Source organism: Ovis canadensis, chromosome 2, assembly GCF_042477335.2.
Source record: "Ovis canadensis isolate MfBH-ARS-UI-01 breed Bighorn chromosome 2, ARS-UI_OviCan_v2, whole genome shotgun sequence".
In the NCBI taxonomy this organism is placed as follows: domain Eukaryota; kingdom Metazoa; phylum Chordata; class Mammalia; order Artiodactyla; family Bovidae; genus Ovis; species Ovis canadensis.
Genome location: NC_091246.1, coordinates 185,758,146 through 186,911,578, shown reverse-complemented (window position 1 = coordinate 186,911,578; position 1,153,433 = coordinate 185,758,146). Strand labels below are relative to the sequence as shown.

Here is a 1,153,433-nt window from a genome sequence, read left to right as displayed (position 1 = left end):
ATGAATAAACGCAGACAGTTTCACCTTTTCTCTATAAGTCTACATATCACTTACTTTAAATATCCATATAAGTCATGTATCTACTTCAACATGATTTTAGAAAAAAACAGACTCCAGGAAAGGATGTTGCTACCCTAATTCATCCTGAAAAGTATGAGTCAATTTGTATCCAAGGTAAGGGAGTACTAGAAATTATGCCTCCATGGAAATGGCTGACATTTATCCAACTGAGAAAAGCTAATCAATCAGTCCTGGATAATAAAATAACCCAAAATATGATTACTATGTTTTATTGGTACATATGGCATATTTAAAAATCCCTCAAATAACAGGTATGTACATTTTAATAAAGAATAAAATATTCTGCCACATATTTTGAAAAATACAGTGAAATATTTAAAGATATAAAGTATAGTTTAAAGATATAAGCAACTTTAAAGCAGATATATTTAATGAAAGGTGCCTATGAATAGATGTCTAAAGTCATGACACTTGAATAGAGGGGAAATTACATCTTTATTTTTTATTACTTAATAATCAAATGTTGGCAGTTCTTTCAATTATGTGTGTGGCCTCAGTTACTTAGTCATGTCTGACTCTTTGTGACCCTGTGGACTGTAGCCCACCAGGCTCCTCTGTCCATGGAATTTTCCAGATAAGAATACTGGAGTGGGTTGCCATTTCCTGCTCCAGGGGATCTTCCTGACCCAGGGATCGAACCCACTTCTCTTGCATCTCCTGCATTGACAGGCAGGTTATTTACCAACTGTGCCACCTGGGAAGCCCCGCTTCAATTATGAATCCAGACAAAAATAAAAATAAAGAAAATTACTATTAGCAGTACCTATAATGTAGTCACCAATAGAAACTAAGGACATTTTCATCATCTGTTGCAGTTGTTTCAAATGTCAGTTATATTCATGACTTCAAAATTACAGTAGTTATTAGACTCTGTCTAGAAGTTATGTGATCACAGTCATCCTGTTTGCAGATACTTTCATATTATAATCAGCCCCATATTGGGCAAATTGACATCTGTGAGTCATCTAGTCAGTATAAGGTAAAGTTGAATCTTCTCAGCTCAGTGACCCAGACATCTAAGTTTAGTTCAGTTTCCCTGTTTATAAACAAACAAGCAAATTAAAAAAAAAAACAACTCACAGTACTATAGGCCATTTAAAAAAGGCACATGTCTCACAAAAGTTTTTCAAATATTAGGGGATTGAAAAAGAAGAAAAGACTGAAAAGTTATTCCCTCTCCAAATGATTTTCTATGTTCCAACTGATATACTTCCAGATACATTCTTCCCAAATCTCTATCTATCTAGGATCTATCTATCATCTTTCTATCAAAGTTCTGTATCTACTCTATATCTGTACCTGTGCTGTGCTTAGTCGCTCACTTTTGTCCAGATCTTTGCAACTCCATGGACTGTAGCCTTCAGACTCCTCTGTCCATTGGATTCTCCAGGCAAGAATACTAGAGTGGGTTGCCATTTCCTTCTCCAGGATATCTTCCTGACCCAGAAATCAAAACAGGGTCTCTTGCATTGCAGGTAGATTCTTCACCAGCTGAGCTACAAGGGAAGCCCAATATTTACATCAACATATTTCTAAATATATTCTTTATATAGTAGTGTACCTTTCAAATTCCTGAAATAGTTCATGAAGATATTGGCAGCTTTCACTATGAAACTGGGTAAAACTTTCATGGTGGTCATTTCATTTTAAAAATATATGTTACTCTTTAGGTGCATTCTGACGCTATAAAAGAAAAAGTAATTTCTAATGTGTCCATTTTGGAAAGTACTAAGACTGTCAACATTTTGAAATAGTTAAAAACTTTTTTCTCCCCTAGAACATAACTTTTAGTGGAAGTAAAATCTTTAGCATCTTGCCACAGATGGAGTTCCTGACATATTTGAAAGAGTTTCTGCTTTTTTTTCTACTTTAGCAGAAAAAAGGTTTTTCTTACTGTTGCTATATGTAACACTTTTTCCAGAGACTTATATTTATATCAAAGATTCTTTTAAAAACATAAAAGTTTTGTGTGTATGCCTGCTTATTCCTCAGTGGTATCCAACGCTTTTGCAACCCTATGGACTATAGCTGGCCAGGCTCCTCTGTCCATGAGATTTTACAAGCAAGAATACTGGAGTGGATTGCCATTTCCTCCTCCAAGTGATCTTCCCTACCCAGGGATCAAACCCACATCTCCTGCATCTCCTATATTTGCAAATCTGGCATTGCAGGCAGATTCTTTAGCACTGAGCCACCTGGGAAGTTTTGTCACCAACCATAAAAGTCATAGACTCTTTCATTTAAAAGAGATTTTGTCAATAAGTATGAGCAGAATACAAAAGTGGTTCTCTGTTGCACAGAAGGTTTCTGGCTTTCAAAAAAAGTCTTATTTGAACCAAAGTTCAAGTTCAAATTTTACCTGAACGGCAGCCAAGTGACTCCTTTTTTTAAGAAAAAGACCACTCCTGTAACTTTTCAAGAAAGAGTTATATCTATAGGTTGGCTTATCCATCAGATGTTTCTTTAAAACCAAATTAACGGACTTTTGGACTCAGAGGGAGAGGGAGAGGGTGGGGTGATTTGGGAGAATGACATTCTAACATGTATACTATCATGTGAATTGAATCGCCAGTCTATGTCTGACGCAGGATGCAGCATGCTTGGGGCTGGTGCATGGGGATGACCCAGAAAGATGTTATGGGGAGGGAGGTGGGAGGGGGGTTCATGTTTGGGAATGCATGTAAGAATTAAAGAATTTAAAATGTAAAAAATAAAAAACTAAAAATAAAAAACTAAAAATAAAAAAAAAACAAAACAAAAAAAAAAAGAGTGCAATTCAATACAAAGTTCTAAAACCACCATTGTTGATGAACTAAAGTGTGTGTAGAACTTCTTATATATCTGATCAATATGAAAGAAGATCTTTGCTCCTGAAGTTCTTGTAAACATTTAAATGTTGAAGTAATAGCTTTACCAAGATGGAATTGAGATACAAAATCATCTATCATTTTTGAAAGAAGAAATCTAGAAACACTTGTGTAACCTTTAGCATTATTTTTTTAAGTTATTTCTATCTTTATGGCATTGGAGTTAGAGAATGGTTTCACAATAATTTTCACACTAATAACAAACTATATCAAAGAATTTGACTTAGCCAAAGGACTAATGGATCTTATGGCAAAAGGTTACTATTAATTGAAGCTTAACACAAAACTTAGTACTAAAGCTAGCATTTATTATTAAACTGAAAGTTCATGAAGAATGTTAATGTTCCTTGACAACTTTTGCCTTATATAACACACCATGGAAGATTTGATTGACTTGTAATATCTTTGTGAATCTGGACTTCATTTTGTTTTATAAGGAAACTCTCATATGTTTTCTTCATTTGAAGAAGAGGTTGAAAATTTAGTTGGAGACTTTTCTTGAGTGTGGTATGAATATTGTGGATTAATTATTAAATGATATTCTGATTACTACTGTTTATATATAGAAACACATTTGACTTTTATATGTTATGTCCAGAAAACTTGACACATTTTAACAATTATGAAATTTTCTCTATAGAGTCATTTTTTTAATCTATCAAGAAAGTAATATTATGGGAGAATCATATTGGGTTGGCCAAAAATTTCATTTGAGTTTTTCCATAATATTGTACAGAATAGCTTAAACAAACTTTTTGGACAACCTTACCCTGTCTATATACTCTATGTAATGGGCAATATCAACCATCCTGATTTTTAATTTTATTTTTTATTTCAACATTTGATTTGGTATTAATTTTAGACATATGCCCTTTATGAGGGTAAGAGCATACCATTTTCTATGTCTACATGAAATGCATATTTGTACATGAATTTTGCCATAGATCAATATGTGTCATGTGTTATGTGTTTAGTCACTTAGTCTTGTCTGACTCTTTAGTGACTGTATGGACTGTAGCCCACCAAGCTCCTTGATCCATGGATTTCCCAGGCAAGAATACTGGAATGGGTTGCCATTTCCTCCTCTAGGGGATCTTCTTGACCCAGGGATGGAACCTATGTCTCCCGCATTACAGACAAATTGTTAACTCATTGAGCCATCAAGGAAGACCTATAAATCAATGTCATTTACTAATTGTCATTTATGCAGCTACATTTGATAAGATGGGAGATTTCCTCTTGAATCTCATAATATGGTATATGAGTAGAGTTTTCTAATATTGAAACAAACCTTTCTCTCTGGAATAAACTCAGTTTGTCCAAAATAGATTACCATTTCTACCACCTGCTCAATTGTGTTTGTTAATATATATTTTTTGAATTTTCACATTTGTGCCACTAATGAGATTGCACATAATTTCTCAATATCATACTAGTAGAAGTTTGGAGTTAATATTATAAGTGGCTAAAATAAATTCATGCAGCAGATGTGCTAAAGTCTGGTTCTGTCAAAGAATAAAATTGACCAACCATTGATAACACCATAAAAAAAGAAAGAAAGAAAACAAAGACACCAAAAATTAGGAATTAAAAGAGGCACATCATTATAGATGCTTCTGATAAGAAAACAGTACATTCAAAAATTATATCAATATACTTAAGAATTAGACAATATATTTACTTCTTAGAATTTTTTCTTATGGATATTGGAAGTAGAAAATATGAGTTATGTAATATCCTTAAAGAAAATCAATCAGTAGTCAAAAATCTTCTCACAAAGTAAACGTCAGGTGCAGACGGCTTCATTAATGAGTTAACCTGAAAGATTTAAGAAACACAATATTTTCTAGAAAAACTTTCCTAGACCTTAGAACAAAAGAAACCACTCCCCAACTCATTTGATGAGGCTAACAGAACCTCGAGATCAAAACATGATAAGGACAGTGAAAAAAAGATCAATTATAGGCTAATGTTACTATTGAAAAGAGATGTAAATGCTAGCAAAAGTTTTTAGCAATACATGAAAATATAGTACATTATGAACAAGGTAGATTTTCCCAGGGATCTAAAGCTGTTTTAACGGTTACAGATTAATCAATGTTATTCACTATATAAGCACATTTAAAAGGTAATTCATATAATGATCTCGGAGATGCAAAATCGTCATCATGATAGAAACTCTTAGAAAACTAGGCATGAAGGAATTTTTTTAAATCTGATTAATGTGTCTATGTGTGTACACACATGTGTATCATGCATAGATAGATTTTACAGGAATGATATCTTATATATGCATATTTGTCAGTATTTTAAACATGCATATATAATATAAAATTATAAGCATACACACATGTGTGAGAATATTTATCTATATATGTATATTTTGGAGAAGGCAATGGCATCCCACTCCAGTACTCTTGCCTGGAAAATCCCATGGACGGAGGAGCCTGGTGGGCTGCAGCCCATGGGGTCGCGCAGGGTCTGACACAACTGAGCGACTTCATTTTCACTTTCATGCTTTGGAGAAGGAAATGGCAACCCACTCCGGTGTTCTTGCCTGGAAAATCCCAGGGACGGGGGAGCCTGGTGGGCTGCCATCTATGGGGTCACACAGAGTTGGACCTGACTGAGGTGACTTAGCATAGCATAGCATATGTATATTTAATAAATATAAGCTTACATTTAGAGGTTTTTATTTTTAATTGTAAAGAAACCAGTAGTATCCACCTTTACCCTTTCCATTCAGCTTACTGGCAGTACTATCTCGTGGATTAAGGAAAGAACAAGAAAACTGTTTAGGGAGTCTATAGAGAAGGAAAATTGATATTATATGCATGAATTATATTACGGTGCATGTAAAAGTCATAAAAGAAATTACAAGTACATAATCAACATTAATACGAGAATTTAATAAGGTTGCTGGATTAAAAAAATCAATAAATCTAAGCATGGGTATCTATAAGTTTAGGCAACTTTATCTATCTCCATAACCTCTAAATGTTTCTTTTTGCCCCTTTGAATTCTAAGGATTTCTTTCTCCATGCTCAGGCAACCTACTCCAGTGTTCTTGCCTGGAGAATCCCAGGGATGGTGGAGCCTGGTGGGCTGCCGTCTGTGGGGTCACACAGAGTCGGATACGACTGAAGCGACTTCGCAGCAGCAGGCAATCATAAATGAGTTTTCTATTACTATATATTAAATTTGTCTTTTCTAGAATTTCACCTAACCGAAGTCACAGAGCATGGACTCTTATTTCAGTCTCCTTTCATTCAGTATAGTGTCTCTGAGATTCATCCATGTTATACAATTTGTCATTAGCTCATTACTTTTTATTACAGATTAGTAGTCTTTTGGATTAATATGTTAAGACTTGCTTATCCAGTCAAGATAGACTGGATAGACATTTAAACTTCATATAGTTTGATGCTATTATAAATAAAGCTGCTATAAGTAGTTTTATATTATGGCATATGCTTTTTATTTCCCTTAGGTAAGTATCTTGCAGTCATATAGCTTGGTTTCACAATAAATATTCATTTAATTTTATAAGAAATTGCCAAAAAACAGTTTTTCAAAGTGATATGTGATTTTACATTTCTACCAGTACTATTTGGATATTCCAGTTTTTGCACACACTTGCCAATGATGTTAGAGGGCTTCCCTGGTGGCTCAGAGGTTAAAGCATCTGCCTCTATTATGGGAGACCTGGGTTCGATCCCTGGGTCGGGAAGATCCCTTGGAGAAGGAAATGGCAACCCACTCCAGTATTCTTGCCTGGAGAATCCCGTGGACGGAGGAGCCTGGTGGGCTACAGTCCATGGGGTCGCAAAGATTCGGAAACAACTGAGAGACTTACCTAACTTAAAGAAAAAGGACCATAGATATTGAAAAGAGACTTATTATGAAGGATTGACTCACATGATTATGGAGGATGAGAAGTCCTCTGAAATGCTATCTGCAATATGGAAGTCCAGGAAAGACAGTGGGATAGTTCCAGTCCAAAGTCAAAGACCTGAGAACCATGAGACTAGTGTAAGTTCTGGTCTGAATCTGAGGGTCCAAGAATCTGGGGCATTGATGGCATGAGTTCCTGTCCAAGACCAAAGGCCTGAGAACCAGAATCTAAGGGTAGGAGAAGACAGATGTTCCAGCAAAAGCTGGGAGGAAATGTATTCTTCCTCTACCTTTTTGTTCTATTAGGCTTTCAATGGATTAGATGATGCAAATCCATGCTGGTGAGGGTGACCCTCTTTACAATCTAATCATTTAAATGTTAATCTCTCCTCGAAATAACCTTAGAGATACATCCAGAAAGAAATGCTTTACCTGCTATTTAGGCATTTCTTAGCCCAGTCAAGTTGACACACAAAATTAACCATCACATCAACACTTGGCTCAGTATTTTTGATGTTATCCATTCTAATGGATTTGTAGTAATAACTCACCATGGTTTTAATCTAAACATAGATTAATGACTAATGATATTTATCACTTGTTATTTAAGTGGTTGGAGTAGAAACCAAAAAAGTGGCAGGAAATTTTAGAAACAAATTCTAGTCTCAGCAGTGGTGGTCAAGGCTGGGATTCTGGTGGGCTAAGTGAAGCTCTTAAATTAGTAAATGTAAGAGGGCTTCACAATAGGCCCTGTGCAGCAAATTTTAGTTGCATCACAGTCACCTGGAGGATTTGTTAAAACACATATATCCAGGCTCCTCTTCAGTTGTTCTGGGATGATAGACATGGGGTGGGGCCAGAGAATTTTATTGCCTCCAAGTTGTTAGATGAAAATGCTGCTTGTGAGAACCTCATTTTGAGAAACATTTCTCCAGTGTTTTATTCCACTTTGTGCTCTGATATCTCTTTCTACAATGATTCAAACCAGCCTCTTTACAACCTACTTTCTTTTATTCCACTCTGGTGGTCTTAAATAACAACATCATTAAAGCAACAAACAAACAAATCTTCCTTTCACTCCTGTTTCATTACTAGACAAAGTTTCATTTTAGTCTTTCATCTACCAATATCAGTCTCACTCTGCAGGCTTTCCTCACGTAGTTATTTCTTTAACTCTTTATTTCTACAATATCTTACTTTGGCATGATGAAATTTCCCTCATTTCAAAAAATGTAAATATTGTGCATTCCACAATCTTATAAGTTATTGAATCACAGCACATAAGATTGCTTTCATAAAGCATGTTTTCAAATCGTTACCCATTCAGATTAAGTTCATTTTATAATAAATTGGTCAGCATTTTGAACATTGATGTAAAGTGGACCAAAATACAACCAGAAAGTGGTAGAGTTTTATTCACACTTTAAATTTTTACATATTTCTTTGTTTATCACATTAAAATGAAATTAACTATTTGTAATTATTTTATTTCCCTGGATATTTATATATATGTAAAAAATTTCACTTAATATATTGATATGATTATATAGAATATATGCAAACAAATCATTAGAAAAATAAGATATAATAGTTTGGGCTTCCCTGATGGCTCAGTGGTAAAGAATCTGTCTTCAAAGCAGGATACACATGAAACACGGGTTCAGTCCCTGGGTTAGGAAGATACTCTGGAGAAGGGAATTGCAGCCCACTCCAGTATTCTTGCCTGGAAAATGCCAAGGACAGTGGAGTCTGGAAGGCTACAGCCCATGGATTGCAAAAAGTCGGACATGACTGAGCAACTAAGCATGCAATAAGATATTAAATTACTTAAATTAAAATGAATGTGAATAAATCAACATTTCTATCCTTCAATAGTAATTATGCTTTAAAAAGAAAATAGAGAAAATTATTCTATTCACAGTACCCCATAATTCACCACACATGTAAACCAATTCCAAATTAGATCAAAAGTGCAAAACTGAAAAGCATATCTTGAAAACTTTAAAATAAATATTTAGGGTAAGGAATGATTTTTTGAACACTCAAAAAGGGTAAAATATAAAATTAAATATTGAGGATATTTAAATGGCAACCCACTACAGTATTCTTGCCTGGAGAATTCCATGGACTGAGGAGCCTGGTAGGCTACAGTTCATGGGGTTGCAAAGAGTCGGACACGACTGAGCAACTTCATTTCACCTACATTGAAATTAATATTTTCACATGAAGTAAGAAGATAAATATTCAAAATATTTTAATGTACATAACTGAGAAAGAATCAGTGTTCAGGTGACCTGAACAAAGCTATAAATCAAAAGGAAAATGCTAAAAATATATTAGAAAAATGAGATAAGCAAATATTGAAGGTCTCTTAATTTGCTTTCACCAGGGTTAGCAACAAAAACTACTAGAAAGGACATGAAAAATATTTTTCACTGAAGTTGAGATCACTAATTTACCCTTTTCAACACACCCAGATCATTGGAGTCACCTAAAAATTGGATTATTCAGAGTATTTGTACTAAAATTTAAAAGTCTGTGAATTCAAAATGTTGCCAAGAATGTAAAACATATGAATAACTACAAACTATTGGTGAGTATATAATTTGGTAATCTAGTTTGGAGGAAAATTTGGCAACATATCAGAAATTCCACTCAGATTTATTTTAAAAACTAGCCTATATTCACAAGTACATAATTATAGGAATGTTTATTCTTGCACAGTTCAAAAAATTGGAAACCACATAAATGAGTTTCAAAAATAAAATGGATATTTAATTTATGGAACACTAATTCAGTGCATGAATCATTCTTTCCCCCATCTCCTCTATATATGTGTATTATATATGCATATGTATATGTGCATGTATATCATTTCAGTTCAGTTCATTCGCTCAGTCGTGTCCGACTTTTTGTGACTCCATGAATTGCAGCACGCCAGGCCTCCCTGTCCATCACCAACTCCCGGAGTTCACTCAGACTCACAACCATCGAGTTGGTGATGCCATCCACATAGTAAATGTTTCAAATATAATGCAAAAAACAAATCAGCATAAATATATAGTTATGAAATGTGTATGCATATACACAAATAATGGAAAATAGAAAATATGCAGGTGATGTAAAGCATAAGTTGCTTGCAGAGATCTTCTCTGAAAAAGACAGAAGGCATCAAAACATATGATCTGAAAAAATTACAGTCATGTTAGAATGTACTTCAATGTGTTACTGTTGTTAAAACTCATTATTTCATTATAATATTTTTTCTCCTTCCTGATGTATTTCTTTACATAGCTTTAAAATAAAAAGCTAAGAAGAAATATAAATGTACTATCATTATGCTGATAAATTTATAAATTTCATGATAAGAAGATACCATTTATCAAATATTAAGATTTTCCTTTTACAGGTTACTTATAAAGTGAACTTGCTCAGTCTTGTCTGACTCTTTGCAACCCCATGGACTGCAGCCTACCAGGCTTCTCAGTCCATGGAATTTTCCAGGCAAGAGTAGTGGAGTGGGTTTCATTTCCTTCTCCAGGGGATCTTCCCAACCCAGGGATTGAACCCAGGTCTCCCAAATTGCAAGGAGACTCTTTACTATCTGAGCCACTGAGGAAGCCTTATTTATAAAACCACAGCCTAAATAAATCTAGAAAATAGATTTAATATATATGATATATGAATGTATGTTTATGTTAGTATATACAGATTATATAGAAAATTGATTTCCTATATATATATAATATTTATTTATATTAGTTCTTATTGGTTTCAACTTTTATCTCATAGAGCTATGTCCTAACAAGATGTCTTACAGCATGCTATAACTCAGATGACCATTATATCTACTACTGTGGGCTGGAATCCCTTAGAAGAAATGGAGTAGCCATCATAGTCAACAAAAGAGTTTGAAATGCAGTACTTGGATGCAATCGCAAAAATGATGGAACGACCTCTGTTCGTTTCCAAGGCAAACCATTCAATATCACAGTAATCGAAGTCTATGCCCTGAATAGTAATGCTGAAGAAGCTGAAGTTGAACTGTTCTATGAGGACCTACAAGACCTTTTAGAACTAACACCCAAAAAAGATTTCCTTTTCATTATAAGGGACTGGAATTCATAAGTAGGAAGTCAAGAAACACCTGGAGTAACAGGCAAATTTGGCCTTGGAATATGGAATGAAGCAGAGCAAAGGCTAATAGAGTTTTACCAAGAGAATGTGCCGGTCATAGCAAACACCGTCTTCCAACAACACAAGACAAGACTTTACACATGGACATCACTAGATGGTCAACACCTAAATCAGATTAATTATATTTTTGCAGCCAAAGATGGAGAAGCTCTATACAGTCAGCGAAAACAAGACTAGGAACTAATTGTGGCTCAGACCATGATCTCCTTATTACCAAATTCAGACTGAAATTGAAGAAAGTAGGGGAAACCACTAGACTATTCATGTATGGTCTAAATCAAATTCCTTATGATTACACAGCGGAAGTGAGAAATAGATTCAAGGGGTTAGTTCTGATAGACAGAGTGCCTGAAGAACTATGGAGAGGTATGTGACGCTGTACAGGAAGCAGGGATCAAGATTATCCCTAAGAAAAAGAAATTCAATAAAGGCAAAATGGTTGTCTGAAGAGGCCTTCCAAATAGCTGAGGAAAGGAGAGAAGTGAAAGGCAAAGAAGAAAAGGAAGGATATACCCATTTGAGTGCAGAGTTCCAAAGAATAGCAAGGAGAGATAAGAAAGACTTCCTCAGTTATCAGTGCAAAGAAATAGAGGAAAACAATTGAATGGGAAAGACTAGAGACTTCTTCAAGAAAATTAGAAATACCAGGGAACATTTCATGTAAAGATGGGCACAATAAAGGACAGAAAAGATATAAACCTACCAGAAGCATGAGATATTAACAAGAGGTGGCAAGAATACACAGAAGAACTGTACAAAAAAAGATGTTCATGACCCAGATAATCACGACGGTGTGATCACTCACCCAGAGCCAGATATCCTGGAGTGCAAAGTCGAATGGGCCTTAAGAAGCATCACTAGGAGCAAAGCTAGTGGAGGTGATGGAATTCCAGTTGAGCTATTTCAAATCCTGAAAGATGATGCTGTCAAAGTGCTGCCCTCAATATGCCAGCAAATTTGGAAAACTCAGCAGTGGCTACAGGACTGGAAAAGGTCAGTTTTCATTCCAATCCCAAAGAAAGGCAATGTCAAAGAATGCTCAAACTACTACCCAATTGCACTCATCTCACATGCTAGTAAAGTGATGCTCAAAATTCTCCAAGCCAAACTTCAACAGTACGTGAACCGTGAACTTCCAGATGTTCAATCTAGATTTACAAAAGACAGAGGAATCAGATATCAAATTGCCAACACCAACTGGACCATTGTAAATGCAAGAAAGTTCGAGAAAAACATCTATTTCTGCTTTATTGACTATGCCAAAACCTTTGTGTGGAAAACACAAGCTGTGGAAAATTTTTAAAGAAATAGGAATATCAAACCACCTGACCTGCCTTTTGAGAAATGTATATTCAGGCCAGGAGGCAGCAGTTAAAACTGGACATGGAACAACAGACTAGTTCCAAACCGGGAAAGGAGTATGTCAAGTTTGTATATTGTCATCCTCCTTATTTAACTTATATGCAGGGTACATCATAATAAATGCCTGATGAAAGTGAAAGAGAAGAGTGAAAAAGTTGACTTAAAACTCACATTCAGAAAACTAAGATCACAGCACCTGGTCTCAGCACTTTATGGCAAATAGATGGGGAAACAGTGGAAACAGTGATAGATTTTATTTTTGGGGGGGCTCCAAAATCACTGCAGATGGTGACTGCAGCCATGAAATAAAAAGACATTTGCTTCTTGGAATAAAAGTTACAGCCAACCTAGATAGCATATTAAAAAGCAGAGACATTAATTTGCCAGGAAGCTTCCCTCTAGTCAAAGCTGTTGTTTTTCCAGACTCATGTATGGATGTGAAATTTGGACCATAAAGAAAGCTGAGCACCACTAAATATTGATGCTTTTGAACTGTGGTGTTGGAGAAGACTCTTGAGAGTCTGCAAGGAGACTGCAAGGAGATCCAACAAGTCCATCCTAAAGGAAATCAGTTCTGAATATTCACTGGAAGGACTGATGCTGAAGCTGAAACTCCAATATTTTGGCCATCTGATTTGAAGAACTGACTCATTGGAAAAGACCCTGATGCTGGACAAGCTTGAAGGCAAGAGAAGAAGGAGATGACAGAGGATGAGATGGTTGGATGGCATCACAGACTCAAAAGACATGAGACTGAGTAGACTCTGGGAGTTGGTGATGGACAGAAAGGCCTGGCGTGCCGCAGTCCATGGGTTTGCAAAGAGACGGACATGACTGAGTGACTGAACTAAACTGATATGAATTCTGCCTGAGGGTTGTGTGAATCCTTCTGTTGTTGCTGGCTGACTCTGGTCTAGTAGGTTTGGTTGGTACCTAGTCTGATTGGTTACTGAGTTAAATTCACCCATTCCAGTCCATTTTAGTTCGCTGATTCCTAGAATGTCAACGTTCACCCTTGCCATCTCTTGTTTGACCACTTCCAATTTGCCTTGATTCATGGACCTGACATTCCAGGTTCCTATGCAATATTGCTCTTCGCAGCATCAGACCTTGCTTCTATCACCAGTCACATCCACAACTGGGTACTGTTTTTTGCTTTGGCTCCATCCCTTCATTCTTTCTGGAGTTATTTCTCCACTGAGCTCCAGTAGCATCTTGGGAACCTAATGACCTGGGGAGTTCCACTTTTGGTATCCTGTCATTTTGTCCTTTCATACTGTTCATGGTGTTCTCAAGGCAAGAATACTGAAGTGGCTTGCCATTCCCTTCTCCAGTGGACCGCATTCTGTCAGACCTCTTCACCATGACCTGCCCATTTTGGGTTGCCCCGCAGGCATGGCTTGGTTTCATTGAGTTAGACAAAGGTGTGGTCCCAGTGTGATTAGACTGACTAGTTTTCTGTGAGTATGGTTTTAGTGTATCTGCCCTCTGATGCCCTCTTGCAACACCTACCATCTTACTTGGGTTTCTGCCTCTTGAGAAATCTGTATGCAGGTCAGGAAGCAACAGTTAGAACTGGACATGGAACAACAGACTGGTTACAAATAGGAAAAGGAGTACGTTAAGGCTGTATATTGTCACCCTGCTTTTTTAACTTATATGCAGAGTACATCATGAGAAACGCTGGAATGGAAGAAACACAAGCTGGAATCAAGATTGCCGGGAGAAATATCAATAGCCTCAGATATGCAGATGACACCACCCTTATGGCAGAAAGTGAAGAGGAACTAAAAAGCCTCTTTATGAAAGTGAAAGAAGAGAGTGAAAAAGTTAGCTTAAAGCTCAATATTTAGAAAATGAAGATCATGGCATCTGGTCCCATCACTTCATGGGAAATAGATGGGGAAACAGTGGGAACAGTGTCAAACTTTATTTTTGGGGGCTCCAAAATCACTGCAGATGGTGATTGCAGCCATGAAATTAAAAGACGCTTACTCCTTGGAAGAAAAGTTATGACCAACCTAGATAGCCTATTGAAAAATAGAGATATTACTTTGCCAACAAAGGTCTGTCTAGTCAAGGCTATGGTTTTTCCAGTGGTCATGTATGGATGTGAGAGCTGGACTGTGAAGAAAGCTTAGCGCCGAAGAATTGACGCTTTTGAATTGTGGTGTTGGAGAAGACTCTTGAAAGTCCCTTGGAGTGCAAGGAGATTCACCCAGTCCATCCTAAAGGAGACCAGTCCTGGGTGTTCACTGGAAGGACTGATACTGAAGTGAAACTCCAGTACTTTGGCCACTTCATTTGAAGAGTTGACTCATTGGAAAAGATCCTGACGATGGGAGGGATTGGGGGCAGGAGGAGAAGGGGACTACAGAGGATGGAATCACTGGGTGGCATTTCTGACTCGATGGACATGAGTTTGAGTGAACTCTGGGAGTTGGTGATGGCGTGCTGCAATTCATGGGGTTGCAAGGAGTTGGACATGCCTGAGTGACTGAATTGAGCCTTCAAACCCAAATGTTTTGGGGGCTTGTCTTCCTGGTTCTGGACCTCCAGACTGGGGAGTCTGACATGAGGCTAATAACTCTCAATTATGAGAAGGATGTCCTTAATAGCATTACTTTCCAGTTCGTGTGTCTCCCACCCAGGGCTATATGGGATTTTATTTTATCATGGGACTGTCCCTCCTACCCATCTTATTGTGGTTTCTTTTTTAGGGCCTTAGTTGCAGAAAATCTTTTCTGGTAATTTACACTTACTTAAATCAATGGTTGTTGTGCAGATGGTTGTGATTTTGCTATGCTCATGAGAGATAGAGAACTCAGGGTCTTTCTACTCCTTCATCTTGGCTGGTGTCCCCTCATCCCCCAAGTGATAGAAAGTATCTGTCATAATTCTTAAGTAAAAATGCCATATCAGAATCTTCCAATGACTTTCAGAAAGTGCTTATTTATGTTAATTTAACATTACAAGGTTGTGCAAGGTACATCTGACCTAATTATATGTTGAATGTGAAATATTAATACCTATTTCCATTTCTGGCAAGAAGTCATTCATTTGATTTTCTTTTCAACACCACATGTTTTTCATTACCTTTTGTTAGTCAATGTGATTTTATTCCATTGAGTTTCCTTCTCAAAATGGAGTCTCTAAACTCATCTGTCTATGGGTTTAATTTGCATTGGAGTGAAACAGGAAATGGGATAGGTGATATTTGCTGGAAGGTGAGAAAAATGAAGGCATTCTTCCAGATGGTATCAGAAAAGTGCAAGGCAATTCTTACTCCTATTCACAGTGAGACACTCCCTTCAATTTGGGCATTCCAATAATGAATAACCTCTGATTTGTGGGAGGAAGATTGAGATATCCAATACAGTCCATAAGCCTTTACATATGGAGATGAAAATTTTAACTTGCCAACAGAAATTCAAAGGAAACATAAGTTTTGGAGAATTTTCAGAAGTTATTGAAAGAAAAATTACTATCCTGTGCAGTGCATTTGGCAAGACATGTATTTTCTGAATGTGTCCGTCTCTGTGTCTGTGTGTTTCAAAAATATTTTGGTATTGAGCATTCATGTTGTTATGGAATGTCTTATGTTTTGCTTCCGGTTTTGGTTTTCTTGGCATCACAGCAGGTTTTATCATAACATCGTTTCACACCAATCACTTTGAAACTGAGGACTCTTAATTCCAACTTGTCAAGAATGAAGAGATGAAATGTAAGGAAACTACCTGACAAGAGGCAGATATTTGTGCACCAAGAAATAATATTCAATACTCCCACTATGAAGCAGACTATAAAATTTCTGCTGTCTTGTAAGTGATTTTTTTCCCTACAAAGAGATCACAGATAAACATCTTGTTACCCTGTACTTATTATACTATGACTATAGGGTTTAATTTTATATAAATATATCATACCTACATTTTAGTTTTTATAACTGTTACCTCTTCTATTTCTATGTACTATGATGCTATCATGTATATTGCCTTGCAAATATAATTTAAATACCAAGGCAGTATGCCTACAGTAGACTATTTCATTTAACTGCCCAGAGTTAGAGACTTGAAGGGCCCCCAAACAGAACCTGACCAACTTGATTTGCTATATATACTTTCTTGACAAGAAGTGTTTTCATTTGTGAGAGACATTCAGATAGTGTCCTTTAAATGTAAGACATCCTTAAGTAAAAAAGAGAAAGAAAAATAAAAACCATTATTTTTGATCAGTCACTTCCCTGTATTGTTTATGATAGTTAATTCTATATGTCAACTTGATTGGCCCATAGGGTGCCCAGATAACTGGTCAAACATTATTCTAATATTTCTATTAGGTTGTCTTTATATGTCTTTAACATATAAATCAATAGATGGAGGGCTCCCCTGGTTGGTCAGTGGTAAAGAATCCACCTGCCAATGCAGGAGGCATGGGTTCGATCCCTGGTTGGGGAAGATACCTCATCACGTGGAGCAGCTAAGCCTGAGCACCAAGACTAAGCAACTAAACACCATGCACTAAGACTACTGAGCCTGTTCTTTAGAGCCCAGGAACTGCCACTACTGAACCCATGTGCCACAACTACTGAAGTCCAAATACCCTAAAGTCTGTGCTCCACAACAAGGGAAGCTACTGCAATAAGAAGCCTGCGCACTGCTATTGCAGAGTAGCCCACACTCACTGCCACTAGAGAAAAGCCCATGCAGCAATGAGGACAGAGCACAGCTTCTCTCCACTCCCCAAAAATGGATGCACTAAGGAAGATTACCTTCCATAATTTGGGTGGGGCTTGTCCAATCAGCTTCAGTCCTAAATAAGATAAAAGGACTGACCTTCTTCTGAATATGAGGGAATTTTTCAACTCTGGTGTTCTTCAATGTGGGACATGGACTTCCTGCCTTCAGACAAGCTGAAATATCAGCTCAGTTCTTCCTGGGTCTCAAGCCTTCTATTGAACTGGAACTCTGGAAAGCTAAAACTCTTCTCTCAATTATGTCTGCACCTTGTTGACTTATCCCATAGATTTTAAGACTTCTCAGCTTCCACAGGCACGTGAAAAAAACTTCATTATAAATTTCTTTGTTTCTCTTTATATTTACATGCAATTGGTTCTGTTTTTCTGAAGGGTTTTTACTAACACTATTATAATATAGTAAACATAGTATTTCCTAGTAGCTCAGACAGTAAAGCATCTGCCTGCAATGCAGGAGGCCCAGGTTTGATCCCTGGACTGGGAAGATCCCCTGGAGGAGGAAATGGCAACACATTCTAGTATCCTTGCCTGGAAAATCCCATGAACAGAGGAGCCTGGCAGGCTTCAGTCCATGGGGTAGCAAAGAGTCAGACACAACTAAGCAACTAACATGCACACACATATTATAAATGAGTTTACCAATTTGTTTCTCACTGAAAGACAATCTCAGGTTTTTGAGTAATAAGTTAAGACTACCATATCATACTGAATGTCAAAATAGAGAAACTCAGAAGAAACATTTAAAACAGATCAGATTATATATATCAAATTATTCTCTTTTTTTAATACTTGATTTTATGGGTTTTTTTTTAATTTTTATTTTTACTTTATTTTGCTTTACAATACTGTATTGGTTTTGCCATACATTGACATGAATCAGCCACGGGTGTACATGAGTTCCCAATCCTGAACCCCCCTCCCTCCTCCCATCCCATATCATCTCGTTGATCATCCCTGTGCACTAGCCCCAGGCACCCTGTATCCTGTATCCTGTATTGAACATAGACTGGCGATTTGTTTCTTACCTGATAGTATACATGTTTCAATGCCATTCTCCCAAATTATCCCACCCTCTCCCACTCCCCAGAGTCTAAAAGTCCGTTCTATACATCTGTGTCTCTTTTGCTGTCTCGCATAGAGGGTTATCATTACCATCTTTCTAAATTCCATATATATGTGTTAGTATACTGTATTGGTGTTTTTCTTTCTGGCTTACTTCACTCTGTATAATCGGCTCCAGTTTCGTCCACCTCATTAGAATTGATTTAAATGTATTCCTTTTAATGGCTGAGTAATACTTCTTTGTGTATATGTACCACAGCTTTCTTATCCATTCGTCTGTTGATGGACATCTAGGTTGTTTCTATGTCCTGGCTCTTGTAACAGTGCTGCAATGAACATTGGAGTACATGTGTCTCTTTCCATTCTGGTTTCCTTAGTGAGTATGCCCAGCAGTGGTATTGCTGGGTCATCCATGTTCATGGATCAGAAGAATCAATTTAGTGAAAATGAGTATACTACCCAAAGCAATCTACAGATTCAATGCAATCCCTATCAAGCTACCAACGGTATTTATCACAGAGCTAGAACAAATAACTTCAAGATCTGTATGGAAATACAAAAAACCTTGAATAGCCAAAACAATCTTGAGAAAGAAGAATGGAACTGGAGGAATCAACCTGCCTGACTTCAGGCTCTACTACAAAGCCACAGTCATCAAGACAGTATGGTACTGGCACAAAGATGGAAATATAGATCAATGGAACAAAATAGAAAGCCCAGAGATAAATCCACACACATATGGACACCTTATCTTTGACAAAGGAGGCAAGAATATACAATGGAGTAAAGACAATCTCTTTAACAAGTGGTGCTGGGAAAACTGGTCAACCACTTGTAAAAGAATGAAACTAGAACACTTTCTAACACCATACACAAAAACAAACTCAAAATGGATTAAAGATCTAAACGTAAGACCAGAAACTATAAAACTCCTAGAGGAGAACATAGGGGAAACACTCTCTGACATAAATCACAGCAGGATCCTTTATGATCCACCTCCCAGAAAACTGGAAATAAAAGCAAAAATAAATAAATGGGATCTAATTAAAATTAAAAGCTTCTGCACAACAAAGAAAACTATAAGCAAGGTGAAAAGACAGCCTTCTGAATGGGAGAAAATATCAAATTATTTTCAAATTATTTTCTTTTTCTAACTATATTGGGTAATGATAAATAAGAAATTTGAGGTGAAATTAATGTTTTGTCATATCTCTCTATTTAAAATTTTTAAACAATCAATTACTTGCTTCCAAGGAAGTCTTTAATAAATAAAATAAGCAATTAATAAAATAAAATAAATAAAATAAAATCTATATCTTTTAAACCTCAAACCATGTCTTACCTCTCCCTCTTTACCTTTCCCCAGTGATAACTACTAGGTTTTTTTCCTACATTTGTGGGTCTATTTCTGTTTTGTTGTATAGATTTGTTTGTTTTATTTTTTAGATTGCACATTTAAGTGAAAGCATAGAGTATTTGTCTTTCTCTATCTGACTTATTTCATGAAATTGTATATCTGAAACTATTATAAATTAATTGAACTTAAATAAGAGTCAGATCTGCCAATTTTTAAGAACACTTATCTGTCAGAATTGTTAATTATAATCAATAAAAAACTTATAATCTTAATTCTCATTACTCTATCACTGTGGGAATAGACTTTCTATTAATCCTTAAAAGTTTACAAAAAAAAAAAAATCTGGCTATAACTTGAAAAGTATTTCTTCTCATTTAACATTTTTTCCTCAAACATAGTTGCTTTATTTAAAGAAATCTCAATTTCAGGGGAAAACTATGACTTTTCAACAGTGTAGACAACACACTAAACACAAATGCAGGAGTACAATAAGCATTTCATTTCATGTGAATCCCAGATTACATGCAAATCTAAGACCTGAATATAGAGCACAGTCAGATCTTAAACTATTTGATAAGAAGTGCATCTGTGAAAACTCAGAATTAAAAATAATTCAAAAATCTTCAATAAACTAAAAAAAAATACTTTTAATATTTGCAAGACACCCAAACTACAGAAGAAACACTCCTCAAGTATAAATTGAATGTGTAATACTATACTCTGGGCCAGTGAACAAGTCTCAACATTTTCAGTGGATTTAAATAATATAATAAGTATTATCTTATACATGGGCATTAAATAAGGAATTAATAATCAGCTATCTGAAAATATCTCTTGATATAGTCAAAGGATATACTCTAAATAACTTAGGCATCAATGAAAAAAAAAAAACCAGATCAACTTCTATGCTTTATTTAAAGAGTGTTCAGAGGAAAAAGAATATAATTGGACATATGCATTTAAAATAGAAAGAAACAGGAAAGAAAAGAAAGACATCTAAAGGTAACTACCTAAATATCTACCATAAGCAATTAGAAAAAAATATTAAATTACAACTAAACAGAAGAAAGTGAAAAGTAAATGTAAAGGCAGAAAACAGTGAGCTAGAAAATAGGAAAATATCAGAGAATACCAAAGCAATAAGAAGATTTTTCTTCGAGAAGATCAAAAAAATTTATAAAGCTCCAATCAGCTTGATCATAAAAAATAAGAAATAAAAAATGCGAATTATCAATTTCAGGGAAAAGAAAGATGACATCACTGCAGCCCTGACAAGTTAAAAAGGCAATGGTACAAAGATTAATATTTTAGATATATTCAAATACTTAGACACAATGGACAAATATCTTGAATGATACAAACTACTGACTTCATTCAAGAAGTAATATTAATATCAGTTTAGTTCAGTTCAGTCACTCAGTCATGTCTGACTCTTTGTGACCCTATGGACTCCAGCACAGCAGGCTTCCCTGTCCATCACCAGCTAGTGGAGTTTACCAAAACTCATGTCCATTGAGTCGGTGATGTGATCCAACCATCTCATCCTGTCATCCCCTTCTCCTCCTGCATTCAATAGTTCCCAGTATCAGGGTCTTTCAAATGAGTCAGCTCTTCACATCAGGTGTCCAAAGTATTGGAGTTTCAGCTTCAACATCAGTGCTTGCAATGAACACACAGGACTGATCTCCTTTAGGATGGACTGGTTGGATCTCTTTGCAGTCCAAGGGACTCTCAAAAGTCTTCTCCAACACCACAGATCAAAAGCATCAATTCTTCAGCACTCAGCTTTCTTTATAATCCAACTCTCACATCCATACATGACTACTGGAAAAACCACAGCTTTGACTACACGGACTTTGTTGGCAAAGTAATATCTCTACTTTAACATGCTGCCTAGGTTGGTCATAACTTTCCTTCCAAGGAGTAAACATCTTTAATTTCATGGCTGCAGTCACCATCTTCAGTGATTTTGGAGCCCCCCAAAATAGAGTCAACCTCTGTTTCCCCACCTGTTTGCCATGAAATGATGGGACCAGATGCCATGACCATAGTTTTCTGAATGTTGAGTTTTAAGCCAACTTTTTCACTCTCCTCTTTCACTTTCATCAAAAGGCTTTTCAGTTCCTCTTCATTTTCTGCCATAAGGGTGGTGTCATCTGCATATCTGAGGTTATTGATATTTCTCCTGGCAACTTGATTCCAGCTTGTGCTTCATCCAGCACAACTCTTCTCATGATATACTCTGCATATAAGTTAAAAAAAGAAAGGTAGCAACATACAGCCTTGATGGACTCTTTTCCCAATTTGGAACCAGTATGCCCAGTTCTAACTGTTGCTAACTGACCTGCATACAGATTTCTCAAGAGGCAGGTTAGGTGGTCTGGTATTCCCATTTCTTTAAGAATTTTCCACAGTTTGTTGTGATCACATAGTCAAAGGCTTTGGCATAGTCAATAAAGCAGAAATAGATGTTTTTCTGGAACTTTCTTGCTTTTTTGATGATCCAGCGGATGTTGGCAATTTGATCTCTGGTTCCTCTGCCTTTTAAAAACCCCTGAACATCTGGAAGTTCACAGTTCATGTATTGCTGAAGCCTGCCTTGGAGAATTTTAAGCATTATTTTACTAGTGTGTGAGATGAGTGCAATTGTGCAGTAGTTTGATCATTCTTTGGCATTGCCTTTCTTTGGGATTGGAGTGAAAACTGACCTTTTCCTGCCCCATGGCCACTGCTGAGTTTTCCAAATTTGCTGGCATATTGAGTGCAGCACTTTCACAGCATCATCTTTCAGGATTTGAAATAGCTCAACTAGAACTCCATCACCTCCACTAGCTTTGTTTGTAGTGATGGTTTCTAAGGCCTGCTTGACTTCACATTCCAGGATGTCTGGCTCTAGGTGAGTGATCACACCATCGTGCTTATCTGGGTCATAAAGATCTTTTTTGTACAGTTCTTCTGTGTATTCATGCAAACTCTTATTAATGTCTTCTGCTTCTGTTAGGTCCAGACCATTTCTGTCCTTTACTGAGCCCATCTTTGCATGAAATATTCCCTTGGTATCTCTAATTTTCTTGAAGAGATCTCTAGTTTTTCCCATTCTATTGTTTTCCTCTATTTCTTTGCACTGATCACTGAAGAAGGCTTTATCTCTCCTTGCTATTCTTTGGAACTCTGCATTCAAATAGGTACATATTTCCTTTTCTCCTTTGCTTTTCACTTATCTTCTTTTCACAGTTATTTGTAAGGCCTCCTCAGACAGCCATTTTTCTTTTTTGCATTTCTTTTTCTTTCGGATGGTCTCAATCCCTGTCTCCTGCACAATGTCATGAACCCCCGTCCATACTTCATCAAGCACTCTATCAGTTCTAGTTCCTTAAATTTATTTCTCACTTTCACTGTAGTTGTTTATCATAAAATAAATTTAAATTGTAGACAAAACCTTCACACAAAACTCTTTTGTCATATTACCTCACTAGAATATTCCACCTACTATTTAAGGAGGAAAAATTCCAATTCTATAATTTTTTCCATAAAAAAAAATACCGGGAAACATTTCCCAATATGAGACCAACATTACCCTGATTCACAAATCATACAAAGATATGATAAGAAGAGGAAATTACAGAGGAACCTCCATCATCAACATAATTATAAAAGTCAACAAATCAAATTCAGTAATATATAAAAAGATAATTCATTATGGTCAAGAGAGTTTTTTCTCAGGAATATAAAGCTGATTTAATATTTTTTAGAAAAGCTTTCCTTGCTTTGCAAAAGCTTTTAAGTTTAATTAGATCCCATTTGCTTATTTTGTTTTTATTTTCATTATTTTAGGAGGTAAGTTGAAAAAGATCTTGCTGTGATTCATGTCAAAGTTTGTTCTTCCTAGAGAGTTTATTTGGAGGTTCTAGCAGAGGAGCACAGCTTCTCCTATACCCTTAAGAGAAGATAAGTCCTCCTCTATTTAGTATGGTCATCTTCTTCGAAGATCTGTCCAGCTGGCACATGGAGGTTGAGGGAGGAAGGAGACACCCACTGAGCCAGCCAGATCAGCTGAATTAACACTGATGATCAGTGGGGTGAGATGTTGCAACCAGATCGCCCTCAAACAGGAACTTACTTTCAAAACAGAAACAGAGTCGTAGACTTTGAGAAGGAATTTATGGTTGTTAGGGGAAGCATGAGGACAAGGGATAGTTAGGGAGTTTGGGATAGGTATGTGCATGCATGCATGCTCAATCATTTCAGTCGTGTCACTCTTGGCAACCTTGTGGACTGTAGCCCACCAGGTCCTCTGTCTATGGGATGAGACTGTGCACACTCTTATATTTTAAATGGATAACCAACACTGACCTACTTATAGCACAGGGAACTCTCCTCAATGTTATATGGCAGCCTGAATGAAAGAAGGCTTTGGGAGAGAATGGATGCATGTATATATATGGCTGAGTCCCTGCACTGTTCACCTGAAACTATCACAACATTGTTTGTTAATAAGCTAATAAGCTAAACCCCAATACAACATAAACAGGTTTTTTTTTTTCTTCTTCTTCTTCTTCTTTTAAAAGGTGCTCTTCCTATGTTTTCCTCTAGGAGTTTTATGGTGTCAAGTCTTACATTTAGGTCTTCAATCCATTTTTGAGTATGATATTCTAATTTCATTCTTTTACATGTAGCCATCTAGTTTTCTCAGCACTACTTACTGAAGACATTGTCTTCTCCATTTTATGTTCTTGAGTTCTTTGTCATAGATTTGGTGACATTTTTCAAAGCAAAGAAAACCATAAAGACAAAAAAATAACCCTCAGAATAGGAGAAAATATCTGCAAATGAAGCAACTGACAAGGAATTAACCTCCAAAATATGCAAACAGTACATGCAGCTCAATATAAAAATACAAACAAACCAGTAAAAAAAAAAAAAGGTGAAGACTGAAATAGCTACCTTTCCAAAGAAGTATACATGGCCAAAGGACACATGGAAAGATTCTCTATATCACAAATTGTTAGACAAATGAAGCTCTAAACTACAACAAAGTATCAATTCACACTGATCAAAATGGACATTATCAAAAAATCTACAAACCATAAATGGGGTTTTTCAGATGGTGCTAGTGGTAAAAAATTTGTCTGCCAATGGAGGAGACATAAGAGACACAGGTTCAATCCCTGGATCAGGAAAATCCCCTGGAGGAAGAAATGGCTACCCACTCCAGTATCCTTGCCTTGAGAATTCCATGGACAGAGGAACCTGGTGGGTTGTAGTTCATTGAGTCACAAAGAGTTGGACACCACTGAAGCGACTTAGCAGGCAAGCACAAAAAATAAATCCTGCAGAGGGCATGGAGAAAGGGGAACTCTCTTGCACTGTTGATGGCAATGTAAACTGATATAGGCACTTTGGGGAACAGTATGAAGATTCCTTAAATTAAAAAAAAAATAGAACCACTATATGGCCCAGCAATCCCACTACTGGGCATATACCCTGAGAAAACCATAATTCAAAAAAAAAAATACATATACCCTAATGCTCATTGAAGCAGTATTTGCAATAGTTGGGGCATGGAAGCAACCTATGTGCTCATCAACAGATGAATGGATGAAGAAGATGTGAAGAATGTATACAACAGAATATTATTCAGCCATAAAGAGGAACAAGGTTGGATCATTTCTAGCGAATTGTTTGGACCCAAATTCTGTCATACAGAGTGAAGCAAGTCAGAAAGACAAAATCAAATATCATATATTAGCAAACATATGTGACATCTAGAAAAATGGTACAGATGAATCTATTTGCAAAGCATGAATAGAGACACAAATGGAGAGAACAAGCATGTTGACACGGGGAGGGGGGCTGGGAGTGGGATGAATTGGGAGATTGTGTCTGATATATATACACTTCCATGCGTAAAATACATGGCTATGGCAGCCTGCTATAAAGCACGAAGAGCTCAGCTGGGTACTCTGTGATGACCTAGGGGATGGGATGGGAAGCTGTGGGAGGAAGATTCTAGAGGGAGAGGATATATGTGTACATATAGCTGATTCACTTCATTGTACAGCATAAACTAACATTGTAAAGTAACTATTCCCCAAATAAATAAAAACTACATATTTTTTAAAAAATTTCCTTTCACCAGGTTAACAACAAAAAATGTATGATCATCTCAAGGTTTTGAAAATACTAAAATAAAAGCAAAATTTCTAAACTGATGAAGGGCATATATAAGGAAAACCCAGATAATAACATACATAATATTTTTAGTTAAAAATTAATTTTTCTATGAGATCAAAAAATGAGGAAAAATATAATGATTCTTACCTCTTCTATTAAAACTTGTATTGGAGGTTTATCTGATGGAGTAAAGTTGTAAAAACAAATAAATCATAGGTTTGAAAGGAAGAATTAAATTTGTTTTTATTCACAGGTAATAAGATTGACTGTATAGGAAATTCTAATTATGGAAAATCTATTATAATTAGTAATGTGTCTAGTAAGGTGGGATGATATGAAGCTAAAGTACAAATACAAACTGCATTTCTATTTACTAGTAACAAAAAACTGGAAATTCAAATATCATAAAAAGGAACCTTTAGGAATAAATTGAACAAAGTCCGTATTAGGCCTTTAAGTTAATAAAGATGAGATTTAGTGATATCTACATGAATATACAGATGTACCAAGCTAATGTGTTTGCCATTTGCAAACTGGAGAACCAATAAAGCTCATTTTGTATTTTAGTTTGATCCTAAGGACTGAGAGCCAGGGGAACAACTGGTGTCCCAGTCCAAGTTCAAATGCTAAAGAGTCAGGAGCAGAGATGTCCAAGGAAGAAAAAAGATAAATGTCCCAATTCAAGGAAAAAGAGCAAATTCATCCTTCCTCCACCCTTTTTTTTCTATTCAGACCTCAATAGATTGGATGATGCACACCTGAATTGGTGAGGATGGTCTTCTTTATTTAGACTGCCAATTCAAATGCTAATCTTTTCCAGAAACACTTTTACAGACATAACCAGAAATAATGTTTTACCAGCTATCCAGGCATCCTTTAGCCTATAATGTTGACAGATAAATTTAATAATAATTATTATTAAGATATCAATTGTCCCCGAATGTATCTATAGATTCAATGCATTTTCAATTGAAATTGTAACAGGTTCTTATATAGAAATTGTCAAGCTGATTCTAAATTGCATTTGGAATTTCAAAAGCCTAAGAAAGAAAAACTAGTTTGGAAAAAATTATGCTTTTAATATATGCTTAATTTATTTCATTACTCTCTTGATACATACAACAACCTGGATGAATCTCAAACTCTACTACATAAAGGAAGCCAGACTGTAAAGTTAGATACCGGTTTTATAGCATCCTAGAAAATGCAAATTAAACTATCTAAGATAAAGTAGATCAGGGCTACCTAAGGAAGGGTTAAAAAAAAAAGAGAGAGAGAGAGATAGACTAACTACAAAATGTCATAAACACACTTTGAGGGATGGTGAGATGTTCTTTATTTTGATTGTGGAGATGTTTTCATGAATATAGGCAGCTCTCACATCCTCAGGGTAAGGAGTTAATGCCATGCCTCGGACTCTGTGGATCCATGGTAGCTTGTGTCACAAAACTGTGCTAAGCAAGTATGTCATTCTAAGTAAGTTCATATGTACAAAATTTATTTTCTCCGTTAATAGCAAATTGCTAACACTATCATAAAAGTGATAGAAAACACAGAATGTTGATTGCGATTGCAATATGTTATAAGAAGAAAAACTTGCATCACATAGGAAATGGTTATACAGGACCAAGATAATTCAGAAATCATATGAATCCACAGGAATTTCCACTTGAACCTTTTCAGTGAATATTGTAACATTTCTCAATCATTATATTTCAAAATTTTAATTTGATCTTATTTAATATTTTCTTTTGTAATTAATAGCTTCCCTGGTGGCTGAGATGGTAAAGAATCCACCTGCAATGTGAGAGACCTGAGTTCGATCCCTGGGTTGGGAAGATCTCCTGGAAAATAGAATGGCTACCCACTCCAGTATTCTGGCCTGGAGTATTCCATGGACAGAGGAGCCTGACAGGATACAGTCCATGGGGCTGCAGAGAGTCTGACATTGTATTTAATAACATTCTTAATTGGATCAAATGATTTTTTTAATCCATGGATTATAAGGCAATATACGTTTATATTTAGTCAATGGCTTCTGAGAAACTCAATTTTTACATCAAGTGTGTATGTGTGTGTATGTGTGTATGCACGTGTGCATGCATGTGTGTGAGTGTGTTAGTCACTCAGTTGTGTCTAAGTTTGCAACCCCATGGATTGTAGCCCCACCAGGCTCATCTGTCCATAGAATTCTCCAGGCAAGAATACTGGAGTGGGTTGCCATTCCTTTCTTCAGGGATCTTCCCAACTCAGGGATCGAACCCAGGTCTCCAACATTGCAGGCAGGTTTTTTACCATCTCAGCCACTTGAGAAGCCTTTTTACAGCATGCTTGCCCATAATTTATATGACAATACTGACAATATGGATAGAAAGACTGAATTCAAAACAGGATGGATAAAAAGTTCAGACAAAGTTTAAAACAGTTGCAATAATATGTCCTTCACTTTTCATTTGTGATGCAAAGATATTGAATATCAGTTTGATTCCCTGAAGAAAACTAACGGTTTTTCTGGTACTGGTCAAGATAATGTTAATTGGAATATTACTTTGATTTAACATATTATCACTTTTTTACAACAATAGATAGCAGAGTATATTAAATTGGTAAGGAAATGTTCTGTATATGAAATGAAAAAGTATTTTTAGCTTATAAAAGAGGATGTTGTTTAGTCACTAAGTTCTGTCCAACTCTTTGCAACCACAGGGACTATAGCTTGCCAGTCTCCTCTGTCCTTGGGATTTCCCAGGCAGGAATACTGGAGCGGGTTGCCATTTTCTTCTTCAGGGGTTCTTCTTAACCTAGGAATCAAACCTGGGTCTCCTGCATTGGCACGTGGATTCTTTACCCCTGAGCCACCAGAGAAGCCTATAAAGAGTATGATATACATTATAAGGCTTAAGATAAGATTTATTAGAGATAAATTTACTGATGATAAAAATATTTGATTTTTAATATTGCTAAAATTTGAGATGTTTGGATGCATCACTGACTCAATGGACATGATTTCAGTAAGCTCCGGGAGTCGGCGATGGACAGGGAAGCCTGGTCTGCTGCCATCCATGGGGTCACAAAGAGTCCAATATGACTGAGCTACTGAACTGACTGAACTGATTGAAAAATTAAATAATAAGAGGTAGAATTAGTTAACCCATCCATATATCACACGCATACTACACAAATGTGTCTTTTTGAAAGTTTTCACTCTCATCATCATAGACTCTTGTAGGGTTTAGAATTCTTGAGTTAGGAAGGACTGATGCTGAAGCCGATGCTCCAGTACTTTGGCCACGTGATGCGAAGAACTGACTCATTAGAAAAGACCTTGATTCTGGGGAAGATTGAAGGCAGGAGAAAAGGGGACGACAGACGATGAGATGGTTGAATGGCATCACTGACTCAACGGACATGAATTTGAACAAGCTCCAGGAGTTGGTGATTGACAGGGAAGCCTGGTGGCCTGAAGTCCATGGGATCACAGTCAGATACGACTGAACGACTGAACTGAACTGAATTGAACTGAGCGTTAGAAAAACTGGAATTTTTGCTAGACAACTGTAACCTGTATAAAAAGATAAAAACTTTTATGAGAATTGAAGTCACTGTGACCTTCATAATTTTTCTATATGGCATTTGAGCATCACCTATTACTTCCAAAGTGGACTTTTTGAATTATGGTTAAACTCTGCTAGGTTCAAAAACTCAAGCACAAAACGTTTGGTTTGTGTGTGCAGACTTTCCAGGCTACAAAAGGCTAAGTAAGAAAGAGAAGAATAGATCTTGGAGTTACTGGATCATGAAAATTTATTTCCTGGTGGAGTTGGAATTTGAGGGTGATTTTGATGGATGTGTAGGTTTTGACTGAGTTGAAAGGACTAAAGGACACTTAAGAACATAAGAATAGGATGAGTAAAAACTCAGCTTGTACAAACAGTAAATCTGTGAGATGTGGAAGAGATCAGCTAAGAGGTTATATGGCATATAGAAATAAAGTTCATGAAAATTAGAAAAAATAGAGGCTAGTAATTCAGAACTTTCTATGTGGGGAGACTTCAGGTATGTTCCAATTGGAGAATGCTTTCTTTGCTTTTTCTTGAGATATAGTTGATTTACAGTATTATATGTTTCAGGTGTATAACATAGTGATTCACAAATTTTAGAGGTTATAATCCATCAGAGTTATTGTAATATATTGGCTATATTCTCTGAGCTGTACAGTACATATCTTCATGATTGGTGATTGTTGATATATGGAAGTTGGAACTAGGCTAATGATAAAGGGAATATCTTACCTAATTAATGGTGAGAGACCATATTCTGCTTCCTCATGTTGGTCCTGACTTGGAAACAGAGGTAAAAATTGGAAAATTTGCAGTCACTTACCAAACCCTAATGATTTTGATTGCTATAGATGCTGCAATTTGGCTTTCTAGGTTCTTATGTGGTTCTGAATACAAATGTCCCATAAGATCTGGCCACTATACACATGAGTACCCCGTCATTTTATTGTGAATTATTGAAAAGTAAGTTTGGATAGAAATAAAGACCTATGAAGGTCAAGGGAAGTTTAGTTAAAATTAATTTCTTACCTCATTTTTACTACTCAACTAATCACAATATTATTACATAAGCAAAGAAACTTTGGTTTCTAAATGGGAAAAGAATTGGATAACTTGGATTGTGAGAAAAAGATAAATAAAGACTAATATGAATTCTAACATGTATACTATCATGTGAATTGAATCGCCAGTCTATGTCTGACGCAGGATGCAGCATGCTTGGGGCTGGTGCATGGGGATGACCCAGAAAGATGTTCTGGGGAGGGAGGTGGGAGGGGGGTTCATGTTTGGGAATGCATGTAAGAATTAAAGATTTTAAAATTTAAAAAATAAAAAACTAAAAATTAAAAAAAAAAAGACTAATATGACTCTTTTTTTTCTTTTTTACTATTAAATGATGTACTTCTTTAGTTGATACATCACCCCAAGGGATAATACAGAAAATAATGTTTGGGAAGAGGTTTAAACTAACAGATATTTAAGCCAAAAAGGATTTTTATTTTAATTTTTGTTTTATATTGGAGTACAGTTGATTAATCATGTTGTATATCTTTCAGATGTACAGAAAAGTGAATTAATTATACATATACCTATATCCATTCACTTATTTCTTCTAGATCCTTTTTTTCCATATAGGTTTTTACAGAGTATTGAGCAGAGTTCCTTGTTATATATTGTAGGTCCTTGTTGATTATCTAATTTATATATGCATGAGTACTCAATCACTCAGTCATGTCTGAATCTTTGTGATCCCATGTACTGTAGCCCATCAGGCTCCTCTATCCATAGGCTTTCTCATGCAAGAGTACTGGAGTGGGTTGACATATCCTTCTCCAGGGAATCTTCCTAACCCAGGGATTAGAGTTTCATCTCCTGCATTGGCAGGTAGATCTTTGTAAGTAAACTCTCTGGGAAGCCTATTTATATATAGTAGTATGTATATATTAATGCCAATAATTTAAATAATTAAAAAAAATTCTATCATGACATTTGTTTAATCTAAAATATAGAGATTTTAAAATCCGATTTTGTCTGTTCTTACTATATTGCCAAATATAGAATTTAAAATGAATATTTACTGTCTGTTTGTTTCTCCTCTCTATTGATCAGTAATTTTATTGTCATCTACACACTACCAGACCACCTATTCTTCCAATTGTCTCTTCTAAAATGCTTGAATATTACTGAATGAAGTACAGATGATCAGAGTTACACCAGAATGATGATTCAAAGCTGTACTTTTGCTCCTTCTCTTTGCCTGTGGTTGTCAGGCTTTTAAAAATTTATATTTCTATGTCTCCACAAGAGATAAGCAAAATCCAAAAGCTTAGACGAAATATTTGATAGAGGCTAAAATTTAAAGTACTAGAGAAAATTCAATTTGGGGATGATCTGAAAATTTCATTTTTCTAAGAAAGCTATGTTCCTCACCAATACACACAGTCATTTCCTTCCTATACTCAAAACTAAGATTTCAAGACAGCAAATGTGAAGTAAGTAATACATAATATCAATATATATTCTTTCTGGCACATTAGAAATGATCATGATTAAAATCCTTAAAATTTTTCATTATCTTGATTTGTTCCTTCAAAAAGAAAAAGAAAAATGTCTTTAGATAATTTACAATGTATAGTTTCCAAATACAGATTAGAAATTAGTTATTTCTTAGTTATTTTTCTTCATAATATTATATTCATCAAGAAAAGAATGTTTATTATTATAGTTCTTTTTTGATTGGAAATTAATTATTTTATTCAATATTGAGGAGAGTTAGATGTGAGGTTGACTAGAAGAAGATTCTGGAGAAACTGATTTAACTACAGAAAGTTGAAACTCAAGAGGAAAACCATGTGTGCAGGTCTCATGCCTAAAACTAAGTGCATTTTGTGTGGTTCAATTCAGCAGAATGTCCTGGAAGTGGAAGAACACTAGTCTTGTAGCCATAGCACTGCTGTTCATGAGGCTCAAGAGTTGAGCATATGCGTGCACATGCTCAGTTACTTCAGTCCTCTCTGACTCTTTGTGACCCCGTGTACTATATCCCGCCAAGCTTCTCTGTCCTTGGATTTCTCCAGGCAAGAATACTGGAGTGTCTTACCATGCTCTCTTTGAGGTTATCTTCACAACCCAGTGATTGATCCCATGCCTCCTTCATTGCAGGTAGTTTATTTACCCACTGAACTGCCTGGGAAAAGCTGAGCATAATCTAAATCAGAAAATCATTAAGATGCCAAGAAATCTAGTCAACCAAAGAGAAATTCTAGGTATTGTTTTGAATGTAGATAAATGCAGAGGTCAAAAGCAGAAAGGTTGATATAACCTACAGATTAGGGTGCTTCAGTTTTGTTTTTGTTTTGCTTTTAAAAACCTTTTGTTAAATACCTACTGGAAATCAAATTAGAATGCAAAATGGCATAAAATATTCAGGTACTTCAGCCCCAGGCCAGAAAACCAGGGTTAAGGGTGAATTTCAAGTGTAATAGCAAACTTGAATACTGAGTAGAGAGCCTGAATTTTAATCCAATCCTTCAAATGAAGGTTTAATTGTTAGAAATGAAAAACATTTGGTTTAGAAGGTCTCCAGGAGCATTTAAAGAACAGAATCAGGGAAATGTCTGTTTTGAATACAAGCCAAAAAAAGGCTTATTGTCTGTAGAGAATCAAATGATTAACAAAACTAACTAAAAGTCAGTCTGATTTCATTATCACCATGCAGTGGCGATATCATTGATACAATACTCCTTGTTGGGGCTGACAACTCCTATTGCCAGTTCTCCCCACCCACCACCTTTGTACATTTCTTGGCCTATGAATGCCTAAAATTAAACACTCAGTTCAGTTCAGTCACTCAGTCATACCCGACTCTCTGTGACCACATGGACTGCAGCACACCAAGCATCCCTGTTCATCACCAACGCTCAGAGCTTGCTCAAACGCAAGTCCATTGAGTCCATGATGCCATCCAACCATCTCATCCTCTATCACCCCTTCCTTTCCCACCTACAATCTTTCCCAGCATTAGGGTCTTTTCCAAAGAACTGAGTCAGTTCTTTGCATCAGGTGGCCAGATTATTGGAGTTTCATCTTCAGCAGCAGTCCGTCCAGTGATTCAGGGCTGATTTCCTTTAGTATGGACTGGTTGGATCTCCTCGCAGCCCAAGGGACTCTCAAGAGTCTTCAATACCACAGTTCAAAAGCATCAGTTCTATGACATTCAGCTCTCTTTATAGTCCAACTATCACATCCATACATGACTACTGGAAAACCCATAGATTTGACTAGCAAAGTTAACCTTTGTTGGCAAAGTAATATCTGCTTTTTAATATGCTGTCTAGGTTGGTCATAGATTTTCTTCCAAGCAGCAAGTGTCTTTTAATTTCATGGCTACAGTCACCATCTGCAGTGATTTTGGAGCCCCCAAAATAAATTCTCTCACTGTTTCAATTATTTACCCATCTATTTGCCATAAAGTGATGGGACCAGTTGCCATGACCTTAGTTTTCTGAATGTTGAGTTTAAAGCCAATTTTTTCACTCTCTTCTTTCACTTTCATCGAGAGGCTCTTTTGTTCTTTTTCACTTTCTGCCATAAGGGTGGTGTCATCTGCATATCTGAGGTTATTAATATTTATATTTATTGTTCCAGCAATCTTGATTCCAGCTTGTAGTTCATCCAACTCAGCATTTTGCATGATGTATTCTGCATATAAGTTAAATAAGATGGTGACAATATATAGCCTTGATGTACTTCTTTCCCAATTTGGAACCAGTCTGTGTTCCATGTCCAGTTCTAACTGTTGCTTCTTGACCTGCATACAGATTTCTCAGGAGGCAGGTCAGGTAGTTTGGTATTCCCATCTCTTTCAGAATTTTCCACAGTTTATTGTGATCCACACAGTCAAAGGCTTTGGCATAGTCAATAAAGCAGAAGTAAATGTTTTCCTGGAACTCTCTTGCTTTCTCGATGATCCAACTGATGTTGGCAATTTGAGCTCTGGTTCCTCTGTCATCTAGCGTTGATCGGAATTAATCTCTGATCAGCATTAAATCTTAGATCTATATCTAAAAATTTTTATTCTAAGCTTCTTTGGGAGAATTAAAGTGCCTTATATACTTGGCATGCTTAGCTTTAGATGTAGAGGGAATACAGCTATCAGTGCTTTGATCAGTGGGAGATTAAAGGTAAAATAATATCATATTCTTTTAAAGGCTGGAAGAAAATCAAGGAAAAATATCCAATTTGTTTGAAGTAAGGAAGCAATGAACATACGTTTTGCCAAGCAGCTGAGGTTTGGGAACTGTTTGTTATAGCAGCTAATGATTCATTCTAAACTAAAATATTCTTGAGTACTGTGAATAGAAGTTCTTTTGCCAAAAATGAGTAACCTTTACTTTAAAATTTTATCTAAGTATAGTTAATATACAGTGTTGTGTTAATTGCTACACACACACACATATATGCATTCTTTTTCATATCCTTTTTCATTATGATTATTAAAAATAGTTCCCTGTGCTATACAGTAGGACTTTGTTGCTTATCCATTCTATATATAATAATCTGCATTTGCTAATCCCAAATTCCCAATCCATTCCTCCCCCAAACCACCTTCCTTAGCAACAACACATCTGTTCTCTATGTCTGTGAATCTGTTTCTGCTTTATAGATAAGTTCATTTGTGTCCTATTTTCGATTTCATGTATAAGTGATATCATATGATATTTTTCCTTCTCTGTGTGACACAGTTCACTTAGTATGATTATCTCTAGGTCCCCTTTACTGCTTCATGCATAACCTTTTTTGTTTACTTTGTGTGTGTGTTTGCATGTGTGTGTGTGTGTAAATAAGTAACTAATAAATGTTACCGTATACCCTCTGACATTTTTAACTAAATAGAGAAAACCAGACATATCACCAAATTCCATTTGCAATTCAAAATGCATCCAGAACCTCCTCCCTTACTTAAACTCAATACCTTTCCTCATTCCTTCTCCTTTCAAATATGAAATTCTAGTAAGTAGAATTGCAGGAGTCCTTAAATGTTAAGTAAATACATGTTTTTCAGCAGAGGGACAGTGAGATAAACCAATTGTGAATATCAATGTATTCTGAAAGAAATAAACATTGTTGTATAGCTCAGGTTCAGTGAGTATTACAAATGAAATCAGTTAAAATATGATGATATATAGCTGTAAGACTTCTATAGACACTTTAGACTTCACAATTTACTGTTAAAATTCATCTAAGTTCCATCTCAAAGCTTTTGAAAATGCTTGCTAACTGAATCAGTCAGATGCTAAGTCTCACTGTGGAATTCAATAATACATTTGCAATAATATCAATGTAAATTTCCTGAAAATGATTTTTTTCCCCCTAAGGAAAGTACAGTCTATTCTTGTGGCTTTCTAATATTTACATAAACACACTCTTGTATATATATAGGCCTGATATCTCCAATGGAAATTTCAATCAAGCTCTTCTTTACATTTTTAAAATATATCATTTTATGGGGTTAACACATGCACACTACTATATCTAAAGTAGATAACTAATAAAGACCTACTGTATAGCACAGGGAACTTTACTCAATACTCAGTAATGACCCGTATGACATGAACAAAATTATTTGAATAAGAGTGAATATATATATATATTTGTATAACTGGTTCACTTGGCTGTACAACAGAAACTAACATAACATTGTAAATCAACTACATCCCAATAAAAAATAGTTAAAAATTTAAAAATTGAAATTTTTATTTTATATTAATCAAAAAATGATGAATTGACTATCATTTTATTGTTCAGTTGTAAACTACCTGACAGGAAGCATCTGAAGTAGAGGGAGATAAATACATTTTATATTTTTCTGATGCATTTTATATTTTTCTGTGTTATCCAAAGTTTGCCAGTGCAGCAAATAAATTAGGAAAAAACTAACAGTCTATTAAGTTTCATAGTCTGTGCCAATGAGTCTAAAAGAGCTTTAGCGTCTTTAATTCCTTCCATCAGAATTTCAACAATACATTGTTATTATTCTTATCATCATCATAATGCCAAATCGATTAGTAGACTTCTTTGCTTTTATTACAGATTTTAATTAGAGAATAAATCAGAGCTTTTTAAAATAAAATATAACTGTTGTACCCCTTCACAAAGAAAGTTTCTGTAGGTTTTTCAACCAAAATCTTAACTGAGAGGTATGTTTTGCTGTGTCACTTACCTATCATTTAAATTCTGAACACAGAATTAGTGTTAATGACCTAACAAATTTTTATAATTATCACTTAAAAGGAGTAAGTTGCCAATAAACCCAAGATGAATTGTCTCTACTTCTTATTCAAAAGTTTATGTTCAATCAACAATCTGAACAGGAGCATGAGGAATGGAGAAAACAAAATTCAAAACAAGAATTGTTAGTTTGACTCACTGGCTTATCCATTAGGGACTGAAGGCACAGGGTCCATGACATTTTTAGGGACCCACATAAATGACTCAATTTTAATTTATTTTAAACTAGAAGAAAAGATAAGTAGTATACTAATTAAAATGGAGATATAATAGCAATTTAAGCCTATGTTATATTTATTGTTATACCAATGCAATTGCAAAATATAATTGTTAATATTTTTTATACAGAAAGGGGCCCATGAAGGCAAAAATGCTTAGCTTTGTGATAGTCATAACTTAGCCCTTTTGCTATTTATAAATGTTAAGCAAATTTTTGAATGATGGAATAATTAATTGAAGTTAAATAAATTTGAGCTGTCTTTATAAAGTAAAACTGGGCTGTAAAAATTTAACAATCTCAATATTCAGTTTATACTAGTCAGCTTTATGTAAACTAGCCTATATAATTATACTAAAGAAACCTGAGTTCACCTAAATCAGTACTAAAATGTCAGAACTTTTTTTCTGATAGTCCTGAAATCAAATTCTTAGACAGCATATTGTGTTACTGGAAAAGGCAAAAGTAAATAAACTAAAATAGTGCTAAACAAAACGTTTTCTAATTTATGCTTCATAAACACTGATGTTTGTGTAAAGGCATTTATTAGAACATAATGTTGAAATGTTGCAGTCTATCTTAAAGAAACTTTTTAGTGCATTATCAACAAATAAATATTAAATTGTAGGCATGAATTAATGACAAGGAATGATCATAAATAAAAGTGTGGTGGTAGTAGGCAGGAAATAACTCAGGCAGATTTAAACAGCCATCTTGAAAATGACTTCTTCTATGCAGCCTACAGAAAATATATTGAACATAAACATTCATACAACTCTCATTTATTAAATAGTATATATTGGTTACCTAGAACTTCAACCAGAGAGTAAAAATGCTGCTCTAACCAGAGGTACATGATTCATTATATATTGGCTAGCTCACTTTTTTCAGTTAAGTTATAAAAAGTATAATCAAATTGCCAATTTTGGTATATTGACTCTAAAATCACAATAATAGTTTTAATTAATAAATATTCAAAATAAGAAATTAGAATATGCTAAATATAATCTCCCTTTGCATGTAATAAACATCAGTTTTACATTTTCAAAATGACATTATATCTGTTAGTACAAATTTGTGTTTAATAAATGAAAGTATTTAGCTTTTGATTCTGGGATTACCTGCCATTGTAAGTTAACTCAAGTTCAAAAAGATCATAATTTTGAGGAGAGATGGTGGTTTCCTGACAATTCAATTACCTTGCATGTGTGTCTATTTCATTTTCACCAACAAACTGATGATTTAAAAGGGAAACAGGAAAGGTTAGTGTAAGTAAATGCAATTCAAGGAAATTGCTCACTACTTACTAGTATTTCAAGCAGAGACCTGACACAAATGTATGCTGCTGTCATGACTGCATTCCAAAGCAATCATTGTGGAGTTAGTGTGGAGAATGATTTGGAGTGTGGAGAATGGTTTGGACCAAATAAAACCTGGGGCTTAAAATGTATATTGGTCGTCATTGCCATCTTTCTAAATTCCATATATATGTGTTAGTATACCGTATTGGTGTTTTTCTTTCTGGCTTACTTCACTCTGTATAATGACGACCCTGTATGCAAGACAGGAAAAAAGACACAGCTGTGTATAATGGACTTTTGGACTCAGAGGGAGAGGGAGAGGGTGGGATGATTTGGGAGAATGGCATTCTAACATGTATACTATCATGTAAGAATTGAATCTCCAGTCTATGTCTGACGCAGGATACAGCATGCTTGGGGCTGGTGCATGGGGATGACCCAGAGAGATGTTATGGGGAGGGAGGTGGGAGGGGGGGTTCATGTTTGGGAACACATGTAAGAATTAAAGATTTTAAAATTAAAAAACTAAAAAACTAAAAAAAATGTATATTGGTAGCAGTAACATAATAAAATAAATTTAATAAAGATTTTGGAAGTATAATTTTAAAAATCATTAAGTGGATTTATTCAGTTTGGAGGTAAGGGTAAAAGGCAGATTCAAGATGGAGTGGCAAATTTTTTATTTCTTTAATTAATAGTTGTATGCCAGTAACTACCATAGTGATTACAGAAAGTAGATGCATTTTGGGTAGGCCAGTAAGACATGATGATTTCTAGACTCATATTCTGAGTTTGCTACATATGCAGTAAGTAGTTGGTTCTATCAGTCTAAAACTAATTTCTGGAAATAAACAGTGATTAAAAATGAACACAGTTCTCATAGCTCCAAATGTGAATGAAATCACACCTCTGGAGATGAGAATTGGGAAGGACATCAATATTTCGAGCAAAGAAATAAGAGGAAGCAAAAAGTGATATCATGAATGTACTACTGGAGAGTTGGACTTAATATCAGCTACCCCGAAAAAGAGTTTTCAGAAGAATGAATTGCAAATTTTAAAAATGAAAGGTATTCATAGGAATTTGTAAGAAACTGAGTAAGAATACCCTTTGCCATGGCAGTTTTGTGACTTGTTAGAGTAAAAACTAGATTGTTGTGCGTTGAGAAACATATTGTGAAAGAGAAGGCAGAAATGCGCAAAGTCAAAAAAGCTTTAATAAAGCTCCTTTTCTATAACTTCTTTTTTTTTATTCCTTTTTGTAGCCCTTGAAAGGAAAGAAAAGATACCATAGGATCAAAGGCTTATGTTTGGACATGGAAGCCTCCAGGCCAGAATACCAGAGTGGATAGCCTTTCCCTCCTCCAGAGGATCTTCCCAACCCAGTGATCTTTCCAATCCAGTGAACCCAGGTCTCTGACATTGCAGGTGGATTCTTTACTAGCTGAGCCACAAAGGAAGCCCAAGAATACTGGAATGGGTAGCCTAGCCCTTCTTCAGAAGATCTTCCTGACCAAGGAATCAAACCGGGGTATCCTGCATTGCAGGTGGATTCTTTACCAACTGAGCTATCACGGAAGCTGTAAAGGGGGTCCAAATATGTTGAAATGATGGAAAAGGCCATTAAAGAAGGAAAATTGAGGATAGAGTGAAAAATTGATCACTGGAAATCTATATGGGTCCGTAATACAAGAAAAGATCACCTTGGACAGGAATTTGTGGTCTATTTTCCTTTTTGACAGTGGGGAGAAACAAAGAAGATTGTGCAGGTGGAAGTAGAAGGAACATGGGATAAGGACTAGAAAAGAGCTGATATGAAATCATCACTATAGAAAATTACTGGGCAGTACTGAGTGCCCAGTGAGACTCAGCAGCAGAATTATATAAGGGCACAAAACTGAGTGGTCAAAAGATTTTCCTGTCTTGCTTAGGAGCTCCTATAAGAATAAAGGAGAAAAGGTAGCATTTGAGAACCATCTTTATTTTGGAGTGTCCCAGGTCAATGTGACCGAAGTGCCATGGGACAAAAGGAAGAAGAGTCAGAAGTGGCAGAATGGAAGATAGAACAGGTCTCAGGAAAGTCAAAGAAGTGAGCTGGTAAAGGCAGAAGATTGGGAGAACAGGATTACAGTCAGAAGATATTTTCATTTAAGATTTCAGTGTTAGAAGAGTTCATAATGACAAAACAAAGATGCTGGAATGAATGATCAAATAGAGTTGAGATGTGGGTCATTGGAGCTAAGGAGGTCAGGAACATAGGATAACTTATACTCCAATATGAAGTCACTCAGATTATGAAATACCTTGGAGTCAAGAGAAGGACAACCATCCAGATGCTCTGAATTGATTTATAGAGTATGGGAGCAGGTAGGGTAGAAGTCAGAGTGTGAAAGAGAATTGAAAAAAAAAAAAATTAAGTGGAGACTCAGTTTGGTAATGTATCCACCAATTTCTGAGTTCAGGAAAATTTTACAAAGCTTGTTTTACAGAGAGAAACATAATTCACTTATTATTTCTTATCTATTTTCATTGTGAAGTAAAGTGAAATGAAGTCGCTCAGTTGTGTCCTACTCTTTGCGACCCCATCGACTGTAGCCAACCAGGCTTCTCCGTCCATGGGATTTTCCAGGCAAGAGTACTGGAGTGTGTTGCCATTTCCTTTGTCCAAGTTGCCATTTTCATTGTCCAAGTTGTTAAATGAAAAGTCCTTGCCTTACTATCTTCTTCTTCTAGCAAAAATCAGTTCCACATAGAATAATAATACAATAAAAATAGCAACTACAACAGATTTACTATCTTCCAGACATCATTTTAAAGGTTTTACATATAAAACCCAATTTACTTTTACAATAAACTTATGATATAAATACTCCTATTATTCCCAGTTTGTATAAAAAAAGAAATGGAGGTACATAGAAGTTAAACTTGTCCATAATTACACAACTAAAATAATAATCTCTCATTTGAATAAGTACACAAAGATCATCCATGGATCCCAGTTAGGTGAGCCTAATAAGAAAAAGTTTCCTAGACTTCTGCCTCACTAACTAGTAGATTTATCCATGCTATCTGGGGTACCACCCCAAACTCTTTACCACTGTGAAATTCCAGTTTCCCAACATATTGTGTCTACTTTTTTGTCAAGATAAAGTCGGTGCCCTAAGTGGCAGTGAATATTGTTTCCCTAGTCCACACCAATTTTCCAATTTTCCATCCCCAGAGTATGTGTATTATTTCAAATCCAGCTGAAATTCTGAGTGTGGTTATGCCTTGGTCACATTCATTTATTTCTAGGAACCCTAACAACTTTCATTGTATGAAATCTTAACAGCCTTGATCTGATCAAAGGATTGGAAACCCTTGATAATAACACTCTGCCTAACAAGCTACTTGTCATACCTTTCATAGTGTATTGCAGACAAAGTAAAATTATCAAATAATATTATGTTGTTTCAAATATATTAATTGAGTGGTACATTGTCAGCAAGTATTCCCCTTTTTTTTAATATTAAAAAAAAAAACTCTTGACATCTGTACATTGAAGTCAACATTCAAACCAATTAAATACCTCGAATTCACCACAAATTGCAAAGCAAGCCAGAAGCCAAGTTACATGAAGAGTGGCAGTCCTATTGTTTAGATAAGTAATAGAATATATTCTACACAAGAAAGAACAATATCAAAGGGGGCGGTAAATAGCAGATTTTAAAATGGATTAAAGTCAGAAGTCTTTTCTTACCTTCTGTGAGGCACTAGTCTTCTCATATTAAATGCCAAAGGTTATGTAAACAATGAAATGGAAAGCAAGAGCAAGATATTATTAGTTAGGTGCTTCTGAATAGAAGTCAATGAACTGAGTTTATTTAACACTTTTTTTTTAAACTAAAAACATATCTCATCTGTGGGAAATTTGCAGTGATACAAAAAAGTATGCCAACAATTTAGAATGAAAAAGATAATATGGATATACTAGATCATAAAGATAAACTGTCTAGGTGAAATAAGGCTCACTTAACGGATCTATTTAGTGATTTTCTCAAAGATAAGCAAGAAAGTGTTCATCAGACTATAATTTTTACCAGATTAGTATATTCAGCTCTGAGTCAACAGCCTCCAGAAATGAAGACTTGGTATTTCCCTTGTCACCTTATCTCCCTGAGTTTATAGAGTACTGTAAACTCTCTGAGACATTCAGACAATTCACAAAATGATAAAGGGCCACAAATGAAATACAGCTTGCCATAGGAAACCAACTAGGTCACAAAGGGCATGTGTCTTTTGCTGAAAAAGATTCTCTGCATTTGTGACCATAAATTTGTACTAACATTTATCAAAACAAATATTCCAAGACACACTATTATTTGGAGGATAAGTATAGCCTTCTACTATCTATATTTGAGAAAAGTTGCAGCATTTATGAGGAGGAAATTCATATCACCTGGCTATTGTTAGAGCAATAGATTTTTTCTGCAGTACAAAGTTTTAGGGGAAATGTTTAGGATGAGTTAATATCCTAAACATCAATAATAATTTTTTTCAAGTATCTAGTCATTAGGACTGAGCTTGCAATTTGACATCTTTTAATTCTTACACAAATAAGGAGACAAAAAAATGAAAAGACTTAATAATGAATTCCTTTACTGTGCTCACCAACAGTCAAAGTGTTATGTTCAAGAAATAAAAATTCAAATATGTGGTATTTTTAATGAATTAATGACAAATAGGGAGAAGTTGATGGCCTAAGGCAGAGTTGAGGACAGTTTACTTTAGATGGCCATTAATATCCAGGAAATGTTTTGTGCCTGTTGTTGCCTCTAAATATCAAAATGGCAAATAATGCCATGATATGAGTTATTTTTTATTACAAAATTGATAGTTATAAAGCAATTGCAAAATTCCTGTGGAGATTTGTGCATGTTAACTCACTTAAGAGGGTTAATTACCTAACCCTTTATACAAAACATCAACAACCACTAAAGTTCTGCCTGACTGTTTATGGGATACAAATATTAACAGGAATAAAGTAAGTGGAAGTACTGAACATTTTGAAAAGGCAGAGGAACCAGAGATCAAATTGCCAACATCCGCTGGATCATGAAAAAAGCAAGAGAGTTCCAGAAAAACATCTATTTCTGCTTTATTGACGATGCTAAAGCCTTTGACTGTGTGGATCACAATAAACTGTGGAAAATTCTGAGAGGGATGGGAATACCAGACCACCTGACCTGCCTCTTGAGAAACCTATATGCAAGTCAGGAAGCAACAGTTAGAACTGGACATGGAACAACAGACTGGTTTCAAATAGGAAAAGGAGTACATCAAGGCTATATATTGTCACCCTGCTTATTTAACTTAAATGCAGAGTACATCATGAGAAACGCTGGACTGGAAGAAACACAAGCTGGAATCAAGATTGCCGGGAGAAATATCAATAACCTCAGATATGCCGATGACACCACCCTTATGGCAGAAAATGAAGAGGAACTAAAAAGTCTTTTGATGAAAGTGAAATTGGAGAGTGAAAAAGTTGGCTTAAATCTCAACATTCAGAAAACGAAGATCATGGCATCTGGTCCCATCACTTCATGGGAAATAGATGGGGAAACAGTGGGAACAGTGTCAGACTTTATTTTTTGGGGGGCTCCAAAATCACTGCAGATGGTGACTGCAGCCATGAAATTAAAAGACGCTTACTCCTTGGAAGAAAAGTTATGATCAACCTAGATAGTATATTCAAAAGCAGAGACATTACTTTGCCGACTAAGGTCCGTCTAGTGAAGGCTATGGTTTTTCCTGTGGTCATGTATGAATGTGAGAGTTGGACTGTGAAGAAGGCTGAGAGCTGAAGAATTGATGCTTTTGAACTGTGGTGCTGCAGAAGACTCTTGAGAGTCTCTTGGACTGCAAGGAGATCTAACCAGTCCATTCTGAAGGAGATCAGCCCTTGGATTTCTTTGGAAGGAATGATTCTAAAGCTGAAACTCCAGTACTTTTGCCACCTCATGCAAAGAGTTGACTCATTGGAAAAGACTCTGATACTGGGAGGGATTGGGGGCAGGAGGAGAAGGGGACGACAGAGGATGAGATGGCTGGATGGCATCACTGACTCGATGGACGTGAGTCTGAGTGAACTCCGGGAGTTGGTGATGGACAGGGAGGCCTGGCATGGTGCGATTTGTGGGTTCGCAAAGAGTCGGACACGACTGAGCAGCTGAACTGAACTGAACTGATTATGTTCAAATATTGACAAATATACCCAATATTGTACAACTCTTCATTGTACAATCTTGGACAAATTACTCCTTGAATTGAGTTTCTCTAACCATGCAATGGCAAAAACTACTGAAGATCATGTAGGAAAGTTACACAGATTTTCTAGGTCTATATGTATAACTTTTTAAACTGAGAATGTTGTACATATATGTAATCTCATTTCCCTCAGGGAACTCCCTGAGTGAAAATGTTAGTTGCTCAGTAATATCTGACTGTTTGTGACACCATAGACTGTAGCCCACCAGGCTCCTCTGTCTGTGGAATTCTCCAGGCAAGAATACTGAAGTGGGTTGCCATTCCCTTCTCCAGGGGATATTCCTGACTCACAGATTAAACCCAGGTCTCCTGCAATGCAGGCAGATTCTTTACCATCTGAGCCACCAGGGAAGCTTTAGTTCCCTAATTACTTGAAACTTAATTGGGGACCTAGGTGTAATGAGTGAAATGATAGTACATGTGCTCACTATTGGCAAAGAGACTCCAACATATATCAAAATGTGCCCCAGAGAGAGAGAGAAAAAAAAAATCACTCCAAATTTTCCAGAAAAAAAAATTTTGTAGCCATGAAATTTATAAATTGGACTATTAGATATTATTTATCAATCTATTGACTATGAATCTATTTCCCATCTGGTATGCTGCTGCCGCTGCTGCTGCTAAATCGCTTCAGTTGTGTTTGACTCTGTGCGACCTCATAGATGGCAGCCCACCAGGCTGCCCCATCCCTGGGATTCTCCAGGCAAGAACACTGGAATGGAGTGCCATTGCCTTCTCCACATCTGTTATAGTCATATGCATAGTAGCGTATTAAAGGCTGAGTTAACATGTAATATTTTTAAAAGTCTATTTAATTTTTAATGTTGCTCCCTATGAAACACTTATGAACATCCTATGAGGAAAATTTCAAGGAATGGACCTTGAGAAGTAGAGGATTACAGTTTGCTGAAGAATTAGCTGATTGTATATATTGCATTAATAAAAATCATCTTGAATCATATAGTACCTAAGCCTGTTTGTGTATACTCTCACATTTAATCAAAATTAACACATGAAAGGATCATTTGGGATTGAATTGTAACAGCAACTGAAAGTCTGAACAGCTGAAGACCCCATGAAGGAGACCACAGGGGATCTCTGAGTCCACACAGAATTTGAAGTTGTCAGGCATCATTGCTTGAGATGATAGAAAGGTGAAGGTGCAAGTCATGGTAATGTGGCCAAATCTTTAAAAGAGTTACATGAGAACTAGAATCTTGTAATCCTCACTTAACTCTGGTTTCCATGGTAGAGTTGCAACTTACTAAGTTGATATGTACTATCTAGCACATATCAGAATGATTTGATCCCCAGCCCTTTAGGGCAGAATAAAATTTGTTTTAACATATAGATATATACTGTACCTTCTCCTGTCCAAACTTTATTCAAGAGAAATGCACAGTTTGGAGGGAATTACTACACCCTTTTGACTGAGAACATTTTCTTTTATTGAGAATGCTTCTAACTTATTAAAATTCATCCTTGAAACCACATGCTGACATTTCACAGGAGAAATTTACAGCTTTGAACATGAAAAATTTGCACAGTTGCTCTTTCCTTCTTACATTTCTAATCACTTCCTGATCCCTTTCCCTGCCCAACCCCACCCCACCCCCACGCACACACATTAATCCTTGGGTGGCTGCCCTAAGTTAAGAGTAACTTGATAGGTTAGTGTAGAGTTCAATTTCAGATATATTTCAAGAGAGACAAAAGAAATTTGTTAAAATTCACAAAGTGATCCTTTTTACTATTTATCCTATGAGAAATAGATGATGGGATCATTGTCTTGGCAAAAGAAAATCATTGGAAGGTCTTCATAGAGAGTCCCTGCAGGAATTTCCATGAGCTATTTGAAAGTCTATGAAAGAAGAGTTGTCCAAGCAACAGAGACATCTGCCTCACATGGGCTATGATTCAGTTTATAATTATGAGATCATCTTTTTCCCTTTGGCATCTAGGATCTAGGTTCACGCATGACAACCCTCAGAGGTAATCCAGCAAGAATATATAACCCAGTATTAAATATGGAGAAATGGTAGACCATCACCTTCTTTTACTCAACCAGGCTAATCACTTAAAAAGTTGTTTTAATACCAGTCCTGTGTTGTTCCAGCACAACTTTATTCACTATACTTTAGATAATTTAGTGCTCTTCTAAAAACATTTAAATCAAATTCCTAAATTTCAGGACCAGAAATAACAAAAAAGGAAAATAATAAATTGGTTTCACTGCAATGGAAATATTGACTATCTTGACCAAGATGTCATTTTTTGAAATTCCACTGTAATATCAAAAATGAATCTTTGAGTAACAATTGAAAAAATAGCTGTCCAGGCTTTGTAATGAATTTTGGTGTTCTGATATCTTCAGAAAGTATAAATATCATCCCTGATCCAAAGATAAAAAGCAAATTGTCTCTAATGCAAGTTCAGTGACTCTAGGTACAATACGTGGACAGTCTTTCCCAGTGCATTCATCTCCTTGGTCCTCTGTACTTCTATAATCATTACTCTCATCTCATGGGCATCCTCCATAGCACCAGATATATATTTCCAAGAGTCTATAAATTAGTAGTAGTAAACGAAACTTCTCTCTTTCCAGTGGCTGAATTTCATAAAACATCCAGCCGGATAAGAACAATGGTTTCTACTATGGACGAGAACCTTAACTCTGCATTTGGAGAAAGTGAAACTTCAGGTCTAATATCTTGCATGTGTGGTCCTCTGTTCCCACACCCAGAAGTATTTTTAGTTCAGAATTTCAGTATAGACTACTCACATAAACATATTTGTTTTTAATGCCCAGGTTTGAAATAAAGCTCTATGAGATAGATCCTAGGGTCCCTCCAAAACACTTTTCCTTGGACCTGGAAGGAAAATTGCAAGAATTCTTGGCACTTAAAGATTGTATCCAAATCCCTGTATTAAGAGTAAGAAACTATAGCATGAGTTCCAGTATCATAAAGCCATATGAGATGACCAACACCAACTTTGAGTTTCTGTCCGGAAAATCCTAGGAAAATCAAAAGTATTTACTGTTCGTTTCAATAAACATGTGACAGTAGTCCTCCTAAATTATGTTCTTAGACTGTTTACTAAAATGTGCTCACAATCATGGATCCTTCCTCTGTCCTTTTGAGAGGTACACGAATCGCCTACAAATCAGGAATCTCTCTCTCAAGGACCTGAAAGTTATCACTTTAAAATGTAATCATCATACATTTTAGAGCATAGGGCTTCTGTCTCAGTCTCCATGAAGCATAGGGTTTCTGTCTCATCTCAGTCTCTGTGAACTGACAGAGCCCTAAATTCAATATTACCACCTAAGTTTCCCTAGGGGCTCAGATGGTAAAGAATCTGCCTGCAATATGGGAGACCTGGGTTTGGTCCCTGGGTTGGGAAGATCCCCTGGAGAAGGAACAGCTACCCACACCAATATTCTGGCTTGGAGAATTCCATGGACAGAGGAAACTGGCAGACTGCAGTCCATGGGCTTGCAAAGGGTCGAACACGACTGAGCAACTTTTACTTTCACTTTTTAAGTTTCCCTAGTGGCTCAGATGGTAAAGAATATGCCTGCAATGCAGGAGATCCAGGTTCAATTTCTGGGTTGGAAAGTGAAGTGAAAGTGAAGTTGCTCAGTCGTGTCTGACTCTTTGCGACCTGTGGACTGTAGCCCACCAAGCTCCTCCATCCATGGGATTCTCCAGGCAAGAATACTGGAGTGTGTTGCCATTTCCTTCTCCAGGGGATCTTCCCAACCCAGGGATCAAACCCAGGTCTCCCACATTGCAGCCAGACGCTTTAATCTCTGCACCACCAAGGAAGCCCTTAAATACAAGAACCCGAGTAATAACATCAAAGATTTCAAGGGAGGAAAGGAAGCCAGGTTGAAAGAAGAAGGGGGAGGAGGCAGGAGACAGGGAGCAAAAGAGGTGGCCTTACAGACGTCCCCTGCCCCCTACAGATACCCAGGTGTTATGGGACTTTTCCCTGGGCCTCCAGAGAAGGGAGGACTGGAACTCGGCCCTACCAGAAATCAGACCAGACCAGAAGCAGAATTAGAGTTATCTGCCAAGAGGAGGTGATCAGTCTCCAACCTTCAGCTCAGGCTGAGGGCATTTCGACCAGATTCCTGTGTCCAGAACCAGGGGACTAGAAAAACAGGGAAGGATAAGAAGGGTTAAGGAGAGGAAAGAGAGAGGGAAGGGGAGAGAGGTCAATAAAGCCTTTTGTTCCTTACCGGTTGGGGTATTCTGGCCAGTTGTCCGCATCAGGAGGAGACCAAGGACAAAAGGGTCCCAGTTGCAGCCTCTGGGTCTGGTCCATTGGCAGGCAAGCTGGCCCCTGAGTACCCCAAGTGGTCAGGATGTCAGTCTTAGTGAAGAAGAGTCCCCACCAGAGTCGCCATTTGTTGTAGGAAGGGGGACCCCTTCCAGGGCCCAAAATTGGGCTCTTGTCTAACACTCGGAAATGAATTGTCCAGGGAGACACATGTGCTGACAAAACAAGAGATTTCTGGGTTGGAAAGATCCTCTAAAACAAGAAACTGGCAACCCACTCCAGTATTCTTGCCCGAAGAATTTTGTGGACAGAGGAACTTGGTGGGCTACAGTCCACAGGGTCACAAGGACAAGACTGAGCAACTAATACTTCATTTCACTTCAAGCAGACCCAATTGGCTTTATTTTACACTGAACAACCCTTTTACTTTTTCACTTTTCTGACTTGACTTGAGCCCCTACTGGTTCCCCTTCCCTATTTCCTTGTTATTCCTTTAAAATGTCCAGTCATCTCTGTGAAATAAGAATAGAGGTCAGTTCTCTTCCTACTTCAGTAGTTATTGAGTAAAATCTGTTCACTGCTTTAATTAATATCTAATAGATGGGGATACAGTAGAAACAGTGTCAAACTTTATTTTTGGGGGCTCCAAAATCACTGCAGATGGTGACTGCAGCCATGAAATTAAAAGACACTTACTCCTTGGTAGGAAAGTTATGACCAACCTAGATAGCATATTGAAAAGCAGAGATATTACTTTGCCAACAAAGGTCCATCTAGTCAAGGCTATAGTTTTTCCAGTGGTCATGTATGGATGTGAGAGTTGGACTGTGAAGAAAGCTGAGTGCCGAAGAATTGATGCTTTTGAACTGTGGTATTGGAGAAGACTCTTGAAGGTCCCATGGACTGCAAGGAGGTTTAACCAGTCCATTCTAAAGGAGATCAGTCCTGGGTGTACTTTGGGAGGAATGATTCTAAAGCTGAAACTCCAGTACTTTGGCTACCTCATGCGAAGAGTTGACTCATTGAAAAAGACTCTGATGCTGGGAGGGATTGGGGGCAGGAGGAGAAGGGGGTGACAGAGGATGAGATGGCTGGATGGCATCACTGACTCGATGGACGTGAGTCTGAGTGAACTCCGGGAGTTGGTGATGGACAGGGAGGCCTGGCGTGCTGCAGTTCATGGGGTTGCAAAGAGTCAGACACGACTGAGCAACTGAACTGAACTGAACTGATCTTTAAAAAAAATCTTGGATGGCCTTACCACAGTGGTGTGTGTGTGTGTGTGTGTGTGTGTGTGTGTGTGTGTGTGTTAGTCTCTCAGTAGTATCTGACTCCTTGTGACCCCATGGACTGTATCCCACCAGACTTCCCTGTCCATGGGATTCTCTGGGTGAAATTATTGCAGTGGATTGCCGTTCCCTTCTCCAGAGGATCTTCCCAATCCAGGGATCAAACCCTGGTCTCCTGCATTGCAGGTAGATTCTTTACCATTTGAGCTACAGGGAAGTCCTTACCACAGTATGGAACAGTTTATTAACTAGACATAGGAATCCTGCTCTGGTGCTGAGAACATCTGTGGGAATCAGAAGCTCTACAGAAAATACTGACAGCCTTAGTATTTGCTTGAGTACTCAGTCATATGGACTGTAGCCTGCCAGGCACATCTGTCCATGGGATTCTCCAGGCAAGAATACTGGAGTGGATGCCATTTCTTCCTGACCAGGGATCAAACCAGCACCTTGTGTATCTCCTGCCTTGGCATACAGATTTTTACCACTGAATCAAATGAGAAGCCCACCCAAGTATTTACTTCTGAGATATTTCCTTAATTTTCAAAGAAGACTTCTCTAGGCCTAAGATGATATATTTTCTTGATAGCACCAAATACCCTCAATAAAGCTAGGCTTTTCCTTTTTTAAAGCAAAATAGACTTCCCCATGGTAATAAAACAAAACAAAATTATTGCCTAGCTATTCAGACTTACAATCCCTAGGCTTTCTACTAGGTTTCACAGTGACACTGGTATATATTTCACAAGCAATCCACTTTTTTTCTGGGTACATAATCTAGTCAATGAGAGAAAATGAACCACCAATTTCTAGAGCATAACGTGTGATTCAATGGAAAAATTGGAAAACCCTTTCAACTGCCATTTAATTGAACTTAACTCCACCTGCACGTTCACCCAAAGCATGCCTTTTTCACCTATGCTTTTTACCTCCCATGTCAATACCGACCTTTTTTCTTATCATATATAATTAACTTTACAAATTATATGCAACCAGGCTGGACTTAGAGCACTCACCAACTGGACAAGCTTAAGGATCAATAATTGGTAATATTCCAGAGGACTGCTCCAGATTTTCTTTAACTTTATCTGCCATTTCAATCAGTCACTTCAAGAAATTATATCGCATTTACATTGGATCTATTCACAGTTATCTATAAAGGTGACCTTGTAAGTGGGAGGAACACTCATTTATGAAATGGACCTGGAAAAGGAAATATTGACTGCCTCAAAACTCTGTCCTTGATAATCTTTCATTTTGTATATAACTTGAAATTATTATCTAATATAATAGAAGAGCAGGAAAAATTAAGAGAAGAATTAATCAAAAGAACATTGCTTCACAAACCAACTATCCAGTTCACTCACCTGATGCTAAAAGGAATTAATCAAAGGAAGGATTTAATGAGTAAATTGTCATCTGCAAAAATTAGATCCAAGACCCAATTTCAGAAAATTTCCACAATACCATTTCCACTTTACTCCTTGATTGCTATGCTTATTTAACTACTTTTTTTACACTCCTGTTCACAGATGCTGTAACCCAAGTATATTCTAATCACCAGATTTTATATTTGGCCCTAAACTTTGTCTCTCTGTTTTGCCTACTTTCAGCATAATGTTTGTTGACTTTCCAAGTCCTTTATAGACTTGGATTCCACAACTTTATTTTTGTTCTTATTTTGTCCTTATAGTTTGTTCCAAATACTTAGTTCTACCTCTGTTTTCTCATTTTGGCAAAAGCATTCCTAGTGGAAAACAACATGACTTAGAAAGCAATGATTTGAGGACATCTACGCTATGAGAAAAAAAAATGACATCAGCTAAATTATTTCTGTTTAGTCATATTTAGCAGATATATGTGATTGAAGCAGTTGCTTCAAAATTAAAGATTGTTTCACTTATTTTCATTGTATAACTTATAGAGGTAGCCTCATAACTGAGAAATTTTTAAAATATCCAGAGAGGACCTTTTGAAATAACTGTATCCATTCTTAAGCTATAAGATCTCATAGCTTTGATTCCACCATTTTACAGGCTTCTTTGTGTCACTAGGGCTGAGACTCTGAAAATTATGTTTATCCTTTGCCATCTGATCCCCTTTTAGAGTCTTCAAAGGGGCTATACAAGAGGTTGACTGGAAATGTCTTTTCCATTTTCTTCCTCTTTCATGTTGTTGCCTTTTTGTTCTTTTCAAGTGTCACCCAAACACCAAGCACTTTGCTCAAGTAGCCACAACTGATTCCAGTGAGCAGTCTTTCCAACGCTTGCAGATCCAATGTCATGGTGCCCTCTTGAGACACCAGTACCATCTGCTGGTGTTCCTTCTCTGAGTCTGGGGGTAACCCCATGGGATATCTCCTTCCCACTCAGCAATAGGAGATCAGCTGAACAATATGTTATTGTTTTTGCCTTTTCACTTCCTAAATGTCCAGGAAACAATTAAAAATTCTGCCTTATAAAGTAACTGGTATGTTTTCTGTTTCTTGACTGGGTACAGATAGAGAAAATGATCCATAAGAAGGAATATACTATATATTGCTGTTCAGTATATGCATACACATACACACACTACACACACACTTAAACGTTTTAAAACAATATTCTGGATCTATTCACTCTTATTATGTGTGAAACACTTTGTTTTCTATTACTTTGTCCTATATTGTTTTTGAAACTTCTACTCTAAATCTACTAAATTTATTTAACCCACTATTATTAATTCTTAGAGTTTCTCAGGTGACGCTAGTGGTAGAAAGCTCGCCTGCCAATGCAGGAAGCATAATCCTAGGTGAGGTAGGTCCACCAGGACTTCCCTGGTAGCTCAGATGGTAAAGCATCTGCCTACAATGCGGGAGATCTGGGTTCGATCTCCGGGTCAGAAAGATCATCTGGAGAAGGCAATGGAAATCCCTTCAGTAGTCTTGCCTGGAACATCCCATGGATGGAGGAGCCTGGTAGGCTACAGTCCATGGGGTTGCAAAGTGTTATACATGACTGAGCAACTTTACTTTACTTCAGGTCCAATATGGGGCTTTCCAGGTGGCTCAGTGGTGAAGAATCTGCCTGTCAACGCAGGAGACAGGAGACGTGGGTTTCATCCCTAGAGTGGGAAGATCTGGAGGAGAGCATAGCAACTCATTTCAATATACTTGCCTGGGTAATACTATGGGCAGAGGAGCCTGGTGGGCTACAGTCCATAGCTTCTCAGAGAGTCAGACACAACTGAAGCAATTTAGCATACATACATTAATTCATAATGTGAAAATACTGATATAAATGAAACAAAAATGTGCAGCCTAACACTAATATCTTTGCATATGTGATGGCTTAAGCCAGATATTTGATTTGCATACATAAAATTTTATGGAATTTTCTAATATTAAATACCTTCAGAAATTGGAAATAAAGCTCAACAAAAAGTACAGGGGAAAAAAGAAGAAAAGCTTTAAAATAAAAGTAAAAGTAAAAATTCAGATTATATAAATAAATTCTATAGAGGTATTCTGGATTAACTGCCTAAACTTTGCAATGGCCATGCTAAAAGGTGACAAAACCGAAATGATTCATACATATATTCACACAAGAATGGAAGAGGGGCAAATTTGATTTCTCTGCTCCAACTGATACACCCATTTTCTCCTTTCCTCAAATATCAGCACGCCTGGTTCTGGGGATTTCAGATTCAGGTCTCTCAGATTCTTAGGTCATTACCAGCTTCCTCGATTCTCTAGCTTGCAGATAGCAGATGGTATGATTTCTAGGCCTCCACAATGGTGTTCTTACAATAAAATAAAATAGTAAATCAATTTTAATAATAAATATACTCATATGTCTTTGTTGTTTTCTTCAGTCCCTCAGTCATGTCTTATTCTTTGCAATTCCATGGACAGTAGCATGCCAGGCTTCCCTGTCCTTCACTATGCCCTAAAGCTTGCTCAACTTCATGTCCATTGAGTCAATGATGCCATCCAACCATCTCATCCTCTGTAGCCCTCCTTCTCCTTCTGCCTTCAATCTTTCCCAGCCTCAGGCTCTTTTCTAATGAGTAGGCTCTTCCCATCAGGTGGGCAAGGTATTGCAGCATCAGCTTTAGCATCAGTCCTTTCAAGGAATAATCAGGGTTAATTCTTATATGTCTATATATAACCTATTGGTTGTTTTTTTCCCAGAAAATGCTGACTAAAGCATTTCTAATCATGTTTGCCCTTCATATTCAGTTCAGGTACTATCTCTTCTAGACAACATCCTCCAAAGTTTCTGGTCACAATGCTCCCACAAGACATACGATTCTATGAGTGTTGTCATTTAGTAGCTCAGTCATGTCCAGCTTTTTGCAACCCACAAGGCTCCTCTGTCCATGGGATTCCCTAGGCAAGAATGCTGGAGTGGGTTGCCATTTCCTTCTCCAGGGGATCTTCTCGACCCAGGGATCGAATCAGTGTCTCCTGCATTGCAAGCAGATTCTTTACCACTGAACCCTCAGAGAAGTGACTATACTTCATAAATTCCCTTGGAATTGCCTGTTTTGGTTACCTGGCTCCCTCACGATGTTATCAGTACCTCAAGGATACAGAGCATATCATATTCATCTGAGTATCACCATTACCTAAGCCACTGCCTTGCTAATTATTTATATTCAATATTTTTGCTGTTAAACTGAGGTCCCTAAGGACAAGTAATCACCAGTTTGTACCTCTCCATGCTTTTAGTATTGTGAGTTCAGAAGAGACTTCAAAAAGTAAGATAAACTAATTTATCCATCACGCAATTTCTTTCCCCTCTGTTTATTTCTTTATTTATTTTCCCTAAACTATCTCTAAAATTTGTCCTTAAGAAAGTTTGCTCAATCTCTAGTCCTGGCCTTTGCCTTCTTGCCTAGTTTCCCAGGGTCAGTGTTCTCTCTAACTCTGGTGAGCTATAAACAGCTGGAATCATAATCACACAACACTGACTGCTTCCACCTGCCTCCTGACAGCAATCTTGAAAACAAAATTTAAATTGAAGCTATTCCAGAAACATACCCATGACCTCACAAAGATCATCAGTTCTCCTGGTGTATGTAGTAAGTGAAAAATTATTATTCTCTTCCCACGCAAATTCTGTCTGACAGATGGTATTTTGCTATTTTAGGAAAGCAGTAGTCCACTGAGTCTTTAAGGGTTTTTTTTAATAGTCTCACTGTGACTTTTCCTTGAATCTTTTGCTTCTCTCTAAGAGAACACATACAATAAATTTTTACCTACTGTAACTACAGAGAAACTGGCATCTCTTAGGGTTATGAAGATGAGATTAAAAAATTGATGTGAAAGATCTCTGTAAGCCATCAATTCTTTTTTTTTTTAATTTTTATTTTTACTTTATTTTACTTTATAATACTGTATTGGTTTTGCCATACATTGACATGAATCCACCACGGGTATGTGTGCAAACAAGGAAATGAAATCAATTTCCTGCGGGATATTTCTTCATAGTATCTCCATGGAAATAGCAATTTAAAATTGTTTGTATCATTCATGCATCTCTGTTTTCTCCAAGTGATGTGCTGCTTGTAATCTTCAAATGCTAGGTGATACAATTGAGTTTTGTAGTTATCACAACCCTTAATTTCACTTGAAAGCCAATTGAGATCATCAGAGATATTCTCACCTAGGAAACCAAAAGTCTGTCTGAAAATTTGCCCCAAGGAGATGATATTGCTTTATAAATAAATCCCAGAAAGAGCAATCATGTATTGTTATTGATACATTAAGCAAGGGGCAGGCAATATGATCTGAAGTTAGAGATGATTTCCAATAAGAAATGCAATTCAGATCATTAGAGAATGATAGTGCTCAAAGGAAAAGACTTGAGTTTAGCAAACTAAAGAATATGCAGGCAGTAAAAAATTATACTTCAAAAAAAGGAGATATTGAGCATAGCTTTTATTTGTTGAACATAAGATACACAATTTTTAATTTAAGTAGATTAAAATAGAAGCATAAAATGCTGAATTAAAACATAAATTCAAGTAAGTAGCTGTGTGTTCAATATACATCCATGTCTTAAATAATAAGCAAAACGAATGTCAATACGCTAGACTGTATTGATCTATTTCACACACATTTAGGTCTAAGCTAACAGCAGTGGTCTTAAAACTAGGAGTAGGAAAAAAAAAAAGAAGAAGGAAAAAAAATAGGAGTAAAAGTCAGTGCAACACTTTTGGTGGGAAGTTTTTAAATATCTAACAGTAGGGATTTTTAAGTGCCCCACTTTTTTTTTTTTTTTTGATCCTGTATTTCTACTGCTAAAAGTTGACTTCAATATGAAGCTACAAAATAATACTATAACATGATTATTAAAGTGTGGCTTAAGGATGACAAAAATAATTCAATAATAGCGGACTAAAGACACAGTTGCTCTGCATTCACAGTAGTCATCAAAATGCTTAGTCACTTAACGCTCTTTTTTTCCCCCCTCCAAAGGAATTCTAAATGTACTAATCTTCCTGACAATTTCTACTGAAATGATTACATCTTTGAGCTCTATTGATGCCACATAAATGTCAGTTTCCATAGTTAGATACATTAAACTTTTACAGTGTATTTTGAAAAATATTTTTCATGATATTCATGTATAGTTCTGAGGTACTTTTCTTCCTTCCTTGCTTTCTTTTTTCCTCTTTTTTTTTTTTCTTTTAGCTAGTTAGTTTGCAGCATAGGCTGTTACTAAATCAGGTGTAAGCCATATTTGTTTTTTAAAATAAACTTTTGTTTTGGAATAATTTTAGGTTTACAGAAAAATTACAAAAATACAAGAGCAAGCTCCCATATATTTCACACAAAATTCTAGTTTCTTCTGTTATCATCTTACATTGCTATTGTGTGTCAAAACTAAGAAATTGATCTATTACTATTTATCAACATGTAGGTTTAATTTAGATTTCACCAGTTTTTCCAGTTCTTTTTTTCTTTTTTCCTGTTCCAGGGTCCAATCCAGGGATTCATGTTCCATTAGTCATCATATAGCCTTTATTCTCCTCCAATCTGTGTCAGTTTTTCAATGGTCTTCAAGACCTTGACAGCTTTGAGGAGTGCTGTGAGCATTTTGTAGTCCCTTACTTAACTGGAATTTGTCTGATTTCTTTCTTTTTCTTTTTTTTTTTTTTTTTTTTTTTTTTTTTAGTAATCAGGCTAGGGTGTAGGATTTGGGAAAGAAGATCATAGAGGATTTGTGCCCTTTAACCTCAGATATGCAGATGACACCACCCTTATGGCAGAAAGAGAAGAGGAACTAAAAAGCCTCTTGATGAAAGTAAAAGAGGAGAGTGAAAAAGTTGGCTTAAAGCTCAACATTCAGAAAACGAAGATCATGGCATCCGGTCCCATCATTTCATGGGAAATAGATGGGGAAACAGTGGAAACAGTGTCAGACTTTATTTTTTGGGGCTCCAAAATCACTGCAGATGGTGATTGCAGCCATGAAATTAAAAGGTGCTTACTCCTGGAAGAAAAGTTATGACCAACCTAGATAGTATATTCAAAAGCAGAGACATTACTTTGCCAAAACAAAGGTCCGTCTAGTCAAGGCTATGGTTTTTCCAGTGGTCATGTATGTATGTGAGAGTTGGACTGTGAAGAAAGCTGAGTGCTGAAGAATTGATGCTTTTGAACTGTGATGTTGGAGAAGACTCTTGAGAGTCCCTTGGACTGAAAGGAGATCCAACCAGTCCATTCTGAAGGAGATCAGCCCTGGGATTTCTTTGGAAGGAATGATGCTAAAGCTGAAGCTCCAGTACTTTGGCCACCTCATGAGAAGAGTTGACTCATTGGAAAAGACTCTGATGCTGGGAGGGATTGGGGGCAGGAGGAGAAGGGGACGACAGAGGATGAGATGGCTGGATGGAATCACTGACTCGATGGAAGCGAGTCTGAGTGAACTCCGGGAGTTGGTGATAGATAGGGAGGCCTTGCGTGCTGCGTTTCATGGGGTCACAAAGAGTCGGACACGACTGAGCGACTGAACTGAACTGAACTATCACATCCTATCACTGATCTCACTCCTCCCTGATGATCAGAAAGAATAAGGAAACTTCATATAATAAAATACTTCGTAAATTGTGAGACTGATGGTGGGTGTTTTGAAAATATACAAGATCAATTTTAATTGTCATCAAACTAAGGGCATCCAATGGGCAAAAGTCAGACAGTCTAGATTCTCTTCAATGTGCAGGATTTCTTTGTATAAAGACCCCATGCTGTAGTCCATACATACATGTGACTGTCCTCCCAGACATTCCTGTAGAAGAAAATCTATTTATAAATATTACAACCCAAATCCTGACTTTATTGTAAAATAAACAGAAAATATTTTTCATGGATTTAATATACTTGAAAAATTTCATGACTACAACATCATGAACATTAAGGTAAGGTTTTTCCTTATGTCTAGGAATATTGTCAAAGTTTTGTTCATTAATCTGGAAAATCATGTCATTAATTGTAGCGCTACTAATGATATTGCTTCCCTGGTAGCTCAGATAGTAAAGCATCTGTCTGCATTGCAGGAGACCCTGGTTCAATCCCTGGGTTGGGAAGATTTCCCTGGAGAAGGAAATGACAGCCCACTCCAGTACTCTTGCCTGGAAAATCACATGGAAGGAAGAGCCCGCAAGGCTACAGTCCAGGGAGTCACAAAGAGTCTGACACTACGGAGCAACTTCACTTTCACTTTTACTAATAATATTTGATTTGCCAAGCAATGAATCCCATTATATGATTCTATGTGTAGGAAAAAAAATGCATTTATTTGGCCATAATTTTAAAATGTCAGTCAAAAATGTGATGGTATCCAGTTGAATATTTTCTTACATTTCTTAAATTAAAATTTTTTTTCTTCAAATATCTAACTCCTTCACTTTACTTTGTAGTGAAGATATTCCAAACATTTACTTATGGCATACTTCTTATTTTATTATAAATTACTTTCTTTTATTCTTCTCTCATAATTCAGTAAGAACATTACATTTATTTTCAAAACAACTTGCATAGACTGGCTATAATTTTCAATATATACTGACTATAAAGTAGTGTTAAAATATTTATTGTAAAGTACATTTTATATCTGATGAGGTCAAAAATTATGAAATTATAGTAGCATGCTCTCATATTTCATCCATCCCAGTTAAATTCATTATGACTGACAAGGAAGTAAACCTGAGGCCTTCAAGCTCAAGTCTCATAATCATCCACTGCAGAGGTGCCCAGGAAAGTAGGGTAGTGCTACAGAATATGCCTCAAACAGTGCAGGTTTGGGAGCATTATCATGGTGTAATTATTAACAGCACTCCCTCTGTTCTCACAAGTTTCCCATGTTAGATGATAAAAGGTTTATTCTTACTAGTAAGCACAAGTGAAGCATAACTGGCTGGCCTTCAGGTCACTGGAAAGAACAAGGATTTACTTTACAACTTGTCTTTTGTCAAACACAAATAGCTGAACTTACAACATCACACAAAATAAAAAGTGTGTGTTCTCTTTCATCACCTTTTAATACTGCTCAGGTTCCTCTCCAGCGCCTCCCTGGAAGCTGATATCCGGCCTGCATCCATATCAAATTAGGCTCATGTTAGATTGAATTATATGGAATTTGTAGATCAATTGTGTAGGTCACAAATGTAAACAATTGCAAATTTATATTCTTGTCTGGGGAGTTTGTAATTTCCTCGGTTCTGTCTCATTGCAACAAAAATTTGAAGTGATAGACAAGTATTACAACCCTCAGACAGACCAGTGTTATAGCCCTTGGATGGACCAGTGTTACAGATCCATGTTACAGCTTAGCTTTATTTAGAAAGTAAAGGAAAATACATCCTTGAGACATGAGGGCATGCCAACCCAAAAGATGAGAAGAGAAGAGAGGGCCCCAGCCCAATTTTGGCTCCTCTTTTTATATGTTTTTTCTGCTCCCCTTGAGCCTTCCTTACACAAACTGGGCTAGCCAGGAGTGCTGTTTGTTTTACCTGAGGTCCTCACTCTGGTCCTCAGACCTTCCTTTGTTCTATTTTCATGGGCTTTCCCTTCCTTGTCACCGCCATTCTGGACTCCTTTTTCCTATTCTATCTACCTAACATTCTTAAGTACATGTTTCCACTTCTCAATATTTCCCTGCTATCATCTATATCAGGAGTGGTTTTCTTTTTTTTTCCCTTGGTTTATATACAAAGCACATCATGCTCCTGAATTACAAATTATCAAAAATGAAAGCAAAGCAAATAAAAATAGAAGACAGAGCTAAGTTAATAGCTAAATGGGCAACATACTTATACTTTAAGATTTTTTTCCTCTTCTTTTAAGCTTTTTTTAAATATAAAATAGATCTTTTCAGAAACAGCAATTAAGCTTAACTGTCTCCTTTATTTTCTAATTGTACATCTCAATTCTGTGTTCAATTCAGTGGACATGACTTTGAGCAAACTCCAGGAGATGGTGAAGGACAGGGAAGCCTGTCCTGCTGCAGTCCATGGGGTCACAAAGAGTCAGTCACAACTGAGCACTGAACAAAGCATAATTCTAGTCCTATTAAGAGGGCCTAATTCACAAAGGGCCTTTATAGTCCTCATAAGATATTGGTAATAGGGAGCCACTGAGAACATAATGTATGCTTGAAATAAATACTTTTCTCAGCTACTGTTAACAAACCAAACTTGGATCCACTTGCTCCCTTGCTATGAAGCCAATCTACTGACACCAGATTGTGGTGAAGGAAAGTATAGCAATTATTATAAGGCATCAGACAAGGAGGCCAGGGTCACTCATGTTCTAAAAATCTAAACTCCTTGATAAGTTTCAGGGAAGACATTTTCTGCAGGCAAAATCTGAGGTGGAGGTGGGTGGGTTGGAAGGCTGCAGGGGATATAATACTCCTCTGATTGGTTGGTGGTAAGATAATGAGGTGGTGTTCCAGGAATCCCAAACATCAGCTTTCTAGTTCTAGTCAGTCTGGGGTCCTAGCACTGTGACTATCCTCCACTTGGGTAGGGGCCCTCTAGAAGAGCTCAGATATATGCATCAAATTGTTATGCGTATCCTCCTAGAAGAATCTGGCCTAGGCCCCAGGCTACACTATTGTGCTGTTGTTTTTTGTTTTTTGTTTTTTTCATTCCCTCACTCCTCTAATTACTAACTGTTTGAATCTACCCTTTGGAACTCGGGGAAGGTCTAAAAGGCTGAAAGCCTTTTCTTACAAACAAGAAATGGGGACACAGAAAGGCCTTCATACATGGGAGACATGGGAGGTCCTCATACAGTCCTGCTTGACTTCAAGTCCCCCTTTCATTTGATTTTCCTCGATCTTGAGGGGGCCATGTATTAGATACAGAGGTCAATTATAAATGTGGCCGAAAACTTGGTTTTAGGGGAATTCAGTTTCACTAGGAATTCCCAAGTATTCCTCTCTAAAGGACATAGACACTCTCTTCCCTAAATTATAAGAAATCAAGTGCTTGCTCTCTTTATATTTTCAGGGGTTTTCAATATTGTTAGGTAGTTAGAATAGGAAAAAGGAGTCCAAAATGGTGGTGGCTCAAAGATAAAGAAGGGAAACGCCTGAGAAAATAGAACAAAGGAAGGTCTGAGGACTAGAGTGAGGACCTCAGGTAAAACAAACAGCCCTCCTGGCTAGCCCAATTTGCATAGGGCAGGCTCAGGGGGAAGAGAAAAAACATATAAAGAGAGGAGCCAAAATTGAGCCCAGGGCTTCTCTTCATATCTTTTGGGTTGGCCTGCCCCTCATGCTTCAATGATGTATTTTCCTTTCCTTTCTAAATAAAACTGAGCTATAACACAGAGCTGTAACACTGGTCCATCTGAGGAAATTACACAGGGCTATAGCACCGGTCTGTCCGTGGTTTCATTTTTTTTTTTTTTTGCAACAAGACAGAATCAAGGAAATTGCAAACTACTTCAACTAATATTGTGAAGAAGAGGTAGCACCTGAGTGAGGAAGCTGGTAAGAGAGGGAATCTTTGCCTGACCATCCATAAAGGCAAAAACTGAGGTTATTAAAGCAACACTTAAAAGATTCCATGCCCTGAAAACTCACAGAGCCCAAAGGACTCTCTTGGATACTGACCACCTAAAAACAAAATAAAATAGCCTTCAAAGTTTGTAACTTAAAAAGCACTGTGATAATTGAAAATAGCCATTGCAGTTCTGGATTCTCAATGCTTGGTTGAGGGAGTCAGCACTGACAATGGCAGAGCGTGTATCTTCCACAGAAGGATCCTAGTAGAAAGAAGGGCGACAAAGGCAGCAAGAGAGTCAAGGTGATCGTGTACATTCCACATGTGTTTTGTGGCTATGTAAACCTAGATATTTGCGATGGAAAAGGTACCACCTCTGAATACACAAAACGTATGGTTGTCATTCATTCATTTCTTCCTCCATTCTGAGAAAATGGAGTGTTTCCTAATATATCAGTAAACAGTGATGTCACAATCCTCAGTGATTCCAGCCTTCCAAATGTGAATTCCTGAACCTTAAGTGTACTCAGGAAAGAGAAAAATACCTGCGTGATCTGACAGCCATCAGGCTATAGCCATGCCCTACAGTGACCATTGAGGAACTCAGGATGTGCAGGATACTGGCCCCAGAGAGCTGAGATGCATATAAAAGGAATGATTTCAGCAAGCCCAGACTTTTGCATCTTCCCATATATAGAAAAGTGCTAAATTCCCTAACTTGAGATATCTGATTTTCTTTAATCCACAGAAAACTTTTAATGTTGAGACTACCTGCCCTTTGTTGCAAAACTTATAGATATTTGAGATATTTGAATGAGGTCTAGATAACCTGACTTTTCCCCTGCTACCTCCTCAGAGTGTTCTCTCGGGGCTACTTGAGGTGCTACCTCCCAGAATTAAGTCTTAAAAATTTCCACTGAATAAATTATAACTCTCAGCTTTTAGTTTGTGGCTATTTTTAAGTCAATAATTCATTTTTGTCAAGCCCATAACCAAAGACCTATAGGAACACACAAGTAACTGAACAATGGGGAATTATGGGCATGTCATAAAAGGATGTTAGAGAAGACTTAGAATAGGAATTAGGTTTGTATTAGGTGATTTTAATAAAGAGATGAGGAGGCTCTCTGTGGAATGCTGTCAAGAAATGGGTTATTATATAATATTTTAATAATGTTTATCTAGAAAGCAAGACGAACAAAGAAAGACTAAAACTGTGACTGAAAAAGAAAGACCAGTGACTCATATTAGCAGGGACAAAGGGATAATGTGACATTTTCATAGTTTGGGAAATGTCTTGTTTTTGTCTTGATTCATCAGAATTGCTGAGTGGCCTTGACTGATGCTGGTGTTCCATAGAATTACATCCTGTAGAGGAACAGCAAGCCTTAGCTTGAGTGAGTGTGAGGCTACCCTGAGGCCTCAGGAATTGCTTTTCTCTTTTCTACTTCATTTTTCAATAACTATCGATTAGTTCAGTTCAGTTCAGTTCAGTTCAGTCGCTCAGTCGTGTCTGACTCTTTGTGATCCCATGAACTGCAGCATGCCAGGCCTCCCTGTCCATCACCAACTCCCGGGGTCCACCCAAACCCATGTCCATTGAGTTGGTGATGACATCAAACCATCTCATCCTCTGTCATCCTTTTCTCCTCCTGTCTTCAGTCTTTCCCAGCATCAGGGTCATTTCAAATGAGTCAGCTCTTCGCAGCAGGTGGCCAAAGTATTGGAGTTTCAGCTTCAGCATCAGTCCTTCCAATGAATATTCAGGACTGATTTCCTTTAAGATGGACTGGTTGTATCTCCTTGCAGTCCAAGGGACTCTCAAGAGTCTTCTCCAACACCGCAGTTCAAAAGCATCAATTCTTTGGCACTCAGCTTTCTTCACAGTCCAACTCTCATATCCATACCTGACCACTGGAAAAACCGTAGTCTTGACTAGATGGACCTTTGTTGGCAAAGTAATGTCTCTGCTTTTTAACTTGCTGTCTAGGTTGGTCATAACTTTCCTTCCAAAAAGTAAGCGTCTTTTAATTTCATGGCTGCGATCATCATCTGCAGTGATTTTGGAGCCCAGAAAAATAAAGTCAGTCACTATTTCCACTGTTTCCCCATCTATTTGCCATGTTACACATCATATATATATAATCATATATATATAATATATTATATTATAGTAATCATATATATGATTAAAATATATATCTATGACTATATATGTATGATGCTTAGCATGGCAAATATATATATAATCATATATACATATGATTAAAATTGTAAGTATACATTTGATAGCCTCAGCCCTCAAAAGAGAATTGAGGTTTAACATTTCCATCTGTAAATTAGAAATGTATGTAGAGGAGGTGGCCCAAATGAAGACATTTTTAGGGTAGTGGGTAATTTTCCACGAAGGCTCCACAAAAGAGGTGGTATTTCACCAAGTGTTGAAAGATGCATTACTTTTGAGAGTTTCAAATCAGGAATACGACTGTGGGCAGAAGTAGCAACTGGGAAAGTTCTAGTATATGAGAAGTACTCTGAGCACTTAAAAATCTGCAGAAGGAACTTCTGCATCAGGCTGATGAGTTAACACATTTTTATTTTCATTTGACCACAGGAAGTATGGAAGCATTTCATACTGATTTCTGTGAATCAGCAGTGAGCAGTGGCTTGAAGAGATCATTTATACAGGGCAGTTCTTCCACCTCTTTGTTTACCTTTGACCAATTATCTGGTTTCTTTTTCTACAGCTCACCTGCCCTATATGTTGAGGATCCTCCTCAACATGTGTGCCCAATATTTTCCAAAGTGGATTCCAGGCCAGAGGCTTATGAGATTCCTTAGAATCACCTCTTTTGGGGCAATGCCCTCTCCTTTTGACCCCTAGGAGACATGCCCATGTGCAGCATCTCCCTTGCCCCAAGGACAGAAAATATGTGACCTCTTGATCTTTTACCTACACAGGGTTTACCCTTCTCTCTCCTTGCCATAGCTTTTGTCTTCAAGAGACAAAACCTATTTACCCTGTTTCTGTTGTTATTTCTATTTTGAAGTGTGAACAGGAGTCTGGTGCTAAATACCTAGTCTTGAGCACGCCTGCCTCCTTCCTTAGGAAATGTAAACAGGAGGCTAGCTGTGAATGCCTAGCCTGGGGTGCATTTATCAAGACAAAAAAATTAATGATCATATTGATATTTTTCTGAGTCATTTGTGGAGTGGGATTACAAACATTTACCTCAAGGTGTTGCAGAAACCACTAATCAAGAAACCAATCACTACACATGGAGAGTTGGAAAACCCAGATTTATTAGACTGGCAGGCCCACAGGAGTTAACACTCCAAGCTTTGAGCCCCAAACAAAGGGGTTACAGAGTTTTTATAGGCCTACTATAATGGGCAGCACAACTGCTAATAGGCTGGTTTAAACTAAAGGGCTTCACGCTCACAGGAACAGCAGTCAAGATGGGGAGGGGGATCCCTGACCTTTGCCCAGACAGCATGATTAAGCAGGTTTGCAGGGGCTGGACAGTTGCAAATAGGACAAGGGTGAGTGAGATAAGCTCCAGTTCCTAGTATTGTAAGTCCCCACTTTCTGAGACTATGTGACCTATGTGATCCAGACTTTGCAAGGAGCAAGCTGAGTTACAGAGGCAGAAGAAGGAGGTTATGTAGAATTTTAGCTTTTCCTCTTCAAAAGAACTAATTTGAGAACTAAATAAGATCAAACCAAATGACCCTAATACTGAGCCTGGCATGTGTTTGGCACAATGTAGGTGCTCTGACCACATGGGTCCCCACTGTCTCCTGAAGGAGGATGTTACTTCCTTGGAAACAAGGACCTCTCCATGAGAGGGAAAGCCAGTGATGGAAGAAAGATGCCAAGTTTTAAAGGATCTAGATATAATTTAGTGTTTTTAGTAATTTCAATTGGTTTTATAAAAGGATAAAAACAAATGTGAAATGGGTATCAGTGTTAAGAGCCTTCTATAATTTTATAAAACAGTCATCTTTTCATAACTTTTCATTTTCCACCATTAAATACAGAATTTAAACTATTCTGTCAGGAAAATATTACTAAGTGCTCAAAAGCACTAGCAGAAGACATGGCAACTCCTCAAAAGGTTTAAAATAAGATGGATTCTAATTGTTCTTGATAATTTAAGAGGAATCTTGTGTGATGATAAAAATGAAGTAGATGACCTCTCAATGTCCTTTCTAGACTGGAAATTATACAGTAATGTATTTTAATAAGTGCTTGTAGTTAACAAAATAAGAAAAGGCCTCTTTCTTAAGGCCATGTGATTTAAATTATATATATTTTTTCCTGTAGAATTAAGAATAGTTTTACTTGAAAGTTAAATTGGGTGTGAAATTAGTTCTAAGGTTTTTTAAACAAAAAAAGGTAGCTATGATTTTTAGTTTTTCTGATTTCACAAATAAATGCATACACATTTTAGAAAAACTTGAAGATATAAAGACTCCTAAGGAAGAAAATATCTCCCATATTTTTATCACCTAAATTTGTTTCTGTGTAGTAATTTGGCATCTATTCTATTATATTTAACACATAAAATCACAACAGGCATCATTCAATTCATGCCCTCCCCAGATTATGTTCATCCTCCAAAAATCCTACCAGGAGTTTTACTCCTTCAAATATTTCCTTCTCATCACGTCTGCTATCACCTATCAGCATAAATCATAATGTCTTTTAGGTCATTTTATAATTCTCTGCATCACTTCTACACTGAAGGAGAGTGAACGGCTGGGTTGAAAGAAGGAGAACATTCATTTCTTTTTTTCTTTGTTTTTTTTTTTTTAAATTTTTATTTTTACTTTATTTTACTTTATAATACTGTATTGGTTTTGCCATACATTGACATGAATCCACCACGGGTGTACATGCGTTCCCAAACATGAACCCCCCTCCCACCTCCCTCCCCACAACATCCCTCCGGGTCATCCCCGTGCACCAGCCCCAAGCATGCTGTATCCTGCGTCGGACATAGACTGGTGATTCGATTCTTACATGATAGTATACATGTTTCAATGTCATTCTCCCAAATCATCCCACCCTCTCCCTCTCCCTCTGAGTCCAAAAGTCCGTTATACACATCTGTGTCTCTTTCCCTGTCTTGCATACAGGGTCGTCATTGCCATCTTCCTAAATTCCATATATATGTGTTAGTATACTGTATTGGTGTTTTTCTTTCTGGCTTACTTCACTCTGTATAATCGGCTCCAGTTTCATCCATCTCATCAGAACTGATTCAAATGAATTCTTTTTTACGGCTGAGTAATACTCCATTGTGTATATGTACCACAGCTTTCTTATCCATTCATCTGCTGATGGACATCTAGGTTGTTTCCATGTCCTGGCTATTATAAACAGTGCTGCGGTGAACATTGGGGTATATGTGTCTCTTTCAATTCTGGTTTCCTCGGTGTGTATGCCCAGCAGTGGGATTGCTTATCCCAGAAGACATAGCAACTCCTCAAAAGGTTTAAAATAAGATGGATTAATAATAATAAGTATGATACCCCCCTCCCACCTCCCTCCCCACAACATCCCTCTGGGTCATCCCCATGCACCAGCCCCAAGCATGCTGTATCCTGCATCGGACATAGACTGGCGATTCGATTCTTACATGATAGTATACATGTTTCAATGCCATTCTCCCAAATCATCCCACCCTCTCCCCCTCCCTCTGAGTCCAAAAGTCCACTATACACATCTGTGTCTTTTTTGCTGTCTTGCATACATTCATTTCTTTTTATTTATCAAACTGTTTTCTCCTCCTCCTTTCTCCTCCCCCAGAGCTTTATGTACTATTAATATCATCCACTGAAAACTATTAATATCATCCATTGCCCACAAAATGGCTTAAAAATAAGAACAACTCAGAGAAACCACTTAGCTGTTTGGTATATAGACCTCAAGTTTGTTTACAGCACTCTAGAGATAACGTACATCAAAGTAAAGAAAGTTTAAGTCTTTCACATACAATTCAGTGCTAATGACACATTCTATTGTATTACATTAGCGGCAGCAAAATTTCACTTCATTCTGAAGCAAACATTTAAAAATCTCTATTACTTGTAATTCTTTCAATAAGGAAATTAGAGACAGTGTTGACAGTAGAACAGATTTTAATTTTAGAAGTGTGTGCTTGCTAAGTCGCTTCAGTTATGTCCTACTCTGTGACCCTATGACTGTAACCTACCAGAATCCCTTGTCCATGAGATTCTCCAAGCAAGAATACTAGTGTGGTTTGTCATGCGCTCCTCGAGGGGATCTTCCCAACCAGGAAAGGAACCTCGGGCTTTCCAGGTGGCTCAGTGGTAAAGAATCTGCTTGCCAATGCAGGAGACACAGGAGATGCGAGTTCTATCCCTGGACTGGGAAAATCCTTTGGAGGAGGAAATGACAACCTAGTAGAGTATGGAGAGAGGAGCCTGGTGGACTATAGTTCATGGGGCCTTGAAGAATTTGGACAAAACTTAGCAACTGAGCACAAAACACACACAAGGTTCAATACGCACCAGCAGTGATTACAATAAAATATAAGAAAGAGTAGTAATGCCATCACTAAGATCCTATCTGTTGGTTAATAAAAAGAAACTCAGTTAAAAATGAACCAGTTTACCAGAACACCTGACTGGGATCAGATAGGATTTTAGGGAGAAGCTATTTGTTTCAGAGTGATCTTTGTTCTCTGTCAAATGATCCACTTTATTTTTTTTAATTTTTTTTCTATCTTTCAGAATATTGGAGGGTAATCACTAAGTGCCTTGCATGGTATTAAGTGCTTTCCATGATGGTTAGGACTTTACATGAAAGATCTTTTTTTTTTTTTTTTTACATGAAAGATCTTATTTAACCCTCATTATAAACTCTAGGTAAGTACTATTGTTATAACAATTTTACATTTGAGGAAACAGATTTCCAGAGATTAAGCCATTTGCCTATGTGACATTGCTAGTGAGGGTCACTAGGCAGTCTGTCATCAGAGCTGCTTTAGTTAAAGACTGAAAAGAGGGCCTAACCTGATCCTCCTTAATAATATTTTATTATGGAAATAGTATCCCTCACTAAGATATTCCATATATATTGGGTTGCCCAAGATATTCATTCAGGTTTTTCCATATGATATTACAATACATATGTTTTCTTTAATTTTCAGGGGAAATAGATATGTTCATTTTCTTGGTTATGCTCATGATTTCACATAAATACACAAAAATTTATAAAACTGTGAACTTTAAATAGGTACAACTTATTGTGTTTTTGTTATACCTTAAACACGCTGTTGAAAAGTAAAGTATATTTTCTTATGGAAGACACGAGACACTGCACTCTGAAGGTGAAATACAAAGTGTCTCAACCACCTTGCTATGAATAAGATAAAGGAAATGTTTTCTTGGAGCCAGAAGGTGCCAGTGCACCACAAGGATCAATTCCAATAAGTAGAAAGACTTAATTAACAGGCTAGTAGTGGTATTTATAATGCTAGTAGTGTTACCAGTAGTAGTCATAATAGTACTAGTAGTAGTAAAAGCAGCAGAAGCTGTAGTACGGGAAATGGAGAAGAAAGGAGGAAGATAACAAGTGTTTATCTTTTATTGGGTACTTGATTATTTTGAACATGTTTCATCCTCTTTTTTTAATGAAGGATCTTGTTGTAAAATTTTTAAACTTTATTTATTTGTTTTCTTGACTACTCTGGGTCTTCAGTGTCTCATGTGGGCTTTCTTTGGATGCGGCGAGCAGCTCTACGCTTCATCATGGTGCATGGACTTCTCATAGTGGTGGCTTCTCTCATTGCAGAGCACAGGCTCAGCACATGGCCTGCAGTAGTGCAACACACCGGCTTGGTCACTGCAGCTTTCAGGCTCCAGAGTATGGGCTTAGTAGTTGTGGTTCACAGACTTAGTTGCTTCACAAAATATGGAGTATTCCTGAAACAGAGATTGAACCTATGTCTTCCGCACTGGCAAGCGGATTTTTATCCACTGTACCATCAGGGAAGAACCTGTTTCATACTGTTTGAGAAAGATGGAGACAGAGTGGAGAAGTTGCTAGAAATCTTAACTTTCATGCATGCAACAAACATATTAATAATCCAATAATAGACCAGGCTTTGTACTATATACAGAGAACCCAAGATATACTGGTACAATTCATGCTCTAATGGAGCTCTTTATAGATATAGTGCAGTATACTAAAAAACACAAAGGAAAGATGTCTGTCCAGATAATGGTAGAGTTGACTTGGAAACAGAAGAATTTCCTAAAGGAAATGTGTGGAAAATTAGCAAGGAATGGTCTGGTTATGAAAGTTCATCCTTAACAGTGAACTGTATTGGAGTGGGGCAAGTCTGGAGAACTTCATTTTAAGTGTGACCTCATCGTGGACAGAATAAGATGATCAGATAGAAAATCAATAAATTTCAATGGTTGTAAGTAATCAGAAAGAATTCTGTACCTAATGTTAAGACATTTGAAATTTATTATGAGGCAGAGGACAAAAAGAGTAGATAACTTGTATGATCCACTTTAGAGACTTCTGCATATTTTCTCCTACTTCTACACAGTCTTTGGAACTTACATAACAGAATGTGCAAAGGACATCTATTTTTAAAGAGTTATTACAGAAAAAAAAATCTAGCTTGAAGACAGAGCGTGTTAACACTCTCTTCTATGAGAGCACTAGAATTTTGTGTTAATGTTAAAAATCAGTTGAAAATGTAAGAAAGTCTGGGTATATTGGAATCTCTTCTTATGAAAATTTACTAGTATCTTAGAACCATGAAACCATAAAACATTAGAACTGATATAAAGTCTGAAAACTAGTCCAATTTCATTTATAGATAAGAAAGCTTAGCATCAGAAAGAAATGAATTTCCCAAAGGTCAAATAGTAATTGAGAGAGCAAAGACTGTAACATGACTTCTAAGCCCTCATCTCCAGGCTGCCTTGCATTCTACATTTTCAACACCCATTGATAGTTGTTGGAAAAATATTATTAATGATCATTTCTAAATTACCATCTGAAATATTCAGCATACACACACCATATGAAGCTGTTTTAGAAATGTAAAACAAGACTGCTTTATAGAAATATGTCATTGGTTTCTCAAAGTTCCTTGTCAAGTGGTTGCAAAAAAATTTTCACATGAAAATTTTCTAAACTAGTGGCAAGTTGAGGCATTCATAAAATAAACACAGGCTGCTAGTTCAAGATGGCAAAACATCTTAATTTTTACAAAAAAAAGTCTTGTATATTAAATTTCAGGTAGTGCAATGGTAATCTGCCTGCCAATGCAGGAGACATGGGTTCAATCCCTGGTCTGAAATAACTCCCAGAGTAGGAAATGCCAACTCACTCCAGTATTAATGCCTGGAAAATTCCATGGACAGAGGAGCCTGGTAGGCTACAGTTTATGGGGTTGCAAAGAGTCAGACATGATTGAGCAACTGAGCACAGCAGCACAGCATATACAAACTACAACAATAATAATAACAATAGTGTTTAGAACAGGAGCTTGGGGACATCAGAAAGCAGGAGCAGACTAATAATATTAACAAACTTCTAAAAATAGAAATCATATGCAATCATATTGAGATTCTCAGAAGAGAAAATGACAGCTAAAAATATATACTGAAAGTGCTACAGATGCAGAACACAGGTCCATTCTTACTACCCAACTGAGCCTCAGAGTTCCTGTGTGCCAAGTTGAAATCTGGAGATTAGACTTTCATGCCTAATTGCTCATCATTCACCAAAACAAGAATGAAGTGACATGTAACCGAAACAAGTGACATGCCCAGTCCACTTAGATAGAGCTTACATTTTCCACTCCAATTCTGGAAAACGATAGCCACAGGTGGAGATAAAAATTGGATTTATGCTGCCAAAAGCCAAGGAATATCAGCATCTACTTGAGGCTAGAAGAAATGCACAGGATGAAATCTCCCTCTGAGGCCCCAAGAGGAAACAAGCCTTGCCAAACCCTTAATTCTAAACAGATCACCTAATTTTAAATGATAGCCTGAAGTGTGAGAATTAATTTCTGCTATTTTTAATTGGAGTATAATTGCTTTATAATGTGTTAATTTCTGCTGTACAACAACATGAATCAGCTATATGTATACATATATCCCCTCCTTTTTGCACCTTCCTCCCGTCCCCCATCCACCCTTCAAGCTCATCACAGAGCACCGAGCTGAGCTCCCTGGGCTGCACAGATACTTCACATTGGCTATCTTTTTAACATGTGGTAGTGTATGTGTGTCAATGCTACTTTCTCAATTCATCCCACCTTGTCCTTCCCCTACCCCCATGTCCACAAGTTCTTTCCCTACATCTGTGTCTCTACTCTTACCCTGCAAATAGGTTCATCAGTACCATTTTTCCAGATTCCATACATGCACATTAATATATGATATTTGTTTTTCTTTTTGTTACAGCAGCCCTTGGAAATGTATATCATCTTTCTAGATTCAGCTCAAATGCTCTCTCACACTCAAATTTTCCTTGATTCCAACTAAAACTAAACACATGCGGAGGAAAATTTGTGACTTGCTTTTATTGTAACCTTACACTCCCTAGCATATCATAGATTTCAACTTTCTATTGAAAAGACAGTTGCTTCCCTGATGCCTCAGAAGGTAAAGAATCTACCTGCAAAGCAGGATACCTGGGTTCAATCCCTAGAGAAGGGAATGGCAACCCACTTCACTATTCTTGCCTGGAGAATTCCATGAACAGAAGAACCTGATGGACTATAGTCCATGGGCTCACAAAGAGTCGTACATGACTGAGTGACTAAACACATTCACATTGAAAAGACAATTCTTTTTCTTCTGGAAGCAAACTTTTCCTCTTCATGAATGCTTACAACACTTAATAAAGGAAAATGGAGAGAGAAGCTGGTTCATGTTAGTGTCAGAACAAAATATTGACTCCAGAAAAAAGAGGTGGAACAAAAATTGCAGTTCTAACAGATAACCAATAGCAATCAACTGAATTGATATAAACAACCTAAGGCAAAAATTTGTCAACACAGTGTTTGTCATGATTCCTAGAAGGAGGAGAGATGCCTCAGTATTTTTCCAGGAAGCACTTTTGCTTCTCTCCAGGAAATATTGATACCCACAGGGAAATGGGGAAAAAAAACTTGCTCATAGAGGATCCTCTTTTCCCCCTACTCAACGTTATGTGTGTTGACAGAAAACTGAGTTGCACTGTTCTCTTGTATGTCATTTACAACAGTTTGGGTTCTTTCTGATATCTAATATCCTACATTTCGGAGACAAGGATTAGTCAGAGGGAAGGCAGTAGCTTTAGAAACTGCACTTTTTTAAAATGTATTTAAATGCATCTATGAGAGGAACTCTTCCCATGAGTCTTTTCCAATGAGTCAACTCTTCGCATGAGGTGGCCAAAGTACTGGAGTTTCAGCTTTAGCATCATTCCTTCCAAAGAAATCCCAGGGCTGATCTCCTTCAGAATGGACTGGTTGGATCTCCTTGCAGTCCAAGGGACTGTCAAGGGTCTTCTCCAACACCACAGTTCAAAAGCATCAATTCTTCAGCGCTCAGCCTTCTTCACAGTCCAACTCTCACATCCATACATGACCACAGGAAAAACCATAGCCTTGACTAGATGGACCTTAATCGCCAAAGTAATGTCTCTGCTTTTCAATATGCTATCTAGGTTGGTCATAACTTTTCTTCCAAGGAGTAAGCGTCTTTTAATTTCATGGCTGCAGTCACCATCTGCAGTGATTTTGGAGCCCCAAAAAAGAAAGTCTGACTCTGTTTCCACTGTTTTCCCATCTGGGAGGGATTGGGGGCAGGAGGAGAAGGGGAGGACAGAGGATGAGATGGCTGGATGGCATCACTGACTCGATGGACTTGAGTCTGAGTGAACTCTGGGAGTTGGTGATGGACAGGGAGGCCTGGCGTGCTGCAATTCATGGGTTCGCAAGGAGTCGGACACGACTGAGCGACTGAACTGAACTGATAAGAGGAACTGGGAGATGCAGGTTTGATCCCTGGGTCGGGAAGATCCCCTGGAGGAAGAAATGGCAACCTACTCCAGTATTCTTGCCTGGGAAGTCCTATGGACAGATGTGCCTAGCAGGCTACCGTCCATGGCGTCACAAAGAATTGGACACGACTGAAGCGACAGAGCATGAACATGAATATCCTACATACATGAGAAAACGATGGGAATGAGCTTTGTGCCTGGTGGCAAGGATCCATTTATCCCAGCTGTGGAGAACTGTTGTATAAAATACAAGGTATGAGCAGATAGTATGACGTTTTATTTGCATTTTCAGAAAACACGCTAGGGAGTAAAATAAATAAATAAATAGCCTCTCATTTTCAGTGTTCAATTTATAACAAAATACAATTGTAGGAAATCTTATTTCTTTCACTGGATTTTCTGTTTCAGTTTGCAGCTCCCTGACAAGCTTATTATGACAATATAGATCTGGAGATTTGCTGACATTATCATGAAAAAATACAAGCCTTAATGATACATTTTATGGTGTGTGATTATAGATGCTCATCCTTGAGGGTGGATAATGCTCTGAATCATCATTGTTTTGGCATCAAGATATGATTTATATTAGATGTTATACCTACTATTTTGTCACCTCTAAGACGCAACTTTTAAAATGGGATTCTTTCAAACATTTACCAACTATACGTTATTATCTCTGGAGGAATGAATATTTAGATAATTGGGAACTCGGAAATGTTGATGTGGGGATTTATGATTCAGATAAAATTGCCTTCTGCAACATGAATTTTTGAGAGACTGGAAAATTTCTTACATCCCAAAAAGATTCAGAACTTATGAAGTGCATCAAGATATATTCATTTTTATACTGAGGCTTTATTGCATTTTTCATTTAACAGATTTGTGCCTCCTTTGATCTCTAATCCCCAAAGACTCAACCCAGCACACTACCACTTCAAACTGAAACATGTGTATTTTCATGCTCAATGAAATGCAACTTTTAAACACCAAACACTATTTTACAAAATGTCTCATGTGAACTTAAAAGAAGATTTTCATACCAGAGACCTTAAAAAATCATTTCTATTATTTCAAACAACTTCATTGCTTCATATTTCTTTTTACCATGCTTATAATTCCACCGTTTGTCTTAAACTATAATTATAGTTGAGGATACACTACTAGAAAAATAGATGAGTTTAACTTCTAATTGCTATAATTTATTCATCGCTGTACTTTCTGCCATTCATTCGCCTGATATTTTTCATGACCCAGATCATATTGCTGAGTTCAAAATAAATCTAAGTATAAACCAGAAATTCCACACAGAATCAGTTCTGTCAATCATGATACCCTCTCATCTTTTCTTCCAACAAAGACAGATATTGATTGAGCTCATTTCATGTGTGAGGTATTACTTTAAATAGAGTATAGAATTCATAGGAAAGAAATAAAGTACTTGATATTAAAAAAGTTTCAAAAAGAAAATTGCCTTAAAAGGAAGGCGTATTTAAATTTCCCCTTAGTGCATGCATGCTAAATTTCTTCACTCATGTCCAACTCTTTGTGACCCTATGGAGTGTAGCCTGCCAGGTTCCTCTGTCCTTGGGATTCTCTGGCCCAGGGATCAAACCCGTGTCTCTTAGTTATCCTGCATTGGCAGATGGGTTCTTTATCACTAGTGCACCTGGGAAGCCCTGAGTGACTCAGTTAAAACTGCAAAAAGAAATCAGAGGTGAGAGGATTTCTGTGGAATGGAAGTCTATTGTAAATAAATCTGGTGTTGAATTTCATCTTGTCTGTGATTTCAGAACCAAAAATATAGACTTCTTGAGGGGCCAAGAACTCTATTTTTGAGCTTTTGATCTTTTACCTGCAATGGCTTGTAAAACTATAAAACTTGTTAGCCATGTCATTACAAAAAGTGTAAGTGAATTGAAAGTCGCTCAGTCATGTCTGATTCTTTATGACCCCATGGACTATACAGTTCATGGAATTCTCCAGGCCAGAATACTGGCATGGGTAACCATTCCCTTCTCCAGCGGATCTTCCCAACCCAGGAATCAAACCAGGATATCCTGCATTTCAGGTGGATTCTTTATCAGCTAAGCCACCAGGAAAGTGCAAGAATACTAGAATGGTTAGCCTATCCCTTCTTCATCAGATCTTCCCAACTCAGGAATCTGAACCGGGATCTCCTGCATTGCAGGCAGTTTCTTGACCAGCTGAGCCACCAGGGAAGCCCTACCATTATGAGAAAATACATAAATTCCTCGGTCCTAGAACATCTTATACAAAAGGCTATATATGGTAATGGGAAATACAGGTAGATTTAGTTATAGAAAGCTCCAAAAATGGTGAAAATGAAGCATGAGCAATCACTTTCATACTTCTCTATTTCCACTGATGATAAGTCCTCTCTTTGCCACCAAACTCATCACTCTGTAAATGTTTTCTAAATGTTGAGACTGAAGCATCCTTAGATGCTATGTATGTATACAATTTTCCAGAGTTTGCAGTTGTTCAGGAGAGGTGCCTTGAAGCTGTCATTTGAAGTGAAGTGAAGGCTGAAGAACTGTACTCAGTCTTCTATAGGCTCCACCTCTCAGGGCTTCTACCACAGATGCTTTCTTTTTATCTGATTTTTCAAATATACTGGGTTTTTGCATAATATCTGGGGTTTTAAGGTTTATTATTTATTTATTATATTGGAGTATATTTGATTTACAATGATGTGTTAGTTTCAGGTGTACAGCAAAGTGATTTAGTTTTATATATACACATGTTTGGGCTTCCCAGGTGGCACTAGTGGTAAAGAACCCAATTGCCAGTGCAGAAGACATGAGACATGAGTTCGATCCCTAGGTCAAGTAGATCCCCTGGAAAAGGGCATGGCAAGCCACTCCAGGATTCTTGCTAGGGGCATCCCATGGACAGAGGAGACTGTAGTGCAACATAGAGTAGGATACGACTGAAGCTACTTGGCGTGAACACACGCAAACATGCCTATTCTTTTTCAGATTCTTTTCTCATATAAGTTATTACTGAGTATTGAGTAGAGCTCCATGTGCTAATTAGTTTATCTTTGTTGATTATCTATATCTATTTTGTATTATAATACTGTTTTTAACAAAAAAATTTTGAAAAACATTTTGTAGCTATTCAGTTCAGTTCAGTTGCTCAGTCATGTCCGACTCTTTGCAACCTCATGAATCACAGCACGCGAGGCCTCCCTGTCCATCACCAACTCCCAGAGTTCACTCAGACACACGTCCATCGAGTCCGTAATGCCATCCAGCCATCTCATCCTCTGTTGTTCCCTTCTCCTCCTGCCCCCAATCCCTCCCAGCATCAGAGTCTTTTCCAATGAGTCAACTCTTCGCATGAGGTGGCCAAAGTACTGGAGTTTCAGCTTCAGCATCATTCCCTCCAAGGAAATCCCAGGGCTGATCTCCTTCAGAATGGACTGGTTCTCCTTCCAGTCCAAGTGACTCTCAAGAGTCTTCTCCAACACCACAGTTCAAAAGCATCAATTCTTCGGTGATCAGCTTTCTTCACAGTCCAACTCTCACATGCATACAAGACCACAAGAAAAACCATAGCCTTGACTAGATGGACCTTTTGTTGGCAATAATCTATTCCAATTCTCTCTTAAAAATGAGAAGTGTGAAAATGCCAGAGATTAAAGAGTTCACAGATCATAGCTAAGGATTTGAAAAAAATATTAGAAAGAACATTTATGTTTCACAGTAGCAAATTAATATAATAATTTAAAAATTAAATTAATAATTACAATTATTTTGCTTAGTCCCTCAGGCTTTTCTTTTCTTTTCTTTTCCTTTCTCCTGAATCTAGATCATCAAAAGAAGGATAGAAAGTGTCCTCTTGCTTTAAACCTCAACATTTATTCTTAAAAATAACTACATATTTATTATAAGACTCCAAGAAGGGCCAGTGTTACAAGACCCAAAGAAAGCAAGTAAATTGCAAGAATCAGCTATTTAGATATTATAGAAGCCAATGTTTTTAGAAAACACATCCATAAAATACTCTCAAACCAGATATTGCTTAATTACATATTATTGAATGTTTTGATTAGATTTACAGCCTGAGGGGGAAAAAAAAAACATAAAGTTGTTTTAAAACTTTGTATCTTACATCTTACAGAGTTTTGTTTATTAGTAATTAGAACGTTCAGAATAGTTAAATATAGTTCCACCTTGCATTTTATCATGCATTTCATATGTGAAAGATTCCCACAAAGAATATATTTCCAGTTTGTTGGTATTTGATATAAATATAGCCCCAGTAAAACATGAAAAGACAATGTCACTATAGAGAAAACTATAACAACATCTGGAAAACCTGCATCAACAGATGTCCTTCATTTTTTGTAAATGATGTCAGTTAGTATGCCACAAATTGCAAACGAAGTAGCAAATCTATAAACACCACCTGCTGGAAGGCAGACAGTAGCTATAGTCTAAAATAAAAGAATAACTATGACCTTTGTGGGCAGATAGACAGAACTTCAAATTCAAGCTCTGAAAGATGTTTTTCTAAACCTCCATATCCTTGAATGTGTAATGGAGACAGCAATATCTGTAAAGATAAGGTGATAATTAAGTTAAATAATGAGATACACAAAACTCATAATGTTTATGAGTTTGTGCCTATTACAAGGTACTGTGAACAAATATTTGATCCAATTACATGTTAATAGTATTATCAAAACTAGAATCAATAGTAGGAATAACAGAAATGGGAGTCTCTATACTTTTCTAGAAGTTAAAGATGGCAGAGAAAAACACATCATGTAATCTCTCTCCTTCTCTCTCTCTCTCTCTCATATTCCAGGAAACAATAATAAAGAAATTGATAAAATAGCATAAAACTACAGCAAAGAGAATGGGAAAAGAATGATCCACAGACAGGAAATTCCAACAATTATTGGAGGATAGAAAAAGCATGGTACTGAGAGCTGCAGCCTCAAAATTGACCAGGAGAACAGGGGCTATAGTCAAAGAGGGAACTTGGCTATAGGCAGAGTTTTACATTTAGAAATCAGTCTATAGTGTGGACCAGAATGAGCATTCAGGCTTAAATCATACATCTAATAGAACACATACCCCTTCTGAGCTAAGATTCCATGTGGGCACAGGGAACAAATCCTGAAGTCTGATATCTATGTCTAGACAAAATGTTCTCCTGCACAATCTGCTCAAACATGAACTTAATATCTGAGGAGAACAAAGATCCCGTGAGGATTATTCTCCTTAACCTGATATTAAGAGCTCTCTCAGCTCAAAGGCAAGCTGCACCCGAGTCTGACTGCTAACATCCTATTTATAAACAGTGAGTAACCTAGCTTCTCTATTGCTCCAAATGTAAATCTAAATGAGGGATATAAATCTAAAATGAGGGATCTGCAGAATTTTTTAGAAATCCTACAAGGTGAAAGAAGCTTATAAATAAACAAAGTGAAAGAAAAAGAGCCAGAGAAAAATTGCCTCAGGGAAATGCACACATTTTATCTATAGACAAGAACAGGGTCTTAGAACAGCAGTCTCCAAACTTTTTGGTACCAGAAAACAGTTTTATGAAAGATAGTTTTTCCACGGACCAGTTTTGGGATGATTCAAGTGCATTACAGCATCGGAATTTACTTGCGTCACCAGTCACACCCACAACTGGAGCAGCAGCTGCAGGGCACTGGAGCAACTTTCAGGAGATACTCCACCTGCAAAGGCAAAGGAGAATCCCAGAAAGATAGTAGGAGGGGTGGAAAGCATTTAGAATCAAACCCCATACCAGCATATCTGGAGTAGCAGGTAAATTTGGACTTGGAGTAAAGAATGTAGTAGGGCAAAGACTAATACAGTTTTGCCAACAGAATGCGCTGGTCATAGCAAACACCCACTTCCAGCAACACAAGAGAAGACTCTACACATGGACATCACCAGATGGTCAATACCAAAATAAGATTGATTATATTCTTTGCAGCCAAAGATGGAGAAGCTCTATGCAGTCAGTGAAAATAAGACTGGGAGCTGACTGCGGCTCAGATCATGAACTCCTTATTGCCAAATTCAGACTGAAATTGAAGAAAGTAGGTGAAACCACTAGACCATTCAGGTATGACCTAAATCAAACCCCTTATGATTACACAATGGAAGTCAGAAATAGCTTCAAGAGATTAGATCTGACAGACAAAGTGCCTGATGAAATACAGACAGAGGTTTGTGACACTGTACAGGAAACAGGAATCAAGATCATTCCCAAGAAAAAGAAATGAAAAAAAGGCAAAATGGTTGCCTAAAGAGGGCTTACAAAAAGCTAAGAAAAAAAAGAAGGGAAAGGCAAAGAAGGAAAGGAAAGATATACCCATTTGAATGTAGATTTCCAAAGAATAGCAAGGAGAGACAAGAAAGCCTTTTTCAGTGATCAATGCAAAGAAATAGAGGAAAATTATAGAATGGGAAGGACTAGATATCTGTTCAAGAAAATTAGAGATACCAAGGGAATATTTCATCCAAAGTGAAGTCACTCAGTCGTATCCAACTCTTTATGACCCCATGGACTGTAGCCTATCAGGCTCCTCCATCCATGGGATTTTCCAGGCAAGAGTGCTGAAGGAGATTGCCATTTCCTTCTCCAGGGGATCTTCCCAATCCAGGAATCGAACCCAGGTCTCCCACATTGCAGGCAGACGCTTTACTGTGTGAGCCACCAGGGAAGCCCTTTTCATCCAAAGATGGGCTCAATAAAGGACAGAAATGGTATAGACCTAACAGAAGCAGAAGATGTTAAGAAGAGATGGAAAGAATACACAGAAGAGCTATACAAAAAATTACTTAATGATGCAGATAACCACAATGGTGTGATCACTCACTTAGAACCAGACATCCTAGAACGCAAAGTCAAATGGGTCTTAGGAAGCATCACTACAAAGCTAGTGGAGGTGATGGAATTTTAGTTGAACTATTTCAAATCCTAAAAGATGTTGCTGTGAAAATGGTGCACTCAATATGCCAGCAAATTTGGAAAACTTAGCAGTGACCACAGGACTAGAAAATGTCAGTTTTCATTCCAATCCTAAAGAAATGTAATGCCAAACAATGTTCCAACTACTGCACAATTGCACTCATCTCACATGTTAGCAAAGTAATGCTCAAAGTTCTCCAAGCTAGGCTTCAACAGTATATTAACTGTGAAGTTCCAGATGCTCAAGCTGGATTTAGAAAAGGCAGAGGAACCAGAGAGCAAACTGCCAACATCTCTGGATCATTGAAAAAGCAAGAGAGTTCCAGAGGGACATCTACTTCTGCTTTATTGACTATGAAAAACCTTTGACTGTGTCGATCACAACAAACTGTGGAAAATTCTACAAGAAATGGGAATACCAGACCACCTGACCTGCCCCCTGAGAAATCTGTATGTAGGTCAAGAAGCGACAGTTACAGCAGAACATGGAATAACAAACTGTTTCCAAATCAGGAAAGGAGTATGTCTAGGCTGTATATTGTCACCCTGCTTATTTAACTTATATGCAGAGTACATCAGGAGAAATACTGGACTGCATGAAGCAAAAGCTGGAATCAAGATTGCCAGGAAAAATATCAATAATCTCAACTTTGTAGATGACACCACCCTTACAAAGATATTAAGAAGAAAGTGGCAGATATTAAGGCAGATATTGAAGATAGTAAGGCAAAAAGCAAAGGAGAACTAAAGAACTTCTTGATGCGAGAGTGAAAAAGTTGGCTTGAAACTCTGCATTCATGGCATCTTGTTCAATCATTTCATGGCAAATAGATGGGGAAACAATGGAAACAGTGACAGACTCTTTTTCTTGGGCTCCAAAATCACTGCAGATGGTGACTGCAGCCATGAAATTAAAAGATGCTTGCTCCTTGTAAGAAAAGTTATGACCAACCTAGACAGCATATTAAAAAGAACAGACATTGCTTTGCCAACAAAGGTCCATCTAGTCAAAGCTATGGTTTTTCCTGTAGTCATGTATGGATGTGAGAGTTGGACCATAAAGAAAGCTGAGCACTGAAGAATTGATGCTTTTGAACTGTGGGGTTGGAAAAGACTCCTTAGAGCCCTATGTACAGCAAGGAGATCCAACCAGTTCATCCTAAAGGAAATCAATTCTGAATATTCATTGGAAGGACTGATGCTGAAGCTGAAACTCCAATACTTTGGCCATCTGATGTGAAGATCTGACTCATTTGTAAAGACTCTCATGATGGCAAAGATTGAAGCTAGTAGGAGAAGGGGATGACAGATGATGAGATAGCTGGATGATATCACTGACTCAATGGACACAAGTATGGGTAAACTCCAGGAGCTGGTGATGGACATGGAAGCCTAGTGTGCTGCATTCCATGGGGTCGCAAAGAGTCCTACATGACTGAGTGACTGAACTGAATTGAACTTAAATGCATTACATTTATAGTGCACTTTATTTCTATTATTATTACATCAGCTCCACCTCAGATCACCAGACATTAAATCCCACTGGTTGGAGACCCCTGCCTTTGGAAATAGAGAAATTACAGAACTAGGTATTAAAATTTTCATTGTCAAAATAAAGTAAACATTTGAGCAGACAGAAGGCTAACATGAAGAAATGTCCCAGAAAATAGAACAAAAATTGTATATAACATGAAGGAAGAGATGAAAATCAAAGAGGACCTTAACAAATGGATTTTCCAGAAAGAGGGAATAGAAAAAAAGTAATGTGAGAAATGCTGGACTGGAAGAAACACAAGCTGGAATCAAGATTGCCAGGAGAAATATCAATAAGCTCAGATATGCAGATGACACCACCCTTATGGCAGAAAGTGAAGAGGAACTAAAAAGCCTCTTGATGAAAGTGAAAGTGGAGAGTGAAAAAGTTGGCTTAAAGCTCAACATTCAGAAAATGAAGATCATGGCATCCGGTCCCATCACTTCATGGGAATTAGATGGGGAAACCGTGGGAACAGTGTCAGACTTTATTTTGGGGGGCTCCAAAATCACTGCAGATGGTGATTGCAGCCATGAAATTAAAAGACGCTTACTCCTTGGAAGAAAAGTTATGACCAACCTAGACAGCATATTCAAAAGCAGAGACATTACTTTGCCGACTAAGGTCCGTCTAGTCAAGGCTATAGTTTTTCCAGTGGCCATGTATGGATGTGAGAGTTGGACTGTGAAGAAGGCTGAGAGCTGAAGAACTGATGCTTTTGAACTGTGGTGTTGGAGAAGACTCTTGAGAGTCCCTTGGACTGCAAGGAGATCCAACCAGTCCATTCTGAAGGAGATCAGCCCTGGGATTTCTTTGGAAGGAATGATGCTAAAGCTGAAACTCCAGTACTTTGGCCACCTCATGCGAAGAGTTGACTCATTGGAAAAGACTTTGATGCTGGGAGGGATTGGAGGCAGAAGGAGAAGGGGACGACAGAGGATGAGATTGCTGGATGGCATCACCGACTCGATGGACATAAGTCTGAGTGAACTCCGAAGTTGGTGATGGACAGGGAGGCCTGGCGTGCTTTGATTCATGGGGTCACAAAGAGTTGGAACGACTGAGCGACTGAACTGAACTGAACTGAACTGAACTTGCCCAAACTAGAAAATTACTGAAGATACTGTTTAAGAAAATCTTTCATATCTGAAAGAATACATGGTCATTCAAATGAAAAGTATATGATATATATAAAAAGTAAAAACAGAAATCTAGATGTATTGATTTTAAATTGGAGGATAAGTTAAAGGCTTTAAAAGTAACAAAACAGAAAAAAAAAAAAGAAATAAAGATGTTACAAAGCTCTGAAATATACGTGGACTTGACCCTTTTCTTAATAACAAGAATGTAGGAAGACAATGAAAAAAATATTTTGAGAATTATGAAAGAAAAAGATTTTCAACCTAGACTAGAATTTGGCAAGCTACAATAAAGTAGCCTTATTGGAGACTAGATAAAGGTACTTTCATCATGAAAAGACATAAAGAATTAGCTTTATTCACACTTAGGAACTTACTCAAGTATATATCCTGGCAAGGTAAGAGACTGATCTAATAAAAAGGAAGAGATAGACTCAAGAGGCAAGAAAAGTAAAGCCTTTGATGACAGCTGTCTAGCAGACCTGAAAGTCTAAATTGGAACATAAGAAAGATTCTGGGAAGGCTTTCTTTTGAAGAAAAGGGGATTCTATAAATGAAGATCTTAAAAATTTTTAAGAGATAGAAAGATGACAGCTTAAATTCCTTGCTTGAAGTTGTAAACATGACCAAGATATAAGCATGAATTAAAAACAAAATTAACAGGTTTGTGCTTTGCGCTCCAGTGGTTAAGACTTTGCCTTCCAGTGTAGAGGTTCCAGTTTAATCCCTGATCAATGAGTTAAGATCTCATATGGCTTGCAGCCAAAAAAAAAAAAAAAAAAAACCCATAAAACAGAAGCAATGTTGTAACACATTTAATAAAGACTTTAAAGAGGGTCCACATCAAAAACAAAATTAAAAAACAAAACAAACAATCAAAAGACCCTATTGGAAGGAGGGCAATGGGGAAGTTACATATGAGCATGTGGGTTATTTCATAATCTTTTCAACTTCCAGAAAGTGAATCATTGCTAAGATCTGATGTGTAAAATAAGAGCAGTATTTAGTGATATGAAAGAAAATACAGAGCGATAGTCATTGTGTCCAGGAAAAGGGAATTAGGAAGGAAGGGGGTCACCATGCCAATTTTCAGTATGAACCAATTCTGTTGTGTTGAATCTTTATGTGAAAATTGTTTTGATAAAATAATTAATTGAAATTGCCATTTAATGTCTTCAAGATGGATTTCCTATAAGCAGACCTTTGAGATATATTTCACATGCAAATGCTTTATAACTGAAGCTTTCCTGGAAGAAACCAATAACAGAATCATCTGAGCTAGACAAGGAAGGAAAAGAGCCAGATGGTGACTTAAGAGGAAAGTCTTAGCCTCAGGCTGGTCTTCTAAGGTCTTGTCCTGAGTAAAGGCAGGGGAATTGGGCTTTCCCATTCCAGTGGTTCCAATCTGTCTCTGCTAAGGGCTATGATGGAGGAAGATGAGAGATTCATAACCTCCCCATGTGTTGGTGTTTTTGGTAATACAGGCAAAGGAGTCTTGAACAGTCATCTGAAGAGGGGCAGGTGCAGGACTTTAGAAACACAAAACAGTAGACGAAGAGAGGAATATACAGAAATGGAAAACAGATCTGCAGTGATCTGAGTGAAACACTGACAGAACACAGCTCAAGATCATTGCATTTGATAGTCCAGCCAGTCTTAGCTAATTTGAGTGGTAATGGGCCATTCTCCCATCTGCCCCAATACATTTTACTAATTTTTTAAAAAAAATTATTTTTTTTTCTAGCCACTGTGTGTGGCATGTGGGATCTTAGTTCCTCAAGCAGGGATCAGACCAGTGCCCCCTGTATTGGAACTGAGGAGTCTTAACCGCTGGACCACCAGGGAAAGCCCCTCAATATATTTTAGTAAGCATCTACTTACTCTGATTTCCCCTGTCTTCCAACAGCACAATTCATCAAATTGGATGTATAGTAAAAATATGCTACAAGAAAGGCACTAGCCCCAGTAGTGTGTTTAAATGGGCTCCTCTGGTGGCTCAGTTGGTAAACAATCTGCCTGCAATGCAGGCCACCTGAGTTCAGTCCCACCCCACCCAGAAGGGAATGACTAACTGTTCCAGTATTCTTGCCTGGAGAATTCCATGGACAGAGAAGCCTGGTGGGCCACAGTCCATGGATTCACAAAGAGCCAGACACAACTGAGCAACCAACACTTTCACTTCACTTGGGAAGCATAGGCAAGGTATTATTCCAGGGAATGTTTCTAAGAGGTGTGGATGTGGTGTTGAAGTAGGAATGAATCTTGTATGAAAAAATAAGTGAGAAAAGATATTTCCAAGGAGAAATCACAGATGTGAGCCATGTGCAGAGGGATAAATCTGACTGAGCTTGGCACTTCCCAGGAACTGTGATTACATTGCTATGGAAGGAAGCATCTTCTCTTCAGCCACTATTAGCAGGCTATTTGCTAAAAACAAAAAGTTACATCTGGTCATGAAAGTCGACCCAGTAAGATTTCCAACATATTCATCTTTTCAAGTTATTTTTATATTTTGTGTATATTTAAAAGCAATAAAATTTTGTAATAAATCACTCACTCACTCCCTTACCTTCAAATCCACAAGCAAGTTGCCTCTTAAAAAACTCAATCTACTTTTCATAGAAAACACACTGTGAAAGCATTGGTTCATCACAACAGCAGGGCAGAGAAGAGACAAGGCAGCATACTTGAGTTTAGCACTAGTGTTAGCATTTCCTTTGAGCAGTTGATTCTTATTAATGGCTCTATTGGTAATTCTATAACATCCCCATCCTTGCTACTTATGAACCATATCATATTGGGCTAGTTGTTTTACCTTTCAGAAACCGATGCTTTTGCAAATACAAAATGAGGTGGTTGTTTAATCACTAAGTCATGTCTGACTCTTTGTGACCACATGGACTGTGGCCTGCCATGCTCTTCTAACCATGGGATTCTCCAAGCAAGAATACTGGAGTGGATAGCCATTCCCTTATCCAGGGGATCTTCTTGACCCAGTAATTGAACTCAGGTCTCCTGCATTGCAGACAGATTCTTTACCATCTGAGCCACCAGGGAGCACCATAAAATAAGAATATACATGGTTAACTTACAAAGTTAGTATGTGGATTAAAGAATGAAATTATAAACATAATACAAATAACCAAGAGCATTATCCGTATTAGATGTTAAACAAATTACAATCTCTTTCCTATTCCAGATTCAGCACCTTACTTAGCTACTATAACTTCTGGAAAAGACAATTTCTTGATTGAGATTCAGATACCCTGATTACATTATATACATTATGAATCTTTTAAGGAAAAACTTAAGGTAGTTATTATAATTGTTCCATTTTACAAAGGAGAAAGTTAAGAAAAAAAGAGCTTAACTTTCCCAGTTATAAAATAAGAATGGTGGTAGTTTAGTCACTAAGTCATGTTCAACTCTTTGTGACCCCATGGATTGTAGCCCTCTATCCATGGAATTCTCCAGGCAAGAATACTGGAATGGGCAGCTTGCATAGAAGACAAATCCAAATTTCAACAGAGGTGAATTGACTAAAATCTTGAGTTCTTTCTACTACAACAGAAGCTATTGTAGGATGTGAGGTAACTCAAAATCAGCCCTAAGTAATGCTTGGATGTAAATTTTATTTTATGTGTTCTCAAAAAGTACTTTCAAAAGATCAGAGAAAAGGAAAACATGGGTGCATATTTGAGCTCTGGCAATACTGCAATATCAACTGATACACATGATCCTTTTATATTGTTATTGGGTGGCTACAGTTTGTAAACATGACACTGGACACTTAAAATAATGCTTCTATGCTGATTCAGGGTGAGTCATCCTAAGTTCTAAAAGTTGTATGGAGAATTTTGAAAAATATGAAATTGTTTGCCAGCTAAACCAAGATGCGAGATCAGAATGTGTGGCACTCTAACAGGAACTGTAGTTTCTTGGGAGACAAAATTATCTTATTCTGACTTATAATTTGCTTGTGGAAATTTTCTTTAAAAAGAAATAGGAAAGGATTTTAGTGGTATGTCAACTGGGTCCTATAGAGGCTGATCTTTAGATGCATTTAGAACAGAAAAGAGAAGGCAATGGCACCCCACTCCAGTACTCTTGCCTGGAAAATCCCATGGACGGAGGAGCCTGGTGGGCTGCAGTCCGTGGGGTCACTAAGAGTTGGACACGACTGAGTGACTTCACTTTCACTTTTCACTTTCATGCATTGGAGAAGGAAATGGAAACCCACTCCAGTGTTCTTGCCTGGAGAATCCCAGGGATGGAGGAGCCTGCTGGGCTGCCATCTATGGGGTTGCACAGAGTCAGACACAACTGAAGCAACTTAGCAGCAGAACAGAAACAGGTTTATAGAGAAGTAACATCTACAAAAGCATAAAGGAGGAAGAGGATGGAGCAGGGGCTTCAAGAGGCTGTGTGTGTGTGTGTGTGTGTGTGTGTGTGTGTGTGTATGCACTCGGTTGTGTCCAACTCTTTGTGATCCCATGGACTGTAGCCTGTCAGGCATGTGCAATTTGTGTCCATCCAGATCCTCATTCTTCAGGGATCTGAGTTCCTGGAAAGTACATTCATTTCAGGTTTATGTCTTGCACTTATTCATTCACAGTTGCAATCAGGAAAGGAAGTATCCAGAGTCACTCAACTGGATAACTTGTATTACATTAATATCCTTTACTTCCCATTGCACAACAGCTGTCCTACCTTCTCCTGCTGATCATATTCAGTGGTACGCTAACATAGTGACTCCTCTTCTGGTGGCTTGCCCATAGACATCAGAGTTCACAGTGCAAGGTGGTATTCGTAGATTTAGCTTGCTGTGACTGTGGCAAGAATGTATCTATCTCTTTGTGAACCAGAGTCTCCAATAATGTAGAGCCAAGAGTTGAGAGAATGAGAAGCACAAAATCTTCTATTAAGAACTGAGGAAGATACTCACTGGGGACACTTCCAGTTCCATCCCTTGATTCCTACCCCTGTCTGTTCTTCCTACTGGAGACTCAATGCCAGAGGATTGTGATTTCTAGAAGACAGAATGCCACACTTCCAGAGTATGCCTTCTAGTTGGGACTTCAGTTGTTTCTTCATGTATGATGTTGCTTCTGATTGATGTATATGAAACAATCAATGGATCCCAAGCTCAGGAACCACTCCAGCTTCTCCTTTCCTGTGAGGTACGACCAATCAGGTGTGACCAGGAATGTGCTGAGCTGTTTCAGTTGTGTCCAACTCTTTGTGATCCTATGGACTGAGCCCTCTGTAGCCCTCCAGGCTCAGTCCATGGGATTCTCCAGGCAAGAATACTGGAGTGGGTTGTCATGCCCTCCTCCAGGAGATCTGCCCAACCCAGGGACCAGCCCACATCTGTTATATCTCCTGCATTGGCAGGTGGGTTCTTCACCCCTAGCATCACCTGGGAAGCCTGACCATGGATGGCCCATGATAATAATAAATTATGTTTTGCACTTAGTTGATAGTGTCTCTCTGGCTAATGCTCCATCTTGGGTATTGAGAGGTAAAATAAAAGTCTTCACAATTTTGCTCCCATAGGTCCATCAATATGTCGCCTATTCAGACTTTTTTGTTCTGATCTTCCAATCATTTTATTCTAGGTCCTTGGCCAGAAAAACTCTCCATTCATAACTTTCCATGAATATATTCTAGCCTTCCACCATTTCTTCCACAGAAAGTGGATGCCAAGTTGTAGCAAAAAAAAGCTCTTCCTTTTGGAAAGATTTTTGCTTGCCACTGTACATCATGGTCACTTCTGAAGGCCTCATAAGCTGAGGTGGACCAGGAGATGATAATTAATATCAGAATGCTGGCTGCAAACCATACTCTTCAGTTAGTCAATGAACCAACTCACTTGAAGGAGAAATAATCTGCATATATTCACTCTGTGACAGTTCAGTTCAGTTCAGTTATCAGTCATCTCTGACTCTTTGTAAACCCGTGGACTGAAGCCCACCAGGCTTCTCTGTCCATCACCAGATCCCAGAGTTTGACCAAACTCATGTCCATCAAGTCAGTGATGCCATCCAACCATCTTATCCTCTATTGACCCCTTCTCCTCCTGCCTTCACTTTTTCCCAGAAACAGTGTCATTTCCAATGAGTCAGCTCTTTCCATCAGATGGCCAAAGTATTGGAGTTTCAGCTTCAGCATCAGTCCTTCCAATGAATATTCGGTACTGACTTCCTTGAAGACTGACTGGTTTGATCTCCTTGTTGTCCAAGGGACTCTCAAGAGTTCTCTCTAACATCACATTTTAAAAGCATCAGTTTTTCAATGCTCAGCTTTCTTTATGGTCCAACTCATATCCATACATGACTACTGAAAAACACTATAGCTTTGCCTAGAAGGACCTTGGTCATTGAAGCAATGTCTCTGTGTTTTAATATGCTGTCTATGTTGGTCATAGCTTTTCTTTCAAGGAGCAAGAATATTTTGATTTCAAGACTGCAGTCACCAACTGCAGTGATTCTGGAGCCCAAGAAAATAAAGTCACTGTTTCCATTGTTTCCCCACCTATTTGCCATGAAATGATCAAACCAGATGCCATGATCTTAGTTTTTTGAATGTTGCATTTTAACCCAGCTTTTTCACTCTCCTTTCATCAAGAGGCTCTTTAGTTCGTTGCTTTCTGCCATAAAAACGGTGTCATCTGTATGTGTGAAGTTATTGATATTTCTCTCAGCAGTCTTGATTCCAGCTTGTGCTTCATCCAACCTGGCATTTCGCATGATGCAGTCTATATATAAGCTAGATAAGCAAGGTGACAATATACAGCCTTGATGCACTCCTTTCTCAATTTGGAACCAATTCATTGTTCCATGTCCAGTTCTAACTGTTGCTTCTTGACCTGCATACAGATTTCTCATGATGCAGGTCATGTGGTCTGGCATTCCCATCTCTTGAAGAATTTTCCACAGTTTGTTGTGATCCGCATAGTCAAAGGCTTTGGCATAGTCAATAAAATAGAAATAGATTTTTTTCTGGAACACTCTTGCTTTTCTATGAGCCAATGGATGTTGGCAAGTTGATCTCTGGTTCCTCTCCCTTTTATAAATCCAGCTTGAACATTTGGAATTTCTCAGTTCATATACTGTTGTGGCCTGCTTTGGAGATTTTTTTTTTTTTTAACATACTTTGCTAGTGTGTGATATGAGTCCAATAGTGCAGTAGTTGGAACATTGGCATTGCCTTTCTTTGGGACTGGAATGAAAACTGACTTTTTCAAGTTGAGTGGCCACTGCTGAGTTTTCCAAATTTGCTGGCATATGGAGTGCAGCACTTTCACAGCATCATCTTTTAGGATTTGAAATAGCTCAGTTTGAATTCCATCACCTCCACTAGCTTTGTTCATAGTGATGCTTCCTAAGGCTCACTAGACTTTGCAGTTCAGTATGTCTGGCTTTAGGTGAGTGATCACACCATCATGGTTATCTGGGTCATGAAGATCTTTTTTTACATATTTCTTCTGTGTATTCTTGCCACCGCTTTTAACATTTTCTGCTTCTGTTAGGTCCACACCATTCCTGTTCTTTATTGTGTCCATCTTTACATGAAATGTTCCCTTGGTATCTCTAATGTTCTGGAAGAGATCTCTAGTATTTCCCATTCTATTGTTTTCCTCTATTTCTTTGCATTGATCACTGAGGAAGACTTTCTTATCTCTCTTTGCTATTCTTTGGAACTCTGCATTCAGATAGGTACATCTTTCCTTGTCTCCTTTGCCTTTAGCTTCTCTTGTTTTTTCAGCTATTTGTAAGGCCTTCTTAGGCAGCCATTTTGCCTTTTTATATTTCTTCCTCTTGGGGATGGACTTGATCACTGCCTTTGGTACAATGTCATGAACTTCCATTCATAGTTCTTCAGGCACTCTGTCTATCAGATCTAATCCCTTGAATCTATTTATCACTTTCACTGTATAATTGTAAGGGATTTGGTTTAGGTCATACTTGAATAATCTAGTGGTTTTCCCTACTTTCTTCTATTTAAGTCTGATTTTATAAGGGGATCATGATCTGAGCCTAATTATTCTAATTTACTCACCATGTCTTCCTAATTCTTTCAGTAACAAGGTCAACCATAATCTCCCAGAGAATTTGAAACTAGAGCTATGAAGAAAGAAGGCAAACATTAGCTGTTAGCTAACTGTGCTGTCCTCGTTTTCTTTTCGTGCTGCTGACACTGCAGTGGTGCACAGGTGTCTGTCTTTCTGAAAGCCTTAGTATTCCATAATCCTGTAAGCTACAGCAGTATCTTTTCAAACAAACTCCATTACTGGTTCATAAGTTAGCCAAAATAAATTTCCATTTGCTTGCTGTAAAGATCCCTTCCTACATGTAACACCAGTAAATTTCACAACTAGACCTGAAACTCTAGGAAAAGGGATATTTCTGCAAACTGAAAAAGGCTTTTCATTCTGGACAGATGCAAATCTACTGATGCACAACTTGGTGAGCAGATGGTCCCTTTGTGCTAATGAGGAAGACAATCCGCTTCAAGTGGGCTTCTTGGTGGCTCCCTTGTGCAGGGTTCAACCTTGAATACTTTTGCTTGAATTATTTCAGATCATTCTTATCAGGCAGCAGAGATAGGAGGAAAATAACATAAGACAGAAGTATTTTTGAAATGGAGAAATAACATGCTTTTTATACCAAAGAGAGACCCAACTGATTGCGACTTTGAAGTAAGATGTGTGTGCATGTGTGTGTGTGTGTGTGTGTGTTATTTGCTCTTGTCAAATTTTTGCAACTCCATGAACTGTAGCTCACCAGACTACTTTGTCCATGGAATTCTCCAGGCAAGAATACTGGCATGGGTTGCCATTCCCTTCTCCAAGGGATCTTTCTGACTCAGGGATCAAACTTGAGAGTCTCCTTCATTGCAGGCAGATTCTTTAGCATCTGAGCTAATAGGGAAGATCAAGTATCAAAAATGAAGACACTAATTTTCTTGGATATGGTAGAAAAGAAATTGCTCCATCATGAAAAAAGCAACATAAGAACAAAATTTGCTTTAGAAAAAAATATATATTTTTTTTATCCAGTTGACTTAAACATAGAAGTGTGAAAGTTAACCAGAGCAATTATTCTAATTTCAGCACTGAGAGAATCAATAAAAAGAAGAAAGACTGTTTCAGAAGGACACAACTTTTAGCATGTACTTTCAAAGGGGTCTATTCCTATTTTATTTGAAAAGCTTTTCAAAATACACAGACTTACAAAATTGAAACCTTTGTACAATTCCTTAGAAGAATCTGTTTGATAAAAGGAAAGCAACTTGAATTAAATGACTCCACATGAAAAGTTGTCATGGGAAGGACAGAAGACAATTTTTTTATATATGGATGGTAATACTTGTGTCCCTAAATAGACAGTAAAGTTTTTTAGGTCATCCACTCAATTTCCTAGTGCAGTCCTGTGTATCTTCAGGCAGACAGAATGTTTTTTACCAACAAGAATAAAGGAAAATCTTAGGGGGTCCTAGAAGCCACTTTAGGACACACCACAGTGGTGGTCAGACTTAACACAGACTAGGGGAAAAGTGAGAGATGAGTAATGTCCCATGACACTTAACATGGTAATCAATTAAATGTTTAAATTCTGGAAATGTATTCTTTTTATTGAACAAATATTTTTATAAAGTACCTGCTACAGTAGATAAGAATTAGTCACCTCCATATTTTCCTCCACTCCATGAGTGTGAGAAATTGATGATGATTTTTATAGACTAATGAAAATGCTATTAAGTTGTAATCCATCTAATTTTTAGACATATATCCTTTGCTTAGCAAGGCTGCAGCATTAGAGGCATATCTAAAATATCACAATAGTGTTACTTAACTGCTATTTATTGTAGATTCAGTAAGTTCATTCATCATAGGAACAAGCTACTTTGAACGTGTCTTGTCCTCTGAAAAAGGAGGAAGATTTTACAGTTCTGCTGAAAGGTCTTTTATGCTCAAGGAGTTCAATCCATGTTGATGAAACTTCAATAGCAACTAAAGAGCTCCTTGATGAAAATAAAAGAGGAAAGTGAAAAAGCTGGCTTAAAACTCAACATACAAAAAACTAAGATCATGGCATCTGGTCCCATCACTTCATGGCAAATAGATTGGGAAACAATGGAAACAGTGACAGACTTTATTTTCTTGGGCTCCAAAATCACTCCAGATGCTGACTGCAGCCATGAAATTAAAAAACACTTGCTCCTTGAAAGAAAAGCTATGACCAACCTAGACAGCATATTAAAAAGCAGAAACATTACTGACAAAAGTCCACTACTCAAAGCTATGGTTTTTTCTGTAGTCATGTATGGGTGTGAGAGTTGGACAATAGAGAAAGCTGAGTGCTGAAGTATTGATGCTTTTGAACTGTGGTGTTAGAGAAGTCTCTTGAGAGTACCTTGGACTGCAAGGAGATCAAACCATTCAATCCTCAAGGAAATCAGTCCTCAATATTCATTGGAAAGACTGATGCTGAAACTGAAACTCCAATACTTTGGCCACCTGATGTGAAGAGCTGACTCATTGGAAAGGACCTTGCTGCTGGGAAAGATTGAAGACAGGAGGAAAAGGGGACAACAGAGGATGAGATGGTTGGATGGCACCACCAACTCGATGGACAATGAGTTTGAGCAAATTCCGGGAGTTAGTGATGGACAGGCAAGCCTGGTGTGCTGCAATCCCTGGGGTCCCAAAGAGTCGGACACAATTGAGTGACTGAACTAACTGACTGGACTGTAGGAACTCTCCAGGCTCCTCTGTCCATGGAATTCTCCAGACAAGAATACTGGAGTGAGTTGCCACGCTCTCCTCCAGGGACATCTTTCTGACCCACGGATTGAACCTGATGCTCTTATGTCTCCTGCATTAGCAGACAGGTTCTTTATCACTAGTTCCATCTGGGAAGCCCAAACTTATGGTTACCATGGGGGAAAGTAGAGGACAGATGAGCTGGGAGATTGGGATTGACATATATACCCTATTATATGTATAATAGATAGTTAATAAGAACTTATTGTATAGCTCAGGGAACTTTGTTCCATAATCTGAGGTCTACTTTATGTAGTTAATATATATACTCCTCATGATAATTTTCAGTGAAAGATACTTTACAATTTTTCTTTACTAACTAAGACAGAGCTATTCAGTTCAATATGAAGTTTATGATGGAACTGGGCCTCCAGAATATCTTGACAACTATGCTTATCATCTTATAACTATTATAAAAATTAATCCTATTTTGAGCTCTTGATTCATATACCACAGAATCTTTAAGGATGAATGACATAGGTGCAGCTATATGCTATGTCCCATAGAAATGAATGTGGCATATCAACAATCTTCTAAGCTAAACATTGTACATTGTATTGTGTCCCTTATTTGTATGATAACATATGTATACACAATGCACTAGAAGTATATAGTAGAAAGCCCCCTTTTTTTTTTGGTCATTTATTGTCTTAGTATTTGTTCAGAGCCATACCATAGGTCTGGGATTATATTGTAGGGTGCTCATTTAACAAGTTCTTTCAATGCCTTTTTTAATCAGCTGGGTAATAGTTTGACAGGCAGTGCAACTTGGCCCTACATACATTAAGAGTTCTTGCCGGGGGCCAGTGTGAGGAACTCCGCCCATGGCAAATGTCATGAGGAAAGAGGCTTGGCATACGCAAAGGCATGATCAAGCCTCAGGAAACCCCCTGTTCCCGAGCGTCTAACCCCAAAACTAGAGTCTGTTTTACGCTCTCACCTACACCTCTGACTTTACGGCGGGGGCTCTCCCCCATAACCGTTTCTCTCAGAGAAGGAGTAAATGTGCAGCTCCAAGGCAATAAAAATTCCTGGGTGTGACAAGAGTGTTTCAGCTTACGGACTGCTCTGAAGGTTATCTAGCCCACCTGTATAGGTTCGTCCGGCCACATGTGATTGTTTACAGCCTCCCAATCTGAGAGGCACGAGATGTTTTAGACTTACTAAAGGCAAATTCTTTTGGGGAGTTAGAAATTATTAGTATAGTGGGTTGGTTAGGAATTATATTGGTGAAGGGATTTTCATTTGTTGTGTCAACAATTGCTGCTAATTCCCTCCCCTGGGTGGGACAAGGATGTCTCAGGTCAAACCTCTCTGCTGACAGACTAGCTTGTGTGACAGGATTATCCATACTCCTGCCACATGATTGTTTACTACCTCTTAACCATAAACAGCACAGAGAGTTTTGGAGTATTTTGAGAGTCTTGATTAGCATAGGGCTTTTCTTCTTGTTGAGTCAATGATTGCCGCCAGGCCTCCATATCCTTAGGCACCTGGGAATATATTAATCAATGTATTTGGAATATAGAAAAGGAAATATAGTAGTTTTTGATGTTAGCAATACTAGACTTTTTGAGTTAATGGAGTTTCTCTTTTGTAATAGATCGCTGTGCCTTGTTATAAATCACTGTGTCCTTGCTATGTAAAAATGTAGCTTTATCACTATCAAGACTAAATAGATCTTAAGGGGAGCATTGATGAAAGGATTTTCATTTGTTGGGCTGATGTTTGCTGCTAAATCTCCATGTTCCCTACCCTTATAATGAATATAACTAACATATAGGAGAAATAAGTATTAACCTTTAAGCATATAGGAGAAATAAGCATTAACCTTTAAGATTAATCATGTTAACCTTGGGTTAAATAAATTCATTTCTTGATTGTAACTTACTACACCCTCACCCTATAGGAATGTAACTTTATTTGGAGGGTGGTGCCTGGTTTAAGAAAAAAACACCCTTGGAAAAAATAAGTTTTTTGGTTATCAGAAAGAAAGGATCATAAAACATCAGCGGGTCTCATGGCCAAATGATGTTGTAATATTCCTAATACCTTTTTTTATACATTTATGTGAAGCACCTGATTTTGATAAAGGTCAGGACTGCTGACCCCCGTGTGACTCTGTATTCATCCCTCTGTGTAACAAAAGCTATATAAGCAAACCCCAAAATAAAGAAATTGGATCAGTTTCTGGAAAGACTGATTCCCTCATGTCATTCTTTTCTGCTCCCCGTTTTTCTGGCTGAATTCCCATTTGGAGCGTGGGTGCCCTCCTACTCTACTTATTTGCCCCGGTTTTCAAGCCCATGTGAGAAAGAGCCCAAGGAGGGGAACCTTCTGATATTCAAGTGGCACCAGTGGCCCAACGTAGATGGTGCAAATTCTTTGTCTTGGAATTTTATTGGTATCCCACATAAACCAAGTTATTCAGCCCCTTTTTCTCTCCTACTATTTTCTGGCCGAATTCCCATCTGGTGCATGGGTACCCACCAAGCCTATTAATTTTGCCTGGGCTTCTAAGATCAGACCAGGGGGCCCTCAGTGCCTCCTCTCCTTCGGGAGAACGGGAAGACACCCGCGGCCTACGTAGGTGGTGATTGGTATCCCATGTGAACCAAGTTATTCAGCCTCTTTTTCTCTGCTAATCTTCTAATCCCTCTCTCTCTGTAATTAAATAAGTTATTTCCAAAGACGCCGATGCCGTCCCCACCTTCGAATTCCCTGGATCCACCAGGGCTGGACCCCGGCAAGTTCTATAAACAATTATTGAATTTGATTGCTATCAAGATTTAATGATGTTATATGTTGAAAATTATTTTTATCTGTATGAACACATAAGTTAAAACATTATGGACATGTTTAGCTTAAGGTACAGTGGAAATAAAGTCTAATAAATTGATAATCAGTTTAAACTGAGCATTAATACAGGCAACAATCAGAGCTGCAAATGTTTTAATGTCTTAAGGAGGTGACTGAAGGGGAAAAATTCAAATTATCAATGTTTAAACCATTGGAGAGGTACTCAATGAACCTTGAAAATGTTAACTTGGCTCTACTAGTTATAAATAAAATTTGTCATGAATAATCACTGGTTTCTTAAAAGACATTTCATTATATCAATTTGTTAAATAAGAGAAACAGCAATAGTGAGAATGAGAGAGAATGAGAGAAAGAAATTAGAAAGGTAGGAGAGTACAGTGAATTGAGTTGTAGCCTCCAAAAGATATGTAAAACTTGTAGCCTGTGTATGTGATCTGATTTGAAAAAGTGTCTTTGGGCATGTCATTACACTAAAGATCTTGAGATTTTCCTGGATTTAGGATGGAATGGACATTCCTACAGAACAAGAGAAACACAAAGGTATCAAGGAGGAGCCCCTGTGAAAATGGAGGTAGAGATGGAAGATGTACAACTACAAGCCCAGGAATCTGAAGAGGGGTTGTGGGAATCTCTAAGTTTGTAACCAACTCAGACATAAGTCCAAGTAGCTTGGGGATCCCTTCTGTGGCTGATTCCTGAAGGTAGGGCAGTCTTGTTGAGAACCTTGCCCTTTAACTTGTGAGATTCAACTTTAATTCAGAGGCGTTAGAATCGAAAGAATTTGCACCTAACTTGTGGGGTCTTGGAGAAGGAAATAGCAATCCACTCCAGTACTATTGCCTGGAAAATCCCATGGACAGAGGAGCCTGGTAGGCTACAGTCTATGGGGTCACAAAGTGTCAGACAGGACTGAGCGACATCACTTTCACTTTGTGGGATCTACCAAAATCTGGATTATTAGTGTCCAAATCAAATTGAATCATAAGACACCTAGCTGATGTCAGAGAATTAGCTTCAGAACACACTGGGAGAGTGTCGGTTCAGAAAGAATGCTCTGAAAAGAGAGCCAGAGGCTTGGCTGAAAGTGAAAGTGAAGTCGCTAAGTCCAAGCTCCTCCCTCCATGGGATTCTCCAGGCAAGAGTACTGGAGTGGGTTGCCATTTCCTTCTCCAGGAGATCTTCCCGACCCAGGGATCAAACCCAAGTCTCCTGCATTCCAGGCAGACACTTTAACCTCTGAGCCACCAGGGAAGTCAAGGGATCAAGAAGGCGACGCATGGATCCAGTTAAGTAGTTCATCAGAAGCCAGGAGTAGAGACGAGGGCATGTAGGAAAGATCTGTGAAGGACTGTTGTCTAATGGCATCGACCTGAAATATACACAGGGTACCAACATGGTTTTTTATAATGTTATATCAGGAGGAACACTACCATCTTAGACTGAAAGGTGCAGAAACAGGACAGAATGATGATAGACTGCTCACTTCAGTTCAGTCAGTCACTCAGTCGTGTCCGACTCTTTGCAACCCCATGGACTGCAGTACACCAGGTTTCCCTGTCTATCACGAACTCCCGAAGCTTACTCAAACTCATGTCCTTTGAGTTGGTGATAGATCTCTATAATTCTACAGGCAAGAATGGAATCATAGAGCTCAGTTCAGTTCAGTCACTCAGTTGTGTCCAACTCTTCGTGACCCATGTACTGCTACTTGGCTGCAGATACATATTTCCATAGAAGAAAAAGAAAGAATAATTAAAGTCAGCGCAAACCCTGGAGGGATGAGGCATACCCACAACTCAGAGGACAAAGCTTCAAGCCATGAGGATTATTCTCAGGCTTTGAACCTTAATGAAGTTTTCTCTGATGGATTTTGAATTTGTTAGGATTTGAATGACCACTTTCTTCATTTATTTTTCTCTCTCTGGAGTAGGAATGTCTATTCTATGCCCGTTCCACCATTGTATTTTGGAAGAAGTACATATCTTCTAGATTCATAGATGGAGAAAAATTTTGTCTTAGGATGGATTGTACTGTTGAAGCAGTGCCCAAACCAACAGTTACACTTCCAAAGTCTTGCCATTGCCCACAGAAATACTTGTTGTTCATCTCATGTCTCAGAAAAGTTGAAATTTTATATTTATCCCTTTATTTTACACTGGACAATCAACTTAGATGCCTTAACAGAGCACCAAGACAAAAGCTGTGTTATTACTGACACTGTAAGGAATAAACACTGACAAAAAGGATAGAAAAGGCAGATAACAAGAACAAAAGAAGCTTTGAAAAATACATAAGTAAGGTTTGAAAATCAAAAAGGATGGAATGGGAAAGTTAAGAAACAAATTGTAATAAATTTAGGGTAAATAAATTATTCTTCTTCCAAAGTTTATAATGTACATAAATCCAGAAGAGTGATGTATAAGATTCCTATTCAGACAAAATTGTATTCTAAAATCAAATGTAGTAACTTAATTCCCAATTATGTATACATTTTTCTCTATTGCACAACATTAAGCACAGAGAAGAAAAAAATATATAAGATGCATGAAATGTAAGTAATTTTTCAAGATCATAAGGCATACCTCAAAACCAGAGGTCATTTTTTGTGAATATAACTAGCACATGCATATCCAGCAACAGTAAATGTCGCAGATTAAGTTGAATAATGACTTCACTGTCTAGTTGGTTTCTACATGGGAGTACATATAAAGTTTGATTCAGATCAGTATTTATAATGCAATATAGAGTATAAGTTGGGATTTCTGAAATGTTACTAACACACTAATTTACTATTGCCAGAAGAAAAATAAAAGCATTGAGCACAACCAATACAGACTGAAGGTTAACAGAAAATCTCAATTACAAATCATATTTTTTTCCTTTAAGCTTTATTTTGCTCTGAGGACAGCTTCAGAAGTTTCAGAGGAAGAAAAGGGGATAAGAGAGAAATAATATTTACTATTTACTTAGAAGAATGTCATTCAACATATTTATAACTGGACCAGAAATTGATGACTTCAAATACGTTTCAATCTTAAAGTTATTGTTTCATCAGAAATCCTGTAAAGGAAGGCTGTTTGGTCAAACCTCCAACTATGTATTCTTAGCTATAAAGAGGATTGCAGAAGATAGATGCCAGTCACTTTTATAAGAATGAAGCTATAAATCTAAGACTCAAAGGAGTTTCTAAGCCATTGAGAATTAAATCAACTAAAGAGTTAGGTCAAGAGAAACTCAGTTTCAGAAATGTGTGCCTATCTAAAAGGATCCCAAAACCAAATGATTGGTTCCCCACTGGTTCCCTATATTAAAATATAATGTGTTTGTTTCCTTAGTGCAACTGGATGGTAATGTTTGGAACAGAGGACAGAGATAAGAGATGTAAAAGGGAGCAATGTTTGACAATGCCAGATAGCAATTCCTAAGTAGGATTAATCTTTCCTTAAGCAATGGAATGTTGCAACTTGTTATTCAAGTGGGCGGAATAAATAATTTTTTTTAAATTTTGTGCTATGTTAAAGAGGATTAAAAATAGGTCATAATAATTTTAAGTTACTAATTAAATTTAAATAAGTAAAAAATTTATGAATATAGCTTCTACCGTCTATGGCAGAATATAGTGCATGTGTGTATACTAAGTTACTTCAGTTGTGTCCGACTCGTTGTGTCCCTATGTACTGTACCCTGCCAGGCTCCTCTGTCCATGGGATTCTCCAGGCAAGAATACTGGAGTGGGTTGCCATGCCCTCCTCCAGGAGATCTTCCCAACCAGGGATTAAACCCTCATCTCTAATGTCTCCTGCATTGGCAGGAAGATTCTTTATCACAAGCACTACCTGGGAAGCCTAGCATCTAGTATCATACTGAATTAATAAAATACTAAAATAAACAAGTTGAAACACTATATGTCATCTCTCCACACATAGTTTTAAAAAGCTGAATGCGACAAGGCAGAATACACTCTGCACTATAGAAAAGAGATGGTACAATATACCATTATATGGAACTGTTATTTTGCAAGTGGATTATTTGTGTATGTGTGTCAACAGAGAAGAGAAAATACAGTGAAACTATAAAAACTAATTACTGTAATTGACTATCATGGAGGTTTTTTTTAAAAAGAGTGGTATTAAATGGATTTTACTTTTTTTTTTTTTTAATTTTTAGTTTTTTATTTTTTAAATTTTAAAATCTTTAATTCTTACATGCATTCCCAAACATGAACCCCCCTCCCACCTCCCTCCCCAGAACATCTTTCTGGGTCATCCCCATGCACCAGCCCCAAGCATGCTGCATCCTGCGTCAGACATAGACTGGCGATTCAATTCACATGATAGTATACATGTTAGAATGTCATTCTCCCAAATCATCCCACCCTCTCCCTCTCCCTCTGAGTCCAAAAGTCCGTTATACACATCTGTGTCTTTTTCCCTGTCTTGCATACAGGGTCGTCATTGCCATCTTCCTAAATTCCATATATATGTGTTAGTATACTGTATTGGTGTTTTTCTTTCTGGCTTACTTCACTCTGTATAATCGGCTCCAGTTTCATCCATCTCATCAGAACTGATTCAAATGAATTCTTTTTAACGGCTGAGTAATACTCCATTGTGTATATGTACCACAGCTTTCTTATCCATTCATCTGCTGATGGACATCTAGGTTGTTTCCATGTCCTGGCTATTATAAACAGTGCTGCAATGAACATTGGGGTACATGTGTCTCTTTCAATTCTGGTTTCCTCGGTGTGTATGCCCAGAAGTGGGATTGCTGGGTCATAAGGTAGTTCTATTTGCAATTTTTTAAGGAATCTCCACACTGTTCTCCATAGTGGCTGTACTAGTTTGCATTCCCACCAACAGTGTAGGAGGGTTCCCTTTTCTCCACACCCTCTCCAGCATTTATTGCTTGCAGATTTTTGGATCGCAGCCATTCTGACTGGTGTGAAGTGGTACCTCATTGTGGTTTTGATTTGCATTTCTCTAATAATGAGTGATGTTGGATTTTACTTTTAATGGTAAGTATGTTTTATTTTTTTCTTACTGTATCATTAGGTAGGTTGGAGAAGAGGTGTTTAGGTATGGTGATGGAGCAAGAGGAAATAGTTTTTGTAAAAAGCAATTAGACTTTCATGACTCTTAATATGCAAATTGGCTTGAAAAACGCAGCCTATACTGTGTTGGTTTTACATGTCAACTTGATTGGACCATGGTGTGCCCAGATATTAAATATTATTCTGAGTGTTTCTGTTAGGATATTTTTAGATCAGTTTATTATTTAAATTGATGGACTGAGTAAACCAAAGTGAAAGTGAAAGTGTTAGTCACTCAGTTGTGCCCAACTCTTTACCACCCTGTGGACTGTAGCCTACCAGGCCCCTGTCCATGAAATTCTCCAGGCAAGAATACTGGAGTGGATAGCCAGTCCCTTCTCCAAAGGATCTTCCTGACCCAGAGATCAAAACCAGGTTTCCTGCATTGCAGTCAGATTCTTTAGTGTCTGAACCAAATTGCCATCTCAAATATGGGTGAGCCATGTCCAAGAATTTGAAGGCCTAAATAGAACAACAACAAAAATCTGACAACTGCCTCTCCCTAAAATAAGAAAGAATTTCTCCTGCCTGATTTTCCTTGAACTGGGAAATTGGTTTTTGGTTTTCTTGGTCTTCAAATTCAAAGTAAAATGTTAGTTTTGGCAGGGGCGGGGGGAGGGGGAGGGGGGCAGCGGGATCAAGCTTGCTGACCTTTGGTTTAAATCACATCACCATTTCTGTTTGTTTTCTGGTCTTAGAAGTGAGACTAGGACTAGACTATTGGCTTACCTGGGTCTCCAGCCTGCAATTTTGCAGGGCTACATCCAGCTTGACACCTATTTTTGTAAATGAAATTTTATGAAGCACAGCTCTGTGTATCACATCTGTGGCTGGTTTCATGCTTCAAAGATAGAGGTTGAGCAGTTGAATCAAAGCCTGCATGGTCCACAAAGTGCCAAATATTTACTATATTGTCCTTTATGGAAAAGTTTATTGATCCTGAATTAAATCAATCTCTAATTGTTTCACTTAAGCCTTTTTGTAATAACATTGTATACTTTTTGCAAGGAACCACCCCCATTTTCTCTGTATTCTGTGTGTCCATTAACCCCTAGCTGGGTTCATACCATGGTAGATGCTTAAAAAATGATGGTGATCTGATTTGTTAAGTTGGAAATGAATAAAAAGCAAGTAGAGAACAAAGAAGAGTCAAGATATTGAAGAAGTATAATAACTTTCTTGGATGTTAAGAACTTACTATGTTGTATTATAGTGGAGGGTTTTTTGTTGTTGTTTTTTTTTTTTTGGTTGTTGTTCTTTGAAAGGATTTTCCATTCTTAAATGATGAGTTCTATTTAGAGCAGAAGCAATATTTTCCTTTTTAAATTTCTGAACACCAAGCATAGTGTCTTTCTCAAGTAGGTGTTAAATAAATGTCTTTAATGAATGAATGAAAATGAATAACCTAAGCAAATAACCAAAGACCAGAAACACCCTGGCTAAGAGCTAAGTGCTATTGGAGCATAAAAGGCAAGGGAGTGGATGGTGAGAAATCAGGTCAGAAAACTAATAACCATCATATTATGAAAGACCTAGTGAGATAAATTAAGGACTTTGATTTTATCATTTAGGTGATGGAGCTACCACAAAAGAATAATATTACAGAAACTATAAATACTACAGGTCGAGTTGTGTTAGATAGATCACCTTCAAAGGTTAATATTAGAATATTAGAACAAATATTATTGAATAAGAGTGGAGACTTAGAGGAATATTATGTGGCTCCTGAGCAAATAAAAGTATATTATATATTCCACAAAACAAATACATTTAACATTTTTTAAGTGCATTTAAAGCCATTTATAAATTTATTTATACAACTAAATAAATAATTCACACATATAAATAAAACATATATGGGAAACTGAATCATTTTCTTGGAAGTTTTGGGAATGGTTGTGTGATTCACAACATATTTTCTATAGCCTCTACTCAGAGATGATGTTTTATTCAGATAAGTTATAACTTTCTGAAAGGGTGTCACCATAGGAAGCTTCATTAATGGCCATTTTGTATAGCAGATAGAACTATCTATCACCAAATTAGTAGAGCATACTGATCCAATTTTGTTTTATGTTTGAAATATCCTAAAGTTCAGCTTGATTCCATAACAATGGCAATGCAACAGATAAGCAAGATGCCGAATGATTGAAGGCTGACATTAACTTTCCTTAACTTACCAAAGTTTTGCATAATGCAGTTTTTCCTATTTATGCCCATTTTGCTAGCATGAAAGTCTACTTCTTACACAAAAATTACATTCATGTGTGAAATAAGAATCGCACAACATAAATACCAAGGACTTTGGAATCAGAGAGTTGGAGGCAATTTTCAACCCTGTCAGAGTCAATATGTGTGATTTTTAGTAAATCATTTGCTTTACTGTGTCTCAGTTATCTCTTTGGTAAATTGATAGTATTATACTTATTCAACCATATTCTTGTATAAATTACAGATTACTGTATGCAAAACCAGTGTGAATAAAGTTTCATACAGATTATTTGAAAGCATATTTTGACATCTGCTCAGCTAAGTTTAATGGCACATCAATAGATAATAGTTATATTAGTTATATTAGCAAAATATTTAATAGTTATATTAGCTAATAGTTACATTATTTATATTAGTTATAATATATGTTATATTATAACTTTATTGGTTATATTACATTATATTTATTATATAACATATTATTATATATTTATAACATATATATATATTATATAATGTAAATATTGTTATATATTTATAACATATATATAATATAATATAATATAACTAATATTATTTATTATAATAGTTATATTAGTTATATTAGGTTAATAGTTATATTAGCAATAAAAATATATGCATGTGATACATAGATAAGTCAATTTTCATACGACTTGTCTCATGTTTAAATAGGAATAAATTCCCAGTTCAGTCAGATAGCATTTGCCTCTTTAGTGTGAAAGACTCCAAGTTCTTTACTAGTTTTAGCCGAGATTAGATTTTGTAAAAAGAAGATGTTGAAAATAGTGTTTCATATACTAGTTATGCTTTGTTTTCTTTGTGTTCTCAAAGGAATAAAAAATGTGGATTCTCTGGAAGTCACTGTCATATTTTTTTTTTTTTCATTTTGCTACACACATACAAAACTATTGTTTCTCATAACACATGCTCTCATATCTAGCATTTTGGGCCTTTCCTTATGTTTCAAACCTTATGTCACTGTTTTCATGTGTACTGAAACTGTGACATATTTTAAAAATAAAAATAAATGGCTGAAATTTTTTATCATTCATGAAGTTCAAACATCCACATAGAAATGAAACTCCCCAGGATGTTTTCTCACTTTGACTACTTTAAAAATCACCCGCTAATTATTTCCATTTTGTTTGAGGTCAGTTAGCTGAGGAACTTGAATCACTGGACTGATAATGAAATCTGATTCCCATTCAATCTTTTCATAGACCTTCTAAATCTAGTTTAGTACTGTTATTAGGCAACATGACTACCCCTCACTAAATGCTTTCCAAACAAATGTCAGATCACATTTTTTATCACTGAGGAAAACATTCTTTTAAAAATTAAAGGAAGATGGCATTATGGTGATTTGCTGTAAATAAGAGAAAAATTGTTAAACCCAAATCATCTTCCATGACATATTATTCTGCTGCTGCTGCTGTTAAGTAGTTTCAGTCATGTCCAACTCTGTGCAACCCCATAGATGGCAGCCCATCAGGCTCCGTCGTCCCTGGGATTCTCCAGGCAAGAACACTGGCGTGGGTTGCCATTTCCTTCTCCAATGCATGAAAGTGAAAAGTGAAAATGAAGTTGCTCAGTCGTGTCTGACTCTTAGTGACCCCATGGACTGCAGCCTACCAGGCTCCTCTGTCCATCGGATTTTCCACTCAAGAGTACTGCAGTGGGTTGCCATTGCCTTCTCCATGACATATTCTACTAAATGCAAATACGAGTTTGAAAATGAATGAAATTATATACTTCATTTCTCTTCAAATTTCTTCAGGATAAAAAGGCAGCTGCAAGGTACTATTGTTCCTCTACTATTAAAAATGTTAATCTGATATGATATTATTACATTTACATTTTTGATTTGAGAAATAGATTATCTTATCTTGTAGAGAAGAGAAATTATAAAGAAATAGGAAACCATACTAATATGTCCAGAAATAGCTAGTCTTTAAAATATTGGTTTTGATTGATTTTATTTTTAATTGCAACTAAAATTCTTATTTGTTAACATTGGAGTTTTTCAGGGATACATGTAAGTATGTGTTGAAGAGAGAAGTTGGTGCTCTGTAGAAGGGTTGTTTCATTTTCTTAGCTCCCATTATGCAATGTTGATTTCAGAGCATCAGCTTGCTGTACAATGGACACATTGGTAATTATCTATATTTAACTCTTTTTAAGGATTACTGTATCATTAACATAACTGTCTCTAAATTCAAGTCTTAGTATTCTACTCTGGTTACAAATTCTCCATCAAGCTGCTCTACACCATCTGCAAGTGGCTAGAACTGTGTTTTAGACAGGCCACTTTGGCAGCACAATGTTAGACTGAATTTAAGTCCGAAGCTACAGAGACCAACCAGAGCAGTACAAAAAACTGGAAATATAATGAGATCTACCTAGATCATAGCAAGTTTTCCTAGTAGCCACATTAGGAAAGTAAAGCAAAAGAAGTAAAATTAATTTTAGAATATATTTTATCTAACACAACATATTCAAAAATTGTCATTTAATATAAAAATCAGTATAAAATTATTTGTCAAATAGTCTATATCCTTTTAAAAAGTACTACCTTCAACTCCAGTGTGTAGTTTATGCTATCAGCTAGTCACTCTAAGCAGCTGCCAGATTTCAAGTACTCACTAATCACATGAGGCTAGAAGCTACTTGTACTGGAGAATCAGGACAAAAAGTTTGCTCTAATATTTCAAGAGCAAGATTTCAGCCCCAGTATATAAGCAGTAGCTGGTTGAAATTGCTGGCTTCTGATGACTTATAGGAGGTCATGGGTGAGTGGGAAGGATCACCTCATTTGCTTATTTGTTGACTTGTAATAAATATTATGGGGCAAGAAAAAGGAAAAATCAGCTACAAAATATTGCTTGGTTCTTGAGACAGGCAAAATGTATTAGATATTCCACAAGAAGCTACCTCACCTTGGGTTGGAAAATTACATAACTAGAAGATACATGGAAAATAGAATCACTTCACAAGTAGTTTGAGAAATGATTTCTTAATCATTTAATTACAGAATATTCACATAGCTAGATAACCTTTATCCAGAGATCATTTTTCATTCATATAACCTAATAGTTTAGAAAACATATCCCCTTGTAGAGTTTTTTAACTGCTATTTTATCTCATGATTGCAAACTGAAATATAAATTGTCCTAGTAATAGAGCAAATTGATTTGGTTTTATGTTGCAAATTTCATTAAGAAAAAAATCTAACAGCTTCAGTGAAGTTCAGTTTAGTCTTTCAGTTGTGCCCAACTCTGCGACCCCATGGACTGCAGCACGCCAGGCTTCTAGTCCATCACCAACTCCTGGAGCCTACTCAAACTCATGTCCATGACGTCGGTGATGTCATCTAACCATCTCATCTTCTGCATTACCCTTCTCCTTCTGCCATCAATCTTTCCCAGCATCAGGGTCTTTTCCAAGGAGTCAGTTCTTCTCATCAGGTGGTCAAAGTGTTGGAATTTCAGCTTCAGCATCTGCCGGGGTCCAGCCCCGGTGGACCCAGGGTGATTTGAAGGTGGGGACGGAATCGGCATCCTAGGAAAAATCTTAATTACAGATATACAGAGAGATTAGAAACGGATAGTGTAATAGGAAAATTAGTGGAGAAAAAGAGGCTAAATAACTTGGTTTACATGGAATAGCATCCATGCTCTAGATGGGAATTCAGCCAGAAAAACGGGGAGCAAGAAAGAAACGACATGGGGGAATCAGGCTTTCCAGAAACTGATCCGATTTCTTTATTTTTCAGGTTTGTTTATATACCTTTTGTTATACATAAGGATGAATACAGAGTCACGCGGGGGTCAGCAGACCTGACCCTTGTCACAATCAGGTGCTTCATATAAAATTATACAAATGTCTTATGGGTTTTACATCATCTTCTGGCCATGAGGCCTGCTGACATTTTATGGCACTTTCTGATAATGGTCAGTTAACCAGAAAACTTATTTTTTCCAGGGGTGATTTTTTCTTAAACCAAGTGCCACCCTCCAAATACAGTTGCATTCCTATAGGGTGAGGGTGTAGTGGATTACAACTAAGAAAGGAATTTACTCAGCCTAAGGTTTAACATGGTTAATCTTAAAGGTTAATACTTATTTCTCCTATATGCTAGTTATATTCATTATAAGGGCAAGGAATATGAAAATTTAGCAGCAAATATTGGCTCAACAAATGAAAACCCTTCACCAGTGTTCCCCGTAAGATCTACTTAGTCTTAAGATAGTGATAAAGTTACATTTTTGCATAGCAAGGACACAGTGATTTATAACAAAGTACAGTGATCTATAACAAAAGAGAAAATTTATTAACTCAAAAAGTCTAGTATTGCTAACATCAAGAACTATTATATTTCCTTTTCTATATTCCAAATACATTGATTAATATATTCCCAGGTGCCTAAGGATATGGAGGCCTGGCGGCAATCACTGACTCAACAATGAGAAAAGCCCTATGCTAATACTCCAAACTCTCTGTGCTGTTTATGGTTGAGAGGTTGTCACACAAGCTAGTCTGTCAGCAGAGAGGTTTGACCTGAGACACCCTTGTCACACCCAGGGCAGGGAATTAGCAGTGATTATTGGCAGGACAAAAGAAAAAACCCTTCACCAATATAATTTCTAATCAACCCACTATACTATACTAATAATTTTGTAACTTCTCAAAAGAGTCTGTATTTAGAAAGTTTTAAAGCATCTCGTGCCTCTCATGGTTGGGAGGCTGTAAACAATCACATGTGGCCATATGAACCTGACCAGGGAGGCTAGAGGACCTCCAGAGGAATTTCTAAGTTGAAACACTCTTGTCACACCCAGGAATTTTTATTAACTGGAGCTGCTGCAAGTTAACTCCTTCTCTGAGAGAAATGGTTATGGGGGAGAGCCCCCCGTAAAGTCAGAGGTGTAGGTGAGAGCATGAAACAGACTCTGGTTTGGGGGTTGGATGCTCGGGAACAGGGGGTTTCCTGAGGCTTGATCATGCCTTTGCGTATGCCAAGCCTCCTTCCTGATGGCTTTTGCTATGGGTGGAGTTCCTCACGCTGGCCCCCAGCAAGCATCAGTCCTTCCAATGAATATTCAGGACTGATTTCCTTTAGGATGGACTGATTTGATCTCTTTGCTGTCCAAGAGACTCTTAAGAGTCTTCTCCAACACCATAGTTCAAAAGCATCAGTTCTTTGGTGCTCAGCTTTCTTTATGGTCCATCTCTCACACACATACATGACTACTGGAAAAATGATAGCTTTGACAAGGCAGACCTTTTGTTGGCAAGGTAATGTCTCTGCTTTTTAATATGCTGTCTAGGTTGGTCATAACTTTTCTTACAAGGAGCAAGTGTCTTTAATTTTATGGCTGCAGTCACCATCTGCAGTGACTTTTGATATAAAAAAAAGTAAGTCTCTCACTGTTTCCATTGTTTCCCCATCTTTTAGCCATAAAGTGATGGGATCGAATGCCATGATCTTAGCTTTCTGAATGTTGAGTTTTAAGCCAACTTTTTCACTCTCCTCTTTCGCTTTCATCAAGAAGCTCTTTAGTTCTTCGCTTTCTGCCATAAGGGTGGTGTCATCTCCATACCTGATGTTATTGATATTTCTCCTGACAATCTTGATTCTAGCTTGTGCTTCAGCCAGCCCGGCATTTTGTATGATGTATTCTTCATATAAGTTAAATAAGCAGGGTGACAATATACAGCCTTGAGCTACCCCTTTCACGATTTGGAAATGTTGTTGTTTGTTGTTCAAATATTTTTTGTTTGTTATAGTCTGTTGTCCTATATCCAGTTCTAACTGTTGCTTCTTGACCTGCATATAGATTTCTCAGGAGGCATGTCAGGTGGTCTGGTATTCCCATCTCTTGAAGAATTTTCCAGTTTGTTGTGATCCACTCAGTCAGAGGCTTTGGTGTAGTCAATAAAACAAAAGTAGCTGTTTTTCTGGACCTCTCTTGTTTTTTCTATGATCCAGTGGATGTTGGCAATTTGCTCTCTGGTTCCTCTGCCTTTTCTAAATCCAGCTTGAACATCTGGAAGTTCTCAGTTCACATACTGTTGACACCTAGCTTGGAGAATTTTGAATATTACTTTGTTAGTGTGTGAGATGAGTGCAATTGTGCGCTGGTTTGAACATTCTTTGGCATTGCCTTTCTTTGGGATTGGAATAAAAACTGACCTTTTCTAGTCCTGTGGCCATTGCTGAGTTTTCCAAATTTGCTGGCATATTGAGTGCACACTTTCACAGCATCACCTTATAGGATTTGAAATAGCTCAGCTTGAATTCCATCACCTCCACTAGCTTTGTTTGTAGTGAATTCCAAGTAATCAAATGGTGATTTTTCTCAATTTTGTAACTTTCACCTAGTAGCTTTTTTCAATTTATGCATATTTTTAGTTTTAAAGCAAAGTCGTTTGTGAAATTGTGTTAGTGAATGAATATTGTGTTGAAATAATAGAGTAGAAAAGAAATCAGAATGACTTAGGTTTAAATTTTGTCACTAACATCATTCACTTTGGTGCATTTGGGCATACTAGTAAACTTTCTTGCGCCTCAGGTTTTCTATCTGCAGAATGATGGTACACTACTTATTCTGCAGAATTCTTATGTGAACTAAATCAAATGCATATAAAACATCTAACATGTGTAATAGTTTAACAGATGTAAAAATATATAACATGCAAAAAAGGTCTCAAAATATTGTAATATTCACATGAATGATGATTTCTGATTCAGTGTAATTTTTGTACATGAAATATATAAAATTAGCACCAAAAGAAAAATATGATGAGTATTCTTATAAATAATTTGAGCAGTTTTCATCTTTTCATCTAAATTCAAAAGTACATCAGCGTTATTGTTTTCATTAGTACTACAGAAATACCAGTCTCTAAATCATATAGTAGAATTCATTTTTATACATCACTACTGAATAATTTCAGTGGAAAAGAAAAATATTTCAAGGCAATCAGATAAAATCTATATCATTTTTCTAAAGAACCAACGTTCTTTGCCAACATTATTGGCAAAGCCATTATGCGAAAGTGGGAAAAAATTGAAGGTGCTCTTTTAAATTCCATTTATTTTCTCTGTCTTCTTTAGGTTGCCAAAGAAAGAGAATCAAGGTTCTTCAGACTTTAACTCCATAGACTGAATGTTGTGTGGTTTGTTTTTTCATTTTTGTTTGTTTTACCATTCCTCCCTGAGAAACACTCCATACAACTTTTCTTGTTTTAGTTTTTAAATTTTTATTGCAGTATAGTTGATTTACAGTCTTGTGTTAGCTTCGGCTATGAGTGAATCAGTTATACATATACTTATATACACACTTTTGTAGATTCTTTTCCCATATAAGTCATTATAGCGTATTGAGTAGAGCTCCCTGTGCTATAACAGTAGGTCCTTATTAGGTATCTATTTTATATATAGTAGTGTGTATTTGTTAATCCCAACCTCCTAATTTATCTCTCCCCTCCCCATACAACTCTCTCTATTCAGATAACCTCCACTTTTCAAAAGTTCACTTCACACTCCTTCCCTTTTATGAATAGCCTACGTTAGTACTTGTTTTGCCCTCTGAAAGAAATCCAAAGAGCATTTTCACTTTTATGGAAAAAAGCAAAAGGCAAAAGTGATAGGGTTCAGTGTTTATTTTATAGCAGTGAACTGTTAGGAGGCAGCAAGCACCTATGCAAGGGAGTGGCATCTCCAACCTTCTTCCCCAAGAACTACATTCAGCATCTCAGCATCAACAAGCACCATAGCTCTGAACTGCATCTGTGAGCACCTGCACTTTATCTCTATGTATTTTGTGCATCTGTTAGCAAGATGTGTCCTAAAGGTAATTGCTTCTTCATTTAACACCACTTTGGCTGACTAAAGGTTTCATAGAAATACTTTACTTTCAGATAGTGGGGAAACCTGTTTTGAGTTCTAAATCCATTACAGTTTTTCTGTGGGGCCCAAACCAAAGTAGTTATAATAAACTTGTGATCAACTTACTGGGCTTTCCAGGTTACTGATCAATAAAGAATTCTCCTGTCAATGCAGCAGCCACATGAGATGCAGGTTCAGCCCCTGAGTGAGGAATATCCCTTGGAGGAGGAAATGGCTACCAACTCCTGTATTCTTACCTGCTGGGATAATCCCATGGACAGAGGAGCCTAGTGGACTACTGTCCAGGGTGTCACAAAGAGTCAGAGACAACTGAGCAACTGAGAATGATATAGATCAGCATTTTCTATCTTTGACAAAACAATTTTTTAAAGATCTCAATACATCACAGTCTAACACTTAAAAGAATTAAAATGAATTGCTAAATAAACAAATAAAGGTGTATAATATAAAAGCCCAAGGTTTTTCATTCATTAAAGCTAACAGGCATATGGAATTTTAATACAATCAGAACAAGCATAACATTAGAAAATAATTAAATATATGAATTATTCATTGCAAATGTGAGTAATCAATTAATATAAAAATACTACATCACTTTTTTGTCATTCTACACTTATACCCAAATGGAAATGTATGAGGGATACAATGATTCTCCATATTAAAGATCTGCAAGCACATTTTACAGAAATATCTCTTATATTAACAATGAAATGTTAATGTGATAAATGAGCTTGCCTCTTACTAACTTATGTAATGTAGGCTGCATTAACAGTAGTGTTACTAACAGAAAATAGTACTTATTGGGTTGGGCAAAAGATTTGTTCAGTGTTTTTCCATAACATGGACCTAGTAGTGCTTAGTTGCCTTTAACTTCATCCAGAATAGTTTTGTTAGATTGTGCTATGATAGCTGTCCTATCAGTGTGCACTATTTTAAAAACTTATCAAAACTGGTAAATTTTTGTGCAGTCATTTTAATATTGAAGATGGAAGGGAAATGACATTTTCAGTATACTATACTTTATCATTTCAAGAAATGTAAAAACACACTGAAATGAGAAAAAAATGATCTGTGCAATGTATGGAGAAAGTGCTGTGACAATTGAACGTGTGAAGAGTGGTTTGCAAAGTTTCATGCTTGAGATTTCTCACTGTATGATGCTCTACATTTGAGTAGATCAGTTAAAGTTGATAGTGATCAAGACATTAATTGAGAACAATTAAGGTTATACCACAATTCAAAATATCCAAATCAAAAGTTGAAGATCATTTGTGCCAACTTGGTTATGTTAATCACTCTGATTTTTGGATTCCATATAAGTGAAAAAGAGCCATATTTCCACATGCAATTTTCTAATTAAATATAGCTAAAATGTTTTATTTTTAAAACAAATTGTGATGGAAGATGAAAAGCAGATACTGTGCAATAATGTGGAATGGAAGAGGTTATGGGGCTAACTAAATGAACCATCACTGACCACATCAAACCTGAAGGAGGGTATGGCAACCCATTCCAGGATTCTTGCTTGGAGACTTCCCATGGATAGAGGAGCCTGGCAACCCACAATTCACTGGGTTGCAAAGAGTGTGACACCACTGAGTGACTAATCACAACCACACCAAAGGCTGGTCTTCATCCAAAGAAGGTGATATGGTGTATACAGTATTATTGGAAGGGAATTCTCTCTTATGAGCTTCTTCTGGAGGACCAGATGATTAGTTCCAAAAAGTACTGCTCCCAATTAGACCAATTGAAAGCAGTACTCAATGAAAAGCATCTGACATTGATCAACAGAAAACACATAATCTTTCATCAGGGTAATGCTTGACCAATTATTTCTTTGATGACCTGTCAAAAACTGTTACAGCTTGGCTAGGAAGTTCTGATTCATCCACTGTATTCATCAGACATGGTGAACATGCCTTTGGATGGACATTTATTTTGGTCCTTAAAAAATTATCTTAATGAAAAAAATTTCAATTCCCTGTAAAACTGTAAAAGGCACCTAGAACAGCTCTTTGCTCAAAAAGATACAATTTGGGGGAAGATGGAATTAAGAAGTTGCCTTCAATGGCTTGTTTTGATAACATTCATAGTAGCAAAATCAGTATCACAGTGGTGTGTTATTGGAAATAGAAGTGATTTTGAAGCAACTTCAGTGAGCTCAGATTATTCTTTTGAACTGTTACCCAAAGTGTAACAAGCCCCAGTAAGTTACAAACTTAGATTTGCCTTTTGACAAAAGAAATAGATTTTGATCATATACCTCCCATGCATGGATCTTTTCTTGACAGAAAAGTAATTCATAATGTGCATATAAACATTTCATATGAATGTTATATAATTCATAATGTAAATTATAATTTTTAAGGCATTTGGTGATAAGTTTTCACAGATGTACAGTATCAAAATCCAAGTTAATTGATAATTATCCTTAAATTGTAGAATATCATGACAATTTTTAAGCCTCTGTTCTTGCAGTTTTCCAAACTATGTTTGGGCCTTTTTATCTAACAAGCTATTGAAAACACATCCATTTCTTATTTGCATGCAACTATTAAAATAATTAAAAATAATAATGATAAACAAGTAATCAGCGGCTGTCCAAATTATATGTTTATATCACTTCTAAACTGATCTCCTACTTCACAGTAACACAAAAACTATCCATAATTCAAGTATCATTGAAATAATTATTCTTTTATCAGCATGCAATACATTTATGAAGCTTTAATATTATCATATAGAAAAGAGAATAATCTTAAATAAAATATACATTATTTAAGTAATTCACTTTTTTTTCATAATTGAGATTTTATTGGTAGTTTTGAGGATCAAAATAGATATATCAATTTGTATACAACTCTTGCATGTGTATGTGTTCAGTCGCTTCAGTCATGTCCTACTCTTTGGGATCCTATCAACTGTAGCCCACTAGGCTCCTCTATACATGGGATTCTCCTGGCAAGAATACTGGAGTGGGTTGCCATGCCCTCCTCCAGCAGATCTTCCTTAACAAGCTATCAAGTACCCATATCTTCAAATGCTGATATACTGTCACAGCAGAAGTCCCACTAATTCACAATTTAATATCATATACACTACATCCTCAAACTGTCAATTGTTCACAGCACATTAACAAAGTTGGTAGGAAAACTGGACTACCATGACCAAAGATGTTATAGAGTGCACAAAATTCTGAGCAGGAGTGCCAAGCTCAAGCAGTGAGCAGTTTGCATTAGGAAACAATTCTACCAAAAACAACATAAGAAGAGAGGTAATTTAAGTGTTCAAGACATTAAAAGCACAATTGACTCCAAACTGCCATTTAGTATGCTTTGTATTATAGGATATAAAAGCTTCCCCATCTGTGGAATGTTAAGCTGACATCCAAGACAATCAAAGCATCTCATATTCAATATCCCACTATTGTACCAAAAAAAAAGTAAATTAAACGATTTCACCTCAAAAAAAGGAGGGGGGTATTGGGATTCCCTCCTTTTTTAAAATGTTTCTAGAGCTACTAAAAATCTTGCATTTACAAAATAGTTGACAAAAATATTCCTCTGGGTTGTACAAGAAGGGAGACAGGGGCCACTGATAAGATTGGGTGTGTGATATTAATCAGACTTGGCTTCTTTCTCCCTTGCTTCATTGGGGGCTAGACTCTCCTCATTTTTAATCTCTCCTGTTTTCTGCAGGTAAGTCTTTAGTCTCTTGGTTGGTTCCTTCCACCTGTTTCACTTTGCTCCTCTTTCTCCCTTTGTTTGCACTTTTTTGTCTGAAGATTTATCCTTTTCTGCCACCTTTCTTAGCTTTGTTTCCACTTTTTCAGGAGCCTGTTTAGCTGACAACCTCGGGATCTTCTCCTGGGCTCCTCCTTCACCAGGCCCTCAGAGCATCTGACCTTGCTCTTGGGCATCATCCCTGCGGGCCACAGTGGCCAAGAGCCTTCGTGAAGCTGGACTGCCTGGCCACTGCAGCTCCTTCCCCACATTTCTTACTAAAACACTAACAATACTATTTAGTGAAGCTGAAGGTTCTGTTTTTTATTTATTGTTTTGTTTTGCGTTTTGAGGCAATATTACTCAGTTGAAGGAAGCAGTGTATGATTTACATTTATGTAAATTTTTAATCTGGGTGTGGTGGCCAACCTCCATGATGGCCCGGAGTGAACCACACCTCCTGGTATTGTCTTCCTGTGTATTTCCATTTGTGCCAGAGTGGATCTGTGTGTCCAACAGCATGTGGTGATATGAAGGTGTGTAATTACATTAAAGTAAAACTATTTAAGACTGCAACTTCTATCTGGAGGGTGCTCACCTTCTCTCATTCTTTTTTGGATCACTCACCCTATGAGCCTCTATGAAGACACCACCAAGGCAATCAGATGGCCAAAGCTAGTGACAACTGAGGCCTTCCAACAGCCATGTGAGTTTTTGGAAGCTGATCTTTCAGCTTCATCTGAGTCTTCACATGGTTGCTGCTCTGGTCAACAGCTTGACTAGAACCTCATGAACCAACCTCAACCAGACAACCCACTCAGATGTCCCACATTCCTGAGCAATGGAAATGGTGTGAAAATAAATGTTTGATTTTTTAAGGCATCAAGTTCTGGGTGATTTGTTAAGAACATCAGATAACTGATACACTGAGCAACTAACCTATAATATTTTACTCTCTTGTAGCTGAGTCATTGGAATAAGGTCTCGCACAATCTACTACTACAGTGTTATGCCCTTCAGATGCATATGTTATGTTAGGGCTCTATTTCATAACAATGAAGCTAAAGAAAGGAATCATTCTTCTTACCTTCAGCACATTAAAAAAAAAAAAAACTGCTGTTTTAAAAATATCTAGGCATTTTGTGTGAAATGCAAAATACTTTGAAAGTTTTATGTTGTTCTAAGATTTGGTGTTCCATATCATTAACTATTTCCTTAAAATGTCAGGATTAAACACTTAACTGATTCTTGATTTGCCTTCATTGCCATCAAATTACCCAGCATTCATAGTTGCACGTCTTTGACACAGTTTTCACTAACCCTTCAGCAATTGTATAGGGCCCTTTGGTCTTCAACATGATGTGTTAATTCACACTAAGAAGCCCTCTTATATGAATCAATATTTATATTTGAATTATTGAACATCAATATATATATGATTGAATGTGTTCCTCTATATTTTGTATATAATTGCTACTTAAACTGTAATAGAATCTTTGCTTCATTACCCAGTGCATCCCTCACAAATAGCACACTGTTATTCTAGCACCTCACTATGAATCATGCCTATAAAAGTAAAGTCAGTATTTGTATGATCATTGTTGTTGTTCAGTCGCTGTCATGTTAGTATTAGCTGGTTGGTTTTGTTTAGAATCATTTGTGTCATTGTCATTAGGCTTACAGCTACTGCTTCAAACAAGAGAATTCGTAATAATTCTTCTCAAACAGTAACAAATTTGTTTCACTATATTAAAATTAGAAGGAAAAATAAATAGCATAAATTATACTTTCCTAATTCAGCTAATACTATAAAACTATATGGGCTTCCCTGGTGGCTCAGCAGTAAAGAATCCACTTGCCAATGCAGGAGGCATAGGGTTTGATCCCTGGGTCAGGAAGATACCCTGGAGAAGAAAATGGCAACTCACCCCAATATTCTTGCCTGGGAAACCCCATAGACAGAGGAGCCTGGTGAGTTTGTAAAAGTTTGTAAAAGAATAAGTAATGTAGATAACTAAATGCTTAAGCATCTTCATATTTTCCATACCTCTGAATTTCATTAACAGATGAATCTTAAAATATCACACAAATACTGCTCAAGTCATATATAATATAATTTATCACAAAACATCATCAACTCCAAAATGAATCTGTTTCTTATTCAGTGACTGAGGTCCCTGATCATGTTTTGAGTGCTGCAGCAATGTTAAATTGTTATAAACAGTTTCAGAACATCTCTAACTTTTGTATCATATAGTCATGATTCTAACAAATAGTTCATTGACTAGCAGCAATACACAGACCATACTGGAAGTGCCACGTGAGCTTTTAAAGCTCTTCTAAATTTGACTTCACTTTCATGAGTGAGAGACAACTGCATATGAGATTGGTGTAGAATAATAAAGGCAACTCACATTTATAAAGTATATTTTTAGACTTATATAAACTCGGATGTCATAATAGAATGGAGGGGTGTGGAAAATTGTCACTAGCTTGTCTACTCTTCAAAATTTATTTTGGCATGTGACTGCTTATCTCAGCTGGTAGGGTCTATCTATATTTCAAATAGTTTTTATTATATATATATATATATATATATATATATATATATATATATATATATATATATTTCCTTGTGAAATATGTGATATTATATTGAAAGATTTACTTAACTCTAGTTCAGTTCAGTTAAGTCACTCAGTCATGTCTGACTCTTTGCGACCCCATGGACTGCAGCACGCCAGGCTTCCATCTCCATCACCAACTCCCAGAGCCTACTCAAACTCATGTCCATCACGTCAGTGATGCCATCCAACCATCTCACCCTCTGTCATCCCGTTCTCCTCCTGCCTTCAATCTTTCCCAGTATCAGGGTCTTTTCCAATGAGGCAGTTCTTCACATCAGTTGGTCAAAGTATTGGAGTTTCAGCTTCAGCATCAGTCTTTCCAGTGAATATTGAGGACTGATTTCCTTTAGGATTGACTGGTTTGATCTCCTTGTTGTCCAAGGGACTCTCAAGAATCTTCTCCCACACCATAGTAAAAAAGCATAAATTCTTCAGCATTCAGCATTCTTTATGGTCCAACTCTCATACTCATAAATGACTACTGGAAAACCATAGCTTTGACAAGGCAGACATTTGTTGGTAAAGTAATCTCTGCTTTTTAATATGCTGTTTACGTTGGTCATAGCTTTTCTTCCAAGGAGCAAGTGTCTTTTAATTTCATGGTTGCAGCTGTGATTTTGGAGACCCCCAAAGTAAAGTCTCTCGCTGTTTCCATTGTTTCCCCATCTATTTGCATGAAGTGAAAGGACTGGATGTCATGACCTTAGTTTTCTGAATGTTGAGTTTTAAGCCAACATTTTCACTCTCTTCTTTCACTTTCATCAAGAGGCTCTTTAGTTCTTCACTTTCTGCCATAAGGGTGGTGTCATCTGCATATCTGAGGTTATTGATATTTCTCCCGGCAATCTTAGTTCCAGCTTATGCTTCATACAGCCCAGCATTTTGTATGATGTACTCTGAATATAAGTTAAATAAGCAGGATGAGAATATACAGCCTTGATATATTCCTTTTCCTATTTGGAACCAGTCTGTCATTCCATGTCCAGTTCTAACTGTTGCTTCCTGACCTGCATACAGAGTTCTCAGGAGACAGGTCAGGTGGTCTGGTATTCCCATCTCTTGAAGAATTTTCTACAATTTGTTGTGATCTACTCAGTCAAAGGCTTTGGTGCAGTCAATAAAGCAAAATTAGCTGTTTTCCTGGAACTCTCTTGCTTTCTCAATGATCCAGCAGATGTTGGCAATTTGATCTCTGGTTCCTCTGCCTTTTCTAAATCCTTGAACATCTAGAAGTTCACAGTTCATGTACTGTTGAAGCCTGGCTTGGAGAATTTTGAGCATTATTTTACTAGCCTGTGAGATGGGTGCAATTGTGCAGTAGTTTGAGCATTCTTTGGCATTGCCTTTCTTTGGGATTGGAATGAAAACTGACTTTTTCCCTTCCTGTGGCCACTGCTGAGTTTTCCAAATTTGCTGGCATATTGAGTTTAGCGCTTTCACAGCATCATCTTTTAGGATTTGAAACAGCTCAACTGTAATTCCATCACCTCCACTAGCTTTGTTTGTAGTGGTGCTTCCTAAGGTCCACTTGACTTACCTTAAAGTCCTAGCTAATTACATAATTCCAGATTTAAATTATTTCTTGCAGTCCTACAAACATATTCTACTGTGTCTGGCTTCTATTATTGTGACTGAATAGTTAGCTACCAACCTTGGTATGTAGTCTGATTACAGAATGAGCTATTTCAAATCCTAAAAGATGATGCTGTGAAAGTGCTGCAAGTATCTGCAGTCCTAATATTGCATTTTGTTCTCTCTGTTGTTCGTTCTTTCTGTGCACTCTCCCACATGCTGTATTGTTTCAATCAATTTAGAATTTCTGTTTTGGGGCTCGGCTCTTATTCAGCTGATTCTATTCAGTGAAAACCCCACGGTAGCTAGGTTGAGCTTAAGTTGCTTTAGAGCGTATTTGCATTTGCTTCTTTTAGGCTTTCTAAGCCAATATCTCTCAGTTTTTACCTTGTGTGATAGACAAAATAAAAGCCTTTCAAAAATCCTCATGTCTTAATTCCCAGAACTTGAGTATGTGTTACCTTTTTTGCCAAAGGGGCTCTGCAAATGGGGTTTAATTAATAACATTGGATTATGCATGTAGGTCCAATGTAATTACAAAAATTCTTATAAGAGGGAGGCAGGAGGGTCATAGTAAGTGAAGGAGATGTTGTGCTAGAAATAGAGTGGAAAAACAGAGGGAAAAGGAGAGAGATTTTAAATGTCACACCGTGACTCTGAAGAGGGAGGAGAGGAAACAAGAAAAGAAATGTAGGCAGCCTCTAGGAGACTAGAAAGGCAAGAGGAACGATTCTCACCTAGAGTTTCCAGAAGGAATGTGGACTTCCAATTCCTTGATATTAGAACTTCTAGTCTCCAATAAGATAATACATTTGGGTTCATTTCCAGTAAGTTGTGGTTACATCTTTTTTTTTTTTTTTTTTTCCCCTCTGCTAAGTTTGTTACATCAGTAGAGAGAAACCAAGGCAATATGAATGCAAATCATCTTGCTGCTGCTGAGTCGCTTCAGTCGTGTCCGACTCCACGCGATCGGCTAGACCCCATAGATGGCAGCCCACCAGGCTCCCCCATCCCCGGGATTCTCCAGGCAAGAACACTGAAGTAGGCTGCCATTTCCTTCTCCAATGCATGAAAGTGAAAAGTGAAAGTGAAGTCGCTCAGTCGTGTCCGACTCCTAGCGACACCATGGACTGCAGCCCACCAGACCCCTCCGTCCATGGGATTTTCCAGGCAAGAGTACTGGAGTGGGTTGCCATTGCCTTCTCTGGCAAGTCATCTTAGGATCTTGTTAATAACACAAAATAATCCGATGGTAGGCCTGGGAAAGAGTGAGAGTTTCTATATTTCTAGGCAATTTCCAGGTGATCTGGATGTTTCTGGGTGTTTGTAGATCATAATTTGAGTATTAGGGAATCTAGGGTAATATTAGGAGAAGGCAATGGCAACCCACTCCAGTACTCTTGCCTGGAAAATCCCATGGATGGAGGAACCTGGTAGGCTGCAGTCCATGGGGTCGCTAGGAGTTGGACACGACTGAGCAACTTCACTTTCACTTTTCACTTTCACGCATTGGAGAAGGAAATGGCAACCCACTCCAGTGTTCTTGCCTGGAGAATCCCAGAGACGGGGGAGCCTGGTGGGCTGCCATGTATGGGGTCACACAGAGTCGGACACGACTGAAGCGACTTAACAGGGTAATATTAGCATAAAAACACATTAAAATAATACTCTATTTGAGTTTTCCCAGACTTTGAAAGTTATTGAAAATCAAACTTCAAACACTGTGAAGGCATTTTTTTTTTTAAATCACAGTTGTTGTTGTTTTTTTTTTCATGGAGATGAAGTCCCTAACTTTTTGAAGAGGTCTTAATTGAGGTTTCTCCTGGTGTAAAATCAATGTTCTTTTTTTTCCTCTCCTGAAGACTTAAAAACCAAGACACTGAATTTTTGGTATAAGCACAAAAATGTAAGAAAGATTTTATCTCACATTTTGTTTACTTTGCTGATTTCAGCCTCTGTTATTTTTTATCTTTATATCCTTCTTCTATCTCAGCTATGCACTCTTGAGGATATTTGTTGCATTTTATCGGTGATTTCAAGTTATTTTGGTACCAAAAGGAATATTTAATTTGCTCCCATCACTTCATGGGAAATAGATGGGGAATCAGTAGAAACAGTGTCAGACTTTATTTTTTGGGGCTCTAAAATCACTGCAGATGGTGACTGCAGCCATGAAATTAAAAGACCCTTACTCTTTGGAGGAAAAGTTATGAGCAACCTAGGTAGTATATTCAAAAGCAGAGACATTACTTTGCCAAATAAGGTCCATCTAGTCAAGGCTATGGTTTTTCCTGTGGTCATGTATGGATGTGAGAGTTGGACTGTGAAGAAGGCTGAGCGCTGAAGAATTGATGCTTTTGAACTGTGGTGTTGGAGAAGACTCTTGAGAGTCCCTTGGACTGCAAGGAGATCCAACCAGTCCATTCTGAAGGAGATCAACCCTGGGATTTCTTTGGAAGGAATGATGCTAAAGCTTTGGCCACCTCATGCGAAGAGTTGACTCACTGGAAAAATTCTGATGCTGGGAGGGATTGGGGGCAGGAGGAGAAGGGGACGACTGAGGATGAGATGGCTGGATGGCATCATGGACTCGATGGATGTGAATCTGAGTGAACTCCGGGAGATGGTGATGGACAGGGAGGCCTGGCATGCTGCAATTCATGGGGTCACAAAGAGTCGGACACGATTGAGCAACTGAACTGAACTGAACTGGTAGTCCTAGAAACAGCAGTCTTCCTCTATATTTGCAAATTATTTACTCATTTCTCCAAGAATGTCTCAATGATTTGTTTTTATGTGATCCTTGCCATTTTGACCAATTAATTGCTAATTAAAAGTGTATGTTCTAATAAATATTTGATAGTGGCTTTGAAAAGTAAGTCAATATCAGAGGGATCAAGTGGTTAATACAGTAAATGTGTATGTGACTTTTCTTAGACATTTGGATTAAAGAAAGGAAAATAGTGTGGGTGAATAGGAAAATTTACTTTTTCTGTTACATTTCAATCACTAACTGAAATCTCTGTGGATGCCCTTAGCCATAGACTTTATATACATTAATTAGTTCACTTGACCTTTGAAACAACTTAATAAAAATTACCCTGATTTTAGTTAAACATGGGAAACTCAGACTCAGAGATAAACTGCAGAGAACCTTCCTAGAAACGTCAGAACTTATACACTTAAGTATTGCACTAATATTTATTACAAATCTGATTGTACCAACATCAGAAGGGAATAATATCCTGCAGCTTGAAAAGTGGGGAGTTTGTACTGAAATACTGGACTTTCTCAGGCCAAGTCTATGCTCTTTTCACTGTTCCATATTAGGTCTAAGATTGTCCAAAATAGGAATTTGCAATTGATCTTGAGTACTATATAGAATTCTACCTAACATTCACTCACACAGTGAAATAGTCCCTTTTATATCTTGCTAGTTGAAAAACCAACTGGTGTAAATATTTATGGAAAGTTGACAAGAGCAAAAATATATTACTTATGTGCATGAGCAAACAATCACTTTTTGGATACATGTATTCTAATATATACATGTACACATCCTAACCTAACATGTGGTTTCTCAGGTTTCCCAGTATCCACCTGAAATGCAGGAGCCACAGGTGATATGGCTCCGATCCTGGGGTCAGAAAGTTACCCTGGGAAAGGAAACGGCAACACACTCCAGTAATCTTGCCTGGGAAATTCCATAGACAGAGGAGCCTGGCGGGCAATAGTCCATGGTATCTTAAAAGAGTCAGACATGACTGAGCATATGCACACATACACATACACACAAACACAAATATTCTACTGATTTTGTTATCAGTCCTACCATACATTCATGGATCACAAATTCCTGACCTAACCTTCTCAACATATTCTACATCTGATTTCTCCAAAGAGCTTTACATTTTCTCCCACTTCATCAGTCTCTTTAGATCAATTCACTGAGAAGACTGAAGCCGTTAAGCATGAATTTCTTTGATTTCCCCTGCCCCAATATATACTTTCTACAATCAAAAACATTCTCCAGCCACAAATACCACCTTCATTTCAAAGCCAATCCCTCCACAGGTATTCTTAATGCTAACATGTTCTGTATCCCAGAAATTGAATTCTACTGATTATTATTCTCTTTTACTTTAATTTCTCCATCTATTTTTTTTCCTTTCTTAATCATTCTTAAAACTCTCTTACTCCAAAAACTAAATTCCCCTTTGCCTTCTATGCTCTGAGTCCTGCAAGACAGTGTTTAATCATTTTCCCTTTTCACTTAAACTTCAGAAAGAGAAAACTAAACTCTGTCATCTCACCAAAAATTTATTTCTTAGGTCATGATGATTTAGTTTCTATTCTCGCAAAAGAACCAAAACTTTTCTTAATAGAATTGAACTGTCAAATTTAATTAAAACTTCCCTGACCTTATATTAATAACACGTCCTGTTATATTTAGCATCACTAATCACTCCTTACTTGAGAAATGTCTCCTTTGCTCTCATGGCTACTTCTAAGCTATTCTTGAGAATTATTACATATTAATTTTCCATAGACTTCTGTCCCTAGGTCGCTGGTTTTTATCATTCATCGGACTTTGTAGTTTAGGTAATCACTTCCTCTCTCATAATTTCAACTTCCTCTTGAATGCTGATAATTCATGAATCCATTTCTTCTATCTGTCCTCTCTCTCCATCAGACTTCAGCTATTCTATCTCACTGCCTAAGGGTCAATTGCCTCTGAATGCCCTACAAGTATTTCACACTGTCCAGATTCAGAAAGGAATTGATTTTGTTCCCCACTTGTGCCTACTTCATATATTAGCCAAAAGTACCACCATCAATCTGTTCATATCTTGGAATCACCCTTCCTGCTCTCTTCTTCATGCTTACAATTAATTCAATTGAGTTCTTTGTCAATTAAAATCCATTCAGGAGATAGAACCCACACAGTAATTTGAAATGAGAAAACTTAATATAAAGACTATATCAGGGGACTAAAAAATAAGGACAACTCTAAAAAATACTTTACTGCTGGAGAAGAGTGTCCAAGGTAAGAAACAAATTTGGAAGCAGAGGAGTTTCTTTTCATTATTTGGATTAATTTTTTTAATTGAAATACAGTTGATTTACAGTGTTCTGTTAGTTTCAGGTATACAGCAAAGTGACTCAGTTATATATACATATATTTATTTTTTCAGATTATTTTCCATTATAGGTTACTATAGAATATTGAGTATAGTTCCCTGTGCTATACAGTAAATCCTTGTTGGTTATCTATTTTATATATAGTAGTATGCATATGTTAATGACAAACTCCTAAGTCATCCTCATCCTCCTTTCCCTTTTGGTAACCATAAGTTTGTGGAAGTTTCTATTCCTGTTATGTATATATGTTCTCTTGTATCATTTTTTTCCTGATTTCCAAGCAGGAAAACACTCTCTGTGCTGCAGGAGACCATGCCCGATGGGAAGGTCCTCAAAAATCGGTCAGAACTGTAGGATCTGCTTTGCAGCTAGAGGTGTGAGACCTGAGATATGTGGGGTCTGTTTTACATGCTTCTTGACATACCTATGAGATTCACCTTGACCAGACTTCAGAGATGTGTGCACAATAGGCATCAAAGCCTCAGGACTCTGCTTCCTGAGAGGATAGAATGAGGCCTGGGGAGCACAGTGACCCTACTGAGAAAATTGTAGTGAATTGGTAACCAGGGGGAGGGCTAAAAATATACCAAGGGACTGTGTGGTCTGGGTGTGCAGCTGTAAGGCAGGAAGAAAGGGCCGAAAGAAACACACCTGTATCAGGAAGAGAAATATTCCCTTCTTCAGTCTCCTTTATGTGACATCTACTGAAAATGCTTAATGTTGTGCCAGCAGTAAAGGAGAATTGTTTACAGAGACCTTCTCTATAATCACAGAGCAGGTAATAAAGGGTGGATTTGAAGCTGTGAAACAATGCATTTATTAGTGCAAATAACTGTCAAATATCTGGTAGCTGAGACAGTAAAGAATCTGCCTGCAGTGCAGGAGACCCTGGATTTATTCTTGGGTCAGGAAGATCCCCTGGAGAAGGGAATGACAACCCATTCCAGCATTCCATGGACAGAGGAGCCTGGCAGACTATAGTCCATGGGGTCACAAACAGTTGGACATAACTGAGTTTAATATAAGCATGCATGCATATATTAAATATATCTGACATTTGTATATTAACAGCCTTTCCTTTTCATTGTCATTCTTTAAATGTTAGCAGCCAGTTTTATAATCTGTTCTCCACTGATCCAACTAAATACTCAAGTGGGAATTCTAAGTCACTCTTTTTGATTCTTCAAAAATTTCTCACTTTTCATAAATAAACTCTGAAGTGATTTATGCAATAACTAAGCTCCTCTTCCAATTTTTATGGCAAGATCTCTTAGTATTCATTGGATTGAACTGTTATTTATTAAATAAGAAAAAAGACAAAATCTCAGTGGCATACAGCAGTAAGACTTGTTTTTCCTTCAAGTGTTTGTGAGTTGACTGGTGCTGCATGATCTAAGGTGGGCATGGTTAGATGGCTTTCAGCAGCTATTTAGGGCCAGTTGTACTCCAAATATTTCTTTTTCTAGCAGCATGCTAGTGAGAGTACCTTAGCACCATAAATTCATGATGAGGGCAAAGGTGCAAGAGAAAATATCAATATTCAAAGTATTTTTTAAACTTCTATTGTCCATCTTCTGATGTCCTCATCCCAAGCAGATCATAAGATAAATATAAAATGAAAAATATAGGAAGTTTAAGTTTCCCATGAATGTAGCAAGGGGAGGAAGAAAATAATTTTTAAAAATCTATATAACATTCAAAAAACTAAGATCACGGCATCCACTCCCATCACTTCGTGGCAAATAGATGGGGGAGAAATGGAAACACTGACAGATTTTATTTTCCTGGGCTCCAAAATCATTGTGGATGGTGACCGCAGCCACAAAAGTAAAAGAGGCTTGCTCCTTGGAAGAAAAGTTATGACAAACCTAGTGAAGTGAAGTGAAGTGAAATGAAGTGAAGTCTCTCAGTCATGTTCAACTCTTTGCTACCCTATGGACTGTGGCCCACTTGGCTTCTCAGCCCATGGGATTTTCCAGGCATGAATACTGGAGTGGGTTGCCATTTCCTTCTCCAGGGGATCTTTCCTGACCCAGGGACTGAACCCGGGTCTCTCGCATTGTAGGCAGATGCTTTACCGTCTGAGGTATCAGGGAAGCATCCCAGACAGTATATTAAAAAGCAGAGACATCACTTTGTCAACAATGGTCCATATAGTCAAAGCTACGTTTTTTTTCCAGTAGTCATGTATGGATGTGAGAATTGGACCATAAAGAAGGGTGAGGACCAAAGAATTGATGCTTTCAAATTGTGCTGGAGAAGGCTCTTGAGATTCCCTTGGACAGCCAGGAGATCAAACCAGTCAATCCTAAAGGAAATCAGTCCTGAATATTCATTAGAAGGACTGATGCTGAAGTTCCAATATTTTGGCTACCTGATGTGACGAGCCAACTCATTGGAAAAAACCCTGATTCTGGGAAAGATTTAGGGCAAGAGTAGAAGGGGGTGACAGAGGATGAGATAGTTGGATGGCATCATTGACTTAATGGACATAAATTCCAGCAAACTGCAGAAGATGGTGAAGGACACGGAAACTGGCATGCTGCAGTCCATGGGATTGCAGAGTCAGGCACAGACTTAGCAACTGAAAAACACCAATCTATATAATACCTCTTACATTATTTCCCACCATCACCAGTCTGCCAAAGTGGTGTTATTAGTTACACGTGGGAGGAATTACTATGCCACACTGATGTAATTCCAAAGAAAACAAAAACTTTTGTGATTTTAGTTAACATGCACAAACTTGTCATCAGGTTTGGTTTGCCAGGTTGTTTGAAGTGTTGCAGATAGCTTACAGAGCTTTCAATGATTTCATGTTGCTTATTGATCTTAGTTCAAGAACTTCTGTTATAGAAGGTATCAATCAAATCTATTCTTTCATGCTATCTTTTCCTTTGGAGAAAAAATTTATCTTTTAAGAGTCTAGTGATTTTTTTGCATGTTTACCTCATTCATCACACCAACCACAGTAGCCATTCACCTTTTTCATTTTACTCCATATGTCTCCATTTGAAGCTTCTGAGTAAAGTCCAGAATCAGGTGTTTACTCGGCAGTATTTGATTTCTTTCTTCTCTATTTGTCATCTGGTAATGGTGAGTCCATGTGCTTTATACACCTACTCATACATTCCTGAATGCTTACATGTTCATGTTTTAAGGGGATCAGGGATTTAATTACCTGCATTGAATATAAAATATTTATGCTAAGGGTATTAATTTCTTGCTAACTACTGCTTACTAATAGCTATAAAAAGAAAATAATTCTTACATAAGAAACCTAGAAGAAAAGACTCAAAAAGTTAAACAACTTGAAATGTTGGTATGTTCTAGAACGTATTCTAAAAATTTCTCTGACATTGTATAAGGCTTACATACATTTATTACAAAATTTACTGAAGGAACTGCAAAAAATAAATCTTATTTGTTGTGTTGGAAAACGTAAAATTTCAAGTGCTTCTTGACATCTTTAAGCCTCCACAGTTCAGTTCAGTTCAGTTCAGTTCAATTCAGTCGTTCAGTCGTGTCCTACTCTTTGCGACCCCATGAATCGCAGCACTCCAGTCCTCCCTGTCCAGCACCAACTCCCGGAGTTCACTCAGATTCACCTCCATCGAGTCCGTGACGCCATTCAGCCATCTCATCCTCTGTTGTCCCCCTTTTTTCCCCTGCCTCCAATCCCTCCCAGCATCACAGTCTTTTCCAGTGAGTCAACTCTTTGCATGAGGTGGCCAAAGTACTGGAGTTTCAGCTTCAGCATCATTCCCTCCAAAGAAATCCCAGGGCTGATCTCCTTCGGAATCGACTGGTTGGGTCTCCTTGCAGTCCAAGGGACTCTCAAGAGTCTTCTCCAACACCACAATTCAAAAGCGTCAATAGGGCCCCATAAAAGCCTAATTGTGAGTTCCCTTGTTGGACTTCCCTGGTGGCTCAGATGGTAAAGCGTCTGCCTACAATGCGGGAGACCTGGGTTCTATCCCTGGGTCGAGAAGATTCCCTGGAGCAGAAAATGGCAACTCACTCCAGTACTCTTGCCTGGAAAATCCCATGGACGGAGGAGCTTGGTGCAGGCTACAGACCATGGGGTCATAAAGAGTCGGCACGACTGAGCGACTTCACTTTCACTTTGTTTTGGCCAGATAGGTACTCCCCGACCCCTCTGTAGTGGGAAATGCTCCCCTCCCCAGCCCTGTTTCCTGATCAGCCATTTCCTGTCCTCAATTTGTTACATTTCACTGCTTTGCCAACTCATGAAACTTTTCCAAGAAGCCAGTCACAGGGTTCTGATGGAACCAGGTGTTTTCTCATCCTCTGGATACTGTAAGCCTGCTTCCCATGGGCCCTATTGGGTCACTTTGCTTCCAAGTGCAATCCCTGGTATGGCCCTGCATGTGTAGCAAATAAACTACTACCATCTCATCTTCCTAGTGTTGGGTGTCCTATAATTATGTATTATTTATTGCATATAACCTTCACCAGCAGGTTAAAGAGCAAGTGTTCAGAATGATTAAGAATATGGATACGAAATAATTTAAGTAAATATTAGAAAATACAACCCAATGAAGTATCAAAATAACAGTACACTACAAAACTAATGTAGATTTATTCCAGGAAAGCAAAGGAGATTGCAAGTGAAAAAATTCATTCATCTGTTATCTAAATATAAATAGAGTGAGAAATCTTTCATTGAATACTGATATTTTATCTATAAAGAATAGTAAAATTTAAAATGTTATAAGAATTAAAAGTAACTAAATAAATGTAGTAAAAATAACACTCTAAAGTCAAACATATATTTTAAATAGAAGAGCAGCAATGTAATTAAAATTAAAATTTATAACTTTGCAAAAGTGATCTTTGTTACCATTATATAGTTCATTCTGTTTCAAGAGTTCCAGTATATGCATTTGCTGATGATATGTTACATATTTATAAAACCCAGAAAGCACTAGTAAAATATGAAAAGTAGCTGTAAACTTGCTATTATGATAAAGGTATACTTATTCCATATACTCAAATACATTTATTTTTCAGAGTACTTAAATCAATCTCAAAATCCAGGAAGAAAAGCTTTTAAATTTCTCACATGGTCTCAGAATATCATACTGCAAATTTGCTTACGTGTCATGTTTTTTGTGATTATTAAAGTGAAGATTGATTTATGTTCTAAATTAAAACCAATTTAATTGTTATTATTTAGCTTCTCAATTAGTAAAACTTACATCCTATTGTGTGCAAGCTAAACAAAACTCGCATTGAAAATTGGTTTCCTAACACAAATCATTGGAGACTCCTATGCTTCATCTTGTTATCCTTCATTCCTGATAAAGATAAATATCTGGGTCCAATCTACTTACAAAACTACATAGACATGATCATTTATGCAGCACATATTTATTGAGGGTTTGTGTGCCAGTCACTTGGTCCAGATCCTGGAAACTCATCAGAAAACAATAACATTAACAGAGTACATATACTATGTTTGCATATATATATATATATATATATATATGATCTCATATATATGATCTTTGCTGCTGCTAAGTCGCTTCAGTTGTGTCCAACTCTGTGCGACCCCATAGATGGCCATTTTTGAGTAGGAGGAAACAGAAAGAAAAACATGAATTAAATGGCACATTAAAAAATAGAGTAGATAAGTGGGTAATGTGAAATGTCTGTGTGTGTGCTACAGTGTGCTGCTGCTGCTGCTAAGTCACCTCAGTCGTGTCCGACTCTGTGCGACCCCATAGACGGCAGCCCACCAGGCTCCCCCTTCCCTGGGATTCTCCAGGCAAGAATACTGGAGTGGGTTGCCATTTCCTTCTCCAATGCATTCAAGTGAAATGAGAAAGTGAAGTCGCTCAGTCATGTCTGACTCTTAGCAACCCCATGGACTGTAGCCTACCAGGCTCCTCCATCCATGGGGTTTTCCAGGCAAGAGTACTGGAGTGGGGTGCCATTGCCTTCTTTTAAATAGGGTTATTAAGCAGTTTCTCACTGTGTAAGTGTCATATAAGCAAAGACCTAAAGGATGAGATGAAATTAACCCATGTAGATATACAAGGCAAAATGTTCCAGACATAAAGAAAAGTGAGTGCCAACAGCCCAGAAAAGGCCTTTAGGGAGCAACAAGTTGGGCAATATTGATACAAGAAAGGCTTTAACAAAAAGTTGTTTGGTTTATTCAGAAGAATTTGGTTGAGGAGCACAAAATACAAAGGAAAAGTAAAAAAACAAGCAAAAAACAAACAACAAACAAACAAACCCTGAGGCAGAGGAGTAAAGAGAAAGAAGCAGTTTATTTAAGGCAGAAATGAAAGCTACACACTCTGAGACAAGAACTGGTGTCCTCAAGAGTGAGGGGCAGGCCACAGGGTTTTTGATCTCCCCTTTTATCTTAATTTTAGCCCTTTGAATGGGAGAGTTTTTTGTTTTTTTGTTTTTGCTTTTTTTTTTAATGGATAGAATATTCAGGAAGAGGAGGGTTGAGGTGTGCTCTCATGAAATATAAGCTGTTTCATTTGACTCCTTCACCCTTATTCCAGGTTTCTCTTGGTGCCCAAAATATGGCACTATGATAACCTCTTTCCTGTACCTATTGCCTCCACTAAACCATTAATTCTTGATACTGGATGCTTAGTGTAATCATTGGTGAGATTCATCACCATTTCAGATACAGACTCTGCCTAGATTTAATGAATAATCATCTCAGGGAAAGGCCTGCATACTAGGTTGCTTCAGTCCTGTCTGATTCTTTGCAATCCTATGGACTGTAGCTCTTCTGTCCATGGGATTCTCGAGGCAAGGATACTGGAGTGGGTTGTCATGCCCTCCTCCAGGGAATCTTCCCACAGGGAAAGGTCTAGTTGTTTTCATTCTGGCAAAATGAGTCTTATATATGGTAATGTTGGAGATCTATAATATTAGATATAGTTCCTGAAAAGCAGTAATAATTTCTTGATTTTACAGCTTGATGTCTGGCATGAAGTCAACATCATAAGTATTTTATAAATTAATGAACAAATGAATTGTTCTCAAATCAGGTAGTAGTAAGATGCTCCAAAAAAGATTTAGACTTTGGAAATAAAATGAAAAAAATCATTACAAACAATGAAAAAAAATATATGAACAATTATAAATAATGAAAATAATTATATAAGATAAAAATTTATAAAGCTGGAGAAAATGTTAAAGGTCACTTAATTCACACCCAGGGCTTCCCTGGTAGTTCAGTGGTAAAAGAATCCTCTTTCAATACAGCAGATGTGGTTTCAATTCCTGGTTCTGGAAGATCCCCTGGAGAAGGAAATGGCAACCCACTCCAGTAGTCTTGCCTGGTGGGCTACAGTCCATGGGGTTGCAAAGGAGCTGAACACGGCTTAGCCATTAAACAACAACAATTCATGCCCACATTTTAGATATGGAGGGATAGAGATCTAGGGAGCTCAGCATCTTTCCCATGGCCGCATAGGTGGTTAGGGAACTGTTGCTAGGAATTTGATGTGCTGACTCCGCCCTTGAGAGAAGATTACAGGTGCAATGACCTAGGGTATCTTAGCAGTTACCAAAGTTGATACTAGGAACAGCAACATAACATCATCTGGAACCTTGTTAGAAACACAGAGTTTTAGGCCCCATCACAGAGCTACTGAATTAGGAACTCTGGAACTTGGGACCAGAGAGCTGTTTTAACAAACTTTCAAGGGATTCTGAAGCACTATTGAATTTGAGGACCACTGATCTGGGCAACAAATTTATCCTTACCAATCAATTTGAGGAAGTCATTCTGATCTCAGGAGACAACAGTGAGTGGTACTGTGACTCAAGATCTTAGTTCCCTGCCCAGGAATTGAACCTGGGCAGCCTGGGTGAAAATCAGGAATTCTAAACACCAGTCCACCAGGGGATAGAGACTGGTTAGAAGCAAAGTTGCCTTGGCTCATGTCCTTGTTGAAGAATGAATTTCTCAAGGAGGCAAAAAATGTAAAAACAGGTACGAAGTTTAGAGATACAACACAGTAATTGGGAGAGTACACAGAGATAATAATTTGTTTATTAAAGGTAGAAGCAAGGCAGAGATATACACTGGGAGAGAAAGGGTGTGAGGAGGATCATCCCAGAGAGGTGATCATGTTACTTTATAAGATTTTTCCTCCAGGTCTTTGTTTATTTTTGGCCAATTACTTCATTCCTTTTCCACACATGACCTGTCCTAGGGTCCTTCCTGACAGGTATATGTGTCTTTTATTGCCAAGATGGATTCCAGCAGAGTTCCATGAGGAGGTTGATACCACATATTATGAGGTGGTCCCATCAGTAACGCTGAAGAAACTGAAGTTGAATGGTTTTATGAAGACCTACAACATCTTTTAGAACTAACACCCAAAAAAGATGTCATTTTCATTATATGGGACTGGAATGCAAAAGTAGGAAGTCAAGAAACACCTGGAGCAACAAGCAAATTTGGTCTTGGAGTGTGGAATGAAGCAGGGCAAAGACTAACAGAGTTTTGCCAAGAAAATGCACTGGTCATAGCAAACACCCTCTTCCAACAACACAAGAGAAGACTCTACACATGGACATCACCAGATGGTCAACACTGAAATCAGACTGATCATATTCTTTGCAGCCAAAGATGGAGAAGCTCTATACAGTCAACAAAAACAAGACCGGGAGCTGACTGTGGCTCAGATCATGAACCCCTTATTGCCAAATTCAGACTTAAATTGAAGAAAGTAGGGAAAACCACTAGACCATTCAGGTATGACCTAAATCAAATCCCTTATGATTATACAGTGGAAGTCAGAAACAGATTTAAGGGCCTAGATCTGATAGAGTGCCTGATGAACTATGGAATGAGGTTTGTGACATTGTACAGGAGACAGGGATCAAGACCATCCCCATGGAAAAGAAATGCAAAAAAGCAAAATGGCTGTCTGGGGAGGCCTTACAAATGGCTGTGAAAAGAAGAGAGGCAAAAAGCAAAGGAGAAAAGGAAAGATATAAGCATCTGAATGCAGAGTTCCAAGGAACAGCAAGAAGAAATAAGAAAGCCTTCATCAGCGATCAATGCAAAGAAATAGAGGAAAACAACAGAATGGGAAAGACTAGAGATCTCTTCATGAAAATTAGAGATACCAAGGGAACATTTCATGCAAAGATGGGCTCAATAAAGGACAGAAATTGTGTGGACCTAACAGAAGCAGAAGACATTAAGAAGAGGTGGCAAGAATACACAGGAGAACTGTAAAAAAAATATTTTCACGACCCAGATAATCATGATGATGTGATCACTAATCCAGAGCCAGACATCTTGGAATGTGAAGTCAAGTGGGCCTTAGAAAGCATCACTACGAACAAAGCTAGTGGAGGTGATGGAATTCCAGTTGAGTTATTTCATATCCTGAAAGATGATGCTGTGAAAGTGCTGCACTCAATATGCCAGCAAGTTTGGAAAACTCAGCAGTGGCCACAGGACTGGAAAAGGTCCATTTTCCTTCCAATCCCAAAAAAAGGCAATGCCAAAGAATGCTCAAACTACCACAAAATTGCACTCATCTCACACACTAGTAAAGTAATGCTCAAAATTCTCCAAGCCAGACTTCAGCAATATGTGAACAGTGAACTCCCTGATGTTCAAGCTGGTTTTAGAAAAGGCAGAGGAACCAGAGATCAAATTGCCAACATCCGCTGGATCATGGAAAAAGCAAGAGAGTTCCAGAAAAACATCTATTTCTGCTTTATTGACTATACCAAAGCCTTTGACTGTGTGGATCACAATAAACTGTGGAAAATTCTGAAAGAGATGGGAATACCAGACCACCTAACCTGCCTCTTGAGAAATCTGTATGCAGGTCAGGAAGCAATAGTTAGAAGTGGACATGGAACAACAGACTGGTTCCAAATAGGAAAAGGAGTATGTCAAGGCTGTCTATTGTCACCCTGCTTATTTAACTTCTATGCAGAGTACATCATGAGAAATGCTGGACTGGAAGAAACACAAGCTGGAATCAAGATTGCCGGGAGAAATCTCAATAACCTCAGCTATGCAGATGACACCACCCTTATGGCAGAAAGTGAAGAGGAGCTAAAAAGCCTCTTGATGAAAGTGAAAGAGGAGTGTGAAAAGTTGGCTTAACGCTCAACACTCCGAAAACAAAGATCATGGCATCCTGTCCCATCACTTCATGGGAAATAGATGGGGAAACAGTAGAAACAGTGTCAGACTTTATTTTGGGGGGCTCCAAAATCACTGCAGATGGTTATTGCAGCCATGAAATTAAAAGACGCTTACTCCTTGGAAGAAAAGTTATGATCAACCTAGATAATATATTCAAAAGCAGAGACATTACTTTGCCGACTAAGGTCCATCTAGTCAAGGCTATGGTTTTTCCTGTGGTCATATATGGATGTGAGAGTTGGACTGTGAAGAAGGCTGAGTGCTGAAGAATTGATGGGTTTGAACTGTGGTGTTAGAGAAGACTCTTGAGAGTCCCTTGGACTGCAAGGAGATCCAACCAGTCCATTCTGAAGGAGATCAACCCTAGGATTTCTTTGGAAGGAATGATGCTAAAGCTGAAACTCCAGTACTTTGGCCACCTCATGCGAAGAGTTGACTCATTGGAAAAGACTGTGATGCTGGTAGGGATTGGGGGCAGGAGGAGAAGGGGACAACCCAGGATGAGATGGCTGGATGGCATCACGGACTCGATGGATGTGAGTCTGAGTGAACTCCGGGAGATGGTGATGGGCAGGGAAGCCTGGCGTGCTGCGATTCATGGGGTAGCAAAGAGTCGGACACGACTGAGGGACTGAACTGAACTGAACTGAAGGAGAGTTTCTGCACTTTTGTAGTTGGGGAAGTCTCCTTGACCTCAAGAATGAGAAATATGTGGCTTCTTTATCTTCTATCTAAGCAAGACTCAGTTCCTCCTTGCTCCTGCCATTATCTTTACCTTGGAGTATCTGTCCACAGGGAACAGGTTCCAGCTGCTATATCTGGAACACATCTATCTATCTCCAACCTAAATTCTTTTATTATTTTTTCCGTCCAGTTTCCCTTCTCTCTTTCTCCCCACCCCTGTTAACCATCAGTCTGATTTCTTTTCCTATGAGTTTGTGTATTTTTAAATTACAAGTTACCTATAATACCAGGTTAGTTCCTGGAACATAACATAGTGATTAAATATTTCTATCTTTTACAAAATGATCTCTATGAGAAAGTTGTTCTTTGTATAATGTTCATGTAAATCTACTATAACATAAAGCTGTTTCCTATTTTATTTGAGGAACAACTCAGGATAATATACTACATCTTTGATAGTGAGTGAGTAGAAATTAACTTGGGACAAAATATGCTAATGTAATGCCTTATTTGAATTTCTTCTTCCTTTTGGAAACTTTTGGAACATTTCTTTTATGTGAGTTTCTATGACATTCTCATAAACCCCACAGTTTTGTTTTGCTTTGTTTTTTATTTCTCTCTCTCATTGTTTCATACATTATGATCAAGCCCAAACCCTTATAAATAGTTAGGCACTGCTTAGTGTTTTCCAATATGATCTCAACCAATCTGCCCTAACTTGTATCTTGGTGCTCAGACTACCAGAGTCATTAGTATCATAGACTATAAAGGCAGAAAATATTGAGCTTGAATTCTAGCCATAATACTTGCTAGCTGTGTGATCCAGAATATTTCTTAACCTTTAAATATCTTAATACAAACGGATATAAAAGAAAATTCAATATCAACTCAAATATTTGACATATAATAAAATTTAGTATATTTTAGCTATCTTCAGCATACTGTATAGTGTATTATAGCTATATTTTGAATTAGCTAAAAATATACTAAATAATTTACTAAATAATATACGAAAATATTTTGTGACTATTACATTTTCTATTGTAAAAAGATCCAACTTCACTTCTCCACTGTATAAATACACCTTTTCCTGGGCTTTTTCAGTCATGTAGATTCTAGTGTTCAATCATATTGATCAGTGATATCTTTTTATCTTCAAATTCTAATGTGTTGCAAAAATAAAAACAAAACAGCTTCTGTTCACCGATGCCAAATAGAAATACAGAGACAGAGTTTTGGAAGAGTAGAAAGGAGTAACTTCATTACTTTGCCAGGCAAAGGGGGAATACAGCAAGCTAGCACTTCCAAGACTGTGCCCCCTTTCTGGGAAATTGGAGGAGGTCTTATAACTTTAGGATGGAAAATGGGGCTGAAGATAAGGATCAGGGCTGATGTGGTTTTGCATTCTTCTCCTCCTGGGGGCATTGATATCATTTGGGCTGGCATCCCGTGATTTCTGGAGCTTCAAGGTTATCATACTGTGACATTTTTCTGAAATAAAGAATGCTCCCAGAGTAGAGTGTTAGGGAGTGTTGTGTTGGAGTAGGTAAACGTCAGGTGCAGCTAGAGAGAAATAATTTTCAGGGTGCAGTTAAGCAAGCAAGCAAGAGAGAAAAATATCTGCAGGTTAAATGGATGGAAAGAACAAGGGCTGGATAAAGGCTAACATAATGTGGTGCCTCAACTAGTTTCTGCTACAGAAAATACAATTACATTGCTGCCATTGTTACCACTGCACTTAATCCATAAGTCTAACTATTTGACTATTGATCTGTATTATTTCAAATTTTGAGTAATGGCTAAAATAAAGACCTCCTTAAGTCTTAGTTAAAAGCTTAAAGTAGCACTTGTCAATTAGTTAATGAATTTAACACCAATTGAATAAGTGAAAATTATGCTACTTAAAATACTGTTTCTAAAATAGGGCTGACTAGATATGGTTTTCATAGTTCAGCAGTTCTGTAAGTTTGTTTGTTTGTTTCTTTAATCTCTTCAAGATAACAATAATAATATAGAACTTATCCCAGGAATATAAAATTGAGTCAACAGTAGAAAACTAGTCATTACATTTTGTGATCTAACAAGATAAAAAACTTTGTGAGCATCTCAGAAAATTAAGGACAAGGCTGTTTACAAAATTCAGTATTTATTCATGGTAAAAACTTTAAAAAATCAGTAGGAAAGAACTTCCTAAACCTGGTAAAAGATATTTAAAAGTGAACAAGCTACAACTAACATTGTATTTAAATATAAAATACGGAATGATTTTACCCATTGATGAGTAACAGGGAGAGAGTGTTTTCTTGCATTATTTCTATGTAATATTTTGCTAAAAGATCTAGCTACTTCTCTTAGGCAAGAAAAAGAAATAAAACTTTTCAGTTTGGAAAATGAGAATAAAATTGTTTTTGTTTGCAAACAACATGGCCATCAATCTAGAAAATTTCAAATAATCTATCAAAATAACAAGAAAGAATTAACAAGTGATTTTAGCAAGGTCACAGGATACAAGGTCAATATACAAAAATCAATTGTATTTCTATCCCAGACCACCTTACGTGCCTCCTGAGAAACCTGCATGCAGGTCAAGAAGCAACAGTTAGACCTGGACATGAAACAACAGACTGGTTCCAAACTGGAAAAGAAGTACGTCAAGGTTGTATATTGCCATCCTGCTTATTTAACTTATATGCAGAGTACATTATGCAAAATGCTAGGCTGGATGAAGCTCAAGCTTGAATCAAGATTGCTGGGAGAAAAATCAATAACTTCAGATATACAGATGACACCACCCTTATGGCAGAAAGTGAAGAGAAACTAAAGAGCCTCTTGATGAAGGTGAAAGAGGAGTGAAAAAGCTGGCTTAAGACTCAACATTCAAAAAACTATGATCATGGCATCCAGTGCCATCATTTCATGGCAAATAGATGGGGAAACAATGGAAACAGTGGCAGACTTTATTTTATTGGGGTCCAAATGGTGACTGCAGACATGAAATTAAAAGATGCTTGCTCCTTGGAAGAAAAGCTATGTCCAAACTAGACATCACATTAAACAGCAGAGATGTTATGTTGTCAACAAAGGTCTGTTTAGTCAGAGCTATGGTTTTTCCAGTAGTCATGTATGAATGTGAAAGTTGGACCATAAGGGAAGATGAGTGCCAAAGAATTGTTGCTTTCTCACTGTGGTGTTGGAGAAGACTCTTGAGAGTCCCTTCAGTTGCAAGGAGTTTCAACCAGTCAATACTAATGGAAATCAACACTGAATATTCAGTGGAAGGACTGATGCTGAATCTGAAACTCCAATTCTTTGGCCACCTGATATGAAGATCTGACTCATTGGAAAAGACCCTAATGCTGGGAAAAATTGAAAGAAGAAGGAGAAGGTGGTGACAGAGGATGAGATGGTTGTATGGCGTCATGAACTCAATGGACATGAGCAAACTCAATTTGAGAAAACTCTGGGAGTCCATATGGTTGTAAAGAGTCAGACACAACTGAGCAAGTGAACAAGCAATAAAAAACTGAAATTTCTAATTTTAAAATATCCATTTATTGTTGCATTAAAACCATGAAATACTGAGGTATAAATCTTAGAAAACGTGTTCAAGATTTTTACAGTGAAACTTCAAAATACAGATGAAAATATTTTTAAATACCTACATAAACAGTTTACCTTCAAATTCACTAATTGTCTCTTCTACTTGTACAAATCTAGTGTCAGTTCTATAGAGTGTCTTTTTCATCTCAGATATTGATGTTTTTCAATCCCAAAGTCTGAATTTATTCTTAAAAACAACTGTCATGTATCTGTCATCTTCTATTTTTGGGATATAAAAAATGAACTTATAAAAATTTTAGTGCATTTACCCAGTAACACCATAATTTCTCATTATATGATTTGATTTTCCTCTTTATTATGGGCTTAATTTTCTTGCTTATTTGAAAGTTAGACATCAAAATTTGCTTTGTTGGATTTTCAATATTTTTAATTTCTGAAAAATATAGCTGGAAACAGTTCAATTCTTTCAAAATCTTTACATGATTTTGAACAAGGTCCAGGAGATAGTAAAGGACAGGGAAGCCTGGTGTGCTGTAGTCCATGGGATCGCAAAGAATCAGACATGACTGAGTAATTGAACAACAAAAGCATGAGCAACAACAACAAAAAAATTACATTAATTGTACTTCATCAAAATTAAAACCTTCTGTATATCATAGGGTATTATCAAGCAAGTGAAAAGATAATTTACAGAATGGTAGAAAATTTTGGAAATCATAAATCTGATAAAGGTGTAAAAGCCAGAATGCATAGTGGTCCCTTGTTTTCCAGGATAGAATTGTTCCAAGATTCCCTGTGGATACCAAATCCATGGATGCTTACTTCCCTTATATAAAATGGTGTAATATTTGCATATAATCTATACACATCCTTCCATATACTTTAAATCATCTCTATACTACATAAAATACCTGATACAATATAAACGCTACATAAATAATTACCAGAATTACCAGCATGGCACACTGAAGTTTTGTTTTTTGGAACTCTTGGAATTTTTTTTCTGAATATTATTCACAATCAGTTGAATCCAAGAATGTGGAACCCACAGATATGGAGGACCGACTGTATAAAGACTTAAAGCTCAAAAACAAAAAGACAGTTAAAATGGGCAAAGGGCTTACATAAACATTTTTCAAGAGAAGATATCCAAGCCACTAATAATCATCTGAAAGTATATCATAGGGCAATGCAACTCAAAATCACAAATGGTACCGTTTCACACCAGGGGCTTCCCATGTGGCACTAATGGTAAAGAACCCACCTGCCAAAGCAGGAGACATAAGAGATGCGTGTTTGATCCCTAGATTGACAAGATCCCCTGGAGGAGAACATGGAAACCCACTCCAGTATTCTTGCCTGTAGAATCCCATGGACAGAGGAGCCTGGCTGCTTACAGTCCAGAGGATTGCAAAGAGTCAGACATGACTGAAGCGACTTAGCACACACGCACACATGCACTATTTCACAGCAACAATGATAGCTATTTTTGTTGATGGAAAATAACAAGTACTGGAAAGTGTATAGAGGAAATGAAACTTTGGTACATTGTTATTAGGAATATTAAGTAGTTAAGCAAATATAGGTAACAGTCTGGCAGACCTTCAAAAATTTACACAGAATTACCATATGACCTATAAACACCACTCCTAAATAATAAACCCCAAATAATTGAAAATAGATACTTAAACAATTAACATACTGTTGGTTGCTAGGGGAGAAGACAGAGTACAGGGTTTCCTTTTGTAATAATGAAAATATTTTGGAACAAGGCAGAATACATGGCCCTGAACTGTTCATACTAAAATTGTTAATTTAATGTGATGTAAAATTCAGTTCAATAGTAATAATAATAATAGTAAATCATTCTTTGAAAAAAATTTGGAGTGGTTCTCCCCTCAACTTTTAACAATTTTCTTACATTCATGCACTGATTATTACTAGTTCAAGACTTAATGGTAATCCTCCTCTCTTTTCTTGTACTATAGGGAACTCCCCCTGCTTTGTCTATCCTGGTCTCTCAACTCTGTCTCTTTAAATCTGGAATATTTCTGGCCTTCACTTAATTTCCTAGTACCTATGTTTTAGCTTGCAAACTCCCTAGATGGCAAAATTGGAACAATCTTTGGCTCACCTCATTTATCTCCTATATCTCAGGTATCATTGTCCTGCACTATCAGTGTTCAATATCTGAAAACCATCATTTTATGTATGTTGTCTAGTTTTTAGTTGGTTTGGGATGGCAAATCCAGTATCTGTTATATATGGTGGCTAGAAATCAACATTTACCTTTCACTGAAGTGTTTCTCAAGCTAGTCTGACATCTTTACTCCCAGGTGTTCATTTTATAAACATAAATACATGCACTTAGATAGCACATACACACAGAGATATTTTCTCTTTACAAAATGTAAACAAAGTGTACTATCTAACTGTAAGAAACACAGATCTAAATATTCTTGAAGCTGAAGAAGCATACATGCATATGTTCACTGAAGACACTTCAAATTATATTTAATTTACTGTAGCAACAAGAATTTTTAGCCCATAGGCTCTTATGTCAATGCGTGCCATCGTGGCTCTCTTCTTAGAGCTCAAAGGATGCTGTCTAATTAGATTATCTTGCTAAGAGCAGAAGAAAATAGGAACCTGTGCTTACAACCCATTCATGATGTTTAACCTTCAAACCTCATTGGTTGATGATGTCCATGGGTTCTCCAGTATTCTAAGGGGATCAGATTGCCAGGGACAAACACTGACTGGGAACAGTGACTCACAGTAACTGAAAAATACATTAGGAGAAGTAATACCAATTAAAAAGGAGAAAGAATGATCACTAGGACAACATATATTTGATTAACTAAGTCTGTCCAGTGAGTAGATTGGGCACAAAGCCATTTTTTCCTCAAAGAGCCACGTGAAAATATATTCTAACTAATTTTAAGTGATCCTTTTTAACATGAAGAATGGCATGTCTCTCCTGGAAGTAAGTTTTCTGGTTGTGTCATTCTTGTTCTCAAAATTATTTGCTTGATAATCTGATATATTTTTTATGTACTCAGTACAGTTTGCAGGAAAACTTTTTTCAAATGACCAGTTTCAGAGCACAATTGCAGGAGTAACCTTTCATTCATGTGTCTTGTGTAGGAACCTCTTCTGGGTCATCCCTCCATCATTCCCCCACTGTGATAAGGGAGCAAGGAGATCACAACTGCAGATGCATCCATGGAGAGACTTACTCTTCCTAAACACCCTGTATTCTTTCATTTCTCTTTGGTTTTATAATTATTGTATCCCTACCTAGAGGACATTCCATACTTTCTCCATTCTAAGTAAACATGTTCATACTTCAAGATGTGTTATGAGTGTCATATTTTAAGTAGAATCCTCTTCACTTTCCCTAATGAATCAATTGGTTTCAGTTCAGTTCAGTCACTCAGTCGTGTCCGACTCTTTGCGACCCCATGAATTGCAGCACGCCAGGCCTCCCTGTCCATCACCAACTCCCGGAGTTCACTCAGACTCACGTCCATCGAGTCAGTGATGCCATACAGTCATCTCATCCTCTGTCTTCCCCTTCTCCTCCTGCCCCCAATCCCTCCCAGCATCAAAGTCTTTTCCAATGAGTCAACTCTTCCCATTGAGGTGGCCAAAGTACTGGAGTTTCAGCTTTAGCATCATTCCTTTCAAAAAAATCCCAAGGTTGATTTTCAGAATGGACTGGTTGGATCTCCTTGCAGTCCAAGGGACTCTCAAGAGTCTTCTCTAACACCACAGTTCAAAAGCATCAATTCTTCGGTGCTCAGCCATCTTCACAGTCCAACTCTCACATCCATACATGACCACAGGAAAACCCATAGCCTTGACTAGACGGGCCTTAGTCGGCAAAGTAATGTCTCTGCTTTTGAATATGCTATCTAGGTTGGTCATAACTTTTCTTCCAGGAGTAAGCACCTTTTAATTTCATGGCTGCAATCACCATCTGCAGTGATTTTGGAGCCCAAAAAATAAAGTCTGACACTGTTTCCACTGTTTCCCCATCTATTTCCCATGAAGTGATGGGACCGGATGCCATGATCTTCGTTTTCTGAATGTTGAGCTTTAAGCCAACTTTTTCACTCTCCACTTTCACTTTCATCAAGGGGCTTTTTAGTTCCCCTTCACTTTCTGCCATAAGGGTGGATTCATCTGCATATCTGAGGTTATTGATATTTCCCCCAGCAATCTTGATTCCAGCTTGTGTTTCTTCCAGTCCAGCAAGAGATAATTTCATTGCATTGCAGTTTCGATTTGGGGATGATTTCACCCCCTCACCTCTCACCTTCTGAGCTTCTGGCAAGTCTGAGACTTCTTTATGTTAGAACACTCTTGGATGTTCTACCTTCCAGTGCATAATAAACCTTCGAGAAGTGATTGCTGGAATGAAGAAAAGGAGGAAAAGAGCAAAATAGATACAAAAAGGAAAAAAATTAATGAATACCTTAACATAGCTACTGCTGCTGCTGTTGCTGCTAAGTCGCTTCAGTTGTGTCTGACTCTGAGCAACCCCATAGACGGCAGTCCACCAGGCTCCCCCATTCCTGGGATTGTCCAGGCAAGAACACTGGAGTGGGTTGCCATTTCCTTCTCCAATGCATGAAAGTGAAGAGTGAAAGTGTTACTAGGCAATACAAATGTAAGAGAATATCCTAATTTTGACATTTACACAATTGAACAACGCAGATCGCAAACATCTGGCCAAAATATCTGATTAAGATGGTCTTGATAAGCCCATGGATTACAGAAAGTTCAGAACATCAAATAGGAAGAGAAACTCTAATATGAGATAATCTGACTGTGATTTTAAATCAATGCTATAAAACCTGAATATATGCAAAAAACATACAGAGATTTTTTTTTTATTATTATGAAAGAAATAGCTAAAGGGTCAGAAAGACTAATAACACTTTATGATCTCTCCTTTAATTATTCTTATGTTGGCAGATTGTAATGTGAAATAAAATACATAATTCTCCCACTGGTTACCAAGGAGAAATGTGGAGATCATAGAAGACACAATAACTAATTTACAGTCTAGTTGAGATGATAATACATACTGTCTTTTAAAAAGATTTTGGAATAAATGTTCAACTTGGTATAAAAAACAAAAAAATAATAAGAAGACTTTATTTCCAGACTTGAACCACTCATGTCTACCTTGATGAACAGTGACGGAACAATCTCCCTCCATGGCACTCATTGATGGTATAGAGGCCTAAGTAGCATACAGTTCGAATATTCATACACAAAACTATATCATCATGATTGAAATCAAATGCAAAAAAATTGAGAGAATGTTAAAAAGAAGAAATTGAGCTATGGGGGCTAAATTAATAAGGAAACCATGAAGGGTTAGACTGAATGTAGAAACATAAGCACATAGGCCATGGTTGTGACTATACTGTAATAATCATTGATAGGCACTGCAATTTTTCACAATAAAGCAAAATAAATTGTTCCCTCAAGATAGCAGCCATCAGACTATATGCAAAATATGGAGAAAACGTGGTATGTACCCAAAAATAACCATTCATCAGATGATAGCTATCAATGTATTAAGCTGAGCTATATCTGAAGTTGGGCTTCCCTGGTGGCTCAGATGGTAAAGAATCTGCCTGCAATGAGGAGACCAGGGTACTATCCCTCAGCTGGGAAAATCCCCTGGAGAAGGGAATGGCAACCCAGGCCAGTATTCTTGCCTGGACAATCTTATGGACAGAGGAGTCTGGTGGGCTATCCATGGGGTTTCAAACAGTCAGACATGACTGAATGACTAACCCACACATCCACACACACATATCTGAAGTTAGTACCAAATTAACTTTTGCTGCAGCTTTGCTCCAAATATTTAAAGAAACACTTTCTACACTTTAAGAAATACATGCTTGCTTGAAACCATATCAATATTTCTCAAATCCCAACAATAAACTAATTATTGCTTTGATTGATGCTATCAGTTTCTTGTCACAAAATGTGAACATTCAGGAGCAATGATGACCTGTCAGAATGCAGAATTAGATGGACTGGTTTTGTTTAAAAGACAATGATGGCAGTTGTTCATTTGCTCAGTTGTATCCAACTCTTTGCAGCACCATGGGCTGCAGCATGCCAGGTGTCCCTGTCCTTTGTCATCTTCCAGTTAGCTCAGACTCCTGCGCACTGAGTCGGTGATACCATCCAGCCATCTTGTCCTCTGTTGCTGTCTTCTCCTGCCTTCAAACTTTACCAACATCACGGGCTCTTTGAATGAGTCAGTTCTTCACATCAGGGGTCAAAGTATTGGAGCTTCAGCTTCAGTATCAGTCCTTCCAGTGAATATTCAGGACTGATTTCCGTTAGGACTGGCTGGTTTGATCTCCTTGCTGTCCAAGGGACTCTCAAGAGTCTTCTCCAACACAAAGCATAAATTCTTCAGAGCTCAGCCTTCATTATAGTCCAATTCTCACATCTGTACATGACTAATGGAGAAACCACAGCTTTGGCAATATGGAAAGGCCATGATAACTAATGTTTATCTCACTAAATACTGAATTATTTCCTGTTATTTGTGTGAATATGTTATACATATGAAAGAAATATGAATTCTTTCTTTCTGATCAACTTTCATAATTGAATATGGCAACCAAGATCATGTAATTTGACACATGTTCACAGGTTTTTCAAGTAGCGGCATTTATCTCGGCCTAAAAACAAAAGATAATCTGGAGATGTAGATCTCAAAAATTATGTAGCAATTTAAAGCAGTTGGCACTGAAACACAAGTTCACTTGAGCATCTGTTGCTCACAGGTAACTATATTTTCTCAATTCAAAGTGAGCAATTGCTGGTAAAAATCTAAACTATATTACAATTGACTCTCTCCCCTTCCCCCACCCACTCTCTTTTCTCAAGTAGTTTCATTTCTGAACAAAATGCATTTAATTAAATTCTGATCTTTTCTGAATTCTTAAGCAAAATATGAAGGCTCATTTTAGGAAATTACCAATGCTTTTTATTTTTTTTAACGTATTATTCTGTGATGGAATAATAGCATACTACAAGTGATAACATCTAAGGAAAGAAATCATAGCAATTATCTGAATCATTCTTTTTTTATGAAAATTAGCAAACTTTGAACACTCTTTCTTTGAACACTCAATCTTTGAACACTCATACGTTTAGAGGAAAGGGTTTAACAGTTGTTGTTGTTTTTTTCTTAGCCTACTGTGGTAAAAGTTTCTCCAAGTATAATTTAATCTATTTTCCATACTAAGACTCAGAAAGGAAGCTTTTATTAAAAGAGAGAGTGCAATTTTTACCAAATTCTATGTAGATTGTAATTAAGTTCAATAAAAGTTAGAAGTTACTATGATGACTCAAAAACTGATGACTCAAATTTCTAAAATACAATGATATCTCTAAATAAATCAGTTATTAGGCAATGAGGACCATTATAGTCTAATTAAACAGTGAAGGACTATGCTGTCCATAAATGCCTGTTTCTATGATTAGTGATGGTAAACATTTTATTGTATTTATTTTGTACAATCGTTTTTTAGCCAATTTCTTCAATCTATAAATGAAATATATTATGTTTACTGTAGTGGAAAGTTCCAATAGTATATTGAGAAGTGCAGAAATTTTAGAACTGTCGTAGAAATTGTTGTGCCATTCTGATGATAATTTCTTGAAATGACAATGAAAAGTCAACTGAGAGAAGACTTCTTCTGAACAAAGAGTTTTGTACCTAATGATGGCTTATCGATCAGAGAGGGAGTGATTGCATTTGTCAATAGTATTTATTTCCCAAGGTAGATGTCACAAAATTCATATCCACTGGGTGGTCTTTTCATTAAACTTTGTCTCACATTTACTGCTTTGGTATTTCTGTGATGAAGTGTACCATAAGGAAAGAGATTCAAACCCTCATATTTTGAGTTTTGTAACAATTAAAAATTTTAATTGTTTGGGGAATCAAACAGCTTATCAATATTTTACATGAAAAAAGATTTGTGAATAGTTCTAGAACACTTTTAAGACTAGTCACATCTGGAATAAACAGTGACAAGTATTAGGAGGGAAATTGCTAGAAATCTTATTGTTAGAACATGCAAGGGAATCATGGAAAAACCCCTGAGTCTAAACCTAATCCCAATATATCAGGGCTTATCACTCATGCTGAGATCAATGGAAATTGTGTCCCTGATGTTCAAATAAAATTCCCATAGAGAACTCTCTAAATTCCCGAATCAAGAAAGATCTGCACAAAGGGTTGGAATTCCTATGAGAGCATATGAAAATTAAAAGAGAGAAAGATTCCAATTACACTTTAAACAGCAGGTGCTTCCAGTAATATTTTTATGAGACTTCCCTGGTGGCTCAGACAGTAAAGCGTCTACCTACAATGCGGGAGACCCAGGTTCAAACCCTAGGTCAGGAAGATTTCCTGGAGAAGGAAATGGTAACCCACTCCAGTATTCTTGCCTGGAAAATCCCATGGATGGAGGAGCCTGGTTCAGTCCATGGGGTCACAAAGAGTCGGGCACGACTGAGCGACTTCATGTTACTTTCTTTCAAGCTTCTTAAACCTTTCTTCCAGGAATTCATTCATTTTCAATACCTGAGAATAGATCCAGAGATACAGGGTGAATTAAAGTTCTTGGGATGTATCCATAAAACATTGAGGTTTTCCTGAATTTCATTTCTGATTTTGTCACAAATTCCTCATTGCCCTAGTAAATTCCTGTGACCATAACTGTGCATCTTTTATTTTTTCCTTCTTTATAGCAAGGAACTACCTTATAACATCACTGTAAAGTATTTATGAGATAGTAAATGCAAATCATTATAAGCATTTTAAGATGTCATAAAATAAATGTCATTTTCCATTGAAAAGTCCACTTGTCAGCCACTGGCTTGGATATTATGAATATATTCTAATATATCAACATATTTGACATATGACTTCTGGTCAAGGTAGTAGTGCTAGAATTCATGTTAAGAGATGTTAGGAGTCATTTTATTTCTACAGTATTCTATATGCTATATTCTAATTGTGGACTTCACAAGTAGCTGCTAATTCAAGAAAACGTCTCCCTATCCCTTTAATGTAATATTTAATTAAGTCAGCATTCATATTACTGACTACCAGAATACCAAGACTGTGTTACGTTGCAAGCTAAGATCATTGGCTTGTTAATGTTCCTCTTCAATATAATCTGACCAAAATTGAACTATGGAATTTCAGAGTATATGAAATCTGAAGGGTGTGAAACAGAAAGCTTGGATCACAAGTTTCTGAGACTAATTAGAATCCTCAGTCCACAAAAGCCTTACTGTGTGATCATAGGAAATGTTTACTTAGTCTTCACTTCCTATATATATATTTCAACCATGATAATGGAACATGTAAGAAATTCATCCTACCACTGAGAGAAACTATAAAGGATAGATAAAGTTTGTAAACAACCATTTGATGTCATAGGAAAGAAACCAGGGCAGGCAGGAGCAAGAAAGCACACCAAAGCAAGTCCTCATTCACTTCTGGGTTTGCCTCAGAAAGTTAATCAATCACATTTTAGGGAAATGAAAGCCAAGGTAGCCTAAAAATATGGACAGTCAAACTGGGGAACAGAGACACAGTCTGGAGTTTGGGGTTCCTATAATGAAAAAAACTTGAGGCCAAAAGCACCAGAAGCAGGAAATCAAAAGAAAATGAGTCTAGAACCATAAGTAATTTCCTGCTTTGGGCATTGTGCCCTTCTCACATTGTGTATGTATGAGCTGAGACTTCTAAATAGCAAGTGAAGAAAGTATCTGATAAGCTAAAAACCTTAGAAAATAATTTGGCTGCCTGGCAAGAATACACGGAAGAACTGTACAAAAAAGATCTTCACGACCCAGATAATCATGATGATGTGATCACTAATCTAGAGCCAGACATCTTGGAATGTGAAGTCAAGTGGGCCTTAGAAAGCATCACTATGAACAAAGCTAGTGGAGGTGATGGAATTCCAATTGAGCTGTTTCAAATCCTGAAAGATGATGGTGTGAAAGTGCTGCACTCAATATGCCAGCAAATTTGGAAAACTCAGCAGTGGCCACAGGACTGGAAAAGGTCCGTTTTCATTCCAATCCCCAAAAAAAGGCAATGCCAAAGAATGCTCAAACTACCACAAAATTGCACTCATCTCACACACTAGTAAAGTAATGCTCAAAATTCTCCAAGCCAGACTTCAGCAATACGTGAATAGTGAACTCCCTGATGTTCAAGCTGGTTTTAGAAAAGGCAGAGGAACCAGAGATTAAATTGCCAACATCCGCTGGGTCATGGAAAAAGCAAGAGAGTTCCAGAAAAATATCTATTTCTCCTTCATTGACTATGCCAAAGCCTTTGACTATGAGGATTACAATAAACTGTGGAAAATTCTGGAAGAGATGGAAATACCAGACTACCTAACTTGCCTCTTGAGAAATCTGTATGCAGGTCAGGAAGCAACAGTTAGAACTGGACATGGAACAACAGACTGGTTCCAAATAGGAAAAGGAGTACGTCAGGCTGTACATTGTCACCCTGCTTCTTTAACTTCTATGCAGAGTACATCCTGAGAAATGCTGGACTGGAAGAAATACAAGCTGGAATCAAGACTGTTGGGAGAAACATCAATAATCTCAGATTTGAAGATGACAACACCCTTATGGCAGAAAGTGAAGAGGAGCTAAAAAGCCTCTTGATGACAGTGAAAGAAGAGAGCGAAAAAGTTGACTTAAAGCTCAACATTCAAAAAACGAAGATCATGGCATCCTGTCCCATCACTTCATGGGAAATAGATGGGGAAACAGTAGAAACAGAGTCAGACTTTATTTTTTGGGGCTCCAAAATCACTGCAGATGATGATTGCAGACATGAAATTAAAAGACGCTTACTCCTTGGAAGAAAAGTTATGACCAAAATAGATAGCATATTCAAAAGCAAAGACATTACTGCCGACTAAGGTCCATCTAGTCAAGGCTATGGGTTTTCCTGTGGTCATGTATGGATGTGAGAGTTGGACTGTGAAGAAGACTGAGCACCGAAGAATTGATGCTTTTGAACTGTGGTGTTAGAGAAGACTCTTGAGAGTCCCTTGGACTGCAAGGAGATCCAACCAGTCCATTCTGAAGGAGATCAGCCCTGGGATTTCTTTGGAAGGAATGATGCTGAAACTGAAACTCCAGTACTTTGGCCACCTCATGCGAAGAGTTAACTCACTGGAAAAGACTGATGCTGGGAGGAATTGGGGGCAGGAGGAGAAGGGGAAGACAGAGGATGAGATGACTGGATGGCATCACTGACTCGATGGACGTGATTCTGCATGAACTCCAGGAGTTGGTGATGGACAGGCAGGCCTGGAGTGCTGCGATTCATGGGGTCCCCAAGAGTCGGACACGACTCAGGGACTGAACTGAACTGAGTCACAAAGAGGTTATTAATAAAATTCAGGACTGGCTATGGAAGTAAAAAAGAGAAATAAAGGAAGGGAGGAAGGGAAGAAGGAAGGAGGATTTTCAGGTAATACTAAAAAAGGCTATACTTTATGAGTGGGAGTTATGCCCTAGGACTAAGAGCAAACTAAAATCAGGCATGCTTATTAAAACTGGAAACAGAGACTCCACTGCAATAAGGTGATTTATCTATACTTTATCGACCTACGAGAATAAAATTAAACCCTCTCTGGAAAAAGATGGCTGCATTCAAAGCATACAGGAGTCAATACTTAGGGAAAACTTAATGGGCATGCCAAGTTCTGTTCAGTCGTGTCTGACTCTTTGCGGTCCCATGAACCACAGCACGCCATGCCTCTCTGTCCATCACCAACTCCCAGGGTCCACCCAAATCCATCTCCATCGGGTCGGTGATGCCATCCACCCATCTCACCCTCTGTCGTCCCCTTCTCCTCCTGCCCTCAATCTTTCCCAGAATCAGGGTCTTTTTAAATGAGTCAGCTCTTCACATCAGGTGGCCAAATTATTGGAGTTTCAGCTTCATCATCAGTCCTTCCAATGAACATCCAGGACTGATCTCCTTTAGGATGGACTGGTTGGATCGCCTTGCAGTCCAAGGGACTCTCAAGAGTCATCTCCAACACTACAGTTCAAAACCATCAATTCTTCAGTGTTCAGCTTTCTTCACAGTTCAACTCTCACATCCATACATGACCATAGGAAAAACCATAGCCTTGACTAGACAGACCTTTGTTGACAAAGTAATGTCTCTGCTTTTTAATATACTGTCTAGGATGGTCATAACTTTCCTTCCAAGGAGTGTCTTTTAATATCATGGCTGCAATCATCATCTGCAGTGATTTTGGAGCACCCCAAAATAAAGTCAGCCAATGTTTCCACTGTTTCCCCATCTACTTGCCATGAAGGGATGGGACCAGATTCCATGATCTTAGTTTTCTGAATGTTGAGCTTTAAGCCAATTTTTCACTCTCCTCTTTCACTTTCATCAAGAGGCTTTTTAGTTCCCCATCATTTTCTGCCATAAGGGTGGTGTCATCTGCATATCTGAGGTTATTGAGATTTCTCCTGGCAATCTTGTTTCCAGCTTGCACTTCCTTAAGCCCAGCATTTCTCATGATGTACTCTGCATAGAAGTTAAATAAGCAGGGTGACAATATACAGCCTTGACATACTCCTTTCGTATTTGGAACCAATCTGTTGTTCCATGTCCAGTTCTAACTGTTGCTTCCTGACTTGTATATAGGTTTCTCAAGAGGCAGGTTAGGTGGTCTGGTATTCCTATCTCTTTCAGAATTTTCCACAGTTTATTGTGATCCACACAGTTAAAGGCTTTGGCATAGTCAATAAAGCAGAAATAGATGTTTTTCTGGAACTCTCTTGCTTTCTCAATGATCCAGCAGATGTTGGCAATTTGATCTCTGGTTCCTCTGCCTTTTCTAAAACCAGCTTGAACATCTGGAAGTTCACGGTTCACATATTGCTGAAGCCTGGCTTGGAGAATTTTGAGCATTACTTTACTAGCATGTGAGATGAGTGCAATTGTGTGGTAGTTTGAGCATTCTTTGGCATTGCCTTTTTTTGGGATTGGAAGGAAAATGGACCTTTTCCAGTCCTGTGGCCACTGCTGAGTTTTCCAAATTTGCTGGCATATTGAGTGCAACACTTTCACAGCATCATCTCTCAGGATTTGAAATAGCTCAACTGGAATTCCATCACCTCCACTAGCTTTGTTTATAGTGATGCTTTCTAAAGCCCACTTGACTTCACATTCCAGGGTGTCTGGCTCTAGATGAGTGATCACACCATCATGATTATCTGGATCATGAAGATCTTTTTTGTACAGTTCTTCTGTGTATTCTTGCCACCTCTTCTTAATGTCTTCTGCTTCTGTTAGGTCCATACAATTTCTATCCTTTATTAAGCCCATCTTTGCATGAAATGTTCCCTTGGTATCTCTAATTTTCTTGAAGAGATCTCTAATCTTTCCCATTCTATTGTTTTCCTCTATTTTGCATTGATCGCTGATGAAGGCTTTCTAATCTCTTCTTGCTGTTCTTTGGAACTCTGCATCAAATGGATATATCTTTCCTTTTCTCCTTTACTTTTCACTTCCGTTGTTTTCACAGCTATTTGTAAGGCCTCCTCAGACAGCCATTTTGCTTTTTGCATTTCTTTTTCTTGGGGATGGTCTTGATTCTTGTCTCCTGTACAATGTCATGAACCTCTGTCCATAGTTCATCAGGCACTCTGTCTATCTGATCTAGTCCCTTAAATCTATTTCTCACTTCCACCGTATAGTCATAAGGGATTTGATTTAGGTCATACCTGAATGGTTTAGTGGTTTTATCCACTTTCTTCAATTTCAGTCTAAATATGGCAATAAGGAGTTCCTGATCTGAGCCACAGTCAGCTCCCAGTCTTGTTTTTGCTGACTGTATAGAGCTTCTCCATCTTTGGTTGCAAAGGATATAATCAATTTGAATTTGATGTCAACCACCTGGTGATGTCCATGTGTAGAGTCTTCTCTTGTGTTATTCAAAGAGGGTGTTTGCTATGACCAGTGCATTCTCTTGGCAGAACTCTATTAGCTTTCACTCCACTTCATTCTATACTCCAAGGCTAAATTTGCCTGTTATTTCAGGTGTTCCTTGGCTTCCTACTTTTGCATTCCAGTCCCCTATAATGAAAAGGACATCTTATTTGGGTGTTAGTTCTAGAAGGCCATGTAGGTCTTCATGGAACTGTTCTACTTCAGCTTCTTCAGAATTACTGATCAGGACATAAATTTGCATTACCATGATATTCAATGGTTTGCCTTGGAAACAAAGAGAGATTATTCTGTTGTTTTTGAGATTGCATACAAGTACCGCATTTTGAACTCTTTTGTTGACTATGATGGTTACTCCATTTCTTCTAAGGGATTCCTGCCCACAGTAGTAGATATAATGGTCATCTGAGTTAAATTCACCCATTCCAGCCCATTTTAGTTCGCTGATTCCTAGAATGTCAACGTTCACTCTTGCCTTCTCTTGTTTGACCACTTCCAATTTGCCTTGATTCATGGACCTGACATTCCAGGTTCCTATGCAATATTGCTCTTTACAGCATTGAACCTTGCTTCTATCACCAGTCACATCCACAGCTGGGTGTTGTTTTGGCTTTGGCGCCATCCCTTCATTCTTTCTGGAGTTACTTCTTCACTGATCTCCAGTAGCATATTAGGCACCTACCGACCTGGGGAGTTCATCTTTCAGTGTCCTATCTTTTTGCCTTTTCATACTGTTTATGGGGTTCTCAAGGCAAGAATACTGGTTTGCCATTCCCTTCCCCAATGGACCACATTCTGTCAGACCTCTCCACCATGACCCGTCCATCTTGGGTGGCCCCATATGGCATGGCTTAGTTTCATTTTGTTAGACAAGGTTGTGGTCCATGTGATCAGATTGGCTAGTTTTCTGTGATTGTAGTTTCAGTCTGTCTGCCCTCTGATCCCCTCTCTCAGTCAAGAAACAGAATCAAATAGCCAAAAAATTCAAAAGTAAAAATAAATAATAAAAAAGTACCTGAGTGATCCAGATATTGGAGCTACCAGAAAAAAAAAAAAAGAATTTCACTAGGAAACTGAAAACAATTCTGGAAATTTTAGAACTGAAAATAAATTAACAAAATTTTAGAATTCAACGTATAAATTTGATAGAATGAGACTATTAAAAGATATTCACATAACTAACATTAGAGAAATTAAAATTAAGAACAAAGTGTACCATCAGTTTAAACCTATTCAAATTGAAACTATTAATTTAAAAAACACAATAACATGATAATAAAATTAGCATTGGGACTAGTGATGAACATGTAAGTTAGTACTGCAACCACTGCTCAGGAATATTTTTGGTAGTTACTAATAAAGCTAAATAAATAAAATATTACTCTAAAATTTTCCAAAATATATTTTACATGAGTGTTGATAGCAGTGTTAGTTCTAGTAACCCCAAAGTAGCAATCATCCATTTGTCTATCAAGCTTAGAATAAATAAAATGTGGTATGTTTTTAATGAACTATAACATGGCAATAAAAATAAAGAAACTTTGTACATATAATAACAGCTACATCAGATAGAAATTTTCTTAATAATCCCAGATGGAATAGTATTGGATATTGTATAATTATTTATGTGAAATTCAAAAACAGACAATATCAATTTATGTAGTTAAAAATCACAGAAAAAATTACCTCTACAGGATGAGAATTAACTGAGAAAAGACACAAGGGAAGTTCCTGATATGCTAATTGTGTTCTTTAGCTTGATAATCATTATAGATGTGTATACATCAAAAAAAATTCACACACAGGATTTATGTGGTTAACTTTAAATTCTATCTCACTTTAAAAGTTTACCAAAATTATGGCAATTAAATTCAGTAACATGGAAGCACTTTAAACAAGTTAAAAAAAATTAAGCATAATATTATTTTTGTCAACTTGTTATTTCTGATGACCAATTTCATATTCAAAGTTTCCAAAGAAATAAATGTATATTCCTCTGGCAGTCCATGTGGTGCTAGTGGTAAAGAACCCGCCTGCCAATGCAGGAAACATAAGAGACTCGAGTTCCATCCCTGAATTGGGAAGATCTCCTGGAGGAGGACGTGGCAACTCCAGTATTCTTGCCTAGAGAATACCATGGACCAAGGAACCTGGGGCTACAGTCCATAGGGTTACAGAGACTTGGACGTGACTGAAACAACTTAGCATGCAGACATGCTTGAGGGAAAAGAGCAGGATTTCTCTGAGGAGAGACATCTTTCAAGTGTCAGGTGGTCCCAAGTAGTACACTGTCAATATTAGATTTACTAAAACTAATTTTAAGTTTTAAAATGTCATTTTGGTTTACCTTCTCTCAATTCAAAATTATGTGCAGAAAAAGATGCTTCGTTTACTTAGGAACAGGTCACTGGAACCTTACTAAGTCCCTTTGAAAGGTGAAAAATCTTTTTATATCTGGGGAATCCAATATTTGTTTGAGCCAACAGAGTAGTCTGGGGCATAACAATGAAATATTTGGTTCAAATGGTGTTAAATAAAGGAGAGAAATAGCATGCACACATGGGAATCTGGTTGTATGATTTATTGAAGAATGTGGCTTTCATAGCTATTTCTTCATTTATTATAGATCTTTCTCCTCGTCCATCAAGTCGGTAAGTAATCAATGCTCTAAATGAAGAAAAGCCTTTTTGTACAATATTTAGTCACAGGAACCTATGCTCCTCAATACACAAATATTTTTGTTGACATTTTCCCGTAAATCTTTGATGCCAAAACCCTTTTTTGATGTATTGGGATTGAAATCATCAATATAATAGACTTGTTGTTGCTTATTTACTCAGTCATGTCAGACTCTTTGTGACCCCACGGACTGCAACCCGCCAGGCTCCTCTGCCAATGGGATTTCTCAGTCAAGAATACCTGAATGGGTTGCCATTTCCCCCTCCAGAGGATCTTCCCAACCCACGGATCAAACCCAAGTCTCCTGCGGCTCTTGCGTTGCAGGCTCGTTCTTTACCTGCTGAGCCATCAGGAAGCCCGTGTAATGGATTACTTCCCTCTAAGTAATTTTATGACTGAAAAAGACCTTCAAAATATCCTTCTTCCATCCCTTTGTTTTTTATATTAAATGATGTGAGATAAGTGAGCTGAGTTGATGAAGCTCACACAGTTTTGTGATGCTAAAATTAGAACCTTATTTTCTGACCGTTTTCCTTCTTCTTTTCTTTCCCCAATGGGCTATTGCAGAACTAGCATAAAAAGAGCATCAAAATAGGACTCAAACCTACCCCCTCTCAGTTCATTCCCCCAGAGCTCTTCTGCCACACTGAAATCCCATGCTGAATTTTGCATTAAGAACTACAACACCAACTAATAGCTCTTTTGCTAAGGAAAGTCTAAATGTCACTGATTGAAATGATTTAGGATTTCAGAAGGGAGAGTCTGTATATGGCTCATAACAATGAGGAGTAGCTTGATGGAAGAGGATTCAGAGGGATGGTGAAATTTGAGGTGGAAAATGTTGTGAAGATTTGATTTAAAGGATCTTTAGTAAAAGTCAAATCATATGGATAGTCTTGTCTCGATGTAGGATCTCACCTCTGATAAGTGAAAGGGAATGTCTCTTGGAATATCTCCAGCACTTTGACTAGACTCTGAGTTAGTGGCTAGGAAAATCTGTTACCCATCCAGCAGGCCAAATAGTCCTGATAGTAACTGTCTGACTGACTGCTGTTTCAGCGGATAGAAAAACCACTGCTTTTCTTAATACCAGGCTCATACTGGTAATTACTCCACTCATCTTTTACTTTATTTTTTTTAATCTCCACAAACATTACCTTAAAAGTCAGTGTAGATGGCTGGTAGTGAATATCACCTATTTCAGAGAGCACAGCTTGAGTTCCCAGTTTCAAAATAGCAATCTCCTTTCTTGTATTCATCCTCTCTCTCCCTTACTCCCTCCTTCTTTCTCTCTCTCCTTCCATCTAAGGATGGAAGGCTTATTAGCTCACTGATTTGATTTGTGTTACTGATTTGAAAATCTATGTTAATTATTTCATTATTGTCTTTCCACATCCCCAATATCTTACTTTGTTCCTCCTGCACAGATTGACTTCTCCCTGTGGAATTTGTCCCGACATGTGTGATACTAATTATAGAGTTGAGCCGGCCTCTGGGTATGAATGAATCAATACTAAGCCACATTGTTTTCTTTTTTTTTTTTTATTCCTTCCTTCTTGCTTTCTTTCTTATATTCTGAATTAAAGACAATCTTGAGAGCCAATACTGTTCTATGTGTGGCTACGAGAAATTCTGGAGATATACAGAAGGAAGATCTAGCCCTTGCTCTCATGGAACTCCGAGTCTCCTTGGAAACGCTTTGGAAGACAAAACTGTGAGCACAGAGGCAGTAAACACAGGTGGGCCTTCCGCATGCAAGCAGATGGTGAAGTAGGAATGTAACATAGAATCTGAAGTAGTAGATGAAGAGATCGGAACTGATTTTAATGGTTGTTCCCAAAAGGGACTTCTGAGTACAAAGGGATGAAATGATTTGCCAAAAGTGACTCCGTATATACATGACTGAGTCATCTCCTAAACTCTAAATTCTACCCTCTTTAGAAATACCACATACCTCTGTGCATCTACTTTATCATCCCCTTGTCTTTGCTTTCAGTCTTATTTCTTTACACCCTCAGGAAGAGCCTTTTAGTTTCACTGAGATTTCAATTATCCAAACTCCTAGGCTTACTATTTACTATTATAGCCTCATGATACTAAATTTTCTTAAGTTGAAGCCCCAAAATAAGAAATATTATTCTGCACTCCATATTTTACACTCATATATCCCTGGTTTTCATTTTCTTATTCATTATCTCTTCAAATTAAAACTCACTGGTACATCTTAACCATAAAATCAGAAAATCCAAAGGCCCTTTATTTGAAGGTGTAAGGGGCAACTTTCATCCTCACATTACTTACTTGCTTCCTGTAGAGCAGCGGTCCCCAACTTTTTTCGCACCAGGGACCAGGTTTTTGGAAGATAATTTTTCCACGCACTAGGGCAGGGGAAGATTTCAGGATGATTCAAGCACACTACATTTATCGTGCATTTTATTTCTGTTATTATTACATCAGTTCTACCTCATATCATCAGGCATTAGATCCCAGAGGCTGGGGACTCCTGCTGTAAAGTACCTTGATCTGATGATGACTAATGGAAAGCTACAGTGTGACATTTATATACTTGTAACTATTTTACAGATGAGGGCACTGAGCTTAATTTGCCCACGTTTCCAAAAGTGTAAGTGCTAGGGAAGAAACTTGAATTTTGGAGTTCAGTTTTTGGATTCTTATCACTAGATCACAAAATTTAAGGTATAACTTTACATCTTTTCAGTCTTTGCTTCTAGCCAGCTCTCATGTTGCAAAACAGAATAAAAATATGTCTGGAGAGACAGTAGAAGTCTTAAGACTGTGGGTTTCCACTGGGAGATACAGAGAGGGAGAAAGATTTCTGCTTTCAAGCTTATAGAAATAGTCCAGCAAACAGCAAGTTCATCACTTTTCTTGAATCCCTGAGTATTATGAGGGTACAGAGCAACCAACAAATCCAACAGAGGAAGACAGGCAACTTTAGGGGAACTGGAGACAGAAGCACTGCAGTACCTGGGCAAGATGCATCTGCACATAGGTGAAAAGAGTCAATCTAGGGCATGCAGGTCAGGAAGCAACAGCTAGAACTGGACATGGAACAACAGACTGGTTCCAAATAGGAAAAGGAGTACGTCAAGGCTGTATATTGTCACACTGCTTATTTAACTTATATGCAGAGTACATCATGAGAAACGCTGGACTGGAAGAAGCATAAGCTGGAATCAAGATTGCTGGGAGAAATATCAATAACCTCAGATATGCAGATGACACCGCTTATGGCAGAAAGTGAAGAGGAACTAAAAAGCCTCTTGATGAAAGTGAAAGAGGAGAGTGAAAAAGTTGGCTTAAAGCTCAACACTCAGAAAAGGAAGAACATGGCATCTGGTCCCATCGCTTCATGGGAAATAGATGGGGAAACAGTGGAAACAGAGTCAGACTTTATTTTTTTGAGCTCCAAAATCACTGCAGATGGTGACTGCAGACATGAAATTAAAAGACGCTTACTCCTTGGAAGAAAAGTTATGACCAACCTAGATAGCATATTCAAAAGCAGAGACATTACTTTGCCGACTAAGGTCCGTCTAGTCAAGGCTATGGTTTTTCCTGTGGTCATGTATGGATGTGAGAGTTGGACTGTGAAGAATACTGAGCACCGAAGAATTGATGCTTTTGAACTGTGGTGTTGGAGAAGACTCTTGAGAGTTCCTTGGACTGCAAGGAGATCCAACCAGTCCATTCTAAAAGAGATCAACCCTGGGATTTCTTTGGAAGGAATGATGCTAAAGCTGAAACTCCAGTATTTTGGCCACCTCATGCAAAGAGTTGACTCACTGGAAAAGACTCTGATACTAGGGAGGGATTGGGGTCAGGAGGAGAAGGGGACGACCGAGGATGAGATGGCTGGATGGCATCACTGACTCGATGGACGTGAATCTGAGTGAACTCTGGGAGTTGGTGATGGACAGGCAGGCCTGGCGTGCTGCGATTCATGGGGTCGCAAAGAGTCAGACACGACTGAGCGACTGAACTGAACTGAACTGAGGGCACTGGTGACCTGGGGGAGGATGGCTGATAAGTACTAGCAAGATGGTGAAGTCCCCAAGAACTGTGAACGGGGGCAGATTCCAGACTCTCTGCAAGCCTCTTTTTTCTTTTTAACTTTTTTTTTTTTTTTCTCACAAACCTCATATAAGATATTTCCTGAAAAGAGTAAGAGAATCATCAGCAAGTCTCTTATATTTCAGAACTAGAGCTGGGAATAGCAGCTGCTTCAAGAAAGCCTGGAAACTAAGATGAGACTTTGAACCTGAAAGTCTGTCTCCTGTATGAAATGAAAGCCTTCATCTATGGAAGAAAAACAATACAAGATGTAGAGCTGGAGGTACCAGGGAAAACCCGCTGCTGCTGAAAAATCTTCCAAATTTGAGACAGGATCAAGAATAGCTTCTGGAATCAGAGTTATGGGAAGCGAAGGAACACTGAAAAAACGACATCCTTGAGGCTCAGGGACATTACAGGGGGTATGTCAGAGGGTGGGAGTTTGGTCAGAAAAAATAGAAAATGCCCCCACGTTAAACACCCCACAGACACGCTAAGAAACATCTCATAATATGTAACTCGCAAAAATCAGAAACTTGCTGAGGTGGAGTAGAAAGGAAAGCCCTAAATATGAGAACAAAATACAAAAAATACCTGGCAAACCAGCCCCCACACAAAACACAAAGTATTCCATAGATAATTTAACATCTGTGATACACAGGGTAACCACAAAGACAGCAAAGGTCAAACTCAGTCCCATTTCTAATTAGATTAGCTCAAACTGGTGCCCTAAAGACCCAGTAAAAGGAAAAGTGTTCCCATCTTTAGGTTTAAAAATCTGTTTACCTCAGTCTCAACTGTGTTACACGATATGACAGGCTCTCAGGGGAGAGCAAGTCATACAAAAAGGCAAGAGAAAATGATACACCCCTGAGAGACAAAGAATCATCAGAACTAGATTCATAAATGACATAGACAACATAGAAACTAGCTAATAAGTGACTTAAAGTAAATATGATTAGTATGTTAAAGCTAATAAATAGTAATAAGACTTTGACACTCTGTATCATCTGATATGACATATAAGAAATGGCACATAACCAAAAATGTATAACCTTAGTCCAACAAGGAGAAAGGATCAGGCACACACAAATCAAAGAATAGCCTACAAAGTACCTGAAAAATATTCTTCAAAGTTTCAAGATTATTAAAGACAAGGGAACAGTCAGAAATTGTCACACTTCCTTAGTAGACTAACAAGACACAACAATTAATACAGTTTGGCTTTCTGGATTGGATTGTGAAGTGGATAAAGAACATTACTGGAAATCTGGTAAAATATGAATCAAGTCTGTAATTTACTTAATAGTATATCTTAACATTAAAGGAAACTGGGTGAAGGTTATTTGGGAACTCCTTAAGATTTCTTCAAATCTTTAGTCTAAAATCTTTCAAAAATTTTTAAAGTCCGTAATTGCCTGCTAATAGTCATCTATGCGGGCTTCCCTGTTGGCTCAGTGTAAAGAATCTGCCTGCAGTGCAGAAGGCGGGAGTTCAATCACTGGGTGGAGAAGATCCTGTGGAGAAGGAAATGGCAATTCACTCCAGCATTCTTGCCTGGAGAATTCCCATGGACAGAGGAGGCTGGCAGGGTACAGTCCATGGGGCTGCAAAAAAGTAGAACACAACTTAGTGACTAAGCAATAACAATTTATCTATGTAGTCAACAAATATTTATTGAATGCCTGATATATCCTGTGCATTCTTGGAGGCACTGAAGAAATATTTCCTGACTTCATGGTATTTAAAATATATGAAATAAACAGCTATTTTGTTACAAACCTTGAATGAAAGCTAGACTTATAGCATGAGAAGTCATCACATGGAATATTACCTTGGGGCCACAGTCTACAAGTACATAACTATCCAAGCAATAATAGCCAAAGAACAGGCATGCTCCCAAACCAAATAAAAGTGCTTGAATCATGTGGTACAATAAATGAATTTAGAGCAAATAGGACTGAGCAGAGGAAAGGAGATGGAATAAATTAATATACAGGATACAGGTGAGTTGGAAGAGCCACATTATCCAAATTACCCTTGTTCTGTCTTAGACACAGGGGCATATATATATATGGCTGGCCACATGAGATATAGTTTGTCTACCAACTTGATAGACAGCCATAGACTTTGTGATTAGGCAAAGGACATAGGTGTCCAGCTGCTCAGTTTTGCCTAACTCTTTGGGACCTAATGGACTGTAATCCGCCAGGCTCCTCTATCCATGAAATTTGCCATGCAATAATACTCCACCCAAAAGTGGGTTACCATTTCCTCCTCCAGTGGATCTTCCCAGCCCAGGGGTCAAACTTGCATCTCTTGCATCTCCTGCATTTGAAAGTGGATTCTTTACCATTGTGCTACCTGGGGAGAGGATATATGGGACCAAAATTGAGTGACCAACAAGCGGTCGTATTAAGACCTCATTCCAAATATTCTGAATGAGGATCTCTTTGTAATATATGTAGTGTCTACTAAGTATCATGCATATTTAGAGTATAATAATATTTAAAATCCAAGTGCTGCATAAATACTAGATATATTTCAGTCTTTCCATCACTTCCTATCTATGTGCATTCTTCATAACTGTCTCTTTATTACATTTTGCTTCTACAGAATTGATTAAGAGGTAGGAAGAGATGGGAAAATCAGAAAGAATTTCATTGCTAGAGCTGCAATGTGTCATCAGTCCATTTAGAATACCAAGTTCCTCAAATGTTTTTTCCCAAAGAAATTTCTGTGCATTCTTCAAAGACTTCTCCCTCCAATATTACTGGCCATTATTAACTATAGTTGTGTGTCATAAATGATAAGTAAATTGGGTGACTGCTTCTCACAACCCATAAGCCGCAGGCTCAGTGAATTGCAATGGAGGACACCTCACACCTGCACATAATCCTCTCTAGCATGGACCCTTCCAAGGATCCTTTCCAAAGGATCAATGCCTAAACCTGAGGAATAAGATGTTAGCTCATTTCTTGGTAGAAGAACAGTGTTGTTCCACTTTGACCCATTTCTTCTTTTCTGCAATCAGAGGCTATTTCAAGAGTGAATCAAGTATGTTTCTTCATTCATATATTTAAGCCTGAATTCAACAGGCTGGAAGTGAAACCAGTTTAATCTCATCCTCTCTGAAAATATACTGCATATGGACTATACTCTTCAGAGAATTTCTCGTTGTTGAAATCTACTCAGGAGCAGAATAAAATAAGGGTTGGACAACTTGCTTAATGATCTCTTGCCCTCACCTTCATTAATGGTTAGACCACTGTTAAGACTCCTAACAAGAAAAAAGTTAAACTTAATATTCTGCTCTTTTTTTCAACAACACATTATTACTAATTTTAAACACCATTAATCTATGCACTGATTCATTCACCACTTACATTGTTCATCAATAGAAATTTTTCCACATTGTCAGTTAGAAAGAAATTATACCTCATGAGGGCTCCCCTCGAGGTTCAGGGAAGCCAATGCAGGATATGCGGGTTCAGTGTGGGTTCAATCCCTGGGTCTGGAAGATCCCCTGAAGAAAGAAATGGCAACCTACTCTAATATTCTTGCCTGGGAAAATCCATGGACATAGGAACCTGGAGGGCTATAGTCCATAGGATCACAAAAAAGTCAGACATGACTTAGACACTAAGCATCAATAACAATATTCTAGCTATATTTATATAAACTATGTTCCCATGATTTCTAAATGCTTCCAGATCATTTTTAAAAAGGAAAAAAATCTCTAAATCTACTCACATTTCCCACTCTTACAAAAATAAATCTGGAAGCTCAGTAGTAATGCTGAGAATGAACCCCTTACATTTTTAATGCAATTTAATGTTATAGTCATCTTGGAATATTTTTCAGGATAAGTCCCCAGTGATGAGGAGGTCTTCTCCACTGAGGCAAAACCAGAAGGTAATATGACAACGTAGATTTATCCAGTTATGATCTAAGGGTTTAAATAACTCATTCATTGAAAAAGTGATAAAAACTCTACTCAGGCTTCTTAACCAATCGTTTTTCAAGTATTTTATAATGGAGTCCTGAACCAGTAAGTTTTACAAGCAGGGCATGGGGCAGGGAAACCTGTCCATAGGAAAAGTCTACAATTGACATCTTTCTTGTCACTTTTTTTCCACCTTCCTTATAATAGAGGATAGAACAATCCATCAAATTGCAAAAGGTTGATCTGATTAAGTCACAGCAAGCTGGGGAGAAATTCAACTGAAAAATGGCCAATTTAAAGGCACTGTTAAGACCAAACAAGCTCACTTCCCCAGGGTCCAACAGAGGAGAAAAAGCAATGAACTGAAACAGTAGAGTAAGAAAGATTGGCTCTGCCTCCACATAGCTGAAGCTGGACAGGCACCACTTCAGTTCCTGCAGAGCGAGCAAATATGCAAAAATTACTGTAATCTCAGTGACAGATTTTATCTTCTTGTGCACCAAAATCACTGCAAACTGTGACTGCAGCCAAGAAATTAAAAGATATTTGCTCCTTGGAAGAAACGCTATGCCAAACTTAGACTGCATGTTAAAAAGCAGACATCACTTTGCCAACAAAGGTCCACATAGACAAAGCTATGGTTTTTCCAGCAGCCATGTACAGATGTGAGAGTTGGACCATAAAGAAAGCTGAGAGCCGAAGACCTGAATGCTTCTAAATTGTGGTACTGGAGAAGACTCTTGAAAGTCCCTTGGACAGCAAGGAGATCAAGCCAGTGAATCCTTAGGGAAATCAACACTGAATATTCATTGGAAGGACTGATGCTGAAGCTGAAGCTCCAGTACTTTGGCCACCTGATGTAAAAGAGCCAACTAATTGGAAAAGACCTTTATGCTGGGAAAGATTGAGGGTAGCACAAGAAGATGGCAACAGAGGTTGAAACAGTTGTATGGCATCACCGACTCAATGGACACAAATTTGAGCCCACTCTGAGACATAATGAAGCACAGGGAAGCCTGGCATGCTGCAGTCCACGGGGTCAGAAAGAGTAGGGTGTGACTTTGTGACACAACATCAGCAATCTCATTTGCCTCCTTGATTCTATCACATCCTTTTTTTGTGATGCTTTCTTCACTTTTTTTATCCTAATGTCTCTAATTTTCAGAATATCAAATTAACATCAAATTACTTCTAGTTTAGCTGAAAATCAGTGTTAGACTCTAAGGCCTTTCCTCATTTTGAAAGATATAATAATAATAATAGAAAAAAGATAAACTTTAAAGTATGTAGCCATGCTGTAAAATTTAATAAATAAATGCCCTTTGGAATTCCCTGCTGATCTAGTGGATAGGACTCTACACTCTCACTGCTGAGGGCCCAGTTTCAATCTCTGGTAGGTCAGGAAACTAAGATCCCACAAGCCATATGAAGTGAATAAGAACAACAAAAAAAAGCCTCTGAGAACCAGAAAACAATGCACAGATCAGAGTGAAAGCCAGGAGCACTCCAGGCTTCAGATTAAGAAGCAGCTGAGATTCTGACTCACATTGGATTACAAGAAATGAACACTTTCCATGATGTTATAAACAGAGCATGATAAAGAATGCTTATAAAAGCAAAAATGCTAAAAAAAAAAAAAAAAAGGTTTCTGCCAACCATTGCTGTCAACACAGCTCACATACCTCTGCCTTCTTCAGAAGTGGCAGGATAGACACACCTGCTGTGTTGGCTATTGGATCAGCAATATTTGCAGTCACCATGGAGTAAGAATTGAGCCACATCCACAAGGTCCAGTTCTCAGCTGGGAGCCCTGGGGAGCTGCATGGAAGCAATTGGAAAACCATAAGGGAGTAAGCATCTTAAGGATAGAGAGAAACAGAGAGAGAGAGACCTTCCCCCAAAGACCAGAAAAACAAAATTCTGAATATTTAAAATACAACTGAACCATAGAAGTTACCAGTAACATCACCATTAGTAATGAATTCCCTTCAGACAAAAGGAAATGAACTAGCAATCAGGCAAAAAAATATTTCAACATGATTATATTCAGATATCTGGTAATGATTAGTAAAAAAATGCTATACATTAAAAAAACTTATGAAATTAAAATGAGTGGAAATGAAGGTTAATGTGTCTACTTTACAACTCAGTATTGCCTCTGCATCAGAAAAATTGAAGTAAATTTAGCAAAATAATAAAATTGCTGTCTTTATCCTAAGACTTTTTACACACTATTTTTGCATAACAATCACTTATTTAATAAATTTAACTCTGCTGTTAAAATCCTTAAACTTTTAATAACAATTTCATATGTTTTTTGAATTTATGGATACTAAGTACTTGGTAAGGCAGATATTATCTCCATTTTATAGAGATGTAATGAAGCAGAGAATTTTAATCAATTGTCACCTAGCTACTGATAGAGTATTACTCAAATTTAGGTCTTCTGATACAAAAGTCTGTTAATTAGCCCCAAAGGCAATTTATTAAATTTATTTGCAATGCCAGTTTCCTCACTTGTAATTTATTAGGAATTTGGAAAAAGGAAATGTCATATTTATAGCACCAAATGGGTCTTCAGTAGATGTTATAATTCTTTTCTTTGTTCCTTCCAGCAACTTTTTACTTCTCTTTGTTTCCCTTATTGACTTCTGCTTCCAAATTGACTGAAAGTCTATACAATTGCAACCAAATTTAAATTTTATTCTTTACCTACTTTACCTATCATTACCAAGTATATATTTATACTACCTGCAATACTAACTTGGTTCCTCATAGCAAATATGTAAAGCAGATAAGGAAGGTGTTTGTATTAATTTTAGCACTTTATTCAGTTAAGAAATTTGAGACTAAAGATTACAGGATTCACAAGCTCACATAACTAAGAGAAAATTGAGCTACAATGTTTGATTTTCTGATTTCAAATCTAGAATTTTTCCAGAAATGTGAGGTTTTCTTATCTGCCTATATACCAATTGTTATTCATTGTTGATTTCAGAACTCCTAAGCAAAATTATGAGGAGTGTATTCTCAGCGTGTAGAATAAATGGCAGTGAATCTGCTCTTATTGTGAGGATGTTGTGGGGCATTGTAAAGGCAAAGGGTTGACCTCAAGGTTTCTGATTGTGTAGCTGTAGAGTAAGGCCAAGAATTTTCATGTTTACAAATTTACAGGTTAAGTTGATGTCGCTGGCCTGGGAATCAGTACATTGCTATTCTAATTTCTTGTCACTCATTGTGTGATCTGCTGAGCAGCAGGTACAATCTACTTTGGGGACTTAGAAATGTAGCACTTCATGCTTGCTTGCTAAGTCGCTTCAGTCGTGTCTGACTCTCTGCGACCCTACAGAATGTAGCCAGCCAGGCTCCTCTGTCCATGAGGATTCGCCAGCAAAAAACACTGGGATGAGTTGAAATGCCCTCCTTTAGGGGAACTTCCTGACCCAGGGATGAATTTGTGTCTCCTGTGGCTCCTGCAATGCAGGCAGATTCTTTACTGCTGAGTCACTGACAAAGCCTGTAGCACTTCATAGTGAAAATGAAAGTGAAAGTCTCAAGTCCTGTCCAACTCTACGACCCCCGGCTGGAGTCCATCTTGACAAAACGATGCACATGCATCATGGAGAGGACCCTAGGATAGGCAGGTGTGGAAAAGAAATGAGATAATTGGCCGGAAGCAAACAAAACCCTTGAAAGACTTCTCCTATATAAATGATTGAATCAATCATGTAACCATTCCTTTATAGCAACCCTCATCACTAGAGAGAATACCCACGCCCAGTCTCTCTGGATGTATTACTGCCTTGCTTCTGTCTTAAATAGTTTCTCTGTCTGCTCTTCCATACGTTGTACTGTATCTTTAATAATAAAACTTTGTCCTCTTATTGCAGTTTTTGCCACCCTGAGAAATTCATTTTTCAAACAGGGTAAGAGCCAAGGCAACTTTGCCTCTGGTTGCTAGCTCCTAGCTGACTAGCAGCTAGAGTTCCTGGTTTTCAATCAGGCTACCAAGGTTCACTTCCTTGGGAGTGAACTAAGATTTCACCTCAAGCTACCACTCACTGCTATCTCTCTGAGATCAGGGCAACATAAAACACACATACTTGGGTATCTTCCTAAACAATTTTAATTTAATTGATCTAGAGTACAGGCTTATGTGCATGCTAAGTTGCTTCAGTTGTGTCTGACTCTGCAACTCTATGGATTGTAGCCCGCCAGGCTTCTCTGTCCATGGGATTCGCCAGGCAAAAATGAGTGGGCTGACATTTCCTTCTCCAGGGGATCATTCCAATCCAGAGATTGAACCCACATATCTTATGTTTCCTGTATGGGCAGGCAGCTTCTTTACTACTGGCAGGCATGAGTAGTTTAAAAGATGTTTCCTAGGTGACTCAGAATTGCAAACAGAATTGTGAGCCACTGGTCTAAAATACACCATTTTCCACACTTACCTTAGGTCAACAAGGGTATGAAATCCTGATAAGAAAGCAAATTCTCAGGTACCTCCCATAAAAATGCTCAGTAAACCAAGGGGGAGCCAAAACTTTATAATATTAAGAATTCTAAGCAATTTTTATGGCCAGATAAGTTTAAGAAACTCCACTCCAAAATTCTACATGTATCCCTAAAATAAATGAACTGTGTGCTGGTAATATTCTTACCTATAGTACCATTTTAAAAGTGTTATAGTCAATATTTCAAATTTCATAGAATATTTTATTTTTTTTATTTTTTTGTATTTTATTTTTTTATTTTTTTATTTTTTAAATTTTAAAATCTTTAATTCTTACATGCATTTCCAAACATGAACCCCCCTCCCACCTCCCTCCCCACAACATCTCTCTGGGTCATCCCCATGCACCAGCCCCAAGCATGCTGCACCCTACGTCAGACAAATATTTTAAATTTCATAGAATACTTTTAAAGGCTATGCTTTTATAAAATGTATAGCTATAGATATGCTCAGAAATAAGCATTATTTTGATGAAATGGAATAATTAATTTTGAAAGTTGGGGAATTGTGTCTCTAGCCCTCACTGTATCTTAAATTCCATATATCAGTGTCAACTATTTATTTAGGATCTTTAGGTATCAGTTTCCTCATTTCTATATAGAAAAGAAGACACTGAATTACTGTGGCTCTAAAAAATATTATCACTTAGTTAATGGTGATAAGATATGTAGCAGCCATCAGGGGGGTAACTGCCAGCCTAGGAATACTGTGTCTTAACATCTGGTGCCTTCTAACCTACCTCCCCAAATGTCTTTATTGATGTACTCAAATCTCAACTCCCCAAAAGACCACCGGTAAAATCTATTATTTGAGCAAACTGAGCAGTAAGTGAGAACATTATCTTGACCAATTCTTAACAGTGTCTCTAAATGGGAAAATTTGGATCTAGAATTCAGGTTTGTAGCTTGGTCTGGGTCATTTTAAGGTGTGTTGAAAGTAGGGACCTGATTGAGATGAGTCAGGGAAAGTACATGACCTAATAATTTTGGATTAATGGGCACGGTAAAATGAAGTGATGGTCTTGAAAGTGAGTCTTGATGAAAAATTGTTTTAATAAATTGTTTAGTTGGTTCACAGGATCATATATTTCCTGGAGCAAGCAGCTAAATTATTTTTGCCTTATCCAGTATCATTTATAACAAAAGCACTACAGTACTTTCTTTCCTAGAATGGTTTAGCTTAATAATAAAAAATACATTGGCTTCAAATCTCAGCATATGGTTAAAATAGAGTTTACTTGTTCTATTGAAGTAATCATCCATGTACTGTTAAGTACCGTCTGGTGAACATGGGCTCCTTTCCCCACATTGTGTGTGTGTCTGTGCTCAGTTGCTCAGTCATACCTAACTCTTTACAACCTCATGGACTGGAGCCTGCCAGGCTCCTCTGTCCATGGAATTTTCCAGGAAAGAATACTGGAGTGGGTTGCCATTTCCTATTCCAGGGGATCTTCCTGACCCAGAGATTGAACCCACATCTCTTGAGTCTCCTGCTTTGGCAGGTGGGTTCTTTTCCACTGTGCCACCTGGGAAGCCCCTCCTTTCTCCATTATTGCACCCTTATTTAACCAGTTACTCTCCACTCTGACTCTGGGATTTCTCTAGCTTGATAATGAAGCCAAATCCAGCATCTGTACCCTGACACTGAGTTAAATCTCAGAGATATAGTTTTAGGTGAGTAGGAAAGAATAATTCTATTGCATTGACAGGCAATAGGGGCAAATGCCTTCAAAACTGTGTGTTTTACCTGGAAGGGGTAAGGGGAAGTTTTATAGTAATGGGTCAAAAGAAGGGTATGATCAGCTCATGGACATTGGTTGGTTGGTGACAAGGTAAGTGGGAGTCAGCATTATCAACAGTCTGATTCAAAGCAGTCTGGGGTCTCCATGCTTATGTGCAGCATACAGTTAACTTCTCCTACATGGTGGAATATCTGTATCTACAAAACAGCTCATATGTTCCTGATGGGGAACCAGGATCCTGCCTCAAGTCTATACTATCATTTCCTTGGACTATTCCTCCCTGTTTGTGCATTCCCTCTCTTCCCTGATTAGCAACTATTTGAACCTGCTCATTGGAACTCAGGGAAGATCATGGAGGCTGAATGAAGCCTATTTCTTGTAATCAAGAAATGGGGGACACAGAAAGGCTTTTGTGCCCAGGAGCCCCACAGGGTGGTTTTGGTGATTGGTTTCAAGGGTTCCCTGAAGCAAGGATCTTTTGCCTCCTCCCACGAGCAGGACTTTCACTAGGGTCATCCCATGATGTTCAGGATCATGGTTATCATAGGTCATTCACGACGTACAGTATTAAATTCCAAAGACTGCTGATGCATTCAACATGGCTAGCAGTCAGTTCTGAGCCAACACTAATGTTATTGGCAGCAGGAGCTCCCTCCCTTAGGCTTGACCTCCAGGATTCTTTGCTAATGATCCTTTGTACAGAGTGCTGAGGCCACCCACGGTGAAGCTGCCTGGTGTGGCATGAACTTTCATTCTGGAAAATAGGAATTTAGAAATATTTCAAATAAGGACAACTGCTGAGTTAGAAAATGGAAACTGAGCTTGTCAGCAACCACTCAAGCTGAGGAAAAGGTCAGACTGGCAGGGGCAGTAAAGAGCACAGAATGAGGCATCTGCAAGGGGAGGGAGAAAGGGAATTAACATAAACATTAAACCTGAGATTCCAGAGAGATGATGAGTCCTTTGTAGTTAAACCTCATTCCCTTCTCAAAACGCCCTTGAGATACACATCCTTATCTGTATTTTACACATATAGAAAAAACTCAACTCAAAAGAAAGATCAGACTTGTCCTGAGTTACAGTGTAATCCTGGACAGAGCCAGGCTGCAAATACAGCAGCAGTCTTTCCTCCCTGCTGTGTTGCTTCTCTGTGCATTATTAGCATTTGAATGTTCATCCCAGAACTTATACTTTGGTGAATTCAGGGCACTAGTCTCCTTTGCAATAAAACAAAAGGACTCAACAAATTTTAACATTTATCTCACAGAAGCCTAAAATATCACTGGAATAATAAACTTGGAATTGTTGATTTCTATCTTGTGGAAAGTTCATCTGAGAATAAGACAAAAAAAGAAAAGCAGAGTTAAGAAATGAAGGGTGCTTTTATCCAAAGTGCATCATTTGTGCCTTGGGTTTAGTTAGTCTAGTTCTAAGACATTTTTAGAACATGAGCTAAATAGATCTTTATTTTTGCTTAATTGTGTTTAAGTTAAATATCTAAAAAAAGTCCTGGCTGATTACAATCATGTAGAAATTATGTTATTTGAAATTATATAAAGATGAAAATTTTTTGTTTAATTTTTTTTTTGCAAATTGTCTAAATTGGTCTGAATATACAATAAAAACAAAACACCTTATGCCAGTTTCAGATTGAATAATTCATTTTAGTGGCATAAGCTTGATGTTACGTCCATCCTCTCATCCAAGCTCAAAACTTCTATTTATCCCTTAAGCCAGAACTCAAGTGCTGTATTTTATTAAAAACATCTCTTGTTTCCCCATAGGGGTATTTTTCTATCTGATCCCTCTCATAATAAACTATGATCAGGATCAGTGTACTTCAGTAATTTAAAAATATTCTATATTTTTAAAAGAATATATGCTTAAAGTAAAATATCTCAAACACAGAAGACCCTACAATTAGTTATAAACCACCACACAGCAAAAATCATACCTTTAACTCTTAAGAAATTGTACTCTTAGGAGCTATTTTGCATATATATATATATATATATATATATATAAGTATTTATTTTTAGGTATGTATTTATTCGGCTGTGCAGGATCTTAGCTGTGGCATAAGGGATTTTTTAATTGCAGAATGTGACACATGGTGCAGTGGTAAAGAATCTGCCTGCCAGTGCAGAAGACGCAGAAGATGTGAGTTCCATCCTTGGTCTGGGAAGATCCCCTGGAGAAGGAAATGGCAACCTACCCCAGTACTCTTTCCTGGGAAATCTCATGGACAAAGGAGACTGACAGACTACAGTTCGTAGAGTCACAAAGAGTTGGACATGACTGAGCAAACAAGCACATGCGACCTCTTAGTTGAGGCATGTGGGATCTAGTTCCTTGACCAGGGATTGAACCTGGACCCTTTGCATTGGAAGCATAGAGTCTTAGTCATTGGACCATCAGGGAAGTCTAGCACCCTGCCCCCCTGCCCCAGATTTCTTTATATATCAATTGGCTCTTCCCTGGTGGCTCAGACGGTAAAAGCCTCTGCCTACAATGCAGGATACCCTGGTTCAATCCCTGGGTTAGGAAGATCCCCTGGAGAAGGAAATGGCAACTTACTCCAGTACTCTTGCCTGGAAAATCCCATGGATGGAGGAGCCTGATAGGTCTAGATTTTGTTATTGTAACACAATGCTACAATGAACATCTTCTTGTGGCAAATCTGTCTGAGGGATCAAAAAAGAAAAGCAGAGCTAACTGTATGGCTTAAGCTCTGAATCACACTACATAGCCTATCTCCAGGACATTTTCAGAACCAGAGCTGATAGTCATTCTTTTTGCTAAGTTCTGTTTAAGTCAGAGGTCAGAAGCTTTGAACGAAACTGGATCAAAGACTACGGTTTACATTTGATGTTAGATATTGTGAAATTGTTCTCCAAAGTGCTTTCACTAATATGTCCTCCTACTAACAGTTAATAAACACTTTTTTTTTTTCCTTTCTAAGTTAATCATTATTATATATCATTATCTTTGGATTATGTTTGCTAATATAATGTGATATGAGTTTTAATTTGCTTCATTCTGTTTATGAATCAGTTTATTCTAATCATGAGTGGATAATTTATATATTTATGCCATATTTGATCTTTAGTTTTAGTAAATCCCTGTATAATTTTTTTCCAGAGAAACAGAGCCAGTATAGTATCTATCTATCTATATCTATTTTATATATATAGAGAGAGGGAGCGAGGAGATATTTAATACTGGAATTGGCTTAAGTGATCATGGAAACTAAGTCCCACAGTCTACTGTCTGCAATAGAAAATCAGGAAAACCAGTGTTATGATTGAATCTTATTCCAAAGGACTGAGAACCAGAGGAATCTATGGTGTGACTCCGAGTGTGAGGGCGAAGGTTTGAGAACCAGGGGTCCATAGGTAAGTTCCGAGTGAAAAGACTGGAGAACCAGAAGCTCCGATGTTCATGGGCAGAAGAAGACAAATCTCCCAGGTCAAGAAAAAAAAAATTCACCCTTCTTTTGTCTTTTTGCTCCATTTCACTCCCAGTTCATCAGATAACACTCATACCCATACAGGTGAAGATACATCTCTCTATTCAACTTACTCAGTCAAATGTTAATCTCTTCCAGAAACACCCACACAAACCCAGACATAATGTTTTACCAGCTAGCTGGGTATTTCTTAAACTGATCCAGTTAACAGATTAAATTAATCATTATATTCCCTCCTCATATCCTTTGCCTATTCTGTTTCCTATCAGGTTTATGGTGTCTTTCTTTCAGATTCTTAATTGCTTATTATGCATTTCTCAGTTTGTCTTTAGCATTTTGATTTCTGATATTCCTTTCTCATGCATATTTTTAAATTTTATATAGTCAAATTTATAAAATGTATTTTGTGAATTCTGGATTCTTTTTATTTAGCAAAAATATTTCTTTTGCAAGATTATTAAAAAAAAAAAAAACCTCTACATTATCCTCCAATTTTATTGTGGGGGAGTATGGTACAAAAAATGTTGTAACAATATAGACTTGTTTATTTTTACTTGGATTATCCATTTTGCAATTACTCTTTTTAGACTAATTCATGGATTTCTTATTGTTTTTAAATGATAGCTTTATTATACATTTAATATATTTTATTAAGTATATTCATAAATTTCATTTATCTATCTGCTGACTTCTGTGCCAACATCAAAAGTTTCTAGCTCTGTGTTTTTGTAGTATGTTTTAATATCTGTAGAAATTTTGTTATTACTTAAGGTTAATATTGATTTATCATGATTTATCATTATCAGTATTATTTTTATCATTACTATTCATGACTACTGTTACATACTTTTATACATAAATGTTGGCATCAAGTTGTGAAAAACTTAAATAATCTGCCAGGAGGTTTTTTTTAGATTCCCTTAAATTTCAGAATAATTTTGAAGGAATTGGAATGTTTATAACATTTATCTTTATTAACTAACAACAGATTATTTAGGTATCTTATTTTATCTCCCTTTGTAAATATGGTAAATTAACAGCGGTCACAAAATCTTTGTAGCTTCTCCCATCAAGAGAGAGAATCTATTTTACAGAACATTGACTCTAGACTGGCCTTACAACTTGAGTTTATGAGGGAGGAAAAAGCCTTTTCTGCTATTCTCTTATATTTGGCACCTTGAACCTACAAGTTAAAATGACAGACAAATTAACAGGAGAAATGTCTATTTGTATGTACACATAAGTCGACAAAGAGGTAGCTAGCTTGTTAAACCATCTATCTATCTATATAAAACAATATATAACTATATATATGTGTGTGTATATATATATATCAGTTAAGCTATATATCTAAGAGATATATAAGTCAAAGGCTTATATATCTACCTTAGTAGGGGAAAAGAGGGAGAAGAAATGGCTTGTATGGGAAAAGCAAATAGGTTTCTTTAGGAAGAAAAATTTTTAGTAGAATGGAAGGCAAGAAAGTTGTAATAATATTAGTCTACACAGATATGAGTGGCCATTTTCAGTACTATACAACTCCTCCAGAGAGGGCATTTTCGGTAGATTTGCTTCTCTCCTGTCTTTTGTGTGTAGAAATCATGCCAAAGAGGGAATTAATGGTTACTGTCATTTCTCAGAAATTTCTGCTGTTAGATAGGAAAAGCCCTGAGAAGACTTCTTCCTGCATCTGTTGAATCTCAAATGTCTTCAGCTTAACATAATTTTTATTCCAATTTTCTCAGGTTCCAAGTGATTTAGGACTAAACAAACCTTGTGGTTTATGACTTTACAGTTCTGGTACGCACCTGCCATGACATGAATAAACCTGGGCTTGTTTCTGAAATGATGAAAAACCATGTAGAGATAAAATCAAGGAAAACACTGGGACATGGGACAAAGCATTGTTCCAGCAGAACATGGCCCAGACTGCCAACCAACAGAAACAAGGGTGACTATGTTATCATTGTTTTAAGCCACTAAGTTTTTAGGTGGTTAATATATGTAATGAGCTGATGAGTTCTTAAAGTGTCTTCCTATGGGTCCCGGACTTTTCTTTTTACATTTGTTTCAATAATTTATTTGCATATGTTTACCACTGTAAAAAAAATCTCTATTTCCAAGAAGTTGTTTATAAGCATGAAAGTTGAAGACATTAATTTTGTACCTATACTAATGAATTTATTAAGAGTTTTAATAGAATTTCAGTTTAAATACATGGTATAACTAGGTATATTATCTCTTCATCATTAAACAGGGTAATTTTTCTTCTTCCTTAACAAACACATCTTATACACATACATGTTTCTCTTGTGTATTTATTTTGACTAGTATTTCTGAATACTGGAATAGTATTCAGAATAGTGATGCTAGTAATACATATCCTTTATATTTTCTAAATGTAAGAATAAATTTTTCCATGTTCCACTATCAAACATTATCTGAAAGTATCCATCAATTACATTTTTATTTGAAGTTAGGTGATTTTAATCAAAACTATATTTTAAATTTTATCATGCATCTTCTGGCCATCAATTTAGCATTCACATGTTTTTATACTAGTTATATGTGTATGTTTTTTACAGTAATTGTACACTATGTGGTATTGTTTTATACTAGTATATGTTTCATACTAAGCTATAAGCAAATATTTTTAATATTGAATCAGTCTTTATTCTGAAAACAAACTCCAGTTTTCTATGGTATTTCCTAATTTAGTCTCTTTGCTCAAGTCCTATTTTATTTGAGACTTTTAAATCAATATTTTTAAATGAGTTTTCTTTCTTCATACTGACATTTCTGGGTTTGATATCAAGGATATGTTTGATTTTTAAAAATAGTTCTGAACTTTTCCTTTGCTCTCAGTGCTCTGGACAAGTTTAAATGGCATAGCCGTGATCAATTTCTGGAAATATTGATAAAACTCACCACTAATAACCTCTGGTTCTTGGCCTTTTGTGCAGATTAGAGATGCAATGATGAGGAGGCTGTTTTCTTCTTGAACTTGTTTAGTTTCTCTCATGCTATTGGTTTGCTTATGTTTCCTATCTGTTCATGTGTTGATTTTAGCAATTTGCATTTTCAAAAACCCCATTTATTAAATTCAGCTTTCAAACTGGCTTGAAGAAAGTGATGAATTGTTTAATTCATTTAATTTCCTCTGTATCTTTGGTTCTTTACCATTTCCTCTCTAATCTTTTGTGTCTAAGGCTTTCCTCCTTATCTTTTCCTAATCAGGCTAGATTTTATTGTTTTTGAAATGAATACTATTTGGATGTACATATTAGTACTACATTTGTTTCTGATGTGTTTTCTATTTTGTTATTTATTGATCCCATCCTTCCTCTCATCCTACACTTTTGCTATTATTTACTTTTCAAAATCCTCAACTTCAATGCTGAATTCGCTTACCTTTTTCCTCTGTTTCTCTGCTTATCTCTGTCTATGTCTCTCTTTCTCTCTCCTTGTCTCTGCCACTCCCTGCCCCTCATTTTTTTCCAGGCAAAATTGTTCTGAGATGTTTCCAGCTTTTATATTATAACAATTTCATGTATCCACCCAGCCAAAAAAAAAAAAATTACAAAATTATGGAATAGCATCCTTAAATACTTAAGGATAGCATCCTTTTACATACTAAGCTGCCATAATTTACACACACCCAGAAGAAGGCGATGGCAACCCACTCCAGTACTCTTGCCTGGAAAATCCCATGGACGGAGGAGCCTGGTAGGCTGCAGTCCATGGGGTCGCTAGGAGTCGGACACTACTGACTGACTTAGGAGCAGCAGCAGCATACATATTATATAGAGAGGTACACAATAGTTTTTGCCCTCCAATATCAAAGCAATCTCACACAGCCTCTCAGATAAATTGTTAGAAAGATGGTTTGTGCTATATAGTAGGTACTTACTGGTTATGCATTTTAAATATAGCAGTGTATACATGTTGATCCCAAACTCCCTAACTATCCCTTCCCACATCTTTCCCTCCTGACAACCATACATGGAACTCTGCTCAGTGTTATGTGGCAGCTTGTATAGGGGAGAATGGATACATGTATATGTATGGCTGGGTCTCTTTCCTATCCACTTGAAACTATTGCAACATTGTTAACTGGCTATCAGTTCAGTTCAGTTCAGTTCAGTTTAGTCACTCAGTTGTGTCCGACTCTCTGTGACCCCATGAATTGCAGCACGCCCGGCCTCCCTCTCTATCACCAACTCCTGGAGTTCACTCAGACTCACGTCCATCAAGTCAGTGATGTCATCCAGCCATCTCATCCTCTGTCATCCCCTTCTCCTCCTGCCCCCAATCCCTCCCAGCATCAGAGTCTTTTCCAATGACTCAACTCTTCGCATGAGGTGGCCAAAGTACTGGAGTTTCAGCTTCAGCATCATTCCCTCCAAAGAAATCCCAGGGCTGATCTCCTTCAGAATGGACTGGCTATACTCCAATATAAAATAAAAAAGTTTTTTTTTTTTTTTTTAAAAGAGAAAAATAGCTTGTATTTGATTTATTAAAGTTAAAACTGAATATTCAAAACATTAAGAAAACTATGACACTGGTCATTTTTTTCTATTTGATATGCAGAAAAATCTGCCTTGGTGGAGAAATCTCAATTTTAACTCAAAAGATAACAATCTTAAATAACTGAATACTAGAAAGAGAAAAAGGAAAATAATCATCTCTTCCATTATACATGCTTTTCTGTTGTCAAACTAATTTGTTTTAGTTTTATCTCACTTCTGGCTAAAGAGTTCTTCACAGTGAACCCAAACAATGCATATGGATATTTCATCCTCAGATCGACAGAACTCAAATTACCATTCCTTTTGGAGTGATGACAACCATAGCAAAACTGAAAATAACAATGGAAGTTTCCTGGCACAGATTTGAGGAAGCAGCTCTTTCATTCTGAACTTGAGCTCAGAAAGGGAAGCTGTAGCTGACTGGCCTTCCATTACGCCTCCTTGTATTTGTGTGGTAGCACCACATAAAATACTTCTTTTGTCTGTTTTAACACTGTGGATCTTCATCACAGAAATAATTTTATGTGCATATAGAAGAAAGAACAATTTCTTTAGATCAGGATTTTGATCACTGGAGATGCCGTTTTAAAATCTCTTCTTATTTATTCAGGTTTCTGGGGGCATTTCCAGGCTTCTTGCGATTCCCTGCATTAAATTTTCTTAGTTTGTAACAGATTTAAACCTTTCTCTGATCACACATTTTATCACTTATACTGTAGGAGATGCACTTGGGTCTAAATTTCTCCCCAGGGAATCTCAGGTAAAATTTTTACTTCAGTTCGTGTTTCTGCCCTATGTTTCTCCCTACAGGGAAAAACAGGAAGAAAAGTGAGCAGATTCTTGAGGGTCACATTTGATTTAAAAAGTCAGTTACACACACACAGTTAGATATGACTGATTTCACTGCTGTTACCTGCACTCCCTATACATGTGTAAATCTTTCATCTTGTAAAATTTGCCCAGTTAATGAACAGTTCCATAGCATGATGTCTCATTACAAGGTTGATAATATAATTTAACTTTCTAACTAGGATACTTTTGAGAATTAAAAAAGTTATATCATAAAGTTAATATAGTGGGATTAGCATTGAAGTCACCAAAGTGGTGACTTCCTAGACATGGCATTTTCTTCCTTTCATAACCTTTTGGAATATTTTAAGTTCCTGTTATTCCCAAGTCTATTTTTTTCTGTCTCCTATGCATTCTGCAAAGTTCTTCATAAGATCACATAAAGTCCATAAGAAAATGTACTGAACAAATTGTTCAATAAATCAGTGCCTTCTCTGAAAGGCAGAAAAGCATATGAAAGAAAGGAATAATTTCTGGAATCTTCTTATCTAGTTCAAGTACTAATTTGAACTCCCACCAGCTTTAAGACCATGAGCAAGTACTCAACCTCTTTATGCTTCAGTTCCCCTGTCATTAAAGAGAAGAGAGAATTATATAAAAAATATATTAAACAAAATTGATAAACTTTGTATATATCATTATATCTTATTTATATCATAATGTATATGGATCATATACATTGTATGATATGATTCATATACATGATATGCTATGGTTCATATATAAAAATACTCATATATATGATATATATGATATTATATATGACAAAATGATAAATATATTTGATGATATATTTATATACCATCAAATGTATTATTTGATATATATATTATCTTATAAGTTTAAAAGTTATTGTTATTTGTTTAAAAGTTAGCAACATTATCCAAGATAATCATATGTACATAAGTACTTGGGTGTTTTAAATACTGTGTTGAAATTACTTTGGCTAACAAGAAATAAGTTTATATAGTTGACTAACAGATGTGAGATAAATAAGATGTGAGATAAATCAGTTATATTCCAATGGGTCTCAAAGTTAACCAGATTAGGAAAGGATGTGCTAAGTATGTATTTTTATAGCTGCCTCCACATGTCAAATATATTGTTAGAAGAAATGCCACATGCAACTGAGATTGCCAGTATATCAGGGTTGAGTTACACATATACATTCAAGGGAGGTCTAGAAAATTCTGAAAGTTGTTTTTTTTTTTTTTTTCCCTAGGAATGGATAAGCAAGAAATGACAGGAGAACAAATTTTGAATTATAACTCAAAGAAAGTATGCTGAGTCTCTGAACTAAGAATGGTTATTTTGAGACTTCCCTGGAGGTCCAGTGGTTAAGACTGCGCTTTCACTGTAGGCAGGACAGGTTGGATCCCAGGTCAAGGAACTAAGATCCTGTATGCTGCATGAAGTGGCAAAAAAAAAAAAAAAAAAAGAATAGTTATTGCATTCTGATAACTTAAATAGAATAGTGTCAACTCCCTATGATTTTGTGCTATGCCTGATGACCACTGCAGGCAGAAAGGAATGGTAGGACTGCCAGGAGCCACCACGGGAGATCCCACCCATGACAAGGTCATGTGGAAGAGAACTGTTAAGCAAGGCTTCAGAAGTCAAGGGGCTCCCTAGGCTTTCTCGAGCATCTACCCAAAGCCAGAATCTGTCTGTTTTACTATTTCATGACTTTCACCAACTCCTCTGACATTAACAGGAGGCTATCCCTGACCACCTTTCTCTGGAGAAAATCAACTTGGGGCTATAGCTAATAAGTCTCCTGGACATGAGAGGAATATTTCCAGTCAAAACCCCTCTGTTAGCATTATAGCTTTCTTGGCAGGTATATCCAGACTCTTGTAGCTACGCATATGATTATTTACAGCCTCCCAACTATGAGAGGCATGCAAAGCATAAAATATAGAGCCTTTTAAAGAGTTAAAATTTATTAGAGTAGTGCTGGTGTAGGATTTCGTTATTGGGCCAATGTTTGTTGCTAAGTTCCCATATCTCTTATCCACTGTGCACCTGGGAGTGCATTAGTTAACATAGTTGGAAAATAAGAAAAACAAGTGTAGCCTTGAAATTAACCACATCAAACTTTTGAGCTAATTGGTTCTGTCTTATAACTCCCTGCACCTTTGCTTCTTGAGAATGTAACTCTGTTTGATATTTTCTGAGGCTGACATAGATTAGAAATATAAAGAAAAAGCACAGGGAATATAAGTTTTCTGGTTGAGAAGCCTTTATCAAAAGAGGGTCATAAAATGTTCACAGGCCTCCAAGGCCAGAAGATAACGTACACAACATTGTCTATGGGAAAGGTTTGCAGAAAAAATCTTTGTTTCGATAAAGACAAAACAGATGTAATGTATGGGCTGACTCTGTATGACTTTGCATCTTTCATTTCCCTCTATGTACAAGTAAAGGTATAAAAGACCCCTTTAAAAATTAAAAAAAAAAGGAGCCTCGCTCGAAGAAGCTTGGTCACCCCATGTTTTTCTTTTTTCCTCTTTTTTTCTCTCTTACTTTCTTTTTCAGGCTGATCCCTTGGAATCAGAGGCTCTCTGCATTCACTTTTCTGCCTGGGCTTCTAAGACTTTTTATTAGCTTTCTATGTAAACCAAGGAATATCAGCCTCTTTCTCTCCTCTATTTTCTTATCTTCAACATTCTTTCCTTATCTCTCTCTAAATCAATCGCCCACAACGTTTTTCCTTCAGATTCCCCTGGATCCTGCCGGGGCTGGACCCCAGCACTAGGACTAGAAGAAGATAAAATGGAGCCACTCCTCTAGGGCAGTGTCTAATTACCTGGGGGTTTCTTTCTGCTCCTCGTTGTCACCAAGAAAGTTTATACCTTCCAAAAGAGTTAAGATGAGTCATCAATAGATTCAGTTTCACTAATAAGTTTTCAGAAAATCATTCCTCACTTAAAGCAACAATAGGAAAATTTGCTTTTTCCAATCAAGATCATCAAGTGGTGTTTCTTTATTCCTTCCTTCTTTCCTTTCTTTTTTTTTTTTTTTTGACTTTGATATAATGAATTTTGTATTTCCCAAGATGAGATTGTAATAGGTGCTCCCTTTGAAAGACTCCTTTATAATGACATCCATTAATTGTTTTGGGAAACCGTGACACAAACTGCAATTATGAATGAGTAGGAATATGTACTCAAGAGCTACTGATTACATTGGATACCAAAGGAGAGTTAGATATGTGTATTTATGAATAGGTCCTGAACTGGGAGGGCCAGAGAGAAGGCTTACTTTTTCTTTGGTTTCTCTAAGCGCATAAGACTTTTATATATAAACAACTGATAAGGCTAGACATTTAGGTCCTCCTTGGCATGAAAGCAATATTTTCCCAAACTCATGTATTCTGGATTTGATTCAACAAACATTTATCTGTACTTAACTTCACAATTAACAATAAACAAAACAGTGCCCTGTGATATAAGTAACAATAAATATCTAAAAAATTAGGGTTAGGTTAGAAGGAGATATGATTGACTGATACAAACCAAGCACAGAAAGTAGTGTGTAAGCAGGCAGAGAAAACACCACATATAAAGGCACTGAGAGGAAAATATATTCAGCATTTTGAGAATCAGCCAGAAGTCAGGAAGCTTAAACAGAGTGGACAGGAATGTTAGAAGAACAGCCCAGGGTCTATGTCTCCATACATACTGGGCCCCACTGAAGACTTTGACTCAAATAAGCCATTAGAAAGAACAGCAGACTAAATTGTGTCCTTCCACCCTCCAAATTTGTATTATGAAGCTCTGCTGCTGCTGCTGCTGCTGCTAAGTCGCTTCAGTTGTGTCTGACCCTGTATGACCATATAGATGGCAGCCCACTAGGCTCCCCTATCCCTGGGATTCTCCAGGCAAGAACATTGGAGTCGGTTGCCATTTCCTTCTCCAATGCATGAAAGTGAAAAGTGAAAGTGAAGTTGCTCAGTCATTTCCGACTCTTAGCGACCCCATGGTCTGCAGCCTACCAGACTCCTCTGTCCATGGGATTTTCCAGGCGAGAATACTAGAGTGGGGTGCCATTGCCTTCTCTGTATGAAGCTCTAACAGCCAATATAACTGCATTTGGAGATAAGCCTTTTAAGATGTAATTAAGGTTAAAAATAATAATAATAATAAGGACGGGATCTTAATCCAATAGGTGCGTATGTGCTCAGTCCTGCCAGTCCCGTCCAACTCTTTGTGACCCTATGTACTGTAGCCCCCCAGGCTCCCCTGTCCATGGGATTCTCCAGGCAAGAATACTGGAGTGAGTTGCCATTTCCTTCTCCAGGATGTCTGCCGGACCCAGGGATCAAACCTGTGTCTCCTGCATTCCAGGCAGATTCTTTACCTCTGAGCCACTGGGGAAGCCTTAGATCAATAGGATTAATGACCTTATAAGAAATTTCTCTTTCTTACATGTGAGGAGGCTATCTGCAAGCCGGAAAGAGAGCCCTCACCAGCAACCAAATTGGCCAGCACCTTGTTTTTGGACTTTCAGCCTCCAGAACTGTGAGAAATAAATACCTGTTGTGTAAGCCACCTAGTCAATGATATTTTGTTATGGCAACCTGAGCTGATACACACAGCATCCTAAGAAATCGAAATACGACTTAGTTTCTCCAAATGCTCTGAATTTTTAGGCAACAAATAGCCAGGTCTTTTAAATATATCAAAATATTAAAGTGAGATAACTTTACCACACCTCTGCTGCTGCTGCTGCTGCTGCTAAGTCACTTCAGTCATGATGAACTCTGTGTGACCCCAGAGACGGCAGCCCACCAGGCTCCCCGGTCCCTGGGATTCTCCAGGCAAGAACACTGGAGTGGGTTGCCATTTCCTTCTCCAATGCATGAAAGTGAAAAGTGAAAGTGGATTCGCTCAATCATGTCCGACGCTTCGCGACCCCATGGGTCTGCAGGCTCCTCGGTCCATGGGATTTGCCAGGTAAGAGTACTGGAGTGGGTTACCATTGCCTTCTCCTTTACCACACCTCAAGTGTCCCCAGATTTTCAATATAACTTTGTTTTTATTACACTCAGGATGACTTTTTACTCAGAGTTCTTTCTCCCCACGAAGTGTCCCATTTTTAGAGAACAGATACAGCATACTGAGTTTAATCTTAATGTTCTTTTTTAAATGCTAATAATTTTGGCTCTATTATTACAATGGTTTCCTTGTTAAAATTTTCTCCCTTGAGTTGTTTTAAATTGTATGTGGTCTAGAATCACAGAGCTTGCCTGATTATCTACCCGGTCCATGGCCGATGCTATGTATCATTTCAGGACTTGTCTTTTGGAATACCTCCCAGACATAAGCACATGCTTTTCTAGCTAAAGCCACCTGTACATCATTTATTTTTATTTTTAACAATGACTATATCCTCATTGTAACTATAGAATCTAGTATCCCAGTTTTCAAGAATGCTTTTGTAAGATGGTGCTTGGAAACAGTCTCTACATTAGCATGATGCTCTTATTGGGATCTTTGGAGTTACATTTGCCAAAGCTGTATGACTAAACTTTCCAAAAGATTGATAAAATAAATACCTTGATTTTGATATCACTTGCTTGTGGTTAGCATTTAAAATCAGCTAAATTAAAGGGTATATAAATAGATGTCTGAAACCACTTTTTAAGCAAAACTTTATGGAGTTCTCCTAATTATCAGTCATTGGAAATTTGTCATTCTTTTTCACTTTCTGAATATGTGCACACATTTTACTACACTGAGCAGAAATTCACTCAATTTCTTATAAGTAGCCCCACTACTCTGTTATTCTCTCCTTGCCCTCATTTCTTACTTCTAGATAAACTGGTGATAATCTGATGCCTGTACTTCTTTGCAGCCTGTTTGTGTGTGTAACTCCATGCTCAGCAGTGTCTGACTCTTTGCGACCCTCATGGGCTATAACCCACCAGGCTCTTCTGTCCACGGGATTTTCCAAGCAAGAATACTGGAGTGGGTTGCCATTTCCTTCTCCAGCAGATCTTTCAGACCCAGGGACTGAACCCACATCTCTTGTGTCTCCTGCATTGACAAACAGATTCTTTACTATTAGTGCCACTTAGTATATCCACCTGGACCTCTACCAATCTGGTTCCTATCAGAGTTACTCCAGTGAACTATACCCAAAGTCACATTTGATATGATAAACACATTAAGTGTTCTCTTTCTTTTTCTCCTATCTTTCCTTTTCTTCCTATCTTTTTTTGTTTGATTGTTTGTTAATAGAATCACCCATCTCTTACCCATCTGGACAAATGCTATCAAATTCTTAACATCACTCTCATTAGCACCCTTGAATTCCTCTATCATTTAACAGAGGCTCAGTCCCTGTTGCCATTCTCTGCTCCAAGATACTATGTAGTTTATCTGCTTGTGCTGTAAGGATGCAAAACATTTATGAGAGAAAATGAGGACACAAGAGCATTGTGTTGATCCCAGGAACATTTCCAAGAACAGTCCTACAATAGCAGTCTTGAGGACAAGACATACTTTCAATGAGACTGACAATATAAAAGGAGAAGAGACAAAAATTGCCATTATCAGAAATGAAATAAAGGATATCACTAGAGATCTTGCAGCCATTAAAAAGCTAGCTGGGGAATACTTGAGACAACTTCACACTCATAAATTTGGCAATTTACAAGAAATAGATCAATTCCTTAAAATCCACAAGCTACCAAAACTCAAACAAAAGTAAATGGACAATCTGAAGGGCTCTATAATCATAAAAAAAAAGAAACAACTTTATTAATAGTTTAAAATCTCTCAAAACATAAATTTCCAAGTGCATATGATTTTACTTGAGAATTACACCAAACATTTAAAGAATATTTACCACATTTCATGTAATCTTCTGTAGAAAACAGAAGATAAAAGGACACTGTCCATTTCAATTTATAAAACTAGTGTTACCCTAATACCAAATGCAAACAAAGTCAGTCTTCCAACTAATTGACTACAGAACAATAAATAACATGAATCTAGGTGTAAAATATATCAACAATGTATTAGCAGGCAGAATCCAATATAGTCAAAAAAATTAAATAGTTTCACCAAGTGAGATTATTTGTGTTTTTCAAGGTCAGTTGAACCTTTGAAAAACAAACAATATTATTTGCCATATCAAATAGCTAAAGAAGAAAAATGTTAATTAACAGAGGAAAACATTAAAAACCCAACACCAATTTATGATAAAAAATTTTCAGAAAAAAGAAATCAAAGAGAAAAAAAAAATCTCAAAATGAAAATAAATATCCAAAAGAAGCTTACTGCTACTGCTGCTGCTAAGTCGCTTCAGTTGTGTCCGACTCTGTGCGACCCCACAGATTGCAGCCCACTGGGCTCCCCCATCCCTGGGATTCTCCAGGCAAGAATATTGGAGTGGGTTGCCATTTCCTTCTCCAATGCATGAAAGTGAAAAGTGAAAGTGAAATCATTCAGTCGTGTCCGACTCTTAGCGACCCCATGGACTGCAGCCTACCAGGCTCCTCCATCCATGGGATTTTCCAGGCAAGAGTTCTAGAGTGGGGTGCCATTACAAGTACATGCTAATCAGTAACATATAATATATTAATATATGAAAGCATAGTATTCACTGGTAAAGGTACATACACAGTAAAATTCAGAACTATCTAATGTATGTAATGGTGCTATTCTAATTACTTTTAACTCTAGGATAAAAAATGAAAGACAAAAAGATTAAAAATAACTATACATATAATATTTTATTAATGGTTGCACAATATAAAAATACTAGTGATATCAAAAATATTAAAATGTTGGGTGAGGAAGAATAAAGTTTTTATAATTTGGTTATGTAATTGAAGCTATGTTTTAAACTGATAACAGTTTAAACTGACTGTGAGCCTCATAACCACAAAGCAAAAATCTATAGTATATACACAAAGGAATTAAGCACAACACTCCAAAAGTCATCAATCCACAAAGAAAACAGGGAGGAAGAAGGGAGCAAAGGAATTACAAAACAGTCAAAAAACAATTAATGAATGACAATTGTAAATTCATATTTATCAATAATTACTTCAAATGTAAATGAATTCTGCCAGTTGCTAAGTACATCTATGTTAAGTATAAATACTGTGACTTTGAAAATAGAGAATGAGTTCCGGGACCCAGTGGACTCATCAAAAGAAAGCCATGAGATTGATTTTGCTGTTGTTCAGTCGTTAAGTCATGTCCGACTCTGCAACCACGTGGACTGCAGCACGCCAGGCTCCTCTGTCTTCCACTATCCCAAAGTTTCCTCAAATTCATGTCCATTGTCAGTGATGCTATTTACCCATCTCATCCTCTGCCACTCTCTTCTCCTTTTGTTTTTCACCTTCCCCAGCACCAGGGTCTTTTCAATGAGTCTACTCTTCAGATCAGATGGCCAAAGTATTAGAACTTCAGCATCAGTTATTCTAATGAATATTCAGGGTTGATTTCCTTTAGGGTTGACTGGTTTGATCTACTTGTTGTCCAGGGGATTCTCAAGAGTCTTCTCCAGCACCACAATTTGAAAGCAACAATTCTTTGGTGCTCAGCTTTCCTTATGATCCAACTCTCACGTTCGTATATGACTACTGGAAAAATCACAGTTTTGACCTGACTGGTAGATCAGACTTATGTATGTTTTGGGTCTCCTGGAAAAGGCAATAGTTCAAAGCTGGAGTCTAGAAATCCCAAGTCTGATCATTTATTTTTCCCATGAATACTAATCTATTAAAAGACTGTAGGTCCCTTTGAAAAATGTCAAGAATATTATTAGTACAATCACTATAATCAATAATCAATATCAATTTTAATGAAATAAGATCCTTCTGTAAGCAGGTCTAGACTTTCCTTTACTCAAGGGGTCTAAGTTTGTAAACTGGATACAATCCAGTAATTTATTGAGAGTTCATGACTCTGTTTTGGTGATTCAAGTTAAACTTCTATTCACTTGACCTAAAAGTCTTCTGTTTATACAGATCAAGTAAGAATTTAGTAGACTACAAATTTAATTCTCTTCTAGAAACACCATGATAAACTGACCAGTGTCTTAGTTCTCTGAATCAGACTGTTTTAATTACTGTTTTGATCTTCTGTCTGTTAAGACAATGATGTCTGCCTGTCTTTGGCAATTAAGTGTTGCCATTGGCTCCTGCTATCCTGGCATCCATCTATTCCCCACGGCATTTAACAACCAGAGTTCAATGGTAACAGTTTTAACTTTAATTTCTGACCTGCAGAAAAGAACAATCACAAAGATGGTGAAGAAAGCTGGGACATTCTTTGCAATTTTTTTTTCAGAGTGCTAATGAAAGATGTATCTTTGGGACCCTACTAAGGTTAGTGACTAGGTCTTGCATAATAAATCCAATCTACCATTTTAATTTCCCTGAACCTTTGGATGTCTTCTTCCGTGGTATACCAAGACTGTTATGGCATTTCGACTTCTTTTGATGTAGGCCACTTATTGATGCAAGTTTCACCCAACTAGGAAATCAAATTGTTAGAGCTATTTCTAGTCCTTTGAGTTCAATGCTGAACCCAGATTCCCTGCTCAGTGGTCCAATATGAATAATTTAGCCTCATCCAACTTTTTCTTCCTCCACTATTATTATTTGTCACCCTTAAAATTAATTACCAAACATATTTCTCTGATTTCTATTTATATAAACTGGAAAAAATCATATGGCTTTTTTGATAGATGGCCCATCTCTGTGTAGTTCACACATTGTCCTTACCCTTCTGGGCTTGCTGGGACTCGAGTTCAGTCATAGGTCTTGAAGAAAATATGGGTAAAGGGGCAGTATCTTGCAAGGCAACTACTTCAGAGGATGTTATTATGGTTTCTTCAGGCAAAGCTGGTTTAAACTCTTCAGACTAGGACTGAACTCCTTAGAAAGATGTGCCAGGCTACAGATAAAATGGAAGAATTCAGATTTTGATGACTCCAGCTTCTATGGGATCTTACATGTTTCTATTCTAATTTTCAAGATCCATTTTTTTCCTCAACCAATGGGTTCACTTGAACTGAAATCTTTGAGGCGTTAGGAGTTCAATTTGTATTGTGATTCAGCCAATAATACAATGAGAGTTTGGCTTTAGTTTTCAGAAACATCATCCCTATGACTGAAGGAGATGATGGTTTCTTTCAGGGTAAATTTCAGAAAATGTCAGGTCATTTATGCAAAGCTTAAACTATAAGTGTGAAGTCCTGAGCACCTTTAGATCTCCTACTTTCTCCAGAAATTATGAGCAAAAACCCAATCTCATTATATTCATTTTTACAGAACTGCTCTAAGATATAAAATATGTGGTCACCCAGAAACTTATCTTTTATAAACATTTGATTACAAGTAGGAAATGATGTTATTTTGCACATCTCCACTGCCATGTGGACTATTAGTGCTCTCTCTTCCAGTGTAAATAGTCACCAGAGCCTTGAAACATAATCAGATTAGAGAATCAATCAATAACTCCCCTCAAAAAAACCCCAAACAATCCCAGAACCAAAGCAGAAAACTGTTCTTAACATTCCATTCCTCAAAACAGACTCAGACAGAAAATAGACTTGTGGTTGCCAAAAGGGTTGGGGAAGGGGAAAGATTAGGAGTTTGGGATTAGCAGGTGTAAATTACTATATGTAGGCTGGATAAATAACAAGATTCTCTCATACAGCACAGGGAATTATATTCAATAAACTCTGATAAACTGTAATGGAAAAGAATATCTAAATAGATATATACATATGTATATATGTATAGTCACTTTTTGCTAGTCAATTTTTGGTATAGCAGAAATTAGCACAACATAATAAATTCACTATACTTCAATTAAAATAAAAAGATTCTCTTGCTTCAAAAAACTCTCAGTACCAAAGTCTGAATAAGTCAGACTGAATAACTCCAGAAAAACACAACCATTTGTATATTTGGGTGGCCAAATCCAAAATTAATAGTCCAATCTGGCAGGTTGTAAACTCTCATCACGAGGCTGATATTTCTGTCTTGAAGCAGAATTTCTTCTTCTTATAGAAACCTGTTTTTCTTCTAGAGCTTGACTGAATGAGACCTACACATATTATATGGATAAGCTTCTTTACCTTAAGTCATTTGTTTATAGATTCTAATGATATCTACCAAATACCTCCACAGTCATACCTGCATTAATATTTGGTTGAATAACTGGATATCATAGTCTAGTCAAGTAGACACATAAAATTAACCATCATAACAATTGACCCAGCAATTTCTGTCCCATGTATACACTCAACATAAGTGGAATGTGTATTCACACAAACTTGTACATAAATGTTCATAGCAGCCTCATTCATAACAGCAACAAAAAAAAGGTAGAAGCATATTCAATGTACGACAACTGGTGAATGGATAAATAAATGTGGTATAAGTATAATGACCATATAAAACAATAAAGCACTGACACATATAGAAACATGGATGGACCCTGAAAATATGATGGCATCACGGACTGTTGGAGTGAACTCTAGGAGACAGTGAAGGACAGAGAAGCCTGGCATGCTGTAGTTCATGGGGTCCCAAAGAGCTGGACATGACTTAGTGACTGAACGATAATGTACATTGAGTCCGTGATGTCATCTAACCATATCCAAAACTTTTAGGATGCAGCAAAATCAGTTTTAAGAGGGAAGTTTATAGCAATTTAGTTTTACCTCAGAAAACAAGAAAAATCTCAAACAACCTAACCTTACACCTGAAATAACTAGAGAAACAAGAACAAACAAAACTTAAAGTTATCGGAAATGAAAAAGATCAGAGCAGAAATAAATGAAGTAAAGACAAAGAAAACAATAACAAAGATCAGTGAAACTAAAAATTGGTTCTTTAAAACAATTAACAAAATTAATAAACCTTTAGCCAGATGCAACTAAAAAAGGCAGGGTGGTGGCGGGGGAGGACTCAAATCAATAAAATTAGAAATGAAAAAGGAAAAGTTACAACTAACATCACAGAAACACAAAGATCATAAGAGACTACTATTAGCAACTCTATGACAATAAAACAACAACCTAGAAGAAATGAAAAAAGTCTTAGAAAGGTACTATCTTCCAAGACTGAACCAGGAAGAAATAGAAAATATGAACAGACTAATTGCAAGCACCGAAATTGAAACTGTGATTAAAAACTTACAACAAACAAAAGTCTAGGACCCGATGCCTTCACATGCAAATTCTATCAAATATTTGGAGAAGAAATAACATCTGTCTTGTCTTGTCTCTAATTTTCAGTGCTAATATAGATATAGCCTGTGATTCTCATTCCCTGCATTTGATTCATTGTGGTGACTATATATTGGTACAGGGTAATTACAGAGGACAACTGCCAATTTATTTTGGTTGGAAATACTGTTCTTGGTGGTAAGCAGCTGCTCCACTTGAATCTACCCAAAGAAATATTCAAAATATGTTTCCAAACTTGACTAGGATCAACCCTGCCAAATGTAGAATCTTTCATGACCAAGGCCTTCCTATCATTACACAGACTGAGGTAGACAACTGACCCATTTGGGCTAATTGGTTTCTTTCTCCCAAGCATTTGAAACAGGGATTGAAAGATGACATGTAGTTTCTTTTGTTAGTCAAACTGACAAGATACATAAACTGACAAGTTGTGATGCAACATTTTACTACCTATATGGAAAAGCAGGAAGAAAGCATTTGGCTGAGAAAAAAATTAATGAGATGCTCATATAGAGGCAGAAAGGCATGATGGTACAGTCTTAAAAGATGAAGAGAAATAGCTTTGTTTCCTGTTTTCCAGGTATCAAGTCAAGTCTTTTGAGAGTCTGACTGCACTTATTGTCCTTACTCTGTTTCTTATAAACAATTTCTCCTTTTTGGCTAGGGTTAATTTGAGTGACTTCTTATTCTCAACCAACAGATCATGGACCATGAAAGAAATAGGACCATAAGCACCAGGGGTCAGGCTTCCTCAATCAAACAAAATGGAGGAGAAATAATTGTGTGGGAAATTCCAGCTAAAAGCACCTGAGTTATTTTCACCAGAAGTAAAGAGAAGAAGAGAAATAAACTATTTTTTTCTAAGTTTAATTAATCAGGCTATTGCTTATGTATTACATTTAATTTCCCAAGAGTACGCCAGTTCATAAAAACATCTGGAATCAGAAGTCCTTAGATATATTATGAAGTAGATTCTTTGTTTTAAAAAGATTTCATTTGGGGTTAAGCTAAAAACTCCCTGACAATAAAAGAGTATGCAATAAGTAAGAATTTATAAAGCCCAATGCTCAGAATACCTGAGTAAAAATTAATTGATGGTGATAGACACACACACCTCTCCCCATAGAGCCCTCTCTATTCCCCAGAAACAAAGATGCATTTACTTTAACTGGAATTTTTAACCAGATATTTCTGTATGCAAAAATTTCCAAAACTACAAGAGCCTTCTCAAGAGGGAAGGATTATCTTGTCAAATTCCTTGAGCGCTTTAAATGGCTTTTTCAATTCATAATCTGATTTTGCTTATTCTTGCATTTTATGTTTTTCAAAGCACTGATTCATTCATTCTGCAAACACTTACTGAGTAACTTCTATGTTACCAGTTTGGTGCTAGGTTTCCAACTAAGAGGTGGGTGTGAAAGCCTGTCTTTTCTCTCAAAGAATTCAAGCCAAGGAAATAGAAAAGTAGAGAGACAACTGTAATAGAATGCCAAGATATATGTGCTCATAAATGCTTTAAAGTGAAGAAGAGAACTTACCTCATTTTGTGTAGAGATGAGACAGTGAAAGTTCCTTGCAAGAAATAAATCATGAATAAGTCTTTCTTTTGGGACAAGATCTCCTGATCAGAAGAAACAGTATGTAAGCAAAGTCATGGAGAAATTGTAAGCAGTATTTGGTGGGAAAGAGCTCTCTGCAGGGGATCCCCTTTGTCTTGTCTTTTAACTTTAAAGCAGGCACCACCATGCTCTGCCCATGTTTGGCCTGATCACACCTTTAAAATCCTTTTGATCACAGGATACATTGCCAAACATTTCGGTTCTTTCCATAGATCAAAGAAGTGGAAAGGATGAATAAGTAATTAACAGGTGACTGAGATATCTTCCCTAGCTTCCCCTTCAGTAATGTCACAAACTATGAACAAAAGAGCATTGAAAGATCACAAAAAGGTTCTTGAGCTTGTAGACAGTGGAGGAGGTGAAAACTTTGATCCCCATCTCAATGATTAACTGTGATTATTTCCCCTTTATGGTGGCTGTGCAGTGCTGGAGCAGCCATGAGGAGATAATGTCCAAGGTCAGAGAAGCCCCAGCAAGATGGTAGGCCCTAGAGCAGCAGCTACACCATGCTGGAGCAACTTTGTATAGATATCCCATATCCAAGGGCAAAGGAGAAGCCCCAGCAAGATGGTAGAAGGGGAAAATTTGCATTTAGAATCAAACCCCATACCCACTAGAGACTCTCAGAGGGCTCAGACAAACCTTGTGTGCACCAGGACCCAGAGACTCCACAGAGACTGAGACAGAACTGTTTTTGAGTATCTCCTGTTGGTCAGCAGTGGACTGCTGTGGGGGCAGGGGCTCTGAGTGCAGCATACTTAGGTATGGCATAAGCCCTCTTGGAGGAAGTCTCCATTGACCCCATCATAGAGCTGCCAAAACTTACACAGAACTGGGAAATAGACTCTTGGAGGGCACAAACAGAACCTTGTGCACCAGGACCCAGGAGAAAGGAGCAGTGACCCCACAAGAGACTGACCCAGACTTGCCCTTACATGTCCAGGAGTCTGCAGGGGAGGTGTGGGTTGGCGGCGGCCTGCTGCAAGATTGGGAGCATGGAGTGTAGCAGTATATGCATGGGACCTTTTGAAGGAGGCCTCCATTATCTTCATTACCTTCACCATACTTTGGCCCCAAATAAGTAACAGGGAGGGAACACAATTCCACCCATCAAGAGAAAATTGGATTAAAGAATTATTGAGCATGGCCCCTCCCATCAGAACAAGACCCACTTTTCCTCTCAATCAGTCTCTCCCACCAGGAAGCTTCCATAAGTGTCTTATCCTTCTTTATCAGAGGGCAGACAGACTGAAAATCACAATCCCAGAAAACTAACCAATTTGATCACATGGACCACAGCATTGTCCAATTCCATGAAACTGTGAGTCATGTCATTCAGGGCACCCAAGACAGATGGGTCATAGTGGAGAGGTCTTACAAAATGTGGTCCACGAGAGAAGGGAATGGCAAACCACTTCAGTATTCTTGCCTTGAGAACCCATGAACAGTATGAAAAGGCAAAAAGATAGGACACTGAAAGATGAACTCCCCAGGTCAATAGGTGCCCAATGTGCTACTGGAGATCAGTGGAGATAATAACTCCAGAAAGAATGAAGAGATGGAAGCAAAGTAACAACAACACCCAGTTGTGGATGTGACTGGTGATAGAACCAAAGTCTGATGTTGTAAAGAGCAATAATGCATAGGAACCTGGAATGTTAGGTCAATGAATCATGGCAGATTGGAAGTTGTCAAACAGGAGATGGCAAGAGTGAACGTCAACATTCTAGGAATCAGTGAACTAAAATGGACTGGAATGGGTGAATTTAACTCAGATGACCATTATATCTACTCCTGCAGGCAGGAATCCCTTAGAAGAAGTGGAGTAGCCATCATGGTCAACAAAAGAGTCCGAAATGCAGTACTTGGATGCAATCTTTATTGTAAGGCAAATAAATAAATAAATAAAAATTTAAAAAAAAAAAAAACACAACAGAATGATCTCTGTTTGTTTCCAAGGCAAACCATTCAATATCACGGTAATCCAACTCTATGAACTGACCAGTAATGCTAAAGAAGCTGAAGTTGAACAGTTCTATAAAGACCTACCAGACCTTTGGATCCCTGAGGAAGGCTTTCTTATCTCGCCTTGCTATTCTTTGGAACTCTGCACTCAAATGGTTTAACTTTCCTTTTCTCCTTTGCTTTTCACTCCTTTTCTTTTCAAAGCTATTTGTAAGGCCTCCTCAGCCATTTTGCTTTTTTGCATTTCTTTTTCTTGGGGATGGCCTTTATCCCTGTCTCCTATACAATATCACAAACTTCCATCCATAGTTCATCAGGCACTTTGTCTATCAGATCTAGTCCCTTAAATCGATTTCTCACTTCCACTGTATAATCATAAGGAATTGGATTTAGGTCATACCTGAACGCTCTAGTGGTTTTCTCCACTCTCTACAATTTAAGTCTGAATTTGGCAATAAGGAGTTCATGATCTGAGCCACAGTCAGCTCCCGTCTTGTTTTTGTTGATTGTATAGAGCTTCTCCATCTTTGGCTGCAAAGAATATAATCAATCTGACTTCAGTGTCAACCATCTGGTGATGTCCGTGTGTAGAGGCTTCTCTTGTGTTGTTGGAAGAGGGTGTTTGCCATGACCAGTGCATTCTCTTGGCAAAACTCTATTAGCCTTTGCCCTGCTTCATTCTGTACTCCAAGGCCAAATTTTCTGGTTACTCCAGGTGTTTCTTGACTTCTTTCACATTCCAGTTTCCTATAATGAAAAGGACATCTCTTTTGGGTGTTAGTTCTAGAAGATCTTGCAGGTTTTCGTAGAACACTTCAACTTCAGCCTCTTCAGTGTTACTGGTCAGGGCATAGACTTGGATTACCATGATATTGAATGCTTTGCCTCGGAAGCAAACTGAGATCATTCTGTCATTTTTGAGATTACATCCAAATACTACATTTCAGATACTTTTGTTGACTATGATGGCTACTCCATTTCTTCTAAGGGATTCTTGCCCATAGTAGTAGATATAATGGTCATCTGAGTTAAATTCACCCATTCCAGTCCATTTTAGTTCACTGATTCCTAAAATGTCAACGTTCATTCTTGCCATCTCCTGTTTGACAACTTCCAATTTGCTTTGATTCATGGACCTAACATTCCAGGTTCCTAGGCAATATTGCTCTTTACAGCATCGGACGTTGCTTCCATCACTAGTGACATCCACAACTGGATGTTGTTTTTCCTTTGTCTCCACCCCTTAATTCTTTCTGGAGTTATTTCTCCACTGATCTCCTGTAGCATATTGGGCACCTAACAGCCTGGGGAGTTCCTCTTTCAGTGTCCTGTCTTTTTGTCTTTTCATACTGTTCATGGGATTCTCAAGACAAGAATACTGAAGTGGTTTGCCATTCCCTTCTTCAGTGGACCACATTCTGTCAGACCTCTCCAGCATGGCCCATCCATCTTACAAATAGTTGTGAAAAGAAGAAAAGAGAAAGGCAGAGGGAAAAAGGAAAGATAAACCCATTTGAATGCAGAGATCCAGAGAATAGCAAGGAGAGATGAGAAAGCTTTCGTCAGTGATCAGTGCAAAGAAATAGAGGAAAACAATAGAATGGGAAAGACTAGAAATCTCTTCAAGAATATTAGAGATACCAAGGGAACATATCATGCAAGGATGGGCACAAAAAAGGACAGAAATGGTATGGACCTAACAGAAGCAGACGATATTAAGAAGAGGTGGCAAGAATACACAGAAGATCTATTAAAAAGAAAAAAGAAAAAAAAAAAGAGCTTCATGATCCAGATTATCAAGATGGTATGATCACTCACCTAGAGCCAGACATCCTGGAATGTGAAGTCAAGTGAGCCTTAGGAAGCACCACTATGAACAAAGCTAGTGGGGTGATGGAATTCCAGTTGGGCTATTTCAAATCCTGGAAGATGATGCTGTGAAAGTGCTACACTCAATATGCCAGCAAATTTGGAAAACTCAGCAGTGGCCACAGGAACAGAAAATGTCAGTTTTCATTCCAATCCCAAAGAAAGGCAATGCCAACGAATGCTCAAACTACTGCACAATTGCCCTCATCTCACATGCTAGTAAAATAATGCTCAAAATTGTCCAAGCTAAGCTTCAACAGCATGTTAATGCGAACTTCCAGACGTTCAAACTGGATTTAGAAAAGACAGAGGAACCAGAGATCAAGTTGCCAACATCTGCTGGATCATCAAGAAAGCAAGAGAGTTCCAGGAAAACATGTATTTCTGCTTTATTGACTATGCCACAGCTTTTGACTCTGTGGACCACAACAAACTGTGGAAAATTCCTAATGAGATGGGAATACCAGACCACCTGATCTGCCTCTTGAGTAATCTGTATGCCAGCCAGGAAGCAACAGTTACAACTGGACATGGAACAACAGACTGGTTCCAAATAGGGAATGCAGTGTGTTCAAGGCTGTAAATTGTCACCCTGCTTATTTTACTTATATGCAGAGTACATCATGAGAAATGCTAGTCTGGATGGAGCACAGGCTGGAATCCAGATTGAAGGAAGAAATATTAATAACCTCAGATATGCAGATGACACCACACTTATGGCAGAAAGTGAAGATCTAAAGAACCTCTTCATGAAACTGAAAGAGGAGAGTGTAAAAGTTGGTTTAAAACTCAACATTCAGAAAATGAAGATCATAGCATCTGGTCTCATCACTTCATGGCAAATAGATGGGGAAACAGTGGAAACAGTGTCAGAATTTATTTTTTGAGGTGTTCAAAAATCAGTGCAAATGGTGACTGCAGCCTTGAAATTAAAAGACACTTACTCACTGGGAGAAAAGTTATGACCAACCGAGACAGTATATTAAAATGCAGAGACATTACTTTGCCAACAAAGTTTCATCTAGTCAAGGCTATGGTTTTTCCAGTAGTCATATATGGATGTGAGATTTGGACTATAAAGAAAGCTGAGCACTGAAGAATTGATGTTTTTGAACTATGGCATTGGAGAAGACTCTTGAGAGTCCCTTGGACTGCAAGGAGAGCCAATCAGCCCATCCTAAAGGAAATCAGTCCTGAACATTCATTGGAAGGACTGATGCTGAAGCTGAAACTCCAATACTTCGGCCACCTATGCGAAGAACTGAATCATTGGAAAAAAACCTGATACTGGGAAAGACTGAGGGCAGGAGGAGAAGGGGACGACAGAGGATGAGATGTTTGGATGGCATCACCAACTCAATGGACATGAGTTTGAGTAAATTCTGGGAGTTCGTGATTGACAGGGAGGCCTGGTGTGCTGCGGTCCATGGGATTGCAAAGAGTTGGACACGACTGAGTGATTGAACTGAACTGAATTGATTTCCCCTTTCCCCTTTAAACATTTCACAGACATGGCCAAGCAGAAATTTCAGAGATGGTTTTGGGGATCACTGAGTCCAGCATTCCCACCATTCTGATGAAAAGCAACTTGCTTTTCTACTAACATGTGCTTGTGTAATTAGTATTCATCTTAGAGTTCAGTAGTAAAATGGCAGAATATGATGCAGTTTCTCTGGGTGGGGAGACAGTGGTAACAGTTGGCAGGAGATGAAGAACGGGTGAGGTCTAGAAGGGGTTTAATGGACTATGCTTAGGAACTGAGATTTTATCTTAAAGACTTGAAGACATATTGAAGGCTATAAGCAAAGAAATGACATGTTTAAATTTCATATTTGCCATGTACTTTTTTATTAAATAATGATGAGTTACAGCAGCTAACATTTTTCAACATCTCTAATTAGTTAATGAATCCTGTGCAGAATAACTAATGTTCAGCAAAAGCTGAGCAAGAAGTTACTGAAAATTTTCTCAAAATTTTCTGGGTTTACCATGCAGTAATTTTAGAACCAGAACTGAAAACTATATCTGAGTTCATGTCCTTTTTGCTTCCTAAATCAGAATCCAGTTTTCAGAGGTTAAACTCCGCAGCCTCTTTAATGTGTTATTCTTGATGTTTTCCCTGGCATAGGTCTTTGGGCTCATACAGAAGTCAAGGCCATTGCCTCTCATCACAGTGACTGACTTCAGAGGTAGAATGATTTTTTAGTATTGACACTAATTTCAACCAGCTAGTATGTCATACATCACTGCTTATGTACATCATACCCCTCAACATTTTTTGTGCCTCTATTATGGTACTTTTTTGCTTCACATTAAACTGCATTTTCTTTGAAGGCAAGAAATAACATTTATGTTCTTTCATAATAATAATGACACAAAAATTATTTATACTGTGCCAAGGCACTGTTCTACAATTTTTTTAACAAATTAATTCTCAATTCAACCCTGTAAAACTAGTATTGCTCCTGAAAACTAAGGTATAAAATGGTTCAGAATTGTCTGAATCACTCATCAAGTGCTGGATTCAGGATTTGATTGCAGGCTACATGAATCTTCACTAGACTATCATGTGTTTTTTACCAGGCTTGGCACCACAGGATTCATAAATAAATACTGATGAATGAAGGAACACATTAATTGATCATCATATTTTGAAAATGAACTTTTCTTAAGTAGTCATTCTCCAAAACAAGTTTGCTCACAAGATTTTTGTAATATCTAAACACAGAAAGATTTAAAAACAAGTGCTGATAATATATGCAAACAATAGTGCACTGCACACAGAGACTGAGTGTATATTTTGTCAAATAGTTAGACCAAATGAACATTCTAATTGTCAATTTTGACTTTCTTAAGCACATTCTGATTATGAGGTATTCTAAACATCAATCGTGAAAACACCAGCCTGGTCTCTTCTCTTCCTGAGGATTCTTCTTACACCATCACGTTGCAGACATATGTTCAGTTCAGTTCAGTCACTCAGTCATGTCCGACTCTTTGTGACCCCATGAATCACAGCACGCCAGGCCTCCCTGTCCATCACCAACTCCTGGAGTTCACTCACACTCATGTCTATCGAGTCGATGATGCCATCCAGCCATCTTATCTTCTGTTGTCCCCTTCTACTCCTGCCCCCAATCCCTCCCAGCATCAAAGTCTTTTCCAATGAGTCAACTCTTCGCATAAGGTGACCAAAGTACCGGGGTTTCAGCTTTACATCAGTCCTTCCAAAGAACACCCAGGGCTGATCTCTTTTAGAATGGACTGGTTGGATCTCTTTGCAGTCCAAGGGACTCTCAAGAGCCCTGTCAAACACCACAGTTCAAAAGCATCAATTCTTCGGTGCTCAGCTTTCTTCACGGTCCAACTTTCACATCCATACATGACCACACGGAAAACCATAGCCTTGACTAGATGGACCTTTGTTGGCAAAGTAATGTCTATGCTTTTCAACATGCTATCTAGGTTGGTCATAACTTTCCTTCCAAGTAGTAAGCGTCTTTTAATTTCTTGACTGCAGTCACCATCTGCCCTGATTTTGGAGCCCCCAAAAATAAAGTCTGACACTGTTTCCACTGTTTCCCCATCTATTTGCCATGAAGTGATGAAACCGGATGCCATGATCTTAGTTTTCTGAATGTTGAGCTTTAAGCCAACTTTTCACTCTCCACTTTCACTTTCATCAAGAGGCTTTTTAGTTCCTCTTCACTTTCTGCTATAAGGGTGGTGTCATCCGCATATCTGAGGTTATTGATATTTCTCCTGGCAATCTTGATTCCAGCTTGTGTTTCTTCCAGCCCAGCATTTCTCATGATGTACTCTGCATATAAGTTAAATAAGCAGGGTGACAATATACAGCCTTGTCGTACTCCTTTTCCTATTTGGAACCAGTCTGTTGTTCCATGTCCAGTTCTAACTGTTGCTTCCTGATCTGCATGTAGGTTTCTCAAGAGTCAAGTCAGGTGGTCTGGTATTCCCATCTCTCTCAGAATTTTCCACAGCTTATTGTGATCCACACAGTCAAAGGCTTTGGCATAGTCAATAAAGCAGAAATAGATGTTTTTCTGGAACTCTCTTGCTTTTTCATGACCCAGTGGATGTTGGCAATTTGATCTCTGGTTCCCCTGCCTTTTCGAAGAAAGTGGAGAAAACCACTAGACCATTCATATATGACCTAAATCAAATCCTTTATGATTATACAGTGGAAGTGAGAAATAGATTTAAGGGACTAGATCTGATAGACAGCATGCCTGATGAACTATGGGTGGAAGTTCATGACATTGTACAGGAGACAGGGATCAAGACCATCCCCATGGAAAAGAAAGGCAAAAAAGCAAAATGGCTGTCTGGGGAGGCCTTACAAATAGCTGTGAAAAGAAGAGAAGCGAAAAGCAAAGGAAAAAAGGAAAGATATAAGCATCTGAATGAGAGTTCCAAATAATAGTAAGGAGAGGTAAGCCTTCCTCAGTGATCAATGCAAAGAAATAGAGGAAAACAACAGAATGGGAAAGACTAGAGATCTCTTCAAGAAAATTAGAGATACCAAGGGAACATTTCATGCAAAGATGGGCTCGATAAAGGACAGAAATGGTATGGACCCAACAGAAGCAGAAGATATTAAGAAGAAGTGGCAAGAATACACAGAAGAACTGTACAAAAAAGATTTTCAAGGCCAAGATAATCATGATGGTGTGATCACTCACCTAAAGCCAGACATGCTGGAATGTGAAGTGAAGTGGGCTTTAGAAAGTCTCACCACGAACAAAGCTAGTGGAGGTGATGGAATTCCAGTTGAGCTATTTCAAATCCTGGAAGATGATGCTATGAAAGTGCTGCACTCAATATGCCAGCACATTTGGAAAACTCAGCAGTGGCCACAGGACTGGAAAAGGTCAGTTTTCATTCCAATCCCAAAGAAAGGCAATGCCAAAGAATGCTCAAACTACCACACAGTTGTACTCATCTCATACACTAGTAAAGACATATGTTGCTGCTCTTGCTGCTGCTAAGTCGCTTCAGTCGTGTTTGGCTCTGTGCGACCCCATAGACAGCAGTCCACCAGCCCGCACCCCGCCCCCTCCCTGGGATTCTCCAGGCAAGAACACTGGAGTGGGTTGCCAATTCCTTCTCCAATGCATGAAAGTGAAAAGTGAAAGTGAGGTCGCTCAGTCGTGTCTGACTCTTAGCGACCCCATGTACTGCAGCCCACCAGGCTCCTCCATCCATGGACTTTTCCAGGCAAGAGTACTGGAGTAGAGTACCATTGCCTTATCTGAAAGACATATGTTAGGAGCATGTAAACTCTTCTGCAAACTTAGAAGCACTAGGTCATGAGAATGCTAATCCATTATTCACTTACTGTGTAACTTGTTTTTCTTACTTTTTGCTTTACTTCTAACCTACCTTTATCCACTTCCCTATCTTTACTATTTTCCTGGATTTCTAAGCTCACTGGTTCACACTCAGCACCTTCATTTTAAGTCAGTGTAGCCTTTGTATCGTAGAAGGCAATGGCACCCCACTCTAGTATTGTTGCCTCGAAAATCCCATGGGTGGAGGAGCCTGGTAGGCTGCAGTCCATGGGGTCGCTAGGAGTCAAACACGACTTAGCAACTTCACTTTTCACTTTTCACTTTCATGCATTGGAGAAGGAAATGGCAACCCACTCCTGTGTTCTTGCCTGGAGAATCCCAGGGACGGGGGAGCCTGGTCTCTGGGGTCGCACAGAGTAGGACACGACTGAAGTGACTTACCAGCAGCAGCAGCCTCTGCATCACACCATCCAATGCTGATCTCCAACTGCCTCCAAATTCTCCACAAATACCAGGAATTCCACAAACTGACTCTAAAATCTCAGGGCCCCCTGGGTGAAGCATAGCTATTTTCTTGCTTCCACATTCATAGCAGAGGGACCATATTTATAAAGTTTCATTTTAAATTGTATCTTCCTATTTAGCTCACTCACTTTACCCATATACTGTGAGGATTTGTTTCAGAAAAGTTTAATGCACAGAATCAAGGCATGTGGATTAGGTAGGAAACTTTGCAACTGATTTGTCCATTGACCCAGATAAGCATAGAGTTCTTTGTATATTTCTCGTCCGTATCTGTCTTCAAGTACTGTTTAGTATAAGTGACAGAACATATGGAAGGTCACACTCAAAGAATCTTTCAGCATAAGATTTTAAAAAAATCAGAATATTTAAGTATATTATTCATAGATCAGAATTTAAGCAGGCTCAATTTCTTTTATATATGGAAAATCTTTCTTTGTTAATAATATAATAAATGTTGAAGTCTAGGTGGGTCAAATATAGAATTAAGTAAAATAATAAAATAAGCATGTTTTTAATGAAAATAGTGAGATGCTCCCATATTCAATTTCAACTATAAAGGGCTCATTTTTTCTTGTATGGCCTTTGAATCAAACATGTATTTGGTACCTTTCATTACTGATCAGGGATAGGATTAACGTTGTAGTAACACTGAGAAGCAGAAGCGCGCGGGCTGCGACGGATCACGCGGCAGAAGCACGCCCGAAAGGAGCTACCCTTGGCCCAAGGTCAGTGGCAGTGGCCAAGAGGAGCTCCCCCACGTCCAAGGAGCAGTGTCTGCATGGGTGCAGGAGGGCCGAGAGGAGCTACTCCATGTTCAAGGTCAGGAGGGTCGGCTGTGAGGAGATATCCCTCGTCCAAAGTAAGAACAGCAGCTGCACTTTGCTGGAGCAGCCGTGAAGAGACAGCCCACGTCCAAGGTAAGAGAAACCCAAGTAAGATGGTAGGTGTTGCGATAGGCATCAGAGGGCAGACACACAAACCATAATCACAGAAAACTAGTCAATCTAATCACACAGACCACAGCCTTGTCTAACTCAATGAAACTAAGCCATACCGTGTGGGGCCACCCAAGATGGGCAGGTCATGGTGGAGAGGTCTGACAGAATGTGGTCCACTGGAGAAGGGAATGGCAAACCACTTCAGTATTCTTGCCTTGAAAACCCCATAAACAGTATGAAAAGGCAAAATAATAGGATACTGAAAGAAGAACTCTCCAGGTCGGTAGGTGCCCAATATGCTACTGGAGATCAGTGGAGTAATAACTCCAGAAAGAATGAAGGGATGGAGCCAAAGCAAAAACAATACCCAGTTGTGGATATGACTGGTGATAGAAGCAAGGTCCAATGCTGTAAGAGCAATATTGCAAAGCAACCTGGAATGTTAGGTCTATGAATCAAGGCAAATTGGAAGTAGTCAAACAGGAGATGGCAAGAGGGAACATCTATATTCTAGGAATCAGCAAACTAAAATGGACTAGAATGGGTGAATTTAACTCAGATGACCATTATATCTACTACTGTGGGCAGGAATCCCTTAGAAGAAATGGAGTAGCCATCATAGTCAACAAAAGAGTTTGAAATGCAGTACTTGAATGCAATCTCAAAAACAACAGAATGATCTCTGTTTGTTTCCAAGGCAAACGATTCAATATCACAGTAATCCAAGTCTATGCTCCAACCAGTAATGCTGAAGAAGCTGAGTTGAATGGTTCTATGAAGACCTACAAGACCTTTTAGAACTAACACCCAAAAAAGATGTCCTTTTCATTATAGGGGACTGGAATGCAAAAGTAGGAATTCAAGAAACACCTGGGGTAACAGGAAAATTTGTCCTTGGAATACAGAAGGAAGCAGGGCAAAGGCTAATAGAGTTTTGCCAAGAGAACACACTGGTCATACAAACGCCCTCTTCCAACAACACAAGAGAAGACTCTACACATGGACACCACCAGGTGATCAACACTGAAATCAGATTGATTATATTCTTTGCAGCCAAAGATGGAGAAGCTCTAACAAGCAAAAACAAGACCGGGAGCTGACTGTGGCTCAGATCATGAACTCCTTATTGCCAAATTCACACTTAAATTGAAGAAAGTAGGGAAAACCACTAGACTGTCAGGTATGACCTAAATCAAATTCCTTATGATTATACAGTGGAAGCAAGAAATAGATTTAAGAGACTAGACCTGATAGATAGAATGCCTGATGAACTATGGACTGAGGTTCCTGACATCATACAGGAGACAGGGATCAAGACCATCCCCATGGAAAAGAAAGGCAAAAAAGCAAAATGGCTGTCTGGAGAGGCCTTACAAATAGCTGTGAAAAGAAAAGAAGTGAAAAGCAAAGGAGAAAAGGACAGGTATAAGCATCTGAATGCAGAGTCCCAAAGAATAGCAAGGAGAGATAAGAAAGCCTTCTTCAGCTATCAATGCAAAGAAATAGAGGAAAACAACAGAATGGGAAAGAAAATTAGAGATACCAAGGGAGCATTTCATGCAAAGATGGGCTCGATAAAGGACAGAAATGGTATGGACCTAACAGAAGCAGAAGATATTAAGAGGTGGCAAGAATACACAGAAGAATTGTCCAAAAAAGATTTTCACAGCCAAGATAATCACGATGGTGTGATCACTAACCTAAAGCCAGACATCCTGAAATGTGTAGTCAAGTGGGCCTTAGAAAGCATCACTATGAACAAAGCTAGTGGAAGTGATGGAATTCCAGTTGAGCTATTTCAAATCCTGAAAGATGATGCTGTGAAAGTGTTGCACTCAATATGCCAGCAAATTTGGAAAACTCAGCAGTGGCCACAGGACTGGAAAAGGTCAGTTTTCATTCCAATCCCAAAGAAAGGCAATGCCAAAGAATGCTCAGACCATTGCACAATTGTACTCATCTCACACACTAATTAAGTAATGCTCAAAATTCTCCAAGCCAGGCTTCAGCAATATGTGAACAGTGAACTTCCTGATGTTCAAGCTGGTTTTAGAAAAGACAGAGTAACCAGAGATCAAATTGCCAACATCTGCTGGATCTTCAAAAAAACAAGAGAGTTCCAGAAAAACATCTATTTCTGCTTTATTGACTATGCCAAAGCCTTGACTGTGTGGATCATAATAAAATGTGGAAAATTCTGAAAGAGATGGGAATACCAGACCACCTGACCTGTCTCTTGAGAAACCTGTATACAGGTCAGAAAGCAACAGTTAGAACTGGACATGGAACAGACTGGTTCCAAATAGGAAAAGGAGTACGTCAAGGCTTTATATTGTCACCCTGCTTACTTAACTTATATGCAGAGTACATCATGAGAAATGCTGGGCTGAAAGAAGCACAAGCTGGAATCAAGGTTGCCACGAGAAATATCAGTAATCTTAGATATGCAGATGACACCACCCTTATGGCAGAAAGTGAAGAGGAACTTAAATGCCTCTTGATGAAAGCGAAAGTGGAGAGTGAAAAAGTTGGCTTAAAGCTCAACATTCAGAAAACTGAGATCATGGCATCTGGTCCTATCCCTTCATGGCAGATAGATGGGGAAACAGTGGAAACAGTGTCAGACTTTATTTTTCGGGCTCCAGAATCACTGCAGCTGGTCACTGCAGCCATGAAATTAAAAGACGCTTACTCCTTGGAAGGAAAGTTATGACCAACCTAGATAGCATATGAAAAAGCAGAGACATTACTTTGCCAACAAAGGTCCATCTAGTCAAGGCTATGGTTTTTCCAGTAGTCATGTATGGATGTGAGAGTTGGACTGTGAAGAAGGCTGAGCACCGAAGAACTGATGCTTTTTTTTTTTTTTTTTGAACTGATGCTTTTGAAATGTGGTGTTGGAGAAGACTCTTGAAAGTCCCTTAGACTGCAGGGAGATCCAACCAGTCCATTCTAAAGGAAATCAGTCCTGGGTGTTCATTGGAAGGACTGATGCTAAAGCTGAAACTCCAATACTTTGGCCACCTCATGCAAAGAGTTGACTTATTGGAAAAGACTGTGATTCTGGGAGAGATTGGGGGCAGGAGGAGAAGAGGACCACAGAGGATGAGATGCCTGGATGGCATCACCGACTCAATGGACATGAGTTTGGGCAAACTCTGGGAGTCGGTGATGGACAGGGAGGCCTGGCGTGCTATGATTCATGGGGTCTCAAAGAGTCAGACACAACTGAGTGACTGAACTGAACTGAACTGAAAACTGAAAACACTCATCAATTTTTCTCTTTTAATTGATAGAAATAATGAGTGTAACTTTATATTACTATGCTCATACTTATAACTTTCTATTTAGTTCAATACAATCTACCTTTTCTTTTTTAGTGAAATGTAGGACATTATTTAGAAAGGAATTATTATCAAGAATGAGAATTCTAATAGCTGGAGTTCAAGTTTTATGGTTTAGAGCTTAGTGGCTCACAGCTTGGTAAATAAGCACCTCTCTGAGCCTTTTAAATAGTATTTGAGCAGAATAAACTTTATGAGTTAGCTATAAAATTATGATTTGGTTATGAAAAGGAAACCACATTTAGTGGCCCTCAACAAACTAATATAGTGACCCTAAATCCCAACCTGACTGTTTAGTTATTACAACATACCACTATGAAGCCTATTAACAGGCTTCATTAAGATATCAATCACCTCTCAGAACTTCAGTAATTCTATAATAACTCTTTTCGTGGCATTTTTAGCAATTTGCTCTAATGCACAGGAGGCCATATACAAATGAATTGGCTATTAGGGGCCCTGATAAGAATAGGCCTTTTGGCAAGCTTTCCCAGCCCCAGCACTTTCACAAGCTCACTGGAAAACAGACAGAGTATCTTCTAAGAAGGACAGAGTGAAGTCTGAGTTCTCATCCATTTAACAATCCAATATGTTGCCAGGTTTTTAGATTTCCTCAAGCATTCAGACAGAATAAAACAGGTCATTAGACATTTCTAAAGTTGTAGATTCTGTTTTGTTCAGGCTGCACTATCCAGAAAGCCATCTACATGGAACAAATCACTTACTTTGTAGCCACTCTGGGCAAACTTTTAGAAGAGCATGTGAACACTTTTGACCTACTATGTTAATGGACTTGAGTTTCTCAACTGAATATTTCTGTAATAAATCAAGTACCCTTAGTAAGACAAGTTTAAGGGCAGGGCATTATTTGTAAATCTTCATGAAGTCACAGGTGCTTAGTCTCTCAGTAGTGTCTGACTTTTTGAAACCCTATGGACTGTAGCCCACCAGATTCCTCTGTCCATGGGGACTCTCCAGGCAACAACACTAGAGTGGGTTACCAAGCCCTCCTATAGGGGATCTTCCCAACCCAGGGATTGAACTGAGGTCTCCTGCATTGCAGGTGGATTCTTTACTGTCTGAGTCACCAGAGAAGCCCTTATGAAGTTACATACTTTATTTTATTCTATTTCCTAACTGATCTATAAGTTGGGAAATTGACAGAATAATTCATATCCCAAAATGAAATCACCCTGGCTTCAGGCTTCATGGATCATCAGGGTGTCTGAGGGAAGAGGATGGGTCAGCAGGGCACCTGAGGGAGGAGAAAACAAGTTGACAGTGAATGAATTCACTGGAAGAATAGCAATTTCAAATTTCCCAGAAAATATAAACTTTATGATGGGCAGGGGGTGGGGTAAGTAGATGAGAGAATGGTAATGGTGAGGATATGGTTGATCTAGTGAGAATATAATCCTTAACATGGTGTTACTATCTGATTGTTAGGCTGATGACCAACTTTGCACATCACTGAATAAGAAACACATTATGAGATGTGGTTTTGAAGGACCAAAAATCTTCCTAGGCTAGGGTGTCTTCTGAAAGTTGGTCACTTGATTTATGTTCCAAATATTAGTCTTTAACTTAAATTAGTGGGCTGAAGTTTTAAACATATAAAAGTGTTAACACTTGAAGGGCAATGCTTTCAATCACAGCTAGGTATTTACACATTTGAGTGAATTTTTAAATTTAAAAAAAAAAAAAAAGGCCATGAAGACACGAGGTAAGAGATGTCAGTTTTGAGAGAGGAAATAGGTTGGGATTGTTGGAAGAGGTGTGTAAATCTTGACTATAGGCAAACAAGGGTGGGGGCAGATTTCATTTAAATACCTAAGAAAGGAAGAGACAGACTACCTACCTTGACAGGCCTACAAAATGAAGAGGATATCACTGAGTTCGAGGAATACTAATGATTCTTTCACTGCTTACTTAGTTAAATAACTTTAGCCACTGTCAATCAAATCCTGGGCTTCCCTGGTAGCTCAGCTGATAAAGAATCAGCCTGCAATACAGGAGACCTCAGTTCAATTCCTGGGTCAGAAGATCCTCTGGAGAAGGGATTGGCTATCCACTCCAGTATTCTTAGGCTTCCCTGGTGGCTTAGATGGTGAAGAATCATCCTACAATGCTGGAGACCTGAGTTTGATCCCTGGGTTGGGAAGATCCCCTGGAGCAGGGCATGGCAACCCACTCCAGTATTCTTGCCTGGAGAATCTCCAAGGACAAAGGCACCTGGCAGGCTGCAGTCCACGGAGTAGCAAAGAGTCTGACATAACTGAGCAAATAAGCATAGCACAACACAATCAAATCCCAAGAAATCAAATCCCCCCAAATATCAAGGCTCTTCTTCTATTTCAGATCTTTGGAAACCTTACCTCCAAGGTTCCCAAATCCACCTGCATCAAGTTAGTGAAATGGGAAAGATGTATATGACACATCAATTGCAAAGGAGTCTAGGAAATGGGCTTAGTGAAGGCTGATTGATCTCTGACACACTGGCATTTTCTTGATTCCCAGGGCAGGCTCTGCATCTCACAGTCTCTGTCTACAGTTGGTCATAATAAGATAGAAAGAGATTCTCCAGGCAAGAATACTGGCCACATAATCCTATTAAATGAGTCAAATATGGGAAAATAGTCTTGGGACTCCTACTTTTCCTCCAGTCCCCAGCGATGCTGAGTTTATTAAGACTAAAATTATCCAGTGTTTTTTCCAGTTAAAATATAAAAAATATTAAGCCTATGTCTATTCTAATTCAAACTATCATGGAGGTGATTATAAGTCTTTTAGTTACTTCTCAGCTAGGGGCCTTAGTGAGGATAGTTCAGTTCAGTTCAGTCGCTCAGTCGTGTCCAACTCTTTGCGATCCCATGAATCGCAGCACACCAGGCCTCCCTGTCCATCACCAACTCCTGGAGTTCACTCAAACTCATGTCCATCAAGTCAGTGATGCCATCCAGCCATCTCATCCTCTGTCGTCCCCTTCTCCTCCTGCACCCAATCCCTCCCAGCATCAGGGTCTTTTCCATTGAGTCAACTCTCTGCATGAGGTGGCCAAAGTATTGGAGTTTCAGCTTTAGCATCAGTCCTTCCAATGAACATCCAAGACTGATCTCCTTTAGGATGGACTGGTTGGATCTCCTTGCAGTCCAAGGGACTCTCAAGAGTCTTCTCCAACACCACAGTTCAAAAGCATCAATTCTTGGGCACTCAGCTTTCTTCACAGTCCAACTCTCACATACATACATGACCACTGGAAAAACCATAGCCTTGACTAGATGGACCTTTGTTGGCAAAGTAATGTCTCTGCTTTTCAATATGCTATCAAGGTTAGTCATAACTTTCCTCCAAGGAGTAAGCGTCTTTTAATTTCATGGCTGCAGTCACCATCTGCAGTGATTTTGGAGCCCCCAAAAATAAAGTCTGACACTGTTTCCACTGTTTTCCCATCTATTGGCCATGAAGTGATGGGACCAGATGCCATGATCCTAGTTTTCTGAATGTTGAGCTTTAAGCCAACTTTTTCACTCTCCTCTTTCACTTTCATCAAGAGGCTTTTTAGTTCCTCTTTACTTTCTGCCATCAGGGTGGTGTCATCTGCCCATCTGAGGTTATTGATATTTCTCCTGTCACTCTTGATTCCAGCGTGTGCTTCTTCCAGCCCAGTGTTTCTCATGATGTACTCTGCATATAAGTTAAATAAGCAGGGTGACAGTATACAGCCTTGTCGTACTCCTTTCCCTATTTGGAACCAGTCTATTGTTCCAGCCTGTTGTTCCATGTCCAGTTCTATGGATTTTAAAGACTGAATAATAATCTGTAAAATGTGATCCCTTAAGTATGGAGAGAAATGATCAATGACTTTCCACTAAATAAAAAAAATTCTGAAAGTTCCCTCATGATCCAGTGGCTAAGAATTGCTTGCCAGTGCAGGAGACGCAGGTTTGATACTCAGTCTGAGAAAGTTCCACATGCCACGGGGCAACTATTGAGCCCCAGAGCAACAATTACTGAGCTCATGGGTCACAACTACTGAAGCCTGCATGCCCTAATAGCCCATGCTCCACAACAGGAAAAGCCACCTCAGTAAGAAGCTTGTGTACCACAAATAGAGAGTAGCTCCCACTCACTGCAACGAGAAACCCCACACATAGTAACAAAGACCATGCACAGCCAAAAAGTAAGTAAATAATATATGTATTTTTTAAATTCTCTATTTGGTGCTGCCCGACGTTTGCACATCTGACTCTAGCAAAAGCGTTTTTGAAAGTTGTCAGGTCTGACTTTGTCATCTCACAGCGGGACTACAAACCCACTTCATGCAGCCAGTATTTTGATTTAAGAAACCTAAACCCTTGTGTCCACAAGCTCCAGGTATTCCTGAAACTGACAGTTATAGCAGCACACTGGAAGCATTATAAAATGTAATTATTAAAAGAAACAATGAGAAAGACAAAACTTCCTCTATGGTTCATTTCTTTTCCATGTTAATGAAAATGACTTTCTGTCGATATTTTCCTGGAGTGTTCAGTCTCTACAGTGGAATATGGCTATAGCTGAGTAACGTTAGATCAGTGCCTAATGTTGCATCCCTAAATCATTTTGCAAAACATTCTTGTACAGTTGATCATTAGAGCTTGAGGATCATCATTCATTTTAAACCAAAACCATACAAAGCATGAAATATCCACAATGATGAACAGCTCCTTAAAAATTTGTGAGAATAATTGCAAGTTTCTCACAATTGCAGAGTCAGTTTTAAAAGAGAAATAGTGTTGGTATTTTTCTCATTCTTTCTCATAAAGGATGTGTCTATGCTCATAGCATAAGGTGACTCATCATGACTGTGTCACAGTAAGTGGACAGAAGGCAAAAGCCAGAACTCCAACATTATCCAGCAGCTGTCACTTCCATTTAAAGGAACAACATACTTCCTTAGGCAACCTTTCCCAAGTTGTTCACCTAGTAACTGAGAAAACCTGGAAGAAGTTTTCTCCAAAATAATTTTAGGAATTGACTTAACCTGAAATGGTAAGCTACTCTTAATAGCATTGTTCAAGAATGATATTTTTTCTCTTATATTGAGAATTAATTCAGATTTTTGAGGATCTTGTGAGGTCATGTCTTTCTTCAGGTTATAAACAGTACTTTTTTCCCAGGGATTTCCCAGACAGTTGAGGGGCTAAGACTGTGTGCTTCCACTTCAGTGGGCATGGGTTTTATCCCCAGTTGGGGAGATCCTGCAGGGCAAGACAAAAAAAAAAAAAAGAGAGAGAGAGAGAAAGAGCTATTTTTCCAGCTACTGTTCAGTCTGAAATTTTTTGTAGCATAGACATTTATAAGGAATATATTTTACTTGCTATCATTAAGCAGAAAGAAAAGCATTTGTACCTTCATACCAAACTTTTCAATGTGTCTTATGGAGAAGGGGACTTACATTTGCCATTTCTTTTCCTATGGAAGAGAGTATCAGTTAGGAATTATAATTCTCCTAAGAATAACAGAGTTGTGACCAATTCCTCCAAAAAAAAGCAGCTTAAGCAAATTAGGGGACTTATGTGTCCCTCTAGTAAGGGTCTTTTAATTACCTGGCTGCAGTCACCATCTGCTGTGATTTTGGAGCCCAAAAAAATAAAGTCTGACACTGTTTCCACTGTTTCCCCATCTATCTGCCATGAAATGATGGGACCAGATGCCATAATCTTAGTTTTCTGAATGTTGAGCTTTAAGCCAACTTTTTCACTCTCCTCTTTCAGTTCCATCAAGAGTCTCTTTAGTTCTTCACTATCTGCCATAAGGGTGGTGTCATCTGCATATCTGAGATTATTGATATTTCTCCCAGCAATCTTGATTCCAGCTTGTGCTCCATCCAGCCCAGCATTTCTCATGATGTACTCTGCATATAAGTTAAATAAGCAGGGTGACAATATACAGCCTTGTCATACTCCTTTCCCTATTTGGAACCAGTCTATTGTTCCATGTCCAGTTCTGACTGTTACTTCCTGACCTGCATACAGATTTCTCAAGAGGCAGGTCAGGTGGTCTGGTATTCCCATTTTTTCAGAATTTTTCACAGTTTATTGTGATCCACACACTCAAAGGCTTTGGTATAGTCAATAAAGCAGAAGTAGATGTTTTCTGGAACTCTCTTGCTTTTTTGAAGATCCAAGGGATGTTGGCAATTTGATCTCTGGTTCCTCTGCCTTTTCTAAAGCCAGCTTGAACATCTGGATTTCATGGTTCATGTACCTTTGAAGCCTGGTTTGGAGAATTTTGAGCATTATTTTGCTAGTGTGTGTGATGAAGGCAATCATGAGGTAGTTTCAGCATTCTTTGGCATTGCCTTTCTTTGGGATTGGAAGACCTTTTCCAGTCCTGTGGCCACTGCTGAGTTTTCCAAATTTGCTGGCATATTGAGTGCAGCACTTTCACAGCATCATCTTTCAGTATTTGAAATAGCTCAACTGGAATTCCATCACCTCCACTAGTTTTGTTCATAGTGATGCTTCCTAAGGCCCACTTGAGTTCTCATTCTAGGATGTCTGGTTCTAGGTGAGTGATCACACCATCCTGTTTACCTGCAGCATGAAGATCTTTTCTATATAGTTCTTCTGTATATTCTTGCCACCTCTTCTTAATATCTTCTGCTTCATTTCTGTCCTTTATTGTGCCCATCTTTGCATGAAATGATTTCCTTGATATGTCTAATTTTCTTGAACAGATCTCTAGTCTTTTCATTCTATTTTTTTCCTCTATTTCTTTGCATTGATCACTGAGGAAGGCTTTCTTATGTCTCCTTGCTATTCTTTGGAACTCTGTATTCAAATGGGTGTATCTTTCCTTTTCTCCTTTGCCTTTTGCTTCTCTTTTCACAGCTATTTGTAAGGCCTCATAAGACAATCATTTTGCCTTTTTGCATTTCTTTCTCTTGAGGATGACCATAATCACTGCCTCCTGTACAATGCCAAGAACCTCCATCCATCATTCTTCAGGCACTCTGTCTGTTAGATCTAATCACTTCAATCTATTTGTCATTTCGTTTCTATTAAGCCATGAAATTAAAACATGCTTGTTCCTTTGAAGAAAAGTTATGACCAACCTAAACGGCATATTAAAAAGCAGAGACATTACTTTGCCAACAAAGGTCTGTCTAGTCAAAGCTATGGTTTTTCCAGTAGTCATGTATGGATGTGAGAGTTGGACTATAAATAAAGCTGAGTGCCAAAGAATTGATGCTTTGAACTGACTCCGTGGAAAAGACCCTGATGCTGGGTAAGATTAAGGGTGGGAGAAGGGGACGGCATAGGATGAGATGTTTGGATGGCATCACTGACTCAATGTACATGAATTTGAGTAAGCTACAGGAGTTGGTGATGGACAGGGAAACCTACACAGAGTAGGACATGACTGAAGCGGCTTAGCAGCAGCATAGCGAATGAACTGAACTGACTAGTAAGGGTAACTCTCAAAACAGGCTTTTCAATACTACCATCACACTTTATGTTGTCATGTGTGACTCAGGCTACTACCCCTCATATTAGTTCTCATAAGATGGTTGCTGTGCCTGAAGCCATTGCATCTGAGTTCCAGGTTAGTGAACAAAACAATGCCAAGTATGAAAGCTAGTACATCCTTAGAGTATGCCACACCCTGAAGCTCTACTCAACAACCTCCATTAACACCATACAGGGCAGACACAGACCTCATTGCCTCAAATGGGAATGGTAAATATTGCTTCTAACTGGACACATGTGAGTCTAAACAAAATATGAGTTATTTTATTGAGGAAGAAAAAGATAATGAGTATAAATAAGTAGCTCATGGTTTTTGTCATAGGATGACCAGAAGAGAAAGCTCTTCTCTGCCTCTCCTCCTGGGCCCCATCACCCACTTTCAATCTATTTCCAAAGAGGCAGATTAGCTGTTATGATTGGCCAGAGATTAAAATTAATTAATTACTGCTCTACTAGGAAGCAGAATGCAGGTCCTAAAAGGCACAGACATGCTTCTTGAATCTTTTTATGTGCCCTATACCAAACTATAGACCTCTCTGCATATATTTCCCTAGACAGAACTCCAAAAGGGAGGAAGGAGCTGAGAGGTATCATGAGTCCCCCAGAGAAATCAGCCTATGTCCTGTTTAAATCTGGAAATTTGCACAATTTTAGAGTGTTTTGTATTTCCTGGTTTTTGGCCTCTTCCTATTTGTCTATCTCACTCCTTTTCTGTCTCTGGTCACCCAAAGTTGGCTCTGACATGCCCCATCAAGGAAGCTTTCCCACCTGGAATCCTTGGGCAGCATTGCTGAGCTTCTCCTTGCCTGTGCCCATCCTCATGCTCCTGCCAGGTTCTTTAGGGCACTTACCCATCATGTTCCCTCGAGAAGGAAATGGCAACCTACTCCAGTATTCTGGCCAGGAGAATTCCATGGACAGAGGAGCCTAGTCCATGAGGTTGCAAAGAGTCAGACACAACTGAGCAACTAACATACACACACGCACCATATCATAAATATTTACTTGTTTCTCCTCCACTGGGTGGTAGATCTTTAAAGGACAGGGATGAAGGATTGACTCTTTTAGTACCTTCAGGGACTAGCAATATCTTGTCACATAATTCTTGCTGCTGCTGCTAAGTCACTTCAGACGTGTCTGACTCTGTGTGACCCCACAGATGGCAGCCCATTGTCCCTGGGATTCTCCAGGCAAGAACAGTGGAGTGGGTTGCCATTTCCTTCTCCAATGCATGAAAGTGAAAAGTGAAAGTGAAGTCTCTCAGTTTGTCCAACTCTTCGCGACCCCATGGACTGCAGCCCACCAGGCTCCTCCATCCATGGGATTTTCAGGGCAAGAGTACAGGAGTGGAGTGCCATTGCCTTCTCTGACATAATTCTTAACTGATAGTAATTAGAGTTATTATTTAATATAGAACTGGAAACATCCCTGAATCTTCAGAACTAAGTTGGTGTTAAGTATTGTCTTTCAGAAGAAGTTTGGAAACTTAGTCAAGATCTTTATTTGTAGGAGTGGTTTAAAAAGTATATTTTAAAACAGATATAGGCTCACAGAAATAAAAAACAAATTTATGGTTACCAAAGGAAAAAGAGGGGTTGTAAATTAGGAGCTTGGGTTTTACAGATACACACTACTGTGTATGAAATAGATAAACAGCAAGGACCAACTGAATAGTACAGGGATATATTCAAGATATATTCAATATTTTGCAATAACATTTAATGGAAAAGAATCTAAAAAAAGACAGGTGCTACTAGTGGTAAAGAACCTACCTGCCAGTGCAGGTAGACATGAGATGCGGGTTCGATCTCTGGGTTGGGAAGATCCCCTGGAGCAGGAAATGGCAACCCACCCTAGTATTCTTGCCTGGAGAATTCCATGGATTAGAGGAGCCTGGCAGGTTACAATCCCTAGGGTCATTAAGAGTCAGACACTACTGAAGCGACTTAGCAGGCATGCTCATATATGCACACACACACATACACACATCACTGAATCACTTTCCGTACACCTGAAACTAACACAACAATCAAGTACACTTCAATTTACAAAAAAATGAATCCCCCCCCAAAAAATAAAACACAAAAAATTTCAAAAAATGAGCTCGGGGCTTTGAGTTTTTACAGGAAAGAGTTTCTAGCATAATTAAATAACATTATTTTATTTATGCTACTTTTTTTAGTATATAGCAAGTCATTTGATTCCCACTTATGGAAGCGCTGTAAAGTGTACTGTTAAATAAATGTTTTAAATAGCTGTTTTCTATTGATTAAAAAGTATTTTAAAATGGGGGTATAGCAGAGGATTTTAAACAGGATTTATGTATCAGAGTTATTCATGCTCTGTCTTACCTTCAATACTCAGATTCATAATCAATAGATTGAAGTGGGACCAGGCTTCAGCATGGTTAAGTATCCCCAGGGACTCTGTTTCACAAGCTAGACTGGATTTGGGAGGAGAGAAGCAGTGGCCACATGTTCTTGTACTCCCCTCCCCTGTGAGCAGCTGGGCTGCGGTCATCTTTACATATGCAGGAGCTCTCTGTTAGGCTAGTGGAATCTCCTGGGGAGCTGCCAAACCTCCAGATGCCCAGACTACACCCGGGAGAGTTCAACTGGAATCTCAGGGGAGGAGCCTAGTCACCAGAGCATTTTAAAGCGCCTCAGAACATTCAAACAAGAGCCTAAGCTGAGAATCAGTGGCCCAAGGAGAGTCTGTAAGAATTTTCATCTGCTGCTACAGAATGATAAGAAAATGAAACATGAACAAATGAATTCAACACTGCAGTGACATTCCAATACTACTGTATGCATGTACAATTCATACCAGCTAGACCTTGCCTAGTGAAAGTGAAGTCACTCAGTTGTGTCCAACTCTGTGACCCCATGGATTGTAGCCTGCCAAGCTCCTCTGTCCATGGGATTCTCCAGGCAAGAATACTGGAGTGGGTTGCCATTTCCTTCTCCAGGGGATCTTCCCGACCCAGGGATTGAACCCAGGTTTCCCTCATTGGAGGCAGACACTTTAACCTCTGAGCCACCAGGGAAGTCCCACCCGGGTATTATGTCACTGCTTTGTTTCAGATGCTCTTGCTGGCCTGCTCTGCCCTTTAGTGCATATCTATTTCCCTGGCCTTTGAACACCTCATCTTTCCTCTTCACTCCAAAATCTTTGAACCTCGGAATTTTGTTCTCAAATAAATTCTGGACCACTGCTTTCTCTGATCCTTGCATATCATCTTCTTTCTGACCATGACTTGCCTGCTTGAGTCTGTTCCATGATTTGCTTTCCCTGTGAAACTTATCTGATCCCCTGAGTATTTCATCTTTACCACATTCAATTTTCTCTGCATTCTCAGTCTTGCTTACACATGCATGCTTAGTGCCTCAGTTGTGGTCAGCTCTTTGGGACCTCATGGACTATAGCCCTCCAGGCCCCTCTGGCCATAGAATTGTACAGGCAAGAATACTGGAATGGTGCAATTTCCTGCTCCATGGGATCTTCCAGACCCATGGATCAAACCCACATTTCTTGAGTCTCCCGCACTGGCATGGAAATTCCTTACCACTATGCAACCTGGGAATTCAGTACACATCACTTAAAAATGTATGACTCTGATCAATTTCTCTTTTTCACTCATATATTTTTCTCATCACTGCTGGTTTCAAGTGGATATTTTTTTCTTTATATAATAAAAAATATGTTTCTATTTTATATTGCATATTTATTTTTAAATTTCTTTATATAATAAGTACTTTCAGTGACTATGTCTCCAGGATTGGGTCTTCATCCACATATGAAATTCCATTTTTACTTTTAGGAAAATATTTTCCTAATACTTATTGTGATTTAGAGCATTCCCCAAAGCACATATTTTTAAAAACTCTTTCTATTAACTGAAGTCCAATATTAGGTTTGGTTAAACTATTCTTTGGCTTTAAAATTTTAATTAAAGGAAAATATTTTAAAAATCTCCTCCTTACCAACTTTCAATATTTCTTCCCATTTCTTTTTAACCATATCATGTTCTTAACAATTTTTTACCATATCATGTTCTATCATGTGACTTCATTTATTCTGAATTTGAAATTCTTACAATATTGTCACATATTCCAGAACTATGAAGAGGGAGATCCCATGGTTGGGAAACGATTTCTAAGTCTGGTTTATACCTAACTTAAAATCTAACATTTAGTGGTAAAATTAGGCAAAATTCCAGAATTAACTTCATTGTATATGTTTCACGATCTAATTAAAAACAAAACTTGCTATTTTCCTAGAGTTCTTATAAAGATCTTTTTTCCTTTTTTTATTTTTTACTTTTCATGAGTTATTACAACTCATCTTGGTATCTGACTTCAGGCTTAGCAAGGAATATTACATATACTTTGTGAAAAACTGAGATACCTTAATATAGAATATCTGTCACCATAAGCTGGTATTTTGTAGTTGAGATTTTATCGATTGACTCTTACAGGTGCTGCTGAGCTGAGAAGTAAATATTGACAAGTTGAAAGCCCCAATTATAGCTTCTATTGAAACAAAGGTACAGAACATTCCTGAACAGGATAATATACCTTATTCTGTTGAGCAAAACCCTGAAGGAGTATGAAGGAGGAAGTCAAGGGGTCAGACAGAAACACTAGATTGCTGCAATATGAAAAATGAAAGGAAACAGTAATTTATGATAGCTTCACATCTTTGCTGCCAATAGTCAGAAATATATAAATTGTATTAATATCCTGACAAAAGATTTTATATCTCTATAAGCATTAATTATAATAGCATTCTAGTTTCACATCTGTGGATGCTTCATGGCTATAGAGGAATAACTAGAAATGATCTCTTTCCAAGATACAAATTAGGACAATTCCACACCCAGGGCATCCAAATTGAAGCTAATCCACTTCATTCTTTGCAGCAGGTAGTGAGCAGATAAACAACAACAAAGAAGATGCCATTCAAATAGCCTCTATTTTCACTTTCCACTGAGAATAAAGGCGATTTAGTAGAGCAGAAGTTGTCTTACTAAACAATTTTGTAGCATTCTTTGTAGTCATGGTGCTACCTTAATAAACTAACTATAGTATGGAGGAAACAAAAAAAAATTATTTTTCTAAAAACAATTAAGATTAATTTTAAGAACACTTAATCTGTTCTTATTCTAAAAACTCCCAAAGTGTACAATTAAAACACCCCTCAATATTTATACCTTCCATACTTTTTGTCATTGTTTACCTTTGAAATACCAAACAAATCATGTCCTAGAAGCAATAAGTCACTGAATCCTTCTGCAGTTGCAAGGAATAAGTTGAGATGATTCCAAGCTAAATAGTGCTGAGCAATAGACCTATTTCTTTGTTATGCAGTTGCTCAGTCATGTCCAACTTTTTGTGACCCCATGGACTACAGCACACCAGGCTTTGCTGTCCTTCACTATCTCCCAGAGTTTGCTCCAACTCATGTCCATTGAGTCAATAATACCATTCAACCATTTCATCATCTGTCACCCCTTCTCCTCCTGACCTCAATCTTTCCTAGCATCAGAGTCTTTTCCAATCAGTCATCTCTTCACATCAGGTGGCCAAAGGATTGGAGCTTTAGCTTCAGCATCAATTAATGCTAACATCCTTTCAATGAATATTCATGGTTGATTTCCTCTAGGATTGACTAGTTTGATCTTTTTGCTGTACAGGGGACTCTCAAGAGTCTTCTCTAGCATCACAGTTCAAAAGCATCAATTCTTCAGCACTCAGCCTTCTTCATGGTCCAACTCATATCTGTGAGCAGTAGACCTAATGCTTAAATGTAAGTAACTCATTAATATTTTGGAAAAAGGCATTATGTGTTGTTGAGTTTTTATCACTGTATTATATGGTTCCTTCTCAGAGCAAAGGAGTGTTTTACAGAGGTTGCAAGTAGCAGCACTTTTCATTCTCAGATTTTTTTAGCTAGATACCACATCAATCTGCTGTCTGCCTTGATAGCTACTAGCCATGTTTGGCTATTGAGCTCTTGTAATGTGGCTAGTCCAAGCTGGGATGTGTTGTAATTATAAACCACATACCAGGTTTCAAAGGTTTTATAAAATATAATGCAAAATATCTCATTAATAAATTTATATGATTAAATTATAAGATATCAAATGATATTAAATTATTAAAATACCATTAAATTAATTTTACCTTTTAAGAAACTTTTTAATGTGGCAACTAGAGAATCTGAAATCACATATGTGTCTTGCATTAGATCTCTACTGAATATTGCTGAGGCAAGTTTAGCTATGCTATGAGTTTCTCTTTCTCAAAATGATGCACACAGATATTTATAAGCAACTCCTGATTGAAGACGTCATCAAAGGAGCTATAGTAAAGTACTGAAAACAATTCTCACTTGGTCTGAAGTTAGCATATTGCTCTTCACTTTTCAATATGAAGGGAAGAAAACACCATCATGTAATTACTTCTTGAAGACTAACACAGAATCTTAGAGAAAAATTATGAAAGTCTTAGAGAAAAATTATGAAAGCCTCTCTCCTTCTTGTGTTTGGTTTTCCAAAATGTGTAAATGGCAGTCACTTCTGTCCAAATGTGGCCTCACTGTAAACCAGGCTTCTGAATCAATGATAATCAGAACACCTGGGAATCAATAAGAACTAGCTAGAGAAAATAGAAATAATTCATGTTTAATGCTTCTGTAAATCCCAATCCTGCTGAGCACATATCAGAATGATCATGCAAGAGTTGTGCTGTCTCTCCTAGGGTGGGGGCAATAAGCTAAACTTTGCAAAGAAGCTCAAGCAGAGAAATTGAAATAGGGGGAGGGTCTCTCTAGCCCAGAGTTATTTAAAGGATGTGGTCTCTGTCCACCCTCCTAAATTTCAGATTGTTCTGGCTTATAAGAGAGAGCAACTCTCATTAACAGCTTCTGAGACACCATGAAACAATGAATTTATTAGAAATGCTTGTATCAGGCAAAAATTACATTTATTCAAGAACCATCTAACATTCTTGAGTGGGAATTTCTGACCCTTAGAGTCTATAAACAGAAAATGCACATGAAAAACAAATCTGGGAGAATTTAAATCACAGAGTACTCTTGGCTGGATTATTTTAGATTTTCATAGGTAAAAATACTGCTTAAATATACTTTGAATTTTAAGGAGACTGGTGATCAACTTATAGAGCAATTAGATTTTTCAGTAGGTCTCCCTAACATTTTCACTTAAAGGATCCCAATATTATGCCATGCAACGGGCAGTGGACCACTGGAACCAAATGCAAATCTGTGGTCCTTTGAGGATTGAGCTTATTTTTCCTCCTGAAATTCTTTTAATGATTGTGATATCTCAGTAACACTAGTGGGTATGAGACTAGTATAAACTGGCAGATACAACCCTCTTTTCACCTAGAATAATGTCCTATCAATTTCCCTCTGCAGATCTTGGCATTTTTTTTTTCAGTCCTGGCACCCACTGCCTGCTGGATGCCCGTCATTGAGCCCAGGGTTTATTGAGAAAGAGATGATCTCATTTAGCATAGAAGGTCCCAGAAGGAAGCAATGAGGAGCAGGTGTGTTTTATCTCAAGCCCAGCAGGCTGTCTCACTACAGAAGGCTCCTCCAGCAGCCTGGCCAGCTGTGCAGTGCATATGGAGAGGAGGTCAGAGTGATGGCTCAGTCCACATGCCCATATCACTAACTTCAACTATGAGCTGCTGCTCACAGCACCCCTCACTTCTTGAAAATGGCTCCCTCAGAATGAGTCTTATTTCTCATATTCACTCAAAAACCCGAACACCTACACACACGCACACATACATTCTCTCTTTCCCTTTCTCTTTATCTCTCTCTAGATCCAAACAGTGATTTCAGATGAGCCAATCAATTACCATACAGGTTGTTTTTGTCCTAACATTCTTATAACCTGAGGATTTAATGGAGATATATTTACATTATATAAAATAATTTGCTCTGCTGATTTTTGCCTTAGCTTGAGTTCCTCAGTGGTAGAACTTAGGGTCAGGATCTTTTGTAACTAGTTTGTGTGACACATGAAGGAAATGGTTAGTAAGGGATGGGTAGTAAGAAAAGGACAGGAAGGCACATTACACAGCTACCTACCATTGTGGATCCCTGAAGCTTACATCTGCTGGGGAAACCCTAGAAGCCAATGGGAAGGTCATGCCTCCCAATTATCCCACCTAAAGTTCAAGGAGATGGGTGTATTTTTTCATCACCTCCCTTTAAACATTGGTTAAGCACTGCTCCCAAGTGGCCCTTATTCCTCAGCAGAGATGGTCACCTGCTTAGGGTGTGAATCTTGCTTGTTAGCCAGACAAGGAGCTCAGTAAAGGATTATAGATTCTAGCAGCTGGAAGTCAGGTGAGTTTACATCAAGTTGTTGAAGATAAGGGAATTTACATGGGGCACATAACAATATCTGTGATAGCTTTGTTAGTCAAATAACAAATAACATTTGAACAAATTAATGTTTGGGGTAAAAATACAAAAAATAAAACTGAAAACTAAAAAGAAACAAACAAAAATAAAAACAAAACCTGAAAAGCTTTGTAGAATATGCTAGGTCAGTCTAGCTGCTATGCGTTTATTGTAGAGCCAGAATGAATAAATGGAAGATTGGAAAGAGGTTAACCTGCTTATTTAACTTAACCCTGCTTATTTAACTTATATGCAGAGTACATCATGAGAAATGCTGGACTGGAAGAAACACAAGCTGGAATCAGGATTGCCGGGAGAAATATCAATAACCTCAGATATGCAGATGATACCACCCTTATGGCAGAAAGTGAAGAGGACCTAAAAAGCCTCTTGATGAAAGTGAAAGAGGAGAGTGAAAAAGTTGGCTTAAAGCTCAACATTCAGAAAATGAAGATCATGGCATCCGGTCCCATCACTTCATGGGAAATAGATGGGGTAACAGCAGAAACAGTGTCAGACTTTATTTTGGGGGGCTCCAAAATCACTGCAGATGGTGACTGCAGCCATGAAATTAAAAGACGCTTACTCCTTGGAAGAAAAGTTATGATCAACCTAGATAGTATATTCAAAAGCAAAGACATTACTTTGCCGACTAAGATCCATCTAGTCAAGGCTATGGTTTTTCCTGCGGTCATGTATGGATGTGAGAGTTGGACTGTGAAGAAGGCTGAGCCCCAAAGAATTGATGCTTTTGAACTGTGGTGTTGGAGAAGACTCTTGAGAGTCCATTGGACTGCAAGGAGACCCAACCAGTCCATTCTGAAGGAGATCAACCCTGGGATTTCTTTGGAAGGAATGATGCTAAAGCTGAAACTCCAGTACTTTGGCTACCTCATGTGAAGAGTTGACTCATTGGAAAAGACTCTGATGCTGGGAGGGATTGGGGGCAGGAGGAGAAGGGGACGACAGAGGATGAGATGGCTGGATGGCATCACTGACTCGATGGACGTGAGTGTGAGTGAACTCCAGGAGTTGGTGATGGACAGGGAGGCCTGGCATGCTGCAATTCATGGGGTTGGAAAGAGTCGGACAGGACTGAGCAACTGAACTGAACTGAACTGAACCTGCAATTCCAGTTATTTCACCTCTGCTTCCCCTTTCTTGTCTATACAGAAAACAAATGGCTTAAGTTTGTTTCCTTTTTTAAGCTGGACTTTGCTCCTAGGTGGCTCATATGGTAAAAAAAAAAAAAAAGAAAGAAAGAAAGAAAAGAAAAAGAAAAATCTGCCTGTAATACAGGAGACCCAGGTTTGATCCTTGGATTGGGAAGATCCTCTGGAAAGGGAATGGGAATGTACTCCAGTGTTCTTACATGGAGACTTCCTTGGACAGGGGAGCCTGACAGGCTATAGTCCATCGGGTTCAAAGAGTCAGCCACAGACAGAACTAAGTGACTAACACTTTCACACTTTGCTCCCAAAGTTCACAACTTTCTCATAATCTGATTAATTACATGTGATTTCTTTTAGAATCTGATTCAAAACCAATAGCAAAATTATCTTAATACAATCAAAGCTATATTTTGTGAAACTTACCTGGTATCTCTTATTAACCCATTCTGCTACTTTCCCCCCTCTTTGAGCTAATCCTAAATATGCCTGTACCGGGGTATTTGGGCCTTGGCTATTCATTACAATGCTTTCCTTCCTCTATTTCTCATTATATGGATCCCTACTAATTTAAAATAAGCAAGCAAAAACTCTTCAAATTCAAATATTAATTATTCATAGTTGCTTATCCAGTTTTTTCCCCATTGATACTTGAGAATTCAAATATATACATGGCATATTTTAACATTTAATCAGGTATAGCTGCTTATCTTGGGGAGATGAGGAGTTTCTTTAGCATCTTTTGAATTAGATTCTGTAAGTGGTTTCTCTTACATTAGGACCACCACAATATACTACTTTAGTCCACTCATTTCATGCTTGTGTTCACAAGACCCTTTGTTGTTCACTAAATTTTATGCCATGCATCTCACATTTCTAAATGAAATCCTTACAAAATTAAATTTTAGAATGCTGCTTCCTATATAAAAAGAAATTTGTTTCCTTTTTTTTTTTTGGATTTTTTTTAAATGATTGATGGCTCAAATTTGAAAGCCCCACATGCATTAAGACTGAAATGGGTTGATATGTGTATATAGCTCTGATAAAGGCTAATCAGTGAGACAGTGAAAATGGAAATGCCACTTCTAATTCATTTCACTTTTAGGTGATCAAAGAGATGTCCACACTAACAAGGCAATCACTCTGTTTTAGATAGCCCTTTCACATCTCCAGAGGCTCTTGTATTGAGTTGTTATGGTTACCTGGAGGGAAGTGATAATAAACAATCTTATGAATGAAGCTTTTCTGTATTTTTTTTCAGCTCTGAATCATAATGCAATCTTGGTATACTCTAAAGCATAGTGAAGTTGAATGGTACTATGAAGACCTATAAGACCTTTTAAACAAACACCCCCAAAAGATGTCCTTTTCATTATAGGGGACTGGAATGCAAAAGTAGGACGTCAAGAAACACCTGGAGTAACAGGTAAATTTGGCCTTGGAGTACAGAATGAAGCAGGCCAAAGGCTAATAGAGTTTTGCCAAGAGAACTCACTGGTAATAGGAAACACCCTTTTCCAACAACACAAGAGAAGACTCTACACACAAACATTACCAGATGGTCAACACCAAAATCAGATTGATTATATTCTTTGCAGCCAAAGATGGAAAAGCTCTATACAGTCAGCAAAAACAAGACCGGGAGATGACTGTGGCTCAGATCGTGAACTCCTTACTGCCAAATTCACACCTAAATGGAAGAAAATAGGGAAAACCTCTAGACCATTCAGGTATGACCTAAATCAAATCCCTTATGATTATACAGCAGGAGTGAGAAATAGATTTAAGGGACTAGATCTGATAGGGTGCCTGCTTGTACAGGGGACAAGGATCAAGACCATCCCCAAGAAAAAGAAATGAAAAAAAGCAAAATGGCTGTCTGAGGAAGCCTTACAAATAGCTTTGAAAGGAAGAGAAGTGAAAAGGAAAGATATACCCATTTGAACACAGAGTTCCAAAGAATAGCAAGGAGACATAAGAAAGCCTCCCTCAGCAATCAATGCAAAGAAATAGAGGAAAACAATAGAATAGGAAAGACTAGAGATCTCTTCAAGAAAATTAGAGATACCAAAGGAACATTTCATGCAAAGATGAGATCAATAAAGGACAGAAATGTTATGGACCTAACAGAAGCAGAAGATACTAAGAAGAGGTGGCAAGAATGCACAGAAGAACTATACAAAAAAGATCTTCACAACCCAGATAATCATGATGGTGTGATCACTCACCTAGAGTCAGACATCCTAGAATGTGAAGTCAAGTGGGCCTTAGAAAGCATCACTATGAACAAGGCTAGTGGAGGTGATGGAATTCCAGTTGAGCTACTTCAAATCCTAAAAGATGATGCTGTGAAAGTGCTATACCCAACATGTTAGCTAATTTGGAAAACTCAGCAGTGGCCACAGGACTGGAAAAGGTCAGTTTTCTTTCCAATCCCAAAGAAAGGCAATGCCAAAGAATGCTCAAACTACCCACAACTGCACTCATCTCACACGCTAGTAAAGTAATGCTTAAAATTCTCCAAGCCAGGCTTCAGCAATACGTGAACCGTGAACTTTCAGATGTTCAAGCTGGTTTTAGAAAAGGCAGAGGAACCAGAGATCAAGTTGCCAACATCTGCCGGATCATGAAAAAAGCAAGATAGTTCCAGAAAATCATCTATTTCTGCTTTATTGACTATGCCAAAGCCTTTGACCATGTGGATCACAATAAACTGGAAAATTATGAAAGAGAATACCAGACCACCTGACCTGTCTCTTGAGAAACCTATATGCAGGCCAGGAAGCAACAGTTAGAACTAGACATTGAACAACAGACTGTTTCCAATTAGGAAAAGGAGTACATCAAGGCTGTATATTGTCACCCTGCTGATTTAACTTACATGCAGAGTACATCATGAGAAACACTGGGCTGAGGGAAGCACAAGCTGGAATTAAGATTGCCAGGAGAAATATCAATAACCTTAGATATGCAGATGATACCACCCTTATGGCAGAAAGTGAAGAAGAACTAAACAGAGTCTTGGTGAAAGTGAAAGAGAAGAGTTAAAAGTTGGCTTAAAGCTCAACTTTCAAAAAACTATGATTATGGCATCCTGTCCCATCACTTCATGGCAAATAGATGCGGAAACAGTGGAAACAGTGTCAGACTTTATTTTGGGGGGCTCCAAAATTAGGGCAGATGGTGACTGCAGCCAAGAAATTAAAAGACCCTTACTCCTTGGAAGGAAAGTAATGACCAACCCTGGCAGTATATTAAGAAGCATAGACATTACTTTGTCAACAAAGATCCATCTCGTCAAGGCTATGGTTTTTCTGTTGGTCATGTATGGATGCGAGAGTTGGACTATAATGAAAGCTGAGTGCAGAAGTACTGATGCTTTTGAACTGTGGCATTGGAGAACACTCTTGAGAGTCCCTTGAACTTCAAAGAGATCCAACCAGTCCATACTAAAGGAAATCAGTCCTGGGTGTTCATTGGAAGGACTGATGTTGAAGCTGAAGTTCCAGTATTTGGACCACCTGATATGAAGAGCTGACTCATTTGAAAAGACCCTGATGCTAGGAAAGATTGAAGGCAGGAGGAGAAGGGGATGACAGAGGATGAGATGGTTGAATGGCATCACCGACTCAATGGACATGAGTTTTGATAAACTCTAGGAGTTCGTGATGGACAGGGAGGCCTGTCGTGCTGCAGTTCATGGGGCTGCAAAGAGTCGGAGATGACTGAGCAACTGAACTGAGACTGAGTGTCTATTATTTCTGTTTCTAGCACAGCTCCCTGAACTTTTACAAGACTCTCAGGTCAATCATCGAAACTCAGGGTTGAATAAAAAGATGTCAGTGTCCTTCACACTAAGAAGAAGAAAAAGAAATATTTTGTCTTTTGAGATGAAATAAATGTGTATATACAATAGACATGTTCAGATTAACTTCTGTGAGGCATCTGTGTCCATCGGTAATACATATCTCTCCACATATATATGAAGATGGCTGTAACAATAATGGTCAGGAACGAGAATGCTGGATTTTATCTGAGTACAAGTATGTTGGAAAACAGCAAAGATTAAGAACCACGCCCACCACACACACATATTTACACACACTTTTATGTTCCTGGAAATGGCTTACTTCAGAAAACCAGTCATACTTCTCCTAATTTGCTTTAATATATACCCAGATATGTGCTGTGTTTACCTATGAAAAGCCCAAACATAGGCCTTCCAAATTCCCATTCTTAACTAATAAATGATTCACTAAGTTGTTTTGTCCTGATTGATTTATCAAAACAAAATGCTTTGACATGAGGAATATACAAATGAACCAGACCATATATAAAAGTGACCGGACCATATATGATACACTTGCTCAGTAAACCTAACTTTTGTCTACAACAAACAACCCAGGAAGCCAGCCTAGTCTGATTGCTATCTCTAGTGACAGTCCACAAAACTAAATAATAACTTCTGTAAAAATCATCCCCAAATGGCCAGGACTTGGTTAATAACTGATACCGAACCTAATTTTTGTGCCTGTTTTCAACTTAGGACCAAGCAGAGAAAGTCAAATATGCACACTTAACTAATCACATAGGAAACCTCGCTTCTAGTGAACCTGCCCCATGGCTTCCTCATGCCAACAGCTTCAAATCAGGGCACATCTGAAGACTTCTACTTTTTCTACTATAAAGCTTTCCCATGTCTCTGCCTGCTTCAGCCAAATCCAAGTGACAGTGGCTGCCTCCCTTGCTCTGGCAAGCTCTGAATAAATAACCTTTGCCTATCTGATTTAATTGGTCTGTGTTAACTTCCATGGCTTGTTAATGAAACTTCTTTTCCTTAGGCCTCTGAACTTGGGTCCACCCTCAGCCTGAGACAGCATCCAATTCCTCCTTAACAGCACCCCTGAGAAGAGACTGGCCTCAGAATAAAACAATACTGAATCTACTGTCCAATCACATCACAACTTTTTGTTCCATTTCCCCACACCCAATTATTTGTAGTCCTGTTCACTCTTTTCTATTAAAGAAAAGTGCCGTTGCAGAACCTTTGAGGCACTTGGTATCCAATAGTCAGAATGATCTCCTTGCTGCACTGATCACTTCCTCCCTTAGTGTAAAGTCTCTCCTAACCAAGTCTGGGTTTGTTTTTGTTTTTAACAGAGCATGTATGAGAAAGTTGATGATCTATGTGTATTTATTACTTATATTTAAACATTTTTTCTTATGCAAAAATAAGCAAATTTCTTCAGCAGCAGGATGCTGAAGACCCCAAAAAATATCTACTGTAGAGGCAAAGAGTGTGGCTTACAAATCTGCTGATGCCTATACTTGGAAAAAATAAGGAAAATACAAGGATTCCACAGGCAATGTATACCTGACTGTGACTGACCTATGTTGATTTGTTTTATGAGCTAGTAACCATGGTAATGCACTATCAACATATATGAAAAAGCAGATTACTTTTCCAAATTGGTATTAAGATTGATGTGAGAAGGGCTTCCACATCCTAATTCTTACCATTAAATTTATCTACTTACCTAGCAAAAAGAATTTCTCAAGATTCAGAAAGAAAAACTTTCCTTGGATGTAGTTAGCTAAATTTTTAACACTTGTCTTCAGTTTCATTAAAAAAGGAATTGTGTAGTTTTATTGAACTTCCATTAGAAACACAGGAAAAAATTTTGACCTCTCAGATAGAGGTGATAGTTTCTATTTTCTTGATATTCTAATAAGAAAGGCTGGGTAGGAAAGAGCCACAAATGAAGTACAATAGAGCAATAGAGCAGGGGTTCCTAACTCCTGGGCCATGCATGAGCTGGTACTGGTCCTGGTCTGTGATCTGTTGAGAACCCTGCTGCATACCAGGAGGTGAGCAGCAGACAAGCGAGCAAAGCTTTATCTATATTTATAGCCGCTCCTCATAAGAACGGGATTAGGGTTTTGAGCAGATTCGTCCTATTGGTGAATTTAAAACATAAGAACAGGAATAGGTGTGCAGGAAAGGAGAAGACAAGGTGTCAGCGAGGGGCCAGCTCATAAATAAGGAGGGAACAAACCTAGGCCACATTCAGGAAGATTGTTCACCCCATAGTACTCACCCAATGAGGAACTGGGGAGGGACTTGAGTGCTAGGATAACTTGCTCGGTGTAGAAACTCTGGGTATGCCTGACCACCAGGCACTCCATCTTGCAAGACTGTCATTAAAGCCTCACTTCCCACCGCACCATGTGTCTCCCAGTCCATTCTCTGGTTTTAGGCTGATGAGCATGTTTCTCACGCTAGGCAGAGTAACTTTATTTTCTAATTTCATTTTTTAATTTTAAGTAATATTTATTCATTGTGAGTAAAAAGAAAAGACTCTGATGCTGGGAGGGATTGGGGGCAGGAGGAGAAGGGGATGACAGAGGATGAGATAGCTGGGTGGCATCACCTACTCGATAGACATGAGTTTGGGCAAACTCTGGGAGTTGGTGATGGACAGGGAGGCCTGGCGTGCTGCAATTCATGGGGTCACAAAGAGTCGCACACGACTGAGTGACTGAACTGAACTGAACTGAACTCATTGTAAAAATTTTGAGGAGTAGATATTCTCCCCCAAATCAAAGCTTGTTAACTTTTCCTTTTGTTTCCCTCCAATGGAATGAAAACATGTGTGGGTTTGTTGTTTCAGCATTATTACCGAGTCCAAGCTCATTCTCTTCACGGCACGGTAGGCCAGTAAATGGAAAGATGAGCTGTTGGGGCCAGAAATAGTGACTTTATTCAGAAAGTTAATAGCCCAAGAAGATGGTGGACTAGTGACCCTAAAAGCCATCTTGTCTGGGTTTGGATATTAGTTTCTTTTATAGAGAAAGATGCAGAGGTGAGGAAGTAAAGTTGAAAAAAAAAAAAAAGGTGATAGGTGGTTGCAACTATTTCCTGCTTCCTACCAGACTGGGAGCTGGGGAGTGAGGATGTGTTAATTTCTACTTTCCTGCAGCCATTCCCAGGTAGTCCTTGTCAAGATGGGCTACAAAGGGGCCACTAGTGACTACTTTAAGCTATAGGCAACTTCTAGACTCTGACTGATATACAAATGGACCATTATGGAAACTTTGAGCTATAAGCATCATCCCTTTATTGATTAACTTTTAGAAAAAGCAATAGAATACAAATGCTAAGGTAAAACAAACAGATCCAATGTAAAGTCAGATTTTTTCTTCCCTATTATAGCACGTGTATTTGTCAACAAATCAGTGCTTGGACGTTTTTAATACGTAAAAAATTACTCACTATACCTTATCCTTTACTTTTTTCTTTCCCTTTAAGAATATATCTTTGACTTAGTCTCATGTATGTTAACATTGATCCTCTAATTCCTTTCAATAATTGTGGATGTTTCTGTTGTAGATAGCATTCTATATTTGAAGAATGATATATTAATGGAAATTTAGATTACTTAAAGTTTTGTCATTGCAAATATGCTGCAATAAACAATTCACATAAATAACTTGACATTTTTTGTCAGTGTATCCACTAGATAAATTCCCAGTAAATATTCAAATGATCCATACTTTTTACTACAGATGCTGGCAAGCTGCTCTCTTAAAGATTTAGCAATTTATACTCTCAACACCATACAATTGTGTGAATGAGTGGCAGTTTCCCTGCAGATTCTACAGCAGATACAAACTGTTTTGACAAATGGATAGGTGAGAGTGTTGTCACATTTCTTATGCTTTTGTTTTCATTTTCCTGGTGACTTATAAGAAAGTAAGTATTTTCACAGGCTTATTGCAGTGCATACACACACACAAACACACAATTTCTTTTGCAGTAGTGTTATACACTGGCTGCTATCAAGGAAAGTCTTTTGCAAGATTGGATGTAGAAGGGAGCAACATGAAGTAATTTATAAGTAATGTACAATTACTAACATTATACATTATACATAATGTGAGGTAATGTATAATGTATGCACATATACATATTATCAGTTCAGTTCAGTTCAGTCACTCAGTTGTGTCTGACTCTTTGAGACCCCATGAATAGCAGCACACCAGGCTTCCCTGTCCATCACCAACTCCCACAGTTCACTCAGACGCACATCCATCAAGTCAGTAATGCCATCCAGTCATCTCATCCTCTGTCGTCCCCTTCTCCTCCTTCCCCCAATCCCTCCCAGCATCAGGGTCTTTTCCAATGAGTCAGCTCTTTGCATGAGGTGGCCAAAGTACTGGAGTTTCAGCTTTGGCATCATTCCTTCCAATGAACACCCAGGATTGATCTCCTTAGGATGGACTGGTTGGATCTCCTTGCAGTCCAAGGGACTCTCAAGAGTCTTCTCCAACACCATAGTTCAAAAGCATCAGTTCTTCGGCATTCAGCCTTCTTCACAGTCCAACGCTCACATCCATACATGACCAATGGAAAAGCCATAACCTTGACTAGACGGATCTTTGTTAGCAAAGTAATGTCTCTGCTTTTTAATATATTATCTAGGTTGGTCATAACTTTCCTTCCAAGGAGTAAGCATCTTTTAATTTCATGGCTGCAATCACCATCTACAGTGATTTTGGAGCCCCCCAAAATAAAGTCTGACACTGTTTCCACTGTTTCTCCACCTATATATGATGAAGTGATGAAACCGGATACCATGATTTTTGTTTTCTGAATGTTGAGCTTTTTTTTTTTTTTTTTTTTTTTTATTTTTTATTTTTTTTATTTTTTTTTAATTTTAGTTTTTTATTTTTTAAATTTTAAAATCTTTAATTCTTACATGCATTCCCAAACATGAACCCCCCTCCCACCTCCCTCCCCATAACATCTCTCTGGGTCATCCCCATGCACCAGCCCCAAGCATGCTGCATCCCACGTCAGACACAGACTGGCAATTCAATTCACATGATAGTATACATGTTAGAATGTCATTCTCCCAAATCATCCCACCCTCTCCCTCTCCCTCTGAGTCCAAAAGTCCGTTATACACATCTGTGTTTCTTTCCCTGTCTTGCATACAGGGTCGTCATTGCCATCTTCCTAAATTCCATATATATGTGTTAGTATACTGTATTGGTGTTTTTCTTTCTGGCTTACTTCACTCTGTATAATCGGCTCCAGTTTCATCCATCTCATCAGAACTGATTCAAATGAATTCTTTTTAACGGCTGAGTAATACTCCATTGTGTATATGTACCACAGCTTGAGCTTTAAGCCAACTTTTTCACTCTCCTCTTTCACTTTCATCAAGAGGCTTTTTAGTTCCTCTTCACTTTCTGCCATAAGGGTGGTGTCATCTGCATTTCTAAGGTTATTGATATTTCTCCTGGAAAACTTGATTCCAGCTAGTGCTTCTTCCAGCCCAGCATTTCTCATGATGTATTCTGCATGTAAGTTAAATAAGCAGGGTGACAATATACAGCCTTGATGTACTTCTTTTCCTATTTGGAACCAGTCTGTGGTTCCATGTCCAGTTCTAACTGTTGCTTCCTGACCTGCATACAGGTGTCTCAAGAGTCAGGTCAGGTGGTCTGTTGTTCCCATCTCTTTCAGAATTTTCCACAGTTTATTATGATCCAATCAGTCAAAGGCTTTGGCATTGTCAATAAAGCAGAAATAGATGATTTTCTGGAACTATCTTGCTTTTTCCATGACCCGGCGGATGTTGTCAATTTGATCTCTGGTTCCTCTGCCTTTTCTAAAACCAGATTGAACATCTGCAATATGTAAATACACACTGTATATAACATTATTCATAGCATGAGGTAATGTATAAGTAGAGACTACATTATGTAACACGTATGCTCTCATAGGCCAGAGGAAAGAGTCATTGGGAACAATGGAGTGGGACCTATTCACAAGAAACAAAATAGAGGCTTATTCAAGAAATACTAGTGGAGGTAATATAAATAAAACTTTTAAATGTGTTTATTTAAATATTGGTTTAGTGTGGCCTCTTAGGTTTTGGCAGGGCTTCCCCAGTAGCTCATCAATAAAGAATCTGCCTGCAATGCAGGAAACACAGGAGATGAGAGTTTTATCCCTGGGATGGGAATATCACCTGGAGGAGGACATGGCAAGCCATTCCAGTATTCTTGCTGGGGAAATCCCATAGACAGAGGAGCCTATTGGGCTATGAACTTTGGGGCTGCAAAGAATTATATATGACTGAAGTGATCAAGCACTTGTGCACACACACACACACACACACACACACACACGCACAGGCCTGCCCTGGGTTTTAGCATCTATCATAATAGGATTATATCAAGGTAGTTGCAGGTCCTTGAATGAAAGACATGAAACTGACTTGAACCTGGACCATATCCTCAGTAGAACTATCCCAGAAAACCTCAGAGATTTGGCCAATAAGTAGACGCTTGTTGAAATTATGGAACTCTTTGTTACACAGCATTATCTTTCAGAACCCTGCCTCATATAATTACAAAATTAAGTATCACATAGACCATATTATTACTATTATCTAAAGAAAGGCTCAAAGCATTTGAGAAAGATGATCAAGATGATATGTTAAAGGAAAGGCAGTCATGATATAAACCTATATCAGAACACAAATACAGACGAGTGAGTTGTTTCTATTATTATTATGGTCCTCCTAAAATTTTTAAAGTCATTGAACAGAGTGGGGTGAGGGCAATAACAAGGATATTAATTAAAGAAGTAGATAATATGTAATTTAAAGTAGTGTAAAATGAGAGGAAGGGAACACATGTAAGAATTAAAGATTTTAAAATTTAAAAAATAAAAAACTAAAAAAAAATGAGAGGAAGGGTTAGAATTGAAGAAAGTCAAAGTCAAAAGAATGGAGTAATATTTTATCGTGAATAAGGGCAAATTCAGGATATTGGAATTTTGAATTATTGCTATATTTTTACAGTTCTAAGAGGGATCAACCATTTAGCAAGCAGGTACTTGATGCTCTTCATCGTGGTAAATAAAGCAGAATTGCAAAAATTCTCTTCCTTCGGGAAAATTATACCCATGCATTAAAATTCACCTAATAAATAATCAGTGATTTTACCTTAGAAAATACATACGTAGAAGAAGCAGCACCAAAGCTATTGAGAATTCTACAATTTATTCTGTCCACCAGACAAGATATGCATTTCTTTCCCAAAACTGCTTAACTTCTATGTGTGAGGTAAATTGCAATACTCATATTGGTGAAAGTAAGACAATTAAATGAACAATTAAACAATGCATGTAGGTGGTAGTGGCTGGATAATCTCCTTTTATACATTTTACTAATAAGGGAAGATCCCCTGGAAAAGAAAATTGCAACCCACTCTAGTGTTCTTGCCTGGGAAATCCCATGGACAGAGGAGCTGGTGGACTACAGTCTGTGAGGTTGCAAAGAGTCAGATACAACTTAGTGACTAAACGCCAGCAGCAATAAGGAAAGTAGAATTATTATACAGCAGAATATATTATTGTTTCAAGAAACTAGAAGACAGTATAGATTAGATAAATAAATCTAACAATGCATGTGGGTTTCCCAGGTGACGCTACTGGTAAAGAACCTGACTGCCAGTGCAGAATACCTAAGAGATGCAGGTTTCACTCCTGGGTCTGGAAGATTCCCTGGAGGAGGGCATGACAACTCATTCCAGTATTCTTGCCTGGAGAATCCCATGGACAAAGGAGCAGTCCATAGTGTAGGCAGGCTACAGTCCATAGTGTAACACAGTCAGACACTACTGAAGTGACTCAAGCACACACAACACATGGAACACTACAAAAAATAAATTGAAATCTAAAAAAAAGTTAGTGGGTTTGTAAAACCCTGTAGTAAAAATGCACACACACACACACACACACACACACACATATACAAACATATCCTTTATTAACAGTTGGAATATATCTCTTCAGTTCAGTCGCTCAGTTCAGTTCAGTTCAGTTCAGTCGCTCAGTTGTGTCCGACTCTCTGTGACCCCATGAATTGCAGCATGCCAGGCCTCCCTGTCCAGCACCAACTCCCGGAGTTCACTCAGACTCACGTCCATTGAGTCAGTGATGTCATCCAACCATCTCATCCTCTGTCTCATCCTCTGTCGTCCCCTTCTCCTCCTGCCCCAAATCCCTCCCAGCATCAGGGTCTTTTCCAATGAGTCAACTCTTCTCATGAGGTGGCCAAAGTTCTGGAGTTTCATCTTTAGCATCATTGCTTCCAAAGAAATCCCAGGGTTGATCTCCTTGAGAATGGACTGGTTGGATCTCCTTGCAGTCCAAGGGGCTCTCAAGAGACTTCTCCAACACCACAGTTCAAAAGCATCAATTCTTTGGTGCTCAGCCTTCTTCACAGTCCAACTCTCACATCCATACATGACCACTGGAAAAACCGTAGCCTTGACTAGACAGACCTTAGTCGGCAAAGTAATGTTTCTGCTTTTGAATATGCTGTCTAGGTTGCTCATAACTTTTCTTCCAAGGAGTAAGCATCAGTCGTTCAGTCATGTCCAATTCTTTGTGGCCCCATGGACTGCAGTACACCAGTCTTCCCTGTCCATCAGGAACTCCTGGAGCTTACTCAAACTCATGTCCATTGAGTCAATGATGCCATTCAGCCATGTCATCCTATGTCATCCACTTCTCCTCCCACCTTCAATCATTCCCAGCAACAGGATCTTTTCTAATGAGTCAGTTCTTCACATCACATGGCCAAAATATTGGAGTTTCAGCATCAGTCCTTCCAGTGAATATTCAGGACTGATTTCCTTTAGAACAGACTGGTTTGATTTCCTTGCAGTCCAAGGGACTCTCGGGAGTCTTTTCCAACACCACAGCTCAAAAGCATAAATTCTTCAGTGCTCAGTTTTCTTTATAGTCCAGCTCTTACATCCATACATGACTACTGGAAAAACCATAGCCTTGACTAGATGGAACTTTGTTGACAAAGTTATGTCTCTGTTTTTTAATATACTGTCTAGCTTGGTCATAAATTTTCTTCTAAGGAGCAAGTGTCTTTTAATTTCATGGCTGCAATAACCATCTACAGTGATTTTGGAGCCCCCCAAAATAAAGTCTGTCACTGTTTCCATTGTTTCCCCATCTTAGTAGATACTAATTTTTCATTAGTTCTCATTGATGAAATGAGTGCTCCATTTAAATAGTTGCATTGTTACAAAGCAAGATTGTGAGAGAATAAGCTTTTTTGCCCTAGCCACCACTCTTCAAATAATTTGTTTCATATCACTGTGTTTGGACTTCCTATTACTAAGCAGTGCTGATTAAAATAAAATGCACAACCTGAAAATTGAGAATTATGTTTTATTTGATGAACAAAACTGAGGACTTAAACCTTGGACACAGCCTCTCAGTTCTGTGAAACTATTTCAAAGAGGAAAGGTTATATAGGAGATTTTGCAACAAACACCAGGTAGCTGAACGTCAAAATATTATAAAATATAAAGAAAACCAGAAATTTCAAGTCAATGAATTTAGCACTTTTCTATGCATGGGAAGATGCCAGAGTCTGGGCTTACTGAAATCATTCCTTTGATATGCATCTCAGCTCTCTAGGATGAGTATCTTGTGCTTTCTCATCTTGAGTCTCCTCAGGGTGCAACTTTGGAGGGTGGCTACAGGGGCTGATAGCTTAATGACAGGCATTCTGTTCCTTTTCTAGGTTCCCTCCAGGCTAACTGTGAGTGCCGTTGTAATGTGATGATGGCTTGCTGACTGTAACATCCTTTGTTCACCTATATAGGAGGCAACATTTTTTTTCATTGACAGTAGTTATATTTAATATGTGTGTATCAATCAGCGTCTAGTTAGAAGATATAAGCACTACCAGGAATTTGAGAAAGAAAATTGTTAGCTAGGTGATTAAAGGTTAAAAGAAAATTATAAGTTATATAGAAGTTGTAAATGCATATCTCAGCTACTACTCTCCTGAAAACCCAGGAAATGAGAATAAGAAGTGGACAGACTTAATGTATCTTTCTATCCCCCAACTTAAATTCAGATCTCTCTGTAAAAGGTATGGCTGCACTAGAACACCAGCCTCCCAGGGCTGAAGAAACCTGCCAGAGAGGACAACCCAGAGCTCAGATGCAAGAGTGGCTTGTCCAGTGGTGAAAACTTGATGAATGGTGAGAACCATAGCTAGTCTACAAAGGTCCCTAAAACCAGTGCTATTAGACCTCCAACAAGCTGACTTACTGGGTCTCCTGCTATCAAAAATAACACATCAGAAGAAGGGAAAAGCCCTACAGTGCCCCCTCTAGCTCTTTTTATTAACAAAGTCTAATCTGGAGACAGCAGCAAAGGAAAAATGTTTACCAGCCACAGCTTCAGTACAGTTAACCTCTTTATCTATGGGTTCTGCATCTCCAGATTCAACCAACATCCTAACAAAAATATTTGGAAAAAAAAAATCCAGATAGTTCCAAAAAGCAAAACTTGAACCTGGGGATTTCTCTGATGATCCAGTGGTAAAGACTCCAGACTATCACAGCAGGAGGAGCAGGTTTGATCCCTGGTCTAGGAACTAAGATCCTACATGCTGCATTACCCAGTTAGGAAAACAAACATAAATGAATGAAAGAAAAAAATAAAATTAACACTTGTACTTGCTACTCATTGGCAACAATTTTCAACATTTGCATTGTATTTACAACTATTTACATAGTAATTATATTATATTAAATATTATAGGTAATCTAGAGATAAAAGGTGGTGCTAGTGGCCTGCCAGTTCTTGATGCAGGAGATATCTGTGACTTGGGTTGGATCCCTGGGTTGAGTAGATCCCCTGGAGGAGGCATGGCAATTCACTCCAGTATTCTTGCCTGGAGAATCCCATGGACAGAGGAGCTTGGTAGGCTACAGACCATAGGGTCATGTAGTCAGACACACCTGAAGTGAATTAGCACACACACACAGAGATAAAATATATGAGATGATGAGCATAGGTTATATACAAACACTGCTACTTTATATAAGAGACTTAAGCATCTGCAGATTATCTGCAAGGACCCTAGAATAAATCCCCTGTGAATACTGCGGGATGACTATATTGTTAAAGAGGATGAAGAAAGGGAGGTCTAGCAAGGAATTCTACCTGGCACAGCACGTATCAAGTAGATCATACATGCAGATGTTTTCCTTTTTTGGAACAGAATCAACTGCAGCCTCTTCTGTTTCACTGTCACATTTTGAAAAGCCAAAACTCCATGGGGGAAGAAAAATAAGAGAGAGAAAGTTAAAAATCCTGTCAAAACTTGGCTCAGAGGCAACACTAGCAGCCTGATTTAGCCACTCTTGCCTTGTAGCAACTTACATAGAGATGTCTCCCATTATAACAGCGTGTTAGCCTATTTAATTGAATAACTTTCCAGGAAGTTATCAGAAAGACAAAGTGATGTGAATGTCTTATTTAGCTACATATTTCTGGAAATACTGACAACTTGAATTTAATTATGCACATCTCCCTCTAAAGAAGCAAGATGAATGAAGAGAGATGAAGTATATGTCAGCGTTCCTTGGCCTGCTTTTATGGAACAGGGTATGTTTCAAATAATTTAATGTAAGATTAACTTTCTGTTTGCCTCATTTCCCTGTGATTAATTGAATGATTCTTCACTGGAGCAGTTTATCCTATATATCTTGCCACGAGAATCAATAAAGAGATCCAACTAATCAAAGTAGCAAATAATTTTGTAACTTAACTTTTTAATATTTTTTTTTCAATTTCAGTTCTTTTTTAAATTAATCAATATTCTTTTTTAGGGTAATTTTATGTTCATAGCAAAACTGAACAAAAACTATAGAGAACTCCCGTGTAGCCTTATTTCAACAAAACCTCACTTGCTATGAACTTCCCACCTCCCGACAGTACACACTGGTTACAGTCATAAACCTACATTGATACATCATTAACTTTTCAGTGTCTTTGATTTGTATTTTAGTTGTATCTAGCTTGTTGTTTTACATTCAGTTGTTGCTGTTCTTTCTCTGTCATGTTTGACTCTTTGAGATCCCATGGACTGCAGCACCCCAAGCTTCCCTGTCCTCCACTATCTTCTGAAGTTTGTTCAAGTTCATGTCCATATTACATTCAGTGGATTTCGACAAATGTATAATGATATTTATCTACCATTGTAGTATCATATGGAATATTTTTTGCTCTCATAATCTTCTGTGCTGTTTATCCATTCTTTTCTTCACTCCCACCTCTTCCAGCTTCTGGAGACCACTGATCCTTTTACCATCTCTGTAGGTTTTTCTATCCCGGAATTCCATATACATGGAATTGTACAGTATGGAGCCTTTTTTAGACTGGCTTATTTCACTTAATATTATACATTTAAGGTTCCTCCATGTCTTTTCATGGCTGAATAGCTCATTTATTTTTACCCCTGAATAATATTGTATGTCTGGATATGCCACACTTTGCTCATAATTTACCAATTGAAGGGTATCTTTTTTAAAATTTGTATTTATTTTTGGCCATGCTGGGTCTTCATTGCTGTGCAAGGGCTTTTCTCTAGTTGCAGAGAGTGAGAGCAGCTCTCTCATTGTGGTGCTCAGGCTTCTCACTATGGTGGCTTCTTTTGTTTTGGAGTAAGGGCTCTAGGGTGCTTGGGTTTCAATTTTCATGGCACATGGTCTCAAGAGCTGTGGCTAACAGGCTCTAGAGCAGTTACAGCACACAAGCTTAGTTGCTTCGTGGCACATGGGATCCTGCTGAATCAAGGATCAAACCCATGTCTCCTGCATTGGCAAGCAGATTTTTTACCGCTGAACCAACAGTGAAGCCCTGAAGGGAATCTTTTTGATCTCAAGTTTTGATAATTGTGAATAAAGCTGCTATAAACATCTGTAAGAAAATTTTTGTGTGGACAGAAGCTTTCAACACATTTGGGTAAATACCAAGAAGTGTGATGGCTGGGTGTATGGCCAAGAGTCATTTTGTTTTGCAAGAAGCTGCCAAACTGTCATCCAAAATGCCTCTACCATTTTGTGCTCCCACTAGCAATGAATAACTGATGCACAACCTTGCATTTGATGCTGTCAGTGTTTTGGACTGTGGCTGTTCTGGAAAAGTATGTAGTGGTCTTTTCATTGTCTTTATTGTTGAGTCTTATCAATCAAAGTACTTTTCTTTAATTAAACACTTGTTTCTGGTGTGTTCCACAAAAGTATAATTTTTTCTTTATTTATCTGCTTTAATGACTGTATAAAAATAGAAAAATAATTTGGAATAGATAATAAAGTACATAGCATAGCACATTAAATAGGAAACACAAAGTATTTACTGACTTCCTGACTTCTAAAGAAGACATTTAAGTAAACATCAGGTACTATGACTATAAATAAAAAATGATACTATCAATGATCATAATACTAGCTGTTGACATTTATTGAATAGCAACCTTGTGCCATGCATTGTCTCAGGTACTTCTTAAGTATTAACTCACAATGCCCTGATAATTGAATATTTGTATCACAGCTTTTTACAGATAAAATGCTTCAGTCAGTTCAATTCAGTTCAGTCGCTCAGTCATGTCCGACTCTTGGCAACTCCATGAATCGCAGCACACCAGGCCTCCCTGTCCATCACCAACTCCCAGAGTTCACTCAGATTCACCTCCATCGAGTCAGTGATGCCATCCAGCCATCTCATCCTTGGTCGTCCCCTTCTCCTCCTGCCTCCAATCCCTCCCAGCATCAGAGTCTTCTCCAATGAGTCAACTCTTTGCATGAGGTGGCCAAAGTATTGGAGTTTCAGCTTTAGCATCATTCCTTCCAAAGAAATCCCAGGGTTGATCTCCTTCAGAATGGACTGGTTGGATCTCCTTGCAGTCCAAGGGACTCTCAAGAGTCTTCTCCACACCACAGTTCAAAAGCATCAATTCTTCGGCGCTCAGCCTTCCTCACTGTCTAACTCTCACATCCATACATGACCACTGGAAAAACCATAGCCTTGACTAGACGGACCTTTTTTGGTAAGGTAATGTCTCTGCTTTTGAATATGCTGTCTAGGTTGTTCATAACTTTTCTTCCAAGGAGTAAGCATCTTTTAATTTCATGGCTGGAATCACCATCTGCAGTGATTCTGGAGCCCCCAAAAATAAAGTCAGCCACTGTTTCCCCATCTATTTCCCACGAAGTGATGGGACCAGATGCCATGATCTTCGTTTTCTGAATGTTGAGCTTTAAGCCAACATTTTCACTCTCCTCTTTCACTTTCATCAAGAGGCTTTTTAGTTCCTCTTCACTTTCTGCCATAAGGGTAGTGTCATCTGCATATCTGAGGTTATTGATAAATTATTTTTTTAAATTCACATACAAATAGTAGAACTGATATTGCAGTACAGATTTGCCTAATCTCAAATCAATTCATATTTAGCTATGTTATACTGTCTCACTGTGTCTAATTCTATTATATAGATTAAACATGTCACACAAGTAAAGAAAAGAGCTTGTAGAAGCCCCATCTGTCCCCTGCCCATGGTTGGTTCAGGAATTATTCGAAAGAGGCACAGAATGCCTTTCTTCAACTCAACTCCTAAGGTCCTTATTATCAGCAACTCCTGGTACCTCGGCTTATTAGTCTCCATTTCCAAACTTCTGTATTATTAATCCTTTTCTTGTTGAGTATTCAGCTCAGGCCTCAAGAGCCCTGTCAGCATCTGTGGCAGAAGCAGCAATATTCCAACAGCCGGATTCAGCTGAACATTCAACCTTATAGGTGACAGAACATACAACCCCCCACCCCCCACCCCACCCAATATGTGCATGTCTTCAGGCCCCATGTGTATTTTGAAAGGGATAGGTCACTGGATTTTCTGAATCTAACCATAGATGGGGAAACAGTGGAAACAGAGTCAGACTTTATTTTAGGGGGCTCCAGAATCACTGCAGATGGTGACTGCAGCCGTGAAATTAAAAGACGCTTACTCCTTGGAAGGAAAGTTATGACCAACCTAGATAGCATATTAAAAAGCAGAGACATTACTTTGCTGACTAAGGTCCATCTAGTCAAGGCTATGGTTTTTCCTGTGGTCATGTATGGATGTGAGAGTTGGACTGTGAAGAAGGCTGAGTGCCGAGGAATTGATGCTTTTGAACTGTGGTGTTGGAGAAGACTCTTGAGAGTCCCTTGGACTGCAAGGAGATCCAACCAGTCCATTCTGAAGGAGATCAACCCTGGGATTTCTTTGGAAGGAACAATGCTAAAGCTGAAACTCCAGTACTTTGGCCACCTCATGAGAAGAGTTGACTCTTTGGAAAAAACTCTGATGCTGGTAGGGATTGGGGGCAGGAGGAGAAGGGGACGACCAAGGATGAGATGGCTGGATGGCATCACAGACTCGATGGACATGAGTCTGGGTGAACTCCGGGAGATGATGATGAACAGGGAGACCTGGCGTTCTGCGATTCATGGGGTCACAAAGAGTTGGACACGACTGAGCGACTGAACTGAACTAAACTGAACTGAACCCATACCACTTAGGAGATGAAGACACAGAACTCTCTGCAACTTTTCAAGCCCCCCTACCATATACTGTTCCTACACCATGTGCTTTCTCTTTCCCATTCTTCATAAACATTTCAACTGCTATGACAATTATTTTCTATTGTACATTTCTAATTTTCTACTTATATTAATATATTGTTATTATATATTAATCCCTGCAATGAAATGATTTTTGCAATGAAATGAGTCACACAAAATTTTTACTTTCCCAGAGCACATAAAAATTATGATTACACTATTTACCATCTAAATGGGACTTCAGGTGTCTCAGTGGTAAAGCATCCACCTGCCAATGCAGGAGATGCGAGTTGGATCTCTGGGTCAGGAAGATCCCCTGGAGAAGGAAAATGTAAACTGCTTCAGTATTCTTGCCTGGAAAATCCCATGAACAGAGGAAACAAGCAGACTATAGTCCATGGGGTTGCAAAAGAGTTGGACACAATATAGTGACTAAACATCAACAGTCATCTAAACATAGGCACCAATTATACTTGCTGACATTTTGAGGTTGAGTGAGGTATGCTGGTCAAGAATATGAATTCTAAGAAAATAACTGTTGTCTCTCCTGGGTTTGAACATCTAATCGTCAGTGCAAGACCCTCTTCCCCCACTACTTTTTTCTTTCTCTGGCTCAGTGTCCCACAACATTCAAAAAAGAAGCTGATTTATCTGTTTAGGTTGCTATGAGACTATTAGAAAGAACAAATCCCTACCTACACCCAAAAGACATATGTGATGTGTAGGAAAGTATTCTCTCTTTAAACAACTGAGACTTTGAGGATTGCTTCCTATAGAAAATTACAGAATGTACTATGGAAACTGGTACTTAGAATTAGGGTACTATCATAATTTGAAAAAGCCTAAAATATATACCTGGATGTAAGGAAAAAGCATATGCTATTGAGAGTTGGAAACATGACAGTCCATGGAAGGAAGAGGCATGATACTAGTTCATATTTTCACCTGTGATTTGAAAGGCAGACAATGGCTCCAATACAAGCTATAGTTCTAGGAATAGAAGTTGGGAAAAAGAATGTTAATAATATTTGTCTATTGGCTTCTATTTGGTTGCATTTGATATGGTTATTCTAAGGTAAAAAAAAAAAAAATCTCCCCTTTGCGAGAAGGCAGAAAAGAGAATAAAGTTCAGAAATTTAGGGACAGGAGAGCTGGGTGTGGCAACATATTAATTCTAAAAAATAAAAAAACAAAATTGAGACATGCTATGAGCCACCATAGCTTTGGAACTGTGATGCTGGAGAAGACTCTTGAGAGTCCCTTGGACTGCAAGGAGATCCAACCAGTCCATTCTGAAGGAGATCAGCCCTGGGATTTCTTTGGAAGGAATGATGCTAAAGCTGAAATTCCAGTACTTTGGCCACCTCATGTGAAGAATTGACACATTGGAAAAGACTGTGATGCTGGGAGGGACTCGGGGCAGGAGGAAAAGGGGACGACAGATGATGAGATGGCTGGATGACATTACTGACTCGATGGACGTGAGTTTGAGTGAACTCCGGGTGTTGGTGATGGACAGGGAGGCCTGGCGAGCTGCAGTTCATGGGGTCGCAAAGAGTCGGACACAACTGAGTGATTGAACTGAACTGATGAGCCACCAAGGCCAACGAGAGCTCAGCATAATGGCAACTAGGAAATCTAGGTTAAACCCAGACACCAATATTTAAAATACCTGAATGGGTTGAAAGAACCAGGTAGTCGTAACAGTTTTTTTGTTTTTTTGGTTTTTTTTAGGGTAAGGATGTTGGCTCTCTTATCAAACCATTAGGCTCAGAATATCCACAATAAAACCAAATAAAAAGAAATGTATAGTCTAAGCCCATGCATATGGTTAATGACACATGGAGTTGTATAAAAGCAAATAGGTAACAAGCAACATTTTTTTAAACTAAATTTGAAGATTTTTGTCTGCCAAAGACATAATAATACTGAAATAAAAAATGATTTTGACTGCCCAAACCTTTTACAATCAAGAAACAATCTAAAAAAGTCTTTCTAACCCCTGTCTTAGTTTCCCTGGAGGACTTATTCTGCAATGCCTACTTCAAAGCTGGCCAAGGAGAAAGATAAAAATGCAAGTGCTAAGAGACTATATAGTTCTGAACTGTATTTGCAATGATGTTTACATAGTGAACAGCTTTGGAAAATAGAAAGAATGTCTCTTTAGGCAAAAATCTGGAATGTTTACTGTCCGTAATAAGAAAGATAATGTCTCTTTCTGAGTCAGGTAGTCTTACTGCCTCTTATAAAAGACATGTGTTCCTTAAATTCATATTTTTTGGAATAATGCAACCCACTGTATTATTCAAGGATCATCTGGTCTTCTTAATGTCACACTGTGGGAATTGAGAGAGGAGACAGGCACAAAAAATGTTGACTTTCTTGCTAGTGCTGTTATTGTGAATAATAAAATTATTTGCCTCTATTCCAGGACTCAAGTTTTTTATCAACATCTATGAAACTATAGCAGTTACTATGTTTAACCACAAACATGGTAGAATCTCAAACCTTTCACAGTGTCTGATAGACAAGACCACAAAAGACATGTCAAGGCAACCCACAGAAACACATATTATAAACTTAAGAAGAATAAATGGAGTGGGATTCATACCTTAATAGTTTATTCCTACCCACTAATCTCAGAATATATGTCCTTTGGAATGTATGCTCAATGAAATTTTAGAGTTGCTACAGACTAATGGATCATACATGGTCCTCATTTTTCTCTTTCCTAAATAACAGTGTTTGTTGTGACTAGAATTTTTCTAAACCCCAATTGTCAGTATATATTAGATGTATGGAGTGTACATAATTTGTGTTTTTAGTTCAATAGCATCCGTAACTGCAGTTTATGTTAGAACTCACTATACCTCATCAGGGAAAATGTTGCTTGAGTTTGTTGATATGACTGAATGTTTGGATGGGTATATTTTATCACTTGGAGAGACAGTATGTCAAATATTCATTGACTAGAACAAAGACCGTGATAGACTTATCAGGTGCCATATTTATGTCAATCAACTTCTAGGTCCAGTTTTGTTACATTATCAATTTACATTTCTTTACAATTTCATTTTCTCTTAATTACTACTGCTTTATTATATATTTTCCAACTAGTAAATTCTCCCACTATTTTCTCCTTCAAATATATTTTAGTAGTAGCTATCCTTTCCAAGCCTGTAAATATGTTGGAATTTTGACTGTCAATTTAAATACATACAGACATATGCACACATGTGTGTATACACACACTAATTGTTGGAGATTTTATTGGAATTGCATTATATCTGGAGGTATGATGAGAAACGTCATCTTTATATTACTCTCTCTTCCATCCCAGAAACATTGTATATGCCTCCCTTCATTTAGATCTTCTTTAATGAAACTCAATATTTTTATGTTTTTCCATAAAATTCTTTACATCTTTGTTTAGACTTAGTCCTAGGTATTTTTATTTTGGTGCTATTGGAAATCAGATATTTAAATTTCTATTTTTCCTTTTATATATCAACACATTGCTTTTTAAAATATATTTATTCAAAATTATTCACAAATTTTCTTACTAAAATAATATTTAGCTGTGGAATCTTTAGATAATCTTTCATACTTATCATACTATATGTGAATAATGAATCATTTTTTTCTTCCTTCTAATCTCTTTACCTTTATTTATTTTTTCTTGCCTGCAAGTGAATCAAAAATATGAAATAGAAAATGTTTACAGTTATCACTGTAAGTCACTTTATATTGATCCTTTTCTCAAAGGAAGTACTTTGAACATTTTATTAAAGGAAGAAAGTTCTTACAGATTTTTATACTGCTAAATTATTGCATCCCATTCACAATAACTACATCCCTATTTATATAAATAGGGCATAATATTACAAACTTAATTTGGTTAAAATGAATTAAATATATAGACATTTCTCAGCTGTGGCCAAATGTTTAAAACCACCTTTAGCACAGCTAAAACTTTCAGCTAAAACTCTGATAAAACTTTCTATGATGATGGTAAAGTTCTATTCTATATTGTATACTGTGGCTATGGAGCTCTTAAAATGTGGCAAGTGCAACTCAGGAAACAAATTTTTAATTTTATGTCAGTTTAACTAATTTAAGTAGCTCCATGTGAATATTGGTTTTTGTCCACTGGATATCAAAACTTTAGAGCAATTTTTGTTTGCTAAATAGAGGCCATAAAGTGAGTTCTAGTCACTCAGTCATGTCCAACCCTTTGCAACCTCATGGATTGTAGCCTGCTAGGCTCCTCTGTCCATGGAATTCTCCAGGCAAAAATACTGGAGCGGGTTGCCATTTCCTTCTCCAGGAGATCTTCCCAACCCAGTGATAAAGCCTGAGTCTCCTGCATTGCAGGCAGATTCTTTACCCTCTGAGCCATCTCTATTTTGGGAAGCCCCAAATATAGGCCTTATGTAGTACCAACTTATAACTGGTATCAAGATTGAAGAGAATGAAAGAAAAAAGAAGTAAATTGTCCATAATCTATAAAACTCCTAGAGGAGAACATAGGCAAAACACTCTCTGACATAAATCTCAGCAGGATCCTCTATGACCCATCTCCCAGAATATTGGAAATAAAAGGAAAAAGTAAACAAATGGGATCTAATTAAAATTAAAATCTTCTGCACAACAAAGGAAACTATAAGCAAGGTGAAAAGACAGCCTTCAGAATGGGAGAAAATAATAGCAAATGAATAAATTGACAAACAACTAATCTCAAAAATATACAAGCAACACCTGCAGCTCAATTCCAGAAAAATAAATGACCCAATCAAGACATGGGCCAAAGAACTAAACAGACTTTCTCCAAAGAAGACATACAGATGGCTAACAAACACATGAAAAGATCATTCAACATCACTCATTATCAGAGGAATGCAAATCAAAACCACAATTAGGTACCATCTCATGCTAGTCAGAATGGCTGCGATCCTGAAGTCTACAAGCAATAAATGCTGGAGAGGGTGTGGAGAAAAAGGAAGCCTCTTACACTGTTGGTGGGAATGCAAACTAGTACAGCCACTATGGAGAACAGTGTGGAGATTACTTAAAAACCTGGAAATAGAACTGCCATATGACCCAGCAATCCCACTGCTGGGCATACACACCGAGGAAACCAGAATTGAAAGAGACACATGTACCCCAATGTTCATTGCAGCACTGTTTATAATAGCCAGGACATGGAAGCAACCTAGATGTCCATCAGAAGACAAATGGATAAGAAAGCTGTGGTACATATACACAATGGAGTATTACTCAGCCATTAAAAGGAATACATTTGAATCAGTCCTAATGATATGGATGAAACTGGAGCCTATTATACAGAGTGAAGTAAGCCAGAAAGAAAAACACCAATACAGTATACTAACACATATATATGGAATTTAGAGAGATGGCAACGATAACCATGTATGTGAGATAGCAAAAGAGACACAGATGTATAGAACAGTCTTTTGGACTCTGTGGGAGAGGGTGAGGGTGGGATGATTTGGGAGAATAGCACTGAAATATGTATAATATCGTATGTGAAATGAATCGCCAGTCCAGGTTCGATGCATGATACAGGATGCTCAGGGCTGGTACACTGGGATGACCCAGAGGGTTGATATGTATGGGGTGGAGGTGGGAGGGGGGTTCAGGATGGGGAACACGTATACACCCATGGCAGATTCATGTTGATGTATGGCAAAACCAATACAATATTATAAAATAATTAGCCTCTAATTAAAATAAATAAATTTATATTTTTTAAAAAAGAAGTAAATTATCATAAAATTTCTTCACTCTTCTCACATAAATTTTTGACCACTGCAAAAGCAGAAGGGAAAGTCTATTATTATTGTTAATAGTCTGAGACATTGTTCATCTCCTTAGAGTGCTAAGGAGCCCAATGTGCTTTCCTTAAAGTATTAATGATTTTTTGTGGTATAAGAAGAAGTGACACCACATTTATTTGCATTGCTTGGAACTCCCAGAAATGTTATCTTTTCACAAATAACAAATAATAATGGATTTTAAAAGGCCTTCAGATAAGAAAAATTCATTTCTGAAAGACCAATCATTTAAAATGCTATTAGCCCCTTCAAGTGCAAGGAGCCCTTGTGAACCCTGACCTTGAGGATCAGAAAAGTCATATTAACTGTTGTTTTAGTTCATGCTGCTCTAATGAAATACCAGAGACTGGTATTTCTCGTGGTTCTGGAGACTAGAAGTCCTAGGTCAGGGTGCCAGCATGATAGGGTTCTAGGGTGAAGTTTCTCTTTCTGTAATTTTGCCTCACAGGCCCAGTTCTTGATTCAGGCATGATGACAGATCTTATATATCTTTGTTGTTTTGTAAGAGCACTAATCCCATCATGGGGATTCAGCCCTAGTGACCTTATCTAAACATTTATTTCCCAAAGGCCCTACCTCCAAACATCATCACATTGGTTATTAGGGCTTCAATGTAGAAATGTGGGGAGGACTATCATTTAATCTATAGCAGGCATAAGGGATACATTAAGAAAGACTGCAGGGGTGGAAAAACAAAGAAAACCGGGGGCAAAATCATATGCCTTTTCCAATATCCAAAATTTCATGCAGCTTGTTGTATATTGAATTATATTCAAAGGAGAATATGGTGAAATAATACCAAGATTAAATCCAGTGTGAGTATGAAAACTGAATCTTTACTACCTTTACTCTCAAGTGTGTGTTCTAATGGGTTTCCCTGGTGGCTCAGTGGGGAAGAATCCACCTGCAAATGCAGGAGACTGGGGTCGATCACTGGGTTGGGAAGATCCCCTGAAGAAGGAAATGGCAACCCACTCCAGAATTCTTGTTTCTGTCCATGAGAAATCCCATGGGCAGAGGAGCCTGGCACGCTATAGTCTACACTGTTGCAAAGAAGTTAGACATGACTTAGTTACTAAGTAACAACAACAAAAAAGGATTTTAATACTTTGGATTCTCCGTAATATTCAGTTCAGTTCAGTTGATTAGTCGTGTTGCGACCCCGTGAACTGCAGCACGCCAGGCCTCGCTGTCCATCACCAACTGCCGGAGTCCACCCAAACCCATGTCCATTGAGTCAGTGATGCCATCCAACAATCTCATCCTCTTTCGTCCCCTTCTCCTCCTGCCCTCAATCTTTCCCAGCATCAGGGTCTTTTCAAATGAGTCAGCTCTTCACATCAGGTGGCCAAAGTATTGGACTTTCAGCTTCAACATCAGCCCTTCCAATGAACACCCAGGACTGATCTCCTTTAGGATGTACAGTTTGAATCTCCTTGCAGTCCCAGGAACTCTCAAAAGTCTTCTCCAACACCAATGTTCAAAAGCATCAATTCTTCAGCGCTTAGCTTTTTTTGTAGTCCAACTCTCACATCCATACATGACTGCTGGAAAAACCAATATTCACATTCCTTTAATTTCCCATTTTGGCCTTCTACTTGTAACAAATTATCCTGGTTAAAATTCTTTTTATTAAAGTTTGATATACTCTTTTGCTTTCTTTACCACTTCTATGGGGGGTATGGAGCTTTACACTAAGTATGAAATAAATTCTTTAAAGAAATTTTGTGGTTTCTTGGCATTTTGGGCAGGAACATGTGCAAATCATTCAGTGTAATCACATTTTACTTGAAAGGCTGTGTGGTATAAGTAATATAATAATTTGACTTGATTGCTCAATCTCCTTTTGTTTTCCTCATCACAGACATTTGTTTATAAGACATTAAATGTTTATATGAGACAAGTAAAGATATATGGTAATGCCAAGAATAGCCTGACTTCAGAAAATAAAATCTATCAAGGCAATTATTCATTTTTATAAACTAAATAAAATATATCAATGAAAATTCATAATACTGTGCATAATTTAATCTATTTTCACCAATGTTTTTATTTCTACACTTAAAATGGTCCAGTGTTACTGCCCAAAATATTGAAGAATGCATACAGTACACGGTAATATCCTTGAAATATTCTGACAACATCTTGAATTCCAGATCCCTTTTATGACTTCAGCGGGTGATTCTTGAAAAACAATGCTTTTATTCCCTTTATAAGCTAGATAAAAATCATACTGAGTAGATATTGAGTTGTAACTGGGGGGAGGGAGAGGTAGGAAGGGAGAAAGAAAGCTGTTTGACTTTTTAAAAGAAGTTTGGAAAGTACAAGTAAACTGGGCATTTGCTGACAACAGAGTAGCAGACAGGCCCTCATCTAATAGTTTTGATTATATTGCCTCTGCATGGATCAGACAAGTCCAGATGATCTAATGGAAGAGAGATAGTAATGGTGGTTTGTCCCCAGGCATGGGATATCATAATGACACAGACAGCTTCTCAAATCTCCATGTACTTTGGTGCTACTTTATTTCAAAATTACTTTTTTCTTTCTTATTGAAGTATAGTTGATTTATAATATTGTCTTAATTTCTGTTGTACAGCAAAGTGATTCTGTTATATATATATTCTTTTTAAAATATTCTTTTACTTTATGGTTTATCATGGGGTACTGTGTGCAGTTCTCTGGGCTATACAGTAAGGCACTGTTGGAATACTCCTGCTGCTGCTGCTGCTAAGTCACTTCAGTCGTGTCCGACTCTGTGCGACCCCATAGACGGCAGCCCACCAGGCTCCCCCATCCCATTACTTGGCTATAATAAAGAATGAAATAATGCCATTTGCAACAATATGAATGCAGCTAGAGATTATCATACTAAAATGAAGTAAATCAGAAAGATAAAGACAAATACCATATATCACTAATATCTGGAATCTAAAGTATGACACAATTCAATCTATCTGCAAAAAATACATTTCATAATAAAAATAAATTAAGCTGGATAACTGAAAGAAAAAAACAAATGAACATATATTCTTAAATGGGGCTTAAAACCTTGACAGCAATATCAGAAATTTCAGTATAAGAAACCAATGACTGAGAGACATCAAATTTCTTCTTAGCTCTACTTGGCCCTTTTTTTATCCCCTGTGGCAGAGGGGTGGTAGGAGACAGTTTCTCAGTGCTTTAGAATGAAGAAAGAATAAGGAAAACTATCTTACATAAATTAATGAGACTAAATAGAAAATCACCTTGATCATTATTTCAATAAAAACTATCTAAATATAAGCTATAGTTATAGTATATGCCATAAAACTGCTACCTATAGTCAGATTCTCTGTATCTATGGGAGCTGCATCTGTGAATCCAACCAAACTAGGATTGAAATTTTATATTAAAAAAAAAATCCAGAAAGTCCATAAAAGCAAAATTTGAAGTTACTGCATGCCAGCAACTATTTATATAGCATTTGCATCACATTAGGTATTATAAGTAATCCAGAAATGACTTAAAAATGTTATGGATATGCAGAAGTTATATGCAAATATCACACCATTTTATAAAAGGGGTTTGAGTATCCATGGATTTTGACATTAGTGGGATTCTGAAACCAACCCCCTGCTGATACCAAGGGGTTGTATTTATCTCTGCCAGCAGGTGACCTTACTACATGTGTGATTGTAACAGCACACATCTGACTGCAAATATCACAACAACTGATAAAAGAAATTTAACCAAGACAATAATAAAAAAAAATAGCTGGCATTTTTTTTAGCACTTTGTATATTATAATCATCATCTCTGTTTACTTTTACTGCCCTCATGATATCTTAAATAGGTATCACTTTTATTATCCGTAATTAAGATGAGAAAATTGAGGCTAATAAGTCTATAGGACCTTGGGCCAGAAAAATCTCCAGATAATAAGTCCACATGTAGATAGGAGTTGTTTACCTCAGTAATTAAATGATTTATTGGCAGTTGATCAGTTTCTCTGCAATTTTCTTGGATTTTCCTCATATGGAAACAATATGACTTCTACAGCTCTAAGAATCAGGTTGTTTATCAATTACAAAAAGGTGATGAAGTTACCTGAGGGTATTTGAGGGAATGGGCTTATCAAAGGTCTATTTAATTCATTCAAGGAGAAAAGCTTTCCTGGAATCTAACAAGTAAATTTCCCTTTTCATCTCATTTGGAAAACTGGATTATGTAACAGTCCTTAAACCTCACTGGCAAAGGAGAAGGAGATTACACCAATTGATTTGGATCGTTAATAATGCACCCCCTGGAAAAGCCATCTTACTTCCTGATTCCTGACCATATCATTATGTAGTTAGGAAGAAAGGTGGGATATTGTTGATTGGCAGGAAATGTGTCTACTCAGTTTATCTACATAAACATTTTTAACTGAACAAATTAAATAAAGTGAACAATGTGATTAACTTGTTATTAATACAGGTATATCTTGTTTTATTGCTTTTTACTTTATTATACTGTAAAAATATTGCATTTCTTTTAAATTTTAAAAATTAAAGACTGTGGCAACCCTATGTCATGCAAGTCTATTGGTACCATTTTTCTGACAACATTTACTCAATTTGTGTCTCTGTCACATTGTGGTAGTTCTCATAAAATTTCAAACCTTCCCAGCAAGAAGATTAGGACTCTATGAAGGTTCACAGGGTGGTTAGTGCATTTTAGAAATAAAATATTTTTAAGATAAGTACATTGTTTTTAGACCTCAGTTCAGTTCAGTCGCTCAGTCGTGTCCGACTCTTTGCGACCCCATGAATCGCAGCACGCCAGGCCTCCCTGTCCATCACCAACTCCCGGAGTTCACTCAGATTCACCTCCATCGAGTCCGTGATGCCATCCAGCCATCTCATCCTCTGTTGTCCCCTTCTCCTCCTGCCCCCAATCTCTCCCAGCATCAGAGTCTTTTCCAATGAGTCAACTCTTCGCATGAGGTGGCCAAAGTACTGGAGCTTCAGCTTTAGCATCATTCCTTCCAAAGAAATCCCAGGGCTGATCTCCTTCAGAATGGACTGGTTGGATCTCCTTGCAGTCCAAGGGACTCTCAAGAGTCTTCTCTAACATCACAGTTCAAACGCATCAATTCTTCGGCACTCAGTCTTCTTCACAGTCCAATTCTCACATGCATACATGACCACAGGAAAAACCATAGCCTTGACTAGACGGACCTTAGTCAGCAAAGTAATGTCTCTGCTTTCGAATATACTATCTAGGTTGGTCATAACTTTTCTTCCAAGGAGTAAGCGTCTTTTAATTTCATGGCTGCAGTCACCATCTGCAGTAATTTTGAAGCCCAGAAAAATAATGTCAGCCACTGTTTATACTGTTTCCCCATCTATTTCCCATGAAGTGATGGGACCAGATGCCATGATCTTCGTTTTCTGAATGTTGAGCTTTAAGCCAACTTTTTCATTCTCCTCTTTCACTTTCATCAAGAGGCTTTTTAGCTCCTCTTCACTTTCTGCCATAAAGGTGGTGTCATCTGCATATCTGAGGTTATTGATATTTCTCCCAGCAATCTTGATCCTAATGCTATATAAAACTAATAGATGGAGAAATATACCATGTTCATGGATCGGAAGAATCAATATAGTGAAAATGAGTATACTACCCAAAGCAATTTACAAATTCAATGCAATCCCTGTCAAGCTACCAGCCACATTTTTCACAGAACTAGAACAAATAATTTCAAGATTTGTATGGAAATACAAAAAACCTCGAATAGCCAAAGCAATCTTGAGAAAGAAGAATGGAACTGGAGGAATCAACTTGCCTGACTTCAGGCTCTACTACAAAGCCACAGTCATCAAGACAGTATGGTACTGGCACAAAGACAGACACATAGATCAATGGAACAAAATAGAAAGCCCAGAGATAAATCCACACACATATGGACACCTTATCTTTGACAAAGGAGGCAAGAATATACAATGGAGTAAAGACAATCTCTTCAACAAGTGGTGCTGGGAAAACTGGTCAACCACTTGTAAAAGAATGAAACTAGATCACTTTCTAACACCGCACACAAAAATAAACTCAAGATGGATTAAAGATCTAAATGTAAGATCAGAAACTATAAAACTCCTAGAGGAGAATATAGGCAAAACACTCTCAGAAATAAATCACAGCAGGATCCTCTATGATCCACCTCCCAGGATACTGGAAATAAAAGCAAAAATAAACAAATGGGATCTAATTAAAATTAAAAGCTTCTGCACAACAAAGGAAAATATAAGCAAGGTGAAAAGACAGCCTTCTGAATGGGAGAAAATAATAGCAAATGAAGCAACTGACAAACAACTCATCTCAAAAATATACAAGCAACTTATGCAGCTCAATTCCAGAAAAATAAACGACCCAATCAAAAAATGGGCCAAAGAACTAAATAGACATTTCTCCAAAGAAGACATACGGATGGCTAACAAACACATGAAAAGATGCTGAACATCACTCATTATTAGAGAAATGCAAATCAAAACCACAATGAGGTACCACTTCACACCAGTCAGAATGGCTGCGATCCAAAAATCTGCAAGCAATAAATGCTGGAGAGGTTATGGAGAAAAGGGAACCCTCCTACACTGTTGGTGGGAATGCAAACTAGTACAGCCACTATGGAGAACAGTGTGGAGATTCCTTAAAAAATTGCAAATAGAACTACCTTATGACCCAGCAATCCCACTGCTGGGCATACACACCGAGGAAGCCAGAATTGAAAGAGACACATGTACCCCAATGTTCATCGCAGCACTGTTTATAATAGCCAGGACATGGAAACAACCTAGATGTCCATCAGCAGATGAATGGATAAGCAAGCTGTGATACATATACACAATGGAGTATTACTCAGCCGTTAAAAAGAATTCATTTGAATCAGTTCTGATGAGATGGATGAAACTGGAGCCGATTATACAGAGTGAAGTTAGCCAGAAAGAAAAACACCAATACAGTATACTAACACATATATATGGAATTTAGGAAGATGGCAATGACTACCCTGTATGCAAGACAGGAAAAAAGACACAGATGTATAACGGACTTTTGGACTCAGAGGGAGAGGGAGAGGGTGGGATGATTTGGGAGAATGGGAATTCTAACATGTATACTATCATGTAAGAATTGAATCGCCAGTCCATGTCTGACATAGGGTGCAGCATGCTTGGGGCTGGTGCATGGGGATGACCCAGAGAGATGTTGTGGGGAGGGAGGTGGGAGGGGGGTCATGTTTGGGAATGCATGTAAGAATTAAAGATTTTAAAATTAAAAAAATAATAATAATAAATTTTTTTAAAAAAAGAAAAAAAAATGGTTGTGAAAAGAGACAAAGAAGGATACTACATAATGATCAAAGGATCAATCCAAGAAGAAGAAGAAAAAAAAAACTTAATGGGCTACACTATAATGTAAACAAATATTTTATATGCACTAGGAAACCAAGAAAATTACATGAATCACTTTGGTGATCCGGCACTGAACCTGCACCATGTGAGATATGCCTGTAATGTTGAAAATAGTGCCCATGCAGAGACATTTTACCTAAACACAATGAAAGAAAGCAGAATGAGAGCAAAATCAAATTCAGTGGAAACAATTAGCCTGTTCCTCTGATGTTTACTTTATAAACCTTCACAAATAAATTTTGAAAATTTATAAAAGGAAATTATTATAACACAATGTTTTACAGACTTTCAGTTCAGTTCAGTCGCTAGGTCATATCCTACTCTTTGTGACCCCATGGACTGCAGCATGCCAGGCCTTCCTGTCCATCACCAATTCCTGGGGTTTACTCAAACCCATGCCCATTGAGTCGGTGATATCATCAAACCATCTCATCCTCTGCCTTCCCATTCTTCTCCCTCATTCAATCTTTCCCAGGATCAGGGTCTTTGCCTATGAGTCAATCCTTTGCATCAGGTGGCCAAAGTATTGGAGTTTCAGCTTCAAAATCAGTCCTTCCAATGAATATTCAGGGATGATTTCCTTTAGGGTGGACTGGTTGGATCTCCTTGCAATCCAAGGGACTCTGAAGAGTCTTCTCCAACACCACAGTTCAAAAGCATAAATTCTTCTGTGCTAAGCTGTCTTTATTGTCCAACCATCACATACACACATGACTACTGGAAGAACCATAGTCTTGACTAGATGGAACTTTGTTGGCAAAGTAATGTCTCTGCTTTTTAATATGCTGTCCAGATTGGTCATAAATTTTCTTCCAAGGAGCAAGCATCTGTTAATTTCATGGGTGCAGTCATCATTTGCAATGATTTTGGAGAACCTCAAAAAATAAAGTCCATCATTGATTCCACTGTTTCCCCATCTATTTGTCATGCAGTGATGGGACCAGATGCCATGATCTTAGTTTTCTGAATGTTGAGCTTTAAGACAAATTTTTCACTCTCCTCTTTCACTTTCATCAAGAGCTTCTTTATTTCTTCTTCACTTTCTGCCATCAGGGTGGTGTCATCTGCATCAGTTCATTTCAGTTCAGTCACTCAGTCGTGTCCAACTCTTTGCTACCCCATGAACTGCAGCACTCCAGGCCTCCCTGTCCATCACCAACTCCCGGATTTCACTCAAACTCACATCCATTGAGTCGGTGATGCCATCCAGCCATGTCATCCTCTGTCATCCCCTTCTCCTCCTGCCCCCAATCCCTCCCAGTATCAGAATCTAAGGTTATTGATATTTCTCTGAGCAATCTTGATTCCAGCTTGTATGTCATCCAGCCCAGTGTTTCTCATGATGTACTCTGCATATAAGTTAAATCAGCAGGGTGACAATATATAACCTTGACATACTCCTTTCCCTATTTGGAACCAGTCTGTTGTTCCATGTCCAGTTCTAACTGTTGCTTCCTGACCTGAATACAGATTTCTCAAGAGGCAGTTCAGGTGATCTGGTATTCCCATCTCTTTAAGAATTTTCCATAGTTTATTGTGATCCACACAGTCAAAAGCTTTGGCATAGTCAATAGAGCAGAAATAAATATTTTTTTCTGGAATTCTTAGTTTGATCTCTGGTTCCTCTGCCTTTTCTAACTCCAGCTTGAACATCTGGAAGTTTGTGGTTCATGTACTGTTGAAGCCTGACTTGGAGAATTTTGAACACGACTTTACTAGTGTGTGAGATGAGGGCAATTGTATGGTAGTTTGAGCATTTTTTGTCATTGCCTTTCTTTGGAATTGGAAAGAAAACTGACATTTTCCCATCCTGTGGCCACTGCTGAGTCTTCCAAATTTTCTGGCATATTGAGTACAGCATTTTCACAGCATCATCTTTTAAGATTTGAAATAGCTCAACTGGAAATCCATCACCTCCACTAGCTTTGTTCATAGTAATGCTTCCTAAGGCCCATTTGGCTTCACATTCCAGAATATCTGGCTCTAGGTGAGTGATCATACCGTAGTGATTATCTAGACCATGAAAACCTTTTTCGTATAGTAATTCTGTGTATTATGCCACCTCTTCTTAATATCTTCATCTCCTGTTAGGTCCATACTTCTGCCCTGTATTGAGCCCATCTTTGCATGAAATGTTCCTTTGGTATCTCTAATTTTCTTGAAGAGATCTCTAGTTTTTCCCATTCTATTGTTTTCCTCTGTTTCTTTGCACTGATCACTGAGAAAGGCTTTTTTTTTATCTCCTTGCTATTCGTTGTAACTCTGCATTCAAATGGGTATATCTTTCCTTTACTCTTTTGCTCTTTGCTTCTCTTCTTTTCACAGCTATTTGTAAGGTCTCCTCAGACAGCCATTTTGCTTTTTTGCATTTCTTTTTCTTAGGGATGTTCTTGATCCCTGTCTCCTATACAATGTCACAAACCACCATCCATAGCTCATCAATCACTCTGTCTATCAGATCCCACCCCTTGAATCTGTTTCTCACTTCCACTGTATAACCATAAGGAATTTGATTTAGGTCATACTTGAATGGATAGTGGTTTTCCCTACTTTCTTCAGTTAAAGTCTGAATGTGGCAAAAACGGTTCATTATCTGAGCCTGGTCAACAAGACCAGTCAGCTCCTGGTCTTGTTTTTGCTGACTCTATAGAGCTTTTCCACCTTTGGTTGCAAAGAATATAATAAATCTGATTTCAATATTAACCATCTGGTGATATTTATGTGTAAAATCTTCTCTTGTGTTGTTGGAAGAACGTGTTTGCTATGACCAGTGTGTTCTCTTGGCAAAACTCTAATTAGCCTTTGCCCTGCTTCATTCTGTACTCCAAGGCCAAATTTGCCTGTTACTCCAGGTGTCTCTTGACTCCCTACCCTTGCATTCCAGTCCCATATAATGAAAAGGTCTTCTTTTTTGGGTATTAATTCTAGAAGATCTTGGAGGTCTTCAAAGAACTATTCAACTTCAGCTTCTTCAGCATTACTGATCGGGGCATAGACTTGGATTACTGTGATATTGAATGGTTTGCCTTGGAAACAAACTGAGATCATTCTGTCATTTTTGAGATTGCATCCAAATACTACATTTCAGACTTTTTTGTTGACTGTGATGGCTACTCCATTTCTTCTAAGGGATTCTTGCCCACAGTAGTAGATATAATGTTCATCTGAGTTAAATTCACCCATTCCAGTCCATTTTAATTCACTGATTCCTAAAGTGTCATGTTCATTCTTGCCATCTCCCGTTTGACCACTTTCAATTTGCCTTGATTCACGGACCTAACATTCCAGGTTCCTATGCAATATTGCTCTTTACAGCATCAGACTTTGCTTCCATCACCAGTCACATCCACAGCTGGGTGTTGTTTTTGCTTTGACTCTGTCTCTTCAATCTTTTTGAGTTATTTCTCCACTGATCTCCAGTAGTATATTGGGTACCTACTGATCTGGGGATTTCATCTTTCATTGTCCTATCTTTTTGCCTTTTCGTACTGTTCATGGGTTCTCAAGGCAAGAATACTGAAGTGGTTTGCCATTTGCTCTCCAGTGAACCACATTTTGTCAGAACTCTCCACTGTGACCGTCCATCTTGGGTGGCCCTACATGGCCTGGCTAGTTCATCGAGTTAGACAAGGCTGTGGTCCATGTGATCAGATTGGTTAGTTTGCAGATTTTACCATAATTCTTTAAGACAGATTGGTGGTGATTTAGTCCTTAACTGGTGTCCACTCTTTTGCAACCCCATAGACTCTAGCCCACCAGAGTCCTTTGTCCATGGGATTTTTCCAGGCAAGAATACTGAAGTGGGTTGCCAATTTCCTTTTCCAGGGGATCTTCCCAACTGAGAGAGTGAACCCACGTCTCCATGTCTCCACTGCAGGCCGATTCTTTTACCGCTGAGCCATCGGGGAAGCCCCATGAATGGATGATAAGAAAATATAAGCTGATTTTTCTGAAAGATAGTACAAATTTACTTTGAAACATCCACCAAATATTTACAGAATAGATTATACTATAATACATATAAACAGCAGTGCAAAAAACAGATACCATAAACCATGTCATGCAAACACAATTTATAAACAGATTATGCATCAAACTAAAACAGTTGAAAGTAACAATAAAACCGTAAAATGCAGAATGGACTAATAATGTTAAAATCATATATAAATGCATTGGTTGGGGGTGGGGGAGTAGTAAAACTGTTGACTAAACTCAAGACTCCTTTTAAACTAAAATTTCTCTTTTCAAATTAAAGCACCTGTGGTATAAGCAAAATGTGTTTTATCAATTTATGTAGCAATAGAGGATGCTGCATGGACAAATCTGAAAAGGTTTATTTTCAGAGGAAAGTGAAAGTGAAAATCCCTCAGTTATGTCCGACTTTTTGTGACCACAGACTATACAGGCCACGGAATTCTCCAGGCCCAAATACTGGAGTGGGTAGCCCTTCTCTTCTCCAGGGGGTCTTCCCAACCCAGGAATCGAACCCAGGTCTCCTGCATTGCAGGCAGATTCTTTACCCACTGAGCTTTCATGGAAGCCCTTTGAGAGGAAAGGTGCATATTTCTTAGGCTTGTTTTCACTTATAGTTGTGCTCAGAAGTTCCTAAGACAAAATGAAAGAACTAGAATACGATTTTGCATGACTTATTTTCTTTAGAAGCATTATAAGAGATGCTCTGTGTGAAAAAGCAAGTGTTATAAGACTCACAGAGCATTCTGTAGTTGAAATTCCATAATTGATAGGATTGTAGTAGCCATTTTAGTCTCTCTTGTCCAAAGAGAAGAGTTACTTAGGGCCTTGTACAACTCCCATGGGGATCTGAGCTGCTAGCACAGGCACACTGGCTTTGGTGGTGATGCCAGTAGGTGAGGCATTGCAGGATGCCTCAGAGTCCATGGAGGAGCCAGGATTCTGGGTCTCTGGGGATTCTAGGTCTCACTGGAATCATTCAAGCAGGGAAGACTGATGGATTGCAGTGGTGCCTGGGCCCCCTTATGGGGCACAGAAGCAGTGCAGCCCTCTGCATGGCAGGTCTAAGCCTGAACAGGTTGGGATAGGGAGTGGGGGCAGCAGCTTTTGTCCCAGGGATGGTGAGATGCCTGCTCACTTGACCCCATAGAACAGAGTACAGCAGTGACTTGCATCCATGAGGCAGAACTCAGCACAACATCTACATCATCCCTGAGGAGGGGATACAGGAGTTGGGGCTCTAGGCTCTGACAGTTTTGTTCAGTGTCAGTGAAGACTGCAGGGGTCATCAGTACAAAGGCTCGGAGAAGTCCATAGCAGTAACGAGGATATTTGCATTCTACAGACTTTTTCCCTGTGTGGCAAAATTCCTCTGAGAGGATATCCCTGGCACTGAGATGCTCTGTTGAGGGACAGGTTGAGCAGGCTCATTTCCTGTCATGTAGTACACTCTGAGGCTCCATGGACTGTAGCCCACCAGGCTCTTCTGTTCATGGGATTTTTTTCAGGCAAGAGTAGAGGGAAGGGTTGCCGTTTCCTCCTCCAAGGGACCTTCTGGAGAATGCTATGAGGCAGGTAAAAAAATTTTCTGTGTGGCCATCTTTTCTTTGTGTGCATCAGGGTTTCTGCTCCTTCTTCATTGTTTGAAGTTTTTCCAGAGGTATTTTCATTGTTTTTTATTTGTTTTTGTTTTTTATTTGGCAGTGCTGGGTCTTAGTTGTAACATGCAAACTCTTATTTGTAGCATATGAGATCTAGTTTCGTTTGTAGCATATGAGATCTAGTTTCCTGACCAGGGATTGAACCTGGGCCCCTGCATTTGGAGCATGGAATCTTAGCCACTGAACTACCAGGGGAGCCGCATGTCTGTGGGTTTTAGTGGTTGTTTTTGTGGTTTAGGATGGGGGTTAGTGGTGACAGAAGCTTTGGAAACTCCTAGTCCACCATTTTGCTTTTCTTGCCTCCAATTCTATTATATAATGTCTTAATGATTAAAATTAATCCTCTTTGCTAGATGCTTTTCCTTCCAGGTCTAATGGGCAGCATCACCCCCATGGCCCCAGCAGTGGTCCCCATACTCAGCTATTTGGGCTGGCCCACCTACATCATTGTGCAGGGTGACCCCACCTGCTGAATCTGAGGAGGAAACAGCCTTGCCTCCTGAGCTTGTGTTCAAAGTGGCAGTCCTCTTGATCTCTGAATTGTCTTTGGAGTCATTCTTCCTTTTTCTAGAAACATAACACATGTTCTCAGCCAAATAACTCTGTTGTCTTATCCTGTAGAGTCTTAGAAATCAGACATCCTTCCACCATTCTGTTCTATTGTAATCATACATTTTAGTCCCTGTTGGCAGTGTTCCTGTTGGTATAATCGTATTGTTACCAAAAGAGCATGTGGGGTTTGGCTGCTTGCGCTCAAAAGCCAATAAACAGGCCAGGTTGGTGGGAAGGAAAGTTTCCTTTATTTCAGGTGCTGGCAACTGGGATGTGGTGGGGGCAAAGGATGGACATATGTCCAAAGGTCAACTCCCCTCTACCACTGGCAACAAATGGGGCAAGAGCTTTCATAGACAGAAGTGGTGGTGGGGGGTAGGGGGAGATGCAGCTACATGCAGAAACAGCATATTAGCTCTGCTAGTCATCTTCAGATTGGTCATCAGTAGTGTGACCAGTGACATTTTGATTGTTTTAGGTATGGTTAACCTCCAGTTCCAGAATCCTTTTGCTTCCATTTTTCTTTTTTTTTTTTTTTGAGGCCAGTTCTCAGAATTATGACAGCTCATGTCCCTTGCATCTTGGAAGAAAAGCAATGACAAACCTAGACAGCATATTAAAGAGCAGAGACATTACTTTGCTGATATAGTCAAAGCTATGGTTTTTCCAGTAGTCATGTATGGATGTGGAAGTTGGACCATAAAGAATGCTGAGGGCTGAAAAACTGATGCTGTTGAACTGTGGTTTGGAGAAGACTCTTGAGAATCCTTTTGACTACAAGGAGACCAAACCAGTCAATCCTAAAGGAAATCAATTTTGAATATCCATTGGAAGGCCTGATGCTGAAGCTGAAGCTCCAATACTTTGGCTTCCTGATGTGAACAGCTGACTCATTAGAAAAGCCCCTGATGCTGGTAAAGATTGAAGACAAGAGGAGAAGGGGACAACAGAGGATGAGATGGTTAGATGGCATCCCTGAGTCAATAGACATGAGTTTGAGCAAGTTCTGGGAGATGGTGAAGGACAGGGAAGCCTGGAATGCTGCAATCCATGGGGTTGCAAAGAGTCAGACACAACTGAAGTACTGAAGAACATGTCATGGGTACAGCGTGATCATCATGTAGTTAACTTCTTCACTTGAGGTTTCAGTATCTACTAGACGATTCACAGAACATGGCTCAGAATATTATCTATAGACCTTGAGAAAGAATTAAAGGCCCTTGACCATGCTTGCTGCTGCTGCTGCTGCTAAGTCACTTCAGTCATGTCCGACTCTGTGTGACCCCATAGATGGCAGCCCACCAGGCTCCTCCATCCCTGAGATTCTCCAGGCAAGAGCACTGGAGTGGGTTGCCATTTCTTTCTCCAATGCGTGAAAGTGAAAAGTGAAAGTGAAGTCGCTTAGTTGTGTCCAACTCTTAGTGACCCCATGGACTGCAGCCCACCAGGCTCCTAAATCCATGGATTTTCCAGGCAAGAGTACTGGAGTGGGGTGCCATAACCTTCTCCATGACCATGCTTAATGACAACATTTTTATTATTTGGTCTTCTTTGACTGTTTATCTCTGGTTTCTTCATTTCTCATTTTTCTGATTAAACTTATCATTTGACTAAAGTTTTTCACAGGCAAAAGTCAGGAAGAGGACATGTGGGGAAAGCAAGGACTGTAGGGTCCTGATTCATTTCACATCTCTGTTCTGGCTCTAGGTAAGATGGGTGGTTAAATCTGTGGATAATCTCTTTAAGGAGTGATTGTCCAGCCATACTTCTGGTGTCTTCTCCAGAATATATTTTATTACTTTTTGCAATACTGATAGGCTGAGGTTTTGCCAAATCTGAACATTCTGGGGGTTTGGGCTTAACAATTCCTTCAATTTATGTTCCCCCATTAGCATTTTATTATCATCAATAAGGATAAATCACATTTAACACTTTTCTTAGAAATCTCAGCTAAATATCCAGCTTCAACACAAGCAAATTTTAGTTTCCCAAGATCACTAGAACACACTTTGGCTGAGTTCTTTGCCACTGCATATATTGAGGATCCTCATTCCTTCCAGTTTAGAATCACATGTTTCTCATTTCCATCTGAGACTTCACTAGAAGAACCTTTAAAGTTCACATTTCTACCAACCTATGTTCATGATGATATAGGCATTCTTTAAGATGATAGGACCCTTCTTATTGGCTTTCCACTTTTCCTCCTGAGATTTTACCAAAATCACCTTTTACCAGAATCATACTTTATACCCTTATTTCGACCAGCGGTTCCTTCAAGACAATCTAGGCTTTTTCTAGATGGTGATTCAAAACTTTTCCAGCCTCTAATGTTTACCCAAATCCAATGCCACTTTCACATTTTTAGGCATTTAGTATAGCAACCTGCCACTTCTGAGTAAAAAATTTGTATTAACCTGCCCAGGTGTCTTCAAGTCAGGAAGAGAGCCCTCACTATAAACCAAGCCTGCTGTCACCTTGATCTTGGATTTCCAGACTTCAGAACTTGAAAAAAGAACTGTATCTTGCTTGAGCCACACAGTCTATGATATTTTATTATGGCAGGCCAAGCAGAGAAATATACCAAGTACAATGTAAAGTTTTAGCAACGGTACAGACACTGCCTTGCTAACTAACAGAAACCTTAAAGTCATTGCATTGTCTGTCATCACTTGATCCAAGAGCTTAAATGTGTCAATCCTTAAACATGATAGAATTATCATTTATAATTTTGACTAAAGTTGATGATACATTTCTTAGCCTAAATTTTATAATTTAATTATAGGAATTACTATTTGTGAACGGTGTACATAAAATCAAGTTAATGACATTTGTGAGTAAATCTTCTAATTAGCTTCTGCTGATTTCATTGGTAAGTTCTGAGTACACACTCAATGGTCCATGGTTCATGAGAAATGGTCCATGTTTCAGGTTCTTGTACACCTGAAACTCTCAAACAATCACCATATAGTTACCAATAAGGTTTCTGAGTAGAAAATAAATGAAGACATGTATCTCCCTTATAAAATAGAATTTTAATAATAATATGGTGATGGGGGTTTACACTAAATTGTGTCCAACTCTTGCTACCCCATAGACTATAGCCCACCAGGCTCTTCTGTCCATGGGATTTCCCAGGCAGGAATACTGGAATGGGTTGCCATTTCTTTCTCCAATATATTATTTAGCATCACACCATTACACTGGTTCTCTCTTTGTTGGGGAAGGCAAATTACTTGGGTGGAATTAAATAACTCATATGCTGAAGGTCAGGGGCTCTCTGGACATAACACATGGACTACTGATTCCCCAAGATCTGTATACTTAACCCAGCTGTATCCCAAGCTGCCATGGAGACTGCCATATTTCATTTCACATAAACATTTTTCTATTCTGCAGTTAGAGTTCAGATTTTACATGACTAGACATTAATAGTGTAGAGTTATTTCAGCTAACAGAAGAGTCCACTGCAAGCTAGTGTCAATTTGATTTTCATCCAAATAGGTATAAAATTCATTGTCTGTGTTCACCATCTGTGAGGTTCTAGTGATAGAGTTGTAAATAGCTTACAATCCTTTGAAAATAATTAAAGAAAAAAATGTAGCCATTTTAAGAAAAGTATCTTTAACAAGGTCATATTATAGGTGCTATGCTATCAGAAATTTCTAAAGGCAAACTGGACAAAGTAGAAAGAAATATGCAAGGATAAAGTTAGAGTGAAAAAGAAGGGTTTATTAATCTGGGATGTTTGGCTAGTCTTTTGGCTATCTTGTTTTGATCTTTAATATAATTTATCAGCTTTGTACCACTGTATACTTGAACAAGAAGAGAAGTATCTAGAAGATTTTGAGCTACACACAGATTCAGAAGGTTATCACAAATTCTGTTTGGAATCGCTGTTTCAGACTACCATAGCTATTGCCAAGGAATGGTTTGTTTCCTTCTTTGGAAGACGATCCAAAGATCGATTCTTTAAGTTAGACTCCTGTGTTAATTGTTAAAAGCACCTTTTGAAGTTCTTTCTATCAGGGATCAAGGACTGTACTCCCTTGATGTCTTTTCCAGAAAACCAAGTCTCCAGGTTATAGATTTTACAAAGTTTACTTGTAAGCAGGGTTTCCGAAAGTGCAATATGGAGGGATAATGAGAAACAAGACAGAAGACTTCAGGGGAAAGCGAGGATCAGGGGACCAACACTGCTCCAAGGTGAAGGTGGTGAAACTGAATCCAAGCCAGCTTTATTGTACTTTCAGCCATGAAGTAAAGAATATGCAGGGAATTAAGCTATAACTCATGTGGCCTTCAAGGCTAAAGAACAAAGTGATCATTAACCATTGAGTAAGAAACAGTTCAATTCAGTTCAGTTAAGTCGCTCAGTAGTGTCTGACTCTTTGCGATCCCGTGAATCGCAGCACGCCAGGCCTCCCTGTCCATCACCAACTCCCAGGGTTCACTCAAACTCACGTCCATTGAGTCAGTGATGCCATCCAGCCATCTCATCCTCTGTCGTCCCCTTCTCCTCCTGCCCCCAATCCCTCCCAGCATCACAGTCTTTTCCAATGAGTCTACTCTTCACATGAGGTGGCCTAGGTACTGGAGTTTCAGCTTTAGCATCACTCCTTCCAAAGAACACCCAGGGCTGATCTCCTTTAGGATGGACTGGTTGGATCTCCTTGTACTCCAAGGGACTCTCAAGAGTCTTCTCCACACCACAGTTCAAAAGCATCAATTCTTTGGCTCTCAGCTTTCTTCACAGTCCAACTCTCACATCCATACATGACTACTGGAAAAACCATAGCCTTGACTAGATGGACCTTTGTTGGCAAAGTAATAATAAATCAGTAACTAAGACTAATATTCTCATCTATAGATTTTCCACCAGATATGTAAAACATGTGACTCTGAGGCCCCAGTTGAGAAACAGTCTGGGGTTGGTTTTCCAACCCCAGGATCATATCTAGTTTTCAAGACTATGAACTGTTCCCTCTGGACTTGTTCCAAGAGTCTTATGCCTGATAGCATCCGATTATCAATAATTTCTTTTGTGGCCCTTGCTGAGGCCTGCTTTTCTTTTATTCTTCCTGTCTCCTACATTACTTAGGAGGGTGTTGGATAAAGATGATCATATCTGTTGATGATAAGAATGGGGATACTCTTGAGAGTCCCTTGGACTGTAAGGAGATCCAACCAGTCCATCCTAAAGAAAATCAGTCTTGAATATTCTTTGGAAGGACTGATGCTGAAGCTGAAACTCCAATACTTCACCACCTGATGCGAAGAACTACTCATTAGAAAAGACCCTGATGCTGTGAAAGATTGAAGGCTGAGGAGAAGGAGACGACAGAGGATGAGATGGTTGGATGGCATCTTCAACTCAATGGATGTGAGTCTGAGCAAGCTCTGGGAGTTGGTGATGGACAGGGAAGCCTGGCATGCTGCAGTCCATGGGGTCGCAAAGAGTTGGATATGACTGAGCAACTGAACTGATAGTTTTCCTACAATTAAATTGTTCATGGATGAATCACTGGCTGAAGACTATCTTAGCAATTTTGTCAAAATTACCCCATTAGTGTGAGTTAAGAATGGTGACCAATTTATCTTTGTTGAGTGGGTCATTTCATATAAGAACTTAGCAAAGTCCCACTTGAAATACTCCAGCATTATCAGGTAGCCATCAATGGACTGCTAGAGATTATCTTCTTCTAACTTATATCTAGATCTTTTTTCAAAAATTTGTTTGCTTTTATATTGAGGCAAAATTTAGATTTTATAAAAATTTATAAATTTATAAAGTTCTTTTATAAAGAACTCTGGGAACACTCCAAAAGTCAGTGTTTGGAGAGTATCATGGGGCAAAATTCCTTGACCATCAGCTGATCACAATAAATGAATGGGGAGATTCTCAGTCTCTGTCAAGCTTTCTTTGAATAAATGTTAATCTTTAAAAAAGATATTCCTCTTGCCAACACTAGGGTATCTAGATATTTCTTAATCAGATGTCCATTTTGAATGTTATTTCTAATTAAATATGCATTTCTTCAATCATTTAGGCATTGCACACTCATTTTTATTTTGTATAATACATTGTTATACATTTTCTTTGATCACCATTGCCTAGTATATACACTAATGTACATAGTAAATTTTTTCTTTCCCTTTATTCTCAAATTTCATTCCTGTTTAGTTTCATGTCTTTGTACTACTGTGTAGCTAAATCTTCCTCTCATCTTTTAAGTATTTTGATTACCGATAGATTTAAACTTCTTTCTATTTTTTTCTGCACTTTCCTATTACTTTCCTCCTCTCACTTTTCTCTCTTTAGTTACATTGATATATATAGTTTTTTTTTTCTCTTTGTACAGAAACCTTGCTCCTATATAAGTTTTTCTGCTACCATTAAATTCTGAATATATCCATTAAAATTTTACCATATTTGTATGATGCTATTTATAAACTTTCTTTTGTTTCATTCCAAAATTGAATGCTGCTTTGGCAGAGAGCAGGATTCTCACTTCATAACTTTTTTTTTCTTATATAATTCCTTTATATCACCCCATTTTTTTCTAATATCTAATGGGTCTAATGAAAAGTTTATTATCAATATGATGTTTATTCCATGGTAGATTACTTCTCCTTTCTTTATCTCTATGGAAGATTCTACTACCTTCTCTTTTATATTTCAAAATGTTACCAAGTGGCTAAAAGTAAGAATTTCTACATTAAACTTACTTGTTACTATGTAGGTACTTTAAATCTCAAGATTCAAATTTTTCTACAGTTTTGGAAGTTAAAAAAAATTTCTTTAATTATTTCCTTCCCTCTATCTCTCCCCCCACCCCACTAAATTCCTATCAGATAGATATTGAAAAGTCTAAAACTATCCTCTGTAGCTTGTAAACTTTTTTTATTTAGTTCTATTTGGCCATTTGGATTGTATTATAATTGTTGAATGTGATGCTCTATCTTGCTAATTCTCCTTTCAATTATGCCCATTCTATTATTCAGAGAAACTTCTGAGGTTTTGATTCTCAAGAGCATTAGTTGATTATTTTTGTTGTTGCAGTCTTCTTTCACATGTATGAATATATTCATTAAGATTCTTAAGTTTCTGTTTCACATAGTAAATATACTTCCTTAGATGTTAGTTGTTTCATTTGCTGTATTTTATTTTTTATCATTTTTTCTTAAAATTTTGCCCTGGTGAACCCCATTTTATACATAGATGGGTTTTATGTATGCCGTAGCTGATACCCAGTGACTGTGAGTGGAAGACCAAATGGGAAGCAGGTACATTTGGGGCTAACTGCTCCTTTTTTCTTCTAGGCCTTGCTAGTCATTTGGGACTTTGTTCTGTTGACCCTGTGGATGTTCTAAAAACCATGGTGCTAACTAAGCACAGTTTCATGATTTTTGAATTCAGAATCCTTCTTTCTCAGATTAGATATGGTCTCCACAGTTTCTATCTTAGAGCTCTCACACTCTCCCAACTCAGAAGCTTCTTCTTCCTCTAGTTTTGAGGCCTCTTACCCATCTGAGATCGCCTCCTATGGATCAGTATTCTTGACTTCTCAAGTAAAAGAAACAGTCTTGTAAGTCATAGATGCTGGTTCCTTAACTCCATCTTTTGTGTCCACATCATTATATCCCTGAAAGTTGGATGCTTTATCCAACCTAAAACTGACTTCTGATCTTCCACCCATGAAGCCTGGTATTTAACTTAAAAATACTCTTAACTCTGAGAGTTTTTCCCCCCTTTCTTAGGGGCTTCTTTGTCATCTTCCCACTATGAGAAATATGCTTTTTGAATCTCTAAGATCTTCGCTTGTCAGTCACAAACTTTTATTCCCTCAGCGACAAACAACAGTACAAACAATAAAAAATAAACCGAAAAAAAAAAAAAAACAACCCTTAATCACTTTCAATCAATTAGAGTTTGACCTACAAAAAGAGAATCGATCAAAGAGAAGGATTTAAACTTGGAGGAATGATTCCACTTAAGATAAAGTTGACAGGCTTTGGATCTTCTGAAGCATCCCAAAGTCATGAGGAAAGGCTTAGCTATTTTCTGTTTATATACAAATATTCCTGTCTTTGGCCAAATGACCATCTCTAGTGAGGGCAATCAGTTCTGCCATTTGGGCTGTGTTTGCTTCCTTTAGTGAAGGTATCTTAAGAGTGAATTGAGACCCATTATAGCAGAACCAGCCAATTTCCTAAATTTCCATATGCCATATATACCTCATAATGTTATCTGTAGGTATAGAAAATTTGTTGCTAAATTATCCAATGAATACATTCTTTTTTTTAACTTACAAGTCAAATCATTCTTTACTAGAATTTAACGTGTATAATTGTTGGCAAAGATTTTTCTATATCATGTTTGATTTTGCTTATTTATTTCTTTAGTCTCCTGTTCTGTTCACTGTACCTCAGGAAAAGCTACGTTAGTTTCTAGGTTTTCTTTTTCTTTTCTTTCTTTTTTTTCTTTTTTCTTTTTTAACCTATCTCAGGCTTTTGAATCAAAAGAAACTACTTGTTTTTTTAGTCACTAGGTAGTGTCCTACTCTTGCAACCCCAGGGACTGTAGCTTGCCAGGCTTCTCCGTGCATGGGATTCTCCAGGCAAGAATACTAGAATGGCTTGCCATTTCTTTCTCCAGGTGATCTTCCTGACCCAGGGATTGAACTCAGGTCTCCTGCATTGCAAACAGATTCTTTACCAGCTGTGCTACAAAGGAAGCCTACTAAGTAGATAAGGCTCTATTTTTACAGTATTAACTGATATTGGTCAGCTACAATAGAATTTTAGATCTTCAATCAGTCCAGATCCTTCAGTAAATGTATGCCTCTCCTATAGGAGTTCAAAAAAATTTTAATAATGATCTGTAACACAGACTAAGTCCATGACTTAAAATCTGATTTTCATGGCAGATATCTCTCTCTCTCTTTTTTTCTTTTTTTGGCAGTCCAATTTTAAAAGAAATTTTTATTTGGGGATACAATCAAAGGAGGATAGTTGAGGAGTAGAAAATAAATCTGGCAGGAAAAAAAAAGAATGTAGAAATTGGTGATTGGATATTGTGATATAAAGATAATACTAAGAGAAGCTAGACTTTGGCAAATTAATAAATGAGACAGTCTTTAAATTTCCACACTTTTTTAAAATAATATGGCCAAAGTATCCTTTAACACAGCTATTTTGGAGTCAGAATTCTATTTAGAATATTCTTATACTCATTTAAAAAATATGCGTTATTGAATTAGAAGGTGGTTTTTTTCTCTGTTACTTCTAAGATAATCATTTGTGATTGTATTCGTATTGAACATTTTCAAAAAGTGACCACTATAATTTTGAAGTATTCTAGATGTAATTGCTACAATTTTCTGTTACATTAAATATATATATATGAAGCAGATGTCTAGCCTGGCAGAGAGAAGACTTGGAACAGAAAGAAACCCTTAAAGTTTACACTCTCTGTTAAAATGGCTGCTTCTGCACTTCATTATGTCTTAGCCCCATCTAGAGGCTTTGCTATCTGTGATTTGACTCCCAACTCTCCGTGATCCCCAGAACACAGATTTAGGGGACAGTGTAGTTGTGGGATTTTGATTCCACAATCAACTCACACAGACAGAAAGCCAGGATAAAATCAGTAGATTTCATATTAAGATTTTGATGGTGACTTAAGAGCAAAACTTATCCACCAAAGTATGTTGGCCTGCCAAACCTGAAACATGTTTACTCAGGAATGGTCTTAACCACAGATTTCTCATGACCTTCTCTTTCTTTCTCTGTTGATGAGTCTATAGTATTTTTCTTTCTTAGACAAACAATTGTTCAGTTGCTCAGTCATGTCTGGCTCTTTGCGACTCCATGGACTACAGCATGCCAAGCTTCCTTGTCCTTCACTACCTCCCTGAGTTTGCTCAGACTTATATCCATTGAGTTAATGATGCCATCCAATCATCTCATCCTCCATTGCTCTCTTTCCCTCGTGCCCTCAATCTTTTGCAGCATCAAGGTCTTTTCCAATGAGTCAGGTTTTTGCATCAGGGGACAAAAGTTTTGACAAAACAGACAGAGATATATGAGGTTGGATGAAGCACATACTGTCATCAAGAATGTTTTCAGCAAACAATTCTGATAAAAATAAAAAATACTCTGACAAGTGAATTTCAGTTTTCTGGGGACAGAATAAAAAGTCATGGTTTGAGAAGTTTAATCAAACTGGGACTAACATTCAGCTTAGATCAAGATTGTCAAGCAGAAGAGACAAAACACCCTCAAGATACTTTTCTAGAAGTCATCTGGTTAAAAGGCCCTAGCCCATGTCATTAAGATGTATTGCTTTGTGTGTGGATATATATATATGGAGTATTACTGAGCCATAGAAAGAATGATATTGCCATTTGCAGCAACATGGATGGACCTAGAGAATGTCATACTGAGTGAAGTAAGTCAGATAGAATAAGACAAATATCATGTAATCACTTATACATGGACTCTGATATAAATGATACAATAATATCATAATACAAACTGATACAAACATAATACAAACTGATGGAGAAGGCAATGGTACCCCACTCCAGTACTCTTGCCTGGAAAATCCCATGGACAGAGGAGCCTGGTGGGCTGCAGTCCATGGGGTCGCCAAGAGTTGGACACGACTGAGCGACTTCACTTTCACTTTTCACTTTCATACATTGGAGAAGGAAATGGCAGCCCACTCCAGTGTTCTTGCTTGGAGAATCCCAGGGACGGGGGAGCCTGATGGGCTGCCATCTATGGGGTCACACAGAGTTGGACACGACTGAAGTGACTTAGCAGTAGCACAAACTGATACAAATGAATTTATAAAACAGAAAGAGACTTACAGAAAATAAAGGTATCATTATCAAAGGGTAAAGGGTGGGGGAAGGATAAATAAAGATTTTGGAATTAACATAAACAGACACTATTGTATATAAAACAGATAGCAAGCAGGATCCACTATATTGCACAGGGAACAATACTCAGTTTCTTGTAATAATCTATAATAGAAAAGAATCTTCAGAAGAATATATATATGTATGTATGTGTGTGAGTATACACACACAAAAACAAAACAAAACTGAATCATTTTGCTGTATACCAGAAACTAACATAGCTATAAATCAACTATACCTCAACAGGGAAAAACTATATTGCCGACTCTCACTATCCCCTCCAAACTGTAAAAGTATTCAATCATGTTACAGTAGCATAGAGGTTTATTGATTTCTGATAGCATAAATAACACCACAGCAGAAATTCTAAAACATCATTTCAGAAGTGGGTGTACAGTTGTTTTGTATGTATGGGTTAGATTTAGAATTTATTCAAGTACCATATGGAGAAGGAAATGGTAACCCACTCTAGTATTCTTGCCTGGAAAATCCCAGGGATGGAGGAGCCTGGTGGGCTGCCACCTCTGGGTTCGCACAGAGTCAGACATGACTGAAGCGACTTAGCAGCAGCAGCAGTAAGTACCATAACATAAGGAGAGTCTTTAGGGATTGGCTGGTTTCTTAAGATGAGGGTGATTGTACATGAGGAGAGTTTCTGGGAGAAGACACCTCAGACACGGCTGTAGTAAGTTGTGACTGCATTGCATTACACCTCTTCAGGCCTGCATTACCAGTTGAGTGTTTACTTTTATACTCAAAATAAATATACCAAACAAGTCACATCAAGGGGTAGCCAAATTAAAAGCAGTAACAAAAACTTGGGGAAAAAAGAGAGAAAGAAGAAAAGGAAACAAGAAAAGAGAAAGGACAGATAAATTAGACTAGACAGAGAAGTTGTGGTCCATATATACAATGAAATGTTACTTGACCATAAAAGGAAACACATCTGCATCAGTTCTAATGAAGTAGATGAACCTAGAACCTATTATACAGAGTGAAGTAAGTCAGAAAGAGAAAGACAAATATCATATATTAATGCATATATGGAATCTAGAAAGGTGGTACTGATGAACCTACTTCCAAGGCAGCTGTGGAGATGCAGACATTAGAGAACAGATTTGTGGACACACTGGAGGAAGGAGATGGTGGTACAAATTGAGAGAGCAGCATTGAAATATATACATTACTTACGTAAAATAGATAACCAGTGGGAATATGCTGTATGACATGGGGAGCTCAAACTTGGTGCTCTGTAACAGAAGTGTGGGATGTGGCGTGGGGTGGGAGGGAGGTTCAAGAGAGAGAGGACATGTGTATACCTATGGCTGATTCTTGTTAATATGTGGCAGAAACCGACACAATACTGTAAAGCAATTATTCTCCAATTAAAAATAAACAAATTTTTTAAAAAGTAAAATTAAAAATATACAAGATAATTTGTCCTAGATGGCCTCTACTAAGCTATATTGATATTTATTCCAAAAGAAGTGAGTGAGAAAAATAAACCTATATTTGTTAAGTAAAGGTGGAAACTTATGAAATGATGAGAACCAGGTGTTGTCTTAAGAAAAACACTTTCATGTTGTGAGAGTAGATAATACTTGCATTGATGAATGATTTCAGTGATTAAAAACCTCTATATTTCAAATTAATAAAACTTTGATCCCAAAGATAAAAAATAAAGCAATAGCATACTATAGAAAAAACTTTTTCTGAACATATATTAAAAATATGTTAGAAAATAGTGCTTCCACTTTGGTATGTTGTATAATCACAGATTTATTTCTTCCTTTCTAAATCCATTGACACAGTAGAAGTGTAATGACAGAAACAAATGCAGGTCATCACTAAAATAGCTAGAAAAATATGAAACTAGATGTTCAGAAATATTGAGAAATTGAATATAGAAAGTGACAGAAAAATTCAAAAGGGACATTAATAACTTCTAAATATGCCTACTCTTTCTCCAACCTTCATTGCTTTGAAGTATTCTGCATGTGTTCTCATTCCTACTTTTGCCTTTCTTTCTTTTTTTTTTTTTTATATAACTGCCCAAGGTTGCATAGGAAAGATAATTAAAGGAAGGCAGCAGAGCTAAATAAATGTTACTGAGAAAACAAATTGAACTCTTCATGGAAAAGAAATATCTTGTAGGAAAGGGAGAGGTGGGTCAAAATATTTTGGTGAGAAGTAAAATCTCAATTTTTTTTTTCCTTATCATTGAACAATTATCATTTTTGTTTTTCTGCAATTGTTTCATTTACTTTATACTCAGCTCTTTCGAGTCAAAGAGAAGAAGGAGTTTGAAATCTCTAGGACTACTGATCTAGGGGAAAAAAATGATAAGAGATATTGCAAATATGTGCCAAGTATTTTGCTTAATACTTTATAAATACACTTATTAACTTGATTATCTTTTACCAGAGCATTGCTAAATAGCCATGTATTTTTAAACTTTTTGTAGCACTTTAACATACATGCAGTAATGTGCATAATTTATAAGTATACACAAAGTACAGCCATCAGCAAAATCAAAGATAAAATATAATCAACACCCAGACCTCACCTCATTGTTATCCTTGACTTACAAAAATGAATACATAAATTTAGTTAATTTCACAGGTAATAAACATGAGACTCAAAGAGGTAATCTAAAAGTGAAAGTTGCTCAGTCGTGTCCGACTCTTTGCCACCCCATCCACTATATAGTCCATGGAATTCTCCAGGCCAGGGAATTCCCATGAAGTGGGTAACCTTTCCCTTCTCCAGGGCATCTTCCCAACCCAAGGATCAAATCCAAGTCTCCCACGTTGCAGGTGGATTCTTTACCAGCTGAGCCACAACGGAAGCCGATCAATTGTTGAGCAAGATATCTAAATACGGGAGAGCATGCAGTCATGGTTCATGTCCTTCCGTAATCTAGACAATTGGTAACTCGTCTCCAACTTTATTTGCCCCCAAATACTTTTTGTTTAAAAAAGAATCAGAGAAGATCTTAACAGAGTCTTCCTGAGTTTCTTTCTGCCTGGAATATATTAAGTTATTTGTATAGCTCACTCTCATCTCATGCAAGTTGTTGATCAATTTTTTTCTCCTCAGAGACTCTATATAGAAACTACATGCCCTGTTGCTATGAGCTGATCTTCTAAAACTGATTTTTCTTTCTTAATAGTAATTTCTGACATTGTATTATATATTTTCATCTTTGGTTATTGTCTGCTACCTCACTAGAATGTAAAACATTAAAAACTGTTAATTTGTCCATCTTGCTGGTGATCTAGCATTTTTTAGAATAATGTCTGGGCTTAAGTGGGTGGCTCAATAAATACTGGTTAATTGAATTTCTGAGGGAAGAAAAATGGGAGCTACATATCAAATCAAAATCAAGGCAAATGAGAATAAATCATGTAAAACTGTTTATAAAATTGTGGTTCTAAGCAATTACCTAAATTCAAGAGTTTGAGACCTGAGTGCCATCTTTAGAGTCTCAAACCAATATGATCCTAAAGCTAAAATGGCAAACAAAATATTAGGCTTAAGTAATATCAGAAAGAAGTAAAAAATAATAGCATCTTTTGCTTATAAAAAATCTTTTAGTATCCAGATGTTGTTTTTGCTTAACTTCCATCAATACAAATGTGACAAAAGTCTAAAGAAGCATAAGAGAAATCTTCATAGAATAAGAGAAAATACAGACCTAAGCCAGCCTAGAAAGCTGTAATTTAGGTTAATATAATGCTTCAGAGTGCATTGTCTGTCCTTTTAGAAAATAATCAGCATATTTAAAGAAAATAACAAGGGGACCCCAATATCACAGAACATATTGAGGACCTTATTTGAATTCAAGGACCAGCAAAAATCTTTGTCTGCTTTCTTGAGACACTGAACTCTCTCAACTATCCACATCAAATATCCCCATTATGGAAAGTTATGACCCACAGAAGGAATATTACACACAGCTGGGGATGGTGAAGGAGATCGTGTGTTCAAAATCACTACATTGAGAATAGAGTGGGGAAAGGAGTAAATGTAAGAAAATGGGGTTACTTAACTCTTGTATTTCTCTCCTTTGGGCTCTTCTTTTGTTTCTATTTTTAGTTCTTTACTGGGAAAGAACTGATTTAGGGTATTATCCAATTTTCCAAGAATGATCAATGACTAAGGAGAAGTATCTCCAATACAAGAGTTAGATTAACTTTCATATTTACCTGAAGCAACTGCTCTTTAGGGCTTCCCTGATAGCTCAGCTGGTAAGAATCTGCCTGCAATGCCAGAGACCCTGGTTTGATTCCTAGATTGGGAAGATCCCCTGGAGAAGGGATAGGCTACCCACTCCAGTTTTCTTGGGCTTCCCTGACAGCTCAGATGGTAAAGAATCTGCCTGTAATGTGGGAGACCTAGGTTCAATCCCTAGGCTAGGAAGATCCCCTAGAGGAGGGCATGGCAACCCACTCTGATATTCTCGCCTGGAGAATCACCATGGACAGAGGAGCCTGGTCGACTACAGCCCATGGAGTCAAAATAAATCGGACACGACTGAGCAACTAAGCACAGTGCAGCACAGCTGCTTTTTGACCTTGAACTCTGAAAAAGAATGGCTCAATTCTTATGTGTGTGTTTTATTTATAGACTTCTTTTAAGCTTTGGATTTATAGAAAAACTCATCAGATAGTGCAGAGTTCCAATATATCCCTCACATATAGTCTCCCCTATAATTAATATTGTGTATTCGTAGGGCACATTTGTAACTATTAATCGACTGATACAGATACATTATGTTGCTTCCCAGGTGGCTTAGTGTTAAAGAATCCCACTGCCAATGCCGGAGACATGGATTTGATCCCTGGGCCTGGAAGACAGCTTGGAGGAGGAAATGGCAACACATTCCAGTCTGGAAAATCTATGAACCTAATGGACTACATACAGTCCATAGGATCCCAGAGTTGGACAGGGCTCAGTACACAGATACATTATCATCGAGGTCTATAGTTTATTCATGTTTTAAGTTTTTACCTAATGTCTTTTTCTACTTCAGTGTGAAATTAAACTCATATTTTAAGGCAAGACAAGAACAATTTAAGCATAAAAATTTTTCTCTGATTTTTGGGCCCCTCTTTCCCCACTATTTGCATTGTGTATCTATATTATACATCGACCAAACCTCTCCCATTCACAGAAATACCTACTCAACCATAAAGAACAACATTCTCCTGCATTCACCAAGATAATTTTTTGAAAGATAATGCTTCTTCATGATCATGTAAGGGGTCATGATAACCCATTGCTTTCTACTTACATGTATGAATAATATGTCATTTAATTAATTTCATTATTTAATTTATTTAACGACTTGCCTCTTGAGAAGCCTGTACGCAGGTCAGGAAGCAACAGTTAGAATTGGACATGGAACAACAGTCAGTCAGTTCAGTCATTCAGTTGTGTCCAACTCTTTGCGACCCCATGAATCGCAGCACACCAGGCCTCCCTGTCCATCACCAACTCCCAGAGTTCACTCAAACTTACGTCCATCGAGTCGGTGATGCCATCCAGCCATCTCATCCTCTGTCGTCCCCTTCTCCTCCTGCCCCCAATCCCTCCCAGCATCAGTCTTTTCCAATGAGTCAACTCTTCGCATGAGGTGGCCAAAGTACTGGAGTTTCAGCTTTAGCATCATTCCTTTCAAAGAATACCCAGGGTTGTTCTCCATCCTACAGGAGATCAGTCTTGTGTGTTCATTGGAAGGACTGATGTCAAAGCTGAAACTCCAATACTTTGGCCACCTGACATGAAGAGCTGACTCATTTGAAAAGACCCCAATGCTGGGGTCTTTAGAATGGACTGGTTGGGTTTCCTTGCAGTCCAAGGGATTCTCAAGAGTCTTCTCCAACACCACAATTCAAAAGCATCAATTCTTCTATGTTCAGCTTTCTTCACAGTCCAACTCTCACATCCATATGAACTTTATTTAATGACCTTCCTCTTGAGAAACCTGTATGCAGGTCAGGAAGCAACAGTTAGAATTGGACATGGAACAACAGACTGGTTCCAAATAGGAAAAGGAGTACGTTAAGGTTGTAAATTGTCACCCTGCTCATTTAACTTATATGCAGAGTACATCATGAGAAATGCTGGGCTGGAGGAAGCACAAGCTGGAATCAAGATTGCCGAGAAAAATATCAATAACTTCAGATATGCTGATGACACCTCCCTTATGGCAGAAAGTGAAGAACTAAAGAGACTCTTGATGAAAGTGAAAGAGGAGAGTGAAAAAGTTGGCTTAAAGCTCAACATTCAGAAAACTAAGGTCGTGGTGCCCAGTCCCGTCACTTCATGGGAAATAGATGGGGAAACAGTGCAAACATTGGCTGACTTTATTTTGGGAGGCTCCAAAATCACTGCAGATGGTGACTGCAGCCATGAAATTAAAAGACGCTTACTCCTTGAAAGAAAAGTTATGACCAACCTAGACAGCGTATTAAAAAGCAGAGACGTTACTTTGTCAACAAAGGTCCGTCTAGTCAAGGACTTGGTTTTTCCAGTAGTCATGTATGTCTGTGAGAGTTGGACTATAAAGAAAGCTGAGTGAAGAAGAACCGATGCTTTTGAACTGTGGTGTTGGAGAAGACTCTTGAGATTCCCTTGGACTGCAAGGAGATCCAACCAGTCCATCCTACAGGAGATCAATCTTGTGTGTTCATTGGAAGGACTGATGTCAAAGCTGAAACTCCAGTACTTTGGCCACCTGACACGAAGAGCTGACTCATTTGAAAAGACCCCAATGCTGGGTAAGATTGAGGGCAGGAAGAGAAGGGGACAACAGAGGATGAGATGGTTGGATGGCATCACCGACTCAATGGACATGGGTTTGGCTGAACTTCAGGAGTTGGTGATGGACAGGGAGGCCTGGTGTGCTGTGGTTCATGGAGTTGCAAAGAGTCACACATGACTGAGCATCTGAACTGAACTGAATGATGTTTAATTAATGTCATTATTATTAATGTCAATTAAAAAAATGTCAGTCTCAAAAATCTCGTATAAACATGTTTTGACCTCTAGCATGTGGAACAGTTCTCAAAGCTTTCTGAAAGGTTATTCTAGGTTTAATTTGGCTTGAATAAAATTTTACACTCCTTTCTTAGATAGACTGATTAATTTTTCATCAACACCGTGATGACAATATACTTAGTCATCATCTTTCCTTGGGCCCCTCTGAGTGTGACAGTTTCTCAAAAAAACATTTCTTTTCATTGCCTTTACAGGATTTGAATGGTATAGTGGACTAGTCAGAGATATTAAAAGATGTCCTTTTATTAGAATTTGTCTGATGTTTTTCCTTAAACAAATCGTGTTTGTTTTGGGTTTGGTGAGGAAGAAAACAGAGACAAAGTGTCATTCACATTGCAACATATCAAGGATGTTATAATAAACATGATTTATGACTATTTACATTGACCTTGATCATCTGACTTAAATAGTATCTGTAAAATTATTTTTGCCTTCCTTTCTGTACTGTACTCTTTGGGAGACAGTCATTAAGCACAGCTCACAGAGAAGATGTGGAGATTTATGCTTCTCCCTTGTTAGTGAGGAGAGTTTACTTAATTAATTTGGAAACTTCTTCATGCGAGATTTGTCCCTTCTCCCCTGTTTATTAATTTATTCAATGTTCAGTACTATACTCAACAAAAATCACCATGTCTTTGAAGTTTAACTGAAATGCAATAAATAATTAAACACATAGCTGAACTCGAGGAAGAGAAAGCTCCAATTTCCAGGAATAAAAAGACAAAAGAAACATGTTGAGGGAGTTTCCTTCTATTCCCAGTTTTCTGAAGATTTTGGTTATAGAAGGATGTTGGATTTTGGTAAATGCCTATTCTACTTCAAATGAGATGATCATGGTATTTTTGTTACTGTTGTGATGTTAATGTACTGTATTATGTTTCTTTTTTTGTGTTAAATGACCTTTTCATTCCTGGGATAAATCTCATTAAGTCTTGGATTCAGTGTCCTGGTTTTTTTTGTTTGTTTGCTTGTTTTGTTTTGTTTTTTTGAGGATTTTTACATCTATGTTGATAAGGAATGGGAAAGTCACTCAGTCCTCTCCAACTCTTTGTGACCCCATGGACTAAACAGTCCATGGAATTCTCTAGGCCAGAATACTGGAGTGGGTAGACTCTCTTCTCCATGGGATCTTTCCAATCCAGGAATCACACTGCAGATGGATTCTTTACCATCTGAGCCTCAAGGGAAGCCCAAGAATACTGGAGTGAGTAGCCTATCCATTCTCCAGGGAATCTTCCCAACCCAGGAATCAAACCGGAGTCTCCTGAATTGCAGGCAGATTCTTTAGCAACTGAGCTATCAGGGAAGCTCTTTATTCCTTTGTAATTTTCCTTTTTATATAATGCCTTTATTTGACTTTGTTATCAGGGTCGTGCTAGGCTAATAGGATGAATTGAGTGTTCCCTCCTCGTGCTTTTTTTTTTTTTTTTTTTAAGACTGAGAAGATTTGAAGACTTTGAGAAGGATTGGTATTTCTTTTTATGTATGTGGAATATTAGGCAAATTCATCAGTGAAATTACCTATATTGATTTTTTTTTTTTGTCAAGATAGTTTTGGTTACCTATTCAATATATTTACTTCTTATAGATCTGTAGAGATTTTTAAATCTTAAGTAATTTGTCTAGAAATATTTTCATTTCACCTAGGTTGCATAATTTTTGGGTGTATAATTTCTTATAGTACTATCTTATAATTACTTTTATTAGTGTAAATTCAGTAAAAATATTCTCATTTTAATTTCTCATTTTAGTTGTATCTTCTTTTTTCTTTATCACTCTAGCTGAATGTTTGTTAGTTTATTGATCTTTTCAAATATTTAATTTTTGTTTTTTTTATTTTTGTTATTATTTTTCTGTTCTCTATTTTATTTATGTTTTGCTGTGATACTTATTTCTTCTCTTTTTCTAGCTTGAGTTCAGGTTGCTCTTCTTTTCCCTAGTTCCTCAAAATGTATCATTAGATTATTGATTTGGGATCTTTTTTCTTTTTTAATATAAATTACATTTAAAGTAATTACTAACTAGAAGAAATTATTTTGCCATTTTGTTATTTGTTTTCTGTATGCCTTATATTCTTTCTTTCTTAAGTTTTAATTTTCTTCATTGCTTTTTTTATGTTTAGAGGATTTGTGTAGAGAACTATTTTGATTTCTTTCGCATTTATTTTGTATATATTTTTAGATTTATCACTATGGAGATTGCATTTAGCATATTGAATTTATACCAATTAAGTTTTAATTGATGCCAGCTTAATTTCAATAATTCTGCTCTTACACAGCTACTCCCACACCTTATTTATGTTGCTGTTGCCAAAAATTACATCTTTGTACATCCAAATGGAACAAAAACGCTGAATATGAAATAACTATTGCCTGACTGATTTGACCTGGGACATCAGACTTTTCCTGCCTTTGTACCCAGACTGAGTTTCTGCCAGCTTTCGGACTGGAACTTACATGACTGGATCTCCTTGCTATTAGGCCTTCAATTTTGTATTTTCTATTGTTTTCCTGGAAAAGGCTTTATCAAATTTGTTGATGTCTCCAAAAAGCAAGATTTTGGTGACTTTAGTAATAGTTTCCCTGTTTTCTTCTTATTGATATTTTATTCTGATTTTTATTGATTTTATTCTGGTTCCATTAAGCTAAATGGCAATTTTACTCAATTTTCTAGGGTGGAAGCTTAGGTAATTGATCTTAGACTTTTGTTCTTGTCTCTTATGTTTATTCAATGCTGTAATTTTCTTCACATTTCGTCATTCAGTGAGCATTGCCCAAGAAGCCAAAGAAATGAACTAGAAAGCTACTTTTCAGCCTCAGGTTTCACCTAACTGTGTTTATTTGCTATTATCTTCCTGATAACATCATTGTGTTGCCTTCTTATGCCTACTTTGATATTTAGAATGTCAGTGTGTTGTTTGAATGTGCTGGTGACTGCATTGCTTTTGAGCAGAATCACCACCACCAAGGCCCAGGCTAGTGATTGTTCTTTGAGCTGCAACCATGGCCAAATGTGACCCCAGAAACTGTGCTAAATTCTGTATCCAGCAGAACACACTTTGAAAGTGGAGGAGATATCTGCAAAGACGACCTTGGTTCTTACAGAGATTGTGCAATCTTGCTGCTTTGTTTTTTCCTACCAGTTGTCATATGTATGGTGATTGATATTTCAACATTATTAACACTTTTATTTCAACTTCCCAATTTATTCAAGAAATATGTTCTATGTTAAAACCTTGATTAGGAAGTTTTAAAATCAAATAAATAAAAAATTAAAAACCACTACTTTCTTCACATCTCACAAATTGTGTGAAAGGGTATTTTCATTATAATTTAGCTAAAAACATTTTTTATATTTTTTCTTTGACTCGTGTTATTGAGAACTGCATTTTTTAATCTCCAAATGTTTTTGTAATTTTCAACTATTTTCCTTTCATTTTCTAGTTTAATTCCATTGAGGTCTGTGAGAATACATTGCTTGAATTCTATTCTTTCACATGTGTTATATTCTGTGACCCAGAGTGTTGTTTATCTGGATAAATGTTTTAAGGGAATTTGAGAAGAATGTGTTCTGCTGTTGTTTGGTAAAGTGTCTTATAAATGCCTGTTTGATCTTGCTGATCACTGGTGATATTGAGTTGAACTATGCACTTTCACTTTTCACTTTCATGCATTGGAGAAGGAAATGGCAACCCACACCAGTGTTCTTGCCTGGAGAATCCCAGGGATGGGGGAGCCTGGTGGGCTGCCATCTATGGGGTCGCACAGAGTTGGACACGACTGAAGCGACTTAGCAGCAGTAGCAGCAGCATGCCTTTCCTGGGCTTCCCTGGGGACTCAGAATCTGCCTGCAATGTGGAAGACCCATTTTTGATTGCTGGGTCAGGAAGATTCACTGAAGAAGGGAATGGCAACTCACACTAGTATTCTTGCCTGGAGAACCCCAAAGACAGCAGAGCCTGGTGGGCTATTGTTTGTCCATGGAGTAAAAATGAATTGGATGTGACTGAGCAACTACACTTTCAATTTTCATGCCTTTACTAGCTTTTATATGCCCATTTTCTTTTGCCTTTTTATTAGTTTTTGTTCTACATTCTTTGATACACTGGTATTAGGCACATATACACGAAAAGTTGTTCTTCAACAACTGACCCTTTTATCATTATATACTTCCTCTCTTTTTCTCTGATAATTTTCCTGCCTTGGAGCTTACTTTCTGAAATAAATTTAATTATTGCATCTTTCTTTTGATTTGCTAACACAGTATATCTTTCTCCATATCTTTACTTTCAATCTAGCTGAGTTCTTATATTTAAAATGCTTTTCTTTTTCTCTCCTTTTTTTTTTTTTTTGCAATCATCTATGTTTGTGTTTGTTACTTGCCAGTCCATGTTCGACTTTTTGCAACCCCATGGACTGTAGCCATTCAGGCTCCCTGTCTGTGGAATTCTCCAGGACGTTCCCTTCTCCAGAGGATCTTCCTGACCCAGGGATTGAACCTGGGTCTGCATTGCAGGCAGATTCTTTACCATCTGAGTCACTAGGAAAGCATATAATCATCTATATATGGGTCTTATTTTTCAACCTGTCTTGACAATCTCTGTCATTTAAGTTTTGTATGTTATTCATTGTAATGTTTCTTGTTTTCCCCTCTTTGCCTGCTTTCTTCAGTTTTAATTGAATCTTAAAATATTAATCTATCCCATTTTCTATTCTCTTACCATTTTACTTATACTGTTCTTTTTTTTTTTTTTTTTTTAACTTGTGATTCTGGAATTAGCACACTTGGCTGCTGGTGATGACATCGACACACGACTTTTGCCTCTGCATTTTTGACCTAAAGACAGTAGATGTCAACAGGATTAGAAGACAGAAAAGAGAGTTAGATGAGAAGTGGAGGAGGGGGCAAAAAATAGAATCTGTAAAGATAAACTGAAACTCATGAGGACATACTGAAACCTGCATCAGTCTCTGCCTGATGACCTCTCAATAACAAACTGTACCTGTGCCTGCTCAGGTGTTAGAAAAGTCAGACGATATAAAGAAAGGTAATTCTCAGAAATTTAGTTTCTTCTCAGCAAGGTCAGATATGTACAAAACTATAATACCTGAGTCTTCCACTATATATAAGAAGAAATATGAATGATGTAAACTAAAAAAATAAAATGTGAAATAAACAACACAACTTATAATTCTTCTAGGTGTTTACGAATGAAAGGTTTCTTTGGGTTGAGTCCATATAAGAAAGGCAAAAATAAAAATAAATTAATTAGTGTTTGACACTGTTTTGATAAGGAGATGGGAATAGGGTGGGGTAGAAGTGTTAGTTATATAATGGATTAGCTAAAATAAACAAGGACTCATACATGATAAATAGGACAGTAGGTAGAAGGACATAAGCAGACTTGTTTAACTAGAGTTGAAGGTCCATTTATGGGAGCAACGGAAACTAAACCTGGAAAGGAGGATGATGGCAGTTTGATGGCAGTGACTGGAGTGCCACATAGAAATTTGGATAATTTTTGTAGACAATAGTGAGTTTTGAGCTATAATAAAAGCAGTAAGTTTTGAAAGGAGGCAAGTGTAGAAATAAAAACATTTGCAATATTCCAGAAGTGAGAGTAGACTGCTCCAATGATCTCAGAGTGAATAAAAGCAGATTGAGAAAGGGCAAAGAGAATTTATTCAAAGGAGGAAAAATAGTACTTAGGTACCAGCTGCTATCAGGATGGGAGGGAAGGGGAAGTTAGAAATAAACTCTGGGGTATGGCTGAAGGATAGCAGCTTGGAAGAAAGAATAGAATTTCTGCTTGCTATGTCAAGTGTAAGGTGAAGTTACAATGTCAGTTCTCCTGTTCTCCATTTCTCAGCTGCTTCCTCCAGGCTGCAAAGTAGAATAAATCTGAATCTTTACAACTGTAGGCCCACTCGGCCATTGAAAGAGTGACCAAGTTGGTCTGGGTTTAGTCTCTTAAACTGTGCTCTACAAAAACAATCATGAAACCATTTTGCTTAAAATCTCAATATTCTAAAAATGCCCTGATTATAAATAATTTCCCAATAAATTATCCTTTATTTTCTTCTGAGTGATCCGTGTATCATAAAATGTACTACTTGATTTTCAAAGATGCCAGTCTTTCTGGACAAGTAACACAAATCATTTCTATGTTCCCTACTCCAAAATATTTTGGTTGGAGTGTTTCCTTAGAGATATTCATGTCCACCTTTAATCCTGTGACTAAGTTCATAGAAAATAATTTTAAATGTTTTACTTAAGTAATTTTCTTTTCTATAATTATTGTAAATGTCAGTACCGTTACATGAAAGTACACAAATGAAATGATTGTGCTCTTAAGAAAGAAACAAAGAAGATAAAGGAAGGGGGAAAGAAAGATACATAAAGAATAAAAAAGAAGACAAAGAATTTTTAAACATCTTATGACATAGGATTATTTCATTCTACTTTTAGTTTGGTTCTTACAAGAAAAATGACAGAAATTTTCTAAAGATAGAATTTATGAAGATATTAAACTCAAGTACAGGCCAAGATCAGTTTTAATTGAAATTCAAGTGACCTTGTCCATCTTGAAATTGATTAGAGTTCAAGTTTAAGTCAACAATTTATTTGAGCAACAAGAAAAAAGCATATTCAACTAAGGCAGAAAGATTGTAAAGAATAAATAAAGAATTACTAAAGAAAACATGCAGATAATAATTCACAATGACTGGGGAAAATGTCAGATGTATCTGGAACATATGATATCAAACTTATTTTATAATTTTAAATTTCTTATGTAGTCTGAGCTAATATTTCTCTCTAGATTATTATAAGAAAAAAAAGCAGTGTGTGTATAAGGTACAACTTTTAAAAAGTGGAACATTTTTCTTTTTATTTTGAAGACTTAGCAAGAATAGAAACAATAATTGTCAATTGTCATATTCTTTAGAGCAAAAGAATCCCATACTGCATTTTATTTATTGGGAATAGTTTCTCAGTCATTTTCTTGATTTCCATGAATTCTTCATGTTTTCAAAAATTGCAGATCAGTAATTTCATAGATTATGCCTCAAAGTAAGTTTGTCCCACATCTTCATTCCAGTTGTTCATCACAGTCTTCATTGTTTCCTGCCTCCATCTTTGCACTTTACTTCTCTAACGGAGCAGAAACATGGCTTCTGTTACCCATGTGTGTCTAAGAGTCTGATCAGTCCTTTTCAATATATTCAGTCTCTAGAATGCCCTCTTGCTCTGCCCCAAAGTCCTCCTGGTGCTGATCCTAGCTGCCACAGCTGTCTTTTTCTGACATCGTTCTTGCTAGGGCTGCAGCCATTATTCCGCATGCTGTTGGAGCTACCTAGTGGCTTTCAACAAACTTTTAAAATAAACTTGTTTTCATTCTAGAATAAATTTAGATTTACATAAAATAAAGTTTTGAAGATGGTACAAAGGTCCCATACATCTCACACTCAGTTTCTTTATTAATTAATAGCTTATATTATTATGGTAACTTTGTAACCATTAATGAACTAATATTGAGGTATTATTAATAAATGAAGTATCAGAGAAATGCAAATCAAGACCACAATTAGGTACCATTTCACACCAGTCAGAATGGCTGCAATCCAAAAGTTGGCAAGCAATAAATGCTGGAGAGGGTGTGGAGAAAAGGGAACCCTCTTACACTGTTGGTGGGAATGCAAACTAATACAGTCACTATGGAGAACAGTGTGGAGATTCCTTCAAAAATTGCAAATAGAACTGCCTTATGACCCAGCAATTCCACTGCTGGGCATACACACTGAGGAAACCAGAATTGAAAGAGACACGTGTACCCCAATGTTCATCGCAGCACTATTTATAATAGCCAGGACATGGAAACAACCGAGATGTCCATCAGCAAATGAATGGATAAGAAAGCTGTGGTACATATACACAATGGAGTATTACTCAGCCATTATAAAGAATACATTTGAATCAGTTCTAATGAGATGGATGAAACTGGAGCCGATTATACAGAGTGAAGTAAGCCAGAAAGAAAAACACCAATACAGTATACTAATGCATATATATGGAATTTAGAAAGATGGTAAGGATAACCCTGTATGTGAGACAGCAAAAGAGACACAGATGTATAGAACAGACTTTTGGACTCTGAGAGAGAGGGAGAGGGTGGGTTGATTTGGGAGAATGGCATTGAAACATGTTTACCATCATGTAAGAAACAAATCACCAGTCTATGTTCGATACAGTATACAGGATGCTTGGGGCTGGTGCACGGGGATGATCCAGAGAGATGATATGGGGTGGGAGGTGGGAGGGGGGTTCAGAATTGGGAACTGATGTACAACCCGTGGCGGATTCATGTCAATGTATGGCAAAACCAATACAGTATTGTAAAGTAAATTAAAGTAAAAAATAAAAAAAAATAAAAGTAAATAAATAAATGAAGTCCAAACTTTCTTTAGCTCCTATTAGTGTCCTTTTGTTCCCATTGTTGTTATTGCTGTTCTATAATCTCATTCAGGATATTATCTGAAAATAAAGTAAGGAAAGAAGAAAGGAAGGAATTAAATTTTCTTAAGACTATTAACAAACCTGGTAACTGGAAGTGATGTATTTCAGTTACCTATTAAAATAATGTATATCAATTCTTATATCATGATAAGAATGCCAGATTACTTAAAATGCAGAATGGGCTTTAATTAATTTCTCAGTTACTAAAGGAAAGAAGGTAGTTGTTCAGATACCTAAAATACAAGGTAACATGTTAACAACTATGAAAGCGAATTCAGATAAAATGTTCTGGAAATTAAAGGTTTGAAGTATATTTCACGTGTAGATTTGTAACATTGTAGGCTTTTAAGCAGCATTAATAAGGTAAATTTCCATTACAGTTGAAGTTAATAATGTCCCTGACCTGAAATACTTAGATGAGTGGACCAGAACAGAGAAAGGGGTCCTCACAATTTAATCTTGATTACCAAGAGTCTGTTTTGATACAAAATGGTGTCAAGGAAAACTATATTGAAGCCCAAGAGACTCATAGAGGGCCCCCTTATATATCTCTCATCAGTATTTCTAATGAAGAACACAGTGATTTACCAGTAAAAACAAATCATTTATTTGAATGATTTATATGAATCATTAGGTCATTTATATGAATGCTGCTAAAGTGTTGGAATTTTGAAAATATAATGGGAAAAATCATTAAACTTTTAGAATCTGTTCTAGAGTAATGATGGAACGACAGGGGAATCAGAGATCAAATGGCCAAAATCCACTGGATAATAGAAAAAGCAAGAGATTTCCAGAAAAACATCAGTTTCTGCTTTATTGTCTATGCCAAAGCCTTTGACTGTGTGGGTCACAAATAACTGTGGAAAATTCTTCAAGAGATGGGAATACCAGACCACCTGACCTGCCTCCTGCAAAACCTGTATGCATGTCAAGAAGCAACAGTTAGAACCAGACAGACCAACAGACTGGTTCCAAATTGGGAAAGGAGTACGTCAAGGCTGTATATAGACACCCTACTTATTTAACTTATAAGGAAAGTACATCATGCTGGGCTGGATGAAGCACAAGCTGGAATCAAGATTGCCAGGAGAAATATCAATAACGTCAGATATGCAGATGACACAACCCTTATGGCAGAAAGCGAAAAGGAACTAAAGAGCCTGTTGATGAAAGTGAAAGAGGAGAGTGAAAAAGTTGGCTTAAAACTCCACATTCAAAAAATGAAGATCACAGTATCTAATCCCATCACTTCATGGCAAATAGAAGGGGAAACAATGGAAACAGCCAGAGACTTTGGGTGGCTCCAAAATCATTGCAGATGGTAACTGCAACCATGAAATTAAGACCTCCTTGAAAGAAAAGCTACGGTAAACCTAGACAACATATTAAAAAGCCAAGATATAACTTGTAAGCTATGGTTTTTGCAGTGGTCATGTATGGATGTCAAAGTTGGAGCATAAAGAAGGCTGAGCACTGAAGAACTGATGTTTTTGAAATGTGATACTGGAGAAGACTCTTGAGAGTCCCTTGGATGGCAAGATCTAACCAGTCAATCCTAAAGGATATCAGTCCTAAATATTCATTGGACGGACTGATGCTGAAACTAAAGCTCCAATACTTTGGCTACCTGATGCAAAGAGTCGACTCATTAGAAAAGACCTTGATGCTGGGAAAGATTGAGGGCGGGAGGACAAGGGGATGACAGAGGATGAGATGGTTGGATGGCATCACCCTCTCAATGGACATGAGTTTAAGCAAACTTGGGGAGATGGTGAAGGACAGGAAAGCATGATGTGCTGCAGTGTCCAGGGTCACAAAGAGTTGGATGTGAGTGACAACAACAAATGATGGAATAGATGTGAGATTTCAAGAGACAGAAAGTAGATTATGAAAAATGTGTAAAGTGAGAATGAAGAGTACTTTCTAAATATGTGATAGGGAAAAACAAAACAAAACAGTTGCAGGTTTGAAACTTTGGCCCATCCATAAAGGTGGATTCATCAGGCGGGGAACCTCAATGCTTCTGGCTTTCCTCTGCCTCTTAGTTCAGTTCTTTGTGTGTGTGCATGCTCAGTTGTGTCCAACTCTTTGCAACCCCTTGGACTGTAGCCCGCCAGACTCCTTTGTCCCTGGAATTTTTCAGGCAAGAATATTTGTGTGGGTTGTCATTTCCTACTCCAGGGAATCTTCCCAACCCAAGGATTGAAACCATGTCTCTTGCGTGTCTTGCAATGGCACGTAGATTCTTTACCACTAGTGCCACCAGAAAGCCCCAGATTCAGTTCTTTACTTCTCCTGAACCAATGAGATGATGGGAAGTATTGCCATCAATGTATTAAAAAAACTTGGGGTCTTTTAGGGTCCCCAAAGAAAATACTGGCAGGGCTTTCTTCTTCATAAGTTGAACAAATGGTTCAAAAACAGCCTCTAAACCCCAAAATGCAAAGTAACTTCCCCAAATAGGCTTCCTGTGACAGGCTTTGTCAGGCTTCCTCTGACAAAGAAGAGGAAAATTAGAAAAGAAAAAAAGGCAGGCAGTTTTCCCTTGCTTTTGAAGTGGGACAAGATGATAAAACACAATTAACAGTTTGAGCAACAAAATAATTAAAATAAATATCCAATAGTCCCTATTAACATAAATTAACAATTGAAAAATATAGATACATAGACAGATAGATAGAGACAAATCTGTGCACAGAAATTTCCAATAATTTAAGTATATACTTTACCTGGCTGGACATATACTGTTCCAGCCAGGTGATCAAAGTCAACATCAGCAGTGGTAAGTCAGTCACCCTGTAGTATGTACCCTTGATATATTGTGAAAGGAAGTTTACCTCTGTGATCCTCCTCTCAAAATCCCTACACAATTTAATCATGAGAAAAATATCAGATAAACTCAAACTGAGGAGCATTTTACAGAAAATCTAACCAGTACATCTCAAATTTGTCAAGGTCATTAAAACAAAGGAAGTTTGAGAAACTGTCAGTCAACAGGTGCCTAAGGAGACATGACAACTAAAAGCAATGTGATATACAGGGTGGGATTTGGGAAAGACTATGTACTAGGTAAAAATTAAGAGAACGTAATTAAAGCATGGATTTTAGTTAACAACAATGTATAAATAAAGGTTCATTAATTATTATCAACGTTCGCCTATAACAATGCGATATGCTAATTATATGAGGGAAATGGTTGTGGGTTATAGAAGTACTCGATTACCGTCACAACTTTTTGTCAATCTAAAACTATTCTAAAATTAAAAGGTTGTTTAAAAATAGGTCATAACACAAAAACAGATGATGACATTGAGGAAAAGACAAGCTAGTGAGGTACATTCTACAGGAAACTGAAAGTATACAAGAAAGAGTATTGAAATTGCAGAAACTTTATGCAATTCAAAATGTGCAGGAGGTGGAAAAGGTCTGAAAAGAGTGCAAAGGGCATAGGTGTCCCATCAGTGAGGTGACTGGACACAGAAAAATCTCCACAAAGATCATATAAGTCTTTGCATAATAAGGACAAGCAGCAGAAAGATACAGAGAAAAACAAGAGTGGAACAGAGGCAACCACCTACCTCTTCCTAATGAGCAGGAGACTTGTTCTTAATGAAGAAAAACTGCTGCTCCCAACTCAACTCTCAGCTCCCGGTACTGCTGGTAATATTAAAGCTTCATAAGAATGCTCATTAGACCAAGACACAGTAAGAGCTTCAAGAATTTACTGCATTATTTGAATTACAGCATCTAGCAGTTATTATGTAAATGCTTCCTAAATGAATGAGGAAACACTTACATATTTATGGCAACACTTCCCTTTTTCTGTAATAATCTCCATGGTGTGTGTGTGTATACTAGGTCTTTTTCATCATTAGCTGTTATTCAAATATCTTCTTAGAGGACTTTTTGGATCTCTGTCACCCATGGCTGTCACTATTTATGCCTTTATGTATGTGCTGTGCTCAGTCATATCTGACACTTTGCTACTCCGGGGACTGTAACTTGCCAGCCTCCTCTGTCCATGGAATTCTCCAGGAAAGGATACTGGAGTAGGGTGCCATTTCCTCCTCCAGAGGATCTTCCTGACCCAGGGATGGAACCCTCATCTCTTGCATTTCCTGCAATAGCAGGTGGATTCTTAACCATGACCCCACCTTTCTCCCTTTATTCTTTTGTATTATATTTTTAAAACACAATATATCTTAAAATATTTATTCATATATTTCTTTCTTTGTTGCTAAAATGAAAGTTTCTTTTATTCCAATGCAATTTACCATTTATTTTTATTTTTTTTAACTTTTTAATTTTATATTGGGATATAGCCAAATAACAATCTAGTGATAGCTTCAGGTGGACAGCAAAGGAACTCTGCCATACGTATACATGCATTCATTCTCCACAAATTCCCTTCCTAAGATGCAGGGATTCTGTATGCCTTATTCACTGCTAAGTTCTTAGCATCCAAAATGTTGTTGAACACACAGAAGGCACTCAATAAAAAATATGATGGATAAATTAGTTAATGAATCCAAGGCATTTTAGTAATATTTCCAATTATTTGTCAGGATAATGTGTATAGTGTTAAGTGTGATGTTGACTAGACTTTGTCACCAAATAAGAACTGGACTAAAGCCTGAACAGAAGAAAACTGTTCCAGATTTTCTCCTTACCTTCACCTCTACAGACATAAGAAAATATAGGGCCACATATGTTATTCTCCTGATTAGAAGCACTTATAATGTTACCATAATGCAAGCTTTTTTCATACAATTATACTAATAGAAAGGGGTTTTCTTTAAATATCAACTAAAATTAAGTGGGAGGGATTGGAGGCAGGAGGAGAAGGGGACGACAGAGGATGAGATGGATGGATGGCATCACTGACTCGATGGACATGAATCTGAGTGAACTCCGGGAGTTGGTGATGGACAGAGAGGCCTAGCGTGCTGCGATTCATGGGGTTGCAAAGAGTCAGACATGACTGAGCGACTGAACTAAACTGAAGACTCTTATTTTCTAAATAATTCTAATTAGGAAAAACCTCTTAGCAGTTCTATTTATTTACTCAAAGAGTCTCTCTTCCTTTATGTCTTTTTCTCCTCTTTTAATAAGGACATTTTTGTTCCTATTATGGACAAACACTCTTATTGCTAGTTTTGTGATGATATGAAGAGAGATGCTCTTGCTTCAGAAAATTAGAATACGGACTCCCTTCACTTATATATATATATATTTTTATTTTTTACCTTACAATATTGTATTGGTTTTGCCATACTTCAACATGAATCCCCCACGGGTGTTGCTTATCACAAAATGATACTCAAAAATAATGAAAAAAGACAATAATCTGGAATAATAAAGGCTGAAAAAGCACAAAATAATCACACTTCAGAAAGTTCATAAAATAAATAAACTTAAGGATATAAAAAGTTGACAGAGGATGAGATGGTTGCATGGCATCAATGACTCTATGGACATGAGTTTGAGCAGGCTCCAGGAGTTGGTGATGGATAGGGAAGCCTAGCATGCTGCAGTCCATGGGGTCGCAAAGAGTTCGGACATGACTGAGCAACTGAACTGAACTGAAATGAATGATATAAAAATTTACCAAGACTGAAACAGGAGATGTATTACAATCAAATTAGCCTTAAAGCACACAATTTTGGGGACTTCCCTGGTTGTTTAGTGGCTAAGACTCTGCGCTCCCAATGGAGGGGGTCTGGGTTTGATCCTTGGTCAGGGAACTAGAACCCATATGCTGCAACTATACCTAGCACAGTAAAATAAATAAATACATAAATAAATATGTATATATATTTAAAAAGCACAGAATTTTTGATGCATAAATAAGAATTTATTTCTTATGTAAGGAACTAAATGTTCAGTCATTGTATAAGTTGGTGTGTGTGTAATATATTAATAGAACCTGGAAGTACTGGAATACAGAATTGGTAAGAGAATGATAATTAATAAGAGTTTTATAAAAGTTATTGCATCTAATCAGAATCTCCAATTTTTCCTTTGACATTTTACTTTCATTTCATTTTACATTATTCACCCTCCCTTTGTGATCTCTTGTGTGGCAGATGTAACTATCATCTATTTACTGACAACTCTCAAAATGTTTGTGTCCCATCCTCTCAATCCTGGAATTAGATATCTAACTACCTACTTAACATCTAAACATACATGCATAATAATTATCCTAATTGCCTCTAACATATGTGTTGTCTCACACCTACTTCATCTCAGTAAATGGCAAGTCCTCTTTACATTTCTTGTCAAACACATAAGCAAACAAAACCCTTGGAGTTACTCTTAACTCTTCTCTTCCTGCCATCGGTTACATCCAGTATGTTAACATCCTCATAACTCCATATTCAGAATATATTCAGAATCAAACAACGTCTCAATATGGACTCCATCTCCATGTTTCTGATCCAAGTCACCATAATTTCTCCTCTTGTTTTCCAAGGTAGCATCTTTACTGGTCTAATAGACATTAGACATTTCCTTGCTTTCTTCCTGTCTGTTTTCAATACAGCATCCAGAGTAAATTTGTAAAATCATGAGTCAGCCATGTTGCCGCTTTACTCAACTCTTTAGTTGCTTGCATCTCTCTGAAGGCAAAAGGCAAGTCCCTCAATAGACAAGAACCCACATAACTGCCTTTCTAATCTCTTCTACCCATTTCTCCTCATCATACTCCTCCATCCACTATAACCTCCTTGCTCCTTGACAAACATGGTCTCAGTTCAGGTCTTTGGGTGTGTTTTTCCATTGCCTGAGATGAACTTCCCCTCAGATAACTGTCTTATATCTTATTTAGGTTTTCTACTCAACTGTCACGCTTGATTAAACTGGAATTCCTCCCACTTAAATCTCCTTACCAACATGATTATATGTATCACCATACTAGATATTTAACATATCTATATTTATTGCCTGCCTCTTACCAGACTCCATGAGGGCAAGGATTTGTGTATATTTTGTTGAATGCTGACTCAGTGCCTAGGACTGTGTGTGACCCATGGTAATTATTCAAAATTTGTTGTACAAATTTAGTAACTATTATGAAAATAGGAGAATGGTTTATTATTTTTAAAAACAAAGTTCAATTCAGATAAAAGCTTTCCAAAAAAAAGAGTATTCAAAAAATTATATATATTATAAATATCAGGGGCTACTATTTCATGTAATTATCTCAATTTTCCACATCAACATTCATCAGGATTATTAAAATACTAATAAATTTCACATTTGCTTAGCATTTTACTTTGTAAAGCTGACGAAATTTCTTTTAAACATTATACTCCCTTAAGCTGTGAAGCCAAAGTAAAAAGAAATAAAGTGGTGATTCTTTTGTGAAACAAAACAAACAAAAAAATTGGAGGGAAGAGGTTCTTAAGAAAAAAGGAAAAAAAAAAGTAGGCATAGTGGGACTGAAACCAGGACACACTAGTTATTAAGATGGGTGTCTTTATAAGAGGAGAGAGATTATCAGATTTTTCTTCTTGCATGTATGTGTGCACATGCATACACACACACACCTCACCCCCTGCCCCCACTACACACACACACTCACAAGGAAAGCCACATGAAATGCAGTAAGAAGTCAAGTCACTTATCTGTAGGCCAGGAAGAGAGGCCTCAGACAAAATCAGCCCTGCCTGCAAGTCCAGAATTGTGAGAAGGCAAGTTTCTTCTGTTTAACACATCTAGTCTGTGGTTTCCTTTTATGACAGTCTACACAGACTGTGCGTGTGTGTGCTAAGTTGCTTGAGTCTGTTTGACTCTATGTGACCCCATGGACTATAGCCTACTAAAAGCTCCACTGCCCATGGAATTCCCCAGCAAGAATACTAGAGAGGGTAGCCATTCCCTTCTCCAGGGGATCTTCCTGGCCCAGGGATGGAACTTGGGTCTCCTGCATTGCAGGTAGATTCTTTACCATCTGAGCCAGCAGAGAAGCCCTATAAAATAAATACCTTAAACCAATAGTTATCCTCTTTCTTAATGACAAAATACTTATTCTTCACCATTAAAATTAAGAACAAATCAGGGGAAAATCCTATCTTCAGTCAACATAGACTAGCAAAAACAATTAGTATAAGAATTACAGAGGAAGAGTTAGAAGTATCTGTATTGGTATATGATATATATATATACACACACACATAGGATAATTTGTTGAAGGAATCAAGGAAAGTCTATCTTGAAAACTAATTTAATTTTAATTATTAACCTTCATGTATACAAAGAAAAATAGTCATAAGAGAATAACCTAATTATTATAATAACAAAATGGAAATATCTAGGTTAAAATAAGAAATGGAAATCCATATGATATTAACTTTGAAACACTTCTGAATGAATCAAAATACATGCTGTGTTCTTATTTAGGAAGGATCAGCATGATAAATATATTACTAATCTTGAAGTTAATAAATTCAATACAGTGCCCCAAATAGCAGGCATTATTGCTATTATATCATTGCAATATGCAGTAATAATAAAGCACAAGGATTATATCCTGATACTCCTAAAGAGATAAGAATTTAAGTGAAAAATGTAGATGGATAAATGCGTCTCAATATGGCACTGTTTATTTATGAAGCTAGAAGTAAATGCCAATATATGCATGTTTTGTCAAATCATAGTTTCAAATGAATATATAAACCACATTTTAAGTACTATATGTATTGGGAGAGAATGAGTGGAGAGAAGAGGAACTGAATCTTGTTGAAATTTCCTTTTGTAGATTTAATTTTGGAATCATGCAAATACTTTAGATTATTTTACATCAAAATAGAGTGTAATAAACAGATCTTAAACATGTAAGGGAAAATAAAACCAATAACTTTATATTGAGTATACAGTATAATCATACTGAAAAATTGTTTTTCTCAAAGTAGTTTCTAAATACAAAATAGAGTGTAATAAACAGATCTTAAACATGTAAGGGAAAATAAAACCAATAACTTTATATTGAGTATACAGTATAATCATACTGAAAAATTGTTTTTCTCAAAGTAGTTTCTAAATACAATTTATCTCCATAGTTCTCCAGGGTATCTTCACGACCCAGGGATCAAACATAGGTCTCCTGCACTACAGGCAGACACTTTACCGTCTGAGTCACGAGGGAAGCCCCAAATAATATGTATAGTATAATTTAATTGTCAGTAAGGTTGGCATATTTTCCCTGCCACTGTAAAATTGAATTATGGTTTAAAATAGATAAATAAATGTTTAGTTTCACTAACATAAAATGAGAGCCTCTTCTGGTGGTCCAGCGGTTAAGACTCTGTGTTCCTAATGCTGAGGGCGTGGGTTCAGTCCCTGGTAGGGCTGCAAGAAAAACTGCATGCCCAAAAAATTTAAAAAAATTTAAAACATAAAAAAGTACTTGATAAAAGGGATTAAAAGTGTTAAACTCAAGATGTATATTACTTTTAAAATGTATTTTCTAGCCCTGTCCACTAAAACATCCCTAGAGCCTTCCATAAATTACACAGATAATGCCAAAAGGACTCAAGAACCAATTTAAATATGCTGAGATTGTATAATGCAGGCATGTACTAACTATCAGTTAGGATAATAACTTCAATTTACAGGTTTAAGGACTTCCCTGGTGGCTCAGATAGTAAAGAAACCGCCTGCGATGCAGAGACCTGGGTTCAGTTCCTGGGTCTGGAAGACCCCCCGGAGGAGGGCATGGCAACCCACTCCGATATTCTTGCCTGGAGAATCACCACAGACAGAGGCGCCTGGCAGGCTACAGCCCATGGGTTCGCAAAGAGTCAGGCACAACTCTGCGATTAAGCACAGTATGTATAAAATATGTTTAAATTCATGAAGTGAAAGTGTTAGTCACTTGCTCAGTCATGTCTGACCGTTAAATGGACTGTAACCCATCAGGGCTCCTCTGTTCATGAGATTCTCCAGGCAGGAATACTGGAGTGGGTTGCCATTCATTTCCCCAGGGGCATGACCCAGGAATCCTACATTGCAGGTAGATTCTTTACCCATAAGTTTATACAAATTTTGAAAAAATAAAAATCTTCCTCGGTAAATTTGGAAAATAATAAGAAATCATTTCATTTTTTGAAAATTTTTAAATAAAGGGTAAGACCGTGGCATTTGTCTTGCTTTTCTTACATACACCAAATGTTCGATGGTAGTAGGAAAGTTGCATTACCCCTTAATGCAGATTTGCTTTTTCCCATTTCAAAGGGGACCATTTATTTTGGTTATCCCATCCCTGTGTCGCTTTTGTGTATTAGGAGCCTGGGGGAAAGAAAACTGATCATTTTAAAGTTTAAATATCTTCAGACCAAAAGGATTCTTACATGGACTAAGGTACAATACTCAGCAGTTCTGGACCTTGAGCTGGAAAGGGCTGAGGTTGTGTCCTTTGTGGTGGGACTGATTGTACTCTGTATAGAGGAATCAAAGGAGCAAGTGAAATGTTTGATGTCCAGAATAGTGGACTGTGTCAGTGACTGTGGTGCTCCCTAAATTCTCCATTCATTCTGCATTTTCCAGTCTCTTTGCAGTTAGGGTGAGATGCTGAGAGCTGTCCTGAAAAATGAACTCCAAGCAGATGTAATGGTGTCACTTCAGAAAGGTGGCAATTGTAAGAGGGTATCATGTATCTTCTTCAATCTTCTCTTCCTTTGACATAACAGCATGGAGGTCCATGTTTCAGATGCCAGGGGAATGTAAAATGACTCTCCTGCCCATGTGTGATATCATGTGAGAAGTAAAGATTTATTTACTTAACATACTCAGACTTTCTTGGTGATCCCAGTGGCAAAGACTCTGTGCTCCCAATGCAGGGTGTCTGAGTTCGACTGCTAGTCAGGGAGCTAGATTCCACACACCACAATGAAGATCAAAGATCCTGTGTGCCGCAACTAAGACCTCACACAGCAAATGAATAAATAAATAAGAATAAATATTAAAAAGTACTTAAAATACTGAAATTAACTTTTTAAAATTTCATGGCACTAATTCATATATCTTACTGTGACTAATCCAATGACTTTCAGTAACTCAATTAATTGTTTTTTCTTTTATTTTTTAATATAAATTTATTTAATTGGATGCTAATTACTTTACAATATTGTATTGGTAAATTACTGTTTCCTTATGTAAAAATTGGGATATTGATTATACTTAATTCATGCAACTATCTTAAAGATTACATAAATATGTGTATTAAGGAGCTTATCCTAGGACCTGGAACAAATTAAGGAACAAGCTAAGTTACCTATTTTTATTTTTATGAATACTGTTATGATGATGATTATTATTATATTTTTATTCCCCTAGCAAATTACAGGTAAGTGTATAATCTAAATTATATACATTAAAGAGTGTATGTGAGCAAGCATTATATTCAGTGAAATAAGATAATGAGTGAGAATTTGGGGTTTGGGGTGAATTGAAAATAATTGAGAGAGAAAAATTAGAATTTGATGGAAAAGTGAATAAGGATCAACTAAAGAAAATCTCCAATATCATACAGAGTCCAGATGAATTTTAAAAATTAATTTTGTATGCCAAACTTTGAACTCTTTTCACTAATACCAATCTACATGGAGACAAAGAAAAGCATGCAAATAATATGATCTCCTGGACTGTGAAAATGAGTGAAGCATACTGGAAGGTTAGTGACGTTCAGAGAAAAAGACTGGTTTTGGGTCCAAGGTGAACAGAGACTCAGCTGAGATCCAAAGCAAGCAGTGTGCCAGGGGAAGCAGGTTGTTTTGTTTACTACTTTTATACTTCAGAAATATTTATCTTTCCATAGATGTGAATTATTTCCTTCAGGTAAGAAAAGCTAATGCAATACAAATGAAAACAGAACTAAAGTATTAGTTTTCTTTTTAAAATCTATGTCCTTCTGCCATGAGTATTTTGGATTGAGAAATAATTGCCAGAAAATGGAAGGGCTTTACTACAAATTTCCTTAAAATTGTGAGTGAGAAGGAAACCTGAAGGCAGAGCAACTGCTCTTCAGTATGGTAGTGGACACGTGAAGGTTTTTTAACTTGAATAAAACAAGTTGATTCATTATGGAATATTTATTCAAATGGAATGGGTCCGTCCAAGGGAGTACCATTTGTAATATGAGGATCATTATAAAAGAATGAAAATCAAAACATGAACTGAATATGCCGATATTTTTAGTAAATGATGACTCAGCTATAAAACGTTTGAGCTAAGATATCCATGTATACATTAGATATGTTCATTAGATTCAATGGTAAAATAAGATGCTAATGCTGTAGCAAACAGCACAGTATCTGACTTTGGCACAAAAATCTTTGAGCTTTATTTTGATTTGAAGTCAATGTTGAAATTGAAATTTCCCACGTATCTGGGCAAAACAATTTTGTTCTTCCTAAAGGCTACTCAAAATTCATTTACACCATACAGATTTTTAAAAGTCACACTTGCTATCCTAAAGGGATGAAGAGGTGTCAGGTAATAAGAATGACAACCACTAAAAGTGCATAAGTCAGACAGTGAAAACGAAATACTATGTGATATCCCTTATGTGGAGAATCTAAAAAATATAACAAAGAAGTAGATTCACAGATATAGAGAGCAAACTAGTGGTTACAAGTGGGGGTGAGGGCAACATAGGGATTGGGAAGTAGGAGGCACAAGCTAATGCGTGTAAGATAGGCTCAAGGACATATTGTATAATGTAACCAATATTTTGTGATAACTATAAATAGAAAGTAACTTTTAAAATTGTACAAAAAATAAAAATTTAATCTAAAAAATGTATATGAATGGGGAGGCTGTTACCTGTGTTTCTTTGACAGGACTTCTATTTTCCCATTGGACTATGCCTTATGATTATCTCTATACAGAGATAATCAAGCCTTCATAAATCGTGTTAAAGCAAATAAAGCCTGAAAAATGGGACTGTTAGCACAGCAATCATATTTCAAAACTGCCTTCCTGCAGGCAACAGTGTGTCACTGACGAGGATCAGAAGAGAAAGGAGAAAATGTTGGTTAGGGAAGGTGTACTAACTCTTGGAAACAAAGCCTGGAGTTCAGGGTCTTGTGAGATACTTTCAAATGAAGGGTCTGTGTTTACCCAGTCTCACTGTTCAATGCCTTAGCTATGTCTCTGGCTGAAATGCCAGGACTAAGGATCATCATTAGTAGGGTGTTCTTACTTATTCTGGGTAATACATAGATTAGACACCTATTTTACATCAGTTCTCCTACCAGTCTTACTGCTTCTCAGGTGGCACTATTGGTAAAAACCTGCCTGCAAATGCAGGAGACATAAGAGCCATGGGTTCGATCCCTGGGGGGAAGGTCCCCCGGAGGAGGGCACGGCAACCCACTCCAGTGTTCTTGCCTGGAGAATTTCATGGACACAGGAGCCTAGAAGGCTATGGTCCATAGTGACTCAAAGAATTGGACATGACTGAAGCGACTTAGCATGCATGCACCATTCTTAAAGTTGCACCCTCAACAAGGATATTGCAATTTCATATATAGAACTTACCAGGTTCTTGTATATCTAGGATGGAGGCTTGCAACCAAACCATGGACAATGGGACTTGAAGGAATTATCTTTCCTCATTAAAAGCAATAGTCCCTCTTTGCCTAACTATCCTTGGACGTTGCCATGAAAGAAGGTACTGCTCTCAGCAGTTGCAGCCAATGAAGCAGAGGAGCAGCCCACTGGAGCTGGAGAAGGGAAAGGTGGGGGAGGCTGGAATTTGACTTCCAATTTGGTCTAGTTAAACTGCTCCTAGAAGCACCAACAAGCATCTCTTGTGATGTGAGTCAACATATACAATGGTATATTAGTCAGTAAAAGGAACAAAACTGGGTCATTTGTAGAGATATGGATGAACCTAGACTCTGTCATACAGAATGAAGTAGAAAAAGAAAAACAAATATTGTCTATTAATGCGTATATATGGAATCTAGAAAAATGGTACTGACGAACCTATTTGCAGGGCAGGAATAGAGACACAGATATAGAGAGCAGACTTGTGGACACAGCAAGGGAAGGAGAGGGTGGGACAAATGGAGAGAGCAGCATTGACAGATATACACTACCATGTGTAAAATAGATAGCCAGTCGAAAGTTGTTGCACACCACAGGGAACTCAGCCAGGTACTCTGTGATAACCTAGAGGAGTGTGATGGGGTGGGTGGGAGGCTCAAGAGAGGAGAGTGTATATGTATACATATAGCTGGTTCACACTGTTGTACAACAGAAATTAATACAACATTGTAAAACATTATGTTCCAATTAAATATAAATTTAACAATGATTAATAAACAAAATATATTTCTTGTCATTTAAGCCAGTGCTTCTCAAACTGTACTGAGTGCGCAAATCACTTGGGGACCTTGTGACATTTAGATTCTGATTTAGAAAGCTGAAGCAGTGCTTGAGAGTCTGCATTTCTAACCAACAAGGGTGATGTCCAAGCTAAAAAGTCACAAGTATTTAGGCAACTTTTAAGTTTCTATTCAGTTACTAGAAGCCACAAGTATATTAAATGTCAACACTGAATAGAGAGAGACTTGAAAGCTGAATCCAATCTAAAGATATGCATGACAAACCTTAGCAATTCACTAGTTTAAAAATGCACAGATATGATTATGGCAGTTGAGGACTTTGAGGTCATCATGATCTGTGTTCATATCCTGGTTCTGTCACTTACATGCTGTGTGACTCTTGCATGCTAAGTTGCTTCAGTTGTGTCTGACTCTTTGCAACCCCATGGACTATAGCCCGCCAGGGTCCTCTGTCCATGGGATTCTCCAGGCATGAATATTAGATTCTTCTCCAGGAGATCTTTCCAACCCGGAGATCGAACCAGCATCTCTTGCATCTCCAGCACTGGCAGGTACATTCTTTACCACTAGTTCCATCCTACTGAAACATTATTTAACCTCTCTGAATCTTGATTTCTTCAGAGAACTATGTCATCTATCTCATATAGTTGGCTTGAAGATTAGTTGAAATTATGCGATTAAAAAGTCTAGACCTTAAACAAATGTGAGTTCTTTTTCTATGATGCTATTGGCGGCATGGAATTCATATTGTTAAGGTTCATTCATCCCTAAGATTGCTTAGTTAAATGGTGCTAAGTCTGATAGAAAAAATGTAGACTGTGACAATCAATCCAGAGACTTTTCTTTAACCAAACTGCTCTATCAAAATCTTGTGATTCCTGTACCTGGCTATGTTAAACTTAATTGGAATTTTTTAAAAAACGTAAACAAAGTTGCACTTTTATATGGCTGGTTTCTTCTTTAAAACCTGTCTGCATTGGTGAAATTTTTATTTATTTATTTACTACTGTTCTGGGTCTTTGTTGTTGTACAGGCTTTCTCTAGTTTTGGCAAGAGGGGGCCAGTCTTTAGCTGTAGGCTTCTAGTCACAGTGGGTTCTCTTATTGCAGAGCACAGGCTCTTGGCACACAGGCTTCAGTAGTTGCTGGATGAGGGCTCAGTATTTTTGGTGCATGGCGTTAGTTGCCCCACAGCATGTGGAATATTCCCAGACTAGGGATTGATCCTTTGTCCCCGCATTGCAAGGCAGATTATTAACTACTGAACCATCAGGGTAGTCCAAGAGTAAATTTTTAAATTCACAGGCACTCTCCTCCAGAATTGCTGGAATATTGTTAAATGAAATGAATAAAGTGTTAGCAGAGCTGATCAGTATAAGCAAAATCTACTCGCTCTAATGACAGAAAAGTGGAAGATAATGTGTTTTTAAGTCAGATTGCAAATTGGATGGTGGATGCCAGCTATGACATCTAAATTTGCAGTGTTTGATGATGAGACAAGGTCTTCTTTTCTTCATGTTTATAAGCCTGGGTGCTTTGATTAACATAATGCTTTGAATACCTCTTGGAGTATTTGGAATGTCCTAGGTTAGGAGAAGGCAATGGAACCCCACTCCAGTACTCTTGCCTGGAAAATCCCATGGACAGAGGAGCCTGGTGGGATGCAGTCCATGGGGTCGCTGAGGGGCGGACACGACTGAGCGACTTCACTTTCACTTTTCACTTTCATGCATTGGAGAAGGAAATGGCAACCCACTCCAGTGTTCTCACCTGGAGAATCCCAGGGACAGGGGAGCCTGATGGGCTGCCGTTTATGGGGTCGCACAGAGTCAGACACGACTGAAGCAACTTAGCAGCAGCAGCAGCTGGTTAATGCCAGAGCAAGGGAATTTACTTACAATTTCCAAGGCATAAAGTTATGATTTCTCTGAGCAAGTGTTTGAATGGATAGAGATAGCTGTTACATATCCCCAGCAGAAAAATTAAAGGTTTTAATATTACATATGTACTCTTGACCTTAGGGAAACCATGTAACTTCAAACATGGCAATATTGTACACTGGACTATCATTTACCTTTCAGCATTATTGCTATCAAATTATCCTAACAATATCTCTAACTAAATGTTTAAATATTTAAAATCTATTCTCAGTTGAGGTGAACATGAGTTAAAACTTTCCTCATTTCAGGAATAGTTTAGAACAGAATGGGTTTCTAAGTTGGCTTGAGCTGGGTTTTATGGTATTTACTTATTAATAATGATGTTATTAAAGTGCTGTACTCAGCAAATCTGGAAAACTCAGCAGTAACCAAAGTTCTGAAAATGTCAGTTTTCATTCCAATCTCAAAGAAGGGCAATGCCAAAGAATGTCCAAACTACAGCACAATTACACTCATTTCATATGTTAGCTAGATCATGCTCAAAATTCTTCACGCTAGATTTCAAGAGTACATGAACAGAGAACTTCCACACGTACAAGCTGGATTTAGAAAAGGATAGATTTAGAGGAACCAGAGACCAAGTTTTCTTTGACTGTGTGGATCACAAAAAACTGGAAAATTCTGAAAGAGAGGAATACCAGACCACCTTACCTGTCTCCTGAGAAACCTGTATGCAGATCAAGAAGCAACATGGAACAGACAGGCTCAAAATTGGGAAAGAAGTACATCAAGGCTGTATATTGTCACTCTACTTATTTAACTTTTATGCAGAGTACATCATGCAAATTGCCTGGCTGGATGAAGCTCAAGCTGAAGGCAGAAAACAAAGAGGAGCTAAAGAGCCTCTTGATAAGAGTGAAAGAGGAAAGTGAGAAAGCTTACTTAAAACTCAATATTCAAAAAACTAAGGTCATGGCAAATAGTCTCATCACTTTATGGTAAAGAGAAGTGGAGAAAGTGGAAAACAGTGACAGATTTTATTTTCTTGGGCTCCAAAGTAACTGTGGATAGTGACTGCAGCCATAAAATTAAAAGACACTTGCTTCTTGGGAGGAAAGCTATGACAAACCTAGAAAGCATATTAAAAAGTAGAGACATCATTTTGCTGACAAAGGTACATATAGTGAGATTTGGACCATAAAGAAGGCTGAGCACTGAAAGATTGTTGCTTTTGAACTGTGATGCTGGAGAAGACTATTGAGAGTCCTTTGGACTGCAAGAGCAAACCAGGCAATACTAAGGGAAATCAATCGTGAATATTCATTGGAAGGACTGACACTGAAGCTCAAGCTCCAATAGTTTGGCTACCTGGTATGAAGAGCTGACTCATTGGAAAAGACCCTGATGCTGGGAAAGATTGAGGGCAGGAGGAGAAGGGGGTGACAGAAGATGAGATGGTTGAATGGTATCACCAACTCAATGGATATGAGTAAGAGCAAAGTCTGGGAGATGGTGAAGGACAGGGAAGCCTGACATGCTGCAGCTCTTGGGGCAGCAAAGAATGAGATAGGACTTAGCACCTGAATGAAAACAATTCATTAATTATGCAAATTTGACAAGTTACATACTTATCTGAGACTCAATTTCTTTATCCATAAAATAGGAATCATAATACCTATTTCAGAGCATGTTGAAAAGATTCAATTTGATAAACAATATAAAGTCCTTGCTGCATGCTTGGTATTCAGTAAAAGTACAATAACTTTTGGGTAGTAACAGTTTCCAACCTGAAAAGAAACCACTTCTTTATTCTCATACCATTTCTTCGTCCTGTCGTACTCACAGTGATATGCTCTGGTGGGAAGAAAGTGTTCCCACAGAAAGTAAAACCGATTTCAACATTGGTGCACAGGTAGTTTATTTTGGGAAGTAATTCTAGAAACTAGGACTGAGAAGCTAGAAATAGGGAAGAGGGACATCGAAGTATGTATAGATGTGGGCAGTTGAGTTTCATGGGGACTTTAAGAACCATGTAGAATGTTTAAGGGAAGGAAAAGGGGAACATATAGTCAGCTGCTTCTGTCTTCCATTAATTGGATTTCTGTGGAGCCATTAAATTGTCATATAGGTTTGTAGTATGTAAGTGATGAGACTGTTGGTTCTAGCAGATAGACAACATTAGCAGCAAAGAAGAGAAAGTGAGAAAGAGCCCAGCTGAGGTGTCAGGGTTTATTTACTACAATGCTGGTTGCTGCAGGATGTGTAGGTGATTAAACCATGTGAGGAAGGGCAGAAGCGTGTGAAATGAAAATATCTCCTGTCATACCAATATACAAGAAATGTCACAGCCATCAGAAATTTCTGGCCTCCAAATGTGAATGAGGGCTTCCAAAACTGCTATCCAGCAGGTGCTGCCATTCCCCTTGATGACTGCTGAGGAGCTGGGGGAATGCAAGAAGCAGCCATCTGCCACTCCTTAAGGTGAACAATGAAAGAGGATTGGCCCCAGATAGCTGAGGTGCATTATGAAAAGAGTTCATTCAGTGAGCCCAGAGGCTTGCATCTTCTCATACATAGAATGCAACATTCCTTAACCTGATATCTGATTTTTCTTACCTCACAATAATCTTCGCTGTTCAGACTGCCTGCTCCATTTGTTACAAACTTGTAGATAGCCTGACTCCCCCTCCTGCCTCCTTGGAGCAGTTTTCTCAGAGCTACTGGGATGCTATCTTCCAAGCTCAGAGTCCTTAACATTCTCACCAAATAAAATAACTCTCTACTTTAAGAGACTATATTTTTAGTTGACAAGTGGCATTTCATACATGATTCTTAACAGCAGTCATGTGTCTTCAATGACTCTTGAGATTTGAAAGCAATTCAGTCCCAGATACTTCTGTTTCAAAGCCTCCCATTTTGAGCTCCATGGCTCAAGTAATTTTCTTTATGGCAAAGACAAAAGTTTGTCATCTCGTTCTAGTAGATCTATGACTGTGAGACCCTCAGTGGTGATTTCAGTGCTAAACATCCAATCAAGAAGACACATCCTCCAGGTGAACTGAGGTTCGTGTTTTTTTTGTCTGTTTCATAAATTTATTTATTTATTTATATGTTTATTTTTGACCATGCTGGGTCTCCATTGCTGCGGGGACTTTTTTCTAGCTGTGAAATGTGAGCTTCTCATTTTGGTGGCTTCTCATGTTGTGAAGCACAGGCTCTAGGGTGTGAGGACTTCAGTAGTTTCAGTTCCCTAGCTTTAGAGCACAGGCTCAGTAGTTGTTGCACATGGACTTAGCTGTTCTGTGGCAGGAGGGATCTTCTGGGACCAGGGATCGAAACAGTCTCCTGCATGGGCAGACAAATTCTTTACCCTTGAGCCACCAGGGAGGCCTGAGATTCATGTTTTGAAGTGAGTCCTCTGCCCTAAATTCTGTCAAGAAACTGAAACAATCCACAAAGTCTATTTAGTCCCAAGTGTTGACTTAGAAACCTCAATGGAGACAATTAAGATGAGAAATTGCTTTTTTTTAAATAGCTTCAAAATATTATATGCTCATCTCTGTGGATGACTGAATACTGCTTACCTTTCTTTTATGGAACTTATTTTGAGTTCCATAAACTTATGGAAGTTTATTTTGAGTCATTTTTTTCTTTTTTAACTTTAGGGGTAAACAGCACTTAGAAAGCTTGCTCCTGGAAATAATACTTGGAAAGTTCTAGGAAACTATTAGAATTTATGAACACATATGAAATAGTGAGACTATGACCAAGGGCAAATGTATAAAGGACAAAATCCAGTTAGATGATTCCTTTAATATTTGATGCCTGTGTGTTTTAGTGAGCATCTCCCTTATCCAAAATAGCCCAATTATGAAAAGCCAGATAATCACAGAAAAAAAAATTTTTCCACCTTCCTACTAATCAGTAGTTTTCACTGGATATCTATTTAACCTTCAAGGTGAAAGCGGGATCCAGACTAACGTCTTTCATGTTAGAAGCTGTATTAAATTAATTGAAAAATAAACACTGATAATAATAATAAAACAGGAGAAATGATGAACAGTAAAAGGTAAATACTTTTTAAACGTTACTCAAATAGACAATAACACCACATCTTTCAAACAACATAATTATTTGCATCATAAAAACTCTAGTTGTTGAAATTTAAAATATTGATTAAAAAGCTTCAATTGGACTTTAAATCAGCCTAAAAAAGAAATTTCCATCTTAATAAAATAGGCAAAACTTTCCTTTTACACTTATTTTTTTAAACATTATACTTTTTTTTTTAATGTGTTTTCCTAGTCTTGAAAAAGACCTGAAATGGGTCTTTCAAAAAATTTTCCCATTTTAAATGGAATCCAACACAGCAGTGAAGATGCAGCTTTAAAGAATACAAGAGAAAAGCAGAATGCCCAAAAAATGACTTATGTGTTTCCAAACACCCAGATTTTGGTGTTGATGCCTTCATAAAACAAGAGGGTTACTGAGCAATTCCATGAAATTTTTAAGTTTCCTCCTGGTATTCTGATGTCATCATAAGCTAGCCTGTCCTAAGGACTTTTTAAAACCAAAAAAACCCCAGTCTTCTGCCTAGATTTATCTGAACTTCTGTGCTTGACTTTTGGACATCTCTTCTGGAAGATACCTCCAGTGAAATGAGAAGATATTTTTTGACTTTTGTCAGAAAAGTTAATATTCTCATGACTTAAATTGACTTCATTACAGTCAAGTTTATTTTACACTCTCAATTACTCACTATTGCAAATCAACACAGCACAGAAATTAATGCATTTTGTGCCTTAAATAGTAAACACTGTTGTTTGTGAACTTTTTTGGCCAATGAATAAAAAGTATTTCATTTCTGAATCTCACCAGAAGGATTTGAATTAAACAGTAACAGATGTATTGGGCAGGCACGGGATACTAAATAAGAACTGGCAAATGAAATAACCCAGCTCTTTGCTTTTACAATGAAAATCAGAATTGGTTTTTCATTGAGAGAAGAAAAAGGATTAAGTGTTTTAAAAAAGTGTTTTCCACCAAAAGAGCAAAATAGCACTCAGTGGTATAGTATTGTTAACAAAATTTCTTTATCAGAAACTATAATTTAATATTTAAGTACCTAATTTACATGTGACAAGGTATCATATTCAAAAAATTAAACTGCAACTAGAAAACTATTAACCACTAAAAACCATACCAAACATAACCCAAACATTTATAGGAAAGCAATAGCTAGAATTTGAATTGAAAAAAAATTTCATCATATTTGGCTCATTAAACAAAGCATCCATTACAGCCTATAAGCATCTCTTCTAAGTCATCAAGTTTATCCTTTGTAGCATGAATAACATGTAAAGATAGATTTATTGACTGCATATGCACACGTGTGTATACATATTGTGAGACATACACTCATGTGTTGACTTAAAGATATTGTATCTACTGATAACTGGCTGAACTTTGGAAGGTGCTGAAACCCATATTTCTACATGATCTGTGACCCATTTAAAAATGTCTTTTTATAAACAGAAGTTACATAAAATACTCTGGTTTTATTAACTGACTCTTTTCTTAAGCATCATAATAGACAATGAAGGAATTGCACTTATTTTAAAGGTACAGTAAAGTGTTAGATTGCAGCTTGGCCATCAAGGATCAGGGACTGTAGTACTGAGAAGTTGTGCATTATATGCAAAGATGGTGGTGGCCACTGAAATTAAAATGAGAGCAATTAATTACAGAACAAATAGGGGGGTAACAGAAGAAAACATGCACTACTCCTACTTTAATGCAAAACTAATTTCTCCCCGGAAACCAACCCTTTGACTTTTCTTACACAAAGAAACAGGTTCTGCACCCTTGGCAACACAGTAGACATGGACTTCTGTACTCAAATTCTAGTTCATTGTCTCTGAGTGTGCTGTTCCAGCGTCATCTCCTTAAGCTGCCCTTGAAATTCTGGAGCATCTACAATAGTACAGTCTCTTGGTTAGGTTGCACTGAGCCTCAATATCCCCTTCAGCTCTATATAAATAGGGTCCTTTATTCATCTTCTTCTGGTTCCTGTGGTAACACTGGTATTTCTTCCTTTAAACAATCACTGAAGAATCTGAGAATTGTGCTGTAGAGATGATACTTGCTCTTCTCAGATACGTTATGGCCTTCATCTGGGTAGACCTAAGATATTGAATGGAAAGGAGATTTAGAGTTGTCAAAGAAAGCCTTCTCTCTCAGAATTCATTACTTCAGCGCCATGGCAAGGGAACTCTGGAAAATAATATTTAACCAAAATCTCATGGTATTCAGTTCTGAGTCTTTCATGCTAAATGTTTCATTTTTATTTTAATTAGATCAAAACAAGACACTTGAGACAAAATGCAATTTTGTGTCTGTAAATTAGGATTTGTTGGGAATTCCCTGGTGTTCCAGTGGTTAGGATTCTGCCCTTTTGCTGCCTTGGGCTTGGAGTTTAATCCCTGGTTGGGGAACTAAGATCCTGCAAGCCAAAAAATAAATAAATAAAGTAAATAAATTAGGATTTGTTTTCCAAAAAGTTAGAGCTGTCTATGTTCACATTGAACAAGATGATATTAATATCAACTTAGCTACATTTTAGACAGTTTCGTCCTGACTATAGGCCTCTGACCTCCCTTTAGAATATTTAATGTAGAAAACTGGCAACTGTAAGTTTATTCTCTGCCCCTTTGAAATTTATATAAATCTTCTTTCAGACTTTTGCCAATTTTACAATCCAGGAAATATCTTTCTCAAGGACTTGGGAACCATCTCTCTCTTTCTTTTTTATCTTTTTTTTACTTTTAGTTATTTTGGGGGGCAGGGGGACTGCACCATATAACATGTGGTAACTTAGTTCCCAGACCAGGAATGAAACCTGCACCCCCTGCACTGGAAGCACTGACTCTTAACCACTGGACCACCAGGGAAGTCCTGGAAACCATTACTTTAAAATGTAAACACTGAAGGAGAGAGCATCGCCATTTCCCACTCTCCAAGTTGTAAAACTATCTCTTACCATAAAGTCACAAGAAAGTTTACTTTTCCTTTCCTTTCCTTACTTTTCCTTACTTTACTTCTCCTTGGCCTGTTACCAAACACCAGGCCCAATGAATCCCTCCATGCGAACTCTTAAAAACTCCCCAGCCCTTTGTTTCAAAAAAGTTGAGTTTAGTCTTCCCCCCTTATTACAGTAGTCCCAAACAAAATTTTCCTTTTTCGTCTACTTTTGCACAATGAAATTTTTACTTTGACAGTGTCCTTTCCAATATCAACAACATCAGTGATTTTTTAAAAAATATAAGTGAAAATATTGTCACATCAATTCCTGGGTGTAAAGTTTTTAGCTAGTGCCACATTTCCCTCTGAGTAAATAAAGCCTCACAGTCTTATCGTCAGTGCCATGACCCTCCATCTGTTTATTGCTACATCTTCATTTTTCATCATTCTAACTGTGGTACCTATATTTTTGATAAGCTGAATCATTTTTGATAAGCTGAATCACTTTTAGTTCTTCCAAATGCTTAGGAATGAAAGTAACTTTATTTCCCTTTCTAACTACTCCATCAGACTGAAAGTTCTTTTTAATGTTTAAAGTATGTCTTCTTGATCCATTTAGTATAGAGACCCATGTAAATTAAGTCCTCGATAAATATTTACTAAGTATGGTTGAATGCAGAAATGTAAATAATGTTTTCTCTTTTCCCTTTTTTCTTGTGATATTTACTCAAAGAGTAATGGAGACAGACAGAAAGACAAAGGGACAAGAAGGGAAATAAAATTTATCATTTTAAAAGAATTTCTTATCAGTGATATGAGTAAACATCTGAGAAACAAGCATTTTTGAAAGAGTTTATGCAATTCACATGTAAAACAAGATGATCTACATTCTCACTGTAATAAGGAAGTAAAGACAATTTGGTAAAAAAAAAAAAAAAGGAAGAAGAACAAAAAAAAACCCAACAAATAAAAGGGTGGGAGATGGAATCATACAAAAACTGTGTTCTGTATCTCACAATAAGAAACTAAGGTAAAACAACACATTCTTCTGAAAAAGTGGCTTACCTGCATAGTATAGTTCACTCCAGCTTTTATTAGGTGTTTGATTAATTCTGCTGAATGTTGGAAATGGACTTTGGCTGCAAGAAATTACATTATGATATTGAAGGAAATACATTTTTCAGGGTTAGAACATTTTTATAACATTTTTTCAAAGAAATTAAGTATTTTACGTTACATCCAGTGCACATTTAAAAGACTGATACCTAGCTTTATCTGGAAAGCCAGTCCATACAATGGTAATAAAACTTTGAGCTTCACATTATAAAAAATACATTAAAGCAGGAGTTACTACTAAGTCTCTACTTACTCTACAGAATTGTGGTTAGATTTACTTTACTGAATGTCATTTATTATTTCTAATTATTCACATCTTTTATACCATGATAATAATTTTAACAGAGTGAATGCCTGTCTGGATAGTAATACAGCAAACCAGCCTTCTTCGTTTCTGAGGATTACTAGGGTCAATCTCAAACACTGACATTCTGCTTTATATCAAATTAGGAAGAAAAGCACATCTTGAGAAAATAGCATGCATATCTCATTACTCAGGGCTAATATTCAATGTGGACCATATTGGTTTCTCCTCTTTCCTTCTGACTTGCTACTCCCTGAAACTCAGTTACAAAACTGAAATAAGTGGCACAGCAGCCTACGTGTGTGCAGCAACATTGACATGAACTAGCTGTGAAGACTGGGACAAAGCACTTCAATAATTTTGTAGAGCATTTTGCTCATAGGCTGCCTTGGCTGTACATTCTTAAACTGTGAATCTTCAAATTTCTGTAAATAACTTTTAAGCTAACTTTTTTCAACTGTCTTTGTAAAAGTAGGGCAGCCTTACCAATAATTTAGACTTCATGGCTCTAATGCTATGGTACTGATTGATCCTGCCACAGAGCAGACAATAAAAGACTCCAAATAATCATTTTCATCTTTTAAAAGTCTCGTAATCTTTCCCAACATTCTCTTATTGTACTTAATGGGGAAATTACCTTGTCATTTCTAAATAACTGTGCAAACTGCTCCATAAAGGTAAGCTACCAGAAATGCTAATAAATAGGGTAATGACTGAGGTAAAATGATACTCTATATACCTTATTTGTTTATTGTAGAAAACAAACTGAAAAAGACTCCACCATTCAGCTTTATGGATAAAGCTGAAAATAAATGTCCAAATGGATTTTCCAGTTTGTTTTTTTTTCCCTGTTTAGCTTCTAGTGCAAAGCGTGTTGATAATTGCCATGTATCCCTTCTTAAAACTAAATAGAGGCATTAAGTCTAGTTGGTTGAGTTTCCTGATTTGATGATAATTTTGAAAGATAATCCTAACAATGGTAGTATTATATTACTATTGACTGACTGCCTATAATCTACCAGTCCCCTATGGAATATGTGAATGTGTGTGTGTGAGTACATTTGTGTGTGTGTGTGTGTGTGCAAACACATAGGCGCATTTCCTTTGAAGTGACTGGTGTTGAAGTTCTGCTTACATTTTATCAGGTGGGTGAAGCATAGCACAGAGCACTGCCAGTTCCCTGTGCTATTCCACAGGCTCGCATCAGTCAGTTGTCTGTTGAAGCAAATCAAATGGGTGAAGGGAGGAGGATTAAGCTTTGCCTCTTTGAGGTGGGGCACCTACGAAAATGGTTTGGAAATCTACCTAAGGCAGATTTGTCTCTTCTCCCTCATTTACCTATTTATTCACATATATACTATATACATAATATATACATCTTGTATATCGGTATTGATATGAGCTCTGATTTAACTATTTTAACTATGACCTGACATGCTTAAAAGTCAAGTTTGAAGGCTAGTGTTATCTTCACTGTAAGACCTTGTTAGTAATATTCTCCGTAAAATGGGATAAAAATACTGAGACAAGGCAGAGTGGACTGACAAAAACAAGTTTAAGATTTAGGAAATATTGCTTCAAGGTTTTGCTTCTCTTTGTTCACTTGCCAGGTAGCCTTGGATAAATCAGTTTCCTCCTTGAAATTGATTTTTCTCATCTGTGAGTGGAGCTATAAATACTCAGCCTTCTGTTGTAAAATTTCACATAAAATAATGTGAAAAAAGATATAATTTCTTTGAGCCACAAACACTTCAGGTGAATATAAAATGATATTATTTATTACTAGTCATATCAATCACATCCATCTCCAATGTATAAAATAATAAAAAAGGAGATGATATAAAAGTGTTTTTTTTGGTTTTTGTTTTAACTTAAGTGAGAAATCTCATCAGAATTTCATCTCAGTGCTGGCACCTTTTGCTATGCTGTTGCTTTTCAGGTTAGAGTCCATTTGCAGTATGCTGAACAACGTGATCCTAGTAGTGACTAACCACACATGGTTATTTATATTTGTTAATTACAATTAAATAAAATGTAAAAATTCAGTTTCTCAGTCATACTAAACATGTCAAGTGCACATGGCCAGTGGTTACTGTGTTCAGCTGCACAGACATTTCCATCATCACAGAGTTTCACCGCACAGTGTCTGCCACCAAGCCCCGTTGCCTCCTCCACTCTTAGTCCTGATGTCCTTCTGTCCTTCTGCCCACTTTCTACCAGGTATCAGATTGCTTGTGCCATTCTCTTCTGCTCTCCTCTCCAGAAGGTTATAGCACCTCCTGTAAGCAAATCCTTGGAGGTGCCCCTCTGTTCAAGATCAGCCTCCATCAATCAGTAGCAGCGAATGTCACTAAGTAGCTACTTACTGTCAGCAGTCCCATGGATTATTAATATGTTTTCTTCTTTCAAGCCATGAATATTATGTAGCACACTAGATGCCTATAAATAAAAACACAAAAATCTGTATATAGGCATTTACCTATATTTGCATTCAGAACTTTTAGAATAAAAATACTATTCTTTATTCATTGTTTTTAAGTTAGTTACCTGGTATATGCTTTCATCTTTTGATGGCATACCAAGATATCTTTCAGAGAAAGCTGAGGCTGTGATCCAAGAAAACAGAAATTTAAGGATACACTAAAAACCATTTGACTAGCACATTTCATTATTTAGTTTCTACCATTCACATTTCATTGTCATGCACAAGTAAAACTGATTGAATCAGAGAGGTGATAAACTGCTGAAAACATCTCTGAAGGTACATGGTAAATGACCTCGATTGAGCATCTCTACATGAGGACTTTTGTTTCTGTAAATCAATACATTATTTTAGGTCAGTCTGTAGGAAGTACTCACCATACAACTTCAAGTCTATAATGGGTGCAATCACAGATCCACATTTAAAAAGTTTTTCATCTGATTTTAAGATCATGGATGCAATATAGCCACCATAGCCCTGGCCAAAAAAAAAAAAAAAAGTTTATATATGTAAGATTATTGATAATTCCTGGAGACATTTTAATGTTTTACCTTTTGGTCACTGTTAGTTAATATACATATCAGAATGTCTCATAATGCTCCAGATTTGAGCAAAGAATATACAAAACATGGTTATGTACAGACAAAAATTTTGAAAAGTTATTTAAATTTTTATATAATGTTATTTCAATAACTTTAGGTAAAATATAAAATTTATTTATTATCAAGTGTCAAATATTTGCTCTTTGATCTGATATCTGGGAATAGATCCAAATAATTTGAAATCAAGGTACTATGTGCCTGCATGCTAAATTGCTTCAGTCATGTCTGACTCTTTGTGACTATGGACTATAGCCCACCAGGCTCCTCTGTCCATGGGATTCTCCAGGCAAGAATACTGGAGTGTATTCCCATGCCCTCCTCCAGAGGATCTTTATGACCCAGGGATTGAATCCCCATCTGCATTGGTAGGCAGGTTCTTTACCACTAGTACCACCTGGGAAGCCCAGTGATTAAATCATACATCATTTTAGACATATATATTTAATAAAATAGCATATTCACTTAATAAAACATTTAAAATTATGATTATTAAGAATTAAGAAAGAAGTATTAAATGTTTAATATATATCATCACAAGTATAGATTCTGTTTTCAATCCACACAACTAAACATTTGAAAGAACTCATATATGATAAATACTTTTGCTACTTAGATGTGTTGGGTTAATTTTAAATTCAATTTTTAAATATCCACCTTGAAATGCTTTTGAACAAATCTAATTATACATTTTAAAATATATAAATCAAGGTGTCTAGTTTTCTTTTGAAGACCACTTTTCTGACTAGAAAAATTCAAGAGGAGATTTTAATAACTATAGTAATGCTGGGTAAAGGGGATAACCTACTAAGTTGTCAGTGCATTTTAGGCATTAATTTTTGCTGTGCTCTTGGTGTTGTGTTTCATTTTGCCAGACATTGGAATATCCTGATCAGTTCAGTTCAGTTCAGTCACTCAGTCGTGTCCAACTCTTTGCAACCCCATGAATCGCAGCACGCCAGGGCTCCCTATCCATCACCAACTCCCGGAGTTCACTCAGACTCACGTCCATCAAGTCAATGATGACATCCAGCCATCTCATCCTCCCTTCTTCTCCTGCCCCCAATTCCTCCCAGCATCAAAATCTTTTCCAATGAGTCAACTCTTCGCATGAGGTGGCCAAAGTACTGGAGTTTCAGCTTCAGCATCATTCCTTCCAAAGAAATCCCAGGACTGATCTCCTTCAGAATGGACTGGTTGGATCTCGTTGCAGTCCAAGGGAATATCAAGAGTCTTCTCCAGCACCACAGTTCAAAAGCATCAATTCTTCAACACTCAGCCTTCTTCATATCCTGATAGGTATTATCATATCCTGATAGGTATTATTAATTAAGATATTAATATTCAAGCCTTATTCCAGACATTCTAATGCAACTGGTTCATGACAAGCTCTACTTGTGAAAGATTTGCAGATGATTCTAGTGTGTTTTGGTGCTATAGGAAACTGTTATTTTCTCTATAACTCTTGAGATGAAAAATAAATAATGTCATTATGCTTATCTAAAGCATCATTTAAAAATGGGTACTGGAAAGTCCAAAATGTAATCAGACATTACTGTAGTGGTTGAGCGAATATATGTGAAGAGTAGCAGAATATACCACCCAAAAGTATGCCACTTAGCATATTAATTATTTTGAGCTATAAGCACTTGCAGAAACAGCAAATGCAGAGAGAAGCTTTCTCTTTCTCTGAATGCCTTTATCTGCCTAAAGGCAGATTCTCCAAAAGTAAATCAATTGTTCAAAGGCCACTGCCTGGAAGTTTCATCACTGAGGGAAGATTGATTCTTGTCACAGGAAAGGAGACTAGAAATTGACACACACCCAGACTCCCTGTGTCACAAGCCTTGCCTCCCATCTATTCTTCTAAGGCCCCAAGTGTTTCCTAACACTAACTTGAAAAGAAAGTGAAAGCATTAGTCACCCCGTAGTGTCCAACTCTTTGAAACCCCAGGGACTGTAGCCTGCCAGGCTCCTCTGTCCAGAGGATTTCCTAGGCAAGGATACTAGAGTGGGTTGCCATTTCCTTCTCCAGGGGATTCGCCCCACCCAGGGATTAAACCTGGGTCTCTTGCAATGCAGGCAGAGTCTTTACCATCTGAGCCATCAAGGAAGCCCCAAAATAATTTACTCTCTCTTAACATACCTATATCCCCTCTTCCCTTTCCCTGTTGAAACTGAGCAGGTCTGAGGGCCTCCTGGGCACAGAAGACTATCTGTCCCCCTTTTCTTGTTTGTAGGGAGTAGATAAGATTCCAACATTCATGGCCTTCCCTGAGTTCCAAAGGGCAGGTTCAAACAGTGGCTAATCAGGGAAGGGAGGGGATGCAGAGAAAAGGGAAGAATAGTCAAAAACAATAGTACAGCATATTAAAAATTGGAGATATTACTTAGCTGATAAAGGTCCGTATAGTCAAAGATATGGTTTTTCCGGTAGTCATGAATGGATGTGAGAGCTGGACAGTAAAAAAGGCTGAGCACCAAAGAACTATTGCTTTCAAACTGCGGTGCTGGAGAAGCCTCTTGAGAGTCTCTTGGATAGCAAGGAGATCAAACTTGTCAATCCTAAAGGAAATCAACCCTGAATATTCACTGGAAGAACTGATGCTGAAACTGCAGTACTTTAGCCACCTGATATGAAGAGCCAACTCACTGGAAAAGACCCTGATACTGGGAGAGATTGAAGGTAGAAGGAAAAGGGGACAACAGAGAATGAGATGGTTGGATGGCATCACTGATTCAATGAATATGAGCTTGAGCAAACTCTGGGAAATAGTGAAGGACAGGGAAGTCTGGTGTGCTGCAGTCCATGGAGTGGCATAAAGCTGGACATGTCTTAGGGCCTGAAAAACAAGATTCGCTTCCTTGTAAAGAGAGGGAAACATAAACAGAGATTTTCTTTATAAAGGTAAATGTCCCTTGCAAAAGGGTAGCTTCTGCTCTGTTTGTAAAGCTTCTCCTGTTTATGCTGTCTCTTAAAACAATCATCTCAAAAAATACTGTTTTGCCAAAGAGACATATTCTGGGACGGCATATTCTGCTCCTCTTCAGAAGTATGAAGAAATGAATGAGTCATGCAAAGCATGTAAATAAACAGCAATTATAGAGCAAAAGTGTTGAGAGACTGAAAATTCTCTCCCTATAAGCAACTTTTCAAGTTTCTAGTTCACTATCATGAAGATTGAGACCATGGTGTTGCAGACAAGAGGTTTCAAATATTTCCCAAGCAGCAACAGTATTCTCATAGTGAAAAATGCATCTTAGCTGATAACTTTTCTGGTTCTAATTCCACAACTACCATAATTTCTGATTATGATTATGATTTCTGGTTATGATGCTGTTATTTATATAACTTGACTACTTTGAGAGAATAACTGAATATAACTGCTGAGAATAATTGTATATCATATTTAAATAATATAAATTAATAGATTGTATTGTTTTTTTATCTCTGTTTCACATGATTCCTGGATTGATCTTGATTAACTCCAGGAAGTAAGAAAGGTATCTTTCACAGGAGGGGCAGATCTCATAAAAATACCCGAAAGTTCTTTTTGAGTCTTATTTGAGGGACTTTTTAAGTTCATATTCTAAACCAGTAGATTTGGGATAGGGCCCAAGATTTTGCATTTTTAACAAATTCCCAGGAGAACTTTATGTTGCTGATCCATATTTTGAATAGAAAGTTTTTATTGTGTAATAACGTAATAAGGATTCCCACCTGACTATCTTTCTAACTTCAGCCAGAATTCCCGAGACTAGTGGAACTTAATGTGTGTGTGTGTGTGTGTGTGCGTGCGTGCGCACACGCGTGTGTACCAGTGCCCTCAAAATCAATTGAATCAATATGTGTAGAATGGGCTGTGGAGTTCTCCATGTGATTCTAAGTGAAAGTATTGTTGTAAATCACTGCTGCTTGCATAAGACATTGTATCTGCTTTCTTAAAAAAAAATATCTGGCATTTGGGATCAATGAAAGTAAACTGAAAACTTAACAATATTGAAAGGTTTTGAATAAAATTCTGTCTATAGCATTTAAAGATCTAATTCAAAATACTGCTTTAATCTAATTTATTTCAGCTAATAAATTCTATTTTTAAAATAAAATCAATACTGGCAGGATTAAAATAAATTTTAATTGTTTACCTTCTCTATCATTTCATATTTATTTGCTGAATATAAGAACAGATCATAGTAGCTTTATCTTAGTTTATTTATGGAATCTCCATACTGTTCTCTGTATCAGTTTGCATTCCTACCACATTACTATATGTAAAATGGATAGCCAGTGGGAGTCCATGTATGATGCTGGGAACCCAAGGCCAGTGCTCTGTGACAACCTAGAAGAGTGGGATGGGGAGGAGGTGGGAGGAAGTTCAAGAGGGAGGAGTATTAGGAGTATACACCTAATACTGATTCAATGCATGGAAAAAAAGTCACCATATTGTAAAGTAATTATCCTGTAATTAAAATAATAAAATATATAATAATAATAACAAGAATAGATCATGAAAAAGTTCTTGGAAAAATAATATCCCACAAGATATTAGGAATCTTAAGTTCTAGTCAGATATAGAATGGTGCTTTAATTTTCAAAGCAACTCATATCTATAAGGAAGATGCCAAAAACTGGGGTTCATCATACTGACTGTAGTTAATGAGAAGATGTTTTTATTAATGTGATATAGACTAATAATGGTCAATAATTGGTATAGGCTGCTATGTTTCAGTTGTGCTGTCATCTCATTGGTATTCTCAGTGATCAGATTTTTCCATTCATTACAATTGTTACATCATGTGCGTTTGCAAAATATCTTTAGCATTACTTGTAAAATTTTAACAAATTTGTCTAGATTTTTAAAACTTCATTCTGTGGACTTAAAGCATAGAAATTTTTATTTCTTTTTTTTTTAAATTAATTTATTTATTTTTATTTTTATTTTTTTTTTAATTTTAAAATCTTTAATTCTTACATGCGTTCCCAAACATGAACCCCCCTCCCACCTCCCTCCCCATAACATCTCTCTGGGTCATCCCCATGCACCAGCCCCAAGCATGCTGTATTCTGCGTCAGACATAGACTGGTGATTCAATTCTTACATGATAGTATACATGTTAGAATGCCATTCTCCCAAATCATCCCACCCTCTCCCTCTCCCTCTGAGTCCAAAAGTCCGTTATACACATCTGTGTCTTTTTTCCTGTCTTGCATACAGTAGGGTTGTCATTGCCATCTTCCTAAATTCCATATATATGTGTTAGTATACTGTATTGGTGTTTTTCTTTCTGGCTTACTTCACTCTGTATAATTGGCTCCAGTTTCATCCATCTCATCAAAACTGATTCAAATGAATTCTTTTTTACGGCTGAGTAATACTCCATTGTGTATATGTACCACAGCTTTCTTATCCATTCATCTGCTGATGGACATCTAGGTTGTTTCCATGTCCTGGCTATTATAAACAGTGCTGCAATGAACATTGGGGTACATGTTGTCTCTTTCAATTCTGGTTTCCTCGGTGTGTATGCCCAGCAGTGGGATTGCTGGGTCATAAGGTAGTTCTATTTGCAATTTTTTAAGGAATCTCCACACTGTTCTCCATAGTGGCTGTACTAGTTTGCATTCCCACCAACAGTGTAGGAGGGTTCCCTTTTCTCCACACCCTCTCCAGCATTTATTGCTTGCAGATTTTTGGATCGCAGCCATTCTGACTGTTGTGAAGTGGTACCTCATTGTGGTTTTGATTTGCATTTCTCTAATAATGAGTGATGTTGAGCATCTTTTCATGTGTTTGTTAGCCATCTGTATGTCTTCTTTGGAGAAATGTCTATTTAGTTCTTTGGCCCATTTTTTTGATTGGGTCGTTTATTTTTCTGGAATTGAGCTGCATAACTATAAAACACTGATGAAAGAAATCAAAGAGGACACTAATAGATGGAGAAATATACCATGTTCATGGATTGGAAGAATCAATATAGTGAAAATGAGTATACTACCCAAAGCAATTTATAAATTCAATGCAATCCCTATCAAGCTACCAGCCACATTTTTCACAGAACAAGAACAAATAATTTCAAGATTTGTATGGAAATACAAAAAACCTCGAATAGCCAAAGCAATCTTGAGAAAGAAGAATGAACTGGAGGAATCAACCTGCCTGACTTCAGGCTCTACTACAAAGCCACAGTCATCAAGACAGTATGGTACTGGCACAAAGACAGACATATAGATCAATGGAACAAAATAGAAAGCCCAGAGATAAATCCACACACATATGGACACCTTATCTTTGACAAAGGAGGCAAGAATATACAATGGAGTAAAGACAATCTCTTTAACAAGTGGTGCTGGGAAAACTGGTCAACCACTTGTAAAAGAATGAAACTAGATCACTTTCTAACACCACACACAAAAATAAACTCAAAATGGATTAAAGATCTAAATGTAAGATCAGAAACTATAAAACTCCTAGAGGAGAACATAGGCAAAACACTCTCAGACATAAATCACAGCAGGATCCTCTATGATCCACCTCCCAGAATTCTGGAAATAAAAGCAAAAATAAACAAATGGGATCTAATTAAAATTAAAAGCTTCTGCACAACAAAGGAAAATATAAGCAAGGTGAAAAGACAGCCTTCTGAATGGGAGAAAATAATAGCAAATTAAGCAACTGACAAACAACTAATCTCAAAAATACAGAAAATTTTATTTCTTTAAAAAATATATTTACCCTTGGTGTAAAAAATTGAATCCGATAGACAAAAGGACTAGAAGAGCAGGGGAGAGGGGAAATCTGTAATATCATTTTACTGAGGACTTACATTTTCATGGGCCTCATGTTTTGAAATAATAAAGTGACTTTTTTGACACCGTGTGTAAAAAGGGTTTCATGAGTGAGTGAAATCGCTCAGTCATGTCTGACTCTGCAACCCCATGGACTGTAGACTACCAGGCTTCTCTGTCCATGGGATTCTCCAGGAAAAAAAACTGGAGTGGGTTGCCATTTCCAACCCAGGGATCAAACCCAGGTCTCCTGCATTGCAGGCAGACGCTTTACCCTCTGAGCCACCAGGGAAACCCTAAAGGTTTCATGGTTGTAATCAAAAAGATATAGTAACAGACCTGAAAAAAAGAAGTTTTCCTACAGCTTTAGACTTGTATGATTCCCTCTGAATCACATCACTTCTAATATATAGTGAATTGATTTGAAGTAAAAATACTATAAATACTTTATGAATAATAAAATTTATTATATTAATTTGCATGAAAACTGTTAAATTTGTTTAATATAATCACATATACTATACTACAATTTTTATATTCCTGTCTTGAATTTTTTTCTTCATCTTATACACAAAAGTTCAAACCCTAGAAGTGACTCAGTGTCCCTAACAAACTCTTACCCCAATTGAGACTATTATTAATAAGACTATAAATAATAAATAATTACCTCCATAGGTTGCTTGAACAACTTCCATACTTATTGCATTTTTTAATTTCTTTTACCTTCCAGAAGGTCTCTTGTCTGTCTCCTCAAATTTCCCTATTTTAGACCAATCAATATCTCCTAGTGAAATAGTTCTTGTCTCATGATTGAAAATTGCTAACTCATTTTTAATCTTGATCTCCTGTCTCTCTGCTTCACTTTTCTGAACTGCAGTATCATATCTGACATTTTATATACTTTCCTAATTATTTGTTTTTCATTTATCTCTCTTCATTGCATTAACAATTTTTAAAAAGATAGACTTTATTTTTGCTTTTGGTTTGTGTTGGTGACTTCTATATGTCCAGCAACTGAAAAGTGCTAGGCACATAGTATACACTCAGTAACTGTTTGTTGGATGAATACATTTTAATTCCATTAATGTTGGCCTGGTAATCACAGCAATACAAGTTCTCAGTATGATGCTTATGGGGTATTAAATTTTGTCACTTATTTTTAATTTGTGTCATCAATCTTAAAAAAAAAAGTCATAAAAATTTCTTTCAGTAGGTTTTTTTTTGTTTACTTTTAACACAAATATAATTACTTGGTACAAAGAACATTAATATTATTATACTGTATTTTATGAACTTGATTAGGTCATAAGGATAATTTTTCAAACTAAAATGGTTCAACATCTTTAATCATGTCATTTGAATAATTATTGAGTAACAGATGGCCAGTTAATGGCTAAATATGCTAATAGTATAAGCTTTCTATTTATCTAACAAACAAGTTAGAAAATAGCACTGACAAAAACATACTACTCACAATAAACATTAAAATGTACTAATAAACAACACATAGAAATAAACAAAGCAGGAAAGATACTGACATCCATAAAGAAAACTAAAAATTCTACTGAAAAATACAAAAAGGATTAAATAAAAGAGATATATTATGTGATTCAGTCAAAGCAGCATCTTTTGAAAATTTCAATTATTCTCAAATTAAATATTGTTTAAAATAAAATTTTAGTTAAAAGAATATAGCCAAATGTTTTGGGAGAATTTGAGAAAGTGGAGAAAATAGGAGCAGTAGGTCAAAGGTATCTTGAAAGAAAAGAACAAAGAGTGGGAAATAATTTAAAATATTAAAATGAATTATTATTAAGCATACTATACCCACCAAGGCTTTCCTGGTGGCTTAGATGGTAAAGAATCTGCCTACAATGCAGGAGACCCGGGTTCAAACCCTGGTTGGGAAGATCTCTTGGAGAAGGAAATGGCAACCCATTCTAGTATTCTTGCCTGGAGAATTCCAAGGACAGAGGAGCCTGGGGGTTTGCAGTCCATGGCATCACAAAGAATTGGAGGCAACTGAGCAACTTCCCTGGTGGCTCATCTGGTAAAGAATCCACCTGCAATGCGGGTGACCTGGGTTTGATCCCTGGATTTAGAAGATCCCCGGGAGAAGGGAATGGCTACCTTCTCCAGTATTCTGGCCTGGAGAATTCCATGCATTGCTACAGCTTCCTGCCTGCAAGAGTATAGTCGATGGGCAACAGCATAATATATAAAAAAAAATGAAGCACACAGAGACAAATATTTTTTAAAAATATAAAAATATCAAATATTAATATTTTGGTGAGCTTAGGGAAAAATTCAACTGGCCTAATTACATACCTATTTGAAAACTTTGGAAAATTGGAACAGCAAAAAAAAAAAAAAAATTAAGTAATGATAACTGCATATTCTCCAAATTTGATGAAAACACTAAAGCCAAAAAGCAAGTATATTCCCCTAAAGGATAAGGATTGGCTATCTAGCAGGAAAGAGAAAATCCCAGAGGAGAGAAAGAACATGAAATGAGTTCAGTTAAAATGTTTTTGCAACTGAAAATCAAATAAAACATAAATACCTTGAAAAGGCTTACAGTCTGACATAAGAAATGAAATAACACAAATATAATGCACTACATTATGATATAACGAATATAAGAAATGACTGACAACTTGTTCTTTCAATACACAGGAGGGAATGATGATTTCCAGTGGGAGAGATTTGGTGAATAATTAATGGAGGAAAGGACCTCTGAATGAGACTTAATAAGAAGCAGAATTATAAAACCCATGTACAGACTTGAGGCTGTTATTAGAAATAAATTAAAAGGTATGAACAAAAGCAGTGAAGTAAAAAGGTGGAAGAAATACTTATAACCAGTAAGAATTTTGGCTTAACTATATTGAAGAAAATTCATTTGGAACAATAAATAACTCTCAGAATAAGCTAACAATCTATGTTAGGTAATAGTTAACACTTTTTAGTTAATTTTGTTTACCTATAGAATATGTGTGCAATATTAAAATGAAATTGGATATAAAAAGTCAAGCATTATCTTTTATGTTGGCTGAAGTTTTTCTCTAGTATCCATGTGATAATTTAGAAGAGAATGCATTTATTTAATCAGTGCTTTCCTGGCATTTGCAGGCTTATTATTTCAATTAATAGAATATAGATAGGGATGCTGTCTAAAATTATAAATTATTTGACACAAAACACATTTTTAGAAATACTAAAAACTCTATATTCCTTAATCAGTTTACAAGGGTAGAAATAATAGTATTGCTTTCCAAATTCTGAAAGACTAAACTGAACAAATTACACATAAAATAAAAAATATTGACCAATTTCCTAGAGTTCACTATTTCAGCTTTATGGAGACCAACAATGAAATGTACCTGAAAACTTCTAATCAAATTTCATTTCTGCTGACAAAGTCAATTATAATGAATGAAATCAATTATTTAGCGAGGGTGATATAGATGTAGATATATACATATAATAGACCATAAAAAAACAGAAAGAACTTTAGACCAAAGGGAAGAAAAACCCAGAAACTCAATCAAATAGTTATATAGCTAAAGGAAATAAGTCACTTAAAGATTGTCGATTGAAATTAAAATTCCTAGCCCTCTAGAACGTTTCACTTGAATCATAACACTTTCCACAATAAATTCTCACTCAGCCTAAAATCTTAGAAGGGAACACTGCTTTAGCCTCATTGATGGTAAAAACATTCAGTGTGGCCATACCATTTCTAGCATTTGGTGAAACTGACATCTTAATAGATTCAACTGAAAACTAAACAAAAAATAAATAAATAAAAAGTATTAATTAAAAAAAAAATAAAGAACTAAAACAAGTAAAAGTAATTTTGAATACAACATTGAGCTGGCACAAAGGTTATGAATTCACAAAGGCCAGGTATTACTGAAAACTGTAAACTTGAGAGGTAAACAAGCATAAAGCCAGTTTTGCTTGCTTGTTTCTTTATTTGTTTTGCAAATGCAAGTGACTTTGGCCTTCTGCTATGATGACTCAATGCATGATGTAGACAAAATGCATAGATTTCAAACTAAAAAGAGACTGTACAAAACTCTACCACTAAAGATGACAAGAGATAATTATGCTGCATAAAAGGATTGGTGAAATAATTTTGTTTTTATTCTTGTCATGAACTTGTACTGAATCAATGAAAAAAACTAATCTTGACTAAAATTTTGAGCCATAAGTCAACATTAGTGTTTGCTGACCCAATGTATCATGTAAGTATAATTAAAATAAAACAAAGCAAACACAAAAATACAAATGCAATATAAGCCTTAAAGAATTCCAAGTATGAAATCCCAGTTTTGATGGAATTAGTGGAAGACAATTAAACATATTCAAAGAACCCATCAAATCCCAAATATGAATAAAAATATATTCATAACTATACATAGACTGCAGAAACTATAAAACTCCAAAGGAAACATATCTTTAAAAAAAAATAAAGTGAAACTGGCAATATTTCTTAGATGTCAGTTCTTCCTAAGTGATCCACAGATTCAGTAGAATTCCCAAGAAAATCCCCGTGGGCTATTTTTGATGGTCCATTGTTTAAGACTCAGTACTTCCAATGCAGGGAGCATGAGGTCAACCCCTGGTCCTTGAATTAAGATCCCACATGCTATGTGATGTAGTCAAAAAAAAAAAAAAGATTACAAAAGGTGATTCTAAAATTTATAAAGAAATACAATGTCTAGATGAGATAAAAGAACCCTGAAAAAGAACAAGATGGAAGAACTTCTACCATTTCATTTCTAGATACAATATTATTACAAACAGTGATTTTTAGTATGTCAATTATATCTCAGTTTAAAAGATGAAAAAAAGGGAAGAACAGGTTTGTAGTTATAATATGCTCCCTCTGATTTAGTGGGGTTTCCCCAGTAGCTCAGAGGTAAAGAATCTGCCTGTCAAGCAACAGATGCAGGTTTGATCCCTGAGTCAGGAAGATTCCCTAGAGAAGGAAATGGCAACCCACTCCAGTATTTCTTGTCTGGGAAATCCCTTTAACAAAGGAGCCTAGCAGGCTACAGTCCATGGGGGTCACAAAGAGTCAGACATGACTTAGTCTGGCTCAGCAACACCAAGAAATATCAAATCACTATGTTGTGAAAACACGCTAAACGGGAACTAACACAGTATTGTAGAGGTAGGTAGGGGAATTGGATGAAGGCACTCAAAAGGTACAAACTTCTAGTTATAGGATAATTAAGTACCAGGTATATATAATATACCACATGATAAATGTAGTTAATACTGCTGTATGTTACATATGCTCCTTTGTGGATCACTGTCTCGTCATGGTGAAGGGGTTTGCATATCTCAATGAAGCTGTGAGCTGTGCCATGTAGGGCTACGCAAGACCGACAGGTCATAGTGGAGAGTTCTGACAAAACGTGATCCACTGGAGGAGGGGATGGAACACTACTCCAGTACACTAGCTGTGAGAACCCCATGATCTGTATAAAAAGACAAAAAGATATGACACCAAAAGAAGAGCCCCACCCGAGGTTGGAAGGTGTCCAATATGCTACAGGGGAAGAGGGAGGAGGTCTTCTAACAGCTCCAGAAGAAAAGAAGTGACTGGGCCAAAGCAGAAATACTTGTGGATTTTTCTGGTGATGAAAGTAAAATCTGATGCTGTCAAGAACAGTATTGCATTAGAACCTAGAAAGTTAGGTTCATGAATCAAGGTATATTGGACGTGGTCAAGCAGAAGACGGCAAGAGTAAACATCAACATCTTAGGAATCAGTGAACTAAAATAGACAAAAATGGTTAATTTAATTCAGATGACCATTATATCTATTACTTTGGGCAAGAATCCCATAGAAGAAATGCTGTAGCCCTCATAATCAACAAGAGTCTGAAATGCGGTACTTGGTTGCAACCTAAAAATGACAGAATGATCTCAGTTATTTTCCAAGGCAAACCATTCAACAACACTGTAATCCATGTCTATTCTCCAACTACTGATGCCAAAGAAGCTGAAGTTGATTAGTTTTATGAAGACCTAGAAGACCTCCTGGAACACCAAAAGAGACATCCTTTTCATCATAGAGGATTAAAATGCAAAAGTAGGAAATCAAGAGATAATTAGAGTAAAACGTAATTTGGGCCTTGGAGTACAAAATGAAGCATGGCAAAGGCTAATATAATTCTGCCAAGAGAATGCACCAGTCAATAGCAAACATCGTGTTTCAACAACACAAGAGATTATTTTAGACATGGACATCACCAGATGGTCAATACCAAAATCAGATTGATTACATTCTTTGTAGCCAAAGATGGAGAAACTGGATACAGTCAGCAAAACAAGACCTGGAGCTGACTCAGATCATCAGCTCCTCATAGCAAAACTCAAGCTTAAACTAAAGAAAATGGGTAAAACCACTAGGCCAGCCAGGTACAGCTTAAATCAAATCCCCTATGTATATACAATGGAGGTGATTGATAGATTCAGGGATGAGATCAAGGAAACAGTGTTCCTGAAGAACTATGGACATAGGTCTACAATATTGTACAGGAAGCAGCAAACGAAACATCCTGAAGAGAAAGAAAATGCAAGAAGTCACAGTGGTTGTCTAAGGAAGCTTTACAAATAGCTGAGGAAAGAGAAGAAGAAAAGCAAGGGAGAAAGGGACAAGTACTCCCAACTAAATGCAGAGTTCCAGAGAAAAGCATGGAGAGACAAGAAGGCCTTCCTCAATGAACCATGCAAAGAAAAGAGGAAAACAACAAACAGAAAGCTAAGACTAGAGATCGCTTCAGGAAAATTGGAAATACCAAAGGAACATTTCATCCAAAGATGGGCATGATAAAGAACAGAAATGGCAAAGATCTAATAAAAGCAGACTGGATCAAGAAGAGATGGAAATAATAAACAGAATATCTGTACAAAAAAGATTTTAATGACCCAGATAACCACTATGGTGTAGTCTCTCACTCAGAGCCAGACATTCCGGATTGTGAAGTTAAGTGAACCTTAGGAAGCACTGCTGCTAATAAAGCTAGTGGAGGGGATGGAACTCCAGCAGAGCTATTTAAAATCCTAAAAGATGATGCTATTGAAGTGCTGTACTCAATATGTCAGCAAATTTGGAAAATCCAGCAGTGGCCATAACTCTGGAAAAAGTCAAGTTTCATTTCAGTTCCCAAGAAGGGCAGTACTAAAGAATATTCAAACCACCAAACAACTGCACTCATCTCCCATGCTAGTAAGGTTATGCTTGTAATTCTTTAAGCTAAGCTTTGGCATTACGTGAACCAAGAACTTCCAGATGTTCAAGCTGGTTTTAGAAAAGGCAGAAGAACAAGAGATCAAATTGCCAATGTTTGCTGGATCATAGACAAAGTAAGGGAATTCCAGAAAAATATCTACCTCTGTTTCATTGACTAAGCTAAAGCCTTTGACTGTGTGGATCATAACAAATAGTAGAAAACACTCAAAGAGATGGAAATATGAGAACCTCTTACCTGCCTCACAAGAAACCTGTATGCAGATTCAGTTCAGTTCAGTTGCTCAGTTGTGTTCAACTCTTTGCGACTCCATTGACTGTAGCACGCCAGGCCTCTGTGTCCATCACCAACTCCCGAGTTTACCCAAACTCCTGTCCATCGAGTCAGTGATGCCATCTAAACATCTTATCCTCTGTCGTCCCCTTCTCCTCTTGCCCTCAATCCTTCTCAGCTTTGGGTTTTTCCAAATGAGTCAGTTCTTCCCATCAGGTGGCCAAAGTATTGGAGTTTTAGCTTCAACATCAGTCCTTCCAATAAGCACTCAGGACTGATGGACTGGTTGGATCTCCTTGTAGTCTGAGGGCTGCTCAAGAGTCTTCTCCAACACCACAGTTGAAAAGCATCAATTCTTTGGTGCTCAGCTTTCTTTATAATCCAACTGTCATATCCATACATGACCACTGGAAAAACCATAGCCTTTACTAGACAGACCTTTGTTGGCAAAGTAATGTCTCTGCTTTTTAATATGCTGTCTAGGTTGGTCATAACTTTTCTTCTAAGTAGCAAGCATCTTTTAATTTCATGGCTGCAGTCTCCATGTGCAGTGATTTTGGAGCCAAAAAAATTAAAGTCAGCCACTGTTTCCACTGTTTCCCCATCTATTTCCAATGAAGTCATGGGACCAGATGCCATGATCTTAGTTTTCTGAATGTTGAGCTTTAAGCCAACTTTTCCACTCTCTTCCCTCACTTTTATCAAGAGGTTCTTTAGTTTTTCTTCATTTTCTGCCATAAGGGTGGTGTCATCCGCATATCTGAGGTTATTGATATTTCTTCCAGCAATCTTGATTCCAGATTTTGCTTCATCCAGCACAGCATTTCTAATGATGTACTCTGCATATAAATTGAATAAGCAGGGTGACAATATACAGCATTGACTGTGTATTGACTCCTTTTCCTATTTGGAACCAGCCTGTTATTCCATGTCCAGTTCTAACTGTTGCTACCTGACCTGCATACAGATTTCTCAAGAGGCAGGTCAGGTGGTCTGACATTCCCAGCTCTATCAGAATATTTTCCACAGTTTATTGTGATCCACACAGTCAATGGCTTTGGCATAGTCAATAAAGAAGAAATAGATGTTTTTCTGGAACTCTCTTGCTTTTTTGATGACCTAGCAGATGTTGGCTATTTGATCTCTGGTTCCTCTGCCTTTTCTAAAACCAGCTTGAACATCTGGAAGTTTATATTTCATGTATTGCTGAAGCCTGGCTTGGAGAATTTTGAACATTATTTTATTAGCGTGTGAGATGAGTACAATTGTGTAGTAGTTTGAGCATTCTTTGGCATTGCCTTTCTTTGGGATTGGAATGAAAACTGACCTTTTTCCAGTCCTGTGGCTACTGCTGAGTTTTCCATATTATAAAGCAGAGATACTACTTTGCTGACAAAGCTACATATAGTCAAAGTTACGGTTTTTCCAGTAGTCATGTATAGATGTGAGAGTTGGACCATAAAGAAGGCTGAACACTGAAGAATTGGTGCTTTTTAACTGTGGTGTTAGAGAAGAAAGACTCTTGAGTGTCCTTTGGACTGCAAACCAATTCAGTCCAAAATCAAATCAGTCAGTCCTAAAGGAAATCAGTGATGAATATTCATTGGAAGAACTGATGCTAAAACTGAAGCTCTGATAATTTGCCCATCTCACGCAAAGATCTGACTAATTGGAAAACACACTGATGTTGGGAAAGATTGAAGACAGGAGGAGAAGGAGATGACAGAGGATAAGATGTTTGGACGGCATCACTGACTCCATGGACATTAGTTTGAGCAAGTTCCATAAGATGGTGAAGGACAGGTAAGCCTAGCATGCTGCAGCCTGTGGGGTTGCAAAGAGTTAGACATGACAGAGATTGAACAACAGAACAAGAGAGTAAATCCTAAGAGTGCCCATTTCAAGGAAAAAAAAAATTTTTCCTATTTAGTTTTGTATCCATATGAGATAATTGTGCTTGTATAATCACTCATGTCTGCCTCTTTGCAACCCTATGGCCCGTAGTCCACTGTCCATGGGATTCTCCAGGCAAGAATACTGGAGTGGGTTGTCATGCCCTCCTCCAGGGGATCTTCCAGACCCAGGGATCCAACCCACGTCTATTTTTTCTCCTGCATTGGCAGGTGGGTTCTTTATAACTAGTCCCACCTATACTTTAATAGAAAATTATTTTAAAGGGAAGTAAATATCATCCAATAGCACAGCAACATAATTATAAATATTGGTTCATTTTTTAGTCTCTAAGCCCTGTAGTCTTTGCCAAGTCTGTGGTGCTTGTTCCTTGTTTGGATAACAGGCTCCTTCAACAGATTTACATGACTGATTATTGCTTGTTATTTAAGTCTCCACCTAAATATCACTTAAATTGGAGGGGCCTTACTTGACCACTCAACCAAACAACAACTGGTCCTTTCATCCATCAGTTTTTCTTGTTTTGTTTTCCTTAAAAGACACAATACCAGATGAAACTATGCTTTTAATTTACTTGTTTACTTTCTCTTTCTCCTCTCTAGAAGGTAATCTTCATGAAAATAGATTCCTTTTTTTTTTTTCGTCCTACTGTTGCTCTATTTCTAACACCAGGTTCCAATTAGAGATACACAGTACATAGTTGCTGAATTAATAAATAACTGAATTTATATAATATTAATTATAATGTTTCATTTTAAAGGATAACAGAAATCATAGTAATACAAAGAGAGTAATTATACAAGTACACATAGAAACAGGTAATGTATGTACACATATTCCTACTGTTTACCTTTCCAAAAATGCTTAATCTTTTGGAGTCAATGTATGGCTGTTTCAGTAAAAATCTGAAATGAAAAAAAATTATAGTTATATCTTCTTGAGTTAAATGAACCATAGAAATTCATTCTTAGCCATAAGGGAAAAAAAAAACAAAACCAAAACAGAAGTCAAACAAGAACTGCTTTAGTGGTTAGAACTCTGTTCATATAGAACGGTACTGTATACCAAAATCTCGCTTCTCAGGGTAGTGGAGCAATTTGGGTGTCACCCCTGTTAGCTTGTTACAAATGCAGAATCTCGGGTCCACTACAGGCCTACTGAATTAGCATCTACATTTTAACAATATCCTAGGTAATATCTATATGCTGTGTTAAAGAACCTATTAGCTTTCTCAGTTCACCTTTTCTCATTCATGTGGGAAACGTATTTATGAAAGCTCAAGAACTGTAATTAACTGGGAAAATAATAGACATTGTGATTATTTTAAGTAAATAATACTGTAGTTTAATGAAGCTCTCTCCCATTTCACAAATCCAAAGTGAATTCTAATTCTAGAGGGGGACATATGATAATTCTTTCATTATGTCAATGAGTGTGAAAAATACTTGAAAAAATAGTTTATATCAGGGGTCCCTTTCCCCAGGCCACAGATTGGTACTGGTCCATAACCTCTTAGGAAGTGGGTCACACAGCAGGAGGTGAGAAACAGGGGAGTTAGTGGACTTTTATCTATATTTACAGTCATCCTCTCATCACTCTCATTACTGCCTGAGCTCCACCTTCTGTTAGGCCATGGTGGCATTAGATTCTCTCTGGTCCATGGAAAAATTGTCTTTCATGAAACCAGTCCCTGGGATCAAAAAGGTTGGAGACTACTGGTCTATATAATTAACCTAGAAAGTTATCTAATCATTAAAACACAAACCTCTTAGCATAAATAGTATTATATATCACATACCTAGCATTCACATAGGACAAACAATAAGAAGATGTACACCTACTTACTTCACAGCTGCTATTTGGTCCTTTACTTCCACTGAGCCTAACCTTCGATGAATCTCTTGCAAAATTTTCAGGCCCTGAAATCCACTTCCTCTGCCATCAAACCGTGCAATGATGATGTTATCTGTGTCGACAAGTACTGAATCCCAGTCAATATGGAACTTATCTGTTACCAGCTGGCCTCCTGGTTCTTCATCCCTGAAAATACAGACACATTGACTCAAAACAAGAGCAATTAATAATGCAATAGAAATATAAGTTTTCTTACTTATTAGTTAAAAATTATGGAAAAGACCGATGTTGATTATTAAAATTTCAGTTAATTCTTGATATTAAACCTGAAAATATAAATGTCATTTCCCTTTGTAAGCTTTTGAATGGAAAACTCTTGAATGAAATTAAAATATAAAACAGAACTTAAAACTATTCATGAGAAACTATTTTAATTCATTTTGAAAAGAGAACAAAGAAAAATACACACACCTTTCACAGACATTTCTAAAGGATGATCATGAAGTTGACATACAGGCCCTACTTTATTGGATTTCTTACAGTGTTTTCAAAATGTCTTACAGAGGGTATATAAGGGGTTAGAGATCTGATAGAAAGCAGGATCAGTCAGGGAGGCTTAAAAATAATTTAACAAGAGATGTGCAATCCTAAAGCATATCAGATTTAAAAAGAAACACTGCATTAATATTTCCTGAATTGTTTCTTGTGACAGAATTCTCACTGAGAAGAATTTAAGCAAAGAGTGAGAAAGATATTTCTCATCTCTGAAGCTGACAGCAAGAAAAGGAAGCAGAGTCACATATGTTTGAAAAATTTGAAAGCTAGAAGTAAAGAAGGACACACAGATTATAAAGCATGAACATTCTCTCCAGAGGGAAAATGTGATACAATTTTAAAATGTCACATTACAGTGGTATTTATAACTTATTCTCTTTGGAATACAGAAAGGTGAAAAAAAAAAAAAAAGCAGACTCTCATAAAAATCACACAGATTATCTAGGTCCAAAGGCTTCTCCAGTGGTCCAATGGCTCAGAAGTAAAGAAACTGCCTGCAATGCAGGAAGTGCGGATTCATAGGCTACATACCAGAAAATTTCACCCTACACACTCCCTTGTAAAGACACCAAACTTGCCTTCAAGTCTCTGCAAATATATTGCTTAGAAGAACTAAAATATACCAATGCACAAACTAATCCTCATTAACAAGCTCTGAGGTTATCAGGTTTGCTAAAGAAAAAAACTTCTAAGCAGCAAGTGGAACTGAGCAGATGCAGAGGTTGAGTGGGACCTAAAGAGGAAACAGGGAATAGGGCAAAATGTCAGACAACTAAAACCTATTGAATGTTATTATGGGATAAACTGTGTCTCAAAAACTGTATGTTGAATCTGTAATGTGTACCACCTCAGAGTCTGAATGTATTTGGAGATAGTGCTTTTACAGTAGTGATTAAATTGAAATGAGGCTATTAGGCTGAACCCTAATCTAATCTGACCTGTGTCCTTGCAGCAGGAAATTAGGACACACAGAGACCCTAGGTGCAGGCATGCACAAGGAAAAGAACATGAGAAGAAGGTGCAAGAAAATAGCCACCTGCAAGCCAATGAGTGGTCTCAGAAGAAACAGAACCTGCTGAACCCGAGCTTTTGGAGGTCTAGCCTCTAGAATTATGACGAAATAAATTTCTGTTGTTTAAGATACCCAGTCTGGTATTTTGTATGTCAGCCCTAGTAAATTAATGCAAAGATCTTTGAGATCTAAGCACTTAGGATCCTTTATTTAACTTACTATAACTACCAAGTTACTTAACCTTTCTAGGGAGGTAGCTGTCTGTTGAATGCGGACTTATTGCATGTGTTCTAATTCCTACATTGTAAATAACAAGTGCTATGGATGGGTTTTAATTATGACCTACTCCATTCCTTTGTAAATCACACATTTCAGAGTGATTACATGATCCAAACCTAGATCTGTTTTGTCTTTCTGCAATGTTTACAATCTTTATCTCTTTTATAAAATTTAATTTAAAAAATTTTAATTCATTTTATTTTTTGCAGTTAGCTCTTGGTCAGATTATTAGGAATTATGACTAAACATCTCCACATTCTTTTCACTAGAAATCCAATTGTCTAATTCAGAATGAAGTCTAAAATTGGTATTTTTTTCCACATTTTCAGAGGATACTGATTTAACTTGTCTACCAATTGAGAAATGGCATGAATCATCATGCGTAGCACACTTTCTGGTGCATGGAGAACATGGAAAATGCTTGCTGAACTAGATGTTTTCAGGGAAAGTAGACTCGTCTAAAGTTTAAAGTGAGAGGACCTTGAAAAGCTTAATAAATCCTGCATTTTGAAGCTTGGAGATTTATTGAGAATTTTAGAAAGCAAAATATGATTCACAGAGAACAAGATACAAGGATTAACTTTAACATTTAAGCTTAGTAAACACATGACAGTTTAAGTCCCAACTTCACTCTGAACATAGATAGGAAAGGTACTAAAACACTAAGACTTAGTTTCCTTATCTTTAATAATGGTAAAATCTGCTGTGCTTTCCTCAAGGAATTTTTAAGCATTAAGTGGCATAATGTACTTGAAAAATACTTTGTGAAATATAGTAAGCAATACAAAATTATTATGTGATTTATTGAATATTTACCAAACTTATGATTAACAAATGATTGAAGATTTTTCAAGGCAAAAACTCAATTCCTTACTCATGCTTGCAATATCAAGAAAATACAGTTTCTTCCTCTGCTCTGTTTTCTAAATTGCCATTTTTAACTTAAACCTTGCTTCACCTGCTTTTAATGTTTGAGCACAAAATGTTATCAATCCATTACACTCAATAATTTTAACATATTGCTCTAACTGGGTGTGTTGCTCTTTCTTTTTTTGGTGCAGAATACAGGTATATCTATTTCAAGATTAATTATAAAAGGACATGGATAATGATGGTAAGCACTGTCAGTATAAGGAACGAGTCAGAGGCTTGCAAGAGCGAAGGGAAAATTTTACACAAAGTGGTGACCAGAAAATACTAGATTTTTTAAAATACAAATTAAGGCAAGAAAATATTACTTATTTGAGGAGGCAGCAATAGCAAGATACGTGGTGGTAGGGATGACCATAGGAAAGTACCATAGACCAAATCACCTATCCTATAATAAATGGGTACTACAACTTGCAACTGTGTTGGCCACACAGAATTGGTAAGTTTTATTTGCTTCCTCTTTGCTTTTTTTCTGTATGCCACATCTTTTTTCCTGACACTTTGGTTTTACTTTCTGTTTCAGAAATCCCCAGGGACTCATACAAAGAATAGCACGTCAAGGTTGAGAATAGAGACACACATTTTTGTTGAAAGTTTAATGAAAAGAAAAATTCAATCTGTTTTAACTAGCAAAAAGTCCATAGCAATACTAAATGTGTTCACTTCCTAACACAGGAAGCAAAATCAAATTAAGATTAAAGTTTTCTTACAAGTTAAGGTCTTCAAAGGCAGACTTTGGCATCTGTTTTAATATTAATACATTGAACAATCAATCAGTGGTGTCTGTTTAGATGAAAAATACACAATATGAGAAAATAATAAGAAAGCTAAGCAAAACATAAAATTCAATACACCTTTAAAATGGCAAAACAAGTCACCTCTTTATAACATAACAAAACATCATCTATATAAAAAACTGAAATAAAGTGAAAAGATTTGCTCAGAGCCCATGTTTGTCATGTTCACATGGTGCTATTAGAATTCATGAAAAGGAGGTGAATTTATATTCAGAAGAGATTTATTTTGGTCCTGACTTTGTTACCAGTTACCCTGGCAATTATATATTCTTTTTATTTGTTTATTTTCATTATAGAATAGAAGGAAAGAAAGTGAGGACACTCAGTCATGTCCAACTCTTTGTGACCCCATGGACTGTAGCCTGCCAGGCTCCTACATCCTTGGGATTTTCCAGGAAAGAATACTGGAGTGGGTTGCCATTTCCTTCTCCAGGAGATCTTCCCAACACAGGGATTGAACCTGGGTCTCCCACACTTGAAGCAGACTCTTTACCATCTGAGCCACCAGGTTTGCAAACAGTTAATATCATGTAGAGTACATTTTAAAAAGCCTTTTCCTTACCACTAAAGCTTTGGCTAGAATAAATAAAAGGCAAATATTTACCAGTGAGAGCACTTTCCACAAGAGATCTATTGAATGGCAGAATTCATTTATTTTTTTTCCTACACCACAGAATTTCAAAACTGCTACACCGACATCTGTTTATCTGTATCTATTTGGTCGTGGAAGAAGGGAACACAGGGAAAATTGCTTGTAGTCTTCTTAGTTCTTTTCTCTTTCTAGGCATAGAATAGATCCACTTGAGCTGCATAAGTGCTAGATCAGAGTGGGTTCACTGTGAGCTGGGTTGCATTTTTATTTTAGATATAGTAAAATTAAAAAGTGTAAAAAGAAGGATAAAGAACAGAATGGAACAGGATAAGAGAAAGGAAACTGATGCTGTGATGTGTCACAGTAAATTCTTCAGTTCAGTTCAGTTCAGTCGCTCAGTTGTATCTGACTCTTTGCGACCCCATGAATCACAGCACACCAGGCCTCCCTATCCATCACCAACTTCTGGAGTTCATTCACACTCACCTCCATCGAGTCGGTGATGCCATCTAGCCATCTCATCCTCTGTTGTCCCCTTCTCCTCCTGCCCCCGATCCCTCCCAGTATCAGAGTATTTTCCAATGAGTCAACTCTTTGCATGAGGTGGCCAAAGTATTGGAGTTTCATCTTTAGCATCATCCTTCCAAAGAACACCAAGGGCTGATCTCCTTTAGAATGGACTGGTTGGATCTCCTTGCAGTTCAAGGGACTCTCAAGAGTCTTCTCCAACACCACAGTTCAAAAGCATCAATTCTCCGGAGCTCCACCTTCTTCACAGTCCAACTCTCACATCCATACATGACCACTGGAAAAACCTTGACTAGATGGACTTTTGTTGGCAAAGTAATGTCTCTGCTTTTCAATATGCTATCTAGGTTGGTCATAACTTTTCTTCCAAGGAGCAAGCGTCTTTTAATTTCGTTGCTGCAGCCACCATCTGCAGTGATTTTGGAGCCCCCCAAAATAAACTCTGACACTGTTTCCACTGTTTTCCCATATATTTCCCATGAAGTGATGGGACCAGAGGCCATGATCTTCGTTTCCTGAATGTTGAGCTTTAAGCCAACTTTCTCACTCTCCTCTTTTACTTTCATCAAGAGGCTTTTTAGTTCCTCCCATTTTTTGCCATAAGGGTAGTGTCATCTGCATATCTAAGGTTATCGATATTTCCCCTGGCAATTTTGATTCCAGCTTGTGCTTCTTCCAGCCCAGCGTTTCTCATGATGTACTCTGCATAGAAGTTAAATAAGCAGGGTGACAGTATACAGCCTTGACGTACTTCTTTTCCTATTTGGAACCAGTCTGTTGTTCAATGTCCAGTTCTAACTGTTGCCTCCTGACCTGCATATAGGTTTCTCAAGAGGCAGGTCAGGTGGTCTGGTATTCCCATCTCTTGAAGAATTTTCCACAGGGAAGATTAATTTTCAAGACTTTTGATTTTGTTCTTTGGGAGAGAACTCATTGCACAATAGAACATGAGTTTATGTTCATATGTTTATGAACAATAGAACATAGGAGTAAAGTAGAGTGAAACAATTTTGTCTTGTCTTAATCTGAAATTTATGTTATAGAAATTTATAGTCTGCAATGATACAGTTGCAATGTAAGTATATCTAAAAGCTAATGAAATTTGTACTTTTTCAAGCAATATATACATTAAAATACACCCATTGGTCAAGGGCTTCTTGGTCAGTTATTTCTATTTCTCACTTTGTCATCCATAGATTTCCTAGGATGGAAAGAGTATCCAATACGCAGTTTGGCAGAATGATTTTTCTACTATAGTCATTACATCATATAAGAAAAAATATTTTTCTGTCAGAGAACTGTTTCTTGTCCACATTCCTATCTTCTTCCATTAGGAAAATAATAATACAACCTTCATATTTCTGATCACTTTTTTGTTTACAAATAATTTTGCCTTGAATTACATGTCCATGGAGTTACAACTAGGGAAGTTTTTGATATTCAGTTCAGTTCAGTTCAGTCACTCAGTTGTGTACGACTCTTTGCGACCCCATAGACTGCAGCAGGCCAGGCCTCCCTATCCATCACCAACTGCCGGAGTTTAACCCAAACTCATGTCCATTGAGTCAGGGATGCCATCCAAACATCTCATCCTCTGTCGTCCCACTCTCCTCCCACCTCCAATCTTAACCAACATCAGGGTATTTTCAAATGAGTCAGCTCTTCGCCTCAAGTAGCCAAAGTGTTGGAGTTTCAGTTTCAGCAACAGTTCTTCGAATGAATATTCAGGACTGATTTCCTGTAGGATGGACTGGCTGGATCTCCTTACAGTCCAAAGGACTCTCAAGAGTCTTCCAACACCACAGTTCAAAAGTATCAATTCTTCAGTGCTCAGCTTTCCTTATAGTCCAACACTCACATCCATACATGACTACTGGAAAAACCATAGCCCTGACTAGACAGACCTTTGTTGGCAATAATGTCTCTTCTTTTTAATATGCTGTCTAGGTTGGTCATAGCTTTTCTTCCAAGGAGTAAGTGTCTTTTAATATCGTGGCTGCAATCACGATCAGCAGTGGTTTTGGAGCCCCCCAAAATAAAGTCTACCACTGTTTCCACTGTTTCTCTATTTATCTACCTTGAAGTGATGGGACCAAATGCCATGTTCTTAGTTTTCTGAATGTTGAGCTTTAAGCTAACTTTTTCACTCTCTTCTCTCACTTTCATCAAGAGGCTTTTTAGTTCTTCTTCATTTTCTGCCATAAGGGTGGTGTCATCTGCATAACTGAGGTTATTGATATTTCTCCCAGTAATCTTGATTCCAGCTTGTTCTTCATCCAGCCCAGCATTTCTCATGATGTACTCTGCATATAAGTTAAATAAGCAGGGTGACAATACACAGCCTTGACATACACCTTTCCTATTTTGAACCAGTCTGCTGTTCCATGACCAGTTCTAAATGTTGCTTCTTGACCTGCATACAGATTTCTCAAGAGGCAGGTCAGGTGGTCTGGTAGTCCCATCTCTTTCAAATTCCACAGAGTTTATTGTAATCCACACAGTCAAAGGCTTTGGCATAGTCATAAAACAGAAATAGATGTTTTTCTGGAACTCTTTTGCTTTTTCGATGATACAGCAGATGTTGGCAATTTGATTTCTGGTTCCTCTGCCTTTTCTAAAATCAGCTTGAACATCTGGAATTTCACAGTTCATGTATTGTTGAAGCCTGGTTTAGAGAATTTTGAGCATCATTCTACTAGCATGTGAGATGAGTGCAATTGTGCGGTAGTTTGAGCATTCTTTGGCATTGCCTTTCTTTGGGATTGGAATGAAAACTTACTTTTTCCAGTCCTGTGGCCACTGCTGAGTTTTCCAAATGTGTGGGAATACTGAGTGCAGCACTTTCTCAACATCATCTTTTAGGATTTGAAATAGCTGAACTGGAATTCCATCACCTCCACTAGGTTTGTTCATCGTGATTCTTCCTAAGGCCCACTTGACTTCACTTTCCAGAATGTCTGGCTCTAGGTAAGTGATCACACCATCATGATTATCTGGGCCGTGAAGATCTGTTTTGTACAGTTCCTTAGACTTCCCAGCTCAGACGGTAAAGTGTCTGTCTACAGTGTGGGAGACCTGGGTTTGATCCCTGGGTCAGGAAGTCCCTGGAGAAGGATATAGCAACCCACTCCAGTACTCTTGCCTAGAAAATCCCATGGACGGAGGAGCCTGGTGTCCATGGGGTTGCAAAGACTGGGACACAACTGAACGACTTCACTTTCACTTTAACTTTCTGTATATTCTTGCGACTTCTTAGTATCTTTTACTCTTGTTAGTTTCATACCATTTCTGTCCTTTATTGAGCCCATTTTTGCATGAAATATTCCCTTGGTATCTTTAATTTTCTTGAAGAGATTGCTTCTCTTCTTTTCACAGCTATTTGTAAGGCCTCCTCAGAGAGCCATTTGCTTTTTTGCATTTCTTTTCCTTGGAGATGGTATTGATCTCTGTCTCCTGTACAGTTTCAAGAACCTCTGGCCATAGTTCATCAGGCACTCTGTCTATCAGATCTAGTCCCTTAAATCTCTCTCTCACTTCCACTGTATAATTGTTAGGAATTTCATTTAGGTCATATCTGAATGGTCTAGTGGTTTTCCCTACTTTCTTCAATTTAAGTCTGAATTTGGCAATAAGGAGTTCATGATCTGAGCCACAGTCAGCTCCCAATTTTGTTTTTGCAGACCGTATAGAGCTTTTCCATTTTTGGCTGCCAAGAATATAATCGATTTGATTTCGGTATTGACCATCTGGTGAGGTCCATGTGTCAAGTCTTCTCTTGTGTTGTTGGAAGATGGTGTTTCTATGACCAGTGTGTTCTCTTGGCAAAACTCTATTAGCCTTTCCCCTGCTTCATTCTCTGCTCAGAGGCCAAATTTGCCTGTTACTCCAGGTATTTGATATGGACAAGTTTATTTATGCATCTGACCAGACTCCATCTTACAGTTTCAAAGTCTGTGTTTCTGGTGGTGAGTATATTGCTGGGAGAAATATCAATAAATTCAGATATCTAGATGACACCACCCTCATGGTAGAAAGTGAAGACAAACTAAGGAGCCTCTTGATGAAAGTGAAAGAGGAGAGTGAAAAAGTTGGCTTAAAGCTCAACATTCAGAAAACTAAGACCATGGCATCTGGTCCCAATAGTTCCTAGAAAATAGATGTGGAACCAGTGGAGACAGTGGTAGACTTTATTTTGGGGGGCTCCAAAATCACTGCAGATTCTGACTGCAGCCATGATATTAAAAGACGCTTACTCCTTGGAAGAAAAGTTAGGACCAACCTAGAGAGCATATTAAAAAGGAGAGACATTACTTTGCCAACAAAGGTCCATCTAGTTAAAGCTTTGGTTTTTCCAGTAGTCATGTATGTATGTGAGAGTTGGACTGTAAAGAAAGCTGAGCACTGAAGAATTGATACTTTTGAACTGTGGTGCTGGAGAAGACTCTTGAGAGTCCCCTGACTGCAAGAAGATCCAATGAGTCCATCTTAAAAGAAATCAGTCCTGAATATTTGTTGGAAGGACTGATGTTGAAGCTGAAACTCCAATGCTTTGGCCATCTGATGCGAAGAGCTGACTCATCTGATGGTGGGAAAGATTAAAGGCAGGAGAAGGGGACAACAGAGGATGAGATGGCTGGATGACATCACCGACTCAATGGACATGAGTTTGAGTAAACTCCGGCAGTTGGTGATGGATAGGGAGGCCTGGCATGCTGCAGAAATGGGGTCGCAACAATTCAGACATGACTGAGAAAACTAACTGACTGACTCTAGAATTTAATATTGACATTACAACATATTATCCAAAGATTGTGAGGAACAAGGTCTAAACTGTTCAAGAATAATACAAAAAGCAATGATCACCTTCTCCATTTCCATTATCAAGATTAAATGCCCCTGACTTCTCTTAATTATTTCATGGGTATTATAATGTGAGTACATTTTACGTCCACTTAAATGAGGAACATGAACAAGAATGAAGAAAAGCAGTAACTTAAAATTTGACTCTCCTTACACAGTAAAGCCTCTGCCTGCAATGCAGGAGACCCGGGTTCGATTCCTGAGTTGGGAAGATCCCCTGGAGAAGGAAATGGCAATCCACTCTAGCACTCTTGCCTGGAAAATCCCATGGACGGAGGAGCCTGATAGGCTCCAGTCCATGGGGTCGCAAAGTGTCAGACACGACTGAGCAACTTCACTACACAGCAAAGCAGTAATAATGACTTTTTGAGACAAGTACAAGTACTAGCTACCTTTCTTGTCCAAATACTTTCAGTAAATGTGCTATCTTTAAGTGAAATAGGTATGTATTTGGCATGAACAAGTGCATATTTAAATAATGTTATAGAAATTTTGAAATATATGTCTTTTTCTTGGGAAGTGAAACAAGCTTACTTCTAACAATCTCATCCGCTCAAAAGTCTATGAAGCCACATAATAAATAAAGAGGTGAAAGAAGTGCCATAAAGTGAATGCTTTGATCAAAATTTGGAATTATATGAAATAACGTGGACTGAGTATTTGATCTTTCATGTGGCCCTTCTAGGAACTTACTCAAGATTTTTGGAATTTTTACTTTACACTAAACTATTAACATGGTACAGGTGGAAAATATTACATTCCAGAGGTTACTATAAACTGTTAAGTGGAAGGAACAAAAGGTCATTTGATTTTGGTTTTAGAGAAGTCTCTACTGATTCTGGACAGCATTCTTGATAATCTTCCAGTGGTAATTATCATATAATAGGATATCTAGGTAGACTATTATGTAATAGACAAAGCAGAGCTTTCTGGTCTGAAAAGAAAATTAAAAACATCTTGAGTTCAAACCCTAATTTTGTCCTGTTCATGATCTTGGATTTGTATATTATATAAATTCATGATTTCCTTGTGTTAAACTGAGGACAATTATATTTATCTCACTTGGTTTCTATAAGGATTAAAGATGGTATTTATTCATCCTTAGCATGATGTCCCTTGTACAATAAGCAATAAACATTAGCTATTATTAAATCCTATTACTTTAAGAAGATAATCTCAATAATCAAAAGAGAAAACAGTGAAAAGATAGTACAGAAACCAATTATTTAGCTTTATGCAGAAAGATTGTAAGGGAAATGAGAAGCTCACCTCATGTTTTTCTGAGAGGGAAACTAAAACTGCAGAGAAATTTACGTAACCAAAAGTCTAATTGTAACACATTATAAACTCTCAGATCTTTTTTTTCTTTTTCTCTACTATGACATCAGTCATTCCTGATGACTAACTTTAGAGTTGATTAATTTCTTTGTTTATTCTAATTCATGTGTTCCTTCATTCATATACTCATTCATTCAATCAATATCTTATGAACATAAATACTACAAACACTGTGTTAAGGCAAGACAATACAAAAAGAGCTGTTATCATGAATGAGTTTATAGTTTAAAAGAAGAGACAGCAAAGCAAATATAGTAACCTAGTGTGGTTTCATGTTACAACAGAGGTGTACATAGAATTATATAAAAGTATTGCTTGAAATATTAATAGAACTTTTCCAGTTGGAAAAGGAAACTAAAGGTACTGGAAGATTGTGGGAAAAGATACAGAGAAATGATTGAGAAGCTAGTATTTCCCATAATAAAACAGTTTTCAAAAATATCTAGAGCAGTGAATCTCTCTTTAGAGGGTGGATGGAGTCAGCATGACATGAAGAGTTAAGTGGAAATCAGGTGAAGATTTTTTTGTATGCTGTGTTAGGAAATATGAACTTTAAATCAACTGGAGAATAATAGTGAGAGTATTTTACCCAGGAGAGCCACATTTTCAGATATGGATCTCAGAAAATTCATACCAGCATCAGAGTGGAATAAAAACTAGGAGATGATATAGCACTTAATCACAGAAAAGGAAGTATAGGTAGAGAGCAGGGTGGCAGATTAGAATTGACTCATTCAGATATACCATCTTCCTGGTGTAGGACTTGAAGCAGAGTGTGGGCTCTTGGATGATCCCATACGTTCAAAACTCAAAACAAGGCATCTCTGGTATTCAACATTTTAAACAATATCAGTATTGTTTATTGAAAGGAAAATGTGTGTATGAAAAATGTAGTGATGTCATCTTGACTACTGGAGATGAGTAGCTGGATTATCCAATGTGTCAATTAATTATATCCTGCTTTTTAAGAGATTAATTATACAAAAGAGCTGACAAAAAACTCAGTTCCATTAAGATGACAAAGTTGCAGGACTCTGATATGAATAACATTGATTAAATGATAAAAATGCTAGATAAAAATGGGTAGTACTCTCAAATTAAAATGACACAGTGGGGCACTGGGGTAATAACCATGTTCATCTGGTTTCTGGACATTATCTATCTACTCACTCAATGCATGCTTGAACAGTAACTGCAAAAAATAGTTGCTAGGAGGAATACACAAATAAGTAAGGCATCATTTAATATACGGAATATGTGAAATAAAAAATCAACATACCTCTCTTCTTAATATTTCATGATATAATAATTTCATTCTACAAATTATTTATCTGAATATTCACTTCTAGATTGTGGATTTTCCTTCAGAAACATTGGTGCAAAATCTAATGGGAGTCAGAAATTCCCTAAATAGTATGTTAAAAATATCCTCATAAAATTAGGGTGAGTTGGAAAAGTAACTGCTGGATCAACTTTGTTTAAGATATATGTGAAGACTTTGAACAGAAGGCTGTCACTGTAGGAGGAGGTATAGACTCGAGATTGTTAGATGGGCTGATGAGCATGGTGAAAGAAAGCTTCAGGAAGATAAGATGATAGATGAACAAGAATTCATTATAATTTCAAGGAAGATTAATTCAGTGAGATGGAACTAAGTCATAAGAGCATGAGAGAGTATGTTGCATTCTGGAAATTAATGTAATTTGTTGAATAGTCACTGTCTCCCTGCATTAGACCTTTATCTAGGATGGCATGGATAAGCTGAACAGGAAAAAGTAGAAAATGGGAAGACATAAATAAAAATAATCACAATAAACCCATTGCAAGTTAACATAAAACAATTATATATATTAAAAAAAAATAAAATAGGAAGACATGATGATTTCTTGGTACAGAATGAAACTCCTTAGCTTGCTATACTTGTTTTCAGGAACACAGCAAACAAAGAAAAAAAATGTTCTCTAATAAAATAGTACATCTGTTTACACTGCTTCTTCCCAGGCTGTAGGCCTTTACATTCATGCTACTGCTACTGCTGCTGCTAAGTTGCTTCAGTCGTGTCCGACTCTGTGCGACCCCATAGATGGCACCCCACCAGGCTCCCCCATCCCTGGGATTTTCCAGGCAAGAACACTGGAGTGGGTTACCATTTCCTACTCCAAAGCATGAAAGTGAAGTCATTCAGTCGTGTCCAGCTCTTTGCGATCCCATGGACTGCAGCCTACCAGGCTCCTCCATCCATGGGATTTTCCAGGTAAGAGTACTGGAGTAGGGTGCCGTTGCCTTCTCTGTTTATATTCATATTCATTTATTTATCAAATAAACACCTTTAACATCTTTAGCTGTAATATTCAGCCTTGGACTATTAAAATAATTACAGTTTAGTCAGTAAGTTTTCATAAGTTTCCTTTATGTGTGCTAGGTATTGTGGAGATAAGATCTTAAAAAATGATTACAGATTTCAATGTGCTTGTAACCTTTTTTTTTCCCTCTCAACCATTAGCACAGCTTCTTGCACATAAAAGCAACACAGTAAATGTGTATTGTACTAAATTACACATACAGGATTAGAATAAGAATAACAGAAGGTGGTTCAGACAGTAAAGAATCTGCCTGCAAGCAGAGGCCTTGTTTTAATCCCTAGGTTTGGAAGACCACTGGAACAGGGAATGGCTGCTCACTCCAATATCCTCGCCTAGAGAATTCCATGGATAGAGGAGTGTTGTGGCTACACCCCCATGGGGTTGCAAAGAGTCAGACATGACTGACTGAATAACACTTTCACACACTAAGAAATAATAATTCAAAGCAATATATGCTGAAATCGATATGGATGAATACAGCATATATACTATAGACTAGATGGAAATAGAATAGGTATAAATATGAATACAGACTACTGGGTTCTTAAGTACTCATTATAACACAACAGAGAAAAACCAGAGAAAGACATTTAGGCATCCAGAAGGACAATAGGGAAGTAGGAAATGAAAAGAGGGTCATGACCACACAGAGACTACTGAGAAACATTTGTCAAGGCTATGCTTCTTAGATTTTCTATTATGGTAAAATAGTCAGTTGCCATTGATTCACCTGTACTTTCAATATCATAAAATTAGGTTTGAGTTTCAGAAAATATGGCTACAGAGAGGTCATCAGAGGATCATTTCTTCTGAGGTTCCATAATGAAGACTTAGCAGAAAGAGGATTGCAAATGGCTAGAGGCTACTTCCTTCAAGGCCAATTTTCCTTCACCTCTTCAGATTGCTGTAGCTGGTCTCCAATTATGCATTCATTATAGAATTTCCTGGATGTAAATGCATCTCTATGGATGAGGAAGTGATTCAGGGTCTGTCAGGTAATAGATGCACTGCACAGAATAGCAATAAAGTAGTGATACCAAAATCACTAAATCATTTCTTAGCCTCATATAAGTAATAGTTCCTTGTTTTATTATTCTTGACTGTCAAATTTCCCACTTAAGGAAAAAAATTATTATTATTTTCTTTTTTTGAGTGGGGAGTTTACTTATCACTGAACACAGACTTAATCTTAAGGGGAACAAATGACCTTATATTATAAACAATCTAATTTTAGATTATATTTTATATGTTTTATATATTATATTTATATAAATATATAATTTAGTCATATGTATTTATATAAATTTATATATTATAAACAATCTAACACTTAAAAGACACTTTATCTGCTGCTGCTAAGTTGCTTCAGTCGTGTACGACTCTGCAACCCAATAGACGGCAGCCACCAGGCTCTTCTGTCCACAGGATTCTCTAGGCAAGAATACTGGAGTGGGTTGCCATTTCCATTCTCTCCAACACTTTATCTAATAACACTTAAAAAACACTTAAAACCATTCTGATCTATATGGATTTCCAAATTTAAATATTTTAGGAATGATCATGTAGCTCAAAGCAATAGATCATTTTTTAAATATAAAATAAAAAATTCCTCAGTTGGGCTTTGTAGGTTCTATTCTGTGGAATTTCTGAGAATTTACCTCTGAAAATCAAGGAGTCTGGATAAAGTAAATTAATATTTAGTGTAGTCAGCATATGAAAACAAATGAAAAATAATGAATTAATACTCATTTTTATTTTCTTCATTAACAAAAATAGTAGCAAAGCAAACTCTACAGGCCTAACTATCTTATCTGCTTTAACAATGTCTATTAAATAATTTTATGGATGCTAAAATATAGTATTAAATGTCTATATTGATACTTTTAAATATTAAAATGACTATTACTACTACTAATAATTATATTTATGGTTAAAATTTATTAAACACTAAGTGCAAATGTTTATGATCTTTCAGACACTATGGTGACATGTTTATATAAATTATTCCATGTTATTGTCTTCAATTTATTTATAAGGAAACTGAAGCTTAAAAAATTAAACAATACACTGGTAAATCTTTGAACTCAGATTAGAAACTAAGGCTATCTTATTCCTAAAACCACTATCTTTACTCTCCTGCCTCTAAAAAAGACTTGAAGCTTTCTAATAAGAGAGTTGAGTCTTGGGTTATTCTTCATATTCCTCTCATGAACTAAAAATCATTCAGACCAAAGGACAAATCTGATGGTAGGACAAGCTAGCTGGATTCTTTGACTCAAAGCTACAAAGGGAATTAGAACTCTTGTCTACATTTTCCCCCAAAGTGTTGTTATACTTTGGAACCAGAGAATATACCAATGGGAAGAACTGTCAATATGTCCCCCTGCATATGTTAAGTCAAGCTTCAAGGAAAGATGCCTACTAGGGTTCTTTTCCCTGAGAAGCCTTATTTCTCAGTGAATAAAAACAATAATTTCTTTTCCCAAAAGGAGGTATAATGAAACAGAAGATGAGGGTGAGAATTTTTTTTCCATTTTGTTCTCATTTTAGTGCCTGAGATATTTTCCCCAATAAATCACACATATACTTCAAATAAGAACTGAATATTCAGCCACAGAAAGGAATGAAATAATGCCATTTGTAGCAGCATGAATGCAAATAGAGATTATCATACTAAATGAAGTAAGCCAGAGAAAGACAAATGTCATATGATATCACTTATATGTGGAATCTTTAAAAAAAAAAAATGATACAAATGATTTTATTTACAACAGAGAAATAGACTCACAGAAAACAAATTTATAGTTACCAAAGAGGAAAGGGTTGGGAAGAAGCATAGATTAAGAGTTTAGGATTAACATATATACACTACTGTATATAAAATAGATAAGCAACAAGGAACATAGGGAACTATAGTAAATATCTTCTAATAACCCCTAATGGAAAAGAACCTGAAAAAGAACATACATAAAGCTTTGCTGTATACATGAAATGTAAATCAACTATATTTCAATTAAAAAAGAGAAAATTAAAAAGAACTTAAATGAAAGAGAAGTTACAGAAGAAGGAGGTAACATAAGAGCAAATAACAACTTCTTCGGGAAGACGCCAAGAACTTTTAGGGCCTCGGGCCATAAAAGACGAAGGAGAAAGTTAGGTTATGGTATTAGAGTTAGGAATAAACAATAGAGGAAGTAAAACCATTAACTATTGCATTTTCTGTATTACCTGACTTATTAAAATGAAATGATACATTGTTTATATGAATCAAAATATCTAAATTAATGCAATCTGCATAAAAATAATGAATTATTGCAATAGTTATAAAACTCATCTGTACTAGACACTTTATATGTTATTTCATTTAATCTAAAAAGCAGCCTTAAAACATAAGATAAACTATAACTCTCATTTTATATTTGGATAAACTGAGCCTTAAATAAGGTTAAGCAACTTTTTCAAGGATGCACTGTTAATGAATGACAAAACTGGAATTTGAACTCAGACAGTTTGATTACATAGACTTATTGTCCACATTCAGTAGTCATAACAAGTAAGGTTATTTTCATTTCTACTCTTTTTTAAGTGCTGTCAAAGCAGTGTTAGCTGGGTTCTCAATAAAGAAAATATTAATAATTACGCTCAGGAAAACAATTCTACATCAATATCAAGTTGGTTAACCAATAGGTGTTAGAGGCCTCTGTGCCCAATACTATGTAGTCACAATGTGCTCTCACAGAAAGTATGGATGACTTCAATTCCATAGTCAATTCCAGATTGGAAAAACCTGAGTCAGGTTTTTCTAAGGATGGGAAGGGCTTCCGGCTGGTCTTAAATCCAAGAAGGAAAACTGATAAGAATGATTCAAACTTGACTGATTGTTTTGGCAGTGGAAATAAATGCTTCCTCAATGTTGCAAAAGAGCTGATAAAAAGTAAAAGGCTTAGATGTGAAAACACGGATGTACCTTTATGCTAACTAAAATAACTGATCACAGAAGGGGGCAAATATTGCATGATTCCACTTGACTGAGGCATCTAAAATAGATTCATAGAAGCTGAGAGCAGGATGGGGATAGAGGGGAGGGAGGAATGGGGAGTAGCTGTTTAATGAGCCCAGAGTTTCAATCATGCAAGAGGAATAGTTCTAGAGATCTGCTGTACAACGTTGTGCCTATAGTCAACAACACTGTACTATATACCTAACATTTTGCTCAGGGAGTAGATCTCACTTTAAGTGCTCTCACCACATTTTTTTTTAAATGACTTTTAAAATTTAGCATAACTTTGATATGATAAATATATCACAAAGAAAAAAAAAAGTATAGACCAGTATCATTCATTAAGGGAAAAAAAAAACCACATCTGAATCAGTTCTATTGAGGTGGATGAAGTGGAAGTGAAGTGAAGTCGCTCAGTTGTGTCTGACTCTTCATGACTCCATGGGCTGTAGCCTATCAGGTTCCTCTGTCCATGGGATTTTCTAGGCAAGAGTGCTGGAGTGGATTGCCATTACCTTCTCCAGGGGATCTTCCTGACCCAGGAATCAAACCCGGGTCTCCCGCATTGCAGGCAAACACTTTACTGTCTGAGCCAAGGTGAAGCCTATTATACAGAGTGAAGTAAGCCAGAAAGAAAAAACACCAATACAGTATATTAACACATATATATGGAATTTAGAAAGATGATAATGATAACCCTGTATGAGAGACAGCAGAAGAGATGCAGATGTACAGAACAGTCTTTTGGACTCTGTGGGAGAGGGTGGGATGATATGGGACAATGACACTGAAACATGTATATTATCATATGTGAAACGAATCGTGAGTCCAGGTTCGATGCATGATACAGGGTGCTCGGGGCTGGTGCACTGGGATGACCCAGAAGGATGGGATGGGGAGGGAGGAGGGAGGGAGGTTCAGTAGGGGGAACACGTGTACAAATGTGGCGGATTCATGTCAATGTATGGCAAAACCAATACAATATTGTAAAGTAAAAATAAAAAGAAAAAAACAAAGGGAAGATAGAGCTTGAGTAATTGCTAGTCAGACATCCATAAACTAAATGTATGAGTCATTATTCCCAGGAGTAACACTGAGTTCAGTTTGGGATGTAAGAAGCAAAAACAGTTATACACACTTCCATATTATTTAGTGGTGGTGTCCTTCAGGAACTCACACAACTGACAGCTGTCCTGCTTAACTACACACATGGGATTTCTTCTGTTGGTTTTTAATCAGAATATTGGCATGTGGGACATAAAAGAAAAAAAATACTAAACTTTTTAGATTCCTTTATTCCAAAAACAAATAAAATACTTACATTATTAACAGAAGAGCATACTGGTTTCGGTCCGTAAAATCTTTTGGAAAGGACAACTGTAAAGGAAGTTCTTTTAAAGAAAGAGCAAAATATTAAAGATGGAGAGTCATTTACATGTAAAACTATAAGGTACAGAGAAAGTTGTTCTTGAATGATGAAGCATGCACAAAACTTTACCATAGTCGTCAATATGAAGCATTTTAATTTCTGACTTTACTATCTTCTTTTTCAGGATAGCTTCCTTCAGCATAGAATTGTTTTCCAAAATAAAATATTCTATAAATCAGAAACGGTAGTGCAAATAATTAGATTAAGAATCAGTGCAACACAAATAATTATCCAGCATTACCATTTGATAGGCACCGTGCTAGGCACTAATTGTGAAAATATTAGTCACTCATTTGTGTTTGACTTTTTGGGAACCCATGAACTATAGCCCACCAGACTCCTCTATCCATGGAATTCTGTAAGCAAGAATACTGGAGTGGGTTGCCATTCCCATCTTAAGGGGATCATCCCAAACCAGGGACTGAACCCACGTCTCCTGCATTGGAGGCAGATTTCTTACCATCTGAGCCATCAGGGAAGCCCTAGGCACCCATTAACCTCTCATAATTTCTCTTGGATTACTGTAATAGTTTCTAACTGGGCCTCCTTATTTTAGTGAAATTGTCTCCAGTGGCCCTATACTTGGAATGTGTTTACATTTTCAAAATGTAAATCTGATCATTCCATTGTTCTGCTTAAAAATATATTGTAAATAATACAGAACTATCTAGCATTAAGTAACTTAAATTCACTGTGACTGAATTTGAATACAAAGTTACTAAGCATGCAAAAATTAGGAAAACAACACACTCGATGTGTACAAATTTCATTCAATAGAAAGAACCCAGAAATGCCACAGATGCGTATAATGGATAGACAATGACATTAAAGCATATTTTAATTAAATTCTATGTGTTCAGTTAAGTTAAAAAACAAACTGAGGATATTAGGGAGAAGTATGAAAAAAAAAACAGTTTAAAAAGAAAGAAGTTAAAATTCTAAAACTAAAAAGGTGAAAAATTTGAGGCACATAAAAATTATAAAATCTAAAACTTAAAAATACTGGATGGGATTAATAGGATATTAGATACTGCTGAAGAAAAGATTAATTTACTATATTTGACAATATAGTGATAGACAACGTAAAATATAAAACACCCAAAACAGAAAAAGAGACAAAAAATTTACAAAACATGGAGTGAAAGAAGCATCAGTAATTTGCTGGAATTTTGATTGATATGTTAAATATATTGACTTATTGGGGATATTTTATATATAAAAATGGTGAACTCTTTAATCCATAAATAACTATATGTGTATATATACATATTTGAATTTTTAATTTCGTTTGGAAATGTTTACTTTCATTTCAGGAGGCTGACACACATTTATTACATGTATTATAGGATAGTATATAGTTCTTGACATTATTTTAAATGGTTATTTTGATCTATTTTTACATTCTGCATTGCCTTATAGTATATAAAATAAGTGACATTTGTATATTAACCTATACTTATAATAATCATGATAAATCCCATTATTTCTAAAATTATTATGAGTATATGTGGATTCCATATTTTTATTTGATTTCTGTTTTGTTTACAAGTATATCTTCTGAAAATAAAGGTAAGTTTTTCACCTATATTTCTTTTTCTTGCCTTATTTCATTAAGTCTTCTAATACAATGTTACAATGAGGTAGTGATAGCAAATACTCTACTTTACCCAGTCTTGGGAGAAATGCATTGTCTTCAACATCAAGTATTAATATGATATCAGTTGCAGTATTTTTGTAGATAACAATTGTTAAGTTAAATCATTTATTTCTTCTTTTTCAGTTATTATTATTAGATTATTATTATTGTTTTCATTATATTTTTTTCTAAATCCTTTTAGTTGTTGACAGAATAATATAGTAAGTTGCATTAATTATTAAATGTTATAACAATCATGGATTTCTCGGGTAAACCACCATAGTCATAATATATTACCCTTTTATAAATTATTAGATTTGTGTTGCTTGTATTTAGTTAAGAAATTGTGCATCAATATTCTGAGTAAAATTTATTTTCTTGTCCTTGTTATATCTATGCTGACTTTGGAACTTGGTCAATGCTGGTTTTACATTTTCTGAGAGTTTATGTGAGCTTGGTATTAGTTTATTAAATATTGCTCAGAATGTACCAGTGAAAATATTGGAACTGGAATTTTCTTTTTAGCAAGAGTGGTACTGGTGGTTTAGTTGCTCAGTCATGTCCAACCCTTGCGACCCCATGGCCTGTATAGCCTGCCAGTCTTCTCTATCCATGGGATTCTCCAGGTAAGAATATTGGAGTGTTGCCATTTCCTTCTCTATGGGAAGAGTACTAACTGCAAATTAAAAATTTTAATAGATAATGGGATATTTATATATTGTACATATTCTTCTTTGAGTGGTTAACAATTTTTCTTTTAAGAAATTTACCCATTTTATCTAAGATGTCAAATTTAGTATCATTAAAACTACTTATAACATCCCATTACTATCATCTACATCAAATGTCTATAGAAGCTGTTATTAACATCATCTATTTCATTAGCTAAAATGATAGTGCACTTTTCCTTTTATGGCTTTATCTAAGATTTTATCAATTTTACTTATTCTTTCTAAGAAATCTTTTGGTTTTTATATGTTTTTGTCTACTGTCAATCCATTTTCTATATCATTTATTTCCACTCTGACTTTATAATTTCCTTCCTTCAACTTACTTTCTATTCTTTTGCTCTTCTTTTTCTAGTTTTTTAAGGCAGACTCTTAGATGATTGATTTTAAAGATTTCCCTTTTTTATAAAATAAGAATTAGAGACATAAACCTGTTTGTAATCATGATGTTTTTGTTGTTCTTTAGTTGTGTCCAACTCTGTGACTTGTATGGACTCTTGCCTGCTAGGCTCCTCTGTCCACGGTATTTTCCAGGCAAGAAAACTGGAGTGGGTGGCCACTTCCTTATCCAGGGCACTTTAAGTATCCCTAAATTTAGATTAGTTGTGTTTTCATTTTCATTTGGTTCAAATATTTTCCAATTATCTTTCTAATAAGTAAATTCTTCTTTGATCTTTGTGTTATTTAAAGATGCAAGCTTGATGACAAAAGATTCTTGGTTTCTATTCTTGATTCTTTATTTTGGCTTTACTTTTGAAGGAAATTTTCAAAGTTTGTTATTCTAGGTTGGTTTTGTTTTGTTTTGCTTTCCATTGGTATTCAAAAGATTTTTCTGCATTCCTTTTTTCTGATAAGATGTCTGCAGTCATTCTTGGCTTTCTTACTATGTATGTAATGTGTGGATGTCTTTTTAATTTTGTATCCTGCTTGAGGTTTGTTGACAAATTTCATATTTTTCATCAGATTTGGATTTGGATGTTATTTCATCAAACACATTTTCCATTCTGAGTTTAAAATATTATAGATATGGATATTAGCTTAAGTTATTTAGGCTCTGTTCATTTCTTACATCATTTTTCTCTGTCTTGAAGTTTCTATAGATAATGTTTCAAATTCACTAATATTTTCTTCTGCAGTATTTAATTTGCTTGCAATATTTTTCTGTAAAGTTTTAATTTCATATACTTAAAATATATTCTATTTTTCTCACTACATTCATTTTTTCTTAATATCATTTAATATTTTTATAATTGCCCATTTATTGTCCTCATCAGGGGATTCCATAATTTTCATCATATCTGAATCTGTCTCAGTTCTTTGGCTTTCTTTTTCTAGCTAGTTCTTTTTTTTTTTTAGTTTTTTATTTTTTAAATTTTAAAATCTTTAATTCTTACATGCATTCCCAAACATGAACCCCCCTCCCACCTCCCTCCCCATAACATCTTTCTGGGTCATCCCCATGCACCAGCCCCAAGCATGCTGTATCCTGCGTCAGACATAGACTGGCGATTCAATTCACATGATAGTATACATGTTAGAATGCCATTCTCCCAAATCATCCCACCCTCTCCCTCTCCCTCTGAGTCCAAAAGTCCATTATACACATCTGTGTCTCTTTCCCTGTCTTGCATACAGGGTCGTCATTGCCATCTTCCTAAATTCCATATATATGTGTTAGTATACTGTATTGGTGTTTTTCTTTCTGGCTTACTTCACTCTGTATAATCGGCTCCAGTTTCATCCATCTCATCAGAACTGATTCAAATGAATTCTTTTTAATGGCTGAGTAATACTCCATTGTGTATATGTACCACAGCTTTCTTATCCATTCATCTGCTGATGGACATCTAGGTTGTTTCCATGTCCTGGCTATTATAAACAGTGCTGCGATGAACTTTATTTAGCTTCTTTACATAACCAGTAATGTTTTATTGCATTCTAACCATTGTGATATTTATATTGTTGAGTTCTAAACATTGTTCTGTTCTTTAATAAATTGTTAGTCTTTGTTATAGCAGATGTTTAAGCTACGTGGAGGTCAGCTTAATTATTTAAAAGCTTTTAAAATATTTTATTTAGTGTGAGTTTGAATGACTCTTGTTCTATGACTTATTAAGATATACTATAAAAGGCATGACTCTTCTGGGATTTCTTCTAAACATTCCAGTGTTCTGATTAGTTGGAACTTTAATATACCTCAGCACTGTGTGAGTTCTGGCTTTCCCCAAGCTCAGAGTATCTTCCTATGCATACTCAGCTAGGCATTTTCAGCAACAGATGATCCCCTACAGCTCTCTACAGATTCCTGGTGTTCTTTCTCTGTCTCCAGGGATTCTCTTCCAGTGTTATCTACCCTCCCAACATTCCAAAAGCTTCAACCCTTCAGAGTTCAATTTCTGTCTCCACTGTGTTTCTGAGGTACTCTCACACACTTATTTCATTCTTCCTCATTACACTAGATTTCAGAAAATAATTTGGCCAGAAAACCAGGGCAACCGCCACATTGATCTCACTTGTTTCCTTTCATTCAGGAATCAGGACCCTATCATGAATACTGTCCCACGTTTGAAAAACGTTATTTCGTGTATTTTACACAGCTTTAAAAAAAAAATTATTTTAGTTTATTTTCCTTTCTTTCGTTCGGCAAAGAGGCCGTGTTTACTTCCATGTACTCTGTGGCCAGGTAAGAATATTTATTTTTGATTGCCAATGGCTTATCATTGATACTTTATTGTTAAAAATACAATTTCCTTAGAATGAAACATAAGGCTTTCATGATCTGGCTCCAGCCGGCCCTGTAGCCTATATCTTTTGTTTTTATCTTAAATGTTTTGTTCCAGCCACACTGAACAACTTTTATCTTGCAAGTGTAAGTGTTTCATGTGGCATGATTGTGCATTCACAGTCTTTCTTCCAGAAATGCTTTCCACTGATTACCCCCCGTTTTTTTGGAAAGGTACCCACTTCTACCAGAGAAATTATTATATTCTATTACAAGCATTACATTTTCTGATTCTTGCTTTGGACTGAGAATTCTGTGTGAATTTCAGACACATCAAACCACATCTCCTGTAAATAAGTATTATTTTCTATAATACAAATTTGGGAAATTAGCTGATTGCAGAGATTTCTTCTATCAACTTAATATGAGAAATTTCTGATTATTAAATAACAGTATATTTTCAAGGAATCTATTCCAAACACTCAATTATAAAATTTAAAATGTGAACATTTCAACTTTATATACTTTCGTTAAGGATTCAGTACTTATAATGTTTAAGACCTGTCATAAAAATGCACTTAATAAACCTAATCATAGCAAAAAGTGTTCATTTTGGATTCAAAGGAAATTATCTGATATTTGTTAACTACATAAGCAGTAATTTTTAGAAAAATTTATAAATTTGTCCTTTATACCTTTAACTAGAGGTCATATTATTGGATAAAGATTTTTAAAGTGAAAAATAGTTTATTGTATTAAAATGACTAGTTGACTAAATGAGTTAGAGGTATTGATATGAGTGTAATATATGAATAATTTATCATGGTTCTTTTTATTACCAAAAATGAACAGGAAAAATTAAATTACATGAGATAAGAGGTAGCTGAAAATTTTACTTCTAAATCAAAGGATATTTATCTGCTTATGGGAAAAAAATCAAACCATGGTCATAGAGAAATAAAATTCTATTTAAGGAAAAAAATATGAAAGATAATAAAGTCATTTTCAAAAGCAAACAATTTTTTTCATGATATATTCAGAAAACATATTTCATACAAAGTTTTGTGAAACTTTATAAAGAGAAGACAGTATTAAGACAGGATGTAATTGTGGGACTGAGGAAGAAAAGAGGATAAAGTGAGAACAGAAAATAGGAAAGAAGGAAAAGAGGGAGAGATAAGAAAGTAGAAAGGAAGCATAAGGAGGAATGAGAAGAAAGATATACAATGCAGAAAAAAGAAGAAAGGAAAGAGACTAAAAGTAAATTAAAGTGAAAGAAATAAAGCATAAATGAATAATTAAGGGGAAAAATGAAAATATAAAAGCAGAAAAGAATCATAGAAATATAAGACACAGGACTTTTGAAATACTAAGTAAAATGTTGCATATTTATACATTTTCCAAGTCCCTGAACATTTTAATGAAGGGTTTCTTTTTCATTTTAAAGGTAATATATGTTCGTTGTAGAAAATTAGGAAAGTACTCAAGAAAAGAGAACAAAAAAATCACCTGAAAGGCTGCTACATAAATGCAAGACTTTTTACTGTTTGCAAATGTTGTCTTCCAGAATTTTTATATATATTTTTAAGTACTTTTTAAAAGAGCCATAAATATTTGAGTTGCACAGTCATTTAGAAATATAACAGTTTTGAATAATTGACTTTTATTTTTATTTATTTATTTATTTATTTTTATTTTATTATTATTTTTTAAATAATTGACTTTTAAAAACATATTTTTTATTTTTAATCCTAGTGGGGAACTAGTGGCAACTTTATTAGAACAATTTGATGAAATTTTAATAAAGGACCATTTACAAATATAGGAAAACGGCACAGGGATCATAAGGGATAGTATCACAACCCAGGGCTCATGACAGTGGTTTGGTGTGTAGGTCATAGAGAGAGAGCAGTTACTGGGAGATGGTTGCATGAAAGACCCACAGTGACTTTCACCCAAGAGCACAACAGCCTGGGTGACTCCACAGGGATAATGCTGGAGAAATACAGACTCCAAAGGCACTTTTCTGCCTCTCTTCAGTCACCGATAGGATTTGTGTTAACTGAATCCAATTGGCAGTAAATAGTTGCAGAACTTAAGTCATCAAAACAAAATCCTTCTGGGTAGAGACCATGGGAGAGAAAAAAACAGTTAAGAGTGGCTCTGAAAAGACTAATGAAAGCTATTCAGAGCACAAATTAATACTCCATTAAAGTTTATTTACAAATCCCACCTTTCATTATTTGTGTTTTTTTTCTCTATTATTAGTAGTATATCTATAATTTTCTCGATTTAGAATTATCTCCTCAGTATAAACCAATAAAAAACAAAATATAGGGTAAATATATACAAAAGATTTAATGCTTATGGCTATTTTTTTCCAAAAGATTTACTGTAATTTATATTTCTACCAGCAAGTTATAAGAGCCTCATTAACAATGTAAATTTTTTGATATTATTAATTCATTAGGAGAAAATATTTGGTAGTGTTTTGCTTTGCATTTTTGGATAACTGATGAGTTTAAAGGTTTTTCACATTTGTTTTATATTTTCATTTTTTCAATATACTTTTCATGGTTTATTCTAGTTCACTTGGTCCCCCAATGAATTATGACTAATTCATTCATTTAGCAAGGGCTTCCCTGGTGACTCAGATGGTAAAGAATCTGCCTGCAATACAGGAGACCTAGGTTCCATCCCTGGGTTGGGAAGATCCCTTGGAGAAGGGAATGGCTACCTGCTTCAGTAGTCTTGCCTGGAGAATGAACAGAGGAGCCTGGTGAGTTACAGTCCATGGGGTTGCAAAGAGTCAGACTTAACTGAGTGACTAACACTTTTCACTTAGTTTAATAAAGATTAACCTGAAGATCCATTAACCCAAAGACTTAATTACAATCAAATTTAAATTTTATATAAATAAATAGTTGTCTTTCAAAAATAAAATTAAGCACCTGATCACTGTTTACAGTCCATTTATTTTCTTTATCTTGAGACTAACAGAATTTACTTATAAATGAGAAAATATGAAAGATTTGCCTTAGACAAAAGTGTGTCGCAATTTGTAACAAAAGTTATTAGACAACAACATCCATTTTTAACAATAGAACACAATTAATTAAATTCAGGTTGGAAATTTTTAAAAAGTTATCATTTTGGCAGAATATGTAATGTAACATAAATAGTTGTTTATCAAGTAATTCCTATGTTGCAAATATAGCTCATCCTCACAGAAAATTCATTTGCTAATTTTTTTAAAGGAAATAGATTCTATGAGATTATACCCACAAAAGATATGTAACAGACTCACTCTATACGCTAATTTTTATATCTGTGAAATTCAATCTTCTTTCCATTTTATCAAATATACTACCCTTATCATTATTGTTGCTCTCAGTGTTAATATTCAACAGATTTAATATGCTTACCATAATCTTCTTAGGATTTACACTGATAAGTAGAAACCAGAAGATGTGCTAAATGATTTCCAAAATCACACAAAACTCCATTCACTATTTAGAAGTTTTGTCTTCTTCTATGAGGCTGAACGTCTCCATTTGGTGGTATTTGAAAAGTGTAAATGGTCTTCCTCTGTCCTCTAAAAATTGTATTTGTTCTTCAGCATTACATTTTTTATACTATCTCTCCTTTAAGTCAAAGCATTTAAGTAAAACTCCTACTTAAGTACTGATGCTAACGCTGAAATTCCAATACTTGGCCACCTCATGCAAAGAGTTGACTCACTGGAAAAGACTCTGATGCTGGGAGGGATTGGGCGCAGGAGGAGAAGGGGATGACAGAGAATGAGATGGCTGGATGGCATCACTAACTCGATGGACAGGAGTTTGAGTGAACTCTGGGAACTGGTGATGGACGGGGAGGCCTGGCGTGCTGCGATTCATGGGGTTGCAGAGTCAGACATGACTGAATGACTAAACTAAGCTGAACTGATGTCATGAGAGAGACAAAAACAATATAATAAACTTTACAGTGGTGACCATAAACCTTATTCTGGAGTCAGAATGTCTTATTTGATTCCCACCTGTGCTATCTTATATTACAGTGACTCTCTCCAAGTTTTTTAACCTTTTTGGGACTCAATTTCCTCATCTATAAAAGTGGGTGATACAATTAACAATATCAGGGGTGTTCTGAGGAGTAAATGTGTTAATAAATATAAGCCTCAATTACAATAGATTATGGGCTTTCCTATAATCAATAGCTCAGGTGGTAAAGAAGCCATCTGCAACACAGGAGACCGAGGTTTGATTCCTGGGTTGGGACGATCCGTGGAGAAGGGGTAGGCTACCCATTCCAGTATTCTTGGGCTTCCCTTGTGGCTCAGCTGGTAAAGAATTCGCCTGCAATGTGGGAGACCTGGGTTTGATCCCTGGGTTGGGAAGATCCCCTGGAGAAGGGAAAGGCTACCCACTCCAGTATTCTGGCCTGGAGAATTCCATGGACTGTATGGCCCATGGGGTTGCAAAGAATTGGACACAACTGAGAGACTTTCACAATAGATTATAATAATCTATGATAAATCATTACAGCATGAGAGTATTGATTAAATAAAATTTTTAAATGAAAGAAAGAAAAGGATAGATGAAAATAAGGAAAAAGAGAGTCAGGAAGTAATTTGGCTATTCATTTTTAAGATCAGCTCAATCATGTTTGTGCTTATACTCTTTACTGTTAAAATTCTTAAACAAATTGACCACATCTTACTAGCAATGAACACCCAGTTTCTGCCATATATCCTAATAGAGTCTTCACTCAATAGATAATGGACAACTTAATAAATATATAAAAGCATAAATGAATATGTAAAACTAGTCATGGATAACTAAAATAAGTAAGATATAAAATATATGAAACAATATATTTTTCATATTTTTTTCTAAAATAAGTGTGTTGATCTGGAGAAATAATCTACATGAGGTTCAAGAAAGAATAAACCAGAGCCCTAATGGGCCAATAGACTGAAACGTACCTAAATGAACTTCATCAATTACTCCTCAGTCAATTTAGATACAGGAGATATCCTATTTTGGGAATACATTGATAAGATCCAACTCCAATTATAAGGCAGCCCGACCCATTTGCTTTACTATTTCTCTTACACACACAAGGTCATATTGCTGGTACCTATGCCTATTTCCCCAGTCTGAGGGCTCCTTTGAAGAAGGTTCTATAGAGTACAAAACTCAGAATGAATGAGATCATATCAAAGACTGATGCCAATCATGACTACTCTGCATTGTTGTGTTCATGTACTTACTTGCTGGATTGTCTGTGCTGTGTAGGCTGACCACTGGAACCCCTGGACCTGGATTTTATAAATATATGTAGAAACATTTTAAAAACATCTAAATAATAACTATTGGAAGGTTAGATGACAGAATTCTTTTTTTCCACATGTAAGCATTTCATAGTTAAAACATAATGAAATAGAAATCAGATTATTAGATTTCATTCCTTTCTATGCATATTTTATTCAGAAAAGTAAAAACATATGGTGAGAGAAACTATTTACAAGATTATTGCTAAGATCCTCCCTTCTCTAAAATGCCATATACTTCAATATTTCTATGGTTTTAGCCAATCTAATGCACCCTACTGTCTTTTTCTCTAGTCTTTAATAGAATGGTCACTGATCTGTCAGTTGATTCCCAAACCTGTGACCCTTTACCCTCTCATCCAAGATTAAATTCTATTTACCACTCAGCCAAGAAAGAAAGAATGCATGCATATTAGAAATATTTCATCCACAAGACAAATGAAATTTTGGAGCTAATCTTATATTAATTAAAAAATATGTGGAATAGTTATTTCAAATACACTGGACAATTCAAGTGTAACTATAAGATGTTATCTTGAAACTTCACTTCTCTAATGAACTCTATTTGGAGGCCAATGGTTTTTCTCTGGTGTCATCAAACAAGTACATTTCTGTTTTGATTATTTAAGGTGTCAAGAGAAAAAAATAAAGACAAGGAGCAAGTATTGGTCTATTCCTCATGGTATCTTAAAAACAGTACTGCACAAGATACCAGCTAAAGCTGTAACATTCAATCCATTGCGTTATAAGAGGATATCTCTGATTTCATCAGAGTATCCTGTTAAAGGTACAATGATTCCTACTAGTATAACCTAGACATACTTACCACTAGGTAAGACTTAGCATACTATTATCATATAGAAGAAATTACTGGAGTGAACACACTTTCTCAAAATTTAAGGAGACTAGACCCAAAGAATTAAATTTTTGTAGGTCCTAAATTTCTTAACAACAAAGCCATTATTTCAACAAGGAAAGTATTGCTTTTCCTGAAGTCTAGGTAAGTTAGTTTATTTTTCTAGGATGACTTTGCTAATGTAAATGTTTATCACTTTTTAAAAAGATTCATATAAAATAGCACTTATTGATCACGTACCTGTTTATATACTGACTTACTTCTAATTTCTGTCTTTTAAATAAAGTAATGGATAAAATTTATATCACAAAAAACCCTTATTTATTACTTTTTAACAAAAACTTGTGTAAACAAGGAATATAAAATCATATATTACTACTTATAGTAATAGATACTGATCAAACAAAATTGATAAATAAATTTTAACAGAAATCAACTATTACCTTTACAGAGTAATAAGAAATGTTGATTCATGGGACTAAAACTGGCATCAAAATATGTGCATTGTTCTTTCATAAAATTACATGAAATGCATTGACGATTCAATAAGCCTTCAGTAGAAGCACTGGGGAAAGAAAAAGAGAGAAATACTACTATTCCAGGTACTTAAATGTGTGGTATCATTATTTTAATATTAACATAAAGAAGTTACAGTATTACTTACGCTGAAGTTCCTCATAAATTATTACTTATCATAAAAATGCAAAGTCAATTTCCATTACTAATGTTAAGATATACACATTCTTCTTCTCAGTAAAAAAATTAAAATTATGAACACCTATACATATGTAACATGTATATAGTTATACATGCTTTAAAGAAACTGACTTTCCCAGGATTCAATATAACTTATTCTTAGTTATATTTTTATAGATATTTCTTTGTAAAGTCTAAAAGGAAATTACCCACACAGACAAGCATAGTCACTAGCAATAATATTAGTTGAAAGAACTAATAAATTATGAATAATCATAAATTATCTGTGCTGCTAGACAGAAACACTGCTAATGATACATTTTTAAAAACTTGGCTGCACAAAATACTCTATTTTATTCTGGAATAAAACACACAGTATACTATACTTCACAAAGTCACAACTTCACACTTGAAACATTTTGGGTTCATTATAAACTCAAATTTTCCTTTACACCCAAAAGTGATCAATATAATAGGCACTTAAACACATTAGCTAGTTTTAGCCTTATGATAAATCATAGCCTTTTTTTTTTTCTTTTAAACTGTGGTAAAGCAACATTCACCATTTTAGCCAGTTTTCAAGTATATGGTTAATTTCAGTCACAATATTGCAGAACTATTGCCCCAGAGACACTACGAATGTGTGGCAGTCACACACAGAATTTAACTTCTCTCTCTCTACTCTGTCATATAATTTTTCGATCCAAGTTCCCTAAAAATTTATATTGGTATTTTCTCATTATTTAGATTATGAAATTACTAAAAATAAAGAAAAGCATACTTTGAGACAAAATTATGACACTGAATATGGTAGCAATTCTGATTCTATTAATCCCATAGATTAAATCAACCAATTAATATTTTTATGGACCTGGACAAGGCAATGATTACGTTTTTTGGGTTAAACACTAACAGTATCTTATAGTCAAGTCAACTGGCACTTGATGAGCCATTTAAAGAAAAATTTGTTGGTTGTACATTTTTGTTATAACCCAGTCTTCTACAGTAGTGCAGGTCATAGATATATTGACTGTTGTATTGCTTTGCCTCAGTCACTAGAGACACGTGTGTGTTCTCATTTGCTTCAGTCATGTACAGCTTTTTGTGACCCTGTAGACTATAGCCCTCCAGGCTCTCTTTCCATGGGGATTCTCCAGGCAAGAATACTGCAGTAGGTTGCCATGCCCTCCTCCAGGGGATCTTCCCAATGCAGGGATCAAATCCGTCTCTTACATGTCCTACGTTGGCAGGCAGGTTCTGTACCACTAGTGCCACCTCGGAAACCCACAAGTGTGTTACTCGTTCAGTCATGTTTGACTCTTTGTGACCCCATGGATTGTAGCCTGCTAGGCTTCTCTGTCCATGGAATTCTCCAGGTAGGAATACTGGAGGAGGTTGCCATTTCCTTCAAAGGGGATCTTCTTGACCCAGGAATCCATCCCAAATCTCCTGCATTGAAGGTAGATTCTTTACTGTCTGAGAAGTCCATAGGACAAGCACACAAATCTAAGAACTCATTGTTACTCAAATCACATTTTTAGGCTAATAAAAGGAGAGAATGAAGCAGCTCCATTAGCTGAACTTAGCCAAATGTAATTTTCTGACACTCATTTTTCTTTAAGCGTTTTACAAAATGAGAGAAATAAAATATCAGTCAAGTATTTCTAGATCTCTAAAGGATTGTTCTTGACTGCCAATATTAACCACAATATAAGCTTTAAGAAAGATAAGTTTTAGGTAACCAAAACTAGAAAGTGACCAACACTTTAATCAAGATGTCTAAGCTAAAATTAGAATCAGTCTCTTTAAATAAATAGCTGTTCTTCCTTTGGAAGTCGTTAGAATCGAGAACATGTGTTCCAGAGTCTAAGAGAAAAAAACAAAGAATGTAAAAATGACATACTGTGATATGTGATTAAAACGAGGAGAGGCTCACTTCAGATGACAGTGATTTATGCATAAATAAGAGTGTGTGGATGAATTAGAGTGAGTAAGGGTACTTGAAACATCCATTTTTGCTCTCAAAGGAAAGTCTAGGCTACTTGGTAAGAATCACTGGTGACACTGCTTCAAACATGATGAATTTCCACTGAGAATATGCCATGGCAGTTTTGACACTTTAAAAATGGATCTGTGAAACAGAAATTAGAAAGGATATATGATGTCTAGAATTAATAAGTTGCTTGCCAGACAAAAATGAAAGTCATTCTTGGGAAGCCGTGGTGAAAGCTTTCTGAGTGAGGAGGCATTTTTAATACTAAATAGGTATGACCTTAAACCCTTTTATGAATATAGCTTTCCATCTGGGAAAATTGGAGAGATAAAAATAGTCCCCATCCACAGCTCTATTTTAGTAAGCAAGGGCCATGCCTGGCTTAAATAACAATCTATGGATTTTACACATTCTGAGAGTGGGGAGAGAAAAACTGCCACTTGATCTACTCTACTAAATGTCCACAATGCTTTAATTTGGAATAAATTATATGTGTAATAAATCACATGTATACAGTATTGCATGTGTGCTTAGTCCTTCAGTCAGTTCTGACTCTTTGCAACCCCGTGGACTGTGGCCCACCAGGCTCCTCTGTCCATGGGATGCTCCAGGCAAGAAGACGGAATGGGTAGCCATTCCCTTCTCTAGGGGATCTTCCTAACCCAGGGATTGAACCTGGGTATCCTGCATTGCAGGTGGATTCTTTACCATCTGAGACACCAATTCAGTTCAGTTCAGCTGCTCAGTCCTGTCCAACTCTTTTTGATCCCATGGACTGCAGCATGCCAATCTTCCTTGTCCACCATCACTCCCAGAGCTTGTTCAAACTCATGTCCATCGAGCTGGTGATGCCATCCAACCATCTGATCCTCTGTCATCCCCTTCTCCTGACTTCAATCTTTCCCAGCATCAGGGTCTTTTATAATGAGTCAGTTTTTCACATCAGGTGGCCAAAGTATTGGAGCTCCAGCTTCAGAATCAATGAATATTTAGGATTGATTTCCTTTAGGATTGACTGGTTTGATCAGGGAGGGCCTCATATACTGAAAACTTTAAATGAGGCATAGCAGAACAAAAAGCTATTTGGGAAATAAGGAAATTCTAGTGATATGTGTCATTCAGAGATGCAAGTCTCAAAAAAAAAAAGATATTTTGAAAGGATAAAAACAAGTGAGAGAAAAATAAAGGAGGAATAAGATGGTGTCCACTCCAGTTGCAAACCTTTAGGCTCACAATGGTCGAGAGATGAAGTTTTATCATACTGAGTCGGCTCTCTACTAGTCATACCAAAAATGCAACTTCAGATCTTTCCATCCTATGATTATGCTGTGTGGATGGCCCCTGAGTAATCAACTTGTGCAGGAAGGTCCTCTCACACTGCTTACCTGTACAGCTGCCTCCCTCTGGGAGATGACTCGGTGCTCAGAAAGTAACTGCCCATGAAAAAAAACAACACAAACATCAGGCACCAATCAGTTTTTGCAACACTGAGTTTTCACTTGAATTTTCCAACTGCCAAAGAATAGGCAAGAGCTTTTCTATTATTCAACAGCAGGGCTTTGATCCATTTGGGAAACATCTTTTCTTAAAATGTTGTCATACTTTTTTTTCTATGCTCTCTCACAATCTCTCTGAGTGTGACTCTGTGTGTATGTGTGTGTGTGCATGTGTTTGTGTAAGCATCTTTTTGGGTGAAGCTGAGGGAGAGTCTTAAAGATTGTTTTTCACATGGCCAGGCTACTTGGATTAGGACCATGGTAAGCAAAAGTAAATCTGGCAGATAGGATTGCATTTAACAACACTGACTTTCAACTTGACTAGAGAATCAAAAATGCTCACATTTTTTGTGTAGTTTCATCATATGCCAGGATCTTTATCACTTCCCAGTTTCCTGATGTCAGATGCCGCACGGTAATTTGCTCACTTTTACTCTGCAAATAAATAGAAAACATTGATTTCCCTTTTATTTAAATAGCATCTCTCTGGTCAACACCAAAGTGCTAACTGCCCCTGTCACTTTTAATTCTTTAGTTCTCAGCTAACATTGAGTTTCTTGTTTTTAATCTCAAGAATGAATACACATTCACATAACCATAGTTACAGGCAAGACAGTACTTTTATTCCTATGCTGTAGGAAAATCATTCAGAAAACATCTCCACATAGGACTACATGGGTAGCATCACCTTGACATAGGAAGTCATCTTGGCATTTAATATAGACATAGGACTTTGATAGCATTAATCTAAATGATCGACAGCTAAACAGTTTGAATAGCTTTGAATAAAACTTTTAGAACAAACTTCATTTCAAATAGATTTTAAGTGTTATATGCTTTTAACCTTTACAGCATGTGTATTGAGAATAATATTGATAGATTTGCTATTTTCACTTAATAATTTATTTCTGAGATTAATTCATGTTGATACTTGTAGACATTATTTTCACTGCTATATGGTATTTTATTGTATGCATGAATACAGAAAAATTTATTTTTTGATATTTGAGTTTTTCCAAATTTTTGCTCTTTAAAACAAGTTGTCTGTGAACTACTTTATTAATGTCTCCTTGTGCATGTGGCAGGGTTTTCTTGAGACAAATGCTGGTAAGTGAGAAAACTCCTGGAGGGACCACAGAGAAAATGGCAGAGGAGTAAGACGAGATCACCAGCCTCCCCCCAAATACATAAAAAACTCATCAAGATATGGAGCAACTCCTACAAAGTAACCTCTAGGTGACAGCAGAAGACCCCAGGCCTCCAAGGGGACAGGCTAAGTTCCCTGAAATGAGGTAGTAGAGAGAAGGGAGGCAAAAAGGGAAAAGAGGAAGAACTTCTGGGCAGGAACTTTTGCCCCAGAGGAGGGTGGGAGCATGCACAGGGAAATTCCCTCACAGATAGGCCCAAAGAGGAGCTAGGAAGTCTTGGAAAATCAGGGACTTCTGCTGCTGCTGCTAAGTCACTTCAGTCGTGTCTGACTCTATGTGACCCCATAGACGGCAGCCCACCAGGCTCTGCCGTCCCTGGGATTCTCCAGGCAAGAACACTGGAGTGGGTTGCCATTTTCTTCTCCAACGCATGAAAGTGAAAAGTGAAAGTGAAGTCGCTTAGTCGTGTCTGACTCTTCGCCACCCCATGGACTACAGCCTACCAGGCTCCTGCGTCGATGGGATTTTCCAGGCAAGAGTATTGGAGTGGGGTGCCATTGCCGTCTCCAAATCAGGGACTTGGAGGGCAGTAAACAGAGAAAGCTGTACTTCTCAGCTCATTGACAGCTCATGGACCGTGGCCCTAAACAGACAGCAGGCTTGGGAACCGAGAGTGGCGCGGCATACAAACCCAGCCAGCGCACACAACCCTTGCAGCACAGAGGACAGTCCCAGGTAGCCAGTGTGACGGGGCAGATAAACCTAGCTAGCAAGTAGCACAGAGGGCAGGCCCAGGTACCAGGCAGACAAACACAGCTTGTGCAAAGGGCGGGATTAGGGTGCCCATACTGGGAAGGCATACAAACTTGGGCAGTGAACACAACCCTCCCGGCACAGCTGGAAGAAGAACAAACACCCCCACGACAAAGAGTGCAGGCAGTGAGATGAAACAAGTGCACATAAACCTCGCGACACAGAAGGTGGAGCTCGGGAACTGAGAGTCAAGTGCACACAGCCCTGAGATACAGAGGGTGAGCTTAGGGGGCTGAAGGAGTCCCACATAAGTCACAGTGATGCAGAAGGATCCACACAAGCACCTACCTAGGAAGTTTCTGCCAGCAGAGAAGGGTGGGACAGGGGAACTGAATCACCAGCAATGATCCCAGGGGCAAGCAGTGGACTGGCTGCACTGCATATATGCTGAGAGAGACACTTTGAAGCAGCTGTGAAAACAGACGCGCCTAATACTGCGAAAGCTAGGACTGCCCAAAGGCATACTTAACCCACAGACACTCCAAAACCTACTACTGGAAATGGCACTGCCCTTGAGAAAGACAAGATCCAGCTCCGTCAACCAGAACACAGGCACCAACCAGGAGAACATCACAGGACACTAACCCAACCCTATCCACAGAGGCAGACTCCACAGCTAAGAACTGCAACCTTGAAAACGCTTTTTAATTTTTTTTTCTTTTTTCATTTTTTACTTTTTCTTTTTTTTCTCTTATAAATCACACCATTTATTCCCCCAGTATATCTCCACCTTCACACTAGCATTTAGCAGTGCTGTGTTTTCCTCTTTTTTATCTTGTTATAAAACACACACACACACACATTTTAAGATTTGTTCTTCTTATAAATCACACTGCTTATTCCCCAACATATTTTCACTATCACATTAGCTTTTTGCGATGCTGTGGAGTTTCCCTTGTTAAAAAAAAAATGATAATAATTTCAAGATTTTGTTTCCTTTTTTTCTTATAAATCACATGTTTATTCCCCCTACGTATTTCCACCTCCATATTGGCCTTCTGCAGTGCTGCGGAGTTTTCCTCTTTGTGTTTTTGTCAAAAAAAAAAAAAAAAAAGGCAAGAAAAAAATTCATTTTAGGTTTTTTTTTTTCTTTTTTCCCCTCACTTTTTTTTTTCTTTTCTTTTTACTTGATGAGTTTTTGGATTTTGTTTTGGATATATTCAACTGCTTTTCCTACTGTTCTTTACTGGCTGTAGCTATTCCTGAATATACATATATCTTTTCCACACATGTCTATTCATCTTTGTTTTTCTATTTTTTCTTTCTCTCTTTCTCTTTTTATATTTTAGTCCTCTTCTCCATCCCTTCTTTTTTTTTTCTCTCCCTTCTCCTATTTCCTTTTTCCTCTCTTTTTTTTATTCTCCCTTTTTTCCCTCACTCTGCTTTCTGCAAGTTAAGTTGTTGAGCTCTCTATGCTATATTCCCCAATTGGCCTTCTGCTTGTGCTCAGATTATCAGACTGAGAATTAGTTAACTCTTCTTTCAATTGGTTGATATCACCTCTGGTTTCCCTGGCTCATCAAGTCAATCTCCTGTACTTTTTATCTTTAGAACGCTTTGGTTATAACTGTATATGTGGAAGTGTGTATGTATATGTCCCAGTATTTCTGTAATTACCTACTTTATCTCCTCCCACTAGAACACAGGCACAAGTCACCCCAACAAGAAATCAACACAAACCACCCAATTAATATTTCCCTCCAGGGGCAAAAATCAAAAGGAAGAAGTAATACAACCCTAAAGCCTGGAAAAAGGAGACTTCAAATGGACCAAGTTACAAAAAAAAAAAAAAAAAGATGATGATGAAAAGACAGAGAAATACAACACAAATGAAAGAGCAAGATAGAAACTCAAAAGACTAAATAAATAAAGAGGAAATAAGTAAGCTCCCTGAAAGAGAATTCAAAATAATGATAGTAAAGATGCTCCCAAGACTTGAAAATAGAATGGAGAAAATGCAAGAAGCATTTAACACAGTTAATACAATGACCAAGGACATACAAGAAATAAAGAATAAGCAAACAGAGATGAATAACACTATTACTGAAATTAAAAATACACTAGAAGCAACCAATAGCAGAATAACAGGCAGAGGAATGGATAAGTAAGCTGGAGGATACAGTGGTGGAAATAACTGCTGAAGAGCAGAATAAAGGGAAAGGAATGAAGAGAATTGAGGAAAGCCTCAGAGACCTTTGGGACAATATTAAACACACCAATATTTGAGTTATAGAGGTCCCAGTGGAAGAAGAAAAAAAGAAAGACACTGAGAAAATTTTAGAAGAAATTACAGTTGAAAACTTCCCTAACATAGGAAATAGTCAATCAAGTCCAAGAAGTGCAGAGAGTCTCCTACAGGATGAACCCAAGGAGAACACATCAAGACAAAGGTTAAGCACAAAGAAAGAATATTAAAAGCAGCAAGGGAAAAGCAACAAGTAATGTACAAGAGAAAACCCATACGATTAACATCAGATCTTTCAGCAGAAACTCTACAGGCCAGAAGGGAATGGCAGGATATACTTAAACTACTGAAAGAGAAAATCCTACAACCACAATTACTCTACCCACAAACGATCTCATTCAAAATTGATGGAGAAATCAAAAGCTTTACAGACAAGGAGAAATTAAGAGAATTCAGCACCAACAAACCAGCCTTGCAACATATACTAAAGGGACTTACATAGCCAGTAAACACAAGAGAAAGGAAAGACTTACAAAAACAAACCCCAAATAATAAAGAAATGGCCAATAGGAACATATGTATTAATAATTACCTTAAATGTAAATGGATTAAATGCACCAACCAAAAGATACAGACTGACTGAATGGATATAAAAACAAGACCCATATATATGCTGCCTACAGGAGACCCACTTCAGACCTAGAGAGACATACAGACTGAAAGTAAAAGGCTGGAATAAGATATTCCATGTGAATGGAAACCAAAAGAAAGCTGTAGTGGCAATCCTCATTTCAGACAAAATAGACTTTCAAATAAAGATTATCATAAGAGAAGAAGAAGGACACTACATAATGATCTAGGGATCAATCCAAGAAGAAGACATAGCAATTGTAAATATCCATGCACCCAACATAGAAGACCTCAATACATGAGGCAAACTAATAGACATAGGAGGAGAAATCAACAGCAACACAATAATAGTAGGGGACTTCAACACCCAACTGCCATCAATGGACAGATCATCAAAACTGAGAATCAATAAGGAAACACCAATCTTAAATGAAACATTAGACCAAATGGACCTAATTGATATCTTCGGAACTTTCCATCCAAATACAGAAGAATACACTTTCTTCTCAAGTGCATATGGAATATTCTCGAGGATAGACCACATCTTGGACCACAAATCAAGCCTCAGTAAATTAAGAAAATTGAAATTGTATCAAGAATCTTCTGACTAAAATGCTATGAGACTGATATCAACTACAGGAAAAATCAGCAAAAATCACAAACTCATGGAGATTAAACAATACAGTACTAAATAACAGAGAGGTTACTGGAAATCAAAAGATTCCTAGAAACAGATGACAATGAAAACATGATGACCCCAAACCTATGGGACTTAGCAAAAGCAGTTCTAGGAGGGAGGTTTATAGCAATACAACCATAAATCAAGAAGAAAGAAAAGCATCAAATAGACAGCCTAACTCTACATCTAAAGCAGCTGGAAAAAGAAGAGAAACCACCCAAAGTCAGTAGAAGGAAGGAGATCATAAAAATCAGAGCAGAAACAAATGAAAAAGAAATAAAGGAAACAATAGCAAAGATTAATAAAACTAAAAGCTGGTTCTTTGAGAAAATTAACAAAACTGACAAACCACTAGCTAGTGTCATCAAGAAAAAAAGGGAGAAAAATCAAACCAATAAAATTAGAAATTAATAAGGAGAGGTTACAACAACAGAAATACAAAGGATCATAAGAGAATATTATGAGCAACTATATGCTAATAAAATGGACAACCTAGAGGAAATGGAGAGATACTTAGAAAAGATCAGCCTCCCAAGACTGAATCAGGAAGAAATAGAAATTATGAACAACCCAATTACAAACACTGAAATTGAAATGGTGATCAAAAATCTCCCCCAAAACAAGCCCAGGGCCAGATGGCTTCACAGGGGAATTCTATCAAACATTCAGAGAAGAGCTAATGCCTATTTTTCTGAAACTCTTTGAAAATATTGCAGAGGAAGGAAAACTTCCAAATTCATTCTACAAGGCTGCAATCACCCTAGTACCAAAGCCAAGAAAAGAAAACACACAAAAAAGAAAATTATAGGCCAATATCGCTGATGAACATAGATGCAGAAATTCTCAACAAAATTCTAGCAAACCATAGAATGGTGTTGATGCACCATATCAACAGATTGAAAAATAAAAACCACATGATCATCTCAATAGATGCAGAAAAAGCCTTTGATAAAATCCAGCATCCATTTATGATAAAAAAACACTTCAAAAAATGGGCATAGAAGAAACCTACTTCAACATAGTAAAGGCCATATATGAAAAGCCCACAGCAAATATTATTCTCAATGGTGAAACATTAAAATCTTTCCCTCTAAGATCAGGAACAGACAAGGGTGTCCACTCTCACCACTATTTCTTCAACATAGTTTTGGAAGTCCTAACTATAACAATTAGAGAAGAAAAAGAAATAAAAGGAATCCAGATCAGAAAAGAAGTAAAACTCTCACTGTTTGCAGATAATGTGATACTATACATAGAAAACCCAAAAGATACTATTAGAAAATTACTAGAGCTAATCAGCAAATTCAGCAAAGTCACAGGATACAATGTCAATACTCAGAAATCACTTCCACTCCTATATACTAACAATGAAAAATCAGAAAGAGAAAATAAGGAATCAATACCATCCCCATTTCAACAAAAAGATTAAAATATCTAGGAATAAAACTACCTAAGGAAAAAAAAAGATCTGTTTACAGAAAACTATAAGACACTGATGAAAGAAATCAAAGATGACATAAACAGATGGACAGATATTCCATGTTTCTGGGTGGAAAGAATCAATATTGTGAAAATGACTATACTACCAAATGCAGTCTATAGATTCAATGTGATCCCTATCAAGTTACCAATGGCTTTTTTCACCAAACTGGAATGAAAAATTTCACAATTCATATGGAAACACAAAAGACCCCAAATAGAAAAAAAATAAAAACAGTCTTGAGAAAGAAGAATGGAGCTGGAGGAATCAACCTTCCTCACTTCAGACTATACACCAGAGCTACACTCATCAAGACAGTATGGTACTGGTACAAAAACAGAAATATAGATGAATGGAACAAGGTAGAGAACCCAGAGATGAACCCACGCACCCATGGGTACCTGGTACCTTATTTTTTGACAAAGGAGGCAAGAATATATAATGGGGCAAAGACAGCCTCTTCAATAAGTGGTACAGTGCTGGGAAAGTTGGACAGCTAAAAAGAATGAAATTAGATCACTTACCTAATGCCACACACAAAGATAAACACAGAATGGATTAAGACCTAAATGCAAGACCACAAACTTTTAAACTCTTAAAAGAGAACATAGGCAGAACACTTGATGACATAGATCAAAGCAAAATCTATGACCCACTTCCTAGAGTAATGGAAATAAAAACAAAAATAAACAAGTGGGACCTAATTAAACTTAAAAGCTTTTTCACAACAAAGGAAACTACAAACAAGGTGAAAGACAACACTCAGAATGGAGAAGATAATAACAAGGGAAACAACTAATAAAGAATTAATTTCTAAAATATACAAGCAGCTTATATGACTCAATACCAAAAAAGCAAACAACACAATCAAAAAGTGGGAAAGGGACCTGAAAAGACATGTCTCCAAAGAAGACATACAGATGGCTAACAAGCACATGAAAAGATGCTCAACATCTCATTATCAGATAAATGCAAATCAAAACTACAATAAGATACCACCTCACACCAATTAGAATGGCCATCATCAAAAATCTACAAACAATAAATGCTGGAGAGGGTGTGGAAAAAAGGGAACACTCTTGCATTGCTGGTGGGAATGTAAACTGATACAGCCTCTATAGGAGATGGTATGGAGACTCCTTAAAAAGCTAGGAATAAAACCATCATAAGACCCAGCAATTCCATTTCTAGGCATATACCCTGAGGAAATCAAAACTGAAAAAGACACATGTACCCCAGTGTTCACTGCAGCTCTATTTAAAATAGCTATTTAAAATGGAAACTACCCAGATGTTCATCAATAGATGAATGGATAAAGAAGCTGTGGTACAGATATACAATGGAATATCACTCAGCCAAAAAAAGGAACACATTTGAATACATTCTAATGAGGTGGACAAAACTAGAGTCCATTATACAAAGTGAAATAAGTCAGAAAGAGAAATATAAATACTGTACACTGACACACATATATGGAATCTGAAGAAAGGGCACTGATGAATTTATTTTCAGGGCAGCAATGGAGAAACAGACATAGAGAACAGACCAACAGACAAGGTGGGAGGAGAGGAGGGAGAAGGGGGGATGTATAGAGAGAGTAACATAGAAATTTACAATGCCATGTGTAAAACAGAGAGCCAATGGGAATTTGCTGTAAGACTCAGGGAACTCAAACATGGGCTCTGCAAAAGAGCCCCTCTGAAGGGTGGGTGGGAAAGGAAAAGGGAGGGAGGTCTGAGAGGGAAGCGACATGGGTATACCTATGGCTGATTCTTGAAGCATGACAGAAAACCACAAAATTCTGTAGAGCAATTATCCTTCAATTAAAAAATTTTTTAAAAAAACCCACAATACTGATATGTAGGATTGTTTTGTCAAAAGATATGTATCTTCTACCTAACTCAATGTTGTTTAGTTGCTAGGTTGTGTCAGACTCTTTTCAGACCCTATGGACTTGAGTCCACCAGACTCTTCCGTTTGTGGGATTTCTCAGGCAGGAATACTGGAGTGGGTTGCCATTTTCTTCTCCAGGAGATCTTCCCCACCCAGGGAACAAACCTGGGTCTCCTTCTTGGCAGACGGAGTCTTTACCATTGGGTCACTTGGGGAGCCCGCCAATAGTGACAGATGATTTTCAAAAGCTGTGCCAATTTATAATTTACTAGCAGTATCTGTTTCTGTTGCTCCACATTTTCTTCACTTCCTCACCAAGTGTTAATTTCATGACTAATTTTTTTGTCAAATTGATAAGTATGAAATTATATCCCATTATGTCCCACATAATGGCAGAAGGCAATGGCAACCCACTCCAGTACACGACAGGACACAACTGAGTGAGTTCACTTTCACTTTTCACTTTCATGCATTGGAGAAGAAAATGGCAACCCCCTCCAGTGTTCTTGCCTGGAGAATCCCAGGGACGGGGGAGCCTGGTGGGCTGCCATCTATGGTGTTGCACAGAGTGGGACATGACTGAAGTGACTTAGCAGCTTAGCAGCATGTCCCATTTATGTCCCATCACCTTTATATTAAGAAAATTTTCAAAGTTGTAGAAAGGTTAATGAAAAGGACATGAATATCTATTTGAGTGTTACTGAGATTCACCAAACATCAACATTTCAAATATTCACCCTCCCCCTTTATTTGTATGCTGAGTCATTTGAAACTAAGTTGAAAACATCGGACTATTTTGGCTCTAAATATTTCAGTATGCATTTCTCAAAAGTAAGAATATTTTTTCATATAAGCAAATGGCATATCACTCCTATGAAAATAACATTGTGTGTGCTATGTGCTCAGCTGCTCAGTCATGTCCAGCTCTTTGACTGTAGCCTGTCAGGCTCTTCTGCCCACGGAATTTTCCAGGCAAAAATATTGGAGTAGGTTGCCATTTCCTACTCCAGGGATTGAGCCCACATCTCTTGCATCTCCTACATTGGCAGGCAGATTCTTTACCACTAGCACCACCTGGGAAGCCCCAAATAATAACATTCATTTCAGTGCTCAGTCATATCTAACTGTTAGTGACCCCATGGACTGCAGCATGCCAGGCTTCCTTGTCTATCGTTAACTCCAGGAGCTTGCTCAAACTCATGTCCATTGACTGCATGATGCCATTCAACCATCTCATTCTCTCTTGTGCCCTTATCCTCCTCCCCTCAACCTTTCCCAGCATCAAGGTCTTTTCCAATGAGTCACTTTTTCACATCAGGTAGCCAAAGTATTGAGGCTTCAGCTTCTGCCTCAGTCCTTCCATTGAATACTCAGGACTGATTTCCTTTAGGATTGACTGGTTGAATCTGCTTGCAGTCCAAAAGACTCTCATGAGTCTTCTCCAACATCACAGTTCAAATAATAATAACATTAATATCATCTAGATGTATAGTCTATATTCTAATATCCACATTGCCCTAAGTAACCCAAATATCTCTATATATCTACCTATCTATCTTTCTATCATCTATCTGATAATTGCACTGGGTTGTTGCCTCTTTAGTCTCTTTTAAGGTAAATGCTATCCTATCATTTTTTGATTTCTAAAACATTGAACATTTTTAAGACTCTTGGTCGAGCAGTCTTATAGAATGCCCAGAATTCTGGATTATCTGTTTTTTATGATAAAATTTAGACTAACATTTTTGGCAAGGATATTATAGAGGTGATAATGGATACCTCTTTTACTTCACCGAGTGTGGAAGAATTGATGCTTTTGAACTATGGTGTTGGAGAAGACTCTTGAGAGTCCCTTGGACAGCAAGGAGATCCAACCAGCCCATTGTAATGAAAATCATCCCTGAATATTCATTGGGAGGACTGATATTGAAGCTGAAACTCCAATACTTCAGCCACAGATGCAAAGACTTACTCATTTGAAAAGACCGTGATGCTGGGAAAGATGGAAGGCAGGAGGAGAAAGGGATGACACAGGATGAGATGGTTGGATGGTATCACTGACTCAATGGACATGAATTTGAGTAAACTCCAGGAGTTGGTGATGGGCAGGAAGGCCTGGCATGCTGCAGTCCATGGGGTTGCAAAGAGTCGGACATGACTTAGCAACTGAACTTATACTTCACATCAGGAAACACACTGGTACTCGTCTTCTCACTTTTAACAATGCTGCTTACAGGGTAACTGGGAGATACATTTTTTGCAAAAATACATTTCACCTTGAAATTAAAAGTGTGATGATAATGCACTTTATGTAACTAGGTTTTCTTCAATGAACTATCTGCTCAGTAGTTTTGTCAATGATTCATGACCTTTCCTTGATTAAATTATCATTTCAAAGTGATTTTCTCACTGTAACAGCCCTTCTATATTTATTACATAGTATTCTTCTGAAGCAAAGAGGAACTAAAGAGCCTCTTGATGAAGGTGAAAGAGGAGAGTGAAAAAGCGGGCTTAAAACTCAACATTCAGAAAACTAAGATCATGGCATCTGGTCCCATCACTTCATGGCAAATAGATGGGGAAACAATGAAAACAATGACAGACTTTCTTTTCTTCTGCTTGAAAATCACTGCAGACAGATACTGCAGCCATGGAATTTAAAGATGCTTGTTCCTTGGAATAAAAGCTATGACAAACCTAGACAGCATATTAAAAAAACAGAGACATTACTTTGCCAAAAAAGTTTCATTTAATCAAAGCTATGGTTTTTCCAGTAGTCATGTACGGATGTGAATGTTGAACCATAAAGAAAGCTGAGTGCCAAAGAATCAATGTTTTTGGACTGTGATGTTGGAGATGACTCTTGAGAGTATCTTGGACGGCAAAGAGATCAAGTAAGTCAAACCTAAAGGAAATCAGTCCTGACTATACATTGGAAGGACTGATGTTGAAACTGAAGCTCCAATACTTTGGCCACCTGATGCAAATAACCGATTCATTAGAAAAGACCTTGATGCTGGGAAAGATTGAAGGCAGGAGAAGAAGACAATGGCAGAGGATGAGATGGTTGGATGGCATCACCAACTCAATAGATATGAGTTTGAGCAAGCTCCTGGAGATGACGAAGAACAGGGAAGCCTGTATGCTGCAGTCCATGGGGTTGCCAAGAAACAGACAGGATTGAGCAACTGAACAATATTCTTCTGTTAAAGATCTTTCCTTACTTTTCCATGCTTACATGTGTTCATTGCATCAGTTCTTTGGGACTCAGCTTTCTTCACAGTCCAACTCTCACATCCATATATGTCTACTGGAAAAACCACAGCCTTGACTAGATGGACCTTTGTTGGCAAAGTAATGTCTCTGCTTTTGAATATGCTATCTAGGTTGGTCATAACTTTCCCTCCAAGGAGTAAGCATCTTTTAATTTCATGGCTGCAATCACCATCTGCAGTGATTTTGGAGCCCCCAAAAATGAAGTTGGACACTGTTTCCACTGTTTCCCCATCCATTTGCCATGAAGTGATGGGACCAGATGCCCTGATCTTAGTTTTCTGAATGTTGAGCTTTAAGCCAACTTTCTCACTCTCCTCTTTCACTTTCATCAAGAGGCTTTTTAGTTCCTCTTCACTTTCTGCCATAAGGGTGGTATCATCTGCATATCTAAGGTTATTGATGTTTCTCCTGGCAATCTTGATTCCAGCTTGTGCTTCTTCCAGCCCAGCATTTCTCATGATGTACTCCGCTGCTGCTAAGTCGCTTCAGTCGTGTCCGACTCTGTGTGACCCCATAGACAGCAGCCCACCAGGTTTCCCCGTCCCTGGGATTCTCCAGGCAAGAACACTGGAGTGGGTGATGTACTCTGCATATAAGTTAAATAAGCAGGGTGACCATATAAGGCCTTGATGTACTCCTTTACCTATTTGGAATTACATATATACTTTAACTCACCATAAATTTAGAAAGTATACTTTATTTTCAAATATTTTAAATATAAAGTTACCATGGTTGCTATTAGCTGAATAACATGTTAAACATGAATAACATGTTTGGTATAAATATATAAAGAATCTAAGATTTTGAAGTGGGAAAGTTTTATTAAATGCACACTTTTCTAGACTACTTGAGGCAAAAATTAAATGGTCACTTAACTATGTACAGGTGGTATTAGAATCTTCTTTAAAAAAAAAAACAAAACACTTGTGACTTTTTGTACACATTGGTATTTCAAACATCTCCCTAAATCAACTATTCCATATTCTTAAAGGGAGTTCTAGCGGGTCAAAGTCAACACCAAGCATGTAATTTATTTTAACTTCTTCATATACTGTCTGATAAATTATAGCACTTTACAAGCATTTGTTGAAAAAAAGTATAAATGCAAAGATAAAAACAAATTTCTGAGATTTGACACAGCCTAAAATTTGTCGTGGAGTTTTGAGGTCTCATATTTAATTGTTGAATTTCCACAGGACAACCACCCAGTGAATGGCCTTACTTACTCATTTTGATCCTGTTTTGAGTGGGCCAAGGACAGAAAGAATACTAACAGCTCAAGGTTTTAATGCATCTTTGGTGCTCAATTTCTCGATGAACAAAATCTCAAAACATTAAAAAGTAAAGAGATTCTGATCAATATTTGTTTGGAGATAGGCTTTTTTTCACAGATTTCTAGATTGATTATACTTTGATTTTCAGAGAATTTTGGTGTGTGTTTATGTGTCTTTTAAGGAAATAAGAGTGACCATATTAAAAGTGATCATGAGTAAAAATCCAATGACATGAAAATTGTTTGAAAACAATGTACAGAAAATTAAAATTACACATTCAATGATGCATCTAGGATCAAAATATACTTCTAAGTGTAGAAGCAAAATATCTCTTGTTGGTAGCCATAATAACAACCTCACAAACCTTTGCACTTTATTCAAACACCTATAATTTCTTTGCTTATTTTATGTCTGCCACAGCCACTGTGGGCTTGGGGAATAAGTGGCACTTCATTCACATGTAACATCATAGACTATCTTGTATAGTTATAAGACTCATAAGCTATTTTTCCAATAATAGTATCTAGTTATATCATAACAGTGAGCATATTAAGTTTGATCTCTACTCTGGGTAAATAATCCCAGTACCAATCACAATATGGTTGATGCCCATACAGTAAATTTAAAATAAATAACAAGGGACTTGGCTAGTCTTTATGAGGGGGTGTCTTTACCTTAATTTTCCATCCGCCATCAGTAGAAATATAATCACAGGAAAGGTAACTTAACAAAGTAGGAAAGAATAATTATTTTACTTCACAGAAATAATTCTTTCTTTCTGTGAAACCACAATCTCTATTATATTAACTTAGTAGAATAGAAACACTGATTATGAATTTTGACAGGGCAACATGGCAATATGCTTCAAACTGAACTCATTTTTCACTTTTAATTTTCAAAGAGCAGCAATAAAACTAGTAACTTCATTAATTTTTAAAAGAACTGAAAATCTAGGAAATAAAATGTTTTTATTTGAGACATCAGAAACCAGGCACCTTTCCTTGAATTGGCAGAGGGTTTATCTTATTCAGACAGTTCAATACTGATATTTATATTCACAAGTGGAAAACATTGGTATCAGTAAAAGTTTAATGACACACATGCTTTTCACCTAATTATACACTGTTAATTCATTTCTTATAATAAGTTCTGTTTAATTTTTGCAGCTTTTAAGTATGGGAAATATTGCAGTGCTTAAAAATAGCATGCTTTAATTTATTGTCTATTCAACAAGTGAGGTGAGAGAATTGTTTTCAGACAATGTCCTTATCAGATATAACAGTGAAATGTAATGAAAAAATTGTATTGGGTTGATTAGGTGATAGAATTGAGGATTGGGGGCATGCTATTTTCTACTGTTTTTGTAATGAATAATTTAAAATTATTCCAAGTGAAACTGTCAGCTCTCATGAGCAAAACTCTGTACTGCTGAATAGAGAGAGTGAATGAATTCACCAACATATAAAATTTTTCATTTAACACAGCTTTGGAAGATAACTGGGCAATTGCTTATGCTTATAAATCTGAACCACTTAACATGACCGCAACTCTACTTATTCCATATTAGAGAGGAAAAAGGGAGCCATGTCCTTGACAAAAACCATTTCTTAACTGCAACTTACATTGTAAGATAGAGGATATTATACTTCCAAATATGGGACCTCAGAAATTAGAGTCTACATAAGGAATGCCATAGGGAGAAGGTGAAAGGAAACTATCTAAAGTGGTCTATTGTAAAAAAAGAGTTTGCATCATTGCTTGAATCAAACTGTTTCCAACACTGCATATTGCACACTCTACTCAGAAGGAACTTTATGTTAGCTTATATAGATTTTCGAATTGCCAATATCCGCTGGATCATCGAAAAAGCAAGAGAGTTCCAGGAAAACATCTATTTCTATATTGACTATGCCAAAGCCTTTGACTGTGTGGATCACAATAGACTGTGGAAAATTCTGAAAGTGATGGGAATACCAGACCACCTGACCTGCCTCTTGAGAAACCTATATGCAGGTCAGGAAGCAACAGTTAGAACTGGACATGGAACAACAGACTGGTTCCAAAGAGGAAAAGGAGTCCGTCGGGCTGTATATTGTCACTCTGCTTATTTAACTTATATGCAGAGTACATCATGAGAAACACTGGGCTAGAAGAAGCACAAGCTGGAATCAAGATTGCTGGGAGAAATATCAATAACCTCAGATATGCAGATGACACCATTCTTATGGCAGAAAGTGAAAAAGAACTAAAAAGCCTCTTGATGAAAGTGAAAGTGGAGAGTGAAAAAGTTGGCTTAAAGCTCAACATTCAGAAAACTAAGATTGTGGCATCTGGTCCCATCACTTCATGGGAAATAGATGGGGAAACAGTGGAAACAGTGTCAACTTCATTTTGGGGGGCTCCAAAATCACTGCAGATGGTGATTGCAGCCATGAAATTAAAAGACGCTTATTCCTTGGAAGAAAAGTTATGACCAACCTAGATAGTATATTCAAGAGCAGAGACATTACTTTGCCAACACAGGTCCATCTAGTCAAGTCTATGGTTTTTCCAGTGGTCCTGTATGGATGTGAGAGTTGGACTCTGAGGAAAGCTGAGTGCCGAAGAATTGATGCTTTTGAACTGTGGTGTTGGAGAAGACTCTTGAGAGTCCCTTGGACTGCAAGGAGATCCAACCAGTCCATTCTAAAGGAGATCAGCCCTGGGATTTCTTTGGAAGGAATGATGCTAAAGCTGAAACTCCAATACTTTGGCCACCTCATGCGAAGAGTTGACTCATTGGAAAAGACTCTGATGCTGGGAGGGGTTGGGGGCAGGAGGAGAAGGGGACAATAGAGGATGAGATGGCTGGATGGCATCACTGACTCACTGGACATGAGTTTGAGTGAACTCCGGGAGTTGGTGATGGACAGGGAGCTGTGGCGTGCTGCAATTCATGGGTTCGCAAAGAGTCAGACATGACAGAGTGACTGAACTGAACTGAACTGAACTGAACTATATAGATTTTTGGAAGACTCAGTTTTTATTTTTATTATCTTTAACAGAATATATAAAAGCAGAGAAACCTCATTCATAAATTGTGTTTTCTCATATTTATATAGAAAGTATCCAGAAATATATAGGGCTTAACAATATTTTACTTTTGATATAGGAATTCCAGTTCTGTTAACTAAAATTAAATAAATAATTTATAATAAAGTAAGTTTTATACATAGTGAAATCTATAACTACAGCTAATTGTCACTAATTGAAACATTGAACAATCATGGTTAAGTAGGTGTGTGAGTGCTATCACTTCAATCATCTGACTCTTTACAACTCTATGGACTGTATCCCGCCAGACTCTTCTGTCCATGGCATTTTCCAGGCAGGAATACTGGAGGGGGTTGCCATGCCCATCTCCAGAGGAACTTCCCTACCCAGGGATTTAACACAGGTCTCCTGAATTGCAGGCATATCTGTTACCACTAGTGCCACCTGGGAAGGTACACCCAGTCAACTAAATATGAATATTCAAAAGAATCGCACTCAAAATTGTTTACCACTATGGGACGATTTTGCTTCTAAATTAAAATATCAGGATAAAATGCTATAGTTTACATAAAATTATAATAATACTTTAAAGAATACTGGAGGAAAATAAGTCATAATTTTTTTCTACTTTTATATTTTGGAATTATTTTAATAAGCATTAGTTTTGTAAATGAGGGGGAAAAAACACTAAAATATTTGTAAGGAAAATCATCCATTTATGCAATGAATATATCCTAAACACTCATTTGTAGCCTGGTGTATAACCAATGTATTTTTGTTTACCTACAAACTGTGTAAGAGAGACAAATGTTTGCAAAATTTTACTACTTTCATTTGGTAAGACAGTTCAAAAAGATAAATCTATTTTCAGTCAATGGGGAAGCTCTCAAATGTGGCTTAGCATCTAGTACTACAAAAGTAGTCTTCCTGACTATTGGCTGCTAAGCTCTCTGTCCCTATCATTTCTCTCTCTCTGGGCACATCAATTTAGGTGGCATCCTCAGGCATATAAAAGGAAGGAAGAAGGGGTAAAAAGTCATCTCTGGTGACATGCATTACCGTTTAGACAGTAAATTATTAAACTATTTGTGGAGGGCCAATTTTACATTCTATATCAAAACCTAAGCAAAGATATATGTACACATACACTTTGCCTAGGTACCTTTTGATATCTAGAAATATATATTTATAGGAATAATGTTTACCTTTGAATACTTTTTAGTATCAAAAATAGAAATAAATTTGATGATTAAAAGTAATTCAATTAAATATGGTATGATATGTTTACTGGACATAATGTTGAGTAGCTATTAAAATCACATTTCAAAATGATATTAAATATTAGGAATGCAATTAAATGATGTGAGAAAATACTCATAAATTACTCTTTAAATGTTACAAGTAAATATATAGCTTTGCATATTTTTAGGTGAAAAATGACATATTTTTCATGTAAAAAGGAATTCAAAACATATATAACAACTGATTTGCAATGTGCCAGTGTGGGGTGATGAGACCATATTTGATGTTATATATACCTTTATATAGTTTATTCAGTTATTACTTTACAAATTTTTATAGTGTGCATATACGTAGATGTCAATATGGTAATTATAAACAATTCATTAAAGAGCTTTTTTGTTAGCTATTTTAAAATTGAGGCAAAGAGATTCAAAATATTTACTAAAATTCTCTGTGTGTATATATGTGTTAACTTAAGAATAAACTGTATTTACCTAGGCACTGACGTCTGATTCATTAACAAAGTAGGTTATCTTTAGCCACATTGCCAAAATATCTTCAAATAATCATGCAACCATGTTTATTTCTCAGTGAGGCAAACCACAAGTTCTCTGAACTGCAACCAGAATATATAAAAATGTTTTCTAGTTCAATGAAATTTTGTTATAATCTCCATATGGAAGAGGAACAAAGTAAACACATCTGCTCTATGAAGTTGTTCTGAATATTTCAGAAATAATGAATTAGACTGCATTTCAGACTGGTTTGATTGGGAGACAGGAGGTATTTCTTCCCAAGGCTTGTAAAGAAAATTTTGTTAGGTATATAAATACCTCAGTTCTTACATGCCAACATGTTCATCCCTGACTGTCACTCTGCCAACTCCACACTTTCAAAAAGACATTTCACTTCCTACTTTGTTGGATAGACTATCTTCTAAGACAACCCAGTCTAGTATTATTGCCTGGAGAATCCCACTGACAGTGGAGACTGGTGGGCTACAGTTCATGGGGTCTCAAAGAGTTAACACAATTGTGCGACTAACACTTAAGATATGCTTAGTTGCTCACTGGTGTCCAACTCCTTGCGACCCTTTGGACTTCAGCCTGCCAGGCTCCTTTGTCCTTTGGATTTTTCAGACAAGAACAGTAGAGTGGGTTGCCATTTTCTCCTGCATGGGATCTTCCCCACCCAAGGATCAAACCCGCATCTCTTGTGTCTCCTGCACTTCAGGTAGATTCTTTACCTGCTGAGCCAATGAAAGTGCATTTATGTTACGTTTACTCATCTATAGATGTATTACACATCTTTCTCTACCTTTCTCTGTATCTTATGAATATATTCACAATTTGTATATAATTTTGACTACTTGGGTTTGTATTCAGATTACTGAATAAAAATGCCGATAATTAAAATTTTAATAAGATGTCACCACAGGCAATTGTAAGATTTGGAAGATTTATTATTTTGGCACAAGTATATCCCCCAGTATTTATGATAACAAAATTTATGGTTAACAAGCAAAAGTGAATCAAGTCAGCAATTTGCTGGTAAAGCTTCCTCCAGTTCACATAAACATCAAAAAGTATTCCATTAATATCATCTGTCTGTTATAATCATTTAATAGTTCAGTGTAGAATCACCTCCAATTTTTTTCACATACAAATGCATTCATTTATTTAAAAACATAAATGAGATCACATCATATATTACTCTATAAGCTATTTTTCTAATTTAATAATATACCTTGAAAAATGATCTACTTCTCCACTGTGGAAATTATGTATGGTCAAATTATTTATTTCAGCTTTGCTTAAAATTAAAGTTAAAATCATGACAATTACTTTAATAGTACAGACTTCGGAAAAGTGCTGCCTTTTAAGTTATTGACATTGACTTTAAGAATTCAAGTTTCTGAGCTGCCCAATGTAAATATGTATATGGATAATGGTAAAATTTTGTGAACATGCACAAGACTTGAAGATATTAAGAACATAAAAGCACTCAGGTTGCTTAGGGATCTTTTGCCACATTTATTTTTATTCTATTCTTAGTAAGCATGAAAGTTGCTCAATCATGTCCAACTCTTGACCCCATGGACTGTCACTTGCCAGGCTTCTCTTTCCATGGAATTTTCCAGGCTAGAATACTGAAAATGGTTAGACATTCCTTTCTCTAGGGAATCTTCCAGATTCAAGGATTGAACCTGGGTCTCTTTCTTGCATTTCAGGCAGATTCCTTACCATCTGTGCCACAAGATAATCACCCATTCGAATTGTGGTGCTGAAGAACTGATGCTTTTGAACTGTGGTGTTGGAGAAGACACTTGAGAGTCCCTTGGACTGCAAGGAGATTGAACAAGTTAATCCTAAAGGAAATCAAACCTGAATAGTCATTGGAAGGATTTATACCGAGGCTGAAGCTCCAATACTGTGGCCAGCTGATGCAAAGAGCTGACTCATTGGAAAAGACCCTGGTGCTGGGAAAGATCAAAAGCAGAAGGAAGCAACAGGGTTGGATGACATCACTGACTCAACGGACATGAGTTTGAGCAAACTCTGGGAGATAGTGAAAGACAGGGAAACCTGGTGTGCCACAGTTCATGGGGTCACAAAGAGTCAGACATGACTGAGCAACTGAACAACAACAAAGTAAGCATGAAATTGATTCTTGGCTAGTATGTTTATAACATTCTTAAGAAAGATTCCAATTTATCCACAATGCTTTATCTTGATAAATCATCATTTACCTGTGACTAGACTGTTTATTTGATTTTGAAGGAAACTTTATTTCTCATGAATATTTTATTGGTAATTAGTTTCAAATTGACTCATAATCTTACCATATTTTAATTATTTATTGTGAATTCTCTGATTCAGTTTATAATTAGTAAAACTGTATAAACTGGTTAACTAACATTCACTTGAAATGTAGAGGAAAAATAACACTTTATTCTCTTTTTATCAAAAAGTCCCTAAAAATGTAACACAGACTTTGTGACTTTGACAACACTTAATAAATCTATTTTATCCTGGTTTTTAGAATCTGCATTGCATTTTCTTCTGTGAGTGTTCCATAACGTATTAACTATTCAGTTTTTGATGGACATTCAGGTTGCTTCAGGTATGTAAAATTTTATAACATTTTGAAAACATTACTTGTACCAAATAGGTGATATATATTTGTTGAATGAGAAATTGTCTCTCGAGTTTCCTCAGATCTTTGAAAGTAGGAGTTTGGTTCTTTCTATTTATTAAATTCTATATCCCAAGGCCCTCAACTCATAGCACACATGTGTATCTCACTAAGTTTTATTGAATGCTGAAAATGTTTTGTGGGTGACTTGAATTAAGGCTATGGATGGGGACCCTTTTCCTAAAACATCCCTGAGTTGGATATATGACTGGATACCACAGATATTAACCATAGATGCAGAATGCCATGTGGATGGCAACGAAGACAAACCACATGAGGAACACAGCACTTACCTGGACCAGGAACATAGCTATGTGGTGAAACTCTCCACGACCCCCTTGCTTCACAGGAACTGTCATGAAGAATTTGCTACCATCTCTAGAAAACACGGGCTCCTCATTCTAAAAAACAGAAGCACGTATAACAATCTCAAAAGGGCATCTGAAAATTGTGCTGCCAACCACTATCAATACATGCATGGATTAGACAAATAATTGGTTTATTTTGGCAAAAGTTTGAATTATTATTTAAAATATACAAGCATGATAATATTTTTAAAGTGAACTCAGTGCTGCCTTAGGCACATGGGCATATGTGTGTTTTTGAAAGGTGAGATGAATGGAAAAGTATCTTGCATATTGAATAGAAATGATTCACAATTAGACTAAAGACAGTTTTGAAACTGGTTCAGAAAATAACTTCCATATCTTCACATATGATTGTGCTTAGAGATGTGCCCTTCAAAAATTAAGAAAATATGAACGGCTATTAACAGTTTATCAAACTCTTTTTTTAATTTGGAAAATTGTATAACATACAATATTTAATACATCTTCCTGAAATCTTTTACTCAGCAAGTGAAGTTATTGAAGATACATTTCTGATGATGTGTATATAAATTTACTGTAAATATAAAAATGAAAAGACTGCAAAATTGGAACCAATCAATTGAAAATGATTTAATTCAAATTTCCCATCCTCGCTGCTCACTTTTTCACAAACACACAAACATAGATGCCCATTTGATGATTTTTTAATTAAACTCCAGTGGCATGTTAAATCAATACAATTGTTTTTGAAAATTAAATGATGGAGGCTATACTTATAGACTGCTTTCTCTTGCTTAAGGGGAAACATTAAGAAATTGGATTTACATAACAAAAAATTGAGTTCTTTCTTTTGGATTAGTGAGAGTGACTATGTTGTTGTTGTTCATTCCCTAAGTCCTGTCCAATTCTTTGCGACCCCATGGACTGCAGTGTTCCAGGCTCCTCTGTCCTCCACAATTCCCTGTAGTTTGCTCAAATTAATGCCCATTGAGTTGGCGATGCTATCCAACGATCTCATCCTCTGCTGCTTCCTTCTTCTTTTGCCTTCATTCTTTTCCAGCATCAGGGTCTTTTCCAATGAGTTGGCTCTTCTCATCATGTGACAAAGTATTGGAGCTTCAGCATCAGCATCAGTCCATCCCTGAATGAAGTAGGGTTGATTTCCTTTAGGCTTGACTGGTTGGATTTCTGTGCTGTCAAAGGGACTTTCAAGAGTCTTCTCCAGCACCATAATTCAAAAGCAATAATTTCTCAGAGCTCCACCTTCTTTATCACATCTCTAGATGACTACTGGAAAAAAAAAAAGCTTTGTCTATACAGACCTCTGTGAGCAAACCAATGTTTCTGCTTTTTAATACACTGTCTAGGTTTGTTATAGCTTTCCTTCCAAGGAGATAGAGTCTTCTAATTTTATGGCTGCAGTCACTGTCTGCATTGATTTTGGAGCCAAAGAAAATAAAATCTGACATTGCTTCCACTTTTCCCCCTTCTATTTGCTATGAAGTGATGGCACCAGATGCCATAATCTTAGTTTTTTGAATGTTGAGTTTCATGCCAGCTTTTTTACTCTCCTCTTTCACCCTCATCTAAAGAGACTCTTTAGTTCCTCTTTACTTTCCATCATTAGAATGCTATCATCTACATATCTGTGATTACTGATATCTCTCCTGGAAATCTTGATTCCAGCATGTGAGTCATCTAGCCTGTCATTTCATATGATGTATTCTGCATCATAAGATAAATAAGCAAGGTGACAATTATTTGGCCTTGTTCTATTCCTTTCCCAATTTGGAACCAGTCAGTTGTTCCATGTCCATTTCTAACCGTTGCTTCTTGACCCACATACAGGTTTCTCAGGAGACAGGAAAGGTAAGGTGGTCTGGTATTTTCATCCCTTTAAGAATTTTCCATGGTTCGTTTTGATCCACCCAAAGGCTTTAGCATAGTTCAAGAAGCAGAGGCAGATATTTTTCTGGAGTTCCATTGCTTTTTCCATGATCCAATGGATGCTGGCAATTTGATTTCTTGTCCCTCTGTCTCTTTAAAACCCAATTGGTATATCTGGAATTTCACAGGTCACATACTGTTGAAATTGAACTTGAAGGATTTTGAGCATAAACTTGCTAGCATGTGAAATGAGTGAAACTGTACTCTAGTTTGAACATTCTTTGGCATTGCTCTTCTTTGGGATTGGAATAAAAACTGACCTTTTCCACTCCTGCAGTCACTGCTGAGTTTTCCAAAGTGCTAACAAAATGAGTGCAGCAGTTTAACAGCACCATCTTTTTAGGGTTTGAAATAGCTTAGCTGGAATTCATCCACCTCCTCTAGCTTCATTAGTAGTAATGCTTTCTAAGGCCCACTTGACTTCAAACTCCAGGATGTCTGGCTCTAGGAGGGTGATCACACCATAGGGATTATCCATAGTTAACATTAAGACCTTTTTGCATAGTTCTCTCTTGCCACCTTTTATCAATCTCTATTGCTTATTTTAGGTCATTACTATCTGTCCTTTATCATGTCCATCTTTGCAAGAAATATTCTCTTGATATCTCCAATTTTCTTAAAGAGATCTCTATTCTTTCCCATTCTATTATTTCCCTCTATTTCTTTTCATTGTTCATTTAAGAAGACATTTTTATATCTCCTTGCTCTTCTCTGGAACTCTGAATTCAGTATACCTTGAAATTTCTCCTTTGATTTTTTTGCTTCTCTTCTTTCTTCAATAATTTTTAAGCCTCCTCAGACAACCCCTTTGCCTTCTTGAATCTCTTCTTGTTTGGGATGGTTTTGGTCACTGACTCCTATACATTGTTTTCAACCTCAGTCTATAGTTCTTCAGGCACTCTGTCTACCAGATCTAATCCCTTAATCTGTTTATCACTGGGCTTCCCTGGTGGCTCAGAGGTTAAAGCATCTGACTCCAATGCAGGAGACCCGAGTTTGATCCCTGGGTTGGGAAGATCCCCTGGAGAAGGAAATGGCAACCCACTCTAGTATTCTTGCCTGGAGAATCTCATGGACAGAGGAGCGTGGTAGGCTACAGTCCACGAGGTCGCAATGAGTCAGATCACTGCCACTGTTTAATCATAAGGAATTTGATTTAGATCATACCTATTAGGCTTCCCTGGTGGCTCAGACATTAAAGTGTCTGCCTACAATGTGGGAGACCTGGGTTTGATCCCTGGGTTGGGAAGATCCTCTGCAGAAGGAAATGGCAACCCACTCCAGTACTCTTGCCTGGAAAATCCTATGGACGGAGGAGCCTCGTAGGCTACAATCTATGGGGTTGCAAAGAGTTGGACACGACTGAGTGACTTCACCACACCTCACTTAATGGTTTTCCCTACTCTCTTAAATTTAAGCCTGAATGGTCACCTAGTGGTTTTCCCTACTCTCTTAAATTTAAGCCTGAATTTTGTAGTAAGGTGCTCATGATCTGAGCCACAGGCAGCTCCAGGTTTTGCTTTTGCTGACTCTATAGAGCTCCCCCATCTTTGGCTGCAAAGAGCATAATCAATCTGATTTTTATATTAACCATCTGGAGAAGGAAATGGCAACCCACTCCAGTACTCTCGCCTGGAAAATCCCATGGACAGAGAAGCGTGGTGGGCTACAGTCCATGGGGTCGCAAAGAGTTGGACATGACTGAGCGACTTCACTTTCACTTTCACTTGCTGGTGATATCCGTTTGTGAAGCTATCTCTTTGGCTTTTGGAAAAGGGTGTTTACTGTGACCAGCCTGTTCTCTTGACAAACTCTGTTAGACTTTGTTCTGCCTGTTTTGTACTCCGAAGCCAAACTTGCCTGTTATTCTGGATATTTCTTGACTTTCTACTTTTGCATTCCAATCCCCTATGATGAAAAAGATCTTATTTTTAGTGTTAGTTCTAGAAGATGTTGTAGGTCTTCATAGGACTGGTCAACTTCAGTTTGTTTTCCATCAGTGTTTGGGGAATAGACTTGGATTACTGTGATGTTAAATGGTTTGCCTTGGAAAGGAACCAAGATCATTCTGTCATTTTTGAGATTGCACCCAAGTACCACATTTCAGACTCTTTGGTTGACTATGAGGGTTACTCCAATTCTTCTAAGGGATTCTTTCCCACAGTAGTAGGTATAATGGTCATTTGTATTAAATTCACCCATTCCTGTCCAGTTTACTTCACTGTTTCCTAAGATGTTGATGTTCATTCAATCTTGCCCTCTCCTGCTTAATCATGTTCAATTTACCTTGATTCATGAACCTAACACTGCAGGTTCCTATGCAATATTGTTCTTAACAGCATCCAACTTGACTTTCACCACCAGACACATCCACAACTGAGTATCATTTCTGCTTTTGCCCAGCCACTTCACTCTTTTTTGAACTAATGATGATTGTACTCTGCTCTTCCCTAGGAGCATACTAGACACCTTCCAACCTGGGAGGCTCATGTTCTGGTGTCATATCTTTTTGCCTTTCATACTGTTCATGGAGTTTTTGTACCAAGAATACTAAAGTGATTTGTCATGTTTTCCTCCAGTGGACCATGTTTTGTCAGAACTCTTCATTAAGACCCATCTGTCTTGGATGACCCTGCATAGCATGGCTCATAACTTCAATGAGTTATACAAGCCCCTTCTCCAAGACAAGGCTGTGATCCATGAAGGGGAAGAGTGACTATACATATGGTATAAAGCAAGGCTTTGATATGGTTTCCTTAACAGGTCTTCAGAGTGGCTCAAGCACTATTAAATGACCTGTTCCTCTACTCTTTCTTATCTCTTCTTCCTTCCTTCTGCATCCTGCATTTTTCTGCTCCAGAGTCTGCACATTTTAACTTTTTTCCCTCACTTTGCCTGGCTCTTTCTCAGCCCTCACTCTCTCGTTCACTCTCTTTGTTGGTGGAACTTATTTATTTTTGTTATTGGAATAATGTTGATATACAATGTTGTGTTAGGTATACATCAAACTGAATCAGTAATACATATATCCACTTAGATTTTTTTCCCATAGAGGGCATTTCAGAGCACTGAGTAGATTTCCCAGTGCTATACAATAGGTTCTTCTTATTTATCTATTTTGTTTATACTCATGTGTGCTCAGTCACTCAGTTGCGCCCAACTCTTTGCAACCCCGTGGCTGTAGCCCACCAGGCTCCTCTGTCCATGGGATTCTTCAGGCAAGAATACTGGAGTGGGTTGCCAGTTCCTTCTCCAAGGGATCTTCCTAACCCTGGTATCAAACCCATGTCTCCTGGGTCTTCTGCATTGCAGGTGGATTCTTTACCACTAAGTCACTTGGGATAGTAGTGTGCATATGTCAATGCCAATCTCCCAATGTATCCCTCCCTTCCCTTCCCCCTCAGTAACCAAAGTTGGTCTTCTACATCCGTGACTATTTCTGTTTTGTAAATAAACTCATTTGTACCACTTTTTAAAAGTTCTACATTTAAGCAATAACACATGTTATTTGTCTTTCCCTGACTTACTTCACTTAGTATGACAATTTCTAGGTCCATCCATGCTGCTGCAAAAAGATCTTCATTGATCTCATCCTTTCCCTGCTCTAAATCTACCTTAGCAGGCAGGTGTTTTCTGGTAATCCCATGTAAATTGTGATTGGGGAAACTAGATCATCCAACGGTATTTGAATCTCCCATCACCCTCTTAGCGACCATCTCTTTTGTCCATACCACCTAATACCATCCAATGTATTATATTTTATGTATGTGTACATTTGTTTGTATATGAATGGATGTGTGTATGTGTGCATATAGGTAGGTAAGTAGATGGGAAGTAGAAGGCGTTCCTCTAGAATGTAAGCTCCATGAGGCAAAAACCTTGTATTCTTCACTGCTTTGCATTTGGCACCCAGGACAGTGACTATTGCATAAGTTGTATTTAATAATCATTTGTTGAATAAGTAAATTAATAACTACTTAATAATCTCAAGTCTGATTCTAGTTTCATTAGTAAAATAGAAATGTCTCACTAATATTTCTAATAGAAAATATAATAAATATTTTTTATTCTTTTTAATTATTCTATTTATTTATTTTATTCTATTATTACTAATACAAAATAGAATAAATATAAAAAATACAAACATTATTTTTCTTGTACACTATGGACACTCATGAAAATGTAAATGGTATGTGTAATAAATTTGAAAGTCTGAACTAATATAACACAAGGGTGGGAAAAATGCTTTGCAAGGCAGATAATAAATACTGACAAGGTATTTGATTGAGTGAATCACATTCTGCACTGTGATTTGTTGTTCAGTCTCTCAGTCATGTCTGACTCTTTGTGCCTCCATGGAATGCAGAAGGCCAGGCTTCCCCTGTCCTTCACCATCTCCTGGAGTTTGCTCAAACTCATGTCTATTGAGTTAGTAATGCCATTCAACCATCTCATCCTCTGTCATCCTCTTCTCCTGCCTTCAATCTTTCCCAGCATCAGGGTCTTTTCTAGTGAGTCAGCTCTTTGTATCAGTTGGCCAAAGTATTGGAGATTCAGCTTCAACATCAGTCCTTCCAATGACTATTCAGGACTGATTTCCTTTAGGATTGACTCGTTTGATCTCCGTGCAGTCCAAGGGACTCTCAAGAGTCTTCTCCAACACCACCGTTCAAAAGCTCAATTCACAGTTCAATTCTTCAGCTCTCAGGCTTCTTTATAGTCCAACTCTCACATCCATACATGACTACTGGAAAAACCATAGCTTTGACTAGATGGACCTTTGTTGGCAAAGAAATGTCTCTGTTTTTTAATAAACTGTCTAGGCTTGTCATAGCTTTTATTCCAAGGAGCAAACGTCTTTTATTTTCATGGCTGCAATCACCATCTGCAGTGATTTTGAAGCCCAAGAAAAGAAAGTCTGTCACTCTTTCCATTGTTTCCCCATCTATTTGCCACAAAGTGATGGGAGCAGATGCCATGATCTTCGTTTTTTGAATGTTGAGTATCATTGCAGCTTTTGTACTTTCCTCTTTCACCTTCATCAAGAGGCTCTTTAGTTCCTCTTCACTTTCTGCCATAAGGGTGGTGTTATCTGCATATCCAAGGTTCTTGATATTTCTCCCAGCAATCCTGATTCCAGGATTCATCCAGCCCAGCATTTCCCATGATGTACTGTGCATATAACTTAAATATAACTTAAGCTGGGTGACAATCTGCAGCCTTGATGTATTCCTCCCCAATTTGGAACCAGTTCATTGTTCTATGTCTGGTTTGAACTGTTGCTTCATGCCGTGCATATAGGTTTCTCAGGAGGCAGGTACGGTGATCTGTTATTCCCATCACTTGAAGAATTTTCTATAGTTTGATTTGATCTACACAGCCAAAGGTTTTAGCAGAGTCGAAGCAGAAGTAGATGATTTTCTCAAATTCTCTTGATTTTTCTATTAACCAATGGATGTTGGCAACTATGATAGAGTCAAAAATTCTGTATTTTCTATCCCTTGCCTATATGTAATATCTCTCTCTGCCTTTGCAATGGAATTTCTTCTGTCTGGAGTAAGCTTTCACTCATCTTTTTTGTGCTATATCTTCCTCATTTTTTACTTAAACTGAAAACAGAAACCATTTTTAAATTTCTATAGCTAGAAAGCCCCTCTTATTTAGGAAATCTCTCCCTGGAGACTCTAAGTAGTACTCTGTATTCATCTCTCTTGACTTTCAGAGCACTCTATTATATGGTTGACTTCCTTCACTAGGCAAGTAATAATTAAACTAAGTTTGTAATTTTATCTTTTTTTTCTAGGACACAGTAGGTGACCTACGTATAACTGCACAGATGAATGCGTGTGTACAATGGGCAAAAATATTTGTTATATATATCACTTTATCTACTACATTTACTCCAAACTATTGGCTTCTCCCTATTCAAGGTTCTGCTCCTGTGCTTTACTCCAAAATTAAATCGTAGCATTGTCCTTTTCATGTTAGTCCCTCTTCCTCCAATTCTCATACCTTGGAAATAGTTCATTTTAAGGAATAGATGGGGGTCATAATTACTAATACATTTCTGGGTTTAAAAACTTTCACCACTGGACAGAAACTAGTTATACAGCTCTATGTAGAGCATTTCCTACAATCAAATAAAGAATGAAGCCAATCTCACTGTCCATGTTTATGACTTTAAGCAAGGCAGTGTTTATGACACACAGGCCAGTGAACTGAGGATAGCACACTTTACCTCTTGACCAAACATTTTTTATACCGGTTATTCCAATTATAAGTCTCTTGAAAGCTAGGAGAAAAATGCTCACTTCTCTCTTCTCTTTTCACCAAACAGAAAACAAGCATGAGTATTACATTAACTTTCTCATTTTCTTTGAAAGTTGCTTTGCCTCATTACACATTCTCATTATTTTAATTTCACTGAATTCTATTTAAGTATTTCATGAAATTCCCTTAGAACTTTTGGAGAAAAAATCAACTGCAACAAACTACTTCTTACATTTTCTTATTGAATACTTGATAACTGTGTTTTTTTTTAAATTTCTATTAAATATTCATAAATTTGGGACTTAAAATGTAGGTAACATAATCCTAAAAATTCATGCATTGTGTTGTTGTATGTTAGACTATTATGAATTTCACTGACAATTAAAGTAGGTTTAATAATGCAGATAATTTAGAATAAATCCATATATATTTTTATTATTTTCAATTATTTAACTTAATTTTGATTTTTTTTTTTTGCTAAATAAAGTCAGTTTTCCCTCAGTTTAATTTTGCACATTGACTATGATTAAATAGTTCATATTGTTATCTATGGAGAGAGAGATGACAGATGGATGATAGATAGACAGACAGGCAGATAGGGAGACAGATATATCTACACCCTATTCACAATCTTTCTTACTCTTTTATTCAACAGGTACATATGGAACTCTTCTTATAACCAGACTGTATTTTAAGCATTTGTTACATAATGCATAATTTAAAATGAACAACATTCTTGCCCTTGTGAAGTTTGTAAAAAAAAAAATCACAGAACTAACTGTGTAAGTTTACATAAATATTGCACTGGACTTTAAGTTTTATTGGGGGATGTTATTTGATTAGTGTGGTTTGAAGAGGTGACTTCTTAAGCAGGTGATATAGGCTGAAGTTTGACAAATAAGCAACTTTCAGGTAAGAAAGCAATTGAGAAAATTCTGTTCAGAAGGAAGAGTTCACATAAAGGTCTGGTGAATATGAGGGCTAATGGAGAAAATGAGAGAAAAGATGATATGACACAGAGCTGGAAAAGCTTTCAAATAAATCTCTTATAGACCCTTTAAGATGCTGGTCTTTATCTGTAGAATGAAGGGGAGATAAAATTTATCAGTTGTAAGAGAATATCAGAGTGTTTGGGGCAGTAGAATTAGAGATGTGTTTTGAAAAGATCACTCAGCCAGGCTGAAATGTGGAGAACAGATTGGCAGTTTCCTAAGGGATTGAGAGTTCACCAGTCAAGGTGGAAATGCAGTGCTGATAGTTTGATCCTCTATAGTGTTTGTAAATTGGAGAAAAGTAAATGACTTGAAGTCTTTGAGAGTGAATTAAAATAACATGGTGATGAGTAACATGCAGATAAGGATACGAAAAGTTCAATAATCCTCAGTAGGTTTATGATTTTGATAGCTGGGTGGATAAATACGTCTGTGACTTCTATGATAAGAATACTGACTTACTGGAAGAGAATGGAGTTTAGTTTGAACCTGAGGAGTATGCTGTTACTTTTATAGATTTAGGAGAAGATGCCAAGCATGAGTTTGTATATATATCAGAACTCAGAGAATTTAGTTGCCTGGAGCAATTGAAACCACAGACATATATGACACCCAGGGAGAGAATATGAAATAAAAGAGCACTGTAAAGAACCAAACAAATCAAAACCAAATAAGCCAAGCCAAACACTTCCTCTGCAAAAGACAGTGATGAAGTTAGTAGTAAAATAGGTTGATCTACATTTGAATAATCTTGTGTTTCCTTCTGAAATATCCAGTTAGACAGCACATTGTGGAGACATTTGTGATCATCTGGTTCTAGCTTCATTTATATCACAAGCTAGCACTGTGTAAGCTGGAAATTATCTAAGGAAATGTTCATCTGAGTAGCAGTTTATGTGGAGACTTGGTCAGATTTCTGGGCAACTTGAGCAATGCTGATGGTTCCTAGTTTATATGGGCTGCACCTTTTTCTTCAACACAACTATTTACTTTTATGAATGGTCCTGAAATTGGATCCTGGTAATAATTCAACAACTTGTGTTCTATTTAAAAAAAAGAAAAAAACAGAGTAATCTTTTCACAAATGATGTCATAAAACCCAAGTCATATATTTTAATGAAAAAGACTCACTTATTCAAAAATAACAGAGCCTTAAACTCATACAACTGAAATAACTTTTGAGAAAAAGTTATATATAAAACAAAAGAGTGAATAGGGTAGATATGATGACAAAATGTGACATAAAGAGACCATCTATACCATACCTGTTTAGACAGCCACGTATCTGACGTCATCTCATATTTCTGAAACAGAACAATTAAATCCATGAAGTATCTAAAGACCAGAATGAGCATGCATTGATTCACTTTTTTCCAACAGTGTTATCCTTCAGGCACTTTTCCTCTCCTTGCAGCTAGTGAAATACTGTGAGAGATCCCATTGTCATTATTGATTTAAGCTGAATGAATAAGTAGAGGACTGAAATGAAATGATATTTTAATTACAAGATCTTTTCTTTGGTGAACCCCTTCAGGATTCTCAGTTGTGCTTCACCAGAGATAGAAAATAACTTTCCAGTTCTGTTTGATTACATCATTCAAACTGTTTTGAGTCACTAGACACTGTCTCTTTGCACCTCTGGCCATCATCAGGACACAAAATGATTAAGACCTTCCAAAAAACCTGGGCAAACAGCCAGGAATAAAATTTAAGAGTGGACATACTGTCATTCGATTCAGTCTTACCATAGTCACTCTTTCCCCTTAGGTAAAATAATTAACCATTCGAAATGACAAAGCTTTTTGTATCTTTAGAATAATTTCACACATGATCAGAATAAAATTACACATCGAAAAGCAAAATTAGACTAATCTCAATTTGAATATGTGTATATAAGGCAAATTTTAGTAATGCTGTTTACATGCAGCAACTTATATCTTTTGGTTCTCTGGAAAAATGATTCTATAATAAAAGTATTCAAATGGAGAAAACTAAATCAGAATATATTAGAGATTTTACCTCTATGCAAAATTATATCATTTCAAATTATAAGTAATAATAATTATTTATTTATGGTTTGTTTTTATCAATTTGCCCTTTTAAATACATATTATTATTACATATCTACTAACCATTTCCCCTTTTCAGGGCATTTCCCTTCAAATAGATTTTTTCTTAATTTATATACCTATATCAAAATAACATCTAACTGAATCATTCCTTGATTTCCTATTCATATTTTGACAGTAATCATCCTTGATATCTGTAAAACACAGATATGACATGGGGAGAGGGGAGGAGAGGGTGAAATGTATAGAAAGAGTAACATGGAAACTTACACTCCCATATGTAAAATAGACAGCCAACAGGAATTTGCTGTATGGCTCAGGAAACTCAAACAGGGGCTCTGTATCAACCTAGAGGGGTGCAATGGGGAGGAAGATGGGAGGGAGGTTCAAAAAGGAGGGGATATATGTATACCTATGGCTGATTCATGTTGAGGTTTGACAGAAAACAGCAAAATTCTGTAAAGCAATTATCCTTCAATAAAAAAATATATCAATGCCACTGCTTATTAGTGTCACTAAGTTTTGTTACAATGCACAAAGGCCCAAAATTTCACATGCAATTATTTGTCTTACTATTTCAATTACAGTAGAAAGTAAAATCCTTCTAACTCCATAATGAAATAGAAATATAATAGAATATCAATAAGGTATCAATTCTAGAACGTGATTGGGTTCCTATAGCTTTTCTATTGAAGCGTTTTGCCTATATAGATTATCCCTACCTATGTAGACAATTGACAGGTTTTCTCTAACTAGAACATATGCATGAACAATTTGTAAATAACTTTGTAATCAACTGACTAGGAAACCATCCAGAACACTTAAACAAATAAATATAGAGATTGTGATCAGCCTATAAGCAGGTCAGATAGAAGAAGATAGTTAAAACAAATTTTCTAATAAGCACAAGCTAAATGTAAAGAAAATCAGTGAAACCCAGTGAGTAAATGGCTGATGCCCATCTACTGTACTTTGTTGTCACATCTATGCTCATCTTTCCAATCACAGATAACTTTTTTCCTCTTTAGTTCTACCTTTTACAGACCATTTAAAAATAATGTTTAAAAATACTTGTATAATTTGCATGTAGTGAAATGTATAGATCTTAATTGTATGTGATGAGTTTTGATAAATGTATTTACCTTCCATCAAGATACGAGAATTTTACATTTTTAAACACATTCCCTCAAGTCCCTTCACAGAGGTTCCAAAAGAAAGCTACTCCTACAAACTCTTTTTCCATAGGTAGTTTTGCCTGTTTTAGAAATTCAGATAACTGGAATCACATATTATATATTATTTTGTGTGGGTTTCTTTCACATCACATGTTTTTGCAATTCATTCATATTGTTGCGTATATCAGCATTCCGTTCAAGTTGCAGATTGGAATGTCATTGTATTGATATGCTTTGTTTTGTTCATCAAAAGTTTTTAATTTTGATGATGTATACTTTATTTTTTCTTTTACAATAAATGATTACTTTGTCTATTCAAATAGTGAAATTATATTCCATCTTTTCATCTAGAAGATGGTACTAGCTCTTAGATTTAAGACTGCAATGTGTCTCAAATTAGTTTTAGAATATAATGTAAGAAATGTCAACCATCCTTGTATTTTCCATCTAATTATTGATAGTTCCAGCATCATTTCCCCCAATTGAATTGTTTTGTCACCTATGTTGATTATTGATTGATCATATAAATATGGATCTACTTCTAGAAAGGCTATTCAGTACAATTGATCTATTCGTGTGTGTGTTCTCTTCCTACGCTACAATCTCAGTTTCTGGCTTTCTGGTTATTCCTGAAACCATGTAGTAAAGCTCCTCCAAAATTTTCTTTCTTTTTTAACTGGATTGATTTAACTGGCCAGGTATTTTGCATTTCCAAACGCATTTTAAAACCATCCTTTCTATTTCTACCATAAAAGTATGCTGAGATTTTAATTGGTATTGTATTGAAACTACAATTCAATTTGAGTAGAATTGACATCTACAACATTAAGTCTTTCAATACAGGTATGTGGCTTAGCCTCTATTTATGTAAGTCTTTTCCAATGCCTTGCAGGAATGATTTAGTTTTCAATATTAGTATTTTGCCACTCTTTGATAAATATATTTATATGCATTTAATATTTTAAAGATCTTAATAATATTTTTATTTTCCATCATAATATTCAGTCAGTTCAGTTCAGTCCTTCAGTCACATTTGACTCTTTGTGACCCCATGGACTGCAGCACCCAGGCTTCCCTGTCCAACACCAACTCCCAGAGCTTGCTCAAATTCATGTCTATTGAGTAAGTGATGCCATCCAACAATCTCATCCTCTTGGCATCCCCTTCTCTTCCTGACTTCAATCTTTCCCAGCATCAGGGTCTCTTCCAATGAGTCAGTTCTTTGCATCCGGTGGCCAAAGTATTGGAGTTTCAGCTTTAGCATCAGTCCTTCCAATGAATATTCAGGACTGATTTCCTTTAGGATTGACTGGTTTGATTTCCTTGCAAGGGAGTCCTTTTCCAAGGGACTCTCAAGATTTTTCTACAATACCACAATTCAAAAGCACCAATTCTTTGGCATTCAGCCTTCTTTATGGTCCGTGGCTTACATCCATACATGTCTACTAGAAAAACCATAGCTTTGACTATAAAGACCTTTGTCAGTAAAGTAATGTCTGCTATTTAACATGCTGTCTAGGTGTGTCATAGCTTTTCTTCCAAGGAGTAAGCATCTTTTAATTTCATGGCTGCCATCAACCTCTGCAGTGATTTTGGAGCCCAAGAAAATAAACTCTGTCACTGTTTCTATTGTTTCCCCGTCTATTTCTTATCTATTTCCATTATTTCCCCATCTATCATAATAATACCAGTCTTAAAGATAAATTTTGTTGCTTCTTAAATCTTTCTTTGAAATAAGTGTAAACTTACAGACAAGTTAAAAGACCTGTTCAAGAAGCATCTTCATATACCCTTAGACATATTCCTCATGTATTTATATTTTGCTACATTTGTTTTATTATTATATCTCTCTATTGTTTCTAAACTATTTGAGAGACTAGTAGAAATCTTTTTTTCAAAATCAATTAGAAATTTAATTTTTTTCTAGACAATTTGACGGCAATTTTATAGTATTGTATCCATTTACCCCAGAATAATTCGGTGAGCATTTCTTAAGAAAACTGTGGTATCCTATATTATTAATAAAATGTTTTTACAGTTTAGTTCAGTTCAATTCAGTCACTCAGTTGTGTCTGACTCTTTGCAACCCCAGGAATCGCAGTACACCAGGCCTCCCTGTTCATCACCAACTCCCGGAGTTCAATCAAACTCATGTCCATCAAGTCCGTGATGCCATCCAGCCATCTCATCCTCTGTCGTCCCCTTCTCCTCCTGCCCCCAATCCCTCCCAGCATCACAGTCTTTTCCAATGAGTCAGCTCTTCGCATGAGGTGGCCAAAGTATTGGAGTTTCAGCTTTAGCATCATTCCTTCCAAAGAAATCCCAGGGCTGATCTCCTTTAGAATGGACTGGTTGGATCTCCTTGCAGTCCAAGGGACTCTCAGGAGTCTTCTCCAACACCACAGTTCAAAAGCATCAGTTCTTCGGCACTCAGCTTTCTTTACAGTCCAAATTTCACATCTATACATGACCACAGGAAAAACCATAGCCTTCACTAGACGGACCTTTGTTGGCAAAGTAATGTCTCTGCTTTTCAATATACTATCTAGGTTGGTCATAACTTTTCTTCCAAGGAGTAAGCGTCTTTTAATTTCATGGCTGCAGTCACCATCTGCAGTGATTTTTACAGTAAAAGAATAATAATCAGGAAACAGAACAATCAATTGAAGTTGATGCCTTGATGTATAAAAATAAGCTGAGAAAATCTCTTATGAATTGTGACCTATTCTGGTATTTTTGGTAAATTTATTACATTTTGTTTATACAATAATATTATCTACAAATAAAGATAATTTTACTTCTTCCTTACCAATCATCATGATAGATATTCCATGAAAGTTACTCTGACTAGAGTCCCAAATATTTATTTAATGTGTAGAGTTAGACTGTCTATCCTTACTTTATTGTTGATCTTAAGGTGAACATGGATAATGTTTCACCATTTAGTATAGTATTTGTTGGTTATTTTGTGGTATCCTGCATCAGAATGGAGACATTACTTTCTATTCATTTATGTTGAAAGTTATCATGAATGGATGTTGAGTTTTGTTAGTTGCTTTTTCTTCATCTAAGATAATTGCTTACTTTTCTATTTTTTTTTCTGTTAAAATAGTGAATTACATTGATTTTCAATATAAACTAATCTTAAATTCCAGGCTAAAATCCTATTTAGTCATGATGCATTATTCTTTATATTTGCCAGAATGATATATTAATATGCTAAAAATGTTTTATATACATATTCACAACAGATATCAGTCTAAAATGTTCTTTTTTAATGTCTTTGTCTAGTTTTAATAACAGGGCAATATTCTCTCATAAAAATAAAGTTGAGAAATTCTCTTTCTTTCCCACTTTCTAGAAAATGTAAGAAAGGTAAAAAAAAAATCCATTTCCCCCAGTTTTAATGAGATGTAATTAACATTGTATAAGTTTAAGGTGTACAACATAATGATGTGATATATGTATATATTATGAAATGACCAGTAAAAGAAGTTTTGTTAATATCCATCAACTTACATAGCTAACAGATTTTCTCCTTGTCATGAGAAGACTCAAGATTCTCTCAGCAACTTTCAAATATATTATTACCATTCTAACAGGTAAGAGGTGATATCTCATTATGGTTTTCATTTCCCTAATGATTAGAGATACTGGGCACTTGGCTATTTGACTATATCCTTTGGAAAATATCTATTTTAGGTCATTTGCTCATTTTAACTGAATTATTACCTTTTTGCTATTGAGGTATGAGTTCTTTATATATTTCTAAATAGTAACCCAGCATCAGACATACAATTTGCTGGTATTTTCTCCCATTCTTTAGGTTGGCTTTTCATTTTGTTGACTTCTTCTTTGCTGTATAGAGGCTTTCTAATCTGACATTTGTACATTTATTTAGTTGCTGTGCTTTTGATGTCATATCTAACAATCCAATCCCGAGATCAAAGTCAAGAAAGTTTCCCCCTTTGTTTTCTTCAAGGATTTCTATGGATTCAGGTCTGTTACTTAAGTCTTTAGGCTTCCCAGGTGGTGCAGTGGTAAAGAATCTGCCTGTCTATTCAGGAGACCCAAGAGACCCAGGTTTGATCCCTGGATTGGGATGAGCTCCTAGAGTAGGAAATGGCAATCCACTCCAGTATTCTCTGAAAAATTCAATGGACAGAGAAGTCTGGTGGGCTACAGTCCATGGGGTCACAAAGAGTCTGACACGGCTGAGCACACACACACACACACATTGAAGTCTTTAATTCATTTGAATTCATTTTCTGTGAGTGGTGTAACCAGGGTCCAATTTCATCCTTCTGCAGTGGTTATACAGTTTTCTCAGCACCATTTCTTGAAGAGACTGTCCTCTTCCCATTGCATGTTCGTGGCTCCTTTATCAAACAGCAGTTGAATACATATGCACCAGTTTATTTCTGGGCTCTCTATTCTGATCCATGGGTCTATGTGTCTTTTTATGCCACTGTCATACTGTTTTAATTAACATAACTTTTAAGCATAGTTTGAAACCTGGGAGCATGATGACTCCAGTTTTGATTTTCTTTCCCATGATTGTTCTGCTATTCAGGGTGTTTTGTGATTCCATAGAGATTTTATCTTGTTTTCTATTTCTGTTAAAAATGCCTTTGGAATCTGATTGAGAAAGCATTTAATCTACAGGTGAACATTTAACACTATTAATTTTTTCCAATCTATGAACACAAGATATCTTTCCATTTTTTTCTTTCTCCATTTTTTCATCAATGTCCTATAATTTTTGATGTATTTTTCACCTCCTAAGATAAATTCATTCTTAAATATTTTACTTTATGCATTCTATGGTAAATGGAATCATTTTCTTTTATTATTTTGATAGTTTGTTATTATGCAGAAACAGTACTGATTTATGTATGTTGATTTTGTGTCCTGCAACTTTACTAAATTTATTGATTACATCTAATTTTTTAAAATTAAGTCTTCAGTATTTTCTATGTATAAAATCAACTGCAAATAGACGCAAATTTACTTTTTTCTGTCCAGTTCTGATGCCTTTTATTTCTTTTTCTTATCTGAAAAACTTCTTTACTGTGTTAAACAGGAGTGGTGAGAGTGGGCACCCTCATCTTCCTGAGCTTAGAGTAAAAGCTTTTATTTTAGCTTTTCACCACTGAGTCAGAAGTTATCTATACATTTGTTATATGGACTTCATTATGTTGAGGTATGTTGCTTTTATATCCACTTTGCTGAGAATTTTTTTTCATGAATGGCTGTTGAATTTTGTTAAACATATTTCATCTATTGAGATGATTTTTATCTTTCATTCTATTAATGTTGTGTATCACACTTATTAACTTGTATATGTTGAGTCATCTTTGCATCTAAGGGATGAATTTCACTTGATCATGGTGTATGATCCTTTTAATATGCTCCTGAAATGAATTTGCTTGTATTATGCTGAGAACTTTTACATTTATTTGTTATTTCTTGCAGCATCTTTGTCTGGCTTCAGTAGCAGAGAAATGCATGCCACATAAAATGTGTTTGAATGTGTCCCCTTCTCTTTGACATTTGGGAAGTGTTTGAAAGGATTAGTGTTTATTCTTCTTTAAGTACTTGGTAATTTTCACCAGTGAAATCATCTGGTTCTGGGCTTTTCTTTGTTGGGAAGATTTTTATTTCTGATCAATCTGTTTAGTAGTAACTGGTCTTTTCAGGTTTTCTATTTTTTCATGATTCAGTCTTCATAGGTTTAATGTTTTTAGAAATTTATCCATTCTCTCTTGGTTTTCCAATAAATTGGCATGTAATTTTTCATAGCTGTCTTCTATGAACTTTTATATTTCTGCAATATCTATGTCAATTGTCATGTTCTCTCTTTCATTTATATATATATATATATATATATATATATATATATATATATATATATATATTAGTCATCTCTTTTTTTTTTTGGCCAATCTGGCTAAAGGTTTGCCAAAATTGTTTATATTTTCAAAGAACTAGGTCTTAGTTTTATTAATTGACTGTACTGTTTTCCAACTCTCCATTTCATTTATTTGTGCTATAATATTTATTTTTCCTTCCTGCTGCTAATTTGGGGCTAAATTTATTCTCTTTCTAGTTATTTGAAATAAAAAGTTATGCTATTTTTTGGACAGCTTTCTGTTTCCTTCATGTGTGTGTTAATAGCTATATACTTTCTTCTTAGACCGCCTTTAAATAATTCCCATAAGTTTTGGTATATGTGTTTCCATTACTGTTTGAGTCAAGATACCTTTCTATTTCCCCCCTTATTTTTTATTTGGTTCACTGGTTGTCCAAGACTGTGTTGTTTACTTTTCATGTATTTATGTTTTCTCCAATTTTCCTCCTGCATTGATTTCTAGCTTCATATCACTGTGGTAAGAAAAAAAAGGATGATCTTAATCTTTAATTTGCTGAGACTTGTTGTGGCATAACATATAATCTATCCTATAAAAAGTTCCATGTATGCCTGAGAAGAATGTGTATTCTGATGCTGTTGCATGGGAGTGTTCTATATGTGTCTATTAACTCCACTTGCTCTATAGCACTGTTAAAATCAACTATTACCTTTATTCCCTCAATGATACATCCATTGTTGAGATAGGATGGCATTCTAGAAAGGTCAGCTGTTATCATCTTGTCCAGGAAGATGGAGCTTGCTATTGGGGTCTATTTGGGGACAAAACCACTTCTGAAACTCTGAGGTATATGTGTTATTAGATAGGACTTGCTTGATTTTCTGTATAAGCTTCACTGTAGGATGAGCTCTACTATTGCTCCCATCAGACTTCCTAATGAGCAGGATTGGGAAGTATAGTAGACAGGGCTATAAATTAGCTTCCTTATCCAGGGAGGGTTGGAGAATGGGCTCCAATGCCTGCAGAGCACACTGTAAGGGACTCCAAATCAGGCAAATCTGAACAATGAGTTTCCTGAGAAGACAGGGACAGTGATTTTGTTCTGTAGGTGGGAATAGAACTGGCGGGATGTACTGTTCAAATACCACTGTAAGTGAGGATATAGGATGGGTTATGCAGCATCCTGGGTGCTCTGGTTAGGTTTACCGGTTGGGTGGGGCTAGCGGTTGTATTTAGCATTGAGTGAAGGTATGAATTAGCTTCTCTACCTGGGTGAGTCCACAGACCAGGACCCAAGATTGGCAAGGCTACTGTTTAAAGACTGAATCATGCTAAACTGTGCACCAAGCTCCCTGGCAAGACAAGCATTGGTTTTGGATCTGCAGAAGGGCAAACCACTGGCTGTGTTTACTGCTCACTCAGGTGCCACTGGGCTATATAGGCTTCCTGATCAGACAGTCCTGAGCTGCACTCAGTAGTAGACAAAGCTATGAAATAGCTTCTTTCTGCAGGGCTACAGAACAGGCTCCAGTGTTGACTGTGCTTGCCATTTGGGATCCTGAATTGGATAAAACTGCAAACCTAGTTCCCTGGCTGGATAGGATCACTGTCTTCGCTGTACAGATGGCAAAGATGCTGCTTTGAATTTCTACTTGAGCACCACTGGGAAAATGAAATGTCTGCCAAGATCTGAGAGCTGATGGCTATAAGTTCCACCCTACCCTTTTCTATTACAATCTCCAGTGGTATAATCCTCCAAATTCCTCTTCCTGATCCTCCTGAGGCAAGACCCAAGTGAGCCTTCCATGAAGAAATCACAGTTCTGGAGGAGCTAGATGTCCACCTTGAACTCTCTTTTTTCCACTGGAGAAACTGTAGGCCTAGAAACATCTCTCAGTGTGGCACACAATAGTGGGCTGAGTGGAGGGGGCAGTTATGCGGTCAGAGTGTAGCCACTCTTATCTTTTTAATGGGTTCTTTTCAGTCTCTGTGGCCCAGGGGGTGCTTCAGTCTCATCTCCGTGTCCTAGGATTTTCATAACAGTGTCCTATATACGGATATTGCTTTTGGTCTTCTGAGAGAAACTAAAGTCTGGAATGATCTATGTTGCCATCTTGATGACACATGTGACTTTTATTTCTTAAATCATTAAAGAAATCCATTACAGAAGCCACTGTTTTCTGGAGTTTTTGTTGTGGGAAGATTTCTGATCATGGAATTCAATTTCTCTAATTGATATGGAAATGTTTCAATGTTTTTCCTCTTCATATATGTCATTTTGGGTCATTTTTACCTTTTGAATGATATTTTTCATATGATACTTTCAAGAATGTATGGCATACAACTCATTTATTATATCAAAATATAATATGATATATGCACTATATGATATCTACTTTCTTTTTTTATTGACAGTTGATTTACAAAATTAGTTTTCAAGTACACACAGTGTTAGTTTGCCTCTCTCAGTTCTCTGTCTCCACTGGTAACCACTAGTTTATTCTCTGTATCTGTGAGTCTGTTTCTGTTTTGTTATATTCATTCGTTTTATGTTTTAGGATCCCCGGATAAGACATAATACACAGCAATTTTCTTTCTCTGTTGGATTTATTTTCCCAAGTATAATACCCTCCTGGTCCATCCACATTATTGCAAATGGTATCATTCCTTTTTTTTTTTTTAAGACTGAGCAGAATTCCATTGTGTGTATATACTCTGATCAAGCAACTTAGATTTCTTTCCTATCTTGTCTATTGTAAATAATGCTATTATGAAGAATGGAATGCATGTATATATTCAAATTAGCATTTTGGGTTTTGATTTTACATATAGATATATATACACCCAAGAGTATATTTCTGGGTCATATCATAGTTTTGTTTTTAGTTTTCTGAGGAACCTCATACTGTTTTCCAAGTGACTACATCAATTTACATTCTTACCAACAGTGTACAAGTGTTTGCTTTTCACCACATCCTCCTAAACCTTTTTTTTTTTTAAATAGCTATTCTGATAGGTGTGAGGTGATATCTCATTGTGGTTTTGATTGGCATACTCTGATGATTAGCAATGTTGAACATATTTTCATGTGTCTGTTGGCCTTCTGGAGGTTTTCTTTTGGAAATTGTCTATTGGGGCCTTCTGACCAATTTTTAATCAGGCTTTATTTTATATATTGACTTTTATGAGCTGTTTGTATATTTTATATATTAATCCCTTGTGAGGCATGACATTTGCAAATACTTTATCCCATGGACCAGATAATCTTTTTATTTTGTCAGTGGTTTCTTTTGCTGTGCAAAAGATTTTAGGTTGAATTAAATCTCACTTTTAATATTTTGTTTTTATTTCTTTCACCTTAGGAGACATTTTTAAAAAATATTGGTACCATTTATGTCGAAGAGTATTCTGCCTATGTTTTTTTTTAGGAGTTTTAGAGTTTCAGGCCTTATATTTAGGTCTTTAATCCATTTTGAGTTTATTTTTGTATACTAAGTGAGGAAATGTTCTAATCTCACTCTTTTATATACTGCTTTCCCCAGCACCACTTTTTGAAGAGATTGTCTTTTCTCCACTGTATATTCTTGCTTCTTTTGCTGTGGATTAATTGACCTTAAGTGTGTGGGTTTCTTTCCAGCCTAACTATTCTATTCCACTGATCATGTCTGGTGTGTGCCAATACCATTCTGGTTTGATTGCTGTAGCTTTGCTGTATCATCTGAAGTCAAGGAAGTGTGATACTTCCAGCTCTGTTCTTCTTTCTCAAGATTATTTTGGCTGTCTTGAGGCCTTCTGTCTTTTCACACAAATTTCAAAGTTAATTAGTTCTAATTCTGTGAAAAATGCCCTCAATATATCCATTGGGACTCTTTCACCTTGAAACTGGCACTTTGTGGGGTGTTTCTTTTTTCATCAGTACACATAAGTATTCATCAGGTTTTCATGTTTTAAAAATAATTTTTGCTTTCACTGATTTTCTCTATAGATTGTTTTATAGTTATTTGTGATTTTATTTTTATATTTCATTCTTTCTTATTGCTTTGAACTAAATTTATACTTCTTTCTCTAGCTTCATAAGAGCTTTATCATTGATTGAATACCTTCTTCCTTTTCTAATGTAAGCATTTAAAGATATAAACTCTGTTTTAATATATATCATTTTATTCATCCACATAATAATAGTTTGACAAGTTATGTTTTCATTGCGCTTGAATTCTAAAATATTTTGTGATTTTCCTTTAACTTATGAGTTATTAGGAACATTTTTAAAATTTTCAAATATTTTCCAAATATTCTTTATTTGCAGGCATGCTAGGTTGCTTCGGTCATGTCTGACTCTGTTTGATCATGTGGACTGTAGCCCTCCAGGCTCCATTATCCGTGGGATTCTTCAGCCAAGAATAGTGGAGTGGGTTGCCACACTCTTCTCCAGTTAACACTCGTTACCCATTTCTAATTTAATTCTCTTGTAGTCAAACAATATACTCTGCTTGATTTCAGCTTCTGCATTTTAAGACTTGTGAATATTTCCTTTATACTCAAGAGGACTATTGATTATATAGTCATTGAATGAAATTTTCCTAAATATCCACTTAAGTTGTTAGTATTGTCTGAATCCTTTATTATATTTATGGACTTTTTGATTACATATTTCTTCCAATACAATGAAAATCATATTTAAGTCCCTAAGTATATTTCTTTCTATTTCTTCTTTAGCTTTGTCAGCTCTTGATTATAAATTTTGCTTATGTATTTAGAATCTTTATTATTAGATATATAGGTACTTAGAATTGTTATAGCTTCCTAATCAACTGACACTGTATCATTATTAAATTACTCTATTAATATTAAAACTTTTATTTCTCTAATACCTTTTTGAAAAGCTCAAAACTAGAGTGCATTTTATTTTACTCCCACATTTATCATATTTGGCACCTTTACTTCCCTAACTTTGATCTGAGTTTTCATCTGATATCAGGTGTTTTAGCCTAAATAAATCTCTTTCCTGCAGATCTACTTTTGATGAATTATCTCAGTTCCTGTTTATCTGAATCTATCATCTTTTGTCTTCATTTTTGCAGGGTATTTGCATAGAATATAGACTTTTAGTTTGATACATTTTTTCCTTCAGTCCTTTAACAGTGTCTTTCCATTGCTTTCCAATACAGAAGCAGTATTACTCATCATTATATTTCACAATATGTAACATGCTTTTTCTCTCAGGATACTTATTTTTTTGTCTCAATCTTTTGTTCGAAATAATTTATGTAGTATGTTGTGACATATTTTATCTTTATTTTGAGATTTGCTAACTTCTTGGATATATGGATTAATGGTTTTTCATCAGGTTTGGGATATTTAAGTCAGTGTTTCTTACATATTTTCCACCCCAATATCTCAAAATTTGAGGCTTTGTTCATTTTTTTCCCAGCCTTTTTCCCTTAGGAATTTTGTTTGAATTATTTCTATTTCCCCTACTATAACAGATTCTAACATGTTGACAAGTTCATCCAAACAATTTTTCATTTCAGACACTGTAGTTTTCAGTCCCTGAAATTCCATTGTTCTATTTTCATAGTTTTTATTTAGCTACTGAGATTTTTCATCTATTTACTAATTATAGCCACTCTTTAACTTGTTAAATAAAAAAAACAAGTAAAAGCTTTTTTTTTTTTAAGTCTGTTTGTTAATTCCAAAATCTATATCCTTTGTAAGTCTGCTACTTATTTTTGGGGAGGTGGGTGAGTTATATTTTCTATGTTTCTAGGTATATAGAATATTTTAATTGTATGATTGATATTGTGAATGCTAAGTTTTGAGAATTCATTTTTATTTTTTTTGAAGAGTAGACTTTGTTCTGTCAGGCAGCTAGTTCACAAGCAAATGAACTCGATTCCTTCAAGGTTTAATTTGAAGGTTTATTAGAAGGAGTTTACAGCAGTTTTATTCCTAATACTTTTTCTTTCTGGGCTCTGAGTTGAACTCAGGGCTTTTACTGAAAGATCTCTATTTTTGCTGTTCATTGGTCCAAAGTCTCCAAGCATTCTGCAACCTTCATATTTTCTATTTGCTTCTCTTTCTGAGATAGGCCCTGTACTTACACAGCTAAGTACTGAGATAAAGACTTAAGAGATCCTTTACATAGTTTGCTGAAGTTCTTTTCTATATAGCTCCCATCCTGTGGCACTTATCCTGCAAATTTCAGCCACCACAATAGCCTCAAACTAATTCTCCCTGTCTTAATGGATCAGTTGTGCTTTTCTTGGATGCTATTACCTTACAATGTGGCCTCAAATGTGTCAACAGGAAGAAACTACAGGTTTATTTCACCTTTCATGTCTCAATTGTCTTATTGTCCATCATCTGACTATAGTTGTTTAATGTAGTTTGTAAAGTTTTAGAATTGATTTCTGTAGAGATACTAGGCTGGCAACATTTACTCCATCATATCCAGAAGCATAAGTCTGAAAATTTTGTTGTTAAATAATTGAGAATTCTTTACCAAGTATCCAATATGTATCATAACAATTTAAACTTATTCAAGTATCTCCTTTATTAAGGATCTTAAAAACTATATGTATAGAATCAACTGAATATTTTATAAATATGATTATAGAATTTAAATACAATATATTTTCAAAAGATATTCAAGAATCTTTTTTTTTTTTACTACTTTCAATTAATGTAAAGACAGAGACACTTTGTTAGAAGACTAATCTGGACTACAGAAAATCTCTGAATCTTTCAGAGTATGTTTAAAAAATACAGAAAAGAAACATCCCATGTTCTCAAGTTAATCACTGTCAAAATGTAGAGAGAAAGCTCATACTTGAGAGTGAAACTAACAAGGCTTGGACTATCTTTCATATTATGTAAGAATTCATTGTTTTAAAGCCTAGTTTATTCTCTTTGGTTTATCATCTGTATTTCTTACTTCAAAGTATGTAAGACATATGAATTAAAGTATACACTGCTAATAGAGTGACTATTCTACTACCTTCAGAGTTAAATAGTGAAGTCTTTGCACAAATGACTGTTTACTTTTCCTTTGAGAGGTAGCATAAATGATTTTATGTTAAGCATGAAGGAAAGCAAATTATACTCACTCTGCTACAAGCACCAGTAGTGGTCTCACAGACTGTGAGGATGGAGATGTTCTGAGGTCGGTTTAACCATCTGACCACCGTCTTGGTGTTGCTTACCCATTTAACCATAGTGATATAGTATTCTCTAGTTTGGAAACAAAATTAGAATTTACATTAAGAGCCAGAGAACCTGCATAGTTCCAAAAATTATACTTGTTATTTTATATGCAGAATAAAGAAAACACTATAAGGATGTCATATTACATGAATCTCTCTCTATATATATATATGTATATACACATATACATGTGCTTCTTCAAGTATTGACATATGCAAATACAAATTATGTGTATACATATATATGTAAACATGTGCACATTTACAAATATACAGAAAATCTGAGACTAATGTTAAAAATGAATGATTTCACAGAAGGAATATTTTTAGAAAAATAAAAATAATCAAAATGCTATACCTCTATAAGTATTTTTTTATTTTTTGTTGATTATTAACAGTACTAACATATGTGCAAAGTAAGTAAAAATTTTCTAAGCTATATTCTATTTTACTTTTTCAAAAATATTCCATAATAAATTAAAAGGCAAATCTTATTATTGATTTAATAATTATTTCTTAGGTATGACTTCTATGTCATCTCACTTTATCCAAGAAGACTTGAGATACAGAGTCATGAATAGTTTGTTTTGGTCTTTTTGCTTGTGGGACAAGGGCTACTCTCAATCTTATTCATAATACTTCTTACAATATTGCTTTTCTAGCTTATTCACTTGAAAAAGTTTAAAGCATACAAAGAATCAAATGGAGAGTAATGAGAAGGGCTACCGAATTTTTGGTATACTGAGGATGCTAATTATGATGATTATGATGTCCTCAGACTGGCTGTGGACTGGGAAAAGTTATATTTTTCCCTTACAGTTTATATTTTTTCATTATAGAGTCTATGTTTGGAAATTTACATAATATGTCACAAAACCCCCCAATCCACACATAACAAATGCACTCATCCATAATTCAATTTATGATAAGAAAAATCTAACAAAATTGCCCAGTTTAAGAATATATGGGATGCTTTAGAAATGGTTTGAAAAATGCCATCCATGTATATTATGTTAAAATTAATCCATCAGATTTTTATATGACTTAGAAGAAAAACACTTATGAAAGAAAAACCTTCTGTCCTTAGACACTTCTGGGTTAGACATTCAGCTACCTGAATCTCACATTGCTAACATTATTGAGTAGTTAGTACTATCTCTAGAAAATGTGTTAGCCCATCAAAGAGAAAACATCAGTGGAAGGACAAGCATAACTTGTTATACAGTGAATCTTGCCATATCTTCTTCAACAAGCTCTTCAAGACATCCAGTAGCTTTCACAACCAGCTGAGTCCCACATGAAAATTGCCTAGAAACTCAGTGAAGTCATAGAATAAAGTTCCCTAAATAAAGTTAACAAAGCAACTTCGAATAAAATATGCAACTGATTTAGGATTAATCTTTGGCCAAATCAATGGAACTTATAATTCTTAATAAATATATCTATATATATCTATATCTTGTTCATTTTCACTGTGCTTTATTTAAACTGATTTATTTTACATATATTATGTTGGGCAGTGTGAATACTAAAAAGGAAAAATTATAAGCATCAGCTTTTAAGAAATGCCTAGACATTTTAGCATGGAGAAAAATGATAATGGATACTATAATCAATCAGGAAAAAATGCTGAATTGAGAGAATATATATTTATCATTAATTGGCATAAAAGTGCAAAACTGAAGGAAAACAAATTTGATTGTTATAAACAACTGATCATAGATTGCAAAATCAAAGTGCCCATATTTATTGAAAAATAATGCCACATAGAAGAATTTTACAAATGATCAGAAATTTGTCTCAATTAACTAAAGTGGGTGGTAATATACTGTGTGCCAAATGAGAACTAACATGAATGATTTTTAAAATAGATAACAGCAGGAACAACAAATAAAATTTAAATATTCATTTTAAGTGTTTTTCCTTTCAAAATAGTCCTCAAGTGAAATGTTTTAAGAACATATTTGCAATGTCTTCCCAGATATTGATACATTACATTTGTTACCTATGACAGGAAATCTTGGCTTAAAAGAAAATTTTTACTTATAAAAACAATTAAAATTCAATTAAAAAGAAAATTCAACTGGTACAAATCTGGTGAATAAATGATTTTTAAAAGGAAACTAACTTAGGTGTAAAATTAAGTTAAAAATTATTATTTATAGTCATACCACTTATATTTTCTCTTTGATCAAATAATATTATTTTGTGCATTTGTGCATAATGTATCTTATGTTCATAAGCAAAATTTAGTCTTATGTGAGACATTTTAGTACATATATTCATAAGGATTAGAGTTCTCCATAAAATAAAACTTGTAAAGTTCATTGGGATAATTTCAAACCATTGAAATCTCTATGATAAAGTGTTGGAAATACCCAAAATGAAAGATAAGTGGAACTTGACACCTAAAAAGGTAGGGACGATCAATCCCATATTCTTTCTTTCTTTGTTTCAAGATCCTAGGTGCACATCTCCTTATGATTCATAAAGACTTTTTCAGTTTGCATATAAATATTTAGGGTTGCTCTTAATGAGGAAGTAAGGACATGCCCTTACCTGAAAATGCCACACTATTTGGCCTGCCTGTTGCAAATGTGGCTGTCCTCCTGGAACTTCATCTCATGAACACATTAGATCTGGTGTCCCACAACCAGTGGCCAGCAAAACTGTCCCTTCCTTCTAACTGGCTTTCCTGCTTGTTCCTAGTCTCCATGGCTCTGGATTACCCAGGAAGCCCTCAAGGATCTCTCTGGTCCTCTTGAGCCACAGAGACAGAGACAAGCAGGTTAGAGGGATTGCACTCAAGTCAAGAAAGACTTTCTACTAGCTGGGTGGTCTGGTACAGGAGATCTAATTGTTCACAAGGGTGTGTGAAATGGAGGTGCCAGCATCATCAGCAGACAGGTGCGTTAGTAGTCACACCTGTGTTTTCACTGGCTTCCTGTTCAATCACTCCCCTTTGTTCATAACAGTCTTTGTGCAAATATGCTCACATGCTTCCAGATAATCCAAGATCTCTGCCCATTAGTGTATTGTGATGACATTCATGACTAACTCGCAGCTAGGTCCTCTGTAGACCTCTGTTATTAATAGTAAATACGCATTACTTATAAGAAGGGTCATTTCCCTAACAAACATACATTTATTAATTATATTTTTGGAAGGCATAGACATTCATTGGAAAAATAAGAGATGCAGACTAGACATGCTTCAATTAAATAGGAAGAAAAAGCATGGCAGTTTTAAGCCCAGAGTGACAGTGGCAGTTTGACAGCATCACATGAATGAAACAGTCTGAAAACAATGGGTCACAAAGGGTGGATGAAAAAAGAAAGATTTCAGGTAAACAAAATAATGTCAAAGATGGAGAGTAAGGAGAATCTAAAGATAAACCATTATTTTTATTCTTCAGCCTAGAGATGAATTAACACAGGAGATGATCACTTCTTCAAAACAGTGTAACAATTCACTACCCTGTAGAAAAATCTACATGATTCATTGTTATAAAAATATTTCCTCTAAAAGTTAGTTATATGTTTTTAAGTTCATACCTAAATTCTCCAACATCTATGGAAATACTGCACTTAATAAATATGGAAGTATTGCTACTAATGTTGGTACCAATAAACTAATTTGTATATTTATATATCTCATGGGGCTTCCCTGGGGCTCAGATGGTAAAGAATCCACCTGCAGTGCAGAAGACCTGGGTTCAATCCCTGAGTTGGGAAGATCCCCTGGAGCTGGGCATGGCAACCCACTCCAGTATTCTTGCCTGGAGAAAACCCATAGACAAAGGAGCCTGGCAAGCTACAGTCCATGGGGTCACAAAGAGTTGGACAAAACTGAGCGACTAAGTACACACTCATATATCTAACAGTTACAAAAATAAAGAGTTTTTGTTAGTTTTGAATGATTTAAGAATACCATGGCAAATAAGATTGGGAAGACAGATAAAGGAAAATAAGTATATAAAGGATACCTAAAGTACCACAAAGGAGAAGGCAATGGCACCCTCCTCCAGTACTCTTGCCTGGTAGGCTGCAGTCCATGGGGTTGCTAAGAATCAGACACGACTAAGCGACTTCACTTTCACTTTTCACTGTCATGCATTGGAGAAGGAAATGGCAACCCACTCCAGTGTTCTTGCCTGGAGAATCCCAGGGACGGGGGAGCCTGGTGGATTGCCGTCTATGGGGTCGCACAGAGTCGGACATGACTGAAGTGACTTGGCATCATCAGCAGCAGCAAAGTACCACAAAGGGCTTCCCTGGTGACTCAGATGGTAAAGAATGCACTTGCAATGCGGGAGACCTGGGTACGATCCCTGGGTTGGGAAGATCCCCTGGAGGCAACCCACTCCAGTATTCTTTCCTGGAGAATCCCCAGGAACAGAGGAGCCTGGCAGGCTACAGTCCATGGGGTTGCAAAGAGTTGGACATGACCTAAGCAACTCAGCACACAGCACAAAGTATCACCTAGGGTAAACTCCATGTCCAAAAGACACTAATGCAGTTGAAACAGTTATATAATCTATAATGCATTTGAGAAAAATATGGCAAGTTTTCAGGAAAAGCACAAATAATGCTAAGATAAATCATCATGTATGTATAGGCTTGTGTGTGTGTCTGTATGTGTTTGTGTGTGTGGAGAGAGAGAAAGAGAAAGACTGAAACACACACACACACACCATACATACACAAAGACAGAAAAAAAGAGATAGGGACAGAAACAGAACCAGAAACAGACAGAACATGGCTTCAGAAAAATTATTGTGTATCCTGGTGGACATTTCCAATCCCCCCCTAAAGTATAACCAAGATAAATTTCTTAAGGTCAACATTATCCTTAAATCATTTGCATTGAATATGCTCCATTTGCCAGATCTAGTCTGGAATTTGTCCCTTGCTCCCACCGTTTCCAGAGCCTGAACTCAACCAACAGGTCCCCTAGCCTAAGAGAGACCTCTGGAGGAACTCAAAGCTTTAGAGGAGAGGATTCAGTTTTATTCTTTGGACACTCTCCCCTCTTTAGGGTCTGGTTTCGTGGTGACTGAATTGTTCTACCTGCTGGTCCATCCTGTTCTTTTGCTACAGGCCTTTTCAGGCTTTTTAAGGAAGCCTGCCCATGGTTCCTTCAGTCCTGGGGTAGTAAAAGCTTTCTGCTATTGCAGACTCTTTTGTTGCATTCCCATCCCTTGTGAGTTTCCTTTTAATCCTTCCCATATCTTTGCTAAAGGTCCCTTAATTAATACATTTCAATTGCCCCTCTTGAGTGTGTCATCTTTTTAATTTTCAGAACCCTGACCAATACATTATGAAAAATGATAACTCTTAGATCTCAAATGTGTATATAATCAGGGAGGGCACAATAGTTTTCTAGCAAATTTCCATATGGCTAAAGTACTGAGTATTAACTATTATAGATACTGAAAATCCTAAAACAAAATCAAGAGAAAGTATGAGATTAATTTCCCTTTGATGTGCAGATAAATGTAGCATTCTTTGATTTGCACCGTAGATATATTTCTATGTTGTTCATGCTTGTGTGTTTTTAGACCCATTAAACTAACACCTGTGCTTAGAGAGGCTAAATATAGGTGATAGGAAATTGGACTAAAGTGTTCATCAGGAATAAATGAATAAGGAAATGCGTAAGGAAACATGAAAACTGAAGCACGGGGAACATTTGAAAACACCATTTTGAAGTAAACTTTGATCTTGAGTTTTCCAACAAAAAGAGTAAATCACACTTTGGTGCATTTCACATGTAAAAAATCGCAGCTATATAATTGTTGTTTTGTTGTTTGGTCATTAAGTTGTGTCCAACTCTTTGAGACCCCATGGTCTGTAGCCTGCTAGGGTCCTCTGTCTGTAGGATTTGCCAGGCAAGAATACTGGAGTAGGTTGCCATTTCCTTCTCCAAGTTACATAATTATGGAAGAAAAACAAAACATGCTAACATGCTACATACATTGTATACATAAGGTATTACCTGACTGTTCCAAATGTAGATCAAATTCATTGCCAGAACAACATATCTGAATTACACTTAACTTTTTCTTCACAGGATGCTTCTTCATTCTTAGAGAGATCTAGTATATCATTCTATATTTCTATATATTAGATTTCTTACATTTAAAGATATGCAATATCTTTTTGCAATGGGTACCTAACTTGATCATATTTTACCTCAAATATTAAAGAGATATGTGCTTAACTAATACTCTAATAATGACAATTGATTCCACCTTTAGAAATTTTTGTATTTGCTGACACTACTATGTCCTATCTGGTGAATTCATTAGAGATGCTCAAGTAATAGCATTAAGAAAGAAATCTGGACATTATAAAATTGGCTTCCATTTTAAAGATTTTTAAAATTAATGAAAATTAGAAATTATTATTTTAAGATGAGGGCATTCAGGCCCAGAGAGAGATAAAGTGACTTATCCAAGGTCATATAATAAAGTGGCAACAGAGATATAACTCAAACACTCCAGTCTAGTGCCCTTTCTGTTAGTTCAGAGTGCCAAACAAATCAGAGAAAGGACAGATAACAAAAAAATATTAATAATTTTCATAATTGCTTCATTTGTGTGTAAAACTTTCACTGCTGGTAAACCAAGTTCAGAAGTGGAAGTTTCATCTGATTTGGTCAACCTATACTGTATTCTATATGTCAATTTTGTGATAAAAGTCTTTTATCACAATCTAGATAAAATACTCTATAACTTGAAAGATGTTTTATTTTACTTTCTATCTCTCCTGCCAACTAATCTTAGGATTCTATGTCAAGCATACTTTTTCTTTGGACTTCATCTTTTCCATCAATAATAGGAAAAGTCGATATTAGATAGTTAATGGAGGCCTTTCCAGTGTAAGCATAACATATATTTTTAACAACTCTTCAAGGAGGAAAAATGTCCACAAACTGGAGGCTGTACTATCTGTGAAAATCCTAAATATGATGAAAATTTCCAAAATATGTCAATGGAACACTAAGTGGTATTTCAACTTCAATCAGTCACCCTGTAACTATTTTGATATTAAAAAAACAAACTATAAGCTTAGTTATATCATTCAATATAGTGTAAAATATATGGTCAGGAAGATCCCCTGGAGAATAAAATGGCAACCCACTCCAGTACTCTTGCCTGGAAAATCCCATGGATGGAGGAGCCTGGTAGGCTACAGTCCATGGGGTCACAAACAGTCGGACATGACTGAGCAAATTCACTCACTCATAGTGTAAAATCTCCAGAAATGTTGTAAATTTTCACCAGGTTAAAAAATTTGAAAAGTCAACTTACAAGTTTGAGATCACTGTGGATTTCACAATCCACATGATTATTTTATTAGCTGTTCAGTTATTGGAGATTTTACTAATATTAAAATGATGCTTTTGATCCATATGATATATTTCTTTTGTCCCTGCTGCTGCTGCTGCTAAGTCTTCCATCGTGTCCAACTCTGTATGATCCCATAGACAGCAGCCCACCAGGCTCCCCTCTCCCTGGGATTCTCCAGGCAAGAACACTGGAGTGGGTTGCCATTCCCTTCTCCAACTATTGAAAGTGAAAAGTGAAAGTGAAGTTGTTCAGTCGTGTCCGACTCTTAACGACCCCATGGACTGCAGCCCACCAGGCTCCTCCATCCATGGGATTTTCCAGGCAAGAGTACTGGAGTGGGTTGCCATTGCCTTCTCCATACTAGAGCTTAAATAAATAGGATTTTTGTGTAGGATATTTAAAGCAAAATCTCATTGAATTTTTCTGCCTGGAGAACAAAGCTAGGAAATCACTGGCAAGTTAACAGGGAAAAAGTTGGAATATCATACACATTTTAGGAAGATGGTACTCTTTTAAAGAGAGCCATTTAAAAATATGGAGCAGTTATTTTCAGGAAGAAAATTCAATAGAAAATTATCCTTTGCCCCCATCTCTCTCACACATGTCTCCTGCTAAAGATCTAATTCTGGCTATCAGTATATTCAGCCATTTTGTGGTGCTGGTAATCACCTTAAAACTCTAAATTCTTCCTGGGGACAAGAAGAGATCCAGAATGAGTTCATTCTTACACTAATGGAGGCAACCTCAGTTTTATTTTCAAGTGAATTTGTTGATCTGATCACATCTCTCTCCAAATGGCAACAAAATGATCATTGGAGTTAATAGATCTATTTTCTGGTAAAAGTGAAATTGAAATTACATACCTTGATTTAAAGCTATCTGGTGGCATGAGTTCCAAAGTATGAGTTGGTCCATATAGGTTTACAACATATAATTTGATTGTTGGGTTCACTTGACCTGCCTTTGAGAAAATGAAAGTTGCAATGCAAATATATTAAGTATTAGAATATATTGAGAAAGAAAGAAAATGCATTTTGATTCTTTTGCAATTTTGTGTTAGAATAGGGAAAACGTTTAATTTCTCTGAAGTAGAAATGATTTTAAATTCAACAACTTGATTGCTTTCAATTGTTTTTGTAGATTGCTGCTTCTCAAGCATTTTAGTCAGACAATTAAAGGTGATAGAAAATCATGATGGCTTTATTCATTAGGCAGTACTACTGTGTTCTTCCCCTAGAATGGCTGGCTTTACAAAACAACTCACACTATAGGATATGAAATGCAAAGGGAAGAGAGCTTGGTTAATTTAAAAGTAAGAAGAGGAAGAAGAAAGAAAAAGAAAACATACCAAATCCTGGTGCTGAAAATTCCACAATACCTAATCTGCTCCATGCATTAGTCATCACAGGTATTCTTTTAAATTATAATGAATACTAAAATGAGGTATAAATTCCCTTAGGATGTAGTATGGAGCAGATTGCCTTCACTATGCACCTAGCTTGAAGACTAGAAAGATAGTGGTAAGAAACTGTAATTTGAGTCTATTAAATCAAAATACATGAAATAGTGACTAGGCTGTATAGCAGTTAGTATGTTTCTGGCTCCTCATATGTGTTAAAGCACCTCGTGAATTATCTTATTGTATGTTCCTACTACAGTCCTAAGGCCTATTTAAAACCATTTCCCAGATGGAAAAGCTAAGCAAATTGTTCAAGGTGAAGCATCCAATAACTAAGGGAGCCAGTATTTAACCCCAGGATGTTCTTAACTGCTCTAGTTTTGCTTCAGTTCATTCCTAGGCAATTATCATCCAAATTTTTAAAATATACTGTGAACTTTTAGGGAGCAGACCTGGGAACTTAAATCAACATATCGCAAGTATGCTGGATGAATGGGTGAAAGAATGTTTGTGTGAATAAATAATAGAATCAACTGACTACTTGTAGCCCAATGTGTTTCTAAAAAATACATCATCATCATTGTGGTCTAGCTGCTTTGTGAAGAGAAGACCAGTGAGATATACAAAGGACAAGGAAATTAAAAGTGAGCTGAATTAAAAGACCTGGTAAAAATCAAAGGAGAATAATAGCACTGATTTAAAGATAATGAAGATTCACATTCAAGGAATGTGAAAAAAATCCAAAATCCAGAGTTAAATTAGGACCAGAAGCAATATGATGTGTTCCTCCAACAATCAGTAATAGCTCCTCAAGAATATCTTGTTAACTTATTCAAAATCAGGAGCATGGAGGGGAGGGAGGGGGGATGAATAGATGAAGAAACAGAAGATTTGTAGAGCAGAGCAAAATACTCTGTATCTTTCATTACACATCTGTCCAAATTCATAGAATACATGAACCAAGGTTGAACCATAATGCAAACTCTGGACTTTGGGTGATTACAATGTGTCAATGGAGCTTCATCAGCTGTTATCAAACCCAACTCTAGGGGCGATGTTGAGTGGCAAAAGCAGTTATATATGGTACAAATATCTTCCTTCTCCTTAAGTTTGTTGTGAATCTTAAACTGCTCTGAAAAAAAAGAAAGTCTTCATTTAAAAAAACTGACTAGTACATCTGTAGAAGTGTATCATACACAAGTCAGGAGTTTGATCCAAAGAAAGGAGTCTGGAAAAGCTTTCATTTTAGAAATGTGGTGACCATAAACAGAGATTATGAAAATGGTTCATATGATAACGGGCTTCCTGGAAAATAAGCAATGAACTTGCCTCACAGAGAAGCCTCTGGTGTCAAATTTTGTAAAGCTTTTTATTCTAAAACTCTCCAGTGCCTAGGTTCCTCTGTCTTGAGCAATATACCCTTCTTCCTCTCTTAGTAACTGTTTTTCACATCACTTTTGTTTTAATTAAACTGCCATGTTCCACCTTGAAAGCATTGTGTCTTTCTCTGTATTTTTTGAGTGCAATCATTTCTTTAGCTTGATCAAATATGCTAAAATTTAGGGTGGGGACACAGTATTTTCCAATGTCATTCAAAATGCTGTTCATTAGCCAGCAGAATAAATGAGAATTTTATAAACACAAATTCATGGCCCCAACTGGACCTATATTCATACTCAGAATCAGAATCTTGGGGTGTGGATCAAAGAACCTGGGCTTTAACAAGATTCCTGGATAATTTTAATTAGTATGCAAATGTTAACAAAATACTGATATATTAATATGTGCATATATCTACATATAGATGCATATTACTGCTCAGCAGTTATTAAAGGTGAACTTTCATGAAAATCATCCAGAGGTCCTGGAAAGCTTATTAAACCTATGATTGCTGAGCTCCACCTGCAGCATTTCTGTCTGGATGGGATATAAGAATTTGCACTTCAAATAATTTCCCAGATGTGGCTGATACTGCTAGTAAAAGGGCTACATTTTGAGAAATGGTTCAGTTTACAAATCAGAGAAGTCTGGGTTCAAATTTTGACTGTTATTTACTGGATATGGACCTTGGATAGGACAAGAAAGATTCTAAAGTATTATTTTATTTGATTATAAAAAATGAGACAATGTTACTCTGAGAATATGTCACAGAAGTTTTGAGTGAAAATAGATTTTGTTTCTGCGGAAAACAACCATCTCATACTTTTGTTATATGGACTAACAAAAATGATGATTTACAAAGGTGCCCAAAATAATATACATTTACTTAAATAATTAACTCATGAATTAAATACAATGGATAGACATTGATTTTTCTAGTTTTTTTATTTACTGTGTTTATATTTTTTAATCTTTCAGTAAACTGATTAAAGAAAATGACATATTACATTAAATCTAATCAGCTTTTGTGAACTCTTATCAATGATGCATAATTTTATGACATATTTTGTTGAAAATATACATGGTTATTACCATATATTAAGGCAGTTTTTTGTTTTTTTCTGATCTATAAGACTGTAAGGATAACTGGTATTCCAGTTAGCTTCCATGTGGCCAAAATCAAACATTAAGCTGTTTCTAAAATTCAGCTGTTTAGAATTCTATAATCTCAATTTGATTTCTTTCCATGGAGTTTTGAAATTAAGTGCACATTGCAAATTCACTTATATCTTTTAATATTTGAATTGCTTCAATAGTTTGCAAATTAAAGGAGTTCATCTATTGGGCTTTTATAGTTAATTTGCTACAAAGACTGAAAATCCACAGAATCCTTCCTCTATGATTCTGAAACACAAACCTCAATAATAATTAACCTTATTTTACTGGCAACCAAATTGTCATTAAACAAGATAATGTTTTAATTAAGAAGATTAACCTGAGGTTATTGAGATATAACTGTGTATCTTTTTTGTACTGAATTGCTAATGATAGTGTATTTTATGAGTCCTGAATCATGCTGAATTAAGTAAAATACAAATATATTTGTTTAGTGTAAGTATTTCATTAGAAATCTGACCACATTGGGTATTTGTTGCACTCATTTTAATGTAGTTTAATTTGAAGCACAATTTAGTGTGAATTCTATGCATTACTGAAAAGTCTGAAGGACAACTTTTTGAAAGTTTATTGCATAAGTAAGAGCAAATCAAAGTAACATATTCGTTAGTGGAAAAGTTAACCAGAGTATAAAATAAAGAAATTTTGAAAATTCAAGTAATAGACTCAAAATGATACTGAAATTTATTCTGAGAACAGGATTAAAACTCAAAACTAGTTTCTTCGCGCTCTTGTTGCCCTAAGTATCTGCAGATATTTCTACTGACAACCACCTGAGGACTTGGAATTCTTTCTCTTTGGCCACTATAATATATGTCTTGTCTTTATTTTTAATACTGCTTAACGGTAGTTATGAATACACTCAGGACCTTTACTATGTAACACACATCATGTATTAGATATGAGGCTTCCCAGGTGGTGCTAGTGGTCAAGAACCTGCCTGCCAATGCAGGAGACGCAAGAAGCACAGGTTGGATCCCCTGGAGATATATCATGTATTATATATATAGCATGCGTGGGGCTTCTCTGGTGGCTCAGTGGTAGAGAGTCCACTGTAAGACAGGAGATGTGGATTTGATCCTTGTGTCAGGAAGATCCCCTTGGAGGAGGGTATGGCTACCCACTCCAGTATTCTTGCCTGTAGAATCCCAAGGGCAGAGGAGCCTGTTGGGCTACAGTCCGCTGGGTCACATAGAGTTAGACAGAACCAAAGCGACTGAGTGTAAACATGTAACATGTTTGATGCTATGAAAGTTATTCATACAGAGCTGAGTCATTTGTACTTAATGGAGCCGCCAGAGCTCCACATCTGTTAGTTAACTTTACAAGGAGATATTTTGATTCCAGCTACATCTTCTGAGATACAAGTTAACCTCTGGTACTTTTACAGAGAGAGAGAGACAGAATCAATAAATTTGAGTTATTTCTCTGTTCTCAAAATAACTATGACTTTTATAAAAGGACATAGCCTTTTAGAGCCTTATTTTGCCCATTTGTAAACCAGAGGCAATTGTGAAAAAGGCCAAATAAAGAAAAAAAGTGAAAGGTCTCTATGAAAATATATAGTATATTATTAGCATACATGATTTACCCAATACCTAAACATTATTTTTATTTTATGCCTACTTACTATATTAATTAAATAATAACATAAATGGCAATACATTGTCTAGGTTTGTCAACCCAGAATCTTCTGATTTACTGCTAACTTATTTAGATTTTCTCAGATGTTTTTATATGTCCATTTGTTTGCCACAGACAATAAAATTTTAAGGCCTAGGAGTGTCTAAGTTCAAGTACCAAGTCTGTAACAGAGAAGGCAACTTGAAGATGCAGCTATGACATATGGCTTTTCTGTGAATCCTAAAATCCCCACTTCTCTTGGGAAATTAATTACAGAAAGTGGTCCCTTACCTGGATTTGATTTTAAGCCCTTCATGTGGTGCACACACTGAACATCCTGAGTGACTTTCCTGCCCATTGACTTGCTGTTTTCACAACAAAGACCTATTATTCATTTTGTGTTTACATGGTCAGGTGAACTTTCATTATAAGTAAATCCAATGGGATGAGAATCTAGTTCAGATAATTATTTTGTTGCTAGGTCAAACTGCCATATTTTCCTGAGGAGCATTGAGTATATGTGTTTTCAGATCTATGCCCAGAAAATGGCCTAAAAATGATATTTCAGAATGGTGAAATCAGATTCTTCTCAATCCTGCTGCCTTCCATAGCTGCCAGTCAATCACACTGATATTACAGCCTACCCGAAGGAAGATGGGATGGGGAAAGAGAAAGCACAGAATCTCCATGAGCAAATAGCCTTCTCATCCCTCTCAATATTCACTCCTTTCCTTCCTCCTGTCCCCAGGAGTCTTGTGGATAACAGGAATATCAGCAAAGTTACCTCCCCCACCCACCGGCCACACCTTCACTGCAGAAGTAAAAAATGCATGTGATGCATAATTTTTCCAGTACTCTGCATAGCAGTTAAGGTGATGCATACATTTAAAGGTATACCGCCTATTGTACTTTGTAAACACAATGTACAACTCACTAAAGAAATGGCTAAAAAACAGCTTCTAAATAAAATCACAGCCACCTCTTACCTCCTTAAGAGTTAAAATGTGTAAACTGAAATTGAAAAGTTTTCTATAAGACTTCTTTACATGACTAATGTCTAGGGCTACCTCACTTTTTCTTCTTTTTTTTTTTTTTTGTAAACATGGGGAAAACAAGCTTTAAAGCACGAATGACATTAATTAAAAATGACATATAAGAGAAAAACCAATATACTCCAGATGTTTCTGCAGCCTGCTTTCAGAGGCCTTACCCAACACTTAAAAGTAGCTTTGCTGAATAAAAATATACCAAGAGACTCAAAAGGCAAATTGATTTATGACCTTGTTACTGAGCTGACCAAGGGGTATCAGAAGAAGTGGGGGGTTTTTCTAAACCTCCATGCTGAATATGACTTCTTTCTAGTTTCATGTGAGATGCAAAGGTTGGAGATGGAAATGGCAACCCAATCCAGTACTCTTGCCTGGAAAATCCCATGGACGGAGGAGCCTGGTAGGCTACAGTCCATGGAGTCGCAAGGAGTCGGACACGACTGAGCACCTTCACATCACATTAAAATATTTAAACACTTTTGAGGAAAAATATTTATAATAAATTTTCATCATGAGAACTCACTATCACTCCTTAAAAAGATATCCATTATTTGTTCTTCAGTATCAGTTTGTTATCAGTTTGTTAGAGGATATGGCAAGAATGGTTGGGTAGAGTCAGGGCCTGTGGACTTAGCATTAGGAACAAGAGAAATTGTGCTACTCATAGAAAAAATAATTTTGCTATCTGGGCAAGAGTTCCATATTCACTTCACACAATAAAACAATTCCAGCTATTCCAGCTATGCCTGACTATGGCTCTGCCTAGCATTTTATAAAGTATGTTCCAGAGTATGCTCTGCCAAAAGAATACTGATGTTAATATTAACACTAATAAATTCTCTAGGCTTAGTCTCTTCTTTATTGGCAATTCTTTATGTTTAGTCTATTTTTTTTAGTGAGATTCTTCATGTTTAGTCTATTCCTTACTGAGATCCTTTATGCTTAGTCTACTTTTTATAGGAGATTTATAATACACATTAGCATACAGTGTATTAACTGCTCTGAGAAATCATCTGAAAAAAACTAGATTTTTTTTTTAACTGAGAATTCCCAGCTTATTTGACTGTGATAAACAACTCACAGAATATACCTCAGAGAAACCTTTGCTCTGGCATCAGTGCTGACTTATGTTTTCTCACTCTCTTTTTAATTGTGAAAGTGAGAGATAAAGACTGAGAGCATCAAAGGGAAAGAAATGAAGCGGAAGTTCCTGCAATCTTGAATCATCTTCACCTGTGCCTGTGCAAGCACAGTGGATAGACTATCGCATGCTCTTAAAATCCTGAGTCTGTCGACAAGTAAGGGGGTTTCTTTAATTCTCAGAAGACAACTTGTTTCTGAACCAAGAATACTATTGATAACTCAGTGGTGCAGAGAGAAGGGGAACAAACTAGCATTTCCACATGACTTACCTTAGGATATGGATACTGCTTTCCTTTGGGATACAAAGCTCCAGTAAACCGAGGAATAACCATGTTAGGCACCAAGGAATCATTTATCATTAGGAAGGCGAGCCTTTCTCCATCTGGTGACCACCAGTGGGCGATGTGAGAATGCAGAAGTTCCTCTAGAATAAATGAGTGTTAGTTTGAAACCAACTGTAGATGTGGGCTCACTGACCCACAAATGTCTGTCCTTGAAATCTCCATTGTACACAAATATTTTCTACACAGTGTGGTGGATCTGATTCAATTTCATGGAGAATTCTCTATTTCCAGGTTACCCTTTCGGTCCCAGGAAAAACAGATGCAAAGGAAGGAAAGAATAAAGCAGTGAAGTTAGGATTTCGTGGATTGCCAGCGATTTGAACAGAGGTGAAGGCACAACGGAAGTAAAAAGAATAAGAAGAGAAGAGTAGTTGAAACTGAAATATGACATTAACCATATCCGTGTCACCTTTCCTATTTGCATTCAGTCACATTTCCATCCTCTCATCATCAAACTAGTCAAATACCCTGCAGATTCGTTAAACTATTTTAAAATCTAAGGAAATAAAATTAAAAATATACTGCATAACTTCTGTGTGACCCCAGATCCACTATCCACTTTCATATATCTGATTTCTGGCCCAGGAAATTAACTCATATGAACTCTATCGAAAGGGCTCCCATGCACTCTAGAGCATGGCCATTCTGGTGCTTTGGCAAGAGATTATAAGGAGACGAGTAAAACGGCAGCATGTATTCCCTTGACTCTGTCCTGCAATGCCACCCAAGACTTGCTGTGTGTGTTAAATGATGCTACTCTCCCATCAGTGCAGCCTCATCTACACAATTTCCTCCTTTTGTGTCTGATAATGGCTCACGTCTGTTACCATAGCGGTCGTCATTGCCCGGCTGCTATTAGTCTAGATTATAGTTCTGCTATTTATCTTTTTGTAAATAAACCCCTTTCAAATTATTGAATATGCTGACTTTTTTCAAGACTCAGAAAAGTGATCTTAAAAATCAGATTTTGAGACTAGGTTGGAGATGTATCTGTATCTATCTACATATATATATACATATTGATGTTTAATCTATATCTGTCTATCTATATGTATATCTTTTATGTGATACTAACATTTCTTGGGGGAACTGGAGCATAGATAATCCATAGCGAGGGATGGAATCACAAATAGTCAGTTGTCACTGGTGATGACATAGGATGAAATGCAGCAAGAGAGGAAGAGTGTTGGAAGGACAGTGGTTGTGACACTCAGTTGTTGCAACAAGGGCAACTGTAAAGACTGTGAGTTTTTACAAGACCTCAGAGGGACTACATAGAAATAAACAGAAATTGAAACCATGACCACTAAATCAGGAAAACTCAAAAGGTAGCCATGACAACTTTGGTGTTCCTCTCTTCTGTGGTGAGAGGTCCCACATCTGATGGAAGGGCAGATGTGGCAGAGGTCTAAGTTGTGTTGCAGAGCTGAATCACAAACTATGGTTTGAACTCCACTTGTTTTTTAAAGCTGAGAGCAGGATTGGGGAAGTGTTTGGAATTGACACAGTATAAGAATGCTTAGGTAGATGTGTGCAGCACACTTAATGCTTTTTGGACCAGTCTCATGAATAACCAGCTTTACAATGGAATATTGGCTGAAGATTTTGAACTTCAAAATTTTCGCAAATCTTCTTGCTGACTGAGGCAACCTCTATCCAAGGGAGCTAGACCTGCTCTGCATAAAGGCAGAGTATAAAATGAATTCCTGTAAAGCTTATGAGTTGGCATCCCTAGGGAAGAGTAGGACATCTCTTATCAAGTGAGAGAAAATTTATTGGGATTGTATTTATTTAAAAGTTTAGAGGGCCTATACTTAATTTCTAACATAATTCCACAGTGATAAGAGAGCAGACCCTGTATGATTTCAATTATCTTTAGACCATGAAATTTTTGCATCTTGTTTTATGTTCCTGGATATGTTCCACTGTCCCTTGGCTTAGTCTATGGGAACTTGAATAGATTCTGTATGCTGCTATTGTGTGAAAATTATATAAATCTTAAGTACGTTGAATTAGTTCATAGTGCTTTTTCACGTCTATTATATCCTTCTACTTTTCTGTCTTTCATTCTATTAATTTTTGAGAACTTGATATTGAAACTCCAACTAAAAATCTTAATTTATAGACTTAAAATTGATTGTTATATATAGTGGAACTATATAACCTTGTTCTGTATTTTCCAAGTCTTCTGTGAATGTGTCATCATATTTGCATAATTTTAAAAATTTAAAAAAAAATGTGTAGAGGTCCTGGACTCTGGATTTTGAAGAACATCATAAACCACATTCACACCTGTTGGCCAGTTTTGCTCCCAGGTTCCCTGGTGACTCAGATGGTAAAGAATCTGCCTGCAATGCAGGAGACCCAGGTTCAATCCCTGGTTCAGGAAGGTCCCCAGAGAAGGAAATGGCAATACATTCCAGTATTTTTTCCCTGGAGAACTTCATGGACAGAGGAGCCTGGCAGCTGCAATCCATGGGGTCACAAAGAGTCAGACAAGACTGACCAAATTTCACTTCACTTAAACCTGTAAAGCCACCAGTTCTGAGTAGAACCTGAGCAGGAGAAGGTTGTGTAGCATACCAGGGCCATGGTACAACCTTCCTACCATCTTCACTTTGTGACCCAGCAGATATGATGGTGATATAAGCATCCATGGCAAACTGATTTTGTGTGCAACTCCTGACAATTACCATATGACAGTTGAACCACAGGCATTACAAGGTTTACAGAAAGGCCATTTTCTCCTGTGTTGATAAATATTCCCCAATTCAAAGGCAGCTCTCTATTGAGCTATGGTAAAAATAATTAGCCTTACTATGGAATGCCAAGTGACGATGCAACCAAACTGCCAGTTATGAAATGATTTTTATCTGATTCAGTGACCACAAAACTAAACATATACAGCTATATTCCACTGTAAGATAGAAAAGGTTTATATGAACTAGACCAGAACATATAGGTGAACTCTACATACAGGCATCCTCTACTTTATCCTCTTTCTTTTATTTCACATCTATGCTTCAGGGTATTTTTTCTAACATAAACTGGCAGAGGAGGAATACATGCAAGCCTGGTTTATGGGCAGGTTTGCATGATGTACTTCAGCACACTGGAGTTGGACAGGCTCTGCTTCCCTTGTGGCACAGCTGGTAAAGAATTTGTCTGCAATGCAGGAGACCTGGGTTCGATCCCTGGGTTCGGAAGATCTCCTGGAGAAGGGAAAGCCTCCCCACTCCAGAGAATTCCATGGACTGTATGGCGTTGCAAAGAGTCGGACACAACTGAGCAACTTTCACTTCACTTTACTACAATCTGATTCAGGAGTGATATTAAAAGACTATAACAAACATAAACTCCCCCAGTTGGAAGGCTTTTAAACAAGATATATATTTTCCACTTCTTGTGGAAGGAGACTTGGATTGAAGCATGGGGTCATCCAGACTTCTGCATAGGAACTAATAAGAGTCCACCTGGTCAGGGATATAGAAAAGTAAAATTACAGATTTAGTGACAGAAAGTCTAGGGAAAAGAAGTGTATGGAGTTGTCAGAAGGTGTAAAAATATAAACATTTGAAGATATTAGTGTCCAGCTTAATGCCAATCAGAGCATATCCACAGCAGAGGAGGTTCTTAATGATCCAATCACAGCATGGCCACCAAATGCATGTCCGTTTGCCACCATGACCTGCCAATAATAGTGATCATTAATAAACTCTTCACATGGCATTATTTACCAGAAGACCCAGCTGACTGTCTGATGACAGGTAGACTACATGGAAGCTCTTCCATGAAGAAGGGGTAGCGTTGCTGTTACAGAGACATACACATGGTCTAGGTATAGTCGTACATTTGCTGTCTTTAGGCCTATCAGTACTGCTATTCATGGGTTTACAGAATAACTTATCCATAACCACAATAACTCACACTATGTCACCTCCAAACAGTAACTATTTATAGCAAAAAGAGGGGCAATGGGCTCAAATGGGATGCACTGATTTCATCATGTCCCTCATTAGCTGTACATACATGCTTGAAAGAAGAGTAAAACAGCCAGCTCTATCTCAATTTTGGTACTATTTGTTTGACAATATTCTTGAAGTTGGGATGTCATCCTACAGATATTAGTGTCCTACTTAATGTCCAGCTGAGTACATCCACAGCAGAGGAGGCTCTGTGTCCCTCCTGAATTACTAGGAAGCATAGGTCTAGGTTAAGGGGTAAAAGTGTAATATTCTCTTTCACTATCACACCAGCAATCCATTGGGCACATTCTGTTTCTTATTCTCATGATAATAGGCTTGGTGGGTTTAGAAATCCTCATGCTCAAGGGAGGATTACCTCAACAAGGCACAAAGCCATAATTCTGTTCCTCTGAATTGAAAACTGAAATTTCTCTCTGACCATTTTGGGCTTAGTATGACTGGGGGCAAAAAAACTGACAGAAAAAATAGTCACTGTACTGGGTCCAATGATTAATCTCATTGCCAGGAAAATAATGTGCCTTAACCATAAAAAAGAGGACAAGGGAGAATCTATTTGGAATTTAGCAGATTCACAAGTATTCTCTGATATAATTCCATCTAATTTTCCAATTCTACATTTCCATACTCCAATTTCCATTTTAATGGAAAACTAAAATGGTTGCAACCTAATTAAGAAGAGGAAGCAAAGGAATAAGATTCAGCAGGAATAAAGTCTTGGTTTGATGCACTAGGTAAATAACCTGTCTATTCTAAATGCTGGCAGAAGATAAAGGGGAAAAATAATGAATAGTTGAAGGTGCTTTGATTATCAATTAAAGTCTTAGGATAAGTTTTTTTTTTTCTTAATAAGGGCATTCACCCCCAAATCTTCTATGAATAACACAAGTATTTGGCTGTAGCTATCAATTTCATACAGGAATATTACTGGACTGATATTACTGTACAATGAAACAGTACCAGGTGGGCCTTTGTATGCTCCTATTTTGACACCACAAACTTTTCATTGGAAAAGAATATTCCCATGGTGTCTAGTCTAAGCATGGCCAATATGAAACCAGGCAAATCAAATAAAGAGAAAAGAAGTTAGTACATGGCGTTTATTTCTTTGGTTCCCACCCATGAAGTCATTTGGGTGTGGCTCTGTTCCTCAACCAAAGCTTACTGCTCTAGAACTATGAAAATTACACATTTCCCTCCTTCTAGGTCCTAGGAACAGCTGCCACACCTCTTCAGATTTTAATGGCTGAATTATTACTGGTCACAGGCTGGATACTCTTTGTCATTTTTAAGTGGCTCCTTCACAGATAAAGCTGAATACTATTTTGATAGTGACTTTTTTTTTTTTTTCCAGTAGTGATCCTGACACTGATTTACTCAAGTAAGTTAAAATTCAGATAAGGAGACATGAGTCATCCACACAACACACTGAAGAAAAAACATGCTAAATGACAATTGAATGTTTAACCTTAAGTCTTATGAGATTGTAGGTACAGAGAGATCACAGTGTGTTGCCCAAAATCAACACTCAGGGTTTCTAAGAAACAGGTACTGTCCTGGATGCTGAAGTATATATACACAAGTACTTTCCAAGAAAAGAAGGTCTCCAATTTGAGAGCGCTATTCAATAGAAACTAGACACTATCTGCTCTTATTTATTTTAGAGTGACTTATGCCTAAAGTTTTTCCTCACAAAAATGCCAAAATAGCAAAGTAGTACAAAGAGTTATGTGACTTCCTTCAGGTATAAAGATAAAGCTAACCAAATAGAAAGGAGATAAATGAAAAAAATCTTTAATATGAATTTGTTTAAAAGTCCTCTTGGACAAGGCAGTTCTTTAATTGCAACTCAGAGGGACTTTTACTCATGGATATAAACCTCCTGTAATTATATCATACTATTTACAAACAATGTATTTTCACAAATTGCATCCCATTCCATTTCATTGTCTCTATTATACTGATTTAGAAAATCTCACTGCAGAACAGATGGAGTTTTCAACACATGTTGTTTTATATCACAAACACTTAAAAATATAGCCTAAACACAGCATTCACTGAAAACTAACTCATATATGATCACAGTGTTCAGATTAACATTTCTGAAAAGTAAGCTGATTTTATCCATTTGAGTTTATCAATTTACATAGGATTTCCTGGGATGTTACTGACCTGTGGTTTGTGGTTGACTTTTCCCCTACTGTTTGTATCTTACTGTCAACTTTTTGAAAGTACTGTCTATGTTCAAAACCTCTTGCTTCCCATTTACACTTCCATCCACTGAAATCTTGCTTATGGCACCACCAATTTACTGATTTTTATCTTATCAAATTCTGATAGCAAATCCAAAAACAACTTTGGAATCCTTAGCTGTTTGACCTTGGACTTAGCATCATTGTTTACCCTATCTTCCTCTAGCTTCCATGGCTGCATCTCTAATTTATATTCCTTTTATCTGTCATAGTTCAGTTTTACTGGGATTTAGTAAAAACTCAGTAACTATTTGTTGAATCAATTAATGGGTAAATGTGACTCCCTGTGTGTATGAAAAGGCACAAGTAAAGTGAATACAGGCATTTCACATTGTTCTTACCAAATAACAAAAAATTAAAAATCCCAGTTTGTTGAAAAGGATATTGTTTATCTTGAAATTTTTTAAATCTCATTTCTTTATTCTTGTCATTCTTAGAGTTCAATGCAAAAACTCTTTCTTCTATAAAACCCCTCTATATTCCCCCAACCCATCAGAATTAACTCTACTTATGGCAATCCACTCCAGTACTGTTGCTTGGAAAATCCCATGGACGGAGGAGCCTCGTAGGCTACAGTCCATGGGGTCGCAAAGAGTTGGACACGAATGAGCGACTTCACTATGCATATATTTAATATGATGACATGTAGTTCTATTAGAAGACACTTGCTTCTTGGAAGGAAAGCTGTGATATACCTAGACAACATATTAAAAAGCAAAGACATCACTTTGCCAACAAAGGTCTGTATAGTCAAAGCTACAGTCTTTTCAGCAGTCATGTATGTATGTGAGTTGGACCATAAAGAAGGCTGAAGGCCAAGGAATTGATGCTTTCGAACTGTGGTGCTGGAGAAGACTCTTGAGAGTGCCTTGCACAGCAAGGAGATCAAACGAGTTAGTCCTTCAGGAAATCAACCTTGAGTATTCATTGAAAGGACTGATGCTGAAGCTGAAGCTCCAATACTTTGGCCACCTAATACAGAAAACTGACTCATTGGAAAAGATCCTGATGCTGGGAAAGACTGAAGGCAAAAGAAGAGGGAGGGAGAGGATGAGGTGGTTGGATAGCATCACTGATTTAATAGACACGAACTTGGGCAAACTCTGGGACATAGTGAGGGACAGGGAGACCTGCTGTGCTGCAGTCCATGGGGTCAGAAAGAGTTGGATGTGACTTAGTGACTGAATAACAATAGTTCTATTTCTATTTCTATTTTACCATGCTCCAGATGGTTCATTATATAATAGCTGTTTATAGTCTTTCACTTCACTAAGTTGGAAATATCCAAAACAAAGAAGCTCATGTTCCTCATGATATTGCTCTCAGATAATGCCTGACAGATATATGTGCTCAATAACTGTTGAATTGAATTTCAGAGAAGGATTACTTTAAAATATGAGATTCTAAAATATATTTGTAAATCATATATGCATACTAGTTCCATTATTCTGAATGTTCAAATAATAGAACTTAAGTCATTTTTTTGTTTCAATTTAACAGATTCAATACTTCATAGAAACTTTCAAATTTGTAAATTTAGCAACTGTATATTCTACCTTTTTAAACAAAACATTGAGCTGATATTTTAGTTAAATATGTCAATTTGTATGAATAAGATTTGAGGTGATTTGCATAAGTTATATTTAAAATGCTTCACTTTTAGCACAAAGTTCTATTTTTCTTCTGAACTTCACCAACTTTTAAAAACACATTATATTTTATTTGCTTTTACTTTTCTTAGGAATTGAATAATACTAGACAGGGAAACAATTGCACTTTTAAAAGACTTCTAAAGACTCCACTTTAGTGACGGTGGTTGGAGGCAACAGCTATACTCACACATTGGCCTGGCCCTAAAAAATTAAGCCCTAAAAAAGTAATGCACTTAAAATTTGCCTTAAAACATTTTATTATCTTTAATGTGACTCTTCAAAACTGTTTTTTCCTGTAATTACAGAAGGTACATTTCAATTTTAAAAAAAGGTAAGTGGAAATGATACATGTTACTTCCTGGGTTTCCCCCACACCTTAATTCATATTGTAGTTGATTTCTGCAATGTAATAAAAAAGAAATTTCCACACTAGAGTATCACAAACATACTATTAAAAATCATACGTGCTCAGTTGCCAGTTGTGTCTGACTATTTGCAACCCCATGGACTGTAGCTCACCAGGCTCCTCTGTCCATGGAATTCTCCAGGCAAGAATACTAGAGAGGGTTGCCATTTCCTCCTCCAGGAGATCTTCTCAACCCAGGGATCAAACCAGTGTCTTCTGCACTGCAGGCAGATTCTTTACCACTGAGCCACCTGGGAAGCTCCCATTAAAGATCATATGCATTCCTAACAGAAAGTACTGTCTCTTCATGAGTATATTGAAGGGAAAAGAGAAGGTCTGGATTCTGGGAGCTGATGGCACATTGGACAAGTAAAATGATGGTTCAGTTCAATCGCTCAGTCGTGTCTGACTAATAGTAAGTTATATTATATTATTATTAAGGTCCATGTGGGACTCTTGAAGCATAGATTGGGGATGGCAGGCAAAATGTTGAGGGAAAACTCAATGACATCTGAATTGCCTAAATCCCTCTGTCAGACCTTAATACCTTAATCCCTTGGTAGGGTCCCTTCTCTTGGAAATGAAGCAAGAATTGAGGTAAGCCAGAGTCTGGCTGATGAAACAGACCAGAGAAATCTAATACCTTATGTCCATAATGCATATCATCCTTTAGAGAACAGTGTAAGGCCTTCCACTGTAACAGGCAGAGTAGCCCAGGATGAAGCACTGGCTTTGAAGACACACATTCAAGCCCCAGCTCTGCCCTCATGAAGCTGAGGTCATGCTCAAGAAACCTATCCTCCCTGAGTCTTGGTTTCTTCAGTAAGTAATACTCTAGGATTGTAAGAATTAACTCACACAGCATATCTGAAATTTTCTAGTATATGTAGAACATATGATCAAAGGTGTAACTTTAATTTGAATGGCAAAACCCATAATTTTCCCATTTTCCTGTGTTTTGGAAAGTGTCAGACCTACTGTGTAGTCTTGAAAGTTTTTGTTACCCATTGGTCTTGCCTTTATCCAACACATTTTTAAGTTTCAGCCACAATATATAGGTTTCTATTCTCTAATTAAGAAAGTAACTCTATTTCTCAAATAATGGTCTTTGATTTATACCCTTATAATTTCCTCAAATATGTAATTCCATAAACTTCATGAAGCTTTCCCTAAAAGACAGAGACCTGAATCATCTTGATCAATGGTCAATTCAGTACACTGTACATTAAGTTTACTCCCAGTTGATTCAAAATTTCTTCTGTGTAGAGGATCCTACTTTGTCACCCAGTGAGCATTCCAGCACACTGTGAAGCACCAGTGTTCCCACTAAATTATTCCTCTTCTGCTGGTCTGCTCACTGTGTCTGCTCCCACTATTTATTTACTAGTGATCCAACCAGAAGTCCAAGAATCATTCCTGACTTCTTCAATTCATTTCATCCTTTTAAACATTAAGATCTACCTATTTGACTGCCTCATCAATTTTAGAATCTTCTTTCCTTTTTACTGCTTTAACCCTAGTCCTATTGCTCATTCTCTTTTGATAGAACATAGGAAAAGACTTCTGGTTGTTCAGTGGTTCTTTTTGCTATTCAATTCCAGCCTTACACGGTAGCTAAAATGATCTATTTATGAGGAAGATCTAATCTTGGCACTTCATTGCTTGAAAAGCTGTATAAGTTTCCCCATTTAATAGTGGGAAAATAATTGAAATCTCAGATTATTTTTAAGGTTACTGCCTCTTGGTTCTTGGTGACTTCCTTTTTCTCAAATTTTATGCCTCAATAATACCATGCATAAAATAAATTTAACCTGAACAACATGTGTGTGTATATATATATATACATATAGACACATATGTCTCAAACATAGAATCATGTAAATCATAACCAGTCAAAATAGGAGCAATACAAAGATATGAAAGTATGAAGGCAATTTTGAAAGGAAATGAGAAGGAATAGTGATCTAAGTATTGCTCCAGAATGAACAATTTTCTTAAAGATTATATAAAAATATGTCATTTGTATGCTTTTGAAACTAAATCTATTCAACTCACCTTCATATAACCAGTCAGCAATTCCATTAAAAATAATTCCTTCTTTTCCAGAAGATGTCAGTCGCAATGAACTACTCTTTATATCAGGTTGATAGTAGATATTATTTTCAAAAATGTAAATCTGTATAAGGAAACATGCAAATAAATCAAAAATATTAGTAACTATTTTTTATACTTTCATATTGCAGAATATTAGCTGAATAACTATTTAATTACTTATTTGCTTTTAATTTGTTTTTATTTAATGCATATTTTTTCATTGCCTTCACTTATTAATGGCTGTTTCTTTTCCTATCATATCTATACCCAGTTATGATTTTGAAATTACATGGTACTAGGTATTGAAGCTTCTAAATCCACATATTCAACCACAATGTTCATGTGCTTAATAATCTTTTTCTCATAGCACAAAATTGATTTAGGTTTGAGGTAAAATTTTGCATACTTAAGAGACTAATCACACAGTAGTGTCCGATTCTTTATGATCCCAACGACTGTAGCCCACGAGGCTCCTCTGTCCATGCAATTCTCTAGGCAAGAGTATTGGAGTGGGTTTTCATTTACTTCTCCGGGGGAATCTTCCCTACCCAGGGATGGAAGCTGGGTCACCTGCATTGCAGGCAGATTCTTTACCAACTGAGCTACTAGGGAAGCTACTATTTTGCATACTTAAGAGATTAATCCTGGAGAAGGAAATGGCAACCCACTCCAGTACTCTCGCCTGGAGAATTCCAGGGACAGAGGAGCCTGGCAGGCTACAGTCTATGGCATCGTAAAGAGTCAGATATGACTAAGTGACTTTCACTTTTTCAAGAGACGGATAACTATACTAGATACAATTTTGGTAACAGCAAACTTCGAGAAAAACTTCAAGTTGGGGTCTTTTACAAAAAAATAAAATAAAATAATAATAATTGATGATCAATGAAATATTTAGAAAATCTCTCTCATTCTATCCAGTTCAACTCACAGATCCATTGATGAAAGGAAAAAATGACAAAATTCCTTCAAATTGTAAAGTGGAACACACCTCCTTATGCCCCAAACTTCCCTGGTAATTCCTTTTTAAATAGGGCAGTAGTAATAATAACCTTGTGCTTGAGGATTCAGGAAAGAGTTTTAATATGAATACATTACAGATTCTTCCAAAACATTGGAAGTCTTTCAATAATATCAACATCATCATTAACAACAACAGCAGTCCTAACAAAGGAACATCAGTAGAAATTAAACAGTATCTATCCACACTTAAATATATGTCTTTACTAGAGATAATTCAGGATAAAATTATCTATAATTCAGTTTATGTCAATGTATGGCAAAATCAATACAGTATTGCAAAGCAAAATAAAGTAAAAATAAAAATTAAAAAATATATTTTTTTAATGCCAAACATTTCAAACTGTTGGTCTATGTGATGATATAACTGTCACAGAACTATGTTTCATCCACATATTTGGGGGAATAGAATATTCTTCAGTGAAAGGTCACTTGCTATTTAGATTGACATTCTTCTAAGAAGGTGAAAGACGGCCTAGTCCCTATGTGTTCTAGCATGCTGTAGGATCATTACATGATTGTAGATAGGGCAAACTAAAGGACATCTGATATAATTGTCTAGAGATCCTAGATTTTATTTTTATTTTTATTTTTATTTTTTTTTGGTTTTTTATTTTTTAAATTTTAAAGTCTTTAATTCTTACATGCGTTCCCAAACATGAACCCCCCTCCCACCTCCCTCCCCTAGAGATCCTAGATTTTAATACTTGATGTGCACAATGATGAAGGCAATCTTAATAACCAGAATGTTTTATTGATATTCTACTTTGATTCTGCTGAGCAAGCATTTAACAGTAAGAGTATTTAGTTAGGGCTTCCCTGGTGGCTCAGACTAAATCCATCACTACCTGTTGTTTATATTACAGGTGAGTATGCCAAGATAAGAATAAGAATTGTTGGGGGGTGGGGGGACGGAAAGAATAGATGTTTAAACATATGTTTTATAATCAGGCAGCCTAAATTTAAAATCCAGATAACTTTGATAATTTGCTTAAGCTTTCCAAATTTCAATCCTCTCTTTCATACTATGTGGATGTCTCACACCTACTTTTGAGAGTTGATGTGAAGAAGAACCGAGATGAATGTAGAACATATAACACACGTAGCCATTTCTAGAAGCAAGGCTGACTTTATCTAAGATGATTTGCTTCAACATCTTACACCTTTGCAGGTATTGCAGATTCTAAATCAAATTAAAACCTTTAGGGCTACGCTTCAGCTGATGAATAAATTAACACAAATTTTGACTGTTAGGATAATTATGTTGACTATGTATTACGAATAGTTATAGCAGCAGTGGCAGTACTATCAGGAGGAGAGCAAGAGAGTGATATTCACTGCTTTCACTTCATTTAGAAAGTTTCAAGTGATAAGAATAAAAGAAATAAGCTTATTATCAAGGTATATGGGTCACACTTAGGCAAAGTTTGAGAACTATATCTCAGGTAACTTAAAACTGGATGGAAGTTGTTTTTTATGACTTTAACAACATCTCATTACTGAGAAATAACATTAACTTTATAATAGTCATCTAAAGTTAATCTTTGTATAAACGCACACTACCCCCTTTGCCTTTCACAAACAGTATGTAACATAGACACACAAAAATCATTTTTAGGTGGAGGGAATCCTCCTTTTGTTCTAGAATCTTCTATGAGTACTTGTAAGTAAATAGAAATTCAGATTATCCACACCCAGACTATATCAGCACATGTGACTATTATCAAAAGTAAGGGTCAACAAAAGAGTCTGAAATGCAGTACTTGGATGCAATCTCAAAAATGACAGAATGATTTCTGTTCGTCTCCAAGGCAAACCATTCAATATCACAGTTATCCAAGTCTATGCCCCAACCAATAATGTTGAAGAAACTGAAGTTGAATGGTTTTATGAAGACCTACAAGACCTTTAAGAACTAACACCCATAAAAGATGTCCTTTTCATTATAGGGGACTGGAATGCAAAAGTAGGAAGTTAAGAAACACCTGGAGTAACAGGCAAATTTGGCCTTGGAATGTGGAATGAAGCAGGGCAAAGACTAACAGAGTTTTGCCAAGAAAATGCGCTGGTCATAGCAAACACCCTCTTCCAACAACACAAGAGAAGACTCTACACATGGACACCACCAGATGGTCAACACCGAAATCAGATTGATTATATTCTTTGCAGCCAAAGATGGAGAAGCTCTAAACAGTCCACAAAAACAAGAACAGCAGCTGACTGTGGCTCAGATCATGAACTCCTTATTACCAAATTCAGACTCAAATTGAAGAAAGTAGGGAAAACCGCTAGACCATTCAGGTGTGACCTAAATCAAATCCCTTATGATTATACAGTGGAAGTGGGAAATAGATTTAAGGGCCTAGATCTGATAGATAGAGTGCCTGACGAACTATGGAATGAGGTTCGTGACATTGCACAGGAGACAGGGATCAAGACCATCCCCATGGAAAATAAATGCAAAAAAGCAAAATGGCTGTCTGAGGAGGCCTTACAAATAGCTGTGAAAAGAAGAGAAGCGAAAAGCCAAGGAGAAAAGGAAAGATATAAGCATCTGAATGTGGAGTTCCAAAGAATAGCAAGAAGAAATAAGAAAGCCTTCTTCAGTGATCAATGCAAAGAAATAGAGGAAAAGAACAGAATGGGAAAGACTAGAGATCTCTTCAAGAAAATTAGAGATACCAAGGGAACATTTCATGCAAAGATGAGTTCGATAAAGAACAGAAATGGTATGGACCTAACAGGAGCAGAAGATATTAAGAAGAGGTGGCAACAATACATGGAAGAACTGTAAAAAAAAGATCTTCATGACCCAGATAATCATGATGATGTGATCACTCATCTAGAGCCAGGCATCTGGAATGTGAAGTCAAGTGGGCCTTAGAAAGCATCACTACGAACAAAGCTAGTGGAGGTGAAGGAACTCCAGTTGAGCTATTTCAAATCCTGAAAGATGATGCTGTGAAAGTGCTGCACTCAATATGCCAGCAGATTTGGAAATCTCAGCAGTGGCCACAGGACTGGAAAAGGTCCATTTTCATTGCAATTCCAAAGAAAGGCAATGCAAAAGAATGCTCATACTACCGCACAATTGCACTCATCTCACATGCTAGTAAAGTAATGCTCAAAATTCTCCATGCCAGGCTTCAGCAATACGTGAACCATGAACTCCCTGATGTTCAAGCTGGTTTTAGAAAAGGCAGAGGAACCAGAGATCAAATTGCCAACATCCACTGGATCATGCAAAAAGCAAGAGAGTTCCAGAAAAACATCTATTTCTGCTTTATTGACTATGCCAAAGCCTTTGACTGTGTGGATCACAATAAACTGTGGAAACTTCTAAAAGAGATGGGAATACCAGACCACCTGACCTGCCCCTTGGGAAATCTGTATGCAGGTCAGGAAGCAACAGTTAGAACTGGACATGGAACAACAGACTGGTTCCAAATAGGAAAAGGAGTATGTCAAGGCTGTATATTGTCACCCTGCTTCTTTAACTTCCATGCAGAGTACATCATGAGAAACGCTGGACTGGAAGAAACACAAGCTGGAATCAAGATTGCTGGGAGAAATATCAATAACTTCAGATATTCAGATGACACCACCCTTATGGCAGAAAGTGACGAGGAACTAAAAAGCCTCTTGTTGAAAGTGAAAGAGGAGAGTAAAAAAGTTGGCTTAAAGCTCAACATTCAGAAAATGAAGATCATGGCATCTGGTCCCATCACTTCACAGGAAATAGATGGAGAAAAAGTAGAAACAGTGTCAGACTTCATTTTGGGGGGCTCCAAAATCATTGCAGATGGTGATTGCAGCCATGAAATTAAAAGACGTTTACTCTTGGAAGAAAAGTTATGACCAACCTAGATAGCATATTCAAAAGCAGAGACATTACTTTGCCGACTAAGGTCCGTCTAATCAAGGCTATGGTTTTTCCTGTGGTCATGTATGGATGTGAGAGTTGGACGGTGAAGAAGGCTGAGCACTGAAGAGCTGATGCTTTTGAACTGTGGTGTTGGAGAAGACTCTTGAGAGTCCCTTGGACTGCAAGGAGATCCAACCAGTCCATTCTGAAGATCAACCCTGGGATTTCTTTGGAAGGAATGATGCTGAAGCTGAAGCTCCAGTACTTTGGCCACCTCATGCGAAGAGCTGACTCATTGGAAAAGACTCTGATGCTGGGAGGGATTGAGGGTAGGAGGAGAAGGGGACGACCGAGGATGAGATGGCTGGATGGCATCACGGACATGATGGATGTGATTCTGAGTGAACTCCAGGAGTTGGTGATGGACAGGGAGGCCTGGGGTGCTGTGATTAATGGGGTCGCAAAGAGTCGGACATGACTGAGTGACTGAACTGAACTGAACTGAACTGAACTTAAGGGTGATTTAACCCAATGTAATATTGCTCCAATTCTCAGCTTTTTGAAGGGAACAAACTCTAAGTCAAAATTATTAATAAAAACTCCATGATTTCTGCAGATGTATAAATTATCCAAAACCATTGACCAGTAATTACATTTATATTTGAAGAACAGATTGGATGATATTCAAAATCCATATAAAATTGACATCTGCTTCAATGTAAAAGAACAAGCAATATGGAATTAGAATTTTAATACCATTTGCTAGAAGCTGCAATACCAGGAGATGTCCCTAATATCTTTTATCTGTGGAGAAAAATTAGTGGCTGGCTTTATAAAAATGTACTTTAATAATATTCTAAACTTTTTAAAATTGCCAAAGTTTTTTCCTTGAATTATATTAGTTTCATATAATAATCACAAACTCTCATCATTATCTAAGCAATATGAGAGCTGCAAATATTCCCAGGTACTACTTGGGCCCACTGATGAAAATAAACTGGATCCAAACAATCATCAAGGGCTGTGACTAGATTTAAACCACATTGAAAATATGACAAACAGTAATGTCATTTATCCTAATACTATTGATTAAATTATCATAATAGTTTTATTGTCTTTTATCAATTTTTTCAAAAAGCCCGCTATATAGTTGTTGTTCAGTCTCTCAGTCGTGTCTGACTCCGTGACCCCATGGACTGCAGCATGCCAGGTTTCCCTGCCCTTCCCCATCTCCAAGAGTTTGCTCAGACTCACGTCCATTGAGTCAGTGATGTCTATTTGACCAGTTAAGTTTTCGGTTAATAGAGCAAGCCAGATGTCAAGTTCTTCAAAATCTGTGGTCTTAATACACTTACAAAATAATTTAAAACTGGTAAAGTCACCACAAAAGCAACAGGAATACAGTTGAAATGTTATGTGTGGAATCATGGCAAAATGAGAAGTATGCAATAAGTGACTCAAGAAACTATTCTAATCAATACATTAATTGAATTGATATTACTCATCACCAAGTGATTAAACACAATATGTGTCATTGTACTGCAGGAGTCTTTAAGAGCTGATTTTCAATTTTCTGCCTTCTCTTCCCCGCTGCCACAACCGCAGTAATGTTTCAGTGATGGCTGCCCCAGACGCCAGGATTTCTGGGTGAAGAGGTATGGAATAAATTCTTTCCCCTTCCCAGACAAATTGTGATGGACGTATGGCAAGAAATGAACATCTCAAGTTCATCTGAAGTTAAAAGTCATTAAGATTTTGAGTTTGAGAACAACTGCAATGTAAATTACCCTACTGTGGCTGATTTAATCCAAGACAATGCCTACTACAAACTTGTAAGAGCAGGCTGTTACAAACCTCAGTCAATTTAATTGAAAAAGAACATCAGAATAAAACAAATATAACTGGATGTTACACCTATTTTAGCTGAAATATTACTGAAAAGATATCCCACCTTCACTGATTTTAATTGTTTTTATGATAATTTTAAATGAGAAAACTAGATCATTCAAAAAAATCCCACGTGTTGTAATGGTTTAAGAGAATTTATAGTTATTAGCCAAGTTGGGATAGGATGGGGGTTGCCTTTTACTGTTGCTTGCTTTCTGGAAAAAATGTTGGAATTAATAAAATATCCTAGAGAACACATATATATGTTCTGTATAAGTAAAATAAATTACTCAAACTCTTAAAAGCCAATTTGTAATTTGTTGTTAGAAAGAACTCTAGCTAAATATGCCTGAGTTATAAAAAAAAATTTAATGTGTAGTCCTTGTCTCCAAGGAGATTACAATTTTATGTGAGAGATAGATAGCTAAACTTCTAAAACCCAAAGGAGGAAAAACATGTATTACAGGGCTTAGCCATGAGCATCAGGAGGCAGTGTGGGGGAATTGGCTCAAACAGACTTTTAAAGATTACTCAGTTTAAATTGTGTCATTAAGGACAAAGAGTGATTCCATAGGATTGGGAAGGTGGAGAGGAAAAAATTCCAGGCTGAGGGAACAGAATGAGCTAAAGCCAAAACTGGACAACTATGGAAAGGTGAAGGAGAACAGTTCTGTAAGATTCAAATATATTTCTATACACCTGTGGTTGCTCTAAGAGTTAAGATGGTGCCAAATCACAGACCAACTTGAATACTAGACCAAAGTTTGAACTCTCCTTTTTTGGTAATTGACAGCTTAAGTTGTTTATAAACAAATGAGTGACTAGGAGGTTACTTAGAAAAATGCTTTGCTGTGTTTAGTTGCTCAGTCATCTTTACTCTTGGCGACCCCACGGACTGTACCCTTCCAGGATTCTCTGTCCATGAGGATTCTCTAGGCAAGAATACTGGAGTGGGTTGCCATGCCCTCCTCCAGGGGATCTTTCCAACATAGGAATCAAAACAGGGTCTCCTGCATGGCCGGCAGATTCTTTACCAGCTGAATTATCCTGGAAGCCCTACTTAAGAAAATAATTGTTGGCAGTGAAAGAATATAAAGGGGAAATGAGAGAGTGTAAAGGGGAAATGGTAGATGACAATTCAAATATTCTGCTTCATAGGGATGGTAACTGTCACATTGATGACAAATTGACATCATATGACAAATTGTCGACAGATAACTTCTGTTGACTAGAATTTGCCAATACTTAGTATGTCTCACTTGGATCCTATTATGTTTCACTTTCCAGAGTCAGTTCTTGAAGGTTTTAATGCTAGTTTCATACCCTTCAAATTATAGACAATTTTTATCTTTTGCCCTGACCCAAGAGAGTGTGAACATTCTCCAAACCATATCCTTGGCTCCTTTTGGCTCCTGGCATATTAACCATTCTCCAAATTGATTATATTTCCTGGTCCAATAGTAGCTCCAAAACTTGTGTGGAATCTTTGTCTTTTGCTTTGTCAAGAATAGATTTGATTTTTAAACATGAAAGCTTATCAGTTTCTTAAATAATTTGTATTGGAGTAAATTAAATATGTGTTACTAAAGTGAGTTTAATGTAATGCTATTTTGGAATTAAATGACACAAAAATATTTTGAGTTATATGAAGCCATTATTAGAGACAGATGTTATCATTTTTCAATAATAAAAATGTTTTATCATAGGGACACTATTAAATCACATAATTATGTACATATTGCTTTTTATCAGTAGTCACCTTGAACACATACATATCTTTGAGCTGTACCAAAGAAGTTAGATTTACAAAAGGCAGAGGTATCATAGATCAAATTGCCAACATCCGTTGAATCGTCAAAAAAGCAAGAGAGTTCCAGAAAAAAAATCTACTTCTGCTTTATTGACTACATCAAAGTCTTTGACTGTGTGGATCACAATAAACTGGAAAATTCTTCAAGAGATGGTAATACCAGGACACCTGACCTGTCTCCTGACCAATCTGTATGCAGGTCAAGAAGGAACAGTTAGAGCTGGACATGTAACAACAGACTGGTTCCAAAACAGGGAAGGAGTGGAAGGAGTATGTCAAGGCTATATATTGTCATCATCCTTATTTAACTTACATACAGCATACATCATGCGAAATGCTGGGCTGGAGGAAGCACTAGCTGGAATCAAGATTGCTGGGAGAAATTTCAATAACCTCATATACACAGGTTACAATACCCTTATGGCAGAGAGTGAGGAGGAAATAAAGAGCCTCTTGATGAATGTGAAAGAGGAGAGTGAAAAAGTTGGCTTAAAACTCGACATTCAGAAAACTAAGATCATGGCATCTGGTCCCATCACTTCATGGCAAATAGATGGGGAAACAGTAACAGACTATTTTGGGGGGCTCCAAAATCACTGCAGATAGTGACTGCAACCATGAAATTAAAAGACACTTGCTCCTTGGAAGAAAAACAATGTAGACAGCATATTTAAAAGCAGAGACATTACTTTGCCAACAAAGTCCATCTAGTCAAAGCTATGTTTTTTCCAGTAGTCATGTATTGATGTGAGATTTGGACTATAAAGAAGTTGAGAGCTGAAGAATTGATGCTTTTGAACTGTGGTGTTGGAGAAGACTCTTAGGAATCCCTTGGACTGCAGGAGATCAAACCAATGCATCCTAAAGGAAATCAGTCCTGAATATTCATTGGAAGGACTGATGCTGAAGCTGAAACTCCTATACTTTGTCCACCTCATGCGAACAGCTGACTCTTGGAAGAGAACCTGATGCTGGGAAAGACTGAAGGCAGGAGGAAAAGGGGACACCAGAGGATGAGATGGATGATTGGATGGCATCAACAACTCGAAGGACATGAATTTGAGCAAGTTCTGGGAGATGGTGATGGACAGGGAAGCCTGGTGTGCTGCAGTCCATGGGGTCGCAAAGAGTTGGACATGACTGGGTGACTGAACGGTACTGGACAGAAGTTAAGAGCCCTACCCAGGTGGAAGGTGGTGACTATATGCTGACCACAAGCACATAGAACCCAGAATGCTTGGAACCAGAAAGTTGATGACTCTGATTCTTGAAAGATCACCCTGTTACCTTTACACAACCAATCATAAGAAAGTCCACAAGCTGCAAGACCTTCACCCCAAATATTGCCTTCAAAAACTGCTCCCTGAAAGCTATCAGGGAGTTCTGGTCTTTTGAGGATTAGCAGCCAATTCTATTTGCTTGGCATCCTATAAATAAATGCTATACTTTCCTTCCCAACAATTCAGTGTCAGTAGATTGGCTTTGCTGTGTGGTGGGTCAGCAAACACATTTGCTTTGGTAACACTAGCAAAGAGCAAAATTTGGTTTCTGATATATGAATGATGTCTGTTTTTACTCTGGGCACTGTGAAAATAGGATTGTTCACAAGAATCAAGTTTGCATATTTGCTGCATGTATATTAAACAAAGAAAAAGAAAAAAAACATGCAGAATTTTTATTAGTAATCATTATTCATTGAAAATGCTACCATAAAAGTAATCAATATTTTACTGAAAGCCACAGTGTATCATTCAACTTTATAAAAATTCTGTTTCTTTTATTTTCCAGTATGTAGTAAATTCTGAGTGCCCATTTATATAATGCAAAGTAAAGCTATGAGCACAAGTTAAAGTTTGATTACCTCTGACATTTTGGCTTTGAATAAATCTGTCTGTCACTTATGGAATACTGCTTTCATTTCTCTGCAGGAGCATCTCTGGGATAGAATAACTCACTCAAATCATTCATGTCACTTTTGTACCAGTACCTGACATTCTAGAGATAGAATCACTATCAGAGAACTCTCATCCCTTGACATTTGCAATTATTCACATGAGGAATCCCTTTCAAAGAGTTCTTATTTCTTAAAACTTTTACAGAATATTACACATTCTCAAAGAAGTGAAATATATCCCTTTGTCTTAGATTCATAATTAGGTAAGTCATTCCTCAGTTCCAAAGCACTTTTATTCATGTTTTTTTTTTTTTTTTAGGAGAAAAATGGATACCAGATAAAAGTTAACAAACTATAGCTGAAAACCAACTCCATCAATGATATGTAACAAAAGACTATTTCTTGGCTACATCAGTGCCTAAAACTCATTTAAGGTAAGAGAAGCTGTATGATAAATTGATCATTTTGGAAATTCTTGAAAAATCAATTAAAAATACTTAATAAACTGGGATCCATTGAAGACAGTCAACATTATTACATATTTTTAAAAATTCTTAATGTGTTGATTTATATGCATCAGAGTGATAAAGAATTGTATTATCTAGTCATTGTGGATTCATTTCTTCCTCTATTCCAGTTTCTTTTTTATTGTTTTTTCACCATTCCATCTTCTTGTCATATTATCTTTTTCTAGTCCTTCATTATATATCAAATATGTAGCTGGAATTGTTTATATGCTAGACACTTGCTAAGTTTTGAGGACAAAAAGCAAGATCTTATGATCTAATGTTCCACTCCAATACAAGCATACACAAATTATTATAGATGTGGCTAGTAAAGAAAAGTAAAACCAAATGTATGAGGATATTAATTTAGTGAGAAACTCTACTGCCTAATATGTGTCATGGCAGTAGAACTTGAAAGTGAAGTCACTCATTCGTGTCTGACTCTTTGTAACTCCATGGACTATAGACTATCAGGCTCCTCTGTCAATGGAAAATAAAAACAAAAGGAAAAGTGTAGAAAATGGGATTTCTATCAGAGAGACATGGGATCAAATCCTGGTAGGTTCTTTGTAAGACTGATGTAGCTGCCAGTTGCAGGATCATAATCATATTTTCCTGTGGCATTGCAAACAAATCTTCCTATAAAAATTCTATGTTCAACAATGACTAACCACTCATGGCTTCTGTTCATTTCCCCCTCCTGGAATTCCAGCTTTTTCATTGATTCTGAGAGCTTTCAGAAACCTATTTAATGAATTCATTTTAGGTTGAATTGAATGTGAGTCCACATCTCTTGCTTACTTCCAGGAATCCTAATTTCCAGGTAACACATGACAGCTTAACAGTTAAGCCCTTGTGGGTAAGAAAGCCCTTCACTGTCAGTTATGCTAAGAGCATGCTGAATTAACCCCTCTTTCTTTCCAGTTCTCATCCACCCCAGGATTCACAAAAAAGCAGGCTGTATATACACTTTAATCACTGATGTTAAAACAATTTGATTTTACATTTCTATTGTAACTCCTTGTGTTTCAAGTGGAGACTCCAAAATTTCAAAAAGAGTCCATGACAGAGGTTTGAGGGAGAGTGGGAGTAATTCTCATATGCTTATCAATGTGTCTGTGCCTAATGCTTTCCAGTTTATGGGCATGTTGATAAGAAAACAAATTGAAAAATGCAGAAGGTGGAACCAGCCTTGGCTATCTCCCATGCACATTCTACCCACAGCTCTGGACTCTTTATTCCACTTCATGCAATTTCAAGGCATCCCTGATCACAAATGAAAAATACAGGCTCTTTTTCCAATACAAGAATATCCAAACATTTTTTACTCTATCCTTCCAGAATACTAAATATCAATAAAATAACCATTAAAATACAACCTGATAATGAATGTCTGTGTCCAGAATTAATTTTATTCTAGATAATGTTTCTAAAAACTTATTTTTTTTATTTATTTATTTTTTATTATTAACATTTTTTTTTCTTTGTATTATTTTTTTTAATTATTATTTTTTTTCCTTTTATTTATTTATTTATTTATTTTTTTAAATTTTAAAATCTTTAATTCTTACATGCATTCTCAAACATGAACCCCCCTCCCACCTCCCTCCCCATAACATCTTTCTGGGTCATCCCCATGCACCAGCCCCAAGCATGCTGCATCCTGCGTCGGACATAGACTGGTGATTCAATTCACATGATAGTATACATGTTAGAATGTCATTCTCCCAAATCATCCCACCCTCTCCCTCTCCCTCTGAGTCCAAAAGTCCGTTATACACATCTGTGTCTCTTTCCCTGTCTTGCATATAGGGTCGTCATTGCCATCTTCCTAAATTCCATATATATGTGTTAGTATACTGTATTGGTGTTTTTCTTTCTGGCTTACTTCACTCTGTATAATCGGCTCCAGTTTCATCCATCTCAACAGAACTGATTCAAATGAATTCTTTTTAACGGCTGAGTAATACTCCATTGTGTATATGTACCACAGCTTTCTTATCCATTCATCTGCTGATGGACATCTAGGTTGTTTCCATGTCCTGGCTATTATAAACAGTGCTGCGATGAACATTGGGGTACATGTGTCTCTTTCAATTCTGGTTTCCTCGGTGTGTATGCCCAGCAGTGGGATTGCTGGGTCATAAGGTAGTTCTATAACTTAAATTTAATTGAGCTAATGATCAACGGAGGATGAGGGTCATTTAAACTCAAGCATAACTTAGAATGAAGAACAAAAATCACCTGAAATATTTCCTTGCTGTTTCTTTCTCTTTTTTTCCCCTTGTGAAATTCTACAGAAATGATTATTTCTTGTGTTTCAGTTATTTGTCTGCTACAATAGAGTATAACTAAACCTTATCTCAGATGTATGTGTAACTATAACATAATATACACCAATATCTTTTTATTTTGTGGAAGAAGCAATGTAAGATGTTTAAAAAGTCATTTCTGATACTTAGTAATGCATGTTTAGTGTTTGCAGTAGGTTATTCTCTGCTTCCTTCCCTTCAGTTCTCCTACTTGCATCCATCCAATAAAATGACAAAACAAACATTTTTTGTCACTCCTTTGACTGTGGTTTTGTCCAATTAAAGTTTTCTTTTTATTTAGTATTTCATAAAGAATAAAAGTTAAATTATTACATTAAAATTCTAAGCAAATTGTACTGTTTAGGATTTATGCACTAATCCACCTCTAAGGCAATCTCTACCCCTAGTAAATTTCATTCATTTGCCTTCACATAGTACAATTTTGGTCTGTATTTGTTTCATTTTCTTCTTCTTTGAAAAGACACTGATACACGATACAGAAAAATCTACCTTGAAATGAACATCAAGTTCCTTGTGAAGTAACACTTTAAAAAAATACTAAAGGAGTACATCAAGGCTGTATACTGTCACCCTGCTTATTTAAATTATATGCAGAGGACATCATGAGAAACGCTGGGCTGGAAGAAGCACAAGCTGGAATCAAGACTGCCGGGAGAAATATGAATAACCTCAGATATGCAGATGACACCACCCTTATGGCAGAAAGTGAAGAAGGACTAAAAAGCCTCTTGATGACAGTGAAAGAGGAGAGCGAAAAAGTTGGCTTAAAGCTCAACATTCAGAAAACAAAGATCATGGCATCTGGTCCCATCACTTCATGGCAAATCGATGGGGAAACAGTGGAAACAGTGTCGGACTTTATTTTTTGGAGCTCCAAACTCACTCAAGATGGTGACTGAAGTCATGAAATTAAAAGACGCTTATTCCTTGGAAGGAAAGTTATGACCAACCTAGATAGCATATTGAAAAGCAGAGATATTACTTTGCCAACAAAGGTCTGTCTAGTCAAGGCTACGGTTTTTCCAGTGGTCATGTATGGATGTGAGAGTTGGATTGTGAAGAAAGCTGAGTGCCAAAGAATTGATGCTTTTGAACTGTGGTGTTGGAGAAGACTCTTGAGAGTCCCTTGGACTGCAAGGAGTTCCAACCAGTCCATCCTAAAGGAGATCAGTCCTGGGTATTCATTGCAAGGACTGATGCTGAAGCTGAAACTCCAATACTTTGGCCATCTCATGCAAAGAGCTGACTCATTGGAAAAGACCCTGATGATGGGAGGGATTGGGGGCAGGAGGAGAAGGGGACGACAGAGGATGAGATGGCTGGATAGCATCACCGACTCGATGGACATGAGTGTGAGTGAACTCCAGGAGTTGGTGATGGACAGGGAGGCCTGGGGTGCTGTGATTCATGGGGTCGCAAAGAATCGGACACGACTGAGCGACTGAACTGGACTGAAGTGAATGTCAGATGATGTTGTATATTTCATATTTATTAAAGACACATAGAATTATATTTGGGGCCTCCTGAGTGCCAGCGCAGGAGACGTAAGAGACACAGGCTTGATGCCCTGGAGGAGGGCATGGCAACCCATTCTAGTATTCTTGCTTGAAGAATCCCATGGACAGAAGACCCTGGCAGGCTACAGTCCAGAGGGTTGCACAATCAGACATGACTAAAGCAACTTAACACAGACACACATAATTATATTTATTTACTACTTGAAATATTTGTAAGTTTCTTAATGAAGAAAGTTTAAAGATGAAAGATGATGGCAAGCTATGTGTATGGGGTATACATGGAGGCATGAGTTTTTACAGGTAACTCACTTCCTTGCAATTTCACTATACTCCTACTGTGTACCATGTCTGTGAGACAATGTTGACTGAGTCTTAGTCCCTGTTGCTGATATATTCACAGTTTAAAATTAGAAAGATAAGCAGTGCTGCGATGAATCAGTTCTGATGAGATGGATGAAACTGGAGCCGATTATACAGAGTGAAGTAAGCCAGAAAGAAAAACACCTATACAGTATACTAACACATATATATGGAATTTATAAAGATGGCAATGACGACCCTGTATGCAAGACAGGAAAAAAGACACAGATGTGTATAATGGACTTTTGGACTCAGAGGGAGAAGGAGAGGGTGGGATGATTGGGAGAATGGCATTCTAACATGTTTACTATCATGTAAGAATTGAATCACCAGTCTATGTCTGACGCAGGATACAGCATGCTTGGGACTGGTGCATGGGGATGACCCACAGAGATGTTATGGGGAGGGAGGTGGGAGGGGGGTTCATGTTTGGGAACGCATGTAAGAATTAAAGATTTTAAAATTAAAAAAATAAAAAACTAAAAAAAAAATTAGAACGATAAAAAAAACCTAGTTAACAAAGTACATGTCATTTATATGATATATTGTTACACAAATTATTATTAGGATGTGAATGAAAGAGACAAGACAGTTTGAATCTAATTGAGGAATAGTAAGTGAGAGTAAGTTAGTCGCTCATTTGTGCCTGACTCTTTGCGACCCCATGGACTGCAGCCATCTCGGCTCCTCGGTCCATGAGATTTTCCAGGCAAGGATACTGGAGCGGGTCGCCATTTCCTTCTCCAGGGGATCTTCCCAACCTAGGGATCAAACCCGGGTCTTCTGCACTGCATGTAGATTCTTTACCTACTCAGCTATGGAAAGCCCAATTGAGGAATAGGGAGGTCAGAAAAGGCTTCAGATGATGCATGACATTTTGGCTGAACTTACAAGTTCAGATGGATTTTCCTAGGTACAGAAAGGGAAAACAAAATTCAAGTAGAGGAAGTGGCATGAACAAAGGTGGGTTTAAATGCTAAGATGTTGAAAACACAGTGTATAGAAAAAACGTAGAAAGATAAGGAGGAAAATGACAAGACAATGAGATGTGTGTTAGAGGGTGAATGAAGCCAGACTATAGATAATGAATTATTGGAGAGCTGGAGAGAAGTGAGACAAACATAAGGAGATAAGAATGTAATCTTTCTTAGCAATTACCATTTACTAGTTTGAATGAGCATTCTGAAAAGAAGTTCATCTAAAAACTGACTAGAATAATATTGGTTCGTTTGTAGAGATACAATGACAGGTAAAGTTTTTTGGGAAAATTTTTAATCATGATCATAGACTCTTTCATTTGAGTCAATTTAAATGATTACCCTCTATTCTTGGAAAAGCAGGAAATGGAATGAGATCTCAATGATCTCAATCTAGCCCACCAAGCTCCTCCATCCATGGGATTCTCCAGGCAAGAATACTGGAGTGGGTTGCCATTTCCTTCTCCAGGGGATCTTCCCGACCCAGGGATTGAACCCAGGTCTCCCACATTGCAGGCAGACACTTTAACCTCTGCACCACCAGGGAAGCCCCTAACTAAGGTATAGGATATCTAAAACTGAACCTCCAAATAGCTTACCTCTGTTGACAAAGTAATGTCTCTGCTTCGGAATATGCTGTCTAGGTTGGTCATAACTTTCCTTCCAAGGAGTAAGCATCTTTTAACTTCATGGCTGCAATCACAATATTCAGTGATTTTGGAGCCCCCCAAAATAAAGTCAGCCAATGTTTCCACTGTTTCCCCATCTATTTGCCATGAAGTGATGGGACCAGATGCCATGATCTTAGTTTTCTGAATGTTGAGCTTTAAGCCAACTTTTTCACTCTCCTCTCTACTTTCATCAAGAGGCTCTTTAGATCTTCTTCAACTTTCTGCCATAAGTGTGGTGTCATCTGCATATCTAAGGTTACTCATATTTCTCCTGGCAATCTTGATTCCAGCTTGCACTTCATCCAGCCCAGCGTTTTTCATGATGCACTCTGCAGATGAGTTAAATAAGCAGGGTGACAATATACAGCCTTGACGTACTCGTTTTTTCCTATTTGGAACCAGTTTGTTGTGCCATGTCCAGTTCTAACTGTTGCTTCCTGACCTGCATACACGTTTCTCAAGAGTAGATAAGTATTATAAAACATTGCATCTAATTTATTTTTAATTACTTCAGGAGAATTTTCTGGCAATTTCTTTTCTCTCTTGTTATATAAAAACTTACATAATGTTCTTTTGTTTGTTTGTTTTTTAATATTTATTTTTTATTTTTTTTAGTTTTTTATTTTTTTAAATTTTAAAATCTTTAATTCTTACATGTGTTCCCAAACATGAACCCCCCTCCCACCTCCCTCCCCATAACATCTCTGTGGGTCATCCCCATGCACCAGCCCCAAGCATGCTGCATCCTGCGTCAGACATAGACTGGTGATTCAATTCTTACATGATAGTATACATGTTAGAATGCCATTCTCCCAAATCATCCCACCCTCTCCCTCTCCCTCTGAGTCCAAAAGTCCATTATACACATCTGTGTCTTTTTTCCTGTCTTGCATACAGGGTCGTCATTGCCATCTTCCTAAATTCCATATACATGTGTTAGTATACTGTATTGGTGTTTTTCTTTCTGGCTTACTTCACTCTGTATAATTGGCTCCAGTTTCATCCATCTCATCAGAACTGATTCAAATGAATTCTTTTTAACGGCTGAGTAATACTCCATTGTGTATATGTACCACAGCTTTCTTATCCATTCATCTGCTGATGGACATCTAGGTTGTTTCCATGTCCTGGCTATTATAAACAGTGCTGCGATGAACATTGGGGTACATGTGTCTCTTTCAGTTCTGGTTTCCTCGGTGTGTATGCCCAGCAGTGGGATTGCTGGGTCATAAGGTAGTTCTATTTGCAATTTTTTAAGGAATCTCCACATTGTTCCCCATAGTGGCTGTACTAGTCTGCATTCCCACCAACAGTGTAGGAGGGTTCCCTTTTCTCCACACCCTCTCCAGCATTAGAGAAATGCAAATCAAAACCACAATGAGGTACCACTTCACACCAGTCAGAATGTCTGCGATCCAAAAACTTACATAATGTTCTTGATTTTGCCTCTTATCCTGCAAAACCAAAAATATTTATTATCCAGCCCTGTCATAGAAAATTATTTGCTGACCCTTCGTTTGGGTTAAACAACTAAGAAATATTGAATTGAATTGTATTAACAGTTTCTTCTTTCCTACCTTCCTTTGTCCATCCTGCCTTCTTTCCTTCTTTTTCTTCCTCCTTCCTCCATCCTTTCTTCTTTTTGTTCTTTCTCTCACTCTTTCTTTCTTTTTGTCTTTCTTCCTTTCTATTCAAGATTCTTCAAAGCTTTTGCTAATTTCATTGTAAAACACTGAGATCCATATAGCATTTCCTAAGTACATTTGACCATGATTTTTTAAAAATTAGACCATTTAGCAGGCAAAATATTCTAGGAAAAACTTTTTTTTACATGTGGTTGGGGCTGGTGCACTGAGACAACCCAGAGGGATGGTATGGGGAGGGAGGAGGGAGGGGGGTTCAGGATGGGGAACACGTGTGTGTCTGTGGCAGATTCATGTTGATGTATGGCAAAACCAATACAATATTGTAATTAACCTCCAATTTGAATAAATAAATTTATATTAAAAATTTTTAATGGGGCTTGTATCTTAAATAAGAATTAACTGGTATGTGATCATTTTTTGTACCCTTAAAGACCTATTATTTTCGGTTTTCAAACTTCAGTAACACTTCTGCAAGTTATAGGTCAAATTTTTGTCAGGAAAATTCAGTAGCAGTAATAAAACTCATCTTGAGAAATTAAACATCTAGAACTGATTGGAATGAATTAACTGATTTAGAGCAACACTTTCGTATTATTCTTAAAGACAGGGTTTACAATACACCAAATATTTAACCACTATAGCTTTCCAGGTAAACTAAGTCAAGCCTTTCCTGTCCCATCAGGTCCTTTATTTTGTTTTCGTTCATCTTTTAGATTCTATGATGCAATGATCCAAACATCCAGAGCAAATATCTAAAATTTTCCCCCAAAGTCGTTTCAAATAACTTTCTTCTTTTGTAAAGTCTCTTTTTATTTTGAGAATGCACATTATTTTCAAACCCCTACCCCCTCAAAAAAAGAAAAAGAAAAACAACCATGATTCCAAAGAAATAAACCCACTATTTCCCTCATTAAAAAAAATGCATGCATTCAACTAGCCTTATCTGCATGTTATTGTGCTATAACTATGGCATATTTGTCCATAGTTTTCTTGATTTATCATCTTCTGCTTCTAGATTTTAAATGGCTCAGCAATTCTGTAATTTCACTCTAACAAGATTCTCTAGTGACTAACAGAGCAGATTCTAAAGACAAGCTACTTATTCTCTAAAAACTCTAGTGGCTTTTTTTTTTTTTTTACACAAGAAATGTTTTCTACATATTACTAACTTATTTCTTGAAGGTCTTCATCTTTGGGGGTAATATATGCTATCAGAACTGAATTCATGCTAACTGAATTACTTAATACATATTTTATTAACCATATAATTAAAACTGTATCAACCACCAAAAGAATATACTCTGGTTTTAGAAATAAAATCCATAAGAACTAGAATCAGAAAAACTTACAATGATTTAGAAAGAAGTTGAAAAAATTATATATTGTTAATCACTTATAAGGCACCTTCAGAAAAACTGGTTTCAACTTACAAAATGTAATAGGAACAAACACGTTTTATAAAATTAACATTTTCTTATGAATGCATGATTCTACTAATTTTGATTGAAGAGAGTAAACAGACTATCACATAACTCTACATTTTAAAATTATTTAACTGATAAGTTGATTTGTATTAGTCAACTAACAACTTGAAGTGCCTTGTGTAAGTTACCATTGAGGAAATTCATAAGCTCATGTAAAATATAGAAATGCTGTAAATGTAGTTTTCTAACCCTTCAACCACTTTTATTGTCAATCACTGTGAACAGTCTCACATGTACATACATTATAAGATCTCAAAGCATATCATCATTTTTGCTTTTAACAGTAGTATGTTTTACACAGGAAATTAAGAGAGAATTTAGTGCTTGGTGTTTACTCATATGTGTAACATTTCCAATCTTCTGCTTTTCATTCCTGAAGATCTGTTTCCCTCTGGTATCCTTTTTATTCAAACTGAAGAAATTTCTTAAGCATAGATCTGGTGATCAATCTTTAACTTTTTCTTTTACCTGAAATTGTTTTCCTTTCACCTTGATATTCCATGGTTTCTTACAGAAAGTCTGTAGGCAATCTTTTTTTCTTTTTTTTTTAAAGGCATTCTAATTGTTGTCCCTTTGTATGTTTTATATTGCAGTGTTTCTCTGGCACCTTCAACATTTTCTCTTTTTCTTCCGTTTTCAGTAGTTTGATTAATTTGTTCCCAAGATGGTCCTTTTGGTCTTCCCAGGTGGCCCAGTGGTAAAGAAGTCACTTGCCAATTCAGGAGATGAGGGTTCAATCCCTGGGTCAGGAAGATTGCCCTGGAGAAGTGCATGGCAACTCACTCCAGTATTTTGCCAGGAAAAGCCCATGGACAGAGGAGCCTGGTGAGCCACAGTCCATGCGGTTGCAGAGTTGGACATGATTTAGCGACTAAACAAAAGCAACATGGTTCTTCTGGAATTTACTTTTTTTCTTGGGGGTGGGAGGGGTGTTACTGAACCTCTTGAATATGTAAATTTATAATTTTTATTAAATTTTAGAATTTCTGGTTATCACTTCCTCAAATATTTTTCCTGCCTCATTGTCTTCTCCTTTTAAAATATCGGTTACCATAAAATTTGACTTTTTGCAATTTTATTACTAGTTTGTGAGGCTCTATTTTTAATTTTTTAAAAATGTTCTCATTAATTTTTTCAGATTAAATGATTTGTGCTAATCAGTATGTCACTGCTCTCTCATTTTATTTGGCTTTAAATCTCATTCAGTTAATTTTTTTAAGTGTTGTTTAGTAATTCTAAAAATGTCCATTTTAGTTTTTAAAAAGATTTTTGTATATATGTGTATAAAATATTTTATATATGATAGGTAGCTAAACAAATAAATAGAGATGGAGATACACAGGTTTTGCATATTATATATATATATATATATTTCTTTGCTGATATATTCTATCTTTTCAATTCTTTATGCATTTATTTTTGAGATGCTCATGGAACACAGAAGGCAACTTCAAGGACCTTGCTTGAAAATTCTCTTCCTTCTTAGTCTCTGACAGTCCTGGTCACCAAGGGGTCCTTTCTTTTGCTCCTGTCTAAAAGACAGAGATGTTTACTTTCAAAGATTCAGCTCGTTACATGTCCACCTCTGCCTCAAATATCGCTACTCTTGGGGTAGAACCCTAAAGAAAACATAGAAAATGAAGAGTTTGCACCTTGAGTGTCACTTTACTATTATTTTTTGCTCCCTTCCAAAACCTGCTCACTTTTGTTCAGGCTCCAGCATAGTTTTCTTTTTTGTTTTTAATGTTTTGTCCAGAGTTTATAGTTGAATTTTCATGAAGACTATAAAAGTTCAATCTACCATATCAGGTTTGAGAAACCACTTATTCGACTTTAAATGGAGAATGCTCTGGACATGGAGGCTGAAAGAAATTTTCCAGTATAAAATTTATCATATTCCTGGTATAATAAATATAGTTTCTTTTTCAGATTGAATCCATTGGTATTGGGTAAGTAACATAATTTTTAAAGTTATAGCGGTTTAAATTTAAGGAAAATTCTAGTTCCAAGAATGAAAGATCTGATATACTAATAGATATACATCATTATGCTTCCAAGGACAAGAAAGGACTTTAAAAAAAAAAAAAACAGATTTAAAACTAGTTAGAATACAGTATAAATTTTCCAAAGGAAAGTTACTTTGGAAAATATTCAATTTGGATAACATAAAAAGAAGTCAAAAGTGAACTAGTTTATTACATAAAGTATGATTATTAGAATAATTTTGAATGGATAGAGATTTGAGGACCAATTTTTAATATAATTACGTTCTGTTCTTCCCCTTTGTGGCTCAGCTGGTAAAGAATCCACCAGAAAAGCGGGAGACCTAGGTTTGATCCCTGGGTTGGGAAGATCCTCTGGAAAACAGAAAGGCTATCCACTCCAGTATTCTGGCCATATTCCGACCCCAGTATAGTCCATGGGGTCGCAAAGAGTAGGACACCACTGAGCGACTTGCATTTTCACTTTCACCTTCTATTCTACTTTTCTTATTAGAGTACCTTAGAAACAAGACAGAAATATCCACGTTCTGAAAAAGTTATACCACTTCGCTTTTAGAAAGACCTATTACATTAGTTCCTATTTTCACTAATGGAAAGAAACCCAGAGGACTTCTGTTTTAACAAAACACAGAGAAAAGCTCAAATAGCGTTCCGCCTTTGCTTTGCAGGGAGGGCATCACAGAGGCAGTGCAGACAGCTATCAGTGAGAGTGGCGCCGCCTAGCACCTCCCTCTGGAACTACACCCATGTGAGACAAGCCATTAGAGATCTGACCAGTCTATGAGCAACTGTGCTTTATCTTGATTAACTTTGTGAATCCATTAGCAAGATGTGTCCTCTGGTAACTGCTTCTTCATTTATGCCAATTCATCTCCTAATAGGGGTTTCACAGGAACACTCTACCTCCTCATAGTAGGTTAGCCGGTTAGTGACCAAAATCATTTAACATTCATCTTCAACATCAGTAACTTTTTTCCTAACAAGCTGAATTGAAGATGAATGCCATGGTTGCTTTTCATTTGGCTTTTTATCTTTTATGTCCTTCATTCTTTCTAAAACTTTAATTTCTCTCCTAATCATTAAAACAATATAATAACATCAAATATTTTTAAAGACTAAATTACCTATTATACTGCTGCTCTAAACCAGGAGTTATTTTTTTACTAACATATATCTCCTTGATACATTTGTCCCTGATTAGGTTTCATACGGTAACACAGGTGAAATCTCATTTTATATAACCATTCCTAACATATAGTACACATATATATGTAGTTTTGTTTTATTATGCATATCAATAAAAGTATATTTTATTTTAAAATAAGACAAGTTCAAGAAAATACAATAAATTGTATATATATAATTTATATATATGTATATAATTAGTGTTGTTTTACTTACTACAATAATGAGCATATTTATGAATTTAATTAACTTTTACTAGTGGATGGCACTGAATATCTGCACATGTGGAAGGATCATACTAATTTTAATGGCTTCTTAGTATTTTATATTTCATGCACCCTAATTTATTTTACTGGTCTCATAATGATGACTTACTTAAGTTGTTTCTATTATTTTACTGTTTTTTAATTATAAATAATATTACAGTAAGTTTTCTGATGTTTAGACATAGGTATGATATATCCACAAGATAAATTCTATATTTAGAATGGATAGATACTATATTTCTTATTGGATATACTCATGGCCCATTAAAAATGTGTGTTTGTATATGTGTGTGTGTGGTTTACATTTATTTTTGATTTCTAATTTAATTCCTTTATGGCCCAAGAACATACTTTTCTTGAATCCCATTTCTATACTTTTTGAGACTTGTTCTAAGACCACTTTAAGTGCATTTAAAAATGCCCTGTATTCAGTAATTGTTGGGTACTGTGTCATGATTGATTGTGTTGATCAAATTTTTTATATCCTTACTGATTTTCTATATAACTATATGGATTTTCCATAAGACTATATCTTTTATAAGACAAGCATTGAAATTACCAGCCAAAATAGTCAATTTGACTCTTTCTCTGCGTTTCTGAAATCTGCCAAAGAGTATAGTTGCTTTCAACTTTTTCCTGGCTCTGGAGAATCATTACTTCATGTTCCTTAGAGACAATAGTTTAGGTTGTGGTCGATTCATAGTATCATAAATATAGAGTTTCTTTTCACATGTTCAGTATCTTTGTTGTTCTTAAGAAGGAGAGCAAGGGGAGGGTTCCTCTACCACATCACAGAAGGATACCTGGAATTATTTCTGACATGAGGAATCTTGACATCAACGTAGACCAGTTTGCTCAGAGAGTTCTCTTCATGCCATTTTATGAAAAAACAGCAAATCACTAGAATACTGAACTTTTCCTAATTGGAATCTTCATACCTCAGGGTTTGTATAGGATGGTTTCATATCTTACGATAAACACTACTATAATCTTATTATTAAAATTTTTATTTAGTCATACTCGTTAAGGGAATATGACTTGGCAGCACTGTTGAATAACCCTGTATGGTTAAAAGTAAGAATAATAGATATACAAGACCTTAGCTGCAATGAAACAGAAAGAGTCTAATATTTAAAAACCTTCACTGATCATCATCTATGTTGCTATTCCATTCAAATGGTCTGCTTAGCAGGATCTGTTCAAAGTAGTCAGTACACTGGATTATGTATGATCTACATTTTTAGTTTAAAAATCTGCAGTCCTAGAATGTTTCTAGCTCTAACACCATAATATATTATTTAATTCCACATTAGGAGCAGCATGAGACAAGAAGTGCCACAGAAATTGTTCTATATGTTGGGAAACAAACAAATAGGGGAAAAAGATATGGCTGTTACATTTATCTTATTATTACTAAATAACTCAAAATTGTTTAAATGTAAGTTAAGGGAAACATAGTGAGTTTTTATTACAGAGAATTTTTATGGTTATTCATTCTAGTTCAAGTCTGCTGACATATTTTATATTTATAGTTTATTTTTTTCAAAAGATGAGATATTTGGAAATAATGTATAAATTATGAGCTTCTTTTATTAAAAGTATAAACAAAATAATTCAAGCATGATTCCATACCAGTCTACTCTATTTCTTTTCAAATTGAGAACTTCCTTATAGTCCAGAAGATGCCTTTAAGTAATGGTCTAAATCTTGGTATATAACTCCAAAACTCAGCTGGTTGATTACTGCCTCCAAGAAATTGCTCCATCACCTCAGAGAGGACTCCCCCTGCAAGGTGAGGCCCATGTTACAATTTTCCTGTTGTAGGTGTTTCCAAAGGTGAGTATTCTCATCTTTAAGTCTATTTCCTTTGAGTTTCTAGAATAGATATTATGCTATTTATACACCTAATAAGTAACAAGTTCATAAGACCTAGTAAAAAGCTCTATAAAATTTTGTAATTCATACTGGTTAAACCAAATGAAGCACTTTAAATCAGAATAAAGACTACCACCTCCCCTTGGAAGAGATAAGTAAAATTTAGATGTTCTGTCATTAAAATTGGCCCTTTATATATATAGTATTGACTTCCATTTGATTTTTCCAAATGTTGAATAAATACAGCATACATAAATGGTATTCTCAAATGGCATACAATGAACTGATGGTGTTCTTTTCTTGTTTTTAGTTATTAATATTATTATTATTAGATATAAGTTTGGTAATATTTCTAGTCACTCTCTAAATCTAAGTCAGGGCTGCCCTCACTTATAACTGTCAGTATCTAACAATCTTCATTTTCACATACTAGCACAGGTTACAACATCTTCTCTAAGCAGTTTCTTTTTTATTATTTTCAATGGAAAATTCATGCTGCTAACTCCATAGCTCAATATACAGCTATACATGCTATGAGAATTACAGAATTTGAACTCTTGCTTTCAGAGAATTTGTTTAAAAACCAAAGCAGTCAAAGAGTTTGTTTATAGACCAAGGCAGTCATCAAAGTCAAGTCACCTCTTACTTACCAAGCGGCTTCTAATACTGCCAGTGTTAACCCTTTAAAAGCAATACAAGTATAGCTAACAGTACATGAGTTGCTAAGTTTTTTCCTTACACTGAAATAAGCAATACTTAACTGGAAGAAAATAATCTGAAATATGTTGCTCATAAAGGATAAGAATTTCATTTTCTATTTCTTTTGGAAATCTGTGAATTTGGTAGAAAAGTCATAGATATGCTGCTTAAATATTTAGAAGACACTAAGAGATTTATATTGGATAGTAGTGGAAATTACTTTTCCTTTAAATTAGATATTGTAATTACATAGCTTTCCACATATACACTTACACTGTTATTTTACTTATGTGAGAATGTACTTCCTGTCACATTTGCCTACATGATGTATGTAGGTATGTGGGAGTATGCATTCAGTCACTCCATCCCGTCCAACTCCTTATGGCCCTATGGACTGTAGCCAGCAAGAATCCTCTGTCCATGGTATTTTTCAGGAAAGAATACTGGATTGGATTGCCATTTCCTCCTTCAGAGTGTCTTCCTGACCCAGGGATGGAACCTACATCTCCTATGTCTCCTGGATTGCAGGCAGATTCTTTACTTGGTGAGCCATCAGGGAACCCCTGCCAACATGATACATTAATGTAAACATGTACTTGAATACAATGCAAAAGTATCAGTCAAAATGCTTGAGATATTTTAAGGGTATTTTTGTTGTGATTTTTTAAAAAACCCAATTATTCATCAGTTACTACTAGGCAAAATATTGATTATAGAAAAATAGTATACTTCTTGATACTGATTTTCCTTATCCCAAACTTGAAGTGAGACCCATTAGACCTTAGGTATATCTAGTACTAGAAGGCAGTAAGAATCACTGCTTTTATTATCTCATGGAAATAAAAACACAAACTAATTTTGTTCCAGATGAAATGAAAAAGTCATCTTGCTTTCACTTCTTGCCACTAATGAAAATAAACAGTTTTTAAAAAGGTCCAGCTTCATTTATATGAGAAAAGTTTATCACTCCAAACACTTGAAGATGTTATGGTGTAAATTTCCTGGAAGATTTCCTGCACCAAAGTACTCACTAAGAAAAAGCACCATACCACACACAACACAGCAAAAATTAACTTGAAATAGACGTTGTTTCAGCTTCCCAGATGGCTCAGTGGGTAAAGAATCCACCTGCAATGCAGGAGACAGAGGAGATGGAGGTTTGATCCCTGGGTTGGGAAGATCCCCTGAAGAAGGGCATCGCAATCCACTCCAGTATTCTTGCCTCGAGAATCCCATGGACAGAGAAGACTGGCAGGCTATAGTCCATGGGGTTGCAAAGCTTCAGACACCACTGAAGCAACACCACTGAAGTGACGGAGCACACACACACAGAACTTGACTCTCAGTGGTTGCTTTTCTTTATTTCTATGTCACCTCTGGTATGCTGGTATGCTGGGACTCTAAACCATGACCTTTTTCCCAAATGTACATGACACCAGTGGCAGGGAGTGAATGTACGTAAGAGTATACACATGTATATCTTACATTTGCAAATGCTTATCATATATCTCTTGAATATATCTTAATGATATTTAAAATGATCACTTTTATACTGGAAAAAAAGATACTAACATATGAAGCAAAATCGTGTTGATTTATAGTGGGGGACATGACATCTCAATGACATGTTTGAAAAATGCTACCTTATACATCTGCTTTTAAACCAAGAAGAATTAAGGTCAACCTGTAAAGTCAATAAAATTGTTCAAAATGTTTATTAATTAAAATGTAAGCAAGTTACGCCAAAGAAATTGAAACTGTTCTAGAGGCAAAGAACCCTTGCTAATCACTTAAGATTTTAATATAATTTTAAGGTAAATATTTCGTAGGTAAAAATGCAGGTGATAGAAAATTTGATAGTTTTGTATTCGTATTTGGAAAGGCTTCCATGGTGGCTTAGTGGTAAACTATCTACGTGCCACTAGATAGGAAAAGGAAATGGCAACCCGCTCTAGGATTCTTGTCTGGGAAATCCCATGGACACAGGAGCCTGGCAGGCTACGGTCCATGGGGTTGCAAAGAATCAGACACCACTCAGTGATTAACCAACAGCAACAGTTTATATTTGGAGAATTACCTAAACATTATGTTTTTCAGATATATAGATAATAACGTGCAGAAATGTGATTTCTTTAAACACCTAAGTTGTGATAAATTAAGTAACACACTGAATATGTTTAAAGCTTTATGCCATTGAAAGAACAGGTATGGTGATTTTATTTTACCCTAAATAGACTGAAAGAAATACTAGCACTATCTAGCAAGGAATCTATCTTATGTTGTGTTCTTATCACATGAAAAAGTAGAGAGCAGTAAAAATCTTTTGGAGGTGACAGATATGTTTACATTGTTGATGGTGGTGATGCTTTCGTGATGTTTACTTATTTTCATCTCATCAAGTTTTATACATTAAATATGTACAGTCTTTTGTATGTATTCAATGCAAAGTACAGCCTTTAGTATGCATCAATTTTTATTTGTATTCAGTAAAGTGGCTTAAATAAATTAGAAGTCTAAATGAGTTTATTTGTAAAATGTATAGAAATACACATATAATTTATATATAATAAATACTTTATATTTTTATTTTTCAACTACAAGCAAAGTTTCTCAGTTTAAATCTTGATTTATTCATCTCTTAAATATATTGTTTCTTATCAAATCAGTGCTAGATTATACTAATGGCCTCTAAACCTAGCTCTTTGCCTTTAGTTACCTACACTCTGTTATAAACTTTCCTGCCAAACGTGTCTTTTCATGTATGATATCTTTTCATATTATGCCATTCTCAAAACCTTCTTTGGCATCCCATTATCCATGGAGACAACAGTTATCTTTCATTAGTTTCTTATTAAATAAGCCTTTTGCCGTGTGCTAAATGAATTTTTATGAAGGAGGAAGAGGGGATGGAAGATGAGAGAAAAACGGAACAGAGAGTGAGGTCAGAGACATTTAGCATATTCTTTATTCTGTCTGCCCTGGAAATGACTAGAGCTCAGTGGTGGAATATAGCAATGTATATAAATAATATAAAATATTTAAAATCTGAGGTAAAAAACAAGAATGTTAGACTATTTTTTTTTTTTTGCCTGTTGTGCCAGAACCATACTTATTCTTTTTTAAATATAGATTTATTTATTTTAATTGGGGGTTAATTACTTTACAATACTGTATTGGTTTTGCCATACATCCACATGAATCTGCCACTTTGGGAAGTTTTGGCCACAGCAATCAGAGCAGAAAAAGAAATAAAAGGAATCTAAATTTGAAAGGAAGAAGTAAAACTCTCACTGTTTGCAGATGACATGATCCTCTACACAGAGAACTCCAAAGCCTCCACCAGAAAATTACTAGAGCTAATCAATGAATATAGTAAAGTTGCAGGGTATAAAATCAACACACAGAAATCCCTTGCATTCCTATACACTAATCATGAGAAAATAGAAAGAGAAATTAAGGAAATAATTCCATTCACCATTGCAATGAAAAGAATAAAATACTTAGGATTATATCTACCTAAAGAAACTAAAGACCTATATATAGAATCTTAGACTATTGAGGAGTAAGCAATTCACTTAGATGTAGACATATTGTGGAAAAAATTGTCAAAGAGGATGGGAAGTCTTTGACAAAGAGTTCTGATGAAAAGAAAACAATGGCTGGGTATAGAAAGGGAAATGTCTTAGAACATACAGCAGCCCTGTGTCACCCTGTGCATATTACAGAGTTTAGTTCAGGCAGAGCAAAGTCTGTGCTGTGTGCTGTGATGGAGTGTCAGGAGTCAGATGATGCGACACCTGAGTCACATCCTGTGAGTCGCATCAGTGGCACTCTGTGACACTTCAGTGACATTCCATAAGCTTGCGGCAGCTGTTAAAGATCTGCATTATTATCCATATCTCTGCAGCTGTGAATTAGAGTGGCTAGCCACTGAAGAAGGGATATTAGAAAATAAGCTGTAAAATGTTTTAGGGGTAAGAGATGAAATTCTGCACTAATTATGTTAATACATGAAAGGACAAGTGAGAATCAAATGAATAGATATCATTTATTGTGTGATTATGCCCCAACCAGTAATGCTGAAGAAACTGAAGTTGAATGGTTCTATGAACACCAACAAGACCTTTTAGAAGAAACACCCAAAAAAGATGTCCTTTTCATTATAGGGGACTGGATGCAAAAGTAGGAAGTCAAGAAACACCTGGAGTAACAGGCAAATGTGGCTTTGGAATGCAGAATGAAGTAGGGCAAAGACTAATAGAGTTTTGCCAAGAAAATGCACTGGTCATAGCAAACACCCTCTTTCAACAACACAAGAGAAGACTCTACACATGGACACCACCACATGGTCAACACCAAAATCAGACTGATTATATTCTTTGCAGCCAAAGATGGAGAAACTCTATACTGTCAACAAAAACAAGAACAGCAGCTGACGGTGGCTCAGATCATGAATTCCTTATTACCAAATTCAGACTCAAATTGAAGAAAGTAGGGAAAACCGCTAGACCATTCAGGTATGACTTAAATCAAATCCCTTATGATTATACAGTGGAAGTGAGAAATAGATTTAAGGGCCTAGATCTGATAGATAGAGTGCCTGATGAACTACAGAATGACGTTCGTGACATTGTATAGGAGACAGGGTTCAAGATCATCCCCATGGAAAAGAAATGCAAAACAGCAAAATGGCTGTCTGGGGAGGCCTTACAAATAGCTGTGATAAGAAGAGAGATGGAAAAAAAAAAAAAAGAAGAGAGGTGAAAAGCAAAGGAGAAAAGGAAAGATATAAGCATCTGAATGCGGAGTTCCAAAGAATAGCAAGAAGAGATAAGAAAGCCTTCTTCAGCGATCAGTGCAAAGAAACAGAGGTAAACAACAGAATGGGAAAGACTAGAGATCTCTTCAAGAAAATTAGAGATACCAAGGGAACATTTCATGCAAAGATGGGCTCGATAAAGGACAGAAATGGTATGGACCTAACAGAGCAGAAGATATTAAGATATTAAGAGGTGGCAAGAATACACAGAACTGTACAAAAAAGATCTTCACGACCCAGATAATCACAATTGTGTGATCACTCATCTAGAGCCAGACATCATGGAATGTGAAATCAAGTGGGCCTTAGAAAGCATCACTACGAACAAAGCTAGTAGAGGTGAAGGAATTCCAATTGAGCTATTTCAAATCCTGAAAGAGGATGCTGTGAAAGTGCTGCACTCAATATGCCAGCAAATTTGGAAAACTCAGCAGTGGCCACAGGACTGGAAAAGGTCCGTTTTCATTCCAATTCCAAAGAAAGGCAATGCAAAAGAATGCTCAAACTACCACACAATTGCACTCATCTCACATGCTAGTAAAGTAATGCTCAAAATTGTCCAAGCCAGGCTTCAGCAATTTGTGAACCGTGAACTCCCTGATGTTCAAGCTGGTTTTAGAAAAGGCAGAGGAACCAGGGATCAAATTGCCAACATCTGCTGGATCATCAAAAAAGCAAGAGAGTTCCAGAAAAACATCTATTTCTGCTTTATTGACTATGCCAAAGCCTTTGACTGTGTGGATCACAATAAACTGTGGAAAATTCTGAAAGAGATGGGAATACCAGACCAACTGACCTGCCTCTTGAGAAATCTGTATGCAGGTCAGGAAGCAACAGTTAGAACTGGACATGGAACAACAGACTGGTTGCAAATAGGAAAAGGAGTACGTCAAGGCTGTATATCGTCACCCTTCTTATTTAACTTATATGCAGAGTACATCATGAGAAACACTGGACTGGAAGAAACACAAGCTGGAATCAAGATTGCCGGGAGAAATATCAGTAACCTCAGATATTCAGATGACACCACTCTTATGGCAGGAAGTGAAGAGGAGCTAAAAAGCCTCTTGATGAAAGTGAAAGACGAGAGTGAAAAAGTTGACTTAAAGCTCAACATTCAGAAAATGAAGATCATGGCATCTGGTTCCATCACTTTACGGGAAATAGATGGGGAAACAGTGGAAACAGTGTCAGACATTTTGGGGTGGCTCCAAAATCACTGCAGATGGTGATTGCAGCCATGAAATTAAAAGACGCTTACTCCTTGGAAGAAAAGTTATGACCAACCTAGATAGCATATTCAAAAGCAGAGACATTACTTTACCGACGAAGGTCCATCTAGTCAAGGCTATGGCTTTTCCTGTGGTCATGTATGGATGTGAGAGTTGGACTGTGAAGAAGGCTGAGCACCGAAGACTTGATGCTTTTGAACTGTCGTGTTGGAGAAGACTCTTGAGAGTCCCTTGGACTGCAAGGAGATCCAACCAATCTGTTCTGAAGGAGATCAGCCCTGGAGATCATTCTTTGGAAGGAATGATGCTGAAGCTGAAACTCCAGTACTTTGGCCACCCTATGTGAAGAGTTGACTCATTGGAAAAGACTCTGATGCTGGGAGGGATTGGGGGCAGGAGAAGGAGATGACAGAGGATGAGATGGCTGGATGGCATCACTGATTCGATGGATGTGAGTCTGAGTGAACTCCGGGAGTTGGTGATGGACAGGGAGGCCTGGCGTGCTGTGATTCATGGGGTCGCAAATAGTCGGACGTGACTGAGCGACAGAACTGAACTGATTGTGTCCTTACTATGTTGTGATGGCTAATTTTATATGTAAATTTGACTAAGTTTTGGTCTCTCTTTGGTCAAACACTACTCCTGTTGTGAATGTAATTAAAAGGTATGATTAGCATTTATAATCAGTTCACTTTAACTAAAAAATAATATGGTTTGTCCTTTCTAATCAGTTGAAAACCTTAACAGCAAAAACAGGCTTCCTGAAAGAGAACTTCTGCCTCAGTTGTGCAGCTCAAGATTGTGATACTAAAACTTATCAGAGTTTCCAGCTGACCACATTGCTTCCATAATTGTATGAGTCAAGTTTCTTTTCTCTCTCTCTAGATACACATACACATATATATGATACATACACATACATACACATATACATGATTAATACTGTTTTCTGGAAATCAACTTGTGAATATGACCTATCTCATTTAAACTGAGAATAGCTATGATTTTCTTTCATTTTTAAAACAAGCAAGCTTAAAGCTTTCAACCTTCCATAAGTCACAAAATAAAAAACAGAATCTGAATTTGAACTGAGTTTATTTTTTCTAATTCTAGATAGCATATTTTAGTCAGTGAAATGTTTTTTCCTTCTTATGCTCAAATTTCATTTGCTTTTCAAAATCTTTCAATTATTATGGTGGAATTATAGGTAAGTATAATTAATTTTTATATATGAATTTGTGTGTGTGTGTCAGTCACTTAGTCATGTCCGACTCTGTGACCCCATGGACTATAGCCCACCAGGCCCCTCTGTCCAAGGGATTCTCCAGGCAAGAGTACTGGAGTGGGTTGCCATTTCCTTCTCCAATGTATTAATTTAGAAGAATTCATATAATTATAGGAACTATATGAATTTTCAAAATGTTTTACAATGAGTGATTTTAACTTTCATATGATGAAGCTATTTTGAAAAGAAATAGGCTATACCTTCTTAAACCAGAATTGTTTTCAAATGAATGACTAATATACCTTTTCCTGTTTCAAGATCTATTATTTATTTCTATAATACATTTGCTACAACTAAAGTAATGTATTCACTGCCTTTTCTAAATAATACATGTTGTATTATGTCAGATTCTTTCCTCATGTAGTTGGACCCATCCAAGTTGTTTTCCCCTACACCTAGTGCTACTAAAAAATTCTACATCCTTTAAATTCTAATTAAGAATTTATTTATGAATTATGCCTAACCCCTTACCTTTCTTCTTTATAGGCAGGGGTTTATTTTACAGCAAATAATATTAGAAACTGAGAATTGTCCTTAGTTTATAAACACTATAAGACTCATTTAAATTAACTGCAATGGGTCATCTCTGATAAATCATATTGAAGAGTTTGCTGATGGCTTCAAATATTGACAAAGCCTGTCATTCACATGAAATGGACCATTAGCCATTTGTAGAGATAACTCTTTAATGATAATACATTGAATTTATGTTTACTTGCACAAAACATAACCTCAATAAGAGTGGTATTTGTCGCAAACTTTCCCAAATGACTTTGAAAAATGCCATTACACAGAACTTAACCTCATTTCTTCAAAAGTTTAGTGACATCAAAAGTCCTAAAGAAGTTGAAATTCAAGTGACAAAGTTTTTTATTTGTTTATCTTTTAAAAACAACACCTCTAAAATCCTATATGCTTGATATTTTTCAAAATACTTTGTATTAATACATTAAATATGATAGCATTATTAGTAAAGCACTGCTATTGTCAGTACTTTACAGATAAGGAGACTAAGCCATATGGAGATTAAGTAATATTCTCAAAGATAGAAATGTATGAGGATTCAATCACCTGCAAAATGACTCCCTTGAGAAGATCTATGCTTTTTATAAACTTTTAGTACTTTTATGATTGTTTCAAATATATTAAAGAATAATGAATCATTAACAAATATGAATCATTAGAGAAATTGCATGCAACTTATACTACTTCATTGAGACTATGAAACTGTTATTTTGTCATAAACTTAGGCACAGAATTTTTCTCCTCTCAGACATGGAGAACAAGAGCCATTTATAGATTTTCCCCAAGGACTCTCTAGTGCCACAAACATGAGGTTATCTTGGGTTTCTGTGTTCTGACATTTTGTGTGTTTAGAATCTGCCTCTGCCCTATGAACCAGCTCTCTTGTCAGCAGCAGAGGAAAGTGAGTAGGACTACAGTGACTGCCTACTTCACCACTGCCCATGAACACAATGATTCTTGCCCTCTCTGGAGCAGACCTGCACCTTTATATCTAGCATATTCTGCTGTCAGCTTTCAGGACTATCATAATGGAACGGATCTAGAGACAGTCTTACACTGTTTTAAATGTCTCTAAAATAGACACATGATAAAGACAAACACACTGCTTATTATCTGTGGTATTAGAATTGTCAGGTAGTTAAATAGCAAAAAATAAAGACTCCAAGATAGCAGAACAGGGGGTGCCCACAAAAGAGGAAGTCGAGAACCTGAGTGATAACCTCTGGTCCTGGGCATAAACAATCTGGTGAATACTTGAACCACCACCTATTTTTCATAGGATATAACCCACCAGGCTCCACAGGGAGGAGACAGAAACCATAAAAAGGGAAGCCAAGAGGAATCAGGACCGCTTTAGGGGTTGACCTGCACTTGCATCTTTGAAGCCACTACCCTTTGCCCCTGCCTGCTTGCCAGGTGAGCTGTAACCAAGCTGTAACTATAACTAGTTTGTTGTTATGAATATGGTCTTCTGCCTTCTGTTTCATTGTTAAAAAGATCTGGAATGACAGACCACTTGTAGCTCAAACAGGCAGGATTTTATTAAACATTACTTGGTATCTGAAGATCTTTTGATCAGACATCCATAAACGACCTCTCCCATTTAGGAGTTGTTTCACTTGGTGTCTAATAAAAATAGTTTGCCCCCAAGTTTTAAGGCATCTTTTATCAGCTTTGCAATGACTGCAAGGTTTTGAAGGCAGGGAGGCCAGCCTCAGGTGGTTGGGTGGAGCCTCTTAGAGAAGTGTGCTACTGACTGGGGTTCAGGTCCCAACCTTTAAGTTAACATTCCCAAATCTATACCTTCCTTCTTGTGGACATATAGATGGAATGCTTTCTCTAGGTTTAGCAACTTCAAAGCGGGTGCCTGGATTAAGGCCTATTTTAGTGTAGCTTCTGCCTTCTGTTGAGGAGGACAGAATCACAGCAGTATTTTTTTTCATTTTTAAATGACTACTTGTTGTCTTTAAAATAATTTATCAACCATTTAGAGTAGATATGACAGTGAATATACTGTTACATAGGATTTCTTTATAAAATACAACCATAAAGATGCTTAAGCAGCTTCAAATCTGTCTGGTAACTTTGCATGTATTTCTCTCATTGTTATTGACAAACTTTTGTTTTAAAAAGTCTTAAAAACTTAATTATGCATTAAGATAGACCTAATAGGCTCACAGGGTCTCAAAGAGTCGGACACTACTGAGCGACTGAACTGAACTGAACTGAATAGGTACATATAAAACATTGTATTTCCCACATGGAAAACATCTGTAAAAGTTTATGTTAAGCCATTAATCAACTCTCATTATTTTCAAAGTCAGTATGACAGAGACCTGCTTTTGAAATTTAGAAATCAATTTCAAATCCAAGTTCATAGTTTTGTAAATTTGAAAACAAACATCAAAATAACCCATCAGAAGTAAGAACATGTGATCCATTTTCTACATATTCAAACCAAATTAGTATAAAAATGTCACTATCAAACTTGACTGAATATTAAGCAAAATTTAGAGAAAATTCTAGTCTTTGGTTATTTATTAAAAAAGAAAGAGGAAACACTAACATTATACTAGGAAGGATAAAATCAATTCAATATTTGGCTTTTTGACAAGACAAATGTGAAATTTATAAATATCAACCAAAGCTGACCATGAAAAAAGAGAGGACAGAACCTACAAATAATATTAGAAAACATGAAAAAATAAATACAGAAACAAAACAAACAAAAGTAAAGATTAAAAAAACAGATAATTTAAATGTATTCTGATAAACAGTTGAAAATTTAGGTGAAATGGAATTTTATATTTGCATAGATTACCAAAACCTTACTCTTACAGTCATAATAAAATAATTTAAAAAAATCTTTCCACAAAAAAAGAAACTATCACACCATAACTAGATACATCTGTAGGTTAGCTAGTGCAAAAAGATTTTAATAAAATAAAAAGTATAGAAATTGGAATGAAGAAGCAATAATGTCATTATTAACAAAAAATATGGCAGCCTGGAAAAACTAGGTATTGATGAGGATACGGAACAAAGGGAATTCTCACATTGTTGCTAGTAGGCGTATAAACACACACGAAAAGCAAAAATCAGTTTGGCCATTTGTACTACTTTTGACCGTGTTCAAGCCATGCAAACAAGCAATACCACTTTCTGAGCAGTCTGCCCTTAAAGTCTATATCCAGGCCGGCTTGAAACATGTACAAGAATATCATGAAGCTCAAACTGCTTTAACATCAATCATTCTCTTTTTGAACTTGTGATAATTTCAAAATTATTTCAAATTATGATGATGAAAAAATCTTTTCTTGAGAGAACACTGTCAAGTGTAGACTTCTATCTTAAATTTTTGCTCTGAACAATGCTTTAAGAATAAATAAAACATTATGTAACAGGAATTTTGCAGAACTGGCCTTCATATTCTTGGATCTCTTCTGGGGTTCATTGTCAACTAGCAGTTTAATCACACATTAATCTATAAATTTTTACTATTTAATTAATTGACAACATAGTATTGGTACTGTTTGGTATATTCTTAAATTGGAGTATTAGATAAAAGATATAAAGTAAACGGAAAACATCCATACAATAGGACAATTATTACGAGACAGTGGCTTCTGTAAGCATTTTCCATAGGGCCCTGGCTGACAGTGTTTGGTGCATATTAATGCCTGTACTTACCAGCTGCTGCCCTTGGACACCCCAGGCCGCATACTGCAGGACAGAATCCTCTACTTCTGGAGGATTTAACTCCCAAACTTCCCTTGAAAAAAGGTAAATATTTTTACATGAACAAATTGACACCTACACCTACAGTTCAGTTGGACAGTTGCTCATGAAAACCAGATGACCAAAGAACTTACCTAGTGTGTATATTGTAGATCACATATGAAGCAGTATACGAATAATGAAAAATCTGAAACAAAAAGAAGAGTTATAGTTTGGAGTAAAGGCTCTATTTTAATGAGTGTATATATATATATATATATATATATATATATATGTTTTTTACTAAATTCTGGAAATGCAAAATTGGTTTTAGAGAGAATTCAAAATGTGATTCTTCATTACCTATAAAATAAAGTTCAAACTTTACTCAAGTTTGAATATCGAAACATTGACACTCCAGTGATTTGGTATTTGTGTTCTACACGGTTTTCCACTCTTATCATCCACTACTTCTCTTCAGCTAGTCTATACTTCAGCTATATTAGATAAATTCCTTCTGTATATTCTGAATATCTCTTTTTTTTAAATTTATTTTTTTTAGGATATCCAAATTTCACTTAGAAGAAAAATTTTCCTCCTTCCATTACAGCCTATGTATCTAGAGAATTTCTCTCTATCAAAGTTTACTTTTGACTCTTAGGACATTTCACACCCTGTAGCACAAGTTAGATAAGATTTTAAGTGCTTGTTTCCTTTTCCCACTGGAATCAGGTCCGGGTGTGTATTCCCTTGGCATCCGCCATATTACCTTATACGGTATCATGTTTGCCTGCAACATGCAATCAATATTTGTTGAATAATGATTCTGATGGGGAAAAAATCTCTCGCAAATGGAAGTGCTTGTGGAGACAAAATGGGATAATTCCCCAAGCACTTCATAGAAATATCTGAAAATTATATGTTGAATAATTGGTTGCAAGTATATATCTTCAAGAAACATCTTATATCATCTTATAAGGAGTCCTGTTTCTTTCTAAAGGGAATCCTCCAAAGGATCACAGCTTCCGTATTAAGGTGACATTAAGGACCATAGTGGATGATGCAAAGATATCCTTAAATTTTGGTTCTTACTAATTAAAGATGATGAAATAATGGAATACAGAGAAAATGAGGAAAATTGTAAAAGATAGGTTAGGGAGAGAGATGATAAGTATGTGACATTTTAATGAAATTATATTTTTCTAAGCTATATGGATCTAGTGAAGAAACTCTTTCCACTTAACTATATTGTTATGTTATTATTATTTACATGATTCATAGAGCTTATATTGATACTTTCATTTTTCAGCACGTAATTATAAAAACTTCTCTTATCCTATAGTCAATGTACATTGCATAAATATAATACTGTCAATTAAAACTCCTTAGAAGTCAAATTATTATTTCTTCTCACTGCAATAATAACTTCAGTTAAACATGATTGGCCACATATTTGGTAAATAAATACTAGTGTTCATTCTGTTCATTGAAATTACAATCCTCCCACAATTTGTTATATTATTGTGTTTCATAATGAAGTGTTTCCTCCATTTCTTTTGGAATAACTATTAAATCTGAGATCACCTTTACTATAGAGTCATAGAGGTGAAAAATATTTTTCCTGGTGTCTATTTTGGGATTCATATTGTGTTCTATAAAATTCCATATTTGACAACAAATTTTAAGTCTTGAATCTACTACTATAGCTGATAAAGAGGTGAGAACTGTGACCACTTCTACATTTTGTTTTCCCATCTCAGAAAGTTCTGTTGCCAAAGTAAACTTCCAAGTCATTAAGTGGGCTTAAAATCAGACAAATGTTTCGATGATGTTATGGGTAGAAACAAACTATTCATTCCATCTGTTAATCTACCTAACACACTCTCCTATGAATTCTAGGAGAAATATCAATAACCTCAGATATGCATATGATACCACCCTTATGGCAGAAAGTGAAGAGGAGCTAAAAAGCCTCTTGATGAAAGTGAAAGAGGAGAGTGAAAAAGTTGGCTTAAAGCTCAACATTCAGAAAATGAAGATCATGGCATTCGGTCCCATCATTCCATGGGAAGTAGTTGGGGAAACAGTAGAAACAGTGTCAGACTTTATTTTGGGGGGCTCCAAAATCACTGCAGTTGGTGATTGCAGCCATGAAATTAAAAGACGCTTACTCCTTGGAAGAAAAGTTATGACCAACCTAGACAGCATATTCAAAAGCAGAGACATTACTTTGCTGACTAAGGTCTGTCTAGTCAAGGCTATGGTTTTTCCAGTAGTCATGTATGGATGTGAGAGTTGGACTGTGAAGAAGGCTGAGCACTGAAGAATCGATGCTTTTGAACTGTGGTGCTGGAGAAGACTCTTGAGAGTCCCTTGGACTGCAAGGAGATCCAACCAGTCCATTCTGAAGGAGATCAGCCCTGGAATTTCTTTGGAAGGAATGATTCTAAAGCTGAAGCTCCAGTACTTTGGCCACCTCATGCGAAGAGTTGACTCATTGGAAAACACTCTGATGCTGGGAGGGATTGAGGGCAGGAGGAGAAGGGGATGACCGAGGATGAGTTGGCTGGATGGCATCACGGACTCGATGGAAGGGAGTCTGAGTGAACTCCGGGAGATGGTGATGGACAGGGAGGCCTGGTGTGCTGCGATTCATGGGGTCACAAAGAGTCGGACACGGCTGAGCGACTGAACTGAAATGATCTTTCTTGACGAAGAGTTCCTGTTCACTCCTCTTTTAGTCAAGGCAAGCCAAAATAATCACTGACACAAAACTGGATAAATATAATCGTTGAATGTTGGTCTCTTTCTCTCACATTTATATGCTGTAGAGCTATAGAGGTTATGGGCTCTTCTCAGTGTATGAATCCTAAGAACTTAGATGTTTTTCCAATGGTGGGATTTACAGAGAAAAATATATAAATTCACTTTCTGCTTTGTAGTTCTTAGCCTGATACAGCATTTGTTTCTCTCAGCTGGTATGTTGAAATGGAAAATCACAATAAAGAATTTAACCCTCGCAGATGCAGAGAACTAACCAGCATTTGCCAGGGGAAGGAGGATCAGAGGATGAAGAAAACAGGTGAAAGGGATTAAAAGGTGCAAACAACAAGTTATAAAATAAGTAAGTCACAAGGATATAATGTATACTACAGAGAATATAGTTAATAATATTGTACATGCATAAACTATACAAATATTGAATCACTATGTTGTACAACTGAAAGTGAAAGTCACTCAGACATGTCTGACTCTTTACAACCGCATGGATTATACAGTCCCTGGAATTCTCCAGGTCAAAATACTGGAGTGGGTAGCCTTTTCCCTCTCCAGGGGATCTTGCCAACCCAGGGATTGAACCCAAGTCTCCACATCGCAGGCGGATTCTTCATCAGCTAAGCCACAAGGGAAGCCCTGTACACCTGAAGCTAATATAATATTGCAAGTCAACTATACTTTAATTTTAAAAAAAGTTAACCCTACCTAACCTGCAAAGACATAGCAAACATATCATAGAGATTGACTATAGGCTCCCTAAAAAGCCAATAGTTTCCAGTTCACAGGCGATTAGATCCTAACCCTTTTCTCCTGGCTTAGAACTCTTTCCACTTAATCCACTATCCTTGATGTGTATGTGTATGTGTGTGCACGTACTCACAGAAGATCTGAAATACTTCTTGCTTTGTAATTTTCCCATAACTAAATTATATTATATGTCCACCATAGAATATAAACAGTACAAGGTGGGAGATGAACAGGGTTAGAGATAGACATTTCTTTATGTTTGTTCGCATTGTGTTGCAGAGATTTTGAAAGGGGGAATTTTCAAGAAGAATTGAACCTAGTTTTATTGAACATCTACATTAAGGCACATTGGAATAAATTCAGTCTGTGCTAATCTGCTTCTCTCTCCTTGAATGGCATTTCTATTCCTTTTTAAAAAAATTATTTATTTTAATTGGAGCCTAATTACTTTACAATATTGGAATCAGCCATGAGTGTACATGTGTTCCCCATCCTGAACCCCCTTCTTACCTCTGTCCCCATCCCATCCCTCAGGGTCATCCCAGTGCACCGGCCATGAGCGCCCTGTCTCATGCATTGAACCTGGACTGGTGATTTATTTCACATATGGTAATATAAATGTTTCAGTGCTATTCTTCCAAATCATCCCACCCTCGGCTTCTCCCACAGAGTCCAAAAGACTATTGTATACATCTGTGTCTCTTTTGCTGTCTCGCATATAGGATCATCATTACCATCTTTCTAAAATTCATATATATCCGTTATTATACTGTATTGGTGTTTTTCTTTCTGATTTACTTCACTCTGTATAATAGGCTCCAGTTTCATCCACCTCATTAGAACTGATTCAAATTCATTCTTTTTAATCGCTGAGTAATATTCCATTGTGTATATGTACTAGTTTTCTTATCCATTCATCTGCCAGTGGACATCTAGGTTACTTCCATGTCCTAGCTATTGTAAACAGTGTTGTGATGAACATTGGGGTACACGTGTCTCTTTCAATTCTGGTTTCCTCAGAGTGTATGCCCAGCAATTAGATTGCTGGGTCATATGGCAGTTCTATTTCCAGTTTCTTCTATTCATTTTTAACATTCTACACTTCCCTTTATCATATATATCTCTTCTACATTGGTTATGTAGGTCTTGTTTTATGATGAGAAGATAGAAACAGTCTTTTTACTGTAATCATTGGCTGCTGTAAAATGAAGGCCAAGTTGAACATCTGATAAGATCCATGGGGACAAAGAAATTTCATGGTCAAAAATTATATATTCATCTCATCTCTGCAAATGATGTTCCATTGCTTGTTACAGAGTATGAATAGTTATGGCAAAAGTAGTAGGTATGGGGCAAAACTGAGATATATTATGTAAAAATTTGATCAAATTTATACTCCTGGAAGCTGGACCTGACATGATATTCAATCTCCTGATACCAAAAGGTATTGGGAGGTACAGAAAGTATCATAGGATCCCACAAACCAATCTGATTCCAATCATCTCTACATTGCTCTAGGAACTTATACAAGATTACTAAATGTTAATCGTCATGAATGGTATAATTAATTATCATTATTTGCTGTTATGATCTATAAGTCACCATGAACATTGAATTAGAAAATACTGAATGATTTCTCCGAAGAAATGCAGGATTAGATTCCTATGATCCTCTGGTTACATTTTGATCAATCAATACATTTTTTATGTGTTTCTTTTTAACTTGAAAAAGCAGCATCAAACACTGAATATCATTCATTCATTAGCATTGAGCTCATTGCCAATGGTATTATAACTCAGGTCTGAATGAAGCTTACCTAACTCATGTTCAGTTCAGTTCAATCACTCAGTCGTGTTCAACTCTTTGCGACCCCATGGACTGCAGCATGCCAGGCCTCCCTGTCCACCACCAACTCATCTCCATTGAGTAGGTGATGCCATCCAACCATTTCATACTCTGTCATCCCCTTCTCCTCCCACCTGCAATCTTTCCCAGTATCAGGGTATTTTCCAATGAGTCAGCTCTTTGCATCCGGTGGCCAAAGTATTGGAGTTTCAGCTTCAACTTTAGTCCTTTCAATGAATATTCAGGACTGATTTCCATTAGAATTTGGATCTCCTTGCAGTCCAAGGAACTCTCAAGAGTCTTCTCCAACACCACAGTTCAAAAGCATTTTGAATTCTTTGGCACTCAGATTTCTTTATAGTCCAACTCTCATCCATATATGACTACTGGAAAAACCATAGCCTTGGCTAGATGGACCTTTGCTGGCAAAGTAATGTCTATGCTTTTTAATATGCTGTCTAGGTTGGTCATAACTTTTCCTCCAAGGAGCAAGCATCTTTTAATCTCATGGCTGCAGTCACCATCTGCAGTGATTTGGGAGCCCAGAAAGATAAAGTCTGACGCTATTTCCACTGTTTCCCCATCTATTTGCCATGAAGTGATGAACCCAGATGCCATGATCTTAGTTTTCTGAATGTTGAGCTCTAAGCCAACTTTTTCACTCTCCTCTTTCACTTTCATCAAGAGCTCTTTAGCTCTTCTTCACTTTCTCCTATAAGGGTGGTATCATCTGCATGTCCGAGGTTATTGATATTTCTCTTGGCAATCTTGATTCCAGCTTGTGCTTCATCCAGCCCAGCATTTCTCATGATGCATATAAGTTAAATGAGCAGGGTGACAATATACAGCCTTGAGGTACTCCTTTCCCTATTTGGAACCAGTCTGATGTTCCATGTCCAGTTCTAACTGTTGCCTCCTAACTTGTATACAGGTCTCTCAAGAGGCAGGTCAGGTGTTCTAGTATTCCCATCTCTTTCAGAATTTTCCACATTTTATTGTGATCCACACAGTGAGGCTCTGGCATAGTCAATAAAGCAGAATACTATTTGATGTTTTTCTCGAACTCTCTTGCTTTTTTGATGATCCAGAGGATGTTGGCAATTTGATCTCTGGTTCCTATGCCTTTTCTAAAACCAGCTTGAACATCTGTAAGTTCATGGTTCATGTATTGTTGAAGCCTGGGTTGCAGAATTTTGAGCATTACTTTACTAGCGTGTGAGATGAGTGCAATTGCGCAGTAGTTTGAGCATTCTTTGGCATTGCCTTTCTTTGGGATTGGAATGAAAACTGACCTTTTCCAGTCCTGCGGCCACTGCTGAGTTTTCCAAATTTGCTGGCATATTGAGTGCTGCCCTTTCACAGCATCATCTTTTAGGATTTGAAATAGCTCAACTGCAATTCAATCACCTCCACAGGCTTGGTTCATAGTGATGTTTCCTAAGGCCCACCTGACTTCACATTCCAGGATATCTGGCTCTATGTGAGTGATCACACCATTGTGATTATCTGGGGTCATGAAGATCTTTTTTGTTTCATCCTAACTCATATAATTTCTCTTTAAAAAACATCATAGCCTACTGGCACTTGGTAACACTGAACTGCACTTGAGCTTTATGCTTGGGAGCCATTTAAACAGCAAAATCATGAAAAAAAAAAAAAACACAAACATATGAAAAAATAGCCCTAAAAGACCCTCAAAATGACACTAATTTACAGTATGAAAGCTGGAAAATGAAGGCATTGCATCATCATCTTCTTTGATCTCACCTGGGAAAGAACACATCAGGAATCACAAATGTTCTCCTGTTCGGCACTTGTCTTGAATGACTGAAAATGTGCAGCAAGTATGGATCCTGGAGTTACAAACTGAATTTAGAAAACAGGCATATTTGCAATTCCAGAATCCTTAAATATAGAAGACCAACTATACACATAATATAGATATAGCATGAGATATTACTGGAAGAAATAAGGAAAAATAGCAGTCATATTTAAGGCCTGCCAGAACACAAAAGGGCTTCCCAGGTGGCTCAATGGGTGAAGAATCTGCCTACAATGCAGGAGACATGGGTTTGATGCCTGAGTTAGGAAGATGCCCTGGAGAAGGAAATGACAACCCCCTTCAATATCCTGGCCTGGAAAATACTATGGACAAAGAAGCCTGGAGGGCTCTAGTTCATAAAGGTGCAAAGAGTCAGCTATGACTGAAGCGACTGCGCACTCATGCATGCAGAACACAATAAATGTATAAAAATTATCCAGAGTAGTGTTCATGCTCTACATGAAGCAAATGAAAACTAGCTACACCCATTCAGTTATCAAATGTCTAGTACCCAATCTCTTTGACAGTTTCGCACTTGGTAGCATTTTAAAAATTGATTATGGCGATAAAAGCCATTTTTAAAAAGAATGATATACAAAAGAATATTAGTTGACAATTTTTATTTACTCCTATATTTATTTGTCAGTTTATAAACATGTGTTGAATACTAATTATATACAAGCACATAAGTCAAGTACCTTGCCAAATGCAAAAGCTATAATAAACATGATCCCTGCCCACAACTCTCATTTGCGGTGACAAAGTTAGGAAACATATTAGCATAAGGGGATCTAGTTGCAGGTTTTGGTTAAATTAGGACTTGCAAATTATAAACCATAAGCTTTTCAGATTTTTTTTCTTGGAACATCAGTTATTACTTAAGACATCTATGGAGATTCATGTTAAAGAGAGTTACATTTACAAGAAAAAAGAACAGGGTGCTTTAGTAATTAGTAATCTGTTTCAAGATGCAATCATAAAGAAGATAATGGCTGAGTTAGGCCTAGAAGGGACTAATATGATTAGTGAATTGAGCACTTACTATATTTTGGACACTGCTGAGCACTGTACATGTATTATTTATGTTTAAATCAACCTCAGGAAGTAGAAAGTGTAATTCATAATTCATATGACAGGCTCTGGAAGCACTGAAAGTTTAAGTAAGAGACAGAGCCACAATTTGCACCTACATCTGTCTGATTACAACCCATATTATGACTTAATCTCTCTGTACACTCTCTCAGGGACCTGGGACAGGAAGCATGACTCCAGCTTTGCAAAAGATTTATTTCTGAAAGACCTTTTAAGGTACCACCCAAAGATTTATGGACAAGAGTAGGCATGAATTAATTGTGATTATCACAGCTAACAGGGATTTCATTGAAAGATGATCTAATACATCAGATTAAAAATGTAAATCCCCTTCTCTTTTAGCTGTTTTTCAGACTTTTTTCTTGGAATATCAGTTATTACTTAAGACATCTATGGAGATTCATGTTAAAGAGAGTTACATTTACAAGAAAAAAGAACAGGGTGCTTTAGTAATTTATGCTTAAGCAGAGGCTTAAATCTCTAGGTACCAAACCTCTGCACCGCAGTTAAACTGCCGAACTGGAATAAATAGCATGCATTTTCATGGCCTTGAGAATATTTAAAATAGGACTATGGATTTGCCATTAAATCAGACAGTTAGGAAAACTAAAGTGTGAGGAAGTAGGTCTCTGAATAAATAATATTAATACTTGTGAAAAATGACAGTGAGAGAAAAGACAATGTAGGCAACAAAGTGTTTGTTTCTCTTGGAAATAAGTGGTATGATGATGCTAAGTTTGTTCTAGAATAATACCTTTTGCGATGAGTAAAGAGTGGCTCTGTTGTTGGAAATGTTATCTTTATTATTCAATGAAAAACCAGACCATCAGGTAGGAAACTCTAGCGCAGTAAACAGGGTTCACAAAATTACAAGATGCAGTTCTACAAAAATTCTTTTAAGACACTGTATTAAAAAAAAAAAAAACAACAAACTTTGTGAACATTGTGAACAGCAAGTACTAGTAGAAAGAGAAAATAAATATGGGAGGGTATTAAAGGTATAAGTAATATTTGTCATATTTTAGTCTTCTTTACTCAGTCTTTAAGATTGACATGAACACTGTGTGAAAGTGAAAGTCCCTCAGTTGTGTCCCACTCTTTGTGACCCCATGGACTGTAGCCTGCCAGGCTCCTCTGTTCATGGAATTCTCCAGGTCATAATACTAGAGTGGATAGCCAGTTTTCTTCTCCAGGGGATGTTCCAAAGCCAGGGATTGAATCCAGGCCTCCCTCATCACTGTCAGATTCTTTACCATCTGAGCAACCAGGGAAGCCCATATACCACAGGGAACTCTACTCAATAATCTGTAATGACCTATACTGGAAAAAGACTCTAAAAAAGAGTAGATATATGTATATGCATAACTGATTCACTTTGCTGTATAGCAGAAACTAACAACACTGTAAATCAACTATATGCCAATAAAAATTAATTTAAAAAAAACTTAAATGTGTTGATAAGATCATTAATGACAGGTTTTACCACCTATGTCAGTGCTTCTTGGGATGAGCACACCCTAGATTTTCCTACTTTGAGATTTTCACTGATGTTATTACTCTTGATCCTCAATCTGAAAGTGGATAAAAATGTTTTCGGGGATTCACAGGTGGCTCAGTGGTTAAATAATCCACTGGTGAATGCAGAAGATGCAAGTTCAATCCTTGTGTCAGGCAGATTCCCTGGAAGAGGAAATGGCAACCTCCAGTATCCTTGCCTGGAGAATTATATGGACAGAGGAGCCTGGTGGGCTACATTCCAAGGGGTCACAAAGAGTTGGACATGACTGAGCATGCACATGTAAAAAAAGAAAAACAACTTTTTTTCTATGTTTTATACTTTAAGAAATATAAAGAATCCTGTATACAAGAAAAAGAAAAGAAAAAGAACAAAAAAACCTTCTCCTCCTCTGAGATAAACAGCAAGTAAAACCATGATTGGAACCAAAATCTTATACGTTCCACACAGGCAAGCATGTTTTAGAGTGTTATCACATAAAAGAACCATGTAAGATTCTTTCATTGTATCACCTTTACGGTAAGTGGAGACGGTAAAATATTCAAGAGGGTGAGACTAATATAAATGATGCTAGAGAAGATGTTTAGATGCTGCTTAAATTCAGCATTAATTTTGGCAAAACCTATATAAAATAAATAAAAATAAATTTGCTAATTAAAAAAGACAATTTCTCACAACCCAATGTAGTCATTCTGTTAGCCTAAAGGCATCATGATATTATCACATAGAATATATAGCAATATTTTGACTCTTTCTTGTTTTATTTGAGTCTAGTAGGCTTCCCATTTGGAGAAGATAGGACATCGGGTATTTTTTTAGTATTCATAGTGTTTTCACTAAGTTGAAATACAGTACTGTCAGTGTATTATGAAAATGGACAACCTAATAAAAATATGTAGATAATTAATTTGATTAATAAGAGTAAATTAAATTTTCCTTGGTGGCTCAGATGGTAAAGAATCTGCCTGCAATGAAGGAGACCAAGGTTGGATCCCTGGGTTGGAGTGATCTCCTGGAGAAGGGAATGGCAACCCACTTGGCTGAAGAGTATTGCCCAGGCAATAGTCTTGCCTGGAGAATACCAAGGACAAAGAAGCCTGGAGGGTTATAGTTCATAGGGTTGGAAAGAGTCGAATAAGACTGAAGCGACTGAGCATGCATGCATGTAGAACACAATAAATGTGTAAAAGTTATCCAGGGTAGAGTTCATATTCCACATGAAGCAAATGAAAACTAGCTGCAAAACTATAGCTAATACTCCAGTATTCTTGCCTGGAGTATCCCATGGACAGAGTAGCCTGGCAGGCTATCATCCATGGGGTTGCAAAGAATCAGACATATGAGTGACTTTCATTTTCAAACATGATTTCATCTAAAATATTTATTTTATATGAGAAAATGGATGGCTAATGACTCAAGTCTTTAAAGCAGATTAAAAAAATGAGCTGGGTATCATTTTTCAACTTCATATAGGTCTGTTGTGCCCAGGATATAAACCTATGGCTTGCAAAGTAACAGCAACCAGCATGAAAAGAATAGATTTCATTATACAACAAGATTGCTGAGTGAGAGAAAGAAACCATTTTCTGATATATTTCCTGTTAAAAACATTAACTGTTCATCATAACAATAAGTCCTAGAATTACTCTTATAATTTCATTCATGAGAAGTTGTCTGTAATACAAAATTTCATTTCAAAGAAGCTCCCTGGCATCAGTTTTTAAATTATTCATATTTAACAGGTAATTTTCACCATAATATACTGCTGACTAAAGTACCAACCTCATTGACAGTGCCACCTTTTGTAATAAAATATTTTCATATACCAGACCTTTCTATATTAATTCATGTGAATAAACTACTTTCAAGCCACCTGACATTATACTATTTCCTATGTCCTAATATTAAACACATCTGGTTTGATAACCTGAATAGCACTTAAGGGTCAATTGCTGACAAGTAGTGTAAGCAGGTTTTCAAATTGCATTGTAAAGTGCAAAACTTAAATATCATCTAAATACCCATACACTAGATTTCTCTCAAGCATGTCGATGAAGAAATAAATGTATTGCAACAGGATTCAGGGAGGCCTGGTGTGCTGCAGTCCATGGGGTCACAGAGAGTCAGACACAACTTGGCAACTGAACAACAAAAATGCGAGAGACAAAAATCTCAAGCTGTTTCCACTTAGTACTGCTGCTTGAAAAACAAGGATTAAAATAATTGATTCAACAATACTTGGAGGTATTTGCAGTCCCTTGTTGACTGAACCAAGTATGCAGCATAAGAAATTAGTAATTTAATTCCCCAGCAACTTGATTAAAAGGTCCTTTCTTTATTTCAATGGAATAAAGTCCTAGCTTGTATTTACTTGAGCAAGTTATTTAAACTTTTTGCTTTATTCATTAGGAAAATGGAGAAAGCAAAACATGTCCAACTGTTTCCTTTTAAAGAATATATGACAAATTATAAGGAAACTATTTAGTTATCAGTTCAGTTCAGTCACTCAGTTGTGTCCAACTCTTTGCGACCCCATGAATCGCAGCACACCAGGCCTCCCTGTCCATCACCAACTCCCGGAGTTCACTCAGACTCACATCCATCGATTTAGTTATCACATGAGGCTAAATCAAAACTCACATCAAAACCAGGAAAACTCAAAATTATTGCAATTGAAATTTTAAAATTTAAGAAACCTCTCACTATCAAACAGGAAAGGAAAACAACCATAAAATTAATTGTATGTAATTCATACTAGTTACTTTTTATAATGCCATAAGCCCATAAATAATTAGCTCTTTTGTTTTGAATAATTGCTAAAATATAAGAAAAAAATTTAATAACATAATTTTAAAGAATATATTTTAATTTATGCAAGTGTTTACATGTTAACAGCTATTTAGATTATTAAATTTTTCACATAAGCAAAATATTGAAATTATTTTCATTGGATATTTACACATATTCTTAGTATATGAACCAGAGTAAAATTTGTAGGTCAGAAGATTTGCAGATTTTACATTTTGCTTCATATTACCAAGTCATTTTCTAGAAAGATTAGAAATAATTTATAATGTTATGTGCTTTATAAGTATAATAGCTTATCTTTAATACCACAATAAAATAATATTACCCATTGTGCTGATTTAGATTGTTTGAATGGCAAAAATGAAAACAAACATCATTATTAAACTTGCAGCTAGATTATGATTAAGTCTAACTAGTGTGTCATATTGCTTTGTATTTTTCTTAAAGATTTATATTTATTCATTTGTGACTCACCTGTCATTGTCTTTTCAAAGAGACTGTTGGTCTTAACCTTGTTGATATCTAAAAGCTCTTTTTATATTACAAATTGCAAATATATTTTCATACATGCAATAAATATTTTACCCAACTACAGTTTGCCTTTTCTCTTTGTCTATGTGTATTTCCTAAGTGAAGTGAAGTGAAGTCTCTCAGTCGTGTCCGACTCTTTGCTACCCCATGGACTGTAGCCTACCAGGATCCTCTGTCTATTTGACTTTCCAGGTAAGAATACTGGAGTGGGTTGCCATTTCCTTCTCCACGGGATCTTCCTGACCCAGGGATTGAACCCAGATCTCCCACATTGTGGGCAGACACTTTACCATATGAGCCACCAAGGAAGCCCTGGTTATTTTCTAAATAGAAATGTTAAATCTCTGTGTGATTATTTCTAAAAGCTATTTACTATTTCAGATCCTAGTCATGTCCCAAGAGAAGCTTCATTATCTCAACACTATAGACTTTAAACTGTTATTTTTCTAGTACTTCTAAAATCCATGATATCTTCTATCCACCTAAAATTATTTTTGGTTTAGAGGGTGAAGTATAAATTCAGTTGCTTTCCTTCCCCTAAAAACCAAGCTGTTCTCCAGTATAACTGATTTGTAATTTATCTTTTTACTTAATGTACATCTTAAATCCCTTCTATAACTGATCTTATTTTTCTGACTAGGATCACTACAATTCAACTTTAAAATACATTTTAACAACAAAGGTCCATCTAGTCAAGGCTACGGTTTTTCCAGTGGTCGTATATGGATGTGAGAGTTGGATTGTGAAGAAAGCTGAGCACTGAAGAATTGATGCTTTTGAACTGTGGTGTTGGAGTACACTCTTGAGAGTCCCTTGGACTGCAAGGAGATCCAATCAGTCCATCCTAAAGATCAGTCCTGGGTATTCTTTGGAAGGACTGATGCTGAAGCTGAATCTCCAATACTTTGGCCACCTCATGAGAAGAGTTGACTCATTGGAAAAGACTGATGCTGGGAGGGATTGGGGGCAGGAGGAAAAGGGGACAACAGAGGATGAGATTGCTGGATGGCATCACCGATTCAAAGGACATGAGTTTGAGTGAACTCCAGGAGTTGGTGATGGACAGGGAGGCCTGGTATGCTGTGATTCATGGGGTCGCAAAGAGTCGGACACAACTGAGTGACTGAACTGAACTGAACATCTGAGAAAGTTAGTTCATTTCACTTTTTTTGTGACATACATACACTCTGCTGCTGCTGCTAAGTCACTTCAGTTGTGTCTGACTGTGTGACCCTATAGATGGCAGCACATTAGGCTCCTCTGTCCCTGGGATTCTCCAGGCAAGAATACTGGAGTGAGTTGCCATTTCCTTCTCCAATGGATGAAAGTGAAAAGTGAAAGTGAAGTCGTTCAGTTGTGCCCGACTCTTAGCGACCCCATGGACTGGAGCCTACCAGGCTCCTCCGTTCATGGGATTTTCCAGACAAGAGTACTGGAGTGGGGTGCCATTGCCTTCTCTGACATACACTCTAAATCTTGCCTATTTAAGTGCAGGTCTTAATCTGCTGATTAAATTCCAGTTAAACCAATAATAGGATTAATTGTTGTCAAATGAAAGGTTATTATTTCTTACTTTCAAAAAACTTGAGTCTATTTCTTAAAATATACTTTTATTGGTCATGAGCATAATTTACTTATTATCATTTTAATTTAATATATTCTATCATCATAAGCTTGCAGAGTAGTATAATATGAAGACTGTGGATTGGGTGTAATAGTGTGTAGATTGTTTGGTTCAACATTTACTGTGAAAACTTGAACAAGTGACATAACTTTGTCTTTTCATAGTGATAAAAAGATCTTCAAGAAGAATCAATGATTTTCTTAAGGATGAGATACAGAATAGAAAGCCCAGAAATAACCCTCATGACAATGATCAATTAGTCTATGACAATGGAGGCATGAATATACAATGGAGAAAAGACAGTCTTTTAATAAGTGGTGCTAGGAAAACTGGAGAGCTACATGGAAGAGAATGAAATTAGAACATTCTCTATTACCATGCACAAAAATAAAGTCAAAATGAAACAAAGACCTAAATGAAAGGTCACACACTATAAACTCTTAGAGAAACACAAAAGTAGAACACTCTTTGACATAAATCACAGCACTATCTTTTTGGATCCTTCACCTAGAGAAATGAGAATAAAAACCAAAATAAACAAATGGGACCTAATTAAACTAAAAAGCCTTTGCACAGCCAAAAAAACCCCATAAACAATGCAAAAGACAACCCTCATAATGGGATAAAATATTTGTAAATATATTCACTGCAAGGGTTTAATCTCCAAAATATTTAGACAATTTATGCAGATCACTGTCAAACAAACAAACAACTCAATCAAAAAAAATGGGTGGAAGATCAAAATAAATAGAAATTTCTACAAAGGAAACATACAAATGACCAAAAAACAAAAACAAAAGAAAAGATGCTTGACATCAGTAATTATCAGAAAATGCAAATCAAAACTACAATGAGGTATCACCTTACACCAATCAGAATGGCCATCATCAAGAAGTCTACAAACAATAAATGCTGGAGAGGGTGTGGAGAAAAGGGAACCCTCCCACACTGCTGGGGGAAATTTAAATTGATACAACTATTATGAAGAATGGTATGGAGGTTCCTTAAAAACCTAAAAGCAGTCCCACTCTTGGGCATCTGTGTCCATGCTAAACAGCTTTAGTCCTGTCTGTTTGTGACCCCATGGACTGTGGCCCACCAGGCTCCTCTGTCCATGGGATTCTCCAGGCAAAAATAGTTGAGTGGGTTGTTATTTCCTTCTCCAGGGGATCTTCCCTACCCAGGAATCAAACCCACATCTCTTATGTCTCCTACATTGATGAGCAGATTCTTTACCACTAGCATCACCTGGAAAGCCCCTCCTGGTCATATATCCATAGAAAACCATAGTCAAAAAAGATACATGCAACCCAGTGTTCACTGAAGCACTATTTAAAATAGCCAAGACAAGGAAGCAACCTAAATGTTCATCAACAGAGGAATAGATAAAGAAGATGTGTATGTATCTACAATGGAATACTACTCAGCCATAAAAAAGAATAAAACGATGCCATTTGCAACAACATGAATGGATCTAGAGATTATCATACTAGATGAATGATAATCAGTATCATTCAATGATAATGAATGATAATCATGAAGTAAGTCAGATAAAGACAAATATCATATGATATCACATATGTGGAATCTAACATTTTAAAATGATACAATTAAACTTATTTACAAAATAGAAATAGACTCACAGATTTTGAAAACAAACTTATGGTTACAAAAGGGAAAAAATAGCAGGGAGGGATAAATAAGGATCTTGGGATTAACATATACACACTACTATATATAAAGTAGATAACCAATAAGGACCTACTGTATAACACAGGAAACTCTACTCAATGTTCTGTATAACCTATATGATTAAAGTATCTGAAAAATAATGCATATATGTATATGTATAGCTGAATCACTTTTCTGTACAGCTAAGACTAACACAATATTGTTAAGCAACTATACTCCAATAATTTTTTTTTTTTAATTAAGGATAAGAAGTTACTGAAAGAGTTAATAGAGAACGCTTTAAAGGGTAAATGTTGTAGGCTGAAAATATTTGAGAATAGCCCTGGAATAAAAATATAGGCAGACATCCATAAAAATGAATGTGCTTTTATATGCTGCTTATAAAATTGACTTGAATTCTAAGCTATAAGGAAATATTTATTTTTCAAAAGAAAACCGAACTTGAGACAAAATTGTGACATTAATATCTAAAGAAAGTTGTCATCCCACATAGCAAAGGTAATGCTCCACTGATTTTCAATATAAAATCCCTCTGATCCCTCTATTTGCACATTTCTAATGACATGAAAATCAAATATATAAAGAATTGACTTTCAATCTCAATCACTTCATGTATATCCATCTGGAAAAGTGGCCTATGCCAATTCGATTATTACTAAAAGCAGGACTTTCTCAATTGAACCAACTGAGCCTTCAAAATGACAAATAGATCATTCAGAAACCATCAGGTAGAGCAGGTACCAGAGCTGAAGGATCAACAATAGACCTTTTCTCCCTCTTAGAAACCTATATATTGTATGAACTATACTACTTGCAAGTACATATGACTTATACCCAAATTCTGATGATCTGGGCAAATTGTAAAAAGCTAAAGTACGTGGATCTGTTTCCTTTACTTCTGTGACCAATTTGGTTGACCCTCAAGTTCCAGTGCTGCACTTGGACTCATTAGTATCTTAACATGGTAAGTCTCCTACAGTAACTCCCCTACAAGCTCCATTCTAAGAGCATGTTCTTGAGTCGGATTAGTCTTTTTTGTAAAACCAAAAACGTTAGCCTGGTACCCAACCAACCCAATTGAGTATATAGTCCTGAACTGTAATATGTTTATAATACTTTTCACACAAAACAATACATTAAAAAAACACACAATAATAAAGAAAACATTTTAAATCTTACAGTACAGGACCTTGAAAAGTTCAGTACAACAGCCAGCATACAGGGGCTGGCACTGAGTGAACAGGTAAGAAGAGTTAGTGACTGCGGGAGGAAGAGGAAGTGGGAGATGATAGAGCTGAAAGATTGCCAGCAACAGGAGATGGAAGGCAAGCTGCAATTTCACTCACACCCAATGTTTACCACACAGGTTCTGATTCCTTGAGGGATTTAATTCTATCTACCCTCTTGAACAAATGATGCAGTGAAGTCTGGGTAGCAGCATGTTCACATCTTTGAAGGCTTGTACATATGTAGGAGACTTACTATACTCCAAACTATCCTTCCCCTCCCCTCTTTTTTAAAAAAAATGTCTTTTGATGTTCAGATTTTTTTTAAATTGGGGTATAGGTGGCTCTTGAGAAACCTATATGCAGGTCAGGAAGCAACAGTTAGAACTGGACATGGAACAACAGCCTGGTTCCAAATAGGAAAAGGAGTACATCAAGGCTGTATATTGTCACCCTGCTTATTTAACTTCTATGCAGAGTACATCATGAGAAATGCTGGGCTGGAGGAAGCACAAGCTGGAATCAAGATTGCCAGGAGAAATATCAATAACCTCAGATATGCAGATGACACCACCCTTATGGCAGAAAGTGAAGAGGAACTAAAAAGCCTCTTGATGAAAGTGAAAGAGGAGAGTGAAAAAGTTGGCTTAAAACTCAACATTCAGAAAATGAAGATCATGGCATCCGGTCCCATCACTTCATGGGAAATAGATGGGGAAACAGTGGAAATAGTGTCAGACTTTCTTTTTCTGGGCTCCAAAATCACTGCAGATGGTGATTGCAGTCATGAAATTAAAAGACGCTTACTCCTTGGAAGAAAAGTTATGACCAACCTAGATAGCATATTCAAAAGCAGAGACATTACTTTGCCGACTAAGGTCCCTCAAGTCAAGGCTATGGTTTTTCCTGTGGTCATGTATGGATGTGAGAGTCGGACTGTGAAGAAAGCTGAGCACCGAAGAATTGATGCTTTTGAACTGTGGTGTTGGAGAAGACTCTTGAGAGTCCCTTGGACTGCAAGGAGATCTGAAGTAGATCAGTCCTGGGTGTTCTTTGGAGGGAATGATGCTGAAGCTGAAACTCCAGTACTTTGGCCACCTCATGCGAAGAGTTGACTCATTGGAAAAGACTCTGATGCTGGGAGGGATTGGGGGCAGGAGGAGAAGAGGACGACAGAGGATGAGATGGCTGGATGGCATCACGGACTCGATGGATGTGAGTCTGAGTGAACTCCGGGAGTTAGTGATTGACAAGGAGGCCTGGTGTGCTGCAATTCATGGGGTCGCAAAGAGTCGGACACTACTGAGCAACTGAAGTGAACTGAACTGATAAGTCATTTAGCAGTAAAAATCCACATGCCAATGCAGGAGACTCAGAAGACATGGGTTCAGTCCCTGGATCTGGAAGATCCCCTTTAGGAGAAGGAAAGGTAACCTACTCCAGTGTTCTTGCTTGAAAAATCCCATGAACAGAGTAGCCTGGTGGACTATAGGCCATGGAGTTGCCGAGTTGGACACCACTGAGTGACTGAGCACATACACACACATGGTTGCTTTACAAAGGTTAGTTGGGCTCTGCTGTACAATGAAGTGAGTCAGCTATATGTACACATATACCCCCTCCTTCTGGGATCTTGCTCCGACCCTCATCCCACCGATCTAGGTCACAACAGAGCACCGAGTTCAACTCTTCTGAATCATAAAATCATTAGAAGAACTTTATAAAATTATGAATTACAGGAAATCACCTAGGAGAGAGCTTGAAATCTGTATTTTACAATGTGACTCCAGTCATTCTTTTTGTCAGGCAGGTTTGGGAAATGCTATCCTACTCTATGAGAACTTCAATTTTTCAGAGACAAGGTGAGTGAACAGAAAAGCCAGGGGCTGTAAAAATTTCATTATAAAACATGAGAAAAGGGCTTCAGAGTCAGTGTTCTTCCCCAGTGTTAAGTTCATCATCCTGTTCAGTTTAGAGTACATTAAAGAAGTTATTCTTACAAGCAAATATACAAAGTTTTAAAATCATTTCCCAATGCAGTATCATGGGCAGAATCTAGGAGTACATCGGTATCAAATATCTTTCCTGGTTCAAAGAAAACAGCAGCTAGACTGAGGGTAATATACTTGGCAGCAGGTATTACACACTGAGTTATAAAGGAAAATTACCCTTTTAGGTAACATTGAAGAAGATGATACATTTTATTTAACTTAAGTATTATTCTTAATTGAGGCTTTGAACTTCTGAATTAGTTATAAGAACCCACATATGAGAAAATAACCACAGTTCAGACTGTAGAGGAAAATAGCATGTAGAATTCCAGAAAGTATCAGAAGATATTGAATAAGTAGATGACAAAAAATTGGACAAAAGAAATGTAATTTTCTCAATGACTTGGCTAAGGGACCTGATGTGCTATTAGAATTTATGCTCAGCAGCCCACTACATTTAAATTCCAGTGAACTATATTTTGGACAGAGTGAGTTTAAGGCCCCATATGAGGAAAATAAGAATGATAATATAACCTACCTCATAGGCTTACTGTATAGATTAATTGTGATAATGGTTGTGAAGTTCTTAGTATATCTTAAGTATTCAATAAACATTATTATTATTATTGATGTTGTTGCTGCTGCCACTGCTGTTACTATGAGGATATCATGTTTGAAATATTTATATGACTAATTATTAGGATTTTTATAATTAACTTAATCATTGCAAACTACATTTTTTAATTATACAACTTTCAGATAAGTCAATTATCTAGATATTCTTAGACACATTTTGACTCCTAACAATTTCAATCAATATTGCGATGGCTGGAAGCGATCAGGATAATGAAATGGGAGGAAATGGTACTCACCTCCCACCACTAACACATCAAAAATATATCTACATGTGGAACAATTTTTACTGAATACTAACACACTGGAAATATTCTGAATCTTGACTGAGTGGTGGTTATAATTCATAACAAGGGGTATTTTAGATCTGGACAATCTACTATTTATAAGTATACATCAATTAAAAAAGTAAGTTTAAAGCATCAGTGTCCATCAATGTCTCTCCATTGCTTACAGGAGGAAATCTAGATTTTTTTCAGAGCACTGATTTCAACAGCAATAAGCTCATTGGTTGTTTTCTATTCAATACCCCGTAGACTATAATCTCCATGAGGTCAAGACCATGACTGTACCTTTCATTGCTGTAATCCCAACTCCTAGCACAGCTCCTGGTAAAGAGCAGACACTCAAGCTATACATATTTTAAATAAATTAATGGATGAGTAGTGGCTTTATCTTGATCCAGTAGCGACACTCCCAAGTTCCACCCCTCAGACACCCCCCAGAGGTTTCTGGCAGTTTCCCAGAACCATCCAGTACTAGAGAGTAGCTTACTTCTGCCCCTTCTAGTTAAACCACAAGAAGCTCTCACCTGCACCCTTCTACAGCTTCCCAAATGCTTTCCCAACCCACCTCTCTCCCTTCCCCTTCTCCACGCAGAAGCCATGGTAGTGTTAATAGGTAATTGTCAGATCAATTCAGTTCAGTTGCTCAGTCGTGTCTGACTCTTTGCAACCCCATGGACTGCAATACACCAGGCCTCCCTGTCCATCACCAACTCCCAGAGTTTACTCAAACTCAAGTCCATTGAGTCAGCGATAGCATCCAACCATCTTATCCTCTGTCGTCCCCTTCTCCTCCCACCTGCAATCTTTCCCAGCATCAGGGTCTTTTCCACTGAGTCAGTTCTTTGCATAAGGTGGCAAAAGTATTGGAGTTTTAGCTTCAACATCAGTTCTTCCAATGAAAACCCAGGACTGATTTCCTTTAGGATGGACTGGTTGGATCTCCTTGCAGTCCAAGGGACTCTTAAGAGTCTTCCCCAATATCAAGTTCAAGAGCATCAATTCTTCAGTGCTCAGCTTTCTTCATAGTCCAGCGTTCACATCCATACATGACTAATGGAAAAACCATAGCTTTGACTAGACGGACCTTTTTTGGCAAAGTAATGTCCCTGCTTTTTAATATGCTGTCTAGGTTGGTCATAGCTTTTCTTCCAAGGAGCAAGCATCTTTTAATTTCATGGCTGCAGTCACCATCTGCAGTGATTTTCGAGCCCAAAAAATAAAGTTTGTCACTATTTCCATTGTTTCCCCATCTATTTGCCATGAAATGAAGGGACCAGATACCATGATCTTAGTTTTCTGAATGTTGATCTTTAAGGCAACTTTTTCACTCTCCTGGTTCACTTTCAACAAGAGGTTCTTCAGTTCTTTGCTTTCAGCCATAAGGGTGGTAGTCATCTGCATATCTGAGGTTACTGATATTTCTCCCAGCAATCTTGATTCCAGCTTGTGCTTCATCCAGTCCAGCATTTCTCATGATGTACTCTGCGTATAAGTTAAATAAGCAGGGTGACAATATATAGGCTTGACGTACTCCTTTCCTTATTTAGAACCAGTCTGTTGTTCCATGTCCAGTTCTAACTGTTGCTTCCTGACCTGCATACAGATTTCTCAAGAGCAACTGTCAGATCACTCTCTTTTTAAAGCCCTCACAGGGTGACCCTTTTCACATAGAAAAAAAGTCCTAGGGTTCACAAGGCCCTTCTGGACTGGCCTTTGCCTGCCTCTGACTACTGTCCTGTGATTCTCCTTTCCCACTGGGCATACTCTGATCATACTGGAATACTCTCTGTGCCTCAGTCAGGTTAAACTTGCTTCATTGGCATTTAAATTTAAATTAACATTATAGAAAGTTATATGTTTAGTTTCTCAATTGCAGTAGCCACATTTCAAGCACTCTATAGTCACAAGTGGCTTGTGGTCAGTGCAGACTGAACATGTCCATCATTTCTGAAGGCTCTATTGACCATCCTGGCTTAAGCACTTAGAAATTAATTTTCCTTTTTAACTTACAGTTCCATGGAATCTTGCTTTAAATACTCCAGTGACACATTAAATGTCTCAATATCATATTGATTGTGTTCTTCCATTTAGCAGTTGCTGTGAAGTAATTAGTAGTGTCTTGTGGAATGAAGGTCAGCAAAGTGCAGCAGTCACAGTGTTTCAGCCTTTAACCCTTTTGACAAAGATATACTTCCCAAAACTTGCTAGCTAAAGGAGAATAATTACTGAATTTCATCAAGTCTGAGATATCATCAATTGAAAGATATAGCACTATTTTGTGTTCCAGTAAGTGATTCAGTTATGATGCTCCATTTGTTTTAGAGTCATGTTAATTTAAGGGATGATAAAATGTGAACAAAAATGCACATCTTAGCTTTATCAAAATATGGTAAAATAAAGAGCCAATTCTTCCTCATTTACAGAATCATATGCAGACCACCTGACCTGCCTCTTGAGAAATCTGTATGCAGGTCAGGAAGCAACAGTGAGAACTGGACATGAAACAACAGATTCATTGGACAGACTTTATTTTTGAGGCTCCAAAATCACTGCAGATCATGACTGCAGCCATGAAATTAAAAGACGCTTGCTCCTTGGAAGAAAAACTATGACCAACCTAGACAGCATGTTAAAAAGCAGAGACATTACTTTCCTGAAAAGGATGAGATGGTAGGATGGCATCACCAGTGTGATGGAGATTAGTCAACTCCAGGAGTTGGTGATGGACAGAGAAGCCTGACATGTTGTAGTCCATGGGGTCACAAAGTCCATTAGGACACAACTGAGTGACTGAACTGAACTGATACTTGATAGTGTCTTAATGGATTGAGAGCTTTCTTAAAATACCCTGTTTATCCATCTTGTGTATCTTGCCTTATGTCTAAAGACAAATAGCTCACTATCCATTTAAATACTAAAAACTCAATCTTTTTACTGATCAGGTTTGTAAGCTTTAACAACTTTGTATAGTCATGGAACCACCACTACAATCAAGGTATAGAATAGAGCCATTACACCAAAAAATTACCCCACATCACTCTGTATTCAATCTTTCTCTTTAATTCTAGTACATTACAACTATGGATTTGTTTTCTGTCTCCATAGTTTACAAGTTTTAGAATGTCATATAAATGGATTAATACAGTACATAGCCCTTTAAACCTATTTTGTTTTCATTTGCATTAGGTATTTGAGGTTCATGCATGTTGTGTCTGTCAGGAGTTTTTTCCTTTTTATTGCTGAATAGTATTTGACTATATTGATATACCAAAATTTATTCATTCTGTAATTGAGGGACATTTGGTTGGGTTCAAGTTGTTGATAATTATCTGAAGAATAGTATAAATGTCAAGATTCAGGTTTTTATGTGAACATAGATTTACATTTTATGTATTTGCCATGAAGTGATAGGACCAGATGCCATTATCTTAGTTTTCAGAATGTTGAGTTTTAAGCCAGCTTTTTTACTCACCTCTTTCACTTTCATTGGTACTATTATTATATTCTCATTCTATTTAAGTGTGTAGTGGTGTTGAATTTTCCTAATGACTTATCATCTTGAATTTTTTTCATGTCCATATTAATTGCTATCTGTATATTTTCCTTGAATATATATCTTGAAATATTGTCTTATTATTAGTAGTGGGTAAGGAGATTGTTATGTTATTGTTATTGTCAATGTTTAATTATGAATTCTTTATTTCTTTTGTATACAGGCCCTTTATCTATAGTGATTTGTAAAAATCATAGTCTATAGCAAATGAATTGTCAACTAATTGCACACATTTCTTATGATTATTCTTGAATTTCATATGATGACACAGAACACTCATGTTTTTAAATAACTGTCTCAGAACTCATGTTGGCCAAATAATTAGCCAAGAAATTGGTCTATAAATGTGGTACAAAATAATGTTGTCATTTATGGGGAATATTTTATTAATTTCAAATAAAGACTCATAATTAAAGCAAAGTAAAGCAGAACAGAATAAAACATACATCTCCATGCAATGCAACTATAAAAATAAAATCTGAAACAAGATACAAAGAAGCAGACAGAACAAATGAAGAAAATGAAGGAAAACATAAGAACAAGAAGTACAATAGGACCCCATATAAGATGGCAGTTAAGCTCTTGGACTTTAAACATATAGCAGAATTATTTCCCAAGGAAATTGGATTACGTAAACACTGAATTATTAGGCTTCAAATCATCTATTTTCACTAAAGAAATTTCTGTTTTCTAGAGGAATATCTATAATAAACATTTCAACCCAATAATGACTCAATAATCTTTAGCTTAAGCTTCTCATTTTTATCCAAATATTTGAATTGTTATTTTATAATGACCATAGAAACAGTCATAGAAATGTGAAAAATAAGGTAAGCACCTGAAAAACAATTAACCTTTATTGTGCCATATACTGAGAAAATTGAAAAAAAAATGAATTTTCATAGTTGGTTTTTAATGACCAAGAAATGTGTAAAATAGTGATGAACATGAGAAACAGACATTCTGAGTGGGGAATGATTTAAGAGGTACATAATTAAGTGATATAGTGCTGATTCAGAGAAAAACAAGATTAATATAGGGCATAGAAATCAGAAAGGGCCTTATGGAACTCTTTCTCCAGGATCAACCTTCAAACAGAAATCTAAAATCAACTCTTCATTTCTCCTCAAACAATCTTCTCTTTCTGGGATAGCCTTCTTTTTGGTCTGATTCTTTTCTTGCAGTGTTGAACAACTCATCATGATAGTTCAGTTTTTTTGTTTGTTTGTTTTTTGTCATTTTGTCACTTACTGTTTTTATCTTTGATGATACTTTCAAAGATTCCAGTGTACACTGTCCTATTTTTATCTTCCAAAATTATTTTTGACCCTTAGAGCATATTAATAAGATTTTTCCTCAAGTGTCATAGGATATTTCCATTTTTAAAAAGATATTTATTATCTATATATCTATTATGTCGGATTCCATGTTCATCTTGGAACATTTATTAGACCCCCCTGTGTTTATCAGAGTTGTGTTTTCACAAAGCTCCGAGAGATGAGCATGATTATTCCCATTTTACAGATCAAGTTATATAAATTATTTATATTTTATCTTTCTAGTAAGTATACATTTTCTGATTCTAAATCCCTTGTTTGTTTTTTTCCCCAATAATAATATAGCCTAAATTCCATCCAGCTTAGAAGCATTGGGACCATCCAACAAAACAAAGTTAAAATTTGCACAATGTCTTGTTTCCCAGATATTCTCTTAGTAGTTTCCTGACTTCTTAAAATTTCTCCAACTTCAAAGGGGCATTCTTGTAAGGAAGAAAGCAAATAAATAAACAAACAAACAAATAATTTCTGTCTGACTGCTGTGGCTAAGACTTCCAATATTATGTTTAAAAAGTAAAATATTTTGAAATGTCTTTCTTTAATTCTTCTTTATATAACAAATATTCTTTAGACACAGCAAGTTTTCACCTTTACAAGTTAAGTCTGTGACCTGGGCCCCAGACACAGAAAGACTCTATGTTTGGTTTTTAACACATTGACATTTTAACAGCTTGCCTTTGAATTTGTGTTTCATAACAAAAGCCTTTTGGGATAGCGGGGCATACATGTGACCAAAGAAGATATGCACAATAGACATATCTGCCATTGCTTGTTATCCCATTCATAGATACTATCTAAGATGATCATATTCACCAAACTGTGATAAACTCACAATGTGTGGTAGGTCAGCAATACTCAAACTGAGTGTAGTTGTGACAAGCCTCCAACTGAGTAGGCAAGGAGGCTTAACAGCCACAAGAGGCAATCCTCTCTGTTTAAACCAGAACTTATCTGAATTAAAAGAAAAAAAAGAAGAAAGAAACCACCTCATACTATCTTTATGTGTGCTACTTCCTTATGTTAGTCAATTGCTTAAGCTGAAAATGATGTCATTGAAGGAAGCAGAAAGAGAAAAACCAATAATTCCTTTCCTTTGATGTTCTGTCTTATACATCTTAGAGCCAAATGTAGACCAGGTGGTGCTAGTGGTAAAGAACCTGCCTGCCAGTGCAGAAGACGTAAGAAACTTGGTTCGATCCCTGGGTCAGGAAGATCCTCTGGAGGAAGTCATGGCAACCTACTCCAGTAATCTTACCTGGAGAATCCCATGGACAGAGGAATCTAGTGGGCTACAGTCCATAGGGTCTCAATGAGTTGGACAGGACTAAAGCAACTTAGCACAAGTATACAGAAATTGTTAGCAGAATATATCCAAATCAAAAAGTGAAATAAAAACAGCTGAATTCAGTGTGTTTCCACTGTCAAGTAAGAAAGAAAGACTTTTTCATATACAAGCTAAAAAGGAATATGAATTGTGTATCTTCAGTCCCACATATGAGATAAGAACCAATATTTTCACCTACAATTGGCATCACACAATATAAGTGCCAATGTTAAAATTTATGCTAATAATTTTTCTTTGTTTAGAATGAGATTAAATTGCAATAATAATGATAATAATAATAAAATCTCAATACCATAACAAGCTGAAAGAGACAGAGACCATGGAGGAAATAGAAAAACATTTTAGTATTAATATGTTTAATGGCACTTTATTCCTGCTTCTGAAATGAGGGATCTCACATTTTCATTTTGCCCTGGGCACCACAGTTTATGTAGCTGGTCTAACTAGTACACTGCAAGTTAGGTTTTACTGGTATAATTTACTCTGGTGTATTTCTCTCATTATATTTTCTTCAGGCATTGATTTACATAAGTTCCATTTCAAACCATGTGAAGAGAAAATCAGCGTTGGTGTCAAAACACTTGCACAACAAAGAAACCTGATGTTCAGGAATGACCAGATTATCTCCTGAGATGGTTTTCATCTATCCAATTGTTTCTGTCAAGGGGTGGTGATTTGAAGAGCCAAAAGGACTCTCTCTAAATTCTCAGATCTACAAAATCAGAATGATGAAGGGTAAAAACAAAAGATTTGGGATCCAGAGGCCAAGAATTAATGATAGCTATTTCATTCACCAACCTTTAGGAATATGCCCAAATTTGTTGAGCTTCAATTTCTCATTGTGTAAAGGGAAGAATTTCCACTAGATAATCCTTAAGTAGTTGCCAGTTACAAGTTGGTAATGATAAATGGAAACCACCTAGCACACTGAATGCCACATAGCAGGGCTTCAATAAATGAAGTTATTATAAAACTCTAGGACAACCTATTTCTTAAATTAATCTCCATGCCATGGATTTATACCCTTAGATGATACAATGACTAATCCATCTGTGGCTTGTTTGTGAATACAAAATGGCAAAACTAGAAATGATGGCATATGAAACATAAATTCTTGAGATGACTCATTGCTTTTAGCACTTAGGATATGGTTGATTAATAGAAAGCCAAAACAGAAAGAAATTTGCCTGGGACTAATACAACTGACAAATGACTGAGAACGAATTAATTCTTCCTGCAAGAGTTACCAACTGAATTTCTTGGAACAAGCAGACAAACACTTAAAATCCTTGGATACTTTTCTGTATAGTAGACATATAAACAATTACCTTATAATTATTATATTATTATTAAGGCCATCATCTAAAGCTTATATGCATGTTCTGGAAATACTGTCTCAAATTCAGTCATTTTTGGGGGGGGGGAAAGTGGCTAAAATAAATCACCAACTTGTGGCTAAATCAACACAATTCATGTTAATTTTATTTCTTCTCATATTTGAATGTAGCCTCAGGGCTTTATCTGAATTACAGCTTTTTAGAGATGTATATTAAAGTGGACTCTATTTGCATTTTTGAAGCTAACTGGAAATAGATTTAATCCTAAATTATGTTTTTTAAATCACTTTCAGAGTAGGAAAAAATCACTTTGCAGGAGATGGAATGTGGAGTCAGTGAGGGAAACAGTTCTGGTCTCAAGTTTGCTAAAGCTCACTGAATGAATTGGAACAATTCCTCCTATCTTGTTCTCACACTTATATGTGTTTAGTTGCTTAGTCATGTCTGACTCTTTGTGACCCCATGGCTTGTACCCTGCCAGGCTTCTTGTCCATGAGGATTCTCCAGGCAGGAATACTGGAGTGGGTTGCCATGTCTTGTTCCAGAGGGACTTCCCAACCCAGGGATCAAACTCAGATCTCCAGCACTGCAGGCAGATTCTTTGCCAGCAGACCCACCAGGGAAGCCCTTCTCACTTATATAGTGTAGTTAGAAAGCAAGCTTTCTTTCATGTTTAATTTTCCCAACAATTTTCCTCTACACTGTGACTCCACATGAGGGGGATTCACAATGGGTGTCTTTTTATTTTTTTTGCAGAGCTTTTAGATTATGCCATGTTATAAATAAAAAAGTATTTAAAGACAAAAGCAATTATTTTAATTAATGGAAGTTTGCCTTCTTCAGTTATCTTTTACTTTCTGTTCCTATAGATCTAAAAGATTTGCGGCACCCAAGTTAACTGACAAGGTCATAACTTGGCAAACATCACATTTATTTGATTCAATCAGCATCAACTGCTCCCTGATAATTGATAAAAACCAGAGCCTACCATAGGTCATAATTTATGGATGATATTAACATTCTGAGGAGTGAAATACAGCAAGTCAAAACTATGTTTGCTGACAAACAAAAATAAACATAAAAGAGAGAGAGAGGTGTTAAGATGCCTAAATCATCCTCAAGGAAAAAGTTGTCAGCTAGACCTAAGCAAAGTAAATGGGTCAAATCTGAGGACATTACACAGTATTACCAAAAAGATATGGATGGGATGATAGAAAGAAACCTCTGTAGAGTGCCTATCAATTACATTATTTTTAAGCAGCTCAAGTTATTTTTACATACCCCTGCTGCATTTACTGGAGAAGGCAATGGCACCCCACTCCAGTACTCTTGCCTGGAAAACCCCATGGACGGAGGAGCCTGGTAGGCTGCTGTCTATGGGGTCACACAGAGTCGGACACGACTGAAGTGACTTAGCAGCAGCAGCAGCAGCTGTATTTACTAAGCTTAAAGGATATGAACCATCTCTCTGGGTCATCACCGTGCACCAGTTTGGGAATGCATGTACACCCGTGGTGGATTCATGTCAATGTATGGCAAAACCAATACAGTATTGTAAAGTAAAATAAAGTAAAAATAAAAATTAAAAAAAAAAAAGCTTAAAGGATAGAGTTATGTTAGATCTGGATCTGGATAGGTATCCATATCCACATTGACATTTTAGGGATCAGTGAACTAAAATAGACTGAAATGGGCGAATTTAACTCAGATGACCAGTACATCTACTACTGTAGGCAAGAATCCCTTACAGGAAATGGAGTAGCCTTATAGTCAAAAAGGAGTCTGAAATGCAGTACTTGGGTAAAATCTCAAAAATGATCATGATGTCTATTTGTTTTCCAAGAAACCATTCAATATCACAGTAATCTAAGTCTATGCCACAACCAGTAATGCTGAATAAGCTGATGTTGAATGGTTCTATGAAGACGTACAAGACCTTTTAGAACTAACACCCAAAAAAGATATCCTTTTCATTGTAGGGGACTGGAGTGCAAAAGTAGGAAGTCAAGAGATACCTGGAGTAACAGGCGAATTTGCCTTGGAGTACAGAATAAAGTAGGGCAAAGGTAAACAGAGTTTTGCCAAGTGAATACACTGGTCATAGCAAACACCCTCTGCCAACTACACAAGAGAAGATTCTACACATGGACATCACTAGAGTACTGAAATCAGAGTGATTATATTCTTTGCAGCCAAAGATGGAGAAGCTCTATACAGTCAATGAAAACAAGACTGGGAGCTGACTGTGGCTCAGATAATGAACTCCTTATTGCCAAATTTGGACTTACATTGAAGAAAGTAGGGGAAACCATGAGACCATTCAGGTATGACCTAAATCAAATCCCTTATGATTATACAGTGGAAGTGACAAATAGAATCAAGGGATTAGCTATGATACTCAGAGTGCCTATATATGGAGGGAGGTTCTTGACATTGTACAGGAGGCAGTGATCAAGACCATCCCCAAGGAAAAGAAATGTGAAAAAGGCAAAATGGTTTTCTGAGGAGACCTTACAAATAGCTGAGAAAAGAAGAGAAGTGAAAGGCAAAGGAGAAAAGGAAATATATACCGATTTGAATGCAGAGTTCCAAAGAATAGTAAGAAGAGATAAGAAAGCATTCCTAAGAGACCAATGCAAAGAAATAGAGGGAAATAATAGAATGGGAAAACTAAAGATCTCTTCAAGAAAATTAGAGATACCAAGGGAACATTTCATGCAAAGATGGGCACAATCAATTCAGTTCAGCTAAGTTCAGTTGCTCAGTCGTGTCCGACTCTTTGTGATCCCATGGACTGCAGCACACTGTCCAACTCCGGAGTTTACTCAAACTCATGTTCATTGAGTCGGTGATGCCATCCAACCATCTCATCCTCTGTCATCTTCTTCTCCTCCTGCCTTCAATCTGTCTCAGCATCAGGGTCTTTTCAAATGAGTAAGCTTTTTGCATCAGGTGGCCAAAGTATTGGAGCTTCAGCTTCAACATCAGACTTCCAATGAACACTGTGGACTGATTTTTTTATAGGATGGACTGATTTGATCCCCTTGAAGTCCAAGGGACTCTCAAGAGTCTTCTCCAACACCACAGTTCAAAAGCATCAATTCTTCAGCATTCTGCTTTCTTTATAGTCCAACTTTCACATGCATACATGACTACTGGAAAAACCACAGCCTTGACTAGACTGACTTTTATTGGCAAAGTAACATCTCTGCTTTTTAATATGCTGTCTAGGTTGGTCATAATTTTTCTCCCAAGAAGTAAGTGTTTTTTAATTTCATGGCTGCAATCACCATCTTCAGTGATTTTGGAGCCCAGAAAAATAAAGTCTGACACTGTTTCCACCGTTTCCCCATCTATTTCCCGTGAAGTGATGGGACCAGATGCCATGATCTTCATTTTCTGAATGTTGAGCTTTAAGCCAACTTTTTCACTCTCCTCTTTCACTTTCATCAAGAGGCTTTTTAGTTCCTCTTCACTTTCTGCCATAAGGGTGGTGTCATCTGCATATCTGAGGTTATTGATATTTCTCCTGGCAATCTTGATTCCAGCTTGTGCTTCTTCCAGCCCAGCATTTCTCATGATGTACTTACTCTGCATATAAGTTAAATAAGCAAGGTGACAATATATAGCCTTGATGTAGTACTTTTCCTGTTTGGAACCAGTCTGTTGCTTTAACTGACACTATGGAGTGACTAATGTGAACTGAACTGGATATGTACTTCTCCAAAAGCACAACAATTCAGAATTGGAAAATTCCTCCCAAATAGAATAGTCTTTGCAATTTGTCTTGAAAAATTAACAAATCATAGCCTCATGAGATGTCATTAGTTCTATTACCTTTCAATAATACAATTTACATATTATACATAATGTATTACCTATTAAATGAGAGAAAGGAAATAAGCATATGCTGTATTATAGAAATGCATATATTTACATATTCATAGATAGATATATATCCAAGTGAATGAAATGTCTTCATATATAACAACACAGATGGACTTGAAGGATATCATGCTAAGTGAAATAGATCAAAGAGGAATGCTCTACATTGCTATTTATATGTGGAATCTAAAAAATAAAACAAAATAGTGAATATAACAAAAAAAAGGAACAGATTCACAGATATAGAGAACAAATTAGTGGGGAGAGCAAAGGCAGGCATTGGAGAGGTAGAGGATTAAGTGGTACAAATTATTATGTACAAAATAAGATATAAGGATATATTGTACAACACAGAGAATATAGCTAATATCTTATAATAACTATAAATGAAATGATAAGTTTTAAGTATTTTGAGTCACTATACTGTACACGCATAATATAAACCTTTGAACATCAATTTTAAAAAGACAATAAAAAAGCAAATGTGTAACTTTTATAAAAATTGATGTTGAAAAGCTAGTTTGATTTTTTAGCATAATTAGATTTTAAAAGCATGTACATACTCCTATTGAGACTATGTATCAATAGACAAGATGGTTGGATGAGAAGACCTAGGTTTTAATTTGATTATTATATGATAATTGGTAGCCAACTAAGAGGAAATAAAGAGCCCCTTGAAAACATAATAACCCTACATGTAACTACTATACTAAAAAAGTCATCACTTTCTTAAAACATAAAATTATGTCATGAAGAACTTTAATATACCTCCTTAATACATAAACCCTACAGAATCCTTTCCCCTTGAATATGGTGAAGACCTGTAAATATAATGGAACATTTTTCACATGAGTATGTGAGTGTGCTCTGTAGGTGGCATAGTGAAGGGATTTTCCAGATGTTCTACGTCTCTATTCAGTCAGTTCAGTGCAGTTCAGTCCCTCAGTTGTGTCCGACTCTTTGCGACCCCATGGACTGTGGCATGCCAGGCCTCCCTGTCCATTGCCAACTCCCGCAGTTTACTCAAACTCATGTCCATTGAGCTGGTGATACCATCCAACCATCTCATCCTCTGTCGTCCCCTTCTTCTCCTGCCTTCAATCTTTCCCAGCATCTGGGTCTTTTCCAATGAGTCAGCTCTTTGCATGAGGTGGACAAAGTATAGGAGTTTCATCTTCAACATCAGTCCTTCCAATAATGAATATTAAGGACTTATTTCCTTTAGGATGGACTGGTTGGATCTTCTTGAAGTCCAAGGGACTCCCAAGAGTCTTCTCCAACACCACAGTTCAAAATCATCAATACTTTGGTGCTCAGCTTTCTTTATAGTCCAACTCTCACATCCATATATGACTACTGGAAAAACCACACCTTTGACTAGATGGACCTTTGTTGGCAAAGTAATGTCTCTGCTTTTTAACATGCTGACTAGGTTGGTCATAACTTTTCTTCCAAGGAGTAAACATCTTCTAAGTTCATGGCTGCAGTCACCATCTGCAGTGATTTTGGAGCCCCAAAACATAAGTCTGTCATTGTTTCCACTGTTTCCCATCTATTTGCCATAAAGTGATGGGACCAGATGTCATGATCTTAGTTTTCCGAATGTTGGGTTTTAAGCCAGCTCTTCCACTCTCCTGGTTCACTTTCATCAAGTGGTTCTTTAGTTCTTCACTTTCTTCCATAAGGGTAGTGTTGTCTGCAGATCTGAGGTTATTGATATTTCTCCCAGCAATCTTGATTCCAACTTACGCCTCATTCAGCCCATCGTTTCTCATGATGTACTCTGCATATAAGTTAAATATGTAGGGTGACAATATACAGCCTTGACGTACTCCTTTCTCTAAGTGGAACCAGTCTCTTGTTCCATGTCCAGTTCTAACTGTTGCTTCCTGACCTGCATATAGATTTCTCAAGAGGCAGGTCAGGTGGTCTGGTATTCCCATTCTTTAAGAATTTTCCAGAGTTTGTTGTGGTCCACACAGTCAAAGGCTTTGGCATAGTCAGTAAAGCAGAAGTAAATGTTTTTTCTGGAACTCTCTTGCTTTTTCCATGATCCAATGGATGTTGGCAATGCCATCTCTGGTTCCTCTGTGTTTTCTAAATCCAGTTTGAGCATCTGGAAGTTCATGGTTCATGTACTATTGAAGCCTAGCTTGGAGAATTTTGAGCATTACTTTATAGCATGTGAGATGAGTACAACTGTGCAGTAGTTTGAGCATTCTTTGGCATTGCGTTTCTTTGGGATTGGAATGAAAATTCATCTTTTCCAGTCCTGTGGCCACTGCTGAGTTTTCCAAATTTGCTGGCATATTGAGTGCAGCACTTTCAAAGCATCATCTTTTAGGATTTGAAAGAGCTCAATTGGAATTCCATCTCCTCCACTAGCTTTGTTCCTTGGAGAAGGCAATGGTGACCCACTCCAGTACTCTTGCCTGGAAAATCCCATGGGTGGAGGAGCCTGATAGTCCATGGGGTCCATGGGGTCGCTAAGAGTCAGACACGACTGAGCGACTTCACTTTCACCCTTCACTTTCATGTATTGGAGAAGGACATAGCAACCCACTCCAGTGTTCTTACCTAGAGAATCCCAGGGACAGAGGAGCCTGGTTGGCTGCCATCTATGGGGTCGCACAGAGTTGGACACGACTGAAGCGACTTGGCAGCAGCAGCAGCAGCAGCAGCTTTGTTCTTAGTGATGCTTCCTGAGGCCTACTTGACTTTGCATTCCAGGATGTCTGGCTATAGGTGAGTGATCACACCATCATGATTATCTGGGTCGTGAAGATCTTTTTTGTACAATTCTTCTATGTATTCTTGCTACCTCTTAATATCTTCTGATTCTATCAGGTCCATACCATTTCTTTCCTTTATGGTGACCATCTTTGCATGAAATGTTCCTTTGGTATCTCTAATTTTCTTGACGAGATCTCTAGATATTCTCATTCTATTGTTTTCCTCTAATTGTTTGCATCGATCTCTGAGGAATGCTTTCTTATCTCTCCCTCCTATTCTTTGGAACTCTGCATTCAAATGAGTATATCTTTCCTTTTTCCTTTTCCTTTCACTTCTATTCACAGCTATTTGTAAGTCCTCCTCAGACAGCCATTTTGCCTTTTTGCATTTCTTTTCCTTGGGGGTGGTCTTGATCCCTGCCTCCTATATAATGTTTTGTCCATAGATCTTCAGGCACTGTGTGTATCATATCTAATCCCTCAAATCCATTGGTCACTTCCACTGTATAATCTTAAGGTATTTGATTTAGGTCATAACTGAATGGTCTAGTGGTTTTCCCTACGTTCTTCAATTTAAGTCTGAATTTGGCAAATCACAGACTGTGGTCCGTGCCACAGTCACCTCCCAGTCTTGTTTTTGCTGACTGTATAAAGCTTCTCAATCTTTGGCTGCAAAGAATATAAGCAATCTGATTTTGATATTGACCATCTGGTAATGTCCATGTGTAGAGTCTTCTCTTGTGCTGTTGGATGAGGGTGTTTGCTATGACCAGTGTGTTCTCTTGGCAAAACTCTGTTAGCCTTTGCTCTGCTTCATTTTGTATTCCAAGGCCAAATTTCCTGTTTCTCCAGGTACTCTTGACTTCCTGCTTTGCATTCCAACCTCCTATAATGAAAAGGACATCTTTTTTGGGTGTTAGTTCTAGAAGGTCTTGTAGGTCTTCATAGAACCATTCAACTTCAGCTTCTTCGGCATTACTGTTTGGGGCATAGAGTTGGATTACTGTGATACTGCATGGTTTGTCTTGGAAATGAACAAAGATCATTCTGTCGTTTTTGAGATTGCATCCACGTACTGCATTTTGGCTTCCCTGGTGGCTCAGCTGGTAAAGAATCCGCCTGCAATGAGGGAGACCTGGGTTTGATCCCTGGGTTGGGAAGATCCCCTGGAGAAGGGAAAGCCTACCCACTCCAGTATTCTGGCCTGGAGAATTCCATGGGCTGTGTAGACCATGGAGTCACAAATAGTCGGACATGACTGAGCAACTCTCACTTTCACTTTACTGCATTTTGGACTGTTTTGCTGACTATGATGGCTACTCCATTTCTTCTAAGGGATTCTTGCCCACAATAGTAGATATAATGGTCATCTGAGTTAATTTCACCCATTGCAGTCCATTTTAGTTCACTGAATCCTAGTATGTCAGTGCTCACTCTTGCCATCTCCTGTTTGATCACTTCCAATTTGCCTTGATTCTCGGACCTAACATTCTAAGTTCCTATGCATTATTGTTCTTTATTGCATAGGACTTTACTTCCATCACTAGTCATTCCACAGCTGGGTGTTTTTGCTTTGGCTCTGTCTCTTCATTCTTTCTGGAGTTATTTTTCCACTGATCTCCAGTAGCATATTGGGCACTTATGACCCTGGGGAGTTCATATTTCAGTGTCTTATCTTTTTGCCTTTTCATACTGTTCATGAGGTTCTCAAGGCAAGAATACTGAAATGGTTTGCCATTCCCTTCTCCAGTTGACCACATTTTGTCAGAACTCTCCACCATGACCCATCCATCTTGGATGGCCCTACATGGCATGGCTCATAGTTTCATTGAGTCAGACAAGGCTTTGGAAACACAAGTTTCCTGTGCTTGTGGTTTTCAGTCTGTCTGCCCTCAGATGGAGTAGGAGGATTATGGAAGTAAGAGGTTTATGGAAGCTTCCTGATGGGACAGACTGAGGGGTAAATTGGTCTTGTTCTGATGGGTGGGGCCATGATCAGTAAATATTTAATCCAATTTTTTGTTGATGCATGGGGCTGTGTTCCCTCCTTGTTATTTACCTGGGGCCAAACTATGGTAGAGGTAATAAAGATAATGGCTACCTACTTGAAAAAGTCCCATGCATGCACTGGTATGCTCAGTGCCCCCAGCCCTGAAGCAGGCCACCAGTGACTGACACCTCCACTGGAGACTCCCAGACACTTACAGGCAAGTCTAGGTCAGTCTTTGTGGGGACACTGCTCCTTTCTCCTGTGTCCTGGTGCATACAAGGTTCTGTTTGTGCCTGTCAAGAGTCCGTTTCCCAGTGCTGTGTAAGTTAAGGTGGCTCAATGGTGGGGTTAATGGCAATCTCCTCCAAGAGGACTTAATGCCTTCCCCAGGTCTGCTGCATCCAGAACCCCTGTGGCAGTCTACTGCTGACCCATACCTCCACAGGAGACACTCAAACACCATTCTGTCTCAGTCTCTGTGGGGTCTCTTAAATCTCTTAAAATCTCTATTAAGTTGCTTTCAAATTAATGCAAAGGGAGATTTCCCTGAGTGGCTTGAGCTAGTCAAGTGAGCCCTTTAAAACTGGGACTAGAATTTAGAGACAGGAGTAGTAGGAGCAGATACTAAATTCTCCCATTGACCTTGAAGAAGCAAAATTCCATTTGCATAGAGAATCATGTGACAAGGAATGGACTACAGACACTACACAGCAGGTAGACTAGGGCTAAAAGCTGAAGTTTATAGCCTTAAGAAAATCAATTCTGCCAATAACCAGTGAGCTTGCAATAGGACCCCCAAATGGCAAATGAGACTGCAGCTCAGTTCTGACTGATGCCTCGATTGCACCCTGGTGAGACCCTGAGCAGATAACCCAGCTAATCCATGCCTGGATCCTGATGCATGTAAACTGTGAGATAACAAATGTGTGCTACTTTATATTGCTGGGGAAAAAAAAGTCATTAGTGTTATTATTTTGGATCTAATTTAGATATCACAGATAATGCCTTAAATATTGAAAGAAAAAAGAGGAACATGAACATATGCTCTACTGAGATCCACTAAACAAGAATCCTTTTCAAACACATTAGACATAAATGTTTAAATTCTCTGAGAGAACTTCAAATGCTGTATATTGCTAGTAGCCAGTAATGTGGAAAGGACATTTCATTTTCATTACATAAATGTAAATATAACTATCGCTTTTTAAGTCTTATGATTATATAACTTCCAAGCATTCAGGGTGCTCCAAAACAGATTTAAACACTTAAGAACTTCTAAAAGTAGTCATTAGTGGGAATCCACATCATGGTTGCTGAGAATTCAAGAAAGAATGGAGAAAAGCCAAGCAAATGGACCAGGTAGAGAGAAAGGAGAGAGTAATAAAGACTAAGGTCCGTTTAGTCAAGGCTATAGTTTTTCCTGTGGTCATGTATGGATGTGAGAGTTGGACTGTGAAGAAGGCTGAGTGCCGAAGAATTGATGCTTTTGAACTGTGGTGTTCGAGAAGACTCTTGAGAGTCCCTTGGACTGCAAGGAGATCCAACCAGTCCATTCTGAAGAAGATCAGCCCTGGGATTTCTTTGGAAGGAATGATGCTAAGGCTGAAACTCCAGTACTTTGGCCTCCTCATGCGAAGAGTTGACTCATTGGAAAAGACTCTGATGCTGGGAGGGATTGGGGGTGGGAGCAGAAGGGGACGACAGAGGATGAGATGGCTGGATGGCATCAGTGACTCAATGGACGTGAGTCTGAGTGAACTCTGGGAGCTGGTGATGGACAGGGAGGCCTGGCGTGCTGCGATTCATGGGGTCGCAGAGTCGGACACGACTGAGCGACTGAACTGAACTGAACTGAACTGAACTCTTATTTTGAGCCACATATTGTAATAAGCACTGAACTTGACACATGATTGCACAACTGTGAAATGGCTGGTTTTAAAGTCATGAGACATTTCTTTAATTTCATCATCAATTAATTAGGTTTGCATATAACCTTTTGAGGAAATTTATTGCTACCATCATTCTATATCTACTTTTAGGTTTATACATTTTTAATTTTAACAGATGAAAGAGGTTTACCTTAAATTTATTTCTGATATATAATTATGTTTCAATGCTGATAGGAGCAAAAGTGTTAATTTAATTTTATAATTTAAGATAATTCTGCCATTTTTATCATAGTCATAATAAATTATATGAAGACATTTTATAAATTTTATATAGAATGATTATATTTCTATAAGATAAATAATAAGCATGTCAAGATGTTATGTTTTAACACATTTTATGTCATACATAAAATATATGACAAGTATACTGTGATTTTCTTCAACTCATGGCATTTCAATTAATTTATAATTTCTTCTTTATATTATTCTATATTATCTGAATTTTAAATATGAGTAGTTCTAACCATAAATAGGCATTTTTTATGATATTGAGATGAAACCAAATGAAGACTAATTCCTAACTAGAATTTATAATTTTTCTCTCTTACACACAGTTTTGTCTTTCTCCTTTTCTATGCTAAGATGTAAAAATTCTTTCATATATTCACATTTTCATGTCAAATAGTAGTAATATTCCAAAGTTGCTTCAGCCTCCAGTATTTATCCCCCCAGAATTAAAAAAAAAAAAAGAGAGTAAGCTCCAAATTTTAAACTTGAGACTTAAAAAAAGTAATTCAAATATGAATAGTATCTGGGAATGCATTATAATCTTATTGAATCTCCCATAGTAACTAAGACCTGTTACCAACTCTATCTTTCAGTCTTCTCTCCCAGTCTTCCCCTAAAAATTTATTTGTCTTGAAGAAAGGACTAACTCTCTGAAAAATAGAATCAACTCAGTAGGAAGATGTTGAACAATTATATGACCAACCTCTTAATGGTTTATAAATTCATTTATTTTGTTATTGACTTAAGTAAAGATAAGAATTTGAAGGAACCAAAGTTATAGAAAAAGGTCACGGATCCATATGACTTGATAGGTATCTGACCACTCACCCAGTAGAGTCATCTAGAAGGAAACAGAGGATAGAGTAGACAAGATGTAAATAAATATCATGGATGAGTAAACACAAATTGTGACTTTCACAGATTCAAAATTTATTTAGTATGTTTTAACTTTTGCATCATTTGTTACAAAAAGTTTTCTAAAGGACCTGCTATTCCCTAATTAACACCAAAAATTTTGTTTCATTCTGATACATGTACACTATTTAGAAGTACTTTTTAGCAAGTAGCACACAAAGAGTACACATTATGGGTGTACTCAGTCATTTCAAATTTGAATCCCAGAATCTCGATGATAACTGTGCTTATTTAGCCAAATGCTTATAATTAAAAATGGTACAGAAGTTATGTATGTGGGATGCTACAAATATTACACAATGACAATGTATATTTTAGTAAAAAAGGATAAGGAGATTTAAATTTCAAGTTGAACTTGAAATTTACAAATAGCATTTATCTATCTATAGTTGAATGTATTTACAAATTGACCATAGGGTGAAGATGAAAAAAAAAAAGAAAAAATGCATTAATTGCTCTCCAAATATTTACTCATAGAGAATATTTACAAAGAAATTCTGTAAAAAAAAACAAGGAAAACTAGAAACAAAGGCACAATTTTTTAAAATAATAAGTCAGGCTGAATTCCATGAAGAAATCCAATCAAAAGGTTACAGTTGTAGGAATTCGTTTTGGGAGATGGAATTCTCTATCCCTGATAATTACTCTAGTGAGTCTATCTGCTACTTCATCTTGCCTGTGCTAGCATTTATTGCATCTCTTTTGCCCTCTGCTGTCTTGATGGTGACAGGTTGCACACTGGGACTGAAAGCTATTGATCAGTCGATAAGCAACAAAGATCATTATCCTTCCACATAATGGGCAGCCACACAAGAAATTCACTTTTTTTTAATATAGGAAGAATATTAAAACTGAGTTCCCCATGACAGAATTATTTTAAAACAAATTATAATTTACATGCTTTTTTGTGACTGAAACAAGAACAACTCCTACCCCCAAACAATGATTTTTTTAATAGATTATTCTGTTTGCTTAGGAAATTAGTGCCAATTTGGCATATTTCTTGATCTTCCTTTTTTTGTATCCTTTTATACTTCTCTTTCCAAAGAATGTCCACAAATAATAATTAAGTGAAATAATTAAGCTTTGTGCTTATTTTCGTCCAGTGTGTTTATCTGTTGACATCCCAGTGGAGGGGAATTTTAATAAGACTTTATCTCTCCTAACATTTAAAATAGCAAAGGCAATTTGCTTTGATTTCTTATTTTTACTATTGGGGTTGTAGGCCTTCATTTGGGTATATTTAGAATTTTTATATTTGTTTTTATTAATAAAAGATTATAAATTACTTATGATGAACCTAACACTGTGCAAGGCAAGGGGCAACCAGACTGATGGAACTCCTTTCTCAGCTTAAGGAAATCAAATCAACTGAGCAGTCTGATGTGTAAATAATTCTTATAAAAATACAGCATAAAAAACAACATACTAGAGAACTTTATGAATTTTAAAATTTTATTATTAATAAGAAGATTTTTACAAAAGCCATTTTGATATTTTGCTGTGTGGGCTTGATGTTCAGACTAAATTAAAGCTATTCTTATTAAGTGGATGACCTTGAGCAAGGCCTTCAATCTCTCTAAGCTATAATTCCCACACCAATAATCTATGAATAACTGAACCAAGATTTGTTGTAAGAATTAAATGAAATAACACAGTTAAGATGTTCTTTAAAAGACTTGGCCAGAAATAATCAATAAAAGAGAGCCAAAATCTCCATCACCTACTTCTTCTTTCCCATTATATTGTCACTCCCATTATTGTTGCTACCGTCATAAACTCGCTTTTCAAGAAGCAGGGCTCATCAGCTGAAAAAGGGGATATGGAGTCATTTAGACAAGAGAAGGAGTATAAGTAGTTAACTGTAGATAGAATTTAGTGTATCAGAAGGAGCAGTGGAAAGAAATGAGTCTGCAAATGAAAAGTTAGGCAAAATGTTAGGAGAATCTATGGTATACAAAGGAGTTTGAATTCCATTTAGATAGTAGGGACTCCCTAAGATATTTTTAAGTATGTGAATTACAGTTACAGTTTTAAAAGTAAACTACTGGAACTAATGAGGATAGATTGATATAGGGCCCAACAGAAGAAGCTATGTTTTTATATTTTTTCTGTATAGTCATCATTACTCCAAGAATAATTTTTAAAATATTTTTTCAACTTCAATTAGACAAATTCTACTTCATGTTTTGTCCAGTTGTCTAATTCCTAAAACCAATACCTATGTAAATACCTTAGTTACTTGAACTATGTGGATATATTCTTTGCCACCATTTCATTTGCTCTGCTTTTCCTAAATTATCTTCTATTTGGACCTTCCTTTGTACTTTGTTCTTTCAATTATTTGCAACACTGTTCTAAATTTAGCATATCCACCTCTAAGGGACGATTCATTCACTGAATAAAATGTTTATTGTGTGTGAATTGCGGACCAGACTCCACCTTCATTTGTGCTTCCATTTGTAAAATGAAATTATAACCTTCACTTTAAGAATTCGCTTTTAAGTGATTCCACAAACATTTGCCTCCTTTGAAATTTACCATGATGGTCAATCTTTTGTGTCAACTTGACTGGCCCATAGGTGCTCAGATTTTTGGTTAAACAGTCTGCGTGTGTCTGTGAGGGTGTTTCTGGAAGAGATCAAAGTTTGAATCAATAGAATGAGTAAAGCAGATTGCCTGCTTCACTGTGGGTGAAACTTATCCAATCCACTGAAGGCCTGAATAGAACAAAAAGCAGAATAAGAAAGAATTTTATATCTCTGCCTGACTATTCTCAAACTGGGACATTGCTCTTCTCCTGCCTTTTGATTCAGGTTAGGACTAGAACCATTGACTTTCCCAGTGCTCAGACCTTCGGATTCAGATTAGAACTATAAGAGTAAAAAAGTTAGCTTAAAGCTCAACATTCAGAAAATGAAGATCATGGCATCTTGTCCCATCACTTCATGCAAAATAGATGGGGAAACAGTGGAAACAGTGTCAGACTTTATTTTTTGGAGCTCCAAAATCACTGAAGGTGGTGACTGCAGCCATGATATTAAAAGACGCTTACTCTTTGTAAGAAAAGTTATGAGCAACCTAGACAGCATGTTGAAAAGCAGAGACATTACTTTGCCAACAAAGGTCCATCTAGTCAAGGTTTTTCCAGTGGTCATGTATGGATGTGAGAGTTGGACTGTGAAGAAAGCTGAGCACTGAAGAATTGATGCTTTTGAACCGTGGTGTTCGAGAAGACTCTTGAGAGTTCCTTGGACTGCAAAGAGATCCAACCAGTCCATTCTGAAGGAGATCAGCCCTGGGATTTCTTTGGAAGGAATGATGCTGAGCCTGAAACTCCAGTACTTTGGCCACCTCATGCGAAGAGCTGACTCATTGGAAAAGACTCTGATGCTGGGAGGGATTGGAGGCAGGAGGAGAAGGGGACGACAGAGGATGAGATGGCTGGATGGCATCAGTGACTCGATGGACATGAGTCTGAGTGAACTCTGGGTGTTGGTGATGGACAGGGAGGCCTGGTGTGCTGCGATTCATGGGGTTGCAAAGAGTCGGACACGACTGAGCGACTGCACTGAACTGAACTGATAGTCTCCCTTGGGTCTTGAGCTTGGGGACTGCAGTTGTTGGACTCCTCAGTGTCAATATAATTTCCTTACAATGAATCTCTCTGTCTCTCTCAATCTCTTCTCTCATATCGATCTACTTACCTGTCTTCACATGTATGAATATAAATGACATATGGATAATAGAAATAAGCAGCATCCATTTCCAGCTATTTGTTGCTCACTATGTATCAGGCCCTGTGCAATATACTTAATATACCAAATAATTTATCATTTACTTGGTTCTCAGTTTCTTCTTCTGTAAAATGGGTATAATAATTGTATATAAATAATAAATTATCAGTATTGTTTAAATACATTAATTTGTATAAAGCACCTAGAAAAATGACTGGCATGTACTAAGTACTCAGTTTATATTAGTTATTTTTATTATTTATTATATCATCAAAAGACTCCAATTTTACAACTGAGAAAATCAGACCTTAAAGATGAAAATTAAATTATTCAACATCATGGAACAAGCCAATTATGGGTTCCAGATTTTGAATTTATTTATTTCTGAGTATTATGGCATGCTCTTAAGCTGTAGCTGTCATTGATGTACTCCTTAGAGGCTTTAAGAAATGACCATTACTTGTTATAGCTAGTGAAATGGTGAAATCCAATTCAGTTTAACTCTGTTAGCTTGAAGAGTAAAGTATGCCACTATTTGTTAGTAGAAAGATTAAGAATCTGCAAAATTAAAAAATCTGTTCAAGACTTGTGGACAGTGGGGTAAGGAGAGGGTGGGATGAATTGAGAGAGTAGCATAAAACATATACAGTATCATATGTAAAACAGATAGGCAGTGAGAATTTGCTGTATGACTCAGGGAGCTCAAACCCAGTGCTGTGTGACAACCTAGAGGGGTGGGATAGGGTAGGTGGTGGAAGGGAGGTTCATGAGGGAGGAGACATTTGTATACTTATGGCTGATTTATGTGGATGTACAGAAGAAACCACCACAATATTGTAAAGCAATTATCCTCTAACTAAAATAAATATAAGAAACAAACAAAAAAAGCTGTTCAACCATGGAAGTTATGTACTCATTCTCTTTACAGCAAAATGGAAGCTAGAGAATATGATTAAAGGAATAGGCCATCTCTCTCTACTAATCCCTTGGGCTTCCCCAGTGGCCCAGGGGTAAAGAATCTTTCTGCAGTGCAGGAGATGAGGCAGGATCTGTGGGTTCAATTCCTGGGTTAGGAAGAACCCCTGACCCAGGAAATGGCAATCCATTTCAGTATTTTTGCCTGGGAAATCTCATGGACAGAGGAGCCTGATGGGCTACAATCTATGGGGTCATAAGAGTCAGATACAACTTAGCAACTAAACAACAACAAAAATTCCCTACATCATGTGATCAAAGTTGATGTGGAGATATATCTCTCCACATTGACAGACACATTGCATTACCCATGTAATATTCCGATCATATTCATCCTTTTGACCTTGCTGCTGCTACTGCTACGTTGCTTCAGTCATGTTCGACTTTGAGTGACCCCAGAGAAGGCAGCCCACCAGGCTCCCCTGTTCCTGGGATTCTCCAGGCGAGAACACTGGAGTGAGCTGCCGTTTCCTTCTCCAGTGCATAAAAGTGAAAAGTCAAAGTGAAGTCGCTCAGTCGTTTCCAACTCCTAGTGACCCCATGGACTGCAGCCTACCAGGCTCCTTCGTCCATGGGATTTTCTAGGCAAGAGTACTGGAGTGGGCTGCCATTGCCTTTTCTGTTTGACCTTGCTATATGTAGGCAAACTTTTGGCCTCTAAGATAGTCATTTCTAAGAAATCAGTTTCTCTCTTTCCAATTCTTTGAATAGAAAATGAAAATTACTTTTATTCCTTTAACTGCTTAATAAAAATTAATTAACTTTCTACTTGGGTGAACCATTTTAGAAGATAATTCAGAGCTGAAAAGGAAAAGAGGACAACAGAAGGAATGAAAGTTCCTAGTTATATTCTAAGAATGCTGATAATGTGACACCCTACCTTTCATTTTCAGGATCATTAATTTTCTTCCAATTTAACAACTAAAAAGACTAATTCAGATGTCAACTTCTATTATGCAAATAGGGTTGAGTGAATCAGTACTCTTTTGTTGGCTTGCTTCTTTTGTTCTCTTGTTTATATAAACTTGTGCTGTCCCTTCATTTCTTATTTCAATAAAAAAAAGTTTTATCCCTATTTACTGCTAAGTGATGGGGGATACAGAGATAGACAAGACTCAGGACCTACCCTCAAGTTTCTAATCATCTGTAAGATAAATGAAAACCATGAAAATCCTTTACAAAACTGGATGAATTTTCTGGGTGTTGACACAGTACAATAGATGGTGGAATAGGGCTTTCTATCAGGGGAGTTTGTGAGGATGACTCTGTACCACCGTTGCTAAGAGCAGGAGTCATCATGGTGAGAGGAGAGCAGATGAGGCTGGGAGCCAAGCAGGGGCAATGATGCAAAGGACCAGTGTACTCTTCTAAGAAAAAAAAAAAAATCTGAAAATAGTACAGAGATACTGTATATATTTTTTTCCGCCAGAATATATGAGACAGAACAATCGCTTTGGAAGCAATATGTATAATGAATTAAAAAGAGAAACTATAGTCATAATCTTGACAAATCAACACTTTAATTATTTCAAAAACTGTAAAAATACAATTATCCTTACAAAATGCCAAGTGCCTTACCCCTCACCACCCCACACCAGCATGTACCTTTGTTGTGACCCATATTTTTCAAGAATGAGGAGATTAAAGTTGTCATGTCATAAAGTTACTCAGTTAAGATGTTCCTTGAAATAAATAACATTAATAGGAAATCCAGTACATAGATTCTAGCTGAAGTGAATAAAAGGTACTTTCTCATAACAAATACCTCTGAAAAAAACACCCCAGTGACTGAAATTCTATACGGTTAAGATCTTTTGGTTTAAAATCTCAAAGTGAGGCCATCAAAGAAGTTGAGTATCATTTATAATATAGAAACTATTTGTGCCAAATTAGTAGAGACCACAGGAAAATATCACACATTGCTTTTTAGTCTTGCTTTCTGCCAACAAATCAGAAATTCACTGAATTTATACATTGACATATTGAGAACAAAAATATGTTTTAGTTCTTCCATACTGGAGAAAATGTGTTATTTGCCAGCTAACATTAATAGCAATCAGCTTTTTTGTAAGTATTAAGGCTGGAAACAAAATCTGTGGCTGGTTAGAAGCCAATGTGCAGGAAGAAAAGTGGAGGTATATTTATTTTCTCACTATTTGAACTAATATGAATAACTAAAGAATATATACTCTGAAAATATGAGGCACAGTCTCATTCAAATTAAATAGTATAGAGCATAAAACATAGTAAGTACATAAAGTAAGTACACAGGACTTAAAAATCCATGTGGTGAGGGAATGTAAAATTTAATTGAATTCCCTCCTTTTTTACCATTGAAAGCAGAACATTGTTAACCTCAAATATTATTTTAAAGTAGTCTAAAAGAATCATAATCTTATTTTAAAAGGTAATATAAAAGGATGAAAAGATTTATAGGACATTGATCAATGACTCCCTGCCCATCATGTTTCTATATGTAGACCATTTTGAAGAAGGAATAAAGATTTAAAAACCAAAACATATGAACATAGGAAATTTTAAGCTGTAGTTTCTATTTTTAAATTTATTATTATTAATTTTTTTTTTACTTTACAATGTTGTATTTGTTTTGCCACACATCAGCATGAATCTGCCACGGGTGTACATGTGTTCCCAATCCCGAACTCCCCTCCCACCTCTGTCCCCACACCATCCCTCCAGGTCATCCCAGTGCACCAGCCCCAAGCATCCTGCACCCTGCATCAAACCTAGACTGGTGCTTCGTTTCTTATATGATATTATACATGTTTCAATGCCATTCTCCCAAATCATCCCACCCTCTCCCTCTCCCACAGAGTCCAAAAGACTGTTCCATACATCTGTGTCTCTTTTGCTGTCTCACATACAGGGTTATCATTACCATCTTTCTAAAGCTATAGTTTCAAAAGTGTCTTTTGCAAAGTTAATAGTACCACAAAATATAATATTCTCCATGATGAACTCCTATCTTATTTTTTGGTTGTCACTTAATTCTGTCAAAGTCTATTAAAATCCCTTTGGTTGTTAATGAACTCAGAATAAGGAACATAAGAATAATTCCTCTCATTTATATTAAATATTTGACCAAATCACTCTGGTCATTTTAAACTTTAATTCACTAATGATTCCAAGGGAAGATACATTATTTCCTGCTATTAATATTCTTATTATTGCTGTTGTATCATTTCCTCTCTTCTCTCCCCATGCCACTGAATTCTCTCTAGGTTTTACTCTTCTCTTACCATCAGTGCTGGAAAGATACATTTTTAGGAGAATAATCATAACAATATGAACTCTTCTCTGCTAGTCCCTTTGCCTGGTCTTAATTACTGCTTTGCTTTCCAACTGGGTTGGTGTCTCTAAGCCATTAATCTTTTAAACTTGGCTCATTCTACACTTGGTAGGTGCTAAGGAAACAATGATGAATGGTGAGGATCCTCCATATGATTTCAATTATTTGCTTTCCAACTGGGTTGGAATCTCTACTCCATTAATCTGTGAACTCTCATCTCACTCTTTAATAAGTTCTCATACATATTCTCCCCTCTCATGGTAAAACTAATGTAAATTAATTAGGACAGTCTAGGTCTCACAAAGTTCTAATTACTGCTGTTGTTCAGTCGCTGAGTCACGTCTGACCCTTTTGCGACCCCATGGATTGCAGCCTGCCAGGCTCCTCTCTCCATGGAATTTCCCAGAAAAGAATATTGGAGTGGGTTGCCATTTCCTTCTCCAGAGGATCTTTCTGCCCCACAGGTCAAACCTACATCTACTGGTTGGCACGCGGATTCTTTACCACTGAGCCATGGGGGAAGACCAAAATTCTAATGGATTACTTTTAAATAAAGGAATCATAAAGGGGCACCATTCTGCCTGCTCTGATGGATCTTTCTCACGATCCCTTAAGTGAGAAACCTTTTATTTCTCTTGGTAAGTAAGCTAGACTGCAGGGAAGGAGCTCCCTGGCTAATTATCTGCTGATACAAAGTAAAAGCATAAAATAAGCTCTTCCTACTTACCACAGGATAAAAGTGATAAGAGTTTTCACTGGATATATTTAGTCACATCCTTACCCAAGTTACGAAGAAAAGCAACGTCAAAGAATATTCAAACTACCGCACAATTGCATTCATATCACACACTAGTAAAGTAATGCTCAAAATTCTCCAAGCCAGCCTTCAGCAATATGTGAATCATGAATTTCCAGATTTTCAACCTGGTTTTAGAAAAGGCAGAGGAACCAGAGATTAAATTGCCAACATCCTCTGGATGATGGAAAAAGCAAGAGAGTTCCAGAAAAACATCTATTTCTGCTTTATTGACTATGCCAAAGCCTTTGACTGTGTGGATCACAATAAACTGTGGAAAATTCGAAAAGAGATGGGATACCAGACCACCTGACCTGCCTCTTTAGAAACCTGTATGATGGTGATGAAGCAACAGTTAGAACTGGACATGGAACAACAGACTGGTTCCAAATAGGAAAAGGAGTACGTCAAGGCTGTATATTGTCACTCTGCTTATTTAACTTATATGCAGTGTTCTTGCCTGGAGAATCCCAGGGATGGGGAAGTCGGGTGGGCTGCCATCAATGGGGTCGCACAGAGTTGGACATGACTGAAGCGACTTAGCAGCAGCAGCAGAGTACATCATGAGAAACGCTGGGCTGGAGGAAGCACAAGCTGAAATCAAGATTGCCGGGAGAAATATCAATAACCTCAGATATGCAGATGACACCACTGTTACGGCAGAAAGTGAAGATGGACTAAAAAGCCTCTTGATGAAAGTGAAAGAGGAGAGTAAAAAAGTTGGCTTAAAGCTCAACATTCAGAAAATGAAGATCATGGCATCTGGTCCCATCACTTCATGGTGAATCGATGGGGAAACAGTGGAAACAGTGCCAGACTTTATTTTCTGTGCTCTAAAATCACTGCAGATGGTGACTGCAGCCATGAAATTAAAAGACACTTACTCCTTGGAAGGAAAGTTATGACCAACCTAGATAGCATGTTGAAAAGCAGAGACATTACTTTGCCAACAAAGGTCCGTCTAGTCAAGGCTGTGGTTTTTCCAGTGGGCATGTATGGAAGTGAGAGTTGGACTGTGAAGAAAGCTGAGCGCTGAAGAACTGATGTTTTGAACTGTGGTGTTGGAGAAGACTCTTGAGAGTCCCTTGGACTGCAAGGAGATCCAACCAGTCCATTCTAAAGGAGATCAGCCCTGGGATTTCTTTGGAAGGAATGATGCTAAGGCTGAAACTCCAGTACTTTGGCCTCCTCATGCGAAGAGTTGACTCATTGGAAAAGACTCTGATGCTGGGAGAGATTGGGGGTGGGAGGAAAAGGGGACGACAGAGGATGAGATGGTTGGATGGCATCAGTGACTCAATGGACGTGAGTCTGAGTGAGCTCTGGGAGTTGGTGATGGACAGGGAGGCCTGGTGTGCTGTGATTCATGGGGTCGCAAAGAGTCAGACACGACTGAGTGACTGAACTGAACTGAAAGCCAAGCACCAGTCTTCTCATTCAACTTGATCTTTTTTTGAGAAAGACTACCCTATACTGCTCAGGTTACCATTCCCAACATATGCTCAGTTACTTCAAACTTCCTATCACCTTCCCACTCCCAGTTTTTGTCCATTCAATTCCTTTCACATGTATCCAATTACAGACACTGTCAGTCATTCAACATCCTGCTTGAACATCTTTTCATTATAGCCACTGACATGATACTCTTTGAACAGCTGAGGTAGGCAAAGGAAATATATAAATGAATATTAAATACTTGGACACATAACAACCACACACAGACACATTCTCACCCTATGTCTTAAGAAGAATGTTTATCAGATCTACTAAGTTTCCAAACAAATTGAAAATTATCATCTTTCTTTTAGAACTTAACATTTTCAATTTAGTTGGTAACTAATTAGTTGCAAAATACATCTGAAAGGTGGGCTTTCATAACAGAGTTTAATACTTCAAAGCAGTATCAATCCTCAGGACACTTCTAGATTCAATACCCTGTATCTAGGCTTCCCATTTGACTCTGTTATAGGATACTTTTCACAACAACACCAAGGTGAACATTTAAAGTAAGAGGGACAAAGCTGTAAGCCCCCAAATTCTGAAAGTCCTGTGCAGTTTGCCTTTGAAATCTGACTTGTTCACTATCATAAATAAATATTGAACCCAACTGTGTTGTTGGACACATTTGTGTTTAAACATAGATAATTACATAAATTGCATTAAATTATGAGGACTTATGCTGGCTGTCAAACTCAACCCCACATAATCACTCCTATTCAATAAATAGCCAACCAAGAATATGGTTTTCCTGTAGGTTACACTTGGTAACCTAGAGCTGGCATAAAACTAAATATTAAAACAACTAAGATCATGGCATCCGGCCCCATTACTTCATGGCAAATAGAAGGGAGAAATATGGAAGCAGTGATAGATTTCCTCTCCTTGGGCTCTAAAATCAGTATGGATGATGACTGCAGCTATGAAATCAGAAGACGATTGCCTCTTGGCAGGAAAGTAATGACAAACTTAGACACTGTGTTAAAAATAAGAGACATTACTCAGCTGACAAAGGTCCATACAGTCAAAGTTAAGGTCTTCACAGTGGTCATGCATGGCTATGAGAGCTGGACTGTAAAAAAGGCAGAATGCCAAAGAATTGATGACTTTGAACTGTGGTGCTAGAGAAGACTCCTGAAAGTTCCTTGGGTAGTAAGGAGATCAAATCAATCAATCTTAAGAGAAATCAATCCTGGATATTCACTGGAAGGACTGATACTGAAATTGAAGCTCCAGTATTTTGATCCTTTGATGCAAACAGCCTACTCATTGAAAAAGTCTCTGATGCTGTGAAAAATTGAAGGCAGAAGGAGAAGAGGGCATCAGAAAATGAGATGGCTGGATGGCATCACCAGCGCAATGGACATGCATCGGGCAAACTTCAAGAGAGGGTGAGGGACAGGGAGGCCTGGCGTGCTACAATCCATGGGGTTGCAAAGAGTTGGACACAACTGGGTGAACGAACAACAACAACAAAAGACATGGAATGTTTTGTGATTAATGGGATGGTTAACCACAGTTGGTTTACAGGGTGGAACTGGATTTAGAAATGTTAAGTATATTGCAGAGAATCAAAATCAACTGACCTGTTTGGCCAGTTAGGTGCTAACTGTATCAGCGATTATGATAAGAACAGGAGAATATTGACAAAGGTGAGCACAAGAACTATGTGAAGAAGCTTTAAGTAGACTTCCAAAGTATTTTTTCACCAAATATTCCAAGCTGGAGTGTTCAGAAGATGACTTGCCTTGCCCAAAGTTAACTGTGAACATGGACAAAATAACTGACTAGATCCCTCAGTGTCTGGCACATAGTAGGAACTCATATGCACCAAGTATTTATACTTTCATAAAGACACAAGTATTTACGAAGTTAAAGCCTCCCTTAACAAATACCAAGACCTGCGGACAGGACTTAAGATATTTCATGGGGACGGAAAACAATGAAACCTTGTGAATCAGCTTTCTAGAAGTATGCTGAATATAGATACATTTGCAAGCAAAATCAATAATTACAAGTAATTCTTGCAACTTATAAAGGGCCTTAGAGAATAATTCTATTGATATAATTTCATATGTGTCCTATGCCCCAATATTGTCCAATATTCTAAGTCAGATACGTTACCTTTCATATTAAGTCACCATATCATGGGTTTATCTTTATTTCCCTTTTCAACTTTTTGTGCAGAATATGTATTTTACAATCTGCACACATGGACTCCTTGAACTTTCCATTTTACTGTCTCTCTGCAAATTTTCATGCTATTACTGTTCTTTATTAGCAATCATGTTAACCATAAAGTACAATGAGTTGATTCTTTAAATTCTCTATGCAGCCAAAGAAGCCAGTGTCACAGTGGAGTGTCTTGAGCAATTAAGAAGAAAAATTATGCTGAGCGTAACTTTGAACCAGAGTGATGAGTTCTACGTATTATAACAGCTTATATAATTCTAGCCTACTATGGCTATCATTTACACTGAATACTAATGTCATACTTGCTCTTTCTACCTTTTCTTCAGATAACTTTATTGCTAGGGCCAAGACTGACTTTAATTGCTGAATCAGAGGAAATGAATTAAGTTGAGTTTATTCCTTCATTTTCTTTTAATTTATGTTAAATAATTTGAATGATTCATATTTCAATTTCATATTATATATCATCTTTTGATTCTTAATAGCAATGTACTAATAAGCTTTCTGAAGTTACAGATACAGCTTATATATTTAACTGAATGAATAACCAAATAAATATCTGGACAGGTTATAAAAACTTTCCTCAAAAGTATATTTTAAACATATAATATATCTGTATTAGCTAGTGTTCTTCACAAAAACAGAACCAGCAGGATGGTAATAAAATGTGTTTATTTTTCCAACATTCTATTAATGACATATTTATTTTAAGGAATTGGCTCGTATGATTGCAGAGGCCTGGCAAGTCCAAAATTTGATGAACTGGCTGTTTGGGGGAAGAGATGCATTTGAAGTCCAAAGGCAGTTGGCGTGCAGAATTATTTCCTGCTCAGAGGAGGTCAGTTTTTGTTCCATCAGGGCTTTAACAGATTGGATAATCTCATCCAAAACAAAACAAAACAAAACAAAATATATCTTCACAGAAATATCCACAGTAATGTGAATGTTTGACCAGGTTTCTGGGCACAATGTCCCAGTCAAATTAACCTGTACAACTAAATATCACAGTGTCTTATGTATTAAATAAACATCATCAAATTGTACTTAAGAGGCACCGCCTCATTTCTGTTTAAGTTTGTGTCTATCTTGAAAACAGAAAATATATCTTTATTAGAGTCTTAATAAATGTAACTTGCAAATAACATATTTATAATCATTCTATCTAACAATTGCAAAGCCAATGACTTAGAAACTGATGCCCTTTTCATCCTTTGTCTGTGTCCTGGAGAGGATTATTTTTAAGTGATCAACTTAAATTGTGCATGAACTTTCTGCTCATTACCCCATGCCCCTAAGGGAGAAGCGGTTCCACAGACAACTAGTATGCTCTGTTTCATTATTTCAGACTCTGTGGCTGAAAAGCATGATGCTTTGTGAGACTATGATATGTGGAATGACGTAAAAAAGGGTATCCACTGGAGCCACCCACATCCCATAATTTCCCTGAATCTGACCAGTCACTGAGTTTAACACATGCAAGTCTCTCCCATTGATTTATTGACTTATTCAGCTTGTGCACCGAACCCAGGATGTGACAGACACTCTTCTAGGAACTAGGGATACAGATAAAAGGTGTTACTCTTATTGTGTTTATACTTTAGTAGCAGGAAATTAATAATGAATATAGAAAGTGGTAAGTGAATACATTTAGATAGTGTTAAGTACTATGAATTTAAGTTCATAAATTCATAAGTTAAGCACTACTTAATTTATATGCAGAGTACATCATGGGAAATACCAGGCTGGATGAAGCACAAGCTGCAATCAAGATTATGGGGAGAAATATCAATAACCTCAAATATGCAGATGACACCACCTTTATGGCAGAAAGTGAAGAAGAACTAAAGAGCCTCTTGATAAGAGTGAAAGAGGAGCATGAAAAAGCTGGCTTAAAACTCAACATTCAGAAAACTAAGATCATGGCATCTGATCCCATCACTTCATCACAAATAGATAGAGAAAAGTGGAAACAGTGACAGACATTATTTTGGGGGGGCTCCAAAATCACAGCAGATGGTGACTGCAGCCATGAAATTAAAAGACACTTGCTCCTTGGAAGAAAAACTATGGCAAACCTAGACAGCATATTAAAAAGCAGAGACATTACTTTGCCAACAAAGGTCTGTCTAGTCAAAGCTAGTGGTGTTTCCAGTAGTCATGTATGGATGTGAGAGTTAGATTATAAAGAAAGCTGAGCCCTGAAGAACTGATGCTTTTGAATTTTGGTGTTGGAGGAGACTCTTCAGAGTCCCTTGGACTGCAAGGAGATCAAATCAGTCAATCCTAAAGGTAATCAGTCCTGAATATTCATTGGAAGCACTGATGTTGAAGCTGAAACTCCAATACTTTGGCCACCTGATGTGAAGAACTGACTCACTTGAAAAGACCCTGATTCTGGGAAAGATTAAAGGCAAAAGGAGAAGGAGAGGACAGAGGATGAGATGGTTGGATGATATCACTGACTTGACAGACATGAGTTTGAGCAAGCTCTGGTAGTTGGTGATGGTCAGGGAAGCCTGGCACGCTGCAGTCTATGGGGTCACAAGGAGTCAGACACAACTGAGTGATTGAACTGAACTGAAGTACAATGAAGACAATAAAGGAGGTCAATGGGAGTGGGAAGGAGTTTATGCTAATCGATTTAGGGTAGTTTAAAGTTTCTCTGAAGAGGTAATATTTGAACAAAATGAGAGGAGCAAAGATGAAAGTAGGCATGAGCTGGACACATTTGAAGATATAAAAGCAAGTTTGTGATGTTGTAACGTAGAAAACTAAAGGGACACTGGTAGGAGAAATGACCTGTAAAAACAGGTGAGGATAAACCACATAAGGCCTTGAAGCCATGGTAAGATTTGTACTGATACATTCTCATGCAAGGGAAGGATAGCATCTCAATTACTCTGAATAGGTAATGGGCTCTTGAAGCAGGCAGGACAAAAGGAGACCATTTAGAATCCTATTAGTGAGCCAATGAGCCATGATGGCTTGGGCTAGGAGAGATAGTAAAAAGCATCCAGATTTGAGATATTGGAACCAATGAAACTGCTGCTGATGGAAGAGTGCTTTCCTGTGTGCACACCATAAAATATACATAATTCTACATATCTTCAAAGCTATTTTACAAATTTTTGTCTTGTCAGTCTTAGCAGGAATTCAGCAAGACATGAGAAGAAAGATAGCTTTACCATCATTTGGTGAATGATAGTAATAGAACAACAACAAAAAAAAGGTTGAGGGACTGAAACTTACATCTCCATGCAAAGACAAGCCCCTGCAAAAATATCTTTCATGGAGAAGAGTTATCTAATGCCCAAGACAACTCAAAACAACTGGACCACCTCTGATTGATAGAAAAGGTACCCAGCAATTTAGTTGTCTTGGTAATGCTTCACAACAGAGTCTATATTAGAATACAGGTATTGCAGGTGACATTTCAACAGCAACATCTAGGTTTACCTCTAAGGTTAAAATCTGATGACAGCTTTCTCACTCACACTCACCTTTTCCTTCAAAAATACAAATAATTCAGCCATAGGGAGTCCACAGTACTGCTTTTAAAAAGATGGGTAAAGAGACTCAGTTTTGTTTATTGACTATAAAATAAATATCATTTAAACAATGTAGTTTTTTTTTTTTCCTGAGAAGAAATGAGAATGCTCCCCAATGCTAAGGACACACAAAGATGACATAAGGCACATGCAGGACTTTTTCATCATGTGTGGTAGGTTGCTAGAAAGGGAGGAAGAGGTGAAACAGGAAACAAGGCAAGGGGGAAATTCTCCTTTTCTTGGGAGATCTTTTCTCAAACCCCTCCTTTGTCTATTACTTACTTGCTTGTTTGGGGAATGGATGAGGCATCTCAACCTCTAGGACTTTTTTTTTAGAAATCCACACAGACATAACTTAGTGCAAGAACAATATTATTCATCCTTCCTGGAGGAATCTTGCTCATGCTTATTTATCAGGATGGTATGTGATTCAGTGAGCTTAGCCTTTTTACCATATTCAACATCCCAAGGGCATACTTTGGAGCCAAAAAGATCTAAATTTGGATATGGACTCAATCACTTAATAGATATGTGACAAATAATGTATTTGCCATCTCTAGCTTCATTATTTCTTTTCTCTAAAATATAGCAATATCTCTCCTATTTGTTAGCTTCTTAAAAATTTATTTTTCTATGCCTCTGTTTTAGTCATTGGTTATAGTGAGGAAATACAACAGTGCCTCTAAAGGACTTGGCATATGCTTGGCATAAATTAGCCATTCCACAAGTGTAAGTTTCCAAACTACATTGTGAAGAAGAAACATCTAAGCATACTGCTAAAAACATAGATTCTTGAATCCAAACCCCAGAGAATTTGGATTCCTAGGTCTATAAGGAAGCTCTAGAAATCTACATTTTTCAATAAGTACCACAAATTTTCTGAAATTAATTTCCTGTTAATTATATTTGAAAGGAAAAAGAAAATTGCAGCAAATTTGACATTCATTCATCCATGAGCACTTATCAGCTCAGAGGTAAGTCTCACTTCACTTTGGCTCCTAGCATAAATCAGTTCCATCCAGTCACTCTGTCATGTCTGACTTAGTGACCTGATGGACTGCAGCACATCAGGCTTCCCTGTCCATCACCAACTTCTGGAGCTTACTCAAACTCATGTCCATCAAGTCGGTGATGCCATACAACTATCTCATCCTCTGTCATCCCCATCTCTTCCCCAGAATCAGGGTCTTTTCTAATGAGTCAGGTCTTTGCATTAGGTGGCCAAAGTATTGGAGTTTCAGCTTCAGCATCAGTCCTTCCAATGAATATTCAGGACTGATTTCCTTTAGGATTGACTGGCTAGATCTCCTTGCTGTCCAAGAGACTCAAGAGTCTTCTCCAACACCACAGTTAAAAAGCATCAATTCTTTGGTGCTCAGCTTTCTTCACAGTCCCACTCTCACATCCATACATGACTACTGGAAAAACCATACCCTTTACTAGATGGACCTTTGTTGACAAAGTAATGTCTCTGCTTTTTAATATGCTGTCTAGGTTGGTCATAACTTTCCTTCCAAAGAGTAAGCGTCTTTTACTTTCATGGCTGCAGTCACCGTCTGCAGTGATTTTGGATTCCAATAAAATAAAGTCGGTCACTGTTTCCATCGTTTCCCCATCTATTTGCCATGAAGTGATGGGACTGGATGCCATGATCATAGTTTTCTGAATGTTGAGTTTTAAGACACCTTTTTTACTCTCTTCTTTCACTTTCATCCAGAGGCTCTTTAGTTCTTCTTCTCTTTTTGCCATAAGGTGGTGTCATCTGCCTATCTGAGATTATTGATATTTCTCCTAGTAATCTAGATTTCAGCTTGTGCTTCATCCACCCTGGCATTTCTCATGATGTATGCTGCATACAAGTTAAATAAGCAGGGTGACAATATACAGCCTTGACGGACTCTTTTCCTGATTTGGAACCAATCTTTTCCTTGATCTTCTACTGTTGTAAAAGATCACACTGCTGCATGTGTGTGTGTGTGTGTGTGTGTGTGTGTGTGTGTGTTCAGTCATGTCTGACTCTTTGTGACTCCATGGACTATAGCCCACCAGGCTCCACTGTCCATAGAATTTTCCAGGCAAGAATACTGGAACAGATAGCCATTTCCTTCTCCAGGGGATCTTCCAGACCCAAGGATCAAACCCACATCCCTTGCACTGACAGGTGGATTCTTTACCTGTGTGCCACATGCACACACTTGCATGACATAAAGCATCAGGTCAGAGAAGTCTGCCTGGACACTTTTATTTCCTGTCTGCTCTCCTTGCACATAACAACTGGCTTATTTCCCTGTAACTATTATTGATCTCTTTATTTCTAGTGGTCTATTGTTTTACAATCCCAATCATTGAGTTGTTTATTCAGGCTAATACTGGGTACTTTCATTTGCAAAATACTCTTTTTCTTATGGTTCCAGTTAGAGATGATCAGAAGAGAACACTTAGATATGAAAGGTAGAAGAAAAACACAAAACACCACTTTCAAGTTACCTTAGGATAGTGGTAAGGTATCACTTACCATCAAGTAGGTAGCTATTCCCTTCTACAGGGGATTTACCTGACCCAGGGACTGAATCTGCATCTCCTGCATTACAGGCAGATTTTTAAAGTCTAAACCACCAGAGAAGGTTAGTGGTAGATTTGTTCAGTTTCTTCTATTCGACTGCAAGGTCTTACCTGTGTACCTGGGCAGTGCTTTAGACAAATCTGTTAGTGATTCTCTTTCTAATCTTCTGTTTCTACATTAAAGACTTTCATCTCATCTGATGCTCCCATATTAATGTAGAGTATAATTCTTAGAATGAATCCCTATGCCCACAGTGATTTAAGCAGCTCTGTTTTATTGATGGAAATGAGATGAACACACACATTAAATCAGCTCAACTCGCAGTCCAGACCCTTCATATTTTACAGTCCAGAAAGTGAAAGTGAAAGTTGCTCAGGCATGTTCAACTCCTTGTGACCCCATGGACTATACAGTTCATGGAATTCTCCAGGCCAGAATACATAGTGGGTAGACTTCTCCTTCTCCAGGAGTTCTTCCCAACCCAGGGACTGAACTCAGATCTCCTGCATTGCAGGTGGATTCTTTACCAGCTGAGCCATGAGGGAAGCCCAAGAATTGCCGGGAGATTCTTTACCAACTGAGCTATCAGGGAAGCCCTTACAGTCCAGAGGGGGACATCAAAGGGAAACACTGTAGGATGATGGAAATGTTACACATTTTTTAAAAACAGAATACCCAGTTATTTTGTGTGAACTATAGGGAAAAATACATAGAATCCTTCAGGCATTCCTATTTTATTCCTAGAAATCAATATTGATATATTCACATTACCTTTATTCCTAGAAACTAGTTTATTCCTGGAAATCAGTATTGATGTAGTCACAAAACTTTTACTTGGCATTTTGGCCTGCTGCTGTGGCTGTTTAGTTGCTAAGTCATGTTCAACTCTTTTTTATCTCCATGGAGTGTAGACCACCAGGCTCCTCTGTCTATAGGATTTCCCAGGCAAGAATACTGTAGTGGGTTGCCATTTCCTTCTTCAGAGGATCTTCCCGAACCAGGGATTTAACCCAGGTCTCCTGGTTGGCACGTGGATTCTTTACCACTGAGACACCTGGGAAACTGACATTTTGTCCTAAAATTCAAGGATTAAAAGAGGAAAAGCCAGATTGTCTCTTCTGGACTTCAGTTTACAGGCACTTCTATTTGCCCTTAGAGATAAAGGCCAAGGTTGATTGAAATGTACAGATGAGGGAGAAATTACCAGTGCAAATTGTGTTAACCTTCTTACTGCATCATTGACCATCACCAAAAGGGTTCAGCCTTCCAGACTGTAATCACATATAACATTCACAGAATTAAATCACTCATTATCAACCCTTCAAGCACAGAGTTAGTACACTTAGAATTCTGAGTCAGTTTTGACTGAACAAGAAATATGCAATCAACTGATAGATTTCAAAGTCTCATGATACTTTTCCTTTCCAAAGAATCACAAAGCAGCACCCATTAAAAATAGGAGAAATTACAGATGCATATGAAACTGCATATATCAGAGATTTTCACAAGGCTTACTCAGTGTAAAAATGATCTCAGAATTCCAAAGATGTTATTAACTTTCAGATTCTCTTCTATACCCTACACTTAATGGAACACTGAATCAGAGTCCTTGATATTAATCTACATGCCACTCTCTTTACACAATTTGATGTCTTCACTCTCATATTTGAATAATACCAACTGAATGCCATATATGCACAAGTGGTTACAAGACTTTTAATATTCAGGCTTAACTGGACTTCACACAAGTTTGATTTGGCTGGCATCACCTTTGCTGTCAGTTGATGAGAGCTTTGTCTGTCCCTGGCTTAGATAAGTCATCCCCTTCCCTCAAGAAAACAGAAATTTAATTAGTCTTATGTCTATGAAACATGCTATTTTTCTGATCTCATCAGTAAATCCAATAATATTTTCAGTCTTAGTTCTCATTAAGTAATATTTATCCACAAATTGGAATTGCTATTTTTCCTCATCTGTTAGATATCCTTTCCCAATATTACACTGTATTGGTTTCTAAAATCTCCAATGTTTATAATCTCGTTGTTACCCAAACTTTGTCTATCACAGGCATTGCATTTCTTCATGTTTCTCAAGGGTTGTTTTTTTTTTTTTTTTCTGTTTTTCCCCTCTGGTTTTGAGTGTTTGTGCTTTATGCCTATCCTTTCAGTAGATAATCTAATTTAACTTAACAAGGATAATTAAGTTATCCACTTTCACACCATACAAAGATGATTTTATACTACACTTTACTCATATAGCTGTAGGCAATTTTGTCATCAGGGTTATTATTTGTTTTTTAATTTCTAAGATGATTGTTTTCTCTTCACAAAATTTCAAATTATTAATGTCTTATATAGTCATCATTTGTTTAGCTTTAATGATATATTTACTAACATCATTGCTCATAATTTCTTCTTGCATCTCTGCCTTTCCATTTTCCTTCTGCCTAAATTATATATTTAGAATTTCTTTATTAAAGAGTCATTTATTTTGGTGTAACTCAGCTTATATGCTTAAAAATATCTCTTTTCACCCATGCTCATGAAAGACATATTGCTGGGTACAGAACTATAACCTATCTCAGCTCACTGAAGATGCTGTTCCACTCTTTTGGGGTTTTATTGGTTGTTGGTGAGATGTCTGTTTAAGTATATTACCCAGCTTCTGTAGTTTGTCATTCATTCAGAATCTTTCAAGATCCCATTTTCTTTCAAATTCTGCAGTTTTATTATGTTATATAGAAATGGAATAATATGTCTCCCTCTTTGTGTTATTTCTTGATAATAATTGAACTGTTTTCACATTTCAGTATAATGTAGGTTAATTATGATTTTTTATTTTCAGATTTTCACATGAAGGAAAATTAAAAGAATAGTAAAACAAAGACCTAAATATTCCTTATGTTCAAAAACTATCAAGATTTTGCCATATCTGCTTCATCTGTTTCTCAACACACACCCACACACACCTATACACTTGCACAATCTGTTTTGTCAAACAATGAAAATTAAATTGCACATAGTATGATATTTCAACATGTCTGTCTGGAACATATGACCATAACACAATTACCATGCCCGAGAAAATCAAACTTAACATTATCAAACACAGAACCTATACGCAAATTTCACCAGTAGTCATATAAATATTTTGTATGTATATACTAAGTTGCTTCAGCTATGTCCAATTCTGTGAACTTATGGACTATAACCCGCCAGGCTCCTCTGTCCATTGGATTCTCCAGGCAAGAATACTGGAGTGGGTTGCCATGCCCTCCTCCAGGGGATCTTTCAACCCAGAGATCAAACCTGTGTCTCTAACATCTCCTATGTTGGCAGGCAGGTTCTTTACCACTAGCACTACCTGGGAAGCTTTATATATGGAGATATATATATATATATATATAGAGAGAGAGAGAGAGAAAGAGAGATAATTTGATATATATACAAAATTTGATATATATATACATATAATTTGATACATGATACAAGGTTAATATATTGTATTAGACTGTTATGCCATTTCAGTCCTCTCTAATTTAAAATGAATGACTTCTCCTAGTCTTCTCCTACTGAATCTTTTGAAAAGTCCAACTTAATGACTGAATGATGACCCCTACTTTTATGCTTTCTTCTCTATCTCTTGCATCACTGTGGGCACATGCATTAATTTTTTTTCAGTTTAATATGCCATTCTATATTTTTCTTATAGCTATTATATATTACAAATTAGATCAATAAATCCCCTATATGGTGCCCATGCTCAGTCACTCAGCCATGTCTGAATCTTTGCGATTCCATGGATTGTAGCCTGCCAGGCTCTTCTGTCCATGGGATTTCCCAGGCAAGAATACTGGAGTGGGTTTCCATTTCCTCCTCCAGGGAATCTTCCTGACTCAGGGATCGAACTTATATCTCCTGCATTGACAGGCAGATTCTTTACCAATGAGCCACCTAGGAGGTCCGAATGCCCTATACACCATATCTGTACCCTCTTTTACCCTCTTAATCTTTGAGTACAAGACTTACTTTGTTCTTTCCTGTTCAGACCTGAAACCATTTCTTTAAGTTTCCTAGTTTTTAATATGCGTGTGGTAAACAGATTTTAGAAATCATGATCTCAGCATTAGGTGCACAAAATGATATCATGATGTCTTTAACCAAGAAGAAAGCATATTATTAGAATGTAGAAGAGTTAGATAGATTCCAGATGGATAAATAAGGGCTTGTGCTTGAAGGATATATCAAGTATATGTATGTGGTGTGTATGTGTGTGTGTGTGTGTGTGTGTGTGTGCATTTGATGTGGTTATAACCAAGACTTCTTAATAAAATCCTATACTACAGTGTTCTTCTACATTATCTTGTTCCATGTTTATATCTTCTGTCTCCCAACAATATCTATATATATACTCATTTATTTTTTCCTGCATTACAGACACAGTATTGTTTCAGAATTATCTCATCAATGTAACTACCAACAACAAACCTGCAAAAAAAATCCTATTTGTACAGTGGTTTTGGACTTCACAATACTTCTAGTTCTAAGTACGTGTCTTATGACTAACCTTGCAACAAATAAATATTTTAGTCAATATGTTTATTAGTAAATTAATTAAATTTTAAGGGTAAGTTAATTATTTTCTTAGTGTGGTTTTATTAACTGGATAGCTGGTTAGGCTTATTTGTTTGTATTTGGTTAAATTACAGTTTTATTCTTTTTATTTTATTTTTTAGATATACAAAATATTTTTATAGTTCAAACATCAAACTACATAATGAAGGAACTTCAGAGAAGTCACACTCTTATTCCTATTTCCTCTCTTTCATTTTCATCTACTCCTTATAGGTAACTACTTTCATTAGCTTCTATTAAGTGTCCCTCTGCTTCTTTTTGCCAAAATAGTATAGACAGATATTTAGATACACAGGTATCTCAAGAAAGAGAAAGTCAATTATTCTTAATTCCCCTTATCTGTTACATAAAAGTTATGTAACATATCATCACATAATACATTATATATTATTATTTACTATAATAATATATTTATGTATTATATATTATAATATATATTACATACTATATTTATGCAAATATATATTACATAATATATTATATAATACTTTGTACTCATTCTTTACACCATGTATCCTAGAAATCACATCATTTCATAAACTACTTCATCTTTTTTCATGAAAAATACTATTTCACTGAGTGGCTGTAGATATATTATTTAACCATAACCTTAGGATGCTTCTAGTCTTTTAAAGTTACAACTAATGCTCAAATTAAAAACCTTGAGTACACATCACTATCACAAATGGACGATTCTCTTTAAGGCAAATTCACAGACCTGGGGTTGTAGGAGCAAAGTGGTTTTATTCTTTCCAGTTATATAATTTTGTATTTGATTTTCAAATCTACTGACTGCCCCTAATATCTTAATCTTTTTATTAACAGCTGCCACCAACAACTACTTTTCTTGAATATATTAGCATTTATCTTTATCCCTCAGAGTGGAGTGACTACATCTGAATCCAGCACTCTAAGAATCAAGTCCAAATTTGAGGAGGGCGAAAATCTCTATTGCTGCAGATATTTTATCTATTTGAGGAAATTGTAACTACATTGGACTGTTTGGGGCACATGTGTCTCCTTTTCGTATCATTAACTCATTTTGCTCTTACAGTAATTTTAAACCCATGAGTATTTTCTACACTCGCCCCTTTCATTTCATAGACTTTTTGTAAGACTATGTTTGATGCAAATAAGGGTCTTTTCCAATTTCTTAATTTTCTAATATTATGTCATAAATTAGATGCATCATACCTCTGTCAATATCATATGGTCATTCTTTGGTTATCCAACATATTATCAATCCCCTCCAGCCCAAAGTGATACAACTTTTACACAAACTCTGATACAATATAGCAGATGAATTTTGCCTCAAGACACTAATGTTTTCACCAAATTATATAAAAAAAAGTTCTAACAGATGTTTCATCATTTTTATACCAATTTTTGTATTGGCAGTTATATGTACTGCATGCCAACTGTCTACTTGTAACTCACAATAAGCTGGGATATGTATCCTTAGCTCTCTTGATGACACAAAAGAGGAAACTGGGGGGAAGGTAGCTAATCATATCCAGTACACAGTGCTAAATGGCAGTGTAACTGAGCTTGAGTTTCACAAGGTTCAGAATTGTTACTGGCTGCACATAGCAGAAGTTTAGGTGTTCTCATAGGTTGCTTGCTATCTGCACTTCTAATCTTGATAAACTGAACATTCTGGATGCTGCTTGCTCTTGCTTTTTGGAAATTTGCTTCTGAAGGTTTTGATCTAAAAAAACAATGGCAAGGGGATTATGACAGTATTTTGGAGAATTATCCAGCCATGAATTGGTCAAAGAAGGAAAACATTAGAAAGAAAAATAAAGGATGAAAAGATACTGCTAGCATTTGAGACGCAGAAGGCAATGGAACCCCACTCCAGTACGCTTGCCTGGAAAATCCCATGGATGGAGGAGCCTGGTGGGCTGCAGTCCATGGGGACGCTAAGAGTTGGACACGACTGAGCGACTTCACTTTCACATTTCACTTTCATGCATTGGAGAAGGAAATGGCAACCCACTCCAGTGTTCTTACCTGGAGAATCTCAGGGACAGGGGAGCCTGGTGGGCTGCCGTCTATGAGGTCACACAGAGTCGGACATGACTGAAGTGACTTAGCAGCAGCAGCAGCAGCAGCAGCAGCAGCAGCAGCAGCAGCAGCAGCAGCAGCAGCAGCAGCAGCAGCATTTGAGAACCAAACACTTCACTTTGAAAAATTTATCTAAGTCAATTTAACGGAAAGGTAAGAAATAATTCTTTCAAAAGTGTTAGAACCCAAGGAAGAATAATCTATTATATTATCTTTCCTTGAACTTTCTTCTCTGTAATCTTAAAGTGCTTTAGAAAATTCAAATGAAAGACAGGTATTTAATAAAGGAAAAAAACTAAACTTCAAAGACCCTTTGAAAGAGGCATTATCATAACTAATTTACAGGCCTAATATCTACACAAGGGAAAGTTGCAAGATCTGAAAGGTAACCTCATACTAAGAAACCAAAGGTGTGAGTGTGTTATCTCATTTTGTTTCCAGAAGCTTTTATGAATCTTTTCCATCTTGAACTCAATTCTTGAATAGCAAAGTTTTTTTTTTTTTTCCCCCAGAAAATGTTTCATGGAGGTCTAACTCCTATAAAAATTATCTGTCAAACTTGGGAAACTGGGAAATACAGCTAGAGATCTGCAATGCATATTTTACATATTAAAGTTTCTGAGACACTATATAGAAAAAGAAATTGGTTCTTCAGACACAAAGATAATATATCAGAGATTCTTTTCTTTCCTCTCACGACATTGATAAATATTTTCACACTTTGGAAAATACAGTTCTAATGGTCCCTTCCACTAATCTTTACCCACTCTTATGTCCCATCTTCCCTCAGGCCCTTGTCACCACTGTTCTTCTTCACTTTCACTCTGTAAAAGGCAGTCTTTACATAAATTGTGAGCTTGATCAGAGCAGAGCTATTGGCCATCCTTCCTGCAATATCTCCAGAGTCTAATGCATCTATAGGAATATAATCAGACTTTAATAAATATAGGAAAAATATATGAAATAAATTTGATAAGCATACTGAACGACTATGAGTGAAGCAATAAATAGAAACTTAACATTAACCACAAGTTCATAAGTGTATCCAGTCATTTCAATCTTCCTCTCTATATACAATTAGATACACTTTTTTCTCTATCATTAAGCACACTGATATATAGAAATTCTCATGTAAATGAAACACAGTTACAGATGTGATTTTTTTATTTGATATAGCAGGGGTTGGCAAACTTCAGTAAAGTTCTGTATATAAATATTTTAGACCTTGCAGATTATATATTCTCTTGCAACTATTCAACTTCGCCACTATACTGCAAAAACAGCCATAGGAAATAAAACTAAATGAATGAGTGTGGTTATGTTTCAAGACATTTTTATTTATCCAAACAACCAGAGTTACTCAATATCATTAGGGATCCATAAAAATGTCTTTTGGGGGATTATTTCTATGAGATTTGATAAAATCTCTCAAGGAGATTATGAAAGTATTTCTGAGACTGATACAGCTATGAATTGCTCAAAAAATGAAAACATTAGAAAGAAAACAAGGCATAAGAGATAATTGTAATTTTTGAGAACACTAAAATACATTTAAAATACATTTTAAAGAGCTAGAAAAGTGTTGACAACAATATGGAGATATTGGAACCCTTATATGTTGTGGAGGGATTGTAAAATGGTTGCAGCCACTTTGGAAAATAATCTGGCAGTTTCTCAGAAGTTTAAAAAGAGAGTTACCATATGCCTCAGCAATAGAATTCTAAAAAGAGTGATGGAAATGTATATATAAAATGAGAAAATAAATTTGAAAAACATTTTCATAAACAGTAGCATTGATGGTCAAAAGCAGAAACAACTCAAATTTACATGAACTGATGAATGGGTAAATAAAATGTGGTATATCCATGCAATGGAATATTATTAGACAATAAAAAGGAATAAAGTATTTACACATCTTACAATACATATAGATCTCAAAAGCAATATATCAAGTGAAAGTAGACACAAAAGTTCACATAGTATAAAATGCCATTTATATGAAATATGTAAAATAATCAAATATATACAGACATATAAAAGATGAGCAGTTGTCTACAGATGGGGCCTGGTCAAAGGGTAAATAGTGGAATAAACGGGTAATGATTCCCAATGTATTAAGGACTACTTTGGGGGAATGATGAAAATGTTCTAAAATTAGTTTATAGTGATGGATCCCCAGCTCTGAAAATCAACTCATTGTATATATTAACTTATTAATTAATTTTTTACTGAAGTATGATTACATTACAGAATTTTATTTTTTTCTGTCAAACCTCAACATTTATCAGCCATCAGTTGAGTTCAGTTCAATCGCTCAGTAGTGTCTGACTCTTTGCAACCCCATGAATTGCAACATGCCAGGCTTCCCTAGCATCACCAACTACTGGAGTTCACTCAAACTCACATCCATCAAGTCAGTGATGCCTCCAGCCATCTCATCCTTGGTCGTCCCCTTTTCCTCCTGCCTGTAATCCCTCCCAGCATCAGGGTCTTTTCCAGTGAGTCAACTCTTCCCATGAGGTGGCCATAGTACTGGAGTTTCAGCTTTAGCATCATTCCTTCCAAAGAAATCCCAGGGCTGATCTCCTTCAGGATGGAATGGTTGGAACTCCTTGCAGTCCAAGGGACTCTCAAGAGTCTTCTCCAACACCACAGTTCAAAAGCATCAATTCTTCAGTGCTCCGCCTTCTTCACAGTCCAACTCTCACATCCATACATGACTACCGGAAAAACCATAGCCTTGACTAGAAGGACCTTAGTCGGCAAAGTAATGTCTCTGCTTTTGAATATGCTATCTAGGTTGGTCATAACTTTCCTTCCAAGGAATAAGTGTCTTAATTTCATGGCTGCAATCACCATCTGCAGTGATTTTCGAGCCCAGAAAAATAAAGTCTGACAATGTTTCCATTGTTTCCCCATTTATTTCCCATGAAGTGATGGGACCAGATGCTATGGTCTTAGTTTTCTGAATGTTGAGCTTTAAGCCAACTTTTTTACTCTCTTCTTTCACTTTCATCAAGAGGCTCTTTAGTTCTTCTTCACTTTCTGCCATAAGGGTAGTGTCATCTGCATATCTGAGGTTATTGCTGTTTCTCCTGGCAATCTTGATTCAAACTTGCGCTTCTTCCAGCCCAGCGTTTCTCATGATGTACTCTGCATGTAAGTTAAATAAGCAGGGTGACAAGATACAGCCTCAACATACTCCTTTTCCTATTTGGAACCAGTCTGTTGTTCTATGTCCAGTTCTAACTGTTGCTTCCTGACCTGCATATAGGTTTCTCAAGAGGCAGGTCAAGTAGTCTGGTATTCCCATCTCTCTCAGAATTTTCCACAGTTTATTGTGATCCACACAGTCAAAGGGTTTGGCCTAGTCAATAAAGCAGAAATAGATGTTTTTCTGGAACTCTCTTGCTTTTTCCATGATCCAGAAGATGTTGGCAATTTGATCTCTGGTTCCTCTGTCTTTTCTAAAACCAGCTTGAACATCTGGAAGTTTACAGTTCACAGATTGCTGTAGCCTGGCTTGGACAATTTTGAGCATTACTTTACTAGCATGTGAGATGAGTGCAATTGTGTGGTAGTTTGAGCATTCTTTGGCATTGCCTTTCTTTGGGACTGGAAAGAAAATTGATCTTTTCCAGTCCTGCAGCCACTGCTGAGTTTTCCAAATTTGCTGGCATATTGAGTGCTGCCCTTTCACAGTATCATCTTTCAGGATTTGAAATAGCTCAACTGGATTCCCATCACTTCCACTAGTTTTGCTTGTAATGATGCTTCCTAAGGCCCACGTGACTTCACATTCCAGGATGTCTGGTTCTAGGTGAGTGATCACACCATTGTGATTATCTTGGCCGTGAAAATCTTTTTTGTACAGTTCTTCTGTGTATTCTTGACACCTCTTCTTAATATCTTCTTCTTCCTTTAGGTCTATACCATTTCTGTCCTTTATTGAGCCCATCTGCATGAAGTCTTCCCTTGGTATCTCCAATTTTCTTGAAGAGATCTCTAGTCTTTCCCATTCTGTTCTTTTCCTCTATTTCTTTGCATTGATCACTGAGGAAGGCTTTCTTATCTCTTCTTCTTGCTATTCTTTGGAACTCTGCATTCAAATGCTTATTTCTTTCCTTTTCTCCTTTGCTTTTCACTTCTCTTCTTTCACAGCTATTTGTAAGGCCTCCCCAGACAGCCATTTTGCTTTTTTGCATTTCTTTTCCATGGGGATGGTCTTAATCCCTGTCTCCTTTACAATGTCACAGACCTCAGTCCATAGTTCATCAGGTACTCTATCTATCAGATCTAGGCCCTTAAATCTATTTCTCACTTCCACTGTATAATCATAAAGGATTTGATTTAGGTCATACCTGAATAATCTAGTGGTTTTCCCTACTTTCTTCAATTTCAGTCTGAATTTGGCAATAAGGAGCTCATGATCTGAGCCACAGTCAGCTTCCAGTCTTGTTTTTGCTGACTGTATAGAGCTTCTCCATCTTTCGCTGCAGAGAATATAATCAATCTGATTTAGATGTTGACCATCTGGTGATGTCCATGTGTAGAGTCTTCTCTTGTGTTGTTGGATGATAGTGTTTGCTATGACCAGTGTGTTGTCTTGGCAAAACTCTATTACCATTTGCCTTGCTTCATTCCTTATACCAAGGTCAAATTTGCCTGTTACTCCAGGTGTTTCCTGACTTCCTACTTTTGCATTCCAGTCCCCTATAATGAAAAGGACATCTTTTTGGGGTGTTAGTCCGAAAAGATCTAGTAGGTCTTCATAGAAACATTCAACTTCAGCTTCTTCAGAGTTACTGTTTGGGGCATAGACTTGGATTACTGTGATATTGAATGGTTTGCCTTGGAAATGAACAGAGATCATTCTGTTGTTTTTGAGACTGCATCCAAGTACCGCATTTTGGACTATTTTGTTGACTATGATGGTTACTCCATTTCTTCTAAGGGATTCCTGTCTGCAGTAGTAGATATATTGGTCCTGAGTTAAGTTCACCCATTGCAGTCCTTTTTAGTTCGCTGATTCCTAGAATGTCAACATTCACTCTTGCCATCTACTTTGTGACCACTTCCAATTTGCCTTGATTCATGGACCTAACATTCCAGGTTCCTATGCAGTATTGCTCTTTACAGCATTGGACCTTGCTTCTATCACCAGCCACATCTACAACTGGGTATTGTTTTTGCTTTGGCTCCATCCCTTCACTCTTTCTGGAGTTATTTCTCCACTGATCTCCAGTAGCATATTGGGCACCTACTGACCAGGGGAGTTCCTCTTTCAGTATCCTATCATTTTGCCTTTTCATATGGTTCATGGGTTCTCAAGGGAAGGATATTAAAGTGTTTTGCCATTCCTTTCTCCAGTGGACCACATTCTGTCAGACCTCTCCACCATGACCTGCCCATCTTGGGTGGACCCACAGGGCATGGCTTAGTTTCATTGAGTTAGACAAGGCTGTGGTCCTAGTGTGATTTGATTGACTAGTTTTCTGCGATTATGGGTTCAGTGTGTCTGCCCTCTGATGCCCTCTCGCAACACCTACCATCTTACTTGGGTTTCTCTTACCTTGGATGTGGGATATCTCATCATGGCTGCTCTAGAAAAGTGCAGCCGCTGCTCCTTACCTTGGATGAGGGGTATCTCCTCACTGCTGTCCCTCCTGACCTTGAATGTGGAGTAGCTCCTCTTGGTCCTCCTGCCCCCGTGCAGCCATAGGTATACATATATCCCCTCCCTTTTGAACCTCCCTCCCAAATGAGTCAACTTTATGGCATGTAAATTATATCTAAATAAAACTGTTAAAAACACATTTTTTAAAAAGTGGCAGAGTATTTCCAACCACTATACTAAGTGACTCATATGGCTTCCTTTTACTAGTGAAATCATTCAATTTGCCAAAATCTGAGTTATGAATGCTCTTTCAGAATCCATGTATTTTGTGAGAATGCATACTTGCATGAACATGAAAAGATTTTGATTTACTTTTCAGGCAATCCACAGGCACGAATTAGGGAAAATGTGCTAAGTCAGTTTGTCATGTGGGACTCTTTGCAACCCTATGGACAGTAGCCTGCCAGGCTCCTCTATCTATGGAATTCTCCAGGCAAGAATACTGGAGTGGAGTGCCATTTCCTGCTCCAGGGGATCTCCCCAACCCAGGGATCAAACCTGTGTCTCTTAAGTCTCTTGCACTGGCAAGCAGGTTGCTTACCACTAGCCCCACCTGGTGGATTAGACAGTAAAGAATCAGGAAAATATATGGATGCAAAGAAATACCTTCTCCTCACTCTTGACAATAAAGCAATCTCAGTTTGTCATTGCCTTTGATTCTTATTGTATGCTTCCTTCTTTGGGTCCTTCTTGTGATTTTCTGGATTAACCTCTAGATTCTAAGCATGATGTACTCTGACTGATCAATTCATTGATGCAGTCTCCAGGCTTTGCCACTTTCAGAACTAATCATTCTTAAAAAATATACATTGAAACTAGGGAAGTAAAAGGTGCAGAGCTTTTTAGAATTAGAACGATTCTTATGCTGATTAAAACATCTAAACTTTGGCACGAGGCTACTGCCATCTGAACCTCAGTCAGCAAAAATGAAGCGAAATAATCAAATTCTACCCAGATCACAAAATACATGTGAAAGATCTGAGTGAACTCTAAAAAATGTGCCATATTAATATCCAATATTATGATAGCTATGACAGTTTTTTCAGATGTGCTTTGGTTCATTTGTCTTTGCATCTTGTAGGTTTATTTTTCTGTGAACCTTGAAGTAAGATATATGAGTTTTTGTTGTTGTTTTAGTCACTAAGTCATGTCCTACTCTTTGCAATCTCATGGACTGTAGCCCACCAGGCTTCTCTGTCAATGGAATTCCCAGGCAAAAATACTGGGGTGGGTTGCCATTTCCTTCTCCTCGGGGATTTTCTTGACCCAGAGAGTGAACCCACATCTCCTGCACTGGCCGGAGGGTTCCTTACCACTGAGCCATCAGAGAAGCCATATGAGTTTACTCATATATAAAGAAAATAAATATATTTAAGAGTAATTATAGACATATCTGAATGTGGCTAGGAAATTCAATTATATGGAAATATTTAGTCATACTTATACTTATTAATTACATCTAGGTTGTGAGCTGCTAAAGACAGGTTTTCTGTCATAGTAATCTTTGTAATCACATTGTTAAAATGATGCCTGGCATTTGTTTGGTGTTTCATAAACATTTCCTGAGCAACCTACCCTCTTAAAAATAAGTGTAGTAAAAATCATAATCCAAGTAAAAATTCTTAAAAGAGACTCAAGCCTCATAGTAGCAAGGGTCTTAATCTGGAGACCATTGACCCAAGGATAAACTAAAGGGGATGTTAGCCCTAAATTTATATGCAAATATCAGTGTTTACTTGCTTATTTGTATTTTGTTGGGTCTGTGGGCTTCCCAGGTGGTGCTAGTGGTGAAGAACCTGCCTGCCAATGTAGGAAATGGAAGAAGCACTAGATGGATCCCTGGGTTATGAAGATCGCCTGGAGGAGGGCATGGCAATTCACTTCAGTATTCTTGTCTGGAGAATCCCATGGACAGAGAAACCTACCAAGCTATGATCCCTAGGGTCACAAAGAACTGGACACAACCAAGGTGACTTAGCATGAATCAGATTCCCAAAGTGGCTTATGTCTACTTATAGTAGTAAGAATCATTTTACCAAACTATTATAACTTCTTTAACAACAAGATAAAAAATACAATGTGCATGCAGTTTAGGGAATTCATCTTATCCTTTTCAGATGCCAATTACAACACAAGGATTAAAGCCAAGAAAAGTCATCACTATACACTGACTAGATAATAGATCATGCTACATTCTACAGACTCTTATATTCAATACTAGCTGGGAAACTTTTTCCTGTAGTGGAAATGGATTTTCCTTCAGCTGATTTGATAATCAACAGGATATGTTTGCTGGAAGTTAGTCTGGACTGACTAGATAAAGGATTCAGGAAAAGAATGAATCCATTTTCCTATAGCAATTTACATTTGACTATAACCAGCTTTTTAAAAGCCTCATGCCTCCAGTTAATGATAGAAGAAAATGTTTGGTTCCTTTATTGGGCTCCCCTTTGTGAGACATTTTTGAAAATGATCCTAGTCCCTTTAAGTCGTATTTCTCAAAAAAAGTGTTCTGTGTTACACAAGTTTCAGGGAATGCAAAAAGGTATTATAAAAACACACTTAACATTTCCTAAACTTGATTGTCCTTGAAATCCTTGAGAGTCAGTTATTTTTGTATTATACTTTGAAAAGTACTGTCTTAACTCACAGATGAGGAATGCAAAATCATAAAAGGTCATCCAAGAAAGTTAAAATTAATTTGCCCTTAATAGAGATAAGAAAGAAATGTAATGAAAGTCTCCTTAATGCTCCCCCCTACCAAAAAAAATATTCTAACATTTAAAGAATAACTCATTGTCAGAGGTATTCATTATCTTTGGCAATGATTATTTTCTTTAGAATAAACTTTATAAAGGAGAATATCTCAAAACAAATAAACTATATTCTCTTTTCTTCCAAAGAAGGCCAAGGCTATGCATATGAGAGGTATAAAAGAATATGAGGAAAATGTTTGTTAAAGAGCCAATTCAGGGGAAAAAAATGAGTCAATGGATCTCTAGTGTTTACCAGGCTACTCTAAGTATATAGCACTCCATATGGTGCTAAGTTCACTTAAGGAACCATATTGAGATTAGGAATATGCCCATTATCTTTTCCATGCTGAAATTTGCACTGTAGATTTTGCATTACAGAATTCCACTGTAGAAATGATCCTTGCATGTTTAATATCCGTTTTAACATCGATGAATCTTACAACCTTCAGAAATAAACAAGTCAAAGAAAAATATGTTTCTTAAATTAATGGGGCTCTTCTTCCATTTTTTCATATTTAAAAATGCTCCATGTCAAGGACTATCATACCTCTTTAAAACATTCTTATGTATGCTAAGAACTAAGCTTAACATATAGTCTGCCTACTCCAGTATTCTTGGGCTTCCCTGGTGGCTCAGCTGGTAAAGAACCTGCCTGCAATGTTTGAGAATTGGGTTTAATCCCTGGGTTTGGGAAGATCTCCTGCAGAAGGGAACAGCTATCCACTCTCTGGAAACAGTAAGAGACTTTATTTTTTTGGTCTCCAAAATCACTGCAGATGGTAACTGCAGCCACGAAATTAAAAGACACTTGCTCCTTGGAAGAAAATCTATGACCAACCTAGACAGCATATTCAAAAGCAGAGATATTACTTTGCCAGCAAAGGTCCATTTAGTCAAAGCTATGGTTTTTCCAGTGGTCATGTATGGATGTGAGAGTTGGACTATAAAGAAAGCTGAGTGCTGAAGAATTGATGCTTTGTGCTGTGGAATTGGAGAAAACTCTTGAGAGTCCCTTGGACTGCAAGGAGATCCAACCAGTCCATCCTAAAGGAAATCAGTCCTGAATATTCATTGGAAGGACTGATGCTGAAGCTGAAACTCTAATACTTTGGTCACCTGATGTGAAGAACAGACTAATTGGAAAAGATCCTGATGCTGGGAAAGACTGAATGCAGGAGGAGGAGGGGATGACAGAGGATGAGATGGTTGGATGGCATCACTGACTTGATGGACATGAATTTGAGCAAGCTCCGGGAGTTGGTGATGGACAGGAAAGTGTGCTGCAGTCCATGGGTTCGCAAAGAGTTGGATATGACTAACTGACTGAACTGAAACTTAACATTACTCTTTGGAATATAAAATATGTGTGAGTGTGTGCAGAAAGGAAAGAGATAAAGCAGGAAGGAGATTAGTTTAGCACATAATTGGTGACTGCATTTCAATTTGAACCTGGCCCTGTGTGTGCTCTGTTTGGTAAGCAAGGACTTGATTTTCAGGTAGTACCGCTGTTATCCTGGAGAAGAGCTGATATAAATCAATGGTAGTGAGCAAAGATTTCAGGAGATGAGCACATCCATCTGTAAAGCAGCAGTGGCAGAACATTCCAATATGCTATAGATGAATGTGAAGCTATTTCACTTGGAGGGAAAAACTGAACACATAGAATAATTCTTCCTTAATTTAGGTTCATTAAGAATATAGTTTCAACTCTGGAGCCAATTTCAGTATCTTTTCCACATTTTACAATTGAGTCATTTATCTACTCAATCAAATAATAACCAACTCTCAGGTATCCACTCTAACTGTTGTTGGAAATCAAAGAACAAAGCCCTATCTTCAGTAGGCTTGCTGGAAAAAACAGACTAGAAAATAACTGGATTCACTAAATGATAACAGGTGTTTTGATAGACATTACTGCTACTGCTACTGCTAAGTCACTTCAGTCGTGTCCGACTCTGTGTGACCCCATAGACTGCAGCCCACCAGGCTCCCCCGTCCCTGGGATTCTCCAGGCAAGAACACTGGAGTGGGTTGCCATTTCCTTCTCCACTGATAGACATTGAGACAGAATAAAGCAGGTGTCACTGACAAAGCCCATTACGAATTCCACGGGAGTGAAAATAGAATCTGAATTATAAAATAAAGCCTAACTTTTATTTTTTCCCCCCTTGTGCTTAGTTTTGTTTCACTTGCTCATAGGAGGTCACGTGCAGAGGCCTCACTCCCAGAGCTTCAGACTGGAGTTCCAAGCATGAAGTGACAGCTCGGCTCCTGGGTCATGTGGCAAAGTACCGCGCACGGCACTGCAATTCAAGATGGCAGAAGTGGGCCCTCACAGAGATGCTATGATCCGAAGCATGAACAACAGACATGCACCTACCTCATGGGAACTCTCTCCCCTGCCCTCCCCACTGACAGAACCTTCTAAGCAGACCTGCCCACAGTCTCTCAGGGAGAATATGTGTACTCTAGAAAGCAAGCTCACATCTCTCCATTTTTTGATCAAAGAATAAAGCTTTCATTTGCTTCTGAACTGAATCTGGTCTCCTTCTATTGGTGTGTGCCTCATGGAGCAGAAGAACTCTTTCTGGGGACTAACTTGGGAGGGTCAGTAACACAGGCACACTGAGAAAGTCAGTTCTATGCTTGCGTTGGCCAAAAAGCTCACAGTGTGACGGTTGACTGAGCCTTGAGAGGAGAGCGGGTGACTAGAATAGCAGAGAATCACACAGAGGAATCAGCAGGGGCAGTGGCAGGAAGGTTAGAAACTGCTGCACCTATTCAGAAAACTGTCAGTGAATCTGTAACTGAGTATTGATCTTTTATGAAAAGGATGAGAGCACTGTGAGAAGATATGAAGTACAAGCAATGCCATGCTAAGAATATTAGAGTTTTTATTATAGATACTGGGGACAAACGAAATATTTTAAGCAGGGAACTAGTATGTCCATACCTGAATTTTAGAACTATAAATGGTATGAAAGATTGACAGACAAGTGAACAGTGTTGCCATACAGATATAGATTAAATGCCTAGATTTAAAAAAAATAAATTAAAAAGTAAAGTCTGGATTAAATACTTAGACTTTGGAAGGCTACCTATTTAATGTAGGTAATATCTGAGTTAAAGTCCAAAGAATGAATGGAGCTAGTCAGAAAAAGTCATTACAGAGAGGAAAAAGAATATTAGAGGAAGAGAAACTTGAAATTTTATGGTATAGCATAAAATATAGCAGTAGAAAATTGTAATAGAAATGTAGGAAAAAGTATACCCTAGAACAGGAAGATTAATTCCCTGTATCTCTCACTTCTATTTAATTGACATGCACTACTTTTTTCTAATTGTACAGTCAAACTCAATTCTCTAGTATAGTCATTATTTCAATTCTCTCTGGAAAGAGAAAGGAAAGAAATTCAGATAAAATTTCTCATTCCATATTAAATGATTGACTATGTTTTCAAATCATTAGGTTTGGCATTAATTTTCTTAATCCCCCTAAATAATTGCAATAAGCTTAAGCAGATATGGTTTGTCAACAAGAAGCAATGGTTTCCATATTTTTGTTTAATATTATATGTTGCTCTACCCTTTCCTTTAACAGTTACCCTTTTGCTTGAGCTAATATGTTCATACATAACTACAGCAATTTGAGAATTCATTTACTTTGTAATTCTGTAATCTTGTAACTAGAATTTGTATTCATCTACTCTATGGAGTCACTTGTGATGCAACTTGTAACTCCATGCCATTCTAGAATTTATAATAAGTCAATAAGACACAATAAGTAATGTTTATTTTTCAAAACATATATTTCTATTTTAGAAGTAAAATAGCCTGAGATAAAAATAAATGTGCATGTGTAAGTATGTGTATATGTAATTGCACATGTTTTAAGTGGACTGAATTAATATAGTAATTGGCTAGCAAATTTTCAGATGTAATAAAAATATAAAGTTTTATAACTATAAGTTACTATTAAATATTTATTTACTTCTTCATTGCTTCCCTGACAGTTTTTATAAATTTCAGTACCTGCTAATTTCTTTTCAATGTTAATTTTCCTTCTTTTCACAGACAAAAGGAAAACTGAAATTTTTACTCTCATTTTTCCTCATTTGCTTAACATCAGTTATTTAATTTTATTTTTAAATTTTCTGATCCTGATAGGTTCTTAATTCCTCCTTTAAAATTATATTTATTTCTAGTTTTCTCCAGCCACTTTTAAAAATGGGAAGAAGGGAGAAGAGAAGTAAGTTAGGAGTTTGGGATTAGCAGATACAAACTATTATATATAAAATAGATAAATAACAAGGTCCCACTGTATACCCCAGGGAACTATATCCAATATCCTGTAATAAGCCATAATGGAAAAGACAATGAAAAAGAATATGTATAAATATGTATATCTGAATCACTGTGATATATACCAGAAATTTACATAACAATGTAAATCAACTTTATTTTTTAAAAAAAGGAAAGAAAAAAATACATACCCAATAGCTTATCACTTCTCAGAGCCAGTGATGAGTCTGGAAGCACTTGTCTAATAGAGATGGATAATACAGGCCCCAGGAGTAGGGACATATAATCTATACTAAAAGAAGAGAGCCATGTTGTTTTAAAATACCCTCATTCTCATTATCTCACCTTTTTTTAACTAGATTCCATTTGCTTAAGAATCCATGGCAAAAGAAATTACCCACTCAGTGAGCTGGACAACACTGAGCTCTTGGAGAGCGTTCTGCTAGAGATGAAACTACTCAGGTAAACAAGTCTCTTGTTTGTGTTAGCATCCTGGGATTACAGCAGGCATCACGTAAGTTCACCAGTCACAATAGCAAGGTTGTTCCAACAAAACATATGCTCTTTAATGTGCCTATATATATTTGTTCTGAATTGCAATAATTTTAAATAGATAATCTCTTTTCTCTGTCTTTTTGTGCATATATAATAATTATTTATACTTAAGAAAAGAGGTAGAAAAATTTAGACAGGGAAATGTAAGGCTACTTGACTAGTACACATAATAATTTAATGTTTTCTACTCACATATTATTTTATACTTTTATGTGTTCACTGTTACCCATGTATCAAAATAATCTCTGATATGGTCTCACTCTAAGAGATGATCTCTGTCCTCACTGCAGGAGACCTGCACTCAGGTTGCCTCATTAAGGAAGTCACTTAACCTCTCCAAGAGAGATTTCCTACCCCTGTAGAATTGTGGAAGTCAGAGAAATTTTTAATCAACAGTCATGCTACTGTCCAGGCTTACCAGTGGCTCAGTGGTAAAGATTCCACTTGCAATGCAGGAGACCCAGGAGACACTGGCTCAATCCCTGGATCAGGAAGGTCCCCTGGAGGAGGAAATGGCAACCCACTCCAGTATTCATGCCTGGAAAACTCCATGGGCAGAGGAGCCTGGCGGGCTACAGTACATAGAGTTGCCAAGAGTCCGACTCCACTGAGCAACTAAGCATGCACGCACACTACTGTCAGAAGGCACCTGGAAATCTGCAAGGTTGATTCGTACAGTCTGAGTAACTAGATGCCTGAATGGCACTAGATGGGCAGGTCCAGCCATGTGCATACACGGCTCCATTCATTAAAAAACTGTCACATCTAAAGCACAATCCACAACTTTTTTGAGAGATGTAAGCTGAGAACTGATCTCTAAAGTTCTATCCAACTCTAAAACTGAATAAGGGAAAAGTTCTCAAGGTGATGATGGTAGATCTTTCAGTTTTCTGTCCATATCCTTTGGCCTTCACCATTTCAGTGTGTACCCTGAATTCCATATCATAATACTCTTGTTGCTCTGCTCCAAGGATCTCTTGGGCCTCCCCTTCAGCCATCCATGGAAGTGGTTGGTAGCAAGTGTCCCTAAGATCATTTTTAAGTCAAGAGTTGAGTCCACCCTTATCTCTCCTGTGGAAAGGCATGGCAATATCTCTGATGTATGAATTATAATACCATTTCCCAAAGCACAGCTCCTCAGAGGGTTTAAAATCAGGTGCCCACAGTCTAAGATACTTGATAATGTACCCTTTGTTATATCTTTACTGTCCTGCTTTCTCATGGGATTTCCTAAGATCATCTCCCCAATAATCTACTTCTACTCAAATCCATGCCTGAGTCTGCCTTTGCAGGAATACAAATTGAGACAACTATTTATTGGCTCTAAGTATTAAAGAGGTTCAGAGAAAGGGTGTGTCTTAGCAGTATTTATTCAAGCTGTCAGGAAAGGATTCGCTGAAGATGGGGGCTTATGTTAGTAGGGACAAGAACAATGGAATATTGAGCCTGCTCTATGCAGAGGATGACTCTGAATCACAGTGCAGATTCCACACCATGGAGAGGCAGTAGCTATATCAGATAAGCAAGTTGGAAGCACTTTGAACATTCAGACACAGAACTAATCCGATGATAAAATAACACAAGTGTTTCTATACCCTGAGGACCAAAAGATATTCTATCAGCACATATAAATCCAAAACCACAGACACATTTTTCCAATGTTAGCATTCATATACTTTCTGAGTGCTTATTGAACACTGATTAAGCATTCAGATTTCTTGAACTTCACTTATGACTAAGACTCTTACCTAGCCAATTAACAAAAGAGAGAATACCAATGCCAAGAACTTCCAACAAATGGAGATTCACTTCCTATATATATATATAAATAGCATCCAAATATGTGGCTCTTCTAGAGATTCCTTCAGCATCAAGTCACAGAAACAAGCCACTCGATAAACAGAGTATTTAGTAGACTCTGAGAATGTATTTCTTTTAGGTCTTAGATAAATAGGCATCTTCTCAGCAATAAAATATGAAAGTCAGGTAGCAGTCATGGTTATAATCATTAAACAAAGAAACACATTCTCTGCTTTATATCCCATTTTACACAGTTGATTTATCAACTGTGTCTAGTGGTAAAATTACTCCTAATATTACCAGTCACAATACTGTTATTGTGATTAAACAGAAAGTTATGAAATGGATTAAAAAATTCATGTGTTCAGCATTTTTAATGCATCTGACAGTGTTAGGGATACCACTGTATCTATTTTATAATTTTGTATAATTACATATATATATATATATATAGTTAGAATATATATTAATACATAGCCTTAGAAGAGATGGTATATTAATCTCATTTTACAAAGGAGGAAACTGAGGCTCAGAGACATTAAGTAACTTTCCCAGGATCACTATAACTGTGTTTTGCAGATATGAGATTACAGCCCAGGTTTTCTGCCTACAAAGCACTTTCTTCCCACTTGCTACCGTTGGGCAGAGGATATCATCATAGAAACTAATTGGTGGGAACTACAGAGATACATTCTACTTCATTATACATGTGGAAGAAATGAGTAGCTGAAATTACAGTTATGAAATTATGATGCTGTTCTAGTAGGTTTCACAGAGGTATGTAATGAGGAGTTATTTAGTCAAACTATATTTGTAAAATAATTCTGCTAATACTCCCAACTGGAAACTCATAAGAATAATCATCACAGAAAGTGAAAGCACTGGTATATTCTAATCAAATGCTCTTGGTTTCCATAATGGCTTCCACTTTTGGTCCAGGGAAAAATATCATGACAGGTATCACCAAATATTTATAATACTGGGTTTTATTGATTATAAATGAGATTGTTTGGAATATTTTATGCTGCATAAAGATGTTAATTTGGTCATATTAAAAAGAAGCCAAGTCAAGCAAATAGTGAGAAGCTGATGAAGATACAAAAATATGAATTTTGGACAGATGCTTTTTACCATCTTCGCCCATTGGAAAGTGTCACAAATTGCATTATTGCCTTTCCATATTGTAATATATCTCATATACCTTGGAAGGAAATTTATGACCAACCTAGACAGTATATTAAAAAGCAGAGGCATCACTTTGTCAACAAAGGTCCCTATAGTCAAGGCTATGGTTTTTCCAGTGGTCATGTATGGATGTGAGAGTGGGACCATAGGAAACCTGAGCACTGAAGAATTGATGCTTTTGAACTGTGGTGTTGGAGAAGACTCTTGAGAGTCCCTTGGACTGCAAGGAGATCCTACCAGTCCATCCTAAAGGAGATCAGTCCTGGGTGTTCGTTGGAAGGACTGATGTTGAAGCTGAAACTCCAATACTTTGGCCACCTAATGCGAAGAGCTGACTCATTGGAAAAGACCCTGATGCTGGGAAAGGTTGAGGGCAGGAGGAGAAGGGGACGACAGAGGATGAGATGGTTGGATGGCATCACCGACTGAATGGACATGGGTTTGGGTGAACTCCGGGAGTTGGTGATGGACAGGGAGGCCTGGCGTGCTGCAGTTCATGAGGTCGCAAAGAGTCACTCAGTGACTGAACTCAACCTAGAAATGTATTCTGAATAATTACATTTTCTTTACCATAGGATCCACTTCTAAATATTTACCCAAAATAACAACAATCAGGATCTCAAAGAACTATCTACACTCCCATAGTTCACAATAGCCAAGATATGGAAAAACCTAAATTTCCACTGCTAGACAAATGAAAAAAAAAGAAAATGTAGTATGTATGTTGACTTCAAGATTAGCACTTGTTAGACATTTATGAGTTGACCCTGCCCCCACCTCACCCCTTATGATATGGCTTCAGCAACATGATCCCCAAGTTCAGCTGTAAAATTCAATGATTCTTCAATATGATGATACTCTCATACCTGTAAGCTGCTGCTGCTGCTGCTACTGCTGTGTCACTTCAGTCGTGTCCGACTCTGCGCGACCCCATAGACAGCAGCCAACCAGGCTCCTCCATCCCTGGGATTCTCCAAGCAAGAATACTGGAGTGGGTTGCTATTTCCTTCTCCAGTGCATGCATGCATGCTAAGTTGCTCTTTGTGTCCGACTCTGTGTGATCCTATGGACAGCAGCCCACCAGGCTCCTCTGTCCACAGGATTCTCTAGGCAAGAACGCTGGAGTGGGTTGCCATTTCCTTCTCCCATCTGTAAGCTACAATAGATCAAATGAGAGAAATCTGGAATCATACATATTTCTCTGGAAGAAGTTAGAAACCCATATTGCTATAAATGAGTTTCACTTGAAGAAGAAAAAAAAAAAAAAACAGGTCAGCTTTGTATTCAGAGCCTGGGATCAACACTAGACTCTGTCATCAACAAGGCTGGGAAAGTAGGGAAAATACAGTTTCAGAATCAGGCTTTTTGCAGAAATGTTGGCAAAGCCATAATTACTGTGGCGCTGGAGTTGGCTCCCTAACATGCTATATTTCATTCCCTTGAAGATATTAATTTACTTTCTGAAATGTTCATTGCTTGGATTAAGATTGGGTTTTTGAAATGTGTTGCCACATAATTTATGCAGGAGAAAAATATATTCCTCTGAAGTACAGAATACTAATTTGAAAATGATCTATTTTCCATAATCATTTTACATTTGGTTCCCCTACTGAAAAGTTAGGAACTTGGTTATTTTTTTCTCTTTCATTTCCTACATGAAGGTTTTTTATGCACTAAAATTCAAGAGTATTAGTCACACAATCCAGTTTTTATTAAAATTCTATTTGCTTTGTGCTGTGAAAATGCAAGTTACATTGATCTGATACAGTATAGATATGCAGGGGAAAAGACATATTTTAAGATACTAATTTGCAACCATTATCAAATGGGCAGATTAATTTCCTGACATGCCCAGGAATATGAATGTTCTATTAAAAAATATGTTTTCTAACATTAATTTATGCTGGCCAGTATTGTTTATTGTTTCTTTTTTCCTATTCTTTTCCTTCTCTCTCTCTCTCTCTCTCTCTCTTTAAGCTTGTTTCTACTATCCAGAGCTGAGCCATTACCTACATGCTATTTTTACTTGAAACAATTTTGGTTTCATTAAAACAAACAATTCACTCTTTAAAGTAATTTTTAAAGTATTCCTTATAATGAAAGCTAGAGGGATTGGGAGCAGGAGGAGAAGGGGACGACAGAGGATGAGATGGCTGGATGTCATCAGTGACTCGATGGACATGAGTCTGAGTGAACTCCTGGAGTTGGTGATGGACAGGGAGGCCTGCTATGCTGGGGATTCATGGGGTCGCAAAGAGTCGCACATGACTGAGCAACTGAGCTGAACTGAACTGAATTTACCCCTGAACTCTCCAGATTGTATATGTTACAGTAGGTTCTAGTGTTCTACCTGAGTGTTTGCTTTTATATGTTTATCTACTTGCTTTTATTTAATTTTAATTTGGACACATTGTGTAAGAGCTTACCATTTTCTTGATGTTAAAATGGCATCCTGGGGTACCTTTCCATTACCATCCTGATAATTCACTTTTCATGTCTCCTGTGAGTGATCCTGTGACTTGTGAATACCAATATCATGTCTTCATTTTTCTGATTTATATTTTTTTCCTGAAACATAGTATCTAGTAGTTTCCTGAGAAAGACATTGTTTTGAGATTCTGTAAGTCTGAAAATGTCCTCATTCTAACATCATGCTCTATTGACTAGGTATAAAGCCCCATAATTTTCCCTGTGTTTTGAAAGTATTTCCCAGTGTATTCTAATGTATAACTTTGCCATTGAGAAGAATCTTTCTGCTATGTCTTCCTCTGTATTTCCAAATCTATTTTCTTCTCTGTAAACTTTATGGACTTTTCTTTTACTTTTGTGTTCTGCAATTTCATATTAATATGCCTTTGAATGAATCTTTTTTACCCTCACCCATTACCATTGGTACTCAGTCTAGAAATACATATCTTTAAAATATATATATATATATTTTGAAAACAGTTGTTTTTTAAAATTATTTTCTTCTTGGTCTTTTTGGACTGCCATCTAATTGTTTTAATTTTCTCTTTATATTATATATGATAATATATAGCATAGATATATAATATTGTATAATATATATCACAGATATGTTAACATCTTCAACTTTAATGAAATTTGCATTAAGTTTTAGAACATGGTATATATATATTTTTTAATTTTCAAACTTGTTTTTACTTTTCCAAATACTCTTTAATACAGCCTCCTCTCATTAACAACAACAACAAAACAACAACGACAAATTCTCCGTGGATATTAATGGTAGTTTTTTGTTCTTATACTTCCCCCAATGTCTCTGTTGCTTTCATTTTATATCTCTAGTTTCTTTCAGGTTAGAAGCTTATGCCCATTATTTGATCATCACTGAATCATTCACATTTAAGAAAAAAGACACTAGGGATGATTGGACATTATTATCAGAGACAGAGCTTCAGGATTGGTGATTCTTCCTGTAGACTAAGCAAACATTCATCTCATTTGTGATAACTTTTCAACAATATCTCTGCATCTCTTCTCTTAGAATTCTCCATTTTCAGAGAAAACTTTCCAAATTCTTTCAGGAGACGGGAGAATTAGTGGGCAGGGTTTAGAAGAGTGGGAGCTGTGCCATCATTCAGGATATAGACTAAGTATCTCTTTCTCCCTGTTTGATAAGCACTTGTTCCCTTACCTGACTTGGCATCTCCAATGCCAAAGAAACAAATATTTCTATTCTACCATGTTTACTTAGAAGTCTAGGCTACACCATTTTGGAATATCTCTGTTTTAGAATATTTTTTTAAATTGAAGGATAATTGCTTTAAAGAATTTTGCTGTTTTCTTTCAAACCTCAACATTAAGTTTTAGAATATTTTAAATATGTTGAATTTAAATTAATCTCTCCATGATTTCTACACTTTGAGCCTGAGCCTGTTTCCTGGGTTGCAATATAAGACATATATACTCGAGGCCCCAACTTTGCTAGACTGAAGAAAATGTAGAACATGTCCTCATTCACCTCACTGCAGTTTCCTCATTTACCATATATCAGACATTTGGAAAATATATGTTCGGCCAAGTGCTATACCAGGCGTAGTTTAAACATGTGTTAGTGAATAAAACATGTGATATGGAGAGCTAACAAGGTAGTAAAAAGATATACATTAAACATGTAAAGAAATGAATTTTAATAATATTCAGTTCAGTTCAGTTCAGTTGCTCAGTCATGTCCAACTCTTTGTGACCCCATGAATCGCAGCACGCTAGGCCTCTCTGTCCATCACCATCTCCCGGAGTTTACTCAAACCCATGTACATTGAGTCGGTGATGCCATCCAGCCATCTCATCCTTGGTTGTCCCCTTCTCCTCCTGCCCCCAACCCCTCCCAGCATCAGAGTCTTTTCCAATGAGTCAACTCTTCGCATGAGGTGGACAAAGTACTGGAGTTTCAGCTTCAGCATCATTCCTTCCAAAGAAATCTCAGGGCTGATCTCCTTCAGAATGGACTGGTAGGATCTCCTTGCAGTCCAAGGGACTCTCAAGTGTCATCTCCAACACCACAGTTCAAAAGCATCAATTCTTTGGCACTCAGCTTCCTTCACAGTCCAACTCTCACATCCATACATGACTACTGGAAAAACCATAGCCTTCACTAGACAGACCTTTGCTGGCAAACTAATGTCTCTGCTTTTCAATATGCTATCTAGGTTTAATAATGGGAGAAGGCAATGGCAACCCACTCCAGTACTCTTGCCTGGCAAATCCCATGGATGGAGGAGCCTGGTAGGCTGCAGTCAATGGGGTCAGGAAGAGTCGGAGACGACTGAGCGACTTCACTTTCACGTTTCACTTTCCTGCATTGGAGATGGAAATGGCAACCCACTCCAGTGTTCTTGCCTGGAGAATCCCAGGGATCGGGGAGCCTGGTGGGCTGCTGTCTATTGGGTCGCACAGAGTGGGACACAACTGAAGCGACTTAGCAGCAGCAGGTTTAATAATATTAGGTTATAACAAATGATAAAGGGTGATACATATATACAATGAAATACTACCCAGCCATAAAAAGGAATGAATTTGAGTCAGTTCTAGTGAGGTGAATGAACCTAGAAGCCTGTTATACAGACTTAAGTAAGTCAGAAAGAGAAAGGCAAATGCATATATATGGAAACTAGAAAAATGGTACTGATTAACCTACTTGCAGGCAGGAATAGAGACACAGACTTGTGGACACAGTGGGAGGGTGGAAGTAGAGGGTGGGAGGAATTGAGAGAGTAGCATTGAAACATGCATTACTATATATAAAACTGACAGTTAATGGGAAGTTGCTGTATAACACAGGGAGCTCAACCTACTGTTCTGTGACAACCTAGAGGGGTAGGATGGGATGGGTGGTGGGAGAGAGGTTTAACAAGGAGGGAACACATGTGAAATTATGACTGATTCATGTTGTTGAATGGCAGAAACCAACACAGCACTATAAACCAATTGTTCAGTTCCTAAGTCATGTCTGATGCTTTGGGACCCCAGGGGCTACAGCAAGCCAGGCTTCCCTGTCCTTCACTGTCTCCCACAGTTTGCTCAAACTCATGTCCATTGAGTTGGTAAAGTAATTATGCTCCAATTTAAAATAAATTTAAAAAAATTCTGAAGGACATAAAAAAGGGACAATGTGGTAGAAGGATTGAAAGTGAAAGGCGCTCAGTTGTGTCCGACTCTTGGCAATTCCATGGACTGTACGGAATTCTCCAGGCAAGAATTTTCCTTCTCCACAAGATCTTTTCCAACCCGGGGATTGAACCCAAGTCTTCCACATTGCAGGCAGATTTTTTACCAGCTGAGCCACAAGGGAAGGCCATGGATACTGGAGTGGGTAGCCTGTCCCTTCTCCAGGGGATCTTCCCAACCCAGGAATCAAACCAGGGTCTCCTGTATTGCAGGAAGATTCTTTACCAACTGAGCTATGAGGGAAGCCCATAGAAGAATTATCTGTTTTTATTTTTACAAATGACTTAGAAACATACTACAGAAAGTGACAGGACAATATTTTTAACAGCCACTTCATTCTATTGGCTCATGTTGTGCTAAAGATAATCCATTAAAATCCTTATGTATATTTTTTCACATAAACAGTTGTTAAAAACCATCTCTCCCTGTATATTTGTTTAAATATGTTTACTTTCATTTGTTTGTTTTTACTAAATGTGACTTTTCATATCTATTTGCATTAAATTTCCTCTTGTGAGAAAATATAATTTTTTACACTTTTGAAATATATTTGAGTGAATTTAGGTTATTTTTAAGTATATTAGCCATGTCTACCATATCTACAAATATGATAAGCATACCTTCTCTGACATTAATATTCAAGTAATTGACAAGATGGTGGAAAGCTCATGGAAAAGCCATGAGTGCCCATCTGGGCTAATATAATTTCATGAATCAACTTTGGACTTTAGTTTTGCCAACTTTTCTGTGAATTTTTGGTTTTCCTTCCTGGAACTCCTTTCTTCCATACTTTTAGGAAAGTCACAGACTAATCAAGGGTCATCCCAATTTTAGATGGTCAAGAACTGGACTGCATTTGACCAGTTTTAATTGAGATAGCTGAAACTCCAGTACTTTGGCCACCTCATGCGAAGAGTTGACTCATTGGAAAAGACTCTGATGCTGGGAGGGATTGGGGGCAGGAGGAGAAGGGGACGACAGAGGATGAGATGGCTGGATGGCATCACGGACTCAATGGACGTGAGTCTGAGTGAACTCCGGGAGATGATGATGAAGAAGGAGGCCTGGCGTGCTGCGATTCATGGGGTTGCAAAGAGTTGGACATGACTGAGCGACTGAACTGAACTGAACTGAATTGAGATAGCACTTTAATGGCAGAAAGTAAAGTGGAACTAAAGAGCTGCTAGATGAAATTGAAAGAGAAGAGTGGAAAAGCTGGCTTAAAATCAACATTCAAAAAATGTAGACCATGAAATCCAGTCCTATCAATTCATGGCAAATAAATGTGGAAACAGTGTCAGATCTCAGTTTTGGGGGGCTTCAAAATCAATGCAGACAGTAACTGCAGCCACAAAATTAAAAGATGCTTGCTCCTTGAAAGAATAACTATGACAAACCTATACAGTGTATTAAAAAGCAGAGACATCACTTTGTTGACAAAGGTCCACATAGTCAAAGCTATGTTTTTCCAGTTGTCATGTATGGATGTGAGAGGTGGAGTATAAAGAAAACTGAGTGCCAAAGGATTGATGCTTTCAAACTGTGGTGCTGGAGAAGACTCTTGAGAGTCCCTTGGATAGCAAGGAGATCAAACCAGTCAATCCTAAAGGAAATCAACTCTGAATATTCTTTGGAAGGACTGATGCTGAAGTGGAAGCTCCAATACTTTGGCCACCTGATGTGAAGAGCCGACTCATTGGGAAAAACCCTTATGCTGGGAAAGATTGAAGGCACGAGGAGAAGGGGGTGACAGAGGATGATATGGTTGGATAGTGAAGGACAGAGAAACCTGAAGGCTGCAGCTCATGGGGTCGCAAAGAATCGGACAAGACTGAGCAACTGAACAGTAACAATTGAGTTATAAGAAGGAGATTACAAGATTTCATTCTTTCCCTTATTTTTGCCTGATATGCTATTCATCACTAATTTCCCAAAGTGGTAAAGAACATGGGTTTTTAGGAATTTAAAAAAAAGGTACACAGTTACTATCTTTATAATAGAAACATTATATCAACCTCTTACTGTGCAAACCAAAAACCTCCTTAAGGATCAGCCCAGGAAATCAACACTGGCATTCACATCCTTTGCTTCTAACTTTGACTTTTGTGATATCTTCACAGCAGGACTGAGTCTAATGAACAGAGATGAACCCTTGTCCCTTAGTGCTTTAGGATATTCCTTTGGAAATCCTAAGCTCATTTGAACTCGAAGCTCTCCACTATCAGATTTAGAATCCTTCAGCCAACTATTTATGAGTATCTGATCTGCTGTCAGATCCAGCAATCAAGCTCTTATGAAGAAAGTGAGAGAAACAATTCAAAGGAAATAAATCAGTAACCAGTGACAAGATACACAGGATGAAGTAGAGAAGAAAAGATAAGAATACATTTGACTTATATTTTTAAGCAGTATTATTTTTTTTAGTTTGGTTTTTCTTCTAGACTTACAGTTTCAATTTGAATCTATTCTTTTAGCTAAAATAATGCTTGAGATGTTAATAAACATAAATATTTTAAAATATTTATTTATTTAAATGTATATAAGTATTTAAATATAAATATTTAAATTTAACTATATTATTTTTTACAGTTACCAAAAATAACATGCATATTAAGAAACATACATATTGAGAAATTAATCTCTAATGTTTGAAATTCCCCTGTAGAATCTTAAAAAGTATTTTTTTCTTTCAGGAATTAAGATTGTTACTGGTGTCTCAGGGGCTTCCCTGATAGTTCAGTTGGCATGGAAAAGTGATAGTTTACCCACTCCAATATTCTTGGGCTTCCCTTGTGGCTCAGCTGGTAAAGAATCCACCTACAATGCAGGAGACCCAGCTTTGATCCCTGGGTTGGGAAGATCTCCTGGATAAGGGAGAGGCTACCCATTCCAGTATTCTGGTTTAGAGAATTCCAAGGATTGTATAGTCCATGGGGTCACAAAGAGTCGGACATAACTGAGTGACTTCCACTTTCACTTACTGGCATCTCAGATTATTACCAGTGCTTAAAAATACACCTATTAAACCATTATTTCTTAGTCAATGAAAATTTAATTTTGTGAGCTACTATCAATATTTGGATGCATTCTCAGTTGCTCAGTCAAGTCTGACTTTTTCAGACTACATGGACTGTAGCCCACTAGGCTCCTCTTTCCACGGATTTTTCCAGGCCAGAATACTGGAGTGGGTTACCATTTCCTACTCCAGGAGATCTTCCCAACCCAGGGATCTAACTCATGTCTCCTGTGCCACCTTCATTGGCAGGCAGATTCTTACTACTGAGACACAATGGAAGCCCACTAATAACAATAAGAATATGTTAACTAAAATGCTTACCAAAATTTTTCATTAAGAATCATTTGTATTAACTTGTAAGTCAATTTTATATTTTACTAGACATCTCTGTATTACCAACTTTACACCATGAATTTGACAGATGCAATATCATCTAAAGATATATAAAAAATCAAAGACATTGATTTTTTTCGATCATGAAATCTGGATTTGAATCTGTGTGACTTTTAATCAGACAGTTAACTTCAGAGCTTAGTTCCTGGTCTACATAGTATGCATAGTAAATTGCCATTCAGAGTATTGTTGGGAAGATGAAAGAGGGGATGGATCTATCACATAGTAAAAGTGAAGTGAGGTCGCTCAGTCGTGTCCAACTCTTTGCGACTTCGTGGACTGTAGCCCGCCAGGCTCCTCCGTCCATGGGATTCTCCAGGCAAGAATACTGGAATGGGTTGCCATTTCCTTCTCCAGGGGATCTTCCCAACCCAGGGATCAAACCCACGTCTACTGCATTGCAGGCAGATGCTTTAACCTCTGAGCCACCAGGGAATACTCACATAGTAGATACTCCATAAATGTAGATTTAATCTTAGTTTAAAAGACATGCGAGGCAGACATTTCTGGTTTTGAAATAATTTATTTGGGTAAATTTTAGTTGTTTTGATCACAAGACAGGAATATTCATGGCTAGATCATTAACATGATTTGAAAATAGGTAGAAACTGCTCTTTTGTTGGCTTTCTCTCCCTCTTCATTATTTTATTTCTCTCATCTGCAAGTAATTCTATAAATGAAAACTGAGGACAAGTGCCAAGTTAAGTCACTTAAATTTGAGAGGAAAATACATTTCTGCTCAGCATGAACAGAATCAGAATATAAGAAAAACAGAAATAGTGTAAAATTGAGAAAATACTTAACTAAAATTAAAAATAAATAAGAATAACCTAAGAAAACCGGAATTTGAGGTTTTCAATTAAAACAAAAAGTTTAACTCACAGTTTGGAAGGTTATTCAATTACTATGAGGTACGTTAAGTCACTGGATTTTGTAGGACTTCATTTGGAGAAGGAAATGGAAACCCTCTCCAGTGTTCTTGCCTGGAGAATCCCAGGGACGGGGAAGCCTGGTGGGCGGCCGTCTATGGGGTCGCACAGAGTCGGACACGACTGAAGCGACTTAGCAGCAGCATAGCCACACTAAATGACTAAAATGGATAGAAGTCTTAAAAACCATGGGTTCAGTAAATGGCAAGTCAAGTAATATACAACCTATTTCCTACAAGCAAAAGGATTAAGAGACAGACTCAGACACTAGGTGTGAGTCACAGATCCATTACAAATTCTCTAACATTTATAAAGATTCTTGGCAAGAAAAATGTTCAGAAAATGATATATCAAATTAGGTATTTTTCCATAATTTTCAATTACATGCATGCCAACTTCAATTTCTGTGAAGATATTTAGAAAATAAATAAAATGTGAGACTTCCTTCTGGGAGTAAGGAACACATGACAGTGAATGCCACGTGCAGTTTTTGTTGTTGTTGTTTATTCTATTGTTCTGTTTTGTGTTTTTTCCTGGCTATGCTGCATGGCTTGTGGGATCTTAGCTCCCTGACCAGTGATTGAACCCAGTTCCATGACAGTGAAATTGCTGAATCCTAACTAACTACTGGACAGCCAGGGAATTCCCTGTTATTGTTATTTACTTTCACAGATACCCTGTGTGCTTGCTTACTTCTGGCTATTTGAGAGTGGAATGGTGTTAATACTAGAGATTCCAAAATTTTACTTATGTGGTGACATTAAAATACGTGTCCTTCTTCTTTTCTTCTCTGCCTTTTCTCTTTCTTTCCTTCTTTCTTTCTCTCATTTTTCCCTTCTGCCTCTTCCTCCATCTTTGTGTTTTCTCTCAGATTACAAAATTTAAATAAAAGAAATAACTGACTCTTTGGTTTGGAAACATCACCAGAACATCAGCAGAAAATTATCCAGGTGCTACTATATACTATTTCTTATGACTTAATGAGTTTTTAAATACTGAAGTATATACTATACTGTTAAATGCTATCATGAGACAAATGTAGAAATGTCTTAGATTCTAAGAGTTGGAAATTAATGAGAATTTGGGCAGATTAGGAAGTAGAAATTGAATTTATTAGACAGGCAATGGCATTATTGAAAATTTTCACCATCACCACTTAGGGAGATAGCATAGGGTAATAGAAAAGTTTAAATTTAAATTTTTGACCCCTTAGCTCATAAATTGTGTCATCTTAGAAAAACTATGATACCTACTGAGGAATAAAATATTGTCTGTCATATTAATAAGCCAACAATGATTTCAGCCACCACCTACAGTGAGCTGGTAAGCCCTGAGGGAACTCAGGAAAAAAACATAGAATACCTGCCATCTAGTAGCTGAGGAAACTCAGGATACAAAACAGAGGAAACTGGCCCCAGATAGATGATTTCAGTAAGCCCAAAGTCTTGTATCTTCCCATATATAGAAAAGTGCTAAATTCCTTAACTTGAGATATCTAATTTTCTTTTATTAACAGTAATCTTTCATTCCTATTAACTGTTCTTTGTTGCAAAACTCCTATATACCATGGCTCCTCTCTAGAATTCTCAGAGCAGTTTTCTCAGTGTTATTTGAGATGATGTCTCTTAGCCTTGAAGTTCCCAGTATGTCTGCCAAATAAAACACAGCTCTCAACTTCTAGGTTGTGAATATATTTTAGTTGATAATACAAAGTCTCTCTAACTCACAGTCTTCTCAACCTCAAAATTGGAGAAGTAGTGTAACTAGTATTTTTCTTATCAGCATTAAATGATATAACATGTGTGGTATCTCAGACACAGACTATATCCAATAAATGCCTGTTAATTATCATCTGCCCAAGAACACACTTTCCAAATGTCTTTATTTTCCAGAATTCTAGCCATGACCTAGTCCTTTAAAGCAGGTGGATATTGGTTGTTAATTTTCTCTGTCACATTATCATCTATCCATTTACATACACTGTTGTAAAATCATGGAAAACTTTATAGAACTCATCTTTAAGCAATACGTTATAAAAAATTAGCAGTGGGTCATGAAGTCATTTCTGGCTTCCCCATGGGTTAAGCAGTAGAAAATATGCCTGCAACACAGGAACTGCGGGAGACACGGGTTTGATCCCTGGGTCAGGGAAGATCTCCTGGAGGAGAGCATGGCAACCCACTCCAGTACTCTTGCCTGGAGAATTTCATGGACAGAGGAGCCTGGTGGGCTGCAGTCTATAGCATCACAAAAAGTCGGACACGACTGAAGTGATTTAGCATGCCTGTATGCATGAAGTCATTTATTAAATTATAACAAATATTTTAAAATTTGTTGGATAATTAATGTTTCCCCAAACTTTTGTGATGAGAATGAGATAAAATTGAAGAGTTTCAGCTATAAACGACCCTAACAGTCTCATAAAGGCGTTTTGATAATGTGATGAGAAAGAGGTGCTTATTTAATGTTTTCAAAAAACAAATGAACAGATGAAAAAGTACAATGGATGGTAACATTGGTATTGGCACACTGGAAGAAAGTGAGATAATAGTTAAGAGATCATTGCAGGTTTAGGGTCATAAAATGAAAAAGCCTTGGATTTAGGTGGTGATATTCAAGGTGAAGGAAGTAGGATAAATATGACTGGCATTTCCTTGAGTGAAAGAGACAGTGGTTGTGAAACATGATAGCAATTACCTTGATAGAACAGAAAAACTGTGGGTGACCAGTTCAGGCTCAGAGCATTGTTATGTTTCAACGAGTGGGTGAGCAGTCTAGGTTGAGATAGTTCCTCTGGAGTCAGAGAAGAAATGACAGATATGAGGATTACACTTAGGCAGCTTGATTTTAAATCAGAAGTTGGACAGGTCCTTATATAAGATATATTATTTTAAGATCGATGCCAAGAGACTGGAGTTTCTGAAGGATATACAGGGAAGACTAGAAAATTGATAAATTCTGAAAATAGGGTCCCAGGCTACCCTGCGGAAGGACAACCTTGAGAATCAGCTGTCATCACACAATTTAACAAAAACAAGCAGGCTTATCATTCAATATCAATTTATTTCAAAGGTCATCTGTATATCCTGAAAGATTGCACTGTTTCTAAGGTGCTATTTTCAAATAAAATAGCTTGAAGGAAGGTTTATTCAAATTGTAGCTTGTACCTAAGACACATTTTCCTCTTTGTTTTATAAACTAAGTCTTTATAAATGTCTGTACTTATTCAGCGTTCATTTGCTAATGCACCTTATGTCTTAAGAAGTAAATTCCTACATGTTTACCTTGGTTTAAGTTTGCATAGTCTGCACCAAGCATAGTCTGCAGAGTGCTGCTTAACAAGTATTTGACAATTTTTAAAAAGTCACTTCATAATATTTTATCTTTCAGAAAAAAATCAGCCTTATGTTTATCACACTTCTTGGACAGTGGATCAAACTCACTGATCCAAATTCTGATGAAAAAATATTACTGTTCTGAAATAGTTAAGATTTATTTTCACACAGTGTACCTTTAAAACTATGCCAGCATTGTACATAGCAGGACTGATACTTTTTCTCCTTTTCTTTGCTGCTAGACTGACATGGTTAATAACTGTCAAGAAACCAAAGATAAACAGACCTGAAGGGAGGCGAAGTTCTTTCAGGCAAACTCTGCTATGCCCAAATGTTACATAAGAACAAGAGCGCACATCCTAGCTTACCTGTCTCTTCAGATACTGGGGAGAGTAGAGAAACCTGAGAAAACAAATCTGTTCTATTTCCCTGATCACTGCCACTCTCAGGGTTGAGACTGGATTCCTATTTGTGCCTTTTTATAAGTCACAGTTCACAGATAGGATGGTACCCTTGTCACCAACCGAAGTGCAAGAAAATGACAGGCTATATTTTGACTAGAAAACTTTGTTGCAAAACTCGTCTTTTATTTTCCCATAGAATATACTCAATTACCATATGGGAAATTTATATGGATTTTTAAAAACTTTTTTAAGTGATAATATCTAGAATGTTGAAAGGAAGGAAAGTAGATATGACTCAAATATTCCAGGTAATCACAATACCGTAAATCAACTATATTTCAATAAAAAACAAAACAAACAGGAAAAAAAAAACCAAAAACATTCCAGGTAAAACAGAAAATGTACCAACTTCCAGGGAGATAGTATATCAATGTATATTAAGAATCTTAATAGTAATCATTTATCTTAAATTACTTATTTTAACCTTAACTTTGTTATATAATTATATATTACAGAAATTACTTCAAGGAAATAAGGCAGCATGTATCAATTTAACGTGTATGTCTATTCATTGCACTATTATTAAAAATAGCCGGTGATTAAGTGGTTTTTTCAGAGTACTGAATGAATCTCTGAAAGATAAAATTAGAGTAATTTACAAAGTAAGTTCTGACTTTCCCACAGCCCCCACAGCTATTATTCCATGATCTATGTGGACCATGGCTGCTCAGTGAGTTGACCCCCCTGAAGAACTCTCACCTTGCAAACACATGCATTTTTTTCACACAGATCATTTGCCTGCAAGGAAGATCTTCCTTTTCTTTCATAAAAATCCCAGTCTCATAAGATCAGCAACTTCACATGAAAAAGTAGAAAGAAAAAATAAAGACAAAACCTACATGGCTTAAAAGGGCAAATAGAAAAGCTAAGAGAAGAAAAAGTTTTTTTGAAGAAATGCTTTTAGATATTGAATGAGATAATCTCTTTCACTAGACAACAAAAATACAGATAGCCAGGAAAATAGGGAGCTGAAATTAACTGTTTAATGATGTATAAATTTGATTAAAAGGCCTTTATATGATTCTGTGTTAAAAACATACATTGACTTTGGAAACATACATTCCTGCTGCACTTTTTGAAACATTCATTGTGTTTTCTTATATATAACTCTGCCATTCCATAAAAATAGCCAGCTCCTTCAGACAGATACCATATCTAATAGATCTCTGAGTCCACAGAAAATATACAAATGAGTAAGATTATGAGAAACATTATTGTTTTGAGCCTTCTATCCTTTTGACAAACAGACTTTTACCTAAAGACTGTTAACTTCCTCTATGTATTCAGGAATTTATTCACAGAAATGTTAATTTGGGGGGAAACACAAAACTAAAAGATCATTTAATACAAAACATATCTAATTTAGCAGTTGAAGAAACAGAGAATTTGGGAGGTTGAAAGATTTGCCTAAAGTTATTGCCAAATTAAATGTGGGTTTGCTCACCTGACTTACAGCAAAGCCAGTCTACTGACACTTGGCTGTGATGAGGAAAGTGCAATCTTTATTTGCAGTGCACCAAGCAAGAAGAATGGGTAGTTTGTGCTTAAAAGACCCAAACTCTTCAATGGCTTTTGGGCAAAGCTTTTAAAGACAGTGTTAGGAGGGTCATAGAATGCCTGTTTAGCTCATGAATCTTTTTCTGATTAGTTGGTAGTGAGCTAATAGGGTAATATTTAGGGTATTTCAATCATCAACTTTCTGATTTCAACCAGTCTGGGTTTGAATGCTTGTGGTCATCATGTAGTCAGTATCCTCCACTGGGAAGGGTCTTAGTTTCTGCAGAACAACTCAAATATGTACATTAGATTCTTATCTACAACCTTCAGAAGGAACTGTTACTCTTTAATCCTATAACTCTCTAGTTCTAAACATTAGCTGCTTCAATCTGCTGTTTAGAACTTGAAAAAGGCCTGGGAGACTAAAACCCTTTTTCTACAAAAGAAACAGGGGACACAAAGAGGGTATTTGTAGCTTATAGGGGCCCCACAAGCTCCTGCTTCTTTCTCCCCAACCTCTTCCCCTTTCCTTGGATACTCCTCAATCCTGAAGACAACAGAGGTGGAACAAGAAAGAGAATACAATTTTAGAGATAGAGAGTAATCCTAAATTCTGCAAGGGAATTCAGTTTTAGGGGAACCTGGTTTCAAAGTTATACAATTAGTGTTGTTCAACTAGTAAACAAAAAGACTTTCTATCTCCCTATGTAATGCTCATTAACCCAAGTAATGATTCTTTCATTTGTCTCTATAGATTCCTGTTTTGTGAGATAGAACTGCCAAATGGTAAATAATATACAATGCAGACTTAACAGCATTTAATGTGAAAAAGTTTTAGAATTTAGTCATCAATTTATACTTTGGTAGCTTTGTAGTTTGTATTGCTGCTGTCACAAGAGCAAGACTGCTAAAATCAAGCCAAAAAGAAAAACAAACCAACAACTAATTAAATCTTATAATAAGTTAATAACATTCTGAAATCCAGATAATGATAAAACTGAAGTATATCATATTTTACTTGAGTAAGTTCTGCGTTCAATTCTAGTCAGCACATTAAGAGCGTCTTTGGCAAACTAGAACAATTCCCATAAATATCAGCTCAAAGAATTTGAATGAATGAATGCTTTTGTTTTTTAAAAGTAGGCAACTAGAGCTAAATTGAAAAATAGTCCAATAGCATAAGCACCCCCCAAAAAATGGACATTTGCAAGATAAATAAGTGAATGAGCATGAAATAGAATGGCTTAAAATAAAATTTTATTTTTTTCTGTTCTCTAGGCATTAATTCTAAAAAGACTGTTTCAGACCCAAATGACTACTAGCTTTGCCTATACAAAAAGATTAGGGAGAGACTCAGATTGGTGTCAGTGTTAAATTGACACTGCAGTTTATCAACAGCAGTTATGCTTTTGTGTAAATTTAAATTAGATGGTATCTGCTTATATTATTAATCAAACGGAAATATTCAACCAAAGTTTTCCCTCATAATTAAATTTTTATTTTGCATAATACGTCATTTGTACTTCATCTGCAGCTGCAATCTCACTGATATAAAAGAAATGTCAATTTCAAAGTTGCCACCTCTTACAAATTATAAATTCAGCTTTGTGGATTAATGTTATAAGTGGTCTACTCTTATGCTAATTAAATGTGAATGAACCTTGCTTTAGAGGCAATCAAGCAGAAATCATTTCCCCAATGATGTGTAAGAAGAGATTACCTGAACACTTCAGTCCTGTGCATTTCAATACATATATTGAAATCAGCTAATGCATTTAAAGGGATTGATATGTAAATACAAATTTCAGAAAAACACCATTGTTACTGTTCTTTTTCAAACTGTATGTTAATGAATCTGAGGAAATGCGTTAAAATCTGCATCTTTCACATGAGGGAAAATTCACTTCTTCTTTCTTTTAGTTATTAAAATTTATTGAACATGAAGTTTATACTTTTGAATTGGAGAAATAAGCCCCTAACAAACCTTCTCTCACATAAATAAGAGTTTAATATTCTGGATAAATACAAAAAACAGATTTAGTTGAAAGCTTTAGAAGCTGAACAAAATGGAATTTCCAAGAAATAAGTTAAAACATTGAGAAAGTGACCAGCACATAGTTGATCCCCATTTTATTGATGCTTTATCCTTAGGGTAGATGCAGTTTTGGAGGACATAGCTAAAAAGATTTTAGCTAAGGGCTAAAGGGCTGCCAAAGAGCAGGGGGTAAAAAGGAGCAAGTGGGAGGGGGAAAACATTAAACATTAATTTATACACAAACTCAGCTCAAGTTTCTAGTTGATTACTGAATCACTCATGTGGGGAGTGGGGCTGGTGAACAGAATTAAAGCAAATTACAAATAAAAAATACCAAACAAGGAAAATGTGAGTCACTAAGCAATGCAGGTGTGAAGGACTGCAATCTGGATCTTAACAAATAAACTGCCTGCTAAAATTATATCTATGTCTGTATCTATCTATCTATCTATATATATATATATAATCTTTAGGAAAATAAAACAAAATAAAATCAGGAATCTTACACAGCATAACAGTCACAATGTCCAGGACACAATCCAAAATATCTAGACATATGAAGGTCAAGAATGTGACTCAATTCTAACATAAAAGATCATCAACAGATGACAAGCAGATGGCTCAAAAGTTAGAATTATCAGATGGGGATGGTTAAGCAGCTGCTATATTTTGTAAGGTAAATGAATATGCCTTCATAATGAATGAAAATAGGAAATCTCAACAAAGAGACAATACAAAAAGAAATAAAAGGAAATGTTAGAACTGAAATAAACATCTGAAATAAAATCACTAATGAGCTTAACAGTAGAAAAAAAAATGGCAGAGAAAATCAGTGTACTTGAAGACCTATTAACAGATTTAACTAAGTCAAAAAAATAATGAGAGGAAAAAAAAGATTTTAAGAAATGGACTAAGCCTAAAGTCAGGAACTTGGGGGTAATTTCTAGCTTTAGATACCATCTAAAGGATACAGAAGAAGGTCAATGCAAACTCAAAGTAAATAGAAAAAGGACATAGTAATGCTAAAAGAAAAGTTAACAAAATAGAAAAGACGTGAACAGTATAGAAAATAAATAATGTCAAATCTTGTTCACTGAAATACACTTAGATTAAAATATAATAGAGAACTAATAATAATAATAACTAATAATAGAGAAGTTACAAATCACCAGTATCAGAAATACCCTTCAGATGTTAAAATAATAATTAAATTACATAACAAGCAACTTTTGAACTATGAAAGCTCATTCAAGGAAAAAATACATAACCTGGATGGTCCTATATTAATTATATAAGTTCAACTTTTTATTAGTTAAATGCCTTAAAATTATGGGTTCAGATGGCTTCTTCAGTAAATTCTGCCAAACAAGAAAGAAATAAATCAATTATACATAAACTCTTGCATAAAATACAGAATACTTCTTAACTCATCTTAAGACTTTGATACTATTTAACAAAAAGAAAGACATAAAAACAACATTGACATACACAAAGAAACTAATAGGACATGAAAGTGGAAGTGAAGTCGCTCAGTCATGTCCTCTTTGCAACCCCATGGACTGTAGCCTACCAGGCTCCTCTGTCCATGGGATTTTCCAGGTAATAGTACTGGAGTGGATTGCCATTTCCTTCTGCAGGGGATCTTCCTGACCCAGGGATCGAACCCAGGTCTCCCGCATTGTAGACAGACGCTTTACCGTCTAAGCCACCAGGGAAGTCCTGATAGTACATGAAGATATATATATATAGTACATGAACATATATATATATATTCTTAACAGGTTAACAAATCATTCCTGGAAAATTTTTTTCAGGAGTGCACTGACATTGTCCAAAAAATAATCATTGTAATCCCTCAGATTTGGGCTTCCCGGCTGGCTCAGGGGTAAAGAATTCGACTGCAATGCAGAAGATGCAGGACATGCCACGGGTTCTATCCCAGGGTTGTGAAGATCCCCTGGAGGAGGGCATGGCAACCCACTCCAGTATTCTTGCCTTGGAGAATCCCATGGACAGAGGAGTCTGGCAGGCTATAGTCCATAGGGCCGCACAGAGTCAGAAACAACTGAAGAGAATGAGCACAATCCCTCATATTCATGAAACTAATAAGAATATCCATATGATCTTTTCAAAAGTTGTAAAATATTTAACAAAATTGAACATTATTATGGAAATTTTCAGTAAACTATTAATAGAAGAAAACATATACAATCTGAGAAATAGCATTATAAAAAATATCTCTACTTCCTGGTGGCTCAGACGGTAAAACGTCTGCGTACATTGTGGGAGACCAGGGTTCAATCCCTGGGTGGGCAAGATCTCCTGGAGAAGGAAATGGCAATACACTCCAATATTCTTGCCTGGAAAATCCCATGGATGGAGGAGCATGGTAGGCTATAGTCCATGGGGTCGCAAAGAGTCGGATATGACTGAGTAACTTCATTTTCACTTTCACTACTTCTAAAATTATATTTAATAATGAAATATTAAAGATTTTTATTTAGAGGTCAGAAACAAGTCATGGTGTCTATTCTTGAAATTTCTGTTAGTTATATTAAAAATTCTAGCCACTGTAATGAAGCAAGGGAAAAAAGTCACAAAAAACGAAAGATGTAAATTTATTTTTTCAGATGACATGATTATTAATATAGAAAATCCTCAGAAATCTCCAAAACAACTTTGATTTTTAGTAAATTTAGCAAAGTCCGTGGCTACAAGGTTAATATAAAACATTTTTTATATCCTAGTAGCAGAAAAGTATTCAAAAATTGTTCAGCTACCAGAACATCAAAAATAATACATGTGAATAAATTAAACAAAAGATAAGCAAGAAATCCACACTGAAATCTAAATAAAATTGCTGAAAGATTAAAGAAAAACTAAATAAAGACATACGTCATGTTTACAGGTTGGAAAATGAAATACACAGGATGTCAGTTTCCTCGAATTGATCTATAAATTTATTACAAACAAAACAATTCTGATAGATATTTTTTAGATTTGAGAAGTGATTCTAAAATTTTATGACAATGTAACTTATCAAGGACAGGTAAAGTGATTTTTCAAAAGCAAAATTTGAACTGTAACATTACTGGTTCTAATAATTACGGTAAGGCAATAGTAATAAAGACAATGTATTAACAAAAATACTCCAACCTTTATGAGATAGATTAACAAATACAAATTGTATATATTAATGTATACAATGTGATAATTTAACATATCATAAACTCATTAGCACAGTCAAGTTATTAATCTATCACCTTACAGTTACCATTTATGTGTGTGTATTAGAAAGAACAATTAATTAACAGGATACAGGATGCTTGGGGCTGGTACACTGGGATGACCCAGAGAGATGGTATGGGGACGGAGGTGGGAGGGGGGTTCAGGATTGGGAACTCATATATACCCGTGGTGGATTCATGTTGATGTATGGCAAAACCAATACAGTATTGTAAAGTAAAGTAAAAAAAAAAAAAGTTAAAAAAAAAAGAAAATGAAGCCTGGGAATATTAAAAAATAGCTAAATAAATGAATAAAAAATTTAAAAAAAAGAAAGCACAATTAAGATCTACTCTTTTAGTGTATTGCTATACAGTAATCTGGAGGATATATTGTTAATCAGAAAAGTAACAAAAAAGAAGCAATATGCAGAACCATATTTAGGATGTTTTCTTGTGGTAAGGAAGTGAGGACATGGACTGATGGGTGGATTTACATGCATATATTTGCTTATGCTAAAAACAAATTGAACTAGAAAAATAAACTGAAAATGAATTAAAAGGTTAACCAATTGGGGGAGAGAAGGAAAAGAATGGGGAAGACAGAAGTGGAAGTTTGGATTTCTCACTTGACTGTGGGCGAGCTGCTCTACAATACACATCTTCGTTGCTTTGAAGAAAGAGAGAGAAAAAAGTCTGTGGGCCACAATGAAAGATCCCGCGTGCTTCAACTAAGACTCCAGGTAGCAAAATGAATTTAAAATGTTTAAAAACCACATTAGAAGGAGAAAAATAGAAAGTTGTGGGCTCTAGATCAGGGTAGAAAACTTTCTCTGTAGGAGCCAGAGAGTAAATATTTTAGGTTCTGCAGGTAATATAAGTTCATTTCTTTCCTTTGCCCCCCTCTTTTTTCTCTCCCTTTCTCCCTCCTCTTTCCTCTCCTTCCTCTCCTGGTCCCTCTCCTCCTCCTCCCTCTCTCCTTTCTGCTCTTCCTCCCTCTCCTCTTCTCCTTCTTTCTCTCCCCCCACTTTATTTCTAAAACTCTCTAAAAGTGTTCACAATGTTTTATTTAATGAGTCATGCAAAGACAGGCTACAGCCTGATTGACCAATGGCTCACAATTTACTGGCACTTGCTTTAGATTAAAGTTGTCTAATCAAAAGTTCTGTGAAAATAAAAGGTTTTTTTTTTTTTTTTCCTGTACTATCCTTTACAGTAGCCATAGGGGCAAGTGGCTATAGAGCACTTGAAATGTGATGAGTACAAAGAAGGCACTGAATTTGCACATTATTTAATTCTAATTAATTTATTTAGCCACATATGGCTAGCAACTACTGAAATGGACGGCATAGGAAACCCAATTTTTTTCCAAAATAATGTTTCCATATTAATTTTACAACTACTTGTAGCCTGGGGGTTACACCAGCAAGTTGTTTCTCATCTAGTTGATTACTACTAAATTAGATCTCCAAATACTATGTGTGTGTGTCATTCTGAAGGGCACTATATGTGTGTGTGTGATAACTGCTCAGTTGTGTCTGACTCTTTGTGATCACACGGACTGTAGCCCACCAGGTTCCTCTGTCCATGGAATTCTCCAGGCAAGAATACAGGTTGTGATTCCCTTCTCCAGAGGATCTTCACAACCCAGGGAACAAACTCAGGTCTCCTGCATTGCAGGCAGATTCTTTACCATCTGATTACCAGGGAAACCCCTCATATTGAGTATATATGTTTTCTTTAGATTTTCATTTTTAGTATATTTATTGTGATTGTATGGCTATCTGTGTAACAGTTGGCTCTCCCTCTATGTTGTACAATCTTTGCAAGAATGCTGACATCTGCTTTGTTCACTGCTCTAGCCCCAAAATCTAGCAAAGGACATGGTACAATGTAGGCATGTAAGAAGTATTTGTTGAATGACTGAGAGGTCCATGGTAAAGGGTTCCTGTGGTCAAACAGTTTGGAAAACATTGAATAAAACTGTTTTTTCACAGTGACTTTTATGTATTAATATGGACACTGAATTTTCAAAATGGTTGTTAATCAAACCACTCCACAAATACTAAGAAACTTTCCATTTTGTGTTTGCTTCCAAAATACTTATTAACATGTTGCTGAACACTAATTCTTGATAAAAGGCAACTTGAGAAATGCTGTTCTTGGTTTTATACTAGAGGAACAAAGGTAATTCTTACAATTCATATATGTTCTAGCCCAATTCCAGACTTGAAATCAAACCTTTATTATGGTAAATAGTGTTTTGTGTTGTGTTTAATAGACTCAAGGTTAAAAAATATTACAAGAAGAAGTCTCATATGGTTTAAAAAATGGTCAGCATGATGCAGAATTACAATCATTTGGAAGCACTGACTTAGGAAATCCCATGGATATGGCTCTGGCAGGGGTTGTCTGCTGACTTTAAAAAATTCATTATTTAATATATTTGCCAGAATATTCACCCCACAGGCAAGATTAATTGCAAAAACATTAGGAGAATAGTAAAGACAGACTCTACTTTCCAATTTTTGCCTGGGGAAATCTTTCTCTGCAGAAATTAAGAACCATTTTCTAACGCTTATTACTTTCCACATTTCATCTGCCCCCTTTCTTATGCTGCATAGCCTGACCAGATCACATGCCAGCATGCTCATTTACATGAAGTAGAAATCTACAAGATATAAAGATTAAAGAGGGTCACAAAGTCTGTATCATATTTTTTTTCCATTGAAACATGATGTTTATACTACTATCCTATGAATCTGGACAGGCCCTGTGACTGCTTTGAGTACTAGAATATAGTAGAAGTGATGCTAATAATTTTGCTCTCAGGCCAGAAGATACTTCCTGTCTCTTGGGACACTTCTTATAGGAGTCCTGAGCAGCCAAGTAAGAAATTCAAATACCCTGGGACCATTATATTGTAGAATTCATGTGTTAATATGTGACCATGTGACATCTGGTCAGTAGTTTCAGCTGGACCCAGCCCCCCAGCATCTACTGCAAGACACCTCCTTCTCTAAGAGATCATCTCCAAGACACCAAAGAGAAGCCTTCTTCAGCCTTTCATGCCTGCACATTTACAGCTGAATACTATCAAGTGATTCCTGCTGATGTCCAATGGAAGAGAACAAACTCCTTACCCAAATTCCTGACCCAGGTAACCATAATGTATAATGTAATCCTGTTGTTTTATTCTAGTAACTTTGGAGCTTATGCTACAACGATGCATAATTAGGATGGAGTGAAATAATTCTGAGTAAAATGATACTTAAGAGGCTGCTTCTAAGTCACTTCAGTTGTGTCCAACTCTGTGCAATCCCATAGACACCAGCCCACCAGGCTCCCCCATCCCTGGGATTCTCCAGGCAAGAACACTGGAGTGGGTTGCCGTTTCCTTCTCCAATGCATGAAAGTGAAAAGTCAAAGTGAAGTCACTCAGTCGCTCAGTCGTGTCCAACTCTTAGCGACCCCATGGACTGCAGCCTACCAGGTTCCTCCATCCAAGGGATTTTCCAGGCAAGAGTACTGGAGTAGGGTGCCACTACCTTCTCCAAACTAAAGAGGTGAGAAAGGAACTATTTTCCTAGTAGTCCTGACAATAGAGAAATTTAAGAGGGAGCACTTCATTTAGAATGTGACCTGGAACATATGTAAAACCTAAAGAAAATATTCACTGCGTTCTGAGCCTCAGTTTCTCATTTGCAAAAATGGAGATTAGCCTCCAATTAAAATAAATAAATTTAAATTTTAAAAATGGAGATTATAATATCTGATCATCTCACAGAGATGCAAGATGATAAAATAATTACAAAGCACGCAGAATGAGAAGATGAATTTTAACTGAGTGCATAGCGCATAGCAAGCATGTACCAATTTTTTCTTCTTCCCCTTTGCTGACTGGTGACAAGAGGAAAGACTCAGCATCAGGAGAGTGAGTAAAATTAACTGCAAGGTATTAGTTGAATCACTAACATTGCTGAGAATTCCACTGAAATTTGACAACTGTTACATATCTACTGATCTGTGTTATTTATATTGAGATTCTGATGATGATGATGTTTGTCAGTGTGTGTGTGTGCTCAGTCACTCAGTCATGTCCGATTCTTTGTGACTCAACAGACTATAGCTTGCAAGGCTCCTCTGTCCATGGAGTTTTCGAGGCAAGAATACTGGAGCAGGTTGCCACTTCCTTCTCCAGGGGATCTTCCTGACCCAGGGATCAAACCCACGTCTCCTGTGTCTCCAGCACTGGCAAGCGGATTCTTTACCACTTGTGCCATCTGGGAAGTCCTGATGGTGACAGTCTACTGTTTCCTTGGATTGAAAATCTCTAGATCCATGTCTTGTCTCAAGTCCTTGTAATAGGTGGTGAGAACAATGGAGACATCTACAGAACGGATGCTTTGAATTCCATTTCCCTTAGTCACATAGGAAACCAGTTTCTGGGGTCACAATAAGATTCAGGTCCAATAAATGCCTATCCTCAAAGGACAAGATGAAGCTGCACAACTTCCTAGAGTCTTTTACCACTTCTAAGTAGCATTTACTCCATGGATTATGGTCATTTGTAGGTACCACTGAGAATCTTGTTCTCATACCTACAATTTTGTATGGGTCAGTGGTTTGTTAATTCTGCTTGTTGCTGCTGCTGCTGCTGCTGCTGCTGCTAAGTCGCTTCAGTCGTGTCCGACTCTGTGCGACCCCATAGATGGCAGCCCATCAGGCTCCACTGTCCCTGGGATTCTCCAGGCAAGAACACTGGAGTGGGTTGCCATTTCCTTCTCCAATGCATGAAAGTGAAAAGTCAAAGTGAAGTTTCTCAGTCGTGTCCGACTCTTAGCGACCCCATGGACTGCAGCCTACCAGGCTTCTCCGTCCATGGGATTTTCCAGGCAAGAGTACTGGAGTGGGGTGGCTTAGCAGGGTTATTTTGTATAACAGAGTTTAGTAGTGTGTGTGACTGAGTAAGAAGCTTGGTGGTACAAAGATCAGGTCTGAAACTGGGAACATGGGCTCCAGTTCTCAATCACATCTTTGCTATATGTCCTTGAGGAAATCACTAACTCCTTGAGCTTCAACTTCCTCATTCATAGTAAGGGGGAAATAAGCCTGATTCACTGACCTATTATGAAGTAAAATGACATAAGGCAGGTGACAATACTAGGACAATTATATAGAGATCTGCAAAAAAAAAAAAAAGCACTTTATTCACACTACTACTGAGTACTTACTATTTTTGAGCCAAATTAATTGCAATTGAGCTGAGCCCAGTGATCACAGAAAGACAGAGACATTTATGTGTGAACCTTTCTAGACTGATGTCATCCCATTTAATTATTTTTGCTGCTGTATCCCTTGCTTGAGGAGATATATCCAAAAAAAATTTCCTAAGACTAGTATCAAAGAACTTTCCACTAAGAACACAGAAGCTCCATCAGTGAAAACTCCAAAATATGAGCCTCAGTCATGCTCCTTTTATTTCTCACAGATGATTAAATGTACAGTATATAAGAATGTGGAATCTACAATACATCCTTGCTTTGTAACTTTCCTGAAATTTGACCTTGGTCAAGTGATTTAACTGCTTTGGGCCTCTTTTCCTTATCTGTCCAATGGATATTTGCCCGAAAAAAAACTATTTATTGAAGACTTCCACATTCAGGTGCATCTTCCAGAGCTGGAAGATGGGAGGGCACCAAGGCAAGGAGGGAGGAAAGGGAGAGAATAGCTGAACACATGAAGGAATTAATGATGTAAATTTTTAATAATGAAAGATCCAGGGTAAAGAATATATGAGGGAGAATCCTTTGCAGAATGCTTATTCTTGTAATATCTGTCATATTGAGATTGCTTCCAAATAATTGTTTTTAAAAGAAAAAAGAAATAATACCAGCAAATTCCTAATTTATATGTTGGAAGAGCTTGAGATTGCATCCAGGAGCAGTTTGGGCATCTGGAAACAACTTCTATGTTGCTTCCTGATCATTCATTAGGACTCAGAGAAACACAGCGGGCTTGAATGTTTTAAATCATTTCTCTTATAAAGTTTGTGTGGCTATCAGAGCTTCTGACAGAGTAGGCACTCCACAAATGCTTGTGTTTTGCTTTTCCCCAAACAGGTACACATGACTGACAGACATCATTTTCTTAATGGGATCAGTTGTTATATCTAAGTGAATAGTCGTTACTGTGGCATTCCTCACAACCTGACTGCTGGAAAATATGCATCAAGATGAGGCGGCAGCATAGCATAACAGCCAAGAGCATAGACTATTGAACAAAACTGCCTGGGTTCAAATCCCAGCCCTTCCACTTATTAGCACTATGTCCTTGGGTAAACAACTTGCCTTCATCCCTCTCTTATAAAATGCAGACAAAAAAATTACAGTGTTCTGTGACTTATCAGAAGCTTTGTTCAGTTGCTCAGTCTTGTCTGACTATTTCCCATGGACTGCAGCACACCAGCCTTCTCTGTTCTTCATTATCTCCTGGAGTTTGCTCAGACTCATGTCCATTGAGCCAGTGATGCCATCCAATCATCTCATCCTCTGTTGCCCTCTTCTACTCCTGCACTCAATCTTTCCCAGTATCAGGGTCTTTTCCAATGAGTTGGTACTTCACATCAGATGGTCAAAGTACTGGAGCTTCAGCTTTGGCATTGGTCCTTCCAAAGAATATCCAGGCTTGATTTCCTATAGGATTGACTGGTTTGATCTCCTTGCTGTCCAAGGGACTCTCAAGAGTTTTCTCCAGCATCACAGTTGGAAGGCATCAATTCTTTGGTGCTCTGCCTTGTTTATCAGAAGCTAACATTTATAAAATGTTTATAATAGTATGTGGTATGTAATAAACACTATGTAAGTATTTGTTAGAGAAATAAAAATTGCCTCTGAGAAGGAAGGCTTGAGACAATAGAGATTTCTGGGCCCCCCATATGACTGGATGAATCAGAATCTTTGGAGCCAGTGGCATTTTAACAAGTGCTCTAGATAATTCTTAGTGACATTAAAGTTTGAAAGCCAGTGCTTTGGTTATTAGGAGCTTTGATGAAGTTGATTCCACAGAGGCAACTAATATAGTAAATTAAACTTTGCTTTTTCTGTCAGTATCTTAGGTCTGAAAAATCCCCAAATCCTTGTGGAAGATTTCTCCCCAAATCAAATTAAATGAACCAAGAAGATATGCTTCTGGAATGATTAGCATCTCAAATTATAGTTGAGTTGGTGGGTTTCCTTGGTTTGTTTTTTCCAGGTGCCTTCTCTTCCTTGATCAGTTTCCCCAGGATAAATGTTGCCTACTGCCCATATCTCTGCTTGTCTGAGGTATGGATATAAACGAGGCCCCTGAGAGTTTGGGATACACTGGAATATAGCTCTTTACCCTGAATTAGTCAGTCCAGTCTCTACGCCTAGTGGAGAAAAGCTCCAATAGGAAATGCCAATTAAGCATGATGATTTTAGCAACATTTTTTTTTCCAGAAGGGAATTTAGAGTTATTGAAGAAAAGTTGTTAGTTTCCACATTAATTTTTTTCATTGGAGTAAATTTCTACCGTTAGACTGAATACCTTCATGATGCATGGAAGTCATATTCGTGGTCACATTATGAGACCACAATGTGAGGAGAGTTTTACCTGTTAAGGGGGCTTCCCTGGTGGCTCAGACAGTAAAGAATCGTCTGCACTGAAGGGGACCTGGGTTTGATCCCTGGGTTAGGAAGGTCCTATGAAGAAGGGAATAGTTATCCACTTCAGTATTTTTGCCTGAAGAATTCCATGGAAAGAGGAATCCTCCATGGGATCACAAAACAGTTGTACAGGACTGAGTGACTAACACTTTCACTTCCTGTTAAAAGTAACAAAACCCACAGAGACCTAGACACTGGATTCAGAGCATGAATATTTAAGCAAAGAGGAGGTACAGAGCCATGCTGCCAGCTTGTGCTGCCCCTAAGAAGCAGTGACTTTGTGACTTTAAGACCTCAAAGGACCCAACAGAGGTGTTCACTATTTTTATAGATGAAGTTCATAACTGACAAAAATTGACAAAAACTGACAAAAATTGACCAAAACAACTGACAAAAAATAAAAAAAAAATATTTTAACCACTAAACTGGCCTTAATCATAATCATCAAATAATAATTATTATCACCTGAACTGTTTTACCTCCTGTCCCCTTATGTTGAAGCTCTAGCCCCCAGTACCTCAGAATAAGACTGTATTTGGTAACAGAATCTTTAACGAAGTAAATGAAGTCATTAGAATAGATCCCAAGCCAGTATGACTGTGTGTCCTTATAATAGAGGGGACATTTGTATACGTATAGGCACAGAGGGCAGAACATGTGAAGACACAGGGAGAATGCGACCATCTACAAGCCAAGGAGAGAGGCCTGAGAAGATACCAACCCCACCAACACTTTGATCGTAGACATCTAGCCTTCAGAACTGTGTGAAAATAAATACCTATTGTTTAAGTCCCCAGTCTGTAGTGCTGGGTCATTGCAGACCTAAGAGAACTAATACAATAATAACTGCAACAGTACTAACAGTTTATAGCACTTTCAAAGACTTGTATGATCTTGTTAAAATTCACACACACACTAAAGGACATAAAAGCCTACTCTGAGATGGGCACTTTAATATCATCAGTGCAGTTTTACAAATGAAGAAACTAAAGCCTAGAGAAGTTTGCTGATTGGCTTGAAGTTCCATTATTAATTAGTAATCAAGACACAAATTACACCCACGTCTTCTCTCTACATGGCTTTCCTGGGCCTCCTGCTTCAGAAAGATTTGGCTCTATGGGTCTCCAGGTACAAGGAGACAGAAGATGCAGTATCTGCCTAATGACTGACCTCTTTGGGCCTGGAAATCAGTGAGCAGCTAGGACAGTTTCTGACAGTCGGGGGCCCTCACTGCCTAGGCTATCATCCTTGTTGGGACAGAGGGAACATTGGGGCTTATCCAAGAACTGTGTTGACCCACCCCACCCCCCAACCCCACCAAAAAAAAAAAAAAAATCTCCTGTTCTTCAGTAGTCTCAACTTTGGCTGGAAGGGTGGTATTATTTGAGGATTTCTCCTGACCTTCAGTGACCTTTTGAGTCCCAACTTGAAAGGAATTAGAAACCAAAATGTTGGGGGCTTCTTTTCTTAAATTTCTTACAACTTATGCTCTATCTCAGTTGGGTTAGTGGATAACACATGAGAGATTACTCTTTATTCTGTCTCATTTTCAGAAACTGTGTATTGCCAACTGCTAGGGGAGAGGGAGGTATGTGTTTGAGATTGTGTGTGTACCTGGACAGGAGTTACCACTCAGATTTTGTGGGTGTTTTTCAGCAAATGTGCATTATTCTTAATTGTCCCATAAGGTAAGCAGACATTGTCCACTTTGAAATATTGATCAGTTTGTTCTCTTCTAGAAAGCCTCTCTCTCCTCTCCTTTTCTAAATGAATCCTACTTAGACATTCATGTTTGGTTCCTATTCAGTCTCCTTTCAGTATTTTCCTGAAAGTTTCAACTGAATACTGTGAATTCCTACATTCAGTGCCATAAAATGTTCCACTTAATGATATAAGGCCAGTTCACATTAAATAAACCAATGTTTGTGAGGTTATTTATCAAAGCTGTGCTTAGCCTCATGGAACATACTTGAGACCATGAACCTGAACCTCATTTCTTTTGACCTCTTCATTAAAACTCTGCTTAAAACTTAGCAGAATTCATTTGGCAATTTATCAAGCACTGTTTTATGCCACTAAAACAATTACTGTCTCAAAATATTGCCTTGTTCTTTCATCACTGTGGAAATTCCCATGTATTTATATCTTTACTGACAATTAAACTGCAATCTTCTCAAAGGCATTTTGTCCCTGCCATGGATAAATGTTTAATAGATCACTGTATTAGTTTTCTATGTTGTTATATTGCATTGTCACAAACATAGGGACTTAAAACAACACAAATTTATTATCTTACAGTTTGGTAGGTCAAATGTCTGACAAATGTTTCATTAGAATTGAATCAAAGTGTGAGAAGGGAGGCTTTCTGGATGCTCCAGGAAAGAACCCATTTCCTTGCTTATTCACATTGTTTGCAGAATTGAGCTCTTTGCAGCTATAGAGGTATGGTCCCTGTTGCTGGCTGTCAGCGGAGGGTATTTAGCAGCTTCTAGTGGCTTCCAGGTTTCTTGCATTCTCTGGCTCATGCCCTCCCTCCATCTTTGTGGCTTTTGGGTGACTTTTCTTCCTTCTTCTGCTTTAAAGGACTTATATGATTACACTAGATTCACCAGGATAATCCAGTATAATCTTACTGTTTTAAGATTTAGTGATTTCCAGCCTTAATTCCCTTTGCCTTATAATTCAATGTATCTACAAATCCCAGGGATAAGGATGTGGACATTTTGGGGGACCATTATTCTGCCCATCACAATCATTAACCATGGGTAATTATAAGGATATGATCCTGTCTTACTGCTACAGTCTGAAATTCTGCTTTAGGCAATTTTGAACACAAATTGAATTCAGCCACAGAGCTGGCACTTTCTTAGGAAGTGGTGAGCTTCGAGCTGCTGTACGTACAAGGAAAAACTACTTTTCATCCTTCAAGAACAAGGGCTAGAAATGAAAAAGAACCCACAGGGATGTTCCACTTATTACTAATGATGGTGCCTATGAAATGTCTCCAGAGGACTCAGAATCTGCACACTTGAAATCCTTTTCAAGTTGAAGTTCTAAAACAGTGCCAAACTCTCATTTCCTTATGATGATGCTTCAAGATAGATTTCATTCAAAAAATTCAAAACTAAATATAATGAAGCAAGAGCAAGGTTTTATTATTATTATTTATGTTTACCCCAAAGTCCAAGTATACAGTCTCATCCCATATGGGCCTGTTGTTTCATTACCCTCTACCCTGGTTGTACAGCTCCTTCTGTTAGTATCAAAATGCATCTTTCTAAAAGAGCAATTTTTTTTTAACACAGGATAAAGATAAAAAGTAGAAACTGAATATTTCTTCTAGATGCATGATCAATCAAGGTAAAGTTGATAAAACTGAGCATGGGAAGATGATTTTAAGAAAATCAGCTCCCAGGGAAACCATTAAGGAATTCTAACTATTTATAGGAGCTTCCTTCTAAGCTCCTCTGAGGCCTGGCACTGGCCACAAACTGGGTTTGGCACAGCAGGTAAACAAGCTGCCACTGTCAATCCCTCTACGGAGAAGATGGCTATTATGGGCAGGAAGAGGATCCAGGAGGTCATTTAAAACCAAGAGATTGTAAGGTCCAGGGAAAGTACATTGAGAAAAGTTGTATTGATCACTGGCATATTCCAGGTGCTGTTTTAGATTTGGGTGTAATAACAGTTGTCCTCAGCAACAATAAGCTTATAGCTTTGTGAAAAAAACAGACAATTAAGTTTTTCACTCAGTGGACAATGCTACATACAGGTAGAACAGTTATGGAAGCTCAGAGGAGGGTCTAACCACTGAGTGTGTTAGAAATTTTCTGGGAGACAATGATAGTTCAGTTAGGTGTTGAATAGCAAGTGGAGATACCAAGCAATTAGAGATGGGGCAGGCATTTGAGTCAGAGACAATAGGGCAGGAAGTGTTGGAGGAGTTACAGTCTAGTAAGGTAGAGAGAACCAAGTCACAGAAAATTCCATACAGGAAGGCAAGAAGCCTGTGCTAAGGCTCTAATCATATCACATATGGATTATCCTACCCCTTGTAACTCAGCTAGTAAAGAGTCTGCCTGCAATGTGGGAGAGTTGGGCTCAATTCCTGGGTTGGAAAGATCACCTGTTGGAAGAAGGCATGGCAGCCCACTCCAGTATTGTTACCTGGAGAATCCAGGTAAGATGGACAGAGGAGCCTGGCAGGCTTCCAGGAAGTAACTGACTTGGATAAATAATGACTATTTCATGATGCCGCTTGAAGAAAAGTAATGAAGAAGAAACTGTATCTGTAATAACAGAATTCTATAATAATGCTGTTATTACAGATGGAATTCTATTATTACAGAACTCTGTTATTACAGATACAATTTCTTCTTCACTACTTTTCTTCAAGCAGCACCATGAAATAGTCATTATTTATCCAAGTCAGTTACTTCCTGGAAGGCCCAAAGTTTCCCCACATCTTTTCAAAGACAGTTGAAAAACAGAATAATAAGCTTTGGTCTTCATTAATAACTGGATGATTTCTAAAGATTCTGTTAAATCAACAACTGCAATATTAACATTTTAGGTCTCAAGAAATATTCTCTTCAAACTCTCATGCAATTTAAAAAAATGAATCTAAATAATGACTTTGTAATCAGATGACCTTGATTCTGTCCCATGAACAATTTTAGAATCTTCATGCTAGTGTTATATCACACATACATAAAGAAAAAAAAATAGATATGAAAGACTCCAATGCTGGGAAAGATTGAGAGCAGGAAGGGGGGGGGCGGAGACAGAGAATGAGATGGTTGGATGGCATCACCAACTCAATGGATATGAGTTCGAGCAAACTCAGGGAGATAGTGAAGGACAGGGAAGCTTTGTATGCTGCAGTCTATAGGGAGAATCAGACGTGACATAGCGACTGAACAACATGAATGAACAAATACATATACATACACAGCTCATGAGTATGCGTATCTGTATATATATGTATAATATACATATGTGTGTGTGTGCTTAGTCACTCAGTCATTTCCAACTCTTTGCAACTCCATAGACTGAAGCCAGCCAGGTTATGCTGTCCATGGGGATTCTCTAGGCAAGACTACTGGAGTGGGTTGCTATGCCCTCCTCCAGGAGTTCTTCCCAAGCCAGGGATCGAATCCAGGTCTCCTCCATTGCAGGCGGATTCTTTACTGACTGAGCCAACAGGAAACCCAAGAATGCTGGAGTGCATAGCTTATCCCTTCTCCAGGGGATCTTCCTGACCCAGGAATCAAACCAGGGTCTTCTGCATTGAAGGCAGATTCTTCACCAGCTAAACTACCAGGAACCCTAATATACATGTATACATACATTATTAGGTTGGCAGGCCAAGTTTAAAAAGTTTGAAGGATGTAACTTTTTCACTGATAATTCTAAAGTGAGGAAATAAAGACAGAAAACTAAAAGAGTAGAAAATGGAGCTAAGTAAAAAGCATATAAAACATCTTGTACATGTATTTGTCATATGCACTTGATAAAAGAAGTGTTTATGGTAAGTCTTTAGAATACTTATAAAGCAAATGGATTTACTGTTACATTTTTAAAATCTTGATAAAATTAGGCATCTCTATAGCAACCCAGGTGTTATGCTACCTGCTTTGTTCTGTAAATACATTAAGCTTTTTAAAGAATACAATATGTGATAATGTAATTAAACAACTTTGGTTTGTTCAGATGATAGTTGGGTAAAATACTTTCTACTTAAATTGACTGATATGATTTTCCAATATAAGAAAGGCCTTTAACAATTTAGCTTGCTGCTGCTGCTGCTAAGTCGCTTCAGTCGTGTCCGATTCTGTGTGACCCCATAGACGGCAGCCCACCAGGCTCCCCCGTCCCTGGGATTCTCCAGGCAAGAACACTGGAGTGGGTTGCCATTTCCTTCTCCAATGCATGAAAGTGAAAAGTGAAAGTGAAGTCGCTCAGTCGTGTCTGACTCTACGTGACCCCATGGACTGCAGCCTACCAGGCTCCTCCATCCACGGGATTTTCCAGGCAAGAGTACTGGAGTGGGGTACCATTGCCTTCTCCCCACAATTTAGCTTAGAAAGGGGAAAATGATTTACTCTATATTTCTTTTGGGAATGCATGTTTTTCTCTATAAAAGATACATAGACACACATGTGCACACATGCAGATACACACAATGATTTTGGCGATAAATACATGAAAAATTGTTCAGGAGGTTCTTTTTTGGGTATGAGTGGTTTTTAATTTCCTCTTTTTAAATCTTCTCTAATTTTTATGTTCTCCAGAGTGAGAACACACTACTTCTAAAATCAAGAAAAGCAACAAACAGCTACATGATGTTTTGAAGCAAAAGAGAGCTAAACTTCCTTATGCTGGGTCCTCATGATTAAGGGGGAGCAGAGTGACATGGTAAAAATGTCCATTTTAAGTCTGCTGCCCTAATATATTTCTGCACTTTGCATATTTGATTAAAGATACTGCCAACATTCAAGGTGATATAAGTGACTGAATGCTTCGATGGCTTTTGCATCTCACTGACTCATAATTTAGGTCTCAGTGGATCTAATTATTTTATATTTTGGTGAGTTAAGTAAAAAGATCTGGGCTGAGAACAAGCACAGGGGAGTTAGCCCTGGCTTCCTGGATCCTTTAGTGGGTGTGCCGGTGCCTGGGGCCAATGATTGACTACATCTCCACATTCTGATTCACACTGTGCCTGACACCCACCAATATCCCTCTCAACTGGTGGGAGTCAGTGAGTCAACAAACAGCAAAGAATGACACTGGGTGGTACATGAGACATAGATATCCTGAAGGACAATATTGTCTCGTATTATTACATTTATTCCCAGTGGCTCAGCAGTAACTCTTCCCAGAGGGCTACAGTCCATGGGATTGCAAAGAATCAGACACAATTTAGTGATTAAACACACACATTACTTTCATACATTAATATTATCTGTTTAAATTATATACAGTCTTTGATCATGCAGAATTACTGTATCCATTTCTGTATCCACTAGGATGTGTGCTAGTAGCTTTGGTCCTGTCTGACTCTTTGAGACCCTATGGACTATAGCCTGCCAGACTCCTCCATCCATGGGACTCTCCAGGTAAAAATACCAGAGTGGGTTGCCATGCCCCCTCCAGAGAATCTTCCTGACCCAATCGAACCCAGGTCTCCTGCACCTCCTGCAGTGGCAGGCATGTTCTTCACCAAAACACACCACCTGGGAAGCCTGTATCTATTTCAGTAGATTGATTAATAATACATTTAAAAGAAAAGTATTTCTGAAGTTAGGTTTTTAACAAAATAACTTTATTTTCAGGTGCTTTTCCCCTTTAATTGACTTCTCTTGTGGCTCAGACAGTAAAGAATCTGCCTGCAATGAAGGACATCTGGGTTAGATCCCAGGGTTGGGACGATCCCTTGGAGTAGGAAATGGCAAACCACTCCAGTATTGCCTGGAGAATTCCATGGACAGAGCCGCTTGGCAGGCTACAGTCCATGGGGTCTCAAGGAGTCAGACTGATGGAGCAACAAATACTTTCCTCTTAGGAAGTTAAAATAATTATGCCATAGCACTAACTCCGAACATATATTTGTCATGCATTTGAAGATGACCAAGTAAGATGACAGATGGAGGGGGTGATTTCTTTACAAGGAAATCCCCACAACACATTTTTAAGTTCTCATGAAATCTGTGGGCATTCTATTGTGATCTGAAGTGTAGACTTCATTTGAAATACAAAAACATTTAATGCTAGATATTCTAATCAAGTATTTTGCTCCTGATGAAACATGAGGAAAATTTCTAGCACAGAAAAGAATGACTTTTTACAAGTATGTCACTGAAACTGTTGAACCAATATAGGTAAATATGGATTAGGGATTTTCCTCCTTTACTCTGTTTTGACTATATTGAATTAATGGGATTATTTCAAGGTCTCCTGATTATTTTGCTTCTGCAGATAGTCTTAGAATGTCATTTATTGTTCAGTTTCTATCGACTAACCTATGATGAGTGTCACTTTCATAAAATTAGAAAACAGCAGGAATAAGAGAGAAAACAGTTTTCCGGTTGTCTTGATTTTTCTGCAGACTCTTCAGAAAGCTACACTTCAATGATGGAAGACAAACATTATGTAAAATTTTTTCCTCAGACCACAGACCTCAGGTTCTTTTTCACACAGAAGATTAAGGTAATTTCACTTTCAATGAACTTCACTTAAAATAAAATCTGATGATATGAAAATATATTTTCTGATTATCTTTTAATCAATTTTGAATAATTTTCTCTTCTACATGGTATAGTGATGTGAACTGAAATCACTCAGTCATGTCTGACTCTTTGCAACCCCATGGACTGTAGCCTACCAGGCTCCTCCCTCCGTGGGATTCTCCAGGCAAGAGTACTGGAGAATCCTTCTCCAGGGGATCTTCCCGACCCAGGGAATGAACCCGGGTCTCCCGCATTCCAGGCAGATGCTTTAACCTCTGAGCCACCAGGGAAGCCCTCTACATGGTATAGAGCCATTTTATTTTAAATTAATTTTAGTTCATATTTGTGATTACAATTAGCTAATAATAATAAATAGGGTTTTGATCATGCCTGCTGTCAACTGAATCTTTCAGGTTCTGCCTGATTTCTGACTCAGATGACTTTGCAAGGGCCCCCAAGCCTGTGCAGGTGCTCATGCAGTCCACAGTCTATACAAGGGTGTGACTGTGAATACATATTAGCAGTGGTCCATATTGAGCATAATGATTTTCGTTAAGTAAATTTATCAGGTGTACTTTCCTACTGATCATTTCTTATTGAATCATACAAGTCCTGGATAATATATACATATTCCTCAGTTATGTATACATGATTTAAGTATATTTGAAAATAGATCATTTCAATCTCTTATTAATGAATTCTGTATTGATTACCTTTCCCTCTCGAAGGATAATATTTTGGTATATCTCATTAAGCATAAATTAATGTTCAAAACCACTGATATTCAGTTCAGTTCAGTCACTCAGTCATGTCCAACTCTTTGCAACCCCATGGACTGCAGCACGCAAGGCTTCCCCGTCCATCACCAACTCCCGGAGCTTACTCAAATTCTTGTCCATTGAGTTGGTGATTCCATCCAGCCATCTCATTCTCTGTCACCCCTACTCCTCCTGACCTCAATACTTCCCAGAATCAGGGTCTTTTCCAATGTGTCAGTTCTTCACATCAAGTGGCTAAAGTATTGGAGTGTCAGCTTCAGCATCGGTCCTTCTAATGAATATTCAGGACTGATTTCCTTTAGAGTGGACTGGTTGAATCTCCTTGCAGTCCAAGGGATTCTCAAGAGTCTTCTCTAATACTACAGTTCAAAAGCATCAATTCTTTGGCGATCAGCTTTCTTTATAGTCCAACTCTCATATCCATACATGACTGCTGGAAAAATCATAATTTTGGCTAGACAGATCTTATATTACTGAATTATAATTTATATTTGTACTGTAGCATACTGTTGCCTTTTTAGTTAAAATCAGATAGCTCATTTACCTACTGTATTTTTAGGCAACTCTTCTCATTTTAAAGCTTAGGATACTGGATTATATTTATTGGAATTTTCAAAATTAATAAAATGCTCATTCATTCCATGCAACATACAGATTACTAGGTTTGAGTTCAGGCTCTGAAAGCAGGCAACCTGAGTCTAAAGCCAGGTTGCACAAATTGCTAGATATATGAATTCAATTACTTCAACTCTCTATAACTTGATTTCTCTTTATTTGTAAACTAAGGTTTAATGAAAGTACAAAACTCATATAGTTGCTGTACAGTATAACTATATAGTGCAGAGAACAGGATATTTCTTGAGCATATCTACAAAACTAAAGACGTTTGTTCAGGCATAAGCAGGAGAAAGAATTGAGGAAGACTAAGTATCCACTGGCTTCCCTGATGGTTCAGAAGGTAAAGAATCTGCCTGCAGTATAGGAGACCTGGGTTCTATCCCTGGGTTGGAAAGATCCCCTGGAAGAGGGCATGGTAACCCACTCTAGTATTCTTGCCTGGAGAATCCCATGGACAGAGGAGCCTGGCGCTTTACAGTCCATAGGATTGCAAAGAGTTGGACACGACTGAGCGACTAACACACATATATACTAAGTATCAGTATTAAATATTGATGCCAAGGAAAAAGATAAACTATTCAAAGAAGTTAACTAGGCATTAGGTGGAGTCGCTCAGTTGTATCCGACTCTTTGCGACCCATGGACCCATCAGGCTCCTCCGTCCATGGGATTCTCCAGGCAACAATACTGGAGTGGGTTGCCATTTCCTTCTCCAGGGGATCTTCCTGACTCAGGGATCCAACCCAGGTCTCCCGCATTGCAGGCAGACGCTTTAACCTCTGAGCCACCACCTCTCTAAAACATAAAAAGTAAGGCAACAATGAGCAGAGGTAAAACAAACAAAAACCCCATGCAGCAAAATGTATACTAAATAGGAAATTTGGTATATGGTAAAGGGGACATCTCAAATAACTGGGCAAAGATAACATTTTAATAAAGTTTAATAAATAAATTGACAATAGCTAAGTGTCAAGAAGGATTAAATTAGATCCATATCTTACAATATATACCTGATTAAATTCTAATGAATTAAAGGTTTAAATGTAAAAATGAAACCATATTACAAGAAAACATGCAAATTCTGTAAAATCTTTTTGTCCTGTTTGTACACAAGGGTTTTGAAACTATAGTTCAAAGTTCAGAAACAATAAAACACTGAGAACAGACATATTTAAACTGATGAAAGAAAATAACCTACAGCCCAGATTACTGTACCCAGCAAGGATCTCATTCAAATACAAAGGAGAAATCAAAAGCTTTACAGACAAGCAAAAGCTGAGAGAATTCAGCACCACCAAACCAGCTCTCCAACAAATTCTAAAAGATATTCTCTAGACAGGAAACACAAAAAGGGTGTATAAATCCGAACCCAAAACAATAATGTAAATGGTAACGGGATCATTCTTATCAATAATTACCTTAAATGTAAATGGGTTGAATGCCCCAACCAAAAGACAAAGATTGGCCGAATGGATATAAAAACAAGACCCCTCTATATGCTGCTTACAAGAGACCCACCTCAAAACAAGGGACACATACAGACTGAAAGTGAAGGGCTGGAAAAAGATATTCCATGCAAATAGAGACCAAAAGAAAGCAGGAGTGGCAATACTCATATCAGATAAAATAGACTTTGAAACAAAGGCTGTGAAAAGAGATAAAGAAGGCCACTACATAATGATCAAAGGATCAATCCAAGAAGAAGATATAACAATTATAAATATATATGCACCCAATATAGGAGCACCGCAATATGTAAGACAAATGCTAACAAGTATGAAAGGGGAAATTAACAATAACACAATAATAGTGAGAGACTTTAATACCCCACTCACACCTATGGACAGATCAACTAAACAGAAAATTAACAAAGAAACACAAACTTTAAATGATACATTAGACCAGTTACACCTAATTGATATCTATAGGACATTTCACCCCAAAACAATGAATTTCACCTTTTTCTCAAGTGCTCATGGAACCTTCTCCAGGATAGATCACATCCTGGGCCATAAATCTAACCTTGATAAATTCAAAAAAATCGAAATCATTCCAACCATCTTTTCTGACCATAATACATTAAGATTAGATCTCAATTACAGAAGAAAAACTATGAAAAATTCCAACATGTGGAGGTTGAACAACACACTTCTGAATAACCAACAAATCACAGAAGAAATCAAAATATGCATAGAAACGAATGAAAATGAAAACACAACAACCCAAAACCTGTGGGACACTATAAAAGCAGTGCTAAGAGGAAAGTTCATAGCAATACAGGCATACCTCAAGAAACAAGAAAAAAGTCAAATAAATAACCTAACTCTACACCTAAAGCAACTAGAAAAGGAAGAAATGGAGAACCCCAGAGTTAGTAGAAGGAAAGAAATCTTAAAAATTGGGGCAGAAATAAATGCAAAAAAAAAAAAAAAGAGAGAGAGACCATAGCAAAAATCAACAAAGCCAAAAGCTGGTTCTTTGAAAGGATAAATAAAATTGACAAACCATTAGCCAGACTCATCAAGAAGCAAAGAGAGAAAAATCAAATCAATAAAATTAGAAATGAAAATGGAGAGATGACAACAGACAACACAGAAATACAAAGGATCATAAGAGACTACTATCAGCTACTATCAGCAGTTGTATGCCAATAAAATGGACAATGTGGAAGAAATGGACAAATTCTTAGAAAAGTACAATTTTCCAAAAATGAACCAGGAAGAAATAGAAAATATTAACAGACCCATCACAAGCACAGAAATTGAAACTGTAATCAGAAATCTTCCAGCAAACAAAAGCCCAGGTCCAGACGGCTTCACAGCTGAATTCTACCAAAAATTTCGAGAAGAGCTAACACCTATCCTCCTCAAACTCTTCCTGAAAATTGCAGAGGAAGGTAAATTCCAAACTCATTCTATGAGGCCACCATCACCCTAATACCAAAACCTGACAAAGATACTACAAAAAAAGAAAACTACAGGCCAATATCACTGATGAACATAGATTCAAAAATCCTCAATAAAATTCTAGCAATCAGAATCCAACAATACATTAAAAAGATCATACACCATGACCAAGTGGGCTTTATCCCAGGGATGCAAGGATTCTTCAATACCTGCAAATCAATCAATGTTATACACCACATTAACAAATTGAAAAATAAAAGCCATATGATTATCTCAATAGATGCAGAGAAGGCCTTTGACAAAATTCAACATCCATTTATGATAAAAACTCTCCAGAAAGCAGGAATAGAAGGAACATACCTCAACATAATAAAAGCTATATATGACAAACCCACAGCAAACATTATCCTCAATGGTGAAAAATTGAAAGCATTTCCCCTAAAGTCAGGAACAAGACAAGGGTGCCCACTTTCACCACTACTATTCAACATAGTTCTGGAAGTTTTGGCCACAGCAATCAGAGCAGAAAAAGAAAGAAAAGGAATCTAAATTGGAAAAGAAGTAAAACTCTCACTGTTTGCAGATGACATGATCCTCTACATAGAAAACCCTAAAGACTCCACCAGAAAATTACTAGAGCTCATCAATGAATATAGTAAAGTTGCAGGATATAAAATCAACACACAGAAATCCCTTGCATTCCTATACACGAATAATGAGAAAGTAGAAAAAGAAATTAAGGAAACAATTCCATTCACCATTGCAACGAAAAGAATAAAATACTTAGGAATATATCTACCTAAAGAAACTAAAGACCTATATATAGAAAACTATAAAACACTGATGAAAGAAATCAAAGAGGACACTAATAGATGGAGAAATATACCATGCTCATGGATTGGAAGAATCAATATAGTGAAAATGAGTATACTACCCAAAGCAATTTACAAATTCAATGCAATCCCTATCAAGCTACCAGCCACATTTTTCACAGAACTAGAACAAATAATTTCAAGATTTGTATGGAAATACAAAAAACCTCGAATAGCCAAAGCAAACTTGAGAAAGAAGAATGGAACTGGAGGAATCAACATGCCTGACTTCAGGCTCTACTACAAAGCCACAGTCATCAAGACAGTATGGTACTGGCACAAAGACAGACATATAGATCAATGGAACAAAATAGAAAGCCCAGAGATAAATCCACACACATATGGACACCTTATCTTTGACAAAGGAGGCAAGAATATACAATGGAGTAAAGACAATCTCTTTAACAAGTGGTGCTGGGAAAACTGGTCAACCACTTGCAAAAGAATGAAACTAGATCACTTTCTAACACCGCACACAAAAATAAACTCAAAATGGATTAAAGATCTAAATGTAAGACCAGAAACTATAAAACTCCTAGAGGAGAACATAGGCAAAACACTCTCAGACATAAATCACAGCAGGATCCTCTATGATCCACCTCCCAGAATTCTGGAAATAAAAGCAAAAATAAACAAATGGGATTTAATCAAAATTAAAAGCTTCTGCACAACAAAGGAAAATATAAGCAAGGTGAAAAGACAGCCTTCTGAATGGGGGAAAATAATAGCAAATGAAACAACTGACAAACGACTAATCTCAAAAATATACAAGCAACTTATGCAACTCAATTCCAGAAAAATAAATGGCCCAATCAAAAAATGGGCCAAAGAACTAAATAGACATTTCTCCAAAGAAGACAAACAGATGGCTAACAAACACATGAAAAGATGCTCAACATCACTCATTATTAGAGAAATGCAAATCAAAACCACAATGAGGTACCACTTCTCACCAGTCAGAATGTCTGCAATCCAAAAATCTGCAAGCAATAAATCCTGGAGAGGGTGTGGAGAAAAGGAAACCCTCCTACACTGTTGGTGGGAATGCAAACTAGTACAACCACTATGGGAAACAGTGTGGAGATTCCTTTAAAAATTGCAAATAGAACTGCCATATGACCCAGCAATCCCACTGCTGGGCATACACACCGAGGAAACCAGAATTGAAAGAGACACATGTACCCCAATGTTCATTGCAGCACTGTTTATAATAGCCAGGACATGGAAACAACCTAGATGTCCATCAGCAGATGAATGGATAAGAAAGCTGTGGTACATATACACAATGGAGTATTACTCAGCCATTAAAAAGAATTCATTTGAATCAGTTCTGATGAGATGGATGAAACTGGAGCCGATTATACAGAGTGAAGTAAGCCAGAAAGAAAAACACCAATACAGTATACTAACACATATATATGGAATTTAGAAAGATGGCAATGATGACTCTGTATGCAAGACAGCAAAAAAGACACAGATGTGTATAGCGGACTTTTGGACTCAGAGGGAGAGGGAGAGGGTGGGATGATTTAGGAGAATGGCATTGAAACATGTATACTATCATGTAAGAATCGAATCACCAGTCTATGTCTGATGCAGGATACAGCATGCTGGGGGCTGGTGCACGGGGATGACCCAGAGAGATGTTGTGGGGAGGGAGGTGGGAGGGGGGTTCATGTTTGGGAACGCATGTACACCTGTGGTGAATTCATGTCAATGTATGGCAAAACCAATACAGTTTTGTAAAGTAAAATAAAGTAAAAATAAAAATTAAAAAATACATATATATCTTAAATGTGATAGACAAACACAAAGACAAACTGATAAACTGAGTGCAAATATTTTTAAATTATATCAGAAGATAAAATATCTATATATTATAGTATAAATATATGTTTAATACATATATATTCAACATATTTACATATCTTATAGTTATATGTTATATGAAAGATATGAATATATTACATATTTATGTGAAATATAGTATATATTATATATATGTGAATACAAGTATATTCACATTATATGTGTGTATGATAAATATGTATATGATCATATATATGATAAGTATATATATGATCATGTACATGATATGATAAATAAATAGATATATATACACACTTTGTTACCAACTGATTGGTATATTATATATATATATCACATATGCTCTGTATTATGCAATATATCACATACTTATAAATACAAAAAATATATATCATATATATTTTATTTATTTATATAAAATATTGGATTGGATAAAAAATTAATTTGGGTTTTTCCATCACATCTTAGAGAGAAACTCAAACGAACGTTTTGGGCAGCCCAACATAGTATAAATATATATACACCTTCTTACAAAATGATTGATGTATTACATAATATGAATTGATTGGTATACTGTATAATATATATATTATTGTTTATATTATTTAATATGTAAAATATGTATATCTTATATAGTATTCTAATTATAGTATATTATAGTAGTATTACATAAGATATATATATTATATATTTATATAATATATCATAGATATATAATATAAATATGTATAAATATACTTGCTAATTGATTAATCAGTATAATATATATCTTACATATATTTTTTAATGTATTATATCATATAAATCTTAAATATATATACTATGGATGATGTATTACATATTATAAATTTATTTATTATGTATTTTAAATATACATAGGTCATACACACTCTTACTAAATGATTGATATATCATATATTTAATATTTCATGTTAGATTTATAAATACATAAAATACAAGTCTTATTATATTACATTATTATTATTATTATAACAAAAGAATTGTTCAAAAAATATCTTCACAACACAGATAATCACGATGGTGTGATCACTCACGTATGGCCAGACAACCTGGAATGTGAAGTCAAGTGGGCCTTCACTACAAACAAAGCTAGTAGAGGTGATGAAATTCCAGCTGAGCTATTTCAAATCCTAAAAGAAGATGCTGTGAAAGTGCTGCACTCAATATGCCAGCAAATTTGGAAAATTAAGCAGTGGCCACAGGATTGGAAATAGTCAGTTTTCATTCCAGTCCCAAAGAAAGGCAATGCCAAAAAACGCTCAAACTACTGCACAATTGCACTTATCTCACACACTAGTAAAGTGATGCTTAAAATTCTCCAAGCCAGGCTTCAGCAGTATGTGAACCGTGAATGTCCAAATGTTCAAGCTGGTTTTAGAAAAGGCAGAGGAATCAGAGATCAAATTGCCAACATCCACTGGATCATTGAAAGGGCAAGAGAGTTCCAGAAAAACATCTATTCTGCTTTATTGACTAGCCCAAAGCCTTTGACTGTGTGGGTCACAATCAACTGTGGAAAATTCTGAAAGAGATGGGAATACCAGACCACCTGACCTGCCTCTTGAGACCTGTATGCAGGTCAGGAAGCAACAGTTAGAACTGGACATGGGACAACTGACTGGTTCCACATAGAGAAAGGAGGACGTCAAGGCTGTATGTTGTCACCCTGCTTATTTAACTTATATGCAGAATACATCTTGAGAAACGCTGGGCTGGAGAAGCACAAGCTGGAATCAAGATTGCTGGGACAAATATCAATAACCTCAGATATGCAGATGACACCATTCTCATGGCAGAAAGTGAAGAAGAACTAAAAAGCCTCTTGATGGAAGTGAAAGAGGAGAGTGGAAAATCTGGCTTAAAGCTCAACATTCAGAAAACTAAGATCATGGCATCCGGTCCCATTACTGCATGGGAAATAGATGGGGAAACAGTGGAAACAGTGTCAGACTTTATTTTGGGGGGCTCCCAAATCACTGCAGATGGTGATTGTAGCCATGAAATTAAAAGACGCTTACTCTTTGGAAGGAAGGTTATGACCAACCTAGACTGCATATTAAAAAGCAGAGACATTACTTTGTTAACAAAGGTCGGTCTGGTCAAAGCTATGGTTTTTGCAGTGGTCATGTAATAATTGATGTGAGAGTTGGACTATAAAGAAAGCTGAGTGCTGAAGGATTGATGCTTTTGAACTGTGGAGTTGGAGAAGACTCTTGAGAGTCCCTTGGACTGCAAGGAGATCCAACCAGTCCATCCTAAAGAGATCAGTCCTGGGTGTACATTGGAATGACTGATGTTCAAGCTGAAACTCCAATACTTTGTCCACCTGATGTGAGAACTGACTCATTGGAAAAGACCTTGATTCTGGGAAAGATTGAGGGCAGGAGGACAAGGGGACGACAGAGGATAAGATGGTTGGATGGCATCACTGACTCAATGGACATGGGTTTGGGTGGACTCCGGGAGTTCGTGATGGACAGGGAGGCCTGGCATGCTTCGGTTCAGGGGGTCACAAAGAGTCAAACATGACTGAGTGACTGAACTGAACTGAATAATATAATATCATAAATACACACACACTCTAGCCAACTAAATTGGTTTGGAATAATGAACTGTATAATAAAAAATGAGCAAATGTCAAAATCAGCGCATAAACAGATCCAAATTAGCCCTTAAACATAAGGAAAGTATTCAGTCCCAAGTGCAGGTAGGGGAATGCAAATGTAAATACACTGAAATAGTTTTTTAACCAATCTTATTGAAAAAAAAAAAGCATATTTTTAGCACTCTCTTGGTGAAGTTCAAGGGAAATGAGTACTCTCAAACATCGCTTCTGTGAATACAAATCAATACTGACTTTGAAAGGGAAAATTTGGCAACATTTAATTAATAGAACTTCACATGCATTTATCTTTGTCCAAGAAAGTCAGCATCTAGAAATTCTCCTTGAAGCAGTCTTTATAATTGCTAAAAATTGAAATCAAGCCCAATGCCTATGCATAAAATTGAAAACAAGCCAAACATCACTATGTGAGAGAAGGTGGGTAAACTTGCATACATCCTCACTATTTAGTTAAAAAAAAATGAGATTTTAAGAAGTGTGATATGGAGTGATATTCAGGATACTGCATTAAGTGATAAGAAGCACAAAAGATACAAGAGGTACAAAAGTGATAAAAAAAATACAAAAGTGTATCTACGGTATGCTATGCTTCATGCAAAAGTGAAGAGGTAAGGTACTTGTATCTATGCTTTGTGAAAAAAGCAGCGCTGAAGATATAAACCAGAAACTAATGTGTATATGTATAAGAAATGAGTTAGACCTGGAAGGAAGTTTGGTGGCTTAGGGAAGGATAGATAGAAAGGAACAGAGGAAGTAAGAACACCTTAAGTATATATCTTTGTACAATTTTAACTTTAAGAATTATTTTAATGTTGGATATACATTAAGATACACAAAAGACACATAAAATCTACAAGTGTGGGAAAAAGCACACTTCATTTTAATAATCTAGATGTTCTGAAAGAAAAACTATAAATAACATCTGAAATTGAGATTCTGACATATATGCTTATAGTTGTTTTTCATATTAATCTGTCTGAATGAAGATATGGAAATAGTCTCAATTTCTCACATCAAGTGTCACAGTTCAAGTACAGAATCTCCCTCTAGAATTCCAGCTCTTCCTGCTCTAATGCAATTAAGATTCGATTTTTCTATAAATAAAAAAAATACAAAAAACATGTTATTGAAATCTGAAGTCTAAAAGACAGAGAGAGAGTAGTGAGTTATTTTCCTTTCCACAATGGCATTATTTAGCAATATAAAACTGTTTTATGCATACTCTAAGGCTGCATACTAAATCATGTCAAACTCTTTGTGACCCCAAGTAATGTAGTCTTCCAGGCTCTTCTGTCCATGGGATTTCTCAGACAAAGATACTGGAGTGGGTTGCCATTTCCTTCTCTGGAGCATCTTCCCAACCAGGGTTTGAACTTGCATATTTTACATGGGCAGGCAGATTTTTTTACCACTGGGCCACCTGGGAAGCCCACTCTAAGGCTGAGGAAATAGCAAATCTTTCAATATATTGTGGATAATTGATTCCAAATTTCTCCCTATGTAAGACTATAAGAACACAGGAAAAGGGAAGGCTAAAATGAACCCTGTAATATTAACTGGAATATCAATATGAAATAATGAATATTAATAAAACACTGGAAATTGATATAGTGAGGTATCTATAATCATAGTATGCAGATGTGTTTATTTGTCATTATAGTAATAATGAACACACCTAAAGCCCAGGTTTAGGCTCCTAAATATTGTTATTTAATATAAAGAAATAAATAAGATAAACGATTGATTCTTATTTGAAAAAGGAAACATTCAAGATAAGCCTAGAATAACACACCTAACAAAAAGTAAGCAAATGTTTATAGAATTATGGAAATGTTTTGAATCAATACAGAAAATTAGTATAGATACAACATTATCATCAAATCTACTGATCATAACAAATTTTGCCAAGAGCCAGCCTGAAGTGGATCCTATTGGAAAAGACTGGAAAATTGGATCACCAAAATAAATACTAATGGATAACCCATAAGATAAAACAGATGACTGGGGATAAATGGGAAGTGTTTCCTTAGAGTAGAATTCAAATGTAGATGAAACATACAGAAGAAAAAAAATTCACTGAAATTTTAGAAATGCCACTGTAATAATTGTTTCAAGAAAGAAAGGCAATGGATGATAAGACATTAGGGAAATTTGATAGAGAACATGCCATTTATATAAAGCCATAGTATTCTCTTGTGGAAAATGATTGATACTTACAAATTTCAAAGTGACACTATCTGAACCCAATGATTAAAGTAACCACTGCCATTAAAATGACAAATAGACAGTGTGTGGCTCCTGAATTTTTGCACCATGAAGGACACAAAGTCACTTCCCTGTCATTGCCCAAAATCCATCATCTGAACTTAATCAAAAGAAAATCTCAGACAGACCTAAATGAAGGAATATCTATAAAATAATTGACTTGTACTCCTTAAAAATGCCAAGTCCATAAAAGACACAAAGATTAAGGAAATATTCCAGATAAAAGAAGACAAAACAGACAAAAATAAAGCATGATCCTGGATGGGATCCTAGGCCAAGATTCCCTCTCCCCTGCCCCCTAAAAATACATTTGTAGAACAACTGGCAAAATTTAAACAGGTTTCATAATACTGTATCTATATAAATTTCCTGATTTGATAATCATGTTATTACTTTCTGAAATAATATCTTTTTTCTAAAATGAAAAATTAATGTACTTAGGACTAAAGGGGCATTATCACTTATTCTCAAATGATTCAGGAAAAAATGCCTCTGTTTATGTGTAAAGTGCATATATGCATACATATATAAAGAAAGAATCTTAGTAAAGAGTTTACCATATTACTTTAAATAATCTTGTAATTTTTTTAATCTGAAATTATTTCAAATTCAACAGTTTTAAAATATAAAAAAAAAGAAAGTCTTTTCAGGGCATGCATACATCCATATAACTACAAGTTTCTGAGTTTGCTACCTCATGCTTTTCAAGGGGTAGGAAAAAGTTTCTGCTTTATGCTTCCATTAGAATGTATTTTCATTGTTTTCCTCACAGTATCATAGAAAATAAGTAGGTCATTTGGTATCAAAGTAAGGAAATTCAGGTTATCATTCATTGAGACAGAATGGTGATACACTTAATTTCTCAAAATCAAGCCTCACAGACCGAGTCTAAGTCTGGAATCTGCCTCTAGAACTCCAGTTCTTCTGACTCTAGCATGACAAAGACTTAATTTTTCTGTAAGTAAAAAAACAAATGGGATCTAATTAAAATTAAAAGCTTCTGCACAACAAAGGAAAATATAAGCAAGATGAAAAGACAGCCATCTGAATGGGAGAAAATAATAGCAAATGAAGCAACTGACAAACAACTAATCTCAAAAATATACAAGCAACTTCTGCAGCTCAACTCCAGAAAAATAAACGACCCAATCAAAAAATGGGCCAAAGAACTAAATAGACATTTCTCCAAAGAAGACATACGGATGGCTAACAAACACATGAAAAGATGCTCAACATCACTCATTATTAGAGAAATGCAAATCAAAACCACAATGAGGTACCACTTCACACCAGTCAGAATGGCTGCGATCCAAAAATCTGCAAGCAATAAATGCTGGAGAGGGTGTGGAGAAAAGGGAACCCTCCTACACTGTTGGTGGGAATGCAAACTAGTACAGCCACTATGGAGAACAGTGTGGAGATTCCTTAAAAAATTGCAAATAGAACTACCTTATGACCCAGCAATCCCACTTCTGGGCATACACACCGAGGAAACCAGAATTGAAAGAGACACATGTACCCCAATGTTCATCGCAGCACTGTTTATAATAGCCAGGACATGGAAACAACCTAGATGTCCATCAGCAGATGAATGGATAAGAAAGCTGTGGTACATATACACAATGGAGTATTACTCAGCCGTTAAAAAGAATTCATTTGAATCAGTTCTGATGAGATGGATGAAACTGGAGCCGATTATACAGAGTGAAGTAAGCCAGAAAGAAAAACACCAATACAGTATACTAACACATATATATGGAATTTAGGAAGATGGCAATGATGACCCTGTATGCAAGACAGGGAAAGAGACACAGATGTGTATAATGGACTTTTGGACTCAGAGGGAGAGGGAGAGGGTGGGATGATTTGGGAGAATGACATTCTAACATGTATACTATCATGTGAATTGAATCGCCAGTCTATGTCTGACGCAGGATGCAGCATGCTTGGGGCTGGTGCATGGGGATGACCCAGAAAGATGTTCTGGGGAGGGAGGTGGGAGGGGGGTTCATGTTTGGGAATGCATGTAAGAATTAAAGATTTTAAAATTTAAAAAAAAAAAAAAAACCAATGAGACTAAAGGTAGTAAGCATTATTCTAAATCATTGTGATAGAGTTAATAATACAGTAAGTATCAGTTATGCGATGATATTTATTATATCAATAACGTTATTAAATAGTGAGAACAAATAAAAGCTGGTCAGGGTAAAAAAAAAAATCAATACAAAAATGTTATTTAAACTAGGAGCTAAATTTGCAAAAGATAAATAAGTCAATAATTTTACTGTGGGAAACACTGTTTTAAAATGACATTTTACCATACAATGTGCTTCTCAAGATTTTCTTTTGAGTAAAACAATTAGAAACACTAAATAGTGCCTGAGTTAAGTGTTCAAAAAGTCATTATGACTTAAGAGTTCATTTGACTGAATCAGTACATCCTCTAAATTTCCAAGAATATTAGTGAAATAGGTCACAGTAAGTTTATATCTTGGAGTACTACAAGGTCATTAGAAAAAAATAACAATGATATATGTGTATATTTATATAGAAGCTTCTCTGGGATATACAAATAAAAAATAATTTAGGTACAAGTTAGTATAAAGTGTGATTGTATTCAAGTGAAAGTGTATTTGCATACAGAAAATATTCTGAAAGAACATTCTTTGTATGTTAACAGTTATTAATAGTTTACATTTAAATGTGTTTTACTGTCATCTTTCTCTCCCTCAACATAAAGTTCAACAAAATCAGAAGAAAAACATTTAAAAGCCAATTAAAACACACACATAAATGTCCATATGATAAAATTTGAGTGAAAAATTATTAAATATCTCTTTTAAATAGACTTACCCTGTCCAAGGTTTTTCCATGAATGAAGCTGTATTAATTCGAAACAAATACAATTTATGTTCCAAAAGAGTAGCCAAAAGAAGTTTCCAGAATGAGGTGCAGAAGATGTTAAGTCAAGAAGAAAGAGCAAATACTGGAAAGTTAAACGCTATTTACATAAAAATTTGACTATAGCAGAGTAGCTTTATTTCATCATCTTAGAATTGCTGATTGGACCAGTTGATTTGAGAAAAAAAAATCTCATTCCCAGTCTCCCACTGATACGAGGACAGGGCACAAAATTCTCTCTCATTTATATAATTCAGATAATTTGCTACAGTCTCCTGAAATTTGCTATTTTCTGCTAAAATGTCTCAAGAATTTCATTATTTTAATTCTGAATTTGATTTTATCTCAGAAATTTTTTTAACGAAGGCACAGAAGTAGGAAAAGTGAGAGAAAAAACTTGATCCAAGTGCCTACTAGATATAAAATTACGTCTCTTTTATTATCAGAAAGATTTGGTGGTTTTTACAATGTTAAGCATTAAGTAGTAGACGCAAAATTTGAGCCCCCATCTAGCCAAAATCCCAGCATATTTCTACATCACTCTTCATACTTGAAATAGAATCATATCCTCTTTTTTATTATTTCAACTTTTTTTCCTATTTTTGAGAGATAACTGACACATATTGTGTGTGTTTAAAGTATACAATATGATGATCTGATACTCATATGTCAAGACTAAGATAATTAACATATGAATTACCTCACATATTTATTTTCCCTGGTGAGACTACTTAAGATCTGCTCTCAGCAACTGGTCTCTCAGACGGTAAAGCATCTATCTACAATGCGGAAGACCTGGGCTCGATCCCTGGGTTGGGAAGATCCCCTGGAGAAGGAAATGGCAATCCACTCCAGGACTATTGCCCGGAAAATCCCATGGACAGAGGAGCTTGGTAGGCTACAGCCCATGGGGTCGCAAAGAGTTGGACACGACTGAGCGACTTCACTTCCCTTCACTTCACTTCAGCAACTCTCAAGCACACAATTCAGAAATATTAAATGTAATGGAAGTTTGTTTCCTTTAACCAACATCTCGCCATTTCCACTACCCCCAGCGTCCTCCAACCATTGTTCTACTATCCCTTTCTAGGAGTTTGGCTTTTTAGATTCAACATGAAAGAGATGCATGCTCAGCCACTCAGTGGTGTCTGACTCTTTGAGACACTACAGACTGTAGCCCACCATGGGGTTTTCCGTCCATGGGATTTTCCAGGCAAGAATACTGGGGCTGTTGCCATTTTTTACTCCAAGGGACCTTCTTAACCCAGGGATCAAACCCGTGTCTCCTGTATCTCCTGCATTGGCAGGGGAGTTCTTTACTGCTGAGACATCTAGGAAGCCCATGTAAGTGATACCGCACAGTATTTGTCTTCCTCTGTCTAGTTTATTTCACTTTAATGATCTGAAGGTCCATCATGGCATCGTAAATGGCAGTATTTTCTTCTTTCTTACAGCTGAATAACATTCCAGTGAGAGAGAGAGAGAGACTGTGTGTGTGTGTATAAACACACCGTGTTTCCTTATTCATGCATTTATCTCTCAGAGGACATTTAGCTTGTTTTCAAACCTTGGCTATTGTGAATTATGCTGCAATAAACATAGCTGTGAAGATATCTTTTCAAGAGAGTGATTTTGTTTTCTTTGGATATACAACGCCACCCCCATCTAAAAGTAGCGTTCCTGTGAAAACTTTCCTAAGCCTAAAAGACATTAAACAAAGGAACAATTACTTTAGGACACATCTTGCTAAGAGACGCACACAATAAATCCAGATAAATCACAGTAGGAAATGGCAACCCCCTCTAGTATTCTTGCCTGGAAAATTCCATAGACAAAGGAGCCTGCCAGGCTATAGTCCACGGGGTCCCAAAGAGTTGGACACAACTGAGCATGCGTGCGCGCGCGCGCACGCACACACACACACACACACACACACACACACACTGCCTCAGGCATACTAACTTTAGAGACACAGTTCAGAGGTAAAGGGCTTGATGCTGAGTGTAGTCCCAGGGGAAGGAAACTAGCACTGCCACTCTTTTTTTTTTCTTTTTCTTTTTTTTACTTTACAATACTGTATTGGTTTTGCCATACATCAGCATGAATCCGCCAAGGGTGTACTATTCAGAATGTACAATGCCTTTGTAACAGATAGCAGCAAAAGAATTTCTGAAGGCTTTTTGTGCTTATCACCTTCTCTCATAAAAGTGAAAATCCTGTTTTAATTTCTTCAGGTTCACAAAAGCAGATATTAATGTAGGTCTCTGATAAAAGCAAAATGGCATAAACCTTGAAAAACTGGGGGATTCTTATACGCCCAGAAGTACTGCTGGATCATAGGGTAGTTCTATTTTTATTTTTTGAGAAAAAAATACTTAATTTGTCATAATGTCTCTACCAACTTACATTCTCACCAACAGTGTTAAAGGGTTCCCTTTTTTTCCACATCCTGCCACCTCTTCTTCTCACTTGTTTTTTTATTATACCCATCCTAACAGGTGTGAAGTGGTATCTCATTGCAGTTTTGATTAGCATTCTCCTGTTGATTAATGATGTTAAGCAACTCACAAATGGCTATTGGACATCTGAATATCTTCTCAAGAAAAATGTCTATTCAGGTCCTTTACCCATTTTTACATAAAAATAATAATTTGAAATGTTTCTATTGTATTGCTTGATGTTTTTGTATAACTTGGAGATTGTGCTGTGCTTAGTCGCTCAGTAGTGTCAAACTCTTTGCAACCCTATATACCGTAGCCCATCAGGCTCCTCTGTCCATGGGAATTCTCCAGGCAAAAATACTGGAGTGGGTTGCCATGCCCTCCTCCAGGGGATTTTCCCAAACCAGGGATTGAAACCAGGTCTGCCACATTGCAGGCAGATTCTTTACCATCTGAGGCACCGGGGAAACCCGAGTTTGTGAATATTTTCTTCTATTCTGTAGTTTGGCTTTTCATTTTACTGACTGTTTTCTTTGCTGGGCAGAAGTTCTTTAATGTGATATAATCCCAATTGTTTATATTGTCTGGACTTTTGGTGCTTTATCTAAGAACATATTGCCAAGACCTTTGTCAAAGTCTTTTTCACTATGTCTCCTTCTAGGAGTTTATGGTTTCATGTACTATATTTAATTATTTGATCATTTCTAGTTTATTTTTGTGAGCACTGTAGGACAGCAATCCTAATACATCCTTTTGCATGTGGATATTCAGGTTTTCCACTAACATTTATTGAAGAAATTATCCTTTCCTTATTTTTTGGCAACTTTATCAAAAAACTAGTTTAATACACATGCTCTCATTTACTATATATGCTGTAATACTATCTAGGCTCTCTATTCGGTTTCACTGGTCTATGTGCCTACTTTTATTCCAGTACAAGATTGTTTTGATTATTATAGCTTTATAATTCAGTTTGAAACCAGAAAATATGATGCCTGCAGCTTTGCTCTCTTTCTCAAGATTGCTATGGCTATTTATTCTGTTATAGTACTATATAAATTTTAAGTTCTACTTCTGTGAAAAATGTTATTGAGATTTTGAAAGGAATTACACTGAATTTGTAGGTCACTTAATATAGTATGGATATTTTCACAAAGTCCTCCTTCCAATCCCAGAGCATAGGATGTCTACATTTATTTGTGTCTTCAATTTCTTTCAATAATGTCTTATAGTTTGCAGCATTCAGATCAAATATTTCTAAGTACGTTATTATTTTTGGTGCTATTGAAAATGAAACTGTTTTCTTAATTTCTCTTTCAGATGGTTCATTGTAAATGAAGAAAAAATAAAACTCATAGTGCATCTTGATTTTGTATCTCATAAAGTTACTGAATTTATTTATTAATTTGAACAGCGTTTTTCTTTTTTTTTTTTAAGTCTTTAGGGTCTTCCATATGTAATATCATGTCATCTGAAAATGAGGCTTAGCTGAGTGGTAAAGTATCTGCCTGCCAAGCAGGAGATGTGGGTTTGATCTCTGGATCAGGAAGATTTCCTGGAGGAGGAAATGACAACCCACTCTAGTATTGCCTGGGAAATTTCATGGATAGAAGAAGCCCAGCAGGCTTTGCATCCCTGGGGTCACAAAGAGTTGGACACCACTAAGTGGCTGTACACAAAAAACAACAACAACAACATCTGCAAATAGAGACAGTTTCAATTCTTCTAATTTGATGCCTTTTATTATTTTTTTTCTTGCCTAATTGCTCTGGTTGGGACTTCTAGTACAATACTGAATAGAAGTGGTGACAGTGGGCATTCTTGTTTTGTTACTGATATTAGAAGAAAGGTTTTTAACGTTTCACCATTGAAAATAATGGCCTTTATTACGTGTGGCACATTCCTTTTATACCTAATTTGTTGAGAGTTGCTATCATGAAAAATATTAAATTTTGTCAAATAATGTTTATGTATCTATTAAAATAATCATATGCTATTTATCCTTCATTCTATTAATATGGTATGTCACATCTATTGAGTGCATATGTTGAAACATCCTTGAATCACAGGGATTAATCTCAACTAATTATGGTTAATGATCCTTTTAATGTGCTTGTGAATTCAGTTTGCAAGTATTTTGTTGAGGACATCATTTATGTTCATCAGGGATACTGACCTGCAATTTTATTAAAGTATCCAATATCTCATAAGATGGATTTGGAAGGGTATCTTTCCTCTTCATGTTTTGGTAAGTTTTTGAGAAGGACTGATATTAATTCTTATTTAAATATTTGGTAAAATTCACCAGTGAAGCTATCCAGTTCTAGGTTTTTATTTATTGGGAGATTTTTGATTATTGATTTATTTTCTTCTCTGTTATTTGTCTGTTCATATTTTATTATTATTTCATGATTCAGTCTTGATAAGTTGTATGTTTCTAGCAATTTATCCATTTCTTCTAGTCATCAAATTTGTTGTTGTATAAGTGTTCAGAAAGGAAACAAGAGAACAGGCAGAGGAACCAGAGGTCAAATTGTCAACATCCATTGGACCATAGAAAAAGCAAGAGAATTCCAGAAAAAGCATCAACTTCTGCTTTATTGATTATGCCAAAGCCTTTGATTGTGTAGATCACAACAAACTGTGGAACATTCTTCAAGAGGTGGGAAAACCAGACCACCTGATCTGCCTTCTGAGAAATCTACATGCAGGTCAAGAAGCAACAGTTAGTACTAGACATGGAATAACAGACTGGTTCCAAATTGGGAAAGAAGTATGCCAAGGCTGTATATTGTCATCCCGATTACTTAACTTCTATGCAGAGTACATCATGCGAAATGCCAGGCTAGATGAAGCACAAGCTGGAATCCAGAATGCTGCGAGAAATATAAATAACCACAGATACACAGATGACACCACTCTAATGGCAGAAAGTGAAGAACAAAGAACCTCTTGATGAACGTGAAAGAGGAGAGTGAAAAAGCTGGCTTAAAACTCAACATTCAAAAAAGTAAGATTCTGCCATCTGGTCCCATCACTTCATGGCAAACAGATGGGGAAACAATGGAAACAGTGACAGACTTTATTTTCTTGGGCTCCAAAATCACTGCAGATGATGACTTTAGCCATGAAATCAAAAGACGCTTGCTCCTTGGAGGAAAAGCTACGATCAACCTAGATAGCATATTGAAAAGCAGAAACATTACTTTGCCGCCAAAAATCTGTAGTCATGTATGCATGTGAGAGCTGGACTATAAAGAAAGCTGAGCACCAAAGAACTGATGCTTTTGAACTGTGTGTGGCATTGAAGAAGACTCTTGAGAGTCCGTTAGCAGCAAGGAGATCCAACCAGTCCATCGTAATAGAAATCAGTCCTGAATATTCACTGGAAGGACTGATACTGAAGCTGAAACTCCTATACTTTGTCTACCTGATGTGAGAACTGACTCATTGGAAAAGACCCTGATGCTGGGAAAGATTGAAGGGAGGAGAAGAAGATGACAGAGGATGAGATGGTTGGATGGCATCACTGACTCAATGGACGTAAGTTAGGTCCATGTCCAGTCTGCGCAAGCTCCAGGAGATGGCAAAGGACAGGGAAGTCTGGAGTGCTGCAGTCCATGGGGTTGCAAAAAGTCCACTGTATTTCTTTGATATCAGCTGTAATATCTTCTATATAATTTATAATTGCATTAATTGAGACCCCTCTCTTTTTAATCTAGCTAAGGGTTTGTCACTTCTATCTTTAAAAAATAAAATAGCTCTTAGTTTCATTGATCTTTTCTATTGTTTCTTAATCTTTATTTCATTTATTTCTGCCCTGATCTTTGTTATTTCTTTCTTCTAAACTTGGGCTAATTTTGTTCTTTTTCTAGTCCTTTGAGGTATAAAATTAATTTGTTTATTTGCAATCTTTCTTTTTTTCTTAATGTAGGCATTTATCTTGTAGACTTCTTAGAATTGTCTGCTTGGTATGCTGTGTTTCCATTTCCATTTGTCTCAATATTTTTATTTCTCTTTTGATATCTTTTTTATCTCATTTGCTGTTCATACATACTGTTATTTAATTTCCACATATTTGTGAATTTTTCATCTTTCCTTATATTATTGATTTCTAGTGTCATACCATTGTGGTCAGAAGAGATGCCTGGTATGATTTCAGTCTTATTAAATTTTTTCACATTTGTTTTGTAGAGACTTCCCTGGTGGCTCAGACGGTAAAACGTCTGTGTACAATGCAGGAGACCCAGGTTCAAACCCTAGGACAGGAAGATCTCCTGAAGAAGGACATGGTAACCCACTCCAGTATTCTTGCCTGGAAAATCCCATGGATGGAGGAGCCTGGTAGGCTACAGTCCACGGGGTAGCAAAGAGTTCGACATGACTGAGTGACTTCACTTTCTTTCTCTCTTGTTTTGTAGCCTCTAGTACATGTCATCTGTACTAGAGAATGTTCCATGTGCGTTTGAAAAGAACATGTATTCCATTGTTGTTTTTTTTATTATTTTTTATTTATTTATTTATTTTTTTATTCCATTGTTTTTTGATGGAATGGCCTGTATATGTGTGTTAAGTACATTTGGTCTAAAGCATAGTTCAAGTCTATTATTTTCTTAATTTTTTTCTTATTGATTGTCTGAATGATCTATACATTATTGGAAGTGGGATATTAAATTTTCCTATCATTATTGCATTGCTATTTATTTTGGTTTACATATCTGTTAATAAATATTTAAGATATGTAGGTCCTCCAATATTGAGTACATATCTATTTATAATTGTATATAGTCTGGATGAATTTATAATTTTATCACTATATAATACCCTTTTTTGTCTTTATTTACAGCTTTTGACTTACAGTCTGTTTTGTTTGTTGTAGGTATAGCCACTCTGACTCTCTTTGCTTCCATTCACATGAAATATCTTTTTAATCCCTTCACTTAGAGTTTTTGAATGTTCTTAAAGCTTAAATGAGTCTCTTTCTTTTTATTTGCCTTTACATGTTCTCAGATGATTGTATAGCTGCTGTTTGGGGTTTGAGAGGGATTTTGCTTTGTACTATCAGAAGACATTTGATGTGTTATTTATTTTAGATATATACTAAAATAACTTAATAAACATAAGACTTTTATAGATTTGTTATCTTAGAACTCTGACATAAACTAACAGTTATAAGACCTAATAGAAAAATAAAATATATATTTCAAATAAATATATTGAAGATATCTACAATGAGTTAGGAATAGTAAAAATGCTGAGAGGCATAATAATGAAATACAAATAGTACATGCTCCAGAAACAATCATAATGTCAAAATTTATATGAGTATGATAATTGATTGACATGTTTAAGAGATGACTGTTTTATGTTTTCATGTTTTGTTCACAATGTTTATTAAAGTAAGTTAGCCCTGATATGTACTCATATATTCAAGGAAAGGTAGTTGAATATTTCATGCATTTACATATAAATATTTGTCAGAAAGAAATAGAGATAGTCAACTGACTTCATACATTAATTACTGTGAAGAATGTATTACCTTAGTCCTGATCACTCAGCTTCCTGATGATGATAAAAGTACAAATGAGTTGAAATTGATAGCTTATGAAAATAATTTGACTACTCAGATCAGAAGTCATTTTAGAAAGAAAATTTAGAGCTTGATAGAAAATAGAAGGTATGAAATGAGAAACTGAATTAGATCTGTATGAGATAGGTGTGCATTTGGGGAGGTTTTTTATTTAAGGTTGAAACGAAACAATGATTATAATCTAGATCTGATACATGATTATGTCTCAGCAACAGAGAACAAAATAACTGAGATTGTTTGTAAGGAAGCAAATATTATCTTGGATTTTGAAATCTATGCTAATTAAAAAGAGAAATAGAAGGAGAAGATGGACAGTGAAAAGCAATAGAGGTAATTAACAGAGTGGGGATAATCTAACAAGGTTAAAAAAAATGTTAAGATGTAGAATTCTTTGAATCATGAATGATCACAGATGAGTAATGCTAATGAAAAAAATGTAGTGTTTGAACCTTGAAATGATCAGTTGATTTAATATAGAGTAAAAGATTTTGAGTGTGGAAGAATTGATGGTTTTGAACTGTGGTGCTAGAGAGGACTCTTGTGAGTCCCTGGGACTGCAAGGATATCCAACCAGTCCATCCTAAAGGATATCAGTCCTGGGTGTTCACTAGAAGGACTGATGTTGAAGCTGAAACTCCAGTACTTTGGCCACCTCATGTGAAGAGTTGACTCATTGGAAAAGACCGTGATGCTGGGAGGGATTGGGGGCAGGAGAAAGGGACGACAGAGGATGAGATGGTTGGATGGCATCACCAACTCAATGCACATGAGTTTGGGTGAACTCCGGGAGTTGGCGATAGACAGGGAGGCCTGGTGTGCTGCTGTCCATGGGGTCACAAAGAGTCAGACATGACTGAGCAACTGAATTGAACTGAACTGAAAAGATTTTAAAAGCAAATAAAAGTTTTAGAGGCATTTTGATGTTGAGGTCATGCAGAATATAGTAGAGATGAAGAGAAAGAGTGAGCCAGAATCTCAAGCCATAAATAAATGGCAGTGATTTGCAAATACAGTTAGTTACAGTTAGTTCAATTCAGTTCAGTCGCTCAGTCATATCTGACTCTTTGCGACCCCATGGACAGCAGCACGCCAGCCTCCCTGTCCATCACCAGTTCCCAGGGTTTACTCATACTCATGCCTATTGAGTCCGTGATGCCATCCAACCAGCTCATCCTCTGTCATCCCCTTCTCCTCCCGCCTTCAATCTTTCGCAGCATCAGCATACTGTTAGTAGATAATGACTATGAGAAAGAGAGGGATTTGTAGAGCTATACGCCTTGAGCTTTTTGTTTGTTTGTTTGTTTGCTTGCTTTGTTTTAAATCTGGGTTTTCAGAGAAGAAAAGTGGGAAATTATTTTGAAGTGGTAATGAGGAGCTGATACAATATCTATTCTGCTTCCTGGCTCTATAACCCATGGAGGAATGGAAGAAAATATTGCTTCCTGCGGAGCCTTTAAGGATTGTGATTTCAACAAACAACTGTCAGATTTTCTAAAGGAAGAATGAATAATATATTCAGAAAAGCACTTAAAGACCGGTACAGTTTTGAGAATCAGATAAAGGTAACTCTAAAAGATACCACAGAATAGTTTTTGTTTTCTTTAGTTTTGATTTCTTTTGGCAAAAGTTGATAAGTGCAATACTGATTCAGAGCATTTAAAACCCCAAATGTAAGAAATTCTACATATAGACATTTATTTTTTCCAAATTATTTCCCCCAAAACTTCAAAAGGTGAGAATGAGATCATTAGTATGTATTTGAATAATCTCTTTCACTGGGAAAATTGATGCTCAAATTTTAGGTAATTGTTCTTTTTTATCTCAAGTAATTTGATGATTTTATTTCTAAAAATGGTTTATTTTACATAAAATAATTATTTTTCTAATTTATCCTATAATTTAAATACTTACTACTTATACATGCTACAATGACTTTTTCATAAAAAATTACCTAAATTCCCTCAAAACCATTTGTAAATATGACCATTGTTTGTTGTCATGCTAACTCGGCAGTGGATTATTCCATTCACCCCTAAGATTTCAGCAGGCAATTTTATCAGCTCAATATAAATAATGGCTAGTTTCCTTAAGGCTCCTATTATAAAAGAACAAAAGAACTCATATGTTCTCTGTTGCAGAAAGAACTGCCTCTATTGATAACTTGCTCTTTCTTCTGTTCTCTTCACTGGGAAGTATGGAGTGGGATAATACCTAAATGAACAGAGGTGTCCATAGCATGAGATATCAAGATCACTGACTCAAAGAGGGCCTGATAATCCATTTAAATACATTCCAATTCATTTTAGAATGGAAGATTAAATGGTCATAATGGCCATGGTAAGACAAATTTAATAGTGATGATTTAAATATTCATTTCTTATGTGTTTATATAAATGCTCCTGCCTAATGGGCTTCTCTGGTGGCTCAGGAACGAATCTGCCTACCAATGAAGGAGACACAGGTTTGATCCCTGCATTGGGAAGATCCCATGGAGAAGGAAATGGAAACCCACTCTAGGATTCTTGCCTTGGAAATCCCATGGACAGAGGAGTCTGGTGGGCTACAGTCCCAACTTGCTGGATCTTTTTTGGTATAATCCTAGGTCTCAGCAGGTCGCACCACCTGTATATTTGTGATGAGGTTAGGTAATATATTATTCTAAAGAGAATTATCTGGATGGCTTGGCTAGCTCTCTGAGGGCTCTACTGTTAGGTACTTAGCAATACCACCAACTTGAAGACTATAAATACATTTCCAACAAGAAAGTTGGTAGCTTGCCTTATTATTTTAAAAAGCAAGAAGACACTGTTGACTCTTCTGCAACAATGCATTCTTTGAACAGAGACCTCAAGCCTGAGAGAGAAAATTTAAAGTGGACAGTCATGACCAGCTCATGCATATGAAAAGACTTTTCTTTTTAGATTCATGAATACCTGCTCAAAAGTAGATCAAAGTCAGGATTCTCAGACAATGAAACAGTGTATCCTTTGCAGACATCATCTCTAACAGAGAACCATCAGAAACTCATAATAACATTAGAAATAATTTGATACAATGTTTTCCACAAGAAATTAAAGTGTTATAACAAATTTAAATATTTGTTAAGTGGCTTGCCAATCCTGCTCATTTGATCTTGTTATATGAAAAAAATAATCAAGATACTGTTTGAGCACTGCAGCTGTACGGTTGGCATGGTTCTCTACTACTAGGTTGTACATCATTTGGAAAATAAAAGTAAAATTCTTTTCACATAGTTATAAAAACAAAAACATCAGCCACAAACTAATAATTTTAACTTTAATGGAAAATAAAGTGAAGTCTAATGTACCATTCTATCATTTTAGCATCATTTATATTACACTAGATTAATTTAAGCACCAAGAAGGCAGTCTCATTCAAGTTTGTAAATTAGAAATAAAACTGTAAAATAAATAAGAATGACCTTATTCAGTGCTTTCAAACTAAGCAGGGTATTGTCATAAAATTATAATTTTGTCACTAATTACTATTTTCAGTATATTGAAAAATTATAGGCATTAACATTAAAAGTCACTTTAAAATGTTTTGTTCACATTAAATTAGCCCCCTTTAGAGTATTTCACAATACTTTTATGAAGCAATTTGCATTTATACTGAGCTTGTTTTTCATATAATGTTCATATTTCTGTTGGAATACTTATCCCATTTGAGTACATTTTGTGAAGTTGAACAGCAGGAAAATGATAGAGTTCAATAAAGAATTATAATAAATATTCTAAGAAATAATGTCTATATTGAATCTGTCCAATAATTGGGGAATAGTTTAAGGACAAAAATACTACTTGAAATTACAAATAGATAATATGCTCTAATGATTTTCTCTTTATCTTCCAAGAGATTTGGGAAGTATCATTTCTCAGTCTTACCTAGGGAAATGCCCTACTTGACCTGAAAAGCTTGATCAACTAAACTAGCTCAGTGTGGGCAATTCATTTGCATAACTAAGTACCCATCATTCTCAAATGCAGTGATTCATTATGATTAAAGTAGATATTGGTATTTGGAGTAGCTGAGAGATAGCAGCTGAGAAAGGAAAATGAAGTTCTTTGAATGGCTGCTAGTCTCTACTTCCCTTGTGAACTTCCATAAAAATTATTAATCTGTTTATACCTTGGTTGCATAATATCATACACAAAATACAATTTTTGAATAAATGAAAATAATTCCCCAGAGTAGATTTTTAAAATATAAAACCATTTCTAATTTTAAATAGGGTATATAATAATCACTGTAGTTTTATATATTCCATATGACTTAGGGAGGTAAGTGTTTTTCAGGCTGTGCATATAAACTTCAGAATCCCTTGGTTATTTGTTAAAAATACACATCATTGAGGTGGCCAAGATGGCAGAGTAAGAAGACTCTGTGTTCACATCCTCCCATGAGCATACCAAAATTACATTTTTACAGAGCAATTCTTGATAAGAATGACCTAAAGACTAGCAGATTTTTCTTTTTTTCCAGAACTAAAGATAAAGAAGGAACCACAATGAGATGGGTTAGAGGAGTGCAGATACCAGAAAGTCAAGGACCAAACAACCAACAGGATGATAATGACAGTTGTAGACATTCTCCTCAAGGAGTGAGGGGTCTGAGCTCCAAATCAGGCTCCCAACCTGCAGTCCTACACCAGGAATACAGACGCTTAGAACATCTGGCTTTAAGGCCAGAGGGGCTTGCATACAAGAGAGGCAGGAGGTTGTAGGAAACAGGTGCCAACCTTAAAGGGTTAATGCAAAAACTCACACTCTTTAAGATCTAGTGTAGAGACAGTAAATTGTAAATATCCTAGATCATACCCACCCATCGCTTTAGGAGAGTCTCTCAGGGATGGGAGGTAAATAGCATACCTCTGCAAAAATAGATGTTGTTGGCAGCCATTTTGTGGAGCTTGTTCTAGCACAAGGACACTGATGTTGGAAAGGACCCTCTCATTTTGGAGTCCTCTCACTAGTCCATTAGTTCTAGGGGCTTATGTGCCCACCAATCAGTAAGAAATAGCCCCATCACCAGCTGTCACAGGACCCATGACCATCTACCAGTAGGCAAACACTAGCCCTGGGACTCTCTGGGCTGGAGGTCAGCTGTGCTGGGGCCCAGTCCCACCCTCGAGTGGGCTAGCAGCCACTGTATAAGGCAGGACCTGGCAGCCAAGCAAATCAAGGTAAGCCCTGCTTCCCAGCTCACCTATATTAGTTGGTCCTGCCACAACAGAAAGGACCACACAATCTCCTCTGGGAACTTCTCCTAGAGCATATAGTTCTGGTGACCAGATGAGAGTGTGCTGCTGGGACCAATAGGCTGTATCCTATACAAGGCCACTTCCCCAAGATTAAGAGGCCCCCAAACCTAATACATACAAATAAAAACAGAGAGGTAAGGGAAAATGAGGCTACAGAGGAATATGTTCCAAGTGAAGGGACAAAATAAAACACCAGAAGAAGAAATAGGTGACATAAATTTAAGCAATTTACTCAATAAGAAGTTCATGATAATGATCATAAAGATACTCAACAAACTCTAGGGGAGAATGGATGGACACAGTGAGAATTTTAACAAAAAATTAGAAAACATAAAGAACCAAACAGCAGCAAATTATAACACAATAATGGGAATAAAGAATACTAGAAGAAATCCACAGAAAATCAGATGATATGGAGGAAATGGATCAGTGAACTGGAATACAGGGTTAATGGAAATCATTCAAACTGAATAGGAAAAAAAATGAGAAAAAAATTTTAAAATTAGCGTAGTTTAAGAGATCTCTGTTATGACATCAAGCATATAAACACTTGTGTTATGTGGTCCTGGACGGCAAAGAGAAAGGAGCATAAAACTTACTGGAAGAAATAATACCTAAAAATATCCTTAACTTGGGAATGGAACCTGATATCCAGATCTGGGAATCACAAAGAGTCCCCATCAGCATCAACCCAAAGAGGTCTACACCAAGACATACTGTAATTTAGAATGGCAAAAATTAAAGATGAAGATAGAATCTTAAGAACAAGAGAAAAGCAACAAGTACCAGGGAACTCCTATATGTCAATCAACTTTTCAGAAGAAACTATGCAGTCCAAAATGGAGTGGCAAGATATATTTAAATTGATGAAAAAAAACAAACAAAACTATAGTCAAGAATACTCTACCTGGCAAGATTATCATTCACATTTGAAGGAATGATAAATATTTTACAGATAAGTAAAAGCTAAAAGAGTAGAGAATCACTAAACCAGCTTTAACAAGAAATGTTAAACAGACTTCTCTGAGTAAGAAGGAAAAGACCACAACTAGAAATATACAAGTTTTAAAAGAAAAAAAAAACTCACAATAGCCAATGTAAATATACAGAAAAAGTAGAATAAACCACTTATAAAGACAGTAGAAAAGTTTAAAAATAAAAGAAGCAAAATAATCTATAGCCACAATAAGTAGTTAAGGGATACATAGGATAAAAAGGTGTAAAATACATCAAAAAGTTAAATATTAGTGAAGAATAAAACTGCAGGGTTCTTAGAATATTTCTGAACTCATTTTTTGAGACCAGTTTCACCCTGCCCCAAACCAGACAAAGATACCTCAAAAAAGGAAATTGCAGGCACAAAGATTGCAGGTAAACATAGATGCAAACAAATTCTCAGCAAAATACTAGCAAACTGAATTTAACAGAACATTACATGGAGCATACTTTATGATCAATTAGGATTTATCTCAGGAATACAAGGATGCTTCAATATCTTCAAATCATCCCATGTGATATATAACAATTACAAATTGAAGAATAAAAATTATATGATGATAAATTGAAATGATTCCTTGGCAAAATTCAATATTCATTTATTATAAAACTCTGAACAATGTGGGTTTAGACGGAACCTACCTTAACATAATAAAAACCATGTATAATCAATCCTGGAAACTTAAAGTCAAAATAAGACAAGGATGCCCACTCTCACCCATTTCTATGTAACACAGAACTGGAAATCCTAGATACAATAATTGGATAATAAAAAGAAATAAAAGGGAAAAGGAAAACTGTGATTGTTTGCAGATGATGTGATACTATATAGAAAATTCCAAAGATGACACCAAACAACTACTATGGCTAATACATGAATTCAGTAAAATTACGAAATCTGTTCTGTTTATATATACTAACAATGAACTGCCAGAAAAAGAAATTTAAAAGAAATTTCATTTATAATTCTATTACAAAAGAATAAAAAATCTACAAATAAATATTACCAAGTAAAAGACCTCTTCTCTGAAAACCATAGTGTACTGAAAAAAGAAATTGAAGACAATGCAAACAAATGTAAAGATACATCATTTTTATGGTTTGGAAGAAGTACCTATTTAGCACAATCCCTATCAAGATACCAATAGCAATTTTTCACAGAATAAGAATAAATATTCTAAAAATAGTATGAAAACACAGAAGACCCTTACTAGTCAAAACAATCTTGGGAAGAAGAACAAGGTGAAGATATCTCATTTCCTGATTTAAAACTATACTACAAAGCTACAGTAACCAAAACAACATGGTACTGGCACAAAAACAGTCATGCATATCAATGGAACAGAATAAAGCCCGGAAATAAATCCTCACTTATTGGTCCATTAATTTGCAAGAAAGGAGTCACAAATATACAGTGGCGAAAAGGCAGACTCTTTAATAGATAGTGCTGAGAAAACTGGACATCTACATACAAAATAATCACATTGGATTTTTTCATCCTATATACAAAACTAAATTCAAAACAGACTAAAGATTATACATCAGGTATGAAACTATAAAATTTCTAGAAGAAAACACAGGCAGAAGAATCTCTGACATCTGCCTTAGCAATATTTCTTTAGATATCTCTCTTTAGGCAAGGAAAAAAAAAACAAAAATGAGGAAATGGGACTATATCTAATTTAAAAGTTTTTGCATAGAAAGGAAAGTTATCACAAAACTGAAACGTAGCCTGCTGAATGAGAAAATCTATTTTACAAACAGTATATTCAGTAAGAGGTTAATACATGATACAAAATATGCAAAGAACTCATATAACTCAATGTCAAAAAAAATAAGATTAAAAAATGAACTGAGAATTTTAACAGATGGCTAACTGATACATGAAAAAAATTCTCAATATCACTAATAATTTAGGAAAATGCAAATTGAAACCACAATATCACCTCACACCTATCAGAATTGCTGTTATATAAAAAAAGAAGGTAACTAATAACAACTGTCAGTGAAGAGGGGATCACTTTTACACTGTCGATGAAACATAAATTGGTACAGCCAATAGAGTTTCCTCAAAAAATTAAATTAAAAAGAACTACCAAAGATTTAGCAATTCCACTTCTGGATATTTATTCAAAGATAACAAAGACATTAATTGGAAAAAATATATGTACTCTTATGTTCACTGCAGCATTGTTTAAAACAGCCAAGATATGGAAACTACTGAAGTTTTTCTTGACAGATGAATGATAAAAATATGATATATATTATATACGTATATGTACATATATATGGACTATTAGAGTCATATGAAAGAATAAAATCTTGCCATTTGCTACAACATGAGTGAGTGAGTGAGAGTCGCTCAGTTGTGTCTGACTCTGCAACCCCATGGACTGTAGCCTGCCAGGTTCCTCTGTCCATGGAATTCTCAAGGCAAGAAAACTGGGGTGCGTTGCTATTTCCTTTCCCATGCAACAACATGTATGGACTTTATTACACTAAAAGAAATAAATCAGACAGTGATAGACAAATACCATACGGTTTCACTTACATGTGGAATCTAAAACAAGACAAACAAACATAACATCAATAACAGACTCAAATACACAAAAGAGAAACTGGTGTTTGCCAGTTAGGAGGAAGGTGGAGGTATAAGTGACATATGTGAGGGAGATTAAGGGACAGAAACTCCCAGTTACAATGAAAATGATTCGTAGGAATCAAATATACATTATGGGGAATATAGTCAATAACATTGTAAAAAATAAAAATGGTTGTGGAAAAAATACAAAATAAAGTTTGAAAACACACATGCACACACACACAACACACACACACACACACACACACCCAATGCACATTCCTCATTGCCTATCTATTGAATCATAATAGCTGAGACTAGGACCACCATTTTCAGCCAAACCCTGAATGTAACTTGAAAATCTGGTAATTCTCATAACACTTACTCATACAATCTATTCAATAAAAACAGACATTCTTATAATGTACAAAACTTTTGTCTCTCATTGCCCAAAATTATCTGTGCAACTTCTAGTTCACGTGCCACAGTACAAGGAAATGATTCACTGAGGTCTCCCTTAAGAGACCCTGCAGAGTAGTCCCATCTGCTGGTCTGCTGGAATCACTATCAAGTTTGCACTGGTGGTTCAGACAGTAAAGAATCAGCACATAATGCGGGAGACCCAAGTTAGATCCCTGGATTGGGAAGATCCCTTGGAGAAGTAAATGGCTACCCACTCCAGTATTCTTGCTTGAGAATTCCATGGACAGAGGAGCCTGGTGGCCTATAGTCAATAGGGTTGCAAAGAGTTGGACATGACTGAGTGACTAACACTTTCACTTTCACATGTTCCTGAGGGCTGTGCTCAGGAAGGTGCAAGTGCAAGTCTATTCCTACAGGAGGTAGAATTCTCTGAAGGGCAGCTTTGGCTTAAGAGATTGCTAAAATAGTCCTGTCTGAAAATTTCTTATGTCCTCCATATAGTCTGAGACACTTCCTTCCCTGCCCTTTTACTTTCACAAATGTCAAATTTGAGCTCTGTACCTCTGATTTTTCATGTTTTTTTCTTTTTCAAGTTTTTCCTTAATAAATCTCTTGCATGTCTAATTCCATCTTGGGTCTGCTTCTTGAAGGCACACACATGTATATACACACACATACAATATAATATATTGATCTATATAAAAATATATAAAGTATACAAAATGATGTCTTATAAAGTACATATAATATCATTTCCTTTAAGAAACTTGTCCAAGATTCCCCAGGTACTAAGTGATGGAGATTAAAAACAAACCCCATAATATCTGACTTCTAAATCTCCAAATCCATTCTCTTTCACTAGAAGACATTGCTTCCTCTTTTGGAGCATTAATCCTGCATTTAAGATGACAATTGAAAACTTCACAGTAAATAAAATCTCAAGAGACCTCTCAGCTCCTGAAAATGGTTTCCTAAGTATAAGACTCTGCATTTTAGAATCAGTGAGAGATAGGAGTAGGCCATTTTGTTTTCAGTCTGACCTTGATCCATTTTTCTTCACCAAAGTTCTTATAATCCATGATGGATCTGTGCCCTCTAGAACAATTAGAAAAATATTCTAGGTATCACTGAGTATTTCTACAATATCTGCACAAATCTTAAATCCAGTTCAACAGATTATAGAAAATTTTACCCCAAGAAAAGTACGTTATTATGGAATTTAGAAAGATAATTGTTAGAAGTCAGGTTTAGAGCAAAAGGGAAGATTCTGAATGAGGCAGCCCTTCACCTGGTAATTTCTATAGAGGTGACAGGAAAAGTTCTTAATGGAAAAACCTTCAATGATGGATAATTCTATGATTGTCTAATACAGAATCAAAATGGCAGCTGGTTTGGTGATATGTTGTAAAAGATGATTCAATTTCTTTATACAGAAATCTCTCATTTTTTTCCTCTTCATGACTGACATGCTGAAAAAATGTGAAGTAACTAGAACTCTTTTGACAGCATTTCATTACATCAAGAAATTAAGTACACACACACATAAATACACACATATGCTTAATATGGTAAAGTTTAACTCATAATATAATACAATTTTTTGTTTACAGAATTTCTGGAGTACTTCCAAATTGCAACTGTAAAGCCATGAGTTTTCATGGTTTACTAAGCAAGGTGAAAATAAAATGATCATTGCAGTCAGAAAAAGATATTTGTTTGAATCTTGAGTTTACCAGTGTAAAATGGTAAACTTGGGCAAATGACACATTTTATTATGCTCATCTGAAAACAGCATAAAATTGTTTCTATCACAAGACTGTGTAAGCTGTACATTTTATAACTTTATCATGGTATATAAAGCGATATGTATACACATCATAGTGTATAAACAGAAAGCTGTTCTATCAATTTTGACCCATTCCAGGCAGTGAAAGTAGCTCTAAAGTGCTTTTGTTACTTTGAAGGAGAAAACAATAGATTTTAGCACCTTGATTAAATTAATTTAGCCAGAATGTCCTTGCAGAAATGACTGTGGGATACATTACATTTTTTTTTAAAGACAATATGAGAATATATAGAATGAATGCATGAAAGTGAGCACTAATTAAACCCATTTTTAAGAGCAGAAAGATTCTGATAGCACTTTTATTTGGTGCACAATTCAGATTTTGATATTGCAGTCACTGTTAATGAGGCACATTTTTAAATGTAATGACACCTCTTTTCTCACCTTCTAGCTAATTTTCTTATCTTTCCCAGGATCATATCAGTGCTCTAAAGAGTACCAGTCAATTAATCGAAGTTTTCTTATCTTCTGTGCAACTGAATTAAGATTATACTAAAGAAACAACCTAGAAGTTAACCTTTTAACTTAATCTTTAACTTAGGTTATGCTTTTAGTACTCAAAAAAACTCTTCCTGTTTCAAAGATGTAGAAAGATTCTGAAGGTTCTCAAGTGGATTAGAAGTGACATGTACACCCTACATGTATAAAATAGTTAGTGGGAATCTGCTATAAAGCACAGAAAGCTCAGCTTGTTGCCCTGTGATGACCTAGATAGGTGCGGTGAGGAGGGGTGGGAGGAAGGTTCAAGAGAGAGGGGATATATGTAAACCTACAGATGATTCACTTCATGTGCAGCAGAAACTAACACAATTACACTCCCATGGGGGAAAAAATGAGGATGAGATGATTGAATGGTTTGAGTTTGAGCAAACTCCAGGATATAGTGAAGGAAAGAAAAGCCTGGCATGCTGCAGTTCACGAGGTTGCAAAGACTTGGGCAATTAGCAACTGAACAACAACCAGTTAGTGCGTGCTACTGATGATGTCTTGGAAATACATACAGAAAGAAGTGTATACTCTGGCAGTATATTTGAAGAAACTAGAAGCTACAGAGAAATCTTCTCCAGGTAACCCCATCCCCTCTCCACACCCCCTGCAAATAAATTCACTCATGACAAAAATGACATACACATGTCATCATATCAGGCTTACAAACATTAGTATTTTCGCTATTGCCTTAAGTGTTAATATGTAAGAAAGTAGGAAGACATCAAGAATGAGTTAGGGGGTATGGTTTTTAGATAAGAAAAAGGAACATAATCATGTGTTCCCAATCTCTAGAAAACAGAACATAAGACAGGAAGCAGTGCCTTTGAAAAGAAGACTTAGTTTGGGTATAAATTCCCTCATTAATGTTGGTATCAAACATCAGTTACCAAAATAAGGGCAGTAGGAATGAGAATACTGATGTCTGGTCACAGTCACCTTCTTCTCTCTGTTACAGAGGCATGAAAATCTGGGTATTTGCACAGGAATTAAGACTTTTTTTCATAGCACTCGTAAGGAGTTGAAGGGAGAGATAGAGATACCTCTGTATTAGAAATGAATGTTTCTGGAAAGAACTCCAACAGAATGTTCAATCCAATAGGTAGTGGGTGATTTATACAGTAAAATAGGTAAGTTTGAACAAGAGGCAGAGATTATAATACAAACCAAGGAAATGATTTTAATGATTTGATGCAAAAGAAGAAGACTATATTTATGCTTTTTTTTCATTTAAAGATATGTTATAAAAATGGTTAAATATAAATAACGCCTCCTACAGAACAGCTTCCGGGATACTAGTTCCTTTGTATAAAACTCTGTATGTGCTTGAGTGTATATGTTGCTATGAAGAGAGAAGATTGGAAAGACTCATGAGGAACCACTTGTGCATACTCAGTCATTCAGTTGTGTCTGACATTTATGCAACCCTCTGGACTGTAGCCCACCAGGCTCCTCTGTCCGTGGAATTGTCCCAGTTTCTCCCAGCAAGAATACTGGAGTGGGTTACTATTTCTTCCTCCAGGGGATTTTCCTGTCTCTCCTACATCTCCTGCACAGCAGGTGGATTCTTTACCACTGAACCACTGGGAAAGTCATTAGTAACAGTTATCTCTGGGGTGTGAGATTACATTAACTATCTGAGATCAGGTTTGATTTATGAACGCAGTATAGATGGAGTCTACTCTGACCAATACATGTAGTAATTGAGGGCTGGGAACATATGTATTTAATATATTTATGTCATCTTCCCATCACATAGTAGGTGCTCAAATTGCTATTGCCCAAGAACAAATATTAGTCTTTACTATACTTGTAAACCTAGGGAATGACATCTTTGATGGTGTCCTTTTCAAAAATAATAAATGACTATCTTAGTGGTGCAAAATGATAATGCAACTGAAAATGTAATGAATCTTGATTCTCTTATTACCATTTGCTTTCGTTGTGGTGAACTCATGTGAGGGCACATTTATGATTTAAATTCTATTTTCTCATGTCTGATAAAAATTTCTGCAATTTTAACTCCCTAAGTTGTGCCAAAGATCACGTCCAAATTTTAGGTAGGGGGCAAAGTAAGTTGCAGAGAATAAGACTAAATAACCACTGGCCTTAAACTAAGATAAAGTTTTTCAGTTAATATGTTTAGGGACCTGGAGGAAGCTATTCTTTTGTTATGTGCATGCATGTTTGTGTGTGTGTGTCTGAGAGAGAGTGAGACAGAGAGAAATAAAAAGATAGAATAGAGAAACTAATCTGGATTTGGTTCTTTTTATTCACTCCACCTGAAACTGAATAATTCAGTTCACAATATGTTATTTAGGGAGTTGTTTGAATGGCATAATAAAAATCATCTAAAGAAAAGCACAAAAAAAAAAAAAAGAAAGAAAAGCACACTGCAGCATAATTTTTTTGAGTCAAAAGAGCATCTGAGAGGGCATCTTCCCAGCACGGTCCCAATCATGTGCTTATGGGGTGGTCTATATGAAAGAATTAGAATAGATCATTTTGCTAGAAAGCTCATAGTACAAAGTGAAATACACCATTTGTTTTGTAAATACTAACTTCAATTTACTCAATAATATATTCAATCAATGTCTTCATACAATTAGAATCCTTTCATTTCTTTTTGTATGATACTCAATAATCAAACTATTTTATGTTAATATGCCATTCTATTTATACATTCAAAGTTAAAATGAAAAAGAAATTTTTTGAGGAAGAACTATAAGTGTATACAGTTACAGATTTGAAAACAATTTATTAATGTTTATTACTTTTTAATCATGAAACAGTGATAATTCCAACTTACAAATATAATCTATATTGGCTTCATATTATTTAGATGAGTAAGAAGAAGCGCTATGAGGAAAGAGATAGTCTGCATTTGAATATAAAAATTCATGGTAATGTTATTCTGTGATTTCATAATTTATATCAAGTATATCAAGCCTATGGTATCTACAGGATATGCTTTTGAAAGTCAAATGACTATATACTTATTTATAAATTGATAAAATCTGGATAACATGAATAATTCAAAAGTACACATGGAAATGTTCACATTAAATTTATCTGAATTGCTTTTGCAATAGTGAATTCCCTTTAAATCCATTCATTCCTTAGCCAGACAACCATAGCTATATGAAGGTTTTGATCTAAGTCCTCTATTCTTTTTACCATCTTTTGATTCATCACAGCTGGGTCAACTTAGTTTCAAATTTCAGGCCATAAATATAGGAATTTAAAGTATAAGTAAATTTTTTTCATATACTATATAATCTCATCTTGCCTAAAATCAAAGGAAAAGAAATGTTTTAAAAAGACAGAAGTTATAAAGAAATTTTGATCTCTTCCCAATCTTGTCTTTCTGCTTAATTCATTCTTTAACACTATCCCAGTCTGGAAAACACAATCTTGAGTATTGTGAACTAATAATATACTTTATCAATGATTATTCAATATGCAGCACAGAATATGGAAATGAGGAGGAGACAGCTGTGTAGATATTGATCAAAATTTGTCACACAAGACTTCTATGCACCCAATCAATTTCAAAGGACTTCTAACAAAGATGCTTTAAAGTTTTTTTTTGGCCCCCTGAATTCATTATACCCTAAAATGATACTGCCTTAGAAAATCTTCCACCTCCCTCAACATACGTATCACTTGCCAAGGTCAACTGAAACCCAGAATAAAAGATGAAAAGTCTCCAGAATGAAAAACTCAGTGGCCTCATCTATCAGAAAATATTGATTGATTTGATAATATTTCTGTTAGTGTGAGACAATGGTTATTTTGGAAGGAGCCTTTCTAAAGTACAAGACAAAATTTATAGTGAAGTCCTTTGAAATTGATTGGGGGCATAGAAGTCTTGTGTGACAAATTTTGATCAATGTCTACACAGCTGTCTCCTCCTCATTTCCATTTGTTGTGCTAAGGAAAATATGTTGTGCTAAGGTAACAATCTTGGGGAGGGCAAACCCTATGTTATCCCGAGGGGATAAATTATGATTTTTCTAAATGAATCATTATAATTTATTTTCTCTTGAACAGAGATGTTGCCTTAGTTAACGTTAGCTAGTTGAGATTTCATGGACATATTTTGTTTAACAGATAAAAAGGTGTAAACAGAATTGATATAGCCCTTCACATTTTATTACCTTCACCTCTCTGCCTAGAGTGGCTATAGGATATCTGTTCTTATAGTTGCTATTCTATTGATATAAACAACAAGGCGACACATCAGGGATTTCCCAGGCAATAATTCTAGAATGCGTTGCCATTTTCTTCTCTACAGAATTTTCCTGACCAGGGATCTCACCTGGGTCCTCTGTATTGCAGGCAGATTCTTTACTGAATGAGCTAAGAGAGACGCCCCAATCTTATTTGATATTGAACTCCATATGCTGTTCATTTTGGTCAACTCATTTCCCAGATTCTAATTCTGATAAGTAATTGTTATATTCTGAAATGTCTATAAAAGCTTGACAGATAGTATAAATAAGTGGAGTATGCAAGAACTGAAGGAGAAAGGAATCATGTACATGTATGGTCAAGTTCCTTTGCTGTCTACCTAAAACTATCACAGCATTGTTAATCAGCTATACTCCAATATATATTAAAAAAAAAAAAAGCTAAAAGAGAAAGAAAACAAACCTGTGGTTACCAAAGGGGATAGAGGTGAGGGGTGGGGGAGGTTACAAAGAAATTAGGAGACTGAGATTAACATATACACACTACTACATATAAAGTAGATAATCAACCTATTATATAGCACAAGGAACTATACAAAATATCTTGCAATAGCTTATAAGGAAAAAATATCTGAAAAATAATATGTGTATGTGTGTGTGTGTGTGTGTGTGTGTGTGTGTGTGTATAATTGAGTCATTTTGCTGTACACTTGAAATTAAGACAACATTATCTGCCTGCAATGCAGGAGACCTTGGTTCGATTCCTGGATTAGGAAGACCCCTGGAGAAGGGGAAGATTACCCACTCCAATATTCTGGACTGTATAGTCCATGGAATTGTAAAGAGTTGGACACGACTGAGCGACTTTTACTTCACAATAAAGGAAAACAAACAAACAGACAAATTATGAGTATCAAGGTTAACCAAAAAAGAATAAAGTATCTATGAAGGCCGGTCATCATTTGCCCATGGAAATCCCATCTCAATATGCCAATATTGAAAGATCTTCCAAGTTTTTAAGAGGAAAAAAATATGGATTTGTATGTAAAATTTCCCAATTTCAAATGCTGACAACTAATCTGTTTTTGAACTTTTTAAGTCAGTATTTCAACCAATATCATGAGGGTCAACCTAACACATCCGTGGGTGAGCAAGATTATTATTTAGGAGTGAAATTATTTAAACAAGAGGACAAGGACAATGTCTCTTTTAATATATTTGACTGTGACAAAATGATGTAACATGCAGCTTTCTTTGATTGTTTTCCCTGGTTCAAGACAATTACATAAATAGATCTTAAATTATACCAGGCCATAATAATTTCAGCAGAAAGTCTGAACCAGCTGCAACCCCATATTTAGCTTTTTCACATTCCTTTAAAAAAGATTTAAAGTTGATTTTCATCTCAACTGAAAATTTGAGAAATAAAATAGGTCATAGGCTAAGCAGATGGCTAGTGAGAACTTCACGATAAACAAAAATGGGAGTCAGTTTCTGCATGAAAAGCAGTTAGAAAATGAAGTAGATATTTCTTGATGTAAAGTGCACTAGGAACTCTGTTCATCTGTTTCAGATATGTGCTCTGCATATTCCCTTGAGTGTGGTTTCAAGAACATTTTGTATGTATCATGTATTTCATTACAGCTGTCAGAGCAGAGCAATGTTTCTGAGGAGCAATGACAATAATGATGTTAAAGAAATTGATGTTATGAGGATGAAAAGTTCTACCTGGGCCAAAGAATCAAGTCAGCTAACTTTAGCTGTTGGATGGATATGCATATAATATATGATGACAGGTTTTATTAATTTTTATTCATATCTCATAATCTAACCAACTATTGCTGTAATTTACAACTGCGTGAAGAGTTTCTGTAATTATGTACAGTTATACCTACATGCCATTATTGACTAGAGTGGAGTTTCACTATTGCCAAACTAGAATCTATTCTTTCTTTCATTTTCTTAATAGCATTTGGACTTTCCTAAGAAAATTTTCTCTCTCACCTTTTGTATGACTGAGTGACTTACATTTCATGAGTGGGACTGGTTCTACCTAACCTGAATGGATGGACTTGCTTTCCAAATATCAAGCAGTGTATTATACAAAGGATGTATAAAGGATGCTCTACTGAACATCATCCATGCCTGGATCAAAGACGAATGTGTTGTAGGAAAGGACATTACAGTTGGGAGATTATTATATGTAAACTGCAGTAAAATATACTCAAAAATACATTTCATCAAATGTCCTGGTGCATAGATAGTAAAGAAAGATAGTGGAGAAAGGAAAAGCCAGAGATACAGACATAATCCAGAGTTTATGAATCACTGTAAACCTTCAAAAAGGTTGGGATTTATCCTAATGTGGTGTCATTCACTAATTTTAGTGACTGACATGCTCATATCTATGTTTTGTTTTAGAAACCATCCTTGTTTCTGGGTGGAGAATGAACAAGAAAGGAAGTAGCAGGCGATGGCAGTAGGAAGACCAATCAGGAGTCTACTGTAGCAATCCAGGTGAAAGATGATAGACATTCTGAGGAGTATGGTTTTTTAGAAATGTAATTAATAGATGAGGGCAAAGAGACACATAGACGCTTTGACTTACAGAACTCAATATGTATAAAGTATCATAGGACTAATGGATAAGTTTGTAAGATCTAAGTGATAGAAAAGGTTATCTTGAAATGAAGGGATAAGGAAAGAACACATGGGAGATTACATCTTTGAACTAAAGAGTAAAGGATAGTTGAAGTATGATAAACAGCGATGGAGGTGAGAGAGCAACACCTGTGAGCACAGGTAGTAAGAAAGGAAAAGGTGAACCGTTTGGGACAGGTCAAAGTGTGACTGCATGTTTACGACGCAAAGGGATCATTAACGTAGACAGAGAAAGTCGTGTCAGAAAGTCAGATCTGGGTTTATGGTATTGGCGTGATGCCTGGTTGACTTCTTTGCACATTATTCAACAGAAAGCACCGGGCCATTTTCAGGAAAAGGTTTTCAGGAAATCCATTTATCCAAACAAAGCAATGCTTTAATATTTGTATGTATCTGGAAGTAGTAGGGAAGTAATTTCTGGAGTCCCAGCTAAGGAAACATAAGAGTTGAACATGACTTAGCTACTAAACCACAACCATAGCAAAGTAAAGGATTAAAAGGGGCCTTAGGAAGTCTGCAGTGGAAATGCAGAAGCATTAGGCTGATTTGTTGACATCAAAACCCAACTGGATGAGTGATGGTGATAGGAATACAAAGATAACTAGAACTCCAAGTTTGCTAGTTAGATGGGTAATAATACTGTTAACAGAAACAGAAAAACTGAGGGAATATTATATTTTGGTAAAAGAAAAGGATAATTTTATAACTATTATAAATTAGTTACAAGATATATTGCCTTGCTTCCATAGAATCAAGCAACACTAACTGTAACTGAGATGGAAATAAAAGCTATCTTCAAGCAATTAGTAGTTACTTTAAAGTGCAGATTTGTTTATACTGTAAACACATCCACCATGGCTATGTCATTTATTGATGAGTATTTTAAATGTGTCTAATTAGTAATTAAATTTGGAGCATATGGCACTTTATGCAGCTGCTAGCTTCCTCCACTTTCTGTCATTAGATGGTAAATTCCTAGAGGCCAGGAATAATGTCTTCTTTAGAGTCACTAATGTTTGAATAAAAAAGGGCTTAGAGATCTGTTGAGGAAGTAGCTAAAGCTCTTCATGACATCACTGACTTTTTTACACTGAGGTTAAAGAACATTCCCTGTATGTTAAGTCTTTGTCTCTCTATACTTTTGTGTCCTAATTTGTCTATTTGACAAACCCCCTCATCAACTTCTCCATGTATGTATTTTCAACACAATGCCAGCAAAGAAGCTATGTTGACCCTGGCTAACTAAGAAATCATCAGAAGATTTTCTTTCATTTTTTGTTGATTATGCTATGAAAATTTTATTCCACTTCCTTGGTTTGTAAGAAGAACCTAAGAAACAGAAGAAAACTTGCTTTAATGATCCGAGAAGACTTAATATCTATTGTGATTTTAAAACCATAAAAAGCAAAATAATCAGATTAGATGATTATAACCTTTAGGACAATCCCCTCAAATTTTCTAATATAGTTTTCTAAATTCCAGGTACTTTTGAGTTGCCTTACAATTTAATTCATTCTGGTAAATTGATATTTCTTGTTAGTTTTGTTCTAGCTAATCAAGATTTTATTGTGCAAAAGTTAAAATGACTTATTTATTCAAGTACTATTTTCAAGTCTAATTGGAGTATTAAGTAAAATGCATTTGAACAATGAAACATAAAAGAAATAGATTTTATTCTAATAAGTTAAACTGCTATTTCTACTCAAGACTATTAAGGGAGTGCCTTTCTTACATGTAAAGAAATATGAAATACTCCTGTTCCTCTAAAATTTTTCCCTAATAAAATCATTTATAAGCCTTTTTAGAAAAGCATATCTGATGTAGACTTATGAAACAGATTTAGAAACAGCAAATGAGATAAGGCATTGTGCTTTCTTTTTAATATAAGCTACTAATATATCATGGAAGCCTTAAATATTCTCATGTACAAAGGAACTTTTTCAAAGATCTTGAAGTTCTAATAAAAATGATTTCAGTGCTATAACTCTGCAAAACATCCTTCCAAAATGGCTTTATGTTACAGCCAGACAGCTTTTAAAATAGTTCTCCAATTATTTAACAAAATGAAAGATGAAGAATGACCTCACTGGGAATTTTATAGTAAGTTATCATTCATGTCTTGCTTAGAGTTTTTCTGTAAGGCAATATCAGGATGGAAATGGATATGAGGTGACATTTGGTATCAGGAATAAAGGGTAGAACGCAGATCTAAAAATGAGTCAAGGAAAGAATATCAAATTACAAGGTTCTCAAAGGCTAGGATCATAATTTCCAAGGATTTCATAATCATTTCCCATCAGGCTCATCAGATAGTAGTCTAACAGTAAGATCTAATAATTAATCTTCACCGCATGTAGATGTGATGAAGCTGCAACACTGCAAACAGAATAAGAGGAGCTAGGAAAGCCCTGTAGTCCTACATGATAAAATAGGTAAAATGTCTGTCTTTCCCCAAGTTTTCCTCCTATTAACTAGACTATCCCACTTTGACAGCTCTTCCAAAGGATTTAGAAATTCAGTTCCTCAAAAACACTCCCAATCCCTTTATAATCTGCAAATAAAAGAGTCAAATGCAAGTAATATTGTTAATCTTTAAGAGGTTCAATTATCAGTGTCTTCATTTTTATTCTATCCCTAAACCTATGACAAACCTAGATGACATATTAAAAGCAGAGACATCACTTTGGTGACAAAGGTCCATATAGTCAACATTATGGTTTTTCTAGTAGTCATGTACAGATGTGAGAGTTGGATCATAAAGAAAGCTGAGTGCCAAAGAACTGATATTTTTGAATTGTACTGAAGAAGACATTTGAGAATCCCTTTGGACAGCAAGATCAAACCAGTCAATACTGAAGGAATGACAATTCATTAGAAGAAATGATGCTGAAGCTCCAATACTGTGGCCACATAATGGGAAGAGCCAACTCACTGGAAAAAGTTCCTGATGCTGGAAGAGATTGAGGGCAGGAGGAGAAGGGGGCAACAGAGAATGAGATGGTTGGACTGCACCACTGACTCAATGGACATGAGTTTGAGCAAATTATGGGAGATAGTGATGGGCAGGGAAGCCTAGCATATTGCAATTCCTGGGGTCGCAAAGAGTCAGACACAACTTAGCAACTGAATAGTAACAACTACATCTATATTTCATCACAACATGATTATTTAATTTATTTTAATGAGCGTAGATAACCTGTTAGTTACCACTGCAAAATAAATAAGGAGTGAGGGCTTCCCAGCTGGAGCTAGTGGTGAAGAACCCACCTGCCAATTCAGCAGACATAAGAGATGTGAGTTTGATTCCTGAGTTAGGAAGGTCCCCTGGAGGAAGAAAGGCAACTCACTCCAATATTCTTGCCTGGAAAGTCCCATGGATAGAAGAGACTGGTGGGCTACAGTCCATAAACACAAAGAGTTGGACATGACTGAATTTACTTAATATGCATGCATGCAAGAATGTTGAAAAGAAAAAAAAATGATATGGATAACCGCAAATGAATGAGAGGGAAGAAAATACATCTCTTATCCCATTGCAAGGGAACCAAGAATGTATTTTCCATTTTAGTTTATCCAGATTGAGTACACCTGCAAATACAAATACAACTGCAGAATGGTCTACCTACATGAATGAAAGTACATATCAACATACATATATACACAAAATATGCATACTTAATACTGGGTTAGAATAGCACTTGCCATTCAATTTTCTTATTTAAATTTTAATCAATGAAATGTTCATCTGACTGATAATATCCAGTCAAGTAGGTCTCGACTGTTTTATCTCTGATAGAAATTCTAGTGATCAGTTGGGAAGGCAGAGGATGAAATCTATCAGTGCCACTGCCTCTCAGAAATAGAAAATCCAAAGAAAATTATACCATGCCCCAAAGCAAGTCTAAGAGGGTCATTCCTAAAGTTAGGGAAAGCTCAGAGCTTCTGTTTGCCCCCTTTTTCTACTCCCAAATAAAGAGATTATTAATAAGGTTAAGGATTAGAAAAGTCCTGAGTACCAAGCATGAGGACATGGAAGATAGGGGATTAAAATAGCAACTTTCACTGCTAATCTTAGGTCAGAGAGGGGAAAAGAAAACCTGTAGTTTCTTATGATCTTGCCCAGCTCATTAGGCTCAGAGATACCACACAGAGGCAAACTCTCTGATAACAAATTGGCAGCTTTGCCTGATATCAAAAACTTCTGCGCTCTTTGGAATCTGTAAGTAATTGAGGATTTGGGAATTCATGCTTTCATTTCACCACATCTGACTTTAGGGGACTTCTCCATTGGCTCATTAGCAAGAGGGTTAACAGCCTTGGGAAGGAGGACAGAGGTTCTCAAGTGGCAGGAGGAAATAAACGGCAAGTGGCAGGCTTTTTTTCTTTTTATTTTCTTCTAATCCTGTGTTATCATGAAGACACCTGGATCTGCCTGAACTTTATCTTGAACCTTGAGCTAACCAATGCGTTTTTCTTGTGGAAATATTTTCTTAAGCTATGTCAATGAAAGGATGTATTTGCTTGGAAATCTGCCTTTCTTCAAGATTCATGTCAATTGTTTTATGGCCAGAATTGTTTTCTGGCCAGAGATGATTCCCCTTGTAGATGATTCCCCTTGTGGATGATTCTATCCCCTTTGAGAAGATTCTATCCCCTTTGAGATGATTCTATCTCAAAATATATATTGTAGGAGAAGAGCCTGGTGCAACTCAGTCTTGAGGTATTTCTTTTATCTGATTCAGTTGAGTTCAACTCAGTTACTCAGTTATGTCTGACTCTTTGTGACCTCAGGAACCGCCAGGCTTCCCTGTCTATCACCAAGTTTGGAGTCCACCCAAACCCATGTCCATTGAGTCAGTGATGTCATCCAACCATCTCATCCTCTGTCGTCCCCTTCTCCTCCTGCCCTCAGTCTTTCCCAGCATCAGGGTCTTTTCCAATGAGTCAGCTCTTTGCATCAGGTGGCCAAAGTATTGGAGTTCCAACTTCAACATCAGTCCTTCCAACAAACACCCAGGACTGATCTCCTTTAGGATGGACTGGTTGGATCTCCTAGCAGCATTCTAACAGGTATAAAATGCCTTGCTATAAACTAGCAAGGGGGCACTCTTTCTGTTTCCTTCTGATGTCTATGTAAGAAGCTTTCTCTATCCCTTTGATATTTTAATAAAACTCTGCTACACAAAAGCTCCGAGTGATCAAGCCCCATCTCTGGTCCTGGATTGAATTCCTTTCCTCGAGAGGCCACAAATCCCAGTGTTATTCACTGCTCACAGCTGCAACCTTTCAGTGGTAAAAAAAAAAAAAAAAAAAATTCACCTGCAATGCAGGAGACACGGATTCGATCCCTAGGTCGGGAAGATCCCAGGAGAAGGGCATGGTAACCCACTCCAGAACTCTTGCTGGTAAAATCCCATGGACAGAGGAGCCTGGCGGGTTACAGTGCATGGATCTCAAAGAGTCAGACACAGCTGAAATGACTAAAGATGCACACACACACACATACACACACACACACACACACTAAATTCAGGGACTGACAATAATTAGCAAGCAGATAAAATTCTTCTGAATCACTTCTACATTTCACTTTTCAACATTTTTACCACACCAAGCATCTCACTGCTCTGTACACATGCTGGAACCTTTCATAACTCTGGTTCTGTCTGTGCCTCAAGGCATCTCTCCACTTTATTTGCTTAATCCTAGACAACTCCTACCCAATCTTGAAGATAGAGTTTTGATGTTCTTTTCAGGAAATTTTAAACTTTCTTGGCTCTTAAAGATCAATCCTCATTCACATTTAATTCTTCCATTTATACAAATTTGCCCACTAGAGTATGAACTCTTCAAACAAAAAACAGGAATTATATTTAACTATTTTTATTCTTAATTCCTAGCACATTTCTTTATATTTAATTACTTGAAAATGAATGAGTTGATGTATGGAAAATCTAGAATATAATTAGTATTTGAAAGGCTTAAGATACCTGTGTCTTTTTAAAACATTTTTGGAGGGAATATAAGTTTTCCCTCTCCTAACTATACGGAATAATTTGAAGAATAATGGAAAAAATCCTTGGAATATAGAGAACCAATATCTAGATCAAACTCTGCCACTATATGGTCTTATGTCATTTGACTTTTCTGGGCCTCAATTTCCTCAGTAATGAATCAGAGTGTTCTAAAGTCCCTTCTAACATAAACATCCTGTGACTTGTTGGTAACTGTCCCAGAACACCTCTCTTAACCTGGAAAAAAAAGAAATAATTTGGGCAACAAATGCTGAAGACTAAACTTAAGTGGATGGTCTATTTACCAAACAGAAAATATAAGATGAAATAAAGCAAATGGAAATAGTCCCAAACTATCACTAGGTCCATTCCACCATTTCAATTCACCTCTGGCAGCAGGTGAGGAACATTTTGCACCTCTTTATATGTGGAGCTACAATTTTAAGGCAGCATATGCTTTAATGTCTTATGTTACATTGCCCTTAAGTGGGAACTTGTCTGAATATACTTGGCCTAATTTAGCTCTGATCCATAAAATGAACCAGACCTAAACTGAGCCAGACTGAAAAACTTCTAATCAGAGCTCTATACTTGATTGGAGATAAGGGCTGAATAAATAGTTTTTGGATGTATGGTTAAATTTTGCACTAGAATGAATTCTGGGACAGATACCAAATAATTCCCTATATAAAGTTTATAACTTTGACCAAGTTGTCTTGTATTTCCTATTGCTTCTTTTGAGATTACACTTTCATTCCTAATGTTTAAAGATGTGAGTGCCTAGGAATTAATATAAAGTAAATGCAAAACTTGATCTCAGTGCTGAAAAACCTACAGAAATAGCAATTGTTTATCTTCCATTATATCAATCATAAACACCTGTGTGGCAGGTAGCCCAGGATGTTTAAATGTTAAACAAGAAATTAAAACAAGAACAACCAATACTGTAATCCCAGAAAGCTGACTATATTGACAATGTTCTAAGGATTATTTAATATCCTATAAATAAACCTCATAAAGGAATTTTTACTACTGTTTTCATGATACAATATTATAAATACTTAAAAGCACATTTTATTTCTCAGTTTTACCATCTCACACTTTTGGGGAGAAAATAAGCATGTGAAAGCTACTGTTTCTTCAGTTTTCTCTTCTTTTTTTTTTCCTTTACCTACACAGTGGGTAGTAAATGCTTTTAATTTTTTCAAATAATTAATTCTTTCCCCTTTTATGATGTGATTATTAAATAAAAACACATTTAATATTAATATGTCACTTGCACAGCAGGCACTCAAATAAACAGAATGAAAAGTTTCCCCTATTGGTTCTTGGCAGTTAGGTTTCATCTCTTAATTCCTTGTTTTATGGCAGGGATAGTAATCAGATGTCGCTGCTCATTAAAGGAATGTCTAGAATTGTTTACAGCAGTAGCCGTATTTCCAAGCACACCTGCAAGTCATAGCTTGTGTTCCTTGATGTAAGAGAAATGTATTCATTCTTTACAGAGTGTCTAGTGCTTTTTACTCCATTTTAGGTATGGTAGGAAAAATAAATGAAGGAAAAGATAGTATCTGCCCTCAGGGAGCTTATATTTGATGGTGGAAATACAGCATCACATGCTGAGGAGGTAAGTTTCTAACTGCATAGTACAGAAGGAAGGAGAGAAAGTTTTCATGGAGAAGCTGGTATTTAGCTGAAATGAATGAACTACTATGTGTGTGGCTGTGTTTTTACCTGAGAATTTATTGCTTATCATCAACATATTTGTGAAGAAAGATTAGGATTGCCAGCTCTGCCCAATACCAGTTCAATTCAGAATTTGTTTATTCATTTATTGAGCTGCTTTTGAGAACTGTCAAAGAGACAAAGTAGACTCCTATTCTTTGAATGGGTGAAAGCTAACATTTGGCTCACCTCATACAATTTTCCAAATGGAATGGCCTTTCTGGTGAGTCCACTGAGTGTTTGACATCTGAGATGACCACAAAGAACCGCAGAATGTGTCTGGTAAGACTTCACCTTCATTTTCCCTGACTTTCAAGAGATTTTGCTGTAATGAAGACCATACTTTGATGGAATGCCCTTTGAATCACAGGAGATGCCATCTTAAAACTTTTTTGCCCTCTGAATGAGGTCTGCAGATACCAGTGGGTCATGAATAAGGAAAATAATAGAATATATGTTCCTTCCACTTAATGACAAAATCACTTAAACAATTTGATAAAATCAGCACAAACATTTCACAAATGGAATAAAAAGTTCGGTTAATCCTTTTTAAAGATAAAATTACACTCTAAAAGAAAAAGGTATTTCATAATGATAGAGCACTGGTTTTTACTCTCACTCTTTTCAACTTTTGAAAATACCTTCTGTTGAGTCACAGCTGCTATATAATCACTCAAGTTATACGGTCATTGCAGTTATATTAATTGTGGAGAGTCTGCAGAGAATTAAGAGATCTCCCCCTGTTAGCCTTGATGTCATCTTTTCATGCTGCTATCTCTCTCCTACCGCCCTAGCCACTATGAGTTTCCTTGCTTTTCCAAACTTTTACTCAGGACCAAGGTCCTGACATTCCCCCCATCTAAGAAGCTCTTCTTCAGATAAGCACAAGAGTCTTTGCTCACATCCTTAACCATATGCTTAGATGTCATTTCCTTGGGAATGCCTGTACTAACCATTCTTGAAAACTTTACACTTCTTGTGGCATTTTTTTCTTCATATATCTTTTCTGCTTCATACATTTCTATGTACTACTTGGCAATAAAAGGGAACAAATACAAAGCAATTTATATGGACCTTAAGAGCATTATACTGAAAATAAGAAACTAAAAGTCAATCTTAAAATATTATATATTGTATGATTCAATTTATACACCATGCTGGAGAAAATAAAATTATAGAGATGGAGAACAGTGGTCACCAGAGTTTAGAGGCAGGGGTCGGGGGGTGGGGTATAACCATAAAGAAGCAGCGTAAGAGATTCCTTTTGTGGTGGCAGATGTGTATCTTAGTTATGGTAGTGACATTGGTTATAAGTGAGAAAATGCAACAGAAATACATACAAGGACTTGCCAAAAGATGAGTGTATGCAAAATATGGTAAATTCTCAGTAATATTATTGTATAATTTTTTATAAATACACTATTCCTGGCTTTAAGAATGCATGATAGTTATGTAAGATATCGCCAAGTGAGAAGGCTTGGTGATGGGTACAGACACGACTCTGTGCTATGTTATAACTTCTGGTGAACCTATATTTAAAAATAAAAGTTAATAAAAATAAAAGTAAGATTAAAAAAAAGTCCCCTACCACTCAGCACAATTAACATGATATATAAATTACTCATTTATTTTCACTATTCTCTTTCTTTCAGTATGTAAGCTCCATGTGGACAAGATATTCTCACTGTTTTGTCCAGGGCTGTATCCATGATGCATAGAACAGTGCTGGGCCCATAGTAAGCTCTCTATAAACAGGTGTTGAATAAATTTATGTTGCATGACTGTAATGTCTTATTTCGAGAAAAAACATCCTTACATTGTGATATGTTCTGCTATTTTCTATCTAGTAGGTCTTCATCAAATCTCTTAAATAATTTATTCAAGTTTCTCATCAACAATATTAATAATGCTAAAAGTTTAAGTTAAAAGAACACATGATAATTCAGAGGCAATAGAATTGATACCATCCAATTCAGTGATTTATTAGAAATGTGGACATAGTTTTAAGTACAAAGATAATTACACATTATTTAGATAGACGGAAAGTCTGAAATAACCTAAATGTCCAACAACAGGAAAAAAGGCTTTGTGTTATTTATGAAAATTACAGTAATTTGGAGCATTTTTCTGAAAATCAAGACCTTGTTTTCTATTATGATTAATTAATAGGTCCAGCTCTAATGTGTAATAATTCAATTATAGTCAGTTTTAACATTTCTATTCCTTATGAACATCATGACTAAAAACAGCATCAAATATGCCTCCATTCTGCATCACACCAGTAAACATAAAAATACTTTTCTGTGTCAATTATAAGAGAGATTAAATGAACATACATATCACTATTTTGGTCTCATGGTATGACTGAATTTGCAAATAAAGGCAACAGAATGTGTTATTATGCATGATAGGCACCATATTAAGTAAAATACAATGGTAAACATAAATGATAAAAATCTGCTCCTCGATTCCATATACAGGGAAAAGTAATAATGACAAAGTGATACCCTATATTGAAAAGTATTAATGTTTTGCATTGGTATTATAGCCAGAACCATTTCTCTATTCAAAAATTTAAAAAATGATTAAATAATTGTCAATCAGCTACTATTCATAAATGCAAGTGTAAAATTATAGGTGAAAAAACTAGCTCAAGATGAAAAATTAGATGTGAAGAACTCTGATTATTTCATTTATCTCTTTTATGAAGATCAAATTTCACATGAATAGCACTGACTTTTCATCATGTTTGTAAAGTATCTCTTATTTTGATAGAGAGCCTCTGAAGGCTATTAAGCAGAAGAGCCAGAGAGTAGGTTATCTCCCCCTGGGAGGTGAATTTTTGTCCGCCTCCTGTGGAGTCATCCACTTGTTCAAGAAACAAATGACAATGGTGCTCAGCTGCATGGAACTTGGTGTTGGGGATGTCACACCAATTAAGGTCTAGTTAGAGGCTTAAACAGAGAAGGCAATGGCACCCGAAAATCCCATGGACGGAGGAGCCTGGTAGGCTGCAATCCATGGGGTTGCGAAGAGCCGGACCCGACTGAGCGACTTCACTTTCACTTTTTATTTTCATGCACTGGAGTAGGAAATGGCAACCCACTCCAGTGTTCTTGCCTGGAGAAACCCAGGGACAGTGGAGCCTGGTGGGCTGCTGTCTACGGGGTTGCACAGAGTCAGTCACGACTGAATCGACTTAGCAGCAGCAGCAGTAGAGGCTTAAATGTTCTCAAAGTTACAAGAGAAAATGTATATTGAACATAATTAAATACAAATAAGTAAAATTAAGTATGATTATGCAATATTTCATTATGTTTCAGGTACCCTGAATTGTGTGTGTGTGTGTGTGTGTGTGTGTGTGTGTGTGTGTGTGTTAGTCGCTCAGTCCTATCTGACTCTGCGACCCCACGGACTGTAGACCACCAGGCTTCTCTGTCCATGGAATTAAATCTTATATATAAACAAAAAAATGCTCTTAAAAATGAACTCTCAATTTCTTGACAGTAAGTCTTGGTCATTTTCTGGCTAAGTTCTTTTAGAAATGCATGGCCTCATTACTCTAGTTTCATTCTCTGCTCCCTCTTTATTCCGTAAATGCTTAGGTCCTTTCGGTTTGGCTAGTTAAGAGGCTCCTTATACCACGCACTATCTTTGAGCTGTTTAATTTACTTACACACAATTTTAACTGTTTTTTTCTTTTTAAATTGGCAACATAAAAGCAATTACAAGTTAATTAGTGTAAATCCCAGTTAGGAATCATAATATTGTTGTCCCTTGGTATAATCAGAAAACCCTATATCTGAATTTCTTTCCATGTGTACATATTTTTTTTTTCTTACTTGAAATTTTCTACTTTGAAATGTAAGAATGATTTTTGTTATTTTTTTTCTGAAAAGTTTTTCTATGTTTCATCTTTTTCAAAATAGATATGGCTAAATAAAGCAATGTCTACTGCTTTTGGTTGACATCTATGGAAATAAAATCCCAGGACTGTATATTCTGCAAGATTTCAAACTTGACATATTAGTGGAAGAATCACACAACTCTTTCTTCCTATGTTTATGGTACGATGTATTTCAGAGAAAAAGCTGTTGTTTTTCTAAGAATAAAAAATACTTTGAAACATAACTATTCCAACACAGTTCATCTGTGCAAGATTCCTTTCTACAGTGACTATAATGCAGAGTTATCCATCCACCATTTGAAAATTTCTAAAGAAAGTAGGCTTTCTGCCTCCCACTCCTGCCCTTGTATCACTGAACAAGGAACTGTTAGAGTGGCCTTCTTTATGTTGAGCCAAATCTGCCTTCCTGATGACATTTCTTATTACCAGCCTCAGTTTTACAATAAGAAATACATCTAGCTTCTATTCTCTCTGACAGCCCTTCAACACCCAAGATGCATATTATTCTCCCTGTATTGTGCCAGGTTTTCTCTATTCATAGCTACATATCTAATCCCTTCATTATATCAACAGTTTCTAAGTCTTTGAGAATTACGACTATCACCTTTCATATGATCTCCAGGTGGGCCCAGCTTCCCAAGTGAACATCTGGCACTTAGAACACTGCAATATTTACTTCATGTGTTCCAGAGCAGTACTAAACAAGAGTACTGTAATGCAACTACTACACAAGTACATTTAATTTTTGTAGCTCTATTAATAAAAAAAGAGCAAAATGTTTACAAATCATGAATATGTTGCATTTAACTTTTATATAAAATGTTATCTTATATATGTTGAATATGACATATTATTAATGTTTTACTTTTTTTTTTTACTTAGCCTCCAAAATCTGGAATGTATAATTTATGCTTAGAGCACTCCTGAACTTAGGCTAACTGCATTTCAGGTGCTCATTTAGCACATGTGGACAGTGGCTACAATATAGGACAGCACTGTTCTAGGCAATTTAATTTTATTAATTCAACCAAAAAAAAATATAGAGCTGTTTTTAAAGTTCATGTGAGAGTCAAAGTCCACACTGAGTCTAAGATTAATAAAAGCACCCAACTTAGGATACCAGTTACTATCCCAAATTCTTTATTTTAAGAACCAAATTTTTAAATAAACACATGCTTAAATTCACACTAACCATGAATAAATTTAACTGTGTTGCCTTGGGTTAGCATTCTCACATAAAGCGAATCTGTAATCTAGATTTTGTAGTCCACTAAATCAACTCTCATTCTAAACATTTATCAGCACTTTTATCTATTTATTTAAAACTTGTTTTAATCATAATGAATAGGAAGGGACAATAAGAATAACATAGGCCTGTGATATATTGACAGAGATGCTCACACATAATACTAACTAATCATAACTCTTTTGGTAGTTAGGCAGTTTCAAAGCCACCTGACTTCAAGAGCATTCATCATGTTATCTCCATTAATGCTACACTGGTTTCATGATAAACTGTCCAAAACCTTCATGCAATTTAATTTCTTTATCTTAGGATCTGTGACACACAATGATTCTCATCTCCTGATTTTCTTGCCCTAGTATACTCTCCCTCCACCTGAAATCACAACTGACCCTGTGTGGCCAATAGAACATAGTGGTATTGAAGGCTTTTTTGGTCCAAGACCAGATCCAAAAGAGCACTGCAGACTTCACCTTGCTCCCTTGGATATCCCATTCAGCTACCACGTCATGAAGATAGCATGTAACCCTATTGAGAGATCCACATAGAAAAATACTGAAGCCGTCAGTCAACAGCGAGTATTAACTTTCAATCACATGAGTAAGCCACCTTGGAAGCAGATCCTCTATCCCCAGTCAGCTCTGCACTTGACTGCAGCCCCAACCAACACCTGCAGCAATCACATATGAGAAGGCATGTGGGAACAAAACCAACACCTGCAGCAATCACATATGAGAAGGCATGTGGGAACAAACAGTATAGCTGAGCCCTTCCAGAACACACAGAATCCATGAAGATAAAACTGTTTTATATCACAAAGGTTTGGAGTAAATTACAATTTAGGTTACTTGAACAAAATTTGATGCTTAGTATGACAAACTTTGTCTACACAGTAGCTCTCAAGTTATTCTAATAATTGTGTTTATGAAAGAAAGATATATGCATGACAAAAAGAAAATAAATAAGTATAGTAATAATGGTTTTCTCTAACAAGAGGTAAATACAGGCATTATATTGTACATGAGACAGGGGTTAAGACTATCCCCAAGAAAAGGAAATGCAAAAAGGGAAAATGGTTGTCTGAGGAGGTCTTACAAATAGCTATGAAAAGAAGAGAAGAAAAAGGCAAAGGAGAAAAGGAAAGATATACCTATTTCAGTGCAGAGTCCCAAAGAATAGCAAGGAGAGAAAAGAAAGCCACCCTCAGTGATCAATGCAAAGAAATAGAGGAAACCAATAGAATAGGAAAGACTGGAGATATCATTAAGGAAATTAGAGATACCAAGGGAAATTTTCATGCACAGATGGGCACAATAAAGGACAGAAATGCTATGGACCTAACAGACGCAGAAGATATTAAGAAGAGGTGGCAAGAACACAGTAGAACTATACAAAAGAGATCTTGATGACCCAGATAATCACGATGGTATGATCACTCACCTAGAGTCAGACATCTTGGAATATGAAGCCAAGTGGGCCTTAGGAAGTATCAGTATGAACAAAGCTAGTTGAGGTGATGGAATTCCAGCTGAGCTATTTCAAATCCTAAAAGATGATTATAAAAGTCCTGCACTCAGTATGCCTACAAATTTGGAAAACTCAGCAGTGGCCACGGGACTGGAAAAGATCAGTTTCATTCAAATCCCAAAGAAAGGCAATGCCAAATACTGCTCAAACTACTACACAATTGCACTCATCTCACAAGCTAGTAAAGTAATGCTCAAAATTCTCCAAGCCAGGCTTCGACAGTACATGAACCATGAACTTCCAGATGTTCAAGCTGGATTTAGAAAAGGCAAAGGCCCTGAGATCAAATTGCCAACATCCTCTGGATCATCGAAAAAGCAAGAGAGTTCCATAAAAACATCTATATCTGCTATATTGACTATGCCAAAGTCTCTGACTGTGTGGATCACAACAAACTGTGGAATATTCTTAAAGAGATGGGAATACCAGACAACCTGACCTGCCTCCTGAGAAACCTGTGTGCAGGTGAGGAAGCAACAGTTAGAACTGGACATGTAACAACAGACTGGTTCCAAATCAGGAAAGGAGTACATCAAGGCTGTATATCGTCACCCTGCTTATCTAACTTATATGCAGAGTACATCATGAGAAATACTGGACTGGATGAAGCACAGGCTGGAATCAGGATTGCCAGGAGAAATACCAATAACCTCAGATACGAAGATGACACCATCCTTATGGCAGAAAGTGAAGAGGAACTAAAGAGGCTCTTGATGAAAATGAAAGAGGAGAGGAGAAAAGTTGGCTTAAAACTCAATGTTCAGAAAACTAAGATCATGGCATCTGGTTCCATCACTGCATGGCAAATAGATGGGGAAACAGTGGAAACAGTGTCAGACTTTATTTTGGAGGGCTCCAAAATCACTGCAGATGGTGACTGCAGCCATGAAATGAAAAGACATTTCCTCCTTGGAAGAAAAGTTATGACCAACCTAAAAAGCATATTGAAAAGCAGAGACATTACTTTGCCAACAATGGTCTGTCTAGTTAAAGCTATTGCTTTTCCAGTAGTCATGTATGGGTGTGCAAGTTGGACTATAAAGAAAGCTAAGCACCAAAGAATTGATGCTTTTGAACTATGTGTGGCGTTGGAATAGACTCTTGAGAGTCCCTTGGACAGCAAGGAGATCCAATCAGTCCATCCTAACAGAAATTAGTCCTGTACATTCATTGGAAGGACTGATGCTGAAGCTGAAACTCCAATACTCTGGCCACCTGATGTGAAAAACTGATTCATTTGAAAAGACCCCAATACTGGGAAAGACTGAAGGCAGGAGGAGAAGGGGATGACAGAGGATGAGATGGTTTGATGGCATCACTGACTCAATGGACATGAGTTTGAGTCAACTCTGGGAGTTGGTGATGGACGGGGAAGCCTAGCATGAGGTTGGAAGCCTAGCGTCCATGAGGTTGCCTTGAGTTGGACATGACTGAGTGACTGAACTGATCTGAACAGGCATTATAATCATCTTCATGTATTTCAGTGTTTCAGATTCTCTATATTACACATTGGGCTTCCACAATGGCTCAGTGGCAAAGAAGCTGCCTGCAATGCAGCAGATGTAGGCTAAGGGCTTTTGATCCCTGGATGGGAAAGATCCCCTGGATAAGGAAATGGAAATTCGTTCCACTATTCTTGCCTGGAAAATCCCATGGACAGAGGAGCCTGGCAGGCTACAGTCTAAAAAGTCACAAAGAGTCAGACATGACTAAGCACACACATACTATACATTATTTTCAAAATCAAAATCAAATAAATGCTTTGTGGTTGAATTAATGATACACTGATAAATACATTTATAGCTACTATAAAAAAGAGGTTTTATAAATGCTATCTTCCAAAAGTTAGGTTTCCTTCCTACCTCCGTCCTTCCCTCCCTCTCTCACTGCCTTCCTTCCTTTTTTTTTTTTTTTCCCCTGGCTCTTAGGATTCTTCTTTTTTAGCCAAGGAAATAAATCCAAAATTAATGTTAATATTTTTTCATGCTTTATTATCTCTCTTTAGTAAGGAGGAGGTTAATTAGAAAGGCCGGTTTAGCAACAGCAGCAACAATGGAACCAAGAATGTACTTTCTACAGGCACTGAAAGGCAGAGGCTCTCAGAGTCCAAATACATGGGATTCCAAGTTCCATATATTTGAATACTGTCACTTTCCTAGGCTGTGACTTCCCTGTGTTTCTTATTAATAGGATTATTTGAAATATTAGTGCCCCCCCAAGTGCATGAATATTAATAGCTTAGATAATTCCATGATCAGATCATACGTTCCCATAAACTTCTTAAATATGTGTCTATAATTGTAAAGCACTGAAGTATTAAGGCTCAGAATTTAATTAGATAATTCTCTAGAGAAGAGTTACTTTTCAGAGAGTAGTGCATGCCAAATTCATGGTACAGTGAATTACATCTTAGTTAAAATAGATATTTATCATAAAGAAGGTCTTGTCTACAAGACTAGTAGAAACATAAACTAAAGTGAATGCATATAACACTAGAGAAATACAAGACTGGCCTGCAGAGCACTGACTTTGGAGGACAGATGTCAACAGTCTCTGTAGCACATGTGTAACTGATTCGTTCCTTCTGTTAGACATGGTTTGAAAGATGTGTTCTTTTTTGTTCTTGTTTTGCTTTGCTTTTTAGAAACAGCTTATTTTCATGAAGATTTATCTCCTATTATGTATAAAGGACAGCTCTAATTATGCCTAAACGAAAGTAAATTTAATTAAAGTTTCTGACCCCAAACATAAGACATAATAAGGGTGTTGGCAATTAAAGGAAATAGTTAATTTAGGTATTTATTAGTCTATTTAATGTGTGAGATTAATTCAAACAGTAAGAAAACTATATTAAACAGTTTTTAAATGTTTGTTTCCATTATTTATTGCTTTACTTAAATATATATTTATATATGTATTATACTACTGGCTTTTCAGAGACAGCTTAAAATGCAATTGTTAAATAATGAATGGACTAATATTTTCACTTGTCTTGGAATAATATATAAAGAAAACTGGATTTAAATGGTTAAAACTATTCATGATTTAGCGTCACTTGGAATAGAGGAAAAAATAACTTTGTCTGACATGGGACATGTCATATAGGAAATGATAATTCTTAACCATAAATTTTATGATAATCAAGATTTTATAAAATCTAGACTGAATTATATTTTGGAACACTAATTTTTTTCTTCAGGAATATTTTCAAATTAATGATATCCAAGTGCATTCCATATTTATCTGGTTGACTATTTTTGAGAAACAATTTCTAAGAAGGAAATATAAAAATAAAATGCATAACCAGTAAGTCTGGAGAAATATAATAAATTCTACCCAAGTATTGCCAGTAATTAATACACAATACAATTTCCATCTGTCTTCTAATTACTTAATTAGAATACAGTAGATATAATTGCAAATGAATGGATAAATAATCATGACAGATTATAGAATAAACCTATGGAAATAGGTAAGAACTTTCACAAAGTGGCAGTATGATCAAAAGACTAGGGGCTCTGGAGCTAGAAAGATGCGATTGAATGTGAGCTCTGCAACTGGGAAGAGGGACCCTTAGTTAAGTAAGTTCGTTAGCACCTCTAAGTCTCCCACCTTAGTAAAATATATCACTGACTAAGGAACAAGGATTTTGACAAGTTTAAATTGACAGACTTCTCATAAAAGAGGCACTATTTGAGTACTCAACAAAAGTTTGTTCCATATACTAAAATCCCCTTCTGAAATAGGTGCTAAAATAGAGGCAGGGAATAAATAGTAGAGGGAGTGATCAGAGACATAATCCAACACCAAAAGTCTATGGTTCAGATACAATTTTTTTATAGTCCAAATGTATAAACAGTGATGTATTCAGTAATATGGCTATATTGCACAAACCTACTGGTGAGTAAAAGAAGACATACACAAAACAGTATACACTGTATGAAAAAAATATATACATATATAAAATTGAACTAAAATAATGTAGGTTGTTAACAGCTTGAACTCTGACTGGAGGTGTGTGGTGACTGGAAAGGAACACAGTACTGTTTTCCTTCTTGATCTGGGTGATAGTCACAGAGATATGCTCAGCTGTAAAACTTCATCAGACTACCCTCACCATATATGCATAAAATATAAGTATGAATAATCTGGACTCACCCGGTGGCTCAGAAGGTAAAAATCTGCCTGCAATGCAGGAGACCCCAGTTTGATCCCTGGGTCAGGAAGATCCCCTGGAGAAGGAAATGGCAACCCGTTCCAGTACTCTTGCCTGGAGAGTTCCATGGACAAAGGAGTTTGGTGGGCTATAGTCCATGGGGTCACAAAGAGCTGGACATGAGGGACTAACACTTTCTATTTGAATATAAACTCACCTATTTTCCTCCAAATTCCATGCATTCCCCACTAAGCCATACCTAATTATAATATGGCAGAATAAACATTAAGCATCAACCTTGAAGAGTGAATGATGCCAGAACAATGGCCAACATCAGAAAGGAACAACTGAACATTAAATCCAGGATTACATTATTTAGAAATACTAAAGAGAAAATGGCAAATTACCTTTCTTAAATGACATTTTCTCTAAATCACTGCCATATACATGGTTAAGCTCCGGCTACTTAGGTCTTTTCCCAAGTAGAGCTCTTGAATTTGAAGGAATCAGTTCCCCCTGAATCTTGAGCTTTATCAGAATCACCTGGAGGGCTTGTTACCCCAAGATCTTGGGTCCAATACCCACAGTATCTGCTTCAGTGGGTCTGGGAAGAGCCCAATAATTTACATTACTAATAATTTTCAGGAGGTTCTGGTGCTGCTATTATGGGACTATATATTGAGAACTATTGTTCCTGGGGGGGGGGGGGGGAAGGAATGAATCTTGAGACATATTATGCAAATTTTGGAATTTCCTTTGTTTCTGTATGTATTTTCATTAATAAAATAATATCAACTATTGTAGAGAAATGGTAAGGAATGAAGATATATAGGCAGAGACTTTGGCACCGAGTAGGCACAGTACAAAATAGCAGTTATTTTAATCTTTATTTCTTATCTTTCCTTTGTTTGAAATCTGAAAAGTCTTTAATAGGTGGAAGACACCAGTTCACTTAAATTCAGTAGTCTATAAGCCTGGCTGACATGACAACCTTCTGAAGAGTTTTAAAATCCCAGTGTTTGGGCTTTATGCCAAAACAATTAAATCAGGGTTCTGCAGGATAGAACTTAACCATCAATAATGTTTAAAACTCTCCAGATGATTCTGATATGTAGCCAAGACAAACTAAATCACGGTTTTAGTTTCACAAACACTTGACTGTTTACTATGTGCCATTTACTTCAGAAAACTCTATGGACATTAAAATGAATGAAGCAAAATTCTTGACTTTAAGGGTCTTATAGTTTAGTCAAGGGCACATACACATAATGGATGTCTTCAATGCAATGACAGAAATATTGAGATGTGAGTATATACCAGATGCCATAAAGGCATAGAGAAGTGCAGCTGACCCTTGCCCAGCACTTTAAGGTAAAGTTTACTTGAGGTTCTGGCTTACTAATTCATAAATTACGTTTCTACTCATTCTTTTTTTTTTTCTTGAGTGTGTCAAGCATTGTGTTAGACACAATTATGATTCTCAGTCACTCAGTCGTGTCTGACCCTTTGCTACCCCATAGACTGTAGCCCGCCAGGCTCCCCTGTCCATGAGATTTCCTAAGCAAGAACACTGGAGTGGGTTGCCATTTCCTTCTACAGGGGATCTTCCTGACCCAGGGGCAAACCCGAGTCTTCTGCATTGAAGGCAGATTCTTTACCACTGAACCACCTGGAAAACCCCTTAGACATAATTACAATTGTGATAAATTCTACAAAAGAGAGGAAGAGTATCATGAAAACTAAGATCATGGTCCTATCACTTCATGGCAAAAAGATGGGGAAACAATGGAAACAGTGACAGACTTTATTTTTTTGAGGGGAGCTCCAAAATCACTGCAGATGGTGACTGCAGCCACGAAATTAAAAGACACTCACTCCTTGGAAGAAAAGTTATGACCAACATAAACAGCATGTTAAAAAGCAGAGCCATGTTTGCCAACAAAGGTCCATCTTGTCAAAGCTGTGGTTTTTCCAGCAGTCATGTGTGGATGTAAAAGTTGGACTATGAAGAAAATTGAGCTCCAAAGAATTGATGCTTTTGAACTGTGGTGTTGGAGAAGACTCTTGAGAGCCCCTTGGACAGCAGGGAGATCCAACCAGTCCATCCTAACAGAAATCAGTCCTGAATATTCATTGGAAGGACTGATGCTGAAGCTGAAACTCCCAATACTTTGGTCACCTGATGTGAGGAACTGACTCACCTGAAAAGATTCTGATGCTGGGAAAGACTGAAGGTGGGAGGAGAAGGGGATGACAGAGGATGAGATGGTTTGATGGCATCACCAACTCAATGGACATGAGTTTGAGTAAGGTCTGGGAATTGGTGATGGACAGCGAAGCCTGGCATGCTGTAGTCCATGGGGTTGCAAATAGTCGGACACAACTGAGTGACTGAACTGAACTGAACTGAACTGATCAAGTCAGAGAAGTTCTGGAACAGCCTGTATGTTTAAGGCATACATGCTTGAGTGGGCATCTAAAGAAACAGTAAAAATTATCAATATGAAGAAAAGGGACAGGAACTTATTCCAGGCAGAAGAGTAGTGAAAGCTCCATGATGGGAGGGAGCATGGTGATTTGAAGAACTAAAGGAAATCCAGAAGTACTGAGAGCAAGGGGTAGGGGGTGGGTAGGTTGTGGAGGATGAGGTTAAAACAGCAGGCAGGACCTTGTACACTATGTTATGACTTTTTTTATCTCAAAAGCTTTAGGAAGATTTTAAACAGAGAATGGAATCAGGTTTTTTGTTTTGTTTTGTTTCTTTTAGGATCAGTTTAGCTTGAGTGTAGGAAATCAATTCAAAGGAAGAAAAAGGACTTCCTTAATGGTCCATTGGTTAAGACTCCATCCTTTCACAACACACAGAATGGGTCAGTCCCTGGTCAGGGCAACTGAGATCCTGCATGCAGCATGGCGTGGCCAAAAAAATGGGGGGGGGGGGAACAAGGAAGAAGAGTAATTGAAGGAAAACCTGCTAAGGCTATGACATTCCTTTCAACAAGAGATAGTATAAGCATATTATTCACCCATTTCTTTTAATTGAAATATACTCCATATATCATTGTGTAAGTCTAATGAGTACATGTTAATTTATATATTGCAATATGACTGCCACTGTAGCAATAATTAGCACCTCTATCACATTACATAATTACACTTTCTTTTTGGTCCTTGGAATAATTAAGTTTTAGTCTCTTAGCAAGTTTGATAATTATCATATCATATTACTGTTTATATGTCCATTCTAATCTCTACGGTTTACGTACTACTCCTTGTAAGGTTATCTCCTAAAATAACATCTTTCCTGCTCCCCCATCTGCCATTCCCTGGTAAATATCACTGTATTCTGTTTTTACAGGAGAGCATTATTTAAATTCTACGTTTAAGTGATACCGTTTGTCTTTCCTATTTGTCTTTCAGTATTTGTCTTTCTCTCCAGGCTCTTCATTCTTCTGTACCCCATCCTTCAGACAAGGACACAGATGTGAGAAACCAGGCAGGAAAACTCTTGCTGAGCTACTGTAGAGTCATCAGTGTTCATAATGATTGCCATGAGCCAAGGAGAAAAGCATTTAGTGAGTTCTCTTTCTTTGGTCTAATAACGCAGAAAATATACCGTTTATCTCAACTACTGCTGCATTCCAAAAATAGGACCAGATAAATTCAATAATCTGAATATATGAGATAAAACTTATTTTAGCTTTATTTTCCCTTTTATTATGCAAGTTTAATGTCTTCTTTTTCAAAAAAAAAGAAAAAAGTGTCAAAGATTATCTGATTCTATGCCCTTTTTTCCAGAATTTCAGGAATATTACCTAAAGATTTATAAGTTTGATTTGCTTTGGAGCCTGTTTACATGTAAATAGGGTCATTAACTGTGACGTCTACAGGGGTCAGATAGTTCCTGCAAGTTGTGACAAGCAGTCTGGGAAAGAAAAAAATCAAACAATCTGAAAGATTCCCTGCCATCACTAAAGCACTCCAGCAGGGACACTGAGGTTTAAGCTCAACCATCACCAGTAGACTTCTCCTTTGGAAAGGGGCAAAGGGAATAACTATCACCCTTACACTCTAAAGGATCATAAGATCACCCCAATGTGCCTGTGCAGAGGGCAATCTTCTCAAAAAATCAGTCTCTACCTCCCTACAGTAAGACTCATCTTCTTCTTTCCCCCATTTATCTACCTCTTTTTCCATGAATTGGTATAATGTATCTTAGAGCCTCTGCAGCTGCTGCTGCTAAGTCACTTAAGTCGTGTCCAACTCTGTGCGATTCCATAGATGGCAGCCAATCAGGCTCCCCCATTCCTGAGATTCTCCAGGAAGAACACTAGAATGGGTTGCCATTTCCTTCTCCAATGTATGAAAGTGAAAAGTGAAAGTGAAGTCGCTCAGTCGTGTCCGACCCTCAGCAACCCCATGGACTGTATCCTTCCAGGCTCCTCCATCCATGGGATTTTCCAGGCAAGAGTACTGGAGTGGTGTGCCATTGCCTTCTCTGTTAGAGACTCTACCACACTGTAAAATTTTTACAGCTAAACAGCACTCATCTTGACGTGCCTACAGATTACTACAGACAATGAGAACAGAACATTCTCAAATTTTATGGTGCAGAATAAATGACCTAGGAACCATGTTACATGTCCAAACCATGAGAAACATTCATCTGATCAGAAAAAAAAAAAAAAAGCAACTTCTTACTTTGTTGAAATTACCTTTTTGATATTGTGGAAGACAAATAATGGGTTAGCTCAAAAGTTTGTTCGAGTTTTTCCATAAAATGTTAGGAAAAACCCAAACAAACTTCTTGGCCAAGCCAATAATGGTGGAACTAGAATTCATATTATCGTATTTGAGTTAATTAATAGTCATGCATCTCAAGGGAAAAGATTTAGCACAAGTTCAATAAAAACTGACACTGAGACAAAAATGAATATTATTTTGGCTTCTTTGCAAAGACTAAAAAATTATTGGTTTACATTTACATGATTTATTTACTATGCAACTCTCAATACAGATTTTTTTTTAAATGTCCATAACCCTATATTATTAATCATAGTTGCTTTGTGACTATGGATAATTATGGTCTGTTAAAATAGTACAAGTTAACATGAAAAAAATCTAAGAATCATACTCTTCATAGTTTAGATGCCAACTTAAGCTCTGAATAAAGCATTACAAGTAACCTAGTATTTCAATGGATGACACACAGAAGAACTCAGTTGTTGACTGAGAACATACTTTCTAAATTTGGCCTACACTCAATTATTGACATTTGACTCCAATTGAGGACATCAGTAGAGAAGGAAAACTAAATAAGCTCTCCCCATTAAGACCCCCTGACTCCAAAATAACAATGCTACATCCTGTACGTACAGTGAAATTCTCTCACAAAATCCTAGAGTCAGGATTATCAACATGTGAGGTTTTTCTCTACACCAGGAAACTTTTCAGGACAGTAAATTTGAGTAACTTTGAGAAGAATTAAAAAAGCAAAGACATTACTTTGCCAACAAAGGTCCGTCTATTCAGAGCTGTGTTTTTTCCAGTAGTCATGTATGGATGTGAGAGTTGGACTATAAAGAAAGCTGAGTGCCAAAGAATTGATGCTTTTGAACTGTGGTCCTGGAAAAGACTCTTGAGAATCCCTTGGACTGCAAAGAGATCCAACCAGTCTATCCTAAACAACATAAATCCTGAATATTCATTGGAAGGACTGATGCTGAAGCTGAAACTCCAAAAATCTGGCCACATGATGTGAAGTGACTAATTGGAAAAGACCCTGATGCTGGGAAAGACTGAAGGCAAGAGGAGAAGGGGACGACAGAGGATGAGATGGTTGGATGATATCACTGACTCAATGGACATGAGTTTGAGTAAGCTCTGGGTGTTGGTGATGGACAGGGAAGCCTGGGGTGCTGCAGTCCACGAGGTCGCAAAGAGTAAGACACAACTGAGTGACTGAACTGAACTGAGAAGTCTTCGTATTTTCCCCTGCTTCTGTATTGCCATGTGAAACTGAAGACATGTGTGGTACTCTTGACAGTTTATTGTGTTGGGTGATTTTCTCATAATACATTGAAAATGTCTCTGGAGTTTTCCATTTTGGGAAGATTGGGTTTGATTACATTCACTGATAAGAAAGATAGGTCTTTCCATTATTAATATCATTAGAAGGAGAGGTTTTTGATCACTTGTCACCATAAACAGTAGCAAGTAAAACAGAATGAATGTTTACACATAAAATTTATACAAAGAGAAAAAACATAATTACATATTTAACATATAGCTGAGCAGTTCTCTACGCATACAAAAAAAGTCAACATAACATAGTGAAAAATAAATTTAATCAAAAAATTCAATATTTCTTCAAGCCAAAAAAATAATTAAAGCCAAAAAATTGGTGATATATTTAAGTAAATGGTAATAAAATTAATAATTGAATTATACACACAGATGTTTAAACAATACTAAGACTAGAAAAGATAAATTGAATAAATAAAATATTATTCACAATGAAACTAAAGAAAAATCCCTGAAAATAATAAATTGTTATTTAAGTACATACTAAAATATATGTGTACATTCCAATTCCAAGGAAAGGCAGTGCAAAAGAATGCTCGAACTACTGCACAATTGCACTCATCTCACATGCTAGTAAAGTAATGCTCAAAACTCTCCAAGCCAGGCTTCAGCAATACATGAACCGCGAAATCCCTGATGTTCAAGCTGGTTTTAGAAAAGGCAGAGGAACCAGAGATCAAATTGCCAACATCCGCTGGATCATGGAAAAAGCAAGAGAGTCCCAGAAGAACATCTATTTCTGCTTTATTGACTATGCCAAAGCCTCTGACTGTGTGGATCACAATAAACTGTGGAAAATTCTGAAAGTGATGGGAATACCAGACCACATGACCTGTCTCTTGAGAAATCTGTAGGCAGGTCAGGAAGCAACAGTTAGAACTGGACATGGAACAACAGACTGGTTCCAAATAGGAAAAGGAGTGCCTCAAGGCTGTATATTGTCACCCTGCTTCTTTAACTTATATGCAAAGTACATCATGAGAAACGCTGGACTAGAAGTAACACAAGCTGGAATCAAGATTGCCGGGAGAAATATCAAAAACCTCAGATATGCAGATGACACCACCCTTATGGCAGAAAGTGAAGAGGATCTAAAAAGCCCCTTGATGAAAGTGAAAGTGGACAGTGATAAAGTTGGCTTCAAGCTCAACATTCAGAAAACGAAGATCATGGCATCTGGTCCCATCACTTCACGGGAAATAGATGGGGAAACAGTGTCAGACTTTATTTTTGGGGGCTCCAAAATCACTGCAGATGGTGACTGCAGTCATGAAATTAAAAGTTGCTTACTCCTTGGAAGAAAAGTTCTGACCAACCTAGATAGCATATTCAAAAGCAGAGACATTACTTTGCCAACTAAGGTCCGTCTAGTCAAGGCTATGGTTTTTCCTGTGGTCATGTATGGATGTGAGAGTTGGACTGTGAAGAAGGCTGACCGCCGAAGAATTGATGCTTTTGAACTGTGGTGTTGGAGAAGACTCTTGAGAGTCCCTTGGACTGCAAGGAGATCCAACCAGTCCATTCTGAAGGAGATCAACCCTGGGATTTCTTTGGAAGGAATGATGCTAAAGCTGAAGCTCCAGTACTTTGGCCACCTCATGCGAAGAGTTGACTCATTGGGAAAGACTTTGATGCTGGGAGGGACTGGGGGCAGGAGGAGAAGGGGACAGCTGAGTATGAGATAGCTGGATGGCATCACGGACTCGATGGACGTGAGTCTGAGTGAACTCCGGGAGATGGTGATGGACAGGGAGGCCTGGCGTGCTGCAATTCATGGGGTTGCACAGAGTCGGACACGACTGAGCGACTGAACTGAACTGGCAGTGTTTATATGGATATATATTGAGTATACTTACTTTTATATATGATTATATAAATATACTCAAGAGACTACAGTCACAAGAAACATGCCTAGGGAGATGGATATGCTTGATTAAATACTAGACCATAATGGATAAAATTTGGGGGTCTGAGTATACTTCATGTGTAGAGTAGGGTAAGGGAGTTAGAGAAGGCAAGGTTTGGAAAAAGAATGAGACCAGCACTTTACAGGGATAGATCACCTTTAATGAGGCGAGAAGGGGCAGCAGTCAGATTAGTGAGCTGCCGCACTAACCCAAGAAAAGAGTAAGTATATATAGGCACATATGTGGAAATCTACTGTCTTAAGGGGGCCTATTCTTCTTCAAGGTTGTTTAGAGTAGTTATCTCCTAAATGGCTGGGGCAAGGGATTCTGGAGATGGGCCAGAGGCTGGACTGGCTGGGAACTGGGCATAATCAATCTAAATGTCCATTTTTTTTCTTCAGGTGAGAGAGTTCTTTGTTTTGCATTCAATGGTGGGGAGGATCTGGAGGGGAGTTTTAAGTCCAGGCTATTTTGAGCCATGTAACTTTCCTTCAGGTAGGATGAATATGAAATATTTGGGGACTATGTTAGCCAGCCTCTAAGTTGGTCTCCCCAGGTCCTCACCATCTGGTAGTCCTCTCCAGCACTGAATTAGACCTGACTCATGTGACACACAAAAAAGTGAAAGTAACAGACATTTCCATCTTTATCTTCTGCCTACTCAGCCGGGGACAATCCTAGAACCACGTCATGGGGACACTCAAGTTGTGCTGAAGCGAGTTTCATGTAGAGAAACCTGAGGCCTCGTGCCATCAGCAAGTACGGGTGAACCAAGCTCAACCTTGGCTGTATATCTTCCAGCCTCAGTCAAGCCATCAGATGATTGCAGCCCAGCTGATACCTGACTGCAACATCATTAAAGCAAGAACCGTCCACCTAAGCCAATCCCCAGTTCCTTATACACACAAACTGTGAAGAAAGTTTTTTTTTTTCAAAGTCACTAAGTTTCAGGTAATTTATTGCATAGTAAAATAAAACTAATACAGATGGTGTATATGTATGTGTGATGTGTGTGTGTATGTGTGGGTGCAAATGTATCCAATTAGTAGTTAGGCTGTATATAATCTATGGATTTAATTTTTAGTCCATCTTTAAGATAAAGTTCTTTGTTAGTAAAGATGGTAATATAGCAGATTATATATTGCCTAAAAACACTACTGACAGTGACTGAACTGAACTGAACTGAAGGGCAGTATAAATCACACAACCATTTGGAAAACACTTTTTCAATATATAAAAAGACCCTTAAAATATTTTCTATCTGAATGCCTATTTCAATCAAAAATAATTATTTGAAATATATCAACCACTTAAATATAAGGAATAAAACTATAAAACTCTCAGAAGCAATCCTAAGGTTAAAATTTCATGACCTTGAATTTGGCAATGTATTCTTAGATATAGTAACAAAAAGCATGTGTAATAAGAGAAAAAATAGATAAATCATACTTCATCATAATTTTTTAAATGCATGCACCAAAGGACATTATCAAAAAAGTGAAAAGACAATATACTGAGTAGAAGAAAATATTTGCAAGCCTTATGTTTGATAATGGTCTGCTATCTGGAATGTCTGAATAGCTCTCAAACTCAACTACAATAAGAAAAAAAAAAAGGTAACAGACATGAATAGGCATTTCTCCAAAGAAGAAACCACAAAAGGCACACAAGCATATTAAAATACACTTAACATCATTAGTCTAATTATGGAGGTTTACACCTAAACCACAATGAGATACCAATTAGGATAGCTATAATAAGAAGAATGGAAAATAACAACTGGTGAGGATTCAGACAAACTGGTACATTTTACACGTTGCCAGTATGAATGTAAAATGGTGCAGCAATTTTAGAAAGTTGTTTAGTGGTGTCTCAAAAAGATAAATAGAATTATCATATTACCCAATGATTCTACACCTCAATATATTTACCTCCAAAGACAAAAATATGTAATCAAAAAACTTGTGTACAAACGTTCACAGCAGCACTATTTATAATGGTCAAAAAGTGGGGGGAAAAGCCAAATAACCTTCCATGGATGAATGGATAAAGAAACATGGTACAAACATATAATGAAATAGTATTCAACTATAAAAAATAATAAAGTATTAATATATATTATAATTCATATAAACCTAAAAAAATAGGTGTAGGAAACAAGATGAAAGGTCATATACTCCATGATTCCATTTGTGTAGAATATCCAAAATAAGTGAATTCATAGGTAGAAATTAGATTCATGATTATGAGAGTGTAGAGCAGGGAAGAATGAGGAATTACTGATTAATGGGAATAGGCTTTTCTTCTGGGATGATTAAAATGTTTCGGAACAAAATAGAGTGTTTGAACAGTATTGTGAATGTATTAAATACCACTGAATTGTACATTTTAATATAGTTAATTTTGTTAACTATTGTGAATTTCAGTTCAGTTCAAATTTTGTTATATCTTTTCATTCATAAACTCCTTTTTTAAAAATGGATCCCATAAGATATTAATTCAAGAAAAGGGGGATACACTCAAAAACAGTTTCAAAACTGTCTAAAACAATACTTGACATATGATAATTCTTGTTTCTCTAATTTTTTTTTATCTAGGGAGATAAAAGGAATAAAACACACCAAAATAATTTGAGTGGATGTGTTGGGTTGGTTGGAATTTATATGAACTTTTTCCCTGTTTCTGTTAATGGGCATTATCTGTGTGTGCACACACACTGATAGACACATTGGGTAATCACAACATTTAATTTCTTTAAAACCAATTATCCCAAATTGCCATCTCAGGGTACACCATCATTTCTATTAAATTGTCTTTAATTTGGATTCAACAAAATTTATACATTTATTTTTTTTTCTCACTAAATTGTCAGTCTCTGGGCTAGTCTGAATTGACTGCTATACCTCAAAGACTTAATGTTGCTTCCAAGAAGCAACATGTAGTCTCATGTAGTCTGCCCACCTGGAATGTTTTTCTATTCATCCTTACCTATTTGACTCTCAGAGCCCAACCCATGCTTCCCTTTCTATCATGATTATCTTGAATGGAATTTTTTCTGTTGTTTAATATCACCATGCCTATAACGCATCCTTCAAGGGTCTATGTGGATATAAGTGTTTGAGTGGTATCACCTCTAACTGATTGTATGTTTCTTAAAGAAGGAGCTTCAATCTTGTATGTGCCTATAGGTGCACATACCACACCCTGCAGAATTATAGTCCAGGAGTTTGTACTTAAAAGATGATAAATAAATAAGAATATATGAATGTAGTATAGAAGATTATTAAATTTCATTTGATCATTTTTTACTTATTAATGTAAAGTGAGCTTCCTCTCACTTCCAAAGACTATGTCAATAAAATATCTCATTCTTTCTGAAATTAAGCAAAAATAAAAAAGGGGGTTATTAAGATTGATCTATAGGTATATTTTGGTGTTGTGTATATTTTCACATAATTCTGATATATTTTTCCCCAGTATCCAAAGTCAACCTAATTTTGCATATTACATTCCAGAGTAGCTAAGTGTGACCCAGTTGATATATAGTTTAAGAAAATTTTCCTAGCTATAGAGATGAAATATTTTCTGCTATAAGTTTTATTGATTACAATATTACATTTAAATCCATAATACATTTTGAGATTTTACATAATGTGAAACTTAAGTCAGTATATTTATGGGGCTTTTGCTTGCTTGATTTGCCCATGGATGTCCAATTGCTTCAGGACCACTTGTTGAAAGTACTGTTTTTCTGCCACTGAATTGCTTTTGCACTTCTGTCAAAAGTCAGTTAGGCAGATTTGGATGTGTATATTTTTGAGTTCTATTTTCTGTTTCATTGATCTGTGTGTTTATCCTTCTGCTAGTTCTACACGTCTTAATTATTACTGAAAGCTATATAATGTCATTTTAACTAAAACTCTTTAGATAAATATTATTTCAAAACCTTAAGGAAATTGTATTATTTTTGCTTCTGAAACAAGCATTTTTCCTACATAGTTTTCAAAATCTCAATGAATAGAACACAAAACAAAGGTGAAGGAAAAGGGTCAAATTTTATAACAGAAAAAAAATGTCTTTGATTACAATCTCCTTGTCTTTTGTAGTATAAATTCACTATTTTAAATAAGAAACATAAACTTGTCCAAAAATATAGCATATGTATATTTCAAAAGACTAAAACCATCAAGGAGAGGGTTCTTTGAACTGTAAAATGTCATGTGCTCAAAGGCTTTCAATGCATTATATGAACCTTTCTGCTTTAAGTCTATAAATTTTTATTATCTGCCTTAAACCACACAAAACTTCCTTGAATAATTTCCAATCATTTATTTTCTAAAGAATCTAATCTGCTGAACTGCCTTCTCAACATTTACTTTGCTTTTTAACAGTGCAAATTATATCTAAGTATAAGATACTCCACAACCATGCATATTACTCTAATTGTGCTATAGAGCTGACATGGAATAATGAAATGCTAATTGCAATTAGAACATTTTATTTATTCAGAATTGATTCCTTGCCTTATTCCACTTTCATAATTTTCTACAACTATAGGGTTATGCTCAAACACCACCAAATAATCCATTGACCATAAACTGAATTAATGTTTTTACCAGTTCCCTCCAACAATACACATTGTAGCTCAGGGAACAACTATTAGGAAATTCCTTAATCAACATATACATATGACAGTTAATTCTCACATATTAAGCCTTATGTGGGAACATCAAAAGCCCCTATTTTTTGGATTTGCTGAGTTCTACCACACTTCCCACTAAAAGACGTGGCTTTGTATCTAGCCAGTACCTTGCAGATTGCTCCAGTAATTTACTAGCTAGGTATGAAAGAAAGGACAGTATCACCAAAATTCTCTTGTGCCATCTTAGTTATCAATAATCACCAATAGCTATTGGACATGCCAAATTTTCTCTAGAGTAGATGACACAAAAAACTATGAACTGTTACCTGAGTGCACTACAAATAAAACATTTTTGCAAAGAAGTTCATTCCTTTACCTGTTTGACATCATATGCCAGAAGAACATATTTTAAATCTGGTGAAACTGAATGTCTTGATGCTTTGAAGGTTACCTGAAAGTAAAAAAAAAAAAAAAAAACACAATTATTTTAAAACATTTAATAACAGAAAGATTAATAAGCATTTAGATATGTAAATATTAGAAATATCTCCATTATCCTCATAATACTGTAAAATAAGCATTCTCATTCACACTTTAAGTCTAAACAGTCATGAACACAGATGGACATAAAAACTTGGAAGAGCCTATATTAGACATTTCATTAAGAAAAATATTTGCCCCATATGTCCTCTACATTTTAACACTATAGACTAGGTTAATATTTTCATTATAGAAACAAAAACAAAACATCATTGAATTTCTTCAAAGTAATCAAAATGCTTTTATATTTGCATGCTGGATCAATCAAAAGGAAAAGAAATAGTGGCATTCTATGGTGTCATGATATTCTGTCTTTGCATTTTAGTTTTACCACTGGTTATACATTTATATTTTTAAAAAGACTTATATTAAAGAAAAAATCTCCTTAAAGAAAACCCCCAGAGTAAATGTTGTAATTATCTTGATTACTATATATATATATATGTGGCATATACAGCTTCCCTGGTGGCTTAGATGGTAAAGAATCCTCCTAGATGTGGGAGACCTGGGTTCAATCCCTGGATTGGGAAGATCCCTTGGAGAAGGGAATGGCTACCCACTCCAGTATTCTTACCTGGAGAATTCCATGGACAGAGAAGCCAGGTGGGCTACAGTCCATGGAGTCGCAGAGTTGGACACAACTGAGCGACTTTCGCTTTCAAGTTCATACAAACTTGACATGTGTTTATATGGTATATAAACAACTATGCTACAGATGTTCTATTTTGAGCCCTTCATTTTACCATTGAATAGATCTGATATAGAGAGTGGGGAAATTGTTTTATTTGAAGTAGAGTTTATATGTAGCTTCAAATCTAGAGAAGGCAAGGAAATTGAGTTGACGCATCAAAAGCCTACAAAATACAAACAAAAAAATGAACTCTATATGGATTTTAAGCAAACTAATTTTTAATGATTTTTGCAGAGAAATACATGTATAAATAATTGTACACAGGGCAGTTTCCACAACACTTCTCCAAGAAAAAACAAAGAAGGATGAAGTCAAGGTTTTAGTACTTATAAATTTTCAAACATATTGGAAAGGATAGGAAACTCCGACTAACCAACATTTAGCAAACTCTCTGTGGTATAATAGAAATATGTATTGGGGCTTTTTCCCTGGCTCCTGACACAGAGCTTCTAAAATGCTTGGGGGAACTTCCCTGGTGGCCCAGTAGTTGATACTCCAGGTTTCCTCTGCAGTGGGCATGGGTTTGATCTGTTTGGAAAACTAAGAACTTATATACCCTGCAGCACCACCAGATAAATAAATAATTGAAATCTTTTTTTTTTAATTTTTATTTTATTTTAAAAAAAAAAAATTTTTTTTAAATGATTTAAACAATAAAATCCTTGGAATTTCTTGAGTAATAGAAGGGTCTTTTGTTATTGATAACTAGCCCACTTTGACCATATCTGATAAAAGTTATTGAGATTACTCCAGAAGTAGGGGTGAGGGAAGAGTGACTAGATAGCTTCTGGATGGGGGCTGGTTACCAGAAGAACCAACCACCTGATTAGAGGGGTAGCACTTTGAACCCTACTTGGAGGTCAGGAAGGGTGGTGGCACTGGAGATGAAGTTTAATCACATTGCCAGCAATTTAACCAACCAGTCCTAGCTAACAAAATCTCAGTGAAAACCTCTGAATGATGAAATTTGTAGAAGCTTCCTTGATGATAAACATATTGGTGTAGCAGGAGAGGATGCATATCAACTCTGAGAGAGAGACTGTGCTTAGGACCCTTCTTCATTTACCCTATTTACCTCTTCATCTGGCTTTTCATTTGTATTCTTTATAATAAACCAGTGATCATAACTATAGCTCTTTCTGTATCATTCTATCAAATTATCAAATTGGGGGCAGTCACTGTGTCATTAACCTGTGGGTTTTTCACTAACTCTGGGGAATTAGTATCAGAAAGAATTGAATTGTAAGTCTGTGCTGTGCTTAGTCACTCAGTGGTGTCTGACTCTGCAACACCTTGGACTGTAGACTGCCAGGCTCCTCTGCCCATGGGATTCTCCAGGCAAGAATACTAGAGTGGGTTGCCATTTCCTCCTCCATGGTATCTTCCTGACCCAGGGATCCAGCCCATATCTTCTTGGTCTCCTGCACTGCAGGCTGATTCTTTAGCTGCTGAGCCATGGAAAAGCACCCCCTTACACACACACCCAGAGAATTGCTGAAATAACATAGTTTTTTTTTTTTTCATTTCTCAGCTAGATATGCAAGAGAATGGAGTGCTCTAGGAGAAAATACTTTTACATGGTAATGTTAATTTAGAAGAGGCGTTGTTTATATTCATCCATCTTATACCAGCCACTTTACAAGAACAGAATAATTGTTGGTAATAACTCATCTGAAGAAATTTGCTTTTCATTTTTTTCAAAAAGCCATTTCAATAATAATGAAAATAACAACAAACTACAATCACAACAGCGGAGCTACCATCACAATTAGTAGAGCTATCATGTATCATATTATAAGCTCTGAAATTGCTTTGAACTCTGTTCTCAACACTCCTCTCATGACAAAGCTGTAAGGTTCAGTTCAGTTCAGTTGCTCAGTCGTGTCCGACTCTGTGCGACCCCATGACTTGCAGCACTCCAGGCCTCCCTGTCCGTCACCAACTCCCAGAGTTCACTCAAACTCATCTAGCCATCTCATCCTCTGTTGTCCCCTGTTCCTCCAGCCCCTAATCCCTCCGAGCATGAGTCTTTTCCAATGAGACAACTCTTCGCATGAGGTGGCCAAAGTACTGGAGTTTCAGCCTTAGCATCATTCCTTCCAAAGAACACCCAGGACTGATCTCCTTTAGAATGGACTGGTTGGATCTCCTTGCAGTCCATGGGACTCTCAAGAGTCTTCTCCAACACCACAGTTCAAAAGCATCAATTCCTCGGTGCTCAGCTTTCTTCACAGTCCAACTCTCGTATCCATGCATTACTACTGGAAAAACCATAGCCTTGATTAGATGGACGTTTGTTGGCAAAGGAATATCTCTGCTTTTGAATATGCTATGTAGGTTGGTCATAACTTTCCTTCCAAGGAGTAAGCTGTAAGGTAGGTAGCCTTATTCTAATTTTTTCACTAACTTAGTGTATGTAGAAATAATGGATATTAGCCTGTATGGAATTCAGAGTCACATAGAGAACACAAGGTCCTCTCTCTCACATGAATGCAGCATTAGGAGGTGCATTGTTACACAGATGAAGAGGTTCGGTGTTATTTAAAAATTGGTTAAATGGGCAATACCTATCATTCCAGTCCAATGGGAATTCGAAAACTAATAATAACAGTTCTTAAATTTTTGTCAAGGTCACAGAGAAGGATACATCATGAAAGAATGAAGGAGGATCTCCTTTCACAAGCCCTGCGCCAACAGGAGGGTCTTTCTTGTTTTCACTCCTTTCTTTCCTTCCTCTCACCCTCCTTCCTCCCTTCCTTCCTTCCTCCGTCCCTCCCTCTCTCCTTTTTCCTTCTTTCCTTCCTTCCTCCTTCGTTCCCTCCTTCCTCCTTTCTCTCTTTTTTTAGAGAGCTACACTGTCTGAAGTTTGAATTAAAGAAAATCTCATCTCCCTTGTCCCCATCCACTCTCATATGATGTTGCTCACACAAATTAACTTCACACGTTCACAGGTGCATCTGAGCCTCTGGTAACAACATTTTAGTATCTTTTACAGTTCCGACAATTATCTAGTCTGGCACTTTATTAATTATCACTATACTGCCTCCAAGTTTATGCAGCATACAACCTGGGAAACATTCCAAATACCTTTTCAGAGGCCCAAGCTGTAGAAACTACTCTAAATTTAGAGAGCTGTGCACAGGTGGTGCTGCAAAGAGACTTGCTGATGATACACATATAAGACAGACATTCTTGCTGCTTAGCTAAGGGACGTAGAAATCTCAGGAAAAATCCCTCTTAGCATAAGCCATTTACATTATCATCTGTTGCATCTGGGAGATTAATTCTTCCTAGCAGACCCCAGAGACCCTTTGGTGTACACTGACCCTAATTACAGACATTAATATAGTTCCAGTTGACTCTCAACTTGATAAGGTCACAAATTAGCATTTTGGGAAGTTTATTATTGCCAATAATGCTATTTTGTTACCTATATATTTAATCACTTCATTACTATTGCAATAAAAGGATGCAGAGATATTTTCTACATGTGCTTATTGGTATTTTCAGCAGTGATGCTTACTAATGCATTTTTGGACAAAGAGCATTAAAATGCATGAACTCTGCCATCTAGGAACATTCAATTAAAGCCATGTCAGGTAAGAGAAACAGAAAAACAGATATGCCAGTTGTTAATATACCAACAATGAAAACAAGACATCTGATCAAGTTGAGAAACAAACGCATACTTTCAGGCAGCTTGGGAAGATTCTGTAGTACCTCATTCTGTATATCACTCAACTATACCAAAACTAACTTACTTAACGTTCAAAATAAGATGAGCATCATGGTAAACACTGAAGGTGCCACAAAGTTGAAAAACAAAGCCATTAGAAATTTTCCCATCTCAAACTGGGCAGGATAAGACAAGAACTGTGTTTTTCCATGATAGAGCAGGAGTCCAAAATCCAAATGACTTAAAAGACTGGGTTTGTAGTGATAGAAAAGGGATGTCTGAGTACACTGAGGCCAAATAGACTAGTGGGCAAGTATCCCCTAGGCTAGGTTATCTAAAGGAGCAGTAGCCCCTTGGTTTCAAATAACCATTATCATTTAAGAAATTATATACAGTAGGTCTAATATAATTTACCGTCATGGTTTTAAAATTATAGCTCAGTATTTTGAAATATGTATGGCTACCAGATTCTGCCTAGGGACTACTAGTTTGCTAACTTTTGGTAAAGCAATAACTGCCATAAGGATAAAGGTGAGGCGGTGCAATCCTGGGAGAGTTACAGAAAAGAATGGTATATACTTCATATACTTGGCGGTAAAGTCAGTGAAAACTTCATAATCCAGTGTTTTCCAGTTATATGAAATTGCAGACTATATTATGAGAACAACCTTCAAAAATATACACAAAGCTTTAAAAGAGGTGTGGCCAGCCCCATGGATTAGTGCTAATCCATGAATAGTGAAATTTAAAGCCAAGGAAGCAATAAAGTCAGATTCAAATTTAGAATAATTCCTCTGACAATTGGGTGGAAAAGAAAATGAGCTGGTTCTAATGATATCTTGAGGTCAATTAGATCTGGGAAGAGGTTCTCATTGTCATCCAGATGAGCAATGTCAAGAAGTTTAGAAAGAGCCAAGGGCATAGAAACAAGGGGACATACGCAAGGGAGATGGTTGATAAAAACAAAATAATTTAATGACTATATTTGAAAACCAAGAAAAGAAACTGTACAAAACAAATATGGGTTTTCATGTTTTTAATCCATGGGTTAATGCTGTTACTGCAACCTCAGTTGGGGAAAAGCAAAAAAAAAAAAAAAAAGGCATATTTTGAGGAAAATTTTAGACATATCATTTTTAGATAATGCTGTGGTTATAATCCCTGTGGAAACCTAATAGGGGATGTTTAAGATTTTCGTGCAAAAGCCTGAAATTTAAATGAAATATCTGGGACTTTATGGAGTATTACATAAAAGGTTACATCCAATGCAAATTAATTCCCAAATAAAAGGAAAAAATTCTCAAACACCATGTTCTACCATGGGTGGAGCAGAAACAATACAGTTATTTTGAGTAATGTTTACTATTACTTTTATTCTTTGAATGTGTTTTCTTTATCATTGTATTATTATTCAATCTGTCCCACCTGCTGTAACAGCATCACCTCTCCCTACTCCTTATTTGAGTTCTATTTATCTCAAAGATCATTCTAATTCTCCCCCTTTAAGCCTTTTCTATCCTGTTCAGCACAAGTGATTCATCCGAGTCACATGTATATAATTATACGTACACTCCATCCCATCATTGATCACTGTTTCTGATTGCTCTTCTGGGTTGTTTGGAATCTCAATTTACATGTATTGTCACAGTAATGCCCCTATTAACAGGCTCCATTGCAATGATTCATTCTTGTCAGAAACATTATAACTGGAGGTAGAAATAGATAATGATGGTATTCTAAGTTGTCAGATATTGAATATCATGGCAAGAAATCATTAAACACAAACTTAAATGTCAGAAGTGCCAGAAAATATAAAATATGCATTTGTATGACTTAAGGATGAGAAAAGACTGAGCAAAAGAAGAAGAATTAGAGATTGAATTAAAAATAAAACAAAAGTTGGTAAGAAAACTTGGGTGCTTTAAAATTGAGAAATGTCAGATGCATAAGAACTGTACAGTTTGGGTGAATATTATTCTGGATCTTGTAACATGCTGGTGATAAATAAATAAATAAATAAATATATTTATGTATGCTGAGTGTTAAGTTTGCTTCAGTAGTATCTGACTTTTTGTGATCCTATAGACTGTAGCCTGTCAGGCTCCTCTGTCCATGGGATTCTCCAGGCAAGAACACTGGAGTGGGTTGCCTAGCCCTCCTCCAGGGGATCTTTCTGACCTAGGGATCAAACCTGTGTCTCTTACATCTCTCCTGCATTGACAAGTGGGTTCTTAAACCAATAGTACCACCTGGGAAGTCCGAATACATGCATAGGCATCTCTATTTAACAACAACAAAAATACTGATCTAAAAACTTTAGCTGGAGAATCCACTAAGTCTTAGCGTGTAAAAGAGTACATTTTCAACAAACATAGAATGATAAAAACAAGAAAACAAAACAGGTCTTTGAGAACCGTATGGTCTTTTTTTATTTTCTGCTCTCTTCACCTCATCCAACCAAAATGACTGCACACACATAAACACAAATACTCCTCATGTTAAATTATTTGGCTATAATGTCCCTAATTGTCTAATTTAATTTTAAACTGGTAATTTTAATAACTGACAAAAATGCTTTGAAAAGTCATCTCTTATTCTAGAAACAATAAAATATTACATTTTCAAATGTTTTGAAAAAGTTTCTTTTGCAACACAGTCTATAAGTGATTGTGAAATGATCATAAGGAAAGATTTCAAAAAGCCAGTTGAACTTAAGTGAATGGCAGGAGAGAAATAGTTACTATATCATTGATAAAAAGGGAAAGAGGACTGAGAGAAGGCAGAAAAGAATACAAACCAAATTGCAGTTTATTATGTGATACCAAAGATGGGGTCTCTTTCTCTGCCTAACTTCAAATAAAAGGAACAAGGACGAGGCAAAGAGATTACCTTCTATCTTGCAGATCTAAATAAAAACATGATTGTTTGTTACCACCATAACTGTGTTTATATGCAAAGATTTAAAAAATCAGACCATTATTGTATTTTTTAATGTCGTCTTTTCTTAGCTACCCAATTACTTAGAAGAGTGTTTGAATTATATTTCTTTGTGATACCTAGAACATTCATCTTGTATAAACATTAAATATGGTCACTCTTTTTTTCTTGGAAACTTGCATTTTATAGATACTAGAATAGTTTATTGAAATACTCATTGAAGAAAATGCCATGGCACCAGTAGGTAGCTCTTAAGACTATTAAATCAGTACTTACTAACTCATGTAAAATGCATCACATATACCTTCATTGCTCAATAAACATGAATAGCCAATTAATATTCTATTGATTTGGATCATATTCTATACACTAAAACATTTAAAAAACAATATTTTATCTTTAATAGAAGGTGACAGCTAATGGTCTCTGAGTTCTATTAGTAACTTAAAACAGGGACAACTAGGTGACTTTGAAAAGAATGTCAGTATTCCTCCACTCAAGAATACAATAAATTAGAAAAGTTTAAGCTGGGGAAAGTATAGAGATACTATAAATTACAAAATTATGCAAATTATTTCTCTGAAGTCAGCTGTGCTACTCTGATTCTTCTTGTCTTAATGTTTCCTAATCGCAATATTTCAAACATTTTTAAAATGGATGCTATTACATTTAGGCAAAGAATATAACATACTAACTGTAATGTATTAAAGAATACAGTAGATAGAAATGTTATGGAATCCTAATAATATATCACATTAGGATTCCTGGATAAGTTTTCCTAATCATGGTCTAATATGATTTATTCAATATAATATTTATAAGATAGGTTGATTAGACTCCTCCAGTAGAAAATTACTTAAGTACAATTTTTGTTAATATTCCATTAGGTAAATATTAGAGAGAAAAATCTAGTTAATAGAGTTAGTATTTTAAAATATGATATAGGAATTTCAAGTATTTTTGTCAGTGATATGACTTCATATCTGGCATAGGCCAGGGTATGGTTATCAAGAACTTTGCAATTTTTACATTTTAAAAAGAAAATATAAAGACCAATATTGCTTCATAAAAAAATTAACCTGGCTAAATCTTTAAATATGAGGAAAACACAGGACAATACTAATGCTGTAAAGATTAAATTTTCTTGAGACATGATCATAAGTTGGTATGACATCATTAGTTTAGCATTGCCATAAGTAATTTCAAAGAAGCTAAGAGAACATAGGTTAGTAATGAAAAAGAAAATTATTTGTTGAGATTTAATGTATTCTGGTATATTCTTCAATAATATCAAGTTTGATATCTACTTTCTCTTATTTTCTATCTTTAATAAAATCATAATATATAAATAGTATAACATTAATTTGCTGTTTTCATCTTAATAGACTTTCAATGCATGGAATTAGACTAATAACTTTTCTGTCAGACCTGAGTTTGATCCCTGGGTTAGGAAGATCCCTTGGAGAAGAGAAAGGCTACCCATCCCAGTATTCTGGCCTGGAGATTTTCATGGACTGCATAGTCCAGAGGGTCGCAAAGAGTCGGACACATTGAGCGACTTTCACTTTCACTTAACTAAGTGTTGTTCATAAGAGATTTAACCTGTAAGTCCCAATTTTAAAAGTTTATGAAAAGGAATTCATAGACAAAATGAATCAATTGTCAATGCACATATGACAAAATAATGCTCAATCTCACTCATAATTTAATAATTGCAAATCAGTGTAAAGTTAATTACTATTTTTCAGCAGCCAAAGTGATAATGGTTAACATGTTGGCAATACTTAGTGATAGCCAGGCAGTAACATATAACACTGGTGGACTTGCTTAACACAATTTGATGCTGTCTATTAAATTTCAAATGAACTTTTCTTTTTATGTACTGCTATGAATTTAGCCTACAAATATACTTCAAAAATGACTGCCAAGTATATTTATAAGAATATAATAGGAAATCAATATATGGTAGTACATTATGCAAGGGAATTCTATGAACTCACTAAATCATATTAGAAAAAAACAAAAGGCATCATAAAAAATATCTTCAATTTATACTATTAAGTGGATGAAAAAGGTAGCCATCCATCCTGTGGAAATAAACAATTATACACATAAATATATACATATGTGAGATATATTGTTTAAGTACAGATCATAGACATATTTCTGGAGAAATTTATGATAGGTGCAAATATCTTGGATGGCATCACCGATTCAATGGACAAGAGTTTGAGCAAGCTCTGGGAGTTGGTGATGGACAGGGAAACCTGGAGTGCTGCAGTCCATGGGATCACAAAAAGTAGAACAGGACAGAGAGCATGAACTGAACTGAACAGATACATACATTGCTATACTCAAAATGTAATATTGAGGGAAAATTTTATCTTTATTAAGTATGGGAACACCAGACCACCTTACCTTCCTCCTGCAAAACCTGTATGCAGGTCAAGAAGCAACAGTTAGAACCAGACATAGAACAAAAAGACTGGTTCCAAATTGGGAAAGGAGTACATTAAGGCTGCATTGTTACCCTGCTTATTTAACTTATACGCAGAGTACATCATGTGAAATGCCAGGCTGGATAAAGCACAAGCTGGAATCAAGATTGCAGGAAGAAATATTAATAACTTCAGATATGCAGATGAAACCACCACTTATGGCAGAAAGTGAAGAGGAACTAAAGAGCACCTTGATGAAAGCAAAAGAGGAGAGTGAAAAAGCTGGCTTAAAATTCAACATTCAAAAAATGAAGATCATGGCGTTTGGTCCCATCACTTTATTGCAAATAAATGGGGAAACAATGCAAACAGTGAGAGACTTATTTTCTTGGGCTCCAGAATCACTGCAGATGGTTACTGCAGTCATGAAATTAAAAGAGGCTTGTTCTTCAGAAGAAAAGCTATGACAAACCTAGACAGCATATTAAAAAGCAGAGACATTACTTTGCCAACAAAGGTCCATCTAGTCAATGCTGTGGTTTTTACAATAGTCATGTATGGATGTGAGACTTGAACTACAGAGAAAGCTGAGTGCTGAAGAATTGATGCTTTTGAACTGTGGTGTTGGAGAAGACACTTGAGAGTCCCTTGGAATGCAAGGAGATCAAACCAATCAATCCTAAATGAAATCAATCCTGAATATTCGTTGGAAGGACTGATGCTGAAGTTGAAGCCAATACTTTGGCCACCTGAAATGAAGAGCTGATTCATTAGAAAAGACCTAGATGCTGGGAAAGATTAAAGGCAGGTGAAGAAGGGGATGACAGAGGGCGAGATGGTTCAATGGTATCACTGACTCAATGGACATGAATTTCACCCAACTCCAGGAGATGGTAAAGGACAAGGGAAGCCTGGCGTGCTGTAATCCACATGACTGAGCAACTGAACAACAGCAATAATATCAGAACTTTCTATGATAATGGAAAGGCTCCGTATGAGCATTATCCAAATTGGTAGCCACTGGTTACACTTGGATATTGAATGTTTGAAATGTGACTGTTGTAACTAAAAAATAGATTTTTTAACTTTATTAGATTTTAAATAGTCAGATATGGCTAGTGACTGTCTTATTGGATAAGCCAATATACTGTATATATTTTCCAAACATGTTTTCACTGTCATCTTATAAATGTCAATGAGGAAGACTAAAAGTAACATATTCTTAATTATACTAATTTTATAAAATATCGATTGTTAATATTTAATGAACACATATAAATTATGAGACAAAGAACAAGAAGAAAGCCATATAACTGTAAAAACATTATTACACTAAATGAGAGACTGTAAAAATAAATGCTTTGTTCCCCAAAAATAGAACTTACAATGTGAATTTGTTTGCCTTTCTGTTTTTTTGACTAAATATATGTATATATATAAAGATGTAAGATTTTCTGTATAAACTGGATTTGAATTTACTATTACTTTTGGTAAGAATAGAATATGTAGATGGAACGTGCATGGTTGTGTGCCCAGTTGCTTCAGTCGTGCCTGTTGCTTCAGACTCTTTGTGAACCCTATGAACTGTAGCCCACCAGGCTCCTCCACCCATGGGACTCTCCAGGCAAGAACACTGGAGGACGTTGCCATGGCCTTCTCCAGGGGATATTCCCAACCAAGGGGTTGAACTGACATCTTTTAGTCTCCTACATTGGCAGGCAGATTCTTTACCATTGGCTCCACCTGAGAAGTCCAAATGGAACATATCTCAACATAAAAAAGGACATTTATGACAAACCCACATCATACTTAACAGTGAAAATTTGAAAGCTTTTCCTCTAAAATCAGGAATAAAATAAGGATGCCAACACTCACCACTTCTAATTAACATAGTATTGGAAGTCCTAGCCACAGCAATCAGGCAAGAAAAAATACCCAAACTGGAATGGAAGGAATAAAACTGTCACTATTTGCAGATGGCATGAGCCTGTATATAGAAAACCCTGAAATATTCACCAAAAAATTTAGAGCTAGTAAATAAATTCAGTAAGGCTGCAGGATATAAGAATAATATACAGAAATCTGTTGCTTTTCTATACATGAATATGAACTATAAGAAACAGAAAGCAAGAAAGCAATCCCATTTAAAATCACATCAAAGAGAATACAATACTGAGGAAAAAACTTAACCAAGGAGTTGAAAGACCTATACTGTGAAAAGTATAAAACACTGATGAAGAAAACTGAAAATGATACAAAGAAATGGAAAAATATCCAACGTTCAAGGATCAGAAGAATTAATATTGTTAAAATTCCCATAGTACCCAAAGCAATTTACAGATTTAATGGAATCCCTATCAGAATATCCATGACATTTCTCACAGAACTAAAATATATAATCCTATAATTTATATAGAACTCCAAAGACCTCAAATTGCCAAAGCAATCTTGAGAAAAAAATACAAAGCTGCAATAACCAGTTTCCCTGATTTCAGACTATACTACAAAGCTATAGTAATGAAAATAACATATGCTGGCACAAAAGTAGACACACACATCCATGGAATGGAATACACAGCCCAGAAAGAAACCCACAAACTTATGGTCAATTAATCAACAACAAAGGAGGCAAGAATATGCAATGGAGAATAGACAGTTTTTTCAATAAGTGCTGCTGGGAAAACTGAACAGTTACATATGAAAGAATGAAAGTAGAATATTTCCTCATACCATATACAAAAATAAACTCAAGATGGATTAAAGACCTCAATGCAAGACCCATAACCACCTGGAAGAAAATATAGGCAGATATATAATTTATTTGATGGAAATTATAACAATATTTTTTAAGGACTCTCCTCAGGCAAAGGAAACAAAAGCAAAAATAAACAAACGGGACCTCATTAAACTTAAAAGCTTTCAGACAGCAAATAAAAGCACTAACAAAATGAAAGGCAATCTACTGAATGGGTGAAAATATTTGCAAATGACATGACTGATAGGACTTAATATCCAAAATATATTTACTGTATATTTGTCTTTACCAAGGAAGTTTTTCCTTTCATAATGTTCATGCTTCTCGTTGGGACCTTTCCTTTTTCCCTTAGATTAGTCTCATTAACACTTTTTGCAAAGCTGGCTTGGTGATTCTATAGTTCTAACTTCTGCTGTCTAAAATTTTTGATCTCTCCTTCAAGTTTGAATGAAACTGTTGCTGGGTAGTTTCCTTGGTTGTAGATTTTTCACTTCTATTACTTTAAATATATTCTGCCACCCTTCCTACCTGCAGAGTTTCTGCTGAAATAACTAATAGCCTAATAAGAGCTGCCATGCATTTAACTTGTTCTTGCCTCTGCTGTTTTTAATATTCCTCTCTTTAACTTCGCCATTTTAATTTCACTGTGTCTTAATGTGGTTCTCTTTGGGTTGATCCTGTTTGAGACTGTGTTTCCTGGATGTGGGTGTCTGATTTCTTTCTTAGGTTAGGGAAGTTTTAAGCTATCATGTCCTCAGATATGTCCTTTGACCCTTTCTCTAATTCTTCTTTAAGATCCCTATAACATCAATGGTACTATGCTTAACATTGTACCAGAGGCCTCTTAAGCTGTCCTTATTTCTTTTTTAGCTCTTTTATTTTCTTTACATCCTTAGTGGTTTCCAATACTCAGTCTTCCCGCTTGTTGATCTGTTCTCTGCATCACTTAACCTATGGTCTATTCCTTTTAGTGTATTTTTTTCAGTACTGTACTCTTCATCTCTATTTGGTTCTTCTTTATATTGTATTATCCAGAAAGTTTGTTAGGGTTTTCCCATAACATTTTTCTAAAAAACCCAAACTTTCTGGCCAATCCAGTATTTTCTTACACGGTTAAAACGTCTAACTTTTCATCCTTCATCAATTCGTCTCTCAAGTTTGTTGATTATCTGTATTGTAATTATCTTGACCTCTTTATCTGTTAGATCATATATCTCTATCCACTTCACTCAGTTATTCTGGGATTCTATCTTGTACTTTTGTTTAGAATGTGTTCCTCTGTTACTTTGCTCAGTTTGCCTAATTTGCTGTTTCTCTCCCTAGTATGTTGATTAGGTTTCCTGACCTTGGAAAGTTGGAAAAGTGGCCTTGAAGTGGTCTATTGTAGGAGGTAGACATCCTGCATCTCAGCAGCACATTCCCCTCTGGTCATTAGAGCTCTATGCTCTTGGGGTGCCCCTATGTGGGCTATGTGGGTCCTTCTCTCGTGGTGGCCTACTTTAGGCAGTATGGTAAGTGTGCTAGCCTCTAGTATGATTGGTTACCAGGCCCTGTCTTGTACAAAAAGGCTGACAGCCACTGTGGGGCCCAGTCACAAGGTGGCTGGCTGTGGAACTCCAGGGCTAGTGCTGGCATACTCTGGGGCAGTGCTGAGTTCTAGTTGGATGGCTTTTGGGCTTTGGCTTTCTTGGATTTAGCGTTGGTCTGCTGATGGGTTAGGCTGGATACTTACATGACTGGCTATAGGTTCTAGGATATCCCAAAGCTGGTACTGATCACTGGAGAGTTGGGCACCTGGCAGAGGAGTACAAAGCGCTCATGCTTCATGGGTAAAGCCAGGTCCAAGGGCTAGTGCCATCTGCTGGCAGACTGAGCTGGGTCCTAGGGTGTTGGTGTTGAACTGCTAGTGAATGAGGCTGATCACAAAGCTAGAACTGGCTGGCTGCTGGGAGGGCCCAGGGCCCAGAAAGTTCTAGGGACCATTCCTGCCCACTGATGGATAAAGCAGTGTCCCATGGTCTCTGGCTGCAGGGCCCTCCTGGGGGTCCTTGATCTAGTACCTGTGTACTGATGTATGAGTATTCTTCATGGGCCCTATGGTGGACAGGGTCATGTCCAGGGCTGGTATGGGCTCAAGGAGTCTTAAGGCAGCTGGCCTGCTGACATGTGGGACTGCCTCCATGCCCAGCTGGTTGCTTGGCCTGAGGGGTTCCAGTACTGGTATCTATGGGCTGGTAGGTGGGGGCAAGCCAGGGTCTTGTTTTAATAAGCTAGAGGGAAGCTTCCAAGATGTCCTTTGATAGCATCAGTATCCACCTGGTAGAAGGAGCTCCCCCAAATGGCTGTTGCCAGTACCTGTATCCTCAGGGTGAGCTCCAGTTACCTCTTGCTTCTCCAGGAGACTCTCAAAAGATCAGCAGATGGGTCTGACCTAGGATCCCCTCAAACTACTTCTTCTGCCCTGGGTCCCACAATGTGTAAGATTTTGTCTATGTATGCACTTTATGAGTGAAGTCCTTATGCTCCACAGTCCTCTGGATCTCCTAAAGTAAGCTCCTCTGAATTTCACACATATGTTTTGCATAAATGTATAAATAAAGCCATACATTTTGGTGACTCCACTTTTTGCTTTAGTACTGCCAGGCTGGGGAGCCCAGTGTGGGACTCAGATTCCTTTCTCTTTGGGAAGAATCTCTGCATTTGTAATTATTCTCCCATTTTGGATCATTCTCCTGGAGGACTGGGTCTGGAATATACACTGTAACTCTGCCCCTCCTACCTGTCTTGTTGTGGTTCCTTCTTTATATCCTTACTTGTAGATCTTTTCTAGTAGATTCTGGTCTCTCTCATTAGTGCTTGTTCAATAAATAGTTGTAACTTTGATATGCCCATGAGAGAAGGTGAACTCAGGGTTTTCCTACTCTGCCATCTTTGTATGCCTTACCTGAGGCTAGACTTTTAACAAATAAGTTTTCCATGATTATAGCCAGTATGTGAAACCATCTGGCTGGTCAGAAGTTTCTGAAAACTTTATTTCAAATCTTAAGAGGTGACATTTTGGTTATTTTTATCCAACAATTATTTGCTTGTAACATTGTTTGTTTGTTTGTTTTTTCATCAGGTAGCTCTTTACTCTATCATGGATAGAAAATAAGTTCCTTAATTTCTTGGTGGTAAAAAGATTTGTATCTATCTGCTACCCCAAATGCTCAATGGCAGAATAAGTGAATATTAAACAAAAATACTACAGTGGTATGCAAATCAACTGATGCTATCTCTATGCATGATAAGTCCAAAAATTTCTCTTGGTTCTAGTCAAATCTATTTCATAATGACCTATAAATAAACAGTTGTGAGGCAGGAGATAGATGGGCCCCAGGCTGAGCAGCTGGAGTTTCTCCCCTATGGATAGATACTCCAAAATAGCAGGAGGGAGGAGAGGCTAAGCCCAGCCCAGATAAGAGATAAAGGATGACATATTCATCATTCCCAAAGTCAGAGACATTCCTGACTACATAGAACATGTATAGAACAGCTCCTTGAAGAACCATAATGGAGGAGGTGCCACCCCATTGTAAGTGACTGACTTTTCACTAGTATCCATCTTGGCGGAGAAATGCACACACATATGGGAGGACCCTCAGATCAACCAAATACAGAATCAGAACTAGGCAAAGCAAGATGACTATAACTGGTCAAAGGTAACCTGGAAGAAATGAGCCGTGTAAGTGATTAATCAAAAAAGCAAGAGAGTTCCAGAAAAATATCTACTTCTGCTTTATTGACCACCAAAGCTTTGACTGTTTGGATCACAACAAACTGTGGAAAATTCTGAAAGAGATGGGAATACCAGGCCACCTGATCTGCCTCCTAAGAAATCTGTATGCAGGTCAAGAAGCAACAGTTAAAACTGGACACGGAAAAACTGGTTCCAAATCAGGAAAGGAGTACATCAAGGCTCTGTACTGTCACCCTGCTTATTTAATTTATAAGCAGAGTGCATCATGAAAAATGCTGGGCTGGATGAAGCACAAGCTGGAATCAAGATTACTGGGAGAAATATCAATGATCTCAGATATGCAGATGACACCACCCTTATGGCAGAAAGTGAAGAAGAACTAAAGAGCCTCTTGATGAAAGTGAAAGAGGAGAGTGAAAAGTTTGGCTTAAGGCTCAACATTCAGAAAACTAAGATCATGACATCCGGTCCAATCAATTCATGGCAAATAGATGAGGAAACAATGGAAGTCTGTCAGAGACAGATTTTATTTTTGGGGATTCCAAAATCACTGCAGGTAGTAACTGCACCCTTGAAATTAAAAGATGCTTGCTCCTTAGAAGAAAAGCTATGACCAACCAAGATAGCATATTAAAAAGCAGAGACAGACATTATTTTGCCAACAAAGATCCATCTAGTCAAAGCTATGATTTTTCCAGTAGTCATGTATGGATGTGAGAGTTGGACTATAAAGAAAGCTGAGTACCAAAGAATTGATGCTTTTGAACTGTGGTGTTGAAGACTCTTGAGAGTCCCTTGGACTGCAAGGAGATCCAACCAGTCCATCCTAAAGGAATTCAGTCCTGAATATTCATTGGAAGGACTGATGCTGAAGCTGAAACTCTAGTACTGATGCAAAGAACTGACTCATTTGAAAAGTTGCTGATATTGGGAAATATTGAAGGCAGGAGGAAAAGGAGACAACAGAGGATGAGATGGTTGGATAGCATCACCGACTCAAGGGACATGAGTTTGAATAAGCTCCAGGAATTGATGATGGACAGGGAAGCCTGGCTTGCTGCTTCCCATGGGGTCACAAAGAGCAGACATGACTGAGCGACTGAACTGAACTGAACTAAAGTGATTTAAACTACCACAAGGGTGTGACTATCTCTGAGCCTCCCCCTAGGTCTATCCACATATACTCTTTTCCTCGAATACATACTTTACTTGTTTCACTGCTTTCCATCTCTATGTGAAAATTCAATTCTACACAGCAGTGGGCCAGGCCTTGTCAATTGTCCCTGGTGATCTAGTGGCTAGGATTCAGGACTCTCACTGCCACAGTCAGACTTCAATCTCTGGCCAGGAAACCAAATCCTGCTTCAAGCTGCTCCAGGCTGAGGTTGGACCAAAACATATGCAGGTAACATTCCTTGGAATCATTTAAATATATGAATTTCCCCTCGCTGCTTTAGACTATTTTAATAGCATATTTTTAAAAGCTTACAGATATCTTACAGATATTCCATGTCTCTTCCAATATTAGTACTTAAGCTCTCCCTTTAAAAAAGAAATCTTAATAATGCTTAAGCATATGGCTTGGAATCATGCTTCCAATTCCTTTCTAATGTCAAACAAAGATCTGATAGAACTATTTATGAATACTGGTGTTTTCTGCCAAGACCACTGGCAATATTCAAATTATTGACAATAGAAAGAATCCAGCTAATACTCATGAAACATTTTCATAATTATGACACTGTGAATTAGCTTTGTTTGAAATAGTTCTGGGTTTATGAGATAACATTTCCAAACACTTAGAAATGATTAAGAGCAGTTTGGGGGCTAAATCACTTCTTTCACATAACTCCTTTTCAAAAAGCTATATACCCTTTAATTTCTTCTTTCATTACAAATCCACCTATCTTCAAAACAAAAGAATGCCTTAAGACAACTATTTCAGGAAAATTATTTGCTTTTGTTTTATTTTGACAGTCATGGTCAATATTATTGTTAATCATAGTGTCTGCTCTATATGATTACACAGCTAATCATATTCATATTTAAAAAATATATAAGGGAACTGACAATATGGTGTTATCTTAATTTTTAAAATAAATTGACAGTCACATTTTTGAAAAATATATCTTATTAAACAAAAGGCTATTCTGCTTTCACATTTTAAGTAATTTTTTTTTCAATTGCTCTGGTACACTTTTATTACAAAGATTTTTATAGACATCTAATCCAATTAATTGTAATTAAAGTATCACTAATGGCTCAATGAAAAAAATGAAACTGCAGTATGAATAAAAATTTATGCTCCGATAGATTTTTTCTCAAGAGAATAGCCTGAGAGAGAAAATATAGCTAGAACTTAGCCTAGTATGCACTTTAAAACACAACTGTGTTTAATAATGCTATCTTGGAGTTAGGAGAAGGAAATGATTAAATGAGTACCTTTGAATTTATCTGGAATCATGGTAATTTGTATTTTTTGTTTGTAGATCTAAGTTAACTAGTTGCAAATATAAGCCACATTCCAATCTTTACCCTCACCCTCCTCTGTTGAATTCTGACACCTCCAGGACTTATAAATTGCTTAAGTATCTGTACTGTGAGATAAATGTCTTTAGGGATCCTATGAATTTTAGAAGATCAGTAAATTTGAATATTTGTTAAATATTACTTAGTGGCAATTAAGAGTCATAACTAACATAAAGAGTATGAGAGTAGAAAAAGAGTAGAAAAAGACCTCAAAAGGATTTTTAAAAGATTAAACATACAAGCATAAAGATAAAATGTTATTAATCAGCACATGGAGAAAACCACAATGAGATGGGATTGATATGAAGTACCAACAGCAGAAGGGAACAATAACCAAAAATGTTTGTTTGTTTTGTTTCGTTTTTGATGCACCAAAGAGACTGATAAAGCAAGCAATAAATGCTGGGGGAAAAAAAAAAAGATAATTAGCAACCAGTATTAGACCTCGTTTGGAGAAGGAAATGGCAACCCAGGTCAGTATTCTTGCCTGGGAAATCCCATGGACAGAGGAGCCTACTGGGCTACAGTCCATGCGGTTGTAAGAGCTGGACATGTTTGAGTGACTAAACTACCTACCTGCCTAACTAGAAGACCTCATTAACCTGTGTAAGAGGATGATCAATATGGGACAGTCACACACCAGGTATTTGGGTATTAAGTCTATTCTTAACTTAAATGCTTGACCACTAAAGGCCTATACCCATCCTCATCAAAAATATTACTTTATAATAAAGGACACAAAATACAAAATGCATTTAAGTTTCTTCTCCAAACTAGTCTTATTGAAATTAAGTTGCATTGACTTTAATCAGCAAATCATTAGCTGCCATCATTCTGCTTTCTACTGCCTGGCCTATCTCCTATTGATGCCTTCTTTCCCATTGATTAAAACATCTCTCAATGATTCTTCTCTAGCCTCTTCTCTAATATCCCGGAGGAACACCCAAATAAGAAATAATAGAGACTTCCCTGGTGGCCCAGTGGTTAAGAATTCACCTGCCAATGCAGGGGACATGGATTTGAACGCACATTTGGGAAGATCCCACAGGCCACAGAGAAACTAAGTTCAAGTATCAACCACAGTAACTAAGGCCAGGCGCTAGAGCCTGACTGCTGCAACTACTAAAGCCCTTTGCCCTGGAGCCCACGCTCTGGTAAAAGAGAAGCCACCACAATAAGAAGCTCATACACCTACAACAGAGAGTAGCCCCTGCTCGCTGCAACTAGAGAAAGCCTGTGAGCAGCAACAAAGACCCAGCGCAGCCAAAAATAATAAATAAATCTATTACTTAACTAAAATAGAAAAATAAATAGTAGATACTGTTCTATGCTGTTTATTAAGCTTTTACAGGAACGTTAGCATTATCTCCCTCAAGGAAATCCGTATTTTAGAAAGTGAGAGATATACTTCATATTTCCTTGGCATTCCACAAGTATTAATGCTATTACACATTGCATTCAGAGTACCTATTCTTCTAATGTCTGTGAAATAACTAATTCATTTAAAAATAGAAATGCTGTTGTTATTTAGTTAATAACCTAATTGCTAAAGTACATGAGCTGTTTGGTTTAATTTAGTCAACAGATATATACATATGCAGTCACTTCATGATTTCAACAACCACTTTTCTCTTATTAAATAAAAATACCAAACAACAAAAATTTTAGTTCATCTCTTCCACCTGGCCACTCTGTTATAAACGTGAAGAACAGATATTTATTGCAAATGTACCAGTAGGAATAAATACAAAAAGTATGTGATAATTTGCTTATTCCTTTAACTTGTACAGAAGGTGTTCTGAGGCCTTGTACTATGTCTATACCATATTAACACATCTAATAGGAAATACATTGAACCTTTGTTTATCTAAAACAGCAAATAACTGTATACTATTTTTCAGTGATGTTTGATAGCTAGATTTCGAACATTTGAAACAGTTAATTAACTATCACTTACTCATTAGATAATCACAGCTAAATCTAACCTTAAGACTGTGCTTAGTCACTCAGTCATGTTATGTCCAACTCTTCGCAACCCCATGGACTATAGCCCACCAGGCTCCTCTGTCCATGGGGATTCTTCAGGTAAGAATACTGGGGTGGGTTTCCATGCAAATCTAAACATAAGAGGTCTTAATTTACCCCAAAGTTCATATACATTTATAAGAACAAAATACATTCAGTTATTTGATCATTGCTAGGCCAAACAATGATTTAGGAGCAGAGAAATGATATTGACAGAATGCAAAATTTTAAAGGTAAAACACATCAACCTCAGCAAAAGGCCAGTTTTACAAAGCCTGTCTTCTACTTGATTTGGAAAATCACAATTAAAAGCAAGTCAGGAAGAATGAGAAGTAAAGGGAGAGAAAAAGTTATGATGATCTTGGTTATACTAACTTTTTTTAAAAACTGGACTTTTTATGTTTAAACTGACATAGAAAATACTGGAATAAATATTCATTCAAAAAATAATATTCTTAGAAATATTTATTCATTTACTAGAAAGGATCAATGGGGAGGAAACAAAGCAGATGGTCACATGGGTATTTCCTATCAATAGATCTCCTGATTCTACATAATATACTAGCCCTAACTTGTCACCTGAAAAGTTTTGCAAATACTGAAGCTAAAACAAAAGACCGTTATGTATACTTTGAGAGCATTCTAAACAACACCGAATGATTAAAGTAATTAATTATTCATTACTTACAAAAGTAGTGTTTTCCAATAATAATGTGGTAGTATTTGTTTCTATATTCAGTTTAATGACATGTCCATTCTCGCTTTTATACACCACATCTGTATCTGAAACAACAAAGATATGAACAATTGACAAACATATTGACTAGGTAATATAATGGCTATAGAAGAGATAATGTGCATAATAAACAGGCTCATTGGAACAATGACTGTTAGCCTTTAATAACCTGAGCATATCTCTACACTTGGCTCATATTAATCCTCTTCAGTGTTCAGGAAGCCTGTCTAGCCTATGGCCTATTGTGCAAAGAAAACAGGGTTAGTGAGAGAGTCACTGAGATTCTTGGTTCAACAAATGAAAAATAATTAAAATATGGGCAACCTGCTGCCCATTCAGAGCTTAGAAAGAAGAGACAAAGAGAAGCACCTCCCATTTTTGAAGCTGTTACCAATTAGTGATGTAGTTAAACTTTAACGAGGCTGCCCCTGAAACATAACTAGACACATTTCTGAGACTATCATCGTGAACTACATTCAAGCAATTTTTTTCATGTATCCAGTACTGCCACCACTCAATTTCTACTCAACCTCTTTTTCCCTTGGGTTTCGAATTATGCCTCTGATATTTTGCCTGGGTTGTCTGATCAAAGGTCAAAATCTCTGAGACTGGTACAATGCCAACCATTGTATCCACTTTGTCAACTTTAAGAGAATGATGTCCTCAATTTAAATAACTGCATTTAGTTTGCAGAACTGCTAATTTTATGTATTTTTAAGTTTAATTCAGCCACATTAACCAGGAAATTTAATCATTTTAAGATCTCTACACCTGAAAATATCAACTTGAGAAAAATTGCCAGAAAGAGTACTCAGAAGAAAAGAAAGATATCTATATCCACATAAAATATATATAAATAATATATATTACACATATATGTAATTAGATAAAAGGAAAGATACCCAAACAAAAGTAGTCTTGAGTGTCTGTTTTTTGTTTTTTTTTTTTTTTTTTTTGCATAAGCATAACCTCCTTTTCAGTTCTAAACTTCTCCATGGTATTACACTTTCCTAACCCTATGTACATTCTTGAAAAAAAATGGCAATATTGAGAGGGATTGGACCTATTATTCACAGTAAGTGAAGTTATATAAGTTACATACAACTTATATAACCCAATAGTCATCATCCACATACTGGCGGTAAATAAATACTACATGTCGGATTGTCAAGATTATGTGCAAATGCCTGACATTTTGACAGAGCAAGGTTTTCTGACTGTCCTCTAGTTATTGCAATATTATAAATAATAACACCTAGAAGTTATGATGAGAAGCAGTTAATACTAGCAAAAATAAAGTTTGTTTTTCTTCAGCATTTCATTCAGAAGATCAAGAGCCTAATATGACTCTCCTACTAGAGTCAGGGATGACACAGAGGTCAATGATTCTTCTTGACTTCAATCAAATGGGGACAGGGACATGTTGGAAAGACACAGAAAGGGAAAGACATGGAAAGACATGAGCCACAGAAAAAGACAAAGTGTTTTAAGAAAGAAGAAGAAGAGACAAAGATTTCCAAGTTACTATCTGAATTGTACTTAGATGTACTGAAAGATAAACCTATGAGATCTTTAAAATAAGCTCTTCTATCATCTTCTGAATTTCTTCCATCACCTACAAAAAATTTAGGTTCTTTTCATTATGAACTTTACTTGCTGACCTTTCTAGTGCTGTAAAACAAATACCAGGTTTTACATACATAAATATTTATTTATATTTATATTTGTTCCCTCTCTTCCTTTTCCTTTCTATCTCATAGTTATGATCACAGGCTCAATAGCAACACTGGTCACCTGTGTTACTCATTCGGTCTTGCCAGCCGACTCTGGTCTCCTATCTTATAGCTCTCAATTAATGCTTTCTTAAATCAATAGTCCAACCTCAATGAACACCTCTGTTATTTTTCTTCATATTCTCAATTCTGAATCACTTCTCCCTATGGATTATGAATATTACCATAATCAGTTCAGTTCAGTTGCTCAGTCATGTCCAACTCTTTGTGACCCCATGAATTGCAGCACGCCAGGCCTCTCTGTCCACGACCAACTCCCAGAGTTCACTCAAACTCACATCCATCGAGTCTGTGATACCATCCAGCCATCTCATCCTCTGTCATCCCCTTTTTCTCCTGCCCCCAACCCCTCCCAGCATCAGAGTCTTTTCCAATGAGTCAACTCTTCTCATGATTACCATCATAGGTTAGCATAAATAGACTCCCTTAACAAACATCCTTAAAATAGTTTCACAATAAATTAAAAGAAAGAGGACTCCCCCTTCTACTGTACCATGTAGATAAATGTAGGAAACAGAAAAATGTAGGAAACCAGCACAGTGCAGAACTCTAAATAGGTATGAGGTCTGTGAACTTAACAGAGAAATAAAAGTCCAGAGAGCATGAACAGTGATTCTTCTTCAATGGAAGAGACAAAGTAATACATGTCATTATTGTCTCTCATAGTAAGAGGAAACCCTTAGCAGGTGATGGATTATATTGGGGTGGGGGAAGAAACATTCATTTTTAAAATATGTCCCTTAGAATCAGAATAGAAGTAAATGGAACTTGTTTGAGAAGATAAAGACTACACTTAATATTTTTAAAGTAAATTTCACTGGATAATTATTTAGACCTGAAAAACATCTGTAGAGATTTGTGTTTATAAATGCCTTTGAATCTGCACTCCTACAAATTTTACTGTTGGACTTTCAGTGTTGCATTAGTGGGAGAAAACTTTCTTTTTAAAAATTCAACTATAACTCTCTAGGTTAACATTTGATACAGATTTCTGCATGAATTATCTTAAAAGCATCTAACATCTGCCTTTATTAATTCTCTTTAATTTTTTTTTCTGGTCTTTAAAATCTGATCTTCTGGGTGTCATATTTATGCTACTTTACTATTTGATTTATAATCACTAGTGGAAACTCCCAGTTTTGAAACTCTTAATATTGCATCAACAAATTACTTTCTAGAATATATTTTACAACTGTCACCTCATATTTTCTTTAATATTAAGTAATGAAATATGAGTGAATCAGATCAATGAGTAAAGTGCTTTAACACAAGAACATCAAGGTGAGCATACTTGAAAAATTATTAAAACACTGTATTAGACATGTCTATACAGTACTTTGATTAAATAATCTTTCTTCCTTTTTAGCTCATTGAAAGTTAAGAGTCAATTATCCTGAACGCACATTCAATTCAGTCATGCTTTTTTTTTTACATGAAAAGATATGACAAGATAGAATCACTGTCTAGCTTCTTCATCCTGAGCTATATGAATGTGTTTTTAGTGTCTGCCCACCCCCAAATTCTTGTCATTTTGTCCAATTCCTTTTTCTAGAATTTGTAGTAAAAGGAAAAAACAGTACTATATCCTAAACTTAAGTTCTTTCAGGTAAAGGCAAGCTTTTATTTTATACCTAGTCCACACAAAGCAGGTAGTAATGCAGTTCATATTATAGTTCAATTATCAAATTGCTATTGAAATTGAGAACTGAGGTCTGTGCATTCACCCAAACTGTCAGGATCTACATCCATAAGATTTTCCTTTTAGAGCTTCAAGTTTTTGCCTGTGAAGATCAGGCTGTAAATTAGTACAAAAGTTAATTTTGTTTCAGAGACTTTCTTAAAAGTAATTTATCTGTGCCATAAGCTCCCAAATCTGAGAAAATTATCAACTGTTAATTCAGTCCCTGATACCGAGAAAGACTGAAGGCAGAAAGAGAAGAGAGCAACAGAGGATGAGATGGTTGGATGGCATCACAGATTTAATGGACATGAACTTGGGCAAACTCTGGGAGACAGTGAGAGCTAAAGGAGTCTGGTCGGTTGCAGTCCATGGAGGCACAGAGTCGGACACGATTTAGTGACTGAACAATAACCATAATTCTTATTAGTAACTGTTTCCCTAAGATTCACTTCAGGATATTTGTCTCTCGGTGTCAACCTACCTAGGCCGTTACATCATGAAATGCACACCTCTTCAATCAGACCCTCACACTGGAAGAGCTGTCTTAACAATTCACTTCTAGATTTCCAGCCCTATACATAACCCCCGTCCCATCCCACCCTGCCAATCCCTCCTTCTGGACATACTAAGACAGTCAAAATGTTGCCCTCCCTGACTAAAACAGGTAATAAACTCAGCTTTGCATAACAGGTTATTCTGGGTGTTGACAGCTAACAAAATTCACTTTCCTTAAATATCTATATAAAGTCACCTTATTTTTTTAATGTTATTATTGATAATTTAATTATGCATTTAATTTTAACATGATAATTTGCTTTTAATGTTTCAAAAATAAATCTATCATCCATCATCCATCTGTGGAGAGAATTTTCAAAAAGTGGAAAAAATCTTGACAAATTGATTGCTTAAACATTTTAATCCAAATATGATTTTTGTCCTAAAAATCTATTTTTTAACATATCTCAAAGAAAAATTCTATGGTATCTTTTTTTAAAAAATTCACACTCAATCAAATTGAAAAAATAGAAAAAAAGAACAGTAAAACAAAATAATGAAATAATAATCACTGAAAATGTTCAAATAATTCAGGAAGAATATGTTAAATATCAAAATAAGATTTAATCATTATTTAAAGCTATCAATAGTAAACCTAGACTATTGAATGAATCATAATTGAAACACAATAGGCCCTAAACCATCTCTCCTAAAACACTGCTCATATCTGTAGAAATTTTCCTCACTTTTTAAGGACCCCCGGCTTCCTATATTCACCTGCAAACATTGAGGCCATCAGAAATGGCTTATTGTCCTTTTTGTCTACCTCAAAATATCATTATATACATTCTTTTCTTTCCCCAGACTTCTAGAAAGAGATGCTCTTTCTTATTTGAAAAGCAAAAAAAGAACAAACTGTTTTTTAACCAAATTGAATATGCTCCATACTTTTAATATCTACTTCTTGCCAGTTACTTGTATTTTTCATGGTGTATATATTTCTTCTCTATATTAGAAATTAATAATAATAATCACTAGCATTCAGCTCTTTGCTCTTTTCGAGGCCTTTGTTCTTTCAAAATAAGCCTCAATAAATCTTTTGTACAAGGGGTTTCAGACTTATCCTGTGTGTCCACCATACATGTAATTCTCCATATCTCTCTGAAGCACAGTTTCAAATCTCAGTCCCCTCAAATAACAAGCTGCCAACATCAAAACTGACCTGGGATAACCAAATCCAACGTGCTTTTCCCCCATGCTTATCCCCACCTTACTCAACTTTGCATTGTGTGACAGAGGATTCTGAAATCTTCTTTTGCCTTTGAACCATTATCTTGGCCTGGAATCCTTTCTTTAAAAATGTCTACACATTCTACTCAAACAGTTGTTGTCTAAACAAAGACACCCTGCAAAGCTCAACTCTGAGCCCTTTTTTTCCCAATTGCTATTCTCTGAGTGGTCATTTCTACTTGTGTGTGTTCAGTCACTAAGTTATATCCCATTCTATGTAATCCCATAGCAGGCCAGGCTCCTCTGTCCGTGAGATTTCCCAGGCAAGAATACTGGAGTGAGTTGCCGTTTCCTCCTCCAGGGGATTTTCTGGACCCAGGGATCATGTCTCCTACAGCCCCTGAATTGGCAGGCAGATTCTTGACCATTGAGCTACTTGGGAAACCTCAAAACTTCCAAAATTGATTTTCTAAATTTTTGAGGCCCGACCTCTCCTGTATGTTGGCTTTATATTTCCAGTTCTATGCTGGATAACATATATGTCTTGCAGATACATAAAACATAGCAGACATATATATATATATGTGTGTGTGTGTATGCATATATATATATATACACATGTAAGTTCATTACATCTTCTCTTTCTCTTCAACTCCTATATTAATATTGTGCCTTATGACCTCTCATTTGGAGGATTGTTTTCATTTTTTCAGTGTTCTTTATGCCTGTAGTTTATCCCCATAACATAGTATAACATCCTAAAGAACACTTGGAATTCTCTCATATGGCTGGAAAACAATCACTGCACTCAGGTTACTCACTTGAGTGGCTTCAGCATATATTTCCCTATTTATTATCTCCTGATCTCTATTTTTGAAAAAAGCCCTGATCATCTATTGTTGAGAGTTATCAACAAGTCTTTCTTCACTCCCACTCTATTTTGCTTATGATATCCAGTATCCAAAGACCAAGTCCTGTCCAGAATTTTCATCTTTCCCAAGGCATTGTTAGATTCTCAGCACTTCTAACGTCTTTACTCTGTATGTCTCTTTTCTGCGCTCCTATATGAATCATTTAATATTTAATCATATAATTTCTTTCAAATATTTCTATTGTCTATTTTTATTCAATTTCAATGTGTTTATTTTGGGTTTTCAGTTACTTTACAAATTCCAGAAACACTCTATCTCTTGTTCCTTTCAGAAGTGAAACTATGCATACACACATATTCCACAGTGTACATTAACATGAATTTACTCTTCAAGTGTCTGCATTAATATGCCTTTAATATTTCAGAACATTTTTGCCAGGAAGATGGGATTGCAAATACCCTCATCATTTTATTTTTTTAGGAACTTTCTGAAAACCCATTTATTTGAAAAATAGAGTACTCAACTAATGCTCACTAAAGTAAACATTTCTTTCTCAGAACAATACATAACTCAACCAAATGACTGTTTAATATTCAAGATCTTCTCCCAAGCCCTAACCTTCTAAAATTCACTAGTCCCCGACATTTCCAACACAAAATTTCAACCAGTAATAATCAATGCTACTTATTGAAAGACCTGTAAAACCACATCCCCCCAAAACCTCATAAAAAACACCTCTCCTTTGCCATTCCCTTTGGAGAATATGCTACTCACCCTCAAGTGGGCAAAAAAGTGATCTTCTTTACCAAGTAAGCAACAAACTCATCTCTGCTTCTTTATGTATATAAGGTTATTTTGGTGGTGATTTGGGAGAACTAGTATTCATCGGTTTATAATTTCTGTAGAGTAGAAAAATATGGCATCCATCCCATTGAAGGATCTTAGTAAAATTTTCCCTTTACTACAATATTCTTTTTAATAATTCTCAATTTAATTTATTTTTCCATTTATCAACTTAGTTTAGTTCAGTCATTCAGTCATGTCTGACACTTTGTGACGCCATGAACCACAGCACACCAGGCCTCCCTGTCCATCACCAACTTTCAGAGTCCACCCAAACCAATGTCCATTGACTCAGGGATGCCATCCAACCATCTCATCCTCTGTCATCCCCTTTTCCTCCCTGTCATCAATCTTTCCCAGCATCAGGATCTTTTCCAATGAGTCAGCTCTTCGCATCAATTGGCCAGAGTATAGGAGTTTCAGCTTCAGCATCAGTCCTTCTAATGAACACTCAGGATTGATCTCTTTAGGATGGATCTCCTTGCAGTCCAAAGGACTCTCAAGAGTTTTCTCCAACACCACGGTAGAAAAACATCAATTCTTTGGCACTTAGCTTTCTTTATAGTCCAACTGTCACACCTATACATGACCACTGGAAAAACCATAGCCTTGACTAGACAGATCTTTGTTGGCAAAGTAATGTCTCTGCCTTTTAATATGCTGTCTAGGTTAGTCATAACTTTCCTTCCAAGGAGTAAGCATCTTTTAATTTCATGGCTGCAATCACCATCTGCAGTGATTTTGGAGCCCCAAAACATAAAGTCAGCCACTGTTTTCACTGTTTCCCCATCTATTTGCCATGAAGTGATGAGATGGGATGCCATGATTTAGTTTTCTGAATGTTGAGATTTAAGCCAATTTTTTCACTCTCCTCTTTCACTGTCATCAAGAGGCTCTTTAGTTCTTCTTCACTTTCTGCCATAAGGGTGGTATCATCTGCATATCTGAGGTTATTGATATTTCTCCCGGCAATCTTGATTCCAGCTTGTGGTTCATCCAGCCCAGCATTTCTCATGATGTACTCTGCATATAGGTTAATAAGCCAGGTGACAGTCTATAGCCCTGTCATACTCCTTTGCCTATTTGGAAACAGTCTGTTGTTCCATGTCCAGTTCTAACTGTTGCTTCCTGACCAGCATACAGGTTTCTCAAGAGGCAGGTCAGGTGGTCTGGTATTACCATCTCTTTCAGGATTTTTCACAGTTTATTGTGATCCACACAGTCAAAGGCTTTGACATAGTCAATAAAGCAGAAATAGATGTTTTCTGGAACTCTCTTGCATTTTCGATGCTCCAGTGGATGTTGGCAAATTTGATTTCTGGTTCCTCTGCCTTTTCTAAAATGAGCTTGACCATCTGGAAGTTCATGGTTCACGTATTGCTGAAGCCTGGCTTGGAGAATTTTGAGTATTACTTTACTAGTGTGTGAGATGAGTGCCATTGTGCAGTAGTTTGTCATTCTTTGGCATTGCCTTTCTTTGGGATTGGAATGAAAACTGACATTTTCCAGTCCTGTGGCCACTGCTGAATTTTCCAAATTTGCTGACATATTGAGTCCAGCACTTTCACAACATCATCTTTCAGGATTTGAAAGAGTGCAACTGGAATTCCATCACCTCCACTAACTTTGTCATAGTGATGAACTTGACTTCACATTCCATGATGTCTGGCTCTAGGTGAGTGTGAGCGATCACACCATCATGATTATCTGTGTTGTGAAGATCTTTTTTGTACAACTCTCCTATGTATTCTTGCCACCTTTTCTTAATATCTTCTGCTTCTGTTAGGTTCATACCATTTCTGTCCTTTATTGAGCCCATTTTTGCATGAAATGTTCCCTTGGTATCTCTAATTTTCTTGAACACAGCTCTAGTCTTTCCCATTCTATTGTATTCCTCTATTTCTTTGCATTGATTGCTGAGGAAGGCTTTCTTATCTCTTCTTGCTATTCTTTGGAACTATGCATTCAAATGGGCATATCTTTCCTTTTCTCCTTTGCTTTTTGCATCTCTTCTTTTCACAGCTATTTGTAAGGCCTCCTCAGACAGCCATTTTACTTTTTTGCATTTCTTTTCCTTGGGGATGGTCTTGAGCCCTGTCTCCTGTACAACGCCATGAACTTCTGTCCATAGTGCATCAGGCCCTCTGTCTATCAGATCTAGGTCCTTAAATTTATTTCTCACTTCCACTGTGTAGCCATAAGGGATTTGATCTAGGTCATACCTGAATGGCCTAGTGGTTTCCCCCACTTTCTTCAATTTAAGTCTGAGTCTGGCAATTTGTAGTTCATGATCTGAGCCATATTCAGCTCCCAGTCTTGTTTTTGCTGACTGTATAGAGCTTCTCTATCTTTGGCTGCAAAGAATATAATCAATTTGATTGTGGTGTTGACCACCTGGTGATGTCCATGTGTATAATCGGATTTAGAAAATCATTTAGCACTATTGACAAAGATTTCTTTCTGACCAAAATTTAGCTAGGCTTCTATGACCCCTCTTCTTCCTAGACCTTAACCTTATACTGCTTTTAGCAAGAATCCTGCTAAGTCACTTTAGTCATTACCCTTGATTTGTCATCTTAGTAATTTTCCATCTACTGTGCCTCACACTCTGCTTCATGGCTCTAAATCCCCAGGTGTCTTTGCTGTTAAGTGTTGATTTAAGTCACTTCCCCCTATTTCAATAGCCTCTCCTCTATTATAATAGTCATAAATGAATCTTCCTTGCTATTTAACAGGTGGCTAAATCATTTCTCTTTGACATATCCTTATAAATCTTGATCTAGGTAACTTACTTTCAAAATATTCATAATGATATTTAATTTGAATTATATATTACAAATGCATATGCATAGATGCTGTGTGCATATGTGTGCATGCATGCTCAGTAAACTCAGTCATATTAGACTCTTTGCATGCATATATTGAAAATGGATGGGCGTCCCAGGTGGTGCTAGTGGTAAAGAACCCACCTGCCAATGCAGGAGAGGTAAAGGACATGGGTTCAATCCCTGGGTCAAGAAAATCCTTGGAGGAGGGCATGGCAACTCACTCCAGTATGCTTGCCTGGAGAATCCCATGGATAAAGAAGCCTGGAAGATTCCAGTCCACAAGGTGACAAAGAGGCAGGCACAATTGAAGTGACTTAGCATGCACACATTACAAATAGATATAAGCTAATTAATATCGATTAAGTCAACATTTGAAATAGATCAACTGGAATTCCATCACCTCCACTAGCTTTGTTCATAGTGATGCTTCCTAAGGCCCACTTGACTTCACATTCCAGGATGTCTGGCTCTAGATGAATGATCACACCACAGTGATTATCTAGGTCATGAAGATCTTTTTTGTACAGTTCTTCTGTGTATTCTTCCCACCTCTTCTTAATATCTTCTGCTTCTATTAGGTCCATACCATTTCTGTCCTTTATTGAACCCATCTTTTCATGAAATGTTCCCTTGGTATCTCTAATTTTCTTGAAGAGATCTCTAGTTTTTCCATTCTTTTGTTTTCCTCTATTTGTTTGCATTAATCACTGAGGAAGGCTTTCTTATCTCTCCTTGCTATTCTTTGGAACTCTGCATTCAGATGCTTATATCTTTCCTTTTCTCCTTTGCTTTTTGCTTCTCTTCTTTTCACAACTATTTGTAAGCCCTCCTCAGACAGCCATTTTTACTTTTTGCATTTCTTTTTCTTGGGGATGTCTTTATCCCTGTCTCCTGTAGAGTGTTACAAACCTCCATCCATAGTTCATCAGGCACTCTATCAGATCTAGTCTCTTAAATCTATTTCTCACTTCCACTATATAATCACAAGGGATTTGATTTAGGTCATATCTGAATGGTCTAGTGGTTTTCCCCACTTTCTTCAACTTAAGTCTGAATTTGACAATAAGGAGCCAAGACTCATGATCCAATACTCTGGCCACCTGATGCTAAGGACTGACTCATTTGAAAAGACCCTGATCCTGGGAAAGATTGAGGGCAGGAGGAGAAGGGGACGACAGAGGATGAGATGGTTGGATGGCATCACGGACTCAATGCACTTGAGTTTGTGTGAACTCCAAGAGTTGGTGATAGATAGGGAGGCCTGGCGTGCTGCAGTTCATGGGGTCGAAAAGAGTCAGACACAACTGAGTGACTGAACTCAAGTAAACTAAGTCAACATTAATCAATAGAAGTCCTATGATACTGATTTAATTAAGATGTTAAATAAAATATTTGAAATATATACAAACTATACAGAGAGATACAGAGATATTTTCTCCGTATGCGAGATGAGTGTTTGATATAAACTCTGGCAATTGATGCGGTCAAGATTTGGGGGCACCAAATTTTTCCCACAGTCATGATTACTCATTTACATGATTATTTACTGTATATTGTAACTATTTGCACTGCAATAGCAGATTTTAGTAGCTGCAACACACAGTATATGACTCAAAAAACCTAAAACATTTAGTCTATGATAACTTTAATGAAAAATCTGATGATTTCTGTGTTGTTTGTTTCATTCAAAGAACAGATCTTTCACTTTACTTACCATATTTAGAAATGTTAGATTAGTCCCTGATCATTGCAATGTCACTAGAAGAATTATTTTTGGATCCCCCAAATAACTATACACTTGAAAGAATTTTTGTTTTCCAATCTGCCATGAGAGGTATATTTACCTTAAAATTGGATCTGAATTCCTATTAAATAGGATAAAGACAGATGTAAAAAATAAATGTTATATTCCTAAAAGGTAATCAGAATAAAGGCCATCTTAATTTAAATGTTGTCATAATTCTGAGTAATCATCATTAATTCATATGGAAATGTCAATCCTATGAATGACACTTCCTGTGATAAAGAGCCCTTTACAGACTAGATGGAACCGTTGATGGCCACTCAACTAAATGATCTCATTTTGATCTGTCGCTAAAATGTGAATAGCAGCATTTCTTACATGATCATTTCACTTTTTAGATTATTTGCAAAATAGTTACCTAAGAGAAAACTTAAATACTACTCTCCAGAATTTCAAATACCTCTTCCTACTAGAAGGTCTGTTTGTACAGCAGTAGCAAATAAATACCACTTGTAAGTGTTTTTTTAACTTTCTTCAGTTAAAATTTTCAAAAATAGCAAGGGCTTTACCAAAGCTTTCTTAACGTCAAACACATATACTCAACTATCTCTGCTTGAGTGGTCCAATCTACCAAAGTTTGAAGGCAGAAAGAAGACAGACTCATGTCTTCCCTTCACCAAGCATCTTACGTGAAACAGATATAAATATCAGCTAGGATCCAAAAGGTCTAGAAGTCTACACTACAAAGACACATACAAAGAATAGAGCTTATACTAAGGTAACATGTAAACTGCAAAATATAAAGATACAAATAACAGGCTGTGAAAACACTTAAATCACTCCTCTCTTCTCTAATTTTGTTTTTGTTTTAGTCAGCCCCTGGGCTGGTGGTGGTGCTAGTGGTAAAGAATCCACCTACCTATGCAGCAAGACATCAGAGACACGGGTCAATCCTTGGATTGGAAAGATGCCCTGAAGGAGGGAACAGCACCCTGGATTAGTATTCTTGTCAGAAGATTCCCATGGACAGTGGAACCTAGTAGGATACAGTCCACGGGGTCTCAAAGAGTCAGACATCACTGAGCATCTGAGCACAAAACTTCTCTCAATTTTTCCTTATGCTAGAAAGAATAAACTGGGCTGACCACAGCCTCCAAATGTGCATTTGTGGATGGGCAGTCACTAGCAATTCTATGCAAGAGAAAAGCCTTCTTATAACAGGGTTCCATTCCTGTAAGGCACCTCACTGTATGAGAAGGTACCACCTGGCTCTCAACACATTGCCCTGTGATGATTTGTCTGTGGCTATGACTAATAACCACAGGACTGCAAAAGGTCAGTTTTCATTCCAATCCCAAAGAAAGGCAATGCCAAAGAATGCTCAAACTACCACACAATTGCATTCATCTCACACGCTAGTAAAGTAATGCTCAAAATTCTCCAAGCCAGGCTTCAGCAATACGTGAACTGTGAACTTCCAGATGTTCAGGCTGGTTTTAGAAAAGGCAGAGGAACCAGAGATCAAATTGCCAACATCTGCTAGATCATTGAAAAAGCAAGAGAGTTCCTGAAAAACATCTATTTCTGCTTTTTTGACTATGTCAAAGCCTTTGACTGTGTGGATCACAATAAACTGTGGAAAATTCTGAGAGAGATGGGAATACCAGACCACTTGACCTGCCTCTTGAGAAACCTATATGCAGGTCAGGAAGCAACAGCTAGAACTGGACATGGAACAACAGACTGGTTCCAAGTAGGAAAAGGAGTACGTCTAGGCTGTATATTGTCACCCTGCTTGTTTAACTTATATGCAAAGTACATCATGAGAAAATCTAGGCTGGAAGAAGCACAAGTTGGAATCAAGATTGCCGGGACAAATATCAATAACCTCAGATATGCAGATGACACCACCCTTAGAGCAGAAAGTGAAGAGGAACTAAAGAGCCTCTTGATGAAAGTGAAAGAGGAGAGTGAAAAAGTTGGCTTAAAGCTCAACATTCAGAAAACGAAGATCATGGCATCTGGTCCCATCATTTCACGGGAAATAGATGGGGAAACAGTGGAAAGAGCATCAGACTCTATTTTGGGGGGCTCCAAAATCACTGCAGATGGTGACTGCAGCCATGAAATTAAAAGACGCTTACTCCTTGGAAGAAAATTTATGACCAACCTAGATAGCATATTCAAAAGCAGAGACATTACTTTGCCAACTAAGGTCCATCTAGTCAAGGCTATGGTTTTTCCTGTGGTCATGTATGGATGTGAGAGTTGGACTCTGAAGAAAGCTGAGCACCAAAGAATTGATGCTTTTAAACTGTGGTGTTGGAGAAGACTCTTGAGAGTCCCTTGGACTGCAAGGAGATCCAGCCAGTCCATTCTGAAGATCAGCCCTGGGAATTCTTTGGAAGGAATGATGCTAAAGCTGAAGCTCCAGTACTTTGGGCACCTCATGCGAAGAGTTGACTCATTGGAAAAGACCCTGATGCTGGGAGGGATTGGGGGCAGGAGGAGAAGGGGACGACAGAGGATGAGACAGAGGATGAGATGGTTGGATGGCATCACTGACTCGATGGATGTGAATCTGAGTGATCTCCGGGAGTTGCTGACGGACAGGGAGGCCTGGCATGCTGCAATTCATGGGGTCACAAAGAGTCGGACACGACTGAGAAACTGAACAGAACTGATGACTAATAAACTCTCTTTGTCTGTGATCCATAGGCTTCATGTATACATATATGTGAGTTAACAAGCAGAGAAAAATTTCAGACAATTCAGTTACTCCTTTATAAGTTATTCTTCCTCATTTCTAAACATCTCCTCCTTTTCTCTCAAGGTTTTAATTTTAATATTAATTTCAACATCACTAATAACATGGTCTCAAATTGCATAGGGATATTTAATTAACTTAATAATAAATCAAATAATCTTACACCAAACTTGTAAATTAGAGACTCAAAATAAACATTAACTCTACACATCCAATTTGTGCTTGAATCTTACAACACTGACTGCCATTTAAAGTTCTGAAATCCAGTATTTATATACAGATAGATAGATAGATTAGATATAGATAGATATCCACTTACACTTAGATGTAAAATCTATCTCTCTATATCTATGTGTCTGTATCTACATGTATATATTAATTACTTGGATCTTGTGTGACCAGCCCAGGTACTTTAGTCAATTTCCATTAACAACTGACATTGTTCCACTGACAAACATGCTTACTCACTACTATATTTGATAAAGTTATATCCTTCTTATCAAGATACAGTATCTTAAAATTGGTCTTCCAGTTGAATGGACAGATGAATTTGTTACCTTTCCCTATCTAGTGCCAGCTTATCTCAGGTAGATTTTCACCCTATGAAAATGTTTTTCCAGTCATGTTTATTATTAAAACCCTCAAGATAACAAAAGAAAAAGACATATGTTAAAGGCAGTAACTTTTTGCTTCTTTTCTGATTATAAAGTAATATTTACTCATTACAGAAAATTTGTATAATGATAACATACCAAGGAAAAATAACTGAAACTTTTAGCGTGTTTCCTTACAAAACTTGCAGTTGATATCTCAACATGTCAGGGCTTACATCCCTTTTACTTCTCTTAAAATTATGTTAGGAAGTATACGTTACCATTAAAAATTCTCCACTGGCTATTTCAAATGTTTAATAGTTTCCGTTCAAATGGACATTATATATAAAAAAAATAAATTAGGGCATCATAGTTGGAAATAAAGAAAAGAAAATGTGAAAACATTTAAAAATACAATAAAGTAAAGGTAGATATTTTAGCACTGAACATAGTTTCACAAAATAGCACTGATTAATATTTTTGTTGTACGACTAATTAATATATCTAAACAACAGATGCTGTGACTTTTCAAATGCATAATGACATACCTTTATCAATTTCTGCATTTTCAGTTAAATCTCTAGAGATTAAAATTGATCACTGTACTAAAGAAGTATATAATTGAACCATAAGGTAAGACTTAATTGAATAAGAAATTAATTTAGTGGAGTGAAATGGAAGTATTGCATTGCTTTTAACAGAAACAACTTTAAACAACACTGAAATAAGTGACTAGAACACTGCTTAAAATTCACTTGCTGACAGACAATCAGACTCTGGGAATATAGGACGTTTACTAAAGTAAAGGAAAGGAAAGTCGCTCAGTCGTGTCCGACTCTTTGTGACCCCCTGGACTGTAGCCTACCAAGTTCCTCTGTCCATGGGATTTTCCAGGCAAGAATACTGGAGTGGGTTGCCATTTTCTTCTCCAATTAGAAAACTGTTATTAATTCTATGGGTAGGTTTATAAAAAGAGGCAATAACCTTGGGCAATAAGTCTGGTTTTTAAGTTTATTTGAAGTAACTTCTTAAGCATATTTAGTTGGGTTTTTTTTCTTAATAGTGTTAAAGTTCACTAGAAAAACTCAACTGATTAACAAAAAATGCTGATGAGTCTAAGTTGTATAAAGGAATTAATTATATTCTGTAATAAGCCTAAATGTGATATTTACCTAACTATAAACAGCTCTTATACAAATTTATATTCTTATAAGAAGACATCAGATAAGAACACAGAAATATGTTATTGTTACCATTTTATACATCAGGGTAGGAACTGGGAGAAAAGCAGAGGCTTATTTCAGTTTCAAGTATTGGAAGCCCCAACCCTAATGGATTTAACTCAAAAAAAAAAAAAAAAAAAACCACTGTATTGTCTGTGACTTCAAGGTTTCCATTGCTTCAGAGGCTCAAATGATATCATCCAGGCATGGGTAGTAAACTACAGTTTTGTTCTGTCTTTTTCAGATGGCTTCATTCTAATAGGCTTTCCCTTCATGATCCAAATATCAGTAAAATCTATTGCCTCTCACTTTCAAGCCCAACAGGAAAAATTAAGATACTTCTTCTAGGATTCTCAATAAGAGATTCATTACCCCTTTGGTCCTCATTGGACCAGGGAAACATTCTTGCCCTGGGTGTTAGGGGTGTGTGATGTATTAAAAAGCATAGGACTAAATCTCATGTTCACTTCTGCTGAAGTTTGGGTATGTATTTTTTTAAGGAGAAATTGTTTTGTGGATGCCAGGAAAGGGTCAAGTCTGGATAAGTGAAATAGACAACAGATCTACGATACAATATATATCAATTGAGGTAAATATTTTATTTATGAAGGGTATTTACAACAAAAACAATGCTTCTCCAATCTTACCATAAGATGACATTTTATCATGCAGGAAAGTGCAGCACAGCTGATTATAAGTGTGATGTGTGTGTGTGTGTGTGTGTGTGTAAAATGGGCACTTGGTTGCAGAAGAATGGGCATATAAAAGGAAATATTTTTAGTAATTGTTAAAATTCTGAGAATATTTTCCAATTTACTTGGGGCTTTGCTATATTCCTAAGTCACACTTGCGTTAGAGGAAAATGATTTTGCCTGAAAGCATAAGATTGTTGTGGCCCACTGGGGAAGCTGGCCAGGAGGACTGAATTGGTTTGCCTGGATGTGTAGTCAGAGAGGCACTTTACTGAGGGGGAAGAAAACATGTTGGCAGCAGACTGATCTAAGACTGCTGAGGAGATGTAGATGTATGTCCTGGAAGAATCATAAATCTCCATCAAAGTTTTATGTCTCATGTTGAGTTGTTAAGAGACTTCAGATTTGCTAAACAATGGACTGAATTACAAATTAGTCTTTCCAATAAGGATAAAACGTAAACATACTCTTTAAAATCAATCATTTAATGGTATAACACCACTGAGGTGGTAAGGATGCTTTTTATCACTGTAACTGTTTTCCTCAAATTACTGACCTCAACCCCAACTCTGAGCATGATTAACTAAATGTGAATGTTGAACACCATGGGTAAGTGGTCTGTCCACCTTGGTCTGACACCAAGGTCTGTCCCTCCAACAATCTTCTTCAGCTATGAAATTAATATCAATATATAAATATATGTGTGTATATTATATATATATGTGTTACCCTGATGGCTCAGTGGTAAGAAATCCACTTGCAGTGCAGGAGACATGGGTTTGATCCCTGGGTCAGGAAGATCCCCTGGAGAAGGCAATGGCAACCCACTCCAGTATTCTTGCCTGGGAAATCCCATGGACAGAGGACCCTGGCAGACACAGCTGAGTGACTAAACTAACCATTATATATATATATACACACATACACACACACACATACATATTCTAGGCATGCATATATGCATATATTTATGAAGTATGGTTTAGAGATTTGAGATAAAAACTGACTTTTTTACTTCCCAAGTATTTAATTTTTTGATTGGTTATATTACTGCAATTTACTCTTGTCATTAGAAATAAGAAAAAAAAGTCCCAACTAGGTGTCTGCATATAAAATACTCTGATATACGCCAAAAATTGCAATATCTTGTAGTGAGTATGTGCCCAATAAGTGATGCTGACTTTGTTGATGATGGAGGTACCAAAGCCAATTATGATGATTTAGCTAGCATTAAAAAAAATTCTCCACTTGTCTTATATTCCATTCTTTTCAGATATTGCTTAATCATTAAAAAGTACAGATACTCTTCCTAAAAGGAAATATTCATATTTTCTTATTTATCACATTACTTAGAATAGAACTGAATATATAGTTAGTATTTACGTGTCTCACTGAAATAATATCTAAATCTTTCCACTTTGTACATTTATATAATCATCATATACATTCTATAAGGATTATGCAAGAATAAAATTGTTACAAGGGTTAATTACTCACTGAATAATATAAGCTATAAAAGGATATTAAAGGTCTAAAGCCAATGATGAGTGAAAACAACTTAATGTGATAAATTAATGAAAAGATAAACAAAACGTGATATATTCATACAATGGAACATTGTCAATAAGGGAGCCGATGCTACATGCTACAAGCTACAAGCTACAAGCTACATGCTACATGCTACATGCTACACACTACATGCTACAAGAGGGATGAAGCTTGGAAACAATCTAACTGAAAGAAGCTCTTCTAGAAGACCCACATATTGTATAATCTGATGTATAAGAAATGTCTGAACAGGAAAATGCATAGCAATAGAAAGCAGATTACTGGTAGCAAAGGGAAAAGAGAAGAAGAAATAACTACTAATGAGTACCAGGAGCAGTGAAAATATTTTAGAAATAGATAGGGGCAATGGTTGGATAATTCTATAAATATATTAAAAGACAACAAAATGTATACTTTAAAGGTGTTAACTTTATGCTATATGAATTTTACCTTGATAGATTTATTAAAACAAATAAATCAGAAGAAAGGTAAAGAAGACCAAAGAATAGAAGACCGAGATGCTAAAAAAGTTTAAAAAATACATTTTTAGATTTATGTTGGCTATAAAAGTAAAACTGCTGGTGGAATAAAAAGGAAATATATGTGCTATTTACCTGATATTTGTTCCAACTATTCAAAAATAAAGCTAAACTCTTCATCATCTTCAAAACAAAAATGGTTTGTTTCTGTGTTATGGTTGTAATCTGTAATTCATCATCTTCTTTACTTTGAACCTTCTTATCCTTACTTCTATTAATACAGGGTCTACACATAGTAGATCATGAATAAACTGAATATTTAACATTAAACATACAGATTTATGAGAGTATTTAGTTGCTTTATCAGTAATTTTGAGATTTTTTTTTAAATAAAAGTAGTCCTGAGAGCAAAGTTGAACTTTGAAGAAGAAGCTCATTATGAAGTCAGGAAAATCACTATGAAGTCATAATTAAGTCAAGGGTGAGCAATACCTTAGTTATGTTGTGGCATTAAGCCATCTTCCCTACTATAGTTTCCAAGATGGCCTCAGTTAAGTTTCTTGTGAAGGCACAAGGGTAACTGCTCCATTGGCTCCGTGGGGTGAGCACACTGATGACAGAATCACAACAGGAAAATGTGTATCATGCTGAGACTGCTTGAACAAATATTTCCACACTTCATCTTCTAACACTGACACAATCAATGATTCACATTTTTCATCTTATTAAAGGAACTCTGGGTTTTCTTAAATTTTCTATTCCTTGTCATCACTCCAAAAATGATCTGTTTTTAATACCCTACATCATTCAAGCCACCTGTTTGTACAGATGGCAGTTTGCTTGCTAACTTTTATACAAGAGCTAAAGATCTAGGCCTGACAAAACACAAGAGTTAGCTGTCACTTTGCTTTGTTTATCCAAGTTAAAGTGAAAGAATCAGAGAGAATATTTTACAAATAAAATAAGCATTTTATATCACCTTTTTTGTTTCCCATGATCTTTTAGAAAACATGAGATTCCTTGCATTGGAAATTATGTTTCTGCTTCAAAAAGGTGAACCTTCCTGTACTCTTCCTAACATGACATTATTCACATCATTAACCAGATAAAAGCCCCATCTGCAAATCCTGCCCCAAATCACCTGCATTTCATCCTCATAACCTTTTGCCCTGGTACACAGCTGGAAGCACAAATACGACAAGCTAGTAGATGACTATGTTTACAGATGCAGATATAATAGAGAAAACAATCACTATTTGAGCCCTTATTAAAGTATTCTGATAAAACAAAAAAAATGCAGTTTTTCAAAGTATGGTTAGAGTAATCAAACAACTATTTGTCAAGTGTTTACCATGTTTCTTGGAAATATGAAGGGAAGAAAATGAAAACTAAAATTCAGTCAGTAAAATAAAAATTAAAAGGTATATGGCATATTGTTTGGTGTTTTTGTGGTTGGGTTTTAGAAGTTCTTTAAGCATTCTGGATATCCCTTATCAGATACATGATTGTCAAATGTTTTCTCCAATTCTGTGGATTGCTGTTTACTCTATTGATTGTGTCTTTTGATGTAAACATTTTTTTCATGAGCCCCAAATTTTCTGTTTTTCCTTTTGTTTATCTGTGATTGGTGTCTTACATACATACACTTGCACACACACACATAAATCATTGCCAAATGCAATGTTGTGAAGCTTTTCTGCTCGGTTTTCTTCTAAGATTTTTTAGTGTTAAGTTTTCAATTTAGGTCATGGTTCCATTTTGAGTTAATTTTTGTATATGGTTTTAGGTAAATCTCCAACTTCACTATTTTTGTGTGGCGATATACAACTTGCCCAGCATCGTTTGTCAAAGAAAAAAAAAAAGTTCTTTCTCCAATGAATATTCTTAGAACTCTTGTTAAAAATCATTTGATCAATATGTTAAGGTTTATTTCTGGATTCTCTATTTTATCCCATTGTTATAATGTATGTCTATCATTGTGCCAGTATCACACTGTTTTGGCTACAATAGCTTTACAGTAAGCTTTGAAATCAGGAAATCTGGGTCCTCAAAATTTGTTCTCCTTTTCCTGGACCATTTTGGCTATGCACTGTCCCTTTGATTCCATATAAAGTTTAAAATGGGGTTTTCTATTCTGCAAAAGTTATTGCTGGAATTTTCATAGGGATTTCATTGAATCTGTAGATCCCTTTGGGTAGTACTTAAATCTTAACAATATCAAGTTTTCTAACTGCTAAATATGGTTCAGTACAGTTCAGTTCAGTCACACAGTCGTGTCTCTTTCCATTTATTCATATTTTCTTTAATTTCTTTAAGGTTCTATGATATTTCTTCTTTAAAATTTGATAGAACTGACCATTGACACAATGAGATTCAGGGCTTCTTTTTGTACGGAGATTTTCAGTTACAGTCTTGCTCTTACTGGTGATAGCTCTATTCAGGTTTGTTTGTTTTTTCCTTCATCACTTACTAATGGTATGTTTTATTTTTCTAGGAATTTGTCAGTTCAGTTCAGCTCAGTTCAGTCGCTCAGTCGTGTCCGACTCTCTGCGACCCCATGAATCGCAGCACGCCAGGCCTCCCTGTCCATCACCATCTCCCGGTGTTCACGCAGACTCTCCTCCATCGAGTCCGTGATGCCATTCAGCCAGCTCATCCTCGGGCGTCCCCTTCTCAATTGTTGATGTTCACACTGTTCTCTTAAATCCTTTTTTATTTCTATAGAACCATTAGCAATGTCCCCACCTCCGTTTTGATTTTAGTTACTTGAATGTTTTCTCTATATTTCTAACAGTCCAATATTTAAAGATTTATCCATTTTGTTGATATTTTTGAAGAATCAATTTTTTATGTGATAGATATGTGTGATTTTTATTAAAATGTTGATAGTTCCAGTGATGGATCTACAACTATAATTTTAAGGTGGTGCTAATAATTAGAGATATTTTGAGATTACCTACAGCACTACACAATTTATATCTTTTTTATCTCTGTTCTTTTATTATCTCTTTCCTTCTTCTAGCTTTGGGTTTAGTTTTTTTCTTCTTTTTCTAGTTTATTAAGTTATAAAATCAGTTTGTTCATCTGAAAGCTTTCTTCTTTCTTAATGTAACTGCTGACATTTATAAATTTCTCCCCAGCACTGCTTTCACTGTCCCCAATACAGTTTAGAGGTATTCTCATTTTCATTTATATCTAAGTTTATTTTACTTTCCCTTGTGATTTCTTCCTTGTTCCATTAATTTTTAAAGAATGTGCTGTCTCATTTCCACAGATTTGTGAATTTTAAAGTGTTTCTTCTGTTATTGATTTTTTAACTTTATCCCATTGTGATCACAGAACATATTTTGTATGGCATCTACATTTTAAAATCCATTGAGATTAAATTTGTGAACTAACATATAGCCTACTTTAAAAAATGCCCTATCTACATTTGAATAGAACATCTGTTCTCTTATTTTTGGGTAGATTGTTCTCTCTGTTAGAGGTAGGGGGGTAACTATGTTGTTCTAATATTCTATTTCTTTATTTATCTCCTATCTGGTTTTTCAATCCATTGTTGTGAGCAGAATGTTCAAGTTTCCAGGTATTATTGCAGAGATACCTAATTTCTTTTAATTCTGTCAATTTTTGCTTCATATATTTTGATTTTCTTTTATTACATGTATAAATGTTTATAATTGTTATATCTTCTTGAATTGAGCCATCTGTTAATACATAATGTTGTCTTTTGCAAACTTTTTTGATTTAAAGTATATTTTAAATATTAGTAGAGTCACAGATGCTCTCTTTTGGTTACTATTTGTATGAAGTATCTTCTATCTTTTGGCTTTAACTTCTTCTTGTCTATGTATTGAAAGTGAGTCTCCTATAGATAGAATATACTGGTTATACACTTTTATCCATTTTGATAATCTTGTCTTTCAGAATTTAATTGATTTACATTTAATTACTAATTTAAATTATAAAACATTTTTACTGATAAGCAAAGATACCTGTCATTTTGTGTGTATTTGTGGTCTATGAGGCTCATTATTTTTGTTGTTCTTCATTTCCTACATTAATCTTTTGTGTATAGTTGATATTTTATAGTGAAATATTTAAATATCTTTCTCATTTCCTTTTGTGTATATTCTATAGCTAATTCTTTGTAGTTACTGTGGGGAGTACATTTAGCACCCTTAAAGTTGTAGCAGTCAATATGAATTTATACTAGCTTAACTTCAATAACATACAAATTGCTGCTTCTATATAGCTTTACTTCCCTACTCCTTTTAGTTGTTGATGTCACAAAATTATAAATTTGTATATTGTGTGTCCAGAAACAAACTATTTTAATGCATTAGTATCTTAAATTATGTAGAAAATAAAATGTGGAGTTATAAACCAGTTTACAATAATATTAGCTTTTAGACTAATACATTATTTTTATTTTTATTTTAGTTTTTTATTTTTTAAATTTTAAAATCTTTAATTCTTACATGCGTTCCCAAACATGAATCCCCCTCCCACCTCCCTCCCCATAACATCTCTCTGGGTCATCCCCATGCACCAGCCCCAAGCATGCTGCACCCTGCGTCAGACATAGACTAGCGATTCAATTCTTACATGATAGTATACATGTTAGAATGCCATTCTCCCAAATCATCCCACCCTCTCCCTCTCCCTTTGAGTCCAAAAGTCCATTATACACATCTGTGTCTTTTTTCCTGTCTTGCATACAGGGTCGTCATTGCCATCTTCCTAAATTCCATATATATGTGTTAGTATACTGTATTGGTGTTTTTCTTTCTGGCTTACTTCACTCTGTATAATCGGCTCCAGTTTCATCCATCTCATCAGAACTGATTCAAATGAATTCTTTTTAACAGCTGAGTAATACTCCATTGTGTATATGTACCACAGCTTGCTTATCCATTCATCTGCTGATGGACATCTAGGTTGTTTCCATGTCCTGGCTATTATAAACAGTGCTGCGATGAACATTGGGGTACATGTGTCTCTTTCAATTCTGGTTTCCTCGGTGTGTATGCCCAGCAGTGGGATTGCTGGGTCATAAGGTAGTTCTATTTGCAATTTTTTAAGGAATCTCCACGCTGTTTCCCATAGTGGCTGTACTAGTTTGCATTCCCACCAACAGTGTAGGAGGGTTCCCTTTTCTCCACACCCTCTCCAGCATTTATTGCTTGCAGATTTTTGGATCACAGACATTCTGACGGGTGTGAAGTGGTACCTCATTGTGGTTTTGATTTGCATTTCTCTAATAATGAGTGAATTACATTATTTTTAAATGTATTAACCTACTGTATTATATAGAAAACCAAAGAAAATGAAGTTACAAACCATTGCTACAATAACTATAAATTTTATAATTTTCTATGTATTTACCTTTATTGAAATCTTTATTTCTTCTTACAGCTTTGAGGTACAGTCCAGTGTCCATTCATTTCAACATGTATAGCTCTCTTTTAGAATTTACTGCAGAACATTTTAACACTATTGTGTTCCTTTAGCTTTTATTTACCTGGGGATGTCTTAATGTCTCTCTCACCTTTGAAGGATGGTTTTTCTGGATATTGACTTTTTGGTTGAGCTTTTTTAAAACAATGTTTTGGCACTTTGCATATATTACCCTACTGCCTTCTGGCCCCCAATTCATCTGGTAAGACATCTGCTGATAATATTATTGAAAAAAATTGCACTTCTATTTTTTCACTTTTCAGCTCCAGAATTTCATTTTGGATTCTTTGTATGTTTTCTGTCTTCTTATTGATATTTATATTTTGTATATATATTACCTTTTTCACATTCTCCATGTCTTCTGTTAGCTGTATGAGCATGCATAAAATTGTTGTTTAAAAATCTTTGTCTAGTTGATCTCCCACCAGACTTTTTCAGAAACAGTTACTATGGTCCCTTTGTTGGGACAATTATTGAAGGTTCACTTTCCATTTACCTTTGAATAGGTTACAATTCCCTGTCCCATTTTATACCTTTTAACCTTTTGTTGGTAATTAATTATTCATTTAAATGTAGTAGTGTGATAATTCTGGAAACTAAATTATCCTCCTTCCCCAGAGTTTGCTTGGTTTTTTTTGTTTTGTTTTGTTTTGTTTTTGATTATTGTAAGCTAGCTGAGCTGAAGATCACTGATGTATAAGCTTATGAGTTTTTCAGATCTTTTCTGATTCTGTGCTTTCCCCTGGGAATGAAGGTGACAGTCTTCAATGTTTGGCTCCCAAAACGGAGGGGGAAATAAAAGAAAAGAATGAAAAGAAAAGACAAGGGTGGAAGATGATAGCCCTTTAAATATCACTAGAAATAAGTCACTTTGGCCAAAAGAAGGGGAGCTTGCAACACTAGAGGTAGGCATAACAAAGATCCCACTTCTTTGTCTGTACCTCTGTGATCAGAAGCAACAATCAGTCATAAGAACACTGATTGCTAATAGTTAGAAGATAGGGTCCTTTTTGTTCACTCTGGCTTCTGCAAGATTCTCCTGGAATATATGCACTGCTTTCTGCCCCAGCTTGAGGTGTGAGGGATGGGTAGCTGGTACTGCACTAAGAGCTGAAACTGACTGATATCATCTATAATTTGCTACCCAAACCTCCTCCTGGAAGTTACAAGCCTCTATAGACTCCAAGGTTTCAAAATAGTTATATCAGACAGATTCTGCCAATACAATCATCATCTAGGTAGGGTGATAGCTCCTGGTGTTTTCTATTCATCCTGCATTTATGACTTAAATAGTAACACAATATATTTTAGAAGTGAATGGAAATGTTAAAAAGGAAATTAAAGTTCTATGCATTCTTGAGATAGCTCACTTTATGTGTTACCTTGACTGGGTGAAGGGATTCTCAAATGGGTGGTAGAACATTATTTCTTCATATGTCTGTGAGCATGCCTCTGGAAGACATTAGCATTTGAGAGAGACTGAATAAAGACCACCAATGTAGGTGGGTAGTATCTAGTCCAATGAGGGTCTAAATAGAACAAAAAGGCAAGAGAAGAGTGGATTTGCTCTTTTTGTTTGAGTTGGGGTGTCTCTTTTCCTGCCCTCAGATATTAGTCCTCCTGGTTCTTGGCACATCAGACTGAGACTGAATGACACCCACTAGTATTCCTTGTTCTCTTATTGCTATCTCTCCATTTCCCTGCCTCTCTCTTCTTCTCTCTAATAGATAGATAGATAATAGACAGATAATTGGCCTTGTTTCTCTAGAAAACACTTAAGAAGACAATATACCTAGCTCTATCTTTTTATATTAAATATTTTAAATCAGACGATGAATTTTTATGTCAATTATAAGCCTATTGATTAAAAGGTTATTGTAAATCCTTTAATACAATTTTACACTTTTGTAATGGCTATAAGATATTCTTTTATGCAATACGAAGTTGAAGGAAATGGCAACTCACTCCAGTATTCTTGCCTGGAAAATCCCATGAAGAGAGAGGAGCCTGGTGGGCTATAGGCTATGGGGTCACAAAGAGTTGAACACAACTAAGTGACTGAGCATGCATGCATGCATAGTTGTATAAACCAAGTTAAAAATTACTTATGTGAGAAGTCACTATGTTCATAAGTCATTGTTGAAGTACTGCTATTTCTTATGCTTTCAGAGTCTTTGTGGTTGAATTCTGAGGAAGCCAAGTTCAGGTGGTCTCTGGTGCTTTTTTAAAATCCTGCTTCCATGTGTTGAACCCATTGGAGCCTTGCTCAGAGGCAAGAAGACAATTATAATGTCTTCCCCTCTTCTATTTTATAGAAAATATTTGCTTTTGTTTTTAGAGCAGCATGGTGCTAAAATTTAGATTTCTGAGGAAAGGGAAGTTTTCACTTGAACCCTGAGATAAATCTAGATGCCCTATTATAATTTAAAAAGAAAAAGAATTTAACTTTTGTGATTATGGACACTCAATATAATTAATAGTTCCTTGTATAATGAGGTATCTGATGTTATAAGACAAAAAAATACTAAATAATGACAGGACTTAGCCATTCTTGTGTTCAAGGAGTTTATATTTCAAATTAGCCTGAATTCCAATTCTACTGCTAACAAAATTTTAACCCCAATAAACGCATACCAGTCTACAGAGAATCTGAAAGTTTCAGGTTATTTTTGAGCCTATAGGCCATCAGTAGAATGCTCTCTCTCTCTTTGTTCCACAATAGTTTTATGAGAGAGTCAATGAGAGGCCAGTCTCCAAGCATTGCTAGAAAATATTCATACACACACACACAAACACACACATACACACACAGGTGCAGTTCCATATATAAAATATCACAGGAAAATAATCATTTTCCTTATCTCACACACACATACAAAAAAAAAAAAAACTGTACCAAAAAAAAGAGCAGAATCTCAGTAAACATAAAGTTAGCTGTTTTCTAGAATGTTGCATAAAACTGCACTCTTTATGCTCCAATATTCTCCATGGCAGTCAGCCAGACAGAACCTTTGGAACACTGAAAACTCATCTTGGAGCTATTGAAGTTTATTCTTGCCCATTCTGAAAAATTGGCTGATATTGATAATTGTTATAAAAAGTTTACCCCATGAGTCTCATAGGCTGCCAAGAATGTAATTGAGCTGAAATGGAAGGCTGGTATTAAGCTTGCATCTGGTTCTGAGTCAAGGAGCCCTCACTCTTTGACTAGCATCAAGGGAAGCTGCCTTCATTTGGGGAAAACAGATGGAACGATTTCACTATAATAGAGTTCATTTCGAGAAACTGTCCCAGCTTGTCCAAACTAATGGCAAGTTGGATAGGATTTCAAATAAATAATAAACACCTGTAGGAGTTGAGGTTACTAGCCCTGGCTCAAGGAAAAAAAAAATCAAATTACAAATGATTGATTAGGCATCTACAATGCATGCAGCATGATTCCACTCATGATTTTACCGAACAAGATAAAATAATATAATAATAATATTATTATAATATTATATTATCCTTATATATAATAATATTCTTAAAATGGAATCTTAAGTATATCCTGTTCTTGACACGACCATTTTCCTGGATATCTTCTCAATTTTTTCTCATGATCTACTCAAAAATGGCAAATGTATATATTTAATCAAGTATTTTGAATCTCTTGAAATTTCAACTTGACAATGTACTTCAGCAACAAAATTCAATAAAAGGGCATTGTTTCTATTACATATCAGGCAATACCTAGTCTATGTACTAAAGATACAAAACATCCTCACTCATTTAGTTCAGAATTCAGTGGGGGATATCGGCAAATAAAACTATTTCAATACAAAGAGTACAGTGATTAAGAGTAAAGCCGTCCAGTATTGACAAAAGGTAGCAATTAACCACATTTAATGTAAAACTCTAGGCCAAACTGAGATATACTTTAACTATAAAATATATACTGCATTTTGAAGACAGTATAAAAATTATAAGATACCTCATTTTTAATACTGATTTTTAATACTGATTCCATGTCAAAATGTTATTTGGGATATATTGTATTAAACAAAATAAATTAATACAATTAATTTCACCAGTTTCTCTTAGCTTTTTCAACGTGTTCTTTAGAAAATTTATGAATTAAATCACATTTGTACTCAGATTTTTGTTGAACAGCACTGGTATATATACTAGACCTTCTGTCTTTAAAACTCATTCTATCACTTACCTGTGAGACATTAGGCAAGTACTAGTTTTTGCAGGTTTTTTGTTTTGTCTTGTTTGTTTGTTTGTTTTGCTTCAGTTTCCTTATGTATAAGAAGAGGCTGATAATAATTACGGTTATTTACTCAATAGGGTTGTTGCGAGAAGTAACTGAACCAAAAAACGTTAAAAGGCAACTATTATTAAATACATAAGCATTAAGTAAACACATAAAAAGAGCACATATCTCAGGTCAAAAGAAGTAAACTCCAAGAAGAATTTGAAAGAGAAAAAAAAAAAAGTTTCATTAAAGCTTCAAAGAATGTCAGAAAACTGTCCCACTGTAATAGGAAGATAATAGAGACAATATGAATAAAATCATAAAACTTGAACTAGCCGTAGTCCATTGCAGGAACTAAAAGTGGTTTTCAAGATGTAAGATTGCAAACTTCCTGAAAGCAGTGGTGGGAAGAAACACTGAAAAGCCAGGTCATTGCACTGCCCAGTACTATTCTAAAGAACATATGAAATTAGGTTGTTGTTCAGTCACTCAGTCATGTCCACCTCTTTGAGACCCATGGACTGCAGCACTCCAGGCTTCCCTGTCCTTCACAATCTCCCAGAGCTTGCTCAAACTCATGTCCATTGAGGTGGTGATGCCATCCAACCGTTTTGTCCTCTGTTATTACCTTCCTGCCTTCAGACTTTCCCAGCTTTAGGGTCTTTTCTAATGAGTTGGCTCTAAGCATCAGGTGGCCAAAGAACTGTAGCTTCAGCTTCAGCATCAGACCTTCCAATGAATAGTCAGGGCTGATCTCGTTTAGGATTGACTGGTTGGATCTCCTTGCAGTCCAAGGGACTCTCAAGAGCCTTCTCCAACACCACAGTTCAAAAGCATCAATTCTTCAGCACTCCACCTTCTTTATGGTCCAACTGTCACATCCATACATGACTAATGGAATAACTGTAGCTTTGACTAGATGGACCTTTGTTGGCAATGTCTCTGTTTTTTAATATGTTGTCTAGGTTTGTCATACCTTTTCTTCCAAGGAGCAACTGGCTTTTAACTTCATGGCCTCAGTCACCATCTGCACTGATTTTGGAGCCAAGAAGATAAAGTCTGTCACTGTTTCCATTGTTTCCCCATCTATTTTTCATGAAGTGATGGGACTGGATGCCATGATCTTTGTTTCTTTAATGTTGAGTTTTAAGCCAACTTTTTCACTCTCCACTTTCACTTTAATCAAGGGGCATAGTTCATCTTTGCTTTCTGCCATAAGGGTGGTATCATCTGCATATCTAATGTTATTGACATTTTCCTCTATAATCTTGATTCTGGCTTGTGCTTCATCCAGTCTGGCATTTTACATGACGTACTCTGCATATAAGTTAAATAAGCAAGGTGACAATACACAGCCTTGGCATACTCCTTTCCCAATTTTGAACCAGTCCAGTTTTCCATGTTCAGTTCTAACTGTTGTTTCTTGACCTGCATACAGATTTCTCAGGAGACAGATAAGGTGGTCTAGTGTTCCCATTTCTTAAATAATTTTCCACAATTTGTTGTGATCCACTCAGTCAAAGGCTTTAACGTAGTCAATGAAGCAGAAGTGGATATTTTTCTGGAACTCTCTTGCTTTTTTTATGATCTAATGGATGTTGGCAATTTGATTGCTGGTTCCTCTGCCTTTTCTAATCCAGCTTGAACATCTGGGAGTTCTCACTTCACACAATGTTGAAGCCTTTGAAAACTTTGAGTGTTGGAAAACTTTGAGAATTACTTTGCTAGCATGTGAATGAGTACAATTTGTGGTAGTTTAAACATTCTTTGGCACTGCCCATCTTGGGCATCTTGCCCATCTTGAAATTAGGTATTCCCTCTATAAAATTAACTGTATTGTTTTAGGAAAGCCAAAGGAGATATACAAAGAGAATACATGAAATAGGAGTAAGTGATGTCATGTAGGAGATTACTAAGGTATTAATAAAAGAATTTTTAAGGAGAAAGGTATATTTTCTTCTTCCCCACTCTAAACTCTCACAGCTTTTGATAGCTAGACAGTTGTCCTTTTCTATTAATTGAGTCTACTAAGCCAACAAGCCTCTAAAACTTGTGTTCACTTAATATACCCTTTGTAAGCCAGGTTATGAAAATAAAATTTGAATTTCATAAATTGGACATGCCAACCAAAATAAATATCAATGCTCAGGTTCCATTATAATATCGGATAGCCACCAACACTCATAAGACATTTGTAATTTATAAAACAAAATCAGCCTGAGAGGTCTACCTTCCAGGTGAAAGAGAAAAGGTTGGAAGCTCTCAGAAAAAGGTTCCTCTTGTTTTAGAGATATAAGAAGTGTTAAAAGGTAAACTGAGGCACATTATTTTTTTTCCAAAGGTCTATTTAAGGTCCAACTCAAATTGGACAATGTCAAACTAAAAATGCTTAGGAGCTCCCTGCGAGAAGACACAGAAGAAAAACAAATATATTATTTGATTGGCTATAGCTTAAGCAGTTGACTTATTTGGAAAATCCTAGCAGGCAGTTTGTGATCAGTTGTTCTTTAGTTTTGTTTTTTTTGGATTTTGGTTCATTGATTCTGGCTTAGGTTTTGGTTTGCTTAGTAGGCATCCAAAACATTAGAGCCACTTTAGTCTAAGGACTTCCTTGTTTAATTAATTAACAATAGTCACAGTGATATGTCATAAGAACAATAAAGTAGTAAGAAAGGAGACTGTTCTGGGAGGAATTCTGCTGGACTAATATATTGATACAACATTATAAAAAATGAAATGAATATATATATATATATATATGTATAGTACATTCTAAATTGGTGATAGAATAACCCATAACTATAAGCAACCAGCAATAATATCTGAAATAATTTTTAAACTTTGATCTGCATCCTTTGTTTCCTCCCCTAGTAAGATTCACTGGTTTGTCTTCAATGTCTTAAACAGCTATATACAAACAGTACAGCTGTGCCAACATTCGAGGACAGCAACAAAGTGCACATCCCAGTATCACAGTTGGTACCTGCCCTAAATATTTCTCCGTAGTGTGTTATTAACATACTTCTCAAAGTCTGCTGTACTCTACCTCTTTGATACACCCTATCTCAGTGTTGACTGTACCACTGGAAGACCAGAAGCTTTGCCTTATGTAAGGCATGCTCTTCCTCCCATGACAGTAGCGTTCTGAACAGTGTCATTGACAGACCATATTTATTACTCACTCATGGCTCAACCAGCACTCATGGAGGAGCCTGGTAGGCTGCAGTCCATGGGGTTGCTAAGAGTCGGACACGACTGAGTGACTTCACTTTCCCTTTTCACTTTCATGCATTGGAGAAGGAAATGGCAACCCACTCCAGTGTTCTTGCCTGGAGAATCCCAGGGACGGGGGAGCCTGGTGGGCTGCCATCCATGGGGTCGCACAGAGTCGGCCACAACTGAAGCGGCTTAGCAGCAGCAGCATGGCTCAACACTACAAACTTCCTTCCATGTATTTTCTTTACGCAAAAATTTTATACTTTAGGCTCCTTTGGGTTTAGAAATTAAACACCACAATCAACATTAATTAGGGGCTTTTTGTTAGTTTGTTTTGGGGCCACATCATACAGCTTAGTTCCCTGAGGAAAAGTGGAAAGTGAAAGTTGCTCAGTCATAACTCTTTGCAACCCCATGGACTATATAGTCCATGGGATTCTCCAGGCCAGAATACTGGAGTGGGTAGCCTTTCCCTTCTCCAGGGGATCTTCCCAACCCAGGGATCAAACCCAGGTCTCCTGTACTGCAGGCAGATCCTTTACCAGCTGAGCCACAAGGGAAGCCCTAACCAGGGATCAAACCCAGCTCCATGACAGTGAAAGTGCAGCGTCATAACCACTGGGTCGCCAGAGAATTCCCAATATTTAATTCTGAAAAGAATAACATTTTAACTAAGACTGAGATGCACCTTCAGATCAGTAAGAACAAAAAGGAAAGAAAAATTTAGAAGTAAATAAAATGTAAAAGTAAGTAAATATTGGACTTCTCTGGTGGCTCAGATGGTAAAGAATCTATCTGCAATGAAAGAGACCCCAGTTCAATCCCTGGGTTGGGAAGATCCCCTGGAGAAGGAAACGGCTACTCCAGTATTCTTGCCTGGAGAATTCCATGGACAGAGGAGCCTGACTGGCTATAGTCCATGGGATCACAGAGCAAATATTACACTATATCCTCAATATTATTTCAGAACTTAAGCTTGTAGCGATCTATATTTTTACTGACCACTTATTAATATTAAATTGCAAACATAACTACTGAGACTGGAAAGGAGAGAATGGCATACCACATTTTGAAAACAATGAGTGCTGTAAAGAAGCATGCAGAAATGCAGTGCTGGAAGAGCAGATTGGGGAAATACTCAAGTAAACAGTGATGGAATGTGACAGAAGCTATTAAAATCCAAATCCACACAAACATTTAAATTTTTTCTCATCTGGACACAGTTTCTTCTAGTCTGAACTGCAATTACAACTAATGGGCTTCAACCCTCTCAACCAGTGCCCAGTAAGAGAGGCACATTTACGCTTTCAAACAAACATTTGGGCCATCCACTTGTTCATATGCTATGGTTTGATGCCCAGAATATTATTCTGTGCCATGAAATCTTGGTCCAGGATGAAATTGTACAAAGATGGTGCAGGGACAGGATGATAAATGAAGTTCACCAAGATGAGAGCTTGGGATTTACTCAAATTCTTGGCTACAGAAACAGATTTACCAACATGTCTGCCTCCAAAAGATTCTTCTATAAAGTTTTAAAATCAAACATCTAATAACCACATTATATCAAAGGACAAAAGACAAAGCCTCTCTTTTTGTTTGTGAGTAGACATTCAAATTCAAAATTCTTTAGAAAAGAGGACTTGTATAAATAGGGATTCTGTTTGCTTGCTGCAGTGATAAAAAGTTTCATATTTTGAAAATTCCCAATTAAAGTACACACTTGTTTGTTGTTGTTTAGTCACTAAGTCATATCTGACTCTTCTGCAACTCCATGGACTGCAGCCCAACAGGCTCCTCTGTCCATGAGATGTCCCAGGCAAGAACCCTGGAGTAGCTTGCCGTTTCCTTTTCCAGGGGATCTTCCTGACCCAGGAATCAAACCCATGTCTCCTGCATTGGCAGGCAGATTCTTACCACTGAGCCACCAGGGAAGCCCTAAAGTACACACTAGGTTGCAACAATTCTACTTAGTGAGGTGTCTTTCCCTTCAATCTACATTTGTCACATTTTAAATTTAATTAATCCAACGCATGTATATTCAATAAAATGGACAGACCTTAACTGATATCTAAGAGTTTAAGAATCTATCTTTTAAGTAAAACCTAAAGGAGCTAACTTTTCTTTAAAAATAATTCCATTCTGTGATTGAAGAACTTTTAAAAGGATGTTAATTCTTTGAACAAAGATAAAATTAAAGTCCAAAAGGTTTTAGTTGTAGTAATAAAGAGGCAGCGCTTTCTAACTAGCAGACCTTTAAACTGACTATGCTCTAAATTCACACAGTACAAAATAGAGATCAGTAAGTCTGTCTTGTGTTCTCATTATCTCAATCAGGTACCAAGCTGTTATCTAAAATTTAATCAACAATGCCCCTAGATTAAACTGAATTTAAAAACTTATTTAGTGATGAAGTCAAGATAAAAGAGTATGCGGGCCAGCCCTGCCCGTAGAGAATCATGGATGACTGCAGTGGGGACTTCAAGATGAGATGCATAGATGGGGGTATCCGTCAAATAGGCAAAGGTTTTCACAATTCTCTGCTGGGAGTAAACCACAGACTAGGAAGCAGTTTGATAGCTATTAAAATCCGGGCTCTGCAGTTGGAGACAGCTTTGCAGTTGGGAGAGGTCTGCTTTCCATGACTGATTATAATGGTTCAAGTCAGAAAGAAGATCCCTAGAACTCCATCAAGAGTGATGCTTTCATAAGAACCATGATGGCAGCAAGAAAGCTACCAGTAGCCATGGTTGTGTCAGCAGCAATAGGTGCCATTCTCCTGGCTTTAGTGGAAGGAGCTGGTATCTTGTTGACAAGATTTGCCCCTGCACCACTTCCTAATGGTGCTCTGTTAGCTGAAGGCCCATCCAAGTTGCCTTCAGCCCAGTTACTATCTTTACATTTTGGAGACTATCAACAGTATCAATAGGACTTCTTTCCCAGGATTTCTTTAATGAAATGAGGAAAGGACTGCAGATCTATTTTTAAAACCACAGGTGGGACAACTACGGCCAAATAGGCTATGAAGAGACATTTAGCACCTCTTCTCTTTAAAGGAACATGAAGCGGGGAGGTCTTAAAAGATAATACACTTATTTATTCACACTTAGATTGCATTTGTGATTGAAACAAACGTTATAAATCTTTAAAAGGAAATACGGTAGGAGCTTAGAAGATAAAGGACCAAATGGCAAACAGCAATGAAGTGTTTAAGCGTTTCCTTGGGGACTTCTCTGCCTGGTTTTATTCTGTTAGATAAACAATTAAAACAAACAAACAAACAAACAAAAACCTCCTAGATATTGCTCTTTTTAAAAAAAAACAAGCACAAAAAAAACTCATTTTAGAACAATTTTAATTTGAAAGTACAGTTAGTCTGTCCTTACTGTCTTCTAATTATTTTTTAAAAGACATAAATTTATATTTCATTTTTCTTTACATAATTTTATTGATTCTCCTTTTTTTCCCAAATTTTTCCAACATCCATTTAGCAAACCTGGAACATAGCATTCAAAGAAGGCCCTGACTCTGTTATTTCAGTTTATATTTGTAATCTCTCCTGACTGCTAAGGGTTATAATTTCTGTTTCACAAGGCTCTGCTGGGGTACAAATTGTTCTATATAATGATCCTTACTAAGAAGCCAAAGTCAACATTTCAAATGTCATTATTCTCACATTGACATAAAATTTTTCATTAACAATGTCATCTGTCCCTCAGTTTGCCATATGAAAATGCAGCAGTTCAGTTCAATATATCCTAAAATAACAGCAAGTTTCAGAGTCTATTCCCTGCTGATTTTTCAATGAGTTATTTCATGTGGGATTTAGTTTGTGTGTTGTGTGGGCATATTATGCACATGTGTGACTGAGCATGTATGAAGTATGCTTTCTCTTCATTGCTACCAATGCTGTCTATACTTCTGCTTTTCTTCTGTAACATCATACTAAATTTCCCCTAGGTTTTCCAAGTTTCTGAGGAAATTTCAACCTTTTATATGAAAGCTAGATACTTCCTCAGGATAATAGCTGAAATTTAAGAAAATGTATGGAGAAGAGAGGTTAACTGTAATCAATATTCCCACTATGGGACAGGTACTCTCCATATATATGTCATTTCCTTAATATCACAACCATTTTTAGGAGGATAATGCTATCACTATTTTCTTGATTAGTAAAAGAAACTGGAAAGATCCACTAACCTGCCCCTAGTCATACTGATACTTAGTGAAGAAACCAACACTGGACTAGATTTCTAGTTCAATATCTAGACAAAAATCTCTGTGTTTTAATGCTGTATCATAATGTTTCAAGACTCTATGTAAATTACTGATGATACAAGTAATTAAAATTCAGATTTTAGAAAACTAAAGTTTTAATAGATAGCCTTTTCAGTTTTTCACAAATGTAATACTATTTATATTATTCTATTATCTCAAATTTTAATTTTACTATAAATTATATATTAGGTTTATTATAGGACACTTTCATAAGAAAGAAGGTTTGACAACAATCTTCAAAAACTGAAATAAGTTATTATTGATACGTCAATTAAGAGTAGGTTTCTAATATCATTTGGGGGCTATTCATATTCCTAGATATGTTCTTTGTAAAAAGTTTCCACCAAACATATATCAGTCTCTATTCTCAAGAATACTAGCTTCTGTAAAATGTTACCTGGTGCTCCAAATTATGGGTTTCATGATTTTTAAAAATGTATACAGGAACATCACATTAGAATTCCCATCTTAAACAATACAAAATGCATTTTAAAGAAACTTAAAATTTCCTGATAAATAAAGATCTGTGTGGACTGTTATTTCCACACAGTTTGTAATGCATGGGTCTATTCTTTTTTTAAAAAAGGAAGAAAATAATTAAATTGGGGATTTGGAAATGAACAGTTTGTTGATATGAACCACAAACAATGTTTTTAATACTTTTAAATTAGTCTTTACTTAAATAGTAAAGGTGAATTTTTAAAAAATAAGGTTAATCATGGTTAGCAATAACAGAATTTGTCATCAAGTGTCTTAAGAAGCAAAGCAAAGAAAGTAAACTAATGGGGGAACCATAGTGTTTGGTTCAAGGCAAACTCAAAACCTATAGATATATCAACTAGATAATAAAAATGTTCTGCTTATTATTTCTCGCTTCCCATTTCAATATATTTAGCATTTCCTCAAATCCTAAAACATAGTTTACCATACTTGAGCAAGAATATCCAACTATTATCATTAACCTTTACATTCTATAATAGCATATTGCCACAGGACAATTGATTTCAATAACTTTTGTTCCCCTTCGTGTGAAAAATATACTAGATCCTTCAAAATGTGGCATTTCCACTTCCTTTATCTGTTCTCATTCTTAGTCATATTTTAACATATAAGTTTACTGCAAAGTTCACATTTCACAATAAGATAAGCATACTATTTAAATAAATAATCAACAGAGCTATTTGCAAAGCTAAAGAAATTAATTGCTGAATTTATGAGTGTATGTTACTGCAACCTAGAAAAAGTCAAGTTCAATTTTTGCATGCATGACAGGAAAAAGGTACAGTGAATATTAAATAATACCTCTTCCTGTTTAAGATTCCTTGAATCTTTTCTCTTTTAAGATGGGGCCCAAAACGTATTGTAGATTACACTGGCATATTACATTGCTGACTTGTCTTCTTGAGAATAAGTAAAGGATAACCAGAACACAGAATGGTTAAGGAGAAGACAACAGAGTACTTAATAAAGGTGGTGCACAGGAGCACATACCTCTTCCTCTTGAGACTGTGAAAACTCCTGTGCATGGATCAACACTGAACATAGATGAGGGCCACTTTAACCCCTGTACTCTGTAGGCTACTCTATGCCCCTTCTAGCCACACTCCTACTCATGGGGCAAGGATTCCATGGCCAAGGGTGTACCATAGTTATCCATTGGTAATATATCCATCTGGAGTCCATACCTGCCCAGGACTCTAAGAAAGTTTTACTGGATCCTTGTTCCAGAGCCTAGGAGAGTTCATTGCTTGGGTCTTTCCTCCTTTAGAATAGATTAAACCACCTAGGTGGACGCTGCTGAGACTCACAAATAGTAGGGGACAAATAGTTGTTTGCAGAAGAGTGTGAACGTTTTCCCCATCCAGGCTGGGGTATCCACATGTGTGAGGCTCCTAAAGTCACTAAGATGATAGGTTGGCCAGATGCCAGGTTCTGATTCTCCTGTGCCACTCAGCTTTGATTCAGAAATCTAAAGAGTCAAAAAGTGAATATTGCTCACTCATGTCCAACTCTTTGCGACCCCTTGGAATTCTCCAGGCCAGAATACTGGAGTGGGGAATCAGTCCCTTCTCCAGGGGATCTTCCAAACCCAGGATGTGAACCCAGGTCTCTCACATTGCAGGGGGATTCTTTACCAGCTGAGCCACAAGAAGAGCCAGAGTCATATAATTCTAATTCAAATGTATCTTCCCAGATAGTCAGGGCCACATATTTGCTAAGGTAACAGGTTGGACTACATTTTATTTAACAATCCATCAGCATGACTTATGAATTAAATATTTATTGTGAAAAAGCACTTCCCTTTCTATTCTTGCTCAGGCCCCAAAGACATTATGATTGATCTTGTTCTGATCACATCATTCTGGTTAATGAGAGGATCACACTGTATCTCATTTGACTCATTTGAGAGCAACGTGAATAGAACTGGACATGCAAAGTAGCCTGGAGATTAAACAGTGAGGACCTGATGGAGGCTGATTCAAGTCATGATTCAGGGGCTCTGTAGAACCTTCATGAGTCAAGCACAGGCTAAGTAGGTAAGAGAGCACCACTAGTTTCTATCCAATGCAAATGAGAGATGCCAGTCTGGATTCCACCAATTTAGCAGCTCACCATTAATATCAACAGAGAGAAAGCAAACCACAGGGAACAGGATGAAAGCACTGGAGTCCAGAGATGCCACAGGGCAATACAATGCGTGAATATTGTTTCAGCAGCATGAGGTTAGGAAACCAGATCTTTCCTAGATACCATTTTATGGTAAGAGTCCAAAGAGGGACCTAGCTGACAGACTGAGCCTGTTTAACCAAGGGAGTCAGCATTGCCTAAAGGGAAGCTGAATCTAGTACATGATACGGTAATGCAATAGATTAGATACAAATGGAACAAAATAAAGAAAGTTGTTGCACTACACAGGAGATGATGACTCATCAGTTCAGTTCAGTTCAGTCTCTCAGTCATGTCCCATTCTTTGCAACCCCATGGACTGCAGCAGGTCAGGCCTCCCTGTCCAACACCAACTCCTGGAGTTTACTCAAGCTCATGTCCATTGAGTCGGTGATGCCATCCAACCATCTCATCCTCTGTTGTCCCCTTCTCCTCCTGCCTTCAATATTTCCCAGCATCAGGGTCTTTTCAAATGAGTCAGCTCTTTGCATCAGGTGGCCAAAGTATTGGAGTTTCAGCTTCAGCATCAGTTCTTCAAGTGAATACCCAGGGCCGATCTCCTTTAGGTTGGACTGCTTGGACCTCCTTGCAGTCCAAGGGACTCTCAAGAGTCTTCTCCAACACCACAGTTCAAAAGCATCAACTCTTTGGCGCTCAGCTTTCTTCACAGTCCAACTCTCACATCCATACATGACCACAGGAAAAACCATACCCTTGACCAGATGGACCTTTGTTGGCAAAATAATGTCTCTGCTTTTCAATATGCTATCTAAGTTGGTCATAACTTTCTTCAAGGAGTAAGCATCTTTTAATTTCATGGCTGCAATCACCATCTGCAGTGATTTTGGAGCCCCCCAAAATAAAGTCTGCCACTATTTCCACTGTTTCCCCATCTATTTGCCATGAAGTGATGGGACCAGATGCCATGATCTTAGTTTTCTATATGTTGAGCTTTAAGACAACTTTTTCACTTTCCTCTTTCACTTTTATCAAGAGGCTCTTAAGTTCTTCTTCACTTTCTGCCATAAAGATGGTGTCATCTGCATATCTGAGGTTATTGGTATTTCTCGCAGTAATCTTATGCTTGTGCTTCATCTAGCCCAGTGTTTCTCATGATGTACTTTGCATATAAGTTAAATAAGCAGGGTGGCAATACACAGCCTTGACGTACTCCTTCTCCTATTTGGAACCAGTCTGTTGTTCCATGTCCAGTTCTAACTATAGCTTCCTGACTTATGATGACTCATAAGGATGACCAAATTAATTAATGAAAAATTATATTTTCTCTGTTTACTTAAGGAGCTTCCCTGGTGGCTCAGATTGAAAAAAATATGCCTGCAATGAGGGCGACCTGGATTGCCACATCACTGCTCATAAATAAATATTTCTTCTTGGATAAATCACTCATTTATTCAAAGAGGTGGCTACCAGAAGTTTTATGATCCTTAACCTAAGTTCTTCCATTCTCAAAACCTCAAAACTGATTCTTCAAGTATCTCTTTTGGGTTTCATTGATCTTAAAGCCTAGTATTCAAATACTTGAAGCATCATAATTCTTTTAGCCTAAGAAAATCACATAAAATACAAATACCTATCAGTACTTTGTCAAGGTTTGATATTTACTATGCAACAGATGCCAAGCTACGTGTATGAATCTCGGAGATGAACAAGTTACAGATGGGGTCTTCAAAGAAATTATAAGAAAAGGTAGCTAGGAACAGGATGCTATTGAAAGCATAAGAAAACATTAAATTCTCCTTCAGAGGAATATTAATAATTTCTAAATGTGGTCTACACTGTAACTATTTCCACCTGCCTGGAATTAATATACCTTGAAGGCCATTCATAAAATAGTTTAAACAACAATACAAGTGAACTAGACAACTTACTATGGCTTTGAGATCGCAAAGCTGCTGTAACATTTTACAACAGTCTGCATGACTTAAACAACAAACATTTTTCAGTGCTGGAAGTTGGGAAATCCATGCTCAAGATGCCATCACCAATAGTGAGAAGCCACTTCCTAGTCTGCAGATGGCTGTCTTAGTTTATCCTTACATGGCAAAAAACAGAAACATAAAGAGAAGCTCTCCTGTTTGTTTCTAGAAGGGCACTAATCACATTCATGAGGCCCCACTCTTATGACATAACATCAAAAGATCTCACTTCCTAATGCCATTGCACTGGAGGTTAGGACTTCAAAGTATGAATTCTGGAGGAGCACAAATATTCAGTCCATACCAGGACCAAACTATTAAACATGGCAAGGTTTTGTAATCAGTGTTGAAGAGGTGGACAGCCTCTATCATGGAGGACCTTTTGTGTCCTACCAATAAATTTTGGTTATAATGGGGTTGGCAACAAGAAGTCAGGAGAAGAAGATTAAATCAGAAAAAGATAGAAATAATTTTATATGTTCATCATGAACTTATAGGCACAAGGTATATGGACTGACGAGATAAGACTTAAAGGAGAAAAAACAGTAGGCTAGGCAAACAATGAATGAAGTCTGAATTGAGGTTGAAATAAGGGGATGACTATAAGGGAATGAGACAAAGAAGTGGTAAGGAGGTAGAGCTGATTGAAACTGGATGCCATGTGCAGAAAGGAATCAGAAAAAGGGAATCATGGAGGAGTTCTATATGATGGGCAGGTGATGGTATCAGCTATAGTCTGGAAAACAGCAGAAAGAGTTAGTGAGGAACAGTAGTGAATCTAACTTTGAACATGCTGTTTGAGGTGTCTCTGTGGATGGTAAAAATCTCATTTTTCTAGTAGAAAAATAGTAAAATAAAACAAGGTGATAAATTCCAAATACTATTCAATTTCTGAAAGATATAATGTTGTTCAGTCTCAGTTGTGTCCTATATTTTGTAACTGCATGGACTGCAGCATGCCAGGATTCCCTGTCCTTCGCCATCTCCAAGAGCTTACTCAAACTCATGTCCATTGAGTTGGTGATACCATCCAACCATCTCATCTTTTGTTGTCCCCTTCTCCTCTTGCCTTCAAATTTTCCTGGCATCAGGGTATTTTCTAAGAAGTCAGGTGGCCAAAATATTGGAGCTTCAGCTTCAGCATCAGTTCTTCCAATGAATATTCAGGGTGGATTTACTTTACAATTGACTCATTTGATCTCCTTGCAGTCTAAGGGATTCTCAAGAGTTATCTCCAATACCACAGATGAAATACATCAATTTTTCAGTGCTTAGCCTTCTTTATGGTCCAACTGTCATATCTGCACATGCCTACCAGAAAAACCCCAGCTTTGGCTAGATGGACGTTTGTCGGCAAAGTGATATCTCTGCTTTTCAATATGCTGTCTAGGTTGGTCATAGCTTTTCTTCCAAGGATGAAGCATCTTTTAAATTCATGGTGCAGTTACAATCTTCAGTGATTTTAGATCCCAAGAAAATAGTCTCTCACTGTTTCATTGTTTCCCCATCTATTTGCCATGAAGTGAGGGGACCAGATGCCATTATCTTTGTTTTTTCAATGTTGAGTTTTAAGTCAGATTTTTCATCTCCTCTTTCACCTAAATCAAGAGGCTTTTTAGTTCCTCCTTGCTTTCTGCCATAAGGGTGTTGTTATATGCATAACTGAGGTAACTGATATTTCTGCCTGCAATCTTGATTCCAGCTTGTGCTTCATCCAGTCTGGCATTTCTCATGATTTACTCTGCATATAAGTTAAATAAAAAGGGTGACAATATACAGCCTTGATGAAGTCTTTTCCCAATTTTGAACCAGTCTGTTATTCTATATCTGGTTCTAACTGTTGCTTTTTAACATACATACAGGTTGCACAGGAGGCCGGTTGGTAGTCTGGTATTCCCACCTCCTTGAGAACTTTCCACAGTTTGTTGTGATCCACAAAGTTAAAGGTTTTAACATAGTCAATGAACAAGAAATAAATCTGGAATTCTCTTGCTTTTTTTATGATCCAATGGATGTTGGCAATTTGATCTCTGGTTCCTCTGCCTTTTCTTAATCCAGCTTAAATGTCTAGGAGTCCTCTGTTCACATATTGTTAAGGCCTGGCTTGGAGAATTTTGAGCATTACTTTACTAGCATGTGAAATGCATGCAATTTTGAGGTAGTTTGAACAATCTTTGACACTGCCCTTCTTTGGGATCAGCATGTAAACTGACCTTTTCAAGTCTAGTGGCCACTGCTGAGTTTTCCATATTTGCTGGCATATTGAGTGCAGCACTTTAAGAGCACCATCTTTTAGGACTTGAAGTAGTTCAGCTGGAATTCCACACCTCCACTAGCTTTGTTCATAGCCATGCTTTCTAAGGTCCACTGTTCATACCCCAGGATGTCTGCTCTCGGTGAGTGATCACACCATTGTGGTTATCTGCATCAGTAAGATCTTTATTGTACAGCTCTTCTGTGTATTCTCTCCACCTCTTCTTAATATCTTCCACCCCTGTTAGGTCCATTTCATTTCTGTCCTTTATTGTGCCCATCTTTGCATGATATGTTCCCTTGGTATCTAATTTTCTTGAAGAGATTTCTAGTCTTTCCCATTCTACTGTTTTCCTCTATTTCTTTGCATTGATCATTGAGGAAGGTTTTCTTATCTCTTTGTTATTCTTTGGAACTCTTCATTCAAATGGGTATATCTTTCCTTTTTCCCTTTTTCTTTTGCTTTTCTTCTTTGCTCGGCTATTTGTAAAGCCCCCTTGGACTACCATTTTGCCTTTTTGCATTTATTTTTCTTGGGGATGGTCTTGATTTCTGTCTCCTGTACAATGTCACGAACCTCCATCCATAGTTCTTCAGGGACTCTATCAGATCTAATCCCTTGAATCTATTTGTCACTAGACTGTATAAGTGTAAGGGATTTGATTTAGGTCATACTTGAATGACCTAGTGGTCTTCCCTACCTTCCTTAATTTAAGTCTGAATTTGGCAATAAGGAATTCATGATCTGAGCCACAGTCAACTTCCAGTCTTGTTTTTGCTGTCTGTGTAGAGCTTTCCATCTTGGTCTGCAAAGAATAAAATCAATCTTATTTGGCAATTGACCACTGGTGATATCCATGTTTAGAGTTATCTCTTGTGTTGTTGGAAGAGGGTGTTTGCTATGGCCAGAGTGTTCACTTGGCAAAATTATGTTAGACTTTGTCCTGTTTCATTTTGTACTGCAAGGCCAAACTTGCCTGTTACTCCAGGGGTCTCCTGACTGCCTACTTTTGCATTCCAGTCCCTTATGATGAAAAGGACATCTTTTTTTTTTTTTTGGTATTAGTTCTAGAAAGTTTTATAGGTCTTCATAGAACCATTCAATTTCACCTTCCTCAGCATTAGTAGTTGGGGCATGGTTTTGATCTACTGTGATATTGAATGGTTTGCCTTGGAAATGACTAGAGATCATTCCGTCATTTTTGAGATTGTACCCAAGTACTGCATTTTGGACTCTTGTTGACTACAAAGGCTACTGCATTTCTTGTAAGGGATTCTTGCCCACAATAGTAGATATAATGGTCATGTGAATTAAATTTGTCGATTCCAGTGATTTTAGTTCACTGATTCCTAAAAAGTTGATGTTCACTCTTGCCATCCCCTGTTTGACCAATTCCAATTTAGCTTGATTCATGGGCCTAACACTGCAGGTTCTTATGCAATATTGTTCTTTATAGCATTGGACTTTACTTTTACCACCAGACACATCTATAGTTGGGTGTGGTTTCCATTTTGCTTCAGCTTCTTCATTTCTTCTGGGGCCATTTCTTCCTCTCTTCTCCAGTAGCATATTGGAGCTATTTCCCTCTCTTCTCCAGTAGTAGAAAGATATAATGCTTAAAAAAAATAATCCTGAAGTACCATGGGGTCTGAGAGGCCAACAGGAAAGGGCATTTCTTTATCAAAGTATATTTTTGGTTTATGTAGTTGAAAGAGGGAGGGAGGTTTGCGGAGAAGGAGGGCTTCTCCTGTGGCCCAGATGGTAAAGAATCTGTCTGCAATGCAGGAGACCTGAGTTTGATTCCTGGGTTGGGAACATCACCTCAAGAAGGGAATTGCAACCCCTCCAGTATTCTTGCCTGGAGGATTCCATGGACAGAGGAGCATGGTGGGCTATAGTCCATGGGCAAAGAGGTAGACATGACTGGGTGACTAACACTTTCATTTCATGGAGTGAGACTGAAAATGACTCTATGGTCTATAGAGTATGAAGACAAAAGTAACATTATCTCTTGGTGCACAAAGAAGCATTGCATATTCTTTATTGCAATACTTCTACTCAAAAAATAATACAAATAATTTCTATCACATCAGTGAGAAAGAGAAAGGTAAGTTACTATTATTGGAATAGGCTTTCTTTGGAAGTAATTTACATATAATGAAATTCACCGACCTTAACAGCCTATGTCAATGAGTTTTAACAAATATATATATATATATATATATATATATATATATATATATATATATATATATATGTATGTACTACATCGGAAGGACTAATGTTGAAGCTAAAACTCCAATACTTTGGCCACCTGATGCAAAGGGCTGACTCATTTGAAAAGACCCTGATCCTGAGAAAGAGTGAGGGCAGGAGGAGAAGGGGACAACAGAGGATAAGATGGTTGAATGGCATCACCAACTTAATGAATATGAGTTTGGGTAAACTCCGGGAGTTAGTGATGGACAGGGAGGCCTGGAGTGCTGCGGTCATGGGATTGTAAAGAGTTGGACACAACTGAGCGACTGAACTGACTGACTGACTACCATCATTTCACATGCTAACAAGGTAAGGCTCAAAATATTTCAAGCTACACTTCAACATTATGAACCAAGAACTTCCAGATGTACAAGCTGGTTTTAGAAAAGGCAGAGGAACCAGAGATCAAATTGCCAATGTATGTTGGTTCATAGAATAAGCAAGGAAATTCCAGAAAAAAAAAATATTTACTTCTGCTTCACTGAGTATGCTAAAGCCTTTGGCTGTTTGGATCACAATAAATTGTGGAAAATTCTTGAAGAGATGAGAATACCAGACCACCTTACCTGCCTCCTGCAAAACCTGTATGCCGGTCAAGAAGAAACAGTTAGAAATGGACATGAGAAAATGGACTGTTTCAAAATTGGGAAAGGAGTACATCAAGGCTGTATATTGTCACCCTCTGTATTTAACTTATATGCAGAGTACATCATGCAATCTGCTGGGCTGGATGACTCACAAGCTGGGATTGAATCGCTGGGATAAGTATCAACAATGTCAGATATACAGACAGGAACTAAAGAGCCTCCTGATGAAGGTCAAAGAAGAGAGTGAAAAAACTGGCTTAAAATTCAATATTTACACAGCTAAGTTCATGCTATCTGGTCCCTTCACTTCATGGCAAAAAGATGGATAAAAAGTACAAATAGTGACAAACTCTATTTTCTTGGGCTCCAAAGTTACTTCTGACAGTGACTGCAGCCATGAAATTAAAAAGATGCTTGATCCTTGGAAGAAAAACTATGACAAACCTAGACAGCATATTAAAAAGCAGAGACATCACTTTGCAGTCAAAGGTACACAAAGTCAAAGCTATGGTTTTTCCAGTATACATATAGGATGTGAGAGTTGGACTATAAAGAAGACTGAGAGTTGAAGAATTGTTGGTTTCAAATTGTGGTACTGGGGAAGACTCTTGAGTCCCATGGACTGCCAGGAGACCAAACTAGTCAATACTAAAAGAAATCAACCCTGAATATTCATTGGACGGACTGATGTTGAAGCTAAAGCTCTAATACTTTGGCTACCTGATGTGAAGAGCTGACTCATTGGAAAAGGCCCTAATGCTAGGAAGGATTGAGGGCAGAAGAAGGTGGTGACAGAGAATAAGATCGTTGGATGGCATCATTGACTCAATGGACATGAATCTGAACAAATTCTGGGAGACACTTAAGGATAGGGAAGCCTGGTATAGTGCAGTCCATGGGGTCACAAAGTTTGGACACGACTTAGCAGCTGAACAACAGCCAACAACCATCACAACTGAGATACAGAACATCTCAACTACTCCAGAAAGACCCCTTTTAGTCACTAGGTTTTAAGTTTTACTGGAAAACAAAACAAACAAATAAATAAATGCTTCCATGTTTCAGCATAGTTGTGGTTTTTGAGATGACAAGGCATAAGGACATATTGTTTTTGTTCAGCTTATCCTGCTCCTACTATAGAAGACAGAGGCCCTAACCAGTAAAAATTGGTTAAGCAATTAAATTTGCATTCAGGAATATATTTTTCTTGGATTTAATCTTATATTTCCTTTGGATCTGTAGTCAGAATGTACTCTACAATTAACCCCCCCACCCCCATCCATAACTCTGAAATTTAATTAGAAATGGTCACTTCCCCACCTCATTACGTGAAAGGTCCCCACTCTCATGTGGGACTAATCCCATGTATAAAGAACCTTTGACTGAGCCAGGGAATATCTCCTGATCAAATTCATTTGACGGTGCTCCAATTACTCACAGTGCCCAACTCTTTTTTTTTTTTTTTTCCTTCTAGTTGACAAAGCATAGCAGTTGTGAAGTCAAATTGATGTTCACTGGAACCTGCCATGACCTTCTCTGCTACTTCCCAGGATTCTGATAGGGCAGAATGAGAGACACCCAGAATCTAACAGTAAGGGCACAATTATATAACTAGAACCTGGTCACAATGATACTAATTTTCTAGATAAATATACAGGCAACTGGCCAAAAAGAAGGGTTCATTATTGAACTTCAGAAGCCTCAATATATTTGTAAAAGGAAATGATCAAGTGTATGTTTGCTAAGCATTTTCAAATTCCTGTGGAAATAAAAATACCATCTTAAATCTCAATCTAAATAAGTGTGTTTTCAAACACAAAACCACGAAGACTGCCTCTTTAGCCATGAAATGTCACCTTGGGAAGTATTACTTGAGCTCAAACAGATAAAACTCCTGGCACTTCATTATGTCTCTTCCACTTATATGCCAAAAGAGAATAACTAATTGGGAGAGAAAGACAGGTTTTATATTTTCAGGCCATTATGAAAAATGTAACCCATTCATACAACAGAGTGTTTATTACTTATGTGGTCCCCAGGTAGGGTTAACTGGTCTCTGAAACCTATTGTATCAGTCACTAGGAAGTACCTATAAAGCTAAAATTTTAATCTCTCATCACCACTGAATATTCACACGAATACTGCAGTTACTAATTTTAAAAAGGAAAACCACTTAATTTATGGTTATATGCTGAAAGAGAGAAAAAAATTTAACGTGATTTTCTATCTTGAGTACAAATTCCGTATTCCACTCTGCTTTATATCCACATCATCTAGGACCATGATTTGAATAAAGATGTTTAATATGTATTTCCTTATGTAAGCTTTGCAAGTTAATAATACCTAAGGGTGGCCTTATGGTGTGGATATCTTCCCAATTTTTTTCTTTAAACTCTAGTTGTAGGACTAAAGTTAATCTTGAAGAAGTTAAAAATAATCCCAATTATTCATTTATTGGAAGTTGGTAACATTTATTTGGAAATATACCCTTAGATTTGGATTCATATTGCATGCATTTTTTGTTCCTCAAAAAAAAATTTTTTTTTTCTTTCCAGTGTACTTTGAGGCCTACCTTTCTTCAAACTGTCTTTTTCATCCCTAGAGAGTACTTGGTTACTGGAAGAGCTGGTGAACGCTCCAGGAAAATTAACATGCTAATGGCAACCCAGTCCAGTATTCTTGCCTAGAAAATTCCATGGACAGAGGGGCCTGGTGAGCTACAGTCCATGGGGCCACAAAGAGTCAGACACAACTAAGCAATGGGCATACACATGCATCCTGATCTTTAGTAACTGTCTACCATATATCCACCTAAGTCACCAATGGGGCTTCAGAGAGATGAACACAGATGGCCACCAACGCTGTTTGCAGTGGCAGTTGTCAATTGTGATCCTCGGCCATAGAACACATGTTCCATGAAGGCTCTATCTTTAGTTGTCTCTGCTTTCAGAATCAAGGCAAAAATTAGGTAAAAAATTCCATTGGTTAGAGAAGAACCCAGCAATATATAAATTGAGCATACATTTTAGCATGAATATTTTATATTTAATATTACTAGAGGGTTCATATGAAACACATTCAATTAAAATAGGCATGTTAATAGATTTATACACTAGCTGCTGCTAAGTCGCTTCAGTCATGTCCAACTCTGTGCGACCGCATAGACGGCAGCCCACCAGGCTCCCCTGTCCCTGGGATTCTCCAGGCAAGAACACAGGAGTGGGTTGCCATTTCCTTTTCCAATGCATGAAAGTGAAATGTGAAGTCACTCAGTCGTGTTCGACTCTTACCGACCCCATGGACTGCAGCCTACCAGGCTCCTCCGTCCATGGGATTTTCCAGGCAAGAGTACTGGAATGGGGTGCCATTACCTTCTCTGTATAGACTAGCTACATGTATATAAAGTATGCATGGTACAAATACATCTTATCTTTTTTTCATTTTAGAAAATTACTTTTTTCCTTTTTATAAGTCCTATATATCAACCCTGAATATTCATTGGAAGGACGCTGAAGCTCACAGTGGAAATAGTGTCAGACTTTCTTTTTGGGGGCTCCAAAATCACTGCAGATGGTGATTGCAGCCATGAAATTAAAACACGCTTACTCCTTGGAAGGAAAGTTATGACCGACCCAGATAGCATATTCAAAATCAGAGACATTACTTTGCCAACAAAGGTCCATCTAGTCAAGGCTATGGTTTTTCCAGTGGTCATGTATGGATGTGAGAGTTGGACTGTAAAGAAAGCTGAGCACCAAAGAATTGATGCTTTTGAACTGTGGTGTTGGAGAAGACTCTTGAGAGTCCTTTGGACTGCAACCAGTCCATCCTAATGGAGACCATTCCTGGGTGTTCATTGGAAGGACTGATGCTGAGGCTGAAACTCCAATACTTTGGCCACCTCATGTGAAGAGTTGACTCACTGGAAAGACCATGATGCTGGGAGGGATTGTGGGCAGGAGGAGAAGGGGACGACAGAGGATGAGATGGCTGGATCACATCACCAACTCAATGCATGAGTTTGGGTGAACTCCAGGAGTTGGTGATGGACAGGGAGGCCTGTCATGCTGCAATTCATGGGGTCGCAAAGAGTCAGACACGACTGAGTGACTGAACTGAACTGAATTGAACTGAAGCTCCAATACTTTGGCCACCTGATATGAAGAGCCAACTCACTGTAAAAGACCCTTATGCTGGGAAAAATTGAAGGAAGGAGGAGAAAGGGACAACAGAGGACGAGATGGTTGGATGGTATCATGGACTCAATGGACATGAGTCTGAACAGGCTCTAGGAGATTGTGAAGGACAGGGAGGCCTGGAATGCTGCAGTCCATGGGGTTGTACTGAGTCCGACATGACTGAGCTACTGAACATCAATGTATCATGGCTTATTTCAACATGGCTGGTAACTCTAAAAGTCTCAACATTCTAGAAATGGTCAAAACTGGCATGCTGTGTTTCTTTGAGGACATATTAATTTCCACTTTCTAAGACAAAAAAAAAAAAACTTAAAAAAAATCATAGTGTTGCACTCTTAAAATTTTGCTTTCCTAGGTAATTTTAAAATTGAGATGTTGAAATTAGTGAGAGAGAATTTAAATGTTTAAAAACATTATAAATATAAGAATGTGATCTTATTGGAATGAACACAGCTGCTGTGAGGAAATCCATGATGAAGCTAAAAATTAGAAAAATATGTGACTCCACAGGGAGTCAGTAGATCCTCACTGGTCATTAAACTAAAATGCATTATTTTTCCCTAGAACTCATCAGATTTAACAAATTTTCTGATTAAATTATTTAACTATGGAAGTAAGTGGAATGACAGTAGATGCTGAGTTTTCTGATTAGATCATAATCCATCTCAAACATATATAGTAAGCATTTATTTAAAAATTAGATTATACTTTTGACTTGAGTAAAAACTACTAAGCAATGATATATTTCTTAAAATGTTACTTGAAAATTACCATGTTTAATATTTATTATCATTATATAGGAATATATGTATTACATTATATACACAAAATATTGAACAAGTTTTGACTTTATTGAACACCAAGTATACCAGGTAAAATAATTTTCTGCATAAAATGTCTTCTCTCATTGTAGTTTTTGTTTTACGTTCTTTCCTTTCAAGAGTTGTGGAAGGCATATATGAAATGGCTGAGGGTGTTATTCAACTATATGAAGCTTTCTACATGTATTTTTAATTTTTTTTTCAAAAAGACAATTAAGATGCATTGTTTCAAGCAAAAGAGCTCATGAACAATTATCTATGAATTTAATACATAAATACCAGTCTGGATAAAGCATAAGTTAAAATCAAGACTGCCGGCAGAAACATCAGTAACCCCAGATATGCAGATGACACCACCCTAATAGCAGAAAGCAAACAGGAACTTAACAGCCTCCTGATGAAGGTAAAAGAGGAGTGAAAAAGCTGGCTTAAAACTCAGCATTCAAAAACCAAGATCATTCTTTTACATGCAGTTGACGAGTTTTCCCAGCATCACATAAAGAGATTATCTTCTCTCCACTGTGTATTTTTACCTCCTTTGTCAAGGTGTCTATAGGTTTGTGGATTTATCTCCAGACTTTCCATTTTGTTACACTGATCTATATTTCTGTCTTTGTGCCAGTACCATACTGTCTTGATGACTATAGCTTTATAGAATAGTCTGAAGCTGGGAAGGATGATTCCTCCAGTTCCATTCTTTTTTCTCAAGATAGATTTGGCTATTTGAGGCCTTTTGTATTTCCATACAAATTGTGAAATTATTTGTTCTAGTTCTTTGAAAAATATCACGGGTAGTTTGATAGGGACTGCGTTTAATTTACAGACTGTTTGGAACAGTACAATCATTTTCACTATATTGATTCTTCCAATCCAAGGTCATGGTATATTTCTCCATTATTTATATCATCTTTGATTTCTTTCATCAGTGTTTTACAGTTTTCTATATATAGGTTTTTTGTCACTTTAGGTAAATTTGTTCTAAGTATGTTCTTTTCATTGCAATGATGAATATTATTATTTCCTTAATTTTTCTTTCTGTTTTCTCATTGTTAGCATATAGGAATGCAAGGGATTTTTGTGTATTAATTATATATCCCAAACTTTACTATATTTGTTAATTAGCTCTAGTAAATTTCTGGTGGCATCTTTAGGGTTTTCTATGTAGAGTATCATGTCATCTACAGTGAGAACACTTTCTAACACCATACACAAAAATAAACTCAAAATGGATTAAAGACCAAAATGTAATACCAGAAACTATAAACTCTTAGAGGAAAACAGGTAGAACACTCTCTGACGTAAATCAAAGCAAGATCCTCTATGGCTGACCTCCCAGAGTAATGAAAATAAAAACAAACAAACAAAAACAAATGCGACCTAATTCAACTTAAAAGCTTTTGCACAATGAAGGCAACTATAAGCAAAGTGAAAAGACAGCCCTCAAAATGGGAGAAAATAATAGTAAATGAAAAAACTGACAGAGAATTAATCACAAAAATATACAAGCAGCTCAATACCGGAAAAACAAGCAACCTAATCAAAAAGTGGGCAAAAGACCTAAACAGCCATTTCTCCAAAGAGGACTGACAGATGGCTAATAAATACATGAAAAGATGCTCAACATCATTCATTATTAGAGAAATGCAAATCAAAACCAGAGACACAATTTTACCAACAAAGGTCCATATAGTCAAAGCTATGGTTTTTCCAGTAGTCATGATGGATGTGAGAGCTGAACCATAAAGAAGGCTGAGCACTGAAGAACTGATGCTTTTGAGCTATGATGCTGAATAAGACTCTTGAGACTCCCTTGGACTGCAAGGAGATCAAACCAGTTAGTCCTAAAGGAAATCAACCCTGAATATTCAGTGGAAGGACTGATGCTAAAGCTGAAACTGCAGTAATTTGGCCACCTGATGTGAAAAGCCAACTTTTGGAAAAGACCCTGATGCTGGAAAGATTGAGGGCAGAAGACAAAGGGGTGACAGAGGATAAGATGGTTGGATGGCCTCATCAACTCAATGGACATGAGTTTGAGCAAACTCTGGAAGACAGTGAAGGGCAGGGAAGCCTGGTGTGCTGCAGTCCATTAGTCACAAAGAGTTGAACATGACTGAGTGACTGAACAACAAAGAGCAACACTATATGAAAGGAATCAGGGGTTAAGTGTTTCCTTAACTCTAAATAATATATTGTTTTGTTTCTGTCACCAGTAAAATAATCATGTTCCTAAAACGTTCTCCCAGTGAACCAATCAACACCCCCTTTAGTAAAGTTGAGAAGCTTAGATTACATCTAGAATGGCTCCATGCCTTCTCCTGTTGATAACAGTCTCTGAGTGTATCCCTGCCTCTCTCTCCCTTCCTCCCCACTGCCACCCACTTTGCATTTGTTTGGTATAGTGTATATTTCGAAAATACCTATTATAAGTACAAAATTCAAAACGTCATAACAAATGTGCAGAGTTGGACAGTAACTACCAAAATTCAGTTTTAGATCATCTCCATCATCCCCTAAAAATTCTCGGGAGCCCATTTGGTGCAATCTCACCAGAGAGTCTTCAGTTTGTATCTGTAAATTGGTCTCTTCTGGATATTTCTTAAGAGTGGACTCATACAATGATATTTTCAAGGTTCATTCATTTTGGTTGTTTTTATTGTTGATTTGTATTCTACTATACAAATATACAACTTTTGTTTATCCATTTACCAGTTGATAAACTTTTGGATTGGTTCCAGTGTTTGCCCATGCAAATAATGTTCTAATGAGCATCTTCATACAGGTTTGTAGTGTGTGTATATATATATGTACGTACAGGATACACACACACATGTCTCATTTTTATCTGGGCACATACTTACTATGTTTACCTAAAAAACATTTTTAACTTTTAAAGAAACTGTTAAATTATGTTGCATTATTTAATATTCCCACACACAGAGTATGAGGGCTCCAGTAGGAAAATCACCAGTTTCTGAGTCAAAAATCCCTGTTATATGTTTTGCCATTTAGTGGGTTTGTCATTTGTATCAAACCACAATCTACGAGCCTCAGCTTCAATATGAATAAGACAACCATAAGAACACTGGTCCCTATCACAGAGGATTTTATATTCTGTGAGGAACAACATTTATATACTCGAGAATTCTATGTTCATATTTTATTATCTTGCATTTTGAATATTACAGCAAATAAAATCTCTAAATGTACACAGATGTATAGTAAAGAAAGACAGACAAATAGGAGTGAATGACTTGGGAATGACTATGCCATCAGAGCTCAGCACAATTTCCTAAACACACAGACAGTAAATGGCTAGCAGCCACCCCCAGCTAAAAGCTACACATTAAACAACAAATATTCAGAGCTATGAAGTAGAACAAGTGAATGTCATATTTGATCTCATTTTTGCCTGTCTCGATATCTCAATAACAAGGTACTAGAAGATACCAAAAAAAAAAAGTAACATTGACTATATCCTGGCCTTGGAATCTATTTGGTAGTTTTCTTTTTATTGTATCTCAAGTACTGGCTTATATATTTATATCTTATATTTCAATATTTCTTTGTTTTGTAATGTTTTTTACAAATCAAAATTTTATCTAACAAAACGTAGCTGAAACATTTATTTAATCAGATTTCAGATGATTTTTTGCACGTTAAATGCCCTATTAGAAAGCACCAAAGAACTGGGATTCAAGAGGCCCCAATTTATGTCTTTATTCTGCTAATGAATAATTCTTAGGCTTGAGAAAAGTAAATTCACACCTCTGGGTTTTTATTTTACTCTATTTTGAAAAATGAAAGGATAATTCCAGACCTAAAGTGCCCTTTTTTAATCAATTTTACCATACATATTCCTTGGCTATAAGCACCTGCATGTTTTTAAAGCATGTGGGTGTTCAGTTGTGTTGAGACTCAGATTTTGGGGGTACTCCATAGACTGCAGCACACCAGGCTCCTCTGTTTATAGGATTTCCCAAGCAAGAATATAGAGTGGGTTGCCATATCCTTCTCCAGGGGATCATCCTGACCCAGGGATTGAACACACGTCTCTTGCATCTCCTGCATTGGTAGGCATATTCTTTATCATTTGCATCACCAGGGAAGATATAGATAATTTTCGTGTAACTTCCATGACTGCCTCATGATCCACAGTTATAATTTCCTATTACAAACACAATGAGGATCGATGGAGGGTCTATGACTTACACCTTTGCAGCAGCTTGGGAAAGAGTTTGAATCCACTGATTCGATGGAATCAGTGAAGCTGACTGGAGAAGGAAATGGCAATCCACTACAGTATTCTTGCCTGGAGAATCCCAGGGACAGAGGAGCCTGGTGGGCTGCCATCTACGGGTTCGCATAGAGTCAGACACGGCTGAAGCGACTTAGCAGCAGCAGCAGTAGCAGCAGCAGTGAAGCTGATTGGAGCTGAAGCTCCAACCACTTGGAGCTTAATGCCAAGTGGCTATTAAAGAGGTGATTCTGATTTTAACATTTAGGACAGAAACTGGCATGTGTTCATCACAGGACTTCCCCAAATGTGATATTCAATGAAGCAAAGTAAAGAACACTTTGTTGTGTTAGACATTCACGTGTCAGATGCAGGAATAAATTCAACTGGCCCTAGCCAAGAGGGAAAACGAAGACAAACCACTCTCACTCCACGTCAAATATAAGAAGTGCCAGGTTCAGCATCAATGATAAGAGTGCAGTGAATGTTACAACAAGAACAGTTTTTCTTCTCAAATGTTAACAGCACCACCTCAACTACTAAGATCAACCAGACTTTATACTTCTCATCTTTGTTTATTCCTCTCAGCATATGCTGCTCTGATAATTCTTCCTAATAAGAAGCAACATCAACAATCTCACTATTTTATTAAAATTTCCAACAGTAAAATAAATGTTCCATTGGCCTGATCCCATGGCTCTCTCCCAGTACTTAGTGCACCAACTGTTTTCCAAAATGTACTAGCTGACTCATTTAGAAATATATTTTCCTGTTAAAATTACAGTATTAAAACAAAGTCACAATAAGTTTACATGTCAAAGCAGATAAATTAGACCCATCTCAAATATCTGAAGTTGCTGAAAATTTCACTATTTCATTTTTATTTTGTATACAGATCCCTTCAAAAATACTTAGTGGATTCATTCATCATGTATCCATTCAACAGTTATTTATTGAGTGCCTTCTGTTTGGCCAGCACTATCTTAGGTATGAGAGATAAAGCAAATGAATTTGCTGACCACATGGTATTTTTAATCTAGTAGCAGAGACAGAAAATATACCAATAAGAATGATAGAGTAAAACCTCAGGTAGTGGTATTTTCCATGAAGAGGGTGATTGGGAAGAATTATTTGAGAAAGTATGGTCTGAGAAGGCAACTCTGTGGGTGCCTCAGTTCAGCAGAGCTTGAATGAAAGGAAGTCAGCATTTTTTAATTTACCCATGTATTTTCATGAGCGCTTCTGAATTAAAACAAAAATTGAGGAATTCATTCAATAAACATTCATCTGCACCATTTCTTCATGTAGTAATTTTTGTGAATATTGGATTCCTTTTTAATGATGATTTCTTATCTTGAATTTTTCTTGTCTGGCAATAGTAGGTGATACTTTTCTTCACACAGTAAGTTTTATGAATATTGGGTCCTAGTTTCTTTATGATCAGGGTTATGTCTTGAATTAGCTTTTCGAGCTGACTCATTTGAAAAGACCCTGATGCTGGGAAAGATTGAGGGCAGGAAGAGAAGGGGACAACAGAGGATGAGATGGTTGGATGGCATCACTGACTCGATGGACATGGGTTTGGGTGAACTCTGGAAGTTGGTGATGGACAGGGAAGCCTGGCAAAGAATCAGACATGACTGAGTGAACTGAACTGAACTGAATGACAGCAGATAATACTTGAGGGGTAGTGTAGCTCATTATACCTCAGTGCAATGTTGCACGTACCTCATGCTACATTGAAGTATAGTTGTGCAGTTTCTTTAATACAGATCCTATCTCGCTGTTCTTGTTTTCTTGTTGTCATTGGCCTGTTTTAATCTGACATCTTGTTCTTTAATGGTGTTTTATTCACAGAGGGCCAATTCTTCTTAGCTTGTTTTTTCTTTCCTTACCCTCCTGAATCTTTAAGGGGAAGCTTCACTTTTCATTCTGCTTACTTCTTCCTAAGAATGGAATTTTTCAAGATTTCCCCTCGTTTTCCTCCTTGTCCTGTGCATTAATAATGCAGGTCATTATCCTCTGCCTTCCCAGTAACCAGTCATTTGATTAATCACGTGGCAGACATGCTCTATCCTCTGGGAATCTTCCTGCAATGCAGGAGACACAGAAGACATGGGTTCGATCGCTGGGTCAGGGAAGATCCTCTGGAGTATGAAATGGCAACCTGCTCCAGTATTCCAGCCTGGAAAATTCCATGAACAGAAGAGCCTGGAAGGCTACAGTTCATAGCATCACACAAGTTGGATACGTTTGAGCACAAAGATGTGTTCTCAGTGTTCCCCATCCAGGGTGGATTATACTCTTCCCTCCAAAATCTGAGTGATGTTGTATCTGTTTCACTACCAAACACATCTCACAAGCTCTGCTCTCGTTGAAACACAGCAGTGGAACTGAGAGATTTCAGGAGGAGAAGTGAAGGCTTTTCTAGAGTGAAAGTTGAGAGGTTTGTGGGGGACAGTATCCAATAAGGAAGATGGTTTCAAACAGATGCTCCTACCACCATCACCTACCTTGCTCTTCCAGACCAGCCAAGATGCACTTCCAAACCTGATAGCTTCAATTTTGAAACACAGTCAAGTTCAAATCCTCTTTGATTCCATCTCTGCAGATAACCCTTTGTTTGTGCTCATTTGTCTTCCCCTGCCTAGAGGTGGAAGTCTCCGTGTCCACAAAGTCCAATGCCTTGGCAGTAATCAGCCTTCTGACTCCTCGAACTCACTCTCCCTTCTTATTCTGTGAATTCTTTAGACACAAAACAACAAATGCCACACAGAAGAAAGATTAGGAGAAGAGGAGGAGGAGAAGGAGAGAAAGGAGGAGAGAATTGAGGACTCCCTACCATGAAACGAAGGACCTCCATGTGTTTATCTGGCCTGGGGACAATGAGGGCAGCTTCCATCCCCATCCCCCCACCCCAAATCTTGTCTTTGGCTTCCCCATCTTCCTTTCCTTATGCTTCACCTTATAAGGATTTATTACAAGGCAAATTAATATTTTTAATATTTGGGATGGTGTTTGGGTACACTGCCTCCCTGTCGCACAGAAAACATTCCACTGCTCTGCGCCAAGCCTCCCACCCTGAACCCAGACCCCTCCTGTAGTTATATATCTCTTTCCTGGTTTATGAGAGGCACTTACATCATTATGCATAAATAAATATATTACAAGTAGAGTGAGAGCTTCTGCTCGGTTGAGGCCACATCGACCCTCAGGGAATGCTGTCAGATGGGTAACACTGCTTCAGCAGACTTTCAGTTCTCCTGGCTCAGGCTCCCTTTGCTCTGGCTGTCTGTACCTGACCATCTCCAGCTCTCTGTTTCCTGATGGTTTCTGGCCTCCCTGGCTGTTTCCGGCCATCCTGGCTCTCTCTTTCCTGCCATTCCTCATTTCTGCCTGTTCTTAACTCACCATTTTATTCTGTCTCTTTTCTGACTGTCCCTGACCGTTCAGCTGTGTTCTGATTCTGGAGTCACTGGGGACATGAGATTTTATTTTTGTGAGTAAGCCTAAGGGCATCAAAGGTTGTTACAAGCTGCATCCTCGAAAATTCAGGTTACGATGAGGCCTACCCCAATCAACCACACTTTCTTCAATCCCCACCTTCCCCGTCTGTATTTATGATTCCCTTTCTATAATGTATACCTGATCCCCAGAGTACTGGGGCTATCTAGTACCGGGCTACTATCCTCCCCTCATGACACTGCATTGTCATCAACAAAGAACTCTCAAGAAAAAAAAATTTTTTTCCAGATGATGTTATGTTTGATTCATACCTGTCTGAAATTTTTCCAGCTATAAATACATATTATTTATGATCACCATCATCATCCCCATCACCTACGATAAACAACTTATTAACTATCATCCTGCTCAAGAATGTTAATAGTGGAGATGAAACATCCTTGACCCCTCTCTGATCCTTATCAGTATCAGCCAAATGTTACTGAGAATTAACTCCTATAAGCCCTGTTATGGGCCTGCTAGCATAACTAACTTGTGGAAACATGCAATTGGGCTGGGTCTATTAACAATTTCAGAAAGTATGCACATGTTTATGAACTTTTCAAAATGAATGACTGCCGGATGGGGAGAGATCTCTGCTTTTTCACTGCAACTACTTTTATTTATTTGACTTCTGACAACCTATCCTCAAATTAGGGTAGGGCTGTGGAGTTTGCTTCAAAGTCATAAGAAACTAGAACATCTTATCCGAAAACCAGGGCTTAAGAAAAATTTTAAAATATCAATAAAATGGATGAGCAAATTGTTTTTAAAAAAGGACCTGAAAATAAATGAATTCCCAAGTAATCTATGACTGATAGAGGATTCTAGACAATATAAGTCAACAGTGGGAATATTTTGATTTTTTGCTAATTTAAGATAAAATGAAAATTGCACCCTTCACTTTCTTTACTTTATGTTCAAAGTCTTAGGAAACAGCAGGTGCTTGTCTAATTTCTGTGAAAATAAACTTCATTTTAATTACATGAGATTCATCAAATTGCTAAATTTAGAAAAGAAACAGAATGAGTTACTATTTAAGGTCAAAACAGGACTAATCTATAACAGTATTTATCCACTCCTTACTTTAAAAAAGAGAAGGATAAGAAAAATACAGATGTTAAAATAGGGAAGAACTGAAAATAAAAATAAGAAAGTTGAAAGCAAGTGACGAAGGAGAGACCAGCATGACCAAAACTTAGATTCTCTCTGTTTAGATTTAAAATTAAATTAATTTAGGATTCTTTGTTGAATAAATGTGGTAGAATCCCTATTTCATTTGTTTCAGGGTACTTAACCACACACTATTTGATCACAAGATGAAGAGCTGAGCATGTTATTTGAACTTTATCTAACATGTGAGTGGATGGAGAGATGCGAGGAGGGGGAACTGGTAACAAGAATTTGCCCCTTGGTGACAATATCTGGTGACATTTTTGGTTGAAGGGCTGAGAAATGCTACTGGCATCTACTAGTTAGAGGCCAGAGGTGCTAATAAACAGGCTGCAATACACAAGGTAGGCCCACACAACACAGAATTATCTGTCTCAAATACCAGCCATGCCCACACTGAGAGACCATGACCTAGATCAGTCCTTCTCAAACTTTAGCCATTAGAACCACCTGGAGTACTTGTTAAAACCACAACTGCTAGACTTATCCCTAATGTTTCTGACTCAGTAGGTCTCAGATGGGGGCTTCCCAGGTGGTGGTGGTGGTGGTGCTGCTGCTGCTGCGGCTAAGTCAATTCAGTCGTGTCCAACTCTGTGTGACCCCATGGAAGGCAGCCTACCAGGCTCCCCCGTTCCTGGGATTCTCCAGGCAAGAACACTGGAGTGGGTTGCCATTTCCTTCTCCAATGCATGAAAGTGAAAAGTCAAAGTAAAGTCACTCAGTCGTGTTCAACTCTTTGCGACCCCATGGACTGCCAGGCTCCTCCATCCATGATATTTTCCAGACAAGAGTACTGGAGTGGGTCACCACTGCCTTCTCCCAAGTGGTGATAGTGGTAAACAAACCCCCTGCCAATGCAGGAGAGGTAAGAGATGTAGGTCTGGCCCCTGGGTTGTGTAGATCCCCTGGAAGAGGGCATGGCAAACTATTCCAGTATCCTTGCCTGGAGGATTCCGTGGACAGATGAGCCTGGGCGGCTAAAGTCCATAGCGTCACACTGAGTCAGACACGACTAAAGCCACAACCTGCATGCAGGTCTTGGGTGTAGCTCTAAAATTTACATTTCTTACAAATTTCTTGGTTTTGCTAATACTACTTGTCTTGGAACTGCATATTGAGGAACACAGTGTGTGATAAGTCGCTTCAGTCGAGTTCGATTCTGTGGAATGCTACAGACTGTAGCCCACCAGGCTCATGTGTCCATGAGATTCTCTGGGCAAGAATACTAGAGTGGGTTGCCATGCCCCGCACCAGGGGATCTTCCCGACAAAGGGATGGAATCGAGTCTCACGTCTCTTGAATTAGCAGGCGGGTTGTTTACTAGTACCACCTGGGAACCCCCTTGAGAAACACCATCTTCACTTAAACAACTTTGACAACACCAAGTGTAAAATCCTACGCTTCTCCTTAGGTAAGATATAGAATAGCTATATTCACAAATGTAATGTCCATCTTCTCTTCCAAATTCTAACCTCAATTAGAGCAAAGGCAGTGTCTGTTTAGTTCATTACTGCTTATTCACACAACAGGCACTCAACTTTCCAGTGAATAAAGATGTCTTGAATTTAAGTGTTAAGAACATTGCTGCAAAGTTACAAAGTCTAAGAGTTTGAACCCTATTTTCTTTACAGAACACCAATAAAATGTTTGTTAATCACAGACTTTTCACATTAAGAGATAAATGATCGGGAGGGCAACCTTTACTACCAATTGTGTACTTTCTGCCTTTGAAGGTTGAAAGTACTACGAAAACTGTTCCAACTAATTTAATTCAATTCAGTCACTCAGTCCCATCAAATCTTTGTGACACCATGGATTACACCATGCCAGGCCTTCCTGTCCATCATCAACTCCAAGAATTTACTTAAACTTATGTCCGTTGACTCAGTGATGTCATCCAGTGTACCATCTCATTCTCTGTCCTCCCCTTCTCCTCCCACCTTCAATCTTTCCCAGCATCAGGGTCTTTTCAAATGAGTGAGCTCTTTGTATCAGGTGGCCAAAGTATTGGAGTTTCAGCTTCAGCTTCAGTCCCTCCAATGAATATTCAGGACAGAATTCCTTTAGGAGGGAGTGGTTAGATCTCCTCACATTACAAGGGACTCTCAAGAGTCTTCTCCAACATCATGGTTCAAAAGCATTAACTCTTCTGCACTCAGCTTTCTTTATAGTCCAACTCTCACATCCATACATGACTACTGGAAAAACCATAGCTTTGACTAGATGGACATTTGTTGGCAAAGTAATGTCTCTGCTTTTGAATATGCTATCTAAGTTGGTCATAATTTTCTTCCAAGGAGCAAGTGTCTTTTAATTTCATGACTGCAGTCACCGTCTGCAGTGATTTTGGAGCCCCCTCAAATGAAGTCTCTCACTGTTTCCACAGTTTCCCCATCTATTTGCCATGAAGTTATGGGACCAAATGCAATGATCTTAGTCTTCTGAATGTTTAGCTTTAAGCCAAGTTTTTCACTATCCTCTTTCACTTTCATCAACAGGCTTTTAGTTTTTCTTCACTTTCCACCATAAGGAGGGAGTCATCTGCATATCTGAGGTTATTGATATTTCTCCCGGCAATCTTGATTCCAGCTTGTGCTTCATCTAGCCCCATGTTTCTCATGATGTACTCTGCATATAAGCTAAATAAGCAGGGTGACAGTCTACAGCCTTGATGTACTCCTTTTCCTATTTAGAACCAGTCTGTTGTTCCATGTCCAGTTCTAAGTGTTGCATCCTGACCTGCATACAGGTTTCTCAGGAGGCAAGTCAGGTGCTCTGGTATACCCATCTCTTTAATAATCCTCCATAATTTGCTGTGATCCACACAGTCAAAGGCTTTGGCATAGTCAATAATGCAGAAGTAGACATTTTTTGAACTCTTATTTTTTCAATGATCTAGCAGATGTTGGCAATTTGATCTCTGATTCCTCTGCCTTTTCTAAATCCAGCTTGAACATCTGCAAGTTCTCGGTTCACGTACTGCTGAAGCCTGGCTTGGAGAATTTTCAGCATTACTTTACTAGTGTGTGAGATGAGTGCAATTGTGCAGTAGTTTGAGCAGTATTTTGCATTGCCTTTCTTTGGGATTGGAATGAAAGCGGTCCTTTTCCAGTTTGTGGCCACTGCTGAGTTTTCCAAATTTGCTGACATATTGAGTGCAGCACATTCACAGTATCATCTTTTAGGATTTGAAATAGCTCAAATGGAATTCTATCACCTCCATTAGCTTCATTCATAGTAATGCTTCCTGAGCCTACTTGACTTTCATTCCAGGATGTCTGGCTCTATGTGAGTGATCATACCATTGTGATTATCTAGGTCATGAAGATATTTTTTGAATAGTTATTCTGTGTATTCTTGCCACCTCTTCTTAATATCTTCTGTTTCTGTTAGATCCATACCATTTCTGTCCTTTGTTGTGCTCATCTTTGCATGAAAAGTTCCCTTGGTCTCTCTAATTTTCTTGAAATGATTTCTAGTCTTTCCATTCTATTGTTTTCCTCTATTTCTTTGCACTGATCACTGAGGAAGGCTTTCTTATCTCTCCTTGCTATTCTTTGGAACTCTGCATTCAAATGGGTATATCTTTCCTTTTCTCCTTTGCCTTTCACTTCTTTTCTTTTCACAGCTATTTGTAAGGCCTCCTCAGAGAAACATTTTGCCTTTTTTCATGTATTTTTCTTGGTGATGGTCTTGATCTTGATCCCTGTCTCCTGTACAATGTCACCAACCTCCGTCCATTGTTCTTCAGGCACTCTGTCAATCAGATCTAGTCCCTTGAATCTATTTTTCACTTGATTGTATTTTTTAATTGATTTAGGTCATACCTGAATGGCCTAGTGGTTTACCTTACTTTCCTCAATTTAAGTCTGAATATGGCAATAAGGAGTTCATGATCTGAGCCACAGTCAGCTCTTGGTCTTGTTTTTGCTGAGCTTCTCCATCTTTGGCTGCAAAGAATATAATCATTTTGGTGTTGACCATCTGGTGATGTCCATATGTAGAGTCTTCTCTTGTGTCATTAGAAGAGGGTGTTTGCTATGACCAGTGTGTCCTCTTGGCAAAACTCTATTACCCTTTGCCCTGCTCCATTCTGTACTCCAAGGCCAAATTTGCCTGTTACTCCAGGTGTTTCTTGACTTCCTACTTTTGCATTCCAGTCCCCTATAATTAAAAGGACATGTTTTTTGGTTGTTAGTTCTAGAAGGTCTTGTAGGTCTTCATAGAACATTTTAACTTCAGCTTCTTCAAGATTACTGGTCAGGGCATAGGCTTGGATTACTGTGATATTGAATGGTTTGCCTTAGAAACAAATAGAGATCATTCTATCATTTTTGAGATTGCATCCAAATACTGCATTTTGGACTATTTTGTTAACTATAATGGCTACTCCATTTATTCTAAGGGATTCTTGCTCACAATATCAGATATAATGGTCATCTTAGTTAAATTCACCCATTCCAGTCCATTTTAGATTGATGATTCCTAAAATGTTGACATTCACTCTTGCCATTTCCTGTTTGCCACTTCCAATTTGCCTTCATTCATGGACCTACATTCCAGGTTCCTATGCAATATTGCTCTTTGCAGCATTGGACTTTACTTCTATTACCAGTCACATCCACAACTGTGTGCTGCTCTTGTGTTGGCTCTGTCTATTCATTTTCTCCAGAGTTATTTCTCCACTGATCTTCAGTAGCATATTGGGCACCAACCAACCTGGGGAGTTCATCTTTCAGTGTCCTATCTTTTGGCCTTTTCATACTGTTCTTGGGGTTCCCAAGGCAAGAATACTGAAGTGGTTTGCCATTCCCTTCTCCAGTGGACCACATTTTGTCCACTCTCCATGATGACCCATACATCTTGGGTGGCTCTACACTGCATGGCTAAAAGTTTCATTGAGTTACACAAGGCTGTGGTCCATGTGATCAGATTGTTTTAAGCCTTGCAGAGTTCAAAATGCTGGAGAATTTTAAATATTCTACAATATTATACAAAATAGTATGTGAGTCACTGGTACAAATGAAAATCATGCATCTCAGTAGTGTGTGTGTATGTACTCAGTCACTCAGTCATCTCCAACTCTTTGTGACTCTCAGGCTCCTTCTCTCCATGGAATTTTCCAGGCAAGAATATAGGAGTGGGTCGCCTTTATTACTTCAGGGGATCTTCTTGACCCAGAGATTAAACCCACATCTCTTCCACCTCCTGCACTGGAAGGCAAATTCTTTACCACTGAGCCACTTGGCAAGCTTTGTAACTTAAACCCAAATCAAAGGAAAGATTTAATAGAACATGTTAAATTTTTAAAAGACTTTTTGTCAGCATAAATATAAAATTTAAAATAAAAATGGATAAATAAGTAAAATAGTTCACCATCCATATGGATAGGCTTGATTCTTGTTAAAACATTCCTTCTTATTCAGACAATGTTGTTTTTCTCCTTAGCTTTCTAACTGTGTATTCTCAGATAAAACTAAAGCCACATAGTTTAACTGTTCAAGACAACTGTTCTTCTATAAACGAAGGACAAAATATTGATAATTTTTGCAGCTGTTAACTGCTCAATCTTTTCATGTTGTATTTTTTCACTCATGAAATCTCTAGGAAAAATATGTCTGTGATAATAGTTTTTAATATAGTTGCAAAGGGGAACTACTCTATTTATATTCACAAAAGACAGACTTCATTTATCAATTTGTTTCCTCTAGATTTGTGTTCAATTTAAAACTGATATATCTCAGTAATCATCAAAGGCATTAAATAAAAGGCTTCGTGAGTTACTGTCTTCTTTTCTATAATCTACTCACATGTTCACATGTGAGTAACCAAACTAATCTTCCTCAAACACCAGTTTGATCTTATTTTAAAAATTTTAAGCAATGCACACTGCACACTATTAAACACATCAAGAATTAGGGTAACTCAGCAACACTTGTAAATTAACCAAGAATGATTGGATCAAATATGAGGTGTGGGGGGGGGGTGTCAGTGCACACACACACACACACACACATGGGAGTCACAGACATAGTACAGCTATGAGATTTAAAGAAAAAAAAAATAGAAAGAAAAGAAAACCTAGAGTACTAGGCAGCCAGTCTGACTAGTAACAGCCCTGATAAGTAGGAGTGGGATCATTGGGCTAGTTATGATAAAGGAATTGGATTTTGATGTCCATACAGGGCAGAACTGAGATTACTATATTAAATAGATGACTTCACAGGAGTGCAAGCCAAGCGGAGAAAAAAAATCTCTACTTACCAGAGCAAGAAACTAAGAACCTTTTTTTTCATCTGGGTCTAAGAGGGATTTAAAAAAATAAAGTGTCCCATGATAAATCAAATTATTAGGTCTAGGTTCTTGAACAAATTTGAGGTCTAAATTGATACTATGTGTGATTTCAGAAACTCAAAGCCAAGGAACAGTCACATTTCAAGTGTTCAATAGCCACATGTGCCTAGCGGCTGCTATATTGGAAAAGAAAAAGCAGATCTAGAGTATAACATAGGTATGCAATCTTGCTAACATATGTATAGCTCAACCTCAAAACCATAGTAATCATAGATCCTAAGCATGAACAGAGAGAGGTAGAAAAGTTTCCTAAAGGAGATATTAGTTCATATGACTTTGTTTTTTTTTTTTTTTTTTTTTTTGCAGATTTGGATGTTTTAATAACTTTGGTTAAAAAAAGAAAGCTGATGCCATTTATAATTTACATAGATTAATCCAATAACCAGCACATGGTTATAGTAATATAGTAACTCATTTTTTACTAATGTTATTTCTTTCCAAATAAGTGTTTCTTCATCTTGACATATATATATATATATATTTATTTATTTATTTATTTATTTTTAACCTCATTGTCTTTTTTTTTTTGAGTTTTATTTATTTATTTTTTTTTTTAATTTTAAAATCTTTAATTCTTACATGCGTTCCCAAACATGAACCCCCCTCCCGCCTCCCTCCCCACAACTTCTCTCAGGGTCATCCCCATGCACCAGCCCCAAGCATGCTGCACCCTACGTCAGACATGGACTGGCGATTCAGTTCTTACATGATAGTATACATGTTAGAATTCCCATTCTCCCAACTCATCCCACCCTCTCCCTCTCCCTCTGAGTCCAAAAGTTCGTTATACACATCTGTGTCTTTATTCCTGTCTTGCATACAGGGTTGTCATTGCCATCTTCCTAAATTCCATATATATGTGTTAGTATACTGTATTGGTGTTTTTCTTTCTGGCTTACTTCACTCTGTATAATTGGCTCCAGTTTCATCCATCTCATCAGAACTGATTCAAATGAATTCTTTTTAACGGCTGAGTAATACTCCATTGTGTATATGTACCACAGCTTTCTTATCCATTCATCTGCTGATGGACATCTAGGTTGTTTCCATGTCCTGGCTATTATAAACAGTGCTGCGATGAACATTGGGGTACATGTGTCTCTTTCAATTCTGGTTTCCTCGGTGTGCATGCCCAGCAGTGGGATTGAGAAACAAGAAAAAATTCATATGACTTTGAATTGCTAATGGACATATATTGGTCACATGCAAAATTCTTTTCCAACTTATCCCTCATGACTTCAGGTAATAAAATCTCTCAAGTCCCACATGAGGTTGCTAAACCTAAATCGTACACATCATGGCATGCTGAAGAACTCAGCTGGAAGTGTGTGTTCCTGTCTCTGGATCCACACAGCATGATTATTCAACTACACTTTTGGTTGTTAACAGTACATCTTTTTATTTTCCAATTTTATTCTTGTGACTAGCTTTATCATTCTGTTTTATTGAACTTGGGTTTATCAGTTCCCTCAAAATCTTGCTGGAGTTGAAATAAAAAACTACTGTCAAATAATAAAATATTCATAACACTAAATTACAAAGAAGAAAATACAGATACATGAGAAATATCTTTTTTAAAAAAGGAGAAAAAAATAAAACCAATACAGGAAGTTCTGTAGGGCTTGTATAGTTGAATATGCCATCAAACTTTCTGAAAACCAATGTAAAAGAAAAACAATGTCAGTTTAATAATTCTTATAGCTTTAATGAAGTAACATTTTTTCTTTAAAGGAGAAAATTTCTTATTAGTAAAATTCACTTTTCATATAATATATGGAAATGCATACACATTTTAAATTTAAGTACAAATTCCTTTAGGGCAAGTGGTTTATTTAATAGGAATACTACTAATACTAAAAAATGATAATCAAAAGAATTTGTTGATTCATAAAGTGAAAAATTAGGATAAGTAGTACCTAAACTACGTCTTTTGGATAGTACTCAATTACTACTATTAAAATCAAAGCCAGGAACTCTACAATTCAGTAGTGGGTCAGTTCAATTAAGTTCAGTCACTCAGTCATGTCCGACTCTTTGCAACCCCATGAACTGCAGCATGCCAGTCTTCCCTGTCCATCACCAACTCCAGGAGCTTACTCAAACTCGTCCATTGAGTCGGTGATGCCATCCAACCATCTCATCCTCTGTCATCCTTTTCTCCTCCCACTCTCAATCTTTCCCAGCATCAGGGACTTTTCCAGTGAATCAGTTCTTCATATCAGGTGGCCAAAATATTGGAGCTTCAGCTTCAGCATCAGTCCTTCCAATGAATATTCAGGACTGATCTCCTTTAGGATGGACTGGTTGGATCTCCTTGCAGTCCAAGGGACTCTCAGGAGTCTTCTCCAACACCACAGTTCAAAAGCATCAATTCTTTGGTGCTCAGCTTTCTTTATATTTAGCATAAGTTTTTCAAAATGTGTTCATGTTGTTATATGTATCAGAGTTTCATTCCTTTTAAAGATTAAATAATTTTTTATTTCATGTGTATACCACATTTTGTTTATCCATTTATCCACTGATGGACATTTGAGTTATCCCTCTTTTTGGCTACTGTGAATAATGCTGTTATGAATATTGGTGTACATATATCCTGAGTGCCTGCTTTCCATTATTTTGTGTATACACCTCAAGAAGAATTTCTGGATCTTACAGTAATTTTATGCTCCTTCTTCTTCTTCTTTTTTTTTTTTTTTGAGGAAACATCATACTGTATACTATATTGGCTATACCATTTTACATTCCCATCAGGAAAGCATAAAGGTTCCAATTTCTCCACATACTTGACAACATTTGCTACTTTCCGCTTTCTGTTTATTTTCTATAATGGTCATTCTAGTTATTGAGAAGTAATATTTCACTGTGGTTCGATTTGCATTTTATTAGTAGTATTGTGTAACATCTTTTCATGTGCTTGATAGTTATTCTTTAATTTGAAATTTCATCCATAGTAAAATTTCTCTCTTTCAGTTTGAAACCCTAGTAATATAAATGGCCTTAACAATATTTTTAATACATTCTATAAAATAAATATGACTTTCATTCTCAATGTCCGTGCATATCACCTGTTTGGCACTATGAAATGCCTAGAATACATTTAGTAAACTAAAATACATGTTATTAAAATTAAATTGCTTGAATTAAGACTGAGATACAACAAAAACATTCTATCAATTATTGTTCATTTTTTAGTGACAGCTTTTACAATACCACCAAGAGAGTCATTTATCACCTTCAAAATTCACACCAATTTCCTCCTGAGTGAACTTAAATATATTAGTCATATTCTTAATATGTTTCACACACTGTGGTGCAAGCTGTTGCTTACTGCATGATTAAGGTAAAGGAACACCAAATTATGAATATTTAAGTTGCCATCTGCTTTCCTATCCAGCGTCACTTTCCATTTTTAAAAGCACCATGGAGACCTTTATCTGAGATTGTTGCAGAAAATAATACCTTAAACAATACAAAAGCTGTGCTTATCAACCTTAAAACTTGGGGAATGAAACTCTGCTCTTTCAGATTCAATCTGAGGACCTGTTAACATATTTCACTTATACAGAAAATGTGGCTGGGGAAGTATCTCTTTTAATCACTTTCACTTCACTTGGACTTCATAGACTACAGTTTTTTAAATCTATATCATGAATTGAAGTCTCTAGAGGGGACCTGAGACAGATTCCAGCTATTTGGGCCAATAAATATTGTATTACAAATAAGTAGCAGCTCCATAAGGAAGTCGGCATGAGATATAGGTTGGTAAACAACTGGGCCACAATTTCAACATGCCCAGAAAAGTGTAAATTTCCTAAAACATATTTCTTCTTTAAAGCTGAACCCTTCCATAGTGGTTAGAGCAACGGGTGGTCGACTTGTAAAGGAGCTACACAGTAAACAGAGAGTTAAGTTTGCTATTTGGTCTTCATACTAGATAAAAATAATTCACAGAAAAAATTCTCAATCAGTGTTAGAGAATGTCTTAACATCATTTGAGGTCGATTCAAATACATCTTTTCCACAGAACTTATTTATCAGATAAAATCATGTAGGGGACAAGATTAAATGATATTTAACATCTCTTACAATTCTAAAAATATTTGCACTTTAGGAAACATAATTATCAATATTTGGAAGTCCTACTCAGACAGCCATTTTGCCTTTTTGCATTTCTTTTTCTTGGGGATGGTCTTGAGCCCTGTCTCCTGAACAATGTCATGAACCTCTGTCCATAGTTCATCAGGCACTCTGTCTATTAGATCTAGTCCCTTATATCTATTTCTCACTTCCACTATACAGTCATAAGTGACTAGGTCATACCTGAATCATCTAGTGGTTTTCCCCACTTTCTTCAATTTCAGTCTGAATTTGGCAATAAGGAGTTCATGATCTGAGCCACAGTCAGCTCCTGGTCTTGTTTTTACTGACTGTATAGAGCTTCTCCATCTTTGGCTGCAAAGAATATAATCAATCTGATTTCAGTGTTGACCATCTGGTAATGTGCATGTGAAAAGAAGAGAAGTCAAAAGCAAAGAAGAAAAGGAAAGATATAAGCGTCTGAATACAGAATTCCAAAGAATACCAAGAAGAGATAAGAAAGCCTTCCTCAGCGATCAATGCAAAGAAATAGAGGAAAACAACAGAATGGGAAGGACTAGAGATCTCTCCAAGAAAATTAGAGATACCAAGGGAACATTTCATGCAAAGATGGGCTCAATAAAGAACAGAAATGGTATGGACCTAACAGAAGCAGAAGATATTAAGAAGAGGTGGCAAGAATACATAGAAGAACTGTGCAAAAAAGATCTTCACGACCAAGATAATCACGATGGTGTGATCACTCACCTAGAGCTAGACATCCTGCAATGTGAAGTCAAGTGGGCCTTAGAAAGCATCACTATGAACAAAGCTAGTGGAGGTGATGGAATTCCAGTGGAGCTATTTCAAATCCTGAAAGATGATGCTTTGAAAGTGCTGCACTCAATATGCTAGCAAATTTGGAAAACTCAGCAGTGGCCACAGGACTGGAAAAGGTCAGTTTTCATTCCAGTCCCAAAGAGAGGTAATGCCAAAGAATGCTCAAACTACCACACAATTGCACTCACCTCACACGCTAGTAAAGTAATGCTGAAAATTCTCCAAGCCAGGCTTCAGCAATACGTGAACCATGAACTTCCAGATGTTCAAGCTGGTTTTAGAAAGGGCAGAGGAACTAGAGATCAAATTACCAACATCCGCTGGATCATAGAAAAAGTAAGAGAGTTCCAGAAAAAACATTTATTTCTGCTTTATTGTCTATGCCAAAGCCTTTGACTGTGTGGATCACAACAAACTGTGGGAAATTCTGAAAGAAATGGGAATACCAGACCACCTGATCTGCCTGTTGAGAAACCTGTATGCAGCTCAGGACGCAACAGTTAGATCTGGACATGGAACAACAGACTGGTTCCAAATAGGAAAATGAGTACATCAAGGCTGTAGACTGTCACCCTGCTTATTTAACTTATATGCATAGTACATCATGAGAAACGCTGGGCTGGATAAAGCACAACTGGAATAAAGATTGCCGGGAGAAATATCAATAACCTCAGATATTCAGATGACACCACGCTTATGGCAGAAATTGAAGAAGCACTAAAAAGCCTCTTGATGAAAGTGAAAGAGGAGAGTGAAAAAGTTGGCTTAAAGCTCAACATTCAGAAAAGTAAGATCATTGCATTTGGTCCCATCAAGTCATGGCAAATAGATGCAGAAACAATGCAAACAGTGGCGGCCTTTATATTTGGGGGCTCCAAAATCACAGCTGATGGTTACTGCAGCCATGAAATTAAAAGACACTTACTCCTTGGAAGGAAAGTTATGACCAACCCAGACAACATATTCAAAAGCAGAGACATTACTTGTCAACAAAGTTGTGTCTAGTCAAGGCTATGGTTTTTCCAGTAGTCATGTATGGATGTGAGAGTTAGACTAAAAAGAAAACTGAGAACCAAAGAATTGATGCTTTTGAACTGTGGTGTTGGAGAAGACTCTTGTGAGTTCCTTGGACTGTAAGGAGATCCAACCAGTCCATCCTAAAGGAGAAGAGTCCTGGGTGTTCATTGGAAGGACTGATGTTGAAGCTGAAATTCCAGTATTTTGGCCACCTGATGCGAAGAGCTGACTCTTTTGAAAAGACCCTGATGCTGGGAAAGATTGAGGGCAGGAGGAGAAGGAGATGACAGAGGATGAGATGGTTGGATGGCATCACCGACTCAGTAGACATTAGTTTGGGTAAACTACGGGAGTTGGTGATGGACAGGGAAGTCTGATATGCTGCGGTTCATGGGGTCACAAAGAGTCGGACACAACTAAGTGACAGAACTGAACTGAACTGAATTATCATAAATTATATTATGATTTACCTTCACGTAGTCGTATGATTAATCACCAATGAAACGCTAAGCTTCCTTTAGTGAATTATTATATATCTTTACTTTATAAAATTAACATATTTTCAGTTCCATTCAGTTCAGTCGCTCAGTCATGTCCAACTCTTTGCGACTCCATGGACTACAGCACGCCAGGCTTCCTTGTCCGTTACCAACTCCCAGAGCCTACTCAAACTCAAGTCTATAGCATTGGTGAAACCATCCAACAGTCTCATCCTCTGTCGTCCCCTTCTCCTTCTGCCTTCATTCTTTCCCAGCACCAGGGTCTTTTCAAATGAGTTGGTTCTTTGCATCATACGGCCAAAGTATTGGAGTTTTAGCTTCATCATCAGTCCTTCCAATGAATACTCAGGATTGATTCCCTTTAGGATGGACTCATTGGAACTCCTTGTAGTCCAAGGGACTATCAAGAGTCTTCTCCAACACCATGGTTCAAAAGCATCAATTCTTCAGTGCTCAGATTTCTTTATAGTCCAACTTCCCATCCATGAATACTGGGAAAACTATAGCTTTGACTAGATGGACCTTTGTTGGCAAAGTAATGTCTCTGCTTTTTAATACGCTAAGTTGGTCATAGCTTTTCTTCCAAGGAGCAAGCTTCTTTTACTTTCATGGTTGCAGTCACCATCTGTAGTGATTTGGAGCCCAAAAAAATAGTCTCTCATGGTTTCCACTGTTTCCCCATTTATTTGCCACGAAGTGATGGGACCAGATGCCATGATCTTAGTTTTCTGAATGTTGAGTTTTAAGCCAACTTTTCCACTCTCCTTTTTCACTTTCATTTTATAGATTATTAACCCTTAATTTTGTATCAACAATTAATATAATGTATTATTATTATTATTTTGTTAGCAAAAGTACTAATTAAACTGAATATAGGTTATTTTGAAAGTGCTTCATACAAATCCCAATACTTTCTTCAAAACATAGTCATATACACAAATTGAATGAAGTTTCAGAACTAGATCAAGAAAATTTTGCATTAGATCAATTAACTTTCTTTGTTTTTAAAACTTCCAAGTCTTCGTTCATACCATTTCCATTTTTTATGATTGTCTCTTTATTACTCACCCTGTCCTCTGCTGTATCCAAGGCTCTAAATTGTCATCAATAAATGGTGTTTAAAAATGGTTGATAGACTACATCTAATATTTGAGCATTGATGAGTGTGGCCAGGAATCCATTGATTATCTTAAAATAGTCATTTTTTAAGTAAGAACAATAATCTAGCACTTAATTCAGTGCTTTAATCTTATATCACCAAAGGATTTCTATTACACGCTTATGTAAGTTATATTCAGTATCATTTTAGAACAATAAATTAAAATATTCAATTTACAGTTTCTTTGTCTCAAGATCAAAAACATTTAATCATGTTTCTTGAGATATGCCCTGTATTGTTATGAACTTTCCTCTCAGCACTGCTTTTAGAGTGTCCCACAGATTTTGGGTTGTTGTGTTTTCATTTTCATTTGTTTCTATGCATATTTTGATTTCTTTTTTTTTATTTCTTCTGTGATTTGTTGGTTATTCAGAAGTGTGTTTTTCAACCTCCATATGCTGGAATTTTTAATAGTTTTTCTTCTATAATTGAAATCTAGTCTTACTGCATTATGGTCAGAAAAGATGCTTGGAATGATTTCAATTTTTTTGAATTTACCAAGGCTAGGTTTATGGCTCAGGATGTGATCTGTCCTGGAGAAGGTTCTGTGTGCCCTTGAGAAAAAGGTGAAATTCATTGTTTTGGGGTGAAATGTCCTATAGATATCAATTAGGTCTAACTGGTCTATTGTATCATTTAAAGTTTGTGTTTCTCTGTTAATTTTCTGTTTAGTTGATCTATCCATAGGTGTGAGTGGGGTATTAAAGTCTCCCACTATTATTGTGTTATTGTTAATTTCCCCTTTCATATTTGTTAGCATTTGTCTTACATATTGCAGTACTCCTATGTTGGGTGCATATATATTTATAATTGTTATATCTTCTTCTTGGATTGATCCTTTGATTATTATGTAGTATCCTTCTTTGTCTCTTTTCACAGCCTTTGTTTTAAACTCTATTTTATCTGATATGAGTATTGCTACTCCTGCTTTCTTTTGGTCTCTATTTGCATGGAATATCTTTTTCCAGGCTTTCACTTTCAGTCTGTATGTGTCCCTTGTCTTGAGGTGGGTCTCTTGTAGACAACATATGTAGGGGTCTTGTTTTTGTATACATTTAGCCAGTCTTTGTCTTTTGGTTGGGGCATTCAACCCATTTATGTTTAAGGTAATTATTGATAAGTATGATCCCATTGCCATTTAGTTTATTGTTTTGGGTTCGAGTTTATACACCCTTTTTGTGTTTCCTGTCTAGAGAATATCCGTTAGCATTTAGCACTGCTGGGCATATACACCGAGGAAACCAGATTTGAAAGAGACATGTGTACCCCAGTGTTCATCACAGCACTGTTTATAACAGCCAGGACATGGAAGCAACCTAGATGTCCATCAGCAGATGAATGGATAAGAAAGCTGTGGTACATATACACAATGGAGTATTACTCAGCCATTAAAAAGAATGCATTTGAATCAGTTCTAATGAGGTGGATGAAACTGGAGCCAATTATACAGAGTGAAGTAAGTCAGAAACAAAAAACACCAGCACAGTATACTAACACAAATATATGGAATTTAGAAAGATGGTAACAATAACCCCGTATGTGAGACAGCAAAAGAGACACAGATGTATAGAACAGTCTTTTGGACTCTGTGGGAGAGGGGGAGGGTGGGATGATTTGGGAGAATGGCATTGAAACATGTATAATATCATATAAGAAATGAATCGCCAGTCTAGGTTCGACGCAGGATGCTTGGGGCTGGTGCACTGGGATCACCCAGAGGGATGGTATGGGGAGGGAGGTGGGAGGGGGGTTCAGGATGGGGAACACGTGTACACCTGTGGTGGATTCATGTTGATGTATGGCAAAACCAATACAATATTGTAAAGTTAAAAAAAATTTTAAAAAAACATTCAATCATATCAAATGTCTAAGCTATTACAGCAAGATCTGTAGACAAAAATTTAAACCAAATACCATCAATTTTATCCACTGTTTATATGCAATAGTAAAAACAGGTAGGCATATAAAATATGCTCAACATGTCACTATAGAATGGTCACTTATTAACTAAGATTTCAGAATTTTATCACCATTCCACACCCAATATATTCATGCTATTTTTGCATCACAATAGATTTTTGTTGATATGTCTGAAAAAATTATCTTTATTGCCATAATCTGTTACCTAAGGTGTTTCAAAGAACAACAACAAAAAAAAATGATACTGTCACTCACTATAACATTGGTCCAAATGCTTTCACTTAAAGAAAAATTACATTCATCTGATAGACAAAACAAGCCCCAGAACCTCATTCCTTTAATATTTTACTTCATTTTTTTCAAACCCAGTAACATTCCCTTTGTTCAAGCCATTGTATTGTGGTATATTTTTCATATTTTTCCATTTTTCTAGAATGCTCTTGCCCCATAAAAGCTCAAACTTTAGGATCCACACCAACATACATATTCTGAAAAACACATGCGTTTTTCACTAGTCCAAAGGATTTTCTTTACCTTGTGGCAAGTTAGATTATTCATTTAAAGAATATTCACACAGTCTTTTCTGTATATAGTATGTGTGACTGCAAAAATGTTCACGAAAGCTTTGACTGATTTTGCAAAGTGATCTTAATGGGATCTTAAAGTGATCTTATGATTGTTCCATGGCACTTGATAAATGTTTTCAAAATGTTTAAAAAAAAGACTCTTATCATTGGTTATATGGGGAAATGAAAAGAAGTAGTAAAACTACTATTTATTTAGTATGATGTAATCTAAAACATTAGGTATATTGAAATTTATTGAATATTTTGAACTATGCTTGTATTTTTTCTCATTATATAAATTAATGATAATAAAGTATCTTTTAAACAACATGGTGAGTTATAATACTCCTTTTTATGTTTAGATATGCTTCTAACATTTTCTGTTTTTTTGCTTGAGATGTCATGAAATATCTCTGAGAGTTCCTTTAATGTGAAGTTTTTCAGGGGATATCACTTCCTCTGTGACATATTCATCCACTTTTTCAAAATCACTCCTCTCATTTATGGTCACAAGTATCCCTTTCACTGTGCTTCCCTGGTAGCTCAGTAGGAAAAAAATCCAACTGTAATGCAGGAGATCCCAGTTTGATTCCTGGGTCAGGAAGGTCTGCTGGAGAAGGAATAGCCTACCCACTCCAGTATTTTTGGACTTCCCTGGTGGCTGAGATGGTAAAGAATTCACTTGTAATGTGGGAGATCTGGGTTCGATCTCTGGGTTGGGAAGATCCCCTGGAAAAGGGACCAGCTACCCACTCCAGTAGTCTGGCCTGGAGATTTCCATGGACAGAGGAGCCTGGCAGATTACTGTCCATGGGATCACAAAGAATCAGACATGACTGAGCGACATTCACTTTCACTTTGCTCTTCACTAAGTTCCTCTGGCTTTCTATGTATTCTTGAATGTTGTCAGTATTAACTTCCTTACATCAGCTACTACATTTGCATTCCATTCAAATTTCACTCGCAGCATTATCAGTTTTGTTTGATGCACTTTTATCTCTGCTGGCCAGTTTCTTATTTTGTTCACTCATTTTTGTAAAATGTCACATGGACTTATCAACTTGAGATAAGGAAGTGACATAAAAATATGCTTTGCTGTCTGTCTGTGAACTAAATAAGAGATGTTAAGTGACCAGACAGACAGACCTTAAGAAAGGACATAATTGGTCATGAATCATGATACAATCTCTTATTTACTTAGTGATTTCTGGACTACTGAGCTACCAGTAAAATGTATGTTTTGCAAATTGCATACTGCTAATATACCATACTAATTGAAACTTGAACCATAGTGTTGGAGGACAGATGCTATTAATATTTAGCAAAAATCACAGAAAGGGAATTCATAATAGCAGAACTGCAAAAAGAAGTCTACTCTCGTGGATGTGTGCTTGTTTGCATATATTTGTATATTTGCACTTTTTTTGTATTTTATACCAGGATGATTACTTAGCAAGTATGACTTTTGGAAGTAGAACTTCAGAGATGTTTCTTCCCCAGCCTCATGTCTTTTTAGCTAATACAATACTCCCATCAGTGAGGCCACTTCTCTCTTATTTATACAATCCAAAATCCCTTGTCATTAGGTGCCTCACCCTAGAAGCTAAAATTCACTTTTTCTTCCATTAAATTAAAGATATAAACAGTAAATATATATATATATATATATATATGGAGAGAGAGACTTATTCCTTTAAAATTAGCTAAATTTAAAATGCTTTAATTATTATCTATCATTAGATAAAATGATATAATACATGGCCTTAATATTCAAGGGGTTTCTAATAAATCTTAGAAGAAATGATCAACAAACATTAAATAATCGAGCCAAAATATAATTAAACTGTATTAGGTATGAGGCCAGAGGTTAACTAGAAAACAGATAGCATGTATATTTCCTGATTATCAAATGTGTTTGATAAAGTTAGACTTTCTTGGAAACAAACTTAGAGCTGTCAAAATCTAATCTCCATGAATGTAGCCTAAAACTTCCTAGGATTAAATGTCTTTGATGATTAGTGGGATTTGAAAATCACTTGGATAAATTGGATGGTTTGTACACAAGCCTTGACAATCAATGAGGACTGAAATAGTAAAATAAGCTGCTTATAATTGTTTTGGTAAAGAAGTGGGGAAACAGGAAAGCTTGAGAGTAGGGTCAAAGAAGTGCAGGTTATTCTAAGTATGTAGAAGGAATGGAAAGAAGGGATTAAGAATAGAAAAGCTTATGTAAAAACAATGAGGAGGGATACTTAGAGGGAATGAAAGAACAAAAAAAAATGATAATAGATAGGAGTAAGCTTTAGAAAGATAAAAAAGCTATACTTCTACAAAGATGGGAGTGATGATAAAAGACTATCATTGGCAGGGAGTCCTCAGTGGGAAAAAAGAGAAGACCAGACTAAAACAAATTTTCTATTTTTGATACTCTGTATGACCCTATTCTCAATGCCAAAATCAACTTGCTATACACATTTTTCTTCTGTGAGGCTATCCTTAGGTTTCTTGACTCATTTTTAAGTTTCAAAATTCGTGAGAATTCCTAAGGCTTTCACTGAGAAAATTACCTTTCCTGCTTCCACCCACATCCCATTTCCATGGAGTCTAAGCAAATGCTGAAGTGACTATGTTCTCTAGCTGAACATAGCATACAGATGCCCATTCCCTCTGCAAGACCATGGAACAGGGGATCCTGAATTGCTGTCTGTGGTACTGAAATTACAGTCATGGATTCCTCCTCAGAAAGATCAGTTTTTTTCTTCAGAGGAGTATTTCATTACAGTTAATTCACATGAATTTATGTCATTGGATTTTTAAGATTAGAGAATAGACCACTGGGCTCATAGCACGTGATCATGACACACTTTCTGATCATTTATCTAATTGCAGGAATAGTTCAATAGTATACCAATATAGATAATCATTTTAACTCAAGGATATTTTGTATACTACAGCAATCAGACAGCTTCTGTTCATCCTCTTACAACACAGAGAATCTGTTACATTCATTCACACATAGAAACTATATGAAATTCCTATAAACTACTAGATTTCTTGGATATAGAAATAATATAAGGAGGATTTACAACCTATTAAGGGAATATGGTTTTTCCAGTGGTCATGTATGGATGCAAGAGTTGGACTGTGAAGAAATCTGAGCGCTGAAGAATTGATGCTTTTGAACTGTGGTGTTGGAGAAGACTCTTGAGAGTCCCTTGGACTGCAAGGAGATCCAACCAGTCCATTTTGAAGGAGATCAATCCTGGGTGTTCATTGGAAGGACTGATGCTAAAGCTGAAACTCCAATACTTTGGCCACCTCATGTGAAGAGTAGACTCATTGGAAAAGACTCTGATGCTGGGAGGGATTAGGGGCAGGAGGAGAAGGGGACGACAAAGGATGAGATGGCTGGATGGCATCACCGACTCAATGGACATGGGTTTGGGTGAACTTTGAGAGTTGGTGATGGACAGGGAGGCCTGGCGTGCTGCAATTCATGGGTTTGCGAAGAGTTGGACATGACTGAGCGACTGAACTGAACTGAACTGAACTCATGTATATACTTAAGACTCTAGTTAAACATCACCATCTAATATATGCCATGTATTTCACCAGGAATAGCAGACTGTAGGATCAAGGGAAGAGTGGTCACTCTACAAGGCTCGGGATAGAAGGAAGGTGCAGGAGGATGAAAGGTTAAAAAGAGGGCTGATCAACAAAAAGGCCCTGAGGAAAGTCATAACAATTAACACCTAGAAAGTAGCCAAAAAGAAATAGGCTGTCTCACAGAAAGTCATGTGAACAAAGGTTGACTCTACTTTTTCAAATAGAGGCAACTACTCTTCTTCCTCCCTGCACACTCCTTGGACATATTTCATGTTTGTTTTGTCATATCCTTCTCTTCAAGGATATCCTGGATATTCATGTCAAACAAGTGACATCTGTACATATCTGGAAAAGAGAATAAGAAACCTGCTTTACAGTGCATTGTTGATGCATTTAGTCACTAAGTTGTGTCCTACTCTTTGCGACCCCACGGACGATAGCCCACTAGGCTCCTCATTTCATGGGATTTCCCAGGCAAGGATACAGGAGTGTGTTGCCATTTTCTCCTCCAGGGGATCTTTCCAACTCAGGGATCGAACCTGTGTCTCCTACTTGGCAGGTGGATTTTTTACCATTGAGCCAGCTGGGAAGCACTTTACAATGTATTAGCATGTTAGCATATGAATATGAAAGTCATTGAGGTATGTCCAACTTTTTATGACCCATGGACTACAGCCTGCCAGGCTCTTCTGTCCATCGATTTCTCCAGGCAAAAATACTAGAGTAGGTAGCCATTCCCTTCTCCAGGGGATCTTCCCAATTCAGGGATTGAACCCGGGTCTCCCACACTGCAGCTGGATTCTTTACCATCTGAGGGACCAGGGATTTATTTCAGCACAAAACTATATTAATAATAATAATGAAATAATAATACAATAATAAGTTAACCTTAAATCAAATGCTTCTTCTTTACTGACCACTCTGCAAAGTGTACATGCATGTGCTCATACACACACACAATCTTGTTAGACTGTCTCAACAACCCTTTTAAAAAGTATTATTTTTAGCCTAACAATACTTGAGGACCAGCTAAAGATCTGAAAGTTTAAGCACCATGCCAGCACACAGTTAATCACAGGATAGTGGCAGGAATTCAAACCTAGGTCCATCGACTGTCAGAGGCTGAGCTCTTAAGCACTCTGTCTCATTGCTGTAGAAATAGACTGCAATCTGAAACCAAATTGATGTTCTTGACTCTGAATAAGAAAGTGCCCCAAATATTTCAGATTACACTTGCAGAGTATGTTTCCTCAGTTTAAATTATCTTCAAATAGTCTTTATCTGCTAAATATATCATTTTATGCACTTTATGTGATAAAGTAGAAAGAAATACTTTGCATTTTTGAAGTTGATACCAAATTTACTCAGGCACTTGGAAAAGAATTTTAACATGCAATTGTAAAAGATACACATTTCCAAACACCATAACAGTTCAGAAACGAACACAACGAATAAAACGTTAATTGTTAAAATGTGTTACATTTCTGTTCATATTACTGATAACTTTAAAAGGAAAAGAAAATAATAGTTGAAATTTCCTAAATATTTCCTGGAAATATGGAATATACATTTACTCTTACCAAAGTGTGTGTGTGTGTGTGCACGTGTGTGTGCGCACTTGCACATATAAAGGTGAAACTTATTTTCTTGGTAAATAAAACATTCCTTTAGAAAACAAAAATAACCCATTTAGCATCAAACATAAAGATAATATTTATATTGTTTTACATATGTATAATCTCTAATCCCAAGAAACTGTTTAAAGATTTTTTTGTACAGCTTTTCAAACTGTGTACGATCACAAAGATGATACAGGTTACCCACAGCCCAAAAACCATTGGCAGATGCCTCTCTTCTAGAGTCTAGTCAGCACTAGCAACAGCATACCTGTCTTCATTAATGGTTTCTACACCACTTACCAAAGGTCTTTGCTTCAAAACCGGCCATGGCTTTAAAGTAAAAATTATCATATGCAGCAGGAGTAGAATACAAGGAAGCACAGGTAAACTCTTCTTGGCAGGAGGGCTAAAGACAAGACACAGTAGAGGAAATGTTTGGACAGATATTGAGCCCTCCTACCAAGAAGAGTTGATCCATGCTTCCTTGTGTTCCACTCCCGCTGTATATGACTATTATTGCGTCTGTCACTCCATTTCACCTGAACCAGATGCTTCTCGAGGACAAGAAACCAATTTGATTCATCCAGGTATTTCCCAGGACATAATTCAATGTGTGGTACATTGCAGGTGTTTGCTCAACTTTAACAATAAAGGACATAATTTACTTGACCTTGAAGTGAGCTTGTATTTCAGAAGCTTTGGTGACAGAGATTTTTGAAGGAATTATTCAAATTTCCAATTATAGCTGAATCATAATCTTAATGCAAAATTACCCAGGAACATTTTTATATCATAGTTTTTTTTTTTTAATTTGTCCCAGTCATTTCATGTTTTTGTTGCTCCTGGTACTGCTATCCGATGTAAACATACTACCAACATCACCCATGTGTATGTGTGTGTATGTGTGCTAAAATGCTTCAGTCATGTCCAACTCTTTGTGACCCTATGGAATGTAGCCTGCCAGGCTCCTCTGTCCACTCTCCAGGCAAGAATACTGGATTGGGTTGCCATGCCCTCCTCTTGGGGATCTTCCCAACCCAGGAATCAAACCCACATCTATTGCATCTCAGATATTTCTCAAAGTGCTTTATTATTAATTAACCCACCATTTCTGAGGTAAATTGAGCAGAAAACTGTGACCAGATTATTAAAAAAGAAACTGATTCACAGTATATAGATGTTATTTATCTAAAGAAATGTAAAATGACTGTTAGAGACAGGCTATGATTCACGTAACCAGAAACTTACAAAATCTTATAAGGTAAAAATTTGGATTTGGATAGGAGCATATTAGTCATGATAGATGAATGGTACATGAAGGACAAATCTTTATTAAAGTTAGTGAGAAGCTCACTTAGATAACTTCATCTTTGAAAATACCAGTCCTCTTGTTAAAGGGAATAAAGAAATAAATGGAGTTAATAAAAGAAATAGGAGCAAAATACCAAATGTATTCATTTTCTGAGGCCCTGTAGATATACCTAATGTGAAGGACAACCATATGTTAGCCTGATAATCTGTTTTTAAAGTGAAATCAAGAGTATATTAAAAAGTTAGTAAATATAGACCTTAGCTAGATAAAAATTTGTGTTACAAACAAAACAGCATCATGCTATTGGAAGTAATGATATCATAGAAATAAAAAATTTATTTTATTTATAGATGTGCTTTTGCATATATTTATTTCAATATACACACAAATAGCCAAATTAATTCTACCTAAATATAGAAAATCATTAAAATTATAGAAATCAATGAAAATATCTATTGGTTTTCAGTTGGCTTCAAATGTATAGAAAACCTAAAGGTCAACCCATAATATTAATTGTATTAATACATACTAATGCTACAACATAAAAATGGATAACATATTGCTTTCATAGACCTTGAAATATTTTTAAAAATTCTACATTAGGAAGGATATAATGTATCAACTAATAATAAAAAGAAATAAGTAAGTATTAGTTGCTCAGTCGTGTCCAACTCTTTGCGACCCCATGGACTGCAGACCATCAGACTCCACTATCCATGAGATTTTCCAGGCAAGGATACTGGAGTGGGTTGCTGTTTCCTTCTCCAGGGAATCTTCCCAACCCAGGGATCGAACCCAGGTCTCCTGCACTGCAGGCAGATTCTTTACCGACTGAGCTACAAGGGAAGCCCAAAAAGAAATACATGTACAGAATTCTCGAATCATGACTGTTAATTTCACAATAAGGTGAAATCTTAAGCACCAAAATAAACCTGGCCTCTAATCCCTAGCACTTAAGACAAAACTGAGAAATCCTTTCTTTATGGGGTTAGGAAAAGACCCGGCTTTGTGTAGTCTGTATGACAAATCACAACTGGACTTGTTACAATATCCAGAAATGTGGGGTATGCTGTCAACCTGGGCCATAACTACTTGCAGGATTTTTCAACCTTGTCACGGTTAATATTTTTGACTGTAAAACCATTTGTTGTGGGAGGGCTGTACCATGCACAATAAGATGTTTAGCAGTATTTGTGGCTTCTCCAACCAGAAGACATAATATGCCATTTCTGGGTCTCTGAAATGGTCTATAGACATTGTTCAGCGTCCAATGAAGGGCACAACTGCCCGCTGTTGATAAGTACTGACAAAAAGATACACACACATACAGACACATTCACTTGCATATGCCTTTTAAACAAAGAACCTCTCAAACGCAATTCAAATAATTTCAAACATACAAAATTGAACTCCAGTCAGCCAATCATTTGGTCTATTCATCAAGAATTCTCTAGTCTAAAAGAAAGGAATGGTCCTCCACATGGGCAAATCTAATCCTCTCATGTCACAGACGACAAAGCTAAGACCCATCCTGGAGGTGAAAGTTAAAGTCACTCAGACAGACTGCAGCAAAACCAGCAGACCAACTCTTTCTATATTTACATATATCTTTCTTTTTGGAAATCAAGTATTTAATTTCAGGCATTATTCCCTAGAAGAAATTGCCTCTCCTTTTCTTTAGATTATAGCAAAGTCTGTAACAGCTTAAATAAAAGAGCAATGAACTGATGAGGGCTGCCATGGAGCTGAACATTCCAGCTAATATAATTAAGTGTACTTGTCTGTAGGCTTGCCATTGGCTGAGGAAAGGCAACTGACAGGTAGCAGTGAATTTCAGAGTAGAAAACTGAGTAAGGAAAAATGATCTGAAATCCCTTTTTTGGTCAAGAGTGCCTTGTCCGCTTCTCTATTTAGAGCATGTGTAATTTATACAGCTTTGATTATTGTGCTTACTGACATGATTTTTTCCCAGATAAAGTAGATGGGCTTTCTGTTCAGCTTTGAAAACAGCTTATTTGCCTTATTAGCAATAATTTTGCTATTATTCTAATCAAATTCCAAATCCAACTTTATAGACATCCTACAGTAATGGAGATTTAGAATGCTAGTGTTCAAAATGTAGTTCACATGAATATTTAGGCAGACACAAGTGCCCACTTGTCCTATTTTTACATTCAAATCGAGGAAGTCAGAGAAAATGCTGGGCTGGAGAGCTGACACCCAGTGCATGCACATTGTGCAGGCTGGGTCACAGATAAGGGAAAGCGAGCTGGTTAGACCACCAAAGTGTCAGAGACCAGAAGTGACTATCATTAGCACAATGGTGAAGTCAAGACCCACAGAGGAGTAAGGAACATCCTGTGATTTTTCTCTATCATACTTAGAATCTCAGTCCTAAAGCTGTAAAGAGCCATTTGCTTTTTGTGATTCTTACCAACAGAACACTGGCATTAGGTAGATAGATTTTGGTAAGCACCATCTCTACATAACTTCAGAATCAAACTTCATTTTTGCAGTGCATTTGTATTTTGTTACCTAATCTAGATCCTTATCTACTAATATAGGGAAAATTTCGTTGACACTCTGATTCCATGATGTGTTCATAAGGCACTGACTCTATTGTAGGCACTGACTCTATTATATTCCCTGATCCTGGGTCCTTTACTCCTTATTGCCTTAAACCACACCTAGATGCATGTATTTGCCTTTTTCTCTTTGACCTAGTGAGATTCATAGATTTGTTCTCTACGCTCCTAAAAGTCTATCATGCTTAGCTTGACTGCTTAGATTTCTGGTCAGAATAGATCATCTAATATTTATTACAACACCCCCAGATTCTTCTTCTTTTGCAAGATATTTGTTCATGAAGAATGACAGTGTGTTGGTATAAATAATAGCTTTGTATCTCTACTTTGATATCATCTGATTTTCATTCTCTTAAAGAGCTAGTATCATATCTGTTTAACCAACCTAGTATAATGTGCCTGGCAGAGTTTGCATGCAGATTGGATCTTAATAAATGAGGAGGGAAATTTATGCCACCTTACTTCAGTAAGTTTTCAGAGTAACTGCCCTCTCTAAAGAAAAGAATGAATTTTAAAAAGTGCTCCCATTTAAGTCCTACTTGTCAAATACTACCAATGCAGGAGTTGAGTGAGCAGTAAAACACAGAGCAATTTGCTCATCTGCCATTTCAAGGATCTTGGCGTTGTGCTGTCTTTATTAAACTATATATGAAAAGAATCCCATTCTTGAAAAGGGATTGCCCAAGGCTTTTCAGTTAAAAAATTCAATAGAAAACCAAAACCTGGGATTATCAATTTAGCTATTTCTTCATATCTGCTGTAAAAGAAGTACTATTTACTAATTTTTTCCCCTGAAAAAGTGAAAGTGAAGTCTCTCAGTCGTGTCCAAGTCTTTGCGACCCCATGGACTGTAGCCTATCAGGCTCCTCCGGCCATGGGAATTTTTTTTTCCCTAGAATATATTAATTTTTCTTTGTTACGGATGTTATTTGGAATATCCTACTTCTGGTAAACAGCTGAATTCAACAAGTACTTGAAAACTTTGATTGGCAAAGACTAAAAATCTATGAAGAGAAATCACAATGCTACTATTTTCATTCTTCCAATGTTACATAATCTCATTTTTCCCTGTGCTACATTAAGAAACAAAAATATTATGCTTTGTTTTAGGTGTGTGTTTCATAATGTTTCACAATGATTCATGTTAGTTTCATGTCACTCAATAACTAAATAAGAAAAAAAAAAAAAGAACTGACTGCAGATCTGGAAACATTTTAGAAATCTTAAATGGTCTAGTTTAGTAACTTTTTCAATATTTGAGCCCTGGTCTTATAACAATTCAGTCAAAGCGAACTAGCAAACATCACTTTTTGAGACAATTAATGTCACCAGTGAGCAGATACACTATTTTAGACAATCTTTTCTTAAGTCAAACTCAAATCTACTGCCCTCTAACCTCCAACTTCAGGTCCTGGTTTATTTATTCATTTCATTCATTTCCCCCTTTGCATTTTCCCTCTAAGTATTTGAAAATAGATATCACACAGTTCTTGTACCCTACCCCTATTTTTTTGAAAGACCTCCCCAACAGAATCTACCCTTCAATCCTTTGTCAGACACACTACCTTTCCCTTTCCAATCACACATCCCTCTGAACCTGGCCTAGGCTGCTTACATACATATTCAAAAAATGAAAAAAGGTTAAAACTAAAAGTGAAGTCATTCAGTCGTGTCTGACTCTTTTGACCCCGTGGACTGTAGCCTACCAGGCTCCTCTGTTCATAGAATTTTCCAGGCAATAGTACTGGAGTGGATTGCCATTTCCTTCTCCAGGGGATCTTCCCGACCCAGGGATCGAACCTGGGTCTCCCGCATTCTAGACAGACGCTTTTACCATCTGAGCCACCAGGGAAGTTTACATAGCACTAATTGGCATGCCTTATTCACTAGAGTGGAGTGTGATAATCATGAATCATTCAAGATTCTAAATGTCTGTTAGTAATTGTCTGCTCCATTGTCATCCATACACTGTTAATGCCCTCAGCCTAATTGTTTGTTTGTTTTTCTTAGGAGAAGGTTATGTATTAAGACAAAATGGACCAAGCAAAGGTGCCAGACAAGATCTGATGCTGGGAGAGTGGGCAGTCTCTTACTTAATGTGTATTCTAATTGTAAAATGTGCATGTTTTTTAAATCCTGGCGACACCACAGATACTGTGTCTGAGAAGTGTCAGTTGGCTTTTATAATTATGCACATAAAACAAATCTTTCTTTTGAACTATTTTTCTATGCTAGACAGCATGGGACCACATTATTAGACATTATGCTATGTATTTTTAGATCATATTACTACTCTATCTTATGATCACGTCCTATATTATCATTTATTTCCCCCAAACACAATATTTATGTTAATTTGTTAAATTTTATGTATTCAAATAAAGCTTAAGTTTTTTTTTTTCAAATAAAGTGAGGGGTATATAATAAACATAATTCCATTCTAAACACAATAATAGCCTCCAGGTAAGAATAGCATATTCACATGTTTTTATTATATAACATATTTCAAAAGTATTATAAGGAGTTTGGAGGGAAAAAACCTTAAATATATAAAGAAAAAATTTCTTCCTTCATTCATTATAATTTTATTCACAAAAATAACCACAGTTAAAGATTAACATGTATCTCCTTAATTTATTTTCCATGCATCTTTTCTTTCTTTCTTTTATACATTCATTAATCCTTTACACCTTTCTCTTTAGTTCTCCTACCTATCAGGCAGTCATATATCTTTAAAAATAAATGGGTTGAACTATATCTCATCTGTTATATACATGTAGTTCATTTTTAAAAAAGCAGCAAAATATTCTAAGGAACTATTTAAGTGTTTAGCCACTTTCTTATCTATAGAACTTTAGTTTTGCTTCATTGTTATAAATAATGTTGTAAGAAATATCATTTTGAAAATTCCCAGGAGAGGTATATGGCAACCCACTCCAGTGTTCTTGCCTGGAGAATCCCAGGGACGGGGGAGCCTGGTGGGCTGCCATCTATGGGGTCGCACAGAGTCGGATACGACTGAAGTGACTAGGAGCAGCAGCAGCAGGAGAGGTATTGCTAGGTAAAAGCTTGCATGTTAAAATTATGTTAGAAAGTATAATGTTAGGTCATCCACTCTCCTCAAAAGAAGTGAAAATCATACTTTTACAAAGAGTATCCAATAGTATTTTTAGTATACACACTCTGCTGTGGATATCCATTATCTCTCTATTGGATAAATCAGCCTTAAACAGCTCCACTTTTTTGAAAATTTTATATCACTTCAAATCATATGGATGAAATATTCAGGTCCCTCTCATGTTTAGTGCTCAGCCTAGTCAGTCTCCCAGGAAAAAATGTGGCCTGTAGCAAGCCACTGGTGATAAAAGTATCCCCTGCCTCGTTCACCACCATCCTTTTCTCTTTCCAACACTTTAGGAAAAATAAAAGTAACTACAATGCAAGGCAGAGAAACTTTAGCTTTAGGCAACAGTATTTTATGAGGCAAGAATAAATAATCTTGAGCAAATGATGTAGCTTCTACAGAAGTTTTAGCAGAGAAGGAATGATAGCTGTATAAATCAGCTACCACCAATTCATTTTTGTCATTAAAATACATTTTTGAATCTCTAACATATATACATAAACATTATTAGATATTGTATATTCTTCTGGACTATTTTAAATTTTAATTATATTTATTTTTTGTTATTTTAAAACACATCCTACTGGAAAAAAACAATATGTAATATTGAAGCAAAAGTAACAAAGTGACAAGAAAAGAATAATTTGAAGAAACAGACTTCTAAGAGACACAACAATAGACTTTTTTAAAACTTATTGAGGACTAAATGACAGATATAAATGTGCATTTTTAAACTGTACAATGTGATGATTTGATATATAAATACACTGTGGAATGATTACCAAGAACATTACAATTAAAATATCCATCAACTCACATAGTTAACTTTTCTTCTGTGTGGCAAAAGGCTTAGGATCTTCTCTCAGCAGCTTTCAAGTATATAATACCATGCTATTAACTAGAGTCACTATGATGTGTATTGTATCCCCTGAACTTATTTTTCTTACAACTGAAAATTCATACTCTTTAACCTGTTTTTGTGTTAACTGCTCAGTCATGCCTGGCTCTTTGCAACCCCATGGACTGTATAGCCCACTAGGCTCCCCTGTCCATGGGATTCTCCAGGCAAGAATACTGCAGTGGGTTGCCTTTCTCAGGGCATCTGCCTGACCCAAGGATTGAACCCAGGTCTCCTGCATTGCAGGCAGATTCTTTACAATCTGAACTACCAGAGAAGCCCCTATTCTTGATCTACTTAACCCATTTTACTCCTTCCCCGAGCCTTTGGCAGTCACAATATTGTCCTTTGTTCCTTTGAAATTGCCTTTTTAAAAAAATAACACATAAGTAATACCATAAAATATGTGTTTTTAATCTGTCTGGCTAATTTCACTTAGCATAATGCCCTCCAGTTTCACACATGAGAGAGTTTTCTTCCTCAACAGTATTTCATTGTGTGTGTGTGTGTGTGTGTGTGTGTGTGTATGTATACAGTCTATAGGGGGTTCTAAATAGATCCTGTCATCTACAAATGGAAATAATTTTACTTCTTTTTGATCTGGATTCCTTTTTTTCCTTTTTCTTGACTAACTGCTATGAGCAGAACTTCCAATACTTGGTGGAATAGAAATGGCATGAGTAGGCATCTTGTCTTGTTCCTAATTTTAGAGGAAGGCTATTAGCTTTTCACCACTGAGCATTATGTTAGCTGTGGGCATGTCATGTATGGTCTTTATTGTGTTGAAGAACATTGCTTCTACCAAATCTGTTGAAAGTTTTATCATGAAAAGTTGTTTAATTTTACCAGCTGCTTTTTCTGCATCTATTGAAATGATCTATGATATTTGCCCTTTATCTGGTTAACGTGTTGTATCACAATAACTGACTTTTATACATTGACACATTCTTGCATTCTAGGGATGAATCTCACTTGATTACACTGTATGATCCTCTAAGTGTATTCTTGAATGGTATTTTAGTATTTTGTTGAGAGTTTTACATCATGTTCATAAGGAATATTGGCTTGTAATGTTCTTGTCTATAATGGCCTTGTCTGGTTTCAGTATCAGGGTGATGAAATAGTCTCCTTTATAATTTATAATTTTATTAATTTGAGCCATCTCTCTTTTTTCTTAGGCTAGCAAAGTTTTCTGATTGAGTTTTTGTATTTTTTTCCCCTTTTGGGTACTCTGAATATGTCATTTTACTCTCTCCTAGACTGCAAGGTTGCTACTGAGAAATCAATACAATAATCTTAACAGAATCCCCTTCTGTGTGATGAGCCATTTTTATACTTTCAAAATTCTTAGTCTTAGATGGTTAACAGCGTGAATATAATATGTTTTGGTTAAGTTCTTTTCAGATGAATCAGTTTGGTTAAATTCTCTTTGAGGACATGTCTCTCCTTGACCTGACATTATTTCTTTAAAGAAGTTTTCTGTCCCTTTCTGTCTCTCTTCTCCTTAATACTCCCATAATGTGAATATTTTCTGTCTGATGGTGTCCCATAACTCACATAGGCTTTCCTCACTGTTTTGCATCCTAACATTTTTTTCTCCTCCAACTGGATAATATCAAGGTATCTGTCTTCAAGTTCACAGATTCTCTTCTGCATCTTTAAGTTTATTGTTGAAACTCTTTATTGTATTGTCAATTTAACTCATTGAATTATTCAGCTCTAGAATTTGTTTCCTTATTTTTAATATAATTTATCACTCTTTTCTTAACTTTTTTTTTCATATATTGTTTTTCAAAGTTCACTGAGCTGTCTATCTCCATTCTCTTAAATCTCACTGAACTTCCGTAAAATAATCACATTGAGTTTTTTTTTTTTTCAGGTAACTCACATATCACCAGTTCTTTGGGGTTTGTTAGTAGAAAATGATCACATCCCTTTTGTGGTGTCATGTCTCCTTGTTTTCTCATATATCTAATGATTTTGCATGGATATCTGTATATTTGAAAGAGTCATCTCATTCAGCCTTTTCAGACTGGCTTCAATGTGGACAAACTTTAAGGTTAAAGTCTGTCTTGAAGGTGGCTGGAAGGATGCCATCTGGGAAGAGTGCAAAGTCTTTATTTTCCAGGAGCACACAACACATAGTAGTCATGCATCTTCATCGGTTGGGGTCAACATCAGTGCAGACTGCAGCTCTAGGATGACAGGGTAAACCAGTGGCTTGGGCCTAGGGTACACAGTGCAGAGTAGCCCGGCTTGATATGGTGAGTCAAAGTCCCCACTGTGGCCCCAGAAGGCAGTGAGAGAACAGCAGTAGCATGTCCCCTGCAGTGGCCTAGTAAAGCCAGGTGTTGGGACCCAGAGGTCCTGCTGCTAAAACTGGAAAATCAGCCAGGTGGATCTTCACAATAATCTGCGTCCTGGACTTGGGGAAGTGGGGGTGTCAGAGCAGTAGTGGCTGCCCCAATATGGATAGGACAAAGCAAGAACCTGGAACCTGGCAGGAGCATGGAGCAGTGGCAGCTCTGGCCCCAGACAGGGCCAGGCACCATGGCAACCCAACCCTAAAGAGCTCGGCATTTGGGCCCCGGGGGGCAGGTCTCACTGCAGAGACAACTCTGGTCCAGGGCCTGTGGGAGTCCTCAGTAGCACATGCTGCAATTGTCCACACTGGTTTGCTGGGGTTCTCCCTCTCCTTTTTCCCATTACATGGGGTGAAACTCCTCCAGGAGTCTCTCTCCTTGACACCAAGATGCTCTGGCCTGGAGGATGCTGTTGTTTAGTCGCTCAGTTGTGTCCAACTCTTTTGCGACCTCATGGACTGCAGCCCATTAGGCTCCTCTGTCCATGGAATTTTCTGAGCAAGAATAATTGAGTGGGTTGCCATTTCCTTCTCCAGGGGATCTTTCCGAGCCAGGGATTGGATCTGTGTCTCCGCATCTCCTTCATTATAGGTGGATTCTTTACCACTGTGCCACCCGCATGAAGGATGGGATGATGTAGATAAACTGCTTCATATACCTTCCTTTGCCATCATCCTCATGTCTGAGATCACAGGGTATTTGTTGCTACGCTTTTGTAGTCTAGAGTTTCCCTGAGTTACTTTCATTAGTTTCAGGTTGTTTATTTTTTATTGTTTTTGTGGGAGATGTAAGCTTTGGGACCTCCTACTCTTCCATTTTATTTGTTAAAGATTAATTCATATGAGTTAAATATAATATGTAACAATGTTAAACAAATATAACAGGCAATATATAAAGTTTCCTTGTAGATGAGCATAGTTATCAAATAATAAAGCAATCATACTTCCCAAATATTGTTTGTCAACTAGTCTCAGATAGCATTTCTACAAGGCACTGCCACTTAGTTGCACAGTTGTAACATTATAGCACTTCTCTCAGTAAATGCTCCTTACATTAATATGTTATGATGACTGATGCCTAAGCTAAAATTTGCTTTAAGTAACACTAGAACATCCTCTTTCTCCCGCAGTTTTCGCTGCTACTATTCTAGGCGAAACGATTATTTTCCTTTCAATTCTTTTCTTCTGGAGAAAATTTCCACAGACAGGGGGAGCTATGTATACAAGCAAAACATACATATTAAAAAACAGGGAAAAAAAAAAACCTTTGATTTTTTTTTTACATGATATTATACAAAAGACAGCATGTATCATCTGAATTTTTAATTAATATTTTTAAAACTCATAATTCTTATGATGCTTTCTCAAAATAATAGTTTTATATATCCATAAAAAAAAATACCCTAAAGTTTCTCTTTCCAAATAGTGTTGCCATTCTAACCATATTTTACTATCGAGTGCTTCATACATGGTTAGTCTGAGTTGAAATATTCTATAAGTACAAATTACAACACAGTTTTAAAGGAATATAAAATATATCATTAATAATTCTTATATTGGTAACATGATATAAATGCTTAAACTTATGGATTGAGTAGCATTATTTATTAAAATTAATTTTACCTTTTTTTAAAAAAAATTCAGTGTGGCTACTAGACAATTTGGGGCTTCCCTGGTGGCTCATCAGGAAAGAATCTGCCTGCCAACACAGGAGATGCAAATTTGATCCCTGGGTCAGAAAATCCCCTGGAGAAGGAAATGGCAGCCTACTCCGGTATTCTTGCCTGGGAAATTGCCATGGACACAGGAGCCTATCAGGCTACAGTTCATGGAATCACAACAGAGTCAAACGTGACTTAGCAACTAAACAACTAGACAATTTAAACTTCTTATTTGAATTTGTATCTCCTGTTATAGCTCAGCTGAAGAGCAATATCCTAGGGAGAACTCAGGATATTTTCAGGACTGTGGCAACACATAGATGGGAAATGTTATTTCTAGGAACATAATTTTCTCTCTCAATGCTAAATAATTAAAAAGTTTTCACATGTATAAATGAATCTGAGCAAATGGTCCCAACAGTGAGAATGTCATAGGGACATGAACACACTTATACAGTTTTAGTTTATTACCTGAACTAAACCACTATCCGAACTGAGAGCACTAGAAATTATTTATTCTATTATCAACTTAAGTTTACATAGCATTAAAAATGAAAGGTATATGAATTGTGATTATTTAAAAATCTTCAAGAAGCAGAAGATATTAAGAAGAGGTGGTAAGAATACACAGTAGAAATATACAAAAAAAATCTTCATGCCCCAGATAAACACGATGGTGCGATCACTCACCTAGAACCAGACATCCTGGAGTCCAAAGTCAAGCAGCCTTGGAAAGCATCACTATGAACAAAGCTAATGGAGGTGATGGAATTCCGGCTGAGCTATTTCAAATCCTAAAAGATGATGCTATGAAAGCTGCACTCAGAGGCCTGCAAATTTGGAAAACTCAGCAGTGGCCACAAGACTGGAAAAGGTCAGCTTTCATTCCAATCCCAAAGTAAGACAATGCCAAAGAATGGTCAAACAACTGCAAAACTGCACTCTCATCTCACATGCTAGCAAAGTAATGCTCAAAATTCTCCAAGTTAGGCTTCAACAGTATTTGAAACAAGAACTTCCAGATGTTCAATTTGGATTCAGAAAAGGCAGAGCAACCAGAGATCAAATTGCCAGCATCCACTGGATCATAGAAAAAGCAAGAGAGTTCCAGAAAAATATCCACTTTTGCTTTATTGACTATGCCAAAGCCTTTGACTGTGTGGATCATAATAAACTGTGGAAAATTCTTAAAGAGATGGGAATATCAGACCACCTCACCTGCCTCCTGAGAAATCTGCATGCATGTCAAGAAGCAACAGTTAGAACCAGGCATGGAACAACAAGCTGGTTCCAAAATGGGAAAGGAGTACATCAAGGCTGTATATTGTCACCCTGCTTATTTAACTTATGTTAGGAGCACATCATGTGAAATGCAGGGCTGGATGATGCAGAAGCTGGAATCAAGATTGCCAGGAGAAAAAATCAATAACTTCAGATATGCAGATGACTCCACCCCTTATGGCAGAAAGCAAAGAGGAACTAAAGAGTCTCATGAAGAAAGTGAAAGAGGAGTGTGAAAAAGCTGGCTTAAATTTCAAATTCAAAAAACAAAGATCATGGCATCTGGTTCCATCACTTCATGGCAAACAGATGGGGAAACAATGCAAACAGTGACAACTTTTATTTTCTTGGACTCCAAAATCACTGAAGAAGGTGACTGCAGCCATGACATTAAAAGATGCTTGCTCCTTGGAAGAAAAGCTATGACCAACCTAGACAGCATATTAATAAGGAGAGACATTACATTGCTGACAAAGATCCGTCTAGTCAAGGCTATGGTTTTTCCAGTGGTCATGTATGGATGTGAGAGTTGGACTATGAAGAAAGCTGAGCGCCAAAGAATTGATGCTTTTGAACTGTGGTGTTAGAGAAGACTCTTGAGAGCCCCTTGGACTGCAAGGAGATCCAACCAGTCCCTCCTAAAGGAAATCAGTCCTGAATATTCATTGAAAGGACTGATGCTGAAGCTGAAACTCCAACACTTTGGCCACCTGATGCGAAAAACTGACTCATTTGAAAAGACCGTGATGCTGGAAAAGATTGAAGGTGGGTGAAGAAGGGGACGACAGAGGATGAGATGGTGGATGGCATCACCGACTCAATGGACATGCGTTTGAACAAGCTCTGGGAGTTGGTCATGGACAGGGAAGCCTGGTGTGCTGCAGTCCATGGGGTCACAAAGAGTTGGACATGACTGAGTCACTGAACTTAATTGACTGGCCAAAAAAATTTCAAGATACTGTCTAATATATAGGGAAAGAATGAAAGTCATGGAAAATTAAGATCCATGGACAGTATAACTTTCATCATCTGCAATTTCGATCTTCCAGCAAGTTTTGCTTATCTAGAGTAACTAATTTTGCCATTTGCTCAGCAAAATAATGCACCTTCTTATCACAAAAAAATATACCACTGGCATAGTCACAGAGATTTCTTAACTAAACTATCAGGCTAAGAAAATCCCCTAAAATAAAATATCTTTCTCAAATACCCTTGTTTCAAATAAATAATACCAAAATGTATTGGTTAGGAAGAAAAAAGAAATGACTCAAATTTGAGTACCCTATGATGCTTCTACTATCAAATATCGATATAGCACTTCATAATATTAAGGAAGTTTTCTTTCTGCCTCTCAAATGAATGATTCTTCAAAGGACTCATCTCATCTCAAAGTAACACAACTCATTATATAGCTTTGCATTAACAATGTTCTCCCTCAAATCCAGCTGAGTTTGCTAAAGAATCTCCCAGAGAGTCTCACAACAGAGCAGTCACTTCTCATGTGTTCCAGGAATAAAACCTAGTGAATTGAATAGCCTATTTATATCACCTAATCTATACGGGGTTTTGGAGGGAGAGGGTTATAAAGTTGTTTATAGTTGGAAGGGAATTTTGAAATAGAAAGCAGCCCTTGAACTTGACATCCTTACATTTTAGTAGATTTAATAATTGTAAATGTATATATAATTGCGTACCTTATGGAATTCCCACCTATATTATTTACTATTTGTCTAACTGAACCAGATTAATAAAAATGAGCTGATATTGCTGAAGATGATTTTCAGGTTTGACATTATATATATATATATATATATATATATATATATATATATAGGTATAAAGCTATTAATGATAACAGGTAGTGTTAGCTTCTCAGTCTTGTCTCACTCTTTGTAACCCCATGGACTGTAGCCCACCTGGCTCTTCTGTCCATTGAATTCTCCAGGCAAGAATATTGGAGTGGGTTGCCATTTCCTTCTCCAGAGGATCTCCCTGACCCAGGGATCGAATCCAGGTCTCCCACATTGCAAGCAGATTTTTTACCATCTGAGTCATGTCTGCCTTTCAAGAACATGGTTTAATAAATAATTGACACATTAAATGCAGTTAGAGAGAGAGAGAGACAGAGAAAAGAAGCAACACTTTTCGGTATGGGTTGTTGCATCATAGAATAAAAGTATGAGTGTTGACTTCTGAAGTTGGTGTAGCTGTGGACCCATGTTTTTGCCACCAGTTCCAGTTTCAGATGGACACAGAGAGAAAGGTTCCAAATTGGGCCATACTAACCATAAAATCAGTTACTTCTTTTTGGCTTCTATTTGCACATGCTGTTTTGATACCCTAAGGTTCTCTGACTCATCTCTTAGTCATTTGATATTTTCTCAGGTATCTGATACTTTCCCATTTATTCTACCCTGATCCTCTACTGGTGTCTGCCCACAAGATTCCTGCTGTCACAAAGCTTCCTGCTGATGCCTCTGGATCACCACTATTGCCATTGATACCTGGAAAGGAGCTAGAACCATCCATCTTTAGGATCTCAGATGAGGTTTCTATTTCAGAGGACTTCTCCCAGTGTTGCTTTCAAGAGTTTCTAATCCTTCATCCCTGATAAGCCAAAGTTATGACTTCACTATATTTTGGGGAGCCCACAACATGTCCAAGCAACATGATGTCTCATGCCAAAGAGGAGAGAATCCTACTGTTTTCATCAAACTGTTTGACAGAGAGCCAGGAATATAGTTTGTGATCCCTATATTTTAAACTATCTATAGTGAAAACAGTTTCTTCACTCTTTTATCCATAGTTTCTAGTTCTTTGATCTCTAGTACATGTTGGGTGTGTCAGAGCAATAAGTGGGGATCGCAGATATTCAGCTGCCTGAATAATCCACCTCACAACCTCACTCCATCCCCTTTTATAAAAGAGTCTATTAAACTCAGTATTACTTATTGGATGGAACCACAAAGAAGTCACCTTTGGCATAGTTATCCCCCAGGATACATTTCAGTATTTTCTTTGAAACAGACTGTTAGTGGTGTATTCCCACCAATTGATCAGACATTTCTGAATCCTATGAAAGCAGTCAGAGATTTTATCTATGAACTATATCAATCAAAAAATTCACAAATGAAGAGTCAAATTCTGGTGCTGGTTCTATTAAATTTATCTGAAACTCTGGACAAGACATTTAAGCCCTCTGGATTTCCATTACTTCACTGATACCATCAGTGAATTAAAATAAATGGCCTCCAAAGTAATTGCCATTCTGCAAATAATACCAATTGAGGTCAAAATGTGATGAGGTTCAACATCTTCAGAACATTACATTTGGCTTCTGGTATACTTCTCAAAGTGATCCTAGCTCTACACAGTTTATTCCAGATCTTTCTATGAAGGATGAGTAGTAAATCTCACTGGTGAGACTATAAGGCATTTGGGGCAATAATATTGAGATTGACATATATACACTACCATCTATAAAATAGATAGCTAGCGGGAAGCTGCTATAAAGCACAGAGAACTCATCTCAGTGTTCTGATGACCTAGAGTGTTGGGTGAGAGGGAGGTCCAAGAGGGAGGGGATATATGTAAATTTATGACTGATTCACTTCACTATACAGCAGAAACTAACACAACATTGTAAAGCAATTATATTCCAATAAAAATTTAGATAAAATAAAATGCCTTAGTAATCAACTATCCATGATTCATTCCATCCCTTTTCTTTCAGTCCCACTTCAACTCTATTCTGTGGCATCAACATAAATGGATTCTTTTTGGTTCAGATTTCTCTTTGCTGCAAGCAAAAAATCATATTTCTTTTTCCCACAAGCATGCTTATAAAGGGGAAGGGAAAATAGAAAATTTTCCTTCAAGCCTTGAGTCTAGGTCAGTTGTGCCAATTCATTCTTAGTCCAGATATTTGCACTGGAGGATGAAACATGTACAAGGCTATTGTTAAAGTTGATACTTTCATACCTAAATATATAGATTCTCCATGTACAGGAACTCCATGGGGAGGATTCATGATAGGCAGGACAGGATTTGGGTTTTCTATGAATTGGACCACAATAATCTGGAAAAACACCAAAACCTCACCTCTTCCTCTGATAACTCACACTTGGTATTTTACATGAAGTATGTTAACCTGAGTAAAAAGTACTTTCATAAGACATTCTTTAGCTCTCAGTTAATAACAATATATGTCATCTAAGGATATAGACAACTGCAAGAGGAAAGTTCGAGAACCCCAAGAGGAGAAGATTGAACCCATTTCCACATTATTAATATACTACTTAAATAAGTAGTGCCCTATTTCTCACTTTAAATATCACCAGGGGACGTTTTAATGGCCTTAAGTATTTTTAAAGGCATTTTAGTTCTTTCTTTTCTATAGAATTCAAGCTGTACATATATTTTGGGGGAAATGGGCTCTATTTAATTCATAAAGAATAGAAAAGAATGGCCTATTTTAAAGCAAATGTTTGAAAGCTTACTCTAATAATTTGGATACAGTGATAAACTGGGCAAAACATTAAATCATGAAGCTAATGGTGGGCTTTATCTTTTAATTATACTCCTAATTTTGATATATCTCAAAGACCAAAATATACTTATAACCTTCGGCATCCATCTTGGATTTCATTAGTTTCTTTTAAAGACAAGTATTATATTTATACTCATTCACTCAGCAAATAACTACTATGATCTCTTACTATATTTTCCTTAAACTATCATTAACATACATTTCTGGGGCACTGCTCAACCATAGAGGGCACCATTTATAATACATTCACAGTCATTGTTGATTAGTGCATTTCACCAATTTTCTGGAAGATGACAGAAAAGTATCATTTTGAAGGAATAGGTGTTTCTAGATTATACAAATGTACCACTCTCTTAGACAATTCATATTTTTCTCTTCTACAAATACCTCTTCCCTCTTCTTTATTTTCATGCAAGTGCGCTCAGTCTCAGTCTGTCCGATTCTTAGCGACCCCATGGACTGTAGCCCACGAGGCTCCCCGTCCATGGGATTCTCCAGGCAAGAATACTGGAGTGGGTTGCCATTTCTTACTCCACGGGATCTTTGTGACCCAGGGATTTAAACTTCATCCCTTGCATTGACAGGCAGATTCTTTAACACTGAGCCACCTGGGAAGACCTCTTTACTTTCACCAGATGGCATGTCTTCACCAGAGAAAATCAGCCACCGTAATAGTGCTATCTTATTTCCTGGCACCCTGTCTGCATATCTGTCTGTTTCTATGTTCTGTCTTCCCTGTGACAGGGGATTAACTACCTTGTTTCACTCTCTGATCATACCTCCTTTCAAGACCTAAATTCTATCCTTTTCGTCTGAAGGACAAACTTCTATCAATTACATTTGTCTTTGTTGCACCAATCTCTCCCTCTTTCCTAGATAATTCTTATCAGTGTATAGCATGCTACAGTGTATTTTATTAAAAACAGTGAGTTAACCCTACATCTTCTTTCACTGATAGCTACCATCTCTTCTGGGTGTTCCTTACTTGAATTGCTTGAAAGAACTCTTTCTAATGTCTCTTCTCATTCCTCCTTGGTTTCACTTCAGTCAAGCTATGCCTTTACTTCTCCATGGAAACTGCTCTTGTCAAGGTCAATAATAATCTCTATAGTGGTATAACCAATAGTTTAATTTTCTTGCATGTGTGCTCAGTTCTGATTAGCTCTTTATGACCCCATGGACTAAACAGCCTGCTGGGCTCCTATATCCATGGAATTTTCCAGGCAAGAATTCTGGAATAGGTTGCCATTTTCTCCTTCAGGGGATCTTTCCAACCCAGGGATCAAACCCGTGTCTCTTGTGTCTCCTGTGTTGCAGGCATGTTCTTTAACAACTGTGCCACCTAGAAAGACCTCCTGCATACCAAATCCAAACCCAATAATCAGGCAATCAACTCTACCTTCAGAATGAGTCAAACTCTCAATACTTCTCTTCACCTGGATTACCGAAGTTGCTTCCTCACATGAACCTTAATTTTATGAAATCTAGCTAGCTAGAACTCAAAGCCTGTATCATAGATATAGTGGGAAACAACCTCAGCATTCCACTTAGGCAAAATGCCTACTATCACAACTATTATTCTGGAGGTATTGGTCAACATAATTATATTAAAACAAAGCAAAACAAAAAAAATAGAGAAAAATTCTAGGTAATGGTATAAAATATATTGAAACCATGACTGAATACTCGCAAAACACAGATGATTCAATTGAAAAATTAACATAAGTACAACAAACAACAAGCACCAGAGGAAAGGAAGAGCAGGGCATCATAAATTCAGAGGCATTAAGTACAATGCTGAAGAGAATACCAGACTCTGACACTTAGTAGCTGTGGTCCTAGACAATCCTGACCTCTTTCTGCCTCTATTTTCTTATATACAAAACGCGATGATATAAAAAGTACATCATAGAGTTGTTACAATGATCAAAAGAATAAATATATATTGAGCACTGGGAATACTAGTTATAGAAGAGTTTGCTAAATCAAGTATATTGGTAAGATATTTATTAATAATATTTAAGTAAACTATTACAAAGATTTATATGAGGTTACTCCTTTTCCAAACTACAAATCCTTTCCCAAGATCCTCCAAATTGACTCCATTCCCACAACATACAGGCACATACATTAGAAACAAGTTGACACCACTACCTAAGAGCCAGAAAAGGCAACATATTCCCATTATTTGGGAGTTTGAATCCACTGACTTTATCTTTTTTCTAGTGGACCTTTGACAACCTACAATGCACGGTACCAACAAATTCATATTCAAAGACTTGAATCTATGTTGTGGAGCTCTGAAATATTTTTACCAGAGTCCACTTAAATTTACAACATCAATTCCCCATAGAAAAGGGTGACACAAGATTTTATCAGTCTTATATAGCAAGCATGAGTGACAACAACAGAATTTTCTCCCTGTATAAATATTACAGAACACGTCTCTGAAATGATCTAAGATAAAAGTACCAGTAGGATGTTACCAGGAAGCAGTTACACGAGTGAAGAACCCCACTCCGCCATCCCCCGATGTAGTTCCTTGCTTTGAACTATCCTCTCTACGTCTAAATTCCATAAATTTTCTCATAGATTTCAATCTTCTTGTGTAAACTTCTATTCATGAAAATGGAACATAGCCTTATAATTGTCCATTTATTAATCTAATTCACAAGGAAGACTTTGAGCCCTCAGTGGACATACATAAATGGCTTATCATGTTTATCACATATAAAGCCAGAACTCAGAATTAGTAACAACTTACAACATGGAAGGCATACAAATGACCTATACACCTAAGTTAGTAAAGTACTTGACATTGAAATGTTAAGTGTAAGAAAATGGTCAGAGTAGTACAGTTCAAGATCATCTAGAAGGTACCATCAATTTTCCATGCACCTCTTTTGGCTAGATTAAGCCATGATTTTAATTTTGCTTATCCACATGTGTTAGCTACACAATGAGGAAGCCACCAGTTAAAAGATGATTTGTCTTCTACTCTAAATAGATATGGAACCAACACTGGCAAATTATGAGAATAAAGGGAGGAATACTCTAATTAGTTCTATTTTCAAAATCTCAATGTGTACTCTGCACACCAGGGAAGCAGGAATCTATACTGTTTTTTATTGCTAAATTGAGACTTAAATTGAAGCAAGAAGGGAACACCACCACCATTCACGTATGGCCTAAATCAAATCCCTTATGATTATAGAGTGGAAGTGAGAAATAGATTTAAGGGACTAGATCTGATAGAGTGCATGATGAACTATGGACAGAGGTTCTTGAAATTACACAGAAGACAGGAATCAAGACCATCTCCAAGAAAAAGAAGTGCAAAAAACCAAGATGATTGTCTGTGGAGGCCTTACAAATAGCTGTGAAAAAAAGAGAAGGGGAGAGGCAAAGGAAAAAAGGGAAGCTATATCCATGTGAATGCAGAGTACCAAAGCATAGTAAGGAGAGATAAGAAAGCCGTCCTCAGTGATCAGGGCAAAGAAATAGAGCAAAACAATAATGGAAAAGACTAGAGATCTTTTCAAGAAAATTAGAGATACCAAAGGAACATTCCATGCAAAGTTGGGCTCAGTAAAGGACAGAAATGGTATGGACTTAACAGAAGCAGAAGGTATTAAGAAGAGGTGGCAGGAACACACAGAAGAACTATACAAAGAAGATCTTCATGACCCAGATAACCACGATGGTGTGATCACTAACCTAGAGCCAGACATCCTGGAGCGTGAAGGCAAGTGGGCCTTAGGAAGCATAACTACGAACAAAGCTAGTGAAGGGGATGAAATTCCAGTTGAGCTATTTCAAATCCTAAAAGACAATGCTGTGAAAGTGCTGAACTCAATATGCCAGCAAATTTGGAAAGCTCAGCAGTGGCCACAGGTCTGCAAAAGGTCAGTTTTCATTCCAATCCCAAAGAAAGACAATGCCAAAGAATGATCAAACTACTGCAAAATTACACTCATCTCACACGCTAGTAAAGTAATGCTCAAAATTCTCCAAGCCAGGCTTCAGCAGTACATGAACCGTGAACTTCCGGATGTTCAACCTGGTTTTAGAAAAGGCAGAGGAACCAGAGATCAAATTGCCAACATCCGCTGGATCATCAAAAAAGCAAGAGAGTTCCAGGAAAACATCTATTTCTGCTTTATTGACTATGCCAAAGCCTTTGACTGTGTGGATCACCACAAACTGTGAAAAATTCTGAAAGAGATGGGAATACCAGACCACCTGACCTGCCTCTTGAGAATTCTGTATGCAAGTCAGGAAGCAACAGTTAGAACTGGACATTGAACAACAGACTGGTTCCAAATAGGAAATGGAGTACATCAAGGCTGTATATTGTCACCTTACTTATTTAACTTACATGCAGAGTGCATCATGAGAAACACTGGGCTGGAAGAAGCACAAGCTGGAATCAAGATTGCTGGGAGAAATATCAATAACCTTAGATATACAGATGACACCACTCTTATTGCAGAAAGCAAAGAAGAACTAAAGAGCCTCTTGATGAAAGTGAAAAAGGAGAGTGAAAAAGTTGTCTTAAAGCTCAACATTCAGAAAACTAAGATCATGACATCTGGTCTGATCACTTCATGGCAAATAGATAGGGAAACTGTGGAAACAATGGCTGACTTTATTTTGGGGGGCTCCATAATCACTGCAGATGGTGACTGAAACCATGAAATTAAAAGATACTTACTCTGTGGAATAAAAGTTTTGACCAACCTAGACAGCATATTAAAAAGCAGAGATATTACTTTGCCAACAAAGGTCTGTCTAGTTAAAGCTATGGTTTTTCTAGTAGTCATGTATGAATGTGAGTGCTAGGCTCCTCCATCCATGGGATTCTCCAGGCAAGAATGCTGGAGTGGGATGCCATTTCCTTCTTCACGAGATCTTCCCAACACAGCGATCAAACCCAAGTCTCCTGCACTGCAGGCAGACTCTTTACTGTGTGAGCAGCCAGGGGCTCCTACTATAAAGAAAGCTGAGTGCCAAAGAATTGATGCTTTTGAACTGTGGTGTTGGAGAAGACTCTTGAGAGTTCCTTTGACTGCAAGGAGATCCAACCAGTCCATCCTAAAGGAGATCATTCCTTAATATTCATTGGAAGGACTGATGTTAAAGCTGAAACTCCAATCCTTTGGCCACCTCATGCGAAGAGCTGACTCATTGGAAAAGACCTTGATGCTGGGAAAGATGGAAGGCAGGAGGAGAAGGGGACAACAGAGGATGAGATGGTTGGATGGTATCACCGACTCAATGGAGATGACTTTGAGTAAGCTTCAAGAGTTGGTGATGGACAGGGAGGCCTGGCATGCTATGGTCCATGGGGTCACAAAGACTCAGACACAACTAAGTGACTGAACTGAACTGATACTAGCTTTTGCACTCAATCAACATAATGCCCACCTCTTTACTCCACTCTATGACCTGGCTAAGAAAAATGCCTGCTCAATAGCTACTGGAGCAGTCATTCTATGGCAACAGATTTCTTAATGTAATCTAGTCGCAAACAGCAAAGTATAACTCCAGTTTTGGAGGGGTACCTAGCCATCCTATCAGTCTGATATTCTCAGAAGACAGAGTAAGCCTAAATGACTTCAAATTGACAATTTTGTTTTCAGATATGTGTATTGATAACTTTTGAAGCTGTACAGAGAAATAGCCACAATCCTAGAATTAGAATGCTACTATATTAAAAACTCATTGTAATTTTCAAATATTCTGATATTAAAATAAACATGAATGTATATATATTTACATAAACATATCAAGTATGTAGGCAAGGTCATCTACACAATCAGATTCATTTCCCACTGACAAAGTCAGGAGCCCTATCTTGACATATATATATACACAAACCCCACTATGGCATGTGCATATATATCATGCAAATGGTAATTACAAAGACAAGCAGGACCCTCAGTTTATATATTAGCACAAAATTAAGGGAAAGTCATATATTTGAGTGTGATAGTCTGTACAACTCTTGCTAAAGAAAGGGGCAGTTTTTTCTGGGCCTGTGCACTTGGCAAGATTTCATTTATCCAGCTTTTGGCCTTGATCCCTTAAAGGATCTTTTAATTAATATAGACCATGCTACCTTCTATTTTAATTTTAAGCAGTGAACTTGGTTAAAGGATGGTCAACATAAGGATGGACTTTAGAAGTCAATCATTTAGAAACAACTGTTGAACGAATAATAATGTACAGGGGCACAAATGCCAAAAGACCTAGCTTTACTAAAAATTCCAAGACCCCATCTTAACAGCTGTTTCTGTATCTATCTTTGGCATCCATGCCTCTGTACCTTAAATTGATCAAAGTACAGCTAGACATACAGATGATGAAAGAAAATGACAAAGAGAAAAGAAAGTGTAACTCCTGTTAGGAAGGCAAGAGGAGAAATGTGATCAGAATTAAACATCTCTCTTACTAGGCAGACAGGCTAATAATAAATATAGACCTGAGATCACCAGATACAAGTGAGAGTTCAAGAATAGAAAAGGATACAAGGAAAGTCCAGATCTAAGATAATGGTGAAGCTGTCAGATGACACAGGAAGGCTCAAAGTTGATACTGGTGACAGCACTTCAGAAAATCTGTCCCCATCTTGACTCACATGGCTTATCAGTGATAATCTGGAAAATTCGGGTCAGTAGCAGTGCTTTCCTTCTCAGGGTCTTCCTGAAGACAGCGTTATATCTTGATGTTGATTTGGGGAATAGTGGCTCTGCATGTTTGTCTTTGATACTTGCCTTGCCTTAGGCATTCAGGAGCTTAGCACTTTTTTGAAGTCTCTCCCTCTCTCTGGACTATGTGAGAGATTAAATATTTAGAAAGGAAAGGCTAATTTTATATTATTTTCTTTGGGCAGGCAGAGTGCCAGGCACAAGTCCATGTATATTAATGAAGGCGATTTGATGTTAAATATATCTCAGTCTTAAAAATTGCTGTAACAATGTATACTGTGGAAATAAAAGCTTCTCCAAAGATGAATTGTGCATATCTCTGATAAGTGATAGAATGTACTCAGTATTCACTGATACCTATAAGTGATTTTAATTGAGCACCTACTCTGTATCAAGAAATATAGTACATGCTGGGACAAAAGACGAAGGGAATGTACTTCTCTTACAGCACAGCAGAACAAGCACCTGGCTAGAAAGAGGAGGCTTCAGATCTAGAATCTGCTCTATCATATGCTTTTGTATGATTGTGGCAAGTCACTTCACTTGTCTTGGACAACACTGACTCATCTCTACAGTAATAGAGTTAGATTAAATTATTTTTAAAGTCTAGGTTTGAAGCAAGATTCTGAGGTCTCATGTCACACTGATAGAATTTTGGACATGGTGATTAGATACTCTTATTAATCATCTGGTAGCACCTGAATGAACCTGGCATAAATCTAGTTTATACAAATGAAAGGAAAAAAACTAATGACTCCTCCTCAGAAAACAAAACAAAACAAAACAAAACTGTGTCTCTGACATGTTGACCTCTGAATCAGAAGTGTATATCAAGTTCCTCTAGCTCCAGTGACAATGTCGAAGAGATCCACTGTGACTGAGAAATCTCAATGGGAAAAAAAAAATCACTGAGAAATGTAGAATTATCTTCCTTAGAAAGCCAAATGGCTAAAATGACAGCTGGAGAATTAAACTTGATGACTAACATGCTGAAACTCCTCATCCTCTACAAACTGTCCCTGCACTGAAACACAGGGTAGAAACCTATGTCTGCGTTTTATTCAGAAACTACATTTTTTACAGAAGCCTAAATATGAGATGTAACAAACTATATTTCAGTTTGCCCAATCAGTATTTCATTCATAAAGGAACAGATGCAGAAGCTTTTGCAGAGTCATGATGATAAACAAAGGAAAATCTAGTTAAATCAAGCTAGTAATTTTTTTCAAAATTTTAGATGCATTTATGCTATTTGTACATATTGTTCTAATCAGAAAAGCAACATTCTCTTATTGCAGGCTATCTAAAACAGAGAAAATATAAAGAAAGAAATCTAATTTACTCAAACCTCACTGTGAAGAGATAACCTATTCTAGTGTCCCACTATTGTGGGGGCTCTGCCACTATTTTCTGCTTTTTCACAATTACTTAACTCTATTTTATGAATTTTCTGACTCATGGTCTCTGTTTACTTACTTTTTCCTGTTTCTGTTCCTCCTTGCCTCTGTTTCTCCTACATTTCAGACAGCAGAAGAAAAAGTAGCTGAATAGCTGCCAATTACTATTCAGCAGGATAAAGATGCGGAGCAGATTTTGTGGGCCGGGTTCCTGTGTGATCTTCTAGCTCATCTACTGAAAACTGCCTTTTCCTCAGATACTCCTCACTGGTCCACTGAGCTGTGTTTCAAATGCTAGAGCTCCATGGCACAACACTGGGTGGCCCCTAAGTAGGGAACCACTCCTCAGAAAACAGGATCTGGCTATGGCATACACAGACATCCCAGAAAAGAGAAATTATATGTGGCAGAATGCTTGATGGCATTCGTATTTTACAGGCAATTACTGAATGTATTCTTGCCTGGGAAATCCCATGGACGGGCAGCCTGGTGAGCTACCATGGGGTTGCAGAGTCAGACACGACTAAGACACATTTAAGGTATTAATATTAAAAAGTACAACAATCATGAATACCCATTGTGCCTTGGTACAACAGGGACTCTCTGAATCCCCCTAAATAATATAGTGAAGGCACACATTTTTTTGACATTAAGTGGTCACCTGCTGAGATTATAAAATTCATCTCTCTCCTCTATAAAAGTCAAAGATCTCTATTTCTCCCAAATAATAAGCTTAAAAAAATAGTAAGTGAGAAGAAAAGCTTAAAATAATACATTGATTACAAAAGGATGAATAATTTCAGGTATTTGCACTTCAATGAATAGATCAGAAGAGCTTAGTCTTGTGTCAAGGAAAACTAATATAGTCACCCAGAGTCACTACAAAGGATCATATCATTGCAAAAATCAACTGCTGTCAACCCAGTACCATTAATGCTTTAATTATTCAAATGAAAATGCTAATTAAACCTTCATGGTGAAGAATTCAGAAGAAATTTAAATTTCAGTGACGCTACAAGTACAGACCTGTATTTATAGGGTGTTTTGTTGTTGCTGTTCTTCAAAGTCTGCCTTTTGCAGTCAAACTATCTAAAGATGTTCTATTCATAAATCTAGAATTTACACTGTAATTAATGGGTGATTTAAAGTGATACAAATATTATAGCATGAGTCTTTTTTATTTTTTCCAATGTAATAACAACATCTTTATAGGTAGTCATTTAATCAAGTAGACAGCAGCTGTTTCTGAATAGTCAATTCAACATGAATATAAGTAGGAAGAACCTTCCCTTTCCTCTGAACCCTTACCAGTCCCTGACAAAGTCTTTCAGTTTATATGCTTTTAGCAATCTAATTTGGATCTTAAAATGAGGTTTTATATGGAACAAAATAAATACTGTTTTAGTTTTTTTTTTCTAAGTCAGTTTTATCTCTAACGCATAGCATCACATATGGTTCACAGTAGATGCTCATGTAAATGTGTGATGTGATTTAATGTTTGAAAAGCAATGCTGTTTCTGCAATTGCTTTTTTTTAAAGTAAATATTTGAAGAATAATACAGAAACTAGGAAAATAATAACCCACAGGAAGTAAGAAAACTTGGGATGAATGGTATCATGACCTAAAATAAAACTGTTAGGTTATTTGAAAAATTACCCAACATTTATAATTTTATTTCCATAGAAAATGGACACCCAACAGAAATAACAATATATAAATACTTATTTGTATTTATGAATAAGCAGATAAGATTTACTTTTTCACTAAAATTATATTAAGCTATAACAAACATGCCATGCACAAATCTTAAGGAAATGAATTGAAATATAAGACCTTTTCTGAGGTATAAATTATATAATATAAAATTGACTATACAATTTGAGAAGTTTTAGTAAATTTATACCTTTGTCCAACCATCATCCTGAACCAGTTTCAAAATACTTTCATTACTAAAAATATTACATCAATTTCCAGTCAATCCCACAAACAGCCTCTGGAAACACTGATATTTGTCTCTATAATTTTGCCTTATAAAGAAATTTAATATAAACTAAATCATATAATGCATAGGCTTCTTTCACTTACAAAATGGTTTTTGGTCCATATGTGTTGTTGCATATTGAAATAGTTTATTTCTTTTTACTGATAATTAGCTTTCCACCTTCTGATGTAATGGTTTGTTTAGCCATTCACCAGTTGATGACCACTGGTTTCCAGTTTGGGGTTATTATGTGTACTGTATTGCTATATGAACATATAGATCTTTAAATGGGCATTTGTTTCTCTTTTGTTAGGTAGATGGTAAGGAGAGGAAATGCTGGGCCATGTGGTAAGCAAAGGTTTAACGTTAACAAACTGTTACACTGTTTTCCTAAGTGGTTATATTGTCCTTACACTTTCATCAAAAGTGTTTGAGGGCTGCATTTTCTCCATATTTTCACCATCTCTTCACATTGTCATTCTGATTGTTTATATCCATTCCATTAAGTGGTAAGTGAAATCAAATATGGATAAAAATTTGTACTTGCCTAATAACTAAGAAGTTGGAGTATATTTTATGTGTTTATTTGTTGTTCATATATCATCTTAAGTGACTTAAAAATGTGATATATTTTTAACATTTTGGCTAAATTATTAATTTGTCAAAATTCCTTATATATTATGAATAAAGGTGGGCTTCCCTTGTGGCTCAGCTGGTAAAGATTCTGCCTGCAACGAGGGAGACTTGGGTTCACTCCCTAGGTTAGAAAGATGCCCTGGAGAAGGAAAAGGCTACCCATTTCAGTATTCTGGCCTGGAGAATTGCATGGACTACAGTCCACGGAGTTGCAAAGAGTCAGACACAATGAGCGACTTTCACTTTCTATGAATAAAGGTAGTTTTAGATATATGATTGGCAAATACTATTTCCAGTAAGTTGCTTACCTTTTATATTCTTAATGTATTTTGAAATGCAAATGTTTTTAATATTATGAAGTAGTTTTATTTTTATAATTTCTTGATTGGGCTTTTGGTGCCATTTCTTCAAAAAAAAAAAATGAAAATCACTTTTCCCAGAGTCACAGTTTCTTCTATGACACTTTCAGAATGTTTTGAAATTCTGGCTCTTACATTTAGGTCTATAATCCACTTCAAGTTAATTTTTATGTAAAGCAAGGATATAAAATTATTCTAGCACTGCATGTTGAAACATCATCTTTTCCCCCATTGAATTATCTTGGCAATTTTGTCAAAATTAAGTTGACCATAAATATTCAGTTTTATTTCTAGACCACCTATTTAACTTCTCAATGACCTATAACTTTATCTTTATGCTAATATCTCATGTATTATGTAACTTTCCGATAAGTTTTTAAATCAATTGTATAAATCCTCTACATTTGTTCTCCTTTTCCAAAATTATTTGTTTAATTCTATGTCCTGTGTATTTCCATGTAAATTGATTTCCACAATAAAAAGCCTGCTGGGATTTTGATAAGATTTGCATTTAATCTACAAATTAACTTGCTGATAATCATCATCTGAAACATAATGAATCTTCTAATTCAATAACTTGGCAGATATCTTCACCTATTTAGGTCTTCTTTAATTATCTTCAACAACGTTCTGCAATTTTTATTCTAAAGAACATACACTACTTAAAAAATATACTCATAAATATTTTCTTTTTCTTAAAAGTGTGGATAGGATTTTCTTTATTTCATATTTTAGATTGTCAGATATTGTTAGTATGTAAAACACTATTTTTTGTGTATTGACTGAATTCTGCCACTTTTCTAAATTAACATTATATATTACTGATTGTTTTGTAGATGTTTTAGAGTTTTTACATACAATATCATGTCATCTAAAAATATAAACCTTTCTACTTTCTCCTTTCTAAACTTTATGTATTTAATTTCTATTTCTTATTTTATTGCATTGGTACAACTTCTTAACATTGTTGAGTAAAAACGATGAATTTAGATACTCTTACATTTTTTCCAATCATACAGTGAAATTATTCGTCCTTTCACTTTTTATACTAAGAATAGCTTTCGCATAAGTACTCATTATTAATTTGAAGATATTCTCTTCTATACAGTTTCTTGATAAATTTTCACCATGAATAAGTGTTAATCAATTTTTTTCTGTATCAACTGAGAAAAATTTGAGTCTCACTTGTTTATTTGATTCTCACTTGTATTAAGACTATAATATTTGACAAAGGAGGCAAGAATATACAATGGATTAAAGACAATCTCTTTAACAAGTGGTGCTGGGAAAACTGGTCAACCACTTGTAAAAGAATGAAACTAGATCACTTTCTAACACCGCACACAAAAATAAACTCAAAATGGATTAAAGATCTAAATGTAAGATCAGAAACTATAAAACTCCTAGAGGAGAACATAGGCAAAACACTCTCAGACATAAATCACAGCAGGATCCTCTACGATCCACCTCCCAGAATTCTGGAAATGAAAGCAAAAATAAACAAATGGGATCTAATTAAAATTAAAAGCTTCTGCACAACAAAGGAAAATATAAGCAGGGTGAAAAGACAGCCTTCTGAATGGGAGAAAATAATAGCAAATGAAGCAACTGACAAACAACTAATCTCAAAAATATACAAGCAACTTATGCAACTCAATTCCAGAAAAATAAACGACCCAATCAAAAAAATGGGCCAAAGAACTAAATAGACATTTCTCCAAAGAAGACATACAGATGGCTAACAAACACATGAAAAGATGCTCAACATCACTCATTATTAGAGAAATGCAAATCAAAACCACAATGAGGTACCACTTCACACCAGTCAGAATGGCTGCGATCCAAAAATCTGCAAGCAATAAATGCTGGAGAGGGTGTGGAGAAAAGGGAACCCTCCTAAACTGTTGGTGGGAATGCAAACTAGTACAGCCACTATGGAGAACAGTGTGGAGATTCCTTAAAAAATTGCAAATAGAACTACCTTATGACCCAGCAATCCCACAGCTGGGCATACACACCGAGGAAACCAGAATTGAAAGAGACACACGTACCCCAATGTTCATCGCAGCACTGTTTATAATAGCCAGGACATGGAAACAACCTAGATGTCCATCAGCAGATGAATGGATAAGAAAGCTGAGGTACATATACACAATGGAGTATTACTCAGCCGTTAAAAAGAATTCATTTGAATCAGTTCTGATGAGATAGATGAAACTGGAGCCGATTATACAGAGTGAAGTAAGCCAGAAAGAAAAACACCAATACAGTATACTAACACATATATATGGAATTTAGAAAGATGGCAATGACGACCCTGTATGCAAGACAGGAAAAAAGACACAGCTATGTATAACGGACTTTTGGACTCAGAGGGAGAGGGAGAGAGTGGGATGATTTGGGAGAATGGCATTCTAACATGTAAACTATCATGTAAGAATTGAATCGCCAGTCTATGTCTGACGCAGGATACAGCATGCTTGGGGCTGGTGCATGGGGATGACCCAGAGAGATGTTATGGGGAGGGAGGTGGGAGGGGGGTTCATGTTTGGGAACACATGTAAGAATTAAAGATTTTAAAATTAAAAAAAAAAAGAAAACCTAAACAAACAACAAAAAAAAGACTATAATAATTGATTTTTTGAATGATGAACTAATCTTGAATTCCTGGCGTAAACCCCACTTGGTCAAGTTGTATAATCCTTTTTACATGTTGTGAAATTCAGTTTACCAGCCCATTGTTAAAAATTTTGCTCTCTATATACTCGAAGGATATTCTCCGTAGTTTTATTTTCTTGAAACATCTTTGTCAGGTTTTGGTGTCAGGGTGATAATCACCTCAAAGTATAAATTGAAAAGTGTTCCTTCTCTATTTTCTCAGATAGTCTGTAAAGCATTACTAGGTATTCTCCTGTATATGCTTGATAGAATTAATCCATATCTACATAAAGGCTTTCTTTGAGGAAAGAGTACTACTTAATAACTTTTTTTTTTTTTTTGGACTTGACTTAAATCTCTTGATTTGCCCACCTCGCCCCCACCTTTGGAGTTACTTTTGGTAATTTCAGTCCTTCATAAATGTATCCATTTTACTTAGGTTTTTATAATTGTCAAATACTACTCTTATATTGTTTTTCTTGTAATTTCTGAAGAATTTATACTGAGTTCTCTTTTTTATTACCGAATTTGGTAGTTTTTTTCTTCTCTTTCTTTATTAATCAGTCTAATTAAATGTTTATCTGTTTTGCTGTTGTTGCTAAGTCGCCTCAGTCGTGTCCGAATCTGTGCGACCCCATAGACAGCAGCCTACCAGGCTCCCCCATCCATGGGATTTTCCAGGCAAGAATACTGGAGTGTGTTGCCATTTCCTTCTCCAGGGGATCTTCCAGACCCAGGGATCGAACCCAGGTCTCCAGAATTGCAGGCAGACACTTTACCCTCTGAGCCACCAGGGAAGCTAATCTCCCCCGTGTCTTTATGGTTTATTGGTCATCTCATTATTTGGATAGATATGCTCTAAATCATTGTTCCCATAAGGTGCATACCTTCTTCAGGGTGATTAGTGAGTGGTTTGGCGAACACATTCAGAATTGCAGCTAGTTCTCAAGTCTGCATCATCATTTATATTTCTCAAGCCTTCGTAGGTTTCCCTGACAAATGTGCAAATTTTTCCATCAGCCAGTGATTAAGTGAAGAACTTATATCAGATTTTCTATGGAGACGATTTCTAGGATCTCGCAATTAAATTTCAGGCTGGTCTATTGCTCACCCAATCAGGATGACCACACTGGACTAACAAATATATAAATTTCTCCTCCTCCCCAATTTTGTCCTATTAAATTCCCACATTAGCTGCCAAAACCATAGGTTTTCACTGACAACTCCAAACTGAATCCGTTCCCTATGACTTTGGAGCTTGTGGCCTTCATGTCAATGGTTAAAACAATAGCTTTTGTTGACCCTATTGGGGTGTGAAGTAAAGATGGAAGTAACTTAGTCAAAAAAAGCCATAGATAACTCTGTCTTCTAGCCTATAGCTCTTGAATTAATTATGAGTAAATTCTTCCTAACCTTTCATCTGCTTTTGCTTGATATCCAGTACCTTCAAATGTTGTTTCTGACATTTTTTTTTTAAATTTTATACTTATTTGGGGAGTGGGACAGGAGGGATAATTTGGCAACATCTTCATGCTGCCATAACCAAAAGTCCATTGTAATTTAAATAAGAGTATTTACTTCTAGGTTCTTTAAATAATTAATCTGAAATTCCTTTATTGGATGGGATTCATTTACTTCTTTTCATCCATATTTATTTGGTAAATTCAGTCAAGAGACTTATCTGAGACTTTTTGTAGAGGAGTTGGGTGGAATTATGATGAAACAAATTTTTTTTTCCTGTCTTCAAGTTATATTTTTACTCAGATATATCAACAGGCCTTTAAGCATAACTGATCCACTTTGCTGTACACCTAAAGATAACAAAACTTTGAAAATCAGCTATAATAACATAATATAACCCAATAACATTTTTAAAAAATAAAAAGCATATAAGTTAATATATCAAAACTTCTAAAATAAAGGGTAAATGAATGCATAAAACTGCTGCATATAGTATGTGGATTGATTCTAAGGCAAAATTTCAAGATTCTTTCACAGGCAAATAAATAATGTAGCTGGAAAACAGAATAATTATAAGATTATTCCAATAGTTTAGGTAGGTTATAAATCATAACTAAACAATATGGTTTATTTAATTAAAGGGCCTGGTAATAGTCTGAGCAGTAGTTTAGGATACTATTATTCTGGGTCTTTGGTTTACATATGTGGATTACTGAAAAAAAATTTATCTTTCCAATACATTTTTTGTATGTGTGATTTTGTGCATGTTGTTTAAAAATTACTAGATCTCAGTTTCTTCATGTGCAACATGACTAAAATAAAGTGGTTTTCTATATGTCAGACAGAGTAGGAGCATTCACAAAATTATCATATTTAGGGATGATGATACTAGTAGAAATAGCAATGAGGCAAGAGGTGATACCAATAAACACTGATTCACAGTACAGAGTCAAAAAATATGATGCTTTAGCAATAATACAAGTCTAAGGACAGAAATGGTCTGGACCTAATAGAAGCAGAAGATATTAAGAGGTGGCAAGAATACATAGAACTATACAAAAAATATCTTCATGACCCAGATAACCACGATGGTGTGATCACTCACCTAGAGCCAGACATCCTAGAATCTGAAGTCAAGTGGGCCTAGGAAGAATCACTATGAACAAAGCTAGTGGAGGTGTTGGAATTCCAGTTGAGCTGTTTAAATCCCAAAAGATGATGCTGTGAAAGTACCACACTCAATATGCCAGCAAATTTGGAAAACTCAGCAGTGGCCACAGGACTGGAAAGGGTCAGTTTTCATTTCAGTTCCAAAGAAGGGCAATGCCAAAGAATGTTAAAACTATTGCACAATTGCACTCATCTCACACGCTAGTAAAGTAATGCTCAAAATTCTCCAAGCCAGGCCTCAACAGTATGTGAACCATGAACTTCCAGGTGTTTAAGCTGGATTTAGAAAAGGCAGAGATACCAGAGATCAAATTGCCAACATCCGTTGGATCACAGAAAAAGCAAGAGAATTCCAGAAAAACACGTACTTCTTCTTTACTGATTACCCCAAAGCCTGTATGGATCACAACAAACTGTGGAAAATTCTTCAAAAGATGGGAACACCAGACCACTTGACCTGCCTCCTGAGAAATCTGTATGCAGATCAAGAAGCAACAGTTAGAACCAGACATGGAACAACAGACTGATTTGAAATTGGGAAAGGAGTACGACAAGGCTGTATGTTGTCACCTTGCTTATTTAACTTATGCAGAGTGTATCATGAGAAATGCCGGGCTGGATGAAGCACAAGCTGGAATAAAGATTGCAGGGAAAAATATAAATAACCTCAGATACACAGAAGACACTACCCTTATGGCAGAAAGAGAAGAGGAGCTGAAGAGTCTCTTGATGAAAGTGAAAGAGAAGAGTGAAAAAGTTGGCTTAAAACTCAACATTCAAAAAACTAAGATCAAGACATCCGGTCCCATCACTTCATGGCAAATAGATGAGGAAACAATGGAAACAGTGTCAGACTTTGTTGTGTGTGTGTTTTTTTTTTTTTTGTGGGGGGGGGGTGCTCCAAAATCACTGCAGATGGTGACTGCAGCCATAAAATTAAAAGACACTTGCTCCTTGGAAGAAAAGCTGTGACCAACTTAGGCAGCATATTAAAAAGCAGAGACATTACTTTGCCAACAAAGACCCATCCAGTAGTCATGCATGAATGTGAGAATTGGACAATAAAGAAAGCTGAGAGCTGAAGAACTGATGCTTTTGAACTGTGGTGTTGGAGAAATCCTTGGGCCACAAGGAGATCCAACCAGTCCATCCTAAAGGAAATCAGTCTTGAATATTCACTGGAAGGACTGATGCTGAAGCTAAAACTTCAATACTTTGGCCACCTGATGTGAAGAGCTGACTCACTGGAAAAGACCCTGATGCTGGGAAAGATTGAAGGCAGGAAGAGAAGGGGACAACAGAGGATGAGATGGTTGGATGGCACCACCAATTCCATGCACGTGAGTTTGAGCAAGCTCTGGGCGTTGGTGATGGACAGGGAAGCTGGTGTGCTGTAGTCCATGGGGTTACAAAGAGTAGAACACAAGAGAGTGAACGAAACTAAAACATAATTAAGTGCTAAAAGAATTGAAAACTGCAGTTCTTAGACAGTTGTGTTCTCTATGTGTCTGTAGTCATAACAGATCAATCTGTTATTGAGGACGCTTGCCACTGATTGCATATATCTCAGAATATGACCTAAGCAGAAGCACCTCTTTATAAGATGACACAGGAAATGTGGGTTTGTTTCGTTTCGTTTTGTTTTGTTTTTTTGCATAGCCCTTAAGTTTTGAAAATATCTGGCTGAAAATTCAGAAAAGTTAAAATTTAAGATCCCCATTTGCAACTTAGAGCTCAGCATCCTATACGGAATAAGAAATCACAGAAAGTTTTCAATGCAGTGCTCCTTTAAATCTCAAAATAGAAAGGCAGCTATGTGCCATGCAGAGAATATGTCTAGGACACCACAGCCTACTGAGTAGCTTTAATGAAGCAACAAAGCATTTTATTACATACTCACAAACAAAGGACTGTGACTATGTGCATTCAAAACCAAACCATAACCCTTTGTGAAAAACAGATTCTGTTATTTATGCTATATGTGTGTGGATATATATACAGCATATATACACACATACAGCATAAATACACACACACACACACATATATATATAATCTTAAATAAGAACAATAATTACAAAAATCCATAAAAGAGATTCATTTCAAGCAGTTTGTTAAACACATATTTATCGGATGAATGAGCTCCTCCAAGGCACTCTCACTGTGTTAAGGACATGTCATGAATTTTTTAACTACTTAATAATGCATTTGCTTCAGGATTGAGTTAGTTTAATAAATCATATAAGTTGTAATAAATTTTGCCACATATTCTTACATTAAAAAATAATCTAGTTTTTAAGCACTGCTTCCCTTACTATAAATAAGAAGCTTAATATAACCGAGGGAGAAAAGAAGGAAAAAAAAAAACACACTTAAGGAAAATATCCAAGGAAATGCATCCAGAGGCACCTCTACACCATGAGTTCTAAGGTCAAGTTCAACAATCAGTCCTGAAATGTTATGCAACTGCTTGTGTGATGAACATCTTTATGAGAGACATATCCATAAATTTCATCACTTTATCAAATTACAAAACAGTCATGAACATTTGTTCTATGTGATGTTATTCTATGAGATCAACTCACACTAATAACCCAGCGATGTGCTGAGGTGACAACTGCGACTGATCAGAGAGGCATGCGGTCAGGAGCAAGGACCACTGGTTAGGAAAACAGACATGTGAGGGGAATATAGAGAGACCTAGCAAACACTAACTCTAAAAATCCTACCTCAAAGGAGGTGGACAAGAAATCTGAATAATCAAAAATTCTGGCCAAAAGCATAGGAAAAAAACTCTGGGCCAGCAACTGGTCAGAGATTAAAGAGGAAGCTGAGCCTGAGTGACAACACATTAGCTCCCTGCCTCGTCAGTGAATCACGCAGTGCTACGACGTATATTTAATAAGAGTACTTATGTATAGTTTTCATGATGATATTTAGATGCTCACATCCAAACTCATGTTCTGTAATTCATATATATTAACACAAATATAAAAATTTGATCTGAATATCAGAAGAATTAAAATGTAACATTATTCACTTATAATTATGACTCTGGAATGATGGGAGAAATGCAAAATTTATTATCAAATGAAATTGTTTCAGTTCAAATGAAATAAAACTAAAAATAGTATTTACTTTTATCTTATAAAGTAAATATAAAATTGCCTATGTTTCTAGTTTTTCTCTATAATGAGCTTATTAAAAAAATTAATTACTCTCCTTAACCTAGTTGAAATTATTTCAAGGTTATATAACCCACCAAGGATGCTCAAACATGACCAACTTATATCTTTCTTTAACTTCTTGAATTTACAGATATATCAGGTTTGAAATAATCTTATTGGCATTACTAATTATGATTAAGCAAAAGTAATCAGATCACTGAGACCAGAGTGAATATCATCTAAAATTATCTAAGTATTTCAGTAAACTACTCATATAATTCTTTTCTTGAATGAACATGAATTTTAAAACTAGAAACTATCAATCCACTTTAAAGAAGATAGGCTAATGCATTAATCAATAACATTAACCTCATTTTTACTGTTCCTTCAACATGACAGAGGTACCTTTCCTCAAGTAAAATGATGAGGGTTTTCTCTTGTTGCAAATGCACTTTAGTGTCTGGGCAGTCTCCTAAGTTCATTTTTCCTTTAATGATAAAGGAGAATGATGGCTAGATTGTTCAATGAAGAAGAAAAAACAACTAATAAGACTCTGACTTCTATGGGTGATTGACTGCAACAACCAAACCTAATGAATGGCTGTGGAAGCAGCAGACTTTTATTGCTCTTTAAATATTAGGGCATATGTTGGGACAGTAAAAGACTGACACAGTGGGAGCTGTTGACATTGTGTGCTGTTTCTTTTGTTAGGTGCATGACTATACAAACAAAGAGGAACAATTAATAAGCAATGACTTCCAAGAGCCCTTTATGCATACTGATATTTTGTATACTATTCCAAGGTGAAAGAGTTAGATTAAAGAATTACCATTTTAACAAATCACAAAAGGAACTGACCTGGGTTACTGGATATTGAATTCAGGTATCAACTTATTCCTAAACATTATTCCACCATTAATGTTATTCCTAAACATTATTGAAAACAAACATTGATAATTCATGGAAGTCAATATGAATCTTTTACCTAACATGGTTCAAATGTGACCATAACTTTTAAGATTATCACAAAAAAGCCATATATGCTGATATAATCTTGGTTAAAAAGAAATAATTGTTTTTCAGGCAGACTAATCTTCTTGAAAGGACACACAAAGAAAAATGAACCATCCATCCACATCAGTAAAATCAAGCTTGGCAGTCTATGAGGCAATAGATGTGCACTGAGGTACACAATGGATTACAGTGCATTGAGGTAACCCTCATGCCTAGAGTGCTACCCAAAGCATGCAATTATTAGCTCATTCAAGCACTGTAGATGATCAGTGCTGAATGAAAGTGCTGGGAATTCACAAAGCCAATTAAGGTAACATTAAAAATAAATGGATTGAAGTAGCTGCATACTTCACTAATCAGAAATTCAATCAAATAGGATCATTTGAGAATATAATATGTATATAACACTCTACTGGACATTATTAAGATATAAAGTGAATATAAAATGTCATTTTCATCCTCAACTAAAATCTAGACAAGCAGACAATGGAAATACATGGAATAATCAGAATTCAATGTAAAATAATGCAAAATTAAGGGGAAAGTGTCTATCAGTTACCCACGAATTTTATCTCCAGCAAAGATTTTTACCTACAAAAGAATTTGTGGAAATTTTGAGCTGAGTTATAAAGTCAGTACTAGGTAGGATGTAGGGAACTAGAAACTAAAGGTATAGACCTTTACTGGATAATGAATTTGATATGCAAAGACACTTTAATTATTTAACAGTGTTTTTAATTAGTAACAGTATTTTTAATTAGCATATTTTAATTTGTAAAATAAAGCAATAGGGGAGGGCCTAGGTGGAAAATCAGAGGCATTTAAAAACTGATAGTAAGGTGTCAGTGAAACTTTTGGTAGTTGTTGTGGACTGAAATATCCCCCCATAATTCATACACTGAGGCTCTAACACTTGGTATTTCAGAATGTGACTAAATTTGGGGATAGGATCTTTAAATTAGAAGTTAAAATGATGCTGTTAGAGTAGGCTTTAACCTAGTCTGACTGGTGTTTTTACAAGAAGGGGAGAAGTGGACACACACAATGAGACCCTAGGAGCATACGCACAGAGGCACAACCGTGCAAAGGGACAGGGAGAGGACAGCCATCCGTAAGCCTATGAGAGCGTCCTTAAGGAACAAAGTCAGCTAGCACTCTGATTTAAGTCTTTCAGCTTCCAAAACCATGAGGACATAATAATCTCTCATTAAGCCACCCAGTCTGTAGTATTAGATTGTGGCAACCCTAGTAAATTAATTCAGAGGTGAAGGGTGTAATACATGAATACATGTAATACATGAATAGTTTTGAGAACATGAGAGTACTTTTTTTTTTCTACACAAGTAGAAGATAAACAATTGGATGGAAAGAAGAAATCATTCATTTCTCTATGGTCAAAATAATCATTCTTGACTTTTAACTCTTTCGGGACACTCACTCTCAACTTTGGATAACACAGATACCATTACTCTTAGCAGGGAATTCTGTTGTTGTTTAGTCGCTGAGTTATGTCCAGCTCTTTGCAACCCCATGGACTGTAGTCAGCCAGGCTCCCCTGTCCATGGGATTTTCCAGGCAAGAATACTAGAGTGGGTTCCCATTTCCTTCTCCAGGGGACCTTCCCTACCCAGGGATTCAACCAGCATCTACTGCATTACCGGTGGATTCTTTATGGTGCAGCCACCAGGGAAGCCTCAGCAGGAAATTCTAGATAATTATTAGAACTGTAATTCTATGGAAGTCTCACAGCCAAGTAAGATAAATACATTATAAAAAGTATATTTGGAGGAGTATATAGTCATTTGACCCGTGGAGAATAAAATCTCTGCCCTGGAAGTCCAGTGGTTAAGATCCCAAGAGTTTCCACTGCAGGTATCTTGGGTTAGAGGTTAGATCACTGGCCAGGGAACTAAGATCCTACATGCATGAATTAAAAAAAAAAAAATCTGTGTGCTGTTCTAAGCAAATTAGAGTAAGGTTGAGACAGTCTTATCCTAAAGATGGTAGGTATGAAGGCGGGGCCCACCCTCCACAGGGAAGTGCTGGGACCACCGGGAAGCGCATGTAGGGGCAGACACCCATGGATGGGCAGATACTGCAGTCAGGCAGCGGCGCTGGAGACGTAGAGGCCAGGCGAGTAGGTGACTGCAACAAGAAGTGCTGCACTCCTGGGGCGAGCCATGCAGCTGCGACCGCTGCCAGCGACATGGAAGAAGAGGGCAAGAAGATGAGCATGTGGATCGCATCCTCAGGGAGGGCGGGCTGGACCCCACACCTAAGTAGGTGAAAGGTGAAAGAGCTGGGTTGGAAGTCCAGTGAGTTACGGGCGGGTCTTTGGGATCACCCGCCCTCTCCAGTGTTCTTGCCTGGAGAATCCCAGGGACAGTGGAGCATGATGGGCTGTCGTTTATGGGGTCGCACAGAGTCGGACATGACTGAAGTGACTTAGCAGCAGCAGCAGCTGGTCTGTGGGTTCTGGAAGTGAGAAAGCAGCCTTGGGGAAGCTCGGAGGTGCATACTGTTGAAGGAGGATGTGGCAGGCAGGCAGGGCCCCAGAGTGGACAGCATGATCAGGCCCCGGACAGGGTCCGGGGAGGGGGGTCTCAGTGGGTAGAATAGGCAATCCCCTATTGAAGTTGGAGATCGCCACTGGAGTTAACCCAGTTCCTCTGCTCCTGGGACAGTAAAGTTATGTGATCCTCTGCTGGCCAGATGTGTGGAAAGGAAGGAGCCATGCCTTCCGCCCCAGTGACCATCCCCCAAACCGAGGCTCTCCACATGGCCTTCCCTGCAGAGTAGTGTCCAGGAGTTGCAGTGGAGATAGCCCTGGTTATGGGCCAGGAAGTTTTCCTCGATTAGTATATTTGAGAAAATGGCATGTCACATAAATGTAGAAATATTGCTGTTTAGTTGTCTTCAGTTTGGGGTTTCAAGCAAATGCAAACTTTGTGCATCACTGTACCATGCAGCGGGTTGAGTTTTGCCCCACTTAATACTGAAATAAGCTGGAACCTGCCAAAACAGTAGCACATGGACAGTGTCTCCCTGAACAAACAGGAAACTGACTCAGAGCAGGAGGCACCTGACCAGCTGGTGAAACTGGAAGTGGAGACCACAAAGGCAGCTCAGACCAGACTGGCATCATGCATGCTCAAAACATCCAGCATCAGGCATGCTCAAAAGGGGAATTTTGACCACTATTCCATCTTCCTGGGGTGGCAGTAGTGAGCTGGTTCACGGTGTTTGAAGAGATGTGACTGATCCTTGCACAGAGCACCCAGGAAGAGAAAGAGGAAGAAAGGACAGCCCAGAGCACACCTCTGGCCGAACGCATCAGATCTGCTCAACCCTCACTCCATTTAAGATCTGAACTTGGCTCCTGGAAAAGCAGTCAAGGATATCTGTTTCTTGTGTTTATTCCCCTGCACTATTCCAGAAGCACCAATAAAGGTCTTACTGTATGGCTCAGAGGACTAGTCAATATTCTATGATAAACCATAATGAGAAATAATATTAAAAAAAAGAATGTATATATGCATACTTAATATATGTGTGTAACTAAATCACTGCTGTACAGTTGTAATCAACACAACACTGTAAATCAACTACAAACACACACACACACACACAAACCCTTGTCTGAAAGTCTCTTCTGGCTTTTTATCAGTTTAGTTGATTAGAGTTCAAGGAAGCCTGGGTTGGATAGAGGGTTAACCTTCGAATAATCCCTTTGATTATACTCCTATTTTATAATGGTCTCGTAATTCAGGAAAAAAGATTTCACCCAATGTGAACTATTTTGATAGCTGTTTTAAATCTTCAACTTGCTCTCATATTAGAAAATTGTATCTCGCTAGAATAAATGCCTTACAAATAAATTATTCAACCATTTCATTAGTTTCATGGAGAGGTAACATTTAATGGGGCTTTTTTTTTCTTTCTCTTGTATGTTACTCATGAGCTTCCCTGGTGGCTCAGACGGTAAAGAATCCACCTGCAATGTGAGAGAGCTGGGTTCAATCCTTGGTTTGGGAAGATCTCCTGGAGAAGGGCATGGCAACCCACTTCAGTATTGTTACCTGGAGAATTCCATGAACAGAGGAACCTGGTGGGCTATAGTCCATGAGGTTGCAGAGTCTAACACAACTGATTGACTAAGCACGCTTGTGCTTAGTCATAGCTGCTATTACTCATAGCAGCCTATAATAAGATGATACTTTTATTTAAAAAATAATTGTAACATCTTCCACATTCCCAAAAGAATAAATTAAAGAGTAGTCAGGTGGGTTTCATCAGTCCTTCCACTTACATTTCAAGAACACTGTGATTTTGAGGCAAGGACTGTATTCTTACTTAAAATGCCTGCCCCGTTTTTTTGTCCTCCAGCTTCAGAAGTTCTGAAATATGAAGACTCTAATAATTTTACATTCCAATTTTTAAAATGGAAATTTGATGATGTCACTTTTCACTTAAAATACTAAGGTGTCTCTGCATGGCTTTAAAAATGAATTCTGAATTTCTTTATACATTTGAGGAAATTCTGAGGAAGTCAATTTCTGTATAATGATCTAAACTCATCCACTTCCCTCTGTCAGTCCCAACTTTAACATCTAACTAACTTATGTCTACCTACCATTAACTACAAACTTCTTTCAGGTCCTAAAATAAATCATATTCTCTCTGCTATGGCCCTACACATAGTATATGGTGTTTCATTGGCTTGAGTGCCATAATACACTATCTTCACTGAGTTGGCCTGGACTATTTCAATTCATGCATCTCAGCTTGGATTTTGCTGTCTTCAAAAACCAGGCCAGACAGAGCACATCTGGGAGGCTGATCTGTTACTATATTAAGTCCTTTAACCAAGCCAGACTAAAGAAAGGCCTGCCTCATGTGAATTGAAAAAAATAACAAGTTCCAAAGCTCTATCTCTTTCTTTTACTGAAGACATACAAAGGCCCAGAAACTGAATTGACCAATAATGAATTCAAGTGCTCCTTTCTCCACATGTCCCAATTTACCCTGCCATGGGAACTCTAGCAGCAACTAGAATTCTAGAGTTGTAGCTATTGTTTTCACTATGCTGAATATCTCATGTAATGGAGACTATAAATATAAAGAATGGAACTATAAAACAATATATCTGTATGGAAATGTTAGGATTTGTTATAGTTTAAATCATGACCACTGAAATGAAATTATATTAAAATAGTTGGATATGTAACTTGCTTGCTCATCTAACAGATAGTCCTGAAAATAATGTCCTTTATAGTTAAATTCACTAGGCATAGAATTTTTTTCACCTGTAACCTGAAGTAAATTTTCTCTATATGTAATATTCTGCAGTTATGAATGCAATTATGTATTTTTTCAATGAAAGCACACAGCTTTGTATGGGAAATATAAAAATTGAAAATGGGAAACTGGGAAATAACAAAGCACAGCTCAACAATTTATAAATCCTTAAGACTGAAAATTTTTTGACTTTTCTATTAACATGAAATCAAAGTGACCAGCACTCCTTAAAAGGAAGTAGTCATTGAAAATAAAACCAGCACAGCTTATAAAACAAAAGGTCATTGAAGATTAGAGCCTCAGTAAGTTTCATTGATGCTACAGCTTGCCAGTAATTCCAGGCTTGAGGGGAAAGACAGCAAAATAATCCAAGATGATATTAAAATGTGAGGCCTTGAATTTATTTCCCATTTGACAACACAAACTGGAAGATTTTTTTTTTTATGTTAACAAGTGGAGAATATGGATTTTCACAGAACCATGGAAATTTGTGTCTAGAAATATCTTCAGGACTCAGACCCAGATGGAACAGTAGTAAAGAACCTGCCTGCCAATGCAGGAGACTCAAGAGACAGGGAGTTCAGTCCTTGGGTCAGGAAGATCCCCTAGAGAAGGAATTGACAGCCTGCTCCAATATTCTTGCCTGGAAAATTCCACGGACTGAGGAGCCTAGCAGACTGTATAGTTCATGGGTTCACAAACAGTAGGACATGAATGAGTACACACGTGCACTCTATGAGAAGGTGGATACCCAGCTGAGTGGTCCTGAGTCATACAGGGAGAACGTACTGAGAAAACACAGGTCCCCGGTGTTCTAGGTCAATACTATTTCTGTTGAGACACTCAGGTTCTGATAATAGAAAATCTTCTTGTCTAGCTCATTAATTCACTAAGATCTACTTACATTGAAATGAAGAACTGAACTGGTGTAATGTAGATACCAAACCACCGTACCTGTCTCCTGCAAAACCTGTATGCAAGTCAAGAAGCAACAGTTAGAACTGGACACGGAACACTGACTGCTTCCAAATTGGGAAAGGATTACATCAAGTCTGTATATTGTAACCCTGTTTATCTAAGTTATATGCAGAATACATCATGTGAAATGCTGGGCTGGATGAAGCATAAGCTGGAATCAAGATTGCCATGTGAAATATCAACAACCTCATATATGCAATGACACCACCCTTATGGCAGAAAGCAAAGAGAAACTAAAGAGCATCTTGATGAAGGTAACAGAAGAGAGTGAAAAAGCTGGCTTAAAACTGAACATTCAAAAAACAAAGACATGGCATCTGGTCCCATCACTTCATGGTAAATAGATGGGGAAAAATGCAAACAGTGATACACTTTACTTTCTTGGATTCCAAAATCACTGCAGATGATGAGGGCAGACATGAAATTAAAAGACACTTCCTCCTTGGAAGAAAAGCTAATGACAAACCTAGACAGCATATTAAACAGCAGATGCATTACTTTGCCGACAAAGGTCTTTGGAGACAAAGCTATGGTCTTCAGTAGACATGTATGGATGTGAACATTGGACCAAAAAGAAGGCTGAGCACCAAAGAATTGATGCTTTTCAACTGTGGTGTTGGAGAAGACTCTTGAGAGTCCCTTGGACTGCAAGGAGATCAAACCAGTCAATCCTAAAGAAAATCAATCCTGAATAGTCATTGAAAAGACTGATGCTGAAGCTGAAGTTCCACCTGACGTGAAGAGCCATCTCATTAGAAAAGACCCTGATGCTAGGAAAGATTGAAGGCAGGAGGAGAAGGGGATAACAGAGGATGAGATGGTTGGATGGCATCACTGACTCAATGGACATGAGTTTGATCAAGCTCCAGGAGATGGTGAAGGACAGGGAAGCCTGGTGTGCTGCAGTCCATGGGGTCACAAAGAGTCAAACACAACTGAGTGACTAAACAACAACTGTACATATAGTGACTTCCTCATTTATCACCCCTACAACTCCCTTTGTACTTTTCTCTCATTCACTTGGAGGAGAAAAAAAAATTTTTTTTTCTGTTTTAATTTTGGCTTCAGTTTAATAAAATGAACATTGGGCTAAATTACTTACAGATATATAATTGTGATAAAAGTTATTTGGCCTCCCTGCTAGCTCAGATGTTAAAGAATCTGCCTGCAGTGCAGGAGACTCAAAAGATGAGAGCTCAATCCCTGTGTCAGGAAGATTCCCTGAAGAAGTCAATGGCACCTCACTCTAGTATTCTTGCCTGGAGAATGACATGGACAGAGAAGCCTGGCAGGCTATGAACACTGAACTAATTATTTACAAATTTATGTTTATAATTATGATAAATATTATTTACTATTTACATATGCTAAAGTCACATTGTTTCACACATATTTCAGTATATATCATAGTTTAGATGTTGGTATCCCACGTGTATAGATCTGGAAACTAGAGAGAACAGTTGATGAAGCTCCTAAACTTATTAAGATGAGGATTCAAACCTGTGTGCATCCTGCGGTGCAGTCATGAGGTTTTTATGTTTTCCTTTAGGTTCAGACCAGAAATGAATATCAACAATTATACAGAAGCAGAGCTAGATCTGTCATTTACTAATAAAGTATAAGGATTGGGAAAAAAAGTTAAAGATTCAAGTCTCAAAGGTAGATCTGTCTGACATATGAACATAGCCATTTCATATACTATTTCAAAAATCTTTTTCTTCTGGATGTCAATATTCACCCTGAATGTTCTCATAGTACCTAGAATACAGCCTATTTTAGCAGCCATGAAATAGAATGATTTCAGAACATAATCATTCTCCAAGATCAACGTGATCATATAAGGGTGTTACACTGGTCAACTGATAGGTATTCAATTGCAAGGCCTTTATATTTATTGAAAGTCAAAGTGAAGGTCGCTCAGCCATGTCTGACTCTTTGTGACCCATTGACTGTGTAGTCCATAGAATTCTCCAGGCCAGAATACTCAAGTGAGTAGCCTTTCCCTTCTCCAGGGGATCTTCCCAACCTAGGGATCAAACCCAGGTCTCGTGCATTTCAGGCAGATTCTTTACCAGCTGAGACACAAGGGAAGCCCAAGAATACCAGAGTGGGTAGCCTATCGCTTCTCCAGTAGATCTTCCCAATCCAGGAATCTAACCACGATCTCCTACACTGCAGGCATATTCTTTACCAACTGAGCTATGAGGGAAACCTTATATTTGTTGGCGTTATTAAAAATTGCTTTTTTTTCAGTATAAGCAGGGAGAGGTCCTAGTAGCTCATCATTATTTCGCTGTTTTATATACATGCTTTAAAAGACTCTGGATTAGTAAAATATTCCCAAAAAAGGCAGGCTAATTAAAAATAATGGTGCCATATGTCACATGTTAAGTAAATGTTGACTTCTACTCTGGGTTCCTAAAGAAACTAATACACTCATGGGTTTGTAAAACTCATATACATCAGCCTTCTGAGCAGCTCTCCTTCTTCTATGTTCTTCTCTATTTTCCCTTTTAACTATACATTTTTTGTCTGATGGTCCTCATGAAATCAATACTGGGATTTCAAACAATGACAGAAAGCGTAATATTTTATATGTGTGTTCCTTTTGAGGGAAAAGATAACTAATGTAACATGATACTGACTATGAAGACAGAAGAACTCTGGGATACAGTCAGTAATCCTGTGACTTAGTTCTAGTATCATGCAGATACATGATATAATCTCTAATTTCAACTTCTTTACTAAAATGAGAAACTTAATTCTAGTTTTTATGAGATCTAGATAATTTTGATATGCAGTTTATTGATCCCCTGGAGAAGGAAATGGCAACTCACTCCAGTATTCATACCTGGGAAATCCCATGGACTAGGAGCCTGGTGGGCTATAGTCCATAGGGTCATGGAAGAGTCAGACAGGATTTAGCAAGTGAACAACAACAAAATACACCTTGTACAGTGTGTGAAATTTTAGCACGTCAATTATCCTATAAAGTTATTGGAAGGAAAGATGGTGCTCTCATGTGGATCAAACATAAAAACATTTAAAAAAAAAAAACAAAAAACAAAAAACAGGGACGGGGGAGAGGAGACCCAGTTTATTTCTCTTTCAACAATAAACTTGAGTGTTAAAGGGAGCAACTGATATGTGGAAGGAAAGATACAATAAAGATCATTTGAGAAATGTCCAGTACCCCTATTTATATCAAACAGAGCATAAAAGAGAAAGCAGTGAGAAGAAGAGCAAGATCATCTGATAGTTAATCCACGCTGCTGAGAAATTGAGTGAAAGCCGTTTGTGCTACGAAGATGCAGCTAAAGAACATGGAACTTATCATCAACAGAAATGTCATCTCCCCTTTGGCAGAAAATACCAGTTGGTTAACATATAATTATTACTGACTAAAAATAGCCTTTGTGGGGATTGTCTCAGCTTAGCTTTATTTCCTTGGGTGATTATACTCCAGCATGGTGTTTTTGTGTACTCAACAAGAGTCCATGGAGACATAAACACAAACTCTTAAAAGTTGCTTTTGTCCTAGTTTCAACTCAAGTTATTTTTCCTCCTTCAACTTATGTAACAAATAGTTTTCAGTATCTAAAAGTTTCCATTCACTGAAGTAAGAACTAGAGAGGCAAAAGTATGTAACAAAATGAGGAACTGGATTTTGAGAAGAATCTTGCTGAATGTAGATGGATTTTATCCATTAATAACAAAGGAATTCTCAAGTTTTCCTATAGCCTGTGGGGAATAAGGTATAGACCAGCTTTGATTTGATAAGAATGTAATTACAGGATAGATTAAACATTGTCTTAAAACAAAGGAGCTGTGCTAAATAATGAAATATTAGTCAATTACAGAGAAGCCTTGATAGGTAATTCTATAAATCTCACATGTTTAACAAATAAGCATTCACACAGAGGCTATAAGATAATTGTATATCAAATACTACTTTTATGAATAATGTTCTCAAAAAAGTCCCAAAGTCCTCATTCATTATGTTGAGCTTCCCTAGAATATGGTGAGTGCAATTTTGTTAGCAGTGGGTGTTTTAATTTATGGGTATACCTCTAACCAGAACTCTTCTCATCCTCCTACCCCCTCAACACCCTTAGGGAGGTAACCACAGTTGACTTTGTATCATTAGGTTTAGGAAGGCTACTATTTAGTTCATTATGTCAGTTACCTATTCATGATAAACTTGTTGAATTCCAAGCCTCAAGATCATCTGAGGCAAAGAAAATTTAACAAAATAGAAATGATTCCTTCCAGGAGTTTTAAAGGTAAATAAAAATTAAAGTTATGACACAAATGGTTAATTACTAATCATAATTTTAAAAGAACCAGGACATTACATTGCTTCATGAAATTATGGTAAATTTCATGTAGCTGAAATCCAATAGAATGTGTGTGTGTGAGATATTACTGTAAGGGCATCTAATTGCAGGCAGGGGGGATGTTGCAGTTGGGTGCATTTTTTTTTTAATCACAGTGCAGTTATGACATTTTGAAAAGTTATTTCATTAAGTAGATAGGTGTGAAGATATAACAGATTATAAAATAACAAGGATTGGCCTTCAGTGAAAAAGGAGAAAAGATGAGGTCTAATACCAGACATACAATTTAGTCATGAAAATTGAGGAAATTACATCTGGCTTTGTTCAAGAGGTTAAAAACGTGTGTTTGATTACTTTTGTTATGATCCCAAGTGGCTTACAAACATATTTTTCCAAACTTAGCTTTCAAGGGTTAAAAAACAAATTGGCTTTAAAGTTTCTATAATGCCTTAATTACATATCATATGCTGATATATAGCAATATAGTTTATATAAATGTTGTATATAATATATATCATATATAACAGCCATAGTTATATATCTTATATATTGGCTTTTTAATTAATAGAACTGCAGGAGCCACAGTCATTAAAAAGTATTTATGGAATGTGAAACAAATTCCCATTAAATAATTTCCTCTCCACATATGATTTGAGCACTGAATATGAGCAAGATGCTATGAAAAACCATTTAGTCTGTCCCAAAGAGGTATATAGGTCTGGGAAGGGAGAACATAGCATAATCAGAAATTTCAATATAGCATTTTGGATGTGGTAACAGTGGGTGTTTTACTCATGAGACTATTAGAAGTGTAAGGAAAGAGGTTAAGTACAGCTGGTTGAATCATCTAGGAAGGCCATGGTTTTCAGACTACCTCCTCTATTGTTTCCACTGCTTCTCTTGCCTGAACCAATTCCACCTCCTGCTAGTCTACCATAATTACCCACTGCAAGCTAGTCCAAAGTCCACCATTCACCTCTAACAGTTCTCTGCAGCCAGAATTATATCTTCCCATAGAAAATAACTTCTTGTTGTTCTCCTACTTTAAAGCTCCCCATTATACTTACGCATAGAGCCCAAAATGCTATTCCATGGCTCCTCTGTCCATGGAATTTTCCAGGTAAGAACTGGAGTGGGTTGCCATTCCCTTCTCCAGGAGATCTTCCTGACCAGGGACAGAACTCAGGTCTCCTGCACTGCAAGCAGATTCTTTACCATCAGAGCCACCAGGTAAGCCCATTTGATGACACAAAAATCCTCTAAATATCATGGTGTCTTTCTACCTGATGGTGCCTTTCTACTTCTTCGACTCTTATCTCAGAATACTTTCCTAATTTATTCAAGACAGTCCAGAAACAAATACCTTAATTGCAGTCTTCAGGAAAATATATATATATATATATATATATATATATATATATATATATATATATATATATATAAAATTTGTTCCCACAGCAGGAAGTTTACGTCTTCAATCTTCTATTCTAAAAACACATTTTCTTAGAATTTGCACATGTCTGGCTGCCTTCTGTAATTTTTCAGTCAGGTCAATGTCATTTCCTAAGAGGAGTTTTCCCTGAGTGTGCATTTGTCCCCATCTTCCAGTCACATTCACCACTTTTTTTTTTTTATGGTGTTTGTCAAGATCTTATTCATCCAATTGTTTATTGCTTGATTAGCATCCTTAATTATATAATATAAGTGCCATATAACCTTGACTATCTCATCATATTTACTACTGGCAACTGAACCAAGACTTGGCAAAGACTCATAACCTATAAAAACATAATAAGCAAATTAGACGTATGATTGCTAAATTTATCAAACAAAAACATAAAACATTTAGTTAAATTTGAAATTGAGATAAATGAAAATTATTCTTTTGGTACAAACATGCCCCAAATATTGTATGAGATATACTAAAATGTGGGGCTCTTCATTGAAGTATGCTTCAAACAATTCAAATATAAAGGACCAAAGACATTTAAGATTATTTAAAAATGCTATAAAAATGGCATGGAAATTATTGCTAATTTTGTTACATGTGATGATGATAGTTTGGTTATGAGGACAATGTTTTTATTTTTCCAGATGCATTACTGAGTATTTATGGGTAAAACAGCACAATGGTTGTTATTTATTTAAAATTAAGAAAAACGTTGATGAGGTTACTAAGGCAACATGTTAACATGTTCTTTGAAGCTAGTGAGTATGAAAGGAGAGGAAGAAACCTGTTGGGGACCTCTAGTCCCATTCCTTGTGTCTCCCACTGTTAGAATCAGGTGAGAAGGAAGGAGAAGGTTGAAAATCCTAACTCACTGGGTCTGTTTCCCATTACAAAGAACATAGAAGTAAGCAGGCAAAAGTGTGGAATGCATACAAAAATAAACAGACCCAGGAATTGCTGAAGTTTTGTTTTACTCTTCTCTCTACTGATTTGCATGTTTGGAACTTTCAATATCGTAAAAGAATATAAAAGTATAAATACACATACATACTACATTTCACAATTAAAGCTGAAAATTTTAAACTATGCCTTTCATATTTTCTCATAGCTTTTTTTTTGAGAACTTAACATGCAACCAATAATATTTATTGATTGACAAAAATATATTAAGAATGAATTTATCCCATAACATAGAATTTTCTACTTTTACTTGGAGCAGAAGAAACAAAGAAGTCTTATTATGTTCATTTGATCCTTTTAATTAATAATATTTCAGCAATCCATGCCTCTTTAATAAAGTTTGCCTAGTATAATTAACTTCCTAGGAGATTTTTAAGTAATGAATATAAGGTATATAAATTGTCTAACCATTAATTATCATACAGTATGACAAACATTTAAAAAACAAATTTAATAAATCCTAAAATTCAATCCTACCTCTTTGGTCAATCTTCATTACTCCGGATGGCAAATTAGTCTTAGTTAAAAAATTATCTCTTATTCCTAGTTTCCTGAGAGTATTACCATGAATGGGTGTTCAGTCAGTTCAGTTTAGTTGCTCAGTCGAGTCTGACTCTTTGTGACCTCGTGAACCACAGAACACCAGGTCGCCCTGTACATCACCAACTCCTGGAGTTTACTCAAACTCGTGTCCATTGAGTCAGTGATGCCATCCAACCATCTCATCCTCTGTCGTCCCCTTCTCCTGCCCTCAACCTTTGTCAGCATCAGGGTCTTTTCAAATGAGTCAGTTTTTCGCATCAGGTGGACAAATTATTGGAGTTTCAGTTTCAACATCAGTCTTTCCAGTTAATATTCAGGACTGATTTCCTTTAGAATAGACTGGTTGGATCTCCTTGCAGTTCAAGGGACTCTCAAGAGTCTTCTCCAACATTGCAGTTCAGTTCAGTTCAGTTCAGTTGCTCAGTTGTGTCTGACTCTTTGCAACCCCATGAATCGCAGCACGCCAGGCCTCCCTGTCCATCATCATCTCCCAGAATTCACTCAGACTCACGTCCATCGAGCCAGTGATGCCATCCAGCCATCTCATCCTCTGTCATCCCCTTCTCCTCCTGCCCCCAATCCCTCCCAGCATCAGAGTTTTTTCCAATGAGTCAATTCTTCGCATGAGGTGCACATCCATACATGACTACTGTAAAAACCATAGCCTTGACTAGATGGACCTTTGTTGGCAAAGTAATGTCTCTGCTGTCCAGGAGTCTCCAGAGGAGGTGTGGATCAGTGGTTGCCTACTGCAGGGTTGGGGGCACTGAGTGTAGCAGTACATGCATGGGATCTTTTGAAGGAGGTCACCATTATCTTCATTACCTCCACCATAGTTTGGCCCCAGGTAAATAGCAGGGAGGGAACACAGCTCTACGCATCAACAGAAAATTGGATTAAAGATTTACTAAATGGGTGTTGGATTTTGTCAAATCATTTTTCTGCATCTATTAACGTGATCATGTAGTTTTTCTCTTTTTAGCCTCTTGCTGTGATGGATTGCACCTATTGATTTTCAAGTGTTGAACCAACTTTGCATACCTGAGGATAGATCCCACTTGGTCACAGTGTTTAATTTTTCTACTTTGTTAGATGTGGCTTGCTAAGGATTTTTGCATCTATATTCTTGAGAAATATGGATCTATATTTTTGTTTATGGTTTTGTTCTTTCTTTATCTGGTTTTGGTGTAAGAGTAATGTGGGCCTCGGAGTAAGTTAGAACATTCTCTCTGCTTTTATCCTCTGAAAAGACTGTAGAGAGTTGGTTTACTGTAACTTCTTCCTTAAATTAGGTGGAATTCACCATCTGAGCCTGGTACTTTCTATTTTGGAAGGTTATTAGATATTAATTCAATTTTTTAAATAGAACTATTCAGATTGTCTATTTCTTCTGTGAGTTTCAACAGACAAGGAATTGGTGCATCTCATCTAAGTTATCAAGTTTTTGTGTATAAAGTTGGTTATTGTATCCATTTATTATCCTTTTAATGTCCATAGTGTCCATAATGATACCCCTCTTTTATTTCCTTTATTAGTAAATATTTTTCTCTCTCTTTTTTTAGCTAGTTAGCCTGGCTAGGGGCTTATTATTTTATTGATCATTTTAAGAACTTGTTTTCTGTTTGCTGATTTTCTCTATTCTTCTCTCATTTGTAATTCATTGATTTCTGTTTTAATTCATAGTATTGCTTTTACTTTCCTGGGATTTAATTTGCTCTTCTTTTGCTAGTTTCATATTTTCCCTCATTCTTTTTATTTCTTCCATTATTTTTCATGGACTCCTTTAAAATAATAATTGAGTTGATGGGGATAAATGCAGATAGACAGAAGCAAAAACTATTTCAGTTTATGCATTTTTTAAATTTACATTCAAGTCAAGCTCTGCTTAACAGTGAAATATTCCTACATATATTTGATACCTCTCCTCCATTGAAAGCAAATTCAGATGAGAAAGCAGACCTAATAATAAGAATTAAATACAGACACAGCATTGGAAAGAAATCATTAGAAGCAGTAGGGCTTATTAATGAAATTCAAGATTGGAAAGCCAGTCTGGAAGAGCAGAGCTAAAGAGAAAAAAAAAAGTGATAGACTACTTCCTTGATAATATTCTAAATTTTGTCTTTCTACGCTTTGCAAAGAATATTGTGAAATCACACCTTTTCCTAACAGTGAAGACAAATTTTAAAATACTTAAAGATGTTCACACCTAGAATTTACACTTCAAAATGAAACCTACCCCCACTTCCATCTGATTATCACAATTTTAGAACAAAATGGTGTATCAGTAAAAAGAGAAGTGATTTATTTTAAAAGTCTCTAGTTAGTGTGCACACAAACAAGCACTTGTTTTTTTTAAATATATATATATGTTTGAAATATATATACTATATATATGTGTGTGTGTGTGTTTCAAATGTTCATTACATGTTCATGGCTCGCAAGAATGGGCTTCACTCTCTTCGTCTACTCCCTCTTTCAACATTCATCCCCAATGCCTGTTTTCAAGCTTTTACCCTCAACAACCTAATAAATTTCTTTAGTCAAACTCTACTGGTAAAATACAAAGTGTTAAATCCATCATAATTTTATATTATCTTTCTAACTATTCTTTTTTGAAACAGTATTCCCATTTCAAGTTTCTCCAACTAGTTTTTTATGGGAAGGAGTCCCCTGGCATAATGCTCAGATCCTCCACCCTCATTCTACTGTCAACTAGCATTCTAATAAGTTTCCATAGTTTCCATATAATCCTTTTTTTTTTTTTTGAGGTAAGACAGTGAAGACTCACTATTCTATTTGTCTAACACTGCACAATATTGCAAATAGGTTGATAGCAATAACTTTGGACTTTGAGCTCAGCCACTATTATGGAAATTATGTGTTTGACACAAATAGACACACAATATTTACTAAAGAGCTATTAATTCTACTTTTCCTACTAGTTTTAGTTCAATTGGGCTTTCCTCCAGGAAACTTGCCCTGACCTCCTTAAGTAGTCAGGCAATCCTTCTGTGGCTTCCAAGATGTAGCATCTTTAGTGTGGCACTATCAAAGTCCATTACAATTATACATAGTGGATATTACAAAGTGTAATAACAATAGCTGACTGCATTTACAAATATGCCAGTAATAATTTCCTTAAAAGTAAGCAGATACTATATCTTGATCGTGTTTATATTTCTAGTGCCCAAAATGAGTTAAATAATTAGCATAATGTCTCATAATGTAAACATCTAAGCTAGGATTTTAAAACAAGCTTGATCCTAGAGCTACACTCGGTCCTCATATACTGTACTGCCTCAGTGCTTAAATTAGTCTGACTTCAGTGATGGTTATATGTTTATTCCATATACTGGATTATAAACTCCAGGACTGGTCAACTAATCTGGTCTCTGAGCAGGGTTTATTAACAACCTTTTTCCCCGGTCTAGTTGCCAAGTGAATAGTGGGTTATCACAAATAATGGCCTCTGACTGAGTAATAGTCCTGCTGAAAGGATGTGGGCCAATTAAGAGAGTTTCATACTTGCTAAGAGTTTCATACTTGCTAAGAGTTTCATCCTGCTGAGCTCAGAGCAGAATCTATCCTGGCTTTACATTGAATGTGGGACAGTGCAAAAATTACAAAACCTTTTAATGCTTGTTGAAATCAAATAAGTTCTATAAAACCTGTGGAGATTTTCTTACCTCTGAAGGGTAATGATTATCTTTCCATTCACCATGTAGACTGACACCTAGAAGTTAAAGAAATAACCAAAGAATGGCAATTTTCAAAAACTATCTTATTTTTAAAACCAAAAGACCTCACATGCACCCCTTGGTCTTTCTTTTTTTTTCAATTGTATTCCTTCCATAATTCATGTTGAGACTAGCATTTCTTCAACTTATGTCTATGGTTACTTCTTCAAATATTTGAATATCAAGATTATTCCCCCTTCAGTATATTTCTCTTGCACTGTGAGGATGGCAGCATTATCAGTAGGTTTGGGTCTGTGCCCAAATAATGATACTCAGGAAAAAGTAACACTCATAGAGTACTTTTACATAATGTTTTCACAATATACTTTTACATAATGATGTTGAAAACGGTAAAACGACTTATAGTATTGGAAATCTTTAGGGAAAGAAAAAGAGATTTAATAAGGCAAACTTGGTTTAAAAATCAATAATCTTCAAATGGTATTTCTTAAAGACTTCAGGTTCATATCTTTTAATGTAAAGTCTTGGCTGACTGTTTTTAAAAAGATGAATTTACAAATATTATCATATGTTTATATAAGAGATCACTTCTGCCATCTGGTTTCAAGCTATGCAAATTATAGAAAAAAATTTTTGAGGGATATACATAGGTTCAACTGAATTCATCTTGAAAATACAAATGTAAAATTTTAAATTTACAGAGTAGTATACTACAAAAGCAAAAAAGTGCAGAGTAAGTTAAATTTGTTTATAATTAAACATAAATCAATTTTGTGGAAAATATTAATAGGAAGAAGCTATATGTACCTAAAAATTGAGTTAAAATAGCAGTAAGGGATATTGTTATAGTCATTATGGCAAACTTTATAAACTTAATTTCCAAAACAAAACTATGAAATTTGTTTAATAAAGAAGACCTCCACAACCCTGTAGGTAGAAATATGGTCATTATTTTCTTCTTATCTGAAGAAGACAGAATTTCAGTAATTCAAACTCATATGATCTGTTTATCTTTTAAGTGTTGGTCATGGGACCAGCAGTGTCACCTAGCATATTTTCAGGCTTAACCCAGACCCTCTGAATCAGAAACTCTGGGGATGAGGACCAGCAATTTGTATTCTAACAACAGTTCCAGGTGATTCTGATGCACTCTGAAAGTAAAAATGTTAGTCACTCATTTGTGTTCAACTCATTGCAATCCCATGGACTGTAGTTTGCCAGGCTCTTCTATCCATGGAATTCTCCAAGCAAGAATACTGGAGTGGGTACCATTCCCTGTTCCAGGGGATCTTTTCAACCTGGGGATAGAATTCGGGTCTCCTGCATTGCAGGCAGACTGTTTACTGTCCTAGCTACCAGGGAAGCCTACTCTTATACTTGGTTTATCTTATGTTTCCTAAGCATATTTCTTTACACTATGTGATACAAACAGGTGGAGGGCTCCAAAACACGTAATGTTATTTAAATTTATCTTCATGTTTAAAAATACTTATTTAAAAATCAGGTTGTTGTTCAGTTGCTCAGTCATGTCTGATTCAGTGACCCCAGGGACTGCAGCATGCCAGGCTTCCCTGTCCTTCACTATCTTGGGGAGTTTGCTCAAACTCATGCCCATTGAGTCGATGATGCCATCCAATCAGCTGATCCTCCATTATCTCATTCTCCTCCTGCCTTCAATTTTTCCCAGCATCAGGGTCTTTTTTAGTGAGTTGGCTCTTCATAAGTTTTGGAGCTTCAGCTTCAGCATCAATCCTTCACATGAATATTCAGGGTTGATTTTCTTTAGGATTGTATGGTTTGATCTCCTTGCTGTCCAAGGGACTCTCAAGAGTCTTCTCCAGCACAACAGTTTGAAAGCATCCATTCTTCAGCACTCAGCCTTCTTTATGGTCTAACTCTCACATCCGTACATGACTACTGGGAAAACTATATCTTTGACTAGATGGGCATTTTTCAGCAAAATGATGTCCCTGCTTTTTAGTATGCTGTATAGGTTTGTCATAGGAATTAAACCTTAACTTTCTATGTTTTTTTTTTTTTTTGTCCATACTTGACACTAGACAGCTTTTGCTCCATGTTTATTTTCTTTCCCCATGCCTTTAACTATTTTATTTTTCTCTGAAAATTGTTACACATTACAGTTTCTAAGATCAAGCTTTCAATTTTTCATGGATTAACTCTATCCAAGTATGATCAATCACTGTGTCTTTTTACCCCTGACATTTTCTAAAATTATCAGGGGAAAAAATGAGTGACCTGAAAATATGGATTTCATGGGACGAGTATTTCCAGGTCTATAAACAAGCTCTCAATTATCCTGTCATCTAAAATATATAAAAAAGAAAAGAAAAAAATGACCACAAGTCTAAGTCTATAAGGGAGTTCAGTTAAATGTATCTTGCCTGTGCATTTAGTTTTTGTGATAGAATGCTGGGTTTTTTTTTTTTTCTCCTTTCCTAAATGAAGAACCTCAATATTAAAACCAGTTTAAGGTGAAACTATTCTGGTTAAAGCAGAGCATTAGAAAAGCTTTTCATGTCGTTGCTGCTTCTGTAGTTTCATAGACAGTTTTTTGGAACCCAAACTTTTGTACAGTCAAATCTAAAAATTTTGATCTAAAACATTTTCTTCTCCAAATACCTTTGTATGTATTACAGATAGATTTACAAAAATTACCACTAACAGAAAGTTTTGTGTTTTTCATTTATTTGTCTTGGGTAAAACAATCAGCCAGTTGATGAATAAAAGATGGAAACAAGACATTTCTCAAATATTAAACAGAAAAGCATTTGGGCTGCATCTCTGCATGTAAAGACACCATTTTTCCCTCACCCAGTACTACTCTCTGACCCATTTTTGTTCATTTAGAAATTTCTATTCATTCTTGAAACCCCTGCATAAGCTGTATTTCTTTTGTAAAAGCTCCTCCACAGAAAGTCAATATTTCTTCTGCTATAAACTTTGTCTTCAGTATATTTCTCTCCTCACATGATACCCAAACATTTTACTGAAATTATTTGCCTACATCTCTAACTTACCCTTGAATTAATATATAAATCCTCATTCATATTTCCAAAACCATATATAGGTGTGGCACACATAGGAACTCAGTAAGTTTATATTTAAGTAATCAAAACTGCAGAAGAAAATCAAGTAATTTACTCACGTAAAATTTTTTAAAAAGCAAAGGAAATTCATGACATTATATTGAGGCAAGTGTTTTGTTGTTGCTGTTCACAAAAATATAGTTTTAATTTTCTGCTTTATTGTGAAAATGTAGATCAGTTTATAAAGTAGTCTCAATTTTTTAAATACTTTTGAGAACATTTCCTTTTCATCAATCATGTCCTTTATTTATTTGATTATGGGCTTCCCTGGTGACTCAGACAGTAAAGAATCTGCTTGCAGTTTTGATCACTGAGTCGGGAAGATCCCCTGGAGGAGGAAATAGTAACTTACTCCAATATTCTTTCCTGGAAAATCCCACAAACAGAGGAACCTGACAGGCCTGCCCTGCCCAATCCATGGACAGGAGTCCACGGGGCTGCAAAGAGCTGGACATGACTAAGTGACTAATATGCTTATTCGCAGTAACTGTTATAATTAGTGAAAACGGTTCAGTTTCATCAGCAAGTAAAACAAATAAAAGTATATATTTGGCCAGGTGACAATCACAGAAATAATGAGATATAAACTAACCATACAGTAATATGAGCATATAAAGGCAGTTGGTAAACATCATAAATTTCCACAGTGGTTTCAAATTTTACTCAAAGAAAATACTTTTAACGCTTCAAGGAAAAAAGAAAAACAACCTTTAACCAACTCATATCTATACAAATGCATAACATAGAGACCTTCAGTAAAAACACCACATAGCATTAAATCACATAAAGCACTAAAACTGCCATACTTTAAACTTGTGATATTACAGTTTTAAAGATTAATATTTTTTCTCTTCCCTCTTGATCAAATTTGATTCAAATTAGGGACTTAATTCACCATAACACTTACTGAACATATACACACTACTATATGTACAACAGATAACTAATAATAACCTACTGTATTGCATAGGAACTCTATTCAGTACTCTGTAATGACCTATATGAGAAATTAATCTAAATGTATATGCATAACTGATTCATTTTGCTATACAGCAGAAATTAATATAACATTATAAATCAGCTATACTCTAATACCAATTAATTTAACAAAGTAATAAGTATCATATACTAATTCAGATTTTTAAAAGAAGTAACGAATTGGAAAAAATGATGGATGGATACATTACAAAGAAATAAATTACTAGTAAAATAATACTGAACATTATATTTGGACACTTTACATATTACAACAAGTGTCCGAACATATCCTTTGATCTTTAAAACACCCTGTGTGTTGTGGTTTCCATCCTGTGCTCCTTGAAGCCCTCAAGGTTTCACAAAGGCCTCCAGGGGCTGTCAGGAAAAAAGGAGAGACATTTGGCAAACTCCAGACCTCCTGCAGGATTTAAAGTTTATTCAGAGGAGTTATTCTCTTTGTCTCTTCTCTCTCGCTCCTTTCATGTGTGTTTTTGTTAGAACAAAGTCTCAAGACAAAAAGAGGTGGAAAACCAAAGCTGTAAGAAGTCCAGGGAGTTCTTTAATAATTATCACAAACTCTAATTTACTGTGAGGTCCCCGCAACAGTATTTTGAACTCACAGAAGGCCTTCAACTAAGTGAGATCCCTAAAATTAAGAATGTTCCCAAATTTACACATGAAATGGAACCAAAGCTAGGGCATGGGTATTCTTTTTTTCTGTTTAATTCCTAAATTGATGTCAATTGGAAATCTTAAAATCCAATCCAGGACATGGGATAATTTCAAGTTTTCTATTAAAATGTCTCTCGAATATCTTCTGTTTTTATATATTAAAGCTATCTTTATTAGCTATTGTGTAGAATTTTAATTTCATTAAAACTTCAAAATAAAAAATTATCAAGCATATAACTCATGTAAAGATGCAGAAGCTCATTAGTGCTTATTAATTAGTCATTGTAACTCCTTTCTAGTGAATAGAAGTGCTTTGATACTGCGTCTCATCAGACTTTCAGAGATTTATTGATCCTAAATTTCCTTTAAATTACAAGGAATTTTTTGGTGATCTGAACAACCTTAAAAGAAGTCAAAACAGAATAAAAGTCATTCAGAACTTAAAAAGTAAAAAATGTCCAAAGTTTATTCACATGAAATGGTTATCTTGCTAGCAGTACTTTCCAGATGTTCTCCCAAAATTCTACCAAATTATGTACTGTGTGTGCTCAGTCATGTCTGAAACTTTGTGACCCCTTGGGCTGTAGCCCACTAGGCTCTTCTGTCCATGGAATTCTCCAGGCACAAATACTGGAGTGGGTTGCCATTTCCTTCTCTAGGGGATCTTCCCAAACCCAGAGATTGAACCCACATCCCTTATGTCTCTTGCATTGGCAGGCAGTTTCTTTACCAATGCACCACCTAGGAAACTACCAAATTATACACTTTAACAAATACAGTTGTATTTAGCAATTATCACACTACACTAAAAAATAGAACCATCAACCTTTGCGAAACTGGGAAGAATTTCCATCATCTTCTTAAGAGTTGGATTAAAAACTCCAATATTTGGATTACCAGGTTATATTGTCATAAATGAATATCTAACACACACACACATGCGCACACGCGCACACTCATATGCACACAGACACCCACAAACACATGAGTCTTTTGCTCCCATTTGCTACCATTGTCCATCCCTTGGATCTAAAATTCAAGTGAGTGTATTAACCAGATAATCAAGTCTGCTGCTTAGGTGCTATTTAAAATATCCTACATGCTTTACCATACTTTCTCAATCTCTCCCCCCTACAGTGTCATTCTTACAATATCCATTAGAATATCAGCTTTTAGAAAATACTTGGGAAATAGGAAGAACTAGGGAAAATATTGATGGAGCCCATATGTTTTGTAATCTGTAGTCCTATAAGTAAAGAGATGCAGACCTGAATACAAGCAAGAAGAACCTTCCTAAAAGGGGATTCTTGGGAATGCAACATGATTTTTTTTCACTAGTACTGTTTAAAGAGTCAGAAAAGGACTTCCCTGGTGGTTCCAATGGTAATGAATCCGCCTGCTTTGCAGGAGACCTGGGTTCAATCCCTAGGTTGAGAAGATCCCCTGGAGAAGGGAAAGGCTACCCACTCCAGTATTCTGGCCTAGTGAATTCCATGAACAGAGGAGCCTGGCAGGCTACAGTCCATAGGGTCACAAAGAGTCAGATACTACCAAGTCACTTTCACTTTCAAAATATTAGAGAGGCAAGAATTGAAGAGATGGGAAAAGAGGCAATATTCATTTTCATAAGATATCACTAAGCTGAAGTCTGCTTAGATGCTGCTGCTGCTGCTGCTGCTAAGTTGCTTCAGTTGTGTCCGACTCTGTGCGACCCCATAGACAGCAGCCTACCAGGCTCCACCGTCCCTGGGATTCTCCAGGCAAGAACATTGGAGTGGGTTGCCATTTCCTTCTCAAATGCATGAAAGTGAAAGTGAAGTCACTGAGTTGTGTCCAACTCTCAGTGGCCCCATTGACTGCAGCCTACCAGGCTCCTCCATCCATGGGATTTTCCAGGCAAGAGTAGTGGAGTGGGGTGCCATTGCCTTCTCCGGCTTAGATGCTAAAAAGTATCAAAGCAGATACAGTTTCACCTATTCTATATGTGGATAGTTGGAAGACCCAGCAGAATCAATAGGAATAAATGCTGAGTCTAGACAGACAGTCTTTACTTCAAAGATAAGCAGGAACACAATGTTTATGGTAAAAAATTTACAGAATATAATCTCGGGGACTGAGAGGGAGAGATAATGACTGTTACTAACCTGTTTATGGAAGACTAGATATTTTCCTTATAAAGAAATTAAAATAAATTGAAAATCTGTTTAGTAAATTAAAATGAAATATGATAGTGTGTTGCAAATATAACCATAGACAAACGGTAAAGAATAAAATGGAAATTCAAATAGTATACAATTATATGAAGAATAAATATAGTTAAGGCCTTCAAGAGCCAATAACTGCCTGTAACTTGATATGGGAGTTTACCCATCAGTAATCAAAATCCAAACTATGACTGGTCATAATATTTGATCACGATAATTTAGTTCCTTTGTTAAGCTTTAAATAAACTGAATGCTTTTCTTCCTTTGATTGTTGAAAGAAGAAATAATGTCCTCTACTATATATATTGCTTCTAAAACTGTGAGGAAACATTTTAAAGCCTACCCTCACAATTACGTCTGTTTTCAAATTAAAATGAGGGTCTGTGTGTGGCACCTAATTACCAATTCATTTGTGAAAATAACTACATGCCAGACATTGTGTTTTGAATCTGAAAATATAGACAAAATTTAATAGTCCTGCTTGAGGAAACTGACTTTATCAGTGAAGGTCTCAAACAGCTGAGCATAAACTAGTCCAGGAGGCTTTCTCAAAAAATAGAGAAGACAAGGAAAGCCAGGGTTGAATTTCAAGCAGAACTGAAGCTTCTACTTCTGCTATAGACAAGAAAGGTTTGAGGACATAAACTCAGCTGGGGAACATGCAACAGTGTGTACCTTTCCCATGGTTTGAGCACTATTCTTTGATACGGCAAGTTTTGGAGAGGAGAAAGTGGTAGTTTGGTAAGAGCAAATACCAGCCGTGTGTAACCAAGGCTTTTCAGCTCATTCAATGAATCATAGGATTTTTAAACAACAAGAACTTTATTGTTTAAATAAACAATTTTATTTATGTTTAATATTTATATTTATTTTGGTTTAAATAAACTTAATAAACATGAAGTCACTCAGTTGGTTGGAGATGGGGGGTGGTGCTTCCCAGGTAGCTCCACAGTAAAGAATCTGCCAATGCGGGAGCCACAGGAGATGCAGGTCATTCGTGGGTTAGGAAGATCCCTTGGAGGAGGAAATGGCAACCCACTCCAATATTCTTACCTGGAAAATCCCACTAGACAAAGGAGCCTGGCAGGCTGTAGTCCATGGGGACTATGCAAGAGTTGCACATGCCATGGCTTTTCAGCTCATTCAATGAGTAACAGGGACTATAAGTAATAAGAACTGACAAATGTGCCCTCAAATATGATAGCAAGAGGTGGGATTTCAAAGCAGATAGGGAGTGATAGCAGGACGTTTGGCAAATTTGGCCAAAACAAAACAAAAGTAGCAAAACATCTAGGTTGTTTCCATGTCCTGGCTATTATAAACAGTGCTGCGATGAACATTGGGGTACACGAGTCTCTTTCAATTCTGGTTTCCTCGGTGTGTATGCCCAACAGTGGGATTGCTGGGTCATAAGGCAGTTCTATTTGCAATTTTTTAAGGAATCTCCACACTGTTCTCCAAAGTGGCTGTACTAGTTTGCATTCCCACCAACAGTGTAGGAGGGTTCCCTTTTCTCCACACCCTCTGCAGCATTTATTGCTTGCAGATTTTTGGATCGCAGCCATTCTGACTGGTGTGAAGTGGTACCTCATTGTGGTTTTGATTTGCATTTCTCTAATAATGAGTGATGTTGAGCATATTTTCATGTGTTTGTTAGCCATCTGTATGTCTTCTTTGGAGAAATGTCTATTTAGTTCTTTGGCCCATTTTTTGATTGGGTCGTTTATTTTTCTGGAATTGAGCTGCATAAGTTGGATAAGAAAGCTGTGGTACATATACACAATGGAGTATTACTCAACCATTAAAAAGAATACATTTGAATCAGTTCTGATGAGATGGATGAAACTGGAGCCGATTATACAGAGTGAAGTAAGCCAGAAAGAAAAACACCAATACAGTATACTAATACATATATATGGAATTTAGAAAGATGGCAATGATGACCCTATATGCAAGACAGCAAAAAAGACACAGATGTGTATAGCGGACTTATGGACTCAGAGGGAGAGGGAGAGGGTGAGATGATTTGGGACAATGGCATTGAAACATGTATAATATGTAAGAATCGAATCGCCAGTCTATGTCTGATGCAGGATACAGCATGCTGGGGGCTGGTGCACGGGGATGACCCAGAGAGATGTTATGGGGAGAGAGGTGAGAGGGGGGTTCATGTTTGGGAATGCATGTACACCCGTGGTGGATTCATGTCAATGTATGGCAAAACCAATACAGAATTGTAAAGTAAAATAAAGTAAAAAAAAAAAAAAGTAGCACAACAAACCCCAAATTAAAGTAGCACGTTTTGTGATCTTTTTCTTCTGTGCTCTTATCTTGGCAGTTTTTTTTTTACTAAATTTTAAGTAGTTAAAATTTTTTTCTCCCAACTTTATTGAAGCATGATTGGCAAATGCAAATTGTATATATTTAAGGTATACAAGTTGATGTTTACATATCATTTTAGTCACTCAGTCATGTCTAACCCTTTATGAGCCCATGGACTGCAGCATGCCAGGTTTCCCTGTCCATCACTAACTCCCAGAGCTTGCGCAAACTCATATGTATGAGTTGGTTTATATATGCATATATACTATGTATTAATCAATACAATCAAACTAATTAACATCCATTACCTCACAGTTAGGGCTTTCCTGGTAGCTGAGCTGGTAAAGAATCTGCTTGCAATGCAGGAGACTCCAGTTTGATTCCTGGGTTGGGAAGATCCACTGGAGAAGGGATAGGCTACCCACTCCAGTATTTTGGGGCTTTCCTTGTGACTCAGCTGGTTAAAAAAATCTACCTGCAATATGGGAGTCCTGGCTTTGATCCCTGGGTTGGGAAGATCCCCTGGAGAAGGGAATGGCTACCCACTCCAGTATTCTGACCTGGAGAATTCCATGGGGTTGCAAAGATTCAGATACAACTTTCCGTTTCACTTTTCACCTCACAGTTAACATTTCTCTTTTATTTTCTTTTGTGTCTTAGCGGATATCTAGAAAAACAATACAATAGTGTTAACTGTCATCACATCGCTGTATATTAGATTCTCAGACTGTATTCATCTTGCATAACTGAAACTTTGTATCCTTAATCTCTCCTCATCCTATAACCTGAGGAATCTCTCCCCAGGTCCCCTACTTACTAGCTATGGGAGTCTGGGATAGTTTCTAAGGTCTCTGGGTTTGGTTTCTTCAGTAGTGAAGCGGAGGTCATAAAAACTATTCAGAGCATCGTTGTGAGGATTAAAGTCAAACATTACAAACAACCAATTGCCTGGCACATACTCAACACCCAAGTAATAATTAGGTGCTGTGATTCTCACTATGGTACTTTCATAAAAGTAATGCCAAGCATATTGGTTGACTTGGCCAAGGCCATATTTTCTAGTGAAATGAATATCAATTCTCTGTAAATAAGAACAGAGACAGAACTTTTTACACGATTTAACATTCTTAGAGAACTTACATCCCAGGTGATGCTCACAGTGGCTCTAGGAGGAAGTAAAAGACAAATTATCTTCTCAGTCTTATGAGTAATGACTTGGCTGCTTAAAGAAGTCAAGTGACTTGCCTACCAGCTCAACCAGAGACAGATGTAAAGCTGCAATTGCTGGAGGCCTAACCTTTCCTTTGTCAAACATTCTGCCCTGACATATAGACAGGTTGCTTCTCCACCTCAATGGTTGGGAGGACCTCAGAGAGCAACATAGTCATCTAAAATCAATAGTCAGAAAAGATTATGCAGTACTTGGTGCTACAAGAGGTGCTACTCTCTTTTCTTATTAAGAGAGTTTATAATTTTTATAATATTTTGAACATAGTAGCATCTTTATGGAATTAAAACCCAAGGATGGCAATGTAAAAAGTATTTTGTCATGGGTTTATACCATGACTTTATGTTGATATGGAGAAAAAAAATTATGAAGTCTCAGAACTAAAGTTACACTCAGAGATCTTTTATAATTTTCTATCCATTATATGAATCCTACTAAGGCATCCTTATCATGTGATCACCCAACCTCTATGTAACATTAATAAGGAATGGAGAAATCATTACTATTTACTTAAACTAGCCTCATCAAAAGAAAAATTAAACAATTAGCAAAACTGTTAATGACAGAAAACCTAGTGAACATGCATACTCCTAGGAAAAAGGGGGAAACATATACACATACAACTAATTAATGTGTGTAATTTTTCACTTACAAATTGAATATCATCAGGGACCAGGTAGGTGCAAGCTACCTGCTTTCAGATGCTACTTGGAAGAACAAAGAAGTGACAGGTTAATGGTTTGAGTACACAACTCTGTAATGAATATTCAAGCTCATTAAAACTGGCACAAGTATTGACAGCACAAAGAAGTATGAGAAGATGTTATCAACTGAAAGTGCAAAGTGAGATCAGCTTTTAAATTATGTTTCAGAAACTCCATATGGCCAGTCAAAACAAAGAGAAAACAGTGTTATGTCATATACTGGAGGTTTCTAGTATGGAAACAAGAAGCAGAGGAATTTCTGTGAAAGCTGACACAGTTCCTTAGGGTTTCAGGCCAAAGTACCAACTGGTTTCCTAAACCAAAGAACTATTAAAACAGTGGTTTATACCATGACTTTATGTTGACATGGAGAAAAAAATTATGAAGTCTCAGAACTAAAGTTACACTCAGAGATCTTTTACAATTTTCTATCAATTATATGAATCCTACTAAGGCATCCTTATCACATGATCATACAACCTCTCTGTAACATTAATAAGGAATGGAGAAATCACTATTTTTTACTTAAACTAGCCTCATCAAAAGATGGAAGACTATGCTTGTTACATGTAACATATTGCAGTTGAGCAGACATCCATCCCCACAGGCTTTCATTTTTGTTAACTCTGAAATCTCCTAACAGGATTGCCTTTTGCATCCAACAATGGTTCTGATAGCACCTCCAATTTCTTATTTCTCGAGGTCTGACTTTTTTCAATCATATTGCAAGAATTCACACTCATATTTCTGGTTTAATCTCCTTGCCTTTATCCTTAAAGATAAATGTATCCGTTTCCCTGGTGGCTCAGTGATAAAGAATCTAACTGGAGATCTAACCCATAGGAGACACATGTTGGATCCTTGATCTTGGAAGATCCCACATGCTGTGGAGCAAAATAAGTCCATGTGCTGTAACTATGACCCTGTGCTCTGGAGCCCAGAAGCAGCAACTAATGACCCCACGTGCCACAATTTCTGAAGCCCATGCACTCTAGAGCCCAAGGTCTACAACAAGAGAGGCCCACATACCACAATTGGAGAGTAGCTCTTGGTCTCCACAACTAGAGAAAAGCCTGTGCAGCAATGAAGACCCAGCACAGCCCAAAGTAAATAAATAAATATTTATTTTTAAAGTATGTTATATCATTCAGAATTAGCACAGTTCCAGAAACCATGGAATCAGCATGCAGATCATTCCAGATCATGATTCTATCAGCATTCCAGATCATTCCAGATCAGCATGCAATCCTTGCCTCTAGCACATCTCCAACAACTCTCCTTTTTTGCTTCATTTGGATTTATTCCTATCATTTTTCCAGTCTTTTGTATTTCACACTCATATTTGTATCCTTGGCTGAAGAATTACCATAGCATTTTGGTAATCATTCACAAATTGATCATAATTACTTAGAGGTTCATTACACTATTTTTTCACTTTTACGTATAATGGAAAAAGTTAACTTATAAAAACTGTATAATAAATGGCATGATCAGAATATCCCCTTCTCAGACCTTCTTCACTGCCCCTAATTTTCAGTGCTCATTTGAAACAAGACACAACTAATATTTTAACTCATAAATAAATGCACAGGTCATTAAGCTACTATCATTATATATGATTAAAATCTTGGCATCTTACAAGACAGCATAAATTGCATCATCAGATTAACTGGTGTCATTTGGTAAGTCTGTTAGAAATTGATATGGAGTAGAATCAAGTTTTGAAAGTGATAACAGAATTTTAAAATTCGTCTAACACTATTGCTAAAATAATAATAATAAAACTTCTACTTGAACTAGGTAACAGAAAGTTCAGAAGTATGCATCGTGTCACATTGCCAATTACTTTAAGGCCAATTGTGCACATACAAATTTGGGTAATCCCAAGTAAGAAAACTGGTGCCATCTCATTGATATCTAATTGACTGTGTTATTCAATCAAACCCACAGATCAAGAAGAACCTGAGGTCCAGCACAGCGATGGTGACGAGGTTTTCCCAACGGGAATATTCAGCTACTGAGCCAGGCTCCTGAATCCCAGTGTAATACTCTATTTTCTATCCACATTAAATTTTAAATTCCACATTAAATTCTGTACACATCTTATTTCAGAGTTCTTGTATAAATTGATTAGAGAAGTTTCACTTTTTCAACATTAAATAGTTTATGCTTAATCTTACATCTAAAAACTATTTTCTATATGTTATATCTTTTCTTAATATTTCTAAAACTTTAATTTGTTTATAGTTATTATGCTCATTGTTGCCTGAAATTAACAGTAGGATATATTACCTTAAAGGTTGAATCTGCCTCGTTTTATCTGTGTGGACCTGATAAAGCCATATTTGCTTGAAACTTCAGTTTGCTGATTTATAAAATGAACATGCTGCTGCTGCTGCTGCTGCTGCTGCCAAGCGGCTTTAGTCGTGTCTGACTCTGTGCGACCCCACAGACGGCAGCCCACCAGGCTCTGCTGTCCCTGGAATTCTCCAGGCAAGAACACTGGAGTGGGTTGCCACTTCCTTCTCCAATGCATGAAAGTGAAAAGTGAAAGTGAAGTCGCTCAGTCATGTCCGACGCCTTGGGACTCCATGGACTGCAGCCTACTCGGCTCCTCCATCCATGGGATTTTTCAGGCAAGAGTACTAGAGTGGGGTGCGATTGCCTTCTCCGATAAAATGAACATATATTCACTTAAATTAGAGAACTATAAACATCATGTATGATAAGTTAAAAATGCAAGCATGGTTACTAGCTCCTATTAGATAAATCTCCAAAAAACATATTATTGACATTAAAAATAAATTAACAAAATAATATATTACGAACTTTTTGCAGCCCTACAGGACTATATAAAAATAGTATTTAATTTTTACCAAAAACAAAAATAAAAGATAAATATTGAAAAGAAATAGAAGTGAAATGCTAAGTATACTATTGTATGTGCCTCTTCAAGCACACATGAAACCAAACCACTGTGAACAGGATGGAGCATTTCAGTTGACTAAATGCTCATGCTTGAAATGAATTAGTATAGAGACTCTTAGCCTTTTAATGTTAAACAAAATTATCTCAAGCAATTCTTCTAACTAAAGACTTTCTGAAATGTACCTGTGTGTTTAATACTTGTTTATCCAATATAACATAGCAGAATAGTTGACTGTGTGTTACCCAAAGGTCTCAATGGCCCACCCCCTCTGACTATGTGACTAACATGATTAAGTAAAATTAGCCTTAGAAAGAAATGCACACTCCCCTGCCCCCTGCCATACACACAAGCACAAAACATGACTCAGACAAAGCATGTTGAATTAAAACCTTAATGTGTAAATGTCACTATTTTACTGTTTTTGCAAGGCTTTTTTTTTTTTTTTACAGTTACAATTGATGATACAAAAATGATTACACTTTTTCAAAATCACCTAAAAATTCTGGTCAAACTGTCAGATATGAGTCAAAGGAAATCTTCTCTTATTATTACTCATCTTTCTCTTAATGTGTCTCTCCTTAAGCCAGATATGTGTTTTTGATAGTTTATAAACAGGATTTCTTTGGAGGGAATGATGCTGAAGCTGAAACTCCAGTACTTTGGCCACCTCATGCGAAGAGCTGACTCATTGGAAAAAACCCTAATGCTGGGAGGGATTGGGGGCAGGAGGAGAAGGGGACGACAGAGGATGAGATGGCTGGATGGCATCACTGACTCGATGGACGTTGAGTCTGAGTGAACTCTGGGAGTTTGTGATGCACAGGGAGGCCTGGCGTGCTGCAATTCATGGGGTCGCAAAGAGTTGGACACGACTGAGCGACTGAACTGAACTGAACTGAACTGAAACAGTATTAAAAATTGGTTTAAAGAAAACACAGAAATAGTTCACTGAAGACGTTTTCTCTACAGTGATGTATTCTGCCCAACATTGAACATGGAAAACCTGGATTCTGGCCAGACTTAAGTGCTGATTTTGAATTGGAGAGAAGTGAAGAAAAAAACACAGTGTCTCAACTTATGTATAACACAAAATTAATGCCCACTCTGCCTCCAAACAATTTTTCATAGAAACACAAATATCTAAGGCATATTGAAACATCTCAGAAAAGTGGAAGAGTAAATATAAACAGGAATGTATCATAAACATATTAGGTGAAATTCTTATTCTAGTTCCAAGGAAAATGATATAGCTGGTAATGATCCGAGTAACTTCAAATTCTTCTATTTTAAAATCACAATCTAATAATATGATTCTGCTAAATTAGATCAAAGTATAACAGGTATAGTAAAATGATAGTATTGATATTCTAAGTATACACCAATCTGAGTTGATTGCCTTTTTTCACCATTAATTTTAAAAAACACACAGGCATAGGACACTACAGATAGTCTTACACACTATGCCAATTCCTATGACCCTGTCATAATACTTCCTTGTTGTTCCAGGGACATCCTCTTTCTTCTCTTGGGCTCATCTGACTTCTACACTAAGACTGAACTTCACCTTTTCCATAAAGATGACTCTAGTTATTATTAAATCAAATTGATCTCTTACAGTTCTTTTCCCACCGCCCCCTCCTTCAGTAATGACCCAGGAGTTTATCATCAAATTGTTGTCTGAGTATTTCAGGTATGTTATCTTCACCTAGTTTCTGAGTTCCCTGGGTACCATAATTATATTTTATTTCTTTTCAACATGTCAGTGGTTCATGTATATATTAGCCATAACTACTATGACATATAAGAGTAAACTGTATCAGTAAAGGAGAAGCAAAGAGAATAAGAGTTCAAAAACCAAAATGTGCTGGAGTGTGTCCTGTTTCATATTAGGGACAGAAGTGTGGAAAATGGAGATATGGTTTGGATTCTGGGGAAAAGAATGTTAACCAAACCTCATCATAGTCTGAACGGATGAACATTTCTGGCAGCTCTCCAATTATCTCTACTGTCTACTCCAATCACAGCTTTTTGATTATTAATTTTACTTTTTTACATTCTATATATCAGAAAAGATACTGTAAACAATAGGGAATGCATTCATAATTTCCCTGAGCAAAAAAACTGTTTATTCATTTTTATATCCTGTATCCAGAAGAATTTTTCTCTATTCTCAGTAAATATATCTTGAATAAATAAAAGGATAGATGGATAAATGAGGGAAAAATAGATGTCAATGTCAAAGTGTTTATTCATCTACCTTTGTGTTGACAAACCCAGTTCCTGGGCCAAAAAGCCAAGACGAACCATGATTATGTGGAATGCACTGTAAGCACACAATCTGTTTTATTGCAAACCTTCTAAATGTCAACAGGTTCCACCTGGAATATACAGAACTGTGCAGGGCATGTAGTTTTGGAATTCAATAATGCTTGATGAATATAAGCTTAACTGTTTCTTACCACTCACACAGACTTTTTTGTTCCCTTTAAAAAATCAAAATATAATTTTCTACTATAAAAAGTAGAAGAGAAAAAAATGGCAACCCACTCCAGTACTCTTGCCTGGAAAATGCCATGGATGGAGGAGCCTAATAGTTTACTGTCCATGGGGTCACAAAGAGTCGGACACCGCAGAGCGACTTCACTTTCACTTTCACTTTCACTATAAAAATTAGGTTGTAACATGAAAGTTTAGTTCTCAAAATCTAAAGTTCACTTTATATTTTCAACTCCCTTTAAATACTCTTAAGTAATCCATGTGTTATTAAAACATAGAAATTTTATTTTCCTAATATTTTCCCCCTGAAATATTAACACTGGATTTTATGGGTAAATCATTTAGTATAAATATTATCACTTTAACATAAGCTGGAATCTTTAAAATATTTCCTAAAAACACTAGATTTTAATTTCAAACAAAAGTATGAATACTTGCAGCTGGTATGTAAAATTACCACAGTTTGATTTTTATAGTAAATATTTTAATTTTATTTTTGATTTCTAATGTTTTTAATACAGATTAATTTAAATGTTCCTAAAAGCATATGGAGCATATAAATCCCATAGTAATAAAGAGAACATTTTTGGTAATCTGCATAAAAGTAAATATGCTTTAATGACATATTATCATGTACACTTTAATTTTGGCAGGAAGTGATCTACTCTTGATAGTAAGGTAAGATACTTTGACATCCTTACTTTAAAAAATACCTCGCATGATAAACTAATTAAATTATGTTTCAATAAAAATATAAATTACCCTCAAAAAGTCATAGTTACAAATTCAACTCTACTTTTTAAAAATATCAGTTTTGCTGATGGTTATTTAAAAAAAGAGAGAGAGCAAAATTAAAAATAAGTTAAAAGAGTTAAAATTTTGACTCAGGGCTGGGAGTCATAATGTGGTCAGAAGTGTAACTAGCTCCCTGCACACAAATAAATCCAACATTTTATGCAACACAATAAAATTGAACTGAGGGACAAAAATCCGTGCATGCTAAAACAGTGCCAAACAAGCAAATAAACAAATCTGATTATTTTGTCTGATTTCCCTATGAGTTCCCTTATTACTGTAAATATTACTGGTACTATTTCAGCAATTTGTTTTATTTTTCATGAAGATTACAACAATGGCTTTTTACTTTATATTAAAAATCTTGAATATAATTCATCAGCATAAGCCTGCTGGAGGTATTAAAGAATTATCAATTATCCAGAGCATCTCTAAAAGCTGTCATCAGGATCTCTACCATTTGAAGACTTATTAGGTTCCAGATTTTTGCTTTTCATATGTGTGTTCTTATTTTTTTGCATTTACCTTTTATCTTTGTGTTTTACTAACTGTAGCTTGTTTTCATTGTGCTCTTACCTATAGGAAATACTATCCCAAATATAGATAAAGAAACCAAGCTTTGAAAGGCTTTTTTAAAATAGCTGAATTTTTTTCATCTTCTTTTATCTGGTTAATCTCCTTTTAAGGACCTTTTCATATTTTCAATATGTCATACTTTGACACATCATTTTGAAGATAACAGGTTTGAGTATTATGTGGTAGATAAGTTCAGCTGGCTCCAACATTTAGTTCAATAAAATTACAATTATATCCAGAGCCTCACACATGATCACTCATCCCAGGTAGCCATTAAAAAAAAAGAAAAAAAACACTGCGAAGTCTCATATATGGGATGGACATTGGCAAAGACAACTTCATATAGATTAAAAAGAAAAAAATCTATGCACACCATAAGAAAGAGAACCAAAAAGAAACTTGTACTGATTGTGGATCAAATGGGCCCACCTTCATATATCAGGAAATGTATCTCACTGTGCTAACTGAACTATTTTGAATCCTAGTTGGATACCAGCAATGTGCTAATTGCTGGGTTGACTTTTACATCAATGTGATACAAGTCCTATTTCTCAGGGTTTATTGTCTCTTAGAACTGAACTTCACTTAGAGTGACATTGCTAGACTGCACCCAGCTGGGATTTGTTGACTACTGGTCCACAATGGGGTAAGTTTAACTGAGGATAAGCATTTAGATGCTTTGGTAGCAATTTGACAGTGCTGCAAGATCCAAATGCATGATAAATGAACTAATTTATTAATACCTGAACGGAAGCTTGGTTTTCTCCCATGAAAAAGTTTCATGGGTCTCCCGACCTCCAGCATGAGTTATGGACTTAACCGTAGTCTTTTCACTATACTCCAGATGTACTTAAAATCCAAAATCTGTTTTTGATGGATAAATGATTTATAAACTACAGAATAAATTTTGAAATTAGCTAGTGGTAAAGAGTTGAAGATAGAGTTTAAAAATATAGTATCACTTGATTCATTTTGTATAAAAATTTAAAGTGAATATCCCAAAATTGCTAAAATTGCTCTAAAATCTCTACTTCCATTGTCATAATCCTTATTTTAGAGACTGATTTCTTCTCGCCAATAACGTTACCAAAAAAAAAAAAAGAAAATAGAGATAGTCTAGATATACATCATCCCCTGAGATTACTGTTGTCAATCTAACTTAGATTAGTTAATAAGAAGGAAGGTAGTTCATTTCCTACATTAAAACCTCTGAATATTGTTGACACACTAGTTCCTGTTCAAAATCTGAAAATTGGCATGTAAAATGAATAATCACTATTTCTCTCACTATTTGTTTAATTCTGATTTAGGAATTATAAAAATTACCAATAACAATCCTTTCTATGAGTTGCCTGTATATCCTCTCTCAAACAAAGCAGGATATGAAAATTTTTTTTTGGAGCCCATTATTATTGTGGTACTTTTATATTTTTGCAATGTAATTTTTGAATGGTTGATTATAAGAAGATAAATTTGGAGACTGTATATGAAATGCCTATTTATCACTTTGTTTCCTAGTAATTCACTTTCTATTGTATTTTTTAAAAACATAGATTCATGCCAAATAGGAAATAGAAACAAATTATTAAATTTTAAGATAGTGGTCTTTCATAATAGTTTTAGAGGCACTGTCTTAGAGTAGGTTAAATATGTTATAATCAAGGCAGAAATCTCTATATGAGAGAATCAGCCTCTGGGGTTTACAGGAAGATGATGTCCCTTACTGCTGGCAGGAAAAGGAGCTGTCACTGTCTTTCCACCTGGAAATCAGGTTTCAAGTGGGGTAAAAATGTAGGCTGTCTGATTGGGGAAGGGATTCCAGGTAGAGAGAACTGTGTGGATAAAAGTACCAAGTCAAAAGAGCTTTTGAGACCTATGAAAAGTATCAAGTAGTTCAATATCTCTGAAACATAATGTACAGCAGAGGAGTAGGAAAGAGGCCAAGCTTGATTCTGCGAGGCCTGGAATACACTGAGAAGACTTCAAAATTTATTCAACTGGCAAAGGGGTCCTTTTGATTTTTTTGAGAAATAAGCTTACAATTTTTAGCTGAGCCTTACAAAGTTATATTTGCCAGGAGACTGCTGGAGGTCTAGAGACCCATGAAACTTCTTATTTATGAAGCAGTCTGTGATTAACATATACACATTTCTATATATAAAACAGGTAATCAACAATGACCTACTGTACACAGGGAACTCTAGTCAATACTCTGTAATAACCTATATAAGAAAAGAATCTGAAAAAGAATGGATATATATATATATGCATAACTAAATCTCTTTGCTGTACACTTAAGATAAACACAACTTTACTTGCAAATCAAAATTCACATGTAAAATAAAAACTGAATTAAAAATTTAAAAATAAAAATAGTTATAAAATCACATAAATATATACATTCATCAAATAAAATTTAGAAAAAAATGAGTAAGCAAAAAAGAAAAAATACAGGTCAAAATACAGCCATTTGTAAACATTCACTGGTATAGAGAAGAGACAGTGTGAACCATATACTATCCACTCTGTTTTAAAGACATCTTTGCTCACTTTTTATACCACATTGTTTTTAGTCACCAAGTCCTATCCTATTCTTTGTGACCCCATGGTCTGTAGCATGCCAAGATTCCCTGTCCCTCACCATCTCCTGGAGTTTGCCCAAGTTCATGTCCATTGCATTGGTGATGCCATCCAACCATCTCATCCTCTATTGCCCTCTTCTCTTTCTACCATACACATCAATAAATATGCTTATACATTTTTCTTTTAGTGACCACATAAGTTACCATTATATAGATACACCTGGGAAATGACATGATTGCAATATTCAACATGAAAGGATTAGTCACACTAACATCTGTAGCCATGAGGCTGTCAAGGAGGTAATTACTGTATGTGTTAAAAATTGGGAATGGTACCTCAGTGAAACAGTGAAAGAAGACAGGTTATATACTTTGAACATATTGATTAAAGCAGGCTCCAACTCTTACCAGCTGTGTTTTGGATACATTTTTTGCTTTAGCCTCAGTTTTCTGGAGTTCACCATTATAACTTACATGCTATCTATGAAATACATCCATAAAGATCCAGCACAAAGCCTAACATAGAAGCCACTCAATATTAGATTTTTCTTTGATGATGGATTGATCCTCAAATGTATGTGGGAGATGAATAACATTAAAGAAGATAGATGTCCAGGAGTCAGGTGATATAACTAGGAAGAAGACACTATAAAAATGGAGATTTCAGATATCTGAGTAGGTATAGGGGAAGGCAGATGTTCTGCTAACCAGGAACATGAGCACCCATCCAAGGCTGCACTGACATTCACATATATATTAATGGTGAAGGACCATAATGAATGACATTACTGCACTTCAGCCTACACATATCAGGGTCATCTATACATAAGCCTTCAGTCTCCTTCACTAGCAATGTATTAAACACTCATACGGTGACCCCTAACAATTAACTAAAGTTTCCAAATGAGCATACTAAAGTTTCCAAATGAGCATATGTTATACTCCTTCAATCCACTTATATACTTTGGAATCCTGGTGAAACATTATTAGCAAAAAGAAGCTCACATTTTATATCTAGACATAATCTATGACAATGAAGCCAGGGTTACACATTGTACTCATAGTTTCCATTGTATTTTCTGGCTTTGTGAGGAATACATAAATAGGCCAAGTATCTAGTGATTGCCAGAAAGGTGATCTGGATTGCATAAGAGGAACAAATGAAGACAAATCTATTCCCCTGCTCGAAACGCAACCAAGCACACACAATCTACTGACAGTGAATCAATTCCTTCAGTAGGATTTATGAAGACGGCATGCCTCTAAGAGCTTAGATTTTGTTTAATCCTGTTTAAAGCGTTGTTTTATGTCAAATTCTTTTATAAGTATTATTGATTTTAGGTTTTACTTAGACTACAATAATAACATTGCAGCTTTATCCAAGGATATAGTCTCAAAATCAGGTTTACCAATGATTGGTAAAGAAATTATGAAAAAGTGATTAAAATGACTTACTCCAAACAATATTATTGTGATATCTTACAAAGCATTAGAGTAGAATGTGTGCCCTAGATATTGAAATATGGCCTAATTTAGCACGCAGTTTATTGCTTAAACATCCCTCCAGTCCTTTCGTACTTCGATACCGAACTGCAGGTACACACAGGTGTAAATGACTTTTTAAATAGCCCAATCTAACCTGAGAAGGGAGATGAGATATATGATTTTTCTTGCTTTCTAAAGTAAAAGACTACACAAATTTCTAACAGTTTGATCAAAATCATGGTGAAGAAAATAGAATATTCAGCATTTCAAATTTAATGACTCACATTTTTTTTGGTCATCTCCTTCAATAGAAAATACTGGCTAGCAAGTAAAAAGATGACTTGCAAAATTACATTAGCACATCAGGAGAACAGTTTGTGAGAGATCCCCTTATTAGAACAATACTAGAAAATTATATCCCTTCTTAAAATGTAATAGTACTCATCTGAAATAAGTCATACAGTTTAGTAAATCTGAAATTATCATAAAGCAAAGGCAGCAATATGGCAAGTTTATGAAGAATTCAGAATCAAAATACACAAAAATAGATTAATAAAATTGCTATCATGTTTTCTTTATTTGTAATATCATCAGCATGATAATATTTATCTTGCAACCAATTTCAACTGAAATGAGTTTATAGAAAAATAAAACTGAAATTCAATTAAATGCTTTCATTTATTTATACAAAGAAAAAAAAATCACCTTAAGTGTTTGTTGATCTCCAAAAACTGTATCTGTGATAGGTAAACAAGTATGATTTGGCCCCTGCCCTAGTGAATTAAATTATTTTTATAGTTTTCATAAATTAACACAATTTGCAAACATAAATGTACCTAATTAGGATATTAGAGAAGAAAGGATGGACTGTGAGACAGTACTTATCAGATAAAAAGGCAAAGCTCTATGCTTTGAAATAATCTACTCTAGGCCTTGAAAATAAAGCAAAAACATATACATATTATGTCTAAATAAAGTGAAGGGCAAAGATTAACAGCTATCAAGCCACAGTGATGGGCTTCCCAGTTGTCCTAGTGGTAGAGAATCCACCTGCCAATGCAAGAGACACAGGACATGGGTTTCATCCCTGGGTCATGAAGATCCCCCAGAAGAAGAAATGACAACCCACTCCAAGATTCTTGTCTGTGAAATCCCATGGACAGGAGCCTGGAAGGGCTGCCACCCATGGAGTCACAAAAGAGGCCTGCTTAAAATAGAGACTACACAACACACCAAGAGCCACAGTGGTTAGCATGGGTAGGCAAACTGTAAAACTCAAGGAACGGAAATGTGGCTTCCTTCTTTCTTTTCTAAAAGACAGTTTTCAGTTCTTTATTTATTTTTGGCTGTATCATGCTGCATGTGAGATCTTAGTTCCCCAACCAGGGATAGAGCCTCTGCAAACTTCAGTGGAAACGTGGAGTCATTACCACTGGACCACCAGGGAATCCCCCGACTTACTTTTCACCAACACATTTCTTATGACTGGATTACACAGTAATTCCCCCCACAAACTCCCATAAAGACAAACTGAAGTCCCTGGAGCCACTAAGTGATGTGAGTTAATTAATTAATATAAAACCTAAATGCCTTTTAAAAATTTTTTAAAATAACAAAATAAGGAATAACCTAAATAAAGCTGAGGCGGTTTCTTAGCCAAGCCAGAAAAAGGCAAAACGCAATATGTTCCCATGCTCTTTCTGTCATTTCAGCTTTGTTAGAGTCTCCTTAGTTTGTGGCATTTAAACTTAAAAAAGAAAACCTACAGAGAAAAGAAAATTAACTTGATTGTCAAATTTGAAGCACTTACATATAGGCTCCCCATATCTATACTTCTACACCAATGAAAATTACCTAGAGAAATTCTAGAGATATAATATGCATTTGAAGTCACATAATTAATGCTTATGAGGGAAAAGCAGATACAGAGCAGTCAATCTAATGTTTGGGGGATGATTTTATTGAAGACTTAAGAAAAGGTTTCTATTCATAAGAGCCAAGGTATACATTTCTGATTAAATGGTATATAAAATCACTGAAGAATAATGTCAATTAAAATATTAATACAAATCTCATTATTTAACTTTCACCATACAGAATATGAAATAAACATAATATATAAGAACATACATACATACCATTGATCCACCGAGCTTCTGGATCATGAAGCACAAAGTCTTTCCTGAAGAGGTCTTCTAAAGACAATCTGGTTTCTGATGAATTTGTGAGTTCATCTAAAATAAAATAAATTTTAGGTTAGGCACTTATCTCGTTACTTTTAAAAACTAATGAATTATAATATTTGGACTATTTTGCTTCAAAAACATGTTAATAAGGTAACAATATAAAATGGCAATGCTAATGTTCTTTGGCTTTAGAAGTTTGTTCCATGACTTTATGTTGTGATATATAATACGAAAACAGTGAATTGGGCCTCAAAGGATACATTTTTCACTGTTTAACCATAATCCAGCCCACTATTTTCCAAAATAACTTCAACATATTCTCTCTAATGATAAATTTACAGTTTTGTTGTAAATATCAAAGATGAAGAGGTAAATGTTATAAACAAATATGATAAATAAATCTTCCCAAATTGAAAGGAAGTTCACCAAATAAACAGAATAAATGCCAAAATTCAACAGATAATTGCCATCCAACAAATACTGAGTCTAGGAGTCAAATGCAAAAATTGCAAAAGTAATACAATGCCAGAATATGAATGAAAAGTATGCATTCATATTAGTCCCTGACACAGAAACTAGGTGTACTTCCTTTTTAATAGCCAGGACATGGAAACAACCTAGATGTCCATCAGCAGATGAATGGATAAGAAAGCTGTGGTACATATACACAATGGAGTATTACTCAGCCGTTAAAAAGAATTCATTTGAATCAGTTCTGATGAGATGGATGAAACTGGAGCCGATTATACAGAGTGAAGTAAGCCAGAAAGAAAAACACCAATACAGTATACTAACACATATATATGGAATTTAGGAAGATGGCAATGATGACCCTGTATGCAAGACAGGGAAAGAGACACAGATGTGTATAATGGACTTTTGGACTCAGAGGGAGAGGGAGAGGGTGGGATGATTTGGGAGAATGACATTCTAACATGTATACTATCATGTGAATTGAATCGCCAGTCTATGTCTGACGCAGGATGCAGCATGCTTGGGGCTGGTGCATGGGGATGACCCAGAAAGATGTTCTGGGGAGGGAGGTGGGAGGGGGGTTCATGTTTGGGAATGCATGTAAGAATTAAAGATTTTAAAATTTAAAAAATAAAAAACTAAAAATTTAAAAAAATAAATAAATAAATAAATAAATAAATTCCAAAATCTAAGACACAATTTAAGCACCAACATTAAACACAGCAAGCAAGTTTTTAGATGAAAAAGTCTATAAACAAGTTAGGGATATTTTATTTTCTTTGTAAAACAATTGTTTATTTACTGTATAAAACCATCTTTGTGACCTTTCAGCTGTGACCTTAACTCTTATTGAAAATAAAGTATCAACAATATATGCTAACAACATTAGATATTGTTTTTTAAAGGCTCAGTACTTATTGCAGCAAGGTTTTGCTTCTTCCAGTAGAAAAGCTGGGGCAAAGAATCAATAACTTTAAGTGGCAATTTCCTTCAACATGTGTCAAGCATGTATTTAACCCACAAAATAATTGCTCAGAAACAACTGAAAAATAGATAACAAGTGGAACTAGTGAGAATCATGTGATCCAAGCCTAGCACAAAATTATCTACAAAACAAAATGCTCCACTTGACAGTCTTATATGACAAAATTTAAAATTACCTTATTCATTGAACAAATATTAGGGCTCTTAATTTTCAAGGTGTTAAGTGAAGTAATGTAAGGTGAAGGAGACATATCTATTCCATGTCCCAAGGGCTTCACACAAAGCAAGAAAGAATATGATAGATGTCAGAATGAGGATATGGAGTACTGTATAAACAGAAAGAAAGGAAGAAAAATACCTTGCAAAAACAATCAGAAAAGACTTCAGTGAAAAACAAAATGAACAACTATCAACTATTGCTGGTGGGAATGACAAATGGTACAGATACCATGGAAGACAGTTTGGTGGTTTCTTATAAAACTAAACATATAATCTAACAATTGTGTTCTATGGTATTTACCCAAATGAGTTGAAAACTTACAGCCACACAAAAATCTGCACATGGAGGTTGATGGTAGCTTTATTCATAATTGCTAAAACTTGGAAGCAACCAAGATGTCCTTCAGTAGGTGAACAGATAAACTGTGGTCCAGATGTTGTGATATGCAGTGATAAAAAGAAATGAGCTATCAATCATGAAAATCATGGAAGAATCTTAAATTATTAAGTGAAAGAGGCCAATCTGAAGTCTGCATAGTGTATGATTCCAACTACTTAACACACTGAAAAATGTAAACACTGAAGACTCTAAAAATATCACAGAAAACTAACCAAACTGATCACATGGATCACATCCTTGTCTAACTCAATGAAACTATGAGCCATAACATGTAGGGCCACCCAAGACAGGTCATGGTAGAGAGTTCTGACAAAACATGGTCCACTAGAGAAGGGAATGGCAAAGGCAAACTACTTCAGCATTCTTGTCTTGAGAATACCATAAACAGTATGAAAAGTTATAATGCCGGATACATGTAATTATACATTTGTCCAAATTCATAGAATGTACAAAAGCAAGAGTGAACCCTAAAGTAAAATATGGACTTTGGCTGATAATGATACATCAACATAAGTCCATCAATTGTAGCAAACATATCTTGGGTGGGATAATAACAATGCAGAAGGTTTTACCCAGGTGAAGGTAAAAGGGAAATTTCTATACCTTCTGTTCAATTTTTCCGTGAACATAAAATTTCTCTTGAAAATAAAATGTATTCATTTTTATGTTAAATGACCTGGGCCTTTCAGGTTTCATTTCTGGATCTTTCCTTTGTGGAACTTCCCCGTAGCTCATATGATAAAGAATCTGCCTGCAATGCATGAGACCTGGGTTTGATCCCTGGGTCAGGAAAAATCCTCTGGAGAAGGGAATGGCAATCCACTCCAGTATTCTTGCCTGGAGGATACCATGGACAAAGGAGCCTGGCAGGGTACAGTTTGTGGGGTCACAAAGAGTTAGACATGACTAAGTGACTAACACTACTTCCAGGTCTCAAAATACAGAGAAAGGTAATGGCATGGACAAATGAAGGAATGAGAACATTTTAGCGAAAATGATGAGTGCTTTTTGTTTGACAAAGAAAAAGAGCCATGATTCTATAATTAATTTTCTGTCATAGAAGTTTGGGATTTTAATAAAATGAGCTAATTTTATTAGGATTTCAGAAAATATATTTATTCAATGAGATATCTCAATAAGACCAATTTTGTTATAGATAAGTTTCACAATGTAAAGTTTCCTGAGATTATATAAAAGCACCATAATTTGTCCAATCCAATCCTTTCAATTTTTACATGATTATATTTCATCATCTCTATTTGATAGGCATTTATTTTGCTGATCCAAGGAAATTTATACAGCTAAGAGTGGAAGGTAGGATCTAACTTTCAATGGGAGGGTAGATTATTCTAACACAGTTATTAAAAATGATCCTTATCAACTGAATTGAAAAATTAACTATAATTTTATTCTTAGGTAAATTCCACATATTTTATTTATTGCATCTTTTAGGAAGATATAAAACAAACAAACAAAAAACATCTTTAAAGCAATTATACCACACCATATAATTTTTATTTTCAAGTATTAATAGTTTTTCAAATACTATTTCTCAAACATGCATTCTTTCATATGAGCTTGAATCATATTAAAACCCACCAAAATAGAAATCTTACTAAAATAGCAAAACATATATACAGTGAATTGAAAAACTCTAAACATTTTGTAATATAAAGGTTCTTCTTTCAGAACTACTTAGTTCACTCATATACACTAATTGTTTCATTTTCTACTTTTCATATAGATCCTTTACATTCCTATTGTATTTACTAGTAAGTATATATGTTTTGTGTGGGGTTTCCCTGATAGCTCAGTTGGTAAAGAATCTGCCTGCAATGCAGGAGACCCTGGTTGGATTCCTGGGTCAGGAAGATCTGCTGAAAAGGGACAGGCTACCCACTCCAGTATTCTTGGGTTTCCCTGTGGCTCAGCTGGTAAAGAATCCATCTGTAATGCAGGAGACCTGGGTTCAATTCATGGGTTGGGAAGATCTCCTGGAGAAGGGAAAGGCTACCCACTTCAATGTTCTGGCCTGGAGAATTCCATGGACTGTACAGTCTATGGGGTCGCAAAGAGTCAGACAGGACTGAGTAACTTTCTCTCACATATATGTTTTGTTACTATGAACACACTATTTCCCATTCTTAATCTAAATAACTTTATATACACACAGAGTTAATCATTACATTATTTACCATATCACATTCACTTAAAAATGCCAATGGAAATGAAATCTTTTTTTTTCTACTTATTTAAGTATATCACCTGGAAATAAATTTTCCTTTTCATAAAGTTTAAATTTATACATATATGTATGTACATATATTTACATACACATGGGTTTCCTTAGTGGCTCAGATGGTAAAAGAATCTGCCTGCAATGCCAGAGACCTGGGTTCAATCCCTGGGTCGGAAAGGTTCCTTGGAGGAGGGCTTGGCAACCCATTCCAGTGTTACTACCTGGAGAATCCCCATGGACAGAGGAGCCTGGTGAGCTACAGCCCACAGGGTGCAGAGTCAGACATGACTGAGTGACTAAGCACAGCACATACATACACACAGCACATACATATATAGGGGCTTCCCTGGTGGCTCAGATGGTAAAGAACCTGTAATGCAGGAGACCGGGGTTCAATTCTTGTTTCGGGAAGAGCCTTTGGAGAGAATGGCTACCCAGTCTCGTATTCCTACCTGGAGTATCCCGTGGACAGAGGAATCTGGCAAGCTACAGTCCATGGGGGTGTCAAAGAGGTGGACAGAGTGACTAACACTTTCCACTTTCACATACATATACATATGTTTATATATATATACATACACTTATATGTAAAATATATACACACAGGCATATACAAAAGATATATAAAATTTTCAGATATTACAGATCACATGCAGTTGTAAGAAATACAAAAAGACAGATCCTTTATACCCTTCATCCAGTTTCCATCAATCACATATATCTGCATAATCAATAGCACAAAAAGAAACGTGATATCCTCCATCAACTTTATTCAGATTTCACCAGTTTTGCATGTATTCCTTTGTGTACATGTGTGTATATGTGGCTGTATTTATTTCTATGTAGTTGTATCAAATATGATGAGCATCAGTAAAGACAAAGAACAGTTCTGTCACCAGGATCTCCTGTGTTGTCCTTTTGTCACATAGCCTCTCTCTGAAACCTTTGGCAACCACTAATCTACTTTTTCATCTCTATAATTTTGCAATTTCAAGGGTGTTGTGGAAACATGCATTATGTAAAATTTTGAGATTGGCCTTTTTCACTCAGCATAATTGTTTTGAAATCCACTTTAGTCATTGAGTGTATCAGAACTCCATTTCTTTTTGCTGTTTATTGATATTCCAAGGCATGAATGTACCAGTTTGTTGAACTGTTCATCTGTTGAAGGAAATCTGGGTTATCATTTGTAGTCTGGGGCTACTATCAATAAAGTTGCTATGAACACTATTTATAGGTTTTTATGTGAACATAAATGTTCCTTTCCTTGGGATAAATGCCAAAATATGCAATTGTTGGGTCATATGGTACATATTTTTTTGTAAGAAAAAAAAATCTAGTTTTTCTGCATTCCTGCAAGGATTTTTTTTTTTAATAAGCTATTCTGACATGCGTATAATGAATGCCATTGTGGTTTTAACTTGCATTACTCTGACAGCTAATGAACATCTTTTAATGTGCTTATTTGTGATATTTATATCCTCTTCAGTGAAACGTCTGGTAATGTCATTTGCCCATTTTCTAATCGGATTGTTTTGTTTGTGGGATTGGTTAACTGTTGAGTTTAGAGAGTATTTATATTCTGATACAAATCATTTGTTGATATGTCAACTCAAATTTCCTCAAACTCTCTCGCTTCTTTTCCTCCTCTTAAAAGGGACTTTTGCAGAGGAAAACATTTTTTGTTTTTTCAGTTTTGATGAAGTCTAGTTTATCATTTTATAAATCACACTTTTGCTGGCAATACTTAGAATGTTTCAAGTAACATTGAAGATTTTATTTTATCCTGAAAGATTCATAGTTTTATATCCTACATATAACTCCCTGAATGATCTTGAGATATATTTTGTCTATCATATGAAGAATAATTAGAGATTCATACTTTATTTTTTTTGGCATATTACATGACAACTAACTGTTCCAGCACCATTGATTAAAAGATGTTTATTTCATTTTAGTGAATCATATTATTAGCTTCATTGTCAAAGCAATGTTGAATAATAATGATAAAAATAACAATCCTGTTGTTTTCTTCTATTATGGCAGCAAATTTAATATTTCATTATTTAATATATTTTCTAGGTTATTGGAAATGAATCTCTATCATTCTTAAGTAATTTGTTTTTATTTCTATGACATTTAGAGTTTTTATTTGAAATTATGTTATGATACACTTACAGCCTATTATGTAAAAATATTTTCCTTTAATGTGTTGATATAAAAATTGTTTAAAAGAAATTTCCTTATTCCAACCACCATTATTTCTGTAACAAAATCCAACTGCTCGTGGAAAATTATTATTACTTCTATATTGCTAGATTAATGTTAAATATTTATTTAAATGTTTATATTTTTTAATGAATTAAACAAATGATTTTTTTTATTTTTACTGTACTGATCATTAAACACTTCAATATTTTATTAAGGATTTTGAACTTCATTTATTTTGGTAATCTGAAATAGTTTAATAATTTTAATAGTAAGGATATTTTAACTCCAATTGCCTCTGGAACTTATTATAAAATCAATTTATCAAAGTAATTCAAATTATTGTGATGAAATCTAAAATTTAAACAATACTCAAATATAACTTAAGGATTAATTTATTTGTCTTCATTCATTACTGAGTGAGCTCTGTACTTCATTTATTTTCTGTTTTTTCTATTCTTGGCTCATTTCTTTAAATTTTTCCTTAGCTGTGAGGCACTATCACTGAGGTCTCTTGAATTTTTCAGTCCTAGAATAGAGACTTCTTCCTTCAACACATAATGAATAATTAAGCTTCTGTTTTAATAAGCTTGGAGCCTGGCTTTTATCTCCTATCTCCTTTCATCTCCACATCTCATCATAGTCTTTTGGGGTCTCCATCCTTTGTAATCTTTCAACTCTCTTCCAGATGCTCCCTCAAGTCTTATAGGATATTAGTAACCTCACCTGAGAAGAAACTTAAGCTCTGCAAAGTTAAAGATTTTGACAAAGGTCACGTGGTCAGTAAGAGGCAGGACTGAAATTGGGGCCTACATCTCTTTGACTTACTAAGCTACAATGACTCACAAAATAAGTTTTATTTCCTCATTATCTTTGTGTGAGTGCCTGCTAAGTTGCTTCAATCTTGTCTGACTCTTTGCGACCCTACTGGACTCTAGCCTGACAGGCTCCTCTGTCCATGGGATTCTACAATCAAGAATACTGGAGTGGGTTACCATGCTCTCTTCCAGGGGATCTTCCCTACCCAGAGATCAAACAAGCATCTCTTATGCCTCTTGCATTGGCAAGCAGGTTCTTTACCACTAGCACCACCTGGGAGGCCCCTTATTCACTTTAATATTGTGTTAATTAAGTTTTTTAAATATACAATTTTATAGAGATAACTTTGAGAATATCCTTACTTCTTTATAGCTAAAAGAACCTTTCTCCTAATTGAAATTCAACTGCTCTGTGTACCTCTCCAGACCTTATTAGCATCCTATTCTGTTCCAGCCTGCTCATGAAAGTGCCCATCTATTTTCGCACATAGAGCAGTGTCAGAGCATTCACAAAAAAGTGGAGCTTTTGTTTGTTTCCTTTAGGGAACTGTCCATAATATATCAGCTTGAAACTCCACGTTTACCCTCAGCTCACTGTTGCATGATATTTAGTACTAATATTAGTAGCATCACCTATTACATCTCATCAGCAAACAGGTATAAGTCAATTGAAACTTGATTACTAAGGTAATTTATGTTAGAATCAACTTGAGAAACCTATTTGATACATTTTATTAATGTTATCCCTATTTTAACTACACTGTTGCACTCAAACAGAGAAGCCTGGCTTGCATTCATTGCATGGCTCACACTCATTGCAATCACTCACATTAGACACTGAGAGGGTAGCTTAGAAGGAAATTGGTATTAGACTGTAAATAATTTTAAGAGATGATCCCTCGTGCACAACTCCTTTCTTAGAAATCCTCAGAGGAAGAAATTATGATATCAGTATCTGTTTCCTAATATCAAAAAATATATATTAATTAAATTTAATATTCACCTCATAGACCTTGGGGTTTCCCTCATAGCTCAGTTGGTAAAAGAATCAGCCTGCAATGCAGGAGACCCCAGTTCGATTCCTGGGTTGAGAAGATCCCCTGGAGAAGGGAAAGGCTACCCACTCCAGTATTCTTGGGCTTCCCTTGTGGCTCAGCTGGTAAAGAATCTGCCTACAATGCGGGAGACCTGGGTTTGAGCCCTGGGTTGGGAAGATCCCTTGGAGAAGAGAAAGGCTACCCACTCCAGCATTCTGGCCTGGAGAATTCCATGGACTAATCCATAGGGTTGCAAAGAGTCAGACACGACTGAGCAACTTTCACTTCTCTTCATAGACCTAATCCTCCATTAGTAAGGTAGTGGGTAACATATCTTATCTCTAGTTATTTTGTAACTAAATACACTTCTGCAATGTGTGTGTATATATATATGAGTGTGGGTGCATATTAAAAGTCTTAAAATCTAATATATGTTGATAGTTGCAATTAAAATGTTAAATATTTGCTGACCAAATATTAATAGAATCCTATGATTATGATTATAATTATGAATAGGAGTACAAAGATCCAAAGAGATGCACAATATAACAATGGTCACAAGTATTTAACTAACTGGAAACAGTAATTACTTGTTAAATTGTTACAAGATATAGAATCTTAACTAAAACATTAATCTTTGGCAACAGAATAGGAAACAGAATTGACATTAAATAATTCACTCCATGTTCTTTTCTTTGTACCAGTCTGTCATTTATGATCATAGACTTCTATTGGCATTTCTGTGCTTTCTTCCAAAAATCCAATCTTGTTTTTAAATGGCTTTTTGAAATAAGTTAACTGTATAATCTTAGAAGAGAAAAGAAAGTTCTTCAGTACCAAGCTGAAGAAAAACTAATTTGTGACTTTCAGTATGTGTTTTCTCTACTGAAATTGTGTTAATTTTAATAGGTTTTCCCTTGATATTAGCGGTTCAAAAATATTTCTTTTAATAAATCTTAAATTTGAAATAACGTCATATTAAAACAGTAATAAAAAGAAAAGTCTAATCAGGTACTTATTCAGAATTCCTCTTTCTGCTCATGGCATTCTCTATTTTCTCTGGATGTCCAGTACACCACCACTTTTATTTCCCAATTCTACCTTTAAATCTGTTTTTATTCTTAAAGCTTATTATCATATTCCATCTTTAACATCACTAGAGCATCTTCTAGTGCATTTCCATTTTAAACATTATTGATTGTTTAAAGTTCATGGAAAAGGTAACACTCCCTTCCTTATATAACTAGTTGAAAATACTGAATGCAAATGATAGCAGTCACACCAAATTCCATATGTTTTCAAAATATTTGCTAATTGTGAATATCCTAGTCAGCCTTAAAAGTTTTATTTTACTATTTAACAACTAAAGCACTAATTCCCCTTTGATATTCCATCATTTTCCTATTCTGTTCTTTCACTAGGATGCTTAACTGTGACTCAGAATACTAAAAATTGTCAAAATATATGTTATTTGAGATCCTGAAATATATATTTCAAATTATTTTTAATATTTACTAATTTATTACCAAGAAAATGAACAAAGGATTATCATTTCCAGTTCAGTTCAGTCACTCAGTCGTGTCCGACTCTTTGCGACCCCATGAATAGCAGCACCCCAGGCCTCCCAGTTCATCATCAACTCCCAGAGTTCACTCAAACTCAAGTCCATTGAGTCGATGATGCCATCCAGCCATCTCATCCTCTGTTGTCCCCTTCTCCTCCTGCCCCCAATACCTCCCAGCATCAGAGTCTTTTCCAATGAGTCAGCTCTTCACATTAGGTGGCCAAAGTATTGGAGTTTCAGCTTTAGCATCATTCCTTCCAAAGAACACCCAGGACCGATCTCCTTTAGAATGGACTGGTTGGATCTCCTTACAGTCCAAGGGACTCTCAAGAGTCTTCTCCAACACCACAGTTCAAAAGCATCAATTTTTTGGCACTCAGCTTTCTTTATTGTCAAACTCTCACATTCATACATGACCACTGGAAAAACCATAGCCTTGACTAGACGGACCTTTGTTGGCAAAGTAATGTCTCTGCTTCTGAATATGCTATCTAGGTTGGTCATAACTTTCCTTCCAAGGTGTAAGAATCTTTTAATTTCATGGCTGCAATCACCATCTGCAGTGACTTTGGAGCTGCAAAAAATAAAGTCTGACACTGTTTCCAATGTTTCCCCATCTATTTCCCATGAAGTGATGGGACCAGATGCCATGATCTTCATTTTCTGAATGTCGAGCTTTAAGCCAACTTTTTCACTCTCCTCTTTCACTTTCATCAAGAGGCTCTTTAGTTCCTCTTCGCTTTCTGCCATAAGGATGGTGTCATCTGCATATCTGAGGTTATTGATATTTCTCCTGGCAATCCTGATTCTAGCTTGTGCTTCCTCCAGCCCAGCATTTCTCATGATGTACTCTGCATATAAGTTAAATAAGCAGGGTGACATTATACAGCCTTGACATAGTCCTTTTCCTATTTGGAACAAGTCTGTTGTTTCATGTCCAGTTCTAACTGTTGCTTCCCGACCTGCATACAGGTTTCTCAAGAGGCATGTCAGGTGGTCTGGTATTCCCATCTCTTTTAGAATTTTCCACAGTTTATTATGATCCACACAATCAAAGGCTTTGGCATAGTCAATAAGGCAGAAATAGATGTTTTTCTGGAACTCTCTTGCTTTTTCAATGATCCAGTGGCTGTTGGCAATTTGATCTCTGGTTCCTCTGCCTTTTCTAAAACCAGCTTGAACATCTGGAAGTTCATGATTCACATATTGCTGAAGCCTGGCTTTTAGAATTTTGAGCATCACTTTACTAGCATGTGAGATGAGTGCAATTGTGCGGTAGTTTGAACATTCTTTGGCATTGCCTTTCTTTGGGATTGGAATGAAAACTGACCTTTTCCAGTCCTGTGGCCACTGCTGACGTTTCCAAATTTGCTGGCATATTGAGTTCAGCACTTTCACAGCATCATCTTTAGCTATATATACCATTTAGAATGTAAGTTTGAGGAATAAAAGTATGTACCATTGAAACAGAAGAAAATTACAAGATATGTTCTGGTACAAGCTGCATCTCCTTTGTTTTTTTATTACTAAATGAAGAGGTATACGGAAATCATTAGGCAAGGTAATCAGCTCATTTAATGTTAGCCACTGTCATTATTATTATTAAAATGTTAAAAGGTATATGTCAGTACAAAGCAAATCTGAATTTTGAAATTTCAAAGTCACAAAAAGAAAATGTTTCTCCTCCCTCTTGAGTTTTTGTCTCTTTCATAGTTTCCTTTAGCCCAAATATTACCAATATGTTTTTCTAAGTACCTACCAAAAGTACAGTATTGATTTGTACCTTTTAGGTGAAAAATTTAGTGAAATGTAAAATTCACTTAAAAGTCTCTTTTTTAAAAAAGTTTATTTGAATGAGTCAGGTCTTAGTTGCATCATGTGGGATCTTTGTGAATCATGTGGGTACCTTCCTTGTGGCTTAGTAATTGCAGAGCATGGACATAGTTGCTCTGCAGCAAATGGGATCTTAGTTCCCAGACCAGGGATTGAACCGATGTTCCCTACATTACAAGGCAGATTCTTAACCACTGAACCACCAGTGAAGTCCCAGAAGTCTCTTTTTGCAAAAGAGTATTTGGTTATTTTGAATCTGGATGGTCAAAATTATGGATCACAAATAAATTGTATTATCAGTCATGTCAATGAAGGAAACTTGAAGCAGCTTGTCACTTAGTATTCTGGACACTATTCATCCATTTGAACAAAAGAACAAAGGGAATTAGTGCAGTGCAAGCCATCTGTTTTATAGTCCCAGATAATTACCTTTGTTCCTCTTGGTATGCCAAGAGTTTCCTTTATCTCTTTCTTTTGCCTTTTCCTACTCTAATATTGTGTTGTGGCACTAGCAAAGTTTCTTGAATAAAGAGGCCAGTCAATCCATTATCCTCATCAATTCTATCATCTAGAACCACTTTTAACTCAGATGAACCCCGTATCTTATAAAGTCTAATTATATATCCTCTTCAAATACAATTTACTTCCTAAATCAGACTATCTTTCAATGAATTGTCTTTCCTTCTTAAGTATCACATATTTCCAGCATGTAGCTTTCATGTAAAAAAGCCATGTTTTAATTATAAAAAGTCATTTAAAAATTCAACTATGTGGAAAGTTACTAAATTGTAACTAACGCTGGGTCTATACTGAATAGAATGAAGAGGACAGCTGGCAAGGAAGGTATTAAATATTTACTTAGCTGTCACTCCCAATTCTGCCCCTTTTCACCACCCATGGGGAGAAGTTACAGGAAATTTATGTTGAATACAACATATCAAAAAATGGATTACAAGATATTCGCCTCCTATGATCAATTCATCTTCTCAAAGTCTCCCAATACACAGTTTTGAACGTATGCTCCCACTTTCTATACTCAAATAGGGACAAGAATTAATGCTGAAATAACAGTAATCAGAGCTAAGTGGTTATATTCTAATCCTAGTTAAACCCTTAGTATATGTGCCCTTGGCTAGATCACTCCATCTATTCAGGCAGAAGTTTCTTCATTTGTGAAGAGAAAGGAACACATGTAAGAATTAAAGATTTTAAAATTTAAAAAATAAAAAACTAAAAAAAAAAGAGTTGGACTAAATTACACTACGGATAGTTGTGTTCTAGAGACTCTAACTCTTTTAGGGCAGAGAAAGGACAAGGTTGGATGAGGATTACATGGTTAAAACTCAACTAGAATATCTGTGCTATCAACATATTTGGTTTCTTCATATAGTTTTATTGAACATACCAAACGCACAAGTGTGTGTGCACATACATGCACACACACACATGCACTCACACATACATACACACTGTGGCAAAGAAAGTAGCTTGCGTCTCTAAGATGCCCTACTGCTGCTGCTGCTGCTAAGTCGCTACAGTCGTGGCTGACTCTGTGTGACCCCATAGATGGCAGCCCACCAGGCTCCCCTATCCCTGGGATTCTCCAGGCAAGAACATTGCAGTGGGTTGCCATTTCCTTCTCCAATGCATGAAAGTGAAAAGTGAAAGTGAAGTCGCTCAGTCGTGTCCGACTCCTAGCGACCCTATGGACTGCAGCCTACCAGGCTCCTCCATCCATGGGATTTTCCAGGCAGGAGTACTGGAGTGGGGTGCCATTGCCTTCTCCGTAAGATGCCCTATGTTCTGTTATATTTTGTACTAATTCTCCTTATTTTCAGCAGAGACTCTAAGTGTTCATCAAATAAGGTACGGTATCCTTAGGTTCTGAAGGATTTATTAAATTCCACCTCAAACTTATCATCTCTTGAATAAATAAATCAAGAACTTTAGGATTTACTCATAGGTTTAATTAGTCAAATTAGTCAGTTTATGGAAAGTGCTAATCATTCTCTAACCTCTTTTTGAGACTTTTCCCAAATTAAATCTCCTGAATTTGAGTAGGAAACCTAAATATGAAAAATTTACTTGCATAAAGGCCTTTCACATAGTGAGAAATAAAGGCAAATTACAGACTGATACATATATACACATAACACACACCTCACACACACTTATACACAAACATGTATGCACACACACACACACATTAGAATGAAGTCTTCTTTTTATCCTAGAGTGATATGGCACTACTTTGGGCCTTTGAGCTCTTATATAACCAAGTTTAAATTGCTTCTTCAAGAATACTTTGTTCAGTGGTATCACCATCTGCAAATTTTTGTTCCAGATCTACATGGCTCTACAGGAGAAGTTAGCAGTACTTAATCCATGGACAACTAGTGGACAGCAGTCCCAAAAGTCAAAACTACATTCATAATACTAAGATATATCTTTCTTTAAATTGGGTTGAACACACCTGGAGCAAAACCAAACTACAGGTATCTCATTGAGAGTCAACACTATGGCATCAAACTATACTGTCATCATCCTGTTCTTTATACAAATACTCAAAAAAATGCCTTAAAAACTCTATTCCAATGAAGAATTTCCTAAATACAGTTCTAAAAATTATTCATTGTATTCAGTCTCAACACTTGAGATCCTTTTAATATTTGTGTGGTGAAAATGGAGTTATATCCCCTACCCTTGCCCCCTCAAAACACATCCACTGCCTAACAACATGACAGTTGTTCCAAAGAAATGCATGTGGGCAGTTGCTTGAGTTATGAATTGAAGTGTTGTTCCTTTTTTTTTTCTTTTTTCCGTAGAACATCATTTCTAGTGGGAAGAATGAAAACAAATTTTAATTATTTAGATTTAAGTATCAGGCAAATGTTTTCCTCAAAATAAACAAAATGAGTCTCTCACTTAAAAAACACAACTGTTTGTATTTGCCACAAACTATAAAATTCAAGCTTTCAAGTAAAACTTGTCTTCTCCACCTTGAATTTGACCACTTTCCAATACTCCTTCAGTGAGAATTTTCCAATTATACTATCAGTGATATTCACTGTTTTTTTAACACTATGCAATAAACTCTACCAACATTTGGAAGGTCTGTATAACTCAGTGAACTAACATTTTTCAAGTGACCGATACATAATGGTAGAGAACCATGCATAGGAAAAAGATCCTTTTAAGGTGCTAAATGGACCAATGGATTTTAAAAGAGTACTGACATTTTGTTGATATGGCTTCACGCTTCACACTGTAACTAACCATTGAGAATTTATCACTTAGTTTTTTAGAATCTACCACGTTTTCAAGAAGTATCAAGGAAAGGAATCTACAATTATGTGAAAAAGCTATTAAAAAAATTTATCAGGTTCTAACTAAATATCTTCATGAGGCCAGAAGTCGTTCATATACTTCAATTAAAGCAACTTATTGCAAAAGAATTGACAAAAGAGTACATAGGAGAATCCTCAGAATTCTATTGAGCCAGATATGAAATATTTGCAAACACATAAAATAATGACATTCTTCTCACCAATGTTTGAAAATATAACTATTTTTCATTACATATTATGTATATTTACATGTAATAGCCTTATTTTGCCATTTTAAATAAATTAACATTTCATAAAAATTCTGATAAATTATTTTTAAATTTCTAATTCAGATAATATATATAGGTATAATTCAAATGCCTAAAAGAATTTTTGTATACTAAGCTCTCCTATGTGTACTTTTTTGTGTATTTTATTAAGTTTATTTTATCATCATTTCAAACTTCTAAGGTTATGGCTCAATGAAGACCTGACTAATTAGAAATTCACCGCAGATGGTAACTGCAGACATGAAATTAAAAGATACTTGCTCTTTGAAAGAAAAGCTATGGCAAACCTAGACAGCATACTAAAAAGAAAAGGCATTACTTTGCCAACAAAGATCCATATAGTCAAAGCTATGGCTTTTCCACTAGTCATGTATGGATATAAGAGTTGTACCATAAAGAAGGCTGAGCACTGAAGAATTGATGCTTTTTAAGCATGGTGTTGGAGAAGACTCTTGAGAGTCCCTTGGACAGCAAGGAGATGAAACCAGTCAATCCTAAAGGAAATCAATCCTGAATATTCACTGGAAGGACTGATGCTGAAGCTGAAGCTCCAATATTTTGGCCACATGATGTGAAGACCTAACTCAGAAAAGTCCCTAATGCTGGAAAAGATTGAAGGAAGGAGGAGAAGGAGACAACAGAGGATGAGATGGTTGGATGGCATCACTGACTCAATGGGCATGAGTCTGAGCAAGCTCCAGGAGATGGTGAAGGATAGGAAAGTCTAGTGTGCTGCAGTCCATGGGGTCACAAAGAGTCACACATGACTAAGTGACTAAAAAACAACAAGATTATAGTATTATCCTAGGTCTCTACAGATACAGAGCTTCTTGATTTGGTAACAACATTAGATTTAATTATTATACTATATTACATTATTATTTATTATGTTCAGCATCAAGAACTTCTCTGAACTATTTCTCTGATATTCTCTAATTTTTAATACAAGAGTGAATGGGTGCATTATTTGTCACTACTCAATATTTAGTGGAAACTAAATATTGTATTGGTAGTATACGGATAGTGTAAACTATTTGTACTGATAGTATAAACTATCATGCATCATAAAATAAGTGGAGGAAACAGTACAAATAGTAAAGATATAAAACCTATGCTTGATGGTTTCAAATATAACAAGGAATTTGGGTTGATCCAAAATGACAGAGGCTAGTTGCATATAAGTTGTATAAGTAAAATTTGTTATTAGAGTGATCAATGCACATAAAGAAGTAGGCTGCTCAAAAACACAATTTCCCCGCCATAACATTAAAAAAAAAAAATCTAAGCAAAGCTATCAAAATAAACTTTGTCAGTAGTCTAGAAAACAGTCAAATGTTTATAAAAGTCAAGGAAACTCTGAATCAATAAAAATAACATAAAAGTTTGTGGAATATTTATTGGCCATTACCCCCATCCCCTCATGGTCTTGGTGGCAATCTTTGAGTCAAGCGCCTGCATTTGAAGTATGGTTCTGATTCTAGAAGGAGAAAAGTACTTCTTATTCCCAAATAACTGTGCTTGCCTGCTCTAAACTGTCTTAACTAATACAAGCACTCATTTTTGTTATATCTGATTCAGAACATTCAGGGCAGCAAAGTGAATGTTCCTCACAACTGTCTTTAAGCAAATGAACAGGCTATAGCTACATGGGGAAAAAGAAACAGTTAAGATATGACACGGAGAACCAAAAGTTGGGAGGGAAAGTTGGAAAACTACTTTTTCTGGAGAATTATGAATTCAAAACATCCATATGCACACTATAAAAAGATCTGAAAAGACCCTAAGTTTTCACCTCTGGCTAAATTCTAGGCTCAGTACAAGCATGAAGTGAAGGCTAAAGTAAAAATTCAGATGATCTGAAAAAGTATCCCAGCACAGGACTAATTTGAAAAGAATGAGAGTGCATTTTTGTCCCCTCTTAAAAAAAAAAATTTTTTTTTTCTTTCTTTTTCCCCCTGCCTGCCCAAATTTCGTGATTCCTAACATTCAGTGAAATATTTGAAAAAGATTAACTGTATATAAACTAAAGGAATAGAGACTTCAGAGATTATTCATTACAATGAATACTGACTTCCCCAATTTGATACATCAATATCAGTAAAATAATCAGTATATCAGCATCATCAATCTCTTGATCTATTAATCTATATATCACTACATCCAACTACACCAGGATACATTCTTTTCAAATACATGGAACATTCTTCAGAACAGACCATATGTTTGATCACCAAACAAGCTTCAACAAACTTAAAAATATTGTAATTATTCAAAATATGTTTTCAAAATGAGATAGAGTAAAAGTAAAAACCAATAGCATAAAGGAAACTGGAAAAATCACTTGTATGAGGATATTAAGCAAGACACTTTTAACAAGCAGTATTTCAGAGAAGAAATCACAAGGGAAATTAGGAAATACTTCGGGACAATGAAAATGAAAATACATTTCACAACAGTGAAGTATTACTAAAAGAGATAAACAACTCCATTAAAAAAGAAAGATCTCAAATCAATAACCTAATTTTGCATGTAAAGAAGTAGATAAAGAACAGCAAATTAACTAGAGTCTAGTAGAAGACAGTAATAAAATATTAGAGTGATTATAAATGAAATTAAAGAATAAAAAATCAATAGAAAGAATCAATAAAAGCAAAAGTTTGTTCTTTGAAAAGAACACAATTGATCAAACTCTACTTAGGTTGACTAAGATATAAAAGAAGGAAGACGCAAGTAATAAGTCACTTATGAAACTTGGAGCATTACTAAAATCTTATAGAATTTAAAAGGATAATGAGAAAGTACTTTGATCAATTGTGTGCTAACAAATTAAACAACTTAAACAAAATGGACACATTTCTAAAAACACCCAAACTACCAAACTGACTCAAGAAGAAATAAGAAACCTGAACAGAGCAATTTCTAATAAAAAGACTGAATTCATAGCCAAAAACAACCCAACATGAAAAATCCAGGAACAGATGGCTTTATTTGTAAATTCTACCAAATATTTAAGAAAGAATTAGCTCCAATTATTCCCAAACTCCTCCAAAAGATAAAAAAGGAAGGAAAACTTAATAACTTATACTGTAAGGTTAGAAATGTCCTGATCCTAAGCCAAAAAGAACACATGAAAAAAAATTAACATTCCCTAAGAAAATAGATGCAAATCCTTCAATGAAATACGAGTATCAGATGGCAGAATTGTTTTTTTAATTGCCAACCATACTCTTTAGCATATCAAGAGGATTATGAATTATTAACAAAGAGAATTATTTCAAAATGTAAGGTAACCTGATCAAAAAAAAAGCAACCAATGTATTACATTAATAGAAAAAAAGGAGGAAAATTGCATTATCATCTCAATTGATGATAAAAAGCATTTGAAAAAATTCATTATTTTTTCTTTTAAAGATGTTTCAAAAACTGGGAATGGAAGGAAACTTCAACAGGAAATAAGGTCTTTATGAAAACCCGACAGCTAAAGTAGTAGTCAATGTTGAAAGCTTTCCCTCATGATCAGGAACAAGAAAATGATTGCCAATGTCACCACTGCTATTCAAAATTGTACTGGAAATTCTAACCAGAATTCTAGCCTGGCAGGAAGAAGAAATAAAGGACAGCTAAATTGGAAATGAAGACACAAAACTATGTCTATTCATAAATGTCATTATATTTGACACAATATCTGTCACAAAAATGACACAAATATCTCTCCACTATATATATAGAAAACCCAAATAATATACAACAAACTTCTATAGTTAATGAATAAATCTGTGTTTACCAACACTCAAAATTCAGTTGTATATCTCTATGCCAGCAATAAGAAGTCAATTATACTTAAAATCACATGCAAAAAAATAAAAACATAGGAATAAATTTAACCAAGGATGTAAAGAATTTACATTTAAAACTATAAAACACTGATGAAAGAAGTTATAGATATAAATAAATGAAAAGACAACTGTTTTTAATAATTGCAAGAATATTTCTCAGTTGGCAATATTACCCAAAGTGATCCACAGATTCAATTAAATCAACATCAGAATCACAACTGCCTTTGTTTGTTGTTGTTGTAGTAAAAATGGAAAAGACAATTCTCAGATTCATATGGAATTGTAAAAGACTCCAAATAGGGAAAAAAATAAAAGAGAAAACAAAGTTGGAACACTCATATCTTCTAATTTCAAAAGTTATTATAACACTAAGTACTCAAAACCATGATGATACTGGTTAAGGTTAGAAACAGACCAATTGATTAAAATTGCAAATCCTTAAATAAACCAATATAATCAACGAGAGTGAATGATAATCAACAAGGATGAAAAAAAATTCAGTGGGTAAAGAAACAACAAATGTTTCTAGGTGAAATGTATGTTCACATGTAAAAAATAAAATTGTACCCTACCTCACATCATATACAAAAATTAATTCAAAATCAATCAATGCTCTAATTATAGACATGAAAACCAGAAACCTCCAAAAAAAAAAAAAAAACCAGGTAAATCTTTATGGCTCTGTATTAGTAATGGATTTTTAGGTATGATACCAAAATCATGAGTAAAAAAGAAAAATAAAGTGAATTGCATAAAAATTTAGAAACTTTGTGCATCAAAGGACACTGTCACAAAAGTAAAGATAACCTACAGAAGAAAATATTTGCAAATTATATATCTAGCTAGATATTAGTATCTAGAATATGTAACTACAACTCATCAACAAATCACAAAAAGTGATGAAAATGTGTTCAAAAGATTTGAATAGGCAGTTCTTGAAAGAAGATATACAAATGGCCAATAAGTATATGAGAAGATGCTCAACATCACTAATCATTCAGCAAATTCAAATTAAAACCACATGAGATGCAACTTCAGAGCTCTTGGATGATGATCACATAATAAATGGAAAATATCAAGTATTAGTGAGTATGTGGAGAAACTAGAACATATGTATATTGTTGTTGGAAATGTAGATGGTTTGGTTGCTGTGGGAAATAATCTGGTAGTTTCTCAAAAAGTTAAATATGAATGAATTAACATATAATCTCACAATTGTATTCCTGGATGCATACCCATCAAATTATTGAAATGAAAAAAATTGGGAAAAAAAAAATCCATGTAAGCACATGGTCATTCCCAAGAGCCAAATGATGAAAACATCCCAAATTTCCATCTGTGGATGGATGAATGGATGTGACAATGTGGATGGACTTCTAAAATATTATGTTAAATGAAAGAACTCAAACTAAAATGGACATATATAGTTTGATCCCATATACATGAACTATTCAGAACAAGTAAACTGATAGAAACTGCTAGACCAGTGATCGTCAGGATCTGGACAATTGGAAAATGAAGAGTAACTTATTAGTGGGCACTGGGCTTTCTTTTGGGTGATAACATATTTTGGAATAGACTTGGTGATTACATACATTGTCAATATACTAGATGCCATTAAACTGTTAACTTGAAAGTGGATAATATTATGGTATATGGAATACCTCATATGGAAAAGTAAAATCATTGGCCTTGTTTGCTAATACTGTAAAATTGCTGATCAGTGCAGTTCAGTTTAGTACTCAGTCGTGTCTGACTCTTTGCAACCCCATGGGCTACAGCAAGACAGGCCTCCCTAAAGGCTGATTTCCTTTAGCATGGACTGCTTGGATCTCCTTTCAGTCCAGGGGATTCTCAAGAGTCTTCTCCAAAGCCACAGTTCAAAAGCACCAATTCACCAGCGTTCAGCTTTCTTTATACTCCAAATCTCACATCCATACATGACTACCGGAAAAACCATAGCATTGACTAGATGGACCTTTGCTGGCAAAGTAACACCTCTGCTTTTTAATATGTTGTCGCAGTTCAGTCAGTTCAGTCACTCAGTCATGTCCAACTCTTTGCAACCCCATGAATCACAGCACACCAGGCCTCCCTGTCCATCACCAACTCCCAGAGTTTACCCAAACTCATGTGCATCAAGTCGGTGATGCCATTCAACCATCTTATCCTCCATCGTCCCCTTCTCCTCCTGCCTAAAGTCTTTCCCAACATCAGGAGCTTTTCAAATGAGTCAGATCTTCGCATGAGATGGCCAAAATATTGGAGTTTCAGCTTCAACATCAGTCCTTCCAATGAAAACCCAGGACTAATTTCCTTTAGGATGGACTGGTTGGATCTCCTTGCAGTCCAAAGGACTCCCAAGAGTCTTCTCCAACACGACAGTTCAAAAGCATTAATTCTTCAGCGCTCAGATTTCTTTATAGATCAACTCTTACATCCATATGTGACTAATGTAAAAACCATAGCCTTGACTAGATGGACCTTTGTAGACAAAGTAATGTCTCTGCTTTTTAATATGCTGTCTAGGTTGGTGATAACTTTCTTTCCAAAAAAGTAAGCATCTTTTAATTTCATGGATGCAATAACCATCTGCAGTGATTTTGAAGCCCTAAAAAAAAGAGTCAGCCACTGTCTCCACTGTTTCCCCATCTATTTCCCATGAAGTGATGGGACCGGATGCCACGATCTTAGTTTTCTGAATGTTGAGCTTTAAGCCAACTTTTTCAATCTCCTCTTTCACTTTTATCAAGAGGCTCTTTAGTTCTTCTTCACTTTCTGCCATAAGGGTGGTGTCATCTGCATATCTGAGGTTATCGATATTTCTCTCGGCAATCTTCATTCCAGCTTGTGCTTCATCCAGCCCCGCAGTTCTCATGATGTACTCTGCATATAAGTTAAATAAGCAGGGTGACAATATACAACCTTGACGTATTCCTTTTCCTATTTGGAACCAGTCTGTTGTTCCATGTCCAGTTCTCACTGTTGCTTCCTGACCTGCATATAGGTTTCTCAACAGGCAGGTCAGGTGGTCTGGTATTCCCATCTCTTGAAGAATTTTCTACAGTTTGTGGTGATCCACACAATCAAAGGCTTTGACATGGTCAAGAAGGCAGAAATAGATGTTTTTCTGGAACTCTCTTGCTTTTTTGATGATCCAACGGATGTTGGCAATTTGATCTCTGGTTCCTCTGTCTTTTCTAAAACCAGCTTGAACATCTGGAAGTTCACAGTTCACGTATTGCTGAAGCCTGGCTTTTAAAATTTTGAGCATTACTTTACTAGAGTGTGAGATGAGTGCAATTTTGTGGTGGCTTGAGCATTCTTCGGCATTGCCTTTCTTTGGGATTGGAATGAAAACTGACCTTTTCCAGTCCTGTGGCCACTGCTGAGCTTTCCAAATTTACTGGCATATTGAGTTCAGCACTTTCACAGTGTCATCTTTTAGGATTTGAAATAGCTCAACTGGAATTCTATCACCTCCACTAGCTTTGTTCATAGTGATGCTTCCTAAGACCCACTGACTTCACATTACAGGATGTTTGGCTCTAGGTGAGTGATCACACCATCATGATTATCTGGGTCATGAAGATTTTTTTTTGTATAGTTCTGCTGTGTATCCTTGCCACCTCTTCTTAATATCTTCTGCTTCTGTTAGGTCCATACCATTTCTGTCCTTTATTGAGTCCATCTTTGCATGAAATGTTCCCTTGGTATCTCTGATTTTCTTGAAGAGATCTCTAGTCTTTCCTATTCTATTTTTTTTCCCTCTATTTGTTTGCATTGATCACTGAGGAAGGCTTTCTTATCTCTCCTTGTTATTCTTTGGAATTCTGCATTCAAATGGGTATATCTTTCCATTAGGATGGTCATAATTTTCTTTCCAAGGAGTAAGCATCTGATGATATCCCAGAAAAAGCAAAGTAGGCTGTGAGTCTAGGATCAGAGATCTACAATCCATGAAAAAGTCAAACTATTATGCTCACTTATACAGCAAAGTTTTCCATTTAAGTAAGAATGTTTCCCAAGTCTAGTTTCACTGATTCCACTTTTTCTAGAAAGGTTTCTTAGCTGGAACTTAGATTCATTTGAGCAATCTTAGACCAGGAATAAGAGTGTGAAAAAATAAGCCAAAACAATGAACAAACACTGAAAATTTTCCAGCCAAAATTTCATTTTCCAGAGCGAAGGCAGAGAGTATGATATTATGTAGTTTAAAACACTATTTAACTTAAGGGATTTTTTTTTTAACAGATACTGTATCGTCTCATACCCAATAAATGAACTCTGGAACGCAGTGGCTTCAGTTACACTTCAAAACCAAAGGACTGGATGCTGAAGTCCCTGGTAAATAACAGCATATTAAAATATCCCCTTTTACAAATACAGGGGGAAAATTTATGTTAATTTTTCCAGGAGGAGGGGCAACTGGATGCAACTCCTTCTCATAAGGAAATTGCTTCATAAGCACTATTTTGATCCCTCATTTTCAGAGGTCAGGCTATTATACCCCTAAAGTAAATATTTCTATTAGAAGCAAGTAAATAAAAATATGACAACATAGTTAAAGTTATACAGTGACATGTAAATATTTTTTATACAATGCAGTCTAGGAAAGAAAAGGCTCACTTATATTTTATCATGTCTATTTTAGATTTCAGAAAAAAATTAACAGCTGAAAGAGAATATACATGTGTATTTTTTAATCAACCACTTGTTAATTTTCCCTACCTAGTTTTGGTCCCACTTTCAGCTTAATTCATTCTTTGCTTTGTATTCCCTTATAGAAATACACAGACTTAATTAAATTATTAAAAATAATGAAGGTTCAGAATAAAGCATAGTTCATTTCTCTATTTTTTTCTGATATGTTCCTTGCCCATACAGTCCATAGACTTTAACTTTTATTTCAAGTTTAAGACAAGTGCTAGAGCCAAAAAGACCTGGAGTAGCAACCCGACTTCCCCACATTCTAATTGTGTGACAGACAATTTACTGTAACTTGCAAGACTCAGTCAAATAATGTAGAATAGATAAATTAATAGTATCTATTTCATGTTAGTGGTATGAGCATAAATAATTAGTACATTAAAAGTACTTAAGAAAACCCCTGGTGGGGGAGTGGTCCTAAGATGGCAGAGGAATAGGACAGGGAGACCACTTTCTCCCCCACAAAAACGCTAAGCAAATACCACAAAACAACTTCTGAACACTGGCAGAGGACAGCAGGCACCAAGAAAGGCAGTCCATTGTCTTCGAAAGGAGGTAGGACAAAATAAAAAAGATAAAAAGAGAGACAAAAGAGTTGGAGATGGAGACCCGTCCTGGGGAGGGAGTCATACAAGTGGAGAAGTTTCCAAACACCAGGAAACCCTCTCACCAGCGGGTCTGTGGGGAGTTTTGGAATCTCAGAGGGCAATATACCTGGGAGGAAAAAATAAATAGATAAAACCACATATTACACGTCTAACAGCAACTCCCAGCAGTGAAGTAGCCCAGATGTTCACACTGGCCACCAGCAAGCAGGGCCTGAACAGGGAGGCATGGGCTGCATTGCTTAGAGTAAGGACTGGGCCTGAATGCCCTGAGGGCAATCTGAGGGAGCTAACAGGAGATAGCAACCCAAACTGTGAGACAGCTATAGAGAGAGAGTGAGAAAAAAAAGAGAGAGAGAGAGACAGAACTTTCCCCTGAAAAGCTCTAACCTAAGGCACTGCTGGCCCGCTCACAGAACGAAGGCCTGAGCAAATACCAGAGGAGAGCTAGCCAGCGGCAGACCAGCCCATCCCCCGCCAGAGGCAGGGAGGCAGGGAGGCAGGAGGGCAATAGTCAGAGCCAAAAGGCGAGGGACAACCTCGATCCCAGAGACTGGATCCTCTACCAAACTGCATGCAGGCTCCCAGTTGCAAATCAAGTCTTCCTGGGATCCTAGACAGTTGATATTCGCCAGGAGGGTCGCAGCCATACATACGCTCCCCAGAGGAGATACACAGCACAGTTGAGACGGCGCTGCCACTGTGCACCCAGGAAACCAAGCAGCTGGAAGGAGGGAGGTGATAAGATACACGCCCACCTAGGGAGTGTGCTCACCAATCACCTGGTCACCTGAGCTGCTCAGACCTGGGAAGGGCACAAAATGCAGGCCTAACTGAGTCTGTGCCTTTGTGTAGTACCCAAGAACCTGAACCTCCATGGCTTAGACCTGGGAAGTGCATGCAACCCAGAGCCTGCCTTAGACAGTTCCCATGCATAGCAACCTGGAACCTGGGCAGTGTAGACCTGGAAAGCACACACACTGTAAGCAGGGGCAAACCCAATGTGGCCCAGACACTGGGAGCACTCCCTACACATGCCAGTGATATTTCTTTGCAGTGTTCCTCCCTATCCACAGCACAATTGAACAAGTGAGCCTAAATAAATGATCACCTTCACCCCCTTCTGTCAGGGGGGAAGTTAGATTCTAAAGAGACTTGTAAACAGAGGAAGCCAAAATAAACAAAGAAGTGAAGTGAAGTTGCTCAGTTGTGTCCGACTTTTTGCGACCCCATGGACTGTAGCCTACCAGGCTCTTCTATCCCTGGGATACTCCAGGCAGGAATACTGGAGTGGGTTGCCAACAAAGAAGAGGGAACTGCTTTGGAAGTGACAGGAGCAACAGATTAAAACCTTGTAGTTAGCATTGGCTACATTGGAAGGGACCTATAAACCTTGAGAAGTAGTATAAGCTGGAACAAAGAATTATCTGAAACTGAACTGACCCCACACTGCCCTCAACAGCTCCAGAGAAATTCCTAGATATATTTTACTATTATCATTTTTAATGTTTTTATTTTAATTTATTATTCCTTTAATTTTCATTTTTAAAATCTACTATTACCTTGAAAAAAAGACCCTATTTTTAAAGCAAATTTCATATATATATATATTTTTATAACTTTTGAAATTTTGTTTTTGTTTTTTTTTTGATACTGTATTTTTGAGAGTCTAACCTCTACTCTAGATTTTTAATCTTTGCTTTTTGGTATTTGTTATCAATACTGTACCTTTAAGAACCCAATCTTCATTACGCATTTCTACTTAGGAGTGTGATTACTGCCTTGATTGCTCTCTCCCCTTTGACTTTCCTTTTTCTCCCCCAGGTCACCTCCTCCCTCCCTCTTCTCTTCTCTACTTAACTCCGTGAATCTCTTTGGGTGTCCTGGGCTGTGGAGAACACTTAGGGAACTGATCACAGGCTAGACTGGTTTCTCTCCTTTCGAATCCCCCTCCTCTTCTCCTGGTCACCTCTATCTCCTTCCTCCCTCTTCTCTTCTCTATGGGACTCGGTGAACCTCTCTGAGTGTTACAGACTGTGGAGAGCAAATAGGGAATTGATCACTGGCTTGACTGTTCTCTCCTTTTTTGATTCCCCTGCTTCTCCGCCTGGTCACCTCTTTACCTCTCCTCCCTCTTCTCTCCTCCATGTAACTCTGTAAACCTCTCTGGGTGTCCCCCACTGTAGAGAATCTTTTCACCATTAACCTAGATGTTTTATCATCAGTGCTTTATGGAGGGAGAAATCTTGAGATTACTGTAAGAATAAGACTGAAAGCCAGAGAAGGGAAGCTTAAATCCAAAACTTGAGAACACCAGAAAACTCCTGACTCCAGGGAACATTAATCAACAAGAGCTCATCCAAAAGCCTCCATACCTATACTGAAACCAAGCTCGACCCAAGAGCCAACAAGTTCCACAAGACATACCAATAATACATGTCAAGTTCATGTCAAGACATGTCAAGTTCAACAAGACATACCAATAATACTCAAACAATGCAGGAACATAATACTCAAACATTAAAATACAGGTGGCCAAAACTCACACCAAACCCAATGAAACCTCTAAACTCACTGCGGGACACTTCATTGCACTCCAGAGAGAAGAGATCCAGCTTCACCCACTAGAACACTGAAGCAAGTTTCCCTAACCAGAAAACCTTGACAAGTCACTCGCCCAACCCCACTCACAGGGAGGAGCCTCCACAATAAACAAGAACCACAAACTTCTAGCATGCAGAAAGGCCACCCCAAACAGCATTCTAAACAAGATGAAAAGGGAGAGAAATATTCAGCGGTATAGGAACATGATAAAACTGCACCAAACCAAACAAAAGAGAAGGATGTAGAGTCTACCTGAAAAAGAACTCAGAATAATGATAGTAAAATGATCCAAAATCTTGAAAACAAAATGGAGTTAAAGGTAAATAATCTAGAGACAAGGATTGAAAGGTGCAAGAAAAGTTTAACAAGGACCTAGAACAAACAAAAAAGAGTCAATGACTAATGCAATAGTTCAGTCGCACAGTCGTGACTGACTCTTTGCGACCCCATGAATCACAGCACGCCAGGCCTCCCTGTCCATCACCAAATCCTAGAGTTCACTCAGACTCAGGTCCATTGAGTCAGTGATGCCATCCAGCCATCTCATCCTCTGTCGTTCCCTTCCCCTGCCTCCAATCCTTCCCAGCATCAGAGTCTTTTCCAATGATTCAACTCTGCATGAGGTGGCCAAAGTACTGTAGTTTCAGCTTCAGCATCATTCCCTCCAAAGAAATCCGATGCAATAAATGAGATCAAAAGCACTCTAGAGGGAACCAACAGTAGAATAATTGAGGCAGAAGATAGGGTAAGTGAGGTGGAAGATAGAATGGTGGAAATAAATGAAGCAGAGAGAGAAAAAGAAAAAAGAATTAAAGGAAATGAAGACAACTTCAGACACCTCTGAGAAAATGTTCAAATTCAAATGCCCCAACATTCAAATTGTAGGAGTTCCAGAAGAAGATGACAAAAAGGAAGGCCATGATAAAATACTTGAGGAGATCATAGTTGAAAACTTCACTAAAATGGGGAAGGAAATAGCCACCCAAATCCAAGAAATCCAGAGAGTCCCAAACAGGATAAACCCAAGGTGAAACACCCCAAGATACATACTAATGAAATTAATGAAGATCAAACACAAAGAACAAATATTAAAAGTAGCAAGGGAAAAAACAAAAAATAACTCACAAGGGGATAAGGATAACAGCTGATCTTTCAATAGAAACTATTCAAGCCAGAAGGGAATGGCAGGACATACTTAAAGTGATTAAAGAGAAAAACTTACAACACAGATTACAGTACCCAGCAAGGATCTCATTTAAATACAAAGGAAAAATCAAAAGCTTTACAGACAAGCCAAAGCTGAGAGAATTCAGCACCACCAAACCAGCTCTTCAACTAATGCTAAAGGATTTTCTCTAGACAAGAAACACAGAAAAGGTTATAAATTCAAACTCAAAACAAAAAAAAATAGGCAATGAGATCATATTTATCAATAATTATTTTAAATGTAAATGGGTTGAATGCCCCAACCAAAAGACAAAGACTGGCTAAATGGATACAAAAACAAGACCCCTATATATGCTGCCTGCCAGAGACCCACCTCAAACCTAGGGACACATGCAGATTGAAAGTGAAGGGCTGGAAAAAAAATATTTCATCCAAATGGAGACAAAAAGAAAGCAGGAGTAGCAATATTCATATCAGATGAAATAGACTTTGAAATAAAGGTCATGAAGAGAGACAAAGAAGGACACTACACAAAGATCAAAGGATAAATCCAATAAGAATATATAACAATTATAAATATATATGCACCCAACATAGGAGCACTTCAATATATGAGGCAAATGCTAACAAGTATGATGGCAAGAGATGGAAAGAGTGAACATCGAAATTCTAGGAATCAGCAAACTAAAATGGACTGGAATGGTTAATTTAAGTCAGATGACCATTATATCTACTACAGTGGGCAGGAATCCCTTAGGAGCACCCGTGGCGGATTCATGTTGATGTGTGGCAAAACCAATACAGTATTGTAAAATAAATTAAAGTAAAATTTAAAAAAATAAATTACGCAAAAAGAGACAGTAAAATAATAATGCAATAATATTAATTGAGCAATTTTGTAAAACAATAACGTACTTTAATCATGAAGAATTAACTCTGTAAATGTTAAGTGTTGATTAAAATTAGCAAACAACTTGTGTAAAAAATAAATAAATAAATAAAAAGATGTAATGGAGTAGCCATCCTGGTCAACAAGACTCTGAAATGCAGTACTTGGATGAAATCTCAAAAATGACAGAATGATCTCTGTTTATTTCCAAGGCAAACCATTCAAAATCACGGTAATCCAAGCCTATGCCCCAACCAGTAACACTAAAGAAACTGAAGTTGAATGGTTCTATAAAGACCTACAAGACATTTTAGAATTAACACACAAAAAAGATGTCCTTTCATTATAGGGGACTGGAATGCAAAAGTAGGAGGTCAAGAAACACCTGGAGTAACAGGCAAATTTGGCCTTGGAGTACAGAATGAAGCAGGGCAAAGGCGAATAGAGTTCGTCCAAGAGAAGACGCTGGTCGTGCTCTCTTCCAACAGCAAAAGAGAAGACTCTACACATGAACATCACCAGATGGTCGACACCAAAATCAGATTGATTATATTTTGCAGCCAAAGATGGAGAAGCTCTATACTGTCAGCAAAAACAAGACTGGGAGCTGACTGTGGCTCAGATCATGAACTCCTTATTGCTAAATCCAGACTTAAATTGAAGAAAGTAGGGAAAATCACTAGACCATTCAGGTATGACCTAAATCAAATCGCTTATGATTATACAGTGGAAATGAGAAATAAATTTAAGGGACTAGATCTGATAGACTAAGTGCCTGATGAACTATGGACTGAGGTTCATGACATTGTATAGGAAACAGGGATCAAGACCATCCCAAAGGAAAAGAAATGCAAAAAAGCAAAATGGCTGTCTGAAGAGGCCTTACAAATAGCTGTGAAAAGAAGAGAAGCAAATGCAAAGGAGAAAAGGAGAGATATAAGCATCTGAATGCAGAGTTCCAAAGAATAGCAAGAAGAGACAAGAAAGACTTCCTCAGTGATCAATGCAAACAAATAGAGGAAAACAACAGAATGGGAAAGACTAGAGCTGTGTTCAAGAAAATTAGAGACACCAAGGGAACATTTCATGCAAAGATGGGCTCGTAAAAGGACAGAAATGGCATGGACTTAACAGAAGCAGAAGATATTAAGAAGAGGTGGCAAGAATATACAGAAGAACTGTACAAAAAAGATCTTCATGACCCAGATAATCATGATGGTATGATCACTAATCTAGAGCCAGACATCCTGGAATGTGAAGTCAAGTGGGCCTACTTGCCTTTGACTGTTTGGATCACAATAAACTGTGGAAAATTCTGAAACAAATGGGAATACCACACCACCTGACCTGCCTCTTGAGAAACCTATATGTAGGTCAGGAAGCAACAGTTAGAACTGGATATGGAACAATAGACTCGTTCCAAAAGGAAAAGGAGTATGTCAAGGCTGTATATTGTCACCCTGTTTATTTAAGTTATATGCAGAGTACATTATGAGAAATGCTGGGCTGAAAGAAGCACTAGCTGGAATCAAGATTGCCGGGAAAAACATCAATAACTTGATATGCAGATGACACCACCCTTATGGCAGAAAGTGAAGAGGAACTAAAAAGCCTCCTGATGGGAGTGAAAGAGGAGACTGGAAAAGTTGGCTTAAAGCTCCACATTCAGAAAACTAAGATCATGGCATCTGGTCCCATATCTTCATGGGAAATAAGATGGGGAAACAATGGAAACAGTGTCAGACTTTATGCTTCTGGGCTCCAAAAATCACTGCAGATGGTGACTGCAGCCATGAAATTAAAAGACATTTATTCCTTGGAAGGAAAGTTATGATGATTCTAGATAGCATATTAAAAATAGAGACATTACTTTCCCAAAAAAGGTCATCTGGTCAAGGCTATGGTTTTTCCAGTGGTCATGTATGGATGTGAGAATTGGATTGTGAAGAAAGCTGAGCACTAAAGAATTGATGTTTTTGAACTGTGGTGTTGGAGAAGACTCTTGAGAGTCCCTTGGACTGCAAGGAGATCCAACCAGTCCATCCTAAAGGAGATCAGTCCTGGGTGTTCATTGGAAGGACTGTTGCTGAAGCTGAGGCTCCAATACTTTGGCCACCTCATGCAAAGTGTTGACTCATTGGAAAAGACCCTGATGCTGGCAGGGATTGGGGGCAGGAGGAGAAGGGGACGACAGAGGATGAGATGGCTGGATGGCATCACTGACTTGATGCGCATGAGTTAGAGTGAAGTCCGGGAGATGGTGATGGATAGGGAGGCCTGGCATGCTGCGCTTCATTGGGTTGCAAAGAGTCGGACACGACTGAGTGACTGAAATGAACTGAACAGGTATGAAAGGGGAAATTAACAGTAACACAATAATAGTGGGAGACTTATTACCCCCACTAACACCTATGAATAGACAAACTAAACAGAAAATTAGCAGGGAAACATACATTTTAAATGATATAATGGATTACTTAGACCTAATTGATATCTATAGGACATTTCACCTTAAAATAAAGAATTTCACCTTTTTCTCAAGTGCACACGGAACCTTCCCCAGGATAGATCACATTCTGGGCCATAAATTTAGCCTTGGTAAATTCAAAAACACTGAAATCACCTCAAGCATCTTTTCTGATCACAATGCAGTAGGATTAGATGTCAACTACAGGAAAAAAACGAAAAACCTATTAGAAATAAAAACATAGGGAGACTAAACAACACACTTCTGAATAACCAACAAATCAGAGAAGAAACCAAAAAAGAAATAAAAATATGCATAGAAATGACTGAAAGTGAAAACATAACAACCCCAAACCTATGGGATTCAGTAAAAGCAGTGCTAAGGGGAAGGGTCATAGCAATATGAGCTTACCTGAAGAAACAGGAGAGAAATCAAGTAACCTAACTCTACACTTAAAGCAACAAGTAAAAGATGAAATAAAGCACCCCAGGTTTAGCAGAAGGAAAGAAATCATAAAAATTAGGGCAGAAATAAATGCAAAAGAAACAAAGGATACCATAGCCAAAATAAACGAAGCTAAAAACTGGTTCTTTGAGAAGATAAAAAAAAAAAGAGACAAACCATTAGCCAGACTCATCAAGAAAAAAAGGGTGAAGAATCAAATCAACCAAATTAGAAATGAAAATGGAGAAATCACAATGACAACACAAAAATACAAAGGATCATAAGAGACTACTATCAGCAACTAAATGGCCATAAAATGGACAATTTGGAAGAAATAGAAAAATTCTTTAGAAAGTATAACTTTCCAAAGCTGAACCAGAAAGAAATAGAAAATCTTAACAGACCCATCAAAGCACAGAAATTGAAACTGTAATCAGAAATATTTCAGCAAACAAAAACCCACAACTAGATGGCTTCACACCTGAATTCTACCAAAAGTTTAGAGAAGAGCTAACACCTATCCTACTCAAACTCTTCCAGAAGAGGAAGGTAAACTTCCAAACATATTGTATGAGGCCAGCATCACCCTAATACCAAAACCAGACACAGATGCTACAAAAAAAGAAAACTAAAGGCCAATATCACTGATGAACATAGATGCAAAAATCTTTAACAAAATTCTAGCAAAGAGAATCCAGCAACATAAGATTATACATCATGACCACGTGGGCTTTATCCCAGGTATGCAAGTGTTCTTCAATATCTGCAAATCAGTCAATGTGATATACCACATTAACAAATTAAAAAAGAAAAACCATGTGATTATCTCAATAGTTGCAGAGAAAGTCTTTGACAAAGTTCAACATCTGTTTATGATAAAAAAAAAAAAAACCCTCCAGAAAGCAGGCATAGAAGGAACATAATAAAACATAATAAAAATCCATATATGGCAAACCCACAGCAAACATTATCCTTAATGGTAAAAAATTGAAAGCATTTCCCCTAAAGTCAGGAACAAGACAAGGATGCCCCTTCTCACCACTACTATTCAACATAGGTTTGGAAGTTTTAGCCACAGCATTCAGAGAAGAAAAAGAAATAAAAGGAATCCAGATTGGAAAAGAAGAAGTAAAACTCTCACTGTTTGCAGATGACATGATCTTCTACATAGAAAACCCTAAAGACTCCATCAGATAATTACTGGAGCTAATCAATGAATATAGTAAAGTTTCAGGATATAAAATTAACACACAGAAATCCCTTGCATTCCTATACACTAATAACAAGAAAACAAAAAGAGAAATTAAGGAAAAAATTCCATTCAGCATTGCAACGAAAAGAATAAAATACTTGTGAATAAATCTACCTAAAGAAACTAAAGATCTATATATAGAAAACTATAAAACACTGAAGAAAGAAATCAAAGATGACACAAATAGTTGGAGAAATATACCATGTTCATGGATTGAAAGAATCAATATAGTGAAAATGAGAATACTACCCAAAGCAATCTATAGATTCAAAGCAATCCCTATCAAGCTACCAATGTTATTTTTCAGAGAACTAGAACAAATAATTTTACAATTTGTATGGAAATACAAAAAAACCTTGAATAGCCAAAGCAATTTTAAGAAAGAAGAATGGAACTGGAGGAATCAACATGCTTGACTTCAGGCTATACTACAAAACTACAGTCATCAAGGCAGTATGATACTGGCACAAAGACAGAAACACAGATCAAGGGAACAAAATAGAAAGCCCAGAGATAAATCCATGCACCTATAGACACCTTATCTTTGACAAAGGAGGCAAGAATATACAACGGATTAAAGACAATCTCTTTAACAAGTGGTGCTGGGAAAATTGGTCAACCACTCGTAAAAGAATGAAACTAGAACACTTTCTAACATCATACACAAAAATAAACTCAAAATGGATTAAAGATCTAAATGTAAGACCAGAAACTATAAAACTCCTAGAGGAAAACATTGGCAAAACACTCTCTGACATAAATCATAGCAGGATCCTCTATGACCCACTTCAAAGAATAAAGGAAATAAAAGCAAAAAATAAACAAATGGGGCCAAATTAAACTTTAAAGTTTTTGTACAATGAAGGAAACTATAAGCAAGGACTGCCTTCAGAATGGGAGAAAATGATAGCAATGAAACAACTGACAAGAATTAATCTCAAAATATACAAGCAACTCCTGCAGCTCAATTCCAGAAAAAATAAGAGACCCAATCAAAAAATGGGCCAAGGAACTAAAGAGACATTTCTCCAAAGAAGACATACAGATGGCTAACAAACATGAAAAGATGCTCAAGATCACTCATTCTCAGAGAAATGCAAATCAAAACCACAATGTGGTACCATCTCACACCAGTCAGAATGGCTGCTATCAAAAAGTCTACAAACAATAAATGCTGGAGAGGGTGTGGAGACAAAGGAACCCTCTTATACTGTTGGTGGGAATGTAAACTAGAACAGCCACTATGGAGAAAAGTGTGGAGACTCCTTAAAAAACTGGAAATAGAACTGCCATACAATCCAGCAATCCCACTTCTGGGCATACGCACTGAGGAAACCAGAATGGAAAGAGACACATGTACCCCAGTGTTCATCACAGCATTGTTTATAATAGCCAGGACATGGAAGCAACTTAGATGTCCCCTGGCAGACGAATGGATAAGAAAGTTGTAGTACATATACACAATGGGATATTACTCAGCTATTAAAAAGAATGCATTTGAATCAGTTCTAATGAGGTGGATGAAACTGGAGCCGATTATACAGAGTGAAGTAAGTCAGAAAGAAAAATAGCAATACAGTATAATAATGCATATATATGGAATTTAGAAAGATGGTAATGATGACTCTATATGCGAGATAGCAAAAGAGACACAGATGTAAAGAACAGTCTTTTGGACTCTGTGTGGAGAAGGCGAGGGTGGGATGATTAGAGAGAATAGCATTGAACCATGTATATTATCATATGTGAAACAGATCACCAGTCCAGGTTCGATGCATGAGACAGGGTGCTCAGGGCTGGTGCACTGGGACGACCCTGAGGGATGGGATTGGGAGGGAGGTGGGAGGGAGGGTTAGGATGAGGAACACATGTACACCCATGGCTGATTCATGTGAATGTATAGCAAAAACCACCACAATATTGTGAAGTAATTAGCCTCCAATTAAAATTAAAAAAAAAAAACAAACCAATACCTGGCATGTAGCAAGCAGATAAATAAATGTTACTTATTAAAACAAATTCTCCTCTGACTCTTGTTAAAATCAACATATTAAAATGTGAACTAAATCCATTACTCATCTGATTGGACAACACAAAAATATGAAAATAAATAAGGAAATCAAATTTGACTTAAAAATAGAAATCCAATGATAAAGCAAAGACAAAAAACATTACTCTGACTTTATTAGTGCCAGAGAAAATTGTATTCCATTTAACCTAAGAGATAAATCTATTAGAAAAGCAACCACAATCCATGTTATCTAGGGGGAAACTGCTAAAATCTGTCATTGTTTTCTCTTTGTCAGCCTGATTATGCCTGGTTAATACCATATTCAAATGTGTTCATCTGTGCTGTTCTTGGAAAAACAAGCAAAGACAATTTAGCTTATGCCTATCAATACAACATATCTCCCTTCTTAATTCAACAAAATAAAATAAACAATTTGCATCTTGGTTGATGTTGATGTTTACAAGTGAGTAGTGCAAATCTCAAAATCTGTAAAATATCATTTCCCCCTCATAAAAGCATAATGGGAGACTTTAATCATTGCTTTGACATTTTAAAACACAGGTCAGATGCTTAAATGACACCTTTGAAATTACAGCTGCCAAGAGATTGCTTGCAACAAATATAACATGACATTTTAACTAACTATAACCAGCAGCTATTATTTTCATAGGACATAATAGTAACTAGAATAAATTCATTTTGAGTTTTTGCATAACAATAACAAATCAGCTGTCATTAGTCGAATAACGTACTTAATTTTATCAACTGTTTTCTGGAAAATTATCTTTTTGATAAAGAGGGACAGATTAATCTTGTTAAAGCTTCATTTCAAAGGGTCAAATCATTTTGTTTTTAATTTAATGTCTAAGACAATAGAAAGACCAAATTCTTTGCTACAAAGCCATATTTGCAGGCACATATCAAGGCAAGAACTTCCCTGGTGACTCAGACAGTAAAGAATCTGCCTGCAATATGGGAAACCCACATTCATCCCAGTGTGGGGAAGATCCCTTGGAGAAAGGAATGGCAACCTAGTCTAATATTCTTACCTGGAGAATCCCATGGACAGAGGAGTCTGGCGGGCTACAGTCCACGGGGTTGCAGAGAGTCAGATACAACTGAGCAACTAACATGCACATCAAGGCAAGAAGATGGACTCAAATCAGTCTGATATCAAGGTCAATTTAACCAGTCTATCTGCTGCATATTTTCTGTAAACTAGGCACCTAATTTATCCACATTCTGCTGACCTTGGACTTATTACCTAAAAAACTACTCCATTAAATTGGTGTGTGATGAGTAAATGAGATGATTGTTCACTCTCTTTGGAAAACATACATAAGCAGGTATTTATTCAAAGAAAGGCACTCATCCTTAAAGGCTAACTTCAATTTTTTTCTTTTGCTTATTTTTCACAATAGCTCTGTATACATTTCTTGGGTGGCCTCTACTTCCTTGGTTCTAAATTTTGGCTCAAATGAACTATTTGAGCCTAACTTCATAGATCAAATCCTCATCTGGCATTAAAGATTTACCTATCATCAGCATCACAGTGGCAATCTCAACCTCTGTAAATTTTCTCCAAAATGGAATCTAAATTTATTGCAAAATTCTTACTATTAGAGATACCTTTTAGGGAAAATAAATAAATGTATATGATGGAAATTGACAGTCCTTATTAAGTTACTGTGTTAGATCAAGCAGCGTTCTCATATCTTACACCTTAATACTTGATTTCTTTTACACTCTGATAGACCTGTGAGGATCAACCCAGGTGCACACCTGGAGAAGGAACTAAAGGGAGAAAAAAATTGCCTAAAAGTGAGAGCTAGAGCTGATGATGAAGACACAATTTCAGTACCTTATATGTTTCCTTTAGTCAACCATGAGAGTAAATTAACCTGATGACCCTGTTTTGACACTGACTGATTACAGACATTAATCAAAGGGCAACAGGCCAGTGCCACTGAAGAACTGCTGGAATACAGTTCTGTCCATAGTGGTTATTTTAATATGGCAACAAGACTGAAGAGCTTGATGAATATTCTCTACCAAATACATTCTAATTCATAAAATACATTTCTCTATTTTTCAAAACAGGTCAAAATGGGTAATTATTCCCTGTGTGAAACATTTCCTAACCATGTTCACTGTCATTCTGCATATTAAATATAAATATGAGACTAGAGTAAATGTATAGCTACCTAAAACTGGTTTCCAGGACTTTAAGCATGAACGTGCACCCATATATTTTGGAATATAATTACTGATCTTGTGTGCTTGCTAAGTCGCTTCAGTTGTGTCTAACTCTCTGCGACCCTATGGACCATAGTCCTCCAGGTCTCTCTGTCCATGGGATTCTCTAGGAGCTCTGGAGTGGGTTGTCATGCCCCTCGAGGGGGATCCTCCTGACCTAGGGATCAAACCCACATCTCTTAAGTCTCACGCACTGGAGGCAAGTTCTTTATCACTAGCACCACCTGAGAAGCCAAATTATTGACCTATTGTTACCTATTCTGAAAATAAATGTGGGTATTCTTTCTTTTATTAGTGACTTTAGTGCAAACAAAAAGATATGTGGGTTTAATCAACATATCCAAATAATTATACCCTTTAATCAGAAAAAAAATGAAAAGTTTTGGTTTCAGAAATAGTTACTTATTAAAGAAACACTTAAATGGTTAACCCACTCTTCAAAAATAATTAGGACTTCTTTTCACAAGACAGGGAAGTTGCTGACAATCTTGGAAATTAAGACACCTGTGTCGAATTACTTCTGTAATAAAATTTGCAATCAAACCAAAATTACAATGAACATGTGTTTCTCTGGTTATAGGCTTGCATGTCTTAGCATTAACCTGCAAAATGTGATGCTATTTTGAGCACAACAGTTTCTAAATCATTTCTTAGACTAGATAATTCCTTATATGTTTTCTTCTCCATCTACCCCTCAAAACAATTAAATATATTTCCATTGTAGGAATGGACAGTGAGAAAGTTTACCAGATTTAGTCTGTTACTAAGCAAGCCACTATCATTAGTTGTTTTATTAGATCATAGATACTACAACTGTAATGAACTTCAAGAAATAACTTCAAATATTGGCAAAACATAGATGCCCCTTTTTTCAACAAAACACTTGATATCACAGTGTCACCAGGTCCAATGTGGCTCTCCTCACTACATGACAGGTCAATTAACCAAGGGATGAGATGTTAAGGAAAGGATTAAGACATTATTTGGAAGGCTGGCCAACTGAGAGGATGGCAGACTGCTGCTGCTGCTGCTGCTGCTGCTGCTGCTGCTGCTGCTGCTGCTGCTGCTGCTGCTGCTGCTAAGTTGCTTCAGTCATGTCTGACTCTGTGTGACCCCATAGATGGCAGCCCACCAGCCTCCCCCATCCCTGGGATTCTCTAGGCAAGAACACTGGAGTTTGTTGCCATTGCCTTCTCCATTGCATGAAAGTAAAAAGCGAAAGTGAAGTCGCTTAGCCGTGTGCGACTCTTCACGACCCTATGGACCGCAGCCTACCAGGCTCCTCCGCCCATGGGATTTTCCAGGCAAGAGTACTGAAGTGGGTTGCCATTGCCTTCTCTGGATCGCAGACTAGTTACTCCCTCCCCCCCCAAAAAAAAACCCATTTTATCAAGTTCTGGACACCAGGTTCTTTTATAGAACAGGGTGGGGGGGGGGTGGTGAATGTGAGGAAGTAAAGTCGAAAGACCATTAATGTTGCAAATATCTCTTGGAATGGTAACTGCAGGGAGGGTATGTGTTAATTTCTACCTTCTTGTGGACAACCACATATGGACAGGATCCTGAACAAAGGCACTTTAGTTTACAATTCAGGCAGAGAGGCAGGGTTCCCTGAGGCATGATATTATGTATAAACATTATCCTTTTAGTAACAAAAGTAATGTAAAGCAAAGTGAAGTCGCTCTCGTGTCTGACTCTATGAGACACCATGGACTGTAGCCTACCAGGCTCCTCTGTCCATGGGATTTTCCAGGTAGTAGTACTGGAGTGGATTGCCATTTCCTTCTCCAAGGGCTCTTCCCAACCCAGGGATTGAACCTGGGTCTCTGGCATTGTAGACAGACGCTTTACCATCTGAGCCACCAGAGAAGTCAAAGTTAAAGCAAAAGAAGCAGATTAAATATGGAGTCAGATTTTGTTCTTCCCAGTTGACAAAAGAAGGTAAGTGACTTGCCCAAGGTCATAGAGCTATAAAATGCAAACGGATTTCTGACCTCCACCCTTGCTGGATGGATTGTTCTAGAGTCAGTCCTTTATTCTAAAAAGTCAAGTGTCCTGCTGAATAATTTCACAATCAGAAGCTTCCCCTCCTGAGTGGATTCCTCTTCCTGGTTGAAAGTTACCATCTGTCTGACTGACTTTACCTAGAAAGCTGAGCCTTCAGGACATATTTGTGAACAAAGTGAAGTTTAGAGGGAAGTGTAGCAAATTATTCCCTCAGTCACAGGTTTTCCCTTGCTGGTCTGGTTTAGCACTGCTGAGGTTAAAAAGAGGAAGGTTCTGTGTAATCAGAGTACTAGTCTGATCACAGATAAACATAAGCATATATGCGTGAAATCAAAAGTCCACACTAATGGTCTCCATGTACATGCTAGCCCTCAGAACCAGAGGTTAAAAAAAAAACACCTCAGTTTTGTTTGGTTTCTGTTTGTTTCCTGTCTAATGAGGGAGGCAAGACTAGATAACTTATGGGAGTACTTCCAGGCTTAGGACTCAGGCCACAAACTATTAAATCTTCTGACCTTATATTTCACTCTGCTGTTTGGTGTGAGTCCACCACGATGGTCATGTAGCCAGGATAGTATTTGCTTACTCACAACTCAAGCAAAATTCCTAACCACCATGATTTCATTTATCTGCTTCATCAGTTTGCATAATCCTCCAATTCCGGTGACACTGAATTTATAGAGAGTATAGAACACAGGTTGTTTCTGTAATAATACTTTTTCCACTCCAGTATACTGACTTCTATTTTTCATTTCATAACATCCCTGCCAAAAATAACAGTGCGATGCAAACATATTCGAACATGTGGTAAACAAATTTGTGTGTGTGTGTATTAGCACAGTTGTGTCTGACTCTTTGCATCCCCATGGACTGTAGCCCACCAGGCTCCTCTGTTCATGAAATTCTCCAGGCAAGAATACTGGAGTGGGCTGCCATTTCCTTCTTCCGGGAAAACAAATTTAGTACATTATTAATGTAAAAAATAATTGCCACTTCCATTTGTATAATTAATCTCATATGAAATTAACTCTTTTGAGTTGGGGATGTGTGGTTGTTGTGCTCATGTGTAGTTGTGGAAAAAGGAGATTAGAAGATATAAAGATAAGATACAAAGCAGGAGACAGGCCAACTACTAGAGTACCTAGAAAGCTATAAGAACTCCATTATCATCTATTGATGTATGAATAAATGAATGAACAGAACACTGAGAGACTGACTCCAGATTTAATATTTGGCATTTTTCCACATGCCAAAACTTAACATTGAAATCAGAGAAGATCTATACTCCTAAAAGACTTTATACTTTTTCTTAGCAGTCTCCCTCATGTGTTTTACATTGTGTCTGGTGGTCAATAAGTACTTAACAATAAAAATAATAAAACAAATGGTAGCAGTAGTTCTACACACTATACCAAACACGTCAATTTTATTAGCTCATTTATCCCTGAGAGGTAACACTGAGACAGGCTAAGACCTGGGATCCGATACCCTTTACCGCAGTGCTCACACATGGACCAACATCTTCTCAAGCAACAAGATGCAAAAAAAAAACTATAAGGGACTGAAAATAACTGTGTACATGCCCAGTTTGGACAAACCATGGACAACAAAATACAAAAAGATCAAAAAATCCCAACTGCCACTTCTGAAGAACTAAGAGCAAGAGGAGGGTACTGTGCATATCCCCTGCACACAGTACCACCAAAGAGGTGGGCAAAACACCTAAGTCACCCCTCTGAGCCAAGCCCTGGACCTGAGACTGTCACCCCATATAAAGAACCAGCTTGTCCCCTTTGGGGAGCAAGTGAGCAAGAAAGGGAAACTGTTGCTTGCTTTTGCTCCTCTCTGCTATAGCAGGAGCCCCAGTAAAGCCTTGCCTGAATTTTTTGTCTGGCTTCTTATCAATTTCTATTGATTAATAAGATCAAGAACCTTGGTTAGTAACAACAATGCAAAGCTGCCGTTATGAGTTGCATCCATAATACAGATGAGTGAAGTTAAAGACAAGGTTAAACTATTAGCCAATTTCACAAAACTAGTTCTGTTAGGTCCAGAATTCAAACCAAAGTGTATCTTATGTAAACTCTTGCTTTAATAAATGAATAAATGTATGACAAAATGAATGCAACTACCCTGTATTGTTATTACTGGGGCAAGTTGGAAAGGGTTATGCAGAGAGAGTAACCAACTCTATAGGTCTTTGTTACACCAATCTCCCAAAGACACTAAACTATCACTGCGGCCTCAAAGAGTCAACAACTGGGAAAAGGATACTAGACTTAGACAGAAAAAAATTCAAGAGAAACACAGAGGCATTTTATGAAACTAATTTCTTCCATCTGGTTAACAGTCACCAATAGAAGCAGTTAAGGCATGTCCTTCAGTTTTTAATAATTATGTCAAAATTTCTATGTTTAAGTGAAACACTGCACCAAACATAGGCTCATTTTCCTTTAACAAAGATTCTTGGCAACTGGCAACAACTCATAGCCATCACACCACTCATTACACTGTCTTGCAGATGCACAAATGAGGCTGTAAGAGACAATTCCTAAGGAGAATGAGAGATAAGCCAGTTCTTATCAGGAATGTTTTTTCTATCTTTGTTTAAAATTCTCTTTCCGTCCTCTTTCCTCTTTCCTGATTCCCTCAAATTCTTTCTCAGGCTCTTCATATGTTAAATAACAACTATGAACTAAATTTTTGGAAAGCTATACATTTGGAACAATGGATATTGCAATTTGTATAATTAACCACAATAATCAGTTGACTAAATGACCCTGTGAAAGAGGTCATTTTATTAATCAAATATTGTACATGAGGAAATAAATTCAACATTTTAAAAGGGTTTGTAAATAACAAAACTGGAACGGGAAGTGAAGTTATAAATACATAGTCTTTAACAACAGGCTGTAACTGCATAATTTGGACTAGCTTTATCTATTTTGGACTAGTTATAGGTATAAGAAATGATTTTTTATAATGCTGAGCCTTATACAGTGACCAGTCTTTGAGCAAGCTAGTTGGGTGGGTTGTAGCAGCATGACAATTTTTTTTTGTGCCTGGAAGGCTGTTTGTGAGTTTAAAATGTGAACAGCCTTTCTCTGCCTTCTGTAATAGCACCTACCAAAGAGCAGTAAAATTCCAAGTACTGAAATAAATCCCAGTGAAGAATTAAACATACTGATAATTTACATAATAGAATTCAACCATTTAATATAAAGAACAAAATTTAAAGAGTTTGCAAGAGCAGTTTGGAGAGTATCTTTAGACAGAAACTGGGAATGTAAAAACACCAGAGAAAGAAGAGAGGAAGAAATTTGAGGTATCATACTTAGAGGCTTAGCTCATTTTCTTTTGATCCAAATCTCTTTGTCCATCAAATCGTCCCTTCCCACCATCAATACAGTTGGGCTATTTCCTACATATGGAAACTCCCAGACTCTACTCCCTCATCTCCATTTGCCATAAAAGTCAAATATGCTCCACATTTATTAAAGTAACAATCATAATAAGTCTCTAAGTAGCAATAGAGACCAAAGATCTCCTTAGAATTCCATATATATATATATATATATATATACACATATATATTTTATATTGCAATGTCCCCAAAATATCTTGCATGATATTTAAACCACAAAATGACTGCGCCATTTGAAAAATGTCTGGTTATGCATTTTTTTATTCCAACCAATGTTAATGTGTCCTAAGATACCATATAAGATTACCCTCTTTAGATATTTCAATGTGAAATTATCATCCACAATACCACCATAAGAGAGTAATAAAGACAGATTACCTGGAGTTAAGAGGATGACTGACATAGTGATGAGTGAGCATACAACTAAAATCACCAGCAGGGCAATAGCAATTCCCTTCCAGTTTCTCTGTGGAGGGCTGTTACTTCCCAGTTCCTACCGAGAAAGAAAAAAAAGAAGTTTCATAATTATACATGCTCCAAGAGAAATGTATTCATAAAGGAATGATTCAGTGCATGGAAGAATCACAGTTTGAAAACTGATTAGAATCCTTCCTCTTCGGTGGCTCATTTAATTATTCAAAGGTGCATATATTATAAATGGCTATCTTATGAGGGGCAATCTTACTTCTCCAAGAGATAAACCAGCAGAGCTTTATGCCTGCGGTCCAAAATGTGGATGGCATTAAAATACATTGACTATAAACACTAGAATGATTGCCAAAATACTCTGCAAAATAATATGGAAATAAAGTGTGCCTATTTACATTTATCTTGCTACAATGGACCCTACAATGAGGATTCAAATATTAATATTCCTGAAGTACTATAGACTACTTTTTTAACTGGTAAAGGGGAAAAAAGATTAGTGATGGGGAAATAATTCAAAATCCCCCCTCAGTGCAGAGCAGTGCACATTAGTCAATGTAAAAAGTCCTCTTTTAACAGTTCTCCCACCACTCATAAAAATCAAGAGGATGTAGTAACTAGATTAAACAATCGCTTCCACAGCAATAGATAACAACATCTTCTCCCCGGGCAGCATGCATGATATTGGCAAGGAGGTATGACTGATAGAGAAGGAGAAACTTGAGCATCTTTTACTATATGCATAGTAAAGCTTTTCAATTTTCAGATCTGTGTTCCATTCTGTTGACTAGAAACATATGAGCATCATTCACCAAAGTAAAGCATAGACCACCTTGATTTGAAATACATGTCAGATTTTCTTTACAATAAAGTTTATAAAACACTAAGTTTCTTATTTCTTTCTCTCTACCCCAATCCACAATTTATTTTACTCCATTCCCAATAAAACCTTCTTTATTGAAATGATTTGGGGACAAATGAAGCAAAACATATAGGATTCAAGTTCACTATGTATACAACAAATGATCCAAGAAGCCCTCGTCTTTCTTTTAAAAACATAAGTAAAATATGATAGTAAACACTTGATGAACTATAAATGGGTTATTGTGACTCACAGTTTAAAGCACTGAAGTCAATTTTCACAGAGTGACAGTGGCACTCAATTCTGCCATAAACCCTTTGGACTTAAAAACTAGGTCCTAAATAAATGCTAGAAGAAACCATGCATAGGGGGTGTTTTCTTAACATTTTCCCCTTCTCAGCTCAGTAGATTTAGGTTTATCTTTCATTCTGATGAAACAAATCCAGCAGAAATCAATTTCACTCCTTTTTTTCTAAAATGGCTTACTCCACACCTCTTGTTCATGCTTATTAATGCTTACTGTTCAATACCTCTATCCCTCCTACATTTTGGTTAGGATTTCCATTTATAAACTTATTCCATATAAGCTGAGACAGTAGATTATCAAATTATTAGCATTAAAGTAACAACATTGAGCAGAGAAGGCAATGGCACCCCACTCCAGTACTCTTGCCTGGAAAATCCCATGGGTGGAGGAGCCTGGTAGGCTGCAGTCCATGAGGTCGCTAAGAGTCGGACACAATTGAGAGACTTCACCTTCACTTTTCACTTTCATGCATTGGAGAAGGCAATGACAACCACTCCAGTGTTCTTGCCTGGAGAATCCCAGGGACAGGGGAGCCGGGTGGGAGGCCGTCTATGGGGTCGCACAGAGTTGGACATGACTGAAGCGACTCAGCAGCAGCAGCAGCAACATTAAGACAAACAGTACAGTTTCCCTGGTTGCTCAGTGGTAAAGAATCGGCTTGCCAACGGAGGACACACGGGTTTGATCCCTGGTCCGTGAAAGTCCCACATACCACGGAGCAACTAAACTGCTGTGGCACCACTTCTGAGTCTGTCTCTAGGGCCCGTGCTCCACAACAAGAGAAGCCACTGCAATGAGAAGCCTGTGCATTACAACTAGAGAGCAGTCCCCACTCACCGCAACTAGAGAAAAACCTGTGCAGCAGCAAAGAAAGACCCAGAACAATCAAAAAAAAAAAAAAAAGACAAGTAATAGTTGTCCCAGACAAGAAACACTTTTCTGGAATGCAATATGACTGAAGGTTGATAGGCCAATTTCTTTGTTAGAATCTGTGTGATGTGATGAACAGTTATTCTCCATAAGAAGGTTCTACTTAAGACTACTCACAGAGCTTCCCAAGTGGCTTAGCGGTTAAGAATCCATCTGACAATGCAGGAGAGGCAAGTTCAATCCCTGGGTTGGGAAGATCCTCTGGATTAGAAAATGGTATCCCGCTCCAGTATTCTTGCCTGGACAGAGAAGCCTGCTGGGCTACACAGTCCATGAGGTTACAAGGAGTGTCACAACCAAGCTCACATGCACAGGTCAGTTAAGACTATTCAGAAGTAAGAGTGACAGATCAGAGATGCAATGCTCTATATATTAATAGAACCCGTGCATGTATGCTGGAGAAGGCAATGGCACCCCACTCCAGTACTCTTTCTTTCCTGTAAAATCCCATGGACGGAGGAGCCTGGTAGTCTGCAGTCCATGGGGTCACTAAGAGTCGGGCATGACTGAGCAACTTCACGTTCGTTTTTCACTTTCATGCATTGGAGACGGAAATGGCAACCCACTCCAGTGTTCTTGCCTGGAGACTCCCAGAGACAGTGGGCCCCCGTCTATGGGGTCGCACAGAGTCGGTCACAACTGAAGTGACTTAGTAGCAGCAGCAGCAGTGCATGAATGCATGCTAAGTCACTTCAGTCCCTGACTCTTTGCAACTCTATGGACTGTAGCCCACCACGCTGCTCTGTCCATGGGATCTCCAAGCAAGAATACTGGAGTGGGTTGTCATACTCTCCTCCAGGGGATCTACTCAACTCAGGGATCGAGCCCGCATCTCTTACTTCTCCAGCATTGGCAAGTAGGTTTTTTCCACTAGCATCACCTGGGAAGCCCCGAATAGAAGGCTAAGATGGGCAAAAAGTTGTGAAACAATCATCTCAGGAACTAAGACAATGAAAAAAGGGGCAACAAACAATAAGAAGTGAGTATCTTGGCCAAGAATCACAAGCACTGCCACATTAATTAACTCAAGGGGATTTGTAGGAAAAGGGAAAGAGAGTAACTGTAAGCAATTATAACTGACTGTTCAGTCCAATAAAGGAATCTTGAGAAGGAAATGTCAACCCACTCCAGTACTCTTGCCTGGAAAATCCCATGGACAGAGGAGCCTGGCAGGCTATAGTCCATGGGGTCGCAAAGAGTCAGACATGACTGAGTGACTTCACTTTAACTTTCAAAGAAATCAAGAAGAAATTGCAATTTTATATCTACTGATTCTGATTTTGATTCACTCGCTGAAACTGAAGGCAAATAACTAGAAAAATGACTTCAGAGTGAGTTTTTTGGTTTCAGAAAGTGATATAACTATAATGTCTACCAAACACAGTCTAACAGCAATAATAGATATTTTATGTGTTTGGGTACTGTACTGGACACTTTATAATCACAATCTCACAAAATCCTCACAATAAATAAGTAAAAGTACTATTATTTTGACAAATTTGCACATCAAAAAAAGGGATTTAGAGAGATCAATAACAATTACACTCACTGTTAATGAGTAGAATATCTCAAGGTCCAACCCATAAAAGTTTAAGTTCAGAAACCATGCTCACCCAATAATATGCTGTTCTAGAAGTAAGTATTTTTTGAATCAATCCATAAACCAATAAATCAAGGAATAATTTGAGCCTCTACATATTTGAAAAATTCAGTTTTATGAACACTCTTCTGAATTCTGCAATGCTTTCAAATAAATTCATATTTTCCCTAATGATATAGTAGAAAAAAAAACCATTTTAAAAATGGTAAAACATATTTGAGTAAAAAATATTTATCTAGTGTTCTTAAGAGATACACATAAGAATGTCAGGCTCCTCTAAAAATGACCCATCACTACCTAAGGCATTTTAAAGTCCCTGCTTAGGAAAGCAGACTTAATGAACTCTTACTCTCATTCCCTCATTTCATCCATCTTAAATTCATTACCACTCTAATATTTCTCAATCTTGGTTTCATTTACATCACTTTAACCCACAAAGCCTTTTAATGTCTCTATGTTATCTAAAGAATTAAGTGCAAAAGTGACAGTCTAGAATAACAATTGTCTAGAGCCAAGATGATGCTGTGAAAGTGCTGCACTCAATATGCCAGCAAGTTTGGAAAACTCAGCAGTGGACACAGGACTGGAAAAGGTCAGTTTTCATCCCAATCCCAGAGAAAGGCAATGCCAAAGAATGCTCAAACTACCACACAATTCATCTCACATGCTAGTAAAGCTCAAAATTCTCCAAGCCAGGCTTCAGCAGTACATGAACCGTGAACTTCCAGATGTTCAAGCTGGTTTTAGAAAAGGCAGAAGAACCAGAGATCAAATTGCCAACATCCACTGGATCATTGAAAAAGCTTGCCAAAGCCTTTGACTGTGTGGATCACAACAAATAGTGGAAAATTCTAGAGAGATGGGAATACCAGACCACCTGACCTGCCTCTTGAGAAACCTATATGCAAGTGAGGAAGCAACAGTGAGAACTGGACATGGAACAACAAACTGGTTTCAAATAGGAAAAGGAGTACGTCAAGGCTGTATATTGTCACCCTGCTTATTTAACTTCTATGCAGAGTACATCATGAGAAACACTGGGCAGGAAGAAGCACAAGCTGGAATCAAGATTGCCGGGAGAAATATCAATAACCTCAGATATGCAGATGATGCCACCCTTATGGAAGAAAGTGAAGAGGAACTAAAAAGCCTCTTGATGAAAGTGAAAGTGGAGAGTGAAAAAGTTGGCTTAAAGCTCAACATTCAGAAAATGAAGATCATGGCATCTGGTCCCATCACTTCATGGGAAATAAGATGGGGAAACAGTGGCTGACTTTATTTTTTGGAGCTCCAAAATCACTGCAGATGGTGATTGCAGCCATGAAATTAAAAGACACTCCTTGGAAGGAAAGTTATGACCAACCTAAATAGCATATTAAAAAGCAGAGACATTACTTTGCCAACAAAGGTCCATCTAGTCAAGGCTATGGTTTTTCCAGTGGTCATGTATGGATGTGAGAGTTGGACGGTGAAGAAAGCTGAGTGCTGAAGAACTGATGCTTTTGAACTGTGGTGTTGGAGAAGACTCTTGAGAGTCCCTTGGACTGCAAGGAGGTCCAAGCAGTCCATCCTAAAGGAGATCAGTCCTGGCTATTCACTGGAAGGACTGATGCTAAAGCTGAAACTCCAATACTTTGGCCGCCTCATGCAAAGAGTTGACTCATTGGAAAAGACCCTGATGCTGGGAGGGATTGGGGTCAGGAGGAGAAGGGGACGACAGAGGATGAGATGGCTGGATGGCATCACCAACTTGATGTATATGAGTCTGAGTGAACTCCGGGAGTTGGTGATAGACAGGGAGGCCTGGTGTGCTGCGATTTATGGGGTCTCAAACAGTCGGACATGACTGAGTGACTGAACTAAACTGAACTGAAAGCCAAGCACCAGTCTTCTCATCCAACTTGATCTTTTTTTGCGAAAGACTACCCTAACTGCTCAGGTTACCATTTCCAACATATGCTCAGTTACTTCAAATTTCCTATCACCTTCCCACTCCAAGTTTTTGTCCATCCAATTCCTTTCATTCTGTATCCAATTACAGACACTGTCAGTCATTCAACATCCCGCTCGAACATCTCTTCTCTTGGAAATTTCTTTTAATTACATAAGCCAGATAAAATTTTCCTTCCTAAAAAAAATTCCTAAAATACATTGTACCAAAAGGTTTGAGACCAACTCTGCTGCTTAATAGCTCTGATACTGCAAATTTGCTTCAACTTTTTATGAAGCCTTAGATTAAAAAAAAAAGTAATAACTGCAATAATGATAATTATTTCTACACATGACAGATATTAAATTATTCCAACAAAGGTCTTACTTCAATGTACAGTAAGTTCACACTAAGTGAACTGCTTAGATTGTTTTTACTCTGTACACTTGCACACACCACTCTTTCTTTCTTTTTCAATCTCAAATGCTCCTTTCTTTGAGAAGGCTTGCTTGATCACACTCTATAAAATAACATTCTATATCTCCTTCTATTCCTCAATTAACTTTATTTTTCTCCCTAGTATTATCATTTTTGGATATATAGTAGGTCAAGTTATATTAAATCATATATCTATAATATAATTTAAACTATTTAAATGTTTATTTTATCTGTCTATTCAGCTCTCCAGAATAGAAGCTTCATGATGTCAGTAACCTAGATCATCATGTTTTTCACTATATCCCTAGCATTTTGAACAGCATTTAGCACATATTAGGTGTGCCATAGATAAGAAATGAATGAATGGCTAAATGATAACAGTTCTGATAATAAGGATGATGATGGTGGTGATGGTAGTGATGGTAATGCTTAAAGTCATGGTTACACACTCATCATATCCTTGTCAAAGTTATCTCCTTAAATTAAGAATCACATCTTAGACAAATTTCTATTCCTTAGGTCACTTAAAAACTCTGGTCCTCTTAGTAGGTGCTTAGAAAACAGTAGCTCAATTAATTAGGAGGTGTAAATGATTCCTGAAATGGTACAGAGCTACCAAATAGAAAGGGTTGCCATTCCCTTCTTCAGGGGATCTTCCCATCCCAGTGATATTCTTTGACCCAGGGACTGAGCACGGATCTCCCACATTGCAGGCAGAATCTTTACTATCTGAGCCACCAGAGGAGCCCATATAGATACAGGGTCATAAATTAAATACATATTAAGAGTACTTTAATAAAACGGAGCTACTTGCTACAACAAATTTGACTGCAATTATTTTTAGCTTCATTTATCTGATGCCTGATCCCAAAATATAGTTGCCATTCTTCAGTTTATCTTCTTCTTTTACAATGTCAATAATTTCTACTATTGATAAAAGTGGTGCTAATTGGCTCTGTGTCTCAATGACTTCCTACCAGCCAATACCTGAAAACACCATGCCAGTCCCACAGGTCGGGTATGGTGATGGATAGCAAGCTGTGCTTGCAGCATGGTCATCTGGATGCTTTGGAAGCACCACAGAATCAATGTTGGGATATTTAGGATATTAAATTCCCAGGAGAGGTTTGAGAGTACAAGAACAAATATTTAATAACCCACTATATAGAGTTCGTCTGTAACTCAGTCATCTAGTGGATAGATGGGTCAGTTAGAACATGTGTGAACAATGCAAATAATACTAAGTGTTGTGATGGTCTAGAGAGGTTTTGAGCGGCAGGCCAAACTAAACTGGATCTATAACCTAACTATTTATGTTGTATTTACTGCCAATCAAATTTACCCTTTAGAGAACAGTTAAGTTTATACAGATGTCCATAGGTTATCTGAATCCAAATGCATTTTTAACTTGTTCAAGTACAAAGGAAAAAAGACTAGAAATCATAAGCAGAAATTATTGAAGATTTATATACATCATGCGAAATGCAGGGCTGGATGAAGCACAAGCTGGAATCAAGATTGTCGGGAGAAATATCAATAATCTCAGACACGCAGATGACACCATCCTTATGGCAGAAAGTGAAGAAGAACTAAAGGGCCTCTTGATGAAAGTGAAAGAGGACAGTGAAAAAGTTGGCTTAAAGTTCAACATTCAGAAAACTAAGATCATGGCATCCGGTCCCATCGTTTCATGGCAAACAGATGGGGAAATAATGGAAACAGTGACAGACTTTATTTGGGGCGGAGGGGCGGGGGGTGCCTCCAAAATCACTATAGATGGTGAATGTAGCCATGAAATTAAAAGATGCTAGCTAGCTCCTTGGGAGAAAAGTTATGACCAACCTAGACAGCATATTAATGAGCAGAGACATTAGTTTGCCAACAAAGGTCCATCTAGTCAAAGCTACAGTTTTCCCAGTAGTTATCTACGGATGTGTTAATTGGACTATAAGGAAAGCTGAGCGCCTAAGAATTGATCTGTAGAGTTGGAGAAGACTCTTCAGAGTCCCTTGGGCTGCAAGGAGATCCAACCAGTCCATCTTAAAGGAAATCAGTCCTGAATATTCATTGGATGGACTGATGCTGAAGCTGAAACTCCAATACATTAGCCACCTGATGAGAAGAACTGACTCATTTTAAAAGACCCTGATGCTGGGAAAGATTGAAGTCTGGAGGAGCAGGGGAAGGCAGAGGATGAGATGGTTGGATGGCATCACCAATGCGATGGACATGAGTTTGAGTAAACTCCGGGAGCTGGTGATGGACAGGGAGGCCTGGCTTGCTGCAGTCCACGGTGTCACTGAGAGTTGGACATGATTGAGCAACTAAACTGACTGATATATAATTTCTTTGTGCAAAGCAAAGAAAAAAAGCTAAACCAGCAAAACCAACTTTCTAAAAATTAAGAAAAAGGAATATAAATGTGTGGGTATGCTCAGTTGCCAAGTCGCTTCTGACCCTTTACTACCCCAGGGACTATAGCCTGCCAGACTCCTCTGTCCATTGGTTTTCCAAGCAAGAATACTGGAGTGGATTGCTATTTCCTTCTCCAGGTGATTTTTCTGACAGGGATCAAACGTGCATCTTCTGCATTAGCATGCAAATTATTTACCACTCATCCATCTGGGAAGTCCCAAAAGAATATAAATATATATAATAAATATGTCACTGACTCAGTGGACATGAGCTTGAGTAGGCTCCAGGAGTTGGTGATAATATTATTAATGAATATTAGTAATAAAAATATAACCATAGAAATTATTTTTCATACTTAATTTGTAATTTAATACTGATAATACTTACCACTTCTTAAAATTGCCCATTATGCTTGTAGACATTCACAAGTTTCTAATTTATCATTCTTCTCCAATTAAAAGACTCTATGTCACGTAAAGTGCATAGTTTTGGTAAATGACCACAAGTTATATATTTTTTCAAAATGATATATCTTACAGCTTTGTGTTCCAGTGTACATGAGGCAGTGTTGAGCTAGTGCTACTCATAGTGTGACCTACAGACCACAGCATCAATATAACCTGGAAATATTAGAAATACAAGGCAAGAGTCTTTATTGCTATTTGCTTTATTATTTTAAAAACATTCTCATTTGGCTTTATTTGTTTACCATTAATTTGTTTATAAAAGAAGTAGCAATTATCTCAATTGTAATTTGGCATTCATCACTCCCTGATAATTATGTTTATTTGTGACGCACTTCTATATGGATCACCATTAAATCAGAAACAAAACAAACATGACAGCTATCAGCAATGTATTTTTCAGTAATATTTTCACAATATCATGATTTATAGGTTTAGCACATCTTCTAAGATTCTAAACCTGTTTAGACTTCAAAACCACAAGTAAAACTGTAAAACATCAATCAAAAAAGCAAACAAACAAATCTGTATCAGCAAGATGGCAGACTAGGATGCCCCAGGCCTTCATGGAAACACCAAGTGAACAACAATGGACTGATGAAATTAGCATTATAGGAACTCTAAACCAGCTAAGGATCTGTAGCAATCAAGCCAATGTCCCACCATGAAAAAGCCATATTTAAAACGGCGGGATATGTCATGGCATGTCTGAATGCCCTATTTCCCTCACTAGCATAGTACAGTATGCTCAGGAAGAAGGGACTCAATTCCCAGTTCCTTTCTTCAGATAGAAGAAATGAGTGGGAGTTGTTTGAATGCTCCAGCCTATCTGTGTGCTACCTGAGGGACTGGTTTCTGTCTTGCCTGACAGAAGTAGCAGCAATAGCTTAGATATCATGTTGAAGGCATGGAAGGCCACAGAGGCTTCCATGGTGAGTGAAAACTGCAGGAGGTCTGTATACAAACAGAATTTGAGGAAAAGAGATTATCTGCTTAGAAATAAACTATAGTACTCAACACCTTAAGAAAAAGCTATGGTGAAACCCTTAGAGAAATCAAGACATTTTAAAAGAACCATGTATACTGGGAAGCTGTGGGAAGTGGGGAAGGGAAAATGTAGGGGCATGCACACACAGGTCTAGGGAAGACAAATGCAAAAAAAAAACCCTGAGAATATGTTGAGGTTTCCTGCTGAACTGATTAGAAAACATCTTCCTCTGCAAAAATCCAGTCTCTAATGACTGGAAGAAGTGGCTATTTATTTAAATGCCCAGTTTTAAACAAAAGAACACAGGCTTACAGAAAAAGAAAAAGGGAAACATGGTACAGTCAGAGAACAAAATATATCTCTAGAAATTAACTGTAAAATAACAAGTTCTGGACTTACTACAGAGAGACTTTAAAACAGCTACTAGAAATATGCTCTATGAGCAATAGCAATGGTTTTCTCAGCAGAAAATTTGCAGACCAGAAACAGTGGGATAATATATTTAAAGCACTAGAAGAAAAAGCTGTCAACCAGAAAGTTCTATGTCCAGCAACAACATTCTTTGAAAATGAGGGTAAAATTAAGACATCGCCAGATAAATAAAAGGTGAAAGATTTCAATGCCTCTAGACTTGCCCCACAAGAAAGGCTAAAGGGAGTCACTGAAGCTGAAACAAAAGGAATAATAATTTGAAGTCAGATGAAAACACAAAGCAACCCATAAGGGTAAATAAGACAAACACAAAAAATAGTATTACTGTAATTTGGGCTACTAATTCCACACTTTACCTTTTTATAGAACTTGAAGACTTCCCTGGAGACTCATGGTAAACAGTTCAGTTCAGTTCAGTTCAGTCACTCAGTTGTGTCCAACTCTTTGTGACCCCATGAATCATAGCACACCAAGCCTCCCTGTCCATCACCAATTCAAGGAGTCCACCCAAATGCATGTCCATTGAGTCGGTGATGCCATCCTGCCATCTCATCCTCTGTCATCCCCTTCTCCTCTTGCCCTCAATCTTTCCCAGTATCAGGGTCTTTTCCAATGAGTCAGCTCTTCACATCAGGTGGCTAAATACTGGAGTTTCAGCTTCAACATCAGTCCTTCCAATGAACACCCAGGACTGATTTCCTTTAGGATGGATTGGTTAGATCTCCTTCCAGTCCAAGGGACTCTCAAGAGTCTTCTCCAACACCACAGTTCAAAAGCATCAATTCTTCAGTGCTCAGCTTTCTTTATAGTCCAACTCCCACATCCATACTTGACCACTGGAAAAACTGTAGCCTTGACTAGACAGACCTTTGTAGGCAAAGTAATATCTCTGCTTTTCAATATGCTATCTAGATTGGTCATAACTTTCTTTCCAGGAGCAAGTGTCTTTTATTTCATGTCTGCAGTCACCATCCACAGTGATTTTGGAACCCAGAAAAAGAAAGTCAGCCACTGTTTCCACTGTTTCCCCATCTATTTCAATGAAGTGATGGGGCTGGATGTCATGATCTTAGTTTTCTGATGTTGAGCTTTACGCCAACTTTTTCACTCTCCTCTTTCACGTTCATCAAGAGGCTCTTTAGTTCTTTTTCACTTTCTGACAAAAGGGTGGCATCATCTGCATATCTGAGGTTATTGATATTTCTCCCAGCAATCTTGATTCCAGCTTGTGCTTCCTCCAGTCCAGTGTTTCTCATGATGCACTCTGCATATAAGTTAAATAAGTAGGGTGACAATATACAGCCTTGATGTAATGTACTTCTTTTCCTATTTGGAACCAGTCTGTTGTTCCATGTCCAGTTCTAACTGTTACTTCCTGACCTGAATACAGATTTCTCAAGGGGCAGGTCAAGTGGTCTGGTATTCCCATGTCTTTAATTCTCCACAGTTTATTGTGATCCACACAGTCAAAGGCTTTGGCATAGTCAATAAGCAGAAATAGATGTTTTTATGTAACTCTTTTGCCTTTTTGACAATCCAGCAGATGTTGGCAATTTGATCTCAGGTTCCTCTGCCTTTTCTAAAACCAGCTTGAATATCTAGAGTTTCATGGGTCACATATTGCTGAAGCCTGGCTTGGAGAATTTTAAGCATTACTTTACTAGTGTGTGAGATGAGTGCAATTGTGCATTTAGAGCATTCTTTGGCATTGCCTTTCTTTGGGATTGGAATGAAAACTGACTTTTTCCAGTCCTGTGGCCACTGCTGAGTTTTCCAAATTTGCTGGCATATTGAGTGCAGCACTTTCACAGCATTGTCTTTCAGGATTTGAAATAGCTCAACTGGAATTCCATCACCTCCACTGGCTTTGTTCATAGTGATGCTTCCTAAGGCCCACTTGACTTCACATCCACAATGTCTGGCTCTAGGAGAGGGATCACATTACCGTGATTATTTGGGTCATGAAGATCTTTTCTGTACAGTTCTTCTGTGTATTCTTGCCACCTCTTCTTAATATCTTCTGCTTCTGTTAGGTCCATACCATTTCTGTCCTTTATTGAGCCCATCTTTGCATGAAATGTTCCCTAGGTATCTCTAATTTTCTTGAACATAGCTCTAGTCTTTCCCATTCTATTGTTTTCCTCTATTTGTTTGCATTGATTGCTGAGGAAGGCTTTCTTATCTCTCCTTGCTATTCTTTGGAACTCTGCATTCAGATGCTTACATCTTTCCTTTTCTTCTTTGCTTTTTGCTTCCCTTCTTTTTCACAGCTATTTGTAAGGCCTCCCTGGACAGCCATTTTACTTTTTTGCATTTCTTTTCCTTGGGAAAGGTCTTGATCCCTGTCTCCTGTACAATGTCACGAACTTCCGTCCATAGTTCATCCGGCAGGCTGTCTATCAGATCTAGTCCCTTAAATCTATTCCTCACTTCAACTGTATAGTAATAAGGGATTTGATTTAGGTCATACCTGAATGGTCTAGTGGCTTTCCCTACTTCCTTCAATTTCAGTCTGAATTTGGCAATAAGGAGCTCATGATCTGAGCCACAGTCAGCTCCCAGTCTTGTTTTTGCTGACTCTATAGAGCTTCTCCATCTTGGCTGCAAAGAATATAACCAATCTGATTTCAATGTCGACCATCTGGTGATGTCCATGTGTAGACTCTTCTCTTGTGTTGTTGGAAGAGGGTGTTTGCCATGACCAGTGTGTTTTCTTGGCAGAGCTATATTGGCCTTTGCTCTATTGGCCTTCATTCCATATTTCAAGGCCAAATTTGCCTGTTACTCCAGGTATTTCTTGACTTCCTACTTTTACATTCCAGTCCCCTATAAAGAAAAGGACATCTTTTTTGGGTGTTAGTTCTAAAAGGTCTTGTAGGTCTTCACAGAACCATTCAACTTCAGCTTCTTCAGCGTTACTGGTCGGGACATAGACTTGGATTACCATGATACTGAATGGTTTGCCTTGGAAATGAACAGAGATTATTCTCTCATTTTTGAGATTGCATCCAAGTACTGCATTTTGGACTCTTTTGTTGACCATGATGGCTACTCCATTTCTTCTAAGGGATTCCTGCTCACAGTAGTAGATATAATGGTCATCTGAGTTAAATTCACCCATTCCAGTCCATCTTCATTCACTGATTCCTAAAATGTCAATGTTCACTCTTGTCATCTGTTTGACCACTTCCAATTTGCCTTGATTCATGGGCCTAACATTCCAGGTTCCTATGTAATATTGCTCTTTACAGCATTGAACCTTGCTTCTATAACCAGTCCCATTCACAACTGGGTGTTGTTTTTGCTTTGGCTCCATCCCTTCATTCTTTCTGGAGTTATCCACTGATCTCCAGTAGCATATTGGGCACCTACTGACCTGGGGAGTTCATCTTTCAGTGTCCTATCTTTTTGCCTTCTCATATTGTTCATGGGGTTCTCAAGGCAAAGATACTGAAGTGGTTTGCTATTCCCTTCTCCAGTGGACCACATTGTGTCAGACCTCTCCACCATGACCCGTCCGTCTTGGGTGGCTCCACAGCGCAGGTGGCTATGATGGCGCAGAGGCACGGTTGTGAGGAGATATCCCACGTCCAAGGTAAGGAGCAGCGGCTACATTTTGCTGTATCAGCCATGAAGAGATACCCGACATTCAAGGTAAGAGAAAACCAAGTAAGGTGGTAGGCACTGAGAGAGGGCATCAGAGGGCAGACAGACTGAAACCACAATCACATGGTAAAGAATCTGCCTGCAATAGAGGAGACCCAGGTTCAGTCCCTGGGTTGTGAAGATCCCCTGGAGAAGGAAATGGCAACCCACTCCAGTATTCTTGCTTGGAGAATCCCCATGGACAGAGGAGCCTGGCAGGCTAGAGTGCATGGGGTTGCAGAGTTAGACATGACTGACTAACGCACACACACATAGAATTTGAAAAACAAAAGCATAAAGATTGTCTGCATTAATTGACATGCAATATAAATTTGTAATTGTTATCGTTTATGTAAAGTAGGAAAGATGGAACTGTAAAAGAGTCATTTTGATATCTGTCTCTATTTGGGAAGTTATTGTTTAATGGGTATGGAGTTTCAGTTTGAGAAGACAAGAAAGTTCTAAAGATATATGTTAATATAGGCTGCACAATGGCATGAATGCACTTAATACCAGTTAGAGGGGCACCACTCATTACCACTGAGAGTAGTACACTTAAAAATTATAGTGGTACACTTAAAAATTATGTTTATGTTATGCATATTTTGCCACAGTTTTAGAAATGTACATGATAACAGCAGATATATTCAGTGACTTTAGAAAGTTTTAGTGTCCAAAGAAAGAAAACCACATAACTTTGCTGTAGGGCATCTAAGATCACTTGAAGGATGTAGGAATCACTGAATTGCTTGTAAGCAAGATTGAATATAGAAAAAGAAAAATGTTCATTTTCCTAGATTAAACTAAAAACTTAAAGCAACCCCAGAAAAACAAAACTCTAAAAGAACTCTTCCCTTGATCTGATAAAATTACTGTGAATTAGTCTGGAAAAATGATCATTTGAAGATAGACTGCTTTAAAAAAAAAAAAGAAAGAAAAAGAATAATCATGATGCATGCTGGATATTATATGTAATATAAACCTATACTAATAAAAAAACCTTATAAGAATAGAAACATTAATGAAAATTATATTTTAAAAAAATCCATGGACACACATATCAATAAATTGTTTAGACTTTGACCCCAATTTCTCATTATACCTTCTTTCTGTAAGAAGGCCAACTGGGGCTTCACATGACACCTAGAAGAGATGACTTCATGGTCTTTATAGTGCCAAATCAGTCAATTTTTCCATTATTTTACACAAATTCTCAGCAGTAACCTAAACCATTAACCAACACATCCTCCCAGGAAAGTCTTTCCTGTGACACCACACTCTCCAAATTTTTTATCCTCCATCACGAGCTACTTCTCCATTTTCTTTACTAGTTTTTTCTTAGACTTAACTTTAAACTCTGGAGCTCCCCCAGGCTTGGCTCAGGCCCACTTTTTTCTGCTATATGAACACAATTTCTAGCAAAAGCATTTAATGGCATTTTATACCATTCAAATATTTTTAATTTTGTACATTAAATATTTAAAATGAATGTATGGACAAGCTTATTAAAAAATTGATCTCTAAGAAAAAAGGTAGCTAAAGGCATCACATATCCTTCAGGCAGCCTAGCTTTGCCCTCTATATGTATAACATCTTTTCATGTATCATTGTTACTTCCCTCATAGCTCAGTTGGTAAAGAATCCGCCTGCAGTGCAGGAGATTGTGGTTCCATTCCTGGGTTGGGAAGATTCACTATAGAAGGGGTAGGCTACCCACTCCAGCATTCTTGGGCTTCCCTTGTGGCTCAGCTGGTATAGAATCAACCTGCAATGCAGGAGACCTGGGTTTGACTCCTGGGTTGGGAAGATCTCCTAGAAAAGGGAAAGGCTACCCACTGCAGTATTCTAGCCTGGAGAATTCCATGGACTGTTTAGTCCATGGAGTCACAAAGAGTTGGACACAACTGAGTGACTTTCACTTTCACACGTATCACCATCACTTGTCACTTGAAGGACTTACTGCTTCTCAGATTTATGCCATTCACATATGCAGTTTTACACAACTTGTTTTTCTACTTTTCCCATGAGAATTCCACATTAGGTAAAATACTGATTTTGATCAAAGGATTTACATCTCTCAAAACTGAGTTTCTTATTAGGTTATTTACATTTACCTAGTTAGAAAGTTCCTTAGCCCTAAGTGCAGTCCATGAACCAGCAGAGTCTAAAGTTGACCTTTAGATGCTGCTGAACATCATCTGAAAGCATGCCTGAGATAAAAAGTATTTAGCCTAATTCTGGACCTGCTGAATCTCCATGGAAGGCCCAGTCCAACAATGTCTTTTAAAAAGCTGTCCTAGTGATTCTGCTGTTTGCTAAAATTAGATAAACATCCCTGAGTTCAGTGCTACTCAAAGAATGGCAGTGTCACTCTGAGATAGTATAAATGCAAATTATTCAGCTCCATCACAGACTTACTGAGTTTCTGGCTCCTGAATAATCTTTGTTTTAACCAGCTTCCAGAAGATTCTTGTGCACCATAAAGGCTGAGAATCTCAACTATAGAGATTAAGTCCTAGCAATACAGTTCTGAAACTATTAAAATGATGTAACTCAACCTCAGTGAAGTTTGGTGAATACATTATTGGTTAGCAGCTTTGGCCTCAGTATATCTTGATTTTAAATTCCAATTCTATAATTACAAGTTCTATTAACATATATGATTGACCTAATATTTATAATTATGAATCCAACAGATAGTGCCTAAGACATAATGGTCACTTTTATTATCTTCTTCCTACCAAATCTTGTTTCAATCTCAATTGAGTTCCACCTCATCTGCAAGTGAGACCATTACATTCTCATCTTTGCATCCCCTACTGGTATGGCACATAGTAAGTATTCACAAACTATTTGAACTGACTATGCTCAGCTTTACGCTTTAAGAGCAAAGAATAAGGTCTTTAATCTCCAGGGAGTCATCCCAGCCATTTGAGAACTAGGAGATGAACTAGCTATCTGTCTCTGTAATCTAAAGAGAAAAGACACCCCAGGAGAGTAGTTGTTGGCTCATCTCAGGAAATGTATGTTTGTGGTTTAAAGACCACTAAAAGAATCTCAGTGATCTACAAACTGGGATCAACAGTGCTAAAGTTCTGGGATTCATTAGTCAGCATGAGTAGCTAACAAGGCAGACAATCATCTTTGAGTGTGATTTCAGCTGAGAAGGCTGCAAACATCATCTTTTATTAAGTTTTCCCAAAGTTCCAATATTTTAGCAAACTATCCTCTTGCATATGAGGATGGCAATAAAGCTAGTCATTTATCATTGTATCTGTGATGCCCAGCACAATTTTTGATACATGGTGGACCTACCCACATTCACTGCTATTATGAATGTAATAGACTAAGAAACTATTTGGGGGATGTGGGACAATATTTTTACTCTATCTTGCAGTTACTTTTAGAGTTTCAAATCTTAATTTTCAGTCCTATTATATCAATAGATTTAAAACTACTTTTATATCAAAGTGTGATATAAAACTAACAACAACAGATTATCCATGTTTAATGTGGAGTATTTGTCATAGAGAGAGACAAAAGAGTAAAATCTAGCAACCTGGTCTACCCACTTTACCTGTGTGACTCATGCTTAGCTTAGCTTAGCTTTCATTTTCTTAGACATCAGACAGAAATAGCAGCCTATGTCCAAATAATGCCACTGGACACTGTCTAATGCAGCCAGTACTTCCCAAAAATCATCTCCATTTTTCCATCTCCTAGATAAAACAGCTTTGCTTTGCCACATATACAAAAGAAGTGACATTACCAATTTGCTTATGATATCTGAGAGCCTTGAAAGAAATCATGCAGGTGAAAATTATTCATAAACTGTTTGCGCTGTATTAAATTTTGTAACCACCTCTAATTTAAATTTTAAAATTGTATGTAATTGTTCATGAGTATTAACTGTCATTGAATCAGGAAAAGCAGTTCCTTTGAAACAGACAGTTTTATAAAACTTTTGTAAAGTCTTAATGAGCACATACATTTTTGAAGTTTCAGTCTATTGCAAGGACAGATGTCAGCTTATATTGGATGATGGATGGAAAGAGAAAGAAAGGTAGGAAGGAAGGGAGGATTATGAGGAATTCAGATGAGTTTATTACCTTCAAATAAGTGACAATCTGCCAATCTAGTTGGGGAGATCAACAGATTATTAAATAATAGAAGAAAATAACACAAAATATTCTTAAAAAATTAATACTGCAGTGTAAGAAGCTGAACTTGATAGGAATCCAGAGAGGAGACCGCCTCCGCAATGGTGTTAAATATTAGGTATACTAAAGACCAAATCTATTTTGACCCTTTCCCAGCTTAAGAAGACTTGGATCAGGAGGAGCTTATAGGTGAAAGACAGAAAAATTTCACCTCAGGCTGAGGGAGAACCTATTCATTGTTAACTCTTGGGTTGAACACGGTGTAGTTAATCGGCTTCCTTTTCTAGTGGTTAGTTAAAGGTTGCTATTGTCCAAGAGTCAAATAAGATTCCAAACAAAGCTTAAGAAAATAGCACCACTGGCAAAGCCAGACTGCTTGAAAAGAACAAGTGGTGCTGTAGCTAAAAGCCAAGTTCAAAGCCAGCATTATTAATTTGCTCTATATAACACAGCTGACCTTTAGCTGCTGCTGAGCATCTGGGGACAAATCTGGCAATTCACCAGATTTCCTTATTTGAACTGGACTTCTATATCACTAGCACCAAATTACCAGCCAAAAATCTTCCCAGTAAGTCTGTCTGCATTGTGTGGAATCTGGAAATCGCTGCCTTCCTCAGGAACAAGTGTCACTTCTCAGTTAGGCACACAACGGGGAGAGTCAGTGGTAAGGAAGAATTCTCTTTCAGTAGAAAATCCTTTGGGGTCCTCATGTGTGTGCTCTGGTGCTCAGACATGTCCTACTGTTTGAGACCCCATGGACTGTAGCTTGCCAGATTCCTCTGTCCAGAGGATTTTCCAGGCAAGAATACTGGAGTGGGTTGCCATTTCATTCTACAAGGGATGTTTCCAGCTCAGGGATTGAACTCACATCTCTGTGTCTCCTGCATTGGCAGATGAATTCTTTACCTCTGCAGGATTCTCAGCAGTAGAAAATAATTGAATAGTTGAAATAGATATAGACACATTCAACACTGCTCATAACTTGATTTTTTCACACATTTATTTATTATCTATTATTTTTAACCCTGAAAAAGTGTAATGAACTTTGAAAATTAAGCATTTTATTGTTAAAATTTTCAATTCTGCCCTTTAAATGGCAAAAATGGAGGTATAGCCATTTTTTTTCCCCCAAACTGAAACACAGAATTTGTCTAGGAAAAAATCTTTCTAATTCTTCCTTCACATGTAGAAATTTAATATCATAAAAAGGCAGTTACAGCTAGAATACCAATTTTACAACTGTTTCTTGAAAAAAAGAACAGAAATCAGGGAAATAGAGCAGAACAGGAACTAAATGTGCTTTTAATTAGTTTCATTGCTTTTGCCATTAAAATGTTAATAAGTATCACACAGGTATTTTTAAAGGAAAGAAATAAATTATATTTTCACTATGTTAACATTCTTGTCCTTCTTTTAATTGGAAATGTTAAGAATATGTGTTTATTTCAACTTCTCTATTGCCCTGTGATGGTTATGACCAATTCTAACACATATATACTCTACGTACACATCATGCAATGAAGAAATAAGAAATTAACAAAGATGTGGACCTTTTAGTTAAATCTGCAGTAATGTGGTATCCTGGATATTTTTCAGAAACCCCGTGGAGCAAGAATAATTAAATAAATCCAAGGTAAATTACACTTCATCTACATAAGTATGCATCATGCATCATTTGTGCTCTGCTTAAATGAGGACTTCTCTGGCTGAAATTTGTGTGCGGATGAGTAAGGCAATTACTTGCCTCAAAGCCAGTCAATGTTTCTATTCATGTGCTGAAGAGAGTCTTTTTTTCCCCTGGTCTGTGAATACAGTAGTCAGTATCTGCAGCCTTCAACAGAATGTCCCCTCAGTACTCTAGTTATAAACTGACCATCCCCCAATCTCTTTCAAAAGAAGTTTGCTCTAAATGTTCATTTTGCCAGAATTACTGGAGAGTTTAAATCTAAATTTGATATTTTTTTAAGTTTTGTATGTCATATTTTCATTCTCCAAGAGATATAAAGGGCTTTTCCTGGTGGCTCAGGTGATAAAAAAAATTTCCCTGCAATGCAGAGGACCCAGGTTTGATCCCTGGGTTGGGAAGATCCCCTGGAGAAGGGAATGGCTACTCACCCCGGTATTCTTGCCTGGACAATTCCATGGACAGGAGCCCTATGGTCTACAGTCCATGGGGTCACAAATTCAATCAGCTTTAAGTCTGTGTTGGGGAAGAAATGGGCAGTGACAACCCACCTACCAGGAAAAGATAACCAACTTCCTGTCTGTCCCTCTGGAAAACCATCACTGCTTTGGCCACATGACAGACATTATCAACTCAATTTCTTGTGATATTTATTAGCATAAAAAAAAGCATTCTGGGAATTTGAGGGTGCTTAATAGATGTCTCAAACCAATCATAAAATATTGAGTTCTCTCCTCATAAAATACGTTGACGTAAGGATTCTAAGTTACTAGTCACAAGTAATAAGCTTACCAAAAGAGACCCATGTCATTGCTCATTTTGTTAAGTTTTTTATAAGAGATTTTTGTATATAAATTTAAGAACAGTTATTCAAAGAAGAAATGCTGTAAGTACCATTTTGGAGGCTCTCTTCCTCAAAAAAGCAACAAACTAATGGGGATAGGGCAGAGAAAATAACTCTCCCAGATTTAAATTTGCAAAACCTAATACAAAATATATGGGCTTCCCTGGTGGCTTAGTGGTAAAGAATCTGCCTGACAATGCAGGAGACACAGGTTTGATTCCTGGGTCAGGACGATCCCCTGAAGAAGGAAATGGAGACCCACTCCAGTATTCTTGCCTGGGAAATTCCATGGACAGAGGAACCTAGTGGGCTATAGTCCATGGGATCCAAGAGAGTCAGACATGACTTAGCAACTAAACAGCAACAACAATCCAAAATATATACAATTTACCTACTAGCATACAAACTCCAGGGATCTTGTTTCTTTTTTCACTGTATCCACAGTACTAACTTAAGAGCCCGATGCACAGTAAAACTTCAACCTATATTTGGTAAATAAACAATTAAATCTCTAAAATTAGAAGCATGTTTTTTTTTCCAGAGATCATCCTCCTGGTTGCTGTATGCTCACCCATAGTGATGGCCTTGTTGGTCTCTCTAGAATGATCCATTGATGCCCCAGGTTTGCATGAGGCCCCCTACCATGTTGGCACTTTGGCTTACCCTGATGGTAGCACTTATTAAATTGCATCTGATGGTCTAGTTTTATATGAATGTCTCTTCCACTAGACTATTTTCTTTAATCAACAAATATTTATTGAATGGGGGTAGGGTGGATGATTTGCTTAGAATCCACACTACTAGTGGTTTTGAGGGTCTTCCTTTTCAGAAAATGCATATATCTTTTCCCCCAAATTTACTGAAATATAATTGACACATAATGTATAAAATTTAGGTATACCAAGCACTAATTTGATACACTTATGTATTGTGAACAATTGCCACAGGAGCACTGATTAACACTTTGGTCACCTCATAAAATTAACATTTCTTTTTTGTAAGAACATTTAAAATCTACTCTCTTAGTAATTTTAAAGTCCAATATACTATTGTTAACTCTAAGTTATTCATCTTATAACTGGAAGTTTATTCTCTGACCACCATTGCTCCATTTCCTCCACCCTCCCCCTGGTAACTACTCTTATTTCTATAAGTTTGACTTGTTTAGATTTCATATATAAGTGATATCATATATTATTTGCCTTTCTCTCCCTGACTTATCTCAGGTAGCATAGACCTCAAGGTCTATCCATGTTGTCAAAAATGGCAGGATTTCCTCCTTTCTCAATGCTGAAAAATATTCCATTGTATGTACATAACTATGCCCATCATCTTTATCCATTCATCCATGGATGGACACTGGTTGTATCCATATCTTAGCTAATGAGATTAATGCTTCAGTGAATATCTGCTTGAGATCCTGATTTAATGTTCTTTCACATATTCCCAGAAGTGGGATTGCTGAATCCTACAATATTTCTGTTTCACACTTTTTGATGAATCCCCATACTGTTTTCCATAGTGGCTGTACTAATTTATTCCCGCCAAAAGTGCACAAGGGTTCCCATTTCTGTACATCCTCATCAACACTTGTTATCTCTTGTCTTTTTTGATATCATACTGATAGGTGTAAAACAATATCCCAATTTGATTTTCACTTCTGTTCTCCTAATGATTAGGGATGTTGAGCATGTTTTCCTGTACCTGTTAGCCATTTGTATGTTTCCTTTGAAAAACTGTCTATTCAGGTCCACTATCCACTATTCAATCAGATTTTGGGTGTTTTTTGTTTTGGTTTTGGTTTTGCTATAGAGTTGTATGAGTTTCTTACATATTTGGAATATTAATTCTTTATAAGATATAAGATTTGCAGATAATTTGTCCCAAGGAAAAATATGTTTTCTTTATTATAGTTTTCCATGGTAAAAAATTCCTTATCTGGTTTCCTCAATTTGGCTGTTAAAAGGAAGATAAAGGATATCAAAAAAAAAAGTACTTGATCAAAGCCAGGGCTTGCTCCTTCATCACAAACAGAGATTTACAGATGTCTGTACTGATTCAGACTCGATGATTAAACATGAACTTTCATAAGATCACCCAGGATATATGAATCCAGCATAACTGTCCTTCTCCTCACCTTCTTTTTCTCTCCTTTTAAAAGATCGCTTCTAAATCTCCATTCGACCTCTCTCCTCTTACTAGATGCATTACTCTAATGATGTCTGTGCTATAAGTTGCACAGTTTCTGAGCAGCTCAACATTTCCTTTTATTCTTCCCTTTCCAGAAGATTTTCTGTACAACATAATGGTATCACAGTAAATTTAGGGAATAAAGAAAAATACTGCTTTCTTGTGGTTGAATCATAAAAACAGAACTGGCCCCAGTTTGTGAAGAGCAACACCACCTATATTCTGCCTAGATCGTTATAGGTAGAGAAGTTGTTCAGCAAACAGAAAGAGGTAATATGCAGCAGTGCTCTCCTAGTTGTTAACTGTGATCCCCTAGACACAAAAATTCCTATTGAAGAAATGAATGTATAAGAGAATACAGGGCTAAGATTATCAAGTATCTTAAATTTAAAACCAATTTTCCTTGCTCTGGTTTCATATTCACCAAGCAACTTCTAGATGTTCATTTAACTTCCCTGAAAAGTTTGCCAATAAGGACAGAAAGGTTTGACCAAACTGATCCAAGTCCTACATGCTGCAAGGTCATTTTTCTAGATCAATTTATACCTTAGCAATGTGGTTTCTTTGCCAGTCTCTATGCTGTTGTTCAATACGAATCCACACCCAAGAGGTAGATGCATTTAATATGATTTTAAGCATTAGTATATCTATTCCCCAAACCTGAGTAGCAGATCTTGTCTTTAGGTGAATCCATCAAAATAAAAGGAATGTTATGAGAAATGAAGATCAACCAGTTGATTTCACTGGGTGACAGTTCAACTTGGTGTTCACTTGTCTTTCCAACTATCATAGTAGACGTATATCATAGATTTAGTTATCATTCTCAGTAAGGTATTTACCAACATCCCAGCCTAATATATATAATATGACAATGTTCAGATCATCAGTAAAAGAAAGTGCTTCAATATGACACCTAAATGTTCAGCGGATATAGCAAACAATCTTTTGGTAAAACAATAACCAAAAAATATATTATACCTGTAATCCACTAAGACTATGCTCCCCAAATTTTGCTACACATCACTTTGTAGATCCCAGCAGCATGGCAAAGATATGGTAAGATGCAGAATAAATTCAAAATCCATTCACAGAGAATCCATTCTACCTGAACATTTGATGTGTACAATGTTTTTACCTAATGAATATATTAAGATATGCTGTTTTAAAGTAAGTAAGGTTTATCATGGAGAGCAAAAGCTATATGATATGTTTTAAAGACAGATAATTTAAACCTCAAAGATATTTCAAGAAGTAATCATATTCAGTCTGTAGCCTTCCTTGTTACTATTTAGTAGGCAAGTTTGAAAAATGCTGCTCTAAAATAAGATCAAAACAGTTTACACTATATATTATATATACAGTGTATACAGAAATACCAGGCTGGATGAATCACAAACTGAAATCCAGATTTCCAGGAGAAATATCAACAACCTTAGATATATAGATGATACCACTCTAATTGCAGAAAGTGAAGAGGAACTAAACAGCCGCTTGATAAGGGTGAAAAAGGAGAGTGAAAAAGTTCCTTAAAACTTGACATTCAGAAAACTAAGATCATGGCATCCAGTCCCATCACTTCATGCAAACAGATGGGGAAACAATGGGAACAGTGTCAGACTTTATTTTCTTGGGCTTCAAAATCACTGTGGATGGTGACTGCAGCCATGAAATTATAAGACACTTGCTCCTTAGAAGGAAAGCTATGAAAAAACCTAGACAGCACATTAAAAAACAAAGACATTACTTTGCCAACAAAGGTCCATCTAGTCAAGGCTATGGTTTTTCCAGTAGTCATGGATGGATGTGAGAGTTGGACTATAAAGAAAGCTGAGTGCTGAAGATTTGATGCTTTTGAACTGTGCTGTTGGAGAAGACTCTCAAGAGTCCCTTGGACTGCAAGGAGATCCAACCAGTCCATCCTAAAGGAGATCAGTCCTGGGTTTTCATTGGAAGGACTGATGTTGAAGCTGAAACTCCAATACTTTGGCCACCTGATGTGAAGAACTGACTCATTTGAAAAGATCCCAACACTGGGAAAGCTTGAAGGCAGGAGGAGAAGGGGACAACAGAGGATGAGATGGTTGGATGGCATCACCGACTCAATGGACATGAGTTTGAATAAACTCCAGGAGTTGGTGATGGACAGGGAGACCTGGCATGCTGCAGTCCATGGGGTCACAAAGAGTCACACATGAATGAGAGACTGAACTGAACTGAACCCCAAGTAATTTGGGTGTCTTAGAGAATCGAGAGGCAAACTTACTGCATGTACGTAATTATCGATGTGTCATGACTTAAGGAAAAAAAAATGTCTTTCCCCAAACATATACTGTATCAATTTAGAAAGATTGTAATCCTGTATCAGTGATATCTTTTGGTTTAGGCTATTTTCAACTTTCTCAAGGCTATTTTCAACTTTGATCTCATCTCTGCTTTAGTTTAGGTCTCAAATACACGCATCAACCTATATTCTTGAATGGTTTAGTAAGATTTGAGCCAATCTTCACATATAGATCCTGTATGCCCAGAAGCATTACAGTAGATCATATGACTTCAGGAAATTTTCTGCCAAATATTTGTGTATGACAATTCCTTTTGTACAAAAGTATGTCAAAACTGGATACTCTTGATCACACACACAGTTATTAAGTCCAGGATTCCAACAAAGTCAGAAGAATATTGGGCCTTCAGAGAGCATTGTTTATAAAAGTCATGATTATCAAAACGCTTTTTAAAAAAAATAATTTATTTTTCAACTATTCTTACCAGAATAGACTTGGATTTTCTTACCATTGTCTTAGGAACTTCTACTTTCTTACCAAATATTTTATTATTACAATTTTTAAACATATAAAAAATTTGGAGAAAATGAAAAGTGAATAGCTACATACCCAGCAGCTAGATTTCAGAATTATTAACTTGCTCTTTATGGAATTAACTTTTTGGGGGAAATTTACATAGAGTAAAATGTACAAATCTCACATGAATCAAGTACCAGTACTTTTCATTTGCCTTGATAATTATCTCTTTTAAATTTCATTGAAATCTTCACAGATCCTACCCTTACTCCATTTTCTGATATGAACACACTAGGACTTGCTAATCCCTTGTTCTGTTTAAACACATCGCTAATAATTTCATGAATGCTGAATTTATAGTCCTATATTTTCCACCTTTCCAGAGTAAAGAAATCCAATTATTAAAAATGTCATCATTTCTCCAAGATCAAAAATACATACTTGAATTTGTATTCCTGAGTATTTCAGTAAGAATTGAGCAAACTCTCATATAGAGAGGTCTTGTACACACGGAAGCAGGAAATGTAAATTTGATAGACTGCCATTGCCCATCTGGTTTGTAACAAATCAGTGTCCTCTGACTTCAGGAAATTTTTTCAAAAGGATGTGGGCACTATAATTCCTTTGCTCTCAGAAAAGGAAAGGCAAAAAAGAAATGAAAGTCACTCAGTCTTGTGCGACTCTTGGCAATCCCATGGACTATATAGTCCATGGAATTCTCCAGGCCACAATACTACAGCAGGTAGCCTTTCCCTTCTCCAGGGGATATTCCCAACCCAGGGATCAAACCCAGGTCTCCTGCATTGCAGGTGGATTCTTTACCAGCTGAGCCATGAGGGAAGCCCATTGCTATCAGAATCACAGTGATACTGGCTACCTTTTCAGTAATCTTATTCATTTTTCATGGATAGTAAAAACAACAGTAAAATGACCATCAAAATAATGAGCATTTTTATAGAGCTTAAAAATAAACTTCCTTCTCTCCTTCTCTATACTCCTTCTCTCTTTGCTCACTCTCATCACCCCTAATCCATACCCACATCTCCTTCCTCCACACATACCCTCTACTCCTTTCCTTAAATTCTATTATAATTGCCATTGTGAAGAATGAGTCAATACTGGTTCAATGTTCATCCCTCTGCTTATATACATATATATTTTTTCACTTTAAACTTCACAGGTCACTAACACAGAAAAATAAATCATATTTAATAACTTCAATGTGGAAATGATATGACTCTACATGTATATCATAAAAGGAAATATAGTTAAATTTCTATAAATCTAACAGGATCTCAGGAAGAATTAAATCCTGTTTCCCTTATTTAGGAGCAAAAATAATAGCACAAAAATTGCATCAGCCAAAAATCTCTCCAAATATTATTAAAAGTTATTGCTTTGTAAACTTTAATGATGTTTTCACACCAGTGTTAGAACCCATAATAACTCTTTCTCGGAGAATTTTATTATAAAAATAAAGCACTGGGGCTGTTTCCTCCTGGAGTAATGAAAAAAAGAGCAAATACAAATAAATATGTAAAGACTATGATTTAAAACATAACAGTTTATTTATTACAGTTAATGTAAAAGTTTCCATAAATAATATATGGAAATGTAAGTTCAGCATACAGCATGCATAAAAATTAACATACATATGTTAACTTGTGAAAAAGAAATAAAGGCAATAAAGAAACTACAGATAAAGAAAATGCTTCATTAACTACAATGGGTCATTACTTTATTTCCATTTATATTTTAATCACAAATTGCAACTGTGACTACAGGGCAAAGAGAAGCAGTTATAATGTAATTACATATGGAAACCACAAAGCAAATTGTTCTTGGGTTTTATTTGTAGCAATTATAGCTTTAGGTACAAGACTCTGAGACTGTAGAAAGTAAGGCCCTTTTTTCCATTCCTAGAAAAAAGAGAGAGCCAGAAAGGAGGACTGACCAATTTGACAATATTTTTTGCTTGCTGAGATCAATCGATCTCTAATCCACCAAGTGTGGTACTGCTTACATGCTTGAAATGAAAAGGGTTTCATCTAACAATGGGATGCTTTTCCTCATTGGAGGTCTATGTAGAAAGGTCACCAGTGTACTTGCAGACGTTTCAAAGAATTTTAAAAATAAGTCAACACATATATAATTATCCCTCTTACTATACCTTCACTTTTATTCTCTATTATATGTTCTCTAATACCTGCATCCATTTGTAAGGCCTCCCCAGGCAGCCATTTTGCTTTTTTGCATAGTCTAGTCAAGGTTATGGTTTTTCCTGTGGTCATGTATGGATGTGAGAGTTGGACTGTAAAGAAGGCTAAGCGCCAAAAAATTGATGCTTTTGAACTGTGGTGTAGGAGAAGACTCTCGAGAGTCCCTTGGACAGCAAGGAGATCCAACCAGTCCATTCTGAAGGAGATCAGCCCTGGGATTTCTTTGGAAGGAATGATGCTAAAGCTGAAACTCCAGTACTTTGGCCACCTCATGGGAAGAGTTGATTCATTGGAAAAGACTCTGATGCTGGGAGAGATTGGGGGCAGGAGGAGAAGGGGATGACCGAGGATGAGATGGCTGGATGGCATCACGGACTTGATAGACATGAGTCTGAGTGAACTCCGGGAGATGGTGATGGACAGGGAGGCCTGGCGTGCTGCGATTCATGGGGTCGCGAAGAGTCGGACACGACTGAGCGACTTAACTGAACTGAACTGAACTGAATACCTGCATCTGGATATCACAATTCTAATATTATTGGTAATGTACCTTTCAGCTTATGAAATAGTGGCTGTTAGTTATCTTTCTGAAAACTGAAGAAAACTCTTGAGAGTCTCTCAGACTGCAAGGAGATCAAACCAGTCAATCCTAAAGGAAATCAACCCTGAATATTCATTGGAAAGACTGATTCTGAAGCTGAAGCTTCAATACTTTGGCCACATGATGCAAACAGCTGACTCACTGGAAACAATCCTGATGCTGGAAAAGACTGAAGGCAAAAGGAAAAGAGGGCACAAAAGATGACACAGTTAGACAGCATCACTGACTAAATGGACACAAATCTGAGCAAACTCTGCGAGACAGTGAAGGACAGATAAGTCTGGTTTCTTGCAGTCCCTGATGTTCAAGCTGGTCTTAGAAAAGGCAGAAGAACCAGAGATCAAATTGCCAAAATCCGCTGGATCATGGAAAAAGCAAGAGAGTTCCAGAAAAACATCTATTTCTGCTTTATTGACTATGCCAAAGCCTTTGACTGTGTGGATCACAATAAACTGTGGAAAATTCTGAAAGAGATGGGAATACCAGACCACCTAACCTGCCTCTTGAGAAATCTGTATGCAGGTCAGGAAGCAACAGTTAGAACTGGATATGGAACAACAGACTTGGTTCCAAATAGGAAAAGGAGTACGTCAAGGCTGTAAATTGTCACCCTGCTTGTTTAACTTACATGCAGAGTACATCATGAGAAACGCTGGACTGGAAGAAACATACGCTGGAATCAAAATTGCCGGGAGAAATATCAATAACCTCAGATATGCAGAGGACACCACCCTTATGGCAGAAAGTGAAGAGGAGCTAAAAAGCCTCTTGATGAAAGTGAAAGAGGAGAGCGAAAAAGTTGGCTTAAAGCTCAACATTCAGAAAATGAAGATCATAGCATCCAGTCCCATCACCTCATGGGAAATAGATGGGGAAACAGTGGAAACAGTGTCAGACTTTATTTTTTGGGGCTCCAAAATCACTGAAGCTGGTGATTGCAGCCATGAAATTAAAAGACGCTTACTCCTTGGAAGGAAAGTTATGACCAACCTAGATAGTATATTCAAAAGCAGAGACATTACTTTGCCGACTAAGGTCCATCTAGTCAAGGCTATGGTTTTTCCTGTGGTCATGTATGGATGTGAAAGTTGGACTGTGAAGAAGGCTGAGCGCCGAAGAATTGATGCTTTTGAACTGTGGTGTTGGAGAAGACTCTTGAGAGTCCCTTGGACTGCAAGGAGATCCAACCAGTCCATTCTGAAGGAGATCAACCCTGGGATTTCTTTGGAAGGAATGATGCTAAAGCTGAAACTCCAGTACTTTGGCCACCTCATGTGAAGAGCTGACGCATTGGAAAGACTCTGATGCTGGGAGGGATTGGGGGCAGGAGGAGAAGGGGAAGACCAAGGATGAGATGGCTGGATGGCATCACCGACTCAATGGACGTGAGTCTGAGTAAACTCCGGGAGATGGTGATGGACAGGGAGGCCTGGCGTGCTGCGATTCATGGGGTCGCAAAGAGTCAGACACGACTGAACGAATGAACTGAACTGAACTGAACTGACCTGAACTGATGGAGTCGCAAAGAGTTGGACTTGACTTAGTGACTGAAGAATAAGGTGATATGCGAAAGAGCAGTGGTTAAGAAACTGGGTGTCACTGTAGAAAGACATGCACCCAGGACTCACTGTGCTATTCATCTAAAGTTATGGCTAAATTTCTGAAGCTTTAGTCTCTCCATTCACACCTTCAGAGTGTTGCTGTGGGGTTTAAATCAGTTAATGAGTTTTAAGCTCCAAGCACAGAGCCAGGCATGTTATGGACATACATTTAAGTTAACTATTGTGATAATTAACTACAAGTCCACACTTCAGATGTTAAAACGCAATGAATAGGAAACATCACTGAGAACCTAAGAATTTGATATAAATGGGCTATGGCTACAATTTGGAAGAAAAACTACATTTTAAGGGAAATAAGAATAAAGAGAAGTGATGTAAAGGATAAAGTAGAAATTAATGTGACATTGATGACTGGATGGCATCACCAACTCAATGGACATGAGTTTGAGTAAATTCTGTGAGTTGGTGATGGACAGGGAGGCCTGGCGTGCTGCAGTCCATGGAGTCACAAAAAGTTGAACACAACTGAGTGACTGAACTGAACTGAACTTAATGCGACATGAACATTTAAACCCATTGGTCCTCCCTCACTGGAGCCTATTCCTTTGTGCGGTACCCTGGACAGGGAATGTTGTTGCCTGCCATTCTAGTAAACAAAAAAAGGTGCCCACCGTCCCACTTCTAGGAAAGCTCTATATGGCTCAGACAGTAAAGAATCTGCCTGCAGTGCAAGAGACCTAGGTTCAATCCCTGGGTTGGGAAGATCTTCTGGAGAAGGGAATAGCAACCCTCTCTGGTATACTTGACTAGAAGATTCCATGGGCAGAGGAGCCTGGCAGGCTACAGTCCAACATGACTGAGGGACCAAGCACCAAAGTACATCCTACTTCTATACTGGATCAAATCATTAGTCACTACAACTGGCCATCAAAGCTACCTGCTGGGGGAATTCAGGATGGAGAAAAACAGGAAATACTCTGTGCTTTGGATACTTGCCCTAGATAGCTGAGATGCACACCTAAGAAACAACTTCAACGAGCCCCAATTCTTGCATCTTTCTCATACAAAGAAAAGTACTAAAATTATTAACTTGAGATGTTTGTTCTTTGTGAATAGCATTAATCTTTTGATGTCCAATTACATTTTTTCCCCAGAAAAAAACTCCTATATAACCTGGGTCATTCCTTACCTCTCTGGAAGAGTTCCTCAGGGCTATCTTAGAGGACATCTCTGGAATATGATTTTCAGTATGATCTCCAAATAAACTTAACTCTCAAATGTTAGGTTTTCTTCTGTCAACATACATTAGAGGTACAGGTTTATAAAAAATACATTTTAATTTGTAGGTTTCCCTTGCCTTGAACCTATTTCAGAAGCGCCTATTTCCTATAGAAACACTGTAACATGGTTTTATTCTAACAACAAAAATATATTTACTTTCTCTTTTCCCACTGAGCCAAACGCTGGTATGTCCTATTTTATTATAACTGATTAACATATTTACAGCACAGATAATACCATGTACCATTAATTAACAGTGCAGGAAAAATTACTTAGTGCCTAAAGGTCTGACAAGTTAAAATATTAGGTCTTATTTTTTTACTTACTAAGGCCACTCAGAGAATACAAACAAAGAATTCACAGTGCTTTCAAAAGATAATGCATTAAAGATAAATTGATAGGCTCTCTCTGTTCAATTGGTTTAACAGAAACACGACTATGTTAAACAAATGTGGGTGTTATAAAGAACAGGCTTATTGTGAAAGTAATTTTCACGTGTCACCAAAAATTAATAGGGTAGGTAGTTAACAGCCAAGATTACACAGAAACTAAGCAAAAATTTTCAGCACATTGATCTAGATTCTCCTTCTTTCTGTGAATTCTTTACTCAAAATAGATGAAAACTTTGATATTGAAGAGAAAATGAGAGTAATGTTTCTCATAATTAAAAGACAACCACAACTCAGTATTATATGCATACACACTCGGGGTGTGTATCTCTATTTTTAGAGATTCTCAGACTGATCAGAAATCAAGGCTGGTTATTCCATCCTTCCCTGATCCAGTCAATGGCACCTTCAGACAGAATGTTAACACTAAACTTCAATTAGTGTTTAACTAGATTGATTAATCAGTCAAAATCTCTAATAAAATTGTACCATATACTTCACACCTAAGATAAACAAGCACGAGTTATTAAGAGTGACTACTTATTTGAACTAAAAACAACGTGACCAACATAAAACAGTAAATAATAAACACAGTTAAAAGAGTTAGCATGAAGGGACTTCCCTGGTGGTCCAGTTGTTAAGAATTTGCCTGCCAATGCATTGGACATGGGCTCAATCCCTGGTCAGGGAACAAAGATCCCATATGCTGCCGGGCAACTAAACCTTCACACTGAAACTACTGAGCCTATGTACTCTGGAGCCTGCATACTGCAATGAAGGTTCCATGTGAGGCAACTAAGAAACTGATGCAGCCAAATTAATAAATAAAAACAAAAATAGCATGAGAGTCAGTCAACATAAAATTTCAGCAGGTAGTTATCACTTCCTCATTGCTAGAATTTCAAAACTGTCCATCCAAAAATGTAATGTTCTGTATCACAGATTTTGTCATTCACTAATTTCAGTCTGATTATAAAGTTTATTAGTTCAGTTCAGTTTAGTCGCTCAGTTGTGTCCGACTCTTTGCAATCCCATGGACTCCAGCACGCAAGGCCTCCCTGTCCATCACCAATTCCCGGATCTTACGCAAACTCAAATCCATTAGTCAGTGATGCCATCCAACAATTTCATTCTCTGTTGCCCCTTCTCCTCCTGCCTTCAATCTTTCCCAGCATCAGGGTCTTTTCCAATGAGTCAGTCCTTTGCATCAGGTGACCAAAGTATTGGAGTTTCAGCTTCAGCATCAGTCCTTCCAATGAATATTCATGATTGATTTCCTTTAGGATGGACTGGTTGCCTCTCCGTGCTGTCCAAGGGAATCTCCAACACCACAATTCAAAAGCAACAATTTTTTAGTGCTCAACTTTCTTTATAGTCCAACTTTCACATCCATCCATGACTATTGGAAAAACCATAGCTTTGACTAGATGGACCTTTGTTGGCAAAGTAATGCCTCTGCTTTTTAATATGCATCTAAGTTGGTCATAACTTTTCTTCCAAGGAGCAAGTGTCTTTTAATTTCATGGCTACAGTCTCCATCTGCAGTGATTTTGGACCCCAAGAAAATAAAGTCTCACTATTTCCATTGTTTCCCCATCTATTTGCCATGAAGTGATGGGATCGGATGCCATGATCTTACTTTCTGAATGTTGAGTTTTAAGCTAACTTTTCACTCTCCACTTTCACTTTCATCAAGAGGCTCTTTAGTTCTTCTCCACTTTCTGCCATAAGGGTGGTATCATCTGCATATCTGAGCTTATTGATATTTCTCCCAGGAATCTTGATTCTAGCTTGTGCTTCATCTGGTCAAGCATTTCCTTGACATACTCCTTTCCCGATTTGGAACCTGTCTGTTTTTCCATGTCCAGTTCAAACTGTTGCTTTCTTGACCTGCATACAGAATTCTCAGGAGTCAGGTAAGGTGGTCTGGTATCCCATCTCTTGAAGAATTTTCCACAGTTTGTTGTGATACACACAAAGATTTTGGCATAGTCAATAAATCAGAAGTAGATGTTTGTCTGGAACTCTCTTGCTTTTTTGATGATACAACAGATATTGGCAATTTGATCTCTGGTTCCTTTGCTTTTTCTAAATCCAGCTTGAACATCTGGAAGTTCATGGTTCACATTCTGTTGACACCTGGCTTGGAGAAGTTAGAACCTTACTTTGCTAATGTGTGAGAAGAGTGAAATTGTGCGGTAGTTAGAGCATTCTTTGGCATTGCCTTTCTTTGGGATTGGAATGAAAACTGACCTTTTCTAGTCCTGTGGCCACGGCTGAATTTTCCAAATTTGCTGGCATATTGAGTGCAGCACTTTCACAGCATCATCTTTCAGGATTTGAAATAGCTCAACTGGAATTCCATCACCTCTACTAGTTTTGTTCTTTGTGATGCTTCCTAAGGCCTAGTTGACTTTGCATTCCAGGATGTCTGGCTCTAGGTGAGTAATCACACCATTGTGGTTATCTGGGTCATGAAGATCTTTTTTGTATAGTTCTTCCGTGTATTCTTGCCACCTCTTCTTAACATCTTCTGCTTCTGTTAGGTCCATACCATTTCTGTCCTTTATTGTGCCCATCTTTGCATGAAATATCCCCTCGCTTATCTACACTAATGTAATTGAGTGATTTGCATCAACTAAGGCAGCCCTAGGATATAGATATCTATACTATCTTTGTACTTGTGAAAGAGGCCAGGACCAGAAGTAAAATTCGAATTAAAAAGAGTGAGCTAGTACTAGGAAATAAGAGGAAAATCATTGCCAGATTATAGGATCCAATTAAAGAAGGGCAGGTGAATGGAGTTTATTGGAAGTTAGAAAATATTCAAATGTCCAAATCATATTGTAAATGCACATATAGATATAACCCTTATCCCAGCAAGGAGAGGAGCAAAAAGCTTTTCCATATGTAAAGAATGAGTTAAGGCTCTGCTGTTGAAGTGGGGAATACGGTATAAAACAGGAATGGTATTTTACTGAAGAGATTTACACTCCAAAACATCTCAGTATCTGCTGCTGGTTTAAAACAGAGCTTAAATTTGCATATTATTTTTTATCTCTAAACACAGGATATCCAGCTTCTGATATTTAACTAGGTTCTGGTATATTTCAAGGAAACTTAGCTGGTGACATGCTACACTTGCTGATGAAGGTTACCTCCTAGATAAGATCCTCTGTGATGCAAACCCTCATGGCTCTTAGTACAAAATGAAAGAACTGGTCTCTTGAAAGTGCCTTGCCTATAAGTTTTTTTATAGGTAAGACACTATAAGTATAAAATGTAATAAATATAGCTCTGCAATATTTTTTGGAGTGGGATTCAGGGAAAAAGACTTCGTAGTTTTTGAGTGTACTTTCAGAAACCAAAAGCAAATATCAGCCACTGGAGGGAAATTAGTAAATACAAGTCATTCAGATATTAGGGAGGAAAATATAAAACTGAATTTACAAATGGCACAATTGTCTACACAGAAAATCAATCCCAGAGAATATAGGGAAAAGTCCTAGAACTAGTAAGCAGGTTGGAAAATAAAAAGATATTCACTTATCTAAAAATCAATTGTATGTGAAGTGTGTATATATATCTATATCTATATCTATCTCTATATCTATATATATATACATAGGGTTTCCCTGTCAATAAAGGAGATGCAAGAGATGCAGATTCAATCCTTGGATCAGAGAGATCCCCTGGAGGAGGAAATGACAACCTACTCCAGTATTCTTGCCTGGAAAATCCCACAGACAGAGAAGCATGGCAGGCTACAGTCCATGGAATCACAAAGAGTCAGATAAAATGAAGTGACTCAACACATACAGACATATTAATTATATATATATATATGTTAAAAATATTACCAGTTACAATAGCATCAAAAATATAAAATATTTAGAGATAGATTTAATAAAATATGTGCAAGACATTAATTGACAACTACTTTTCATTGAGATAAATTAATAGGGATCAAAATAAAGGAGATATATGAGATATAGGCCATGTTTATCAATTGCAAGACAATATTATTAAGATACCATTTCTTCCCATAGCGATCTATAGATTCAATGCAATATCTATCAAATTATCAGGAGGTTTTTGTGTAGATACTGCAAACTGATTCTACAATTGATATTTAAATGTAAAAGATCTAGATAGTCACACTAATATGAAAAAGGGTGAACAGAGCTGGAAAATTTGCACTACCTGATTTCCACCTTGTTCTAAAACTAGAATAATCAAGACAGTATGGCACTGAGGTCAAGACAGATACATAGTGAATGGAACTGAGTGTTATAAAAAAATAAACTCGCACATAAATGACAAACCGATTTTCAACAGAAGTGCCAAAGGAATTTAAGGGAAAAAAGGATCATCTTTTCAACAAATTATACTGGCATAACTGGTTATCCACATGCAAAGTAATGATCCATAATCATGACTTTATATCACGTAAAAATATTAACTGGGAAGCATTATGGATGTAAAAATAATAGATAAACTATAAAATTTTTAGAAGAAAACCTGAAATCGTTGAGTGATGGAAACGCTTTATAAATGATATTATTATGCCAATATTATGCCAACAGTTCTACACATTTGTCAGAACTAATCAAACTGCATTTAAATTGGTGGATTTTATTGTAGGGAAATACAGCAGTAAAGCCAACCATAACTGTGTCACGCAATTCTGTTGTGATGCATATTTATCGTCCTAAATTCATTTATTAAAAATAATGTTACAAGTTGGCAGGGCTCATATCTCTTTTTTAACAGTACTAAGGTTATCTAGGTTATCACTTGTTTATATAAACTTTTTAGCATTAAAGTACAAAAATGGATTCTCTTCTTCCACACTGCCAAACTCAAAGAAAAGAATATACATTTTATAAACATAATAATAACAACAATATTAAATTTTAAACAAAAAAATATAAAATCAATGATAAAGACTATTCCTGGGTTAGAATTCTAGAATTCTTGATATGTCTTCTTACCTTATAAACATTTTGATATTTTTGAATACTTTATTATGAACGGATATTACTTTCATAATCATAAAGCACAGCTAAAATTTTCCACATTTAACTTTATACTTTCTTTTTAATTTAAATGTACTTATTTTAATTGGAGGCTAGTTACTTTACAATATTATATTGTTTTTGCCATACATCAACATGAATCCGCCACGGGTATACACGTGTTCCCCATCCTGAACCCCACTCCCACCTCCCTCCCTGCACCATCCCTCTGGGTCATCCCAGTGTACCAGCCCCAAGCATTTTGTATCCTGCATCAAACCTGGACTGGCGATTCATTTCTTATATGATATTATACATGTTTCAATGCCATTCTCCCAAATCATCCCATCCTCTCCTTCTCCCTCTCCCACAGAGTTCAAAAGACTGTTCTTTACATCTGTGTCTCTTTTGCTGTCTCACATACAGGGTTATCATTACCATCTTTCTAAATTCCACATATATGTGTTAGTATACTGTATTGGTGTTTTTCTTTCTGGCTTACTTCACTCTGTATAATCGGCTCCAGTTTCATCCACCTTAGAACTGATTCAAATGTATTCTTTTTAATGGCTGAGTATTTTAAGATATCCAGTGTTTTTGATATTGGAATAATGATCATGTATACTTGTTATTAATTTTTATTGGAATCTAGTTACTTTAACAAGTTTCTGCTGTACAGCAAAGTGAATCAGCCATATGTTTACACATATATCTTTTTTGGATTTCCTTCCCATTTAGGTCACCACAGAGCATGGAAGAGTTCCCTGTGCAATAGTTTCTCATGAGTTATCTATTTTATACATAGTGTCAGTAGTGTATATACATCAGAGGATAAATGATCACATATATTTATATCCTATGACTTATACTACGTGGACTAAGTGAAAGTGAAGGTCACTCAGGCGTGTTTGACTCTTTGTGACCCCATGGATTATGTAGGCCAGAATACTGGACTGGGTAGCCTTTCCCCTCTCCAGGGGATGTTTCCAACCCAACTATCGAACCCAGGTCTCCCATACTGCAGGCAAATTCTTTACCAGCTGAGGCACAAGGGAAGCCCCAAGTGGACTAAAGTACTCACTAACTCAACTAACATTTGTTGAATACCATTTCTTGCTAGGCACTGATAGAGGCATATCATTAATTTCAATAACAATTAAGACAATAAAAGTTGTAAGATCATATGTACTTTTTAAAAATGAGAAGCTAGGATTTCTCCTACAGGTGTATTCTTTTTCTGGTGGACTTGTGATTTTACCAAGAGGCACAGATACACTGGTTATTCCATTTCAAACCAGCATTGATCATGTGGAAGAAAATTTATCAGCAAATGAGCTCCACTGAGGAAGAAGCCTCCTTTTCTATGAAGTTTTCAAGTGTGTGGTGTCTCAGATAAAATTACTCTACAGGAATTCTGTCTCATTTCTAACTAGTAGAAACAAACAAGCAAAAGAAAAAAAGTCTCTGAAACACACACCAGCAAGCACAGGGGATTATCTTTACTTCTGAAATGAAAAAAACACATTGCACCCAGTTCTGATACAGAATCAGAAACTGCCTCATTAAAGCATGTATTTCCAGTTCCTATTGAAATAACGCAAGAACTTCACATTATTCTAAGAGTGAAAACAGTAAAAGAAAACAAGTTTAGGGGATGTAGTGAAAATCTGTTTGGAAGCAACTACATAAAAAGTAAAATAAAAAATTAAAACCTATGTTTATGGTCTAGCTGCAAAAAAGCAAACATAAAAAAGTGTGTATAATATTGTTTTTAGGGGCTAAATTCCAGTTTCACCTCCATATGATTAACTTTTCCACTGTTTATGGACATAGTTATTTCAATTATAGCTTTTGTGGGAGATAAGATAGAATTCTCGTGGTTAAAGGAGTATGAAAGAAACCAGGTGAGAACAAAAATATATTAGCCATAGAGTCAGGATATTCAAGATACTCCTTCATAGGACCTTTCCTAGAAAAACAAGAGTAAAATAGAAATTTTCCCTCACAAATCCAAGAGGCAGAATATTTATAATATAACATATTAAGTGGTAAAAATAGTTTTTCAAACCTTGAACACTACAAGTAGCCATGTATCAATAAAATGGACAACCTAGCAGAAATATTCAAAGTCTTAGAAAGATACAGTCTCCTAAGATTGAATGAGGAAAACAGAAAATATGAAGAGACCAATTACAGGTACCATAATTGAAACTGTGATTTAGAAAATTACAACAAACAAAAGTCCAGGACTAGATGGCTTCTCAGGCTGATTCTACCAAATATTGAGAGATGAATTAATATTTATCCTTCTGAAACTATTCCCAAAAATTGAAAAGGAAGGAACATTTCTGAGCTCATTCTATGAAGCCATCACCCTGATACCAAAACCAGACAAAGATACCAAAAAAAGAAAATTATAAGCCAATATTACTGATGAACATATATACAAAAGTCTTCAACAAAATACCAACAAAACGAATCCAACAATATATTAAAAGGATCATATGCCATGAGCAAGCGGGATTCATACCAGGGATGCAATAAGGCTTTTGTGTTTTTCAGGATCCACCAATGTGATACACCACCACAACAAACTGAAGGATGAAAACCATATAATCATCTCAAAAGATGCAAAAATCTTTTGACAAAATTCAATACATGTTTACAATAAAAAGTCTCCAGAAAGTAGGCAAAGAGGGAACATAATCTCAACATAGTAAAGAACAAAGGCTAATTGTCCAAGGTTAATTACAGAAATCTTCAAGAGATAATTTCCAAACATATGTGGAATACATAATAACAAATGTGACATCTTGCTTTGCATTTAAATAGTTTCCCAATGGAAACTACTGATATTTTATGACTGCCTGTCTAATCAACATAATGTTAGTCTGTGTGAGAAATCATAAAAGATGACTAATGAAACATGGGTTGGTTTATAAAATATGTCTCAAGAAGTCACAGTTTTCCTGGGAAAAGCCTTCATTCTTATGCCTTAGACTTAAGACTTCCAGACTGACGTATATAATAAAATTGTCATTTAATAAATTAAATAAATAAACATTTATTCTTTGTTTTTACCAATGCTTAAAAGTAAAGACATAGATTTTAAGTTTTTGTCCATATTTTAGTAAAATAGAAATAATAGCTTCATTACTATTTATTATTTCTAAGGCTAATAAAAATGTTCATTTCCACACAGGCTGATCCTAAAGATACATCTTTCATCATGTCATTTTTTTTCCATCTCAAACATTATATAATTCCAAATTCAAGATCTTGCAACTAGATTCACTTTTCCACAACTAATTCAATCAGTATTTATTAAGCATGATTAGGGCAAGCAATCTGCTACCACTGGATATAAAATTGTAAGAAAGATACAAGGAATAATTTCAAAAAGATTTATGTCCTAATAATGTAGAAGACTGTCACACAAAAAGCTGGTCCTTAATAAGATTGTGTAAAATGTAATCAAGGTGTAGTCCTGTGGCTAAGACTCCATGTTCCCAATGCAGGGGGACTATATCCCTTTCCTGGTCAGATACCCAGGTCCCACATGCCAGGACTAAAAATCCCACAGGCTGCACCAAAGACCAGGTGCAGTCAAATAAATAAATAAATATTTTAAAAATGTATAACAAGTAATTTGCTTTTAATTGGGCAATTCTTGCTACCAAATGCAAATGCCAACTGAACTGTGACATTCCTGCACACACTCCTGATCATGTAGAAACCAGTCATAAGGTTTGGCCTGGTACTGATTCAAAGACAACATTTTGAGCGCATTCAGTTCAGTTCAGTTCCATCACTCAGTCGTGTCTGACTCTTTGTGACCCCAGGAATCACAGCACGCCAGACCTCCCTGTCCATCATCAACTCCCGGAGTTCACTCAGACTCATGTCTATCGAGTTGGTGATGCCATCCAGCCATCTTATCCTCTGTGGTCCCCTTCTCCTCCTGCCCCCAATCCCTCCCAGCATCAGAGTCTTTTCCAATGAGTCAACTCTTCACATGAGGTGGCCAAAATATTGGTGTTTCAGCTTCAGTATCAGTCCCTCCAATGAACACCCAGGACTGATCTCCTTTAGGATGGATTGATTGGACCTCCTTGAAGTCCAAGGAACTCTCAAGAGTCTTCTCCAACACCACAGTTCAAAAGCATCAATTCTTCAGTGCTCAGCTTTCTTCACAGTCCAACTCTCACAATCCATACATGACCACTGGAAAATCCATAGCCCTGACTAGATGAACCTTTGTGGCAAAGTAATGTCTTTGCTTTTCAGTATACTATCTAAGTTGGTCATAACTTTCCTTCCAAGGAGTAAGCATCTTTTAATTTGAGCGCATTATTCTAGACCAAAATTTCCTCACTTTTCCTTCTCTTTCTTAATTGACTTTTGGGCTTCCCATTTTACATAGTGAGTAAAACAGAATGAACGAAATTTTCTGAAGTTTACAAGTAATAGATTCACTGAGATTCCCTTCATGATATTTTCTTGTATCTACTTCAGTTTCCTACATGAGAAAATCTATGTCAAACTACCATGGGTTAAATGTCCATTTCCAGACCATTTAAGTCTGCGGGTCAGTCACATAGCAAAAAAAGGGCTTCTGATCTGGTGGGGTTTACTGAAGCACAAAGGTTTTAATTGTGATGAAATTCCACTTACCTATTTTTTATTGATGTATTTTAATTGGAGACTAATTACTTTACAATATTGTGATGGTTTTTGCCATACATCAGCATGAATCGGTCATTGGCATACATGTGTCTCCTTCTTCCTAGAGCCCCCTCCCACGTTCCTCCCCACCCTATCCCTCTAGACTGTCACAGAGCACCAGCTTTGGGTTCCCTGTATTATTATTATTTTTTTAATTTTACCACTGGTGCTTTTGATGTCAAATCTAAAAAGTCACTGTGTAACCCAAAGTATGGATTTATTCATGAGTTTTCTTCTAAGGTTTTTTTTTTAAGTAATTAATTTTAATTGTAGGGTAATTAATTTACAATATTATGGTGTTTTTTTTTCTCCACACATAAACATGAATCACTCACAAGTGCACATGTGCCCCCTCCATCCTGATTCCCCCTCACACCTCCCTCCGCATCCCATCCCTCTGGGTTGTCCCAGCACACCAGCTTTCAGTGCCCTGCTTCTATAGTTTCATACAGTGATGGCAGCATGACTCTGTAAAACACATTGGATTCTATATTTTAAACTAATTAACTATGGTGTATAGATTGTCTCTAAAACTGTTAAAAAAAGAATAGCTTCTGATGAGCCAGACTCAAAAGGCATCTATAACAATGAATTTAATAGGCAAGTAAGTGGTACAATCAATAACTGTTCCAGAAATAAAGAGCTCAGGCTCTAGACACAGCACAAAGAAACAGTTTCACATCATAAGCAGTGGGTAGCCTGTGCTCTGAATGACTTTATCATAGGAGCAATCATGGGAGCAATCATGACATTTAGTTGAATTCTTACACAATATGAAGAAAGTGTTATTTCTACATTAAGAGTAGGGAAATGAGCCTCAGAAAGAAAAAGCAGCATGTCCAAAGTTATCCCTAAGTAGAGACGCTTGAACCAGAATTGGTATCCATGCCTGTCTCCCAGGCTATGGTCTTAACCACCTCATCAAACTGTACAGCAATGAAACATCTGATTGTAAATATAGATCAACAACATTAATGGAGGTTGACTGGAAAGTGTGATAGTGTTAGTCGCTCAGACGTGTCTGACTCTGCAACCCCATGAACTACAGCCCACCAGGCCTCTGTCCATGGAGTTCTCTAGGCAAGAATACTGGACTGGGTTGCCATTCCCTTCTCCAGGGGATCTTCATGACCCAGGAATCAAACCCAGGTCTCCTGCATTACAGACAGATTCTTTACCAACTGAGCTATTGGACTGGGTTGTCCTTCCCTTCTCCAGGGGATCTTCCTTACCCAGGGATCAAACAGAGGTCTCTTGCACTGCAGGCAGATTCTTTACCATGAGCCCAAAGGGAACACTGACATCTCTGCCAAAGAGATTCTTTTCTTTCTTATGAAGAAAAGAATTTGTAACAACTTACAATATCAATTACATATACTTTAAGAAAGTTAAAAGTCAGTACTTCATACATAACACATAGAATTTGGTTTACGTGATATGTTGAATAACAAAAATATAAACTTATTTTAAAAGGAATACTGTTACATAAGGGCTTCCCTGGTGGCTCAGTGGTAAAGCATCTGCCTGCAGTGCAGGAGATGTGGGTTTAATCCCTGGGTCAGAAAGATCCCCTAGAGAAGGAAATGGCTACCCACTCCAATATTCCTAACTGGGAAATCCCGTGAACAGAGGAGCCTGACAAGCTATACAGTTCATAGGGTCACAAAAAAGTCAGACATGACTTAGAGACTAAACAACAACAAATAGTTACATAAGTTGTTCTCAAGAAATGCTATAGTTTCACTAACTTTCAACTCCTAAAAGAAAAATAGGAGGAATCCAGAAAAGTATATATATATATATATATATATATATATATATATATATACACACACACACATATATATATCTCTAGAATGGCTTTTATTATAAAACTAGTTATTCTTTATAAGTATCCAAGGGAACATAGTGACTGAAGTGCACAAATGACTTTGCCATAAAACATTTTCTCCTGTAACATAATGTCATGTATAGAATATAGGGAAAGTGCTATTGAGTACAGAAGAAAAAAAAAAAAAACCTGGCAAGATTTAAGTAGTAGTCTCATTCTCTCAGATCCCTAGAGTAACATCAAAAAGTACACTGTGCTAAAAGATAGCATAGTATTCCAAACTGACTGCCCTTAAAGGCTAGAAGTTTTATAAAGTTATTCATTACACTGCACTTTATTATCTGCCTCGCTCACAGCTTTGCTGGTCTTTAAGAAGCACAGAGTAGATACTCCAAGATTCCCTTATTGGTAGAGAATGGAGAACGTATTTTATATTTTACTTTACAGTGGTTGTTTATACCAATTCTGAGACAGGAAAAACATGAAAAATATTATTTCTTTAGGATTTTACTTCTTGACTTGTTTAAAAAATATCTAACTTATAAGTGAAATTATACAAAGTATAATTTGTATTTCTTAATATTACTGCTTTTATTTTCAATCTTATTGAAATTGTTCAAGAAATTCATTTTAGAATTTGGGGTAAGTAAGAAATAAACAGGACGTTAAAATTGTAAACTTTAAACTTCTGTTGGCATGTACTTCTGTGCTGAAATATCTTTTGGATCACTGCAGAAATAGAAGAACATAGGTGAAAAGCAGGTCATTTTAGTCACTTTCTTTTTTGGCTATGCTGGGTCTTCCTTGCTGCATGGGCTTTTTGCTAGTTGCAGCAAGTGAGGGCTACTCTCCACTTGTGCTGTGTAGGCTTCTCATTGTGGTGGCTTCTCCTGTTGCAGAACACAGGCTCTAGTGTGCAAGGACTTCAGCAGTTGTGGCTCCGGGGCTCTAGCACACTAGCTCACCAGTTGTGGCACACGGGCTTTAGTTCTCCGTAGCAAGTGAGATCTTCCCAGACCAAGGATCAAACCTGAGTCTCCTGCATTGGCAGACAGATTCTTTACCGCTGAGCCACCAAGAAAGCCCAAGTCACAAGTTTTATGAAAATAATCCTATTAGTGCAGTTCTGGGAGTAAAACAGCAGTGAATCAGAAACTTTATTAGCACTGACTTAACGAAAGAGAAACAAGGAAGAATGATAATCATGTCCCTGAAAAAAGATGATCTTGCTAAAATGTCTCATGCTTCATAATGTCACCAGTAAAGGTGATTGTATATCACTGAGTATCTTACAGAATTCTCAGTCATCTCTCTAATGGGGGCTGTACCTTGGATCACCAGAAAAAAAAAAAAAAAGGCCTGATTAAGTTCCTCTGAAGTAATGTCTCCTTTCTCACTAATGTGCCAACTCCCATGACAGTCTCCCCTTGGACACTCAGCTCAGGATTGTTCTGTCCCGAGTATGAGCGATTTCAGATTCTTAGATGTAGCCCATATTTAGAAAAAACAAAATCACTTGTCTGTAGAATTATGAAACATCTTTTTCTTAGACAGAAATGCAGATAAAATTAGCTCAAAATGTGTTTGCCTGTTTTTCAGAGAAGAGAGCATACTTGGGCCTGGGATTCTCCCCCAGCCATTTATAAATTATCCTCTTAAGTGATACAAGTGACAACATTCATTAGCAACCACAGTGAACTCTCCATTTCTTAAAAGGTGATTGTCTCAAATTTGGATTGGCCAGGTTCTATGAATTTTTGTTCCCTCTTCTCCAACTGGCAAATTGCCATTTGAGTATTTTCTCCTTATCAATAACTATGCTAAAAGCCAAGAGAAAAGAAAAACTGTAGTTGGTGTCCCCATATATTCACTATCAGAAAAAGATGAGCATGCAGTTCATCTCTGAGTGAGATCTGAGAAAGATGTTTCTGTCCCCAAGAATATGATAGAAACCAAGGAGTTTTTCTCATGGTATGAGTTTATGAAGAAACTTGTCTGTACATTTTTTACATAATATCTAGAAAAAAAGAGAAAGGCTGGTATTTGCTACTAAAGTGACATATACAGTAACTTTTTCCTTTACTAGGGCAACATGGAAACATTCCTTAAACTCTTTGAGCCATGACTTAGAATATATAAAATACTAATAACTATTTTCTTCATAAATTTTTGCAAGTGTATATTAAGTCACATGCCCTCAACAACTGCTGGATCCATAGTATTTACTGATTAATATACATCAATAGATAAATTATATAAAATATATTTGAATGTGTGTATATGGGCATGGCAACCGACTCCAGTATTCTCACCTGGAGCATCCCATGGACAGATGATCCTGGAGGGCTACAGTTCATAGGGTCGCAAAGAGTTGGACCTGACTGAAGCAACTTAGCACACACACACATGCACATATAGATAGATAGATAGATGAATGACTAGCTAGAGAGGGATGAAAAAGACTGGGAGAGATTATTATTTAATCAGAGAACTCAATACAGACACTGTGTGATTTATCCCAGGGAACTTTTCAAAGGCATAATGACTCTACTGCAGTACGGGTCAACTTGCAATTTTTGAACGTCTGTTTTGTGAAGGGCCCTGCATGAAGTGCCTTCAATTACAGGTGGTTGTTAAAATTAATTTTAGAAAGCTAAGAAACAGCTTTCTATATATACACTTTTAGAAAGCTTGTTTAAATCATTGACCTCTTCCTTTGGTTCAAAACACCTTGTCAAGATGCAATGGACTGTTTCTAATACAAAAGAAAGCCAAAATAGGATTCTATTCTGGGAATACAGTTTGCCTGCTTGAAGTGCCGAGCAATCTTAATAGAGGAAGGTTAACACTAGAAACCAGAACATGCTTTTTCTCCACTATTATTAATATTATGCTTGATGAAGGGACAGAAAAACAAGAAAGAGTCTACAACTGTTAATTGGCAGCCAATTACATGTTTATCAAATAATGAGGTGTATAAAAAGTTAGCAAGTCACTCAATATTTTGCATGGTGTCTTTCTATATGCATAAGTTAATATTCAGATTCAATCTGAATTTCTGATTTTCCCATTTATAGAGTTGATGATTGGTATTTTTTTTTATTTTCCACAGCTCATATTGCCATAAACTTCTAATGCCTTGATGGACAGTTGTCAGTGAATAATTCATTTAACTAAGGCTTCCAGTGTGTAAATTTTTTATTAGTTCTTTTGGCAGTGGATATACTCTACAGTTCTTCCCATTAGAGTTCCAGAGGGTGTCAGAACTTCTCTGCAGATTAAACAAAAATGAAAAGAAGAAAAAAGAAATAAAAATACTCTGGCAATACCACTATAGCAATAATCACAAATCAAATCTCAAATTTCACTTAAGAATTATGGAAAGTGATGGTCAAAGAAGTGATGGCTTTAGTATCAGAGTTGGCTTAATTTTGTAGGTTCTAGAGTTAAAGAATTACTACATGAAGTAGCAGAGTTCATAACAGTAAAGCTTTAAAATCACCTTTAAAAATAAGCCAGATTGATAAACTATTTTGCAGTATAACTGTACAATTACATATAATAAGATTATCATCCAAAGGTAAGACTGACTAAGATAATAACTTTTAACTGAGGATTCAAAGTGTATGCACAAGAAAACTGGTTCCCTGAGGTGTTTCACAGAGGGAGGTGGGAGTTCTTTGCCCAAGCAAGCAACTGACACACCTTATTACACTACTTTTCCCAGATGCTAGCAGACGCATGATGCATCTGAGCATAGTAAAGACTGAAACAGTTCACAGAGCAGCTACAATGCGTTAATTCTAATTCTGAAATTTTTTTGGCCTTGGAATCCTAATGAAAGAACACCACACTAGTTTTCTACTCAGAACAGTTTGGGGAAACCACCAAATTGGCCTTATGTTCCAAATCCAATCTTAACTATCAATGTTTGCTCTTCAGCTTCAGAAAAAACACCAATTATTTTGATGATTTTTAAAAACATTATTTTAAATCTCTAGTAATGTTCTGAAATACTTTATTTGAAATAAAAAATGCTCAGTCGTATTTGACATTGCCATCCCAAGGACTATAACCCACCAGGCTCATCCTGTCCATGGAATTCTCTAGACAAGAATACTGGAGTGAGTAGCCATTCCTTTCTCAGGGGATCTTCCTGACCCAGGAACTGAACCCAGATCTCCTGCATCACAGATTCTTTACTGTCTGAATCACTAGGGAAGCCCAAGGTAGTCATAAATGTCAGTTGTTTCTGAGACCTCACAAAAAGCAAATTCTCCAGACAAAATGTGAAAAATAAAAAGTACAGATAATCTTGGTTAGACAGGAAAGTATTAACAGTAAACTCAAACAGATATTTAGAGTGAATAACTAATAAAAATAAAGATAGAAAAAAAAATGTGCTTTTAGAAAACAAATACACTCCACTCTTGGCTATCCAACTGACATTAAATGGGGAAACAAGCAAATTTCTAAACAATCAAGGGAAAAGCTAAATTTCATACAAGGGAGTTTTCTCTCTGTCTCTCCATATCTAACTATGTATCTATCAATATCTAACTACCTATGTATCTATCAATATCTATCATAAAATGGCACCTTGTATGTATAAAACAATTGCTTTTAATAAAAGTTTGTTCATTTTTACCAAATAAACTTAAGCAGCAAGATAAATTACAGCAAAGCAATCCCACTCTTTTAGATATTTCACTATCACAGTGCAAATCTGATAGGTATTTTTGTTTCCTATTACTATTTGAGTACATATCTGAGATAAATATTTGAATCATGAAGCATTTCACATCCATAATGATCTTGACTCTAATCTCTTTACCCTTCAGTGGCTCAAGGTAAAGCATAGTTAAAATTAGCACAAACTTGACATACTTATTCTTTAATAAACTCACACATTCTAGTTCAAAATGAAAGTTTTTCTGTTCATTTACAACATTTCTACAAGCCTTATGAGCTGGATTATTTTTCTAGAAAAAAACTGAAGAGGCCCATTTAGGCATTACAATGTCTGTCAGCCTAACAATGTCAATTACTACACAATCCAATGTTCACTTCTTCATCTAACAACCTGTTAGCAAGTTTCTACTGTATATTCTACGTGGTGAAGCTGATTCATTTCACAGACAGCACTTACGATAATATAAGTAGAATGATTTATAACAATACCAGCTGTCCGTGAAACAGTAACATCAATTTATTTGAGAAGATTTTTTATTCAATTTTATTATGTTAGTACTTCCATGTTTCATCATTATCAGATTATTCCCAGAGTATATGAATAGAATCAGTAGATAGAATATGCATTCTTACACTGATTGTATCTTTTATTAAAACTCTTAAAAATCTATCAAGATAACATTTTCACATATATTTGACTAAATAAAAGTGTTCTCAACACAAATGGAAATCATGGAATTTTTAAAAAATTATATCACCTTCATATTTTACAATACCAATTTTTAATTTTTGATTTTTGTTCAGTTCAGTTCAGTCGCTCAGTTATGTCCAACTCTTTGTGACCCCATGGACTGCAGCAAACCAGGCTTCGCTATCCATCACCAACTTTCAGAGCTTGCTCAAACTCATGTCCATCGAGTCAGTGATGCCATCCAATCATCTCATTCTCTGTCATCCCCTTCTCTTGCCTTCAATCTTTCCCATCATCAGGGTCTTTTCCAATGAGTCAGTCCTTCGCATCAGGTTGCCAAAGTATCGGAGTTTCAGCTTCAACATCAGTCCTTCCAATGAATATTCCAGACTGATTTCCTTTAGGACTGACTGATTTGATCTTCTTACAGTCCAAGGGACTCTCAAGAGTCTTCTCCAACACCACAGTTCAAAAGCATCAATTCTTCGGTGCTCAGCTTTCTTTATAGTCCAACTGTTATATCCATACATGGTTACTGGAAAAATCATAACTTTGACTAGATGGACCTTTGTTGGCAAAATTAACATTTCTAATGATTTTTGTTATTATTTGTCAAATTTTAATAAAAAGACCTACACTATTAATGTTAATTATTTACTGAAGATATCAAATTATCATGCAGTTTTTACTATTTTTTTCATACTTTCCTACTCAAATGCTTTCCACCTATGGCTTATTTAAACCTGCTTTTGTTTACAATTTATATTTCAGCTGTCAGGTAGATTTTGAAGTTCTAGTTCACATGTATAAATATTTTCAGAAGACATCACAGCTGTTCAAAGGTACCTAGTATCTCTGTTGCTTACTGTTTTTGTGGGAAATTAGATCTTGTCACTACATTTCTTAAAGCAGTAAGAAAAAAAAAAAGAAAGAAACAAACATGAAAAAGAGAGTGCTCTATAGTCAAAAAAAAATGCTACAACCAGCAGAGCAAAGAATCTAGAAGTCAATTTTTAGACTGATCCCCTGTGTCACTTTAAAATCTATTCTTAGGAAAGTGCATAGTTTTCACAGTATGAAAGCATAAAGAATATACCACTCAAAACTTCTGTCAAGATTTCCTTATTCTAAAACATTATCAGCTAAAAAATACCCTGTCGTATTAAAACTGTCAGTAACAATTCATAGATATGGAATATGGTTAATGTCTCTCTTAATGTTGTACGAATCAGTTTCCTCTATGGAGTGAAAAAAAATTGGCTGTACCTGTAACACCAATTTGTGGATACTTTATACATAGCAAAATGCAAATTCCTTTAAGCAGCAATAAAATGATATGAAAGCATTATACTATAGGGGAAAGAGTTTGGGCATTTTCATTATGCTGAACCGAGTTTGAAAAAAGAGGGTAATATTGTGGTAGATAGCCTATAAGATGGGACCCCAAAATCCCCCTTCTATATTTATGCCTCACATGCCCTTGAATGTGGGCTGGACTTTGTAACTTGCTTAAAACCAATAAAATGTAGCAGAAATGATGGAATGTCACTCCCAATTTAGATCATAAAAAGACTTGGTCTTCCATCTTCTCTCTCTCTCTCTCTCTCTCTCTCTCTCTCTCTCTCTCTCTCTCAGTATCTGTCTGTCTCTCTGTCTCTGTCTCTCTGATTGCTCAACCTGGGGAAAACAACGTCATATCATGAGGCAGTTTTGTGGAGTAATCTATAGGACAAACAACCAAACCAAAAAACCAAGAATGGGCTCTTGGCCACAGCCAGCAAGAAACTGAGGCTTACAATGGTGAATTTGGAAGTCTCCCCTACTCTTCAGATGAGAATGCAGCCCTTGTCAACAGCTTTACTGCAACCTCACGAGAAAACTTAAATCAGGCTCTAGATTCCTAATCAAAGAAAGAGTGAGATAACAAACGTTAGTTGTTGTTTTAAGCCAGAAGTTTGGGGGTAATTTGTTATGTAGCAATAGATAACTAATACAGTTGCTCTATATTCTTACTCCTGATATCCTACAATAACTTAATAGGAACTCAATACATTAGTTACTTTACTGTAAAATGCTGTTAACTTTTCAAGTTACAACCTTGAGTTTAAGATATTGAGCTTTAAAACAACTCATGCTGTCTCCCAAATAACATTTAGTAAGCATCTATGTCATATAAAACAACATGTTCAAGTAAAGCAGGTATGAAGATGAATAGTCTTACCCTTATGATTATATCTAATGAAGCCACAATAGTATGAAAATTGAAAGATAAACAGAAAATATAATTTTAAGTATTTACAGCACAGAAATAATGTTAAATCACCTAAATATCTATTAATTGCCAACTCTACAAATTTCTATGTTAATGACTATGATGTGTGTGAGCCCTGGACCTACAGTAGAATATTAAGGAAAGAATAGTGGATATACATAAATTACTGTTGAGTAGAAAATGAAGGTGAACTATAATTTTTAAAACACAAGTCACAGTGAAAATGGGTACATAAGATTAAATGTGATGAAAGTTTGGGGAAACATCTTAAAGATTCTGTGGTTTGAGATTGATTTTTATGGTTAGGAATTATATTTACCAGTAGGAAGAAAATAAGTATGCGAGATAGAGGAAATTATATGAGCAAATATCTTGAGGATGGAAAGTACTGGAAAAGCAACTGTGATAAGATTAAAAGACAGATAGAGGTAGTGAAAGAGAGAGGGTAGGAGAAAAGAGCAGAGAGATACAGAAAAGTTTTCTTTGAGTACATCACAGATTGGTGAAAAACACTGGAAATTCAGTTACATGATAATGCAGGTACCCCGATTTTTCAAGAATTTGATCCCTTATTTGCAGGAGACATCACCTTTACATATAATGTGCTTAGTTGCTCAGTCACATCTAACTCTTTGCAACCCCATGGACTGTAGCCCACCCAGCTCCTCTGTCCACCGGGATTATCCAAGCAAGAATACTGGAGTGGGTTGTCATGCCCTCCTCCAGGAGATCTTTCCAACCTAAGGGTTGAATCCAGGTCTTCTGCTTTGTAGGCAGATTCTTTACCATCTGAGCCACCAGGGAAGCTTTACATATAATAGTGCTTGCTAATGTGTAGCAGATTTCCTCCCTAAAGAAAACTCTAGGCTATTCCAAAGTATTCCTATTTGTGAAATTAGAAATGTCTTTAAATATTCTCTCTCAAGGCACAGAGACATGCCTTTCTGATATAAGGATGAAAAGATATCTCACTGAAAATATAATTTGCTTCCAATATCATAATCTAAACTGTATAGGAATATATCCTCTAAACACCCTAGCTTTTCTCATGGTATAAATATTTGCATCTTTATAGACTATAGAGCAAAGTTTTCAAACTAACATATGGCATCTAAGATGATTTTAGCCTTGAAAGCCCTACAGGGGTTGATTAGTAGAAAAACTCAATAGCCCTCTGGCATTGAGAGTGACCAGAAGATTAAAGGAAGAACATGTTTCTGCCTACAATAAAACAAACATAATATAATTAGTCTTATTCCCTGTTCCTCCAGCAAAAAAAAAAAAGAAAAGAAAAATCATAAGGGCTTTCTTTGTACCCTTTGCAAAATAACTTATGAGGAAACAACCACCTGTTTCACTAATATGGTCACTAATATTTCATGTTATTTAGTCTTTGTAAGTACTCTCAATAATTAACTTCTTAGAACATAAAGACTGATTAAATTATTATCATTCTGAAATGTGAAGCTTCTTATCATAGTCCTCAAAAAAATTAAGACCATTGATAAACATAAAACCACTCTAGAGAGTAGTGAGCAGATTCAACTCATAGTGGACACTCAGAAGAACACTTTTAAGAACACATAAAATTCTCAGGATAGAATATATGAGAGGTGAATGCAACTGATCCCCATGGACACTTTCTCAATAGTAACATTCACAAGTGTTAAAACACTATCCAATTTAGCTCCTGTCAAAATGCCAACAAGTCCCAGAAAGGTGTAAGAGATTAACCCTGTTCAGCAATTAACAACTTCAACACCAAAGAATTTTTTTCTAAAAAAGAAACCTGCAAAAATACAATAGCACTAAAATGTTGATGCTATATGTCACCCATCAAATTCACCTTCTTAAATTCTTTTTACATTATTCCAGCCTCCAAAATCAGAAACTCAAAGAAACTTCCTATTGCCCAAAGGATAAATTTTAAGATTCTTGGCATGACATTCATATTAAGATATAATTTGGAATTAATCTTTCATTGCATGCTTATTTCTCAGATTCTCAAAATGAACCCCTACATCTAATCCATCTCATCTAATTCATACTGCCCAAAATACGTCCTGCTGATGACCATGTCACTGTAACAAAATACTTTTTCACTAATCCTTTTGAAACACCAATATGCAATCCAAGTGTCACCTCTTCATCCTTGATGAAGTCTGGTATCACTATTATAATTAGATTAGCTTCCTCCTTTACCAAACTCTTTTAATATTTATGATCTATACCATTTATTTAGCAGTTAATGATGCCAGAGAATGTATGAATGCACTCCCTGGTTGCTCAGACAGTAAAGAATTTGCCTGCAATGTGGGATAACTGGGTTTGATCCCTGGGTTGGGAAGATCCCCTGAAGGAGGGCATGGCAACCCACTCTTGCCTGGAGAATCCCACGGACAGAGGAGCCTGGCAGGCTAGAGTCCATAGGGTCACAAGGAGTCAAACACAACTGATCAACTAAGCATACACATACACAGATACCAGAGAATGTATGAATGCATAAGTGTCCCCTCCTCTGTCCTTAAGTCTAACATCCAGTTGGACCTAAAAATTTTAAAGTAGCATTTTACAGTGAAATGAAACATATTAGAGGAAGTAACATACATTTAGTGAGTTGCTACAAGAACTTACCCCAGTGAAATAGAATACATCAGAATGTATCACATGTAGTAAGAGTATTATCTACAAAATTTTTGTTTTATATACGTATGTGGATGAATGTGTTTAGGGAGTTGTAATGAATATTTTTTTTCTTATAGGACCAATTTATTTATTTATTTATTTTAATTTGAAAACCACTGTCCTAGAAGATGGAGAAGGCAATGGCACCCCACTCCAGTACTCTTGCCTGGAAAACCCCATGGATGGAGGAACCTGGTAGGCTGCAGTCCATGGGGTCGCTAAGTTGGACACGACTGAGCAACTTCACTTTCACTTTTTACTTTCATGCATTGGAGAAGGAAATGGCAACCCACTCCAGTGTTCTTGCCTGGAGAATCCCAGGGACAGGGGAGCCTGGTGGGCTGCCGTCTATGGGGTCGCACAGAGTCGGACACAACTAAAGCGATTTAGCAGCAGCAGCAGCAGTCCTAGAAGACCATGTTCCCTACTAATTTACCATGTTCCCTACTAATATAGAGTATCTAATACAGAATTCTATATTAAATAAATGCTTACAATGAAAGCATTTGTCACTTTAGGACAGTAAGATGAATTAAATTCAGAGAAAATAAAAAAGACGCAAGGAGAAACCAAAACTAAAGAACAGAATGGAGACACTGGGAGCACCAATGAATATGTACTGAATGAGAAAAAAAGGAATTGTGAAATTGCTAGTTAAATTTTATTTGCAGTGCAGCCTAGAGTTGGCTCAAATTGGCATAAGACTATGTGGCACACAGACTACTATGCTTCAGTGAGGATCTTTGAATCATCTAAAAACTCAAGTGTCATCTATAGCAGGTTGTAATACCAGCAAGTTGTAGAACCTAACAATATGAAAGAAAAGCTCCCTTTTCCTCATTGTGTAAGACTGAACATCTGGGACCTTTAATATAAACCATAAATAGAAGTTTTCTAAATTCATGATTTTCTCATGACTATTTCCTGTATAGTTTTATTACACAACCCAGAATTTGGCAACCACTTTTCACATACACTATGAAATTAAATTTTGATATTTTCCTACATACATGATCTATAAATGAACATTAAATAGCTTACAGAACTGAAATAGCACCGTCTGTCTAAACAGTAAAATCCTAAAATACAAGACTTCATTGCTATATTTCATGAAGAATAGTTTGAATTTGTTATATGAAGTCTACAAAATATTACCAAATATTACTAAGCATATTTCATGTGGCACATAGTATTATTTGTTCACAATTCTTTCTTCCTTCTCCATCTGAAAATGGGGTGAATATACAATGTGTGTATACCTGTCCTCTTCACTGACTTGGAGCTTGAGCAAGTGACTTGTCTGAACTGTTGGCATGTGTGCTAATATAATTAATCTTTTCAGCCAAGCTTTAGATATACATGTAGGACTTGGTTGGTATATGCAATCCTGCCTTAAACCATGCAAATATTACTCCTCAAGTAAGGATCAATCCCAGATGTGAGATTCATGGAGACACAAACCTAACCAGTAGTGTGAAGCATAGCCACAGCAGACAATACACAGTCATTTCAGTGAAAATTTTGTTGTTAGGCTTTGAGATTTTTGATGGCTTGTTATGGAGCATTATTTTAATAAAAAACTAATATAGTTCATAACTCAATACCATAAGATATTAATAATGTAACATAAATTCCTAAAAATATATCATAAAAGATCCATTAGCACTCTTGAACAGCCTCAATAATTTAAGTTTTTCAACATAATTTTCTTGGTACATATACTCTTCTTTGTTTATAATTAGGAGAACAGTGTGGAGACTCCTTAAAAAACTGGAAATAGAACTGCCTTATGACCCAGCAATCCCACTGCTGGGCATACACAATGAGGAAACCAGAATTGAAAGAGACACATGTACCCCAATGTTCATCACAGCACTGTTTATAATAGCCAGGACATGGAAGCAACCCAGATGTCCATCAGCAGATGAATGGATAAGAAAGCTGAGGTACATATACACAATGGAGTATTACTCAGCCATTAAAAAGAGTACATTTGAATCAGTTCTAATGAGGTGGATGAAACTGGAGCCAATTATACAGAGTGAAGTAAGCCAGAAAGAAAAACACCAATATAGTATACTAACACATATATATGGAATTTAGAAAGATGGTAACAATAACCCTGTATGCGAGACAGCAAAAGAGACACAGATGTATAGAACAGTCTTTTGGATTCAGTGGGAGAGGGAGAGGGTGGATGATTTGGGAGAATGGCATTGAAACATGTATAATATCATATAAGAAATGAGTTGCCAGTCTAGGTTTGATGCAGGATACAGGATGCTTGGGGCTGGTACAGTGGGATGACCCAGAGAGATGGTATGGGGAGGGAGGTGGGGGGGCGGGGGGGGTTCAGGATTGGGAACACGTGTATACCCGTGGCGGATTCATGTTGATGTATAGCAAAACCAATAGAGTACTGTAAATTAAAATAAAGTAAAATTTAAAAAAAATACTGAATCTTTAGTATGGAGTTTACTTTAACTACTTCCCATTCTCATTATGAATTAAAATGTAACTTACTGCAATTCATAATTACTTGAATTCAGACATATAATAACCAACAAAATACAGAAATTGATATAGATTTATTGGCTGCCAGCTACTGCATTTAATAAATGGGCTTGTGTGTGTGTATGTGTGTGCACACATGAATGTGTGAACACATATAGAATTTTTGCACTACTATTTTTTGAAGGAAAATTAAAGTTTTGAACATAGTCTCAGAGGGGGAAAAAACCTATATAACAAGTATATGAGGAAAGCATATGGAAATAAGTGCCAAACCAATGAAGCAACTCCTAGCTTATTAATGAGTATCTCTACTCTATTCTCTATTAATGACTCTTTGGAATGTACTTTTTAAAAACAAGAATAAGACTTTCACAGATTGTGGTTATTAATAGGATAAAGCTATTAAAGTAATACAACCAGTAATCATTTTGAAGACACCAAGTCTGTCCCGGGGAAGATCTTCAAAAGACAGAATATCACATATCATTGTCAAGTACTTAAAAAGGACAACTCTTGATTAGGAGTCAGGACAAGGAGAGTCTTAAGCATTCATTAGATAAAGAATCATTGCTACCATGGGTAAACATATCCCCAAAGATCATTCCGGGCCCAGGACCAAAGGCTGGGCTATGTATTGAAATGGACACAGTACTTAAGATAAAGGAAGTGTGACTTCTGTTATAGATAAGCTCTATACAATATTTGTAGGATGAAAAACTACATCTAGGGACATAAGATGATTTGATCTAGCATACAGATATTATTTCCAGAATGAGGGCAATATATGCTAATATTTTATTGACACTTTTAAACATTACTGTGGAAGGCTCAAGCTACACACTGTGACTTAAAGGGGAATGAAATATAAGTGCAGGATTACTCTGCTGGCTCCAAAGAAATGTACCATGATTGTGGCTTATATTTCCCCCTTGTAGAAATACATGAAATTTGGGAATTAATACACAATGTATTAAAATGAGTTTATCTTCTTTACAAGGGTCTGGGGAAAAAAATAACTAATGAGAGCAGTGATACAGAGATGCTAGTATGGCAAAAAGAAAATGCATGGCATATGGCACTCCTATTAAAGTGAATTTATCAATGCACAACTTATCTAAGAATCATCAGTGCTTTTAATATTAAGATTGATTTATCTGCCTTTTAATTAATACAATTTTTTAAGCATTGCATTTTTCAATACATCAATTACTGACAAAGACATATGTCTGAGACAGAAAGAAGCATAAGTTTTTTTTTCAAATGCTTTGTTAAAATGTCTAGATATACATATCATAATCAATAGTTGAATCAAATTATGTGATATTCTGAACATATAACCAAAATGAATAAATACTGAGCTATATCCATGACTTTTTAGGTTTTTCAGAAAATATATAATAATTAAATTGTGGTGAGTAAAGGAATGATGACACAAAGTAATTACTGTGACATGAATGAAATCTGGAACAAGACTAGAAGAAAATGAGAGAGATCCATGACAAGAGATGAGGTGCTAAACCAAACAGGTCTATAATGACAATGAATTTAAAAAATTATAGTTCAGGGTTTTTGATTAGTGGCAAATTGACACACTGAAATAATACCTGCCCTTTTCCTGCTAAAACACATATAAATGTGAGCTAGCTCATTCATTAGATATTTTAGAAATACCTAATTGTGTTACAAAGAAATAGAATTTATAATTCTAATATTAAAGAGAGAATTTCAAAGTGAGAATAAGCACAGGAGTTAAGGAGTCTTTTTGGAGGGGATTGTAGGGGACTTTTTGTAGGTGGACAGTAGAAACTGAATAAACATTCTAAAAACTCATGTATTAGTATTGCTTTTATTATCAGAATCATTTTCAAAAGGCATTCCTAAAACTTAAGAACAAAAAGAAAACTATCCAAAGTAAAATGTTAGAAAAAACATGAATGACCAGGAAGAAAATAACCCAAATAAAACTGATATAGACATACTATGAGACAGAAAAGACCTATAGGTAATAAATATCCCTAGGTAAACAGATGGTACATAACTAAATAACCTAAAGATGCAGCTTCACAGGCAAATTCTATCAGATAAAGAGCCACCACTTACTCTTCTAAACCTTTTCCAAAAAGTTGCAAAGGAAGGAACATTCCCAAACTCATTCTACAAAGCCACCATCACCCTGATACCAAAACCAGACAAAAACATCACACACAAAAAAGAAAATTACAGGCCAATAACAGCAATGGACATAGATTAAAAAAATAATAATAATCCTCAAAAAATACTAGCAAACTAAACCCAGACACAATACAAGTTTCATACACCATGATCAGAGTGCCTAAAGAACTATGGATGGAGGTTCTTGACATCGTACAGGAAGCAGTGATCAAGATCATCCCCAAGAAAAAGAAATGCAAAAAGGCAAAATGGTTGCCTAAGGAGGCCTTACAAATAGTTGAGAAAAGAAGAGAAGCTAAAGGCAAAGGAGAAAAACTAAATATACACCCATTTGAATGCAGAGTTCCAAAGAATAGCAAGGAGAGATAAGAAAGCATTCCTCAGTGATCAATGCAAAGAAATAGAGGAAAACAATAGAATGGGGAAGACTAGAGATTTCTTCAAGATGATTAGAGATACCAAGGGAATATTTCATGCAAAGTTGGGCACAATAAAGGACAGAACTGGTAGAGACCTAACAGCAGCACAAGATATTAAGAAGAGGTGGCAAGAATACACAGAGCTATACAAAAAAAATCTTCATGACCCAGGTACCACGATGGTGTGATCACTCACCTAGAGTGAGGTGACCAGATATCCTGGAATGCAGTCAAGTGGGCCCTAGGAAGCATCACTACAAACAAAGCTAGTGGAGGTGATAGAATAACAGTTGAGCTATTTTAAACCTAAAAGATGATGTTATGCAAGTGTTGCACTCAATATGCCAGCAAATCTGGAAAACTCAGCAGTGGCCACAGGACTGGAAGAGGTCAGTTTTCATGCCAATCCCAAAGAAAGGCAATGGCAAAGAATGCTAAAACTACCACACAATTGCGCACATCTCACACACTAGTAAAGTAATGCTCAAAATTCTCCAAGCCAGACCTGGAGAATTGTGAATTTCCAGATGTCTAAGCTGGATTTAGAAAAGGCAGAGGAACTAGAGATCGAACTGCCAACATTCGTTGGATCACTGAAAAAGCAAAAGAGTTCCAGAAAAACATCTCTTCTGCTTTATTGACTACTCCAAAGCCTTTGACTGTGTGGATCACAACAAACTGTGGAAAATTCTTCAAGAGATGGAAATACCACACCACCTGACCTGCCTTCTGAGAAATCCGTATGCAGGTCAAGAAGCAACAGTTAGAACTGGACACGGAACAACACTGGTTCCAAATCAGAAAAGGAGTACCTAAAGGCCATATATTGTCACCCTGCTTATTTAACTTATATGCAGAGTACATCATGAAAAATGCCAGACCAGATGAAGCACAAGCTGGAATCAAGATTGTCAGGAAAATTATCAATAACCTCAGATATGCAGGTGATACCACCCTTATGGCAGAAAGTGAAGAAGATCTAAAGAGCCTCTTGATGAAAGTGAAAGAGGAGAGTGAAAAAGCTGGCTTAAAACTCAACATTCAGAAAACTAAGATCTGGTCCCATAACTTCATGGCAAATAGATGGGGAAACAATGGAAACAGTGAGAGACTTTATTTTATTGGGCTCCAAAATCACTGCAGATGGTTACTGCAGCCATGAAATTAAAAGGTGCTTGTTCCTTGTAAGAAAAGCTATGACCAACCTAGACAGCATATTATTAAACAGCAGAGAGATTACTTTGCTGATAAAGGTCCGTCTAGTCAAAGCTATGGTTTTTCCAGTAGTCATGTATGCATGTGGGAGTTGGACTATAAAGAAAGTTGAGTGCCAAAGAACTGATACTTTTGAACTATGGTGTTAGAGAAGACTCTTGAGAGTCCCTTGGACAGCAAGGAGATCCAACCAGTCTATCCTAAAGGAAATCAGTCCTAAATATTCATTGCAAGGACTGATGCTGAAGCTGAAATTCCAATACTTTGGCCACCTGATGAGAACTGACTCATTTTTAAAAGACCCTGATGCTAGGAAAGATTGAAGGTGGGAGGAGAAGGGGACAACAGAGGATGAGATGGTTGGATGACATCACTGAATCAATGGACATGAGTTTTAGTAGGCGCTGGGAGTTGGTAATGGACAGGGAAGCCTGTTGTGCTGCAGTCCATGGGGTCACAAAGAGCTGGACATGACTGAGTGACTGAAATGAGTTGAACTGACACCATGGTCAAGTAGGATTTATTCCAGGGATGCAAGGATTTTTCAATCTATAAATCAATCAGTGTGATATACCACATTAACAAATTGAATTAAAAAATGATCATCTTAATAGATGGAAGAAAAGCTTATGACAGAATTCAACACTCAAATTTATTATTTAACTCTCCAGAAAGTGGGCATAGAGAGAAACTTACTTCATCATAATGAAGGCCATATATGACAAAACTACAGCAAACATTATTCTCAACTGTGAAAATTGAAAGTATCTAAACTGTGAATAACTGAAACCTAAGATCATGAACAAGAGAAATTGAAAGCATTTTCTCTAAGATCACGAATAAGACAAGGATGCTCATTCTAGTCACTACTATTCAACCTAGTTTTGGAAGTCCTAGCCACAGCAATTAGGGAAGAAAAGGAAATAAAAAGAATCCAAATTTTAAAGAAGCAGTAAAATTATCACTATTTACAGATGATATGATACTATACATAGAAAAGATGCTACCAGAAAACTATTAGAGCTTGTCAAGGAATTTAGTAAATTTGCAGGATAAAAATTAATACATTTCGTATTCCTATGCACTAACAATGAAACGTCTGAAAGAAAAACCAAGTAAACAATCCCATTTAGCATCACATCAAAAATAATAAAATGCCTAGGAATAAACCTCCCTAAAGCAGAAAAAGATATATACTCAGAAAACACTATGACACTGATGACAGAAATAAGAGATAGCATAAACAGATATTGTGATATACCATATTCTTGGATATGAAGAATCAATATTGTGAAAGTGACTATACTAACAGAAATCTACAGACTCAATACAATCCCTAACAAATTACCAAGGGCATTTTTTACAGAATTAGAATAAGAAGTTTTACAATTTGCATGGAATAACAAACAACCTATATACCCTGAATAGTCAAAATGATCTTGAGAAAGAAAAACAGAGCTGGAGCAATCAGACTCCCTGACTTCAGACTATACTACAAATCTACAGCTATCAAGACAGTATTTGCCACAAAGACAAAATACAGATCAATGGAATAGGATAGAAAGTTCAGAAATAAACCCATGCACCTCTGGACACCTAACCTATAACAAAGGAGGCAAGAATATACAATGGAGAAAAAGTCTCTTGGAATAAGTGATGCTGGGAAAACTGGATGACTGTATTTAAAAGAGTGAAATTAGAACACACTCTACCACCATGCACAAAAACAAACTCAAAATGTATCAAAGACCTAAATGTAAAGCCAGACACTATAAAACTCTTAGAGTAAAACATAAATAGAAAACTCTCTGATATAAATCATAGCAAGATCTTTTTGATCCAGCTCCTACAGTAATGAAAATAACAACAAAAATAACAAATGGGTCCTAATTAAACTCACAAACTTCTGCACAGCAAAAGAAACAATAAACAAGACAGATAGATAACCCTCAGAATGGGATAAAATATTTGCAAACAAAGCAAAGGACAAGGGATCAATCTCCAAAATATATAAACAGCTCATGCAGCTTAATATAAAAAAATTTTTTTTCAAAAAAGCAGCAGGAGATCTTTTTTTTTTAATTTTTACTTTTACTTTATTTTACAATACTATATTGGTTTTGCCATACATTGACAGGAATCCACCACGGGTGTACATGCATTCCCAAACATGAACCCCCCTCCCACCTCCCTCCCTGCATCAGACATAGACTGGTGATTCGATTCTTACATGATAGTATACATGTTTCAATGCCATTCTCCCAAATCATCCCACCCTTTCCCTCTCCCTCTGAGTCCAAAAGTCCACTATACACATCTGTGTCTTTTTTGCTGTCTTGCATACAGGGTCATCATTGCCATCTTTCTAAATTCCATATATATGTGTTAGTATACTGTATTGGTGTTTTTCTTTCTGGCTTACTTCACTCTATATAATAGGCTCCAGTTTCATCCATCTCATCAGAACTGATTCAAATGTATTCTTTTTAACGGCTGAGTAATACTCCATTGTGTATATGTACCTCAGCTTTCTTATCCATTCATCTGCTGATGGACATCTAGGTTGTTTCCATGTCCTGGCTATTATAAACAGTGCTGCAATGAACATTGGGGTATATGGGTCTCTTTCAATTCTGGTTTCCTTGGTGTGTATGCCCAGCAGTGGGATTGCTGGGTCATATGGTAGTTCTATTTGCAAATTTTTAAGGAATCTCCACACTGTTCTCCATAGTGGCTGTACTAGTTTGCATTCCCACCAACAGTGTAGGAGGGTTCCCTTTTCTCCACACCCTCTCCAGCATTTATTGCTTGCAGATTTTTGGATCGCAGACATTCTGACTGGTGTGAAGTGGTACCTTATTGTGGTTTTGATTTGCATTTCTCTAATAATAAGTGATGTTGAGCATCTTCTCATGTGTTTGTTAGCCATCCGTACATCTTCTTTGGAGAAATGTCTATTTAGTTCTTTGGCCCATTTTTTGATTGGGTCGTTTATTTTTCTGGAATTGAGTTGCATAAGTTGCTTGTATATTTTTGAGATTAGTTGTTTCTCAGTTGTTTCATTTGCTATTATTTTCTCCCATTCAGAAGGCTGTCTTTTCACCTTGCTTATACTTTCCTTTGTTGTGCAGAAGCTTTTAATTTTAATTAGATCCCATTTGTTTATTTTTGCTTTTATTTCCAGAATTCTGGGAGGTGGATCATAGAGGATCCAGCAGGAGATCTAAATAGACATTTCTCCAAAGAAAATATACAGATAGACAAGAAGCACATGAAAAGATACTCAATATCACTAATTATGAGAGAAATACCACTCAAAACTACGATGTCAAATCACCTCACACTGGTCAGAATGGCCATCATCAAGTCTACAAACAATAAATGGTAGAGAGGGTGAGATTCCCAGGAGAAATATCAATAACCTCAGATATGCAGATGACACACCTCTTATGGCAAAAAGTGAAGAGGAACTGAAGAGCCTCGTGGTGAAAGAGGAGAGTGAGAAGCTGGCTTAAAACTCAACGTTCAGAAAACAAAGATCCTGGCATCCAGTACTGGTGCCATTGCCTTGACATACTCCTTTCCCAATTTGGAACCAGTCCATTATTCCATTCCTGGTTCTGATTATTCCTTCTAGACCTACATATGGAGAAGGCAATGGCACACCACTCCAGTACTCTTGCCTGGAGGATGCCATGGACGGAGGAGCCTGGTAGACTGCAGTCCATGGGGTTGCTAGGAGTCGGACATGACTGAGCAACTTAACTTTCACTTTTCACTTTCACACATTGGAGAAGGAAATAGCAACCCACTCCAGTGTTCTTTACTGGAGAATCCCAGGGATAGGGGAGCATGGTGTGCAGCCGTCTATGGGGTTGCACGGAGTCGGACACGACTGGGGCAACTTGGCAGCAGCAGCAGCAGACCTACATACAGATTTCTCAGGAGGCAGATAAGCTGGTCTAGTAGTCCCATCTCTTTAAGAATTTTCTACAGTTTGCTGTGATCCACACAGTCAAAGGCTTTAGCATATTCAATGAAGCAGATGTTTTTCTGGAATTCTCTTGCTTTTTCTATGATCCAATGGATGTTGGCAATTTGATCTCTGGTTCATCTGCCTTTTCTAAATCCAGCTTGAACATCTGGAAGTTCTCTGTTCACATACTGTTGAAGCCTCACTTGGAGAATTTTGAGCAATATTTTATTAGTGTGTGAGATGAGTGCAATTGTACAGTAGTTTGAACATTCTTTGTCACTGCCTTTCTTTGGGATTGGAATGAAAAACTGACATTTTCCTGTCCTGTGGCCACTGTTGAGTTTTCCAAATTTGAGTGTTTCCTGCGGAGGCACAGGTCAGCAGTGGCCTGCCATGGTGACAGGGGCTCTGGCTGCAGCAGACCTGGGAGGCACAGAGTATGAGCCCCACCATAGAGCCATCAAGCAGACAACCCACAAACCAGGGAACAATTATACCAAAAACATTCTTGCACTGTTGTGAAAGTTCTAGGGCCCACAACCTATTTCCCAACCTGTGGATCTGGCAGAGGGACTGAGAACCCCCAGGGAATATGACTTTGAAAGCCAGTGGAATTTGATTACAGAACTTCCACAGGACTGGAGAAACAGAGTTTTCAAGGGGACAAACAAAACCTTGTGTGCACCAGGACCTGGGAAAAAGAAGCAGTGACCCCACAAGAGACTGAGCCAGAGTTGCCCATGGGTGTCAGTCATCTCCGGCAAAGGCGTGAGTCAACAGTGACCTGTACTGGGGTCAGGGGCACTGGATACAATAGTCCTGGAACTTTAACATGATAAGTGGTTTCTATCACATACCTAAAGCAAATGCTTAAATCATTTCCCTCAAGACCAGGAAATAAATAAGAATGAGAGCTATTGACACTTCTATATAATAAGACATAAGCAAAAGAAGGGACTTCCCTGGTAGCTCAGCTGATAAAGAATCCACCTGCAATGCAGGAGACCTTGGTTCGATTCCTGGGTCAGGAAGACCCTTGGAGGAGGGCATGACAACTGACTCCAATATTCTTGCCTTGAGAATCCTCATGGACAGAGGAACCTGGTAGGCTACATACAGTCTATGGGGTCGCAAAGAGTCGGACACAACTGAACAACTAAGCACAGCACAGCAGATGCAAAAGAAACAAAATGTAAGGGGATTATAAAGTAAGAAATAAAACTGTCACTATCTATAAATGAAATTCTTTATATTTAGGAAAACACAAAGCAGAAATTTTCAAATCTATCAGAGTCTCTAACCAGTTCCTGGGTGTGCAGACACAAACAAAAAGACTTCTACAAATATGAAACAAGTATATAACTGAATTTAAAATAAAAATAATAATATCAATTATCTGTATATTTATATATGCTATATACATATACATATATTTAGAAAGAAATTTGAAACAATGCACAGTAGTTTTCATAAGATTATAATGCTTTATCTGTTCTTTTAAACCTAGTCTAAATAAATTGAAAGCTGTATAATTTATCACCAGATTGATCAAGTTTCTACCAAAATCTCAGAAACTTCTTTTTTAATTTGAAAAATATCATTGTGATATTCATATGGATGAGCAAATTACAATAAATTAGCAAATTATATTTGAGTCAAAAAAAAATAAGACAAGGTGGGAAATAGTGTTACAAGTTATAGTGACTTTATAGATATAGACATAAATATAGAAAAACAGAGCAAAGAACATAGGTCCAGACCCATATATTGGAATATGATTTATTATAGGGCTAGTATTATGGATGGGGCTTCCCCGGTGGCTCAGTGATAAAGAATACACCTGCCAATGCAGGAGACACAGGTTCAATCTCTGAGTTAGGAATATCCCCTGGAGAAGGAAATGGCAACCCACTCCAGGATTCTTGCCTGGAGAATCCCAGAGGAGCCTCAAGGGCTACAGCTCATGGGGTTACAAAGTGTCAGGTACAACTGAAGTATCACCTCATACTGGTCAGAATGAGTATCATCAAAAAATCTATAAACAATAAATGCTGGAGAAGGTGTGAAGAAAAAGGAACTCTCTTGCACTGTTGGTGGGGATGCAAATTGATATAGCCACTGTGGAGAAAAGTATGGAGATTCCTTAAAAAACTAGCAATGAAAACTACCATATGACCCAGCAATCCCACTACTGAGCATATACCCTCAGGAAACCATAACTGAAAAAGACATATACCCCAATGTTCACTGCAGCACTATTTACAGTAGCTAGGACATGGAAGCAATCTAGATGTCTGTTGACAGATGAATGGATAAAGAAATTGTTGTACATAACACATTGGAATATTACTCAGCTATAAAAAGGAATGCATTTGAGTCAGTTCTAATGAGGTGGATAAACCTAAAGCCTATTATACAAAGTTAAGTAAGAAAGAGAAAGACAATTATCATATATTAACACATATATATGGCCTCTAGGGGCTTCCCTGGTGGCTCAGAGGTTAAAGCATCTGCCTGCAATGCGGGAGACCCGGGTTTGATCCCTGGGTCGGGAAGATCCCTTGGAGAAGGAAATGGCAATCCACTCCAGTATTCTTGCCTGGAGAATCCTATGGACGGAGAAGCCTAGTAAGTTACAGTCCATGGGGTCGCAAAGAGTTGGACACAACTGAGCGACTTCACCATATGGCCTCTAGAAAGATGGTACTGATGATCCTATTTTCAGGGCAGTAAAGGAGATACAGACATAAAGAACAGACTTTTAGTCACAGTAAGTGAGGGAGAGGGTGGAAAACTTGAGAGAGTAGGATGAAACATTACGATATGTAAAAGAGATAATCAGTGGGAATCTGCTGTATGATGCAGGGAACCCAAACCAGTGCTCTGTGGCAACCTAGATGGATAGTATGGGGCAAGAGGTGATAGGGAGGTTTACGAGGGAGGGGACATGGGTATGCCCATGCTGATTCATGTCGATGTATGACAGAAACCATAAGTATATTGTAATTATTCTTCAATTAAAACTAAAAATAAAAAGTAAATATAATAAAGAATGCAACTTCACCAATCTTCTCTGAAACTCTGACCAAAAGGTCATCATTTTCCCAATATAAAGGGGAAAATATCAACTCTTTATATCTTCCTGGCTTTGAACACTTCCTAAATTCGATGAGTCCTGTGAGTTCTCCCTATTGAGCATCAGTGTGATCTACTCCCTTACTACAGTGGTTCATAAATTTAGATTTGCTCTGGGTAGTTTCCAAGAAAGTTCAAGGAGGAGAATACTGTTATACCCCTGAGGTTACAACCCCCCACCTCAAAATAGACTGAAATCAACTGAGGATCCTGAGATCTACTTTCTCCATTTGAGAAAACATATGCATGTTATTTAGGCATCAAAATGAAGGTACCCTGGCTCTGGTTTCTTAATCTGTACTCCAATCCCACTTGTTTGTTTTGGTTCCTTTGTCTCACACCTGGTTTCTACCTTACTGCTCAGCATTTTCAGATCCATGTTTCAATAAGACAGTTTTATTTCATTCAGCTTCAGCACTTAAGCACTTAAGCTCTCCTGACGATTTCCCCAAGTGTTAGTTCTGCAGGCTGCTGGCCAGGTCATCCCTAATCCTTTGTCAATTGGCTATAGCTGAAATCCCAAAATGATAAGACACTTCAAGACACTGTTTGTCTGGGGTCAAGTTAACATAGCCACTACTTACATAAGTAGAACTTCATGAGAGAATGTTCTGGGAGGATGTCTGGGTTTTCTCTGAACAGTTACAATAATATAACTAAATGCTGCAAAACACATGACAATATAGACATAAGTAAAATACCTATGCCTTATAATGAGTAGAATATGGGAAAAGTTAAAAAGAGAAACGAGACAGACTTTATATAACCACTGGCTGTAGTACAAGAGGACGTCCCTGGTGGTCCAAGGAGTGGTGGCTGTGCGGGCACAGGAGGGCTGAGAGGAGCTACTCCACGTTCAAGGTCAGAATGGGCGGCAGTGAGGAGATACCCCTCATCCAAGGTAAGGAGCAGCGGCTGCACTTTGCTGGAGCAGCCCTGAAGAGATATCCCACATCTAAGGTAAGAGAAACCCAAGTAAGACAGTAGGTGTTGCGAGAAGGTATCAGAGGACAGACACACTGAAACCGTAATCACAGAAAACTAGTCAATCTGATCACACAAGGACCACAGCCTTGTCTAAGTCAATGAAACTAAGCCATGCCCGTGGGGCCATCCAAGAGGGGCAGGTCATGGTATAGAGGTCTGCAGGATGTCGTCCACTGGAGTAGGGAATGGCAAACCATTTCAGTATTCTTGCCTTGAGAACCCCGTGAACAGTATGAAAAGGCAAAATGATAGGATACTGAAAGAGGAACTTCCCAGGTCAATAAGGTGCCCAATATGCTACTGGAGATCAGTGGAGAAATAAATCCAGAAAGAATGAAGGGATGGAGCAAAAGCAAAAATAATACCCAGTTGTGCATGTGACTGGTGATAGAAGCAAGGTCCGATGCTGTAAAGAGCAATATTGCGTAGGAACCTGGAATGTTAGGTCCATGAATCAAGGCAAATTTGGAAGTGGTCAAACAGGAGATGGCAAGAGTGAACGCCGACATTCTAGGAATCAGCTAACTAAAATGGACTGGAATGGGTGAATTTAACTCACATGACCATTATATCTACTACTGTGAGCAGGAATCCCTTAGAAGAAATGGAGTAGCCATCATGATCAACAAGAGTCCAAAATGCAATACTTGGATGCAATCTCAAAAATGACAGAATGATCTCTGTTCATTTCCAAGGCAAAGCATTCAATATCACAGTAATTCAAGTCTAGGCCCCAATCAGTAACGCTAAAGAAGCTGAAGTTGAATGGTTCTGTGAAGACCTACAAGACCTTTTAAAACTAACACCCATAAAAGATGTCCTTTTCATTATAGGGGACTGGAATGCCAAAGTAGGAAGTCAAGAAACACCTGGAGTAACAGGCAAATTTGGCCTTGGATTATGGAATGAAGCAGGGCAAAGGCTAATAGAGTTTTGCCAAGAGAACACACTGGTCATGGCAAACATCCTCTTCCAACAACACAAGAGAAGAGTCTACACATGGACATCACCAGATGGTCAAAACCGAAATCAGATTGATTATATTCTCTGCAGCCAAAGATGGAGAAGCTCTGTACGGTCAGCAAAAAACAAGACTGGGAGCTGACTGTGGCTCAAATCATGAACTCCTTATTGCCAAATTCAGACTAAAATTGAAGAAAGTAGGGAAAGCCACTAGACCATTCAGGTATGACCTAAATCAAATCCCTTATGATTACACAGTGGAAGTGAGAAATAGATTTAAGGGACTACATCTGATAGATAGAGTACCTGATGAACTATGGACGGAGGTTCGTGACATTGTACAGGAGACAGGGATCAAGACCATCCCCAAGGAAAAGAAATGCAAAAAAGCAAAATGGCTGTCCAGTGAGGCCTTACAAATAACTGTTAAAAGAAGAGAAGTGAAAAGCAAAGGAGAAAAGGAAAGATATAAGCATCTGAATGCAGAGTTCCAAAGAATAGCAAGAAGAGATGAGAAAGCCTTCTCGGTGATCAATGAAAAGAAATAGAGGAAACAACAGAATGGGAAAAATTAGAGATCTCTTCAAGAAAATTAGGGATACCGAGGGAACATTTCATGCAAAGATGGGCTCGATAAAGGACAGAAATGGTATGGACCTAACAGAAGCAGAAGATATTAAGAACAGGTGGCAGGAATACACAGAAGAACTGTACAAAAAAGATCTTCATGACCAAGATAATCATGATGGTGTGATCACTCACCTAGAGCCAAACATCCTGGAATGTGAAGTGAAGTGGGCCTTAGAAAGCATCACTATGAACAAAGCTAGTGCAGGTGATGAAATTCCAGTTGAGCTATTTCAAATCCTGAAAGATGATGCTGTGAAAGTGCTGCACTCAATATGCCAGCAAATTTGGAAAACTCAGCAGTGGTCACAGGACTGGAAAAGGTCAGTTTTCATTCCAATCCCAAAGAAAGGCAATGCCAAAGAATGCTCAAACTACCACACAGTTGCACTCATCTCACATGCTAATAAAGTAATGCCCAAAATTCTCCAACCCAGGCTTCAGCAATAAGTGAACTGTGAACTTCCAGATGTTCAAGCTGGTTTTAGAAAAGGCAGAGGAACCAGAGATCAAATTGCCAACATCCGCTGGATCATCAAAAAAGCACGAGAGTTCCAGAGAGACAACTACTTCTGCTTTATCGACTAGCCAAAGCCTTTAACTGTGCGGATCACAATAAACTGTGGAAAATTCTGAAAGAGATGGGAATACCAGACCACCTGACCTGCCTCTTGAGAAACCTACATGCAAGCCAGAAAGCAACAGTTAGAACTGGACATGGAACAACAGACTGGTTCCAAATAGGAAAAGGAGTATGTCAAGGCTGTATATTGTCACCCTGCTTCTTTAATTTATATGCAGAGTACATCATGAGAAACGCTGGACTGGAAGAAACACAAGCTGGAATCAAGATTGCTGGGAGAAACATCAATAAAGTCAGATACGCAGATGACACCACCCTTAAGGCAGAACGTGAAGAGGAACTAAAAAGCCTCTTGAGGAAAGTGAAAGAGAGTGAAGAAGTTAGCTTAAAGCTCAACATTCAGAAAACGAAGATAATGGCATCTGGTCCCGTCACTTCATGGTAAATAGATGGGGAAACAGTGGAAACAGTGTCAGACTTTATTTTTTGGGCTCCAAAGTCACTGCAGATGGTGACTGCAGCCATGAAATTAAAAGACACTTACTCCTTGCAAGGAAACTTATGACCAACCTAGATAGCATATTCAAAAGCAGAGACATTACTTTGCCAACTAAGGTCTGTCTAGTCAAGGCTATGGTTTTTCAAGGGGTCATGTATAGATGTGAGAGTTGGACTGTGAAGAAAACTGAGCACCAAAGAATTGATGCTTTTGTACAGTGGTGTTGGAGAAGACTCTTGAGAGTCCCTTGGACTGCAAGGAGATCCAACCAGTCCATTCTGAAGGAGATCAACCCTGGGATTTCTTTGGAAAGAATGATGCTAAAGCTGAAACTCCAGTACTTTGGCCACCTCATGCAAAGAGTTGACTCACTGGAAAAGACCCTGATGCTGGGAGGGATTGGGGGCAGGAGGAGAAGCGGATGACAGAGAATGAGATGGCTGGATGGCATCACTACTCGATGGACATGGGTTTGAGTGAACTCCGGGAGTTGGTGATGGACAGGGAGGCCTGGCGTGCTGCGATTATTCATGAGGTCACAAAGAGTCGGACACCACTGAGTGACTGAACTGAACTGTAGTACAAGAGAATTACCTACTTTCCAAACATTTAAACATTTGTTGATGATTTTAGAACAGACACAAAATGTTGGCATTCATACAAATAAACTCCCTGCCTAGTCCTTTGCAAGATGTGCACTCAATACACAAAATAAAAATGTATTTTCATTCAACAAGAAAAAAAGTCAAAAGATAAACTGGATTATAGAAAGTGTTGGGACAGAAAAGTTATCCAATTTGCAAATTCTCAAGGCTGAATGAGAATTCACCATGATTCCAAGGCAAATCTCTTAACTCTTGATCCACTTAGCCCTACTTGTTCACCAGAGGTTTCCTTTAATTCTCCTATGGTTCCCACTGGAAATAGCCAAAGTAGAGATGACCCACCAAAATAAAAGTATGATCTGCTGCCTTTTATACTCAATAAAATTGGGCTATCTGGAGTAGTTTAAAAATTCCAATACAGCTTTTAACTGTAGATAGCAATGAAATCTTGAAAGACACAGGTTCAGCTGATTCCATGAGAGAATTTAGAAATGTAAAAAAAGATGTGCTCTGCTTTTTTTTTAAGCAAAAGAGATTATAAACCCTCCTCTTAATTATATTCTGCTAAAGTGGTTGAGATTTATTGGCTATGAAATGCACTATTTCCAGCCAATGCTTCTATGCAGTGTTTTCCACTGTTCCACTTCTGTTAACAAGGACAATTCAAGGGCAAATACTAATTATGGTTTTGACACAGTTTTACTTTCATGTTTAGCTTTTGAAAGTAATTCCAGAGTATGCCCCAATTCCCTTGTCAGTTTCCTCTACTTTTAATTTCTAATTTAATGAGCTAGAGAACTCGAAGAGAGGTTCTGATTTTAAAAGTATTTCCATTTCCCAAATTTTAGCTTTACTTCTCAAAAGAACATTTACAATTTAGGCAAATTATGAAGAATACACTAAGAAAATTTAAACTTCTAAATAACAGCTGTACAAAATGGCTTTAAAAATCATATATCTATCCCTTTTGACTCGGTAAACACTCAGTATTACGAATAAGTACAGACATTTGAGGCACAGTTCTATAAACTATGAAACATTCTTGAATAAGAGTACCTTACACTCAAGGAGCCAATAGCAGTTGTTACTGAGATTTTGAGAAAAACATACTCTTTTTTTCCAGGCCGGTATGTTGGATTTATGGAATCATTTAGAACACATTGGTTTACTTCATCCAGGACAGAAAAAGGTCAGTTTTCATTCCAATCCCAAAGAAGGGCAATGCCAAAGAATGCTCAAACTACCGCACAATTGCACTCATCTCACATGCTAGTAAAGTCATGCTCAAAATTCTCCAAGCCAGGCTTCAGCAACACATGAACCATGAACTTCCTGATGTTCAAGCTGGTTTTAGAAAAGGCAGAGAAACCAAAGATCAAATTGCCACATTCACTGGATCATTGAAAACGCAAGAGAGTTCCAGAAAAACATCTATTTCTGCTTTATTGACTATGCCAAAGCCTTTGACTGTGTGGATCACAATAAACTGTGGAAAATTCTGAAAGAGATGGGAATACCAGACCACCTGACCTGCCTCTTGAGAAATGTGTATGCAGGTCAGGAAGCAACAGTTAGAACTGGACATGGAACAACAGACTGGTTCCAAACAGGAAACAGGAAAAGGAGTAAGTCAAGGCTGTATATTGTCACCCTGCTTATTTAATTTATATGCAGAGTACATCATGAGAAACACTGGGCTGGAAGAGGCACAAGCTGGAATCAAGATTGCCGGGAGAAATATCAATAACCTCAGATATGCAGATGACACCACCCTTATGGCAGAAAGTGAAGAGGAACTAAAAGGGCTCTGGAGGAAAGTGAAAGTGGAGAGTGAAAAAGTTAGGTTAAAGCTCAACATTCAGAAAATGAAGATCATGGCCTCTGTTCCCATCACTTCATGGTAAATAGATGGGGAAACAGTGGAAACAGTGTCAGATTGTATTTTTTGGGGCTCCAAAGTCACTGCAGATGGTGACTGCAGCCATGAAATTAAAAGACGCTTACTCCTTAGAAGAAAAATTATGACCAACCTAGATAGCATATTCAAAAGCAGAGATATTACTTTGCCGACTAAGGTCCATCTCGTCAAGGCTATGGTTTTCCCAGTGGTCATGTATGGATGTGAGAGTTGAACCGTGAAGAAGGCTGAGCACTGAAGAATTGATGCTTTTGAACTGTGGTGTTGGAGAAGACTCTTGAGAGACCCTTGGACTGCAGGGAGATCCAACCAGTCCATTCTGAAGGAGATCAGCCCTGGGTCTTCTTTGGAAGGAATGATGCTAAAGCTGAAACTCCAGTACTTTGGCCACCTCATGCAAAGTGTTGGTGAACAGTTAACTCATTGGAAAAGACCCTGATGCTGGGAGGGATTGGGGCAAGAGGAGAAGGGGACGACAGAGGATGAGATGGCTAGATGGCATTACTGACTTGATGGACATGAGTCTGAGTGAACTCCAGGAGTTGGTGATGGACAGGGAGGCCTGGCGTGCTGCGATTCACGGGGTTGCAAAGTGTCGGACACGACTGAGTGACTGAACTGAAATGAACTGAACCTTTCTTATGGAGAAGGCAATGGCAGCCCACTCCAGTACTCTTGCCTGGAAAATCCCATGGGCAGAGGAGCCTGGTAGGTTTCCGTCTATGGGGTTGCTAAGAGTTGGACACGACTGAGCAACTTCACTTTCACTTTTCACTTTCATGCATTGGAGAAGGAAATGGCAACCCACTCCAGTGTTCTTGCCTGGAGAATCCCAGGGACGGGGGAGCCCGTGGGCTGCTCTCTATGGGTCCCACAGAGTCGGACATGACTGAAGTGACTTAGCAGCAGCAGCAACCTTTCTTAAGTTGAACACCTGCCCCTTAACTGAAAAGCAAGTACATTCATATGATCTCCAAGTTTCTTGACTCAGGAATGATAAAAAGTAAACAAATAAGCAATCCTTGAAAGTGAAGTGAAAGTCTCTATATCGTGTCCAACAGTTCGTGACCCTATAAACTATACAGTCCATGGAATTCTCCAGGCCAGAATACTTGTCAACCATATTAATTTCATTATTCGTCATTAATTTTATGTATATTTAACATGCCAGTAACTGAGAGAGATTGAAAATTTCCACAGTAGTGAGGAATTTCTCAATATCCCTTGGAATTTTCACTAAAAGATATTCTGATGTTATCTGTGTGTATAACTTTATATCTTTATATCTAACAATACATATTTGCAAGTTTATATTCTTAGACTTACAATGTCTGGTAGGCATTGAACTTTTATCATTACACAGTTAACTTTTATCACTAATGATGACTTTTGCCTTTGAATCTGTTTTGTTTCATGTAATACAACCAGAAGTAATCTTTTCATTATTGCTCTTGTTAATATCTGCTTGATGTATTCTCCTGCTTTTTCCTTCTAAACATCTTTACTGAAATATATTTTACATTAAATAAACTGTATATGTTTAACATGTTAAAAAAATGAAAAAAGAATTATTCTTAGAGCAGCAATATGTCCAGGTATAGACGATATATCAGTATTTCCTAGAATCTCTTGTGACTAAGTGTGGTCATATGATAAAATCTTTGACCAGTGAACAGTAAGCAAAAGTTTTATGAGGATGGTTCTGAGTAGGCTCTTTAAAAGGTATAGTTGAAGCACACTGCGTTGTAGTCTTTCCTGTCTCTGCTAACTGGAGCGCAGGCATGGTGATTGAAATTCCAGCAGCAAGTTGGAGATAAGGGTTAAGTGCAGGAAATAAGATAAGCAAGGTGCATGAAATAACTGCTGCCTATACCTGCCTGGGAATGCCAACCTCTAGATTTTCTTTATAAGAGAGAGAAGTAAGGATCAACTTTACTTAAACTACTGTTATTTGTTATGTTCTGATAAATGTAGTTGATCATAAACTTCAGTGGTGATGTACATGGGTAAAAGTAGATATTCTCTCTGTAGAATGAAATTTATATTTCTTATTTAAAATGCTGAGTACATGTTTATTATTAACATTCTATATTTAATTATATCATTAATTTAGTTAAATATTATGAAGATTTAATTTGCCAAACTGAATTTTGAAGTTTAAAGATTTTTAAAATTTGATTTATTCCTAAGTTCTTGTCTTTATTCTCTTGTTTTCAAATCAGTTATTTCAACTCTGAATGATTTTGCCATCAGTGGGTTGCCATAAAAATTGAGATAAAAATGCATGCAGCTGGCAGCCAGTGAGTATTCAAATAATATAAGCTACTGACAGCATTTTCACTGTCGACTTGCTTAAATTTCTCGTTTCTAATCCTTTTGCATAATACAGTAATTTCAGATACATAAACTAGGATAAATCTTATTTCAGTATACCATGACAATAATAAAATTAATTTGAAAGTACTATTGACCCTTGAGTAACGTGGAGATTGGGGCCTTGATTCACCAGTACAGTTTTAAATCCATGTATAACTTTACAGTTGGCCCTCTACAAGAGTGGTTCTGCATCTGCAGATTCAATGAATCTCAGATCATGGACTATATATTTGTTGAAAAAAATCCATGTATAAGTTCAAAGCCATGTTGTATAGAAAGGTCAACTGTATTTTTGTTTTATTGATGTTTCTGGCACCAATAAATCAAATTTACTTTTTAAAAAGAAACAGGCCCAAATTTTAATGACAGCTACTTCCACTTAAGAATTCAAAATAATAAGAAGAATAGAGAGAAAAAGAAAAGTCAGGCTACATATTTTTCAGTTTCAACAGAAATCCCATGTGGTTCTCACTCTTTTCACATTTTGCCTTCTCTGAACAGAAAATTCTTCTAGAGCTCTCTATAACTTTATATTTCATTTTTATTGAGTATAATTGCTTTACAATGTTGTGTTGGTCTCTGCTGTACATTGAAGGGAATCAGCTATATGCATACATCTAATCCCCTTCCTCTTGGACCTCCCTCCCACCCCACCCCATTCCACCTCTCTAGGTTGTCACAGAGCACCGAGCTGAGTTCCCTGTGCTGTACAGCAGCTTCCCACTAGCTATATATTTCACACATGGTAGTTCACATACTTTAAAATCATTCCATTGATGATATTATCTTAAAAATATCCTATTAAATAATTTTAAACCTCATGTAGAGGTTTATGTAAAGCACAAGTTATACCATTAAAGCAAATATGTGCACATATAGGAACTGATCAATATAACTTAGAAAAAAATTATGTAATTTTATGTAAATTAGGAGAAAACACCTGTTTGAAATGATGGGGTTTCTACTTTAGTTTTTCACTCTTTACAGATAACAATGCTATATTGAGATATATTGAATTCATATTACTTTTACCTATATTATGATGAAAAGAAGGTTGAAATCATAGGTCAGAAATTAAAATCTTTGTCTTTGGCAAACTCCCTATGGCTCGAGGGTTAGAAGAGATATTTTTCATTTCAAGGAATGCAATTGGGAAAGAGAAGCATTAAACCCATCCAAAAAGTAAATTAGAGATGTTAACAGTTTTAAAGAATTTAGGCAAACTTCACTCAAGTCCATAAAGAAAAACCTGAACTTTTTATTCTTTGGATCAAATTTAAAATAAAATCTTTATTAAGTATAAGATCAACAACTCAGTTAGCATCAAATCCAACAGAGCCTGACCCCCTGCTCCCGCCACCAACTCTCTGCACACACATACCCTTTTAGGTTATGTGAACTGAAGTAAACACACAGAGAAAACAGGGTGCTCTCAATAAATCACAATCAATCAGATGAGAAGTGTTTAGAACACAGTTAACAGTGAGGCATATGTATCTCTGAGTTAAACAAGCATTATACTAAGCAATAACCTTGACAATTATTTCAGATATAATCCTCAGGGCCTATAGGTCAACAGCCCATGAGGGGTCAAGTTTGATCAGATGCAATTATCCGAATAATTTAAATAAAAGTCCTTCATTGGAATTACTTAAGATAATTGAGAGGAGTGACTTTTGCAGGGAGGAAAATAAATTTTCTGTAACTGTTACCCATTATGTCCAAATGCTACATATTTTAATCAATCTTTTACTGAACAAATTAGTATTATAAGCAAAATTCAGACCACAGTATCTGTTAGTCTAAGTATATTTAAAAAAATAATAATTCTGAATCAAATGGAAAGTTGCTTTTCTTAAGACATATTAATTCTTTCATCTATAGGGTGATGTGGTCTGTCTGAGGAAATTCTGTTGGAGTCTGCTTTAGGGTATCATTATTTTGTGATACAACACAAAGTTCACAGGCATGGGTATTTCTTTTTTAGATATGGTCAAGAATGTGTATCATCTTATGCCAATTTTCCATATAGGCTTCCTTACTGATATTGGGAGGATGGGACTACCCAAAGACAATCTATCTAAAACTTTTTCAAAAGCTGTTCTTAAAAAAATAAAATTTAAAAAAAAGCTATTCTTTTCCCATGTTCTCAATTCTAATTCTTTAGAAACAGCTTCTAACATATTACTAATATATACTTGTCCATCACTTTGTGATTACCTCAAATGTAAGAACTATTTCTATTATATTTATGACCCCTCACTACTTCACATGAGTTCTGCATGGGCTATATATGTGTGTATATATATATACACACACACACACGTATATATACATATATATGTGTACACACACACATATACATACATACATATATATGCATGTATATGCATGCTTGCGTGCTGTCATGTCCAACTCTTTTGTGATCCCACGTATTGTAGCCTGTCAGGCTCCTTTGTCCTTGGGATTTCCCAGACAAGAATACTGCAGTGAGCTCCTATTTCTTTCTCCACGGGATCTTCCTGACTCAAGGAGCAAACCTGTGTCTCCTGAGTCTCCTGAACTGCAGGGAAGCCTATATACATACATACAGACATACATACACACACATATACATATATATGTGTGTATATATATTCAATATATATATTCAATGTATGTATATATTCACACATACATACATATACATATTATATACATATTTACACACATACATATATACATATATGCATGCATATACAAACATAGATATATACATACATATACATATGTACATACACATATACATGTATGTATATACACACATATACATACATATATGTGTGTGTATACATGTATATGTGTGTGTGTACTTATATATGTGTATGCATATATATTCAATAAACAATGATATTAAAAACAACTTGACTTAAAATATGTAAATCTTCATAGATTATTTTCACAGGCTATCCCATTTCCTAGTAAATATTTTTCACCATCGTCATTGTTCATCTCTAAATATATTTCTGAAGTACAAGTAAAATCCACAATATATTTGTAAAATTCAGAAAATGTGTCAAAGATAAATTATCACCTAATCCACAGTAAAAATTCAGATTTCCTCTATTTCCCAATAACAACCATGTCATTTTTTCCTATTTAAGATGCAATTTTATATTTTGCTTAGAACTTAGTAATATCTCCTTTGTCTTTTTCATTTTCATTTCTGAAACAGTCTCACAATCTTTCTTTTTCTTTCTTGACCTTGACATTTTTGAAGAGCACAGGTTGGCTAGTTTGTGAAATGCTCTCAATCTACATTCAGGTAATATTTCTTCATGTTTAGATTCACATTAAACATATTTGGTAGGAATGCCACGTGCATGATGCTATATCAGTCTTGGTGCATTATGTCAAAAGGCAGACTATATCATTTATCCTAATTATGGTGATGTTAACATTAATCACTTGATTATAGTGATGTCTATCATCAGATTTATCCTCTGTAAAGTTTGCCTTGTTTTCTTTGTAATTAAGTATTTTGTAAGGAGATACTTTGAGATTATGTAAATAACCATTCCTCATTAAGCTTTCTCCTAACAGTCTGAGCCCTAGGTTTTTGAAAAATATCATTCCTTGTACTTACAGTATTTTGCCTTCTACAGTAAAGAAAAACTTTCTTTCCTTTTTTCTTTCTTTTCTCCCTTCCTTTCCCTTTCTTTTTTCTCATTTTCTTCCATCCCTCCCTTTTTCCCCTCCTTCTTTCCCTCCCTCCTTCCTTTCTTTCTCTCAGTACAAACTCATGTATTTCTATTTTGTCTAACTGTTGGGAATTATTCAGCCATTAATTCCTCAAATATTTTTTTTTCCCCAGCTTTACTGGGATATTTATTATTGACATATAGCATATATAAATTAAAGGTGTACAACACTGACTTTATACTCATATAAACTATGAGATTATTACCCCAGTCAGTTAATGAACTCTTACGTGATATGACATAATTATTATTTCTTTTTGTGGTGGTAATATTTAAGATATGTGTGTGTGTGTGTGTGTGTGTGTGTTAGTTGCTTAGTCGTGTTTGACTCTTTGCAACCCCACAGACTGCAGCCCCACCAGGCCCTTCTGTCCATGGGATTCTCCAGGCAAGAACACTAGAGTGGGTTGCCATTTCCTTCTCCAAAAGGAACTATAGAAAGAAAAGCTGCTCAGGCATATCCAACTCTTTATAACCCCATGGACTGTAGCCCACCAGGCTCCTTTGTCCATGGGATTCTCCAGGCAACAATAGTGGAGTGGGTTGCCAATTTAAGATATACTCTCTTAACAAATGCTAAATATATAATTAAAATGGTTAATTATAGTTACTATGCTATAGAGACTAGATCCCCAGAACTTATTTATAACTGTAAGTTCGTGCTCTTTGTCCAGTGTTTCCTCATTACATCTACTCTCCAGTCCCACTACTCTGCTCTTTAGCTATATGAGTCCCTGTTATTAGACTGCACATATAAGTGAAAACATAAAGCACTTGTCTTTCTGTGTAGATTTATTTCACCTAGATCAACTCTCTCAAGGTCAATCCATGTTGTCGAAAAGCTTTTCCTTTTTATGGCAGAATAATGTTCCATTGCATGTAAACACACACACCCACACCCATATATATACTTCTACATTTCTTTATCCTTTTAACCATAAACGTACACTTTGGTTATTTCCATGTCTTGGCTATCACAGATAATACTACAATGAACATGTAGATGAAGATATCCTTCAAGACAGTGATTTTTTTTTCCAAACATAAACTCAAAAGTAGGATTACTGCATCATATGGTAGTTCTATATTTAACTTTTTGAAGAACCTCCATCCTGTTTTCCATAGTGGCTGTACTATTTACATTCCCACCAACAGTGCACAATGGTTCCCTTTTCTCTACATCCTCACCAATACTTGCTATCTCTCCTTTGTTTAATAATAGCCAGGTGGGAAGTGGTATCTCATTGTAGTTTTGATTTTCATTCTCCTGATGATTAGTGATGTTAAGCATTTCTTCATGCACTTGTTCACTATCTGTAGGCTTTGTTATTTTTTTAGAGAGGGAAAATTCAAGTCCATTCAAGTCCTCTGTCCATTGTTTAGAAATTGCATTATCTGTTTGTTTACCATTGGGTCATTGGAGTTACTTATGTAATTTTTGATACTATTCCCTCATTAAATATATGATTTGCAAATACATTCTCTCATTCCACAACCTGCCTTTTCATTTTGCTCAATGTTCCTATTTTTGTGCAGAAGATTTTCAGTTTGAATACAGTCCCACTTGTTTACTTTTGCTTCTGTTGCTTGGACTTGTGGTGTCATATCCAGATAATTACAGTCAAGAATAATGTTAAGAAGCTTTTTTTCCCCTTGCTTCCTTCCAGTTGTTTCACGGTTTCAGGTCATACATAAGGTCTTTAATTCATCTAAAGCTAAATTTTGTGAATGGTGTGAGACAGGGTTCCAATTTCAGTCTGGAGACTGGCCTGGCAATGCAGCGGGCCAGAAGGGTGTGTCTGTAGGATTCAATCTGCTTTATAGAAATCATGAGGGCTAGCCTCTTATTGGGTTGGGTCGAAATGCTGGGTCTATGGGACCTAGCTTGGTGCTGAGATGGGTTGAAAGCCTAGGTCTGTAGTAGTTGGCATGGAGGGGAGCCCGAGTTCCTGAGGGTAAATTGGGAGCCTGTGTCCCCAGGAGCACCCTGGGGCTGTGGCAGCTAGCTGCCACTCAGATGTGCCAGAAGCCTGCATTAGCAGGAATCCACTGATTGCTGATGCCATGGGAGCTGACTAGGGCCATAACAATTAGCCAACACCTGTCTTTGTGGTTGGGTTGCTCAGGCTTGGGGGAGAAGTGATGGGAGCAAGGCAAATCAATCTTTCCTACCCTTCTTATGCACCTTTTGTTCTTTCTATGCTTCACTCGTGCTTTCAAATTATAGTGCTGGAGAAGACTGGTAAAAGTCCCTTGAACAGCAAGGAGATCAAAACAGTCAATCCTAAAGGAATTCAACCCTGAATGTTAATTGGAAGGACCCGATGCTGAAGCTTTGATCACCAGATGCAAAGAGTCAACTCATTGGAAAAGACCCTGATGCTGGAAAAGATTGATGGCAAGAGGAGAAGGGGACGACAGAGGATGATATGGTTAGATAACATCAGTGACTCAATGGACACTTGGGTATAGTCCCACTTGTTGACTTTTGCTTCTGTTCCTTGGGCTTGTGGTGTCATATCCAGAAAATTACAGTCAATAACAATGTCAAAAATTTCCCCTTGTTTTCTTCTAGCAGTTTCATGGTTTCAGGTCATACATAAGGTCTTTAGTTTGAGAAACTCGGGGAGATAGTGAAGTACAGGGAAGGCTGGTATGCTTCAGTGCATGGGGTCACAAACAGTCAGACATGACAGCAAACTGAACAAAAATGCTTCACCCATGTGCTACAATCCCTCACTTGCAATCCTTAGCTCCTGTGAAGGTATTTTCTTGTTTGAGGGAGAATGGCAGTGCACACTAGAAGTACTTATGCTGCCATTTGGTAGACATCACTCTCCCATTTCTCTCTCTTTTTTTTTTTTTCTTCTATGTTTGCACTTCAATTAGCCGCCATGGATATTTGTTAAAGAGATGTAGTGCTAATATTTTGGGGCTGGGGGTTCAAGTGAAAGCTTTCTAATAAGATTTTATTAGGCTCACTCTTCCCTAGTGACTGAATTTATAGATAGAGACATTGGAGGCAGCTAGAAAGGTGGCAGAAGAGTGAGACATGTGTGTACATGCCAGGAACTGTGTTTAGGGAAGAGAGGTGTTTGGTTTAGCAGAGACAGCCTCAATCTCAATATGCCTTAAAACCATCATTAATAAAATTGGGCCAATCACACCTACTTCTCAAAACTCTTCTTAGAGAAAGCTGTGGAGCTTTTCTTAGTGAAGCTGTTGGAAACGGGAGAAAAGTGTTTCAAATTGTTGTGGATTCTAAGCAAGATAAAGGAGTGGATACAAGTACTTTGATTCCCGTAGTACACAAACTTGCCCTGGGTAGATGCTGCTGTTGCTATTATTTCTGTCCTCCTTACAATAACTTCAGTAGGAGAAAAAGTCATGAAACACTTTCATGGACCAGATCCTTGCTGACTCTCTCTTATTTTCATTCTCCTCCCTACATCTGAGATGGCAACCCCAGTTTGTGGAACATGCCCCAGTAGCATACAAGAAAGTTACAACTTGGACATACTGATGTTGGCATTTCACTGACATTCAATACATACTTCCCCACAGAAACTATGCTTGAAATAGTTATTGTTGTTGTTGTTTAGTCACTAAGTCGTGTCCAACTCTGCCGTCCCATGCACTATAGCCCACCAGGCTCCTCTGTCCATGGGATTTTCGAGGCAAGAGTACTGGAGTGGGTTGCTATTTCCTTCTCCAAATCAACTATACTTCAATTTAAAAAAAAAAAGGTAAGGGTTAGACATAAACACACCTGAGTGTAATAGAAGAAGTATTACTTTCTACTAGGGTAATCAGGCAGAGAAGGCAATGGCACCCCACTCCAGTCCTCTTGCCTGGAAAATCCCATGGATGGAGGAGCCTGGTGGGCTGCAGTCCATGGGGTCACTATGAGTCGGACACGACTGAGCGACTTCACTTTCACTTTTCACTTTCATGCATTGAAGAAGGAAATGGCAACCCACTCCAGTGTTCTTGCCTGGAGAATCCCAGGGATGGGGGAGCCTGGTGGGCTGCCGTCTATGGGGTCGCACAGAGTCGGACACCACTGAAGCAACTTAGCAGCAGCAGCCGGGCAACCAGGGGAAGGACAGGATGAAAGTCAAACTATTTCCTTCTTCAGGGGATCTTTCCAACCCAGGGAATGAACCCATGTTTCTTGAGTCTCTTGCACTGGCAGGTGTATTCTTTACCACTGAGCCACCTGGGAAGCTCCAGTAAGTTATTACTATTCATTAATGTAATTCTAAAAGTCAGTTATAAAAGAAGACTTTGCTAGATCAGTGTGGGAACACATAGCACTTTGTCAGAAGTGAAGATTTTTGCTAGTTGCCATTAACTGTCTATGAAAAGCTACGACCAACCTAGACAGCATATTGAAAAGCAGAGACATCACTTTGCCAACAAAGGTCCATCTGGTCAAAGCTATGGTTTTCCCAGTAGTCATGTATGAATGTGAGAGTTGGACTATAAAGAAAACTGAGCACCAAAGAATTGCTTTTGAACTGTGGTGTTGGAGAAGACTCTTGAGAGTCCCTTGGACTACAAGGAGATCCAACCAGTCCATTCTAAAGGAAATCAGTCATGAATATTCATTGGAAGGACTGATGAAGAAGCTGAAGTTCCAATACTTTGGCCACCTGATATGAAGAACTGACTCACTGGAAAAGATCCTGATGCTCAGAAAAACTGAAGGCAGGAGGAGAAGAGGATGACAGAGGATGGGGATGGGCATCACCGACTTGATGGACATGAGTTTCCACAAGCTCCAGGAATTGGTGATGGACAGGGAAGCCTGGCGTGCAGCAATCCATGGGGTCGCAAAGAGTCGGACATGACTGAGCGATTGAACTGAACTGAGTAACTATGTATACAAACACAATTTTGAATATAAGCTGTTATTAGGTTGACTTTCATAGCAACAGTCATTTCTTCTGGGAAGCTTAAGAACCAAAATAGAGTGTGTAATTAAATGTCCTGTGAGCTGAAGCTATCATTGCCATATCCCATGGCCTCATAATTTTCCATATTCATCCTCTGACTCCTGTTTCCCTACATTCATCACCCACACATCTCTGGTCCATTCTTCTCCCTTTCTTTTAGATTCTTCTGTTTTTATCTTTTACATGGTCCAATGTGTTCATCAGTGACGTTCTCTCCTTACACAAACTTTCAATCTTAACCTCTACAACTAAAGAGGAAGATCTGTGCCTGGGTAAATGCGCAATAGAGAGGCTGCGTCATTAGTTGGTGTGCAGTAGATTCACTGATTTGGGGTATGGGATCTATCACATTGTAGTCTCTCCCTGCATATGTATTTTACAAAAGAATGAAGAAAGGGCTCTTGCCTATACATTCAGACCTTGCCAGAAAGGTAAATAAGAAAAGATCGGGGTCATGAAATATATTTTAACATAAGTAACTGAGAAGCCAGTGAGTAAGAAGCAGCAAAAAACTTAGTACCTTTGGGGAATACTTAAATAGTAAATTCAATAGCTAAAAGCATCATATTTCTGTGTCTTCAGTATTTGATCAGTTACTGTACAGACTTCTTTACTGTCTGGTAACTCATTATAAAAATAAATACAAGATAATTATGCATGCATGTTCAGTTGCTCGGTTGTGTCCGACTCTAGGTGAAGGGCTCCCCTGTCTATGAAATTTTCTAGGCAAAAATACTAGAGTTGGTTGCCATTTCCCACCCCAGAAGATCTTCCCAATGCAGGAATCAAACCTGTGTCTCTTGTGTCTCCTGACTTGGCAGGTGGATTCTTTACCCCTGCACAAACAGTAAGGACTTTTTGTTTGATCTTTATTATGAAGCTATTCATTAACCACAGCAGCATTCTTGACCCCAGAGATTCATTGTTCCTCTCTTGGAACCAGGTTCACCTTTTTCACTTCCACTAGCTCTTTAAGAAAGAAAAGCAAAGTTTCTTTTTCTTTGATGGTTTGTGCACAGACTTGAAATATCCTTCTTCTATAGAAGTTGCTTTAAAATATATATAACTCAAAAGTCTTGATATTTTCAGGAACTTATTTCTATAGTTCCAAACCAGATCATGTAACAACTCGGCTTAAAATACTCTAAGAAGCAACTCAAATTTCTTAATATTGTATGCAATGATTTATCCTCTAATTACACTTTCAATCTCATTTCTCATAAACTACTTGACCTATTAGGTGATCATACTAAATGAAGTCGGTCAGAGAAAAACAAATATTATATGATATCACTTATATGTTGGACATAAAAAAATGGTACAAAAATAATTTATTTACAAAACAGATTCACAAATGTCGAAAACAAACTTATGCTTTCTGAAGGGGAAAGGTGGTGGTGAGGGATAAATCAGTAGTTTGAAATTGACATATACACACTACTATATTTAAAATAGATAACCAACATGGACTTACTGTATAGTGCAGGGAACTTTATTCAATATTATGCAATAACCTAAATGGGAAAATAAATTGAAAAAAAGAGGAATATGTAAATGTATAACAGAATCACTTTGCTGCATATCTGAAACTAACAAAATATTGTAACTCTATACTCTAGTATAAAATGAAAATTTTTAAATTAAGCCACTTCCTGTGCTCACTGCTCACTGACTTCTCTCATTTTGTCTATGCAGCTTCCTCTACTTGGAATGCACCATATTTCCCCTTGTATTTCTAAGTCCTACCTATTATTAAGGTCCAGGTAAAATGTCATCTTTTATAAGACATTCTCCAATCATTTCATATAGACATAATCTACTTGAACTTCCTTAATAATTTACTTTTTACAACACTTAATATTTCTCATAGTGTATTTTATATTAAGACATTCATTAAACAGGAAAGACAAGTTATCAGATTCATCTATTTGTGATATTTTATCCACTCCCTTCTCCAAAGGATCTTCCCAACCCAGGGATGGAATTTGGGTCTCCTGCATTGCAGATAGGTTCTCTATCCTCTGAGCCACAAGTGAAGCCCATTTTATATATTAAATGTTGAAAAGCTACTAGGTTTAATCCCTAGCATATAAAGTCATCAAAAATTATTGATCAATTCTCAATAAAATATTAACATATTACCAAAATTTCAAACTGATTTGTAAGAATTTCTACTTTCAAATTATGTCTTTTATAATATTCATGTATAGCAAAAATCATTTATGTACCTATTTTAAAGCCTCCCACTCTCAGTGTCACCCAGACCATCATCATGATTTTCTACTGGGTCTTCTAGCCAATTGAAACATATATCTAATATTTCTTTTCATCCTCTCAGATCATAGTGCAGGAACAGAAGTATGAGTTGTACTCTTGTACTTAAGATATTAATATTCATCGTATTATCTACACATTTGCTTTCACACAAAGAAGGTTGCATATGTGCTTCCTCTTTAAATATTCATTATGGTAGTACTGCTCTTTTCATTATCATTAGGACTTTGCTCCCTTCCCCTTCTCCTCCCCACCCTTATTCACTGTCAAACAAGAGTAACAACTTCAACTCCACCCACTTCACCATTCGCTCTGTAATAACTAACACAGCAGCCCACCCCAGTTAGCAGCCTAATTTGTATACACACTAATTCATTCATTCCTGCATATTCATGATGGACAAGTGGATTGACCCACAAAGGAGAAGTCTGCAGGTGGAGTCAGAAAAGCCCCTAGTGAAAAATCTAATCATAAAGGAGAAAAGGGTGAAAGTACACAAGTGTAGTTCAAAACCATGAGTCACATCTGACTGCAGGAATGATGGACCACACCTCATGGTCTGGCATTTCACACATCTGCCAGCCCTTCTCCTGTGGGACTCATACCTGAGTCCTAGAGAGAGGGAATTGCATTCAAGCATAAAAGAGTATATAAAAACTAAGGGCTGTTTTACAGAAATCTGTCAGAGCCTGGAAGTACAAGGCAAATCTAAATACTGACTTCAGTGGGATTATACCGAAATTTCTCCTCGTGGAAATGGCATCACCCATTCAGCAGGCATCCACACCTTTGGGGAAGGCATGTTTACATCTTTGTTACCTTTGTTGCAGTCAGTGGTACAGAACATCATTACAATCCCCTGAACTGGAATAAGCAAGACATGCTATTCACAATAATTTGCCACATAATACCCTTCTTGGGAAGAACCTGAACTAAATGGTGAGGCATAGAAGGAGGCTGCAAAGCCCCATTAGTTAGAATAGGGTAACAAGGGTAACAACCAAACAGTACTTTGGCTTGTTGTCTTTGCATACAGACTTTACAAGGACTATGCTTTTTCCTCAAACACTACTCCCTTCTTCCTTCATCAAGAACCTTCTTGAAAGGACAAACTACACTTCCCTTAGTTTCTCCTTATTTCCATATACTCCTGCAATCTGATTTCATATCCTTTCACTCTACTAAAGAACTCAAAGTCAGATACCATTGGCTGTTTTGCAGTAGTATCAATCACCTCTTTTCAGTTTTCATCCTATTAATTTCCCATGCAGTGTTTACCTTATGGCATTAACATTTTTTTCCTTCTATAGGTCCTTTTACTTGCTCATCAACTGCATTTAGCTCATTTCAGTGTCTCCATTTTTCTTTGCTGACAAGTACTTGGAAAGATCCATTAACTGTTTCAAGGCTTATCCAAGAGTTACTATGACTATGTTTTTCTAATAAGTACATCAATGCAAAATTAAATTTAAAAACTTATAACTTTATCTGAACTAGTTCATAAAGTTTTTGATCTAATATTCAATTAATTAATACAGTGATTTCATTGTCAGTCTCCCTAAGAAACTTATAAGGAGGGCATAAGAATCCATTCCTTTTGTGACAGACTTTTAGAAGAGAAAACCTATCACGTATTATAATGACAACTATTCTGTTGTCTCACAGAATGCTCACAATTCTGCAAAATAAATCTGAAAGCAATGGTAAAGATAGACATAGCCTTGGGATACAGACTGGAGAAAACTATATATATATATGGACATAATTTATTTTTATTTTATTACCATTAATATTTATTCAGAATTGTTATAAAATTTTAAGATACTCTACTGTGCAATATGTTTCTATTCATATCTTCAGCTTTTAAACAAAATGCATTTTCTCTTACCCTATCATTTTATGCAGCATTCACAATAATTACTTTCAAGAATTAAAAAATATTTTACATTATCGTAGCCAAATAATTTACCACAGACAAAGCACTGTTTTCACTATGTAAGCTATTTATTTTGGCTTTGATTTCTAACTTCTTTATTGCAATTTTTTAATGCCAGAAACATTTTTATATTCCTTTCATCTTGGAAAATATTTTGCTAAGACTATGGCTTAATTATAGCAATTGTAGAAGGAACTTTAAAAGGGCGCTGTATCATGTATGTATGTATATATACTACAGTCATTTATATATTAATAGAAATGTCAGGCATTTATTTTCAGTTCTCATATTAATGTACACAAAAATAAATATCACAAAATTCTTTTTAATGTCAAAAGGTTTTTTGATTTACTTATCATTATAAGCATTTAAATTCTTACTTTAAGTTGTCACTGTCTCTATAACAGTAAATATCCAATACACAAAAATATTTCAATCTTAAAAGATGACAGACAACACAAAATAATAATTTGGGGTTTCAAAATAATGATAAGACAGATTCTCTAAGTAGTCTACCAGACTCTAACATTCTTTTGCATTTTTATATTTATTATATTATTATAATGATATCAATAATAATAGTATAATTAATAACATTATGTGTTATACATATTTATTAATAAATTATATTTATTGTATTATGTATTATTATATCATTTTAACTATTATACTATTTTTATCTGTAAAATAAAATTCATTTCAGCCAATACATTTAACTACATTTTGTACAAATCCTCATTCAAAGAGGCATAGACATAGTTTGAAACCACTAACTAATATATTTCTTAATGGTCAAAAAGCATTCTCTGGTGGCTATGAGGAGAGAAATGGTCAAATGAAAAATAGCATGAAGGGGAAAAAAAAGAAGTCACCATCCTGGGCCAAAGGACATTATGATACAGATTTGGCTAAATCAAATACTTGGTGGTTGCCTAGGTTATGGCCTTTTAATTTATATGAATTGTTTTCCATACCTGTCATTAACTAGGGCCTCCCTTGTGGCTCAGAGAGTACAGAATCTGCAAGCAATGTGGAAAACCCAGGTTTGATCCCTGGGTCAGGAATATCCCCTGGAGAAGGAAACGGCAACCCACTCCAGTGTTCTTGCCTGGGAAATCCCATGGACAAAGAGGCCTGACAGGCTACAGTTCATGGGGTCACAAAGAGCTGGACATGACTGTGCAACTAAGACTTTGACTTTCATACCTGTCATTAAGTCAAATCATGGTGAGCTTTCCACTCTGCTATTCTCTGTTATCAAAATTGCCTAGGGATCAAACCCTCATCTCCTGCAGCTCCTCACTGCAGGCAAATTCTTTACCACTGGGGAAGCCTCTTTATAATTATACTTACAAAATAATATATAATTTAAGAATGTGAAAAATGAAAGCAGAAAAATAACCATATTCTTTGCATATATATATGTATATATAACTATAACTATATAATGTAAATATATATAAACACATATATATAGTAAATCTAAGCATCATTTTCTTTTAGATATTAAGATAACTTCCATTCTTACGTGTTCAGTCACTGAGATGTTGTCTCTACAGTTAATGTGCATACCATAATTGACCTTGTACCCAAACCAGTACCAAAAGTGGGATATTTCCACAATTAAAATAAAAACAGTTGTAACTGCCAGTCATGAAGCTGGTAACAAGAAATACTGGAGGCTGGCAAGATGAATTTTCTTATTATACCAAAGCAAAACACTTAGCAAAACTTTTATACTACAATAAACTGGAAGGCAAAATGTAAGCCCAGTAGAATACAAAGAACATATATATATATACACACATATATATACAGGGCTTTCCTGGTGGCTTAGATGATAAAGAATCTACCTGCAATGCAGGATACCCAGGTAAAATCCCTGGGTCAGGAAGATCCCCTGGAGATGGACAGAGAAGCCTGGCAAGCAACATTTCATCAGTTCAGTTCAATTCAGTCACTCATTCTTGTCTGACTCCTTGTGACCCCATGGACTGCAGCATGCCAGACTCCACTGTCCATCACGAACTGCCAGAGACTACTCAAACTCATGTCCATCGAATCAGTGATGCCATCCAACCATCTCATCCTCTGTCATCCCCTTCTCCTTCTGCCTTCAATATTCTTCAGCATCAGGGTCTTTTCCAATGAGTTGGTTCTTTGTATCAGGGAGCTAAAGTACTGGAGTTTCAGCTTCAACATCAGTCCTTCCAATGAATATTCATGACTGATTTCCTTTAGGATGGACTGGTTGGATCTCCTTGCAGTCCAAGGGAGTCTCAAGGGTCTTCTCCAACACCACAGTTCAAAAGCATCAGTTCTTCGGTGCCAGCTTTCTTTACAGTCCAACTCTCACATCCATACGTGACTACTGGGAAAACTATAGCTTTGACTAGACAGACCTTTTTTGGTAAAGTAATGTTTCCGCTTTTTAATATGCTGTCTAGGTTGGTCATAGCTTTTCTTCCAAGGAGCAAGCGTCTTTTAATTAAAAATTTCTTGGCTGCAGTCACCATTTGCATTGATTTTGGAGCCCCCCAAAATAAAGTCTCTCACTATTTCCTTTGTTTCCCCATCTATTTGCCATGAAGTGATGGGAGTGGATGCCATGATCTTAGTGTTCTGAATGTTGAGTTTTAAGCCAACTTTTTCACTCTCCTCTTTCACTTTCATTAAGCAATTGAGCATGACATGATATGGCATAGTATGGTGTGTGTATGTGCATGAGTGTGTGTGTGTATACATCAGATAGATATTTGCTCAGTCATATCTGACTCTTTACAACCCCACAGACTGTAGCCTGCCAGGTTCCCCTGTCCATGGAATTCTCCAGGCAAGAATACTGGAGTGGGTTGCCAATCCCTCCTCCAGGGCATCTTCCCCACCCAGGGATCAAACCCATGTCTCCTGCATCTCCTTCACTGCAGGTGGAGTCTTTACTGCTGAGCCACCAGGGAAGCCCATATATGTCTATATATAACCAATATTTGAATTTATTTGAGAAGTAAAGAAAGTTCATGTGAGATGGTAGAGATATCAACAAATACTGTTAAGAATTCACATAATAGATATTAATATTCATTTTTCTATCAAGTATTTCCACGTAAGCTTATTTACAACTGTATCTTGGCTCATTTTTCAAACTATTTAAAAATTATACATCCAAGTGCTACCTACTTTGAAGCAGTTACCTTCAAAGTAACTGCTTTAACAGTAATAGAAGTCAGTGAACACACAATTTCCAAGGAATTTCTCATAAGTATGTGACAATCTTTTTGACAACCTTATGACTTAAATTTATCCACATATTCAAGATAAAATTCTTAAGCACAGAAGGATTGACTGATTCCATCAAAGTCAAATGATTAACAAAGATGAAGACTAAACCCACATCAGTACAGTTCTACTCCATAGTATGAAGTGTTTTTGCCTTACACAAAGCCAAAAATAAAGCTCATGAAAAGTCCAGGAGAACTGGAAGTGGCTTGATTGACAGTACAAGTCCAGCTTATATATCTCTTTCATTACGATGCCATAATTAAAGAATTCCCAGCACAAACATCACTAAGACCAGTGTAGAGGGGAAGGAGAACCGATGTACTATTACTGATTCACTTAAATCACAATATCTAAGGATATACTGTATTTTATGAGTAATACCAATACTAGTTTATATCAGTAATCTGTGCAAAGGTAAGAGTCTGATGATATTAGAAATGATGCATATTGTGTTATTTCAGAGAAAGAATAAAGAAAGAAAATTATGAAACTTGCAGCTACCAGGGCTAATCAAAATATCGCTGCTGTTTAGTCGCTAAATAGTGTCTGACTCTTTTGAGACCCAATGGATTATAGTCCACCAGCCTCCTCTGTCCATAGGATTTCCTAGCCAAGAATACTGGATTTGGTTACTCCCTTCTCCAGGGGATCTTTCTGAACCAGGGATCAAACCCATGTCTCCTGCTTGACAGGCAGATTCTTTACCCTTGAGCCACCTGGGAAACCCAATCAAAATATTAAATTTTAGCAAAATATCTAAATATTAAGTTTGTAAAAAAGTTGCCTTAGAGATATAGAAATAGTACTTATTTTTTATATTTACAATGGCAAGTCCCTGATATCATTCAGTTCATTGTTAGATCACAAGATTTAGATATGGAGAGACATACCTGGTATTCCCTGTAAGATTTGTCAGTTATGAGTTGTGCTGTTGAAGGGCAAGTTACTGAAAGATGAATCACAGTTATTTTTGGTTTTGCTACTGCTAAGTCACTTCAGTGGTGTCCGACTCTGTGCGACCTCATAGATGGCAGCCTACCAGGCTGCCCCGTCCCTGAGATTCTCCAGGCAAGAACACTGGAGTGGGTTGCCATTTCCTTCTCCAATGCATGAAAGTGAAAAGTGAAATGAAGCTGCTCAGTCATGCCTGACTCTTAGCGACCCCATGGACTGCAGCCTACCAGGTTCCTCCTTCCATGGAGTTTTCCAGTACTAGAAGTAAGGTGCCATTCTGTTTTAAAAGTAGAACAACATTTTGCAAGGCTTTTTGTAAAAATTGTATTTGAATATATAGGGCTTACCAACACAGAGCTTAGGTTTCCAGAAGGAAACCAGAAAATGAAAAGTGAAGTGAAGGTGTTAGTCACTCAGTTGGGCTCAACTCTTTGCAACCCCATGGACTGTAGCCCCCAGTCTCCTCTGTCCACGGAGTTCTTCAGGCAAGAATAGTGGAGTGGGTTGCCATTCCCTTCTCCAGGGGATCTTCCAGACTCAGGGATCAAGCCCTGGTCTCTCCCATTGCAGGCAGATTCTCTACCATCTGAGCCACCACAGAAGCCCCAGGAAGAAGCCAGAAAAGTTTTATTTTTATTGTGGTTGTTGTTGCTGCTCCTGTACATTAAGTGGCTGCAAGGAAAACAATGGTTTTTAAGATCCTTATCTTAAATGAAAATTGTTCATGTCAAATTCCAAAATCTAGGGTATAAATGTAACCTTTCCTTAAAATTTTTAACTCACTGAAACACCAAGATGTTAAAATTGTTTTCATTAATAAGGAAAGCCAACTTACTTAACTCCACAACAGAGTGTATCCTATGAGTTCAGCTTCACTTGCATAGCACCTAAGAAGTGTCTCTTACAAATCAACCTCTCTCTTATGGATCTGAGTTAAAAAGTCAAAATTGTCTTTTCAGTCATCAGAACAGGTGGGTCATAGGAAGGAAGAAGACTACAATAGTACAATTTTTATGCCAATCAATGGGGTCTATTTTGATGCCATCAACGATTGATCCATGGTGGCTGGCTAGAATGCTGTTTTGTGAGTGATCCTGCTGACAAACTTCGTTCCTTTCCACCAGGATGAATGCTGTGATTAGTTCAAAATGTCTGCCACTGCAAAAGAAAGCACATGAGACTCCCTGGTGTTTTTTTGAAAAACTTATTAATAATATAAAAGGATTCTTTGGTAATAAGAGGACCAAAGAGAATACTTATCACCTTGATTTTCGTCCTGGGCTTCCCTAGTGGCTCAGATGGTAAAGAACTGGGTTTGATCCCTGGGTCAAGAAGATCCCCTAGAGAAGGGAATGGCTACCCACTCCAGGATTCTTGCCTGGAAAATTCCATGGACAGAGGAGCCTGGCGGGCTACAGTCCATGGGGTCGCAAAGAGTCAGACATGACTGAGTGACTAATACTTTCACCAACACACTAATCAAGACATCCACTGAATTCCCACTAGATGTCTGGGAAGACTCCACCATTAAATACCTAAGAGCAACTGTTCTTGAGAACATCTGCCTAACAACCATGTCCAGAGTATATTCTTGAGGACATGGGTTAAAAGCTCTACCAGCATGCTACATCAGTAAGAAACTTCTTCAGCATTTTTTTTTTCTTCATTTTATCAAAACTTGATAGCACCTACCTCAGAGTTTCATTTTGAGGATTTAATGACAATGTTCAGGAGAGTGTCAGGTACAAACACAAAAAATACTAGATAAAGGGTTACAATCATCATCATGAACAATGAAACAGAACTCTGAAGTATGTATGCAAGAGAATGTACATAATTTTTGTTTGGTTCGGTTGTTTCCTGTACCCTTATTCAAGAAAAAACTACTTTAGTCATGAGATAAGAAACTAGGGTTGGGGCTTAGAGAGCAATAGAAACATTTCAGAGAGAAATTGCCCAGGCTGCAGACTCAAGCACAAAGCCTGTCCCACAAAATGCATTTCTTAGGGTAATAGCCTCAAATTTCAACTTTAGGATAATTTAGAGCACTTCAGGAAACAGCATCACATACTCAGCTTTGAAATCACCAAGTAAGACAATTTCATTTTAGAATAGAATTATATTATTTTAAATGAGTTTATATCACAAATTGTATCCTTCTATCCACAGTTCTTATTTTCCATAAATTAGAAACCAAAGATTTATACCCCAATGCTTTAGAAGACAAATACTTTAAAAAAAAAAGTAATTGAGGCACAGTCTTCATTATTGTTTTCACCATCCAGATCATTATTTCTACTCTCCTGCTCTCTTGGAATGTGCAAGTGGTTTTGCACCCCAGTAAACCATTCCCAGACCATATTAGTCTTACAAAGAGAAGTCTATTTTCTGAACTTCTTTGAGTGGAGGTTTTCTAGAGCAATTTGCCTTTCCCTGTAGATAGCTGAGAGGTCACACTGAGAATAAAATTAGCAAGTGTGCAATAAAAGCTAAGGAAAAAAATGTTAAAAAGAAAAACCTAAGCATTTTCATGGGAAATGAGAGAGAAGCTGAAGAAAAGCTAATAGAGTCTAAAAATCAAGTTCTCATCCCAGAGAGATCATAAATTTGCCCTTCCAGGCAACAGGGAGGTGCCAGTTTAAACTTCAGCACAAAAGCTGACTCTCATGCCAAGGTCACATTGCCTATGATGATCAACTTCTAGAAGAAGCAAAGCCCTGACAGAAATGCAAAGATCACTAAAATATGCGTGCATGGGAGTGCATGTGTATTGTGTAGGGCCTGAAAATGATCTGAAATAGTTGTTACTCTGCAGGAGCAAGAAAAAAAAAACAAAATAGGAAATATTTAACAAGTATTTCAGAATATTTTTAAACAAGCATGTATTATTGTCATATTCAAGGAAAACAACAAAACTGGTCTAATAAATATGAGTGTGTGTACATGCACACAGATCTATCTTCTGGTCAAAGTGTACACAATGAGCAGTTGCCACAACATAGAGACTGCTTTTTTTCTTGTCTCCAAATGTTCCCCAGTAGTGTATGAATTACAGCAGAGAAAACTGCTGTTGAGAATTAAGATTCTAAAATTTTCAAGGCCAATTTTAGGAAAGTCTAGCTATTGATCTGAGAGTCCATGGTATCAAGGAGAAAAAGGGCAACATGTTTATTACCCTTTACCTTCTACAGTCGTGTTTATAAATTGTGAGACTTGACCCACTTGAAGGTTATCTAATCAGTTTAGCGGGCCATGAAACAAAAGTCCTGAAGACTGATTGGACTGAAAAGAAGAAATTCTAGGGCAGGGCCTGCATTAATAGTATAGCTAAGTACTGGATTTTTAAAATATATTTTGGGTGTATGTGTTTGTGTATGTGTTGGTATGAAAAAAAAGAGAGAAAGGAAGACAGAGACAAGAAAACTAGACTATGATGCAAAATGTATTTCTTATTGTGGGCTGGAGGTAAAAATGATAAGCGGTGGTGGTGGTGATTCAGCCATTAAGTCATATCCAACTCTTTGTGATCCCATGAACTGTAGTCCTGCAGGCTCCTCTGTCCGTGGGATTTCACAGGCAAGAATACTGGAGTAGGTTGCCATTTCCTTCAGCAGGGGATCTTCCTGACCCAGGGATCAAACCTGGGTCTCCTGTATTACAGAGAGTCTACTACATTGCAGGGGGATTCTTTACTGACTGAGCCACCAGGCAAGCCTAAAAGCCTAAAAATGATAAACACTGACTCTCATAATAAAACCAGAGGACAACTGAATCTGAGAGAAAACATCTTCAAATTCGTCCTATCACCTGTGAGAATCCACTCCCCTTTCTTTAAGATTGAAGTGACCTAAAAAGCATTTCCCCTCCTACCTCATTCATCTTCCTACTGATGTGAGGACTAGTTTATATCTCATGGGCTTCCCTGGTGGCTCAGAGATTAAAGCATCTGCCTGCAATGCGGGAGACCTGGGTTCCATCCCTGGGTCGGGAAGATCCCCTGGAGAAGGAAATGGCAACCCGCTCCAGTATTCTTGTCTGGAGAATCCCATGGACAGAGGAGCCTGGAGGGCTATAGTCCACGGGGTCGCAAAGAGTCGGACACAACTGAACGACTTCACTTTCACTTTCAGGGAGAAGGGTGGACAATCACACAAATGTGTGTGAATGCTGAGTCACTTCAGTCATGTTGGACTCTGTGCAACCTTATGGACTGCAGTCTGCCAGTCGCCTCTCTGTCCATGGGATTCTCCAGGCAAGAGAATGGAGAAGTGAGTTGCTGCGCCCTCTTCTGGGGATCTTCCCGACGCAAGGATCAAACGCCCATCTCTTACATCGCCTGCATTGGCAGGCGGGTTCTTTACCACTAGTGCCACCTGGGAAGTCCCAATCACACATGGGACTCTGAAAGTGAAAGTTGCTCAGTCGTTTCCCACTCTTTTCGACCCCAAGGACTATAGTCCATGGAATTCTCCAGGCCAGAAACTGGAGTGGGTACCCTTCTCCTTCTCCAGGGGATCTTCCCAACCCAGGGATCAAACCCAGGTCTCCCACACTGCAGGTAGATTCTTTACAAGCTGAGCCACAAGGGAAGCCCATGGTACTCTACTTTAGACTATATTCAAGAACCATGTTTTGTTTTTTTTTTAAAGCAGATAAAATTCTCTAAATAACAAAAAGTGTTTGAAATAAGCAATCAGACTGTCTTCTTTCAGAAAGCACAGTGGTATCAGTTACTGGAGAACATAATACCACTCATCTAGCCTCATTTGAACTGCACGAAAACAAATATCATACAAACACATGCACGCTTGCTTACAACACAATTGCAAACTCTAAGTTGCTTGAAAGAGCCTCTTTGATTCTGCATAACAGAATAAATCCTGTCCCTATAAGCCCTTAAATTACAAGACGACAGTCAGTCACCTATTTCACTTTGCCACTTTGAATCCATTTAAAAAAAAAAAAAAAAGACAATCTACAATCAAGATTAGACTTCCCTGATGGCTCAGTGGTAAAGAATCCGCCTTCAATGCAGGAGACACGAGTTTGATCCCTGGGTTGAGGAACATCCCCTGGAGAAGGAAATGGCAACCCACTCCAGTATTCTTGCATGGGAAATCCCATGGACAGAGGAGGCTGGTGGGCTACAGTCCCTGGGGTTGCAAAGAGTCAGACACAACTGAGCACACACATACATAAATATATATAGTCAAGATTAGATGGTTATGAACACTATCAATGAAACTGCCAACTGTTTATATTTAAGAGGCAGCTATGGTCCCTACCCGCTATTCAACATATTAAATTATTTGTTTCCTGAACCTCACATTGCTCCACATGGGAAATTGAATAAACAAACCTACCTACATCTCAGAGTGATGGCTGTAAGGACATCTAAAGATGGTAATATACATAAAACACTTAGCAAGGCTGGCATATATTACCTATGGAATAAACAGCAGCTATTACTATTATTACTAGGAAATATTAATGCCATAAGATTAAGAGCTCAAAATGAGTATATTCGCTCCATGAAATATACAGTTTAGGGAGATTGTAATGTGAGTGATCATGAAAAGGAATAAAATTAGTTCCTTTGCCTTGTGTGACGATAATGAGAATGCACACTGACACTCATACATATCAGAATACCTATCATAACAGTGGCTACATGACAACTGTATACATGTTCAGAGGAAGAAGAAAGCACAAAACACTGGGGAAATCACAGCAGGCTTCTTGGAGCCTGTGAAATCCAATCTGCAGATTGATGAGCAAATTTAAAAGGGAGGGCCAGGTGAAACACTGTAAGCAAAATAATTAAACTAGAAAGAGGACAATCTGCATTTTAAGGACTAGCTTATCTATTAGTAACCCGAGTGCCTTCTTCTCTATGCTCAGTGTTATTGAAATATATTCAAAGCTCGTAAAAAGCCTTGGTGTTTTTCACTCTCCTAAAACATCTGATGAGGCCCAATAAAGTTCTATATGAAATAACTCTGAATTTAATTCAAGACTGAGAGCAGAAAATACACTTTTGTGCCAATGATATAGATTTTTAACAACAACAACAAAAATGGACTTGCATTAAGAACATTTGTGCCAGGTAAAGTATGTTCCCTGGACTTAAGCAGAGAGAGAGCGCTTCTGCAGCAATGCAGGCAGGACTCTACAAACCAGCGATTCTAAACTCTAATAGGAACCAATGTCAACTGACAATGTCAACTGTCAAATGTACAATTTAATGAAAATCTAAAGCTCAGTTTGAACAAGCTAGGCTGCTGTGTGCATTGTTAACTCTACAGATGATTTTCATGCTTACCAAAGTTTGAGAAGCACTGGTCTAACATGAGATGACATGGAACTGATCTGGAATGAAGGAGTATGAGGAGGAAGAAAGGAAGGGGCCACAGGAAAATGTGTACTCCGGCATTAGATTTATTTCATGTTTCTAATTCTTGAATAAAAGAGTTGGGGCCTAGAGTTTGTCTCAAACAGAAGTATAGAAAATTGTTTCTGATAGGATTCATTTCCCATTAACTATGAAATGAAAAATAGGGGAGACTCTCCTTAATTGACACGGAGCTCTCATACCTTTTGGAACTTTTCTGTTCACTAACCACTCAAGAGATTAGTTTCTTCTCCAGAAAAATGAGCTGCCTCAACTAAGATGATTTAAATCCCTTTCAATTCTAAATGTAGGTATAACATATAAAAGATTCAAGCATTAAAATAAATCATAGTGTAAAATGGGTACTTAAAAATTTTCATGGATGCACTGGTGGTTGCCAAGAGGGAGGGGAGGTGGAAGAGGGATGGACTGGGAGTCTGAGATGCAGACTGGAATATATAGACTGGATAAACAAGAATGTCCTACTAGGTAGCACAGGGGACTATAATCAATTGATATCATGGGATAAACCATAACATAAAATTATACAAAAAATTACACATACTTGGGTTGGCCAAAAAGTCTGTTCACCCACCCCACCCCCATAATATGCTCTAGTAGCACTTTAATTTCATTCAAAACAATTTTGTTAGATTGTATTGTGATAGCTGTCATATCAACATACATTTTAAAAAATCTCATCAAAATTGGTGATTTTTGTGCGTAGCCAATTTCATATTAAAATGGAAGTAAAAAGCAACATTTTCAGCATAATATGCTTTTTTATTTCAAGAAAGATAAAAACACAACTGAAACATAAAGATTTGTGCACTGTATGTTCTGTGATTGATGTGATCAATTAGAGACATTCACTGACAACAATCAATGTTATACCATGCAGGAGAGAGCCGACATACTCAAAATAGCCAAATCAAGTGCTGAAAATCATTTGTACCAGCTTGGTTATGTTAATCGCTTTGATATGTTGGTTCCACATAGCTTAAGTGAAAGAAACCTTCTTCACAATATTTCCACATGCAACTCTCTACTGAAATGTAAAGAAAACACTATGGAATGATGAAAAGTGGATACTGTATATAATGTGGAATGGAAGAGACTGTGTGGCAAGTAAGTGAAACGAACCACCACGAACCACACCAAAGGCTGGTCTTCCTCCAAAGAAGGTAATATTGTGTATAGTGGGATTGGAAGGTAGTCCTCTATTACGAGCTCCTTCCAGAAAATCAAATGACTAATTTCAACAAATAGTGTTCCCAATTAGACACACTGAAAGCAGCATTCAATGGAAAGTGCCCAGAATTAGTCAATAGAAAAATGCATAATTTTTTATCAGGATAACACAAGACTGTATGTTCCTTTGATGATCAGGCAAAAACTGTTACACCTTGGCTAGGAAGTTATGATTCACCCACAGTACTCACCAGAAATTGCATCTTCAGATGCCTTTTTCTTTACAAAATTTTCTCAATGGAAAAAATTTCAGTTCTCTGAACTGTAAAAGGAGTTTGGAACTATTCTTTTCTCAAGAAATAGAAGCTTTGGGGAAATGGAATTATAAAGTTGCCTGAAAAATGGGAGAAGGTAGAGGAATGAAATAAATGATGAATATGATGTTCAATAAAGTTCTTAGATGAAAATGAAAAATGTGCCCTTTATTTTTACTTAAAAACCAAAAGAAGTTTTATACCAACCCAATATATGTATATAACTGACTGCTGTGTAGCAGTAATTAATATAACATTGTAAATCAAGTATATTTCAATAACTCTTAAAAAATCACAGAAAAACATGAGGAATATAACAATAACAAAAAAAGATTACAAATATATGTATTGGGTTGGCCAAAATGTTCATTTGGATTTTTCTGTAACATCTTATAGAAAAACACAAATGACTTTTTAGCCAGCCCAATGCAATAAGATAAACATACATGTTTATAAGAGGAATGCATGTTATTTTATTTTCATGTATTTAGAATGAGATAAAGGTAAAAGAATATGCACATACTTATCTCAAGATATTAAAGTTAGAATTATTCTTCCATACTTCATAACCTTAGATTGTTAATTATGTGTAAGCAATTTTTTCCATCCATAATTCTATACAACTTATTTTCTATGGCTGCTGCTGCTGCTGCTGCTGCTAAGTCGCTTCAGTCGTGTCCAACTCTGTGCGCGACCCCATAGACGGAAGCCCATCAGGTTCCCCAGTCCCTGGGATTCTCCAGGCAAGAACAATGGAGTGGGTTGCCATTTCCTTCTCCAATGCATGAAAGTGGAAAGCGAAAGTGAAGTCTCCCAGTCATGTCTGACACTTAGCGATCCCATGGACTGCAGCCTACCAGGCTCCTCTGCTCCAGGCAAGAGTACTGGAGCAGGGTGCCATTGCCTTCTCCTACAGAACTTTAAATAACTGAGCTTTAACTCTACTTGAAATATGTGGGTTAATAATAGTAGAGAACTCCCTGGAAGAATACAGGCTATTTCAAAAAATAAATTACAATTTTCTTTTTTTTTTAACATTTTGAACATTAACGTATTTTTCCTATCCACATTTCACGGACTCAGCTTGATTCCCCTAAGTTAACTAAATTACCTAATTTTGGTTTCACTTTAAATCTTCCAACTTAAGTATAAATCAATAGTTCTCAATTTTTGAGAGTAAGGTTACAGACATTAGAGATTAAGAAAAATTATATTTATTTTCCAGTAAACTATAAGCAATGTTACCACACTATAGATTTTTCTCCTTTTATTCTTTTATAAGTGTCTGTAGTTCAAATTTTTCACAATTAATTTGATACCAAAAAGGCATCCCCAAAAAGTATGAACATGAATCATTACCAGATCTTGAGGTTTTAATAGAATATTTTATAATATGATTTTTTATTAAATGCAATATATACTTATTTAAGTATTTGCTCACTGCTTAGTTGCTCAGTCGTATCTAACTTTTGTGATTCCTTGGACCACAGTCCACAAGACTCCTCTGTTTCATGGGATTATCCCAGCAAGAATCCTGAATTGGGTAGTCATTTCCTACCTTAGGGCTTATTTAAGTATAAATGATTACAAATAATATAGTTAAGTTCAAAAGCTCCTGCTTTTCAAAAACTAAAATTGTGAAAGCTCATTTGAAAAATCCTAAAAGAAAATAAATATATATAAAATGATAATTAGTCAAAGTGCTAACAGAATGCTAAGTGTTCATGGCAGAAACCCTGCCTAGAAAAATAAAAAGAAAGCATAAAATGGCTGAACACTCTATGGTACCTCTATACAATGGGATGGTATTCAGCAATAAAAGGAAATGGAGTCCTAAGGCACACAACAGCAGAAAAGAATCTCAAATACATTAACTAAAAGAAGCCAGTCCCTAAAGACTACAGATTGTATCACTTTATTTCTATGAAAATCTGCAAAAGGCAAAACTATAGAGATGAGAAACGTATCAGTGCCTACCAAGGACTGACAGTCAAGGATGGGTGACTAAGGGCAAAAGAGAGTTTGAGAGAACACTTCTGTATCTTAATTGTGCTAACAGTTATATGACTGCATACAGTTGTCAAAACTATTTACTAAAAAGAGTGAATCATATTGTATGCAAATTACATCTCAATAAATTTGACCCAAGGAAGAAAGAGAACAAAAAAGCATGAATTGCAACTCAAGGATTCATTATATTCCTGTGAAAAGTGAAAAGTGTCAGTTGCTCCACTGTGTCTGACTCTTTAGACCCCATGGACTGTAGCCTGCCAGGCTCTTCTGTCCATGGAATTCTCCAGGAAAGAATACTGGAGCGGCTGCTGCTGCTGCTGCTGCTACTAAGTCGCTTCAGTCGTGTCCGACTCTGTGTGACCCCACAGACGGCAGCCCACCAGGCTCCCCTGTCCCTGGGATTCTCCAGGCAAGAACACTGGATTGGGCTGCCATTTCCTTCTCTAATGCAAGGTAAATGTTTCTAAATTATTTCAGGTATTCTGAAAACTGACCTCACTCTGACAAACTATTTATTGCTAAAAATAGCAGTCTGCACTAAAATGAAAAATACATTTTAAATTTTTAATTGGAGAATAATTGGCTTATAATGTTGTACTTGTTTCTGCCATATAACAGTGTGAATCATCCATAGGAATACCTATGTCCCCTTCTTCTAGAGCCTCCCTCCCATCCTTACCCGCCCTCGACCATCCTACCCGTCTAGGTCACCTCTGAGCACCAGGCTGAGTTCCCTGTATTATACAGCAACTTCCCATTAGCTATCTATTTTACACATGGTACTGTATATATGTCAGTGCCACTCTCTCAATCGTCTCCTTCCTCTGCTGTGTCCACAAGTCCATTCTCTACATCTGCATCTCCATTCCTGCCCTGCAAATAGGTTCATCAGTGCCATTTTTCTCGATTCCATATATATGCATTAATATACGATATTTGTTTTTCTCTTTCTAACTCTCTTCACTCTGTATAACAGGCTTTAGTTTCATCCACCTCAGGTCAGAAATATATAATTTCTATATTTCATGAAGTCTCTAGTATCTTACATATTCACATAATTCAGACTACTCAGAACATTTTATTTTATGTCACCTAAAAGAAAGCATATGGGTACTTCAGAAACTACAAACAATTTAAAATGGAATCTTGAGACGATCCGACCCATCCAAATGTCGATGTCAAAATAATGCAAGATGTAGTGTCGGCCTGCATCCAGAACTATAAGAATGTCCCAGGAACATGGCAATTTATATGGAGCTTCCAGCTTTCAGTATAAACTTGAAATGTGCCTCAATGTCTACAGTCAATCCCTTGGTACCATGGTTTGTCTTTCTTTTGATTTACTTGAAATTTGTAGTTTTTCAGACTGGAACATATCCCTTATAATAAATGAAAAGCTTAGAAACTATAAAACTCCTAGAGGCGAACATAGGCAAAACACTCTCCGACATACATCACAGCAGGGTCCTCTATGACCCATCTCTCAGAATACTGGAAATAAAAGCAAAAATAAACAAATGGGACCTAATTAAACTTAAAAGCTTCTGCACAACAAAAGAAACTATAAGCAAGGTGAAAAGACAGCCTTCAGAATGGGAGAAAATAATAGCAAATGAAACAACTGACAAACAACTAATCTCAAAAATATACAAGCAACTCCTGCAGCTCAACTCCAGAAAAATAAATGACCCAATCAAAACATGGGCCAAGGAACTAAATAGACATTTCTCCAAAGAAGACATACAGATGGCTAAGAAACACATGAAAAGATGCTCAACATCACTCATTATCAGAGAAATGCGAATCAAAACCACAATGAGGCACCATTTCATGCCAGTCAGAATGACTGCGATCCAAAAGTCTACAAGCAACAAATGCTGGAGAGGGTGTGGAGAAAAGGGAACCCTTTTACACTGTTGGTGGGAATGCAAACTAGTACAGCCACTATGGAGAACAGAGTGGAGATTCCTTAAAAAACCTGAAATAGAACTGCCTTATGAGAGTCCCTTGGACTGCAAGGAGATCCAACCAGTCCATTCTGAAGGAGATCAGCCCTGGGATTTCTTTAGAGGGATGATGCTAAAGTTGAAACTTCAGTACTTAGGACACCTCATGCAAAGAGTTGACTCATTGGAAAAGACTGATGCTGGAAGGGATTGGGGGAGGGAGGAGAAGGGGGACAACAGAGGATGAGATGGCTGGATGGCATCACTGACTCGATGGATGTGAGTCTGAGTGAACTCTGAGAGTTGGTGATGGACAGGGAGGCCTGGCATGCTGCGATTCATGGGGTCGCAAAGAGTCGGATATGACTGAGCGACTGAACTGAACTAAACTGATGACCCAGCAATCCCACTGCTGGGCATACACACCGAGGAAACGAGAACTGAAAGAGACATGTGTACCCCAATGTTCATCACAGCACTGTTTATAATAGCCAGGACATGGAAGCAACCTAGATGTCCATCAGCAGATGAATGGATAAGAAAGCTGTGGTATATATGCACAATGAAGTATTACTCAGCCATTAAAAAGAATACATTTGAATCAGTTCTAATGAGGTGGATGAAACTGGAGCCAATTATACAGAGTGTAGTAAGCCAGAAAGAAAAACACCAATAGAGTATATTAATGCATATATATGGAATTTAGAAAGATGGTAACGATAACCCTGTATGCGAGACAGCAAAAGAGACACAGATGTATAGAACAGTCTTTGGACTCTGTGGGAGAGGGAGAGGGTGGCATGATTTGGGAGAATGGTATTGAAACATGTATAATATCATATGTGAAATGAATCGCCAGTCCAGGTTCGATACATGATACTGGATGCTCGGGGCTGGTGCACAGAGACGACCCAGCGGGATAGTATGGGGAGGGAGAAGAGAGAGGGTTTCAGGATGGGGAACACGTGTATACCTGTGGCAGATTCATGTTGATGTATGGCAAAACCAATACAATATTGTAAAGTAATTAACCTCCAATTAAAATAAACAAATTTATATTTTTTAAAAAAGAAAAGCTTAACTTACTATAATTGGTTATACAAAGAGAACTCCACTAACAAGCAAAACCGAAATCCAAATAAGTAATTTGAAATAGTGACTTTTGTTCTGAAATCAATTTCCTCCTCACAGATATTTAATTAAATTTAGCTTTCTTTAACCACTATTGGAAATACTGAATTGATCCCCTTGTTATAAGTAGTCAAAATGAGCATTTAAATAAATTCTGTTATAGATAGAAATATTCAGCAAAGTACCATTCAAAAGTATTAAGTATTTCATAGCTGAATAAGATTACCTGACACATTATTACATGGCAGTCAAAGATCTTGTTCCTGCTTGTTAAGTTTTATTTTGCTCTATGGATAACTGACAGTATAGATATCAAATTCAAAAATATGGGTTTGCTATGTTTCAAACGATTTTCATGGAAATAAAGAATAGAACCACATGATGACTAAATGGAAGGTTTTCTAACTCAAAATGCAAGTAGATCTTATTGCCTTCTTTTTCTCAGTGTCTTTGTAGAAATGTGTCAGATTCAACAAAACTGCTTGGCACACATTCACCATATGTACAACTCATGAGACATATATAGCTAGAACTCTAAACAATTAAGTTTCTTAATAAAAATGCACCAAAAAGAACATATTGAACATTTTGGGATAGAAAATAATACTTAGGCATTCTAACCCACCCACTACCAGAATCCGTTCAATGTATCATGACAACAAAATCTACAAGCGAGACAAATGACAGCAGTACTCTAAGCAACAAGATGTTTTGCATATATGCTGTTTTCTTGAAGAGTATGTAAAATTGAATTTAAGCTTTGCTGACATTTTCTGATAACAGCTTACATTGCTGCTTGATGATATTCTTGATAACTAGAACTTTGAGGGAGGTGATACTGCCATCTATATCTATACATATAGATATAGATAATCAATGCACAATCTCTATCTAAATCAGGTACTGCACTATGTATTTCACATTTACCTCCAATTATATCTATTCTTCAAGAAATAGATATATAAAAATAGATCCATATTCTGAAGAGTGGATATGATAATTAGAATTATGTAAAATACACAGCAGAGTGCATGCTATAGGAATAGTGAAGTACTGTTAAATTTCTCTGTTGAACTTGTTAAGATTTTTCAAAGGTATAGTGTGTTTTGTTTTCAGAAATAAAAATTAAATGAACTTCAAGTTAAGGCAGGTCTAAAAATTTCTCAAGGTCATTTATGTTGGTGAAATACTGCTCCCCTATCAAAGATTGGTTATGTCTAGACTACACATAATCTTTTGCAAACAGATTACTTTGTAACATCATTATTCCTGAATACATTTTTCCTAGAACAATGCTAAACCCAAGGTGTCTTTCATAGGATCACGTGGGAAATCTACAAAAGATAACTAACTGGAAATACACTATATTTTTTTCTTACCACTGTCGCAAACAAGCTCATCAAAAGAGTCTGTGGCAGTGGTAATGTCTGCAATGTTAACAACTACGAATAGATACAATGGTATATGAAACAAAGTAGGCAATATAAAATAGTGATTAAGGATAGAGACTTTGGTGTTAGAAAACCTGGCTTCGAACACTTACCCTGCAACAATGCCAAGGGAAATGGGCAATTAAATCTCTGAGTATTAGGATCTCCATCATCACACTGAAAATTTTAGTTCTTTTGGGGTTGAAGGGAAGATTAAATTGAATGGTGCTTGTAAAGATCACAGTGAACACTCAATAAATGCTAATCATTGGTGGTGTTTATTATAATCTCTGCCATCACTCTATCACAGTTAGGTGGACTACCTGGTTCACACATTTCTAGTCGTTGATCACAGATGATAAATTCTGAGGGAAAAGTCCAACAATTCATATTTTTCTATGATAACTTTTCTCTTCATTAATGTAAGAGACAAGGCAGTGTAGCATCATTAAAGGGCAAGGAAATAAAACAATATAGCTATGCTTTCTTCCAAGCTCAATTTCAAGCTAACTGTGGGGCTGGTCAGTTTCTTTAACTTTCTCTTTCTCAGGGCTTGACAAATGACATCTGAGGTCATTTTATTCTCCTGTTACTAAGTTTTCAGAACTTTTAAACTGAGAATATAGGGTAATATTTCAAGAAATACAAACTTCTCTGGGTTATATCTCAGTAATACATATGATAAACATCAATCATCTGATAGGTGATGAATAGAGAACCTTTTTATTGTTATTATTCTTTATGGAATAGTTTATTGACTTCAGGACCATGGACAGAGAAAGAGCTGTACTAAGCATGGCAGGTGGTTTGTGGCTTGAAACAGAAGTAAAATGAACATGGAAAAGTACTAAGAACCACAGCTGGAAATATTAAACCAAGTAAATATGAACATATATGCAAGACCAGGATACAAAAACTGACTGCATCCCTATTACATAATAAATGGTGGGGACATAAATACAACATAACGTTGCTCATTTTCAAGTTCACTTCACAGTCTAGAAGTCAAAATTACTCTACTTTTTACCAAGTACAAACAGGTAAATACAAGCCTGTTTTATGAGTGTGTATTACCTTAGGCTGAATAATTAACACCTGTTTCTGCTTTTTAAAGCTATCTGGGCCCTTTTTTATCATCCATAAAATGGGAATAATAATAATACCCTAGATACTCTGATAAAAGAGATAATGTAAAATCCCCATGGACAGAGGAGCCTGGTGAGTCATAGACCACTAAGTACAGCACAACATATTATCACTAATCACAGATCCTAGTGCTTTGGTGGGCAATGATCATGTATATCAGACTGTGTAATGATAATGCTTCTAAGACCAATAAATAAATGAACTTCAGTTTGAACATATGATATTGGCCTTCTTTAGTAAAAAAAGATAAATCGACAATTGTTTTTCTCTCAATTAAAATACAGTTTAATTCAGCAGTGTTTTCTGTTTAAATTATGGTCAGAAAAACAATCACTACAAAATTGATTTGTACTTCATAAACATTAGAGACTCAAATGTTAGACATGGGAAATCAGAAGCATATTTTATTATAATTATTTCTAGTATATATTACTGTACAGAAGATCTCCTTGGCATGGAGAGTAAGTCAAAACTTTTACTCACAGCATCCTCAAAGAAAAAGTTTATATGAAATATAGTCTGGTTCAGGGCTTTCCAGGTGGTAGAGTGGTAAACAATCCACCTATCATGCAGAGACTCAAGAGACACAAGTTTGATCCCTGGGTTAGGAAGATCCCCTGGAGAAGAAAATAGAAACCTGCTCCCGTATTCTTGCCTGGAAAATTCTATGGACAGAGGTGCCTGGTGGGCTACAGTCCATAGAGTTACAAAGAGTTAGACATGACTGAGCATGCTCGCACAGGCACATGCACGTGTGAACACACACACACATACATACACACACAAAGTCTGGTTCAAATGGACGGAAACAGAATAAGACCTTACTGTCTCCAAATAAAATATTAAAACTAGACCAGAATTTTTATCTCTTGTTTTCGGGGGTTTTTTCGGTGAGAGGAGCTTAAGAAAAACTTCTAAGAAATCAATGCATTTCTTAGTTTATTAAAAGACACCTTCTTTTTTAACAATATTAGACACGACCACTGCTTTCAATATAAGATATGCTAGTACTACAGCTGGAAACCATGTAGTGTAAAGGAAATAAATTTTCAGAAGGTACATATTTCATTCAAATGTCATGCTCTAAGGAAGCCAGGATTAAATACGAGTCAGTTCAGTTCAGTTGCTCCATAGTGTCCGTCTCTTTGCGACCCCATGAACTGCAGCATGCCAGGCCTCCCTGTCCATCACCAACTCCCAGAGTTCACTCAGACTCATGTCCATTGAATCAGTGATGCCATCCAGCCATCTCATCCTCTGTCGTCCCCTTCTCCTCCTGCCCCCAATCCCTCCTAGCATCAGAGTCTTTTCCAGTGAGTCAACTCTTGCATGAGGTGGCCAAAGTACTGGAGTTTCAGCTTTAGCATCATTCCTTCCAAAGAAATCCCAGGGCTGATCTCCTTCAGAATGGACTGGTTGGATCTCCTTGCAGTTCAAGGGACTCTCAGGAGTCTTCTCCAACACCACATTTCAAAAGCATCAATTCTTCAGTTCTCAGCTTTCTTCACAGTCCAACTCTCACATCCATACATGACCACTGGAAAAACCATAGCCTTGACTAGACAGACCTTAGTCGGCAAAGTAAAGTCTCTGCTTTTGAATATGCTATCTAGGTTGGTTATAACTTTTCTTCCAAGGAGTAAGTGTATTTTAATTTCATGGCTGCAGTCACCATCTTCAGTGATTTTGGAGCCCCCAAAAATAAAGTCTGACACTGTTTCCACTGTTTCCCCATCTATTTCCCATGAAGTGATGGGACCGGATGCCATGATCTTCATTTTCTGAATGTTGAGCTTTAAGCCAAGTTTTTCACTCTCCTCTTTCACTTTCATCAAAAGGCTTTTTAGTTCGTCTTCACTTTCTGCCATAAGGGTGGTGTCATCTGCATATCTAAGGTTATTGATATTTCTCCTGGCAATCTTGATTCCAGCTTGTGTTTCTTCCAGTCCAGCATTTTTCATGATGTACTCTGCATATAAGTTAAATAAGCAGGGTGACAATATATAGCCTTGACTTACTCCTTTTCCTATTTGGAACCAGTCTGCTGTTCCATGTCCAGTTCTAACTGTTGCTTCCTGACCTGCATACAGATTTCTCAAGAGGCAGGTCAGGTGGTCTGGTATTCCCATCTTGTTTAGAATTTTCCACAGTTTATTGTGATCCACACAGTCAAAGGCTTTGGCATAGTCAATAAAGCAGAAATAGATGTTTTTCTGGAACTCTCTTGCTTTTTCCATGATCCAGCGGATGTTGGCAATTTGATCTCTGGTTCCTCTGCCTTTTCTAAAACCAGCTTGAACATCTGGAAGTTCACGGTTCACGTATTGCTGAAGCCTGGCTTGGAGAATTTTGAGCATCACTTTACTAGCATGTGAGATGAGTGCAATTGTGCAGTAGTTTGAGCATTCTTTGGCATTGCCTTTCTTTGGGATTGGGATGAAAACTGACCTTTTCCAGTCCTGTGGCCACTGCTGAGTTTTCCAAATTTGCTGGCATATTAAGTGCAGCACTTTCACAGCATCATCTTTCAGGATTTGAAACAGCTCAACTGGAATTCCATCACCTGCACTAGCTTTGTTCGTAGTGATGCTTTCTAAGGCCCACTTGACTTCACATTCCAGGATGTCTGGCTCTAGATGAGTGATCACTCCATTGTGATTATCTGGGTCGTGAAGTTCTTTTTGTACAGTTCTTATGTGTATTCTTGCCACCTCTTCTTAATATCTTCTGCTTCTGTTAGGTCCAGACCATAAGGGAATGCAATTTTTCTAGAAAAAAGTATCCAACAGAACTTTCTTGCTACACACTGATTCGAGTCACAGGAAAGATATGTAAGGCTAGAGATCATGCTTCAAGAACAACCAAATCCTTTTTTTCTCTCCTTTCCCAAAAACCTCAAAGATACTTATCTCTTAAGTTCATTTTTTAACCTGTATTTGACAGCTGGGATAAGGGCTTCAAGTAATATTTTATACCAGCAAATGTAAAAACAGAAAGGGTATCCTTTTGAATGCAAGTCAGAAAGCTGAATGGAGAAAGTATAACTCTATATAACATATTCAGTTCCGCTCAGTACATGTTTAGTAACCCTTTTAAGAAACTAACTCTCAGGCAAAGCATTTATTATTAAGACTGGAACTTTGCCTGCCCTTACAAAAAATATAATCACATGACTGAGAGAGGAAAAAAAAAAAAGTATAACAGAAAGGTTAAGCGACATTTGACAAGCAAGTAAAGCAGAGGATGGAGAAGATGGACCTAAACCTAGCAGAGGTTTGAGAAAGGGGGATGCTTGATTTGAGTCTTGGAGTAAGTAGGTTAGACAGGTAAATAAGGCAGAGACAGTTCTAGTCATAAGTAATCATAGGCAAAGGCAAGAAGACATGTGAATCAGTAGTGTGTTTTAGCAGACAAAATAGTTTAGTATGAATAGTGCTGGGCAAAGTAACCAGAGTCAACCTCAGTGATGTTGTTTGCAAAGGAGTTTGGCTTTCATGTATAGGAAATCAGATGCTTTAGGATGGGTGATGGGTAGCACTGAATGAAAGATGAAATGTGTGTCTAGTAAGTTCCTCTGGCAGCACTTTGTAGAGGAATGGCATTTTTTTCTTTATTCACCCTAAATTAATTAAATACCTATTATGTTTAGGACACATGTTACCTACTGAGGAAAGAGCAAAACAGACCAAGTCATTTCTGTCTGGAAAGAGTCCTCAATATAATATGGTAAATAGTCAAATGAGCAAAAAGTTAAACAGAAATGTCAAAGCCCTAAATAAATAATAATAATAACCATCACAGAAACAGAATTAATATTAAATTAACCTTATATGATAAACACTGTATATGCAGCTTACCATATTGTCATGTCATATATAAGGAGGGCCAGTTACAGTTATTAAACAACTACACTTGTATCATTTTGCAGATGAAAAAATTAAGATTTAAAGTTATTAAATAATTTTTCTAAGGTCAAACAGCTGGTAATGAGAGATCTAGGAATCAAAACTAAGCTGTTTGAGACTTCTTTCTAGCTCCTAATTATGAAGTATCTTGGTAAAAACCCTGAAGTAAAAATAACTCATCTGGGAGAAGATGGGAAATTACTAAATTTTACTAAAAATTTACTGAGTAGTAAAGTTTACTCAGTAAACTAGGTACTGAGGATGAATAGAAACTTATTGAACAGATAAAGGAATAAATCCAAACAGATTACACATATAAATTTTAAAGGTACCTTGCCATTAAACTCAAAAATTGTAATGCATGTTTTTATTATGTTAAATCAGATGATGTATAGTTATAAAATCAATCACTGAAATTTTTAAAGTTTTGTGGTCTCTCCATAGACCTTGGAGGATTTAAATTTTTGCATGTATCTATCAGCTACAATAGCATCTGGCCTATTTTAAAATGAAAGTTTTTTTTTTTCATGAACTCTGCAGATTTATAAAATCATATTGCATCTTTTACAGAGTCTCTTTTCAGAGTTAAAATTGTAACTTAATGTTCATCACGTTGGTCAAGGAACTTAAAGTTTTCACTGTCAAAAGAAATCATGTGATCTCTTGTTAGATGGGAATAAAGTCCTGAAAGTTGGGTTTTCTCCTTTTTTCAATGCAAGTATCTGACTTAAGCTTTGATTTCTGGGCCACCTGGTTCAAACAGGGTCATCTCAGGAAAGCACACTGCCAGACACACTAGATAAAGATTCAGACTACCTCCCCTAAGTCTCCTTTGCTTTACAAATTTAGGTTGATTTTGATAACTGACATTGGAGCCACTTGTTTTTTCTCTTCCAGCTTTACATTTCCACTTTTGTGTTTTAAATTCACCAATAATGAATGCTGCTGCTGCTAAGCCACTTCAGTCCTGTCTGACTCTGTGCAACCCCATGGACAGCAGCCCACCAGGCTTCTCCATCCACAGGATTCTCCAGGCAAGAACACTGGAGTGGGCTGCCATTTCCTTCTCCAATAAAGAGTGAGCCTGTGGAAACCCTAGGTCCCCACCATCGATTAACACCAATAAGAGCTGAACTGCAGGCATAGGCCCTCTCTCTCTTTACCCACAACCTCACTGTGTGGCCTGTGTAATTTCTATGTCCTATAAACAATAAACTTTTATTTTTCACAGCTTCCTGATGTTACTGCTGAAGAGTGTCTTGCAATCATAAGAACCACAAGAGCCAGCCCAGCCACAACATTGGTTATTGGTGGCCTGAGATTAGCACAGAACAAGATGTGCCTTTATTTGGTGCAATGCTATAAGGAGTCACTCTTTGACATCACATTAATACTAGCATAATATATTGACAGACCTAGAGAATTACACCAACACCTTTGTCCCGAGGCAACTCTGGATAACCAAGTGAAAATATCCACAAAATTCTTACCACATCATAACATAAATTGTCTCATCTGGAATAAAAACACAGACTTTAAAAGCCAAACCCACTGGGTAATGGAGTAGGTCAACATTTTTGCCCTAACCTTTTTCAAATTATGTCATGTCCACAACATGGATAGTAGTTAACAACAGGACAGTGATCTCAGTTAGACAAGATGAGTACAGGGAAAACAAACTGTGTGCCCTCAGTCAGACTGAGTGCATTGGAAACCTGAGAGCACAGGGAAGCCAGGGGTCACAATTCTGTCAGGAAAGCAACAATGCAGTCAGGTAGGGAATGGACGGCAGTGCCAGTGAGGAGCTGATACAGAAAACCAGGCAAACTTCCGACCTCTCTCCAGAGCCAGGAGACAAGCTCAAATTATGGCCAGTGTAGGTCCATGCAGTGTTTTTGAATAAGGGGGAAGTCTGGAGGAAGGACAGATTGGGACACTCATACGACTTCCAGACAAACACGTTTAGTGCCACATTAATTATTTCATATAGAAATTGCACATCACATGGCAATACTGATTCATATTTCCCTATCTGCCCCTTCTCAAAGTAGGCTGAAGTAGAAATTATTTAAAAATGAACTCAGTGTATCTTAACATCATTTCTGTTGATACAGATGATTTTAAAATGCCATTGAAAATCCACAGGGTTTGACGATTTCATACCATCTATTAGGACCTGATGCTTAGACTTGGAAATGAGGTAATACTCTTGGGTAAGCTTAACCCCCGAAAGGGTGCCTGCAACTGAAGCAGAAGTGGAATAATAAAGCTTTTCATCAACGTGCTGAAAGCCAGGGTTGTCATGAAACCATCTTCATGGGACGCAGCTTTCATTCCTTACGTTGACTTGGCATCCAGACCAAACCTCCATTCATTCCACAGCGACAACCATTCTCAGTTTGCATAGCACTCTACAACCCACTGGCCACACTTGCCAGAAAATTAAGTTACGGTCTCAAGTCTGCTTCCCAACTCCTGTTGGGAACGATTGCTTCTCAAACACAATTTCTCTGCAAAATGGAGGTCCAAATTCTAAATGCTATTTTTCAAAAGTTATTTTACTCTAATATTTTGGTTTAAAATATTTTTGCTGAATTTTTTCCATCTATAAATTCTGCCCTTATTTCAGTATAACAAACACTATTTCAGGGACCTGAGTCAGATTATTAAGCTCTTAAATATGCCTAAAATCTACTTATCATAGTAAATACTAGATAATAGTAGTTTCAGTGCCATAGACTTACACTTAAACATTATAGTACATAGGAAACAGTTATATGCTAATCATCTTGATATGTTATACACTGTAATGCATTATTATTATTCACTTGCAATTAAGTACATGGATGTTATCAAACATAAATATTAGCCATACAACTAAAAACAATGTCAAAGAATAACCAGGAAGAGTTCACAAACAAAAATGTAGGTTTTATTCTTTCCTACTAAAATCATCAAACAATAACATCAGAACAAGAATATCAGAGGAGACATTTTAAATAACAAATTTTAAAAAAAGAAAGAAAGAAAAATAAGATTTTAGTTTGAAAAGAGGAAAAGTAAGTGGTATATGATCAGTCAGGATGAAGACAGATAAAGTAAACACAGATCCTTCCATGGAGACCTCATATAAAACAAACCCTGAAGCCTTAAGGATGAGTATTGATTACTCTTATGATCCCTTCACACTGTGGGTCAGTGAAGCAGGGTAAAAGCACAGAGAGTTTCTTATAAGCAAGAGATGGGCAAAATGGGTCTATAATATGTTTGAGTTTACAATCTCAGTCTTTTCTAAACTAATGCTTGTCAGGAACACAACTTCCTACTCCAAGGTACCTCTTACTGATTTTGAAACAAAATATGTGAAATAAAAATGCACTGCATCCTTCTACGTCCAGGAAGGTATATATACTCCAGCTACCTGAAATGAGTCCTCAGTGAAGACTTTCCCAAATTTCCTCTTGGAAATTCTCACTATAGCTGCTGATCAGATCTTTAACTATATTCTATAGGCCTTACTGGGTCTATAGTTCAACAGAACTGTTTAAGAACTCAATTAAAGGATAACAGAGTGATGAATATTAAATATTAGTGGGCATGGCTAGTCATGTGAATGGCTCAGTTTTCTACTTAGATAGATGAATTGTTTATATGGTCTTTAAAGAGAAGTAAAATAAACTCTTGCAATTCCATATATAATAAACCTGATGTGAATAACATGCATTTCTCAAGTACTAAACTCATGAACTCATTTCAGGCAGAACATGCAATAATAAATGTATCACTGTAAGAATTTATGGACAAACATGTCCAAATATGTATTTATACATTAATATGTTATGATAAAAAATATATCAAATAAAAGGCAGTTTAGCACATATGTGTGTGCTTCAGATAGGCAACAACTAAAGGAAACTAGCTTTTACAATATTGTTGCATAGATTATCATTCCACCAAACACAAAAATATTGTTTTGAGCCTTCTCTGGTTGTTCACTGTCTAGGACTCCTTGCTCTCAAAGAAGGAAGTGAGGTTCAATCCCTGGTCAGGGAACTAAGATCCCACATGCAGCAACTAAAGATGGAAAATCTTAGGTGCCACAGCTAAGTCTGGGTGCAGCCAAATAAATAAATAAATATTTTTTAATATTGTTTTATTTCATATGTTAAAAGTTCCACTATGCAGTGACCCCTTGCATGCCAATAAGGACTTCTCAAAGATATGTGCCATAAAAGTTTATGTTGAATCTAAGAAGATGCAAATCAAAGGGGAGTATTTTGGCTACGGTAATGAAAGGCAACCTCTGATCTGAATAACTGGAGTATGCCCTTTGGCGAGGGAAAACACAAGTACATTTCATACACATAGGGTTAATTCAGGCTTCTCTAATCATCTTCATATAAAGCCTCTTCATATCTTCAAAAGAGCCTGTGATGAAGAGTTATGACCTAACAGATTCAGGCAAAAAGGTTTACTCCTTGTTTTCTAAAGTACTAACATGCTTAAGGGAACAGTAAGTATTTAGTTTAAAGGTAACACAGATAAAGACTAACCTCTCAACTTGTAAATTAGCTAATTAGTAGATAATGTGGATAATGTACAAGAACTTGACAAAGGCCTGGGCAGAGCTTCATTGAGAAGTAATTGCAGGTGAAGGTCAGATCTAAGCCATGTATCCTGGGTTATTGCTCTTGCATAATGCTGAATGCACACTTAACAATCAAATGGTTTTGACCCATTTTTGCATAAAAAGCTAAACAGCCATAGCATCAAATAGCTTTAACTAGCACTTACTTGTTAATCAAGAAAAGAGTAATAAATGAGATAGGAAAACATTTCAATAACTCAAAGCATTTGCTGCCTCTTACAATCAACCCTAAAAAAAATAAAATAAAAGTAAATATCTAATAGTTCATTTCTCACTCTATTTCATGCAAGTATTGATATCATTTGTTTCTTGAAGAGATTCTAAGCAATGTATGAAGAAAAATTTTTCAAAATATGAATGTACTAAGTCATATTGGCTTTACTGCTTCTGATATACACAACTGATGCATAGTATATTACTGCCATATTAAATGAAACAACATAGCATGAAAGCCCCTCAAGAGTCAATAATCTAAGGCACAAGGGTGGAAAATAAACACAAAGAGGAATTCTCTGAATTATATATATATGTGTGTGTGTGTATATATATATATATATATATATATTTCCTATTACATATTGAATATAATTCAATGGACTAAATCAACCAATGTTATTAAATCTAAAATTTGTCTACACTGACAATGGATGATGTATGACTAATCTCATAAACAGAGCTAGAGGAGCTTATAGAAATGGTAATGATACTACTGCAGAGTGCTCAGTTGTGTCCACCTCTTTGTGACCACATGGACTGTAGCCTGCCAGGCTCCTCTGCTCGTGGAATTTTCCAATCAAGAATATTGGAGTAGGTGGCCATTTCCTACTCCAGAGGATCTTCCCAACCCAGGGATGGAACCCACATCAAATCCACGGCTCTTGCATCTCCTGCATTGCAGGCATATTCTTTACCTAGCGCCACGTGGGAAGACCCAATGATACTATTAACCAAGGGCAATTTAGTCAGTCCTTCCTAGGGCTTGACTGTGCTACAGGATTTTCTTACATTGTCTCAAAACTGTCTTCTCACGTTGGCACTGGTATTTGTGCCATTTTACAAAGAAGCCAGAGGCCAACTTGCCTGTTATCATCATCCTTATTTAGCCAATATCTTACAGGAAGGAGCATTCAGACCTCTTGGCTGGCACATTTCAGAGCCCATCCTTTTAATCACCACATCAGGCTGTTCTCTGTTCAGGCAAATTCCAGAACACATCCATTAAAAAAAAATTTTTATTTATGTTCTTATTCAAACTGGATCTTTCTGGCTGACATATCATAACCATTCAAAGTTTAGAATAAATAAAAATACCTAAAGAAAATGATTCATGGGGTCTAATTATTTGACTGTGATTTCATTTATATTGTTCAATTGAACATATGTTACTCAAACGTAAAAAACAATGTTGAGTTCTTCTTTAAAAAGGGACGTAATAAAAAGGTTGCTTTAGGGAAAGTCAAATATTTTCCACGTCAAATAAATAAGAAAATAGCTGTGATCTTATTAGTTAAAAAAAAAAATTTAATATGTTGGCAATTTGAAGCTTTTTGTGACCCACTGATAGATCCTCATTTCAAAAATATATTCTCACAGAATATTCTATAGTCTAAAATAAAAGCACAGTGAAATGCATAAAGATCACAAAAGAAACTAAGAAGGTGATTTGCTTTCCAAAATGCACCACTCATAAATTTAGCAAAATTATACTAAAGTTAATAAACAGCTCTATTCAAACCATTGCACCTTAGTCTTGAAAGTACAGCACAAAAATGGAATCAGTGATACAACAGTTCAGATAGTTGTGAATTTGTTTGCAAAATAAACCAACTGCACTGAAATATAAATGTCTTGAGTGTGTCTTATTTGTACTGCTGAGACTAATTCAATCTCCCTCTCTGTATCTTTAGCATCTATATAACTATATTGTGGAAACACAGTGCTTTCTGTATACATTGCTATTGGTGTCACTAAAGCTGGGAATTACAACCTTGACACATCTGTAGCTCTTCCCTTTTCCTGCCAGAGCTGCTGCTTCTTGCATCTGCTTTGGCACGAATTCATCTCCAGGAAACACAGTTCCTTCCTTGGAGTTACTGTGTTATTTATTTTTTCTTTGCTGTTCTGAGCTGTGAGACCACATTTCCCAGAGGTTTGTTTGCCTACTCAGGAAATGAACAAGAGCCAAAGCAAGAAGGCATAAAAGAAGAAAGTTAGACTGGACAAAAAAAAAAAATCATAGTAGACAAGTACCACAAGAAAAATACCAAAGAAACAAGAAATGCTAGAAAAACAAAACCCAGAAGAATGCAGCTGAAAAAGAGAATCACAATCTCACACGCCAAAACTTCACATTTAAACCTCACTATAAACTATTTCCAGAGAAGGCAATGGCAACCCACTCCAGTACTCTTGCCTGGAAAATCCCATGGACGGAGGAGCCTAGTGGGCTGCAGTCCATGGGGTCGGTCACGAAGAGTCGGACACAATGAGCGACTTCGCTTTCACTTTTCACTTTCATGCATTGGACAAGGAAATGGCAACCCACTCCAGTGTTCTTGCTTGGAGAATCCCAGAGATGGGGGAGCCTGGTGGGCTGCCGTCTATGGGGTCGCACAGAGTCAGACACGACTGATGTGACTTAGCAGCAGCATAAACTATTTCAAATGTGTGTGTGTGTGCATATCTTAAATTTTGCTAAGCAAATCTGTCCAATAAAAATAATTAAGGAGCAAATGAATACAGAATATAAGCTTTGTACAAAGTTTCTTTTTCTGCCAACATGCCTGTGTTCCATACAGAGTTATATTTGGCCTCTTGGACAGTGTGGATTTTTATGAGGGCGCTGACATTTTCCTTAAGATGAAAATGTTTAACTTTTATAATTGAGCTGCAGTTTAAAGTTGGGAGATGTGTTCAAAAGTTAGGATGTCTCCTTAGGATCAAGATGGGCATGTCAAAGCTCTTTGAGAAAGGCCTTTGAGGTAAACATTGCTATCATTACCGCTAGTGTGAGGGCTGACCCAGTAATCTAACGTGGTACCCATTCACAATGCCTCAACTCTGAGATCAGAATTGATCTGACGTCCACAAGGCCAATTCCAGAAAGGGCTTCAGAATACATATGTTACAACCAATCACAAGGGTAAGGTACAAAAATGAAATATGAACAGTATTTTTTTTTCAGCTTTGTCGATTTACTCTTAAATTTACACTTCAGGCAATCTGAAACGGTGATATTGGCACTGCCCTCTTTCATTCCCAGAAAGTCAGAGTGAACCCAGAAAAGGGTTGGATGCCCTGCTGCCCTGTGCATTCGCCTTATGCTGCAAAGCTTTAGGGACAGAGCTTTACTCAAAATATACATGCAGCACTTATTATAGTCCCTGGAGCATGGGTGGTGATCAATACTTGTTTACTGACTGATGGAGACAAGTAAGACTGGTTGAGTCAAAACTTATAAACCAAATATTGGAAGTAAATGGATGCATTGCTCAAAGTCAAATAGCAAGAGGCAGAGGAAGAGACAGCTGCCATTAAATGTCCCCCCTCTGCTCAGTTCAGTTGCTCAGTCATGTTTGACTCTTTTTAACCCCATGGACTGCAGCATGCCAGGGCTCCCTGTCCATCACCAACTCCCAGCGTTTACTCAAATTCATGTCCATTGAGTCAGTGATGCCATCCAAACATCTCATCCTCTGTCGTCTCCTTCTCCTCCCACCTTCAATCTTCCCCCTCGGCTACAAGACCTTATTTTAGCATTTCACAATATTATTAAAAGAAATTACTCTTTTACTCCATGCTATGCAGTTAAGGCTAAATGAAAGTCATAAAATACAAAATAAAATAAAAATGGAGAGGTGATACAAAGCAAGTTTCCCTAGAGACATGGGTTCTGATTCTGGCTTTGCTACTAACCAGCTTTAAAAGTTTTAGCAAGCTGACTTAATTGCTTTGAGACTGAGTTTTCACATTTCAAACCAAGGGCTTAGATTAGTGAATCTTCTAGATCTAAAATTCCACCATCCTCTTAATGAAATATCAGACAAACACTGTATGTTATCTGATATCACTTGTATGTAGAATATAAAAGTTAATACAAATGAATGTCCATGCAGAACAGAAACAGACTCACAGATACAGAAAACCAACTTATGGTTACAAAAGGGCAGAAGGAGGTTAGGGGTAAGGGATTAAGAAGTACAAACTACTGGGACTTCCCTGGTCCAGTGACAAGACCCCAACACAGGGGGCCCTGGTTCAATCCTGGGTCAGGGAACTAGATCCTGTGTGATGCAACTAACAATTCACATGCTGCAGTTAAAGTTGCCTCATGCCACAACAAACACCCGGTGCAGCCAAATAAATGAATAAATAAAAATACTAAAACAAAAACAAAAACAAGCTACTCTGTATAAAATAGGTAAGGAACAAGACTATATTAAATAGCACAGGGAATGATAGCCATTATCTTCTAATAACTTTCAATGGAATATAATCTGTAAAAATAGTGAATTATTATTCTATACAGCTGAAACTAATATAATACTGCAAATCAACTATCAGTTCAATTCAGTTCAGTTGCTCAGTCGTGTCCAACTCTTTGTGAACCCATGAACTGCAGCACACCAGGCTTTTCTGTCCATCACCAACAGTTGGAGCCTACTCAAACTCATGTCCATTGAGCTGGTGATGACATCCAACCATCTCACCCTCTGTCATCCCCTTCTCCTCCAGCCTTCAATCTTTCCCAGCATCAGGATCTTTTCTAGAGAGTTCGTTGCATCAGGCGGCCAAAATATTGGAGTTTCAGTGTCCTTTCAATGAATATTCAGGACTGATTTCCTTTAGGATTGACTGGCTGGATCTCCTTGCAATCCAAGGGACTCTCAAGAGTTTTCTCCAATAGCACAGTTCAAAAGCATCAATTCTTCAGCATTCACCTTTCTTTATAGTCGAACTAACACATCCATACATGACTACTAGGAAAACCATAGCTTTGAGCTTTGATTAGACTGACTTTTATTGGCAATGTAATCTCTCTGCTTTTTAATATGCTGTCTAGGTTGGTCATAGGTTTTCTTCCAAGGAGCAAACGCCTTTTAATTTCATGGCTGCAGTCACAATCTGCAGTGATTTTGGAGCCAAAATAAATAAATAAATAAAGTCTCTCAGTATTTCCATTGTTTCCCCATCTGTTTGCCATGAAGTGACGGGACCAGATGCCATGATTTTACTCTTCTGAATGTTGAGTTTTAAGCCAACTTTTACCCTCTCCTCTTTCATTTTCATCAAGAGGCTCTTTAGATCGTCTTCGCTTTCTGCCATAATGGTGGTATCATCTGCATATCTGAGGTTATTGATATTTCTCCTAGCAATATAGATTCCAGTTTGTGCTTCATCCAGTCCAGCATTTCGTATACACTGCATATAAGTTAAATAAGCAGGGTGACAATATGCACCCTTGACGTAGTCCTTTCCCTATTTGGAACCAGTCTATTGTTCCATGTCCAGGTCTAACTGTTGCTTTTTGACCTGCATACAGATTTCTCAGGAGGCAGGTCAGGTGGTCTAGTATTCCCATCTCTTGAAGAATTTTCCACCATTTGTTGTGATTCACACAGTCAAAGGCTTTGGCGCAGTCAATAAAGCAGAAGTAGATATTTTCTGGAACTCTCTCACTGTTTTGATGATCCAACACATGTTGGCAATTTGATCTCTGCTTCCTCTGCCTTTTCTAAATCCAGCTTGAACATCTGGAAGTTCACGGTTCACATACTGTTGAAGCTTGGCTTGGAGAATTTTGAGCATTATTTTGCTAGCATGTGAGATGAGTACAATTGTGCGGTAGTTTGAACATTCTTTGACATTGCCCTTCTTTGGGAGTAGAATGAAAACTGACCTTTTCCAGTCCTTTGGCCACTGCTGAGTTTTCCAAATTTGCTGATATATTGAGTGCAGCACTTTCACAGAATCATCTTTTGGGATTTGAAATAGTTCACTTTGAATTCCATTGCCTCTACTAGCTTTGTTCATTGTATTGGTTCCTAAGGACCATTTCATTTTGCATTCCAGGATGTCTGGCTCTAGGTAAGTGATCATACCATCGTGGTTACCTGCATCATGATTTTTTTTTGTATAGTTTTTCTGTATATTCTTGCCACTTCTTAATATCTTCTGCTTCTATTAGGTCCATACCATTTCTGTCCTTTATTGTGCCCACCTTTGCATGAAATGCTCCCTTTGTATATCCAGTTTTCTTGAAGAGATCGCTAGTCTTTCCCATTCTCTTGTTTTGCTCTGTTTCTTTGCATTGATCACTAAGGAAGGCTTTCTTATCTTTCCTTGCTATTCTTTGGAACTCTGCATTCAAATGAGTTTATCTTTCCTTTTCTCCTTTACCTTTAGCTTCTCTTCTTTCCTCAGCTATTTGTAAGGCCTCCTCAGACAACCTTTTTGCCTTTTTGCATTTCTTTTTCTTGGGGATGGTCTTGATCCCTGTCTCCTGTACAATGTCAGGAACCTCTGTCTACAGTTCTTCAGGCACTCTATCAGGTCTAATCCCTTGAATCTATTTTTACTTCCACTGTATAATCCTATGGGATTTGATTAGCTCATACCTGAATGGTCTAGTGATTTTCCCCACTTTCTTCAATTTAAATCTGAATTCGGCAATAAGCAGTTCATAATCTGTCTGGATGGCATCACTGACTCGATAGACATGAGTCTGGGTGAACTCCGGGAGTTGGTGATGGACAGGGAGGCCTGGCGTGCTGCAATTCATGGGGTCGCAAAGAGTCGGACACGACTGAGTGACTGAAATGAACTGAACTGAATCTGGGCCACAGTCAATTTTAAAAAATAAACATAAAATAAAATTCTATCATCCTCTAGCTCACAACTGTCTATATCAGCTAATAGACATGTATAAGAAAACTATTGGGATCCTCCATTTCTACTGCCTCCTTCTTGTCAATCATTATTAAGTAACTAGGCAATAACATCCTTAGGTTTTCTCTGCATCCAGTTTGAGTCTCTCCAATTTATTCTCCATCCGATACCAAGTCATCTTTGCCTAGAAACACAAATCTGACCTTGGTATCTCCCTGCTAAAAATCCTTCTCAGGCTTTCCATTAGCTCAGGATCAGTTCCAAGCTCTGTAACATGGCCTTCCACAATCTATCTGCTGCCTTCCAAGTTTTACTTTAAGATATTTTCATTTTGGACTCTGCACTAGCTTCATCGGGTTTCCCTCTGTTGCACTAAAGTGATGCACTATCACCTCTAAAATTTGTTTTTTCCTTAGAACAACTTTCCCTTTTATACTTTATCCAACTAATTCATACCATTTACTGTTCAGTTGCTGTAAAATACTTACCAGATTGCCTTCAGCACAAAGACACTGTGTTGAGTATTTGTTGAGTAAATAATTTTAAATGACTCATGTCAGGACAAAGCATATTCCTTCTTTCTCCTTTATTTCTGTAAAGTAGTTGCCCTTAAAAACCCTACACATCATTACCTTGGTTTGTAAATGGTCCACAATACAGGGTACCTGTTGCATGAAAGGAAAACTGGAGCTTGGAAAGTACTAATTGCTAAGACTGTTGGAGGAAAACAAATACTCTTCTGTCACTGTACATGAGTTACTCCACAAAAAGCAAAGCAAGGCTCACTGAAGAGACAGCTGCAAAACACACAAAGATATAATGTGTTTGCCAATCTGCAAAATCATTTGAAAGCTGCTGCTTCAACAGCTGGTATCTGGAAAGTGTAAGCATCATTTGGTCTAGTTAAAATTATACAGAGCAGAAATGTTTATTATGCACACAAAAAGGAGGTTTGAATGTTGAAGTTACAGCACTTTTAAAAGTCTGGAAAAGTCAACAAAACACTTGGTGGCTGTTGAAAAAAAACTCCAAGAGTCGTATTTGTTCAGTCATGGTTTCTTTCTAGTTCTATAGATCTTATGATCACATCTTTGAAGACTGTTAAAGAGATAGCACCACTGTATCACATAATTCTTTGAGACTATCCTGCATCTAGGCTTCCTTGGTGGCTCAACTGTAAAGAATCCACCTGCCAATGCAGGAGATGTGGGTTCAATCCCAGGGTCAGAAAGACCCCCTGGAGGAGGAAATGGCAACCCACTCCAGTATTCTTACCTGGAGAATCCCATGGACAGAGCAGCATGCCAGGCTACAATCCATGGTGTTGCAAAGAGTTGGACATAATTTAGTAACTAAACAGCAACAATAATCCTGCCTCCAGACTGAGCAGACAGGATGCACATGCCTCATCTTAGCATTATTATTTAACATTGGTTAGCATTTACAGAATCCATGCAAGCCAATGGGTTCTATTACTCTAGAAAACTATAAGGATATCTGCTTAGTACCAGGTACCACCAGAAGTGTAAACCTAGTTGAATAACAAAAAGGTTGTCTATAACCCACACCCTGCAAAAAATGTTTCCCTAGTCCCACTAGTATGCCTGAAATTTCCACATCATTTATCCCTTTAATTTAATGAAATATTTTTCAAATGTGTTCTACAGAAATGTTAATAGATTGACTTTGGAAGAGGAAAAAGAAACCAACACGATTCCAATGTCAAATGTGGGAAGAAATGTTCTAAACAAAATTCAATATTTTCTCTACTGTAGTACTTCTCAGAGCACTGAGTAAGAAGGATTTGGTAGGAAATGTCTCCCACATGGAACCATAAGTGGACCACATCCACCTCTTTGTACAAGAAACTCTTGTTCAGGGAATGCTAATGAACACATGTGGAAGACACATCAGAAAATGCTGACTTAAGGTCTTAAAGATTCTTCTAAAAATGAAGTCAGTTTCTCAAGGTTATCTACTTCATTATTCACACGAACAGAGTTCCTTCACTAACACATGCGGAAAGCAGCCTAGTCACCTGTGACAAAGAAACATTTCTGCAACTTTATGTTCCCGTAAGAAAATGTATGGGGTTTCCCTCTTGGCTCAGACAGTAAAGAATCTGCCTGCAGTGCAGGAGACCGTGGTTTGATCCCTGGGTCAGGAAGATACTCTGGAGAAGGGAATGGTGACCCACTCCAGTATTCTTGCCTGGAGAATCCCATGGACAGGAGCCTGGCAGGCTACAGTCCATGGGGTCACTGAGAGTCAGACACAACTGAGCAACTAACACTTTCAAGAAAATGTGTACACTAGTCTCCTCCACAAGTAAGAAGCTGCTTCTTCCCTTTTTGAATTCCTGTCACTGAAGTGAGTCACTGTGCCCCAGAGGAGAAGTTGTCACTATCTGATAGGGAAGGCAGGCAAAAGACAATGAGCTGCTTCCTTTTTCTTCCATGACCTGTTTGCCCTGTGAGCATGGATGCAGCCAGAGATAGGGCCAAAGGTTTTACCCAGAGGGTCCACTTCTCTGAGCCTCAGGACCCTCATTTGAAATACATAGGTGGTAACATCTGCTTTGTGGGTTGTTGGCAGATTAGAATTTATGTGACTAGGCTGCTTATATTGCCTAAAGGCTCAATAGATTTTTCTCCATTACTATCATAGAATTTGCTGCAATTACACACTAGATCTACACAGTCCTCACCATACCTATTGCTTCTGTCAGCTCCAAGGGGCTAGAGGCTTTGTTTTTATTCCACAAATGCTGAGGCCAGTGTCTGACTCTTGGCCAGTTCTTGATGTGTGTGAAGAGAAGATTTCCCTGGAGTGAGTTAAATCACCCTCTTCGCTACTTGTGTTTTTATACCTTGCTTAATGAGAAGCGGTCACTTAGTGTTTTAAGAGGCCACCAGTGTATACATAGCTTTATGGCAGAGACAGGGAGACAAGGCACAATGGAATTTTAACTGCAGAAGACAATTTCACTAATTAGCTTTCCTTTTCTTTACAAAAACCCTAAAATCAGTTCAAATCAGGATGACAAAAGACAACTCATAGTAGGCAAGGGAAATCTTCTCAGCTCAGAGTCACCCACCCCTGTAGGAGTCCATCATTTAAAAATTCATTTGAATAACTGACTTTCTCTATGATATTATTCCTAACCTGAGGAACTGCTTCACAACTGAGTATGAACTACTTTAGTATGATAATTAGGTAAACTTCTATAGACAGGGAAAGAGTTTAGGTAACGCAGAGGGAAGGGAAAATTTAATGAGAAATGAACATAATAAAATATATTGTATGATATAAAGAATACTATGCTTGGACAGGGAGATCAAGGTAAGACACAAAGAGGTTCAAAAAGAGAAAGTAGAGGCCAAAAAAGATAAAAATACCAACTTCAAGGTGTTGTGTGTATGCGTGTGTTTATTTTTTAAGAGCAGGAAAATGAGTACACTAGTTGAATGGGGCTGAAAGTAAACTAATTTAATAATTTGGAAGGCTACCACCCTTAGCTCTGATCAGTTCAGCTCTGCCCAATGTGATGCAACTCAGCATCTTTCTCTCCAATCAGTTTACCCTGAAATTAAGAATGGAGAAAAACTGTACAAAAGATAAAAGACAAGCATATATGTACATAACTCTCCACCTCCTCACCTTAATAGCTCTTTCACACTTAACAGAGTCGATTCATCAGCAGAGATTTGAGAAATGTCAAAGATCTTTTGAATAACATACACTGGCAACAACTTGGGGAAAAAATGAAGGATAAATACAAAGAAAAAATAACTTAAAGAATAGACTGCAAGCCAACCCTATTTCTTATACTGAAGACTCATCTATTCTTACAGGAAAGATGAACTTGGACGACGCAGTTGAGTAACTGCCACTGTTTGTTTGTCTTACTGACCTTTCTATGCCCGCTTCCATGCCTCCCCAGGCCATCTCACCCTTGACTGATTATCATGTGTACCTATGTTCTTAATTTGAGTTGACCACATTCTGAGATTTTCCTTATGACTTTATCTCTGTGCCAAAATAAACATTAACACCAAAAATTCTTTCTCAAATGCTTGTGAAAGAAAATTGCGTGCATGGTGTATTACCTGTGAGGCAGTATACAAGAGATTTTCTACTCTGTGCCCTTGGTGACCACAATATTTCTTGATATCCAGTATTAGAGCCAGTAGCCAAAAACGGGTATGTTAATTTAATTTAGCTAAGAGTCTATTAAAAATTCAGGTTTTCAGTCATATTAGACACATTTCAAAGTCTATAGCTACATCTATATATTGGACATAATATGATATTTCATCATCACAGAAAGCATTATTAGACAGTAACATTCTAATGTTTTAAAAAAAAGTTTTGCTCTGAGAAATATGAAAGCAAGTAAAATTATAAGGAATCCAGTTTAGACTTAAAATAATGAAGTACTCGCAAAGAAATACAACTGTCAGATATATAGACTTTCCAGTAAATAAGTAGAGGAAAATAGGTCCACTAGAAGTATTTAAACCAAAGCTAAGCAATTAAAAAAAAAAATCAGGAAACTGAATTAGATGAGCTTAAAATTCCAAGGGCATTTAGTCAGGAAATTGAGATGAGTTCAATTCCACCAAACTACAATTTTCCCATTCCTAATTAGCAGGTATTTTTCATTTAGTGATAAACCAGAGAAGTTTGTGCTTTAAGTTGCTAGGTCACAGAAAATTGCTTGACTTTCAAATCAGCAGTGCTAATTTCTTGAATTTGTAATTAATTAAATAATGGATATGAATTATGTATCTGTGGCTCAGTTTTGATCAAATGTGAAATAATCCTGGTGATTAGCATTTTGAGAAAGCACAAGCACTAATTTAACATAAAACTTAGAAACCTTCAGAATACAGGAGCCACATCCCAGGACATAAGAGCACTACATTTTAAAGAAAAACATTAATATGAGGAAGTAAAAGATATTCAGTCTATAATTCCCCAATATTTTTCAAATAAGGGTTCTTAACCTCAAGATTTCCTGATGGAGTAACAATTCTAAATATGCAGAAATATTGCTCCTGAAGATACAACAGGGCATCACTTTCCTCTTATTGCCCAATGTTTAGGACGTGGGGCTGAAACTGGATCCAGAGCAGAAGGGGTAGGGATTAAAAAAACAAAGAATAAGACTGGACCTACAGCCCACCATACAGAGTAAAGGAAGTCAGAAAGGGGAAGACAAACATCATATATTAACTCATATATATGGAATCTAGAAAAATGGTACAGATGAAGCTATTTGCTGGGCAGGAATAGAGATGCAGACATAGAGAATGGACTTGCGGACACAAGTGGGGGAAAAGGAGGGTGGGGCGGATTGAGAGAGCAGCACTGACACATAAACACTACTATACATAAAATATGCAACTAGTGGGAAGCTGCTACACAGCAAGCTCCCTGCTCTGTGATGACCTAGAGAGGTGGGACTGGGGGGACTGGGAGAACCCATGAGGGAGGGGATGTATGCATACTGATAGCTGATTGACTTTGCTGTACAGCAGAAACTATTACAACATTGTAAAGCAATTATACTCCAACAACAAATTTTTTAAAACAAAGATACATACAAAGTAAAAAAATTAAAGAAAGATTTCCATACACCTCAAGGACAACATGGGCTCCTTAGTAGATTCTAGTGTAAGACTGCATTAGCTTAAAAGTGATATTTAAAACCTGAACTGTCTCCAAAGTGGCTACCAAAATGGCTCCATATCCTAAAAACTGTGAGATGTGTTCGGGTAAAGATTGATTGTGCTCCATCAGTCGTGTCTGACTCTCTGCTCCCTCAGTCATATCCGACTCTACCCCATGGACTGTAGCCCACCATGCTCCTCTGTCCATTGGATTTTACAGGCAAGACTACTGGAGTGAGATGCCATTTCCTCTTCCTGAGGATCTTCCCAACCCAGGGATCAAACCTGCATCTTCTGTGTCTCCTGCATTGCAGGAAGATTCTTTACCTTATGGTTTCAAGGTAGGTGGGCTGTTTTAATCTTTTAGATTTTATAGTGACTGAGTTCCCATTTACTTTCTTAAAGGGGCTCATAGGATAACCTAAACTAGAAAAAAGTATTGAGAATTGAGAAACAAAGAATCATCTCTTGTTCCCAAATATCATTTTCTTGCTTGTCTCTTTTTCTTAATGAATGACAAGCACATCCGCTTCCCCTCTATTTGCATATTTCTTTAGGACAAGGCTTTATAGTCATTGTGTGCATGCATGCTCAGTTCCTAAGTTGTATCTGATTTTTTGCTACCCCATGGACTGTAGCCCACCAGTTTCCTCTATCCATGAGATTTCCCAGGCAAGAATATCAGAATGGGTTGCCATTTTCTACTTAAGGGGATCTTTCCCACACAGGAATCAAAAACCACATCTCTTGGGTCTCCTGCCTTGGCAGGCAGATTCCCTACCACTGAGCCACCTGGGAAGAACCTATAATCCTTAGGAAAATGCAAATATATTCAGCAAGTAAGTCAATAATATTCTAAATTGTTATAAAAGCAAGTTCCCATTAGGTGGAATGATTCAAGTAGATAGTATAATCAAGTCATGATATCAATATATGAGAACAGTATTAGGAAGGATCTAGAGCCTGAAGTATAATCAGTAGGATAGTCCTAGGTTTGGATTGTTCTATACCAGAATGGAAAAAAGAAATTGACAAGAGGAATGGGCAGAGAATTAGATTAGCAGAGTAAACAGATACTCCATAACCTTCACAAGTGCTATATCTGCTTGGGGAAATAATACTCTTATAAAGTCTTATTCTTCTGCATAATAAATTAGTTATTTGCACTAAAGAAACCAACAATAATCATGCAATTTTTTCTGAATGAATCTTCCTTTGTTGCTCTTTAATCAACCTTTATTTTTAATCTGCATATAGAAAAGATTAAATGCTGGGTGCTTAATGACTTAAGGAGAAAACACACACACACGCATTGCCTGAATGTTTAATATCACCCCAGGGCTTCCTTGTACACCTATGTGAAAAACCGAGAATTACAGTAGAGATTGGCAGTGGTAATGGTTATTTGAAACCGTGCTTCTATAAAACAAATGGCCTCTTTCAATGCTTTCATTCTTCAAATATAACACTTCTCTGAATGGTAAAGACGCCCAACCAAACCATCTGTCAGAGAAGACAGAGTTCGGCTGCAAAAAGCAGTTTGTTTTCCTACACTCTTAAATTTTCTTACTTCAAACTAGATGAACTGTAGGAGAACAGAAAGTACTCTGCTTCTCAGATGCAATAACTGATGCACAGAAATAGTAAGTGGACTGAGAGTTTATGTCATTTATGTATAATCTAAATACCATCATTCCACACTAGGGACATTTTATATGTTCCCTGTTGATTAAAGATCAGCTATGTTGGAGGTCAAACACCTGCCTTTTTTTAAGACACTGGGTGTTATGATAGTGTTTGACTCCAAAAGTGTCACGTAGAGAGCTTTGCATACTATTTGACATATATCCAAACTCATATATATAGCCTATAAACTATGCCTTATGAAAGCCAGGTATATTAAGCTATCTCATGAAGACAATGAATGAAAAGGGAATTATGACACAAGGACTACCTTCTTAAAATCATTGTTTAGTCTAAATATGAATTTAAAACTACATAGTGCTATGAACAAAGATAAAGAATAAATGAGGGTATGAACACAAAAAGGTGAAAAAAAAGAAAACAAATACGAGAACCAAGATATGTCTAAACCAAAATGAAGCACAGATTTCCTCTCAAATACTTTTGGGGAAAGTATTATATTAAAATAAAGATAGAGTTACATGGCTCTGTGTGAACAAAAATGTTCTCTCAGGTACTTACTACTTTCAAACCTAAAACCTAAAAGTTTAAATGACTAATAAAGATGACGCCCTTAATATAACAAGACAAAACAGAAACATCAAATGGAAACAACTTATAGTTATTTAGATTAGTTTTTGATTCCCTGTGTTTAGAAGCCAATAAATTGCCCCCTAGAAAATAAAACAATTCACCCGACGCATATTCTCTAGACTAGATATGGCTATCATAAAATCCACACACAAATACCCAATGAATCCCAAGTAGAAAAAAAGTATGTACATATACATGCAAATTACCAACTAAATAAATAAACAAATAAAATAGAAAAGAGGTTAAAGAGTCCTGTACTCCCCCACAGCTAGACTTCAGGAAACAGAGTAATGGTTAATAGCAGTCTTTGGCACACTGCTTAAAACATGGACTCTGAGGCAGATCCCTGTTTGGCATCTGAAATCTATTCCTTACCCGCTGTCTAACCCTGGACAAGTTACTTTAAGTTTTTGTGGTTGATTTCTGTCATATTTAAAGCAGGCATCATATTGCTCTGCATTGCCGATCAAAATGTTTGTTAAAATTTTAACACTTTTATTAGGTAATTTAATAAAATCTATATAAAATTTAGCAAAATTTAAATATATATATATATATTGAAAGTTTAAGAAAATCTAATACCTAGAAATGAACCCACATTTGTATGGGCAATTAACCTATAACAAAGGAGGCAAGAATATACAAGACAGAAAAGACAGCCTCTTCAATAAATGGTGTTTATTAAGAAAATTGGATAGCTAACACCAAAAACTGTCAAACTGGACTACTTTCTTATATCATGCACAAAAATAAACTCAAAATGGATTAAAAACTTAAATATAAGACCTCAAACCATAAAACTTCTAGAAGAAAACATAAGAAAGTACACTTTTTGACATCAGTATTAGTGATATTTTTTGGATATGTCTCCTCAGATAAGGGAAATAAAAGCAAAAATGAACAAATGGGACTACATCAAACTAAAAAATTTTTGCGTAGTAAAGGAAGTGACCAAAAAATGAAAATGTAACCTACTGAATGTGAAAAGCAAATGATATATCTGATAAGGGTTAATAGCCAAAATATACGAAGAACTCACACAACATCAAAAAAGAAAAAAAAAACTGATTTAAAAATAGGCAGACAAAAAAAAACAGACAATCTGAATAGACATTTTCCCAAAGAAGACACACAGACAGTCAAGAGGCACATGAAAAGGAGCTCAGTACCACTAATCATCAGGCAAATGCAAATCAAAACCACAATAAGATATTACCTCACGCGTGTTAGAATGGTTATTATTCAAAAGACAAGTGTCAGCTAGGATGTGGAGAAAAGAAAACCCTCATGCACTATTGATGGGAATGTTAAATGGTACAGTCATTACGGAAAACAGTAGGGAGATTTCACAAAAAATTAAAAATAGAACTACCATAAAATTCAGTGATTCCACTTCTGGGTATTTACCCAAAGATTTGAAAACACTCATTCAAAAAGAATACATGCACTCATGTTCGTGTGAGTGTGTGCAGTCATTTGTTTCCGACTCTTTCCTGACACTATGGACTGTAGGCTGCTTGACTCCTTGTCCCTGGGATTTTCCAGACAACCATGCTGGAGTGGGTTGCCATGCCCTGCTCCAGGGAATCTTCCCGACCCAGGGATTGAACTCATGGCTCTTATGTTTCCTGCATTGGAGGGAGATTTCTTTATGATTAGCACCACATGGGAAGAACTTTACTCACATGTTCACTGAAGTATTGTTTACAATAGCCAAGACATGGAAGCAATCTAAGTGCCTATTAATAGATGAACAGACAAAGATGTGGTGTGTGTATATACATACACACACACAACTCAATATTAGTCATATATTAATGTAGTCTTCCATTACAGGAAAACATAGATGACCTAGAGAGTATTATGTTAAATGAAATAAGTCAGAGAAAAACACATTCTGTATGATCTCACTTACATGTGAAATCTAAATAACAAAACAATGATGAGCAAAAATCACCATTTTTTATTTGCATCTCATGACTGTGAGATCAACCCCAAGAAAAATAAAATAAAAATATAAAACAAAACAAATGAACAAGCATAATAACACAGAAGCAGAATCATAGATACAGAGAAGAAACAACAGGTTACCGGATGGGAGAGGGTGAAGTAAGGAGAAAAATGGGCGAGAGGGAAAAAGGGGTACAAACTTCCAGTTGAAAAACAAGTGAGTCACGACTATAAAATGTACAATGTGCGGAATATAGTCAATAATTTTGTAATATCTCCGGTGACAGATGGTAACTTGACATCATGGGGATTATTTTGAAATATATAGCAATATCAAATCACTATGCTGTATAAAAGAAACTAATATAGTATTGCAGGTCAATTATACTTCAAAAACAAGCAAACTCCAAGAAAAACATATCAGATTTTGGTTCCCAGGGCCAGAGAGTAGGGAAAGAAATAATTGAATAAAGGCAGTCAAAAGACACAAATTTAGTGTCATGAGATAAATAAGTACTACAACATGTAATTGATCTGCAGTATGTTGTATATTAAAACTGTTAAAAGAGTAAATCCTAAGAGTTCTTATCACTGGGGAAAGTTTTTTTCTATTTCTTCAATCTCGTATCTATACAAGATGATGAATGTTCAGGAAACTTATTGAGTGGGACTTCCTTAGTGGTCCAGCGGTTTAAGACTCCATGCTTCCAATGCAGAGGGCATGGGTTCGATCCCTGGTCAGGGAACTAAGATTCCACATGCCACAGAGCACAGACAAAAAGTTAATAAATAGAAATAAAAAATAACTTATTTTGGCAATAATTTCATAATGTATATAAGTCAAATCATTATGCTGTACACCTTAAACTTAAACAGTACTGTATGCCAATAATATCATAATAAAATTGGGGGAAAATTAATAAAAATTATGCCTAAAATTTAATATTTTTTAAAAGTGTTAGCTAGGATTATTGTCATTATTGCTGCTGCTGCTGCTGCTGCTGCTAAGTCGCTTCAGTCATGTCCAACTCTGTGCGACCCCACAGATGGCAGCCTACCAGGTTCGCCCATCCCTGGGATTCTCCAGGCAAGAACACTGGAGTGGGTTGCCATTTCCTTCTCCAATGCATGAAAGTGAAAAGTGAAAGTGAAGTCGCTCAGTCGTGCCCGACTCTTAGCGACCCCATGGACTGCAGCCCACCAGGCTCCTCCATCCATGGGATTTTCCAGGCAAGAGTACTGGAGTGGGTTGCCATTACTACTATAATATTATCTTTGTTATCGTAATTAGTCTCTGGCATGTTTCTAGATAGATTGTAAATGTTGTCTAGAGATGCAAATAGAAAGAAATCTAGAAATTTTATTCCATTTAATGTTTCAGCCATGAAATTAAAAGACGCTTACTCCTTGAAGAAAAGTTATGACTAACCTAGATAGTATATTCAAAAGCAGAGACATTACTTTGCCGACTAAGGTCCGTCTGGTCAAGGCTATGGTTTTTCCAGTGGTCATGTATGGATGTGAGAGTTGGACTGTGAAGAAGGCTGAGCGCAGAAGAATTGATGCTTTTGAACTGTGCTGTTGGAGAAGACTCTTGAGGGTCCTTTGGACTACAAGGAGATTCACCCAGTCCATTCTGAAGGAGATCAGCCCTGGGATTTCTTTGGAAGGAATGATGCTAAAGCTGAAACTCCAGCTGAAACTTCCTCATGCGAAGAGTTGACTCACTGGAAAAGACTCTGATGCTAGGAGGGATTGGGGGTAGGAGGAGAAGGGGATGACAGAGGATGAGATGGCTAGATGACATCACTGACTCGATGGACGTGAGTCTGAGTGAACTCCGGGAGTTGGTGATGGACAGGGAGGCCTGGCGTGTTGCGATTCATGGGGTCGCAAAGAGTTGGACACGACTGAGCCACTGAACTGAACTGACTGTTTCAAGTACGATAATGGCTTCTGATTAGAAGAAAAGCTAAGAACTGTTTCATCCTTTTCCACCATAAGATCTATTTCTTAGAAGTGATAATAATGGTAGACTTGCATTTAGATGAAGATTCTAGTCATTTATTTAATGCATATTTATTAGACACTCCACACCAGACTGAATTAGGTGCTGGAGATTCTCTAGCAAAAGCGAGCAAAAAATGCGTTACTATCTCTGAATTTATGTTCTATGTGTGAGGAAGGGATATAGACAACAAAAAGAGTAAGTAAAAATGATATAGCATATTAGAAAGTGGCAAGTGTTGAGAAGAAAAAGAGTGCTTCGAAGAAAAGTGGTGCAGCTTTTAAAAAATCCTCGTAGGAAAAGCTTCATTAAGTACTAATTTGATCAAGGTCTTTGAGAAATTGAGGACATCTTCCCTGAAGATATTTTAGAGACGCTAATTCTAGACTAATGGAACAGCATAGGCAAAGGCATGACTGAGGGACAACGAAAATTTCAGGGTGCACATATAGAATCAGATAGTTGCACTAAGGGATAAAACCACCAATTGGGAGAATACACAATTACACACACACACATTTCATTTGGTACCCTCACGATAATCCACGGCAGTACCATCAAGCTGAATGTTATGAGTAAGAGGTAGTTTGAGGAGATGAGTTCAGACAAGTATCAAGGTGCTCAATGACTGAAAGTCGCTCAGTCGTATCTGACCCTCTGAAACCCCATGGACAATAATCCATGGAATTCTGTAGGCCAGAATACTGGAGTGGGTAGCCTTTCCCTTCTCCAGGGGATCTGCCCAACCCTGGGATTAAACTTAGGTCTCACGCATTGCAGGTGGCTTCTTTACCATCTGAGCCACAAGGGAAGTCCAAGAATTCTGGAGTGGGTAGCCTATCCCTTCTCCAGTGGATCTTCCCAACCTAGGAATAGAACCGAGGTCTCCTGTACTGCAGGCAGATCCTTTACAACCTGAGCTATCAGGGAACATGGGTGCTTGTAAATCATGAAAAGAACTTTGGCTTTTACTCTTAGCAAGATGAGGAAAACTTGCAAGATTTTAACCTAAGGATCACTCATTTAAGTCTTAGCCTAATCATTTAGGATGGACAAATCTATTTTTATTAATCTTGATGCAATTATATTAATCATTTCCAAGAAAATAAGGTTGATGTGATCACTAAATTTTAATGAGAAATTACACTGAATGACAAATCCAGAAAGAGTTTTCAAGGAACTATACTATATTAATTAGCAAATCTCAACAAACATTTCAAAGTGAAAATCACTGTATATTAATATATAACCTAGTACATAACATGGGGAATTAAGAGCATTTATCATGACTATAGGTATAGCACAAATTAATAAAATCACACTTGGAAGACTACTACAAAAGTTAGTAATAGGATCTTAAAGAGTATAGACACCTGCAGTTTACCCAAGTGAATTCTGAATCATACCAACTACAAATGCCACAGTATATTCATTTTGTTAAGCATAATTCAAGACCCCAATGTCCTGCTGCTTCATTAAAACAGGATGTGAAATAAGCCAACTCTTAAATTTTATGGCCAAGATTTACCAACATCCCAGATTTTGGCTACAAACCAAGTCTTCTATTAGGGTTTATAGTGCGCTTTAAATGCAGTACAGAAAATGAGATGTTAACTTCTGAAGAATATAGCCAATAAGATCTCTTACCCTACAGTCTGGATTCTGAACTAAATTACTGTGGCCAAAATGCTGAAGTTGACCAGCTTGCACTGGTGGCATCTTGACAATTGCTGAAGTAAGTTTATGAGTCCATATTTGCCAACTCCATTTATTCCAGTCTCCTCTATTTCCCCGGTACTCTGTGATTAAATATTTGCCCATGTCATACTTATTTACCGGGATCATCCATCATCTCACCATGACCGGACTAAGCCTATCCATCCATATCTTAAGATGTGACTTAATTTCCGATATTACAATAAAGCAACTCCCAGTAGGAAGCTCTTCTCTTTTCAGCTCCTATATTTCATCATAGTTTGTGGTTATATTAAACCTAATGTTTTGATTTTATTGTGCTCTGTCCTCCAATTGTTCTCTGATAAGCTCCTTCAGGACAGTTGCCCTACACACGCCGTACTCACACTTTCTTACGCTCTAGCGCTCTAGCAACAAATAGAGAGCTCAGTGCTGATTCTTGAATGCCTTAAGAGTCCCCAAGAAGATATGGTCAGAGGTCTTGACCATGATTTTGCTCATATAATAATAAATGTTAAAGTTGATCCTTTAGAAAAGTTATCTTTCCTGGGGATAGCTACCCACTGAAAGGGTAGCTTACATATATGTATGCTTCCCAGGTGGCATTAGTGGTAAAGAATAGCCAGCTAATGCAGGAGACATAAGAGAAGCAGGTTCAATCCCTGGGGTGGGAAGATCCCCTGAGGGAGGGCATGACAACCCACTCCAGTATTCTTGCCTGGAGAATTCCATGGACAGAGGAGCCTGACAGGCTTAGTCCATAGAACTGCAAATAGTCAGACACAATTGAAGCAATTTAGCACGCACAGATACACACATTCATATATATACATTTTAATGTAGCATCAGTTTTAGCTATCATTGATTAACACAACTCTAACAAAATTATATTTTGAAAAAGAAAACTGAAATCTCAATTTACTAAAAATATAATCTGATAGTAATAAATTAAAAAAATATTCTTTCACAAAATAGAAAATAACTAATCTAGTAGGCATATTCAAAAGCAGAGACATTACTTTGCCATCTACTCAAGGCTATGGTTTTTCCAGTGGTCATGTATGGATGTGAGAGTTGGACTGTGAAGAAGGCTGAGCACCGAAGAATTGATGCGTTTGAACTGTGGTGTGGGAGAAGACTCCTGAGAGTCCCTTGGACTGCAAGGAGATCCAACCAGTCCATTCTGAAGGAGATCAGCCCTGGGATTTCTTTGGAAGGAATGATGCTAAAGGTGAAACTCCAGTACTTTGGCCACCTCATGTGAAGAGTTGACTCATTGGAAAAGACTCTGATGCTGGCAGGGATTGGGGGCAGGAGGAGAAGGGGACAACAGAGGATGAGATGGCTAGATGGCATCGCTGACTCGATGGACGTGAGTCTGAGTGAACTCCGGGAGTTGGTGATGGACAGGGAGGCCTGGCGTGCTGCGATTCATGGGGTCACAAAGAGTCGGACACGACTGAGCGACTGAACTGACCTGAACCGAATCTAGTAGGTCATTGTCAGCATAATAAGCCCCAGTAAGAGAAGCACACAGATTCAAGATTCAAGCAAGGCAGATGTTAATATATTCTGTTAAACATTTGTCATCTGAGGGAAGAATATGCTCCAGTGATCAAATATACTTAAGTTGAACTCTAATTCTTCTGCCCCAGCTGAAATTTTTCTTTTCTACATTTCAAATAAATTAGAAAACCACAGGGGGAAAGCTCTGGGAAAATACTGCTGTGCTTTATGGATTGTCCACAATTAATAAATAAAATGAACTCTGGTCTCTGAAAAAATTGCACTTCGATGGCACATATTTTTTCCTCAACGCTGAAAACACCTCAGATTGACATGAAATACTGCTTCTTATATTTCTGTTAAGACGTGTTCTTCCTCTATACTTCTGTTCCATTAAATATTTGGTTGTCATGTCAAATCCACTTTTTCACCAAACTGGAAGTAATAAAGTAAGTAATATACTGTATGTTGGTACACCAGTCAATGTGGAAGAGAAGTGAGAGAAAATTAGAGTGCCCACTGAAGAGTCACTTGTTTGTTAAGGATGAAATGCCACAAAATACCCCACAAGAGCCATTAAGGAAGGATTACTTCGGGATAAAACTAAGGGAGAGGCAGCTGTTAAGAATTCTGACAAAGCAATAAAAGCTTCTACCACTTCTAAATGAATAAGCTGAGGTCCCACAAGTTTTAATCATTATCCAACTCTCAGTATCAAAATATATCATAATAATTTACAGGTATGTGTAGCCAAAGCAATATTTATTACGACAGAACAATGGCATAAAGGCATTAACACAAGTAGACATGAGAATGTGAATGTGTGCAGACTCCTTGGGGGAAGAAGTAAATAACTGGGTAGATTTTAAAGCACAAGCTCAAAGTAATATCTAGAAATATATTCACACTTTTAAGAGACAAACAGGAAAAAGAAGTCTCTTCTTCCAGAGTTGCAAACGCAACAGAATATTCATCTCTACAGGTGTGTGTGATTTTTGGGGGGAGGGGTCTTTTTCATCATGCATGCATGCTTAGTTGCTCAGTTGTGTCTAACTCTGCGACCCTTTGGACTATAGCCCACCAGGCGTCTAAACCCATGGGATTCTCCAGGCAAGAATACTGGCATTGTTTGCCATGCGCTCCTCCAGGTGATCTTCCTGACCCGGGAAGAAACCCATGTCTCCTGTATCTCCTTCACTACAGGCGGATTCCTCACCTGCTGAGCCACTGGGAAAGCCCCCTTTTTCCTCATATTAGAACATAGAAAACATTTTATCCTAACATCTTTAAGAGTACACAACAATGATAAAATAGGAGAGGGACAACGATCATATGATCTTAAAGATAAATCTTCCTTAAAAGCCACCAGGAGTCAGAATTAGTATCCCCAACAAAGTCTCATGAGTGCAAAATAGACTTTTGAACTACAGAGCACCCCTCATCTTCTAATCACATGTTGTTTCTTCAAATAAGTCTGCCCAGTCAGTGATAATGATTAACATGTGTTGAATGCCCAAAATATACCCCCAAATCTGCATCAGACAGTGTCCCAATATAGATTTATCAGACAGGCAAAATGCAACCCTAGGAGTCTGACCAATGCAATTCTTTTCCTATGCAGAGCACAGTGAAGGCTCCTTCAGAAAGACTTTTTTTTTTTTAATAATTCTGTTTAGTTATGTATTTTTGGCCATGCTGGCTCTTCACCACTGTTACGGCCCTTCTCCGGTTGCAGTGCAATCGGGCCACTCTTCCTTGCGGCGCATGGGCCCTGGAACACAGACTCAACAGCAGTGGCACACAGGCTCAGCCGCCCCACAGCATGTGTGATCCTCCCGGCCAGGGATCAAACCCACATCCCTTGCACCAGAGCCACCGGGGAAGCACCCTTTTATTTATTTATTTATTTTTGTCTTCCTGAGGGGACCTGGAAGACTGCATCTGCACAACACTGAGAACTTTCTATTGTACTGAATATCTTTTTTTTTTTTTACTTTATTTTGCTTTACAATACTGTATTGGTTTTGCCATCTTGTATTAGTGTATTCAACTTCACACACCAATGCCCATTCTATCCCCTACCATCTAGATTATAGAAAGTGTTCACAGACTATTGTAAAGGGAGCAAGCAACAATGGATTGAAACTGACATATACACACAACTATATATAGATAGTTAACAAGATATATAGATAGTTAATATAGATAAGAACCTACTGAATAGCACAGGGCATGCTATTCAATACTCACTCTGTAATGACCGATATGGGAAGAAAATCTAAAAAAATAAATACTGGATATATATGTTTGTATAATTGATTCATTTTGCTACACAGCAGAAACTAAAAAATATATCATAAAATCAACTACACACCAATAAAAAATGTAATATTTATTCATATATTCAAAAAATGCCTAAGGGAAAAAAAAAGAGAAAGAAAATCACTTCAGGCTCTTACATTAGCAGCAAGGAAGAGCCTAGGATGTCCTGGTGAGAAAGCAAGACCTCCCAGAGATCAGTTTGGCTAATATGTTACATTTGATAAGTTTACAAACTTCTCTGAACTTCTCAGTTTTTATATACATACATCAGAGATCATGATATCTTGCTTATATTACACACACTGAGTCTCAGAAAAATAGTAACAATACTCAAAAAATATGACAACTATAAACAATTATTTTCCTGACAATTTTTTAATCTAAGGATATTCCACTAGGCATATAATATTCAGATTATTGCTTTTTAAAGTCATGTGGAATAGCTTCTTTCTGGATGCATATTTAGATATGTTAGTATGTTTTATTTTTAATACTTAGAGATGCTTTTGTTAATTTAGTCTATCATAATTTAAACTATGTATTTACAGAGATTCAAAAACACTTCTACAAGACAGTGTAGATTCAAAGGAAAATGTACTTCTCTGCCTGTCGCTATCACATCATTGCCCTCTTCCTGTAACAAGGAAAAATATTTATAGGGTTACGTTTATCTTTCTAGGTTTATATTTGTAAGTATAAACAGATAAGTGTGTGTATGTGTATACAATTATATTTTGTACCATTTATCTAAAAATATGCATATTGATCCTCGGGAAAATGGGAGTATATAATACATACTTCTCTCTACATTGTGAGTGTGTATATGTTTTTCTCTAATGCATGTGTATATTTAACATACATATAATGATGGTAATGGTGAATAGAAATATATCAATCATTTTTATAACTGCAAAGTACTGCATTGGTATAGATGTATCATAATACTATTTAAGGAAATTTGGGTTGCTTCCAGTCTTTGGCTATTATAGACTTACAGTGAATTGCCTTGTGTGTACTTTCTGTTTTTCTATATTTTGCCAATATATTTGAAACTGATTTCTAAAAGTGTGATTGCTGAGTCAAAGGGCAAAAGTACATCTAGTTGTACTAAATAGTGCCAAATTTGTCTCCATATAAAATTGTACTATTTTGCATTTCTACCAGCAAGTCTGAGAGCCTCAACAACAGTATATATTACCAAACTTTTGTATTCCTGCCAATCAGAATGGTGAAAATTGGTATTGCAGTATAATTTCAATTTGAGTTTCTTTTTTAGGAGAAAATATGAGCCTCTTTATGCACAGTAAGAAAGTATTTGCATTTCTGTTTTCTACCCATTTTCTACCATTGACCTTTCTCAGATTTCCTGTTTTATGAATTTTCTAAATGGGCATGACTTTTCTGAAGTACTGCCTGTTATCTTAATGCAATTCTGTAGGCTTAAAATTACTCGTCATGGTTCTTTTTAGTTAAATTCAATGAAATTTGAATAGTCACAATATATATTAGCCCAAGCTTTTCTTTACACAGAAAGATCCAGTTACCTGACATATACCCAAGACACCACTTCCTTAATAATCCCCTTTTCTCCCATTGTTTCAATCTTAGTCTCAACTGGTTCTTTCCCTGCAGCCTATAAACATTTTTCAGTTCCTGCTGTCCTAAAAAATAAGAAGAGAAATCAAATAAGTGATACAAAATAAAACTTAATAAACAAGAAAACCTCCTGAACTCCATGATTCCTCGACTCTTATTAGTCTTACTCCTTCCCTGCTCAGCAAAACTCTTTTGAAGTTTTACTTCCCACATGCTCTTCCTCATGGTTCTAACTGCTGCTTCTTGACCAACATACAGGTTTCTCAGGAGACTGATAAGATGGTCTGGTATTCCCATCTCTCCAAGAGCTTTCCACAGTTTGTCATGATCCACACAGTCAAAGGCTTTGGCGTGGTCAATGAAAGAGACAAGAAGGCCTTCTCCAACGAACACAGTTTAATAATAGAAGAAAACAACAAGAAGGGAAACGCTAGAGACCTCTTCAGGAAAATTGGAAACATCAAGGGAGCATTCTGAGCAAAGATGGGCACAATACAGGATAGAAATGGTAGAGTCCTAGCAGATGCTGAAGAGGTAAGGAAGAGATGAAAAGAAAACATGAAAGAACTGCACGAAAAAGATCTTAAGGAACCGGATTACTATGATGGAGTGATTAGGCACCCAGAGCCAGACATTCTGGAGTGCGAAGTCAAATGGGCCTTAAGAGGCACTACTGTTAATAAAGCTAGTGGATGTGATGAAATTCCAGCAGAATTATTCAAATCCCTACAGGATGATGCCATCAAGGTTTTGCATTCGTTATGTCAGCAAATCTGGAAGACACAACAACGGCCACAGGACTAGAAGTGTTAGTCACTCAGTCATATCCAACTCTTTGCGACTCCACGAACTGTAGTCTGCCAGACTCCTCTGTTCCTGGGATTCTCCAGGAAAGAATACTGGAGTGGATTGCCATTTCCTTCTCCAGAGATCTTCCCAACCCAGGGGTCGAACCTGGGTCTCCTGCATTGCAGGCCGATCCTTTATCATCTGAGGTACAGGGAAGATCCACCCTTCCCTGGTGGACTAAAAAAGGTCAGTCCTCATTCCAATTCCCAAGAAGGGTAGTACCAAAGAATGTGCTAACCATTGGACAACTGCATTCATCTGCCATGCTAGTAAGGTCATGCTTAAAATCTTGCATGCTAGCCTTCAGCATTATGTGAACCAAGAACCTCCAGATTTCCAAGCTGGGTCTAGAAAAGGAAGATGAACTAGAGATCAAATTGCCAACATTTGCTGGATTATAGAGGAAACAAGGAATTTCAGAAAAATATATTTATATATATATATATATATATATACACAATACATTATATATTACATATAGTGATGACTTCCAAATTTGTATCTACTTTCCTTTTTTAAGGCTTAGTCTCAGATCAACAATGTCCAAAAGTATCTCAAACTTCATATATCAAAAACTAACTTCTCAGTTGGACTTGTTTCTCCTTATATATTCTAAGAGTCTTCCCACCACGTCCCTGAGCCAACAAACTGAAAAACCTGGGAGGTGTTCTGAACTCATGCTATTCCCTCAAAGAGGTTCCATACTTGAATATACATCCCTGAAGATGTATCATTATCCTACTTGACTCCCAAGGCCTGATAAACTGAAACTATATTTTCAAACTTTTCACTCTGTTCATTCCTTATAACCACAATTTTAGCCCAGGTGCTTTATCTCATCTGCACTTATTGATAGACTGTTCACTGGAGAGTATTACTACTCTAAGTCCATCCTACATATAAATGAAACATATAAAACTATCAAATAAAACATATAAAATTGGCCTTGAGTGTCACCTGCTTGAAGTCCTCCAACAGTCTCCTCCTTTGCTAGGGAATAGCCCAAGCTGCTATGAATATTCTATTTGTTGTTGTTGCTTAACAGAGTCAGACACGACTGAAGTGACTTAGCAGCAGTCACTAAGTTGTATCCAACTCTTTGCGACTCCATACACCGTAGCCCACAGGCTTCTCTGTTTATGGGATTACCCAGGCAAGAATACTGCAGTGGGCTACCATTCCTTCTCCAGGGAATCTTTCTGATCGAACCCACTTCTCCAACAATAACAAGTGGATTCTTTACCGCTGAGCCACCAGGGAAGCCCAAATGAATACTCTACAGAGACAATGATTCCTAGGACAAGCCTCCTCCCTCCCCCAACCTCATCACACACCACTTCCTTGAAAATGGACAGTCATACATAATTGCTTGTAATTTCTCCATGAGCAACAATGATTAGGACCTATACAATTCATGCATCACACCACCTTCTTGAATTAATAACCATCCCTCTTCCTTATCCTATTTTTGCTCATGTTTCAAGTCTCAGGTCAAAGGTCATCTTTTCTGGGAAGTCTTCTTTTACTCCCTTCCACTACCACACTGAAGGATGAGCTGAGCAAAACTCTTACAAGATGCCTGTAGCATTCACTGCACACTCTGTTACCTTCACCAAACCACTGTGTGCTTGTCTGTCTCTGCCTTTATTTCACTTTAGGCTCTAAGAGCCCTATCATCTTCTTCAAATACATGAATTTAGTGATGAGTACAGTTCCTGGTGTATAAGGTTCATCTGTGTGTATCTGGTACCCCAAGCATATAAAGAGCACTCTATTTTCTCCACATAGAAAAATATCCATGTAAAACCAAGTTTACAAGCAAAAAGAACTAAGACCAGGAATGAAGAAGATAATAAAAACAACAGAATTACTGAGTAGTAAGAGAGAGAGAATAGAGGAAGAAATAAAAGAAACTTTCTCCTTATTTGCCAAAGAGTTAAAAGGAATTAAGTTAATATAATAGACTTTTGGGAAATTCAACCAATTAAAGAATTCTGTGAAATTCATAACTAATACAATAATATGGGGTACATTTATTGTGAGGTAAAGGTGGTGGGGAGTTGCTCCATTATACTGTAATCAGCTTTATTCTTGAAAATAATTTTAATATTTTTCACCAGAGAAGACTCAATTCCTGGAGAACTCCAATTCCTGGAGAATTCCTATAATGAACATACTTGCATTACAATCTATACTAATAGGTTTATAATTACAGTAATTACCTCTAAATATGGTGACCTGCATATGTAATATTGTCTGGATTATATCTTCTTGTTAAAATAGCTTCCTGGAGTTTCTGCTACACTGAATTAGAGTCACATCCATCTATGCCCAATTAGATAACATTAAATAGCTATATTTATGTCATTTTCTTCTTGGTTTGTTAATCATAACTCTAAAATATTCCATGCATTCTTAATGTAATTTTCTTCAGAAATTAAAAAAAATTTGAAGCTTAGTATAAATTGACATAAATTTAAAATATTTCTCACTAAAAACATGACTTTTACATACTTTTTTTATTTTTGAAACTCTCCATCATTTTTTAGGACTCTAGCAATAATTATTCTGCAAAATGAATTTCGTAAAATGGTGAGTTAATATTTCATGAGTTCTTTTTTAGTTCAGACTCTTGTAAGTCTTTAAAACTTTTGTCATTTCATTCAGTTCTCTGGTGAAATGTTCTACATTTATGTTAATGAGTGCTAAAAAATTTAAATTCTTGGCTTTAACTTCTCACTCATTAATAGAATGCAGTTCAGCTTCCAAAGCTTTTCAAGCAGGTCAGAAGTTCCTGCAATTCATTATATACTTATAGTCTAAAAGCTGAAAAACAAAGAAACAACAACAAATGTATCTATAAAAGCAGGCCATAGGAACAAGCCAGTTAACCTGCTGTGAGTTCTAAGCATCAGATACTTTCAAACAATGTTACAGTGTTTATACCAGTTCAGAATTCAAAAGTTATAAACAAGCTGTGATACACCTCATTGTACAATCCTGATCCGATTCTAAAAATAAAAATATCAAGCAATATTATTTTCCTCCTTTATTTCAATATTTTACTAACATACAACAAAAGACTACTATATAAAATTTAATTTTTCTCGAGCAATGGTGGAACTTAGCAATAAAGCATTTTTTAAGGTTTTCAAAATTATCTTTGACTTCATATTGTGCATTATTAAATACTGTTATTCATTTTCCTTAACTCTATTTTGTAGAAAATATATTACTTAGGATAATAGCTTCCGCTAGATTATTCTCTTTCATTGTAACTACTTCAGGCAACTCGATGTCACCTGTTGCAAAGACCCAACATTGGCCTGAGCCATTAATTACAGCTGGGTTGTCTTTGTCTAGAGTAGCTCTCCCACATACTACTTCTGTAAGTTGTGATAAATGGGAGCATCCATGGAGGGCAACCTCCAAAGAGAATGTTACTGTTGTCAAGTTCCTGCCGCCATCATCTTATAAAGTTCAAGAAATGCAAGAACTTTACACACATCACCCACAGATGTTCACAGTTTTCTCTTTCTCCTTATTTTTGTAGTATCTTCTTCTATTCTAGCCAGTGCAACCCAGCCTAGTCAGCTAAGCTGCACAGTTAATTCTTAGCAGGAAGCACAAGAATTCCTCCTGATATACCAAGTTATGGCAAAATAATGATGACGATGGTAGTAATAATAACCATAATAATAATAAAAGCCAAAGACCATCATTCTGATGATTGGACATGAGTTTAAAGTACTGCTTCCTTTTTCACTCTTTTTTTTTTAAGGGTTTTTTTTTGTTTGTTTGTTTGTTTCTTATTTTTGATGTGGACCATTTTTTTTTTGTCTTTGTTAAATCTATTACAATATTCTTCTGTTTCATCTTTTGGTTTTCTGGCCACCAGATATTTGCAGTCTTAGTTCCCCAATTAGGGATTGAACCTGCACCCCTTATATTGGAAGGTGAAGTCTTAACCACTAGACCACCAGGGAAGTCCCCTTTTTGATTCTTGACATTCCTCAGGAATAGTGGTCCTGCCCTTGGGGCCACCATTCTTACTATTAGGTTTTATAGACTCTTTCAATTGCTTATTCAGAAAGTCATTTGAGTTGCCTATTCCCTCCCCCTAAAATCCCAAGATATTGATTGGATTTGAAATTCAAACTAATGTAATTAACTCACCTGTCAGTTTAGCTTGTGTTCTTGGTCACCTGGTCACACAGAAAGTTTCCAACACAATCCCCTCCAAGCCCCATACCCTCTGGGATTATGTTTCTCCCAGGCTTTTTTCTTCCAAGTTTCTTTTACACTCTTTTAATCTTTGGAGTTTCTAAGCTTTTGGAGTTCTTGTCCTTCTGCTGTACCTCATCTCACTCTGCACTTTTCCTGTGAGATTATATAACAAAAGGCTAAATGTTCATCACTTCTGTCAAAACAAGTTCACCAAGGCTTCACCAGCCCTAGTACCCTTAAAGTGATCCACAAATTGGGAGTTATGATCAATACTAACCAGCTTAATAAAGATTACCTCTTCTTCTAAATGCCAAACTTCTTTCTCTTCAAATCATTTCTGCCACAAATGCAAATTTCACAACAATTTTTTTGAAACTTTCTCATTAATGATTCAAAATTAACAAATCCCAGTCTCTGCCCTTAAGAGATGTGGCTATTTGGAGAGAGACCAGTAAACAGGTAAATACAAAATAGGATGGAGTAAAAGATTCTAAAAGATTGTAGCTGGAGAGCACTTAGCTGAAACCAATCAGATAGAATGCTTAAAATGCCACACATAGCTTTATTCCTGAGGACCGCAAGTCAGAGTCAACATTAAAGGGTAGCAAATCAAAGTAAAAAGAGTTTTTGAGGTGAAACTTTGAAGAGCAAATCTCTACAGATATTCAGGGATACTTAGTAATTTCCTATTTGTGCTCGATCTTCATCTCCATCATTCCCATGGGCACCTCACTGCAATAATCATCAGTAGCATCATTGTGTCTACATAAAATTCCACTAGAAGGTTGACTTTGTAAGTTTAGGAATAGTATAATGCTTGACATATAATAAATACTCAATAAATGTTTATTTAACTAAAAAGAATAGGACTTTTTTCATAGAGTTTGGAGTATAAACGGAAGTACCCATCCCTAGGAAATAAAAAAATCTTTATGTGCCATTTTGGGGTACCAAAACATTTTATTACAGCAGTGGATAATATTATTCTATGTTCTTGTCTGCTCTGAGTAAGAAAGAGTTGCTTAAAATGTGGTCAGAGCTACTTTTGCACAACTTAGGTCATTGTGCCAAGAGAAATCTCCAAGCAACTTATTACTTTTCCTTCACTGGGTGTGTGTGCATGTGTGTGTGTGTGCATGTGCACACATGTGTGCAAATTTTCACATTTTCCTTCACTGGGTGTGTGTGTGCACACACAATTTTTCACATTCCGAAAAGGACTCTTGGCAGCCTGTGATCCCTGTGGTGTAAGCCACACTACTCTTCTCAGGTGGTAAGTTTACTACTAGGACGCACTTGGTTTCTACATTCCCATCTCCCCTAAAAGTGAGGGAAGATGCAAATAGGAAGCAGTATTCCAAGTAGAACAGGTAGTGTGGAGGAGTGGAGAGCACAGAAAAACAACTTTCCATCACTCAGATTACATAAGGGTCTTCTGAGATGGCCTTCCCACCTTCTCCATTAGTTAAATAGCTCTCGCTTGATCCATGGGTAAATAAAGGAGAAAGGAGCCATGTGTAGGGACGCACACCATGGAGAGGGGTATCTGCGCTAGCACTGAAGCCCATTTCTAGGCAATACCACGGAGAACAGGATAATTTTCATGTACTGTTAAGGTCTAAGGAGTGACAGGAATAATTTTTAAGAATATTTTACAAAGAATGATATTCCTGAGAACCCAAAAGATTTTGTTCCTGGATCATTTTCCCCCATCTGAAAAAGCTCACTTCGTGTGAAATCTTTGGAATTCCATCGATTCCAGGTTAGCTGCTGCTTCTAGCATGAAATGTAACCAGATGAAATATTTCACAGTGGCAGAATTCATTGAAGTAATTATATGTCAGAATTAAAGTATCCTTGCAGCCATAACAACCAACTTCTATGTATAATGTCGTCCCATCCTTTAAAATGTACACCTTCTCATAGATACATATTTTACTTTTTGGCAACAAATTATTACAGATGGTCATAATTTCTCTGAAGTTAAAAGTTTACTTAGAACATATGATATTTTCAATGAAATAGTACATTAAATTTATTTCCAAATAAATATATTTCTTGACTATACCTCGATATATGTGATTACTTTATATATAATTCTATGTTTAAGTGAAAATAATTAATTCTCGTCTTTTTAAGCATCACTGCATCTGAAGGATTATTTTCTATTAACTACAACTTGCCTCCACATTCTAAAGAGGCTCACATGTATAGACTATGACCAAATATAGCATTGACGACATGATATCACTTTTTAAAAAATTTTCATTGACACTGACCCTAAGGTCCGTCTAGTCAAGGCTATGGTTTTTCCAGTGGTCATGTATGGATGTGAGAGTTGGACTGTGAAGAAGGCTGAGCGCAGAAGAATTGATGCTTTTGAACTGTGGTGTGGGAGAAGACTCTTGAGCGTCCCTTGGACTGCAAGGAGATCCAACCAGTCCATTCTGAAGGAGATCAGCCCTGGGATTTCTTTGGAAGGAATGATGCTGAGGCTGAAACTCCAGTACTTTGGTCACCTCATGTGAAGAGTTGACTCATTGGAAAAGACTGTGATGCTTGGAGGGATTTGGGGCAGGAGAAGAAGGGGACGACAGAGAATGAGATGGCTGGGTGGCATCACTGTCTCAATGGATGTGAGTCTGAGTGAATTCCGGGAGTTGGTGATGGACAGGGAGGCCTGGCGTGCTGCGATTCATCGGGTCGCAAGGAGTCGGACACGACTGAGCAACTGAACTGAACTGATTGACACTGAAGATTCTCTTCAAATTCCTAGTCTGATCTGCAACCCTTAAATATTAAGTGGTATTATGAATTTTTTTTAAATTGAACTACAATCAACTTACATTAGAGTCAAGTGTACATTAGTGATTTGATATTTTCATACATTACAAAATGATCAGCATGGTAAAGCTGATTACCAAAAGTGACCATAAAAATGGAGAAGGAAATGGCAACCCACTTCAGTATCCTTGCCTGGAGAATCCATGGACAGAGAAGCCTGGAGGGCTACTGTCCACAGGGTCGCAAGAGTTGGACATGACTTAGTGACTAAACTGTCACCACCACCATACACAAACACTGCAAACAACTGAGCCAAAAGATGGGCAGAAGACCCAAATAGACATTTCTCCAAAGAAGATGTACAAATGGACAAGGGGCACATGAAAAAATGTTCAACAATGCCAATTATTGAAGAAATGCAAATCAAAACTGCAATGAGATGTCACCTCACACCAGTCAAACTGGCCATCATTAAAAAAATCCACAAACAATATATTCTGGAGAGGATGTGGAGAGAAGGGAACCCTCCTATACTGTCAGTGGCAATGTAAATTGGTGCAGTCATTATGGAGAACAGTATGGAGGTGCCTTAAAAAACTAAAAATTGAGCTATCACAGGATCCTGCCATCCCATTCCTGGGCGTATATCCAGAGAAAAACACACTGTGAAAGAATACATGCACCCCAATGTTCACTGCAGCACTGTTTAGCCAAGATACAGAAGCAACCTATAAGTCCATCAACAGAGAAACGGGTAATGGAGAGGTGGTACCCATGTGCAATGTGATATTACTCAGCCACTAAAGAGACTGCAATAATGTCATTTGCAGCTACACGGATGAACCCAGAGACAGTCACACTCGATGAAGTAAACCAGACAGAGAAAGGAATATCATATGATACTGATAATAAAGGGAATCTAAAAGGAAATGCTATAAGTGAACTGACTTACAAAACAGAAACAGACCCACAGATTTAGAGAAGGAAATTATGATAACCAGGGGAGAAAAGTAAGGGGAAGGTATAGTTAGGGAGTTTGGATGGACAGTTACACAGTGCTACATTAAAATAGACAACCAACAAGGACCTGCTGTGTAGCACAGGAAACTCTGTTCAACATAATGTAACAATCTAAATGGGAAAAGAACTTGAAAAAGAATAAATGTATATGCATAACTGAATCCCTTTGCTGAACACCTGAAACTATTGCAACACTGTTAATCAACTATACTACTACATAAAACATAAAGTTTAAAAAAAGGCACAACTAAAATACAGTATGTCTCTGACTATTTTCCCCACATTTTACATTTCATACCCATGACTCATTTATTTTCCTACTGGAAAGTTTTACCTCCTTATTCCCCTCACCTGTTCCCATCCCAACCACCAGTTTGTTCTCTGTATTTCATGGGATCACTTTCATTCTTACAATATTTTTCACCATTTAAACACCTTTAAATTCTTCACATGCTCTATAGTGTTTATGCTCAGATATAGTTCTGTTTTTACCAATATTATTTGAGTCTGTGGTAGTTTTGAGATGCTTGCAAATTCTTTACACATCTCTAATAAAGTATTTTTCCCTTTTTGTTATTTGGGTTGACCCTATATCTTGCTTTAACCAATACAAAGTGGCAGAAGAGAAGCTCTATAACTTCCAAGGTTGATTATTAAGAGATCTGCAATTTCTGCCTTCACTGCTTGAAATGTTCCCTTTTGGAAGACAACTAAATGGCACAAAGGACAAGCTATCTGTGTGGTGAAAGACAAAGGCCATGTGAACACGTCCCAAGATACCAGCCCCACGAGTGACACTTCTTGGCCCTTTCACCTAGCCTAGCTCCTAGTAGAGTTAGTGACACTGCAGGGAACTGGAGAGCTGTCACCCATTTCTGCAAGGATAAACAAACAACAAAATTATGAGCAATAAAGGAGTTGTTATTTTAAGCCACCAAGTGATTGAGCAATGGGTTATGGGAAAAAATAAAAATAAATAACAGAATCTGCCTAAGACAACTTCAGAATAATTCCAGTTTTTGAGGCAAGAATACTGAAGTGGTTTGCCATTCCCTTCTCCAGTGGACCACGTATTGTCAGAACTCTTCACCATGACCCATCCATTTTGGGTGGCCCTGCAAGGTATGACTCATAGCTGCACTGAGTTACACGAGGCTGTGATCCATGAGATCATTTTTGTCAGACTTCTGTGAATATGATTTTAATCCTGGAAGCCATAGGACTGTACTTCTTGATTCTTCTGTTTGCCCTCTGATGGATGAGGACAAGAGGGTTGTGCAAGCTTCCTGATGGGAGGGACTGACTGTGGGGAAAACTGAGTCTTGCCCTGGAGGGCAGAGTTATGCTCAGTCAGTTTATTTCAGTTGCTCAGTCATGTCTGACTCTTTGCGACCCCATGGTCTGAAGCACGCAGGGCTTCCCTGTCCATGACCAACTGCCAGAGCCTACTCAAATTCATATCCACTGAATCAGTGATGCCTTCCAACCATCTCATCCTCTGTCGTTCCCTTCTCCTCCTGCCTTCAATCTTTCCCAGCATCATGGTCTTTTCTAGTGAGTCACTTCTTCGCATCAGGTGGCCAAAGTATTGGAGCTTCAGCTTCAGCATCAGTCCTTCCAATGAATATTCATGACTGATTTCCTTTAGGATGGACTGGTTGGATCTCCTTGCAGTCCAAGGGACTCTCAAGAGTCTTCTCCAACATCACAGCTTCAGCGCTCAGCTTTCTTTATAGTCCAACTATCACATCCATACATAACTACTGAAAAATACAACTCTGACTAGGTGGACCTTTGTTGGCAAAGTAATGTCTCTACTTTTTAATATCCTATCTAGGTTGGTCATAGCTTTTCTTCCAAGGAGTGAGCATCTTTTAATTTCATGGCTGCAGTCACCATCTGCAGTTATTTTGGAGGCCAAAAAAAAAAAAAACCAAAGTGTATCACTCTTTCCCCTGGAAACAATCTATTTGCCATGAAGTGATGGATCAGATGCCATGATCTTTGTTTTCCGAATGTTGAATTTTAAGCCAACTTTTTCACTCTCCTCTTTCACTTTTCATCAAGAGGCTCTTTAGTCATTCTTCACTTTCTTCCATAATGGTGGTGTCATCTGCATATCTGAGGATACTGATATTTCTCCCAGCAGTCTATGTTCCAGCTTGTGCTTCATCCAGTCCAGCATTTTTCATGATGTACACTCTACATATAAGTTAAACAAGCAGGGTGACAATATACAGCCTTGACACATTCCTTTAGCAATTTGGAACTGGTCTGTTGTTCCATGTCCAGTTCTAACTGTGGCTTCTTGACCTGCATACATATTTCTTAGGAGGCAGGTCAGGTGACCTGGTGTTGCCATCTCTTGAAGAATTTTCCACAGTTTGCTGTGATCCACACAGTCAAAGGCTTTGGCATAGTCAATACAGCAGAAGTAGATGTTTTACTGGAACTATCTTGCTTTTTCAATGATCTGATGGATGTTGGCAATTTGAACTCTTGTTCTTCTGCCTTTTCTAAATCCAGTCTGAACATCTGGAAGTTCATGGTCCATGTACTGTTGAAGCCTGGCTTGGAGAATTTTGAGCATTACTTTACTAGCATGTGAAATGAATGAAACTCTGTGGTAGTTTGGACGTTCTTTGGCATTGCCTTTCTTTGGGATTGGGATGAAAACTGACCTTTTCCAGTCCTGTGGCCACTGCTGAGGTTTCCAAATTTGCTGGCATATTGAATGCAGCATTACCACAGCATCATCTTTTAGCATTTGAAATAGCTCAACTGGAATTCAATTACCTCCACTAGCTTTGTTTGTAGCGATGCTTCCTAAGGCCAACTTGACTTCACATTCCAAGATGTCTGGCTCTAGGTGAGTGATCACACCATCGTGGTTATCTGGGTCCTGAGAATCTTTTTTGTATAGTTCTTCTGTGTATTCTCAGTATATGCTCAGTAAAGCTTTAAACCTATTCTCTGCTAATGGGTTGGGCTGTGTTCCCTCCCTGTTAGTTGTCCGGCCTGAAGCAGCTACCAGATTAGTACCATAATTCACCAGACTGTCCTTTGTGACTTGAAGAAATTACAGTTACTCATTTCAAGTATTTTGCAACAAAATGCTTATCCAAAAATTATTTTTCAGGGTCCAAGATAAAAAGAACAGATGTGTCTCAAAGGTCTTGATGTAAAGCAGTTTCATGTTAGAAAACAGCATTGAAATGTTCTGTATTCACAAATCAAAACAAAGATGAGATGTTTCCATTACTTATCTGTGCCTGCACACACATACACTCAAAACTATAGTGACATTCTCTACCAGAACTACATTGTGTGCTGTGTGTCTTTGGTCGCTCAGTTGTGTCTGACTCTTGAGACCCAGTAGACTGTAGCTTGCCAGGCTTCTCTCTCCATGGGATTTTCCAGGCAAGAATACTGGAGTGGGTTGCCATAAAGTGATAGACTGTTATCTACTTCTGTTTTACTTCCTGTCTCTTTAGTTTAAAAAGAATGAAAAGAAGGAAGGAAAAAAGAGAAAAAGAAGAAGCAGGAAGGTAGGTTGTTTTAAGGAAGAATGCCTGAGGTTACCCTCAGTGCTTCCAAAGTAAACACTTAATTCCCATGCGGCTCAGTGGTAAAGAATATACCTATCAATACAGGAGATGAGGGTCAAGAAGACCTTCTGGAGGAGGAAACAACAACCCACTCCAGAATTCTTGTCTGGAAAATTCCATGGACAGAGGAACCTGGTGGACTAGAATCCATGGTGTGCACAGAGTCAGACACAACTGAGCATGCATGCATGCACTGAAAGAATAGGCAGAAACAGTCCCCCATTCAGAACAGCTTTTTTTTTTTTAGCATAATCCTGGATGTCTAGATGTATATATACATATGAATTTCTATTGATAGGATGATAAAGTTAGATTTTGCCAGGAGTAAACCTTAAAATTCATCTATGAGGTTATGTCCTGAGACTCTATTGGTTGTTAGGTATACAGAGGGTTTGGTGTGTCACCTAACACACTAATATCCTGGGATTAAAAGACTCCTGATACACTGCTCTGTCTCACTGTACTTATATTATCTGATCTAAGATTGGGGTTCCCTTGTGGCTCACCTGGTAAAGAATCCACCTGCAATTCAGGAGACCTGGATTCAATCCCTGGGATGGGAAGATCCCCTGGAGAAGAGAAAGGCTATCACCCTAATATCAAAACCAGACAAAGATGCCACAAAAAAAAAACCTATAGGCCAATATCATTGCTGAACATAGATGCAAAAATCCTTAACAAAATTCTAGCAAACAGAATCCTACAGTATATTAAAAACATCATACATCATGACCAAGTGGGCTTTATCCCACGGATACTAGCATTCTTCAGTATCTGCAAATCAATCAATGTGATACACCACATTAACAAATTGAAAGATAAAAATCATATGGTTATCTCAATAGATGCAGAGAAAGCCTTTGACAAAATCCAACATCCATTTATGATAAAAAAAAAAACCCTCCAGAAAGCAGGTATAGAAGGAACATACCTCAATATAATAAAAGCCATATATGATAAACCTACAGCAAACATTATCTTTAATGGTAAAAAACTGTTCCTGTCCATAAAGTCAGGAACAAGAAAAGGATGTCCACTCTCACCACTACTATTCAACATGCTTTTGAAAGTTTTAGCCAGAGTAACCAAAGAAGAAAAAGAAATAAAAGAAATACAGATTGGAAAAGAAGTAAAACTCTCACGGTTTGCAGATGACATAATCCTTACATAGAAAACCCTAAAGAATCCACCAGAAAATTCCTAGAGCTAAACAATGAATATAGTAAAGTTGCAGGATATAAAATTAACATACAGAAACCCCTTGCATTCCTATACACTAACAAAGAGAAAACAGAAGAGAAACTAAAGAAACAATTTCATTCACCATTGCAATGAAAAGAATAAAATACTTAGGAATATTTCTAGTTAAAGAAACAAAAGACCTATATATCAGTTCAGTTCAGTCGCTCAGTTGTGTCCAACTCTTGCGACCCCATGAATCGCAGCACGCCAGGCCTCCCTGTCCATCACCAACTCCCGGAGTGCACTCAGACTCAGGTCCAACGAGTCAGTGATGCCATCCAGCCATCTCATCCTCTGTCGTCCCATTCTCCTCCTGCCCCCAATCCCTCCCAGCATCAGAGTCTTTTCCAATGAGTCAACTCTTCGCATGAGGTGGCCAGAGTACTGGAGTTTCAGCTTTAGCGTCATTCCTTCCAAAGAAATCCCAGGGCTGATCTCCTTCAGAATGGACTGGTTGGATCTCCTTGCAGTCCAAGGGACTCTCAGGAGTCTTCTCCAACACCACAGTTAAAAAGCATCAATTCTTCAGCACTTAGTTTTCTTCACAGTCCAAATCTCACATCCATACATGACCAATGGAAAAACCATAGCCTTGACTAGACGGACCTTAGTTGGCAAAGTAGTATCTCTGCTTTCCAATATGCTATCTAGGTTAGTCATAACTTTTCTTCCAAGGAGTAAGCGTCTTTTAATTTCACGGCTGCAATCACCATCTGCAGTGATTTTGGAGCTCCAAAAAATAAAGTCTGACACTGTTTCCACTGTTTCCCCGTCTATTTCCCATGAAGTGATGGGACCAGATGCCATGATCTTCATTCTCTGAATGTTGAGCTTTAAGCAACTTTTTCACTCTCCACTTTCACTTTCATCAAGAGGCTTTTTAGTTCCTCTTCACTTTCTGCCATAAGGGTGGTGTCATCTGCATATCTGAGGTTATTGATATTTCTTCTGGCAATTTTGATTCCAGCTTGAGCTTCTTTCAGTCCAGCGTTTCCCATGATGTACTCTGCATGGAAGTTAAAGAAGCAGGGTGACAATACACAGCCTTGACATACTCCTTTTCCAATTTGGAAACAGTCTGTTGTTCATGTCCAGTTCTAACTGTTGCTTCCTGGCCTGCATATAGGTTTCTCTAGAGGCAGGTCAGGTGGTCTGGTATTCCCATCTCTTTCAGAATTTTCCATAGTTTGTTGTGATCCACACAGTCAAAGGCTTTGGCATAGTCAATAAAGCAGAAATAGATGTTTTTTTCTGGAACTCTCTTGCTTTTTCAATGATCCAGCGGCTATTGGCAATTTGATCTCTGGTTCCTCTGAATTTTCTAAAACTAGCTTGAACATCAGGAAGTTCCCGGTTCATGTATTGCTGAAGCCTGGCTTGGAGAATTTTGCGCATTACTTTACTAGCGTGTGAGATGAGTGCAATTGTGCGGTACAATTGTGTGTGCATTCTTTGGCATTGCCTTTCTTTGGGATTGGAATGAAAACTGACCTTTTCCAGTCCTGTGGCCACTGCCAAGTATTCCAACTTTGCTGGCATATTGAGTGTAGCACTTTCACAGCATCATCTTTCAGGATTTGAAACAGCTCAACTGGAATTCCATCACTTCCACTAGCTTTGTTCGCAGTGATGCTTTCTAAGGCCCACTTGACTTCGCATTCCAAGATGTCTGGCTCTAGGTGAGTGATCACATCATCATGATTATCTTGGTCTTGAAGATCTTTTTTGTATAGTTCTTCTGTGTATTCTTGCCACCTCATCTTAATATCTTCTGCTTCTGTTAGAGCCATACCATTTCTGTCCTTTATCAAGCTCATCTTTGCATGAAGTGTTCCCTTGGTATCTCTAATTTTCTAGAAGAGATCTCTAGTCTTTCCATTCTTTTGTTTTCCTCTATTTGTTTGCATTGATCACTGAGGAAGGCTTTCTTGTCTCTCCTTGCTATTCTTTGGAACTCTGCATTCAGATGCTTATATCTTTCCTTTTCTCCTTTGCTTTTCACTTCTCTTCTTTTCACAGCTATTTGTAAGGCCTCCTCAGACAGCCATTTTGAGTTTTTGCATTTCTTTTCCACGGGGATGGTCTTGATCTCTGTCTTCTGTACAGTGTCACAAACCTCAGTCCATACTTCATCAGGCACTCTATATATCAGATCTAGTCCCTTAAACTATTTCTCATTTCCACTGTATAATCATAAGGGAGTTGATGATTTTTTATGATTTTATGATTTTGCTAACAGCACACAGGAGGCTGTGACCTGCGTACATAACGCGGCCAAGAGGAGCTGCCCCAGTCTGAGGTCAGGAGCGGCAGCGGAGAGGAGCTACCCCATGCCCGAGGCCAGGGAAAGTGGTCGGGAGGAGCAACTCCATGTCCAAGGAACAGTGGCCGTGTGGGTGCAGGAGGGCCTAGAGGAGCTATTCCATGTTCAAGGTCAGTAGAGGCGGCAGTGAGCAGATACCCCTCATCTGAGGTAAAGAGCAGCAGCTGTGCTTTGCTGGAGCAGCCATGAAGAGATACCCCATGCCCAAGGTAAGAGAAACCCAAGTAAGATGGTAGGTGTTGCCAGAGGGCATCAGAGGGCAGACACACTGAAACCATAATCATAGAAAACTAGTAATCTAATCACACTAGGACCACAGCCTTGTCTAACTCAATGAAACTAAGCCATGCCCTGTGGGGCCACCCAAGATGGGCAGGTCATTTTGTGGAGAGGTCTGACAGAATGTGGCCCACTGGAAAAGGGAATGGCAAACCACTTCAGTATTCTTGCCTTGAGAACCCCATGAACAGTATGGAAAGGCAAAATGATAGGATACTGAAAGAGGAACCCCCCAGGTCAGTAGGTGCCCAATATGCTACTGGAGATCAGAGGAGAAATGACTCCAGAAAGAATGAAGGGATGGAGCCAAAGCAAAAACAATACCCAGTTGTAGATGTGGCTGGTGATAGAAGCAAGGTCCAATGCTGTAAGGAGCAATATTGCATAGGAACCTGGAATGGCAGGTCCATGAATCAAGACAAATTGGAAGTGGTCAAACAAGAGATTGCAAGAGTGAACGTGGATATTTTAGGAATCAGCAAACTAAAATGGACTGGAATGGGTGAATTTAACTCAGATGACCATTATATCTACTACTGCAGACAGGAATCCCTTAGAAGAATTGGAATAGCCATCATGGTAAACAAAAGAGTCCGAAATGAAATATTTGGATGCAATTTCAAAAACGACAGAATGATCTCTGTTCATTTCCAAGGCAAACCATTCAATATCATAGTAATCCAAGTCTATGCCCCAACCAAAAACACTGAAGAAGCTGAAGCTGAATGGTTCTATGAAGACCTATAAGACCTTTAAAACTAACACCCAAAAAAGATGTCCTTTTCATTATAGGGGACTGGAATGCCAAAGTAGGAAGTCAAGAAACACCTGGAGTAACAGGCAAATTTGGCCTTGGAATGCAGAATGAATCAGGGCAAAGACTAATAGCGTTTTGCCAAGAAAATGCACTGGTCATAGCAAACACCCTCTTCCAACAACACAAGAGAAGACTCTACATATGGACATCACCAGATGGTCAACACCGAAATCAGATTGATTATATTCTTTGCAGCCAAAGATGGAGAAGCTCTATACAGTCAACAAAAACAAGACCAGGAGCTGACTGTGGCTCAGATCATCAACTCCTTATTGCCAAATTCACTCTTAAATTGAAGAAAGTAGGGAAAACCACTAGACCATTCAGGTATGAACTAATGACACCACCCTTATGCAGCAAGTGAAGAGGAACTAAAAAGCCTCTTGATGAAAGTGAAAGTGGAGAGTGAAAAAGTTGGCTTAAAGCTCAACATTCAGAAAACGAACATCATGGCATCTGGTCCCATCACTTCATGGCAAATAGATGGGGAAACAGTGGAAACAGTGTCAGACTTTATTTTTGGGGGGCTCCAAAATCACTGTAGATGCTAACTGCAGCCATGAAATTAAAAGACGCTTACTCCTTAGAAGAAAAGTTATGACCAACCTAGATAGCATATTCAAAGGCAGAGACATTACTTTGCCGACTAAGTTCCATCTAGTGTAGGCTATGATTTTTCCTGTGGTCATGTATGAATGTGAGAGTTGGACTGTGAAGAAGACTGAGTGCCGAAGAATTGATGCTTTTGAACTGTGGTGTGGGAGAAGACTCCTGAGAGTCCCTTGGACTGTAAAGAGATCCAACCAGTCCATTCTGAAGGAGATCAGCCCTGGGATTTCTTTGGAAGGAATGATGCTGAAGCTGGAACTCCAGTACTTTGGCCACCTCATTTGAAGAGTGGACTCATTGGAAAAGACTCTGATGCTGGCAGGGATTGGGGGCAGGAGGAGAAGGGGACAACAGAGGATGAGATGGCTGGATGGCATCACTGACTCGATGGACTGAGTCTGAGTGAACTCCGGGAGTTGGTGATGGACGGGAGGCCTGGTGTGCTGCGATTCATGGGGTCACAAAGAGTTGGACACGACTGAGTGACTGAACTGAACTGAAAGATCTATGTATAGAAAACTATTAAACACTGATGAAAGAAATCAAAGATGACACAAATAGATGGAGAAATAGATGTTCATGGATCAGAAGAAGCAATATAGTGAAAAAAGTATACAACCCAAAGCAATCCATAGATTCAATGCAGTGCCTATCAAGCTACCAACAGTATTTTTAAGAGAACTAGAACAAATAAGTTCACAATTTGTATGGAAATTCAAAAAACCTTGAATAGCCAAAGCAATCTCAAGAACGAAGAATGGAAATGGAGGAATCAACCTGCCTGACTTCAGGCTCTACTACAAAGTGATAGTCATCAGGACAGTACAGTACTGGCACAAAGACAGAAATATAGATCAATGGAACAAAATAGAGAGCCCAGAGATAAATCCACACACCTAAGGACACCTTATCTTTGACAAAGGAAGCAAAAATATACAATGGAGAAAAGACAATCTCTTTAACAAATGGTGCTGGGAAAACCGGTCAACCACTTGTAAGAGAATGAAACTAGAACACTTTCTAATGCCATATACAATAAACTCAAAATGGATCAAAGATCTAAACATAAGATCAGAAACTACAGAACTCCTAGAGGAAAACATAGGCAAAACACTCTCTGACATAAATCACAGTAGGATCCTCTATGAGTAATGGAAATAAAAGCAAAAATAAACAAGTGGGACCTAATTAAACTTAAAAGCTTTTGCAAAATGAAGGAAACTATAAGCAAGGTGAAAAGACTGCCTTCAGAATGGGAGAAAATAATAGCAAATGAAGCAACTGACAAAGAATTAATCTCAAAAATATACAATAGCTCGTGCAGCTCAATTTCAGAAAAAATAAGCGACCCAATCAAAAAATGGGACAAAGAACTAAACAGACATTTCTCCAAAGAAGACATACAGAGGGCTAACAAACACACGAAAAGATGCTCAACATCACTCATTCTCAGAGAAATGCAAATCAAAACCACAATGAGGTACCATCTCACACCAGTCAGAATGCCTGCTATCAAAAAGTCTACAAACAATAAATGTTGGAGAGGGTGAGGAGAAAAAGGGAACCGTCTTACACTGTTGGTGGGAATGCAGACTAGAACAGCCACTATGGAGAAAAGTGTGGAGATTTCTCAAAAAACTGGAAATAAAACTGCCATACGAGCCAGCAATCCCACTGCTGGGCATACACACCGAGGAAACCAGAATGGAAAGAGACACGTGTACCTCAATGTTCATCGCAGCTCTGTTTACAATAGCCAGGACATGGAAGCAACCTAGATGTCCCTTGGCAGACAAATGGATAAGAAAGCTGTGGTACATATACACAATGGAGTATTACTCAGCCATTAAAAAGAATGCATTTGAGTCAGTTCTAATGAGGTGGATGAAACTGGAGCCTATTATACAGATTGAAGTAAGTCAGAAAGAAAAACACCAATCTACAGTATACTAATGTATATATATGGAATTTAGAAAGATGGTAATGATGACCCTATATGTAAGACAGCAAAAGAGACACAGATGTAAAGAACAGTCTTTTGGACTCTGTCAGAGAAGGCGAGGGTGGTATGATTTGACAGAATAGCACTGAAGCAAGTATAATATCATATGTGAAACAAATCACCAGTCCAGGTTCAACACATGAGACAGAGTGCTCAGGGCTGGTGCACTGGGATGACCTTGAGGGATGGGATGGGAAGGGAGGTGAAGGGAGGTTCAGGATGGGGAACACATGTACACCCATGGCTGATTCATGTCAATATATGGCAAAAACTACTACAATATTGTAATTAGCCTCCAATTAAAATAAATTAATTTTTTAATTAAAAATTTTTTTAAAAAGGGAAAGGCTATCCACTCCAATATTCTGACCTAAGATTTCCAGGTTAATTTGGAAAAGCAATAGACTAACTTAAGAGATGCTGAATTAAATGCACAAGAGTGTTGATTCCTCATGATAAAATCAAATGATACTGCTACCCAGTCTTTGTGTATGAAAATGTAGCAGTTAACACATTAAGATTTATTTAAAGTCATATTCACTCACTTAGTATAAAATCAGGAATTCTTCTGGTATTGCTTCATATATGTTTTCTGATTAGGTTATTTAGAGATCAAGAAAAATGAATTATAAAACCTCTATTTCCATCAATGTACCTCTTAAACTGTACCCACTTTCTCCTAATATCCCAAGCAGGACATCAAGGATTACTGCCTGTCTCAGATTCTAATAACTGCTTCCCACTTAGTAGCCTGACTTCCCAGAACCATTAGAAATGAAATGTTTTCACCTAATGTTTAAAGATTACTTGCCACCAAGTATGCTCTACCATAATTCAGGAAGTGCATTGTAAAAAATTGATTTTTCTTTAAAATTTTTTGAGAAAAGGAGTTATTTGATTTTAAATAGCTCTGTAACCTTTATGGATCTTAAAAGAAAATTTTAAAACTTTTCTTTCCCTATTGTTAAGAACAGTTTAACTAAAACATCCCCCTGTGAAAGTGACTACAGCCTTGGAGACCTGGTCTTCCTTAATGGATCAATAAAACATTTCATCACTGCTATTTTTCTTCCTGGTGTTTTTGTTAATAATTTTCAATACTACTTGGTGGAACAGAGGGGAATGTTTTGGCTGAATAGATTTTGTGGGTTTGAAATGGTTCTCACCTTCTTCACTATATAAGGTTGTAGGGACATAAGAATTTATCATTTATTTTAGTAATTTTTCCTTGAAAATTAAAAAAAGGATTCTGCAAAGGACAAGGTCTTCCATCTCTCCCTCAACTATGGTTAATCTTTCTTCTTCATTAGGAGAATAAGTTAACAGTGGCTGACAACAACATATAGCATTTTTAGGCTAAGTAAATAATTTTAGCACTTTAATGAAAATGAAGTATAGTATACTCTTAAAGAGATGCTTCCCATTTTAAAAATTAGGTTAACCCTTCCATGATATACATAAATGCAAGCATGACATATATTCATCATCACATACTGAAAGTCTCCATACCATGTAATAAAATTACAGGAAATGATATTTTCACAGTGTTGGGTCCTGTCCACAAGCAGACTTTATGCTTCACAACACCATTCATTCATCTAGTGATATAAAATCTTTCTTATCATTACAGAAAACTCATGGTACTTTTAAAATGCTATATTAAAATTTCTAAAGATTGTGTTATTTCCTTACCCTGAGTAACTCATTGAGTATAAATCTGTCTTTAATAAATGACAGTAGATGTCCCTTTCCTTTTTATCTATCCACTGGGAAATGCTCAAAAATTCCCTGCAAAGTTTTAGAATATGCAATAGTTGACACTTACTCTTAAGTCTAATGCTTGAGATGGGAAGGATGCTATTCTCTTTTTAATTTATTCAGTTCAATTCAGTCTCTCAGTCGTGTCCGACTCTTTGCAATCCCATGAATCACAGCATGCCAGGCCTCCCTGTCCATCACCAACTCCCGGAGTTCACTCAGACTCACATCCATCAAGTCAGTGATGCCATCCAGCCATCTCTTCCTCTGTCGTCCCTTTCTCCTCCTGCCTCCAATCCCTCCCAGCATCAGAGTTTTTTCCAATGAGTCAACTCTTCTCATGAGGTGGCCAAAGGATTGGAGTTTCAGCTTTAGCATCATTCCCTCCAGAGAAATCCCAGGGCTGATCTCCTTCAGAATGGACTGGTTGGATCTCCTTGCAGGCCAAGGGACTCTCAAGAGTCTCCTCCAACACCACAGTTCAAAAGCATCAATTCTTCGGCGCTCAGCCTTCCTCACAGTCCAACACTCACATCTATACATGACCACAGGAAAAATCATAGCCTTGACTAGACAGACCTTTGTGGGCAAAGTAATATCTCTGCTTTTCAATATGCTATCTAGGTTAGTCATAACTTTTCTTCCAAGGAATAAGCGTCTTAATTTCATGGCTGCAGTCACCATCTGCACTAATTTTGGAGCTCCATAAAATGAAGTCTGACACTGTTTCCTCTGTTTCCCCATCTATTTCCCATGAAAAATCTAATTAACATATATAGAAAAAGGTTACAAAGATAAAAATATATACATACATAGATGTACACAGCAGTGAAGTGAATGTCAACAAATTGTGTACCTTAATTCCAGTTTTACAAATGAGAAGCTGAGGTTCAGAGAGGTTAAGATTCCCAAGGTATTACAGCTAGTAAGTAGAGAAAATATCTTTTTGGTCACATACAGTCAGACACGTCCTAATAACCATCAACTGCTTTCCTTTATTAAATTGAGGTTAAATGATTTATTAAATATTTAAATAATATTAAGCTTCAGACAGTAACGAATCTGCCTGCAATACAGGATACTCAGGTTCAATTCCTCGGTCAGGAGGATCTCCTGGAGGAGGGCATGGCAACCCACTCCAGTGTTTTTGCCTGGAGAATCCATGGACAGAGGAGCCTGGCAGGCTACAGTCCATGGGGCCACAAAAGAGTCAGACATGACTAAGAGACTAACATTCTCACAAGTGATCTAAGTGATGGTAAATGACTTACTATGTGTGGCTGATTAGAAAAGCATACTGGCTATTTGCCTTTAGAGTCTATGCTACTGTGTGGTCCACTAGACAATTTCTCAGGTGTTTAGTGGGAATGTACTATATTTCAGGCAACGTCCCAAGAGCACAGTTCTTCTACATGCATGCAAGAGCACAAGCACACACATACACCAAAACTGGCTATCGGTGTAGTGGACACAAAGAGCTCTAATTCATACTGAATAAAAGAGTAAATATGTTACAGAAGTCAACTGTTAACCTATTTTAATAATATCCAGATATTTACCCAAACAATTAAAATATCACACATTTTAAATCAACATATGCTAACATTTATATAGAATGGGAGGTAGCAAAAGAATTTGAGTAGCTTTTACATACAACAAATGTCTCCAAAACAAAGAAAAGAAAAAAATGTAAACATTAATAGTCATCATCTATTTAGAAAATAATAGAATTAGAAACTCAGTAGCTGGGGAATAACTGCAGGAGGGAGATTTCTCACTCTACGTATACCAATTTTGATGTTTGAATCACCTGATTACGTTATTCATAAACTAATGAAGATTGTTGCATTTAAAGTCAGGATATATAAAAAGATTCAGTTAATATTGGTCATTAGACTAAACAAAATTACACGAGAATACTGCAAAATAAGGCTTAAATCTGACACTTAGGTTGCTGAATAACTAGGGTGAAAGCATTCACCTTTTCATTCATTAAAATAGTGAAGCCCATGTGTTGCTCAAGGTTATTGTGAGACACAGGGAAGTCAATTTTAAGTTCTTCTACATGATGAAGTTTATAGACATACCCTATATCCTTTAGTTCTCATCATTTTTCACTAATAAAAAAGTAGACGTAAGATACCATGTAAAAGACACTAAAATTAGCTATGTCTAATTTTAAAGCTGGCTTCATATATCACACAAACTGAAGAATACATTTGGACATGGGAGAAACATTTTTCTTTCTTAAAATATTTGAGTCAACATAAAGTTACTCATGGTTAATAATTTCACAGTAAACTTCATTTGTCATGGAACATACAGAAGATGGGAACTATGCTCTTATCACGTTGCCTCGCACACAACAGGTAAGCACTGAACACTTAAGGAACTATGTAGTAGAGGACTCAAGAGCAAGGGCTCCAGAGGCAGAGAGTGAGGATTCAGATTTCTGTTCTGCCACTCTGGTTCTTTGAAATCTTCTAATCCTCCAAACTGCAGCTTCTCATCTGCAAAACTAGAATAAAAGTAGAATCTATGACATAGAATTATGGTATGTGGCCCTAGTCTAACTACTTTACCACTAGATCTCCCAATTTCCCCATTTTTAACATAAGGATGATGGTACAAACTTGCAGAGTTCTAAAGGGGATTATTACTGTTAACTACTAGTAAAACTACTAGTACTACTATTTTCTGTGGAAAAGAATCATATATGATGTACTGATCAACCACACACAGCAAATTATGGCCTCATTTTGATAAAGGAAACATCTGATACTTATTATAATATATATGACTGTATGTGACCAAACGATAGCTTCCCTAATTACTAGCTGTGCTACCTTGGAAATCTCTTCACCCTCCAAACCATAGCTTCTCATACGCAAAACTGGAATAAAAGTAATACCTATCACATAAAGTTATAGTGAGGATAAAATGAGATACAGGCACTTGCCCACTGCATGGCATTTATGAATAGTACTCAAAACTTTAGCCTCTGTCAGTGATAATAAAAATGCCAATAATTTTATTACTAAAACTATTTGCCTTTTATAATTCTAAATTTACTTTGTAACTTTGTTATAACATGAACTCCTTATTGCCAAATTCAGACTTAAATTGAAGAAAGTAGGGAAAACCACTAAGCAATTCAGGTATGACCTAAATCAAATCCCTTACAATTATAAAGAAGTGACAAATAGATTCAAGGGAGTAGATATGATAGACATAGTGCCTGACGAACTATGGACGGAGGATCATAACACTGTATAGGAGGCTATGATCAAGACCATCCCCATGAAAAAGAAATTCAGAAAGGCAAAATGGTTGTAGGAGGGGGCCTTACAAGTAGCTGAGAAAAGAGAAGCAAAGGACAAAGGAGAAAAAGAAAGATATATCCATTTGAATGCAGAGTTCCAAAGAATAACAAGGAGAGATAAGAAAGACTTCCTATGTGAACAATACAAAGAAACAGAGGAAAACAATAGAATGGGAAAGACTAGGGATCTCTTGGAGAAGGAAACAGCAACCAAAATTAGAGACACCATGGGAACATTTCATACAAAGATGGGCACAATAAAGGACAGAAATGGTATGAACCTAATAGAAGCAGAAGATATTAAGTGGCAAGAATACACAGAAGAACTATACAAACGATATCTTAATGACCCAGATAACCATGACGGTGTGATCACTCACCTAGAGCTAAATATCCTAGAGTGGAAAGTCAAGTAGGCCTTAGGAAATATCACTACAGACAAAGCTAGTGGAGGTGATAGAATTTCAACTGAGCTATTTCAAATTCTAAAAGATGATGCTGTGCAAGTGCTGTGCTCAATATGCCAGCACATTTGGAAAACTCAGCAGTGGCCACAGGACTGGAAAAGGTCAGTTTTCATTTCAATCCCGAAAATAGGCAATGCCAAAGAATGTTCAAACTACCACACAGTTGCACTCATTTCACACACTAGCAAAGTAATGTTCAAAATTCTCTAAGCTAGGCTTCAACAGTATATGAACTGAGAACTTCCAGGTTCAAGCTGGATTTAGAAAAGGCGGAGGAACCAGAGATCAAATTGCCAACATACGTTGGATCATTGAAAAAGCAAGAGAGTTTCAGAAAAGCATCTACTTCTGCTTCAGTGACTACGCTATAGTCTTTGACTCTGTGGATCACAACAAAGTGTGGAAAATTCTTAAAGAGATGGGAATATCAGACCACCGTACCTGCCTCCTGAGAAACCTGCATGCAAGTCAGGAAGCAACAGTTAGAACCAGACATGGAACAAAGGAATGGTTCCAAACTGGGAAAGAAGTATGTTAAGGATATATAGTGTCACCTTGCTTATTTAACTTCTATGCAGAGTACATCATGAAAAATGCCAGGCTGGATGAAGCACAGATTCAGGCTGGAATCAAGACTGCTGGGAGAAATATCAATAACCTGAGATATGCAGATGATATCAAACTTCTTTGTACATAATACAAAAATACTCATCTAAATTTAAATCTTTTTTTTTTTTTTTCACTCAGATAAGAAAACTGAGGGTTGGTTAAGGGAAGTGTCTGGCCCTATGTGCAGGAGATCATTCTCACCTGAGATTCTCCATCCCATATCTATGTTTATTTTCTCCCACCCCTACTGCTTCAGTTTCACAGAGGCCTCATTTTCTCTTGGCCCAAATATCAGTTCTCAAGAAAGAGCATACCAAGTTACCATGGAATTTCAAATCAATACAGTTAGACATATATCATGACCACTGTCTACTCAGTCTTAAAGTTAAAAGGCCAAAGGGAATCATGGTGGAATTCAGTCAGATACCTGCAGACAGATGAGATGAGCTACCCCCAGCCTGGCAGTAAGGAAAGTGAGTGACAAGAGAAGGAAAACTTAGGATACATCTTAAATCAGACTGTGGGAGTGGTTATGGTATCCCTCACCTCCAAAGGGCATCTCTGAAAGCAGCCATTTTCTAAGAACCACTACTATTACGCAACTTGTTTTTTTTGCTTGTTGTTTGTTGTTCAGTCACTCAGTTGTGTCCGATTCTCATGACCCCATGGACTGTAGCCCACCAGGTTCCTCTGTCCATGGGATTTCCCAGGCAAGAATCCTTTAGTGGGTTGCCATTTTCTTCTTCCAGGGGATTTTCCCAACCCAGGGAGTGAACCCATGTCTCTTGGATTTTGATCTGAACTTGATTTTGCTAAATCCTCAAGAATGGCTTTTCATCCCCCTGTGTGCAATTATTCTATTAAATACTTCATCTTATCCACAGAGAGCTATTTGAAATTATCAAACTGTTCTCTCCCATCCTTCAAAAACACCTGGACCACTTTGTTGGGACAAACCTGACAAGTAGCATTGGCTGACTGGCTGCATTCCAGAACTTTGCTGTTGATGAATCAGGTCTGACATTCAAGCTCCAAAAGGCTTGTAAAGAGCTATCATAAAATTGCTCAAGAAGTTGGTTGAAACATCAACTGTAGACCTGGACTGCATCATTTTTGTCAGGTTGGGGATGTTAAGATTTTAGAGAACTTGGAAATGTGTCCATCTTTATAGTGTTAGACCAAGGCATTTCTAACCAACCCACGTAAGGATTATATAACTCTAGGAGAACGTATCTTTCTTAGACTTAAAATTTACTCTCGACACAGATCCAAAGTTATTTATTAGATGTTACTTGTAGAAGATAGGTAAGTGGCAAAAAAAATTGTCTGCTATAAAACATAACCACCAAGGTTATAATTTAAATGCCCTATTGGATATTAACCAGTTTTGGATCTAAGTTTGCAGATTTTGTATGCCATTTATTTCCTGAGTCTCTTCCTCATACGCTTTTCAAACTAGCTTTCCCATTTGATGGTTTCTTTATTAATGTTAAATCCTTGACATATGTTCCCTATACACTCATATGAGAAGCTAGGATTTCTTACTTGATAGGGATCAGTGCTGCTTTACAGATCGTATATAATCTACTATCTATCTTCCCATTCTCTGTGGGAAAAATAGCAGAAATAAATAATAGCAGAAAATCGAGGTTTCACCCAACCATTACACTCATGTCCACCTGCTCCTTGATGCTTCCAGATAGGATCAATATATAACAGATTTAATCTTATTAAACTTACTGCCTAGAAAAAAATTAAAAGAAAAAAACCTAAACCAGCTGGAAATTTTCCGTTAACTCTCACCCACTTTTACTTCATCTGACAACAACACAGACAACCAGACATGGCTTCTATGATCCCATGATTGAGTGAGTCTCCTACCAACTCCCAAACCAGAAGCGAGGACCTCTAATTAATAAACTACTCTGGTTTCTAAATTCATCAGTGGTTACAACCTTGAACAAGTTAGCCTATATAGTTCTCAGTTGTCTTGTCAGTAAATTAGGTAACACAATCACCATAGTTATTTCTAAGAACCTTTTTTTTTTTTAATTTTTTTTAATTTTTAAAATTTTAATATCTTTAATTCTTACATGCGTTCCCAAACATGAACCCCCCTCCCACCTCCCTCCCCATAACATCTCTCTGGGTCATCAAGAATCCATCTGTAATAGGGGAAAAAATTGAAAGAAAAACAAATTATATTGTTTAATATCTGTAATAGGGGAAAAAAGTGAAAGAAAAACAAATTATATTGTTTAAAACTCTCAGTCAGAAATAGGGACACACAGCACTTGCTACTAATAACTACCATCTGCAGATTTTATGCTGGCAATCTAGTAGTTCCCATGCTCAGGTCATGTACTATGAAACTGCAGCATTTCTATAAGAATGGATATTTTCTCCTCAAAAATTGGCCTTAAATGTAATTTAGCAGATATTAATGACAGCAGTTCCATGCTATCATATTTACTTAATTTTTATCATATATATAACCTCTTGGTACTTTGTGACCTGTCTGAAACACCTTTCCTAGTTACATAGAGACTCATTCTGGAGTTTATGTAATAACCATGGGCTTTTTATACTGCATAGCTCCAAACCAGAAATTTTATACCGTGATGCTTTTGTCCTAGATTTCCCCTTAACTAAAACTGTCTTGTGTGACCAATAAGCAATACAAAGCTGACATTTCTGAGCCCAAATAGCTAATCCTAGATTGTATTTACCTATTTTCAAATATTTGCACCATCTGTGATTCTATATTAGTTTTTTTAGATTCGCCATTACAGCTCTTAGCTCTGAATAGGAATGAAACAACATTCCAAATGTAGAATGTATCATAAGCATGAGTAGGATTTTTCACCATGGAATGGAGGGGAAAAAATCAGGAAAGGCAAATCCATACTCAGTTCTCCACCTTCAGAATGCAAACATTGTTGATTTTTCTGCATTATTTATAAAGAATCTAAAAATAAATGGATATTTTACTAACCAACACCTAATCCATCTTTGCTTTGGAGCCAAGTTGAACCCATATAATCTCCATGTCAAAAAAAAAAATCTCAATATTGCATGCGCTCTGAAGTTTAGTCAAAGTAACAGAGAAAAAAGATGAAGCCAGAGCCTCCAATCCATCAGAAGCCTGACACCCCATCCCTTTGCCTCTCTCTGGTAGTTGTTGTTCAACACTCAGTCATGTCCAACTCTTTGTGACACCATAAACTGCAGCACACCAGGCTTCCCCGTCCTCCTCTGTCTCCCGGAGTTTGCTCTCAGTCATGTCCATGGAGTCAATGATGCCATCCAACCATCTCATCCTCTGTCACCCCATTCTCCTCCTGCCCTCAATCTTTTCCAGAAACAGGATCTTTTCCAAAGAGTTGGCTCTTCACATCAGGTGGCCAAAGTATTGGAGCTTCAGCATCAGTCCTTCCAATGAATATTCAGAGCTGATTTCTTTTAGGATGGACTGGTTTGATCTCCTTGCTGTTCAAGGGACTCTCAATAGTCTTCTCCAGCACCCAATATACATTAACAACAATAAAAGCACAGCGATTTTCATCATCCCCTGATTAATAAACCTATCTTATTGCTAATCTTCAGAACAATTCAGCAAGGCAAGCATCATACCATTTTCAGATGAAATATTAAATTCAGAAAGAGACTGGGTAACTTGCCGAAACTAGTAAGTAGAGTTTAAACTGAGGTTGTGACTTTCCAAGTGGCTCTGTGGTAAAGAACCCACCTGCTAATGAAGGAGAGACGTGGGTTCTATCCCTGGGTTGGGAAGATCCCCTGGGGGAGGAAATGGCAACCTGCTGTAGTTTTCCTGCCTGGAGAATCCCATGGACAGAGGAGCCAGGTGGGCTAATAGTCTATGGGGGTCACAAAGATGAGTATGCATGACATCATCAAATGAATAGAAAGCCATTGTTCTTTCCACTAACAAGAATTTTGTGTGAATTCAAAATTTACACAAAACTACCTGTCAAACTAGTTCAAAGTAGTTCACATGTCAAAACTACTTCCTATATATTTAAAGTAAAAAGTTCCTCTGATCTAGTACTGAAACTTGGGACACTGACAAAACTACTACATCCTCTGGAAATGGTTCTGTGTTCCAAGAACTCCAGCAAATCAGAAGCCTGTTGTTTCTACTAACTTCCAAAGAAAGCTCTAAAATTCACCTTGATGCTTTCTAGAGTACCTAGGTGCATCCCTCCATTCACAAGAAGGGACTCATCCAATCACTTGCCTATTCATCATTGAATTGCAATTTCAAGTGCTGAGTGTAAAGATCAGTGGGTGCTCTTTTATGCTGAGGAGAAGAGGAGAGGTCTAAGAATGCCCATGTCTTCACGTATGGTGAGAGTTGCTATCATTTCCTTGGAACAGTGCACCTCACAGCTTATTTTCATGATGGCTTTATGGCACTGGGGTGCTCTCTTGCCATAGCTAGTTGGAGAAGATGCTTACATGGCTCCATGGTTTTGTGGCCAGGTGCCAAGAGTCTAAAGGCCACTGGCCTAGAACCAGCACATCACAATGGAGAAACCAAGAAATATCGAGTTTTACCTACAGATTCAAAGCCTTTAAGAACATTAATTTTAAAAACACATTTTACTCTGATGTCAAATGCTAAGGAAGGTGTCTGTGCCACCAAAAAAATCACCAGAGACTCTATATTAATAGCTGACTCTGGTGGCATGGCACATGAAAAATGGGCATAAGTGAAAGACCCCAAATCAAGTATTGCTTCCGATTCTAACCAATGGTGTGATCCGAGACAGGACACTCACCTCTACATTGACTGTCTCCCGATCTGAAAACAAAGACAAGAGTTTTTCAAAATGTTATCATTGATGACTTTATGGCTATTTGACAGAAGAATCTGGAAAAGCAAGGTCACTATGGACATTGCAGTTGTCTAGACTCAAGGAATCAGTCTTGGAAAGAAATTGGATCTCAGAAATATAGAAAGGCAGAAAAAAACGGATTTGGATTTAGAGATGGTACAGAGGCAAGGGAAACACAGGAAATCAAAGGGGCCATCCTGTATCATAACAAGCTCTGATTCTGTGTGCAAACAGGCATTTGTAAGGAGTGACAGATGCAAAAGAAACCACCCATAACTCCGCTCTGGCACTAATGCTGGGTAAACCCCATTTGCAATAAGTATGAGGGTGGGTCTCTTCATTCCAGCTCCAGGTTCAATTCACACCTATCTAAGAATGCCAATATGGCTTGTCAAGAAATGAAAACCACTTAACTCATAGGACCAGGGAAAAGGAACAACTTTATGAAGATGCTGACTATACCTTCAAACTATGCTTTCTTTATATCTTAGAAACACTCTTTATAGTATTCTAAGAAGAAACAAACAGTGAAATGCACATTTTCCCTTAAAATCTCTAAAAGCTAATGGAGTAGATAGATTATCTATTCATAAATTCATAAATCCCAGGAAATGTAAATTACATGCCAACCTAGCCAAATAAATGACCTATTTCTACATTTGAGACATTCTTCATGAATTTCAGATTTTTCTTTGTGAAAAAATAGTTTTGACCTCTATTCCGAAGGTATCTTGATTCCTAATCCTGTATCCTGTGTCTAAGTGAGAAGAATCATTATGCAAGTTCATAAAACACTGATTTAAAGGGTTGTTTTGTTAAAAAAAAAAAAGGAAAGTTCTAGCATTTGTTTCAAAATATGTGAAATGAAAAAAAAAAATCCATGTCTTGAATTCATTAATACATATTAAAACCTTTCCTGGAGGTGAGATGTGATTAATGGAATCATTGAGTATCAGAATTTTCACTTACTCCATTACTCTTGCAAAAAGTAAAACCACATATCAATAACAGAAAAGGCCTGTTTCTACCTTGTATAAGCCTTATTAATGCAACTTTGAGTGGTCTTTCTGGCCCATTATTTGAAAATAAATTGCAGGAGAGCTTGCCATTCAGGTTCTCAATAATATACCTCAGATTTGTCATATTTAGGTTTTCAGAGCAGAGACTTTCATACAGAAGAAAAAAATTGAATCTGTATTTAGATCTTAAAAGGGGGGTGGGGATAAAGATAATAAAAATGGCTTGTTTCCTCACTTTTCTTCATTTGCTATCTTGTAACCTGATACATAGGTTTCTGCACGACGAGAAAAATCGATAAGTATGATAAATTACAATAATATTCAAGTCAGATAACATACAACTTGGCTGGAGAATATATAGATGACTTGATTTGGCTCTCCCAGATTTGAAGTCAGTTTTGATTATGCACTTTTCTTAAATTTCAACTCAACATATCATCAGTTCCCACATGCAAAGAATTTTTAAGGAAATTCAGTCATTTCTGGAAACCAAACTTCTGGAAAGAGAATATTAAACCATGATCACTTCAAAGAAGATCCTAAACAGGTTAGCAACTGAAAATAGTACAAATCAGTCAGGTTGTTATAAATTTTTACCAAATGCCTTATAATAAACCAACTGTAATTATTTAGCATATTAAGATCATGAGTGTGTGTATGACCCTATGGAATAGAGCCCGTCAAGCTCTTCTGTCCATGGGATTCTCCAGTCAAGAATACTAGAATGGGTTGCCATTCCCTCCTTCAGGGGATCTTCCCTACCCAGGAATCAAACCCACACCTCCTGTACTGCAGATGGATTCTTTACCCATGAGCCACCTGGGAAGCCCATAGTAATGTATACAAACACACACACACATGTTTAGTATTTTCATTAATGTAAATGCAAAATTACCCTTGCAAAAAAGCACAATAATCTTCTCAGATAATTTAGATACATAGTAGCAATAAGAATAAAAATATGGGGTTGACCAACAAAGTTCATTCAGGCTTTTCCATAAGCTGTTACTGGAAAATCTAAACAAACTTTCTGGCCAACCCAATACACACTAAGTTTTACCCTGGAACAGAAGTTAAACAAGACTCTTCATATGGCTTGTCTCTAATCCTTGCCACTTTCTCCCCATCGCCTTCCTTTAAAGATGAAGAACAGGTTTCAGAGGGATTAAATCATTTGCCCTACATTGCACAGCAAATGGCAAAAGAAAGATTCAGTCTGAAATCTGTCGGACTCTGTTTTCAACCCTACATCATGCCACCTTCTTCTCCAAAATATAATTAATCTGAGAATCATTTGGCAATTCCAAAATATATTGCAGAAGATGCTGTTCTGGTTAGTGGGAAAAAGCATATTATCTGAAAATTGGTTTTAAAATTATTAATGCTTTAACAATTCTCAAATAACCATGGGATGAACAAACTTGAAAGGAAAAAGAAAATCATTTTCTATTATGTAGAAGACATTACCAAGAATGCTGTTAACATCAATTACAGTTTGAAATAAAATGTTTTTTCTATCAGCTTCAGATACGAGCCAGTTTTCTGCATTTGGCCTGGCAGCTGGGTGTTATATTTACCATCACATACGAGCATGTCTGAAACCTTGGAAATTTAGGGCAGTTTAAGGAAAATGAATGAATAGTAGATGAAGTCTCTCTTGAATGTCCCATTCTCCCCACTGAGCCTACTCCCCAGCTTCCTCTCTTATCCTGGAAATGACGTCTTGTTTTGGTGAATACATAATAAATGATAAGAATATCTACCAGGTAGGGGAATGGTAGGTACACATTTTAAAAGCCTTGGAAAATACATGTTGTCTAGATGGAGAAAAGTAAATGGAGATTGGCTCTTGCCAGAAAGCTTGTGGACCAGGTCAAGTACAAATTTTAACACAAGACTGAGCTGGGAATAATCAGTACTGACCTATATGACTTCTCAAGGAGAGGCAGCATACACTTTTCATTGAAGTATTTCTAACTTTACATGAAGATGTGTTTATGAAGAAGTTTATGTTTCCTCCACTATTTATTTTTGCTCTTCTGGAGCTTTAAGAGGTCTTCAAGTGGGGAGAGCTCCACCCTTTCCTGGTTGACATATATTTTAGTACATATCCCCATTAAAATGTTTCAGTAAGATATTTACTTGATTAGAACCCACAGAGTCACTCAGCAAGTATGAAAATACATGGAGGTAATTTTAATAGTCAGACATCAAAAATGTTGTGTATATTTAAATATTGCATAGGAATAGCTGTAAAAAAAATGTGTGTAAAAATCTTTCAAATTATCTGAGCCCAATGATAGTCTCACTCCCAATGATAGCAGGCACACCCACCCTGGGCTCCTCAGGGGACTCCACTCGCAATGCACATTCTCCTGTTCCAAAACTGAAATCTCATCTCCTGAGATATTTCTGTAAGCCACACCTCTCTTTTCTCTTTCTCCATGCTTATTACCAATATAAGTGCACTGAAAACAATATGCATGTTCAGCAGCTAATTCCTCAGTTAGTGAGACTTAACCAATGTTTACTTTTAGCATGGCCTCTTATAGAGTAGGACAGTAAAGAAGTGAGGCTTTTTAAAATTTTTGTTTGTTTAATTTTATTTGAAGGATAACTGCCTTACAGTATTGCATTAGTTTCTACCAAACATCAACATGAATCAGCCATAGGTTTATCCATGTCCCCTCCCACTTGAACATACTTTCTATCTCCCTCCCCATCCCACTTCTCTAGGTTATTACTGAGTCCTGGTTTGAGTTTCCTGAGTCATACAGCAAATCCCCATTGGCTATCTATTATGCATATGGTAATGTACATTTCCATGTAACTCTCTATATACCTCCTACCCTCTCCTTCTTCCACCCCACCCAAGCCATGTCCATAAGTCTGTTCTCAAGGTCTGTGTCTCCACTGCTCCCCTGTAAATAGGTTCATCAGTGCCCTCTTTCTAGATTCCATGTATATACCTTAATATACAATAATTGTTTTTCTCTTTCTGACTTACTTCACTCTGTATAATAGGCTCTAGGTTCATCCACATAGAGCCTATTATTATTTGAGGACTGACTCAGATGTGTTCCTTTTTATGGCTGAGTAATATTCCATTGTATATATGTACCATAGCTTCTTTATCCATTCATCAGTCAAAAGACATCTAGGTTGCTTCCATGCCCTAGGTATTGTTAACAGAGCTGCCATGAAAATCTGGGTACATGTGTCTTTTTCAATTTGGGTAGAGAAGCGAGTTTTCATTGAGTGGAAATAAGGATGTTACAGAATATTGTAAAGTCTGCATTTCTGCCAATTCAATGCCTAACTCAATAATATTTACTACATCATTAAAATATTTTTATGCATGTGAAAACTCATATGTAAGCATATACATATGTGTACTAATTAATGCAATATTCTGGAAAATGCTAAAATGATATACCAGCTGTACATGACTCAATGATCCTCTAAGTTTCTTCCTCCCTGGGTTCCTGTTCCCAAACTATACATGTAATGAAAGCACTTTGTATGAGATAAACATTATTTAAAAGCTTTTACTTATTATTTCATTCAGTCCTTACAACAATCAGGTAGAGGATCTATAGCCACCTTCAGTCACAGATGAAATACAGAAAATGACTTTATCTTGCTCCCCAAAGCACAGTAATGACTATCAGAGCTGAGATATAAATTTCAATCTGAGCTTTCCAGTGCATAACATATAGATAGTGGTAAATAACTACTCCGGTTGATGGCACAAAAACTCACAGTCCTAGTTGCAGTATTCCAGCTTTGTGGCAGTGCTAATGGTACAGAACCTACCCACAATGCAGGAGATACAAAATGTAGGTTTGATCCCTGGGTTGGGAAGACCCCCTGGAGGAGGGCATGGCAACCCAGTCCAGTATTCTTGTCTGGGGAATCCCACGGACAGAGGAGCCTGGAGGGCTATAGTCAGTCCATAGGGTTGCAAAGAGTTGGACACAGCTGAAGGAACTTAGCATGCCATGCATGCTACATGATGACCTATAAATACATTTAAAATATGCCTACCAGTACTAAAAGTCTAAAACATAATATAATCATAAATGGTTCAAGAAACCAAAGTTTGGAAATAATTTTAATTTTACTTAGACTTGGAGAAATTGGTTCCAGTGTTTTGTTTCCAATATAATGCTCTTCATAAGACAATGCAGCATTAATATTTAATAGTACAATTTTCTTTAACTCGTTTTTATATACTTCAATCTTTCTTAGATGTGCAATATGCTCAGTCTTTGAAATAAACAGAGAGATCAGAAACTTATAAGCAAGGAACGTTTTTTGGTGTGTTCTAAACTCAGCAGATAAAATGTCGTACATATTTGCAGTAAGACATATATATATATATATATATATATAACATATGTAATAAGAAATTAAGGTATGATAGGACTTCCTTGATGGCTCAGACGGTAAAGCGTCTGTCTACAATGCAGGAGACATGGGTTTGATCCCTGGGTCGGGAAAATTCCCTGGAGAAGGAAATGGCAACCCACTCCAGTACTCTTGCCTAGAAAATCCCATGAACGGAGGAGCCTAGTGCCCATGGGGTCGCAGGGAGTCAGATATAACTTGGTGACTGAACAACAAGTTATAAAAACTTCTACATAGCACCTGTATCAAATGTCTTTTATAACCAAATGATATAGAATTCTTCCACCAATAATGTACTATGTATTTTATATTGAATGTTGAGAAGTAATACATTTTCTACTAAAGTTTCTTAACATGATTTCTAAAAGCTTTCTTTGAAGTTATGTGTTAAAAACAATATAAACTAAATTATGACATGTTTATGTATTAGGGAAACATGGAAGAATAACTTTTTTATGAATTCATTAAGTATTTATTTGAAATTTTTAATCAGGTTTGCTAGAACAATACTGGATCCTAATTTCTTTGTGAAAACTTTAGGTACCCTAATATTTTACAAAAGGAATTTTATGTATTATCTATTCAACCCCAATTTTGTTCATGAACTATTTCATTAATAGGCTGTTATGTAAGAGAGTAAGAGAGTGATTTCTACTAGAATGAGTTTTACTGTTGTTGTTGATTTTTTATGCATAACTAATACTGCCTCTGCAGCCAAACAATTGTTTCTAAAAATACACTTTTTAGTCATACTTCAGTAAGGTTATCATTTTTTCCTTGTTTAATTTTTTTGTTTGTTTGTTTGCTTTTTTGTTGTTGGGTTTGGTTTTTTGGAGCTGAGAGAACTGTCAAACATTTTAGGAAATATTTTTACCCATTGGACTCAGCAGAAGGGTGCCACCTGGTGGCAACGTGAGCAAATTCTAAACCAGGTCTAACTATAAAATGTTAAGTTTAAGAAGCCTTGAAAGTCTTATCACTACCAAGGGCAAATGATAGAAACATTTTTTTAAGTTCCTATGTACTTATCAGGATATATCTGGCTTTATATTATTTTAAGAGACACTAACCTAATTTTTCAATTTCAAGATTTATTATTTACATTTACAGTTGAAGAGTTAAACAAAATCTTAACCCATTTTATATTCAAGGTAAATTTGTACACATGTATACATAATATTTGCATTTCTTCTGCATTATGCCAGTAGAAGGCTGTTGAACTGTAATTGTGTAAAGGTTAGAAGATGGAGCTTTAGACTTAAAAGAGCTTATTTTTTTTTAACTACCATAGACTAGGACTATGTCTTATCTCTACCACTTATGAAGACAAGGTTGATCAAGTTGTTCAGTTACTTGAGAGAATTCTGTTTTCTCATCCCTAAACTAGGAATTATAACGAGACCTAACTTAAAAAGTGTCAGCTTTGAGAATCAAGTAGGAAAATGCATTCAGTGAGTGTTACCTTATCAACCCAGGGGACAGTACTCAGCACATGGCAAGCACACAGGAAGTGATTTCCAAATCTAATAATAAGTTACAACTAGCCACTCAAGATTATGTATTCCCTGATGTAAAATGGATATTGATTACGTTAAGTGGGAATGACTGCTTCTACCCATAGCTAAGTATTTATTTTTAGACATTTTGTAAATGTGGAATGTTATAAAAACAACAGAGGTAACTGTTGTAAACATTTAATCAATGAAGCTTTAAAGGCAAGACTACTGAGATGATGAAAATATCTCCAATGATTCAGAACAGTAATAAAAATATGCAGTCCCTGTTGCAGCTGCTCCCAGAGGAGGGGCTACTTCTGGTCATGGCACCCTATGCTAGAAGACAGTAGTAGATAGGTGAAATAGGGATGTCGAACTCTCTAAAAGGCCACAACAACAATCAAATTATATGGTTCATAACCATCTCATGGAGAAGAAAGACTCTGGTCTTCCATGATGCTGTTCATGGAAATGGGTGTTTGATGGCCTCTGGACAAGGCATCTTTGAAGGTTTCATAATAAACACTACCACAAAAAGTGAAAGAGCTTTCTGGCAATATTCAAAAGCTTAAATCACTCAAAATCAACACCTAGCAAGTGACTTAGTGGAACACGCCCCCTATTTAACCATTAAGTAGGATTTCATAAAGCTTCATTTTTAGATAATTTTGTGAATCTTTTTGTTTTTTTCCCAGAAATATCACAGAAACTTGAACAATCGACCTTGTCTATATTATTACATCTGGGACCACGTAAGAGTTATCTAACAACTGCAGAATTAAATCACAATGACTAATACTATTAATAAAAAGCCTAGAATCTTAAAAGAAATAGTTTAAGCCATCACAGCAATTGTCCACATCATCTGCTCATCATTTTGTATGTCAAGCTTTAGACAAAGAATAGACTACACATAGGTGTTTTCTGGGATTGCCTGGAAAACTCCCAGTGGGATGCTGCCATGTATATTTCAGTCTTCCTTTCCTTTCCCTTGAGAAATCAATCTCTTTCATTTTAACTCAAGTGTAATATGCATACCATTGACATTATAAAATCATGTCAGTGCTCAGAAAGGCACTTAAAAAAACTCAATTAAAACAAGAGTTCTACAAATGGCCACTCCCTGACTATTCAAAGTAGCATAAGCAAAAATGCACACTAACAACGGATTCAAGCTTGAGTCTCTGTCTTCATGTGAATTTTAAGTACCAGATTAGTTCTGACAAAAGGCTGTGGATATACAGCTTGTCCACTATTTACATAAACATTGTCAGCTTCTGTATCCTCTGCTTCTTCCTCCCTGCCTCCACCATCACTGAACTGTTTGCAGAGCCTCAAGTAACCAGCTGGTGTCACAGGTTAGTGAGTAAAGATTTCATGGGGAGACTCTCACCTGACTAATCATTCTTACTGGTAGTATCATTCCAAGAGCAGTAGAGAGGCTCAGTGGCTTGTTAATGAAATTTAAGACCTTTCAGCCTGAAAGAGGATGTTAAATCCATGCTCCTCTTCTGAAATTATCTTTATAATCAGCCAACTGGTTGCTACCTTGTGATGTGTGCTGAAGGGAGCAGGGAAAAGAGATACAAGGAGAAAGGACAAGTTATATACATGTTTTAATATTTTCTTACTTTTCTCAGGGTAGGGAGCAAAAAGAATGGTTTATGAAAACAACTGCTTTATAAAAACTGCAACACCCATCTCAGTAAAGGGAGGGGGCTTTAAGTCTTTGAGTAATCCTCACCACCTATGTGAAACATATGTGAGCAAAATGAGAAGGGGAGGGAAGGGCGAAAGAGAGGCCACTAGCCAGGAGCAACAGCCAGGACTAGAATATTAATAATGGCAGCCCAGGAGTCGCCCCCTCTGCCTCCCGCCACTCTGAGCGGACAGCTCCCCTTCACTAACTCCTCAATGCTTAGAATATGCGAAGAGCTGAGTCCTACTGTAGCCTCGCTGTTTGCACCCCCTTTATCCGCTTCTAGCAATGAGCTCGAAGTGTCTCCGCCAGAAATGCTTTGAGAGGCCTTCAATAGTGCACTCGGGGCAAAGAGCCCACCTCTGGACCCCGGCGCCGGAGCCTCCATCCTCCAGCTCCGTGGTTATCCGCAGACCTAAGTGTAACCCTCTTGGTTCAGACTCTAAATGAGTAGACGTGACAGCATCACCTGCCGGCTCACACAGCCTCCCTCCTCTCGTCCAGGGCACCTCGGCGCTCCCGACCCTCCAACTTTGGGAAAAGGCGACACCGAACTCACGAGCCACCCCAACCCAGGGACAGAGACGAGATGGAGATTCACAGTATGGCTATGCTACAGATTCCTAAAGACAGAAACAAAACGGGATGGCCAGAGAGGAAAGACAGAAAACGGACTAAAATTACCCTCAGCCAGCACAGCGCACCTCGCAGAAACAACACATCTGGACTCAACAAATCACTAAAGCCAGTCTCTTCCCAGTTCCACCTAATCATGCCTTTTTGCTCCAAGCTCGGTTCCCAGCAGACAACAGATGCGTGGTACACCCTCTTCCCCCATTTTGCGTCGCCCACCCCCACCGCCGTCCCAGTCTCCTCAAAGGAAAACAGAAAGGAAAGGAAGAACTCTGATGGCCTAAAGGTCATCTGCCTACTCGGCTAAGCTCTGGTCTCAGCTACGTGAAAACAGGGTTCGAACCCAGCGAGTGGAAGCCTCCAGGAGAGCAGCAATTCCTCCAACGTGCTTCAGTAGGAGCCAAGAGGTCCCCACTTCTTGGCCCCGGCCACCTCTCCCTCCGTCGGGGGCCCGCCCGAGGGGTTGCCCAGGCCACCCTTCCTTTACCTCTCTGCCCCCTTCCCCGCGGCTCTCCACCTTGCGCATCCTCTCGCCCGGCCCCGGAGCGCACTCGGAGGCTCTAACTTCCTGCAGAGTCCATGGATGAGCTGAGGAGAGCCTGGAACTGGGGCGGGGGTGGGTGGGGAGAAGGAGGCGTGGGAGCTGAGCCCTGGAGGAGGGGCAGGGGGAGCGCGGGTTGGAGTCTGCCTTCCTGGGAGGGCCTGGTCGCAGCTGCCAACTCTCACCTGGTCCGCCGGCTGCGCCTGGCTCGCCCTGGCCCCGGGGGTGGGCTGTTGCTCCTGCTTCATGGCTGTCATCGCCCGCGGCCCGTGCTGGCGCTCACTTCCTCGCGGGCACTTCAGACTCGGGGACCGTCACTTGGCAGGGATCGCATGTCACAGGCTCCCGATGCTCTCCGAATTGGCGGAAGGCAAAGCGGCAGCGACGGGGTGGGGGGAGGGGAGCGATGGGGAGGGGAAGAGGAGCGGCACCAGGCAAGCTCCCCCTTGCAGGATCCCTCCTTTGGCCACCGCAGACCCTCTAACTCCCCACTCCCCCCGCCCCCCCCCACCACCACCCCCCACCCCAAAGCGTAGACAGCCTTGGAGAGCGGACACCACCAAGTGACAAGTTAGTGGAGCGGCGAGTGGCTGGAGAGCGGCACCTGACAGTGCCGGAGCGTTGTCTCGCAGTCCCGGAGGAGCCCGGCTCGCCTTCTACCGCAGTCTGCGCTCCCCACCAGCCCCCGGGGGCTCCCCGAGCCGAGCTCAGCGCGCCCGGTGCAGCAGCCGGGAGCCGCGCGCCAGCATCTCTGGAGCAACTGCAAAGCGGGCGAGAGCACTGCGCCTGGCGCGAGCTCCCCACACGCGCGGCGGAGGCTGCCCGGCTCCGCGGGTCCCCTCACCCCCTCCCGCCCCCCGCGGGCTCCTGCTAAAACCCGGAGAAGCGGAGTGCGCGCTTGCAAAGCCCTCGGTGGCTCCTGCGCTGTCACTGGGCATGCTCCAGCGCTCCGAGAAGCCAGGGGCAGAGGGGTACTGTCGGTCGAGAGCCCCATCCCGGGCACTAACACCTATCGGGACCCAAGAGGTTGTCGTAGACTGATTACGACCGGTCTTCTGATTTGAGTCTATAGACAGGGATCCTTTCGCCTCCAGCCTGGATTCCCCGGCTAGTTGGTTAATAATGCCAGTGGAATTCCTAAAGGTTGAATAAATAATGGTACTCTAGTACTCATACTTTTTTTTCTCTCTCTCTGGACACGAAGAAAAATTCTCAAATTTTAAGTCCCTTTACACCGTTCCCTTCCTCAACACAACTCTCTCCCTTTCAAAGTTTACGTTTTAGTGAGTTCTGGGAGCCTGCAGCATGGATACAAAACAATGAGTCAATGTAGCTTTTTGGAGCCAAATCCCTGTGGGTATAAGAAAACAAAGTCCTCCAGTTTGTCCAAATGCGCTAGCACGCGGATTTCCCGGGATGGTAGAAAGGACCGGCCCAGAGCAGATGGGCTACAAGCAGCCCGTGTGTCTCAAGCCCTGGTTGTTGGAGATTTCTTGCCAGAGACTGGAAGGGAGGAATCAACTATCTGGTATTACTGGATTCAGAACTCAAGTTGTGAGGTTTTGGCAGAAGGGACCTAGGAAATGCATGGGGAAGGGGAGAGGAGTCGCCTTGAGTCATGTTTTATTAGCTAAGGACCAACTCCATCCTTTTCTGAGTTACTTAGTCCAAGAACAAGCCACCTCCTAGCAAACTCAAAAGATGACCCTGGGTTTGATCCCTGGTAGGGGGAGATCCTCTGGAGTAGGAAATGGTGACCTGCTCCAGAATTCTTGCTTGGAAAATTCCACGGACAGAGCAGCCCGGCAGGCTACAGTCCATGAGGTCGCAAATAGTGAACACTTCAGCGCGCAAGCACACAGACATACACGCAGCTGAAGGAATGTTGTAGGATTTAAAAAAAAAGTTTTTATCCTGCCTTGTTAGTTCCTAAGGTATGCATTGTCACACTTGTCCTAAGCATTAATTGTAACAATAGTGCCTTTAAGATATGCTTTTTCTTTTTTGTAAGACAGCCGGATTCACCAGATTTGAGTAGATTAGAGAATAAAATGACTTTCTCTACAGAAAAAAGGTAGTATTTGAATGGAGAGAAAACTTGCTTTTAAAAAACAGGTAATGAAGCACACATTATGAGTGACCTATTATAGTGTGTTGGACCATTTTCATAGGAACAATTGTACTAGTTGTAAACATGCAAAACAAAAATTTTAAATCAAACAGTAGTAAAATAGCTATTGGGGGCTTCCCCGGTGGCTCAGCGGTTAAAGCATTTGCCTGCAATGCAGAAAACCTGGGTTCTATCCTTGGGTCAAGAAGATCCCCTGGAGAAGGAAATGGCAACCCATTCCAGTATTCTGGCCTGGGAAATCCCATGGACGAGCCTGATGGCCTACAGTCCGCGGGGTCACAAAGACACGACTGAGTGACTTCACTTTCACTTTAATTTAGCCATTAAATCTGACAATACAGATTTTCCCTTACATATAATGTTTTGTGAGAAAGGGAGCTCTATTATTCAAAAAGTGTTTTTGTCTTTTTATTTTGCTCTTCTCTTCGTTATTTCAATGTTTCATCCTTTGCATTTGTTTCTATATTGAACAACTGACTTGCAGGAATTTAGTTATATACAAAGATTTCTGCCACACAGGACAAGGCAGTTATCCTCATTCTACTTAAGATTACGTATTTGATTGAATTAAGCTGTTCAATTTACATCCGTTATCAGTATTCACTATAAAATACACTTAGGTCACAATTCGAGACATAAGTTGTATGTTTCGTGTATAATGTGTATTTGTGTGCACATATCACTTTTTAAAAGAAAGCTTCTTTGATTTGAGTCTTTGTCTTTTTGGTGGGTCCTTATTTTGTCTAAGCTAAGAGGATTATTTTACAGCTGTTGGGATCTAAGTTAAGGGCATTAATTAAAACTTAATCACAGATAAACTGGGCTTCCCTGGTGGCTCAGACAGTAGAGAATTTGCCTGCAATGCAGGAGACCTGGGTTTGATCCCCTAGGTTGGGAAGATCCCCTGAAGGAGGGCATGGCAACCCACTCCAATATTCTTGCCTAGCGAATCCCCACCGATAGAGGAGCCTGACAGGCTACACTCAAAGGAGTTGAAAAGACCTGACTAAGCACAGCACAGGTAAACTAATGTCTCCAACTTAAATAACTCTATTTTTTGAAATGTGATGTCCTTGAATTACAACATAGGATTTTCTACTTTATTCCTTATTGAAGAAAAAATTCCACTGGTCAAGAAAAAAACAAAACAAAACAAAACATTTTCTGAGAGAATGTCTGAAGCTGAGTGTTGTGTGGTTTCAGATTAAGTTATTGTATAAAGACATAAAACACTAATTTACAGTCAAACATCTACAAAGTTTTAAAACTACTCAATTAGATATAAGGCTAGTGCAATGCAGACAAGAGGACCTGTACCAGACTAGGTGTGATCGTATTGTAGTTCTTGCCCCAGTCTCATGCCCTAGTTCATGCATGGAGGTATGGGCAGAAGTAATTCTTAAAGAGATGAGAACGCCAGACCACCTGACCTGCCGCCTGAGAAATCTGTATGTAGGTCAAGAAAGCAACAGTTAGAACTGAACATGGAACAACAGACTGGTTCCAAATCGGGAAAGAAGTACATCAAGACTGTATATTGTCACCCTGTTTATTTAACTTATATGCAGAGCACATCATGTGAAATACCAGACTGGATGAAGCACAAGCTGGAATCAAGATTGCTGGGAGAAATATCAATAACCTCAGATATGCAGATGACACCACCCTTATGACAGAAAGCAAAGAATTAAAGAGCCTCTTGATGAAAGTGAAACAGGAGAGTGAAAAAGTTGGCTTAAAATTCAACATTCATAAAATGAAGATTATGGCATCTGGTCCCATCACTTCATGGCAAATAGATGAGGAAACAATAGAAACAGTGACAGACTTTTTTTTTTGGCCTTCAAAATCACTGTAGATGGTGACTGCAACCATGATATTAAAAGACGCTTGCTCCTTGGAAGAAAAGCTATGACCAACCTAGCTGCTGCTGCTGCTGCTAAGTCACTTCAGTCGTGTCCAACTCTGTGCGACCCCATAGATGGCACCAGGCTCCCCCGTCCCTGGGATTCTCCAGGCAAAAACACTGAAGTGGGTTGCCATTTCCTTCTCCAACCTAGACAACATATTAAAAAGCAGAGACATTACTTTGCCAACAAAGGTCTGTCTAGTCAGAGTTATGGTTTTCCCAGTAGTCATGTATGGATGTGAGAGTTGGACTATAAAGAAAGCTGAGTGCCAAAGAATTGATGCTTTTGAACTGTGGTGTTGGAGAAGACTCTTGAGAGTCCCTTGTTCAGCAAGGAGATCCAACCAGTTCATCCTAAAGGAAATCAGCCATGAATGTTTATTGGAAGGGAAACTCCAATGCTTTGACTACCTGATGCGAAAAACTGACTCATTGGAAAAGACCCTGATGGTGGGAAAGATTGAAGGCAGGAGGAGAAGGGGACGACAGAGGATGAGATGATTGGATGGCATCACCGACACAATGGACACGAGTTTGAGTAGGCTCTTGGAGTTGGTGATGGACAGGGAAGTCTCGTGTGCTGCAGTCCACGGGGTCGCAAAGAGTCAGACATGATTGAGTGACTGAACTGAAAGTCACTTATGGATCTGTTTCCTTACCTGATATAATTCAAATCTTTAGAGTACATGACAGCTAAGAGCCCATCTTTCTCTATAAATTTCTATAATGATATATTAATTTTATGGAGCAAACACATATCATTGAAATGTTAAAATATTTACATTACATACTTTTAAATCTTAGTGAGACAAATGCTTACAAAAATAACACAAAAAATCAATAAGTAAGTAAATTACTTCACAAAAGACCCTTAATTCCACCAAACTTACCCTGGCTCTCTAGTTACACATGTGTGTACACTGACAATTCTTGTCTTGATACTATTTTTAGAATTCAGAAAATTAAAATTAATTATAGTGTATCATTTCTAAAAAGCAAAGATTTATTGAAGGAGAGTTTTGTAGAGATTTATACTGCATTTCTCAGTACTTTTTTCATATATTATCTTTAACAAGCTAGCTCGTGGACAAGCATTCATTTTATAACAGTCAGGCAATGAGAAAGGAAGTTTTCCTATAGTTTTTGTGGAATGGAATCAGAGTATTAAAACTGAAAAAACCTGAAGAGATTGTCCACCAAAATCCCTTCTATTTAGGGTTATAAATATCCAAATTTTGCAACATGTGGCCATATTATTCAGGAAAATTTCTAGGATTCAGACTCCTCTATTCCCTTTGGAAAAATTTTACTGACTCAAATCCTAGTTTCAGGTTCCCATGTAAACATAACTCACTAAGTTGCTTCCTCAATATATTGATTTAAATTTTCCAAGTCACTCCCAAATTTTCTCACATATGACATTTTGAACATTTGCAATGTCTTTCTTTCCTTGATATTTGATTCTTTAAAAGTATGATACCAACTCATACATTTCATTTTACCTAGAATTATTAACATGACTAACTGAGCATAGGCCATGAGATTTAGATAATTAAATTCATTGAAGAATATCATTAACATTTTTAAGCATTAATGGCAAAAATGGGTTTTTCCAGAATATTTAGATCATGTGTGCTATATTCAGTCTTCCATATCGAAGGGTAGACCCAGGGTTATAAAATCCCACATTTCCTCTGACAACAAACAGTAACAATTAAAGGCTGGCTAAACCCTGAAAAGTTAGAGGAAGACAAATTCCCTTGAGGATTTGTGAAGCCCAGAGAGCCTTTAGAGACAAACTCTTCAGTTTCAGATCAATTACTTAAGGCAAATAAGACTCTGTAAGGGCTGGTTGCCTGGAATCTCTCCCTTCTTTTTGCTTCTTTCTCTTTCCAGAAGTAAATCTGCAGTGTCATGTTAAGGCCACTTTGATGGGGATTTCTCTAGCATTAGCCAGTTCTCTATTGAGTGTCTGTAATGAGCACAGCATCAGGAAGACAGAGTTCATGAGCTGTGCCTTTGAAACCTGGCCTGAAATGTGCCCAATTAGCTTTTCGCAGATCAAGAAATAGCTTTGGTTCACATCTTCTACCATCATTTGCTTTCGATTTATAAATCACTTCTATTCACCTCAATTGGCTTCTTGAATTCCCCGAAGTGCATATCATGTCACTGGGCAGAACACCAGGATGCTGAGCAATCCTCAGAAATAAGATATAAAGTATTAACAGAAGCTCTAACCAGTAAACCATCACAAAGATGTTTTAATAAAAAAAGAAAGAAAAAGAGGTAGTGTCACTACATATTTGAGTGATACCCATGTACAGAGCTCATCCTGTTCTGAGACACTGTGGGCATTAATTTAACTAAACTTGTTAGTCTCTGTCTATGATAGGGAGACCTTCCTGTTGTAAAAATTCATAGCCCAATTATGATCTCTGGTGGAAGCAGACAGAGTTGCAATATCCTGAGAGTCATTCTTGTTGCTCACTGGAGACAGGAAGATATTAACAAACTTCTCATTCGCACTGAGACCAGGACTGTACAGTCCTCTTGGTTGCTTCATTAACACACCTCAAACTTTTATCCCCAACGGTCCTTCTATGACATCTATGAGGATTAAGACAGGAAAGCAGTGAACATGATTTTCCCCTTTAATGTTTTCTCTCCAATGTATAGCTGAATGACAACACCGAAACATCTAGAATGTGGGGGGAATTACCTGTTATTTTTACCTACTAGATTCTTTATACTTCCCTGATGGTTCAGACAGTAGAGAATCTGCCTGCTGGAGACCCAGGTTTGATCCCTGGGTCAGGAAGATCCCCTTGAGAAGGGAATGGTTACTCACTTAAGTACCCTTGCTTTACAAGGGGTTTGTATTTATTTGATTTTTAAGAGTAATTATGTAAAATTGCCTTCCCTTCCTTTCTATGATAATTATTTCCTCATCTTCCTATTTCTTCAGAAGTGAAATCATGTTTCCTGAATCAGATGTTGTCCACAAATGACAGGATTGTCAGATGTGGAAAAGTACTTAGAAACATTGGCATACTATTTGCTCTTTTCAAGTAATGTGTCTATGAGAGATATATTTCTACGAACGTGTTATTTCTGATATTTCTGACTTCCTAAACAGGATTAGATTTTCTAATGATTCAAAGTAACCTCCTTATCTTTGTCCTTGGAAAGTAAATTATTACTTCTACACTCAGACTTCATAGTGGTTACCTGACTCCTTTCCTTATATAATTCCCAGAACAGCAAAAAGAACATTTCTCATTCAGAGAAATCTTTTATAAATTGAAAGATAAAACTTGAGATCTTGACTAATTTCAGAGAGAATTCCTACTTTCTTTTCTTTTCTGTTTTTAACAATCTCACCATGCTCAATGTATTTTTAAGAATTTACTGCTAGATTCGTACTCCCTCATGAATTTTCCTCTTGAAAACTAAAGATAGTCTAGTCTAAGATTCAGATGAGAAGCTCCAGACCATCCACTAGCATTAAAGGGCCCCTGGCACTCTTCTCTACCAACTGAGTTTCTACCACTGGCAACTTTCCGTCTACCATCTCCAAAGAAAATTGAGGCCAAGTCTTTGGATTCCCAGCCAGTCCTTTCATCCCAGAGTTCTAGGTTTAGATTTTGCAAATATAGTTCAGGGCATCTTGGGGTGTGACCTCTATTGAAATGAGGCACATAAAATACATCTCTTATTAGTGAACACTGTTTAACTCTGTTTAACATATTAACCTAGATGAGTTGTTTGCTATTGATGTAGATTACTTCTCATATCCTTGTATTCATCTACCTATCCATCATCTGTATCTACTTGGGAAGATAACTGAGTCACTTGATATCTATCCTATGATTCTAAATATTTACTAACTTCATGTATCTTTATTCAAATCAAAAAAGGAGAAAGATGAAGAAGAGATTAAGGAGAATTGAGAAAAGAAAAAGAAAGAGGGAAAACCAAAAGAGGCATTCTAACGCTATTAGTGATATCCAGGTATATTAAATCTTTTATATTCTTATTAATGTTTTCATAAGAATTGTGAAATACTTTAATTCCTTTGGGTTAGGTATTAAGTATAGCACCTGCCATTGGTTCTATAGTATGTATTCATATAATTTTAGAAAGCATACTCCAAATTTTAATCTCCTTATTCTTCTCTAGTTGAGTTATATTTTATATTTTTCAATTACTATCAATTATCTATATTTTCTTGTAAAGTTTATCATTTTTGCATTTAACAATTGACTACATGCATCAGTGGAGGAGGTGGAGAAAATCACTAACAAATATCACAGTTTATACAAACCAATGACTAGAGAAATACTAATTAATTAGCCATTTTTTTGAGTCAGTAGTATTTATATGAGCATTTAATCGTATTGATAGAACATCAAAATAGCATCATAGGATGGATGGTAGTCTCTTTTGTGGTTCCTTACCCCTCCTTGTGGAGAAGTGATCCATTCACTTGTCCATCTTCTCAACTGTAATTGATTGGTTAGGGCTAAGCTCCTCTCACATCCTTTCCTAACTCAAGTTCAAAGAGACACTCTTCATTAACATGTCTTCTAGTGTATACCTCACTACACAATTTATGCCTTTATTCTATATTAGCTTGCTCAGCATTCTAATTGCCACAAAAGACATTTTACCTTTTCTACTAAACTGTAATTTGTATGGGGGGCAGAAAAGCTTACTGGGCACAGAGGTACAATTTGTGTGTGTGCAGGGGTTGTGGGTGAGGGTCTGTATCAGTCTCCTTGCTTAAGTAAAAGAGGTCGTGGATGAAATATACTTTGAAAAAAAATATTTCTTATCCTTACCATTTCAATATTAAGCTCTCTCATAATCTCCTATGAACTTATTTTTTATATAATTTATTGAGCAGCATCACCCAAAGAAAATATCTTTTTTCTATCTTCCTATTGTCTCAGAATATTTTATGTTTTTCTATTTAACATGTAGGAATTATGTAATCTTGATAACCCTCTGATCTGCTGAGGCTGGATATGGGTAAAGGCTTGCCAGATACTGCTGCGTTTCAAAACATTAAGTGAAAGCCAAATAAACTTGGAATTTTCCACTGCTCATGAGCAGATAGTATGTGCTGTAAAATACTGAACCTCTAGTACTGAGAACTCATAGGAAAAAATGAATTTGGAGATAAGAGTTACATTGGCAATGCAGCGCCTATGGACGTCTATTTCCCACCTTGTATATAAATCTTATACTGAATTTGAGGGAGGGAGGAGCCATACTAAGTAAACTTATGAGGAAATATTGAATTGAATACAAAGGTTTATAATCTTCATATAGTTTAAATTTCTATAACCTGTCCATACAATGCCAAAACTACCACAAGGTCAACAGAATCTTCTAGAATTATACCCAAACTCTGAGCATTTTTCTTTTTCCTTTGCAACCTCTGCACACGTTTTAAACAAGTTTATTTGTCTGATTTACTAGTCTTTGGGTAAGATATTCAAAAAGAGGGCAACAGGAATTACTGTGGGGTGAGATGCATAAATAATAGCAAGAAGGGAAAATATGTAATCTGTAATCTTGTAAATAGAAAAGAAAAAGACTGGACCTCCAGTTAAACTAATAGAAAAACTTAGTACCATTTAGTGTCGGGAGGAGGGAGAAAAGGTCAAACACCCTGCTGCAACTCACTATGATCACAGAGTACAACTATATCATAGCATAGTAAAGTTGGTGTTCAAAATGAGAATTAAAAAAAAAAAAAAAAGGAAAATCAGCTTGGCATACTTTCTTTAAAAAGATAGGGTTATTTTGGGAAGATGGACTGCAGTGATGTCAGCATGGGTTTAGGCTAGATGAGAACTAGACATCAAAACCAGAAGCACAACATTAACAACAAATCCATTCAATAAAACACCTCTACTAATCTGTAAATACCAAAAGCCACGCAGCCTGAGTGCCCGTGGTATCTAGAGAAAGCAGAGGGAAGCAGTAGGGCAAATGACATACCTACAATCCCAAAATATTCAAGGAAAAAACAAAAACAAAAAAATAGTCAGTGGATGGTATTCACGAGAAAGCACCGTGGATCAATATAAAAATAATTGGGAGAGGTTTTGTGCATTTCAACAGTGAGTGAAAGGGATTCTGCAGGGAGTCAATTTCCAGTTGATCTCTCCCATTCCTGCAGGTCTTACTAACAAGAAATGGTTTTTTATTCTTGAGTATCTTTTAAAGTATATTTGTACAGCAATTATCCTGGAAAGAGGGAGCACGGTCTTCCTTTGGAACAAAGGCAAAGAGCCGCCTTACTTCTCACTGAAAAAGGTTTGACTTTCTTAAGCTCAGGGTTCCTCATCTGTAACCCACTGTATAAACCAACATTCATCTGGATCCAGTCACTCACCTCCATGGGACTTGGGGACAAGGAGAGCTTACACAAATAGAATATGATGATATTTATGCTCCTGAAATGTGGGAAACCTGGGTTCAATCCCTGGGTTGGGATGATCCCCTGGAGAAGGAAATGGCTACCTACTCCAGTATTCTAGTCTGGAGAATTCCATGGACTGCATAGTCCATGCGATCGCAAATAGTTGGACAGGACTGAGCGACTTTCACTTTCATGCTCTTTGCTATAAGTAGTAAAAGTCTTTGTCTCTGACTCAAGAGTCTCATACTTTTTGAAAATATCCATAAAACTGGTAGGTTAACTTGTTAACTTGTAAGCCTTGTAAAAATCTCAAACACTTCACAGCTTCATAGTTCTTAACTTCATAGCTTTTAACAAGCCAATGTCAAAGTCTAAGATAGCTAAAGCAGCCTAGATCCTTTGAACTTTTGAAACTGACCTTCCAAGGTTTCTTTCCAACACAGGACCCCACACTGAGGAAAAATTACTAGAAGTGGAATCAAAATTGAGCAGAATAAAAATAATAGAGATGAAGGAAAGAGAAAATATAGACAAAAGGTGAACAGGTCTGGGAAATCTAAGAGCACAAGCTATTATGTTTTTTAAGCACTACAGGAAAACAAAAAAGATTTATTTGAAGTTAGAAAACCTGTCTGAACTTCTAACAATCTAAAAGTTCACTTAAACGTTTCCCTTTGAAACAAACTTCCTGCAAGAAAGAAGGAAAATAATATCCCAATAGACCAAGGATTGGCAAACTATAGTTTGCAGCTCACTTCCTATTTTATAAATAAAGTTACTGGAATATAAAACTTTTTCATACTTGATCATTTACATATACTTATGATTATTTTCAAGGTGCAATGACAAGGTTAAGTATTATGACAGAGAATAAATGATCTGCAAAGAGTAAAATATTTACTTTCTAAGGACAATCAAAGTGGGAAGGGAAAAATGATAAAAAAAAAACCAAAAGAAGTGAAGAAAGAAATAAACATCTCCAAAAGAAAGCCATAAATACAGCAGACACAAAGGAAGATCCAACATACAGATTATGGGAGTTGCTTAGTGGGAAAACAAATCAAGGTGGGAGGGAGAAGAAATGTTAGAAACAATAATTTAAGAAAATATGACACTGAAAAAAAATTTTTAACTACTTTTTCGAAAATCACATAATGTGCCTGAGATTATTAACACAGGACAATCAACACCATGTAAAATTAAGAGGTTTTAAAGGAGGAAAGTTGGAAGAGCATGTAGGCAAAAAAAAAAAAATACTTAAAATTAACTAATATTATTATTCGATTTTTCCACAACAATACTTTATCTTAAGGGGAAAATAAATCTACACATTTAAGATATTCAAGAAAATAACATGTAAACCAAGGATATGTATATATTTATAAATATTTATATTTATTTAACTGAACTGTAATTTGAGACTCTGGTTCTCTTACTCTCCTTTCATCTCTCTGCCTTTCACAGAAGTCAAGCCTGCATCACCCTCTGAGGGCTCCCCTGTCTTTTCAAACCCTTGGCTTTGTTTCCTCATAATGATTTCCTCCCATAACTCTCTTGCATGGCTAATCATACCTGCTTCTCAGAGGACCTGGACTAATACTGTCTAGAGATGACCTACCTAGTTGTAATCAGTTGTCAGATAAAATATAGGCTGTCCATTTAAATTTGATTTCAGATGAACAACAAATGCTTTTTAGTACAAGTTTTCCTGTGTAGATTTTGGGACAATGTATTTGTTCTTTATTTGAAATTGAAATGTAACATAGTGTCCTTTATTTTTATTTGCTAAATCTAGCAACCCTAGTAGCAACAGTTATCACCTACAGCCAGATTGTCATCATAAAAGAAACCAGGGATTTTTATAGAAATAGATGCACTGTATCTGGAATAAGCAATGTACCAGATAAACCTGAAACATTTTGACATAAACTAGCATGGAAACGTTCAAAGACTATTTACTTTCACTTTCATGCATTGGAGAAGGAAATGACAACTCACTCCAGTATTCTTGCCGGGAGAATCCCAGGGACAGGGGAGCCTGGTGGGCTGCCGTCTATGGGATTGCACAGAGTCGGACACGACTGAAGTGACTTAGCAGCAGCAGCAGCAGCATGAAAACGTTCAAAGACTATTAGGATAATGTTGCTGCTGGGGCTGCTGCTGATAAGTCACTTCAGTCGTGTCCCACTCTGTGCGACCCCATAGATGGCAGCCCACCAGGCTCCCCCATCTCTGGGATTCTCCAGGCAAGAACACTGGAGTGGGTTGCCATTTCCCTCTCCAATGCATCAAAGTGAAAATGTTAAGGGGATTTAAAAGGGAGCATTAAAATGCCTTTGCTGAGCCAAAGAAAATGTTGAACTTTGGTAAGGATAGAAATTACGGTGGATGGGAATCCACCAGATACATTTAAATCTTAATTGGTCCCCTTCTGAAGTTAATAGGAAACCAATTTGTTCTCATGAAAACTAGATGAAAGAAAAGAATCAAACATTAATTCTGCCTTTATTGGAACTGTACCACTGGGTAACCAAATTGTAGATGAGAGGAAGCATCTCCTTATCCATAAAACTATTAGGGTTAATGTACAAAACCATTGAATAGAATTAGAGTGTTACCATTTTGGAATCCCTAATTTTTATTGGATATTTATGGATGGATTGACGTGTTAAGCATCAGTCTTTGATATGTTAAGCCTTTAGTCCTTGTTGTTGTGTCTCCTGATAAAAGAACACCACACCACCAATAGTCTTGCCAAAAACAGCAAAGTTGTGTCTGAGAAAGGTCCTGTTTCCCACAATACATAAAAGAAAACCTGAGAAGCTGCATCATGAATATGCAATTAACAACTCTACTCTAGAGCATTTAAAAAAGAGAAAAGGAGGCAATTGGTGGTGGGAGGAGAAAGGGATGACTATTAAAATGGAGTTAAAAAAAAACATATCATCTTGAAAACTGATGACTAGGTTACAGTGCCTTAGGATGCACATGTAAGGGATAAACTGTAAAGAAACATAAGGAAAGGATTACTGTAAAAGTTGGAACAGTGCTTAATTTTGGAAGGAGAAGACAGAGCTTCTTTTGGAGGGAGAGGTTTCTAGATATCTAGCAATGTTTTATTCATTGATGTAGGTGGTAGTTAAAATAATGTGTGCATGCTACATCACTTCAGTTGGGTCTGACTCTTTGTGACCCTATAGATTGTAGCCCAAAAGGTTCCTTTGTCCATGGGATTCTCCAGGCAAGAATACTGAAGAGGGTAGCCATTCCTTTCTCCAGGGGATCTTCCCAAATCAGGGATCAAACCCAGGCTTCTTACATCTCCTGCACTCGTAGATGGTTCTTTACCACTAGTGCCACCTGGGAAGCTCGGTTAAAATAATAGTATTTTAGTATTTGCTTTATAATAATTTTCTGTGATTTCATGTGTATGTATTTTGTTTTAAAACAGCAGTTTAAAAAATGCTTAATAGAGTTCTTGGCTCTTACTAAACAATAAAATGTGTCTATTAAAAAAATAAAAAATAAAAGATAGGTATTGCATTTTAGAATAATATCTTCCAAGTCGTTTTGAGTGATGGTAAAGCTCTATGCTCACTGTCATGCTCTCTCTTCAATGTACGTACAGCTACAGAATTGCTCCTGACTTTCCAAAATGGTTCATGGCTTTGAAAATGGAAAGTTAACCTTGTTTATGCTTTTAGAACTCCTCAAGGTAGCAAACACTGAGATCAACAAGGAGATAGACAAAAGAAGTTGTAAGGAGAAAGGAGTTTTATCTTTTGCTGGGCATCCTTTTTGGGATCTTCCTTGAGAGACCGTTAACTCAAGGCCGTTAACTAATTTGCATATTGTTAAATGCTGTGTCAACTGAGCTTCTGTCTAACACCATGTAGAAAATGGGAGACTGAGTCTATTGCTCAATTCCAAATTTCTTGGTAAAACAATGAGGCCCAGTCCGAGCCCACTCTTTGTTATTGATTGCAGAAATACGCAGGCTGTGTATAGAGAACAGTTAATGCTCTTCTTGGCAGGATGTGTGGCTTCAGGTAGCTATGCCTCTTCTCTTCTGTCTTCAGGGGCATCTTCTCTAAAGGGTTCTTTTGTCCTGTCTGCAATTTTCTAGCTATACATGGCTGTGCAGTTGCTACTCAAGGTGAGTTCGGTTAGTGCTAGAAGGATGCCTGCTTCGCACTTGGAGCCGAGCTTCTTTCTTATGTAGCACCTATCTTGAATCTCTCTCTGCTTACATTCCAAATCTTGGCACAGTGGGCTCTGTCTGAGGGTCCAACTGAGGTTCTTCCATCTGTGGAGAAGTGCTAAAATCTCTGAATCTGTATATCCCTGAAAGCACACTCCCTTCAAATGCACATTTTCTCCACCTAAAGACAACGGCAAACTCATTTAGGTTTCTTGAAAAACCATCCGTGCCCACCCCTGTGAAAAGTGAGTTCTGTCTTCCATTCCTAGAGTGCTTAATTTCTACACTGTGCATTCGTCACATACCATTTACTTCCTGATACCATTAGCCACCACACTGGCATTCTAGCATCTTTCCACTCTACTACTCTGTCAAGTCCCTTCCCATTTTTGAATTTTTCCTGTGAATAATAATAATAGTTAAGATAATAACTCACATTTATTGACTGCTTAATGTGATTCAGGCACTGTCTAATGGTTTTAATGCAACAACTCTACAGTGTAGATATATCTCTACCTCCATTTAGAATGATGTAAACCAAGTCTTTCAATATCCAATGTTCCAAACCTATTTAGAGGCATAACGAGGCTTTGAATACAGGTAATCCTATTGAGAATATCCTTAATAATGTCTTGGGTCAAAAGTCGAAAGGAATACGTATCTATTTAATTTAATTCATAAGTTTTTATAGACTTTCTGTTTTGTTGATTTTTGCTTGGCCTGAGTTGATGTTTAAAATATACTATAAACTTTACACACACACACACACACACACACACACACACATACATGCATTGTTGTTATTGTTTAGTTGCTAAGTCATGTCTGACTCCTTTTGCAACCCCATGGACTATAGTCCACCATGCTCCTCTGTCCATGGGATTTCCCAGGCAGGAATACTGAAGTGGGTTGCCATTTCCTTCTCCAAGGGATCTTCCCAACCCAGGGATCGAGCTTGCATCTCCTGTATTTACATGTGGATTCTTTACTATTGAGTAACCATGGAAGTCCCATATATATGCATATTTATAGGTATTATATATATATATAGATAGATAGACAGATACCCAATAAAAAAGAGTATACAGACATATAATTAGACAAATCTATCAGAACACTAGGAGTATTTTGTATGATTTTGTCCAATTTATCTAGCACAGAAGGATACCTAGGAGTTATTCAATGGACTTTTTTTTCTCTTATTAGAATTACAGCTAGAGGTTAAAGCATCTGCCTGCAAGGTCGGAGACTCGGGTTCAATCCCTGGGTCGGGAAGATCCCCTGGAGAGGGAAATGGCAACCCACTCCAGTATTCTTGCCTGGAGAGTCCCATGGACGGAGGAGCCTAGTAGGTTACAGTCCACGGGGTCTCAAAGAGTCGGACACGACTGAATGACTTCACTTTCACTTTCCTTATTATAAAACTATCAATTTTATTCTATTCCTCATTCAGATATATTATTTTAGAATCCGTATCTAGGTGAGAGCTCCTATATTTTATAATCTGCACTCAAGTGCATGTACTAATAATAAGAATCTTTGGTAGATATTTTCCAATACAAGCTTTGATATATGTGGGGAAAACTGTTTATGTATTCTCTGATGAGGAGACACAGTGAACCACTTATTGATGTACATTGAAGTTATTCTCTCTCTGTTTCCAGTATACTTTATTTTACATAAATAATTATATTTTATAAATATGATTCAAAGAGAAATACATGAATCAAGTACAACAAAATATCACAACTTCTACTTAGATTTTAAATAATCCTTATATGATAGTGTAGTGTGTAGTGACTGTCAATCTTGGATATAAATCAGAATCTCCCTCTCCAGATACTCATTGTGAAGATGTTGATATAATAGAGTAATGTCTATGTGCTCAGTCACTCAGTTGTGTCCAACTCTTTGTGACCTCACAGATTGTAGCCCTCCAGGCTCTTCTGTCCATGGAATTTTCCAGGCAGGAAGACAGGAGTGGGTTGCCATTTTTTTCTCCATGGTAGTGTCAGGAGAGTGTTTGGGAGTTTGAGTTTTTATCAACATCCTAGTTGATTCTGAAGTGAGAGATTCTAGGATCACACTTCGAGAGAGGAAGAAAAAGATACTTAGTAGTTAAGTAGTTAAGAGATGAAATTTGGAGTCAGAGAAACCATATACTAGAATGTACTTAACTTCTCTAAACTTCAGTTTGTTTTTTCTGCATAAATGCCTAAAAATAATAGGATCTGATTCCTGATGTTGTGAGAAAGTACGTGAAAAGTGCTTGGTCTACTACATAGGAAGTGATAAGTGTTAGTAAGTAGTGGTGGTGGAGGTATTAGCAGTTGTTAAAATGTAGGTGTTCTTTACATCATGTGATATTAGAGAATTACAAATTAAAACAGTGAGATAGCACTACATATGTATTAGAATAGCGAATATCCAAAACACTGACACCACCAAATGCTGGTGAGAATGTGGAGCAATAGGAACTCTCATTCACTGCTGGCAGGAACACAAAATGGCACAACCACTCTGGGTGTCGGCTTGACAATTCCTTGACAAAACTAAACACACGCTTACCATGTGATCCATCAATCACATGTCTTGCTATTTACCCAAATGAGTTGGACACTTTTGTCCACACATAAACCTGCACCAAATATTTAGAGAAGCTTTATACATAATTGCCCAAACTTGCAAACAGCCAACATGCCGTTCATCAGGCAAATAGATATAAACTTTGTGTATCCATACAATGGAATATTATTCAATGATAAAAAGAAATGACCTATCAAGCCGTGAAAACATATTGAGGAAACTTAAATGCACATTGCTAAGTGAAATAGGCTAATCTGAAAAGTCTATATACCATATAATCCTAATTATGTAACATTCTGGAAAAGGCAAAAACTGTCAGTGACTGTTAGGAGTTCAAGGGAGGACAGACAGAGGAACAAATAGGTGGGCGACAGGGATTTTTAAGACAATAAAACTATTCTGTATCATATTGCAACTGTGGATATATGTCATTATACTTTTATCCAAGTCCAGCATATATACAACACAAAGAAAGCACCCTAATGCCAAATATGGCAGTTAGTTGATAATAATATATGAATATTGGCCTATTAATTGTAACAAATATACTACATTAATGTAAAATGTTAATAATGAGGAAACAGTGTATATGGGACAGGTGAGGGGTATATGAGAAATCCCTTTACTTTTCACTCAATTTTTCTGTAATCTTAAAACTGCTTTTAAAGGTAAAATCAATAATTACAAAGCAAAATGAAACAGACAAAAACGTAGTTGTTATTTGAGTGCTTAAATATGAAAATATGACATTGAAAAAATAACGCTTGTTTCAAATGAACACAATGCTCTAGGTAAAAAATACACAACTAGATTTTGAAGACTTCGTAGGAAAAAAAGGAAGCTATCTTATTCTCATTAACACATTTTATATTTAATACTAAATGAAACAATATGTTGGATACAATACAATCTACTATTAAAATTAATTTCATATCTTCCTTTTTACTTTTCAAGTGTGCCTTATATATATGGCTCACATTATATTTCTCTTGGTCAATGCTGATCTATGAAATCAGCAAAATTTCTAGTATACCAGTAAAAGCGAAAGTCTTAATCTCTGAGACCCCATGTACTGTAGCCTAATAGGTTCCTCTGTCCATGGAATTCTCCAGGCAAGAATACTGGAATGGGTTGCTGTTCTCCAGGGGGTCTTCCCAACCCAGGGATTGTACCTGGGTCTCCCGCATTGCAGGTAGAGTCTTTACCATTTAAGTCACCATGGAAGTCCCAGTATACAATAGTCCTTCCAAATATTAGCACAGCTCTTAGGTAGTAGTAGTCAATGTCTTGAGCTTCTTGTAGTGAACTTTAACTACTTTTTTCCTTATACTTTTCTTGCTGCTGCTGCTAAGTCACTGCAGTCATGTCTGACTCTGTGTGACCCCATGGACTGCAGCCTACCAGGCTCCTCCGTCCATGGGATTTTCAGGCAAGAGGACTGGAGTGGGGTGCCATTGCCTTCTCCAATGCATGAAAGTGAAAAGTGAAAGGGAAGTCGTTCGGTCGTGTCCGACTTTTAGCGACCCCATGGACTGCAGCCTACCAATTATATTTTATATATTATAATTATTTTCCCCTGAAAGTTCTAATCCATGCCAGCATAAGCATGTTGGCCTCAAGGTGACTGAGCTCAGTTATTCTAATTCTTGACTCCCTGTTATAACTGAATTTTCCCAATCACCACTGACTGAAGTCACTTTGAGAGTTTCGATTGGTAACTTGCCATTATAATCTTGAGTCAGAGTCAGTTTTACTTAGTCCCTCTGTTGTGTGCCCTCTTCCTCCTATTCCTGAATGTCTTGAACAGATAGCCATTTTTCTGATTTCCTTTGAGATACTCAACTTTGAAGAGCAGTGCTTTTTGGCTTAGAACCTGTATTAGTTTTCTATGTTGCTGACAAGTTACTACAAACTTATCTATTACCTCACAAGTTTCCATGTATTCGGAATCATGGCATGATTTAGCTGGGTCTTCAGCTTAGGATCTAGCAGTGCAAAAAGTAAGATTTTTTTCTGGACTGTGTTCTTATCTAGAACTGGGCCTGGAGAACAATCTACTTCTGAGCTCAGTCACTTTGCAGCCAAGTTTATTTCCTTGTAGCTGTATGAAGCTGATGCTCCAATATTTTGACTACCTGACGCAAAGAACTGACTCACTGGAAAAAATCCCTGATGGCAGGAAAGATTGAAGAAGGGCAGAGGATAAAATGTTTAGATAGCATCACAGACTAAATGGACATGAGTCTGAGGAAACTCCAGGAGATAGTGGAGGACAAGGAAGCTAGGCATGCTACAGCCCATGGGGTCGCAGTCTTTGCAACTGAACAACAACAACAACAACAAAAATACGTATGAAGAAGGACATCCATTGCTAACTGATTCTTGTCTGAAGGCTGCTCTCAATTCCTAGAAGCCATTCACATATACTTTCTGCCATGTGACCCTCTACATAGGCAGTTTACAGCACTGCCGTTAGCTTCTTCGCGGTCAGGAGGAGAACATCTCACTCTGGTTTGTCCTCCAGGCATCTCATATCATGGAACATAAATAAGGGAGTGAGATCCCATCACCTTTGCCATATTCCATCTGTTAGAAACAAGCCATGGGTTTTGCTTACACTCAAGGGGAGGGCACTATACTACATACAAGCTTTATTGTTAGAAGTCATTTCTGTGTGTGTCTCTCACATAACTCTTGCTAGTGTCTGGGGTTCTTCCTTTCCCACTAGCTCTTCTCACTTTTCTCCCAGGTCCATATGAAATGGTTATTCTGTCTCTTCATGTCATTTAATCTGATAGACTGGATCTCAGGTGCCTTCCTGTAGGTCTTTCCAATTTGCCCACTGTTTGTTGGAAATCTCTCTCTTCTTTCCTTTTTCCTCTTCCTCTTTCTTCTTTCCTTCTCCCATGCACTTTTCCTAACTTTATTTTAACTTACTTCTTAGATGAGCTTCCATTGGACCACTCTTCCCAAAATAATAGCTATAACCACTGCAAAAATAGTTATGAAAAACATAGCTAAAGGAAGGAGATGGGGGGGGGGCGGGGAGAAAAAGACACATTTTGAAAGGGAATCAACACTTGGAAGAAGGGAGCAGCACTGAGTGAGTTTTTCATTTCAGAGCATCTGATCTAAGGGCAGACTTCAGCTTGTACCTGGCAAAGCAGGTAAAACAGCATTTAAAGATGCTGCTTAATTTTCTGGCTGACCCATGAACTATAGACATTTAGAGAATACTCCAAATAGGTGACCTAAGAATTGAAGAACTTAACTGAATTTGGGGCTTCTATCAAAAAAAAATACCAGAATTTGCAGTTTGAGTCCAATCAATTTATCTGCTTCATAAACAAACAAGATATCAGAATTCTTTGGAGAAACAAAACAGACTCTACGGTCTTCATTATATAATGTCCAGAATTCTAGAATATAATGAATAAATTACTTACCATAAGAAGAAACAGAAATTTAAAAAAAAAGTGATATCTTGAGGATAAAAGAAAATGGTAAATAACTATGTCAATAATTGCAGTAGATGTAAATGGACTAAACCTTTTGCTTAAAAGGCTGATATAGTCAAAATGGATTTTTAAAATACTTTTAGGGAAATTAAATAAATAGTCTTGTTTAGACTTCAGAGACAAAGCAGAACAGGCCTCTGACCTTGATTCTAACCTGCCTGGACACTGCCCTGCCTATGACTGACTGTGAGTGACTGCCTGCTTTAAGTGCAAGACTTGCTGGCACCATAGATAAGATAGTCCTGAGACTGTTGAACCCCTGAAGGGTAGCCCCAGGCTTAACAACATTCCAAGTTTTACAACACAAAACTAACATTAACATGAAACCAGAGGTGCTATTTGCTCACAGATTGATGATGATATCAGTTTGCATCCTGGGATTGTAAATGGGAACCCCAAACTGCAATCTTTGAAGTCTCTGAGGTCAACCCATGGAGCTGCCTCTCTGCCTGGAATCTTTTCCCAATTGGGACTCCAGAAGTGTTGTGTCACCTGACTTCCCAGCACTGTTAGATTCTGGATATTGCTCAAAACCCAGTTTGGTGATGTATCCTCTGCTGTCTCTATTTTTCTTCTTCTTTTAATGCTAGTATAAGTAAACTAGATAATTCTCTAATAAATGTTTGTATTATTTATTTGTATATAACAAGTGGTTTTTTTTGTTAACAAATCCTCTGAACCTGAGTTGAAAGTGAAAACCTTCAGCAAAACAAATACCTAACTATTTTATGTTTATTAAAGATATACTTTAAATATAAAGATACAAACAGGTTGAAAGTTAACAGTTAGCATAAGAAGATTGGAGTGCCAGAATTAATATCAGATAAAATAGAGTTCACTTCCTGTTGAATTCAGTGATCAATGCAAAGAAATAAAGGAAAACAATAGAATGGGAAAGACTAGAAATCACTTCAAGAAAATTAGAGGTACCAAGAGAACGTTTCGGCAAAGATGGGCACAATAAAGGACAGACATGGTGTGCACCTAACAGAAGAAGAAGATATTAAGAAGAGGTGGCAAGAATACATAGAAGAACTGAACAAAAAAGATCTTAATGACCCAGATAACCACGATGGTGTGATCACTCACCTAGAGGCAGACATCCTGGAATGTGAAGTCAAGTGGGCCTTAGGAAGCATCATTAAGAACAAAGCTAGTGGAGGTGACGGGATTCCAGTTGAGCTATTTCAAATCCTGAAAGATGATGCTGTGAAAGTGCTTCACTCAATATGCCAGCAAATTTGGAAAACTCAGCAGTGGCCACAGGACTGGAAAAGTCAGTTTTTATCTCAATCCCAAAGAAAGGCAATGCCAAAGAATGTTCAAACTACCACACAATTACACTCATCTCATATGCTAGCAAAGCAATGTTGAAAATTCTCCAACCAGACTTCTAGAGTACATTAGCCATGAACTTCAGATGTTCAAGCTGAATTTAGAAAAGGCAGAGGAACCAGAGATCAAATTGCCAACATTCATTGGATCATCAAAAAAGCAAGAGAGTTCTAGAAATACATCTACTTCTGCTTTATTGACTATGCCAAAGACTTGACTCTGTGGATCACAAAAAACTGTGGAAAATTCTTCAAGAAATGGGAATACCAGAACACCTGACCTGTCTTGAGAAATCCGTATGCAAGTCAAGAAGCAACAATTAGAATTGGACATGGAACAGACTGGTTCCAAATTGGGAAAGGAGTTCGTCAAGGCTGTATATTGTCACCCTGCTTATCTAACTTATACGCAGAGTATGTCATGTGAACTGCCAGGCTGGATGAAGCACAAGCTGGAATCAAGATTGTTTGGAGAAATCAATAACCTCAGATATGCAGATGACACCACCCTTATGACAGAAAGTGAAGAACTAAAAGAGCTTCTTGATGAAAGTGAAAGAGGGAGAGTGAAAAAGTTGGCTTAAAACTTAACATTCAGAAAATGACAATCGTGGCATCCGGTCACATCACTTCATGGCAAATGGATGGGGAAACAATAGAAACAGTGACAGACTTTATTTTTTTGGCCTTCAAAATCACTGCAAGTGGTGACTGCAGCCATGATATTAAAAGATGCTTACTCCTTGGAAGAAAAGCTATGACCAACCTAGACAGCATATTAAAATGCAGAGACACTACTTTACCAACAAAGGTCCATCTAGTCAAAGTTACGGTTTTTCAGTAGTCATGTATGGATGTGAGAGTTGGACTATAAAGAAAGCTGAGTGCCAAAGAATAATACTTTCAAGCTGTGGTATTGGAGTAGACTCTTGAGAGTCCCCTGGACTACAAGGAGAACCAACCAGTCCTTCCTAAAGGGAATCAGTCATGAATATTCATTGGAAGGACTGATGCTGAAGCTAAAACTCCAATACTTTGACCACCTAATGTGAAGATCTGACTAATTGGAAAAGACCCTGATGCTGGTAAAGATTGAAGGCAGGAGGAGAAGGGGATGACAGAGGATGAGATGGTTGGATGGCATCCCCGACTTGAGGGACATGAGTTTGTGTAAGGTCCGCGAGTTGGTAATGGACAGGGAAGCCTGGCATGCTGTAGTCCATGGGGTCACAAAGAATCCAACATGACTGAGTGACTGAACTGAAAATAGAGTTTAATACAATATATACTATCAGAGATGTCGAGGGATATTTTATATTGATAGAGTTTTAATTTACCAAAGGCATAGCTATTATAAACATATATGGTTATATTTGTAAGGGCCTCTGTAACAAAATTATGCTACGTGTGTGGTTTAAACCATAAGGGGAAAAATTTCTCACATTTCTGAAGGCTAGAAGCCCAAGATCAAGGTGACAGCAGGTTTGATTCCTTTGGAGGGCTTGTTTCTTGGCCTGCAAATAGCAGCCTTCTCTCTTTAACTTCCTATGGTCTTCATTATGCCTATGCCTGTTCATATCTCCTCTTCTTATGAGGATACTAGTAATGGATTAGAGACCACCCATCTGACCTAATTTTACATTGATGATCTCTTTAAAGGCCTTGTCTCCAACTACAGTCACATTCTGAGATACTGGGGGCTAAGACTTTAAACTATGAATTTTGAGGAGGAGACACAATTTTGAGGGAACACAATTCAACCTCTAATAATTCTCATGTTTCAAAATATCTGAAGCATAATTTGAAAGAATTTAAGGAAGAAATAAAATTCAAGTTGAAGATTTTACCAATCCTCTCTTAGCAACTTATTGAACTAGACGAAAAAAAAAATAGTAAAGATGTAGATGAGTTGAAAAATAGCATCTTTTTCATTGATGCCATTGACTTAATATTTGTGGAACATGCACTCAACAACTGCATGTTTCTCTTTCTTCTTCTATACCTAGAGTCAAAATTTGTTTAAAAAAAAAATCACATATAAATTCACCAAGCTTTTAATAAAAAGCCCAGATAGGAGAGCTGACCCAGGCTGAAAATTCAAGTTTTTAAAAGTCCGAGTTGTGGACTCTTAACCATTCTACATAACAAGAGCTAAGTGACTTCTTGTTCTGAATCCTAACTTTTGCATGGGAAGGGAATAGTCCGTCCATATGAGAATGGTCAAAGAATAACATGCAACGAACGTATAGTAAAGAAAAATCATAGAAAGAGGGAAAGTGGTTACCCAACAACTAGAAGTATGGGTCAGAGTCAGATATTCTTGTCTCAGAGTGGGGTTCACTGCTTCCAGGGTAATAATGCTCATTTCCTTCACACTGGTATTTTTAAGAAAATGTTTGAGTTCCCAGGTCCCAGAATTGTGGTTGCGTTTGGCCAGCATTTTAATGAGGTACTCATCTCCTTACAATAACTGAGTGAACCTATCAGTTTTATATTAAAAACTTGTACTCTTTTAAATGTTAGTAAATACACCAAGTGATTCTACCCCAGGTTGTACACAGCCCTCTGGTGTCATGCAACAGAGAGGGTCTCAGCCTAAAATTTTTCTGTGTTTTTTCCCACTACTTTGCTTGATAAATTGTGAAATAAATCTGGAACCAGGCTATGGAGAAGCAAAGACCATCTGCCTGAGACTTGTAAAGATCTGCTGAAGGAATTTCTGGATTGCCAGAGGAAGCATTTGACAGTCTCTCTGTCCTCTGCCCTTTACTTGTTCTGTGATAAAAGAACAGAATAAAATGTGCTTGGGACCTTTGGGTATCTGGGAAGATTGTTCAAAATTGTGCTTATTCTGCAATGCCACACACTTTTACACCCTCAGATCAAATGAGTGATGTGAAGTTCAGAAGACTAAACCCTATTGAGGTATGACCGTCCCCAGCAGGATCAAGTCTACTGGACTCTGCAATGCATTTGGCATATTTAGGATTCCAGTGCATTTTAAACCTATTGCACTTTCCCTGCCTTTAGAATTTGTAACCTTGTGGACATTATTCTGTAACTTGGATAGTGCTCTGTTCACTGATCAAATCCATTCATTCTCTGCCTTTACTTCACCTCATATTTTATTACTCTTTCAGGTCTGTTGAGCAAATCTGTCTATGCAGGCATCTTACAATGCCTTAAATAGCAACTTATGCTGGGAAGTGTCATTGCTGCTGTTGGTTTAATAATCTTAATAAACCACCTCTTCCAGTTGCCTTATTCTTTAGTTTCATAATTAATGTCTCAACCTCTAGTTTCTGAAAGGAGTTAAGTTTATCTGCCCAGCTATGTGCTAGCAAAAGAAAGTGAAAAATGAAAAAGTGTTAGTCGCTCAGTTCAGTTCAGTTCAATTCAGTCTGAGTCATGTCCAACTCTTTGTGACCCCTTGGACTGCAGCGCACCAGGTTTCTTTGTCCATGGTATTTTCCAGACAAGAATATCAGAGTGGGTTGCTATTCCCTTTTCCAGCAAGGTGAAATGAAAGTTGCTCAGTTGTTTCTGACTCTTTGTGACCCCATGGACTGTGGTCTGCCAAGGTCTTCTGCTCATGGAATTCTCCAGGCCAGAATACTGAAGTGGGTAGCTGTTTCCTTCTCCAGGGGATCTTCCCAGCAAAAGACTGTCCTAATAAGTATGCAGCCTTCTGCCTGTTGTTCTTCTACTGAAGTAGACCAGGGACTTTCAAGGAACTCATGTAGCTAGGGACCTGGGGGGTTGCAGCTTTGATTCTTCCTGCTGGTGGCAGTCAGTACATCCATGGAGCATTCATTCCTCTTTCCCTGAGTGCTGAGAAAGTAGTACAGCCTACTCCGAAAAGTCTGATACCTAAGCAGATCCATAATGGAGGTAGAGATTCTGAACTTTGCTTTTTCATTCATATGTTTCAGCAATACCCTTCTCTTTGAAACAGTTGACCTTCTGACCTGGAATTTCCAACCTTGTTCTGCCTTTACTGAAACCAGCAGTGTTGGCTTCCACCTGGTCTCCCTCCTAGTGGCTCATCTGCTAGGTCCAGGTGACCTATCAACACACACTGCTCTGTTCCCAGCCTCTGATTTTGTATTTAGAACCTTGGGCTCTAGCTAGCAGAGACTTTTACTGAATTCCAGGATCTAGATTTCTAGCACCCTTGCTTGATCCCTTTTGTGACCCTGCTTGATTAACTGATCACTGCAGAAAGCAGTAAATGATTTCTGCAAAGCCTAGGATTATAGGCAATTGATGAATGTTAAATAGGCAAGAGGAGCACAGCCTTTAAAGCAGAAACAATGCACCATTATCTGACTTTCTTAATAGCATAAGAAATCCTTGAGAACAAGAGCTACGTGTTATTTAGCTCCTTACCCATCATAAAATCTAAGTAAAAGTTGGATGAATAAAGGAATACAAGAACACACCTGCATCCAGCACGCTCAATCTTCATGACACTTACAGTCCTTAAGTGTTTCCAGAATCTAACATATTACTGTATAGAGGTGTGAGTGTGTTCTCAGTCACTGAGCCCTGTCTGATTCTTTCTGACCGCATGAGCTGTAGCCCACCAGGACCCTCTGTCCAAGCAAGAATACTGGAGTAGGCTGCCATTCCCTCTTCCAAGGGATCTTCCTAACCCAGGGATTGAACCCACATTTCCTGAATCTCCTGCATTGGCAGGTAGATTCTTTACCACTGAGGACATCACTGTATAGGCAGTATGCTCTTAAACAAGTTATTAAATCTCTACCTTATAACAAACACTTGGAATCATCTTTCAACTTCTTCAGGTAGAAATGACTGTATATTGTCACCCTGCTTATTTAACTCATATGCAGAGTACATCAAGCGAAATGCCAGGCTGGATGAACCACAAGCTGAAATCAAGATTGCCAGGAGAAGTATGGGAAACAATGGAAACAGTGACAGACTTTATTTTTTTTTGGCCTTCAAAATCACTGCAGATGGTGACTGCAGCCATGATATTAAAAGACGCTTGCTGCTTGGAAGAAAAGCTATGACACCTAGACAGCATATTAAAATGCAGAGACATTACTTTGCCAACAAAGGTCCATCTAGTCAAAGTTATGATTTTTCAGTAGTCATGTATGGATGTGAGAGCTGGACTATAAAGAAAGCTGAGTGCCAAAGAATTGATGCTTTTGAACTGTGGTGTTGGAGAATACTCTTGAGTATCCCTTGGACTGCAAGGAGATCCAACCAGTCAATCCTAAAGGAAATCAGTTCTGAATATTCATTGGAAGGACTGATGCTGAAGCTGAAACTCCAATACTTTGGCCACCTCATGTGAAGAACTGACTCATTGGAAAAGACCCTGATGCTGGTTAAGATTGAAGGCAGGAAGAGAAGGGGAGGACAGAGGATGAGATGGTTGGATGGCATCTCCGACTTGATGGACATGAGTTTGAGTAAGCTCCAGGGGTTGGTGATGGACAGGGAAGCCTGGCATGCTGCAATCCATGGGGTCCCAAAGAGCTGGACATGACTGAGTGACTAAACTGAACTGAAGGCAAAATCTTACCTCTATCCCTGTTACCTAGGTGCAATACCTTAACCTTTTTTCCTCATCCCTACAAATTGAGTCTCCATCTCAACAGTGTGCTCGAAGGATCAATTAATATAATATGACCTAGAGGAGTGGGATGAGGGGAATGGTACAGAGGTTCAAGAAGGAAGGGATATATGTATACATATAGCTGACTTACGGTATTGTACAACAGAAACTAAAGTAATATTGCATAAAGCAGCAAATACAGTGTTTGGGACATAACCTGCCTTCTGGAATTTTCCTTTGCTTCCTTCATAAATGTCAAGTTTACAGATGTTAGTTTGAGAATGTTTCTGAAAGAAACTAGAAAAAATATTTTCTTCTGATTTATGTCAGTGATTTCCATGTTGAGAACAATCTATGGAATCAGTTAAGGAACTTTTCCAAGCCACTCAGTTTCCAGTCCCCACTGCCATCCTCAGAAACTAATGTGCAGAGTGCAATATATTGCCAAGGCATTTTGATAGCCTTAATAACTTAATGGAATATCCATGCCTTCTTGTCCTATTTAACAGTATTCATTCTTGACTAAACATTAGAAACCTTTGGGGAAATTCGTAATCCCTGGTGGATCCTTAGGGCTATCTGGTAATATTACAATATTCCTCTACTCCATTCATTTTTTACTTTCAAAGATAAAAACTTCAACTTCTCTTTTGTGCTTGAATGTCCAGTAGACACCTCAAAATGGTCATGCCCCAAACTCCTGATTTATTTCCCTCTCATAATATAAACCATTGCAGTAAATGGCATGTCCATCCTTCTGATTATTAGAAAACCTGGAGTCATCCATTACTCCTCTCTTCACGTCTCTCTCCTCTCACACACCATATCCACTACAGCAGCAAATCCTGCTGAGTGAGCCTGGGTTCAGTCACGTCTTAGTACCCCCACTGCTAGAAACTTGGTTCAAGCTATTAAAATCTTTTATCCAGATGACTGTTAAAGCTTGCTCATATCCCTCCTACAACCTTGCTTCCCTTCAATTTCTTCAGAGCAGCCTATTCTACTCAAATTTATTCAACGACCTTAGTGAAACAAAAGCCAGATTTCACAGTGGCTCAAAGGCTCTCATTGAACTGGCCCCTTTGCTGTCACTACCTCCGATCTATCTTCTCCCATCATTCTTCCCCTGCTCCTACCCATGCAGCTTCACTGACCACTGCTCTGGTCCTTAAACAGGACCTGAGATTCTCTGCTGTTTCCTTCACAGGGAACACACTTCTAAAACCCGTGATGCTCACTTTCCATTTCCTTCAAGTCTCTGTCAAGTGCTGCTATCCTGGGAAGATCTTTCCTGACTAACTTCTCTAAAATAGCATCCCTTAAGTCCTTTGTCTCTTTTGTTCATGCCCATGCCCTAGGTACCCAGCATAGGGTCTGCTTCTCACATGGCATTTGATAAATACATATTAGGCTTCCCTGGTAACTCAGTGAAGAAGCTGCCTGCAACGCAGAAGACCCAGGTTTGATCTCTGGGTCAGAAAGATCCCCTGAAGAACGGAATGGCTACCCACTGCAGTATTCTTGCCTGGAGAATTCCATGGACCAAGGAGCTTGGTGGGCTACAATCCATGGCATCTCAGAGTCAGACATGACTAAGGACTAACGCAATAAATACATAGTTTGATGTACAAATGCTCTGAGCTCTCCAGTGGGATCCAGTGTCCTTGAGCTTAGGTTTTCTGGCCTAGAACCATTTGTAGGGGACAAAGAGGTTCACATTAGAGCCAGTTCACTGGCCAAGCTCACTGTCTTGCTGGTCAGAGATTGATTAATGCATCATTACCACAGAATCATCATTCTATTTTATAACAAAATACTCTCAATATCTTGTTTATTGTTTTCTCAGATTTGTCTTTCAATTAAATACTACTCAGTTAGACCCTTAGATGTATCTTTCTATTCTTACCTTTCCCCCTCTAGCCTGCTTTGAAACTCAATTCCTTCTCTTGCTTGACAAAGCTTAATTTATTAAATCTTTGATACTCGGCCCAAAATGTCCATTTTATAACTGTCTTTCTAGATGATTATGGCTAGATTTACAATCAGATGCTTACTATATATTTCACTCACTGACTTTTAGTACAGTATTTGCCTGGCCTTTTAAAATGTGAGGCTTTTAAGGTGTGTGAGAAAGAGAGAGAGACCGAGACTGTCTTCCTAGAGTCCTTTGCTGATTTACCTAAATCACTTAAAAATTGAAAACACATGCAGATTTTAAAATTTAAAAAAATAAAATAAAATAAAATAAAACTTAAAAAAAAAATTGAAAACACAATCTTTGAACTTCCCTATTATTTTTGTCTCTGACATCATCTTAAAACACAAATTTTATAACAGCAATATATTTTTTCATTTATGTGATTAAAATTCTGAACACCAAGTCTCCTGAGTCCCTTTTCAAATATCATGTAATATACTCTAAGTTAAATAAGATAGGTTTTTTTTTCACATATATTTTCAAGTTCTCTGTTATAATTGCTGGGCTATTTGCTATTTTAATTGCTGCTCTGATATCTTTGCAAACGCTCCTTTGGAAAATGAAATTTTCTAGAAAGAATAAAACTCCCAATCATATTTGAAGGAGGAATTAAAGACTTATTTAGATAATAAATCTATGTGCATCACACATGGGTAGCAGTTTGTTTTCCTTTACCATCAATATGAAATTCATTTTTTTCTACTACCTGGAAGTTATGGATAATTTTAAAGACATTTTGCCAAGATCTAAGTAATAAGAATTTACTGTAGGTTGTGAATCAAGGAAATACACACAAATTAAACATAATGCACCAAAGTCATGGAGCTTAAATCATAATAAACAGATATTGATCCAGGGTTCCGATAGCATCTCTAGATGTAACTCTAGATGTAAAAGGTAATAATATATAATGCTTTCTACTGCTTTATAAAGACTTTTAGTTAAAAAAATTAAACCACTTTGGCATTTTTACTATGGTATTTCTTGTGGTCTCATTAATAAAATATATATTTGCATTTTATTTTTCCAAGGAAATATATAGCAACCAATCTCACTCATAAGAGTTATTTTCCTTATGAATGATTATATCTATATTCATCTTATTTTAAAAACAATATTGAGTAAAAACATTGAGTTATTATAAATGCAAAATATAAATGTGTTCTAGAAGAAAAATAATATTCGTGTTAAATGGATGTGCAACTTCTTCAACACAAATGCAAACCAGCCTTAATTTTATTTTCAAAATGTCACTCTTTAACCAATATAATGCACAATCAGTTTTAAGTACCAAGCAGAATGCTTTATAATGCTGCTCAAGGGAAGACACAGTTTTTCATTTCATCATCAACAGAGTTAAGTTATATCACCAAATAATCTAGAAACATCTGATTAACCAGATGCCATTTTCCACCCACTGTCCCAGATTAAAATGCAGTGATGTGTTCAATAGGGTACTAAAAAATTTTTGATAAGCCTTTTTTTTCTCCAGATAGCCACCCCAGCTTCCCATGTAGAGGGGAAATGAAGCAAGGCAACCATTTATGTATATAACTTTTTGAAAAGCAAATTAGAATAAAAACCCTTTATTTGTCCAGGTTTGTAAGGTTCATTTGAGCACAGTGTGGTGCACACCAGTGCCTCTGCCAGTCCCTGCATTATATCCTCTTCATTTTTGTTCTTAAACTTTGAACATCATGGAGTGTAGACTGTCAGGCTTCTCTGTCCATGGTAAAATACTGGAGTGGGTAGCCATTCCTTTCTTCAAGGAGTCTTCCCCACCCAGGGATCAAACCCTAGTCTCCTTCATTGCAGGCAAATTCTTTATCATCTGAGCCACCAGGGAATCCCAACCTCTATACTTGTCACCCTCATTTCTCAGTGTAAGTCTAGCCTAGCCACATGTGATATTATGGAAAGTGTTAGCAGCCTAAGTCCTGTAGTTAAGCAGAACTTTGAATGTGTTCTTTGTCTAATAGTCTAATAGCACAATTGTGCCTGGAATGTAGTTGGTATAGTTTCTAAATCACAGTCTTCTCTATACCTTGCTTTTATCTACCTAGATTTTATCTAACTAGAATTCTAGTCCCTTGACTGGCCGTCTTACTTGGAGTCCCATCAATATCTTTTCCATTGGGGAAGTTTTCCACCTCATCTAGTGCACCGTTCCTTTTAATGTGAATGAACTTCTAAAACTACAATGCTTGTTGGTGTCTTCTGAACTTGAGACTGACTTCCCTCCCTTGCCTGGCCCACCTGCTGTTTGATATTCCTTGCTTGATGATGGACCCGGATCCCTTCCACACCTGGCCTGGTCCAACAGTCTGGACAAAGTGGTATGGAGCCCTCATTTCCTGTCCTATGCTGAAAGCCTCTGCAGCCTGGGCAGTCAGCCAGTCGCAGCACTGCCTCATCTTGCACTTTCCCATGAGCCTCTCTGCTAAGAGGCTTGCCTGCTTCATGGCTCCACCCATTGCTGTGTGGAAACCCTGGTTCCCTGCCAGATGGCTCAGTCAATAGATGTGCTGGAGCAAATCAAATCACTGGCCAGGGTAGGAATGTTTTTGTTGTACCTCTTAAAGATCTATTTATTTATTGTGTTAGTTGTAATTCTATCACTCCCTATCAGAAAATGAAAACCGAAATAGATGTCTCTCACATACAAAAGTGATGCCAGATATGCTCTTGAGTTATTGAGCTAATTTTCCATTAGCACAAAGTATCTCTTCTTCCCACCCACCCCATGGCTTGCATGCATGCTAACTGCTCTAGCTCTGTCTTAAAAGAAAATAAAGTCAATTGGGCCATGTAAGGGGGAAGCCAACCCCTGCACCTAATGCTAAAAACACTGAGTTAACTGGATCTCATACCAAATGTATCCTCTATCGTTGGTAAAGGAAATCTCTTTGAGTGAAAATATTTAAAAGTTAATTTTGGATGGACAGATTTCTAGAATTATTACATGGTTCCCTACTTATACTGGGGATTTAAAATATGACTTCAGTCAACATTCAGACGTACATTTCTGTGCCATGCTCCCAAAGATTATTATTGTAGCTGTTTTCTCCTAAAATAGGCGTCCCTCATTTTTTGACTCTGTAAATCTCTGTGTCTACTTTGTGGTTTTCCCATCTATCCCTCTGAATGTTTTGTCTTTGCCGATTGCTAGCAACATTTTCTATTTTAATCTGTTTAGACCTGAGACACGAGATAGCCATGTATGGTAGAATAGGTCATAACATAAAAATATATTGGTTCTGACTCAGTGCCTGAGGACATCTCTTGAGAATATATACATGAGCTTTTAGGGGGAATAATTTGTGAAATATTATGGCCTTACTTTCTCGCTCATAGCTGCAACTCTATCCAGTTGATGTGTCTCTGTAAATATTATGAGAATACATAAAAGCTGGAAAAACATTGTCATTTGTTCTAAATATCTTCATTGAATATCTACATTATCACAGAAATAGTTAAGACAGAACTCACACAGGTGCACTTTTCCTGTCATAAACTCAACACAATTTCTCTCTGAGATAATCTAACACACATAGGTATGCTTAGAGGGATCTGGGCATGTATAGAATTCACCTCAGAGTATTTGCTGCATTGTGATTTGTGTACACATTGTTTTTTTATTTTCAGGATAAACTGAGAAAAGCTGTTGTTTTGTACCCTAAAGTTTCTCATCCATGAAAGACTCCTCAAAGACACAAGATACCTCTTTTTTTTTTCTTTCAGTTCTTTCCATCCCATAAAAATAAATAATTAAAACAATCTTCCATGCCTAAGTGCTCAGCTTCTTGCTTCTTAAAAAACTTCTCCTGGTAGAAGATTCTGAATGACAGTAGGAGGTCAAATTAGCAAGCTTGACTGCCCAAGGTAAAGAGAAAAGGTTTGCAACTTTCCTGTAAATTCATTTATGGCATAAAAATCAACAACCGTGAGAAAGCTTGCCTTTGATTTTTGAAGTGGAAGTCAAGAAATCTTTTTGCAGAATGGTCTGGGATTATGCTTAAAACATGAAAGATTGAATACTCAGCCTCAAAGACTCACAGGAAGTTATCTTCTGTGCTAGGTTGGTGGTTCAGTATCACTACTCACATAAATTAGAACTAAAAGGACCCTCATTTAACACGTTCAGGTCAGCCTTTTTAGGAGATGAGAGAAAAGTTCATTGACTGGGGACCGGAAATGATTTCTCCAAGCTTTAAAATGTTCAGTTTTAAAATCATAAAGTTTTGAGGGGTAGGCTATTTGGTGTAGCTGGAGAAGGAAATGGCAACCCACTCCAGTATTCTTGCCTGGAGAATTCCATGGACAGAGTCTGGCAGGCAACTAACTGTCCATGGGGTCATAAGAGTCAGACATGACATAGTGACTAAACCACCACCACCATTTGATATAGCAGCACTCTGAAGATGCTCATGACTTCTTTTCTTTGGGGGCATTATAAATGAAATATAAGACCTGCGTTTTGTTTTGTTTTTTAACAAAATAGATGAGTTTTGTACTATTGTTAAAGAAAGCCGTAGTCAATACATTCTCCACACCTGGCCAGTATATGGGGTGGTAAGTGGGAATTCTTGCAGGATGCACATATTTGGAAGGAAGGGAGAAACGAAGGAAGGGGCAAAGGAAGCAGTAAAAGCTGTGTAGAAGGAAGAATAAAAACCACAAACTTCTATTTTCTCTCATTACCAGTCTACTCTCCTCTCCACAATCTCCAGAGTGCTTCGTCAGGAGCGCTATAGGGAAAAGACGCATGAATACAGTGAGAGGCAGCCTGAACCCCTCCTCTCAGGGGAGCTGTAAAGGAGCTGTGTAGGGGAACCACTTACTGAATCGGCCTTCCTTGGCCAGTCCTGATAGTAACTACTTGCATCAGTTATCTTAAACAGGAGGTCTTGGCAAGGAATGTGGAAGCAACAAGCTGCCACCAACCAGAAGAACTGGGGAAAGGTCAAAGGAGAGAGGAAACTCCAGTCCTCCTGCCAGCCTCCCAGATTCCACCTCACTGGAATCCATCTTGGCTGAGTGATGGGTGCACCATCACACCTTGAGTCAGAGTGACTGGCCAGAGGCAACTGAAAACTAACCCCATCACCATAAAACCTGAGATTGCCAGTCATGTGGCAGAGCAGTACTTCTGGGTTCCCTTACCCTACTGCCTTCCCCCTTGCGCCCCTTCCCAATAAAGCCTCTTGCTTTGTCAGCATGTGTGTCTCTTCAGACACTTCATTTCTGAGCGTTAGACAAGAGCCCACTCTCAGGACCTGGGACGAGTCCCCCTTCCTGCAACAGCTTGAGGAGTAGGATCATTTGCCACAGAGCACGTTGGGCCTTCTGGCATGACTTCACCTTTCTGTCTCCAGCATCTAGCATACTGACTGTCTAGTCAGTCTGGCACTTTCCTGCCTGTGTGATACGTAGAAGATTTCATCACTGTTCTCTTCCTCAACATTCTCACCCAACCATGACTACTGCTCTTATCCTGGGTTTGAAATGAAAGTATAATTTCACAAAGAAGCGCTAACTGCTCTTGTCTGTGTTTATTCAGAGTAGACGCTTGGAACTTTCCTTCTCCCTGCCCAAGCTGCCGGATGGCTTCACAAGGCTCCTCTCCCATAATTCTCCTTTAATTTGGTGTAAAGTCTTGTCCTAAAATGCCCTCATTCTGCCTTATTATGAGTTTAAATTTTTCCATTACTAAAATAACAAAATGTAATGCAATGAAACCACTGTTCACATTGTGGTGTGTTTCCTTCCAGTCATTCTTATTTTTTTCCAAAAATGCACTTATCTTTGACCCTACAGATATTGTAAATATTTTATTATCCATTACCCTTTCATTCTGATCCTTTTGGATGAAGGCTCTATTTGCATCACTATGTCTTCCTTGTATTTTAATTATTGGGATTAGTATGCCGTAAGTAGAATAGACAAAGACTTTGAAATCAGACAGGTAGGTTTAAACTCTAAATAATGTGTGTGAGTTGGGCAACTAAGTCTTCCTGACGTAGTTTCTCTATCTAAATGCAATAATATGTTTCATATGATTATTTTCAACGTCAGTATTAGGAAGGATGCCTACTATCCAGCCAGCTGCCAAATGGAGAGCAGACAAAATACGTGTCATCTCCTTTCTTCATGTCTAGAGGATAAGGCTTAAACTGTTACATATACCTAGGGTAAGTGTATATACTTAACATATAGGTGTAGCATATATATAAATGATCTATCAAGAGATATTTTATTGTACACTCAAGCATAAGACAGTAAATTAGTTATTTGATAAGGATTTCTGTGAATTTGTATTTAAATCTACGTATCAAATAGTTATTATTAGATATGGCTCATGAAGAAAAATTTTTTCATAATCCTATTCCCATTCTTCTAGCCATTTAACTGAATTTAAAATCAATACCCTCAAAAACATATCCCCAAATAATAAAATTCTCGTTTACTAAATGTGTGTTTTGGGAGGAGGACAATTTAATTTTCTTTAAAAGGTTCATCGTAACCAGTTGTTTATTAACATGAAGACAAACAGTTCCTGGAGTTTGATGAGTGTTCTTTAACAGAACACAAAAGATCATCCATCAATTCAGCAAGCATTTATTGGTTGTCAAGTATGGCAGAACACAATGCTAGGCACTGTGGACAAATACAAAACAGCAGGCAGACATTTTAGCAGACAGATTTGATTAAATGACAGATAGGTAAGTAGTTCAGTTCACTGTTTCCCAAATGGCCTTAACCTATTTTAAGGATTGTAGGGGTTTATAATAAAAGCAACTCAAGCCTTGAAATTAGTAAGCAAATCTTCATATGCCCCGCTTTATCACTTAAGAGTAGCATTTCTGTAAGCAAATCACCAATCATCTCAGCAGTATCCCTCAACACCAAAATGAGCTTTAGATAATAGATGCCTACATGCCTAATAAAGTTCTTGGCATTAAGTAGCGGAAACAGTGTCAGACTTTATTTTTGGGGGCTCCAAAATCACTGAAGATGGTGATTGCAGCCATGAAATTAAAAGATGCTTACTCCTTGGAAGGAAAGTTATGACCAACCTAGATAGCATATTCCAAAGCAAAAACGTTTCTTTGCCAACACAGGTCCATCTAGTGAAGGCTATGGCTTTTCCAGTGGTCATGTATGGATGTGAGAGTTGGACTGTGAAGAAGGCTGAGCCCCAAAGAATTGATGCTTTTGAACTGTGGTGTTGGAGAAGACATTTGGGAGTCCCTTTGACTGCAAGGAGATCCAACCATTCCATTCTAAAGGAGATCAGTCCTGGGTGTTCATTGGAAGTACTGATGCTAAAGCTGAAACTCCAGTACTTTGGCCACCTCGTGTGAAGAGTTGACTTATTGGAAAAGACTCTGATGCTGGGAGGGATTGGGGGCAGGATGAGAAAGGGGCGACAGAGGATGAGATGGCTGGATGGCATCACTGACTCAATGGATGTAAGTTTGAGTGAACTCCGAGTTGGTGATGGACAGGGAGGCCTGGCATGCTGCGATTCATGGGTCGCAAAGAGTCGGACACAGCTGAGCAACTGAACTGAACTGAACTGAAGTTGCTGCTATTTTCACTCATTTTTTCTCATTTGTTTCCTATCAATAACAGTTAGAGTTTTTGTGAAGATCAAATGAAAAAAAACCTATCTAAATGCCTTGGAATCCAGTAAGAACTCAATATTAATTCAGTTCCCCGATCTTTAAGTTCCTAAAGAGAAATGTCCCTTGTTAATCTGTAGTTTTAAGGATTATCCATTAACACCACTTTTCACATATGAACTTAACGTTTATGTGTTGGCATTGAGGGAAGCAAAATAAAGCATGAGTGGTTTGTCAATTTCTGTATTTGAATACACAGGAAGTAGCATACTTGCACATTTGTTTCTGTTGAAATGATACTGGGACTCTTTAAGAAGACTTCTAGTAATTCTGACTCTGATGCTATTTTGAACATGTCCCAAATATGCCCACATGGAGGGTTCATAGGTGTGGATTCAAAATATCTGATTATTTAATGGTATGAATAGATGGAAAGTTTCTATTATAGTTCAAGTAGTTAGGAAACTTCAGGTTTGGCTACTTAATCTTCTATTGGTCACGTAGTTCACAGTTGCATTTAGAAATTTTCCTGTTTATTAAATGGCATCCAATTGAGGAGTATTTTTGACCCATGGAAGCACTGCCAACCAAATGAATACCAGAACAGTATGTATGGACAAATTAATGTGAGTTTCAGTTTTGTTCTATTTGTTCCAACTCCATCGTCATTTGTTTGGCTTCAGCATTTATCTTAAGTTTGTGATTTTCTAATTGCAGACTCACATATTAATGCATTTAGAGGGTCTACTCTATGACAGATCCTGGGAACACAGATTTAAATAAGATAGTTCCTCATTTCAGGAATCTTCCAGGCCCTCTGCCTGGAATTGCTATCATCCTTATTATTAATCTGGAGATTCTCTGGTCATCCTCATTTAGATCAGGCTTTCTCACATTTCTAATGCAGAACAAGGCATATGGTGGAAATGAAAGGCATTTCCTCCACATAGCAAGGCTCTGAGGGAAGGTGTATATCAAGTCTTTGTCTTGTAAACATGGCAGGCTGACTTCTGCACCAACTAAGTACTTGAATGTCAATGCCATACCCAGGTCCCCATTCCGTACAGTGTCTCATAGTAATTACAAGTATTTGCCAAAGACTTTTCTCCCTGTACCCGCTCTTGTCTTCCACCATCTTGGATTGTGCATTTCATAGAATTTAGCTTTGGTGCTGATATCATGAATGATATTTTCAGTAATTGGAGAAGGAAATGGCAACCCACTCCAGTGTTCTTACCTGGAGAATCCCAGGGACGGCAGAGCCTGGTGAGCTGCCATCTATGGGGTCACACAGAGTCGGACACAACTGATGTGACTTAGCAGCAGCAGCAGCAGCAGCAGCAGTATATTCAGTAATTATCATCTCCATCTTTGGTTCATAAATTGGTGATTTTTGAGGTTTTCCTCTGTTCAGATTTTGGAATCTTTCACAAACCCCTGGAATAATTCCTTTTTTTCCCTGATCCCAGCCCATGAATTCAAACCGTAAGATTTGAATTTCCAGTCTCCCTTTCAGAGGAGGTAGTTTGGGGAAAAGAAAAAGGAAATTGAGAGTGAAGAATCTGGAAATGAGAGAAGGTCATTCCTGAGCTGTGTTTTTAGGTAAGTCCAAGATATAAAAGAGGAAAATGATGCACATCTATGAAACATACCTAAATTGGATGGGCAATTAGTGGGGCTTAAGAACAACTCACTAAAGGCTAAGATAGGAAGTCTTAAAAACAATTTGTAATCATATTCTTGATGCAGAATCAATTTAAACCTTTTCCTTATTTTCATATACATAGTTATTAGAAAGAAATGTTGCCTAAGAAACCACACCTCACTTGGGTTGTTTATCTACCTACCTGTCCCTTTCAGGTTGTTGTGACCTCAGGAGTGACCTTACTTGCTTTTTGTGAACATGCAAGAAGAAACCCAGGCTTCCCTGGTGGCTCAGATGGTAAAGAGTCCTCCTGCAATGTGGAAGACCTGGGTTCAGTCCCTGGCTTGGGACGATCTTCTGAAGGAGGGGGTGGCAACCCACTCTAGTATTCCTGCCTGGAGAATCTCCATGGACAGAGGAGCCTGACAGGCTACAGTCCAAAGTCTTGCAAAGAGTTGGACATGACTGAGCAACTAAGCACAAAGAGAAACACACTGAGTTGACTCCAGTTTTAGGAAAGAAGTTTTTTCACTTTAGAGGACATGAGAAAGATTAATTAGAAGGAGCTCAGCAGGTAAGGAGCAAGAAAATCTATTAGGAGACAGTTATAACGGTGTAAGGAAGGAATAATGAAGAAATGTTGGACTGAGTCAGTAACAATGTGATAAGAGATACAGGATAGATTTGAGAGTGATTACGACAGTGGAAATGACAGAACTAGGAGATGATTGGATATGGAGGGTAAAGGAAAGAAGGAGTTGAGAAGGGCATTTCAATTCTACCAATCCAGCTAAGGAACAGAGAATGCAAAAAGGGAAGAGAAAATTAGTTTAATTGGGGGCATACGGACAAGGAGAGCTCTCTAACAGGCAAAGAAAGGCATGGAGCCCAGGAGAAGGCATGGCCAGAGATACAAAGAGTCAGTAGCACTGAATTTGGTAGTTCAAACCTTGAGGGTAGATAATGTCTTCTACAGAAGTTGTGTAGGGAGATAAATGAGCAAAACTGAAGAGAGATGACTGTAGACAGTATATATATTAAGAAAGCAGATGTAGGGAAATGAGAGATCTGAGTCTTTGCAGAATCAGGAAAGGACTATGCCACAGAAATTGAGGGAAAAGAAAGTTTTGAGCAGTAAGACATCAATTGAAGTTTGGGAAATGCTCCATACCTTCAGAAATTTTATGTGATTGTGACTTGAAGGAGTTTAAGGAGAATTATGGAGCAGAAAAGCAGGCAATGGGCTGCAGAATGCCCCAAAAATGGAGTGATTTCCTCTTCAGAGAATCTTAAAGAAGGACATTCTATGTGACTCAATTAACTATGAGGAAGGCAGGTTCAATGAAATGTTTATCTTTGGAGTAAGAGTGGAAGATGTACAGATAGGAGAGTTTTGAAAAGATAGAAGATGGACTGTGAAGATGGTTTAGGGATTCCTAAGCCAGTTGACTTGCTATTAAAAAAAAAAAAAGAGAGAGAGAGAGAAAGAAAAATTGGTGAAATCTCCTGCAATAACAGAAAGTGACAAAGAAAGGAGTCTGTAAGCTAAGTACCTGAGACCACAGTAGGAATTCAGAAGACACTTAGAATGTAGCTTCTCAAATGTTCAGGAGCAGCCATAAGAATTACCAAGAGATTTTGTTTATATGAATATTCTGATTCACTATGCCTGGATTGGACCTAAAATTCTGTATTTTGAACAAGTTGTCAGGTGATAATGCTACTAGTTCTGTGACTATTTGAGAAATAAGGACATAGAGAATCGAAGACTGAGGAGAATGGGTTTTTGGGTGTAATCAGAATATATGCAAAATAAAGACGGTTTGACAAAAGACAGGAAATGGGATGGTTAAACACGGTAAAGAGGAACAATAGGAACGCCTTTTATGAATGGTTCATGTATTCATTAAGACCGTACTAAATGCTCAATATTCATATACCTCTCCTTTGCAGAACATTGGAACAAGACTCGTTAAATCCAGTCTTGGGCAGTTTAAGGATATTATCAGGTGTACAAGATAACATAAACAAGAAGGATGTTAATTAATTCATAGACATGTAAGTACTTCAGAAATAAACATGCTCAGAAATAAATGGTCAAAATCTGTTAAAGATGATAGGTAGACAGCTCAAATATTTCTTTGAATTAATTTATTAAGATCGAGACTTCATGAAGGATTTTCACCGTGCCATACATTTTGAAACTGAAAAAAAAAAACCGAGTACATTATCATCCACCTTCCCTACATTCTTTTTAAAAGAAGATATGTCAGGTGTCAAGTTCCCATCAATTTGCCAACAAGAGAGGGAAAAATGAGGCTGCACCTTGAATGGAACTGACCCTATCTCTTTATCCTTTATCCTCTTTGCAGTGGAGAGTCACATGAAGCATGGTTTTGAAAGTATTTAATCCAGACAGAATAGTCACAAAGAATAAGTGTCACGAAGAGAAAAAGTTGGATGTTCAGAGATTAGCTAACACACTTTTAGGCATGGCCCCACCCCTGGCCCCATTCCTTTCCTTTTGCTGTTACTCCTCTGTCTCAGCTAATAGCCAATGCATCTTTAGGGCTATTCTCATTTCCCTGTGGTTTTTGTGCACCTACCATATGCTCATAACTGTCCAAGAACTCTGAGGCACAAAAATATTGTTAAGAGCTCAAATTCAAGTTCAGTGTCTTTAGAGATTTTCTAGCTGATTTGGAAGAAAAGCATAAACATAACAGTATAAACTAGTATAAACAGTATAAGCTAGCACCACCCAAACTGTCTTCTGCAGAAATTCTTCTATGAAATTCTACAAAAAATATAGACCATAAAAAGGAGCTTGATGCTGATAAGAGTTTGTAAAATATCATATCTTAAAACTTCTTGTCTTCAATATAAATAGGAGAGCATGCCTATTTTAATGGTTCTCTTATTTTAAATTTAATGGTTTTTAGCACTGTAGTTAAGAAATCTGGTTAACTTTGTTTAAGAAACCAAAGTTTCTAAAGATTCAGTTTTGTTTTTAAACCACTGGATTTTTATATCATAAAAATTGTTAATATCTCAAGGGCTTAGTATTCCTCAGAAGACAAATAAGGGAATATTATTGTAAAATTAAGCTGTCTGCTATAATTGGTTTAGTACAATTACAATTAGGGAGATCACTTCAGAAATCTAAGGAGGCATTAATGAGGATTTTGAGCTGGCATTGAATGATGTGAGTATTTTGAGCATTAACAAAATAAGATATTCTTGGTTGGGATGCAAGTTGAGAGGGTTAACAGAATAAATAAAAATGGAGAGGAAGAAAACAGTTCATGGTTCAGGTGTGTTTAGACGACAATGAGAAAATCAATATGCCTGGAGACGAGGTTTTTGATTGAGTGAAAATCAATTTGGCAAGGTTGATTATAAAGATCCTTGCATTTGGGGTTGGGTTCTATGAAGACTGAAATATGTGTTAATTGCATCCAGAGGGGAACAAACAGGGAATGGGTGTTTAGCATTCTGACCAAACCATTTCTTTAATTTAAAAAAAAAAAAGAAAGAAAGAATTACTGTTGTTTCTGTTTTTTTTTTTTTTTAAATAACACAAGTATACAGTGAAAATATAAAAAAAGGGAAGCAGAGTAAAGTCAAAATCACTCACAACCCCATCGACCAGAAATAGTGCAGTTGACATTGGGAGTATATTTTGCCAATTTTTCCTAAGTGTACACATGTTCACACACTCATTTTACAAAGTCAGCTCACACTATGTCATAGTGGCTGTAAATGCAACTCCTAAGAGGCAAGTAAGTTAATATAAATGTGTGCAGGAGGGGAGACTGGTGAGGTGTTGAAGATGCAGTCTTTCATGCAGACACTGCTACAAATTAAATATATGGAATGTTTGTTGCTTCCATGAAGAAATATACTGGCTCCATATGCTGCTCTCCATTTATTTGAAACATACTAGAATCTTGGTCCATTTTTAATTTTACCACACTTGATGGAAAAAGATATAAGAAAAAATATCTTTTAACTAACATTAGGAGAACAATAGAACCCTCCTCCCTCTGAGGATAGAAAGATCACTGTGTGCTGAGCTGTGCTTAGTTGCTCAGTCATCTCAGACTCTTTGTGACCCCATGGACTGTAGCCCGCCAGGTTTCTCTGTCCATGGGGATTCTCCAGGCAAGAATACTGGAGTGGGTTGCCATGCCCTCCTCCAGGGGATCTCCCCAACCCAGGAATTGAACCCAGGTCTGTCACATTGCAGGCAGATTCTTTACCGACTTAGCCACAAGGGAAACCTAAGAATATGGGAATGGGTAGCCTAGCCCTTCTCCAGAGGAACTTTCTAACCCAGGGATTGAACCAGAGTCTCTTGCGCTGCAGACAGATTCTTTACTAACTGAGCTATTGGACAGTGATCACTGCTTTGGGACAGAGATGGGGCCCAGAGTTGGAAAATCTTCATGGTTTAAAAAAAAAAAAACAACAACCAGAAATCCAGTACTTATGTAATATTTTCTGATTTTTTTTTTTTAAGTAGGAACTTATTAAATTATTTTAACAAGAGAATCAGAATTCTATCTAGGGAAACAAAACACATTCAGAACTCTACAGTTGGTGTCTTTTGCTGATATACTTCCACCAAACAAAACAAAGCTACAGTAACAAAGCTTCCTGGTTCTTTGCAGTGACAAAGTGCTACTATCATGTATTGTCTCTGGCAGAAAAATCTTGAAGACCCAGGGTAATGGGCATTTAGACTTTTGTATCTTTAGATATGACCTGGCACAATATTTACAACTGTATTAGCATATGATGAATCTTTCATTGTAAAAAGACTCATTTGGAAAGTGTTGTAACATTTCATAAATATGCTAACTGAATGTATATTTTGTTTGTTTGAATAGGTATTTACTCACTGGAGGAAGATCTATTCCCAAGTGCCACTTAGGTTATTTTCAAGAACTCCCTACTGAATATGGATGCAGCTGTGTGTCTCTGCAGAAGTGAGAACAAAGCTGGCTGTGTGGAACGTTGGAATCACAGTGAGTAATTAGCACAATGCCTGTAATCAAGGAAAGGTTATGTTGAGAAAAGAGGAGTATAAATGTCTGTGACATAGGAAAAGGAACAAGAGAGAGAGCATCTGAAGAACAAGAACTAAAACAACATTGAAATTTAAGTGTAAAAAACAACTCATAAATATATACTGTGTCTCCTCCACTTCAAATATAAACATTTCTTTTACCTGAAAATGCCTATTCAGGTGATACCTTTCTTCCATCTATTTATATCATTAGTATTGCTTTTAAATAAATATACTTCAACTACTCCAGGTTGACAAAAAGAGAGAATTCATATTCAGTCAAGATTGCCTGAGCACAGAAAACACAAAATAACTTGAAATGTATGAAGTGCTATATAATTTTAGTCAATAGCAGTGATGCTGTAGACTAAGATAAAATTATATAAAACAGACATGCTCAACAAATGAAACTCTTGCAACAAAACTTTGTATCTGGTCATTGTAAGTAGATGCAATTCCAGTTGTGAAATAAGTACCCTTTATTGATCCTAATAATATGACTTTTTGCAAGTCTAATAGAAATATTTTAAAAAGTCAAATTATGGATACATTGCCCTTAAGTGGCTCACTATTTAAGGAAACAGAGAAATAAAACATATTTTTAAATCTTGTAACTGACTTCAAATTTTTCTGATTTTCAAGTTTGTATTTTATATGTTTGGGTTCCTTCATATTGAAAATATGTTTCTTTTTCCACATCGGAAAGAATAAGAACAGTCAGATTTTAATGCATCTGTCTTTATCCTTTATCATGCCTTTTTCTGTTTATTAATAGAAGTAATTTAAGAAATCTTTAACAATATCTATCACAGTTTATATTTTATGCTTAAGAATGATTTCAAACAGGACATTATGATGAGGTGGGGGGCTATTTGTTTATGGTCTCAGGATTTTTTTTTATTACAGTATTTTACTGATCTCATTAGTTTTACCATTTAAATTTTGGACTCAACAATGCACAGCTTTATAAATTGGCCAACTAATCTCTACTAATGTCCAGGTTAATATTTGGGATAGTGACAGTAGATAGGGAAGCAGCTGAACTTTCGACAGGAGAAAAGTGGAGAGAGCCTTTCATATTGCTTCATTGAATTGATGGGTTTATCTATAAAATGGGAGATTAGGATGAATTATCTAAGGCATCTCTGGCTCTCCTTCTGATAAGTAGATCCAGGATGAAGCCTCTAGAGAATCAAAGAACAGAATTAGAGTAACTCTACAGTTTTTCTTCTAACCCTTTGATTGACTGATCGATTAAGAATTTATTAAAGAATTTGCTAAACAGCTAGACAGGCACTGTTTTAGATCAGTGATAGTGTCTACACTGGTTAATAGACATTGCCTGTTTCACTACAAGCTTAATGTAATCAAATTTACATGATAGAAAAGAACAAAACATATAACTACACAAGTAGCTAGTTTTAACTCTAGACATTATGAAATTGCATATAGAGGGGGATTTGATCTAGTTTTGAGTACTCATACAATAATGTCACTTAATAAATATTTCCAAAGTGAAAATGAAAGTCACTCAGTCGTGTTCGACTCTTTGCAACCCCATGGACTGTACAGTCTATGGAATTCTCCAGGCCAGAATACGGGTGTGGGTAGCCGTTCCCTTCTCCACAGGATCTTCCCAATCCAGGTATCGAACCCAGGTCTTCCACATTCCAGGTGGATTCTTTACCAGCTGAGCCACCAGGGAAGCCCAAATCTCCAAGGAAGTCTACAAGGAAGTGTTATTTAAGTTTGATTCTGAAAGAACATCAGAATTTAAGGGAAAATGAGAGAAGATCCAGCTCAAGGAAGGTAAAAGAAAGCTGTGCGTGTGAAGGTTTAGGTCAAAATAAGTCCTGAATGTCTAAGAAATGTGAATTAAACCAGTGCTGTTAAGATGAAATAATGAACACAGGAATGGCAAAGATGTGGCTAGAGATATGTATAGGGCCGAGTCAAGGAAACTCATTTGAAGCCGTATTAAGAATTTTGAACTTTATTCTAAAAATAATGTGAAGTCATCAAACGGTTTTAAGCTGAAAAAGGGGAAAAGGCTATTCATTTTTATATATCACTAGATCTGCTGAGTGTAATACTAAGAACCTCCTATACACCAGATCTCTTTAGGCATGTTACATGTATTCAGATATTAATATTCATAACAACTCTGGGAGGTGGAAAACATTTCCACTTTATAAAAAGCTTTAGCAACTTGCCCAGCATCACAAAGCTGATTAGTGTGCAGTCTGACTTGAAAACTTGCAGTCTTAACTTCTGTATTTTATTTAATTGTGGAAAGGGATGGAAATTAGCTTGAAGAAGTAAATTGTCTAGGTGAGAGATATTGTTGGTTCAGACTATTGTGATAGTAGCAGATTGGAGAGAAGTAGAAAAAGTCAAGGACTATTTAGGAGACAGAATCAACCACAATTGGTAGTTGAATGGATGTAGTAGGTGGGGGACAGAAAATGATAAAGGGTACCATTCAGGTTTGGGGCTTGAGTAAAGGGGTACCCATTTATCAAAACAGCAACCTATTCCAGAGAAGCAACAAGTCTAGTGAAGAAAGCTTTGCTAAGGTGAAAGTTATTATCATGCAAAATCATCTCTGAAATGCTTCCCTAAATTATTCCTGCACTTGGGAATCAAGTTTACTGAATATTCCAGCGTTTTGTCTCTCCATGTTTTTCCACTTTGTCCCCCATATGGTTACTCTGAAGGCATTTGAGGCAATAAGTACATGAACGAGAGGATCAAATAAAACAGGGCATCTAAATTATTTTCCCTCTGTTAATTTTGATTGTCTAATTGTATGTACATATTTATTTATTTGACAGTCTTTATATGTGTGTTTTTTTAAATTTTATTGGAGTGTATTTATTTTACAATGTCATGTTAGTTTCTGCTGTACATCAAAGTGAATCAGTTACATGTATACATATATTCCCTCTTTTATAGATTTCCTTCCCATTTAGGTCATCATGGAGCACAGAATAGAGTTTGCTGTGCTATACAGTAGGTTCTCATTATTTACCTATTTTATGCATAGTAGTATATATATATATATATATATATATATATGTCAATCTCAATCTCCCAGTTCATCCCACCTTCCCTTTCCCCTCTTCATATCCATAAGTTTGTTCTCTACATCTGTGTCTCTATTTCTGCTTTGCAAAGCAGTTTATCTGTAACATTTTTCTAGATTCCATAAATAAGCACTATTATGTGATATTTGTTTTTCTCTTTTGGAGATTCCCTGGTGGCTCAGATAGTAAAGAATCTCCCTGCAATGTAGGAAATCCAGGTTCCATCCCTGGATTGTGAAGCTCTCCTGGAGAAGGGAATGGAAACCCACTGCAGTATTCTTGTCTGGGAAATCCCATGGACAGAGAAGTTTGGCAGGCTACAGTCCACAGGATCACAAAGAGTTGGACACAACTGACTAATACTTTCACACTTTCTCTTCCTGACTTACTTCACTCTGATAGACTCTAGGTCTATCCACATCTCTGCAAATGGCACAGTTTCATTCCTTTTTATGGCATATGTCCACAAATGTCTTCAACATGATCGGGTCAGTCTTCAGCTATGTTGATCTTACAGAAGATTTTCAGGGATTGATCTACAAGTCAGTGCTCCAAAGATAAAATAGAGACACATTTTGAAATATAGACACTTGCAGGTAGTTTTAGGCAATTCATGTTAAAATGCTGAGTTTATTGGCCTAGAAGCACACAAAGGGAAGAGCTGGTGGGAAAAACTGCTTTTTTTGACTTCCTGCCTCCATGGTAGTGGGCAGTGAATTTCCAACTTCTGTAATTCTCTTTTCCCTTTTCAATGATAAAAGTTCACATGGTTTGACTTGCTGTACCTTTTCAATGAACTAGACCAAACAATTTGCCCTCTGTCATGACTAAACATCAATCAATGACCAAAGACTGATTGAGTGCCCACCTTGGCAAAGTCAATACACTGGAAAGCACGAACAGCTACAAGAAAGTGGACACGTTTCTCTCACAGCACTCTTTGCCCAGGTGGTGAGACAGTAGATGAACATGTCTTTAAAAGGATGAATGGTTTGGTCAAACAGTTCCCTCTTTCCTCCCCTGGTGGCCCCTCTCTGTGCCTGTCTTACCCCATCCCTGCACTTGCCCTTTTCTCTCTCTATTTTTTTTTCTTAAGGCCTACAAGAAACCAGGATTTTGGGTGCTGGAGAATCTAGTAAAAGCAGAAGTATCTGGTAAAAATTGTGAAGCAAATAAAGATCTTGCACATTAAATGGTTTAACGGAGGGTGGCACAGAAGACCTGAAGGCTGCAAGGAAAACAGTGATGCAATATATTACCTCCAAATTATGGTTTCAATTTCTCACCTTCCCAGATGTGTTCTATCACACTTTGCATTCTGGAACTGCCTGTATTAGAAACTTCTGATAAAAATCTGGTCCCATCACTTCATGGCAAATAGATGGGGAAACAGTGGAAACAGTGTCAGACTTTATTTTTTTGGGCTCCAAAATCACTGCAGATGGTGACTGCAGCCATGAAATTAAAAGACGCTTATTCCTTGGAAGAAAAGTTATGACCAACCTAGATAGTATATTCAAAAGCAGAGACATTACTTTGCCGACTAAGGTCTGTCTAGTCAAGGCTATGGTTTTTCCAGTGGTCATGTATGGATGTGAGAGTTGGACTGTGAAGAAGGCTGAGCACCAAAGAATTGACGCTTTTGAACTGTGGTGTTGGAGAAGACTCTTGAGAGTCCCTTGGCCTGCAAGGAGATCCAACCAGTCCATTCTGAAGGAGATCAGCCCTGGAATTTCTTTGGAAGGTTGATGCTAAAGCTGAAACTCCAGTACTTTGGCCACCTCATGCGAAGAGTTGACTCATTGGAAAAGACTCTGATTCTGGGGGGGATTGGGGGCAGGAGGAGAAGGGGACAATAGAGGATGAGATGGCTGGATGGCATCACGGACTGGATGGATGTGAGTCTGAGTGAACTCCGGGAGTTGGTGATGGACAGGGAGGCCTGGCGTGCTGCGATTCATGGGGTCGCAAAGAGTCGGACATGACTGAGCGACTGAACTGAACTGAACTGAATAAGAATAGTATTCTGTTGTGGGGGAAGGGAAGTGGTTAGGTATCACCTAACCTCTGCTGCTGCTGCTGCTGGTAAGTCACTTCAGTCACTGTGTCCGACTCTGTGTGACCCCATAGACAGCAGCCCACTAGGCTCCTCCATCTATGGGATTTTCCAGGAAAGAGTACTGAAGTGGGTTTCTATTGCCTTCTCCATCACCTAACCTCTAAAGATAACTTAAAACAAACAAACAAACAAACAAACAACAGAAAACCAAACAAAAACAAATAGTCCCTAAATGACAAAAATGTAGTATAGCAACCATCCAAGTGATTTAGTCCCTCAGTTGTGTGATTGTGACACAGTTACAGCATGACCACTTTGTGATGCTCTTTGTGACCCGATGGACTATAGCCCACCACGCTCCTCTGTCCATGGATTTCTCCAGGTAAGAACACTGGAGTAGGTTGCCATTCCCTTCCCCAGGGGATCTTCCTGACCTGCAAATCACACTCACATCTCCTGCATTAGCAGGCACGTTCTTAACCTTCTGAGCCATCAGGGAAACCCCATTAACCATGCAAGGCATTTATACAAAAACGTGATTGATAGTTTACTGTACCAAAAGTTGGCATTTGAAAGATAATGACATGTCCTTTTTGAACCACCTGTATATGCATGTGTTCGACTGTGTCTGATTCTTTGTGATCCCATGGACTATAACACGCCAGGCTCCTCTGTCCATGGAATTTCCAGGCAAGAATACTGGCATGGGTTGTCATTTCCTCCTCTAGGGGATCTTTTTGACCCAGTGATCGAAGTCACATCTCTTGCGCCTCCTGCATTGGAAGACAGATTTTTTACCACTGTGCCGCCTGTCAAGCACACTGAATCACCTACTACGTATCAGGTGTTATGCTAGATCACTGAACTCTACTGATACCTACTAACAGCTTGTTTTTCTGTCTGTGACTCTGTTCTTCAAGTAAAAATAAATATTAACATGTGTGATAAAAATTTTCTGTCTCAGCTATAAAGAAAGAAACAAAAAGATGATTACAAGGAGGGTAAAATAATAAGCCACAGTAAGAAAAGTTTAATTATACTGTATATATGCTCTCTTAGTTCCAACAGAAAACATTTTATGTGTTAGAAATTTGCCAAGAATTTATGGAAGACAAAGGTTTTGAGTTCAATCTTATGATATATGTAGATCTTTGCTAGAGGAGACAAAAAAAGAAAAAAAGAAAAATAGGACATGATATTCCACTTATGAGCATCTCAAGAAGAAAGTGTGAGATGTAGTAAAAATATTAACAAGATAACAAGTTAGGAAACAATAACAATAATTGTATAAATGTCTAAAGCAGTAACCTTTGTTGAACCATCATTTTCACACGTTTAAAATAGGTGAATTGGATGAATTCAGCTACTCTAGTTTAAATCTTTGACATTTAACATTAAGTTAACATTATAGTATAAAGCAAATGCTATTTTTTACTTCCTCAGCATTATATGAAACAAACAAAAAAAAAAGGTAGAGGGGTTGGCAATATGCAAATTATAATTTAAATATGACAGACTAGGATCCAAATCTTGGCAGATTCATTTGTTATCTAGGAAACTTGGGCACTTAACCTTGTTGAACTTTGATTTCCTTCACAATAAATAGATATAGATAGGTTGATAGAAAGAGAGCTGATAGATATTACAGGTGGAAATATAGAGACAGTATATATAAACAATTAGCCTTCGCAATAGTGAAAATAATATGTACTGGCACTATATATAGTCACTGGTTATGTAGGAGGCACTGAACACATTTTGACTACATCCCTTTTAATCTATGAATGAAATACCTATGGTTGCAGTCATGAAATCTGTTTAAATCTCTGCTGTGCAATAGACTAAGTATCTGAAAAAGATGTTTTGAAGTTGATCATTGTTCACATCTATTTCAGTACCACTCAAATATTTTGGAGGAAAATAGAGTCAAAATGCATATGGGGCAATACTGATTGTATGCAGCAATTGAAGATACTCAATAGCTAGAGAATGCTATAGCTAATCCTGGATGTTAAGTCACTTCAGTCATGTCTGAATCTTTGCGACCCTGAGCTATGGACCATAGCTCACCAGGCTTCTTTGTCCATGGGATTCTCCAGGCAAGAATACTGGAGTGGATTGTCATGCCCTCCTCCAGAAGATCTTCCCAACCCAGGGACTGAACCTGCATCTCCTATGTCTCCTGCATTGACAAGCATGTTCTTTACCACTAGTACCACCTGGGAAGCCCATAGCTAACCCTAGTTTCACATACTTTTTAAATTTTAGCTGGGAAAATATCCTCATCACATCATTCATCCATGATGCTTTTGATAAGTTATAATTTCTTTTCAATGTGTTTTGAGATTCATGGATACTATTTAGATTGTATAATATTTTCACTTTCCTGTGCTAATTAACGTTATAATGAATAATTATTAGCAGCTTCACAATTGTCTCTAGCATCCTGTTTTTATTTTATTATTTTTATAGATTATTAAACATAAAACACACCACCAGTTTTCATGCCAAAAATATTTCATCTAACTAAGAAATGCCATATAGTGCATTTCAGGGAAAAATGCCACTTATAAACATGGTATTCTAATACATATTGAAGTTTCATGTACTAAAAATTGGAGTAGCTATCGGTAGACAATGAATAATGGATAGAAATGATTAATGACTCTGTGAGATAAGGGATAATTAGATTTGGCATGTGCACCCACCGTTTAAGCAAATTGATATGTGGAATGCATACTTGAAAGAGATACAGACAAATGACACTAAGCTTCGATGATTCAAATGGATCTCCTGGGAACAGATGATCCAAATTCTTTTCTAATATTTTCCCCAACAACTCAGCACCACCAGAAAGGTAACCGTGGATCTTATTTCTCTGCTAGCAATGGTTGCCTCAGCAACAGAGTGACAGACTCTGAAGCCCAAGCAAGTCACTTCACACCTTTCTGTCTTCGGTCATTTACCCTTTTCTCAGAGCTCTGTCATTTACTCAAACAATGTGATACACTTTCACTATCTCTGAACACAGTCCCTCTGGGGAGCAACAAAAGCTCCTGAAAAAATTATGAAGAAAGGACAATTTTCCATACCATCTCCTTCAAATCTCCCTCCATGCAGATCCCCAGCTCACACACACTATCATACACATAGGCAAGTGTACCCTTTGCAGGTAATGAAATGCTCTGGATCCTCTTTACTCTTAACAAAGCATTTATATCCCACTTCCTTTATTTGAGTTTTCTACTTAAATCAAGGAATTAATAATCTATGCCAATGCATTAATGCTACACTCCTAAGTACAGAAGTAGAAACACATTTGTATGTCATAATCAGAAGTGATTTCCTAAATCTCAGGAATTCCCCAGGTGAAATTCTATATTGACCCCCATACACAGTGAGCAAGGAGAGACCAAAGAAGAGGCAGACCACTCCAGGCTGGTTAGTGGCGACTTTTATGAGCAAGGGAATTTACATGAGGCTTGGTTTTGTGTACATCTGCTTATTTGCTCAGTCGTGTTCAACTGTTTGTGACCCACGGACTGTAGCCCACCAAGCTCTCTGTCCATTGAATTTTTTTAGCAAGCACACTGGAGCACCATTTCCTCCCCCAGGGGTTCTTCCCGACCCAGCCCAGGAATTGAACCTGCACCTACTGTGTCTCCTGAATTGCAGGTGGAGTCTTTACCCATTGAGCTACTGTCTTGGGTGACCTCAAGACAAAGAGATCACCACATCTGCTAACTACAGTTTTAAGAGTTTATGTAGAGGCTTGAATGGGGTTGTCATGTATACAGTCATGGTTTTATTAACAGATGACTCCCTCAGGGCTGGCATCTTTGAGGTAGCTCCTAGAGAAGGAGAATGTATTTTCTAAAGACAAGAGAGGAGGAAAGGCTCTTCCCATTGCCTGAGTCCAGCTCCAAGGGTCAACCAGCAGTCATGTCCTCTCAGTGACCTCCTCCAACAAGGAGAGAGGCATGTCAAAAGTAATGTTACTAATTCTAGTTGTAGTTGCTAATGTTAGATAAAATGCAAAAATTATGTGAAGGAAATGTTATTATTTATATTAGATTTTCATCAATGTTCTCAGTATAAAAATATTCACTTGTATTGAAATGTTCTTTTATTTTTACCTAGTTGGAGTGAAGTCAATGGAATTACCATTAAAAAACAGTCTCCTGAGCAGGTTGGGGAGCAAAGGTCGGGGGGTCTGTTGGCCCATGTGAATATAATCTCCTGAGAAAAAAAATCAGTGGTGGATGCTGATTGATAGATAGGTTTTATTCTTCATAAATTGGATTAGGAAATGGCAGCCTACTACAGTATTCTTACCTGAAAAATCCCATGGACAGAGGAGCCTGGTGGCTATAGTCCAAAGGATCACAAAGAGTTGGAGATGACTGACTAACTAAACACTTCATGAATATTTATAATTTTAAATGGATTCATGTAGATGTAGGAGAATGTATGAATGGGTACTGTTAGGATTTAGGGTAAAGTTTTCATTAAATCAAATGCTTGCCCTTTATACTTTTTTGCCTATGATTTCAATAGGACAATATACAACAGGAATAATAACAGCTATAGAAAACCAAAACACAATTGTAAGGACTGCATGAAAGCCTGATTTCTTAATAAGCAGCTCTGCTAGCATCTAGTTTAGAGTAGCCTATGTGGGACCTCCACATGGCTTCCCTGGTGGCTCAGACAGTAAAGTGTCTGCCTACAATGCAGGAGACCCGGGTTTGCTCCCTGGGTTTGGAAGATCCCCTGGAGAAGGAGATGGCAACCCACTGCAGTATTCTTGCCTGGAAAATCCCATGGACAGAGGAGTCTGGTAGTATACAATCTATGGGTTTGCAGAGAGTTGGAAATGACTGAGTGACTTTACCTTCTTCCTTTCCAATGCTTTGGCCACCTGATGCAAAGAGACAACTCATTAGGAAAGACCTTGATACTGGGAAAGATTGAAGGCAAGAGGAGAAGTGGAAGGCAGACTACTAGATGGTTGGATGGCATCACCAACTCAATGGACATGAGTTTTAGTAAACTCCAGGAGTTGGGGATGGACAGGGAGGCCTAGAGTGCTGCAGTACATGTGGTCACAAAGAGTGGGACATGACTGAGCAACTGAACAACAACAACAAATGTGGGACCTTATATGTTTCTCAGAAGCCTTTACCTTAAGAACTTATTACCCTCAGACTATGACATGGATAAAGGAAGTAGAGAGAAGATGAGCATCAGATGGCCAGGTCTGAAAACTGTGGCACACAGTGGCTCTTTCACCTATACAAAAGCACCTCGGAAACAGAGACGAGGTGGAACAAATGCAGAGGCAGGGAAGGTAGATGTGTGTGATTCAGTGCACACTCTGGTACTCGTGGTGAAGGACCCGCTGGCCAGTGTAGGTAGATTTCACAGACACAGGTTCGATTCCTGGGTGGGAAGATCTCTGGAGAAGGAAATGGCAACCCACTCCAGTATTCTTGCCTGGAGGATCCCATGAACTAACAGCCTGGCAGGCTATAGTTCACGGGGTCGCAAGAGTCAAACACGATTTAGCAGCTAAACCACCACGACGTTAGTGAGACTGATGTAACTACATTTGACTGCTGACTAATCAGATTTTATGTATTTTCTTGGGACGAAGGTGTGAGATAGGAGCTAAGGAGTAAAAACCAGGATGCTGATGGAAAGAAAAGAGCAGAAAATATGACCAAACATATCTTATGAAAATATTGAAAGTAATGAGAATTTGACGCTAATAGAGATGTCTATGGTCAAAAAACATTCAGGTCACTTACAGTTTATATAAAAAAAGGACATATATACATAGTGTGTTTATATATGTATTACTTATATATCAGTTCAGTTCAGTTCAGTCACTCAGTCGGGTCCGACTCCTTGTGACCCCATGAATTGCAGCACGCCAGGCCTCCCTGTCCATCACCATCTCCGGAGTTTAATCAGACTCACGTCCATTGAGTCCGTGATGCCATCCAGCCATCTCATCCTCTGGTGTCCCCTTCTCCTCCTGCCCCCAATCCTTCCCAGCATCAGAGTCTTTTCCAATGAGTCAACTCTTCGCATGAGGTGGCCAAAGTACTGGAGCTTTAGCTTTAGCATCATTTCTTCTAAAGATATCCCAGGGCTCATCTCCTTCAGAATGGACTGGTTGGATCTCCTTGCAGCCCAAGGGACTCTCAAGAGTCTTCTCCATCACCACAGTTCAAAAGCATCAATTCTTTGGTGCTCAGCCTTCTTCACAGTCCAACTCTCACATCCATACATGACCACAGGAACAACCATAGCCTTGACTAGACGGACCTTATAATACATTCAATATGTGTAATATATATCCTATAAACAACATAAAATATATAAAACAAAAGATGAAGCATATATAATATATGTCAATATATACAACATATGTAAACACATCAGTTCAGTTCAGTCTCTCAGTCGTGTCCGACTCTTTCGACCCCATGAATCGCAGCACGCCACGCCTACCTGCCATCACCAACTCCTGGAGTTCACTCAGACTCATGTCCATCCAGTCAGTGATGCCATCCAGCCATCTCATCCTCTGTCATCCGCTTCTCCTCCCGCCCCCAACCCCTCCCAGCATCAGAGTCTTTTCCAGTGAGTCAAGTCTTCACATGAGGTGGCCAAAGTACTGGAGTTTCAGCTTTAGCATCATTCTCTCCAAAGAAATCCCCGGGCTGATCTCCTTAAGAATGGACTGGTTGGATCTCCTTGCAGGCCAAGGGACTCTCAAGAGTCTTCTCCAACACCACAGTTCAAAAGCATCAATTCTTCGGCGCTCAGCCTTCTTCACAGTCCAACTCTCACATCCATACATGACCACTGGAAAAACTATAGCCTTGACTAGACGGACCTTTGATGGCAAAGTAGTGTCTCTGCTTTTCAATATGCTATCTAGGTTGGTCAAAACTTTTCTTCCAAGGAGTAAGCGTCTTTTAATTTCATGGCTGCAATCACCATCTGCAGTGATTTTGGAGCCCAGAAAAATAAAGTCTCACACTATTTCCACTGTTTCCCCATCTATTTCCCATGAGGTGATGGGACTGGATGCTATGATCTTCATTTTCTGAATGTTGAGCTTTAAGCCAACTTTTTCACTCTCCTCTTTCATTTTCATCAAGAGGCTTTTTAGGTCCTCTTCACTTTCTGCCATCAGGGTGGTGTCATCTGCATATCTGAGGTTATTGATTTTTCTCCCAGCAATCTTGATTCCAGCTTGTGCTTCTTCCAGCCCAGTGTTTCTCATGATGTACTGTGTATATACGTTAAATAAGCAAGGTGACAATATACAGCCTTGATGTACTCCTTTTCCTGTTTGGAACCAGTCTGTTGTTCATGTCCAGTTCTAACTGTTGCTTCCTGACCTGCATATAGGTTTCTCAAGAGGCATCTCTTTCAGAATTTTCCACAGTTTATGGTGATCCACATAGTCAAGGCCTTGGCATAGTCAATAAAGCAAAAATAGATGTGTTTCTGGAACTCTCTTACTTTTTCCATGATCCAGCAGATGTTGGCAATTTGATCTCTGGTTCCTCTGCCTTTTCTAAAACCAGCTTGAACATCTGGAAGTTCACGGTTCACGTATTGCTGAAGCCTGGCTTGGAGAATTTTGAGCATTATTTTACTAGTGTGTGAGATGAGTGCAATTGTGTGGTAGTTTGAGCATTCTTTGGCACTGCCTTTCTTTAGGATTGGAATGAAAACTGACTTTTTCCAGTCCTGTGGCCCCTGCTGAGTTTTCCAAATTTGCTGGCATATTGAGTGCAGCACTTTCACAGCATCATCTTTCAGGATTTGAAATAGCTCAACTGAAATTCCATCACCTCCACTAGCTTTGTTCGTAGTGATGTTTTCAAGGCCCACTTAACTTCACATTCCAGGATGTTTGGCTCTAGGTGAGTGATCACACCATCGTGATTATCTTGGTCTTGAAGAACTTCTTTGTACAGTTCTTCTGTGTACTTGCCACTTCTTCTTAATATCTTCTGCTTCTGTTAGGTCCATACCATTTCTGCCCTTTATCGAGCCTATCTTTGCATGAAATGTTCCCTTGGTATCACTAATTTTCTTGAAGAGATCTCTAGTCTTTCCCATTCTGTTCTTTTCCTCTATGTCTTTGAATTGATCTCTGAGTAAGGCTTTCTTATCTCTTCTTGCTGTTCTTTGGAACTCTGCATTCAGATGCTTTTATCTTTCCTTTTCTCCTTTGCTTTTTGCTTCTCTTATTTTCACAGCTATTTGTAAGGCCTCCTCAGACAGCCATTTTGCTTTTTTGTATTTCTTTTCCATGGAGATGGTCTTGATCCCTGTCTCCTGTACAATGTCACAAACCTCTGTCCATAGTTCATCAGGCACTCTATCTATCAGATCTAGTCCCTTAAATCTATTTCTCACTTCCACTGTATAATCATAAGGGATTTGATTTATGTCATACCTGAATGGTCTAGTGGTTTTCCCTACTTTCTTCAATTTAAGTCTGAATTTGGCAATAAGAAGTTCATGATCTGAGCCACAACAACTCCTGGTCTTGTTTTTGTTGACTGTATAGAGCTTCTCCATCTTTGGCTGCAAAGAATATAATCAATCTGACTTTGGTGTTGACCATCTGGTGATGTCCATATGTAGAGTCTTCTCTTGTGTTGTTGGAAGAGGGTGTTTGCTATGACCAGTGCATTTTCTTGGCAAAACTCTATTAGCCTTTGCCCTGCTTCATTCCGTATTCCAAGGCTAAATTTGTCAGTTACTCCAGGTGTTTCTTGACTTCCTACTTTTGCATTCCAGTCCCCTATAATGAAAAGGACATCTTTTTTGTGTGTTAGTTCTAAAAGGTCTTGTAGGTCTTCATAGAACCGTTCAACCTGAGCTTCTTCAGCATTACTGGTTGGGACATAGACTTGGATTACTGTAATATTGAATGGTTTGCCTTGGAAATGAACAGAGATCATTCTGTTGTTTTTGAGATTGCATTCAAGTACTGCATTTCGGACTCTTTTGTTGACCATGATGGCTACTCCATTTCTTCTGAGGGATTCCTGCCCGCAGTGGTAGATATAATGGTCATCTGAGTTAAATTCACCCATTCCAGTCCATTTTAGTTAGCTGATTCCTAGAATGTCGATGTTCACTCTTGCCATCTCTTGTTTGACCACTTCCAATTTGCCTTGATTAATGGACCTGCCATTCCAGGTTCCTATGCAATATTGCTCTTTTCAGCACTGGACCTTGCTTCTATCACCAGTCACATCCACAGCTGGTTATTGTTTTTGCTTTGGCTCCATCCCTTCATTCTTTCTGGAGTTATTTCTCCACTGATCTCCAGTTCCTTTTTTGCAAACTATTATATACATTTATTACAGACACATACAATTACATATTAAATATACATACATTCATATATATATATATATAAATATAAAATTTAGTCCACAGTGATACACACACCATGCATGCATAACTTAGTCACTTAGGGAGACAGATTTAAATGTGTTTTCAGATTAAACCTATGAAAACAACCTTTACTAGTCAAATTAGGTTTGTTTTTATTCATGAAACAATGAACCATGAATTGCCAAATATGTGAACAAAATATTAAAGCAAATACCAGAGTAAAGAAACATAGAGCTAAATTGGCAGAAATAGAAATGATGTACAGAGGAAAAGAACATCTACAAAATAGATTTAGCATATTCAGAGAAAAACAAGCATTTATTTCATTTATAAAAGAGATTGTTGTCCAAAGGCAAGGAATATTACTAGACAAAGAAATTACCTAGATGTTTTTAAAGTCATCATATGGAATGAAAAGCAAAATAAATAAAGCTCAGATTCTAGCTGATGATCTGAAAGGTAAAAATTGAATAAATGTCCCAGAAGACGAAAAAAGCAAAAGGCAAAGCCAAGTATAATCAGAGGACCGATTCCTGCTATAGTAGATCCAGGATTCTAAGTCTTATTGAATAAGTGTTGCAAATGAAAAGAACTGGGATTACAAATGGAAAGAAAAAATAAAATACGTAAATAAAAATATTTTCCTTAGCTAAAGAAAAAGATAGTCTCATATCATAGACAGAAACACTGATTAGAATTGAAGAGGATCCATATCCTGAGTGATTTCAGAACTTCAAGGATGAAGAGAAATTCCTCAATCTTCCATAGAGAGAAAAAGGATACAGATACAGCTTATAGTAAGTATCTGGTTGGCAGACTGACTTATCCAAACTATGTGCTAAGAAGATGATAAAAAAGACAACCTGAGGAAAAGAATATCTACTCAGATGAATTACCAGGAAAGCATAAAGAAAAAGACAAATCCAAATTTTCAAATGTTCAAGGGTCTTGTATGAGAAATAACTCCTTGGGGACAGTTTTGGATTCCACTCTGTGCTGTCCACATTCCTCCCTGCCTCATTTTCACCCCTTTCAGTTCTGGAGCCTGAGTTCCCACAGCTGCTGTAATTACTGGTGGCTGACAGTGGGCAGCTGATTCCCTCCCCACCCACCGCCCAAACTTTCCTGTTGATGGGAACAACCGATCATACCCAACATCATGCCCCTTCCTTGCTGTAACCCACACCAATGTGGGTTGACCCAGTTGAGGCAATTCTAAAGTGGCATCTTAGCTCTAGAGCTTCTCCTGGGATAAGTTGAGGACTTTGTCATGTTTCACAGCCCAGCCTTTCCTTTTCCCCAATCCTGTTTCTTTTTTGTAACCCACCCCACTTCTCACTCCACAGCAGGTCAATCCTTAGGAGCAAGGTTCAGTCAATTTCCTAAACACAAATCTCCGCCTAAGAGTCTGCTACCTGAGGAACCAACCTGCAACAGAAACTACAGAGCAAAATATTTTTTTAAAAAAGCATTTAAGAAAGAGAATGATAAGGTGATTACAAATTACTGGTCACTGAAAATGCAAGCAAAAAAATGTAAGCTCAGAAGAAAATTAAGGAAATCTCACTAAACCTCACTTGAGATATTCTCCTTTGAGCAATAAAACATCGGTATATGAGGTCACAAGAGTCAGACACGATTTTGTGACTGAACAACAATCATAGGATTACATCTTCTCTGTGGTTTTATTTCAGTATTTGGGTTACATAGTTGCCTAATTTAAAAACTGCAAATATTGTTTTATCACACTTAAATTTTTGAAATCAACCCAAAGTAAAACTAGAACACAATAAGTTATATATCAAGTGTGAAGTTTATAAACTTTGAAACATTAAAATAATAGCATAAACAGTAAACTTTAGCACAGGAAGGAAAAGAGACATATGTAGTTAGGTAAGTCACTATATGATTAACCTTTTGAAGAGTGGAATGACATAATTCTGTCTAAAATTAATAAATCATGAAAAATCAAAATATTTATTCTAATCACTGAAGATGGTGACTGCAGCCATGATATTAAAAGAAATTTTCTCCTTGGAAGAAAAGCCTTGACAAACCTAGATAGCATTTTCAAAAACAGAGATATCACTTTGCCCACAAATGTCTGTAGTCAAAGTTATGATTTTTTCCAGTTGTCATGTACAGATATGAGAGTTGGACCATAAAGAAGGCTGAGTGCCCAAGAATTGATGCTCTCAAAACTATGGTGTGGGAGAAGACTCTTGAGAGTCCCTTGGACAGCAAGGAAATCAAACCAGTCAATCCAAAAGGAAATTAACCCTGAATATTCACTGGAAGGACTAATGCTGAAGCTGAAGCCCCAGTACTTTGGCCATCTGATGCGAAGAGCCCATCCATTGGAAAATAGCCTGATGCTGGGAAAAATTGAGGACTGAAGGAGAAGGGGATTACAGAATATGAGATAGTTGGACAGCATCATTGACGCAGTGGACATGAGTTTGAGCAAACTCTGGGAGATAATAAAGGATAGGAAAGCCTGGTCTGCTGCAGTCCATGGGTTGCAAAGAGTCAAACATGACTGAGCAACTGAATAACAACAATACAAAGGAAACTACCCAAAGAAATCAAACTCAAAAATTATGAAAAGAACTATCCAGAGTAGAAACAGATCTGAGTATATGAGGAATTTTATACTCTTAATTTGAGATTTATCCATATATAGATTTAGATTTTTTGTAGATAGTTATTTAATTTAAAATAAAACTAAAAAATTAAAGAGCACCCTTATGATCCAAAGACTGGTAAATAAATTATAGTGAAATAAATTTTAATGGCCACTTAAATCCCTCAATTTAGATAATGCTCATAACTTCTGAAAGTGCTTTCACATCTTGTTGAAGCAAAAATCATTTATTGATCACTTCTTCTGGGCAAGCTGATTGCTTTCCCTATTAACTTATTTATTTTCATCCCCGAGACAGGTAAGGGAAAATGTCTTTTTATCCTTTTGACAGTTAAGGAAACTGAAACATAGAGGGAATAAGTTTGGTGCTTTGCCTATGTTCAGAAAGCTAATCCTGGTGGTATTCGAGTTCTGTTCTCTGTTACTTCAACCCCAGATTCTTTTTTTTTTTTTTAATTTTTAGTTTTTTATTTTTTAAATTTTAAAATCTTTAATTCTTACATGCATTCCCAAACATGAACCCCCCTCCCACCTCCCTCCCCAGAACATCTTTCTGGGTCATCCCCATGCACCAGCCCCAAGCATGCTGCATCCTGCGTCAGACATAGACTGGCGATTCAATTCACATGATAGTATACATGTTAGAATGTCATTCTCCCAAATCATCCCACCCTCTCCCTCTCCCTCTGAGTCCAAAAGTCCATTATACACATCTGTGTCTCTTTCCCTGTCTTGCATACAGGGTCATCATTGCCATCTTCCTAAATTCCATATATATGTGTTAGTATACTGTATTGGTGTTTTTCTTTCTGGCTTACTTCACTCTGTATAATCGGCTCCAGTTTCATCCATCTCATCAGAACTGATTCAAATGAATTCTTTTTAACGGCTGAGTAATAGCATCTCTGTCCAACCACTGGGACATGGGTGATAACCAAAAGTTAGTTTGGAGAAGCCAATGTGAGAAATGGACAAAGGTATAAGAAAGGACAATTGGGAAATAAGTAATTAATATTTTCTATCTGACTTGTATTTCCCAGGTCTTCCCAACAATCCCTATGAAATAAACAGCATTGTTCCCAGGGAATTTATAAGGAAACTGTGGCTCAGACTAGGTAACTGACTTCTGAGAGTCTACACAGCCAGACAATGGCAGAGAATTACACAGTTATCAAATTTAGTTTTTTTTATTTTTTCCTTAAGCAGAATTTCTGAACCTCAACAGTATTGAAAGTTTGGTATAGATAAACCTTTCCTGTGGAGTTGTCCTGTGTACTATAGAATATTTAATAGCATCCCTGGTTTCTAGGAAGTAGGAAGTCAAGTGATACCTGAAGTAATAGGCAAGTTTGGCCTTGGAGTACAAAATGAAGCAGGGCAAAGGCTAACAGAGTTTTGCCAAGAGAACGCACTGGTCATAGCAAACAACACAAGAGATGACTCTACACATATATAACACCAGGTGGCCAATACCCAAATTCAGTTTTGATTTGATTTAGGTCATACTTGATTGGTCTGGTGGTTTTCCCCACTTTCTCCAATTTAAGTCTGAATTTTGCAATAAGGAGTTCATGATCTGAGCCACAGTCAGCTCCTGGTCTTGTTTTTGCCGACTGTATAGAGCTTCTCCATCTTTGACTGCAAAGAATATAATCAATCTAACTTCGGTATCATGCCAAAGAATGTTCAAACTACCAAACAATTACACTCATCTCACATGCTAGCAAACTAATGCACAAAATTCTCCAAGCGAGGCTTCAACAGTCTGTGAATGATGAACTTCCAAATGTTCAAGCTGGATTTAGAAAAGGCAGAGGAGCCAGAGATCAAATTGCCAACATCCATTGGATCATAGAAAAAGCAAGAGAATTTCAGAAAAACATGCACTTCTGCTTTATTGACTATGCTAAATCCTTTGACTGAATCACAACAAACTGGAAAACTCTTCAAGAGATGGGAATGCCAGCCCACCTGGCCTGCTTCCTGAGAAATCTGTATGCAGGTCAAGAAGCAACAGTTAGAAATGGATGTGGAACAACAGACTGGTTCCAAATCAGGAAAGTACTACATCAAAGCTGTATATTGTCACCCTGCTTATCTAACTTATATGCAGAGTACATCATGTGAAATGTTGGACTGGATGAAGCACAAACCAGAATCAAGATTGCTGGGAGAAATATCAATATACAGATATATCAGATATACAGATATCAGATACACAGATGACACCACCCTTATGGCAGGAAGCAAAGAGGAACTGAAGAGCTTCTTGATGAAAGTGAAAGAGAAGAGTGAAAAAGTTGGCTTAAAACTCAACATTCAGAAAATTAAGATCATGGCATCTGGTCTCATCACTTCATGGCAAATAGATGGGGAAACAGTGGAAACAGTGTCAGACCTTATTTTTTGGCCTCCAAAATAACTGCAGATGGTGATTGCAGCCACGAAATTAAAAGATGCTTGCTCCTTGGAAGAAAAGCTATGACAAACCTAGACAGCGTATTAAAAAGCAGAGACATTACTTTGCTGACAGAGGTCCATACACTCAAAGATATGATTCTTCCAGTAGTCATGTACAGATGTGAGAATTGGACCATAAAGAAAGCTGAGCACCAAAGAATTGATACTTTTGAACTGTGGTGTTGGAGAAGACTCTTGAGAGTCCCTTAGATTTCGAGGGGATCAAACCAGTCAATCCTAGCAGAAATCCACCTTGAATATTCACTGGAAGGACTGACTCTGAAGCTGAAGCTCCAATACTTTGGCCACCTGATGGGAAGAATTGACTCATTAGAAAAGACCCCGATACTGGGAAAGATTGAGGGCGGGAGGAGAAGGGGATGACAGAGGATGAGATGGTTGAATGGCATCATCGACTCAACGGACATGAGTTAGAGCAAACTCCAGTAATTGGTGATGGACAGGGAAGCCTGGTGTGCTGCAGTCTATGGGGGGTAAAGTGCTGGACATGACTGAGTCCAACAGAAGCCAGAACAACAACTGACTTCTACCCACTGAATGCCAGTAGCATCCATGCTTCCATTTGGACAGTCAAAAATATTTCCAGGTGTCTGCAGGGGAAGGGGATGAAGGGATAAATGCCAGCTGATAACCACTGCCCTGCAGGTATGGATTATCTTCCTAAACTATGTAACAGAACATTCCTCCAAGAACATTTATTTCTTTTCTTATTGGAGTATAATTGGTTTACAGTGACATACAGATGGCCAAGAGGCACATGAAAAGATGCTCAACATTAATTATTAAAGAAATGCAAATCATAAACTATAATCAGAATGTATTAAATGGCCATCATGAAAAAATCTGCAAATAATAAATGCTGGAGAGGGTGTGGAGAGAAGGGAACCCTTTTGCACTATTGGTGGGATTGTAAGTTGATACAGCCACTTTGGAGAACAGAATGAAGGGTTCCTAGAAAAAAAATCAAAACTAAAAATAGATTTACCATATAATCCATTAATCCCACTCCTGGACATAATCTGGAGGAAACCAAAATTTGAAATGATACATGCATCCCAATGTTTATTTCACAATAGGCAGGACATGGAAGCAACCTAAATGCCCACTGACAGATGAATGGATAAAGAAGATGTGGTACATATATACAATGGAACATTACTAAGTCATTAAGAGGAATTAAAGTAGATTCTAGTTTCTTGAGATTAGATTATTTTAAACTTTATCTTTGTACTTCACTATGAAATTTTGAATGTCAATGCTGAGTTGTATCTGAGTCCTATGATTCTGGAAAGTAGCAATGGTTAAGCAATCTTTCCATGCCTTTGTTTTGAGGAAGAGGACTGTTGCAATGAATCAACCCTCCCTATATGACTGAGCGACTGAACTGAACTGAACTGATATAACTCGGTTAAGACTATAGATGTTCTTCTTCTTTACTTCTGACAAGGTCAGAGACCGATCCTCTACATTCTCATTCTTTGCCTTGTAGGTGATCAGATTAACTGTTGAGCCCCCACTGATTAATCCAAACAAATTGCTTGTAACCAAACTCTGGTTAAGTTCCTCTGCTTCTCCCAGGCTTCTGCAATTTGATCCATCTTTAGCCCGAGCTTATATGTAACCCCTCCTTAAGTTCCCATCTTGAGAATAGTCAGATGGCAATATAAAAGTCTCTGATTCATGGTCCTTCTATCTCATCCTTGCACATTCACTTCCTCAAGCCCTGTCTTTTGTTAGCTTTGTTTAACCCTTACAAAGAGAAGAATATTGCCCACTAGCTATTGAGAAGCTGGTAGATCTCATGGTTATGTTCTTCCTATTGCATTAACCTCCTTCTTCCCGCTGCAAAAGTCCATCCCCCGCGTTCCTTAGCAATGTTTTCAAATAAAGTTTCTCTTCATCTAGATCCAGATTTGTTTTTAATTAACATCAGAATAGCATAAGCAAAATGAACAACAACAAAAAAATGAATGCCAACGTTTTGCTCTCTCTGCCATTTAGAACAGAATCAAAATGCTGCACTTAACCTAAAATATAATTTTAACTAGAAACAAAACTAGTTATGTATCTATTCTAATGTATGTGTGGAATATACATTGTAAATATATAACTGAATAAAAATGTGAAGCCATTTTATTCAATGATTTTAAGAGTTGCTAATATTCACAGCCTTCTAAGTGGGTTTGTTTAGGCCCTTGGGCCAGAGGCAGACAAAAAAAAAAAAAAAGGCTGCTCAATTACTGACATCTATGCATTTGTCAGCATAGGACAATTGACATGCCAGCTGAGTATTAAAATGGCTAGGGCATCATTTACTGGAGTGAGTGACTCTAAATAAGAAGCAAGTGTGATGAGATTCATTGCCTGAGGTATAGAACCTTTGCTTAGGACTACCTCCTAAAGATCTGGATATAAGAGAAGCCAACTTGTCTCCAAGAACAGTCTCAGTGGCTGAGAAATGGCTCACCATTAACATGTTTAGTTCAAGGGAGCAGAGGTGGAACAGATAGAAAGCCAGAACATGATTTTCCGTGGAGAGCTTACCTTTTGTAGCCATGACAGGATTTAACCTGAGTATTTTTTTTTCATCCTGAAACCATCTTAATTTTTTCCATAAGTTAACCAGGAGCAGAGCCTGTGTGGGGTTAGAGGTGAATTGGGGAGAAATGGGAAAGGAAAAATAGTTCCAGCAGTAGGTGAATTCTTGTTACAATAATTTTACAGTAATTTTTCATTTGCCTTTTCTGTGCCTTTAATACCTTCAACATTTTTAAATTCTCAAGGTAAATTTTGGACATGGCTTCAATTCTTTTTTTTTTTTTAATTTCCTGGGACTAATATTTTAGGTTAGAATTCTGTTGCTATTTTAAAACACCTTAGAGACATAAATTCATGTTTTCTTCCCCCATGTAGCTAGAGATGCCTGAATGGATAAAGAGGTGCCATGCTTGATAAGGAAGAGAAATTGCCTCAGCTCCCCAATAGTGGTGGTGCTGGTTTAGTTGCTAAGTTATGTCTGATTCTTGCAACCCCATGGACTGTAGCTTGCCAGGCTCCTCTGTCCATGGGATTTCCCAGGCAAGAATACTGGGATGGGTTGCCACTTCCTTTTCAGAAATCTTCCTGACCCAGGGATAAACCTAGGTCCCCTGCATTGCAGGCAGATTTTTTACTATATGAGCCACCAAGAAACTTCCCTGTCACAACCTAGAAAACAATTTCCTAAACTTTTCATTCCTATCCCAACTATGCACCCACCCTCTTTTCCACTGATGAGTGGTCACACAGATATTGTCATAGGAATTTTGATAGATATATCAACAGTATTCATAGTCTCAAAGCAAATAACTTTTAAAAGTTGACAGTTATGAGATAATAAGAAATGATAGGAGTCATGACTGACTAGTGTTGAAAAAATATTAAAATTGAATTGAAAATGTTGAGTACTTCTTTTTGTTATAGCAAGTTTATTTCGACAAATGATCTATACATACTGTTAAAACTGACTGTTGACAGTCCTCAGAGATGTGTTTTGTTTGATGTGTATATTGTTCAACAATTTGAATTAGATAACTACACTGAATTGAAACTTGACATTCAAAAAATGAATTTCTGACTTTTTTCCCATGCTGTACTATATAGTCCAGATTTCAGCAAGGAAACAATTGCTTGACATTTGTAGGTATTGGCTCTTTTTGAGGGGACATAGGTTCCTATGTTCATCACAGTCTACGAGATTATACCTACCTGTTCAATCCATTTTTATTACTCTCCAAGACTCTGTTGATATCTAAGTTTGAAAAACTCTAGTCTGTAAGTACTATGATCCATTGATCCTACTCCAGGTTCAGAAATCTGCAATTTCCTTCTGCATATTTTATCTGCATTAACTAAGATACACATGTATTGGGAGTGGTTAGATTATTTTTTCCAGGAATAATATTCACAAAGGGCCTATGTATCACCCTGGGAAACAACTTGGTGAAAGAGAAAACTAGCAGCATGAAAAACAATGGGTAAACCAATGTTATCGTGGATGATCAGATTCAGTTCAGTATAGTTAAGTCACTCAGTCGTGTCCAACTCTTTGAGACCCCATGAATTGCAGCACGCCAGGCCTCCCTGTCCATCACCAACTCCCGGAGTTCACCCAAACTCATGTCCATCGTGGTGATGCCATCCAGCCATCTCATCCTCTGTCGTCCTCTTCTCCTGCCCCCAATCCCTCCCAGCATCAGAGTCTTTTCCAATGAGTTAACTCTTCGCATGAGGTGGCCAAAGTATTGGAGTTTCAGCTTCAGCATCATTCCTTCCAAAGAACACCCAGGGCTGATCTCCTTTAGAATGGACTGGTTGGATCTCCTTGCAGTCCAAGGGATTCTCAAGAGTCTTCTCCAACACCACAGTTCAAAAGCATCAATTCTTCGATGCTCAGCTTTTTTCACAGTCCAACTCTCACATCCATACATGACCACTGGACAAACCATAGCCTTGACTAGATGGACCTTTGTTGGCAAAGTAATGTCTCTGCTTTTGAATATGCTATCTAGGTTGGTCATAATTTTCCTTTCAAGGAGTAAGTGTCTTTTAATTTCATGGCTGCAATCACCATCTGCAGTGATTTTGGAGCCCAGAAAAAGAAAGTCTGATACTGTTTCCCCATCTATTTGCCATGAAGTGATGGGACTGGATGCCATGATCTTCGTTTTCTGAATGTTGAGCTTTAAGCCAACTTTTTCACTCTCCACTTTCACATTCATCAAGAGACTTTTTAGTTCGTCTTCACTTTCTGCCATAAGGGTGGTGTCATTTGCATATCTGAGGTTATTGATTTTTCTCCCGGAAATCTTGATTCCAGCTTGTGCTTCTTCCAGCCCAGCGTTTCTCATGATGTACTCTGCATATAAGTTAAATAAGCAGGGTGACAATATACAGCCTTGACATACTCCTTTTCCTATTTGGAACCAGTCTATTGTTCCATGTCCAGTTCTAACTGTTGTTGACCTGCATATAGGTTTCTCAAGAGGCAGGTCAAGTGATCTGGTATTCCCATCTCTTTTAAAAAGAGAGTGCTTATTTTAAATCTTGCATATTTAGGTTTTCTTAAAATGACTGACTAGAAGTATTCTGTAAATCTTTTGAAATTATAATAAGTAAAACTGTAATGACACAAATCACAAGTTCTATAAAATTGCCTCAGGCATTATATTTTCTAGAAATTAGCATTTTAGAGTACATTTTCTGTTTATGATCAAATAGTAATGCATAAGACCATTTGACTAAAACCAAAAAAGATGCTGCACTCTATATATACGTATAAGATGTTTGTTTTGGTTTTATATATGTGTATATATATACACACATATATATATATAATGTTTGTCTGTCATCTATCTATTGATCTATTTATCTATATATCTATCCCTCTGTCTAGCTAATCTGAGTCATTGTTAAATCAGTATCTTTCTAATATTATGGGCCTTGTTTTAAACATATAGACAAAGTTTCTAGCTACCTGACATAGTTAACCATATAAAATATGATTGATATAGCACTTAGAAATAAAATGAAATCAAAGTAAATAAAATCTGTAACCAGTCCAAAATCCTTTTTATTGCTCTTTACTTATTATACATTCCATCAACCTCCTTGTTTCTCCTTTATCTTACTATTTTATTTTTAAATTTAGAATTTTAATATTTTAGAGAAATTTAGCTTTGTAAACAATTAGACTAGGCAATGGATCATCTAGTAGTTTATATGGAAAGAAATTTCTGTTCTCTTCAAGCTATAATAATCAATGAAGTAATATAAAAATTATCAAGATGAAAGACATTTACATGTTCATTACTTCAAAAAATTCTCTGTCTGGAATTATGATAATCTTTGTTAACTAGGGATTATAAAAGTTCAGGAGTTTGTTAAAAGAGAATGCATTTTTCCAATGCAGTTGATTTTAAGACATTTTTTCACCCATTTCTAATTTGTGCACACAGTTCTCTCTTGGGATGAGAGTCCTTGCATTGGATGCCAAGAAAGCCATCTTGTAAGAAATCAGTCATTGTAAGACACTTGCACAGAATAGAGAAACATTCCCTTACTACTTTACTACAGGATGCTGTCTGTGGAATTATCAGTGATTCCAAGCATTCACACAATCACTGTTCGAAGCGACATTATCAGAGACACGGCATTGACAGGAAGAATCGCACAGCAGTAAAGGAGATAAAGTAATTTGCAGAAGTACAGTAGGCTATCACAGTGATGCCAAAATAGCTTTGGGTGATTGAAATTATATATGTATGCTCATGTCTTTAGAATATTAAAAAGGAGTTTTAAAAACTGGATTATGTCAGTAATCAATCTAATCTGTGCTTTAAAGGTCTAAGCCACAATAAAAAACAAACCTTGATTATTGATTTTTTAAATCACAAAGGTTTTAACCTTTATGTTACCATCTGTTTATAATATCTCTTCTGAGAATTTTAATTTATTTGGTATCTTTGCCTGAGTATTTTTCAATATAATCACTGAAAATTTGTGAGGTTAGAAAAGACAAACAAAAGAATGAATGATTCACCAGATGACTGTCCTCAATTTCAGCACATACATTGTTAGAAAATATAAACTCTTGTGTTTTGAGGATTGAAATTAACTAATAGAGCCTAATTAATGATGTGTAACTATTCTGGTGTGTTGACTTGTGTGGATTTTTACAATCACAAAATAGCTCTCTAAGAGAAAAATTACAAGAAAGCACAATCAGTAGAGAGGTACACATAGGCCTGAGTGGATGCTAAGGACAAATGGTAAAATATAAAATTAATTCTGAGTCATTTTTGGCAAATTAGATTCTTTCCTGATGATTATGGAAATTTGGATAATGATTTTATAAAATAGACTTTTTTTAAACAAAAGATAAAATTAAATAAAATTTTTGCTTAATCAGACATTTTTGATGTTATGTAAAAATATTGGAAAGCATTGGCCTCTCACTGGGTTATTGGCAAAGAAAAAAAAAAAAAAGAAAAGAAAAGACTTCCTCTTAATCACATTGATGAGACTTAGTGTGAAGACCCAAGAAGATCATATATATTGTTTCAAAGGATGGCTACTGTATGTATGTGTGCATACATACACAGCTACAAGATCTCATACTATGATCATGTAAAACATTTGCAAGACATTTATTTAAGTTTAGAAACAGTCTTGGTTGGGAAACAGAGCAAAACAAAGTACTTATTTCAGTTTAGTCACTCAGTCATGTCCAGCTCTTTGTGACCCCAGCACGCCAGGCTTCCCTGTCCATCACCAACTCCCAGAGCTTGCTCAAACTCATGTCCATCGAGTTGGTGATGCCATCCAGCCATCTCATCCTCTGTCATCCCCGTCTCCTCCTGCCTTCAATCTTTCCCAGCATCAGTGTCTTTTCCAATGAGACAGTTCTTTGCATCAGGGGGCTGAAGTTTTGGAGCTTCAGCTTGAGCATCAGTCCTTCCAACGAATATTCAGAATGGATTTCCTTTAGGATTGACTGGTTTGACCTCCTTGAAGTCCAAGGAACTCTCAAGAGTCTTCTCTAACACCACAGTTCAAAAGCATTGGAAAAAATGGACTATTAGAAAAACCATAGCTTTGACTAGATGGACGTTTGTCAGCAAAGTAATGTCTCTACTTTTTAATATGCTGTCTAGGTTGGTCATAGCTTTTCTTCCAAGGAGCAAGTGTCTTTTAATTTCATGGCTGCAGTTACCATCTGCATGATTTTGGAGCCGAAGAAAATAAAGTCTGTCACTGTTTCCATTGTTTCCTCATCTAGTTGCCATGAAGTGATGGGACCAGATGCCATAATCTTAGTTTTTTGAATGTCAGGTACTTATTTACTCATAGTGAATTCACTTATTTCTGATAGTGAGATTTTGGTATCAGAAAATAAGGCCCTGTTTTATCTAAAGGGCTTCCCTGATGGCTCAGATGGTAAAGAATCGACCTGCAATGTGGGAGATCTGGATTTGATCCCTGGGTTGGGAAGATGCCCTAAAGAAGGGCATGGCAACCCACTCCAATATTGTTTCCTGGAGAAACCCCATGGACACCATGGACAGTGGAGCCTGGCGGGCTACAGTCCATGAGGTGGCGAATAGTCAATCATGACTGAGTGGCTAAGCACTATACACAATAACTATATATGCTGCACTGGCTTCGTGGTTGGGCAGCAAGCAAGTCACTGATATTGGAAGCAGTTTGAATGAAGACCCATGTTATGCAGTTGTAAACCATCAGGTAAAATTGTTCTCAATAGTGATTTAGGAAGTAAACAGACTGAGAAGTAGGGCTCCTGAGCCTGTAGCTCTCAATAAAATGGTTTGAAAGATAACAGTAATTATATGTATTGAGATAGTAATATACTAAAATGTTTCTCTGGGAAACAATTGCTAAAATAAATCAAAATAAATTAAAGAGTCCAAATTTGAGAGTGCCAAATGGTTATCAAAGCTTTTGTTTAGGCCAGTAACAGTAACTGCTAAGAGGAAAAAACAAAAAAATAGAATGATATAGGACAATTCATATGCAGCCCTGAAGCAAAGATCCTCTTAAGGCTGTGCCCATCTCACTCTAAACAGTCATGCCAGAAAGTCCCCAAATCACCACAATTAACTGAGATATAATGTA

At 37.0% G+C, this 1,153,433-nt stretch overlaps 1 protein-coding gene and 1 pseudogene across 1 annotated transcript; one reads left to right on the top strand and one right to left on the bottom strand.

The window, feature by feature from the left end:
- Positions 1-311,926: 311,926 nt before the first annotated feature.
- Positions 311,927-1,081,835, bottom strand: DPP10 (dipeptidyl peptidase like 10). The gene is made up of 26 exons (XM_069577778.1): positions 1,081,211-1,081,835; positions 897,590-897,704; positions 854,100-854,195; positions 692,965-693,059; positions 671,323-671,397; positions 480,626-480,678; positions 480,444-480,525; positions 442,856-442,976; positions 432,433-432,587; positions 425,257-425,354; positions 416,944-417,067; positions 401,989-402,027; positions 391,479-391,586; positions 370,681-370,772; positions 370,227-370,274; positions 366,596-366,717; positions 365,237-365,284; positions 354,945-355,043; positions 354,768-354,837; positions 336,184-336,378; positions 335,189-335,243; positions 317,875-317,974; positions 317,563-317,621; positions 317,382-317,454; positions 314,661-314,734; positions 311,927-312,758 (listed from the first exon to the last, which is right to left on the bottom strand). The coding sequence occupies exons 1-26, from the start codon at positions 1,081,280-1,081,282 to the stop codon at positions 312,624-312,626; spliced, it is 2,403 nt and encodes an 800-aa protein (XP_069433879.1). The 5' UTR covers positions 1,081,283-1,081,835; the 3' UTR covers positions 311,927-312,623.
- LOC138433139 (mitochondrial import inner membrane translocase subunit Tim17-A pseudogene) lies at positions 712,342-727,645 on the top strand (annotated as a pseudogene).
- Positions 1,081,836-1,153,433: the final 71,598 nt, after the last annotated feature.

Excerpts from the sequence above, each read along its gene's own strand:
- DPP10 (XM_069577778.1), bottom strand. The coding sequence starts at position 1,081,282 with ATGACAGCCATGAAGCAGGAGCAACAGCCCACCCCCGGGGCCAGGGCG. Across the intron at positions 442,977-480,443 it reads GTGTCCAAGGGCAGCAGCTG|ATTTACATTTTTGAAAATAA; the intron begins GTAAGTACAGGC and ends TTCCTTATACAG. Across the intron at positions 354,838-354,944 it reads GCTTCATATTGACGACTATG|AACTTCCTTTACAGTTGTCC; the intron begins GTAAAGTTTTGT and ends TTTCTTTAAAAG.